Consider the following 1,055,429-nt stretch of genomic DNA (forward strand, 5'->3'; position numbering starts at 1 on the left):
TCTTTCCTTCCTCTTTCGCTTTCCTCTTTCCTCTTTCCTCTTTCCTTTCCTCTTTCCTTTCCTCTTTCCTTTCCTCCTTCCTCTTCCTTTCTCTTTCTTTCCTCTTTCCTTTCCTCTTTCCTTTCCTCTTTCCTTTCCTCTTTCCTTTCCTCTTTCCTTTCCTCTTTCCTTTCCTCTTTCCTTTCCTCTTTCCTTTCCTCTTTCCTTTCTCTTTCCTTTCCTCTTTCCTTTCCTCTTTCCTTTCCTCTTTCCTTCCTCTTTCCTTCCTCTTTCCTTTCCTCTTTCCTTTCCTCTTTCCTTTCCTCTTTCCTTTCCTCTTTCCTTCCTCTTTCCTCTTCCTTTCCTTTCTTTCCTTTCTCCTTTCCTTTCCTTTCCTTTCCTTTCCTTTCCTTTCCTTTCCTTTCCTTTCCTTCCTTCCTTTCCTTTCCTTTCCTTTCCTTTCCTTTCCTTTCCTTTCCTTTCCTTTCCTTCTTCCTTTCCGTTCCTTTCCGTTCCTTTCCGTTCCTTTCCTTTCCTTTCCGTTCCGTTCCTTTCCGTTCCTTTCCGTTCCTTTCCGTTCCTTCCGTTCCGTTCCTTTCCGTTCCTTTCCTTTCCTTTCCGTTCCTTTCCTCTTTCCTTCCTTTCCTCTTTCCTTTCCTCTTTCCTCCTTTCCTCTTTCCTTTCCTCTTTCCTTCCTCTTTCCTTTCCCTTTTCCTTTCCTCTTTCCTTTCCTCTTTCCTTTCCTCTTTCCTTTCCTCTTTCCTTTCCTCTTTCCTTTCCTCTTTCCTTTCCTCTTTCCTTTCCTCTTTCCTTTCCTCTTTCCTTTCCTCTTTCCTTTCCTCTTTCCTTTCCTCTTTCCTTTCCTCTTTCCTTCCTCTTTCCTTTCCTCTTTCCTTTCCTCTTTCCTTTCCTCTTTCCTTTCCTCTTTCCTTTCCTTTCCTTTCCTTTCCTTTCCTTTCCTTTCCTTTCCTTTCCTTTCCTTCTTTCCTTCCTTTCCTTTCCTTTCCTTTCCTTTCCTTTCCTTTCCTTTCCTTTCCTTTCCTTCTTTCCTTTCCTTTCCTTTCCTTTCCCTTTCCTTTTCCTTTCCTTTCCCTTTCCTTTTCCTTTCCTTTCCTTTCCTTTCCTTTCCTTTCCTTTCCGTTCCTTTCCTTTCCGTTCCTCTTTCCGTTCCTCTTTCCTTCCTCTTTCCTTTCCTCTTTCCTTTCCTCTTCCTTTCCTCTTTCCTTTCCTCTTTCCTTTCCTCTTTCCTTTCCTCTTTCCTTTCCTCTTTCCTTTCCTCTTTCCTTTCCTCTTTCCTTTCCTCTTTCCTTTCCTCTTTCCTTTCCTCTTTCCTTTCCTCTTCCTTCCTCTTTCCTTTCCTCTTTCCTTTCCTCTTTCCCTTTCCTCTTTCCTTTCCTCTTTCCTTTCCTCTTTCCTTTCCTCTTTCTTTCCTCTTTCCTTCCTCTTTCCTTTCCTCTTTCCTTTCCTCTTTCCTTGCCTTGCCTTGCCTTGCCTTGCCTTGCCTTGCCTTGCCTTGCCTTGCCTTGCCTTGCCTTGCCTTGCCTTGCCTTGCCTTGCCTTGCCTTGCCTTGCCTCTTGCCCTTGCCTCTTGCCTTGCCTCTTGCCTTGCCTTGCCTTGCCTTGCTTGCCTTGCTTGCCTTGCCCCTTTTGCCTTGCCCCTTTTGCCTTGCCCCTGCCCCTTTTGCCTTACCTTGCCTTGCCTTTCCCTTGCCTTTCCTTTTCCTTTTCCTTTCCTTTCCTTTCCCTTCCTTTCCCTTTCCCCTTCCCCTTCCCCTTCCCCTTCTCCTTCCCCTTCCCCTTCCCCTTCCCCTTCCCCTTCTTCCTTCCCCTTCCCCTTCCCCTTCCCCTTCCCCTTCCCCTTCCCCTTCTCCTTCCCCTTCCCCTTCCCCTTCCCCTTTCCTTCCCCTTTCCCTTCCCCTTTCCCTTTCCCTTTCCCTTCCATTTTCCCATCCCCTTTTCCCTTTCCCTTCCCTTTCTTCTTTCTTTCTTTCTTTCTTTCTTTTCTTTCTTTCTTTCTTTCTTCTTTCTTTCTTTCTTTCTTTCTTTCTTTCTTTCTTCCTTTCTTTCTTTCTTTCTTTCCTTTCTTTCTTTCTTTCTTTCTTCTTTCTTTCTTTCTTTCTTTCTTCTTCTTTCTTTCTCTCTTTCTCTCTCTTCTCTTCTCTCTTTCTCTCTCTCCTCTCTTTCTCTCTTTCTCTCTTTCTCTTCTTTCTCTCTTTCTCTCTTTCTTCTCTTCTCTTTCTCTCTTTCTCTCTTTCTTTCTCTCTTCTTCTCTCTTCCTCTTTCTTCTCTTCTTTCTCTCTTTCTCTCTTTCTTTCTCTTTCTCTCTTTCTCTCTCTTTCTTTCTTTCTCTTTCTCTCTTTCTCTCTCTTTCTTTCTTTCTCTTTCTCTCTTCTCTCTCTCTTTCTCTTTCTTTCTCTCTTTCTCTCTCTTTCTCTCTTTCTCTCTGTCTCTCTCTCTGTCTCTCTGTCTCTCTGTCTCTCTGTCTCTCTCTCTCTTCCTTCCTTCCTTCCGAATTCCTTCCTTCCTTCCTTTCTTTCTTTCATTCTCTTCTTTCTTCTTTCTCTCTCTCTTTCTCTCTTTCTTTCTTTTTCTTTCTCTTTCTCCCACCCTCCCGTCCTTCCTCCCTCCCTCCCTCCTTTCCTTTTTCCTCCCCTCTCCTCCCCTCTCCTGAGGGTTTCTTCATCCTTTTTGTTAGACTTGCTCAAGCAAACCCACCCAGACTGTATCTACCCGAGGGGACTGTTAGAATATCCCCTTACTGGTACAGCACAGAATGCAGTCCTTATGGTCACCACCCTTCTGCCATGCTGTTTTCTGCTGCTGTCCATCTGTGTGTAGGCAGAGCAAATTACTGAGTTTGGGATTCTGAACACCAAGGATTTTGTTTGTGGAACTGAATCTGAGAATTAAAGGGTGGAAAAATTTGAACAAATTATTTTGGTAACTAGGAAGAAAAGGAGAGCTTTCATTGTTCGTTTCTGCACTGCCCAGCTGGCCATGGGGATGAGAAGAGAGAATCTCTCTTCTTTAGAACTCTGCATGTGCTTTTACTGCTGTGAAAAGATGATGGTTACACATCAAGATGTCGTGCAGATTCATGAGTCATCCACAGAAGGACTTAAGGCAGCGTCTATGGAAAAAGGCCTTCAAGGAAGACCCCGTCACACAAGCTTACAGGTTGCTAATGAGAGAGGTGTGGGTCATACCGTCAAAATATTCATAGATTGCTTACTGCAACATTATTTTGGTAGAAGTAATAGATGTTTTGAGTTTAGATCCACTCTCTAAGAAATAGGCACTAGAATGGAGCTGTCAGTGAGAGCAACCTGCCAGCCGACCAGTTCAGTGTATTTTACACCTTCTGCCAGAGTGCTCAGTACCTGTTACTCTTGCAGTCAGAGTTCTGGGTTACGCAGGTCTGATCCACTGATGATTTACATCTAGGCTGAAGATTGGGATCTTCAGATTTGTGTCTGTGTGCTCAGCTTCCAGCACCAGCCTTCTGTAGCCACCTAATTTTTCCATTGTCAATTCATTTCATTATCTGAACCTTGCTAGCAATGTAGCTATAGTTAGAGAGGAAGGATATTATAATCTTGTGAAAGATTAAAATATTTTTACTGTAATCCAGCTGGAAGGGTAGCACTTTTCTCAGGGTAGGAGACAGCCAAGGCTTTTCCCATTCTGTCCTCCCCTTGTATACAGGAAGGAAGTGCTGGCAAGGGCCTCCCCAGCTTCCTGTCGACTTCAGAACACATTTCCAGACACAACCTTCTCCTCCATCCATCACCCAGCCCAGCCAAACAATCAGAGGAGTGCAGGGTGAAAAACACACGTCTCACATAAACACTTTGGAGGCAACCCGAGTGCAAACTGCTGGAATTCACACACAGCCCGATTGATCTATAAAGCTCTGTCTGATGGCAGGCGACTGAGGATTTTCTTCCCTTCCTTTCCTGGTCAAGTATCACAATAATCAAAAATCTCCTTTCGAATAAGATTAACAAAGGAAAAAAAATAAAAGAAGAAAAAAAAAGGAAGAAAAAAAAAGGCTGATGTTTGAATAAAGAAGCTGCAGGGTTGACAGACTATGGAGCCTTAAGCCGAGGAGGAGAGCAGGGATGCTCTCTGTTCCACAGCACCCCAGGGTGATGTGTCTGGCTGCAGGGGAAGGAAGTGAGTGCTGTCTGGCATTGTGGAGGCAGAGATTTCTGTGAGGTCTACAGGGTAGGCCAGTGATGAGTCTGTGATGCCTTGCAGGAGGAAATAAATAAGGCGGAAGCCTCACCTTTAATGAATCACCTCTGCTGACTACAGTTCCTCGCCTCTCTCCAGTAAAGGACTCTGAACTGAGTCTTCATCTTTTTCTCATATTACTGGTTTTGTTTAAAAGCAGTATTACAATATTTGAGTAACCTGTCTACTCTGTGACCTCTTTTAACCATTCCCTAAGCCAACTGTTGGTTTTTTAATTCAGTATGGATGCAGTATTCTCATCAAGTTTGAGCTGGGAATTTCATTTTGCTTCTGATAGCAGCGGTCGTGCCTGCAAAGATCAGCTGTTAGCAAGTGATGGGCACTCACAGGAGCATCTCTCAGTGCAGCTGTAGAGTTCTGCAGAAGATGTGACAGAATATTTGGAGTCTTAATTTGACTGGGAAGCAAAGTTTAATGTTTGAGGTTCAGTTTTCCCTGCACTTCTAGTCTGCATGATGTATATGTAAGGCTGAGCACCTGGGTTAGACTTTCTAAAGGTGGACAGGCACATGGTCAGAGCTCTGACTGTGTTATCACGATCCCACACTGCATCTTCCTGTAGCTGTTGTTGAAGCTCTCTGATTGCCCTTCGTTGTGAAGCGCTATGAAACTCCCTTCCAGAGTCAGTATCAACAGCAAAGGATCTGATTTGAGCTGGGGTAACATTCATCTCAGAGTTCAGCTTAGTGGCAGAGCTACAACTCACCCTGAGCTTTTCTCCCTGCGTACAGTGAATGTGACAGCTGTATGGTAACACCTTTCAGTGCGCTTTGTTCTGTTATGTAAAAAACTGTGTGTAATTCCTAACTGTCTTAAGAGTCTGCAACCAGCCCAGCCCTGTGCTGGCTACCTGCAGGAGCACCTTTCCATGCAGCCACGTGTTTGCTGGGGCTGTGCCATTCCCTTTCTTCTGACTCTTGCTTTTGTTGTCCTTTGTCTGGGCTTGTAGTGGGTGGGTGGGGAGTAAGCTCCTTACATGCCTTTAGATGCTCTGTGGGACAGGAATTATTTCTTGTGCAAGGTCTGTACAGACCACGGCACTGCGCAGTCCTTGTTTAAAATCTGAAGGCATCTCTGAAATGCTAACATTTATTTTTAAGTCTACTGAAAATGGACATGGATAATACCAACTGTAAAAGAAAAGGAGGTAAAATGGACCGGGCCTGGGGAGGATGGTAAGTAGCAGTAATAGCTGTGTGTTTGTAAAAACAAAAGCAGATGTAAGCAAACAAAACCCTTCCCCGTCAGGGCAAAGGGCTGGAACTAAGTTAAAGTCAGATTTTCCCCCCAGTTAAGGCCGAGAGAAGGTGCTGTCAGTTAGCAGCTGTACCATCATTTAAAGGCAAAAAGCAAAACTAGGCACCTGAGCTTCAGGTCCCACCTTAGACACGAAGTCCTTAGACAGGGAAATGAGTCTGTCGAATCCACAAACTGTTTAATGAAAGTATTAATCTTCCCCTTTAGGAAGCTGTTTGACTAGACATGGGAAAGAGTTCACATTGACAGCATGCAAAATTTCTTAATTTCCTTGTAGAAAACAATTTCTTGTGAGCCCGCTTCTGGCTGCCTGCTTTGGAGGAAGAGGACACTCCCTCACCCCTCATCAGGCAGTGGGTGCGTTCTGCTCAGTCCCTGGGCACACCACTCTGCCCTTACTCATCTAGTTGTGCCCTGTAACAGCAATGGGTTAAAAGAAAGTGAGACAGGGCTGACAGTGTCCCTCTTAAATACAAGAGAGCCAACTTGAAATCAATCCACCGCATGCTAGCTCAGCAATGCAAGGAACGTGGGGCGGCAGTAACACGATCGGGTTTGCTCAAACCACTGAGCAGAAGTGCTGCTGTGTTCGGAGGAGCTGTGAGGGATGGGGAGCTTGTTTCCAGAGACTGTGGCTGTGGAGGCTGGGACTTCTTGAAAGGGAGAGCAGGGAGAGGGTCCTAAGCCCATTTGGATGTGCTGGTGTGTAGAGTGGCTCAAGGGAAGGAAATCCTCGCTGCACAGTGACTCTGAGACATCAAAGAAATAGGCTTGTGGTGGCAAATGCTGTTTGCCCAGAAGTACCATTGTGACTGAGAGAATTATGTTTAGATTGGACACGGAGTCATGGGGTATGAAGTGATGGGTAACAAAGGTTTCCCTGGGTTGCCTGCTGGTGTCTGCATTGCCCTTTGCAGAAAGGGATGAGGGTAAGAGCCGTATCTTCTCACTCTGCCTCTTTGAGATACATTCAGGAAAGGCAGAGGATCCAGTTAAAGCCAGCAGCCCACACAGCCTACCCAAGCCACCAGGTGCGAATAACAAACATTGGCAGAAAAACGTGCTGTGAAATCAGAGGCACTTTTCAGTGCTGGTGAATCAGAGGTGGATTAGTTATATGGAGGTGAATTGCAGCATGTGCTAGATCCCTGCTCCTGCCACCTGCTGCCAGTGCAGCCCTGTGAGAGCTGCCAGGGCTTTCTACATCTGCTTTCTCCAGCTCCACACCCCTCAGACACTGGATGGAAGTCCTAAGGAGCCTGCAGGAGCAGAGGGGCCTGTGGCACTTAGCTGCACATCTTCACACCTAAGGTGTCTGCCCCTGAACAAAAGGGGTTGGGAGTAAAATGCAGCCTCCCTTCGTGTGGGGAGGGAGGGAGGGATGGGCCTGCCGCCGCGGGGGCTCATTTGTGTTTTAGTGGGAACCATGGTGCAATAGAAATGTTCTGCTCTGAGACTGCTCCGTGTTTGCTGTGTGTGTGATTGTGCATTCTTTTAAATTAAACTATTTTGCAAGCACTTCCTTCCTGCATTTCTCAGAAGGAGGGAGGGGGGTGTGCAAAGAATGTTCAACTGCCTTTGACGGAGGAGGAAAACTGAAGAAAACAAGCAATGCAATCCTAACTACTGACCTTTTACTTGAGCTTGGTGATGTTTTTCAGCAGCAGAGCCTCCAGGGAGTAACAGCATCCTCCTTGCTATTGTGCTGCCTGCCCAAAAAGGGGGCTAAAGTTCAGCTTTTATGATGTTCTCACTCTGGGCTTGTGGGAAAAAGGCCACATTCCCTTTCTTAGGTCATACGAGTGCAAGAGATGACAGAGTCCTCCAGTCTAACCCCAGGGCATTAGGCCAGAGCAGACTGAGACAGGGATAGACAGCTTAGTAAATATGCAGCCAGCTCTTTCTCCTTAGGAGATTCACAGCAGGTGGGAGGGTAATTTACATTGTTAAATTAAAAAGCACTGATTTATTTTGTGTTGGTGTGTTATTGTTTCATAAACGCACATGAGTTGCTGTTACTCATGATGGACTCTTGCACTTTATTGTTAAATACTCCTTTTCCACTTTGGTCATTAGTTACTGGAAATGAATGTTGCCTCTTATTTTTGCCTTAGCATTAAATAAAAACCCAACCTCATCCCTGACAAACTGCTTGTTTTTAGGAAACTCTCCCCAGTTCTGAGGATTGAGATGATTGCTTCTCAGACAGCCCATTGGACTGTGTGTTCCCCTTACCCTCTGCTAGAGGTTAGGGACCAGAGAGCTGTCAGTCCCTGGGCTCGTGGGTTCAGGTCAGGTTCCCTGCCTCCCTGTCTCTTGGCTAGCATCATGGTAGGATGAATGTTGCCCCATTCCCTTACAGCTTCCAGCACTTCTACCTGTGGAAGCTCCCTTCAGCCTCAGTGCTGAAATGTGGATATCAAGCTGGAGTTTCTGAAGGGCACGATCCTGGCTGTGCTTCCTGAGGAGAGGAGCAGAGCCTGGGGCTGGAGGTGCTTCTGCCTGGGAAGGCTGTCTACTTTAAGGATGCAGGTGCTATTCACAATTGTTTTAAAGTTGCTTAACACATACTATTTAGTAAATAAACCTGGATTATCCCGACCTCTGTCTGTGCATTTGCATCCCTTCAACAGCACTTGCAGCTGCTGCAGCAGATGACGGTGCTGCTGCGTGTCAGCCTGGCCATGTGCTGCTGTGCATTTAGAGGTTCTGGCTGTGACTGCCTCTGGGTTATCTCAACTTGGCACCACACCTCTTGCATGGCAGAGAACATACACCTCAGCATGATATCTACCTACCCTGCCATTCCTTAGGAAACGTGTACCGCCATCTGCTATGTCTCTGCCAGCAGCCTGGGTGGGAATGACTCATGCAAGATCTGGGTGAGGTACAGGCAGACACACACTCAGAATACTTGGGATATGTGCATATTCCAGAGCACACCTTTGTGTGGCTGACAGATGTTGCCCCAAGACACACTTTCACCTTTGAGGTGTCACACCAGTGAAGGGTGGAGTGATTGCGGGCCCAGCTTCACACGCCATGATTACCATTGGTCTTTTAACACTGAGCCTTGTTCTTTGCAGTGTCTTGCAATGACTTTCTTTTCCTGACCCTCAAATCTGATAAATGCAAGTGTCTTGTTGCCTGAGATGCAGATGTTTGTATTTTTGGATGCAGGCAGGTATTTGTATATTTGGAGGTGAAATAAGAGGTACTTGAGTCTGTCAATCCTCTGGTGTTCCTGTTTATCACAGTGAGTGGTAAAAGACAAATTACTGCTGGGAGAATGGGCTTGAAGGTGAGGAAGGTTTGCTGCAGAAGAGAGAGCTGGACCCGTGATGTGTGTGGGATTCAGGTAACCCAGAAGTGCCCCCGCCAGGACAGGATCGTGGTACTTCTAACAGACAGTGCTAGGATTAAGCTGACTTTTGGGCTTCCAGGTACTGCGTTCCGCAGTGAGGAGCGTGTGTCCCTGCTGCCTTCAGCGTGGTGCTGGTGGTCAGAACAGAGCCTTTGCCTCCATGGAGCATCCATTTAACCTTACTATGTAAACTTACTTAATTTTGCCTACTTTGGGGAATTCGTTTGCTTCATTTTGTTCCAGATGCTCTTTCTGCTTGGCTACCCTCACTCTGGCAGGGGGAAGAATTTTTAAAGGTTGTTTCTTCTCAGGAAAAAGATGAAGTTTTATTATCAGTTTTCATTCTCCAGGGTTCTACCTCAGAAAAATCTTCTGTAAAGCACATTTCAGCTTTTGCTGCAAAAAGTGTGTAGTGACTTCTCAGTATTCAGCATAACAAAAGTTCATGCAGTTCAGAGCTTTCATGATTGCAGTGGAGCTTTTCTTGGGTTTTTTTTAAATGTCCTAGACACAATTAAAAGAATTTCTCAGCAAGGAGAGTGCAAGCTGGGGACTCTCCGGCAGATGTAATCACTCAAGGAAAACGCTGTTTGGCTTGGCTGCGTCCTGCCTTGGTTCCAAGCTTTCATCCCACCGCCCGTCTTTGTCCCTCAGCCTTTTCCAGTGTCTCTGTATGTCTTTGTCCATCTTTCTGTCTGCCCCACATTCCCTTGCAGGCTGAATGGGGCAGCGTTAACCTGGCACTTCCAAGACAAACAGTACCTCAGATCGCAAGGGGGGGGGCCTTGGTTGTCAGCAGTCTTCGCGGTCACTCACTTCCTAGAATTAAAGGCTGGGAGCTGATCTGTAAGCCAGCCAAGCCAGAGACAATGATTGGGTTCCCATTCTGTTCCTTTGATACTGACTTGAATATGTGCACCAAATGGGCAAACAACATTTACATAAAAGTAAGCAGGAGTCTGCTTTCTCACACAGCCCTGCACTGCATCTTCTCACAGGTAGTAAAACTCATCTGTTTTTTCCTGAAGGACTTCCCCCTGCTCTCAGAGAACTGATTTGTCATGGAATTGAATTCCTGACTGCGGTGTGCTTTTCGGTTTTGTTTCTTTGGTACATGTGAGGAGATGGGGCTGCTGCAGCTGGAATCCCAGTGGGCAAGAGGAGACTCGAGGCATGCTGCTGCGGGACGTGGCCCCTGCCCCTGCCCTGAGCCTTCAGTAGGGGACTGAGAGCTGGGCAGCCAGGTGCGTGTGCAGAAAACACAGCATCTACCAGCCCAGTAAACAGTACTGCACAGCTCCAAGGGCAGCTTTTATGCAGGCTGACACCTGCTCAAGGTAGAAAAGGAAAAATGCAGTCATCAAGGGCTCCTGTCTCCCCAGCAGTACACATGAGTGGCCAGTCACTGTGATAGTGCTTCACTGAGCACTGCTGCTGTGTGGTGTGTCTGGGTAGCATCATAGAATTGCTTCAGTTGGAAAGGCTCTTGAAGAACATCTAGTCCCAGCCTGCTTGCTGTGGGCCTTGCAAGAGCGTGTTCAGGTGATCACAGTAAGCACTGTAAAGGATATTAGTAGGGACGTAGACTCTTGACTGCCTGCAAGTTCGATAGGGAGGTTTCAAACACCTTTATTTCAAACATCTTTAAAAAAAATAGTGGTGGAAGAGGGCAATCACCTGAAAAATATTTTAAGTGACTGCAGCTCATGCACAGTGTGCTTGAGTAGCTCTGTGTAGGGCTTGGTGTTGTTTCTGCATTGACAAGGAAGCCAGTACAGACAGCTGAATGCGTGGGCTTTGGTGCTCCCAGGGGCTCAGTGTCAATCCCCTCACTCGTGGACAAGCCATGAGCCATTGTGGCTCATAAATTCTGTTGCAACTCCTGGATGGAAGATGCTCTAAGAGTGCAAATAGCTGCTGTGGCTCAGCGTTACATGCAGTCACATCTCACACTGTGTGATCCCTTCTTGAGATGGAGCTGTGAGTATGTGCAGGTGCTTTGTTGTGTTAATCCCTAGCCAGCTGCATTGTGGTCGCCTTGGAGAGCTGTCCCAGTCTACCTCCTCCTCCTCACCGCTGCTCACTGTTACTGTCTATATATTTATCATCCTTCACTTCAGGATGTGATTGTACTCATTTGTACTTTACGATATTTTACACTCTATCACATCATAGCTTTTCTTACGTGCTCCAAAAGGTCTGTGGTGGCCGTTGTGGGGTAAGGCAAACTGCTGTTAAAAGCAGATCTTTAGTGTGAGTCTTTGTGCCCAACAGTGTATGATGACATGATTGTGCTTTTGAAGGACTGGAGAAGTGCAGACCATAATGAAGATTATATTTTACATTAAATGTGCATCTTAAATAGACAAAGCTATGCATAAATGAATGTGTGATTGTTGAACTTCCCCACTTCAGGATTAACAGCCAATTCTTGGACACCCTGAACCAAAGAATTTGGCAGTATAAATTTTGCTCTGAGGCTGAAGACTGAGAGGACTTGAACTCCAGTCCATAGTGGTTCCTTAAGAGGAATGAACCCTCAGGAAGTCAGGCTGCATCAAGTTATGCTTCTCTTTAAGTTTCTGTTTGACTCCATATAAACCATTCAGAGTGGTTTATGTGTGCCAAATATCTCCTAAAACACAGAGGAATTTCCCACTTCAGCCTCTCACATAACCCTTCCATCTTCCTTGTTGAACACCCCATTCTTCATGATACCACAGCAAGACAGCAGCTGACCAAGAACGTTCCGAGCTGTAACTCTTGTAGGTTTTTCTAACATACCTGTGTCTGTGTATACCTTATCCTCTCTCACTGCCCATTGGGTGTTCTCCTCTTTTCCCAACTGGAGAGTAATGGTGTGATAAACAAAATGTGGGCTGACACTTGGTAACCCAGCAGAACTGCTCAATCAGTTCCTGGTTTCGATGTTATTAATTTGCCCTGGAGCTGAAGGCTTCTAGCCAAGCATGCTGCCCATGCATGCAGATGAGCATGGATGTGATGACCAGTACAGTACCTGCCTCCTGCTCCAGAGCCTCCTGTGGGACAACACTGTGCTTTTAGGACATGAGCTTGTTTTATGCCATAGGCTGCAGCATGTTCCTTGGCTGTACCAGCTTGTCCTAATTAGTGTGTGGCAGTGCCTGCAGCGTTGTAACATATAATTTCACAAACTCTTGGAATTGTGATAAGGAATGCTAAGGCACTGATGGACTTCTAAAATGCTCTATGGTACCCGTGATGATTATGTAGGTGGACTGAAAGTCCAAGGGCCTGAGAAACTTTGCAAAACAGTGACCAGTGCCACAGACTGCTTTATAGTCCAGTCTGGCTTCCCTGGGTGGCAGCAGCACCCTTGCAGGACTCCAATTCACAGTGCCTCTGCCTTCAGCATCGCCTGCGATGAATGCAGACCTTTGGAAGCTGCAGCACGTTGCAGACTAAGCTGTTTTTCTCAGTTTTGATTCAGCACTGTAACTCAGTATCTCGCTCTAAAAAGACTTTCCATTGGTATGCAGGGCTCATATAACAGCTCCTTCACTGTTTCCTGCGGGTTAGGAGGGAAAGGATCTTTCCATGCATAATTTAATCACATTCAGCAGTTCAGCTTTTGAATTTTTTTTTCCCAAAGAAAATCTATAGCATCTTGATAGTTTAATCTTATACCTTTAGAAATGTCTGTGAGCGTGCTTATCTTGTTCATTCAGATAAACACCTCTCAGCATCCTGTTTTTCTTATGTCATACGAACAGGAAGAGAACGATTGTTTGAGATGTGCGTCAGTCATAATTGTAACCAGGCAGGCACGCTGCCCTCCCCATTTACCATGGAAACCAGCAAATCTCTTCAAACACGCTGGTGGGAGCTGTCAGGTATCCTTTCTTTTCTGCTTAACCTCCCAAGAGCTGCAGCTTTGCAAGCTGTATATATTGAGACCTCTCAGTGATTTTATTTTTATTGAAGAGGGAACACTTAGAAATTTTGCAGATGAATGCCCATCCCTACTTTTATCTTTAGTAGCTGTGGTGTCTTTTGTTCTGCCTCGTACCTATTATTAGAAACACTGCAAACTCAAGGCTAGCTCTGGTTACTGAAATGCATATGGCAGTCTCACCAAGGAGAGCTTGGTGCATGAAAGGAATGGATCCCACAGCAAGGGAACCTTCCAGAGGAATGGGAGAGTGCCTGGCACCTTGGGGCAACATTTCTGAAAGCAGCAGGGGAAACAAATATGCATTTGAAGAACACATTATCTGAAGTGTCTTTGCTTTTCTGGCAGCAGAGTTGGTGCTGGAGGTGTAGCTCTAACATAACACTCTGAGATCTAATTAGAAGAAGAGGAAGTACTTTTACCATTATTTTCTTCAAAATAAACAGAAGACAAACTGCATTCTGCATACAGAGCCCAATTCACCCTGGATAAATGCATCTTCTCCTCCAATCTAATTACATGATACGTAACATGAAGGAAAGCTAAAAAGCTACTTCAAATTGTTATCTGAAGCAACTCTCTTTGGCTCAGTGCTCTGTCCCACAGGAGCCTGGATCACAGACATCCACTTCTGCCCCGTGCAGCTGCTGCTCGCTGCCCACCCCCACAGCCAGGCAGGGCCGGAGGAGCACAGAGTTGTTGCCTGGGGTTTCACCTGGAGAAACCACAGCTGAGGCGAGGGCACAGCTGGGACCCACTGATCTGGAATCACAGAATGACAGAATCATAACTTGTCTTGAGTTGGGAGCCCCAGGGATCGCCTAGTCCAACCCCTGTCTCCACACAGCACCACACAAATCCAGACTCGAAACAGGCCAAGGGACCTCTGCTACTGCTCGTGCATCTTGCCCCATCTGTAGTTCTCCTTCAGAGCCCCTCTGATGGCTTCGTGTCCTTGTGATGCGGTGGCACCCAGAGCTGCGTGCAGTGCTTGAGGTGAGGCACCCCAAGGCACAGTTGGCCCTTTGGGCTGCAGGGCACACTGCTGCTCACACTCACCTCGCTGTCCCCAGCGTCCCCGGGTCCCTGTCCCTGTCCTGCTGCTTTCCAGCCTCTCGTCCCCCAGCACTGGCTCTGGAGCAGGGGCAGTTGTGAGGTCTGAGAGCAGCATGGAGCAAGGTGAAGCTCCCATTAGGTGCTGTTCAGCTTGCAGATGTGGAGGTTGGTGAAGGAAAAAGAACTGTATGTAATTCTCACGCATCTACTTTTGCAAAAACTGATTAAAGATAGAAGCTGGAGAGACATTTGTTTCACTTTTTTGTGTCTTTTCCTCTCAGCAGATTTGTTAAGGGTAGAAATAAACATGCACTTGTGGAGAAGACATTGGAGTCTGTTGCACATTTAAGCTTTTCTTCATTTTGTTGCATTTTTCAACTAATGGGGAAAGTCTGTGCAAGCTGTACTGTGTGTTAGATGGAGCAGAAAAGAGGAACCATTGTAATGATAATGGAAAACTGTGAGATTCAGAGTCAGCAGAAGCGATACCTGGCAAAATGTGATGTGTTCCTAAACTTCTAAGCCTAGAGATGTTCAGGTTTAAAGCTTTAGCTGAAATATGTCGATGCCACTTGGTTGGGATATATTAAAATACACTGACTTTCTCAGTTAAGAGCTGAGTCTTTGTGATGGGGCGCCAGAATTGGATGGGATGTTTCTCTCTATGCATTTTAACACAACCTTAACCTAAGTATTTTGCTAACATGGGCTCTCAAAGTGCCAAACTGTCTATTTCTATTTTTAAAAACAATGTACATCTCTTTGGTATGCTTTTAGAGCAAAGCTTCCTTGAAACCAATTATATTTCTTCAGTGATCTAAATGGTTTCAGCTAGTAATAAACATCAACAATGTGCATTCCTGTTTAAGTGCACATCTGGTGTAAAAGCTGATGTGCTCTTCAGGCTCAGGTTGGATCTCTCAGGATCACCTGTAGATTTCTTGGGGTAATCACATTGTCCAGCCAAAGATGGAAACAAATTTTGTGATGGATCTTAAATTCCCGCTATGGGTCATTGATTTTCACTTCAGACTGAACCAGCAGTTCATCAGCGAGTCACCGAGCTGTGCTGGCTTTCCCAGGAAAAGCCTCTGTACGAAGGACTGGGAACAGGCAGCCTGTGGGGTAGTGACTCATCATCCTGTGTCCATGGGAAGTGCCTCTTCCAGACTCATTTGCCTTTACCTAAACCTCCTGAAACCAAAGAATATCGTTATGGCAGCATCCTCTTGTTTAATCTCAGAGATGACCTGGTGTGTGTAGGTTGATGTTTTGGCTTGTTTTTGAAAGCATAGCTTGTTGGGTTGCTTGCTCATCTTGTGTGGCTGCACGAGTCATGGAATCATAGAAGCACAGAATGGTTTGGGTTGGAAAGGACCTCTGAGACCATCCAAGTCCACCCCCTGCTGTAGGGCAGGGACACCTCCCTCTAGACCAGGTTGGCCTTCTGGGCTGCCCGTGGACGTTGCCAGCTCCTGTTGGGTCTTTCATCAACCACGTCAGTGTGTAACTCACCAGTCCCTTTTCCAAGGGCAGGCCAAGCTAGGCAACAGACACAAGTGTTTCTTCGCTCTCCTGGACCAGAAGAAGAGTATCTGTCAGTAATTAAAACAATTAACAACTTCCTCATTAGTGTTAAGCTTCTCAACTGAAGCTGGTAGCTCTGCAGAAGAGTGGAGTTGTTTTAAAAAGAAAATGGCTTCAAAACCTGCAGTGGTGTTTCTTGGTATTAACAGTTGTTTTTTCGTGGATGTGAGAGAGATGGTGAAAGGCATTTGGGATGATCGGGTTTAGAACTTGGGGATTTCCAGATATGTCTGGAAGTGAAAAAATGTTATTTTTTTTAGCTTGATGATAGCACTCTGCCTCTGATCCTCCCTTCCTAAATTGTCATTCAGTCTGCTGCTGCTCCAGCAGACACTGACTAGCCAAAAAATGAGGAGATGGAAGAAGTCCCGCCCTGTTATTCTGGGTAGTGTTTGTTTTCTTCTTCCAATGAGACAGAAAAGAATCCAAGTGGGATGAAGGTGCCCGTGTTGTGCGTGTGCCCCAGCTCCCATCACTCAGCAGCTCCGCATCCTCCTGGGCCAGGGGCAGTTTTGCCATCTTTGTGCTTAATAACCCCTGATATTGAGGTTGTAGTCCTTATAAAAGATGAGGAAACCGTTAAAAGCGTTGCCAATTGTGAGAGATCTACACTTGGGATATTTTTAGGCTTTCATTGATTTGGATTTCATTACCTGCCTAGAAAGCATTCATGTTAGCATTGCCACTTAAATGAAAGAGGATGCACTCTCCTGTGCAAAATGAACGAGTGTGTAAAGCACCTGGAAGTGAGCACTGTGTGCTAGGAGCACTGAGCATGTCTGTGTGCAGGATGGAGGGCTGGTGATGTTCAGGAGGTGGTGATGTTCAGGAGGTGATGATGTTCAGGAGGTGGTGATGTTCAGGAGGTGGTGATGTTCAGGAGGCGGTGATGTTCAGGAGGTGGTGATGTTCTGGAGGTGGTGATGTTCTGGAGGCGGTGATGTTCAGGAGGTGGTGATGTTCAGGAGGTGGTGATGTTCAGGAGGTGATGATGTTCAGGAGGTGGTGATGTTCAGGAGGTGGTGATGTTCAGGAGGTGATGATGTTCAGGAGGTGGTGATGTTCAGGAGGTGGTGATGTTCAGGAGGCGGTGATGTTCAGGAGGTGGTGATGTTCTGGAGGCGGTGATGTTCAGGAGGTGGTGATGTTCAGGAGGCGGTGATGTTCAGGAGGCGGTGATGTTCAGGAGGTGGTGATGTTCTGGAGGTGGTGATGTTCAGGAGGCGGTGATGTTCAGGAGGTGGTGATGTTCGGGTGGTTGTGCAGCACATAGAGCAGGCTGCCCTGCTGTACTTGGGCTGCAGCCGTGTGTTTTGGGGCAGGGGTGACAGAAAGCAGGCTGCCCTTCTTCTCACTGACAAAAAGCACCAATGAAATAAGAGGTAAACAGCTGGCTGTTCTGCTTGGGCAAGCAAGCCTTTTATTTTAGTGAGAGTGCATTTTGTTTGATCTGCATTTTTTGAGGGGGTATGATGAATTTTAGCCATTGTGAAAACAAAAGCCATGGTTATTTGTAAGAATTGCTTTATAAGAAGCATATGTGTCCTTTATTATTCTTCTGCTTCAAGTGTGGGGATTGTTTTCAGTTGGGAGGTTGCATTAGAAGAATGTGAACTTCTGACTCACTGAGAAATAGAGCATGTATTAGCAAAATCGTGAGGTTTCCTATGATGTTTTCATAACTCACATTTCTCAGAATGGAAGCAATTTTTTTGCCTTTAGTGAAAGAATGACTTTTACTGCCATTGAGAAAGAACGGATTCTTCTTCTAGAAAAGACTTGTATTGCATTTAATAACTTTTACTCAACCCGCAATTCTTCATTTCCCTTTTTCTTCTCTCCAGCATGCAAGTTTCTCTCTCTGAGGGTGTTCTGCCTGTGCAACTCCTTCAGCGACCACATTTACGTTTCATCTCTAAATGTTCACTTTTTCACAAAGATACAGTCTGCTAAGATTGAGGTGGGGCTTATCCCAGTGACCACAAGAAGAAGGGGCTCACTGATGGCACCTGAGGAATGCCAGCTTTCGTCTGGGAGAATCAAATGGGAAACATGACATTGCTTTGAATGCTTAGCTGGTTTGTGATGAGCGTTCACAAAGATACTGTGGAGAGTAGAGCTAACCCTGTGGTGTGATGTAGTGTTACACACTAGTACAGGAGATCAACAGCAGAGTGATAACTTCAGCTGTAGGCCTTAAACCTTCCTATCCTACATGCAAGGAGCAGATTTTTATTCATTTGGGGCTGTCTGAAAGATGGAGAAGAGCCACCAGAGCATAAGCTCACAAATGCTGACGCTCACCTCGGAGCACAGCACAAACTGTCTCCTCTGAATTAGAATGAAACTTTCCCCTGCTCTTGTGGCATGAGGAGAAAACCTACTGGGGAATTGACCTGGCTTTTCAGTCTGGCCTATGCACCAAAGCGTAGACTGATTTTACAGTTGCAGGTGTTGCTCAGTGCACACAGGGATGCATTGGGTGGTGCCTGCAGTGCTGTGTCTGTGGAGCCGTGGCAGGGGCTGTGCCTGGGGACAGCAGGGCTGGAAGAAACACGGCAGCAGCAGTCCTGGCTGTCAGCTAACAGAGATGAAGAACCGTTCCTTTTCAATGACTGGCTACTGAAAATGAACCAGTGTTCATCATCAGGATGCTACCAGTGAGAAGTGTGCTCAATTTTGGTGGTTTTTTGTAGTGTTTTTTTTTTGTTTGTTTGTTTCTCCTTTCTTTTTTCCCCTCCTGTCTGATACAGGTACCTCAGGCTGCAGAAAGTGAATCCAAATGTGTGCATGAAGAACTGGAGGGTCGTGTAATGAATGCTTCTCCTTTGTTGAGCTAGGCCCGGAGATCTACCAAGGGGCTTAATCTTTAGTGCTAAAATTACAGGGGAGGTGTGTGGGTTGCACAGTTGTTAGGACTGCAGGAGCTGTGTGTGGTTGCTTCCCTTCTGAGGTCTGAAGCCTTCTGTGCGGTGCATTCAAAGCCCTGCTGGTTGGAAAGCTGGAGCTGGAGACTGAGCTTGAGACTGGAGTGAGCCAAGCGTACCTTGTTTGGAAAGACCCTCCTGTGTTGTTGCTTCATCGCCTCATTGTTTGAATTCAGCTAAACCAACACAGTCAGACATTTTAAAAGCATATTTGTCTTTTGCAGGAGAAGCATTTAAGGAATGGTGGCTGGGCGTGCTGAGTGAGTCTGGAAGCTCTGGAAATTGTGCTAAAGCGGAGCAATTTATTGCTTCTGAAATGAAATAGTTTTGTGACATCTGATCCTCTTGTAAATTTTGCACTGGAGAATTCAGCGGTGGGATATAATTAACATTTAAATTGATCAGGATTCTGGCAGTGCTGCTCTGCCCGTCTGCAGGCGCGGGTACAGTCGGCCTTTCCCTGTGAGTGAAGGGCTCTCAGGAGTTTTCACTCTGAGTGGGAGTTCAGAGATGGCAGCCAGTGGGATTCGGATGAATCACCGCGCGGTTATCCCTTAGTCACAGTGTTCTTGGAAGGGATCTGCTCTCGTTCCTGGAAATAGCTGTTTCTGCTAAGCTGCAGCCTCTGCCCCGAGACAGTCCTGCCGAGCCTTTGAACCCTTTGCTGCAGGTGCATCTGGAATAAGAGAGGGTGATCTTCTGCAAAGCTTCCCTGCCCCCAAGACAGTGCAAAGGTACATTACAAAGTAATGTGCAGAGGGGAGAAGGGCACGTGGGAAGCTCGCCCTGGTACCAGGCACTGTCAGCCCTCTGAACAAAGGGAGGCTTGCAGATCTGAGTGGGAGATGTGTGGACAGTGCTGCTGGGGCTTTCCATGCTTCCCTGGTGGTGGAGGCTCCTGGCCCAGGCAGGGCAGTACGGGGCAGCTTCAGCTGGGGGGTGGTCCCTGGCCTTGCTGCTGCTTCGGGACAGCAGGAAGAGGGCAAACACAGCCCCTGTGTGGTAAGCACTGCCCTGCTTTGGGACCAGCTGTGCTAGCTTGGCTTCAGAGCACTGCCAGTCTTGGTTGCTAGCTGGGTTGCTGGGTTTATCATTCTTTGTGAGAGTTCATACTGGGGATAACAACAGCTCTGTTTCCCTCTTCCCACCTGCACTTATAACTTCTTTCATACAGTATGGTGTCTATTGAGCAAAACCCTTTGTGACTTTTATATCCAAAAACTGAACTGAATGAGAACAGTAAAAAATCATAGAACCATGAAGGTTGGAAAAGACCTTTAAGATCATCAAGTCTAACCGTCATCCCATCACCACCATTCCCACTGAACCATGTCCCCAAACATTTAAGCCACCTGCAGCAGGCTCAGACACACAGCAAAGCACCTTACCCTGCATGTCTGCCACCACCATCCTGACACTATGCTACAGCCCTCCCACAAACATCATGGTGTCATCAAACCCCATATCCAGCTCCCAGGAACAAACACACTGCAACACATCAAGAAACACCCTACAACCTTCATTGCTCACTGTTTCAGAGCTCATACACTCCCTGGACCCTACCCTATTCCTCATCTCATGCTTGATCCCAACACATGGCTGTTTGCACATGGAATCAGAGAATCATTAAGGTTGGAAAGACAAATAAGATCATAGAATCATATTGGAAAAGTCCTCCAGGATCATCCAGTCCAACCATCCACCTATCACCAACAGGCCTTGCATTTGTAAGAAATGGAACTTGACTTGGCTGTGCTCTTATACCAGTGTGACTACAGTGGAAGCAGAGGTTTCCCTTAGTTGCAGATGATGCAGGAGATACAGTCCTTGGCACAACTTGGAAAAAATATAGGCAAATTACGTCTGTGCCATTAGAAGTCATTTAGAACACGTGTTCTCAATGAGAGATGGAAAATAAGTTGGTGCAAGGGGGATGGATCAGCAACGCTGGCAAACCCACTGCTTGGGATGGGGCACCTGCTGAGGTTGAGTCCATCTGCACAGGGCCAGGTGCTGCTGGTGGCAGAGCCGCTCACTGCCCGGTGCTCCGACGGCATGGAGCCAGGCTGCTTCCCCAGCACCAGGCTGTGCACGAGTTCCAGGGGCAGGAGTATGGTAATTCCCCTGAAAGGAGCAGTAAAAAGCAGGAAGCAGCCCAAAGTTTCCATCCCTGGGGAACATGCTTCCTTGGGGCTCTTTGGGCAGACAGGGCTCTTGCTGTGTGTATTTCTCACTGTTTTGGGGATATGTCTCCATTTCATTCCTAGGTGTGTTGGAGGCCTTATCTCTCTGTCACATTGCTGACAGAGGATGGAGCATCTCTTGAAGGCACAGCAGGGATGCTGTGCTCAGACCAGGCAGTGTTGCAGTAATATGATACTGTCTTTTTTCATTTCATATTTTTCTTTTTCCCTTCCCCTTCCCCATCTCTTTCTCCTTCCCTATCCTTTCCCCTTTCCTCTTCCCTTTTTCCCTTTCCCCTTTTCCTTTTCTTCATTCTCCTTTCTCCCTTTCCTTTTTTGCCTTTTTTCCCCTTTCCCCTTTCTCCCTTTCCTTCTTTCCTTTTCCCTTGTCCCTTGTCCCTTTTCCCCTTTCCCCTTTCCAATTTCACTTTGCCCTTTGCTCCTTTCCTCCTTTCCCTTTTCTCCTTTCTCCTTTTCTCTTTTCTGTAAGTGACCTTACCTGCTCTGACTGGTGGCCATGCATTCCAGCTGTATCCTGTCATTGCCCCTGCTGCTGGTTATGCAGCACGTTAAGTATCTCTCCCTGTCCAACATCCTGTGATAAATCCAGGTAAGAACAAATCATTGAAAAAGCCTCCTCCAAAGCAGAAAGAGAAGAGCACTCCCACACCCCATCAGCTACTATCCACCATTGTTGTGGTATATTCTAAAATAGTTTTGGTATATTTTAAATGCCATTTTGCAGTAGAATGATATCTGGAATCATTTCCTCAAGCTCAAAAATATGTAAACTGGATTGGAAGGTTTATGTTGTGTGCATTGATTAAAAGCAGGGATAAAAATGTAGGTGTGAAAATCTGTGATTTCCTACGGAAAACAATACTTTGATTTCTTATCGGCCACGTCAACTGGTTCTTACAGGTTGAACATTAGTCGTTGTGTGCTTCATTAAAGGAATATTCCCATTCCATGTCGGCCTTCTCTTCTACAGATGTTGTGTACACTCGATGTGAGCTCCAGGCACTTCTCAGGCACTGGCGTAGCTATGGTGCTGCTGGGATGAGGCTGCTGGCTGCAGACCTGGGCTGTTCCCCACCATCCCCGCTCACAGATCACCTGCAGATCTTGATGTTTAAGTTCTGCAGCACAAAACAATACTTCTGTTGACATGGAAGGGTTTGGAAGCTTTTTTGTTCCTTCCCAAAGGGTATCTTAAACGGTTGTTCAGGTTGAGGTTTTACTAAGGACAGATTTCAGGACTGTGTTGGAAGGACTCACAGCACATAGTAATAAAAATTCACCAACTCTTAGTGGGGGGGACTATGTATTTTGTATGTTTTGTTGTATATTCCATTAAATGTAGTAAAATCCTTGTGAGGCAGGGGTGTAAGCTGTATTTATAAGTTTTCTCATCATCTGACCCGTTCTGTCCAGGAATTCTGGCTGTAGTTGACTGTGATGCGATCTTGCGTTTCAGTCACATTATCCCCTTTTCTTTTTCTTTTCCTCTTCTTTTTTCTTCTTAGTGCATTCCTTCTCTTTTAATTAGTTGACTGTAATTCTTCCAGGTCTCAGGCTGCAGGGCATTCAATGGCTTTTGACACAAAAAGTGCTGAGAGATTTTTCATTGGTAAATTTGTCCTCTGGGGTTTGATGTCTCACTTTCCCTATTCGACACACACAAGCAGCCTCAGTCAGAAAGGGGGTTCTCTTGCCAGGGCGTATCAGCAGAATCAGTGAATAATGTGGCACAATTTTGCAAGGACGCAATAGCAAAACCACTGCTTTACCTCAGCAGCCTGCAGGCACTGCTTCTGCTGTGATCACAGCAGGTTTTGAGCCATCTGTGCAGAAAGGACAAAGAGAGAATGAACAGAAAGTAGTTTATGGCTTTCCTCAAAGACCTTTTCCTAACTCACAAATATAAGCCTTGTGGTTTATATGGTTTTGAAATGTAACCGCAGCTGTTGAGAGCTGGAAAAGATCAGATTTACCATCTTCTCCAGTTTTGGTACCAGCTTCATGGCACAGGAAATTTCTTTTTGTGAAAAATACTGAAAGGTAATACGTTCCTGTCGAAGCTTTATAATAAGGTCGTACTTGGAGAAACCATCCAATGAAGGAATTGGGGTCACCTGCATGTTGGTGGAGTGGGTGCAGATGTGTCCTCTGCTGCCTCCAGTGAGGTGCTGTAAGCTCGCTGTGGGGAAGCTTTGCTGGGCACGTGGTGGTCTACAGCTCAGTTTCTTGGAGCAGGAAAGATTGCTATCACACCGTGGGCTTTGGCTTCAAGCTTGATTTAGGAACTGAATGGGATCGGCTGTGTGGAGCACATCCCAGCGTCTCCAGCCCAGGAGTTGGGTGGGGCCTGGCCAGAGCTGGTGGCTCATGGCCAGGAGCAGAGAGCTCCCACTACTCTCCACTCTGAGGAGTTTTTAATGCAGTTTTCTTGTTCTGCTCATCAAGTGACCCCCCTGCTAATAGCTGGGGGTCTTTCCAGTATGTGAGAGTCTCTGCTTTTCTTTAAAAGGGAGGATTCTGGATGTTCTTGACACATACTGCGTAAAGGTGTTTTTCTGGCCTCCAGGATCTGCCTTTGTTTTTGCTGATACTGTTCTATAATTGTTTCAATATGTTTATCAAACTTTATCCTAGTAATTGCTGCTGCTTGCTCCTACTTGCTCCAGATTTTTCCTGTTGTGCTCTGAGTTGAGCCCAGATGTGCTGTGGTTCACTTATGGCCATGTGGTTCTCAGGCACTTCGCTTTGTTCTTTCTCCCCTTCTGTTTCTTCCTCTCTCCTTTTTGCATTGAGCAATCATTTCTCTCCAGATTTGCTCTGGAAGCCCTAAAAACCCCTTGCAAGGTCCTTGTCCTTTCTCCTCAGGTATCCTGGCTTTAGTTTCCTGCTGCTTTGCTGCTTCCTCCTCAGATGTGGGTGAGCAGGATCGTGCCTGGTATCCTTAGTGCTGTTCCTTCTCCATTGTTCCTGTCAAAACCTGAATGACATGGACTTTTCCATCTACATCTTCGTTCCTAGCTGCTATGTAGATATGGGCAGCAGCCCAAGGTCCAACATGAGCTGCTCTGCTTTTTTCCCAGTGGAACCAGGCAAAACAAGAGTGTTGCTCCGTAATCCCATTCATGATTGGCTCTGGAGGTGTCTGTCTGGTGGGTATTTTGTTGTGTTTATCTGGCTATGTTTTACCCCTGGGTACTCCCAAGGTTTTGCCTGGTAAGGTAAGATGCAGATGGTTTTCATGCATCCATGTATTGAAATAAGGGGGAGATCTGATTTCAGTGCCAGGGAGGTAAGGTAGGAAAAAATCACATAAGATCAGGGCATGTTTTGTTGATTGAGGCTTAGAAAGTTTTTTAACCAGTTGAATTATTGGCTGTACCTGAAGTGAAACTGCTTTCCTAAGTGCTCTCATTTCCTGTGCCATTCCAGCTTGTTCGCTGCATTCATTGGAGTTCAGCTTTACAGTGTATTTGGTTACGCACTGCACTGCAGTCTCATTTTTTTCCACGTGTGTGTACGTTTCTGTGGGAGCTGGGCTGGGAGGAGAGCACACACACGTGGGCTGAGCTTGACTGTTAGCTGCTAATCCTATGGGGAATGGGGATCCAGAACTTGCCCTGTTTGTTATAGAGACTTCTCTTTTTCCAGAGGAGAGGCAGTAGCTTAAAGCTGTTTGGAGAGCTCTAGATTTCAGAGTAGAGATGAGAGAAAATATTATCTTATGAATTGTAAATGTGGTGTTTTAAGCTGCTACAGCCCAGAGGTTGGCGGACAGTGGGAAAGCCATCGCACTCAGCACAAGCAGCAATCAGCTCACTGCTCCAGAGGCCTCGAAGCACAGTGCCTGGGAGCTGGGCTGGGTGAGGCCGAGCTTCTCACGGCTGGGCTGGCTCCTTGCAACCTGGAATACGAAGTGAGCTAGGACAGCAAGCTGAGCACCCGGAGACCACTTATATGGGGCCGTGGAAGGCAGAGGGTGATTGAAAAGGACATTTCCTTTTCGGCTGAACATTTTTCTTTCAGCTTTCTGGAAGCAGAAGAGGAGGTGCAGTGAATGGACGAGGAGCGTTTTGCGAGATCTCAGATTTTTAAATTCATTCTTTGTGTTTGAAAAGTTCCTCCCAGGAGATTTCAATTCAAAGTATTTTGAATCAAAGTTTTCTAAGTGAAGGTCTACAAATTAAATAGAACCAGACATTAAAAACGTTACTGCTTTAAAAACTAAATGCTCCTAAACATTTGATTGCGAAATGATGGCGTGATTAATGATTTCTGTGTGATTGGCAATAATAGGTACTGCATAACAGCTGGATGCAAGTTTGTGAATAGCTAAGGGAAAAGGAAGAGAATCATTCCAAATACCCTTCTTTGGAGGTTTTGGGTCACCCTTTTTCTGTAGGCTCGGCTGCAACCACGGGACCATAACAGCTCTCCCTCCTCCCACACCTCTCAGCCATATCCCAGAGCAGCCGGGCACCCTTTGGGTGGGTGAGATGAGCGCTTCAGAGCCATTTCCTTAAGGTCTGAGTGTGTCAATAACTTTTTTCCAGGCTGCCTAACTCTTCTCGAAGAATTAATATTAAAAACAGGGTGCCTGGGGGGCACTGCTGTGGTTGTGTTTAGTGCATAGCAGCATGATTTAGTTGTAAATGCACCGATACGGCCTTTCAGCCTGCGAGCCCGCGTGGGTGTTGAGTTAAAGCCATGCATGGATGATGCCTGTTATTTTGTTAGGGTCCCAGAGCAAGGGGTTTTAGCACTTTAATCCTGACTGGCAGTTGGAAGGTTGGTGGTTTCAAACACAGTGGCACAGAGTAGCTGATTTTGCTTCAGTGAAACAATGCACCAGTGTGTCCAGGCTGCCTGCACAGAGCCAATAAATCTGTTTTGTTTTGTTTTTCACCCCCTTCTCTCTCTCTCCCTCTCTCCCTTTCTTCCCCCCAATCCAGGCCAAGACCCGCTCCTACTGCTGAAAACCCTCCAGCTTCTGTGGGCAAAGAAAGAGATGAAGAAGGTAAGGCTGTGTAGTGGCCTCCCCTCCTTGATGCCGACGGTAGCTGCATGCAGAGCGTGTCCAGGCGCAGAACGCGTGGGTCAGCCCTGCAATTCTTCATGACTGCTTTCAGTCCCAGCACACAGGCAGTAAGCGTGCAGATTTGCAGCGAGAAGTGAAAAGAAAAGGTATCTCAGTGTGATGTGGAGCAGCAAAGGGGCTCCTGTGAAAGAGCTGAAGTTTACAGGGCTGAGTTACAAGCAGGAAAAAAAAAACCCTCAAAGTCGCTTTTATTTTCTTTTAAACACTTTTTTTTCCATTACATTGAGCATCTTGGGAGGAGTGTAAAGAATATTTCAAGAAGCTGAAAAAATGAGGGTTGAAGTCAGTAGAAAAGTGCTTTTTGCCAAGTGGAATGATATCAAATCCTTTGTGTTTGAGATATTTTTACCCTTTTGTTTTGTTTGATTTGGTTTTGCCTTTTAGAGTGGTGAATGCAATTTACACTGCTTCTCTAAAATTAGTGCTATATTTTTATACAGCACCCTATGGGCTCCATGTGGAGATTTCTCAGAGGGAATAAAATATAATTCATCTAAATTTGGGAGCTTAAAAGCTAACAAAAACAGTAGATTATGCCCTCATGATTAGTTTCCCATGTCTAACACTGTGCTGCTCAGACAGGTTCCTAGCTGAAATGTTCTTTCTGAAGGACCCCAAAACCAGCAGCTCACCACAGAGCTGTGGAATGTGCCCTTATGAAGTGGCGGCCGTGGCTCAGCACACTGGGGTACACTCTCCATCCCAGGAACAGGAGTGTCACTGTTCTTGTCTGGTCCCTTCCCGACATTCTGTGGTTTCCAACCTGAGTAATTGAACCACTGGAAACCCATAATGAGAGTTGCCTTTCCAAACAGCCCGTCACCACTGTAGCTCAGCAACTGTGAAGCTTTGAGCTTTCTATCAAGTTTTGTTGGAGTTGCAGGAAAAAAAAATATTGTTTATTAGGTTTTGAGGGCAGCTAATCCCACAGAACAACAGCGGGAAGGAATCATCATCAAAGTCTCTTGTACTGTGTACTCCGGGATATGTGTGGATTGTGGAGAAAAATACTCTGAAAAAGACAAATCATTTACATGTCCTTGAACAGAGAACACCTCAGCTTTTCTGCTGAGGATGGAAAAGCAGGATCCAGGAGGATCCCCATGAGCCATGCTGGCAGCTCTGCTTGCTTTCCTCTGGACCAGTCTCTCCAATAAGGTGCATGACTGTGCAGAGTGTTCACACTGCACTTCATGGCTGGGCAGGTCTGGCCTCCTAGTGCCCATCCTTCAGTGCACTGCTGGCTGCAGGTATGGGCACAACCACAGCTCCGAGCTTGGACACTGCAATAAGGGCGAGGTTGTTCTGGAAAGGTGAGGAGCAGGGTTGCTGGGGCCAGGCTCAGCAGCTGCCTCAAAAGTTTGCAGCACAGGATGATGTCCCCAGTGGTTTCTGGCACATGCCCATCACGCTGCCACTGCAGTGCCCCAGTAAGTTCTCATAACATGACCAGCCTCAACAAGGCACTTTTTTCAGGGGCACCTGCTGCCCTGCCCTCTGTGTTCAGCTCAGCACATGGTGCCACTGCTCATGGCCTAAGCACACCAGTGTCCAACATTCCAGTTAAAATAAATGAGGGAAGTTGGCTTAAGCAGAACACAGCTTGCTGCATTGACATTTAAATGGCAGGGAGCTACTTTGCCTTTTGCTCTGTGTGGGTGTAAGTCAATACTGTCTATTAACTGCTATGTTAGTCAGTTTTCTCTATTAGATGATGCCCATCAGTCTCAAATCAGTGAAGATCAACAGAAGGAGTGTACCTGTTCCTGTCATGACATCAGTTCTAGGACGTGGTTATAGAACATGATCATTTCCTGCATAAGAAAGACAGTTTTGCAGTAACAAAGATACATCAGCAAACTGCTCTGAGCTGAGAAATAAAGGACCAAAAATGAACGAAGGACTGTGCAGTTGGAGCACCAGCAAGGTTTTCCAATTCCCATGATCTGTCAGGCTGCAGAAATCCCCCAAGGAGCATTCCCTGCCATGGGAATCAATTGAAATGGAAATGGCAATTACATGTTTGAGAGGAATCCTTCTCTGGCAGAGAGAGGAGCCAGGCAGCACAGCACTCTTTTCCCTCTGATTTAGGTGTCTCATGCTTTTTTTTTTTTTTGGTCTTTTCACCTCAGACAACGCATACCATAGTTGAAGTCTTCACATTGCCTGGAGGTTTTGGGATAGGCTTTGCCCTTTTTTGAAAGTGGAGCCAATAGGAGTATAAGACAGCCTAGCCGTGTTGTTAGCACTCTTGCCAGTTGTGTAGGTGTTTGGAGATGCTCTGCGTGTGAAAGCAGGCTTGTGCTCTCACAGGACATGGTGTCTGCTGGCGACAGTCCTGCCAAAGGCCAGGCTCTGGTTCCAGCTGAAGGAGGAGCTGAGTGGTGTGGTGAAAGCTCCAGTTCGGTCTAAATGTGCTGAAGCGAGGCTTTGGGGAGAAAAGAAAAAGAGAGGCCATCTATAAACAGTACAATTTAGTTGGCCAGTCGCTTTGTTTTCCTTTGGCTGTTGTGTTGGATATTTGTGGTTGGATAAGAGTTTGCCTGCTCCTTCTGCTGAATCTTGCAGTGAAGTTGGAGCCCTATGTTTAACATTGCAAATTCTGACCACAGGGAAAAATACTTACAGGGAGAAAACGGTTATCTAAAGTCACATCTTTGTTAGTCATCGTCTTTTTCTTGCTGCATTTGATAATCTAGTGAGAAGGAAACAGTTTCTGTCGTAAATGAAAGGTTTTGTGGTTTTTCCCAACATGAAAGACACTATGGAAAATAACTGTCTTCCAGTAAATATTGTTGATGAATAGAAAAGAACAAATTCACTGGCAAATTTTCTGTAGATTTTCTTTGGTTTTTCATACCATTCTTCAAACTTTATGTTGTTTCCATTGGAAGCTATGACTGGGGCCATCATATACAGTAAATTACAATCGCTGACTGCAGGCAGGAATGAGCATCTTTTGGATATTGCTTTTTAGTCAGAGAAGAAAGAGAGCAGCTGCTGTTAGTGATTTCTTGTTTTCTGTCTCTGCTTTTGCGTTGCTCCACGCCAGTACGTGTACCATGCAGTGAAAGGTCCTGTGTGGGTACTGAAGGATGCCACTTCTTCACCCTGCCAACCCTCTGAGCTCCTTGGAAACTACTTCTAATGTAAACATTATAAAGAAATTGCTCAGTACTGCTAATTTATCACTTCTACCAGATGGGTAGTAAGTAGCCTATTAACATTCACAAAGTGAGTGTCCAATTCCTTCACATCTCTAAGCACATCACCCTGGGATCCCTAAGATTTATGGTGCAGCGTTTTCCCATGTTCCAGGCCCCTTCCTACAGCCTTTAGTTGTGCTGCAGTGTGAGTGCCAGCAGGCAGCCTGCAGCAGGTACCTTGCTCAGGTAGGCTTGGAGCACGGGAGGACAGATTTCAGTTTCTTGGATGGTGTAGTATGACAGGGTGTGAACTTGGATCTTTTTTTTCATTCCCGTATGTAAAATCCAAACCATTTCAGTGCTCCCACATATTGAGGAGCTGAGTTATGCCATTGTGACTCATGTCGGTATAAGGTCAAGTACAAAATTTGTGGTATTGGAGGAGGAGCTTATGTGCTTCATTGCTTGTCAGTTTATCAGAAGGTGAGTAGGTTTTTGAGCCCAATTATCTACCTTCCCTATCGCCATTTTCCTAAAAATGCCCCTTTCTCCTGCTCATTTCTTTTCTCCCCCTCCCCCAAATCCCAAGCCCCTTTGTCTTCCCTACAGAACAACTTCTCTGTCTTTACGGGATAATTAGTGTGGACAATTGCTGCTTTTCCCATTGGGTTTGAGGTGCAGTGAGCCATGAAGGAATCTGTAATGACATGAAAAGTCACTGGAGGCGAGGATGGTGGCTGAATAGCAACAGTTACCTCTCTGAATAGATTAAATAAAAAAAAAAAATAAAGCTTTGTGTTCAGCTGGGGGAAGGGAGGATTCACTAATCTTTTTGTACATGACAATGTGTTTTTGTATCTCAGCAGCTCAAGGAAGAAATCAGGCGGGGCTTTGCAGGACTGGAGGACCCATTGGCAGGACTCCTGGACATGCTGGAGAGCAGTGGTGATTGGAAGGGGAAGGGGCATTCCCTCGGGTATTACATCAGCAGTGAGCTGCAGCTTTGGATGAAAGAGCATCCTGCTGTTCAACAGGTTAGAAAAGGAGAGAGTAAGAGAGCTTGGGTAAAGGAGAGGGCAATTGATTTTAATGTCCCTCAGATGGCCCCAGTTTCACTTCGTTCCACAGTCTCATGTCTGTGTGGCCACATACAGACATGGTGTGACAAGGTGTAGAATTCCTTCTGAGATGTTGTGATCTGGTGATGCTGTGGTCTGCAAATGGTGTAACAGTAGAAGCTATGATGTGAGAGCTCTGTTTCCCCTTCCAAGTTGGGATTTCCATCTTTCCAGATCAAACCGTTCTGATCAAGCTTGGATCTTACAGCCTTTGCTGGCTGGAGGCATTCCCACTGGAACTCACATCACTGCTGTCAGGATAAACCCAATTGCAGTAATCTACTCTGCATATTCTTCCAGTTCTGCAAATAGAAGCCAGTTACTGTATGATTGCTTAACTCCTACCATCTGGTGGGGAGCTTTTATCATTGTCAGTGCAGAAAATGGTAACAGTATGGCTTTTCAGATGAATGATTAACTTTGTAATGTTGGGTCATCAGATTATATGCCCTAATGTTTACCATTCCTTATGCCATCATGTATTCTGACCTCCCAAGATTTTTCCCTGTTTTCTGTGCTTCTACCTTTGAACTGTAAAATTCTTTCGTATCTACACTGCTCCATTTTCCATTTTTCCAAATGTCTCTCTTTAGACTGTTAGCTCTACTGAGGTTCTCTATGAGTATTGCCATTTCAGTACTGCAGTATGCACAGAAGTGCTACTGGCATTGAAAATCCTGTTCATAAGAGAACAGTCCTATAAGACCACAAAGGTTAATACTTGTGTCTGTGCATCTTGCTGCAGTGCTTCTGCTTTTCCTGCCCTTCTTGCACCCAGGAGCAAGCCTGGGAATGAAGATCGAATTCTTATGCCTGATCGGTGAGATCTCCCTTGAGAGGCATTCAAAGATTTTCTGCTGGGAACTGGAGGGGAGAATTTCTGAATAGCTGTGTTAGTAAAAGAGAACATTTTTCCAGTTTCATGCTTTACTTTTGCTCAAGGCCGTATGCCTTTTCCAGAATTATCCTGCAAACATTTAATGTTTTTAAATTGGATGCTCTGAAAAAACTGTGTATCATATTGTTCTGATTTCTGTTTGCAGACTCCATGGGGAAATTGGAGAATCCCTTCCCAAAGAATTGGCTTCTTCCCCTGTTTAAACAAGCTGAATTTTCAAGTGCCATTGAACTGTAGCCATCTTTACTAAATCTGTATCTGATTTTTTTTTTTAACAGTCTGGCATGAAGCTGAAGAAGCTGCAGGCCCGTGTATTCAGAATACTAGACCAGTGCCCAGCTAATCTTCTTGACCCTCTGATTAGCATTTACCAGCTCCATACAGCAGACCGGAACTATTTGCTTGGACACGTCAGTCATCTTTATCACAGGGGCGATTACAAAGAGGTGGGTCATGTCTTTCAAATAAATTCACCTTCCCAGCTCTCTAGTTCTCTGTTAAGATGTGTGTCTTTTTTTGGATGCATTTCAATGTGAATTCCACTTCATTGCAGCAGCTGCACACTGTGAATGGTTCGGCTTAGCATGGTCTTCTCGTGTACATGAGTAGACTGTGTTCAACCTCTATTTTTGTAATAGCTGAGTACAGAATGACAGTGAATCTTTCTCCCAGAGCTTTTCTGACCTTTGAAAGCAATGGGTTAATAGGGTCTAATTTGGAGAATTTAAGAGAATTATTGTATTCAGGTTTTTTTGTTTTTTGTTTTTTTGGCCTTGGCAGGAGAAGAAGGGATTTTAGTAGTTGCTCATAGATCTGCTGTGCTATCTCCAGTCTGCCTGTAGCTACGAGGGGTTGGGCAGCCTCTGCTCCCAGACTACCCTAGCCAAAGGGTTCTCTGCTTGAGAAGGTTCTAAGTGTTGAATCATATCTTCTAAGTGTGTGCTATTACTCCTGTATTTGCATTTGAGTGACTGGCAGTAGTTCAGCAAAACCAGAATTTGATGTGTTTTACCCTGTAGGTTTGAGTTTTTGCGGCATGTCTGACATCACAATGACATCTTGATATCCTTGAGAGTGTTTTCAAGGGCAAGATACAGTACTGTTCATGCTTTCTTTATCTTTTTTGTTTGTTTGTTTGTTTTAAGTAAATAAACACAGGTTCGGTTTTTCTCGAAGGGAAGTTCATTACTTTGACTATGTAAAGCATCCTGATCTTGTATAGCAGTATAAAAAATTGAAAAAGCATTTTTATGCCCTGTTCTTCAGTAAAGTCTAATTCCCAACTGATCGTGGCATTCCATCCTTGCTGGTTTTGTGAATACAGAAAGGAGACTATTTCATATTTGATTACAGGTCCGCCAGTAGTTACTTGAAGCTGACTCTTTTGTTCAGTGAGTCTTTGAACATGAGTGTTTGAAAATCCCAACAAAAGCATATTATTTGAGTATATTTGAGTGCGATTCTTAAATTCGTGACTTCAAAGATAGTTACTGTTTTCTTTTAGAAACACAAATCTTTCTAGATCAGGTTTTTGGAAAGTTCTAATTATTTTTTTGGTAGAATTATTTTTTCAGTTCTTTCTTGCACAGAAAAGCTTACTTGCTAGTTATTCTGAGTGTGAAGAACAGGAAACCTCAACTGGTGATTATGCTCAGCCATAACTTTCTTCTAGTTCTGTTTTACTGCCAGAAGGATGAATAGAATTATCTTCAGGAATAACAGGAAATCTTTTATTCCCCTTGGAGACTGATCATACCTAATTTCACAGCAGCTATGCTGAAAAAAAACCTAGCTTTGAGCATCTATGGTGGGCTGTAGCATGTGTTTTCATCCTGTACTTTCCCATCTTTCAGATGGGACAGTAAAGCAGATTCAAATGCAAGTTTTCTGGCATTTGTATGTCTCAACTGAAGGACAAATGTCCTTAGAAGTCCTTGATTTCATTTATTTTGAGACCCCCTTGCTGTATTTACAATAAGGCATCAGACTTTTATTCTAGAATGCATAATTCCATTTACCTGTTGTGATGAATTTTGTTTTGTTGAGTGTGAATGCTTCGAGGTCCACGGCTTTGCTCTGCTGGCTGAGGTTCCTTTCCCTCACAAAGAGTTAGGTGAAGGATATCTTCAGAAAATGAGATCCCAGAGATTGCTGGGGATAACATGGCAGTTATTTGGTTCCGAAGCACATCAGGACCTTCCTGCACTGTTCCCTATTAGTAGCAGAGCGGGTCATCAGCGGAACGGGTTCGTTAAATACACCAGCCTGAAGTTTTGCAGTTGAGATAGGCAGCTCCTTGGAGCAGCCTGCTGTAGCAGTAGACCCTGCACCTTTCAGAGTGCAGCTATTGTGCAGGTGGCAGTTCATAATGGAAGAAAGATCAGCAACAGTGTGAAGACAGCGGTACATTTGTTGGAAGATAGGGCCGGTGTGGAAACATTAGTACCAGGGTAGCAGTACAAAACAGCAGCTGTAGTTAGGAGGCACCTGATAGATGCAGGATCAGGTTAGCTACCAGCGGATGGCACTATTGCTCCCATGACACAAAGAGCAAGCTGATAAAGTGATAGCTGAAGAAAAAAACAGGGACGTAAAAGCGTTTTTTGGAGTTGTCTGACATGTTCGAGGTTTTTATCCATTCTTTTGTGAATGAGGTTTGCAGCTGCTGGAGGAAGACGGCCTGGGGCCTTGCATGACTGCCTGCAGAGAAGAGCAGGGAAGAGGGCTTCCAGGCTCGCTCCTCATGGCCTGGTGAAGACAAAAACTCTTTCAGAGGAAGATCTAGATGGACAGGTTGTAACAACCCTCCCTGGTGGCTCCAGCCAAGATGTCCCCAGCTTCGTCCCCTCCTGGCCTGGCCCTGAGACGCCGTGTGCCCATGGGATCGTGGTGACCACGAGGCACCGTGTGCCCGTGGGACTGGGACGCCCATGAGGCACTGCACATCAGGCAGGACCAGGGTGGCTGGCGGCACCACGGCCTTTCATCGCCAGCTCCTCGGGCGCGTGGCCCCGGTGCCGGTGGATGGCTTTGTGGGAAGGCCGATGGCTGCTGGTGGGGCCAGGACAATGCGGGGATTCAGCAGACCGGGGGTAATGCAGTGCGAGTGAGTCTGTAAGAGGCCCTGAATAGGCCAGGCTGTGCTTGAGAAGAATGAGGGGTAGGCAGAAGGCAAGCTAGTGTTTCATGATCATCTTATGTTACACTTCAGCCTTTCAAAGAGTGTCTGGGGCTGGTTGAATGAACCTCTCTTGCACTGCGAATGCGGGAGGCTAAAGACAAAGGAGACTCTTGTCACTCGCAGGCCCCTTTCGGGAATAAAAGCCATTGTCACATGAACAGGGGCAGTCTGGCAGGCTGTGCATGCTTCAGTGCCCCATGATATCGCTAAGTCTCAGCAGAAATCACATTCAAGGCCCTGTCAGCTTTGATTAGCGGGGTCTCATGACTTAATGTGCTGCGATATTTCATGTCTAAGGGTGGCGGCTGTCTTTCTGTGGAATGAATGCCCTCTATTGTCCGCGCAGTTATTTTATTTACATTTTTTAAACAGCTTATAAAGGTAAAAAGATAGCTGTGCTTAAAAAAAAATCAAATTCCTTTGCTTCTGGATCAGTAGTAAGTGCTGCTCGGGTCAGATACAGTGAAACTTGTTTTCACAGTCAGCATCAAAGTTCTCATCTTGTTTAACAGCTTTATAGTAAATTCTGAACAGGTGGCAGTGGAGCTGGGTTTAGGAAGGAAACAATAAATAATCTTTTTAGCCTCTGACAAGCAGAAATATTCTTGGGCCTGAGAGCTCCCAGTCCTGACTCCCCTGTGCCATCCCGAGCTGTGCTTCTTTGCTCCTTCATCAGTTTGTTTCTTAAACAAGAACACAGGTCGAAGCTGTTACTGCATCAGGCACTATTTGCTTTTCAGCAAGTTGTTGTTGTCTGTTCGGATTTTTCTGTTTTCTAAAGCTGAGTGTATTTTTCTCCTGATGCTTTATCTGTTAGTTTATACAAACAGAGGAGGTTGATTCTATATATAAAGTTCCATTAATATTTGCTGTTTCTATTAGAACAGTGTGGGTTACCTTATTGAAATTCAGTTGTTAAAATTTGTTGGAATACCTGCTGAAAAGTCTTCAGAGACACAAAATACAAAGTTTCTGTCAACAACACATGGTAATGCACATCTATTTTGATAGTTCAGTAGGAAGAGAAGTTGACTGAAGTGCTAAACTTAAAGGAATACTAATATGTTAAATCTGGACAAGCGTAATTGAATCAGCATCGTGTCCTTAAATTCTTGACTGTAGTGACGTTGCCAACACTGATTCAGGGATGTTACTCTCTGTAGTCCTCCTTCATAGCGGTGCTGGAGTATATGTTGAGTATTGGTGCAAATCTGGTGGAACAGGTTAGTGTTAAAATTCATTGAACACCATAATGGATATTCAGATTTTGGATTTCTTCACTCTGAATTTTTTTAGCTATTTTCAGGTGTGTGAAAATGTCTCTGATATTGCTTCGTTCTCCAGTTCCCCACCTTCATTACAAAGCTTGTTCATTTCATATGGTATTTGCATGCACTTTAATATATAAAATGTACACACTTGATTTCCTTGTTTCTTTTAAATTAAACAGTTTTCGGTGAGGAAACCAAGGCAAATGTAACAGGAGGTGTTTCTCCTATGAAGATGATAGGAGTTGGGCTCAACCTTTTTTCCCGTCAACTTAAGCTACTGCTGTAGCACATTGCCTGTGAGATGCGTGCTGCTCCAGAGCAGCAGCAGCCTGCAGGCCATGGCCCGCTCCTGGCCTGTTCCCAAGCACTGTGTCACTGCAGCCACTGTCTGCTGCTGGTGTCTGTCTGCTGAGGTAGCTGGGAAGGAGCTTGCATGCTGTTGGAAGTAATAATTCAGATGGCAGTATGCTACTTTTGCTGTGTTAGTGGGATCTTGGCAAGCAAAGAGGGCTTCTGAGAAGAGATGCAAAAGCGCAGCAAACCTAAACACAGAGTCTGGACTGGGAGAGTCTGTTGAAGGTGAGTGGCCTATGTGCACAGGAAACTTGAGCAGTGGGAGAGGATCACTAAGCTGTGAGGGTGTGCTGACCAGTTAAACCAAGTTTAAAAATTCTTTGAGTGATCCAAGGAAGACAGATCACTTGTTTCAGTTCCCTCTTCTCTTCACCTTATGCACATGTATTCCAGCCTTGACTCTCTACCAAATCCTGCCTCTCTACCTTAAAGTCTTTGCGTATGACTAACCCATCACTACTTACTTTTGACTGTCTCACCCTTTATAAAATATGGCCAGGCTCTCTTGAAAGTGGACCTGGTAAATCTCATGTTTTTCTTGTTTCTGAAGATCTTGCCATAGACAGCTGTGTATATCGTATTCTCTTCTAGCAGGAAGTAATTAAACATATAACTCAATGTCATGCACTATGCAGCGATGCCTTCTGAGTTTGTGCAGAGCTGATTAGCCACAAGTTTGAAATGAGCGATTGTGAAAACACAGAACAGATGTTCCCAGTGATTAATAAGTGGTGGTGTGCCTTTTACTCAATTATTTCTACCATTGTTATGTATCTCCACTTTGATCACTGTGATTTTTTGTAGAGTTGACGCTGGGTCCTCCTCTGCAAATCTCAGTCTGTTGTTTGGTTTGTTCAATGGGTTTTCAGAAATTCCTTCACTATTTGTTCAGAAACACTACAGTGAAGCGAAGCACGGGCATATTTACCTTTGTGTTGTCTCAACTTGCTTACAACAGGACTAAGTAATGCAGGAGTCATCAGAAACTGTTTGTGTCTGTCCTTCATCATCACTCCAAGCAGTGTTACTAGCAAGAGGTTATTCCTCCGATGCTAACCCCACCGTGGGAAAATTGCCTAAATTGTCAGCATAGACACCACCCAAGTGCACATAGCCTTACAGATAAGATCTTGTGTGGCTTCCTGCGCTTCGTACTGTATGTGGAAAGAGTAGTCATTTTTAGATGAGACAGAGCCAAATGCATTCAAAACACACAGAGAGGATCAGGTATTGATGCGTGTGTGTTCACTGAGAAACTGTCATCGTTTTCTCATGTTCTTGTTTTTGCAGTCGTGTGACTAAAAGAGTGGTGGTTGTGCAGCAGCAGCACCTCGTGTCCATGACTTGGCCTGAATGCATCAAATCTGTGTCCCTTCCCTCCATGCTGTGGTCTATGTACCTCCACACTTCCTAGATGTAAATTCAAGTAGTATTCAAATCCTTCCAATTCTTCCCCGTCTTCATCCAGCCCCTTCTCCACTGTATCTTAAAGTGCTCATCCTCAGTAAGCAAAACTGCAACTTATTTTTACTTTCCCCATAATTATAATAAGGAATAATAAAAAAGAATGACATAAAGCTCCCTGAAAACTCTCAGAAGTCTCACAGAGTCTGATGAGATGTTAGTCCGGTGGTGGTTCATCGCCTTTTTGTCCTGTGCTAAGCAGTGGCTTCATCACGTTTGTGTTCCCTGCATGCTTGGGAATGAATGGCAAGAGTGGGATGCAGTGCTGAAGTTGGGCAGTCAGGGTTTTAGTGTTGGTCAAACCCTTGTATGTGTTATTCCTTTGCTGTTATTAGGTTGCATTCTAAGAACTCTCTCTGCGTGAAATATTTTTGTGAAGAGGCCATCGGGACTGCAACACATTCTCTTGCATAGTTTGAAGGAGGGTGGGTGGTAGATGGGCTGTCCGGGTAAGCTGTTGTGTATTACAGACCAGCTTTGCTTTCTGGTGTTCCAGTGCAGAAGTTGGCTTTTTGCTCCCGTTACTCAGCTGGTGAGGTGGGGAAGGCATCTGCTGTTTAGGACTTTCATTGCCTTGCAGATCCAGTCTGAGTCTGAGGCTCTGCAGCCAGACAAGCATGACTGCTAGCTTCCAGCCCCCCCGGCTCGTCCGCCCGCACAGCTTGCTGAGCACACGCCACATACGGGGGAACACTTTTTCTTGTGTGGGGAGGGGGATTCTCACCATTTCAGTTGCAGCATGCTATCTGCCTAATTAATGTGTTTGTTTTCTAACTACAGAATGAGTCTGCGAGTGAGGTGTTGCTTTTCTGGAGATCTTATCATCTATAAACAGACTGTTAAAAATAGGGTCGTTTTACACAAAACTTGTTTGTGGAGTGAAACGATTCAAACCATGATAACAACAAAACAAAATCTTAAAATAGCCCGATGTTGAGACCACAGGCACAGCTGCCAAGCACTTTCATCTTTATTACAGTTACTCATATCTCTTCTCTTATTATTCCCATTGTAAACACACTGATTTTATCTCGATTTTCCTCCCTGTTCAGCCAGCCAGCCCATGTAAGCGCACCCTGCAGCCCAGCTGCTTGTTCCTAAGGCCCAGGCTGCACGTCCCCATCCAGCAGAGCAGTGTTCAGGGCTGTGTCATGGGGCCTGCCCGAGGTGGGTGAGTGTTCATGGCAGCACTGTGTCCTCTGAGTGCCAGGAGCTGGCTCTGCTGAAGCAGCATTTGGAGGTCGGGGTACCCCACGCTGGCTGAACGTCATCTCTGTGCCCTGTGCAGGACACACATCCAGTGAAAGAGGTGAAGCTGGGCTAACACAGTGCGTGCTCGTCTCATTAAGTCAGCTGTACTCTTAGGTGGAGATAACACCATGCCATTTAGATAACGGTTCTGCAATTAGGTTAATCTGAACATGCATGTCAGCATTAAAAAGCTGTTACATAAACCACTGCATGCTTGCATGGTGAGGCTCACAGGTTACTTGTTTAATAAAAGGTACTAATGAGATCAAATGGTGAAACAAGATTTTTAGAAGTTTGTGTCTTTTTTTATTATTCAGTCAGTGGAGATAGCTGGGAGAGACAAAAGAAGAAATGAAACATGAAACAGCTGGCAAAGTTTTGGAGGCACAAAGCTCTTTGCATCCAAAGCAGAAGTAGCAACACTCAGCTTGTATACAGCCTCAGAAGGATCTCTCTGCTTGCACTTTGTGATGTCAGTGTGATAATTTCAAAGGAAAGAGACTTACACATGTGAAGCAGAGCAGTTCAGGCCCTAAACAGGTGGAATTAGTTATCAGGTCTGGAGTGAAAATTTAATGCAGTTATGTGGGCTGGGGCAGTGTAATGTGACTTTCTATTCGGTATCTGATTTGTAGCATACAGCCACTGTATTAATGGTAATTCCTGGTTTCACCACTTAAAGTTCTTCAGTCATTGTCCTTTTTGGATATCAGTCCTGGGCAGTCAGTGATGCAGTGTTTGTTTGATTAAAAACAATTAAAAAGAATGGAAAAATATTTTCCCACTGGTAACTGGTCATCTCTACACTTCTGGACAGTCAGATAGATGAGCTTAGATGCTGTGTGTTGTTTATTTGCTTTTGTACACAGTCCTCAGTGCAGGAGAATGTAGAACACATGGATTTCCCAAAGGGAATGCAGTCCACAACTTTGTTCTGAGCAGTGCTGGGGGAGCAACTCTGTGTTACTGGGCTGTCTGCAGGACTTGTGCTTCCAGTGGTGACTTGATGTGTCTCTTAAATGAGAGGAGAGGTCACAGAAAAGGTTTCAAGGTATGTTCCTACTCCACTCCAGTTATTTTTCTTGTCACATTTTTCTGATCATGTTTTGAGGTGAGTGAGGTGTAAAAGTGAGGTTTGCATTTGCATTTTTACTGTAATATCTTTGTTTACATATTCTAACAAGAAAACAATCCATGAAAAAAAGAATCCATCATATTCATTATATTTCTCTCAAAGCAAAATGAATAACAGTATCAGAAACCCACTGAAGATAACGGCTTTGTCTGTAAGTCCTAACTTATTGGTTTTGTTCTCATCTGAATAAAGAGGCATTTGTGACCTCTGTTGATAAAACACTGTTTCTATAGCTGCTGCTCAGAGGTGCAGCACTATCAAACACATACATTTACAATCGTCTTGGAAAACAAAGGGAAGTTCTTCACAGAGAGAAAGTGGTGAGGTGCTGGAGCAGGCTGCCCAGAAGGGCTGTGGAGGTGGAACATCCCCGGAGGTGTTCAAGACCAGGTTGGATGTGGCCCTGGGCAATCTGGTCTACAACCAGATCTGGAGGTTGGTGGCCCTACCTGTGGCAGGAGGTTGGAACCTGAGACCCGTGGGGTCCTTTCCAACCCAAGATGTTCTGCAATGATCTACTATAATTGTATTGTATCTGTCAATGATATCAATGATATTGTATGAACCAAGATGTATCTGTCAATGATATCAATGATATTGTATGAACCAAGATGTTCTACAATGATCCCTACTATGATGGGACTCAGGAAGGTATGGCAGGTCAGGTTTTTTGATATTGATATTGTTAGAAATATCCTCCTTGGCTAGGCTTGTCCAAGCATTTTGCTTTCTCTCTCTTTCTGCTAGATCTTTACTTTCACAGCAGGGCATGCTGCTGCTCACAACATGCAATGCCACTATGGGAACTCTTGTACATTTTGAAGTGGATTGTACATGGACGAATGTTTGTACTTGAAAACAGAACATAAATAATTATCACATTAAAACTTTGCATAGTAGCATACATACTTCATTGTGAAATGTCTCTTTACCCATGGTGCTGTTCTTTTCCTAAATACACTTTTATTTCTTATTTTCTAGGCAGCCATCCTGAGTATTAAGCTAAAACTACAGCCAGATCAAGATTTGGAGAAGGTGAGTCATTTCCTCTGCAGAGTTCTCTGTCTTCAGATCCATCTTCGTTAAGCACGATTTCCATCAAAGCCCTCTAAGTTGTGATGTGTTTCACTTGAGGCTTTATCCCATTTGCTAGAAGTCACTGCTGCACAGCTAAAGTACCTTTACCTCTAGAGGAGTGTCAAAGTGTATTTTGTTAAGAGACTATTTTCTTTTACTAGTCTGTTTTTCTAGTTAGAGTCACTACAATCAAACATTCTAGCTGTGTTCTTGACAAATGATCATTATGGTAAAGTTTATTGGTTTTACTGCTTTGCAGTTTTGCCACTTTGGCTAATAGTTAAGTTGGAAATGCAACATCTGTCTTTCAGACAGTAAGCAAGGGTTTGGTGACTTGGTCTTCTTCCATGCCTTCTGTTTGCTGCAGCACTGTCCATTCTGATCATTCTTAACATCTAGTGCAAATAACAAATTTCTTTTCCTAGATGTGTGCACCACTACTGTTTCAAGATAAAATTAACCTGGTTGAAGATTACGTGGGAGAACATCCTGAGCTCCAGTGCAGGCTCTTACAGATCCTGGACAGTTGGTGTGAACCTGATTTTAATATCAGAGACATGGCAAGGTAGAAATATTCATTGAACTTCTAAGCAGCTGACTGCCTGTCAGAGGACAGTATGTTCTGTGCTTGTCTACCTAAGATCATTTTCTCAGCAATATATCTACTTTTTGCAGAGTACAATATATCTACTTTTCAGCTGAGAATGGGGAAATTCTGGTATCTGTGCCAGAGTCTTTTCAAATCCCTTTGCTGCTAAGGCAGAGGTATCTTTCCTATTGAAAGATGCTTTGCTCCTGACAGGAGAAAGGAGTGCAGAATGAAAAGTGTGCAGTAGATCTTAGCAATATATATCAAAGCTCCCTCCAGGAGGTTGTGTTAGCACACTCTCATGCTTTGCTGGAGACAAGGCTGAGTTTCAGTATCGGTTGTACAGGTTTGGCAGGAAGATAGTACTGTGATGAAGGGGCAGAAAAACTAGAGATACAAGTGGTTAACCTTCATGTTGTTGTGAAATAGCTGTGTGTGTTTGAATTTATAAATTGCCTCTCACTAGAATAGCTCCTGTCAGTCACAAAGCCAACAATACAGTGAAAGTCACAGTGAAGATACAATGGTTGCAGTCACAGTTATGAGAGATGAGAGGGAATTGTTGTCTTTCTCTTTCCTGGTCATTGACTGGGAGATTTGTGTGACTGTATTTGGCTTTTTGCTATAACTCAGGAACAGTAGGGGTCTGTTCTGGCCAACACCTACCAAACCCTGATATCTCTACTGCTGACTGTCTACTATTTGCAAAACCGTAAGCAATTCCACAAATGTGGAATTTATTTTGTTCCTTTGCTTACAGACAATATCAAGGTCTGACCAGGTACAAGCCAGATAAATTGAACCGCAAAATGCTAAGCAAGCTGATCTTCAGGCTCCTAGACCGATTTAATGTAGATCCAGGTATGTGATATTGCAACATATTCTGGAGTTATCTCACTAATAAAGAACAGATGAAGTCAATTTGTCTTCTTCCATGTTCAGCAAGGAATCTCTGCTGTAATTTATCATGGGTAGTTTCAGAATTTAATTAATGATATTCCAAAACAAATCTGGTAAGTTATGGGAATTATCACTTTGTGCTGTCGGAGAATGAAGTGCTTGTGACTAATAGGCTGCTTCTTCCATGATAGGAAATAAATCTTGACCTCAGAATGGCTCTACGTAAACACGTGATGGTCAGCTTTGAGTTATGACTCCATTCCGCTCGCATAAGAAGCAAGTCATTACTCATCTAGGGATCTGTTTTCTTGAGTTATGAGTCCATCAGTTGTAAAGAGATAACCCTTCGGAAGCAGAAGCCTTGCAGTCTTGTAAAATAGGGTTGGCAGCAGGGAACTTTAGGACGGTTGCAGTCTGCTGAGAGAAGAAAAACATTTTTCATCATTCAATAGATCTGCTTTACAACCAGTTGTCTAGTAAAATCTGCTTTGTTTTGCTTTTTGTTGTTAGTGAGGACTGATTTTTTTCCTACTCTCTGGAACTTATGTTGGAAACCTTTAGGTGCACCATTAGGTTTCACCCCACAAAGCTTTCCATCATGTCCACAAGATACATAGTTCCCTTTTATTGGACTGAAAAGCGGTTTCTAACCACAAATTTTGGGCTTATTATGCCTGGCAGCAACACTATATTGCATATTAATCTTCACATCTACAACCTGCTGTTCAGAAGTTAATAAGATAATCCTTGCAGACCCTCACTGGGGGATAAGTATATATAATTAAGCTTAGCACACTGGTGTGGAATCTGAGGCACAAGGGGATGATTTGTTTAACATCTAAAACCTTCCCTGGAGTTTACTTCAGTAATTTTTCCTGGGTTGGGGTTCCTGGGTGAGGTTAATCATTCCTTAGGCTGTGTTTTCCTTCATGATCTGTAAAGAGCATGGAGTTTTTCTTTATGAAAGATGCATCACAGATATGCATATATGAACTATAAACATGAAATGCCATAATTGTTCACCTGCAAAGTCCTGAGACAGTAAATTGATTTCCTTGTACTCTTTTCTCACAGTTAGATTTACTTGCACTAAAGAAGGGAAAGAGGAGTCGAGAAGAGGAAAGCCCCATTACTCCAGTGCCACCACGTTCTAGTTCAGTTCAAGAAGGTTTAAGACAAAATTTCCCATGCATGAAAATTTTACTGTAGTGTGTGCAAGTTAGAATGGACAGGTTGTAAAATCCTTGTTCTGAGATCTCCTCTTGTCCTGAACAGCTCCACCAAAAGCTAGCACTGAGGTGAATCTCATGCTTCTTGTTACCTAACCTGATTGTGGGTTTGCTCGATGCCACAGTCTTCTGCTGCTTGCTGTCTCCTCTCATGCTCCCACTTGCTGAAAGAAGGTGAGCAGCAGAGGGAAGTGGCTTTTGGTGAGAAAGGCTGGAGGAGGACGGTGTTTCTTGGTACGAGAAGGCAAGCTTGTACGTGACTCAATTATTGTAGTTCCAAATCCACTTTCAATTGTTTCTCTACCCGAGAGCTCACTGCTGTCCACTCAGAAAATGGCAGTGAACTTAAGCAGAACTTTGGTGTGTTCAGCCTCTAAAATTTGAACACCTCCTGGAACTGCCAGTCTTACCTTTCAGAGCCTGCCAGGAGGTGGCCCAATAAAAATAATAGGCCTGCAACCCCAGAGCAAATAAACCATCAGCTTAGATGAGTCCATCTCATTGTTTTCTGAATTATATTGAGCATCCCTACTCACACACAAAGCAGGGCATGGGAAGTGGAAGATTTTCTGTTGAGTCCCAGAGGCATCCTCATAAATGGTGTGTGGATTCCATATAATTAGCTTTAGTGGGGAAGGAAGAAGTCAGGCAGAAATGGCATTGATTGAGGAAACAGCATTTTACAGTCTTTTCTCACACCTGGGTCAGTGTGCTCTGGTTTAACGAGCCCTGTAGCTATTGCTGCCTAATTGCTTAATGCTCTTTGAAGACTCTCTCAGGTTGACTTAGATTTACAAAGCAATTTTTAGTCCAAAACAGTTCTCTGAGATGGGCGAGCAGACCCTGAGTGTGAAACAGTTCCGCCTGTTCCTGTATTTTCACACAGCCCATACACGCTCCTGGCTTGGTCAGCGCGTCGTTCCCCGCAGCTCGGGGCGCTCCGAGCAGCGCTGCCCGCAGTGCCCGGCGCTGCTGCGCGGGGTGGAGGGGCAGCAGGGGGCGGGCGAGGGCCGGCAGCGGGCAGCGGCCGGAGGCGATGCGCTGGAGGGAAGGGCTGGTCCGGGTCCTGGCAGGGGGAGGTTTCAAACGTTTCCACCGTTTGCTTGTTAAGAGCAGAAGGGGATTCTTTTCCTTCGCAGTTGCTGTGCCCTCTGCGGCTGCAGCGGTATTCGTTCAGGTTTGTTAGCTCTCATGCTGCACACCAGCTATGTTGCATTCTGGGCTTACACACGGGAGGGTAGGAGCATCCTGCCCCTGGGCTGCAGTCGGGCTGCTGGAGGAGAAGGGGACGAGTCAGCTCCATCCTTGGATCTCACCTTCTCCAGTGCATTTTTCTGTGCTGAAACACAGGGGGTACATGACCTGCTGTAGGCTCAGTGCAGTCAGCAGCTCCACACTGTCCCTTGGAGACATCATACCAGCTGTGGTGTTCTGAGCTTGAACTCATCCTATCTAGATACATGTGTAGACATCACAGCAGAGCGCTTTCTTCTGTAGGCATAGATTGAAAGCCATGTGTGATGCTTTCCCTGCACAGGGTCAGCCTACGCTCCCAGCAGCAAAGCCAGCAGGGAGCCTGAGGGTTTGGGGCCGGGCTGGGGTTTCTGCCTCCCCTTTTCCTTCTGATGACAGCCTGCAGTGGCTCAGAGCACACTGTGAGAGACAATGCATCTTTGAGGCTACAACAAAAAGAGGTTTTCTTGAGTCCTGCCTTACCCTCCACTAATTCGCACTTAGGGAATACTCTCATCATAATATACTGCAGTTAATGCACGGCTTGCTCCTCATCAAGTTCCCCAGCAGTCCTTAGTGATACCGGGGTAAAAGCCTCTAAGATTTCAGGTATTCTGATTTTATTAAACCAGGGCTGCTTTACTTTGTCCCAAAACAAAGTGTTCTTTGTGTGGGACCTCCTGTTCTGCCAGGGCAAGGTAAAGGAGTCCCATTGTGAATGGAGTCAGGCACTCCATGTAACGAGAGGACCCCGTCCCCATCCCAGCTCAAGAGGAGTCAGTTGTGACCTGGAAGCAACAGCTATACACACAAAATACATTGCAGCATGTACCGATGTTACATGAATGAGATAGGTGTGTATTAGTGGTTTCACATCCGATGTGACAAACAGATTTCATTTTTACTTCCTCTCCATTGCTTATCATCATGAACTCTCTGCTAATGGCTGAGAGCAGAGTGGAATTTTTGTTTCTGAGTCAGTCTCAGATGTGTTACCTCTGTGCAGCACTGCTGTGGAGCCATCATGGAGGTGCTTCCCCACTATTACAGTTTGTGTTCCACTGGTGCTCCACAGCCCGGCCATTATCCCTAAGCTCCCCCGAGTACAGCTACAGAATTGGAAGTTGGTTCCAGTCCTGAAAAATATCAGTTATTATCTTTTGCTCCTGTAAACAAAACACTTCTTTTGATTCAGGAGACTTGAGTTCAGATTCATGCTCTGTCTTATCCAGGTGCGTGACCTTAGGAGAGTTGCTCCCCCCTGAAGTGAATTGGTTTCTGCAGTCATGAAGCTGCAGTGAAAGGGTTTGGCAAAGATTCTGCAGTGCTGCCCATGTCACTGCCCACAGCCTTAGGACTCTCCTGGTGCTTCTGTGGGAAGTGTGCAACCTATTCTTGCAGACCTCCAGGGCAGAAAGCTTGCAGCCTGCCGTGCAACCTATGGTGTTCTTCTTTAGCCTTTCCATTAGGTGTTTTTTTCCTCCAAAACACTAACTGGAGTTTCTCTTGCTGGAAATTAAGCCCATTACCACCAGCTTTACCCACTGGAAATCTGTAATGAAGATAAGCAATACTTTTCCCATACACAGCTTTCCTCTATCACGGACTGACAGGCACTTTCCCTGGTCTTCCTCTTTTTACTAATATATTTTTAGAATGATTTCTTTCTGACCTTTATGGTTTTTGGTAGATGCATCTCACGTTTAACTTTGAGCTTTCTGACTGTATGTGCTTGCATCTTCCTTTGCGTGCATCTGATCCAGTTCCACTTTCTGTGCACTTCCCTGTTGTACCTGAGGTCTTCCACTGAGTCTGAGCCCTTTTGTAGCTCTGCCTCAGTGTCATAAATCTTCTGATGCAGTGCTTCTTCTCTTCATGTCCAGTTTTCCACTGCCAGCTCTTAACTCCTGACAAACTGTTTCTACATGAAATCTTACCTGCCAGTTCTCTGAGTTTATTGACATCCATTTTGTCTTTATTTTGCTTTTCTTCCTTTGAACACATCACTGTTGTACCAGATTACTTTTCATGCTCATGTTTTCCATTAGTCCCTCTCTGTGTTTGTTATAGAATACTGGAAATGGATTCAAGATCAGTTCTCCATCAGAGCAGAAAACGTTGATAGTGTCTTTAAAACTGTTCAGAGTGTCTGTGTTCCTCTCTCCTGACATGTACGATGCCTCGGTTCAACCACGTCCCATCCTTTGGAAATTTCCTCTGGGATCTCTTGAAAAACAACCTTTAATGGGTTCTCTTTGGTGATCTAAAGCTGTCATACTATATTTCTCTCTGAAGTGCTTTGAAATCTTTAAGGAAGGTGGAGATAATATTCACTTTTCTGTAGATCATAACTTCCTTACAGAGAAGTTAATTTTCAGGAGCTGGTGATCTCTTCCTATTGCAGTAATATCCTGAGGGGTAACTGCTATACTTTCCTCGAGCCCTTTGAGGGCAAGGTTATATGCTCACACTGTGGAAGATGAACAGCTTTAAACACTGGTATTCAAGATGGCAGTGTCCAGGTGGTGCAGCAATGCTTTACCATGTTCTGAAAGCTGCAGTTTCCCACCTTTCTGCTTGCAGGGACTGGTGGCCAGAGATCTTCTTCACCCTGTTTCCCTCTGTGCACACCACATGGGAGGCGTGGAGCACCCTGTGTGTCATTAGCACCTGGTGTCTGCTCATCACAGGGAGGCTGCAGAGCTTTTCACTTCACTGTTGTCTGATACCATTTCCAATTGCTGATCCTTCTCCTTCCGGCGACCAACAGGATGGTTTTAGCCACTGAAACCCCAATGAAGGGTTTGGTTATGTCTTTCCATGCACACACATCCCAGCATCCTGCGTGAGCTGACAGATACATATGCTAATCCTATTTCATCTATTTTATCTTCTGCATTTATCTCTCATTGCACTGGGTTTCAAAACATTATGCTATGTGAAGATCTTCGTTTTTGCAGTTGTAATGAAGCATGTCTAATGAAGATGACAGTAATAAAAATAAACAATTGTTGCTTGCTAGCTCAGCAAAGTGATAGTCACTTCCCTCTTTTGTATGGATATGGAGTCTCTTTCCTGGTATATATTTTATTGGATGAACTTTAGTCATAAGTGTAAATCCTGAGCAATGTGTTCAAAACTGCTTCAATGAGCCAATAACACAACTTCCATTCAAATAAAAATTAATACAACCTTTAGACACTGGAGGTGGTACTTCTATGAGAATGTAATGTAATTAAAGGTGTGAAGTCATTGACTGTGAAGGATATTGAACCAGAAGTGATCTTATCAGTCAGGGGTGGTGCAACCAGAGATATCAGTAGTCAAGGATTAGCATTGGTAATCATGGTTGAAAGTGTAAATAACAGTTTATAATTTAGATAAGCTGACTGTGTGTGTCTGTCCCTCATTGTTCTAAGTTTGATAGCATCCTGCCTTCCTCTTAGTTTGCAACTGGGGAAGCAAAAATGTAATGTCTAGACAGTAAAGCGTAAAGGAAGTTCAGTTATTCTGTATACCCACAAGTCTTCTTTTTTTTTTTCTTTTAGCTCTCTGTCCTAATGTCATAAATCAACGTCACTTGAAAACTCTGAATTATCTCTTTTACAAGAGGTTTGTTGAGGTATGTTTCTGTATTGTGTGGCATGGCTATGAGTGAGCTTTTATTTGTTTTCACATTCTGAATAATTGACACCACAGAAATACATTGACTGTATGTGAACAAGCTCTGTGGAAGTCACTATGTAGGTATGCAGGGTGTGCTACTGGACCTGTATGTTCTGTTAGAGAAAAGTTGCTATGTCCATTCATATTCTAATGATCATGTGTTATAATTACTCAGAGCTGGGTCCTTGTTTACCTGTGTCCTCAGCAATGACCTGGGACACGTGTACATCAGTGCATAGGTGGTTAAGGGGAAAGTTCTCTCAACCATCACAATCAAACAGGAGAAATACTGGATAGAGAAGACTAATTTTTATTTTCTGAATGTAAGAGCACTGTTGTTTAAGCACTCTGCATTGCTGTGTCCTTTGTTACTGGTGGCCTGCCTGTGGTAGGTTTGGCCCCAAACCTGCCACAGACATTTTCTGTGCTAACAGCCCTGTTAGTGCTGAGCAACATGGAAGTGCTTTCAGCTCCTGAGCCACTCTCTGAACTAACTGTACTTTTGCCCAGCTTCCAAGTCCTTTCCAAATTCATTGATACTTGTCCTGGCACTGAGGGCGTCTAAAAACAGGAGCAATTTCCATGAGGCAGCTTGGAGTTTGACTTGCAATTAATTGCAGAATTGCTTGACAGTGTTTTCTCCTCCCCTCTCATGATTGTGCTGAGCCAAATCACTGCCCTTTGGATGCTCTTGAGTACACTGCAGTGGGAAGCTCATTTCTCTTCTTGTTAACAGAGCAGTTCTGGTGCTTTTCTTGGTGTTCTGGCATTCCCCATCACCCTGTACCTGGCAGATACTCTCAGCTGGGAATCAGTTTTTGGTCTGCTTTTTCTTCTAGAAAAAACAGCGAGTGTTGTGTCCAGGTTTATCAAGAGTGTCATGAAAGACAAGGGCCGCAGGGGACTGAACAGCACAGAGGAATATTTTCATTTCATGAATTTTCTATTATCAAGATGTATATGCCAAACATTTTCATGGAGTTTTATTTCACCTGCAGTTCATAGAAGACTTGTTCCCTGTGGTTGCAGGAACTCTTTTAACAGCAGTTTCAGTGGCCCCACATGTTGTTCCCAATTGATCTAGTCTTCAGTGGTCCACTTGTCAGGAAATGAGACACCTCCTCCAGAAGTACATTGTCTTTTGTTTGAAAGAGAATTTGTTTGATGTTTGCTTTGAATGTGAAGATGTGGTCAGGTGGTGGTTATCTGGTGACACTGCTCTGGCACAGGCAGCTCTGCTTCAGGACCTCCAGCTCCAGCAGTGACGGCTCTGATCTGTCATTCCTGCCTAGCAGCACTGACACAGACCTGAGGAGGCTCGGGCCGTAACGCATTCTTCATCATGAGGCTTTAGTGTTGGATGATGTCATTTCAGGGAGCATTCACAGTGAGAGAGACGAAAGCATTTGTCCAGGTGTATTTACTTAGCGGAGTGGATTGGATTCTTTATCTGCTGCTCTCCCTGGCCTTTGATTTCCTTTGTTTTGCAGTATATGCTTGATTTAAAGTATCCAAGCTGGCCAGTGACTTCAATTATGGTACATTTGGCAGCTGTTTCCGGACACCGTCCCTTCTTCTGAGAGCTCTTTGGTGTTCTGTGTTTACCATTCTCAACTGTGTATGAGGTCTGGTCAGATGGCTCCTTTATCTCAGTAGTATCTAGATTACGTGCTTGTATATCTCAAAGATGTTTTCTCTGAGGCTCTTTCTCTCTGTTTGCTCTTGTACTTTTCTGTAGGAGTGGCACTAGCAGTCACTGTTACTCTGTCTGGCATCCTTGGCAGATCAGTCTCTTGTAGCCCTCTTTCTTGGCAGAGTGGAGAACAGCTCCTGTCCCAAGGTTGGCTCTGAATTACATTTGAATGGGAATTTAGCTTATCGGTTTCCTTTCCCAGGCCACATGATTTCAGAGGATTTTTCACAACTTGGCTGTGGAGAAGAGTTTGTCATTTTGTATTCTGAAGTCTCAGCATTGCAGACAATCTCTGAGATCATTTCCGTACTGGAGCCCATGGGAACAGCTCTGTCGGCTGTACCGCTGAGAGGAACAGCCGATGGACGCATTTCAGATCTCCTGAGGTGAAGGCAACAGCAGTGATCCATGTGTTCCACCACAGCATGGCCCATTTCAGCTTTGCTCAGCAATGTGCTGCTCGTTGCAGGAGCAGCAGTCAAGCTTTGAGGCTCAGAAACACTGCTGCACTTTGCAGATTCTTGTTAAGGTGATTGTTTGCTATAAATGAGTCCCAGCTCTGGGTAATGAGGAGTGTTTGAGGCACTGCTGGGTGACGAACTCTACTTTGATCAGATAGGGATTTTTGTCTTATGTGCTGTAGTCTTAATAGTTGCCTGAATTACACGATCTAGGCTGTGTTTTTCCACCCTTCGCTGGCTGGTGACGTACGAGAAGCACAGGTTTCCCATGCATTCCTGTACGCATTCCTCAACTGATGCCAGTGTTTAAGATGGTGTGTTAAATTTCATCTTGTTGTATGTAACATTCTCCAGGAGTAATTTTGTCTTTTCAGAAAACCATGACTCAGGAGAATTGGACAGATCATGTTCAGGTGAGTATGGATTTCTCTCTCCCATTTTCTCAGACTTTATTTGCTTGGGGGTTATTTGAAGATGTTCAGAACAGACAACTGAATATTGGAGCCCAGCTGTTACAGTTTTGCACTTTCTCACACCTGGGTACTCAGATTGCAAAATAGAAGGTGCAGGGAGGAGCAAGGAAGAAAATAATGTATTTGAATTCTTGTTGTGCCTTTAAAAATCCTCTATTTTAACTTCAGGTTTTGGATGAGGTTATCAATGACATTCTTTCACTTCCTTGTGCTTATTTGTAAGAGAACTCTACAAATAATGAGGAAGAGAAGAAATTTTCTTCAGGCAGCTCACAAGTTGTGTGAATAAAACCGAACCAATGTCAGATTGCCCTCTGTATAGTTCACTCGTATAACTCTCAGCAGGTTCACTGTGTGGCTGTTAGGTACTGTGACTTCTGCATCTTGTTCTCCAGGACATGAGTAGTTTTAATAACACAGGAAGAAGTATTATTTTTTATTTTTCTTGATGTGTAACAGGAGAGTTCAGGCAACTGTGTTTTGGTTTGGTACTGCAATAAATACACACGTGACAATGAAATATTGAGAAATTCCATGGTGACAAACCATGAGTGACACTTCATACACCCACAGCATCCCTGCGGAATTGCAACTTGGTGCTGAGGGTTTGCTCCTTTCCTTAACTTGTCTCAGTTTGAAGTTGCTAAGGATTGCTGACTGTCAGCAAACTGCCTCTGAAAACCCATCTGAATGATCACTGTGGTCCTCGCAGGACCGTCCAACTGCAGTGACCTCAGGCATGTGAGATGTTGTGCACTGTCTGTACACACCAGGTTTGGTTGCGCTCTAAACATGAGACGTTTCTTCTCCCTTCCATGAGGTAGAAGGAAAAAGGACAGTGCAAATTTATGAGGATATGTTTCTTAAGACAGACGGTTGATAAGATGGTGAGCATCCCTTTATGGTAATTGTGAAACGTACTCTGTGTCTTTCTGAGTTGAATATTCAACTTTCAATGTAGCGTCATGTATCCCTGCAAGAGACCAGGCTTTGTGAGGGAAGAATTGGTCTTGTCTCTTGATCTCAGTGATCTTTTAAGCATATTTCTGGTTTTTCTTTGATTCCCACAGTCTTGAAGGCCAACACAAGTGCTGGCTGGATCAGGACCCGAAATGGGATTGACCACGAGGGTGTAGCAGGCATCGTTGTCACAGCATTGCTGCATGCAGTGAAAGGGTTTCTGCCAGCACCATGGTAGTGGATAGTGGGAAAAACCTCCAAAAACCTCCAAGAACACACACAATTACAGGTCATGTCAGCCATTTGTAGAGGTGAGACACTTGAGAATAGATGCTCAGGAAAGTTTGTTGCCTGGTAAGAGCTCATTTGGATGATGGACTGTGGCAGGAGGTTGTCTTTGCTTTCTCCAGCTAATGCAAACATTGTGTTTCCTGATTGCCACAGCTTACCCAGTTTTGATAGCTATGTAATTATCACATGGGTAGTGCTTAAACTTGCCTGTTATCAGTCCTAGCTCTCCGTGCTATCAGAGATTACTGTCTTTGGCATCACATGAAAGCAATCAGGACCTGTACCTGTGCATCTGGAGGAAACTGAAATAACTGCATGTGCAGCTAAGCTGCTGCTTTGCACTGCTAGCAGCAAGGCTGCTCCAAGCAAAAGAAAAGGAAGATCTCCAGGCACACTTTATTTATTGCTGCAAAACCCAAGCCTTACTGTAACTTTTTGTTCAATATCAGGCTTTACCTGAGGGAAAAAGTGTGCTTCTCACTCAATTTCACGTATGACTTGGCATGTTTTGAACAAAACCAACAACAAAAGTCTTATTAGGCAGTGCGTTATAGGGCTGGAATTAGCTGTGGTTTGCGTCGTGTGTTCCATTTGTGCATTCAGTTCAGGCTCACAGTGAGTTTTGGTGTCCAGAGCTCTGCCCAGCAGTGCAATGCTGAGTGAGAAACAGAGGGAGGAATGCGGGGTGACCTCTGAGTCCCCTCGTGCAATGGGAACCAAAACTCCCAAAAAACTCCACGACTGACAACAGCCAGAACTTTTGTATGTTTTCTTCTCTGCTTTAAGTCAAAAGATGCTGAAAATTTCCATGAGTTTAAAGTCCATTTTTGTTAAATTATGAGCTGCATCCATAACAAAAATCCTACAGATATCAAGAACCCCAGTCAAAGTGCAGCCCCCCCCTTATTCATCGGGGCTGGCAAATTTGGTATTTCTTTTTGTTCACTCAAAGCAGCAGAGTTTTCGTGTTCCTACCCTGTAGGATGAATGAACGTGCAATGCTGACTGCTCCTACAAAAGGCAGAAGCCCTATGGTTAACTGCTGGGCCAACAGAACCTGTTCTCAGCCCTCTAGCAAACTGGTTTTGCCCCTTCCTGCCTGCTGTGCTGGGCAGGCTGCGGCTGAGCAGGCAGGGATGGCAGTGTGGGCAGGCAGGGGCTGGAGGGAAAGCACAGGGATCAAAACATCTTCATCCCCCAGGGAAAGTACCCTCATCAACCGCCTGTTGGCAAGCCCTGCCAGCCCAGGAGCAGAGCTACACTTTGTGTGTCTTCTCCAAGCACAGATACCTCGGGGTACAGGGAGGGGAGAGCACTCTTCTTGCAAGGTGCCAGCTGTGCTGCTCTGCATTAGCTCGTCTAACTGATCCTGTGAGCTGCGTGGAAACACGCAGGGAGAGTGCCTGTCCTCACAAGCATAGGGGAAGGTGTGTAGGATATTGATGGTAGATATGCAGGGGAAAAACAGGCAGGGCATGAGCCAGCTGTCTGCTTTGCTGTGTGCCCTTCTACTTCCATTTTTGCATGTTTAATGGTTTTTATAGCCTTTATCAGCTGCGTAAGGTTAGTAGAATTGGGTACAGAAACTGCAGACCAGCTGGTGTGATGCTGATCACACATGTTCAGGAGTGGTCTTCCTGACAGGGAGCGTTTAGCCAACACCAAGAGGGGCTTTTGCAATGCTGATGCTTCCCTAGAAATTCTGCCAGAAAGAATCACTTTGAAACTAAAAGGCGTGGTAGGCATTTTTCATAGAAACAGAGAATCATCTGAGTTGGAAAGGACCTTTACAAGGCATCTGGTCTCACTCCCTGCAGTGCATAGGGGCACCCAGAGCCCCATCCCCTGTCCTTGGCAGTCTGCAGGGACAGAGCACCACCGCCTCTCTTGGCAATCTGTGCTGCTGCATCATTGCCCTTACTTATATCCAATCTAAATCACCCCTCCTTTAGTTTGAAACCATTTTCCATTGTCCTATCACAGCAGCCCCTGCTGAAGAGTCTGTCCCCTTCCTTCTTACACCCCACTAAATATTGACAGGCTCTCAGCTCTCCCTGCAGCCTTCCCTTCTCCGTGCTGCACAGCCCAGCTCTCAGCCTGTCCTCATAGGAGCTGTTCCATCCCTGGGATCATTTCTGTGCCATCCTCCAACAGCTCTGTTTCTCTCCTGCACTGAGCACTCCCCATCTGGACGCAGTGCTCCAGGTGAGGTCTCACAGCACTGAGCAGAGGAGCAGATCTCCTCCCTGCCCTGCTGGCACGCTGCTTTGGGTGCACCCAGGGTACGGTTGGCTCTCTGGGCTGCGAGGGCACAGTGCTGGCTCACGTCCAGCTTTCATCCACTAGTAACCCCAGGTCCTTTTTGGCAGGACTGTGCTTTGTCCTTACATCCTCCAGCTTGTACTGATAGCAGAGGTGCCAGACCTTGTACTTGGCTTTGGAGAACCCCATGAGATTCTCCTGGGCCCACTGCTCAGCCTGTCTGGGTCCCCCTGGATGGCATCCTGTCCCTCGGGTGTGCAGACCACACCCCACTGTTTGGTGTCTCTTCTGCAAACTGCTGAGGGTGCACTCGACCCCACTGATGAGGATATTAAGGAGCACCGGTCCCAGCACTGACCCCTGAGTGACACTACTTCTCGCTGGCCTCCATTGGGACACTGAGTCATGCTTTTTCAATCAGCTGCCAAAATTTTAAAAGAAGTGAGCACACATAGACCAGTAACTTGAGAGAGGGATGTAGAGAAGCAACTCAGCTTGCTAATGGCACATCTCGCTGGTTCAGCTGTCCGACAGCACCTGCAATACTCATGCAGTGCTGGTGACATGGCATGGGACCGACCGGGGAGCACTGCCTCCCTTCTGAGTGGCTGCTGGAGGCCGAGGACATGTCAAGCTGCACCCATCACCTGGCTTTGATTCCCTGAAGATCTTTGGTTTAAGCAGGAGTGGGAGGGCCAAGTACTTTGCTACACTTCTTAGTATGCAGAGTTCCTAGGAATGTTTCTGGGGTGGTCTTGCAATCGTGCCCATTTGGTCTCAGATTCTGTAGTGCCAAAGTGCTCCTTTCATGTGAAGTCACCCGCGACCCTTTGGATGCAGTCTGGTCCATGGAGCAGGAACTGAGAACTGTCAGGGAAGCTCTGAGGTCCTGACACATCCACAGGTGACAGTCTTATCTTGGCAAGTAAAGGCTGGGATATCTGAGGTGTATACAGGGGAATGCTGGAATATTACGGGTGTTTTCTGGATAGTTGGACCCCAGAAAGCACATGCGTGCTTCACAGTTCTAACATCTGGAGTCTTTTTTGCAGCAAATCTTTCAACTGCAGCAGAACTAACCAGTTAGAACAGTTTGAAATGTTATTTCAAGGTACTTTAGTCTGGGAAATATATATATGTTTGCATGGACTTCTGCTGTGAAATTTCTTTTCCCATGGAGCAGAGCAGGGTGAGAAAACAGCAAAACGATTCTTCATTTGGGGCAATAACTAGAGTATGGTGTTGAACAACGTTAAAACCAGTTTGTTTATTAGAACTGTCAGCATATAATTACTTATTTTCCAAGATGTCTGGGACAGTGAAGTGGTAGATATGGTGACGTTGAGCCAAAGGTCTTTTTGTGGCTAAATTGAAAAGCTTCTCATGCTCCTTTCTGTGCTACTGTTCGCAGAGGGGAAACAGTCCCTTGGTTTCTCGTATGCTAAATCCTAAACCATTCCAAAATGAGTGCGCAGAAAAAAATGCTGGTGTTTGAAACAACACTCCATGCTCTTTGGACATTCATTGTGATCTGTGGCTCACCACCCATCCATTCATCCATCTGCCCATCCATCCGTCTGTCCATTCCTTTTCCTAGCTAGTTGTTGGCATCAGTCTGACCTTCATGTGGCATGTGTGACTTGAGGGAAGGGCACCTGGAAAAGCAGCCCCTGTTGTGCAGCTCTCCAGTGTGCTCTGGTCTTGCATGAGAACGGAGCAGATGAGCTCTGCAGCCAGCTGTTCCCTGTGCTCGGCGCTGGGAGAGGCCGCAGCAAATCTCCTCTCCTTCTCCAGCTGTGACAATGAGATAACTTATTTATTTTCAAATTTCTGACCATGAAAATCAAACCCTGTGAGCTCATAAGTCTGTTCTCTGCGTGGCTGGGGGTGAGGTGCTAGTAATTCAGAGCAAATGTATAACCCAAGTTCCACAAAAATTCTAGGGATGTTATTCTACATTACAGAAAATGTTTAGAGATCTGCCAAACAGTGGATGTAAAAGTGAAGTGCCTTCCTTTCTGCATGATACATTTGAAAAACTTTTGCAATTTCTGGTCCTTAATGGGTGCAAATTATCTTACACTACAGCAAGGAGTTGATGGAATTTTATTTATGTAACAAGTTAAATAAATGAAAAAAATCTAAATGGCAGACATCCTCGATGACACTAAGATCTAATGCGTTGTCTCCCATTTTGACCCCAATTAAAATGTAACTGCCTATGGAATAAAATATTAGAACTATTATGCTCAAGAAAGTGATTTTGAGGGGTATTTAAAAGGCGGAATGCAATTAGTAGCGTTTTTTTAGCATTTTTGTGGCCAGAACACCTGGCCAATAATCCTGCTCCAGGGAATCTTTAATAAGAACAAGAGGTCAGAAAGGCCACTCTGCAAATAGCCGTATCTAGTGTCTTTCCCAAGGAGCCGTGAGCTGAGGCAAACTTTTAAATTGGCTCGAGATTGTTTTGAGTCCTGCAGTGTCCCTGTAGTGTAAGTAACTTAATATCTGCAGGGAATTAGGCAATCTCTGCAATGCAAATGGGAATTATATTCAGGAGGTGATTAATAAATGATGTGTTTTTCACTATAAGTCTGCCTGTCAAATTACCTTTCACTCTCTTTGAGTGGACTGTTTATTCAGGGATATAATGGTTTTCATCACTCAGATGTTTGATCTAGACTGGCTGTTTTCCTGGAACGTAGAAACCAGAAGGAGTTTAACCAGGCTCTGTGTGGTGTCCCTCAGTAGTATGGATGGCCTCTTTTCTTTCAGGAAAGCTGAGCTGGTGGGTGCTTGGTTTAGTTCCTTCTGGCCTTACGGTCTCAGGGAGGAATCACAGGCTGCACTGATTGCTCAGGGCTCTGCCACGTGCTGGGCACAGGAGCTGTCCACTGGGGCCCCTTGCAGGTTGAAACCCAGCCAGATTACTTCCCCCATGCTGCTCCCATTTCTCTTTCCATTCCTTTTCCTGTATTTTGTCCCCTGCTCAGAGACTGATCACTGTCTCAGTGGTGGGGGGACTGTTTCCATTCTTGGTCATGGCAACCAACACCTCTGCTTCTGCCCCAGTCCTTTTTCTTTAGTTTCACTGTTCTCATCAGAGTTCTCTGGAGAGACCATACAGCCACAACATGATGTAAGAATATACTGTACCTGAGGGGATAGCAGAGCATGGAGAAATCGGGCTATGCAAATAGCAGGCTATGTAAGGATTTCCTTCTATTTTTCAGTTCAATTTCTAAGTCCTGTTATGCACTTATTGATAATGAAACACCATCAGATCTGCAGAGCAAAAGGGCTGATGGAGAAAACAGGTACATCTGTGGATGTCCCTGGAAAAGCATACCGTGATCGTTCAGTTACATTCTGTTTTATGGATTAAAAGCAGTAAAACATGCATCTCTACTAATGAAGTTAGCACTGCCATTCCAAAAGAAATGGGAACTGCTCATTTAACAAACCACTGCTGTTATAGGAGAAATACATGGGAAAAGCTGAAGATGCTGTGCCTTTGATACCTTCCTATCCAGAGAAAAGTTAACAAAGGATATATACACTTAAAAATAAAGACCTCAATGTACCTCCTGCACACCCCAGAGAGGAATGTTATGTGTTGGACTGGGAGGGCAGGTGTGCCTAATAATAATTATCATAGTTTTATTTGCAATCTGGCTTTTCCTAGGTAAATGAATTGTGGTGAAGCACAAACATATACTAATGTATTTTAGTGGAATTTTAGGCTAGGTACAAACAAGCTGCGAAAAACCACCATTTTTTTCCATGCCATCCAACGAAGTGTCAAAAAGATAAGAAAAAGTCAGCTGCAAGTTTTTTCTGGAGAGATGGGAGGTGTGTTTGCTCAATAACCTTGGAAAATCAGCTCACATTTGCTTAAATAAGGGTCTTCAAGGGCCTCGCTCTGGAATTCAGCAAAAGCTTGTGGGAGCTGAGTGTCTATCCCCTGCTTCAGTGAGGTGTGGGCAAGTAACTGTTCTGAGAGCTCAGCACCTCTGTTTTAAATGTGATGTCCGAATAGCTTTATGTACATGCATAGTGAGTACCCGAGAGTGAAGAAAGGAAACTGCAGAGAACACTCTGGGAAAAAAAAAATCTTAAAATTGTTTCAGTATGTTAGAGATGCTTTCTGACCTTAAAACTCCTGCAGCCAGGCAGGACCAGCTTGCTGCTAAGCAGCACAGTAACATTGCTGTCACTGGCATGCATTCATTCAAAAACACAGCTTCATCAGAAAGAGATTTGGTATGGTATAAAAGAGAGGGTAATTGGCTTATGGCTGTAGGTTGAAAGGTCAGCATTAGATTAAAGAGTAAGACCTTCAGTAAGCTGTTAGACTCAACTGATATGCCCTGGTGGGATGTTTAATTCAACCAAATTGGAAAAACATTGCTTTTGTGGGTAATATAGGAAGTACTGTCATTCAAAATATTATGGAAGTATGTGGGACATCTGAGGTCCTTAAGAGCTCCATCAGGAGTCTGTAGTGGTACTTTCCAGGATGTAAATATACCTGATGCTGACTCCAAACTGCAGCAGCTACAGGGATCTGTGCCACAAAGAAAAAATAAGGACAGTCTAATTCCTCTAGAACTTAAAGAAACAAATATCCATGTTGTTTTTACTCTAATGCAAAGGGAATTTTAGGAGGAGTGCTAACATTGGCTCCTCCAGCAGAAACATGTGAAGAAGAGGACGGGACGCTGAGCTTTCTGCTTCCTGTGGTAGCACAGAAAGGATGCATTCAATGCCCATTTATGCTAAAGCTTTAAGCCTTGTACAGATTCACACACATGCACAGATTCACACTCGTGCTTATCCAGCCAGCAGGAAAACTATCCAGCCATTCAGTAATCATCCCAGCTCGTTTAAAAAACCCTGTAATCGATCGGTACCTGCCTGAGTGCTTCCACAGGTCGTAGCAGGTTCTGAAGGCCTGTGCGAATCGGCTGCCTCTCACAAAGATGGTTGGGCCATTTGCAACTGATAGCTTGGCTGTCTTACACTTCTAGGTGAGATTAGTTCATCAGTTCCCTGCCAAGAAGGGAACCACATAAACAGCGGATTGTTTGAGAAGAAAAAAGAGTTCCTGTCAATGGACAAGTCATGTAAATGGGAAGAAACAGGAAACTAATCTTCCCTTGTTCGCTCTGAAAGAATGCGTATCTCTGAGGAATGTTGTAATTATGGATTTAGGAAATCAGTCCAACTTGCCGGGGTGTGAATTTCAGAGTTCATTCAGTCAATCCTCTCAAGCATTACTCCTACAGAACAAAAAAATCATTGGGAGTTTAAATGTACTAAAAGAGATTAAAGGAGAGAAAAACCCTCTGCCAAGCTTTCCTTTTGGTAAAGATCCCGCAAAGATACTTCTGTTGCGTTGGCTGTGATCCAGATGGGGTTTGCAATTGGTACAATAAGTGGTAACCCACGTTTTTCTTGCGGGTGTCTATTTATCCTAGGCTAATGATGGGAGGAGCAAGGGCTCCCAGACAAGCTCCCAGACATCTTTGGGATTTTCACTTATTCACTTGGAAGGCTTTCCTAGATAGAAAGTGCCCCCTGTGAGGAAGGCCACGTGAGCATGTTCTTAGAAAAGGTCCCAGAAGCACATTCCTCACTATCCTGAAGCAAGCCTGGGCTGGAACAGGTCTATTAGCAGAGCAAAGCAAGGAAGAGGGGTAGGTGTGAACATGGGGTACAGCAAGGCTCACAAAACAATTACCACTGGAGGTCACAGCGTGGCCTGGAGGAGGGCTCTCTGAGCTTTCCTTAGCTCTCACAAAGCCACTGAGAAAGCACAGCAGCAGTGAGGAGACTGAGAAGTCTGCAGTAGGCAAAGCTCAGGGCTGGATTAAAAAGAGAGCAAAGTGGTTTCCGTTTACTGGAGATGAACATGGGAGATTTTAAGTTAATTCCGCTTCAGAGCTTATAGGCCTTTTAACTGAGGTAGTGATGCAGCTGAGAACCTGCAGCTCTTTGATGACCGATGGTTCATGGAGCTATTTCCACAAGAAAAGTGCAGCTCAGAGGGGAACTGGCAGCTATTAGGGCTGTGTTAGGCAGTGGAAGGATACCTCCTGGTACGGGAGGCTGAGGCAGGACAGAGTAATGCGGGATTTCTGTTTTGTTGCTTGCCTTCATAACAGCATTTGATGTAAGCAGAGAGAATGGAGTAGGAAGAGGAGAAAGAGGTTTCCGAGGATCTTCCCTTGACAACAGGTTCTGACCAGTCTGCATTGGCTGAATGGAGCTGACACAGGCCGGGCAGCAGTGGTCAATCCTCCTGCCCTGGTGGGGACCGACAGCGCTGGAATTCCACCTCTCCTTACAAAGGACTTTATGAATTCTCATTACGCATGTGGCTGGCTATGGGAACATTTAATTGAGCGATTGGTTAGGTTAATTGGTATACTGGTTTAGCTTGTTAGGGTTAATAGTATGGTTTTCCAAAACAAATGGGAAGGCGTCATGGTGGCTTCAGTTCCTGTGCATCCTGATAAACTGATTAAGTGTAATCCTGCTCGTTCATGTAGCAGCAGCAGCAGAGGACACACAGCGACAGTGGTTTTGCTCCTGCAGGCTCTTCCTCTTTGCACATCTGCAGCTCTGGCAGCCCTGGAGTGAAGCAGTGCTTCAGCTCTCTGTTCTCATCCCCACAACACTGTTGTTCTCTGGCAGCATGTGGCTGTCACTGCAGTCCCATGCTGTGCTTTTGTAGCTGGAGCGGAGTTCCTGCAGACAGATCCTGTAGTGCGAGTGGATGTCATACACTTCTGCTAAGTTGGGTTTTGAAATAATCACGTTCTGATAGCAATCCTTCAGGCGTCCTCAGACTTCTGCTAGGTCACAGTGTAACGGGAAGTGTCATGTTTTCCTCGTGCAGGATTTCATGCTTCAAGACACAAAATAAAATGGAGTTATGTTATGGTGGCGTTTGTAGAAAGTTTATGAAAGTGCTTGGCAAGTATATGAGCCTTCTTAGGCTTGAGGGAACAGGGGAATGTTGTTGGATTATAAGAAGATGAGCTTGGTGAACTTCAGCAGCAGCATGGGTCACCTGATGTGCAGTGTATGGTGGGAACCCTCGCTTTCTTAAAGTGTGGAGCAGTTGGCTGTTTGCCACTGTGACACTTTGTTCGTGTGTGTGTGACAGGGTGACAAAAGGCAGATAGATAAACGCTACTTCAGAATACACTGGGAAGATAAGGGATGCCAGTTTGTCTTCAATGCACTGTTACTGGTTTTAGACAAAGCATCTACTGTGATAAGTAACATATTACTTTGTGCTCTGAAAGAGCTTGGCCCATTTCCCCATCCTCATTCATCTTCAGTCTTGCCAAGTGCTGGAATCTTCCCAGAAAATATCTCCAGCCTGCCATCGTGGGACCAAGAGGTGTGAGAAATCTGGAAGCATATCAAAACTGTGCAGCTTATTTATTCAGAGCAAGTCCATGGTCCTTTGCTGATCCCTGTGATGAATAATATTCAGCAATTTGACAGCCAGGGTTAGGTTAGAATTCAGAAGGTGCCTCTGAAGCAATAGTGAAAGAGAACTTTTACTCTGCAAAGGAATTGTATTCATGTTGGGTTTTTATGGATGCCATGTGATTATTTCTTTCTCCAAACAATGAAACCTGTCTGAATAGGGTTAGTTTGGCTCTACAGCTCATGACAGCTGAGACATTCCCTGAGCAAGTAGTGGAGGGGAGGATAAATATTGCAGGTGAACGCACCCTGATTTTGTGCATCCGTATTCCTGGAGCTGTTCACAGAACAGAATCACAGAATTGTAGGGGTTGGAAAGGACCTCTAGAGATCATCAAGTGCAGCCCCCAACTGTTGTGTGATGTAGTTAAGGACCATGAGTTAATTATGGGTTAAAAAGACAGAAGTTCTCATATTCCCTCTGTGAAAGTCCCACATAGTGTCGGGCTGCACTACTGGGGAGAAGAGGACCATGAAGTGATCCCTGGCTCCAGCTCAGGAGTCACTGGCTGACACATCCACGTGGCTCGGGCTGCCTTCCCTGCTGCAAGGTCTGGCTGAAATAGATGGTGACATGCGTGGAGGGACAGAAGCATGAGCGTGGAGGGATGGATTATTTTGCTAATGCTGTTCTGCAGGCCCGGCAGTAGTGGCTGGTGAGACAGTGAGAGCAGATTCTTCAGGGCAGTGCTGAAGAGGCTGTGTCCACATGCTGGTAGGGTTCACTGCCATCAGTGAGGATGCAGCCTCAGTGCTGTGCATTAGTCTTACACGTGTATCGTGATGCTCTCTTTCCTAAATCTCCTGGTATCCTGAAGCAGCTGAAGGACTGTGGGGCAGACCATTTGCTTAGATATATTGGGAACACTTCATAGAATATTACCCTTCCGTTATTAAAGCTGGATTTCTGTCTGGGCTGGGGCTTTCTGCATCCAAGATCAGTAGCTGTGTTCTGGTTGGCTATTAAAGCTGCAGTGTTCGGGTTAGATTCACAGAAATAAAATTTTATATGGAGAACTTTTTCATCTCTGAAGTTGGAAGTTTCCTGTGCCCTATGAATGGAGCTGTGAGCAGCAGTCAGTTCATCTGTCACACAGCTCTGAGCTGGGGGAAGGTTGCTATAAAGGACTGCTCAGTTCTTCAGTGTTGTGTTATTTTTTTGAAAAGATCTCAACTTCTTGCTCAGTATTTGTTGAAAAATGTTCACTCTTCAGTTCCAACTTTGAAAGCAGTTAATTCTTTTACCTCTTTACCTTCTCTTGCCTGTGGCAGGATGAGCAGATTTTGGAGACATGATGATTTCATTTGTTGAGGATGGAGAATGTCCCTCAGGGGCTGCCTGCTACGAGTTTGGAAAGAATCCCAGTGCAGGAAATGTATTTTGGATCTCCATGTCATATTGTTGAATGTGATCAGGGCCATCCTGAACTCTGGTTAGACGAGACCTTGGGTGTTCTTAGCTTGGGAGGTGCTGGGGACTTGAAAGCAGCCGTCGCTGCAAGATGCTGCATGTCTTTGTGAAGAGACCTGCTGCAATGCAGGGCAGGGCAGCACTGATCACAGAACCAGAGGTATTTTCAGCTTGAAGGAACCTGTGGAGTCCCTGCCTGCCTCCACAGCCCCTCTGGACTCATTTCAGTGCTTTGGCACTCTCTCTGTCACTTTTCTTTTTCCTTTATAAAATCATAGAATGGCTTAAATTGGAAGTGCCCTTAGAGATCATCCAGTTCCAACTTCCCACCAGCTCAGCTGCCCGGGATCCAGCCCGGCCTGGAGTGCCCCCAGGAATGGGCACCCACAGCTCTGGGCAGCAGTGCCGGGGCCTCACTGCCCTCTGAGGAAAGGATTTCCTTCTCACAACTAATCTAAATTTCCCCTCTCTTAGCTTAAAGCCATTCCCGCTATCACTGTCAGACAGTGTAAAAAGTCTGTCCCCCTTCTGCTCGTAAGCTCCCTTCAAGTGCCTGCTTGCCATTTCTGAAAGGCTCTGCCTCCATTTTTCCCATGATAGCCCTTGGTACTGCAGGAAAGAACTGTCCTATTCCTGTATACACCCCAGCTCAGCTGACCAAGCCTCAGCTTCTCATACACCAGTGCTCCAGCCCAGCTCACAGGCTTCTTGCTGACCTCTCTCTCTGGAAGTTTATCCACTTCTCATTTGCACTGAGGTGCCAAAACCAAGCCCCAAGTCTCGAAGCCAAACCCCACATCCCGTAACCATGCCCTAAATCCCCAAACCAGGCCCTGAGTCCCAGAACGATGCTCAAAGCCCCAGCTCCCACGTGTGGAGCAGAGGGCAGGACCGCTTCCCTCAGCCCCTGGCTGTGCCATGGCCAGGCTTGCTGGTCTCGAGCAGACAAGCCAGACATTTATTTTTCTTCTGGCCACCGGTTGATGGGGGGGTGCGGACCTCTGAGCAATAAAATGCACTGGTGAGATTGTAAGAGCTGCCGAGGCAGAGCAGTCCAGGCGCAGTGCTGGCCGGGGCTCACAAGCCGACGCTCCTTCCAGGTGTCCCAGGAGCACGCAGCTCCCGAAGCAGCACGATGCCTTCCCGCGCCGGTCCGGGCGGTATCATGAGTTGGGCTCCTCTGAATGGCCTCTCAGAAGAGCCGTCTCCCTCGGCTGATGGCGGGGAGACCGGGAAGCCGAGTCTCCTGATTCACAAAGGTAGTGTGAACATGCCCCAGGGAGCCCATTGCCAAGGCCGTGTTGAAAGAGAGAAGAAAGACCACTTCCCCGCCATTGATGTGGTAATGGCCTCCAGAACACTGAAGTGTGGCTCTGTCAATGACGCACTGATTGCTATCTGAAAGTCAGTCTTCGCGGATATGAATGGAGGCTATTTTGTTCTTCTTCGGTTCCTAAATTAGTGCATGTGAGCAGCCAGTGCTGGGGGAGAGAGCACGGCTCAAGTGGTGAGAAAGTCCGTCGTTCTCATGCTGCTGCCTTTGTGCGCCCGCTTCCCGAGAAGCTCCGCTCCGCAGTGCGGGTGCGACTGGCATCCCATGCCCGGGAGCGCCGCTCGGGATGCCTGCGGCTCCGATCTCCTTTCTCCGGGGTTATGGGCTGTGGTGCTGCTCGGGGTCCCTGCTCCGCACCGACGCGTTAATCCTTTCCGGGGTGTAAATGAGTTACTAACGCAGCAGCTCTCCGCATTGCACGGACGGTGCCAACTGCAATCCAGAAACGTTCAAAACAAATAAAGCAGCAGTGAAAGCACGGTAGGAGGCACCAGGGAACCTGAGGCACCTGCGGCAGGAGTGCTCCTGCCCGTCGCTTACAGCACTTCTGTCCTTCCGAGCCCACGTTTCGTTTTCCCTCTTTGCAGTGTCTGGCTCTAAAATATCCTGCTTTGCATTCTCTCTGTGCTAGAGGGACGTTTTCCTTTTGCTTCTAGCAGCGCTGGAGAACAGGGGAAATTGGCCAACACATTCAAACCTTAAATCTGACCACAAATAGTTGGTGTCACTCGTGTGAATTACTTCACTGCCCGGTAAAAGATATGGGGGAAAGTGGAGAATCCTATCAGACAGAAATGCAGCTCAGCTGACACAGATAAAGGTAACCTAGGGCTGTTGAGGGTGACTTCCAGAAAAGATATTGTGTATTTGAATTCCACGTTATTGATAACAATGGAGGAATTGCTGTGCTGTGGGTTAAGATAAGGACACTGCTCGTGTTGCTCTGTGCTGATTGTTAGGAGCAGTGTGAAGCATTTGGCTGGGGAAGAACTGGATTTACTGGTAGGTAAACTGCAACAGTCATTTTGGAAAGCTTTAATCATGAGTTATTGTTGGTGTCAGGCTTTTTTGTGTGTGCCTATGGATAAAAGAATGTGTGATATGTCTAGGGCTCGGGAAGTAAACAGTCCTCCTGGTACATATCATCTTCCCTGGCTTGGATGTGTGGCCGATGCTCATCAAACCACCACACTGGTTTTCTCTTCAAGTGTGCATGTCCTAAGAACAAAAGGCATGAAATGTCACCCCGAGTGCAGAATTTGTCCCTGCTCTGGACCCATGTCTTGTGGGACCAGTTTCCACATTCTTGTTTCTTGCAGAGCCGTTGTGGTGGAAGCCTTTCCCCTTTATAGCAGTGTCATTTTTTTCACTCAAAGAAACAACAAACAAAGCTATTTTCCATTTCAGAATGCAAGATGTAATATCTCTGGAGAGATTAACCTACTTTCCAGAGTTGTTTTTGTGGTTGAAAGAATAAATCTGTTATCATTAAAAAAAGAAAAAGATCTGCACCTCATTATTTCCAGAAATAAAACTGACAGAGAGATTTATTAACAATTGACTCTGGGTGAACTGAAGAGAGATCCAACCCCAAAGACTTTGTGTTGAAGAAAAAAGGCAGAAAGACAATGGGATGGACACAGGGGAACCTAGAAGAGGGAATTGCTCTGTGATGTTAATAAGAAAATATGTTCTTTTGGGGAAGGACTTTGAGAAGCTTTGGCAAACATGGCAGGAGTTATTCCAGCTCCCTTCCTGTCCTAGGTGCTTGGCCGAGCTCAGCTGCACAGAGCAGAGATGTGAGATGCAGTGTCAGACTGGCATGGCCAGAGCGGTCTGGGGGGAGGAATTGTAGAGGACAAAAGCTGCAGTGTGGCAGCTGATCCTTTCCTGCACTGTCCCATTGCTGTGTGCCTCCCTTTCCCTCTTCCCTCCTGCAGCTGAGCTCTGTCCTGCTGGCAATGCTCCTGCTCTGCGGCCTCCGAGGGGCAGCAGTGAAAGTCCTCCTGGGTGTACCCATGGGAGGAGATGTGTTGTGGCAAAGTGACATGGGCACAGACACAGTGCTGTCAGGTGCGCACTACCTGGGATGCCAAATGCCTGTGGCTCTCCTCCCAGGCCTATGCCCCCTCCCACACCTCTCTGGGGTTTTTGGTTTGGGTGTTGTTGTTTTTTCTTTGTTTGTCTGTTTGTTTGTTTGTTTGTTTTCCTTCCCCTTTACCTCGAGGCCATCACCAGGTTTGTTTCCTGATCTCTGCTCAGCCATCTGCTTTGAAGAAAACTTCTCACCTTTTAGTTACTGAAAGAATGTGAGGAATGAGGCCCGTGGCCCCAGCATACCACCCAGCACTGCTGGCACGTGCAGGGGAGGAAAAGCAAGGTGCCCGCAGCCCTGGGGAGCAGCCTTTGACCCTGCAGGTGCCTGGTGGGGCCGTGAAGGAGGGATGGCAGGAGCATGCACACCTGGGTACTTCATTCCTGTGGCCTTTTGCTACCCTAAAAAATACTTGCTGGTAGTGCTGGCAGCAATATAACCACATATCTGCAGAACCTGATCCACCGTGTAGAGTTTCAACTTGTTATAGCAATTAAGTTTCCTCGACAATATTAACTTCTAAGGGAGATCGGCGAGTAAATCAGTCAGCAGGATCAGGCTGGAGGAATGAGGGTCTGTGCTGGCTCCGGGACGCGTGCAGTGCTGGCTGGGCAGGAGGGGCTGCTGCCACCCCCTGCAGCTCTCCTGACTGTCAGGGTCACCATACCCTTAATATCCTTTTACAGCTGCTGTGTTGCAGCACCCTGAAGAGCATCCTGCAGGGGGGTGAATTAGAGAAAAGAGCCTTTGTGGATCTTAGTGTTAAAGTGGAGACTATTATGAGCCGTATTCATCTGCCCATAGCTGCTCCTTGGTGCCAGCGTGAGCAGCGAGCTGTGCTTCCCCACTGGATTAAGTCACAGACAGCAGTGGGTTTGTACTTGTGCCCCTGGGCTCTGAAATGTGCTCAGGCACATGCACACTGTCCACTCCCACCAGAAAACATCTGGGAATGGGGAACTTCTCAAACTGCCTTCCCCATTTGCAGGTGTGCATAACTCAGGCTTCTGCAGTGACACTTGAGATTGTGTTTGTCTGTATAAGCAATAAGCCAGTTGTCACATCCATAAGGGCCTGGAATAGACACTGATGGAGGAATATCTGCTCTGGGTACCTCGTATAATCAGTGGGGATAAAGTCAGACTTCCAGAGCAACCAATTTCCAGTCCAGGATGGGACCACTCTAAGCCCGGACCCGCTGGCTGTGCTGCTGGCGCAGGATGTCTGCACAGTGCCTGCTGCATTGTGCTGCAGAAGGGATCTGGTGCTCCTGTTTCCACACAGTGAAAACTGAGGAAAGAGCATTATCCTCACGGTGAACATCAGAGTGTACTGCTCAGGAAAGCCTTGCTGTGTCCTGCCTTGAAACCCACATGTGACTGACAAATTGTGGAGTCCCGCAAGCAAGTAATCCCCAAAGCTGGGAGAGATGGCCTTTTCCAAGACATCAGCATCCCATCAGAGCCATGTGTACACACACAGCAAGTAAATCAACCCAAAAGCCAGCCTCTCCTATAGTTACCTGCCTGATGAGCCCAAAGACCTGTACTCTCTGGTCAGTCACTGGTTCTGACAGTGCTGAATGTAATTAATGTCTGAGGTCAAACAGTATGCTGGCCACTAGTCTGGCTAAATGGCCTTGCTTTGCCCTCACTTATCTCTGCTGTGCCTGTGAATTTCACACAGATATTCCCTGAACAAATACAGTTCAGATCTGCCTTGCTATTGAGGATCCAAAGATCCCAGTGAGCTCTTGGCAGCCAGATGTGCTCTGTCTCCTGGCAGCAAGAAGAGCAGCACTTGCTGTGCTTGAATGTGAGTCCTGCAGTGCAGGGATTCCTGCTCCTTTCTGCTCTGGTTCAGGATCGCTGGGAGGATGTTATCTCCTTAGAGGGGCAAGATATTTCCACGATGGATTGCGCTGACATATTTCTTCACCTCTAATTCCTTCCAGAGCACAGTTGGAGAGAATCGATGGCTTCAGAGGCACCTGGTACAGCTGCTGCTCAGACACTGTGATTTGAACACAGTAGCAAGATGGGCACAGCGCTGCAATTTGCCCGAGGAGATGCTGCCTTCTGAAGTGGCTGATGAGCTTCAAAAGCTTGAGATCCAAGAGAGGTAAATACCTCGTTTCATGCCTGTTCAATGTAGATTACTTATCAAACAAGACTGTATTTGCTTAAAATAATCTACGAGAATGCTTCCTTGGTGAGATTGTTTTGTGAAAACTTCCTCCATTTACTGAGATCACATCTTGGCGATGAACATGCCACATTTGCTTTTCATAAGCCTGGAAGTGTCTGGAAAGGTGCATTTAGAGCTCACTCGTGAGAATTTAGAAGCTGTATGAGGTTGTTTCCTGCTATGGAGGGGTCTTTAGACTCTCTGCCAGATCACCAGCACAAATGAAATGATGTGTGTAGGATCTGAACACACATTTGCTTTATTGAGTTGTTTACATGTCTGTCTATGTTTTCCATATACTCTACATCCCCCACTGCACTGTAATCTGGTTTAATGTATTTTGGGAGACTTGTGGACAACAAAATAGTTTTAGAGTTCCTCAGCATTTCTTATTCCTATTTGTTTCCTCATTTGTCAGTGTTAAGCCAGTCTGTAGTTTTTGCTTCATCCAAAGCTCTGAAAAGTAATTGGGATTTTTGATGTTCCTAGAGGGGCTGTGTTAATTGAATTTGGGATGAAACCAGACTCTAAGGCACTAATTTGCCAAGTGATGTTAAGCTGCCCTCAGCCCCCAGTTTGTTTCTGTCCCCTTTCCTTTCTCCTTCACGATTCCCGCAGTGCAGTGTCACAGTTCCCTTCCTGCTTTGGAGCCTCATGGTGAATGCAGCAGGTGTCTGATCTCCACAGTGAGCTCAATGTGAAGGTGTACCAAAGCTTTGTAGTCCTTGTTTGGGGTCCTCTGGGTATTCTGTGCTGTGTACCTTGGAGATAACAGCCCCACATCATCCTCTTCATGCAGCAGTGTCCTAGAGCATCGCTCAGCTATGCTGTATGGAGGAAGGAGGGCTGTGTTTGGATAAATAAAGCATTACAGATAATGTGCTGAGCTTCAGTTGCTCGCTTTTTACTCACATGAGTGATGGTGTTTCTGCCACACTTCAGTGACTGCCCACAGGCATTTTAAAGCAGATCTCTAAAGTAGTGTCATGTTTGGCACCGGTTTTTTTTCTTCAGAAGATCTGCACACTACTGCAGGCTCCTACAAGTCTTGAGGAACTGCAAAGACTGCAGGTGATGCTGCGTGAGACTTCTCAGGATCTCACCCAGGAAATCTGGAACCTCAGGCTGGGTGAGGCCTGATCCCATGAGCCCAGGCTGGCAGCCTCCATGCCCATGTGTGTTCACAAGCCAAACTCCTGCAAGGCTGCAGGCTACCACAGTCCTTGGGTTAGTACTTACTGTCACTTTGCTGGTCTGTTGCAAGCAAGCAGCATTTTCTGTACTCGTTCAAGGGCAGGAATTCATCTAATTGTATTCCATGCACAAAAGAGCACCAATTCCTGAATGCTCAGTGCAAATGCAGGAGAGCTGTGGGCTGTGTGGGTTTGGTGGAGCATAGCTCAGAGCCTTGATGACATTTGAGGAGCAATCACATGTTTCCAGGTAGAGTCAGGGCTTTTGTCATAAGCAAAAGAAAAAGCAGAACCACAGTGCATTGTGTCCCTTAGGACTCCATTGTTATAGGCTTCAGTCACCTTGCTGCAGGGTGCTGGGTCTTGGCACCTGTTACATGATATCTCTGTTTTACCCTTCTGCCCTCATCTGCAAAATGTGGTATTGGTTTTGAGATTGTTTGTTTTTGTTTTTTTTTAAATCATGGAGATTGCTGTTTCTAGTTCAAAAACCTGGTGAGATTGGAGGAGAGTTTGTAGGAAAATCTTAACCACTCCCGAGAGGTAACTATTTACAGCTATGTACAGGCTGATAGCTCCTATCTTTAGCATCCATCAAACTTGGAACCAGTAGTTTGAAGGAGTAAGCTCGTGTACGGGGCTGAACTTTTCAGTGCCTGTGATGGAAATCCAAATCTGGCTGGACATGGACTGTGGGCCCATTTGGAGGAGTTGGTGGTGGCATCACATATTGCCCGTTTCGAAATTATTAAAGCCAGATCAACCATCACTACTCCTTTGGTAGCCAGTTGGAAGCTTTCATCTGAGCCCTCTTGGTGCAACAAGCAGAGGCAGGGTCTGCATGCCCTTGCTCCTCTGCTACTCCGCGTGGTCTGAGCCTTCACGTGTTACACAACATGCAGTTCCATCCAGATGATTTGGGTTCTTCCTCTTTCCTTATGCTCTTAGTGTTGAACTTTCCTACTGATGTTGTACATCAGATTTATGAACTCTACCCAATGGTTAGGATCTGTCATGAGGTGCCAGGTTAGTGCTGACCCCTCACTAGGGAGACCATATTAAGCAGAGCAAGCATGAGACCGAGCAAGGTTACCTGCTTTAACACGTTCACTGTCAGGGTTCTTGTTTTCAGCACTAGAGCACCAGGGCAAATTTCCATTCCTGGAAGAGGTGATTCTGGAAAAAGAAGAAAAAAAACCAAAAACCAACCCTGGAGCTTTTCTTAACTAAAAGATCACAGTTCTGGAGTATGGGTTGGACTACACTGCGTTAATTAGAAGGTGAATGGGTACATAATGCACATAATGTATTACTGTTTTTAATGGTGATGAACTGCAGAGGGTATCACAGATGGTTTTTAACCATTCATGTGCTGAAGTTCATGGATCTGATCTTCCTCACAGTGCAGAACTGCACAGGTTCATGTTCAGGTCCCATGTACCCTCGAGAAACATGACCCAGAATGTACTCATCCTGAAAACACTGTCTACAAAGACCCACTTCTCCAGCCAGCACATGGATTTCTTGGAGCACAGGAAACTTGTCTGTCAAGGATGTCCTTCTGCTTACATCTGATGCATTGTGGAGCTGCTTTCTTCTCCTTCCTGAAGCTTCACCAGCTGCCTGTTGGGAGCAAGGAGGTTTTTGCATGAGGTGTAATCCCTCAAAACAAAGGGGTGGTTAAAAGGAGTATGACCTAGCCACAAACTGTGCACCTTGGGAGATAATAACCAAAGAAGTCAGGAATCTCAGTGCATGCCTCTGCTCCAGGAAGCCTCAGATTTGTGCAGGTGGAGTGAAGGCATGCTGACTAACATGTGGTCTGCCATCCATGAGAAGTTGTGGCTGACAAGCAGCATCCTTTGCTACCCCAGTTTTGCTCATCCAGTTGCAATACCTGCTGCAGTAGCTACTGTAAGATTAGTGGAGCCGTGGAACCTAATAAAACTGTCTGCCTCATTTCTTGAGCTAACAATGCAGCAGGTTGCCAGAGAGGGTGTTATGCTGTAGAGGACAAGGTGGTACCTGCACATAGATGACATCATCTCTCCACTGGTTGCAGCACATGTCCCTCCTGAACTATTCCTGGAGACCTGAGACTGCACACCTTCCTTAAATATTTTACACAAATATTGACTTCCCCGTGCACACAAATGCACGGAAAGGAGTGTTTGTACAGTGAAAGCTGCTCTGCTACAAAATTAGTCACACAGTCTCCTAAACATAAGGTTAGTAAATATTTTCTCAAATAATAAACCATTTCAAGTCTCTATGGGAAAGAGACTATCCAGAAATTTGTGATATGTCCAAAATAGCTGGATATTTTTATTAGCTTCTTTCGTCTGACTGCATCATCTGGCTGAGACACTGCAGCAATACGCTGACCTTCAGCTAAAAGGCCGTTCCTGGAGACTCTGCTGTGTTTTGTAAGGAAAATGAGCTGTGTAAGATCCTGTTGTCAGCAATCAACTAGCTCGTTTCTGCAGATATCTTCCTAGCAGTCCCACGGCGTTAATGCAGACATTGAATCTCTCTGTGTGGCACATCCGAATGCCAAGGGCACATGCTGTGTGGGGTCAGCTGGCAGTGTGTTCTTGTTCCACCCGTGTGGACATTTTACAGGGAAGGGGATGGAGAAGCTGGATAGCAACAGGCAATCCCTGAATCCTTTGCTACAAAAACAATGAGGCAGACTCACCCGTTCCCTCTGGGAGCGATCTTAGCATGGAGCAGCCTGAGGTTCTCATTCTGAGCCAGTTTATGTTGTGGGGAAGTGAGAAGCTCCTGTCTGGACATGGTGCTGGTCTGAGATGTCTTTGTTATGTATTACACCATGGGAGCTAAAGGACTTCTGTGTTAACCTCAGGGGCTAATAGCTATATCCCTAAAATGTGTTACCTCTGTTAACGTGGAACAACTGCTCAGTGTTGTCATCCAAACTTCATCGGTTCTGGGAAGGAGAGCAGGGCACTGAGGACTGTCACAGGTGTTTCGGTTTGATTGTTCTCTGCTGTGGATACAATATGTGAGCATGGGGAGACCTCAAAGCACCATTTCAGTGATGAATTACAGAAATAAAGAAAGAAGGTGAGCCAGGATGCAGGAGACTGAGATTATAGGGAAGGAGAGGAAAGAAAGAGTGGAGTGTCATGGGGAAATTTAGGGCCAGGCTGAAATAGGGGGCTTAAGGCTCTCCAGGGTTCCTCCAAACCAGCAGTTCCCCTAATTGCATAGTTTAAAGCTGTTGTGTCTGCTTCTGTGCAGGGTAGAAGAGGCAATAAAAGAAGAGAATTACAAAGAGGTTAAGAAGAAGGATTATTACCAGCTTCCTATTCCACGTGCAAAAATTCACTTATTGCAGAGTTGGGAAGAGATGGTGCCGTGCTGTGAAAAGGTGCTGCAGGTGAGTGTTACTATGGTATTTACCCTGGAAGATCAGGGAGCAGAAACTGCATGATGGGCTGGTACATGGGATTGCCTGTCGGTCACTGCCATCAAACGTCTCCCTCTTCAAGTCAAGGACTGCAGTGAGGCCTAAAGGCTTGCCTGCCTGGGGAGCATGCTGGGAATTGCTGTAACAGGGAAGCCCCACAGGCATTCTTTGAGTGCACTGTGAAAGTCACTTGAGGTTAGTGTTGTTTGCACACCAGCAGAAAGACGCAGTTGTTGAAAAAACAATACTTCTATCCTAGATATCAGCTGTTTCTCAAGCTGGTTTAGACGGTTTTTAAGTGTGGACAGCCTGCAAGTGCAAGAAAGCTTTTGTCTGTGTTGCAGCCTGGGCAGATTGTTGGCATTGACATGGAGTGGAGGCCTTCGTTTGGCATGGTTGGGAAGCCCCGCGTCTCCCTGCTCCAACTCGCTGTGAGGGATGAGGTATTCCTGCTTGATTTGCCACAGCTCCTTGAGCAAGCTGAAGTGCAGGGTGAGAAAGAGAAGCTTCCCCATTTCATCCAGATGCTCTACTCAGATGCAACCATCACTAAACTAGGTAATGTGCTTCTTCCCTGCCTCACGTCCTGAAGGCAGCTCAGCTCTGTGTGAAGTGCCTAGATCCTGCTGGGGTTGTCATTCTCTCAGTCCATTTAGCATGGGATGACTTTTGTACCCTGGGTATTCAAAGACTGCCTATATAAAGAAGCAGGGTGAACAGGATTGCTGGGAAAGGTAGATGTCTCCCTTTTTTGATCTAGATTTCCAAGTTAGCTTCCCCACTCAGGCTTGGGATTGTCTTAGTTCCATACCAAACCCTGACTTGCTTCTAGCCTTCAGTGGTGTAGGGAAGCCATCTGTGCAGAGCTTTATGGATTTGTTGTCTCTGTCCTAAACCAGTCCTGCTGGACACCAACATTCTACAGCTTACCATACCTGGTTTTAGGTTCTGTTTGGAGGCCCTTGCAAAGGAATTCAAGGGGTAATTCATTATCCCACTGAAGTTCTTAGAGGCTAAAGGCTTCTTGTGGAGTTTGCTCTGTTCACCTTTCCCTGATCTGGCAAATTTTAACAAAATAGAGCTTAAACTCAGCATTTTTCATCCACTTGTTCTATCTTAGGAACAGGAGAGATGGAAGTCTGCATTGTTCTGTATGTGAACAGACTTTCTACCGAAGTTTAGATGTACATCATCAATGTTTTGTCTTCAAACTAGAAAAAGCTGCAGTGTGTTACCCATAATTGGAGTTTTTCTAATAGTTTGATTTTTTTTTCTTCTCTCCAGGTTATGGGATGTCTGGAGACCTTAGCAGTCTTGCAGCCACATGCTCTACTTTGAAAGGCATGGATATGCAATCACAAAATGTAGTGGACCTACTCACAGTAGACAAACTAGTAAGGTTTAACACATGAAAATATGGTAAATTATGTCTTCTGCCTGTACTGGTAGATCACTGGCGTGATTTCACAGCTCTGTGCTTTTGTATCCTGTATTGGCAGGGAGATGGCTGAGTGAGTGAATAGACCTTTTCTCCTTCTGACCTTCAAGGGAAATCTGATTCTGTAGCAAAACACAGAAGCATTTAGTTTTCATCAACTGAAAAGTTAGTGCTTGATGTACTAATAACATTTCATAGACTTCATCTGAGCTATAAAAAATGTAACCAAATGGAGACATAGCTCCATTCAACCAGGGGAAGGTTTTTGAACACGGGGATGCAGGTGGGTTCAGCATGGGAATTTGTTCAGCTGAGATCCAGATGTCTGTGGGTTTACACACAACAGTTCTGAGCAGTCTGCAGAATTCTTAAGGACAACCATTGCAGTGGGTAAAATTTGCTGAATACATTTAATGCTTCAAATGGGGAGGACACAGATATTTGGGACAGATAGCTTAACCTGGGAAGTGCAGCAGTATCTGAAGTACCTGCAGAAATTATTGGCTCGTTTTTATCTGAGCAGTGGCAGCTTCAGAAGGGCTGTTGCCCACTGTGCTGCAGGAAGACCTTTTTTCTGGACCCAGGAGGAGAAAGGTGCTGAACTACTGCTGTGCTTTTATCAAGTTGGTGTTCAGCAGCCTTTACAGTGGCTGAGTACCCTGCAAACCTCTGAACAGCCTCAATCACAGCCCCACTGCTATGATGCAGTGTCATCAGACAATGCACATTATTTCCTTCCCAGGAAGGATTTATTTCCAGCAAATGCGTTTGTTAAGCAAATCACCAGACACTTCATATAGACAATGCCATCCCAGCCCTTGTCTGAGACAGCGGGATTCAGTGCAGAAGGCAAGATTTAAAATGATAGGGTTGCTGTGTGTCCCCACCCACTGAAACAGGAGGTGTAGTAGCATTTGTTTTATAACCATGTGTTCTCTATCCACTCTCCATCAGCTGCAGAAGGGCTCCGTTGACTGGAAGAAGGGCGGCCAGAAGGTCGATGTGCTGCCCCCAGAGCAGAGCTGTGAGGGTGGAGGGCTCAGGCAGCCAGAGAAAGGACTCAGCCTCTTGGTGCAACACGTACTGGGAAAACCGCTTGATAAAGCAGAGCAGATGTCTAACTGGGAGAAACGGCCGCTGCGGGAGGAACAGGTCCTCTATGCAGGTCTGCTCACTGACTGTCACAAGGTGCATTTGTCCCTTAGAGGCCGTGTTTGTCTGCTGTCTGTAACCAGTGAAACCATTAAGTGTCAAATGGAGAAAATGGCTTTGCAGATTCATTCCTGTATGGAGGAGCCGGCCCATGCTCTGCCTGTCCTTCTGCAGACGTGGTTTTAATGGTTGAAGTTTAAACTGCCCAGTGATTAATTATTTCCCTTATGAAAGAATTCCTGTGCTTTGCAGATTCCGTCTGATGAAACATCATCTCAGTGGAAACTCCTCTCAATAAATGAAAGGAAGAAAGTCCACTTCCTTCTGCCTCATTTCACAGCCTTTCTGGGAAACAAATGCTGTGTTCATTTGTCATAGTGAAGCGCTTGTTAGAGCAGGGTTAAAAGTGGGGAGACATGGTGTCAGAGACTGTAGCTTAGAATCAGTACTGTGGAGGCAATGGTGGCATTTAGTGCTGATTATCCCAGAGTCAGAAGTCTGAGTCTAAATCTTTTCCCGAGGCATCAAAGGACGGCCTACTGAAGCGAACCAGCCCTTTGTTCAGTTCAGCTATCCTTGAAGTTGACACAGTTCCCACAAAAGTTAATCACCAAGACTTGTAAAACTGGCTTGGAGACTTAGCTCCCATTGCAAGGAGCAGAGGCTGCGTGGCAGTGCGTGTGGGCAGGTGATTGCAAACAGCTCAGTTATTACTTCTTAAGATATTGCATCTAATGGGGAAGTTGCCTTCCCGTAGCTGAGATGCCGTAATGAACTGTGGGCAAGCCGCTGCTCAGGAACAATGGAGAGTAAAATGGTTTGGCTGTACCTGGTGGCTTAAACAGACACACTGCAATTTGCATTAGAGCAGAGATAACAGAGGGCCTGTCACTTTTTCAGTGCCTCTGCGTTTATTTTGCGACTGTGCACTAAAAGTGCAGGGTATAATATTAGGAAGCCGGAGCTTCACAGGATATGTGCAGTCAGTAGAATTTGCAAATATGAGGATTCTTCCTTACACTGGAAATCTTCCGTTTGACTTTTGAGTGAAGCTAGCTGATGCTCATATTCTGTTTTTTCCAGCTTCAGATGCATACTGCTTGCTGGAAGTCTATGAGAAACTGTGTAAAGATCCAGAAAGCTTCAGTCTGAGCTCAGACCTGACGGAGAGCCTGGTGGGAAAACCAAGCTTAAAAGCCAGGGCAAAGAAGCAGCTGAATAAACAAGAGGTACCGTCACCTTCTGGTCAGGTTTGTAAACAGCTTCAAAGAGCTGCATGTTGCTCAAGACCCCTGTAAATCATATGTTGCTTTGTCTCTCAGTCATCATATTAGCTATGCCTGGCATGCCTGTTTGTAGTCTGTTCTCAGGACTATTGCAGCAAATGTCTTCTTTGCTCCTCCCTTTCGCTGCTAAGATGTGTTTCCTCCTTTGCATGCCTCAGTTTGGCTTTCCCTGCAGTTTTAGCTTCATCTGTCTTTGCAAAACTTTGGTGCAGATGTGTGTGGCATAGTCCAGCTAACTTTGCCAGTAGAAATGCTTCTGTGTTTCCTCATTGGCATGGGTTTGAATTCTGTAGCCTAGGTGTTGCATTAATCAGGTTTCAAAACTTTGACTTCCTCACTTTTGCTTTTTACTGGACTTGTACACTTTGGCTTCATAATGGGAATGGCCCTTTTATTGCATCTGCAGTAAAAGTCTGCTAAATTAAAAACAGTTAATCAAAAAGTCTTTCTACTGATGGTTTGTGTCTGGCCCCCAGCCTGCCACTGCACAGTCTGTGACTGTCCTCCCTGCAATGTATGCTGTGTCAGAGCTTTGAAACTCAGCTGGCAACTTGTGGCTGTGTGAATGCTTACATATTTTGGAACATTACTTGTCCTTCTCTCTTACTATCAAAGTTTTGCATTCAAAATGCAGACATCTGATTGTTTATGCAGGAGCAGAAAACAAGATTTGTTCATTAACAGACAAGACTCACTGGTCTATGTCTTTTTCCAAGTAGTCTCAAATGTGAATTCAATATTACCTTCTGCAGAATCATAGTCATTGAATGGCTCAGTTTGGAAGGGACCTTAAAGCCCATTCAATTCCTACCCCCCTGCCATGGTCTGGTTGTCAACCACCAGATCAGGTTGCACAGGGTCAAGTCCAGCCTGGCATTGAATGCCTCCAGGGATGGGCATCCAGAGCTTCTCTGGGCAGCAGTGCCAAGGTCTCATTGCCCTCTGTGCAATGAATTTCTTCCTAACAGCTAATTTACATTTCCCCTCTTGGTTTAAAGCCATCTTCCCTTGTCCTGTCAGTATCAGACTGTGTAAAAAGTTGTTCTCTTTCCTGATTATAAGCCCCCTTCAAGTGCTGCAAGACCTCAGTGAGGTCTCTCCAGAACCTTCTCTTCTCCAGGATGAACACCGTGAACTTCCTCAACCTTTCTTCCCAGCAGAGGTGCTGCAGCTCTCTGATCATTTTTGTGTCCTCCTCTGGACCTGCTTCAACAGCCCCATGTCTTTCCTGTGGTGGAGTCCCCAGGCCTGGATGCAGTACTCCATATGGGGCCTCACGAGGGCAGAGCAGAGGGGGACAATCCACCCACTTCCAGCCCCCAGTTGGTGCAGCCCAGGGTGCTGGTGGCCTTCCAGGCTGTGAGTGCACACTGCTGCTTGTGTGCAGCTCTTTGCCCACCAGGACCCCCAAGTCCTTCTCCACAGGGCTGCTCTCAAGGAGTTCTTCTCTCAGTCTGTACTCATACCTGGGATTGCCCTGACTCAGGTGCAGCACCTTGTGCTTGGCCTTGTTGAACCTCATTAGGTTTACATGGGCCCACCTTTCATGCCTGTCCAGGTCTTTGGATGGCATCACTTCCTTCTGTCATGCCAGCTGTACCTCTCAGCTTGCTGTCATCTGCTCACTGCTGAGAGTACTCTTGATCCCAGTGTGTGTGTCATTGATCAAGTTGTTCCATAGCACCGGTCCCAGGATGGACCCCCAGGGGACCCCACTTGTCACTGGTCTCTTCCTGGACACGGAGCTGCTGACCACAACGCTCTGGCTGTGGCCATCCAACCAGTTCCTTTGTCCACCATTCAAGTCTATCTTTCTCTGTTATAGAGATAAGGATGTGGTGAGGGACCATAGCAAAGGCCTTGGAGATCCAGGTAAGTGATCAGTTGCCCTCCCTTTGTCCACCAATGCAGTCTCTCCATCATAGAAGTCCACCAGATGGGTCAGGCACAGTTTGCCTCTCCAGAAGCCATGCTGGCTGTCTCAGATCACCTCCTTATCTTGTGTGTCCCTTAATATCTCTTCCAGGAGGTTCTGTTCCATGATCTTCTCAGGCACAGAGGTGAAGCTCACCAGTCTGAAGTTCCCCAGGTCTTCCTTTCTCCCTTTCTTATAAATGGGAGTAATATTTCCCTTTTTACATTCTCTGGGTACTTCACCTGACAGTCATGACTTTTCAAATACAATGGAGTGTGGTTCAGCAACCACATCAGCCAGTTCCTCCAGGATCCTGGGGTACGTGTCATCTGGCCCCATAGACTTGTACATGTTCTGCGTCTTGAGGTGGTCTCAAACTTGCTCTTCTCTTACAGTGGAAGGGATTTTGCTCCCCTCACCCCTGCCTAGAGATTCAGGGACATGAGAGGGAAGCCTAGCTGCCAGTGAAGACTGAGGCAGAGAACTCAGTAAGTACCTCAGCCTTCTCCATGTCTGAAGAAGCTCTCCCAAAATCCTCTGGGACAAATCTGAGGTTTTCCCTTGCTGCTCCCTACAGTGACAGTATTCACTGGCTTTTCTCTGTCACTCAGCAGTTCATCCCTTTCCACTGTCAAATCTAGCTTAAAGCTCTGGTAATAAGCCCAGCCAGCTTACTGGCCAGTATATTCTTGCCCCTCCTGGTCAGTTGTGTCCCATCCAACATTCACAGTCATTTGCAGTTGGGTCCCAGGTCATGGAATCCAAAGCCCTGAGTATGACAGCATCCATACAGCCATTCATTCAGCTGATCTTTTCTCCTCCTTCTGCCCAGATCCCAGACTTCAACCAGGATGACTGTGGAGAACACTACCTGAGCTCCCAATCCCTTCAACTAAGGGACTTAAAGTCTTTTGTGATGTTTCTTTATTTCCTAGTCACAGCCTCATGTGACCCAGCTTGAAGGACCGGGAGTGGATAGTAGTCCTCCAGTTTTATCATACATGATATCACACGAGATATCACAAATATGGGCTCATGGCAGTCAGCAGACCTCTAGAGAGAAGTTTGCTGTCTGTGGTTGGACACATGGTTGTTCTTGATCACAACTACCTTGCCAGTATCCTCCTTATCAAATGTATAAATCTGCAATATCCCATTAGTCAGATAGTGAAGCGCAAAGCTGCTTAGTAATTTCCTAATTCCATGGGCCCTGTGTTCATGGGAATATTGTGCATTACAACAGACCTGACTGGCTGCTGCAGGGATGGGAAAAGTTAGTACTTCAGGCTTGAATTACCTTGTGAACTCCCGGGTCATCTTTGTATTCTGTACAGTCAGATGCATTAACCAAAAGGTAGTTGGTAAAACCTGGACTGGGACTCAGAAAAGCAGACTTCTCCTGAGGGCAGCCTGCCTGACTCCAAGCTGTCTTTCTCAGTGTTTCCTTATCCACTATCTGAAGTGGGGCTAATGACACTATTCTCCTTTAGAAGCCTTTTGCGTTCTGCTGGGATGAAACATGAGAAAAAAGCTACATATGGCATAGTTAGCCCTTGAATAAACACAACTAAGAGCCAGCTGCTGCTCCTCTACATCTGTTGGAAGAGAAGCAGTTAAGTATTTTCTGACTACCTCAGCACTGAAGGGTCAACTCAATCTGCTATCACAGCACCCTGATGCCTCAGGGCACATCTATGTTCATCAGGGTCCTTCCAGGAGCTGAGGGCATCCCAGCCTCTCCACCCAGTGCTGCAGAGCTTTCAGTGTGTGTAGCAACTTCTGAGAGTGCAGCATTACATAAATTGAGCTCTGGGATCTGCCAGTTCTCACAGTCATCCCAGGTGTGTCTGAATAGTGCTCCACTGCGTTTCCATGCCCGAGTCAGCTCCTGCAGAGCTAATATGAAACGCAAGAATAGCATCACAGAAGCATAGCCCTGAGTGGCTGTACCTTTCTGTCATCCCAGCAGATTCAAGTTCCTGGAGGCAATGCTGAAACCTGGCGGCTCCTTATTAACTTCCCTTCTCTGTGCATTTACCCATTGTACTTCTGGGAGCCTCCCAAATACAAAGTCTCCAGCTGCAGGAACTCCCCCAGCAGCAGCAATATGAAAAAATAAACAGAATTCAGGCACTGTCTATTTTTAAGCTTCCAAAGATAACAAGGCTGACATGACTGCTTTGTCTACCTGTTTCTCCCTCAGTCTGCAGGTCCCCTTCCCACAGGATAACATTGGCACACTTATACTGATTGCAGTCTAATTTGACAGGGGGATAGCAGTGTGGAAGCTGTTATTTGTCTGTGTAGAGCATAGAGGCCAAGAGAAAGGCTGCAGATCCTTGCTTTGGATGACCAGGCGGCCTGCAGGTAGAGGAGTAATTCTGAGATAGCCCCACCATGTGCTGCCTCCTGCCAGGCAGTAGGTGGCCTTTGAAGGAAGGATGTGAAGGGGGAACTGGGAGTGCTGCAGAGTCAGGGGCAGTTGTAACACGTGGTTGGGAACAGCTGGGTTTGTCATGGTGGGAGGATGCAGGGAGGCAAAACACAAACATGGTGGCAATCAGCCTTCTCTGCTGCTTACAAATCCCTTGCTTTTCTGCAGCAATGTAAAGGATCTGACAAAGAGACCTCATGTCCCCCTGCTCCCATCTCCCCAAAGGAGTTCAGCGTGGTGTGTGATAACATGCTGCAGGGCCTTGGACGCTATCTCCGCTGCCTTGGTGTGGATGTCCGGATGCTGGAGAATGAGGATGACCATAGAAAAGCTGCTGAGGTCAGTGGTGTGTGTGTTTATAGCTCCCATCTGCACTCTTTGGAGCTGCTTATTGAATTGCCAGTTAGTCACTCACAGGAGCTGCAAGCACATATGGCGAGTCCCAGCTCTCTGGTTCAGCCCAAGAAGCTGTGCCATGTGGCAGCTGGTATTTACTAGTCCCTGCAGGAGTGCGTGGGCTTAGTGCTCCATTTCCAGGAGGAAGAAAGTGAGTAGAGTGTGCTGTGAACTCAAATACTTTACAAGTCTATGTGTTTGATGGAATGGAACAGAATAGAACAGTTCAGTTGAAAGTTCAAAGATCATTAAACCCAACTATCCAACAACTGGCTGACCAAAAGTTAAAGCATATTAATGAGGACATTATCCAAATGCCTTTTGAACATGGACAGGCCTGGGGCACCTCTAGGAAGCCTGTTCCAGTGTTTGACCACCTTCACAGTAAAGAATTGTTTCTGATGTCCAATCTGAGCCTCCCTGGTGCAGCTTTGTGCTGTTCCTGTGCATTCTGTCAGTGGTTATCCAGGAAAGAGACCAGCACCTCCTTCTGCACTTCCTCTCCTTGGGACGTTGTAAAGAGCAGTGAGGTCATCTCTTGGCCTCTTTCTCCAGACCAGATTAGTGAAGTGTCCTCAGTCTCTCCTCACACACATGCCTCCCAGCTCTGTTACCAGCTTTGTTGCCATCCTCTGGGTGCATTCAAGTTGTTGACAGCTGGGATGCTTCAAGTCATTAGAGGAATATAAACAGTATAAAGGTGTGACCTCAGTCTCAAGTGACTTTGATAGGGCAGTGGTGGGGTGGTTCTTTTGCAACTGGTCAGTAATTGGAGAACAAAAGTCATAATTTACTTCGGTTTCTAATGGACTACAGATTGAACTTATAGGGAAGGTATTTCCCTGCCTCATGCCTGAGTCAATAGAGAAGAAACATAATCAAAAGATGAGTGTTCATTATGACTGGAAACATTTCCATAATAGAGTGCAATGCGACTCTGGCTGGCTACCAGTTGGTGAAACGTCTCAGAGGTGATCAGCCACAAACTGCAGTGATCTGTTTAGGTAAGGAAGAGTCTGTAACATGCATGGGGACAAGAAACATTGGTCTGGACTCCCATAACTACTTTGACCCTCCGCCTTTCAGAGGAGAGACACATACTTCTTCATTTCAGACATATTTCTACTGTGCCAGAAATGGAGATATCCAGCCCACACAGTGTGTTGCTATCAAATGTGCACTGATCACCCGGCCTGGTGCACAGGATGTTTCCTCTTCAGATGTCTTTTTGGCCTCAAGACTGGGCAAGCTCTAACTTCTGCAGAAATAATTAATATCTGGTCTCTGCCAAAATTGCACAAGTCATTTAAACAAACTGGTTCTCACTGCCTCCCCCCAGAGCCCCATCTCCACTTCTCATCCTGATACCTTATCGTGCTATGGACAGGATGTTTTACATTGCTCTCTCTATGGTGACCGCACAAACATCCTGTCACTATCAAAAGCCCTTGGAGTGTTACCGTATTGCAGAGCCTTTGATCTGTGCTTGGATCAGCAAAGATAAAAATAGGCTCCTCCCATCCTGCTTTATATCTAGCAGTCTTGGTTTAATAAATGGTGCGTGTTGACCACTGTACACTCAAAAAGCAGCAAATGTTTTTGCAAAGGCCAGGATAAAGGCTTGGATCCTGGTTGCCAAACACAAGACAGGCAGTTTGGGGTTTGTCCCATACAGTTTCTGATTAGTGCCACAGGGAACACAAGTGTGCATAGAGTTGGTCTTCTTTCTTCATTAAAGTCATTTAATGAAAACGATTTGTCAGCCATGTTACACTTCTCCTTGTACCAGTAGCCTGAGTAGCCTGGCATTTGCTCCATGCTGTTCTCACAACTGCCTTTTGTCAAAGTGACTTCCAGTACTGGTAGACAGACAGGTCTTGTCCTTCACCTTCTATTATCTGAGATCAAACTTAAAAGCCTGATAGTTTTGTAGATTGTGCTTAGGCAGCTATTGATTTTCATTTTTTTAGATTAGTGCATGTGATAGCAATAGGAGTAACATTCACATGTTGCTTTGAGAAGCCCCATTCCCAGACTAGAAGTGTATTGCTTCGTATTGTGCTGCTGTTGTTGGCTAAATGTCTCATCTTGGGCGACAGTTGTCATGGCAAGTTTGTCATGTCAGGTCTGCAATCTCATGACTGACAGCACCAGGAGCCAGTGCATCCCACTGTGTGCCCATTTTAAGATTCTGTGAGAAGACATCCATTTGCATTTGGTGTATTTCATGGTGCCATTTAATTAGGACTCATCCAGAGAAGTGATTGATTAGAGCTTACATCTCCAGTGTAGACACGTGAAGTCTTTAATGCAGGAGAAATGATATGAATTCTTACTGAAATGTAAGAATCTTACTGATTATCTTATCCTTAAATCTGCTCTCATGTTCAGGGTAAAACGTTTACACACAGCCCATCATTTCAGAAACACTTGAGCTTTCGATTCAGCGGTAACAGCCTCTCTGGGAGGAGTCACCAGGGCTGGGCACTAAGTCACCTCCAGGTCTGTAGTGTTTCTGACCAGGTTGACCAGCTTGTCTTCTGCAAATTTCAATTTGCAAGCCCATTTTTTGTGCCTTCTTTGTGGATAATTGGAAGGATATGGGAAAGTATCAGTTGGGTGTGCCTCTTCTCTTGGCAGTTTTGCAGAATTTGGTGGAGCAGTGGGACTCTCCTCATACCAGCCTTAAAGGATCACCCACCAGTGTGATAACCACAGTAGGTCTTAAAACATTGCACTTCAGGAGTGGGCAGGAGTTCATACAGAAACTGTGTTTGTTTCTTAGGTCACTCATTTCTAAGAAGACTTGATGGAACCTCAGGGCCCCCTGCAGCTGAATTGTGGGTTTGTTCAGTTTTTTTAACCGAGTGTCCTCTTGGTCTTCAAAACCATCCTCATCTCTAAGAGTAACCCATGCACTGAGGCAAACGTATCTTTTGAGGTGCAATAGTATGCCAAAGGCTGGTAGAACTGGCTTCCTGCTGCTCCCACGGGGCAGAAGGTTCCCTGGCAAAGTTATGTGTAGCCCCCAAAACTTGTGCTGAGCCAGTGAGTCTGAGAGGAGGCTCCTACACGGAGCCAGGGAGAGCCTGGTCTGATTTGGAGCCAGGGGACACAAAGAGACCACATATGATGATAGAATCTAATCTCCCATCTTGTCTCATTTTGAATGTCTTTCTCTGTAGTTTTGATGTGAACCATGTTGTTGGGGTTTGCTGGTCTTTCTGCCTCCCCACCAGCATGCAGAGTGAATTCTCAGAGGGCAGATGGGGAACCTACAAAGCTCTCAGACTTCTGGTCTGCTTCAGAGATTAAGACTTAGCTTTTGATGTTGAGTCAGCAGAAAGAGAATTTCTTTGGAGATCTAGATACAAATGTTGTGTGCTTTAAGAAACAAAACTAGCTTTAGGCCATGTTACAAAATCATGCTCTACTCTTCGCAATTGGTGACTTTCAGAAATGCTGGAGAGAAGTCTAGGCTTAAAGTACCAGCACTCCAGCAAGTGTCCTGCAGCACTGGACTGAACATTACTAACTGTCTGGGATGCTGTATTTTGAGAGCCTCACACTGCAGGTCAGGGATGTCAGTCAGGATTGGGTTGAGATTTGTGAGCCACTTTTCCAATAGATCCCTGGCACTGCTGGGCCTCTGCCAATGCAGAGGGTCACAGCTTTTCCTGCACTGCTACATTGCAGTGGGAGGACTGCAGTTCCCCTCTTCAAGGACATGTCATTTTGTCCAACACATGCCTTGCAAGGGCTTGGCAGTGATTCCAAGCAGTTTCTCTTACCTCTAAATTACAAATCTGTGGCCTTGCTCTGCTGGTTTTTGAAACCTTCTTTGTCCTTAGTTCAGGATCCTTTCGGTTGTCGCAAATCCTTCTGTTGCTATTGCTGTCTTTGAAATATAGGATCAGTTCCTCCCCTCTTCTGTCTGTTGTTGCCCTTCCAGATCTCTGGAATTCATTTTGTTCATTCACCTCTGCAAGATGAAAGTTAGCTGAACAGACAGGGCTAAGTCATAATTCCAAGTTATTAGGGAGTGCTTTTCATCCCGACAGTCTAAGACTCTTCCAGAGGAAGTTGATATTATCTTTCTTAATACAACAGCTGCTCTGAAAGTATTGCCTCCTCTTTTATTATCTTGGCCCATGACATCAGAGGCACATGCTGATGGGATGGCAGCAGAGGTTGAACCTTCCCACTGATGTTCCATGACATTCTGTTGCTGTGTGACAGCTGGTGGCAGAGAGATAGTCTGAAAAATTGGTGTGTCTGACATAGACATATGGAGCAAAGTTGAGCAACTGATGGACCCTGACACCAACCCCAACATGCTGCTCAGATCCTTCTTCTCTTTCTATTTGTGGCACTGAGCATGCATCTCCCAGACAGTCCCAGTGCTGCACTTGGTGATTTCTGTCAGGGGAAGAGAAGGGAGTTGTGCTCTTTCCTCCATCATGTATCTGCTTTGGGTTCCAGTCAGATGTGTGCTATCCCATGCATTTTCTGCCTCTGCCTGCTTCTCCCAGGGATTGTTCCAGAAGCGGAAAAACATGCTGGAAGAGTTACTGCTTTTCTCCTTTTTATTTGATGTTCTTTGCTTGTCCCTGCAGAGCAATTTAGATAAGTGGATTTATCAAGCTTGAACTAATTAACCCTGGATGCAGGAAGTCAGGATGGAGTGTTTGAGCTGTGAAATCCTCAGACTTATCCAGAAGCACACATGGGCCTGCAGGAATTTCATATCTCCCTTCCCGTGTCGGCGAATGGCTGTGGTGAAGTTCTGCTGTTGCCTTACTGGACTTCTCTTGCTGACATGCATTGAGGGTGATTTGTTGGCAGGGCCATTCTGTAAGCCAGGCTGCTTGCAGCAGCATCGTGTGCAGGAAGGGTTGTCCAGGGCTCCTATTTCTAGAGGCTCTTTTCCTTTACTTGTGAGAGAGGGTTGATTTTGAAAGAAATTCAGTAATTTTGCCTGTAGGAAGATGCTTTAGAAGCTTTGCCAGTTGCTTTCTCTGTGCAGAACTGGCAGAAAAAGCAGTGACTTCATATAAGAAAAGAGAAAAGAGGCTACCTGAAAGGTCAGGATAGGAACAAAATGGTTGCTCCTTTTGCTGCAAGGGGAGTTTGTGCCTTGGGAGCATTCTCACCCTCATTTCACATGGCCGTGGGTCAGGTGGGTCTTAAGAGAAGAGCTGTCCAAGAGCTGACTTTGTAAAATCTCAGTCTGTTATTCGTCGGCGATCCCTGGCTGCACTCAGTGCTGTCAGAATGCCTGGGAAGTGCATCAAGGCTCAGATCCCCAGTGTGTATCCCTCTGCCAGGGTTACACATTGGTCCAGAGAGAGCTTCTGAGGCGGATCCAGAAGAGAGACCTCCGTGACACACATCTGGAAGTAGTGAAAAACACAAGGGCTTCCAGCAGAATGGAAGCCAGAGAAGAGAAAACCTCGTGCCTACCTCCAAGTGCCAATGTCTTGTCAGCACCAGCAGAGCAGAAGTACTGGTTCACATGGGAACCCATCTATTCCTGTGGCCACAAAATGATTCCTCTGCTAGAGGAGAGGACAAAGAAGTGGGAGGGAGCGATGTCATTTAAGCACACAAAGATCAGCCAGACTTTCATCTCTGTGAAGAACTGCGGTTCCAGATTTAGTATCTTCTCTTGGCACCAAACCATCTGAATGTTTCTCTTACTCTATTGCAAAGGTTGTGAGCATGGATGAGACCCCTGCTCACTGAGAGCAGAGCTTTCCCCTGATAAAAGCACAGGATTGCAACCAGGAAGGGACAAGCTGTCATGGGGATGTTCTTCATAGCCTTGAAAGCATGCAGAATTGTGGGCTGCTGGGAGAATAGCACCATGAGATGAGAATATCATGGAGGGGTGGAGTGAACATAATTCTGTGAGTGTCCGTGAAGATCACAGATGCATACAATGGTTTTTTTTATTATTTTTTTCTCTGTTTTTTCTTTTTTTTTTTTCTTCTGGGATTACCTGTTCTTCCTTTCTCGCCTCTATATTTCGTTGAGAGCAGAAACACACTGGGGGAACAGAAGTGGTCTGGGTTAAGGCAGTAAAAAAAAAAAAAGAAAGAAAACTTTTTGATAGGATTATTTCAAGGTGGATCCAATCCCTGGGCCATCTGCAATGCAGATGCACAAGAAGCTGTTCCAGCACATGTGAGACAGGCGGGGGTTGGCAGGGAGGGGACGTGTACTGAGCAAGTGATACCTTAAGCTGCTGTTGCTGTCAAAAGCATCTTGCTGAACTGGGCCCAGATCCTCTTGGCCTAGTGCACGTCCAAATGCAGAGAAGGAGCCCATATCACCAGCTGATGCTCTCTCTGTTCTGACTGAATCCAGTGTTAGCTTCAGCCCACGTTCCTTACAATTTGTACTGTTTGGTTTTTTTTTTTCAGATTGCCAGACAAGAGGGAAGAGTCATTTTAACCTCTGGACTCCCATATCAGACTGTAAGTGTTCAGAGCTTCTGGCATTTCTGTGGTATTGTACTGTTGTGTGGTGTGGGATGAGCACAGTAAAGAAGAGGACCAGTCTGATGAGAAAGCAATTGCTGTTTTGGCTTTTGGATGTTTCCTGCACTAAGAACTACATACAGTGCCTTGTGAGGCTTGCTGTTGTCTCTGGGTAGCCAAAGGCTGGGCTGAGAAGTTTTCTACACACAACATGTCATCAGAGGGGAGTGCAATTGACCTCCCTTAAGGAAACTAAAAAAATAAAAAATCAAGCCTTGCCATCTCAGAATGAAGTGCTTCTGTTTGGCCTCACTGGCAGGTGAAGGCCAGCTCAGTTCACATGCCTTTTATCACAGAGATTCTTGTTTACTGCCTGGCTCCACACTGACAGTTTCAACACTTGGAGACTTCCTTCAGGCTTGGAAGGGAGAATGGAAGCCACCAAGCGTGGGGTCCTGGTGGACGCCGTGAAGGATTTTTCTTTCTATAGATACACAGGAGAAAAAAAAAAGCCAAACCCAACCTTGCCCTCAGATGTTCAGAGCCCTTCATGAGATACACTTTGAAACAGCATTGGCTGGAATGTATTGAACCCGTTAAGTCATTGGTTACAATGCTGCAGTCTTTTGCAGTTTATCACCCAAACATTCATTTGGAAACTGCTCTGGGTTACACCATGGGTCAGAGTGCAGGCCTTCTTTGATACAAACTACTGATACCATAGCTCCCAACTACTCAAATAGTTACTTAGAGCATTTGTAGAGCTTAGTTGGTTAATTTCCTAGATAGCAGCTGAGCACTGAGGAAAGTTCCCTTCAGGACATGATGCTGTGAGGTAATTGCAGCTATGCCCTGCTGCAGATTCCTGATCCACGTGGTGGTTCCCAGAGCCCACAGATGATGCCACAGGTAATTCAGAGTCCAGCATGATCTTACTTGGCCAAACTTCAGTTTCAAAGTACCATGTAGAAATTACAAAAGGAAAATAACTGTTTTGCAGTGTACAGTACTTCCCTGGGAAATATCCTGGGAAACGTCCCTTTGCTCCCTTGCCTTTGTGTGCCCTGCACTCAGGCAGAATGGCTCTGCTAGACCCCTTTACACAAGTACAAGCAGTGGCTGATCCCAGCTCACTGTCAGTGCTTCATAAAGATGTGTCTGAACACTTGCCAGTTCTTGTTCCCAGACTTTTCTGCCTAATGTGGACCAAACATCACTGGAGTGTCCACATCAACCTTGCCCAGCTCTTGGCCATCAGTGATCTCCTGGTAGAGGTGAAGGATGAAGTGACAGAACTTCCATCAGACACCAGCTCCTTGGCTGTGCCTTTATGTACAGTGTGTGATCCATCAGCATTCACATGTCCTCAAACTCAGCTTCCTCTTGCCGTCCCAGGCAGCACCGCACCGCCAGACAACACAATAAGACAGTTGTGTTTGATATATTGAATGCTGTGCTGCCTCACTCGTCTCAGGGTTATCTGCAGCAGTGGCTAAATGTTTGATTATGTATTGTGCTTATTAGATCAAAATTTAACCTGGAAACACATAAACTCCAAATGTTATTTGTAATTAAAACCAAACTAAGGGAATGAGGAAAAAAAAACAAAACAGATCAGGATGGGGATGCATGGAGTGCCTCATTTCTCGTGGTTTGTGCTTGTGTCCTCAAGCTGCAGTCCCAGGTAGGGGAAGGAAGGTGCTTCTCCGTGAACTGCTCGGAAAAGGCAAAGGAACAGGCACTGCAGGTCCTGAAGCACTTCAACGTTCACGTGACGCTGGCGGACATCTTCAGCCGCTGCCAGGTAGGACAGGGGCTGTCCTAGCAGGGCTGTGCTCGCTCCTGAACGCCCCAGTGGGCGCTGCCTCTGCTCTCGGGGTTCTGCGCTCGTGGGCTGTGCTTGGTTCCCAGGGTTAATGCTTGAACTGTGGCAATGTTGTGCAAAGCTGCGAGTTTTGAGCTTGCTGGCATCCACCAGAGGTGCTGATGGGGTCAGAAGAGCAGAGGCACTGCACCTGCAATTTGCTTGAAACTGCTGCTTTCTGATTTTTGGGCTTGTGTTTTGGCCTTGGCTGTCACAGTTACATTCTCTTTGTTCCTGTGTTCACTGTCTAGGACACATGCTGTTATAATAATAAACCATGTTTAATTATGGCTCTGTGATTCTGATAACACTTAATTACTTTAATAGAAGGAATTTTTTTAGGACCATTTTATTTCAGAAGCAATTAGGTTAATTCATGTCCATGCTGGTTGATGACTTCAGATTGTATTTGGCACCGAATATCTGCAGGTTCTTTTTAAGAAGAAGTGTTAATTGTTCACATCTCCATCCCTTCCAATTTCCCTCTTGTATTTGTTACAGTAACACGCCACAACCCATCCCTTTCAAACTTGTAATACAAACCAAATTGCAGCTTCACCATCTCTCACCTTATCAGCATTCAAAGAGAGAAAAAGAAGAAACTGCAAAAGCTGGCTGGAAAAGGAGCTCTCTCCTAAGAGTAAACAAGCCAACAAAGCCTGGCTCCGTGCCTTTCAGTCGAGCTAGCAGGGGCTCCTGGCCCCGTGCAGCTGCACACGTTCTGTAGGAGCAGCAGTGACTCCTGGGCAGAGAGCAATATCTGCAGGTACCCAGTGCTGGGTGTTGAAACCATATGTGTAACCTATAGCAAAAGTGAGAGTTGTCCATATGTGCAGGTTGTCTGTAAGATGAGAATGATGTAACAGCACACAGATGGGATCAGCACAGCGTGGGCCAATGGGCTGATCCTACTAAATGTGTGTGCTCAGATGTAAGATAGTGAGCGCATTCAGTCTTGTGGTTTTGTTGTTCTGAGAACAGATCTCAGTTGTTACGTAGTGACCTGCTGGCTTTTTTGCTATTTAGGAAAGACAACTTATGGATTCTCTGATTCCCTGAGATCCCAGACGTGTGAGTGTTCTTCCTGGTGGTTGCTGAAATGCCACATGAATAAACACACTAAAAAAAATGTGTGCTGTCTGTAATAAATGTGGCAGGCTTTGCAGAATCCAGTCTAAAACCGACCCCTCATGCATGATCTGGAGTCTGGAACTGCTTAACTGTGCGGCATTTTTAGTACGTGCTGTCTTAGTTTACAATATAAATAAGGGTAATCAATCTGGATAGGAATATATACGGACAGTTCTCTTACTTCCAGGAGAAATGCCTTCCTGTAAATTGTGGTGGTAGAACAGCTGCATGTTTTATACTGCTAGGCATGGGAAGATGCTATTATTTGTCAGACTGCTCTGTGTACTGAATCATGTATTTGCCTGCATTTTAGGATTTGGTGTTTCGGAGCTGATTTTGTTCAGCTGTCCTTTGCGGCCTGTGCACGTTTCATTGCCGTCATGCTGTTGCCCTGGGGGTGAATCCTGCATTCTGCAGCTGTCTCCCTGCAGACACCCACCCTGTGCAGTGTACGGGAAGAGCTGGAGTTGGAGGGCTAAGCAGGTCGGGGTGTTAATGCCTAATTGCTGCCTGAAAAAATAGGAAATTTCTGCTCTTTAAAGGGTCCTCAGGGCTCGCTGTGGACAACAGAGACCTCAGTGCTTCATCTTCAGGTTTTCTTAAAGGCATCCTAATTCTCTGCAAACTGAGCAAAGCTAATTGTACTTAATCAGGTTGGAGGCTCCCAAGCTCCCAGTTTCTGGTTTCTAACCAGGATACAGGCCTCAGGGCTTGAGTTCTGCCACCTCCTCACAGAAATGTGCATTGCTAATGGCTGGCTGAGACCTTGGGCTGTCCCTGGAGCAGGGGAGAGCAGCGAGCAGGTTTGCCTTGCAGGAACACCAAGAGCACAAGGTGCTCAGGCCACAGCGGTTCGTGGCCAAGAGATGGCACAGCTCCACTCACCAGCTCTGGAGGTTCATTATCAGCTTCAATCACCCCACGTAGATAAGGGTTTGCTGCGTGTCACAGGAAGCAGTGTGGCATCCTGCCTGCCTCTCTCTGTCTCATGGAGCAAGGGCTTACTTTGTCTCTTGAGCTTCTCCTGCAAATGATTGGAATGAATATGTCAGCAAATGTTGTTGCTGTAACAATTAATGCATGTAGTGTGGAGCAGAAGGTAAGACTAGCTCACAATTCAACACTGTACCCGGGATTGCTGTAAAATATATTTCCCATGCCTGATCCCTCAGTGAGGATGGACGGTGTCCATTTTGCAGATATAGAGAGAGGGCTGGCTTTGTAACCCTGCCAAAACACCATTTTCTGTCAGAGCAATGGCAAATCGCAGTTACCTCTGTCTGACTTCTCTCAGCAAGTACAAGGAGAATGTTATCCGTGTGCATCTCACCATCTCTGCCTTCTGCAGTACAGTTGCTCTGCTCAAAAGCCCCAGGAGCAGAGGTGCCATCAGCAGAGCTGGGTGCAGCCTTCCTGGTGTGCCCATCACACACATCCCTCGTGCGCTGTGTCTTGGAGCTCCATGGTGCTCGTGGAGAGCCACCTGTGCCCAGCAGCCTCAGCCATGGCTCCTGTTATCCTCAGTAAGGAAAATTTTAGGGGACTAGAGCAGAGATAAAGTGAAATATGTCCTTTTATAAGATGCCAAAAAGCCTCAAGATGTTATGTGCTTCATTAGCTTCAAAATCTTTGAAATAAACCTCTTCATCTATCAGAAATGCAGATATGCACATTCAGTTATCTCTTATACACCTTTTCTTCTTTTCCAGTAGCCAGAAGTCACCCTTTCAGGATGCAAACCGGAGTCCCGCAGGGCTGTGTGGAGCTGCTGGGGGCTGTAAGCAGCATTAGGGCATCTGCCAAATTGCCTCGAGTGGAGGGTCAGCCCTTGGCAGCACAGAGGTTTTCAGGCACCTTGCGTTTGAGGAAAGGTTGGTGTCTGCTAACGAAGGCATCCAAGAGGACGGCTGTGTTTCGGGGGCAGATGTGGGACAGCTGGGTTGTTTTACCTGGGGTTTGACATTTGGCACTTTAAGTGGTCTGTCCATGCACAGACTCTTGGAAACAAATGTGCTGTTGGCAGACATGGCCTGGATGACTGACTCGCCTTCTCCCATCTTGCTTTCTGTGCTGTCTCACTGAGTGGGGTCAGGCTGCCTCTGCTGACCCCAAGTGTGGGCAGTGCCTCTGTTGTGAGCTTCAGCCACGAACGGGCTGAGGGTTGGCACAGGGCTGGCTGCGGGTGCCAGTGAGACAGCACTTCTACAAGAACAGCACAGACGTGGAGGGACTGCAAGCGAGCAGCACTGCTCTGTGCAGACTGAAATCAGGTTGTTGGCTTTAAATCTTTTTATCGTTGATGGCTTTAAATCTTTTTATCGCCAGCGTTTGTCACAGTGGTTCAAGGGGAAAACAGTGTGTGCAGTGTTGGAGAGGCTGATAAATCCTTCCTGATACAGAAGATCCCATCGTTAAAGGTTTGTAACTGCTGCAGTTCTCGCAGGTTTGAAGCACCAAAAGGAGATTCTGAACCAGGAGGGCCTGTCTGTCATCCCCTGTGACCTGTGGGTGTAACAGGGTGTAGCTGAGCTCTGAGGTTTGGGGGATTCTTCTGAGCTCATCTCTCACAATGGGCACGGGAGGAGCAACAGCTGCCCCTCACCTTTGGGGTGACTCTGTGGCTGCTCCTGCTCCAGAGCGGGGACCCCCCGAGCAATGATACCCAATGCAATGGGATCTGCACCTACAATGCTATGAGGTCTGCATCTACGTGAAGTTTTGAGGCTTTCCTGCAAGCAAAAACAGTTATATCACCTGCAAAAAAAAGTGTGCAGGGAACAGAACACCTCATGCTCCAAGTGCAGTTTCTGCAGCCGGACAGCCCTGCATTTGTTGTAGGATTATCTACAAGTTCTAATAGGTTGTTTCTTTCACTTCGCTGGACACTCTGATCCTAAATAAGCAAATGACATCACCTATTCTGATGTCCTGTTTAACTTGTGACCTCAGCCCGAGCCCCACAGGATGTGAGAGATAACTGCTTTATTTCATTGTCTGTAGATCTGATACGTTTTTTCTCTCCCCCATTCCCTGCTCTTTCAGTTCCGCAGCCGCTCACCCCGGCCCTTCAGTGAGGTGTTCACATGGGATCAGGAGTAGGTGAGGGGAGGGGGGGAGGAGAGGAAACCACCTTCTTTTTTATTTTTTTTTCTTTTTAAATGAGGTGCAAAAGTGTTATAACAGTTACAGCAAAGGTTGCTGGTTTTTTGTGGTTAAGGTAACGAGTTTCAGTGCTGCAAAGCTCATCATGTGCAAACTGATTTACACAGTGAGCCTCGTTCGGAGCAATCCATTTAGCAGGGACAAAGAGAAAGTCCTTATGATTAGATGAAAAACTCGGTGCTTGGGGCACTTTGCAAGAACCTTTGAAGCTGGCCTGGGAACTCTGGCAATATTAGTTGATAATTAGTAATATAGATCCCTCAAGCTGTTGTTTAGGTTGAAAATGTGCACATCTCTCATGAGCCTCTGTCACACCAATCTGATCAGCAGGCTCTTTTGTTCCTTTTATGTGGGTTGCTCTGTCGGTCCAGATGATGATGAGAACTCCCAGACATCATCTTTCTCACTAACTTGTGAGCCAAGCAGCTCTCTCTCTGCTCTGTCATGTCATGGAAGTGGGACCGGGGCAATTTTGTTTTGTGGTCACCTTTCTTGGCCTGGACAACAGTCATTTCATTCTTTTCAGTGTAACAGTTGTGCTTCCCTGTACGCCAGGGAAACAGAATTTAAAGGCTACGTATTTCATAAACTATTACTGCCCTAAGAGACAGCAAGAGATTTGTCTCAGGAGTTGCTCAGGACAAAAAGCATCTGCAGCTGAAATGGGACTAAGAGATCATCAGAGAATTTTAAAGGTGCTGGTGGTTAGATCCCACCTTTCAGTTTGAGATGCCTTCTGCTGACAGAACACAGTGTCCTGTTGGCTTCCTGTCTGCCCTGACATCTCTCTGGGAAGGGACGTGTCGCCATTGAAGTGCCTGCCTCTAAAGGGCAGCACGCACAGGGTTCTGTAGACTTGGGAGCACTGAGAAAGAATATTGTTCCTAAGCCCTTTGTGGTTTAATAAAAGGTTCATCCCTACGATGCGATTTGTCAGCACCTACAGGTCAGGACAACCTGTGAATAACAGCACCTGTGGTTTCCCCAGATGTGCGAGCTGCTCGCTGATCACCAGCTCTTAACCTGAAATGAAAGCACAGCCCTGTGCTACCCACAACGTGGGCTGTGATTTCTTGGTTCAGTGTGTGATTGTTCAACACAAAGAGTAAGGCCCTCTTAATCTTTTTGTTTATCCTGGGCTTGGCAATTTAGATGTAATCTGCAACTTGCGCTGCTTAGATGCTGGTCAGGAAGCACAGCTGGTATTATTCTGCCTCTACAGACATTGTTGAAGGAGTGAATTGATCTCGAAAGGTGCTTGTCCCTGGGCCTGTCTGAATGTGAGCATTCAGTGCTGAATGCACCTAGCTGTGCAGCAGCAGTGCTCCATTCAGACGGATGTGGCTTTTTCTGTTTGGAGTGGCTCTATGCAACAGTTGTTCAATAGTTCTGGGGCTGGCGATAATTTATTGTAGCAAATTGTGCTCCTTCCGAGTCTCAAGATTTTTATTTGCTGATCTCTGAGGCTTTATAACTGACAGTGAGGGCTGCAGCAAGCAGTCAGCATTGCGGGCAGGAAGGGTGGGCTTGCCAGGGCTGGGTGCTGTGGGCAGATCCCCATGCGGGGCTCCAGCAGGAGCACGGCTGGCTGCCCACCCTGCATGCCCCGACCTGCAGGTGCCCAGCAGCCCTCCCAGCCTTCACTGCCAGGATTTATGTAGCTTTGGTGGGAAAATGATGGATTTAGCTGTGCTGTGCTGATGATAGAAGGGGGTCATGTGGAGCATACTGCAGGGGATGACCCCCATGTGCCAGCACCACCATGAGATAGCAAGGGGCACCAGCACAGCACGCAAGTGCACACAGCAGAGCCCTGCACAACTCCCAGCCTGTAGCTTGCCTAGCTCTGTGTTACCGTCTGTGTAAAGCTCAGAGCCCCCTGAAAGCAAGGCTCGGCTGGGCCTAATTCTCAGCAGTGAGCCTGGACAGTAGTGCCTGGTTCCCACAGACTGTACACTTCCCTGCCAAGATTTCAGTATCTTCAGAAATTCAGTGGAGCATGAAGGTCACAGCAAGGGAAGAATGACAGCCTGAGACTTTTTTCCCCCTTTCAGCAGCTAGGAGCAGACTGTTGTCTCTCTCACATGTTGACTGTTTTCATAGGGTTAGCGTGAAAGTTTATGTTTTACACAGACCAGTGGAAGTCAGATATGGGAATGCAGCAGATCAGCTGTGTTTCTTCAAGGAAGACGGTCTCATGTTGCAGACTTGCTTTCTCAGTGTCTGCAAAGGCTTGATTTCCAGTGAAATTTCCTTTACAGATTTTTGTCTGTAGGCTCTTTTTGTGGATATATGTGAGACTGCACCCAAGGTTTTGGTTTGTGTGTTTATTTCCTTTCTCTCTTTTTGCTTGCAAAGCTGCAGACGAATATTAAACTTCAGGGGGAAAAGAGTTGTCAATTTTTCATGGTGTTATGCATTACACTGCTCAGAATGATGATGCCAAACAAGCTATTAGAGGTCAAACCTCAGCTGACAGCAAATGTTTTCTTTTGAGGAAATCATCCTTATTCCTGGGAACCAGCTTTGTTCTCCTGTGCTAAATGCGAGAAAGGTATGAATGTGTGTTTTTTCCTGGAGGGCAACACTAGCAGGAAAAATGCTGGTTTTAGCCAGTAGAAACAGAACAAGCAAACAACGACTGGCAGTGAAAACAGCACTTGTATTTAGACTAGCACAGAAAAGAAGAAACAGTGTGGTACAGAGTAAACGTCCCTTTATGCAGCTCTGTGCAAGGCTCTTTCTTCCTCGCGTGGATTTGGACGGCTCGGGAAGTGCATTGGTCAGCAGTGATGATGGTGCACTGGGAGAAAGTAATGAAAGGTCAGCGGGTGACAGTGATGGAGTGACTGCAGGGAAAACATGGCACTCTCTGGAGAAGGCAGTGACACAGCTATAACTCCCAAGCGTCCCGAAGAAACCGTCCCCATGTTTTCTCTCAAATGTCATGAGAAAACAAGAGATTTGTAGCCAATTTAAGTTCTGTTGGTTTCCAGTCCCCTGTGCCTCCTGAGGTCAGAGTTCAGTGTATTGACTGTGTCAAGAAGTCAAAATTCCCATGTTTTATACACTGTAGTGTTTCTCCTCCTTTTTGACATTGGTGCCCTTATCATGCTTGTTGTTTGTGTGTCACAGTAAGCATCGGGTGTCCAGCTCTTGGTCTTTGAATGGCTGTATATTTATTCTGGTGGGTTCTCAGGATAATAATCCTACATGTAGGACAGCACTACAAGTAATAAGTCTCGTGATTTGAGATATCTCATACCTTGAAAGTAAGAGAATGTCCAAGTTCTTGTTTTCACATTGAAGTAACCAGCTGCAGTAGAGGATTGGGTGATGTGGATTGATTTGAACTCACTCAAAAGGCCTCCAGGGCTTTATTTTCACCTCGTGGATCAAGGTGATGGAATAGTAGTGGTCAGGAGCCCTTCTAAGTGGATGTGGACCATGGCACATGCAATATCATACTAATGGTTTCCCAGTTCCCACTGAGGATGCTGCACGAATTCTTGTCCCATCGTTTCAAATGGAATAGAAGATCTTCTGTGCCTTTCAGGAGGAATGAACAGCTTTGCAGTCATCCACGATTTTATTCTGCCTGGGCAGCTGCTAACACTGGCTGCAGACCTTTCTTTTCTCTGGAAGAACATGTAATCTCTAGGCATTTTTGAAGCTTTCATTTGAGTCAGCATTATACACTGAGGTACACATACTTGACCTCACTGTAGAATTTGCCAGATCTGTAATTACTTGACAGCGTTTATCTGAAGACCTTTAGGCGTTAAACTGTGTAACTTCCTATTGGCATCAATTAAAACATATCGCTTCTACGTGGTATTGGTTACATGAGAAGACACCACACAGCAAATGAAACCATACGTCTGTGGACCCCTGTGGGATATGGTTCGTGATTTCCTGTTTCGTCTGCTTCTGTGAAGGTATTTTCAGCCAGAAGCAGCTAATTATGAGGATGGGAAGCAATAACAGTGAGTTTGGGGCTTTCCAGGACCTTGTTCCCAAAGCTGCACACAGTCTAAATAACTTACGTGATGTAAGTAGAGGCCACTTTGTGCTTATATTAACTTCTTTGCCCAGGTTAATTCACTGTTTCAGAAACAGAAGCAGGTACAGCAGTATGCTGGTGAAATGTGAAAACAGAAACAGAAAGCTTTCAGATGATTTTTTAATTCTTACCTTACGTCAGTCTTGAAGAGGATGATATTTTGCACCCATACTGTGTGCCACGAGCCAACCCAGGATTTTGCTTTAGCTGGTATGGATGCTGTTTTTGATTTGGTTGTTTATAAGAGGCTTAGGATAAATTTATCTCATTCTTCCCCCAGGAAAGCAACAGAAGACATTTGGTATCACCAAGAGCTTTGTAGTGAGCTTACCTGAGAGGGTGCTGACCTGGAAAATGTCTCATGGCAGCACACATGGCACCCCTGAACCCTCTGACTTCCTGGCAGTGGGAATGGTAGCTCAGGGGGAGAATGACAGCATAGGAGTTTTGGCAAAGATAGAAAATAGAACAGTCAGGGAACGGTTCTTGTGAGTCATTATGCTTTCTCTGGAGAAGTGGATTTAGATGATTTACCTCTCTTAATTCGAGATATGCAGTCTGAGTTGGTCGTCCATTTGATCCAGGAAGGGCTGGGGCAAGATGCAAGTGAAAACCAGTTTTTCACTCATCCTCAACATCCTCTATGCTCCCAGCCCTCTCACCTGGCATTCCTCTTTGTGGGTCCCAGTGGACCTGTATCTTCAGTGATGCAGGAGAATGTCATATGTTTATGATGAGCACGGCCGGGTTTATTTCCCCTTACTGTAACTGTGATGACAGTCAGCTGAGTCCAGCCCAAGGCTGTCTTGCTGCCAGGAGAGTGGCCCAGCATCTCTTGGTTCCTGAGCACTTTTCTTTAATGTTTGCAGCTCCTGCTTGGGGAGGGAGCATGTGGGGAGCCAGGTGCTGAGAACAGTCCAGCTGAAGTGGGCCTGAGGCTCCATCTGAAGCTAGGTTAGGCACAAGGAGCAAATTCTGGCCCTGTTGTACCACCAGCATGGATCCCTCCAACTCTGGCAGCCAGTTCCTGATGCTGTCGCACTGCTATAGCCTGGGGCATGACATTGAAGTGGCATGGACAGACGACTAATCTCTGCAGCTATTAAGTTTTTAATTTAACTGTCTAAAATCATGGACTTTAAAGAAGGGGAGATCGTGGAGCTGGGTCACGCAGGAGGAAATGAGCTGGTGGTTGGAAAGAGGAAGCTGGTGACAGAGGAGTTAGATGAGGAACATGGTTCCCTACAAACAGGGTCATGTGAATGGCTGCTTGGTGACAGGATGGAGTGATCGATGCGCAAGGATAATAGGTCACTGAGGAGTCAGCGTGAAAGCTGAAGCCTCACAGAATGTGTAGGACACAGCAGAAAAGAAAGTTAAAAAGACATCAAGTAAAGCCAGAGCACTTCTTGCACACCAGCCAGGCTCACAGCTCTAGTTAGTGCGCATCGCTGGGCTTTGCGCACACCAACCTGTGAATGTGTGAGTCAGGCACTTGGTGGTGATTGTGCTTCTCTCTGAGCTGCCCCCGGGCTGAGCCCCTGCTCTCAGGAGTGAGCCCATCCCCGGGGTCTGCTCGCCTCGGCTGCCTTCCCCGGAGCGGGGCTGCCTGGGATCAGCAGCATTTCGTGGCATTTGCTGGAGGGCTCAGATTACCCCAGTGAAAATAATCAGTTATGCAAAGTTACGCTGTTTGGATTGGGTTTCTTCTGTGTGACCAGCGAGGTGTGAAAGTCAATCTACTCCGCAAACCCTGAGGGCACCTTCTGTGTGCTGCCTCGGTGTGATCTCTCCGGGGTTCGGCTGTTGGAAGAGAAAAGCTGCCCCTGAGTCCCGTTCAAAGGAGCGCAGGCGGCTGGGGCTGAGCTGTGGGTTTGGGATGAGGTGCAGGGCCGTGGTTCCTGCTGGCCATGGGCTGTATCCATGAGGGCTGGAGGTGTGCAGCCAGGGTGTCCGTGGTCCCCTGTGTGCATTTCTCTTCACAGACTCATCATTGCAGCCTGTGTGTTAAGTGACAGTGTGCTTAGGAAGCTCTCATCGCTAGGAGAAGGCCTTCCTACAGCAGGAATGTTTTGTGGCATCCACCTCTTTTCATCACCACGTTCCATGTCTGCCCGGTACTCCTCAGATTTGGGGTGTCGATGCAAGAGCAGTAGCAGGAAAGTGGACAGCCCCTCCCCGTGCGTCCCCACTGCGGTGCATCGCTGCCCAGAGGGACATGGGCTGTCCCCAGGTTCGGCTGGTGGGTGACAGTGGTGATGTCATGGAGCACTCAGGTAAGCACGAGGGACAGCCCCAGCGCTGCTGCCTTGGCCAGGTACTGCAGACACTATTCCGGACAGCAGCACATGCATATTTAAATCGGCCTCAATTTATGCTGCTGCTGATCTGTGACTTACCACAGTATCATTCATATTCAGCTTTAGTGCCAAAAGCAATACTCAGCTGCTTTCTTATTTCTTAAGGAAAAATACCTCTTTAGGGTTTCTTTGAAGTCCCCACCCCTGAAAATTCCCACTATATTGTCATCATTGTTACTGTTAACAGCCCCTGCCAGTACCAGGAGCCTTTCCTGACAGATATCTCCGCGGGGGCTTTGTCAAATGCTGCAATTCAGCCCTCCACTATAGACAGTTTTAAATGGCTAATGACGGGCCTCCCGGGGGATTTCTGCCAAACTCTGAAAGACCTCCCAGGTTTAGAAGTGGCAGGGTGTCCTTTCCCTGGGGCCAGCCGCAGGAGGAATGCACGCAGTCAGATTCTCCTACCGAAGCTGCATCAGCCTGCTTATTTTTGCAGTTGCAAAGACTCATCCATGCGTACACAGCCGGTTGCTTAGCAGAGGAGAGATAGCTGTGTCAGTAGAGGACATGGAATAAAAAAGGCCAAACCTCCAGAGGAAAAAGTTCCCGCTGGTAGAGGTGTTACTGCATTTTAACATTGAAAACATCTTTGTTTGAAAGGAGCAGAAAAATCTAGAATCATAGAATGAGTCGTTTGAGTTGGAAGGGACCTTAAAGGCCGTCCGGTCTGACTGCAGTGAGTGGGGACATCCTCGGCTCCATCGGGTGCTCAGAGCCTGGGCCGAAGGGCTCTGAAACGTTAGGCCAGGTTTCTGTCAGAGGCAGCACAAGGCCCGTTCCTCCCTGGTGTGTGCGAATGAGATAGTGATACTTAGGGGAGAAAAATAGGAATGCGAATGATGTCTAAATGAGCTGGACACCTGCATGCTATTTTCTGAAGAGACAGAACAACACTTGAGGAGCAGTGAGGACCTGATGGAAACAGATCCCAGACCCTTCTGCCCATGATTTCAGGAGTCTCAGGTTGGTGCAGGCTGGCACAGCAGCCAGCCAACGCCGAGCCTCTGCCCTGCTGCAGTCCTGCCCCTCTGACATCCTCATCCCGACACAAGTGCTGGCTGAGCAGCAGGGCCGAGCTGACCTCAGCCGGAGCGGAACTGTCGCAGCCAGGTGGGTGATTTTAACCCAGCTCCATTCCCAGCCCGGCTGGTGGCACAGCTGCCCAGATGTGCAGGTGTGAGGGCTCAGCCTCCACTGTGTCAGGGCAGCTCACACTGGACAAAGCCCTCGTGAGCCAGCATCTGGCAGAGCTCCGACTGGCGTTCTGACAGCCATGCTCTGTCCCGTCGCAGCTTGGACATGGCTGGAGCAGTGCAACAGGCAGGAGGCTCTCTGAAGGTGACTTACCCTGGCCCACTGGATGAAGTCCTCCGCTTCTCAGCCCTGCCCCTAGCTTAACAACCACTAATTTTGGACCATATTGGCAGTAGGAAATCCAGTTCGAATCAGATATGCAGTTGACCTTCAGATATATAAATGAAGAGCACAGTCAGGGGGCCCTTGTTCCCATGCAGACACAAGCTATACTGTTTTGATCAGTGTGTAGCTAATGTGCACCTCTCTGCGTTTTTGCGTCACGGCTGAGTATGGTTCGTGGTTTCTGAGTGTGCTTCTCAATTTACGCATAGCGAAAAAGGCTCTTCTCAGAGATTAGCAAATGAGTTCCCTGGAGAGTCTGCTAGAATTGGTTCATTCCTTGTCCTTGTGAAACCTTTTCTCTTTCTAAAGTAATCAAAATTAATACTTGCTGATTTTATCAAAATGATCTTAGGGTTTTCACCTGAGGGGTAGCTACCATCTCTCAGTGATTCTGTGCCTTTAACTGGGCTGCTGTTACACAGAGCAGTTGAAGCTTCATTTAGCCTGAATGAAAAACGTAATGTGTGTTGCTGGAGAGAGGAAACTGGTAGTGGATGATTTACTTGGCATGCCCTGCAGCAAGGAGGGTATAAATGAACACAGAGAGCACTGAGACCTGAACCAGAGGAAATGCACGAAGCCTTGGGGTGACCTTATGGAAATTCCTACTGATGAGACTTCACTGCGCTCATGTTGTCAGGAGGGGTAAAGATCAAAATAACGCCAGCCTTGAAATGCTCTACGTGATGCATATGAGTGCAATGTTAGGCAGAGCTGAAAGCCACCCCGGCTCCGTGTGATCAGCCCGGCATGCAGGGGCTGCTCCTGCTCGTGCTGTGGTGCCTGGGGCTGGTGCCTGCTCGTCCCGATGGCCTGTGCCAAAACTGCCTCTACTTCAATGCCTGTGAAAACCGATGTGTTTCCGCCCGAGGTGCCCTCAGATGCTCGCAGCCTGCAGACCCGCACACGGCTGCGTTGGTCCAGCTCCTTGATTTCTGCACGGAGACAGAAATCCCATGAGGAGAAGCAGAGCAGCAGGAGGGGTCGCCGAGCTGTGCCCTTCTCACTGAGGCTGGTTCCCGACGTGAGGCCGTGTGGGCATATGTTCAGTGTGACAGTGTCGGAAACTGACACAGAGACTGTCAAGACCAAATTCCTGTGCTGTTTTTAGAGCTTGAGATTTTGTCCTCTGTGCTTGTGTTCAGCTCTAGGATTTGTTCTCCTCGTTCGTACTAATAGATCTGTGATGGTGTGGTCATGTATGCATCGAGAGAAAGGAACAAGTGCTCATTTCTGTGACAGCTGCTCATCGCTGCTACTGATCCCTGAGCTCTTTGCTTCTCCGAGCTGGTATTTTCCAGCATTTGCGCAGTGAGGTACCCAGATGCACTGAACATCTGTGAAATGCTGGCTGCTGAAGTCTCCTGAGCTTCATTCAAAATACCAGATTAATTGATTTACTTAGATTCATAAACAGCAGTGGAGAGCGGGAGGCTCTGACCCAGTGAGAAACTGCGGATGTGGCTCTGAACAGCAGGCTAATGAAGATGAAAAACCTCCCCTGTCCAGAGTAATCCAAACACAGCCTTACATATTAGTCTGTTGGCCCAAGTGCAGCTGTTTGTCTTTTCATTAATCTGAAGCTGGAGCGGAACCCAGAGAAGCAGAGGGGACAGTGACAGCAGGGACAGCGAGGAGGTGCAGAGGTGGCTTGATGGCAGCAGTGCCACCACGGCCCAGGGGCCGTGCTCCCATGGCAGAGCCGTGCGGAGCAAGAAGCCCGGCATCTTCCCTTCAGAGGGAAGCTGGAAAATCATCCTTGTGTTTAAAGTTCCCATGGCTGCAGTTTGAATTTGGCACACAGTTGGCCACGGGGTTATCTGAGGTCATGTACTCAAATAGTTGTAGATAAAACAAGGGCCTGTTTGGATTGGAAATCTCCAGAGGGCTTTTCCTTTGCGCGAGGGTAAATGATATTGCAAGAGGACGTGAGCCAAAATAAAGATTCGGCTCCGTATGCAGTAGCTCAGTAAAATAAAATGAGCAATGGAAAAAAAAAAGAAAAGAAAAAGAAAAGAAGAAATTAAAAAAAAAAAGAGGGAGAGGGGGTGGAAAACGACTGTTTTCATTACGTTATTTTCTGGAGGTGCTGTGAGATGGAGAAATTACAGCCAAGAGGAGGTAGCCCTGCAGCGCAGCACAGCCAGCTCAGCACTGCAGCTCTGCGCGGCGGGTCAGCCCCGTTCCCACCTGCTGTGGGTCCAGCATGCAGCACCAGCCCCAACACCTCTGCTGCTGCTTCCAGAGACCCCTACCAGCCAGGGCAGAGGTACAGAGGGAGAAGTTAATGGGTTTTAAAAGTTAAAGAGAGAATCGGATTCTTTTTTACTCTTCCATGGGCCCTTGGGCTTTTATGGGAAACTATTTACTCACCACTTAATGGAAGACTGCAGAGCAGAGCACATTTGGACAAGAAATGTGATTCAGTACTTTTCCAAGTTGCCATTAGAGCAAAGCATGTGCTTGCAGCAACAGCTCTCTTCTTTGCTTGTTGCCTGCTACAACAATCTTTATGACTTCCCAGCCTTGTTTTTATACAAATTATTGAAATTCAAAAGCAAAATGACAAAGCTGGGGAGAAAATTAGGCCTTTGGGGGCTTTCTGTCTTCCTGCAGCGTGCTCAGATGCAGTGCTGACGGATGCTGCTGTAAAAGCATCTCTCAACAGGTATTGAAAAAATAAGATGAGATGGAGAGAGAAGGCTGGAGGAAAAGATGTTCTCTGTCCTTCATTATAGGCTGGGGCTCCAGGAACTGGGTAAACCAAATGGGGACTGGCTTTCCTCCTGGGGCCACAATGTCCTTCCCATTTGCAGGCTGCCGTGGGGCCACCTCAAGGAGCACAGACCTGCATGGCCCCAGGGGTTTGTCCCTGAGAGCTGGAAGCACTTGTTTGAATGCAGACTTCATTTCAGCCTAGCAGTTGTCTGAAGAAGGCTTGCAGCTTTCTTATGCTTGTGCATTATGTTGTTTTTAAGACTCCTTGCTGAGGAATTCCAGATGTGAATGCTTCATTGGTGGCTGTGGACCTGAGGAACCCATCTCCCACCACCTTTAATGGCATTGGTGGATCCTCCTCCTGTGGGCTGCTGACAAGAGCTCAGCTCTGCTGACAAATCTTTACGTGTCCATTAGGGTTTGCTCAAGATGTTCATAGGAGACTATGGGAGTTTGAATCCATCATTTGTTTAATTTCTGTCTTCTCGGATGGGAACAACAGACATATTTGGTTTTCTGGTGCAGATATCTTCACAATTCAGATTCTGCTAGAGTACGACTAAAATGTATATTTACATTCTCTCTGTTAGGCTGGCTTATTAGTAGGGAAGGAGTCATGAAAAGGTCATGTACTCACCAGGATTCATTTTTAGAAAGGGAACAAACCTCTATGCATATCTCTTTGGAGCACTGGCCCTGCTTTTCTCCTTATAGGGACTATTTAATAATGGCAACACTGTGGTTTTTCAGCTTTTGGAGACATACAGCATCATTCCCAAAATGTTGTAGTCAGTGCCACCAAGGGGGTTTCTCTTTGAGTATCCTGTGTTGCTGCAAGGTGCATAGACGACTTGAAAGGGCTCTAAACATGAAGAGAGTAGGTTTAGGTATTAGGAGGACATTCTTTACTGTGAGGGTGGTGAGAAACTGGAGCAGATTGCCTAGTGAGGCTGTGGATGACTCCTCCCTGGGAGCATTCGAGACCAGTCTGGGAGGGGCTGTGAGCAACCTGGTCTGGTGGGAGGTGTCCCTGCCTATAGCAGGGGGTTGGAATGAGATGCTCTTACACAGTTTGGTCGTTCCAACACAGTCCGTTCTATGGTTCTACGTTACTATGGCTTTCCATATCTCGTAGACATAGTGTTTCTTAATGTGCTTACAGCATGTTTTTTGTGCTTAACTCCCATGACAAGCTCCTATTCAAGTGCTTTAGGTCTATGGTATTCTAGCAGAAGCACTCCTGACCTGCTGGGTTTCTTTCCTGGGAAAAAAAACAGCAAGGCCTCACCGAGCAGAGATGGGAGGACCTGGTGCCTGTGTGGGTCCCTATGGGGGTACACAGACCAGTATAAAAATGGCATCTTCTTCACAGAAGGTCTGAGAGCAAACCCCATCTGAGTGGTTGTGAAAGAGGAGCAATGCATTACCCTGGGTTGTGCCCAGGGTGGCCTATCCCTGTGCCAACTCGGAGAGGACAGAGGGTGACTGCTGTGACAGCAGCAGTGCCCTTCCAGCAGGAAGCCAGCCAGGTTAGTGGTTAGTTTGGGATTTTGTTCTTCTTTTCTTAAGTTCTTTGTAGGAATATGAACTCGTTGTCTTGTTATTGCTGTGCCATGTGCCTTTGATCGCATACCAGAAGCATTGAGGCTGAATTTGCTGCATTGTCACACTGCAGCCCAACGCTCACTTATCTCCCGTGGGCAACAGTCCATTTGAAAAAAAAACACACCTGAGTTTAGCAGGATTATTCTTCTGGCTCAAAAGAAACTGAGGACTCAACAGAAGTAAATGCCAAGGTTTGAAATCCTGAGAGTACAGGGGAGAAATTTGTCACCCGAAGGTTCTGTGTGATTTACCATCTGGCAGTTTTATGATGGTGACATTTTGCATTTTTTCCTCCAGTGGTAGAGCAAAAATTAATCAGAAACGCTGTGGAAGGCCAACTGTGTTATGGTTATCATAGCAGGAGTGCAGGAGGAGGCTTGTCATCGTGGCAGCCTTGGAGCAAATTTGCTGAGGCATTCAACTGCCTCGAAATCTCCTCTAGAGAACTGCTGCGTTTTTGGTCGTGGGTCACTTGTGCTAATTTGGCATCTCTTTTAGAGCAATTTACATTTTTCTTTCAGCACAAACACTTACCCTCTCCAGTAATGAGAACACTCCTGTGCTTGGGTTTGGGGGTGGTGGTGAAAGTAGTTCAAATCTGAAGGGAGGCAGCTGTTCTCCTTGGCTCTCCAGCGCGTCTCAGGCATTTGTTGAGCCTACAGAGGAAACACATTCTTAAAGCCTGTGTCAGGAAACCAGCTCCTAAGGCAGAAAAGTCGTGTGAATTTTCAGTGTTCCTGTACGACCTATAATTTGTTACAGCACTGCGGGTGCTACAGTTCGTTTGCGGTGTGCGTTAGCGAGGCCCCAGTGGGATGTATGCTGCAGCACATCGAGCAGATTTTACTCTGATGTTACGGGGATGAATCAGAAGCTGCTGCACAAGAAGGCATGGTGGTGCCATGTGGTTGCTGGTGCGCAGCAGTGTCCTCCTGACCTGAGCACAGCCTGTGGCTCTGAGCATGCACTGCCTGGGAAACTGGGGCTTTTTCCAATGCCATACAAGTGAGATTGTTCCTAAAATTTTGGAGCATGAAATGTGTGAAGTAAAGCTCAGCTCCTGCTCTGTCTGGTGTGTCCCAGCGTTGTAAGAACTGCAACTGTTGTCACTGAGCTGCTTGATGCTGATGGGCTGGAGGGCTCTGGAAGGGCAGTTTGTTGGTGAGAAAAGGAGATGGTGGGACTGAACGTGGCCCAGCTTCTTGAATAACCATCACAGACCTCCTGTCTGTGCCAGCAAGCTTTGATTTTAGGTTTAAAGTAAAAGAACATGATTCAGATAGGTCCTTCAAGGCTAGGTAACATTTTTCCAATACATAAAAGTGCAAAACAGCCACTTCCCAGGAGGAGAAGACCTCTGGCAGGGGGATTATTTGTGTGTTGCTTGTCCAAGTGACAATGATGAAACGTTTCGCAGCAGGCCCACTCCCTCGTTAGAGATTTGAGCCTCCGCTTTGAAGTTCCATATCCAGCTGGAAACTTGCACAAACCTTTGGGCCAAGAGCTGTTTTTTTTCCCTGAAATAATTTGTATCAATGCTTTGGTGTAATCTATGATTCTTCCCCTTTCTTCTGTTTGAATACAGAAACTTTTAACTCTTCTTCATACCAAATATGGATCATTTGGAGACACATAACGTAGTAATGTGTCAGAAATCCTTTGTCCTTCTGCAACTATGGAATATTTTAAATAAAGCTTTGAACTGCAGCCCTCATGTTTAGCCGTGCACTGGCTTGGCAGCTCTGGATCTGGGTGCAGTTGCAGATCTGAAGGGAACGCTCTGCTTTGTGCACATGGTGAGCTCAGGGCATGCAGGACTGCTCTGCATGCACTCTCTGTGGTTGTCTTTTCTCTGCAGCAATGAGTGTGTAAGAAGAAAAGATGATGTGCTTGGAGCAGCCATGTGAGTACATCTGTTCCTTTTCTCGAAAACGCATTCCCAAGGCACCCAGGAGGAATGAGCAGCCTCGAGGTCAGCTCTGGGCTGTGCTGCAGGCAGACCTGCTGGTGGTGGCCATTGGCCCTGAGGTCCAGCGTGCACCTGGACTCTGGATTTCCCTCTCTGGTGCTGGAAGACGTTAACGCTGTTCATGTGTGGCCCATGGAGCACAGTGTGTGCTCAGTGCTACTGCTGTTGTGTTCCAGCAGGCCAGGGTGGGTGCTGGGTGGATGTGTCCTGCTTGGTGCTGGGTGGATGTGTCCTGCTTTCAGGGATGCTTGGTAAAGGTTTTTAGAAAGCATTTCCACGGAAGAAAGTCCTGTCTCATCATCTTTCCCCTCCACCCCCAGTCACAAGCATCTTTGTATAGCCCTTCCCTGTCGCTGTTTTCCCATGGCAAGAAGTGCCTAGTTCAGAAAGCATCAGCCCCGAGCCCTTTGATCTTTTCTTTCTCAAGAGAAAAAAGATTAAAAAGAGACAAGAAGTTAAGGATTTGTGAGGGGGAACGGAACATGAATAGCAAATTCTGCTGCAGAGGTCACCTCCCCCCGGCTTTCTTCCTGTGTGATCAGAGGACAGGCAGGGTGGAAGGGTGCTGAGTGGGTCTATTGGGGAATCCAGGGAGGAGGGGAGTAAATTGGGGGCAAAGAAGTGGGGGTGGAGTGGAAAGCCCTTCAAAAGGAACAATGCTTGCAGGCTTCTGCATTGTTAGGCGGCCTTTTACAGAGAGTGCCATGAATACAGGTTATAAATTCTTTGGCCATTGAGAGAGCTCTCCAAACCTGACTCCATCCTGCACTAAACCGGGCCTGAGCCCTATCAGTTGCATAGCAATGAATTCATTTACATCTGGATAGTTAATCTCCAATTCAGTTGACAGTTTATCTCACCCTTGGAAGAGCGAGCAATGCCTGTTCTATTGTGTGGAAGCAAGTCTATGATCATCAGCTAGGCTAGCACTTCTCCTTTGTGCGCAGCAAAGATAAGAAGGGTGGCTGTTGGTATCTCGCTTATGAAAGATGCAGTTATTACCCCAAGCTGTGTGATTCTGCTTGGCTTTCACTTGACATCCTTCCCATTTTCACCCTTTGCCTCTTCGATGTGGAAATGCCATTTAACCATATCAGTGACTGATGATACTCCAGCTGAAGTGCTGCTTTTCTAGCATGGGTGGTATGGATGGATTATTTGCCCAAGCCAGAACTATTTGGTTTGTTCACACTGTTTGGGTTGTTTTGCACTGTTCTTTATCACTGGGTATTTTGTACAGCTCTCGCAGGGAGGACGTGCTGCTGTTGCTGCAGCTTGGCTCAGCAGAGGCATGTTCAGGGGATTCCTGCAGCTACTGTGCAGGTGATGCCCATGGGGATGGAAGAGGCATCGTTACTAGTGAGCCAGACCCTGTGGAGTAGCACTGATGGGTCCGCTGTGACTGGGGAAGTAGCATGCACACATCCCAGCAGGCAGTGAGGCAGAAGACAGAGGCCATGCGGACATGCAGAGGTGAGAAGAGAGCCGGTCTTGGCAGATAAGACTGACTTTCAGTTCATGTTAGGAAAGTGGCAGAGGAAAGGAGACCTTGGGAGTCAGAGGACAAAGTTAAGCTTGAGAATTCCTTGATTTATTCGTATTTTTAACTCTCCAACTTTAATTTCCTGAACTCAGTATTTGTTCGTATTTGATGTGGTTTGGACATGATCTATAGAAAGGCCACTCCAATTAAAATATCCCTCTTTTATCTAGAGTGGCTGCAAATCTTTTACTGGCCGTTTTGTTTCCTCTCACACACGGTGCACTTAGTTCAGATCTGCTCATGAGAGTTATGACTGAAAAGCTATCCCACAAGTTTAGCACAGTTAACACTAAACAGTGAAAGACAGTGAGGAAAAGTGAAAATGTGGTGACCTAAAAAACAATATCATTGAGGAGGGAGGGTAGCTTTGGCTTTTTCTAAGTATAAGAAGCCTTTGGTTTGCCTGCAGGCTGGGAATGTTTTGTCTCAATGGCCGTTGCTGATCTTCCTTTAGGCCAATGGTGCTCGGGTGTGTGTGTGAGACCCATTTGTTTTCTTTCTGATATTGTCCTTAGAGAAGACATGAGAAACCAACAACTTAAACAGCTGTGTCTTCAGGTGTCCAATGTAATGGGTTGATGCCACTTTCTTGAGTAATGTTGTAATAGTGATGGGGTAAGTACAATACAAACATGGGTCAGGAAGAGAACCCCTCCTACCCCACAGAATTCGTTTTGTTAATGTAAATACACAAGCCTGGGCTGCTTGCCCCCAGCCTCCTGTGCACGGCTGTGCTGCAGATCACCAGGCTGAACGGCTCCTTTTCCTCTGCAGCATGTGGACATGCATTTTTAGTTATTAAATGCTAGCGTTTTCATTTGCCAACACAATTTTCCAGTTCCATTTACTTTGTGCTCTTTCTTTTCTTGGGATGGTGCTGTGGAACAAGCGTAACAATGTTTTAGAAGCATTTGTTAGTTAGCTTTGGTGACCTGGAGACTTTCTCCAGCATAGAAACCTAGAGAAGCTGTGGTGAAGCCATCACAGCAGCACTGTGCCCTGATGCTGCAGCTCAGTCCAGGCTGTGTGCTCCATCCCTTCCTGCCACACTTTGCTCTCCCTTGCATGGCTGGCACTGCTCAGTGTGAAGCTGCATCCCATGGCAGCTGGAGGCCAGGTGCTGGCTGCGGCAGCGAGGTGGTGGGAGCTTGGCATAAGAGGACACAAAATGCAGTTTGCCTTCTTATAGTGAGTTTACATTTGCTTTTGAAAAGGACCGCTCTACCCCACATTGGGCATTTCCCATTCTTTACTTCACCTGAGCTGTAAGAGCATTACCAGATAGTGTGCCATAGTTTCCTATGAGTCACAAGTGGGGATGACGGAGCCCTTGCAAGCTGTAAGCATGTGAGCCATTTTATTTCAAGGCAGGAATTTGTTTATGGTAGGAAATATAGCACTGAGGCACAGCACATGGAGCAGCTGTGTGGCTGAGCACAGATAGCACCTGAAAAGGACCACTCTACCCTACACTGGCCATTTCCCATTCTTTTTTGTGCTCCTGTCGAAGACTGATGAGGAATCATTCTTTCCTAATCCTGTGCTGCTGTCACCACTCCTCCTCTATGTGTTTAATTGCATTTTTTATTTCCTTGGTATAGGAGCAAATCGCTGTTTCTTGTGTTAGTGCCTACTGACTCACTGCCATCTCTCCACATGAAAGATGTTTTCTGTCCATCTTATCTGCTCTGTGGTTTCTGTTTTTAAAACAGCTTGATGCAACTTTATTTTTCTTGTGTGTGTGTTTAAGTGAAAATAAATTATAATAAACAGCATTAACACAAATATTATGGTTAAGAATTAAACTAAACAAAATTAGGGTCTTTAAGCTGCGTTTTCCATAGTAGCTACTGAAGCCCCTTCATCTGAGGGCATTCTGTGCAGTGGGCTTGTGGCAACTTGTGTGTGCAGGATGTGGATGGGACACTGCCTTGGCACATTGAAAGGTAGTCATAAAGTCTCACTGAATTGCGTGGGCTTGAGTTCCCTATTTTATTTTTGAATTAGAATAGGAGTAAAGTTTTCATTTCTTCTTTGTCTCAATAAGGGTTTGAGGATGAATGTGGGTAAGTGCAGGTGAGTGGGTGCCCCTGGCAGCTCTGGATGTGATGACAGAAAGAAGCTATGGTCATAGAACCTCAGCATGACTTGTTTGGAAGGGACCATAATGCCCAGCAGTGCAGGCCCTCACTGCCCTCTGAGTAAAGAGTGTCTTCCTCACATCTAACTTCAGTCTCCCCTCTTTGAGGTTAAAACCATTCCCCCTCGTCCCATCACTGTCTGCCTCTGGCCTTCAGATTGTATTTCCTTGTGCAGTCGCAGAGATCAGTGTCTCACTGAGGACTCTCAGTGTCAAAGCTGAAGCTTTAGGTCACACTGTTTTTATAAGCAGGTTTCAGACTTTACAGATGCACACAGGGCACATCTGGAAAATGTCTTAATTAAGCAGTGATAAACATCACGTTTTCATGCTCTGAAAACCAACCATATGGGACTGCATGAAATGCTTTTGCTTGGAGGGCTGTCTGTCAGTGTCTGTGTGCAGGAAATGTTGCCCAGTTCACTCCTGAAGAACTGAGTCTTCAGTTTTGAGTTTGGGTCGTGCTGGAGGATCCCCTGTGCTGCAGGGCAGGAGCCCTCTCCTTCACAGAGACTGCAGCATCGTGCAAACGTTTGTTATCTTCCACGATGAAAGCCACATGAATAATTGCTGCTCCTTATACTATTGAACTTTCCAGAAGAAATTCTCCACTGTGTTAAGAACAGGCATGACAAATCTCAACCCATAGGACTTGGGGAAGCCACAAAAAACAAGAGCTCTTCATGAAAAACGGGCTCACACCCTAAGCACTTGGCACTCAATGGCCAACGGTGCAGCTTGAGTGTTCAGTGCTGCCAGGAGAAAATGGGAAGCACAGCCGTGCCTGCAGCCATCACTGTCACTGTCTGCTGGGTGCTGGGTGCAGCCCCTTGTGCTGACAGCAGCTCCAGAGAGCAGGCAGGGGTCTGACAGCATCCTGCTCCAGGCAGAGCATCTCTGAGTGGTGTGCAGATGGGAATGGAGCTGGGTGTGCTGACGTGCCCCCGGTCATGGTGCTGCCTGCTAGTGCCCTGCCCCATGAATTAGGGGGGTGTGGGGACGGAGGCTGATCTGATGATGCCAGAGATCTGGGAGCACTACCTGTGAGCCTGCTCCCCACGTGCCTGATGTGGGGGCCACAGGCATTATCTAAACCTCTGAGGAATATTTGAGGGGAAAAAAAACGTGTTTTCTTCTTGAACTAATGCAAAAAACAAAGAGCTCATTTCAGTGCTTGCCTCCACTTTCAAACTGGACAGGATCCTGGATTTTTTTAAAGAAAACAAAGCATATTTCAAATACAGGCATTCTTTTCTTTTTTTCCCCCTTCCAGTTGCTTTCTGCTTGCTGACATTGCTTTTGGAGCCATGGGGAAGGTACATCTGCCAATGATAATCTCAGCACTTCGGGAAGCCAGGAGTGGCGGGGGGGCAGCACGGGGGGGCTCTGCCCTTGCTCACTCCTGCACCCAGCAGGAACTGGGGCTATGCAGTGGGTCTGCAGTGGCACCTGGATGGGAAAAAAGCAGCTTGGGCTGGATGCACGTCTGTCCTCACCTCCCCTTTGTCCAGCAGCTTCAGGTGCTCAGGGCACACCTGGTGCTACATTCTGTAAAGGCTCAGACAGTTCTCAGCACTTCTGCAGGCAACTGCCTTTCCATGCTTATGAGCAGTGGCTGACAGCTCCTGGAGGAACCGAGTCAGTGAGACGATGAAGTGGCCTGTGGGAGCATCATGGCAGAGCCCCTCTTCCCAGAGATAGCCCAGGATGCACCAGGGCCAGAGGGGATGCGTTAGAGCCGAGCTGGGGTGTTGGCTTGATGTTAACCACTAGACAAGAGGCCTGACAAGTGTCAGAAGCCAGAACCTTAGTGGTGCCCTCCTGTGCCTTATCAGAGGGCAATAAATCTTGACTGATTCATTTTTTTAAAAAATGAGAATTCTCAGCAAATAAACGAGCTGCTTGCACAGTGATAATAGCCTGCTTGGAAAGCAACTCAGTGTAGTGTGTAAGTTGCTGGAAGTCATCAAAACCATCTTATCCCGTGGAGTCTCCTGTGCTGAACTTGTGTTTACAATATCAGACAGAAAAAGGAATTTTTCAGTGGATATTGTCTGATAACTTTTTAGCCAAGCAGCAGTGTAATTGGGGCCTCTCTGCGTGAGGCCAGGCTGCCTTTACTGGCTGTGGATGCTTGGCGGTCTCCTCTCCATCCATTTCTTTCTATTTTGACACATCTTGCTCTGGTTTAAATTATTCCGCTGAGGTCTGAAGGACTCTGAAGGAATCCCATTCTTGGGTTGCCATTGGCCCAAAGGACATGCTGGTGCTCAGGTGATGAGCACACTGCTGCTGCTCTTCATCCTGTGACTACAGGGCTGTGCAGGAGGGAAACAGCTGGGAAGGATGCAGATTCTTATCTCGTAGAACCACCAAATCACAGCACATTTGGGTTGAAAGGACCTTATAGCCCCCAGCCCCACCCCTTCTCCTTATAGCCCCCAGCTTGGGATGCCCGGAGCCCCCCCATGGCCTTGGGCACCTCCAGGGATGGGCACACACAGCTCTGGGCAAGCAGTGCCAGTGCCTCTCTGCCCTCTGAAGAAAGAGTTTCTTCCTAACACCCAACCTGAATCTCCTCTCTTTTAGTATAAAGCCATTCCTTCTTGTCCTGTCACTATCAGACTGTATAAGAAGTCACTCTCTCTCCTGTTTACCACTTCCCTTTACGTACTGGCAGACTGCAATGAGGTGTCCCTGGAAGTTCTTCCCCTTAAGGAATCTTCTGGCAATATTGCTTGCTGTTGCATAGTATTGCTTTTTGTGCACCAGCTACTTTCTGCTAATTTTAACAAGCTTTTCTGAATAATTACTACTGGAATAATCACTAGTCCTAAGCTGGACTAGGAACAACATCTCCAGGAATGGCCATAAATATTCAATCACTCTTCACAGTGCCATTCGTTTCCCCCGATCTTTGCCTCTCTCCTTCCTTTCCAGCTATCTTCTCCCTCATAAAGATCCCATTGTACAGTTCCTGCTAAAAGTCAGGGCTGGATAATTGACCCATTTCCTGCATGCTGACTGAGATGGTCTCTACTGGGGAAGAGTGGTAGCTGGGCCTGACCATGCCCACAGGTCAGCTCTTGGAAGGAGCTGTGCAAAAGCCAGAGCTTCAAATGCAGTGTGCTGGCAGTGTGCAGTTGTAATTGCCTCCTTCAGCAGGAAAGGAAACGTGTGCTCTGCTGAGTGATGCTGAGACCACGCTTCGGGGAGAGCATTGGAGAAGCTAGAGGTGAATCGGATTAGATGGCCGCGTCCAGCATTAGGTAACCATGGAAAAAATGCAAACTGAACTCGAAGCCCAATCTCCCGATTGTTTACGCGTGTGTGAAATCTCTTGGCAGTCCACATCTCCTTTCTGAAAAGCTGGTATTTTTAGATTTACGGCTGGAGGCTGTAAAACTGTTCTGACATGAACCCAAGCTATGCTGCTACCTTAAAAAATGAAGTCTTAAATGAGAACTGAAACTTATTGAACTATATTTCAATGGCAGTATAGCAGAGCACTTTAACATGTGCATGGAAACATGCCTGGGAGGAAGGGGAAAAAAACTGAGAATGTCTCAGAAACTGGAGCTGCTCAGAGGCACTGCGTTGCTTACCCCTCTCTGGAGCAGTACCCTGGAGAAATCAGCTTTGCATGCGAGGCGATCACAGTGCAGCTGTGAAACCCAGCTGAAATGTAAACTTCTCTTAAGTGTTCACGGGAGGCTTGCATCTGTGTCTGTGCCTGATTAGCTGGAGTTGTGAAACTGCAAGCTTTGTCGTTGCCAGTTCTCTCCTCCTTACCTTGACCCATGGCTTTACTCACCCGTGTGCTTTGTCTTTGGCTGGAAACTGCTGTCCCCAGGTGTGCTCCGCAGCGGGGGACCCCACGCCCCAGCAGCAGCACGGTGCAGGGACTGAGGTCTGCTTCTGATGGCAGCAGGCATTTGTGTGTGGACAGCTCACCTGGGCTGGGAAGGACAGCCCGGGACTGGAGGTGCTTGTGAGCACTGCAGTAATAGGATTTTCACGATGATTTGCTTCCCCTGTCATGTTGTTTCAAATTCCTGACAAGCCATACTTTTCACAGTCTGGATTTTCTCTCATGAATTTCTCAAGGGGCTATCTGGAGGGGAAACTATTTCTCACCATAACAAACAACCAAAGCCTTCATCGTTAAAAATAAAGCACTAACATGGCCCTACAATGGCCCCCTTTGTCAAGTCACATCTGTTTAGATCACCAGAAATGATAAGCCTTTACTTTTGAAAGTAACTTTCTTTTATCAAAATAGGAAAAATGACTGCAAATCATTCAGAAAAAAATCAGCGTGCAGGCTAAGGCTTGTGACAGTAGTACTCTGTTTTACATAAAAAAGCAGATTGCATTGCCTGCACGTACAAATACTGGCCTTACGCTCTTGTAGCACAACTCAGGAATGGCTCCACAGCAGAGCTTGCTGCCGTGCTAATATAAAAATGGGGTGAAATAAATATCTGACATGCTGGACTGAAAAGCTCTGATTTCACTGCTAATCCAAATTACCTTGTTTTTTAGCTCCAGACTTTCAAAGCTGTTTCCCAGAAGTTGTCTGCTGGCGATTGCCAAATTGCAAAGCAAGAGGATTCACACAGGGAATGAAGGAAAATACTGTGCGAGGTGTATGTGATCACTGAAATTTGATATTTAAATAATCCCCAGACATTTGCCCCCCAAGTGATAACATTGCCTGCACACCCAGAGGAACTAGAAGTGAGACCCAGCTGCATTACATGGAGGTCTCAGACAGGGATGCTGCTGCCCAGAAACCTGCTGCCTATGGCTGTGCACCTTCCAGCAAAGCTGCTCGCACAACGCGCTGCCTTTGCACAGGTGAGGAGCTGGTAGCCACCACCACAGCAACAACAAACCTGAGCTCTGCACTTGCCCAGATCAGTCCACTCATATGGAAGAGATGTGGCAGGGCAATGAGCTGCAGAACAGTGGGTTTAGCTCAGCTCTCCCTGGATCATAAAGCTTTCCTGGGTGCTTCTGAAAATCCAATTCATATGGATGTTCACATTTAAAGAAGATGCTTGTGGTGAGTTCGTTGGTATTGAATTCTACTGGGTTTATCCTGACAATCCTACTGGCACTGAGGTTTGGAGGAACTGAGATGAATTCAGTGAGAGTGCTTAGGAAATGGGGTGACTGGGTCTGGGTTGGCAGAAATGCATTTTGGAGAGTCCTGCCCTCTCTGAGGGGCATCAGATTTGCCACTGGCTTTAGTGGGAAAACAACTAGCTCCCTGGTTTCCACTGAGCTGAAACACGGCCTGCACTCGTCCTTTTTCACCTGCAGCTCTTAAGCCACAGTTGCTGCATCACCACGGGGAGTTTCACCAGCAGTTAACTGAAATGTCACAAGTCTCCAATCTGATGTGAAGCTGGAAATAAACTCTAAATTCACCTACGCTCAGAACTGAAGGTCATGTGTTTATGACAGCATCTTCTCCAGACAAAAAGAAGGAGCAAAAGAGGTGAAGTTGTCTTTGATGAAACAATCTTCCCGTTAGAAAGTCCTTCAAAGCCTCTTCAGAAGCACCATCAGTAGAGATGAACTGCAGATCATTCCTCTGCATCCAACAAAGGGAATGGTTGTAGAAGTTCCTCTAATTATATATAATTGGTTTTGAAATTAAATGATTTGGAGTATCAGTGAGGACTCTGAGCAGCATTACTGGGTAAAGGAAAGTAGCAGCCTGTTGGAAGGAGGTAGATACATGGAAATAGTTATGGCAATGGTGGGTTTCAAGTCTCATGAAGGCAGTGTAATTTGGGCCAGTTCAGCTGTTGCATGCAGATGGTTTCCCAGTGTACTCCTGCATTGCAGCACTGTGCTCTGGCAGCTCCTGAGTGATGGGAGTACCTTTGGCTTCTCTAGGGGAAAAGGCTGAGCAGTGTGTGCTGAGGAGAGGTGGTCAGATGTCAGTCCTTCCTGTTCTCAATGTGAACTGATAGAAAGCAGAGCTGCTTCGTTGCTGTGCTCTCCCCAAGTATCTGATTCTGTCAGATGACTTTATTCATTCATAAATGCACTGTCTGGACTGCACTGTCGTGCCAAGAATGCAACTGTCTGGGTAAAAATGTGCAAACAAGGTGTGCCTGATTCCTTCATGTAGTTACCGTAACAAGTGCAAACATGCAGTAGGAATTTGAATACACGAATGAACAGACTTCTAGATGAGCAGAGACTTTCTGAATGCAGAGACCTGATTTGAGTAACAAGTCATGGCATCTGTTTGTATAAATTATGTGTGCCACTGCACATAGATTTTGAAACTGTTTCTGAGGAATATAGGTATTTCTATGTATTAGACCACAAAGCTTATCTGAGTTCCCCTTTTTAACCACAGTGATGAGATCACTGGAAAAAGAGTTACCCACTGCTCATCACCCTTCCTCATTTTGTATATGTTAAACATCATGCAGTGATTAGATCAGAGCTTTTCTGTCTAGGGAAAACAAGATCCAGAAGTGGAGAAGGAAGGATAAGGGGATCCCTAAACTGTAGAGCTGGAGTGGGAGCAGGAGGGTTCCTGCTCTGCAAACTGCAAAGAGATGGAAAACACAGAATCCAGCTCCTGAGCTCCAGGGACCCACAGCTTTGAGGGGTGGAGGTGGCCAGTCTGGAAGGACCTCTCTGCCCTCTCTGTGCCACCTGTCCCCTGTCACTGCCATGAGCAGCAGCAGGATGGGAGCCCAAAGCAGCACGACACTGCAGGGATCTCTGCTTGACGACCTCTGTCTGCTCCATCCCTGGGGATCTGTGCCAGAGATTCTTCATTTTGAGGTTGTTGCATTTTTGACTGTATTGTACACGCATCCTTCCTCGTGCACTTTCCCTAGACAGAGTGCAAGAAAGGACACTGACCCGTGGGGCTCCCCAACCTGGGCTGCAAACCATCCAGTCTGCAGCCAGCCTGGAGCTGCAAACCATTACAGTGCATATTGACGCTTACTGCTTTCAGCTCTGCCACTTCTGAATGCGATTTACAAATACCCAAGGTCTCACCGGACTCAGCCACAAGCATGTGCAGTCTGAGGCCAGACGAGAGCCTCCTGCTTGCTGAGCATTTCCAGCTCCTCTGTTGTTTGGGATCCTGGATAGCATCAGTGCTGCCTGTGCTCCTCAGCTCCGCTCTAGCAGCAGTCATTGTTTCTGTTATTACTGTGCTGTGCTGAAGAGGAAATGCTGTTGCCTTTTTTGGAGCTTTTAAAGACTCTTATTTTTCAAAGTCTCTTTTAGAAACCCAGCTTGGAAAATGGTGTTTAATTTGTGTATCCTTACTGCCACCAGACAGCCGAAGCAATGAAACACGAGCAAACTATGTTTAGCGACGTAAAACATGCAAAAAATTCTGTGAAAAAAATTTAAAAAAGAGGCATGGAGTGCAAATGATTTGTCTTTTTGGAGGGTTACAAGCAGCACAAATGAGTTCACAGGCTTGGTTTACCACATCAGCCAACAAACAGTTGTGTCAGCATATACTTGGGAGCAATGTGTGCAGTGCTGGGTGGAACACCCTGAGCTGACAAGAAAAGGGGACGAGGGCTAACGTGGACGTGTGCCTGCAGAGAGCAGAGTGCCCTTGGGGCACAGCTGCTAATTCTCCAGCATTCCCTTTTTCCTTGTCATTTTGCTGTTGTAGAAAAATGTTGGGGATACTGAGTGTGACCCTACCATAACACTGAGAAACTAGGCCGTGCTGCAGGTGCCTGGGCATGGTGAATGTGATGGTACAATTATGCGTTGTTCCTCACTACTATATTTTGTCTTGAATCTTTTCACATATTTATGGATGTTTTTGCTGTCTTTTAAGTCCCTGTCCACTTTCAGTTCCCTGTGAGCATATGTGTCATTGCCAAGTGGGGCACCCTGACAAAACAGAGGTGTTGAAGTCCCCCTGCACACTCCACCTCCAAGCTGCTCTCCATCCCCAGGGGTTTGGCTGGGCACAGGAAGGCACCCACATGGCCTTCAGGAGCCGAGCGGTCCTCCGCTGTCCAGCACAGCCTCTGCCAATGTCTGACAGCTGCTCCCAGGCAGCAGGACACAGCCCTCTCTGCCTCAGCCTTCTGCACAGCCAGCTTCCCCTGTGGTGGCAAAGGTGCTGCCTGCTGCTCCTTGCTCTCTCTGCTTTGGATTAGCTTGCAAGGGACAAGGAGAAGAGTGAGGAGCAGGAGCATGGGGCAAACAGGAGGGCTGGAGTGCAGGGCGAGCAGGGCTGTGCCCATGGCCTGGTGTGACCACACAAGCGTCTGATCAAAGCTGGCTGCAGGGCTGTGGGAGTGCAGAGTTCCAGGAGCTGGAGGCAGTTCAGGGTGTGCTGCTGGGGCTGGGCTCTCTAGGAAGGTGCACTCCGAACACCTTGCTGGGCACCTGGCTTTGCCAGAGCTCACACTGCCCTGCATCTGAGCATCTGTGCCACCAGCACTGCATGCCCCACACAGCTGCACCACCGAGCTCCCGAAAAACACATTTGTCAGCAGACCAAGGAGAGCAACAAGTCTTCTCCCTGCAGAGGCAGTTGAGAAGGGGCAGTTGAGAAGAGGCAGCCCCAGGTGCCTCAACCTGCAGCCTTTCGAGGCCCAGGATGCTTTGCACAAGCAAGAAATGTTGGACACAACAAAATAGCAGGAGGACATCCACCTATTAAAGAGATTCCAGAGTGCAAAAAAGATGGTGAAGACTCTGGAGGCAAGATGTCAGTATGGCAGAGAAGGGGAGGCTGAGGGGAGGCCACATCTCTACAAGGGCTGGGGAACAGCTGTGCCCCAGAGGCAGTGGGCATGGCCCCAAGCTGCTGCAGCTCAGGGAGCACTGGGACACCACTGTCAGCCGTAGGGTTGGAGTTTGTGTGGGGCTGTGTAGGGTCAGGTTGGGCTTTGTGATCCCTGCGGGCCGGTCTGTTCCAACTCCGGATGTTCTGTGATGTCCCCATCAGACAGCAGTGACCCTCAGCCTCAGGCTGCAGCCTGCCGGCAGCATCAGCTCCCCACACCAGGCCTTGCCACCTCTGAAAAACTCCTATTATTTTCATATGACCCCCATCAGAACTCATAAAAGACCTCATCCTCAGATCCAGTAACCAAATTTGTTGCCTGTTTACATCCTGTGTTAGGGACAGGGTAATCTGGAGAGATTAGGGCAGAAACAGAGCCGTAAACAGCGTGAACCTGGATAACATAGCAAAGGGCACCCCTCTGAAATGTGTTGGTGTAATTTGTGTGTGTTTTCATGTAGTTTATAAAGCCAGCACAGCGATTGGTTACACTGAATGAGGTAATTGGAAAATGCCTTACTCACCGGCACAGCTCAAAGCTTAACTGTACACTGAAATGCACTTAGGACTCCAGCCAGTGCCGAGGCCTGGCCTTCATGGCTGTGCGAGCCCAGGGTCGTTTCCCAGCAGAATTAACATTTTCCTGCCCTGCCCAGGTGCAGGGAGGACCAGTGCCTGCTTGGCGGGGCTGGGATGGGCAGCCGTGCTACGAGCTGCCGCAGCTGTGGTCATGGTGTGGTTCTCAGGTTATTTTTGAAGCTAAAAATGCAAACGTAACCAACTCTTCAGCATTTTCCCACACCTTTCATGTGACAGGACTGTACCCAGTCATAGGACTCTGTCTGTAGGACCTAATGAATTGTCACAGTTTCACTTCCCTGGTGTTCTTTTCCTTCCTTTTTGGAGGCAGCAGTGCTGTTGCCTCCCTCTGCTACCATGATAGCTGCCCAGGGAACTGCGTGGTTGGGCTCTTTTCTGTCACTGGAGGATCCTGTCCAGTTTGGGAGAGTTCCTGCAGGCACATTGTGCCCTTCTCGTTAACTCCAGAAGTGTTTCACATCAGCTGATTGGTGTCTTCAAATACAGAACCAAATGTTGGAGCAAAAAAAAAGAGCTTTGCAGGTCATTGTATGCACAACTCTCACCTTGTTTAGGCGCCCACCTTCGTCAGTTTAGATGATCATTTAAAAGCAGTGAACATACATCAATTTGTAACTTCACAATGAAATGGCTACAGAAGAACAAAGCCTAACTACTGCACTAACTCCTTACATGTCCACAGTTTTTAAATTTCTCTTAGAAATCCAATTTTTCCACTTCCTGTATGAAGGACACAGCGGGGGGAGCTGCACAGCAAACGTGCAGAGAAAATTACTGCTAGCAAATGCTTTGATTGTACATATAAATCTCAAACTATGTAGGGAGGAGCAAGCTCACTGCTTCAATTGCACTCATTCTAAGGATGGATGTGACACCAGTCATTAAAAGTGCTTAAACAGATATATGATTTTTGAGTTGCTGGTGTTCCTTTAATTCTAACATACTATTAGAGTGTTAATTAAAAAAGCATACCAAAATGAAATGCTCCTAAGAGAACCAAGAACCTGTCATTTGTGTGAAAACCATGGATTATAAACTGCTTCTTCTACTTTTGCTGCCAAATACGCAAAGTAAATTGCACAATCTCAGGGATGCAGTTGGGCCACTTCATGTTTTCCTTTCTCCAACTGAAGAGAAACATTTTCTTCAATCTGAGAGGGAGTCATTTGTTTTTCTTGCAGTTTAGCACATATTGGCCCTCATCAACAACAATACAATAACTTTTCCACCATTTCTTATCTCAGTTTATCACAAGGTTGTGATTTTTCTAAGACAAAGATTGTTTGCTTGCTTTGTTTGTTTGCTGGAATTTTTGAGTTATTTTTCTTAGTAAAATTTAGCAATAAAAGCAGCAATCACAGTTGTGTGTTGCACCGGATCTTTTTCCCATCCTTGTTTAGTCGTGAGAATTTTCTCAGCAATAGGACTGTTCTCATCCAGATTATTCTCTTCCGTAGCTGTCAAATACCCAAATCCTTGTACCCAACCTTTATCCATAGATTGCACAATCAGTTACTGCTATATGACAGATGCTGGGATGCTTTCTTATCAGTCAGTTAGCACTTTTTTTTTTAATTGCAAGATTATAAAATGTTGGATCATGTTTCACCAGTGTTGCAGTACATCCCATGAGAAAGGGATGGGGAATTTTTAAAAACCTACCACAATAAATTCTCAAAATCATGTGCCTACGACTCAGTCATTGAGAATGGGTTTATGAGTGCCATCTCCTCAGTGGGAAAGGGAACTTGACGTAGGACATGGGTGTTTCATGATGAATGTTTATTGCAGAAAGCTTCCAGAATGTCTTTAGAGCATTTTGAATCTGATGGGCTTCAAATCTGGTAGTTTATATTATATAAATGAGAACAGTTCTGGTGTTCAGTCACGTTTATGCAAGTTGTGCTGACAGCTCAATGGCCACCAAAAGTGCCCAAGTCTTGTTCCACAGATGGGACAGCCAGCTGCACATTTCCTCCACAGATTTTGTAGCCTGCCCGCCATCCCAGCATAGCATCCCACCCCAACAGCACTTCAGCTCCATCAAGGTGTAGAATTGTTTTGCTGCCACTGAATTTGTTGTTTTTGTCCCTAAGAACATACTACCAGAAAAAAAAAGAAATGCTGTAGATTCATACAGCTGAGATCAGAAGGGGCCTCAAGGAATCCCTGTGGTCCCTCTGGGACTGATAGGTAGTTTGAGTGCATAAAAGGATTGTGAACGCTGACATGAGATATTTCTTGGGACCTGCTCAGGTCCTTTTGAAGTCAACACAGAGATTGCTTTAGACACTGAGTGGCAGATCCGGGGTCCTAGTGGCAACATTCATGTTCCTAACCTTGAACACCTGACAACTGGGCAGCTGGTGTAAGCTCCTGCCAGGGACACGGCCCACTCCAAGGCTTCTTCCACCAGTCCTGAGGCACCTGGGGATGTAAGCGATCCGCTGCTGGACCTGTCTCAGTCCACCAGCCTTTGTGATTTCCTGTGACCTGCTTGGCACTGTGAAGGACCCTCAACTTGGCAAGGAGTTTGAGGTGCTTGATCTGAAATACAAACTGAAAGCAGTTCATATTTTCTTACTGTTTCAGAAAAAGTGTGTTTGTTGAGAGAGATTTGAGTCTGTGATAAAACAAACGACCTGTGAGTTCATCACAACCCTTCAGGATTTGCTACGTCTCAAAGCCCGAGTTTTGTTTCATGGAAGATTCTCTTGCTGTTAGGCTTTGGCTGCATGGCTCACGTGTGAGCAAAAGGAGGGCTTGGCCAGCAGGACTTATGCCCAGAGTCTGAAGGCATTAGTCTGTTACCGTTATGTGGTCTCACTTGCTCTCAAAATGTGTTAATAGACAAGAACTTGGGAGTTTCCAGGAAATCCACACAAAAAAAAGCCCACAACAGAGGGGCAGCATCTGTGACACCCCATGACATGAGACTGCAGCAGTGGAAAGCAGATGGACTTAACTTTTTAAGGCTCCTTCCTCCTTCAAAAAAAAATCAGCGGTTAAAAAAGCTGCAGTCATTTTGCAGGTGGTATTCAGCCCCCCACCACAAATGCTGCAAACTGAAAAGAAAATCTGGTGCAGAAAGGTACAAGCAATCCATGGCACTGATGTGCTGGTGAGATTTGTGACCAAACATGCAGCTTGAGCTGAGCCTGTCACCGCTGCCTCCTGCCACTCGTACAGCCTGCCTGTTCCCTGCAGGAGATATAGGAGTCCACGTGGTCACAGCACAGGGTATCTCATGGCACTGTTTCTGGATGTGAAAGTTACCTTCCTACAGCCCACTGCGTGTGCAAGGTGAAATCTGAGGGCTGAGCTACCCGTCTGTGCTTTATTCATAGCCTTTTCTAATCCAAAAATATTGAAACAGTAGAGGATATTAACATTTGCACATCTAGGCCACCCAGCTAGGGAGGTGTCAGAATCAGGTTTACTTCCTTTCAAATTGATGTCAAAACCTCTTTTTGACTAATGCAGGCCTGGAATTGCCCCACACTCCTCAAATGCCATGTGGGCAGAGTGGGATGTTGAATCCTGCTGCATACTGCCCTCAAAAACTTGCCCTTGCTAGCAGCTACATTTCTCAGCTCTGCATCTCAGCCAGATGTCAGTTTTTAGGGATGTTGAAAGAAGGGGGGGAGACAAAATAGTGTATTGCAAGAGAGCAGCTGCTCTGAGATGCTGTGGGGCTGCAGTGCTGTTAGTGGTGCTTCTGATGTCCAGAGCCCCTGCAGCCCTCTCTCACAGAATTGTCTTGTAAAGCTGATGTTGAGTTCCTGACAGGCTCCTAATCTGTCCTGACACGCACACAGATGCTCAGCTGAGTGTCATTTCCTGCTCTGAGGAGCCCAGATTGTTCCTGACTGGCCCTTGGGTTTGAGCAATCAGCTTTATTTTTCTCTCTCATTTATTTCTTTGCCTAAGGGAGCCGTGCCTCAACCCCCTCTTGTAAATCTCCTTATCATACAGCATGCCAAATGCACTCAGCAAGGGTAAGGGCTTTATTTACGAGCTGTATTGCTGCTAGGTTCCATGATGCTGCAGTGCAGGTTTGCTCTGGGTGCTTTGCAGCTCCAAGCTTTGGTTGCGTGCACCCACTTACTCTTCACAGTTACTCTGGGAGCCCACTGCTGTTGAACCAAAGCAAGGTTTAGGTTGAGTGAAGAGCAAAGTGCAACTGCTTTCAAGGTTGCTTGCTCCTGCTTTCACACCTAGGACAGCCAGGCTGCAGCAGGAACCCAGCTGGGGCCACACGGGGGGCTGCAGCAGCAGATGTTGTCTTGGGACCACTCTGCTCACCCTTTGGAAGGGAACACTCTACTCAGAGTCCTTTCCAAAGCAATTTGAGGTTAATTAGCAACTTCTGGCTTCGCTATCTAGCTCCTCTGTTTATCTTTGGTCTGAGCGAGTTCTCTTCTTGTTGTTGTTCCTTCTTCCTGAGAGATGCGGGGAGCCCTGCAGACACCCGACAGCTCTGTGTTGGGGGACTCTCCAGCCAGCACAGGCTCTGTACCCTCTCCCTGCTCCCAGATGTGTCAGTTAGTCCTTGCCTTGTCAGCTGTCTCTCCTTAATCTTTAATTTTGTTTTTGCATTAATGAGTGCCATTTGAATGCAAGGTGATGGAGGAGAGAAGCACAGTGCTAGGCTCTGTAGTTAGAAGAGTGTGCTTTGCCCTGCCATGGGCCGCCCCTACCAGCTTGGTCCTGGCTCCTATGGGAAGCACAGGCCTGATGGCCGTGCTGGCCAGATGCTGGGGTGCAGGGGCCCTTCGGCACACCGCCACAGCCCGTGGGTGGGTGTTGGAGCGGGGAGGTGACATCTGAGCTGCCCCCAGCCCCTCCTCAGAGCCCAGCTGCTAACTCTGGTGGAAGGGATCCAAATACCAGCACATGGGCTGGAGCTCAGATGTGTGGCAACCCCTGCTTTGCAGTGGACATGCAGCGGCCATAAATGTAGTCCCCTGTGTTACTAATGCCTCCACCATAAATGTTTTATGTAACCTCATAAACTCTACGTAGCAGTAATCTTGTAAAGCCTGTGGCCTTTGCTGGACTCGCATTTTAGGCAAGAAGCCTGGAAGAGCCAGGCCATCTGTGGTGGTAATGAGTTTCTCATCCTTTAAGAAAGGGAATAGTCCCTCAGTGGCCTTCCCTGTGCTCAGGACTGCATGGGATTTTGCTAACTTGCATGAAAGTGGAGGATCGAGCAGTGCAGCAGGGAGACCCCGCAGTGAAACTACTGGATATGACCCTTAAATCCATCTGTCAAACCTCTGCCATCGTGGGACAGGTGAAACAACAGACACCAAGCATGGAAAGATCATCTGCATGCAGAGCTATTGCGCAGTGTATGAATGATCCCCAGTTCCATGCATATCCAGAGGTGCTTCTGAACACAGCTGTTTGCTTTGGGTTGAATTAAGCTTGAACTACCCAAAGCTCCCTGCAGACTGGGCGGCAGAGGTTGTAACCACTTGGGAGCTGCTTTTCCAGGGAGCATTTATCTCCTAGCACTTCTACCTCCACTTCTCTGTCTTGATCCCCTCTGAGTTCCCATCACAGAGGACTAGCCCCTTCCTTCCCATCTCCCCATACTCTGTGGAGTGACCAGCCCTACAAAGTTCGTGCCAGGAAGGTCCTCATCCTACCCAGCTCTGTCTCATGGGAGTCCCTGGCTCCCCCCTTGCCCTTCTCATCCTGGAAATCCTTCCTGCTCTTCTCCTGCTGTCCAGTGCAGCACAGGCAGATGGTTCCTGTTGCAGCTGTTGGACCGCAGCTGCACTGCTGCACTCAGGACGGCCCAACAGTAGCTCCCTGCAGCCTGCTCACTCTGCTGCACCCAGCCCGCTCCTGCCCCCTCCCTAGTTTGCCAATGCACAGGTGATGGGCTCAGGCCAGCTCACAGCAGGCAGTGATAGTCTGGGTCACACTTCTCCCCTTTGCTGAGTGAGTGAAGTCTTCACTCCAGCCCTCAGGTTTAACTTCTGAGTGGTTCTGCTGTGTTTCAGGTTTCTTTCTTGCACGCCTCTTTGCAGTGACTGCTGCAGCACCTGTGCATGACCCCTGTGGTGAACTCTCCATTTCTGCTGGGTCTTGGAGCACATACATGCCCAGGGGGTGCTTTCCTCCGGGCCTAGAGTTTATCTGGGGTGGCAGCAGCATAATAAGAAGGGCATAAGAGAAGAGCGGTGCTGTGAAATGGACCGTCCCTTCATGCAGAGGCTGAGCAGAGAGCAGTCTGGGAAATACCCAGTGAGAGATGTGCGTGGCCATGCATCTCCCGGTATCAGATGGTTTGTTCCTGCAGCCAGTCATCAGATCACACAGAAGAGAAGGCGTTTGTCTGGAAATCTCATTTTCACACTCCCACTGTCTGTGTTTTCAATTCAAATGCTGCCCCAAACATGCATCTGCTTTCCCTTCCTTTTTTTTTTTTTTTTTTTGGCTTTTACTTCTTGCTTTTTTCCCCCTATTTGAAGTACTTTTGGAGCCTAAGGTGGACAGGAAGGAATAGTGGGGTTCCCATGGCTGCTGTGTGCATGCTGTGTTCTGCTGGACCCTACTCCCATGCCCATGGTTCCACAGTTGGCCCACAGTTCCCAAACCATATCTACCTCTCTGCCAGGATGAGCACAGAATTTTTGCTGCTTGCTCCTTACCACACTTTTCTCAGAAATTTAGGTCATGAGAAATGTTTGTGAATCCTTTCCAGTTTTCCTGGCTTTTATTTCCCCCGTTGACCTCAGGCTCTCAGCAGTGTCCATCTGCCTGCCCTGCTTGCCATGGGCTCTCTGGCAGTGGAATTTCTCATGGAAGAAACCCTCATGGCCTTCCCTCTTTTCTTGGTGAGTGAGTGGGAGACAGCAGTGCTTGTTCCCTGGCTGCCAGCTTGGTTCTGGGGGGGGTCCGTGCTCTTCACACTGTGTTGAATGTGCTCCAGGTTCAGTGGGATTTCATTTCTATCAGTAGTGGTTCACATGGAGCGGCTCAGCTTCTGGGTTCAGCCTCCTTCCCTGCCAGAGAGGTTGTGTCCTGGAGAAACCAGCCAACTGCGAACTGTGTGAGGGGCTGATATCATTGCAACCAATCTTGGCCCTGTGCATGGGAGAAATGAGGCTTGGCAGAACTCTGTGCTCTGCTCCACCATTCCACTCCTGCCTGCAATGTGCTCCTGCAGGGCTGTGCCAGGGACCCACTCCCACTCTGTGTTGATTCTGGAGCACCCCCACACCTGTCCCTGGTTCCCACAGTGGCCCATTAATTGATTAATGCATGCAGGCCTCCTGTGAGCCCTCAGAGCTCATCAACAATGTCCAATGCCCAGGAGAGTCCCCTCTGGGGAAGAGCTGGAAGCTAGTCTCCAACATTTGGGCTCTGCCTGGTCCTGCTGCCTAAGCTCCGGAGCAGTGCAGGAAGATTCTTCTGGGAGGTGTTGTGCAAACCTCCACCCATGGCCCAGAGAGGAGGAAGAGGTGACTGAGGAAGGCTGATCGCAGCTCAGAGGTGGCAGCTTCCTTCCTGTCTTCAGGAGCAGGCAGCTTGCACTGAGAGCTTCAGAGCAGTTCTGGGAAAGGAGCTGTCAGTCCTCTCCAGCTCAGTGCCATGGATCTGGCAGGCTGCTGGGTGGGTGAGGTAACACCCAGCACTTCAGGTAGCGGCTCATCAGAACTCTCCAATGCCAAGAGAGCAGAGATGCCTCCAGGTACAGGACATGGTGAGGGGAGCACACAGCTGGCCCTAGTCCTCCATAGAGATGGAGGTAGGGACACGGGATGAAGCCCAGCCAGTGGAATGGCTCCAGCCCAACTCTGCTTGCCTGTGCCCCTCCGTCTCTGCCATGATCTGCAACAATTGTGTTAATGAGAGAAAACCAAGAAAGGAGTCCACATGGTCTCTGGATGACCCTGTTTTAACCCTTAGATATGACTGAGTGTGGTCTGGGCACAGCCCAGCTCTGCTGCCTCTGGTCGCTCTTCTACTCCTCCAGGTCCTTAGTGGGAATCTGAGCCTTGCCATAGCCCCAGCCCATCTGCCAAACCAGGAAACTGCTCTAACAAACTCTCAGCTGCACCCGTAAGCCACCAACAGTAATAAAATGGTTGGTAGAAGACCAGGTTTGAGAACCACGATGCAGGGGACAGGCCAGAGCCCTGTGCTGCTTCCACTGAGCCTGCAGGAAGGAGGGTGGAATGCTCAGCAGCCAGATCAAGAGTGGAGGACATGCAGGGTCAGGGTCTGAGTTTGGATGTGACACATCTGCAGCTGCTCCTGATTGCGACAGTGTAACTCATGGCTGGGAAAATCCCTGTTAATTGGTGGAAATTTGGATCAAGAGGATTAAGAAGGGAAATGATAATGGGCCAAGGCATGTCATTCCTCTCCTGAACTTAAAGTATGCATTGGACTAATAAGCACACAGTATGAGAAGCAGTTGAAAGCAGTTGACAGGTGAGGAACCGTGAAGCCTTCCAACTTCACGTGTGAGACAGCATGCCTGTTTCCACCTCCTGCTAGCCGTGGTGCTCCCAGGATGGGCCTTGCCCTGGACCTGGGAGGGCAGAAGGCAGCAGTGGGCAGCAGCCAGAGCCTGGATACTAAGGGCTCACTGCAGGGCCCTTCCTCAGTGCACCGCTGCTTCTCCTCTGAAATGTCTGTGTGGGATCTCACGCATGTGTAAGCAGCTTGCTGCTATGAGACGCTGCCTCTGACCACAAATTGCAAGTATTTAGGCAGTCAAATTCGTTTCCGTTCCCATGCTGCTGTTGTAGATAGCTTGGTGCAGGTCAAAAGGCACGGTGCCGTGATATGCAGAGGGCCTGGTGACTTGACAGTCCGTTCTCACTGGGAGGGCTGATAGACCATGCAGAGGTGTGGGGAAAATAAACAGCAAATCTGAGAGCAGAAAATGCAGGCTGGCCTCTGACACACTGAGGCCTCACCCTGCAGCTTCATCTCACAACTGTTACCTATGATTAAGAGTCCGTATCAATCTCGATGTCATGAAAGTCACACAGACCATGAAATCCCCACATTCAATGCTGAAATACAGCATTTGATGCATTTTTGTTTGAAATGTGTTAAATCTGAGTTAGGGATGCCACAGGGAGTGCTCTGGCCTCTGTCAGCCAGGAGCAAGCCTGTCACTTCTCCTCCTATATTCACCACCATGTGCAGTGTTTTCTCCCAGCTCATCCATGACAAACTGTTAAAATTAGAGCGATGTTTGCCACGGCCAGCCTGTGAAATCAGCCTCTTCTCTAGGAATGAGAGGCCTCTGTAGATGTGAGCCAGGGCTGCTCTGCCTGCTGTGGGTTCCCTGCTGGAGAGCAGCACCCCACGGCTGGGGGATGGGGCAGTGCAGCAGAGGGGGATGGTGGGACAAAGATGATGGAGATGGGCTCTGGAAGAGAGTGATGAGACAAGGTAATGGAACAGAGTGATGAAGCTAGGCGATTGGACAGGGGAGCAGAGCAGTTGGTGAGGGCTGGGCTATGAAGCAGCGTGTCAGGGTTTGCCTGTCCACAGATTAACAGAACTGCAAGGGTTGGAAGGGTCCTCTGGAGATCATCTGTCATCCTGCTCTAAGCTCAGTCCAGATGGGTTCTGAGTATGTCCAGAGGAGACTCCACCAGCTCTCTGGACAGCTTGTTCCAGGGCTTTGCCACCACTAAAGTACAGAAGTTTTTCCTCACGTTCATATGGAACTTCCTGTGCTCCAGTTTGTGCTCATCACCCCTTGTCCTGTCTCTGTGCACCACTGTGCAGAGCCTGGCCCCATCCACTTGACTCCTGCCCATTAGATACTTATAAGCACGGATCAGATCCCCTCTCCCCTTCCCTCCTCCAGCTGAACAGCCCTGGGGCTCTCAGCCTTTCCCCATCAGGAGGTGCTCCAGGCCCCCACCATCTCTGCATCCTGCACTGGGCTCTCTGCAGCAGTTTTGTCTGCCTGGAGCTGGGGTGCCCCGCACTGAGCACAGTGCTGCAACTTCCACCATGCAGGAGAGATAGGAAAGCAGAGTAAAAATAAGAGGCTGCAACAGTCTGACCACTTCTCTGTTAACCTGGTACTTGCATGCATGGTGGGAAGGATTTTTAACAGTTCTTTCATGAGCTGTACTCAGCACAGGCTGTAAAGCCACTATCTGAGTGAGAGTCTCTGCTGGCAAGTATAAAGTAGTTTAGCAGCCAGACAGCCCCGGGGATGTCCTTGCTCATTCTAGCCATCCCATGGGATTCCTACTTGCACCTGCCAATAAGGGGGAAGCAGTGAAGTCGGCTCTGCAGTGCCAGAGGAGCTGCTTGTCCCTGCAGCAGGGCTCGGGGTCTGCCCTGTGCTCTGTACAGCTCCTCTCTGTGCAGTTAGTTTCACTAACTCACTGATTGATAACTCTTTAGAGTGTGTTTTCCCTTTCCTGTCCACATTTGTCCCAAGCTCAGTTCTCCCTTTGACATTTCCCTCTTGTGGAGAAAAGATTGGGGTTTGTCCGAAAGAAAGGGGCCCTCACTGAGCGCAGGGGCCTGGCAGCGTTTGTTTGTGCGAGGTAGAGTTCTCACGCTCTAAATATACAATCTGTGATAAGGGAAGGGAAAGAGCCCAGCATGGAAATATTCCTTCTGTAAGAGAAATAATTCGCTGCTGCTAAAAATATATGTTCATATTATTCCTGCCTTGGTCTCCGGCTTGATGGGAGAGAGTGCACGCAGGCCGCCCTCAGGGAACCCGGCTCCACTGCAAATACCCGGCGCTGAGCGGGGCCGAGCGTCCGCTGGGGCCGTAGGATCGCGGGAGGGACAAGGGCTCAGCATCTTCGCCCCTGTTTATCATACCCATCTCTTTCTCAGAGCAGTAAAACCATGGTACGGGGTTACCCCGGAGGTCATAGACAGTAACCTCTAAGCAGGTGCTGACAGTGGGAAAGGAAAGTGATCCGTGGTGTTCCCAGAGCCCATGTGCACAGAGGCAGGAATGGCTTTGTTGGAGGGGCCACATGCTCAGAGCGGTGGGATATGTGTAATCCCTTCCTGTCTCATCTGTGAGCGTCCCAGGCCTGCTGCTTCCTTCCCCGATTGCCACTCCTGGGACCCCCGTTCCCACCCACAGTGTTTCCGTGCCCCATGAGCGAGCACAGCGGATGCCCTGGGGGGCAGCACCGGATTTCCCAGGGACTGCCCCAGCTGGGACAAAGCCAGCCTGGCGGAGTCCTCCCCACTTGCTTTTCCACTGCTCTCCAATATGCAATGAGAAGCAAGTCATGTTTTCTACTCTTGGGGGGCCCACGTCCACAGCTGTCTGGGAAGGGCTGTGTCACTCTGACAGCTGTGCTCCCCACTCTGAGATCCTGGCCCTGTCCAGTCCCCTCTCTGCCCCGATTACCCCCTGCACACAGCCCCTGAGGTTCTTATTATCAGATGAAATCCTAAACCATGGCCTGGAGAATGAGCATCACAAGTTCCCAATAGCCCCTCACCCCATGCTGCAGGGACATGAGTTAAACTGGGAGCCCCAGAAGGTCAGGTCCTCCTGCATGTCTGTCCTTGAGCAGCACGGGGCCAGGAGAGCAGAAATCCCAGTAAAATCTTCGGCATTTTCTTGCAGGTCTGTATTCAGAGCATGGCAGTCAGGCACAGCCCCTGCCCCAGAGCAGCAGTGCAGGTGTTATCTTCCATCCTGGGTTCATGCTCAGGGGGCTGAGCTGTTGAGGAGCTGCCAGTAAAGGCTGATCATAAACCCAGCAGGCCTCTGCAAGGCACTTCATTCAGTGTCTTGGCATTGCCTTTTCATTTTCAGACAACTCCCTTGGAGCCAACTGTCTGCCCCCCCGAGCATCCCCTGGCCGTTGTTTGTGAAGTTGCACTTATTTCCAGCTAGGTGTTGAGAGATAACAGCTTAGGTTCAGTTCAGGATTCAGCAGCTGGGCCACTTGGAAGAGAAAGCATCACTGTGGGAGCTGAAAGACTACTTTTTTTGTGTACATTCTAGTTCAGACACCCTTATCATGCTTATATCAGTAAGGTAATGAGTAAGGTAAGGTCCCACATCCATCCTGGCACTGGGTGAGGAATGTTTGCACTGGGCAGCCCTGACAGGGTGGGGAGCTACTGCAGGAAGAAAGGGAAAAGCTGCCTCCTTGCTCTTCCTGCCTCAGCCCCTGCCCCGTTTCAATGGCTGGGAAAGGCAGGGCTCAGCTGGCCCAAGGTTGCGTCTTTCTGCCGCCTGGCCCCAGGCCAGCATGCGTGAGAGCCGCCGGACGCAGCCCAGCACCGTGTCGTGCAGCATCACGGCCCAGCACCGTGCCAACCCCTGTCCTTGTCATTCCAGGTGCAGGGTTCTGCCCTGCCAGGAGTCTGATTGCTGGTGGGGGGTGGGGAGTGTGGGGAGGCACCTTTTTGTCTCCTGGTTTAACCTAGGAGACAAAAAAGGGAGACCGGGCCCTCTGCTCAGCCCGTGGTATGGGCAGTCAAATGGTGAGGACCCATTCTGTTCATGTCCTCGAGCCCAGACAGTATTTGCCTGTTGGATGCTTTGTCTTGAAGCAATGTTTGGTCCTTGGTAGGAAGTTGGAACAAAATTACATCAGCTGCTGCACTGACAAGACAGGGTAGCAACAGTGCCATGTCTTATTTAGGGTCTGTTGTTAACTGCTTTAATGAAGCTTTGAACACAAGCAGATGGAGTAGATCTTAATGTGTGCAGAATTATTTATTGGTGGCTGCTTGTCAGGCTCACCGTACTCCATGGCCACACACTGTGCCATGAACATCACTGACAGGGGCTGAGGCACTGCAGGACTTCTCTCTTCTGTGATCATAAAAGGTGAGCATCTGTCCTTTGAATCGAGATGGATTTGGAATGGAGCTGGGAACAAGCATGCCAAGTGCTTGGATGGATTTTTGTTTTTCTTGTTGCTTGCTCTCCTGCCTCTCCTCCCCTGCCAAGAGCTGGGGACCTGCGGAGTGGCCATGCCCTGGGCACACAGTAGTGATGGGCCATGCCACAGCAAAACCTTGCAGTGCAGTGACTTTACAGCCTGGAAGTGGGGAGAAGAAGCACTGTGTGACACATCCAGGGTGACAGGAGAAGCTGGAGCAGCACTAGGCCTGTTCTCCTGAGCCCTGATGCAGCATGTGAGTCTCTCAGTTTGGCTGAGGGCTCTGCCTCTTGTCCTTGTCCTCATTTAGTGGGAAGCTGGGGCTGTGCTCAGTACAACTGGTGTGCAGCAGTGTGCTGCCGCTCCCTTCAGTGAATATGGGTTTGAACCTAGAGCTGTGTCTTGGATGCTGAGCATGTCCCTCCTCCTGCCAGCTCCATGGCATCACCTGGGTGTGACACTCCGTGGCATCGCAGAGCACCCATGGTGCAAAACTCAGGCTCTGGCAGCAGAAGCCAGTGGAGCAGGGCTCTGCAGGGCTGGGATGCTGGGGCTCACTTGCCCACCAGCAACCTTGCCCACTGTGCTGCAACCCAGGTAGAGCAGGGTTAACACAGGGAGCATCTCTCTGCTGTGGGCTTTTTGTCTGCTGCAGTCCTGCGCTTTTCCTGGTGGAGCACTTTGTGTCCGGTCGTTAGGGCTGCTTGGCAGCCGAGCAGAGAGGAAAGCTGGAAGTAAACACAGGCACTCTTGGATCGGTAGCTGGGAAAACCAGCGAGAAGCTGCTTGGGATTGCCGTCTCCAGAACCTCCTTGCTTCCTCGCCTTGCAGACAGGTGGCTTCCTGCCGGGCACAGAGCTCGGCTCCGCGGCCACCAGCCCATCCCCAGCTCTGCCTCTCATGGGGCTTCCAGCGAGGTGAATGCATCAGGGGCTGGAGGGGTCAGTGGGCTTTGTGTGCCAACTCCACACAACTCTATGGGAAATCTCAGGGTGTATTAGCTTGAAAATAATGCTGGGTCTGCCTTGGGTCTGTTGCTCTCACCATTCTGCCCTCAATGCAGAGCCTGGGCAGAGGGATCTGCTGTGTCAGTGTGTCCTCCTGGACTGTCCTCACATTTGGGCTGCTCACCCTGGGCATACAATCGCTCTGTGGGAGGATGACAGTGCCATTTGGAGTTACTAAATTCCTAATTTCTGAGCTTTCGCTTTTCTCCTTTGAACTAGGTCTGAGGTTTCCTAGAGTGAATGAAAGAAATATGTTTCTAGATCCCTGGGGTCAGATAGGAAGACATCATCTTTCTGAACAGCGTAAGGCTGAGTCATAATAGGACGTGACTCTCCCATGGCTATTTCAGCAGTGGGAGCAGGACTGCGTCCCTCGAGTGCTTGATTTGGGACAGCAGCAGCTCAGCTGCCCATACAGAGGTGTTCACATTTGACTTGGACAGATGGTGGTCAGTGCTCTGCACTTCCCTGCAGTAACCTCACCTCTTCCAGGTTTTCCTCTTCTGATTGCAGTTTTTCTCATGACTTCTCCCTGGTTTGGGGCATATGTAAAGCATACAAACTCAAGGGTTGACAGGAGGTCAAAGATTTTCTTCCATAAATGAGGCAGCTGCAGGAATGGCCAACATAGACAAAAGAATGAGAGGTTGTTTGAGTCCACTGTGCTGAGTATGTCTGCCAGAAGGATTTCCCAAATAATGAAAACATTCGCCTGTTTCTGCTGTTCTTTATCCTGTGAAAAAAAAAAAAAAAAGAAAAAAAAAAGAAAAAGAGGAAGATTTTAGGCTGTTCTTTATGGCTCTGTTTTGAATGATGTACCTAGTGTTTGGCTCCATCCCACAGAGCTGAAGCTGAGGTTCAGAGTCTCAACTCTGCTCTGATTTGTGCAGAGGAGTGCACCCATCTGGGCAGTCCAACAGAAATACCCTTTGTTTCTCATGGAGGCACAAAAGAAAAAGGCTCTTTCCTCAACCTTAACTTTCCACCACAAGGTCAGTAATCACAACCTGCACCAGGCCAGAGGGCACTGGGATCCCACTCACAGTATTTTCCGTGTCTCACATTTGTTCTGAAGCTGTTCTGTAGCTGTGAATGGGAATTGATCATGACTTCACTGGTCTGCAATGTGTCCGCTGGCGGCCCTGCAAATGGCAGCCTTCATCCTGGCGGTGAGTTTGCCTGAGATTCCCACTGGGGCCTCATTTGAATTTGATGTCTCAGTGCAGAAGGGCAGTTGGCTGATTGCACGTTCCCACTGTCTCAGCTCTTTTCTGCCTTTTTTATCTGTGGACTTTCCTGGATTTTCCCTGTAAGGAGAGTCCAACCTGCCATTTTCCCATTTCTTTCATGTCAGTGCTCTTTCAGCCATCTGCAAGGTGCAGGAATAACCAGGTCACATTCTTGTGAGAGCATCCTGGCAGCCTGGAAGTGAAGGGGTTGCCCTCACCTGAGCAGCTGCAGGACCATCCCAATAGCACTAATACTGGCTGTGGGTGTCACACAGGGCCCCTGGCTCTCAAGAACCCCATCCTACCAGTGATGTTGGGCCGTGCTGGGTGCTGGGTGTCCGCTGCCATTCAAGGCAGGGCTGGGCTTGGTCTGACTGTCCTGCAGGAGGCAGGCTGAGCTCTTTGCTCATCCTAACAGGACTAAAGATTTGGGCTTTGCTATTGGTGTGTGCTGTCAGCTACCCTATAAGTATCTCCTTTTCCTTCAGGAGTAACCATGTAGCTGAGAGTCCCACTCCAGATGTTCTGGAGAAAGCAGTGGTGTCCACCCAAACCCTAAGCCTACCCTAACCCTAACTGTTGCAGAACTCTAACCCTACCAGAACCACACGTTCAGGCAAAACCCTCTGTAGGGTATAGGCAGCACCAGAACCACTCCTGGGAAATGAAGCTCTCCCTGCTCTGAGCTGTGTGTATCTGTACAGGTTCTGTTGCTGATCTGAAGTTCTTGATTCAGCCCAGACAAATTGTCCGAGGACCCTTTGCTCACTCAGATAAACCAAGAGGCACTAACAGTAGAGCTTTGCTCCTTACACATCAAGGCTTCTTTGTTTGCATAGGAGGAGTCAAAGGTTCTTCTTCGTCAGCAGATGAGCAGCACCGTGTGATGTTTCCCTCACTTTAGCATCATGGCAAAAATGCTGGAAGGAACCAGCCCAGCCCCGCTGTGTCCCCTGGATAGAAGGCAGCATGGGGACAACGGGCTGAGCACAGTGTCCCCTTCCCATGCTCCAACACTCAGCATCCTCATTTCACAGTCACAGTCACAGTCACAGTCAGCCTTTTCTTCCTGATGTTTCTCCTTCCATTTGGGTACTGGGGATTATCTCTCAGTTGAGCTTTGCATGTTGGTGAGCGAATCTTCCCTTTGGGTTTCCCCCTGCATGGCACAGTCTTTGGGGAGCAGTCAACCTCTGGTTCCCCAGCTCTGCCCAAGCCCAAGTGTATCTGCTGCTGGAGCTGGGGAACCCACGACACATGGAAGTGGCTCCTGAGGTGCCAAGGATACAATCTGTGTCTCTTGGCCTCCCCTAACCATTAGAGCCAAGTTGTTTAGTCATCGGATGACCTTTCCTGCTTTGTATAAACATCACCACAATTATAATATATCACCAGGATCCCTTATTCCCTCAACACGTGTCTAATGTCTCCTCAGTGCTGTGGAGCAGCTGAGGAATCTGGTTCTGCTTTTATTCTCAGCTCCAGGATAGCCCAGAGACCACAGGACTTTCTGAACAGAGGAATTTAGCTGCTAAAGTGAGCTTCAGGTTAAGATGTGAGGTTGACCCAGGAGCAGATTCTGTCCAAATGACATGGGTCCCTCAGCTGCTTTGGGGGTTTTCTCCACCTGAGAGCCCTTACTGACATGCCTGTGTGTGTTGCAGAGGGCATTGCTCTGACTGCAGGCCAGCACAGATGGTGCAAGGCCACACACATCACCCTGGTGCTCAGCTCTTCTGTGTCTGGGTGAGGAGGTCTGTGTTGGACTGGCTCCGTATGCACTCCTGTTTGAACAGAGGTGAGCAGGGCGGTACTTGCTCATGTTATGAGGGCTGGCAGTGCCCCAGCACCTCGAGCCGCTGGGACTTGTGCCTGCCTCTGGGGACGAGCCCAAAAGAAGCACAGTCCCTCCAGCATTCATCTCGCTCCCTGCTCCTGGGGCTTGGTACACGTCCCACATCCCGACACCGGCTTCCCTGCGGGCGTTGATCACTGAGACTGCCAGGACCTTGTGGTCACCTGGCATGGAGGTGTCCCTGGTTCTGCTGTGAGCAGAGGTTGTTGTGTGTGGGGTGGGAGGTGGAGAATCAGCTTTCTGTCTTCGCTGACTTTGTAAATAGAAGGAAGTAGGAGAGACTTGAAATCTCTGATTATCTTCCAAGGGGACTCCCATCCCCTCCAAGGCATGTCTCAACTTCCCAGCCAAGACTGGAGCCCTTCCAAGAACTGCAGTGTTTCTCATTCTCTTTTGAAGCGCTTTGCTCCTCTGGGTAGAAACCCTGCAAGGTGGCAGTGCCCCGGGGCTGGTGCAGGAGCAGCCCACAGGGAGGGCATGCAGCTGACAAGCAGACTCCTACGTCTCCTGCTGCGACAGGGCAGACCTGGCTGGGGCAGAGCAGGCTGCATGCAGGGCTGCAGGGTAGGAGTCCTGCTCCTGGGGTTTGTGTATCTGTGAGCTGTGTGTGCAGCAGGACCCTCTGGCAGGACTGCAATGCGTGGTCCTCCTTTCTGCAGCAAGGTGTGCTCATACAGAGCTTCCCAAGGCAAGTTCCTGGTGTTTCCCTCCTCCCTCTTTCCTCCAATTTTGTGAATATTTGTGGGTTTGCATTAAAGGCACTCCGTGCTGCATTGCTCAGCAGAGCCTTTCATGGCTTTGGAGAGCTTCTGAAAGAAGAGGTCTAAAAATAAAAACTGTCATGAGCAAGTTCTGCATGATTCCAAGAATTTCTCCTGGCCCCTCGGGCTGCAGTGAGTGCCAGCACCTGTCTGCATCGCTCCTCTCTTTCCTGATTTGGCCTCTGCCAGGTAGCAGGGGGGTAAGCACTCTGATTCAAATGTTGCTTCTGAACATCCCCACGCAGCAGATCTGGCCCCATCCCTTGTCTGAATGCAAACAGGATGGCCCCTGGCCTTGCAGCCAGGAAGGCTGTGAGTCAACAGCAGCTCCCTCCTGCTGATAGAAAGCCCTGCCAGCTTCCCGCGGCACTGAGCAGGGCTGGGGACTGCAGGGCTGAAAGTAAGGCTGAGCACAACCTTGTCAAGGTTATTAAAGGAAATGGCAAATGGTGGGTTGTGCAACTCTTGGAAAGTGTCCAGCCATATAAATGGAAAGGGAAGCAGGAAAGAAGAAGCAGGGCTGGTATGCACCGAGGATGGGATGGAGATGAAAGGTAATCTAAGTATAGTCCTGAAACAAAATGAGCACTTTGCCCTGGTTTTTGGTAGTGATGGAGATGTTGGCTGGGAGGAGATGACTCATGTGCATGGATGTGGGAAACCTCAGAACCGAAGTGGAAGGAGCGGTCAAGGGTCCTCCATGCAGACAGGTAGGACCAGTCAGCTTCTCCAGAAATGATGAAGGAGCATCCCCAAGCTGGATCACAGAAGAAGGGTTTGCAATAAATCTGTCAAACCACAGGGGCTGGATGGTTTGTCTGGAGAACAGCAGGTAGAGGTATATTTACTGGGGCAGGGAGGATGTGCTCTCAGCACGTAGGAGTCTATTAGTCTGAATCTTTTAGTATGCAAAGCTTTAGAATGAGCATTAAAATAGAGAATAATTAAGAACATGAAAAATGGATAAGATGAGATACGTATTTTCTGAAAGTAAGTGATGCCAGGGCAGATAAAAAACCTGATCTTCTTGACAAAGCAGACTGGATCTATCCAGCTTGTCTGGGCTTCAGCAGAGGAGCAAGAATGTGCTGGGCTGCAACGTCTCTGCTGTGTGGGTTTCTCAAAAATCAGCTGTGGAAATGATGTTTCATATTTTTCTTAATGGCCTTGGCACAAGCCGAAGAAATTGCTAATGAAATTTGGTAATTGCCCATAATTGGGAATCATCATCAAAACAAAGGAGTTAGGGGAAATTGTGCATAAAGAGCTGGATGCCCTTCAGGATAAGTACTCCAGGTCTAAAATATCGCTCCTGGATTTTTGCTCTTCTCACCACTTCCATAGCCCTGTTGCTTTTTGTGCCTTTGGCCGTAGAGTCCCTTCCAGATATTGGTGCTGGTGGGGCGTGACAGGGAATGATTTGAGTGCGGCCCCCTCTTTTTTCTAATGACCCATGGAACAATCTTTTGCGTTGCTACACAAAAGGTGGTAGAATGGGAAGAAAAGAAGCCTGCTAAAACTTTCAGACTTGCTTAATACTCAGACTGCATCGAGGTATGACTGGTGAGTGTCTGACCAGGCCTGGAGTCACATGGTGGCACATTGCTGGGGTGCAGCACCTGAGATTAAAAGTAAACGACTGAGATGGGAACCGATTGGGAAACAGAGCTCATCTTGCTGGTGGTGCTCACGTCTGCATGAAGCTTTTAAAAAATTCGGTGATTATTTTGTGTAAACACAACGCAGTATCGGTGCTGCTTGGATCTTCTCCTATCTCAGGTGCTGGCAGGAAGCCTCTGGCCCTCCCCTGTGCGGCTCTGGGAACGCGGCCCATTCAGCACCAGCTCTGGCAAAGTGTTTTTTCAATCCATTCCTGTTTAAACAGCGTGGTATCAAGGGGATAATTGCTCTTTGGAATTGATCCCAGAAGAAAATCATTCCATTCTTTCTTATCAGGTCCTTTCTTGCAGGGAAAGATACCCACAAGACTTATCTCCCTCTTCAGGGCTGGCCTCTAATTACTATTTAAACAGTTCATTAGAAGGCTTTCAATTAAGTGCTGTCGTGGAAGCTGGAGATCAGTGCAGGATCATGCTGCGGTGCAGCATTGCCCTCAGGGTGCAGCCCATCACCTCTACCTGCCCACACACACCCAGAGCTGTGTGCTGAGCCCAGTGCTGTGCCCCACACCTTGGCAGTTGGTGAGAGTGAGAAATACGCCATACAAATGGACTCACTGGTGAAGGTCTGTGCTTGGGGTGAAGGTCAGGGTGAGGGTTAGAGTTGGTTGGGGTTGGGGTTTGGGTTAGGGCTGGGGTTAGGTTTAGGATTAGGGTTAGGGTTGAGGTTAGAGTTGGGGTTAGGATTGGGGTTAGGGTTAGGTTCTCCATCAATACCCGCCTTTGGGTTAGGGTTATGGTTAGGATTAGAGTTGGGGTTGGAGTTAAGGTTAGGGTTAGGATTAGGATTGGGGTTGGCATTATGGCTAGGATCTCCATCAGTACCCCTATTAGGGTTAGGGTTGGAATCTGCTCTGGCTGTGCAGGGCACAGAGAGCACTCAGCACTGCATGGATTCCCCCAGCAGCGCTCCCGTGCTGTGGACAGAGCAGCCGCTCTGTGTCCTGGCTCCCGGACAGCTCCGGCCCCAGAGGAGCCACTTTTGGCATTCGCCTCTTACTGGGTTTTTCAGCAGGAAAACCGCAAATGTTTAATAAATATCGCTGTGAAAAGCATGCCAGGCAGCACCCAGCAAAGTGTGCATGCATGCCCTTTGGGCTGGCGTGCACGCTTCGCAGAAGTGGGCCCTGTAAATATTTTCTTGACATTTAGGAAGTTTGGAGGAGTGCTTATTATATTGCTGCCAACTTGAGGATCATGGCATGGGGAGTACAGGAGGCATTGCAGGCGACCTCGGGACTGTGCAGCTCCAGGCTTGGGGCTTGCTGGTTTGCTTTAGAGAACTGTGGAGGTGGTGTCAGTCTGCTCCTCATTCCCTTTAGATATTGTTAAGCACTGATCAGATCCCCTCTCCCCTTCCCTCTTCCAGCTGAACAGCCTTTCCCCATCAGGAGGTGCTCCAGGCCCCCACCATCTCTGCATCCTGCACTGGGCTTTCTGCAGCAGTTCTGTCTGCCTGGAGCTGGGGTGCCCTGCACTGAGCACAGTGCTGCAGCTGTGCCCTCCTCAGGGCAGAGCAGAGGGAGAAGATCCTCTCCCTTTCCCTGCTGGCCATGCTCTTTGTAATGCATCTCAGGATCACACTTGCCTTATTGGCCACCTAGGCATGCTGCTGGCTCATGGCCAGCTATTTGTCAACCTCATGGTCAACCAGAGCCCCCCTAGACCCTTCTTCTGCAGGTCCTTCCCTTTCAGCATATTCCAGTGAGTGATGGAAATGCTTGTGGAACTGGCAGCTTTGTGAAACTCTCGTCTTAATCTTTTGCTTATTGCTATTAAGATTTTCTTTCTCTTTTAAGGACGAGGACAGCGGAGTCCTCCCTGTCACACAGGGCTGCAGGGCATTGTGTGAAGCCATGAGCTCTTTCTCTTTACCCACGTGCCTGCGTGTCCCTTGTGTTCATTCCTCATGGTTTCTTTGTCTCTCACTGTTACTCAGGCATCATCCCTGCTGCAGGTGTGGGGTGACAGCCCAGGGCAGGGGCAGTCCCTGGCAGCCCACAAGGAGGGCCAGGAGGTGCTTTGTTGTGTGGAAGAGGCTTCCAATGCAGCCACTGCTCCTTGCTCTGTGAAACATATTTTTTGTCCAAAATGGTATCCTCCTAAGAACAAACCAAGTGTCAAAATGCTTTCCAATGGTGCATTTGTTCAAGAAGTTGTTTGGGTTTTGTTTGTTTGTTTGTTTGTTTGTTTTTAATCAAAAATATTTTGAACAGAAAGAATAACTTCTTTTATAAAGAATCACAGTGTGATTTCCCCATCATCCGAGTACCGAGCAGCACAGTGCTGCAGGACCACGCTGCAGCTGCAGCAGCACCAGGAGTTCCTCAGCTCTCTTCAAAACCTCTTCCCCAGTGCAGCTCTTCCCATGTCTGTTCCCCAAGGTGTGTCAGTGTATGGATTCTGGTCTGCACACTGCCCTGCCCGCGTGCCCACAGTGGCAGTGGGAGCGCAGAGCTGCGGCTCCTTCTGTCCCATTGAACTTTTCTGTTATTCTTGGGGACGCTGCACAGGGGTCAGCCCGGCCGGGGAAATGAGGGCCGGGGCCGTGGAAAACTCGGACCCCAGCACCACCTCCTATTATATAGATATAAATGGAATGGAAAATTATTTCGGATAAAAGTGCACTGCCCTCTGAGAAATGTTCTCACAGAACCGCCTCCGAGAGCGCCTGAACTCTTTATCCCAGCGCGGGGCTGCGCTGGGGGGGCTCCCGTGGGCAGAGGGGTGTGCAGGGTGCATCCGGCTTTGCTCGAGTTCCTTCAGCACGTGGCAGCAAGACAGGGCAGAGGACAGGGGCAGGGATGAGTGCAGCCATTCCCTGCCTGTCCCCAGCTCATCACTTCTGGGCTGCACAAGGCTTGCTGCTGGAAGCAGAGGGAGATCGGTGCTGGGCTGTGCTCTGCTGCTGTCCCTTAGCACAGCCAGGTCTCCTCTATCCTGCTGCCTCCCAGCACCTCCTGAAGCCAGAGGGTGCTTCCTCCCTGTTCCCATTTAGGCATTGACATCCAGCTACATTGTTCTCCAGCCATAACCACACACCTGCACAGCCCTGTAATTGTGGGCTGGGCTGCAGGATGTGAGCAGGAACAGAAGTCAGCCAGCTCACGCAAGCACGTGCACAAGAAGGCAACTGGGCAAATATTTTATTTGCTTTTTAAGTAACCATTCTGAAACAGCCACTTAAGGACTTGATCAAGGGCAGAAGTCAGATCTCAGCAACCAGTTCATACAAAGCTTTGTGGCAAAACATTGAGTCTTAATTCGGTACCCAGAATGAAATTGGCTTGGTCATTAAAAAATCCATTTTTAAGTACCTGAAAGTCAACACTGATAGAAAGCAGGCAGAAGAGGCTGGCCAAGAGGAAGTGCCTGTTTCCCTGTGCCCTAAGAGCTTTGCTGGGTAAGGGATGGAAGGAAGGCAGAAGTGCCAGTGCTCTGGGCAGTGGGCAGTTTGTCTGTGTGTCTCATTTCAGTTCTGAAGAGGAGCTGATCACCAAGGTCAGGACTGCTCCTGAATTTGTAGAGAGGCTCCTGAGCTCCCTGCAGGGCAGAGGCAGAGAGTGTTGCATCCTGAAGCTGTTTGTCTTTGTGTTTACATTCATTGCTGTAATTGTTACTCAGTTTTCTGTTAATATTTAAGTTAAAAAATAAAACAAAATTGATCTGGGTACACGCAGCATGGCGGCAATGAGAGTGCCTGTGCAAGTCCCCTCCTGCCCCTGTCCACCCATCCAGCACAGTGCCCTGCGGGCGAGAGCACGCAGAGTTCCACATGGGTGGTTTAAGTCAAATGTGAATCTTCTGGAAATAGAGCTGCTGCCTTAGGAAAGCCAGTGGGAGATGCAGACAAATGGTGCAAGCAAAATGTAAGGTGAGGTTTTGGAAGGCAGGAGCTCACGATCAGAGTGCTGGTACCTGAGAAGAGAGCCTGAAAAACCAGCCCTCGTGGAGAGGAAGAATAGGGAGATACTGACATTGCTCAAAAACAAATGGGATCTGACCCCCCTCCTCCCCACCCCAACCCGTGGAGAACATGGGAAAAATACAGTTCATTCTGACAAGGAGACTTCATCCACACATGGTGGAGGCTGTGTGCCCCAGGATAGCAGTGGCTTTGCCCCCTGACCTTGTCGTGCTGTTGTCTTGTCTTCACTGTGGTAACCTCAGGGGCAGGTACGTGTGTTTTCCAGCAGGGTTTTGCTCTGTGCCTACAGGCTGCAGGTTTCTGTAGAGAACGCTCAGCAGCATTCAGCTGCTGCCTGCAGGCTTTGGGATCAGCATCAGGAGGTGGGAACCTCCACCCTACATGGGAATACCGGACATGGCCCTGCTTGGCATGCTTCCTGTGGGCTCATGGCCCACGTTGCTCAAGGAAAGTCATATTGCAGTGAGAATAAATGGTGTCACCAGCGCAGACGCTGGGGGTGCAGCTGCACGGGGCTGACTTCAGGCTGTGCAGGAGAGGTGTGAGGCACAGTGCTGGGGCAGGTGGCTGTCCCCACCTGCAGGCCGGGTGCCACCAGCAGCATGCAGCAGCAGTGCCTGCCCTCTTCCCATGCATCCCTGAGCAGCAGCGGGCTGGCAGCCGGGCTCACCAGCGATGCTGGGAGTGCTTTTTTTCCCAGGCAGATTACATCGCCGTTTTAGCTTCATTCCCCCCCAACACACCCCCCTTCCTCTGTTATTTCGGTGCCTTTCCCCAAGGGAAACTAAGTTAGCTCAAATGCTGTTCCCACCAGAAAGGCAAAAGCTCCCCCCTCCCCTTTTTCCTTCCTCTTTTGGGTTCATGGTAATGTGTCCCATGACAAAACAAGCACAAATTCATGCACAAAGTGCTTTGCCTTTCTCCTTAAAGGGAGAGTCCTCCTCCAGGGCTGGCGCCTGGGGACAAGCTGCCATCATTCAGAGGTACCCCCCTGATGGATGGAAGGAAGGAAGGGCAAAGCTGACTCTATTTGTGATGAAGCATCCCAGGCCAAGACATGATGTCCTGTGGGTGGAATAGGTCTTGTAGATGGCAGTGTCATAGAATCACAGCATGGTTGGGTTGGAAGGGACCTTATAGCTCCCAACCCCACTCCTGCCATGGACTGGCTGCACCCCCCCTAGCTCAGGATGCTCAGGGCCCCATCCAAGGTCTTGAGCAACTCCAGCGCTGGGGCACCCACAGCTCTGGGCAGCCTGGAGCTGGGTATGGATGTGAGTGTTGGTTATGAGTATGGAGATGGTTTTGAAGGGAAATCAATGTTGTGGACAAAAGAGCTGGGCTGGAGGTCTTCTGGCTTCACTTCAGCCATCCTTGGTGGAAAAGTCACCATGAGAATGGGATGCTTGTGCCCCTCTGTAACCTAAAGGGAGAAAGCAGCCAGAGCTCCTAGAGTCCAAGGTGGAGCCTGAATATCACCTGTACCCAAAGCCAAGATCCTAACCCATTGGGAGAGCTTCCAGTATGCTGCCAACACCCAGTGTACCATTTCCCTTATGACTCAGAACATTCCCTTCCAACTCAAGATATTCTGTGACCTGTTATGGTTTGGGTTGTGGGTGATCATGTGTGGAACCACGAGTTGGACTCCATGATCCTCATAGGTCCCTTCCATCTGGACGCATCCTATGATTCTGTGTCAGAGGACATTTAAGCAGCCTTTGGCATATGTGGCCACTATAACCACCGCTGCCACCACACATTTAATGCACAGCATTTCAGTACATCCTCCTAAATAGAGAGGCTGTACATGTTTGTGTTTCCTCACCGGTGGTGAATGAATGGTGGGAGCCTGAGGAAGGAGCGCCGTTTCCTATTTTTGCAACTCAGTGATTCTTCATAATGAAGCGTTGGCAGTTCACGCTTGGCGCCTGCTCCTGCAGTAAGGTGGCTGAGAAGGAAAAAATACAGAATAACAATTGAAATAAAACCCACATGCTAGTAGCTGCTCCTGATGGGAAAGGCAAAGTAAGTCCTTAGTTTAGATTTGAGGTTTAAAAAAAAAAAGCAAAAAAAAAAGGTCCAAAGGTTTTGAAAATCGAGGCTTTCATTTTGTTTCAGATGTTTACAAGAAATACAGAGCTTGGAAAATCAGGAAAGTTTGTTGAGAGCATTCCCGCATGGTGGCCAGGGGGCTTCGGCAGCCTGGGCACTGCCCCTGCCCGAGTGCTGCTGTCGGGGCAGGGTTGGCCTTCCCCTCCTGTATGCTTTGGGATTGGTGATGAAAGGTGATGTCCTGACCTCCAGGATGGTGTGCGATGCTGAGCGACCTCTGGGCCCCAAAGGTGGGGATGTGGGAGTGAGAACTGTGGAGCTACTGACAGGGAACCAGTGCAGCCCGGCTCATCCATCAGGAATGGAGGGGACGTTCTGCATGGAGTCAGCATGGGAAAATATTTTATCAAAGAAACTGGGAATCAAAAAATAAAAATAAATCTAAACATGAGCGTTTGACACAGTGCCACATGAGGGCTATTTTTAATTTCCTTCCTGATCGTCCCGCTTGTTTTCATCATCAGCAATGGTGGAATTAGTCACCATGCATGAGATGAAGTAAGCGGAGTGCACGTGGTTTCCCAGGGAGCATTGGCCAACAGAGATGGGAGATGGCTGGCACCAGGGACAGCACCCCTGGGGTCAGTGACACCCTGGCACTGGGGAGGGCTGATGGGATGGTGGGGCTCTCTTTGTGGTTGCTGGCATACAGGAACATCCAGTGGGGGTTGGAAAGAGGGAAGGCAGGCTGGTGCTCCGCACTCACTGCTCAGTTGTTCTGTTCTGCTTTGGTTTTAGTATGCACTTAGTGAGTCCTTGCTGAGGGCGTCACCCAGCACAGGTATGGGCTTGATGTGCTCCTGCAGGCGGGCGAGGGGAGGAAGAGGAGCTGAGCACCACGTCTCAGTGCCAGCAAATGCAAAACCGGATTTTCCCCAAGCACCAGGTCCTGGATCCATGGGCTGTTGTCTGCAGGGGCTGGGCTGTCACACACAGGTGGCAGCCTCTGTCTGTCCCTGCTGCACCACGTCTTCTTTCTGCCCGTTCAGTCTCCCACTACACTTAACAAAGGACAATACCAATTTCTTCAATTTTTACTCGCATGGTATGTTCCTGGAAAAAAAGAAGAGAAACCAATCTGGCTGATGTCACAGCTGGGAGGTGCTTGGCAGTACAAGTGGAGGATCCCTGCAGTCATCGTATAACAGCACAGAGCAGTTACAGAGCACTTTCCATTTTGCAGAACACAGCTCCGACATCAGCTAATCTATTTACTAATCCTCCAAGCTGATCTCCTGGAGTTAATGGGAGTTATTTGAAAGCTGAAGGAGGAGCGTGCACACTGATGGCTTTGGAGCTGGATTTTAATAACACCTGCTTGTCGGAGTGGCACTGTGATTCCTGGGAAATTCTTTTTAGGCAAATTCTGATGCATTTGAAATTTGTTTCTTAAACACTGTATCTGCTGCGTGTTTCTCTGATATGTTCATAACTGATAAGCTTTGATCTCATTTGACTGCAGCACTGTATCCAACAAATATCCACTCGGGTATTGATTCCAGCACTGGTCTCACCTCTGATTTCCATTTCACAATAAATCAGTGACCGAGAAGCTTTAAGATCTCCTGATAGAAGGGCTCAAGTCCCATCAAGTGGCTGCATTTTGGGTTTTGTTTTTTTTAGTAGGAGGTTTCTGATGTGGGTTTTTTGGGTTTTTTTTGCAGCCTCACTGGGCTACAGAGGACAGCTGAGGGCGATGGGAATTCCATTTGGGAGCATCCTCACGGACAGCAGTAGCTGGAAGTGTTCCTTGGTCAGATGTGAGGATAAGAGGAGGAAAAAGAGGGTCTATGAGGACACTGAGTGTCTGAGGTTTCCAGTGGACAGGAACCTAAATACACCCATTGGTGGTATCGATATCAAAACTCACACTGGTTGGCAGACCCATTGATCTCCCAAGTTTTCTCACTGAAGGCTCAGAGGGCTCTGGTTTTCTCACTGCCCCATGCTCCTGCCCTCACCATAGCACCACTGCCAGCCCCAGTGCAGAGCTGCAGTGACAGCACATCTCTCCAAGCATCTCCCTACCCTAGACCTGCTCTCTCCTTTGTGAGCACACAGGGTACCCTGGCAGACCCTGTTCCCATACTCATAATCTCTGGGTCAGTGGAGGCACAAAGAAACTGCTGGGAGCTGGGGTGGGAGGCAGAGCTGGCCTCACTGCCACTGCCTCCTTTCTTTCTCACTGCAGACGACCTTCAGTTTTCTCTGCTAACCCCTCCCTTTAATCCCTTTCACCTCTCCTCGCCAGGGTCATGGCATTTTCTCATGTTCCCTGGCAGCCGCACCCCAGTGCTGGTAGTGGATCCAAGAGGAGATGCCTCCAGCCCCGCACACCATGGCATCCCACTGCCTTCTGGCATCTTGGAGCCACTGCCTGGTGCTGCTGACCCCATGTTGAGCATCCCAAGGAGCCAGGAGGCAGTGGGAGGACAAGCTCACCCTTGGTCCCATGGTAAAGCTTTGTCCCAGGTGTACTGCTTGGGACACAGCCCTCAGTGCTGCTGCGTGCAGCCGTGAGCTGAGTAACGAATGCTATGGGTTAATTGCAGCTGGGGACCATGGGGAGCCTTGGAGCAGCGCTTCAGCCTCACTGACTTTTGCTCCTGCTTCAGGAGAATCTTTGGCTCCAACACCAATACACCCGAGTGTTCTTGATTAAGCTGTCCCATGCATTTGATTTCAGTCAGTGCTGCAGCTAGCAGACAATGCATGGCAGCAGAGGAACTAAACCTATTTACATTTACAGAGGAAGGCTCCCAGCCTCGTGTCCAGGGCTGTACCAGGGAGCTGAGGACTTGGTGATAAGTGACACTCCACACCGTGTCTGCACTTCGGGCTGTTGCTTTCCAGGGCAGGAGCTGTTCTAAGGACATCACCTACAGATCAGCCTTTCTCAGGGGTTCTGGTCCTGATACTTCTGCACATGGCACGGCCCTGACCCACCGATGTCCATGGGTTTGTCCTGGTGCTAAACTTCATCTGTGACCCAGGCTCAGGGCACACACACGGGGCAGGACACAAAGCCCACACTGCAGCCGCACATCACATAGGATCAGGGGAGCAGTGAGAAGAAAGCAAGGTTGCAGTGGGAGGAGCAGCTTGGGGTGGGAGATAAGCTCTTCCTGTTTCCCACAGCGTCCTGGGCCTCTTATCTGCAGCCCCGCACATAACCAGTGCAGAGCCAGCCAGGACGATTCCCACCATGAGGGGAGGACCCATCAGTGCTTTCCCAGCACCTCCTGGATCTGCAGGAGGATGCTGGGACACAGAGTGGGCTTCTTGTCCAGGTTGGCTGCCCTGGTCCTGCCAACAGCGGGCACAGCAGGCACTTCTCTGCAGGAGGAAACTGGGGCTGGCTTCTTCCAGCACCACTTGGTCAGGATTAGGCTCTTCCCATAGTTCTGTTCTTCCTCAATGCCTTTTTGGGGCTGGGAATTACCAGCACCATCCTCACCAACAGACATGTCTTCCTGTTGTCATGGGTCCTTGCAGGGCTGTGAATTGTGTGGTTGTGCCATTTGCCACCTGCTCTCCCTGGCTCGTTCCTCCTTTTCTGCTTCTTTTCTGAATGATCTGACCCTAAAACCCAGAGTAGCCCCAGCTGGATGACTGCATCTCCAAGACTCCACGTCCCTGCTCCTAAATGTACAAGAGTTGCAGGGAAGTTGGGCTTTTAGGGATCCCTTCCAACTTCAAGGATTCTGTGCTTCTATGACCTTGGTAACTTGGTTCCTGCAGCCCCTGGGTAGGGCCAGGGTTGGACCCACTGCCCCACTGCCGGGTGCTGGAGGCCAAAGACCCCACACTGCCTCCCGGCCCCACTGGTGGCTGCTGAAAAGTGGAATTTTTCACTTCAGAGGCCAGTAAGGCAGAATGCTACTTTATTGAAAATGCTGGAAAAGGGTTTCATGAAGGCTGTAAAACAGCAAGGAAGCTAAAAGCAGATAAATCTGCTAATTATTTGCTCATTATAAAAGCCTTCCAATAAATCCTTTTAAGGTGATCCCGTAAATCTCTCCAACATCATTTAAGACCAGTTGTCTTCAATTCTTATCTCCCCCTGGGGAAGCCTTTTATGGGTCTGCAAATACAGTGCTTTTAGGATTTCTATCACAAATGCAACCAAAGGCTGATGGGACTGTCCCAGCAGTGAGCTCTGTTCCCCAGCAGTAATCACAGAGCACTGCCCGCCCTGGGCAGGTAGTGCTCACCTCCAGGAGCTGGTGTGCACTGCAGGGTTGCAGAATACACCAGGTCTGTGCATTCTGGTTGTTTTTTCCCTTTCCTTGTTGAGATGGAGGTGGGTTTTGCATGTGCTTTTATTTTTATTTCAATCCCAGTGCCCTCCAGCAGCCACTGGCTGTATGTTATTCTTAGCTGTGTGGCACAGCATGGGCTGCACCCTGCTTCTGTTGGGGCTGAGGCTGCAAGCTGCATTCTATTCCTCAGTTTTACGTCTCTATAAAGATTACAGACAGTGCAGGGGGGGTGCTGGTAACCATCCTTCCCGTGCTGAGATGATGTGTCTCTTGATTTCATGCGTGCTTGCTCCATGTCCACCTCTTTCACAGAGTCAGGCCAGGCCAGCCAGTGCCACTGAAATCCTCTGTGGGCATGCAGGTTCTGTATCTCAGACACCCAAGAGTGCCATTACTCTTTCAAAAAAAAAAAGAAAAACTGAAGAACATGTTCACCTCAGCACACGTGGAGGCTGCTGTGGGTGTGTTAGCCCCGCTGTCCCGGGGCAGAGCGCACTGCTGCGGTGCAGTGTTGGACGGGTGCAGTGCAGAGCTGCGTTTGGGTGCAGCGGAGCAGCAAGCGTGGATCTGTGCTGGGTGCCAAAGTGGGGGGGGGTGCACCCATCCTGTGCCACTCACGGCCCCAACGCCTGCACTGCCAGCTCCTGAGCATCACCCGTGGCCGCATCCCTCATCTGTGGGTGCGGGAGGAGGTGACGATGGAGGTGTCCCTGCGGCGCTGCTTCCTGTTGGCACCGGGGCGCGTCCCGTCCCGCTCCCCGCGCCGCCGGCTCCGTTCGCAGTTATTTACTAGAACAACATGCACTGTGTGAACTCCCTCCAGGCCAAGAATAACTGCCGCCCCATTAACTCGAACTGTTTGTTTGTTTTCGGCTCTGCGGTGCCCTGATCCCAGCACGGGGCTGCCACCCCAACAGCTCAGCTGCGCCCGATGAAAGCGGCATAAGCGGAGCTCACGTGTTGCCTGGTTGGGGTTCTCGTTTTGGGTTGTTCTTTGGGTTGTTTTTTGCATTGGGTCTCCCCTGTGGAGGCTGAGCCCTACAGGGTTTGGGGACCTTTGCTGGCACTGAGGAGTATGGGGACTGTTGGCACCCAGTGCAGAGCACAGGAGCAGGGACCTTCCTCCTCCTCGGTGGGAAACTGTGCAATCCGGGGCTTTGTTTTGTGCAGACGGAGCAGATAGCACGGCTGTTCCATTTGTTAACCCAGCTGAGATGTTTGTGGTTGTCACCAGGAGTGATTTCTGGTTTCAGGAGGTTCTTGCCACTGTTTCCTCTTCTGACAGTGGAATGCTTTCCCACCCAGACAGCTTCCTCCTACCTGACAGCTGTGACTGAGGACTGATAGGTGTGTGTGGGGTCAGGATTTGGGCTCTCCTAAGGGGACTCTGAGCAGCCAGGAGTTGGGGGTCCTGGTGGGCAAAGAGCTGCACACGAGCAGCAGTGTGCACTCACAGCCTGGAAGGCCACCAGCACCCTGGGCTGCACCAACAGAGGGCTGGCAGCAGGCAGGGTGGGATTGTCCTTCTCTGTTCTGCCCGTGTGAGGCCCCATATGGAATACTGCATCCAGGCCTGGGGCTCCCAGCACAGGAAAGACATGGGGCTGTTGGAAGGGGTCCAGAGGAGGCCATGAGGATGCTCAGAGGGCTGCAGCACCTCTCCTGCAGACAGGCTGAGCAGTGCTGCTGCTAGTGTGGAGGCATGCTGTTTCCAGTGGTTCATGTGATGGCACTTTCCTCTCTGGTGTTGCAAAGGAGCAGGAGATGTTTATGGTGTGGGCTGGCATGGGATGTTCATCACTTCTGCTTTCTCCTCTGGGAAACTGTTCATAAAACAAAAACTAATAAATTTTAAAGGACACAGTATTTTTTTTTTTTTTGAGTCATGGAAGAAGGCAGTGCTCTGTTTGTTAAAGATAATGGATAGGATAGATGTTTAATGCATGGAAGCAGACACACCTGGTTTGCTCACTGGTTTGTCACCTGCACAGCCTCTGACAGCACACAGAGGGAGAGTTTGGACAAGCCCTGTGCCACGGTGCCTCTCAGTGTCTGCCTGATCCCAAAGCCTGGTTCCTCAGCTAAATGCAGGGAGCTTTGAAGGCTGCACTGCCTCTCACCAAGCAGAGCTCTCCCCTTTGCCATCTGAATGTGCATTCCAGCTTCAGAGTGGCTGCAGAGTGCCATGGATGGGAAAATATGCTCAGGAATAAAGACAGCAGAGTACAGGAAATGTGTGCACTGGGGTATGTGTAGGCATTAGGTAAGGGCATGGGTTGAGTATAGCTATGGATATGGGTACAGGTGTGGGTTAGGGTTGGGTATGGGTATGAGTTGCAAAGAACACCTGAGGCACAGGGTGGGAGAGCAGTGTGCAGTGACCCAGGCCCATCAACACCAGTGCCCTCATGCCTGTAGTTGCTCCTGCAACGCATGGTTGAACACCACGGGTGCCATCCTGCTCAGCAACACATCCTGCACAGCCCTGAGCCTGGCAGAACAGCCACAACCCCGCACGCTCTGGCTGCTGGTTATGCCTTGCTGCAGCCCCACAGGCCCCAGCTGAGCTCCTGGGCACCGCAGCCATGTGCTCTTTCATTTCCTTGTTCACACATTTTTCTGGATGCTGTGTTTTCACATCTCCTGTTTGTTTTGAATGCTGGGGCCAGGGGGAGGGAAGGAGTGATGATGGTGAATTCCCCGCCTGGAGCACGCTGTGCCGGCCGCATTCAGACATGGGGTGGGGGGGTGTGAAGGCACCCGCTGGGATCACTGCTGTGCAGTGACCACACATTTGCAGCCCTGAGCTCTTCGTGTAGCTGCAGTGGGAGGAGGAAAGGCAGCGGCTCCTGCGCTGGGCTGTGCCCTTTGGGAAGGATGTGTCTGCAGCCAGAAGGAGGAATCATGCACTCAGTTTGCTCTGCTCCATGGGGGATGAGAAAGAGGAGGAGGGTGGGAGCAGCCTGTGCTTACTGGGATGTCACAAACATCCACTCCTGGGGCCATTTGGGTTGGGCTCCAAGTTCCACCAGCCTCCTCTGGGTGAGGCTGAGGCCATGCTAACACTGTGCCATTGTGAACATCCCCACTGTTTCCTGGGATGTTGCTGTGCTGCTGGCAGAAGTTCCTGCAGACACAGATGTGTGGGGATGAGCAGCATGGCACATACAAAGGTGTGTGGGGCTGCTCTTCCGCTATTGAGGACATCCAGGAGCCTGGCTCATGCTGCAGCTCTGGAGGTCACCTATCCTCCTGCCTGCACAGCACCAGAGCTGCCCTGGGGAACCAAAGCCCCACTGGCCTGGGAGGTCTGCACCTGAATTAAGCAAAACCCTCAACGTTTAGCATTGGCATTTCATCATGGGCTTCAAATCCACCCTCGTTATTTAAGTCCATAAGTCACACTTCTCTCTAGGGTGTTTTTACTGAGAATTGATGGTTCCCAAGTACTGGAACTGGCACAGGACTGGGATTCCCACTGCTGCCCCATGGCTGCATGTCCACCTGCTGCATCCTGGTGTCCTCAGCTTGGCCCCACTGTCCCCCAGCCTGGGGAAGGGACCCTGGGAAAGGTTGTCTCTCCTGACTGAGTGGTGCAGCAGTGGCCCGGCAGCACATAGCCCTGCAGGATTAGCTCTGATTTTAGAGGACCAGGAGAGTGGAGGGGAAAGTTCTTCTTTGCTACAGAAAAATACAGTGCTGCAGTGGGAAGGGTCAGAAATTCCCAAAACAAGCAGAGCTGACGTGGCATTTTGTCTGGGGCTACCTATGACCTGGGGCATTTTCTGGCACACAGGGTGTTAGGAAGAGGTGGGGCCGCAGGTAGGGGACAGCAGCCTTGATAGTGGCTCCCTGGGGCTCTGCCAGCCCTTGCCTACAGCTGGGGGTGATGCCGATGCAGACACAGCTTGGGTTAATCCTAAACATGTCCCCTGAGCGCAGCAAGGCTCATGCAGCTCATTGCCATCCCCAGCCCCAGGCAGAAGTGCTGCTCCCCACTGCCGATCCTTCAGCCTGGGGGCCACCTGCCTGGTGCTGTGGGTCACATCTCTGGAGGGCATGAGGGCACTGCTCCACTTCACAGCTGCATGTGCAGAACCTCCTCGCAGGCTGTGACTGCGTGGTGCTTCATGAAGTGAGGCTTGGAGCAGCGCCCAATGGATGCTGCATGTGCTGCCTGGGGGCTGCATCCTCCCCAGATGAGATGAGTCCTAGCAGAGCCACAGGGCAGCTTTGGGAGTTCTTCCTTCGGGATGCAATAGGATGTGGTGGGGAGCAGCCTGCAGGTCCCTGCCCACTCCACATGCTGTGCTCTTATGCCAGCCCTCAGTGGCACCGGTGCCCAAAGCAAGGCTCTGCCTTGCCAGGGAAAGCCCCAGCTCCCTGCTCCCACCTCGGCCACTCAGCCCTGAGCATTTGTCACCACTTCACTTTCTGCTCACTCCTGGGACACAAAGGCTAAAGCTGCCAGTTTGCCCGGGGTGACCCCCGGTGCCCTACAAATCTAACCCCTTCCTTGAAAAGACAAAAATCCCATTGCCTTGCACCTCCATCTGTTTAGAGAACAGTTTAACCTAACAAGATTAGCATTGGAGGTCGTCTCTTCTTCTTTTACTTTTTTTCCCTGCCGTTCGTAAAGAAAACAGCATTGGATTTAGGACAAAAGCTTGAAAACCCTCATTTGTAAGTAGCACAGCCTTTGGAAACTGTTTTGTTCCTGAGTTATCTTGGGAAGGGACTCATGAATCCTCCACCAGAGCAAGCAGAGGCCAGCCCATGTGAGGCTGGAACCAGGACCTGACATGGAGCTTCTGCTGTGACCACGGTGGTACAGAGCTGTGTCACTTGCTGTCCTGAAAAGGTGTGCCCAGGAGGGCTGTCTGCCAGGGGGTGCTGCGATGGAAGGGATGGGATTCACGCTGCCCTCTCCCGTGCGTGCCCACCAGCAGCACTCCTGCATGCCTCCATCCCACTTCACAGCATCCCACATGGGAGCAGGGCAGAGAACCCTGGAGCCCAGCTTTCCAGGGGACAGCGATGCTCGCTGTGTGCGTGCTGCCAGCACTGCGGCAAGGGGCCGGGGAGTCCCCGGGGAACCGGCGGGGGAAAGGTAGAGAGTTTGATTTTCATTCTTTGGGACTGTTTCCCTTCCCTCTCTCCAGCTCTCCCACCCGCCCCATCCCCCCTCCCCCCTGCCTTTTTCGCCACATTGTGCTGAGCTTGAATCAGACCTTCACAAAGGGGATTAGAGGCTTGGTGCTGATAAATAGCAAAGCAGGTTGGAAGCGTGGGAACCAGCCATGGTGCAGCGCAGAGGGACATTCCTGCTCCGGAGGGCCGGGCAGGAGCAAAAGTCCGGGCTAACCCCGGGTCACCGGGGGGACCCAGCGCCTGAGAAGATTTGTTCGGACACTGGCTTTTGTTGTGCACAGTTCCGTGTCAGCCCAGCGTGCATCTCGCCGCTATTGATGGGGAAGGAAAGCGCTATTGTCAGGCGTGCGAGGCCCCGCTCACTGCTGCGCTCTCGGGGTTACATGGGAATCGCGGTGCCGCGGTGCCGGCCTGGTGCTCGGGGCACCCTGGGGTGCCCTGCTTTCATGGTCCTGGAGCTGGCGGTGTGCTTTTCCTCTCGCAGGGCTTCCTGGGTGTGGGGAGGGAGCTTGGAGGGTGTTTTATCTCAGCCTCGGCGTTAACAGTAAATTTCCCAGCTGGAGCAGGTGATTCAGCCCCGTACCAAAAGTTACACCAGGAAACTGCTGCTGGTGTTGAGCACACTCCCCACCACCAGCTCTGTCCCCCTCTAGATCCAGCAGTGTCCGCATGCTGCTCGCTGGGCATCTGTTTGAGCGTTTCCATTGATCTCCAGTTTGGGACACAGTTCCAGTCTCCATTCACACATCCCAGGAGACATGGGAGAAGGGCCTGGGACAGCACAGAGCTGGGCTCAGCCCACACCTCAGAGCCTTCTGCTCCAACTTCATTTTGGGAAAAGAACAGGCAGGGAATTTCCCTGATGAAACACTGTGTGGTGTACAGTAAAGCTGCCCTGAGAGGCTTAATGAAGCTCAGCTGCTTTGCATCTGGTGCCCAGGCTTGCTACAGCATCGCGGAGCATCTGGAGCCATGCAGCATGCAAGGGAGGGAGCCTGCTGGGAAAATCCCTCCATCCCTCCTCCAGCTTTCCCCTGTGACCTGGCAGTGAGGGCCTGCAGATGACCTCAAAACCTGCAAGCTGCCTTTTTCTGTCCAAGGCTTTGCACGTCTCTCATGTCCAAAAATAAGCTGAGCACCAACAGTCTCCCTGGGGCGCCTGGGACTCGTGCTGAGCCAACGTGGCCGGCTGTGGCTTATGTCTCCTCATCCTTCAGGGTCCCCATCAGGGACGTGTGTCTCCAAAGCCACCCCAAAGCTCCAGAATGCTGCAGCCAAACAGGCTGAATGGACACATCCCAGAGCAACCCCAAGGCCTTGTGCCAAGGCTTCCAGCAGGGAGGCAGAAAGGGGGAGCGACAACTGTGCTTGCTACTTGCCCATGCTCCAGCCGCACTCCGCCACTTTGGAGATCTCAGGAATGAGAAACAAAAGCCTGCTCTGTGAACTGGGATTACCCTGGAGAAATGAGGCAGTGCGAGTGGGACAGTGGAGAACGAGGCTCTTACTGAAAGCCCGAGCTGCTCGGCTGCAGCACGCCTCGCTGGGACTGCACGTTGCCCTCCCTGGGAAATCTGTGTGGGCAGCAGCATAAATAGTCCTGGCGGCCGCTTGGGAGTCTAGGAGCTGGAGGGGTAGCTTAGCTCAGTTAGGGCTGGGCTACGGCCAGTTTTTTTCAAAGAGACGTGAAAAAAAAATGGAAATAAGCTTCTGAGAAGCTGGATTGCAGTGCACGCTGCCTTGGTTCTCCTGGGGACGGGGAGGGGGGGGGAGAGGAGCGAGTCGCCACCTGTCTGCATCTGCATGCCCTTTCCCAAAATGCCACTGCAGCCCCATGTGTGCCCGAGGCCAAGTCCTAGGGCACCACGTGCCTCAGCACTGTTGGTTTGTGCCCAGGTGCTGAGTCAGCACTTGGCAAATGTTGCCAGTAAGCTGGGGAGCATGTGTGGCTGTGGGGTGAGGATGGGGATGGGATGGGGACAGTGGTACTTCCCTGCTGCTCGGGGCAGGTGGGATGCTGTCAGACACACCGTTCCCCGGGGTCAGCTTATCCTTTCCCTAAGCCAAAGCACCTGTGCTCCCTGGGCTGCTGCTGATGCTATAGTCCCCACCTCCTCATCTTCCCCTGCACACAGGGTCAGAGGGAACCGGGGTGGGGACAGCCCCCAGCCACTGCCTCTTGGGTTCCCCACCTGCTGCAAAGGCACCTTCTGCACACCCCACCCTGCCCAGCACCGCACACCCCCAGGCCAGCTGGTGCCTCTGAGGAGCTGGGATAAACCATCCACGTGTGTTATCGCTGGCTCTCCCACCCCTGCAGATCTGCTGAAAGGATCCTGCATGCCTCCTCCTGCTGTCTGATGGGCTGTTTATTTTCTGTTTGATTTTCCTATAGAAAATAAATAGTGCTGCAACAGGAGGGGATTTTTTTTTATTATTCCCAGGCTATCGGAGCCACCAAATTAGCCCTGCCTAATCAAATGCAGCTGTTTCCTGTGCACTCAACAACAGCCCCGTTGCTGCATCTCCTGGAGGGTTTATTTAAATAGGTGAGATCCGGATTTCCAGAGAGAAATAAACAGCACGGGGTGGCACAGCCCTGCAGCTCCCCCATACCCAGCACTGCCTCTGCTGCAGGGTTAGAACACAAATGCACCAAGGCAGTTGTCCCCATGTCCCAACAGACTGCATTTCTTTGAGCCTGGGGGCTGTTTTACAGGGTGAATTTAAATTTGCATGGACGTCAAACTTCTGGGTTCGGAGAAGCTATAAAACAATTCAGTTAGCAACTGGCACTAATTGCTTCCTTTTCGCTGCTGTTCAGCATTTGATCAGGCAGAAAACAGGCTTGAGGATGGGGTCTATACTGCCCCGTAAGGATTTGTGAAGACATGCAGTGCACACTTCCCCAGATCCTCCCACTGTGCCTGGGTGTGAGGGGTGTCGGATGGGAAGGGCAAGGTGGGTGCTTTCACCATCCCAGATGTGCTGGGCTTTCCCCAGCTGTCCCACCACTGCTTTTCTGTCCTTTGCCCATTGCTTTCTGTGGCCCAGGATGCAGCTGGGAGCTGTGGCTGCTCTGTAGACCCATCCTTGTGAAGCAACTTCTGCTTCAGAGCATCCCCCCTCCCACAAGCATCACTGTTCTCATGACTCATCGCTCTTGCTCTTAGAGAACAAACATTTGGTGGTGTGTGAACTCTTTGGTGTTAGTTATGGCCTTTTGGAGTGCAGTTATGTGACATGGCCAAGGTGCTGTGAGGCTTCCCAACATCAAGCACCCGTGCTGTGCTCATCCTGATATTGTGCAAACCCCACTGCATGCAGCACCACTGACCCCAGGCAGGAAGCTACACCAGCAGCAGTCTCTTCATTTGATTTTTTTGGGTTTGTTTTCTGCTCCTTTACCTCTGCAGGATGGGAGCCACCAGAGCCCACATGTCCTGGACCCTCCAGGGACAAGCAGGACTGAGCCAGGGCTGATTGACAATGCTCCACCACTCCTGCTTGCTTCCGCTCATGCAAGTGTGAAGCAAAATCATTTCCTGTGCTCGCTGACAGCACTGCCTCTGCACCTTGTCACTGCTGGTGCATGGTGCCCACAGGGCAGCTCCCAGCCCTGGGCTGCTGGGCGGAGCACATGCAGCTTGGAGGTACTGCTGATGTCACACAGGAGTTCTGGGTCTGGGTGCTTGGGATAAACATTTCCTTTTTTCCTTTCCCTTTTTTTTTTCCTTCTCCTTCTCTTCTCCTTTTCCTTCCCCTTCTCCTTCCCCCTCTTCTTTTTTTATTTTTATTTTTTTTCATTTTTTTTCCTCTTCTCTTCCTCTTTCTCGATCTCGCTCTGTTCCTGCTTCTCCCATTACCCAGCTGCACTCTCTTTGCAGCTGGTACCCATCAGCATGTCATTTAATGCTGCTTATGAGGATTCACAGTCATCCAGCCATGCTCCATCCCCAGACACCTTGATGGACACTGTGAAAGGGATTATAGGTTTAACAACCAGGCCAGACCTGTGCCTGCCATCACCATGCTGGCAGGCAGCAGTGGCAGGCAGGACACTGCCATTTGGGCACAGTGCTGGTGGGACCTCACGCTGTTCACACCTCCACGGGTCAGCCAAGATGAAAGAGCCACACTCCCGGAGATGAAAGAGCTGGCGGGGAGAGGCCGGGAGGGGAGGGCAGCCCAGCAGTCGGCTTCCCTCTCATCTCTGCTGCTGACCTTTCCCAAGCAGAGCTGCGTGGCCATGGGTGGGGGTTCAGTTGTGGTGAACCCCAAGCGGTGGGACAGGGTTCGGTGGATGGTCTGGGAGGAGCGGAGTGGCACCAGGGCACTGGTGATCCCAGTCCCTGTGGCTCCCACTGTTGTGCAGGAGAGGCCCTGCACTGCAGCATCACTGCACTGCTCCCATCCCCATTTCACCTGCGCCAGCGACTGCCCCAGTGATGTGATGGGGACAGCTCCATCCCCACAGCAGTGGCTGGAACGTGCTGCATGTGGGGAGTGCACACAGCAGCAGCCCTGCATTCTGCCTTAACAGAAAAAATGTGATTTTCTACTTAGTCCCTCTTGTTCCCTCCTCTTTACACCCAGCTCTTGCTGCTAACCCATCTGTGCTTAGAGCAGGAAGAGCTGCTGCTCTGCTGCATATGCCGGTGGGCAGCGAAGTGAAGGGAAGAGCAGCCCCAGGCAGCACTCAGAGCAGTGCTGTGCCATACCATGCCATGCAGTGCCATGCTGTGCTGTGCTGTGCTGTGCTGTGCTGTGCTCCCATCAGATCCACTCAGAGCTTTGGGATGCAGCTGTGTCTCCTGCAGCTCCAAGAGTGCAGCTGAAGTTGGCAGCTGCCAAGCAAAGGCTTTGAGACTCCTACCGGAGTTTTTTGGGTTTTTTTCTTAATTGTGATTGCCTTCACGGTGAAGCCCAGGAAATCGGGAAGGGCGGGGGGAGGGTGTGAATCCTGAATATCTACAGCATTTCCAGTGACTCTAGGAAGCCCCTTTCCAAACTGAAATTAGGCTGGAAGTGGGAGCACCAGCTTTATCTTGGGTCCTTTGATTCCTACCAACCCGTGGGAGAGCGTAACAGCCCCCAGGCTCTGTGCAGCGTGTGCTGCCCCACGTATCAAGCCAGCCTTGTGGGGGGGTGGAATTTTCTGGGCAATTTGTAGTGATTTATGGTTCTGTGCTGACAGTGAGAAAATCTTGCTACTTTTCCCAAAGAGCAGGCAACACTTGGCAGGGAGGCTGAGTGCTGCTTTGGATGGGATGCCAGCAGGAAACGTGGAATTTGAGCCACGGGGGGCCCAGCAGCCCTGACACTCCCTCATCCCCCCCGAGACTCCCCACAATTTCACACGTGCCTCTGCACCATTCAGAACTGACCGGAGATACGCAGCCAGGATTATGGAGTGAGACTGCCCATTTGCAGCAGTATGTGCTGAGTTTGGGAGCACCGGCGTCAAGCTCTGTGCTGAAGTCCTGGCAGCAGATTCCCAGGGGAGATCAGGAGAAGCCTGATCCTGCTGGGACAGCTTGGTGCTGCAGGGGACGGGACACTGTGACATCCCTGCCTGCACTGCCCAGGAGCCGCACAATCAAACCCCGTGTGCCATGTACATGTGCCTGTCCTGCTGTCCCCCGTTGTCCCCAGCCCAAAGCAGGAGTGGAGCAGCACTGTGGGGCACATTGAGTTGGGGCTCTGACTTCCCTGTGCTGGCCATAGGGGTGGCTTGCATCAGTCTGGCTTTTCAGGTTGATTTTTCAGGGCCTCCTCTACAATCTCTGACTCTGTTCTAACAGGGCACTCACAGCAGCCATGTGTGTCCCCTTTAACTTCGTGCAATTTTTTTTCCTCTTTCACTTTGTGCAGTCCTTGGCCTGGACAAAAGGCGTGGGAGCAGCAATCCTGAGGGGAAACAGGCTCTGCATGAACCAGGTGGGCATCTCCCAGGCTGCTAAGGATGCTCCACTTCAAAGGTCCTGGTAACCTTCTGCTTTTGTGAGGTTCTCTCCAGTGCCTCATACAGAGCACTGGGACCAGAGGCTGCCACGCTGGCAGGTGTGCACACAGTCCCGTAAGGACTGGGACCTTCAGGACTAGACTTTGACTTGCTTTGCACTTTGAGGTTTAGCCTTGAATACCAAACTGCAAATTACTTTCCCCTAAGGCTCTACCTAGATACCTGATTATGCCACGTTTTTCATTTCTGTGCATCATTTTTGTGCTAGTGTTTTTGGGCTGATGCTCTTGGGATGCCTGCCAGCATCCAAGAAAGTCATCTGAGCCCTCTGGCATTGCAGGTGGGGATCAGCAAGGTTTTGGGGACCAGCAGAGAGTGCTCAGTAGTGATGCTGATGGAACAAAAGAGGTCTCTGAATTGGGATTTGCAAGCCCAGGGCTGTAATGTGCTTGTTGTTGCATGGAGTGAGCTGGAAAAGCTGTGGGGAGCAGGGAGGAATTCACTTTTTTAAATGTAAAATGTTTCATATGGAGTTAATTTTCATTGCTTGGTCATTTCTTAGCCTATTTGAAACCACATTCAGGTAGACCTCAGGCAGAAGATCTGTGGCCAACCTCTAAAATGATTTCCCCGTTTGTGTCTCCTGGCTGGAGTCCAGGTCTCCCAGCAGGTTTGGGGCCACTGCGTTGCCCAGGAACAAGTGTTCTTTCTCAGATGCCACCATGCAATTTCCACGCCGGACCCGTGCAGGCCCCGAGCACAGTGCAGGGGGCGAGGAGCAGGGAGCCCAGCCAGGGCAAAGGCACTGCGTGAGCCCTCCTGGCCTGTCCTCACCCGTGGTAGCAGTGTGATCACCTCTGCTCTGCCTCCTTGGAGATCACCGGTGGTTTCAGGGCCTTTGCAGTTTGGTCAGCAGTGGGAAGCACAGGGACGATGGCTGGGAGGACAGGGGTCCTGGCCGTGCCCCAGGTTAAGCTCTGCACAACCTCTCTGTGCCAGTTCTTGCCACATCCATGCCAGCTGCTGGGTAAGGATTGCATCTCATCTCACACAAAGCTGCCCTCCCATGAACTGGCTTCGACTCGTAGCTCAAAGGTGCTTCTGAACTGCAAACCACAGGTGGTCGCTGGCCTCCATGCTGACCTCTGCTCCCTGGACACGATGCTGCCATGCTCTTGTACAAGGTGCCTGCCTGCTGCTGCAAACCACTGGGCACCTGTGTGAGCCAACATCCCACAGCATAGCTGTGCCTGCCCATAGCATGCACTTGGCACTTTCAGAGAACCGAGAGCTCCTTGAAACCAGCATGGAAGTGCACCAGGGCACAGCCTGCATTTATCACACTTTTGCTTCCTGCTGAATTCCAGTCCTTCAGACCAAACCTGGCGACCCAAGAATGACTGCAGCAACTGAAAAGAATGGAGACTTTCCTAAAGGCGCAGCTCCAGCAGTACAGGAGAGAACAGCTGCAGGTGCCTCAGTGCAGGGAGAGCAGCCAGGACACACGGAGACATCCCACTGGGCTTAGCTCAATTCCTGTGCCTAGCAGGATGCACCAGCAGCTCCTTCACAGCATCACGAGGCGGCAGTGAAGCTTCTGGAAGAGTTTTGCCCACAGCCTGTTAGAAATGATTTTGTGGTCTTGGCTGGGATCTAATAAATGTGTGATGCCAAACCCACCTGCATCTCTGCAGTAGAGCCGTGGTATACATCTGGGGGGGAGCTGCCTTCACAGCCAGCTACAGAGTGGGTGCCAGGGGAGGCAGGCAGGGAAGGAAGCAGTAAGTGTGGGGGGGAGGAAATATGGTGTAAAAATAGGCCTGCATCCCTCCTTCCTTCTGCTCTCCTCATCAGACACACTGAGCTGGATGAGGCTGCAGGGCTACAAATGAACCGGGAGCTCAGAGGGTTTCCCACTGATGCAGGAAAGCAGATGTGTGTTCAGGGGTGTGAAATCCTTGTGGGCTGTGCTGCTGAAGCCTGCTCAAGGATTCAGCACTTACCACAGGCACCTCCCTGGACCACTTCCTCTAGCTGACCAAGGTCTCCAGCCAAAAATGGACTGGTTGAGAAACCAGGGAAATTCCTTTCCATTTCAGATCTCTGCTCTACAGTCTCAGTTATCTCAGCATCAAGAAGCTGCAGTGGGCAGAAGCTCAGGTTTCTGCCCTCAGCAGGTCTTGTTTAACTGACAACCTGAGAAAGCAGGATGTTACCCCAACTGTTCATATTCGCAAGCAGTGCCTGCCAGCACCCAAGAAAGGCATAGGATCCATCCCCTGTGCTCATCCTGCTGGCCTGCAGCCTCACTCACTCTGCTGTTTTTCCCATGGGTCTCACAGGCTTGTGATGCTCTCCTAGCCCTGCTGACCAGCTGATGGGGGCAGGTGGGGTGGGCAGTGTGGCAGCTTCCAGGAGGGAACCTGAAAGGGAATGGGGGCCACGCAGATCACGTTGTACTTTGCTAAGCAGCACAGGACCCTACGGGGTGCTTGGGAGAAGCCTGGAGCAGCCATGGTAGCACCAGTGGTCAGAAGGACTCTGCTAGCCAGGCATCCCCTCCCTTGGAGACAGTGCAGGCAGCATGCCCAGACGGAGTAGGGCTCTCTGCAGTGCACCCATACCCACAGCCCCATCAGTCCCATGATGGGGGACAGGCAAGGGGACCCCAGAAGCATCAGCTGTCCCTGCTCGCAAAGCCCCATCCCCCTCATAGCACTGGTGGGGGCTCTCCATAGTCCTCACAGCACCAAGAGGATGGCTGGCCCCAAGCCCCTGCTTAGTGCTTGTTGGGTTGTTTTTTTTTCCACTCCTGGGAACGAACCGTCAGCTTTTGTTGGCGAACAGACTGTAGCTTTCATGTGAAAAGGTTAGTACAGTATGTTAGTTCCTAATGAGGGGATAATAGAGTCTGATTCTCACACCCTGGGGACTGCGAGGTGACAGCAGCACGGGAGAAGGGCATTTAACACCTTCACCCTGGGAACCTTTTCCCTCTGCAGCTGGCGTCCCCCTTCCTTGCCCAGAGAAGAGAGGAGGAGCACATTGCAGTGTCTTTATCCCCACATCATGCTCCATCCCAGCAACTCGCACATCCTTCCGGAGAGGACAGCCTGGGAAACAACTGGCCAACAGGTCGGGATCCAACCCACACCTCCAGCTGCTGGTGTCACAGTGCTCAGATCTCCCCAGTCATGAGCGCCCCGGGGAGTGCAGGAAGGCTGTGGGATGTGCCCCGTGTCACCGTGGTCCCTGTGGCCATCATCTCCTGCTGTGTCCTGGGACACGAGGCAGGGCTGGGGCTGTCAGAACACTTAGGGTGTCCTTGGTGGACCTGGAGTTGGGGCTGCTGGTGGACCTGGAGCTTGGTGGACCTGGAACTGGAGCTGCACCACAGTGTCCTGCACAGGACACAGCGGTGCAGCCCCAGGGCCTGGCTGAGAGCGTTTAAGATTGCTGCTACCTGGGCTGGGCTTGGTTAACCTTGAAAAATCACAGTTTCTGCCTAAAATCCAACTGTCCTGATTCAGCAGCGTGGTCAGGCAGGGGACAAGCCCTGTCAGTGTCCCCAGCCCGGGGATGGCTCCTGCTGTGGGGCTGAGAGCCCTGGGCACTCATGTGCCATCCCAACACTCTGTGGGTGCTGCTCTGCATTCTGCTGTCCCAGGATGACAGCTTCCTGCAGGGCAGGGAGCAGCACTGGTGCTTTCCAAGCAAAGGGGCTCAAGATGGATAACCCCCAACTGTTGTTAGTTTACTTCAGACTGCCCGCACAGGGTGTTGGAATGTCCTCGGAGCAGGAGAGACCAGTTCTGCCAAATTCCACCCCTCATGGGATGCCAAATTACAAGTGTCCTCACCTAGGCTGTCCCTGTGATCCTAGCCTTGCAGGGCACATCATTTTCTACTACCTAGCAATCTCAGAAATTGCAGATTTTCATGGTAACCCTTTCTTGGTAGTCAAGAACATCAGCGAGCAGCACACTTTGCAGTGGGGCTATCTGTGAGCAGTGGTGGACCTGCAGCTCATGCACAGCACTGTTCTCTGATGTTGACCTGACTGCAGGTCTGGTGAACAAAAGCCACCATGCTGCATCATGCAGCAGCTCATGAGGGTTCCCTTGCTTTGTCTGATTTCTCATGCTGAGGATGCACGTGGGAAACCACCAGCTCCTGAGGCTCCATCAGGACCAAGCATGGCTTGCAGCTCCAGCTTCATGTTGGATGGGATGAGTCCTTGTAGGTCCCAGCTCCCACTTTGCATGGGCTTCTTTCTGAAACAGTTTTTGGGACATCCTCTTGGAGAAGTGCCGCAAGAGTGCCCCTTTAGCTAAGATGCATGTGTTCATTCTTTGCAAGGGTGGTGCTCTCCCCGAGCTCCTCTGTGTGAAAGGGCCAGAATCTATCTGCAGCCGTTGCATCACATCACTCAAACCTTCTGAAGGTGTCTGGCACCAGCCTGCTTCTCTCCAGATCCCCTTCTTTTTCCACTCTCATTCCACTGAATACTTCTCTGTAGGTTTGCAGCCCCTGTGGCAGCACATCCCATGCACTTAATGTGGTCTGTGGATGCTGGAAACAAGGTGCTGAGGGATTTTTGCAGCTGATACTCAAAGTCTGTGTCTGATAAAGTGGAGTGGGGTGGTGGCTGCATGCTGCCAGAAGGGCCCCTGTGGTGCTTGCCTGGCATCAGGCATCGCAGTGTGGGGTATTGTGGGGACCTGCAGAGGGGCAGATCAAACCCCGTGCCCCTCAGCTCACTTGCTGTGGTTGAGGAGTCCTGGCACTCCCTGCAGTACTTGGCTTTTTTTCTCTGTTCTTTTGTGCTGTTTTGTTTGTTCTTCGCTCTTTGAAACAGCATGATGCCAGCTCTGGTCTTGCCTGGTTTTACAGTTGCACTGCTTGAAGGGTTCCCATGTCTCAGCTCAGTGGTGATGGCAGCGAGGCAGATTCACGGCCCTTCAGCAGTGGGCAATCTGAAGGTCTTAGAGGCTGTCCTTGGGGCAGCCCTGAGCCCGGCTCCACATTGCACCCAGGGCAGCTGCATGCTCAGAATATGATCTGTGCGGTTTGCACTGCCCCATGTCCTCAGGATGCAGCTCCGACCCACAGCTCCCAGCAGTGCAAGCAGGTCTCCCACCCTACCGTGTGTGCCCGCATCACTATGGGCTGAGGAGTGTCCTTCTGGGTCCCACTGTGTGAGCCTGTTCACACCGGAGATGTTTTCCAGCTGAGATCGCCTGGGCCTGAGAAACAGACATTCCCTTGCTTGAGTGTGCTGAAATGTTTAATTAGAGTTTAACAGCAGCCTGGGAAAAAGGTGTCTTGTCATATTTCTGGGCTGTGTTTTGTTTTTTAACTGCTCACCCTGTACACGCACAGCCGAGGGAGACCCGCAGCACAATGAGTCCTTTATGTGCCTCTCCCCACAGCTCGCCCCGACCCTGAACTTTCCCATCAGCTGCTGGCACTGTGCCCTCGCGCATGTGCCCTGGAGGGAACCGGCACGGGAGCACGGAGCGGCCGGAGCTCCTGCAGAATCACTCTGCGCCCAAACTTCCAGTCGGGTGTTTCAGTGCTACAGGAGAGAATATGCTTCCAGTTGTGCTTGGTTGGCCAGACGAGCCCGGGGTTTCCTGCTCTGAAGCATCCAGTGTGCATGTGGCAGGATGTGGGGCACTGCACGCAGAGTGATGGCACCTAGAGATGCAGTGCTTCTTGGTGAGAGACCTGCTGTGAGTGACACTGAGCAGTCCAAATCGATGCGAGGTTTCGTGTGTTAGCACAGTCCCCAGTGGGAACACAGCTCCATGGCAAGGAGCAAAGCCCCAGCCCTGCCTGGAGCCAGCAAGGTGTGCTCCCAACCCCCCCCCCCCGGAGCCCAGCCACTGTCCTGGCCACAGTGACCCTGCCACTGTCCTATAGGAGCAGGGAGGAATGCAAGGAATGGGTGCACACCTCCCTTCCCTAGCCTAACAGACCCAGCAGCACTTTCTATTCACAGGTTTGTTTTTTTTTTAAGAGATGAAATTCAGGTTTTGCACGTGCTGGCTGAAGCCATGCTGCTCTGTGACAGTGACAACAGGTGGGTGTAGTGGGGCTGCATCGCTCCTCTCTCCATCTGTCCCCCTCTCTGGGCTCTTTCTTCTCATTTGCTACTGAAACCACAGACAGCAAAACCCTTGTGACCAGAAAAAGCCTGAACAGTGCCACAAGTTGATCTGTCTGTTACTACCATTCTTTTATGCTTCTGTGCATGTGACACGAGTGTGTGGTGTGTGAGCTCCCTGTATGCCCATCTGTGTGCCGGGATGTGCTCACACACCACTGATGTGCATCCACACCACTGATGGGGTCACAGTATCACATCTGAAGGCATCAGGCTGGAGATGCTGGGAATCTGTGTGGCACCTGCTTGCAGAGACCTCCTGGGGCCTCCTGGCAGGGACTCAGCACTACAGCAGCTCACCTCCAAGAGGCTCCCATGCTCTTTCCCCTTGTAGGTCCCAGCTCCCACTTTGCATGGGCTTCTTTCTGAAACAGTTTTTGGGACATCCTCTTGGAGAAGTGCCGCAAGAGTGCCCCTTTAGCTAAGATGCATGTGTTCATTCTTTGCAAGGGTGGTGCTCTCCCCGAGCTCCTCTGTGTTGAAAGTGCCAGAGTCTATCTGCAGCCGTTGCATCACATCACTCAAACCTTCTGAAGGTGTCAGGCACCAGCCTACTTCTCTCCAGATCCCCTTCTTTTCCCACTCTTGTTCCACTGAAGGCTTCTCCTTGGGCAGCACATCCCATACAGGTTTACTCCTGTCCATTCAGCCGTGTTAATCCAGTTTTGGACCTGGAGGCCCATCAGCCCCCAGCCAATGGAAGATGTTTTACAAAGGCAGGAGGCCTGTCCCAATTAAAACCTCCCTGCCAAGGAATAAATTACCATCCTTGCAGATATTGTGGGTGTCCTGTCAGTAGTACCGCCTTTGGAGAACTGAAGCAAAATATCCTCACACGGCTTCTGACTTTCCTAAGTGGGTGCAGCTGCAGGAAACCAAAAGGACCGTGGGACCATGCCAGAGGCTTTGGTGTGGTGCTGGTGGCCTTTTCCCATCCCCTCAGAGTTGTCTAGATGGGTCAGGGACATTGGTCTAGGTGCTACAATTACTCCTCAGAGCCACTGTGTCTCAGAGTGCTGGCAGCTTCCCCTGGTCTGGCACAGCTTCTGGAACCCCCACCCCATCCCTGAACCCCTATTCCTCTGCAATCCCTCCCAGAACCACCAAACCAGTGAGAGGAGTCTGTACTGAGAATGACTTTCTTTCCTATAAGCATGGCTGATTTTGAGCTAAGAGAGCAAACAGTCCAAAGTGTGAGATTACTGTACCCCCCATGAGGATGGGGACAAGTCCTGATTCATAGTAGGGAAGATTCAAGTTAGTTCTTGAGCTGTAAGAAAAGCAAAGCCTGCAGAGACTGGGCATCTCCATCAAGAGATTGTTAGAAACAGTGGAGGCAGAGGGGTAGTTCTGGTCCTTACTGAGGGCCTCAGGTGACACGGTGGCCCTCCACATCTGGGACACCCAGACATGAGCTGCACTGCCATGCTGTGTCTGGGCTGGGACCGCAGAGAGCAGCATTGGTCAGTGAGCAGCCCTGACACCACGATGAGGGTCAGGCTGGGATGCTGAGGGGCAGGATGGGGCAGGCACTGCTGCATGCGTTCACTTGGCCAGGCTGGTGCTGCAGGGTCACTGGGGCTGCAACAGGGCATGCAGACACCAGAAAGAAGAGGGCAGCTAGCATAAAGTGGGATATAAAACCTGTCTTGGGAAATCCATTTCTTTGCCCAGAGCTCCTGACTGATGGAAGATCCTGACTCAGGAAGCAGAAAGTCACCAGGGGAGACCTAAGGACAACATGGTGACAAATGGTGACCTTGGAAAAAGTGAATCCACTTGGCCAGCCCATGTCCCTGCCCTGGACTCCAAAAGATTACGTGACAGATAGCATGCTCCTGCTTCACAATAACAGTAATGGCAACAATCTCACTTGCAGAGGCAAATATTTGCTCCTTCTTCCCACCTACTGACCCAGGAAAGCCACCCTTTGTGGCTGGCTCTGTACACGATGGAGTCACAGTTTAATTTTCCAGAGACGCTGAGCAGCTCCAGCTCCCCAGGCTGTCACCACCCTCACCCACTGGTGACAGCCAAGGGGACGTCAGGCTGTGTCAGCAGCTGCACACATCCTGCCAGCCCTCAGCACTGAGTGCCACCACATCCTCACGGAGCTGCACCGCTGTCATGGTGGGACCAGGGATGCATGACAGTGGCAAACACCCCCAGGCTGAGCTGTCAGATGTCTCGCAGAGCTGATAGTCGGAATAGAAACCTCCTCCTTCAGTGGGAGGCCTGCATTAGGTTATTTCCCCTCCATCCCCAGCATCGCTTCTTCCCCTTCTGTTCTGCAAAATGTCAAATCTGCTTTCATCTGTTTGCTTCTCCTCTAACCATTTTCCACCCACGTGTGGGTATGCTTTCCGCCACTCTGCTGGGACCTGCCGGGCTCTGCAGAGCTGGAGCTGGGTGTGGGGGCACCTCATGCAACCAAGCAGAGCCCTGGGCGTTAGGGACTGTGGTTCAAACTGGGCATTGTTAAAGATTTCTTTCATGCAATGGTGGCCAAATACTGGAGCAGGCTTCTGAGAGAGGTGGTTGGTGTCCCAGAAAGATACAAAAGGACTGGGTGGGCTTTGCTAAATCCAAGACAAGAAAGCTTCTGGGACTTCTAGCAGCAAGGCCCTGGTGTCAGCCCCATAGGGAGGCTCATAGCTAGGGCTGCCCTAGCTGCACACATGGGATGGGTGCAGGGTACCACGAGTGAGAGCAAGCATGTCAGCAAGACGTGGAAGAGCTGAAGTACATCTGGTTAGAAAGGCCCCAGAGATCATACAGAAGGGAAAAGAGAGCAGGGAAAAGCTTGGCATTAGATAAATGTGGTGGCACAGAGGGGAGTTGGCACAGAGGTGATTGGAGCGGGGGCAGCCAGCATGGAAGCACCGGAGTGAGGAGATGGAAGGTGAGCACTGTGGGGGTGTGGGGGGTGGAAGAATGGGGTGAGGAGCTCAGTTCTGGGGTGCTGGGACTGGGAGATGAAGGCTGCACTGAGGAAGTGCTGCTTCTTCCCACAGTGCCATCAGTGTGGCAGAGCTGTGCGTGGGATGAGGAGCCCCACTGTCACACTGTGGGCCGCACAGCCCCGCATGGCTCCAGGCAGTGAGCTCGGCAGGGTTTGTTCCTAGCCTGGACACTGTGAACGGGAACATGGCAAACAAGATGCAAAGTGTGTGCCTCCACCAGGCTGCTGGCGAGCTGCCCAAGGGGCCTCACAGTGTTGCAAATGCAGTATCTCTGCCTTAGGATCTTTATTTCGTTGCTGAACTGAAGGCTGGCTTTGCCTGTTGGGTGTCCGGGTCTTGTCTCAGCACAAGTCCTGAGCACTTGCAGCACAGCTGATCTGTACAGGTTCCTGACCCAGGGTCCTGAACCAGCTGTGGGCTCTGATTCAGCGCAGGGGTGAGAGCAGCTTTGGGCCATGCAGATAGTGCCCGGGGCCCGAACACAGAGCCCCTGCCTGCCCGCCCCAGTTGTCCTGTGCTGCTCCGTGCCAGATAGCTGGGGAATCCAGGGCCCCACACACTGCTCGCTGAGGGGAGCAGGCTGGGAAGGCCAGGCAGCGTGCTGGGAACCCAGCTGCAGCCTGAGCAGGCTGATGAGTGTGTCAAAGCAGAAAAATGTGCTGGGAACGGCTTTGCCCTTGCTCTCTTTGGCTCCTCCTGCACACACCGGGCGAGGCCAACTCTTGGGGCAGGAGGAGAGCACGCTGGCAGAGTGCAGCACAGCATGCCAGGATGCTGGGAACAGCTTGGCACATGGAGGTGCAAGGTGTGAGACTGCGTTCAGCAGCCCTACACCGTGCTGGGGCTGCTTTACTTGCCATGCAGCATGCACCAGGTTGGTAGCAAGGATGGGTGTCTGGGAGGGACAGGCGAACAGGCTGCCCTAGCAGTGATGCACCATCATCTGTGCCCCTGCAGTTTAAGCCACTCATCATGCCCACTCTGCACTGTGGGATGTGGGGAGGAGAGAAGGGAGCTGCACAATGCTCCTGCCCCACAGGGCCAGAGTGGTGCCCAGGCAGGTCTGTGCTGTCACTAGCAGCTTCCCTGCTCCTGGAGGAACACTGGGACCCATATTTGGAGCAAAACTTCCTCGAGGCTAATCCCATCCTCAAGGCTAATGTTGGATGGGGGGCTAATCTCAGCCAGGTTACACGTAGGAGCTGAGCTGAGCTTGAACCATAGCAACTGAGCTGCTCGTCGCCCTGAGGGACTGCTGCACTGCCCCAGCACTGCGGGAAGGGCATTGCGGGGCAGCCCAGCCCTGCGCAGGGTTGTTTTGCAGGCTGTGAGCACAAGGTTGGCCTTCCCGTCCCCTCCTTCAGCCGTTCCCAGCCTATTCTACCTTATGTGTAGGAACTGGTTTTTCTTCCTGGGCTATTGTTTCCGCTGGATTGGTTAGATCGCTCCAGGCCTTGCTCAGATTTCCTTTCTCACGCTTTTTTTTTTTTTTTTCTTTTTTTTTTTTAATTCCCGTTTTCTGCTGTAGCTTCTGGTCTCGCCCCAATTAAAGGAGCAGCCACTGCTGCCAGCCGGGGCACAGAGGGGGCTCAGCTATCTTGGTGTCCATAACAGAATCTCTGGGCTGTGCTCTGATGCTGCCCATGATGTAGCTGCTCCAAAAAGGTGTCCCAGGTCTGGGAGAGCATTGCGGGGTTGGGGTGGCCAGGTCCCAGCTTGGATCCCCACCCAGCACAGCCCACAAGCTAAGCAAGCACCTTGGGCTTTAGATGCTTTCATTTTACTGTAACCCTACCAACTAAATCTATTTTGTTGCTTTTTAAACAAAATCCCACAGATCCAACACAATGCTGCTGTCACAGGTCCTGGCTCTGCCCCAGCATCCCGAGCTGTGCAGCAGGATGGCAGGAGCCACCCTTGGGCGCTGAGCCAGTGAAAGCCGTGCTGCTCGGGGTGGCTGCTGTCACACCCCACCTGGCTCCTCGCCGCAGTGCTGCTGCTGGTCGCGTGCCCTCTTCCCTTTCCAGCCCAAACTCACCCTGCTGCCTTCCAACCACAGGGGCCAGAGGTGAATACTGGCCCTGCTGGGGTTGTACATGCCATGGGATTGGGGCCGGGCTTGAATGGGGACGTGTGGATGCCACTGCTGGCACTGGTGGTGGCATGCTGGGTGCTGGGCAGGTGGGTGTGATGAAGGTTAGGACATCTGTGCTCCTCAGCCCCTGCACACCACTGGCAGGGGCACCTGGGTGCCTCAGAGGATGCTGCCCTCTCGCAGGAGGTCTGGCACACTGACAAGGAAGGCAGGTAGAGAGCTGATGCTATCTGGCTCCAGCTGGGGAGGCAGTGCGTCCCCCCGGGGGCCTCTGGATTGCACCACAGGCAGGCTTTGGTTCCCAGATAAAAATAGAAGCTGAAACATGAGCCCGGCTTCCCTGGCCACAGCCACCCAACTCAGCCTCTGCTCACGTGCGCCTGCCCAGGGGTCTGCAGGAGGTGGCAGTGAGTGGGTTGGGGTGCCGGGGTCATGGGCTGCATGGAGGGTGTACAGAGCAGCTGGCCCAGCATGTCCTGGGCCCTTTGCACAAGGCTGCAAGCTGCTCTGGGCATGGATGGTAGCTGGGAAAACTCAGTTCAGGACAAGGGGAAAAACACTCTGGCATATGTTATACAGGTGGCCCTGTGACCCCAGCCGTCCAGAGGAAGCCAGGGCAAGCCGGAATAAGGGGAGCATTTGGCTTAGTACATAGTAGATGTAATTTCCTAATGCTTTCCTAGCACCTGGAGAAGAGAACAGAGCCTCAAGAGTAGTTTCATATACAATTGCATGTCCCCACCACAGGAGGAGGGTGCAGAGACAGAGGGCAGAGCAAGCAATGGGTGGCACCTGAATCAGGCAGAAAACAACTCCCATTAGGGCCAGTGCGCATTTCAGTGATGCCCAGCAGTGCTGTGTGGGACTGCTAGTGATATGAGGGGTGGATTTCCCTGTAGAAAGAAAAGATGGACAATTTATCCCTGCTCCTGCCATGGCGCAGATTCTTGCAGGATGGCTCAGGACCAGCCCCACAGGGGGTGTGTTCCTTGGAGCCAATGGCTGAGGGACACATGCACACTCAGGAGGTTTTTAACCATCACTCAGATGTGGATATAAAGAAGCAAAGTTGATTTATGCAGGCAGAAGGCAGTGTGTTGACACACTGGAGGAGCCGAGGCAGCGTCGGTGAGGCAGGGGGAGGGAAGGGACCAGCCCTGAAGCTCCTGGCATGGAGCTCACTCTGAAATAAAGGCATTGGGGATGCCGAGCAACCTCATTATAAGGCGGTTATTATTGTTTTGGCTTTGTTATTAAACTTGTTGTAACCCCTAGGATCCTGTCCCAGAGCAGCACCCTGTTGTGCTGGGTGCTGTACAAACACGGCTTGTGGCTGCAGTTAAGTTTAGGTCAAGGGTGCTGCTGCAGTTTGTGTCTTTCAGAGGGGCTCAGCCCCCACATCTGCAGCTCACAGCCCAGCTCTGATAGTCTGAAGGAGAAACCAAACAAGAGAGGTTTGAGATGGCTGAGATGTAGGAGATGGAGGGATGTGGGGGTGCATGTGAGCGGGGGGTTGATCATCTTACTTTTTTCCCCTGGGAAATTCAGCTTTGCATGTGGATTTAGGTGCAGTGTCGAGTGAGATTCTCATCACTGCAAAGGCCTTGAGGTACGGAAAAGGGCTTTTGGTGTCACCGACGATTAGTCGCCCGCAGTGCAGCCGAATACCCCAGGCAGCACAATGGCGAGGCGGCAGCAGGACGGGGTTTGTGGTTAGGAACTTGCTGCTGTGAGCACACGAGTGTGGAGAGTAGCGAGAGCATTCAGTAGTCAGCTGCTGCTGCTGGTATGGCACAGGATGTCATGGCACAGCACGGCATGGCACGGCATGGCATGGCACAGCTGCCACCACCAGGAGGTCAACCCCACAAGTGCTCCCACCTGCAGACACCCACCTGCTGGGGTCCCAAGAGGAGCACGTGCTTACATGGAGGAATGACTGAGTGTGCACAGGGAGATGTGAACAGGATGGCCTGGGTGCTCAGAGCAGAGCTGGAAGGCATACCCCAGCTCCAGCCCTGCTGGATGCTGAGTCCACTCTGGCAGCCATCTCAAGCTACCTGGGGACTTGTGTGCACTACTCTTCCCCTCTCCTTCCCCACAGCAGCTGCATGCCTGTATGTGGCAGCTGAGAGGGGGTTGCCCCAAAAAGGGAGGCTCAAGAGATACCTGGAGCCAGAGTGCTGCCTGCCGGGGCTGCACCAGCCATGGGCACTTTTCTGCTCCCCAGGGCTGACCTCCAGTGGCTCTATCTCCCCAATCTTGTCAGCTCCGCTAATCTGCCCGTTTCGGTGCCCGTGGTTCTTGTTCCGTGCTCCCAGACAAATGAGGCCCTTCTAGCTGTCAGGTGAGCCTTTCCCAGAGCTTATGCAAATGATACTAATTAAAGGCATTCTTATCTGTTCAATTTCCCACACCTTTTGCCTCCGAGGGGGATAGAAAACTTCATGTTTTAACTCTGTATTTCGTGGCAATCAGAAGGACTGCCTAGGGAAAGCGTTGGGAAATGCAGCAGGTCACTCCTGATGAGAAGAGGCGGCTTATGCGAATGTTGAAATACTTTATTATGCACGAGAAACCTTCCAGAAACAGATGACTAATAGCAAAACGGGAGCAGAGAAAGCAGTGGGAACGCCATACCGGGCTGGCATGGGATCCCATGTCATCTTACCAGCTTAGCAGGGTTGGGCTAGGTCAGCACTTGCCTAAGAGACCTCTCAGAGTACCTGGCTGGTGATGAGGGAAGTGGTGTTAATGAGTCAATAAACAGAGCCCTTCCCTCTCTGTGAACCAGAATGCCCCCGTGTGATCCCAGGAACCCACCGGCAGCACTGTGTTTCCACCAGCAGCACTTACATGCCTCTCACTGCCATTCACACACCAGTGCTCCTTGCACAGCCAGAGCCAGCACATGGTGCCCAGGTTACCATCCCATGTGGCCACTGCAACCTGTCTCCTGGCATGGCTTCTGCTGGCACTCAAGGCAAGGTTTTAGACCACGTGCAGCAGAGCAGGAGCAGCAGCAGGTACTGATGATAAGATGGTGAATGAGACAAGCTCTTGGCTTTCCAGGGAAGGGGAGCAGCCAGCCTGCTGCTTTCTGACCCCTCCTTGGCCATGTGGCCATCTCAGGGGCTGTGCCTGGAGGAGGCCTTTGTACCTGCAGGGTACAAAGTGCATTGGCTCAGAGATGCTGTAGGGCAGAGGGGAATTGAGTCTCGTGTTTGCTGGAGGAGGAGAAGAGCATCTGAAGGTCAAAGCAGTGACTGCAGCAAGAAGGAGATGGAGACTTGGAGAAAACATGAGAAAATATGCACATAGAGGCAGATGATCATGAATTGTGTTTGGAATTTGCCAGTGTGGTTGCCTGATTTTCTTGTCACTAGCCTTTCTACAGTCTCCCTCCCTCCTGGGCCCTCCCTGCTTTGGGGTCACACAGAGGCAAGCCTGTCTATGCAATGGGATGGCATTATGGGCAACCTGTGCTGGGCCTGAGCACTCTGCATACACAGTGTGGTAAGCATTCCGGTCTCAGTATGTCCCCAAAAGAAACTCTTGGATGCAAAAGGGCTGTGGTTTCATAACCAGGATGAGAGTTGCAACCTCTATCCGGAGGAGTGGCCCTTTCACCACATGATATCCATCTTGGAGAGAGGGAAAGAAAGGAAGGGTAGGCGGTGAGTAGGAAAAGAGATATCACTGCAGGTGGCAGTTGGATGGCCCTGTGATATGGCGAGCAGAAGACGCCCAACAAATTGTCCTGACATGAGCTGCCCTGAATTGCCCCAAAGAGTTCACTCCAGGCACTACTGGTGTTGTCCTTTACATCCAAAGTTGGCACACTGAGGATTTCCTAATCCAGAAGCTCTCCAGGTTGCATCTCACCAGTAAAACCAGTGCCAAGGAGAGCCTTCAACACTGGTGAGTGACACTGGCCTAGTGCTGTGTGTCAGCAGAGTGAATGGGAGAAGTCCATATTCCTGGACACCACTATGAGGCCAACTCTTCTACCACCAGAATGATTCCAGAGCACTTTGGTGGAGCAGCTTTCTGGGATATCAGAGGAAGGAGCAGGACTGGCCCCTCTCCAGCCAGCACCCCTGATCTTCCTGGTGCTGGGCACCAGCCTCTGGGCCTCTGCCTGGGCTCATGGCAGCTCCTAGGGCCCTCCTAAAGACCCAGAAAGTTTGTCTTCTGTCGTCCATTGAACCTGGGACAGGTTGGGGATGCAGTGATGGCTCTGGAGCTCTGGGCTGGTGCATCCAGTCCCTCAAGTCCTGGGGGATTTGTGCGTCACTGCCAGTGCAATTCGCCCTGGGGGGCTGGGAGAGGCATAGATCACTGTCCTAAACAAAAAAGCCACTGGACAGCCCAGCATTGCAAAAGGCATCTGGGGGCCTTGCACTCCTTGTGCCACACAGGCAGAGCTGGGACAACTTGAGCTGCTGGGGCTGGGGGTGTCCCAGCACAAGGAACCAGACTCACTGACTCGACATGATGTCATGGTCTGGGGCCGATGGTGTCACCCCTTCTAATCCCTCATCATAAGTCTCAGTGGTGGCATTGCAGAACACCTGGGAGTGGAGTTTCTGTGTGCAATGGATAATGGGTAGCGGGGAAGCAACTGAAGCTGCCAGTGCCTGCACTGAGGTGCAGAACTGGTGGGCAGAGAGGAGTGAGGAACAACAATAAGGGATCATAGCAGGGACAGCAGGTTGGGCTGGCACGGACCAGACTCACTCCTTGACACAGACACAGTGAGCAAAGACCCAGGGGACACACAGACCTCAGCCATCCCTGCCCACACAGAGATCCCGCGCTCAGCATGCCTGGCACAGTGATGGGAGCCAGGGTGCTCTTGCCTGGCTGTGCCTGGCTGGCAGCCAGGAGCACCAGTGCCCATGCACCTGCACGTGTGCCACACTGGGCACCCAGCACCGGCCCCACTCACACTGCCCACGACGGGGCTGATTCACACAGGGTGCTGGAAGCCAGGCTGCCGTGGGAAAGCGCACCCGCCATGGCTCCCGAGCACTGGGATTGCTTCAGCGGGGGTGCAGCCAAGATCCGTTTCACAGCGGGCAGAGCAGATCTCGGCTGGGATTTACCAGTGACTAAGCGTGTGCTGGCAAAGGGCTGCCCCAGCGTGAGAAAGCACGAGCTGCTGCTCCTCGGAGGTGTGCTCAGGGCTGCGCCGGGACATACGGCCCCAGGCACCTGTGGGGACACGCACCCTCTGTGCCACAGAGTGCGGGGCTGCTGGATCCCACAGGGAGCTGCCCAGCCCCTGCTCCCAGGATCCCCGACAATGAGACTCTCCCCTGCTCTCTCGTGCAACCAGCCAAACAAAAACTGCTCCCAGCCACCAGGATGCAGGAGCGGAGCATCAAGCCCAAGGCCACCACTGTCCCCTTTGCCTTACTGAAGTGGCAAGCTGCCCTGCTTGCCTCGTTTCTTCTGTTTCATTTTGGCAAGGCATTACAAGAAAAAATGAATTGCAATTTTTATTACAGCTGGTGGGCACTGCTGCTAAGTGGCTTATCTGGCTCCAGAGCATGCCCTGTGCTTGGGAGCTGGAGGATGGGGAAGGCCCAGAGGCTCTGGAGGTGGCGGGCATGCTGAACTTCCCAGCAGTGTTTGGGAGCCCCAGGCAATAGGAAACACATGGCCAAGGTGTATGTGGCCCCAGGGGCTGCATTGTCCCTAGGTCACAGCTACACTGGATTTCAGAAAAGCAGAGGAATTTTCCTGAGGTTACCCCGAGTGAGGCAGCACAGAGCAGAGCATGGAGCGAGTTGGAGCCATGGCCAGAACACCCCAAAGTGAGGGCTGCAGGACAGCTGTGGTGTCGGTGCAGCCGTGGCCCAGGGCTGTGCTGGCTGGGACATCCTTGAGCATCTGTCTCTGCTATGCAGCAGCTCCAGGGCTGTGAAGTCCCAGGACAGCAGGTGACACATGTTCTGTATACAGGACCAGGTCGGTCCATCTTCTCAGCACACCTCTGGATCCCTTCATGCTCTTTTTCTCTTCTCTGCCATCTGCCAGCATGGATCCGATCCCCTGCCTTGCCCAGCAGCTGCTCACAGGCACAGCCAAGCAGAGGCAGAGCTGGAGAAGGGCAAGGGGAGGTGAGAGGCTCCCTTGGAGAACATGGACTGTGAGATCTCCTGTGATGCCTTGTGCGGGCACTCAAAGCTTGAGATCAGATCAGACAGGACCAGGCGGCCTCTGCCAGTTGTCGTCAGTGAAATTAGAAAGTGACATCTCCATCATGATATGATGACTCAAAGCACTGATCTGGCCCCTCAGAAAATTGAGGTTTTCACAGGAGAGAGATCTTCCTTCTGCTGTCCTGGGGCTTTGCAGCTTCACCTCCTCTGCACACCTGGCCTAGTTTGAATGGGAGAGCCCAGGTGGCTGAGCCATGTGCTGCCCTCCATCCCACAGGGCAAGGAGGTGGAGCTGCCATGGAAGCACTGAGGATGTGGCCAGGACACATGGCTGTGGTGGCACAGCTCAGCCCGTCCCAGTCTCTTCCATTGGGGACTGGAGCCTGGCGTCTCCTAGGGATTGAGCAGTGCAAGGCTGCGGATGGAAATTGCTCCTTCTGCTGTGGGGCAGAGCTCATTTTTAAGCAAATGATCCTTGCTGAGGCAGCTATGTGGGAAGAAGGGGCATATTTGCACCTCGCTGTGACCCCAGTGCCATTCCAGCCAGCATGCCGCAAACACGCCGAGGGCCCACACTGGTGCCTGCTCAGGCGGTGGAAACCTTTCTGGTTTCAACAGGCTTTGGAGCAAACCCCCAGGCAGGAAACTTGTTCTGGTTGGTGAAGTTATGCACCTGTCTCACTGCTTTCCTTCAATGCAGCATGCCCAAAGTGCTCTGCAAGTGAAAAACAGCCCCTCAAAACAAATAGCAAACAAAAGGCATTGCGGCACATCTCGGCAATCGACCTGTTGCTTTCCAACACCTTTCAGCACTCTCAGGGAGGACAAGAGGAGGCTGAGCATGCCAGGCTGCTGGCAGCACCTTGAGCTCAGTGGGATATGCCTCAGTGTCCCCACGAGTGCAGTTGGGAAGCCCGGTGATGGGGCTGGTGCTCGAGGTTACAGACATCCCAGCCACCATCTCACCACTTCCCCTCACTCTTTTCCCAGGTGTGCAACTGTGACAAGTACCTGAAAGTCCCGAAGGAGAGGATGAGGCAGCTGGTGGAGGGCAGCAGGCGCCCGCTGAGGGACAGCAGTGCAGGTGAGAGGCTGAGCACTGGGGGGAGGTGTGCACCAGATCTTCCCCCGACGAGGAATGCAGACCCTCAGCTCCGGGCTGCAGCTAGGAGTGGACCTGCTGAGCCTTGCCAAGACCCCCACCCCATTACACTCATGCATGTCCCAGCACAGCCTCAGTTTGCCCATCTGCCCAGGCAGGGCAGTGCAAGGCACGGGCTGCTGTGTGCTCCTGGCCGGCGGTGGCTTTGCTGGGAGCCACACGTGTGGCTCAGGGGACAAGGAATATGGTGACTTTTCCCATGGTGCCAGCAGCCTGGGAGCGCTTCCGAAAGGCCAGGGCATCCTCCCCGCGATTTCTCTGGTGAGGGCACTCGCTGTTTGTGTGTACCCAGGGACCAGCCCGGCCTGTTCCGCCAGTTCTGGAGTATGGGAAATAGCAATGCTGTGGTTTGCATTCAGCCCTGTGAGCAGTTTCCCCTTCCCCCATCAGGAGGGGATAACAGAACTGGGGGGGCTCACGTGGCACTGCCACTTCTCTGCACTCCCACCCTGGGGACCCTCGGCTGCTGCAGCCTTTAGAAGACCCCCACACCCCGCACCCCCTTATGCAATAGGTAACACAACATCCCCACTTCCCCTTTTGCAGCGGGATGGGGTCAGCAGGGGCCATGGCCATGGTAGGGAGCATCCTTCACTGCAGGGCAGCCAGAAGCAGCAAACGCCTCAGCAGCCTCACAGGATTGGTGTTTTGCTGCCACAGAGACAAGAAATAAAAGGTGACTTGTGTCAGCTGGGCTCTGCCTGTGCTGCAGATCCCTGAGATCTGCCAGGCCATCCTCCATGACCCTGTGCTCAGCCACACTTGTATTTCTGACCCTATTTAGAGTTCGCTGGTTGTTGCTGGGATTGAGAGCTGAAGTAGGATGGGTGGAGGAGGAGTAGTTCTGCCCCACACACAGTATGGGGGTTTGGCACCCCACTGCTCACCCACACGGGCCCAGATTCATCACCTCAGATTTCTCTCTGGGACCATGGGCAGATGCTCATCCAGCACCCAGCCTTGGCAAGAAGACTCACACCTTGGTTGTAGGGAACATTTTCCCTGACACAGCTGCATTTTCCTTGCATGAGGTTTTGATGGAAGTGCTGAAAGTCACTTCAAGCCCAGACAGCTTTGCCTCATGATACCTTTCTCCCTCTGGGGTGCTCAGAGCAGCTTTCCTGGGGGGCTGTTTGCCTGGAGCAGGCTGGGGACAGAGGAGTGAGAGGTGATGCTGCTGTGCGTCCCCACACGGCACAGGCAAGGTGTGATGTGGCTGGAGGCCATTGGCAGTGTGAAGGCTCCTGAATGACCCAGGTGGATGGATTGTGTCACAGGCTTTTGTCTGGCCAAGGGAAGCTTCTTGCTTAGTCAGTGTGGTAAAACCAGCTGGCATGGTGCCCTGGTGCTTGGGGATGCTCTGCCAATTCAGGCAAGCAAAGAAAAAGCTGCAGAACTGCAGCAAGTGGGCAGGGAGGACAGCAGTTCCCAGGCAGGGCATTGGGGGCCAAAGCCCTTTCCTTAGACAGGGGCTCTGCTCCATAGCAGGAACCCTTGTGTACAAAACCTTGAGGATGAATGCATATTTTTCTGCCCTGCTTCCATGATCTGCAGCATGTGGCTTTGCTCTGAGCACCGGAGCAGTCTGACTGGCACATGGGGGACACATGTGACACAGTGCCATCTCACAATTGCATCCTGGGCCTCCTCCCTGCTTCAGCTGGAGCACAGCCCCAGCATGCAGGGGCAGCCAACAGCCCTGCACAAGTTGGGCTGCTCTGCAGGCAGGGAAGGGGACTGGTCCTGTATCAGTCCCCAGGAGTCTGCACCCACAGAGCTGGAATCTTCCCCACCACTTCAGCCCCAAACCCCGTGGTCTGCTATCTCACGGGGTTCAGCAGAGTGCTGGGGGCTTACAGATGGGGCAGGGATGGGACTGAGGAGCTACTTTGCAGGACTGGGGGCAGGCCCTGTAGCAGGAGCACACATGGGGGCCACACAAAGCTTTGCTCCTGGGTGCTGACTGCTGACTTTGGGTGCAGAACTGGTGAGCTTTGCCCCCACGGCGGCATGCCGATTGGAGCCACTGGAAGTGCCCCTTTGCCTTGAGCTTCTCCGCCCAACACCACCCTGGGAACATCTCAAGAACGTGGCCGGGCCGCTGCAGCCTAGGTTGCACAATCACGAGTCCTTTGTCCTTGGCTTATCTGACTTAGAGAGGAGGAAAAGATAACCAGGCATCTTCAGCGCCCTGCAATCCAGTGTGTTTCTCAGGCTCATAACTCCTCTTATCAAGTTCAATCTTTCACCACGGTGAGGTTTCCCATGCACCTTTGTACCCCAAGAATGCTCCCAGGTCTGCTTTCAGACTTGTGCAAAGTCTTTACGATGCGCGCTTTCTCCAAAACACCCAATCCTTAATTGCCTAATTACGGACGAGTCTCCCGTGTGTGCGCGATGACAGCTGGGTGCGGCTGCAGGGCTGTGGGAAGAGCTCAGCTTGCACAAGTGCTGCCAAAGCCCGGAGCCTCTGGGGCCAGGCAGCAGAGTGCAGCACGGGATCGACTTGGAGGGCACAGGGGCTGGAAGCGGGGCCTGGGGGCAGGATGTGCTGTGGGAACAAGGGGCAGTGCTGGAGGAGGTTGGGGTTACTCACCGGTGTCCTGGCACTGAATCTCCAGAGTGAGCAGAGTGGGGGAGGGGTTCTTTGATCTGAGAAAGGAGAATGGGAACAGGATCTGTCCTGGCTTCCCCAGTCCACCTTGAGTCCCCATCCCAGAGCGAGGGCTCCCAGAGCTGTTCTGCTGACCCAGGACTCTGAAGAATAAATAGGGTGTGGGGACCGCAGATCAGCAGTGTAGCTCACCTTCACAGTGTGCTTTGAGTGACCCTGCAGCACTGGGGGCCACTGCTCTGGGATGCACATAGCCTGCCCACTCCAGGCAGAAGCTTCTGGCCCACACTTCCCCTGGAGTCCCTGGGATAAGACTGCTGCAGCCCCACACTGTAGCACCTGAGCAGGATCCCTGCACGGTGTCCCCTCCTCAGAGCTGCTGGCTCTGTATCCTACATGGTGATGGTGCCATCAGAGTCATAGAATCAGAGAACCACAGAGTATCCCAAGCTGGAATGGACCGACCCTCAGGGATCACCGAGCCCAACCCGGCCCCACACAGCACCACCCAAACCCCAACCCTACAGCTGAGGGCAGTGTCCCAGCACTCCCTGAGCTCCAGCAGCTCGGGGCCATGCTTGCTGCCCTGGGAGCTGTGCCGTGCCCAGCCCTGGCCCCATTGCTCCATGAGCCCTGCACAGCCCTCCCAATTCCATCGTCCCTGGGCGACCCAGGCAAGAGGGGGAGAGGTGAGCGAGAGGCCAAAGGGCTTTTTATTTTCATGATGTTTTATAATGGGATTATTAGTTCCCAAGAGGTGTTTCAAATTGATTCGGTAAGGAATTGCTTTCATTTCTCCTCTGCAGAGCTGCAGTGGGAATCCAGCCTTTGGTGCGAAGCATCACAGACCTCTTGAAACTGTAGATCTCAAAATCCCAGCGTGCCAGAAAGCCTCACCCCCTCCCCCTCACTGTGTGCTGCATCCCGGTGTGCGCAGCAGCAGTGGGGGTGTCACAGGGTACCCCCACTGGAGCAAACTGACGAGGGAAGAAGAAATTCCCTCCTTCCCAAAGTTTTTCCCCCAGGAAAACCATTTTTGTTCCGGGGCTCTGACCTTTTCCCAGCGTGGCTTTCCTTGCAGATAGTGCCCGGCCGGCACCCTGCGCCCATCTTCAAAAGCCCCGCAAAGAATTTGGTGGGAGGGGGAGAGGGGGTTTTACAAGCTCCCATTCAAAAATGGTTACTTTGAAGTGATGTAGCATTTTCAAGCCTTTGAAGCGCCACAATTAGGGAGGGGGCTGGTGCAGGCCAAAGGCATAATACTGGGTGACTATCACTGCCTTTCTCTCCCCAGGCTTTTAAGGGATGAACTTTTCCTCCCTGCCTGCCTCTTTCTCACGAGATACCGACCAGGGGGATGGGGTCAGGGTGTTTGGGAATCGGAGGTGTGGCAGGGAAGGAGGGGGGCTCCTGTTTGGCAAGAGCCAGGTGGGCGCCGGGATGGATGGAATGTGCACAAAGGGAGAGAAAATTGATGGGGGTATGGGGCTGAGTGCCCTGCTGTGGGCCTGGGATGCTGCAGGACTGGGGCTGGGATGCTGCAGGGGCTTTTAGGGGGTTTCATGGTGTGAAACCTGTCTTTGCTGCCATTGTGGTGATGGTTGAGTCCATCACACTGGGGTCCTGAGAGCAGGAACTAAAAAAAAAAAAAGGGGGGTGGGAGGGTGGAGTGGGGAACAGCATATTTTTGTCTGTGTGTTATGAGTTCAGACTGAAGGAAAACAAGTGCCTGGCCTAGGGCGATGCAGGCAGCCCAGTCAGGGTGCTTGGGGCTGCAGTGCAGAGCCCACCCCTGCACACCAGGCTGAGGGCTGCCTGATGCCAGTTTAGGGTTGGGGTTAGTAGTCCTCTCACTGGTGGGCTCTGTTCTGGAGAAACCCCCAGAATCACAGCTTCCCCTCTGCTGCTCCCACTCCAGGCAGCTCAGGGATCTGAGAACTCCATTTCTTCACCAGATGCCAAAAACTGAAGAAAAAGAGAAACAGAGTTGTTGTTTTCTCTGAAGGAATGAATGTCGGTGTCCCGGCAGACGCAGAGCACAGAGCAGCCCTCAGCCTTGCTTTCCCTACTGAAATTCGCGGTGTGCGGATGCAGGGACGATCCAGCCAGGAGCGCTGGTGCCCCCTCCGGCACTGTTGGCTCCCAACAAAGCTCCCTCTGATCCTCTCAAGGGGCAGCTTAGAAGCTCCAGAGATGCTGCTGGAGAGCTGCAAGATACCTTTTGTCACCTTAATTGATGCTGGGCAGGATGAATCCCCCCCTGCCGAAATGAGTCATCCCGTAGCAGCGAGTGCAGCCCGCCCCGTGTCCCCGACTGCCAGGCATCCTGATGGATGAGCGTCGGCTCAGCCCTCGCTTCCGCTGCCCGGATCCAGCAACCCGCTGTGCCCCCACCGCGGGGACGCGAGCGGCGGGAGCCTGCACCGAGCTGCCAAAAATGCCGTGGGTTTTGCGGCACTTTGCTTGCGATGGCAGCAGTCTGCTGGCCCGGCGGGGACACAGCCGGGTCGTGCAGGGACAGCGCATGGGACACAGTGCCCCGCAGTGCTCCTGGCACTCACCTTCCAAACGCGTGGGGTGCTCCTCCCGAAGGTGCAGCCTGGCGAGGTGGGCAGTTCCCGTGGCTGAGCACAGACCTCGCTCATCACACGGATGGCTGACGGTTTCTCTGCTGTTTCCCTGCAGGCGGCCCAGCACCGTGTGAGGAGGAGCCCAGCCAGACCAGCAGTGCTGTCCAGCCCACCAGCACCGAACCGGGAGAGCGGCTGGAGGGCGCGGGGCCATGCGGAGCAGCTGCGGGGCTGCTGGGGGGCACGGCCCTGCAGGTTGCTGCCATCCCCCCCGGGGTGCTGGACAAAGCCGATCTCACCGACTTCTACTGCTGCGTCCGCTGCGGGAAGGTGTTCTGGGAAGGGTCTCATTTTGGACGCGTCGTCTCACAGTTTCAGGACATTCTCGTCGACACAGGGGACAAGCAGCACATCTATGAACTGAGCTGAGAGGAGCACGGGGTGTTGGTATGGCTCAGTTGCAGGATGGGGACTGCAGGGATGCAATCCCCTGTGAGCCTGGGCAGGTCTCTGGGGTGTGGGTTTGTGGTGAGAGGCTGGAAGTGGGCTCATGTTTTGGGGTCTGCAGGGCAGGGGGCTGTCACATTTACACCAGCGTGGTGATGGTTTGCAATGTGGCCTCCATGGGGGCATTAAATCAGAGGTATCTGGGGAATGGGTCTGTTGCTTTATTTCTGCCTCCCTCCAGGCTGTCCATGGCCAAGCTCTCCAAAACTTCACCAGGCACTGCTGACCCCGTGGCACCCATCAGTGCGCAGCACACTTACCCTGGAGAGGTGTGTCCCTGTCCAGCCGAGCCCCTCTGCTCTCCGTCGGAGGACGAGAGGGTCTCTGCTCTGTGCCCCCTTCCAGGTGCAGCCCCCAAGACCAAGAAAGCACCTCCAGTGCCCGGTGCGCTCTGTGGGTAGGGGACAGGTGTCTGTGTGATACCACCCTCTGTTCCACAGCTCTGGACACCACTGGCTGCTGCATCCCAGCCCGTGGATGGGCTGAAAGCACTCCGCCCCGTAACAGAGGAGCATTTGCAAAATTCCTTCCCTAATCCCGGTTAACTGCCACGCACTGATGTTATTGCTAACAGGGCCCGAGGGGCTCTTGGCTTAAGTGCGACGTTTACAGGCCAGCAAAGGCAGGCAGCTCACACCGCAATGCCGATGCGCACTCCATCGCTGTACGATGGTGGCAATGCGGTGCCGAGGGCTCTTTCCCCTCACGACCAGCTCCCACAGCCTCACAGGCTCCGTGCTCCCTTCCCTTCCTCTCCTCCGCGCTGTTTGCACAGGTGCCCATCAGCCCTCCCCAGCAGTCCCTGCTTTGTGTTGTTGTGGTTCAGAAGTTTCACTTCATCTTCAAACAGATGACAGCGGAGAACACTGAGACACCCCTGGCACAGTCTGTGCCACCCCTCTGTTCCTGTCACCAGCAGCACAGCACCTGTGGGACTGTGGGACCAGCCGGACCCCCAGGCTTGCTCACTGCTCACTGCCATGTGAGCTGGTGCAGTGGTCAGGGTTGGTGCTGTCTGTGTGCACATTGGTTCTAAGATCTAAGCTCACTTCTCCTCCCCTCCAAGTTGGTCTCTGGAGTTCATAAAGCAAAGCCCCACTACTGATGCATAGCCAGAGATGTCCATGCCTGGCTGCCATCATCACTTTGCTTCTTCTCCCATCCACGAAGGAGGGCAGGTGGATGCTGTGTTCCCCATGGGGTCACATCCTGGACAGTCACATTGGTTCCCTCTAAATCCCTGTCCCAGAGGTCCCCAGGGTCCCGCAGTCCAGCCATGCCCTGTGGCAGCTCAGGCACTGCAGGCTGCTCTCACCTGGGGCTCATCAACCAACAATGTGTGGTGGCTCTTCTGTGCTGTGCCAGGCAGGACAGGAGGATGCTGCCACAAGGGACTGTCCCCACATGAGCAGTGACACCTCAAGCCATGTGGTGCACCAGGGATTATCTCTCCTAATGGGATTAAAATGCCCTCTTCTGATCTTTCCCTCAGCCCTCATCATTTTTCTATTGATTCTTACAGCTTCCCACTCGTTGTCTGCATTTTTTATTTTATTATTCTTTTTGCATAACCTCAAGGAATTGTGTTTCATTTCCTGGTTTTCCAGACCTGCACTCTTTCTAGGTGCTAACACATTTTTCTTAATTCGCTCTTCAGCTGGAATCAGAATTTCCTCTTCTCTTTTACTCCAAGGTCACTCTTGCAGCAGTTGGGTCGGGCAGCTCTGCAGTGCTGTGTTTGTCCATGGGCAGCGTGTGGGCATGGCGCGATGCGACCCCCATGGGCAGAGCTCCACGGGTGTGGGGTGGTGGCCCTGTGCCCCGGGGCAGAGGTCGTGGAGGTGCGTTGAGGTCGTCCCCAGGCAGGGCCACGGGCAGCACCAAACCGCTGAGCCCGGCCAGCCTTGAGCAGCATCCAGGAAGCAATAAATCGTCCGGTTTTCAATGGTGGAGACGGATCAAAGAGAATTAAGCCGGCTTTTTAATCAGCCTGCAATATTGTTTCCCTATCTGTCTTCTTTTAGAAAATAAATAAATAAATAAACAAACCTACCCCACTGTCTGTGCCACAGTAGTGTGTAACGTTTATCAGGGCAGAAAGGGGCCTCCTGTGCTTTTATGGGACTGTTTGATCATGTGTTCTCAGGGCGCTGGGGGCAGCTCCCGCAGCGCTGCCCGGTCCCTGGGGTGCCACGTGCATGCCCTGATCCTGCCTCTGCCTGCCCCTGGGGGATGCTGCCAGAGGAGAAGGAAGGCAGCAGTCAGTGGGGGCTGCAGGGAGGGGAAGGGAATGGATCTAGTTCCTCCAGTCTCACAACTTTGCTTCAGCTTTGGACCCTGAGCTAAGAGCTTGGGAAGGGATGGGGGTAAGGTGGGGGAGAAGGGTCTGGGCTGAATGAGCATGCTGCAAAAGAAGTGGTTTCTTGGGTGACGTGTAGCAGTGCCCTGGGACATCCTGCTCACTCTGCACCTGCTGCAGTGGAAGCACAGCACCGGCGTGGCACCGTGCACTGTGTGCTTTGCTGCGTGGCTCTGGGGCAGCTCCGGTGTGCCCTGCAGAGCCCTGAGAACTCACACGCCGTGTCGGATATCGGGCAGTTCCTCTCCTCGCCTTGTGTATTTCTTGCATATCCTTTGCAGTTTGATGGGGACAAGGTGTTTGGCACTCAGGCCAGCTTTAGTTTACAAATGAATCTGTCAACATTGTTCCTCATCAGGCAGGAATGCACTTCCCTCCCTTCTCCCCCACCTTATCCCCATCCCCTTCCGAGCTAATTTCCTTCCTTGTGCAATCTGGATCGGAAGCTGTGCTGCATACTTGATCAGCTCAAGGAAGGCAGCTCTGCTCCCCGTGCCTTTGTGGCTCACACCAGGCCGGCAGCCACAGGAGCAAACCAAGGGCTGAGCCTCCCCACAAGCTGTGGATGCTCCACGTGAGCTCCGTGTTGCTCGGGTGCTGTTTCTAAACAGTCTGGCACATTTCCGGGCACGGGCCCAGCCCTGGAGAGCCCAAAGGTTGACTGTGAGCTGCAGGCCCCACACTGCCCTGCAGTGCTCCGTGGGCCAGGGGTGGCAGAGAGGTGTCAGTGCCACATGAGGGGACATTTGCACCCAGAGAATGTCTACTTGCTGGGAAATAGCACAGGACTGGTCCTTTCTCATCATCCTGACAACACCTAACTTCCAGGCCAACATGCTCCCATCCTCTCACATCACGCCTCGCTGCACATCCTGCAGAGAGTTGTAGCTGGGTCAGCCCCGAGCCCACCCCGACCCTCATGGCTCCAAACCCAGCTCAGGGACAGCACCCAGAGCCGTGCCGCGGGGCAGCAGGCAGAGAGCCCTGCAACGCAGCCAAGGGCAGAAGCAGCATGCAGCTCTCCATCTCCGAGTGAATCAAACCCGGCGGCTGTCCGCCCGGACAGCGTTTTCCCGTGTGACCGGGGGAGGACGGCAGCACTGCCGGCAGAACCGAGTTGGCACCGAGGGGGGCGAACGCGCGGGGCGGGGTGGGCTGCGGCGGTACGGCGGGACCCGCTCCACCCGCGGGACTGAGTCCTGCGGCGCGCCCCCTCCCCCCCGCGGCCCCTCCACCGTGACCGCCCCCCGCGCGGTCCCGCGGGTCGGGGACACATCCCGGTCCGCCTCGAGCCGCGGCCGTTCCCGACGAGAGCGCGCGTGCGCGCCCTCGGCCGGGTCCGTGCGCTGGGAAGAAAAGCCGCCGCCTTTCCCACGCTCTCCGACACATTTTAATGAATTAAGTGGGGGCACGCCCCTCGCCGCCCGCCCCGCTCCGTCCCCCGCCGCTCCCGCTCCCTGCGCGGAGCCCCCGCCGCTGCCGGCCCGGAGCGACCGCTGCCCGCTCTGCTGGCGGGGAGGGCTCCGGCCGAGTCCCGCTAACGCCGGGGACGGCCCGGCCCTGCCCGCCTGCGGTTCGCCCGGCTGCCCCGTCCCGTCCCCGGAGTGGCTCCGTTTGCAGAAGCGAAAGACGAATTGGAGCTGAAGTGCGCGCTTTCAAAACAGCTTTCTTTTTTTCTCTTTTATTTTTCCTGCCCTCCGCTCCCCTCCCCCCCGGCCCCGTTCCCGGCCCCAATCTGCCAGAGAAGGACATTTACAGGCTGGGTACCTGCTGCCCTGGCCCCAGCCGGTAGGTGCAAGCAGCTCCCCCTCTCACACTGGCTGCTGACACCCCACAGGGTCCGGCCCTCCTGCCCCAGAACGGTGCCCTGGGTGGTTCAGAGCAGAAAGTACGGGCCGAGTGGGGACCCACAGCAAGCTGCTCCTGCCCCTGGTGGGGGAGAACCCCGCGGGGTGAGGACGATCTGGAAGTGTGAGCAGAGTGCTGCGGGCTGTATCCCAGTGTTTAGGGGGCTTGTCCCGGGGAGCATAATGGGCACTCCAACCCAGCGCCCCGACAGGAGCCGCCGTGCTGCCTCAGCCCCATCGCTGTGATCACACCAAAACCTCCGTTAGAACAGTGCACTTCAGTTCACACGTGTTGGAAAGGGAGAGCCCCGCACTGATCCCCAACTGATCGGGGTGGGGATAAGAATGAGGGTGGGATGGAGATGGAGGTGAGACAGGACTGGGATGGGCATGGGGATGGGATGAGGATAGGAATGATGGGCGTGAGATAGGGACTGAGTTGGGGATGATGTGCGGACAGGGATTGGGAGGCAGATGGCATGGGAACAGGGATGGGATGAGACTGGGAATGAGGCTTTGGTTGAAATAGGAGTGTGATAGGGATACAAATGAGGTGCATGGGCATGTGGATGGAGATGGGAGACAGGGACAGGGACAGGGTGGGCAAGGAGTGGATGGGAACAGTGGTGGGGCTCAGCCTTCCCCCAGGCTATGGGGAAAAGCCATGGGAACACCCCGCAGAGCAGCTTGGGCCCCGAGCTCGCAGTGGTCCCACCCAAGGCCCGTTGCTCACTGTCAGAAGAGCTCAGGTCTTGGCTGATCGGTGCCCTTCCATCCCCAGACCGATTGGGCACATGACCAGGGGCGGCCGCCCGAGATGACAGTGGGGTCCCAGCAGCACCCCCTTTTTACGGCCTGTCCTTCCCCTCCCCACACTCCGCTCCACTCGGCTCGGGGGGGCTGCTTCCCACCGCCCTCTGCCATTTGCTCTGCCCGGAACCAAACGGGTACGGGGGGGCCGCAGCTCCTCGGCTTTCCCAGCACGTTCAGTCCCACGCCGTTACCCGCGCCCCTCCGCCCCGCAGTGCCCGCGCACCGCATCCATTCCTGAGCAGCGGCTCCCAGCGCTCGGTCACCGAACCCCGGGCCGGGCCGCCGTGCTGGGCTGCGCCGAATCGGGCCGAGCCGAGCCGAGCAGCTCGGTGGCGCCAGGCTACGGCGAGGCGAGCCGGGAGAAAACCCCGTGGCGCCGAGCCGAGCTACGCCGTAGCGAATCGAACCGAGCCGAGCTGCCGACGCCCGGTCGCCCCCGGCAGAGCCGACTCGGACCGTTCCGGGCCGGGCAGCCCCCGCCACCCCCCCGCAGCTGGGGGCGGAGGCAGAGCGCGCCCACGGGGCGGAGCTTTTCTTAATCCCCGCCCACCAGAGGGAGGGCGTTCCAATGGACGCGCGGCGTCGCGCCCCGCCCCTCGGCGTCCGTCACGCCGTGCTATTGTTATGCAAATAAAAGGGGGGTAAAAGGCGCGCCGCGGGGCCGGCTCCGCTCCAGAGAGGCCCGAGCGCGGTGCGGTACGGCGCGGCGCGGCGGCGGCGGCGGCGGGAGGCGGCGGCGGAGCGGCGGAGGGGGCGGCGCGGTGCCGCTGTGCTCCCGCAGCGCATGCCCGGCCGCGAGGGGTAGCGGCGGGCGGGAGCGCCGTCCATGAGGGGCGAGAGGCGCAGCGGGGCCGCGGCAGCATGAGCCAGAGCGACGTGTCGCCGTGCGCGGCGCCGCCCAGCCAGCGCGTCTTCCAGGAGGCCGTGCGGCGCGGCAACACCAAGGAGCTGCAGTCGCTGCTGCAGAACATGACGAACTGCGAGTTCAACGTGAACTCCTTCGGGCCCGAGGGGCAGACGGCGCTGCACCAGTCCGTCATCGACGGCAACCTGGAGCTCGTCAAGCTGCTCGTCAAGTTCGGCGCCGACATCCGCCTGGCCAACCGCGACGGCTGGAGCGCGCTGCACATCGCCGCCTTCGGGGGCCACCAGGACATCGTGCTCTACCTGATCACCAAGGCCAAATACTCCGCCGGCGCGCGGTGATGCGCGGGGCCGCCCCGACACGTCAAAGCTGCTGGGACTGCGCGCCCCGTGCTTCTGCCCCGCCGAGACGCACCGCCGCTCACCCGCTTCGAGTTCGTTGTTCGGTTCGGTCTGGTTTTCCTTCCAAGGGTTGTTTTCCTACTGTAATTTTTTTTTCCATCTACCTCGGCTGCACTCACAGTATTCACGGTTTCAGTTTGACATCTGCTCAGATGCTTTAAAGCTCTCCCACCTCCCGGTGATATTTAATCCTTCCCCCGACCCTTCACCGGTCCTTCGGTTTTAAAGCACTCTGCCGCAGAACGAGTTCATTTCAACACTCCCATCCCTTCCCCGTCCCGTCCCACCCCGCGGGGCTGTGCCCGGCGCTGGGGCTGCGCAGGTGCCCCGACCCGGCGGCTCCCGGGCCGTTCTTCTGCTCTTATCTTGGGTTTTTGTTATTTTTTTTCCTGAGACAACTCCATTGGAATATGACTGACGTGCCCTGCCTGGTTCCTTTTTTTTTTCTCCTTTTTACTTTGGGTTTTCTTCTGTTGTTTTTTTTTTTTTTCTTTGGGGGTGTCCGAAGATAGTCTGCATCCTCAGCAAGTCCTTGAATCCATTTAGCACACATGAGACCACAGGAAAAGACATTGAATCCTTCCTCCCGGCGTCGTGTGTGTGTGAGGGGAGGGGGGAGATCAGCAAATCCTGAACTTTTAATTATAAAAAAAAAAAGAAAAAAAAAGGTGAAATAAACTCTTAAGAGGCAGAGGATTTGCTTTTGCACAGAAGAGGGGCGCGAGCGCTCTCTGCTGCCTCGAGAGGTGCCTGAAAACTACTGAGAAATAGTTTGGGGACTTTTGTTGTTCTTTTGGTGAAACTTGGATAACACTTCTCAATGCAGAACGATCCCTTTGATGTGTAGAGCCCGCCTGCCTTTTGTATGATATATATACGCCCGGATTGAGATATATATTTATAAAAGAAAGGGAGGGGGAAGAGCGAGCTGCCCTGGGTTGCATTTTGAAGTGACTGCACGTATAATTGCAATGCTGCTTTTTATTGCTATGGCACAAGAGCATCCATTTGGAAAATGCAGAAAGTTTCAGAAATCCCATCCTCCTCCCCTCAACCCCCAAATCTCTCATCCCTCTTCTGTTTGTCTGCACTAAACAAACCACTGCCACCCCCGCTCTCACTCCCTTTACCCAAACCGTTATGATTTAAAAGGAAAAAGAAAGAAAGGAAAAAAAAAAGAATGAAAGAAAATAGTTACCTGCTGTTTTTTAGGGGCCATGTTTTATAACTATTTATCATGTCTGTATATATCTGTGGTGATGTTTGTGAGCCTGCTCTTGTTGGACGCTGGTGGTGAGTGTTTCAAATTTTGGGGAAATACTCTTTTATTCTTCCCCCCTCCCCATCTTATGTATAAAACTCGAGTCTGCTGTTCTCGTTTCCCGTTGCACTGAGTGTTGTGCTTTGTGTCATGGTTTCACCTGCAGTCCGTGTGCTTGGAGGTGCAGCACTGCAGATCCGACGGGAAGGAGAGGAGGAGCCATGCTCCCCGGGTTTGTGCAGCACCGGCCCCGCTCCCCCGGGGTGGGAACAATACCTTTCCCAGTGTGGTTTTATTGTTGTTACCAGATGGTTGCACATCTTTTTTGTTGTTGTTGTTGTTGTTTTTATTTTTTGGCTAAATGGATTTGCCACAATGGAAATGTCATAACATTTATGACATGATATTAAAAAAAAGAAAGTGTACTTTAAAGCCAAGTTCTAGATGGATTTTTAAAAAGAAATCTTGGTTATAAACCCGGTCTAAAGGGAGCTCTGTCCAGTGTTGTAAAGACAACATGATGTAACCCATATTTATATTTTTATAAAATACCTATTGAGACTGTGAATCTCCTGTGTGAATCGCTGAGTGAGGTGAAGAAAAGTATTGTTCCTTTCCAGCTTCCTGGAGCTTTAGATGCGCTGAGATTTTTGAAACTGTGCGCCGGGGAACGGGGGGAGGGGGGTTGCTCCGAAATTGTGAGTTGATGTATTTTTACATCCCTGTGTGTTTTACTGAAAAGCTGCTGCCCTCCCTTGTCCCTCGAGTTCCAATGTTCTATGCAACCCCCGCGCCCCCACCTCTCTTGATCCTGAGAAGTGAAAGGGATGCAGATTCAGATAGAAACGAGGGCCACCCTGCTCCCCCACCCCCCCGCGTTGGCTCATAGTGCTGCTGACCCTCGTGCTGAAACGGGGGGTACACGACAGGCAGGCGGGGGGGCCCTCCGTGCATGGCTGCTCACCTGATGGCAGTCATCTTCTTAATTATTATTATTATTTTTGTAAGAAGAATATATTGATAATGTCAGTGGAATAAGCAGACATTGAAGCTGATGCACAGATTGCTCCAGAAAGGAGTTTTTCTGTAGGTTTTTCTTTAGATGCGAATACTTTTTTTAATTATGTTAATTAATGTTAAGAATTTTTAGGCTTATATTGAAGCTGTATGTGGGTCACTATATGATCATTTCTAACTGGATAAAGTCTGTACAGTACAGCATATTCCTGAGTGTATGATATAGATGTGTAGCCCCAGAGTGCAAAATTTATAAATAAATTTTTCATTGATCTTTTTATAAAAAAAATAATAATAATAAATGGCTGCTGTGTTTTCTTTCCACTGTGTGGGGCCCACGGGTCTCCCCATCCCCATTTCAGTCACTGTGTTCTGCTGGAAGGTTTTGTGGGTTTGGGATGGCCCCCGTGTCCCTGTTACTCCGTGTGTGGCTGAGGATGCAGCCCCAGGGCATGTGTGGGGTTCAGCCCCCTGAAGGGCGGTGGGGGGGGGGTGGGAGAGCACTACCCCACCTCCCCTTATCCATATCCCAGTGCTGGGCTGCAGTGAGGTGGCTGCTGGCCTCCAGCTCCATACAAGGCACAGTGCTCATCATACTGCCCTCTCAGCAGCAGTCACCTCTGCTTGGAACAAAGCGCTGCATGCCCAGGTGCCCTTCTTACTGCTGCAGACAGAAACATGGTGCTGAGCTCAGCTCATCCTGTGGCTTTGTATCACACACCTTGTCCCGGTGGGACTGTGCAGGAAACGAGCTCAAGGACAGGCTTCCCAAGGAGAGGCAGGTTGGGTTGCCCAGGACCCTCTCTGCAGGCATTTTTGGCCAAGCACAGTGTGCCAGCCACACAACTCCAGCTGCCAGCCCAGCAGGGGGGCCAGGGGGTGCGCATGGGGATGGTGTGGGGCTGTTGGTGCTCAGCCCTGAGCTGCCCCATGGCCCCACTGCACCACCCACAGCCGCTCTGCATTGCAGCACTCGTCTCCAAAGAAACCCAGTCCAAGAAATCTAGGAACTCCAAAGTCTCACTCTTGTCTTTTTTTCCTTGTCTATTTCTGTTCCAATGAAACAAAAATATTGGAACGTTTCATGTCGTAAGCACATTCTTCTGGCATTTTTGTGTGTCCCTGGCTGCATGTTATTGTCTGCCGGCCACATTACGTAGGTTCTGTTGTTCCAAGAGAAACCAAAGAAAGAATCTGAACTTTCAAGTGCTTCCTGCCATTGTCTTTTGCTTTTGTTTGTGCTACTGACTCCAAAACAGATGGATTGGTCTCCTCTCCGTCCGCAGGGGTGATGGGAAGTCAACACAGCCCCGAGAAGTTTGACAGCTTTGTCTTCTCTTATATTCCCCTTCATTTGTCAAGTCCAGACATCAGAGCTGAATCAAACAACACATATGGGTGGGGGTGGGGGTGGGGGGGAGGAGGTGGGATTTTATTTGAATTTCAGGGAGCTTAACACAGTAAGTAATGAATGAGAAAGAAAGACAGCGAGCAAGCAGGCGAGAGAGGACAGGCTGTAATCAAAATTCAGTACATTTTAAATAGATGCTTTGTTGGGCATTTGTATGACTATGACAATGCCACAGCCTGGAGATCCGAATAGGAGTTACCTTTTTAAAAACCACAATTGCCCACTGTTCGGTGCTGGGGAGGAGGCAGCAGCTCAGTCTGCCTGGCCTGGCTCTCCTCCTTCCCAGCTTCAGCAGTGTGCCACCTCTCAGTCGCCAGTAGGGAAACCCCTAGACCCCAAGGGGCACTGGGGTGCTCATGGCACGCTGCTGGTAGCAGCATCACAGGTCCAGAGCACATTACATAAGGCCCTGCGGCCGCATCTCATGGGACACTCTAATCTCATCCCATTTTGCTGTGGCCCCAAGTCACTGCAGTGTTGGATGTGGGACTGAGCCAGGTTTGGCTCTGAAGGCTCAGATCCCTCCTCTACTGGGGCTGGAGGCTGCTGTCCCATTCCTGCAGAGTGCTTCCCATGAGTCTGACTGTCCCCCAGTGGAGTTCACAAAGAGTGGGAGGAAGAGATAGGGGTGTAAGGCACTTTTTGGCTGCTTCATGTTATCAGGTTGCTCTTGCTGACGCCACCACTGTGCTGGTTTGGCTTTCCCTGAAGAGGGCAGTGGATAGGGATCGGGTCTGGAGATATGGAAGGCTGCCTGGATGGAGAGATGGGGTTACAGAGGGTATCTGGGGACAGTGGGTGAGATGAAGGAAGGAGGGATGCCTGGGGAGGATCGATGGGATTTCATGCCTGAAAGCATTGATGGGAATGGAAGGAGAGATGGAGGATGGAGGAGGTGGAGGGAAGGGGAATGGAAGAGTGGCTAGGGAGGGAGAGAGGGATAGGTGGAGGAATGGGCAGAGGGGATGCTGGGCAGCTGAATGGGTGACAGGAAGGGGGTGCTGGGACAACTGCATGTGCTGGAAACTCTTTGCTCAGCCTGAATCCAAGACGTGCTTGATGCTGCTCTGGGGCTGCTGCTTTTAAGGAAGCAGCTTCCCAGGAAGGAACTCCCCCTTCTGCACCACACCTGACCTGGGCAGAAGCTCTGGCATAGCATAGACACCCAGGCACAAGCATTGGCTGTTTGCTGCAGATCCACTGAACCCATTCTTGCCTCTGCCCCCCCCCCCAAAACCAACCAGCCCCATGGTTGATGCACCCAGCTTAGCTGGATGAGCACCCTGCTTGGGGGGATGCTGGCAGCAGTTGACAGTTCTGCAGAGCATTGCTGGGGAGCTGGATGGTGAGCTGACCCTTTGCATAAGGCCTAAAAGAACTGTACAGTTATGGCTGAAAATGAGTGGTACAATGGAAGAAAAAGCCTGGAAAAAGCACCCTTCACTCCTGAGAGTGCACTGCAATCTCATTTCTTGTTTTGTCCAGCTAGCAAAACACTCTCACCTATCCCCAGATAAAAGTAATAATATTACAGATGATGTAATTGCAAAGATGGGCTCTAAACATTCCCAGACCTCTCCCAGGTTCTCTGCACAAGACCAGACCCTGGCAGTTCAGCCCTGTGTGTAGAGAAGCTCTTGCCAGGACTCTGCAGCATGCCTGGCTTTCCCACAGCAAAGCCTTGCACCACAGGAATGGTGTGGCAGCTCCCTGATTTCCTTTAATGACACCTCAAGCACTCAGGCAGGGAGCTGGTGGAGGAGCTGAGGCTGCAGGCATGCAGAGCACCCCACGGTGAGCAGTGGGATCTTGCAGCAGTCCCAGACTTTTAGGGCACACACTGGGAATCCCCCCAGGCCAGAGGACCCCACAGCACTGCCCTCTCAGTTCAGCAGCAGTAGGGTCAGGGCTTGGGGTTCCCCCCAGGAGGAGCAGTGGACAGCACCCATCACCCTGCATGTGGCATCAGGAGCATGTCCTCGTCCCCCAGCACAGCACCCGGCCATGCAGCCATCCCCAGCAGCTCTCTGCATTTCACCCTGCTCACATTTGCAGCGATGGTGACAACACTAAGCCTCCCCCCATCCACTCATGATTCCCCCCCATTCAAAGCTCCCGTCCTTTTGAGCTATTTTTTTTCCCTCCTATTCATTTCCCGGACGCCTCTATCCTTTTCTCTTGACTAGCCCCTCTCAGGGAGCAGCTGCTATGCTAATAAGCATGAGGCAGAAAAGGGAGAGAGCCTTTGCAGTGGCTGGGGAGGAGAGAAAGACCCCAAGCCCTCCAAATGCTAAATAAATCCCGGGCTGGAGCAGCATCCACAAACAAAGAGGCCTGGCCTCCCCCCCCTTTCCCTCTTCCCAATTCCACCACCTTTTCACATTCAAATCTATTAAACAGCAAGCAGAAAGACCCCAAGTATTCATAGCATTGCATTAAAGAGAAAGCCCCGTGGTCCCTCTCCACCCAGCCATGGAGGGAAGGACTCACGCCCGTTGTGCTGCCTGGGCACCAGGGAGGTGCTGTGGGACAAAAGGGCCCCAGTACCACACAAGGAGAGGGTGTCCTTCCACCTGTGCCACATCTTTTGTCCCCTCCTAGGTCTGCCGGGCTCCTCTGTCAGGGCCGTGCTCACCCTGGGTGGTGGAATTGGGAGGTTCGGGGTATAAGGAGGTGAGGTCCCCCAGCGTCTGTGGTGTGACATCAGGGATGGGGCTGTGTCTGATCCCAAAGGGCAGAGCATAGGGCCTTGAAGGATGGGTGACAAAGGGGAGGCCCCACAGCTCCCCATATGGCACAGCCTGTGCATAGCATCCAGAGAGATCAGATGGGGAAGACCCACACCACGCAGCACAGGTGTGGGACCCTACACTGGGGCTTGCCGGTCCCACCATGGCTGGGACACCTGTGGGGATGTGGCTGTTCTCTGGGGGAGGAGAATGGATGAGCACAGGCGTTTTCTTCCTGTGCCTTCCAGGATGGAAACAGAGATGCAGCTCTAGAAGAGTGTCATGTTCTTATATGGAAACAAGTTTCTGATGGAGTCCTAGGGCTCTAGCAGCTGGGGCTTTTAGTAATACTGAAACCTGTGTTTACAGGGTGGCAGCAATAACATGGCATAGCCTACACAGCTTGGTCAGTGGCAAGAGATTCAGCTCCAACCCTGGAAAGGCCATGTGAGGTGGTGCCTGGGCTTTCTCATGGCTGTGAGGACAAGGAGGGATGGAGATGCTCACACCTGAGCTCCTTCTGCTGCCATATCCCAGCTGGTCTCTGACTAGGGTGTGGAGGACATCCCATTTCCTTCCATGGATGTCATGTGCATGCTAAGACACACCTCAAGAAGAACAAGTTGTCCACAGTTTGGTGCCTGAATCACTACAGTCAAGAGCCTGGAGGGTGCCTGAGATCATGATGATGTGCCTTCTCCATGGGCTGGGCCGTGTCCCACCATGGATCCTGTTGGCTCTGGGATGCCCAGGGGGTCCAAGGTAGGGCTGCTGGATAGCATAGGCCAGCAAGAGATCTGGGGTAGGGGGTGGTCACAAGTGGGACAGCTCCCAGAAAACAGAACAAAGAATGGCACTAGCTTCTGTATGGGCCATGGGACATGGGAGCTCTGCCCTCAGAGTGAAAGACCATAAAGTCTGTGTGTGTATCACAGCAGACTGAGTCCTTGTATGGGAACCTGGGCTCCCAAGGTGCTCCTAACAGCATGGGATCCCTGCATGCCTTCAGAGCTGATGCTTTAGGGCTGCTGGGCTTTGATGACCCACCCCATCCCTGCCATGCACTGCAGACCTCCAGATTCTTGGCCTAGAAAACTCTTGCTGGGCTCCACCAGGGATGTGTTCCCTCAGAAAACAGAGCTCTCTGGGATGAACGCCAGCAGAGACCTCGAGAGGATTCCAAGAACAGCCTCCCCCATCCCATGAAGGAAACAGTTCCAAACAGAACGTGTCAGCCTCAAACTCACAATTAGCAGAGGAGGGGTGTTTCCATCTCTTCTGCTGGAAACCTTTGTGCAAGCAAGAAGCAGCAACCCACCCCAGCGGCAACCCAGAGCAGGATGTACTGCTGCAACTTTGCCATCATTGCATCAGCCTTGGGCAGAGGCAGCAGGCACCAGTCCTGCACTCTCCGATCAGGTGACTTACATGGAGCTGCTGCTCTCTGCTGCTTGCCCGACACAAGTCCTTCATCATGCATGCACAGGCAGTACAATGTAAGAGAATGACAGAATCAATCCACAGTTGGTTTGGAAGGGGCATGGAAGCCCCCTCAGCCCCACCCTCTGCCATGGGCTGGCTGCCCCCACCTCCTGCCCAGGGCCCCATCCAGCTTGGTCTAGGGCATCTTCACTTGAAAGTGGTCCAGTGGGATAGGGCCTAGTGGTTGGGTGGGACAGGGCCTACCTGTGGGGCAGGTAGGGCTGGGGCTGGTGGTCTCCTTGGGCTGGCTAGGGAGAAAGGACCTTGTTTAGTGATGCAGGAATGCAGCGGGCTGAATACGGCGGGGCGGGTCTGATCTGGTGCCCTACTAAGCCCCCATTCTTTCCCAACCGGTGCATCTCGTATTCAGGCTGCCTGCTCCTAAGCAGAGTGTCTTTAATCCTTCCCTTGTCTCCTCCATTCCTTTTCAGGCCCTTGGCCAATGGGAAGGGGATGAGCAGCTCTCTCCAGGAAGGAAATTAAAAGTGGAGAGGAGGTGGGGAGGAGGAGAGTGCGGGGAGGGGGACTTGGATGGGGCGACAATCCTGGAGTGGAGATGCCAGTCATCGGGGTCTCAATAGCCCCATTCACCCTGCCCAGCCACACAGAAAATCAGGGTCACCAGGATCCATGCCCTGCCTGGAGACAACTGTTGCTTTATTCTTTTTAATTGCTGGAAAACGCAGAAAAGTTCACTTGTGTGTGTGGCTGGCTCTGGTGGGGGCTGCGAGGGGGGTGCAGGCGGTGGCGGGGAGGGACGGGTGGGGTGAGGGCGGCACGCAGTGAGGGGGACACAAAAAGCACCGCACGTGAGGGTGGAGGCTGTGACCCAGCGTGGTGCAGGAGCCATCTGCATGGCTGTGGCCATGATGTGGTGGGGACAGTGATGGGGATAGAAATGCTTCACCCCCAGCTCATCTGTGGAAGATCCTCAGGGCTGAGGGTTAGAGGGGACAGCCCCAGGGGAATGATCTCTGCAGACAGATGCATGCAGGCAGATGGACAGATGTCCCCATATTGCTGGCCACGGAGATGTCTGGGTTGATGGTTCTGGCTGGAGCATGCAGGTAGGAGGACCCAGTGGTATGTTACCACCAAGGATGGTGAAAACATACCCAAGGATGCTGAAACACCTTCCAGCCTTGCCACCACCATCCTGAGACCTTGCTCCCATTAGCACCCCAGTCAGATGGGTCATTTCCCTCCCTGGTCCAGGCGCTTTCATAGTGGTGCTGGATGCAAAAGGGGAAATGGAGATCTTGGCATCACACAGCAGCACCATGCACTGGGACGGGACCCAGCAGAAAGAGGCTGAGGGATGAGTTAAACAGCAGAGAGTTGCTACCAGCTTCATAGGAGCAACAGAGGGGTACAGAAGGGAGGTGGGTTACGTAGAGTGAAACCATAAAATGTACCAGGGAAAAGTCCGTCAAGGAATCCTCACAGGTGAAAATCCCAGACTAATAATGAAAATGTAAAATTTAGATCATGCGTGATGAGAACAGAGAGTGATCTAGAAACACAAAGATCCGAGAACATGCAAAGTGGGATGGACATCACTCCCATCACAGACAGGCTTCATGAAGTGGTGTAGAGATACAATCTGTGGATGCATCAAATGAAATCTCTTGGATGTGTAATCCACAGGAAAAGATCTGATCTGGGCTAGACCTTGAGTGCTTGGGATCTGGCTGAAGAGGTACAGGGGGAACTGCACCATACTAAAAAACACAGCACTACTGGGTTTACAGTGTGGTGGGATAGGGAAGGCTTTATGTAAATTATTGTATGTAAAATTTACATAAATAAATTTATGTAAATATTCAGGCACCCCCATAATCCCACAAATCTCAAGGTTCTGGAGATAGCCTCGAGAGTGTTACACAGGGTGTGAGAGCTTGGGTAAAAACCACCACCATTCAAAAGGAAAAATGAACTGGTTCAACAAACATTTCCTGGAGAGTTAAATGGAGGTGCTACAGAAAACACCAATGTTTCAGAAAGAGAAATCTTGCCTAGGAGAGAACAGGGAAGTCCACAGGATGTGGCAGGTGAGCTGAAAACTGGAGACTAAAAAGCTAAAACTGAATATGCAGCAAAAGGTGGTTGAAGAATATCCCTAAAACCAACAAGCCAACAGGTGGTTAGGCTCAGGATGAAGCTGGAGCCATCACTGACCTGATTTCAGATGACTGTCTATGGGCAGAGCAGCAAAAAAAAAAAAAAAAAACATCAAAATGCAGTGTGATCAGCAAGGGAACAAGATGGAAAGTGCTTTGATGCTGTAGGAAACCATGCATGCTTGAGCTCCTGTTTCCACTGCTGAAGAAAGAGAAGAGACTAGGAAGGCTGAGACCATCCTGTTAGGAGAGGGGAACGCCAAGGGCAGATAAGACTGCAAAGTCATGGGAGTGGTAGACGAAGCAGAGTGTGAGACTGTAATACTCCAGTAGGTCTTGGAGTGAGGGGAGCTGGCAGGAGATGGGTTGAAAACAGAGAAAAGCTAAAACTTTTGCGTGGAGGGTTTTGAGCTTGCAGAGCTCAGTGATGCAGACAGTGGAGGAGCTAGACAGCACTGGTGGGAACAGAAAAGGACAGGGTGAGCTTAGGGACAACAGGTTTGCAAAAGGACACTGAAAAGATGAGTCAGGGATGCCTCCTCAGCACTGGGATTCACAGGTTCTGCTGGGGAGAGGGAGAGGAGGGCAGTCCAGTCAGTCCACAGCAGATACACAGTTGGATGCTGAATCCCAGCAGCCTTTACCCTGCAGGGTCCACCTGATGCCACGAACCCCTGGGGCACTGCGAGACCCGGCAAGGCCTGCAGGAGAGGGGCCAGTGCTGAGCGGGAGCAGAAGGAAGGCTGGAGGCAGAGCAGCGGGGTCTGGGGATTTGGTCTGTAGGAATTTCACGGCGGTTTCTCCCTGCGTTTGGTTTCTGTCCAAAGCAAGGCGCTGGCTGCCCTTCCTGCCAGCTGGCAGCCGTCCCGCAGGAGCTCCGTGGGCACGTCCTGTCCGACACCGAGCAGGGCCGCGGTGCGGAGCGGAGCGGTGCAGCCCCCGGCCTGCACACCTGTCGATCCTGGAGCACGCGGGCGCGTCCTCAGCAGCGCCCGTCGGGCTGCTAGGCCGCACCGCTCGCTTAACTCTCCCGGCACGGGGCGGGCATTGCGAAGGAGCGGAGCTCCGCAACCGCTTTCCGCCGGGGACGCTGCCCGCACGGGCCGGGCCTCGTCCGCGCTTCGCGGCGCCGCAGCGGGGCATTCCTGGCCGCCGACTGCCACCTAGCGTCGCGGGAGCCGGGCCGCGACCCGGACAGCGGCTCCGAGCGCCGCGGCCGCCCCGGGGGCCCGAGGCCGGATTGGTGCTTCGGAGGCCGGAGCCCGGCAACGCTGCGAGGTGAAAGTCCGGGCGGTTCCTGCGAGCGGTGCCCGCGGCCTGGGCCGGTTCTGCAAATATTGGGTTGCGGGCCGGCTGGAAGAGAGGCTCCTGCCCTTTGCTCTGTTTGCTGTTTCCTCCGGCTGTTTGGTTTCAGTTAATCATCTTGAGAAGGCAAACAGCGGTGGGTAGGGATGACGTGCCCACGCTACTCGCGTTTGCCACTCGGGGTGGGGCCTGGGACCTCCGTGAGGGTCTCATCCCACTGCCAAGAGGGGGCTGGCAGCTGGGATCTGCCCCCTTAAGCCCCCCTCCCCACACACACACACACATACACTGTACATGCTGGGGGCTTCTTGGTGCTCTGCTGCTTGTAGAGTAATGCTGTTCCAGCACTGCCCTTCTCTGTAGGAAGGGCAGGAGTGTGAATAACAGCATTGCATCACCAGCAGGTGCTGGCCCAAGTCTGGGACAAGTAAAGCAAGGAGCTCAGGAGGATGCTCGCCCCTGTGCTCCACAGGCCACGGTGAGCCCAGAGCACATGGATATGTGTGTGGGACCAGAAGCTGCCCCCACGCCTCCCTGCCTGGCCCTCCCCAGGTTGGCCACTCCACCAGCCCTGCTCTCCGTGGTCTGAAGGTCACGCTGCTGCGCAGTGGGGACAGTGCAGAGTCCCAGATCCTGCTCTGCAGCACTCTGAAGTTGCCAGGCATGATGTTTTGGGGTCTTCTTTCCCTCCTCCTCTTTGCTGTGGCCAGCGGGACACCCACTGGGGACCAGGATGAGGACATCCAAGTGCAGGAGAATTTTGAGCCTGAGCGGGTAATGTTGGCTTGGCAGTCCCTGGAATTTGGGGGCAGAAGGGATTTGGGGAAGTTTTATTTCACTTTCCTCCCAAAAGGAAGACGGAATTTCCCATAATGGGCTGTGTGGGGCAGGCCTCCCTTGGAGCCAGTCATGGGGAACCAGCCCTTGGGATGGCCTTACTCCAGCAAACACCCAGACAGGGCAAATGAATCCCAAGCTGTTCATCAGCCCAGCCTGAGCTGTGGGAGATGCAGAATGTGTGCAGGATGCATCCTGCCTGGGAGCAGGCCTGGGGGTCCCCCACAGACATCAGTCTCCTGCCTGGCTCTGCATAGCCAGCAACATGGGTCTGGGCTCCCCTGGGGAGTGCCAGGGGCAGAGGACACAGGGACACTGCTCTGAGCTTGGTGATCCCTCTCAGTTCCCAAGGGACCTGGCCGTCATGTAAGAAGCCACAGCAGAGAGCAGGAGAAAGAGCCAGTGTTCTGCCAGTGTGATCATCCATGGGAACAAGAGTCCAGCTTGCTCCTCAGACTGTTTGGATCCAAGCTCAGAAGCCTGGGAAGCCATGTGAGATGAGTGGCCATGAAGCTGGAAATCCTACTGAGTGCTCTCCTTCAGCAGCTCTGGCCCTGGCACCCTTCACCACAGCCCACCAACTGACTTCCTGGCCATGAGAATTTCAGCTCTGCAGAAAGCCATGGGATGCTCTACCTCAGTGGAGGGGTCTGTGGTGGAGACATACCTTTCTTTTCCCTACAGATATATGGGAAATGGTATGATGTAGCTGTTGGCACCACCTGCAAGTGGATGAAGAACTACAAGGAGAAGTTCAGCATGGGCACACTGGTGCTGGCCCCCAGCCCCAGCACTGACCAGATCACTACCATCAGCACCAGGCTGCGGTATGGGCATTGCTGTGGGTGCTCAGGGATTTCAGGGATCCTATGCCATGGCCAGTTTTGGTGCTCCAGGCATGATTTTCATGAGATAAACAGGAAAACAGATTATCCCAAGCAGATGATTGTTTCCCTCCTCCCTCCAGGCAAGGCGAATGCACACGTGTCTCAGGAGAGTACCAGAAAACTGACACCCCTGGGAAATACACCTACTATAGCCCCAGTAAGTTGGGCTTGCTGTTGTCCTACTGGGTCCTGAGAGCTACTGTGTGGTCAGGGGACATGAACCAGGACTGGACTTCAGAAGATGACATAGCTGGTGGCTGGGAGCAGGGGGAGCAGGGCTCAAGGTAGAGGAAGACTTAGGTCATTTCCAGCCAAGAAAGCAAGGAGCAAGGTCTGTGGGGGGCTGCATCAGAGCTGCCTGTGTAGGTACAGGACCATGGGGTATTCCAGCAGATCCCTTCAATCCCCAGGGTTCCAGGCTGGGACAGGCACCCCCCAGCCATGTATCAGGAGCATTGCTGGTATCTCATTATCTGCAATCCTAGGTTTCCAGTCTCTTTGACTAACAAGATGCTGGTGGGGTGAAAGAGGGTCAGGGTTGTGCTTGGGTCAGTAATCTTATAATTTCTTGAATTAGTTACCTAATTTCACTTCCCGTTCTGGGACTGCCTTCTACAACCCTGTTACTCCCTGAGGGTAGGAATGATGTCCCTTGTGTCTCTTTCTCACCTAGAGTGGGATGTGTCTATCAAGTCCTATGTGCTTCGCACCAACTATGAAGAATATGCAGTCATTCTGATGAAGAAGACAAGTAGTTTTGGCCCAACCACTACACTGAAGCTGTATGGTATGTATGCTGTGGCACTATGGGCAAGCAAGCTCTGAGGTGGGCTCAGTAACACTGCTCTTCAGCTTTGGAGGTGGTGCCTTCAGTCAACTCAAAGGAGTTTCAGTTTTATGGCTCAGCTTAGAGTCATAACAGACTAGACTGTTATTTGAGACAAACATGATCTGCGCGGGAGAAACTCAGAACCTGAAGCAGCAGACACCAGCTGATGGTCCTTTCCTTGCTGTCACCCAGGGAGAAGTCCAGAGCTGCGGGAAGAGCTCACCGAGGCTTTCCAGCAGCTGGCTCTGGAGATGGGCATCCCTGCAGATTCCATCTTCATCCTGGCCAACAGAGGTAACCTATGTGAGGCCTGCACTTCTCCAGTGTCCTCAGGGCTGGGGAGGAGGGACAGCCAGGACATACGAGGGCTTTGCTGGGATGAGGTGGGAAGGGGACAAGGCTAAGAATCAGCCAGGCTTCCTGGTTTTCTGCCACACTCAGGGCAGTTGTTGGGACCCTTGCTGGGCTGTCAGGTTGATGTACTCAATGTGGCTGTGCTGGAGTGAGGGTGCAGGACACCATAGGAACACCCACAGCTGCTCCCTGTGGGAGGGGCTCCCAGGATATGATGAATGCCTTGCTTAACAAGGAGTGACAGCAAATGCATGATGTCAATAGGCATGGGGATTTTAGGGCAGTACTTCTGAGAGCAGGAGGTAGAGAACAGCAAGAGAGGAAGAGTGTTAGGGTGAAGCCAGGAGGGAGCCCCTTCCTGAGGGACCTGTGAGAGAACTTTATTTAAAAACCACCACTCTCAAGCTTCTGACCTTCTCTCTTGTCATCTGGGCTAGGTGAATGTGTTCCAGAGGAGACTGCTGCTACCCCTGAGGTGAGTGATCCAGCTAGTATGTCCTGAGATGAGTCAAGGCTGGGGATGGGGTTTGCCAGCTAGAATGGATCACAGGCTGCAGGATGAGGGTCCTGGGTGCTTCAGGTGGCACCAAGGCTCACTTCTAAGTAGAAGGCAATGTCTCTTTCCTATTCTGATTCTTACACAGGTCAGATTCCTGCACAGTGAGCCTTATCTCTTGCCTGTCCATGAGTGCTCCAGCTGGGCTGAGGGTCCCCCTCCATGGTGGGGGAGACAGCTCACTACCGCAGTGATGCTCTGGCTGCTATTACTCAGCATGTCCCAGTCTCATTGTGTTGAGTTTAGAAGGATTTTCAAGAGGAGATGGGACTTCATAGGAGAAACAGCACAGATCAGGGCAGATATAGTATCTGGAGCATGCACCACCATGTGTCAGTGGGAGGAGAGGAGCATGCTAGTGCCCAGCACAGGGCAAGGCTGGTACACTTTGAGTTTCTTCATCCAAAATGTAGGATACTAGCCCCTGCCTGGGATGAATACAGGGCTGGGAAAGCCATGAGACATTGAGTGACCATGGCCTGCTGACCCCAGGCAGCTATCTGGAGACACGTGGGGGTACCAGGGAAGTGGGGTGGGCATGACTGATAGCAGCTCTGTGCTTCCTCCTGGAGCAGAGGACGCGGAGAGCAGTGCTGCCACCTGAGGAGGGCTCAGCTGCAGGCCCTCTGCTCACATACGCTGGCAACAAAGAAGGTGGGTCCTTGTGGAGAGGTTGCAATGGCGTCCCCATTCCATCACCCACCCCAACCTGCACTGCGCTCACCTGCAGATGCGTGCCGGCTGAACCGGGACCCAGGACCCTGCAGTGGGATGCTCTCCCGCTTCTTCTACAACACCTCCTCCATGGCCTGCGAGACTTTCCACTATGGCGGCTGCCTGGGCAATGGCAACAACTTTTACTCAGAGAAGGAATGCCTGCAGGCCTGCCGGACTGAGGGTAAGTGGGAATGTGGCCATACTGAGGCAAGGGGATGCAGAAATACAGAGGAGACTGAGGCTGGCCCCGAGCCCTGTATGTGCAGCACAGGATCCAGGTCCTGCCAGCCTTCCACAGTCTCTTCTTCCTCAGCTGCCTGCAGACTGCCCATTGCCCAGGGGCCCTGCCAGAAACCAGTGATGCTCTGGGCCTTTGATGCAGCGCAAGGCAAGTGCATCAGGTTCAGCTACGGAGGCTGCAAGGGCAACGGAAACAAGTTCTACTCAGAGAAGGAGTGCAAGGAGTACTGTGGGGCTCCTCCACGGGCAGGTATGGCTTATTGCTGCACTGGGGACCAGGCAGGCACAGCTGTGCATCCCATCCTGCTCAAGGCTGTGTCCCCTGTGCTAGGTCTTCTTGCAGCTGGGATGAGTCCGTCCTGGGCCAGGGACTCACTCTGATGGACTGAGAAAAAAAGATTGTTCATCTACAGACAGCATCATACGTGGGGACTATATAAGCTACAAATGCGTCAAGGCCAGGACTGTGTTTCAGAATGCTCATGATAACAGGGGCAAAGGCTGTAAGCAGGTCAGAGCACAGCAGGGAGCAGTGGAGGTGTCAGGGGTGTCAACAGGAGGAGCAGCTGAAGGATTAGGAGGCATTAAGGACCCTGACACTGGATAGGAACCAAACAGAGAAACCCACTTGGGGTGAACTTTCCATGATTGTATCACCGTGCAGCTCTAGTCAGCACAGGGGTTTTCATGCTGAACCTCTCTGGGAGGTTCAGCAGGCGCTGCTGTGCCCACAGGACGGATGGACAAGCAGTCCCATTTTCAGCAATGTAGCAGGGAAGATCTAACTGCAGAGAGCGATTAGCACAGCCCTGGGTGAACCTGGTCCTGATGTGGCAAGTGGAGCTGGTAGCCCAGCAGGTGGGAGACGGGGACAAAGTAAGGGGTCATAGGGCAGAATCTATCTTCTATTATCCTGCCACCAGTATGAAGTGCAATAATGCCGCTATAGTGGAACATGAAGTGACATCCCAGGACAGCAAGGGGGTGTGCAGAGGGTCTTGACCACTTTCTCTATCAATGCCAACCAGGACAAAGCAGGAAGCATCAGCCATCACCTGTTTGTGGGGTATGGTGGGGCATGAGGATGATGTCTGTGAGTCCGTCTATCACACTGCACATTGTTATGCTTGCAGAGGATGAGGAGTTTCTGCATCTATCAAACTGATGAGGGTGAAGGATGAACACAGAGTTCTGGAGCTGTGGCCTCACAGGAGCCAGTGCAGGATAAGTCTCCAACAATAAATTTCTCTGAAGTGACCAATGAGCCCAGTGTTCATCCCAGAGCTGGCAGGGAGCTGGGCAGGGGGGTTCTGGGAGAGGCAGGAGATGCTGTCAAGTCATTGCTGGTCTCTCCAGTAGGGTCTCTCTTGCCCTGAGCCCCTGCCCCTATCTCAGGCCTGTTGACATCCACTGGCACTTTGCCCCATTGGGGGCACTCTGGGGCACTGCCGTCCCACCAGGTGAGTGTCAGCTCCCACCTCCTGGGGCAACTGGGAAGGGGGCAGTGAGGATGGACAGGCACCCACTTCTTTTTGAGGGTGAATAATCCGTGCTGCACCACTGTTCCACCGGGAAAGGCACAGTGGGACCATGGGCTCAGTGGGGAGGCTGTGTGGCACAGGCCCTAGGCCCATCTCACAGGTGTGGGTGCCTCAGTCCCTTCCAGTCGTGCTCTCCCAGACAACGAGGGCCCTGGAGCTCTGATGGGGTACCCAGCAATGGGGGCTCAGAGCCTATGCCCCCCCAGCAGCCCGAGCCTCAGCCAAGAAACAGGTGGGGGGCACAGGGGGCTGTGGGGCCACGAGGGCGGGTAAGACAATGAGGGATGCAGAGGAGGACGTAGATGGGAGAGGATTTGGGGGTCAGAGCAGGCTGTGTGCTCGGGGTGAGGGGGCACGGAAGGGGACTGTGGGCTTGGGGGCCACAAGGTGCCGGGGAAGCGTCACGGGGCGGCCTTGCGAGTCAGAGAAGAGGGCTAAAGGGGCAGCTGTGGTGACGGGCGCTCCGAAAGCTGCGTGAGAAAAGCGCTGCGTGGCTGAAGGCCAACACTCCGCACCCCACCGCCTCTTGGCCCCTGGCGGCCTCCGTAGCGGCGCCGCGCGCTCTCCGTCCCTCGCGGCGAAGCGGAAGAGGCAAGATGGCGGCGGCGGCGGGAGCCCCGCGCCCGGCCCTGAGCGGCGGCGCCCGGCAGAGCTGAGCTGCGCCCCGACCCCCGCACCACCGCCACCCGCAGAAGCCGCCCGCCGCGGGCCATGCCCGGTTAGCGCCCCGTCCCGGCACGCGGCGGGGCCCGGCCGAACCCCTTCCCCGCCGCGCCGTCGCGCGCCCAGTTGGCCCCACATGGCCCTGCCCCGGCCCTGAGCCCCCCCCGAGCCGCGCCCGGCTCTATGCCCTCCCCGGGGCCGCGCTGTCCCTGAGCCCGCGGCGGCCCTTTTCCCGGAGGCGGCGGCGAAGGCGCGGGAGCGGAACGATGTTCTCGGCGCTGAAGAAGCTGGTGGGCTCGGACCAAGCGGCGGTCCGAGACAAGAACATCCCCGCGGGGCTGCAGTCCATGAACCAGGCTCTGCAGAGGAGGTTCGCCAAGGGAGTCCAGTACAACAGTGAGTTCCGGCCCGGGGCGCCGGGCGCAGCCTCGGCCTCCGTTCCCGTTTTCACCGTGCCGGGGTCCGCAGCAGCTCTGCGGTTCGGAGCTAGGGCGGGCCGGGGGCTGCAAGCGTCGGGTCGTGTGCGGGACGGGGAGCTGCGGCGCGGCCGCGTCTCTGTGGCAGCGGGCGCAGTTCTTTGCTAATGGATTGTTGTACTTAAAGCGAGGGGGAATACCTCCTTGGGGCGTGAGTGCCCTTCCCCGCAGCACGGCGTCCTTACTCAAGCCCCAGTGTTACGTGATAAGGTAATGCTGTGCCCTGCCACGGCTTAGCCGCAGGTGAACGGTGCATGCCTTTATGTGTCCTTGGTAGGTAATGCTATTCTGGCTATCTGTTTCTGCACCTGATATGGCGGTTCTTTTCTCGGGGAACACTTCTTTCCTTTATGCTATTGAAGCTCAAGGGTTTGTTTTCCTCTGGGGCTCAATAAGGGTTATTCCTAATATGTTTCAGGAAGGCACTGCAAATGCATGAATCCATCTCCAAAGTAACAACAGTGAGACAGAGTCAGTAGTTATATCATCCCAGCTGAAAATAGAGCTGCAAGCAGGAGTTCTGTGAGGAACTGCTTGCCTGCATGGGAACGGGCACTCAGCAGCAGCTGTAGGCGGCTGAGATTGGCAGCTTGGAGCACGGCCGCTCTATAAGCGCAGTGCTGAGCGTTTCTGTGCTCACACACACAGTGAGGGAACAGCATTTGTACTGTATCTTAATCTGAGACATGAAGGCAGAGGTTTGCAGGGAAGGGCTTGAGTTGGGTTGTTTGGGTTGTTTTTGTCTTTTTTTAGCATTATTACCCTTGAGTGTATTTTTGAACTGATAGATTTCAAGAGCTTGCAGCTTTACTGGGGAGAGCATTTGGCGTATCTAACTAGAGTATGTGTTAGATATACCAACAGTGTTTAATTCAGAAAATTAGCAATTTTTGAAGCAGTCATAAATATGAGAAGAAGCACATTTTTTCTAGTGACAGCTCTGCACCATCAGACACATACCTGGAGATCTCCTGCCTGAAGGCTGTCGATCTCTGCAGAGGCTTAGCAGTGCCCCAGAGCAGAGCACAGCCATGTGCTTCGGTGGTACATGGGTGAGCTCGGGTAGCTTCTGTCAGCTTGTGAATTATGTAAGAGGAGAGAGCTGGTGTTCCAGACAGTGAGTGTTCCTGCTGTACGGATCAGCTGCATCCTGCTGGCACAGCAGCAGCAGGGGACAGCCCTTCGTTGCGTGGTGACTAACTGCATTGTCACATTACCTATGTGCACGTGTACCTGCTTGTCATATACAGCAGGACCAAAACTGCAAACAGCTGAGCTTTGTTGTTTTTGTCTCATTAGCAAAATCCTTTGGAGAAGCTTTCTGTTTTAAGCACTGCCTTGTCAGGATCTGCGTTCTAACTATTGCTGTTTTATTGGTACTAAAGCTGCATCTTTCTGTCCTGTAAGGGAAGCTTTCCAATCTCCATAGTAACTCTTCCCAGTATCACTGTTATATAATGGTCGTAGGAGATACAGGCAGGGTTATGAAAGAGTTTTGAAGCACCTTCTTAGCCATGGCAGTGGGCAGATAGGGTGGGTTCTGAGCTGAGCATAGGCTGGCATAGGCATGACAAGCCATTGCCAAGGGAAGGGCAGAGCTGCATATCCCAGTGTTGTCGATGCTCCTTCATTAGGAAATACATGAAAATGAACAGAGGGATGCAGAATGCATTTTGTAGCCATCTTTAATGCAGATCTTTGCAACTCTCCTTTTTCCCCAGAACTCCATAACTCTGATCCAAAGGATTATGAATGTTTCTATAGAAATGTTTGTGTTCTTACAGTCCATTATAGTGAACTGAAGCCCATTTCCCTACAAGAAATGCATTTAACGTGCTGAGAATGCTTTGGGTTGCTTGCTCATAAAAGTGGCAGCATGTGGCAGGGACAGGGTCCTTATCACATTTATCACATGGCACTTGGTGCCTGGCTGGGGGCTTTGAGCAGGTCAGGCTGTGCCAGCTTTGTGGCTGTCAGGCGTGTTTCGTAACCAGACAGCCCCATCAACAGGTTTGTATGGCCGGTCTCCCTCCTACTTGGCTAAGTTTTCAGAAGGAAGGAAGGAAATTGCAGGATAAATGGTTTTAGATTTCTGATAAGAGCAAAGGCCACTAACACTAGCTGCTTCATGGATATCATGTTTTGAAACACAAATGTTTTCATTCAGCATTTGCAGCACACGCACTCTTTATTCACTCTCGTTATCATTTGGGTGGAGCTCTTCTGTTTCTTATATATCATGGCCCAAATAACACCTGAGTTTCCTAAGCACCGTAGAAGATATGGAGAAATTGTGAAAATTGTCTGGGTCTGAGCCAGGTTTTATAGCTCAGGTTCTTGTCTTTGTAAAAACTTGCTCTTTTTTTCCTGCTGGGATCAAAAAAGCTGCATCACTGTTCAGCAGGTGGGATTGGTGGGGAGAAGGAGAGGTGGTGGCTTAAGCAAATTATGAGACAAATTATAGATGGAATTACCAGTACCAGGTTACTCAGATATGGAAGTCTGTGTAAGGTAGTGATAGCCAAGGAAGGGTGAAATAAATGGCTCTGGCTGGGTGACATGTATAAGAGGGTTTCCTGGCAGTTACCATTGATAAGTGGCAGGGGCAAAAAATGTGGAAGTGCTGAATTTTCAGATCCGGTGGTCCTATTCCCAGTGTGCCTTCTGCGCTGAGCTTTCCACTGAAAGCTGTGTCCCATGTGCACACCAGGCAGCAGAACCGCTTCTGCATGTGCCTGGAGCTCAGATTGTTGTGCCTTACTGCACATCAGCCTGCTCCAGACACTCAGCATTGCTGAACTACCAAAGCTCCAGGAATTCCCCCCACATCCCTCCCTTACTGCTTTTCTTCCTAAAATGTGCTTTAAAATAAAAAAACTTCAGAAGTATTGCATATCTTTTTTGTGAGCATCACAGTCCTTCCTTTGTGTTGTTTCAAGTGTTACTTCCCAAGATTCTCATTTTAGCTTTGTGAAATATTTTCGTTCTGCACTGCTTCCAAAGGAAGGACCATCCCCTTCCTGCTGCATCCCACCTCCTCTTGTTTTCTCCTCCTGCTGTGTTACACACACCTGCTTTGCTGCTTGCTGGGCCTGTTCCCCCCTGGAATTGTACTGTGATATTAATGGATCTTAGAGATGTTCAGGGATCTTTGGTGTGGGGTCTGTGCTCCTCAGCATCCTTGGCAGTGCTGGGAATTCTGAGTATCTGGTTCTGAGTTGATCTAAGGCCTGTTCTCAGGGCTTTGCTTCCATTTCCCTGTCTCTAGTATGGAAATGCCTGCGTTTTTCCTTACACCGCGATGACATGAAAGAGAATGATGTGCATAGCTCTTTTCCTCAATGTTTTTATCTGTTCCTCATCCCTACCCTTTCTTCCAACAGGTATTTCTGCTGTCTTTGCTACCGACCTGTGGCTGTTGGCACTAAGTACTGATTTAACTGGGAATTGAAGTAGGGCAGCAGCAGTGTGTATCCCTCAGGTAGCAGCACTAGCCTCACCCCAACGGCTGCTCTCATTTTCACAGCCCAGCCACTGCTAAACCTGGCTGCCTGTGCACTGAGCTCACGGCTCTTCCTCTTGCAGATGTCTGTCATTGGGTAGACCTGCCCCATCCAAAGTCCCAGATGCTGATACTGGTTTGTTGGAAATTGTTTGTGATCTGCTGCCTTCCAGTTTGATTTGTAAAGGCTTTTCCTACCTGCAGGATTAAGAAGTCAGTGAAAATGGATGCATTACGTAGCATGGAAGAGATCCCGACACAGAGACTGCAGCAGCTGACAAGGGCTAGTGGACACATCCAGCAGGAGCACGTAGTGCTACTCGCATCCTTAGCTGATCTCAGCTTGAGCTGGTGGCAGAGGGGTGATCTCCTTGCCCCTCAGACCATGCCATGTTAACACCTCTATGTGCTACTCCTGCTTATGCAGCTGGGCACTTAAGCTAGAGGAGAAAAACTGAGCATGCAGTTTGCAACCATTCCAGCTGGTTCAGTTCCTTAGTGCAGCTCAGCAGCGGCTGCGTGAGTGATAGTGTTGGCAGCAGGAAAGCCAGGGGAGGTGAGGCTGCCACTTCTGGAGAAGAGCTCACAGCTGAGTCATCCTAGAGTGATCCTGAAGCTGCACTCAGAGCAGCTGACCCCTGCGGGGTCTGCTGGACCACTAGCACTCACTGCTTCAGTATCTCATGCGTCATTTTGTGAGGGAATCTAGATTTTAAAATGTCTCTCTAAGCTAGCTGGTGAGAGCATTTCAAAAGGGTCGAGTTCTAAAGGGGACAAACAGGATCTTGTTCTTCCTACATTGTGGACCTGCTGTATTCATTAAGAAAAATGAAGACAATCCAGCCTTATTGTTTCCCCATCTGTAAGTAGGAAACAATCTCATGCAGGGCAATAGGAAATGATTTGCTGTCTCTGCAGAGGTGCTCTGGTACCTGTAAATGAAGACAGCCTATAAATACTAAGTTAATTTGTGCCTTTATAACCCTTTTGCTGTTTTAATGAGGAACTTTGTGCAAGAGTAAACAGCAATACCTCTTAGTGGGCAAGAGCAGAACAGCCACAATGGTTACCCAGCAGAACTGCAGTACGGAGCCCTTTGCAGACATGTCTCTTGGCTGTTCCACCAGGCACTGCTACTCTTACACTCTTCCCTGAACTGAATGCAATAACTCCTACGTTACAACAGAAGGCAGCCTTCAGTCTGTGATTTCCCTGCCCAGCGGATGATACACAACTTTCTGCTAATCACCTGAATCTGCCATTAGGTGTCTCTGAGCAGCCCGTTTTCTAGTGCATTGTAACAGCTCTTGGGGATCAAATGCAGGCGTAAACATTCTGGTCCTGTGCAAGTCAGCTTATGGCTCCCAATAGCCTTGTGGTTACCACATAAAACAGAAATCCTGTAATACAACTAAAGATTTTGAAAACAGCACATACCGTATTTAGAAGAGCAAGGTAATGTTAAGGTGGGCTCTGGGAAGCTCATGTTATTAGTTGCTACAGACTGTGCCTTGCTGAGCTGTGTACGGTTAATGGCAGCAGTACAGCCAGTGCATTTTTTTCCCCTCACAAGGATGTTTTGGACACTTCTTTCTTTGGGGTGGGTTCAAATGTGCTTTTTCCTGCCTGCTGCTTGCTGTGTGCTGCAGAAGGCAGCAGGGTGAGAGGAGCAGAGGCACAGCTGGCTGCTCTTACACATGTTCTGAATTTCCAGTCTTCACACTGGTTCTTTTTGCTGAGCTGGTGTGAGTTGCTGAATGATCACTGATTGTAATGACTGAGGCTTGTGTTTTCTAACAACCTATCATGCCTGTATAATATGGGAGAACAAACTGCATCTGAATAAAGCTTGCAAAAAGTTAACATGCTTCTCACAGCATTCCTTCATTTGTTTTTAATGAGTTTTGTTATCTGCTTGTTCTTTTCTGCAGTGAAAATTGTTATCCGAGGGGACAGGAACACTGGGAAAACCACACTCTGGCACCGACTGCAGGGAAAGAAATTTATTGAGGAATACATTCCAACTCAGGAGATCCAAGTCACCAGCATCCATTGGAATTACAAAAGTAAGAGAGAAGAGGGTGGTGGGAGTGACATTTGTGGGGCAGTGCGTCTCTGTGCCTTGAGGTGTAAATTGCACTGCAGCCTTATTTGCTTCTTCTATGTCTGCTTGGGAGATAAAGTGGGCTATCATCACTCTTATTTTAATTTATTATTCACAGTTTCTCAGTCATGTTTTTAGTAACTTTATTCAGAAACTACAAGGGCTGCTCTGAAAGCACTGCCTCCTGTTTCATGATGTTGGTCCACAATGCCACAAATAGATGTTGGTGGGAGGCAGCAGAGGGAGAACCTTCGCACAGTATTCTGTTATGCGTTGTTGCCATGTGACAGAGGGCAGCAGAGGGACACTCTGGCAGAATGGCACCTGACATGGGAGTAAGGGATGTAATTGAATTCCTCCGTGTGGAAAAAAGGGCACCCACTGATATTCATTCACGCTTGTGAATGTTGATGGAGATGGAAGCGTGGGTGTGAGCAATGAGGGCTGGTTGCAGTAGTGGCCACAGTGGTCACCTCCACTGGTGCAGATTTTTACAAGAGTGGTGTGCAGGCTCTTACTCATTGCTGGTGAAAATGCAGGGTGGTGACTGAAAAATAGCATTTTGTAGCTGAGAATTTGCTTTATCAAACAGTGTTATTGTGTTCTTTGTATCTGTTGTAGTTTCCTTGGAAATAAATAGGAGGCATTACTTTCAGAGTGACCTACATATATGCTGTAAGAGCTTAAAAAATAAGCCTGTAGTGACTGCAATTCAAGGAAGGTTTTGAATTCATGATCTAAAAGATTTTGAAAAATGTGTGATGTGCTTGACTTGCTATTGACAGCAGGTTTGTGATTAAAATCTGCAGTGTGTATGGATGAGCACCCTGCTTGGTGCTGCATGCAGGTGAAAAGCTTGGTGCAAACTATTCTGTCACTGATTAAGATGTAAAGAGCATCCCCGAACTGGCGATGATGGTGCTTTAAAAATGGTTGTAGTACTGATAACTCCAGGCTGAGTTACTGAAGCACAGAAGTAGCTTTTTTTTAAGTGCTTGTTTGAGTTTGAGAGATGGGGTGTGATTTTTCCCATCTGCTCTGGCAGTGTAAAGTAAGTGGTTCTGAAAGCCTGGATGTATCCTGGAGAAGACACTGCAGGCACGGTAATTGCATAAGCAGTGCATTAAGTCCTGCTCTTAGGCTTCTGAACAAAAAATGCCACAGCCTTGTGTGTTGTACTACTGATTCAGCATGAGCTTGCTCTATAAATCTGATTTTGCTATTAAAAAAAGAAAAGATGGTCAGACCTTAATTTTCATCACCAAATATTGATGAAGCATGTGCTCTGCTTCCTTGTGCCTGAAACAAAAGCTTACAGCTAGGGTAAACATAGAATGGAGTGCTTTTTCTAATTTACCAATTGCAGTTGTGTTTGAATGATGCCATGATGCCTGAGTCTTGTGTTAAGACAGAGCCCCAGTCTTAGAGGCAGTGTGCTGCCTAGGGACAAGGCACCTATAGTTCCTTGGCTTTGTAGGTTTCATCACAAGAAGAGAGCAGCTACTGCTGTTGTGCGTTTGCAGTGTCGGGTGAGCACAGTTCTGGGGCTCTTGTGCCCTTGTGCAGGCAAGCTTTCTCTTGTCAAAGTTTGAAAAGATTGGTAAGGGTGGAGAGGTGTGAATTGCTGATTGGTTAGGGGAGAGGTACAGGTGATTCTTGCTTAGTCTAGCTAGAGGTTTTCTCTCACATTCAGATCTGATGTCAAGGTAAGCTTGATGTCATAAGTTTTTAGATTCTTTCTTGGGGAGTCCCTGTGTGACCATGGTGGAGAAGCGTGCTGGTTTACCTTCTGTACATCTTCACTAGATGCCTTCATGTTGGGCAGCATCTCATGGAAGTTCTGCCTCTCGGCTCTCACGAGGTGTTGACGTTTGCAGTGTTGACACAGTGGTGTTCTCCATCTGCAGCATGGCATGTGTTGGAGCTGAGGAGCCCTCCCTCAAGGCTCTTGTTCTTCTCTCTCAGGATGTTGTCACATTCTGGGGTGTGGATGTCATGCGTAGAAGGTGTTTGGATGATGGAAACTGTCTTTAAAATTCATGCCCAATTGTTGCTGTGTATGTGAACAGTTACATGTTACATTACATGTTACATACATTACATTATACATACATACATTACATGTTGCTGTGTATGTGAACAGTTACATGCGTTTGGAGGCTGTTCCTTCTTTAGACAGATCTGCTAATCTCGTGTTTCTGCACTAAGCCAAGGTGTAGCACTGGCTGTTTCAGCATGGATGTGACCACAGGGATGAAAACAGCTGCACGTGGGGACAGCTTTTACTGTCAGTTGGTAATTGCAGGTGTATTTGTCATTTCTAGTGCTTCGCTCTAATATTTATGTGATATATTTTTCTACAGCTTCCTGGTTACGTTAGCGAGCAGTGTGTACGGATAGCAGTGTGCTTCTCTCAAGGCCAAATGTTGCTAAACTAGGAGAAATGTTTTCATTTTTGTTTCTTTCACTTAATCAAACACTATGACTTCCTTACTAATGATCTCCAATAGGAAATTCCACACTGACCTTAAAACTTGCAAGGATAACTCCCTGCTTACAAATCTTGCAAGGTTTCCTGCCATGAAAACCTTCCATCTACCACAGGCAGTGTGAGAAATGGCCTCAGATCTGATGGCTGCCCTGTTCACTGAGTTAATCTGTAGAGGTAGAATGGAGTTTGTTTTTCCTGTGATTGTGCTCTTAAGCCACCTTGAATAAACATTGAGCTAGCTGGCAGCAAGTATTTACAGATGTTAATTATATTGCTGTCAAATATTCAAGGATTCTTACATTGCTTGGTATGAGATTCACCTTTTAGGTGGAGAACACATTACCTTGTCATCTCTTCACAAGTTTTACACTGAAGATGAATTAGTAAGAGTAGAACTGAAGGTATTTCTTCCTACTCAGAATGAACCAAATTGTTTTTCAGTGCCAGTTGTCTTTGTTATGGAAATTTTTGTACCCAAGTAAGGAATTACCATTTCTGACTTTAACGTACACTTTTTTAGTTTGTAGTTGTCACTGATTTTATTCTCTTTTTGGCAGTCTCAGAACAAAAAAAAAATAGCAAATGGTTTTGTTCCAGTGCTTTGAGTGCTTTGTAGATTGGTGTGTGGCATGCTCTTCTCTGTGATCCAAAGGGTAAGAAGTGAGTCATGTAATTGCGTGAGAGTAAATATGATCCCACCCATAAGGCAGTGATTCTTATTTTAAAATGAGGTTTCTTGAAGTTGGAGTCTTCTCAAAGTAATTGTAACCAGAGAGAGGAAGGAAAAGATTCTGTTAAAGTGCTTGCTAGAAACTGATAGTCTTTGAGAAAGAGGGGTGGATTTCAAAAGTGTTTCTGAACCAGTTACTGGTGATTGAAAGTACCTTTGCTGAAAAGAGCTGTCACTCAGTATAAGTCTCATCCCACAACATTTTAGTGTTCAGAGGGGAAATACTGGTGGTAGGTGAATGGTTGGGCTGGATGGTCTTGGAGGTCTTTTCCAACCTTGGTGATTCTACGATTCTCACCTCTTCATTTTCTGGGTGAACATTGTCATACCACTGGTTACAGATTACTGAGCCAAACAGCAACTGAGCAGAGCGGTTTGAGTGCTTGATATATGGCTTATGCTAAACCAAGTTATGGAATTAAAATGATGCTGTGCTGCTGTCTTTGCTGCATTATGCTTTCAGAGCCAGTGGGGTGAGATGCTGCCCATGCTGCTGTGATTACCTCTTGTGTGTTCAGGATAATCAGGAAAAAAGCTGGTGATGAAGAGGAGGAACTTACTGGCTACTGGCAAATGGGAGCACTGATGCTAAAAAGGGAAAAAAAAAAACCCAAAACAACACATGGGAAGTGATTTTCTAGGATCCCTTAGCAGAGTTCTGCACTGTCCCTTGGAGAAGAGGGCATAGAGACGTCTTTCCAGGGCAAGCAGATCATCTCCTCAGCAATGTAGGAGCACTGCTGCTCAGTGGGAAGTCAGTACTGGGGAAATTACTCACCAGGAGAGTGCATTTGAAGTTAGGATTAGAAGGTGGGCACTTCTGGAGCTTGGGAACAGCATCCTGGTACCAGCTGCAGTTGGATAGGTGGTGGGGAGCGTTGTGCTGGAGCCATACTGGCTGTGATGCTTTGTGGGTGTACATGGGACAGATATGGGGGTTGCACAGGCCTGAGCAAAGGCCATAGGAGTGCAGGTGCTGTGGTGCTGTCAGCCCTGGCAACTCCTCACCCCTGTACTGCTCCTGCCAAGTGGGGACATCAGTGGGAGCTGCTGCAAGGGAAAACGGGCTGATTTTGTTTTATGCATAAACATAAGAGGACATATTTCTCCAGAAGCAAAAGATCAAGCTTTTTCTTTATTCAAAGCCCATCTTTACAACATTTTGAAGCACTTGAGCCAGCAGTGAATTCTAGAGAGAAAATATTTCCTGGCTTGAGAATTACACTTAGCTAAATTCTCATGTCGTGCTAAGAGATTACTTTCTGCTTTCAGACATTGTCTTTCTGTTCCATTGCTCTATGTTCAGAGCTGCTCAATGTTCAAAGCAAAAGCTTTGTACCCTGTGGCATCTCCGAAAAGCAGCTGTGTCTCAGAACAGCTTTGTGAAGATCAGACTGCTCATTCCAGTGCAGTAAAAACAACCACGCAAAGCTTCCCATCCTTTATCCCCTCTGAAAGTTCACCTGCTAGCTGTCAGTACTAGCTGTAGCATTTTCCAGTGAGAGTTTTGTTTGTCTTGCTTCAGATTTTTAGCAGCTGAAATCTACCTTGCTGCCTGTTATTTACTGATTTTGTAGATAGTGAAGAGGCAGAATTGCTTGTTTTCTCATAGAATTTGACTTGAAATGTGTGGAGTGAATAATGGATTTCTGTGGCTGCAAGACTGCCATCAGCATTTGTTGTGTTTACATGAAAATGTCACCAGTGGAGTTAGTTTTCCTTAAATGTGTGTTCCCTTGTTTTCAGCTGTACACCTTGCTTTTCAACCAGACTTTATTCTCCGAAGTCAGATGTGTATCTTTTCTAAAAGAACACAAGAACCTCTGTATGTTACAAAAAGAATCTCTGAAGTATTTTGTCAAAGGTTTACAGGCTGGTTCAGCCCAGTTCCATGACGTTGGTATGGGGGACCTGCGGACCCACACTCGAGGGAAGGGGGGAAAGGGAAAAGGGAGATGGGCCTAAATACAAAACAACAGCAACGATCTGAGGAGGAAAGCTCATTTACTAAATAAGATATCAGAATGCAAAATAACACAATATGCTTCAATTACAATTATATTGTATTTAATAAATCAAATAAAATGAGCAAGAGAGAATGTCCGATAAACTGAAGGCCTTTATGTGTAGTTTTTCTTTCAACTCAAGCGTTACTGCTTTTCTTTCAGCTTTGACCTACTCCTGTGATGCTGTGGGTCTGGGCTGGGCTCTGTGGGGAGGGCCAGGGGTATTCATTTTGCTGAAACCCTTTGCTAACGCTGTCTTCTTTTTGTGCTTTTAGCCACTGACGATATTGTTAAAGTTGAAGTATGGGATGTAGTGGACAAAGGTAAGCTTTGTAAGTTCCCTTCTGTGGGAGATTCATTGTTTTCTTTTGTTTTTCTCACAGTTTTAATTAAGAACTTACCTGGAATTCAGTTGTACCCGTTTATTTTTAATTTCTTTTTAAAAGGTGTGTATTTATTTTATTTGGCTGTATGGATATTGCTTCCTGGGGAAATACAGTAGGGAGAGAGGAGTCTCCTGTTTTAGGGCCCACTGTTTGCAGTCTGAACTTGAGATCAAACCCAACATTCAGAAGCAGTTTCATGTCCTGTGTGACAGATGAGAGTCTGGTGCAGTGTTACTCAGCTTCTCTGAACTTTACTATAAACTTCATCTTCTTTATAATTTTAGAGAGCTGCTGAGTTCCAAATTCTGTTTATAAAATATTTGCCAAGCTTTTGCAAAGAAGTGATATTGGTAAATGATAAAACGCTTTCTGCTGTGAATAACGTATGCGGGAGGGAAGGATGAAAAATAAGCCAATTCCTTCCATCTTTCCTAAGTGTGAAAGTGTTAAGATGTATAAATACGTGTTTCAGTAGTTATGTTTTTGCCAGGATGTAAAGTTCTTAAACAAATAAATAATAGACACAGTTGAAGGCATGAGCTGAATACCATCCAGTCTGTTGCTAGAACAGGTGAAGGGCTTGGATGCAAATTGTAACAGCCCGTTCCTTAGCCCCTCACACTTGTTCTTTTGGCTTTTAAGAGGTGTTTTGTACCAGACGGACTTTTAGTTAAAGTGTGAGTATGATCAGGAAAGCAGCTTTGCAGGTGAGCTCTGCAGGTGTGTACGTTTCTCTCACTCCAATCTGTTGACCACAGTGAGTGAAACATAGCCTTTTATGGTTTGCTTTTGTAGAACTGCCTCTGAAGTACACTGCCTGCAGTGTACTGTGTGTGCAGCTTACACAAGCGTTAATGCCAAACAATAAGAAGATGGCAAAAATAGAGGGGGGGCAAAGGGAGGAGGTGAATTTTTCATGTTAACTATATCATGTAAAAGAATAAAAATGAAGCAGTAAGTGAAGGTAGCACCTCTGGTTCAGATAAAGTAGCCTCTAGGTTCAACTTGAGCCGGTAACTTCAGGTGAAAATCCTGAGTATTTAATATTTTAAATATTAAATACTTATGTAGTGTACAAAACCACACTTAGGTCAGAATTACTGCTGAAGTCATACTGGTTACACTTTGACTTTCAGACCCTGGGATAACATGCACAGGGATAGAATCCGAGCAAAACATCTATTTTCTCTCCGCCTTGCAACTTTGATATGAATAGATAGACGTTTAATGTGGGAATCGCGTGGTTCCAGCATTTATTTCTGTGAATAGCTGCTCTGAGCACAGTCATCTTCTAAACTAGAGACTTGTCATTTTCTTTTTTGCAAAATGGCAAAATTTTATATGAGCAGATGTTGTTAACAGCTCTTCTGATACTGCCTTCATTTCAGGCAGTGGAACATGTGTTAGAAATCTGAAGGGATGTTTTATCTCCGCTTTATATTCAAGGTGGAACTCATGCTGTTAAGATCTCTACTTATGGACCATGAATGTGTTTGGTTTTTTTTTTATTTAATAAAATGTATTCAGTCAGTGTAGTGTCAAAATTCACTTAACCATAATTTAACAAAATCTTTTCCCACTGCCTTAGCATTGCTGATTCTTGATAAGTGCAACATGCATGAAGTGTACAAATTAACATCTTTAAGGTTGACATTATTTCATGACATTTTTGTTCTTCCTTTTGTATGCTTAGGACAGAAATTCCTCCTGCGTGATGCTTTTGGTGAGAGTGGCACCAATCTAGGCAGTAGACTTCAAGTAGTGAAGTGTCCAGTGCTGCTGCAGCGGAGTGCTGATGAGGCCTGATCCTCCTTTTTTTTTCCTCTTACCTACAAGATCCTGGCTAATGTGCCAGTTTAGATTTGTGTGGAATGATGTTTTTATCAGGCTGGATTTGGACCTGCCAGAAATGCATGTTCCAAATGTGCATTTTGGTGTACATTGTTTTCCAGGCTGAATTTCTTCAGCAAGTGTTTCCCCATTTTGGAGCGATTGTTCCTTGTTTGAGAAAATTGAGACATCTGTTTAAATTTAGAAAATCTATATTGAAAATGAATCCACTGATGTGGGTGTGTTGCTGCTTTCCAAAGTATGTATCCATAAATTGCAGTGTTCAACTTTAGACTTTTAAAGCAGCTTCAGCCACTTCTGTCATGCAGCACTGCTGTTCTTTGTATCTCAGTGTGAAAATGCACAGGAGAGTATGGGGAGCCCCAGTAATTTGCACCCTGAAAAGCTTCATGTACATTTTTGCACTCAGTGAAATGTAGCTTGACTAAGTTGTGTTTCACCTAGCGCTTAGCTGCACTGTGCCTCTCTGCCCCTGTTGGCTCAGCAGTGTGCTTGGATTTTGCTCTCTAGACTGCTAGGAAGACAGAAAGCAGCATTGTTGGCCCTGCCTGACTGTGATGAGTGGTGAATCAGTGCCATTTGTTTAGCAGAAAGATGCTAATTTGGAAGTAATGGGGAAAGGGTTGTTGGGAAAGCTTGGAGCCTGTGAGGCAGGTTAGTGCCCGGGAGCAGGAGGGAATGGCAGTTGTTACGCTGTGCTGCTGCTCTTAGGTTTTTCTTGACTCGCTGGAATTTTTTTTTATGTGCAGATTCACTGGAGTAGGCTTATCTGTAGCCTGCTGGGTTCTCCTTGGACCTGCTCGGTGAGCTCCTTTGTGTAATGATGCTGTTTGTGAAACTCATAGCAAGTAAACCTTGCCCCCAGCTATGGATTGTATTGAATTTTATCTAATAGTGTATTAAGGACAGCCTCCTTTGCTACCCTTGAACTAAAAGAACATAGAAGAGATATCTATCAGCAGAAATCACAGTCCTGACTCATCTTTCTGGCTTCGCAGTGCGTTGTGTAACTGCTGCAGGTCGTGGAGCTGTAACAGATTCTGAATGCAAAGAAGCTGCTTGAAATTCAGGTGTTCTCCTATCCTGTGCAAGTTAGGTTCCTGCATCTTTTTCATATGCAAACTGAAGGGATCAAGTCATATATTGTTTTTCTATGGCCCCTGGAATAGCATAAGCCCTTTCTGCTGTATTAGAGATTGATTTCCCTTCCTGTTAACTCTTCTCCCTCCCAAAGATTTCTTGTAAGAATGGGGAAAGATGAAAATGAATATTTCTGTTATGTTCTAACATCACAAATCAGATGACACTGGGGAGACGAACATCTAGAAATATGTGGTTTGGTGCAATGTGCAAAAGCATCTCTCTCAGACTGTGGACAGCATTTGCTGGGAGGCTTTACTGAATCCTTGTTTTCCTACGACACATTTCTTGGTGTGCAGAGGGTGTCAGATGCTGGCCATGAATCTTGCCTTCTGATGTCCAGAGGAACTGTCCTGTAGTCCTTGGGGCACTGCTAGGAGGTATTTGGTTCCGTGTTTAACCTTTGTTTTCTAATCAAGGCTCCTAGATCACACATCACTGCAACCTTAAACACAGGACTTTGTCTGTGTAATCACACAGTTGTCTTTGCACACTTGCCTTTACGGCCTTAGGTGCATCTTTTCGCTACGTATGTTGTATCTTTATCTGTCTTATCTTGCACTTTTTGTTCTGGAAAAAGACATTGCTCATGATTATGTATGCACATGTGCTTTTAAACTGTTACTCCTCTGTAGATGACCTCCTTTGTAGCCATGGGGAGCATCACATTGGGGTGTTACTCGTTCCTCTTGGTACGCACATGAAGACATCAGTAGAGAGAGGTGTGCAAGTCCTATTCCATGTCACGTATCAGTTGTAAATATGTCCAGCTTAGAAAGACAACTTGGTTGTTCAAGACGAGATGTTTATGAACATCTTTATGAACTCTTCACATTGTGAAGTTTTGGATGAGTGCTTATAGCTAATTGGGTTTCTGTTTTACTATTAGAAATTCGGGCCAGCAAAATTTAGCAGTAATTAGATAAATAGTGTTGTTTTGACATTCAGAAAAGCCACGTTACTTCCATTGAATTAAAATTTAATTCAGGTGGGTAAAGGTATGCACATCCTGGACATCCCACAACTTCAGTTGCACTGGGTGAATTCAGAGCACATCAAAGGAGATGGATTGCAAGAGTGGAGAAAGATCAGGATTAATATTTATACTATTTTCAGATGACAAAGTAAATGACGCTGGGGCTGTGAGTATTTTAGAAATGTTTGTGTTTTGCAGTGATGTACAAAGGCATCTGCCAGATATGCTGTCAAGGTGTTGAGGCTGCTTCTGTATCCTGTAGCACTTTGCAGAGCTGATTTGCAAGGCCTGCTGAATGTTCCATTCAGAAGATGCCTCAAGTTCTTGTTTCCTTAGCTGACACTAATTACATGGCTGTCAACAGGTGGTACAGTGGACAGAAATTTGCCAAATGTAACCTGCAAAGTTGCACAGGAGGAATGTAGCAAACTTCTTAATTAGTGCTACCAGCCAACATTGCTTTCAGCAGCCTAAGGCTGAATCCACAGATATTTGATATCTGTGCACATTTCCTATAATAGTGAAAGTGTTAGGTGGGTGATTTCTCTAACACAGTTTTTTCTTCTTTGGAGTTGAAGTAGGAATCACTATAGAATTAAAACTTTCAGAAATAACTTTGTATTTCATAACTAGCCTTGACCTGCATGCCAGAAGAATGAAACACTTTGTTTTCCCCATTGTCATGTGCAGAACCATGAATTTCACGAGGTCACTTGATGTTCATCAGCTGGTTTTGTCCCATGTTGCAGACTTACAGAAGAGTCAATGGGGATGTTTTATAGGCATGTCTGAGCTGACAAACATATTGGCATTGTCAATGACAGGGTGAATTTCTAGAAATGATGAGAAGGAATTCCGAGTCTTGGTGATGCCATTATTATTTAGTTAACTCACCACTGTTCAGACTGGAACAAAGTTGATTCAGAAGTGCAGTTCTTAATTGCTCTCCATAACATCTGGAAGGTATTTGATATCAGTAATGTTACTCTAGACCTTGCAGGGTTGTTTATTGCACGGTGCTATTCATTTGATAAAGCTGTGGAAATTCCTGTACATAGCTAGAGTTGAAAAAATACCTGGGGGCAAGGACGGATTTGTTCACAGTATGTCCATGCTACATTTCTTCAGCACTGGGTAAAAGAACATGTGTTTGCTCTAGGGACCCTGGCAACAGGTGGTGATAGGTATCTACGTTGGAGAATGATGATAGCTGATAGCTGCTTTGCTGATGCTAGTTACTGGTGCGTGGTGTAACCTTCTCTGCCCGCAGCTGTACTGGGCTTTAGATTTGGGAATGTGATTACAGTGCAACTGATATTAATGCAAAATTATCAGGAAGCTTAAAGTTTTAAACCCTGACTTATTTTCTGGTGATGCTGAGTCAAAGTATACAGTCAGGATTGAAGAGGGTGCACAGTAGGTTCAGTACCTGATCTTAACAAGAGCAGCCTTTGGTCTGTTAAGGGATCTGCTTGATAGAGTACCGTGGGATAAAGTCCTGGAGGGAAGTGGGCCCCAAGGAAGTTGGTTAGTACTCAGGGGTCACCATCTGTATGCTTGGGATAGTGTATCATATCAAAGAGGAAGTTGGGCAGAAACTCCAGGAGGTCTACATGGAGCTCCTGGCCAAACCCACACACAAAATGAAGCTTCCAGAGAGTGGAAGCAAGGACTGTGAGGAATACAGAAAGATTGTCCAAGCAGTCAGGGATCAGATTTGGGAAGCTCTTATTTGTTAGTGATAAAGGAGGACCAGGGGAAATGTGGGCCCTCTGTGGAAGAAATGGGAGACCTGTTTATGCAGGGGTGGAGAAGACTGAGATGGAGAAAACTGAGACTTAACTTTTTTGTCAGTAGTGTTGTAGACATGCTGCCCGAGTCACAGAAGGCAAAGACAGGAGCTAGGAGAACAAAGAACTGCCTGCTGTAAGAAAAGATATGGTTCAAGGCCATTTAAAGGAACTGAATGTGCGCAAGTTGCTGAGGTGCATGGAAAGGTCCCAAGGGAACTGGTGGATAAAATGGCTAAGGCAATGTCCCTCATAGTTGAGAAGTTGTGGCAGTCAGATGAAGTTACCAAGAGTCTATACAATGGGAAACACAACCTCCATATTAAAGAAGAAAAAAAGGAAGACCTGGGTAACTACAGGCCAGTCAGTCTCACCACTGTGCTGGGCAAGATCATGGAGCAGGTCCTCCTGGAAACTATGCTAAGGCACGTGGAAAAGAGAGGGGTGGTTAGTGACATCAAGCTTGGCTTTGCTAAGAGCAGGTCATGGCTAACAAGTTTGGTGGCCTTGCACACTGGGATTACAGCACTGGTGGATAAGGGGAGAGCAGCTGACATCATCTGCCTTGACTTGAGCCAAGCATTTGGCACTGCCTTGCACAATGTCTTTGTCTCTAAAGAGACAGGCGTATGTAATGGATGGACAGACAGCTCAGTGGATAAGGGATTGGCTTGATGGTTGCACCCAAAGAGGTGTAATCAACAGCTTGATGTCCAGGTGGGGTCTAAGAATGAGTGATGTTCCTCAGATGTCTGTATTGGCAGCGAAGCCAGCAGAGTAAGGGAGGTGATTGTCACCCTGTAAGAAAATGGGAGAATTTGTAGAGGATCCCACCTTTAAGAATAGCAGCTGCATTTTAGCATGTACCTTAGCAGAAGCAGGTGAGTTGGAGAGAAATGTAAAGATTTGTCTAGATGGGGTTATGGCCATGAGTTAGCAGAAGTCTTAATACTAGTTTTCTAGTGTCTTCTCCAGTTCTGTAGTCTGTTGCCTTTTGCACTTTCCTATGAGGCTGATGGGAGCTTTGTCTGTCCTCTAGCTTATTCTTGTGTGCATGTCAAAAGACAGCCCCAGGCACCTAATGGGATCTGAGATCCCATTTATTTCCCAGACTGCCTCAGATCAGTTCGGCAGCATCAGAGTGTCTCTCGGAAGACTGTGTATGGTCATTGTGCTAATCATTCTTTGATCTTTAGCTTCTTCAGCATTAGTGCAAGAAGTGCTACACAGCAGCTCCCTTTGTGGGTGAAGGATACACCAAAACAGGTATTATTGAGTCACTGGGAATTTATGTTGCAAAGAGCATGGTTTAAGCCACTGCAGGCTTTCTTCATATTGAATAGGCTAGCTGGTAGTCTTAACCAGAGTGGTTGGTATTCTTTTGCAAGGCATGCCTGTCCCGCCCCCTCCTTTTCCCAAGGCTTATAGGAGAATTAGGATCTGCTTTAAGGCCATATTTCAAATGCTATAGTCCTGCACAAGGATTCACAGATTCATCTTGGAGTTCTCTGTAACACATTTGTTTTTTACAATTCTTTTTAAGGAAAATGCAAAAAACGAGGAGATGGTTTGAAACTGGAAAATGACCCTCAGGAGGTGAGTCACCTTGAATGTCAATATCTGCCTCTTAGCAGGAGGCTTTTTGTCTACCTTTGGTCTGTGGAGAATAAGTTCTGTATTTGTTTCTACTGTAAGGCTGACCCAGAGGGTGAATAAGGGACCCTGTGTGATCCCTGATGCTCTTCACTGTTTTGCCTGTGCTTTCTATCCCTATTTGTGCCCCTACCACAACTTTCCTGCTCTTTGTCTTTTGGGAATGACCCCACCCCAGCTGTTTACTCTGTAGCTTTGTACCTGTTTGCGCACAGCAAGTGTCAGGAACTCCATTTCTAATGATCTTCCTGAGAAAGATGAATAAATCACTGAATAGTACCTTGCTGCTCCTTAAAACTGGTATAGCAGTTACCTTTTAACACCCTTTGAAATGCAGAGGAGGTGGGGCACTAGGAGTGTCACTAGTGTGTAAATAGTGGCTTCCTTGAGGCTCCTGCAAAAGTGTGTGTCCTTTGGATCTACTGCTATAGAACAGAGTACCATATGGGAGAATGTAATCTCACATTCCCCAAACTGCATTTGGGCTGCCAGTGCATTTCTGTGGTAGTGCAGCTTTTGAAAGACATATCTTATCCTCAGGAGAAGTCAGTTTAAAGGCCCTTGATTGCACGATCTTTACTGCAGATCTCAAAGAGCTTTATTCCTCATGTTCATACATCACTGCATTTTGGGATGCAGTGCATGGGCATAGTTCTGGTACTTGCTCAGTAACCTCTTGAAAGCCACTGGAATTTGATGCAAAATCTGGTGTTACTAATACACAGATTGCTGAGCATTCACTTATGGGGATGAGTCACAGTGGTGAAGAGTTGGCACCGAGGGTGGCAGTCCTCCTCAATCCACGCAATCAGATGGGAAGGATTTTCTTTAAAAATGCTCTGCTTTTATGGGAAAAGGCCTCTATGAGAGCAGCTGTGGCAGCTGCTTCTTCCTTTGCAATTGTGTATACATTTTTCACTCTTGAAAAATGAGTAAGAGTTGTTCTGTTGGTACCAAATTGCAGCAGGAGCCTTGCAGGTTCAGTTGTGACCAGCACTGTGTTTTATGTGGAGTCCAAGCAGTGAAAGCTGAATTGACTACTAATACATACTTTGAACTCTGCATGGGAGAAAATCAGTAGAAACTACATCCTAGCTGTACATATTGGAAGCATTAGAAATATAGCCAACATTTGGGTTGGCAAAGAGATGGGATGTAAGAGGCAAATTCTCTGCACTCTGTCCTGTAGCTTATATGGACTTATCTTGCTAATGCAGGATTTGGGGGCACAGTAGAGAGAGGAAGGAGTGCATTTTAGAGCTTCCTGTCAGTCACAGTTTCTTTTTTTCAGAGACTGCCTGGTGATACGTGTCCTGGTCCTGTGGGCACTGCGAGCTGTGACCCATCAGGCACCTTTTCCAAATGATGATGATGTGAACTCCACAGATACTTCTTACAGTGACTGTCACTTTCAGCAGTTTGCCTATTCAGCACTGTGTCAGTTGTATTCTGCGTGAGCCTGAAGTTCAATTATTTACTGCTCTTTTTGCTTTTCTTTTTTTTTTTTTTTCCTCAGGCAGAGTCAGAAATGGCTCTGGATGCAGAGTTTCTGGATGTGTATAAAAATTGCAATGGTGTAGTGATGATGTTTGACATCACCAAACAGTGGTAAGATATCTTCAGCCGCATGTACCACATCATATGATTCTCACTTGTTTGGTGAAAGCAAGTGACTTCTGGACCTCTTGATTCCCATGTGGCCTCTGGTGCTGATAAACAGCCTAATGAGCCAAAGCTAGCTTCTATCCCTTGAAATAATAGTTGTATCTTCTGGCATGTCTTTTAATATACTCCTCTCCTGGTTGTTTTTTTTTTTTTTCCAAACAAGCAGTCTCCCTGTGGACTTAAGGACTACAGTTTCTGATATACTGTTGTCTGAGGCTTGATGATTAGCACTATCACAGATACAGAGTGTATGGTGTGCATGTTATGCCTTGCTGTACAGACCACAAGGGAAAAGGGAAAGCAAGAGAGAAATTCCCAGGAAGGCAGGTGTTGGTAAGGGTTATTTAAATGCCCTAGGCTTCGTTAACACATAGAAATAATGAGCTGTTCATTTTGCATATATGAGGAGGAGAGGAAGAGTCATGTGGGAGCAAGAATTAAGAGATGGTATGAGTTCCTGCTTTATACTTAAGCTTGTGCTTTGCAGGTTTGGTACGGTTCAGGAAGCCTGCGTAAGTGGGGGAACTCTTGCTTACCTCAAAGAATTTGGAGGACTGAAGGAAAGATTGCAGCAAGAGGTGCAAGGGCTCTGGTGGAAGTGCATTACTTAACTTGTCGTTTTTTTAAGAACTACACAAATGTATTTATGGTTAATGTATTAGTGGTGAGGGGGAAGGGGAAGCCCACAGCATTAAAAGGTATTGTCTGGCATTTGGATAAAATTCTCACTTTGTGGTTTTTTTCTGTGGTTTGTGCATGAAACTGCTTACAGAATGGCCCTCATTTGCCTGTGTCTGTCTCTCTTTTGGTGAAGGACGTTTAACTATATCCTGCGGGAGCTTCCTAAAGTGCCGACCCACGTTCCAGTGTGTGTTCTTGGGAATTACCGAGACATGGGGGAGCACCGGGTCATTCTGCCTGGCGATGTGCGGGACTTCATTGACAACCTGAACAGGTAACTGGGCGGCATGGTGCTGGCCAGGCAGGGGAGCAGACTGACACTGTTCTGTCATCCATAGAGAGCTGTTGCTGCTGTATTTAAAATCTATGTCGCATTTGTCCTCCAGCCCTCAGCATCTCCACAGATTGCTTTCTGGGTACGGCCAAATCATACTCCTTTGCCAGCCAGGCAAGATTTTTCATCTTAGAGGTCTCTGAGGCTCTCTGTTACATAAAACATTACTTATTGATCAGCATTCAGTAGATATTACCTTTCAGTGCAGGTTTATGTTTTTAAGGCAATTTTTCATTTTCTCAGGCTTTATGACTGTGTTATGCATACAGCAGTGGTATCAATATCTGTACAGTAATCATTTCTTTACAAATATATATCTCTATATGTGACTCAGCTGAGTTTAATGCATAGTGCTGGTGTTTGAGAAGGTGACTTAATGTAGGTCTGCTTCTTGTTTTCAAAATAGAACCTTAACTGAGAAATACCTAGCTTGTATTTCTATGAATCCCTTCCCAGTTCAGTGACCCAATGTCCTGACACAGTATCTCAGTCTGCCATGACACTGCAGCCCAACAACAGCTGTGTTCTGGCTTTTTCTGCTGCCCTTCAGGAGAGACAGAGACTAAGTAAAAGTGTGGAGTTGAATTCCTCTGTGCAGAAAAAAATGTACCTATGACATTCATTGGTACTCGCTGAATGTTTATGGAGACCAGACAGTGGTGTCAGCACAGTGAGGCTGTGGGGGTTGCATTTCAGCAGTGGTGATAGTGACATGAAAGACAAGCTGTGTTCCATTTGGCCATGCACAGCTGTTGCACCACAAAATGAAGAGCATCTCAATCAGCTCATGCATGTGAGTCAGCTAATGGTGGTGGCTTTTGAAAAATTTCATTTGGTAGAGCAAATGCTCAGCTACAAAATAATGTTACTGTGCTCTTTGTTATAGTTTCCATGGAAATAAATAGGAGATGTTACTTTTGGAGGATTGTTTATGGAATGTAATTTAGCAAGTGTCTCTGCTGTGTGTATGCATGTCCTTTGTATGTTTTTTTTTTTTTCCTCTTTGCTATTCTGGTTGAGACAGGCCTCCTGGCTCCTCATATTTTCGCTATGCTGAGTCTTCCATGAAGAACAGCTTTGGCCTCAAGTACCTGCATAAGTTCTTCAACATCCCCTTCTTGCAGCTGCAGGTAAGAGGCAGTACTTATATGATGTATGTGGAACAGAGTTCATGGGAATTTGACTTTAGGTGTGGGATTTTCTGTTATCAGGATCAAGGATCCCAAATAGATTTTTGTATTCATAAGAGTGTAGTTAACAGAATCATGTTAGTATATTGGTGCCTGTGACTTAAAACTGTCTCTGGAGAAGGACTTGGGGGTCCTGGTGGGCAAAGAGCTGGACACGAGCAGCAGTGTGCACTCACAGCCTGGAAGGCCACCAGCACCCTGGGCTGTACCAGCAGAGGCCTGGCAGTGGGCAGGGTGGGATTGTCCTTCTCTGTTCTGTCCTCATGAGGCCCCATCTGGAGTACTGTGTGCAGGCCTGGGACCCCCAGCACAGGAAAGACATGAGGCTGTCGAAGAAGGTCCAGAGGAGGGCCAGCATGAAGGCCGTGAAAGTGCTGCATCACCTTCCTTATAAAAGAAGGCTGAGGGAGCTGATGGCATTTAGCCTGGAGAAGAGAAAGCTCTGGGGAGACCTTCCAGAAGTTGAAGGGAGCTTATAAGCAGAAGGGGAACTAATTTTTAACATGTGCAGATGGTGATAGGACAAGGGGGTAATGGCTTCAAATGGAAAGAGGGGAAATTTAGGTTAGATGTTAGGAAGAGATCCTTTTCTGAGAGAGTGGTGAGGTACTGAAACAGGTTACCCAAAGAAACTGTGGGTGCCCCATGTCTGGAGGAATCCAAGGCTGTGGCTGCGTGGGGCTCTGGGCAGCCTGACCTGGTGTGGGGTGGCCAACCCACGGCAGGGAGTTGAAACTGGATGATCTTTGCAGCCCCTTCCAACCTAAGCCATTATATGATTCTCTGCTTGTGAAAGGATTCATCTTTGCCATGTTTGAAAATGCTTACCTGTGTAGAAAGGCTCCAAGGCAACAGGTATCACTGGCAAAAGAACAGCAGCTATTGTTGTAATAACAAAGTCAGAAATATTGCACATATGTTTTTAACTTTGTATTTAAATTGTTTTGTTAATCAGTTAAAACTCTGATGAGAAAATAGTAAGGACTGAATAGTTCAGAGACAACTGTTTACTGAAAGTTCTTGTCCTAATCTGAGTAATATCTGATCTGCTTGGACCTATACAAGCAGACCCAAGTCTCTGATTTGTCATAATTGAGCCCTCTTGGCTTGACTGAGAAAAAAGATAAGGGCTGAATGGGCATGGCAAGGTGAAGTTCTCAGCTATGATCCTTTGTAAGAGGACCTTAAGGTATCGTCATATGGGGATTCTTAATGTTTTCAGGGATGCAAATGATGTTGCATTGGTGCTTTTTTAGTTAGTGTTGGGTTTTTTTTTTTTTTTTTTTTGTTTTTTGAAAAAATTCAGACAGTTGGTCTTGATTTTTTTCTGCTGGTAAGTAAAATATCTGTGCATTTTTACACATATAATCCAAACTGAAATGCTTATTCAGAGTAAACTCAGATGTGTTAGTGAATGTTACTGCATCCCAAGTCAACAGAGCAGATGCATTAGAAAGAATCAGGATAAGAAAATGGAATGTACGAAAAGCTAGTAAATAAGTCGTGTTTTTGAGGAAGAAGTTATTTTTACAACTTGTAGCTCAGTCAAGAAGACTGAAGTCTTGCAGCATGGTGTTGGTGAGGTGTTCGCATCTGTAGCTGCGGTTCCTATGGTAAAATGATGTCTTTTGGAAATCAGGCAGAGTAATTTGTTCCCAGGTTACTTCTGTTGCTTTTGTAGATCTCCTCTCTTCTCAAATAGATGTTGAAGAGAAATTGAGACATCAGCGTGGGCTTCCAGCCAGATCTGTCTGAAAGCTGCTAATATGATGCTCTTAATGGTCACTACATGTAATGGTTTTCCTAAATATGGATATAAGCAGGAAACACAAATAGGTGTTTGTAGGGCTTGCATGAGAGGAGCTTTAGGATGAGAGTCTTAGGAGATGTTTCGTTAAAATGTACTGTGTATAAATAAGTGCCATCTGTTAGTCTGAGACTGAAAGCAATTAGGACACTTAAACAAGGTGGTTGGCCCCAAAGCCAGAGAACTTCTTGGGCAGATCTCAGTCTCCAGGGAAATAGAAGAAATAAACCTGGTGTGGCCTTTAGCGGTTTGGAATTGTCAGGGACAGCTGCCTAGGATAAGGTGAGGGGATGGAGTGACTGACCCTGGTTGTTCTCCTATGCAGTGGGCATGGGGTGGCACTGGGTGCAGGTGCTATGTGTGGGTTGTGCTCAGTTACTGGACTGTCAGATCCTGTAATTTAGTTTGGTTTTAGTTCAGAGAGACTTGGCAGTTAGAGGCATGGAAAGCAGTAATGTTCCTGGTACTTTGGTGTTAAGGGGGGGGGGGGGGGGGTAAAGAAAACGGGTTCTAAATACATACAGGATTTCATTGGCCTCAGTTGTCTTCTAAGGTTTGTGTCTTGCTCACCTGCACTCCTGCAGCTCCCTGTGGGCAGAGGAGCCTCTGGGCTGCATGTGTGGCTCCTCCTTGTCCTTCAGGGAGCTGGTGTTCAATGCTCTGCTTTCGGGTTGCACATTTCTGTGTTCAGCTTCCCCATGCATCTTTCATAAAGGAAGTGGCGGGTGAAATCCATACCCCTGGTATAGAGCAAGCTCTCCCTTGCAGCCTGGCCTCTTCAATTATTTATCGGTTCCTTTGCAGGGGAAGGAGCCTCAGATCCGGGGATGTGGTTTAGCCCTAGGTACTGCCACGTGTTGTGCTAATGGGATCGGGTCAGCCAGGCCTTCAGAGCACTGCAAGATTCAGGCAGCTGAAATTGCCTTCTCCCAGAGAGCACTTGAAAGTGGCGTTCAGGCAAAGCTCTGGTCTGCAGAACATGCTTTAGTCTCTTCTTTTGGGTCACTGCTGAAAATAAGCTGCTGCTTTAATATTTTAATGCCCACACAGTGAAATAGAAATTACTAATAACAGACTTCTAAATATATAATGACTTTATCTTGATTAAATTCAAGTTCTGAATGTACTGCAATCTGGGAAAATGTAACTTCAGGTGCATGCCTTATTCTCAAAGTAAAAGGAAAGGTAAACCCCTTGTTTAATAAAAGCCATTGTCAAAGTGCCTAAGGTAAACATCACAGAGCAGTGTCCCCTTTGTCTCTGTTTATTCAGCTAATTTGATCAGTATTTCCTTCACTCATTTAAGAAAAAAAAGAAAAAGAGGACAAAGAAGCAGGAATCTGCCCTTTGTGACATTTCTTTTTGTTACAGTCTAGGAATAATTAAAAAATGTTGAAATTGTTACTTCTGAAATGTTGGATACAGGCATCATTGAGCAAGCATTTGAAGTCCCTTAGTACAGATCAGTGCTTCTGTTTAGTGTAGCAAGTTTAAATGTGTAGCATGTTTTGCTGAAACTTCCTTGTATAACACAATGAAGGGAATTCAAGTTAACCAGTGGCTTCATAATTCTTCGTATACGTTTTGAGTTTGCATTTCCATATGCATGAAGCTTATGAATATGAAGAATAAAATGTACCTAGTGAAGTAAAAATGGATCATTCAACGTGTTTTAACACTGCAACAGAGATAAAATGTAAGGGTATCAATATCTACTAATGAAATGATCATCATAGAAATGTTGAGAAAGGCCATGTCTTTCAGCAGATTAACATATTTTGCAGTTATCAGTCCATATGAATCTCCTGGCCAGGAGATGCTGGAGCTGTTGCTGCTGGAGCTGTGCTGGCCCTGCAGCTGGAGGGCAGTCAGCTCCTTGGGGTGGTGCAGCTGCTGGTACTGCTGCCAAGCAGCTCTCTCTGGGCAGCTGCTTCAGGGGAGCCCTCGAGCTGGAAGTGCTAACTCAGCATAACTTCTGTGGTTACTGATCTGTTCACAGTGCCTATCAGTCTAACAGGAGGGTTGTGCCAGGGACTTTTGCAGTTTCTTTAGGGTCCTTGAAGATGTCACTTCCCCTCAGCTGAGGCTTCTGCTTGTGATCTTGGTAATGTGAAAAGGGAAGGACTCAATTAAAATAACCCACCCTGTTTTAAGTCAGTGAAGTGTACTTATTTCAGTTTTAACATGGACTGCAGTGGCAGCAACCGAAGGCAGAGAGGCAGTGACTTCTAAAATTCCGCTTTGCTGTCGGGCTGTGATCAATCATCTGCCCAAACAGTAAAAGAAAAATTGCTGAGGTTTTGCACCAATTGAGTCCTACTCACAGGAGGGCTTCTTTATTGCAAAGGAAGAAAATATCAGAATGAATGGGGGTTGCACAACTGTTTTCCACAGAAGTTGATACTGCTCTCCAAATGCAACCAGTGATCCTCTTTCTGGAAATCACACACTATTGATTGATGGTCTGATCCCATACGGTTCTCAGAACAGATTGCTTTCATTCAACCAGACTGTTTGGATTAATGTGCTTTTTTGCTACCACTTCTGCTTCCCATCGTGAAGAAGTATTTAAACTGAACACCATGAAATGGGCCAAAACTCCTGTTTAATTAATTGCTGTGGCTAGAGTGGTGACACCAGATCTTGGTGTGCCCTGAGAGTGCACAGAGATCTGTTACGATGACCCTTCCTGCTCAGACCCGGCTTGTTTTCCTTTCTTTAGAGGGAGACTTTACTACGGCAGCTGGAGACGAATCAACTGGATATTGATGCGACTTTGGAGGAACTGTCAGTGCAGCAAGAGACAGAAGATCAAAACTACGAACTGTATGTCATTGATCAATCTTTTCTGTTTTGTTGCAGTCTGGGTATCATATGAATGTTTGATAGCCCCAGCTATGGCTTGTGGCCAGGCTGAGGTGTCCAGTGAGTGACATTTAGTGTTTCTTTGGATGTTATAAAATGTCACTTTAAGTGATGTTTTCCAAAATAAAACATGCACTTTGGGATCCATGACAAAGGCTCTGGTACCTTCAAGCTATAAGCATGTGACCTCTGGGAGGGCAGTGGAGGTGGAGCTGAGCAGTACACCTGGAAGCATCACATGGTAATGGGGTTATAGATAAGTATGTTGCAGCCTCTGATACTGAGAAGGGATATTTTCCACCTCTGTAGTGTTCAACTTGCAAGTAGGTTCCTTCTCTTCTAGCTGTGGCATTCCTGCGTATGGTTTGTCTTGTGAAAGGCAGCAGCTTTGGTGGTTGTCTTTTGTTTCCTTTGAATGCTTCTAGTGTCCTCAGAGTATTTCTGGTTTGAAGCAGTGACCAGTTTCCTGATGCCTTATGTTTGTTCAGTGCCTCATCTGTTTGCTGCTTGAAATGAGCATTTGCCAGAGTTAACTCTGCAAAGCCAGTGCATCTGTAGCACAGTGAGCTGGAGCCTCTTCAGATTTGTATGTTGTTGGCAAATGGGTTTCATGAAATCCTACTGCAAAGTCTTTATTTCCGTAATGTGCAAGCCAAGTCAACCTCAGAATGGTTTGGAAGAAGATTCTTTACAGGCAGCTTTAGCTGGAAATTTGAATCAATGATTATGAAATATTCATGCACAGCCATTTGATAAGCACTTTTAGACCAAGTTTCAAGTTCAGTAACCTTGGATCAGTGTGTTTTTCTTTGTGAGAGCACTGAAATTGCTCATATAAATACAAAACATTACTGTTTCCAGTCACCTCGCTCCTTTCTTTAGGGAATAACTGGTCTCCTTATGCCTTCAGCCCTTCTATTGGCATCCCTGCTCAAGAGGCTGAGCTGCAGGTGCTCTATTGTCAGATTATTTTCCAGTCTTTTTTTATACTGTATCAGTAATAGGAAGCTTTTTAAAATAATCAAGACTTGGCAGAGCTGTTCCAAACTTACACCAGAGGATCTTGCTGCTTAGTCATTGTTACCCTTTCACCCTATGCTTTAGCATTTGCTGTACCCTCACGTAAACAAACTCAGTTCACAGATATTGCTGAAAACTATTATCTAACAATATCCACTTTGGGATTCTCTTTTTTTTTTTCTCCTCCATGGACTTAGTCTGAGAAGCATCTGCTCAAAACCAGAGCTTAAAGGAAGCAGTAGCAGGGAATGGGGCTGGTCAAGTAGGATGGCAGGACCTACTAATTCCAGCAGTGGATGTTATACTGGATTCTACATCCAGTGTAACTGCATCAGCATACAACATTTCATAATAATGAATGCTTCCACTGAAGGAGAGTGCTCTTCCTGTAGCATGTACTCTTGCAGAAATACTGCAGTGACTAAAGAACATAATTTACAGTGTGTCAGCATCCATAATTCTAAGGCCAAACTGGCTGCATTGGTCCAGGCAGTAAGTACAGCAAGTCAAGAGGTTTGTGCTTGTCTTTTGCAATTTCAAAGTACCTTTCATGCAGTGTGCAGTGGAAAATACCACTTCAGTAGAATCCCCAGGGTCATCTGCAGAAACTCCAAGGCCAGATAATCTTTTACCCCCGTCAGTTCTGCCTCTGTTGTTTCCCAAACCAGCCAGTGAGCACAGGAAGAATGAAAGGTGAGGTTTGTGCACCTGAAGTACTACCTTGACCCCCACAGCCTGGCTGGGCAGAGAACTGCCCTTCTGTGCTGCAGAGATCTGCTGTTGCAAGGGGCTGCAGCTAAGCTGCTGGGGACAGCTTGCACTGCAGGTGACTAGCTACCCAGTTAGGCTGCATAATTGGCTGAAGATGGCATAAGAAGTATCCTGGCAACAATAGCCTGTGGGGAGTTGCTAAAATATTAAAATGAAAAGATTTCCTAGGATTCTGGCTTAGCAGATGAATTGATCTTTTTACACAACTGGCCAAATTCTGCTTTTACTTCATTTACAGCAAGTTTGTCTGAATACTTGGACCAGTGTTCTTGGCTTTCAGAAAATAATGCACTTTTTGAGAAATGTCTTTAAAATATCAGTGGATGCTTCCTGTCTTGAGCTTCTGATCCCAGAAGAAAAGCACCACGCTCTGTCATTTCTGAGTACCTTGACCACAACTAACTAAAACAGAGCATTATTTTAGAATTTCTGAGATTTTGTCTGCACCCAAGTTAGAAATGAAGAGTCCTTCAGAGGCACCTCTGAAGCAATTAATCTGCAAGGGTGTTTCTTCTATCCCAGAGTTGAAAAAGATGCTCTCCATACAGTTAACTTTTACCATTGCAGGAGCTTTTCAGTTTCTCACTGAGCTGCTTTGGAGAGCAGAGTATCTAGGCACACCAGCAGTACAAGGGAGGAATCAGAGCTCGCAGTTGAGGTGGGATTTCATGCTCCCTAATAGGGCTTGGGAAGGTCCTCGCATCCTTACTTGACAGCTGCCCATCCTCTTGCCTTGAGAATATCATGTGTAACATGCCATGGTGGTACTTGTCAAAATGAACACCTTGCTGTGCTGTACTTGGATAGTCACCTTGTTTAAAAGCATGTGGGTTGATATAGTGTAAGTTGCTGTCCCTTGGCAGATGGGAAATCCTGGTGTTGGTTGCTTGTGTTTAGATGGTACTTGGAGCTTTGCTGTTGGTCACTGTGGTTTCTCAGCAAGGGGAGGCATCTGCAGGCCTGGGTGCTGCATCACCTGCTCTGAGGTGGTTCCTGCTGTCATTGTGTTCTCCAGCTCGCAGTGCCATCAGTCAGGCAGTGAAACAAGGCAGGATGGTAGTGCAGGGACAGCTCAGTTATTTCATTCACCCCTGCGCCTGTCTGCTCTGGCATAATGATTGATGCTAAATTTGGAATAGTGAGAACAGATGGAGCACAAGAACTCTTCATCCTGCTGTGGCTGGGTACCTGAGGACAAGATGACATTACTCTAAATTGTGCATCCCAAAGAAAACACAAGGTGGCACACAACTCTGCCTCATTTGGCTTATGTAAGCAGTCCCTTGGCAGCCACTAGCTGGGCTTTGCCTATGTAAGAGGCTTCCAGCTCTTTCCTTGTGCCTGGTCTCTGCCCTCTGATACTTTCCCTGTCCTGTTCAGGTTTTGCGTTTTCAGTGCTGCTAACTCACGTCTAAGCCCTTCTGCAGTTGCAGAATTCTTACTAAGCAATCACATTTTTGAATGTTCTGAATTTGTAATTTGCTCAATTGTTCAATTGTGTGCATCTTACCTCATGTCATAAGGAAAGCTTTTTATGTATTGTGTTTGTTGAGTTACAGCATGCCTTCTCTCTCACTGAGTGGTACTCATGTTGCAGCATTTTTAGGGAATTATGGAAGCACTTTCTGCGTCTCTTTCCCAGGAGCTAGGTGCTCCTCTGCAGATTTCATGAGAAGCAAATCTAATGTGTGTGGCTTTGATGCACTTTCATTGTTTTGGTGCTTTTTTCTGCCTTTTAATATCAAAAGGCAGAATTTAATTTCAGTGAGTCAATTCTCTTTAAGTTACCTCTCCCCCACCTTGATATTAATATAAATTGCTCAATACTTAAGTCACTTTTTATGAGAAATCTCATCTTCTTTGACAGTCATTTTTGAGGAAGTCATGAATTTGTCATCTGTAAACCGCTATGTGATTGCTTGATTTGTAAGCATGTGAAGTCCAACTTTTTCACATGTATTGTTCATTAGAAACAACTTGTCATATCATGAGCTCTGTGTGTTGAAGAGCTCTTAAGCAAAGCATTAGTTAGGCTTTGCAAAAATCAGTTGGTCTTCAGATTATGTGAGATACTATATGATCCTGGCTACAACTTAATTATAGAAGCATAGAATCACTAAGGTTGGAAAAGACCTGCAAGATCATCCAGTCCAGCCATCCACCTATCACCAACAGTTCTCTCATAACCACATTCCTCAACACAATGTATAAACGGTTCCTTGAACACCTCCAGGGTTGGTGACTCTACCAGCTCCCTGGGCAGCCCATTCCAGCACTCTTTTGGAAATGTGGTATTTCCTAACATCCAGCCTGAATCTCCCCTGAAGCAACTTGAGGCCATTCCCTCTGATCCTATCACTGGTTACATGAGAGAAGAGGCTGACCCCAGCTCACTACAACCTCCCTTCAGGTAGCTATGGAGAGCAATTATGTCTCCCCTGAGCTTCCACTTCTCCAGACTGAACAATCCTAGCTCCTTCAGCTGCTCCTCATAGACCTCACAGCTTTGTTGCCCTTCTCTGCACGCACTCCAGGGCCTTGATGTCCTATTTGCAGTATCGGGCCCAAAACTGAACATGATACTCAAGGTGTGGCTTCATCAGTGCTGAATACAGGGTGGACAGTTACATCCCTGCTCCTGCTGGCTGCACTATTTCTGATACAAGCCAGAATGGCATTCGGCCTTTTTGGCCATCTGGGCACACTGCTGGCTCATGTTCAGCCGAGCATCAAGCAATACCTGCAGGTCCATTTCCTCTACACAGTCTTCCAGTCACTCTTCCCCGAGCCTTTAGTGTTGCCTGGGGCTGTTGTGGCCATAGTGCAGGGACCCGGCAGTTGGTCTTGTTGACCCTCATCCCGTTGGCTGCAGCCCAGCTATCCAGCCTATCCAGATCCCTCTGAAGGGCCTCACTACCTCCAGGCACACTGACATTTCCAGCCAACTTGATGTCATGTGCAAACTTACTGAGGGTGCACTCAATGCCCTTATCCAGGTCATCAATAAAGATGCAGCAGCAGAGTCTGTCCCACGTTTGCTATGTATTGGAACTGCTAGATACTTTATCAGTGCTGCCATACAGCTAGCATCTGGATTACCAGGTAATCATGGGTTGCCAGGTGCTGCTGCCCAGGTAGGGAAGGTGATGAATCAGTGTCTGATTCTTTTGTTATTAATCTTGCTAGAGAATTGGAAGACATGGGGTATATACGGTGTGGTGTGAAGGGCCAGTGTCCTGCTGCATTGGTTTTGTGTCAGATGGAAAACCTGAGGAACAGTTGGGGAGAGGTAGTCCCTCTGAGGCCTGGCAGCCAGCTCCAGCCCAGCTTCTGCTGGTAGTGAATTGATTTCATGTTCAGGAGTGTGGGCTCAAGGGGGTATCAGGTTCAGGAGGCCAAAACAAATGTGGAAATGTAGCCCACTGTGCTATAACCTCAGTGAAAACAATGTCACAAGGTCTCTTAATCTTCTTTTCACAATTAATAAAGTAACCTGAAGTATTTCTTGCCACATTAAATATATTTGAAAAATTGATCACAATGTGTTAGAACCAGGAGCCAAAAAGCTTCAGGCTGCTGTCATCTTCGATAGCAAATGAACACGAGCACTGATAATTTTAGGGCTGTGAAGTTAATGAATCCTTTTATTCTTCTTAGGTTTGTTCTGTGCAGAGAGTGATAGCCACCTCAGGCCCTGATAAATTTTTATTCCCACAGAGCATGTTCATTTTTAAAATTGCATAAAAATCTCCTGTGAGCATGTCCAGCACACAGTGAATTATTCAGGAGTTTTGAGGATACCACCTTGTTATTCAGCTTGAAATTGAAGGATTGAAATGCAGACAAGTTGCCCACGTGGTTGTGGACAGAAACCCATCTGGGCTATATGTCGTGTTTGCTGTCTTTAAAACAAAAACAAATGTACCCAGATCACAACATGAATTCATTTTGTGCATCAGCTGTAAGCTAAGCCTAACATGGGTATGAAACTGCTTGTCTCGCAGTAAGATTTTGAGTGAGTCCTTTTACAAAGGCCTGCCAAAAAAAAACAGAAATTGAACTAGGAACACAGTGGCCAGATTGCATAGAAGATGAGAAAAAAGTGGCACGTGGCAGGTTTGGCCTGATGTGTTCCTAAAACAGCCACACTCGTGCTTCAGAAGTGTGTGTGTAAAGCCAGAGAAAGCATTCATGCATTATGTAGTATTTTTCAAGTGTGGGGGATGCTTAGACACCTCCACCCTGGAAATTACTGAGAGCTTGCTGGCAGCATTTTCCATGTGTGCTGTTTTTCCACCCACCTCTTCCAAGGAAGAAGATATGAATATGAAAGCTCAGTGTAGCCTATGCAGCCAACCCATGTTAAATCAGTATCAGAACATTCCTATTTCTCCAGCATCGTGGCACACAACACAGAGCTTGGTCCACGTGCCTAGTTCGAGATGGGGAAGGTCACACGAAGTGCGTGTGCCAGAGCTCTCCTTGGTGCAGTGCTGAAGTAAGAGCCTGTGTCATGCTGTCCCCAGATAACTGCTCGTACCTTTCTACTAAAAATAACTTGATGTGTCTAACTCTTATGCCCTTCATTTAATGTAGATGAACAAGGCATTAGGAGCAGGTGCCGAAGGGAGCCAGTGTGTGTGCTGATCTCCAGACTAGCTGAGCTGGTGGGAAGAATGACACTCTTTACACTTCAGTCATGTAGCATTTTTCCCCTTCGGCTCTTAAAATTTGTGTATTTCTTCAGGAGAAACAGGTGGTAGTTGCAGCCCTCCTTCCTTCTGGAGCTGGCTGCTTGCCCAGAACAAAGCAGGTTCTTTCCAAAGTGAGCAGTAAACCTTCAAATAGCCTAGTAGCATAAAGAGTCCTGTGCTTCACTGGAGCCAGCTTCAAGCACTCTTCAAGATTTAGTCTTTATCCTCAACTGATTCTGTATGTTCTTCATCTGTAATTCATATAGGATCTGGTCCCTTAGTCTTCAGAATACGGTAGTCTTTTCCTGCCTGGGCTAACCAGCTATCTCCTGATCACTGATTCAGGATTTGTTCAGTTCTCTGTTCAGGTAGCACTGGTAAGCTGGGTGCCCACAGAGCTGCTCCCAGCCAAAGCAAGCTGAGCTGCATTGGAATACTGAGTGAAGTGGTGATAGCTCGCAGGCCTTCTAGCCAGGAGCACTGTTGCTATAAACAGGAATAGGGATGCATGCAGATCAGCTGGGTTTATTTTTCCTTCACAGTTAGGAAGCAGGAGTCTTTAACCCTGAGCAAGATTCAGGAGGAGGAATCAGCCCTGTGAAGCATAGCCTCCCTACCTTCATCTTGCCAGTGCAAAGCTCAGAGGTGTGGGCTGGCAGAATTCAGCCCTGGGTGCTTTTGGTATAGACCTGCAGAGCTGCACGACCTGTGCAGAGATAAGTGTCTTGGATGGCTTTTCAGGCCATAGCTGTTGGATGGACTCAGAGCATTCACTTTGTTGAGCAGGGGCTGTGTTACAGGTACCTTTGTCTTATCTTTACTTCACCACGGATGCAGCACATAGCCTTCCCTGTGGGATGCTGAGTTACGTGTGTTGTGACCCCTTTGTCAGGAAAAGATTGATACACAATTGCTCAGTCCCACAGCACAGTGAAAGAGTTGCATTTCGAGCATGCTGGTAGAGCCTTGCAGTGTGGTAGTGCACATGGTGCATCACTCACCTTACCAACCTGATGCCCTCTTCACACAGCTCTGTACTTGTGTGTGCAAGAGTTAAGATCTTTCCTGTTTTCTCTTTGGTGCATAAGAAATCCATGCACTGTTTTCAGTAGAGCATGTTGTCACACAGCTCGGCTCAGCTGTGAGTCCCGTGGCAGGGTGGATGCTGGGATGGCTGCTTCATCCCATGCTGGGAATACAGCTCTGCTGGGAGCATGTATAGCTGTAGTTAGCCTGGGTGGAATAGTCATGCAAGCCTCTAGGTCCTGATGGAAGCATGAGTGAGGCTAGCAGAGCAGCTTCAGGGGACAGTAGTGTCAGCCTGGCTTCTTTCTGCTCCTTACAGGCAGCCCTTGAGCCTGGTCTTTTGTCATGAGCAAGGCAAGCTCAGATGTGGTGAATTTGGAGTAAAATTTTTCCCTAGCCCTCAAGCAGACTACTGTTTCCTTTGCACTGTTGAACGTCTTCGCATTTCTGCCGTTTTTAATCATCCCATTCTTTCTGTATCTTGTCCCTATCCTTTTGTTGCTGCTTCACAGTCCTTAAGACACCTAGTTAAAATACTCAAATATATCTGAATGCTTGTCTTTGAGTACCTCTACCGAGGACTTGCATCTAATATTGCTTTTTGTGCTGTAGTTTGTTTCCCTTTTAGCCCATTCTTCACTTAGGAAGGACTCCTGTTTTTCCAGGTTAACTAGCAGCTTCCCAGGGGTGTTGTTTGCCAGGGCTCCAGACATCTGTGCTCACCGAGCATATCAATTTGTTTTGTAAAAGTGTATTGGGTTGCTGCTAAGTAGGAAATGATATCTCAGGGAGGTTGTAGAGCTGTTTAGTCCCTGCTTTTTTGCTTTCTGCTTTGAAATCATTTTCGTTAAGGTGTTGTCTTAACTTTGTACAGATCGAGGTGGTGCTTGGTATTGAGGAGTGGTCTCCGTTGCAATAAATCCATTGCTTGGAGCACAGCAGCTGCAGTTGAACCCAGAGCTTCTGTGCACATGAGTTCACTGGGCTTAATGAAATGGAGCAAGAAGTGGAATTGCTAGACTTTATTCACAATCTACTTTGGCTATCCTTTTTGTATCTCTCGCATGCGCTACATGTAGCAGATCTTGTTTTGATTTTGCTTCATAGTAAAAGCCTTTTCATTTTAAAAAGTTTGTGAAATGACCTCTAAACAAATGGGCTGCAGCAGGATCGCGCTTGATTTCGATGTTCAGAAGTACAGAGCATTTCACCCTTACAAATGGTGCAGGCTTTAGTCAGGAAGCCGGCCAGCACTGCAGTATGTTTCTGAGTTTCTGCTGCTTGGCTCCCTTGGCTCCCACACACGGTGTGTATGTGCACAGGGAGACACTGCACTTACATCTGCTTGTTGTGAGGGTAATTGCAGTCAGCCCTCTGTGAGCCTGTGGATAGCTCTTTTCTTCTGACATTCAAGGATTCTCCTCACAAATCCATTCTTGGCTGAAATAAGAGGTTTTTATAGTGTTCAAATTTTCTTGAATGCTTTGATCTCTTCTGCAGAATATGGAAATGTGCCAGCCCTGAAGCACTTATTCCCTTAGAAACATACATCCAAGAACTGACATAAAGTTGAGTTTCAAGCCGTGGCGTGCTGTTACAATCAGTCTGTCCAAGGAATTCCCAGCAGTGCTGCAAATGCTGATTTCATCCTGCAGCACAAGGCAGGCTGGGGTTCTCCACACCTCAGTGTAGATGGTGTGAGTTTAGCTCACATGGGTGCACCGTACTGAGCACAGCCCAGGGCGTCACAGGTCCCTACCCTTCTGGCTCAGCAAGGCAGCACAGCACCCTACTCTGAGCATGTTTTCTCTACTGCTTATGTTTGTGTTTTCTCTTCTGTGCAGCTTCCTGGAAATGATGGAAGCCCGAAGTCGAGGGCACGCATCACCACTGACAGCTAATGGGCAAAGCCCTTCCTCTGGCTCCCAGTCACCCATAGTACCTCCGAGCTCCACATCAACGGGCAGCTCAAGCCCTGGCACCCCACAGCCTCCACAGCCACCTTCCACAAGCTCCACCATCTCTCCTGAAACCCCGTCATCTTTCTCACCAGTGCCTGCACCTGATGCCCAGCCACCAAATGCGCCTCCACCAGCTGCCACCTCCCCAGCCCCTCCAGCAGCGGCCCCACCGCCGAAGCGCAGCATCATTTCACGGCTCTTTGGGACATCTCCTGCACCAGACCCCTCTCCGCCCCAGGCAGGTGGGTCTAGGCACATGTTTCTCTGTTTTCCTTTCTTATTTTTTTTTTTTTAATCCTTGTGAGAGGCTAAGCAGACAGGTGGCCAACAAATGTTTGTCCTATGTGTGTGCAGGATTTGTCCAGGAAAACTGCGTGCTCACTCTCTTCTTTGGTCCCACTTGGCGTTTTGGTTTGTTTCTGTGCTGGACTTGGACAGGGATTGTGTCTGTCCAGCTGGCTGGGATCTGTAGTGTGCTTCGTGAGGGAGGCACACAGGGGACACTAAGAAAATAACTGTCATCTGCTTAGCTGGGGCACACATGCCTCTGGAAAAGCAAGAAAAATCATTAGTGAAGCTATTTGAAGTGCTGTCTTCACAAAAGTCTCACAGCTCAAAGAGGCTCGTGTTCGTTAGCAGAGAATAGTGGAGTGCTAGTTTTAAAGGTTATTCAACCATAAATGATCATGTAAGTCCAGGCTCTGCAGCAGATTTCCCTCTGGGGAAATACACTCCTTCAGAGATGTTTTGAGTAAGAGGGCAGCATGTCTTCACTTCTTCCATAACGCTAGTAAACAATGGAGCAGAGCAGCACAGCGTTCAGTCCAAACCTCAGCTGGATGAAGTTGCAGGGCAGAGGCATTGAGGGGTTTGTTACATTCGTTTTTACTGAACTGGTCCTTAATTTGCCTGTCGTATTCACTTTGTTTGTGAAGCCAGCTGGAGCTGCAGAACTGGCACTGCCTAAAAATCATAAGCATGACATGGTTTGAATCATCCTGTGGAAATACCTTCCCATTCAAACTGTCAGTCCTTTGAGCTCATGGTACTATTGAAACACCAACACAAAGAAAGGAGGGGTGCTGGGAAGAGGGTTTGCAGTTTCAGATGTTGAAATCTTTCAGTTTTAGGATTGTACACAATGTTCTACTTCCTGGATCTGTTACCAGGTGTGACGAAATACTCTCATTTTGTTTTATCTGTGATTCTTCCTACCCAGAAACAAACAGTAAAAGAGGAGAAAATATTAGAGGTCCTTCATAACAAAAAAAAAAACTTGATCATATTCATAAATATGAAAAAGATAAACAATTACCATGAGTGTTACAGCCTTGAGCTTTTCAGGTATTGGGTCTTTTTTGATATGTTGTTTAGCTCAAGAACTGTTTAGTTTTGTGGCCTGCAGCCTTGGGATCTCAAGAACACTTACTAGGAGGGCTGTAAAAGGCATCAAGGAAAAGCTAATCAGTCATTTAGGTTTATATAGTGTGCCAAGGGTTTGCATCTCTGCTGGAACTTGCCTTGGGACTAGCTAATTGGAAAGCAGCTGAAAATCACTATCACAAAATAATATTTGGCATTATCAGCTGTGGGAGCTGCTGCATTACATTTTTCTTGATGCCTTGCAGCAGTAATTTTTTTTAGCTGTGTTTCTTCTTACACTAAAGTTACACTGTTATGTTAGCAATAGTGCTGCTCTATGCAGAAGCAACTGAAAGCAGTGCTAGTAGGGCAAAATCTATATTCGTAGTGAAAGCTTGTTCACCCAAAAGAAAATAGCCTAGATGTGAAGTGAAGTCCAGGCAGAAGAAAAAGGCTTAACATCATAAATTCTGCAAAGGTTAATCTCTTCAGGCTTCCAGTACTCATCCTGATACCTTGATGGGCAAAAATGTCTCTACAAATGATCTATATTAAAGTGAGTCTTTACTTGAGCTTTTGGTTACACAAGACACCTGAAAGTACGGTGTGAATGATTCTGCCTTTTTCAGATACAGCTCAAACAGCAGGAGGAAGTGAATGAGTGAACTGAACAGTCTGGAAAAGGTGAAAGAATAATGAAGGGATATCACATTGGAGCGATGCTCACAGTATAACTATAAAAATCTGGTTGTGGTGTAATCAGATAGTGGCAATTTTGACTGCAGAGCAGAATGAGCCACCATGCTCGAGGCTTTTTCAAACTCGTTTAGGAGCCTGAATCCACCTTGATCTTTGTAAGCCACAGTGGCTGCATGTGCTCTTTGAGTGCCATCCCCTGAGGTTCTGGGCTGGCTTTGGTATCCTGTTATATAGCTTTCTTTTCCTTTGCTGTATAAACGAAGTGGCTATTATCTGTGTGCTGAAGATCCCCTGAGCAGAATAGATCTGTAAAAAGCAAATTTCTGTCTGGTTTGTGGTGAACTGTGTTTTACAACTGCTGTTGCTAATGCAGATGCTGCTGCTGCAGCTCCTCCTCACCCTGCAGCCCCTGCAAAGGTACAGAGTGTGGAGGACTTTGTTCCTGATGACAGCCTGGATCACAGCTTTTTAGAAGACTCAGCCCCACAGAAGGATAAGGGGAAACGGCAGACAAAGCACCGTGTCGATAGCGAAAGGTAAGGCAAGGAGGATGGAAGGAAGGTGAGACAGGGGCATACCAAGATGCACAGTCTGAAAAATTGCTTAGGCCTTGCCAACCTATTGCAACTGTTCAGAAAGTGACTGCAGAGCAATTAGTTGTACTGTACTTTTGTTTTCTGCTGACTCCTCTTTAATGATACACACTGCTATTGGGAATCCAAGGAATGGCAGTAGAAGCTCGTTACCGCCTTCTTGGTTTTGCTGTCTTCCTTTCATGCTCAGTGTTAAACATTTAGCACTGGTTTGCTTTGTGCCAGGAAGGCATTTCTCTTCTAATCAAGTAGTGAAACTTTTGAGGTACTTTCCCTCTAGGATGCAGTGCACTTTGCAGTGTTATTATGTTTTGCCTTACAAATACCATGCCACTGCCCTAAGAACAGGCACGTTCCTGCGTGGCCTCATACAGCCATGTAACGAAGGGGACTGCTGAGGGTCATCCATAGTTCAGTTGGAAGGAAGAATGGAGATAATTGTACTCTTTTTGAAATGTCTTTGCATGCTTGCCTGCAGATTCCTTAAAATCTTAGGGAGAGACTTCCTTTCTGCTATCTATTTATAATATCTGTTCCCATCATTCTCAGAATAATGGAGAGCTGAGCTTATATTCCTTTTTTTTTTCCTTCCTGACTTTGATGTTTTGTATCCAAAAAAAAAAAGAGATTATGGTATATCTTGCTGCTCAGACAAGAGGATGTGCAGCAAGGCTGCCTGAAAGCAGGCTATTATTTGAGAGGTGACTTAAGCATACTCACAAGCTCTGCATCCATCTGCTTGCAGTAGTCCACACCAATTGTCTCTTGTCATCACCACTGGATTAAATAGAAGACTAATTAGACATTGATATAGCTTGTCTGCTAACGTCATGTATTCTGCATCTTTTGACAGCTTTGTCATGATTCAATGTTCTTTAGTTCAACCACAACAACTTGAAATCAATGCTCTATGCAAGGCTCGATGCCTGTCTAATGCGGGTCAGCCTGAATCATCATCCCTTGTGGCAGCAGAGTATGTGGATGGTTTTTCTTTCAAAAAAAAAAGAGGAAGAGGGGAAGAAATGAAGAAAGAAGTAGTAGTTGCTAGAAGTGTGGTGGCCTACAAAGTATCTTGCTATGGCTGTGGCCAACCTGGGTTATTCTTCTGTGTGTTTAACAAAGAGATGTCAGGAGACCCAGCCTTCCTGGGGTTTGCTGGGACTTGGAGTGCCCTTAGTGCTGCTGTTCTTGCTGTGGGAAGGACACTGGATCTTCAGCACATGCTTCTCTTCTACCAGATGCTGTTAGAAGCAAATAGGTGTTAAACTGTGTAAAAAGCCAAACATTTCAAACCATGATGCCCTGCTTCTTGTCTGCAGAATTGCGACATTCTTGGCTGCTGTGATGCCCTTCTGTGCTCTGTCCCCAATTTTGGTGGCCTTCCAGTGTGCACAACTGATGGGGGGCAAAAAAAGGAACACCTTTGGGCTTTTCCAGGGTACAGAAAGGGCACTTGTTCACAGCTTTTTGTTCTGATGTCAGCGATAATCATGTACAGCTGGAACAACACTGTTTCACTGAGAGAAGACCTTGCAGCAGCACATCCTTGAGAACTCAGGTACTTGTTGCTTCTCTGCAGCTTGTCATTCATTGTCTTGTTCTGGTTTCTTGTGTAGTTCACACCATTTTCTCAGTTGTCTGGCCATTTTACCTTCCATTTCTTGACAAAAAGGGCCTGCTGCTATGAACCAGGTGTACTGAAATTTAGAGGTGTAGTGTGCTGTTCTGTCTGTCACCTGCAATAACATCCTTAAGAATACCAGCTACAATCCTGTGGTGCCCAGGAGCAACATTAAAGTTCTGTAAGCACCATCCCTACTAATCAGCCTCTACTCCAGCATATAGATTATTGTCATTGCAACAAAATCTATTGCTGCAGAAATTTATCTTTGACCTGAAGAATATGACTGTCCCACTCAAACATAATGGAGATTGTATTTATTTTAAAAAACATAAAAATGGGAATCTGCTTTCCCCTTGTATCAGTGCACAATGCGCTTCATATATAAAGAGGTATTTACTTCCTGGAAGCAGGATGCTATGTAACCAGACTGCATCTTGAGCTCAGTGCTGTGTGTTTGCTTCCATTTGTAAGAATGTCCATTTGTTTGTTTTTCTTTTCTAAACTTCAGAAAGAGGCTGTAGAGCCTGTTAGCATGCATTTTAGTAACACTGGAAATTCTTCTTGGCTCTCTCTTTTTCCTGTGATGTTGTGTGAACATATCCCTTTCAATTTTCTATAACATCTCTCTGAACAGCAGAGCAAGAGTTGACATGAGGAGTACTGTTAGAAAAAAAAAAGGGTTTGTTTCTGAATCATGCCAGGCACAAGGAAACAGCTCTGAGGTATGCCAACCACAAGGAAAGAGCTTGTGCCTGTGGGACAAGGCACTTCTTGCCCAAAGGTCAGACAGCTGCTGAGACTTTCAGCACTTACTGACACGTCTTGGTGTTCCTGCAGCTATATCCCAGCACAGATGTATAGAGATGAGTGAAGTTCTGCCCTTTGTTTCACGGTTTATTATAGTTCTCCAGCCTGCAGTAGAGAACTCCCAAAATCAGTTTCCTTACCAGCTGAATAGGAAGACAGTTCATATATTCCAGTTTGCTGTTTCAGACCTTACTGTGCTGCTCTTTAGCTTGCTGCCTGGCAGCAGTGTGCTTGTGTCTGTGCCAGACTCCCCTCATCCCTGCTGCCTGCCTCCATGGATGGGCTGCCAGTTTCTGTTTGGAAGTGGCTTATGCTGAAGTTAACAGGATTCCTGTTGAGTTTTCTCCATGTCACTAGATATCTATCATTGATGAGATTTCCACATCCTTCTATCTGAAGGGCTTCTAACTGGTTCTTTGTTTTATCACCTGTGTTAATTATATAGTGGTAGCAGCTATGCTAGGTGATGCAAAGGATCCTGAGGGCATTGTTTGGTGCACACTACAAGACTCCCATCTCCTAGAACGTAGTCATGCAGGCTGATTTTGTGGATGTGATTTCCTCAGCTTAGTTGCTTTGTTAGAGTTTGGGTTTTTCCTCTTTCCCTAGCCCCAAAAACTGATGTGGCAAGAGAATTCTGCTGGCTCCTGGTGGGGCTGGCTCCCCTTGCTGTTCATCAGGGCTGGTGGGATAATGTCAGGCCAGGTCTGAGAGTGTATGCTCAGACTGCAGCAAGATTTGTTCCATCATCAGAAGCTGTTCCTTGCACACGACGGAGGGCTTACTCTGAGGAAACCCTGATGTGCTCTTTGGTCAGTAACTCATGAGCACAGTCGTTTCTGGTGGGTACCTGTGCCTGCAGACATGTTGGCTCAACACTAACGCAGGCTTGGCAGCATGTCAAGTGTTGGCAGGAGTGTTGCAATGTGCTTGTTGTTGCATGCTCTGAATTCCTTCCATCTGGAATCTCAGGATCACAAGCTGATACTAATTTTGCATCGTCAGACCTTGTTTATACTGCAGCAGTGATTTTCCTGATGGATATTGACTGCTTTGCTTTGCTTTTAAACTGTCATTCAGCAATTTGAATGAAAGTTAGAGAGGGAAGCAGTGCATTCACTGCAAAGAGAGCTGACCCACTTTGTGTGCGTGTGTCTGTTACACACGTGGATGTTCTCTTCAGACTGGGAATGCCTTAGAGGCTGTAAGTCTAATGTGGTGTGTGATGGAAGGACAGTGGCAATAGCAGCACTCTGGAGAGTTCCCATGCTTAGCAGAGCAGTAAAATGGTGAAGAAATGCAACGTCAGGATAATGTGCTGCCATTTTTTTAGAATGCAACTCCATTTTCTTTTCAGCACAATTCAAGAGGAAACACTTCACATACCTCACTTGTAATTCCTCCAGCCAATGTGGCACTTGGAGGCTGCTTTGGGCCCCAGCTTTCTTCTTCTTTGTGTGGGTCTGGCACTTCTGGCTCAGTATGAGAGCAGCAGTGTTCATGATGAAGGGGCTCTTGAGCAGCCTGCCCCTGCTGAGCTGGGAGCTGAGCTCTGAGTCCTGAGAGCAGAGGAATCTTTTGGGGATTCCACATGAGAGGCATCAGGGAACAGATGTTCCTCCTGCTACAACCCAGACAAGCATTAATTGCAGTTGCTGTTAATGTGCTGGGCCAGACCTGATAAGCGTAGTGTCCCTTATGACACAAATGCTCCACTGTCTGTTGGCAAATATGTTTTATTTTGTGACTTGAATTTCTAAAACAGAAACTAGCCATAAGAAGAGACACAGTGAGTTGTACAGTCATCTGCACCAGGTTAGTGCCTCAGCATTTCCACTGCCTTGCCCTGTGCAGGCTGTCTGTTGGAGCACTACTTCCTTCCAGAATAAGGATTGTAGATTTTGGGGGTTCCTTTTGTGCCTCTCAGATCTAATCTGTTCCACACTGTTCTCCCTTTTTTTTTTTTTTTTGTCTCTGCATAAGAATGAGTGCTGTGTTTTACAGTCTGTATTAAGTCATTAAAGGATAAAGGGTGTTGTACATGGCAGGTTACCAGGAATCAACTGAGTGTCTGTTGCAGGGAAAGGAAATAGAATCAGGGAAGGTAACTCAAAGGTTCATGAAACCATGAAAAATATTTATATCCCTGACATGAGCAAATCCATCAGAAAGTATTAAAATGTTTGAGTCCTGCAGAAATGCAGACAAGAATCTTATAGCTGGTAATTTCAGCCATGAAGCTCTCTATCAAGACGACATTGAAGGTATAACTGTATTACATTCAAGGAGCCTGGCAGACTCTTAGCTCAAAAAGTATGTCCTTAGGTTAATTCAATTTGTGGAATGTTAAAGCATAGTTAAGGTGCCTGAGTAGCTGCCCGCTTCAGGGAGCACCAGAGAAATAGAAATAACTCTAAGAAGCTAATAGCTGCAAATGAATCCCCACAGAAGTGGGGAGCTTAATTAAAGGATGAGGAGATCAAGGCAGGCAGTTCCGACTCTGTAATTGTCTCATCCTTGCATGCTGGACCAGAGATGTTCTGGTAGAGGCCCTGCAACAGGCTGCTCTGCAGCAGGGAGACCAACTGTGTGGCTGCCCTGTGTAGAGGGAAGATGAGCCTGAAGTTGGCCCTAACTGCCTGGCAAGTGGCACTCTGCTTTCAAGGGGAGGCATGGCTGTCCTAGCGTGTCCTGAATGTGTTGACTAATTGTTGTTTACTTTGCAGTGATGGAGAGACACCTGGGGGGAACCCCATGGTGGCGAGTTTCCAAGATGACCTTGACCTGGATGACAAAATTCCCAGCAGAGCTGTGCTGGCAACAGAGCGGGTGCCCAGCAAGAACATTACTCTGTCCAGTGAGGAGGAGGAGGAAGAAGAGGCTAAGGACTCTAGGGTCACACTGGTACCTGATGAAAACATTGACACAGAACATGAAAAAAAAAGGTATGAGGCACAGCCTGGAGTTTGGGATTGTGCCAGGAAGCTGAGTCTCTTCTCAGTCCTCCACTTCTGTATGGCTCAGGGAAGTCCTGGTGTCTTTCTGAGCCCTTCAGATGTAAGTTGGAGCTGCATTTGCTTGAGCTGGAACAGCTTTATGCAGTGTATTCTGAGGGTGTAGTGGTACTACTAGCAGTCTTTATGATACAGCTGCACCACTCCTAAGTAGCGTACTTTTGAGTCCTGTGTTGTTGTGGTTACTGGTACATTTATGTTTGTACAAGAGACTCTTAACAGCTGCTGAACGTCTGTTCATAGCAGTGTGAGGAGGACAGAGGAGTCAGGTCTTGCAGTGGAAGTCATTCTCTACACCCTGTGCTGGAGAACAATGAATCGAATCACGATCTCTACATACCATATCCTGTGGGTAGTGTGGTTGGGTTTGGCCAGCTGTTGCAGGCACCTATATACCAGCATCACTGGGGATGCAAGAACTTACAGCCTTTGACTTACTGCTAGAAATACTTCCAGCATTTAAGTGGCTTCTGTTGGAACACATACATTCTTCCCCAGGATGAGCTATGTCTCTTACATTTCCTGTTGAGATGCACATTGAATACCTTGAGGCAAGTTCAGCTATTAATTGGTCACTGTGCTCTGTTTCACAGCATTGCAGAGGGATGTATACAGGCTCTGACAACCTTTTTTTTTTCCTTCTTTCCAGGTCTTCCAGAAATTCTGTGAAACCACAAAGTGAAGCAGTTCTGACCAAAGCAACTGGCCTGAAGCCTCCTGACAGTTTACCTGCGCATTCTGGGTCTGAAAGAAACAGCAGCAGCAAGTTCAGTGCTAGTCTGCCAGCTGCTGCTGCCACGACAGCAGTTCAGGCCCCAAAGACCACTTCCCAAAGCAAAGGACATGCTCTCAGACAGAAAGTGGTCAAAGATGAAAAGCCTGAGGAGTCTGACAGTGATCAAGAGGGACCAATAGCTACTCAAATGCTCTCATTTGTTATGGATGACCCAGACTTTGAAAGTGAGGAATCTGACAGCCAGAAGAAGAAAATGGTAAATAGCATGCATGAATCGCTGTGCACTGCTGCAGAGCTGAGCTTGAATTGTTGAGGCATCTCAGTGAGCAAGGCTTTCGTCTGCTCTCCTGGTGTCTCAGCAGCAATCACAGTAAGTCAGGTGCTAAGCAACCTGAAGAGGTTGATTTAAGCACAAGCCCACTAACGCTGTGATTGTTGAAGCCATGAGGCAGCAAGGTTTGTGCTTACAGACTTTAATGTGCTATTTATTCTTATTAAATTCAGAGTGTTCGATTCAGCAGTGTGGAAGGTATGAAATACACCTTGGATTGTTTCATCTGAAGTTTAATATGTGCATATGTCCACGTGCATATGAGAGAGAGAGCAAGTGAGCTCCTTGCAGTCAGTCCAGCAATCAAAAGACCATAACAAATTTGCATGGCAGTTTCTTACTGAAGCAGAAAAATCTACCTGAGAAGGACTCTCTTGCAGCCAGGTTAACTGTAATATATCTGTGATGTTCAGGATGTGGACAGCTGCCCTGTGCAGGCTGCAGGAGTTTACGCAAACACAGGATGCACCAGGAGTCCCTTCTGGACCTGTCATGTATTAAAGATGTAGAAAACACAAGCATCTTTTCTGGACTCATAGGAAGTTGCTGCTGTGCATCTAGGTATCCCTCATTTCAGTGATCTACACTCACAGCCAGCAGAATAATCTTGTAGAAACTGCAAATCATTATTTGTGATGAACAGTTGCTTTTCAGATGTACTCCTAGTGTCTAGGTCAGCTATTGTTCAAGAGTGTTTTATATGTTTGCCTCATCCCCAAAACCTGCAGGAAGACGGTTGTCCCAGTTTCTCTGACTTTGGCTGTGTCATGCTGTTGTTTATTAAGTAGTTTTCCATTCATTTAGCATTTCAGTACCTGCTTTTCCTGAATATAAACGCAGTGTTGTTTGGAGTGAGTTTACTTCTTGTAACTCTGATGGTAAATGATGATGAGAAATGGGATTTTTGAAGGAACCAGCTGATGCAACAGTGTCAGGGAAATGCCCCATCACTTATGAGTGCTTTTCAAATACGAGGTTTACTGGTCAGGTAAAGCAGTAAAACACCACTGTTTACATGGAGGAGAGGGACATGCCTAAATCAGCAGAGTGAGGTCTGTGTGGTCAGTGTGGAGGGTATAAAGTAAAAGAGGTTAACAAATTCTGAAGAGGATCAGTTGGCACATAGAGAAGATTATTAAACTTCATTTCCATTCCCATTGTGCAGAGAGACAGGGGATTTTTGGGTGATAGCCAGTCTCTGCAGCATCCTGTTTTTAGCCCACATTAAAGGGGAAAATTTGCACTGGGAACACATTCCCTTTTGAGTTGTTGAAGGGGATTTGTTCTGCAAATGCAGACGGCTTCCTTGTCCCTGCTGCATATGGCCTTTGCTGTGCTAGACCTCACAGAGCTGCGCAGGAGAGGTTTTGTCTGTCAGACCTGGAAGTGTTTTCAGCTTATTAGATTTGATTTTCCCCAAAACAGAGGTGCCTCTCCATGGCAATTAAAGGCTGTTGCTGTGAGATAGAACAGTTGAAAGTCTCATTTAATCGCTTTACATCAGGTATTTGATTTTGGTGCCATGGATGTTGAGTCATCTGAGTGCAATTTCCAGGGCCAGTGCTATTTAACTGTTTTACCACAGTAAGAAATACAGAGAGCTTATAGGATCATGGTCATTGATTTCCAGGTAACAGCAGCTCAGTTCAGCTACCATTTCCTTCCTTCTTCCCCACCTGCTGCCAGCTAACGTCTCCGTACATTGCTCGGTTATAGATTTTGGTTGGACACTGCCTTTCTTGTCTCTAGGATGAATTCCCTGTCCGGGAAGATCTCTCTGATATATCTGATGATGATACCTCGATGGCAAAGCCACCGCAGCCTGTGAAATCAACGGTCCACTCCTTTAAACTGAAAAATGACTCAGACCTCTTTGGTTTGGGTTTGGAAGAAACCGGTCCCAAGGAGAGCAGTGAAGAAGGTAAAGGTCACACTGCTTCCACTCTCGCTGATCTCGTTTGTCAGGCACCAGTTTTTTTCCCAGAATGGTTCCAGGGTGCAAGCAAACCAATTTGCACTAAATGAAACACCCTGTAATTTCACGCAGTGCCCTGTGTGAGTCTTTAATGTGCTTTAACACAGCATAAAGAACTTTCTTTAAGTTTTAACCCTTGGGGGTTGAGGGAACTTGTCTCATCTGTGGCATCAGACATATATTATTTCTGTTCCAGCTGGAAGCAGGCTCACACCCTCCACCAGCTGCTTCTGTCAGGCTTCCTGCTCAGGTTTGCATGCCTGGGAGCTCTGAGGCTCAGCATTGCAGTGTCCACTCCCTCAGCAGTTTAGCTCAGTGTGAGCAAAATGCTTGGACATACCCTGGCAGTTTGTTCTACTTTTGGGAAGCATGGGGGTGAGGTTCTTGTTCTAACCTGAGCATTCCTTTCCCCACCACCACCTCCCACTGAGGGAACAAATCTTAGTTGCACAAGTAATTTCTGCTGCCTTGGCATTTCTACAAAGCATTTCCTTATAGATCTGCCTCTGATGTCACCAGAAAGATGGAAAGTTAGAAGCTTTCTAAAGGGAGAAAAAGCTGTAAGCAGTACAAGTGAGATTTATGTTTGAATAGTTACTCCACCAGTGTAAGGAAGGTCGTGATGGCTTCTTTGCCTTGGCACGACTTGAAATACATACAAGTCTATCTGCAGAGGCCCAGGTCAGTAACTAAAATTTCATCTAGCACTCTTAATAGTCCAACATGTGTTCTTCTTGTCTCCTCTTTCTGGGATTAACATAAAAACATATCTCAGTAGTCAGTTGGTTGGGGTTTTTAAACAGCAGTTTGAGTGTGTGGGTATCAAATAGAGCAGTGTGAAATGCAGTGCAGTTACAAAGCATCCCATGGAACAGCCAGACAGATACTTTCCCAACCCAGGAGTCTTTGTGCAAGCTCAGGAGAAGTTCCGCATTCACAGCAGCAGCAGAGCTTTCATCCACAGTCATAGGGACAAATGCTTTGACAGCAGTGGTCTGTGGGGCTCATTCAGTGCTGTAGAGCAGGGCTGCAGCACTGGTGCTTTGGCTCATGGTGACAGCTTTCCATATGCAGCTTTAACAGCAGTGCTAGCTTGCCAGGGTGCTCCCATCTTCTGACACAGTGTCTTGAATGGTCCTTCCATTACTAGTTGGATCAAAAGAAACACAAACCATGCCTGGTGGGTTTCCATCTGCCTTCAAGTGTTGAGCAGTCAGAGGCAAATCGTTCCAGTAGTGCTTGTTTAGTTCTGGAATTAATAGCCTGGTGCCCTGTTCAGTCTTCGGACCAGTTTGTAGAGCTGATCTCTGTCTTTGTTTCTTTGATGGCTATTGTACAATGAACACCCAGGTCAGTTTTTCTAACAAATAACAGACAATGTAATACTTATAATTAAACTATATATATATAAGAACCTGTTGCTCAGGGGGCAGTGAGACCCCAGCACTGCTGCCCAGGGCTGTGGGTGTCCAGCCCTGGAGGTACCCAAGGCCTTGGATGGACCCTGGGCAGCCTGAGCTGGGGTGGGCAGCCAGCCCATAGTAGGGGTGGGGCTGGGGGCTGTGAGGTCCCTTCCAATCCAACCGTTCTGTGATTCTAAGGATGCCTTTGCATGTGGCTTCAGGACAGAGCGTTTTGTTCTGAGGAATAGAGGCAGGGCAGAATTGCATGGTTTGCTGTTTAAATTGTGTTTTTTCTGCTTGTTTGTTTGAACAGATAAACATGCTTCTAAGGAGAAAAAGAAGAAGAAAAAGAAAAGCAAAGAGGTACTATATAATTCGTCAGAGGTGATCTGTTGTATTATCCGGCAGCCAGGGAGTGGGGTGGCTGCCCACAGTGTGTTCTGTGCTCCTGGTGGACAGCCTTCCATTCTGACTTCCTGCAGCCAGAGCTGTGCTCCGCAGGGTCTGATGACCATTAACCACTTTTCAGCCTAAAAGCAAACTTTCAGAACAACCGAATTTTGAAAATGTCTGAGTTTGTGACATGCATTATTAAAAAGATCAGTGTATGTCTTCTGGGTGGGTTCTGATGATAGTAGTGTGGCTCTTTCCAGGCAGAGGGAGGTCCCAGCTAATCTCAGAGACAGCAAAGGAAGTCTGTAGGGAGGCATCATCTTTGACATTTCTTCTTGTTCCGGTACAGTGGTATTATTGAGCACAAACTGCCTGACAGATCACCACTACGTGGAAACCAGATGGTGTTTCCTCTCCTCTGTCCAAACTCACAGGAGGGTCTTCTGGTAGATGCCTCAGTGGTAGATGCCTGTCCCTCAGTAAGGTTCCCATCAGAGCCAGGTTTCAGAGCGATATATGCTGGGTTACTGGCATGCTCAAAGCATTTATTAATGAACATTTTCTCATTCTGCAGGAAGAGGAGAAGTCCGTGAAAAAGAAGAGCAAACACAAGAAGAGCAAAGAGAAAGAGGAGAGCAAAGAGGAGAAAGACAAAAAGAAGAAGAAGAAGAGGAGCAAGGAAAAAAACAATGAGATAGATGAACTGGAGGCTTTTCTTGGAGGAGGAGCCAGCACGAGCAAGCCACGAGGAGGTGGGGACTATGAGGAGCTGTAGGCTGCCCACATTTACACACAGCGGACTCTTCTATTGTGGCTGTCTTCATCTTTTCGTACAAGTCACACCAGGATGGGTGCAGATGTATAAAGCTTTTTGCCATACATTCACTCAAAACAGAGCTGGCAGAACAAAAGCTTTACATCTGCGTTGCTGTTCTGGTGGGTTCGTTACACAGAGAAAATCCAGCTGAGATATATGTGAGTAAGGGGGAGGTTCAGAGCATGGTTCTCAGGCCCATTTCCAGGCTGTGATTTCTCCTTCCACAGATGCCCCTTTGGGTTGCTGTCAGGGTGTAGGAGGTGAAGAGGACCTCTTCAAGCTCCACCCCCACTATATACCACTCCTGCACACCTGAAGCTCCTGTCTTATTAAGAGGAGTACAACAAACCATGCTGCATGAATGCATCGTGCTCGCCTGTCTCACGTCTTTAACTTTTTATCCTTCCTATTTTTTAATGAGAAAGGTCGTATTGGCCATTGCTCCAATCAGCAGTTGATGCTTTAAATCAAGCAGATCATGTTATGGTACAGCAGCTGCAGGATCAGAGTGAGAGAGAGCGTGTGTGATTTTGGAGTCCTTAGAAAGGGACCTTTCTGCACAGCAGCTTAATTAGCACTCACTGGTGCTGCTGTTGGAATTCATGAAACCCCATTGATTTCCGTGGCCCCAGTGTCTCAGACACTACATGTAAGCTGCTATGCAGTTTGGGAAAACAGTGCAAAGTGCAAAGCAAACCTGAATAAGAGAGAGGAAAAATCATTGCTTTTCTGCATTTCCCACCCTTGAATTTGCATACAGTAGAATCCCCTCCGTTCAGTACCTCTCAGGGACATGACTCTCATGGAAATGAAGACACCCAGAGCTTCAGAACTGTCTACAGAGCAGCATTAGCATGGCAAGGCATTTGCTTCTCAGACATTTTACAGTCACACTCTAAAGCTCCCGCTGCCTCTGCACGGAGGGACAGCGGCTGTAGCTCTGGCAGCCTTTCCTGACCCAACTGGTCAGTATTGCAGAGCCCCCGCTGTGCTGCCCTTCCTGCCCCAGGTGTGGAGCCAGTTCCTACCCCATGAGTTCAGGAAGCTGTTGGATTTTTTGCTTTGAACATAGACCCATGGATTGGTGCCTCCTCGGTAGCATCAGCTGCAGCAGGGCACTGCAGAGCAGCCCTTCAACTTGCCTGCATCTCAGCAAGCTGCCACTGCGTTTTGAAGGAGCTTGTCAGTTGTCCACGTCCCCTTCTCTTTTGGTTCTGGTGTCCCCTCTGCAGCTCCCTGTACCTCCTGTGTGTTACGTTACCCTGTTGCACCCAGGTTGATTTGAGGTTTGGTTTTGTTCGCCGTCTCCCATTTTTGTTGTAAACTGTCAACCATGGTATCCAAGTGGGGTTTCTTACTGCATCCCCGTAAGACAAGGCGTTCTTTTCATTCGTTGTCCACTTCAGAGCTGTTCAGAGCAGCAGGCAGTTAGCTGCTCTATTTTCCTTCCCCCCAGTCCCCAGAATGCACTTGTGACTGTTTCCTTACAAAAAGAACTGGGTATTGCTGCATGAGCAGTGTGTATTTAGGTCTGTTTTCCTTTAGCACTTGCTGATTCTCTGAGCATTACTGCATTTCTTGTGACACTGTAAGGAAATTGCGTGGGACAGCTCAAACTTTGCACGGGTGGGGAGGAATAAGCTGGTGGGAATGCAGTCACTCTGTGGCCTCACCTGGGAGAAGGAGGCAGGCGTCGGAGCTTCGGCGGCTGCGTTCCTCAGAGCGCTTCTGTTCTGTAAAGATTTCGGGTCATGTTCCATTTTGCATCAAAGAACCTGGTACAATCCATTCTGACTATAAAGCTCTGTTGTACGACTGCCTCTGTACCTCTTCTCCACTGCAGATGTGTGTGCCCGGGCTCGTGAGCTGTGTCCCTCTGGGACTGTTTCACGGGAGGACAGTTCTGATGCATGCTCACATTTGGAGGAAACGGCACTAAATTAAAAGTCACTGAGGAAAAGTTGAACTTAAAAACCATGAGCTTTTCCCCCAAAACAGAGGTCTGTCCTGAGGGAGCTGCTGTTTTGCACAGTGCTGGGGAGAAGGCAGCATTACTCAGCTCCACCTCCTTTGAGTGCAGCTCGTGGGTCAGCAGAAGGCTGTGCAGGCACTGCATCCCCTGGCAGCATCGTCTTGGCATGGGTTTCTCTTTCACCTGAGCCAGATTTGATGGCCAGCAGGAGCCTCTCTGCTCCCTGCAGTTCAGGCTCATCAGCACAGGGAGCAGAGACAACAGCAAGCAAAGGTGAGTCATGGTGTTCTAAAATTCTCTTTTAAAAGAGAAGCAGAGGTGGGAGCTCTCCTTACTTACACTAGAGCCCAAGGAAGGGGATGTGGCACTGGGCTTTGGGAGCAAGGCCAGAGATATCCCTCCCAGTGAAGTGGGAGAGTGAAAGGGAATAGGAGCAAAAAGGCAATCTTTAGGCTTCTCCCTTTTTCAGGGAATGTATGAGGTGTAATCCAGTGCTAGCAAGTGTGAGTGAAGAGAGAAAGAAATAGACCTTGTCTGAGTTGGTCTCACCCATACCCAGCCTTTCAAATAAGCTAAATATAAGAAGTGTGTGTACGTGCCTGTCACTGCAGGGAAGCTTCTGCCAGATCATGCAGATATATATAGTTCCTCTGAGCATCTCTAGAGGTACCAGTGTATTTGCTTTGGGGTTTATAAGAAAAAAAAAATCAAAACCTTGAGGCTGAGGAGCTGCACTTACAATTCAGTGCTGGCTGGAGCTGTATGTCATACAAGGTCTCAGTTGGTACAGAGCAGCAGGAGGGAGAAGTGCAAATCCATCACTGCATCTGTGGCCTGCTGCCATGGAGGGCCAGCTTCCTGAGCATGGGGGCAGCAGCTGGTGGAGTCACTGACCTGAGGTGTGGGTGGGAGCTGTGTGCCCCATATTTACTTTGGTGAATGTTCCTTGCCACCCTCCTCTCTGGTGTGGGAAGGCACAGCAGGATGGTTAGCAGCTCCTGTTGCTGCTGGGAGTCTTCAGCGCATGACTTGGTGTAGCTGTTGTGCTGAGACCCAAGAGGAGCTGTGTGCTGGGAGCAGGCAGCTGTGTGTCGGTCTCTGCGGGCTTTGCAGCCTGCCCTGTGTGCCGGCAGCACCGGAGCTTGGCTGGCTGCAGCCCACAGTCATCCTGCAGCCACGTGGCCTCGAGTGTGGCTGCTCCATGCTCATACACCGACCCCTGCGGTCGTTCTGGGCAAAGGCAGTGTGCCTGCGTCGTCCTGGTGGCCCAGGTCTTAGCACAGGTGGCCAGCCCTGCTTGCTAAAGCTGTCACTGGTGTTAATCTGTTGGTGGCTGTCACAGAACTCGTCCCCACAAGAGAGCTAAGCTGCTTTAGTTCTGCTGCTGAGCCCAAGGACAGGCTCTCGGTACCTGACCTGTGCTTTGCTCCATCTCCTTGCCAAAATGCCAGGTAGAAAAATAGCACAAGGACAGACGGACTGGCAGCGGCAGTTCACGTCACCTGCAGACCAGCCTGGTGTCCAGCATCCTTGCAGCAAGCTGTCCTTCTGCCTCCAGGCTGAGGAACCATCTGATAACTGCTGTCCACATTTATTCTTGGCCACTTTATGCTTATTTGTTCCTTCACCAGCGCTGCTGTTCTGGTGCTGCTGCCCCCACCCTGCACAGAGCCGTGCCGTGCTGCTGTCCTGGCACCGCTTCCCCCCTGCATTCATCTTCCTGAGGCTGTGCCACTCCAGATGAGGTCATGCTGGGGCTCATACTGAATGCTTCCCATGAAGGAATATGCCTCTGCAGCATCCTGGGATGGTGCTGGCCGTGTTCACAGCTGCAGCTTGCTGCAGGTTCGCAGTGCACAGTGGCTCTGTGTCATTGCCCAAGATTCATGAGAAGGGCCACGTGCACGGGGGGAACTCTCACCCTATTTCTCTTGCTCCTGAAAGGTCACAGGATTTTCCCTTGGCTTGCCAAAAGCTCGGGCTGGGAAGTTGCCTCCTTCCCCCAGCACGGAGTGTGAAATGGTTATTGAAGCTCAGGTGCTGCCCGCAGCCCCTCCTGCACAGCCCCCGCTGTACCCAACCTGCGCTGCCCCGGAGCCCACGGATGCGTGGTTGTGGGGAAATCCCTCTGGGAGGACGGGCTTAGGGACCAGTTGCTGTAACCTAGCAACAGCCTCCACCGTGGTACAAAGTAATGAATCCAGAGATGGCTCTGTCTGCTGCTTAAAGACACCGGGAAAACTGGCTGAGCCTTTTTAACTGTCGGTTTTGCCTCGAAGCCGTCCTCCGATGTGTGCCGGGCACCGTGAGGGCCCGGAGCTGCGCTCAGCGCTTCCCGGGGCGGCTGCCGAGCTGTGACCGCAGCACCGGGAGCTGCACCCGGAGCCGCACCTCGGCCCGGTGACGCTGCGGGGCGGCCGGGAGCTGTTCTCTGTGCGCGTGTGCTGTGCTCGGGGCTGTGTCGCGGCTCCGGGCAATGGGCGGCCCCGAGTCGTGGCTCCAGGGGTATCCTGGGCCCCGAGAGACGGGGGCGGCTCGGAGAGACCTCTGGAGAAACCCGAGCCCTGAAAGGTGCGGAAGAGCAGCAGAGCGGAACGCAGCCCCGGAGTGAAGGTTTTATCTTTGGCCCCACCCGCAAAGCGCCCGGCAGCGGTGCATCGGGGGACGGGTTTGCTGAAGTGAGGGCGGCGGTGTGGGGGTGGGCCCAGGGGGGCCCGGCTGCAGCGCAGACCCCCGCACACCGCCGGGCGCTCTGCACGAACCTGACCCCGCACGCAGTGGGCGGCCGAGCCCCCCCAGCCCCCGCCCTCCTCCGCTGCCGTCACCTCACGGCTCTGCCTCTTCCCACGGCCGCCGCCGCCCCGAGCGCTGCCCGCACCCATCCCGCAGCCGTGCGGTGCTCCCCATGGCCCCGGTGCGGCTCTCGCTGCCGGCGGTCAGACCCGAACCCGCGACGGCGGTTCTGCTGCCGTCGACGAGGACAGCCTGGGGGGGCGGCTCGGCCCCGACCCGCGTGACACCTTCCAGGTCCCGTCCCCCTGCGGCGTCCCCGGCGCCGGGACGGGTCCCGCATCGTTTGGGCGTCTTCCGTGAATTTCACTTCGCTCCCCCCGCCCGGCTCCCAGCCGCGCTCCCCGAAGCTCCGGCCCCGGCCCCGTGCCCGCGCTGAGCCCCACGGCGCGGGGAAAGCTCCCCCTTCCCCCCCCCACCCCGAGTGCGGCCGCTGAGCGCTGCGATGAGCGCGTCGGGACTCGGCGCTGGCGCGGGGCCGGCAGCAGACGGGGAGCAGATGGAGGGGGTCGGGGGCGGCCGAAATGAGCGCTGCGTCCCGCGGGGAGGAAAATGGAAACGCCGCGGTGGGGGCCGGACCCCAACACCCCGGGAGCTGTCAGGGGCGAGATCGGGCTGCGCGGAGCCCGCGGCCGTCCCCGCCCGCACATCCCTGCGCTGACCGCCGGGGCTCAACGCCAGCGCGTCCCTGCGGGCGGCGGCGTGGGGACATCGAGGCACTGCGACCGCGCGTCGTCACGGCGCGTCCCGGGGGGGCGGGGGAGAACCGGTGGGGGCCGGGCTGGGGCCTAGCGGAGCCGAACCGGGGCTGGGAGGAGTGCGGGAGGCGGTGCCTGGGGTGGTGGCCCGGTTCGGCCCGGCCCGGCCCCGGCTGATAACTCCGCCTGCTGTATTTATGAGAAAACAAGCGGCGGCAGTGCTGGGTGGCCGCTGCAGAGCGCCGTGCCGTGCCTTGCCGTATCGGGCGGAGCCGGGCCGGGCCACGGGCGCCGGGGCGGTAGTGGGCCGAGCTTAGCGCGGCGGCGGTGGCGGGGATGCTGAGGGGGGGCCGCCGGGGCGGCGGGCGAGAAGCAGGTAAGGGGGGAACGGGGCGGGTGGTCGAGGCCTTCTGCACCCCCGAGACCCCTGCAGGGCATCCCCCTGCGACCTCCCCGGGCCATTCCTTCCAATCCTATCGCATCTCTTCCCATCACATCCCCGCTATGCTTCCCCCACGCTCCACATCTCCATCCCTTCCCCCCCCCCCGCCTCCAGCCCTGCGCCCTTCCATCCTCATCCCACCGTATCTCTTGCGCCCTCCCAGGCCATCTCCAGCCCATCCCCATCTCATCCCCATCCCCATCCCATTCCACCCCTGTGCCTCCATCGCCGCGCCGCAGTGCCATCTGTTCCCGGCCCCGGCTCAGCGCAGTCCAACGGGCCCGGTGTCACCCGGTGCCGGTGCGCAGCGCGGGTCACCGCCTCGGGACCGGCAGCAGCTCCACTTTCCCCGGCCGCGTCCCCTCGCCCCGCCGGGCACTGCATTCCGGGCGGGTGATGGGGGCTGCGGCGGTGACACGGTTATCAGCACGACCGGGGGGGGTCCCTGCATGGAGCACCCAGGCCTGGGCTGCAAGTGCAGTGCACTGCCCGTGTATGTAGTGCGCCTTGCACAAGCATGGTGCTTGGGCCGTGTTGTGCACACACACACACAGTGTGCCCGAGGCTGCAGGGCCGTGCAGAGGCAGCCAGCTCGGTGCAGCGCAGTGTGCACTGGCAGCATGATTGTGCTGTGAGTGCAGTGCTGCGGCAGCAACGTGCTCGGTGCAGCGCGTGTAGGCAAAGTGCTGGCGGTGCAGGCGGGGGCTGTGCTGGCAGCGCACCCAGGCTGCCCATGCGTTCTGCGTGGTGGGCACAGGGGGTGCAGCAACGCCCATGGACTGGCAGCGTGCTTGGGGCGACGTGCAGCTGTGCCAGGTGGGCTGAAGGGCACTGCTCAGTGCTGAGCCCACCGTGGGCACGGGACGGGCTGGGGGCAGAGCAGGTTGGGGGCAGTGGCACTGCACAGCCCTCACACCGCCTGCCCGTGCCACGTGCAGGGAGTGACCCAATTCTCAGAGCCTCCCCAGGGCCCCTCCTGCAGCCTGGTGTCTCTGCTGCCCCAAACGCCCTCACACTGCTCCCTGCACGCTGCTCCGGAAGGCTGTGCTGGGCCCCTCGGTGCCATGTGGGGCCACGGCTGTGGGCAGCGTGCTGCTGGCACACAGCAGGCAGATGTGTCCCCTGGCAGCAGAGGTGTGGGGGGGCTGTGACAAGCCGCTGGGGAGGGGGTGAAGGGGGATGCAGGTGGTGGGTTTGCTGTGCCCCCAGGGGGTGCCATGGACCCCACACAGAGAGCTTAGAGAGCATCTGCAGCCCCAAAACGCTGCCAGCTGATGGTGGCATCCTTAGGGGGACACAAGAGGAACCCAGCAGGGGCAGGAGCAGGCCTAGGGGCAGAATGAGTCTGCTGGCACCTACCATGAGCAAGAGAGTGAGTGGGAGCAAAATCCTCTCCCTGCAGAGAGGACATGGTGCTGGGGACCCATGGGCAGTGGGAGTGTGTCTTTGTCCACCCTTGGGGACCCAGATACAGTCCTCACTGGCACCTTGCTGTCCCCAGGACTCAGCCCCACCCCAGGAGCCATGCTGAGTTCTGCCTGAGTGCCCAGATGGGGCTGCTGTGTCACAATGGTGTCTGTCCCACCATGAACAGCCACAGTGGGACTGTTCCTGCCTCTGATACACAGTGGATGCCCATGTGGGTTCTCCCCAGGCACTGCTGCACAGCCCTGTTGCTCCCCCTGGCCCCCTGCCGCGCAGCCTCCCCATGCACCCACGCCATCCTCGCAGAGGAGGAATAATTTGGGGAAACCATGGCAACGCTGGGGATGCCAGCACCACGATGTCCCCATGTTCCCCTGGCAGCACGACCTGTGCAGCTCAGTGGGTGGTGGGTATGTCTGTGTGACACAGTGTCCACATCCCTGGAGCTCACTGTGCCCCATGGCACCAGCAGCCACTTGCTCTCGCAGCCATGACCCTCACCCACCTCTTTTATTTTGCAGCGCTGGGATGGAGCCACCACGGGGCCCTTGGCCAGCTCAGCCCACCTGCCCCATCCCTGCTGCTGCTGGACCAGGTAGGACCCTGGCCCATGGGCCACGGTTCCCTGCCTGCAAGCAGCCCTGATGCCGTGGGGACAGATTGCCCAGTGCTGCTGCTGGTGTCATGCACTGGGCTTCTGCCCTGCTGTGCCCACAGGTGCTTCCAGAGGCACCTCCTGACCTTTCCACACCAGCACCAGGCACTCCCTGGCCACCGGGCTCCCTGTTTTCCCAGGCAGAGGCGCCTCCCCCTGCCCTACCACCTTCACCCCCTCCCCGACACCTATGTCCACCTCCCAGCCCCCAACTTCAGTACAAGGCAGGGCTTTACCCAGATGGTAAACGAGGGCTCCAAGGCACCCTGCCACGTCTCTGTAGCCTACACTACACCTTGCCAATAAAGTCTGTTCCTTTTCTCCCTGAAATGCATTCCCTGTGGTCCTCTGCTTCTGTTTAAAGCAAAACACATTCTGAATCCCTTTGCAATGCAGCTTTTTGCCTCCTGCAGCAGTCTGCACATCCCCGTGCCCCCAGCCCCCCCCAGCCAGGTGGTCCATGTACTTTGCCTTAGGACTGAGCAGCCATCCCCACAAGCAGACCGTGCTCATGTGAGCTTGGTGCTGACTGCAGGCTGCAGCCATTCCCCCCGTGGGCTTTCACTGAAGGTGACTGCAGAACCCACCAGGTGCCTGGCTGAGCCAGCCTACCTTCTGTCCTGCTCACCTTGGCATATCAGCAGCACACCGAGTGTCCCCTTGCCACACAGCTGTCCCATGGCTCTGCTCCCCATGCTGGGAGTGCCATCTGCAGCACTCTGTGCCTGTGCCCATCCCCTCACTGACACCCATCCCACTCCTCCAGAGAACGGCCCAGCCAGGGAGACCCGTGCTAGTGCAGGGCAGCACAGGATGTGGGAGAGGACAAAGCTGGAAGGTGCTGAGTGAGTGCAGCCCCTCTGCAGCTGGGTCACCTGAGCCATGAGTGGTGAGGAAGTGTCTGAGGAGCTGCTGCTGGCTTCTGGGCTGGGGGCACGGCCACAGCACCCTGGTGCCAGCCCTTGCTGTCAGCTGTGCCAGCCTGCATGAGCCCTGGGCTGCACTGTAGCTGCAAGCAGCCAGGACTGCTGTCACTCCAAGGTGTTCATGGGCTGTGGGTGTGTGGAGCTTTCCTGCACACTGTGGGGGGGTGCCCACAGCTCCCATTCTCAAGTGATGCTCCCAGTGGTGCACCACGTGCTGGCACAAGAGTTCACTTGTCCTGGGAGCCTTGGATGGCCACAGCGCGGTGCCAGAAACGTCCCCATCTGCTATAAACCTCCCCTGCCAAGCCCCCTGAGCCCTGCTCTGAGCTGCCATTTCCTACAGTACTGCAGGATGGTCTCCGTGTCCCAGACCTGACTCCAGCAGGTGGGCGCAGTGGTTGGTGGGCTCCTGCCCTTGGTCAGCTGGCACAGTAGTGCCACGCTGCCACGCTCCCAGCTGCACACACAGGTGCTGTGGCATTTATGTGCCCTCTGGACAGCAATCCTTTCTGAACAGCAATCCTTTCTGAACAGCATCTCAGTGCCTCTCCACAGTGGGAGCAATGCATTAGTGCAGCAGGGCTGGGACACCCCTGATCTCCCTGCGTGAGTTTGATCCACAGTGGCCTCAAGCTCCTCGCCAGGATTTAGGGACCTTTCTGTTCTCTTGCAGGGCCAGCCACCTTCCCCTGAGGCCATCTGAAAGAAGCTGGCGACAGAAGTGTCACTTTTAAGATGACACGAACGGACCCACCTGACATCCTGGTGTCTACGGTGTACCAAGACATAAAAGTGGCCTCCGCAGCCCCTGGGGATTCAATTGTCCGCCAGCCCCTGGCGCGATGTGACGCCTCCATGTCCTCCTCTCTGCCCCGCGACCCGCAGCCCTTCAACAAACGCCACTGCCGGAGCTTCGACTTCCTCGAGTCGCTGGACGAGCCTCTGGGTGCTCCCCCGGCCATGGAGCGGCTGTGCCTGCAGCCCGGCACCCCTGAGCCCACAGCGGGGCCACCAGGCCGATGCGTGCCCCCCAAGCCAGACCTGTATGGTGGCAGAGCCCCACCACCGGCCAGGGAGGCTCCACGGGGCGAGCCGAAGCGGCGGGCCCGCTCCAAGAGCGCGCCACGGGTGAAGCCCTCCTTCACCCCGGTGCCCATCGCCGTCTCAGCGTCACCACCCCCGGCGCGACGTGGGCGCGAGGCGCTGCGGGTGGAGCGGGGCCCGCAGCGTGCTGAGCCGTCACCGCGCCGCGACAGCCACGTGCCGCTGCGAGCATTGGCCAACGAGGTGCACCCCATCAAGCTGCAGCCACAGCGCAGCAGCGTCAGCCGCATCTCCCCGCTCTGCGTGGGCAGCAACTGCTTTGAGGAGGGGCCGGGAGCCAAGGTGGGCGCCAGCCCCCACGTCAAGTGCCGCGTGGACATCAAGCCAGACGAGGCGGTGCTGGTGCACACCGCGCGCAGCCTGCGGGCCGCACAGGGCCGGCTGGAGCCGCAGCACTGGCCCCGCGCCCCAGGGGCTGCCCGCAGCCTGGTGGTTCCGGGGAGCAGGCAGGTGTCTGTGTCCCGCACGCCCACTCCCAGCGACTCCTACAGCGGGGAGCCCTCACTCATGCCCTACCCCGGTGAGTACTTCGACACAGACCCACGGGTGCTGGCGTACCAGACGGTGCCAGTGCCGGCCTCGAGGGAATTCAGGGAGTACCCCGAGAGGGGCTGCATGACCTTCTCAGCAGCCAGTGTCCCCACCAAGTTCTTCTACGCGGAGGAGCCGGTGCGGTGCCCCAGCCCCGCTGTGCCACTGCGGAGTGCAGGCTATGCCAGCTACCCCTACCCTGTGCGCCACGGCCCCCCGCCACACTTCTACGTGGAAGACCCGGCCAAGGCGGGCGTGCACACAATGCCACCACGGACGTTGTACGTGGAGGAGGCACGGCCCTTCCCCGTGCAGGAGGCACCCACCCATGCCTTCTACGCAGAGGAGCCCCGCTTCTACACCCCACGCAGCACTCCTGTCAAGGCCCTGTATGCGGAGGACACCCGGACGTACCCAGCACTCGGCTCCTCAGCCAGGGTCCTCTATGCTGAGGACTACGGGAAGTACCGTGAGCGGGAAGTGCTCTCGCGAACATGCCCCCCTCCCCGCAGCACCCAGCCTTTGCACTTCAGCGACTGGTACTGCCCCGAGCGGAGCGCACTGCCCTACCAGAGCTTGCAGGTTTCACACTTTGCCCCACGGCCGGCTGGGCGTGAGGCCATGCTCTCCTCCTGGCACGCCAGCTACAGCACAAACCCACCACGGCTGGGCCGGGACAGCCAGCACTACTCCAAATCCTGGGATAACATCCTGGCGCCTGCAGCACACAGGGAGGAGGCCCTGCAGCGCGGGCGCAGCTACGAGAACCTGCTTGTCCAGGAGCAGCACCGTGCCTTATCCCCCGACGAGCGCCGGCAGCCAGTGGTGATCAACCTGTCGAGCTCACCCAAGCGCTATGCCGCCTTGTCCCTGTCAGAGAGCTCCATCCTCGAGCGGGTGCACAGCGACAGCGGCCGTGGCCCCCTGGGCCGCTCCTGGTACGTCACACCAGAGATCACCATCACTGACAACGATATCCGTGCCAACGGGCTGGGCCGCAGCGAGCGGCGCTCAGCCAGCTGGGATGTGCTGGATGGAGGGCGGGAGCAGGCACCCTACGCTGCGCCCTATGCCCCGCAGCCCATCCCCAAGGACAGTGGCTCGGCGCGCCAGCGCAGCCTGGAGCAGCTGGATGAGCTCATCACCGACCTTGTCATTGACTACAAGCCAGCACCGGGCCACCGTGCAGGGGACAGAGACAGCCTGGCCGAGCAGCTCAAGAAACTCCTGAGCAGCAGTACCCCAGGACCGCCACGGCGGGGCGAGGGGAGGAAGGCTCCCCCCAGCGTGCCCGAAAGTTTCCGTCCCACGAAGGAGCAGCCGGGCCCCAGCTCTTTTGGCAGCGCTCCGCGCCCCCAGCCCTCCCCACCAGCCAGCAGCACCTTCAAGAAACCGCTGGAGAACTGCTCACCCGACCTGAGCGCGGAGGAGGACGACATGATGATGTGCTCCAACGCCAAGTGCCGGCGGACAGAGACCATGTTCAACGCCTGCCTCTACTTCAAGTCGTGCCACAGCTGCTACACGTACTACTGCTCCCGCCACTGCCGCCGCGAGGACTGGGACACGCACAAGGAGAGCTGCGTCTACGGGCGCGTGGGCAGCATCTGCCGCCACGTGCTGCAGTTCTGCCGGGAGAATGCTGAAGTGCACAAGGCCTTCTCACGCATTGCAAAGGTGGGCTACCTGTCCCGCGGCCGCGGTGTACTCTTCCTGGGCTTCCCCAACTCAGGCTCGGCTGAGAACTTCCTGCAGTTCGGGCTGGAGAGCCTGCTCATGTCCCCTACCTACCTGTCCCTGCGGGAGCTGGAGAGCTACTCAGACAACCTGGGGGAGTACGCCCGGGAACTGCGGGAGACCGGCAACCAGTATGACCCTGATGAATGTTTCCTCTTGAATGTAACAGTGGCTGTGGCCCAAAAAGTGCCAGAGAGGCCATCTCCAAAGGTGCAGGTGCCGACGGTCAGGAAATACGCCAAGGTGGCCTTAGCCTCCTCCAGCCCTGAAAAGAAGATCCCAAAGAAGGAACGGGATATGGAGACACTGATCCTGACACCGCCACCCGGCACAGCAGACATCGACAAGGAGGGTGAGGAGGGCCGCAAGGCACGGGAGGTGTGCTTCATCAACATCCAGCGGGAGCTGCGCATCCGTGGTGTCTTCCTGCGGCACGAGTTCCCTGCCGTGTACGAGCAGCTCTGTGACTTCGTGGAGAGCAACAAGCGCTTCACCCCCACCACCATTTACCCCATCGACAAGAGGACAGGCAAACAGTTCATGTGCATGATCATGGCCGCCTCTGAGCCCCGCACGCTGGACTGGGTGGCCAGCCCCAACCTCCTGGATGACATCATGTGAACATAGCACAAGGACCCCAGCAGCCGTGCGGCCCCTCTGTAGATAGGCGTTATCCCGGCAGGGTGGTGGGATGGGGACCTTCTGTTCCCCGGGGGAAGGCTGAGGAGGGGGCACTGCGGCCGCACCTGGAGCCGCGGGGTGCTGGAGCGCGGTGCCTGCAAGATCCCGCGGGTCTCCACGTGCCGCACCGCAGCCCTCCGCACCCCGTCCACGCCCGGGACCCGGTGCAGAGCTCTGAGACGCATCCTCCGGCCAGCACCCATCCCCGGCCGTGACCCGCAGGGCGCTGCTGGGCTACACCAGGTGCCGCCCGCGGGGCTGCACAGCTCTGCGGGGCCGAGTGAGAGCGGGGCTGCATAAGGTCTGCGTGCTGCGGTGTCTGCGTCCCGAGCGCGGTACCGTGAAAGCCGCGGGGTTCCCGGAGCCGGGGCAGGGCGGGGTAAGGGGACAGAGCGGGGACAGAGCTCGGCGCCGAGCCGAGCCCTACCTGGAGCCGAGCCCCGGGCCCCGGGCCCCGGACCCCTTCCTCCGTCCGGCGCCGCAGCCGGCGGAAGCTCCGGGGCTCAGGGAACGGCCCGCGGCACCGGCGCTTCCCCCAGCCCAGCTGAGGCCACGCACCGGCACAGCCCCGCCTCGCTCCGCTCCCACCGCCCGTGGGCTGGGCGCGGCCGGAAGGGGCGGGCACATCCCCTCCCCCAGCCGCGGGGCGCGGCCTGGTGCTGATTGGTCGCGCTGCGCCGTACGCCCCGGAAGGGGCGGGGCCACCGTCGGGGCGGGAGTGATGGCGGCGGCGGCGCTGCAGCGCGTGGCGGACGTGGAGATCGACGATGGCGGTGTGTTCAAGTACGTGCTGCTGCGCGTGTGGCCGCGCGTCCACGGCGCCTCGGATCCCGGGAAAGAGGTGGTGCGCGGGCACGGCTGGGCCGAGTACCACGGTAAGGGCGGGGCGGGGCGGGGCGGGGCGATCCCATCCCTGCAGAGCGGCTGCGGGGTCCCCTTGGCGGCGCGCTCCCGGCTCGGCGCCCCTTCCCTTCCCGCATCGGCAGAGCCCCGGCGCGCTGCGAGATGGGGCTGCAGTGACTTCGGCCGCTCCCAGTGCCGTCCCGAGGCCGCTTGACCCCGCGGCGCGCTCTCTCGCAGCCGATATCTACGACAAAACGGCGGCCGAGCTGGAGCCGCAGGGCTTCGACTGCGAGTGCCTGGGCGGCGGCCGCATCTCCCACCAGAGCCGGGAGAAGAAGATCCACGTCTACGGGTACTCGGTGGTGAGTGGCCCCGCGCAGCCCCGCGGTGCGGAGGTGCCCGGCTGAGGAGGGCTGGGGTTGGGCTGCCCTGGGCGCCGTGTCGCGCTGGCTGTGTTGGCTGCAGCGTGGGATCGGAGAGCGGCTCCTCCTTCCTGGCGGCCGCGGCTGTGACGGTGCCCACGTGGGTGTTGCCGCACGGTGAGGATTGGCGGTGGGCGGCTGAGTGCAGACCGCAGCTCAATGTCTGCTGTGCTGGGAGTGCCTGCAGGAGTTGCAAGCCCGCTCTAGTCCTTTGCCTCTGTCCCCCCTCATCAATCATTGCTCACCCACCTCCCTTCGTCCATCGCTGCTCCTCTGCTGAAGCTGCCACCTGCTCCTAGGGAGCTCAGGGACACCAGCTCTGCTCCCAGTTCCTGTCTCCAGGGGTTACTCTCGCTGAGGGATGGCACTGCCCTGGGGTGGGGGCTGAGCTGCACAGAGCCTGAGCCAGTGCTGTGCTTCAAGTCACAGCCATTCTGCTTTCACAGACTTAGGGCCTGTCCTTTCTCTCAGGGCATCTGATTGCTTTCAGCTGACTCATTGGCTCATTAAGCTCTTCTGCAGTTGGTAACTGCATCTACTTCTGAATTCCCTTTCGTCTTGCAGGGCTTTGGGCGAGCAAATCACTCTGTGACTACAGAGAAGCTGAAAGCCAAGTATCCGGACTATGAGATCACCTGGGCAGATGAAGGCTACTGATATGACCTGGTGGGGCGGCAGCACCAGCCTGGAGCTGGTGGCGTTGTTTCCAGTGTTCACTAAATGGCATCAGGGTCCCCATGCTCAGCAATGCCCTGAGCTCTGCTGGGCTTCTCTCTCGAACTTGCTGCACTGATGAGCTTCCATCCTCTGGGAGAACTCGCCCATCTCTGCTGTCACCACGCTTTCCATGTGCCACAGACTCTTCCCATCTCCCTGCCACGGAGCCACAAAGCCCGTGGGCGAACTCCTTACCTGGGTGAAGCTGGTGGGTGCTCGGTTTCCCCTCTGGCAAGGGTTTGTCCCATGTATATGTGAGAATTAAACACGTTGGGGAGCGTTGCTGGCCCTGTTTGGTTGTGTTTTAATGGCTCAGCTTCTTCCTGCATGTCCGGTGGGTCTGGTGCTTCCTTACAGCAGGAGCAAGTCCTCAAGTTTCCAGCTCTGCAGACATCTGTTGGAGGCAGTGCTTTGTGACTGACAGTAGAGTGCGTGTCAGGATTAGCCTTGGGAGCCACTGCAGTGAATGGGATGGGCTGTGAAAATAGTACATGTCCTGCAGCCCTGAGAGCACCAAGCTGAGCTGGGAGACAACTGTGAGAAAGGGATGGGCCCCCATTGCCTGATAAAGAGGAGAGCAAAGCGTGCACTCAGTCATCTTGGGCAGAAGGAGGACAGCAGTGACAGTAGCTCACAAAATGTGTCCCTTCATCTTCTGCTCCCAGCTACTGGGAAACAGCACAGAGCTTCCAGGGTGTGTGGGCAGTGACTGATCACATCTCAGTCCTTGAATTTAACCATCCAGACAGCCAGCACTGGATTCTGTGCCTTAGTATTTCCTAGCTTGCTCTTCCAGGGGAGCTCTCTGTTTACACTTTGATAGTGAGGGAGATTGAGGGAATGAGGGGCTAGGTGAAGCAGCAGAGGAAGCTGCAGAAGGTTGGGTGGCAGAAGAGCTCAGAGCACTGCAGGTCAGGCTGGCTGTGTGGGTTGCTCCATGGCTGCCTCGTACAAGGCCAGGGCAGTTGTTCGATGCGGATAAGAATAAGAACCAATGAATGGTTTGGGCTGGAAAGGACCCTGAAGATCATTGTTCTGACTCCCTGCTGTGGGCTGGGTGCCCCCCACCAGCTCAGACTGCTCAAGATCTTAGGCACCTCCAGGGGTGGGACTGCCACAACTTCTCTGGGTGACGATGTCAGGGCCTCACCACTCTCAGAGTGAAGAATTCCTCACATCTAGCCTAAATCTCTCTTTCAATACTGAGCACTTAACCTTTGTCCTGTCACTACATGCCTTGATAAAGTGTCCCTTTAAGGCAGTGTCTTGTCACCTTCACTGGAGAAGATCTAAACCACCTCCAAGTAGAGACGAGGCACAGAGCTCATATCTGTGAGCAAGAAAGTCATCCATTATAGAAATCCTGCAGCATAGTGCTGTGGAAAAGCAGCTCTGGGGTTGACTCCATCCTGGTATCAGGGGTCCCATTCACTGAAACCAAACAGATGTTGGGCAATCAAACCCAGGGAGGAGAGAGAAGTGTCATGGATCAGTGGGATCAGCTGCACAGGGGCTGCTCTGCCCTGGGTCTCTGTGCCCCAGCCAGAGTGGCTGCTCTGGGGGAGGGCATTGAGTTCATCACTTCCACGTGTCCCCTCTCACACTCAGGAGTTGGGCCCCATCTTTTACTACACCTGTTGCAATCGTGCTGTGCAGCAGCACAGATAACGAAGGGGCTGAAGTCCAGAGTGGGGCAGCTCCTGGGGAGCAGATTCCAGCCTGAGGCTCATGGCATGGCCTCCCCCAGCTGCTGCCTCTCCTGACTCCCTTCTGCCCTCACATCCCTTCTGCCCACGATGCTGAGGCTCATACTCCTCCCTGCTCTTCTGCTACTGGGTGAGTTGTATTCCTGCACCAGGGCTGTGCATCGGGTTGTGCTGGGGGTGAGAGGGGTCATAGCACTGCTGAACCCACCCATGCCTGTTCTATGGGAGGTTCACTGCACCCCACTGCACTGTGGCAGCTTTCCCAGCTTGGCGGGCAGCAAACCCCCACCAGGTCTCTGCTTATGTAGACTCAATGGGGATTCTCTGGGGCGAGTGCATGCTGGAGCTGCCAGGAACAGTCGCTGTCAGGAGGGTTATTGCTGATGACGTTGCTCAGCATGGGGAGGAAATGCCCAAACCTTACTGGTTTTCCCCTAGATGGTGGCTGAGGTTTGTACCAGGGTGAGGGTGGCAGGGTTTGTGCCACGCCCCTGGTGGTCTCTGGTGCTGAATGCTGGTGGTGGGAGATCCCAATCCATGAGGGCAGGGAGGGGCAGGAGCCCAGGCCAGGGGGATTTGGTTTTTCTCTGGGCCCTGCTCTGGCTGGCAGCCCATCGTGCAGAGGTGGAGGTCCTGTCCAAGAGGTGGTGCTGCTGAATGCTCTGCACTTTCCATGCAGGGTCCCAGACAGGATTGTACAGATATCACCCGCAGGATGCGTGTACTCTCTGTCACCCATGGTGGCCCCTTGCCCAGCACCTCCAGGGAGTTTTCAGCCCCTTCCTCTCTCTGGCAGCTGGGACCATCCCCTCCAGCAGGGCTGCTGTTGTCAACAGCTGTGGCAGCACGGCTGAGCACCACTGTGACTTCATGTGCCACTGCAGTGACTGTTCCGATGAGAACCAGTGTGGTGGGTGCCTGCAAGCGGGTGATGGAGCGGGGACACCGTGGCTCCCTGTGCTGACCCAGCTGTGCCCTGACCCCTGCTCCCACATCCTCAGGGTACCTGGGGGTCTTGGCCACGCTTGGCTCCCCCTTCACCTGTGATTTCGAGGAAGGTGACTGTGGCTGGCAGGATGTGAGCACCTCCACCTACAGATGGGTGCGGAGCCGGGCCACCCTGGACTCATGGGGCACAGGGCCACACTCAGACCACACCGTGGGCACAGACCAGGGTAAGCAGGGACTGCAGCATGGGCTCCCACTCCTCTGTCCAGAGTGCTCTGAAAACACTGAATCTCCCATTCTGTTAGGGTGCCGGGGCAGAGCCTGCAGGAGTAGTGCTGGCCACGGTGCTGGTGCTGCTCCATGTGTGCAGCCCCTGCTCTTCTCTGCCCTCCCCAGGGTGGTTCATGGTGACAGTGTCCCCCCCGGGAAAGGCCACAGCCACCGCCTGGCTCCGCTCACCAGTCATGCAGGAGGCGATGGCCACGTGTGAGATCTGGGCTTCGTACTACCTCTCGGGAAGTGGTGAGTGCACCCAGGATCCTGCAATGGATACCAGGGCAAGGAGGTGACCATGAGGACAATGGGGAGGGACAGAACACCTCAAGATAGATCCCTGCCATCCTGCTCACCTCTTCCGTGCTCAATACATGGAGGTGGCAGGATCTAAGTGTCCCCACTCTGGTCCAAGTCACTCCACAGGCACAGGCCCGTGTCAATGGCCACCTGTGGGCTCTCTGCAGGGCTCAACCAGACGACGTGCCCGGTGCTGCACCTGGCCGTGGCATTTGGGGACACGGTGGTGGAGCTGTGGCGGAGCCCCGAGCAGAGGGCTGAGGGCTGGCGCCAGCTGGTGGCATACCCCGGCCGGATCAAGGAGCAGTTCCAGGTGAGATGGGGACACTGGGCTGCACCAGGATCAGAGGCTGTCAAGGTGGCTCACCCAGCCGTCACCTCTCACTGCAGCTCACCTTCGCCCTAACACAACCGCCCACATGCGGGGCAGTGCTGGCACTCGATGACATCATCTTCAGGAACTGTGGCTTGCCAGGTGAGTGTTGTGGCCCCCGGAGGAGTGATTGACCTTGATACTCTGTGCGAGCTATCCTGCTGCCTGTTGTGCCTTGGGGTCAACTGTCCTGGCCAGGGTGCATAGTGGGCATGGGGAGCCCATCTCTCAGGTGTGGGGAACAGCCTGGGAGATGGAGCGTGGAGCCCGACACAGAGCTGCGCTGACTCTGTGTCCCATGGCCCAGCGGCTGGGCAGCAGCACTGCGGGACAGAGGAGAGAAACTGCAGCAGAGGCTCCTGCCTGGCCCTGGGCCGCTTCTGTGATGGCACTGATGACTGCGGGGACGACTCTGATGAAGCTGCAGAGCAATGCCGTGAGCATCTCCAGCCCCGGGATCAGGGGATGTATATGGGCAGAGGGGTTTGAGCCCATGGGACCATGGGGTGGCAGATGGCTGGCATGAGTTATCCCTGCTCTGTCCCAGAGCTATGCAGCTGCAGGGACAAAGCCACCCAACTGGTTTCATACAGCCCATCGTGCAGTCCCTTGCCTGGGAAAGGTTGGCCTTCATCCCCGTGTCACTGCTCTCACTGCTCCACAGAGCTTTTCACTTCCTGCTCCTTTGAGGAAGATCTTTGCATCTGGGAAGTGGAGGCTGGGCAGCCAGCATGGGGGAGGAACACGAGCATGGACCTGGGGACTGCCTCTGGTATTCCCACCCGGGATCACAGCACCAACAGCGCTACAGGTGTGTGTGCTGGCACTGAGTCCCCCATGCTTCCCGCCATCCTTATTCTTTCTGCCTTTGTGCCCGTGTGCCTGGCCCTGCTCAGCTCCGTCATGGTGTCTCCTCAGGCTATTTCCTCCACACCATCTCTGGGGAGGGCAGCAGCATGGCCAGGTTGATCAGCCCCACTTTCCAGGCTACCAACTCCTGCTCCGTGAGTCGCTGTGGGCATTTGTATGCTGAGCAGGGGACAGCAGCCCCATGGACATGGTGGTGGTGAGGGACAGGGTCCTCATGTGCAGGGACCCTTGCATGGGGTCAAGGCTGCAGTGGCTCTTTGCCTGGGGAGGACAGTGATTCTAGGGGTGGTTGGTGGCACCTCCAGTACCTGGTGGGAGCGCTGAGCTTCTCCAGCCCTATGTTTGAGTGCCTCATGGGGTAAGGGGGGCTTTGTGCACCTGCCCAGCCCTCACTGCCACTGCCCACCCCCAGCTCGTTCTCTACTGCCATCTCCATGGCTTGGCCACCAGCAGCCTCAGCATCTCCTATGTGATCAACTCCACTGAGCACCTGGTGAGAGAGAGGACAGGGGATACAGGTGGCTGCTGGGTCCGTGAGAGAGTGGACTTCAACCTGACAGAGAGCTTCAAGGTGGGCTGGGGCAGTGTTGAGTGAGTGGGGTGACCACAACCCCTATCCTACGGGGACCTTGTGGTGCCACTGCCCCAGCCCCAAAGCCTGCCCCTGCGGTAGGCTCCACCAGCACTGCCCCAAAGCAAGGGGCTCTCCCATGCCATATCTCTGGTCTGTGGGCCCCCAGTATGCTCATGTAGGACCGGGGATAAGGGTGGGACTGGCAATCAGAGTCCTCCTGGTGTATGCCCACACTGCCCATTTACAAATCCGCCCAGAGCCCAGAAATCACCCTGCTGGAGTAGAGAGTGCTCACACACACCATGTCACCCCACAACTTCCCCCAGCCCACCTGCCCTTCCCTATGGCCACCCCCTCCCAGCTGTGAGGGCACCCATGACAGCACCCCAGCAGCACCCGGTGGCATGCTAGGCAGGACGCACAAGGAGACATGCACAAGAGCTGCACCAATGCCTCAAACGCACCACTTCCAGCTCCAGCATCGCCCTCGTCCCCACACAGCCCCTTCCCCAGGGGTGTGCTGACTGCCACCACGGCGCTTCCCTGCAGGTACTGATCACAGGCGAGGCAGGGAGCGGGGGCACTGTGGCTATCGATGACCTGATTCTGTCTCCAGACTGTGTGCCGCAGCAGGGTGAGCTGGGGCGGGGGGCACGCGATGGGGCCACAGCTGGAAGGGCGCTGCTGGGGCGATGCCTGGGGCCGGGCTCGTCCTCATGCTCTGCCAGTACCATGCTCCAGTCCAGGGCTTTTGCCATCAGAGCCAGCTCCCTTGGCGCTGCCAGACCCGGCCCGTGTCAGCCCCTGCGCGGCTGAGGAGTTCCTCTGCAGTGATGGGAGCTGTGTCAGCATCGAGCTGGCCTGTGACTTCGCCAAGGCGTGTGCTGATGGCTCTGATGAGAACCACTGTGGTGAGAGCCAGCAGAGGGTGGGGGGCACTCAGCTCACCCTGCCCACACCCCTGCAGTGCCTGGGGGTCCAGCAAGCATCACGGCATGGCCGTGCTGAGCAATCAGTGTTGCAGGAACCACCAACTTCGAGGAAGGGACTGGGGGCTGGCATGACACCAGCGTGGGCCAGCTGTGCTGGGCTGTTCAGAGTGCCACCGAGACTACAGCCACCACCCTGGTGGGAGCAGGTGAGGTGGTTCCCACCACCCCAGTGGTGCTCCTTGGTCCCCAGGTCTACAGGGGCCTGAGAGGCTCAGAGCCCACTCCCAGCTGGGCAGAGGGATGTCCCCATGGGAGGAGTAGGGGTGATGGGAGCAGGGTGCTTCTCATGGCTTCTCAGGGGGGTTGCTGTGCAGGGCCCCTGCATCTCAGGCTGTTTCCTTGCCCAGGGGCTTTCTTGGCTCTCCAGAAAGGAGAAGGACAAATGGTGGCTCCTGCCAATGCCCGCACACCTCTGCTAGGCCCCTCTGGTCCGGCCTGCGCCATGGAGATGAGCTATTATCTGCACAGTGGCCCCCAAGGTATCCCAAGCTGGCTGAGCCCTGTCAGTCCTGTGGCTGCAGGCTGGGTGGTGCTGGGAGGTGCAGTGCTGCCCGTGTCCCCAGCACCATCTTCTATGCTCAGGTTTCCTTGCTGTTGCTGTCACGGAGCACTCCACGGGCATGACGCACCTGGCCTGGCACACACGGGGACATGGCAGCACGGCCTGGGAGCACGTCCACATCCCGCTGGGGGAGAGGGCCCGGCCCTTTCAGGTATAGCCAAGGGATGGCCCAGCTGGGAGCAGGGCCATGGCCCCCAAGGATCACTACCACCATCCCCAGGTCGAGCTGCTGGGGCTGGCAGAGCTGCAGGACCCAGTGAACATCGCTATCAACAATGTGACGTTTGTGCAGTGCGACCCTGGTGTGGAGCCCCTGGGGGCTGCAGGTGCATGGGGGCACATGGGTGTCTTGAGCTGGGTGGAGAAGGCACTGCTGCAGTGTTCCCAGTCCTGCAGCTGGGATCTGAGCCGGGATGAGCACTTCTGTCCCCAGCACTCACTGCTGCCTGGAGGAGGTGGTGGAGAGATGTGCTCAGTCCCTTATCTGCACCACCCTCACCATGGCCGCCTCTCTCTGCACAGAGCTGTCCTGCAACTTTGAGCTGGACCTGTGTGGCTGGTACCAGGACCGGGGCAGCGATTTCCAGTGGATCCGCAGCACAGGGCAGGGGCAGGGCTCCGACCACACCACCGGATCAGGTAGGGGCCTGCCTCCTCATGTCATCCCAGGCAGCTGGAGGGGCCCGGAGTCCCAATCCCCAGGCTGGGATGTGTCCTGTGTGCTGTGAGCAGCCCTGGGAGTGAGGGGGAGAGCTCAGCTGAGCAGCACTCAACGAGAGAAGGATGGGTGAATGCAGCTCAGTTGTTCCTGATGCTCAGGATACTTCCTGGCCGTGGACCCTTCTGCACCGTGGAGCCGTGGGCAGCGTGCACAGCTCATCACCTACAGCCAGGAGCCTGCTGCTGCCCCGCGCTGCCTCGCCTTCTGGTACCGCCTGGCTGGCCCACAGATCGGTATGTGGCCCTCCATCCTCAGCAGCTCACCCCAAGCTCTGTGGTGCCATGTTAGAGCCAGATGTGACATCCGCTTCCACCTCTGCCCTCTGCCCAGGCACGCTGAGCCTCAAGCTGCAGCTTCAGGGAGCAGAGGAGACGGTGCTGTGGACACAGCGGGGCAGCCAGGGCAGTGTGTGGCACCGCGGGCTGGCAACGCTCCCTGCCACGGGGCAGCAGCACTACCGGGTGAGGGCGAGGGCTGCATGGTGGCATGGAGCTGTGCGGGGCTGGCTCTCTATGCCAGAGGGCACAGGCTGGGCTGCTCTGAAGCCGCTGTCTGGCCCGGTGGCAGCTGTCCTTTGAGGCACTGCGGGACGGCTTCGTGGGTGACATGGCACTGGATGATGTGGCTCTGATGGCGGGTGCGTGTGGGGCCGAGCTGTCCTGCTCCTTCGAGGCAGGCACGTGCGGGCTGGCGGGCAGCGGGCAGTGGTGGCGGCAGCACGGCGGCACCGGCACTACCACTGGCCCCATGGCCGACCACACCACTGGCACCACCACAGGTACTGATGTCAGGGCTCCATGGGGCTCTGGGCCATCCTGCTGCCTTCACTGCCCACATGGCTGCAGCCCTCAGCCCATGGCTGAGCCACATGGGGGCTGTCCATGCAGATCCGTGCCCCCCAGGAGAGCCAGGCATCAGGCAGTCACAGCATGGGGGCTTCTTTCTCCCCAGGACATTACATGGTGGTGAACACCAGCAAATACTCACTGCCTGTGGGGCATGTGGCCACACTCAGCTCTGCACTGTACCAGCGCTCCACACCTGCCCAGTGCCTGGCTTTCTGGTACCAGCTGAGTGCCGCAGCCCCAGGTGAGCCCTGTGTGCCCCATGCCATGTCCACCAACCAGCACAGGTTGAGTGCTGGGGGCTGAATATTGCCCTGTGCCATGGACGTGCAGCACAGTGCCATTCAGCATCACCATGCCCTGGGCAGGGATTCTCCACATCCTCATGGAGGAGAACGGTGAGCAGAGGAAGCTATTCAGCATCAGCACAATGGAGGGTGACACCTGGCATCGTGGGCATGTCACTGTCCAGGCAGACATGGATTGGAAGGTGAGGGAGGACCCCAGGTAACTCCTGGTGGGATGGAGGCTGCAGGAGGGACTGCGCTGACAATGGGTACTCCCCCTGCACCACGCTGCCACCAGCCTCAATGTGCCCTCCCCACAGGTGGTGTTCAAGGCAGAGGGAGCTGGAGGTGAGCACAGCTATGTGGCACTGGATGACCTGCACGTGTCGGATGGAGCCTGCTCTGAGCCAGGTGGGAACATGTGTGCCAGGCACCCCATGGGGACACATGGCCACAGGGATGGGGACAGCCCTTCCATCAACCAACGGCACCTGCCAGCACACGTGTCTAAACATGTGTTTCCACCTAGCATCATGTGACTTTGAGTGGGACATGTGTGGCTGGAGCAGCCCCGCGGATGAGCGCCTGCATGGCTTTGCCTGGGGCTGGAAGAGCGGGGTCCCCCTGGCCAAGTACCCTGGCCCCGAGCAGGACCACACCCTGGGCACAGGAGATGGTAGGAGCCCTCAGGGGGCTGGCATGGCTTGGGGGTGCAGCAGGAGCTGCGTCAGGTTGGGCTTTCTCATGAATGTCCCTTCCACTGTGTCCCAGGCCTAAAGGGGCTGGGACACAGTTCAGTGCCTTCATCAGCTCTGTCCCGGCCCCAGGTTTGGGCTGGTACACAGGGCAGACCCCCCAGGCAGCCCACAGCCTGCACACCCAAGGGCAGTGAGAGGCTGGGAGGGTTATGGGACAGGGCCCACCCCACATGCCACCCTGCCCCTCCAGGTCACTACGTGCACTTCGACACCCGTGTGCTGGGTGCAGGGGGCACCACAGCCCGGCTGGAGAGCCAGCACCTGCCCGCCACCACTGCCGGCTGCCTGCACTTCTGGTACCACATGGACATCCCAGAGCACCTCAGTAAGAGCTGTCCCAGGGTGTGGGCAAGGGTGGGTGCTGCCCCTGGGGAAGGGGCATCAGCCTACAGTGGGAGCCAGGGGATGGCTGCTGGGGAGCAGCCCAGCACCGCTTGAGCAGGGCAGTGGGGTTCTGCCGGGCACTGCGGTCCCACAGAGGACCTGGCTGCTCCTGTGGGTTCCGAGCTGCTGCTGATACAGAGGCAGCTGTCCCCCTGTGCTGCAGCGGGTGTGGAGCTGCAGGTGAAGCTGCAGAGCGCGGTGGGGCAGCGCACAGCATGGAGTGTGGCAGGGCAGTGGAGCCAAGGCTGGCAAGGCAGCACAGTGCCCTTGGAGAGTCCCAGCGAGTTCCAGGTGAGCGGATGACCTCCTGGGATGCTGGATGCCCTCCCTGCATGCCAAGCCCAGCACCCCACCTTCCCATGCAGATTGTCTTTGAGATTACCTCACGGATGTGGCCAATGGAGGGTACCGTGGCACTGGATGATATCAAGTACAATGCCACTGGAGGCTGTGACTCCAGCTCAGAGGCACCAGGGAAAGGTGTGGGTCATCCCCAATGACAGTATCACATCCTTTGTGACCGTGGTCCCTGTAAGGCTGGCAGAATCTTTCTTCTTCTGCAGTGAAGTCTTCCAGTGGCTTTGTGGCAGAAGTGGTGCTTGGCCTTCTGCTGGCTGTCATCATGCTGGCACTGGCAGCAGCCGGTGGATGGTACTGGCTGAAGAGGAGAGCGCAGGGGAGTGGAATGGCCATGGAGAGCAACACTCCCCAGGGCTTCGACAACATCACTTTTCAAGACGTAAGCAGCAGCTCTGGCACTGCAGGGTGTGCAGGACTCTCCTGTTGGCTCAGCTGCCCCCAGCAACACCAAAACAATGCTTTCTAAAAGCTCAGCAAATCCCAGAATGCACTCAGTGGGCCCATGGCCTGCCAACACGTCAGAGAGGGGCAAAGGGCTCTGCCCCTTATCTGAGTGCTGGCAGATGAGTGACCCCAGGGCTGTGGGACTGACCTGGATGCTTTGCTGCTGTGATCAGCATTTGCTTCAGAAACAGTTGAGGTTGTGCTCCTCCTCTCCAGAACCCCACTGGGGAACGGGTCATGCAAACATTGTTCTTTTTTCTTATGCCAGCGACTTCAAACCAGCAGAGGCAGCTGAAACTGCATTCAGTTTCCTTTGAGGAGATTGTGCCACGTAGCCCCCAGCAGAGCCACCAACTCTTGCAGCTGTGCCGGGGCTGATCCCAAAGGATGGAGCCCCCGTTGGCCTCACGGTGCAGCATGGCTGCTGGGGCCCCCACATGCTGGCATATGGGTCATCCACTCCAGAACCTTATGTTTCCTATCAAACTACACTTACTGCAACCAGTTCATGCTGACCCTTCTCCTTTACAGGACAAGGTCATTATTGCACAAGTGCCAAAAGAGAGGGAGGAAGACTGACCTCAGCGAGCACCACCCACCACCACTTTTGCACCCACGAGGCATGCTCAGGGCAGAGCACCCCTCCAGCACAACCTCGCACTCCGTCCAGCCCACAGCTGCCCACCCCACAGCACGCTCACTGCCCCACATTGCACTACAGAGCAGCAGCAGGCAGTGGCCCCAGGAGCACAGCTTGACTGCTTCCACCACTACCTCCACACATGCGGGAACAGCACTGCTGTTTTTTTGTAACAAGAACTTTCTGCACCACATGGAGACAGTGTGATGTGTCTGCATTGACACTCAGGGAGCAGGGGCGTCTTGCAGGAGAACTGCCAACTGAGTGAGCAGGGTCCTGCTGGCTGCCCACTGCTCAGGTGGAAGGGGCAAGGCATGCTGCCACGCACCCCTCCAAGGTTTCCCAGTCCCAGGATTATGCCCCAGGGAGCAGCCCTGGCACAGGAGAGCTGGGCAGCCAGCCAGGACTGCAGGGGGCTGGGGAAGGAGGAGGTGGTGGGGCAGGGAGCACTGTGCAGCACAGCTGCTGGCAGCCAACAGCCCCTGCCCAGCTGAGCAGGGCAGCCCACGCTTGTTTCAAGGACTCTTCAGACTTGACAGCATTTCAGCTTTACTGGGAAATGAAAAGCTCTCCCATGGCACAGGGCCACATTATCCACTGCTGCAGACAGGCCCTGGCAGACTCTGAGCCCAGGACCACTCATTTTTCCCCCCACAGCTTTCCAAACAATTTCATACCATGGCCCTTGGCAAGCCTGCCATGTAACCACAACAGCACACAAACCTGTTCACCCTCTGTGGAGGCAAATGGCTCACTAACAAGCCTGCTCTGATACTTGGCTGAAGAGAACACAGCATGCCACTGTTGTGGTTTGCAGCAGAAGCCTGCTTTTCCTCTTGTTTTGCTTCAGACAACTCTCCCTTCAGCTCTGTTCCACTTATGATATGCCACACAGTCACATCAAGCACAGGTATTAAAGCTCCACCACTGCTCCCCACCCTGGCAGTGGGCAACAGGAAGGTTAACGAGGACATAAGGAGGGCTCTGGCTCCACATAAACACCTAATTGTGTTTGCATCAGCCTTGATTTGTACAGTGACAGAGACTCTACTCACCTCCACAAAAGATAAAAACAGAATATTGATTTCATCTCTGGGCTGTAAGCCAAAGCTGCAGTCCTAATAGGCAGGGGAAGAAGCAAAGCAGCAAAGATGCTGTGACAACAGCAGCTGTTACCCTACATGCTTCAGGTAGACCCACAACACTCCCAGAGGAGTGAAGGTGCTAACAGCACCAGCAACATCCAACCACAGACATTTACAACCAGCTGTTAACATGAAGCAACCACCCTATGCAACTGAAGGGTATCAAACTTTATTATAGATCTCTTGTTTTAAAACACACTGGAAGGAACAAACAAAAATGTCCTTGCAATGCAGTGACTGAGTCATCACTTCAAATGCAGACGCAGATCAAACCCCAACTCTCCCAAATCATTTCTAATATATCCCACCCCAAAATTGCTCCAATCAAATTATAACATTTCAAACGACCCCAAGTGTCTTAACATTAGCTGTTTCTAAACACCAAGACACACATGTTTTCTGGCAAATTAGATGCAGTATTTTTTTTTTCCTGTGTGGGAGGTTTAGTTCATCAATCTCTGGAAAGGAGGAAGGAAAAAAATCAGGACAATTGCTTCTTTAAGGTTGCCTTTTTATAGCAGGTACAGATTCTGCAGATTTCCCCCCACAAAGCAAGTCTGAAACCCTCTTGTTCAGCTTGGCAATATCAAGAGAGATTCCGGTGGTTTAGGAGAACCAGCCAGACGACATCAGTCTGAACAAACTGATTTCGAGGCTTTGTTGTCATTTCCCTTTGGGGCCAGTCTCAAGTGGTTTTCCAATATCCTTCCCACGCAGTTTAAGGCCTGGAGTATGACAAAGGAGACAACCATAAGCTGTTGTGCACTCAATCATTCACAGCTTTAAAATTTTTGCTATAAATGAGTGTCCAGAAAAGAAGGCAGGGAAAACCAGATTTAGGAGTAATCACACTTCAGTTCATAGGAGCAGCACAAATTAGAAGAAAGGCTCCAATTTGCTTGTGCATTGACTGTGTTTCTAAAAAATGGTATCTGAACAGGAGCAGGAGAGCCACATCAACACTAGAGGATGCAAGTTACTTTTCTGAGTTCACATCAGACCTTCAGGCATCACAGCATATCATGATTTTAGAGGGGCCACATACAACATTTCCAGGGCACATACCCACACATAAAAATGGAGAGCAAAGAAGAACAAGAGCTCTGCATTCTTGTTTCAGTCAATAGATACAAGCTCTTCTTATCAGCACACAGCTTAATGACACCATGGCCTTAATAACCTATAGTCAGGGACAGGTGCTGACACGGAAGTATAAATCATTTAAAACCATTGCTTAGACACTGAAAACACTGTTTCTGAAGTCTACTTTCTTGACTTACCAATGGCTCTTTCAATCTTGCCCATAACTTGGTTATTGGGGATTGCTCTTCCTGATTCGTAATCAGCAATGACTTGTGGTTTTTCATTGATTTTCTATAAAGAGATGATACGCCTCAAACATTCACTCCATACAAAATAAACACAAAGAACCAAATTTCCAGTACTCACACAGATAAGTAACAATCTCTAATTATGCCACAGGATAATTCGATTAGGATCAGAGGACAAGGAGCCTACTTCTAGGCCTGTAGTGTGGTCAGTCTATCACCTCCCTCCACAATTCAGGTGTCACAGTGACACATCTTGGACAGATTTCTCTTAGCATCCCCAGAGGAAAACCACCAAGTAGTAAAGCTGGTTAATAAAGCAATGAGCTTCCAAACACAGTGTCAGGCACAGAGAGTACAAAAAAAATCCCCATCATCAAAGTTGAGCCAATGGGAAGAAGAGCAGGGGGAAGCCTCCAGCTCATCAGCAATGACACTGCCTGGGCTCTGAACAGATGTTCAAAGGTTGTAGGAATAATCCCCTAAGTCTACACAACTATTGTTTTGGAGATCAGGCATCAGAGATGTTACATTCACTAAACTTCTTGTTCAGAATAACCATATGTAAACAGGAGAAAAGTCTAACTTTAGTTGCCTCAAGGTGCCTGTATTCACCTCCAGTGAGAGCAGAGGCCAGAGGGCACTGGGCAATACTTACCGTGGCCAGGTCCTTCTGTGTCATGCCCTTGCTCTGCCGACCCTGTTGGATTACTTTGCCCACCTCCAGGGGAACTCTGTCATGGTGTAGCTCTTCTGTCTCTCGGTCGAGCTTGGCTGTGTTCTTTGTGATGAAGTGTTGTTTGTTTTGGCCTGCTGCCCCTGTCATTCAAAGCAAGAACAAAAAGATCACAAGAACAAACGGAACAAGGCTCAGAGCTGCACCAGTATCAAAGCAGTTCTTCTGAACACTCAGCTGCCTAGGATCCCCAGGAGCCTTCAAGAATTCATGCCAACATCAGCAATGACTTCAACCACATCCCGCCTGCTGAAGGTCAGGGAGCATGTTATCTCAATCCTGCTCATACATCAGCATTTAACACCGTCATTCGAGGCCCTCCCTTTTCCTTACTGCACATTCAAACATCACTCCATACACGCTTTTTTTTTTTTTTGCTATTACTTGTGGATTAACATGCCAATTTCATTCCATACATGCATGTTTTTGCTACAGCATAGAGGCATTTAATATTTGAATTTGGGCCTTGTTTGCTTAGTTACAAGGCTGCTTTCAGTTTCTGATGCTACTGAGAAGTAAGCTGCGACACTGCACAGCTTTGCTGAAAGTCAGAGGTTCAGAAATACACTATTTGCTCTGTTTCTTCTTAGCGAGAATCTTTCAGTCAGTTTGAACCCTTCTCTAACATTAATCTCTGGAACTCAGTGTCTTCATAGAGCTGCTGGGGCCGTCCTTGCCCAGGGCCCAGCTGTGCTTTACACCACCGCAGCCTCTCGCCCTGTGGGGAAGAGCTTCAGAATTCGCATCAGCCGAGAAATGGGAGGTTTTAAAAAGCTGCCCCACAGGGAGGCGGAGCAGCGACGGAACTTCTTAACCGCGTGTGATCAACCGAAGGGACAGCCCCGGGAGCTCCGGAGCCGCCGAGCGCCCATCTCCGGGATCCAGGACCCGCGGGCCGCTCCATACTCACACTTCTTGGAGGTCTCCACGTCCTCGCCCCGCCGCTGCGCTGCCAGCACCGCCTGCGGGAGCGAACGGCCGCGCTCATTCGGGGCCGGGCGGCAGCCACCCCGCGGGCAGCCGAGGCCTGGCCTGGCCCCGCCCCGGCCCTTGCATCAGCCGAGCCGCGGCAACCCCCCGCGCGTCAGCTGCCGTTCCTTCCGCGCCGCAGCCCCGGCCGAACCGCCCTCGCCGCCGCCCCGCTGACCTGCTTGGACTTGGCCTGGGCCGCGCTGGGGCCCTTCTTGCGCAGCACCGTCACCGTGTCCCAGTCGCTCTCCGCCATGACACCGCCACCACTCGCCCCACCCCCCGCTGCTGTGCCGCGCCCGCCGCCCTGGCAACGCCGCTCGCTGATTAGGCGCAGGACGGGTCCTGCCGCCCACCCCCCGGCCGCCTCGCTTGTCGATAGGTCCGCGCTCATGCCCGTCAAAGAGAAGACGACCTCTCCGGAGCGGGGGGCGGGACTTGGGGGGGCTCCTCGCTGGAGTTTGGCAGATCGAGGAAGTCCTTGGCAGATGTGACGCCCTTCCTCTTCATAGGTACAATGCACTGACAATCAACCTCCTGCCGGCTCTCATTGGCTAGTGTGCACGGCGGGCTGGAGGCGGGGGCGCACATGTCTTTGCGCTCTGATAGGCTGCTCTAAGTGCCAATAGCTCCTTGCCAAGAAGTGATTGGTCGAAGCCACGGGGGCTGTCAGGAACGCTGACCAATAACCGCGCCCAGTTGGACGGAACGCTGTTGTCAGTCGGGTCGCGCATGCGCAAAGGCACACCGCTGGCACGTTGAGGCGCTGCGGCGGGCGCCCACTAGCGGCGGCGTTGGGTTCCGCTCTATCCCGTCCGCTTCTGTGCTCTCCCGGGAGCCCGGCAGCCGTGGTACCGCCGAGCGCCGCGCCCCGGGCAGTGCTCTGGATGAGGGAAAGCTATAGCAGCGCTCTCGGTCCGTCAGCTGAGACGCAGAGAAATCCCTGAGCTCTGAGTCCGAACCACCCGAAGGGCTCCGGGCACGGCCGGGAAAACCCGGACCGCCGCTCCGTCACTTCTGAAGGAAAGGGCGTGGGTCGGGTTGGGGCTGTTACCGTCAGCGCGGGGTTCCCGGCGGGGCTCTGTCCGGAACTCGGACCTAACAGCCCGAGGGAGGGTGAGGTCCGAGAGCACGGCCGACCGTGGGGCAGCGAGCAGGAGCGGGCAGTGCTGGCAGCGCTCCCCGCCCCGGCTCAGCAGCGGCTCGGGTGGTGTCGCTGGACAGTGCTATCTGCGAGCGGCTCCTGCCCTCGGTGCTTCGTCCGTCACGTTTTGCTGAGGAAATGGAGAAGGGGTTTTCTTCACTGAATTACATAAACCCGTGAAGAACTGTAGCAACGTGGGGGTTTGCACCCTTGCTTTCCCAGAAATGTACAGCAGGAAAAGAAGCGTTGCAATAGGCGTGGAGGCGGTGGGGATGCGCGGCAGTGCCTATCCCGGAGCAGCTCTCCAAGTTTGTGCCAGGTGAGGCCCAGGGCCCGTCTCATTGGGGCGGGCTGAGCAGTGAGCTTTCTGCCTAATTCATGCTTCTCTGGGCTTTGCCCTCTCTATGGGGCACCCCCTGGTGCAGCCAACCCCGTCCCCACTCTCACTGAGAGCCGTACTGTGTCCCGATGGCTGCTGTCCCTCTCAGTCTGGTGGCTGCTTCTGTAGCCCTCCTTGCCTTTGTGTAATGTTGTGTCTTCCCACTGCTCAGCTGTGGGACACCCGTGGGTGCATTTGGGTGAAAGAGGTGGCCTTGGCCCTGCAAAGGGGCTCCTGCTCCCCTGGAAGCCTTTATCCTCAGTGCCTGGGTCTCCTCTTTCTTCCCATTATGACCAGCGCCCACCCACTGGTGTCTGTGGGCGGTAGTGGCACCAGCTGTGCATGGAGCCAGGCAGGCTGTGGTTTGGTGACTGGTACCCGGACATCTGTCAGATCCCCAGAACCATCCACATGGCCCTGCAGCTCCTGTCTCACCCAGCACACACCAGAACTGCACACAGGTGCTGGGGGCATGGGTTGGGCATCATCAAGCTGTCCTTCCTGGCTGCAGCCAAGCAGGATTTCCCCACCCTGAGCGAATTCCCCTCAGCATGAGAACTAGAGCTCATGTCCTGTGTGCACCTCGTGGCAGCAGAGCCCTGATGCTCCCAGCTCCTCAGATCGGCCTCAGCTGCCTGCAGGCTGCAGGATGGACACCTGCTGCTTGTGGTCAGTGCACTGTGGGGAGTGGGCTGCAGGGCTGTGCTCGGCTGTGGTGGCTGCTGCTGTGTGATCTTGAGCAGCACAGAGTTCCCCTGCAGAAAGTACCTCGGTGTGACCTCACCACCACGTGGTGGGTGCTTGTGTTTCCCCATCACCTCCTGTCACACGGAAACCCGCCCGGCCTCCGGCTGCCGCTGCGCTCTGTCGGTGAGCAGCAGCCATGGCACTGTGCATGCAGGTAGGGGCTGAGCCTTGCCTGGGGAGCCCAGAGCTGGGGTGAGGGGGCAGGTTGGGGCCGGGCAGTGGGGCGGGTGCAAGATGTCGGCTGACCCAGGAGGGTCCGGCGTGGGGGTTCTGGGGCGGTGCTGGCTGCCGCTGTCCTGGGTCCGGTGCCGCCCGGTCCCTGAGGACAGAGCCGAGGATCTGTGCCGTGGGGTGCAGGTGTGGATGGGGCCAGGGCAGGGTCACAGTGGGGAGGTGGCACTGTGGGGGGCGCATGACTGCACGGATGACCGTAGGGGGTTACGCGCAGCAGGGACGGCGCGTGGCGGTGACCGGGGAAGAGAGGGGAGGGGGTCGGCGTGGGAGGAGCGGCAGGTGTGGCCGTGGCAGGTGTGGCCGTGCCGTCCCGCCTCAGCCGCCACGGGCGGGGCCGTTGCCGGGCGGTGGCGCTGTGGTGGGCGGGGCGTCCTCCACGTGTCCGGCGGGCGGGGACTGCGCGCGCTTCCGGTGCGGGGTGCGGACGGACGGGGCCGGTGAGTGCGGCGCCGCTGCCGGGGCCGCCTGTGGGGGGAGCGGCGGGCAGTCGGGGCGGGCCGCGGGGCTCCGGCAGGGCGGGCCGCGACAGGCTCTGCCCCGTGGGACCGCCCTCCGCCCGGCCTGGCTATCTCCGAGATCGCTTCCGTCCTCGAGTGGCCGGGCCGCGGGGCCGGGCCGGCGCGTTCGGGTCGTGCCCTGGAGCTGCCGGGCGGCGCGGGGCTCCCGGCCCAGGCCGGGGCTGCGCGCGCTGAGCCGGGCTGGTCCGGTCCTGTGCCTCGAGTCGCGTTTGCCGGTGTTGTCCGGGCTCCGGTGTCCTGTGACAGTCAGAGAGGCGTTGCCGTCCTCCAGGTGTAACCAAACAGGGAACGTATTTTTATTTCCAGGCTCTGGGTGTACAGGCGGAATTTTTTGTTCCCATGGCAGCAGCAAATTCTACTCCGCCCGGTTCTCTGGACCTGAACCAGCCTGGCTTCGCAAAGGAGATCCTGGGAACTAAGCTGGAGGTGAAGTACCTCTGCTCGGACTGCAGGAACATCCTGAGGCGGCCGTTCCAGGCGCAATGTGGACATCGCTACTGCTCTTATTGCTTGAAGAAGATCATAAGGTAACTTTTATGTCTTCACCCTTAAAATAAAAGGCTTAGAAGTGAGCGGAAGAGAAGAAGGAGCTGGAGCACCGTGATAGTGCCTCCTCGTGGAAGGAGCGGTGTGTAACCTCTGAGGTTTGGTTTCAGGGATGTGTGATCTCTGACATGCCTTCACTCCTCTGCGCGTTCCCTCAGAGTTTGCTTTTCCAATATTTCCTGCATTACTTCTGCAAGCTCTGCTGGCAGTCCAGGTCGGTCACTGACCACCTTCAGTCTGCAGCATTGCTGCTGGAGGAGCTTGCTCCTGGAAGTGATGGTTTGTGTCTTGTGCCAGAGCACAAGGCACGTGGCTCAGGGAGCCTCACTTGTCTGCTCTCTCACCGTCACCTTTGAATGAAGCTGAGTAGAACAGTGAATCACGAGGTGAATAAAAAGCCCCTAGTGTTGGAAATGGGTATCCAAACTACACCTGAGCAAAGGCTTGTCATCTTGCTTAAAGGATAAGGAAATCCCTTCATTGTATTAAGTTGTTAGAAATCAATTATATCATAAATCGAACACTTTTCATAGTGTGTTTGATTATTGTTTTCCTGTTTGCTAGTTCTGGACCTCAAAAGTGTGCAAGCTGTATTCAGGAAGGAATATATGAAGAAGGAGTTTCTATTTTGGAAACCAGCTCTGTAAGTAAAAATTCATCAAAAAGAAAAAAAGTCCCCTTCCAAGTTAATACTACTTGTAGTTCTCCTTTAGAACACAGGTCTTTGGGGATCCACGTGTTCTTTAGGAATGATCTGGGCAGTGTGAATTACAGTTAACAAGGTGAACTCCCCAGCTTTTAAAATCCAGATCATGGGAATATAGCAGTGACCTACTTAAGTACTATAATAAAGATTTGTTTGTCATTAGCACGCCTCTGAGGATTTGGCAACTGGCTTGGGGAGGAGTCCTTTTTTAATTTGTTCTATGTTTTTGTTAAAGAGTGGTTAATGGCTGGGCCATGTTTGCACCCCCTCTGTGATTTCTGTGGTTCATTTACCTTTCCCATTGTAGGCTTTCCCAGACAATGCAGCTCGTCGGGAGGTGGAAAGTCTGCCCGCTGTCTGTATTAATGAGGGCTGCACATGGAAGGGGACTATTAAGGAATATGAGGTAAATCTCAAAGAAAGGCCTTTGATATCTGTGTGCTTTTTCTTTCCTCTGTGTGCTTGTAGGAGAGGTTTGAGGGGGGGTTGCTTTGTACTAAAGCTGGCAGTGATGGTGGGAGCTTTCACCTCTGCTTCGCTGTAAGCAAGGCCCTCCAGGAGCTACAGAGATGTCCAGGTTTGTGAATCCCACTGACAGCATGGGCTAAACTGGAAGTATTTCAGGTTTGCATATGATCCCAGGCACTGAACACTTCTATTTGGATAGGCTGAACAGCTGGGCTGAGCTCAATGGGATGAGGTTCAATGAGACCAAGTGCCGGGTCCTGCACTTTGGCCACAATAACCCCATGCAATGCTATAGGCTTGGGGCAGAATGGCTTGAAGAATGGAGAGAGGAAAAGGACCTGGGGGTGTTGGTTGATGCTCGGCTCAACATGAGCCGGCAGTGTGCCCAGGTGGCCAAGAAGGCCAACGGCATTCTGGCCTGTATTAGAAATAGTGTAGCCAGCAGGAGCAGGGAGGTGATCATCCCCCTGTACTCAGCTCTGGTACGGCCGCACCTCGAGTACTGTGTTCAGTTTTGGGCCCCTCACTACAAGAAGGACATTGAGGCCCTGGAGCGTGTTCAGAGAAGGGCAACAAAACTGGTGAGGGGCCTGGAGCACAAGTCTTATGAGGAGCGGCTGAGGGAGCTGGGATTGTTTAGTCTGGAGAAGAGGAGGCTCAGAGGAGACCTTATTGCACTCTACCACTTCCTGAAGGGGGGTTGTGGTGAGGAGGGGGTGGGCCTCTTCTCCCTGATAAATAACGACAGGACGAGAGGGAATGGCCACAAGTTGCGCCGGGGAAGATTTAGATTAGACCTGAGGAAGCATTTCTTTTCTGAAAGAGTGGTCAGGCACTGGAATGGCCTGCCTAGGGAGGTGGTTGAGGCACCATCCCTGGCGCTGTTCAAGAAGCGTTTAGATGAGGTGCTAAAGGATTTAATTTAGTAGTTGGGTAGAGATAGTGATAGGAGGATGGTTGGACTAGATGATCTTATAGGTCTTTTCCAACCTTATGAACTTATGAACTTCTGGTTGCTTTCTGCCCTAAGAGATGAGGGAACTGTCAAGGAGCTGTGCCTTACAGTGAGACTGTTGCTGAGTTTGCTATACTGTGTGAACTTGCAGTCTATTTCTGACCTGTGAGTTTGGAGCAAGTTGCCTGGCCATCCAGTCCTGTTTCCAGCCAGCTGCAGGGCCAAACAGCGTCTGCAGAAGGAGGGCAGGTGGCTTGGGTCGTTTGCTGGCTCAGCACACAGCACTGTGCCACCAGGATGTTTTCTGCTCGTCTTTGGAAAGGTTTTCATCTGCCCTTCCCACTCTTTAATCCAGGCCTTGGGACTTTAGCATGTGTACAGCTATTGTGCCTCACATTAGGTGTTCTGGAGACTGCAGTGAGCCTCTTACTTCACTGCGCCTTCCTGCAAGTCAGCTCGGCTGTGCAGAAAGCATTGATAAAATGTGTTGTCTGTTGGGAGCAACATTTACTCACCTGTGAAGTTCTGCTGCTCCTGAAGAATCTTTTGTCATCCCTAATGGAATGGCTGAACCATTACCCAAGGGGCCCAAAATAAGAGGAATAAACTTTCTTTTTTCCCCCAACACTAGCCCTAGATAAAGGCTGTTGCCCAGTTGTTCACTGGGCTGAGATGTGTATCAGGAAGAAGTTTCAGCTCAGTGTGGATTCTCTTGGCAATGCCACTGCAGGATGGTGGGAAGAAACAGTGCGACTGTGGGTCACTGCTGAGCTCCTGCCCACAGCTGTGCTGCTGCTGTGCTTCCCTGTCCTCCTGCCTGGAGCTTTCGGCTTCTTTGCACTGGCACAGTATGAAAGATAAGTGGGTATAGGATGCTAAATGCTCCTCCTGCTTTGAAACTCTTCTTAGATCTCTAGCATGTGGTGTGAATGCATGTGCCTGAATAAATCTGAAGTTAAAAGCTTAATGCTGACACAGCAGAGGCCACCAAGGAGCTGCATTACAGAGTGCAGTGTTCTCCTGAGATTCCCGATCCAAGCTGTTGTGCTGGTGTGTGGTGGCCTTGTCCTATGCTGTAATTACTGCCGGTGACCTGTTTCTTGTGGCACAGAGGTCTCGTGTCTGCTGCAGTGTTCTGAATGCCAGCTGTAGTGAGCAAGCTTATCTCTGTCAGACTAAAGCAAATGAGGTTTGTCAGCAGCTTACCGTGCCTGTGTCAGGATGCTGTGGCTGAGGCGCTCTTCTGAGCTCTTTCTCCTGGATTAAAGAAGTCCTGGAGGATAGCTCCTGCAGGGCTCAGCACAAATTGTCACATGCCAAAGGTCCTCTCAGTGTGGCTGGAAGCAGCTCGGTGTGCCTGAGAAGCCACTTGGGGCAGCAGGTCTCCCTTCCCTTGCATGCATGTTGTGGTGCTTTGGGTTCTTGTGCACAGCTTCCAGAGTGCCTGTAGTGATGAGGTGCTGGGAGGTGATGCGTGGAGCTGAGGGCCCACGTGGGGGAAGGAGAGGTGTGCTGAGTGTTAACCCGGTGCCCTGTGCATGTGTGTGGCTGTCCAGCTGTGCCCCATGGGCAGGCTCGTAGCTCGGTGGTGGTGGTGCAGCTTGGCTTTGCAGTTTGCCCTCTGCTGCAGGTCGTGATGCAGTGTGTGTAGTGTCCTGCAGCAGCGCAGTGCTCCCACGATGGAAAGTCCCTTGCTGTGCTATTTCCAACAGGACATGGAAAGTCCCTCCGAGCTAGTTCATTGTTTGCTCATTTAAGACTTGCGCAGTGTTGGTACTGTGAGTCTGATTTGGCTGCTCTCCACTTACAAATCAAGAGATACTGTCACTTTTGGTTTGCTAACATTATCAGGGTATGAGCAAGAAAAAAGATATTCTGCAGCTGAAAAGTCTTCAAAAAAAAAAAAAAAGGACAAAGTTAATCTCAGTTTTGCTTTCTGTTCAGGGCCCCAGAAATTCAGATCCCACAGGGACATACAGAACTGAAAGAGTGAAATCTGCTCAGACATGACTTGCAATTCTGCTTAAAGTTGTGCAAAGCATATGAAACATGTAAGCACTTAGAACATGTCTGGGTTTATAAATGTTTTTTTTCTGACTGTTGGATGCAGTTGTAAATATTTAGTGGCATTCAGATAGTGTTTCGTGGTGAGGCTGGTGGGGGTTTTCCTTTTAATCTGCACTCTTTTCAGATCTAGGTTTCCTGATAATCGGTCTGAATGTACATGCAGGAACGCAAGCTGTTGGCAGGAGCCTTTAGGTGCAGGCAGAAAATCTGAGCAGGTTCAGAGAAACTAAAACTGTCCCCTGAGAGCAAAATGAAAGATAGAAAGCATGTCCTGTGATGTCCAGGAGCATGGGGGAGCAATGCAGATATCTATGCTGGGTCAGCCCAAGAAGTTCTGTGCAAAGGGGAAGCTTAATTGTGATGGCAGTATTTAAACTGTTTTTTGTTTTTGGTTTTTTTTTTTGTATTATTGGTGAGGGAGTGCTAGCAAAACATGAGTTCAGCTAATGTGGATAAAGTGTGGCTGTCACGTGTGGTAATAACCTGTCCTAATCCAAGTCACAGAGGGCACTCTGGTTCTGTATGATCCTTCCTGCCCTGGGCTCTGCAGCAACTTTGGAAGTGGTGAAGGACCCCCACTGCCATTTGTGTAGGAAAAGCTGCTCCTTCCCAGAAATGTGGGGAGGAGCACTCTGAGTGGTGTTTCACAGCTGGATGGCCACAGCTGTGTCCCTGAGGGTGCACTGGTAGCTCTTGGTGGTAGCTTTCAGCCTCAGGCTGCGGTTTGGAGTAGAGCTGCTGGTCTTGGAAATATTCACCTGGTTCCTGTTGCCTCTGAAATGTGCTGTTAGATATTTTATAGTTGTATCACCAACATAGATGCAGCTGTTTAAGTGTTGTTGCAAGAGCACTTGATGACTATACTGCAACTAGAGTTCCTTACAGGATCAGGAATTTGAAGATTTTGGCTTCAGGTTGCAACATGGTGTTCAGTGCCATTCGCTGCTGGATGATGAGGACCAGATTGCTTCTTCCCAGGAGGACCCATGTGCTGCAGTACCCTGCATTAAATGCACACAGAGGTGACCAGAGGGTCTTCCTGTTGCAGCAGGAAGGAGCTCAGGGGGAGCTGAAGCCCATGACCAATGCCTGCCCATGGGGAGCAGTAGTAGCTGGCAGCTCTGTCTGGGCTGTGTGGTGGGAGGTGAGTGTGGGGAGCACTGAGCACTTGGGAGGGGACTGAAAAGCCCCACCAGCTGCTGTGTGCTCACAGTGCACTGCTGAGAGCTGCTCAGCCTCATTGTGGTGGCATACCTCCTTCCCAAACTTAGCTGGAGCCTTTGAAAATCAAGAGCTGCACCTGGCTGACTTTGAAGCTGGGAGGGAATCATATGTCCCATTAAAGCCTGTGTGAAAACCCTGGGAAGCCTCTGTTTGTACGCAGCTGTTGGCATTTTGGGGCAGCACTTCACTGCCAGCTAGGAATTCCTCAGATTCCAGAGATCAGGCGAGTGCCAGGGCCCCAGTCACACACACCCTTTTTTAAAAGATAAAGAGATGCTATCAGCTCTTTGGACAAAGTGAAGCAATTGGGCTTGCCTTTTCCATTTTGTGAAAGCTGCCCTTCTCATCTCTCCCTGTCCACAAGGTGCCCATGCAGTTCTTGGGCTCGTGCTGTAGCCACCCTTGTGCTGGGCATGGCCTCAGCTGAGGGCACGGCAGCCTGCCTTCCCTGCCAGTCCCCTGCCTCAGCACTGCCTTTGTTGTGTGCTTGGCTGGGGTTTTGGCCTGGGGCTGCTCGTGTTGGTGTGAGAGATCCACTTGTGTGTGCTGCTGGAGATGCTGCTCAGGGTTCTCCAGCAGGTTGGGTGTCCAACCTGTTGAAGTGCTTGGACTGTGCTGAGCAAAGAGAGGTTGTCTTGGGCAGCACATAAGAAAGTTGCTCTGAAAGTAATGCCTCCTTTGGGTTTTCATGGAAACTGCAACAAATACAATGAGCACAGTGATGCTGTTTGATGGAGCTAATTCTCAGCTACAAAATGCTATTTTTCAACATAGTCACTGCCCTTAGCTTTCTGCATTTTTATCAGCAATAAACAAACTTGCACCAGCCAAGAAGACCACTGTCACCACTGCTTCTGAAACGTACCACCCACCCCTTGCTGTTTTCACATCCTCTCATTGTTTTCCATCAGTATTTACAACCATCAGTGAATAGCATTCATTGGTGTTTTTCTGTGTGAGAGAATTAAATTCCACATATGTGCTCCATATACACTCCCATGTCATGCACTGTTCTGTCAGACTGCCCTTCTGCTGCCATCTGTCACACAGCAGCAACGCACCACAAGATATCGGTGTGAAGGTTCTGCCTCTGCTGCCATCCCACCAACATCTGTTTCTTGTGTTGTGGGCCAACATCATGAAACAGGAGGCAGTACTTTCAGAGCAGCCCTTGTAAAGTACATAATATAGGTAACGTGTATTAGTAACAAAACATCTTAATTTTTAATATATTTGTCATTAAAACTTAAAAAGGATAGCAACAAAGCTGGACTGTGGGCTGGATGTGCCTGCTCAGAGGATGGGAGAGCTCTGTGGAGCAGCGGAGTCCTGGAGGCTGCTTGGCAGGGTCGGTGGTGTTCGTATGTGTGAGCAGAGCAGGGTTTCCTGCTGTCGGTGCCTGGCAGTGTTTGGCTGTCAGGACTACACAGCAGTGGTGAGTTCAGATGTGCTGGAACCTGGATGGTGCCTGGCATTGCTAGCAGGACAGTGTGCCTGGTGGCAGCGTGTTCTGATGTCGTGACCTTGGTTGATGTGGGTGGCACCTCTCAGAGCTTTGCCCAGTGGCTGCCTGGTAACTGGGGGCTGAACCTGTGGCATTATCACTGTTCCCAGTTCCTCTGAACTTCCCTTCTTATGTTGAATTTCCTTGGCAAGCGGGTTTAGCTGTTTGTGAGGACAGAGCTGCTTGGCTGAGCTCCATCTAAGCAGGGAGCTCAGGCTGCTTCAGCTGAGACCTGAGTCTTCCTGGCAAAATCCATCCTCTGGGCTGGTGGGGATTGCAAGACAAGAATTTAGGGGAAGCATCCTTGGATGCCCCACAGCACTTGTGTTGCTCAAAGCAGTAGGAAAGGCAGAGTCTACCCCAGGAAGTGGTAGAAGCACTGCTGCTGCTTTCAGTGTTTCTCATGGCACTGTCCTTCCCCAGACCCCACTACCACCTTTATGAGCTGCTTCACTGCCAAAAACACTGCCTTGAATTCTTTCTATCTCTGGATACCAAATCAAACGTCCATCTCATCAATCCTAAAAGCTGATTAATAGAACCATAGAATGCTGAAAGCAAAAGTTCTTCAGCAGAGGTCTAGGGCATGCCTGACAGAGCTGTGTGTGGCAGCTGATCTGCACATCAGCTGTGGGTTCAGCACTTTTTGAGGCTGAATTAGCCATGCTGCATTGTCTGGGCTGGTAGTGCCACAGCTCTTGCCATGCTCTGTGTACTGGTGCCCTTCCAGCTGTTTCTCCTCTGCTTTTTCCTTCCTCTTATCTGCTCCCTCCCCACTGCCAAGCCCTTCAGCTCTGTGCATGCCTGTGCTTGTTGTTTCCATGCTCAAAGCACTTTCCCAGAGCAACCTGTGCCCATGGGATGCTCTGCAGAGCAGTGCAGGATGCAGCCCAGCCTGCGCTGTGTGCAGTAGCAGCCAGCCGGTGCAGATGACAGGAGCCTTGCAGAGAGCACTGCTTTGTTCCCAGCGTTGTGTCATGCTGATGGATTTCCCAGCGCAGTTGAGAAACCTCCATAGAACAGATGTGCATTTATCCCAGGTTCAGAGCAGGGCAGCTGGGGGCAAGCACACATCCTGTTCCACCACCACAGTGTGGGAATGGTGACTTTCAGCAACAGTTCAAGTCAACTTCAGAAGAGCTTTTGATACCTGGAGCAGCAGTCGGATTAAACTGCAGTGTTCCCTTTTGTCTCATTTTCAAAGGCCCAGCAGAGCAGCTCTTGCTGGCATTCCTTAGTAGACGATCATTCCAGCTCCAGAGATCAGCTGCTGTTGCTAAGCCCAGCTTCTCTGCCTGTGTGTGTCTGCTTTTCTGTCCAGCTGTACTGAACTGTGCTGCTCTCCCTGTCACAGAGCTGCCATGAGGGGAACTGCCCGTTCCTGCTGATTCAGTGCCAGGCATGTAGAGGTGTGATCCCTCTGAATGAGAAGGAGCGCCACTCTGAGCGGGAGTGCCCTGAGAGAACCCTCAGCTGCAAATACTGCAAATCACTTTTCTACTTCCCTGATATTAAGGTACGAGAGTTTCATCCTGCGCACTGCAGGCATGCTGCTACGGGACCTGGAGGTGAGGGGAGGAGTGCTGGGTGCCTCTGCTGCAGCCCGTCCTGCTGTGCCCATGAGCACGGGGCTGTTGTGGCCCACAGTGTCAGCTGGAGGCCCAGTTTCCCACCACTCAGTTCCTGCAGAATTGCCAGTCGTCGTGGGGTGCAGCCGATGTGCTGTGCAACAGTGCTGCTCAGAACACTTTGTTTTCAGGGAGGGCCATCAGCCTGTGAGATCAGCCAATGGCTTTGGTGTTGCTGAGTGGGAAGGAGGAGGTGTTGCTGTGGAAGCTGAGCTCTGCCCACATTTGTTTTTCTCCCGTGGCCGTGGGATGCTGAGGGCTGCAGCAGCTGAGCCACTGCTGGGCGAGCAGGCGGTTCAGAGGTAGCAGAGGAAGGTCTGACTTGGGCTGTTCTCTTCCAGCTCTGCTCTCATTCCTTCATTGCTGTCTCCTCTTTCCTACCCCCTCTAACTTGAAACAAATTCACAGCGGGAGAGCGACCTGCTCTTACCTGGCACAGCAGCAGTGATGGCTTTTCCCAAGCTGCTTGTAGCTGGTGCCAGGCAGTCAGAGCTGCCTATCTGTGCAGCTGTGGGTTTGGGAGAGCTGTGTCAGGAGGACAGTTGCCTCATTCCTGCGTGGTGGATTGCTGCAGATCAGGCTTGTGTGCCTGCCCCAGCTGCTGGGCAGGGTGGGTTTCAGCTGACAGCATTCCTGTGTGATGCAGCACCCACACAGAGTGGGCAGGGGGAGAAGTAGGGGTTCTGGAGGAGCCTCACACTGTTGATACAAAAAAATGTCCTGTAAACCAGGAGGTTTGGGTCTGTGCTGGTCAGAGCTCACGTTGCTGAGGGGCACTTGGAGCCATGCAGGACTGTTTTGTAGCACTCCTGCTATGAGCTCAGCACCCATCTCAGGGCTGTGTGTGTGGGGAGATGCCAGCACAGACAGGAGTGCTGAGAGGTGGGAGGCTGCTGCCGACGCGGTGGTGAATTCACACATGGCAGCTTGTGCAGGAAAAGTGCAAAATCCTCTTCTAAGTGACTGTATCTGCAGTGACTCCTGCTTCAGTTGGAGCTGAACAAAAGCTCTGTTGCTGTGCCAGTGCTCTGTGGGTCGTGGAGAAGGTGTTGTCTGGTGCTGTAGAACCAGAGAGCAGGAGCGGCTGGAGGAGAGGGGTCAGTGCCTCTGCAGGCCGCCTCCACCTTCCTCTGCCCACCCAGTGCGGCAGCTGTGCCACGGGGACCAGGAGACATCTGCTTAGGCCCTGCAGGCACTGTGAGCCTTTGGCTCTGCCTGCTCATCGTGAGTATGAAAAGGAGAGAGTTCCCAGCACGCCAAACCTGAGCCACTCGTGGGTTTTGCTTTCCATTTTCTGATGTGGTAAGAGAACAGCTTTGTGCATGTCCCCCCTCCCTGAGGTGGTGACTTGTTTTAATACAGAATGTGGGCATGTTTTCAAGGCATCTGGTTTCAGATAGCTGCTTTATAAATATTTCATTCTTCATTTTCTGTTACTGCCAGAAGGGTGCAGTTAAACATGCTTCTCTTCTAGTCTCAGTTTTGCTCTGCCTGTTAATGGAATTTGCAGTGGTGCATCAAAGCTCACGTAACCTCGGACATAAAAGCAAGAGGTGATTTCTGGATCCCTCATCACAAAAGCCAAATATCACTTGTTTCAGCAGGTTTGTGCATGAGGAGATGGGTTTGAGCTGTGTGGAAGCAGCACAGAGAACAGCAGTGCTGCAGCAGTCCCTTCTGAGCGGTGTGTGCCACAGGCAGAGTGCTGCAATCCTTGTCACAATGTGGGATACATGGGATGGTTTTAAATGGTTTCCCTTTCTGGCTGAAAAATGGTTTTCTGTTGAACTGATCCCAAAAAATTACACCTGTGACCTTGCTGAGATGCTGCCCAAACGTGCCTTTTCCTGGCAAAGCCATGCCTGGAGCTTCCTGTTGGTTACTCATCAAAGCAGTAATTTGATTATTAATTTTTTTCTTTCAAAATGTTATAGCAACTCTTCATATCGAGGCTGAGGCTGGGAAGGCTGCATATGCCCCCAAAGAGCTGGCAGCCTGGAGGTCACAGAAATGAGGCAGCACAAAGAGTTCTGAGCACACCAAAGTCTCCATTCTTTTACAGGCTCACGATGAAGTCTGCCCAAAATTTCCATTGACTTGTGATGGCTGTGGGAAGAAGAAGATCCCCAGAGAGAAGGTTCGTGGCTGCTGGGGGCAGCAGAGCTGGGGTGGAGCTGAGACCATCTGGGAGCAGAGTGGGGAAGCGATGAGGCAGCAGGCCAGTGTGCACATATGACTTCTCCATGAGGCTGAATGTAGTGGTAGGAAGCCAGAGACAAGGATGTTTCCTCGTCAAAAAGATGAGTAAAGAGCTCTTCAGAACAGAGTGTAAGAGAGCTTTGGGTATGGGCGTGCTGGAGCCCCGCAGGGAGTGGGCTCACACTGCTGGGCTTCCACTGCGTGCTGTGTCCGTTGAAGTGTTCACTCCCTCTTGGATCTCTCCCCAAATTTGTGAGCTGCAGGCACTGTTCCCAGCCCCACAGCGTGGGGCTGAGTAACGTGGGGCACAGTGCGCTGGCTGCACCTAGAAGCTTTTCAAAAGTGGTTTAAAAACCATTCTGACATCTGTTGCAGCAGATGTGGGTGTTAAATGTGCTGTTCACAATGGGCCACTGATACCTGACGGCAGGAGGAATGGCAAGCACAAGATGGCAGCGTGCCAGCACTTCTTAGCATTGATCATACACTTTGTGGGAATCCAAGCGAGTCACCTCGGAGGATGGTGGGCTGTTGGCACTTCTCTGCAGAGACTCAGCCTTGGCCTCCATGCTTCAGGGCAGCTGCCAGCTGTGAGGAGGCTGCCAGCAGTTACCAATGATATGAGGTTGTTCTTCAATTAGTCTTCAAGTTCCCAGACCCCAGTGAGCTGGAGAGGGAGTTACCTGGGTGACATAAGACCCATTTAACAGTATCTTCTTTTCTTTTCTAGTTCCAGGACCACGTGAAGAATTGTGGCAAATGTAAAGTGCCTTGCAGATTTGAGGTTGTTGGCTGTGCTGAGATGGTAAGGGTTATCTGCTCTTGTCCATCACAGGGGCTTGTTTTCAGTTCCAGTGTTAGCTATGCCCTGCAGATAGCTGTAGTCTGACCTGCTGCAGGAGCTCATGCTCAGCTATTTGAGCAGAGTTGTGTTTTAGACCCTTTGCAAATGACACTTGACATTATCTACTGTCCAGATTTTGGGTACCTGAGATTGAGCAATGCAGAAGGACATTTTGAGACGTGCACTGAGTGCTCTCAGGGTCTGGGTGATTACAGTGCTGACTTCTGTCAGCACAGACCTGGGCATCCCGTGGCTTGTTCCACTGCTAAAGCTTGGGCCAGGCAGTATTTCTCCCTGTGATGTGGTTTCTCAGCTCTTACTGATGATGTTAGTGTAAATGCCTTCTCGGGGGGATTATGTGAAGCTTTGTCCATCGGTGATGTCAAGTCAGTCTGACAGAGCCCTTCTGAAAAGGACTGGAGGAGGGCAGAGTACAACAGTGTGTGCAGCTGAGGGAACATTAAGCATCTGTCAATGTATATGATTGCAACTTTTCTGTAATGAAACAAAAACACCAACAAAATCCACGTTTTTTAAACTGTTTTTCTTCGATTTTTTCCTCCTTATAATTTGAAGCTAACATTGTGGCCTCAAGAGGAGGACGTTTTTCTGTGGATGGTGACAGCTTGAGCTTGCTGAATGGGATATATTTCTCTTCATGTAGGTGGAAAATGAAAAGCTACCAGAACACGAAAGCAAGTGTCTGGCAGAGCATCTATACATGCTGCTGAGTTTTGTGCTTAGCCTCAAGAGTGGATCCAGAGACCTGAAGCACCTTCCTGCCCTTCCCTCATCACAGAGCAGCTCCCCACTGCTGGCAGCAAACTCCCTGTGCCCAGAGTCAGAGCTCTTCAAGTCCCTGGAGCTCTTGGGAAGGTGTGATGCCTTGGAGAAAAAAACTGTGACCTTTGAGAACATTGTCTGCGTGCTCAACAGAGAGGTAGAAAGGGTGTCTCTGACAGCTGAAGCATACAGTCGGCAGCATCGACTAGACCAGGAACAAATCGAGACCCTCAGTAACAAGGTGTGTATTGCCTGGCGTGGGCTTCCCCACGCTCTGGGCAGAGCCTTTTGTCAGCTTCGTTTCCATATTGTTAGCAGGACTCCACCTGTATCCACTCCTGTATCTCCATAAATCCGAACGCTGCACTGGGATACCATATGTGACTGTGCCCAACCTTGAAAGCTTCCCTGGAAAAGACAAGAATTAAATTGATTTAAAGCATTTAATTAAGTGATGCACACAGTGAGGTGTTCTTAGGTGTAAAGTCCTGCAGATGGAGGGGGAGGAGCTGGCATTCCACTGAATCTCTTCGAGTTCCTGACCACGTTGTAGGATGTGTGATGGTGGGGGCACAGCCTGGAGGAAGGAGCTCTCCCAGCTCTGTATTCCAGCACGGAGCCCTCGCATCCTGGGGCCTGGAAATTCTGCAGTTTGTAGTTTCCATGCTTTATCAGCACGGGATCTGCCAATGCAGATATAACCCTGACACATCACAGAAGTGAACTTGGTTGGCTGTGTATGGGTCTCTGTTTCCCAGTCTACTTTTGTCACAAAGGTTACTTTCTTTTTCCCCCCACCCCAACCTCGCCCCTTGTTCTGCAACACAATGCAAGTGCTCATGAAGAGTTTTTCCATTCATGGCAGGGAAGTTTCCAGCTCAGATGCTATTGTATTAGTGTGTGTTCTGCAGAACAGTGGGGTTCCAAAGGAGGTTGCAGTGGATTACACTGCTGCGTTTCTGCCCCCAGCCCTTTGCAGCCTGTGAGGAATGCCTGTTGCTGCAGGGCAGACCCGTGGAGTGTTGTGGGGCTGCACTGCAGTGCATGTTTGACCAGGCTGCACTGTCTGCAGGTTCTGCAGCTGGAAAGGAGCATTGGGCTCAAAGACCTGGCCATGGCTGAGATGGAGGAGAAGATCCGCAACATGGAAGCTTCCACCTACGATGGTGTTTTCATCTGGAAGATAACAGAATTTGCCAGGAAGCGCCAGGAGGCAATCACGGGCCGCTCTCCTGCCATCTTCTCTCCAGGTTATAGCCCCAGAAGAGAAAAAGCCATTTTGTGCCTCATCTGGGTGTGGGGTTTGTAACCATGACCTTAGCAAGTAGAATGCATGGCTACTCTACTTTGCTTCTGGCTTTCCTTCTTTCTCAGGGGAATCTGAACCATCTTCTGGTTTGTTTTGTTTTCATATAAAGCTGAATGGAAGTGCTCTGCTGAAGGAGGTGCTTTCTGCTTTGTAGAAAACATTCTAATTTCTCACGGGGGCAAATGCAGCTCAGGAATAGCCATTTATGATACTTTCTGAAACTGGCCAGAGCTGTGTGTGAGCTGGGGGGCGTAGATTCTGCGCTGCTTCCTGGTGCAGTGACTAACCAGATCGTTGCTGGGCCAGGAGATAAAAGCAGTAGCACTTCTAAAACTATTTTTAACTGTTTCCTTGGTGAAGGCTGCCTGGAGTCCTTTTGCTTATGAAAACCTGAAGGCAAAAAGGATTCCCCCTTCTTGAGGGGAACTTAAACTGCTATTGAAACTGTGCATGCAATTAGCATTTCATTCTAAAAGTCAGTGACAGCTGTGGAAAACCCCTGGTCTCTGTCCTGTTGTAGAAAGGCAGCACTTCCTTCCTTCTCAGAGAAACTAAATCAGGTTCAGATCAGTTTTGACTCAGAGATAGGACTTTAAACCCCTGCACCCTATTTCCTGCCCAGTGCTCAGGAGCTTCTTGACCTCAGCACCTCCTGAGCCTGCAGTTTGGGGTTAGAGCCCTGAGTGAGGTGGCAGCTCCTGGCCCCAGCAGCTCCATGTGCCCTAAAGGCACACATACTGCAGTGCCCTCACTGGGGGCCCAGACTTCTGTCTGAGGTCGTGAGCAAGTCAGCTCCTGGAGGGGCATGAGCAGGCAGCTGGGGGGAAGGGAAGGTTGCATCTGCTTAGCACAGCAGGATGTCTACGGAAAGGTCAGGGCTGTTTTTTCCTTTCCGTCTTGCAAGAATAGGGCTGCACGCCTTTCCTCCCTCCCTGCAGTAGTTGACAGTGCTGCTTAGATGAGAAGGTACCATTCCCTGTGCTGCCTCAGCTGAGGAACTAGGCTGACAAGCAAATGTGTTCAGTTTAGAAAAAGCTCCTTATGGAGGTGGTTTTCCCTCTTACCAAGCAAAATGGGCAGATGGGTATCATTCAGATTGGGAAGGAGACAGCTGGGAGCAGAGAGGTGTGGGCTGTGAAGGGAAAACAGGTACAATTGTTGGGTTTGCATTAAAACATAGAAGCAAAGAAATAGCAGATAAAATCCATTGTAAAGCATGTAGAAGGGAGTGCAGTTACCGCTCAGTTGCTTTGCCAGGAGGCAGCTGCTAGGCTGCTGTGTGTTGGGCACAGCCCTGTGGGGCTGCACCCCTCCCTGCAGCTCTGGGGTGCTGTGAAACAAGGGGCGTTCTGTGTTGGTGTGCCCCTACCCCCCCACTGGGCCCTGTAAAACCCCAGTCTGGTTTCTTCTGGGGTCCCAACTGTAGAGTCTTCAGGGGAAGCTTGGTGCCAGGCTTCACAGTTGCTGTGAAGTTGCAAGGTGTGTAGTGCCCAACACTGTTTGTTAACAGCTTTCTACACAAGCAAGTATGGCTACAAGATGTGTCTGCGCGTTTACCTGAATGGGGATGGCTCCGGGCGCGGGACACACCTGTCCCTGTTCTTTGTGGTGATGAAAGGACCCAACGACGCACTCCTGCGCTGGCCCTTCAACCAGAAGGTGGGTTTGGGTTGGAGCCCTCAGCACAGCCTGCAGCTGGCAGCTGCTCCGGGGAATCTGTTGTGCTGCAAGCATCCCATCCTGTGGGCAGAGTGGGGAACAGCGTGGGCTGCAGGACAGCGTGCTGGAGGGTGAGCAGAGCCCTGCTGCTGACATGGGGCTGAGCTCTGTGTGCTGCGCTGCCTGCAGCTGGTGCTTGCACAGCATCACCCGCTCAGGTTTCGGCTTTTGGGCTTTGCCAAAACACCTGACACTGAGCCAGGGTGTGCCCATGTGGAGCGTGCCGCCTCTACCCTGGGATGGGAGCTCCGTGTGGGAGGCAGGAGCTCTGTGCCTGCTGCTGTAGGATTGCTCAGAATGGCCCTGCTCTGCCACTCGGGTTTCCAGCGACGAGGGCTGACATTCTGTGCTGCAGGTGCCTCTCTGACATGTAGACGTGCAGTGTTACGTTTGTATGAGTGTGTTTCACAGCCCTGGTGAGCAGATCACTGAGATGGGTTTCTCTGTCCTTTTCCTTTAGCTGCTCTTGTGTGTTCTCACGCTTCCCACAGGTAACCCTGATGCTCTTGGATCAGAACAACCGGGAGCACATCATCGATGCGTTCCGACCCGACGTGACCTCCTCCTCCTTCCAGCGCCCAGTCACGGAAATGAACATTGCCAGTGGCTGCCCACTGTTCTGCCCTGTCTCCATGATGGAAGCTAAGAACTCCTACGTCCGTGATGATGCCATCTTCATTAAAGCCATCGTTGACCTCTCGGGCCTCTAATCCTCACAGCACAGAGCAGGGAGCACGGAGACAGCCCCTGGAGCACTGCCCTGCAGGCAGGCCTCAGAGCAAGAAGGGGCAGAAGGGGGTGGGGAAGAAGCCTGGACCTGGCCCTTCCCAAAAAGGGACATTCTCTGTGCTGAATGGAAACAAGGTGTCTGATGGGACCCCTCTTCCCTGGTGTCAGAGAGACATTTCCAGAAGAGACGCTGGGGTGGATGTTGGCAGGCTGTGTGGTACAGGGACTTGAATGTCTGAACATCCATGCTCCCAGGAGCCGCAAGCACAGCTAGCCCAGCAGCTTCAGCACGAGGCCTGTAGGGAAGCAGGGCTTCAGCCCCAGCACTGCGGGCGGGTGTGTGCTCAGCCCTCTGCGTTCCCTGAGGAGGTGTTCCTGGGAGCAGGGCTGGCACAAGGAGCATCAAGGTGCCATGTGGTGCCCCAGAGCTGGGAGGCTGCGGTGCTTGGCTGTTGGCAGGGGCTGGGATGCTGCGGGACTTCTGCCACTGCTGGCTGCAGTGAGGTGGCAGGGGGAGTCCTGTGTCCCTGTGGCTGCGTTTTTGGTCAGGCGTGCTCAGGGCAGGTTGGGCTGGCAGTGCTGTCTGTCTGAGACATACAGGGCGGCAGCAGGGCTTCCTGTGGTGGAAGATAGAAATGCCTGTCTCCTGATGCCTGGGGTTGTGTGCGGTAGGGGGCTGTGTAGCTGGAGTCGCAGGCTCTGGCAGTGGTGGGAGGACTGTGGTAGTGCTGGCAGCAGGCCTGAGGCACGCATTCATGCTCCTGTGGTGTCATAGGTTGGCTGCAGCACTGGGCACCCCAGCATGCCCCAGCCCTACCGTGTCCTGCTCTCCAGCGTCACCTGGTAGGTCCCCCACTGTCCCAGAGCTCCCCAGGCCTAGCCCTCATCTTCCAGAAGAGCCTTCGGTGCTGGGGCTGGAGCAGTCCCTGAGGGAAGCTTGCTGTCGCCCTTTCTGTTTCTGGACTGCTTGCACTGCTCCCTTCTGGGCAGCGGGTGCCCTGCACCTGTACCCCAGAGAAGGTCTCTGTTTCGTGGAGAAGGGCCTGCTGTCACGTCCCTCCATCGGGGCCAGCGTGTCCCTCTGGAGTTGTTCTGTGGTGGCCACGTGTAACTCCGGACTGACTGCTGGCTGCGCTGGCTCCTTGCAGCTTGCTTCCTTTCCTCTTCGTGCTTTTCCTCTTCCTTCTTGCTGCCCCAGGAGCTGTGGGAGTAGTGAGCTGGGAGAGCTGAGCCTTCATCTCTGCCCGGATCTTCTCCAGCTGTGGCACTGCTCCTTTGCCCTGGAGGACAGGAGAGAGGCTGCTGCTGCTGGCTGGAGAGTGGTGACCCCCACACACTCCCTTGGTGCTCAGGGCTGCGATTGCTGACCTGTGAGGGAAGTGCATCTCCCAGTTCTGGGCAGCAGACACTGCTGTCAGCCCTGAGGTGCTGTGCACACTCCGTGGAGGAGGCCCTGGGCTCCACAGCCCCCTGCCTGGAACATAAGGGGAGCAGCTGGGATTTGGAAGTGAAAAATGACCCCAGGCTGCTCCACAGCTGTTGCAGGAATGTAAGAAATCCTGGTGAGGGGCCAGGGCTGTGCCCACAGCATCCCCTCTCCCTTGGAGCAGTGCTGAGTGCTGCGTGGGCCCTGTGACCCATCCCTTGCTGCAGTCCTGCTTTGTGCAAAGGCAAAAGCTGCAGCTCGGACTGGGGCTGTGCATTCTTTCCAGGCTGGGCAGTGCAGAGGATGGCTGCAGAGCGGGACTGGGATGCTCCTTGCTGCTTGCACCTTGCCTTGCTGCTCTGTGCACACCCTCTCTCCCAGCCTGTCCCCAGAGCTCTGTTGGGCACAGCGGTACCACTTCACCTCAGTCAGTGCCTTAGGAGGGCCCCTGTCCTGCATCTGCCCCAAGTTTGGGGTCAGCTCTGCTAGTTCAGAATTGGTAATGGTGTACTGCAGGGATGAGCGAGGATTACATGTATTATGGCAAAGCTATGTGTGTGTGCTGAGCACCCTCTGCCAGGAGGGCTGCAGGTCTGGCTCTGTACTGCTGCTGCTGCCTGAGCTTGGGCTCAGCTGGGTGGGTCAGGGCAGCTGTGGGTGGCACTGGGCCGATGGTGGGGATGCAGCACAGCAGCCCAGTGCTGCTCCTCGTGCTGCTGCTGCTGCTTCCCTGCACTCACACCATGCCTGAGGAGGCCTGGTGCTAACCAGCCTGGTCCTCTTTCTTCTCTGTTTCTTTTAGCATCTCCTGTGGTTGCAGGGTTAATGGCAATGTGTGTTCCTTGTGGCTGTGCACTGCAGAGTGAGGTGTGGTGCTCCCCTGGAAGATGGACATTTGGCACAAAGCACAGCTGGAGTGGGGGTTTGTTTGTTTGTTTGTTGTTTTCCCCCTATTTGACCACAGCTGTGAGGGAACACCAGCCTCAGCCTGTCACTGTGAAGTAGTTTTTCCTTTGAGGATGGTGTGTGATGAAGACCTCTAATAAAAGCACTGGGAGGAGCTGCTGTGTTGTGTAACTCCAGGGAGGCTGTATGGCTGCGTGGAGCAGGACAGCAGCAGGGCTGTGCCGTGGGCTCCTGCTGCTGTGCTACAGCCCTCGTGCTCTGCTCCACACCCAGACCCGTAGCCATGGTCCCCAGGAGTGAGCCAGCCACCCAGCTCAGCTGCTTTACTGCTAAGGAAAGCCTAGCAGCAGGCAGGGCAAGGAAGGATGCCAAGAAGGCAGCACTGCCCAGATCCTGTCCTGCAGCCACTCCTGCAGTGGCTGCAGCACACAGAGCAGTATTATACTTCTGGCTTCAGTTTTGCTTCAGTAGAAAAAATAGTAATAGGAAAAACAAGCTTACATTGCCGAGATGCTTCAGCAGAGTATTTATTCAGTGCCATGGTGAAGAGCAAAACTTGGTACAAACATAAACCCTCAGTGCTTTGCTCACTACTACACCATGCCAATGGAGGAAAACAGGACTTGTGATCTTGAGACAGGAGGGAAGGTGGAGACTGTTCCTTTGATGTGTAAAGGGATTGAGTGCTGGGTTTAGAGCTTGTGTGCACACTCATATACACACACACACACACACAAAGGACTCCCTTGTTTCTAGAAGTCCTGTGGTAACAGAAAACCTGAGTACAGGGGTTTTGGATAAAGCCATGGACATCTGCTGGGGCAGAGCAAAAGAAGGGTGCAAAGCCCTCTTGCTGAGGGCTGTAGGAGCTGTTAAAGCCATCAGTGCATATTTCAACAGCAGCTGCTGCTTCCATGAAGTCTTGTTTGCAGCCTAAGGCTGTGAGTGGCACAGACACCTGCCCTGGTGCTCCTGAGCTGGGGGCCCAGCACCCAGCAGCAGGTGCAGCTTCTGGGATTGCTGCTGACGTGGGAGCTTCAGCCCCTGCTGTCTGGGCCAAGTGAAGATTAGGAGCTTAATTTTAGACTTTTTAACAGTTGGCTAACAGCTGGAGAGAGAAAAGCTTCAGGGACAAATACAGAGTAAACACTGAGTTCAAAAAGTGAGCCAGCTTCCCCCTTCAGAGGAGCCCTCAGAAGTGAAAGGAGGCTTATTCACACATCCCTTCAGACAGGAGGGCTGCACCTCCCCCTGTTCACAGAGAACATACCAAGAGAACCTAAAGTGCCACAACTTGAGTAGAATAGGAGGGAGGTGACCATGAGATTCATCATCACAGCTGACCCGTTGGAAGGGACAGCAGATCCCCTGGAATAAATATGTTACCAATGCCATAGCTTATTTAGATGCTAAAGAACAGAGGAAGACCACGGCAAAGCCAGGTCTGTGTTACCGCCAGGTCTGTGTTACCACCAGCTCTCCCCACTCTCCCATTTGTGAACTGATGGTATTATGACTTAGTTGTAAGAGAAGGCAATGGCAGAGCAGTCCTCCCCCTCCAGCTCCATCCCAGCACTGCCTCCACCACTGTATTTCAGTCCTCTGATCCTTCCTGCCCTCCCCTCTGTAGCCCAAACACTGTGTGGGGAGGCACTCAGCCCACTCAGCATCCAGACAAGTTGCCCATGGAGGCTTGGGACAAACAAACAATAGTAAAACTACTATATTAAAAGAGGAGTCCCACAGTGAGGCAGCACAGCACTGTACCGCTGCTTTTGCAGGTGCTCTGCAGCCAGTAGCTCTCAATGAAGTCAGCCACATCCCAGGCACACACAGTACAAGCCATAGAAGACGTGCCTCAGTCTGTTCTTAGAGACCGAAGCTCAGACAGAGAGAGCTGTGACAAAGTAGCGGCGTTTGTGATAAGCTGTGTGGAGGCCGCCCTGCACTGACCAGCTCGGGCTGCTGCCCACCAGACCCAGGAACAGGTCCTCAGCTCTTACGTTGTCTTTGAAGCAGACACTCCAAGGAGGAAGCCATTACCACTGCTGGGGTCCCTCCTAACTCTGCTGACGGGATTGGTGTGCCCAGAGCTCGTCTCCGTTGTGCAGGGCTCAAAGCTCTGCAAGCTCCAGAGGTGGCTGCAGTGAGGAAGCTGCAGGAGCAGGTAGGTGTACCTGGGTTCAGCTTTTCTGGTTCATGAGCCAGGAAAAGAGCAGTTTCCTGGGCCTGGGCTTCTTGGCCTGCTGGATTCGCACGGTGCGAGGGGAGCGCCACACCTTGATGGTCGCGTCATCGCTGGCTGTCAGGAGCAGCTCCTGCTCCACCGGGCTGAAGGCCACCGAGTTGACCACGTTGTCGTGCTGAAGCTTGGCCAGGCAGATGTTGTAGTGCCGATCCCAGATGTAGCCATGGCGATCTTCTGCCCCACTGCAGCAGACAAGACAGCGGTGAGGACATCAGCCAGGCAGTCCCAGCCATGTGCTCTGAGTGCCCTGGCACAGGCAGAGGCCCCACCTCCAACTGCAGTGCTGTCACCCACGGGCACTCACCCCAGGTGGGCAAATCCCCTCTGTGGCCCAGGCCCTGCTGCAGACACAGGTGGTTTCCAGAAGTGGAGCCTGAAATGAGGCCTCACAGCAGTAGCAAGAAAAGACCCTCAGAGCAGCATGAGCACACAGGCTGTGTGCCTGGACCTGCAGCCAGACTCACACTGCAGCCAGCCTTGTTCTGGGCTGCAGTGAGGCTGTCTGAGCCATCCCCACAGCTTGCCCTGTAACACCTGCTGCCTGCAGCCCTCAGGAAAGGCAACTGCCACCCACTAACAAACGTGTCACAGCCCCATATCTCCTCTTTCCTCACTGATTTCACAACAGGACCAGAGTGGACAGCCTCCAACAACACCCTCTGACTCAGTCACTGCTCCTCTCAAACCTCCCACTTACTGCTCTGCTCAAAGCAGCCTCCAGCTCTCAAACCAACCCTGCCTGCAGCACACCAGCCCACACTGCAATGCCCAAAGCCATCCTGTACCTGGGGCAGCATCCTGCCCACCCCCAGTGCCCACACACCTTGCCACAAAGTCCCTGCTGACATCCAGGAAGATGAAGAAGCACTCCTCGTTGGGTGTGTAGGCCCGATGCGCACGGAGGGCTCGTTTCACTTCCTTCATTGTCTTCAAGTCAAACACATGCAAATCGATCTCCTCAGCAATGGGGGGTGGCTGCATGGGGTCGGAGATGACGCAGTCCTGAGGCCAGGCACGGCTGTTCACATACAGGTATCTTGGGGAGGGGAACAGAGCACCTCACTGTTCATGGAGCCCCAGTGTAAAACCCTCTTCCCATTGCAGAGACAGGCAGGGCAGGGACCACGCAGTTACCCTGGTCCTTAGCAAGCCTGCAGCTCTGAAACACAGGACAGTGCTGAACTGCTCCCTGCCTCCATTGGAAAGGAAGGGGTTAGGGTTGGAGGGCCCTAGAGACTAGGTTAAGCCTCTTCTGTATCATTAAAATCAACACCAAAGACAGCAGCCTATCCCACTGCTTCAGGAATGAAAAGCATTGCTGGGGACAGCTCCTTCACTCCTCCAGGACTCTGAGCCTGACCTCTACACTGAACTGGGCTCAGCAGCACAGAGAGAAGAAAGGCTTCCGGACAGGACTGGGGGAGATGCTCAGATGTTCACCTCTCATCAGCACAGGATGTAAGGGAGCAAAGGTGGCCAGGGCAGGCTCCCTCCTCCAGGCAAACACAGGGCCCTCCTTCTGCCAGCAGCACTCCAGAGACTTGCAGCAAAGGTCTGAAACTGCTCCCAGCTCCAGAGAAAGGCAGCAAGGCCATGGGCAGCTGTGTTCTCCAGAAGGTGAAGTTTACTGCTAGCACTAGAGGAAGGACAAGTAACCACTGTTGTAGCAGCCATGTGCAGGTATGCAAATGGTCCCTGTGGATAACTCCAGCTGAAAGTGACTCAACTGCTTCCAAACTTCTGTCTTCTACCACTTCATGCAGCCAGTAAGTGGCAGCCACATGCCCTAACGCAGTGCCCCACCTCAGCCTGATGCAGAGAGGTCTGCCTTGGGACAGAAAGTCACTTCCTTGGGGCAGAAAGTCACTTCTCCTCCCATTCACTCCAAAGCCCCTACACAGGCAAACCCCCTGGTGCCTGAGGCCAGCAGACAGCAACCACCTTCCTCCCCTCACCATATCATACTCACCGGTGGTCAGGGGAGAGACCCATGCCAATGATGTGCCCATGGATGTCAATGACGTGATCCAGCGAGTCAAAGAACTCATCCGAGCGCCTCTCCTCCCCAAGCACTGGCCCAGCAGTTGTCATCTGATGAGGCAGGATCCTTTTAATCCCTTGGGAACAGAAAGGAGAATCAGGCCATCCATGGGCTGCTGCCACAGACAGCAGGGCCAATGAAAGCCCATAGGCTTTGAGAAGGGATTTCTGTCAGCACTGCTAAAAAAGGAGGACTGGCTCATTTCCAGCCAGGGTCTGAGAAGAGGACTGGCACACAGCTCCTGTCCCTGCAAGCTGCTTCCAGGCTCTCACTAGCAGTGCTTTGGGCCAGAACAGTGCCTGTAAGTGACACACTGGCACACTCAGCCCCAGTGGCCAGAAGTACACTGCCCAGCTGCTAACCCACCTGCTGCAGCCTCACCTGGCTGCAAGCTTTGGCAGCACAAAGGGGCTGTGCTGGCCCCAGAAGCTCTCTGCTTGCAAAAAGGCTTTCCCTGTGCAGCCTCAGGGCTGGCCCACCTCCTGCAGCACTCAACCTTGGGTTGCCCAGTAGGCCCAGACCACTTGGTATTTCCTCCTGCTGCTGTGACACACAGCTGGGGCGTCACTCTGGAAAGCTCTAGGCACAAAGGCTGAAACCAGGACCAGATTTGGTGGTTTGCAGCTTCCAAACTGCAGGCTGCAGGTCAAGCCCTCTCCTTTGAAAGGTCCAGACATGGGATACAATTACAGTGCCCTGTGATGGCCTCCTGGAGGGCACCCAAAGGCCTCAGCAGCTCTTAGGCACATGTGTACTCAGCGCCCTCCATGTGTCCAAGTGGGAAGATCCTGTCCTCCCACCCAAGGAACTATTGCTGCCACCTTTGACTTATCTCCCAATCCACACAGGAACGAGGCCAGGACCACCCCACACTGCATCTGCAGCCTGAGACACTTCATGTTGCTGCAGCTGAACCGGGCAGCCCAGGCCCTTCACTTCCCGCCCAACTTGCTGCTACCCTGAAGCTCCTTCTTCCCTCAGGTAGCACCAAGCTCCACACTCCAAACTCAGCTATACAACCCTGGCACACACAAACAACAGATCAGGTAGATTGCTTTCCACCAGCACAAGGGAGAGAGGAGCTCCAAGGGAACTCCTGCAGAAGTGCTTGTGTGCAGCAGATTGGGCAACAAAGCCATGATGCTCATAAGCAGGCCCTGCTGCACCAGGAGCACAGCTCCTAGCAGCTGCCAACAGGCAGCCCAGCAGCACCAGTTCCCAGGGACAGACAGCAGTCACACAGAAACTGGCTCAGCATATGCACTTTGGGCCAATGAAGCATTTGACAACAGCTCAGGGCTGGGCAAGGAGCTGAGACACTGAGGCCACACTGCTCCTGCTGGCAGCCGGGGACAAAAGCACAGAGCACTGCAGCTCTGCACAGCCCAGGCTGCACTCGTATCTTAGGTGTGCAAAGACCAAGTGGCTCTTCTCCAGGCAGTCTGCATGTCTGGAAACAGCCCTTTCCTGCCTTAATGCAGTGGTGCATGCCAGGAAGGTCAGAAGAGCCTGCAGCAGGAAAGAGGATGTACCAAAAGGAACAGAATTTGCGTGGCTTTAGAGAAATCTTCTTGTCCAGAGGCAGCTCTCCTTTCCTCCTCACATTTTTACTGATGTCTGGTCCTTTCCAACTAATATGTAGGCTGCCTTCAGGGGCTTTTAGAGAAGCAGCCAGACTATCTTCCCCTGCTCATCACTGCACTGATTTTCTACACCTTCATTCTCTTCTAGCTCCAGTGCCTCACCAAGTATGCCCCGAATGAGCATGCGAAGTTCTAACCTAGACAAAGGTGCCCAGCAGTGCCCATGCTTGGCCTGTGCTGCAGTGACAACCTCTTCTACTCCACCAAGAGCCAGCAAGCTGCTTCCAGCAGCTCACCACTGAGGCTGCCAATCCCCTCCTGCACCAGGCCAGATGTTCAGCTCTAACCACCCACATGCTGCAGACCAACAGGCTGGCTGGCACGAGGGCTCCATCCCTTGGGGCTGGGGCACTGCACAAGCAACACAATCATGAACTCCAAGCAGCTCAGGCTTGCCTTGTCCTGACAGCCTCTCCACCTTTACATGAATTATACTCTCCCACAAGCCCCTGTCAGGCCAACCACTGCCCTTCATATACTCCCACTTGTGCATGGCTTGTGGCTGATGTTAAGTCAGGAGCTAACTCTAGATCTCCTGCTTAGCCCTTGCCATGACATTCTTGTGTTGCCAAGCATTAAGCCTGGTAGCAACATAACCATGTGGCAAATGGCTGTAGGCAATCCACCTCCAGTTAGTGAAGGAGTCTCAAAAGCCTCTGGTCCTGTATGGAGAACCCAGCTTGAGCAAAACTGCAACTCACCACAAACAAGCAGCAAATAACACAGATCTTTTCCAGATTAATATCCAGAGTATAGCTGCAGCCTGCACCCCTAAGAAGGCTGATGTGCCCTGGAGCTCAACCACAGCCTTACCTATCTGGTGCGGAGAGTAGGTGAGGCACCCTGTGGTGAAAATTAAGTATTTTGTCTTGCTGTTGCTGTCTGCAGAAAGCAGATTCACCTCAGGTGGTTTAGTTCTGTTGCGTATGAACAGCTCAGCCACCTTGTTCTCCAGCTCAGCCTCGGTCATGGCAGGCCTCACGCATCTCCCCATGATACCATCAAAGAACTGCTGCAGCTCATCCTCTGCTGGCACGCCTCCGTCATCTGGCAATTCCTGTACTGCTGGCTCTGGAGTCTGCTTGGGCTTGGACTCCTCTTCTTCACTGTCACTGCCGAGATCAAAGACTGGGCAGGTGGAGGCGGAAGAGGCAGCCAGCTGCTCCTCATAGTCCAGGAGCAGGTCTGGGGAATCGTACCGGCTGCAGTCCGCCACCATCACAGTCCGGATAGTGCTGGCATTCAGATTCTGGATTTTGAACAGTCTCTTCACTACATTCACATTCTCAGACTCTATGCCCTGGAAGCGGAAAAGAGAAGTAAGCAGGAATCACTTCATCACAGTGCTGCTCCTTAAGCCTCCACACAGCCACTGCCCACGGCCTAAGTCCACGCAGAAGACTCCGGTGGCACACTGACCTCCTAGCACTGGACTGGCCCAAGAGGCCGGCCAGCTTCGTTATGCTCCCTTGAGATGGGTGCAGTGAGACAGAAAGTCAGGGCCAGGCTTTTGCAGAAAAAAGCCCTGGCTGGGAACACAAAAGCCAAGCAGTCTTGCTCTCACCTCCCCACCTGAGGTCATGAGCTGGCACTGCTTGTGGCATTAGGAGAAGTTCAGGAACAGGCCCCCGTGATAAACAGGTACAGTGCAAAGCACCATCCCTCCAGCCTACATGACGCAAAGGGAAAGGATCTCAGTGCTCCCCGCGTTTGTGTGTGTCCCTCAGCAGAATCAGCCTGATTGTCAGCTCTCAGAGACAAGTTGCAAGTCTCTCCCCACCTAACTGTTTTGACTGACTGCAGCCACACTTCATCATTGCCAACAAACCATGCAAGGTCCTTCCATTCCTCCTGGAGATGCACGAGTTAATCCTGCAGTTTCAGCTGCAGCACAAAGATGTAGTTATTGGAAGGGTCCCTGCTACCACAGGGAATTTCAACTAGAGATAGCATCAAAGGTTTGAGTCAAAAAGACACAAAACACCAGAATGTGCAGCTGTGACAACAGGACAGTGGCAAGACATGGAAAAGCAATGTGCCTGAGCAACACAAGTAGCAGACAACAAACAAGCAGCACAGAGGCCAGCACTTCATCTGTAGGTCTCCTCACAACAGCACCTGACCCACACATCTCAGCAGTGGCAGGCAGGACAGAACACAACCTCCCAGCCACCTCCAGGAACAACACAATGAGCTGCCAAGGGGGAGAATAGTCACTGCTCGGACACATGCCAGGCTGCAGCCATCCCAGGCCCACACTGAGCCCTCAGTAACCCTGCCATGGTTCATCTGCTCTCCTGTTCAGTAACGCTTGCTCTAGGGCACTGCACCCAACTCCTCATCCCAATTAATAAGGCAGGAAATAACAGAAGCAGAGGGTAGAATAAGGATACAGCAGTGAGTACCATAACACCAAGCATGGAGAAACTTCATGCCAGGGTTGCCTCAAGCTCCATATCCAGAAGGTGAGTCAGAGGAGATAAACAGGGCAGACAAGGGTCTGAGCCACTGCTTCCCTCTCATATCTCCTCCACAGCTTTTCCTCCCACGAGAACCAGCAGGAAGCTACACTGCCTGCAGAGCTGCAACAGAGGCACCTCACCTGAAAAGCGTTGTTCAGCCACAGCACAGAACAGGAGGTTATGCGCCCGATCCGATGTAGATTGCCAGATATCAAGTTGGTTTCATTCAGCCAACAGCCAAACACATCATAGGGTTTATTCCTCACCCTGGAGAGCAGTGTGAAGTTCTCTGGAAGGGAGGGGAAACAGGAGCATGAGGTGATGGCTCCAGACAAGGGCTCTGGAGAAACCATTGCAGAAGGAATGGGAAATGGAGTCAAGTCTCAGCCCACAGCAGGAGAGGCACTGACACAGCACCTTCACTGCAAGCAAAGCAGACACTGCCCAATCACCGACCAGCCTCAAGGCATGGCTGCAGTCACAGATTATTTCTCTCTTCTACAGAGGAAGTACATGCACCAGGGAAAACAAAATATAAGTGCAGACAGACAGAAATAGACCAGACAGCAACCTAGCTACATGGCCATGCTCCGAGCATGGCCCAAAGCAGATGCCCCAAGGACAAGAACAAGTCGAACACATACAGATCTCCACACAATCCCAGCCTCCCACTCTATGGGAGACCTTCTGAACAGGAGAGCTGTGCATTTAGCAGCACTCCTTGATTGCGGCACAGGGAGCAGTAGCACAGAGATGGCAAGAGACAGTGCAGTGGGATTCAGTGGGTTTCACATAAGTGCAGCAGAAAAGGTTGAGCTGGGCAGGGTGACTGCATCTCAAAGCCACATGAAACCTCGGGGCAGGACCAGCTCTGCTCGAGGCAGAAATGGTGGCTTCAGGACAGCTGGGAACACAGCTACCCTGCCCAGACTCTCACTTAGAGCTGAAATTAAATGAGAACATATATGCCACACAGTCAGGTGATGACATGAGTCATCCCTAAGGCTATCCAGAAGGCCTACCCAAAGAAACTGCAATCAGGAGCCCTTTGTGCAGACAGTGAAAGGAAGGACAAGCAGAGATCAAAGCCACAGCATAAAAAAGGGCAAGGGGCAAAAGAGACCTGGCTCCCACCACTTCTCAGAAAGGCTCAAGGAAAGCAAAGGCATAATTTACCCATGCTGATTACAGCAATCTCTCCTGATGAGGAGTTGTGAGGTCCCACAAAGACACCTGATACCAGAAGGAGGGAGTCATCGGAGTTGAACTGGGAGAACTGTGTGTAGCTCCAGTTGTATGGCCTCATGTTGGAGCTGTGCTGCAGGGAGATGTCCAGCTCATTGCTCCAGATCTACAGGCAGATGGACAAACAGATAGGAAGCTGCAAGAAGCACAAAGGCCATCCCACTTCACCTGTCCTGTCAGCACTCACCAGGCAAAGGAAAAAAATGTTACTGAAAACCTTATTTAAATACCTTCAAGACCCAGTTTCCCTGTCAACTCCACTGAGAGGGAACAGCTGCAGGTCTGGAGAGCAGCTAAACACTGCACTTCTCCAAACTTCTCCATCAGTTAGCATCACAGATGGATTTTTAAGCATGTTGACAGAGATTTCTCCCAAGACAACTACCCTTGCAAGACATTTTCTGCAGCAGATAATTACCATTGTTAGTCATAAAAAGGGACTAGCTTACACCTGGAAAGCAGCCAGAGCCATGTAGTCACCCCTACCAGCTTCAGATGGGCTGAAGCTGGAATTTGCAGCTCTCAAGGTTACATTTACAAAAGTCATTAGTTTTCAGCAGCTACTGACCAAGAGCCCAGAGCAACCTGGTCAAGCCTCGCTTTCCATAGGTTGCCTGAATGCTGCTCTCCCTATAAAATCAAAGCTGAAAGTTTTGTGCAGGGAACACTACCACCTTACCTTAACAGTACAGTCTTTGGAGCACGATGCAAACAAACAGCCAGAGTGAGAGAAGCTGAGGTGCAAAACCTGGTCATTGTGCTCCTTCAGGGCCTGCACTTCAATGCAAGGGATGGTGTCGTAGAGCCTCTGGAACTCATCATACCAGGATACAGCAGCTAGAACACAAGCAGGGACGCATGACAGGAATGCACGTGGGAAGGAAGTGACAGACCTGAGGTGAACACTGCAGCCACAGAATCAGCCTCAGTGCTGCCAGGAGCTCTGTTGTGGCCACAGTTCCTTCAGCTTCAGCTGTGTAAGCAGGGCTTTACATTTTTTTCAGTAGTTTTTCCAGATAGACACACAAAAAAATCTTTTCTTCCAATGAACACGCAACTTCTCACCATATAGCTACTTTCTAAGCCATTGCAGCCACTATAAGAAACATGCAGAGCACAGCTATTAGCTACCTAACAAAAACTGCTCATGACAAAATAGAAGTCAGAACTGGAACTCATGCTCCAGCACAATGCAAGCACATCTGTCGTGTAGTGAAAGAGAAGCAGCTCCTCAGGGTACCAGGCTCCACTCCGATTGTCTTGCCTCATAAAGAATTAAGAAGGTTCCAGAAGGGGTATGAGATCAGGAATAAGCATCTCCAAAAAGCAGGGGGAAACAGAAAAGAACTGGAGCTGGATATAAGGTGTCAAGGCAAATGACCACAGTAGGAAAGCCTGGAGTATGCTGACAGAACTCACACTGACTGCCAGAAAGAGATAAATAAAGAGGATTTTTAACAAAGTGCCTATAGAGTTGTTGTGGCAGCAAATCCCAAGGAAGTAAAGAGGATTAGACATTTATAAGGATAACTGCCAACTTTCCTAGTTACACTGAACAGGACAGAAGGTTTTCTGGAACTCGCTGTAGCATGGGAGGCACCCACCTGGCTTGCTGCCAAGGCATCCCTGCACTGCTCAGTGGGCAGAGTGCTTCAGCATTCCCCCTCAAAGCCCTTGGTTTCAGCCCACCTACCAGGGGAAACAGTCGGGATGGATCCCATCTGGCCAAACACTCACAACATTTCCCCTTACAGGGCTCCCTGGATGCTCAGACAGTGCTGCTCAGAGCTGACAGGGCATTCCCCAGCTCCTGGGACTGCCCACCTCCCCTGCCATCACCCCCAAGGACGATCCCTGCAGCCTGGGAAGTGCCATATCTGCTACTGAGCTACCCTGATCATCCACATCAACTCTGAAGAACAGGGCTGCCAGCTTACATTCAGGAGATATTAAATGAGCCTTCCCAAAGCACCTCAGATAAAACCCAAATATAACATCTTTAATCCAAAGGAGTGCTAAAGACTATGCAAGTGAAACCAAGCAGCCTGCTCTGTCACATCCACATCACTTTTCTTACTGGAAGCTCTTTTGTGCAGGTGTTTCCTGTGCAAAGGGTTTCCCACTGCTTGATCCTCCTTGCTTCTTCTCACCCTCCTGCAGCCATCACAGATCACAGCTAGTGAGCAGAAACCCAGTTCTGTGCCACAGTGGATGCTGGGAGCACCATGCACATCCCAGGGGACAGAACTGAGCACAGCCCTCCTGGGCCACTGTGTTTCTGCCTCCCAGAGACCCCCACTAGTGACAAGGGGCCCTGTCCCCCAGAAAAGCTCAGGGGACAGCACTGGGTTACCACTCTAGACAGGGCTCCGCATGCCTGTTTATCAACAAGAGAGCAGCAGACCAGCACGGGCTGCCCTCACAGAGGCTGCTGACAGCTCTCCTCAGGGAGGGCCATACAGGGTGCCCAAACAATGCTATTAATGGGTCATTTTCCTAATTCAGAGGGTAAGATTAAGTCTGACATGCCCCAACAAAGTGGGTCAGGCGCCGTATTAGCATTTGCCCTCTGTACAATTACACTGTTTCGCGCTCACCCACTGCAGAGCTCTCCCCCGTCATGCAGGCTGCAGCTGCTTGCCTACATCTTATGGAAATAGAGGCAGCAGCTAACGCGCACCTCCAGCCCTTCCCAGCGCAGACGAGAAAGGGGCAGAGCCCGGAGCAGGGCTGTAAGGCCCCGATCAGGAAAAGCCAGCAGCGATTACCATGGAATCCAGCCGGGCTGCGGCACGCCGTGATACCGCAGGGCCGGCGGGCACCCACGGAACGCTCCGGGAGGGAACGGAGAGCCGAAGCGCTTCGGCCCTCTGAGGACGACGCGGAGCGGCTCCCGAGCCCCCTGTGGGCACACCACGACGCAGCCGCGCCCGCGGAGCCCCGAGCGGCGCACCTGGGTGGCGGGGCACGTCCCGGGAGACGCGGTAGTAGCGGTAGAAGAGCTCCTTCCATAGGAACTCGTCGCGGGCCACGGCGCGCCACTGCCGGCACACGAGGCCCACCGCAAGCACGTCGGCGTGGTCCAGGTACAGGAAGATCTCGAAGAGCACGCTGTCCGGGAGCAGGGGCCCGCCCGCGGCCATCGTGTCATCGTGCCGCCGCACCGGCAGCTCGGGCCCGGCCCGGGAACGGCGCGCTCCCTGCCGCCGCCCCGCCCCGCCCCGCCCCGCACTTCCGGCTTCCTCCCTCCCACTTCCGCCTCGGCTCCACGGGCCGCTCTAGCCGCCCTCTCGGTGGTGCCGTTCCTCCGGGCCGCCGCTCCAGGCGCAGCGAGCCGAACGCAGCGCGATCGCTGTTGGTCGCCCCGCCCCTGTGGAACAAACCCTGCCCCGCGCGGTCAGTGCCTGCCCGTGGCTCCGTGGGACCGGGTCTCTCGGGCCGTGGGCCGTGGGTGCGTGCTGTGAGGGCGCCCTGCTGCCCCGCGGGGCGCTGAGCCCCCGCCGCTCACAGTGGGGGAGTCCCGCGGAGCTCCGGCTCGGCCCCCGGCCTCGTGCCCCTGACCTCGCGTGCCGTGACCCCGTGGCCGCGCGGCCGCTCCGTTTCCCGGCACGGGGCTCCGCTGCGCCATGGCCGCCCCTCGCGTCCTCCTGCTCCTCGCCCTGCTCCTCGCCGCACCGCGGGGACGGGGGCAGCGGTCGCCCGCCCCCCACAGCCCTCTCGAGACAGTGCTGACCGAGGGGAACCTCAGCCTCAGCGAGGTGAGGCCGGGCCAGGCACCCCCTGGCAGGGGCACCGCGGGTGGCAGCGGGGCTGCAGTACGGCCCCAGCGCTCCCCTTTCCGGGCCGGCCCCGCGCGTTCTCACGTGGCGCTGCGGTGTCTCAGCCCCGGGATCGCTCAGCTCCCGCGGATCCCGCAGCTCCGCCGCAGGCGCTGCCGCCCGGACCTCGGGGTACCTGCAGAGCTGCTCCACGGGGCCGCCACCCCGGCAGGAGCCCTGCCCCGACCTTGGTTCCCACTCCAGTCAGCAGCTTTAGGGCCGGCACAACGTTCCTTGTTCTGGGGTTGCAACTTAAGGAGGGTCTTGGGGCTCATGGGGAGCACTGCGGGGTCCCAAATGGGGCTGTGGGGCGGGGGCGAGACCGCGGTGTGCTCACAGTCGGTGTGTGCTGCGGGGCAGTGCCCTGGGCACCGCATAGTGCTGCTGCTCCCGAATGAGGGCCCGCGGCGAGCAGCACCCCCAGCACGGGGCCAGGCTACAGGCAGCAGTTCTGAGCGGGGTGCTCAGCACAGCGGAGTGGCAGCAGCCCTGGGGAGGGGTACCACAGGGCCTGGATGACGGTGCCCACTATCGCTGTGCAGCTGGTGGGAAGGTGGTTCCTGGTTGGCACGGCGTCCCGCTGCAGCTACCTGGCAGAGAACAGCCATCGGCTGGAGGCCACAGCAATGACGGTGGCTGCCCCGGATGGGCGGAGCCTGGTCATCAGCACCTTCAGGAGGCTGTGAGTGATGCTGGCTGCTGATGGGATGGGATGCTGCAAACAGGCTGGAGCAGGGCCAGCACCTGGCTGTGGGCTCAGAGTGGGGAGAGTTGCCCTAGAGCAGCACAAGAGGATCTCTGGAATGTGTTGTACTAGTAGCCTTTATCGTGGTGAACCCGGCACACTGAAAGCCACAGAGCTGCCATCACAGAGTGGACTCGGTGCCCAGGTGGGATGCAGGGCACTAAGTAGGTGTGTGGCTGCTCCAAAGCCATCTGCTCAGAGATTGCTTCCTGAGGGCCCCTGCAGCAGCAGCACAGCTGATGTCTGGCTGTCCGTGGATGGCTGTGGGATGACGCAGGTGTGTGGGGTGTCAGGAATAGGAGCTGCAAGAAGGGGTAGAGGTGGCTGGCACATGTTGCTTGGCCGTTATTGGGCATCCCTTACATCGCTGCTCAGTGGAGAAAGCCTCCTGGGACAACACATCCCATGTAAAAGCGGGAAGAGCAGGACTCAGGGCCAGCTTCAGCTTGCCCTGCACTGTGCTTCTCTCTCTGCACAGGGATGGGCAGTGCTGGGAGATCAGGCAGCGCTACGTCCCTGCAGGGGTCCACGGGCACTTCTCCGTGAGAGGTGAGCACAGGGCTAGGTGGGCACCATGGAGTGGGCCCCTCCTGCTCCCTTGGGGCTTTGGCACCAGTGTCTTCCCCTGGTGCCTCCCACTGTGCCACCTCTGGGATCTGACTGTGCCCCTGCGCTGAGTGCTGCCATTGGCAATGCCATGGGGATGTGTGTGCCCTTGGCACCCTGTCACACCCCTTGTGCCCTCTGTTGGTGACATGAAGCCCCAGGACAGTGCCCAGCTTGTCTCCCCCAGGCCATGGCTACAAGAGCAAGATGGAGGTGGTGGTGGGAGAGACAGACCCACACAGCTATGCCATCATCTACTACCAGGACAGCCAAGGCCTCTCTGTCAAGCTCTATGGTGGGTTGGCATGGAGCAGTGCATCCCTGTGCCCCACACCGTGCCCTACACCATGCCCACTGTGGGGAGCGAGGCTGGTGGCAGGGCTGTGAGGCTGTGATGGTGGCCTTCCTCCGCAGGCCGCCGCAGCCAGCTCAGCGACGCCATAGTGGACAAGTTTGAGCAGCGTGCCAGGGCCATGGGCCTCAGCGAGGACATGACCTACTACTTCCCCACATACGGTGGGTGCCACGCGGCTGCTGGGAGCAGGGGCAGCAGGAGGAGCCCAGCACTGGGTTGGGGTCTGGTACCAGCAGCGCAGGGAGGGGGGGCACATCCACGTGGATGTGGGCAGCCTGTGGCCTCCTGCCACATGCAACCCTGCCCCCATGCAGTGGTCTCCTGAGAGAAAAGGGATGTGCGGATGGGGCCTGGGGCTGGCATAGGGCACATGACCTCCTTGGGCCCTTTCTCTCATCTCACAGGGTTCTGCGACTCTGCGGACCATTTCCACATCCTTGATGGTGAGCATGGCCCCACGCTGCCATGGTCCTGCCCAGCACATGGCGGGGATTGCTGTGTGTCATTATGGGGCTGGCAGGTGGCAGAGCATGATTCAGCACAGCTACCAGCCTCTCCTTGGTGAAAGCAAGCCCTGTTTGTTCCCTGTGTGGGTCTAGCTGGGCTTACTGGTGTCTGTATTGGGAGAGGGTCTGGGGTGGGGCATCCTGGGATGGAGGCAACATGAGTATTCACAGAGATGGCTCCACCATTTGTTGTTGGTGCCTGAGGAAGCAGAGGTGAGTTCCAGCCCTGGCACTGGGCTCTGCCTCTGCCCTATCCCTTCAGAACTTCTCCTTCCCTTCCAGAAACGGAGCTATAGATGGAGGCTGTGTTGCCAGGATGTGCCCAGCACTGATCTCTCAACTGATACAGCTGCCCATGGACACAACCACGCAGGGACAAGCTGGGGCTTGGCCAGACTCTGCTGCTGCTCTGCGGTGCTGGATCACACTGTGGACTCCCGTGTTGCTCCAGCCAAATTGTATCACCCCACAGCTTCGTGCCCTTTGCCCCATGCCCTGCAGCAGCCAACGACACCCCAATAAACACAAGGAGAAGCTCTATGTCTAGGCAAGGCAGACTGCGCAGCAGCTTGCAGCAGTGTGGCGTGAGGAGCTTGCAGCACTCGGTGCCCTAGGACTGGGGGACTTGGGGGGGCACTGAGGACCTACAGGTCAGCTCTTCCTGCCAGGGACCCCAGGGGAGGAAAATGCAGCCTTGCAGCTATCTTGCTTCCTGTCCCCAGGGCAGGTAAAACAGCTGTGTCCCTGCCAGGGCTGTGGGGACCATGGTCTCCAAGAGGCTGTTGCTACTCAGGCCAGGCCCCCAACAGTGCCCAGCTGACAGGTGGGGGACATGCCTGGAGTCCTGTGTGCAGTCTGAGGGTTGACTCTAGACGCTCAGGGCACCCAGCAGCCTGACACATGTCCAACCTGGCAGGGCTGTTTTGGTTCTAACCTCACAGTACAGGCTGGAGTTGGAGGGGGACACCCTGAGAGGAGCCCCCAGCCGTTTCTGCTGATGCAGCTTCAGGCTGGAAAGCCCCCTCCCTGCGGTGCCCCCCCAGCAGGCTGGTCTGCAGCCCCTGGGGTGGGAGCAGCCCTCTGCCCCCAGCACCGACGTTTTGCAATCTTAGCGGAAACTGCTAACACATGTTGTTTATCAGGGGCTTATGTAAGGACCATCACATGACCTGTCCAAAGCCAGCTGCTGTCCTGCCCATGTGTGGGGCCGCCATTCTGGCCACGCTCACAGAGCTGCCTGCCGAGCCTGCTGCCTTGGAGTCAGGGCACTAAAGGGCCCCGGGCCACCCAGTAAAGCTTGCTTCACCCAGCTTGGTGCTGCTCCCCAGAAGTGGCAACATCAAGGTGGAGACATGGCATGGTGATGGCAGCCCAGCCTGCAACCATCTGGCATCAATCCCTGTGCACCCCCTGTGCTCCTCAGTGTCTGTGCCGGGCATGCAAGGTGCTGCATGCCTCCATTTCCCAATGGAGAGAGCTCATCCCAGAATCCTGCACCCCGAGGGGCCCATGGTGTGCACCCACACAGACCAAGGGTGGGCTCAGCCCTGGGCTGAGAGTGGCACACAGGGGCCCAGGGTGCTCTCATGAAGCTCGGTCTTGCGCAGCTCAGCTTTTGTTTTGTTTTAATAAATCCGCAGCAGCAGGGCCAGCCCAGCCCCCAGCACATGTTGTGCAGCCCAGGCTTGGCTCGCAGCTGGATGTGGAGAAGGGAATGTACTCAGGCGGCCGGGCAGGGTGGGCTGCCGAGAGGAAAAAAACAGCTGCTATAAAAACATGCTCCTTATGTAAAGAACCTTGGCAGGGCTGTGCCACAGGGAGAGCTGCAGGCTGGCAGCAGGCACCTGCCAGAGCCATGGCTCTGGGGCAGCACGACCTGCCTGGTGCTCTGTTCCGTGCAGTCCTGCCCAGCCCCACAGAGTCACCACTGTCAGCAGTGATCACCCCCAACCCTCACCCTGCTGCAGCCCCAAGCCAACAGGGACAACTGCTCCTGGAGAAGGGTGCAGGGTAACACAGGGGGTCTGTCTGACTGCGTGCTGTTGGCTGGGAGCTGGCTGTCAAGGTTGCACACTACCCCCAGCTCTCCATCAGGGCGCTCTGGAGCTGCTTACCGTGGTAGGACACTGAGATGCTGCTTCAGGTGACACAGGGACTGCAGTCAGCTCAAGGCAGGGAGTTCCTATGGGTGTACCCAGAGGTGCCCATACGTCCCATGGATCAGATCAAGAGCTGGCAGGCACTTGGTGCTGTGCTTGGGCCCCTTTCTGGGTCTGAATGAGGTTTTTCTGCAAGGCAGGGGTAGGCAGAAAGATCTGACCCCTGTTTCTGTCCCCCTGGTGTCCCCAGGCTCTGCCCATGGCAGCCTCTCTTCCTCTAGTCCCTGTGCTGTGCAGTCCTGGGGCACAGATAGCCAGCAAACTGGCTTACAGCTGTGTTTGTGCTGCAGAGCATTTTGGCACCCCGAGGCAAACATGTAATATCAACAGGAAGGAAAAATTCGCAGGTTCCCAGCCTGCCCTTTGGATTCAGCTCTCTCCCCTGTTTCTGCTTGCATAATGGAACGGGGGGGGGGGGGGGGGGGGGGGGGAGGGGGAGACAGGGCTGGCCTGCCCGCCTCACCAGCCCCCTGGGGCCGCTGCGCTGCCTGTCCATAAATAGGGGCTCAGTGATGTGTCCAGCACTGCCTGCAGCTCCTGCTCAGCTCGGCTCAGCTCAGCTCATCTGGGAACATGCAAGCCACGCTGATCAGCATCCTGGGGCTGGCCCTGCTCAGGGCTCTGCACGCTCAGAACAGCATTCCTGTGCAAGCTGACTTCCAGCAGGACAAGGTGATCCAGCCTGGCCAGCTTTGCTGCATGGGGCTGGGGCATGTGGGGTGCTCATCTTCCCCAAAAATGTGCAAGGGGGGTACTGGTGGACTGAGGACCATACTGTCCTGGGCAGAGGGAGGAGGGGGCACCTGCTGCATCCTTAGCTCAGCACTGGAGTCTCACCAAGCTGGGTCTGCACTGCTGGGTCCTAAAAGGAGCCCCCTGAGGGGTCTGGGTGGCACAGCTGTCTCAAAAAAGTGACGGGAAAGGGGGCACGTCCATGCTAGCCCCAACCCAGGCTGGACCATAGTCTTGGCTGCTATCTGCTGCAGAGTCTTGGCCCCTTCCGTGTGCCGTGAATGGATACAAATGGCACTTCTGCTCTGGATAGCTGTCCTCTCAAGAGGGCTGGGGGCAGTGGCATGGGCAGCAAGGTGCTCGGTTAGCCAGGACTCTGCCAGCCCTAAGAGCTGCAGCACGGCACAGCCCTCCTGCCCAGTGGTGAGCAGAGGTTGTGTGCAGCTTGCAGGGAGATGGTACAGCATCGGCCTGGCCTCCAACTCCAACTGGTTCAAGGACAAGAAGCACCTAATGAAGATGTGTACTACAGACATCGCTGTCACTGCAGACGGCAACATGGAAGTCACCTCCACCTACCCCAAGTACGGGTGATGGGGGGCTGCAGGGGCATAACGCAGTACTGGGGGCTGCCAGGAGGGCACTGGGGGTGCTGAGCTCCACCTCCCTGCAGCCCTGCTGACAGCCCTGTGCTGCTCTGCAGGGGTGATCAGTGTGAGAAGAGGAACAGCCTGTATATCCGGACAGAGCAGCCTGGGCGGTTCAGCTACACCAGCCCACGTGAGCCTCTGGGCCCTGGTCCCAGCCCTGGTCCCCCTGTCCCAGCCTGCGACATGGCCCTTGGGGGTGGGGGGACAGGGCTCAGCACTGGGTTGAGCCGTGCTCCCTCCATCCCCACAGGCTGGGGCAGCAACCATGACATCCGTGTGGTGGAGACCAACTATGATGAGTATGCCCTGGTGGCCACCCAGATCTCCAAGAGCACCGGCTCCTCCAGCATGGTGCTGCTCTACAGTACGTCCCTGCACCGGACCCCTGATGCTGGGACCTCCAGGCTTTCCTCAGAGAGGATCTGTCCTGAAGGAGGGGGTGATGGGACAGCACCTCCACACTGGGTCCCCCTCCCCAAGCTCCACAGGGCTGCCCTCATCCTGCTCTCTCCACAGGCCGCACCAAGGAGCTTGCACCCCAGCGCCTGGAGAGGTTCATGCAGTTCTCACGGGAGCAGGGTCTGAAGGACGAGGAGATCCTCATCCTGCCCCAGACAGGTAAAGGTGGGCAGCCGACAGTGGCCCCTGGCTGGGGTCAGCCCATAGGGATGGAGGGAGGAGGTCGGGGCCCTTGGAGGGTTGCACCAGGTCCTGGGGCAGCAGTGCCCCTACTCATGATGAAGCTGATCTCTGCTTTTCTTTCTGCAGACAAGTGCATGGCAGATGCTGCCTAGGTGAGTCCTGCCCTCGCTGGGGTCTGTGGGGTGCCCAGCACTGCCCTCACCCTGCAGAGCCCTGGTACCGTAAGACCATGGGACTGCTCAGCTCTCAATGGGGCATCACCCATCTCCCTTTGGGGTACCCCCAACCCATCCCCATGAGGTGATCCCGCATGGGAGGTGTGGGGCTGGCAGAGATACTGTCACCCTCCCCCCCCATCTCAGCACTCATCTCCCCTCTCTCCCATGCAGGCTGCTACTGGATAGAGCCCCAAGAGCACCATGAGCCAACAGCCACCCCATCCCGACCCGTGCCACGTCTACCTTTGCTTCCTGGCTTTGCACCCTGCATCTCTGGGTCTTTATTAAGGGTCCTTATTAAAGCCCATATAAACCACTGTTTCCCTGCTCATGTCTGTTGGGTTGTTGTGGGGTGGGGGTCCAGTGGGCCTTCTTGGGGTCCTGCTTAGTTGAGGCTGGGAGGCACTGCGGTGCAGGGGATGTGATGGCTTTGTACCTTTGCTCACACAGTGCTGCTTGCCATGATACATGCTCCATCTGGGACAAAGGGGTCCCAGGGCTGAGAAGGGCTCAGGCCAGCAGTGGGGATCAGCTCCTATCTGCCACCTTGGTCACGCCAGCCTCCTTGCCTCAGTTTCCTCTCTGGAGAGTAAGCTGGCTGCATGGGCATGTGGCAGTGAGTGATCACAGAAAGGATCTCCAAAACCACAAACCAGAGCAATGGCGCTGAGCATCAGATGTCAGGCATCCCCAACCACTCCAGTGTTCCCTATGCCACGACCCTGAGTCTTGTCCTGGAGCAGGGTCTGCGACCAGGGACACCAAGCTGCAACTTAACCCCAGACTTAAGCCCCATCCCACTGCTCTCTCCATCCCAGCACAGCTGGATCCTGGAAGGGAAGCCAGGGGACACCTTTGCATCCATGGCACTTACCCTTGTCCCACTTTGGCACAGGCAGATCCAGTCCCCAACACACTCCACGCTGGGTCTCACACAATGCTGCATTCATTTGGGACAGAGCAATTAGACTGGGAAGGGGCCAAAACTGTCACCTAACACGGGGACAACTTATCGCTGCTCTTGTGTAACCTGTTGCATAAAGTGGGGTGGGCGGGGGGTGATGCCAGCAGTAGGGGCTATAAAGGTTGGTGCAGGAACAGGCAGCACCGCACAGCCTCTCCTGCAGCATCCAGAACCTGAAGCAAGGATGACAGCGGTGCTGCCGAGCCTGGTGCTGACCCTGCTCTGCCTACTGCGGGCAGGGGCTGAGGTCCCTGTGCAGCTGGACTTTGACACCAAGAAGGTAATGGCATAGGGTACCAGCCTGCCTGGGCTGGGGCAGGATGGCAATGCTGCATCCCCAGGCACCCGCTGGTCTCAGCTCCCAGTCTGCTCCAGAGCCTCTGCTGTGAGGCCATAGGTACCTGTGCACAACCAGACCAGTGCTGGGCTGCTGGGCTGGTCCTGCTGCAGGGATACAGTGCCCTGGGGTTATGGTGGCCCTGAGAATGCAGAGCTGCCTCAGGGAATATGGGCTGGATGCCATGCCCACCTCTGTGGCAAAGGACAGGAGTGCTCTGTGTGCTGGTCTCCAAGCTAGGTTTAGCTGGTCCCTCGAGCAGGAGGCAGGTTCTGCAGAGAATGGCAGGTCCCCCTGGCGGGTGGCAGGTTTCTGCAATGGGCTGGAAGGTCCCCCAGGGCAGGTGGCAGGTCACTAAGGTACATGATAGGTCCCTGTGATGGGATGGCAAGTCTTTAAGGCAGCTGATAGGTCCCTTACCAAAAACTGACAGGGCCCCACGGTGGGTATAGGCCCCCCTGGCAGGTGGTAGCTCCCCAGATTTTCCCCAAACCCTGGCAGTGATGGCTCGCTGCAGTTTGCAGGGATGTGGCACGTCATGGCTGCTGTTTCCAACTGCTCTGTGTTCCTGAGCATGAAGGACAAGATGACATCATCTGTCACCACCATCGGCTTCACACCAGAGGGACACATGTCCATGGAAGCTGTCTTACCGCTGTGAGTCCCGTTGAAGTGGTGCCCCCTGGGCAGGGCACTGCCCAAGCTGTGGGCTGCATGGCCCTGCATGTCTCGCTGCCCAGCGTGCTGCCCACTAGTCCCAACCTCATTTCCTGTTTCAATTTTCCCCTTCCAGACCAGAAGAATGCAAAAAGATTACAATGCTGTTCCGTCGTGGTGGGCAGGCAGGGCACTACATCGGCACAGGTACGCATGGGCAACAGGGCTCTGTAGTGCAGGGTGGGCAGTACCTGTCCCACTGCACCCGGGAGCAGCAGGAGGTGGGTGGGCTCTTCTGCCTCCACTGGTGATTGCACACAGCTGCTGGCTCTGCGGGGCACCGCCCTTCCCAGACCCTGATGGGCACATTTGCATCTGGAGCCTGACTGGGCACTCTCTGGGATTCTTTTAGAAAAGGGAGAGAAGAGGGATCTGCGTGTGATGGACACAGACTACAAGCACTACGCCATAATATACTCCCGGCAGGAAGGCAGCCAGGAGCCCAGCACCATGCTGCAGCTCTACAGTAGGTAGAGTGGCTCCCCCACTGCCACTCAGGGTCACTGTGTCAGTACCCAACGCACCAGTACCTACCCATGTCCAGGGAACAAAATGTGACATTGGCAATACCCCCAATTTACACCATTTTGAACTAAATACCCACCTGCAGCATGCCACACCAGAGCTGCTGGAGCTGCATGGGGTGTGCACAGCCCCCTCAGAGTGGGTCCCCATCCTCTGTTGCCCAGGGATGTCTGGTGGCCATCCTGTACCTTATCCCCTACTGTTCTGCCCATCCCTGGGGTTCCACTGTGGGACACCCCCCTGGTGCAGTGGTGGCTTTAGGGCCCAATGCTCACAGCCCCCACTTTGGTCTCCACCTGCAGCAAGGAATCAGGACATGAGCCCACATGTCCTACAGAAGTTCAAGAAGCTCTTCCACTCCATGGGCCTGACTGAAGACATGCTGGCTGTGCTGCCTCACTCAGGTAAGTGCCAGGAGGAAGGTGGCACTCATGTCCCCTCTGTGGGGGGGGTGCTCTGCAGGGACACAAGGCTCGTGGTGTGGGTCTATGCTCGTCCCTATCCTCTCACTGAACAGATTGGTGCACCAAGACTCACAGTTGAGCGCAGGCTGAGCAAGGATGCACAGCCCCCCTGAGTGCCTACTGATCCTTGTCCATCTGTCCATCAGTCTGTCCTGCCTTCCTGCAGCCGAGGGGCTGACACAGGGCTGTGTGTCCCCAGGACCTGGCTCCAAGCCCACTCTGTGCTGCCCCTTCCCACCCCTTCCAGTCCTGCTGCTCCATGCTGGGAGCACACCTCTCCCCTTGAAATAAACAGGTGCAGAAGCTGCCTCTGAGTTCAGTGCTTTTGTTGTCAGGGCTGGGGCTGCTGTTAGCAGCCATGCGTGGGACCCATCCCCCCAACACCACAGGGCAGCCAGGGACTTCCTTTGCTGAGAGGTTTGCAGAGCCCGTCCAGTATGTGGGGCCCAGATGGGCAGAGCAGGCAGCCAGCAGTTCCCAGGACACCTAGCTCCATGCTCTTGGGGACAGGACTGCCCCATGTCTACCCAGGCCCCCCACATCTACCTGCCACCCGTCACCACATCTTGCCAGCTGGCAAAGAGCTGTGGGGGCAGTAGGGCCGTGCCCCCATCCACTCTGCATGCCTTAGCAAGCGGTGGCTGAGGAAGGGGGGGTCCCTCAGTACACACCTGGCTGTGGGGTTTGTGAGGATGCAAAATGAGCTCTTTGGAACCTTGCAGCCCTCAGGAGCAAGGGCAGAGAGGCAGTTTGCCCCGGCCAGGAGGGCACATGTGGCAGCAGCACACTGGCACCCTGCATCAGCATCCAGGCATGGGGTGATGGCGGAGCAGCCTCGGGGCAGGTGCCAGTCACTGCTGTGCCGGGGCTGCCCCTGGACGCAGTGCTGGGAATGACCTCCCTGCTTCTTCAGTCAGTTCTCAGACGGGAAACAAGAAGTACCTTTGTTCTTTCACAAGAGACTTAAACAACAAGAAATTCTTCATTTTCAGCTGTGGTGCAATAGTGGTCCTTCAGCCCCACTACTCAGACCCTTCCTCAGGGCTTGCAACACTTTCCTCTTCCCGTAAGCCTGTTTACCCTGGGATGGTTTCAGCTCCCACAGCAGCACCTCGCCCCACGCCAACAATAGCAGTGCTCTCCGTGCGGCACAGCACGCAGCGTGGGGGCATGGCGGGGGGAGAGGGGGGGGGGCACAGCCCTATAAAGCCAACAGCACCGGGACTGCTTCCCATCCTGCGGTGACGCCGGAGGCTGCACGAGATGAGGACGCTGGCACTGAGCCTGGGGCTGGCCCTGCTCTGCTTGCTGCATGCAGAGGCTGCAGCCACAGGGCCGGACAGGAACGAGGTGACCTGCAGAACACTGGGGAAGGGATCATGGGCTCTGCTTACTGAGGTGGGGGTGGGAGGACCTTTTGGTGGCTGGGGATGCTACAGCCAACACTGCAAGCACTGCATATCCAGCCCCAGCACAGTGATGCAGCACGGGTTTAGGTGCCTGGATGGGATGCAGGTGCCCAGAAAGGGACATGTCGTGCCAGGTCCTCCGGGCTCACAGCCTGTCTCCACTGCCAGATTGCAGGGAAATGGTATGTTGTTGCTCTGGCCTCCAACACCGAGTTCTTCCTGCGTGAGAAGGGCAAGATGAAGATGGCAATGGCCAGAATCTCTTTCCTGGGTGAAGATGAGTTGAAGGTCTCCTATGCTGTCCCCAGGTAAGTGCTTTTCTCCCTGGGCTTCTGTCAGTGGCTGTCCACCCAGGTGCCCCTACCCAGTACACCCACAGACCTGGAGACAGACTGAGTCTGGGGACCAGCTGTCAGCAGCTGATGGTCTCCTCTGCTGCCCCCATATAAGTGCCAGGTGCTATTCTCCCTGTCCTGCTCTGGCACCCATTGCTGCATGAGTGGCAGCTCTCCCCAGGACATACCATCCTTTATCAGCACCTCATATGTTGGAGGTGTGACCCTAACTCCAGAGCTTGTGTCCTGGGGTGGGGAACATCACCCCAGCAGGGACAAAAACAGGTGGCTCTGAGCACACCTCAAGGATACGTGACAGAGATGCTTGCCTTGCAGACCAGGGGGGTGCAGGAAATGGGAGACAACCTTCAAGAAGACCAGTGATGATGGTGAAGTCTACTACTCAGGTGAGTGGGGACAAGTCATGGGCAGAGTCAGGGGCACACTGCTGGTTCCAACCACCACACCACTCCATGACAGGGCCATGCCCCACCAGCACTGACTCCTTCTGGGAAGCTGCTTACAGGAGGTCAGCCACACACCACATGAGTCTAAGTGTGAGCAAAGCAGAGTTGTTCTGCAACAGGGACGTAACAGCAGTGCTTTCCCCCATCCCCCACCCAAGTGCTGGTCCCCAAATTGTCCAGGCTGCTCTACTGCTTATGGTGGCCACCCCCAGACCCTCCTGCACTCAGGGTCCCGGTTGCTCTACTGTGGGTTCTTCCAGGCTTTTGGAGGACCTTTACCAAGAGGGAAAGCCAAGAAGGGGGATGCAGCAGAAATATGGGCTGGATGGATCAAGGAATGGGCATTCACACTCTTATAGTCCTCTTGCAACATGGGAACTCTCAGGGGCAAATTTTTCACTTTGCTCCATACCCTTTTTCAGAGGAAGCCAAGAAAAAGGTGGAGGTGCTGGACACTGACTACAAGAGCTATGCAGTAATCTTTGCAACTAGGATGAAGGACGGGAAGACCTTGCACATGATAAGGCTCTACAGTACGTGGCCAAGCACAGGCTGTGGGAATGAGGAGCAAAGGGAGGGGGGGGAATGTGGAGACACCTTGTGCTGCAACTGCCCATTTGCCAGTTCTGGTTTAGGAGGCATATTGTGCTGTTGCATGGTCCCCCAAGGCAGTGGGAGGTGGAAGGAGCAGCAGTTTGGGGATGGGTCTCAGGTTTCTGTACTGTGCCAGATATCCATGGCCTTGGTAAGTCATTTCGTGAAAAGGAGCTAAGAGCTAATGTTCCTGCTGCAAGGAGAGGTCAGAAAGGGTGGGAATGGGATCCAAGAGACACTGTGCTGCCCAGGGACACTGGTGCCAGGGCATCATCTGTCCCACCCAGACGGCAGCTAACTCCTTCCTTATCTTCAGGCAGAAGCCGTGAGGTGAGCCCTGAAGCTGTGGCGATCTTCAGGAAGCTTGCTAGGGAGCAGAACTACACTGATGAGATGATCACCATACTTCCCAGCCAGGGTGAGTGTGGCCAAGCACTATGTTCAGAGCCACCAGGCTGGCTCAGTCCTAAAGGGTAGCCTGAGCAGGCTGGCAGGGACTGGTTACTGGTGTGGGCAGCCAGGAGGTGATGAGGGGCTTGGCACACTGTGACTTCTGTCTTGCTCACGTTCCTGGGTTGTCTGCCTCCAGCTGTGGGTGCACAATGGGACTGACAGGACCACAGCCCTTCACTCAGCTTTTCTCTTTATTTTCACAGAGGAATGCAGCGTCGATGAAGTGTAGGTGAGTTGCTGCAGTGCAATGCAGTATTTGCAGTATATCCTCACCTGGAAATATCCCCCTTGGTACCCTAACATGAGGCCACTATGGGTTCTTCAAATTACTGTGGGGGCTGAGTTTTTTGAAGATGTGCTGGAGCATGCCTCCAGGTAGGATGGTTTCTTTTGGAGCTTCCCTGCAGTGGGGAGCACAGGGCTGCGATGGAGATGCAGCTGATGGTGGGCAGTAACACCTCAACCAAAACCTGCTCAGAGGAAAAATGGCTGATGAGTTCATCCAGTGGCAAGGGCCAGGTCATTGGCAGTAATCTTTGCAACTAGGGTCAAGAATGGGAAGACCTTGCACATGATGAGGCTCTACAGTGCATGGTCAAGCTCAGGATGTGGGCACAAGGGACAAGGGGAGGACTCTGGACGAAGGAACCTGCAAAAGGTTCAGAGCAAAAGGGCAGGACTGCACGGAACAGAGCACCAGCAATAAGGTGAACCAGCAAAACTGGCAAATCAGGATTGGTGTCTCATCATGCAAAACGAGGTGCCTGTCAGCCCACTGGGCAGCCCTCATATCGATTTCCCCTCACAGCAGTGCACATTTAGGTGTAGAGATAGCCTAGAAACTCTTCTCTGGAGACGGCTGAAGCTTACAGAGCAGAAGAGGGCCCTGTCCACTCTCTTGGCCTCCCACCTCAAATACTCAGATCACCTCTCCTGGCTGTTTTCCAGGAGGCACGTGATGGCTGATGGATGCTGCTTCCCAAACAAAGCAAGACTAAAGTGCCAAAGCTCCAGGCTGCTGCTCTGCCACCCCTATCATGGCTCTGAGGCATCTCCCGCTTCACCAGCACACTGTCCCTCTTTTTTGCCCAAATAAACAGAAACTTTCCCAAGAGCCTCGTGTAAATGTCTGGGGAGAATCTGGGGTGTGTGGCCAGGTGCTGCCGCCTGCTGCCCTCCTGAGGTTTGTGGATGGAAGGAAAATGACCAGGGCTGATATTGCTGTGAGCTCACTCCGGTGGATCCGCCTCCCTACTGCTCTCTGCTGGCACGTACATTGGCAGGGTCTGTCCCAGCACTGAGCTCATCGGGGTTTTCCCAGCTGCTCCTTCCCCATCACAAGGACGGGAAAATATGATTGAGAAATTTCCCCTTCCAATCCTGGCGCTGAGCAGAAGCGGGAGCTGGACACGTCCAGGCAGTGGCTGGACAGGGGAACCCGCTGGGACTTCCAAACCAGCACCGCCTCCTCCTTTTTGGAAAGGAGCCCAGTGCCTCCAGCAGGAATTTGCCCTCCTGCTCAATCTGAACAGGAGCAGCTCAGAACCTGCTGTGCTCTCGAGAATGCTGGGCCCATACGTGGCTTTGCCTCAAGGCTTGTTTTCAGTACACTTGTTGTGGATCACAACATCCTGCTGCTGGTAACACCCTTTTCCAAGAGCTCTCTGTGACAGGGAGTCCCAGTGTCTCCACACTGTGTTCCAGACAAACATTTCTTTCCTGAAGCGTGTGGGCATTGCCCAGGCAAGCAGCAGTGAAATCATTCCTCTGCCACTTGCATTTCCCACTCCTCCTTTCACCCATCTGCTTTCTCCCTGGACCTGATAGCTGCCCAGAGCAACTCTGCACACCACCTTCCTTTCTGACCTTTTTTCTGGGTGCAACACGCCTTCCTGCAGACTGGGAAGCTGTCCCTGCATGGTCTCATGATCCACACCAAGCCTGTCACTGTAGCCGGCATCCACCCAAAACCAAGGGAGGTTTCACCACACTCCAGCCCAGTGCTTCCCGGTAGCCAAGTGCCATCCTGAGAGCTCTGTGCATGGTGCTGTGGGTCTGGGTGCTGGGGTGCTGGATGCCAGGGCAGAGCTCCTGCTTTGCCTGGCCGTGACCCCCAGGGGCTGCTGTGCCATGTTGCACCACATACCCCCTTCCAGACTGTGCCGTCAGATACTGGTAGATACAGAGCAAAGAGGAGCAAACGGGACAGGAGGAAAGGAGGTGATATCTGCAACTCTCTAACTCCCAGCAAGCCTACCCAGATGTCATGGTATAGACAGTGATTTCCAAGGGACTTTCACCAATGAATTTGTATAGGCTTTCCCAGGGCCTTGGCAGCATCCTGCAGTGGGGAGTAGATGGGTGCAGCCCAGACCAGGCACCTAGCTGGTAGGGAAGGCTTGCACGGGGGAGAGCAGAGTGGTGATGGGGACACGGAGATCCTTAGCAGCTGGGAGGTGCTGAACCCTTTGTTTGTGAGAAGGTCTTTTGGAAACTTCACAGCTAAGGACTGCAGTGCTTGCTCTTGATGTGGGTCATCTTTATACCCTGGAAAACTGACTGCATTTTTTCTCTCTCAGCCAAGTGAGGATCTTCTTCCCTATCAGTGGCAGAGTGTCCTCTGCAAGCTGTAAGACCCTTCCAAGGTTATGAGATAAGGTCCAACATTCATATCTTGTTGACTCCACCAGAAAGTCTGTTACTGAAGCATGACTTTCTGTGCAGAAGTTGGATTGTGGCTGCCCTGTGACATAGTTTACCCATGCATCAACCAGTTCTGCCATTAGTTATGTCTTTCGCAAGCACTTGCCTGCTGTGCATAGCACATTGACCTGTATGTTGTCTCTTTACCTCTGACAAACTCTTCAAAAGCCAGCATAATATTTGCTTCCTCTATCTTTCTGATGAAAATTAGAGGTACCAAGGATGAGCCTAAGCAGCAGATGACATGGTACAGGGAGAAGTTTGAGTTTCATACCTTGTTGATTTTGACTGGCAATGCATTTCCTCTGTTTCACTACTGTATTGCACCTATGTTTTGGCAGGACAGAGCCTTTCAAGAGTTTGGAAAAGGAATTTTCTAGTCTGAGGATCCAACAAAGCTCCTCTCAGCTAAGGCAGTTGCAGTGTTTTTTTACTTTTCCATCAGATTCTTTTCCTTGAGTATTTAATCTAAATTTGACCAGCTCCTGGTCAAACACATTCTAATATTCAATTCCCGATCCTGGAACGTTTGAAGAAGAGGCTGTCTGTAAGTGTAGAAGTTATCCCTCAAAGCAAGAGGCCAAATTCTGGTGTCTTCATTGCTTGCCTTCTTTTACTGATAGTATATTTATCAGGACTCATTCTACTGCCTTCATACGGATGTAACTTCAAAAAATTTAAGAGCATCTACCTAATTTTTGATCATCTCTTTTGATTCTTTAAACTGATTCAGTCATTCCAGTTTCCTTTTATAACGTTGTTTATGGTTTATATTTTCTAATATCAACTTAAGCGCTCAGAGTAAAGCTCTAAGCTGGACTTTCTAAACAATCTCTTTGCAATATGTGGTATTTAATCCTCCTGACTCTTTTTTTTTTCATTTAAAAATAAAATACAACTGTACTGGAGCATCTCTGGCTGTAAGCACAGCACTGGCTGCAATGAACAGCCTTTTGATTCAGCCCCATGAACCAAGTCCTGCCAAAGACTCACAGCTTGGAGGCTCTCAGCCCTCCCACGGGTGAGCATCCTGAAACCTCTGCACCATGCCTCATGGCTGCATATCCAATCCACTCACAGCAAACACGTTAGAACCTCAAGGATGCCCCACTGTGTGTAGTGTGTGCTGGGCATCACTGTCCGCAACTGGAGGTACGGTCATTGCAGCAGAGGTCAGACCTCATCCATTCATCTTAAATCACATGGGGTGAGATCATGAGCTTCTCCAAGTGCCACTGAACATGGGACCTGGCCTGTGCCAGCCCACCTGAGCCCACAGAGGAATAAACACTGTTTTTTTCCCCAAGTTTGGGAAGGGGCAAATATAGCTCCTGTCTCCAGGCACTGCAGTAGCACAACAAGCACTATAGAGCCTTTTCAGAAGTTGAGATTACTGAAGTTCAGAAACTTTTAGTGACACTGAGACCTGACTGTCGCTGGAGCAGCAAGGTGCCCTTTGGGCCATAACTTCATGAGACACTGGCACTGGGGGCACAATAGGCTTTGGGCAGTCCTGCTTCCTCTGGAGAGGTTCTGTTGAAGGCATGTTCCTATTTTCAACTAGGATCACAACAGGATGTGATTTAATGCTTTGGCTCTGTGACTGGCTGACCCAGCACAACCAATGGGCTATATCTGATGGCCTGAAGGTTTGCAACAACACAGCTGAGGACTTCCCAAGCTGCCAGGGCCAGCATCTCCTAACATGCACGAAGATGTGTCAGTCCTACAGTGCCCAGTATCAGTGACAATGTGCCTCTTGGTGACAGCAAAGTTCTGGGTTGTGCTGGCAGACAGAGCTCCATTCAAAGGGCCTCAGTGTCCCACAGAAACAGTATAGAAAAACCCCTGTTCAGTCAGGGCTGTGCAAAATCTTGCCCCTGGGGAGGTTAACCCCATGCCACAGGGCTGTACAGGTGAGCAACAAGCTGCGCAGCGGGCAGCAGGTGACCACTGCAGCCTGGTCTGGGTTAATGAAGGGAAATAGACACAAGCTGTAGTGTGGAAAGTCTTTGTTAGACAAAAGGAAATTGTTCGTCATAATGAAGATGGAGTAGGTCTCCAGAGTGTGAAGAGGATCCCCATCCTTAAAGATTCACAGACTGAGTGGGCAACTGCAGAGCCTGGTCTGCAGCCTGGCCTGACAGCACCCAGATCAGAGGCCCTGAGGACCTTCCAGCAGACACTAATAACCAAGAATCCAGCCAGACACCACCAGCTGAGCACCTAGCACTTTGAGATTATTAATTAATTACATCCCATAATTAATTAGGCTTGCAGTCAACACCAGGGGGAAGGCCCACACCTCACATCTTGCTCCCTGCCCCTCAGCCTTCCCAGATCCCTGCAGGCAGCACAGGGAAGGGCTGAGGCTGTCATGAGGAGGCAGAGAGTTTTGGAGTTCTGGTTCCAAAATTCACTTGTGTGGGGGGAAATGGAGGGTGGGCTGACAGCAGGGAGAGGGGCTGAGTCCAAAGGCCATGGAGAAGCTTGGTCAGGGAGAGTCTCCTGTCTCTGTCCAGCTGCACTATTACTTCCCACCACAGAGATGGGAATGCTCTCAGGCCTCATTCTGGTCACTGCAGATTTGTGTGGGGGAAACCTTCCCAGATCCCCAAACTGCTCAGAGGTGAAAACTTTCTGAGTAGCTTCTGGAAGCAGAGAAGCAGTGCACTTTGCACTTGCAAAAGCCCTATAAATCACTCTTCAGTCCAGAGCAGTTACCTAGAAGAAGCCAAGGTTATCAAAGAAAGCTATTATTGGTCACAAAAATGAGGAAAATGAGCTGGGAAAGGACAGTGCAGGCAGAAGAGCCTAACTCTGACATATTCCAAGACTCAGGCTCTTTCTCATGGGTGCCTCTGAGACATTCAGGCTGCAGAGCCTGCAGCACTATCCCAATCTCACAGCAGGATTGGCACCGAGTGTCTGCAGCTGCCAAGATGCTCAGGAAGCTTCAGACCAACCCCAATCCCAATCTCTGGAGGGCTGAGGACCCTTCACAGCAGTGCTGACACCGCATCCTCAAGACCTTGTTGCCTTTACTCACTGTGTGCTCACATGGCATCCCAAACCACCCTGATTAAGTAGCTGTGCCTAAGCAATTACACACTCTGCTGCAACAGGGGATCTTTTCCCCTCATGCCTCCAAGGGATATATCAAATTCACCCTGCTGTCCCAAACTGCCAGTGCTGCCAGATACACCTGGTGTGAAGAGAGGAAGGAAACGTCTCCAGGTAAGCTGTGCAGGCACTTAGTCATCAGTCATCCCCAGCAGACAGCAGGGTCTGATTGAGGACAGGACAGCTGTAGGGTCAAGCAGGGAAGGAGTTCGCCTCATGCATGGTCCTGCAAGACCAGAACTGGCAGATATGTATCCTTGCAGTGCTACTTGGCAGCTAGTAGAGTATCCAGTGGCCTGGCACATGTCTCAAAGTTCACCCATCTGGAACTTCCTTGCTTGCAGCATCAGGGGAGCCCTGCCCCCTCTGCAAACATGGCTCTAGGAAGGAGTAGACATGTCACTTGCTTGTGTGTCACTACATTTGTTAACTGTTCCCAGCCTTGCCATGCTGTGGCTCTGCAAACCTGGTGAGACCATGGTGTTGGCATGTGCTTTGTGAAGAAGAGTGCTGATCTACTGCTCCCCACTCTCTTGAGCTTGCCTGTCTCATATTAGATTTTATAGCAAATCAAAAGCAATTTAATTAGCAGAAAAGTAAACAGACAATTTCAGTGACTGCAGCTTTAATTGTAAACCCTTATAGCTATTGGAAAATGAAATGAAGGTGCCACCTGTGTACCATTTCCTCAACACCTTTGACATTTCCTCCTTCCCTCGCTCAGGGCTGGCAGGGGGTACATGCAACATACTCTGGCTCAGCCCTCCTGCTGCAAGCACCCCCCCTTGAAGCAACTGGTGCCAGAGAAGGCAAGCTGCTTCACGGAGAGATTGCAGTCTAGGTATGTCCCCAGGCAGAGAATACAGGGAGGGACTGGAGTGAGTGCTAGGTTTGCCTGTATGCTATCTTCCAGGGGAGCCAGGCATATGGTTTTCCACCTCCACTTTATTAAGCTGACACAAAAAACTCTGTGGACACCTACTTATAGTTAGAGCAGGTTTATTTTAGGTAAAGGGAAAAGTTTTAAGTGGTCACAGATTTAGGAACCAAATCTCCTCCTGCCTTTACCCACGGTTACTTGTCCAGGCCTTGGTGCATTAGAACCGAGGTGATTCCTGGGTCCAAGCCATTTCTGAAATTGAGTTTAAGCTGCTAGCTGACACAGGCTTGTCTGTGCCAGGTACACCCACACCAGTGAGCTCTTGTGAAGGGCTCTGTACCCCATGCAGCAGCCTCCTCCCTTCTGGGCTTCTCCAGGCTATGTAATGCCATGTCCTCTCCAAAGGACTCTTCCTTCACCAGGCTCAGTGCCATGGCAAAGCAGTTCCCTCCTGCTCCAGAGAGCTTCTCACTCCCTGCGCACCACCCAGCAAAGTCTCACTGATATATTTTGGTACTCGTATTTCCCACACAGATCACAAACCATTCCTGTTGTTGCCAAGGCGTTTGGCTGCTCTCCCACCCTGACAACTTGTCATTATCCTAGGCTGGCTGTACTGCTGGGTATCCATCCGAGGTCCCTGTGGGCACACTTCTTGTCCCAGAGCTCCTGTGCAACAGCTAGTTCCCATCATCACCCCCAGTCACTGGTTTCCAATTTGCAGCACATCACGGCCCTTGGTGTTTCGCTCTGGAATGATGTTGCTGGGGCCAGCCTGTCTCCCAGGAGCTCCCTGCTGCTCCCTGCTCTTTCACCCCTGCTCCTTCCTGAGTTAACGGGGCTTGGGATGCTGTTTTCTGAGATCTAAGCAGCTGATAACTGTGTCATCCCCACTATTGAAAAAACAAAAAAGCAAGTGCCTTAGAAAGGCTGGACAGCTGGTTTGTCCAGCACAGTCTCACTTTGGAAGGCTGGGTTTATGTTTTACTGTAACTTCACCTTTTCTTTCCCCTAAAGCCTTTCAAACGCCCAGCGCTGAACTTCCATTCTCTCATCAGATGTAGATACTTTGCAAAGATACTTTCTAAGTGCGCAGCAGCATTGATTCCTCCTGAGCTCAGGTGCAGACACACTCCCCCCTGCAGCCCCCCGAGGTACAGCACACCTCTGAAGACTTTCTTTCCTTTGTGACACTGCTGTCCCTATGTCTTCGGGTTGTCCTGGCCGCCCACCTTTGCCATAAATTGTCACTGTTCTCTTGAAAAATGTACTATGTGACCTCTGACCTCATGGGCTCTGAGCTGAGAGGCCCCATGGGTGCCTGTACTGCAACTATGTGGCTAGAAGCATATATTAATCTCTTAATACTGCACACAGTTTTCATTATCTCCCTGCATTCCTTCATCTTTCAAAGAAAACCTTTCTTGCGGCTTTTCAAGATCTTCTCTTTCCTTTCAGGCTTTGCACTTGTTCCAAACGTTGTCCTCAGTGTTGCTTGCTTGCTTGGATCACAGAATGGTTGAAGCTGGAAGGAACCTCTAAAGGTCATCTCGCTCAACAGCTCTGCTCTTTCAGCTTCTCCCTCAAGCTCAGGAAGGAGTTTTGGACAGGTTACAGGTTTCACCTTTGGCTTCACAAAGCATCATCCATTTTCCGTGCCCGTGTGCTTGAATTCCCCAATCTGTCCAGCTGCAATAACTTGTTTTCCTGACTTATGCATGATCACAGCCACCATTCTGCTCTTATTGATCTTCCCATTTACACAAAATGACATTGACTCATGCCTACTCTAGTTGATGCTATTTTCTACAAGTAATTTTTCCATAAGCAGCCTGTTTTTCAGGAACAAGTACAAAAACACCATCAGCTCACTTCATGGTAAAATTTGTGAAATGACACATCCAAGGGTATTTGGAATGCCTATTATAGAGCAGGCAGTGATTTATAGCCTTCCCCCTCCAAAGAGTTACTCATTCTGGCAGAATCTCTCCTGGGGCTTTGTCCTTGTGCAGTGTGGCTGGGGATCTGTCGCTCCCAGCACTGTCTGGGCAGATCTTCCTTTCCCTCCTTTCTAAGATGACTTTGAACCCGGGAAGATCTTTTGATAGTATCTTTCAGTGTATTGTGCTGTGCTACCCTTCCCCATCTCCCTTTCTTGTACTCTCCTCCTAGAACTAGATGATTTTTGAGGTACCTACCAACTCCAACCATTCTACAATTCTGTGATCCTCCACTCTCTGCTCTGGTTACAGCACCTGTTTCCCTGACCTCCGGGAATATCTGCTGTTATGAGACACTCCATGTAGCAGTTTGAGTTCCCCCATGCTGACTTTGCCTGAAGCCACAACCACTTGTGTTATTTCCTATGGACTGTCTGCTGCTCCTGAGCCAGAGATGAGCCTTTAGTTTAGCTGTGCTGCTTTCCCAGCTGCCGTTATCCTTACAGGTGCTTCCTTTTCCTATGTCTCTCCCCTCTGTGGTCATGCCTTAGTTTACCAGCGTGTGCCATATTGAGCATGGGGTGTGTATGCCTCTCTTTCAGCCTCTGGTCCCTTCATGTTTCAAAGCCTGATGTGCCACTTCTCCCAGACTGGATCCCAGAAGGCTTCTCCTCTCTTGCCAGAATGCCTCCTTGCATTGGGAGTAGGGTGTTCTTCGAGATTCCTAGTTCCACAAGCACTGCAGACTTGCTCAGGAGACAGAACGAACCATGGGCTGCTAGCTCCTCCCTCCCTCCCCACTTTCACACCTACCCCATTTGCTGGGCACCAGGAAAAATGTACAGCCCATGCCTGAATTACCACATCTTTGATTACATCCTCATCATGTTGGATTCTTTTTGCCCCATGGAGGGAACTCACAGTGTTGTTTGAAGGTGTTAGGATTTTTCAGCCCGGGGTCCACCTCCTCTTCACTCCCTGCAGGTGCTCCCAGACTTCCCTCTGCTTGACCTGGTGACAGCTCTGTCTGTCCTAGCAGAAACTAACCGCTTCTTTCTGGCTTGGACATAAATCCCTGATCATCTCCATCCTACTCTTCCTGTGGATTCAAAAGGTTTAGATCCACACTCTGTATCTTCTCTATAGCATTTTTGTTTATGCTGAGTCCATTTCTCAGTAGATTCTGAGTCTTTCTCTTCTCCAGCAGGCTAGTGCCTCTGCTTTTCCTTGTCACCCTGCAACCTGCTAGAATGACACAGTCACCTGCAGGTGCCTTTCTGCTTCTCCTGTAACCTCTCGGTTCCCTCCCTGCACTGCCTTCTCAGCATGCTCATGAACAGTGAAGTATTTGCAAACAATTTCTTTGTCTGTAATGTTTAAATATGTATATATGTTTTGGTGGTTTTTTGTTGTTGTTTTTGTTTTTTTGTTTTAGAAGGATGAGATCTCCTCCCACAGTCTATGGTGGAGGGTGGAAGCAAGAGGACTTTCTGCATCTTCATTAACAATCTAAACACATGCTCTTGTGAAGGGTAGAACAGTTCAGCAAGCAGAGTCCAACCTTCTGTGTTAGGTAGGATATTGGGACCACACTCCAAGTACAGCTCAGAAAACCCAGAGACTAGAGAGGAACTGCTTCTGTTTGCCCTTGTTTAACAGTTTCTGGGATCCTTACTGACCACACTGTGAAATCTGTGGTGTTACTTGGGCAATAAGGAGTTTTTCCTCATTCAGCAAGTCCTGCCTCAGCTCAGATTGAGACACAGGGAGGTGGTTTTGCTGTGCTACGGGTTATTCAATCCATTGCTTGGAGGCATTTCGACCAGGTCTCTCTAGTTTCTACCTAAGCCTGCTGGCAACCTTTGTGGTCAGTGGCCAGAGAGCAGCACCTGTGCCAGCTGAAAAAGCTATGGGGCAGTGGGAATGTGCATGGGAATGAATGTATGTCCTTCTGTGGTGCTGACTTGAGGACTGAAACACCGTGGGCTGGGACTCACCGCTCACCCTCACAGACTTCTCTCATCTTGGAGCTCTTTGAACAAGTTGTGAGATATAAGGATTGTCAGAGACTGTGGCACAGCTTCAGCCCATGACACAGAAGATCAGAGGGCTGGAGATGTCCCATGGCAGGACTAAGCACTCACCTCCTTCTGCCTCTCCAGTATCTTTTCTTGCTCTCCTTGCAGATGAGTCCTGAGTCCCTGCAGAGGGGAAATCTTTCTCATTTCTTCTCTCGGAGAGAGACAGGCAGCCCTGTCTCATTTCTTCTCTCGGAGCTTTCTAGTGCCTACAGAACACAGGTATCCCTATTCATGGGCTTCTATCTCATTTACCTGGTGACTGCTGGGGAACCTGCTCATAATGACCCTGATCTGGCTGAACACTCACCTGCAGTCCCCCATGTACTACTTCCTGGGCCACTTCTCCTTGCTGGACATGTGCTACTCCTCCATCATGCTCCCTAAGATCCTTAGAGACTCTTTCTTGCCACAGAAGACCATTTCTTTGGTGGGCTGCATTACACAGATCTACTTCTTCCTTTGCTTTGGAGGCTCTGAGTGTGTGTTCCTGGCTGCCATGGCCTGTGATCAGTACCTGGCCATCTGCTGTCCCCTGCACTGCACAGCACTCATGGGCAAGAAGATTTGCCACTGCCTAGTGGCTGTCTCATGAATGAGTGACTCCTTCTCATCTCTAATCCAGACTCTCCTCACAGCCCACTTACACTTATGTGGGTCCAATATGATCAACCATTTGTTCTGTGAGATCCCCTTCTTGCTGCAAGTGTCTTGCTGGAAGCCCTAACACTCTTCTCAACAAGGCTGTCTCATATGCTTTGGCTGCAGCTTTTGCTGTGGGCTCTTTCCTCCTTATTCTCACATCACATGTTCACATCCTCCAGGCTGTGCTGCAGAAGGGAGCAGGGAGACAGAAGGCCTTTGCCTTCTGCACCTCCCATCTGACTGTGGTGTCCCTGTTCTCTGATGCTGGGGCTCTTATGTACCTGATGCCTCAATCCAGGAGCTCCAAGGAGACAGACAAGATCCTTGCCCTGCTGTATGCCATTGTAACTCCCATGCTGAACCCCATCAACTACAGCTTAAGAAACAGAGAGTTCCAGGGGGCCATCAGGAAAGCCCTGTGCAGGGGAGAGATTCCCCAAGGACAGGGCAACCTCTGCCTTCACCATGCAGCAGGAGACCCAGTGTGATGGGGAGCTGGGACCCTCAGACCAGTGACAGGCAGAAGGATGACCTCTGGAGATGTGAGCAGACCAGGAGCAGATCCATAAAACTGCTAAGCCTTGGCCATGGTTTTCCCAATAAACAATTCTGGGAGCTGTTTTCCTAATAAAGAGGTATTGTCCAGGTAAAGAAGTTGTACTGAATGTCCTCAAGGTGCCTTTGTTGTGACAGTGCCCTTGGAAAGACCTGTTTGGTGTTTTTTTTTTTATTAATCATTTATCTGAACTGAGGCTTTGTCAGGCTTTCTGGAAAGGGCTTTTATTCCTAAGCAAAGCTCTTTCTGAGGTGAAATAATGTGGAGTGCAGCAGTAATGCTGTGCTGTAAGCATCTCCTGCTAAGTGCTGGATAATCTTGTCTGGGCTGGACTTGCAGACACTGCAGAGCCGGATGTCTTTCTTTTAATATGGATAAGTAGGAAAAGCATTGTCATGAGGTTGATGGTTTTAGTTTCAGGAATCAAAGCCAACCCTGGGAACAGACATGTGCTTCTGCATGCAGAACGGTGGTGACAAGGCAGAAGTGTAGGTGGCACATGGGCATGCCTGGAGAAAGCAGATAATTCTAGTTCATGTCGTGCTGTCAGAAAGAGCACGCGAGGCTTTTGGCATCATACAGCGCTGGGAAGACATTGTCTGGTGGTCACAGATGAAGGGAAATAAAAAGACACTGCGACTGCATCTCAGTGTGTACAAGAAGATACTCCTACAGGTGCAGTGAAACACATCCTTCTTGGACCTCAGCCGAATGCTGAGCTGTGATGTCTTTGCAAGCAAGACTCTGAGAGTCTCCTATTCAGCAGAAATTATGGGAACTGGTTTCCTGTGATTGGAGACAACCCCTCCTCTGGTGGAATGAAGTGTTTCCCAGTAGGAACTCAGCATGATTTATCCAGCTCAGGTGAGGCTGCAGCACACACTCACAGCGCATCATAAAGACAGAGCCAATTTGGGAACCCAGTTTGCAGTGAGAGCTACAAAATTGGCTGCTCCTCTGGCAATATGACAGGAATGGATAAATTGAACTTAACATAAAGAACAGCAGAGTCACTACAGTTAAAAGAAATCTGCAGAAGCAAAAGGCAACCAGCTGGCTTTAGACACTGCTGAATGTGAAAAGTGATAGTGCTCTACACCGACTCATGGATGTTAGAAAATGCTCTGTGGGGAAGTTACAGCAATGGAAGCAGAACAGCTGGCAGCACAGAGGCAAACCCATCTGGGTTGCTCTTAACTGTTTTTCAACTGTTGAAAGATATTGCTGCTCAGGTAGAGAATGTGGTTGTAAAAGTACATTGTAGATGCTCATGTACGAAAGTCATTTCACTGAAGAACATCAAAACAACCAACAGGTGGATTGGTCCACTAGGATTGAAGTGGGTCAGGTAGATCTGGACTGGTAACATAAGGGTGAGCTATTTCTAGATCAATGGGCCCATGATGCTTCAGGCCATTGAAGAAGACTCAGGATCAAGGGGTGGACTTTACTATGGATGCTATTGTACAGGTTACTCACTAATGTGAAATATGCTGCAGTTAAAGAAGCAAAGGGGATAAAACCTCTTTTTTGTATGAAGAATGCAGGCTAAAATGTAAATATGAGGAGGCCTGACAGGTGGATTAAGTCACACTACCACAAACTTGACATGGCAAACACTGTGTGCTTACAATCATAGAAGAAACCACCAGATGGCTGGAAACATATCCCGTGCCCCATGCCACTGCCCAAAATACTGTCCTGGTCCTTCTTGTGGTGACATGGCACCCCAGACAGAACTGAGTCAGACAGTGGGACTTATTTCCAAAACAATCTCATAAGCACCTGGGCCAAACAGCATGGTATCAAGTGTGTGTATCACATCCCCTATCATGCACAGCCTCTGGAAAAATGGAATGATACAGTGGGTTTTCAAAGACTACCCTGAGATCAATGGGTGCTCAGACATTCAAACACTGGGAAACATTCAGCAAAAGCCACCTTGTTAGTCAATACTCAGAGATCTGCCAATCAAGCTGGTCCTGCCCAAGCAAACCTCCAGTATAATGTAGGAGATAAAGTCCTGGATGTGCACATAAAGAACATGCTGGGCAAGACAGTCTGGGTCATTCCTGCCTCAGCAAAGGCAAGCCTGCTCAGGGAATTGCTTGTGCTCAAGGACTTGAGTGCATGTGGTGGGTTATGAGGAATGATGGGGATGTCAGTTATGTACCTCAAGGTGATTTTGATGCTGAGTGAGAACAGCCTATAATAATTTAGATTGTATGATGTTACATTACTACATAATACTGCATGTCATTATTATTATGGTGGTTATATGTCTTGTTAACACGAAGTACAGTAAGAACTACCCAGGTTGACAAAGAATGGTCTCCAATGGAACCAGAACTAGCTTCTACATGCTGTAACCCAACACTGTGAATCATCCCTCCTGCACTCAATGACTCATGAAGATGAAGCCCAAAGTTAGGAACTAAATGAACACCATGGACAATTTACAAAAGGCTCATAGACTATGGGAATAATGTGTGTATTCATATCAAAAAAGCAAGATGGGTGATGGTAATTAGTTGGGATGTGTATAAATTGTGAGACCTGAGTGTGATGTAAATTGCATGAAATTAGGAGTGATATTGACTCAGTTTTAGCTGGGAAATAATTGTTTTCTTCAGAGTGTCTGGTCTAATGCTGTTTTGGTGCTAGGAGAAAAACCATTTTGATATCACTCCCATATTTATAGTTGCTGCTGAGCAGCGTTATACAGAGCCAAGGCCATTCACAGAAAAGGGACCAAGGAGCTGGGAGAGAGCAGAATTAGGACAGCTGACTGAAACTGGCCAAAGGGTCATTCTGCACCATATGGCATCAAGTGGAAGGAGTTTTGAAGGAGGGGGAGTTCATCTCGTTCTCTTCTGCTGCTTGGGGGCTAGCTGGGCATCATCTTGGGAGTGGTGAGCAATTGCTTGTGCATCACTTGTTATATACATTCATATACATATACATATATATATAATCATAACTATTTTCCTTTTCTCTATCTTAGTAGATGGTTTAATCTCAACAAACAAGTTCTACTTTGTGTTTTTTTATTGTCTCCCCCATCTCACTGGGGAGGGGGGGTAGTGAGTGAACAGCTGAGTGGTGCTGAGTCACCTGCCGGGTTAAACCACAACATTTGTAAATATAGACATGCACTGTAGGTGCTCAAGCCATTGGAGAACTCAAAAGTTTTTAACTGCAAGTTGTGCGATCAAAAAGTGCAGAGAGCACTGCTCTAGAACAACGTCTGAAAAAAATCATCTAGAGAATGGGGATTTATCCCCCAGCAAAGGAATATTTAGGGATGCAGTGCAGATGTCTTATGCAAACCAAACAAGCCCAAGCTGATGGGACAAGCCATGGGGCACCCAGGAGTGCCAAAGGCACTGGTTCGGGCTCTGCATGACTTTTCGGAGCCTTCTGTTTTGTTCCTGTGGGCACTGTGGGTGGCAGTGAGTTTTCCCCCTTCTCTCTGACCCTCAGTTAGGGCTGAGGGTATCACTCCATGCCAGACCCAGCAGGAACACACCATTTGTGTTCAGCTGCCAATATTACCTCTGCAATGGCTCCAATAATCACATGCATGACCAAGGGGTTAGGGCTGGGTTTGCTCAGTGCCTTTGAGGAGTGATAAAAGTTGTGGGATGCAACTTCACTGCAGGTGTGCTGCGGGGTTATGTCAGGCATGAGGCTGGCACTGAAGGTCATTTTCCTGTTCCTGGAGCTGATGCTTTTGTCAGTGCCTCAGGCCTGGCAAAAAAATAAAAATAAATCTCAGATGGAATATTTTGATGCAGAAAAGATAACATTGTTCAAGGAAATTTTCCCATAGTGGAGGACAGGTAAGCTGCCTTGCTTGGATGCACGCTCCACTGGGGTGGAAATGTCAGGGACAGCCCACCTGTGAGCTTCTGTGAGGACCCAGCTCCTGCTGGGAGTCAGACTCCCTCCAGCTTTCTGTCATTTGACAGCACATCTTGGTGCTCAAGCACCTTCATGGGACAGCCAGCAGGCTAGAGGCTACAGAGTACCTGGCTTGTTCAAGAGTACTCTCCATTTGGTTAGCTCTTCATAGCAGACCACTGAGATGCTTTTCTAAACCCATCAGTATGCAAAGAGGGTGTATGGGGTTCCTGCTTTATGCCTGAACCTCCCATTGTTTTCTGTATTAATCAGTGCAGAGTCGCTCTTTCTAGCTCACTGGGAAGTGGTACACCATTGCCATAGCTTCCCAATCTGGCTGGATTTAAGATCTCTAGAAAAATGAGAAGATGGCTTTGAGCACCATAAAACCAGAAAAGAATGGTGAAATATATCATCAAAACTTTGATTCCTGGTTAAGTGTCAGTGCAAATCTTTTTCACTGCAGTAGCTTCCCCCAAGGGCTCATCTCCTTTTTGCTCTCATCTCTGTTAGCCCTTCAGTTCTTTATAAAATGCAGGAAGAGCTACACAGGATCCCCGGGGGAAGCCATTGCTTCCTGATCTGGTAAAGTGTGTGCTGGTTGTGTGCACGGAACAGAGCAGCCAGGAACCTGTCTCTATACTCCAACCTGGAACAGAGATCAACCAGATGTAGGAAAATACAGTGGAGGTGAGAACAGCTGGAGACTTCAGGAGATGAGAGCAGGGGCTGCTGAGCTCTCCTCCCAGGCAGAAGTTGTCCAACAGCTGCTTCTGCTGATGGTTCTGCCTTGAAGCACAGCCTAGTCGGGAAACAACGCAGCAAGGAACTGCGCAAGGAAACCTCCTGGCACGGTGGGGATTTTCTCCTTCCAGCTGTAGGTGGAGCCAGAGATTTAACGCATCCATGGGTGTTTGTAAAGCACCTTTTGAGTGCACAAAGTGAGCAACGATTTGGGATTATTGTTTCTGCGCCAATACCAGGCTGTGTCAGGGGCTGCAGAAGTGTCAGTAAATGACAGAAATGAGACAGAAACACCTCAGGATTTTATCTATATCCGTGCAAGATTGCTATCAGCTGTCATTTTGGGACCACACCTGAGCAGAGAGGCCAAAACCAAACAAGCTTCTCAATGGAAAAGATTGGTTTCATATGCTTTATAGACATGAAGAGAAAATCATGTTGTTTAGCACTGGCTATAGTGAATCCTGCTGGACCCACTTCACCTCTGCGTTCAGTCCTATTAATCATGTTGATGAATGTCCAGTCTTGGTTAGAATGTGATGAGAGATGGAAATCAGAGCATTTTCTTCAAAGCTGTCATGCTGGGGGTCTCATCCTGTGACAGGGCACGTGCAAGGACCTTCCCTAGGGGCAGAGCACTGCAGCAGCTCAGCAAAGCCCATGGTGTCCCGGGCCACAGGAGCAGGAATGGCCTTGGGAACGGGGTATGGTGAGTGGTGTCCCAGGGTGCACAGGCAGTCAGAGTGCTGGAGCAGGGTGAAGGGTGTGCAAAGGGCACACTGGAGAATGGCAGATGTAGAGGAGGGGTGCATGTGTGTAGGGTGGATGGGCTCAGAATTGGGGATGGAGGATGGGGCTGAGGCAGGTAGGATGCTTGTGGGAAGATGCAGAGCACCCTGCATGGCATCCAGGTGGTGCCTGAGGCTCCAGGAGCTATGGGAGCCCAGGGAGGCACGGGGAATCTCAGCTTGTGCCTTGTGGGAGGCAATGCCATGAGCTCATGTCCTCTCCATCCCAATAGCTACCACATCCCTCTTTGTCTCCTGGACATGTTCCCTTGCCAGAAGCAATCCTCTCCATTTTCTCTTGCAGTGGAAGATAACCTTATCTGAGGGCAGCTCAGTACAGCCTATGGCAACTACACAACCTTTCTCAGCGACCACTTGTACTGGGGAGTGACCAGTGCTGCTTCTGTACAGTAACCATTGGAGAAAGCACAGGAAAACACAGCAAGAGCCAGGGAGGTGAGGGATGCACAGACCAGCAAGTGGGATGGAATTGCTGGACATCTCACCCAGTTGCTCTGCATCATCTGGGGCTCTGGCAGGAGCACTGCACTCAGGTGTGCCCCTGGTGTCTGCAAGGAGGAGGACTGGGGCAGTTTTGGTCAGCTATAGTCACAACACTATTTGCCCCCTTCAGGCAGGGATGCTGAAGTGAAAGCCCACCTGTTAGTGAAATTCAGACACTGTGAGCCAGAGGGGCCTTTCTGAGGAGCAGGTGATGGTGCTGCCTAAAGCCAGTAAGAACAAGTGGCAGTGCCTGGCCTTGGTCCTCCAGGCCCTGTGTTCATCTCCTGCACAGAGCACAGAAGTAGTGGCAGGGGTGGGGGTGGGGCAGGGGTGGAGGGGCTGGCACCTCCCTCGTGGCTGTTTCATTGCAGACTGCTGGCAACCATGGTGCAGAGCTGATCAGGGAGAGTGGCCGCTCAGAGCCCCATCCTGAGCCCAGCAGCTCCAGGTGAGCTGGTAACTTACTCTCCTGCTCTCCACCCCCAGCAGAGAAGCACTGCCTCCTGTGGTTTCCTGCTGTGCTGCCCTGAAGAGGTAGCCCAGGAAAGGGCAGCACTGGTTCCCCAGCCAGATCAGACCCAAAACTTAACTGTGGCTGAGCTTCTGTCCATCTGTGACAAGGACAATGCAGTGCAGAAGCAGGGCCTTAGCCCTTTCATAGCACATTGAAATTACTGGTCTTATCAGAGCAAACAGGAGCAGACTGCAGATGTAAGTTAGCACAGGACATCTGACTATGGGGCAGAGCTCTACCAAAGGCTCTGGAATGGAGAATAGAAACCTGTAGTCTGGGGCTGCTGCCACAAGCACTGTAACCTGTGGTCTGCTCGCATCCCCGGACACTCACTCTCAGCAAAGCCTGGAAAGCAATGGAACAGGGCCTGCCAGATCCTGTGGATGCTCTAACAGGGCTCCTGCAGCGAGCCCATCAGCTGGGGCTGAGCCCAGCCATGCAGCAGGCATGTGCATCCCTCCTCCAAGGGCAAGGGCTGAAAACACAGCAAATGGCAGCCAGCAGGATCACGGCAGTGTGGCTGTCAAGTGCTGCTCATCTTGCTGGTGCCAAGGTCTCAGGTCTGTGCCCAGCACCCGGGCTGGCAGACTGTGTGCCTGGGTTCTGCAAAGCTGTGTGCTTTGGCATCCTCTGCCAGCACAGGGAAACCCTTGTGTGGCAGGGACAAGGCATGGCCCCGAGGCCTTGGCACAAGCATGAGGGACCTCCCCCAGCCTTGCATGCAGCTGAAGCTGAAGACGGGCAAGCACAGAGCTTGCAGCCAGGTGCCACAGCTCCCAGCAGGCATAGATGTGTCCTCAGCCCAGGTGTTACTCTAGCAGCAACATGGGGCGAGGCTTGCATGTGACAATTTCACAGATAGTACAAACCTGGGAGGAGTGGTGGATACACCTTGGTCATGCTGCCTTCCAAATGGATCTTGACAGCTGTGAGAACTGAGTGACAGCAGCTTCATGGAGCTCAACAAGGAGCAGTACCACATCCTGTCCCAGGGGAGGAACAGCCCCAGCACCAGGACATACTGGGGGCACCCAGCTGGAAGAAACCTGGCAGGGAAGGCCCTGTGGGTACCGGTGGGCACCAGGCTGACCAAAAGCTAGACATGTGTCCTTGCCACAAAGAAAGCTAAGGGTGAGCTGGGCTGCACTGAGCAAAATAGTGCCAGCAGGGTTGGGGGAGGTGATCCTTTCCCTCTACTTAGTACTGGTGAGGCCAGGTCTGGTTCTGGGCTCCCCAGTACAAGAGACCTGCAGCTGCTGGAGACAGACAAGCAAAGAGGTGCGAAAACAAGGAAGAGACTGGAGCACTTGTACTACGAGGAAAGCTGAAAGAGCTGGGACTGCTCAGCCTGAAGAACAGGAGGCTCAGAAGGATCTCATCAATGTCCACAAATGCTCAAGGTGGGGGAAGGGATGGGGACACAAAGCCAGAACCGGGTTTTGTTCTGCAGTGCCCAGTGCTAGGACAAAAGGCAATGGGCACCAACTGGAGTACGAGAGGCTTCCCTCTGAAAGGAAGTGCTTGTGCTGTGCGGGTGGAAGAACACCGGCACGGGCTGCCCAGAGAGGCTATGGTCTCCTCCTGGGAAATCTTCAGAAGCTGCCTGGGCATGGTTCCAGGCACCCTGCTACGGGCGTCCTGCTGCAGCAGGGGTTGGACAGACGGACCCAGAGCCGCCTCTCCCGCGGCTCTTCTCTCAGCTCTGCTCCTGGGTTAGGCTACCGGAGCTCCTCAGCAGCATCTCTGCCCCACGCTCTCCGTCACGGGGTGAGGGCGGCGTATCTGGTTACGAGATATGACGTTATCCGTCCCGCCGGCGCACACCGCGGCGTCTCATCGCGCGCAAAGGAGCGGCGCCGCAAAGGCAAAGCGCGCTCAGGTGCGGCCCCGGCCCCGCGGCGAGCCCCGCCCCGCCAGGGGGCGGCCGCCTCCGCCCCGCCCCGCCCCGCCCCGCCGAGCCCGGCGCCGCCGCCCGCAGCCCCGCGGCCCCACGCCCGCCCGTGTCGCTGGAGGATGGTGGCGGCCGCCCGCCGCGGAGCGCTGCTGCTGCTGCTGCTCGCCGCGCTCGGGGCCTGCCGCCCGCGTGCCGCCCGCACCGGTGAGTGCGCGCCTCGGCCCCCGCCCCGCCCTAGGGACCCGCGGCTTCACCCCCGGGGCCCGGCAGCCGCGAGGCGGCAGCTCACCGCACCGCCGGGCCGCCCTGCGTGCACCGCGCTGGGCTCGGGGCCGGTCCGTACGTGGAGGGGCTGCCCCGGGCCGGGGGTGGGAGCGCCCGGGGGGTGGAGCCGAGGGAGCGGCTCCGCTTCGGTGAAGGGTTCTCTGGCTGGGGGTGATGGGCCGAGAGCGGGATGGGAGATGTCCGGCCGGGCGGTGCCCGCCCCCCCTCCACCCCACCCGTCCCCGTCGGGCGGTATATTAGCAGGAGCTGCTCCTGCTTTTCTTTTCCTTCTCTTCTGTTCCCAGCAGCTCTGTGCATGGCCTGCTTTCTCTTTTCTTCGGGGAATTTCGCTTTGTTTTGAAGGCCCGGTTGTCAGTGCGCAGCTCCGCAGGGCTCGGTGTGTGTGCAGGGCTGCGTGCAGGGCCGTGATCCCGTGCCCAGCTGCTGGGTGCAGCCTCAGAGGTGGTGTCCCTGCACGGCCCTTGGCAGTGCTTTCTGCCCACCGGCCGCTCACAGACAGGGCTCCCCCTGCTCCCAGCATTGTTTGAAGGTGGGCATTGTTTGCCTGGCCTGCGCGACGCTGGGCTGGCTGCCGACAGCTTTGGCCGTCTCCCCAGGGGGCTGCGTGCAGGTTCCTGTGTGGTCACCCACACTGAGGGCACAGCCCCACATCACCCTGTGGGGGTACACCAGGCAGCAGAGCCACCCAAGGACTGTGACGCACACTGCAGATGTGCTGGGCAGCCACCAGCCCTCCAGCATAGCCTCTGCTGGCTCTGAGTTTAAGGCTGCTGCAGAACTGGGTTGGTTCACCTGGAACCATGGGTTCAGGGCAGTGCTTCTCCACAAGGAACCCTTCCCACACCGGGCTGGGGGGTCCCTTCAGGGGTTGCTCTGGACTACAGGACCTGGATTTCTCCATGGCTGTACGGTGGCTTTACAGCACAGCTCAGGCTGAGGCTCTGTTGCCTTTGGCATTCCCCCAGGCAGAGGCTGGGGGTATGCTGCAGCCTGGAAGTGCAGATGGCAGCAGCATCCTGCAGCCAGGAGCTGGGCTTTGCAAGGCATGCAGAGACTTATGGGCTTTATCTCCCAGAGCCTTTTGGGGCTGCCCTGCCCTGCACCTCCATGCCTGGCTGCCGTCCAGTGGGGCACAGCCAGGAAGGGAAGCACAGGTTCTCCTTTCCAAGAGGCCCAGCTGTCCCCTAGGATACAGATGGCATGTGGCAGGGGGACATCTTCACCTTGTTCTGGGATGGAAGAGGGTGACAGCTGGTGCTGAAGGTGGTACAGCTGGTGCTGGAGCTTTGGCGTTCCTCACGTGTCTGCCCAGTGTGAATGGCTCCCAGCAGCACTCCTGCTGCCTCTCCTGCTTTCCTGGTTGGATTTCCCAGAGTATCAGTAAGAGACAAGACTTCTCACTTCTTCCTGAGAAATGTCATTGCTAAATTTAATCTGTTATTATAAACAGAAAGATTTCCCACTTGGGATGGCAGCATAGAGTGGTCTCGGAGCCCCACTGCACGCAGGTCGTGGCGTTGCTGTGTCAGTCTGTGGTGTGCGGAGGCTTCCAGGCTTCTCTGCTTTTTCTCGAGACGCAGAGCATCATCTGAGTCATCATGGTCACGATGGTCAATATCCAGCTCTGTGCCTGTGTGACAGACAGATGTCACCCTTTGGGCTGCAGAGGGGACTGCTGGCTGTCCCTGGTGCCCAGGGCTGCTGTGCTGGGTGGCACTTAGAGCTGCAGCTGCCCCTTCCCCAGAGGGTACCCCCACAGCTGCTGTGCCAGAGGAAGCTCTGGTGCTGCCGTGGCCCCTGCAGAGTTGACCCCCCTAACGCACCCAGATGAGTTTGAGACATTTGCCTGAAACAGCCCTTCTGGGCCATCGGAGTATTAAGGGATGTAAGCAGCTTAATGCCAGCTCTGTGCTTAGGGGGTGGCTGGGGATGGGGGTGTCACAGGGTGGGGGCTGATGGGGACAGAGGGGTCACAGGGTTGGGGCTGAAGGCGATGGGAGGGGTGGCTCTTCCTGTGGGCACAGGAATTGCTGTCACTCCTGTCCTGTGCGTTAATCCAAGCCTGGACCATGCACGTGGTGCTCTGGTGCTGCATTCCCCACTCTGGGCCCGAGCTCCGCTCCCTGTGGCACGGGGCCCACCCGGGCTCCTGCCCCACGGTGCCACCACCATTTCTGTTCCCCATCTGCCTAGCCCCAGGGCCGCGTTGCCTCTCCTAGCATGAGCCCTGCATGTTTTATCTACAGCAGCTGTTGCGAGGGTAATAAGAGCACCGAATGGAGGCAGCAGGCCTATAATTAGCCATTTCGTGACCTAAGGATAATTACAAGGGGAAGAAAGTGGCCGTTAAGTGCCTGGAGCTGCATGGCAGCCCCTGGGAGGGCAGGATGGCAGTGCCCGTTCTGCAGCAGGCCGGGGCCGTCCCCTCACTCTGGGCACTGTGCGTTTGCTGCTGGAGTGCTCTGCACCGAGTCCTGTTCCCATATGGGCATTTTCTGTTTCCTCCCATTGTGTGTTTTGAATTCAAGGAAGAAAACGCAGGCAGCCTTCAATCCATCCTCCCGCCAGCGCAGCACCGCAATCGCGGCTGCTCAGTTCTGTGTCCAGCACCGCACCGCCCCGAGCGGTGCCTTTCTGGGCTCTGCCCCTACAGACAGAGCCCAGCGTGGCTCCTGCCCTTGGTCTCCCTTCTGGGGGAAGGAGGCAGAGGTGGCACGGCATGAGAACAGTGTCCAGCTCCATGCATGGTGGCAGCTCTGCTGCTGTGGATGCTGCGGGGCAGCGCGGCAGGCTGCCGGGGATTATCTCGGAGCCGCCGCTGAGCTGGCAGAGAGGGACACCCCGATAATCTGCCGGTAATGTGACCCAGCGCTGGGCTGCGGCACGCTGCCGGCAGTGCTAATTCTTGGCTTCCTGGCTGGAAACGAGAAGCTGTGCTCAAGCCAGCTGCCTCTCGTGGGGATAAAAAAAAAAAAGAAAGAAAAAAATTTCTGGGCAGTTGCACGACTGTTCCGCCTGCAGCCCTTACCCGGGGGCCCTGAATACAGCCGTGCTTCAGGAAGGCACTGTGCACCCGGTGGAGGCTGCAGGGCCCCCCCATGAGAGGTACTCACCCTGCCTTGGGCTGGGGGCAGCGCTTGGTTTGGTGCGAGACAGGCAGAACCCCCCTGGAGCTCATGGTGCTGCTACTGCCGCCTCCGAGCTCCCAGAGGGCGTTTTGTCAGCAAAATTGTGCCTGATCTGTCTTCACTAAAGGCTTCCTGATGTCTCCTGGAGGTGTGGGCCGCCAGCGAGGTGTGGGAGGGCTGTGGCTGTGCGAGCATCTGGCCCCAGCGGGCAGAACGCTGCTGCTCTGGAGGTGTGGGTCTGCCGTGGGCTGTCCCTGCCTGCTGCAGCCAGCAGCTGTTGGGCTGGTGCACCAGAGGGAAGGTTGGTATGTTAGACTGCAAGGACAGCAAGGTGCTTTGTGGCACCACTGATGGCCTGGGGTCCCCATGGGGGCACTTCAGCTCCCCCCAGCTCCATCCATATCTCATTGTGCCCCATCAGCCTGCCCAGGGAGAGGTCTAAGTCTGCTTGATTTGCACCAAGGAAATTGCGTGCAGCATCCATTTCTCCTCCTCTTTCTTTCTTTTCTTTTTCTTTTTTTCTTTTTTTTTATTTCTTCCTGATTATGTGAAGCTAATGACTCGTGGCTGGAGGCTGCCCCCCCCTGCTGCAGAACTGACACCAAAACCTCCCCTGAAGCCAACCAAGAGCTGGTCCCAAGAGGAACACAGTGTGACCGTGGTGGCTACCAACCCACCTACAGGTCCCTGCTGTCTCCCTGGCTGTTTTGTGGCTCTGAGCATGCCAGCAGCTTTGCCTGCTCTTGCAGGACCCAGGATCTATTTCTGTCTGTCTCAGTGCCGTCTCCTGTTCCTGCAGCGCCCATTAATTCTGCTCCTGTTTCCTTAATGTGCCCGGCCAATTGCCAAGGCAGTGAATGGTAATTTTTCTGCCCAGTAAGGGGCTCTAGGAGCAATTAAATGAAATCCTGCTCCTGCAGCTTGCACAGGGCAGAGCCTTTCTTCTGGGTTTCTTCTGCTGTGAGATCCCTGTGCGTTCCTTCCAGCAGTGAGGTGGGCAGAGGTGGCCTCATCTCCTGTGCGTGTCCCTTGCCCTGTGCACCCTGGGAGGGCCAGGCCCACCTCTACCCCTTATCAGTGACCCTGGAGGGGGACACAGATCCGGAGTCTTCCTCAGCGGGTCTGGCACAGATCCTGCCCGTGGCTGTGGCACAGGGCACACTGGGGCAGCCAGTCCTGTGCTGGACTCCTGTGCCTGCCTGGCTGGCAAGCACAGCACCCAAACAAGGGCACAGGCTGGGGAAAGTGCTGGTGTTACTCAATCAAACCTGACAAACCACAAGGTGAAGCTGCAGGGTGATTTATTTGCAGCCTTCACCATGACATGGCGGGTCAGCAATGCTGATGCAGGCTGTGTGGGAGGCTGGTGGCAGGGGGGCAGTGGCATGGGGAGTGGACATGTGCTCAGCTCCCAGGAGCAGCAGTGCAGTGTGGCTGATGCAGGTTTTGCCACCTGCTTCCGAGTGTAAGAGCGAGGGGCAGAGCCCCCCATGTCAGCAATCAGTGCCTGCTCCAGAATCCAGTCTCTGGGGTTTGCACTTAGGGAAAGTGCTGTGGATTACCAGAGGTAGGAGAGGTCTTTGTGCTGCATTTCAGTGGCAGGAGCATGGCAGTGATGTGAGTGGCATGGTACTGCTAAGGGACCATGATCTGAGGTCAAGCTCATATGTCAGTGGCACACAGCTGTGCAAGAAAACAGAGCCACTGCTGCCCAGCACCTGGAGTGAGACTGGGAGGAAAGTCCCAGCTGCTTCCATCTCCTGGGGAATGCTGGGGAGAAGGCAGGCAGGCAGTGTGAGGCTCCCACGTCACCAGGCCAGAGGAGGAGCAACCTTGGAGCACTGCTGTGGGCTCTCCAGCAGCTGTACCAGTGCAACTGCACTCTGTCGTGCCCTCTGCTGCAGTTACCTGTGCTGCTGAGTGCTGTAGGGCTGTGCCTACAGTGATGCTGGAGGTTCTGCAGTGGCCTCTTGGGTGCACTGATGCATTGCTGGGTGCACTGCTGGGTACTCCTCTGGATGCACTGCTGCATTGCCGGGCGCTGTTGAACTCAGCAGTGCCCCACTGGGTGTGCTGTGTGCCTGTGCCACTGGCATTGGCAACATGGCTGGGGCCCTGTTAGCCTGGAGGTTGGGTATCACCTGTGTGCAGCGCTTATATCAGCCTCCTGCACTAATTAATTTCCTTCTTATGTTAACTTTTACCCTTTCACCTGCTGCGTTTATGCACCAGGGGAATTTTCTGTGTTCCATTACTACTCGGATGTCCTCCTGGAGTTGATTTCATGTTCACCTCTAAGTTTTGGCACATATGTAAAAAAAAAAACAAAAACTTTTTCCTTTTTATTTTCCCCAAACATTTTTTTGGCTGTGAATGCCAGCAGCTCTGCGTACTGTCAGAGTGCTCCAGCAGGTGTGCAGCTCTGGCACCAGCCATCCCCACGTGGATCTGTGGGGATGAGGAGTGCTGTGATGAGCTCTCTGACCTGAGTCACCTGTTTTGGGGTGTGTGTGTGTGTGTGTGTGTGTGTGTGCGCACCTTGCAGCTTGCTGAGCAGCTCCTGTGCTTGGGGCTGGTTCCACTCCCACATGCCCTTGGCTCAGGCTCACCCTGCTGTTTGTCTTTCCACGCTGGCTGCAAGGTGATGAGCTCTCTCAGCCCTCCTCCTGGGGACTGGCCTTGGGGCACTGAGCCTTCCCCCCCATGGGTCCCCACCAGAACCTGGTGCTGGGCTTCCTTGGCTTGCACTGCCACTCACTGCCCACCTGTGGGAGGTGTGGTGGAGTATCCTGCTCCTAGCTGGGTGCTAGGCCCCATGGCCTGAATGCTAGGGCACAGGGCAGGCCTTCTGAGGGCCCCAGAGCCAGCATGGCAAGACTGGGAGCCCCAGCAGCACACTCCGTGGCCATATCTGCTCGCTAAACACCGATTGATTAAACATCGGGAGTTTAATTAGATCAGTGCCCGTCTGTCTCGCTCCTAATCCCAACCCGTGACAGCTGCACAAGCACAGCTCGTTCCTCAAACAGAGATAACGACCTATTATATATTGCAGGCTGCTTTATTTAACTGGTTGCTGGGTGCTGGCTTAGCTCACTGGAGCTGTGTCCGTCACTGCCTCCTGGGGGGCCCATGGGTGCCCCTGGCTCTGTGGCTGCCATGGAACCTTCTCTGCCATTAAGCTAATGTTTGAGGTTTTGGTGTGGTTTTAAACAAAATCAGCATTGCCTTGAGTGAGAGACCAGGTGGGTGAGCAGCAAGCAGAGGAAGTCCAGCTCCTATATCTTAACCCAAAGATTATTTTCCCGTTGTGCATTAATTCACCTCTCAAGCGCTGTGCACAGCTGAGCTCTGCACTGGCTCTGAACAGATTGCCTTGGGTTGGGCTCTAACATCACAACACCCCAACACCCTCACACCTTGACTCTGTGACACCCCAACAACCTGACACCCTGACATGCCGATACCTTGACACCCCAACACCCTGATATCCCAACACCATGCCGACACCTTGACAACCTGACACCCCAACACCCTGATATCCCAACACCTTGACTCCTCAACACCCTGGCAACTCAGCACCCTGACCCTGAGTCTCAGTCCCACGTTTCCCTTTCCTGTTCTCAGAGGGACAAGAACTGAAGTTGCTGCTGATGGTGTCAACCTGCAGCAGCAGTGCTGAGGCTAAGGAGTGGGCTTTTGCTTTTACACTATTTTTGAGGACAGCTCTCAAAAGAGCATCGGCTGCATGTTAGTTTGATTCTGGCTGTGGCTGCCTGGTGCTGCATGGTTGCTGTGGGCAGGGGCTGAGCCCTCAGCACAGGATAGGGATGTGCAGGGAGCACCGAGGGGCAGTGGGGCCCTGGGGCTCAGTTTCCCAGGCAGTGCCCAGCCCCACTGCTCTGCCTGACACCTCTCCTCCTGACCGCAGCGGAGCTGTGTCCCCGGCGCCTGGACTGCGCCCTGCAGCGACGGGAGTTCTGCCCACTGGGGTCGAGCACCTGTGGCCCCTGCCTGCCCAACTTCCTGGAGGACAGCCATGGACACTGCCTGCAGGAGAAGCGCTCGCCCAGTGGTATGTGCACCACCCCTACTTCAGCCATGTGCCCCATGGGAGGGGGTCCCGCATCCCTGCCTGTGGCCCCAAGCTGGGAGCACACCTCTCTCCCTCATGCCCATCCCAGAGGACAAGGAGCCTGCGCTGGGTGTGCCTGGGGGGCCAGCCCTTACTTCGTGATGGTTGCCTCTAAATGGGATGGGAGAACCATGAGGCAAAATAGCCTGATGCTGTCAGTCAGAAGGGACAGGTGCTGGAAGGGAGGTGGCAGATGGGTGCTGGGACAGGGTCTGTGCATGGCATTCAGCAGCAAGCAGAGGCGGATGTCCTGCTTGTGGGATGTGCTGGGGGCAGTTGGGTTTATTCTGTGAAGTCTTGGGAGCAAATTTTCCTCTTGGAAGTAATGTGTGCCTGCATCTCCATAGCAACCCAGCTCCACGTTGGTGTGGCAGGGAGATGCAGGGCTGCAAGCAGCATCCTCTGTTGGGGATGTCCCCCTGGTGCCCCTCACAGCCTCTGTCATCCCAGCTGCAGCTTCAGGCAGTGTGCTGGCAGCTGGCTCCCCTTCAGCCCCTGTCTATGTAGGAGAAAACAGAGATTCTGCTCCTGAAATCTCTATTTTAGCATGCTGGAGTCCATCAACATCCTGAGGCTACTCAGCACCCTTTGCAGGGAGGCACTGACTCCACTCTGTGCTTTTGTATCCTAAGCACTGATCCTGTGTTCTGCTCAGGCAGTGCCTAGCTCCTGGCTGCATCACTGCAGCTGCAGGGTTCCGCAAGGGTGCAGAGGAGCTGTGATAGCTGCATCGTGGTGGGGGGTGGGGAAGATGCAGTGCCGACTTGGAAACCATGGTTGCCATGTCCTCAAGGATGCCTAACACTTTACAGGGGCAGCCCACGCAGCTGTTCTGCCCACGCAGCCCCTTTAAAGGGTCAGGCATCCTTGAGATGCTTCTGACTGCCAGTGACGCCAATCCTGGGATCCCAGCTGCTCACTGCGGTGCTGCTCCTGCGATTGGCTCCTGGTAGCAGTGTGGGCAGGAGCCGGGGCTCCTCTCCCTGGCATGGGCAGCAGAGCTGTGCACTGTCAGCTTGGCTCTGAGGAGTGAGAAGTGCCGCTTTGGGTCTGGAGCAGATGATGCACATGAGCCACATGTTCCTCCCATTGGTGATGGCATGCATGGGGGTCTCGGCGTACTTGGCACAGTACCACCACAAAGGTGAGCTGGGCTGTGTGGGACCCTCTGTGCAGCATCCTGCCCGCCTGCTGCAAGCTCACCTCGGGCTTGTGGAAGATTCTTATGAGCCCCCCGTGGTGTGGGAGGGGCAGGGCTGAAGTGACAGTGGGTTTGTGCTGAGCATTGCTGCTGCTGCTGCTGCTGCTGCTGCTCAGTCCCCACAGCACAGAGCCTGCAGTGTGGCTGGGGCTGGTGGAGATGGGGCTGGTCCTGCCAGGCGTGGGGGAAAAGGATGGGGATTCCAGGGCTGGCTCACTCTCCTTTGCTGCACTTCTCAGCACTCAGGAGGGATCTGCAGTCCCAAGGCATGACAGTGTGGTTAAGGGGATTTGTGGCAAGGCTGTGCCTGCCTGTGGCACTTGGGCATTCTCACTGTCAGTGGCCTGCATGCGTCCCTTCTCCTTCTGCTGTCCTCAGCCCCCTCCCCAGTGTTGTTTTGCGGGGTTGAGCCCAGGAGACAGTGGGAGGGAATGCTGAGGCTGGGAGCTGGCACTCTCCATCAGAGGGCACCCACATCCTACTGTCCTGCTGCCCATCAGCATGCCAGCCTCCCCTCGAGCCCCTGAACTCCCCTTACCCTCACGCATCCTGGTGCAGGGCTGTAGCTCTGTGCCCCAGTGCTTCACTGCTCCCTCCTCGGTGCCAGGCTGCCCCTGCCCATGCTGCAGGCAGACAGACCCAGCGGTCACTGGGGAAGTCAGTTCTCTGCTGCTGTTAAAATGCTTTTAAAAATATAGTGTCCGAGAACGAAAAGGTGCATGCTCCTTTCAAACCAAGTGAAATAGAGGTGTGGGGATTTTTAGCAGCTGAAAGGGAATGTGGAAATAAGAACTGGTTAATGCAGGTGAGTCACTTGCCTGGGTCCTGGTAGTATGGCTGAAAGTGAGCACGTGGCTGTAATGTTCTAACGCTGCTTTAAAGGCTGGGAGGGCTCTGAGCACTGTGTCCCAGAGCACCCTACATGTGGCCCTTTCTGTCTGCTCAGTGTTAGGGTTTGGGTTTTTTTGCTTTTAAAATTATATATTTTGGGCACATCACATTAATGCTTCTGAAACATCAGCAGCATCTGCCTAAGGCACAGCTGTGACATGGCCCTGCATCCCAGTACCAGAGGGACAGACACAGCCCAGTTCCCCCAGGGATTCAGGATAGAATTGGGTCTAGAATTAAGGTTAGAGTTGATTTTGGGGTTAGGTTTAGGGTTAGGGTTAAGGTTGGGGTTGGGGTTAGGGTTAAGAAGACAACAGTGTGGGAAGCACCTGGAGCAGCTCCTGGTACCGCGAGGGCTGTGCCTCCCTCAGCTGAGCTTAGGTGCAATGGGTCACACTGTAGCTGAGCTGTGACCTCACTCTCCTGCCGTGCACCAGCCCAGCCGTGGGTTCCTGGTCCAACCCACAGTGTCCCTGTTTCAGGCCGATTCTTGGCTTAGGCAGGCACAGCCGCTGTGAGTCACAAGGACAGGCGGGGGCGGCCGAGGGACTGTGTGCCCAGCTGGGAGGGAATCGGTGTTTTTTTCCAAACACTCCAAGTGATGACAAATTCCAGAGGAGCTGTAATTGTTATAACCTTGAATTTTCTGGGAACTGAGCTGCCTGCACCACCTTGCATGTCTTGATTTACCCTCCAGGGCTTCCCACTGGGGACAGCCTTAATGCAGCAATCGAGAGGGAGCACGGAGGTCTCCAGCTTTGAAGTTGAGTTTAATCCTGTTAAAAGCTGCATATGTGAGCAACGGACACGGAGCAAAGCTCAGTGCTTCCCTTCCAACTCAGTGCCACTCTGCACTGCCACCCCACAGGAGGGCACTCCTGGGCTGTGCCCGTGCCATGGGGCTGCTGGCTGTGCCCTACAGCGCTGCATGAGCCCCTTCCCAGGGGGATGCTTACACTGCTCCCTGGGCTGGCAGCTGGCCCATGTGCCCACCTCATGCCCGTGTCTCTCTTGGTGCAGGGAGGACATCTGTTCCCAGCTTAGAGGAAGAAATCGACTTTCTGGCAGATGTGCTGGCCAGGCATGATGCTACCCGCACCCACACCCTGCGAGACGGCAAGCCCAGGAGTAAGTGCTGCTTCCATTCAGTGAAGTCCTGCTCAGGCCTCTCAAGGGGAGCTAATGGGGCAGGGAACTGCACCAGGGTTTCTGTCAGCTCCTGAATGGGATGGGGCGGCAGTGGCAGCCTGGGGCTGCTCAGAGCCACAGCACCCTTCCCTAGTGCCAGTGACCCCTGCTTGCCCAGTTCTTGGCCCCAAGCGGTTTGAGCCAGGCCAGCCTCCACTGAATGGCTGTGCATCAGGCACACTGCTCTGCTCACACCTGGCTTTGTCCTGCAGCCACCCAGGCCCCCACTGGGAGACAGCGAGCGCCCGGCAGGCTGAGGCAGGAGCTTCTGCAGAGGGGCCCAGCTGGCAGCAAGGTGGCTGCCACCCTCCCCACCTCTACCACCACCACTGCACCAAAGTACCCCGTGGAAGCAGCCCCTGTCCCTTCGAATGATGATGTGGTGCTCGGTAAGGCCGATGACATGGATGGAATGCAGGCTGGTGGTGACTGGGCTGGCTCTGCAGCACTGGAGGTGCTGCTGTACTCCAGGGCTCAGCCCAGTACTCCTCTGCAGGGCTGATCGTGGTGTGCACGCTGGCTGGGATCTCCGCTCTGACTGTGGCTGCAGTCTGCTGGTGCAGGTGAGCTGGGGCCAGCTGGTGACAGTAAATCTCTTGGTGTCCCTGTGCCCGAAGAGCTTGTTCATGTTCTTGGGGAAGGCTTGGAGAAAAGGCAAGAGCTGTCCTTGATTGTCCCAGTATGAACTCAGCAGTGTCTATGTCCACTGAAGTTGGGGCTGGAGGACAGTGGTGGGACACCACAGTGCCATGCTCCTGAGAGAGCTGGGTGCCAACGCTACATGTTATTGGCTCATCTCCAGCCCCATGTGTGCCTGTGGCCTGAGGGATGGAGGTGGCTGTGACTTCTCCTGTGCTGTGGCACAGAAAAGGTATCGGGGTGGGAGGGCACTTGCTGCTTGCTGGAGCCACTCCTGCCAACGCTGTCCTTTCCTCCTGCAGGCTGCAGAAGGAGGTCAGGCTGGCACAGAAAGCAGACTACTCGGTACAGAGAGCAGCCAGCCCTCTGCCCTACGACAAGATCTCGGTAAGGAGCTGCAGTGGTGGGCGGCTGGGCGTGTGCTCCCCATGGAGCCCTGCTGGCTCGGCATTCTGCTCTCTGGACCTCTGCCCTCACGCTGCTGCTGCTCTCTCTGCAGCCTGGGGACAAGACGCTGGCTCAGAGTGCCCAGATGTACCACTACCAGCATCAAAAGCAGCAGATGCTCTCCATGGAAAAGTAAGCAGCCTTGCCTTTCCCAGAGCTGCCAGGGCTGTGCCCCAGTCTGAGTCTCCCAGAAGCCCACAAGGACAGCTCGCCATCCCTCTGGAACCCCCACCACCCGTCTCTGTCCTCAGTCACCCCCATCTGGGCGGCTGTCCCATGAACTGTGCTCCCTCTGACCTCCCCTCTTTCCAACCTCACCCCACAGGCATAAAGAGGAGCCCAAGGTGCCGGATTCCGCCTCATCCGATGAGGAGAATGAGGATGGGGACTTCACTGTGTATGAGTGCCCCGGGCTGGCTCCGGTAAGGCGGCTTGCAGGGTGAGCGGGTCCCTGTGCCCACAGCTGGTGAGGAGCCTTCACTAATACCCGAGGTGTCTGAGCCCCTCTGCCTTCCCCCTGTGCCCTCAGCCCCAACGGCTGCTGCGCTCTTGGTGTGTCCCGAGATGTGCCCCACGATGGGGCCAGGATATGGGCATGGGGCCGGTGCCTCGTCCCGTTCCCGTGGCCCCGAGCACGGTGAGCCGTGTTCCTCACCTCGGGGCCGGAGGGGCCACTTCTGGTCCTACAGCTCGAAGGCACCCCGGGGCAGCGCAGCTCGGCTCTGGGCACAAAGAGCACAAAGCGGTCTCGGAGGGGCCTTTCACATGGTAATGGTGCGGAGCCCGACCATCAGAGCTTAGATTAAGGGTCATCATTACGTCTTTACAGGCCCATTAAGGGGCACTTGGCGCAGCAGTCTGGGCGATGAACCCCACTGCTGCCAACGCGGCTGCGGTTCTCCAGGGCGAGCTGTGCCCCCCGAAGGCTCCGGGCCCGGCACTGTGCGCGGGGGGTAGGAGAGGTGGGGGGGGAGGGGCCTGCTCCGCCGCAGGCCCTGACCGAGCGCTTCTCCCCTCCATCCCACTGCAGACTGGAGAAATGGAAGTGAGGAACCCGCTGTTCGACGACTCCTCCCTGCACTCCCCGAACCCCAAGGTGCACCCGTAACACCCCGCACCCGAGCTCGCTACGGACGGCAACCCGGGCAGGGCACAGCCCCCGCCGCCAGACTGCTCGACGTCTGCCCAGTAAACACCCACTAACAGCCATGGGACCGGAGCTGCCCTGCTTCAAGCATCCTTGTCCTCTGCCGCTGTGATCGCATCCCTGCCACCTGCCCACTGCTCCGGGGCACCACGAGGGTTGAGGAGGCCGGGGATCCCCGCTGTGCTGTGCTTTGCAGAGGGGCAGGGGCAGTGTCCCGGTGCTGCATCCTCAGCACAGCAGGGACCTGCTGTTAGCTGCCCCGTCCCATCTGTGGGGCTGATGCTGAGAGCAGTCCTGGTGCAGCTGAGCCCACACGTGGGGGGACCCTGTGTCCCAGCTGTGCCCACTGGAGGCAGACGTCGTCCTCGAGGTCCTGGCAGCTCGCCAGGATCTCACTCCAGGCCTCGGTGCAATGAACTGTCAGAAGGGGTTAAGCATTTCAGCTTTAAACCTATGGGGGAGGAAGGAGTGAGGAGTGCAGGAGGTGGAGGCTCCAGAACTTGCTGTTCTGGCAGTGCTGTGCTGCTCCCTGAGCCCCATGGCACCTGTGGGGTGAACACTGAGCCCAGTGCTGAGCAGGGGCAGCCAGACTGCCCCCCTCACTCCGGCATCTCCCCCAACCCCTGCCCTTCTCTGTGCCCACTGCCCTGCCTGGCAGACCCATGCCTTTCGCAGCCTCCTTGTGGAGCTGGCCCAAGCATCTCTGTGGCAGGGGACAGTCTCCTTCCATCCATCCCAGACTCCCACCCCCCAGCTGTACCCTCTGCCCACGTCTGTGTCCAGGTGGAACATGCAGGAGCCGGGGGGTTGTGCCCTTACCAGCTGCTACCAACACATCTCTGATGCTCTGAGCCTGAAATCTCCACTGCATTGACCATGACTCCTCTGGCACAGGGCCCACAATGAGTTCAGGCTTGCCTTTCACAAATGTGGTTTCATGTCCAGAGCCTGGCCATGCAGCCACAGGTGTCCTGCCTCACGTAGGAGCCCCATTGCAGGCGCAGCAGGGACGGCAGCGTGGCTCTGTGTCAGTGTGGTGGTGGATTGGGGATGTCTCCCCACAGGGCTCCATAGCAGCGGTTGTCACTGCACAGATCCCTTCTCTTCACCGTGCTGTAACATGTGGGTCGCTGCCCCTTGCCCCGAGACCACTGTTATTGTTTGGATTGTAGTTATTTTAAAAGGAAATTTTATTAAACAACTATGTTTGAGACCCATGAGAGTGTGTGCTGTACCCCACCACAGGTTTGCTGTTGTGGTTTCTAGGTAGCAGACTCGAGCTGGGGGAGCTGCTGCCAGGAGCAGGGTGGGCAGGGTGGTGGGGTTGCGAGGGGTCAGGAGGACTGCTGCTGCTCCCTGATCCCGGAACCTTCTCCGAGAGAGAGAGAGGGTGACCTCCCGCCCCAGCACCAGTGCTCTCAGGGAGCACTTCCCCCACAGTGAGAGACAGTTTCATTTCTTGCTTCTCAGATTGGCGTGTTTGCCAAAACATCTCCTGGGTTGGGGCAGGTTTCCCTGCAGAGACGCTGGGTGGGAGCCTCCGGCTGCGCCTGCACCCACCCGGCCCTAAATCACCCTGGGCGGCCCCTCCCACCCTGATAATCTCTCACCCCCTGGGGCCGGGCCCTTCGCACCTCAGCAGGGCTGGCAGATAAGGGCTATCGGTGCCCCCTCCCGCCGGCCATTGTGTAGCCGCTGGAGCTCCTCTCCCGGCCCTTTGATCACGGCAGCCCCCTCGCACTGATACCATCTTGTCTCCTCCGGGGTTTCGGCGCTGCAGGGTCGGGTGCTATTGTGCAGCCTCGGAGGGTCTTTGGCTGACTCATCCTCAAAGCAGCCGGGTACCATCAGGAGGTGCTTGGCTCACTCCTGCTCCCAGCTGCCCCACAGCTGGGGCTTATCCGGCACTGCTCGCACCCCGACACTGTGCTGGACTCCCCGCGACCTGCCTCAGCCTGCTGTCTCTCTTTAAGGGGGGCCCTGCGGTCTCCAGCTGCAGCCCTGGGCAGGCAGCATCACACCTCATGTCACCGAGCCCTTGCTGTGCCCAGGGGAAATGCAGCTCTCACAAAACCACTCCCTGCAAAGCCCTCAGTTCTCTTTCCTTTGCTCCCAGGGCCCAGCGGCCTCTCAAAGCGCACCCAGGTCTTTGGCTTCAGTTTCCCCACCTGTAAGGCAGCACAGTAGGAAGAGCTGGCAGGCTTGGGTACAGCAGTGGTGTGGGTGATACCAAATCACACCCCGGGATCTGTACTGTGGAGACCCTCCGAGAAGAACAGTGCTCTGGGTGCAGCCACCCCCCAGGACCCGCAGCTCAGCCCCTGCCATTGTCCTTAGCACTGCACCAGCTCTTAGAGCACAGGGAACGGGGGCCCAGGCTGAGCAGAGGCTCATGGCACAGAGCTGCAGCTCAGGAAGGCCTGGGCACACCTGGCCTGGGCAGCTCTGCTGCTGGAGCCAAGCAAACCGTGCTGCCACAGCAGAGCAGAAGTTTTCCTCCTGGGGATGGGACTTTGGGGCTGAACCCAGTGCTCGTGCTCCTTGGATGAGTCTGAGATGCAGATGGGGACATGGGGTCCAGCCAGGCCCTGTCCCCATCACATGCAGGTCTGCAGCCCACCACACAGCTCTGCCAGGGCTGCACCAACTGAAACGGTGGCATCCAGCAGTGATGGCTGTGTCACTGACTGACAGCGAATAAAATATCACCTTTGAGGACACAATATCTTATACCTTCTTTCACAAAGGCAGCGCAAGCCAGAACACCTGGCAAAGGGAAAAGACAAACGTTTGCACGTCTGTTGTCCCAGCTTGCTGCCTTCCTGCCGAGCTGGGGAGCACACACGGTCCATTCCACTAAGCTTTTTCCAGCAGGATCCCCCTGATCTCTGGCGGGTTACAGGGCTTGGGCTGAAAGCAGGGACTGCAGCTGGAGACCAAGTACAGAGAGCCTAGGGCACCCTGCTCACAGCATTCATCCTGCCCCGGGCACGCAGCTCCAGGAATGTCTGCCCCAAAAGGAGGGGAGATGCAAGCCCCAACCACCGGTGCAGTGACCCCCAGAATAGCCGAGCACCTCGTACAGCCCCAGAGATCGCCCCATTGAAATGTACAGGGGACGTCGAGGAACCCCACTGACTCGCTCCTCATCCTCCAGCTAAAACCATCACCGCCACAATGGGCACTGCTCCTACAAAGGGACAGTTCAAAGTCAACGTCTCCCTTCCCCTCTGCCTGTATATGAAAGGGAGCAGGAATGCGTTTGAGGCCCTGGCGGGCGGCCGGCCCGTCCCGCTTCCTGGGGGGATGGAGAGAAAGAGCAGGTTGGCAGGAGGAGGGGGCCCGGCCCAAGAACAATAAATCAAAGGGGAAGGGGGTTACTGCCCAGCCGAGGCATCTTCTGAAACCCTGGAGCCTCAGCTGGAGCCTGGAGGAGCCGGGGTTGATGGCTGCGATTGGAGTCCCACGGCGACACTTCCGCCGCTGGGATGTGATAGCACAGAGCACAGAGCACAGAGTGCAGGGCACAGGGCACAGAGTGCAGGGCACATGGCACAGAGCACAGGGCACAGAGTGCAGGGCACAGAGCACAAAGCACAGAGTGCAGGGCACATGGCACAGAGCACAGGGCACAGAGTGCAGGGCACAGAGCACAGGGCACCAGAGCACAGAGCACAGGGCACAGAGCACAGGGCAGCCTGCGGGGTGCTGCTGCGGGTGCGGAGCTGCCCAATCTTCACTGCTTGCACCTCTCTGCCTGCTGCTGCCCCAGGTCTGGCTGTCACCTGTGTCCATACCAGGGGCCATGGAGGGAAGGACCCTCACCAACCAGTTCCCATCCCAGGCAGCTCGAAAAGATGTGGGGTTTCGCTGGGACTGCCCACATCCACACTGGCTTTCTCGCATCCTTCCCAGGCTGTCCTGCTGAGTCTGCCCTCCCTCCTCAGAGCCGTGGGGCTGGGGCAAAGGCCCACCGAGGGCAGCAGGATGGCGGATGAGCCCTCAACCCCTCTCACCCCACCACTTTTCCCCTGCGTGATGCCCAATACAAGGGGCAGTTCCACTCCCCCGCCAGCAGCGACAGCTGTAGGAGCAGCAGCAGTGCCGTCCTGCCGGGCCTATCGCTTTGGCATATCTCAGGCGTGAGACTGCTGAGGCCAAACAGTGGCTCCCGCCAATCTGGGCTAATAAACAGAAGGTGCGGTGGACACCCCGGCCTGCTGCTGGCCACGGATCAGAGGGTCAGCCCCGAGCAGAGCTGGGGAGAAGGGAATGACGGGGGAAACCCGGAGCCTGACAGCGGCACAGCGTCGGGGCAGCGCGAGAGCTCTTGAGACCAAATCTCAAGCGCGCATCCATCGCGGGGTCGATCGGGGCGGAGGGAGGTGAGCCCAGCGGCACAGTCCGCGCAGCACAGCCTTCCTCTGCGGGGCGAGGGAGAGGAGCGCAGCGCTGCGGGGCCGGGCCGGGCCCGGGGAGAGCCGTGTGGGACATCCTCCGACGTCCCGAGGCCGCGCACTAAGGCCACGCGGACAAACGACAGCATCGCCGTCCCCAGGCGTCGGGGCTGCTCCCATGCATGTCCCATTGCCGTCCCCGGCGGGAGATGCTGCACGTAGAGCTTTGCTGGTGGGTGGGATGGTCCCCCCCTCCCCTCCGCTGCTCAACGGCCCGGGGGCAGCGCGACACGAGCCCGGACCCCCACCCCCAGAGAAGGGGGATCAAGTTCACGCCCGACCCACCGGTGGGGCCGCGCCGCCGGGGCCAATGGGGCGGGGGCCCATTTCCATACGGTCCGACCCGGCCCGGCCCGGCGGCGCTCAGTGGCCCCGGCGGCGCGGCAGCATGGAGGCACCGCTCGGCGCCCCGCGCCCGGCCTGAGCGCGGTGGCCGGGCCAAACTGCAGCCCCGTCGGCGCCGCATGGAGCACTAGGCCACGGCCACCATGTTCAGCCCGGACGGGGGGCTGCCGGCCGCCCCCTTCGGCCTAATGCCCGACGGCGGCCCGCCCTTCCCGCGCGGAGGCTACGACGGCGCGGCCGCGCAGCAGCTCTTCTTCCCCTTCGCCTCTGAGCCCGACGGCGGCCGCGACGCCGCGACGGCCCGCGCCTGGCTGTCCCCTCCCGCGGGGCCGCCCGCCAAGGCGGAGGCGCGCCCGGCCCGGCCCTGCCGCCAGGGCTCCCCCGAGCCCCGCGCCGCGCCGCCCGCCACGCCCTGCTGCGGACCCGCGTGGGCCGCGCCGCCCTGGGCCGGACCCGCGCCCCCCGCCGCCACCGCCGTGCCCGGACCGCCCTTCCCCGGCCCCGCGGCCGCCGCCTTCCCCGCCGCGCCCGGGCACGCTCTGTGCCCCGCCGCCCTGCAGCCGGGCTCCGGCGGCCTCGCCAACCTGGGCAGCAGCGGCAGCTCCAGCGGCGCTGCCAGCGAGGGCGGCCACTCCAGCGACAGCGGCGACGAGGTGAGCCCCCACCCCCCCACACTCCCCGAGCCCCGCTCGGTCCGCCGCTACCCTCGACGGCTGACCCGGCCCCGCCGACGGTGCCCGAACCTGGGGACATCGCACGTCGGTCCCGCCGCAGCCGTCCAGCTCTGCGCAGGGCCCCGGTGTGAGCGCTGCCCGCGGGTGGGGTCGGGCTGCTCCGCGCTCTTGGCCGTCGGGTCCCCGCGGCTGCGGCTCGGGCAGCGCTTCCTCGCCCCAGCGGCGTTCCCTCGCGCGGCGCGGTTGCCTCCGACATCGAGGTGTGCACATGTGCACCTTCGCGGTTTGTACACTAATGTGTTTTTTAACAGAGGAAACGTTTAGAGGAAAATAGTACTGTAGAGGCTCCGGGTTGCCGTGCAGGGACATCCCCGACTACACCCATCGGGGTTGCAGTGGGAATCTTTAGCCTGGCCCCGTGTCCGTACGCTGGGAGCACCCCGAGGGGCCCTTCCTCTGCCGTGCCCGCGGCGTGGCGGGGCATTTCTCTGCCAGGGAGAGAAAGCTTCGAAGCGCTCAGCCCCTGAGGACAGTTGGTCTCGTCGAACCGCGCTCTGCCTCTGAGCATCGCGCTGAGGACGGTCACTGCGTGGTGTGCCCCCACGCGCGATATTCACGAGTGGCTGACCGGCAGCTGTGTTTTGGGGGGGGTGGGGAGAGTTGGTTTGAAGCCTTTTCTCGGCATCGCGTGGAAGCGCAGATGAGCCGGGATCAGCAGTGGCGGGGATAGCGGTCTTCTGCGTGAGCTGGCCGGTTTTGCGCAGGGCTGTGCTGTGTAAGTGGCCGTGGCACGGCGGGGCTCCCGAGCCCGGTGGAAGGAGTCAGAGATGCGCCGGGCTCCTCGGGGGCTGCGTACGCGAGCAGTTAAGGCTGACGCTTGCCGGCAGGAGGCATGTATGCAAAAGCCAAAAACCAGCTGCGAATGTCTAAATTGTAAAGGATTGCAAAATGCCCACTGCGGCATTCGGGACTGTAACGGTGGGAGGAAGCCGATGCGCTGGGGTAAGCAGACGTCCCGAAGTGCGGAGCCAGGCTGGGGCAGCCACCCGAGCCGTGTGTCCATCGTCACTCACGGTATCTTGAGCCATTCACCTCGTGTCTGCCTCTGTCCTTGCCAGGATGCGCCGACATCAGAGGAGCTGGAGCAGTTTGCCAAGGACCTCAAGCACAAGCGCATCATGCTGGGCTTCACGCAGGCTGACGTAGGGCTGGCTCTGGGCACACTCTATGGTAAGAGGGGAACCTGGAGACCCAGATGGGAGAGCACCACGCTGGAGCTGGGTCCCCGAGCATGGGGCTCCTGGGGGCTGTGGGTTTAGCAGTGCCCTTGGAGGGGCACAGCTCAGGGCCCACAGTTAAGGAGGAGGTGTGACATGCCACCTCCCTGTGCAGGGAAGATGTTCAGCCAGACCACCATCTGCCGCTTTGAAGCGCTCCAGCTCAGCTTCAAGAACATGTGCAAGCTGAAGCCGCTGCTGCAGCGCTGGCTCAACGAGGCAGAGAACACAGACAACATGCAGGAGGTACAGTGCAGAAAATGGGTCTGTCTCCCTTGCGTCTGTGGGTGGGCGTTCAGTGATGGGATGCTGGGAATGGGGCTGGCTGCAGGGGCTGAAGCTCAGTACTGAGCTTTTACTGCATCTCTGCACTGCTGGGTGGGGAGAGGCTGTGCTGTAATGGCCTCAAGGAGAAAGCCTGTCCCTTGCAGAGCCCTGTGACCAAGTGTGGTGCCTCTTACTTCCAGATGTGCAATGCAGAGCAAGTGCTGGCCCAAGCCCGGAAGAGAAAACGCAGGACCAGCATTGAGACCAACGTGAAAGGAACGCTGGAGAGCTTCTTCCGCAAATGTGTGAAGCCCAGTCCCCAAGAAATCTCCCAGATTGCTGAGGACCTCAACCTGGACAAAGATGTAGGTTTGGCAGGGTTGGGAAGGCAGGGTGGGTCCCAAATAGCTGCAGCTTCTGAGTACTCCGTGGGACTGGTTTGGTACTGGGAGGTGGGAGGACGGGTGTGCTAGGTGCTCCCTCCCAGGTTTCCACACTGCATGGTGCCACGGAGCTCCACTCATTCTTGCCCCCCCACGTCTCCCCTCCCTTGCAGGTTGTCCGGGTCTGGTTCTGCAACCGGCGTCAGAAAGGCAAGCGGCTGCTGCTGCCCTTTGGCAATGAGTCGGAGGGGGTGATGTACGACATGAACCAGACCCTGGTGCCCCCTGGTCTGCCCATCCCAGTGACATCCCAGGGCTACAGCCTGGCGCCGTCCCCCCCTGTCTACATGCCACCCTTCCACAAGGCCGAGATGTTCCCTCCTCCTCCTCTGCAGCCGGGGATCCCCATGAACAACAGCAGCCACTGAACAGCAGTGGGGGGCAGGCAGCGGTGCACCTGTCCAGAGGCAGTGTCATCCCCCCCCAGCCTTTCTGGGCTATGTGAGAGCTGTCACAGCAGCAGCCCTGTGTGGGGACAGCCCTTCCTGCCTCTCCTGGGCCCCCCTTCCTGTTATCTGCCCAGGGCCAGGGGGAGCTGCCTGTGCCAGGCCCCAGCAGAGCTGCTCTCCTGCAAGAACAAGAAAAAAAGCATTTTTTAAATTGTTTTAGGGGTTGTGGGGAGGGGGAATTTGTTTTTCATTTTCAATGGTTTTGATTGTATTTCTAGTTTTTAAAAAGCAAAAAATCTTTGTAGTGATCACTAGTTTCCCAGCTGCTTCCCTCCCTTCCATGTAGAGAAGGGCTAGGGTGCTGTGGGGTGGGGGTCTCCTGCAGGCTCTGCCCCTGTCCGGGCAGCTGGGGGGAGCTGAGGGCTGTAGTGGTGCTGGGGGAGCCCAGCAGCCCCCACCCCACCTGCTCACAGCACAGGAGAGGAGTTGTGCTTCACCCACTGTGGGCAGAGTAGGGGGCAGGAAGGGGCAGGGCGTGAGCCCACAGTGTTGCTATGGAGCCAGTGGGGCTGACACCATCCTGCCCATGCTGCTAGCACCCTGTGCCTTTCAACCTGCTGTAGTTGATGATTTATTTTTCTTTCCTTAATCATAATCCCTCTGGCGATTAAATAAATCTCAATTTTTGGGGGCACAAGAGCTAGTCAGCCCCTTCCTTTCTTTGCCTGCCTTGCGCCCCATGCCAGACTGGTCCAGCTGTGCAGGGTGTGAGTGAACTGATGCCTGTGTCCTGGAGGGAGCTCTGCTGAGCAGCATCATTCTGGATTGCAGCAGACCTGCTGCTACATGCTGCCCCAGCCTGTTCATGTCAGTGGGTGCTGGCCCTGGGGTTGCCCTGCTTGGGTCGAGTTTGTGCCAAGGGACCAGCATCTCATGCACAGCTCTGGGGCTGGTTTGCAGGTCAGTAGGAGCATACAGCCTAGTTCTTTTCCTCTGCAAAAGCAGGCATATTAAGGAATACCTGTGTGTATCGGTAGGGGGCTCACTTTCCATACTTACAGTTTGTGTTTTCCATAGCTGCTCTTAGGAAAGGTGGAAGCACAGCCTGGTAAGGGATGTTGGTGCTGGTGTACAAGTGGTGCCCAAACCTGGAGCAGGACACTGCCAGGGGCTTATACCTCAAGCAATGAAGTGAGCAGAGCTCTGGTGAAACCTACTCTCAAAAGACCCTTTTTAGTTCAGCTGGTGCCAGTAGATTATGCTCTTTTCCTTTTGGAGCTGGTCTATACCATTGCTCCTTTGTGCTCTGCAGCAGAGTTGGTGCAGGCTGCTGCGTGGGGCACTTGGGAATCCTGCAAAGGGGAGGGATAGAAGCCCAGGCTGCATGCCATCTGCACGAGGCAGTGCCCTGTTGGCTCATCCCTGTGTGTAGAGGACTGGGGGATGCACGGTGAGGGCCGGGGGATGCACAGGGCAAGGCAGGAACGGAACAGTGATGTCCCAGACCTGTCGTCACAGCCCCAACATCTGCTGGACCCAGATGTTTGCTTCCCCACGATGTGCCTGGGGGCTGCCCAGGATGCTGGGTGCCCATGGAGCAGGCTCAGGGTGCAGACACTGGGGCAGTGCCAAGTAGACTGTGTGGTCCAAAGCACAGGGTGCCCACAGTGCTGGGTGTGCACAGCAGATGGTGCAGTGCAGGTGAGGCAGGGTGCCTGTGGTGCAGGGTGTGTGTGATGCGGGGTGCATGGTGTGCAGGGGGCTGGTGGTGCCAAGGGTGCTGGGCACAGGGTATCAGTACCATGGGTGCCAGCAGGGCAGGATTTGCTCTCAGCTCGCTGTACAGCTCAGGACAGCACCATCTTAGTAGCTTCCTGTCACAGCAGTGTACAAAGTCTGCAGGGGAGTGATAAACCGCAGCACTGAGCAGACTGTGATTGCTCTTGAGAGCATTTTATGTCCTGATGGCATGGTAACACGGTACAGGGTGGGTAAATGGGTACTGCAGGGCTATGCTAGTGCAGAGGCTGGGGGACAGAAAGAAGGTCCCCTCCCTGGCTGCAGGGTGCTGAGCCCCCACCAAGCCACTGCTGGGCCTCTGCCACTGTGGACTCACTGTTCAGATAGTGGGGTGAGCACAGAGTAACTGCAGGGCATAGGAAGAAAGGGAGGCTGGAGAGCCCTGGCTCCTGGTGTCCCCACCCGCCTTCAGCCCTGCCCAGGCCCCTAGAGATGGGCAGAGCCTCAGGAAATATGTGGTGTTTATTTCCAAACCATCCTCTGGTTGCAGCAGCACGACCACGGTGAGGTAGGTTGGTATGGGGGTGGTCATGGTGCACAGGAAGTTCTGTCCCACGATGTTGCTCAAGGTCACAGTGTGGCAACAACAGGGCCAGGATGAGAGGTCCCACATCCTCCCTGCCTGGCATCCTGTTCTCTATGACCAAATACTCCCAAATACTCCTCTGATGTCTCCAGCAGTGCTGAGTGCTGCCAGCAGTGCCAGCCCTGCTCTAGGTATTGAACCAGCTCTGCAGGTCAGGATAAAGGCAGCCCTGGGGCAGGCGAGGGTACATGGCACAGATGGTGCAGATGCGCTCCTTCCAGTCTGCATAGAGCTTCACACTGTAACTCTTCTGCCACGTGAAGAACTGCCTGTAGCGGCTGGAGTTCATGGTCTTCAGGAAGGTGGCCAGCTCCTCCAGGGAACCAAAGTCATCAACGTGAATGAATGAGTCTGCGGGGATAAACTGCTCGTAGTTGGCCCGGGGGGGACCCAGCACCACCGGCACAGTGCTGGCCAGCAGAGAGTTCCTCCAGAGCTTCTCAGTGATGTAGTCCTGGTGAATGGAATTCTCAAAGGCCAGGTAGAACTTTGACTTGGATGTTGTGGGCAAAAGACAGTCCTTGCAAAGTGGCTTGTTGACTGCTTTACCATAGATGTTCACATGGAGGTACCTGGACAGGTTCTTATAGATTTCAGCTCTTTTCTGAGTCCTGTGGTAGTTGCTAATAACCCAGGACACCAAGTTGGTCTTTGTGGGGATGCTCACAGTGGCTGACTTGTTGGGCACCAGCTTGCCATAGGGCATGAAGATGTCCGAGTCCCGTCTATAGGTCATCACCCAGTTGAAGGTCTGGTTCCATTCTGATAACTCTCTTGTGTTGGTGGGGGACTCCAGGGACACCCAGACCCAGCCCTGCCCATGTGGCCTGTCCCGGGGCAGCTTGTCCCGGCCCTTCGGGAGCTTGGTGTGAAGGAACACCACCACGTCAGCCTGGCTCAGGAGCTGCCGCTTCGTGCTGAGCCGGCAGCCCGCAATGCCGTACTGTTCACGACAGATGTCCCCGCTGAAGTCTGGGACTTGCTTCGAGGGCCACTCCCACACCAGGACTGTCAGTGCCTTTGTGGGCTTGAGGGCTTCATCAGAGCTGCTGGATGAGTAGATGTAGCATTTCAGGCTCCAGAGTGCGGTGGCCAACAGCCCGGTGGTTACCACTGCCTTCACACTGGGCCGGCCCCACAACTGCCGCCACAGCAGCAGCAGCACCCAGGACATGTTGCCTGGGGTCGACTGGCAGCTCCCTAGGACCAGGACAGAAGAGAGGTCTGTGAAGGCCATCAGCTCAGCCACCTAGCTGGGTGCACAGGGCAGGGGGAGATGCTGGGTTGGTGGGATTGGAGGAGGACTTCACTGTGCTTCCTCCACCCAAGCTCTATGGGACTCAAACATAGCAGAGAGCATTGGGGACCTGGTGACCCTGACCCCTGTGCACCCGCAGCCCCTGGGCCAGGGAAACATTTCATATGCAAAAGATCAAAAAGCTTTGCCCAAGGCTTCCTGACAGAGCATGAAGAGGCAGGAGCCATCCTATCCCTGTCATCCCCAGAACTGTCACTTCTATCACCTCCATGTGCCTCCGAGTGCCCCCAACTCTGGAGCAAGCAGTGCTGCTGCCAAAGGGTGCACAGAGCAGCAGCTACCTGTCCTCTGCTCACAGCTGATGAGCATCACTCTCAATGACACTCACAAGGCATGCTTGCTTTGCCCCTGCCTCAGTGTCCCTATCTGATGAACAGACACAGTTCTGCTCCACACTTCTCACTTATGCCTGGATGGAGTTGAGCTTGGGATGTAGTCAGGTTTGCTGCAGCAGAGCCCGAGATGTGGTGGTCTTCCTGGAGGCTGCAGGATGGAGATATGCTCCAGGGGTGAGGGGGTGAGTCCTGCCTCACTGCTGGGGGCAGGGAGCTGCAGGAAATGGACATACCCTGTGGCATGGCCCCAGTTACGAGCACACAGGCAGGTTGGATCCACCCTCAAGAGCAACTGGCAAGTCCCAAACCTCAAGGCCAGAGAACAGTGTCCTGCTCAAAACTTGTCCCCCTCATCCAACGCCCTCGTGCAGCAGTGCTCTTGCTGGTCTCAGGGTGTCTCCCCAGTCCCCAAGCCATCCATGTTGAGAGCTTGCTGTGGGCATCACAACACCCATCATTTGTTTCCAGCATGTCCCAGATCCCCACCCAGCAGGGCAGCAGGGGCTGCAGGCAGAGGGCCCTTCATCTCTGTAGGGCTGCAGCAAGCAGGGCTCAGCCCACAGGCACAGAGCAAGGGTGACTGTGGAGCTGCGAGAGGAATGCTCAAAACCCCCACGAGTGTCAGCCCCACGGTAGGACTGCCTGTTTTTGCCATGTCGGGTGGCAGGGGCATGGGGCAGGCTGCACAGCACAGCTCCCCAGCTCTGCTCCCCTGCTGTGCAGCAGCCTGCACTTCTGCTTGTGCTGCAGCCACGTTTCTCGCAGGGCTCGGAACCTGCAGGCTGCCCACGGCGTTCAGCACAAAGACTGTTTCCTTTCTGGATAGCCCCAAAAAGCCCACTAGATGCCTCTGCCCTGCTGCTAGCCATGGGTGCCGGTCCCTCTGATTTTGGAGGGCTGTGGAAGGGGTTGCTCCACTTTCTCAGCTGAGCTGCAGCAGCTTTGCTTTTGAAAATCCCTTCCTTGCTTTGGCCTGCTCAGTCTGTCATGTTAAAATGCATGAGCTAAGTTTAGGCTTCAGGAAAAAAAAAACCCATCATCTTCAAAGGGGAAGGCTGGGAAAGCTCTGCCTGCTCCCTGCACCGCATGCGGTGCACGGCCCCCCACCTGCCTGTCCCTGCAAGAGGGACACTGCCCCACTTTGGAGGGGCACTGTGGGGGACTGGTGCCAGGCCAGCAATGCCAGGAGCCAACGCTCAGCCCTATCCCTGGTGCGCGGCAGTGCTGGTGCATGGGCTCAGCCTGCAGACTTACCGTGGAAGGGACCGTGACACAGTGTGGACCGACACATCCAGGGGGTTGACGGCCCGTGTGGGTGCCACAGGCAGCTGCTGCTGGCTCTGGACTGGAGTACTCAAGGGCTTTCTCTTTTCTGTGGTTTTGCTGTGGGACTGCCTCTCAGCATGTCCTTCCTGCTCTGAGAAATCTCCAAGCACTTCCCCTGTGCAGTGGGTGGTGATGTCAGTGTCACGGTTTTATGATTTTTGTTGTATTCTTGATATTCCATATCATAACATCATGTTGTGTATTGAGAGTTAAAGAGTTAATGCTCCAGCTCCGTGGATCATCAATAGTTCTGGGTATACCTGTCTCAGAAGAGAAGAAGAACTACATTCCCCAGAGGACTGTGCAATGCTTTGTATTTTTATGCATTTCAGCCCAGAGGGAAAGAAAAACTGTCTGCAGTCACGGGACCGTCCCTCTTCCCTTCAGGATGGAGCTCAGCAGTGGTGTTTGTTGCAGCCGTCCACCTTCAGCGTTAGTGTGAGGCCTTCGGTTTATCAGACACACTCTCTTGCTCATTTTATTTGATTTATTAGCTTCAATTCCAATTATATTGTATTATACTGTGTTATTTTGCTTTCTGATATCTTATTTATTAAATTAGCTTTCCTCCTCAGATCATTGCCGCTGTTTTGTTCCTAGGCCTATCCCCCTTATCCCTTTTTCCCTTTTTCCTTTTCCTCTTCCTCGTCCCTGGGGTGTGGGCCCGTGGGTCCCCTGCCTCAATCATCATGGTACCGTGTCAAACCGTCCTGCAAACTGATGCCAAACAGGGATTGGTGTATGCCTGTGATCAGGTATGTGCTTGTGCCAGGTGGGATTCTGCTGCCCCACGCTGCATGCTGGCAGCCTGGTGAACACTCACAGCTCCCTGTGCCTGTGTGTCCTGACTCATGAGCTCCTGCTTCCCCTTGGCTCCTTGGCATGGCTGTGGCTCCAGAGGCTCCTTGCAGAAGAGGCATTTGGCCCTTTGTAGGGTTTCCATTCCCCAAAGGGATTTCTGATGAGTCAGCTTTGAAACTAAGCACAAAGAATACCCACCTTCTGCTGAGCACCTTTCCCATCCCAGTCACTAACCAGGGCTCCAGTTAGCTGTGTCTTTCGCTGTTTTGGGGTTTGCACAGTGGACCCATGTCCCTTGCACCAGGGGAGCCCTCACAAGCAGACATGAGCTCCATGCCAACAGTCTGTGGTCTCCAGCTCTCACGTCCCTTGCATGCCTTCTACCATTGTCTCACAGCAGGGGGATACCAGGGAACAGGGAAAGGGCACAGGATGACCCTGAGAAGGTGGCAGCAGGGAGACACTCTCAGCCTGGTCTGAGAGAACAGCAAGATGCTCCTCTCAGCTTTGTCTGAAACCTGCTGCTGATTCTGTGTTTGCTTCAGCCCATTGCAGAGCTGAGAGGGACACAAAGGAGCTCAACATCTCAGCCTGGCACCACAAAGCAGGACCACCCAGGCCCTGGCTAGACTGAGGCCGATGCCCTCCTGGTGAACGCTGGGAAGAAGTCCAGGTGCACGTGCTGGGTCTCTGCTTGTGCTGAGATGGGTGCGGCTGTGTCCTCAGCCACTCCAGCACGCCACTCTGCAGTTGGGTTGAAAACAGGATGCCAGCCTGATTTTGGCTCACACTGACTCATCTTGAAACCGTTAGCTAAAGTGGCACCAGTGGTTCCTCTCTGCTGCCAGGCAGCCAAAAGGGGAAGCAGGCACGTGTATGCCTCCATGGCACCTGCACAGCTGCTCCTGTACCCAGGTCCATCCATGGCACAGTTCTCATGCATCTTCCCATCTGTTTGTATCTCTGCTGGCATTGCAGTCTGGGCATCATCTTCCCCCACAGCCTTGGCAGGGTGAAGAGAGGGAGAAATTGAGGGAGAGATGGGGAAGAGAGCTCCAGGGCATGCAGTGCTCTCCTGTGTGGGCTGACACATGTGTGGCCTGACACTTGTGTGGCCCAGTGTGCACAGAACAGGGGAGAGAGGTCCCACCGTGCTCTGTGTCACTAAACCACTCCATGGGGGTCCTTGTGGTTTTCAAGCTGTGCTGGGGGATGCCCCCATCATACTCTTGTTCCTTTCCAGCCCTGAGCTGCTGGCACTGACCTCTGGACCCACAGTGGTGGAGGAGCACCAGTGGGCATTGCAGGTAGCAGCTGCAGCTGGCACCAGGGTGGGCACAGTGCTGTGCCACCATGCCAGGGCGTAGCAGGGCTCTGTGGTTTCAGTGCTGCCCACAGAGACCTCTGATGCCAACTGCAGCCCTGGGGTTGGGTGTTTTTCTCTCTCAGACTTGATTCCAGTTTCCTGTTATCTTTTGTCAGCCCTCCTTTCTGTGTTTCTTCCCCTCCCTAATTGCCAGCCCAGATACAAGGCACTGCAAACCTGAGGCCGCACCAACCTGAGCACCACTGGTAGCACTCCATGCCCAGTGCTGTCCCTGTCCTCAGCACAGGCGGGCATGGGGTTTCCATTGCAGACTGCACAGAGCAGTGCTATGGCCCTGCTTTCCCCAGTGATGCTGAGAGCAAATACTGCCAGGGTTTCAGAGCAGGAGGAATGCTGTGTGGGCATCCCTTGTCCTCAGCCACTGTGCACTGGCCCTGGGAGGTGGCACTTGTCTGGCAGAGATGCAACACAAGGTTTCGACCAGAAGTTTTTTAAATAATGGCACTTTGTGGCAGGACAAGGGAAGCTTTTGTAACGCCCAGGCAGCTGTTCTGGAGCAGAGCCTGCAATGCTGTCACCCTTAGCAACACAACTCAGAGCCGGGCAGGCAAAGCACTCACTGTGCTCCCCTTGGCCCTGGCAGCAGCATGGGGCTTGGGATGGTAGGAGATACATCAGGACAGGAAGGGTATAAGGGGTACAGAGGGGGAGCAGTGCAGCTGAGGGTCACAAGCCTGACCCCTAGAGCTGCCTCTTGCTCTTCTGTGAACACAAGCAACCCCCAAAGGCTTGCCCCCAGAGTGGTCCCCCAGGTAAAGCTTGCCACAGGGGGTGGGCACCACAGGTCCATGGCACTACAGGCCACATCCAGGAGAGCAGAGGGTCAGTGCTGTGTGACAAAGCCAACCACCAAAAGGAAATGGGTCCAGGTGAATCGCCCAGTAATTGGTTCTCTGAGTTACACACCAAGGAACAGCATTGTCCTGGGCACTCCACAAGGTGAGGATGTGCACCATGACTGCCATGGGCTCAGCAGGGTCTGCAGTGCCACGGATCCACTGCCACTACTGCCCAGAGATGTGGGTGCCCATACTTGGATAGGCCCTGGGCAGCCCGAGCCTTGGGGCAGCCAGCCCACGGCGGGGGTGGGACAGGGGGCTGTAAGGTCCCTCCCAATCCAACCGTGCTGCGTTCATGTTCCCTGCTGGAGAGAGGAGCAGAGGCTGCTGGTGCCCTGCACGCCTCCGGGGCAGACGGGCGTGGCGGGGTGGGGTGGTACATCCCGTACCACGGCCGCGAGCGTCTCCGCACGGCTCCGCACCGCGCCTCGCGGCCGCCGCAGAGGAGTCCTGGCGGTGCCTTTAAGGGGCGGCAGCGGCAGCGGCAGCGGCAGCGGCAGGTCGGGGGCGGTGCTGCGCAGCGCAGGGCCGGGCTGGGGACGGGGAGGACGGCCGCCCGCCGCCAGCCCCGCCGAGCCGAGGCTGCTGCGGACAAAGGCGGCTGCGGCCTGCGCCGGGCATGGCGGTGGGAGGTGGCTGAGCCGCGGCGCCGAGCGGAGTGGGGCTGCCCCTGCCGCGGGGCCGGCGCGGCCATGGGGTTCCTGCACCAGCTTCATCTCCTGCTCTGGAAGAACGTGACGCTGAAGCGGCGCAGCCCGGTGAGCGCCGGCGGAGTGCCGGGGTCCGTGCGGCGCGGGGTGAGCCGTGTCCCCCGGCACGGAGGGGTCTCCCCGCGGACCCGCCCGTGCTCCCCCGGGTCGGCGCGGGGCTGCGGCGGCTGTGCGGGACGGAGCCGCGGGGTGAACGCGGCCCATCGCCGGCGGAGGATCTCGCAGAGCCGCGGGGCGCGCTCCGCATCGCCGGCGGCCGTACGCCAGGCAGGGCCGTCCCGGGCTCGCCGCTCCCTTTGACGCCTCAGGATGCCTTCTCTTTCCCTTCGCTGGGCTCAGGGGATGGATAATTCATGGAGCGCTGGATGCAGAGATCTAGCGACGTCTGCTCGCTTTAGGGGCCGGAGAGAAAGGAGCGCGGATGCCATCCGCGTAGGAACTGAGGCTCGCTTCTCGCACGCCCGCAGCCCGGGCACGCGGCGTAGCAGCAACAGTTGGTGCCTCGGCCGACCCCGGGAGCGCGGCGGCGGGGGGACCTCTCCCTGCCCGGGTCCCACCGTGCGCAGCCTCTGTCCCCCGCCCCGTGCCGGCTGCGCTGGGCGCCCGCGGGCTCCGCGTCCAGGCCGCGTCTCGGGGCTGAGAGCCTTCCCTAGCGCTCGCTATGTGAGCGCTGCAAATAGGATTCCGAACTGTACGTGGGTCAGGGCTGCGGCTAACCCACACGCCGGGCTCTTCGGGCAGCAGGCAGAGGGACGCGGGGCTCCTCAGGTCCCCTCGGGGCCCTCAGCTCCCCGGGGCGGTGACGGTTCCCCGTTACCTGCCCCCGTGGGGCACCGGCGCCGCGCTGCCGTCCTCCCGTTGCGGTGCACGCGTACAGACGGACGCGCTGGGGTCTGGGAACCGGACTGACTCTTCACTCGCCCCGTCTGCCTGCCGCATGCGGGAGAGGGTGTGATGGAGTAATGGATGGTGGGCTCCGTGTGTGCGGGACGCGCGATGCCCGCGGGTAGGCCCAGGCCCCCGCTCCCGCAGCCCTGCTCAGTCCCCACGGCGTGGAGGTCCCTGCGGCCTGCTGCGCATGCAGGGCCAGCCGGGGATGGGTGCGGGGAGATGGTTATTTTTAGAGGTTGGGGGAGGGTAGCGAACTGCTGCTCTCGAACTGGTAACGCTCGCTCCTTTTCCCTCCCTTTCCCTCCCAAACCGATCCTGCAGGCTCTCCACTACCCCGATACCCGTGGGGCTGTGCAGACGGGCAGGGCCAGGCGAGGCTGTGCTGCAGGCAGGTGTCTGCCTGGGCAGCCCTGTGTGTGGCTGAGGGCGATGTCCTTCGGCTGAGTCATCCCTTCTACTGCTCCACACAGCTGGGGGCTGCATGGTCCCCGTGTGTTACAGTTTGGCCCACAGGGCCGGTACACTGTGCTCGACACTCAGTGGCTTCCCTGGCCTGCTGCCACGTACCCAGGCACTGAGCCTTGTGGTTTTACAGTCTGAGGGTACACACACCCTTTGGGCATCCCTGTGCCTCTGCAGCCCCCCAGCTCATCTGGCAGTGCAAGAGTGCAGCACTGAGCAGAGCTGCCCTGGGCCAACTGGCCAGGGCAGCATTAGGCCCTGTGCCAAAACCCAGCCTCAGCAGCTCTGCAGGTGCCTGCCACCTGCACTCCAGCTGAGACACCCAGCCTGGCTCCAGGCCCCGTCCAGAAGTGGACATCATGCAGAGCACTGCCAGCCCTGAGTGCCCTGCTCTGACCCCGTGATGCCAGGCAGAGGTGAGTGGCCCCGGCAGGGTGTTGGAGCAGGATAAGGCTGAGAACAGGAGCTGGGCAAAGCAGGGAGTAGCTGGGCCCCCACCCCTCTCATGAAACCAGTGTGATGCCCCTTGGCTTTGCCCTGCCAGCAGTTGGCATGCGGCACTGCCCTGCTGCTAAGTGCAGGGTGTGCTCCTTCTTGGTAACATCTGGGCCACAGGCTCCAGGGCAGCAGGGGGGAGGAATTTGGTAGATGGGGGAGCATTTCTGCCTCAGGCACATCCCTCATCCTTGGCCAAGTTCAGGAGGTCTGGGGCCTGTTCCTTGCTCTGCCACTGAGCTGCTGGTGGCTGTGGGGAAGTCACCATTGTCTGTGTCACTCAGACATGCCAGCTGTGCTCAGGGTAGTGCTTTCAGGGCAGGTTTTTCCTCAGGCTCTGCCCTTGGCAAGGGCTTGGCTTGTCCACCTGTGGTGCAGCAGTGGCAGGTGCCAGCCTTGCACAGGGTGGCTTGGAGAAGCACCTGGCCTTCTGTGCCACATGTCAACTTCTGTGATGCTCCGTTTCACAGGCTTCTCGAGGGAGAGGTTGGCTTTGCACTTGAGGTCCAGTCTGTGGTGACTGTGGTTTTATTCTTTCTAGGACAGAATTCCAGGCAGGAGATATGCTGTGATGAGCACTCAGAACAGCATGGCCATGGGGCAGAGTGGAACATGGGCACCACTCTGGGTTGCAGGGGGTAGTTCAGCAGCCCCAAGCAGCATGGGCTGGAGAAGTTCCTCGACTCTGCTGGGATGAGGAACAGAGCTGCTTTTATCTTGTTGAGGGATGGGTTCTCAGATAGCTCTCAATAGTTAATTAAACCTATGTGGGGTGTAAAATGAACAGGTGAACTCAAGTTACCCTGGACACTGAGAGTAAAACTGAGGGTGCTTGGCAGCTTTTCCTGGCTGCTTTCTGTGCAAACTCAGTTGAGCCAGGAAGGCAGCTGCCACAAGAGGTACTGGCTTTGAAATGCCAGTGATAGATGGGCACTGTTGGATTTTATTTAACAACTTATTTGAAAGTGATAGCTGCACAAGACTTCTGGAGGAGTGGTGAACAGAGGGTGAGACTCTGGCACTGCAGCGTATGTTCAGTGTCAGCAGGATCCCCAAGGTGTAGGGCAGAACCAGCCTGGAGGGAGCAGGGGGGCAGTGTGGCTGCTCTATGCCGTGAAAGGCTTGTGTGCTTCCCCGTTCCTTGCTGAAGAGCTCGGAAGCCTCCCACTGCATAGGGGAATTGTCCTGAAAAGTCTTTCTGCAAGTGGGTGAGGACTGAGTAGGATGACCTCGATGCCCGTGGAATAAGGATGCAGTGCGCAGGCCTGGGACTATGGCACCCTGCTCCTGCCACAAGCTTCCAGAAATTGCCGTGGCACTGGGTGGGAGCTGACATCAGCCCTGGCTGGGGATCACTGCAGGGATGGGCCCTGCACTGACGCAGGGTGCTCTTTGCCCCCTCTTTGTTTGCAGTTGGTGCTGGGGAGGCGTGGCAGTGCCAGGCAGCATCCCTGTGGGTCACCACTCCTCTCAGGGGGTGTGGGTTTGCCCAGCTCTGAGTGCACTCCTGGGGTGCTGAGGGCTGAGATACCATTTTTGCAAGGACTACATCTTGACCTCAGCTGTAATACTGTGTTTGCATTAAGCAGGTGTTTGACTAATCACTGGCTGTGATTAAAGTTTGGTTCCATCGAAACAAAATGGTTTTTTTAGCCCTAAAAGTTGGGCAGCAGGGTGCTGCTGCCCCAGGGCAGAGGTCAGGCAAACCCTTCCTCTAGCACTTTGCCCTGGGCAGTCCTGATACCATACACTCTCCTTCTGCCTCCCAGTGTCCCATGTCTGTAGGCAGTGACCACCAGTGGCAGGTGGACCTGCCAGGGGCCTTCCCCCTCGCACAGGCTGAGACTGTGCTGGGGCCGTGCCCTTCCTGCGAGCAGGCTCCCACCTGCCTGTCCCTGGAGTGTCTAGCACTGGGACAGGGACAAGGGAGGGTTTTGCTGCCTAGCCTTGTTTCTGTTTTGATCCAAGAAGGAGCTGAGTAGGAGGTCAATGACCTGTTTTAAAACACAATAACAAACAGGCCCCTCCTTTTGCCAACAAGGACCAAACAGTCTCCAAAGGGGCCCTGCCTGGTACGGGCCCAGTGTAGGGTGCTGGGCGGGCAGTGCAGGGATGGACCCGCACCCATCTGCACATAGAGATACCATTGTGTGCCTGGTAAACAGGCAACAGGCAGGGAGGGGTGTGGGCAGCCCGTGACAGCTGAAGTGTGGGTAGGGAGGGTCAGGATGGCCCCCGCCAGCCCCCAACACAGGGAATGGTGCTTGTGACTAGGGGTGCTGCACAAACAGGGATCCCCATCCCTGGTGTCACTGCTGGGTGGCCTGGTCTCCTTCCTTGGGACATCTTTCATTCCCATCTGCTCCGGACCTTGTTCCTCCATTATCTTCTTTCTACCAGATCTGGTTCCCAGCATGGAGTGGGTGGTGGAGAGACTAGGAACAAGGGTGGGCTGGGAACGTGGTGGGGACTGGGGAGCTGCCACAGCCACGCACCAAGGTGAGGCCAGGATAGCAGGGGGACAGCCCAGCCCAGGTGCCCTGTGACCCAGGTGACACTGGAACTGAACATGGTGGGGTTTTGCCACTCTTCAGTTGTGGGGTAAATAACTCCCAAGGATGGTACTTCATGAAAGAAATAGTACAGCTGATGGTATATTTTGAGTAGTTCTATATAGACAGGATACAAATAATACAAAAGAGAAGATGGCTCACCTTTAGGATGACAAGGCTCACAGGGGACTCCACATGGGAGGGATCTCCGAGAAGAGATCCTTCCCTGGTGGTGGTCAGCCCTTAAATGGGGTTTGGGAGAGGTGGAGCCAGGCTCCACCCCTTCCACTCACACAGGTATATCACCTTCACCTGTGGCCCCATGGCTGACTCTGTGCTCTCCTCAGGTGACCAATCAGTGGTTCAGGTCGTGATTCAGCAGTTCCCATACACCAGTGCATCCAACTCCAGGCCTAAGTCACGATATGAGGTTGCCCTCTCCACATAGAGCACCTGGGGTCTGGTCCGGCCCTGGAGCAAGCAGAGGTTGTCTCACCTTATGCTGTGCCTCAGTTTCCCTGGATGCGGTATTTCCCACTGTGTTTACTCTCCAGGGCAGCAGTGGGGCTGTGATGTGGTCTTGGCTCTTCTGGTGCAAACTAGCAGTAGCTGTGCCTGCATCTGCAGACAGCTGAAGGTGTTGGTGCCCTTCCCCAGGGCCTCTGGGCACAGAGCCCAGCCTGGTCCGCTTGTGCTATTGGGGTCAGGGATTCCTGGGGATTTGCTGTGATTCACCATATGCTGCTGGTAGAAATCCTGTCTGGCTGTTGCCTTCTGGGAGGGCACAGAGAGACCCCCCGCATTGCCCCAGTTGCACCTGGAGATGCTTGCAGCTTCTGAACGAGTGACTCCTCACCCCAGCAGCGCTGAGGCCTGCTGCCTGCCTTGGCCATGCTGCTGGAGTGGGGTTGGGGGCTCTCTGGGACCCAGCTTACCATGGGTATTGCTGTCATATGGGGCAGGGGCACTTTGGACATACCAGGTCAGCCATGGAGACCCTGTAGGAACATGGGGATGCCATGCCATGCCAGCTGCTGGCTGGGAGGGTACTGCCAGGAGGGTGTCTATGGCTCTTCACAGGCACTGAGCTGTCTTCCTGGTTGTGGTGGCCCATCAGATGCTGGTGCTCTGGCACCCTTCTAACCAGGAGCCCACCAGACTGGTGTCCTGACCCACGATGCCCCTGGCAGGATGGGGTTGGCAGTTGGAGAAGTGTGCAGCCCTGTTGGTCTGTGGAGCTGTGATGTAGGGCGTGAGCATAGTGCTGTGCCGCACTGGGGCACAAGCAGGGGATGCCCCTGGGATCTCCATCTTGGTGATGCCCACGCACCTCCCTGGCAGTGGGGTCCTGGTCATGAGCATCACGGTCCATCTGCTTTGTGTTGTCTGCAGTGGGTTCTGGCCTTTGAGATCTTCATCCCGCTGGTGCTCTTCTTCATTCTCCTGGGGCTGAGGCAGAAGAAGCCAACCATCCCGGTGAAGGAAGGTGTGTGCGAGTGGGTAGTGCCCAGGGCACCTGCACCTAGGGGAAGGATGGGGCTACTGGGAAGCTGTTCCAGCCCCCCGGGACAGCCTGGGGCTGAGGAGGATGCTGAAGGCTGGCAGGGATCCCTTGGAGCCTTTGGGGGACAGTGTAGAGGAGGGGCTGCATACCAGATTTACAGGGTTAGAGAGCCAGAGGCATTTCCAACCAGGAAGGCTCCCCTGGCACCAGCCAGGCCCAAGCAGCCTCTGGATGCCATGAGCAGGAGATTTTGTCTCTGCCCAGAGGCACTTCTGCAGTCAGAGGGTGGTGGAGCTGGGTGGTGCCAGAACATCTGCAGTGCCCGGAGCTCCTAGGGAGCAGCTGGGGGTATTTGGGGGAGGGGCAGGACTATACTCTGCTTGTAGCCCTGCACACAGCTCCAGAGGCTTAGGGGCTTGCCAGGCTGGGACAGGGCCAGCAATGGATGGAGCAGGAAGCTGAAGGTGTCCTGGAGGTGCATAACTGCAGCTCATGGGGTGGTGCCACCAGGAGGAGGATTGGATGGCAGCAGGATGCCCTGAATTGGCTGCCTGGGGGGCACAGCAGGGAAGGCGGAGGTGCTAGGAGCTGCCAGAGGTGCTAGGAGCTGCCGTCATTCCTGCATGATGAAGCCTGAGCCTTTGTTTCAGCAGTGCCAGCAAGGGAATGCCCCATGGAGGGCAGTGATGGGTGCTGCCTTGGTTCCTGCCCTGGTGCTGATGTGCACTCTGTGTTGTGCTTTTTGGTTTGTTTTTTCTTTCTTTTCTCTCATGTTTTCTTTTTTCTTTCTCACCATCATCCCTGCCTGCCTGCCCTCCATGCCTCTACTGCATGCTCCAGTCTGTAAGTTGCTTGGATGGGTGGGTGCCTCTCCCCCTCCCCTGCTTTGTCAGCCAGGAGTTTTGGGGAGACAGAGCCCGACTGTGATCAGCTCATGCTAGTCTAATCAGCACCTCTGTAACCTGTTGCCTTTTTCCCTGTCTGGTGAAGATGAGCTTGGGCTGCTGTACCTAAGCCCACTCTGCTGCTGCCTGCAGTGGGTTTTTGTTACAGGCCCAGACTGGGGCTGGGTTCAGCAGGTGCTTGGGGCCACTGCTAGCTGTGACTCTGGCAGGCTAACCCAGAGGGTTTCTCAGGCCAGGCAGATTCTACCCCCCCATCTCTCCTGGGGCAAACCACAAGCTGCCTACAGACTCTGATGCAGCTTATGGTTGCCTAGCTGTGCCTGTGCTCACCACTGAAGCAGCCATCTGCTGCATGCAGCTGTGGTCCCCTGCCACCAGGTCCTTGTTCCATCCCCTTTCAGCTGGGATGGAGCTGGGACGTGGCACTGGTATAAGGAGCCAGGACAGTGGGATGCCACTCAAGTGATACTGTTGTCACCAGTCTGTGGCATAGCTGCCAGCATGAGGCCTATCCAGCCCGTGGCTCCATGCTCTGCCTGGTCCTGTCTGCCCTGAACTGGCTCTGTCTATGCACACAAGCCAATCTTCACCAGCCCTCCTGTCATGGCTGTGCTAACCGCACTGACCTACCTCTGCCTGGGGCAGTGGGGCTGGGGCTCACCCCTCTTGCAGGACCCCTGTCCCTGCCATGTGCTGTCCAGTTACTGGCTTGGGTCCTTCTCAGGAGGGGCTGCCTGGGAAGGACTGGGGAAGTCTGCGGCTGGTGAGGGCTCAGCCCTGGCTAGGGTGGGTGTTTGCTGTGTCCTTACTGCTCCTTGTTTTCTCCATCTCCCTCCCCCCTTACCGTGTCTCCATTTCTCACCTCCAGCGGCCGCACATCGGGGCAGCCAGGTGGGGAGGAGGATGGGTCTTGAGGGGCTGGGGGTCCTGGGAAGCTCTGGGGGGCAATTCTTTCCTGTTGTATTCTTCCTCCTCTTCCTCTGGAAATCCAGCAATGCCTCTGAGTTTACTAACAAGAGCAGCTGAGAGGCCAGGGGAGGTTGGCAGCAGCCCAGTGGGCAAACATCAGAAGTCAGTGTTGTCCTGGGGCCAGGTGGCCACTGCCTCGCAGAGGGGAGCAGGCATGGGCTGGGAGGTGGGAGCTGGGTGGCCGTGGTGGTGGGCAGGAGCTTCTCACAGCCCCTGGGAGCTGCTGGTGTGACAGCCTCAGTGGGCTACAGACTTCTGAGCTTGGCTGCCCAACCTTCCCCTGGGCCTCACCAAATGCAGTGTGTGCTTCTTTCTGAACTGAGTGTCTGTCTCCCTGGTGGCCCCTGCTTCTCCTTCCCTCCCCTGCTTTCCCTTGCCTCTTCTGCACTCTTACTGGCTCCAGCTTTCTACACGGCGGCCCCGCTCACCTCGGCTGGGATCCTGCCTGTCATGCAGTCCCTGTGTCCCGATGGCCAGCGTGATGAGTTTGGCTTCCTTCAGTACTCCAACTCCACGTGAGTCATGCCTTGCTATGCTCTTCTTGGTTCCATACATACACATGCACACACTCAAATGCACACATGTGCATGGCTTACCTGTTCTCACATTGGTGACATCCGACTGCATTCTGCACCAAAAGTTTTAGTAGTGCACATTCTCAGAAGCATTTGGATGAGAGTCCCTTGTCCCCAGGGGGTGGGGGACACCTTATCCCATTCATTTCCCTGAACTTGGAGTGGTACAGTCTGGGGAGGAGGAAGGAGGTGGCCCTAGGGGCACCTAGGATTACTGGTTCTGTCCCCTGCATCCCTGGCACATTCACAGGTTTGGCATGCAGCTGTATGGTGCAACTGAGGGGCTCATCCCCCTGGGCTGTGTGTGCCCCACACCTGATGCTGTAGTGGTACTCCGCTCCCTGCAGGGTGACGCAGCTCCTGGAGCATCTCAGCGAGGTGGTGGAGCAGAGCAGCTTGTTTGACCCGGAGCACCCAGGCCTGGAGGAGGAGCTGGAATCCCTGCGCCGGCGCCTGGAGGCCCTCAGCAGCAGTGAGCCCAGCTCCATAGAGACCCACTTCAGCAGCCAGGCAGGTTGGTGGGGGTGTCCCTGCAGTGGACACCCAGTGATGTGACAGGACAGGCTCTGAGGTGTCCCTGTGTGGGGCTTGGCCTTCTCCTGGCTGCTCGTGGGCTGCTCTCACCCCTCTGCTTTGCTCTTTGACAGGATCTGGTTTCACACTGGGTTGGGCAGTAAAGGACCAGGGGGAGCTGCACCGCTTCCTCACACAGAACTTGTCTCTCCCCAATGGCACAGCTGAGCTCCTCCTGCGCTCCAGCGTTGACCTGCGGGAGGTGGGTGACAGTGTGGGGTTTGCTGAGCTTGGCAGTGCAGCAACTGGTGGCTGTATCCTGGCCCAGACTGAGCCCTGGCTGCTGGACTCGTGGGACTCCTGCTGTCCTGCCCTGTGGTCCCATTCACCCCATGCCAGGGTACTACTGGCAGTGGGGTCCCTCTACTGTCAGCATGCTCAGCAGCTCTGTTCCTGTCCCTGGTGCAGGTGTATCACCTGCTGTTTGGGGCCTCTTCTTTGGCACCTGATGACACCCATAAACGAGACCTATGGGATCAGTTTGGACGCAGTGAGAAGGTGGCACAGCTGGAGGTGAGGAGTGTTCAGAGATGTGTCAGAGCTGAGCTCATCCTCCACATCCCCTTTGCTCTGTGTGCATGGTTGACTGAAGTTATCTGTCTGTGTAGGGATGCCATTGGGTGACTGATGTGGCAGTAGGGATGCCAGGGTTCCATCCTGGTGCTGCCACTGGTCCCTTAAGTTGGGCTGATGCCCATGCCTTGATTCCTCGTGGCAGAGGTTGATGGCACTGCCAGCAGAGGAGGAGGAAATCATTACCCCCAGTGGCCTCAGGTGCCCTTGGTGGCGGGGACAGAGCCCTGTGACATGCCAGGGATGGTGCTCCCCCAGGTCTATGAGTTCCTATTGTCCCAACTGTGGACATGGGTGCTGTGGGCATTCACGTGTGCTTGGAATGGAAGTAATGCTGGGGAGCCCCCATACCCCAAGTTAATCCCATTGGTCCTCTTGCAGAAGAGCCTCCCCAGTGGCTGGAAGAGCCTACAGGAAGGGCTGGTCAACAGGGCCCTGCGTGACCCCTCTGCAGCCCTGCAGCAGCCAGCACTGCTTCACCTCCTGTCCCAGGCCCTGGGCCTCGCCAGTGCCACCACAGGCCCTGCTGGCTCCTACAATCCCCAGGCCTTTGTTGCTGAAATGGAGGTGAGCAGCCTGCTGTGGCGAGCCATGCTCTGGGGGGTGGGCACAACTGTGGTGCTCCCATGGGGACAGCTCATGCAATGCTCCCCTCTCTACAGCGCATCCTCTTCACGGCACCAGTTCTGGAGCAGCTGACGTGCGAGCAGAGCTCAGGGACACTGCACCGCCTCCTGCGCGTGGCCCCCAGACAGCGGCCACTGCTGCAGGTGTACCGTGCGCTGGTGTGCAATGGCAGCCAGGCAGCCCGCGAGGAGCGCTTTGCCCAGCTGGCTGCTGAGCTGCGGGACCAACTGGACACCCCCAAGATTGTCAGCAGAGTGAGTGTGGGGCTGGGCACAGCTGCAGTTGGCCCCATGGCATGGGGTGGGCAGTGGGGCAGGGCTGTCCCAGACTGCTTTTCTCCAGCCACCAGGGGCTGTGCAGAGACCCTTGGCCAGACCAGGTTTCTGAGGTGTACTTCAGTGCATGCATTGGTCCCCCTTTAGCCTGCAGGGACAGTTCCCCCTGCCCAGCTCCATGACCTGCTGGGAACGGCCTCCTAGATCCAGGGGCGCCTCAGCTGATGTCCTCCTCCCAGCACCTATTCTGGCACTGTCTGTTGGACGTGGTGTCCCTAGCGTCTTCCCAGCTTGTCCCTACAGGGCCTACCCAGGGTTCCCTGGGAAGGGCAGTGCCATCAGTCAGCTGTGCACTCCTTAAGGCTGTCTTTGAGGTCCCCCTCCTTGTCCATCTTTGTCTGATGGATGTCTCACGTGTTCCCCAGCAAGACACTGCTAGGATTTGGTTGCATTCCTGCTGCCTGATTGCTGCAGATGTGCTGTGATGAGTCCTCTACACAGCTCCAGGCTTCTAATCAAGAAAGGAGATGCAGTATTACTTGGGGCCCCCTTGTCCCCCTCCTCCTGGCGGCAGGGGAGCAGGGCCATTTCAGTGCCCTGGCCACATGTAATCCCTTGTCTGCTTGTCCTCACAGCTGCAGCTGGATGAGGTGAACAGCACAGCAGCCCAGCACCGTCTCCGCACCCTCCTGGAGGACCTTGTGGAGATGGAGAAGGTTCTCCGTGACATGGACATTCTCTCAGCACTAGCCAGGCTTCTGCCCAGGGGGGCCTGTGCCACCAAGGCTCCACTGCCCACAGCCAACAGCACCGGTTGGGCCAGTGCCAATGCCACCACCAGCAACACCACGATGGAGGAGGAGGGTGCCGGGGCGGGCCCAGCAGGCAGTGACAACCCCCAGGGGCAGTTCTCGGCCTTTGTGCAGCTCTGGGCTGGGCTGCAGCCAATCCTCTGCGGCAACAACCGGTAGGAGGCCCGGGGGAAGAGTGGGGCCAGGGGATGGCCTGGGCCAGGTACTCCTGCCATGGGGCTGGGTATGGGGGAGCCTCCTCTGGCCCTGCCAAAAGAGAAGGGACCTCACAGGGTGCAGGACGTGGTGCTGTAGGGACCCTTGTGCCATGGCTGGGGGAAGTTCTGGGGAGCCCCAGGCAAGAAATGCCCACAGTGAGGAGCCTGGAGCTGGTGTGGAGTTTGCAGCCTGAGCTGTGTTCACAGGACCATTGAACCTGAGGCACTGAAGCAGGGCAACATGAGCTCTCTGGGTTTCACCAGCAAGGAGCAGCGAAACCTGGGCCTCCTTGTGCACCTTATGACCAGCAACCCCAAAATCCTGTATGCGCCTGTGGGTACTGAAGTGGATAAAGTCATCCTGAAGGTGAGGGTGCAGAGGCCGGGTGCCTGTCCATCTCCATGTGCCAGCCCTGCTGGACAGGCTCAGTAAGATGGCACTGTGTGATGGTAGGGGCTGAGCAGGAGGAGGCTGGCAGCTGCCAGGCAGTGCCTGCAGGGTGGGCAGGGACCTCATGGCTGCTGGGTGTACTGCAGCAGCAGCCTGGGCAGCGGGCAGCCCTGGCTCCTCCTGCTGTATCACCTCCCTCCCACAGGCCAATGAGACCTTTGCCTTTGTGGGCAATGTAACTCACTACGCCAAGGTGTGGCTGAACATCTCCCCTGAGATCCGGGCCTACCTGGAGGAGGGCAGGCTGCAGAGACGCATCCACTGGCTGCAACAGGTAGGGTGGTGCTCGATTTGCCCCAGAAACAGAAGGGGAATGTCATGCCCTTAGGTACCCTCTGCTTCAGTATATGAGGTGCTCCCAGGTGCCCAGCCTGCCTTGGCAAGGCGAGGATCAGGCTGGGTCTGTGCGGATTGGATGCTGTCCTGCCATCCCCAGGAAGAGCACTGAGAAGTGTTGGTTCTGTCTGTGTCCACAATGAGGACAGTGCTGAATGGCAGGGGGTACTCCAGTCTCTCTCTCCTATTTCTTCTGCCCTATTCCAGTTCACTGCTGACCTCCACAAGCACCCAGAGATCCTGAACATCTCTGACAATGATCTTCTGCACAGCTTTTTCAATGGCAACTTCTCCCTGCCCAACGCCAGCGTCCTGCTCCAGCAGCTGGATACCATTGATAACGCTGCCTGCGGCTGGGTCCACTTCATGGCCAAGGTGAGAGTGTACCCACCTGTGGGCACACAGGTGCTTGGAGCAGCAGCTGTCACCCCTGGCTATACACTTCAGAGCCCAAGGGGGCTCAGGTCTGCTCAGACCTCCTTCAGGCTACAGGCTGGGAGAACTGGAGACAATGGTGGCCAGGAGCTTGAGGTGGAGATTTCAATGTCAGGTGCCCGTCTTTTTGTGTTTAGGAGCCTGTGCAGGCACTGGTGATGGCACATACTATAGTGTGGGTGTTGGGTTCAAAACCAGACCTATGAGGGACAGTGCGATCTCACTGACCTTCCCCTCCCTCCAGGTCAGCGTGGACATCTTCAAGGGCTTCCCAGATGAGGAGAGCATCGTCAACTATACGCTGAACCAGGCCTACCAGGACAATGTCACAGTCTTTGCCAGTACGTCCCTGGGAATCAGCCCCTTTACAGGGGTGCCTGAAACCATGTCCAAACCCATGCCCCAGGCTTGGAACCACTGGCTCTGGGATGTAGGCTGCTTCCATATGTGTGTTGGGTGGATAAATGGCTCAAGCGTGACAGCTGTCTTCAATGATCTGTCCCTCTGTGCTGTGCTTTAATTCTGTCCACTGTCCTGGCTCACCATGGGGGTGCCTGCAGTCAGAGTGGACCTGCATCCTATGCCAGGGCCATCCTCAGCTGTCATAGCCCTTGCTCTGGGCAGAGACATGCTGAGCCCTGGATCTTGGCCCCCTCTTGTGTACCTGCCTGTCGCTGCAGGCTGGCTGGTGTCAGCAGGTTCTCTGCCTCTCTGCTGCCCACAGGTGTGATCTTCCAGACCAACAAGGACGGCTCGCTGCCCCCACATGTCATGTATAAGATCCGGCAGAACTCCAGCTTCACTGAGAAGACCAACGAGATCCGGCGGGCATACTGGCGGCCTGGTCCCAACACCGGTGGCCGCTTCTATTTCCTCTATGGCTTTGTCTGGATCCAGGGTGAGTGCCAGCTGTCTGACTGGCTGTCTGTGCTCCCCAGCCCCAGCCCCTGCCTGTGCTGCCCGCTCAGCCTGGCCTCCCCTCCTCCCCAGACATGATGGAGCGTGCCCTCATCAACACATTTGTTGGCCATGATGTGGTGGAGCCTGGCAACTACGTGCAGATGTTCCCATATCCATGTTACACACGAGATGAGTGAGTAAGATTTATTTGGGCATGGAAGGGTAGGGGTATGACCTTCCCTCTTCCCATCTGTCAATCTGAATCGGCCAAGACACATCAGCTGGGAAACAGAGACAAGAATGAGGGCCTGAGAAAGACTGGTGACAATGGGAGTGACGAGTGATGAGTTATGCTGTGTCTTGGACTCCCAAGATAAGCAAACGAGGAAAGATAGTAGGGTAGGCAGGGCACTGGGATGAGTCTGTGCAGCACTGCAGGTCTGGCTGCTGGAATCTGAGGACCAGTGCAGAAGGTGTTCTTCATTAGAGGAGCTCTGAGGAATGTTTTCCCATCCTGTGTCTCAGTTTCCTCAGGTGAGGAAGAGATGGAGATGGGAGCAATAACTCTTGCAGGTCACTGGGAAGCTGCTGAGGGCTGTAGTAGTCCCTGGGTGTCAGGAGAACCCCTTCACTGCCTGATCTTCCCAAGGTCTTCCCAGGCTCCAGTTCTCTCTTTTCTTCTTATGCTCCACCAGCTTTCTCTTTGTCATCGAGCATATGATGCCTCTATGCATGGTGATCTCCTGGGTTTACTCAGTGGCCATGATGATCCAGCATATTGTGACAGAGAAGGAACATCGTCTGAAAGAGGTGGGGATGGTGAGGGAGATCCTTGGGGATGAGCAGGTATCTCCCGTGCCTGTCTGCCCGAGGCAGCCCAGGCACGGGAACTTGTGCCAACTTGTGCCTTCCTGATGTCACCCCATAGCAATTCCTAGACAGCAGCAGACTAGAGCCCTGCCTGATAAGGGGAGAGCTCTACAGCCATCAAGAATGTGCTCCAGCTGCTAGGCACAGTGCCAGGCTGAGCTGGCCAGTGTCTCGGAACCACCCTCAGCAGCCAGGGCAGCCTGCAGGAGAGCACTGACTCCAGCTCAGCCCACAGCCCCATTGCAGCACATCCTGGTGTGTGCTGGGGTGCTCGGCCTGGTGCTGCTGGGATAGAGATACCCACTGCAGGACCCCTGGCTCCCTCTACATGCTGGTGTCCCAGGCACAGCTCTCACCTCCTAGGGCTGTGCTGAAGTTCATCACTGGGCAGAGCTGGTTCTCCTGAACCATGGCACAAGCCCTGGTCAGCACTACAGGGAATGGAGCCTATAGGCACCCAGACCCTGGCTCCTCAGTGCCGCAGCGAGTGAAGGGCTGGGGGATGTGTGGGATAGGGGACAGCCTTACTAAGCAGTGTTGGCCTTGCAGGTGATGAAGATGATGGGCTTGAACAATGCAGTGCACTGGGTGGCTTGGTTCATCACTGGCTTCGTCCAGCTCTCCATCTCAGTCACAGCTCTCACTGCCATCCTGAAGTATGGCAAGGTCCTGATGCACAGCGATGTCCTCATTATCTGGCTTTTTCTTGCTATCTATGCTGTGGCCACCATCATGTTCTGGTAAGCTACTAGGCCCCCTCAGTGGGGACAGGGGCCACCAGCAATGCCAGGTCCCTGGCAGAATCTCTTTGTGCCATGGGGTGAGGATGCTGGGAGCCCTGTGGTAAGGACTGGTGGAGGGATGCCCCAGCCAGGTGATTTGAGGGGTGCCTTTATCACCTCAACACCAGCAAAATCAGTGTGGGGAATTATGCTGGTGGGGCAGGATCCTGAGTTGGGTGCTGGAGGGTTCCTCTGTCCTTAGCAGGGGAAGTTCAGCCCTCTCATCTCCACTCAGAGGGTGGTGCTGGGACCAATCATCTGCTCTGGGTGGCAGGGTCACCTGTGCTTTGCAGTGGGGCTGGCAAGGTGACCCTGTCCTCTCTGCAGCTTCCTGGTGTCAGTGCTCTACTCCAAGGCCAAGCTGGCTTCTGCCTGCGGCGGCATCATCTATTTCCTCAGCTACGTGCCCTACATGTATGTGGCCATCCGGGAGGAGGTGGCTCATGACAAGATCACAGCATTTGAGAAGTGCATTGCGGTGAGTTGGCTGCGGCTGTTAGGAGGTGCCTGGCCCAGGGTTTGCCTCAGGTACCCTGTGTCCCCTGCATAGGTGACAGCTACCACCAAGTCTTGGGCACCCCACATCTCACAGACAGGCCACCAAGCCCTAGGCAAATCTGTGCCCATGAGAACATGGAGCTTTGGAGGAATCTCCAGAAGGTCTGGTGCCTCCCAGGGTGGGAAGCATCTCCATGGGCCTGGGGAGGGCAGAGGCTGGTGGGAATTTATCTCAGAATTGGCATATAGCTCCTGCTGATATACGCTTTCTTCCTCCTTGCAGTCTCTCATGTCCACCACAGCATTTGGGTTGGGTTCCAAGTACTTTGCACTGTATGAAGTGGCTGGTGTGGGCATCCAGTGGCACACCTTCAGCCAGTCACCTGTGGAAGGAGATGACTTCAACCTCCTGCTGTCCATGATGATGCTGATCATTGATGCCGTGGTATACGGGGTGCTCACATGGTACATTGAGGCTGTACACCCAGGTACGTTTGTGGGCAGGGATAGCATTGGAGCACCTCCTTGCTGTGGATGCTGTTGTTTCCTGTCTGTGCTCAGCCCTGATACAACCAGATTCAGCACACTGTGCCTCCATGGTCCCTTGCTTGTGTCCTCTTGGGGGCACCTGGACACGTGCCCTCACCCACTGGAGACTCCCCAGTCCCTGACAGTTTGCTAGGAGGACTTCAGTCATGCTTTGGGTAATTCTGAGTGCAACCAGGAGTTGGAATCGATGATCCTTGTGGGTTCCTTCCAACTCAGGATAGCCTGAGGTTCTGTGTGCCTCAATTTACTGTCCAACTGGAGTAAAATACGGCATACACAGTTGGAGCATTACTCCCTCTCATTGCCTGTTTGAGAAGTCCTAGCTCCTCTGGTTTTCCAGTAAAACTGAAACGTGACCCAGGCCCGGTTCTGCTTTGTTTCACTGCACAGCCCAGCAGCATTTCCCTGAGCACCTGCTCATCCCTGTGCCTATGCCCAGCTCTGCTCCATCCCTCAGCCAGCTTCTGCTAGGATGTGCTGCAGGGTGGCCCTGACTGCACAGGGTTGTTTTTGCAGGCATGTTCGGCCTGCCGCGGCCCTGGTACTTCCCCTTCCAGAAGTCCTACTGGTTGGGCAATGGACGAGTGGAGACCTGGGAGTGGACATGGCCCTGGTCCCGCACCACACGCCTCAGCATCATGGAGGAGGATCAGGCCTGCGCCATGGAGAGCAGAAGACTGGGTGAGCCAGCAGGGCTGGCATCTGGGCTCTGGGACTTGGCTTCTGCTGTGGGCATGCAGCCTTGCGTTCCATGTGCTGCCTTCCTGGGGATTGCTGCCCACAGCTTGGAGCAGGGAGGGGAAGGGCCAGGAGCTGGCCTAACTCCTGGGTGGAGCTGGGAAGATTCATCCCCAGGAACCCTGTGCACTATGTAGCCCTGACTCTTCACTGCCCTGCTTTTACAACAGAGGAGACACGGGGCATTGAGGAGGAGCCGACCCACCTCCCCTTAGTTGTCTGCATTGACAAGCTCACCAAGGTCTACAAAACCGACAGGAAGCTTGCACTGAACAAGCTGAGCCTCAACCTCTATGAGAACCAGGTGGTGTCCTTCCTGGGGCACAACGGTGCAGGCAAAACCACCACCATGTGAGTTCCAACCATAGGCCGTGTTCTTCTGGTCAGTGATGGGTTGGGAAGGTGCCTCATGGCCATCCTTGCTGGGCTCCGTGGCTGATGCTGTGTCCAGAGGGAGGTTGTGTTGGTGTGAGAATGGCACAGAAGGGGAACAGGTGGCCCAATGCAAAGCCCTGCACTGATACTGTTCTGCCAGGGCCCAGCAGATGACTCTGAGAAGTGGTGATTGGGATTGGAGACAGGAAGGCACATAAGGTCCTTCACCGTGTTCCTTTCTCCATCCGTTCAGGTCCATCCTGACTGGCTTATTCCCACCAACCTCGGGCTCTGCTACCATCTATGGTCATGATATCCGGACAGAGATGGATGAGATCCGGAAAAACTTGGGCATGTGTCCCCAGCACAATGTGCTCTTTGACAGACTGACAGTGGAAGAGCACCTGTGGTTCTACTCTCAGCTCAAGAGCATGGCAGAGGAGGAGATCCGCAAGGAGATGGACAAGTAGGCACCCCCAGCTCCTTTTGCACAAATCTGCACCTTTTGCAGAAGCAGGTCCTGCTTTGCTGGCTGTGCTGTGGGGGGTTGTCTGGAAGCAGGGATCACCCAAACTGCAGCTCCAACAAGTCTTTTTGGAAACTTGGGGTATTGGGCTGGCATAAGTTCCTTTCATAGCCTGGCTGTGGCTGGGCTGTCCTGACTGCCAAAAGCCACAGGTACCAGGAAGGAAAGAGGGGTGATGTGCTCCCTGCAGGTACAAGCCAGCCCCAGCAGCCTGCTGCTTCTGTCCCTGTCCCCAGGATGATTGAGGACCTGGAGCTCTCCAACAAACGCCATTCCTTAGTGCAGACCCTCTCAGGGGGCATGAAGAGAAAGCTGTCAGTGGCCATCGCCTTTGTGGGTGGGTCACGAGCTGTGATACTGGATGAGCCCACAGCTGGAGTTGACCCGTATGCACGCAGAGCTATTTGGGACCTCATCCTCAAGTACAAGCCAGGTGAGCAGTGAAGGGCAGACCATGCATGGGGCAGAAAACAGCCTAGGCTTAAGAGTGGAGGGAAAACCCCTCACTGTCTTCCTAAGAGGGACAAGGTGTGCCTCTCCTGGCTCCCCACCCAAGCTGTGGGGTGACCTCTCCCTGAATCTGTCTCTGTGAGGTGATCAGACTCTTCTGCACCTGATCCAGAGGTCCCTGTGAGACCCTTGGGGGAAGAGCCAGCTCCATGCCATTCTTCCTCACGCCTCCAGATAGCGTGCCGTGCCAAAGGGATACCGTGCCTGGTAGGGGAGGCAGAGGCTGTAGTAGCCCTGGCACAGCCCCACACCCTTTCTGTGCTCAATGCCACAGGGAGGACCATCCTGCTGTCCACCCATCACATGGATGAGGCTGACCTGCTGGGCGACCGCATTGCCATCATCTCCCATGGCAAGCTCAAGTGCTGTGGCTCCCCACTTTTCCTCAAGAGCACCTATGGCGATGGCTACAAGCTCACAGTGGTAAAGAGGCAGTCGGACACCAGGAACAGTACAGGTCTGTGGGCCCAATGGGACCTAGGATTTGGAGCATCAGTAGATGGGACCAGCCCTTTTTGTGCCCAGGAAAGGAGCAAGAGGTCAAAACCCAAATGCTTTCACCTCAAAGTCTCTGTAGGCCACATGGAGGGCACAATGGGACAGGGCAGTGATGCAGGAGGTGGCACTGCCCAGCCCTAGTTTCTTCCTTTGGGTCCCCACTTAGACCCTGCATGGAGATGTTGCCCCCAGTTGCTTTCCCAGGCCAGACTAGGGGCTGCGTACTGATGCTCAGGCATAGACAAGACAGCTGAAAGCCACCAGCACCCTGTGATCAGTGCAGAAGGATCCCACAAGGGGATAGTGTGGATAGTGTGGGTAGGAAAGGGTGGGTCTGGTAGAAGGACAGATGAGGAGTGACTGGTGCTGCCTCTCTGCCACAGAGCCAGGCCAGCCACACAGTCCCCCAGGCCACTCCTCCATCAGCCCCTGCTCCGAGCCCCGCGTCTCTCAGTTCATCAAGAAGTATGTGGCTTCCTGCCTCCTCATCTCGGATACCAACACTGAGCTTTCCTACATCCTGCCCAGTGAGGCTGTCAAGAAGGGCTGCTTCGAGAGGCTCTTCCAGGTACCTGAGCCACGCATGGCCTTGCCACTCACCTTGCAGGCAGCACAAGGATGGGGTCAGTGCTGAGGGGAAGGATGAGCCCAGTGGCCGCAGCACCCCATGTGACATGGGGAAAATGTGCACATGAGCACGTGTGTGTGGGCCCCTGAGTGTCAGAACACAGCCCATGGTCTGTTCCAGCTCTTTCAAAGAGCTGTACATGCCAACAGCAGCTGGTATGGGGCAGGAGTCCTGCCTGGCATGGGCACTCGTGAGGACAGAGACAGGGTTCGCCTTGTGTTGCAGTGGTGCTGGAGCCTCCTGCCCTTCTCAGGCAGCATTTTCCCTTCCATAGCACTTGGAGCAGAGCCTGGAGGAGCTGGACCTCACCAGTTTTGGGTTGATGGACACCACACTTGAGGAGGTCTTCCTGAAGGTATCTGAGGAGGATCAGTCCCTGGAGAACAGCGATGTGGGTATGGCCTGAGTGGAGCTTGTGGTACTTTGGCACAGGGATGTGGGTGAAGGCACCATGTGCCTTCATGTGGGCTGCCCCAGCTAAGGTCAGCCTGCCGTTTGTGAAGCAGATCTGGGTGAGGCACAGCAAAGGCAGCCACAGCCAGCAGCAACTCCTCTTCTTCCAGATATGAAGGAGTCTAAGAAGGATGCCCTGCAGCCACCTGTCCCTGAGCTGGACCCAAAGCCAGAGGCCAACAGGGAGCCTCTGGCTGAAGTAGATGTGCCTGAGAAGCCTGAGGTGGAGCTCAGCAACCTGGTGACCTGCTCCAAGCTAGCACAGTCGCAGGCGTCCCTGCACTCGACCTCCTCGGTGGGCTCTGTACGGGGTGATGAAGGTGGGGCTTATTCCGAGTTCTTTGGGGATTACTCTCCGTTGTTTGGCAATCGTCAGGACCCTGATAACATCAGTCTGCAAGGTGTGTAGTACGGCTGCTTGTGCACCATGATGAAGGTGTTCTGGGATGGGGAGGATGGCTGCTGTGAGGCAGGAGCAGAGCTGGCTCTCCAAGGAACTTGGTGCCAGGTGCACTGGTGATTGAGGCCATACTGGCTCAGCTGAGCCCCATAGGGCTCAGCCTGTGTTCCAACAGACGATGTGTCCAGGGAGCCTGTGCAGAGAAAGAGAAGGGGAGGTGGAGACCCTGCAGCCTGGGGACAGGGCTGGGGGGGATGGCTGAAGACTGATGTTTCCAGCCAGAGTTTGTACCCCTGAGCTGATGGGTCCAGTGCTGAGGCATGGAGCTGGCAGGCTCATGGGCAGGTGGAGGCATGCCGGTGTTAGCCCTTCCCTTTGTCTCTCTCGAATCCCGCGTGCTGACCTGCAGACTCACTCACTAACATGCTGCTTGCACTTGTAGCCGCTGGGGAAGCAGCACTGTCTGGCACAGGGCATGCTGACCCCATGGCTGAGCTGCTGAGTTTCTCCTCTTGGCCCTCAAGTGTGGAGTTGTCTTCCAGAGAGCGACTTTGCCCTCCAGCCCCTGGCACAGGTTCCCGGCTGTCCCTGCCTGTGCACAAGCACAGAGTGTGCAGACAGAAGCCCAAAGGCAACTGTTTTATTTACAAATCTTTTTCTGGGTTAACCCACCAGTTCTTGTCATGATTAATTTATTGCTGTGACACTCTCCCTCCCCTGCCAGGGCTGCAGATTGCTCTGAGCATTGCTGAATTTGGGCCAACAGGAGGCAGAAAAGCAGCAGTGTGCACTGCAGCTGGGCTCTTGGGTACCAGCTCCGTGCTGGCTGCCTCTCTGGGTGCTGTGACCTGTTTCCACTCTTCCTGATCAGTGCTAAACACTCTGCAGCCAATAGGAAGATGGAGGGGTTCTGCCAAGTACCAAGTTTTTTAAAAACTATAGTCACAGTTTCCCATTTTTGGCCAAGAGAAACCTGCCAGCCAGCCACCTTGCTTCATGCCATGGTCGTGCCATGGCTTAGTGGCCCATCAGGTTGGCTACACCCAGTTCAGTGCCAAGGCACCTGCCAGCCAGGGCAGGCACAAGACCCCTGAGCTCACACTCTTTGCTGTCCCCTCACTGCAGACCAAGAGGCAGATGTGGAGGCAGAGGACCATGACCTGGCTGGGCAGGGGAGCTTCAAGCTGGAGGGCTCGTGGCTGAAGCTGCGCCAGTTCCATGGACTGATTGTCAAACGCTTCCACTGTGCCAAGCGCAACACCAAGGCTCTCTTCTCTCAGATCCTCCTGCCTGCCTTCTTTGTCTGTGTGGCCATGACTGTGGCACTCTCTGTGCCTGAAATAGGTACCTGCAAACCCGTGGGTTTGGGAGGGTATGGGTGTGTTCGTCCCATTCCCTTTCCAGGGCCCAGACTTGTGCCCCAGCAACAGGATGGGTGTTCACCCTCCTCTACATTGGCAGCAGCTTGGAGGGAGAGAATGCTTCCCATCCTGCTGCCCCCAAACCAGCTGGGTCTCACTGACCTGCCCTCTCCTGGTTGCCCAGTTTGGCCAGCAGTGATACTGAAGGGGAGTAGAGGGGATGAGGCCAAGGCCTGAGGGTGCTTGGCCGGCAGGCCTGTGAATATGGGGCCACATGGCAGGGTGGTGAAACAACAGATTCCTGTTCTTATCTCCACAGGTGACCTGCCACCCCTCATCCTCTCCCCATCGCAGTACCACAACTATACCCAGCCCAAGGGCAATTTCATTCCTTATGCCAATGAGGAACGGCGTGAGTACCGGTGAGAGCAGCATCCTGCACCCTGACCCTGTCCCCACAACCTCCATGGGGTGTGGGGAGAGCAGCTAACAGTGGTTGTGCTGGAGCTGGCTTGAGCTTGGGACAGATCCTGACCTACACAGTGTCCTCCATCCTTCCCAGGGGAGAGGTGCCAATCCTAATGCTGATCATGAGCAGCAGCTTGGCTCTTGTCAGGCCTGTGCTGAGTGGGTACCTAGGGCTGTACAGTCACGGCGCCTGTGCCCCTTCAGTCGCTACACATACTGAGGCAGCAGAGGCTTGCCCAGAAAAAGATGGCCATAGTGGGAAGTCCCCCATCATTTTTTCTAACATGCTCCTTTCCCTGCAGCCTCAGGCTGTCTCCTGATGCTAGCCCACAACAGCTGGTGAACACTTTCCACCTGCCCTCTGGCGTGGGGGCCACCTGCGTGCTCAAGACAGCCTTCAACAACACACTGGACCAGCCCATGCAGACCCTGAACCTCAACAGCAATGAGTCCAAGATGCTAGCAGCCAAGTACTTTGATGCTATGTGCATTGACTCCTTCACCCAGGGCCTGCCACTCTCCAACTTTGTGCCACCACCACCATCCCCAGCACCTTCTGACTACCCTGTCTCAATGGACGAGGACCTGCTGCGTGCCTGGAACTCCACAACCTTCTCTGCCATCAAAGGTATCACCTGCACGTGGTTTGTGGGTCTGTTTGGGCTGGGAATTCATCTCCAGTTAAGGTAATGTGTCTTCATCACAGGAGGAGCTCCAAGTGCCAATCAGGTGCATTGCTTGGCTGCAGTCCTAGCTCAGGGCTGGTGCTGGACTCACAGCAGTGCTTCCTGTCAGCTCCTGCAGACTCTTATGGAGCTCACAGGGTTGGTGACACCATTGAGAGTCTTGTGGCTGGGATTGCTGGGCTGGGTGCTTGGTCCCCAGCCAGTGAAGTGGTTGCACTGCTTATTCCAGACACACTTCATGCTCTGTCTCTGAGCCATTTCTGTACTGTCTACTCCAAAGTTTTTTTCCATGTCCATCCCCTGTCCCCTCTAACACTGGGGAACAAGAGGCCACTCAAAGACTGGGCTCTGGCCAGTGGGAGCCAGTGTGAGGGGAGCAGAGGGACTGCGGTCTGGCTGGCTGGACCTCTTGGCTGAGCCTGCAGGGCATCACTCCATGTGCCTCTCTCATCCTGGCTGCCATGTGCCTATGGCTTGCTGCTGCCAGGAACCTGGCTGCAAACTGCCTCCTGTATCCCACAGAGACCGTCACCTCTGCCCCCTCCCTGCCCCACATCATCCATGAGCCCATCAGGTGCACATGCTCCATGCAGGGGACTGGCTTCTCCTGCCCCAGTGGCGTGGGGGGCCACCCCCCACAGATGAAGGTGGTGACGGGGGACATCCTGGCAGACATCACGGGGCGCAACGTCTCTGAGTACCTGCTCTACACTTCAGACCGCTTCCGGCTGCACAGGCAAGAGAGAGGCTGGGGGTCCTGCCCAGCACCGTGGCATGGGAGCGGAGGCCTCGGGCAGTGGCAGGTGCCAGGGTTGCTGTCGAGTGGCCTTGCTCCTGAGCTCAGGGGGTCAGCAGTCACACTTTGGACATGCTTTGTCTCACAGGTACGGAGCACTCACCTTTGGCAATGTCCAGAAATCCATCCCAGCTTCCTTTGGGGCCAGAGCACCTGCCATGGTGCGCAAGATTGCCGTCCGGAGGACAGCCCAGGTGGGAGCATGCTGAGCACCAAAGCATTCAGGAGGTGGGGGGGTGGCAGCAGCCTCAGTGTGATGGGGAGGAGGAAGACAGCACTGCCTGCACAGCAGGGCCTGCTCATCCACTGCTCTGCAACCATGCTTTCCACCAAGGGGGCTGTCTGGGCTCTCTCTCCACGGAGGCATTTTGCAGCGCTCCCAACACAGTGGGTCAGACCCACTGGGTCAGCAGTGGCCTGCTTTCCTCACAACCATGAACACAGGGGTACCCATCTCACCCCACCCCATCCCATCCTGCATATCTGGCCTTGCCCAGCTCCTGCTGCCCCCCACTACTCTTTCTTTTCTCCTTCAGGTCTTCTACAACAACAAGGGCTACCACAGCATGCCCACCTACCTCAACACTCTCAACAATGCCATCCTGCGAGCCAACTTGCCCAAGAGCAAAGGCAACCCTGCTGCCTATGGTGAGAGCCTGAAGGAGTTTTAAGGACAGAAACACATCAGGAACAGCTTGAGGGCATGGCCAAACAAAGCCCTGATCTAAAGTGCATTATTCCCCCTTGAACCAAGTGAGCTAATGCCCAGCTGGGGCAGGGGGCTCACACTCCTTGATTATATGTGGCTTGAGGTCTGGACTAGGCAGGATCTGGCTGGGGCAGTGCCTTCTGAGTTTGTGGACATGTCTGAAAGATCTGTGTGCCAGCTGGTGAGAGGGAGGGCTCAGCCCCAAAGTGCTGCATTGCAAGGAATAAAGATCATCATGCTGAGTTATGATCACGCAGGCTGGGGCTGTGGCAATATTTTATCTCCCATGCCAGCTTTCATGCTCAAGTGTTTCTTTTTCCTGCAGGCATCACAGTCACCAACCATCCCATGAACAAGACCAGCGCCAGCCTGTCCCTGGATTACCTGTATGTATGGGGAGCTGGTTCAAGGGAGGGTGGCCATCGTGTAGAATGGGAGGGAGCTCCCTGCTGTGGTTTGCAGGGGAAAGCTGAGGATTCTGCTGTGCATGGGCTGTGGGGTGGGACTGGGAGGCTGTGACATGGGAGTCCCTGTTCTTTGCACACTGGGCGGGCAGCTGAGGTTGATGGTCTCTGTTCTTGCTCCTGATGCAGCCTGCAAGGCACAGATGTAGTGATTGCCATCTTCATCATCGTGGCCATGTCCTTTGTGCCAGCCAGCTTTGTGGTGTTTCTGGTGGCTGAGAAAGCCACCAAGGCCAAACACCTGCAGTTTGTGAGTGGCTGTGACCCTGTCATCTACTGGCTAGCCAACTATGTGTGGGATATGGTGAGCGGAGCACATGGCCTCACTGTTAATCACTCTGGGAGGAGCAGGCAGGCATTCACTGAAGTTTCTGTCCTCTCCAGCTGAACTACCTGGTGCCAGCCACATGCTGTATCATTATCCTGTTTGTGTTTGACCTCCCAGCGTATACCTCTCCCACCAACTTCCCTGCTGTCCTCTCACTCTTCCTGCTGTACGGGTATGTTGCTGAGATGGGGTGAGCAATGCAGGGGGTGAGATGTGGTACATTGGTGTGTCCATCCACACTGTGGCTGCACCAGAATCTGGCTCTGGGGCTGCCTGTGTAGCTGTTCTGCAGTTTCTATAGCTCATGGGCTGTGAGCCCTGGGCTGGGAGACCCCAGGAAGGATGGGGCTGGGAGATGGGCTCTGGGAGATCCCAGAGCTCACTGGTTGTTGCTGTGGTCCCTTTCCTGCCCCACTCATGTGCAGTCCTGCTGCTTGCCTCCCCAGCTGGTCCATCACCCCCATCATGTATCCTGCCTCCTTCTGGTTTGAGGTGCCCAGCTCTGCCTATGTCTTCCTCATCGTCATCAACCTCTTCATTGGCATCACAGCCACCGTTGCCACGTTCCTGCTTCAACTCTTTGAGCATGACAAGGTATGAGCTTCACAGCTCTGTCTGGGGCCACCAGGAAGGGAGGAGATGCCTCTGTCAACTTGGTGAAAGGATAGATGCTCCTTGCATGGTGCAAGGAGTCAGAATGCTGTGACAAAGCCTGTGGCTCCTGCACAGCATGTGGTGGTGGTGCCTGCTTGCTGCCAGGGTGGTGCCAGGCAGGATGGGGCCTCAGGAGGTCTCTACTGCAAACTCCTGCTCATGGCAGGGTCAGCTGTGAGCCCAGACTGCATCTTGGTGACCATCCTGATACTAGCAGGTGCTACAGTCCCCAAAGATGTTTTTGATGGCTGTATTCTCTCTGTCCATCTCCACAGGATTTGAAGTTGGTTAACAGCTACCTGAAGAGCTGCTTCCTTGTATTCCCTAACTACAACCTGGGCCATGGCTTGATGGAGATGGCCTACAATGAGTACATCAATGAATACTATGCCAAGATCGGTATGGCCTCTTCCTCCCACCCTCCCTTGCTCCAGGGTGGGCCAGGGGAGACCACTGTACTGCACATCCTCTCCTACCACCCTGTGGGACTCTCCTGGGATCTAGAGCAACCTGCAGCAAAGAGCTGGGGGATGTGAATGAGGGCCTCAGGAGCAGACACAGTTGAGAGCCCGTTGAGAGGCATGTTGTGGTGCCAGCGATGCTGAGCATGGTTCCTTGGGCCATTCCACATATCAGGCCTGCAGAGAGCAAAGGTTGTGAGCCCTGGCAGAACTGCACATTGCTGTTGTCATCACACACTGCCCGTGGTGTGGGCACTGTGCAGTGATCTGAGATGGGAATGCAGGGTTTGCTTTGTTCCAGATGTAATCTCTTGTTTGCACAGCTGCATTGCCCTACCAAAACGACCGGTAAGCTAATTGCAGCTTTAAGTTGACATCAGAGAGTTCTGGTGCTGCTGGCATCACAGGAAGTATTTAGGAGCAGAATGTGACACATCCACTCAGTACCCATTCTTGGATTGATCCGCCCCACTGAGGTTGAAAAGTCGCAGGGTGATTTCAGCAACAAATGCGTTGTGAATGGAAAGCCTTGTAACTGTGGTGCCAGCAATGCCAGCTAGCCTGGGCAGCTGCAGGAATGTGTCAGGGGAGGGAATGCAGAAGCAGGGTAGTGTCGCATATCAGCTCAGCTTAAGACATAGAGAAAGTGGCACTGAGATAGCAGCTGCTGCTATCTGGTTTTGCTGCTGACCCTTTGGGCAGGGGCATCACCCACATCACCTCTGGTCTGTTCTGGTGGTGGTCCTGTCCTCTGGACAGGTGCTGTGGTTTTGGCTGTGCAGGAGGGCACATGGGCTGGATGTCTTCCTGGAAAGGTACCCCAGCTGCCCTGTGCTCTTCATCCCACTTAGGGCAGTTTGATAAAATGAAATCACCCTTCGAATGGGACATTGTGACACGAGGGCTCGTTGCCATGACTATCGAAGGCTTTGTCGGCTTCTTCATCACCATCATGTGCCAATACAACTTCTTCCGGAAGCCCCAGTGAGTGTGGCAGGGCTGTGCAGGGCCATGCTCTCACTGGCTGCAGCCTCCCCAGCCCTTTGCAATGAGGCAAAGCTTTGCTGTGGGACCCTCAGCTCAGTGCTGTCCCTGCCACCCGTCCCCAGCCTCTGCCCCTGGAGGGGTGGGGGAGGGGGGCTTGCACCTCACCCTGCCCCTTGCTCCCTTCTGCAGGCGGCTCCCAGTCTCCACCAAGCCCATCGAAGATGACATCGACGTGGCCAATGAGCGGCACCGCGTTCTGCGCGGCGATGCTGACAACGACATGCTGAAGATCGAGAACCTCACCAAGGTACGGCCGGGGGTATGGCACAGGGGTGCAGGGGGGCATTCAAGGGATGTGGGCTGGGCTGGGGATGCCACGCTGAGCACCCTGCCCTGCCAGGTGTACAAGTCCCGCAAGATAGGGCGCATCCTGGCTGTGGACCGGCTGTGCGTGGGTGTGCGGCCTGGGGAGTGCTTTGGGCTGCTGGGTGTCAACGGTGCAGGAAAGACCACCACCTTCAAGATGCTGACAGGGGATGAGAGCACAACAGGTGGAGAGGCCTTCGTTAACGGGCACAGGTATGGGGGCATGGGCTGGCTGGGGCCACCCTCTTGCTTGTGGATGGGATGAGGACTGCTTTGGAGCTTCCCATGAAAAAGCAGTACGAGCCTACCCCTGGGACTCAGTGCAGCCCTGCATCCTGATGAACCATCCTTGTCTGTGCACTGTCTTTGACCCTGGTGTTCCTTCTCCCTTTGGCCCCTCTGTCCTTCTCACAGCATCCTGAAGGAGCTCCTGCAGGTCCAGCAGAGCTTGGGCTACTGCCCCCAGTTTGACGCGCTCTTTGATGAGCTGACAGCCCAGGAGCACCTGGAACTTTACACGCGCCTGCGTGGCATCCCCTGGAAGGACGAGGAGCGGGTAGGGTTTTGGTCGGGTGTTTGTCAGTTCCTGAGGGCTGGTGCTCTGCTGCTCTGGGAACAGCATCTCAGCCATCACTGGGGGGCCCCGAAATGGGTGTAGCCCCCCTCACCACTCTGCTTGCTGCTGCCCCAGGGTAGTGCAGCACCAGCAGTGCTCCCTGTCCAGGGCTGAGCACAGGTGCTGGGAGGCCCCAGTGGTGCTCAGAGCTATGTGAGGGGCTACCACAGGATTATTTGCCCATTGCCCTCTGTCAGCTCTTCACATCCTTTGCCCAGGGGTGTTTGGGGCCCCAGGAGGATGACCACAGCCCTCTGCTTCTTGCAGGTGGTGAAGTGGGCACTGAAGAAGCTCGAACTGACCAAGTACGCTGACAAGCCTGCCAGCACCTACAGCGGAGGCAACAAGAGGAAGCTGTCCACTGCCATCGCTCTGATCGGATACCCAGCCTTCATCTTCCTGGTGCGCCCCAGGTCCCCTGGCTCCCTGTGACATGAGGTCTTCATTCCCCCCTCATAAGACCGACGTTCCCACTCAATTCCATACCACTGGGTGTGGACCCAGGCTAGCATGCAGCTGTCCTGGGTGAAACAGTGCCCTGGGGAGGGGCTGCCTACCCCATGGGCTTTGCCATGAGCATTCTAAGCTGGGGGGTAGAGAGGCAGAGCTGTGCCTATGCAATGGGAAAGCTATTGTGGGGTTCCCCCCAAGAGCTGGCTTGTCTGAGGGTGCCATGTGTCCCACAGGATGAGCCTACTACAGGGATGGACCCCAAGGCACGGCGCTTTCTCTGGAACCTCATCCTGGATGTCATTAAGACAGGCCGCTCCGTAGTGCTCACATCCCACAGGTCTGAGGGGCTTTAGGCAACACTTGCAGTGCCTCCAGGCACTGTGGGCAAATGGTGGGGGGGAGAGAGGCTCTTCAGCCTCTGGGGGACAGCATATGGCAAAGGGCACAAGAGTGGAGGGAGCCTGCTGCTGCCGCCTCCCATCACTGGTGGTGGTGGCCCCAGTGCATCAGTTGAAGGCCTGAGAAGCTCGGCTCCCTGTGTGCCACAGCCTGCAGCTCCTCTCTGGCTGCCCATGCTGCTTGTTTCCAGGCTCAGGCCTGCCCTCTTTTCCCAGCATGGAGGAATGTGAGGCGCTCTGTACCCGCCTGGCCATCATGGTGAACGGGCGGCTGAAATGTCTTGGCAGTATCCAGCACCTGAAGAACAGGTAAGAGCCTGGGGGGGTCCAGCAACCTTCCAGGAGGTGCCAGTTACCACATGGCAGGGTGACAGCATGGCATCCACCCCAAGCTTACAGCCCTTTGTGCAGGTGCTTTGGAGAGTGGGCAGCGGGACTGGGGCAGCCCCAGTGGGTGTAGTCACTGTATCCTTGGCAGGCAGGTGTCTGTGGGGTTGGTCTTTCCCCACAGAGATGCAGGTGGGGTAGTAGGGCCTCATGGGGACCACCCCGTCCCTCTGCAGGTTTGGTGATGGCTACATGATCACAGTGCGCACAAAGTCCAGCCTCAATGTCAAGGAGGTGGTGAGGTTCTTCAACCGCAACTTCCCTGAGGCCATCCTCAAGGTAAGGTCCCAGCAGTGACAGTGCCATCTCTCTTAGCCCGTGTAATGGTGGAAGCAGCCTTCATCCCCTAAGGGACTTCATCCTCCCTTCAACTAGGGGGATGTGGGTGATGTGATGCAGTGGGGGGAGTGTGTGCTCCAATGTGACCTCAATGACTTTGCAGGAGAGGCACCACACTAAGGCTCAGTACCAGCTCAAGTCGGACCAGATCTCACTTGCACAGGTCTTCAGCAAGATGGAGCAGGTGGTGGATGTGCTGGGCATTGAGGACTACTCCGTCAGCCAAACCACACTGGACAACGTGAGGCTGGGGATGGCATGAGTGGCTGGGTGCTCATGCTGAGGGAGGGTAGCAGTGCCCATTTGCCTGCCAGAGGCCTTCAGGACAGGAGCGAGTGCTGAGCTGGGAGCTTGGGGGCACACAGAGGCTGGGTCACAGCAGAAAAGATGCCAGGTGAGGGGCAGACTTGGTGTAGGGCTCTCACCCCTTTTTCCTGCCAGGTGTTTGTGAATTTTGCCAAGAAGCAAAGCGACAACCTGGAGCAGCAAGAGACAAGCCCCAGCTGTGCCCTGCAGTCCCCCTGGGAGCGTGTGCTGAGCCTGCTGCGCCCACGGGCTGCACCCACAGAGCTGCGGGCCCTGGTGGTGGAGGAGCAAGAGGACCTGGAAACAGATGATGAAGGCCTCATCAGCTTCGAGGAGGAGAGGGTGAGAGGCAGCCCTGGCATCTCAGTGTCCCCACTCTCATCTCTATCCTTGTCATGGGGCCCCAACATTGTGCCTGGGCTCTCATCCTGGGGAATTGAGGCCTGGGGGGAGGGAGGCAGACCCAAAGGTGATTATCAGGGGAGGAGGAATCTGGGGGCTCACCCCAGCTCCTGGGCAGAGCAGCCCCCCCTGAGCCCTGCCATCTGTGTGTCTCCAGGCTCAGCTCTCGTTTAACACAGACACGCTGTGCTGAGGAGCTGAGGGGGAGCCATATCCCCAGGCTGTGACACCATCGAACACTTTTCACCTTTCCCCTCCCTTCACCCCCATCGAGCGGACGCAGCTGGCGTTGGGGTGTAGATGGCCTCCTCCACCTGCCCTGCTGCTGAGGAAGATGCAGTGGGTACAGCACCAGCCCTGACGGACCCTGCAAGCTGCCAGCCCCAGCCAGCCTTGTCTCCTTCAGCTCCAGGGGTATGTCCCCATGCCACTCCTGGGGCTGCCGTCCTCACCAGCTTGCCAGGCTGCCACATGCCACGAACAGACTGTGAAGAGGACATGATGCCGTTGCCATCAGCCCCACACATCCCAGGATGGGGAGGATGCTGGTGAGCGCGGTGCCCTTGGACAGCTACACTGCACCCACCCCAGGGACTCCTGGCCATGAGAATGCCTGTGCTCCATCTCAGCCCAGGCCTGGCCCTTGTGTGGTCAGAGGAAGGACTGCAGCTTTCTCCTCATTTCCTGTGCTTGCTGGGCTTGGTGCTGGCCGTGGCATCACAGGGGGGTCATCACAGGGGGGTCAGTGGCCCAGCATGGCAGGGGCCAGAGCTCTGGTGCTTCGCCCTAGTTTGGTCACTGCTGCCGGTGCTGCTGCCAGGACCTTGCTGTGCCCTCACCCCCCTGGGCCCCCAACTCACTGCCTTGCCCCAGGCTGCTCCTGACTGGGGCATGATGCTGGGCCTGCTCTGCCCTGCGTTCCCCAGCTTGCTCTGGGCACTCAGAGCCATCCCTGGGGCAGGGCACTGGCACCCACACCAAGAGGCACGTGGTGGGGCAGAGGAGTATTTCACAGGGTATTGAATATGCTGGCACCAGCTATTTGTCCCCTCTGCCCCTAACCGTGTCCTCCAGCCTCCCACCCTGCCCTGTTAGCCATTGCTCCCTCCACTCCGGCATGCACAGGGCAGTGCTGCAGCTGTGCCACCCATCCTGTTCTCTGTGTTCCAGTGTGGGAGTGTTGGTTCACTGGGAGCACTGAGAGGGGGCTGCTGCACACAGGATGGCTTCTAGCCTGGAAACAACCTCGAAGGGTGAGGGCAGGGCAGCCCCCCTGGGAACTGGTCAGCCGGGCAGCAGTGTCTGAGCTGCTGGGCAGGGAAAGGCAGCAGCAGCAGTGCCCATCTGTGTGCAGCATCAGCCAGGGCTGGAGTGGGCACCATCAGGGTGGCAGCACCCCTCCTTTCTGCAGAGGGTCCTACCACCTTGTCATCCACAGGGGGCTGTGCCCAGCACCCCCAGACTGCAGCTTTTCTGCAGTCCACAGCCATGCCCAAAGCAGGGGTGACTGCTGAGCCTGTACTGCTAACCTGGCCACCTCTCTGCACCGCAGGGCTCCCACCCCCCTCCCCGAGGTGGCCATGCCTGGCTGCCCACACTGTTCTGCCCATGCCCACCTCCTGCCAGGTGTGCAGTGGGGCACTTTGAGCTCACTTTTGGGGGCAGTGCCATGGGGGTATGGGATGGAGCTCAAGGACAGGAGCACAGGGTGGGAGCAGGTGCCACCTTGCCCTCTGCTGTGCCCACAGCCCACTGGAGCTTGCCAGTCCCGTGTGCCACCTACTAGAGGTTGTGATACAATATACAGTATTTTCAATAGGGGAAAAACTGGGGGGGAGTGGGGGGAGAGATGAATTCTATTTTCAGATTTTTCAGACCATTTATTTTTTATGGCATACTGGAAACTGGCTGGTCCCTGGGTGGTGCAGGGGGTAAAGGAGCAGGTGCTGGGGGAGCAGCGAACTGTGCAGGCCTCCAGGTGTGACCTGGGAGGGGGTCACAGCTCAGGCACCACGGGTAGGCACAGGGCCGTGTCTTCATCCCACAGCTGCCCTGCTGCTGTGGCTGCTCGCAAGGAGAAACCCTCCCACCCCAGCACTCCCTGCCGGTGCCATCTCACTGTCCTTGGGTGCTCAGCAAAGCCGTCGTGCCCCTCAAAGAGTGCCCAGCAGAGCCTGGGGGCCGCGTGCCCTCCCTGCTCCAGGTGCGGGGGGGCCGTGCAGTCTGGTGCCCCACGGCAGTTGCGCTGGAACAGCGCGTTGCCCAAGGCGGGGTGCCCGCTGCCTTAACAGTGTTTGCTTTCTTGAATTTGGCCCCGCTTCCCAGCTCGCCCCGCCCCCCCGCAGGAGCGGCTCCTGTGCCACGCGCAGCCCCGAGCGTGGGGCACCTCGATGGGTGGGGGTGCTTCGGAGGAGCCTGTACATTGCTAGCAAACGAAAAACGAGAAGGATGAAATGTGAAAATAATGATTGTTTTAAATAAAAAATAACTGGAGCCGGCGAGGCTCACAGTGCCCCGGGCAGGGCGGGGGGGTGCAGGGGCACGGCGTGGGCACGGCGCTGCTGCATCGCCCGGAGCCGATGCGGGGATGGTGGGGGGTGGGCAGGAGGAGGGGGAAGGGAAAGCACTGCGCGCCGTGGGGCACAGTCTCCCCGAGCAGAGCCTCCCTTTGCCGCTCCGCTGCGGTCGCGGGGCCCCGCGACGGGGTGGCCCCTCTTACGTGGGGCCACGCGTACGTAGGAGCGGGAGCACCCCGGGCAGGAATGTGGGTTGGGAGGGGCGGCAGCTCTGGTACGGGCACTCGCGGCACAGTCACCGCTCAGCCGCCTCCCAGCATGGACGAGAAGCCCCAGATCCAGCTCTTCGTCAAGGTGAGGACTCGCCCGGGGCCAGGGAGCAGCTGCTGCTGCTGCTGCCTGGGAACGCCGGGGCAGCCAGAATTGCCATCGGCGTCCGACCGCTGCCCCGGGAGCTGCACCGGAGCGCGGCGGCTGAGCTCTGCCTTTGCCCGTAGGCGAGCGAGGACGGAGAGAGCGTGGGGCACTGCCCCTTCTGCCAGCGGCTCTTCATGGTGCTGCTGCTTAAAGGGGTGCCCTTCACCCTCACCACCGTGGACACGAAGAGGTGAGCGGTACCCGCCACGCGCTGCCGGCCAGAGGTTGGGGTTGGACAGTCCTGCCCCGTGCTCTGGCCGGGGAGCTGCGGGGAGGTACCACCACGCGGGTAAAGGGCTGAGGAGAGCTGCTGTTACGCCCTGGCTGCCCACCACTGCTCTAAGGGAGGGCGGCGGGCACTTCTTGGGCGGAGCTGACACAGGGCAGGAGCCCCCGAGAAACCGCCTCATCCTTTTGCCCAAGACACTGGGGGTCCCGGTGTGCTGCAGTTCCCTGGGCAGCACAGGTGTCAGCATCTACCTCTCTCCCGCAGGGCACTGGATGTGCTGAAGGACTTTGCGCCTGGTGCCCAGCTGCCGGTTCTGCTCTACAATGGAGACTCCAAAACTGACACAGTCACCATCGAGGACTTCCTGGAGGCCAGGCTGGCACCCCCCACGTCAGTGGCTAGCACTGCCCTGAGAGGGGCTAAGGAGGGGTGGAGAAGCTGAGGAAGGGGCAGGGGTGGCAGGTCCCAGCCCTGCTGCCTCTTTTCCCAGCTGTGCCCTTGTCACTGCAGGTTCCCCAGCCTGGTTCCACAGTACAAGGAGTCAAGGCTGGCTGGAAACGACATCTTCCACAAGTTTTCCTCCTTCATCAAGAACCCAGTGCCTGCTCAGGATGAGGGTGAGGAGCTGGGGGGCGGGCCGAGCTGTGCCATGCCACGTGGGGGCAGAGGCAGCACCAGCCTGAGCCAGGCAAGAACAGTTATTAATGTGGGGGTCTGCCTGCTGCCCTGTCTCTGCACACTGCTGTCACCCCACAGCACTGCAGCGAAACCTGCTGAAGGCCCTGCTGAAGCTGGATGAGTACCTGAGCACACCTCTGGAGCATGAGCTGGCCCGCGAGCCCCACCTCCGCACCTCCCAGCGCCGCTTCCTCGATGGTGACCAGCTCACATTAGCTGACTGCAACCTGCTGCCCAAGCTCAACATTGTGCAGGTGCCTGTCCCACCTATAATCCTTCTTTCTTCTCCTTGCCCTGTCTCCTTTGTGCCACCTGCCCCACATTCTCACCTCCTCTTCGGTACTCACTTTCCACCTGCCTGCAGCAACTTCCCTTTCCCCTGTGCAATGCCCCTGCTTGCTGTGCCCCCCCAGGCACCTATCTGGCACCCCACAGCTCTGGCCCTGCACAGCACCTTCCCAGATCTCACTCCCTCTGCATCTTGCACTGGGTACCCCTCCTCCATCCTATGCCATGCCAGTGATGTCCTCTTGCCCAATGCCACTCTCCTGACTCCCTCCAGTGAGCACCACCAGCTCCTGCCCCTCCCCCCGGGATTCCACAGGCACACAGTGATGGGCTGTTTCTGCCCACAGATTGTCTGCCAGCATTACCGCCGCTTTGGCATCCCCAAGGACCTGCAGGCGGTGTGGCGCTACCTTAACAACGCTGGTGAAACCAAGGAGTTCAGATACACCTGCCCCAGCAGTGAGGAGATTGTGCAGGCCTACCGCTCCGTCGTCCGGTCCCCGCAGTGAGCCGGGCAGACTCCCAGGTGGGCACAGGGCCAGGCAGCAGCAGCTTGGTGCCCACCTGGTCCTGCTGCTCCCACCGCCATCCTGCCCACACATGCTTGGGAGAGCAGAGCATCAGCACCCAAATTTCCCCAGCTGGCACCCGAGGTGTCTCATATTGAGCCTGCTAACATTTTCTTGCTTCTTATTTCACCCTCCCTGCCCGGCCGGGATACCCTCGGCCCACCCTTATGATCCCTCAAGCATTAAGGATGGGTACAGTCAAGGGCACTGCTTGTAACAGAACTGGGTAATGCTGAGGGAAACAGTGGGGGCTAGGGAGGAAAAGCTGCCTGGAGGGCAGACATTTGCAGTGGGCATCTCTGCAGCCTCCCACCACGCAAACAGCCTAAAACGGGGCTGTGGTCAGGACAGCAGGCACTGCAGTGTGCCTGTGAGCAGCAGCACAGGGTGAGGGGAATTGGCACAGCCTCCACAAAGCCCCGCGAATGGAGCTGGAGCAACACTGCAGTGGTGACACCCCACCCCATCATCAGTGCCCTGGCAAGGGGAGCAGAGGACAATGTCCCACAAGGACTTGCTGCTAGGAAGCTCTCTGGAGCACATTTGGGACAGGGATGGGGATGAAGTGGAGAAAGTCCAAGCCATGTATCAGAGCACCTGGAAATCAATAAAGGCTTTGCAAGCAAGACAGGAGCGTGTCTGGAGTGACCAGCCACTACACCACCAACCCATCCACCGGCAAAAAACTGGCCAAGTGCACTCCTTGGAGCCCTTGAGCCTCCAGATTCAGCTGAAATTGGCTGCTGAGCAATAGAAGCATAGAATGAAATGACACACCCACACTGTCATGCTGGCCGGGTACCCAGACCCACTGGCCAAAACCAGCTTTACTGGCAATAAGCTAAGCACAGACAACCTTTAAAAAAATCCTTCAATACTCTTTTAAAAACTGCACCAACTCATAGCAAGTGGGGCAGAGGGGTGGCAGCTGTCAGCAGGTAAAAGCTGCAAGGCAAAAAGCCACCACTTTGTCACTGCTGCCTCACCTGTCCCCAAGGCCATGTCCCAGCACAGCCAAGGAGACCCTGCGTCCACCTGGTGCTGCCTGCAGGTCCCACCTGCCCCTCAGGGTTCCTGGCCCTGCATGCATCACACCCACATTGAGGCAGGGTGCAGGGAGACCTCAGTGGCCACATGTGGCTGACAAAGCTGCTGTTGGGAGGACAGGACAGTGTAGATCATGAGTCTTCGAAGTCCACTCCAGATGGAACAGATTTGCTAGCAAAGGACACAGGGAGTCACATACCAGTCCAAGCTGTGCATCCTACAGAGCATGGCCCAGTGAATCTCAGGCCCAGCACTGGGCTGTGGAACAGTATACCTTTTGAAGCCAGGGTTAATGAGGGACTCTCCCGGGATCTTCCTCTTTGCTGGCAAAATGGAGCCAGCAGCCCTGTTCTTCCTGGGGCTGGGGTCTGCCTCAGCAAGGGGGGAGGGACAGGGAAAGCAAGAGGTCAGCAGGGAGCTCCGGCAGCACTGAGGGCACTTCTGAGCCTGGGGAGCACCTCTAGCAGTTACAGTGGGTGAGGAAGGCCTGGGAGAGCTGCAAAGGCCTCTAGTTTGGAAGAGCATCAGAGTTGGCCCTCCCCTGCAGGCAGGCACGCTAACCTATCCAGTGGTGCACCAGACACCTCAGGAGCACTGCCCTTCCTGCACCAGGGAGAGCACTGACAGCAGTGGGGGCAGCAGCCACGTGGAGGAGGCTCAGCACCCCGAGGGGCTCCCAGCCCCAGCAGCCTCCGGGGGAAGAGAAAGCAAAGAAGCGTGCAGCACAGCCCACAGAACCACTCACCTGGCAGGAGGGGCTGCTGGTTCTGGGTGGAGTTCTTCTCGGGGCTGTAGGAAGAGCCCAGCGCTGTGTGACAGGAACAGGAGTCGAAGCTCGTGCCAGCGTCTGCTCTGCAATTCCCTGCCCAACAGTTCCCCGCCCAGCATGGCCACAGGGAGCCCTCCTCCGGCCCACCTCCACCCGGGGGCCTCCCCCTCAGGTGGGGCACTCAGGAGGTGCCGGGGCGGTGCCGCGGGGACACGGCCGTGCTTCTGTATGCGACTTCCACGCGGGACATCTCCTGGCCGAAGTGCTCTACAACGGCGCACGTCAGCCCCCAACAGAAGAGGCCGGATGCTATAACCCCCCACCCTCCCCTTCCCCTTCCCCCCCGGCCCCCCACTCCCCCCCATTTCCATGGGGGCCTCTCCGACGACCACGAGCCGCTCGCCCCTTTCTCTCTGCCCCGTCCCGCAGCCGCACCTTCCAGGCGCTCCTCCAGGTCCCGGACGCGGGCGGCCATAGCGAAGAGCAGCGCCTGGAGCTGCGGCCGCGCCTCGGCAGCGGGCAGCCGGGAAAGCAGCAGAGCGTCGCGCCCCTCCCGCAGCTGCAGCGTGGCCGCCCCGTCCCGCAGCTCCAGCGAGACGGTCCCGCGGCCCAGCGCTGTCCTGCTGGACGGGAGCGCGGTGAGCCGGGACCCGCAGCCCGGCGGAGGACGGACGGACGGAGGTCCCGGGTCCCCTCCCCCGCCGGGAGCCCACCTGAGCTCCGCGACGCCGTTCTCCGGCGCGTCTCCGCCGAGCCGCCCGGCCCACACCTCCAGCGCGTCGGTCACACTGCGGAGCAGCGGTTCAGGCCGGGCCCCGTCACCCCGTTGCCCCGCACACCGCCCCGCAGGGCACTTACTACACGGTGGCGGCCGAGCCGGGGCCAGGCGCGGGGCGGCAGTAGCAGAAGTAGCGGCCCGGGCCGGCCCGCAGCACGCCCGACGGCTCCGCCATTGCAGTGCCGGAAGGGGCGGCCGCGGCACGGCGTACCTCGGGCCGAGGCGGGGGGAGGACGGCTTGTCCCCCCAACGCCGGAGGTGTGCGGAGCCGGGGGGGGTCGGGTGCTGCCCCCGGCCCTGACGGCACCGCGGCCGGGCCCGCCCTGGGTCGCCGTTCCCGCACGCAGCGGCGCTGCGTTTGCCGCGCAGAAGCTGGCGAAGCTGCAGGGGAACCTGCTGCTGTTTGTGGGTGAGTGCCCCGTGCCGCCTCCCCACCTATGACGGGTGCTATGAGAAAGGTACGCGCCAATCGATACCAATTCAGTTAGGAATTTATTAAGCAAGCAATGAACGAGCGAAACAGCGCCGGGCGGACGGGGGTCTCCGCTCCACCAGAGGCGCACAACGTGGACCCTCCCATCCCTTCCTTTTATTGTCTCTTATTTCCGCATTCATGTCTTTTTCTGCGGCTGCGCCGGCCGTTACCAGGGGGTCGTTCTCTGCCTCCTGGTGGTCGAGGTGATGAAGGCCGTGGTCTTCCTCAGCTCAGATCATGTGCACTCAAGAGGAGATTTCCACATATTTCTCACGGTTTCTCAGAAGGTCACTGTTATCTGCTGTCCACTGTACAGGATGTGAGAACTAAGTGCTGTGGCTCCAATTTGCACAAACTACATAGTTTCCAGACAAAATATTGATATATCTGTTTCAAGACTTTTACAAACTACACAGTTCCCAGAAAAACATTGACATATCTATTTTGAGTCAGTTTGATTAACAAGTACAAAATTAACTTTTACCACAGTTCCCCCTTTTTTTCATTTTGTTCATCAAACCGAGTCACCACTTCTCAATGAAGTGTACTTTTTATCTTGTTGTATTAATGAGGTAACTCCAGTCCCTGTTCCAATCACTCCGAGTCCCAATAAAGTTGCTATAGTTATTGCAATGATAGGCTCTCTCTTTTTTACATGCCTTTGAACATATCCATTTAGCTCCTGGCACTGGAATTACCCATTTCTTATCTGTTTCAACTATTGACATTTGAAAGTAACCACAAAGTGATTTCTTCCCTTTTGGTACTCGCCCTATACACGCCCCTGAGCCTGTGACATGTTTCATGGTTAGTCCCTCCCTCCTATCTCCCCGCTGGCATAGGGAAGCTGCTTCTTCTACACTCAGGCTGTAGGTGAAATTCACTCTGATAGCTTTGTAATAAGGGGGGTTTATATCATAACAAAGCCAACATGCCATAGTCACATTAAGACGGCTAGCATCCAAAATCTCATATGAAGCTGATACCATTTTCCATAGCAAGCTCTGAGTAGTTTTCTGTTCTAAGGGTGTTACAGAAGGATTTATTTTCTTTGAACTACTGCCAATATTCAAATTAGAATCCATTTGAGAACCCAATGGTCCTTTTATAACCCTATTTGGCCCTACAGTCTGAGGTGAAGATTGTACTACTTCTTTACAAATTTGTATTATACTTCCCCTATCATGTTCACGTTCCCATGCTCTTACTCCACAAATTTTTCCCGTTATCCATCCCTGAACTTGTGGTTTTTGTATTTCAATTGTTAGACTCACACAAGTCCCAGGTTTTACCACCATTCCCTCTGAAGAGTAAAACACAACATTCACACTTTGGTGCCCAATTCACAGTTAGAAATCTAATACTGGAAAATATCAATTCACAAACTAACATCGAATAATGGTGCCCCTACTGTAACATTTGTGGCAATAATTTGAGAATCATCAACCCTTATAAGTGTCCATTTAAACAGCTGGTGGGGGTTTTTGTCCGTCCTCACCATTGTAACTCATAACAATATTGTCACTATTGTTGGTGCACTCATTTTCCAGAATGAATACCCCTAGTTATTTCTTAGTTTCTTCCAATTTATACAGTGAGCACTTTCAGTATTGCTTTGTGAGGCCTTCCAGATTAGGAGACAAAGGTCAAGGCGATTTCACCCCAGAGGTCATTCTCATAGCCCCACCATTGTACGCCTCTGCCTTCCTCGCCTACTCTTTTGCTTAGAGCAGCGAGGTGTATGATCTTCTCGGCAGCAGTCATATTCTTCAGGGGAACCTCCATTTCCCTTGCCTTATGAGTCTTCCCAATCTCTATCTTTCAGCCCTTTTGGGTTTTAGCCTCTTAATTGCTCACAAAATTATCTCAAATTGTCGTTTTTACCAAATATCTTAAGGGGTATCCATAGGAAGAGTGAGTTCACCAGTGTTCAACATTGGATATACAATAAAATTACTAAGTTAGTCCATCTGTTATAAAAAAAAAACAGTTTTACTTTTTCCTTAGAGTGATTTTTAGATCGTCTGAAGTCTTGGACACCTCCCACTGGGGTCCTGTATCATGGATTGGTCCTTTCGCTCGGCTCACATGGGTCCATCTGCGCTCAGCTGCACAGATTGCTGTTCCTGTTGTTAGTAAAACAAGAAATGGCCCTTCCCAACGTGGAGTTAAAGATGACTCTTTCCACATTTTAATTAGCACCTTGCTTCCTGGACTGATTTGGTGGGGACTGTTTCCAGTCCTTTATTATTTCATTCCTTCTCTTATTAATTCCAATTAAGTATTCCTGTAGTAATTTTTCTTCTACCTTGGGGTGTCCCAATGGGAGTTCTAAATCATATGGCGTTCCATATAACATTTAAAAAGGGGATACTCCAGTATCTGTTCTTGGCTGTGTTCTTAAATTAAGTAGTGCCAGGGGCAAACACTTAACCCAGGGCATCTTGGTTTCAATCATTAATTTCATAAGCAGTTTTTTAATTTCCCTGTTCATCCTTTCTACTTTTCCAGAGCTCTGTGAGTTCCATGGGATGTGATAGTTCCATTTGGTCCCCATAGGAGCTAAGGCTTCTGTCACTGCTTTTGATACAAAGTGAGGGCCTCTATCTGAATCTATAGCTTCAGTGTTCCCATATCTGGGGATAATATGTTTGAACAGTGTCTTAACTACTCTCTGGGCTGTTGCCCTAGCAGGGGGGTAGGCTTCCACAAAACATGTTAAATGGTCCACTATTACCAATAAGTATTTATATCTTCCAACCTTTGGAAGATCTGTGAAGTCTATTTGTATTTTAGTGAATGGTCTAACAGCCAATTCCCTTCCTCCTTGTACTTTTTTCCCCTCAGTTGTTGTTTATTTACTTTCCTACAGATCGTACAGCTGTCTACACAATTCATTTGGCTATACTATAAATGCCTATACACATATATTTAGTTGTGGATTGGTCCATCAAGGCTTGAACTCCCCAGTGAGTCTGCTTATGAAATTCTCCTAATATTCTCCAAGCTAGCCCTTTAGGGATTACCTCTCTTCCATCAAGTAGTAACCATTTTCCCTCCTTTTCCTCAACCTCCATTTGTCGGAGCCTTTCTTTCTCTTGTATAGTAAAGCTTTTAGCCTCTCTTGTTTCTTTTCGGGGACTATCAGCCTGTATTTCCTTTAGGATCAATAAGGCCACTCTTCGCTTCTTCATCAGCGAAATTATTTCCCCTTATTTGAGCTGAATCCCACTCTGGTGGCCTTTTACGTGTACTACTGCGATTTTCTTCGGTTCCCTTATTGCGCTTAGAGTCTGTCTTACTCGTGGATCAACTCTTTCCCTTGTGAGTTTACCAGTCCTCTTTCCTCCTGTGTCTTTCCAAAGGTATGGACTACCCCATATGCATATTTTGAATCTGTATAGATGGTCCCAATTTTTCCTTTTAACATTCATAGGGCTCTAAGGACTGCATACAATTCACAGGCCTGAGCTGACCACGTTTTATTCAGTGGTCCCAATTCAATTACTGTAAATGTTTTCCCGTCTATTATAGCATACCCTGATCTTCGTTTTCCTTCTACCACCCGGAAGGAGCCATCTACGAATAATTTTTCCACCTCTAATAACTCCTCCTCTTCTAAGTCCTCCTGTATTTTAATCTGATACTCTATACACTGGATACAATCATGGGTTAAATTGTCATCCGGTTCCCCATATAAGAAAGGAGCAGGGTTCTATAAACTTGTAGTTTCTATTTCTAATAGAGGAGAATGTATTAGGATTCCTTCATATTTCAATAGTCTAGTGTCTGTAATCCACTTATCTGCTTTTTGTTGTAGCACTCCCCTTACATTATGTGGAGTATAAACTTTTAATTCATACCTGAAGGTAATCTTCCCTGCTTCTACTAACAGAGCTACAACAACTATTGCTTGTAGACAGGTGGGCCACCCATGGCTAATAGGATCTAAGAGCTTTGAAAAGTATCCCACTGGCTTCTTTTTCCCGGCCCTTTCCTGGGTCAGTACTCCAAAAGCAGTCCCTTTGTATTTATAAAAAAAAACATTTTATCTTTTTGTATCAGGTAAGCTTAACACTGGTGCATTAATAAGATCTACCTTTATATCTTCTAGTCTTTGCTCATTCTCCTGGCTCCACTTTATTAATCCATCTTGTACTAGTTTCTGGTATAAAAACTTTACCTTACTACTATAATTCTCAATCCATTATCGACAGTATCCTAGCAGCCCTAAAATCTGCCCCACCTGCCTCTTGCTTCTTGGGGTTTTTAAAGGTAAAATCCCATTTACTCGTTCTGGATCTAATTTCTTATTTCCCTTGCTTAACCAATGTTCCAAATACTTCACTTCCTCTTCTGTAAATTGTAATTTTGCCTTTGAAACTTTCAACCCCTTTAAACTCAAGAAATTTAATAGTTTACTGCTCTCCTGTCTAACCATCTCCTTGTCTGTTCCAGCTAATAGCAAGTATTGTACTAAGGTTACCTGTGGATTTGGTTCATAAGTTTTTAGTACTTGCTCAAGGTCCAAAAAGCATCCTTTAAATCAATTACACTATAACACTTAAATTCTGGGTTCAATTGACTGAGCAGGGTATATGGGTTTGCCACTACTGGGAAATGGGTAATTGTTCTCTTATTAATTTCCCTTAAGTTGTGGACCAATCTGTATGTGCCATCAGGTTTTTTTTTACAGGGAGTATAGGAGTATTATAGGAAGACATACAGGGTTCTAATAGCCCTTTAGATATTAATCACTCAGTTTCAGGTTGTAGCCCTAATTTACCTTCCTGTGAAATGGGGTATTGTTTTATCCTAACCGGGATCTCTGGGTCTTTTATAGTCACTTCAAAGGGTTTTCTATCTAACTTCCCTACTGATTCTGGAGTATACCAAACTTTTGGGTTAATTTTAGCCTCATCTTCTATCATTAGAGTACATAGTTTGACAGTTAATTCTCTGTCTTTTACTTCCAAATTTATTCCTAACTCCACAATCAAATCTCTTCCCAGCAAATTATATTCTGCTTCAGGTACCAATAAAAAGGACCGAAATCCATAGGTACTAGGTGATTCTATTTCTACCTGCTTTATGACATTTACCTTAAAGGTAAATAACTTACCTTTAACTTTTGCTCCAATTACTTGTAGCTTCTCCGAGGATAAAGAACATCCTCAAGGTGTTCATATATTGGACAGTTGATCTTTCCGCTCCAGAGTCTACCAAAAATTCTGTTTCCTGACACTGAGGACCCAATTTCAATTTTATCAAGGGCTCCCTTCCCTTCAGGGTCCCCAGCACATAGAGCCCCTGACCCCCTCAGTCCTCCTTAAACATTTTCTCGTCCTGGATTCTCCTCTTACAGTATTTCTTCATGTGTCCCTTTTTGTGACAGTAGAAGCATTCTAACCAGATGAGACCCAGAGATATGAAGACAGTAGAAGCACTCTATGTTTCTACTGTCTTCATATCTCTGGGTCTCATCTGGTTAGGTCGAGGCGCATCCCCTGCCCAAGGAATACTTCCTCTTCTCTTTGCCTGGAAGGCCCCCTTCTGTCCTTCCCTTACCGCGTCTGCCAGAAGTCTAGCTTGCCTCTTCTGTGTCTCCTCCCTCCTTATGTATACTTTCTGAGCTCCTCTTAATAATTCATCTAATCCTCTCTCCTGCCAGTCCTCCAACTTCTCTAGTTTCCTTCGAATATCTGTCCAGGACGTCGCCACAAACTGCGTTTTCAGGAGAGCTTGCCCCACAGGGGTAGCAAGGTCTAATCCTGAATATCACTGTAACTTTTTGCGTAGTCTCTCTAACCACTCGGTAGGAGTCTCGTCTTTCCGCTGTTGCTCGTTATGAGCCTTATTAATATTCTGTCCCCGAGGCACAGATTCTCTAATCCCTTGAATAATAATGGTTCGCAAATCTGCCATGTGAGTATGATGTTCCTGGTTCTGATTATTCCAATTGGGCTGCTGGAAGGGCCACTTTATATCTGCTCCTGGGCCAGCCTGGTGTTGCTGATCCCAAATCTGCATACCTGCCCTCCTAACCATATCCCTCTCTTCTGCTGCAAATAGTATGCCCAAAATTGCCTGTATTTCATCCCAGGTGTAGAGGCTGGGACCCAAAAATTGATTTAGCCTCTCGGAGACCCCTGAAGGATCCTCTAGCAAATTCCCCATCTCCTTTTTAAATTTTCTCACATCTCCTGAATTTAGAGGAACTGAAATATATCCAACTCCTGGGTTTGGTCCCCCAGTAGCTACTGGTATTTCACTTGAGGGGAAAAGTTTCCTTCCATGACTGCTCTCCTGCCTAGTTTGCCTTCAAGTGATTCTCCTTGTTTCTTCCCTAGGGAAGTCTAGGGGTTCAGATTCAGGTTCGTCTCCCAGCTCAGATTCAGCTTGCTCCGGGGGAGCCACTGGATTCTGTTTGGGGGGAACATAAGCTGGGGGACAGTATGTAATGTCCTCCTCTGTTTTATTCTTTTTTCTAACTACTTTTTTGGACAAACAAAAAGTTCTGAGTCTCGGACCCTACCCATAATTTAGCATACTTGCCCTCTTCCAGAATAAAAGGTTGTTTTTCATTCACATAAACATTTAGAGCCTGGCAGATACAATTCTCAAAGGACCTGAGTACTGGCCAGAACAACTGATCTGCCCTTATCTGCTTTCCTCCCCACACCTCCATACAACAATGCACCATTTTCACCTTACTCTTTCCTTGTCTAGAGGAAAAATCACCCCAATGTTTTAACATTAAACCTAGGGGGCTATCTGGAGGTATGTCTGGTAGCTTTACCTGCGAGCCACCCATGGGTTCAGAGAGCTTACTGTTCCTCTGTCCCATCTTCCCGAGCACTCTCTCTCACACACACACACACACACACACACTCACTCACTCTCCTCAGTCACGACCCACGCCCTCGCAGGTAATGGGCACTGCACTACTAGCGGGTCCGCACTCGCTTTGCCCAGACAGGACGTCGCAGTCAGGCGTGCTCCGGGATACCCACCCTGACCGAACGGCTTCACGCAAATACTTACTCAATCCTGAGTCTCCGTTTGGGTCTTCATGCACAGAAATTATGGGGTACTGCAGTTTCTTTCGCTCGCTTACCGAATTTAGAGGTCGGAGCTGCAGGTCTCTGCACAGGAATCACCCAGCCCAGGGGTCGTCCGAAGATGGGGCGTCCCCCCTGGAGTGGGAATTCCACAGCAGAGTCTCCTGGATCCGAGTCACGGCACCAAATTGTTACAGGTGTGAAGAGAACCGTACACACCAATCGCTGCCAGCAGCAAGGAATTTACTGAGCAGCAATGAACGAGCGAAACAGCGCCGGGCAGATGGGGGTCTCCACTCCACCAGGGGCGCACAACGTGGACCCTCCCATCCCTTCCTTTTATTGTCTCTTATTTCCGCATTCATGTATTATCTTCTCTTTCTTTCTGCGGCTGCGCCGGCCGTTACCAGGGGGTCGTTCTCTGCCTCCTGGTGGTCGAGGTGATGAAGGCCGTGGTCTTCCTCAGCTCAGATCATGTGCACTCAAGAGGATATTTCCACATATTTCTCGCGGTTTCTCAGAAGGTCACTGTTATCTGCTGTCCACTGTACAGGATGTGAGAACTAAGTGCCGTGGCTCCAATTTGCACAAACTACATAGTTTCCAGACAAAATATTGATATATCTGTTTCAAGACTTTTACAAACTACACAGTTCCCAGAAAAACATTGACATATCTATTTTGAGTCAGTTTGATTAACAAGTACAAAATCCAAATGTGCTGGGCTATGAAACGTCTCTAGGTGTGGACATATCTGGACAGAACTGTGAGGGGGCAAACACGTTCTCTGGTTCTTGAGCATAGCTGATCACAGCCTTCCTGTGCTTCTAACATCATGGTTTGTTATGCATACCCAAATGCTGCTGGCCTGAACCCTCTGTCTGGATGTCTGCCCCATGGAGGGAGCAGGGTATGCGTGCCCAGAGTCGGGCTGTGACACCCTGCTGGCCTTGGGCTCTGCCTCTGGATCTTGTACCCGTGGGGAAGGGAACACAGCTGGCTTGAATCCCAGATGTCCAGAGAGGCACCTGGGAATATCTAGAATGTTATGTCTTTTTATTCTCCCCTAATTGTAACCCCCAAATTAAGCCCCTAGGTTAAGCCATCAGCTCTGAGTGGATGTTCAGCTCTGATTCGGTGGCAGCTGAATTTCTCAGATTCATAGGTTCATAGGTTCATTAGGTTGGAAAGGACCTACAAGATCACCTAGTCCAACCATCCTCCTATCACTATCCCTACCCAACTACTACTAAATCAAATCCCTTAGCACCTCATCTAAACGCTTCTTGAACAGCGCTAGGGATGGTGCCTCAACCACCTCCCTAGGCAGGCCATCCCAGTGCCTGGCCACTCTTTCAGAGAAAAAATGTTTCCTCAAATCTAATCTCAATCTTCCCTGGTGCAACTTGTGGCCATTCCCTCTTGTCCTGTCATTATTTATCAGGGAGAAGAGGCCCAACCCCTCCTCACCACAACCCCCCTTCAGGAAGTGGTAGAGTGCAATAAGGTCTCCTCTGAGCCTCCTCTTCTCCAGACTAAACAATCCCAGCTCCCTCAGCCGCTCCTCATAAGACTTGTGCTCCAGACCCCTCCCCAGTTTTGTTGCCCTTCTCTGAACACGCTCCAGGGCCTCAATGTCCTTCTTGTAGTGAGGGGCCCAAAACTGAACACAGTATTCGAGGTGCAGCTGTACCAGAGCTGAGTACAGGGGGATGATCACCTCCCTGCTCCTGCTGGCTACACTATTTCTAATACAGGCCAGGATGCCGTTGGCCTTCTTGGCCACCTGGGCACACTGCCGGCTCATGTTGAGCTGAGCATCAACCAACACCCCCAGGTCCTTTTCCTCTCTCCATTCTTCAAGCCATTCTGCCCCAAGCCTATAGCATTGCATGGGGTTATTGTGGCCAAAGTGCAGGACCCGGCACTTGGTCTTATTGAACCTCATCCCATTGAGCTCAGCCCAGCTGTTCAGCCTATCCAGATCCCTCTGAAGGGCCTCCCTACCCTCAGGCAGTTTGACACATCCTCCCAGCTTGGTGTCATCTGCAAATTTACTGAGGGTACACTCAATCCCCTCGTCTAGGTCATCAATAAAGATATGGGAGATCATCAGTGGTCATCAGTGGTCATCAATAAAGATGTGAGAACCCAACCTGGGTGCTGAAGCAAGATGCTTTCTGACAGTGGGGCAGCAACTGACCAGCTTCAGGGAGGGAACAGAAACGCTTCCTTCTGCTTGAGACCTGACCACTGTCCCCGAGCAGAGCCACGGGAGGGAGCTCCTGCGCTGGGAAAAGGAGAGGCTAGAGGAACCGTTGGGAACATCATCTGTGCCAGAATCCTGTTTGTTCTTATATGGAGATGGGAAGCAGCTGTCAGAACAGCTGAAATGAAAATGGCTGTGAGAAAAGGCCTCATTAAGCAGAGCACAGTGTTACAGGAACGTGATGAGAGCAGGGCAGGATGTCAGTTGGTGAGAAAACCCGTGGAGTAGGAATTGTGAGTGTGAGAACAAGGAGAGCAGTGAGAAGCTGCTACTCTCCTGAGGAGTATGGCTGGGCAGCAGGCTGTCAGCGGGTGGGGTTGAGGAGCTAGGATGGACTCTGCAAAGTTGTCTGTGTGGTTCTGTGAGGCTGGCAGCTCAGAGCTGCCTGCTCTGACAAACCAAATAGCTGTGGGCTGCTGTTCTGCCCTGCGTGGTGCTAAGAGCCCTTCCTGTGTGCCCCAGAGTGCAGGGAGCACACAGAGCAGAGCTGCCTGCATGCGCCTTTGGAATGGCCATGTCTATGAAGCCTGAACTCAGCTAGGCTGACTGAAACTTCCATTTTCAAATGGGCCCAATCCTGGAGTGGGGTTTTAAGCCACGCCTGACCTGTCTTTGGGGATTCTGCAGTTTGGGAGAGCATACAAAGCCATGGCTGTGTCTGAGCACCAGGCAGGCTTGAAAGGAGTTAGTCCTTTGGGTAAAGCTGGGTGTGCAGCTGTGTCCCAATGGAGCCCACTGGTGACCCCCTGCCTGCAGCACAGCCAGGCTTTGTCAGACTGTAGCTATGATACCAACAAAGCCACAGGAGTGGTTACAAAGATTTATTTCTGATTATAAAAAAAAGAACCAACAAAACAAAAGAAAACAAAGCCCATTGGCCTTCCTGCACATTCCCATGTCCCTCTTTTTCTTTTTCTTCTTCTTTTTCTTCTTCTTTTTCTTTTTCTTTTTCTTTTTCTTTTTCTTTTTCTTTTTCTTTTTCTTTTTCTTTTTCTTTTTCTTTTTCTTTTTCTTTTTCTTTTTCTTTTTCTTTTTCTTTTTCTTTTCCCCACTCGTTCAGAAATTAAGACACATCCTCCCAGCTGCCTACCTTGGGGTGACATAGCACAAAGCTGTGCTCCTGCAGTAAGTCTGTGCCTCTGCTGTCACAGCTGCACACCCATGACCCTGAGGCAGCACTGGGTATGTCAGAGCTGAGAATGGTGTAGGGACCACAGGAATGAGGAAAGCACTGCATCTGAGTGCTGGGGGGGCATGGGAAGCTGCCTGCTCTGCTTGTTGCTAAGCCACTACCTGATGGCCCTGAGTTGTGACAGGTGGAAGTCCAGGCCAGGATTTGGCCCTCAGGAAGTTCAGTGGGGTTTGCACCTCCACCAGAAAGACAGCTAAGTTCTGGGTGATGCCCAGATCTCCCCTGGATGGCTGGGCTGCTTTTTGAGGGACAAGCTAGTGAGTCGGCCATAAGGAATAGAGTAATTTTCCCCATGCTCCTCATGTACATGATTATACAGTTGTCTGGGCTGACTGGCCCAGTGCAGCCCAGGTCAAGAGGCAGACAGATTCCCCAGATGTGAATGTCCAAACCTCAAGCCTGCTCCAACATCTGTCCCCCTGAGAATCCTTTAAGACATTCTCCTCCAGCAGTCCTCTTTTGTCCTCCTCTTTCTGCAGCTTGAAAGAGAGGGGAGGGCAAAAAGGAGCAGTTTTCCTTCTGGGGCAGACAGCATCAGGTGTCAGAGATGGTGTCTCCGAGGACTTGCTGCATCCCAAGTGCTCAGGACACAGAGACTCCAGCAGGAAGGATGGTGCTGGGTGCTGCAGAGAAGGCCTGTCATGTCCCACAGTTAGATAGTGTTGGATTTGCTGTGTCGGAGCAGATAGACAGCAGTCAGAAGAGCTGTCAGGGTGGTAATCACAAAGAGCAGGATGAGGATGACCCAGTAGTTGTAAAGCATGCTTCTGTGGGAGGCAGGCTCCTCTGCTGGGATCATGTTGGTGAGGTTCAGCATGTAGCCAAGGGCCCAGCCAATGGAGGTTTCTCCTGCCTGTGGGAACAGCACAGCATGGTCACTTCTCTGGTCAACGTAGCCCCATGGGCCTTAAGGGACCATAAGGGACCACGCCACTGTCAGCCCAATGGAGGAGAGCTCACAGCATCCTAAGTCCCCACCTGTGGGTTTGGCCAGCCCAGGCACAAAGCAGTGTCCTGGTGGGTCAGTGTCATATGCTTAACTGGACTCATCTGATGAGAGGAGGATCTTATCTGCCTGGGAAAGTCCTGACCTTGCTGCCCATCCCATGCCTCATGTATGTGATGGGACTTGGCAAAGCTGGGATCCCACCCTGACATCACTTCCCAACAAGCCTGGGTTGAAAGCTCCACTGTTTTGAGGGCCAAGGAGGAACTGGTGGACTCTGTGACCAACCTACAGTTAACTCAGTTCATTTGCTCCCAAAATATATACCCTAAAACTGGGAGTCCTGTCCTGCTCCTGTTCCCCAGGACCTTCTCTCGCACACTGCTTGGCTATTGGTGTGGGCTTATCTTTCTTACTTTTTGTCCTAGTGCTGAATGAAATCCTTGGGATGGCTATGTGCTGTAGTGTTACCTACCTTCTTTTGGAAGGTGATACTGGGGAAGGAGCGGTTGTTGAAGTTGTAGCCCTTGGTGGTGAGCAGATAAACAAACATGCTGGTAGCACAGTAATCGGGCAGCCTCTTCTCCAGCTTGGGAGCTTTCTGTAACAGCTGAATGGAATCATGGAGGAACAGAGAAAAGGGATCAAACCAGTAAAGTCCAGGCTATTTCTGTTGCCTGAAGCTCTGGGTGGTTGCATCTGGCTGGCCAAGGTGCTGCTCATACCCTCCCGAGCCTCTCCTGGTCCCATGTGGGAACCACATCATCCCTTTCCCTGCTGCATAGAACGGGAGGATGCCAGGACACCCAGACCCCTCTAAGGGCTGCTCTCAGAGCCTGGGGGATGCCCCAATGCAAAGCAGCCCTCTCCTGCCCCGTGTGCCTGAGGAGCCCACCTCATTCCAGCTGGTGGCACAGATGGTCTCAGCAGCATCCTTCAGGTCACTGGGCAAGTGCACGGGTCTCTCCATCACTGTCTGGATGAAGTCCACCGTGTAGTAGAAGGCAGAGAAGGCCTAATAGAGGAATGGAAGCAGCTGTAGGACAAGCTGGGAGCTCCGTAGAGAGCTGCTGTAACCAGTGCAGTGGGCACAAGCAACCACACCTGCAGAGCTGGGGTCTGGCTTTGCTGCCATGTGGCACTTGGGGGTGAGGAGGCTGCTGCCCACCACACAGCCAGCCCATCACCCTGCTCTGTTCAGGGACTTACGATGAAGTTTCCTGAAACCTCAGGCTGGAAAACGCCATCGAAGGAGCAGCGGGAGAAAGAGCAGTTGGTGAAGTCAAAGAGCTTGCTGACATGCAGAGCACAGAGGTTCCCATTGCCGGTGCCAGACACAACAACAGTGGTGTTGAGGGGAAGACTGGGCCTCTCCTTCTCTGTGCATGGGCTGTCATAGATGCTGCTCAGTGACAGGCTCTTGCGGTAGCCTGTGGGCCAGCAAGGATTGGCGATAGTTTCTTGGTAGTTCTCAGCCTGCCAGAGGAGCAACACATCATCCCAGCTCCCCTGTGCCACAGCCCCGGTTCCTGGCAGGGAGGTGCTGAAAAGCCTGGGCAGTGGGACGCAGAGGGGCACAGAAGCCAGCAGTTGCCACCCATGTCTCGAGATGATTTGGGCTGTTTGACACAGGCTTAGGGAGAGGGTGGGAGGAAGCCCTGGGACTGTGGGAGAGGCTTAAGGGTCAAAAGCCAGTGTTGTTGTGTTCAGTTGGCTGTGAAATGTGTGAAGCTGGCCTGGGAGGACTGTCCTAGTGAACAGGGATAAGAGATGCCTGCAGGGAAGCAGGAGGCCTGGCAATCCCTGGGTCTCTGCAAATCATCCCTCCCCAGCCCCCACTGCTGAACCCAGTGGCAGTCACAAGTCCAAAGCAGGGTGCCTGGAAGGAGCTGGGTACAGTATTTCCCGCTCTGTATGAACACTGGGGTGGTGACAGGTGAGCACGTGCCATTACCTGGAGGACCTTTGAAAGCAGCCTCTTGAGGACCTGGTCCCTTCCATAGCAGAGGAAGCTGTGGGTGTACACCTTGTATGGCTGGCCATACAGCTTCAGCATCACCTCATTTTTGGGATCTTCAATGACATCACTGGTTTCAAAGGTGATCTGCGTGGAAGCGCCTCCAAAGTCCATGGCCCCCAGGGTCCTCTTCTTGGATTGAATCCATTCCCCAAGCCAGCCACGCTAGGCAAGGAGACAGCAGTGGGTGTGGGACGTGGTGAGCTGCAGAGCAGCCTGGCTGCCCTGCTGGCCCCACTGCATGCCCCTGCTCACCTTGATGAAGTTCTCCAGGAGGTAGTTTGCCGTGACCCAGCCGAACACTCCCTCCTCTTCCCCTGATAGGATCTTTGCTCCCCGGAAATCAAAGGGGTATGACTTCAACATGCCCATCACTGTGCTGAGGACGGCGTCTGAGGACTCTGGGTCTGCAATTCTGCAGGAGAGACAGAGACAGGGTAGTGCTAGGGGCAGAACAAGAGCTGCAGGCAGGAGGGCAAGGGTTGCATCCTGCAAACCCCAGCAGTGCAGCAGGCACAGAAAGGCTAACACTCACCTGAGGAGGCGCATGCCAGCCGTGGCACCCAGGTAGAGTGGGGTGCCTGCGTGCTTCTCCTTGGGCACATCTCTCAGAGCCTGGCTCAGGCACCGCTCTAAGCTTTTTCCAGCAGCCAGAGGGTTGGAACTGTAGCTGGAGATGCCAGGACCTGCAGAGAGGGAAACTGCATCACCCTGCAGCTACAGGGGTGGGGGGAGGATGCTTGAGGAGGGCCTTTGCCCCCCAGGGTGCTCAGAAGGGCTGAGGGTTGCTGTAGCTGTTCCCACTGATACAGTGACAGCGGAATGGGCTCAGCTGCAGCTCCCTGCCCACAGCTCACACTCCCCGCTGGGCTGGGCAGTGAACCACACTGGGTTTGGAGAGCCAAACAGCTGGTGTGTTCTGAGCACATCTTTCTTGGGAATGGGGAAGGTTTAGGGAGCAGAGCAGGACCCCTCCTAGCACTTCTTCGCTCCTGCTGGGAGCACGGGGAGGTGGCAGGACCAGCAATGGATGTTCCAGAACAGCCCTTACCCTCCACATCGCACATGCTGTGCTCGCTGACCACCCCAGTGTCGTTCTCCTTGTCCGCGGGCCACTTGTAGATGAACACGGCCGTGTGGGAGGACCCGGCGTCCAGCACGATGCCGTACTGCAAGGCGGAGAAGTGGGGGTCAGCCGGGCCCCTCCCGCAAGCGAGCAGCCCTGCTCCCGGCACGGCCACGCCGCGCACACCGCTCTCTATCCCGGCCCGGGGCACCGCGGGCAGCGGAACACCACGCGCTGCTCTGCGCGGAGTGGGCGCACGGGGAAGCGCTCCCCTCGGCCAGTGCTGCCCCTCCGGGCGGGAGGACACCTGGGAGCTGCCCTGGGACCCGGCGCTCCAAAGATGGGCAGCCCGCCACCTCATCCCTGCCTATCCTTGTAAGGCTCGGCCATTCTCCGACTATAAATAACCCCTCTCCTCCTGCCAAGCACGGTTACTCGGCTCCAGGAGGAGCCGCCCCGCCCCACCCCACCCACAGCCCTCAGACCCCTCTCAGGGTGTGGGTCCGCCGGGGGTCCTTCACCAGCCGGGGCTGTGCTGCTGCTGGCAGGAGATAGAGAGTACACTGCCCCAGCTGAGCATCTCCCCGGGGTGAGACCACCTCCATCGGCCTGGAGAAGAGCTTTTCCTGCATGCAGTGAGGCCCTCCTGCACCTACTCCCGGCCCTGCCCCTGGGGTGCTGGTGGGGACAAAACCCCCTGCAGGCGGGGGTCCCCAGGAGACTCCCAGCACTGCCCAGCTGCTCAGTGCCATGTGCACGCCCACCAGCCCTGCAGCCAGCAGGAATGTGGCCCAGGGGCCCGATGTCCCTGCAAGGCATCACACCACCTCCACACCATCCCCAGTATTGCCCCAGGTGACTTGACTGGACCAGGCAGGCAGCATAAGCCTTGTGCACCTGTAGGAGGGGAAAAACGCCCAGTGACAAAGTGCAGTGCAGGGCTCAGCTGGCTGCCAGCTCCCAGGGGGGGCACACAAGCAGGGGCAGGTGTGCATAGGCATGTGTACATGTAGATGCATGCACAGACACGCTTGCTGTAGATGTAGATGTGGAGGTGAGAATGCAAGCGAGCATGGAGGCTTGTGTTTGTGCATGCGGGTGCCTGTATGGATGTGTGCACATGCATTTAGGTGTCTGTGAATGTGTGTTTGCCTGTTTGTGTGTGCCTAGGAATGTGCATGCATGCCATAGTGGGCATGTGAGTGCCTGGGACAGTTGTGCTGCCTGCTAGGGCCAGCAGAGAGCTGGGCACACTCTGCAGGATCCTGTGGCCCTGCTGCTCATGCAGGGTGACCTAGAGCCAGTAGCCTGACCCAAGGGCAAGCCCTGAGCTCTGCAGGGCCAAGGGAGACAGAGGCTGCATCCCACCCACATCCCCCTCTTAACCACATTTCATCTGCTGACTTCCTCTGTGCTTGCCCTGGGCAGAAACTGGGGAGTGGTGCTACCTCGGGACATGCACTGAACTCCCATTTCTGTGCAGCCCTGGCCCAACTGCAGCCTGGAGCTGCTGCATGGGAGATCCATCAGAGCTGGGTCACAGCACGGAGCAGTTTGCACAGGCCCTCTCCTCTTGGACAGGGACAAGATCCAACAGCTCCTGTGTGGCATGTGGGGACAAGTCCTACCATGGTGCCAGCCCCTGCTCTGGCCACAAGCACCCTGGATGGCACAGCTTTGCACACACGCCTGCAGCCCTGGCCACAGAACATGGGACAGTCCTGCTACACCAGCACCTGGCAGCATCACAACAGCAGAGCTGTGTACCAGCAGGACCTACTGATCCCAGAGAAGGAAAGAAATCAGCTTGGAGCTGTGATGCTGTAAATTCAACTGTGTACCCAGATGGGAAGGAAAAGAGCATGGTCCCAAGATCAGTCCCTCTGGCAGCAGAATAAATAAGCTGGGGTATTTTTAGGGCTATATTCCAAACAAAGGATCTGGAAGGAGAAGTGGAGCTGTGGGTTAACCTTAGTTTGCCAGTAAGCTGCTCTACCATCCAGCATTTGCTGCTAATGAGGAACCAAGCTGCCACGTACAGCCATGTGTAGTGAAGCAAGATGGGCCTGCACTTACAGCCACGACAAAGTGGGGCCATGGCACAACTTCTGTCACTGCCCAGAGCTGATCTTGAGGCCAGCAGAAGCTCATCCTCCGCTCCACCCTGAGGGAGGTGGGACTCCTCTCACACCCCTCCAACCTTCATCCCACAGCAGCATGGCACAGGCTGAAGTGCTGCTGGGTGGCTGTGGGACTGGCACCCCCTGCTTCACTGCCTCAGCCGTCTCCTGCCACAGGCAGGGCTGGGGACAATGTTGCTGGTTTTCTGTGTGGCTGTGGGTTGGTGTCGTGGTGACAACGGCCCTGCTGCAGTCACTGTGCCTATGCTTGCTCCATCCTGAGAGTGGGTAAAGCCTGAGTCCCTAGGCTCAGCCTCAGAAACCTGTGTGCAGCCCCATCCTTAAGGGATCCTCTGAGCACAGCTGGCTTTGAGCTTCCACTGCAGGAGAACAGTCTTTGCATGGCAGCCAAAGTGCTGCAAACACAGGTGGGATTCATCAGGAGTGGATCTGTTTCCCCTCTGTCCAAAGGGACGAAATCCATTTAGAGCCCAGCTATGAGCCCAGTCCTAAGTGCCACAGCACGTGGCAGAGAAATGTGTCAGAAGGAAAAAGTTAATTATTATTGTCTATTGACAACTGGGGAGTATCACCCCAACTAAGCCAGCTCATTCTCTCAGCCTAATCTTTATTGCATCGGTCAAACCCAGAGAGAAGACACACATCTGGCACCCAGGCTGGCTCAGAAAGCTTTGGGGCGAACCACTTTCCAGGGCAGGAGCTTGCTCCTGGGCTGGTCGTCTGTCCCTGGAGGACATGGAATTTTTTTTAAAACAAAAGATCTGGGCAGCAAGAGTGAATTGGAGCACTTCCCCAGCAAGGAGTTGGTTGGGAACTTCCTTCAGTGCCTGAATTTACAATGAAAAAAAAAAAAAAGAGCAGCTCGTTCTCACAGAAGAGCCCTCCTCGCCCCGCAGTGCAGTGCAGCGGGAAGCGCCCGGTGCGTCGTTCCCCATCGACGCCGCGGCAGTGGGAGCCGGGCAGAGCGGAACCCCCACCTCGCAGGGACTGCGCGGCTCTCAGGGCACTCCCGAGACCCCCACCCCACAACGCGGTCCCCCACCGCTCACCTTGAAGCTCGGCGCGCCGCGCGTGTCCCCGGAACCGAGGCAGAGCAGGAGGATGCCCAGGAGGCAGCCGAGGGCGAGCAGCAGCAGCACGGCGGCGGCCCGGCGGGCCATAGTGGGGCCGAGCGGGCGCTGCCGCTGCTCGGTGGGGGCAGGTGATCGGCTCTGCGGCGTCCGCTGCTCCTCCTCCTCCTCCTCCTCCTCGCCCGCCTCTCCCGGCTGAGTCACCGCCGCCCCGGCCCACCCGGGCGGGACACCGGGCTGTGCCGGGCTGCTCGGCCCCCACACTGACCCCCGCCCTGGGCTCTCAGCCCCCGCTGCCCTACACCCCCTAACGGGGCTCAGCTCCATCTCCCCCTGCCCCAGACATTGTCCCTACCCCAGTGCTTAGCCTCCGCCCGGGCCCTGAGCATCACCCGCCCGTGGGGCTCAGCCTCCGCCCCCCCACCACAGCCGGCTTCTGGGAAAAGGGGGGACTCTCTCGTCCCCATCACTCCGAGGGCTTCAGTGTGTGCTGAAGGGAACACAGTGGAAAGCTCTGAGGAGTCTTGCTTACCAAGGTTAAGTGTTACCAACACTTTACTGCTTTTAATCATTGCAAGTTTATGACAGTCCTGAGGAGCTCAGACACATATTGGGATTGTTTTTAATACGATCACAAGTGAATAATGTAATGCATTTCCAACGGAGCACCAAGCCAAGCAAGGCTGGGCCCCTGCCTGAGAAGGACATTTTGATCTTGCTTACACAATGGGATCTTGCTTACACATTTGCTCAAACAGTGAGCAAAATAATAAACAAGGAGATATCACCAAGGAACGGAGCCTGAAGGAGAGGGCAGCTTCCAGCCCAGCTGGGCCGCATGCGGGATCGCTCCTTCAGCTCCCTACAGGCTGCCTCACTTTGTTTCTTTCTGAAGCAAAACACTTCCTGCAGCTCTTTGCACATGGTGGCAGCTCTGCTACTGGAAGGGAACCTGCTGGGGGCAACCCCAATGATGTATCCCTGAGCTGCACTCCTTCTTGGGCTTCTCTTTGTAGGAGCACCAGTGGGGCTCCCAGCCCCTGCTCATGGGGCTCTGTGGGGCCCATGAGCCCCTGTGTGGTGGGGAAGGAGGAAGTGTTCCCACCATAGTGTGCCACTGCTGAGGGGGAAACCATCCCTGCACAGGAGAGGCAGTAGGAGGGAGGTTCACCAAACCCCCACAAGCTTTGTTTCAGTCTCCTGGCTGTGGAGCAGAAGCCCCAGCACCTCTCTGTTCTGCTTGCAGCAGTGGCAGTGCCCAGAGCAGGAGCTGGGGAAGGGACACAGCGAGGGCAGTGTGCCCAGCAGCACAGGGCTCCTCTGCCACCCTCACCCAGTCTGGCTGTGTGCAGTTACGGTTAACTCCTCGCTTTCAGCACTTAGCTGGAAAACCTGGGCCAGTGAGCTTCAAAATATTCATGTACAGATTTATGTAGGAAAAAAAAGTAAATACCCCCCTTTCCTTTAAGTCTACTGCTGCTAATACCAGAAGTACTGTGTGCAAGGATTAGCAGAGTACAGTTGCCTCCATCTTCCTGCTCCACTGATAGCTTTATAGGCTCTGCTCAGTTTTCCTTCTTGATTGTCCAGACTGCTCCTCCAGCTTCTCGCCTCATATCCCTCTGGAGGTGCACACCTGCAGCTCCCAAAGGTGCAGCAGCACTGGGGATGAACACAGAGACAGAAGGGTCTCCTCTGGATCACTTGTAATCCTTTCCCCAATGGCTGCCAAGCCTTACATTTCTCTTCCTGACTGAATCAGCAGTGAGGAAAAGTCTTCAAAGGCTGTTCGAAGAGGAACCAAGCTTTCTTCTGATCAGTGCTGAATGAGAATGAGTCTGGAATAGCTTAAGCTGAGCTGTGAGGGAGCCCATGGCCAGCCCTGGCCATTTGCTGCTGTGATTCCCAGTGTGCCTCACACTGGCACCACTTTCCAGGGATCTGCAGGGTGAGGAATCCCTGGAGCACTTCAACACAGCCACACACCAACCGCCCTTCCACCTCAGCACTGCTCACACCACAGCCCTCAGTGCCCCAGCACAGCCCCAGGCCAAAGCATGGGCTGACGTCCTGGGGGATCAATCTTCCAGCACAGACAGGGAAGCACCGAGCACTGGGACATTCCCGTGGGCTGGATGCACTCCCAGCCATGCAAGGGGAATTACAGACACACAAACTCACATGGAACCAGAGAAGTATTCCAGCAATGCTGCACAGCGGTGCACAGTGATGCTACTGCACCCAAGGCTGAACCTGCTGCCAGGTGAATAGCAACTCCCATCCTGCCTCTCTGCAGGGTTGTAGGGCTGGAGTAGGGCAGCTATGCCTGTACCCATGCCATGCAGGCAGCACCACAGGAACATCCCAGCCATGGCCCCGGGAAGGATGTGGTGCTTGCGCTGAACTGGTGGTACCAAATGGGCAATCTGTGTTGAGGGGTACATAATAAGTTCCAGACATGGATGAAATCAGTGAAAAAAAGGAAAGCAAGGGAGGAGGAGGATGGACCAGGGGATTTCCTTATGCCACAGGAAGAATGTTTGTCAGAGGAAACCAAGGACACATGGGTTCTGGACACTGAGTCACCTTGCCAACTTGTCACCGTGCCACCTTTTCACCTTCCCCTTTGTCACCCTGCCACCTTGTCGCTGTCATATTGTCACCCTGCCACCCCTTTGCCACTGTAGCCTTGAATGACTATCATCAGCCAAAGTCAGGGCCAGGGCTGTGCTGCCAGACAACAGTAAGATTGCCATGAGTAAATGCAAATCCTGCATGCTTATAGCCCACTTTCACCACATGTCCCAGGCAGAGAAGGAGCAGAATATGACACTAAGAGGTGCCTTTGCTTCCCATCAAGCCCTGAGGAATTGATGGATCCCAAAAGCACAGATGGGGCAGAGCCAGAACTCCAGCTGTGCCTTTACTCACCTCATGTCTGGTGAAACATGGGGTGGTGGTCCTACATAAATCTGAGTTAGGACTTGGCACCAGCATGCCCAGCGCATCCACGGGTTCTTGGGATGAGCACCAGCAGGTGACATGGTCACTGACTTGCTCTTTACTAAGAGCAGGGGAACCACAGGCAGCACAGCTCCTGCCTGGGTAGGGAGGGGGAGGCTGAGGCATCAGGAACAGCAGTTTGGGTGGGGCTCTGTCCTTGACTGTCTGTACCCACCTGGAGGGACTCACAGCCAAAACATTCACTGGGGACAAAACAACAGGTGAGGAACAAAAACAAGGAAAGGAAGGGTGCCTTACTCATCCCAACTATCAGAATAGCTCATTTCCCAGGCAAAGGAAAGAGCTTTATCTAATCTACTAGTCCCAACAAAAGCTGATGGCATGGGGCCACCTGGGCAGGAACTGCCTGGACCAAATGGGTGGCAAGTGGAGGAGCTGAAAGAATCAAAGTGGACTCACTGGAGGGGAGAATGGAATGTTTGGCGTGGGAGCTGCCAGCTGCCCAGGGCTGGGCTTCTCCACATCTTTACTGGATGGGAAAGAGAAGGCATCTGGGGGCTCGGTGGGCGGATCTGCAGCTCCACATGTTGTTTCTCCACTTGGGAAATAACAGGAAGGATGGGATGAGCTTGGAGTCACTGCAATGGGATGAGTTCCAAAGAGAGGGATTAGCAATGGGATTTTCTGCTCCCATCTGCAAGTGCAGGAAGATGCATCTGAGAGCACTTAATGGTCTTGAGGTAAGGGCAGGCTGGGATAAGAAGTGCCACCAGCACAGCTCAGTAAGTCCCATGACACATGTGGGCACTTTGAATTCTGCGTGAACCTAAGGACTTGGGCACCTGGGCTGCCCAAACTGCTGGTGCTGGACCTCTCCACAGTGCCTGCACTAGTCTCCAGAACTGAGCCACCAGCACACAGATGTGAGACTGCTTTTTATGGGGTTCCATCTGTGGGCAATGAGGCTGCAAATTCAGATTCCATTGGGATAGGAGAAAAATGAAGGGGTGCAACAAAAAACAAAAATGAAGACAGCTTCCACTGAGAAAGTGTCTCTGCAGCACCTGGTGGGTGGGAGTTCATCACGATGGCTCTGAGTCCTAGCACTAAGCCCAAGCCTTTTCCTCTCACCAGCAATATATCCAAGACTATAATCTGCTCCTGGCAAGGCTTACTTGCTTGTAAGCAAAGATCAAACCCAAGCTCAAATCTCTATTCTTGCCTTCTTTTCTAAACCCTTTTTCCTCTCCTTTCTTCCTTTTTCCATTTCTCAGGTGTGGGGTAAACAACTCCCAAAGATGGTACTCCACAAAGAAATAGTACAGATGATAGCATATTTTGAGTAGTTCTATAAAGACAGGATACAAATAATACAAAAGAGAAGATGGCTCAACTTCAGGATGTCAAGGCTCACAGGGGACTCCACATGGGAGGAACCTCTGAGAAGAGCTCCTTCCCTGGTGGTGGTCAGCCCTTAAATGGGGTTTGGGAGAGGTGGAGCCAGGCCCCACCCCTTCCACTCACACAGGTATATCACCTCCACCTGTGGGCCCATGGCTGACTCGGTGCTCACCTCAGGTGACCAATCAGTGGTTCAGGCCACGATTCAGCAGATCCCATACACCAGGGCAACAATGGCCCAGGGGTTCGCAGAAATGTCCCTGGCAGGGGTCTGCTCTCATTCCCAAGGAGCCAGGAAATAGGGCTGCCTCTCCAGGATGACACTGCCAGCTGCTTGTTAGCCAACAGGATGGGGCTGCCCTGCTGGGATACCACAGAATCACAGCACAGTTGGGTTCAAGGTCCCTTACAGACCCCTGGCCCACTCCTGCCATGGGCTGGCTGCCCCCTATCTCAGGCTGCCCAGGTCCCATCCATGGCCTTGAGCACCTCCAGGGATAGGCACCCACAGCCTCATGATTTGGGTGCTCTTTAGTTCTGCTTATTTGTTTGTAGGGTTTTAATTTTTTAAGTTCCAAATAGCCTTTCAGGAATTAAGGCTTATTAACGCATAAGCCCTTTGGAATAAGGATAAAGTGGAAGAAAATCATGCAAGGCAGAGTTATAACTGGAGCAAAATGAAATAGAGAACACCTTAGCTCTCCCAGAGCAGCCCCCCCACCCCGTGCCCTCTACTTGCCACATCCTGCCCATCCCACAGGGAAAGCACTGGCCTTGTGGCTGAGTGTAAGTGTGCTGGCACTGTTGTTTCTCACCCTAGCAACAGAGTTTCCTTTTGATAAGATGGTTTTTGTCCCTCTGTAGAGGTGCATGGCCGCAGAGGAGTGCCTTCAGCCAGCAGGCATGTTTCCAATCTTTCCCACAGCCTAGAACACAAGGAGAAAACTTCCCAAGAGCTGATTCCTTTGCTGGAGCTGTTGCCCTGGAGCCCATTCTGGTGACAAGGAAAGGAGTGCAAATGGCGTTTTCCCACCCTCTCCTCACAAAGCCAGTCCATGGCCATCCAGATTCCTGCATGCAGTTGTCCTGCCTTGAGGTGTCGTCACTTCTGGCACCAGAACCCAGATGCCCAGTGGAACAGTGCTGGTGCAATGGCACGGGCAAGGCAGATGGAGATACCCACAGGAGAGACTTCAGGGAGGGCACAGGAATGAGAGAGCGAAGCCCCTGGGCCAAGGATCAGCCGTGTGAGTCCCTTCCCCATCTCAGCTCCCAGAACTTGGCAGCCACCCTGGGCTATGTGACAGTCAGCTTTGTGCCTCCACACTTGCAGGCACCTGGGCACTGGATAGGAAATCTCTCCAGCTGCCGCTTTGGGCAAAGAATGCTGGAAATGTGCTCTCCTTAAGCTGCTGCCTTGATATCCATTTCCATGCAGCCTCTTGGGTAGCATCTGGGCTCAAGTCTTCCATCAAACCCAGGGATGTGTGGGGCAGCAAGCTCTGGGCAGCTGCTGTAAAAGCGCCTACCACTGAGGTCAGGTTATTGACCTGACCCATACCTAGGCCAGGGACAAATCAGCTCTAATCAGCTGATTGAAGCCATCTGTTTCCACACTGCCCCTCCTCGTTGCCCAAGCTAGGACCTTTGTAGGAGTCTTCCTACTGAGCTCCTGCCTCCCCGCTCTGCACTGCCACTCTTGGGCTTTGTTTCTCAAATGACTCAGAACTCAAAAATGAGAGTTGGATATTCCAAAATCATGAAAAAAAAAAAAAAAAGAGAGAGAGAGAGAGAGAACGCTAATGAGATGCAGAATATTGTTGCAGTTTTCAGTTTTTGAACACGACAGGAAAACTGGGTTGTTTGTTTTTTTTTTTTTTTTTGGCCTTTTGGTGGGAACTGGAACTTCTGAACTGACCACATGATGCCAGCAGCTGCATTTGGAGGAAATAATGGCAGTCTGTGATCCTACAGTTCTGTGCTGCAGAGCAGAGACCAACCTGGACCCAGGGTGGTACCCAGTAAAAGTTGGTTCCTTAGCCGGATCAGGGGGCAGAGGCCATGGGCAGCGGGGAGTAGCTGTGTCCTGGAATGCTTCCCCAGCTGTGCACCCACCCCAGCTCCCCAGGTGTGGTTGGGAGCTGCAGCACTCTGCCCCCCACCCTGTCCCAGCCAGAGCTGTGTGAGTGCCAGCTTCCCTTCCCAACATCCCATCGAGTTCCACCATTGGGAAGCAAACCCTATGATCCCCACTCTGTTTTGCTGCAGTTAGGAGTGTGGCCAATTGCAGAGGGTCTTCCACAGAGCCTGAATGCCATGGCTAAGTGGCTGCCAGGTGCTGATCTGGGCTACTACAGCCATGGGGGCTGAGGCCATGACTATGAGCCCAATCCAGGCTGCTGCATGCCAGCATTCCATCCTGCTGATCCATTGGACATGACAGCATGACACTAAAAGCTGCAGCTTTAAAAGCAGGGCAGAGAGCAGGTGGGCTCAGAGTCCTGCAGGGAGGAGAAGTGCCCATGACAAGCACCTGGCTGCAGCATCTAGGGAAATGTGTATGGCCCCAGTGGCCCACCAGCTTTGCCCACCTTCTTAACCAGATGAAGTTTTGCAGCATTCCATGTTTTCACAGCTCTCTTGGTTACATAGGTCTGGGCTCACACCAAAGCAGAGCAGAGCATTCCCAGCCCTACTGGCTGCAGGAGGAATCTTGAAGTCTGGAGTGATAAATATTGAACCCCCCCAGAGAGGAGCGTAGGGGGAAAATCCTCTCCTAATGTTGACAAAGGCTTGAGCGTAGGGGGAAAATCCTCTCCTAATGTTGACAAAGGCTTCTTCCTTCCCCCTCCTCCCCCCCCAAACCCTTGTTTTTCCTTTTTTGCTAATTTCATTCTTTCAGAAAGCTTGAGATTTATGGGTTTCTGAGAGTTGGCAATGGCACAACAGTTGACTCCGCTCAGCAGAGGCAAACGTGAAGCAGCGGAATGGGAAACAGCTCTCTAGGTTTGGGCAAAGTGGGGAAGAGGCACAGCTTCATGTGCTGCCTGGTGCAGAGCAGGGGAAGCTGCAAGGGCACAGCATCAAGACGTCTTATACAAGCCCAGTTTTCTTACCACGTCATCCATGTTAAATATTTAATGACAAAATCATTATTGGTTATTGCCCTTGTGGCTGAGCTATCTCCAGGCTGGCTGGGGCTCCCTGCTGAACCCCAGGCAGCTCCCAGCCCAGCATACCAAACCACCTGCAATGTGCCTCAGCCTGAGCATTGATGGGGGATTTGGAAGGTATTGAGATCTAATGATTTTGGAAGTATCCCAAAAGCAGTTGATGATGCTTTCTGTGCAGAGAGATCATGCCAGAAGTACCAAGATAGGATGATTTCTGCATGCGATGCTTAGAAATGACCTTTTCCCTAAATACTGAGAAGGAAAAAGAAAAACATAGTTCAAAAAATCCAAAGTGAACTCAAACCAATACAAAAGACTTTCATTTTGGGATTGAGAAAACTTGCATGTTCCTCTTCCAGTCTGCCCAGCACTGTGCAGAGCTCCTCCTTAGCAGCCCTGTGGGGTGTAACCACTCACAGCACACCACACCTCACCCTCCCACTAGCTGCAGCACTACCAGGGACATGTGGCACTGTCACTTAGCATCTCAGGGCCCCACCAGCGCTGCACTGCTCCCCCAGGGAGGAAGCAAGGCCGATATCTGCCACAGCAGCTGTGCTTGATGTAATGAGGAGAGTAGCATCACAATCCCCACAGCACACAGCTACGGAAGAAAGTAGGAATTTTAGGAGCCCCACCTCCATCCCATCCCCATCCTGTGAGGTCTCCCTGTGGATGAAGCATCTGTCTTCAATAATCTGTACCTTGGAAGAGGCTCAGATGCACAGACAGCAGTGAACACACATGCCAGGTCAGGCTTGTGCTGCAGGGAGACACCAGACTTTACCAGGACCGCTGCCCTGATGAACACCTCAGCAGGACTGCTATCCCCTGGGAACAAGCTGGGATGGGACAGCAGAGACTGCCACAGTCAGGGCAGAGCTGGTTCTTCACCATCCAGGAGGGTGCACTGTAACTGTGGGCTCAGCTGGGGTGGGGGGGAAATGGGAGCACTGAGCATAGGCATGTTGCTGAGGCTAACGCAGAGGGTAGAGAGGTAACTGGGGGCAGGAGAGCACTTTGCAAGGAGAGACCAGAGAGGTGAGCAAGAGGCACCAGGTATCAGGTCACAGGGCTGAGAAACACCAGGCATTGAGTGCAGCTGAGAGCAAATGCAGGCAGCAGCTGCCCACCCTACCTAGCCCCACTCCCACCCAGCAGGGGACCAACTGCCTTAGGACACAGCGGCTCCTCCAGGTCCTCAGCTCATGCCTGTGGTTTGCAATGGGAAGAGCAGGACAGAGCATGGTGTGGGCATTCTGATCACATACTGGGTATTGGAGCTGCTACAAACTGCCTAGGGCAGCAGGGAAGCTGGTCAGGCAGAACAGCTTCTGTATAGCAGGGGACAAAAGCAAAGGCACAAAATATACGAGCTGGGGTCTCAAAATGTGGCTGTTCCTGCTGGTATTTGGAATAATTGCTCTTCTGAGAGAGCAGTCCTGCTCTAAACAGGGTTGCTGGGCTCATAGCCCAGCCTCAGAGGGCATGAGAAGGGCATGGAACTGGGCAGAAACTTCAAATAGATCTGGGGGACTAGACTCCCTACAAACAGCATTGCTGGGGACACAGAGGATGAGATCTAATGAACTCTGGGGCAGGCTGGGGGCCAGATACCACCTAGTCAGCACTCCTTTCTGACCACTTCAGGTGTCAGGGGTGAGATTAGCCAAGACCTGCTGTATTGCAGCTGTACACAGCAGCCACCAGCTGTGAGCAGTACCCCTGGCTGTGCTTTCATAGATCTGTGCAAACCCAGTGAGACCAGAGCCCAGAGAGAAGATGCACACAGACACTGCTTGCAGCCCTGGGCACAACCCCAGCTCTTGTGACACCAGACCTCCACACTCACTGTAACAGGACAGCCAGGCAGAGATGAAGGTCAGGCACACACCAGCCCCACGAGGGAGACTGCAGCAGCACAGGCAGTCCAGTGCCCGTGGCTCCCAGCCCCAAGAGGGGCTTGTTCCTGACAGAGGCTTCCTACTTCCCAGGGCTTTCCTGCCACGAGTGGGCCAAGGGCCAGCGCTTTCAGGACAGTGGACAGGACGTTCCCCTGCAGCCAGGCAGGGCCCAGCACCAGGGCAGGGGTAGAGCTGCCATGGCTCCACACACACAGAGAAGCATTGAACAGCGACAATGATCCTCTCTTTGCTTTGAAAGACCTTTTGGACTTCACATCTTAGAGAAAACTGGGACATTTATGGTAATTATCACTCCCTCTTACCCAGTCTGGGACTTGTGGCTGCCCCACTCACCACTTGAAAGGAGCCACTGCAAAGATCCCTCTCCCAAGCACAGGGGTGCTTGGCTCAGGTCCTCCAGCAAGGCTCTGCTCCCACACCAGGGAGATTTGGGCAGCTCAACTGCAGAGCACAGAATTGCAGGTCAGCCCTGCAGGGTGCAGCAGCATCTCAGCTGTGCTGCAAGAGGTCACTGCTCAAAAAGAAATATCAGCATTAATGTTTGTCAGCTACACCAACACCGCCTGAGTAAGAGCCCCATAGAGCAGTTCCTGGAGGAGCAGCCACAAGCAGGAAAGGTGGGGAGGGGGGGTATGGGTGTTTCATAATCCCATTGCACAGCAGTAAGGAAAGATCAGGAGTGTCCCCAGCCCAAGAGCACAGGGATGCCCAGAGGAGAAGGGAAAGGACATGGGAACATGACCTGGAGTAGCAACCCAAAAAACCCTTTGGGCCCCTCATTACTGCACAACTTCTGCTCACCCACAGTCCCTATGGACAACACAGACCAGAACTCCAAGGCTAGCAACAATAGACTGATTCAGAGACAGAAGGATAAATTAAATAGTTCACCCCACTTTATTATCCCTAAAGACAGGTTATGAGGAGAGTCACTTTTCATTAAGACTCAGGTAAAACAGGCACAGGACACTAGAGGTGGCATCATAAAAGGGGCAGCAGGTGCTGATGTCCAGGGGATAACTAACACCCTACTCCTTGTGGTTTTGATGCCAGTATTCCACATCAGAACATCACGCAGGGAGTTATTCATGCTGTGTTGTGGAGCAGTAGAGAGTTGGAGCTCCGCACCAGACACCAGGCCCACTCTCTCTCGGCGCCCTCTTGGCTACCGCAGAGATTCAGCACATGTGCTTCCCCTGCAGTTCTTCTCTAATGTAAGCTCTCAGATTTGGTTTGGAAACTTTGTCTTGCTCTTCCTCCCTCACCCTAGTGCTCTGCGGATTCCCCACTCTAGCAGCAGGTGCAAGAAAAGCACAGGAAGTGAATGTCATGCAGTAAACTTCAGGCCAAGGCCAGCCTCAGAGTTGGGTAGGACAAAGGGGACTGGACAACTAAAAGGATCTTCTCAGGAGTGAGCGAGGAGTTGGTCTGCACAGTTCTCAGCCTAACAGAGCTGAAGTTGCACAGCACAGCAAACCCAGCACATTTGGCCCAGCTCAGTGTGTTGTGCCACAGCACTGTGCCAGGAGAGTCCAAACATAAAACAGTGCTGAAGAGAAAGGCCAGGGCTATGCAACGTGGGGATTCACACTGACCACCTACAAAAGTACCATCAATATCAAGTATCAAGCCACACTGGAAAATATTGCTCAGGTCAAGTGCCATCATGGAGCTGCACGGAAAGGAGGCATCCCGAGATACATCAGTCTGGCATCACCCATCTTTACACCACCACCCCAAAAGAGCTGGATAAGGGTGCAGCTCACACCCAGGATCCTACAATGGGTGGCTTGCACATACCACCAGGACAAGCAAAGCTGCCATTTCTCCACTTGGAGATGTGCAAAAGAAAGTAACCATCACCTTTCTTTCCATCAACCATATTCAGTTAAATAAGGAACCAAGTCCTAGAGCCCCACTGTGAAATCACTCTCATGCTGCAAGACATAATCTCTCCTTTTAAAGTCATCATGAAAATGTGTAAGTCTGGCAGACATAAGGAAATGTTTGCCAGGTCAGAAAAATAAAGGGAGGTAGAGGTATCTGCCTCAAGCTGCAAACAGCCTGAAAGAGCATCAGGTACATGTTACTTGATCCAGGTCTATGGCTCATCAACTACAGGAGCCCACAGATGTGTGAACAGCAACTATGGCATCACTACAGCAATCTGGAAAGGATTATCCCAGGAGGAGCACCAGCTCAGGCACTGCTGTAGCCCAGTCTGGTTCCACTGGCAGGCAGAACACAGGCAGCAGGGAGAAACAAGGCATGCCCCATTACAGATTTTCAGTCCTGCCCTGTGACAGAGGGACAAGCAGCAGACAGGATGGCCTTCAATGGCCGGGCTTGCCTGTGAATGCCAGATGGAATGTTAAAGATGCATTATCTTTTCCTAAGAGCAGACAGAATTCAGCCTAGATCAGGCCCAGGGTACAGCAGCTCTCCCCCACCCCACCCCTCCCCATTCTGACAGTAAAGACAGCAGCTATTTCCACCTCACACACTGAAGATCAGAGGGTAGGGGAGCAGTCAACTGCAGATCAGGAGCAGGTTGTGAGCAGCGTTGCTGGCCACGTGTACCAGCATGGCAGGGAGGGGACTCCCAAGGCCTGCCCAAGCAGGATCAGGGAAGCACTGCCCCCAGCTTCCTCCCACAGAGGCACCATGGGCAGTTCCAGGCCTCCATGGGCCTCAAGATGAGCACCTGGAACAACAGGCAGAATAGTTTCAGGGCAAGAGCCACAGCCACACCAACCCCCTAGAGAAGCTCAATATGGGGCCAGGAGGGCTGGGAGACAGGTGCTAGATGAAGGTGGAGTCCAGCTGACTCATTTCGTGATTGCTGCAGGCACGTGCCTCAAAGAGCTGCTTGATCAAAGCAGATTTCTCCTGCTCCAGCTGGGTGATGCGTTCACTCTTGTCAGTCACCTCCTGTATTGGAAAGAGAAGATAAACACTGCTCAGAGCTCTGCCGTGCCCAAGGCCCCTGTGACCTAGGCCAGGCCCAGCTGCTCCCAGCAACTTGAGACCACCATCTGAAGGCGTCAGAACATAAACCCCTGCAGCAAGCCTATCCACAAAGGGGCATCCTTAGCACCTGCATCCTCTCGTGGTCTTCATTTGTCATAGTTTTTTTCCCCACAGCAGGGTCAATGGTCCCCATACCCAGCAAACAGCCAAACATCAAACAGCAAACCCAGCCCATCACGTGAGGGGCACTGAGTTGTGAGAGGGGAGTGCTCTAAGCACAGCCTGTCTCCAGGATGACCAAAGCTGGCCAAGCTGAAGGATCACTTTCTGCAGCCACATATTCTTTGATGGTTCCCTCTCAGCACTCTCCTCCCCATCATCCCTGCTCACCTTGGTGAGAAGCCGGTTTTGCTCCTTCAGCATGTTGATAGCTTGCTGGGAGCCTGCTGAGGCTGGGGATCCCACAGGAGCAGTGGGGGCCAGCCTGTTCAGTGCTGAGGAGGAGTTCCCTGGCTGTGGAGAGGATGAAGGGAAAGGATGAGACAACAAGGCCACCTTCTTGTGGCCCTCCTCAACCTGCCTCTGAAGCCAGAAACCGTTTCTGTGGCAAATGGGGAACTAATGGGTTGGGAGTAGAGTGAAACCCAGCACAGGATTAAGACCCACCAGTACAGTCAGTACAGGATATTGCAGGATTTCTGGCAAGGCTATGCCAGACAGAAGTAGAACCACTCCTTGCAGTGCATGGAGCAAGGAGCCCATGCAGTGGTCGGCATCCAGGACAGTCAGCTCTGAGGTCTGACTCAACACCTCAGCAGGATGCTTTCCTAGTCCACATGACAATATCTACACCTCCAGGGGGATTTCCTTTAGGTCTCCAAATGCCATGAGCATTCCCCAGCCCAGACAAGCTGCACTTCCCTCTTGACCCATCTTGGCAACAGAGGCAAGTCAACTCTCCATAGCCCAGAGAAGTACTGGCAGTCCATATGCCAGCTTGGCTGTCAGCATGAGCGCAGACCCCTATCTCACACAAGTGACTGCAAGCTGCGAATGCATTGTTCTCACCTTGCCCACAGCTGACAGGAGGTTGCTCAGGCAGCGGTTCACCTCCTGCAGCTTTGGGATCAGACGTCCCAGGTGGCTCTGGCTGTCATCAGCGAGGAAGTCCTGGAAGATATCGTAAAAGAGCCCAGGTGTAACTTTGGTGCCAGCTTCCAGGAAACCATCCTGCCAGTTGGGAATGCTCTGTGGCTCACCAGCCTCCAGCCCTCTCCACACCTCCCAGCACTGGGCCACTCCCCCATTCCCACATCCCAGCCCAACAGCCTCACCAGCCCATACAAGCCATGAGATGCACACGCATTTAGATGCCATGGGATGCGTAATGCCTCACAGCACAGCCAGCACAAGGGTAAAGGCTGTGGCTGCTCTGTCAGGCTGGAATCCTGATCCTGCTTGCAGCCTGGCAGGATGTGAGCAGGGCTGGCCAGCTGTGCTTAGGGCACGTGCTGCACTGGATCCCTCTCAGCAGGCCCCATGGCTGGCACATGGGCAGCAGAATGTCCTAATCAGTGGGGAGGGGTCAGCCTTTCTGCATTGGTCAGTTTCACCTGGGAAAGTCACTACCAGAGCAGAGGGACCTACTTGCTGCCTCCCCCTCTCTTCTGCCAGGGGAGAGCTGCTTGCTCCCCCCACCCATCCCCAGGCAAACAATGCAGGCAAACACATACAGCATAGGCAGCATAGCCAGGCTGACAGCAGGTGCAACAAGATGTCCCAGACAAGTTATTCTAGGCTACATTCTCCCAAGCTGATGGACATCCCCAGAACAAGCCCCAGACTCACAGTGCTGGCTTTGTTTCTCCCCAAGAGCCTCTGGCGTTCTTGCATGAAGTGGATGTGTTGGTGGTACCACTCACGGGCACGCTCAACCATCTCCAGACCCTGAAGCAGAAAATCCTTCTCCTGTTCCAGCTCCTTCATATGCTTCAGCTGCAGGAAGGAGTGCAGACATGTTACTCCCTCCTTACTTAGGTTCAAGATGAATGCTCAGAGAAGCACTGCCTGGAGGGGATTGGCCTCTTCTCCCAGGCAACAAACAGGACCCGAGGAAATGGTCACAAGTTGTACCAGGGAAGGTTTAGACTGGACATAAGGAAAAACTTTTTCTCTCAGAGAGTAGTGAGGCACTGAAATGGCCTGCCCAGGGAGTTGGTGGAGTCACTGTCTCTAGCAGTGCTCAAGAGGCGTCTGAGATACAGTTTAGCAGCTTGTGGTAATAATGGTAATGGATGGACGGTTGGACAAGATGATCTAGGAGGTCCTTTCCAACCTTGTGATTCTATGATCAGCTCCCATCTGAAAGCCTCTAGGAGCAATGAAACCCAGGCCCCTTCCTGCAGACCAGCCCAAGGAGCTTCATGAGGCACAGAGGAATTTGTTTACTGGCAGCTGTGGTAGCCTCTTTTGCCACAAGATGCATAGGAGGTGATGGCCTTTGGCAGATCCCGGTTCAGGGTAGGTTCCCAATTTGGGAAAATCACAGCAGCAGTTGAACGGCCATCAGGTTATTTCTGTTCTCCCAGCCAGGGAAACCAGGCCTGCTCCCCATCAGCTCTTACTACAGAAGCAGGTTTCTCTGCTTTGTCATTTATCTGAGCACGTGCTAAGAACAGGGCCTGCAGCCACCCTTGAGGCTTCGAGCTCCTATAAGCAGCAGCAACTCACACTGCTATCAGGAAGCAGTTAAGTCACCCGCACAGACCAGAAGCCTGGGCAAACACCTATGGCCTGCTTACCCAGCCCTCTGCTTTCCTCTTTGCTTCAGTGCCCGAGGCATCTCTGATCTGAGCAAATACCTTCCTGCTGACTGGTTCTTCTTAGCCTTCAGGTTTGAGCTCCAGAGCTATCTGCAGAAAGACTAGGTATGCTCTGGGGGGAAGCTACAAGAGTACTTGAAGCTCTTGAACTCAGATCCAGCTCAGGTCCCCACCAGCAACCCTTCTTCAAAGGCTCCTTGGCATTGTGCTGCCACCAAGAAGCCACAGAGCTGGCAAGAGTAGGGCCTGCTCCCTGGGGAACAGAGCACCCTCAGCACAGCAAACCATCAGCCCTTGCCCAGCAAGCACGTGCAGCCCCACCTGCTCTTCCAGAGCTCATATTCTTGCAGCTGCTCTCATGCAGAGAGACCAGGAGCAGCCCCAGCACTCCCCACAGCAAACAGCCACCTGCGCTCTCTGCCACCTGAGCTCTACTGCCTGTGGCACAAACTGGGCACCAGGAGATGCCCCCATGGAGGAAGGGCCAAGTGGTGAGCTTGGAACATCTCCTGCTATCTGGAGAGCATCTGGAGGGAGACATCTCAGAAGTGACCACAGGCAGACCCCCCCTCCCCCTCCAGCAGACAGACAAGAATATACCAAGCACTCCTTGAGGCTGGCAGCACTTCCCTGTCCCCATCTCCGTACTGGGAGCCCCACAGCTATCACACACCAGACCCCCTTAACACCACAGCTGTTCTTGTTCCCTCTGCTCCTGGAAATGCTTTTTATAAAACAGTAGCAACACACACAGGCTCAGACAGACAGACAGAAACATACCCATAGGAAGAACTGCAGAGCCTTGGTACTGCACAGGCTGTTGCTGAGAGGAATGAAGAAGGTGCTGTACGTGGCAAGGACCCCCATCCAGCTCTGGCTGCAGCCTGCAACTGCCTGTCCCATCTGATCCCACTTGGTTTGTTAGTCAGCATGGAGATGGAAGGAAGTGGCAGCAACCCACTGAGCCAGGAAGCATCAGCAGTTCTGCCAATTTCAGGGAAAGAGGGCATGTCCCTAGGGGCAGTACAGCTTCTTGAGCAGGGTCAGGACTGGGAGGTGAAGTGGGCACAGCAGGTCTTGGTTGGTGCTGCCTGTGGTGGAAGGGGATAATACCATGCCCTGGGCTGCCCACAGATTAAAGAGCTCAGCCTCCTACAGGCCCCATCCCAGCTACCCTAAGGCCATAGGGAAATCGGGCCAATTGATGGACTCATTCATAGATTCATAGGTTCATAAGGTTGGAAAGGACCTACAAGATCATCTAGTCCAACCATCCTCCTATCACTATCCCTACCCAACTACTACTAAATCAAATCCCTTAGCACCTCATCTAAACGCTTCTTGAACAGCGCTAGGGACGGTGCCTCACCCACCTCCCTAGGCAGGCCATCCCAGTGCCTGACCACTCTTTCAGAAAAGAAATGCTTCCTCAGGTCTCATCTCAATCTTCCCCGGCGCAACTTGTGGCCATTCCCTCTCGTCCTGTCGTTATTTATCAGGGAGAAGAGGCCCACCCCCTCCTCACCACAACTCCCCTTCAGGAAGTGGTAGAGTGCAATAAGGAAACATTGAAACAAACAAACAAAACCATCTGAGCAGATACCTGCTGTTCACCATAAAGCATCTCTGGACTGCAGCATAGCCCCCAAACCTCTGCCTCTCATCAAGATTAACAGGTCCTAGTGTACTCATGGGCTGCTAAATAGACATTAGTCCCTTCCACCCCCACCCCTCTGGATCCGGGGCAAATTACCCTAACCACAGCTGTGTGCCTTGCCTCTGCAGGACCCAGCACCTTCCTAGCACCCAGGAGGATGGAAATGTAGTCATGCAAGAGCACTGTCCTACACACAGAGTCAGTCCTTCCTGGATTCAAACATGCTTCAACTGTCTCTGCAACTCAAAACATGGAACTGGCACCCAAATGTTTGTTCCCTGGTGCTGAGGAAGGCATCTCACCCCCACAGCATAGTGCCAGGCATCTCATCTCTGGAAGGAGGAACACAAAGGCAGTGCAGCAATAGAATATAATGGGGATGGAGAGAAGAAATGTGGGACACATGCCTCCCACATCCCCTATGACAACTAAGCAGTGTGGTGAAGCAACACTAGCCCAAAGCAATGGCACATGTGACAGTCCCAGGCACAAACACCAGCTTCCAGCAGGATACCCTGGCTGCCAAAGCCCTTCCTTACCAGCACCGGGAAGGACGTGGAGCTGATGAAGCAATGCCACCTCTGCTGCACAACAACTTGGAGCTCTGTGCACACACAAGACCCCTGTCAGAAGAGGGAGGCATCCCCTCCCCAAGCAGCCACCAAAACCGAAGGAGCAGAGGGAGCCCAACCAGTTACTGCTTCTCATCAGCACCTCTCACCTGAGACCCTCTCAGATTGAGAGGGAAAGAGAAACCAGCCCTTTGCACTGCTGTGAGCCCAGCACACCTCTTCCCACATGTGCATAAACCAACCCCTCCTAGGCAGGTCAGGCCAGGCAACAGAGCATGTTATGCATCCCAAAGCCAGTGCAATGCTGCACAAGAACAGTCCAGGCAGTGAGTGACACCAGGGTGCAAAAAAAAGGGGAAGTGCAGACATGAGAATTGCAGCCTTGGCAGCAATTCCCATGCCATGAGATGCAGCAAGGAAGGTTGGATGATCATTCATCCTACAGACAAGGTCCTGGCTCTCTCCCCAGTCAAATTTTGCTTGTGGGCAATATGCCCAGTCAGCTTCTGCATTCCACTTGGGAGCAGCACAGACTGGTTGGTCTGGGCAACCTGATCTAAGTCTCTCCACTTAATGACAGAGCGAGGAGCAGATCTATTGGTTCCAGGCTTCCCAGTCAAATTCAGTTCAGATTTCTTTACACTACTGGCAAAAAAAAAATAAAAAAAAAATCTCAGAAGCCACAAGGTTATGCTAGAGCCCTGACCTACATCATCTAGCAGATATCACAGCACAAGGCTTCTTCTCCATGTTCTGTCCATATTCTGGTGGAAGGGAAGCCTGCATAGCTTGCTGTGGCTCCTCAGAGTCCCCAGCTGCAGTGCAGCATGCCTCAGCACCACCAGTCATCAGCACAGCACACACATGACTTCTGCTGGAGCACTTGAAAGGCCCCAGAGACCAACATACCGACGCAACTGCAGCACTAGGGCCTCCTCCTAACACTGTAAGGTAAACTTTGGCCTTCCCTGGTCCAAGTTTTTGTCCACAGAGAAGCATATGTACCAACCCCATAGACCGATCCAGCTCTTGGAAATATGTACCTCCTCCTTCCCCTGCATATTTCAAGAAGCAAAATACCTTGGAAATAACTGCAAGGCCATCGCATACATTAACAAAGGCCTCTTAAACACCAGGATCTTCCTGACAGCCAAAGGCTCTACAGCTTCCATGTGCAAAGTGGGCAGGAGATAGCAATAGTCCACAGTGAGGAACCTCTACAATATCCACACTTAGAGCAGAAGCCCATAGCAGGGCTGTTCTCTTACCATGCCAAAGTCCACACCATTGGCAATAGTGTGTCTCCGGTGTTCTGCACGTCCCCTCTGATGTCTCCGAACATCCCCAGGGCCTGCATGGCCACCATCTCCCTGGGACTCCCCAGCAGACTTAACATCAATACCTGTAACAAAGGAAAGCATGAGGGCACCAGCTGCTTGCAACAGGAACCTCTCCACTACCCCTCCATAGGGCTATCTGCTATCCCCTCCAAGGCACTCCTGCAAGTCAGCCAGAGAACAGCTGAGCAAGCACCTGGCATCTGCTGAAAATCTTTGTACAGGCAAGACAGACAGACCTCAATAGTTCCTCACTTGGTTGTTCCAGGCATGACTACAGAGATCACTTGCATCTTCTGAATACAGCAGGCAGCCTCCAGGCAATGCTGCTTCAGTCTCAGCACAACCAAATAACTAGCAACTCCACCTGCCCTTGCTCTATCCTCACAGGACTCCTGGCTCCCACTCAGGCAGCATAGGCTCCTCCAGGCACTCATCTCCTCCTGACGGAGGGTCTGTCTTGTGATAGGCTAAGCCACACAGGTGGTTACATGACCCGTTTGCACCAGCAGCAGCCTGGCAGCACCAGAGTGCATCAAGTGTCGACTCTGTCTCCAGACACATGAGGAGCTTGCACTGGAGGTGGCCATGAAGAGCAAACCAGCTCATTTCAGGGCACTTTCCTTCCACACCCAGATATGTGTTTGCTGTCAAATGAGGTAATGCACACCAGAAACCTCATGCCTGTGGTCTTAACACATAATAAAGTTTTGGAAACCCTGTAGCCAGATTTTCTAAAATCCCAACATCCTATTTATTAAAAGGCTGACCTACTACAAACACATGATGCTGGTTCAAATCCACACACAACCTGGTTTTGCAGATTAAGTTCAGGCTGGCAGGTTGCGAACAGGATCAGATGCCTCCTGCTAGTGCTGGATGACTGTGTGCTGAAGCAGGTACGAGCTGAGCACCTGCAGCTGCTGAAGTCAGCACATCCCCTGTGCTGCACACCCTGCTAGAAAGGCAGCCCTGCAGCCACATCCATGCCAGCTCAGCTCTGTGTTTCTGGACATGCTGTCAAGAGCACTGCCGTGCTGCTGAGCACCACAGTGCCAAGGCATTCAGAGGTGCAGCCAGCACCCTCTGCTAACATGCCTGGGTAGTAGGCATGCTGCACTCCCTTCTTGCTCTAGGCCCCTGCCGAGTGTCCAGCAGAGCCTGCCTTGCATTTGTCCTCGCTTCTGCTGCTCCCTCTGCTCTCTGTTCATAGCTTTTTGCCTTCCTCAAGAGTTTCTTTCTTAGCCTGAATTCCAAAGAAGTACCAGAAAATAGTAACAGGGACGTAGACAAAGGAAAGCAGGCAGCAAGAGATGCATCTCCTTGGGACTGATTCCCACACACCTCCTAGGCACCCCCACCCATTGCAATTCTCACCCTCCAACCTGCCAGACATACACAGCATGCTCTCTAGCATGAGCAGGCAGGAGGGACAGAAGTGCTGAGCGGGATGTGTAGTCTGCCCAACCTGGCACACTGCCCTGCACTGCTACGCAGCTCTCAGCAGGGCACATAGATGCAAAGGGCGCAGGCTACAGGGCAGAAGAAGGGAGCTGAGGCCACAGGAGTCACCTTTCACCTTGAAGATGAGCCCAGCACACTGGAGGGAGCAGAGAGGCAGTGAGATGGTAGAACTGCACAACTGTGAGGATGCCTGTGCTGCTAGCATCTACCAGTTCAGCAACAGGAGTAGGAGTGAACTCACAGCAGCAGCCAGCAACACCTCAGGCAGCAGTGCTGCTGATTCACCTCACTCTGGCCATGACTATGCCACTTAGTAAAGGTACCAGGGTAACACATGAGAAGTCCCGCTGCTGGTTCATCACAGCATCCCACTTTTCTTGCCAGGAAGGGCTCGAGCACAGACAGGTCTCTGGCACCTCTCTAACACAAAGCCTGATATCACTCAGTCATCTGCTTTGCCAGACATCTTTGGTTTCAGACACCCATATCTACTGGGGAGGAACAGCTAAGCCAGTAAGACTGGCACAACTGAGCACACGTTCTCCTGAACCTGCAGCACATCCTGAATGGAAAGTAGTGGAAGGATAGTCCCCAGACCAAGTCACCTCAATAAGCAGAATGTCAAAGCAAAGTGAGGAAGAAGCCTGTGGGAAGAGCTGAAGGATGGAAAAAACATGTTAGGTTTTTTTTTTCCCCTCCTGAAGAGCCACTACTGAGTCTGTGTGGCATGATAAAAACACTGAGGCTGATCTGGCGTGAACCTCTGTTAAGAAGGTGTTCCCGGATCAAAGAGCAGAGCTCCACATACCTGTGTTATCAGTTCAATGGCTAAAACTGAGCCCTTGCTAGTGAGCTGGAATTGGCTCTTCTTGGGCACAGAAGAGATCCTTCCATGAGACATGGCCACCTCCAGTGGGGATCCCCCGCTGGGCACAAACCCAGCCCTCAGCAGACAGTGACTTCCCAGACATCTGGCAGCTGTTCTACACACTTGCAGTGGCCTGGGCAACAACAGCTACCTATGAAAGTATTCTGCTCCTTCCTGCTGGTGCAAGGCAGGTGGTAGAGTCAGGCCACCCTGGCTGTGGTGGAAGGAGGCAGCACCCAGGGGCATCACCCAGGGCAAGGCACCGACCACCCAGCACCTTGATTTCCCCCACTCCCAGAAGGGACAAAAGCTTTCCCATTTGGAACCAAGGGGGTAAAGACCCCACATGCTGAGACAGTTGGACTCCGCTGTGAGAGGCAAGCTAAAAAAACAGGCTGTCACGATGACTCCATTTTCAGCCTCACCATCCCTCCTTGTCCCAGCGGATGCTGGGAGCTCCTGGACACTGTGGCAGCAGCCAAGTGAATCTGACCTCAGTCTGGAAGCAGAGGTGGGCAGCACCCTGTGAGTAAACCCCTGTCCCAGAAGCACAGACAGGGAGAGCTCCCTCAAAGCATTTGATGACTATAAGTATTGATAGATACCTCCCCGCTCTCAGCCATGGCTCTCTCAAGAGCCACACCATGCAGCCAGAGCCTTGGAACAGTCTTGAGTCCAAATGCTGCAATCTAACTGAGCCAACTGGACCCCCAGCACCTTCCAATTAATGGCACCAGGCACATCCCTCCTTGAGTCAGCTGAGAGCCAGGTCTTGCTGCACTGAGGCCCAACTCCTTCTCAGCCAGGTGGATGGAGCAGCCATCAGCTCCACCTCACACTAAGAAAGCTCCCTGTGGCAGAAAGCATCACTGAGCATACTCACAAGACCGGGAGCAAAAAGAGTGGGGGTAACTCCAAGTTGTAATTGTCACTGAGCTGCTGAATCAAGCTGGAATTCATGTCTGTTGCCAGAACAGTCCTGCTTTTTAGGAAGCTGGCAGCAAGGGCTGAGGCATCAAACTCACCTGCAGCCTCAGGACATCAGTATAATACCAGCCCACAATGCAAAGATCCTTGGGAACCAGAAAGTTATACTCTGCACTACTCATCTGCTTGGTCTCAGATAGTGGAGAGCTCTCAATTTGATTATTATTTAGCAGGGAGGATTTTTCTCTTTCCCACAGGTTTTTCCAGATTTATACTTCTGATGCTAAAACAAACAGACCGCTTAATAACATCCCCCTGGGAAAAGCTCCTGTGATTAAACAGGAGACAAAACAGAAAGCAGGGAATTTCTGTGACATTTAATATTTCTCTTCTACCCTGCAGAAGGGATTGGGAAAGAAAGGGTGGGGAAGAGAAGGCAAACCATCTTTAGTACCTTTCTGGAGGTAAATGAATTCATCATGTGACTCAAGTGTTGAAACACCAAGTTCTCACACAGCCCTGTGTCAGGAGATCACAAAGCACTGCACAGTAGCGGCTAGGAGGTCTTATTATTCCTTATGATGTTTCCTTCAGACTAACAGGAAGTCAAAACATCAGTGAAGGAGGCTCCCCAGTGGAAGAGGGGAGGGATGTTGGGAGCACTGCCTTCCCTTTTTTGCCTCTGTCAGCCCCAAAATCCCACTGGTCTCTCAAACTGAGACACTGTCAAGCTATCAAAGAACACATACTATTTTTATACCTTTCTACTTCCCATCCGTTCAGCTGACTGAATCACTCACACCACGAGCCTCCCAGTCACTATGCTAAGACAGAGAAGGAGGCAGACGCCCCACGGCAGGTTCCATGCCGGGCTGCAGCCACGCCGGATGGACAGCACAACCTGTTGACAACTCGCTGACCCAGAGTGGGAGCAGATTGACACAAGGGTCCTAGATCCTGGGGAAGGGCCCAGAGGCAGTGCTGACATGCTGCTGCACTCTGCCACTGACCGCAGCGCTGGGCCAGCAGGAGCTCACTTCTCCACCACAGCACCCAGCAACTCCCAGAAAGGACCAGATCCACCCCACAGGGAGGTCACCCACAGACTCGGTGCCAGAGGACAACTACGGACATGTTACTGCCAAGCCCTTAATTCTTCTTGTCACCACTATAAACAGACAAGCACCCACATGAGGAGAAATGTAAAGGGAAGAACAAGTGTGGGAAAAGACCAGGATTTGCAAACAGCACGCTCTCCGTTCCGGTTTATCTAGAGCTGGAAACAAAGCTCACGGAAGCCAAAATAAAAAGCAGCGGCAACTCCTCAGAGTTCTGCACCAGGCCTGGGGGAAGAATTTGCCGTTGTTTTAAATGTCAAAGGAAAAACAGGTCGGTGCCGCCTAGAAACCGGCCCGGCCGTGGCGCGTCCCGCCCTCCCGGTCCAACTTGCCGCTCCGGGAGCACTCACCTCGGCCGCGGGGCTGCCCCGGGCCCGGCTCTGGCTCGCGGTGTCCGGCGCTCTGTCCGCGCCGCTCCTCGTTGCCGTGTGGGATCGGCAGCTTCTCCAGGCTCCGCGAGGCGCTGACGGCGGGGCCGCGCTCTCGTTCTTTGTCCCGCGGCTCCCCGCGCCCGCGCCCCGGGGCTCTGCCCTTGCCCGGCACCCCGTCGTCAGCGCCGGGCAGGGCGGAGCGCAGCCCCAGTACGAAGCGCTCGAAGGTGAGGTACCCGCTGGGCGGCGCCGCCCGCCGCAGCCCCTCCAACACGCCGGCGGGCAGCTCGCGGGCCTCCGTGCCCTGCCAGCGGGACTCGATCTCCCGGAGGTGCACGTACCCCCGCCGCCGGTCATCCAGGATGTCGAAGAGAGTGCGCAGGCTCTGCAGGAAAGCCCTGGGCAGCCCCTCGGTACCGGTGGAAGGCGGCCCGAGAAAGGACGAACGAGAGCTGCGCTCCGGAGCCATAGCAGCTGCCGCCGCAGCCCCGCGAGTTACCACCGCCTGGCAGCGCCGCGCCGCCCCGCCCCGCCCCGGCGGCGCGCTCCCATTGGCTGGCGACGGGCAGTGCCGAGGGCCCATTGGCTGCGGGGGCGGCCGCCGGTTTGAGTTTCCGCGCGGCACGAGGCGGCCCCGCGCTGGACCCGCCCCTCCCGCGCTGCCCGTGCCCTTGGAGTCGCAGCGCCATATGCTGTTCCGAGCTGGGAGGGATCACCGAACCCATCCCGGCCCCATAAACCCGAACCCTACGGCTGAGAGCGCTCCCTGAGCTGCGGCAGCTCGGGGCCGTGCCCGCTGCCCTGGGAGCTGTGCCGTGCTCACGGCCTCTGGGGCACAGTCGTTCCCGAGCCCCCACCTGACCCTCACCTGACTGCTCCGTGCCGTTCCTTCAGGCCCTGTCGTCGTCACCAGAGAGCAGAGATTGGCACTCCCTGTGAGGAGCTGCCACGAGGCCTACCCTCAGCCTCCTCTGGGCTGGACAAACCAAGGGACCTCAGCCGTTCCTCACACACCTCGCCCTCAGACCCACATCTTCATTGACTTCTTTTGGGTGTTCTGGAAGTCCTTCCCCACTTTTTTGTGCCCTGTGATCTTCCGCGGGTTGCAGAACAGCTCTAGGGGAAGCCTCCCGCTGTCAGGCAGCACAGAAGGGCACACCAGCCCCAAAGGGCTCACCCTGCCTGCTCGAATCCTGCAGGCTCTGGCCTGGGGCTGATGGGATGGCAAGGCACCTGTCGGCACTGTGCTGTGCCTGTGAAGGAATGGTTTGGTGACCTCTGCCTGTAGCCATTCCCAGCAGGAGGGAAGCCCATAAAAAGCAACACTGGCTTGAGCAGTGCTATTATTTTAACAGGCACAAATCCTCTTTTCTCACAGCACAGGCCCTCACCGTCCGCTTCTATTGCTGTAAATCTGCTTATTGCCCAGCAGAATTAGGACTCTGCTACCTGTGCTCAAACTCGATTGCTTTTTTTTCTGCTTCTTATGGTGACAGTCAGCTTCCAATAGCGGACAGGGCTGTGTGCGGGCTGGGTTTTGCAGGTTTCTGAAGCTGAGCTGTCCATGACTCTGAACAGCCTTAGGGATGCAACCTTAGCGAGGTTGGTGAGTGAACATTCTTTTCCTGAGGGGCTTTTGCAACTCTCTTCCCAGAATGTTTGCCTTTTCCACATCAAAGACACTGTAACCTTATGGAAAGTGAAATGTGTCTCTTTAGAAGCAGAGATCTGAAGACCTCACATTTCTAGCCACTACAGATCAAATTAGGTTAGTGAACAAGAATAAAATAACCAAAATGTGAGATGACTCTCACTGTCATCTTTGCAAGAGCAGGTGAGAAGTCATGTTTCAGCCCAGCTTTCTCAGTGTGGCAGCATCCCCACAGGAGTGAGAAGTACCACTTATTGCAGAAGGCAGAGAAGTGCCATGTGCTTGACTTCCTTTGTGCCACCAGGGACACGGTTCTTGCAGCAGGAACTGAGTCTACATGCTGCAGGGGCTGTGGCTGGTGCAGCAGCACCTTACTGAGAGGCAAGGAGCCCAAAGCTACCACTGCTATGGAGAAAGGAGGAGAAAGGTGCTGGCGTTGATAAATGTGGTAGAAACAGGACCTGCATCATCTCTTTGTGAACTTAGTATGAATCATTAGTGTTAAGAGAAAGAGCCTGACTCAGCCTGAAATTTGCTGTGTCAGTTACGTCTGTGTGCTAGCCCTAATAAAACCCATTGCTCTTATCTGCAAGATACCTCCATCAGACAATGAACTACAACAAAGCACTGCTGGAGCACTACAGTCCTTGTTCCCACTTCATAGGCACAGTGACTGGCTGGGGCACCCTGGCAGCATCGGGGAGGGGGGGACGATGACACCTGCAGGGACCCTGTCCTCATCCAATATTAATACTGTTGAGGGGAGAGTCAAAGAGTGAGTGTCCTGGAGCAGAGGGATGGCTCATGTAGGAACAGGAGCGTGTTTGGGTGCTGTTTTGTTGACAACACGGACAGCAGAGCACTGTCAGGAGTGAGTGGGACATCAGTACCTGGGAGAATCCAGACAGTGCTTATTCACTCTTCATCCAGAAAAAGCAAGGTACTGGTGAAGTTCTCTCTTTCCTCCATATGGAAATTTCTGCTCTGACAACTGGAGGCTGGGACCTGACTGACTGTTGCAGTGCCAGTCTTGCTATGATTTCTAGATCAAAGTGACCTCAGGAGACTCTCACAGAACAATCATGTTTTCCTCCTCAGGGTGGTAGGGTGAACAAGGGGAGGCAGATTTTGAAAGTTCTTGGAAAGGGCTTTATATGTTCTATGTCTATTTGGTTGGTTTAGTGGTTTTTTTTCCCCTTCTCTCAGCAAATATTTTATTTTAGGGACAGGCAAATTTCTTCACATCAATAGAGACATCTTTTTATTTTTATTTATTTTTAATTTTATTTTAATATGAACAACTTAGTTACTCAGTTCTCCTTCCTTCAAGGTACTGGAAAGCACCAGATGCCACTTACCCAGTCCCAGCACCATGGCTACACTCTAGGAAGGGCACAAGTGTCTGACGTCCCCTGTAAGGCTGGTGGCAGACTGCACGTCCTGCCCTGGAGCAGAGGTCACAGCATCTCATCATTTGTGGTCGTGGTTAGGACTGGAGCATGTTCTTGCATGACACTGACAACACATGTAGCGATGATGCTGCATGACTGCAGCAGTAGATGATGCCCTGTGCAGATTTCAGTGTTGCTGTCTCTGTTGAGGAGATGCGGTGTTGACACCAGGTTCCAGCACATGCAGTGCGCCCTGCTGATGCCTTCTTGGGGGAGGAACTGCCAGCCCCAGTGCTGTTACATCCAGAGCACATTTCAAAAAAATGCACTGGTATTTTGGTTGGTTAAAACCACACCGGGAACTGTGTTAACACAGTCTAGTTGTCAAGCTCTGGGTCTCTCTGTTGCTAATGTATTAAGCACAGTTTGTGGTAATGCCTTCTCCCAGCCCTGAAGCAGAGGGGCTGCCAGGAATAGCTCCCAGCATGTTCCAGGCTGTCAGTGCAGCATCCCAGGGGCTTAGAACAGCAGGAGCTGTGCAGCCTGGGGGAAGCAGCAGACCTTTTTTTGTGAGAAGGCTGCCTCATTTGCTCTCCTCATCTTTCAGATGCCATCCTTCTTTCACATTGCTACATGCTGGGCCTCTCAAGGATGTGGTCTGTTTGCTTAGGAGGGCAGGCACTTCCCATAAAGTTGCTTTTCTTTCCATCAGACTGTTTTTCCCTCTGAGCAGGAAATCTGGTGGCAGGCTGGTGCCTACTGGCTGTCACAAGGGCTGAGAGGAGCAGTGGGGTGAGGACTGGAGTGAGTGGCTGGGAGGCAGAGGGATTTGTCTCTTCATCTGCAGCATGCCTAGGTCAACAGAACAGGCTCCTTCAGTGGGGTAGGAATCGGGGCATGAGACAGGAGCATAAGGTTCCCAAGTGGTGTGTCATGTTTGAGTGTGGGCACCAAGAAAGGTACTAGGACAACCAGTCTGCTACCTGGTGCTGCTACACTTGCAACATACACTAGCAAATGGCAGTCATTCCATTTAGCAGACACAGAGGCAGATAAGGGCATTGGGTAGCAAAAGTCATACCACATATGTAAGCTATCTGTCCTCTTGTTTTGCTCAGGGGACAACGTAAAATTTCTGCTTTTCTCTGCAGTACATGTCAGTGGATGCTTATCTACTGAAGCAGAGTCCTAAAACTAAGGAGCTCTGTCATTTCTCAGGTAAGATATCCTGCTCTAGCCCACTGCTGGTACCACATGGAGCAGTGTTTGCTTTCTCTCTTCTTTAGGAGTTCTAGAGATTTTTGATGATTATTTTCCTATTTCACGTGCACAGTTGCATTTTGTTTGTCCCATCTTTATGTGCATCCTGCTTTCTCAGGTTGTCCTGTCTGGTATGCCTGTTTCAACCTGAAATTCTATTTTTAACAAGGGAAAATTTCTACCCACATGTATGCAATAGATTGTGGAGTCACCCAGGGGACAGCCTGCAGGAGGACAAACCTGCTCTGGGAGAGCCGAGATAGCAGAGAAGAATGCTGTGTTCCTTCACACCTGTGCAGCAAGATCCTCTCTGAGTTCTGCTGGAAAGAGGCAGGTTGAAATTTGTAAGCTGAATCTGAGAGCTTTCTCTGATGTGTTTATAAGGGTCAGTGTTTATGCAGGCACTGGATGTGTGGAAGGACCTATGGGCCAACAAGCTTTTCAGAAGAGATGGGCAGGGCAAGAGGGGCAGGGGAGTTTCCCTCTATGGGCAAGATAGGCAGATGGGGTATGAAGAGCTGCCTCTCAGAAACTGGCATGACCCAGGTTGAGAGCCTGTGAGTGAAAATCTGGGACTGGAGCAATACAGGCCAGCTGTCGGCCAGGTCTACCAAAGGCTGCCTGAGTAGGGCAGCCTGTGGCAGAGACCTTGCTTCAGCTGCAGGAAATGCAGTGTCTGCAGGCACTTGTCTTGATGGGGGATTTTAACCACCTGAATATCTGCTGGAAAGCAGCATGGCAAACTGAAAGACCCCTGGAGTGTGTTTGAGAGCTTCCTGGTGCAGGTACTAGACAAACCAAGCAGAAGGAAAGTGTCTGTGGAGATGGAGCTCATTAAAGAGGTCAGAGGTACTCTGGGCTGTAGTGAGTCGAGTTTGTGATTTTGAGGAGGATGGGCGTGACAAAAAGCAAAGTCAGGACCCTGAACCTGGGGAGAGGAAATTCCTGTTTAAGGAATTCCTCAGTGAGATCCCCTGGGAAGCTGTTGTTGGTGACAAAGGAGTGGAGCAAAGCTGGCTACTCTTTAGAGTTCTTAAACTCCTTTCTGAGAGCAAAAGAGCTTTTTGTCCCATAGTATAGGAAAACATGCAGAAGAGGCAGGAACTCAGCATGGTTTGGCAAGGACCTGCTGATCAGACTTGAGGAGTAAGAACAGGTACAGGCAGTGGAAGCAAGGGCAGGATACAGGGATGCTGTCCAGATGTGCAGAAATGGGATCAAGAATGCCAAGGTGCAGATGGAATTGCACTTGGTGAGGGACATTAAACGCAAGAAGGGATGCTACAGGTACACAGGTCAGAAGAGACAGACCAAAGAGAGCGTACATCTGCTAGATGGGAAAGGAGGACTGCCTACAACAGGCATGGAGAAGGCTGAGGTAGCCAATGAGTTCTTTGCCTCAGTGTTCTCTGGCAGCTAGGATTTTTGTATTTATCACATCCCTGAACCTCACATCCCAGAACTTTTAAGTGGAAATGGCAGAGGAAACTCCCCTGCACTGTAAGGGCAGTGCAAGGCTGAGACTGACTCATGAGACTGAATGTGTACAAGTCCGTGGGGCTGGATGACATGGATCCCAGGGTCTGAAGGAATGGGCTGATATGGTTGTTGAGCCACTCTCCATGATATTAGAATGGTCAGAGCTGTCAGGTGGAGTTCCTGGGGACTGGAAAAAGAAAAACATCACTCACATTTGTAAGAAAGGGAGGAAGGAGGACTTGAAGAACTACAGGATGGTGAGCTTCACCTCTGTGCCTGGGAAGATCATGGAGCAAGTCCTCCTGGAAGACACATTAAGGGATGTGAGGGATGAGATGATCTGAGACAGCCAGCATGGCTTCAGCAATGGCCCTGACTCATCTGGTGACCTTCTAGGATGGAATGATGGCATTGATAGACAAAGGGAGGGCAACTGATATAATTTACTTGGATCTGCAAGGCCTTTGCCATGGTCTCACATAACACCCTTAGCTCTAAATTGATGAGTAATTGGAATGGTAGATTATTTGGTGGATAAGGAATTGGTTGGACAGTCACTGCCAAGAGAGTTGTGGTCAGTGGCTCTATGTGCACGTGGAGGCCGGTGACAAGAGGTGTCCCCAGGGAGTCTATCTTGTGACCAGTGCTCTTTGACATGGACAGGGCAGGCAGGCAGGCAGACAGCTGGGTTTAGACTGCAGACAGGCTGATGGCTGGAGCAGGAAGGCAGTGCCCAGCAGCAGGAGCACTGGGGATTTTGGGTCTGTGCTGAATTTGTCAGGGGCTCAGGAACAGGAGTTCAGGATATGGAACTGCTCTCACCGTTGGCAGCATGCAGCCCCTCTGTGTGTACACGGGCGGCACCCCAGACCGGCCCTGCCTTTCTCGCGGTCCCCCGTCTTGCCGCTTTATCACTGTTGGCGGGAAACTGGATGAGAAGAGCGAACCCCAGCAAGCACCACAGCTGGGTAGGGCAGGGCCTGGCCGTGTGCTGTGCTGAAATAACGCCGAGGACTTGCTGATTCGCGTGCAATTGCAAGAAGGGGTGTCATCCTTGTCAGCTTCCCGAGTGCGAAGTTCCCAGCTCCTCTGGTATCCTCGGCGGACACTCGAGAACAGCCAATCGGCAGCAGCGTACCCTCCGGGGCCGGGCGTGAGGCCCGGGGACGGGAGGAACAGGCAGAAGAGGGACAGTGAGAGGTAGCCGAAGCACCGAGCAGGGGCGGGCAGCGGCCCGGCTCCGCCCCGCCGCCTCGCGGAGCCGCCGCGGCCGCTCTGCGAGGATGGAGCCGCTCGAAGAGGTGCGGGCGCGGCTGAAGCGGGCCGGGCAGGACCACCTCCTGCGCTTCTGGGCCGAGCTGGACCCGGCTCAGCGCGCAGAACTGCTGGCCGCGCTGCCGCCCGGGCTGGGCGAGCACTGCCGGCTGGCGGCGGACTGCGCCCGGCAGCGGGAGCACCTGGATCGCCTGGACGGCAGCGTGGAGCCGCTGCCCGCCGCGCTCCTGGGCAGCGCCCGGCACTGCGACCCCGCCACGCTGCAGCGCTGGGAGGACGAAGGTGAGCGAGCGGGAGATGGCCGCCCGGGGGAGGGGACGCAGGGCTCTGAGTGGCCGCAGGCGGTGTCCGCTCGGTGCCTTGCTGCTCGGCCCTGTGAAAAAGTGCAGACTCTAAAACCCCTTTTTTTTTTTGGTGAAGCCGCAGCTGCTGCTGAGGTTGGCAGGAAGGAAAGGTGTCGTCAGGGCTCCGCCGTTCGGGGCGTCAGCGGACTCACGAGCATAGCATAGCGGAGTGCCAAAAACAGAGAGCGTTGTCTGCCCCCCGTACTGCGCGGGGGGAGCCGTGCGCTGCCGCCCCCGACGCTGCTCGTGGCTTCGGGCTGCGGTGCCCCGGCGGCCCCGGCCGAGTCCCGGCTCAGCGCCGCTGCCAGCGGAAACCCCGGGACGAAAGGCGGCGTCGCGTCGGGGGAGCGGCCAGCAGCCGGTTTGACGACTCTGCCTTTGTACCGCGGGTATCGGTCGCAGCATTTGGTGTTGATGACCGCTGTGTTGTCGTGGGGACTTGCCAGGCCCAGCCCTGAAGACAGCCGGTCTGGTCCCCAGCTCAGGACAAGGGCTACTGAGGCACTTGGGGCTAACATATTTAACTTCTGCTTCAAACTATTAAATGTAGTGGTATGGACTGGAGAGGCACGAGGTTGGCAGAATGTGAATGTCTTGTAGGAAGTGCATGGAGGCAATCGGGAGCAGCGAGAGTTGCTGCTGGGCCAGGAGCTGCGGGAGAATGTGCAGTCCTGTGGTGCAGCCCAGCCGTCCTGGGCAGTGTGGTGTTATCATAGGGCCTCTGTCCCGGGAGGAAGGTGTGACTTGAGAGCAGAGTAGAGATCTGCTGACGTGGCAGGTAGTGTAAGGAGGCAGAGAAGGAGTGTTGAGATAAGGAGGGTAGATGTGCTCACACTGGAGGAGAGCTCTGCTCTCAGTGTCCTCTGACTTTGCACGTGTGGCCGTTCCTGCATTACTTCTGGTGGCTGCCAAGCCTGGAGCAGGCCTGGCCAGCAGATGGGTGGCTTCACCTTGAGCCACAAAGACTCCATGTGCCTGACCAGGCTGATCCTGCTGGCCTACTTGCATCCCTCTGGTCAGCTGTTGGGCACCGCATGGCCTGCCAAGCCACTGTTTTTGGAGCTGGCAGCTTTCCCTGGTCACCTCCTGGGACCACTAAAGGTTGGGCTGGTGGGAGAGGTGGTGCTCAGAGCTGGGCTGTGTGTGGTGGGGTGCTGTGCTTCCCCCTCCCCATCATATGTGTATTGCACATCTTGTGCTTTTTTTCTGAGTGTACACTCTGTTTCTTCTCAAAGCCATGTCCTCCTTTTCTTTGCAAAATACAGCAATACTGTTCAATAAGTAAATTGATGCAAAACTTAAAGAAAACAAGAGAAAAAACAGCTGTGGCCAAAGGAATATCCTGGTGTGGCAACCATCTGCACAGTCCCTACTGTATGGGAACTGCTGAATCACAGCCTGAACCACTGATTGGTCACCTGAGGTGAGCACCGAGTCAGCCATGGGGCCACAGGTGAAGGTGATATACCTGTGTGAGTGGAAGGGGTGGAGCCTGGTTCCACCTCTCCCAAACCCCATTTAAGGGCTGACCACCACCAGGGAAGGAGCTCTTCTTGGAGATCCCTCCCACGTGGAGTCCCCTGTGAGCCTTGTCATCCTAAAGGTGAGCCATCTTCTCTTTTGTATTATCTGTATACTGTTTATATAGAACTACTTAAAATATACCATCCCCTATACTATTTCTTTGTGAAGTACCATCCTAGGGAGTTATTTACCCCACACCCAACCCAGAGCTGCCAAGTGAAGATGTGGGGCTGTGTGAGCAGAGGAGTTAAAATTTACAAACGGAAACAAAAATGCAGAAATAGAAGTTACAAGGTTCCAGAGCAGAAGAGCTTTTTTGATGTGTCAGACTTTCCAGATAGAGCTGAACGATAATGAGGCAGCTGCCCTGCTGCTAGGGCAGGGTTCTTTGGAGTCTAGCATTAGTTCTCCCCAGTGTCTGAGGCTGACTCCTGGTTGGCTGCCACAAGCATTTGTGCCCAGCCAAGTTTTCCAGCAGTGGTGCTGACACATCCCACCGGGTCTTTCTACACAGAGCTTTCCTGATCTGAGCAGAATGGCAGCAGCTGTCTAGGCTCATAACAGCCATACAGGAGTGCCAGGGAGGGCTTGGGAGCAGACCTGTGAGGATCGTGCTTGTTGCATCAGGCTTGAGGATGTCAAATTGAAGAGCGTTGAATTTTAGGGGTGGATTGATCTAAGTCAGAGCTGCACGGTTAATTTAACTACTTTACTAAACTAGACAGCTAGGTCCTTTGTGTTCAGCTCCAGGCCAGAGAAGAGCTGGCCCAGCTAATTTTTGCCAGTGTCAGCAGTGAGCAAGGCCAAGTGTGGGGCTGGCCTTCCTGCTGCAAGCAGTTCTTGCTGTTATTAATTCAGAAGGTCCCATGTGACTGGTACTGACTGCCAGAACCCCACAGAAATCTCTGAAATCCAGATTACCCTGATCCTCATCTAGCCTGCAGGCCACTTCTGATTTCCACCAAGACAGGGGGATGCAGTTCTTAAATTTCACATTGCTTTGTTTTTTCAAGATCCAGTTTATTGTTGGAGCTGAGAACCAACCCTCATTTTAATCCCTGGGAATGAGACCTCATGGTGCTGACCCCCAGCAGTGTTGGTCTGAGAGCTGGTGTTTGAGCATTGCCTTTCTCCAGGAGAGGTGCAGAGTCCAGGCAGCGTTGCCTGCGGCAGCAAGTAGCGTTGGCACAGGCTTCCCTGCATCTGTGTGCCCCTGGGAGGATGCAGGTTCTCAAGGCCTTTCCTTTTGAGTGAACCACTGGTGACTCAGGTGCAACATCTTGCACTTGGCCTTGCTGAACCTAATGAGTTTACATGGGTCCACATTTCATGCCTGTCCAGGTCTTTGGATGGTATCACTTCCTTCTGTCATACCAGCTGTACCTCTTAGCTTGCTGTCATCTGCTCACTGCTGAGAGTACTCTTGATCCCAGTGTGTGTGTCATTGATCAAGTTGTTCCATAGCACTGGTCCCAGGATGGGCCCCCAGGGGACCCCACTTGTCACTGGTCTCTTCCTGGACATGGAGCTGCTGACCACAACGCTCTGGCTGCGACCATCCAACCAGTTCCTTATCCACTCAATAGTCCATCTCTCTCAAATTTAGAGATAAGGGGTACCTGCCCTCTGCAAGGACAAACACCAGTGTGTTCTCAGACTTGGAGTACGGAGAAGCCATGTGCCCCATGTGGGACAGAAGCTGTGAGTCTGCACTTCAGCTGCTCTGTGACTCAGTGTGTGTCCCGGTGAGGCAGCATTTAAGCACAGCTGCTGCAGCTGTGAATGAGCCAGGCACTTCTTGCATCAAGAGAAGCAAGTCTCTGTAGCTACCTGTGTGTTGTGGTAAGTATTTCCCCTTTCTCCGCTTGGTTTGGTAGTATGTGCTTGATGGGCTCACTGTTCAGTGTGAAGGTCTTATGCTGCAGTTCTGTGGCACTTGAGCAGGCATGGCCAGCTGTCCTGCTGCTGCTCTCAACGTTGCTTGGTCTCCAGGCCCCACAGCTGTCTGCTGCTGAGTTTTTAATATGGTTGGTTGTCACTGGAAAGTGATTCATTCAGAGGAGCCCTTGATCATGGGTGACAACAAACCTGCTCTTGCCATTGGTAATGGCTGAGGCCTGCTCTTTGCTTGGACCCCAGTATTTGTCTTGCTTTATGAGAAGCTTATCATTACTGTTGTGAAGCTGAATCAAGTTTGTCTGGGAATAAACTGACCACACATGAGGCTTTTGCTTGCAGAGTAGCAGGGCAACTAGCTGTGCTGGTTGAATTTGGCAGAACCATAACAGTTGTTTTCCCTGGGATACAGTGGGAGAAGACAACAGGCAGAATGTGTGCAGCTGCATCTTCACTCATGGTAACAGTCACTGCTTCAGTTACACAGAGGTGACTTTCCATTCTGTGCCACCACTCTGACCCATACTGAGCAGAGTTTAACTTCGGTTTCTAACCACAGTTGGTAACTTTGTCATCGCTGCTGACCCCTGGACTGGTGTTTTATTGCTTGCTCCTCCATTCTTGTGGATTGGTGAGCAGGTTTCCTAGTACAACAGGAGCTGTGTGAGGCACCTTGTCCAGTGGCCAGTGCAAACAGTGTGCCAAGCACTCAGCAGCAGCTGGTACTAACCACAGTGGCATAGTTAATACCTGAGAGCCCCTGCTCTGCACTTTGTTACGTCTTTTGCAGTAGGGAGTTTAGTAGAAGTGCAATGGAGCCATTGATTGTTTGGGCTTTGTTGCATAAATCTGTGCTCCTTTTGCTTTCATCACTGCTACATAACTCAGATCTTGGAGCTTTGCTGTAGTAGAGCTATGTGTCTCACTGTACATCTCTCACAATATTATCATCCATGCCTTCTTGATTTTAAGTTTAACCCATTCAGACTTTCCTGTCTAGCCAAGAGCTTCCTGAAACTTTGAAACCTCAAGGCCCAAGGTGTAGGTTTCCCCCTAGAAAGCTCTCCTAATCTCAGTTGAAGCTGAAGGTTGGGCTACATATCTAGAGCTCCCTTCCAGCCAACATAGTGTGAATTTCAAGTCCTCTTCTGCAGCAAAGTGATGGCAGTGCTGTTTAACCAGCTCCCTGCAGGCTGCCTGGCCTGCCACTGTGACCTGCGGAGTGACAGAATATGGGGGCAGAAATATGCTCCTACCACCGTGATGAGAGTCAGCAGGATGAGTACAGTGACAAGGGTGACATCTGTGTTTTTAGAGCTGGAAACTAGATTTTTAAACAAAATTAAAACCAAGACAGGTTTTTACAGCAGCAGTTGGTGTTTTTCCTTCTTAGTGTTCATTTAAACATGATTATTTAAAGGTGAGCTTAAAAATAACAATTCTGATTTCTTTCTATTTCAGTGTTATTGGTCTTTTAGACCAAGTGTTAAGAGATGCCCCTGTTTTAAACAGGACTGCCCCAGCCCTAGGGCAGCTCAGCAGGGCTTTATCTGAGTCTTGAAAACCGCAAGGATAATGGTTGCCCCCTGTTGGGAATACAAGAAAGTATATTTAGAGCAGAAGCTGTGGAACAGGATTAACAGCATGAGAAAGGAAGACTGATAACCAAGGACACTTCCAGATGAAAAGGAAAACAAGTTCAAGTAAGCTGTGGGATGGCAGACCCTAATTGGAGCAAGAGTGCATGGCTTGGAACGACTCGTGGAGTTGACGTTTAGCAGAGTCCACAGCACTACTGTGATATCACAATCAAAAGTTACCTCCTCCAGGATGTGTTTTGCAGAACTGTTAACTGCCAGGAGTGTTTTTAGAGTTGATATTCTCAAGGCTCTCTACCAATGGTTGTGCTATTTTCTATGCACCCCTGTCTTAAACACTTTAAGAATAAGGCTGTCTGGGTAATAAACGAAGCTTGATCACTCATATTGAGTCCTGTCGTGCTTCCCCGCCCAAGAGCGATTGATCTGGACCCAGGTTCCGTGGCAGCCCCCGCTTCTTTGCGTATCTTTTCCAGGGCTTTACCACTTTCCCAGTAAATTATTTCTGTTCTAAGGTCCGTTGTGAACATGCTAAGCTGCACTTCACAGCTGTTTCCTGTTGTTACACCATCTGCTGCTTCAGATGAGGAAACATGTATCAGTGAGGTGATTTGTTTTATTATGGCATACGGTGCCATTTTGGTCTCTGAACTACCAGCAGTTGACATGGAGCAACTTCTGGCTGTTGCCTGAGCTCTTTAAAAAGGCTCAGGAGAAGGGCATGGGATGTAGAGTCCCATCTTTATAATTCTTCTTATGTTCTCTTTGGCTTCTTTCTCCTGTTCAAGGTTTGCACCAGATCTCACAGAACAAAGTGGCAGTGCTGCTGCTGGCTGGAGGACAAGGAACCCGCCTGGGAGTGAGCTATCCCAAGGGCATGTACAATGTGGGATTGCCCAGTGGTAAAACCTTGTATCAAATCCAAGCAGAAAGAATCCTCAAAGTGGAGCAGCTCGCTGGCCAGAGACACCACTGCAAGTGTACCGTCCCCTGGTAGGTGAGGTGAAGCCATGGACCCACTGTATGGTGGTCTTTGCTTTGTGGTCTTGCCTGTCTTGTCTTCTAGAAGTGCTTTGACAGGTGCCATGCAGAGACATGCCAGGGGAGAGCTTTGGCAGCGTGTGTGATCCCAGCAACTGGAATGGAGGTGCACAGGGGTTGGGAGTGACACTTACAATGCATTAAACAGCACTTTTCAGATCCTTTGTGAGAGAACTTATATGTGCTGTACTTTCTCAGGTTCCTTTCTGTAGAGAGAAATGACACCATGCTGAGACACTGTGCATCTTTGAGCACAGCATAAAACTCTTCCCTTCCTCCATAGTAAATGCTTGCCACGCTCCATTTTTAGGCTGCCTCCTGCTGTTGTTGTTTGCAGCTGTCTGCCTTCTCTCCTGGCTGCCCATTGCTTTCAAAAGCCTATGGGTTCCCGCAGAGCCTAGATCTGTGCAAGGTGCAGAATGTCAGTTCCCTCCAGGATGGGGTGGGTAAGAGAGGGAAAGGCACTGCTGTGTGGCTCTGGGAATGTTTTCTGCTGGATGCTTATCCTTAGCCTATAAAGAAATACCATTATGAAAACCTGTCTGGTCTGAGGCAGGGTGTGGGAAGAATGAAGGAGGATGTATGTCTCAGGTCTTCAGGATGACACATTGTTTTAGCAGACTGAAGGTGATTCTTCTCCAGCTTTTATGTTTCTTTCTAAAGCTATGTATACAGTACCTGAATTTCGGATGTATGCATCCCTGGTGCTGCTGGAAGCCATCAGCAACATCTTCTGATAATGTTTACAGTTTATCTCTCTTGGGTTGAAGAGACAGCTGGCTCCTATAGTAACCTGGAGGCCAGTATCTCCTGTGCTGCAAATATGTGCAAATCAGTGTGTGTATGAGGTTTAGGGTCTCCTGGACAGACTGTGGATATTCTAGTGTGCTAGCAGAGGACCATATACACCTACACCAAATTGTTAATGTGTTTGACAGGTATGTGATGCTTTTATCTGTCTCTTAATTAGTCAATGGAACTGATTGTCCCTTTGCTCTGCACTGATGCAGCCTCACCTGGAGCACTGTGTGCAAGGTTGGGTGTCACAGCATAAAGATGTACAACTATTGGAACAGGGTCTAGAGGGGAATACATATGAGGAGCAGCTATAGTCCCTTGGTGTAAATTTGAAACTGAAGTAAATGAATCTTTTGTGCAATTCTTTGCACTATTTTGGAGCTGACTCGTATATGTAGATGTTATGCACATTTAGGGAAGCGCTTTTCTGTCCTGATTAGAACTAAGGCTGTGGGTAGGATTGCTATCGAGTCCTTGCAGAGCCTTCCTGCAGGATGGATTCTGGAGAAGCGGCATATAACTGTACAGCAGAGCTCAAGATATCCCATTGTTTCACATTTACCATCCTAAGATTTCTTCCTTTCCATGTTCCATCTGCAGTTTTTTCTTTTTCTTGTTCATTGCTCTGCACCTGTTTCTACCCAGGTACATCATGACAAGTGAGTTCACGCTGGGGCCAACAGAGGAGTTCTTTGTAAAACACAACTACTTCAACCTGGATAAATCCAATGTAATCATGTTTGAACAGAGGATGCTACCAGCTGTCACCTTTGATGGGAAGGCCATCTTGGAGGAGAAGGGGAAAATTGCTATGGCTCCAGGTACCTTGCTGTTTGCCCTTATTTGGTGCAGTAACCTGTATTAAAAATTACTGTTAGCCCGCCTTGGCACACAGGAGCAGCCTTGGGAGGTCAGTGTCAATGCCTCTAGTTATCATGGGAGAATTCTGTTAGATGTTTTGAGATGGTGATCAAGAATGTCGCAACCTCTGTTTAGTTCTTGGAGTTTTGTTCACACTGCATGTTTTTTTTTCTTTCCTTTTTTTTTGTTTTTGTTTTTCTTTTTCATCAAAGTTTGGGAATATTGGCAGGATTAGGAAAAGTGTGACTGCTGCAGTTTTGGCCCAGCCTGTGTGAGCAGGGCTGTGTGTGTGCATGCTTCATGAAAGAGGCCCCAGGATGGCAGTCCCTGGGGTGCTGCCTCCCAGGATGAAGCTGTCATCAGAGCAGCTCCTTTCCCCTCACTGCACCAGCTCAGAGCTGGTGCCTGCTCAGAAGTGATGCTGTCAGGCTGTGGAGAAAATCCACCTGGCTGAAGGCTCCCTTTCAAGGCTGATAGTGGGAAATGGGGAAAAAGACAGCACACAGCAAGAAGACAAAACTCTCCAAAATGAATGAAATGTTTCCTGCTGAGAAGATCTCCTCTTCTCTTGACCTGGACATAGCAAGAGACTTGGTGAAGGCAGTCCTTCTGGGGCTGTTTTGCAGTATTGTTACTTTTGTGGCTGCAGAATGATTCTTCAGAGAGGACAGCAGTGTTAAAGAGGTGACCATGAAAGGATGATCCATGATGAACAAATGTGCAAATGGAGTTCCAGCCTTTGAAATGGCATTGGGTAGTTGCAGTGGGGGAGAAATACACAGAGGATAATACTGACTTCAGTCTTTTTTTCTCCAGTCTGAGTTTTATGTGTGCTTTTGCACTGCACTGCAAGAGAAGAAATGTAATATCCTTTTCCCACCCATTACAGAGTGTTTTGCCCTTCAGTGTTTTTCCTCTGAAGGTCTTAACGACACTTTCAACTTTTGTAATGCTTTCCTGTAAGGCTGATACCAATAGCCCTTTGCAGATAAGGGAGTGGGGCTGTGAAGGGAGACAGCCTTGTCTGAACTGAGTCTGTGTCAGAGCTGGAAGTGAAATTCACTGGCACCAACTCTTGGCTGGAAAACATTTCCTGCTCTTCCATTCAGGAAAATTTGTTCAGTACTTCTAGCCTTTTAGCTCTGTTAGTCATAAAAAAAAGCCTTGCAAAGTCACTAATTAACCAGGGCTTCCTCTTTTTTTCTTGCATTATAGATGGCAATGGTGGCTTATATCGTGCTTTGGTGGATAATAAAATCTTGGATGATATGAAACAGCGTGGTATCCAGTATGTCCATGTGTACTGTGTAGACAACATTCTTGTTAAAATGGCAGATCCTGTCTTCATAGGCTTCTGTGTTTCCAGGAGAGCAGATTGCGGTGCCAAGGTGAGGTGGTGCTAATGCTGGGCTGTTTACCCACAGACTTTAGATCTGATTACACTGGAAGGTCCTAGTTAGGGTGAGCTTGGATGTACTGGCGTGTTCAGGTCTCTGCCCAATGACGGCTTGCTCAGAGCAGACTTTGCTGTGGCAGTCTGAAATGCCTTTTTAGAACTCACAGTACCCTTCCTGGGATTGTACTTGTAGGACTCCCCTCTCTCTTTCCAGAGTAGAATGGAAAACAGAAACATAAAATCATGGAACCGCTAAGGTTGGAAAAGATCTCCATGGTCATCCAGTCCAACCATCAACCTACCACCCCTACCTATTTCCCCACTAAACCATGTCCCTTAGTACAACATCTAAATGCTTCTTGAACACCTCCAGAACAGTTACTCCATTGCCATGGTGGGCAGCCTGTTCCAATACCTGACCACTCTTTCAGAGAATAAATGTTTCCTAATATTCAACCTGAACCTCCCCTGGTGCAACTTGAGACGATTCCCTCTTGTCCTATCATTGTTACCTGGGAGCAGAGGCTGACCCCCAACTCTCCATAACCTCATTTCAGGGAACTGTGAAGAAACATAAGGTCTCCCCTGAGCATCCCCTTCTCCACACTGACCCATCCCGGTTCCTTCAGCCATTCCCCATCACACTTGTGCTCCAGACCCTTCACAGCTCCATGCCCATCTCTGGACACCTCCAGGGCCTTTGTGTCTGTATTGCAGTGAGGGGCCCAGCACTGAGCACAGCACTGAGGTGCGGCCCCACCAGTGCTGTACAGAGGGACGATCCCCTCCTGCTGGCTGCACTGCTGCTTGCACAAACTGGGATGCTGTTGGCCTTCCTGGGCACTCTGCTGGCATGCACGTCCAGATCCATTTCTTCCACTCAGTCTTCAAGCCACTTCTACCCAAAGCCTGTAGTGCTGCATGGGGTTGCTGTGGCCAAATTGCAGGACCTGGTACTTGGTCTTGTTGAACTTTATCCCATTGGCCTCAGCCCAGCTATCCATCCTGTCCAGATCTCTCTGTAGGGCCTTTCTACCTTCAGGCAGATCAACTCTTCTTCCCATCATGATGTCATCTGCACATGAACTGAGGGTAGACTCAATCCCTTCATCCAGGTCATCAGTGAAGAAATTAAACTTCTATTAAAGCAGGGACTGTAATTGCACTGGAAACTACAAACTGAAATTGCTTCCCTTTTGTGTGTTCCTTTTCTAGGAAGGTGCCTGAGATATCTGGAAGCTTTATTGGTCTGGGTTGTGTTTTGTAAACACACCTCAAGGTGCTCCTTATATCCCACTGTGAAAGATGGCGAATGCCAGACAAACAGCAGGTTCCCTGATGTTTATGGTTTCTATTGCTTTAATCATCAACACTGTGTAAGCAGGGAGCTAAAGACTGATAGCTTAAAGCATTCTTCATTTAATGCCAAGTCCCAGTTAAAAGACTTCGATAGGAAAAGTGCCCTACAGTATGCTGACTGGAGGTGGCTTTCTTTTAACTGTGGACTGAGCTTCTGAGCTGTTGTGCAATTAACTGGTCATGTACTGCTTTTTATACCAGGTTGTTGGGAAGAGTAAGTCTCCAGGCTACTCTGTGTAGTCAGTATTGTCTTGTGTTTGTAAAGGCATTGGAGGATCAGTGTGTAGCAAGGTCTTCTAGGCCAATTTATGCATGGAAGTTGGAATATTGTTGGCATTTTCTTTTTCCTTGTGATAAGCCCTCTGTCCTGTGGCTGCAGGTGGTGGAGAAGGCCTACCCCACAGAGCCTATTGGGGTGGTGTGCTGTGTGGATGGGGTCTCTCAGGTGGTGGTGGAGTACAGCGAGATCAGCCCAGAGACTGCACAGCAGCGAAGACCTGATGGGGAGCTGATGTACAGCACTGGCAATATCTGCAACCATTTCTTCACTGTTGAGTTTCTGCAGACAGTGGCCCAGTAAGTTCCAGTAGAAATACCTGGCAGCTGTGCAGAGTGGACGTTCCCACTTCCCATGTTGTAGTTATGGTTCCTTCCTACTCTGCTCTTCTCCTACTCTGCTTTTCATCTCCTCTGTCCTCCAAAAAGTCCCTAACAGCTGTGACTCCTGTTGGCCACCCCAGCATGCTCTTTATGCCTTATTCAACTGAGAGTTTCCTTGCTTTGCTGTAGCTAAATGGACAGGGATAAACCAGTGCATTTACCTTCCTGAGCCCAGAGGGATGAGCAGCCATGTGGGCTGCATCACTGACCACACTGCATGCTGTCAGGATTTTCAGTAGGAATGTCAGCCATGCTGTATCCCTTTGGACAACTAGATGGGGTTGTGGGTGGCAGATGACTGCACCTTGGAGCTGGGAAACAGGAATGTGGTACTGGGCATTCAGGGAGCAGCGTTCTTCCCTTAGTTATGGTTCTGATCCTGGAATGGAGGTACAATTTTCTTGTGGGGTCTTTCTCTGTGGGAGGACATGAAACTGATGTAATCTAAAGGTGTGGGGGTAGTTAAAGGAGACCTAATTGTCATTTCTGTCTAGTCCTGAGGGAGACAATATTCCTTGTTGTAGTGGGCGAAGAGCAATATTCCAGAAGGGGTGCAGTTCCCTCTTTGTGTGAAGGATCTGCTTCTGCTCCATTTTCGTCCTGGTCAAATAACAATTTGGGTTCCTTTTTTTTCCTCTGCCCATGATTGAACTTGTGCACTCCTTCACCTTTTGCTTTACCCTATAATGTTACACTCATTAGGAGTGGAGTGCCCTTGCTGCCTGATACACAGGTGTCCAGGCTGCTTTGCTCAGTGAAGTGTTTCCTGGATGTGACTTCAGGTCAAGTCTACAACAGTGGAGATATGACCTGGAGTAGTGATCTGCTTCCTGGAAATGTACTTCTTTTTTCAGAGTGGGGATAAAGTAAATGAGCTTGTTTGTCCTTCTTTTTGCAGAAAATATGAGTCCCAGCTGAAGCACCATGTGGCCATAAAGAAAGTGCCTTACATCGATGAGGAGGGAAATCTGGTAAAACCGCTAAAACCGAATGGAATAAAGCTGGAGAAGTTTGTGTTTGATGTATTCCAGTTCTCTAAGTTAGTGGCAAAGTGATCTTTTTTCCCCTTTTCAGTGTTTATTTGACTGTAAGTTGTAGAAGACCTTGACAGAGATTGTGTAGTTTGTGTTAGAGAGACTGTTGGATCTACCAAGCTCCAGTGTGGCAGTAATTTTGCAGACACTGACAGTGTGTCACTGAGTCATTGTGTGCAGCAGCTGGCTTGCTCTGACCGTTGTTTGGGAGCCTTTCATTCTGCTAAGGATGGTTTGATTGGCCCTCCCTCTGCTGGCCCTATGAAAGAAAGAAGACAGGAGACATAAAGCAAGGCCAGCATTTAATACAAGAGCATATTGTAATGTTCAGAAATTGGGCCTTTCATAATTATAGCTTCTGTGACAACTGCAGCTTTTGTTGGATTTTAGGTGCATGAGAAGCTGGGACCAGTTCACACCCTTAGTGTGCAGAGAGGTTGCTGGAGCACCCTGGGGCTGCAGTTACTGTTGCTGTAGGAACTGCAAAAGTTGATTCGCCAAGCTCTAAGACAGCAAAGATAGCTGTGCTGCAGTGCTAACATAGTCAGGTGGTACTTCAGTGAATGTGGACTCTTAATAATTAAGGAATTTACCATAAGTTTATGAATCCTCTTTTCCAAGGCCTAGAATTCAGCAACAAATATTCTGTTCTAGGCTGAAATTAACAACAAAAAAGAGACCTTAGGCAAACTGAAATATCTTGTTTGGAGATAGTGTTTTTGTTTTAGGAGGATTCACTGTAGGTAAAAGGGATAAGGTTTGAACCCTGGTCTCCATTTCCTGACATGCAGTCTGTAAGGAAACGTACCTAAAAGGAAAGTCAGTGTGGTAGAAATAATGCAAAGCTATGGATTTTGAAACAACTGCAAGCAGTTACTTCATGTACCTTTTTGATAATATGGAAAAAATTGCTTGGCAGATGCTCTTCGTGTGTGAAGTACAGAAACATGAAAGTGCTGCTGTGGTTTTATTTGGATTCCCTCTTCTGGTAAACTTATGTACATACATTTGATTATATGTCCTGCTGTATTGCTTACTTGTACCTGGAAACTGCAATCCTGAGTCACTCTTTGCCCACAGGCTCTCTTGCTGAGTGACTGTTTCTTTGAGCCAGGGGTGCAGTGCTCTGATGTGAGCAGCACAGTGCTGCCTTGTATCTGAGCTTCAGGTGTTGCATCTCATTCCGTTTTTCTGTCATACAGCCCTGGTACTTCAGGTGGAAGGTGGACTTTCCTTAGCTTGACTCTGCTCCAGGCTGTGTACATCACTGCTACTTAAAATGTGTATGAGGCTTTCCCCATGATAGTTGGTTTTGCATTTTCTTGAGAACAAAGCTGATGGCTAGCTTTATTTTTCATTGTTCTTCTTTTCTCCCTTTTGCTGATAGAAATTTTGTGGCATTTGAAGTCTTGAGAGAAGAGGAGTTTTCACCATTAAAAAATGCAGACACAGCTGAGAAGGACAATCCTACCACTGCTCGACAGTCTCTCCTGGCCCAGCACTACCGCTGGGCTCTCAAAGCTGGGGCCAGATTTCTTGATGAAGATGGTTGCAGGATACCAGAGAAGCTCAGGTGTGAACCTCAGTGATGTTCTCTGCAGCTTCTTTGCCTTTTCCAAGCCTAATAGCTGCCTGATGGCATGCACACTGTGCTCTACAGATCAGAGCGTTTGTCTGATCATTTGGTGTGAGTTCTGTTCAGCTGTCCTTTTCCAAACATCCTCTTACAGCTCTGCTTCATTACTATTGTTGGTACTTTAGACACTAATGCACAGTACCCTTTGCTTTAGCTCTGGCAGAAATTCCTGCTGTGGGGGTCACAAGTCAACTCCTGTAGCAATTTGAACAAAGTGAGACAACTGCCTTAGATAGAAGCAGACTTTTCTATCACTCAAGATGTAACCAACCCAAGGAGCTTGTAGTCATCCCTGCCTTTTCTGAATGTGGTCCCAGTGCTTAAAGCCCAGCAGGAGTCTCAGATGGACATTATAGCAATTGCCAGTTCAGATACTTCCTGCAACATAATGAATGTAAAGCTGCTTTTACTACATGGGACAATTACTTCATCAACTGAAAGTTTAATAAACCCAGAAGCTGTTGGTTTTATTCAAAAAGCACCTTTTAAAAAGTCATGTAATTGTTTTGATGAGAACCTGCTAATTCTCTTTCACTTTCATAGTTTATATTCAAGTGGTACCTGATGCATGTGAATATAACAAATGTTGTATCCTTCTGGATGTCTTATTCTTGACAAACTTTCAAAGACAATGCACTTGTAAGCATAGCAAGAAGTTAACCCAGTGTTCTTTTATTCAGTCTTTCAGGAACTGAAGATCCTCCAGCCGTGTGTGAGATTTCTCCATTAGTATCTTACTTTGGAGAGGTGAGAATAATTATCTATGGAAGCAAAATTTTTAAGAATATGCAGGAATGCATCTGATTTCTTTACAGAAATGAGATTTCTTCAGCTCAGGAATGGTAAGATAAAGGGAGTACTTGTTCCACTGTGGCTTATTTTTGAGCAGTTTGTTCAGTCTTCACATATCTCAGTTTTAGCAATTTCTAAAATTAGATTTGTTCATTTCTTATGAATTTTTGTTAGGACTTATTAGTACTTTGAGATCCACTGAATGAAAATCTTTACATCTTCACTAAGTTCCAGTCTGCAGTTAGCTGGCTTACCACAATTGGTGCCTTATAAGAATAAAAAAAAGGTGAGACAATTTTACTTTCTTTGCTAGGATTGTTCTAGTATGAGTTAAGAACACATCTGCCCCATGCCTCACCCTGCCCAGCACAGCTTGTGTCTGAGGTCCACTGTTTTACAGTTCATCTATGCCTCTCCTTCATGAACTCTGCTCGTATGGAAGCACTTTCTACTCTGTCACTGGGGAACAGTTACTGTTGTCTGTCCTTCACATGGCCTTTTAACTCTGGGTAGTCAGTCATTCTTTGAAAATGTTGCAGAGACTTTAGAACAGTACACATGAGCAATCTGATGTGTTTACAACCTAACTTGACGATTTTCACACGTTCTTAGGGTCTGGAGGCGTACATGAAGAACAAAGACTTCTGTTCTCCCTTTATACTTGATGAAGACAAAGTGGAAATGCTAGGAAGTTCCTGAAGAAGAGGAAGGACTTCTTCCCCTCCAATCAGATGCATGTCTGTCAGAGCCATTGTAAGAACTGGCCCTACTGAAATGTCATATGAAGTGCCTTATGAAAACTTGCTTTGCAATATCAGGTTGATGCAAAATCCTTGTAGCAGTTGTGCATACTCACTAGATCTGTTTGGTAACTTCAAGTCTGTGCCCTTTGGTCTGTTTTGTAGACAGTGATATGAATGATCATTAGTACTTTCCACGTACCAGACAGATTTTATGTTTCCTTTCTCTTCTGCATATAGATATATAACAGAGCCAGCTGGAGTCTAATCAATAAGCTTTGCATTCATGAAGATGAAATCTCTGCAGTGCTTTCCTTTGTATCTTGTCTGTGCTGTTGTTGTCATTTTTATGTATGTTTACTTGTTTGTTTTAAACTGTGCAGAGCTGAAGAAGAATCATTGTGATGCCCCAATCTGAAAAGTATGGAATGGCTTTGTGTACTGGACCCCTTCTGTCCAAAGATCAATATTTCCTGTAATCCTCTGCTGGTCAGGAGATCCACTTTGGCAGTCACATCCTCTAATCAGTGGAGGAGTGTGCTGCAGCTGGGGTTCTTATTTGCATAAGTTTTGCTTGAGATGTGGACTCTGCAGCAGCCTAGACTAGGTTGCATACGTAAGCTCAGTGGTGGTGTTCCAAGAAAATGTAAGTAAATATGCAGCTCAGATCGATTGCTTTTTACAGCTGCTGTGACCTGTTTCATTTTTAATCTTTCTTACTTTTTTTTTTTTTAAATAAGGGGGGAGAAGAACAATGAAAAAAACTGAGAATGGTTTTCATAACAATCCTATTTCTCTCTTACAATACTCATTTATTTTGCTTTTTATTTTTTTTGTTTGATATGTATAACATCCCTCAGGGAGGTACTCCTGTGAAGTGCCTGAAGCTGATAGTGACAGGAGGAACAAGTTGTGATGGCAGAACTTGAAGCTTAATCCCAACATAAGCAAGGTACACAGTAAAACGCCTCAGCTTCCACAATTTTTTGCCAAGTGGTTATCCAGCACTTTTTCAGTTAAAGAAATAATTCTTTAGATGCCTTCCTTTTAACATAGATTAACCATGACCATAATATATCAACTAATTAAGGAAGGTAATTTGCAGAATCTCAGTAGCACAGCAACTCAGCCCTGGCTGAGGGGTTGCAGGGTGACCATGCCTCACAATCACCTGCTCCTGCTCTGCCCCAGCAGAGTCATGCTGCAGATCCTGCACACCAAAGTCATATCACTCCTCAGGAGGACTCTTCAGGTGCGTTGCTGACCCAGATTGGGTTGACAAGCACACTCTGCTTTCCCCCCAGACAGCTGTAAGGAAGGTGATGAGGAGAAGATGTTTCACATGAGGCATTTCATGTTTCTGCTTCAACTATAGAATTGCCAATGCCTGTATTAAGCATTAATTTTCTACATAATTGAATTTCTGAAATTCTTCCTGTGAAGCTGTATTCAGAATGTTGGAGAAAATAAAAATAGCTTTGAAAGTCATTACCATTTTAAAGTAGGTTCATATTTTATAGAGAAACCATCTAAATGTTGATGGCAGAATTTAAAGATACAAAGTGTATCCACATATATACATGAGTAATTAGCCTTTTTTATGTGCAGACGAGCTAATTGCAGTTCTGATTACCTTTCACTGCATACCCAACCAGTATTTTTGTAGACTTTTAACCAGTATTTTTTGTAGAATTTTTAGTACAAATTGAGCATTTGTCTTTGACACTCAATAATGTATTTTTTATTGTGCATTTCTGTATGGATCATTTCCATTCCTGTTGTCAAGTTTGGCATCCAAGAAGTAATTGCACTGTATCTTCATTATTATTGCTTGTCAATTCAGGCCCAGGTTGTTCTAAATGGCACTGTGCTATAAAGAAAGAATATTCTGTACTTTCTAAAATGCTTTTTGAAACTGAATTACAGTTCTTATTCTGTATGTTTTAATCGTATGAACCCTGAACTGCTGATATGTTTTTAGAGACTGTTTTTCAGAAGTGGAATTAGGATGCTGAATACCTTGTGTGTTAGGCTGCCCAGAAAGGTTATGGAATCTCCTTCTCTAGAGATGTTCAAGACCCGCCTGGATGCCTATCTCTGCAACCTGGGCTGGGGAGCTGCTTTGGCAGCTTAATTTCTTAAGCTTAATTTCTTATGCTGGGGGACAGAGTATAATAGAATAGCTTGGATTGGAAGGAACTTAAAAGATCATCTAGTTCCAATCCACCTGCCATGGGCAGGGTTGCCAACCACTAGATCAAGCACCGGCTCAGGCTGCCCAGAGCCCATCCATGATCACCAATCTAACCACTAATGACAACCAATCTTTATCCACCAAATAGCCCAAACTTCAAATCCATCTCTCTCCATTTAGAAATAATGATGTGGCATGGGACCATTGCAAAAAGCTTGCAGATCTAAGTAGATGGTATCAGTTGTCCTCCCTTTGTTCACCAATACCATCACTCCATTATATGAGGCTACCAGATGGGTAGCACACAGTCTGACCTTAGTGAAGCTGTGCTGGCTGTCTCAGATCACCTGCTCATTCCTCACATGCTCTAACACGTTTTCTAGGAAGATCTGTAGTTCCTCAAGTCCTTCTTCCTCCCTTTCTTATAAATGGGAGTGGTATTTCCCTTTTTCCAATCCCAAGGGACTTCTGACAGCCATGACTTTTCTAATATGATGGAGAGTGGCTCAGTAATCATAACAGCCAGCTTCCTTAAGATCCCTGTATGCATGTTAAACACATTCAGCCTCATGAGTCCATCTCGGACTTACAGAGCAGGGGAGTTGGCTTCCACCTAGAGGTTCAGGGATGTGAGGTCCATGGATGTGACAGACACAAGAAGCCTGGCAGCCACTGAATACCGAGCTACAAGAGCTTGATGAATACCTCAGCCTTCTCCATGTCTGTTCAGTATTGCTGTGCCCTTAGGCACCATTGAAGAGCTGACAGTTCTGTTCCTTTAACTGTAGACAGCTTCCCAACTAACTTAATTCAATAATGCCTTAAACAGCCTGAAGTCAGGACCCTGACTTCATTTTTTGCCAGGTCCATCCTCCTCAAAATCACAAAGTTGACCAGAGCATGTTCACTACAGCCCAGAGCACCTCCAACCTTAACTTCCTTAATGCGCTCCTCCATGTTGCTGAGCTCCATCTCCACAGACACTTTCCTTCTGCTTGGTTTGTCTAGTACCTGCACCAGGAAGCTCTCAAACACACTCCAGGGGTCTTTCAGTTTGCCATGCTGCTTTCCAGCAGATATCCGGGTGGTTAAAATCCCCCATCAAGACAAGTGCCTGCAGACACTGCATTTCCTGCAGCTGAAGCAAGGTCTCTGCCACAGGCTGCCCTACTCAGGCGGCCTTTGGTAGACCTGGCCGACAGCTGGCCTGTATTGCTCCAGTCCCTGATTTTCATTCAGAGGCTCTCAGCCCGGGTCGTGCCAGTTTCTGAGAGGTAGTTCTCCGCAATCTATCAGTTTCTTAACGTAAAGGCCTGCCGGCCCTGCCCAGCACTGCCTTCCTCCCGGACCCTACACCACCCCCCACCTTTCGCTCAGGCCCCGCCCGCCGTCGCTATGGCGCGTGCGACTGTTGCTGGGGGCGCCGTGTAGCACCGGAAGTGCTGCGGGTTTAGAGCGGCACCCGGAAGTGCTGCGGGTTTAGAGCGACACCCGGAAACGAGCGGTCAGTCGTCGCTCGGTGCGCGGAGGCTGCGGGGTAATGGCGGAGGGCGCGCGTGGCGGCGGGCGGTTGGGCAAGGGGTGGGCGGGCTGCGGCCTCTGAGGCTGCAGCCATGTATGCTGCTACCGCCGCCGCCGCCTCGCCGCCCAGGCGGGACTTCATCTCCGTCACCCTCAGCCCGGAGGAGGCGGTGTGCGCCGGCGGCTACAACAACAGCAAGGCCTGGAGGCGGCGCTCCTGCTGGCGGGTGAGGGCGGCCGGGCGCGGGGCGGGACTGCGCTGACGGGGTGAAGGGGCGCGTTCCGAGCGTCTTTTTGCAGTAGGGATGTGACGTTTTTGTGGAGCTGGAGGCGGCGGAGCGGGAGAGGCGTTCTGCGGGGTGCGTGCGGCAGGGCTGCGGTGCTGCCAGTGGGGGGGGTTGGCGACCTGCGTGGCGGCATAGTCCGCCTTGGCACGTTTGTGGCCTCTAGAACTTAATAACAGAGAACTGTAGAAAGAGCGGTGAGGTACAGAGAGGTTCGTAGGAAGCTGCGGGATGTTGCCAAGCCTGGCTTTAACGCTAAAGCTCCCTTTCTCTAATTACTCGGGAAGGTAGTAGCTGGAAGCAAATTCTTGCTTTGGTGCGTTTTGTTTCTATTATTAGAAAAGCAACAAAATGGTAACTTTGACCGCTTTCTCTGTGGATTGGAGTTCTTCAGTTTGACTTCTCTGTTAGATTGATGTGGCGTTTGGTTTATGACTTCTAGTGATTTGGTGCAAGTACTTCATTTTTCGTTCTCTTTTTGTCTTGTTTATTATACTGTTGGTCACTTTATTTTGTGTGGATCAGTGACTTTTTTTCTGTTGACAGACTGGTCTGTATGGCAGTTCTACAAATGTGTTCTTGAGATGCAGTGTACCATACTTTTCCTGGGCAGTAGCTGGTGTGAAGCTTACTTAAAACCTTTCTTCTTTGCTACAGTTATTTTTTTTAGTTTTCCTGCCACATTCTCCCTGTTTTGCATGTCAGTAGTAGCTCTCAGCCAGAAGGGAAGAGTCCTGTGGCATGTTTTCAAGTTGACTTCTGGGCAGATGCACAGGTCAGCCAGCCAGGGCTGTGCTGAAAGGCTGCATGCTGCAGGTGATGTTCTCTGACAGTCTCAGCGTATGGCATTCTCCAGGGCTCTTGTAGCATGTGGCTCTCATATTTCACCAAGCCTTCTGTGCCATAGGGCAACTTGTTATATTTCTGTCTTTGTTGTATCTCTGTCATCAGAGGAAATAAGCAACGGACTTCTTCTCAGTTGGAAACAGAGGGTAAAATTAAACTTAGTTTTGCATTTGTTGCTTTGAATGAACAGATAGGGATTTAGTTTTGGTGGAGTGGGCTCTTAATGTCCTGCTGAATCTTCCTCTTATTTTCTCTCTGGAAGAAATGGAAGCAGCTGTCTCGACTACAGAGGAGCATAATTCTCGTCCTGATTGCCTTCTTGACGGTCTGTGGAGTCATTTCATATACAACCGTGGGGGAGCCTTGGAAAAGTACGTGTTTCTGTGTGGTTCTGAAGTACTTGAATGTGGTGCTACACTTAAGAGATTTTGGTAGTGCTTCTAAATAGTTTTAATTATTTCTGTCAGTGTCTGATTATATTCATTTCAGTACACTTGTGATGTTTCAGTGGGTATGCTTAATCAGAAGTATTTTTCATACCTCTTTGTTGTCTTAACTGGGGAATATTTTGTTTGAGTTGATTAAGGGTTGAAGACCGTTAATGTTCTTTTCATTTTTATGTATTGGTATCAGTTACTTAAACCTTAAGCAGTAAGATACAATGTCTCTTTTGGTTTTGATTTTCTATAAGATTTGAAGTTCCGAGGTTTTCTACAGTATGAAGGCACATTTACCTTTGATTTAGTCCTCCTGCCTGTATTGAGAAGCAAGGATAACAGGAATTAGAAAGCACATGCCTATCACCAGCCTCGTTTGTCGCCAGGAGTTTGTTAATACTTAGTGATGCTTTGTATCTAAGCATTGTAAAGTTGGTGTTTGATAAACAGAAACGCTTTTTGGAGGTGTGTCTCTTGTGGGAATGCGGACTGTTAGAAATTTCTAGCTGGAGCTGAAGTTGTTGATTAGCTTTGCTGAGCAGTTTTGTGTGTCTAGGTTTAACAAACAAATCATCAGATGAGCTCAAAATAGAACCAGATACCCCTGGATTAAAGTTGGCAAATCCAGCTGTCCTACCAGCGCCGCAGAAGGCAGATGCCAATGCTGGAGACTACCCAGAGCTTTCACCTCAGGTATGAAGAGAAGAAATGGGATTTATAGACCTGCTGAAGTGTTTGTGGAAGACGCAGGTAGTTGTGGAAATAAGTGTTAAAACTTGCAATAAAGACCAGCTGTGGGCACAGTGTTGTCATCTTGGGAGTGGCTCTGGGCATAGTCTGTGTCCTGGCTTAAACTGTTTGATTTAAGTGTTCTGTTTACGTTTTCATAATCAGTGATATATGTCAGAGTGCTAGGACTTTGGGTCATGCTGACCTCTCACTTGAGGCTTCACCTACCTGCTTTAATAAATTTGTTTGCACCTAGAGTACTCTGGATGTCAGTCTCACAGTCGTGAGGTGCCTAAATGGTGTAGTGGCAGACTGACATGCAGGGTGCTGTCAGAATTGTGCTGAGTTAGCGCAACTCTTCCAGTAACTTGAAAAACAGCAGTGAACAGAGTGGGTGTTCAGTAGGTTTTGAAGGGCTGCATTTGTAGGCAGTGTGACAAGAAGGAAATAAGAATTGGCTGTCTGGATTAGCAAAGTAGAGGACTGCTGGTTGCTGCACATATGCTTGTGTTGCTCTTTGTGTATTTTCCTCATGTATTTTTAAATGAAGAAACAAACCAGAGCTAACACCACCACCAACACAAAGCTGTTGCAGTATATCTTCCATTCAAGGCAGATTTTGCATGCTAGAATTCTGCATATTCTGCATATCAGAATTAGTGCTTTTGACTTATGGTTTGAATTATACCATCGGTGTGAAGTGCTGAGCACGTGCTTTTTCTTTTTTTTTTTCTTTTTTTTTTTCTTTTTTCTCCTCAGAAGAAGCCAAAATGGCCACATGGTTGGCGTAATCCTTCCAATCTTCAGATCAAGCCCCCATGGAGGGATGTGAGGCTGCAAATCCAACATGATGTCAGCAGGGCTGTAGAAGAGCCAGTCCAGGCTAATAAACAAGAGAAAACAGAGAAATCTGTTATCAGGTAGAAGGGTTTCCAGCAAGTTACAGCTTTCTTTCTCAATTTTGTTTATCTATTTATTTATTAACTCCCCCACTCCATCAACTGTATTTCTTTCCTTCTGTATATTTGTTAAGTTTAGGGAACAACTTTTTATATTGATAGTTTCATTTATTTAATTTGGGTAAATATGAAGCTGTTCTGGTTCTACTTTTCAGACTGTAGAACTGCAGAAGATTGGAGTCCTTCTAGACCATCTGCATTTCTAATGCATTTAGACACTGTTAATGCGTGGGAGAATTTTCAGTGTGTGTACATTTCTTCTATTTGTTTTATGGTTGTTGTATTATTATATTTATACTGTTACATTCTATTTTTTTTTCCTGGGGTGGGCATGGAGTATTATACTAGTGTCACAGTGTTGGTTAGGGATATCATGCCAGTAAACAAAGCTGAGCGTAAGTGGACCTGGTGGAAGCTGTGGATGTATATGTAGCTGTTTATATGTAACTGTGTTGATATTGGTAAAAGGTTATTCCCTAAGATACTGCTGAAATCTTTTGGTTTGGGAATAATTGAAAAGAAATATTTAAGTTGGACATAGAAAAGGCTGCCAGTAGTTCAGCAGATGCTTTTAATTAAAATTTGGGAACAGTGGGCTAGGGTGGTACAACTCCTTTCTGTGCATGGCCCCGTCCATTGGGCCTTAGTATTCACCCCCTTAGTATTAAAAGTGATTACTGTGGGTGGATAGTCCCTTGTGTTTATTCATGAGTTTTACTTACGATTCTCATTTCTGTGGCACTAATTGTCAATGGCTGCTCTGATCATTTCAGAATTGGGTAGGTAACAAAATACTTGAATGCAGCAATTTCAAATATCTTAGTGCTTTTTAAAAGTTCTGTATTAAATTCTCTTGTTAAGATCTTCATGGAATTCCAGCAGCCTGTTGTAAGACACTTTTCTTAATCCAGTAAAAATTCTCTGGTGCAGGTGACTTTTTCTTTTAGTGGAACAGTTATCTAGTGACAGTGTGGTTGTTTTGACCCTTGACACAAAATCCAACTCCTGTTTTATTGTAGTGAAAAACGGGAAGTAAGTCTCATTCATTTGCATGACTTAGCGTGAGTGAATGAAATACTGATGTCAGTCTCTTGCATTTGCAGTTGGAGAGGAGCAGTGATTGAACCTGACCAAAGCAGTGAACCTCCATCTAGTAAATTAAAGGAATCAGAAAAACCTTCATCTGTGGAAGGTGAAAGCCAGAAGGATCCAGGTAAATAGAGCACCCTTGTTTCTGTTTAATTTTACTGTTGAAATCCAGTTCCTCCTCTTGCATTTTTGTAGTCTTTTTTGTTTGTTTTTGTTTTAAATAAAGTAAATAGAATTCTAGCAGGATATGTGCATAGGAATGAAAACTGTGGAAAAGGTGACGTTTACCAAACTTTTCAGTGACCTTATTTCGCCATGACACTGTTCATGCTAGTTAGTTTTCAGAATTTTGATTGAGTTGCAAGTCTTGGTTTTCAGTGTTGAATAAAAATTATTCTGATGCACATGTAAAACTTGTGTTTTGGCACCTGTTTGATGCCACAGCAGGAAACAGTTAGCTGTGCCTATAGTGAACAGATTGTGTGAGTAGGTTGCAGAGTTGTATATGTGCTATTCACTGCAGTTCACTGCTACCTCTGCCTTCTTGTAAACAGCCTATTTCTGGACACTTTGTCTTTTAGGTGCATAGCATGTTCTCCATACATTATTAGGACAATAACTACAAAGGGGCTTATTTAATTACGTGTGAACTTGCGTGCTTTTTTCCCCCCAAACTGTGCATTTTTGTTGCACAACTGTTTCCTCTGAAAGTCTGAAGCAAGGTTTTGGTAAGCAAGAGAGGCTTCTGATTCTGCACTTGTTTTTTTCCTTGCCATGAGATGATCTTATTGCATTGAGAGCACTGTGGGGGTGTCTCTGGTTTCATCCCTTATCTTCTGAATCTTGGGTGCTTCTCTCTTCCTCAATCTCAGTGCATACAACAGAAGAATGGACCGAAATATTTGAACTGCATGTTTTTCTGCTTTGGTTATGTAGAGTACACATTCTGATTTTCTTGCCTAGCTTTTTGCTTTCCTTAAACTGTTGCAATAGTATTGAAAACAAATTTTGGTGCCAAATCTTTGTAATTTTTCCTATGGGAAGAGCCAGGAAAGATGTTTGGAAGAAAGATGGCTTGAAAGGCACAATGTCTTTTTTTTCGTCAGTGTTTCCTTTTGTTCTGCAAATCCAGGGGAAGTGACTTCCTCCCTGAATGAAGTTCAACTATATTTTTAAGACTCACCAGGAAGCTGTAGAAGTTGTTTGTGTAGTTACTGTCCTTGTGAAGAAAAGAACCTGTTCTGCTTATTCAGTTTGTGTAAGGAAATTCCGATATGATAAATATAGTATAGCACAATGAGATGTATTTGGTGTGAGCTAACATGATACTAATGGAGTTAGTTACATTGCTTGAAGTTTACCACTCTAGAATTCTGTTCATAACTTTTTGAAGTTTCAGCTTATAAGTTTGAGAATTTAGTTGTTTAATATGTACCATAGGTTCAATTTTTGTGGTTAATTGCAAGCTAAGACTTAAGTTGGACTGTGGAAAAAGATGTGGATTTGCCAAAAATAGAAAATACCAATTTTCTTCCCCCCTTATTTTAAATGAAAAGCTCTAGGGAACTAGAGGAACTAGAACTTTTTTTTTAGAACTGACTTTAAAATTTACCAGATAGAAATGAGTTAGATAGGGAGAGTGAAAACAAAGTACGTATAGTAAATGACTTGAGGTGAGGACTTCACTGGTAGGCATACAATGCAGCAGCTGAATTACAGTTGAAGTCCTAATTTTGGCGTTTCCTTTTTTTTCACATTTTTGAGCTTTATCAATTCTCATCTCACATCTGTACATGTTATATTTTAACACTGCATTTGGAGAAATGATGTTGAGTGTGTGTTCTCTGTGCTTCCTTCACTTGCTGACTAGAGATAGTACTGAGTAGTTATCCCATATGTTGTGCTGAAAAGAATAATGAGTTTTTTTTTTTACTGTACAGTTCAGACTTTTAGGATAAAGTTTATTTGGGTATGATTAAGCAAAGTGGTGTTTGATATTGCTGTACCATTCCCCTGCAGAAGTCTTGAGCAAGATGCTGTTTTCCTTTTGCAGTGCCCATAAATGAACGTCAGATGACTGTGATAGAAGCATTCCGCCACGCATGGAAAGGGTACAAGGATTTTGCCTGGGGCCATGACGAACTGAAACCTTTGTCCAAGTCTTACAGTGAGTGGTTTGGACTTGGGCTTACCTTAATTGATGCCTTGGATACTATGTGGATTTTAGGCCTGAAAGAAGGTAATTTCTTTTTGCTTCTGTTCCTTAATTTCTTTATTCAAGGCAGTGTATAGTTAAGGTTCTGTGAGGGGAAGGTTTCTTACATGTGGCTGATAGGCTTAGTTTTCCTGTGAATTTTATATGTATAAAATTTTACACATAATGTATAATTTATACATGTTGTTTATACACACACACACACACACACACATATGAAAACGCCACAGCCCTGTATGAACAGACACTATTGCTCTTGGGTTAGTTTTTTAGGCCAGAAAGAGTTTTAAACTGTTACATATAATTGTGGATGTATGTGCTAGAAACTGAGGAATTGATGGATAGGCCACTTGGATTTATTTCTGTACTGAAATACTGGTGCTATCTTGGTGCTATCTTGGTGCTATTGTGCACCCATCAGCCTTAGATAGTCTGCCAGAGATCATCTAGCTGGTGTTAGATATGTAGTATCAGTATTTTGTGTCAGGATTGAAGGAGATTATGTAAGGTGTGAGTGGATTGAGGAGGAGGAATAATCAGTGCCCCTTTTCTGAATTGCATGTTCTTTCTTTATTCTGTAAGTGATGCTGCTTTTAGAAGTGTTTCAAACATTTTAAGCCAAAATGTTGCGGAAAACATGCTTACTCAACATTTAAGTCTTTTGTTTAGTTCTGTTTTTTTTTTTTTCTTTAAAATAATATTCGAAAATGTATGGAACTGTATCTATTTAATCTTGGTAGATAGCCCCCTTCATAAACTTAGGTAAATCACACCAATCTTACGTCAAGATGGGTAAAGCAGAGCTGCTAGTGAGGGCTTGACAGTGTAATTGTACATTGCTCTGTCCTTTCTCCCTTGGAAGTTTGTATAAAATACTGAATCAAACAGGAACTTGATCATATCTGCAGCTGTATATTGAGCAGATTGTCTTGAAGTTTCATCAGGTTGTCAGCATGCTGCTTTTTTCATTAAAAATTAATTGGGAATTATACCAAGCTTTTAAATAAGTAGCTACTTAAATGTGTTGAAAATGGGTTCTTGTTGAAGTTTACTCTGTTTTACAGCAGTTCTTTTGCTTAGGGGAAACCTCATTATTCTATACAGCTTTGGGAAGGAGGCTGTGGCAAGGTGGGGTCAGCCTCTGCTCCTGAGTAACAGTGATAAAATGGGAGGGAATGGCCTCAAGCAGTGCCAGGGGAGGTTCAGGTTGGGTATTTGGAAACATTTTTCCTGGGAAGGAATAGTCAGTTATTGGCACAGGCTGCCCAGGGTGGTATTGGAATCACCATCCCTGGAGGTGTTGAAGAACCATGGTGATGTGGTACTGAGGGACATGATTAATGAGCAGTATTGGTGGGGATGGTTTTACAGTTGGAGTAGATGATCTTAGTGTTTTGTTTTTTTTTTTTCCCAACCTTAACAGCTCTGTAATTCTGAGCTGATGGTAGTCAAACTTGACCCAGCATGTGCTCTTTGCTTTAGTTTTCCAACTAAATTGTGATCACTGTAGACAAATACCTTACTGCCTGTATGGGAACTGCTGAATCACGGCCTGAACCACTGATTGGCAACCTGAGGTGAGCACCGAGTCAGCCATGGGGGCACAGGTGAAGGTGATATACCTGTGTGAGTGGAAGGGGTGGAGCCTGGTTCCACCTCTCCCAAACCCCATTTAAGGGCTGACCACCACCAGGGAAGGATCTCTTCTTGGAGATCCCTCCCACGTGGAGTCCCCTGCGAGCCTTGTCATCATAAAGGTGAGCCATCTTCTCTTTGTATTATCTGTATACTGTTTATATAGAACTACTTAAAATATACCATCCTCTATACTATCCCCTTGTGGAGTACCATCATTGGGAGTTATTTACCTTACACTTGGCGAGCCAGGCAGCTCTAGCAATACTAAATCCATAATGTCCTTCATTTGGAATATGTTTAAATGGGCCAAGGGGGAGAACGTTACCCCCCTAGAACAGACAATCCCTGGTCTAATTCCAGGATTCATGGGGTCACCCTACTATGGGTTGGCGTCCATTATTGAGAAATAGGGACCCATGCGGGTTCCAGGGACTGCCTCTCCCTCCCCGTCTTATTTGACCGACTACTTTCTAGGATTAGATAAAGACATACTTGTTACCAAGGAGCAGCGGTTAGCCGCCTCCGCAGTAGCCTGGCCATTAGTAATGGCCATACTCAAGTTAGATACTGCAAATGTTAATATGGAGACTGAAAATCAGTTATTACGAGACCGTATTGAGAAACTGGAGCAACAGCTGGGTACATTAACAACCAAAAAGCCTGGCCTAAATGTCTCCACGAGACAAATATGGAATATATCGATAGAAGACACCCAAAAATCAGAGGAAGAAGACTCTGATATGACAGGGAAAGAGATCTCTAAGGCAGATCTCGAAACTCCATCTATGATGGACCCATTCGAGATTCGGCCTATCATAACTCAAAAAACAAAAAAGGTACAGGATAGACCAGCAGGGGTGCCTCCTGACCAATGGCCCCCTGCAGAAACCTGCCTCCATGTAACTGCTCGTCCGTATACAGCTAATGAGTTGATGGACCTAGTACAACGATTCCATCAGAAACCAAGGGAAAGCATACCATCATGGCTCCTAAGGTTATGGGATGCAGGAGCTGAAAGTGTTTTAGTAAATGGAACGGAAATGTCAAAATTAGCATCTATAACGATAAACCCAGCCTTAAGACAAAGATTATATGCAGCCATCCACTATAATGAGGAAAACCATTCTATTGTAGATTGGTTGATGGCTGCATGCCGCTTAACATGGCCCAACAAAACCGATATCCCTCTTAATACTGGTTTGTGGTCCTCTATGGAGGACCTCCAGACCTACATCAGAGAACTAGGTATGAGGGAGGCTCTGTATGCAGACACTTTTGAAAGCCCCGATACGGAAAAATTTACAGCGGGCATGAGAGATCTGATACTACAGCAGGCCCCCTCCCACCTATATGGGATGTTGGTTTCCATATTAAATCCGTTGGTGGCATCAGAAGCCATCGTACAGCAGGCAGCCCAGTTAGTGGCAGATTTAGGGGAGACGGAGCGCATAAGAACCAGGTGCAATGTTCGTATAGTGGAAGACGCTGAGGCCTTCCCTATTAGAACTAAAAAGCCTGCTCCACGGATGCCCCGATCAGGCCCCGTACGGGTATCCCGGAGGACTATGTTTAATGATCTCATACGGGCTGGGGTTGCATTTACCAAAATTGATGGGCAACCCAACCATGTTTTGTTGCAGCTGTGGAAACAGCTTAGAAATGATCAGAAATTTCAGAGTGCTCCCAGAAAATCGGGAGTACGAATTATAGAAAAAACACTGACAACAACCTGGAATTTGGCTGACTTTATAATACCGAACAGAAGAAAAAAACATCCGCAGGTGTCACGGGCTACAGTGCCTGAGCCACTTGTGGCAAAAGACTTAGATCTGGCAAAATTCATGGATTAATGGAAAACTCTGGTCCCCATAGGGCCTCCAGATGTGACCGGAGGCCCTATGTAGAACTAACAATATTCTGGTCCAGGACAAATGTGCAGAAGGTGATGGCTCTAGTGGATACTGGCGCAGAAACATCAATTATATATGGAGACCCAACAAAATTTAAGGGTAATAGAGTGATGATTGGTGGGTTTGGGGGACAGACTATTCCAGTCACCCAGACGTGGTTGAAATTGGGGGTTGGGCGTCTCCTGCCCCGGGAGTATAAGGTGTCGATTGCCCCAATTCCAGAATATATCTTGGGCATAGACATTCTATGGGGTCTGGCTCTCCAGACAACTGTGGGAGAGTTCAGACTACGGCAGAGGTACATTAGTATCCGGGCAATACGGACAATATTGAGGGGCCATGCGAAACATGAGCCCATTTGTCTGCCAGAACCACGCCGGATTACTAATGTAAGACAGTACAGACTCCCGGGTGGGCAAGAAGAAATATCAAAGACAGTGCAGGAATTAGAGAAAGTAGGTATTATAAGGCCTGCACACAGCCCATATAATTCCCCCATATGGCCAGTACGGAAGTCGGATGGAACATGGAGAATGACGGTGGATTATAGGGAACTAAATAAGGTCACGCCGCCCATCCATGCAGCCGTACCCAATATTGCCTCCTTAATGGACACTCTTAGTAGGGAAATCAAAATCTACCATTGTGTCCTGGATTTAGCGAATGCGTTTTTTAGCATACCTATTGCTAAAGAATCACAAGATCCATTTGCATTTACGTGGGGAGGCAGGCAGTGGACCTTTCAGGTCTTGCCACAGGGGTATGTGCACTCACCAACGTACTGTCATAATTTGGTGGCACGTGACCTGGCTGATTGGAGGAAACCAAACAATGTGAACCTATACCACTATATTGATGACCTCCTGTTAACATCCGACTCACTGGAAGCAGTAGGGGAGGCAGCAGATTCATTAACTGCCTACCTAAGTGAAAGAGGATGGGCTATCAATCCTCAAAAAGTGCAAGGTCCAGGACTGTCCGTAAAATTTCTAGGGGTAGTCTGGTCAGGAAAGACCAAAGTATTACCTGATGCCGTCATAGATAAGGTTCAGGCATTTCCAGTCCTTACAACACCAAAGCAGCTGCAGGAATTCCTGGGTATATTGGGATATTGGCGTTCCTTTATACCTCATTTGGCGCAGCTGCTGAGACCTTTATATAGACTTACCAAATAGACTTACCAAAAAGGGCCAATTATGGGATTGGGGGAGAACAGAACAGGATGCTTTCCAACAGGCGAAACAGGCGGTTAAACAAGCCCAGGCACTGGGTATATTTGATCCTACCCTCCCAGCTGAGCTAGATGTTCACGTAACTCAAGATGGCTTTGGCTGGGGCCTGTGGCAACGTCAGAGTTCTGTTCGGACCCCCATTGGATTTTGGTCTCAGGTGTGGCATGGAGCAGAGGAAAGATATAGTATGATTGAAAAACAGTTATTGGCTGCCTATTCCGCATTACAAGCGGTAGAGCCAATAACCCAAACGGCCGAAGTTATAGTCAAGACTACATTGCCAATCCAGGGGTGCGTAAGAGATCTGACCCACCTTCCTAAGACGGGGGTGGCCCAGGCGCAGACGGTGGCACGATGGGTCGCCTATCTCAGTCAGAGGAGTAGTCTGTCTTCCTCACCATTGAAAGAAGAGCTTCAGAAGATTCTTGGCCCAGTAACGTATCATAGTGATGCACCAAAACAAACTTCGGTTGCTCCACCACAGAAGAGTGCCGTCCAGGAAGGAAAATATCCTATTCCTGAAGATGCCTGGTACACGGATGGGTCCAGCAAGGGCAACCCAAGTAAGTGGTGAGCAGTAGCATACCATCCTGCCACAGACACAATCTGGTTCGAAGAGGGGGATGGTCAAAGCAGCCAGTGGGCAGAGCTGCGGGCGGTGTGGATGGTTATCACCAAAGAACCTGGTGATGGTATCCTGAATATTTGCACAGAGAGTTGGGCTGTGTATCGGGGGCTCACTCTTTGGATCACACAGTGGGCCACCCAGGATTGGACTATCCACTCCCGACCGATCTGGGGCAAAGATATGTGGTTAGACATATGGAATGCAGTCAAACACAGAACTGTGTGTGTCTACCATGTTTCTGGTCATCAACCCCTACAGCCACCCGGAAATGATGAAGCCGACACTCTGGCCCCAGTTAGATGGGTTGAGAACTCGCCATCTGAGAATATCGCTTACTGGCTACATCAAAAGCTGCGGCATGCTGGGCAGAAGACCATGTGGGCAGCCACTAAAGCGTGGGGACTGCCCGTACAACTATCGGACATCGCTCAAGCATGCCGAGACTGTGACGCCTGCTCTAAGATAAGACCGAGGTCGTTGCCTGAAACTACAGCCCATCTTGCTAGAGGACACAATCCTCTACAGAGGTGGCAGGTTGATTATATTGGGCCCCTCCCTCGGTCTGAGGGGGCGAGATATGCCCTAACCTGTGTCGACACCGCGAGTGGGCTAATGCAGGCCTATCCAGTACCAAAAGTCAACCAGGCATACACTATCAAGGCACTCACAAGGCTGATGGCTGCCTACGGGACACCGCAAGTCATCGAGAGCGACCAAGGAAGTCATTTCACGGGTGCAGTGATACAACGCTGGGCAGAAGAAAATAATATTGAGTGGCGATTCCACCTGCCATATAATCCAACGGGGGCAGGCCTTATCGAACGTTACAATGGTATTCTCAAGGCTGCCCTGAAGACAGACTCTCAGTCCCTGCAGGGGTGGACAAAGAGACTCCATGAGACCCTGCGGGACCTGAATGAAAGACCTAGAGATTGCAGACCCAGTGCTTTGAAAATGTTACAAACAACATGGGCCTCCCCACTTAGGATCCAAATTACAGGCACCGATAATGAAGTGAAACCTCAGATTGGCCGTGAGAACAATCTTCTGCTCCCTGCCCCTGAGGACCTAAAACCAGGTACCAATAAAATAAAATGGCCCTGGAAGGTGCAGGTATGACCACGATGGTGCGGCCTACTTGCACCTTGGGGGAGAATATTGGAGGTGGGGGGTTCGGTAGCCCCTCCGGTAATAGGTACATGGCCTATTGAAATAATGGTTAACACTCCAGTCTTCATTGCTAAGGGGACCCCTATCATGTCTCTGTGGCAGATCAGGACACCCCCTTTGGTGCCTGATATAATCGTACAGCCACAGACATCGGGTCAAAGGGTTTGGTACAGGCGGCCAGGGCGTGCCCCTGTACAAGCTGAAGTGTTAACCCAAGACAGGAATACGGTTTGTATCTTATCCTGGAGAGCGGATCTTCCCCTCTTGGTACCTCTAAAACACTTGTATTACTCCCCATAAGTCTATGAGTCGCCAGAAGGAACCAAAACAATACTGCAGTGTTCCAGAGTTGTTATAAGACCATGTGAAGCATCTGGTGATGGTCTAACAGGGACTGATGACATATAAGATGGACCTGCACTGTGTGATTACATGCTTCCAGTAGATACCACCGAGCACTGGCCCGAAGAAGAGTCCGACGGATGCGCCAATCATCACTCATCTCGGATTACATCAACATGCGTTGCGATGGGCAATTATGTAAGCGTCGCGATGTATTGGGTCTCTGTATCAAGGGGAACTCACTTTATGGTTGCTTGATCAGTGGTTCATGTCGTGAAAGGGTGGAGTGTATGGGAACTGCTGAATCACGGCCTGAACCACTGATTGGCAACCTGAGGTGAGCACCGAGTCAGCCATGGGGGCACAGGTGAAGGTGATATACCTGTGTGAGTGGAAGGGGTGGAGCCTGGTTCCATCTCTCCCAAACCCCATTTAAGGGCTGACCACCACCAGGGAAGGATCTCTTCTTGGAGATCCCTCCCACGTGGAGTCCCCTGCGAGCCTTGTCATCATAAAGGTGAGCCATCTTCTCTTTGTATTATCTGTATACTGTTTATATAGAACTACTTAAAATATACCATCCTCTATACTATCCCCTTGTGGCGTACCATCATTGGGAGTTATTTACCTTACACTGCCAAATGTATATATATATGCTAATGTCCCTAGCACTAGAGGTTCATAACTGTACTGTATTTTACACTTTACAGAGTTTGAAGAGGCAAGAAAATGGATAGCAAATGATTTAGCCTTTGATAAAAATGTGGATGTGAACCTGTTTGAGAGCACTATTCGTATCCTGGGTGGCTTGCTGAGCACCTACCATCTTTCTGGAGATAGCCTCTTCCTGGAAAAAGCTGTGAGTAATTAGTCCTGGAAGTTAAATTGGATCAGTTTATCATAGTGGAAAATGGCAGGGGATGGTTCACCAGGAAGTTAAGTGTTGCCTTTTTGCAACTGTTTCGTATTTAGAATGGTGGGAGGGGCATTTACCATTAATTTTTCAAGCCTGCACTTGTTTGCCTTCTGGATTAAGTTATAGCTCTGCTGTTTTTTACTAGATACTATTTCAGATGTTCCTTGTAGATTCTTCTGTTGATGAAGAGCTGACTGTTATAAGGAATTTTATGAAACAAAATGTTAAATAAATGGCTTGAAAAGAGTATTGGTTCATTTTTGTCACCTTTTCAGTGCATCTTAACGGCACCAGCCACCCCCTTAAATTAAACACGGTCAATGATTTCAGCATTAAGTCATGTTGTGTAGAGACTGCAGGCTTGGTTGAAACATATGATACTAGGAATAAGGTAGAAACTCTGGCTGTTCTTCCAAATTAATTCTTGTCTTTCTCTCGCAACTTAAAGCTAGGCTACTATTATCCTCATCTGGTTGTAGAAAGAAAACCTAAAAGTTTGTGTTTGTTTACTTTTCTTTTTTATCCTGTACTCTTGTGTTTTCTTCAGAAAGATATTGGGAACAGGCTTATGCCAGCATTCAAGACGCCTTCCAAAGTTCCATATTCTGATGTCAACATTGGCCGGGGCACTGCACATCCGCCTCGCTGGACATCTGACAGCACTGTGGCAGAGGTGACCAGTATTCAGCTGGAGTTCAGAGAACTCTCTCGTCTTACTGGGGATGACAAGTACCAGGTATGGAAGAACCAGTTGATTTTACTCCTTTTTCTTATTTTTTCTTTGTACTTACCACCACCAGCACTTGTAGTCACTCTGATGTTAAATGAATTGTTAAAACTGTAGGTGAAGAAAAGAAAATTTCAGTCATTCCAATTAATTTCTTAAATACCAAAAGGTAATGGTGGAGATAATTATTTTTCTTCTTCGGGAATAGCTTTTTATTTTTAAAAAAACAAGACAACCATCTCCTCCTGTGTGTCCTTTCACTCTTAGTATTGATATTTCTGTTTGACACTGTTATCAGATTTGAAAACAAATTATGCTAAATGTGGGCTGCGAAGCTGACCCTTGCTTAATATTTTTAGTATTCTGCGTGTGATTTCTTCATTGCATTATGTAAATTCTAAGAAAAAAATCTTGTTGTTGCCCTTTAAAGGATTAAAATAATTTTACATTAGATTCTGAGTTATGGTATAAGAAGAATTTATTTAAAAACAAAAATAATTCCATAGAAAAGAATAATTTCCACAGTTGTTTTTTGGTAATGTTATTCTGTTGTTTTTAAGTTGTATTCAGAGCTCGTGTTTTGAAGACTGCAGTTAATGAAATAAGCTTTAGGGATAATATGGGTCGTGCAATTATTTTTGCTGGACTTTGAAAATATGTATGAGTCAGATCATAGACTCACACTGAAGTACTGGTGTTTGAGTGGGCTTTCTGCACCCAAGGATACGTTTGAGCTTTGAATTTGGGAACGAAAGAGTTTTAATTACTTCAGAGTACTTACACATACCCAGAACATCAGGCTTTGATAATTAGAACGTTTGAAATACTCTGTTTATTACATCCCATGAGCTGAGCTTATTTGAAGATGAATAACTAAAGATTTGTTATTGTCTGGAAGCTACAATCCACAGTTTTTCATGTCATTTGTAGGCATGTAATTTATGTTTATACTGTTCTTTCTTTTAGAAAGCTGTTGATGAGGTGATGAAACATGTTCACAACCTTTCAGGGAAAAATGATGGACTGGTGCCTATGTTCATAAACACCAACAGTGGGCAGTTCACTCACTTAGGTGTCTACACTCTTGGAGCCAGAGCTGACAGCTACTATGAGTATTTGCTCAAGCAGTGGATTCAGGGTGGGAAAACAGAAAATGAGTAAGTTCTATCTACGTCTCCTACTGATATAAAAATTATACAGTCTGTACATGTTTCTGTTGTAGTTGAATAATGGAAGAAATATAACGTTTATGTAACAGTCAACTTGAAGTAGCTCACTTTTTAAAAAACAGGTGTGTGATGACCTGTAGTAAGTTGAGGTTAAAACAGTTGGAGAATTGGACTTGCTCTCAAAATGCCTCCTCCTTAGAAATCATCACATCAGATGTAATGAACATTATGGACAGGAGAAATGATTCAAGTCTTTGCGCTTAAATATGAAGCATAAACAAGCTGCCTTTCTAAATGGTACTGCCTTTCATCAGCTGTCCAACCATTCTCTGGGTTTGTTAGGGAAGTTTGGTCTGTTACATCTAACTTTTTAGGAAGTTTGACATTTGTTTAAGCATTACCTTAGATCTTTAAGTTCCTCTTACCTGCCCTGGCTAAGTGGAGAAGAATGTGTATTAGAAGTAGAGGAATTAGAGATGTTTGAAGGCTTCTTCCAAAACAAGGAGAGAAAAAAATCAAGCAGTTTTTTGTCCTTATAAGCTAATTGAGTTGGATGTGTTTCATGTCAGTGAGTTCACTGCATCCAGTGAGGCACTGGGAAGCAGATTTATCTATCTCTATGTAATTTGCATCATGGCATTTTACAGGCCATGCCTTCCTGTAAACTGAGAACCATTGTCTTTTAGGCCATGATGGTATTCTGTGAGCCACAAAATGGAATTAGTCAAAATGATTTTCTCATATAAAAATATTTAAAACAATGGAAAATACCATTAAATAATGTGAAAGAGTGATTCATAATTAGTAGTCAAACACTGGGTAAGATTGATTGAAGTCATTGCTTAGGAGATGTTCAGCAATTAACTGGATAACCTTCCAAGCAACCTGATTAAAATCCTGCCTGCTTCGGAGCAGGAGGTTGCACTGCAGGTATCCAAGGCATTGTTAACCAGATGGGATTTTCTGTGATTACAGTACTCCTAAGCATTTCTGAATTAAAATCTAGTTTTCCGTTTGGAAACAGAGTTGGAGTAATGCTTACTTTGTTACTTAGGAGTTACTTGAAAAAGAAGCCCAACATAGCTATGTGGTAGCTGTAGCTAATAAATCTACATCATCAGCTATGATTAAAAGTGTTCTGTATGTATGTGAACCAATTGGGAATGGTTTTAATTCACAGATTGTTGGAGGACTATGTGAGAGCCATAGAAGGTGTGAAAAAGCATCTTCTTCAGAGATCACAACCGAAGAAGCTTACCTTTGTAGGAGAGCTTGCTCATGGCCATTTCAGTGCCAAGATGGTAAGAGTAGATCTGCATGTAAAAACAAAAGCAAATGAGCAAAAATGCCACCACAGAAAGAAAATCAACCTACACAAGTGCAAAGCTGTGGTGCTCTCACATGCAGCTTTTCAGACAAAATGTGACCTGTAGCAATCGCTTTCTGAGCAAAGATGTTTCCTTTGGCTTTGTGAGCCATTACTGGAAGATGACTAGCAACAACTTTTACAGTTTACATGTTGCTGAGGTGTAAAGAACACTGCCATGACAGTGGGAGAATTGCTGCAGCTCCACCAGGCTCATGCTGGCTTGTTTTCAAAGGCTGCAGTCTGTATGGATGTATGTAGCAATGTATGAGGATAATGGTCACCTGGGGGCCTTCTCTTTGACTTATATTTACCTTTCTTAGTTACTCTAGTAACTGCGTTTACATTCATGTGAAAGTTAACATTTTGGTGTTGATTTGAATTCTACCCAACCCACCCTCCTTTGTCATAAAATCCCGGTGTCTGAAACAGCTGAGACAGTGTCTCAGTTTTGTACACTACTTGCTCTCCATAATTTAGAAATATAAAAATTTAAAAATATACCTGACTTTTCAGATTTACCTTGAAAACAAGCAGTTGACCTCTCTTGCTCTAAAAAATGAAAAAAATTAGAATTTTGGAGTGTTCTCTGTTCTCTCCGTTCATTATGCTTCTTTCTTTTTCTGCATGTGGGTTAGTAGTTGAAGCAGTATGCCATTTACTATTGGGAAAATTTATTCAGCTTATATCCTGCTCTTAATCTGTATAGTCATGCTCTTTAAAATGTGTTTTTTAAATCTTTCTGTTAAAGATCTTATGCAAGTACAAATAGTGTGTGTGTTTGGCTTTTTTGTTTTGTTTTATAAGATGAGGGGTGCATTATTGATGTATCTGTAGCCTTGTGTGCACTTCTTCAATCCCTTTAGGGAGCTTTGAGGAATTCTTTGTCTTGTTTTGTTTCTTGATACAGTGTTCAGCTCTGTTTTTGCAGCATGATGTCAGTCTCCCATGTTTATGCCTAACCTCAAGCAATTCCCATGGAATTGGACAAAGTGTTTGACAGTTCATACCTATGCTGCTTGAGCATCAGGGCATGTGTACTGTGTTTGAGTGGTAAACTGGAGCATTCATTCTGAAGGTTAAGAATCATTTGAAATTCTGTATGCGACAGTAACGTTTAATTCTTATATTTATAATATCAGTGGAGATAATACCTCTGGAGAGAGGACAGTCAGTCTTCTAGTGCAGATTGAAATCTGCTGGAGCACACTCCTGGGCATTTTACACGAAGCTGTTTTCCAACATGTTCAATTGACCTGGCCAGTTGGGAAGACTTCATTGCTTACAAATGTAAGCATCTCTTGTGGTGTTAGCATTTATTTTGTCCTTGGAAGACATTGTTTGCTGTACCTTGCAAAAGCTGAGAAATTAATGTCTCTGTGGTTCTTTCACTGCTCACATTTTGTGCTGGGGGAGTAACCAAGAGGACTCTGCACACTCACCCCCAGGTGCCTCTTGTCCGTGACACACCAGAGCCAGACGTGTATAGTTTGCAGTCTGGCACTCAGCTAGCAGTGCAGTGTGCAGAGGTAGGAGTGGGAGTGGGAGCTGGCTCCTTCCTGTGCTAGAAGCATGGTGCTCTTATGGCTGTGTTGCATCATAAATAGCAGAATTGCAAGAAAGGGACATGCCTTCAGGCAGAAATATGTTTAAAATCTTGACTGTGTTTTCCACTTGTATCAGTGCATGGAATGTAAATTGTTATGTCTCTGCAAGTGTTGTCTGTCTTGCAGTAATACTGTGGTGATTATGTCAGGCTCAGGTCTTGCTTCTGAGCTCTCCCCATTCCTCAAGGCTTTTTCTTGCGGCTGTCTCTTCTTGCTCTGTGGTCTCATCTCAGTTTTTGTTCAAAGGTGACTCACTGACACTCAAGGAGCTCATTTCTTAGGTTTATTTTAAATATTATTATTTTAAAAATACATTTTAAAACATTTAAATAATTGCTAAAATATTATTTAAATATTTCAAACAATGGTATTTTTAAGGAATATAATCTTCCTTATTGTGTTGTTGAACACTGGTTTATTAGCCATTATTTTTGTGAAGATACTCAGACTTTGAGATCCACTAGGATGTCTCCTAAGTGCTGCCTCAAGCGATTCTCTTTTTTTCTCATGCTGACTTTATAGCAATGTTTGTGTGCCATTTTAAGTTCGTATTTAAGTTCCCTTATTTAGTTCTTTATAGAGAACCCTTAAAGTGACCACTGCCTCTCCCTTCCCCCTACCTACCACCTTTCTTTCAGATAGCTGAGATAAAACATGTGGACTTGTACGTTTTTCAGATTTGAGATAGTACTGTAATAATGCTTTCTGTTCTGTGTTGCGTTACAGCAGATTGTTAACATTTACCCTCAAGATCTTGGTACCTGAAATGTCAGGGGGGAAAAGGTCATAATTCCAATAGTGTAATGTTAACCCTACTTCACTTGATTTATATGCCTTTTTTTCCTACTAAGAGTTGTCTTGTCTTACAGGATCACTTGGTTTGTTTTCTGCCTGGGACTTTGGCTCTAGGAGCACACAACGGGTTGACTGCAGATCATATGAAGCTGGCTGAAGCCCTGATAGAAACATGTTACCAGATGTATGCTCAAGTAGAGACAGGCCTGAGTCCAGAGATCGTGCATTTCAATCTCCATGCACAAAAGGGCCACAGAGATGTAGAAATCAAGGTGAACAGCCAAATGTCATCAGCTGTAGTTTGGTGACCCTTCTTATTTCTGTTCTGCTGCTGGATATCCTAGCAGACATTGGTTATGTACTTTGTAAAACAGCTTGTTCTGTTGCTGTACTGCTTTGCATTTGTACCCTAGTCCTTGTTTTTAATTACCTCAGCAGAGTATTTAGCTTCTAAATTATGTGTAGAAAACTCTTGGGGTGGATGGGGATGGGAGTTGCTATTTTTCTCTCTGTATGTGCTTTTGGAGGAACTACTGGTCTGAATTCTTGGCTTTCTGATTTTTCTCACACAGCCTGCAGATAGGCACAATTTACTGCGACCAGAAACTGTGGAAAGCCTTTTTTATATGTACAGATTCACTGGAAATAAGAAATACCAAGACTGGGGCTGGGAAATCTTGCAGAACTTCAATAAATACACACGGGTAAGGTCAGCTCATAATGCTGTCATTCTTACAGGACTGTATTCACTTGCTCTCTAACAAGAACTTCTGAAAGCTAGCTTCTCTAGCTTCTTCTCTGGAGATATTCAAGACCCGCCTGGACGCCTACCTGTGTGACCTGGTGTAGGGAACCTGCTTTGGCAGGGGGGTTGGACTTGATGATCTCTTGAGGTCCCTTTCAACCCCTATGATTCTAGGATTCTGTCTCCCAAAAGCCCTCAAATATCCATGGGAAGTCTTGTAAGAACAAAACAAAGTCAGTTCATGCAGTGTCTTACAGTCAGAGATGCACACAATGGTTACAAGTTATTTCAGTGATTGTACTATTACATTGATTAAAAAGTAAAAGCAAGAATCTCTGTGCAAACTACCAAAACATTTGTCTTCTTGGAAGCTGTTTGAATCTGTGCTATGATCCTTGCTTGCCAGATACAAACTGTCGTGGGAAGTGCATTAATGCCTTAATAGAGGTTTTTTGTGTATTTATTCTAATGAGAGTGCTGTGGAGAGTCCACTTTGATGTGCTGAGAAAGTGTAGTGCCAGTGGTGATAAAGTATCTTCTTAAGAGGCCACAGATAAGTATGGTGCTCTGACCAACTGTAATTGCACATTATTTCCTTTACCTTTGTCCTTCCACAAACTTCAGTGGTGTGGTTTTGCTGCATATCTTTAAATGGAGCATAATTTGACATTTTACCTTATTTTATTCTGGTGATATGTTCAGTGGTTTGATTTGAATTGCACAGAATTTTTCTAACTGATTTTTATGTGGAAATGAAAAACAAGAACTAATTCTGCTGACTAGCACTTGTTTTTCTCCAAGAGCATCTGCATGATAAAAGGTTAAAATAAATTATTTTTGATAATAGAAATATACAAAATGCTTTTTTTTTTTTTTTTTGCAGGTTCCTACAGGTGGTTATACTTCTATTAACAATGTTCAGAACCCCAGTAACCCAGAGCCACGAGATAAGATGGAGAGCTTCTTTCTTGGGGAAACGCTGAAATACATGTTTCTACTGTTTTCAGATGACATAGACTTAATTAATCTTGACAAATATGTCTTTAACACGGAAGCTCATCCACTCCCCATTTGGGTGCCAGCATAGGCTGGATCTTAGCAGTCCTTCCAGTGGTGGCATTTTAATCTTCAAGTCACTTTACTTTTCAGGGTGTGAGGAGAGATGCTGTATGACACCTTTTCTGGCTTAAACAAAACCTTTGAGAAAGCGTCTCTCATTTGGAGATGTCACGTCAGTCTTAAATCTAATCCCTGTGCTTTGGATCTGGGATGGAAAAACTGTGCAATACTGAGCTGTTTTTTCCTGGTATTGATGGTGTGGTTCAGAGAATAATCATAGTGTGACCATGATACTTACAGGGCTCTGGTGAACCAGGACTCCTTTTGTCAGTCTTACTAAACACTAATTAAATACCAGGAATGCAGAAAGTTGTCTTAAAGCACAGGAGTGTCTAGAGAGAAGGAATAAGCCAACAGGTTTCTGGTTTATTCACACTGTACTTGAAACATCTGGTTTTGGCACCACTTTTTCTTAAGAGCTTATGGTGTTTCAGATGGTAAGTGAAATAAACAGTGAATGCAGTGTTGTCCCAGGTAGAAGTAAAGCTGTCAGTGTTGTTACTGACAGTCGGATCTCATTCCAAACAGCCAAGCTATGCTGTGTCCTGTTAGAAGGAGGGAGTGGCAGCAAAGTGTCTGTTGTACGGTGTCTTAGTTTTTATTGAGCACTTTGAACAACCTGTTCAAGCGGTGGTTGAGATGAATGGTGGGAGAGAATTTGCTGCTGGTTTGGCTGAAAGTGATATATAATTTTGTAGACATATTGCAGTTTTGTAACTTATCTGCAGGAATGCAGGAGACTGTGAAAAAAGTGACTACACATGCATTTTATCTATTAATTGCATCAGTTAGACTCAGGTATTCTGACTGAAAGCTGCTTTGTGAGGTTGGGCACTGGGAACGCTTGTGAGCACATTAGATGTGATTTCATGTCAGCCTCCTCCCATCCCTTCCTGTTGATGTCTCATGTTGTGTTTGACTCAGCAGGCTTAGAACTGTATAGCAAAATTCATGTTGTTCATTGGTTTTTGGACTGTAGAGAAGTTGTCAAGTTTTTTTAGTAGGAATACTTTGAGTAGAAGTATTTCATGAGGATCATTAAAAGTAGACAGTCTACATGTGTTATGACAATTTCTGGTCCCAATAGAATTACTGAGATCTATTCAGTTTGAAAAGAAAGCAGAGCTAGGCTTGCTTTTTAAAGAATCGTATGGAAGCCTTCAGACCTTCCATTTCTACGTGTGCAGAGAGGTTTTAAACCATCAATTTGGAAATCAGCATTCTTCTGTTTCAGCTTTCTGTAGCTTTCTACCTTTCGATTTTGTAACTGTATGGATGGTCTTATATTCACAGATCTCAGAAATATGCTTTTTTTTTTTAAGAGGTTGTTCTTGCCAAAATGTCCTTTTTTTCCTCTCTAATTAATTAATGGGAGCAGTGGGAAGTATGCGGGTGTGTGGGGGTGGGATACAGCCCCCTCAATCTAGGGCTGCCAAACAGAACTAATCTAATCTGACTCTAGTGGTTAATTTCCAGCAGTTTGGGTATATGTATGTTTTACAGCCTTTGTAACCTTTGATTTGTAAAGTAAAATACTGCTTTGTTCTGTGCTGGCCAGTTCTGTGTACTGGATTCAGCACTTACCCATTGGACCACTCTTGAAGTCCTTTAAGGAACATTAATCATTCCATGTAGTGATGACGGCTTCTGGAAATGCAGAAATAGTACAAGTTACACAAATGCACATTTTTTTTCTGTCAGCAGATGGACACTGAGATTTCCTGGACAGGACAAGCCTGTGCAGAAGGTTCATGTTCCTCCTACTTTAAGGACAGTGAGGAGCTGTGGAAGTAGGTGTTGCTTGGCCTCATATTTTTTGATGGAGCTAGCAGCGATCCCTTAATTGTGGGTTTTGCAGTGAAAGATAAAAATTCCAGAACTGGTGTTTCACCTATGGGACAAACCCGTGGAGGGAATGAATATCATTCTCACAGTGTGGAATGAATCTAAGAACTTGCTCAATAAGTTGTTGGAGTCTTGTACTAATCTTAGTGTGTAGTTAATTCTACAAATAATTTTCTTTTGTCTCGTGTGAGGGTAATGCAGACTGAGCGCAAGGAAGAAGACTGAACGTGCGCTTTCCCAGATGCACTTCTTGTCTTGTAGCTGAGCTTGCTGATCTGGCTGATTTCAACTCTACTAATTCTTCCTGGGAAACAGTTGTCTTTGCTAAGCGTCTTTACCATGCACATCCCTTAAATACGAAGTTAAGATTGCTCAGCTCTGTGTAGTGTAGAAAGCAAATGTTTGTTTGACTTCTCTGTCACCTATGAAATTGCACAAACCTAAATAATCTGATTAGAGCTCATCTGCTTCTTCTGTTCTTTTGCAAAGGTCATTTAAATTCTTTATTTTTACTTCCTTATCATGATGTGTCAGATCAGAAAATGAACTTTGTCCATCTTACTTTTCCTATACACTTCTCCCTCCTGCTCTCCCCAAGGCCTAACAGAAACTTTGCATACTGTTACATTCTTATATTTTTTCCACACGGTGTGGGGGTTGTACTCTTGTGCTTCTTTGAACCAAAGCCTTTGGGGTCTGCAATCCATTTTGGTGTTTTGACATTGTGGTGTGCTTCTGGTGGTCAGATTGAATGTTGGGGAAAAGTTATTACTTCAAGACAGAATTGTCTCCTTTTGCACAAAGAGCTGCTTTGGTTTCTCTCCAAGAGCTTGAGTGCCTTGTCTAATTAAAATAAAGCAAAAAAAGCCCAGCCCTTCCCAGTTGTACTGTTCATTTATGCTGTCACTGAGAAATAGATAAGGTAAAAAGAGCCATAGAGATCCTCAGGTGTAGGGCTGGAAGCATCTTGCTTGGGATTTAACCTGTTTGCTCAAAGAAGATTCAGTACATGGATGTGGGCACATTTAGCATCTAATCTGTTCAACCTTCTTGAGAATGGAGCTTTCTATACCATGCATGGAAACTGGTAGTTCAGCAAAGGCCATGATGTCGGCTTACCGGGACCTTCCATGTTTCACGTGACTTTCTGATGGCAAGATTCTCAGTTTTATATGCCAAGATCATACACAGTGCTATTCGTACTTCCAAATACAAGCAGTCAGCTTTCTTTCCTATTCCTTAGCATGGTGTTGCAGAGATAAGGGATACATAAAGGGTTTCTAGCAGCTGCCTTGTTTGAACGATTTGTGGCAATTCTGCTCTTGAAGACTCTTAAAATTATTTATATAGCACTTGGGCTTTATCCCTCACACTGTGGATTCCTCTGGGGCAAGTACTGTCTGCAGAAAGAAACCGAGGGATTCGTGTAGTGTGTTGTAAGAATTAAAGAACTTTAATCCCTCTGGGAGGTCAGAAGACATCTTGGGAACTTGTTAATGGAAAGGCACAAAGCAAGCAACTGTCCAGAGGTACTAAATTGCAGATTCCTATACAAAAGACTGATACTGAACGTGGCTGCTTTAACGCATTGCTGGCTTGGCTTAGAGTGTTTGCTTGCTGGGAGCTGTGCTAAGGCAGGGACAAAGGCAGTATAAGCAAGATGCAATCCTCTCTGCAGACACCTGCTGCTATATTGCCTTTATGTGGTGCTCAATCCTGAACAATTGCTAGTGTACAGCAGATCTAACCGTTGAAGTCAGGGTCTGTGCACAAGTAGGGGGAACAGCAGACTCCAGCTCAGTGTGGCTGGAGGTGGCAGCACTATATGAGCCATAGTTTCAGCAAGACAACATGAAGCCTGACTTCAGTGCCAAAGGCATGCTGACAGATCTTAGCGGAGGTACAGCACATACGGGGGGAAAAAGTGTCTTACTGAAGATGTAGTACAGTCTTAAAGCTTCTCTCTTTGGGGCTGGAACTTGCCCAATCAGGTCTTCCATATGTTGTTCATAATTTGTAAATATCTGAATAATCTGATGAACAGACCACCTGTTCCTGTTCTCTGCACTCCTTGATGAGGAGCACTGGGCAGCAGCTTTGTCCTTTTGAGTTAGAACAGGGAAGAAATAAATTTGTCATATTCCAAAAACAAAACAACACAGCTAACCAACCTGAAACAACAGCAAGACAAAACATGGACCTTTTATCAGCACTTGAGTATTGTGAAATAACAGGAGTGACTGACAGTGTAACTCTGGGAACTGTGTACTGTGACAGCAAGGGGGGACCGGGAGTGCAAGCACTTGTGTTTGAACCATGTAATGTAAGTTGGAGCAGTGCTGTCACTTTGTGTAAGCAGTGCAAACCTGTGGTGACCGGTGAGGCTTCTCCACTAACTCATAGAAGCACTGTATACTGATGAAATGAGGCATCCATCTGATTACCCGAACATATAATTTTACAATTCTGCTGTTATTTATTGGTATGGAGTACATGAAGTCGGTGAGAATTTTACCTGTTAAAGTGCAGAGATAGTTTGCTCCACTTTGAAAAATTAAAACAATTATTTTTTGTCTTCTTTGGTTACACTTACAAAACCATGAAATTGTCACGCACTTAAATAAACTTGTTATTTATTTTAAAGAGTTGAAGCTGTCTCAAGTGTAGCTGTGCTTTCCTGGTCCTTAATATGCAGCTCTTGAAGGACAGCAGGACCAAATGGGATTACTTTCTGCAAATCAGTTGCTCAACAACCAGATCTTGTGTCTTATTATTTTAGTGTGTCTTAAGAAATAGGTTAATAGGTTCATTAGGTTGGAAAGGACCTACAAGATCACCTAGTCCAACCATCCTCCTATCACTATCCCTACCCAACTATTAAATCAAATCCCTTAGCACCTCATCTAAACGCTTCTTGAACAGCACTAGGGATGGTGCCTCAACCACCTCCCTAGGCAGGCCATCCCAGTGCCTGACCACTCTTTCAGAAAAAAAATGTTTCCTCAGGTCTAATCTAAATCTTCCCCGGTGCAACTTGTGGCCATTCCCTCTCGTCCTGTCGTTATTTATCAGGGAGAAGAGGCCCACCCCCTCCTCACCACAACCCCCCTTCAGGAAGTGGTAGAGTGCAATAAGGTCTCCTCTGAGCCTCCTCTTCTCCAGACTAAACAATCCCAGCTCCCTCAGCCGCTCCTCTTAAGACTTGTGCTCCAGACCCCTCCCCAGTTTTGTTGCCCTTCTCTGAACATGCTCCAGGGCCTCAATGTCCTTCTTGTAGTGAGGGGCCCAAAACTGAACACAGTACTTGAGGTACGGCCGCAAATAACAAAAATAACAAATAACAAAAAAAAAAAAAAGATACCACCAAAACCCACAGTACTAAATGGGGCTGAACATGTGAGGCTACAGCTGCAGCTCCAGGCAGACAGAACTGCTGCAGAGAGCCCATTGCAGGGTGCAGAGATGGTGAGGGGCTGGAGCACCTCCTGATGGGGAAAGGCTGAGAGCCCCAGGGCTGTTCAGCTGGAGGAGGGAAGGGGAGAGGGGATCTGATCCGTGCTTATAAGTATCTAATGGGCAGGAGTCAAGTGGATGGGGCCAGGCTCTGCACAGTGGTGCACAGAGACAGGACAAGGGGCGATGAGCACAAACAAACCTGCCTGGATGTCTTCCTGTGCAGCCTGCTCAAGGGAACCTGCTTTAGGATCAGACAGAGCTCTTCAGGGCTCTGTTACCCCTACAGTTTTGGAATTCTGCAATCTGTGGAGTTGGTCACCTGTGAACCCATGTGTATAATGACCATACCTCTGCTTCATCTCTAGACAGAAAATAAAAACAAGATGACTAATAATTTACCTTTATCCTCCCCAACACAGTGTTCAAGACAGCAATGACTCCTGGGCCTTCAGGAAAGATTTATTTTTTCCACCATTTCAAGTACATTTTCATTATGAGCAGGTGAGCATGAAACACACAGTTTTTATGTCAGTCAGTCATTTGGCTTTTTGGTTTTCTGCTGCTGCTTGACTTCCCATTACCACAGCAGAGGAGGCAATGCCTTCTCTAGAAGCACAGCTCTGCAGCCTCAGGCAGTCCAGCAGCACCTGACTGGCTAAGGTGCATTCACTGCCAGCTACCTGCCTGCACTCCAGAGTTCTTCTCCCATGCTCTTTTCACCCGTGCAGATTTCACCCAGCCACTGATGATACTTGCTTCTAACTTGCGTGCCTCTATGACAGAGAGGGGGTCAGCTGGGTTGTGTCCCCTAGAGACAGCAGGGAAGTGTCAGAGAAACTCTGAAAGCTTTTGTATTAGGTTTAAAAAAGGATTCTTCTACAATGATGCTGTAACATCCTGGTATCCAGTTCTGCTTAAATGATATCTCCTAGGTCCTTGGCCCAGGGCAGTAGGAGCTTGCCAAAGGAAACATCAGTGCCTGGAAACTGCCAGTGCACGCATACTCACCGCAGATCCAGGTGATGAGCACCTCCTTGAATGGTCACAGCAGTTAGCGAAGGACTCAGGCTACTATTGATCTGGAATGAGAGCAGCAGAGAGAAACTCTCACCAAGTAACCAGGCAAAACAAGACCTTAGTTCTGAAAACTCAACAAAGACCTGAGAAGGACTGGGAAGAAGTGTGCAAAGAGATCTGTGGTGCAGCCAGTACTACACGCGTGGCTCACAGGACATGTGGGGCAAGTCCTCTGTCTCAAAACTTCCTGTAAGATAGGAACTGCCAAGCACAGCACAGGCAGGCTGACACTGCAAGCTCCTTCCTCATGGCTGCCCACCCTAAGCAACCTGCTCCTTTTCCACCTGGCTGGTCTGAAAGAGGGCTGTGGGCAGCATATGCCCCAGAAGGCAGCAATCTGTGATTGGGGGGGTGGCAGTGCACATGCTTACCCCACCTCCAGCCCACGGGTCCAAGTCTCCATTTGAAAAGATGATATTGCTTGCACTTTTCAGGTCTGAAATTCAAAGATGACACATAAGCCTTCTCCCTGCCTGTCTGCCCATCAATTTCAGCAAACACAGAAGAGAACTTGTTTCCCTCTTCAGCTGTGACTTCAGCTGTGCGGAGCTCAGCTGGACAGAGGGAGTGCAGGGAGCAAACTGCACAGCAGCACAAAGGGCTGAGCAGCCAGCAGCACACACCTCCTCCCCAAAAGTTGATCTTCAGCCACTGTGCTCGTGGCCTCACTCGCCACCTGCTCCAACAGTACTGCTCTCTCATGGCCTCCGTGAAAGGCATCTCAGGAAACATGTCTGTCACATTGTTGCTGCTGAAAGTTAAGTTGATCTCAGTACACACCTGAAACAGGAACACAAGCTGACATGGAGGAGGGACTGGGCAGTGCAGCAGCTGCAGTCTGCTGCCATCCCCAGCACCTCACCTGGTAGTCCCAGGCCTCAGCATCCACACCAGTGCCACAGCCTGTGGGGTCAGCACAGGGCTGGTACAGCTGGTACACGTTGTAACAGTGCACTGAGCCAGTGGAGTTGTAGAACACCCCTGACAAGTGGGAAGAACACAAAATAGCCATCAGTATGGTACCCCTCTGCCAATCCATCCACAGGCTCTGTGCTGGCAAGAACTGGCAGGGGAGTGGCTGGGGCTGCAGTAGGCCAAGAGCAAGGCGCCAGCTGCGGGTTACAGTCTCAGCTTTACACCTCACTGCCATAAGCACAGTGAGGAGCAGCAGCTCCCAGTGGCTCTGCTCACCCCAGAAGCTGTGACCCACTTGTCAGCCCCTGCACCTTCAGCCCAACTCCCAGTACTGCACATGGGAATCAAGTCCTGAAATCAGCCCCAGCACTTCCAACTGAGCTGGGTGTAACTGCTGTGACTACACCCCCACCCCCCCAAAAAAAAAAAAAAAAAAAAAACCGAAAAAAACTGCTGTTGTGTGAGCACACCAAATTGAACTGGAGGACCAGTGTTTGGGGGGGGTGCATCCTAGACGGGATTATGTTTGACTGTTGTTCAAAAAGAGGATGCCAGCATGTGCTTGCCCTGATGGTAAGCAATGACAGAGTGCCTGTCCAGCAAAGCTTTGCTGGGGAGGGCTGGAGCAATAGGTTGCTTTTGTGCGGATGGACCATTACCAGATAGTAGGGCAGGAATATAGTACTGCTGCCAGTGGCACAGCCCACAAGCAAGAGCACATGAACTTGCAGACCTGCTGCATGTGCAGCACTGCATTCTGGGGCTGCTCCTGGCATATGTGCTTTTAAAGCAGTGCTGTCAGCTTGCAGAGTGGCATGGGGTGCCTCAGGTCTGACACCTGAAACTTCATGACCAGAAGGCACTGTGCGATGCCATGCTGGAGGCAGAAGGGGTTTGCTTTCCAGCACACAAGATCATTTTAGCATTAGCAAGTAATTACTGCAAGATTCTATTTGTGGGTAACACGACAAGGACAGGGAGCACAGATGAAAGCATCTGTCTGAACACAGGTAGGGCTAAGGAATGTCCTCAGCTTCATTTACTCCAACAAATTAGATCTCTCGTTACAGAGCACTGAGGAGACATACAAGGTTGCAGAGGCCCTGCTGGTTAGAGAGGTGATCAAGCTATGTTTCTGATTTCTGGAGGGCTGCTTGAGTGGTGAGAACTACATCAACAGTCTACATATTGCCAGAAAACTTGGCCCTGCATAGCTAAGTCAGAAGGCCATGTGCTGCATAAGGCAGTGTTGGAAACAGCTCCTGGCTGACCCTCAGAGCCTGAAGGCTCTGGACAGAGGAACCCTCTGTGAAATCTTAGACTGGACCACCTGTTCAGTGAGCTGGCTGCAGTATGACCACACACAGATGAAGTATATGGGAGATACTGTAAAGTACATCAGATTCCCTCTCATTCCTTCCCAGGATCTGCAGCACGATGTTCAGGAAATCCCTCCCACAAGGCTGGATTCATGCTACCACTGGCTCCTCCAGGATGCCATGAACCACCTGGCTGCCCCCACAGTCCCTCTGCTCCACTTCCACCATGCTGCTCATCACTGGCAGTAAGACCACCAACAACTGTGTCTGCAGAGAGATGTGGGCTGCAGAGCAGAGCTGTGGCACCTGGTGCAAAGTTGGGGATCTCCATGTGCCCCTATACAACCACTGCATAGTTGTCATTGATGACTTCTTTGTCTTGGGGGGGCAAAGCACATTTAATCCCACAGGAAAGCAGCCGTCAAACAAGGTAAGCCAAGAAACCTTTAGCCTTGGAAAGGGGCAGGGGAGGGAGGGAGTAATTCTGCTTCTCACTGTAGGTCTCCCACCTCTCCATGTTAGAATCCTACCACCACAGAACATCATGAACTGGAATAGACCACCCAAACCCCAACCCTATGGCTGAGAGTGGTGTCCCAGTTCTTCCTGAGCTGTGGCAGCTTGGGGCTGTGCCCACTGACTCCAGGGCACAGCCGTTCCCCAGCCCCCACCTAACCCTTCTCTGACAGATCTCTGGATGGTTGGACTAGATGATCTTGTAGGTCCTTTCCAACCTAATGAACCTATGAGCCTATGACAGCTCCATGCTTTTCCTTCGAGCCCTGTCAATGTCCCTGAAGAGCACAGCAGGACAACCCTTCCCTCACCAGATGTCAGTGCTTGACCTGTGTACCCCAGGGCATGGTAGGCCCTTTGGGCAGCAAGGCACACTGCTGCTCATGCTCTCCTTGCCTTCTAGAGCCCTGTGCAGTAGTAATAGCCCCTGGGAACACAGGTTCTAAACTCTAGGAAGCGGTCAATTCCTGCCCCATCTCATCCTCCTCCCACTGTAAGCTGTCCCAATTATCTGTACAGAGCTGTCACAGGCTCAGCCATCTCAGCAGTCCCATCAAGCAACCACACAAATATTACCTCTCAACTCATTGCTGCTGCCGAGGCATGAACTGAAGCCTCTTGCGCTTAGCTCAGCAGATACAAGCAGCATTCCCTTCCCTGCTGCGGAGGCAGAAGGTGGCTCAGCAGCAGTGGCACATGCACAGGGACACACAGCAGGGCCACAGCCCATGCCCAGGTCTGACAGCACCTGGTTCTGCTTCCTCTGTGTGCTGGGCTTGTGAATCAGGACAAAGAGAACAAGCTCAGGGAGGTGTTTAAGGTTGGGTAAGATGTAAAAGCTCAGCTGCCCATCACTGTACATTCAAATAGAAGCAGGGGTGTAAAAAACAGCTTTCAGTAGATTTGTGCTAGCTGGCGTTCATACCTTAAAGTTTTTAAACCACACCAACGTGTTCTAGCTGATGCTCACTGAAGGTAGGAAGTGCAGCCTGTTTCCAGCACCAGGGGCCACAAGTGAGCTCACTCAGGGCACACACAGGGCTGCAGGGTGCCAGCTCCAGCAAAGAGGCGCTGCTATTCCAGCTCTCTTCTAGCCCAAAGAAAACTTGCATCAGTTCCTGAAGCCACACGAGACACAAAGCCAGGCACCTGCCTTCTGCTCATCACCTCCCCTTCACTGTGATTCCAGGCGTTCCAATTCAACCCACATAACTCCTCCTGGCTCCAGGTGTCCAGCATGCTACTGCAGCAGAGATGCTTTCATACAGATGTGCTGTGTGACCACATCTTCACAGTGGGGGGTGGGATGCTGCTGGGAACCCTCACCCACACCATGGAGTCTTACCAGCCATCAGCCAACAAGTGGGAGTTCACAGCTCCCTTCCCCCTACCTACTGCTGACCATGCAGGCATGAAGCACACAAGGGAATCCTCTACATTGTGAGAAATCTAGCCAAAACGAGCTCGTTGCCAGTTACATGGATTTTTGCTTGATGAGCCCAAGCTTGCACCCACAGCATTAACACTCACAGCTCACATCCTTTTCCAGCTCCATTAAGCACAAACCCACTACTGACCTGAATAGCAGGAGCTGTTTTCTCCCCATGACATCAAATGCAACACCGCCTGCTTGTAATTCAGATTCCTGCTAAGCTTGGGACCTTGCAGTCCTGCCAAAATCCCAAAGCCCTGCTGCCAGAAAGGGAGACCAGGGGCAGGCAGCTGTAGTGCTGCAGATGGGATTAAACTCAGCTATTAATCCCAACAAGAGATGTGGCACTAACCCCACTGAGCTGCTGTTAGTCCACCCAGAAATAAGGAACCTGCCCTGTTCTATCTCCTTATCTGCAGGACCCAGGTCCTAGAAGAGTCCTATCCTAAAAACACCTAGTGGTTTCTTGTCCTAAAAGAGATCCTCAATCTTTACAAGGATCAGCGATAGATGGCAGTATGTATGCTTAACAAGGTATTTACCCTTCCAGCAGCATCACCTTTGATCTGCATGGAGCTTTTTGTAACATAGCCCCAAAATACAAAGGGAGAACCTAATAAAGACAGCAGTAGATTGGCTCTGACCTTCTGACAAAGGTTCAAAGCTCAGAGAATTTCAAATGGTTTCCTTATTAAAAAAAAAAAACAAAAACATATTGTAGCAGACGCTCTAAGGAGAGGAGTTCATGGTTCCCAGTTATGCCTGAAATATCCCAACAGGGAAGTCTTTTGGAAAACTGTCTTCAGACAGAACTGAAACAGGTTCCTTCCTTTATAACATCTATGCAGCTCAGGTTTTTTTTGTTTTGTTTTTTTTTAAGTTCACATGACATCAGCCTTGCAGAGGGTTTGCTGGATGTCTGAGACTGACAGGCCTTCCCAGCCCTGTGCTTTTCCCCCAGGGGGCTTCTGAGCAAGAAGAACTTTACCAGACACCTTCAGCTTCCTCCCTCTCCTGCTGGGCACACGACCGTGCCAAGACCTTCCCTAGCTGCGGTCATGGGATGGCTGCCACCGAAGACAGAATCTTTTGCATTAGATGAAGGATGCTGAAAGGAGCAAGCTCATTTCCTCTTGTAATACCAAACCTGATCCAAAATGGAGTTTCTGTACAGTTGGGCCCTGGTCCATTACATCAGAAGGACAGACAGTAACTACTGTCAGCTGGCACAGTGGCACATCAGGCCAACTCACTTCATTAAGAAAATGTGCCTACCATTACAGTTGTGCACATTACGAGCTGCCCTGCTGTCATACCCTACTTGTGACAGCACAAAACAAAACACAGGGTGCAGATGCAGCCTGCAAGAAAATGCCACAAAACTGACACAGTACCTGAATTCCCCTGTTTGTGCTGAGTTGGCAAACAGGAGAGGAATGGGCTGCCGTGAAGACACCAGTGTAGATTTTAGGAGAGACACATTTAAGTCCCAGGGTGTCAGTGAAACCTCTTCAGACTGATTTCCCATCCCTGAAAGCAGCGTGCAGCCTGCTGGGAGGGGCAGCCAGGAGGTGCCACCTGATGGGCTGAGACACTCCTTCCCTGCAGCCAGGATAACTGAATTCTGACAGGACATTCATCAGTTCCCATGGGAAAACGTGAAACTTAGTGGCTCGGCCCAACATTAATGCTGTTTCTTTCAAAGGAACAAAGGCATCTTAGAGCATTTCCTCACTGAGAATTGACAGAGATCTATAAAGTCAAACGGACCACTGCATCTGACATCGGATTCTTCCAATGACACAAGCTCAGCTGCTGCCTACAACTCAGTGCACCATAGCTCTCTTCAGATGAGGTTTTCAGTAATGCATTAAGTCTATAGAGTGCAGGCAAGATGTCAGTTAAACCACTCCTAGCAGGTCCCCACAGCCCATTCTTTTCATTCTCCATAAGAACAAAGTTCTGTTAGAGCATTCTTCAATGGAACTTCAGTATTTTATTCCATTTATTTTGATGACCTGATTGCAAAATTTGGATTGCAAAATGCAACACACCTTGAACTCCACTGCAGTCCATTCGTGTTGAGACACTGGCTTCCCTCACCACAAACCAAATAAGTTTGACATAGCACTGATACCCACTTGAAACACAGTAAGATGGATTACTGTTGGTCTGGTTCTTTGCAGGTGGAGCAAAGGATTCACATCAATGAGATTAGTATTACTATCCTGTAAGAGATCAGTGGACAATGCTAACACTGTCACCATTCAGCTGCTGCCAGTTCAGTGCCACAGCCCATGAGTGAGTGCTCTACCTCACAGGAGGTGGGGTGCTACAGCACACGTGAAAAGAAGATAGCGTTTTCCTGTATGATACCAAGAGGCAGGTATGGAAGAAAGCCAGCCCCCAGCCTAGAGCTCTGGTTGATCATGCCTCTTGCCTGATTAAGCTACACCAAGTGAATCCAGCTGGTGAGACAGGGAGAGGCACAAACTGCTGCCCCACCAGCACAAGGGAAAAACTGACTCTCAGCTTGTTCGCCACTAGGAAACAGAGGTCATGTTGCTTCTGAAGTAGGATGTGAAAAAGCCAAATAGATCTGACAGTGTTTGCCAACACCTTAGTATTTTAGCTACTTGTCAAACACTGCTGATTGACGAATTAAATACTCTCACAGATAAACATATACTATGTATTTAAGAGTGTCATGCCACTCAATTAAGACCACAGGGCCCTGTGATGACAGCCTTGTCCTCAAACAGGAGAGCAGAGAACCTCCTTCAGTGAACGTGCCTTGACCTGCAACCTCTTGAGCAGCCAGAGCATGGGTAAACCCATAATTAGTCATCTCATGGACAGTCAACAGTGTAAGGGGCTGCCACGGCTGAAGCCTCATACACTACAAAACATCCCAGGAGGAAATTGGAGCTGTACCAGCTCCCACAATACACAACTCACACAACAATGGGACAACTCCACATAGAGGTGCTACTAGAAAACAAGATTTTATATTAAAGACCAATCTGGTAAGATTAACTCACCAATAAGAGCTGCCAGGCCTTGAATTGGATCTCCATAGGCAAGGATTTGTTCACAGCCAACCTGCATGAGACATGTTAAAGGCAAATTGCAGACATGACAGGCAACAGCCTTCACTGCAGAGGGGCTAAGCTGGAAGTTAAAGGTACTGCTTGCACAGCTGATGGTTCAGCAGTTTTCCAATGGCCAAATGCAACACTTATTTTTTCCTTTTCTCTCTCTCCACTAAAAAAATGCACAGACACAGGGAGAAAGCAGCTGCAGCTACATGGGAGTGATAACCAACAGCTCCTTCCTCCTCCTCCTATCAGGATATTTTAAGGCCCTTCTCAAGCAAAGTTAGGGAAATCATTTCCATTTTACTGTTTGTTAAACAGACCCGAGAAAGGAACTGGCCAGGGACAGCACCCCTGCACAGCTTTTATTGCACAGCTTGCATCTTGCTCCAGGTAAGATTTGAACCATACATGCCAGCTGCTCTCTTAAGCACAAGGCCAGAGGCATGTCAAGCCCCATCACCAGCACCAGGTTGACAGCAAAGCAGAAGCCAAGAATTGTAACAGTGACTGGTGATCAGGGACCTTTTTCAAAAGAAACTGCTGTTTGTAACCCTCTGAGAACCAGACACCTTTCCCCACACTTGGCCTTCTCTTACTCTCCTGAAAGCCCACCAGTTTTGCAGACCTCAGATCAGCAAGCATTTCTCTACTCTGTACTCTGATGTATGCCATCATGCCAGGTGATTCTTGAAAAGGGAGCCTTATTTTCAGGCCTCCACCAAGAGAAACAGTGTGTCAAGGCAGGCTACAACAAAACAACATTTTTTGAAAAGCTGCAGGTTTACAGCATTCAAAACCTGAAGTTAGCAAGGCTGCACAGGCCTTTGTGTTCAAAGCAGACACAGAGGACAGGAGGTATGGCTCCAGCATGTCCACCCAACAAGACTAATAGCAATGCATAAGAAACAGCAGTTGCCATCTCAGAGGTTTAAAACATGCAGATTTACTGTCAGAGTGGAAGAGCTGTAACATTTACCACTGCTTTCTCATGTCACCACTGCCTAGTGGTGTCCCACAATGCACAGCCCCCGGCACTGGTCACTCAGGTGCATGACCCTCCCTTCACACATAGCAATTCACAACTGCATCCTGGTACTCACCTTCACTGGATTAGCAGGGAGGTGTCCCATAAAATCAGTTTTGTAAGGGTAGTCCATCATGGCAATAATGGTGAAGGCATTTCGAGCAAACCCAAAAAGCTGGTAAACATCCTCCTTGGTAGAAATCTTGTTGCATGTGGACATTTTGCTACTGATTTCATCATAAGCTGCAGAAAGAATGCAAATGAAAGGCACAAACTTCGGTGGAGTAAACTATGATTGGCCTTTGGCATCTTGTTTCCCTTTGGAGTAACATGATAACCTAACACAAAGGTGAGGTTTCCAGCAGGAAGGATACATTACACCTAAGGTTACAAACACAGATGTTCAGTCACAGTCTTCCCCTGTGCTGATCCACAACTCACATCTCGCCTAGCTGTGCCACAGAAACCTCCCTGGGGAACACCAGTGGCAGCAGCACCCTTCTAGGCAGGATACTCCAGTTGGATGCAGTCAAAGCAGCTCACTACAAGGCTTTTCTGCCTAGCACCCTGCTTGGCAAGATCCTCCTTGTTCCCTTGGGCTCTGCTGGCTCCCACCTACTGCTCGCTGCAGAACTGCCATACCTATGGCAGTTCATCAGCCAGGTTCAAGCAGCAGAACAGAATACAGCACAGATATCCCAGCAGAAAAAAAAAAAAAAAAAAAAAAAGAGAGAGCCCCTTGGGAGCAGGAAGAATTGCCAGGCAACAATAATCCTCACAATGTCACCAAGGACTCCTGAGATGTGCCTTTAAACCCTGATATTATACAGAAAGTTTAGCTTGAGTCAGGTAATTTATCTTTTAAGAAATTAATTCCAGATGTACTCAGACACTATCGCATTTCTGTTGGGAGAAGGTGCTCCTTTCACTTTCATCTTCCACATTCCACACTGTCAGCTCCTGTCTCTCCTCATTCTACTCAATAAGTTGTTCCACTGGTACCTGACTGTACTTACTTGGAAACTCAAGTCCTGGGACCTATGTCTGGATACTCACTTGAGTGACAAAACCTTCAATAAAACCACCATGCTACAGAAAGCATGGTGCCAAACAGATCTCAGTACCTCAATTACTGAAGAGTAATGTCCTTTCTGTCATGATAATCTTACAAGCAGTTTTGGACCAAGGGCAGCAGGCTGCCCAGCAAATGGACCATAAACCATAGGGGCTCCAAGTCCATGCAGGGCTCCCATGAAAAGATGCACTGAACCATGGTATCCAGCCCAGTCTGAATGAAGAGACCAGAGATTTCAATCTCTGCTCTTTCAGTGCTGCTACAAGGTCTGCATTGCCTTCCAAATATTTCCTAGATATGTCCAGTGATATGGACCATGCTGTTTTCATACCTATAAGAACAATTCACAACAGCATGGGTATTGAGGATAAGCACTGGGAGAAAGGTGAGGCTTTACCAGCATCAAAATGCAGATGTTTGTGGTTTTTTTGTTTTTTTTTTTAACTGCAGAAGAACTGGTTTTATGAAAGAGAGTCCATAGAAATGATTTCATTTTGGTGTTACTTACTAATCATAACACAAACCAAAACAGTAAATCAAATAAAAAAATCAGTTATGTGAGTAGAAAGGTCAGGTGGGCATCTGCACTGATTTAGCTGAACCAGTTTAAGACCTAATGAAAATAAAATGGAACCAACTTCACATTCCACCCTGAGCCTGCTTGCTATGGGGAGCAGCCTGTGCAGATGTTTGTCCTTACCTCCACTCAGGAACAGATCCTTGATCTGCTGGAAGGCTTTGCGGACAGCAGTGACACAGCCTGGGATGGACTTCTGAAAATCCTGAATGGACAGGAAAGATGTGGTGTTACAGATGCACAGAGGATATGCCAGAAGTACCAGGAGGTGACAGCTTACCAGCCCACAGAGGCCAGAGTCTCACCTGCACCTCCAGAAGCAGTGACACTGGTGCTCCTGCCTCCAGGCTCCAGGCAGTCAGCACATCCCAGCACAAGCTACGCCTGCACAGCAGGCTGAGCAGCAGCTGCTGCACCAGGTCTCTGCTGTCAGACAGAACCCCCTGTGCCCAGCAGAGCTGTTAGACTGAATGTGAAGAGATCAGATCACACATGCTGGGACACAGAACAGCTGCCAGGCTGCTCAGCCTCAGAGCTGCTGTTTTAAAACACAACCATCCTCACACTGCCCCATGTCTGCATGCAGGAGTCACGTGGGGCTGAGAATCAACATCTGCCTTTTTCCTTAAGCCAGGTGACCAAGAAAGCTATGTCATTATTTTTCTTGGGAAAACTATTACTAGCCCTCTTAACAAAGCACTTCAAGGTATATTTGAAGGGTTGTGGGTGTTATCACAAGGTTGTTCCTGTCACTGAAGGCTACAGCAGCCCAAACTGTTTCTCTTCTATCAGCTTGTAAGGCAGTTGTTGATCTGCTGGCTACGTGTGCTTTGTAGTAACAAGAACTAGCAGGGCTCCTTCACAGTGCTCTGACCCTCTAGAATAATGGCAAGTAACCCAGGCATTTTTCTCAAAATGACACCACCTCAAATGAAAATAGATGTGGGATCTCTTTTTGATTTCTCTCATCGTCTAAAAGTTAGTCTTGCAGAAATTACTTTGGAGTTCACATGGGCATTCCTTTGACAGCCCCTGCAGAAGTATTCTGCAACTCATGTCCCCTTCACATAGCAGCCTTTGCTCTGGCTGCTAAGAGGGCAGCAGACACAAAGAACTCATGCAAATGCCATAAAAAAATAAAAAGTATGCCCTTTTCTTACTCCCCACCCCCAAGCTGTAGGATCATGAAATGTGCTGGAGATGCTCAATAAAAGTCACAGAGAAAGCTGTTTTGAGAAAGGTGCTCTGACTCAGAAGCAAAGAGAAGAGAGCTCCTACAGTGATTCATGAAAGCTCTGTGCTTTGATTAGCATTAACATCCCTGGGACACTTGTTCACCAAGAAGAGCAGTAGAGTTCAGCCTTCAGATGCAGATTTAAACATGCAGAAGGTGGAAGGAACTAATTTGAAAACAACATGAAGAGCTCATTTAGGACCCCAGACCAGGGCTGACTTACCACTATAGAGAATATATTATAAAATGAATGAGAAGCTTCTTTCCCCTCACCCACACACAAAAAGGTCAAGGCCCTAATTTCAGCATGTAATAACTCACAGCACATTCACAGCTGAAGCAAGTTAGAGCTGTCAGCTGACCAGGGCTTCCAAGAAGTAATTACTTTCCTCGCAGTAAGCACTCGCACTGCTGAGCCTGTTACATAATAGAGCAGTACTGTATATTTAGTTTTAAAATGTACAATTTTAAAGCAAGGTTTATTTTATTCTCTAAATACTTAAAAGTTTCCAGTGCTACTGAGTTTGCCTATTTGAACAAAACTCTTCTTCACACTTACCAGTTATACTGCCTGTAATGTAAATATCTGCATTAAAATAAGGTTGCATATATGCAACAAGGTCGCAAGGACTATGCTTCATACCAGGTAGCTCACACAATGCTACACGTGCCACCCACATCTAGAAATTCATGTCAGGAGGAGGCAAAAGAGACACTCTCACAAGCTTTCAACCACACCAGCTAGTAAATTTCTACCCATATGAACTAAATGAAGGTTAGTTCTTGGCAATACCACCTTCCCAAGTATCCTGATGTTCTCAGAACATGAAAAAGACATTCATGTTCTGGCTTCAAGTGAACGCAAGACACTCGAGATTTTTTCCACTCCTGTTGCTGCAGGGTGGGGAACAAAATGAGTAACACTGAATGATATTGTCAGTCAAGATATATGATAGATGGTGTAATTTAGAAAGATTATCAAGATGGCAAAGAGACAATCAATAATAAGGGTCACACAGGTGAATTGCTGTGCTCGCCTCAGGTGATCCATCAGTGGTTCAGGCCCTGCGTCAACAGTTCCCATACAGCTGCTCATAAGAGCACTGTCTTTGGGCCCTGAGCTGTCACAAATACAGCAATAATCAGCCATCACAGCTGCAGCTCCTGCTCTTCCTTGTTCCTTCCCTGCTCAGCAGTCACACTGTGGAAAAAGATGTCTGGTTAAAGGCACTGAAAAGAAAGAATCCTGATTTCCTATAGGAAGAAGGATAACACTCCTGGAAAGAGATACGACTTACTGCTGTTACATCTCTGAAGAACTGAGTAGGATCTCCAAGCCCAGCCACAGACAGCACAGGAGCACTGGCAGCTAATGCCCCATCCACAACATTTGGGTATTTCATCCTCATGTAAGCACTCAGCATTCCTCCATAGCTGGCATAAGAGAGAGAAAAGAGTTATTTCCTTTAAAAGACAGCTGGATGTTCAGGCCAGTAGTCATAAGCTCACCTCACCCAAAGCAACAAGAAGGTTAGATAAACCCAGGTTCCATCCTCACATGGAGAACAAAAAAATCCAACCCAACCAGTTATGGCTGATGAGCAGCACAGTGTTCTTACCATCTGTCCCCTAGGCCCTCAAGTCAATTCTTGCAGGAATACACTGGCCCAATTTGCTTCTGCAGACAAAGGTAAATTCTGCCCCAGTATGCAACACCACAGCATTCCAAGACCTGACAGCTTGAGCATAGAGTGAACTGGCTCACGACAAGCTGTCACTGCTTAATTGGGGAAGGAGACACATTTTCCACACAGGATTATAAAGACTGTCTAAGCAAGGGCTAACAAGCAGAGGGAGTACCTGAACACTTCATAATATGCAACTCTCTACAGTTCTGAGAAGCAGGTGGTAGTCATTCTGTGCAGCCCACATAGCAGCAGCTTATCAATTGTTTGTTTTATCAGCACAAGCAGAGAATAAGAGACATTAACAAAGGTCACATGAAATCTCAAAGCCACCTTGAAAGCCTCAGTGAGAAGGCCACAGGTCTGCAGACATATCGAGGACTTCTTGATAAACCCAAGGGCACAAAAGTGATTCAGATGCAAACTGCTGAGGAGTTACTTTGAGGTTGCCCCTGGAGGTAACAAATTACAACCCTAACACCCAGGTAACAATGTCAGACTCCAAGCTCTTCACTTGCAGCTCAGAGGTATTCAAGTCCCACGTCATTCACGTGTAAAACAATAGATTTTTCTCTAACCCAAGCCATAGAAACAGGTTTTAGCTGAAATCTGACAAGAAATCTCAGTTCCACCTATTAAAGTTTAGCAAAGCTATAAGCAATTGAAAGGGGAATTTCTTCCCCATTGGAAATGTCCTGCTTCAACACTACTATATTTTTATATTCTTAAGATACATTTAGTGCTGTTCAGGGCTGCTGCATATTTAGCTCTGATTTACACAGCAAGAGCTGCAGTATAACAGCTCACTGAATGCTCCCCCTCCCTGCCCAGGACTGTTACTGACCCGTTTTACACCAGCTCTGTCCTGGTGGTCATGGTACAGATACCATGGGATCAACAGCCCAGTCACCACCAAGGTCTGCTGAAGCAAAATGGTGACTGAATGCTTTTTAACTCACTGAAACACTTTAGAAGCCCCTTGTATTCATTGATAACCTTTTAAAGGGAAGCATCTCTCTATATACACATGGGAAGAGACATGTGCATGACACCAATGCAGCTCTGACTTGAAATAGAGCAAGCGCACTGGGGAAGGATATCTGCAAGGAAGCCAGGAGTAACCAAGCAGCATGGTGCAGAGCAGGATTATAAAGGACCCTACAATGAAAACGACTGCATGCTGCTAAAGAGGCTGTTTAATAAATAGCTAGATGGTCTATCAAAAGAATATTTTACCAATTATTATTTTTCCTGCATTTTTCACATAGAATGTTCTGATCCTGCAGGTACAATTTCCCAACTTCTGGGGTTCTGGCTGACACTGAAGATGCCTAGAAACTTCTAGTATCCAAAGCAAACATTTTCAAAGGCAATTGCAAGTCAAGACTAATTATTTATGAGACGGCTGACTGGCCCCTGGAGATAAGCCCCCAGGAAGCTCAGCCACAAGCACATCTGTTCTCTATGGAACAGCTTAGAGCTCTGGCCCTCCAGCAAGCTTTAAATGCAAGTGGATCAAGGAGAATAACACAGCTGAGACTGGGAAAGGATGCAGAGAAGAGTACAACTACACAATCTTTACCTGCCTCCGAAAACAATGACAGGGCAGCCTGCAGCTCCATACTGCTGCTTGAGCTCAGTGATTAGCACTGCGTAGTCAGCAAGGGCTTGCTCCACAGTAAGCAGATGAGTATTCTTCAGCTGCACTGACTCAAGTCCAAATGGAAGAGATTTCCCATAGTATCTCTGAAAGGAAAGAGAAATTCTGCAGAAATGCTGGCGTCTTCCCCGTCCTCACGACAGGACTGGGATAAATGTGTGCAGACAGGAAGTAGAAACAGAGCACACAGTGTCCACTAACTCATTCTCAACTGAGAAAGTGCCTTGTTTCCTGAAGCTGCCTTATATGAGATAAACAGAGACCTCAAGAATATATTCTCTAGACTCTAGGGAGGACAGAAAAGGAAACAGAGCTGCTGCCCTGATGAGAAAGCCAATGGCAGGTATGCCCCAGCTTCACAGCAAGAGATGCTATTATTCTTCTGGACCTGGAGAAAGCTGAACTTGGTAACACTAACACAACTCTTCAGCATAAACAATGACTACCATACTTACATGCTCGGCAAAAATCACAAGAGCTTGCTGCTCCTCTGCCAATTCAAATATGAAGTCAGAGTTCTCAGCAAAAGTCCAGATGTTGCCTTCATTGCCAGTATAGAAAAAGATTGGTCCAAATCCTTTCTTCCAGAACTTTGCTGAATGAGACAATAGGCAGAAGACATGAGAAATGTGTCAGAACACAACAGGACTGATTTTGGTGTGTTTAGACAGATGTATAATAAGGAAACACTGTGAACAGGCTGATCCCCAAGAGCTGTGCTGGAAAAGCAGGTATCAGAGAGGTCATGCTCCAGAAACCTCTTCCTTGACCAAGGGTGAGAACTGCCATCAGATCACTATATGGCTTCGATTTTCCACTTTGCCTAAAAATCCTTAATTCAGTATCGCAAGACATTTCGAAACAGTTGCCTCTAAATGAGCCAAAATTTTGGCACCAGTTCCCACGTACATATCTTTTTCAGCCCAAGTAACTGCTTGCAGAGATCGCTTTTTTCCTGCAAAACAAATGTTGGAGAACTGCCTGCTGCTTTACATTGCTCTCACTGCGATGTGTAACACACAGTCAAGCTGTAAGTAATGTTTGCTTTACCTTCAGACCTGCCTATAACTGAATGCAAACTGAAACCAGCAGGATAAGCCAATGGCAATATTTGCTTGTGTAACACACCACTGTGTTAGTGCTTGCTGATTTCACCAAACATTTATAACTTAGCCTTTAACTGTATATGAACTAAGGAGATTAATAAATAGCTTTCTTCAACAACAGATCTCAGACTGTCAGTTAAACATGGATTTTATCACCCAAGGGGAACCTCCAACAGAGGTTATCCTATGAACATAACTGCAGCAAAGATATTCCTGACCTTAACTCTTGGCATTCTCAATGCAGATTTACCAGAGCAAGCATTGGCTTAGAAATGGGTTTGAAATGCTTTGCTGGTGAAATTGTTACTCTTTGTTAACAAAGAGGCAGATTATAGAAAGGCAGGAAATTAAAGTGCTACCTTTATTCTGGTATTTCTTGCAATAATGTCCGTGCCTCCTGTATCATAGAACAGAATCATGGAACTATTAAGGTTGGAAAAGTCCTCTAAGATGAGCTAGTTCAATGGTATACCTACCACCAGCGCTGCCCACTAACCATGCCTTTCAGGGTCAGTTCCACCTTTAACATCTACAGGGACAGCAACCCCACTGCTTCTCAGGCAGCCCATGCTAGAGCTCAACTGCTCTTCTGGAGAACAGATTCTTCCCACTATCCAACTGGCCTGCAGTAAGCAACAATGCATGGGAGTAAAAAATCCAAGCGAGACAGGCTGCCCAAAGATGTGATTGAAGACCTGCCTCTGCAGACTTTCAAAGCCAGGCTAGATCAGCCCTGGGCACTCTGATCTAGCTGCGCATGTGTATGGGAACTGCTGTGTGTATGGAATCAGGGCATGAACCACTGATTGATCACCTGAGGAGAGCATTGAGTCAGCTGCAGGAGGACAGGTGAAGGCAATGCACCTGTGTGACTAGAAGGGGTGGAGTCTGGCTCCACCTCTCCCAGACCCCATTTGAAAGGTAAGCACCACTGAGGAAGGATCTCATTAGAGACCTTTCTTATGTGGAGTTCTAGGCAAGTCTTGACCTTCAATGACAGGAGAGCCCTTCCTATATTATCAGGTGTCTTTATACCATCTGGATAATCTGTCCAAAAATATACTATCCATCTTGATTATATTGTTTGGGTACTATTCATTTTGGGTCATCATCCTACAGTGTTGATTTGGGTATTCACCCTACATCACCCTACAGCATGTCCCTGCTCATTGTGGGGGAGTTGGACTACGCAACCTTTAAAAGTCCCAACTGTAATGATTCTGTAATTCTATGACAGGTTGCTTAAAGAGATCCCTATTTTTAGGCTGAAATCTGGGGTAACTGCCAGCTAACCTCAAGCCAGTCAGATGCCTGGTTGTGAAATGCAAAAAGCTTTATGTTGCACAAGATGCAGAAGAGGGGGAAAGAAAATGCTCTGCGTGCTCTGTTTCTCACAGCTGCCATTCACCTCTGTCATTTACAGAACCTGCTCTGGCAGGATATGTAGGTAAAACTTTAAAAAAATAAATGCTCTGAATCAGATGATCCTGAAGTTCCATTGCAAAGAGGCCATTTGTGAAATTTCAGCCCCAAGGCTGCTATCAAAATCCCCCTAATGCTTTGGTATCTTTGTGCCAAACCAATCCTTCCAGGTGACAGTGAAGACTGCCGTGAGTAACACAGTGACAGTCAATGGGAAGCAGTGAGGCAAGGTGCAGCCACGGCGACAGGATGGGGTGGGGCGGGCAGCACTGCCTGAGTTCTGTGCCGGTGTCACTTGCAGCTCCACTCACCCACTGCATGCCTCTCTTAGAGCTCCCGACACGAGGGATCCAAGAACATCTGGCACTGGATAACGATGTTGTTACGACAGTGACAGCATTTTATTTGGAAAAGCCTCCTCTTTCTGTCTGGTCCTCAGAAGATCACGGGCTGCTCAGGCAGGAAGCCCGCCCGCCCCTCGGTCAGCCCCCACTGCTCGCCACGGCCGGCGGCGTTGAAGCTGTTAGGTTATCAGTGATGAGAAGCACGGGCCCGTGGGGCATCTCTCCAGGAGAAGGGAGCGAAAGGGAAGGGGGCCGGGGGCGACACGGGGAAACGCGCGGCCTCGCCCCACGCCGCTCGGCACCAATGGCTCCCGGCAGCCCACCCAGGCTCAGCACCCACCTGAGAGCAGGTACCGCTGCGGAAAGGTCTCGGCGCCGCTGGGCTCGAAGCGGAAGTGGTCCCGCACCTGCGGGAATAGCCGCTCCTCCAGGCCAGGTCCCGCCGGTAGGGCGGCTGTAGGAAGGAACCGTCAGCACCGGAAAACCCGCCGCCGCCGCTTCCCCACGGCCCGGCACGGCGCTGGGGAGTCCGGAGCGCCCGGTGCCGCCCACTCCGACTGAAGGCTCCCGCTTGGTAAGGGCCACTCGGGCCCGGGGTTGGGGGGAAACCAGGGGTCCCGGCTCGAGCACCCACCGGACATGCCGCGGACCGGCGGCAGAAGCGGGAGGAGGAAGAGAATCAGCAGCGGCGAGCGCGTTCCCATGGCAACGTCCCGCTCCGCACTTAGACCCGACCACCCGCGTGGGAACCACCGACAGCTCCGCGCGTGACTCCGGCGCCACCACATGACAACACCTTTACTCACGTGATCATGCGGACGCCATGCCTACCGAGGCGCCGCCGTGTTGTCTACCGGGGCATCTTCCGGGGTCGTTTCTCTTGCGCTCACCCGGGTATAGCTACGAGCCGGTGTGGGTAGTGCAGGATGAAGTCAGAGCTACCGGACCATGGAGCAGACCGCTGGGATACAGGGCTCTAGGGGAAGAGGAACGTAATTGGTTCTCCTCACTGAGCTTTATGAAGAGTGTGAGGACATCCAGTGATACTAAGGGACAAAGTCACCTGGGGTGAGTGGAGGGTCTGAGGCCTTTTGTGTATCTCAATCCTAGTAAAAAAAGCATCTTCAGAAATGAAAGTTCTCACTTGTAGATTAAACAAAAAGCCAAAGACTTTCTGATATATGACAAGAGAAAGAGAATCCAGTTTTGTCCCTCCCCTGTCAATAATACTGAGCTTTTTTTGCCCCCCAAAAACACAGACACAAGTACTGTGTTACTTTCATACTGCCCGTTTTGGGCAGCTCCAGCTGGCATCCCTTGGTTTGGCTGCTAGAAGGGAACTGTGGGGTAAGAGAGCAGGGGTGTGGGTGACCTCATGGCCTCAGCACTGCAGGCCTGTGTTTTAGAAGCCTGTATTTGTACTTCAGCCATTCACTTAAAATTTCTTCAATTCTTCCTCTATCTGTTCCTGGTCAATTATTCCAAAGTTCTTGCTATGTGGAAGATCAGACACTTGTTCTGTCTGAATGAAGCAGCATGTCTTCATCTGATGACTGATGGTTCCCCAGTAACCCACAGTACTACACTGTGGATCAGTTTCTGTTGTCAGCCAAAAGATTGCTGATGTGAGTGAAGGTCCTCCTTGCTGGCAGTATGGGAATGGGACTTGGAAGCCTGTTGAAAATATGAAGGGGGTGAAAATAGGAAGAGGGGTTGAGCATATAGTCAGATTAAGTAATTTAGTAATTACATAAATTTGGGTCCTCTATTTGGAGGAAGTCAGTTCAGCCTCCCTGAGTTGTCAGGCTGCAGTGTTTCCTGTTGGCTCTGCCTCACTTCCCTTCCCTGTGCTCCAGTAGCTGCTCATCCTGGGGAAGAGGTGGCTCAGGGGGATCTTATCCACAGGACTGATGGAAGTGGTGTGGTTTAACTCAGCAGGCAGCTCAGCACCACATGGCCACTCACTCCCCAGGTGTTGCAGGGTAGAGAGAATTAAATGTATGAGTGTGAGAAACCACGGTTTGAGATAAAGACAGTTTACTAAAGAACATATAAGCTAAAGCACATGCAAGCAAAGGCAAAACCATTTGCTTCTTCCCATCTGCCTGCAGATGTTCAACCACTTCCAGGAACGCAGGGCTTATCATACATAATGGTTTCTTGGGAAGACAAATGCCATCACTTCAAATGTCCTCCCCTTTCTCCTTCTTCCCCTCCACCTCCAGTTTTATTGCTGAGTATAATGTCAGGTGGTGTGGACTGTCCTTCAATCAGCCTGCATCTGCTGTGTCCACTCCCAGCTCCTTGCACACTCCCAGCTCCTCACAGGCAGGGCAGCACAAGATGCAGGGAAGTCCTTGGTTCTGGGTAAGCACTGCTCTGCAACACCTACAACATTGTGTTATCACCTCTGTTTTCATGAAAAATCCAAAACACAATGTCATGTGAACTTCTATGAAGGAAATTAACTCTATCCCAGCCCAAACCAGGGCAGTGGGGTGCACACAGGATGCAGCTGGGCTAATCACTGGTGCACAGTGGCAAGTCAAGAAGCAGCGGGCACAGACTGGAATGCAGGGGGTTCCATGTGAACATCAGAAAGCACTTCTGTGATGTTTGGGTGCCTGAGCACTGGCACAGGTTGCCAAGAGAGATTGTGGACCATCTTACATCCTTGAACATATTCAAAGCCTGTCTGGACAAAGTCCTGGGCAAGCTGCTAGGTTAAGCAGAGGGCTTGGACCAGGCTGACCTCATGTTGTCTGTGAGTTTGTGACTACTTACTGGTGGCAGCAGGGGAGAGCATCACAGCTATCTTGAAACAGTCTTGCTTGAAGTGAGGAGGTGGTGCATTTAGGCACTGTGTTTTTTCCCTTGCTGACATCCTGGAGCATCATATGGTGCAAAAAATGCAGTCCTAAAAGCCCCTATGCTTCAGCTTGTGGTGTAAGTAGAAAAAACGTTTGAGGAGGTCATGGATTCAGAAATTGAGATGTTAAACATTGTCCCATGTACTGCAGCTGGCGCTGTAGTTACAGCAAAGCCAGATGCAGGCAGTTGGTTCTAATGCTCTGGAAGAGAGCAAGGGCTTTGCTAATGCACCTTTCCTGATTCTGCAGGACCTTTTATGTCATTTTTCTTGCAACCAGTCTAATCGGTTCTTGGTCTGGTTAGTGGTCTTTTGTCTTTAAGCTCTGAGAAGACACGCTTGGGGCTGTGCTAGTTGCAGCTTTGAGCCAGATTTCAGCACTGCAATGCTGTAAGTACAGGGAAGTGGGTCCCCAAAAAGTGCAGCAAACTGGGAGCTGTGCGATGCTCAGGTGAGCCCAGGGTACAGAAGGAAGTGCACAGTTTGTGCCAGCTGGATACCAAAGTGCTAATGTTAATTCCTGTCCAGAGTGAAATGTATGGATTGTGCAAAGTGATGTTACAGCATTGACCTTCTGATAAAATGCTTTGGGAGGTCAGGCAGAAGAAGCAAATGAGCTGCAAAGTTGTCCATGGCAGTTCACTTGGGCAGAGGCAGTGTGACTGACTGCACGAGTTTAATTTCTAGAAGGTATCTCCCAAGGAACATAAAGGGAACAAATATCTTGCACAATATCAACCCATGGAGCAATGCAGGGCTGTGCTCTGGAGCGCATGGCCTTCCCTTGAGTTTGGGTTCAAAATTGCATGTGCTTAGACATCTCAAGTCAAACACCTGTTGCCCTGGTGTACAGGCCTGGCTGGGACTCTCAGGGGTCCCTTACCCTGGTCACAGAGGCTGTTCCATGCACTTGGGGCACACCTGGACCCCAGGGCTCTCATGTCTGTCCTCAGCAGGGGGATTTTTTGGACCTTTTCCATTAGGGCATTTTACTGGAGGCTCCTTTTAAGGCAACTGGGACCAAATCTTATCCCTGCTGTCACATGTGGTTCTGCCAAATGGTCTTTCAACATGACCTGCAGAGATCTTCAGTGCTGATGACAGGCAGCACTCACCTTGCAGTTTTCTGGGGGCTGTCAGCTGGTGTGAAAGTCCCCACAGCCACTTAGTGGCTGTCAGCTCAAGGACCAGCTGAGGCTTAACTGGCTTCTCAGCTCCTCCAGGGATACCCTTTGACCTCTGTTTAATCACATCAGTGGCAGTGTGCACACAGAATAGAGCAGCCTTGGAAACCTCTCAGGTTTCCTGGTAATCCTAAAGCGATTGACAGTGGGAGCTGGATTGAAGCAGAATTGCTGCCTGACTTCTGCTGAAAACATGCTGGAACCCCTGCTCCTGACAGCAGTGCCCAAGGGTGGTGGGCATGAGGAGCTGTGGGCATACCAAGGAGGCTCAGAGAGACCATACATTATTTAAGGCTGTGCTAGAAGAGGAAAGCACCTGGACAAGGGAAAGAGATTCTTGCTAGTGAAAAAACGTAAGTGGCACTTCATTTGGGTCTTATGGCTTTCTGCAGAGCAGGGCAGGTTGTTTTTGGCTGTCGGTGCTGTGAGGCTTGATGCTGGCACTTAGTACTCATGAAAGTGTCATTTCCAGTAGGTTTGCCTGTGCAGTGCTCATCTGCCCTAAAAAGGCAGACACAGGAGCCACAGAGCCATCTGGCTGGTTGTTCAGCTGTATTGGACATGAGCACATCCTCTCTGCTCTGAAACCTGCCAACAGTCACTGGATAATTCACAGCTTCCCTGCAAGCTGTATGAGTTGACAGCTGCTGTCATGGCTGCTCTCAGTGCTGCCTTTTGCACAGGGCAGGGAAAATGGTGCATGCTCATGGGTGAACCTGATGCAGGACAATGAAGCTGCTGGCCATGAGCTGCTGTATAAAAATAATATGCAGCTTGTGAAAGGATGTTTGTATGCTCAGGGAAGAAAAAGGGTTAGAAAAGAGGTGAAGTTTTCCTTTTGCCCCAGCACTGAGTAATTTGCTCTTGATGGATGGTCTGGAAGGAGCAAACGGGAGGTGGTATGGTGAGAGCATGGTGATGACTGGGCAGCAAGGCAGGCCACTGTACCTGGAGCCTGTACTGCAATGAGAGGGGATGTGCATGGGATGTACTACCAAAGATTATAGGATCACAGAATGGCTCAGGTTGGAAGAGACCTTACAGAATCAGCTCCCTCAGCCTTTCTTCGGAAGAAAGGTGCCACAGCTCTTTCATCATCTTCATGGTGGCCCTCCTCTGGACCCACTCCAACAGCCCCACATCTTTCCTATGCTGGTGGCCCAAGGCCTAGGTACAGTACTCCAGAGGGGGACAATCCACCCGCTGCCAGCCCCCAGTTGGTGCAGCCCAGGGTGCTGGTGGCCTTCCAGGCTGTCAGTGCACACTGCTGCTTGTGTGCAGCTCTTTGCCCACCAGGACCCCCAAGTCCTTCTCCACAGGGCTGCTCTCAAGGAGTTCTTCTCTCAGTCTGTACTCATAACTGGGATTGCCCTGACTCAGGTGCAGCACCTTGTACTTGGCCTTGTTGAACCTCATTAGGTTTACATGGACCCACCTTTCATGCCTGTCCAGGTCTTTGGATGGCATCACTTCCTTCTGTCATGCCAGCTGTACCTCTCAACTTGCTGTCATCTGCTCACTGCTGAGGGTGCACTTTATCCCAGTGTGTGTCATCGATCAAGATGTTCCATAGCACTGGTCCCAAGATGGACCCCCCAGGGTAACTGCTCATCACTAGCCTCCGCCTGAACCATTTCCCCTTTCTCCTTTATCAGAGGGGGTATGCTCTCTTATTTTTATTTTTTTATTTTTTTTACTTATTTTTTACATACATTTACTTTAATTTTTTACCTACAGAATCCCTTCTTGTTATTCTTTGCATCCCTTGCATTTCTGCTGCTGGCTGCAAGGAAGGTGTACCCCAAACAGTCCCCGGTTAGAAGGAGTAGTTTGTAGTCTGAAGCTGTAGCCTGGGTTGGCTGAGTGTGGTTGCACTGGGCAGGCCTGCTTTTGCTGCTGCCATGACTCTCTTCTGTGATGGCAGAGCCAGCTGCTGTGCACTTGGTGCTGCAGCAGACATGCTGCTGGAGATATTACTTACAGCTGTGTCTTAGCAACCGTACTTGTAAGTTAGTGGTAAATGGTCTATAAACCCTCTTCACGCCACATTTTCTGAAGCCTTCAAGGGTGTTAATTACTGATTACATCTAAATGCTGTTTTTCGCTCAGCAGCAGGTTTTGGTAGTGTGTTCTGCAGAATCACATGGCTGTGTGAACCCTGGATGGCTGCACAGCATCCTGCAGGGAGGGGACTTGTGTTGCTCCTTGTTAAGGATGCTGGGTGCTCTGGCCATGGGGTTTGTGGTGCCCATTAGATAAGGAGGAGGGCTGGAACGGGTCTGGGACAGGAGGCAGAGCCGGTGAGGGGACGTGAGCTGCTGCCAGACATGGGAAGAGAAAGTGGTCACCTCAGATTGGGGTTCCGTGGGTTCTGGCTTCGTGCAAGTGCTGGGACGTACCGGTGTGAGGGTCTGCCTCCCCGTTCCGGTGGGGTCCGACCGCGTCGCTCTCGTGAGACAGACGCGTTACGAGTGCAGCGTGTCAGGGTTTGGGCTGCCGTGGCGCGGAGCCCGCCGCGCGCTCCCGGTCCCGGGGTGACCCGCAGCCCAACCGTAGCGCGGGGGAAACTCCGTCACCGCCGGGGGGGCACGGAGGGAGGAGCCGCCGCCGGCTGCGGGCGGGGCGGGGCGGGGCGGGGCGGGGCGGGGCGGGGCAGTGCCGCGGGCTGCTCGGCCCGTGGAAGCGAGTGCGGAGGAGCTGCGGGGCGAGCGGGTAAGTGCTGGCCGTCCCCCGGCTGCAAGCGGCCGCTTATTAGTGAAGCCTTGTTGGCTGTTGGCCTCGGAAGAAGGCAGAGCTGATGCTCGAGCGCCTGCTTCGTGCGCGGCTCTGGCGGGGCAGGGCTGGGCTGGGCTGAGCGGAGTTGCGATTTCCCGGCTGCAGCCCCTCCGTGCAGAGCAACGTCTCTGATGCTGTACGGGGTTTTAATGTAAAGGCAGGCTGTGGGCAGTTTGTAAGGCCGTGGGGGAAAAAACTAGTACAGAGGAAGGCCGTGGGGTTTGGGTTTGGCAGCGCTTTTGGGGCAGTGGTTCTTTGGCTCCTGCCCTGACCGATGGTGGCTGAGGGGGCCACAAGTGACAGATGGAGGGAGACCTCTGGGCACCGAGTGAGAGGTGTCACTGCAGGTCTCAGTCTAGTGTGACAGGTGGGTGAGTTTAGAAAGAGCCTGCATGCTGTGAGTCTGCTTGGGACGATTTACCATCAGTTTTCCTCTCTTGCAATAGCAAGGTCTTTGCAGTCCTGGACTAGAAAGGGTGGAGCTCACATCTATGAGGAGCTGGGATTGCCTGAGGACCCAGCCTACTTCACTGCATTGTTTCAGAAATGGTCATCTCAGGTATAGGTCTGTTTCTCTCGCTGAGTTTCCATGGTCCGCTGCAATTGTTTGGTGTTCTGGCGTTTGCTGCCTCTGCTGTTGCATGCAGAGCCTGGGAAAGCAGCATGCTTGTCTTGAGAAATGTGTTGGTGCATTGTAGCACAAGTACTACTTGTTTATAAATGGAAGAATTGGTTCAGTTGGAGTCAAGAGTGATTGATTTCCCTACAAGGGGTACCTGCCTTCTTTAATGCCGCTGCTTGGAAAAGTAATGTTTTATCTTCTAGATTTTTACCGTGGTCTTACTTGGTCTGGAGAGTGGAAAATGTGCTCAGGGGAACAAGTTTGGGACATTTAAGGACCCTAATTAAAGGCAACCGAATGGCAAAGGCTGGGTATATATGCTTTTCGGCATGCCTCACCCCAGGGGGGGATTTGCCCTTCCTCTCACTGTGGATCAGGCTTATCTCTTCCTCTGGAGGCACCACTTCAGGGTAGCACATGCATCCTGTGCTGGAGGCAGGGTTAGGAAACGTGAGTCCAATTCCTTCAGCAGTGCAGAATTAGTTTTTAACATTCAGTCACTTGCTGTGCTGTGTGCCTGCTGCTGCTGGGCTCTGTGTAGGCAGAGGCAGCTTTTCTGCCTTCTCTATATAGACCTTTGGCCTTCCTTTCTCCTTAAACAGAGTAAATAATCTTAACAGAATGGGTAGTATGTTGTTTTTGCTTTAGGTTTTGCAGAGCTGAACAGGGAAGCGTGGGAAGGTGTGATGGTGGTGGCAGTGGGACATATGTGGGGTTCTTGTGGATCAAGTGGGGCTACTTGATTTCCTTTGATTTTGACCAGATCCAATGGTTTGCTCTTTGCTGTAGGCTCTTGAAATTAAAAGCATAGAATCATTAAGGTTGGAACAGATTTCTAAGATCACCCAGTTCAACCCACCCCTGCCAGTCTTGCCCACTGACTGTGTCTGCAAGAGCCATGTCTCCACAGTTCTGGAACACCTGCAGGGACAGTGACTGGCACCACTCTCTGGCAGCCTGTGACAGTGCCCGACCACTCTTTTGGAGAAGAAATGTTTCCTAATATCCACCCTGAACCCCCCTCAACACAACTTGAGGACATTTCTTCTCTTTCTATTGCTAGAGGATGTAGCGTGTTGCACTCTGTATTCCCAAAGATAATGGGAAGTCATAATTTCTAAGTTGATGTGGGCCTGAAAGGCCATTTGGAGTCAGAGACGAGGTCTTTCAGATGCTCTTGCCCTGGTGCAAACATTCCTGGGTTCAGAGTGGCCCTGCAGGCGCCAGCACCCTGTGCTGTGCCCATGGCCTTCCACATCTATCTCAGCTGCAGGGTGCTACTGTGTGGCTTTCTTATAGAAACAGGATAGTGACATGTCACACAAGGCTGTCCTTCCTTCCCATCTTGATGCAAATAGGGCTTTGAGTTAATGTCAGCAGAGAGCTCTTTGTCAGGCACTGGGGATGGTGCAGTGCTGTGAGGAACAAATGAGTAATGAGCAAATGACCTCCTGGAAGAGCACAGTGGTAAACAGTATCTGCCCACCTGCAGGTTTCGAAGACCTTGAAATCTTTAATGGTTTGTCGTGGTCAGCATTTTCCATAGTGTTCTGCTGTCCATTCCATCTGCTCCTGGGCCTGGTGCAGCCAGCACTGGCCCGGTGTTGTCCCTGTGTGGCCCTTCTGTCAACTGCTGGTAGAGGAGATCCAGCATTTGGTGGGAGGTGGGTCCCTTTTGGCTGCCTGCTTTGCTTGTCTTGTTGCCCCGTCTCTGAGGACAGATGTAGTTGGAGCACAGGGCTCAGGTTCTCTCTGAAGCAGTGTTTTGGGCACTTCTGTCACCAAGCTCTTTGCTGATGGCTTTCCACCTGTAAAACTAAGTCACGCCCCACTTGTCTCCTGGAGTGCAGAGCCCTGTTTGTACCCCCTAAACATCCTCCAGACGGAGAATTTTCAGGGAGTCTGGTGGTGGTCCTGTTCAGTGCTTTTAGTGGGAGTCATGTGGGATTGGGCTTGTGACTGCTGAACCACTACAGCTTTTTTCTTCCTTCTGTACCACTCTGTTTCAAAGGGATCTTTGCACCTCGTCAATCAAAGCCTTTGCTGCTATTTTGGGGAGTATTTTCCTTTGTTTTTTGTCATGTTTCTCTTCTTTCAAACCCCCCACAGGTTTCCCATTGGACAGGCAGCAATCTGGCACTTTGTGTGTGTGGAAAGTGCTGCTGGGAGGCATCCATGCAGGAACCTCTGCAGGTGGTTGTGTAAATCTCTGCCAAAATGTGGTGTGAAATAGCTGAATTCTCCATGAAATAACACTGAAATAGTGCCTGAATCCTTAACCTTGCTGGAAGCCAGACTGCATCTCAGCTGCCCCAAAATCTCTGTGTATTTGGACCTGTCTTTATTGGTTTTGTGGAAACCATTTAAAGTGGGACTTGGTTTAGTGTGTGTAGATGTGTCTCAGTTGTGGATTGGTGGTCCTTGGAGGTGCCCAAGGCCACAGATGTGGCTCTGAGCAGCCTGATGGTGGGGGACACACAGTCAATGGCAGGGAGTTGGATCTGGAGGGTCTTTAAGGTCCCTTCCAACCTGAGCTGTTCTGTGATTCCATGTGGAGGAGGGGAGCACCCTGTTGCCTCCTCTGCAGGCCATCTATGCATGGAGCTCCTCCCTAACCACATGCCTGAAATGGGATTTGCAGCCTGGGCTTTGCACCCTTACAGGACAGCCTGGATCTTTTGGAGATGCTTGGGTTTCCCAGCACCTGCAGATGGAGAAATCCCAGAGGAGGGCTGTGCCTCAGGTTTGCTTTTCGAAATATGAGCAGCTGTGCCCTTGTAGTGCCCACTCAGCCAAGTGCGCAGCTTTGGGTGCTCTAAACCCTGCAGGGAAGAGGCCAGCTCTGCTGCCTGTAGCCAGGAGGGTTCCCAAGAAAGACCTCAGTGTTCCATGCCTCCCTTTCCTCTGGCTCCAAAGAAGCCACGACATAAATCTTGGCATTTTGGAAGGCCGTTTTCTTCCACAGCCTACTACATGTCAGCCCTCATCTGGGGACAGACGTGTTTCTGGGAAGAAAAGAAAGGATTGGCTCCCACTTGCTGGCATAATGCTCGAGGCATCCCGGCGTGCTGAGGGCATTGTGGGGATTCTTCTGTGGACAAAGGGGCAATTGATGAACTGGGTCATGGCAGGAGGATATGGTATGTGGGAAAAGCAGTGAACAGAGGGGGTTATGAGAAGGAAGCTGTCCCTGTGGCTGGGGCAGCCTACTTGGCTGGAGGGGAGCTATGAGTGCCTGTGTGGGCACTCTGCAGGCAGGGAGGTTGAGTTCCTGCCCCTGTGCTCCCATGGCAGCTCTCTCCTTGCATCTCAGCTGCTTGGCTGCGGAGGGGTGGGGAGATAGGTGGAAGTGTTATGGTGTGAGACCTGGGACAGGAGCTTAGGGAGGGCAGAGCTTCCTTGGATTCAGCTGGAAGCTTTGGGGAGTCGCCCTTCTGCTGACTGTTGTCTTTTCTGGTTATGGTGCTGAAAGGGGAAAATGCCCAGACAGCACTCTCAAGTACCAATATATGTTGCGAGGTACCCAGAAGTGGCACTTGCTCAGACATCAGAACAAGGAAAGATTTGGGATACACAGAGAGGAAGGAAGTTGCTGGGACATTTCCCCCTTATTACAGAGCTTGTAATGGACAGAGGGCACCTGCTGAGCCAGGACCCTTTTATGATGGCACATTTTGCACTGGCACACTCAGGAGAAGGCCGGTATGGAAGTCTGGGGTAATGAATGTAGTGTTAGCCAATGCCTAGTGACCCATGTGGAGAGCCTAGTTCTGACGTGGTGGTTTGTAGCCCAGGGGTTGGGTCAGGCAGCGTTTTTTTTGGGATGCACTGTCAGGAAGTGAAGGCAATGCATCCTACCTGTCCTAGACCTGCAGAAGGTATAAGTGGATGTATGTTGATGCAACATCTTTAAATTCTTGTCTAAAGGTATCTGAATGCAACCTATATTAAGCAGACCTGAGCCCAGTGTCCTAACAGAGAGATAGTGCCCAGGGGGTAATGTGTGCTCAGGGATGTAGCATGGCACAGCATGTCTGCTCTCCCTCTGTGCTTGCGGCTTCTGTTTTCCAGTGCAGGAGTTGGGTTGGAGCACACGTGCTGCTGTCAGCTCCCTGCAGAATGCACTGTGTTTCAGCTGCTGCCCTGTGATGTGCGAGGCCAGGCTGCTGGCACCGGAGCCCTCTGAGGCCGTGCAGCAATGTGGCGAATCATCGGACACCTGCTACCACATGGACCGCTGGCAGAGGCTGCGCACGGCTGTCCGAAAGCTGGAGTTCTGGGAAAGCTTCAGTGCCGAGCTGGTCGGGAGCGGCTTCTTCTCTAAGGTGTACAAGGTGAGAGCGCTGTGGCTGACCTGAACAGTGAGGCACTTGATCTGGGAGAACTCAGAAATGGGGGAGAGTGACTGTACACGGTCTGAGGGTGATAGGACAAGGGGAATGGCTTTAAGCTGGAAGGGGGCAATTGAGGTGAGATGTGAGGTGGAAATCCTTTATTCAGATGGTGTTTTTAACCCTCTCTCAGGAGGAACAGAACCAGTGCACCACTCACTTCACTCTCCTCCCCCTCCAGTGCTGCTCTTCAGCCCAGGAGTGTTGTAGAATCACACCACTGCTCATTCTGGGGGAGGGGATGGGACCTGGAGCTCCTTCCCTGCAACTCTCAGTCACCACTGCTCTCTCTGTGAGCAGCAAAAGGAAGGGAAGACTTAGCAACTGAGGCAGCATCTCAGAGAGCAGATGTTGTGCTGCTGTGCAGTGCCACCAGGTCTGCCCACATCTTCCTCCTCTGAAATGTGGCTGCTGGCACTGTGGTTAATTGCTGGGCTCTGGTGCAGACCCAGAGGACACAAGCTGGGTCTGGCTGTACTGGTGCCTTTACCTTGGCCAGCTGCAGCTGGAGACGTGGGTTTTTGAGTGAAGATGCAATGACTTTCTGCAGTAGAAGATGAAAAGGAAATGTCAAAAAGTAAAGTTGGAATGGAATGTGGCTCACATAGAAGACAGTGGAGGAGTTGGAACAAGGCAAGGCCTTTGCTGGGACTTGACATTTGCCAGGGACTCGATTGTCACCACTGCTGGATGCTCTGGTTACTGGCATTCCTCTGGGGTTGTTTGGTCTCCACTCTGAGCAGCAGCATTCCTGTTGGGAAACACTGCTGGGACAGATGCCCCTTCTGCCCACAGCTGCTGTCTTCCAAAGCATTCCCCCAGCATAGACCCCAGCTCCTGGCCCTGTGGTGCTGGCACGGAGGGGCCGCCTGCTGCTTGTGTCATCCTTGTTCTCCAGTTCGGCCCATGCTCAGGGTCCCTGTGTTCAGGTTGGCTGTGCATGGACTCACTTGTGCAGTTTCACTCAGGCCCAGAGGTCTGGGGCAGCCTTCTGCTCGGGGAACGATGCACTGTCTGATGCAGAGCAGGCTGCCATTTGGGGCAGGCTGAGAGATGCTCTGGGTTGGCCAGAGGCAAATGCTGGGGCCATGCACTTGGAAGAGGCCTCTGCAGGAGGTGGGCATCACCTGAAGGGTGGGGTCTGGGCTGAGGCCTCCAGTTTGGAAAAAGGAAAAACAGCTTTGCACCCCACTGAAGGCACACATTGTGTGAGACCTCAAAGGCTGAACTTTGGCTGTGTTCCATAGGATCTTCTGTATTTACAACTGTGTGGTTACAGCTAATAATTGGTGATACCTGAGCAGCAACTTAGTGTGGTTACAGTGTCCTGTCAGGGGATGCTGTCAGAGCCCTGCTTTCTTTTCAGCCTGTGCAGACTGCTGCCAGGCTGTGTTCCATCAGGAAGGAAGCAGCAGCTCACATTACTTCCAAGATGATTTGTTTTGTGGTCCTGGTGGTAATGAACCTTTCTCTCCTTTCAGCTTAGCAAGGTCTTAACGTGCAGCTCTGTGTTCTCACCTCCGCTGGTAACCTTAGCCACAAAGCAGCTGTAAAAAGAGCAGTGGGTGATGATATGGGACTCAGACTGCTGCTCTGAAGCCATCTTAGGCTGTGTTTGAGCTATTTCACTGTCAAAACAAACAAAAAAACCTACCAGAACTCTAAATGAGAGAAAGTGAAATGTGGGCTCAGGCGGCAGTGAGGATTAATGGTGTGAGCAGCAGTGATGAGATCCAGGCAGGAGGGAGAGGGGGGAGATGGACAGATGGGGCATTGAAGTAAGGGGAGGGGAGAAGATCAGCTCTTCAGTAACTCAGCGTGTGCTGAGAAACTGCTCCAGCCAAAGTGGCTCAAATTTTGGCTGAGTGTCCTGGTATGCTGGGGCAGGAGGGAGCTGGCTGTCCCCAGTCACCATATCAGGCATTGCGAAGTGGAACTGGTGTGGGAAGGGTGGCACCTTGCCCTTGTGCTTGTGGCTGTCCAAAGCTCTGGTCGGTGGGGAAACATGAGCCAGGGCTTTGGCTGGGAAGGGGTGCTACTGTCTGGGGGGGGCTGTCAGACAGCTGGAGGCTGACACATGTCCTGCTCCACCCCTGGCTCCAGGTGACCCAAGCTGCTGCTTGTAAAGTGATGGTGGTGAAGATCTACAAGAACAATGTGGACCAGGAGGTGATAGTGCGTGAGATCAGCCTGCTGCAGAAGCTCTCCCACCCCAATATTGTCAGGTAGGCAAGGCCTCTGGTCATGGCTGTTTGCACAGGTAGGTGCTGGAGCTGCCTCAGTGTCTCTGTGGCAGTTCTGTGGGGAGGGATGGAATGGAACCTTGATGGCTTGTTTTCTTTGTTTTGGTGCATCCTTCTGCTTAGGTACCTTGGGATATGCGTAAAGGATGACAAGCTGTACCCCATTTTGGAGGTAAATTTTGTTGCCTGTAAGTGTGCTTTGGGCAGACAAGGAGGTGTGAGTGACTTTAGGTGAGCAGATTGCCTCGGGGAGACTTCTGGTTCACTCTACCTCACAGCCTTTCCTGGCTGGAGCCAGGCATGGGCTCTGCAGGGCTGTGAGGTTCAGACTGAGTGGCCATAAAGGGTTTCATAGTGGCCTAGTACTGCTGGAGGACCAGGACAGCATGCGGAAGGAGAGGAGCAGGGTTTGAGGAGCAGGTTTAGGACAGATGCAGCTTGACAGTGCCTTTGAGGTGGCTGACACAGTGGTGTGACTGAATGGGAAAGCCTGGGCTGGCACCAGGGAGGCCTTGTTTTGTCAGGGCTCCAGGAGACCCTGCTTCCAGCTGCACAGGTATGACCTTTCGTCTTTTCACAGTATGTGAATGGGGGTTGCCTGGAGGAGCTCCTGGCCAGCAAAGATGTCACTTTGTCATGGAAGGAGAAAGTGGACTTAGCTTCTGACATCACCAGGGGCATGATCTACCTGCACTCCAAGAACATCTACCACCGAGATCTCAACTCCAAGGTACAGAGCTGGAAGGGAGCTGTTAGGGGATCTTGCAGAGGCCATGTAGGGCAGTAACCCAGAGACCTCAGTTTGTGGGTCCTCTGCTCCATTCTAATCCCCTTGCAGGCAAGGAAGATTTCTTGGTAAAACCTGCCATGGTACTGTGCAATGAGATTGCCTGGCCACAGCCTGAATCAGTAAATGAGCACCTGAGGGAGTGGAGCGGAGGAGCCCAGGTCCACCCATCCTCTCACTCTCCTTCTCAGTGGTACTTCCAGCTGTGCTTCTGGGAGCACAGATATGCTCAGAGCATGTGCGCGCTGCCCCCAGTCCCCTCTTGCTCTCTTCATTCTGTCATGCCAGTGTTTGAATGAGAGGCAGCTGCTGGGAGGGGTGAGTTCATTCCCCTTTTTCTGGTGTCTAGTTCTATAGCGCCTGTATCTCAAATAAAGGCTCTGTCATCGCCTTTGTTTGCTTTACACACTGTATTCATTGCTTCCCAAGGAGGAGGCCCAGACAGAGAGAAAAATATGTTCCTCCCAATGTCATTGCTGTAAGAAAGGGCACTAAATGCAAATGCGTGCAATGCAAACTTGGTTTTCTCTGCCTACGTTTGCAAGAGAAGGCTCTGTCAGATGTACGTTTTCTTTCCCCCGCTTCTTTTTTCACTCCTTTGCTCTGATCTGCTGCTGCTTGATGGGGACAAGAACAGTACTGTGGCTTTGCTGCTGCCAGGTTTGTCTGTAGGCACAGGCTGTGGTGAGGCCTTTCCTCTGACACTGATGTTTCAGTGGGAATGTGGGCTGTGATTTTTTTATTTCCTTTCAGAAAAAGCTGCACAGGGAGCATGAGCCAAGGGGTTAACCATCAGTCTGGTGTCTCTGTCCTTGATGATGCACAGATGTGGAACCCTCAGATGCTCACAGTCATTGTTAGGCAGTCGGTGGTATATCTCTTACACACCAGTTTTGTTAGAGCTCTGTGAACTTGGTAAGGGAAACTTGAGTTATTGGTGGAGTTTGTCAGTGTGGAAGCCATTCAAGCAATACCGTTATGAAAGACATCAGTGCAAGAAGCAAACCTGCATTTAAGACCTCAGGCTGTTTGCTTAACTCTGTTCCTAGCCATGAAGACACAGTCTTCTGGAAAGACAAGGCAGGAACCCAGTTCACTCTGACCATGGCTGTCCTGGTGTGTGAGCTCTGAAGCCATCTGAGGTGTAGTTTCCCTTTTCATGATGACTGATGAGCTCAGAACCTGCTTGTGGAAAGTAGAGAGTGCTGCTGGGCTGTACTGTGACAGTCTCACTGTGAAGTTGCAGCCCTGGAAAAAGTTTGTGCTTCTCTGGGGAAACTTGGGAAAAATGCTGGGAGGGTGGCTGAAGAGATGTGAGCCATTACCTGGTGGCTGGTTGTTAGTGGGAATCAGAGCAGGACTTTTTACAGAGGCAGATAGTGATAGCACAAGGGGAAGTGGCTTTAACTTAAAAAGGCAAGATTTACGTTAGATGTGGGGGAAATCCTTTACCCAGAAGGCAGTGAGATCCTGGCGCTGCTGCCCAGAGCTGCGGGTGTCCATCACTGGAGGTGCCCAAGGCAGGATAGGATAGATTGTGGGCAGCCCAAGCTGGGGGCAGCCAGCCCACAACAGGCATGGGGCTGGGGCAGTAAGATCCCCTCCAATCAGAGTTGTTCTTTGTATTTTCTTCTGGCTCCCTGGTAGCAGGTGCCAAGGTGTAAGACCCAAGGATTTTAATGGGTTAAAGTCAGTGGGGTTTTTGAGAAATCTCAAGATAGTTTTGTAGAAATTCCTTCAGAAAGCATTAGTAGGGATGTACAGCTCTGGAGAGTGAGTAGGGCGGTGGCTAAGATTTGCCTGCCTTGGACTGACTGAACAAAGCTGATGTGCACATTTCTAGGTCTCCTTCGGATGAAAAGATGTGGATCACCATATCCGTATTGAGTGTCCATGGGAATCTCAGTGCAGATGTCAGGATGGTGCAATGCTGAGGGCACCTTGGTGCCTGGAAGGCTGCACTGTGAAGGTGCAGGGTGGGCAATGAACTGATGGAGGTGGGCTGAGAAAAAGCTCCTCACTACTTCTAGCTTTGGATGTGATCAGCCCAGCCTCAGAATGCACTGAATGCTCAAGTTTCAGCCTGTCAGGACAGCAAGGGCTCTGTTAGCAGCTGGCCCCTTCCTTGCTGCATCCCACACTGTGTCCCCATGATCATCTTTCAGAACTGTCTCATTCGAGTGACGTCACATGGCCGTGAGGCACTGGTGGCAGACTTTGGGCTGGCCAGAGAAGTGGTGGAGCTGCCTGTGAAGTATGCGGAGAGGAAGCTGTCCCTGGTGGGCTCTGCTTTCTGGATGGCTCCTGAGATGCTGCGGGGAGAGCCCTATGACCGGAAGGTATGGCATTGCTTTCAGCTCCTCATCATTAGAGCTCCTGCACAAGATGGCAGGCATCTCCTAATGGAGGAACCTACTTCTGTTGGTGCTCCTCTTTCCTGTAGTTAGCCTTCTATGTATGCCTAAGCCCATCTCTCCTACTTTTCTTGCAGGTGGATGTGTTTTCCTTTGGCATTGTACTCTGTGAAATCCTTGGCAGGATCCCTGCAGATCCTGAAGTACTTCCCAGAACTCAGGTAATAATTCCCGTGGCCAAATTTAGCAGTATTTTCTCCATGATTCTGAACTGCAGCTTTTCTCTGGGCCATGCAGACTTGTACACACATTTGTGTATGTGCTCAGGTATCCCTCCAGAGTTTTAATTGTGAGAATATCTGATGACAAAATGTTTGGTACGCAAATGGAATCACCTGTTTATCAAAATTTTGGTTCCACCAACAAAATGAGAAGCGACTCTTTTGTTTAGAATTCTTAATTCCAAATGCTCCATTTGGCATTGCATTTCAGCTGAATTGACAGATCAAACACAACACTCATCACAGAAGTATGTAGGTTGATCTGAAAGTAATGCCTCCTCTTTGTTTCCATGGAAATTTAAACAGATACAGTGAGCACAGTAGCACTGTTTGATAGAGCAAATTCTCAGCTATAAAATGCTATTTTTGAACATAGCCCCCATGATTAGCTCTGATTTTTTTTCCAGTGATGAACAAGAGGTGCATATTGTGCTGTACAAACCCACACCAGCTGAGGTGACCACTGTTGCTGTCACTACCACTGCTGAAATGTACCACCCACTCCTCGCTGTGCTTACATCCTCTCTTTTGTCTTCATCAGTGTTCACAAGTGTAAGTGAATGGTAATCATTGGCTACATGGAGGAATTCAGTTCCACATATTTGCTCCATACACACTCCCATGTCATGCACTGTTCTGTCAGACTGCCCCTCTGCTGCTATCTGTCACATGGCAACAACACACCACAAGATATTGGTGCGAAGGTTCTGCCTCTGCTGCCATACCACCAACATCTGTTTTTGTCATTGTGGGTCAGTATCATAAAACAAGAGGCATTACTTTCAGAGCAGCCCTTGTATATTTTCAGATTCATTGAGGCTAAATACACAGGTTATGTGGAAACTGTTGGCTTCTCTAGAAATGTGACATTTTTGTTTCAATATTTACAACATTTTCCTCCTGCAAAGTGAGAAAGGGAAGCGTTTTCCACAAGAGTGAAAAATCCAGTGAGAAAAGATCAGGTTGCTGCTTTCCATGCAGAGCAAAGGCCCCTTGGTGCTCAGAGATTCCTCCACGCTGCTGTGAGGCCGAAGAGGAAAAAACACTGCCTCTGCATTTGCAGGATGAGGAAGAATGACCTATCAGGGACTCCTTGAGGGACTGAGCTGTAGCTATGGGAACAGCTGGTGAATCCTGTGGTTCTCAGCAGCTGTTGGAAGCCTGGATGGTCTGCAGCCTGGTGCTGGGTCCTCCGTGTGCTGGTTCTGCTTTGTGCTGCTGGTTCCTGAGCTCTTCCAGGAGGGCATGTTGCTCTGCAGGAGAGCACAGAGCAAGCAGAAGGGTATTGCTGCATCTCACCATTCTATTAGTTACAACTTTTGCCTTCCTGGCAGAGCTTATGTTTCCCTGGTACATTTCCGAAGCCATCAGGAAGACAGCTATGAATGAGACCGTAAAAGCTTTAATCCATGAATGTAGAAACATAGAGTGGCTATGGGAGGGGGGACCTAAAAGATCATCTAGATACTTCCCCTCACCCTTTAATCCCAGTAGCTGGGAGGTGAGAGGATAGCATTCCAGCTAAGAGGAGTATAAAGCCCAGACAAGGCCCATCTCCATAAATGAAGGGTAGGTGGGACGCAAATTGAGCAGAAGTGGGGCCTGTCTTCCCCTTTTTCCTGGGGAGGCCCCATCCCTTCTGCCAGACCAGCTGCTGCCTTACTCTCTCCCCTTCCCTCAGGACTATGGCCTGGATGTCACTGCCTTCTGCAGAATGGTCAGTGGATGCCCCCAGCGGGTGCTGGACCTTGCTGCCTGTTGCTGTCGGGTGAGTCCTGCCTGTTCCTCACAAGTAACTCACCCTGAATCAGAGCATGAGTGATGCAGCAACTAGCTGTGATCTGTACCTCTGAAGATGTCCCCTAATGCCAAAGTATTGCTGGGGCTGCTCTGTGCCCAGGTTGGGGTGGGGTCTGGTCTGGCTCCGCCAGGGCTGGGCAGCCTCAGGGCAGTGCAGTAGGCTGGCCTGTGCTAAAGGGTGCTCATACCATGTTGCTGGGCAGCCCTTGCACTGGTGGAGAAATTGGTGTGACCTCCTGCAGTGGGAGGGGTGCTTTCTTTTGTAAGGAGTGCATGGAGATCTGAACCTCCCTGTCCTTCAAAAGGGAAATGAATGAACCCCAGCTTTGGGAATGCCCCAATGGCGCTGGGAAGACTGGTGGAGGAGAGACCTCTTCCTGTCCCCACTGCAGCCTTTCCCCTGCTCCCACCTTGCTCAAGCTGCCTTTGGGCAGTTCTCACATCCCATTGAAATTAGGAGTTGTCAGGCCGGCTTTCAATGTGTGTTGCTAGAAAGCTCTTCAGGCAAGTGCACAGGCTAGGCAGTTTTGGCAGTGGGTGAGTGCCATTGTCTGGTCACTGGGGACCTGGGAGAGCTGCTGCACTGCACCCACCTGTCTGGGATGTCCTCTTCAGTTCTCCCTTCTCATTCCAGGTGGAAGCGTTTAAGAGGCCATATTTCTCTGAAATCCTGGATGAGTTGGAAGACATTGCAGAGAGCCTGGAGCCCAGGAGGGACAATCCACTTTTGAGCTGAGCTGTAGGCCCTCTGTGAAGCCTGACAAAGTGTCATATAGACTGTAAAGGGAGGGTCAGAAGTGAAGAAAGAAGGTGGAGAAAGAAAGAACTAAGGGATATACTGGTATTTATTTAATCATAGTCTCAGTCTCTAAATTCTGAGATTGAAAAAGTGCTTAAAAATGGAGAGGAGACTTAACCCAAGTCTTATCTGAGATTTTTAACAGATCTAATTCAAACAGCAAACAGCGTTTGTTTGGTTGGTTGTTAAAAGTAAGCGATCCTGGAGGGCAGGTCAGGGACCTGGATTCTGTTTGAGAATGCTTTCCAAATCCCCTACCAAAATGCAGCCCTCTCTCACTTCCCTGTGCTCCCTGGGCTTGAGGCCTTCCCCTTCCATGTCTCCTCTGTCCTTGGGGAACCTCTGGAAGGGCCAGGGTCCCTTTGGAGCACAGCTGGGGGGCTTTGGGACACAGAGCCTTATTGTTGCCTTATGCTTCAAAGCCTTAAAACCCTCCTATGGGCACGTTGTATAGTGATGGTGGTGGGACCCCCTGATACATGCATAGAGAACACCAGCATCCAGCAAGGTTTTGGGGGGCAGTGGGGAAGGTGTGCCTCACTGAGATGTGAGCCAACCAGCCAATATCTCCTCTCAGGACTGGTGCTGTTCTCTGTTCGAGAACTACAGCTATCTGCATCTATAATTTCTCTCCATGGCTCTCCGTCAAGATTGGAGGTGGGAGAGGTGCACCTCTCATCCTCCCACAGATACATGTCTACAGTTCAGCTGGTTGCTGGGCATCACTGGGAAGGACATGTTCTACTTAGGACCAAAATGTCTGGTTTTCAGTAGGTGTGATGGCTGTGTGGCAGTCGAGCTGTGTCTCTGTTCTTTGTAAACTGTAAGCTCTTGGAGTAGGAATCCTTAGTGCACCAAAAAGACTGAGGTGAGGTGTGCAAATAGCATCGGAGACCTATATGTGAACCTTATCTTGAGCTCTTGGGCAGAATTTGCTGCTGAGACATGCTTCAAGCAGGCAAGGCTACACTGGACAAGGGATCTGGAGAGGAAAAAGCTGACAAAAAAGCTCTTTTAAGGCTATTTTTGAAGCTAGCAATGGCACAGAGCTTGTGCTGGGGAGCTGTCAGCTTGAGGGCGGGCTCCGAGCTGGCACATTAGCTGCGCAGTTTGAACACCCACCCTTAACGTTCACACCTGATAATAAGCAGTTTGTACCTGATAACAAGCTTTAAATAGTCTCAGGGAGTGGGGAAGCTAGCACACCTGTAGGGTAAAAAATCCCCAAGGGTGATACTCAAAAATAGTATGGAAGATGGTATATTTCAATAGGTCTATATAGATGGTACACAAATAGTAAGCCAAAGAAGGTGGCTCCCCTTTAGGATGATAAAGACTCGCTGTGGACTCCACTCGGGAGGGATCTCCAAGAAGAGATCCTTCCCTGGTGGTGGTCAGCCCTTAAATGGGGTTTGGGAGAGGTGGAGCCAGGCTCCACCCCTTTCACTCACACAGGTATATCACCTTCAGCTGTGCCCCCATGGCTGACTCTGTGCTCACCTCAGGTGACCAATCAGCGGTTCAGGCCGTGATTCAACAGTTCCCATACACTCTACTCCTTCACAACATGAACCACTGATCAAGTAACTATAGGGTGAGCCCCCCCTTGATACAGAGACCCAGTACATTACAATGCTTACGTAATTGCCTGTCGCAATGCATATCGGTGTAATATGAGATGAGTGATGATTGGCATATCAATTGAAAGCTTCTTTGGGCCAGTGCTCAGTGGTGTCTACTGGAAGAATGCGATCACACAGTGCAGGTCCATCTTATGCTCCATCAGTCCCAGTTAGACCATCACCAGATGCTGCATATGATCTTATAGCAACTCTGGAACGCTTCAGCATTATTTGGTTCCTTCTGGCCACTCATAGACTTACAGGAGTAATATAAGTGTTTTAAAGGTACCAAGAGGGGAAGATCCGCCCTCCAGGATAAGATACAAACCGTATTCCTGTCTTGGGTCAACACTTCAGCTTGTACAGGGAGCATGCCCTGGCCACCTGTACCAAACCCTTTGACCCGATGTCTGTAGCTGCACAACTATATCAGACACCAAAGGGGGTGTCCTGATCTGCCACAGAGACATGATAGGGGTCCCCTTAGCAATAAAGGCTGGAGTGTTGATCATGATTTCAGTAGGCCTTGTACCAATTACTGGAGGGGCTACCAAACCCCCCACCTCCAATAATCTCCCCCAGGGTGCAAGTAGGCCGCACCATCGTGGTCCTACCTGCACCTTCCAGGGCCATTTTATTTTATTGGTACCTGTTTTTAGGCCCTCAGGGACAGGGAGCAGAAGATTGTTCCCACGGCCAATCTGAGGTCTCACCTCATTTTCAGTGCCCATAATTTGGATCCTAAATGGGGAGGCCACTCCCCATTTAGGATCCAAAGTGGGGAGGCCAAGAAATGACTTCCTTGGTCGCTCTCAATAACTTGCGGTGTCCCATAGGCAGCCATCAGCCTTGTGAGTGCCTTGATAGTGTATGCCTGGTTGGCTTTTGGTACTGGATAGGCCTGCATTAGCCCACTCGCGGTGTCGACACAGGTTAGGGCATATCTCGCCCCCTCAGACCGAGGGAGGGGCCCAATATAATCAACCTGCCACCTCTGTAGAGGATTCTGTCCTCTAGCAAGATGGGCTGTAGTTTCAGGCAACGACCTCGGTCTTATCTTAGAGCAAGCGTCACAGTCTCGGCATGCTTGAGCGATGTCCAATAGTTGTACGGGCAGTCCCCACGCTTTAGTGGCTGCCCACATGGTCTCCTGCCCAGCATGCCGCAGCTTTTGATGTAGCCAGTAAGCGATATTCTCAGATGGCGAGTTCTCAACCCATCTAACTGGGGCCAGAGTGTCGGCTTCATCATTTCCTGGTGACTGTAGGGGTTGATGACCAGAAACACGGTAGACACACACAGTTCTGTGTTTGACTGCATTCCATATGTCTAACCACATATCTTTGCCCCACATCAGTTGGGAGTGGATAGTCCAATCCTGGGTGGCCCACTGTGCGATCCAAAGAGTGAGCCCCCGATACACAGCCCAACTATCTGTGCAAATATTCAGGATACCATCACCAGGTTCTTTGGTGATAACCATCCACACCGCCCGCAGCTCTGCCCACTGGCTGCTTTGACCATCCCCCTCTTTGAACCATATTGTGTCTGTGGCAGGATGGTATGCTACTGCTTTCCACTTACTTGGGTTGCCCTTGCTGGACCCATCTGTCTACCAGGCATCTTCAGGAATAGGATATTTTCCTTCCTGGACGGGACTCTTTCGTGGTGGAGCAACCAAAGTTTGTTTCGGTGCATCACTACAATACGTTACTGGGCCAAGAATCTTCTGGAGCTCTTCTTTCAATGGTGAGGAAGACAGACTACTCCTCTGACTGAGATAGGCGACCCATCGTGCCACTGTCTGCGCCTGGGCCACCCCTGTCTTAGGAAGGTGGGTCAGATCTCTTACGCACCCCTGAATTCGCAACTTAGTCTTAACTATAACTTCGTCCATTTGGGTTATTGGCTCTACCCAATATGTAATGCGGAATAGGCAGCCAATAACTGTTTTTCAATCATACTATATCTTTCCTCTGCTCCATGCCACACCTGAGACCAAAATCAAATGGGGGTCTGAACAGAACTCTGACATTGCCACAGGCTCCAGCCAAAGCCATCTTGAGTTACGTGAACATCTAGCTCAGCTGGGAGGGTAGGATCAAATATACCCAGTGCCTGGGCTTGTTTAACCGCCTGTTTCGCCTGTTGGAAAGCATCCTGATCCATTCTCCCCCAATCCCATAATTGGCCCTTTTTGGTAAGTCTATATAAAGGTCTCAGCAGCTGCGCCAAATGAGGTATAAAGGAACGCCAATATCCCAATATACCTAGGAATTTCTGCAGCTGCTTTGGTGTTGTAGGGACTGGAAATGCCTGAACCTTATCTACAATGGCATTAGGTAACACTTTAGCCTTTCCTGACCAGACTACCCCCAGAAATTTTACGGACAGACCTGGACCTGGCACTTTTTGAGGATTGATAGTCCATCCTCTTTCACTTAGGTAGGCAGGTAATGAATCTGCTGCCTCCCCTACTGCTTCCAGTGAGTCGGATGTTAACAGGAGGTCATCAATATAGTGGTATAGGTTCACATTGTTTGATTTTCTCCAATCAGCCAGGTCATGTGCCACCAAATTATGACAGTATGTTGGTGAGTGCACGTACCCCTTTGGCAGGACCTGAAAGGTCCACTGCCTGCCTCCCCACGTAAATGCAAATTGATCTTGTGATTCTTCAGCAATAGGTATACTAAAAAACGCATTCGCTAAATCCAGGACACAATGGTAGATTTTGATTTCCCTCTACTGAGCGTGTCCATTAAGGAAGCAATATTGGGTACGGCCGCATGGATGGGCAGCATGACCTTATTTAGTTCCCTATAATCCACTGTCATTCTCCAATTCTCCAGACTTCCGTACTGGCCATATGGGGGAATTATATGGGCTGTGTGCAGGTCTTATAATACCTACTTTCTCTAATTCCTGCACCATCTTTGATATTTCTTCTTGCCCCCCCCCAGAGTCTATATTGTCTTACATTAGTAATCTGACGTGGTTTCGGCAAACAAACGGGCTCATGTTTTGCATGGACCCTCAATATTGTCCACATAGCCCAGATGCTAATGTACCTCTGCCATAGTCTGAATGTTCCCACAGTCGTCTGGAGAGCCAGGCCCCATAGAATGTCTATACCCAGGATGTATTCTGGAATTGGGACAATTGATACTTCATACTCCAGGGGTGGGAGACGCCCAACCCCCAATTTCAACCATGTTTGGGTGACTGGAATAGTCTGTCCCCCAAACCTACCAATCATCACTTTATTACCCTTAATTTTTTGGGGTCTCCATATATAATTGATGTTTCTGCACCAGTATCTACTAGAGCCATCACTTTCAGTAGCTTTGTCTTGGACCAAAATATTGTTAGTTCTACATAGGGCCTCTGGTCACATCTGGAGGCCCTACAGAGACCAATGTCTCCCATTAATCCATGAAGTTGGTTAGATCCAGATCTTTTGCCACAGATGGCTCAGGCACTGTAGCCCACAACACCTGTGGATGTTTCTTTCTTCTGTTCGGCACTATGAAATTGGCCAAATTCCAGGTTGTCATTGGTGTTTCTTGTATTACTCGTACTCCTGATTTTCTGGGAGCATTCTGAAATTTTTGGTCATTCTTAAGCTGTTTCCAGAGCTGTAACAAGATATGGTTGGGTTGCCCATCGATCTTGGCAAATACAACTCCAGCCCATATGAGGTCATTAAACATGTTTTTTTGGGATACCCACACAGGGCCTGATCGGGTTATCCATGGGGTAGGCTTTTTAGTTTTAATAGGGAAGGCCTCAGCTTCTTCCACTATGCAGACATTGAGCTTGGTTCTTATGCACTCTGTTTCTCCTAAATCTGCCACCAACTGGGCTGCCTGCTGTACGATGGCTCCTGAGGCCACCAAGGGATTTAATATAGAAACTAATGTCCTGTATAGGTGGGAGAGGGCCTGCTGTAATATTAGATCTCACATGCCTGCTGTAAATTTATCTGTATCAGGGCTTTCAAATGTTTCTGAGTACATAGCCTCCCTCATACCTAACTCCCGGATGTATGTCTGGAGGTCCTCCACAGAGGACCACAAACCAATGTTGAGGGGAATATCAGTTTTGTTAGGCAGCATGCTGACATTAACCAATCTACAATAGAATGAGTTTCATCATTATGATGACAGCCGCGTGTAACCTTTGCCTCAAGGCTGGGTGTATGGTTATGGACACTAATTTTGACATCTCTGTCCCATTCACTAGAACACTTTTGGCTCCTACATCCCATAACCTTAGTAGCCATGATGGTATGCTTTCTCTCGGTTTTTGATGGAACCACTGTACTAGGTCCATCAACTCATTAGCCGTATATGGACGAGCTGTCACATGAAGGCAGGTTTTAGCAGGGGGCCATAGGTCAGGAGGCACCCCTGCTGGTCTCTCTTGTACCTTCTTTGTTTTTTGGGTTACAATAGCTCGGATCTCAAATGGATCCATCATAGATGGAGTTTCAAGATCTGCCTTAGAGATCTTATTTTCTGGGATATCTAAATCTGCTTTCTCTGATTTTTGGATGTCCTCTACTGATATGGTTCATATTTGTCTCATTGGGACATTTAGGCCTTGTTTTTTGGTTGTTAATGTTCCCAACTGTTGTTCAAGTTTTTCTATGTGGCCTCTTAATAATTGGTTTTCAGTTTCTAACTTATCATTTATTTAGAGTGTCTACTTTATGTATGGCCATTACTAGAGGCCAGGCTACTGCTGAGGCAGCTAGCCACCGCTCCTTTGTAGTGAGGATATCTTTGTCTAGTCCTAGAAAGTAATCTGTCAGATAAGCTGGGGAGGGAGGGGCAGTCCCTGGAACCTGCAGGGGTTTTCTCAATAATTTCTCAATAATTGCCGCTAACCCATAATAGAGTGACCCCATGAACCCTGGAATTTAACCAGGAACTTTTTGTTCTAGGGGGTAACATTCTCCCCCCGACCCATTTAAACATGTTCCAAATGAAGGACGTGTTTGGTATGTATAAATTATTATCACTAAACCTGCCTGGCTCGCCAAGTGCGGGGTGAATAACTCCCAAGGATGGTCAAAAGATATAGTATAGATGATGGTATATTTAAGTAGGTCTATATAGGTAGTACACAAATAATAAGCAAAAGAAGATAGCTCACCTTTAAGATGACAGAGTCTCACAGGGAACTCCACAAAGAAGGGATCTCCAAGGAGAGATCCTTCCCTGGTGGTGGTCAGCCCTTAAATGATGTTTGGTAGAGGTGAAGCCAGGCTCTACCCCTTCCAATCACACAGGTATATCACCTCCACCTGTGCCCCGTGGCTGACTCAGTGCTCACCTCAGGTGACCAATCAGTGGTTCAGGCTGTGATTCAGCAGTTCCCATACAATGGGTGTACACCTGTGTGACTGCTATGGTAATAAAGAGACAGGGTCTCTGGCTTGATGGAAGCGTGAAGCCAGAAAAAAACAATTATTGATACACACAGCTGAGTTTATATACCTCTTCAGCTTTAGCTAAAAATAGCACACCAATTGTATTACTGTAACTAGGCTATACTGTCTAATTGTAGCTAAGTAACATCACTTAATTAATGTCTGTTTGCAACAAACCAGATGTTTGGTAATTGCATTAACTCCCCATAAGTCCATACATTGTATCAGGCACTCTCATCTCTTACATTCCTTCTTCGAGGTCTCACTCCCCCTTGCAAGGGCTTGTAACCTACTATAGCTAACACATCTGTATCTGCTGTTACAAATTGAGCAGTATTTCCAGTCCCGCTCTCTAACTGTATCTCCACACCTATGTGTCTGTCACGGTGTTGTCCGTGACAGTGACCCAAGGGAAACCGAGAAGGGAGAGGGGAGAGAAAAAGAAACCGCATCAGTGGCCGCGTGGCCGCCCGAGCAGAGCCGCGCTCCGGGAGGGGGAGCGGGAAACAGCGGGAAGAGATGGGTCTACAAGAAGACAACGGCACGATCTGAGAAGGAACGGGAACTTTACTAAATCTAATAAAATTGAACAATTGAGAGAGAGAGATAAAAATTTCCAACCCAAAAGCTGTGAGCTTACGTGAAGGAGGACCTGCAGGGGAAGCACACGTGCTGAACCTCCACGGCAGCCCAGAGCAACGCGCCCAGACCGAGCGCCGCCTGCATCCGGTGCGGAGCTCCGCCCCTCCCCTCTGCTGCTCCCCCAGCATTAACTCCTTCACTGCTGCATGATGCTCTGATGTGGAATACCGGCATCAAAACCACAAAACCACAACATTCCACCCCTTATTCCACATCATCACATCATGCTTAACACACATCTATACATAACCAAACAGTAATAACATAAGTTACATAGAAACATATATATATATACATACATACACACGTAATTACAGACTGCATTCCCCCAGCATCAAATTCCCTTGTGGGACACACTGGACGTCCCCATTTTTATCCATTACCCACCAGGTGCACCCAGGTCCCTGCGCAAAAACGGTTCTACGGAGGGGTTTGCCCTTTCCAGAGGCTGGAAGGACCCACACCGCTTTTCCCAACATGCTCCTCACATGTACCACAGGGACCTTATCTCCCTCTATGGTCTGTAGGGAGCTGGACTGTGTAGGACCCTCTCGGTTGACTGATCCCTTAGTGTTGACCAGCCAGGTGGCTTCTGCCAGATGCTTCTCCCAGTGCTTGAACGTCCCATCACCCATTGCTCTCAACGTGGTTTTTAACAACCCGTTGTAGCGCTCGATCTTACCAGCAGCTGGTGCATGGTAGGGGATATGGTAGATCCATTCAATGCCGTGTTCTTTGGCCCAGATATCCACAAGAGAATTTTTGAAATGAGTCCCATTATCGGACTCAATTCTCTCTGGAGTGCCATGTCGCCATAGGACTTGTTTCTTGAGCCCTAAGATGGTGTTTCGGGCGGTAGCATGGGGTACTGCGTATGTCTCAAGCCACCCAGTGGTCACCTCCACCATGGTGAGCATGTAACGCTTACCATCACGAGTTCGTGGCAAGGTGATAGAATCAACCTGCCACGCCTCCCCATATTTATACTTTTCCCATCGCCCTTCCTGCCAGAGGGGTTTCATCCTCTTGGCCTGTTTAATTATGGCACATGTGTCACAGTCATGGATAACCTGTGCAACGGCATCCATAGTTAAGTCCACCCCTCGGTCTCTAGCCCACTTATAGGTCGCATCCCTTCCTTGATGGCCTGAGGTCTCATGGGCCCACCGAGCTAAAAATAGCTCTCCTTTGTTCTGCCAGTCCAAATCGATCTGAGACACCTCAATTCTGGCAGCTCGATCTACCTGATGGTTATTTCTCTGCTCTTCAGTAGCTCGATTCTTGGGCACATGAGCATCTACATGGCGCACCATTACACCCAACCTTTTTGTTCGGGCAGCAATGTCTTTCCACAGTTCAGCAGCCCAAATACGTTTACCCTTCCGTTGCCAGTTGTCCTGTTCCCACTGCTGCAACCACCCCCATAAAGCATTTGCCACCATCCAAGAGTCAGTATAAAGATATAGCATGGGCCACCTCTCCCGTTCAGCCACATCTAAGGCCAGCTGGACAGCCTTTACCTCCGCAAATTGGCTTGACTCTCCTTCTCCTTCGGTGGCCTCTGCAACTCGTCGTGTGGGGCTCCACACAGCAGCCTTCCATCTGCGATGCTTCCCAACAATACGACACGATCCATCAGTGAAGAGGGCATACGTCTTTTAATTCTCTAGTAGTTCGTTATATGGTGGGGCCTCTTTAGCACGTGGTATCTCCTCTGATGGGGATGTTCCAAATTTCTTGCCTTCAGGCCAGTCCACGATCACCTCCAGGATTCCTGGACGGTTGAGGTTCCCTATCTGAGCTCGCTGTGTAATCAGTGCAATCCACTTACTCCAGGTGGCATCGGTAGCATGATGGGTGGGGGAAACCTTTCCTTTGAACATCCAATTCAGCACTGGCAGTCGAGGTGCCAGGAGGAGCTGTGTCTCAGTACCAATTACTTCAGAGGCAGCCCGAACCCCCTCGTATGCTGCCAAAATCTCCTTCTCAGTTGGAGTGTAGCACTCCTCTGAACCCCTGTATGCTCTGCTCCAAAATCCAAGGGGTCGGCCTCGGGTCTCCCCAGAGGCTCTTTGCAACAAATTCCAAGTGGGACCTTTCTCTCCAGCAGCAGTGTAGAGGATGTTTTTCACATCCTGTCCCAACTGTACTGGCCCCAGGGCCACAGCACGGGCTATCTCCTGCTTAATTTGCTCAAAGGCCTGCTGCTGTTCAGGACCCCATGCAGAATTATTCTTTTTTCGAGTCACTTGATAGAGGGGGCTTACTATGAGGCGTTAGTTTGGGATGTGCATCCTCCAAAAACCTACTACACCCAGAAAAGACTGTGTCTCTTTCTTGCTAGTGGGTGGTGACATACTGGTGATTTTGTCAATCACATCTCCTGGAATGTGACGACGTCCATCTTGCCATTTTACTCCCAGGAACTGAATTTCTTGGGCAGGTCCCTTCACTTTGTTCCGTTTAATAGCAAAACCAGCACCCAGAAGAATTTGGATTATTCGCTCTCCTTTTTTAAAAACTTCCTCTGCTGTATCACCCCACACAACAATGTCATCGATGTACTGGAGGTGCTCAGGTGCCCCACCCTGTTCCAGTGTGGTTTGAATCAGCCCATGGCAGATGGTTGGGCTGTGTTTCCACCCCTGGGGCAAACGGTTCCAGGTGTACTGAACGCCCCTCCAGGTGAAAGCAAACTGTGGTCTGCACTCTGTGGCCAAAGGAATAGAAAAGAATACATTGGCAATGTCAATGGTGGCATACCACTTGGCTGCTTTTGACTCCAGTTCATACTGCAGCTCCAACATATCTGGCACAGCAGCACTCAGTGGGGGTGTGACTTCATTCAGGCCACGGTAATCTACCGTCAGCCTCCATTCTCCACTGGCTTTACGTACTGGCCATATGGGGCTGTTAAAAGGTGAGTGAGTCTTGCTGATCACTCCCTGGCTCTCTAGCTGACGGATCAAGTTATGAATGGGGAGCAAGGAATCCCTGTTGGTGCGGTACTGCCGTCTGTGCACTGTTTTTGTAGCGATAGGTACCTGCTGCTCTTTCACTTTCAGTACCCCCACAACAGACGGATTTTCTGACAGGCCAGGTAAAACAGACAGCTGCTGAATGTTGTCTGCATCTACAGCAGCTATTCCAAAAGCCCATCGGTATCCCTTGGGATCCTTGAAATGTCCCCTTCTGAGATAGTCAATACCGAGTATGCATGGAGCCCCCTGTCCAGTCACTATGGGATGCTTCTGCCAGGTTTTACCGGTGAGGCTTATTTCTGCCTCCAACACAGCCAGTTCCTGAGAACCCTCAGTCACTCCAGAAATATGAATCAATTCTGTCCCTTTATAACTCGAGGGCATCAGAGTGCACTGTGCACCAGTGCCTTATATCTTTGTGGCTCTAATGTGCCAGGCCATCTAATCCACACAGTCCAATACACTCTATTATCCCTTTCCCTCCCCTGGCTGAGGGCAGGGCCCCTCTATTGGTTACCTGCAGTGACGGGAGCAATTTCATTGGTGGCTGATCTCTGCTGTAGTTCTCTCACCCGTGCTCGCAGTGCAGGAGTGGTTTTTTTATGCCACTTCCTCATGTCCTCTCCGTTTTCTCGTAAGAAGCTCCACATGGCCACACGTGACATGGTGTTACTGCCGTCATTTGCTCGTGCAGAGGGGCAGTTGCCTTTGGTGGCCGAGACTTTCAACAGTTTGATCAATTGCTTCATCAGATTCTTTGGGTCATGCTCGTCTTCATCAGGTGTTTCCAATACTGACACAGGTTCATCCCTATTCATCAGTAATGACAGTTCGTCCAGTATAGTTTTCTTTATCTCACCTACTTCTTCTGCTACTATAGCTGCAATGGAAGCACGTAATGGTGGAAACTGTTGTTCAAAGTTTTGGAGTGTAATAGTCAATTCATAAACTGGGAGTCTTCTGTCTTGACCCTCGAATCTATGGAACATTGCTACTAGTGTACTTGCGTACCTCTCTGGTGCTGTTTTTGAGAGCTTGCGATATACATCAGGTGTGCACCTTACTCTATCAGGATCACGGTCCTGGTGTGGATTGTTAGGGACGAAATTGGGATCATACAGCATCTCTACTATGGCTGTTTCTCTCAAAAATTGGATGCCTTTCTCCACGGTGTTCCATCTTTCCACCTTAGGCTCCAGATCATCTTTGTAAGGGTATCTATCCTTTACAGCCACTAGTACTCGTTCCCAGAGAGTAGCGACTCCATTCAGACATCTGCCAATTCCTCTGTCGATAGCTGGGTCTCGGGCAATGCTTGCCAGTTGGCGGGCTTCGCTGCCATCTAGGGACACGCTGCTGGCACCGCTGTCCCAACACCGCAGCAACCAGGTGACAATAGATTCACCCGAGCGCCGTACAAACTCCTTTCTTGAACCTTGTATTTCAGTCATCTTTAGGGGCCGACGAGTAGTGGTAACAGTGACTCCATCATCATCGCTGTCTTCTCCACGTCTCTCACTTTTCTTAGTGGCCTTTTTAGGTGGTGGTGGTGGTGGTGGTGGTGGTGGTGGTGGTGGTGGTGCTGAGGAGGGCCCCTCTCCTGGATCTTCCTTTTTTTTCTCTGCTTCTTCTTCTTTCCGTTCTAGGCGCGAAGACGGCCGTGTCCATTTCTGGCCTTCCACAGGGGCAACCGACACTGATACCGGTGCTTCCTGTGATTGGTCAGGTCTAACTTTGAGGTTTTCATTTTTGCTTTGGACCTTGGTTTGGAAACCATTTCTCTCCAGAATATCAATTATAGCTCGATAAGCACAAGCCAGACTCCAAACAATACATTCCTTTTCAGATCGTCCTGAGTCACATGACTCCTTACCTAAACACTCACTGAATTTCTCAGGATCCCACAGGTGCTCAAGATCAAAATTGCATAACACTGGGGGTCCCCACGCTTCTAATTTCTTTCCTAATTTTTTCCACCTTCCCTGCCATTCAACACTCTCTGGTTTTGAGGAAAGCTTCCTCCACATGATATAAATTGCCAAGAGAGCATTCAGAAAAATAGATAACACAGTTGTCAGGTTGACATCTTGAATATAGGTAAAGACCTGAAAAGAGTAACTGGAAACCATTCCAAATGCCGCATAATCTGTCACGTTAGCCAGGGTGTCTAGGCAGGAGGCATGTAACCCCCTCAGCACACTAAAGTAGCTGTATATACACATTACTCCGGTGCTGAACACGAGGAGCTTAAAAAGACGCCAGCATGCTATAAGGTACATGAAAAACCTTAGTCCACTTAGCACCAGATTTACAATGGAGTGCCAATACTGCACTGCCCGCATCCTCCACCAATAATTGTCACGGTGTTGTCCGTGACAGTGACCCAAGAGAAACCGAGAAGGGAGAGGGGAGAGAAAAAGAAACTGCGTCAGTGGCCACGCGGCCGCCCGAGCAGAGCCGCGCTCCAGGAGGGGGAGGGGGAAACGGCGGGAAGAGATGGGTCTACAAGAAGACAACGGCACGATCTGAGAAGGAACGGGAACTTTACTAAATCTAATAAAATTGAACAATTGAGAGAGAGAGATAAAAATTTCCAACCCAAAAGCTGTGAGCTTACGTGAAGGAGGACCTGCAGGGGCAGCCCAGAGCAACGCGCCCAGACCGAGCGCCGCCTGCATCCGGTGCGGAGCTCCGCCCCTCCCCTCTGCTGCTCCCCCAGCATTAACTCCTTCACTGCTGCGTGATGCTCTGATGTGGAATACCGGCATCAAAACCACAAAACCACAACAGTGTCAACAAATCCTGCTGCTCCTTGAGCTGTTATGTCACAGGGTGATGGGCACTTTCTAAAAGATAGATGTGCTCAGGCCCCTCTCATCTTCAAGGAGTCTTTGAAGGGTCTCAGTGATGTAGGTATCTTTACCTACCCCAGCCTGCAGGGATTATACAAGGAGCCACACAGAAGCCACATGTGACTGTGAGAAGCAAGTAGGTTAACTGGTATTTCCTTCCTCTGCCCTTTGGCATCACTCTGAATTGGTAACTGCTGCCGCCTTGTCCTGATCCCGGTGTGGGGCTTCAGCTGTGGTCACTGCCCTATTTCACAATGCAGCTGATGGCACAGAAGGTGCAGGACAAAACTCACCCAAAGGTTCTGGAAGTCTTGGCTCTCCTTTTGTTTCTGTTGGGCAAACAACACCATGGATTTCTCTCTGCCTTCCACATCCAGTCCTTCCCTCTCCTGCAACAACGCTGTTTGCTTTTCAAGCCAAATCCTGCAATGCTGGGGAGGGCTATGATGAGCCTGCAGACCCCCAACCCCATGCCCAGCCATGACACTCAGCACTGCCAGCGCCAGCCGCAGCTTGCCCCATTGCACAGTGCACAGGATGGCTATACAGGGATGCAGCATGGTGTTGGATGCAGAGGAAGGGGATTTTGAGACTGAGCAGAACTTATAAGGGCATGTTCAGGGGAGGATCCAAAGGTGGGAAAAGGGAGGGATTTAGGTGATTTGGGAGGGAAGGAGAGGAGTAGGGGGATACAAATGACTAGCAGATAGTTAGCTGATGTATACTTGTCTGGCCATGCCCTGTCCTGATAAGCATTGTCTTGTCATCTTTCTAACGCTGTCCTGGGTGCCAGCAGCTGGTGGGAAAGACCCAGGACAGCTACTAGTAGTGTGAGTGTAGGTCAGTAAATGTGAATAGAAACGTTCTGTGGACATTGCTATGCAACTCCTACAACTGAAAGAGAGGGAGCTGAAAGAGGAACTCAGTCAACTCAAACTTCAGGCAATGTGAGATAACAACTCAACTGAGAGCCGGCCCCATGGCAGGTGCCTGTGGGGAACTTAAAAGACTTGCATTGCTGGGATGGAGTGCTCTGATCTTCAAGAGTAGTGTATCATCCAAAGCAGAAAGGGGAGATCTGGCTTTGGCTTGCCTGTCTGTGCTATTTACACCTCTTCACTATATGCCAGTAACAAAGTTTTCAGCTGTTTTTTGGTGAACGCTTACATTTCCAAGGGAAAGCTCACTACTGATCTTACCATCTGTGCTGGGGACACTTGCCCAAACTAAACAATTTTCCAAAGGATGTTACTTGGTTTTCCCTTTCTGATGAGTTTTGTGACTGCACTGTGTCTTCAAGTGCCTGAGTGCCTCACTGCTAAGGTCTGTGCTGTGCCTTTGGTTTGCACATGATGTGCATCATAGCTTCCAGGAGATCCTGAGGCTTCAAAAAAGCACAGGTAAGTAAGTGGCAGAGTTTCTCAAGACAGTTGTCCTTACAAGGCAGGGAAAATGTGGGGAAACAGAGAATTACCTCTTGCTCATACCTTTGGATTCACATGCTGTGCTGCTGAATATGGTGTCACTTTGTTTCCCAGGAAAGCTTCAATGGAAGTTCTGTGCTATCAGAAGAGTGGGCTGATGGTTTCACTGGTCTTGACTGATACCCACATAACCACCCTTAGCTGATGTCTGCTGTAGCATGTCTTTGCACCGGGTTGCCAGGCAGTGCAGTGATTTAAGAACTCACAGCATCCTCTTGAACCTGCATCTTCCTTTCCCCACATTTCCATAAACAGTTTATTCAGGACACATTGGATTCCTCATTTCAAGAGTCAGTTAGGACACATATTTATCAGTTATTGCATACCTGCTGTGTGCCCTTGCTAAGCATTTGCTTGGCCTTCTTTCCTCTGAGAGCTACTGTCATGGTGCCCTTTGCTTAATTTTTCCCATGGAGACAAATGGAGGTTGCCTACAAGAAAGGCCTTCATTCAAGTGGTTTCTTTCCTACCAGCATCTCTATTGAGACTCTGCTTCAACCAGGTATTTCCTGCTTGATTCCATTTTTAACACCTTATAGTCTCTGGTTAACTCCTCTCCTGACCTGTGAACACAGTTGTTCATCACTAAGAGCAGGGAAGATAGGCAAAGTTGTTATCTGTAGGGTAGGCAGAGGCAGCTCTCTACCCTCCCTGCTCTGATGAACCCTGATTGGTGGAAAGGTAACTCCCAAGCCTTTTTTCTTTGCTGATATTCTGTAAACTAAAACTGTAAAATTTTCATATTCCAATAAAGGAATTACAAAAGCTGATCAAGAGTTTAAGAGTTTTGTTTAAAATTTGTTCCACAGCTTTAGTGCTCGTTGGAAGTTAAGGAAAACCTCCCATATGTTTTACTGTAAATTCATTTCAGACTGTTTTCACAGAAAAAAAATGTATGAGCTGGCTTCTCAAAAAAGATAATCCATGGCAACCTAACAGTAGCATCACTTAAAACACAGATGACACATTCTGAGTCACTGTGACCTGTTCAGGCAAAAAGCCCTCAACCCAATGATTTGCTTGACTTCCCGTGCTGCTCGTTCAACAAAAGGGTCCCTTCAATTAAAGAGGGGACAGAGGATTTCCCTTTTCTGCTTGCTCTTCATCCAGAAGAAAATTTACTCCACTTCCCATTGTTCCCCCTCTTGCCCAAAAGTCTCTGCTTAAAATCACAATGCCTAAAATCACTAAAATTATCTAAAATGCCTCTTTGGAAGGAAGTATGTGAACAGCTCTCTGGTTTCTGAATGCAGTTAATAGATTACAAATTTTAAATGTGTCATATGAGTCATTATAATTCAGAATAACTCAAAAGAAGAAGATGAAATGTGAACAAAACAAGTCTAAGCTGCTCTGTGTTCAGACATGGGAAGGCCCTGGCCACCTTCTCCAGCAGCCCTGGCCTCAGACCCTCCTGCTCATCTGCTGGAGCCCAGCCTGCTGCATCAAGGTCTGCCCATGCCTGTGTGTTGCACTCATGCCACACTTGCGCATCCCCCCAAGGCACACCTGAAGGTCTCCTGACTATCTGATATCTTGGCCCAGACCTATGCCCCTCCTGCACACCAGCTGGTCCAGCCCCAATGGCTGCACACGCACACTACACACAGCAGGTTTGAGGAAGATAGACACCCCGCTCCCCACAGCGGCTGGCACTGGGCACACAGGCTGTGACAGGTGGTCCTTCTCCAGCTGTCTCTGTCCTTGGGCACCCTGCAGAATGCACGGTGCAGTGTGCAGGGCCACCCACAGCTCCATCAGTGCTCAGAGCCCCATCCCCTGACCTTGGCTGTCTGGAGAGATGGGGCACCACCGCCTCTCAGGGCAATCTATACCAGTGCCTCACCACCTGTAAAGGACTTTTTCCTTATATCTGATCTAAACTGCCCCTCCTTTAGTTTGAAACCATTTCCCCTTGTGCTAACACAGCAGCCCCTGCTGAAGAGCCTATCCCCTTCCTTCTCACAGCTGTGCAGACACTGACTGGCCGCTCTCAGCTCTCTCCAGAGCCTTCTCCAGGCTGCCCAGACTGCCCTCTCATCCTGCCCTAGCAGGGAGGTGTTCCATCGAGCACTCCACCTGCCAAATCCGTCTCTCTGTGAGGGGTCAGGTGTGGACTGGTGAGCAGCTGCTCCTCGGGCATGAATTGCACCAGTGCCTGTTACTGTCAGTGATGACGAATCCAACTTCTCTCTAAGGCAGTCATGAGCAGACTGATGGCTAGGATTTCCCCTGCTGAAGGAAGGGGAGTTATGGATAACCGTTCTAATTAGCATCTGCCACTTGGATGTCTGGTATTGTAGAATCATAGAACATCCTGTACTGGAATGGACCCATAGAAGTCACTGAGCCCAGTCCAGCCCCATGGAGCACCACATAAATCCCAACCCTACAGCTGAGAGCAGTGTCCCAGTGCTCCCTGAAGGCTGTCAGCTCAGGGCCATGCCCTCTGCCCTGGGAGCTGTGTCGTGCCCACTGCCTCTGGGGTTGTTTTGGCCTGGTTCTGTGACGACTGGGACGGGGAACCCACAGACCTATGCACCAGGAAAGGGGAAAAAGGAAAAGGGAGATGGGCCTATAAACAAAAAGTGGCAATGATCTGAGGAGAAAAGCTAATTTAATAGATGAGATATCAGAATGCAAAATAGCACAATATAATTGAAATTGAAGCTAATAAATCAAATAAAATGAGAGTGTCAGAAAAACTGAAGGCCTTACACCAACACTGAAGGTGAGACAGCTAGTGAGCACCTGCTGCTGGGTTGTTCTGAAAGGAAAGAGCCTGTGTCTCATGACACACAAAAAGTTTTTATCATGCCTGCTGAGCGGAAAATGGAAAAATGCAAATCAATGAACAATGCAAAGTCCTCGAGGGTATGTAGTTCTTTTTCTCTTCTGAGACAGATGTACCCAGAGCTATCGATGATTCATGGAGCTGGAGCATTAACTCTATTACTCCCAATGCACTCCATGATGTTATGATGTGGAATACCAATAACAAAATCATAAAACCATGACAATATTTCATGATAATTATACACTGCCTGCTTTTGTTTTATTTTTGTAACCTGCTTCTTTTTTCAATATTTAAGTGGAATAAACAGTCAGAATCTTCAGAAATGATCAATGCGGCTGAGAGCATAATCTCAGAGCAAGTCTCATGCACAATCACCGTGGGAGACAAATTCTTATAAACTGTTTTGTATAAAGTGAGTAATAGTATTTCACAGAAGGGTACCTCCATTGCAGGGAAAGTTATTTTTTGTATGTTTAAATGGATATTTAGACATTGGTAGAAGACACTCATTGTTTATACACTAATAGTTCAGGCTGGCAGTGGACAGAGACTGCAGTTGAAAAGTTGTTGCTGAAGCAAAACACATCATGCTTGAGCATGGCAAGGTTTCTTGTTTGCAAAATGTGTAAAGCTTCTAAGTATACAACACACATGTGCAGTGTAGTGCAGATGTGAGAAAGGAAATTAATTCACTTGAAATCTTGACTCCATATGAACTTAATGGTTGTTTTATGCAAGTGTCTGTTCATTTGTATTGACTGAAATGTAGTCGAACTACATTTGCTATGTGGATCCTTGAAGAGGCCACATTTTCCCTTCTGTTTAGCTGGCAGTCACCAAACATAATGACATTTTTGTGTTGCATTTTATGTCACTATAGATCATTCTGCTATCTTAAATCCCAAAATGAAACTTCCTGATTGACACTGACCTTGACTCCATACTTTTGTGGTACATCCTCCCATAGGTCTTGTTGACTGAAATGTAGTGTATATTGCCTGATGTTGATTGAAATATAAAGATATATTGAATTGAGCAAAGGTTATTTAATACAACGCCTGAAAAGACATCTTGGCTGAGAGTGCTTTGCAGCAGAGTTTCTGGGTGACTTCCAAGTGCTATTTGCCCTTTAAAAAAATGAAAAAGTTTTTGGTGGTATCAGGCTTTTTTGGAAGATGTGTAGATAGTTATAAGTCATGGAAATGCAGATTGTCCTAGTCTAGCCTAACTCCTGTTCCAATCTTTGTGTAATGGAAACACTGAAGCCCTGATTCCTTAGGGAAGATGAATGAGGTATGACTGAGGAAGCAGGTATGATTTCCAGGAATCAGGAATCTGTTTCTTTGATTAAACAAACAAACAAAAAAACAAAAAAAAAACTTCCAGTGTTTATAAGTCACAAGTGAGTACCTGGTGGAGGTACAGAGAACCTTGCCTTATTTTGCCTGTCTATTCCCAAGCAAGACTTTTCATGCTCACAAGGACCACTTTTGTATGCTGCTACTTTAGCTCAGAGAGCTGAGCTACAGCAACAAGTATTTTCCCTCTCCAGGTCATAATACTGGGTGTTGGTGTAGGGCAAATGAGATTAATGAGCATGGCCATGTCCTTCCTCTCCAGTGCATCAGTTTTCATTTCTATTACCTGTGATTCATCTTAGTGTAGTAGCTCTTAGAATTTTCTCGGGAGATGCTAATAAGTTATTCTGGTAATTTTTAATGTCAATTTTAGACAACAGAAGAGATGGGAAACAATCCAGCTGCTGCTTCAACAAGGTGCAGATCCCAGTGTAGCCTGGGTCTCATCACACCTTCTCTTCTTTGCTGTTAAAGCTGCAGATGCAAAGGCAGTGAAACTCCTCTTAGAAAAGGGAGTCAGGACTGATGTGTGGCTTCCATCCAAGGTTTTACAGGACTGTAATTCATAATATGTGTGATTGTCAGTGAGACACAGCATGTGTGAGGAGGGAGCTTGCATTGTTCTTCAAAAAAAAAAATAAATGTTTGGCAGTGTTTGAGTCCTGCTTGTGATAAACAGGAGAAGTAATGCTGTGTTTGTGTTTTAAGTTCTGGGGTTTATCTCCTCTCCACATAGCTGCCTCTGTTCCTGGGGAGGAAGGAGTCAATATAACAAAGTATTTCCTGAGTTCTGCCCTACATCTTGATGGAAGGGCAGAAGATGGGAATGAGGTATATGGTCCAGAAAAGGTAAGTTTCTCTCTCATCTTCTTTCACCTGTTAAAGTTCATGCTGCAGAGGATGTAAGCAGGGAGCTGAGCAGAGAAGTCTTAGGATTTCTAAAAGCTAGTTCAGTAAAAACAAGAAAATATCATGTGAAGTTGATAGCATTGGGTTGCATTTGTTACTTGAGATATTACTTTAAGTACTGAGATTATGTGATTTACATTGCTACAACACTTGAAAGATTGGAAGTCTGTGAAGACTGCTAGTACAATACCCCTGCTCAAAGCAGGATCAATTGTAGCAGGTTGCACAGTATCAAGTCCTATTGTTTTTTGAGTATCTACAAGGACAACTTCTGTAGGCAATCTGTTCAATGGCAACTTTCTAGTGCAGCCCAGGGTGCTGCAGGGGTGCACGTTGGTTCAAGTTTAACCAGGACTTCCAGGTCCAGTTCTAGAAGGTTTTTTTTCCATCTGTTCAGCCTCTGTGGTGTACTGGTTCCTGAGATTAGTCTTCCCCAGATGCGTTTGTTGAGTTTCTTATGTGTCCCTCTGCCCAGTTCTCCAGACTGTTCAGCTCCCTCAGAATAGCAGAAGCACTACCTGCTGCATTAGCCACTCTGAAGTTTTATATCATCTCATTGAGTATGCACTTTGTCCTGGCATCAAGGTCATTAAGGTGTTATTATAGTGTCTGCCCTAGTCTACCCTGAGGTACAGCACTGCTGGACTTGATGCTGCTGATCACAAACCAAGAATCACCTCACTGTCTATGAATGGTACTGAATGCCTTGCAAAGTAAAGAACGGTGACTGTTTTCTCATTTTGCACTGAGCTGCTCATCTGACTGTAGAAGCATGTTTATCAGGTATGGTTTCCCCATTGCAAACCCATTTTGACTGCTCCCAATTCTGAATATGTTTGGAGGTAGCCTCTCAGGTTTTTCCATCGGCTTCCATTATGCTGAGGTGAGGCTGTCCAGCCTGTAGTTCCCTTGAACATAAGGTGAGAATGATGTTAATTTTTTCTAAGTCCTTGGCAACCCCCCCCCCTCAGATGTAAGCAGGGTGGCCTTGTAATGATACTGTCCAGCTCCTTAGCAGACCATCAGGTTCCATTAACATAAAAAGGAGTCAGCTTCTGTAACTGGTATAATATTTATCTAGCCACGACAAGGACTAAGATGAATATCCGCAGCACAGGGAGATTTAGATGGCTTTTTCAGTTTGTATTTCAATATTTTGTAAGTAGAAATGTTATTCAATTGCAGAATGATCAGACATTGTGCAGGTAAGATTTACTTTCTCAAATACATATATTTTTATGTTGGTCTGGTGAGTCTACAGGCATAGACCTGAAGTGAATGAAATACGGATGAATTTGACTCAAGGAGGGCCTCTTATGCTTAAAATCTTGCTTCTTTTCCTGCATCCCACACAATATAATTTGACTCAGTAAGTTATTATCTTCTGTCTCTATAATTTTATTTTCTTAGACTCCTCTCCTCCAGTGGTTTCATTAAACTCTTTAGCGTGTGTTCCCATAGCAGTCTGTCAGATGAAACCTGAATGTCAAGAATAAAGCAGAAAAAGGGGAGGTGTTGATTTTGTAGGGCCAAATGGGTCTTATCTATGCTTAAGATCCAGACCAATGAGTAACCAGACAGGCTTATTTTTGTTACATTGTATTTACTCTCTGTTACAAACAGGCAGATAATTTCACTTTGATTTCTCAGTTTCAAGACAAAGAAGCCGACTTGTCAGATGATATTACTTTGTAACCAAAAAATGAAGCCACAAGAGTACTTTTCCTCCTATAACGGTCCTGTTCCAGAAGAAGGTGGAAGGAGTGCTCTGCATATTGCATACTAAAGAAAGGGTAAGAATGAGGTAAGAATATAGCATTTGAGGTTCTGCTGTCCCCATAACAAAATTTGGTAGTGAAGACATATAATCTCTGAAGTTGCTGATTGAATTCCAGGGGTAAATTCTTTTCCTGCTGAGCTGTTAGTGTTGTACAGATCAAAAATCAATTCACACTTAAGGTGAATTTTTTTTTTATCCTTGGAGTTCCATTTGAATAGGGAAACTCCTTTAGTAAAATTTCCATTTGTTATTTGGCCATAAACTTTGACATTTAATGACATTAGGAATCTGGTTGTTTGTTTGACACCACTGTGCTTGGACTCTTGATCATAAGGAAGTGGATATATAATTCTTCTATTACTTCACAATTTATGTGAAAGGTTTAAATGTTTGGGGTTTTTTGCTACTTAATTAATTACAGTATTATTATGATGCTGATTTGATATTAAAAAGTTGACTTTGTTATGTTCTATTTCTACTTTTCTGTGCCACCTACCAATAAAGCATGCCAGAGGTGTTATCTGCCTCCTAACGCATAAGGCAAATCCAAACACATTGTGGAGTGGCCATTCACCACTGTCCTTAGCAATTGCCAGTGGGAATGACTTGGTAAGCATTTCAAAGTATCTTCAGTCTTCAATGTCTTTCTTGTTTCCGTATGCCTTCTCTGATAGCCAAACTACAGAGTGCCTTGCCATAATACATTTCTAGCGTAAATAATGTTTTTACTTTTCTTTTAAACCCATTGGTGATATGTAAAATATGGTGATATGTGGAAGAAAAAAAGATGATAAAACTTCAAAAAGATTTTGGCTTTAATGAGACTAAGCACTCCACAAAGGAGGTTTGTAGTTCACACAGTAGAATTCAGTGTCTGAAGTTAGCAACCATCTTCCCAGAGCAAGGAATTGACTTTTCTCTGCCCACACTACGCTCTTATGAGCAAGTCCTCACCAGACACCATGGTGAAAGAAAAGTTACACAACCAAAATTGGTAATGAAGCAGATATGTCTGTTCTCATAACATCCACATCTCTAAGTTGGAATGAAATGGATTTGATAGGCTGACTATACAGTGGATCAGGAGTTGGCAGGATGGCCACAGTCAGACATGTGGTCAACATCTCTATATCCAGGTGTACATAGAATCACAGAATGGTTAAAGTTGGAAGTGACCTCTGGAGGACATCTGGTCCAACCTCCCCACTGAAGCAGGGACATGCAGAAGAGGTTTGATAAAATATATTGACATTATTGCCTTTAATGTCTATAGACATTATCTATTATTAGGTATGCCTTGAGCCTTCTCTAAGCTAAAGTGATCCAGCTCTCCCAGCTTTTCAGCGTGTATATTTGTATGAAGTGCTCCAAGCTCTTCCTCATTTTTGTGACCTCTTTGTTGGCCTCGCTACAGTGGCTTCATGTTTCTTGTAATGGGGAGCCCAGAAACAGGACTTAGTGCTTCATGTGTGACCTTACCAGTTCTGAATGTATGTCCTAAATCTGTGACAAATACTAGTAGATTTTCCAGGTGTACTGTAAAGCCTTAGGGCCTTAGCTGATGTGTTTAGGTTCTAACTTTACTGCTGTGGAACTGTCAAAAATGGTTACTTCAGCCAATGGTTTGTCACACTTCACGTTTGCAGGCAGTAGTTGAACTCTTCAGACAGGGCTGACCTGAACCTGCCACTAAGTGGTGCAGTAAAAAGTGCTCTCTGTGTAGCTGTCAATACTGCGTATGAACACCAGAGAACAGCACAGAGGATTGCTTTGATAATGGTTATTTTTTTGTTTGTTTTTTGTTTAACTTCAGAAAAAGCAGGTGCGTTGAATTCCCTTTCTCTTTCACTCTGGGTAGTGGTAGCAGTGGTTTTATTATTTTTATTTATTTATTTTTTTAAGAATAGTAAATATATATAAGTATTCCTAATGCTGTTTGTTTCTGTTTGAGGAACAATGTATTTGTGTGGCCATTTATGTTTGAGTAAAGTGGATGACAACGTCCTGGATTAGAAAAAAAACAATGTTAAAGGCAAATAGAGTTGCTGTAGAACCCACAGCTCCGTAAGATCTAACTTGTTTATAAACACACCAGGCATTCACACGAAGAGAGGTGCATTGTGTTACTATAGACAGTGGAATACCATTCAGGATGAATGCACTTTCTCATTTATTTTGAAGTCAATAGCAGTGTTTAGTTGAGTGAAAATGTTTGTTTTCTTCTCACCCCAGAAAGCACAGAGCTGATCTCATTCAGAATGCAGGTGACAAAGGCTGCATTTCAGAGATCTGGCAGGGAGGTGATTGCTTCATCTGTTGCTGCAAGATTTTGAGATATCCAGAAACAAATAGCAACTGCCTGCAAGAAGTTTTTATTTAGAAAACATGTTTAGATTGTCAGCAGCTTTAATGGAGCAGAAGAAATGTGTGGTTTGATGCACAAAGCAATCTCATAAATAGATGTTAAGCTCTGATACTCAGTCTTTATACACATAGCATGGAGATTTTTTTGGAATCTTTTGTTTTTTTCTGGGATGTACATTAGTTTCTTGTCTTCAGGTTGACAAGCTGGTTGAAGCTGGCACAGATGTCCTTGCACCAGTGACTCTTCATGAGGGAAAGAGAAAAGTTGTGGGAACAGCTGTTGACTTTGCCTATGATAAATATTATCAAGTATGACTTACTTTTCTGCCTTGGAAAATGCAGTGTTATTTGTATCTATTTAGATGTGAGGTCTGCTTCATCCTTACAATTTGTCTGGGGCACCCTTCAAAAATGCTCATTGGAAATTTGCTTTCTCTTTTTATTTTATCATTAATTATTAACCATTTCAAGTCTGAATAACTCCTAAGAATTTTGCCTGTGCTGTATATATAGCAACACTCTATTTGGAAGTGAATTTGAAAAAGCTAAATGTAATCATAAATTGAGACATATTTAATGTCACATCTATTTGGGTGAGGCTACAATGAAATCAGGAGAAGATGTTATGGTGTATTATATATTGTCATTGTAAATAATATATATATATATAGAAATATTAATGTATATATTTATGATAATAATTTGAATTGTTATAAGCTATGAAAATGCCTTATAAATCAAACTTTATAATAATGAATTTAAAGAATAAAAAAAATAAATAAAACATACATTAAAATATGTATGTACATATGTCACAAGTTAGCAACATGACACAGAGTTCCTGTGCAAGGAAGGTTTCTTTATTGATGTGTGTTTCTTGATTGCTGTGTGTGCGTATTATTCTAAGCAAGCCCTTTTATATTCTAACATGCATATTCAGTACATTTCCACTAACAATAAATTGGCTAGAAAGCAAGCAAGTTCCTTAACAAGTCTTCATAAACAGCAGAGAGCTTATCTTATGCCTAGCTACAAAACATCCCTGTTTATTCTATCCATTCCTCTTTCCCAGTGCCGTATTATCAGCAAGCCGGATTTCAACGAGGTCGAGACAACCTCTCCATCTCCCACATCTTTCCCCTTCTTTACTAATGAAAAAAAAACATGATTTAAAGCATCTTGTATCATTTTCTGAACACACTGCAATAAGCAAGGAATGCAAACTAAAACAAAGAGAAAAGCAATAAGACTAACCCTATTTTTAACACATTATGTATCCCCACTCCCAGGCTTCCAAAGAGGCTTCCAATATATCCAACCTGTCATCAACCTGTAATTTCTTAACTCAATTCTGCAAATTTTGAATGCTTTTATGTATTGATTTTGAATGATCTGACACATTCATACAACACATGACATCAAAATCCTGACACCCATGACTTGAGCTAACAGCAATAATTCTGTAGCAGCACAATTCTGTAGCATAGCGTGTTGTACTGAGTCTGTATCTAGTAGCAGCTCACTTAGAGCCAAAGGAGTGTAGCATTTGCTTGCTTGGCCAGCCAGCATCCAAGTTTATTAAGCATGTTCAGTGCTTTAGCTGTTACAACACCTGGGGCTAAAAACAATGCTGCCATTATTCCCCCAGGGTTTCAAAATTCTACATTTTCTTTGCATTCTGATTGAAAAGCATGTACAGTTTGCTTAAGGCACTTTCAGTGGTAAGTAATCATGGAGATATTAGGTGTTAGTAAAGTTAGTCTCCCCAAACTGCATAAGCCACCTTTGATGTGAGAGGAGATAGCAGGCCATGCCTGAGAAAAACTGCCTGCAAGCTAAGTGGATGGTTACTAGATCTTGAGAAGTTAGATGAAGTATAATTACACCAAGCAGAGTGATTTCTATAAGCAGCTAAACTAGAATTAACACACTGAACTAATGATTGATTATTTCCACTATAGTTAAAATACAAACAACAATCCATTTTAACTAAGCCCAACAGTTCCAGTTATTGTAGTTCAGGATTGCTCTGTTGCAGATGGGGTACCCATCCATCCAATCTGCTGACTACCACAGTTGTGTTAAATGCTGTCCCAAGAACATTTGTCCAAGGGTTGTCCCACCAAGCACATCGAGAACAGGTTTTCTGGTGAAGCAGTTAACAAACAAAGTGTGTCTTGTCCTGTCTTGTTGGTGAGGATCACCCATATATTTAGTTTTGGTTGAGCTGGAATCCAAAATGCTGATGAGAATGTGATGATCATGTTACAGCAGATGACGAAAGGGACAGCCATACCCTTTGTGTCAGTACCCATCTCAGACTTGTTCCTGTTGAAACACGAGCATAACTTAAACCCCAGGTTATCAATGAGTAGGGTCCTTCACATTGGTTAGAGTTCAGATTTTTTACCATAACCTGTGCTTTTACTTTGACAGGAGTTAAAGTATTACAGCCCAAATGCCTGTAAATTGGAGGGCCTTGTGTTGTCCAGCAATTTAGAAAATTGAAAACATAGCACGCATTAGCTACTCTTTCCTGAGGGTTCATACCCACACTTCCCCTTTTTTGTTTATGAAGCATGGCCTTTAAGGTATCATGGGTTTGTTTGGTGATAGCTTGACTCATGGGAGAGCGGGGTATGCCTGTCAGGTGCTGAATGTCCTACTGCTGAAAGAAAGAGTGGGTAACATGGGCTGCATATCCTGGTCCTTTGCCTGTTTTAATTGTTTTCAGGACCCCGAGGACTGCAAAGGCCAGTAAGAAAGTGTTTACAGACATCTTTTGCCTTTTCTCCTGTATACACACATGCAAAAAACACAGGTAGAGAATGTATGAATAGAAACATGAACATAATGGAGCTGCCCAAATTCTGATATGTGTGTAACATCTGTTGCCAAATTTCTAAGGAGCTCAATCCTCAAGGATTAACTCCTATAGAGGGTGCTGGTGCAACGGTGTGACAGTCTGGACAGGACTATATGATCCATGTAGCCTGATCCGTGGTCAGTTGGAAGGCACGTTGTAATGTCTTCACATTTTGATGGTAAAAATCATGAGATAACCATGCTTGGGCAAACTGACTGGGGACAATAACTGCTACTGCCAGTTTGTCTGCCTATGCATTACCCTCAGAAGTAGGGCTTGAGAAGGTTGTTCTCAGGAGTGAGAACATGCTGAATGAAGTAAGATTCTGAGAGATGACCTAGAAACCATTTTAAGTGCAAAAGAAGTGTGAACAACTGCGCGTTGTCTCCTTTAGATAAGAATGGTCCAGTTGCATCATGATGCTTGCAGCGTAAGAAGAATCTGTTACTATATTGATGGGTTCAGACCATCGCTCAAACACACAGACCACTGCTGTAAGTTTCACAATTTGTAGAGAGACAGTGGTTATGGACATCACTATCCCAAGTCCCAGCGGTACCTCTCCATACGATGACTGCACAGCTAGTCTTGACAGATCCATATATAAAAACACTGAGTGCCTACTAGAGAGGTTAATGATAATTTAAAAACTGGAAACAAATAAAGAGACTGAAGAGACTGTAAAAGCTTGCGTGCTGGCAGATGAATACTAATGTGACCTGAAAATCCTACCAGTGCACACTACAGCTGTTGAGACGTGCAGAACACAAACTCCCATTGCCTGAGATCAAATGGGACATAACTTGTCTCTGGATCCATGCCATCTAATGCTAATAAACACTCCCTTCTGCTGCAAATGACCATAGCTACCACATCAACTCTGGTGGTGACAGTCTTAGTAAATTTGTGTGGCATAAATACCCATTCCAAAATTCCCAAAAGGTCAGGGTCCTCCTTGATCCACTGCACTAACAATCGGTAGGGTTGAAAAGGAGAGTTAGTAACAAAAACTGATAGGATGATCAGGTTTTCTTTGATGTGCTGTTTGGTGGGTCATGTTCGAGATGGCAGTATTCAGCACTGTTGCTGGTGTGAAGATATTCATTAGAAATTCCTGCTAGGGGTCGCACCCAATTTATGGCACCTAATAATGTTTGCAGATTGTTTAAGGTGCTAACTTTGGTACCCAAAGTTAGAGTCTGAGGCTGGATTTGGGTCTGCGAAATCCTCCAGTCCAGATATAGCCAAGGTGGTGTCTTGTGGATTTTGTCCTGAGCAATCTGCAATCCTGCCTGGAAACAGTCTTTTAAATCTATTACTATAGGCGGCCACAACTGTGGGAGCATAGCGGAGGAAGGCAGCCCTGGTTGCAAAGGGCCCATCTATTCAGTAATGGCATTAATCTTTCTGAGATCATGTAACAGTCTCCATTTTTTTTATTGTTTTTTTATCATAAACGCAGGGGAATTCCATGGGCATTTAGTTGGCACTGTGCATCCAGCTGTGTGCTGTTCTCCAACAAGGATATTTAACTGCATCAATTTTTCTTGGGATAGGGGCCACTGGTCCCACATAGGTGCATTTGTTTTTCATACAAGGGGTTCCCATTCCATGGGATCTGCTGCGAGGAAGTGGCCTTTAGGAAAAATCCATAATGAGGGAAAGTCTCCACTTTCCCATACAATCCCTTCCCCACAGAGTGACAGGGCTATGTAAGAAATAAGGTTGAATGGAGGCAGCTCTGCCCTCTGGTACAATGATTGTAATAACTGTCATGCTTTGTTTCAGGATGGTGTGCCCCCCTATGCCTGTTAGTGCTGCATGGGGATTTGTAAGTGGACACTGTGGTGGACAGAGCCATAGGGGTCAGTGTCCAGAGCATTATATTAATTTCCCATGTCAATAACACCAGGCAAAACAAAAAGTCCCATCACAATTACAGGCAATGCTCTTAACATAGCCGTGTCTCCAGCTTTTTTTAGCCTCCCTCTGAATGAATGCCTACTGATTGTGTGGACTGGGGGGAGACAGATCCACCTCTTTGTCAGAGTCTATGGGCCCGGATCAAAGGGATCACTGGGGTCCTCAGGAGGGGAGGCAGCAAACCCCCCATATGGCAGTTGTAATGAGGGGATCGCTGGCACAGCGGGTGAATTTGAGGAGGAGCCTGCAGCTCCTTCATCCTCAGGTGGACTGGGGTGACTGATGCTGACTTCTTAAGGCTTCAAAATTTTTTTCTTCAGGTTTCATGCAACCCTGACACCATTTTATCACCTTTCTAGATATGTTCCACAATTTCACCCTAATCCCTTCCCAAGTCTCTGGGTCATAAACTGTCTGATTGGTAATGGAAGGATCCTTCCTGGTGGCCCTTGCAAGTATTAGCTGCAGATCAGGGGAGGGTACTGATGTCCCCTGTCGTTTAAAGGATAGTTTGAAAAGTGACTAGGACATTTTTTCTGTTCTGAGGTCATTTTGTTCCCCATAGCGTGCACACTTACCTTCATCCAGCAAGAGGCAATTGAAGAGGTTAGGGATGATGAATCCTCAGGCTGCCACGTTTATCTCAATGCTCCCCTGTACAGGTTCTCTGCATTTTTCTCAATGCCCATCATGTTTGTCTCAACACACTCAGTGCACTCCATGTTTATCTCAACACACCCAGCGTTTGTCTCAATGCGCTCTGGACTGGTCAGTCTTCAAGTCAGGCCAAGTTGCAGCTCAGATCTCTGTTCAGGTGCCAATTGTCACAAGTTAGCAACATCACACAGAGTTATCCTGCAAGGAAGATTTCTCTATTCCTTGTGTGCTTATTCTTCTAAGCAAGCCCTTTTATATATATATTATAACATGCATATTCAGAACATTTCCACTAACAATCCATTGGCTAGAAAGCAATCAAGTTCCATAACAAGTCTTCATAAACAGCAGAGAGCTTATCTTACGCCTAGCTACAAAACATCCCTGTTTATTCTATCCATTCCTCCTTCCCAGCGCTGTATTTATACATATGTGCATATGTATCTTATATATTATCTATAACATGTAGTAAGTATATTCACTAAACAAATTTATTTACTACATAAATGAAATAGAGTAATACTTAGTAATTTATTAGTCCTTTTCAAAAGCGATTTTACTGTAGTATAACTAGTACTAACTAATCTTGCTGTGAATACTCTGTCTGAATCTTCTTTTCCTGGACGTACTTGTTTCAAAAAACAAGCCTTGAAAAAGCCAAGGATTCTGTGATGGTTCCAATTAGAAGAAATTCTGTCTTTAGTCTTTTTATATATTATGTATATTTTTATAGCTTTCTTATGGAGAAACAACAGTGGGCAAGCAGTGCCCTCTAGATATCTTTGCATTTCCAGGGAACCTCTCAGTGCTTTCACAGGTGCTGGGAGAGGAGCTCTGCAAGATGAGGGCAGCTTCCACCTCAAGGAAACATTCAAAAACTTTTTCAGTTGACTTACTGAGCACTCACCAAACTTGTAAGCAGAACAACCACAGCTTCAAAACTGGATTTGTCTTGCGCCCCTTATCACAGGTGGAGCTCCAAGGCAGGATCCATCAGGGACAGTGCTGTGCTTTTGGAATGGGTTGGTTTAACTTGGAGAAAACTGCATTAGATTTAATGCTCCCATACTTAAGTAGATTAACTCATACTATGTTTCAGGATAGGAGAACTGCCAACACATCATACTACACTATCAGCATCTGAGCAGGAAGTTTTTCAAACACGCCAGTCTCTGCTAGAACACATTATGGCAAACCTCCACGAGTGTGTCATTCTAAAAGACTGGGATCAAGAAGAGCTGAGAAGATCCAAGAAATGTTAGTTCAAGCTTTAAGAGTATTTCAAGATTAAGGGTAGCATCAATTGGTGTGAAGAGGAATTTACTGTTATAATTCCAGTATTGCTGTCTGAAAAAGGAACTTAGTAAAAATTGTTCTTACATATTTGGTAAGGAGATGTAGGGGTTACTACTAACACTAATGGGATCAAAAAAGGCATGGAGGGAGAAATTTCAATATGAGCTTAGTGTCTGTCTTTTGCTACCTGGTAAATTCCTAAAGAAGATCTATTACAATTTATTAATGAGTGATTGAGGGAGTTTGCTTTCCTAGCGTCTCCTTTCTTCAAATGCTCTATTTATTTTATTAATTAGAGTAGTGACAATGAATATATAAATAAAGATGATCTGAGTGGTCTTCCTCCGTAATTCTGAAAAGTTTCCTGAGGCTTAGAATCTAGATCTCCTGATGCTAGTCTTTGTGGTAGAATCACAGAATTACCAAAGTTGGAAAAAACCTACAGGACTATCCAGTCCAATCATCCACCTATCACCTACAGTTCTCTCTTAACTATTTTCCTCAGCACAATGTCTAAACATTCCTTGAACACCTCCAGGGTTGGTGACTCTACCAGCTCCCTGGGCAGCCCATTCCAGCACCTGACCACTCTTTTGGAAATGTGGTATTTCCTAACATCCAGCCTGAATCTCCCCTGGAGCAACTTGAGGCCACTCCCTCTGATCCTATCACCGGTTACATGAGAGAAGAGGCTGACTCCCAGCTCACTAAACCTCCCTTCAGGTAGTTGTAGGGAGCAAAAATATCTCCCCTTAGGCTCCTCTTCTCCAGACTGAACAATCCCAGTTTCCTCAGTCGCTCCTCATAGCCCTGTGCTCCAGACCCCTCACAGCTTTGTTGCCCTTCTCTGCACACACTCCAGGGCCTTGATGTCCTTTTTGCAGTGAGAGGCCCAAAATTGAACATGGTACTCAAGGTGTGGCTTCACCAGTGCTGAGTACAGGGGGGACAGTTACATCCCTGCTCCTGCTGGCTGCACTATTTCTGACACAAACCAGGATGCCATTGGCCTTCTTGGCTGTCTGGGCACACTTGTGGCTCATGTTCAGCTGATAATCGACCAATACCCCCAGGTCTCCTTTCTCTATACAGTGTTCCAGCCACTGCCCCAAGCCTGTAGCGTTGCCTCAGGTTGTTGTGGGCAAAGTACAGGACCTGGCACTTGGTCTGGTTCAACTTCATCCCATTGGCCTCAGCCAAGCAATCAGACCATCCAGATTTCTCTGTAGGGCCTTCTCTGCAAAGTTTGTTATGGCAAAGGTAACAATCTGGTATTCAGATGTCACTTTCCAAGTGTGGTACATCTACATTTAATGGAATGAGGCACAACTAGACCAAGTGTTTTGTCCTGCATTTTGCTCACCAACAACCCCAGGCAACACCACAGGCTTGGAGAAGAGTGGCTGGAAGACTGTGTAGAAGAAAAGAATCTGGGCTGAACTTGAGCCAGTAGTGTGCCCAGGTGGCCAAAAAGGCCAGTGGCATCCTGGCTTGTATCAGCAATAGTGCAGCCACCAGGAACATGGAAGTGATCATCTCTCGGTACTCAGCACTGATGAGTCTGCACCACAAGTACTGTGTTCCATTTTGGGCCCCTCACTACAAGAAAGACACTGAGGCCCTGGACTGCATCCAGAGATGGGCAATGGAACTGTGAGGGGTCTGGAGCACGGTTCTATGGGGAGTGGCAGAGGGAACTGGAATGGGTCAGTCTGGAGAAGAGGAGGCTCAGGGGAGACATTATGGCTCTCTACAACTACATGAAAGGAGGTTGTGGCAAGATGGGAATTGATCTCTTTTTCCCACACAATAGGGAAATAAGCTCAAGCTATGCCAGGGTTTGTTTAGATTGGATATCAGGAAGAATTTCTTCACATAAGGGGTTATTAGGCAATAGAACAAGCTGCCTGGACAAGTGGTGGAATCACTGTGCCTGGAGGTGTTAAGAGATCTGCAGTGGTGATGTTTAGGACACAGGTGAGTGACGGACTTAGTAGTTTAAGTGAAGAGTTGGTTGGACTTGATTATCTTCAGGGTGTTTTACAACTTAAGTGATTCTATGATTCACTGATGGAAGATACAGAATACAACGCATCTTCAAAATTTATGCAGCAGACAGCTCATCTAGCAGTGTATAGTGAGCCAAATAAACTTTTAATGAAGGTTGATTTTTGAATAATATTCTTTCTCAAGTTGGAACACTGATTTTTGCTCTCTTCTCCCTTATGTTGTAGTGGATTCAGCCATTCATGCATGTGCTTCAAAGAAAAAAGAGAGGAGCCATCGGGTGGAGTAAGGGAGGTAGGACAGAGATATGCACACAAGTATTTACTGTTCTTAGTCAAAAATAACAAGGCCTGCTTGATATTTTCCACACACTGCCATTTTTGTCTTTTAGAATTTTCCTCTCATCTATCCAGTCTTATCAGCTACAATTACCTTCGTTCTCTGTCCTGATTGTATCACTCCACCTTCAGACTCCACCACAAGAGTCTGCATAATATTCACATTCATAATATTCTTCCAGTGTATCTGCATGTCTTAAACGGACTCATGACATCAGTACAATTGAGCACCATGCAAAAGTTAATATGCGGCTGTGCTTCCTGTTTTAACAGAGGAGTTTGAAAATAGATTTCAAGACTGCCAAGAAAAGACATCTTTTTTTTTTTTAATATTTGCAACTCCATTTTCAGTTGACATAAATACACGACCTGCAAATTTTCAAATGGAATGTATGGATGTGCAATCAGATATTTGTCTGAAAGAAAAATCTGGCCACATTTCTTTTCCAGAATTTTATGTCTTCTCTTACTGGAGAGAAATATCCCTCACTTTACAATTCGTGTCATTGCTTTTTGGCAGTATGCACTTTCGTGAACAACTGTTCTCAAGGGTGAAGCACAGGAAGAGTAAAATTAGATTTAGAATCTCTAACGAGCACCATGAAAGCTTACAGAGAACTGCAGCTTCACTGCCACTGAACCAGACTGATGTGTTAGTTTCAGCAAAACAAGATCACATAGCCCACTGGTTTTATGGCTTCATAGCTTTCTCTTTTTTACATTCTAATAAAAAAAAATGTTTATATACTTCAGATTATATATGAGGACTGCTCCAAAAGTACTGCCTCCTGTTTTATGATGCTTGCCCACAACATCAGGGACAGATGTTGGTGGGATGGCAGCAGAGGCAGAACTTTTGCACCAGTATCCCATAACATGTTATTGCCATGTGACAGATGGCAGCAGAAGTGTGGTCTGACAGAACGGTGTATGACATGGGAGTGCATATGGAGCAGAGGTGTGGAATTTAATTCTCCCATGTGGAAAAAATGCCATTGGTTGCCATTCATATACACTCGCAAACACTAATGGAGACCGAACAGAGAACAAGGGGTGAGTGGTGTGTTTCAGCAGTGGCAACAGTGCCAGCAGTCACCACTGCTGGCACAGGTTTATTCAAGCACAGCATGCAGGTTCTTGCTTATCACTGGTGAAAACGCAGAGCTTGTGGTGGTGACTATATTGAAAAATCTGTGCTTTGTAGCTGAGAACTTGCTGTATCAAACAGTGTTACAGTGCTCATTGTATCTATTATAGGCTCCAAAGAAATAAATAGGAGGCATTTGTCACGGTGTTATCCGTGACACAAGGGAAAACGAAGGGAAAGAGGGAGAAAAAAAAACAAAACAGCACTGTCAGTAGCCACGCGGCCACCCGAGCAGAGCCGTAAGCTCCGGGGGGGGAGGGGGGGGATGGAGATAACAGATGGGTCTACAAAAAAACAACGGCACGATTTGAGGAGGAACGGTAACTTTACTAAATCTAATAAAATCAAACAATTGAGAGACAAAGCTTCCTAACCAAATCTGAGAGCTTATGTTAGGGAAGAACTGCAGGGAAACACGTGCTGAACCTCCACGGCAGCCCAGCCGAGAATGGGGGAGAGAGAGAGACAGAGAGAGAGAGGGATCCGGTGCAGAGCTCCAACCCTCTGCTGCTCCCCAACAGCATTAACTCCTTAACTGCCTGCATGATGTTCTGATGTGGAATACCAGCATCAAAACCAGAAAACCACAACACCATTATTTTCCGAGCATTTTATATGTGGCCCAAAAAAAATCCTCTTTGCTCACTGTGGCCTAGGCAAGCCAAAGATTGGGTATCTGTAACAAAAAATGAACTAACAAAATCTGGAAGGTTAAAAGTTGCACACAAAGATTTTACAAACAGACCACATCAATGACCGAGGTGAAATCTTAGTGCAATCTTCTAGCTGTTGTAGGGTGGGGATAAAGCAATATATTTAATATAGACTGTATCACAGAGCTAGAAAGCTATAACAATTCAGTAGCATATAGAATGTATTCAGTATTGCCTGTGAAAGCTAAGAAGCATTCAGATGTATCTTAGCTTTCAAGAGAATAACAACTGTATCAGAGTAATAAAAGGTTTTCCATGAACAGCATTTGGCTTTATTTTACATCTAATCCTGTCAGATTTCACAAGCAGAACTATTTGGCTCAGACAGGCCACACTAAGGAGTTCTGTGTTGTAAAGACTTGCTGAATTTTTAAAACACCTGTAAGAGCACAGCCCAGCTTGCAACTAAATTTAACAGTCTGCTTCCCAGTCTCAGTAGGAGCCTTAGCACAAGTACTCTTTGTTTTACATTCCAACTTTTGAATAGTTGTCAGGAATAAGGCTAAAAAGAATAATGTACTTCTGTTTGACAACTACCTTTGTTCCACACTGCAAATCATTAAATATTGCTATCAGAGTGGATTTTCTGTTTGTGTCTAGCTATCACCCTGCAAACATTATGAGGTCTTCACCTGCTGTGAGGCTTGCAGAAGGAAATCCTGGAATGAATGACACAGTCGTGAGTGCCTGGAATTGCTGGGTACATTCAACTGCCTTTGCTGCATCAGCACAGCAGTTTGTGTATATGTTATGCCCTGGGCTTGCTTTCCCTTTAATGAACTATTCAAATATAATTTATGAAGAAATGTAAATAAAAAAGTTCAATTCATTCACTTCAATGTTTTGGAAAGCCACCAGCTTTAAGACTGGTACAAACCACAACAGAAGCAGAAGACTGGCACAGAATCACAGGGTTGTTGGGTTTGAGGGGACCTCATAGAACACCCAACTCCAACCCCTGTGCTCTGGTCAGACTGCCTCCCCAGCTCTGGCTGCCCAGGGCCCATCCATGACCTAAGGAGCCACCAGGGATGCTAGAGATGAGTTCATTATATGTATATGAGAAATTGTACTACTTTATCAGATGCTCACATTGAGTGAACGAGGAATCTGCCAAATACGAGGACAAACGCACAACTATTGTCAACCTGTGACTGATCTGTCTTTTAGTGGCTATCTGTGATGAGATTTTTAAGTAGTGTGGATACAGGTAAAACCTTTGAACTAGAGACAAATTACATCAAATGGATGCGTTTACCATGATGGGAAATACCCAAGTATCTTCAAGCAGCTTTTCTAAAATAGTGGCATAACTTGGCAAACAAAAAAATGAGATGGTCAAAGAGGGAAAACTGAGTGATAACCCAATCAGTGAAATTTTTTCTTCATCCTCAAAATAACAATGAAGAATAATGAAATGATAATGAAGAAAAGTGGTGCTCAAAGCAGAATGTGCTGGTTCAAAGCTGCTGCAGTGATAGCAAATAAAGCTCAAGAATGACAGGAAGACCTGATAAATTACAGCCAAGGCCACAAATAGCAGAGATTTTACCACTTAAATGGGAATATATTGCTTCTCTTTGAAGAGTCAGACTTGGAGAAAAAAAAATATTTTCCTACAATATGAAAACCTGAGGCTTGATAGAGCTTGATAAAGCTCCCACACTAACGAGGTGTTTGACCTTCCTTGATGAATGAAAACACTGCATCCATATCTTTCTGTGATAATGTGTCTGGCAAAGTGCTGCTAAGTCTAATTTGTTCAATGTTGCATTTATTGCTTAGACAGCATTTCTTACCCTCAGCAGCTGAAGACTGCATGAATGAAATGATGGGTCCTCACTACTGAGCTGTGGCTGTTGGCTTCCCTGTAACCCACTGACCTTCACATGACCCAGGTTCTCCTGGTTTTCTTCAGTCCTTCTTCTTTACCTTTGATAAAGTAAACAGAAAACAACATTGAAGAAAACTGGTTATCTAAGTTGATGGGGGTTTTATTCTTGTTATGTTGACTTACTTTTGTTATGTCAGTACATATAACAGACACTTTGGCATAAGGAAAACTACAGTGCAGTGTGTGATGTTTACAACCATGGGTGAGGGGTTTCATCTCATCTGAGATCAACATATTGTCAAAATACTGACTGAAGGAATTTTCATAGGAGATAAAACATCTGTCTAGGGAAAACAGTGTGTAATACTGCTGTACCTTGAAGGACTTAAATGGGAAAAAAAATGCATTACCTTAGAAAACAGTTTATTACTTTGTCTTTAAAAATGTAGTGTACCAGTACATGTGAAATAGTCATGATGAAAAGTACTTCTTTTCAATGAGCACCTGGTGCTAAATCATTCGTAGACGACCTGATTCTGGGTCGGGGTTTTGTACGTAGCAGAGCAGTTTTACTAGCGCAACAACACATCATCAGTAGGGTGAAACTAACCTGTCTCACGACGGTCTAAACCCAGCTCACATTCCCTATTAGTGGGTGAACAATCCAACGCTTGGTGAATTCTGCTTCACAATGATAGGAAGAGGTGACATTGAAGGATCAAAAATCGACATCACTATGAACACTTGGCTGCCACAAGCCAGTTATCCCTGTGGTAACTTTTCTGACACCTCCTGCTTAAAACCCAAAAAGTCAGAAGGATCGTGAGGCCCCACTTTCACGGTCTGTATTCGTACTGAAAATCAAGATCAAGCGAGCTTTTGCCCTTCTGCTCCACGGGAGCTTTCTGGCCTCCCTGAGCTCACCTTAGGACACCTGCGTTACGCTTTGACAGGTTTACCTCCCCAGTCAAACTCCCCACCTGACGCTGTCACCCTTTCCTGTATGGCAAATGACAAAGAGATAGTTCTGCTGGAAACAAGGGCATTCTGCAGAAAGGAAAAGTGGACAAGCATGAAATAAAAGAGAACCTAAGGAAAAAAACTCCAGGAAGAAACATCAGGGTACAGAAAATAATAAATATCATGAAGAAAGAAGGAGCAGAATATAGGCAGTGGTGATGGGAAATGGGCATAGAAAGAAGCAACGGAGGAAAGAATAACAGAAGTGACAGGGAATAGGAACGTCAGACATTAGATGGAGATAATAGGAAGTTACAGAATAACAGGAAATGACAAAGAATATATAGGAACAGAAAAGAATGACAGGGAGTGAAAGGAATAGCAAGGCATGATGGAGAATAGATGTGTTGCACAAAGAAATGCAAAGCTAAAGCACCTAGCAGCCTTTACTGGGCTTCGTGCCTGAGGTTCACTAACAGCAAAAGGGGTACAGTGGATGGAGTGGGACAGCCCACCCGATCAGAAGAGATGCAAGCCTCCACTGAAGGTGATCTGACACACCACAGATCAAGCCACATTTGCTGAACCACTCATTTCACTTGTTTATAGCTCTGTATGACCCCTAAGCTGGCTGGTGATTACCAGCTTTCCTTATCCATGTCATTGGGTAAGACTGCTAAACGACTTATGCAAATCAGGTACTTTGCTGTCTGCAAGGGATGCAACAAAATAACAGGGTTAAAACATCCACCTGGTATAATGGCACCTAGATTGGCCCAAGGTGAAAGCAGTGCAATATTTAGCCTGGAGAAAAGGAGGATCAGGGGACACCCTACTTCTTTCTACACCTACCTCCTACAAAGGGGTTCACGGTGACAGGGAGGCTGGTCTCCTCTCCCAGGCAGCAGGTGATAGAAGAAGAGGAAATGGCCTCCACCAGGAGAGGTACAGGTGGGATATTAGGAAATATTTCTTTACTGAATGGGCTGTGAAGTACTGGAACAGGCCCAGGGAAGCAGTTAAGACACCATCCCTGGTGGTATTTAAAAGACATGTAGATGCAATGTTTAAGGCACAGCTTAGTGGTAGATTTGGCAATGCTGTAGGTTGCACTTAATGATCTTTAGTTGTAATACAAATGGAAAGTGCAATAATAACAGCAAAGCAGCGAGATCCTAGGCTGCAGAAAGTGAGGATTTGCTCAAATGCAACAACTGTGGGTATAGAAATAAGGGAAATAAGCTATTTACCTTCACAAAGCTTCAGGTGATCTCCAGCAAGAACTCCTTGCCTCCACTGCCTTAAATGAGGTCTGGGAAGGGGTGGATCCTGGCTCCAGCCCTTCTGGTCACTCAAGTACTTTACATGCACCTGAGTTCCTCCATCCTGGCCTTGCCTTCCCACCAGGCTCTCCATCATTTCTTCAGGACATGACTGAGCATTTCCGCTACAGCAGTCATTTCCAAACTAAACCATTCCATGGTTCTGTATACGTGCATTCTTGCCGTAGATGGAAAAGTACATGCAAAGATGGAGACTATGTGTAAATAAAAGATTATGGGAAATAGGGAATGATAGGAAATAGATTGGGATTAGCCAAGAAAAAACAGGGAAATTAGGGAGCAGAAAGGTTGGGGAACAGAACAATACATGATGTTATGATGTGGAATACCAATAATAAAAATCATAAAACCATGACAGTCTTGCACCTAGGGAGGAATAACAGCGTGCGCTGGTACAGGTTGGGGGATGAGCTGCCGGAGAGGAGCTCTGAGGAGAGGAACCTGGGTGTCCTGGTGGATGACAGGTTAACCATGAGCCAACAGTGTGCCCTGGTGGCCAAGAAGGCCAATGGGATCCTGGGGTGCATTAAAAAGAATGTGGCCAGCAGGTCGAGGGAGGTGATCCTTTCCCTCTACTCTGCCTTGGTGAGGCCTCACCTGGAGTACTGTGTCCAGTTCTGGACTCCTTTGTACAAAAAAAACACAGGGATCTCCTGTACAGAGTCCAGTGGAGGGCTACAAAGATGATAAAGGGTGTGGAACACCTCTCCTATGAGGAAAGGTTGAGAGACCTGGGGCTGTTCAGCCTTGAAAAAAAGGAGACTCAGAGGGGATCTGATCCACATCTATAAATATCTAAGGAGCAGGAGACAAAGGGATGAGGCCAGACTCTTCTCAGCAGTGTGTGGTGATAGGACAAGCGTGATAGTTCCACAAAAATGTGTGTGGGAACTTCTTCACAGTGCAGTGATGAAGCACTGGCACAGACTGCCCAGAGAGGTTGTGGAGTCTCCTACTCTGGAGATGTTCAAGACCCACCTGGACTCCTACCTGTGCAACCTGGGCTGGGGAGCTGCTTTGGCAGGGGGTTGGACTCAGTGATCTTTAGAAGTCCTTTCCAAGCTCTACAATTCTGTGATTCTGTGAGAGGAGGCACTGCAGGAGCTGTGCAGAGAAGGGACCTGCATTGCAGTGGAAAGCTATGTCCACACATTGCCAGATGAAGCTCCATGAAGACTGTTATGTTACAGATTTAGAAGCCATCTCCAGAGTCAAAGCCTTTCCAAGTCTAGAGCATCTTTATGAAGCCTCCAGGTGTATCTGTGCAGGGGTGCCATGTGGCTTCCAGGAGAGCAGCCCACAGGAAGGCAAGCAGCGGCATCAATCTGTGCTCCTTTAGCTCCCCTGAGATGCAGATGTCCCTCCTAGCTCTCTTCCTAGGGCACAGATGTGCCCCTTCCATCAAGGCTGAGGATGAGCTTACATCAGGGTGACATTGCCCAACCCAGCAACCTAGTGACGGTCAGAAACTAGGTTTGAATCAAGCTCTAGGGGAAAGTGTGGGGAGAATCCTCCCCCAACAACTCACACCTCCCCGCGCAGTACTGCAGTGCCTTTGCATTGTCCTTTCTCCATTCCTCCAAAGGTTACACAGCACTCAGTGCAGATCTCTCATGGAGGAAGATGAATTGCAGTTTATATGCTCCTAACACCGTCAAGCATACAACACATAGAGCCAGGGAAGCACACAGCACGATCAGTTGATCAGTCAAGGAGGGATGGAACCTTACTCCAGGTGGAACTGCATTTTCCGAGTATATATTATTTTGGTTTTACACTGCAAACGCTGTGAGCAGCACAACCAGATCTGGATCTCCCGAAGTCATCCGAGGGCATTTTGCTGCAATCACAGCGGTCGGGATGGACTTCTGGCGGGGCAGGCTCCCCCCCCCCAAAGCAGCTCCCAACAATCCGCGCCCTGCGAACAGCGCCCGCCACCCCGGCGCGCTACAGGAAGCGCTACGGCGGACCGACGCAAGGCTGCCGCTAAGAAGTCACACTGTGACTGGCTAGAATCCCTGCCACCTCGGAAGGACAGCGATGAGGATTGGCTGACGTCATTTCTCCACCCCTTAGTGGGAGAGCGGCGAGGGCTTCTCTGATTGGCCATCGCTTTTCGCTTCCGCCTCCTCTGCCGCGGCGGAGCAGCAGCAGCCGCCATGGCGGTGGTGGGTGCTGCGCGGTGCGTGGGGCGGATCAGGGTGGCAGCGACCGTGCCACAGTCTGCGGTGCACAGCCAGCACCGCTCCCGCACTGCAGTACCTGCCCGGTGTTGAGTCACCGTGGCAGGCCGCCAGCGGTTTGGGACCTTCCCGTGCCCTCAGGGTCGGGGTCTGAGGCAGTTCTGCTGAGGCTGGAGAGGCGACACCACTGCCCCGATGCTGAGGACAGCTGTGGCCCAGTAGCTCGGAGCCTGGTAGCTCGGAGGCAACCTGCTCCTGTGCCCAAGCATGGGGAGAGTAGTAGCTCTGCTCCTCTGAGCAGAGGATTGGGGTTGGGGCTGCACCTTTCCCAGGGGGTGTGACAGCCTTTGGCCCTGCCGTTTGAACTGGAGACGTTGTATCCCCATCCCTAGTGCAAATGGTGCTGGCCGTGCAGGGGGTAGTGCTGGCACACCCTCATTCCTGGGCTTGGGCAGTGGCCTTGACAGCAGCTATGCTCACAGCCCTGCTCCTTTTGTCCCAGCTTGACAGCTGTGAAATCAGGATCCACACGTGGTGAGTATGACCCTCAGCATGTTCTGAAACATCCACTCTGGATCTGCTTTACCCTCCTCTTTCCAGCCATGCTCAGGTCTCCTCAGCTGTCCACAGTTGCCCCTGCCTCATTTCTGTCCCTTAGTCTTCCACTCAGGACTGTTCAGGTCAGTGGGTTCCCAACTGCATAGCTGGGTACCCACATCCCCAGCTGTCTCCCTTCTTCCTCAGATTCCACTACCTCTGTCTGTCCCTATGTCCCTTGTCCTCTCCTCCCTGCCATTCCCTAGTTCAGCTTTGTGTCTGCAGGGTAGACCTGGATGTGGTGGCCATGGAGCGATGTAAAGCAAGCAAAGGCGGTGACAGAGCCTTTATTTGAGGTAGAGGCGCTACGGAAAGAGATATTAGAGATAAGGGGGATGAACTCACCCCTCCCGGCGACCACATAGTTAAGGAACGCGGCCGCCTCTCGTTCGAACACTGGCGCGCCGGAAGGAAGGGAGCCGGGGGAGGGGGGGGGGGGCAACCCGCGCATGTTCTGAGCGTATCTGTGCTCCCGGAAGCACCGCCGAGAGGGAGAGGGGGGGAGGACTGGTGGACCTGGGCTCCTCCACTCAGGTCACTCAGGTCACTCAGATGCTCATTCACTGGTTCAGGCTGTGACCAGGCAATTCCACTACAAGCGACTTCAGACAGCCCCATCCCTGCAGGATTAATGCGCGTAAGTAAGGAGACAGGCTGTCTCTAGGAGCCTTGGACACCTAGAACACTCTAGAACAGCCTGGGCTGTGCTAGATCACTTGAGACACCCAGGAGAAACAGCACCTAGGGGCTCAACTATCAGAACAAGAACAGGGCACCCCAGAGACACTGTAGAAGCATTCTGGAGCACCTGGGACCCCTTAACATGTTGGAATCATACTGGGACATTGTGGGGATTCCAGATGCTTGTGGAACAACCCCAGAACATGCTCTAGGCATGTGTGGGACACCTGAAGAATTCATCTGGGAATCCCTAAAAAAACGCCATGCCTGAGGACACTGAGACAACCCCTGGTACCTTATCTCAGGATACTCAGGGATGTCCTGGGATACCACCATTCACCATCATATTCCTCTAGTCCCCCTCTCATCTGCATGGTATCCTGGTCAGTCCCAGTGTCCCACTCAAGGCACCTTAGAACCCATTCCTGGGTGCATACGTCTGCTCCCAAGATGCCCCCATATCTCTCATTGGTGTTGTTCCTCTGCTTCACAGCACTCTAGGTGTCTTGTTACCACTATATCCTACCTCTCAAAGTGTCCCAGTGTATCCCTGCTCCTCTCCCTGAAAGTGCCCACATTGCATCTCCAAAGGATGTTCTGGTCCCTTTTGGTTTCCCTGCTGTGTTGTCACAAGTTGTCCCTTTCATGTCTGTGTCCCCTCTGGTGTCCCTGTGGGCACTCTAATGGTATGCCTGTTTTTCCAATGTACTGGCAGAGGTCCTGCTGGCTCCCCCTGACATTCTGGATGCCTATGAGGTGGCAGTGGAACTGGGCCAGGAGTTAGACCTGTCCCCAGGGCCACTCTCAGCCCTGCTGGGCATTGTGCATTGTGCCATCTCCATGTACAGGGCCAGGAAAGGGTGTGTGGGTAGGGAAAGGGCACAGCACTGCAAAGGTCTTACTCAGCACTGACTCCCTCCACCCCAGAGACACCCCTGCCTGATGTGGAGGAGTGCTATGCCTACTTCAGTGAGCTGCTGCTGTGCCATGCTGTGTATGTGAGTCTTCACCCCTCACATGCTTATTGCACCGCAGGTGATCCTTGCTCAGTGGTACCAGTGTGCCCCCTGCACACTCCCCATGTTTCCTGGCATCCTCACAGCAACCTAGATATGTCTCATGAAGTTATTGGCATTGACACACTCCATCTGCACCTATTGAAGCCTGTGTGGTCCTCACATCTTCCCTGTGCACTTGTAGGGCCTCCTGTGCTCCTTGCATGCTTTCCATATGCTTACTTATGTCCTCAGCACTCCAGGTGTGCCTGTTGGTGCCTTGTACCTGATAGAGCCTGCGCACTCTTGCACATTTCCTTGCAGCCTTACCAGAACCTGCACATTTCTTGTGCTCAACACCATCAAATTCCTGACACTCCCACCCTCCCCCCCTCCTCTCCCACACCCTCTACATGCTTCCCATCCACTGACTTTCTCTTGCCTGCTGCTGCCATGGTGCCATCATTGTAGCATCCTCCAGTCAATGTGGCTGTATTTGGGCTGACCCAAGTGGCCTGCATTGCAGCACACTTCCTTGGAACTGTCCTTTGGCATGCCAAGCTCTATGCCTACATCCTTATGCCTCAGGTGAGCTCAGTACTGTTGAAAGTAAATGTGCAATGGAGGCAAGGTCTGCCATAATTTCACTGCCTGTCTTCTGTCCTGACCCCAGGCTTGCCTTGACCTGACCCTGCTATATGTGGGAAGCTCATGCCCACCACCCTCTCCCAGGAGCAAGGAGAGACCCCTGGGAATCCCAACACAGGTGGGATCCTCCTGGTTGAAGGGTAATGGGTTAAATGCTGAGATTTCAGGGGTCTTGGGTAATGAAAGGGATCATAAAGTAAGTGAAGGGGCACCCCTGTATCTGGGATATACCCTAGGGTCTCAGAGGGCTGGAGGGTCATGGGAAAGGTAATGGGATTCTGTAGGTACATGGGTTCCTGTATGTACTCAGTGGTCCCAGAGGTCTGGTGGGCTTAAAGGGGTACCTTGTGGTTATGATGAAGGCCTTTTGAAGCACCACAGCATGCAGAAGGAGCAAGGAGAGCCATTAGAGTTGTGAAGTTCTGGGAGAAGTCTGGAAGACAGCCCAAGACCATGGGTGGCCTTTGGAACTCCCAAGAGCAGCCTGTACATTGCTTCATTCCCATGGTTCTGCTGTGGCCTTTTTAATCCATCAGCAGCTTTGTCTTGAGCTCTGTCTTCTCTGTCTTGCTGTGTTCCTGGTGATACATATCCCTTGTGTTCCCAGTCCCTGCTGTGCCTCATGCCAGCTTCTTAACCTGTTCCTTCTGCCCTATGCTCTTAGGATCCCTCTTCCTTGCCTCTGGTGCCAAGCTGTAGCTTTTGTCACCCTCTGTGTCATGTTTGCATGTCTCCCCAGCTTTACTGTCTGACCTCAGCTCACTTATGTCCCTTCTTTGTTCCCAGGGCCTCTTGTATCTCCTGTTTCCCTAGCGTGAGGCCCTGGGCCCTGTCTTCTCATGCCCCCTGTACCAACATACTTAATGCCTGTGTGTGTCTGCTCCTAGAGTCTCTGTCATAGGAGGCAGCAGTAGATGTCTCTGGGTCTCCCTGGGCCTCTCCTAGGGGCAAGAAACACCTTAGAAGGCCTCAGGGATCCCACCAAGGAAATAAAGGCTTTAGACTGTGCCAGCATCTCTGTTCTCTTTGGAACCTGTTTCATGTCCTTTGGGATCCCCTTTGTCTCTGGGACATCTCTGGGGAAATCCTGTATCCACTGGGACCCTGACATTCTCTGGGACCTCACTCCATTTCACCAGATGCTTCTAGCTGCTCTTGGAGTTCCCCCTATACATCCCAAAGCATTAGAGCCCCATTATCCCACAAATGTTTATTTATTGCTTGTGGCCTCTGTGGATAGGGTTAATCTGCTGATGTTGGTCCAAAAGAACAAATACAGGCACACAGACAGGGCTCATCTACTCCTGGCTGGCAGGCAGGACGCACTGGGGACACTACCCTCCTGTACAAAAGCCATGTCCTTGCTTCTGCCCTGTTGCTTCCTCAGGCCAATGTGAGCTCAGAAGCATGAGCCACAATGCACTCTCAGGAAGATCAGGTTCAGCTCTCAAGGGCAGAGCTCTTCCACATGCAGGAGATAAAAAATTAGAAAGCCCACCTCACTCACTGAAGAGTCCTTTGTGCAAAGCTGAGTGGTGCTCACATAGAGCCAGGGATGTTTCAGCATATCACATGAAGGTTAGAAGTGCACGGCTGACCCTGGCTGGTCAAAGGGATATCTCGTATGCACAGCATTGTGCCAAGCAGTAAAAGGGGAGTGCTGGTCATGCAGTCTAGTTCTGCTCAGGGTCTGCTGCAGAGAGCCCAGTGCAGGGTGCGGAGATGGTGGGGGCCTGGAGCACCTCCTGATGGGGAAAGGCTGAGAGCCCGAGGGCTGTTCAGCTGGAGGAGGGAAGGGGAGAGGGGATCTGATCAGTGCTTGTAAGTGTCTAATGGGCAGGAGTCAAGTGGATGGGGCCAGGCTCTGCACAGTGGTACACAGAGACAGGACAAGGGGCGATGAGCACAAACTGGAGCACAGGAAGTTCCATATGAACGTGAGGAAAAACTGTAGTTTGAGGATGACAGAACAGGTTACCCAGAGAGCTGGTGGAGTCTCCTCTGGACATACTCAGAACCAACCTGGGTGCTTTCCTGGGCAACCTGCTGTACACAATTGCTTTAGTGGAATGGCCTTTGTGGTCTCCAGAGGTCTGTTTCAACCCCTACAGTCCTGTGATTATGTAATCAGACTCTCTGGATCCCTTAGGGACTCTGTGGGGCTTCATGGGACTCTGTGAGGCACCCTGTGCTCTATGGGGTTCTATGGGTCCCAATGTCCCACACCCTCTGTGTCCAGCCCCGCCCACCTGCCTCTAATTCCTGCCCCCTGTCATGGTAGCCCTCCCCCTTTGAGGGACAGCTTGTGGGGAAGGGGCAGCTGTGGGGGGAAGGGTGGCACTGCACCATGACTCCGCCCACACCTCACCATGGCACCTCTTCCCATGTCTCTTCATAGTGTTCCACACCTCCCCCAGCCTCATAGCGCACCCAGACTGCTTCCCCACAACACTTCATAGCAGCCCGATAGCATTCCTTGGTCCCATAGGAGCCCCATATCTCCCACAGTCCCATGGCCAAACCCTCTGCTCCGCAGACAGTAGGAGAAGGGGTGGTGCCACAGCCACGCCTCTGCATGTCCACCACCATAATGGGATGGGGAGGGGCATCAGGGTGTCCCATGGTGGGCAAGGCCACAGTAGAGGGACCTGTAGCCCACATAGCCCGATGAGTCCCATAGCACCATAGAGCCCTATAATGCCCCATAGGGACCCATAGAGCTGTATAGTGTACCCCAAGAAACTGGATCAAGTCAGAGGGGATGCAGCAAAAAGCATTTAATCCTGCCCATAGCTGAGGGGAGAGGGAAATGTATGGATCCCATCAAGTCACAATATACCAGAGGTGGTGGGACACTGGAACTTGGGGGGTGGGAGCTGGGCCTGGAGAACCAGAGGGTCCACCATCAAGATGAAGCGTGGAGGTTATGGGGCAGGAGAAGCTGCCCCATAGTGAGAAAATGAAATCTGTGGATCTGGATTCTTCTTGAGACCCACTTACTTTGAGGGTTGAATGATGGATTTTAGAGATCTGGTGATGGATTTTGGTGGTCCTCACCCTCAACCATTGTCCCATTGTCCTCAGAAGCCCCCAGTACCTCCCAGAAATTCTCCCACTCCTTTTCCTCCTCTTTCTCCATCTTCTCCACTCCCTCCTCATGCTGTGGCCATGCCACAGGGCTGCCACCTCCAGATTTTGGTGGCCATTGTGACAACCGATAGAGCCCTCCCTGACTTTTTGGGGGCTGTGGAATGTACTCTGAACACTGAGGACCCCCCAGACTTGGCCCACACATTGCACTGTAGCTAAACTTCAGGTGACCACCTCCTGGAAAACACACAATGTTGTGCTCTTGTCTGCCTGTGGCCTGCACCAGTAATTCACACACCCCTAAGCGGTCATCATTCCACCCATCATCCTGATCCCACACCTCCACCTTCATCTTTTGGTGCGGGTGTAGCGTCACCCACCCCAAATCAAACTGCGCACCCCACTTGGGCTGATTGCTGTTCCACACCGTTGCTGTCCGTACACGGTGACCACTGAAGTACAACTGCACATATGTATCAGTTGCGGTGAAAACGTCACCATGCCACCCTCTGCCCTCCAACACTGTCACTATTACCCGTGCCATCCCACGGTGTTTGGAACAACAGTCGGCATTGACCACACTGTTAGCTGCACACCCACACTGACACAACCCAACTGTACCGTGACTGGCACACTGATGGCTGCAGTTCACCCTCAATGCTCTCCATGCAATGTAGTGACTGATGGCTGCCTTCAGTGCTGCCCGGCGTGGCTCTTGGTGGGCCAGCAAGGTGTGCAAGGGCCTGACATCAGCGGCGACCAAACCAGGCAGGCGCTGCAGGGAGGCCAACCACTTAGTGTAGTCCTCTGGTGTACCATAGAGGAGGTCGCCGTGTTGCTCACCACCTTCCACCTCCACCAATCTCTCATTGAAGAGCTGATTGAATGCACTGTGGGCTTTGTTGTTTGACTGGGCTTTGTGGCATGCTCTGGACATGGCACTGAGCGTGACTGACTTCATGTTGGCGGTCATTTCTGCACGCAAACAATCAGCCACTTCTTGGGTGCCGGTGCCCATTACAGCGGCTTGGCACAAGCGGATGGCAGTGACAGAGCGGAGGAGCCCGCCCAGTTGGGCCGAGTTGATATAGTGGGTGCCGTATGCAGCCAAGAGGTTGGCATAATCCGGGGCGGTGGTGGGGGTGAAGTGGGGTGGGAGGGATCGAACAGCGTGGAGGAAGTGAGGGGATGGGCTGGGATTGTGTGAAGCCCAGATCCTGTAGAGGGGGAAAGAGGGAGAAAGTCACTGGGGCTCTATGGTGCCTTTGGGGTTAATAGAGATCTATGTGGAGGTTATGAGGTGATTGAAATGTCTATAGGGTGATTGGTGGGGTCTATGGGGTGTCTGTGGCCTCTATGATGTCTATGTGGTGATTGGAGGCTCCTATGGGGGATTCTGTGGGGTCTGTGTGGTGTCTATGGGGCGATTGAAAGGTATATGGGGGAGTCCTTGAAATCTATGGGGTACTGGAGTGGGGCTATAGACAGATTGGTGGGGTCTATGGCATGTCTGTGGGCTCTATGAGGGATCTGTAGGCTGTCTATGGGGTGCTGGAGGGGTGCCTATGAGGAGTCTATGAAGTAACTGAGCTTTGTGTGGGGTGATTGGGATCTATAGGTGTCTATGGAGGTCTAAGGGGTAATTGAAAGGGTCTGTGGGGGAGTTTTATGGGATTCTGTGGAATGTCCATGGGGTGGTTTGAGAGTCTATGGGGAGGCTACAGGGAGATCCGGGGGGGGGTCTGTGGGGTGATTGGAAGAGTCAGTGGAGGAAGGGTTCCTTGGTATGCTTGAGGGGGTCTATGAAGTGACTGTGTGGAATCGATGGGATTTTGGAGGGGACTTAGGGGGTTGTGGGGGGGTCTGTAGGGTTTTGGAGAAAACTGTGGAGTGATTTATGTGGTATATGGGGTGTCTATGGGTTGACTGGGAGGTCTGTGGGGTGCTGGAGTGTCTATGTAGTTCTTAGGAGGGGCTATGGGGTGCTCTGGGGGTATTTGAGGGGTGTGTATAGTGGAAGTGGAGGGATGAAAGAGATATAGGAGAGGAGAAGACAAGATGGAGAACATGGAGGAGAGGGAAGGGAGGGGGTGGGGATGGGGTATGGGGGAGATGGGAGAGAGGGAAGAATTGAGGAGATGAAGAACAAGGAAGATGTGGAGGATGAGGGGATAGGGGAGAGGAGAGAGAAGAGAAATGGGGACGGAGGACAAGAAGGGTAAGTGGGAAATGGAGGAGAGATGGAAGACAAAGAGCACAAGGAGGACATGGTGGAGAAGGAGGAGATGGAAGAGGACTAGAGGAGAAATGGAAGAGCTGGGGGAGATGGAGGAGAAGAGATGGAAAAGAACGGAGAAGGGATGAGGGAGCCAGAGCCCCACCTGTAGTGCACGCAGCGCAGCTCGGTGCTGGTGTATGAGTAGCGGTCTTCCTGCTCCTTCTGCATCCCAAACTCTGCCACTCGTGAGTGGGAGCCGGCCATAGCCAGGGTTGTCCCCACCCCAGGGCTGAGGGCTGCCTCCAGCCCCACTTTCCAATTCCGTGCTATCTCCTCTGTCTGGGCCACCAGCTTCTTCATGGATTGGCTGCCGGTGGCCACTGAGGACCTCCGCTGGCACTTACTCCCTGCACGCCACTTGCCAACACCAGTGTAGAGAAGGAGGGACTGTCCTCTGTGGAGGTGGTTCAAGCAGACAGTGCAGTGCCTGCTGGTGGGTTTGGTGATGGCCAACACTTGGCCCTCGGTGAGGGACATGGTGGTGACATCCAGACCTGAACCCAGAATGTCAGTGCCTGGGACAGGGGGGACGTGGCATGCTTTGCCGATGGCACGGTGGCACTGGGGGCAGATGGTGGGGAGATGATGGAGGAGAAGGAGGATGGAGAAGGCAGAACAGTGGGGGGTGGTCTTCATGATGATCAGCTGCAGGGGGGAAATGTGGTGAGGCCATGGGGGTGCAGTCTTGGAGGGGGTAGAGGAGAGAGTGGGGGTAGGGACATGGGAACAGGGTCATGGGGATATGGGGACACAGGAGTTTAGGGATATGGGGATATGGAGACGGGAAATAGAGACAGTGACGAGGAGGCGTGGACATAGGGATATGGGGATATAGGGACATAGCTACAAGTGGTAATGGGTATATGGGGGAATATGGGGACATGGGGACATCAGGATATAGGGCTGTGGGGACATGGGGATATGAGGACATATGGACATTAGGAAATAGGGGCACAGGAACATGGGTATATGGGGACAAGGGAACATGGGGACACTGGCACTCACCTGTCCTCTCTGCTGTGTCCCCGGCTGTGGTGTGTACTCCAACACCTCCTACCCCCACATCCCCACCCCCACCATCACCCTTCATGTGTCATTGCTCCACAAGTTGGGGGTGATACTTCCTGTCCCTTCTAAAAAAACGTATATGTAAGGTTCCTGGCAGCTATGAGTCACCCCGAGGGGGAGTGACATACACATCACCTCCTAGCCACGGTGATACAGGATGTGGGTCACAGCATGGGGGGTGACAGTGGGGCTGTTGCAAAGTGATTTATTGGAGAGACAGTGAGAACACTGCAATAGGGACACTGAGGGCACTGGGGACATGGAGATGGCATCGTAGTGACAAAGCTGGGGACAAAGTGGAGGCAGCTGGGGAAGGGCAAAGAATAAGGGTAAGGCTGAAGAGGAAGGGGAATGGAAAAGGAAGGAGAAAGTGGAAGGGGGAAGAGGAAGGGCAAAGAAACAGGGAAGAGTAAGGGGAATGAGAAGGGAAGGGGGAGGCAAAGGGGAAAGGAAAAGGAAGAGAAGGGGGAAGAGGAAGGGAAAAGAAGGAAAGGGGAGAGGAAGGGTGAAGGGGAAAGAGTCAGGGGAATGGAGATGGGGAAGGAGGATAAGGAAGGGGAAGAAAAAGGAGGAAGGAGAAGTGAAGGGGAAAGGGATAGAGAAGGGGAAGGTAAAGGGAAGAGGAGAAGAGAAAGGGAAGGGTGGAGGGGAAGAATGAAGAGGAAGGATTCATTGAAGGAAAAGGGGAAAGGAAGGGGACGGGGAAGGTGGAGAAGGAGGAAGGGGAAGGGGAGAGGGAAAGAGAAGGTGAAAGGGGGGTGGGAGAAGTGGAAAGAGAAAGGGAAATGAAGAAAGGAAAGGGAAGTGAAACAGGAGGGGAAATGAAAAGGAAGGGAAGGGAAAAGGGGGAGGAGGAAAAGGAGTAGAAAGGGAAAGGTAAGGGGGAAAAGAAGGTGGAAAGGAAGGGGGAAAGGAAGGAAAAAGGGTAAGGGGAAGACAAGAAGGGAAATGAAAGGGGAAATGGAAAGGGGAAGGTGAGAAGAGAACAGGTAGTGGAAGGGAAAAGAGGAAGGAGAAGGAAAGGGAAGGGAAAAAGTGGGAATGGACCAATAGAAGGGGAAGGGCAAAGAGAAAGAAGGGTAAGGTGGAAAGTAAGCAGGTAAGGGAAGGGATAATAGGAAAAGGAAAGGGGAAGGTTGAAGGGGAAGAAGAAAGGGAAGGGGAAAGGGAAGGGAGAAGAGGAAAGGGGAAGGGGAAAGGTGTGGGGGAGCAGGTAGGGGAGAGAGTTGTGGAAGGGGAAGGGGAGGGAAACAGAAAGCAGAACTGAAAGGCAAGAGAAGGAGCTGGGAAAGGGGAAGGATAATAGTAAAGCAGGAAGGAAAGGGGAATGGAAAGGAAGAGGAAGGGAGATGGGAAAGGAAGGGGAAAGTAGGAGCTGAATGGGAAGGGCAAGGGGAAATTGGAAGGGGAAAGGGAAAAGTAAAGGAAAAGGGAATGGGAAGGTGTTGTGATTTTGTGATGTTTGCTGTCGGTATTCCACATCAGAACATCATGTTGGGGGTTAAGAAGTTAATGCTCTGGTGGACAGAAGGAGAGCAGTGGAACTCCTGGTCTGAAGCCAGCAGCTTGCTCTGGGCTGTGGGGTCTCTCTCGGCTTTGCCTTGGAGAATAGTGGGTGTGCTTCCTCTGTAGTTTTACTAACGCAAGATCTTGTATCTTGGATACTATTGCCTCTCTCAGTTTGTTTGAATTTTTTTTTTATTTATTAAATTATTTTTCTTCCTCAGATCATTGCTGTTGGTTTTTTTTTCAGACCCCTCTGCTATCTCCGTACCCTTACCCCTTTCCCAGAACACACAGCATCACTTGGGGCTGCGCTGCAAAAGGCGGGGCAGTTTTTTTTTTTATTTTCCCTCTCTCTACTTTTTTTTTTTTTTTCCTGTGTGTGTGTCTCTGTCATGGGCTCAGATCTAGAAATAACTCTGTGACAGAGGGGAAGAGTAAGGGAATAGAGTAAGGAAAAGATGGAAGGGAAAGGTAAGGGAGTGGGAAGGGGAGTGATTAAGAGTAAAGGTAAGTTGGAAGTGGAAGGGCAAAGGGTAAGGGGGAAAAGTAAGAAGGAGGAGAAAGGGAGGGGGAAGGTGAAGCACAAGGGGAAGGTGAAAATGGAAGCTGAAGGGAACAGGGGAAGGAGAATGAATAAGGGGAAAGGCAAAGTGTAAGTAAGGGGAAGGGAAGGGGGAATGGGAAGGGCAAAGGGTAATGGAGAAGGATAAGAGGAAGGAGAAAGGGAAGAGGAAGGTGAAGGGGGAAGGAGACAGTAATGGGGAAGAATTAAGGTGAAGGTGGAAAGGGAATGGGAAGGAGAAGGAGAAAGAAAGCTAGGAGGGGAATGGTTAGGGGAAAGGGTAGTGGAAGGGGAAGCGGAAGTAAAGGGTTGAAACAACAGGAAGGATAATTGGAAGGTGATGGGGTACATGGAAGGGGAAAGGAAAGAAGAGGAGAGGAAAAGGGGAACAGAAAGGGAAGAGGAGGGGAAATGGTAAGTGTAAATGGAAGGTGGGAGTTGAACAGGAAGGGGAAGGAGGAAGTGGAAGAGGAAATGGAGGGGAAGGGAAAGGAAGAGGAGGAGAAGGGAAAGGAAGGAGGAAGGGTAAGGGAAGAGGAGGAAGAAAAGAGAAGGGATATGTAAGGGGAAATGGAGGGAGAAGGGGAAGGTGGAAGGGTTAATGGAAAAGTGGGAAAAGAATGGCAACTGAAAGGGGAAGGGGAAAGGTGAAGGTGGGAGGGGAGTGAGTAGCCGAAGGAGGCTGTGGAAGGGGAGTCAGAAGGGAAGGGGTGAAGGGACATGAGGAGGGAAAGGCATAGAGGAAGTTATAGGAATGAAATTATGTTTTGTTTTTTTTTCTGGCTCAAACAGTGAAAACACCATAAAGAACTGTAACATGGTGATTTCTCACTCTCCTAAGAGATGGACTTGCAGCTAACTGGTGACTAGAAACAGTACTGTAACAGTCTTGTGAAGGCCTCAAAACAAAACCTCAACTGTCACACTTTTGTGAAAGGTGCATAACAAACACATGCTGTACACAAGTGCAACAGAGAAGCCAGGAGTTAGCTGTTCTGCTGAAGGTGGTGTCGGGTCTCCCTCCCCCCAGACATGACCACCATGGAAGGAAGCAGTATGGTGGTACAGCATGTGCCCAGCATGTGATACTGGACACTCTCCACCTGACAGCAGTTCCTGACTCAATTGGAAGGAACCATCATACGGCATCAAAGGCACGGCCAACTACACAGCTGCCAGTACTCACCCTACCACATCCTGACCACCCTAGAAATAGGAGAATGGACTTTCAAGACATCATGTGATCTGCAGTGGTGACTTGCTTTTCTTTCCTTTTTCTTCCCTCCTTTTCTTTACTTTTCTTTTTCCACTTTCACTTGCCCATCTTTTAATAATAAAAACACACTTTCTGCTGCAGGATGTATATCCTCTATGATCTGATTAGCTGCTCTCAGATCCTAGAAACCTGTACCCTTTCCCATTTAGTTTCTTAACCAATAGTTTAGGTGTGTACTCAGATTCACATTCTGAAAGCCCTTGCCTGGCCTCTAGTTTTATTGGGTACTGCTTCTGCCTATCTGGTTTAACTTCTGATTTCAATAATATCTTTACTGGTGTAGCTTGCTTTGAGCATCCCAAGACCTCACTACACCGGTTCAGAGGCATTACTGCATCCTCCACTTCCTTTGGTACCTCCTCTGCCTGTGGTGGGACTTCATCAGCAACAAGGCTTTTCTCTCTTCTGCTTTGTATTTGGGGACCTGGATTTCTCTGTCCTTGAAGGTTATTTATGCCCCTAACTTACTCCACAAATCCTCCCTAACCAAGGGACAGGGTAGTCTGACATGTATAAGAATTGATACTTTAGCCATTGTTTCCCTAATCAGAATTTCAAAGGTTGTAAAAATGGGTGGTTCTCTTGCCTCACAGTGACAACAACAGCATTTACACTTTTACTACTAAAATTACCACTCTGTGTATTTAAAACTGAATATGTAGCTCTGATGTCCACCAAAAAGTCCACTTTTCAATTTCCCAGCTGTGAACAATGGAGGAGGACAGAGGAAATAATTCTCAGCAGACAGTTCAGCTGGGAATGATTTCCTCTGTCCTCCTCTATTGTTCACTATGGGCTGGAAGTGATGCTGGAGGGGCAGAAGCCCTGGCTAGTGGGTATTCTCTCTGCCCGTGCCCAGTGCCGTGGCACCTACAGCGCTGTTACTGCCCTATTCAAGGGCATTCCGGCTTTTGAGGGAGGTAGGCCAACCCAGCTCCTCTCTCTGCTTTTATCTCCTTTTCTCTGGATCTTCCCTGAGCCTGAATCAAGGCAGTGGTCAGGCTTCCTTCTTTGTGGGCTTGTCTGGTCTCTGCTCTCCCCCAGTTATTATACAATTTCCATGCTCCATTCATTAATACATTTAAACCCCTTGTTTCTACACCATCCAAATCCTCCAAAACATACAGTGATCAACAATGACTGCAGTATTCCCCCAGCTGTCTTTTGGTGTATGGATTCCCTCCTAATTCTTTCCAGTGCTTCAACATGCATTCCAGAAAGGATGTCCTTAGGAACCCCGATACCATCCTCATCTCTACAGTCCATAGGTCTTCCTTGAGAATCCTCTCTGTGCCTGCTGGGGTTCCTGCAATCCCTGGATCCTCTGAGGCTTGGAATCAGTGTCCAATCTGGGACACCAAAACTGTTGCCGGACAAACCCCAGCCCAAATAAAACTCCTTAGGACTAATGTGACATTAAGAAGCAGGCATTCTTTAATATGACATGGATGAATAGGGAATCCTTTTGCCTCATCATGCACATCAACAGAACTAAAGCATCCCTGATGTAATTTATGTACACTATGTGTTTGGAGAGAGATCTAAAGAGGTCATGAGATCTTGACTCTCCCTCTCCCATTAGATAGATAAGCTAATCTTCAAGATGTTCCTAACAGACAAGATTAGCCATACTGACAAGCTTACACTCTCATCCCATTCCTGTGCCCCGGGGTCTCCCCTGTTCATCCCAAATGCAGTCTGATGAGGAAACTGAGGCAGGAGAAGGGATGCCACTGGGAGGACATGAGGCATCCTGAGCTGGAGAGGGGCCAGGCACCCAGGAGGCTTTTGTGGCACATGGGTACAGCTCCAGCACTGGGATATTGCGAAGAGAAGTGGGGTGCAGCATATGAATCTGTGCCCTCGGGTGTCTCTGTTATCAGGAACTGCATCACTTCCATTGCTAGAAAGAGGATTGAGAAAGCCCTCCTGGAAGCTATTTCCACACCCAGGATGAAGAAGCACATCTGCACCTTCTGCTGGCTCCTCATTCTGGGATTGTCTTCATTGTATGTTAAACCCATTTGCCTGCTGGTGCTGACCATGGGGGTAAGTAAGATGGGGAATAATAAAGGGCAACACATCACATTGTGTATCAACAGCTGGACCTGTGACTATTACAGCTGTACTTACAGGTCAGTGCCTGCAGGACAGCTGTACCCTGGGACTGGGTGGTGCCATGGGAGACACACTGCAGTGCCCATAGCTGCGGCCCATTCTTGGGGGATAGCAGCACCTGCAGATTAAGGGTTAGGTTTAGAATTACATTGTGCTTTAATATAGTTATCTTTAGAGCTCCTATTAAGCTTAGATTTTGGGTCAGGGTTAAAATTAACCTTGCCTCCCAGCCCATCAGGCACCACCAATGATTTGAGATGCTATTCAGGCTTGGCGTAGAGAAACCTCGCCTTTGAGTGAATTAGTCTTGCAGAATAGAATGGCCTAAAATTTTCTTACAATAAAGGAAAGAAGGGTCTGTACAGTAATCAATCAGAGTTGCTGTGTTTATGGGGAACAGTATCAAAATCAACAGTAGAAACTGAACTTCAGGTGGAAGTACTAGATCAAGTCTTCTTCATTGTGATGAGTTGTAGTGTGCAACAAAAAAGACTAGTGGGTGAAGGGGCCTGGAAGGTGGTGGCTGGGGCTCCTCGCTGAAAGTGGAAGTGGAGTCCTGCAGGCTGGAAGTGGCTGATGCAGACCATTAGTGGGTGGCAGGGACTGCACGATGAAACCAGAAATGGAGCCCTGTGGGCCAAAATTGGAAGGCAGAGACTGTGAGTGGATGACTTCTGTTCATAGCTGTGAGAAGTAGATTGCGTTTTTGCAGTGGAAATTTCCAGTATTTCTACATGTAGCATGGGTAAGTTGTCGAACAGAGTAAAGTTGAGACTGGGGCATTCTGACCCTAGGTAAAACTGGCATGGGCACTAGGGAAAGGTAATTAGATAGGATAGGGGAAAACATGGTACAGGACAGGACTAGTGAATAATTATGGAAGTTACTGTCCTCCTACTGTTGTAAAGTACAGAACATACCTGAATATGGGGGGAATTAGTAACAGACATTGTATGGAAATATAATGTAGCAATCCCATTGGGAGATTGTGAGCCTGATGTGCTCAACCAATGAGTGCCAGGACAGGTTTACCTGCATCAAACCCAGGGCATATAATGGAATGGATTTCACTGATGAGTTGCACAATTTCCCCCTTGTCAGTAGGGGGTGTGCACCCCTTATTGCAAAAATGAATAAAATTGCTGTTGTCACTGAGATCTTTGCCTAACCCAAAATTCTTGATTTAGAGTGTTTCTAACATGGCAAAACTGGAAGTAGAGCCCTGTAAGCCAGAAGTGGCCCTGGAGGAATGTGAATGAGTGGCTGTGGCTTCACTGCAAAAGCAGTAGAAGAGCCTCCATGGGATGGAAGTGGCCAACGGGGACTGTGAGTGGACACCACGGATTCCACAGAGAAACCAGGTGAATGCTAACACACTATAACACATCAGAACATGCAATAACATGTGATGCCTGGCAGTCACACTGTATAACACATCAGAACATGTGATAACATGCAACACCACAGAATAAAGTGCTATAACACATCACAACACGTGCTAAGATGCAACACCATGGTATAACATGCAATAAATTGCAACACCACAGAATAACACACTATAACACATCAGAACATGCAGTAGCATAAAGTAACATGTGATAACATGCTACAACACATCAGAACACTCAATAACATGGTCCCTGGAAATCACACAGACTTTCCATTTCAAGGTATCTCACACAAAGATTGGCAAGCTTATCCAGGGTGATTTAATCTCTAATTAGCAGTACTCCTAATTTCAAAATGTACAGAGAAAAGAAAACTGGATACACGGAGAAACTTTTGAAAAAAGGAAGGGAAATATTTGAACACAGGATGTTGGAAGAACAAAATGCAAGGAGAAAGGAAAACTCAGAAAATGTAACTGGAAACAAATTACACAGCACAGAAATAATTTAAAGAGGGCAGGAATGGAGAAGAGAGAAGAAATGAATACCTCTCATAATATACCTTGGCTGCATACGGCAATACCTTGGCTGCATACAGCACCTCTCACTAACTTGGGGGATTACCAATTTCAACAGCATAAGGAAAGGTGCATTCTACAGGAACATGAAGTGATCTCCAAATCCCTCTTCTTCTGACTGTGGAGAGAAGCCAATCCATCTGCGAATGAAGCTGGCTTTTAAAGTCATGATTCTCTAGCTGCTGAAATGCCTGAAAAGTCTGTTCACAAAGAAAAGCACCATCAGAGGAGAACTGCGATTTAAATTTGTCGGTTGCAGACAATACCTCTCAGAGTCAGATGCGCAGTTATGCGAGCATCAGGGAGCAACAGACTGACAGAGAACGCTCCTGCTCAAGATGTCTGAAAGCTGCATTTGAGAGCTTAGCCCTGTTGCACGGGTAACTACATGCAATAGCACAACTCCTAACTGCGAAATGTACAAAGAATAGTTTAGATAACTGATTTGATACATGGAGAAAAAATTAGAAAAGGGGAAGAAATTATTTTGAAAAGAAGAAGGGGGAAGGAGAGAAAAGAGAAAAGAAAATGAAGAAAATGTAACAGGAAAGATATAGACAGAACAAAAATTGATTAAAGAAGGTAGCAATGGAAAAGAGAAAAGAATCCTCTCTGTAACGGGGGTAGGGACCCACTTTCAGCAGCAGGAGGAAAGGTGCATTCTATGGGAAAACAGTGTGATGCCAAAATTCTCTCTTCTCCCGGCTGTGGAGTGAAGTGTATCCATCTGGGAAAGCAGCTGGCAAAAGTCACAATTTCCCTAGCTGCTGAAATGACCAAAAAGTCTCTTCTTGAAGAAAAGCGGTATTTGCGGAGAATCAAGGTCAAAATTTGTCAGTCCAGGCAATAGCTTGTGGATTTGGATGTGCCACTCTGCAGTCCTCAGGGAGCAACAGACTGCCAGTGGGCTTTTCTGCTCTAGGTGCCTGAAATTCAGTTGAGAGCTTTTTCAGGTTGAGCCACTTAATTTCCTTTAATACCACCACTCTAAATTGCAAAGAGCAATGCAAAGGTACGTGGGGAAGAAATTGAATAGGGAAGAAATGATGTAGAAGAGTGGAAAGAGGAAGGAGAAAAGAAAGGGAGAAATGTAAAGGAAGAAAATCTAGCAGGATAGAAACATATAATACAGGAATATTTTCAAGAGGTTAGCAGTGTAGATGGGGAAAATAAATGAATCCTCTCAATAACATGGGTGGGGACCCACTTTCAACAGCACAATGAATGGTGTGTTCTTCCAGGGCACAATATGAAGTCAAAATCACTCTTTTCCTTGTTGAGGGGTGAAGTCTCCCTATAGTGGAGAGATGCCTGCTAAATCTTTGATGTTTTTGGCTGCTGAAATGCCCTGAAATGGCAGTTGTTTAATAAAAGCAGTTTCTGCTTTTTTTTAAGTACAGTCCATTTAATCCAGTCATTCTCTACACATACCCTTCAGCTTCAGACTGGACATCAGAGAGGAAGAGTATGCTGGAGAACTTCCCTACATATTGTGCCTTACACTATGAGTTGCGAGGTTTGCCAGGTTGTTCCACCTAACATCTCTTAATTGCTACAGTTTTAACCATGAAGAGGTCAAAGATCACAAGAAATAACTGGTGCAGGACCCACTTTCAACAGCTTGAGCAGCGGTGCATTCTCTGAGAACACAGTGTGATCTAGACATCACTCTTTTCTCAGCTTTGGGGAGATGCTGTTCCTTAGCATAAAACAGCTGGTTGAATTTCCCTTTCTCCAGCTGTGGAATTGTGCAAATCCACGCTTTTTGGAGAAAAGCAGCATTCCATGCATTTACCCTGGGAGATGAGTGTACCTCCAACTTCCTGGGCCTTCATCCGCTTCTCCTGTACCAGTTTAGGTCCCTGCCTCTATGATGGAGGATGCATCACTCTTTGGTACTTTATTTATCATCTCCTTGCAGCTTGCTGGGATTCTCAGCCTTCTGTGAAGCTGAGATCCACTGAGGACCGGGGCAAACTCCTCCTTTTTTCTCTAGCTCACCAAAATAAAATTCCACTTCCTGCTAAAAGTATTCTAAGCTTAGCAGCTTTAGCTGAGCCCAGGAAATTTGATGGCCCTGCTGCAGGAAGTCTCACAGATACCTTGCCAAGGTCAAAGCAAATACATTCAAGCTCAAATGGGATTACTTCCTAAACAATCATGTTCTGGAGAACACAGTGAAGTGGAGGTGAGCTGCTTGCTCACCCTGTGATTCTGCACTGCCTTCTGCTCTTGCCTCTTCCTCAAACATGGGATGTTGTATTTAGGAAGAATAAGCTAAGACTTCTGTGGTTATATTGGTGCCAGCCAAGGCTTGGTGTCTCACAGCTGCACTACGGTCCTGTTTAAACATTGTGGATGAGGAGCTGAACTATTGTGTTGCACGGTTAGGATAGATGATAGTGTAGTGAGATTGCCTGATCACAGCCTGAAGCAGTGAATGAGCATCCGAGTGACCCGAGCAGAGGAGCCCAGGCCCACCCATCCCCCCTCTCTCCCCCTCTCGGTGATGCTTCCGGTGGTGCTTCCGGGAGCACAGATACGCTCAGAGCCTGCGCTTAACCAAACGGTCGCTGGGAGGGGTGAGTTCATTCCCCTTATCTCTAGTATCTCTTTCTGTAGCGCCTCTACCTCAAATAAAGGCTCTGTCATCGCCTTTGCTTGCTTTACAGATAGGGTTGTGTGAAAAAAATGCCTTTGCCTCTGCCTTTCCCAGAAACAAGCAGGGGACTGGAGCGGGTACCAAAACCAAACTCTCCATGCACCTCTCCTCTTCCCATGTGTCTTCTGTTTTAAGAACAAAATCCAAGACTATAGTGAAGAAAGATCCAGAACAACTAAGCTTCTTTATTAAACACCACCTCTTCCCCCACTCTTTCATCTACAGGTGATTTCCATTATCACTCTTATAGCAACGTTGCTGCTCTCCTGACCCTTGTATTTCATTCATCAGTGCATCAGACATTACTGAGATGAACAGGGATATTTCCTATGAGAAGTGAGATGCCAGCCCTGGGGACAGACACTTGCAGGGCCTTCATGTATATTAGACAGCATTTAATGAGGATCAGAGGCCTCTACACTGAGTGTAACCTTTTGCACATGGTCAAGCTGGAGCTGTGCTTGAAGATCTTACCACGCTTGGGACATTTGTAGCACTTCTTCCATGAGTGCCATATCTTGTGAGTGAGAAGCTCTGTACTCTGCACAAAAACCTTCTCATGCTTGAAGCATTTGTAAGGCTTCCTGCCACATGAACTCACAGATGCAAGCGCATATTAGTCTCCACCCAAGAACAGACATGCTTTTGCATCAGCAGGTTTTATCTGTGGACAAAAGCTGTTGCTGACTGCACATTTGGAAGGTTCCTCACATGGATTCTCTGGTGTGTGATGAGCTCCTAGCTCTGCACGTACCTCTTCCTGCAGTCAAAGCACTCATAAGAGATTCTCTCCTGTGTTAGTTCACTGGGGTCTACTGTCTGTTGAGCTCCAGCTGAAGCTCTTCCCACACTAACTGCAATAGGTTTTCCATCTTGCCTGATGACCTGTAGGATCAGTTGAGGCTTCCTTTGTATCCTAAACTATGGAGAAGAGGTGACTTTCCAGGCATCACCCTGCATACAGCCCTGTGGAAACGTGCCGCCTGGCAGATAATTTCCAGAGGCTGTGCCACATCCCACTTTTGACTCTCCTTTGTATATCTACTCAACGCCCTGACTGTGGCTGAAAGAGATAAATAGAGGTAATTCCTGAGAAATTAAGAGGGAAGAGGATTTAGTTTAGCCCTGGAGCTCTTACGCTGTTCAAGGGATTTGTAATGATCATCACCACACAAAGCCACAGCTGGGGATTTTTGTGGTATTGCAGGCTCAGTGTGCTGTGTGGATGTTTTGGTTTTGTGGTTTTGATGCCGGTATTCCACATCAGACCATCATGCAGCAGTGGAGGAGTTAATGCTGTTGGGAGCAGCAGAGGGTTGGAGCTCCGCACCGGATGCCAGGCCGCTCTCTCGGCGCGCTCTCTCGGTTGCCGTGGAAATTCAGCTCATGTGCTTCCCCTGCAGTTCCTCCCTAGCGTAAGCTCCCAGCTTTTGGTTTGGAAACTGTCTCTCTCTCTCAATTGTTCAATTTTATTAGATTTAGTAAAGTTACCGTTCCTTCTCAGATCGTGCCGTTGTTTTTTTTTTTGGTTTTTTTTTTTTTTCTTTGTAGACCCATCTATTCCCTCTGTTCCCCCTCTCTCCCCCGGAGCGCACAACTCTGCTCGGGCGGCTGCGTGGCCACTGACGGTGCAGTTTTTTTCTCCCTTTCCCTTTCTCTCTCTCTTCTCGGTTTCCCTTGGGTCACTGTCACGGATACCACCATGACAGTGGATTTGCTGGTAGGTAATGAGGCTGGAACTTCTTTTGAAGGTTCTCACAATCTTCTACAGCCTGTCTGCATAGTGGATGTGCTTGTGGAATTTCAGTTTAGAACATCCTCTAAAGCTCTTCTCACACTCACAGGGTCTCTGTCCTGTGGATGTGCTGGTGCAGCTTCAGTTCAGAACACTTTTGAAGCCCTTCCCACACTCAGGACACTTAAAGTACTTTACTTATGTATGGAAGTGTTGGTGTTAGATGGGTTGGGAACTTCTTGTGAGTCTCTTCCCACACTTACATGGTCACTCTCCTGTGTGGACATGTTGATGTTTTGTAAGTTCAGAATCCATACACTTGTTCACCAGGTTAAGGAGTGAGTAGGTGGGGTTTACCATTCTGGATTTGAAGGATGCCTTTTCTGCCTGGTTTTGCCAAAGAAAGTGTGAAGCCTTAAATATCTGGACAAGTGCTAGCAAAGAGTGTGGTTATTATACATTGTAAAGGACGTCAGAAAGGTAAGAAATTGAAAATAAGATGATGCATCGGGAGACAAAACAGGCAGCTGGTGGGAAAGAAATTGGTGAACTGGCTTTAATTACAGTCTAGTAAACCTAAGTCAGAACCAGTAAAAATATCCTACAGAGGACAGGAATCTAATTAAAGAGTTATACGGGAAGAGAGCAAGATGATAGAAGATTGCATATCCAGAAGGACTCATTGTTGTGCCCTTTAGTATCTCTATAAGATACTAAAATTGGTTCTAAGAACACATACATTAGGGAACAGACACATTTCATACTTTTTACTTTGAGAAGGCAATTGTATAATCCTAGTGCCAGTTACAGAGTACAAGCAGGTCCTATCAGGAAAGGGCACCTTCCAGTGCAATAATGGCAAATTCATTATAATTAACTGGGGTATATTTGTGCAGGTCTTCTGAGTAGGCTCTATCAAGGCTACAGAGTAATCACTTCTGGAATCTTGGTTTTAAACATACTAAAGCAAATACGAACTTTGTAACTAAAAATGCGTTCACGTTGTTTTGGCTCTGAGATTTTAAACTGAAGACCTGTAAGCTTTATTAACTAAATAAAACCCTTTTTTATACTGTTACTTTAATTCTGAATCACTTGCAACAAATTTTTGTAGCCTAATGAAAGCTTATGTTGTGGCGTAAGTATTCTTGATTTGTGTGAGCATACAAAACAGAACCAGAATTTTGTCTGTAGCATCTCAGATTTGCTGATGTAGGGTGGTCCTACTTAATGAGATTTTCCTAACTTGAGTAATAATTATAGTTATGGATACCATTGCTCTCTCTTGATTATTACATTGTATTAAACTATATCATAAATTATTGGCCTTCTCCAGGAGAAAAAATTTTACACTAAATAGATAATTTTTCCAAGTATGTTTCTGTTTATAGTTGGAGTTCTCTGCCTTAACATTTAACAGAAGAATCAGAGTGACAGCCATGCAAAATCTGAAGGGCAGCTCACTTTTGTTGTGCAAGAAAGAACACACTTTAGCTACTAATGTTCTTGCTTATAAATCTGAATAAAATTACTGAAACTGAACCATTTTTTTCCCCACTTTAGTACTTCCTTGCCACCACTTGGTTTTTAAATAAATGAGTAAATGGATTGTGCACCTATGTGTGAAACTAGAAAATTGTACAGTTTATGCATAAATTTGTGATTTTTGTTTTTTAAATAACTCTTGTGTGAAATCCATTACCGGGGTAGTAGAATATGAACCATTTTTCTAGACAGCTGTTACATATTTTAATATTTACAAATCTGTGCTTTTGAAAGCTGCTGTCCTTTTCCTAGTAGGAGTGGAAGGTATCCCTAGGATGATGTCCCTTAGGGCAGAAATACAGATACTATGATCTTGGCTGTTTAAGAAAAAAGACAGGTAAAATTCCTTGTTTTGAGAAGTAAAGGGCATTTTGTGAAGGGGTAGCTGTAAAATTTTCTAATGGCATCTGATAAGTAACTTGTGCTGAAGAGGACAGAGTTAGCTGGCTTTGTTCAGTCCAAAAAAGGGTATTTTGTTTAGATGTTGCAAAGGACTGCTAATTTAGTACACATTTAGATCTGTGTGGATATATAGTTACTTTTTTTTTTAATCATTCTACTTTGCTTGTTTTGACATTGTTTTACTTGCAATAAAATAACTTCAGTTTGTTAATGTCTTTTCTCAGTGTTGCCCATCTTCTGCTTTCCAAAGCAAGTGTGATCACTTTCACCAGAAACATGGCATGTTGATTTGTACTGATGGCTAAGCTTTAACTTTGGAAGCTTTGGTAAATGTACTGTGAAAAGTAGTAGGAAACTGTATCACAAGGTACATATATACATTGAATCATTTTTCAATTACTAAAATGCTACATTTAATGTTTCAAACGTGATGCCATGGTTTTGTGTCTATGCAATCAAATTTTGTTGGTGTCATTTAATTAGTATAAGATTGTTATACTTATCTTATGGCATTAATATGTAACCAAGAAGATACAATATTTGTAGGCAGTTGTTTGTAGTAAAGTGTTATTGACAAGTTTTCATTTAGACCTGGACAACACTTTTGAATGTGCTTTAGATTTTTGTCTTCATTTTTCAGTTTTTCCATTATAATTATTGTACTTTGAGTGATAGTAAGAACTAGTATCACATGAAAAAGTAATATTAATTAACTCTTTAATTAAATTTTTCTTTAATTAGCTTCTCTTTTTCTCAGCTCATACGTTAACTAAGAGGACCTTACTCTTTAAAAACGTGTTCATAGTTGAGTGAATCTGGCAAAGTATACTGTTTTACTGTAGTCCTCTAGGGGTTTTGAACCTGTAGTATGGCTTATCTTGAAGATGATGGTGTTAATATGGTTTCAAAGCTCCAGGAAAAAACAAACAAACAAACACTCTTTAACACTCTTTTTGCCCTAAGTGTCCTTTCTGGTCTTCTATCTCTTTGCTGGGTGGTGGGTGGGGGAGGGAAATATTCAAAACTGTTATTTGTAACCAACAATTCGAGAAGCATTGCAAAAGCAAAATAGATTTTTGTTTATACTGTATTTAGAAGATAATTCAGTGGAACTAGAAGAAAGGGAATGATGATGGCTATATTAAGGTTTTCATGCAAAGATACAGGTATGTATGCAGTGGGCACAGGGTATGGATAGGGAGTAGTAAAGTTAACATCATATTGTACAAGGAGATACTGAATTAAGTTAGGAGGTAGGTATCCGGACTTTTTAACATGGGACATACTTATTGCCCTGAGATACTGCACAGGTCAACAGATTTCAGAGAGTTTAGGAAAGGGATTGAATAAATTAATGTCCAAAGTTGTAATACCTGGCTTAAATTATCCCCAGGTTACTGGAAGCAGTAGAAGAACACTGGAAGCCAAGGAGGGTTTAGCAGTGTGAAGATCAGAGGATCAGCCTTTGTTTGCCATAGTCTTTCCTTTCATATAAGAAACTTTCTGCCTGTGTACCTATGATAGGAGCAAATTAATCTCTCTGCAGCTCTTCTTAAAGCCTCTGTGTATCTGTTGTGCTCTGCAGGAATTGCTAAAACCTGGAACCTGGTTTTTGAACCCTGTCTCAGCATCAGAGTATGCATAGTTTTGTCGGTTTCCTCCAAAAGAGCATGATGTCCACTAGCAGTCTGTTTCTTCGCAGAGTGGCTGAACAGTGATGTACAAAGCTGAGTGGTATCAGCTATGACCAAGTGATTTAATACACGGTTCTTCACGGATGCCGCTTTTCTTTGCCAACAACCATCTGGGACATTTCAGCAGACAGGGAAATAATGACTTTGGCCAGATGCTTTCCCAGAAGGACCAGCTTCTCTCTGAAGCTGGGAGAAGAGTGATTCTGACATCGTGCTGTTTTCCTGCTGAATGCATAATTCCTTGAACTGATGAAAGTGAGATTCCCCCATTATAGTGAGAATATTCATTTCTTTTCTCCATTACTACCCACTTAAACTATTTCAGTGCTGAATGTTTCTTTCCTTTTACATTTTCTTTGATTTGCTTCCTCCTTTCTTTTCTCCTGACTGAGAGATGAACATAATCTCCAGTACATGACATTTAGCTGGGAGATTATCTGTTTCTTAGATCTCTTTTAGATTCACCCTTGGAGCCAAAGCAGGATGGACCATTTCAAGTACTTCTAACCAGCAACACAGCAATCAGAATCAAGGAGGTACCTTTGTGGATGCATCACTCCACAGCAAAGAAGGTCTCAAAACTTCAATTGACTGCAACCCCCAAGGGAACTCTGAAACAAACAGTAAGAAAACAGAATGCTATGCTGTATAATCTTATTTCTTGTTTTAGCTTGGCCAGAAAATACCTATACATAGCTCAGATTGTTGGGTATGTACAACCCTCCCCAGAAGTGAAGTTGCACTAAATTGGACAGTGCCAGGTAGGATATCAAATCTGATGGAAAAAGAAAAAGGAGGAAATTGTAAATCTGGGGAAGAAAATCAAAGTCAGCTTGTCCCCAAATTTGACTTAATGGTTATAAATAATATCTGGTCCATTTTTCATGCAGGAATAATGACAGGGCAAACCCTATAAATGTTGGGTGGATGAATCTGCCAGGTTTAGAATGTACGTGGGAATATGGCAGTTCTGGGATGGAAACTGGGGAAAAATTGAGAACATAACTTTAGATGCCATTCAAACTGCAAACAGAGATCTCACCTTTGAGTAAATTAGTCTTGCAGAGTAGAACAGCACTTGATTTACTTACAGCAAAGGAAGGAAGGCTTTGCACAATAATCCAACATAGTTGATATGCTCAAACACAAAATCAAAATCAGTGGTAGAAGTTACTCTGTAGGCAATTTAGAAACAGGTCAAGATATGTGAAAGAAAACATTTTTTTTCCCCACATGTTTCAAAATTTGCTTTCTGAGGCAATTTTTCTGATAAGACTGACTTATATTGGAGGCAAGCAGTGTGTGTCAGGCAGCCAACATCACACTGTAGGCAGTTTTACATTTGAAAGCATTTCTTTGTAGCCATCTGCCTTCAAAAGGGAGAGCTCAGGAATGCTTACTGGCTGAAGATACAGCCTGTGACCAAATAACTGGTATGGGAGATTGAGGGATTATACCATTCTATCCTGAAAAGGCAAGATACAATTTGGCGTCTGTCTGATCATTTTTGTCTGCTGAAAAGGCACTGGAGATGGGAACAAAGAAATTCCTGTCGAGATCCAGAAGCCAGGAGCTGTCATTCCAAAAAGAGCTGATATGACCACTTTGGACTTATTATAAGTTTGTACTGTCGTTAATGAAAAAGAAGATGTCACTGTCAAGCGAACACAACTTCCAAAGAAGAGACAACCCATTGCTACTGAAGGTCAGCATCTGTACTATGAGCTAAGTTGGAATCACAGTGGAGACTATTTCTCTGTAGCTTTCTAGACTTGTTGCTATAATTTTCTGTCTCTTCTCTATCACCCGTATTCCCTTGCCCATCTCCCTAAGCAACTAGAATTCGTGTAGGAATTACTTGGTTGCTGTTAGCACTAAGAAACGCGTTTTCTATCTTGGTCTCTGCTGCCATCTAGCGGCCTTTATTAGTACTAAGTCTTTTTTCAGAGGTCTTTCCTTCGGGGGACAGAAAGTGGGGGGGGGGGGTTGAGAAAGTCTCTGATAGTCTTCATCACTTGTCCTTTAGATGAACTTTCCACATAGATGCATGCTCAGTAGATAGTGAAATAATTATAGTCACAGAAATTAGGGAGATGGAGTAATTTATAGGTACAAAGAATGCAGAATTTTCTGTGCAGCCACCCAGAACAAGCTAGGTACCAACTCCCAAACAGTGATAACACTGTTACAAATCTAAAGTCCTTGACAAATCAAGTCCTTGACAAGGAAAACTGCTAAACTTTGACACTGGTCCAACAAGATCTGTATGAAGAAAATTTAAGAAGTAACTAAGTAGCAGTACACAAGTTTAGTTAGCAGTGATTTATGTTGGGTCAGCACCTGTATGTTTGATCGAGTGTAGGGAAGACTGTGAATTTGAAGTATGCAGAAAATGAAGAACCAGGGGAGAAAAGAATTGGGTATAAAAGATTTAACGTTGATTTTGTGTGTGCTTCTGTTTGCAGGTGCTCACCATTGCAATTGCATATTAAACATTTCTTTACCAGAGATCCTGTATCCTAAAAATATTTCAGAAATATTTCTGACATTTGTAATAAACTGGTTGGGGTAACATTTGACCCACTGTGTCTAAATCTTGTCGACAGGTACACATATATCCAAAGTATGTCCTTTCCATCCTATTCCTTGACTTGGAGCAAGTCAGATTATTAGACAAAATCTCCTTATTTGCAATGTGTGGAGATATACTTAGGGAGCAGGACTAGAAGCACTGTTCAGCTTGTAAAAACTGATGTAGATTTATTAGCCATTGTAGGCCACAAACCTTGGCAAGAGAAAGTGGGATCCTGAAGAGGGAATAGGAGAGATAATAGAGTGTTCAATACTGTAGTTACCTGGTTTGTGTGGAACAAGGCATTGATAAAATAATTTTGCTTAGTCACAATGTTACTTAGTTACAAGTAGGGCTGTGACTAGGGCTAGGGCTCGGGCTAGGGTTAGGGTGATATGGGTTAGGTCTAAGGGTTAGGGCTAGGGCCTGGTCTAGACATAGAGGGGCAAGGGCTAGGGCTAGGACTATGGCTTGGGCTAGGATTAGGGTTAGAGGGGCCAAAGCTAGGGCTAGGGTTGGAGGGACTAGGGCTAGGGTAAGTGCCAGGGCTAGGGTTACAGGGGCTAGGGCTAGGGATAGAGGGGCTATGGCTAAGGTTAGGGCTAGGGTTAGAAGGGCTAGGGCTAGAGTGGGGGGGCTAGGGCTAGGGCTAGGGCTAAAGCAAGGTCTAGGGTTAGAGGGGCTAGGGCTAGGGTTAGGGCTAAGGCTAGGGCTAGATTTAGAGGAGATTGGGCTAGGGATAGAGCTATGGTTAGAGGGGGTAGGGCTAGGGTAAGAGGGACTGGGGCTCGAGTTACAGGGGCCCAGGTTAGAGGGGCACAGCAGCCTTCCATCTGCGATGCTTCCCAACAATACAACATGATCCATCAGTGAACAGGGCATATGTCTTTTCATTTTCTGGTAGTTCATTATGTGGTGGGGCCTCTTTAGCACGTGGTACTTCCTCTGATGTTGATGTTCCAAATTTCTTGCCTTCAGGCCAGGCCATGATCACCTCTAAGATTCCTGGATGGCTGAGGTTTCCCATCTGATCTCATTGTGTAATCAGTGCAATCCACTTACTCCAGGTGGCATCAGTAGCATGATGAGTGGAGGGGACCTTTCCTTTGAACATCCAGTTCAGCGCTGGCAATCGAGGTGCCAGGAGGAGCTACATTTCAGGGCTGATTACTTCAAAAGCAGCATGAATCCCCTTGTATGCTGCCAAGATCTTCTGCTCGGTTGGAGTGTAGCACTCCTGTACACTCCTTGTGACCCCCTGTACACTCTGCTCCAAAATCCCAGGGGTCGGCCTCAGGTCTCCCCAGAGGCTCTTTGCAACAAATTCCAAGTGGGACCTTTCTCTCCAGCAGCAGTGTAGAGGATATTCTTTATGTTCTGTCACATCCGTACTGGCCCCAGGACCACAGCACGGGCTATCTCCTGCTTAATTTGCTCAATGGCCTGCTGCTACTCAGGGCCCCATGCAAAATTATTCTTTTTCTCGTCACCTGATAGAGGGGGCTTACTATGAAGCTGTAGTTTGGGATGTGCATTTTCCAAAAACCTACTACATCCAAAAAAGACTGTGTCTCTTTCTTGCTAGTGGGTGGTGACATACTGGTGATTTTGTCAACCACATCTCCTGAAATGTGACGATGTCCATCTTGCCATTTTGCTCCTAGGAGCTGAATTTCTTGGGCAGGTCCCTTCACATTGTTCCGTTTAATAGCAAAACCAGCACTCAGAAGAATTTGGATTATTTGCTCTCCTTTTTTAAAAAACTTCCTCTGCTGTATCACCCCACACAACAATGTCATCAATGTACTGGAGGTGCTCAGGTGCCCCACCTTGTTCCAGTGTGGTTTGAATCAGCCCATGCCAAATGGTTGGGCTGTGTTTCCACCCCTGGGGCAGACAGTTCCAGATGTACTGAACGCCTCTCCAGGTGAAAGCAAACTGTGGTCTTCACTCTGTGGCCAAAGGAATAGAGAAGAGTGCATTGGCAATGTCAATGGTGTCATACCATTCTCTTGCTCGAGCAAGTGACAGCAGTAAGACCACCCCACAGACCCACAGTGCTGGGATGGGAGCTTGGTGGTCCTAAGCTGCACGGATGCTACTCCGGACCAGAAGTCATGCAGCAGCTTATGGTACGCTGCTGGACAAATTGGGCCATGGGCTCTTTGTGAATCCATAACCTTGATTGTTTATTGATTGAGTGCAACCAAAAAAGACCAAGTTGGGTGGCTGTCATGCTCCAATATAAAGGAGGGCAACGAGGTTCTTAGATTATGTATATACCCAGCGTGAGATTAAGAAACAACAGTTCAAATGTTGGTCCAACCAGTTTATTACCAATATTAACCAGGGAGACGAGAAAGGCGGACAGTGTTAAGGGTGATGGGGAAGGGAAGGCGAGCAATAGGAAAGATAGGAAAGAAGCAAGGATTTGTGCAACGCAGGGAAAGTCACCAGCCAGGATCCTAGGGGCGGTCCAGTTGCAAGCGGCTCCAATGGTCCGAGGCAGAAGAGCAGGGGCGGCAGAAGCAGGGAGAACAGCAGCAGCGACAGGCAGCCTTAAGCAGCAAGCAGCTGTCCTGGAGAAGCGGCACCGGGTCAGCACAGGAGAAGCAACATGGGGAAAGTCCAGGAACAGCATCAGTCAGCACCAGAGAAGCAGTGAACAGTGATCAGCTCGTGAGGGTTCAGATGGTAGAACACCTCGAAGGAGCGGCGAGGTCCAGGAGAAAGCAGCATGTCTCAGACAGCAGGGCCAGGAGGGAGTTCAGCAGCAGGGGGTTTGCATCAGGTTCAACAGCTCATGAGGTTTCCTATGGAAGAACATCAACACAGCAACACCAACAAAACCACAACAATCTCATGGTGGTCAATCCCTCTTTTATTCTTCATTTCTCTTGCCTACGTGGCAAATCCCGTGCTAGCCTGCCAGGGAAGTATCTCCTAAGATGGCTATCTCCCCATGGAGATGAGTACCACACAAAAGAGTGTTCAGCGGCCATTGAGCTGCAGCGTATCTCTTTCGTTGCCCCAGGACATGCCCATCTGCTTGTCCCTTAGACAAAGGATTTCACAACCCTTGCTCAGGACTAGCTTGGACATGTTCGGACATGTTCATCAGCAAATTTTGAGGCAATGATACAAAATATTAGTCTCTTACAACACCCTGTGACTCAAAGATTGCTTAAAAATTGAACAGTGGTGATCCATGATGGTGAGAAAAAGATAGGAAGCAGAAGGGTAAAGGAGGGAGGGGGCAGGGAATAAAAAGTTTCATGTGTTACAAAAGATTCTTTATTCTTGGTTACAATTGTTGCCCTGATATGTTTCACTTCATCAGCAGAGGAGGTTGTAAAGTACATAGAAGATACCACATGTTGCCCAAGTTTACAACTGAATAAAACAGGGTATCATACAAGGAACAAACATAAGAGTTGCAATAACACATAATAAATAAAATAAGATACATTTAGCCATGGGCCACCTGGGAGCCAGGAAAAGAAGTCAAGGTCTGGGCTTTTCCAAGTTTGGACAGGAACATGTGCTATCTTTCATATACCTTGAGCAATGGGTGGAAACACAGCCCAACCATTTGCCATGGGCTGATTCAAACCACACTGGAACAGGGTGGGGCACCTGAGCACCTCCAGTACATTGATGACATTGTTGTGTGGGGTGATACAGCAGAGGAAGTTTTTAAAAAAGGAGAGCGAATAATCCAAATTCTTCTGAGTGCTGGTTTTGCTATTAAATGGAACAAAGTGAAAGGACCTGCCCAAGAAATTCAGTTCCTGGGAGTAAAATGGCAAGATGGACGTCGTCACATTCCAGGAGATGTGATTGACAAAATCACCAGTATGTCACCACCCACTAGCAAGAAAGAGACACAGTCTTTTCTAGGTGTAGTAGGTTTTTGGAAAATGCACATCCCCAACTACAGCCATGCTACCGCCCGAAACACCATCTTAGGGCTCAAGAAACAAGTCCTATGGCGACATGGCACTCAGAAAGAATTGAGTTCGATAATGGGACTCATTTCAAAAATTCTCTTGTGGATATCTGGGCCAAAGAACACGGCATTGAATGGATTTACCATATCCCCTACCATGCACCAGCTGCTGGTAAGATCGAGCGCTACAACAGGTTGTTAAAAACCACATTGAGAGCAATGGGTGGCGGGACATTTAAGCACTGGGAGAAGCATCTGGCAGAAGCCACCTGGCTGGTCAACACTAAGGGATCAGTCAACCGAGAGGGTCCTACACAGTCTGGCTCCCTACAGACCATAGAGGGAGATAAGGTCCCTGTGGTACATGTGAGGAGCATGTTGGGAAAAGCGGTGTGGGTCCTTCCAGCCTCTGGAAAGGGCAAACCCCTCCGTGGAACCGTTTTTGCGCAGGGACCTGGGTGCACCTGGTGGGTAATGGATAAAAATGGGGACGTCCAGTGTGTCCCACAAGGGAATTTGATATTGGGGGAATGCAGTCTGTAATTACATATATATGTATGTATATATATATGTTTCTATGTAACTTATGTTACTACTGTTTTGGTTATGTATAGATGTGTGTTAAGCATGATGTGATGATGTGGAATAAGGGGTGGAATGTTGTGGTTTTGTGGTTTTGATGCCAGTATTCCACATCTGAGCATCATGCAGCAGTGAAGGAGTTAATCCTGTTGGGAGCAGTAGAGGGGCGGAGCTCCGCACCGGATGCCAGGCGGGCTCCGCCTGGGCATGCTCCTCTCGGCTGCCCTGCAGGTTCAGCACGTGTGCTTCCCCTGCAGTTTCCTCCTTCACGTAAGCTCACAGCTTTTGGTTTGGAAAATTTATCTCTCTCTCTCAATTGTTCAATTTTATTAGATTTAGTAAAATTACCGTTCCTTCTCAGATCATGACGTTGTTTTTATAGACTCATCTCTTCCCGCTGTTTTCCCCCTTCCCCCCCGGAGTGTGGCTCTGCTCGGGTGGCTGCGTGGCCACTGACGCAGTTTCTTTTTTCTCTCCTCTCTCCCTTCTCGGTTTCCCTTCGGTCACTGTCACGGATAACACCGTGACAAACCCGAATCCTAAACCTAACCCTAACCCTAAAACTAAAGCCTAACCCTAAACCAAGCCATAACCCCAGCCCTGAACCTAACCCCAACCCCAGACCCAACCCAAATCCCAACCCCAACCCCAACCCTTATCCTAACCGCAAAACTAAACCTAACCCTAAGCCTAAGCCTAAACATAACCCAAGCCATAACCATAACCCTAACCTTATACTAACCCTAACTCTAACACTAACCCTATTCCGAACAACCCTAATCTCAAACCCAACCCGAAACCTAACTCCACACTTAACTCTAACCATAACCCGAACCCTATCCATAACCTTACCCTAACCCTAACATTAACTCTAACCCTAAAACTAACCTTACCCTAACATGAACACTAACCCTAAACCTAAATCTAACCCTACACCTAACCCTAACATTAAGCCTGAACCTAACACTAACCCTGAACCTAACACTAACCCAAACCCTAACCCTGACCCTAACCCAGACCCAAACACTAATGCTAAACCTAAACCAAACCCTAATCCAAACAACACTAACCCTAACCCTATACCTTAACGCTAACCCTAACGCTAACCCCGACCCCAATCTTTAGCCTAACCCTAACCCTAAGCCATAATCTTACCCCAACACAAATCCAAATTCTAAACATAAAAATATTACTAAAGCCAATCTTCACCGAAGCCGCTAAAACTACCTAAATCCTTCCCTAACACTTACTCTAAGACTAATTCTTTAACCCTAACACTTACCCTAACCCTAACACTAACACTTACCATGACCTTAACACTAAATCCAATTGTACACCCAACCCTATACGATAACATAAAACTTAATTTAAAACTAAATCTGTAAAACTAACACTAACCTTAACAAGAATCCTAACACTAATCCTAACCCCTAACCTAACCCTAACCCTACCCTAACCCAAAACATCTCTTCTCAGAGATCCCTCCCTGCGAGCCTTATCATCCTGATGGTGAGCCATCTTCTCTTTTGTATTATTTGTATACTATCTTTATAGAACAACTCAAAATATACCATCATCTATACTAGTTCTTTGTGAAGTACCATCCTTGGGAGTTATTTACCCCACACTAACCCTAACCATAACTCAATCCCTAACCTAAACCGAACAATTGCTATAAATCTTAATCTAGAAACCTAACACTAAACCTTACCCTAACTCTAAACCTAACCTTAACCCTAACCCTAACCCTAAACTAACCTGAACGCTAAAACTAACACTAACCCTAACCTTAACCCTGAACGTAACCCTAACCTTAACACTACCCTAACCCTATCAGCAAACCAAACCCTAAACCTAACCCTATCCCAAAACCAAACCGAACCCAAAACTTAATCTTCACCCTAATTCTAACCCTAACTCAAGCCCTAAGCCTAACTCAAGCTCTAAACCTAACATAAAACCCAACCCTAACCATGATTCTAAACCTAAACCTAATCCTAACACTACCCTTACCCTAAAATAAACCTTAACAATAACCGTAACCCTAATCCTAACCGCAACCCTAAACCAAACCTTAAACCTAAGCCAAAACCTTAACCTAAGACTATTCCAAAATCTAAACATAACCTTATTACTATAGCCAATCTTCACCTAACCCTATGAAATAACCTAAATCCTTCCCTAACACTTACTCTAAGACTAAAACTTAACCCTAACACTTACTCTAACCCTAACGCTAATCCTAAATCCAACACAAACCCTAAACCAAACCCTAAATACAATCATACACCTAACCCTATCCAATAACCTAAAGCATTCCCTAATACTTACTGTAAAACTAAATATGTATACTTATCCTTAAACCTAACCCTAAATCTTAGCCTAACCGTAACCCGATACCTTCATCCTAACCCTAACACTAACGCCAACCCTAATCTGTACCCAAACACTAACCCTAAGCCAAGAACTTACCCTAATACAAAATCTAAACATAACACTATTATCAAAGCCAGTCTTCACCAAACCCGCTGAAATTAACTAAATCCTTCCCTAACACTTACTGTAAGACTAAACCGTTAACCTGAACCCTTACTCAAGCCTAACACTAATTCTAAAGCTAACACAAACCCTAAACCAAACCCTAAATCCAATCATACACCTAACCCTATCCAATAACCTTAATTCATTCCCTAATACTTACTGTAAAACTAAATATTTATACTTAACATTAAACCTAACCCTAAATCTTAGCCTAACCCTAGACCTATACCTTAACCCTAACCCTAAACGCTAACCCCAACCTTTATTCTTTCCCAAACCCTAAGCCAAAATCTTACACCAACATTTATCCAAAATCTAAACATAACCCTATTACTAAACCAATCTTCACCTAACCCACTGAAATTACCTAAATCCTTCTTTAGCACTTACTGTGAGACTTAATCTTTAACCCTATTCCTTGCCCTAACCCTTGCCCTTACCATAACACTAACACTTACCCTAACCCTTACCCTAAATCCAATCATACACCTAACCCTATCCAATAACCAAAAATTACACTATATCTTACTGTAAAACTAAATCTTTAAACCTAACACTAATCCAAATACTAACCCTAACCACAAACCTAACCCTAACCCTAACCTTAACCCTAACATAACCCTAACAGTATCCCCAATCCAAACCCTAATCCCAAACCTAACCCTAACAGTAACCCCAACCCAAACCCTAACCCCAAACCTAACCCTAAACATAACCCTAAGCCTTACAATAACAATAACAATAACAATAACCCTTACCCTACCCTAACTGTATGCGAACTGCTCAATCACGGCCTGAAACACTGGTCACCTGAGATAAGCACTGAGTCAGCCATGGGGGCAAATGTGGAGGTGATATACCTGTGTGATTGGAAGGGGGGGAGCCTGGCTCCACCTCTCCCAAAGCCCATTTAAGGGCTGACCACCGCCAGGAAAGGATCTCTTCTTGGGGATCCCTCCCACGTGGAGTCTCCTGCGAGCCTTATCATCCTTGTGATAAAAATGAATGCTGTATTTGTTAATCAAACCGACTCGAGACAGATGTGTTTTTCAGTGTTCTGCTTTCTGAAAATTATGTAGTTTGTAGAAGTCTCAAAATAGATGTATAAATGTTTTGTCTAAGAACTTTGGAATTTGTGCAAATTGGAGCCACAGCGCTTAGTTCTAACAACTGGACAATGAACAACAGATAGCAGTGACCTTCTAAGAAACTGAAAAAAGAAAAATAAGTGAAAATCTCCTCTTAAGTGCGCATGATCGAAAGAGGTTGAAGAGGCCTATGGACCTTTACATCTCAATCACCAGGTGTCAGAGAACGACCCCCACATAACAGCCAGCACAGCCCAGGAAGGGAAAGATAAACACGAATGCAGAGATAAGAGACAATAAAAAGTGGGATCGGGAGGCCCCGGTTGCGCACCTCTGGTGGAGCAGAGACTCCCGGCTGCCCAGCGATGTTTCCCTCGTTTCTTGGTTGCTCAATAAATCTTTACCTGTTGGTAACGACTGGTGTGTTTTGTTCTTCACAACTATAACAATCCTGAAGGTGAGCCATCTTCTCTTTTGTATTATTTATATACTATCTATATAGAACAACTCAAAATAGACCATCCTCTATACTATTTCTTTGAGAAGAACTGTCCTTGGGAGTTATATACCCAACACTAACCCTAACCCTAACTCAAGCCCTAACCCTAACAACTACTGTAAATCTAAAACTATATACCTAACACTAACCCTAAACCTAACCTTAATGCTAACACAAACCCTAACCTTAAGCCTAAACCTAACCCTAACACTATCCCAAACCCAAACCGAACCCAAAACTTAACCCTCACCCTAACCCTAACCCTAACTTATACCATAAGCATACCCTTTATAAACAACTCCAACACCAACACCAACACCAACCCCAAACAACCGCCTAAACCTTATCCCTAACCTTAACACATAACCTTACCCTTATCCTAACTGAAACCCTAAACCTGACCAAAACCCCAACCTAACCCCTAACCTAAAACCAAACTCAAACCCTAACCCTAACCCTAAAACTAAACCTAACCCTAACCCTAACCCTAGTCCTATACCCTAAACATAACCCTAAAACTAAACCAAAAATTAACCCCAACCCTAACCCTAACCTTACCACTAACTAACCTGAACCCTAAACCTAACCCTAACCCTAATCCTAACACCAACTCCATTTCCAACGGTAACCCCAAAAGCCTAACCCAAACCCTAACCCTTACCCTAAACCTAAACCTAGCCCTAAGCCTAACCATAACCTTAAAACAAAACCTAACCCTAACCCTAACCCCAACCTCAACACTAACCCCAAAGCCCTAACCATAAGCCTAACCGTAACCTTACACTCTAACCCTAAATCTTACCCTAACCCTAACACTAACCCCAACACCAAATCCAAACCTAACCCTAACCCCAAACCTATACCCTAACCCCTACAACTAACCCTAACCCTAAATCTAACCCTAAAATGTTACGTTAACCTTAACTCGAATCCAATCCTAACCCTAAACCGAAACTAACCCTACTCCTACCACTACCCCTACTCACAACAAAACAGAACCACAAGCCCTAACCCTAACCCAAACTCCAACACCAACCCCAAACGCAACAACAAACACAACCCCAACCCTAAAACCTAACCCCAAACCTAACATTAACCCTAATACTAAACCTAACCTTAACCCTAATCTATGACCCTAAACCTGAAGCTTTACGCTAACCCTAAGCCTAACCCTAACCCTAATCCTGACCCAAAACCAAACTCTAACCCAAATCCTAACCCTAACCCTAACACTAAACCTAACCCTATCCTTAACACTAACACCAATCCCAACCGCAACCCCAACCCAAACTCATACCAGTAACCCCTAACCCTAACGCTAACCCTACCCCTACCCCAAAACCAACCACAAGGACTAACACATACCCGTAACCCCTAACCCTAACCTTAACCCTAACCCTTCCCCAAAAGCAACCACAAGCACAAACCCTAACCCTAACCCAAACCCAAACCCTAACCCCAACAATAACCCTAACCTTAATCACATACCCTATACCATAACCCTAATCCTAACACTGGCACTACGCCTACCCCAAACCCAACCACAAACCCTAACCATAATCCTATCCCTTAGGATACCTTAGCCTACCCCTACCCCAAAACCAGCAACAAGCGCTAACACTAATCCTATCCCTAAATATTGACCTACACCTAACCCTACCCCAAAAGCAACCACAAGCACTAACCCTAACCCTAAGCCTAATCCTAACCCTAACCATAACCCTAAACCCAACCCTAACCCTAAACCCTCAAGGTAACCCTAACCCTAACCCTAAACTTGATACTAACCCTAACACTAACCTTCACCCTAACCCTAATCTATAACCCTGAACTATAACCCTAACCATGACCCTAGAACTTTCTAGAAATTTTTATACTGGTTATAAAACCATTCAAAGCTTGAAATTTCAAATCTGGGGGAAAGATTCTGTTCCCTTTCTACTATGAAAGGTGTACTATGCCTGGGCGTATCTGTGCCACTGTGCAAACTGTTGCCATTCACAATAAGTCTCCCTCCAGCCCTGACGGAGTAGCTGTATTGAAGGTCAGTGTGCCGGGCTGGCAGCATAGTCTTGTGGCTTTTTATTTTTATTGATTTTTGGATTTTTTTATTTGGTTGGAAATAGAAATGCTGAGGGACTGACAAGCTGACACCTGTTCTTTCCCCTGCCATCAGAATGGTTCCAAAGAATGTTTATCAATCAGGTGATAGGCGCTTTATATATAAAAATACAAATATATATATTAAAAGAAATATTTTATTTTAAAATATATCCCACAGCTCCAGTTCTGCTTACCAAAAGTGGCCCACTGAGCGCTCGCATTCCACGGCCTGGCTCCACGCCAGCGAGACTGGCGTCTTACCCATTGAAAGCTGAGAATAGGTTGAGATCATTTCGGCCCCAAGACCTCTAATCATTCGCTTTACAGGGTAAAACTGCCACCACACCGAGAGAGCCAGCTATCCTGAGGGAAACTTCGGAGGAAACCAGCTACTAGATGGTACGATTAGACTTTTGCCCCAATAGTCGGGTCGGACGACTGATTTGCAGGAAAGGACCGTTATGGATCTCCACCAGAGTTTCCTCTGGCTTCGCCCTGCCCAGGCATAGTTCACCGCCTGCAAACTATGACTGCATCAGACATTCCTTTCCGTCTACTTTTTCATACTTTTTTTCTGAAACTTTTTGATGTCTTTTTCTTACCCCCTGATTGATCGTATGTCCCCGTTTATTTTTCAGTCACACGGACATTACTGATTCCTTCCCCAAAATAGTAATCTCTTCTCATCTTAGCAATGTAGATACGAAGTTTGAGTGAAGCTGGCTCCTCTCACAGATTCTGATGTCTGTCGAACCGGACTGAATATTTTCCAACAAACTTCATCACCGGAGCATCGCAGATGAGCGCATACGAAACTAAGCCGAGTCGGCAACGAACGTCAAACTCGAACCGCACTTAACCGTGGAATCTGCTTGAAACGCATCAACCGCGGTATCTGCTGCTGCTTGAGCCGCTGATGAAAGACGCGAATCAGCCTGCTGCCGTGCGCTGAAGAGCGGCTTTAAAAGGCAGCCTGCTGCGGTCTGACTCCAACATATCTTTGTTTAAGCGTATGACAGAATCCGTTCCTTCCGTTGTCGATAGAGATGGAGAGGACCCCGATGTTAGTGTGGGGGAAAGATTCTGTTCCCTTTCTGCTCTGCTACAGTCGGCAATGTAAATCTGCATCTGACGTTCATCTCCGTCCACGTTTTCATACTTTTTTTCAGAAAATTTTTGATGCATTTTACTTCGTGAAACTTCGTCAATCCCGTTTCCTTATCACAAAAAAGGTCCTTACTGATTCTTTCCCCAAAATTGTAATCTCTTCTCATCTTAGAAATGTACATGCGAAGTTTGAGTGAAGCTTGCTCCTCTCGCAGATTCTGATGTCTGTCGAACCGGATCGAATATTTTCCAACAAACTTCATCACCGGAGCATCGCAGATGAGCGCGTACGAAAGTGAGCCGAATCGGCAACGAACGTCAAACTCGAACCGCTCTTAACTGTGGAATCTGCTTGAAACGCTTCAATCGCGGTTTCTGCTGCTTGAGCCACTGATGAAAGACGCGAATCAACCTACTGCCGTGCGCAGAAGAGCGGCTTTAAAACGCTGCCTGCTGCGGTCTGGTTTGAACATATCAGTGATGAACCTTATGACAGAATCCGTCCCTGGTGCTGTCGATAGAGATGGGGAGGACCCCGATGTTAGAGTGGGGAAAAGATTCTGTTCCCTTTCTGCTCTGCTACCGTCGGCAACATATGTCTGCATCAGACGATCCTTTCCGTCCACGTATTCATACTTTTTCTCTGAAATTACTTGATATCTTTTTCATTCACCACTGAATCATCGTCTCTCCCCGTTTATTTTTCAATCACACGGACGTTACTGTTTCCTTCCCCAAAATTGTATGCTCTTCTGATCTTAGCAATGTAGATGTGAAATTTGAGTGAAGCTGGCTCTTATCGCAGATTCTGGTGTCTGTCGAACCGGAACGAATATTTTCCAACAAACTTCATCACCGGAGCATCGCAGATGAGCCCGTACGAAACTGAGCCAAATCGGCAACGAACGTCAAACTCGAATCGCTCTTAACAGCGGAATCCGCTTGAAACGCATGAACCGCGGTATCTGCTGCTGCTTGAGCCGCTGAAGAAAGACGCGAATCAGCCGGCTGCCGTGCGCTGAAGAGCGGCTTTAAAACGCTGCCTGCTGCGGTCTGGTTTGAACATATCAGTGATTACCCTTACGACAGAATCCGTCCCTGGCGCTGTCGATAGAGATGGGGAGGTCCCCGATGTTAGTGCGGGGAAAAGATTCTGTTCCCTTTCTGCTCTGCTACCGTCGGCAACATATGTCTGCATCAGACGTTCATGTTCGTCAACGGTTACATACATTATTTCAGAAACTTTTTGCTATCTTTTTCTTCGTGAAACTTCCTCAATCCCGTTTCGTTTTCGCACACAAGGACGTTACTGTTTCCTTCCCCAAAATTGTATGCTCTTCTGATCTTAGCAATGTAGATGTGAAATTTGAGTGAAGCTGGCTCTTATCGCAGATTCTGGTGTCTGTCGAACCGGAACGAATATTTTCCAACAAACTTCATCACCGGAGCATCGCAGATGAGCCCGTACGAAACTGAGCCAAATCGGCAACGAACGTCAAACTCGAATCGCTCTTAACAGCGGAATCCGCTTGAAACGCATGAACCGCGGTATCTGCTGCTGCTTGAGCCGCTGAAGAAAGACGCGAATCAGCCGGCTGCCGTGCGCTGAAGAGCGGCTTTAAAACGCTGCCTGCTGCGGTCTGGTTTGAACATATCAGTGATTACCCTTACGACAGAATCCGTCCCTGGCGCTGTCGATAGAGATGGGGAGGTCCCCGATGTTAGTGTGGGGAAAAGATTCTGTTCCCTTTCTGCTCTGCTACCGTCGGCAACATATGTCTGCATCAGACGTTCATGTTCGTCAACGGTTACATACATTATTTCAGAAACTTTTTGCTATCTTTTTCTTCGTGAAACTTCCTCAATCCCGTTTCGTTTTCGCACACAAGGACGTTACTGTTTCCTTCCCCAAAATTGTATGCTCTTCTGATCTTAGCAATGTAGATGTGAAATTTGAGTGAAGCTGGCTCTTATCGCAGATTCTGGTGTCTGTCGAACCGGAACGAATATTTTCCAACAAACTTCATCACCGGAGCATCGCAGATGAGCCCGTACGAAACTGAGCCAAATCGGCAACGAACGTCAAACTCGAATCGCTCTTAACAGCGGAATCCGCTTGAAACGCATGAACCGCGGTATCTGCTGCTGCTTGAGCCGCTGAAGAAAGACGCGAATCAGCCGGCTGCCGTGCGCTGAAGAGCGGCTTTAAAACGCTGCCTGCTGCGGTCTGGTTTGAACATATCAGTGATTACCCTTACGACAGAATCCGTCCCTGGCGCTGTCGATAGAGATGGGGAGGACCCCGATGTTAGTGTGGGGAAAAGATTCTGTTCCCTTTCTGCTCTGCTACCGTCGGCAACATATGTCTGCATCAGACGTTCATGTTCGTCAACGGTTACATACATTATTTCAGAAACTTTTTGCTATCTTTTTCTTCGTGAAACTTCGTCAATCCCGTTTCGTTTTCGCACACAAGGACGTTACTGTTTCCTTCCCCAAAATTGTATGCTCTTCTGATCTTAGCAATGTAGATGTGAAATTTGAGTGAAGCTGGCTCTTATCGCAGATTCTGGTGTCTGTCGAACCGGAACGAATATTTTCCAACAAACTTCATCACCGGAGCATCGCAGATGAGCCCGTACGAAACTGAGCCAAATCGGCAACGAACGTCAAACTCGAATCGCTCTTAACAGCGGAATCCGCTTGAAACGCATGAACCGCGGTATCTGCTGCTGCTTGAGCCGCTGAAGAAAGACGCGAATCAGCCGGCTGCCGTGCGCTGAAGAGCGGCTTTAAAACGCTGCCTGCTGCGGTCTGGTTTGAACATATCAGTGATTACCCTTACGACAGAATCCGTCCCTGGCGCTGTCGATAGAGATGGGGAGGTCCCCGATGTTAGTGCGGGGAAAAGATTCTGTTCCCTTTCTGCTCTGCTACCGTCGGCAACATATGTCTGCATCAGACGTTCATGTTCGTCAACGGTTACATACATTATTTCAGAAACTTTTTGCTATCTTTTTCTTCGTGAAACTTCCTCAATCCCGTTTCGTTTTCGCACACAAGGACGTTACTGTTTCCTTCCCCAAAATTGTATGCTCTTCTGATCTTAGCAATGTAGATGTGAAATTTGAGTGAAGCTGGCTCTTATCGCAGATTCTGGTGTCTGTCGAACCGGAACGAATATTTTCCAACAAACTTCATCACCGGAGCATCGCAGATGAGCCCGTACGAAACTGAGCCAAATCGGCAACGAACGTCAAACTCGAATCGCTCTTAACAGCGGAATCCGCTTGAAACGCATGAACCGCGGTATCTGCTGCTGCTTGAGCCGCTGAAGAAAGACGCGAATCAGCCGGCTGCCGTGCGCTGAAGAGCGGCTTTAAAACGCTGCCTGCTGCGGTCTGGTTTGAACATATCAGTGATTACCCTTACGACAGAATCCGTCCCTGGCGCTGTCGATAGAGATGGGGAGGACCCCGATGTTAGTGTGGGGAAAAGATTCTGTTCCCTTTCTGCTCTGCTACCGTCGGCAACATATGTCTGCATCAGACGTTCATGTTCGTCAACGGTTACATACATTATTTCAGAAACTTTTTGCTATCTTTTTCTTCGTGAAACTTCCTCAATCCCGTTTCGTTTTCGCACACAAGGACGTTACTGTTTCCTTCCCCAAAATTGTATGCTCTTCTGATCTTAGCAATGTAGATGTGAAATTTGAGTGAAGCTGGCTCTTATCGCAGATTCTGGTGTCTGTCGAACCGGAACGAATATTTTCCAACAAACTTCATCACCGGAGCATCGCAGATGAGCCCGTACGAAACTGAGCCAAATCGGCAACGAACGTCAAACTCGAATCGCTCTTAACAGCGGAATCCGCTTGAAACGCATGAACCGCGGTATCTGCTGCTGCTTGAGCCGCTGAAGAAAGACGCGAATCAGCCGGCTGCCGTGCGCTGAAGAGCGGCTTTAAAACGCTGCCTGCTGCGGTCTGGTTTGAACATATCAGTGATTACCCTTACGACAGAATCCGTCCCTGGCGCTGTCGATAGAGATGGGGAGGACCCCGATGTTAGTGTGGGGAAAAGATTCTGTTCCCTTTCTGCTCTGCTACCGTCGGCAACATATGTCTGCATCAGACGTTCATGTTCGTCAACGGTTACATACATTATTTCAGAAACTTTTTGCTATCTTTTTCTTCGTGAAACTTCCTCAATCCCGTTTCGTTTTCGCACACAAGGACGTTACTGTTTCCTTCCCCAAAATTGTATGCTCTTCTGATCTTAGCAATGTAGATGTGAAATTTGAGTGAAGCTGGCTCTTATCGCAGATTCTGGTGTCTGTCGAACCGGAACGAATATTTTCCAACAAACTTCATCACCGGAGCATCGCAGATGAGCCCGTACGAAACTGAGCCAAATCGGCAACGAACGTCAAACTCGAATCGCTCTTAACAGCGGAATCCGCTTGAAACGCATGAACCGCGGTATCTGCTGCTGCTTGAGCCGCTGAAGAAAGACGCGAATCAGCCGGCTGCCGTGCGCTGAAGAGCGGCTTTAAAACGCTGCCTGCTGCGGTCTGGTTTGAACATATCAGTGATTACCCTTACGACAGAATCCGTCCCTGGCGCTGTCGATAGAGATGGGGAGGACCCCGATGTTAGTGCGGGGAAAAGATTCTGTTCCCTTTCTGCTCTGCTACCGTCGGCAACATATGTCTGCATCAGACGTTCATGTTCGTCAACGGTTACATACATTATTTCAGAAACTTTTTGCTATCTTTTTCTTCGTGAAACTTCCTCAATCCCGTTTCGTTTTCGCACACAAGGACGTTACTGTTTCCTTCCCCAAAATTGTATGCTCTTCTGATCTTAGCAATGTAGATGTGAAATTTGAGTGAAGCTGGCTCTTATCGCAGATTCTGGTGTCTGTCGAACCGGAACGAATATTTTCCAACAAACTTCATCACCGGAGCATCGCAGATGAGCCCGTACGAAACTGAGCCAAATCGGCAACGAACGTCAAACTCGAATTGCTCTTAACAGCGGAATCCGCTTGAAACGCATGAACCGCGGTATCTGCTGCTGCTTGAGCCGCTGAAGAAAGACGCGAATCAGCCGGCTGCCGTGCGCTGAAGAGCGGCTTTAAAACGCTGCCTGCTGCGGTCTGGTTTGAACATATCAGTGATTACCCTTACGACAGAATCCGTCCCTGGCGCTGTCGATAGAGATGGGGAGGACCCCGATGTTAGTGTGGGGAAAAGATTCTGTTCCCTTTCTGCTCTGCTACCGTCGGCAACATATGTCTGCATCAGACGTTCATGTTCGTCAACGGTTACATACATTATTTCAGAAACTTTTTGCTATCTTTTTCTTCGTGAAACTTCCTCAATCCCGTTTCGTTTTCGCACACAAGGACGTTACTGTTTCCTTCCCCAAAATTGTATGCTCTTCTGATCTTAGCAATGTAGATGTGAAATTTGAGTGAAGCTGGCTCTTATCGCAGATTCTGGTGTCTGTCGAACCGGAACGAATATTTTCCAACAAACTTCATCACCGGAGCATCGCAGATGAGCCCGTACGAAACTGAGCCAAATCGGCAACGAACGTCAAACTCGAATCGCTCTTAACAGCGGAATCCGCTTGAAACGCATGAACCGCGGTATCTGCTGCTGCTTGAGCCGCTGAAGAAAGACGCGAATCAGCCGGCTGCCGTGCGCTGAAGAGCGGCTTTAAAACGCTGCCTGCTGCGGTCTGGTTTGAACATATCAGTGATTACCCTTACGACAGAATCCGTCCCTGGCGCTGTCGATAGAGATGGGGAGGACCCCGATGTTAGTGTGGGGAAAAGATTCTGTTCCCTTTCTGCTCTGCTACCGTCGGCAACATATGTCTGCATCAGACGTTCATGTTCGTCAACGGTTACATACATTATTTCAGAAACTTTTTGCTATCTTTTTCTTCGTGAAACTTCCTCAATCCCGTTTCGTTTTCGCACACAAGGACGTTACTGTTTCCTTCCCCAAAATTGTATGCTCTTCTGATCTTAGCAATGTAGATGTGAAATTTGAGTGAAGCTGGCTCTTATCGCAGATTCTGGTGTCTGTCGAACCGGAACGAATATTTTCCAACAAACTTCATCACCGGAGCATCGCAGATGAGCCCGTACGAAACTGAGCCAAATCGGCAACGAACGTCAAACTCGAATTGCTCTTAACAGCGGAATCCGCTTGAAACGCATGAACCGCGGTATCTGCTGCTGCTTGAGCCGCTGAAGAAAGACGCGAATCAGCCGGCTGCCGTGCGCTGAAGAGCGGCTTTAAAACGCTGCCTGCTGCGGTCTGGTTTGAACATATCAGTGATTACCCTTACGACAGAATCCGTCCCTGGCGCTGTCGATAGAGATGGGGAGGACCCCGATGTTAGTGTGGGGAAAAGATTCTGTTCCCTTTCTGCTCTGCTACCGTCGGCAACATATGTCTGCATCAGACGTTCATGTTCGTCAACGGTTACATACATTATTTCAGAAACTTTTTGCTATCTTTTTCTTCGTGAAACTTCCTCAATCCCGTTTCGTTTTCGCACACAAGGACGTTACTGTTTCCTTCCCCAAAATTGTATGCTCTTCTGATCTTAGCAATGTAGATGTGAAATTTGAGTGAAGCTGGCTCTTATCGCAGATTCTGGTGTCTGTCGAACCGGAACGAATATTTTCCAACAAACTTCATCACCGGAGCATCGCAGATGAGCCCGTACGAAACTGAGCCAAATCGGCAACGAACGTCAAACTCGAATCGCTCTTAACAGCGGAATCCGCTTGAAACGCATGAACCGCGGTATCTGCTGCTGCTTGAGCCGCTGAAGAAAGACGCGAATCAGCCGGCTGCCGTGCGCTGAAGAGCGGCTTTAAAACGCTGCCTGCTGCGGTCTGGTTTGAACATATCAGTGATTACCCTTACGACAGAATCCGTCCCTGGCGCTGTCGATAGAGATGGGGAGGACCCCGATGTTAGTGCGGGGAAAAGATTCTGTTCCCTTTCTGCTCTGCTACCGTCGGCAACATATGTCTGCATCAGACGTTCATGTTCGTCAACGGTTACATACATTATTTCAGAAACTTTTTGCTATCTTTTTCTTCGTGAAACTTCCTCAATCCCGTTTCGTTTTCGCACACAAGGACGTTACTGTTTCCTTCCCCAAAATTGTATGCTCTTCTGATCTTAGCAATGTAGATGTGAAATTTGAGTGAAGCTGGCTCTTATCGCAGATTCTGGTGTCTGTCGAACCGGAACGAATATTTTCCAACAAACTTCATCACCGGAGCATCGCAGATGAGCCCGTACGAAACTGAGCCAAATCGGCAACGAACGTCAAACTCGAATCGCTCTTAACAGCGGAATCCGCTTGAAACGCATGAACCGCGGTATCTGCTGCTGCTTGAGCCGCTGAAGAAAGACGCGAATCAGCCGGCTGCCGTGCGCTGAAGAGCGGCTTTAAAACGCTGCCTGCTGCGGTCTGGTTTGAACATATCAGTGATTACCCTTACGACAGAATCCGTCCCTGGCGCTGTCGATAGAGATGGGGAGGTCCCCGATGTTAGTGCGGGGAAAAGATTCTGTTCCCTTTCTGCTCTGCTACCGTCGGCAACATATGTCTGCATCAGACGTTCATGTTCGTCAACGGTTACATACATTATTTCAGAAACTTTTTGCTATCTTTTTCTTCGTGAAACTTCGTCAATCCCGTTTCGTTTTCGCACACAAGGACGTTACTGTTTCCTTCCCCAAAATTGTATGCTCTTCTGATCTTAGCAATGTAGATGTGAAATTTGAGTGAAGCTGGCTCTTATCGCAGATTCTGGTGTCTGTCGAACCGGAACGAATATTTTCCAACAAACTTCATCACCGGAGCATCGCAGATGAGCCCGTACGAAACTGAGCCAAATCGGCAACGAACGTCAAACTCGAATCGCTCTTAACAGCGGAATCCGCTTGAAACGCATGAACCGCGGTATCTGCTGCTGCTTGAGCCGCTGAAGAAAGACGCGAATCAGCCGGCTGCCGTGCGCTGAAGAGCGGCTTTAAAACGCTGCCTGCTGCGGTCTGGTTTGAACATATCAGTGATTACCCTTACGACAGAATCCGTCCCTGGCGCTGTCGATAGAGATGGGGAGGACCCCGATGTTAGTGTGGGGAAAAGATTCTGTTCCCTTTCTGCTCTGCTACCGTCGGCAACATATGTCTGCATCAGACGTTCATGTTCGTCAACGGTTACATACATTATTTCAGAAACTTTTTGCTATCTTTTTCTTCGTGAAACTTCCTCAATCCCGTTTCGTTTTCGCACACAAGGACGTTACTGTTTCCTTCCCCAAAATTGTATGCTCTTCTGATCTTAGCAATGTAGATGTGAAATTTGAGTGAAGCTGGCTCTTATCGCAGATTCTGGTGTCTGTCGAACCGGAACGAATATTTTCCAACAAACTTCATCACCGGAGCATCGCAGATGAGCCCGTACGAAACTGAGCCAAATCGGCAACGAACGTCAAACTCGAATCGCTCTTAACAGCGGAATCCGCTTGAAACGCATGAACCGCGGTATCTGCTGCTGCTTGAGCCACTGATGAAAGACGCGAATCAGCCGGCTGCCGTGCGCTGAAGAGCGGCTTTAAAACGCTGCCTGCTGCGGTCTGGTTTGAACATATCAGTGATTACCCTTACGACAGAATCCGTCCCTGGCGCTGTCGATAGAGATGGGGAGGTCCCCGATGTTAGTGCGGGGAAAAGATTCTGTTCCCTTTCTGCTCTGCTACCGTCGGCAACATATGTCTGCATCAGACGTTCATGTTCGTCAACGGTTACATACATTATTTCAGAAACTTTTTGCTATCTTTTTCTTCGTGAAACTTCCTCAATCCCGTTTCGTTTTCGCACACAAGGACGTTACTGTTTCCTTCCCCAAAATTGTATGCTCTTCTGATCTTAGCAATGTAGATGTGAAATTTGAGTGAAGCTGGCTCTTATCGCAGATTCTGGTGTCTGTCGAACCGGAACGAATATTTTCCAACAAACTTCATCACCGGAGCATCGCAGATGAGCCCGTACGAAACTGAGCCAAATCGGCAACGAACGTCAAACTCGAATCGCTCTTAACAGCGGAATCCGCTTGAAACGCATGAACCGCGGTATCTGCTGCTGCTTGAGCCGCTGAAGAAAGACGCGAATCAGCCGGCTGCCGTGCGCTGAAGAGCGGCTTTAAAACGCTGCCTGCTGCGGTCTGGTTTGAACATATCAGTGATTACCCTTACGACAGAATCCGTCCCTGGCGCTGTCGATAGAGATGGGGAGGTCCCCGATGTTAGTGTGGGGAAAAGATTCTGTTCCCTTTCTGCTCTGCTACCGTCGGCAACATATGTCTGCATCAGACGTTCATGTTCGTCAACGGTTACATACATTATTTCAGAAACTTTTTGCTATCTTTTTCTTCGTGAAACTTCCTCAATCCCGTTTCGTTTTCGCACACAAGGACGTTACTGTTTCCTTCCCCAAAATTGTATGCTCTTCTGATCTTAGCAATGTAGATGTGAAATTTGAGTGAAGCTGGCTCTTATCGCAGATTCTGGTGTCTGTCGAACCGGAACGAATATTTTCCAACAAACTTCATCACCGGAGCATCGCAGATGAGCCCGTACGAAACTGAGCCAAATCGGCAACGAACGTCAAACTCGAATCGCTCTTAACAGCGGAATCCGCTTGAAACGCATGAACCGCGGTATCTGCTGCTGCTTGAGCCGCTGAAGAAAGACGCGAATCAGCCGGCTGCCGTGCGCTGAAGAGCGGCTTTAAAACGCTGCCTGCTGCGGTCTGGTTTGAACATATCAGTGATTACCCTTACGACAGAATCCGTCCCTGGCGCTGTCGATAGAGATGGGGAGGTCCCCGATGTTAGTGTGGGGAAAAGATTCTGTTCCCTTTCTGCTCTGCTACCGTCGGCAACATATGTCTGCATCAGACGTTCATGTTCGTCAACGGTTACATACATTATTTCAGAAACTTTTTGCTATCTTTTTCTTCGTGAAACTTCCTCAATCCCGTTTCGTTTTCGCACACAAGGACGTTACTGTTTCCTTCCCCAAAATTGTATGCTCTTCTGATCTTAGCAATGTAGATGTGAAATTTGAGTGAAGCTGGCTCTTATCGCAGATTCTGGTGTCTGTCGAACCGGAACGAATATTTTCCAACAAACTTCATCACCGGAGCATCGCAGATGAGCCCGTACGAAACTGAGCCAAATCGGCAACGAACGTCAAACTCGAATCGCTCTTAACAGCGGAATCCGCTTGAAACGCATGAACCGCGGTATCTGCTGCTGCTTGAGCCGCTGAAGAAAGACGCGAATCAGCCGGCTGCCGTGCGCTGAAGAGCGGCTTTAAAACGCTGCCTGCTGCGGTCTGGTTTGAACATATCCGTGATTACCCTTACGACAGAATCCGTCCCTGGCGCTGTCGATAGAGATGGGGAGGACCCCGATGTTAGTGTGGGGAAAAGATTCTGTTCCCTTTCTGCTCTGCTACCGTCGGCAACATATGTCTGCATCAGACGTTCATGTTCGTCAACGGTTACATACATTATTTCAGAAACTTTTTGCTATCTTTTTCTTCGTGAAACTTCCTCAATCCCGTTTCGTTTTCGCACACAAGGACGTTACTGTTTCCTTCCCCAAAATTGTATGCTCTTCTGATCTTAGCAATGTAGATGTGAAATTTGAGTGAAGCTGGCTCTTATCGCAGATTCTGGTGTCTGTCGAACCGGAACGAATATTTTCCAACAAACTTCATCACCGGAGCATCGCAGATGAGCCCGTACGAAACTGAGCCAAATCGGCAACGAACGTCAAACTCGAATCGCTCTTAACAGCGGAATCCGCTTGAAACGCATGAACCGCGGTATCTGCTGCTGCTTGAGCCGCTGAAGAAAGACGCGAATCAGCCGGCTGCCGTGCGCTGAAGAGCGGCTTTAAAACGCTGCCTGCTGCGGTCTGGTTTGAACATATCAGTGATTACCCTTACGACAGAATCCGTCCCTGGCGCTGTCGATAGAGATGGGGAGGTCCCCGATGTTAGTGCGGGGAAAAGATTCTGTTCCCTTTCTGCTCTGCTACCGTCGGCAACATATGTCTGCATCAGACGTTCATGTTCGTCAACGGTTACATACATTATTTCAGAAACTTTTTGCTATCTTTTTCTTCGTGAAACTTCGTCAATCCCGTTTCGTTTTCGCACACAAGGACGTTACTGTTTCCTTCCCCAAAATTGTATGCTCTTCTGATCTTAGCAATGTAGATGTGAAATTTGAGTGAAGCTGGCTCTTATCGCAGATTCTGGTGTCTGTCGAACCGGAACGAATATTTTCCAACAAACTTCATCACCGGAGCATCGCAGATGAGCCCGTACGAAACTGAGCCAAATCGGCAACGAACGTCAAACTCGAATCGCTCTTAACAGCGGAATCCGCTTGAAACGCATGAACCGCGGTATCTGCTGCTGCTTGAGCCGCTGAAGAAAGACGCGAATCAGCCGGCTGCCGTGCGCTGAAGAGCGGCTTTAAAACGCTGCCTGCTGCGGTCTGGTTTGAACATATCAGTGATTACCCTTACGACAGAATCCGTCCCTGGCGCGGTCGATAGAGATGGGGAGGACCCCGATGTTAGTGTGGGGAAAAGATTCTGTTCCCTTTCTGCTCTGCTACCGTCGGCAACATATGTCTGCATCAGACGTTCATGTTCGTCAACGGTTACATACATTATTTCAGAAACTTTTTGCTATCTTTTTCTTCGTGAAACTTCCTCAATCCCGTTTCGTTTTCGCACACAAGGACGTTACTGTTTCCTTCCCCAAAATTGTATGCTCTTCTGATCTTAGCAATGTAGATGTGAAATTTGAGTGAAGCTGGCTCTTATCGCAGATTCTGGTGTCTGTCGAACCGGAACGAATATTTTCCAACAAACTTCATCACCGGAGCATCGCAGATGAGCCCGTACGAAACTGAGCCAAATCGGCAACGAACGTCAAACTCGAATCGCTCTTAACAGCGGAATCCGCTTGAAACGCATGAACCGCGGTATCTGCTGCTGCTTGAGCCGCTGAAGAAAGACGCGAATCAGCCGGCTGCCGTGCGCTGAAGAGCGGCTTTAAAACGCTGCCTGCTGCGGTCTGGTTTGAACATATCAGTGATTACCCTTACGACAGAATCCGTCCCTGGCGCTGTCGATAGAGATGGGGAGGACCCCGATGTTAGTGCGGGGAAAAGATTCTGTTCCCTTTCTGCTCTGCTACCGTCGGCAACATATGTCTGCATCAGACGTTCATGTTCGTCAACGGTTACATACATTATTTCAGAAACTTTTTGCTATCTTTTTCTTCGTGAAACTTCCTCAATCCCGTTTCGTTTTCGCACACAAGGACGTTACTGTTTCCTTCCCCAAAATTGTATGCTCTTCTGATCTTAGCAATGTAGATGTGAAATTTGAGTGAAGCTGGCTCTTATCGCAGATTCTGGTGTCTGTCGAACCGGAACGAATATTTTCCAACAAACTTCATCACCGGAGCATCGCAGATGAGCCCGTACGAAACTGAGCCAAATCGGCAACGAACGTCAAACTCGAATCGCTCTTAACAGCGGAATCCGCTTGAAACGCATGAACCGCGGTATCTGCTGCTGCTTGAGCCGCTGAAGAAAGACGCGAATCAGCCGGCTGCCGTGCGCTGAAGAGCGGCTTTAAAACGCTGCCTGCTGCGGTCTGGTTTGAACATATCAGTGATTACCCTTACGACAGAATCCGTCCCTGGCGTGGTCGATAGAGATGGGGAGGTCCCCGATGTTAGTGCGGGGAAAAGATTCTGTTCCCTTTCTGCTCTGCTACCGTCGGCAACATATGTCTGCATCAGACGTTCATGTTCGTCAACGGTTACATACATTATTTCAGAAACTTTTTGCTATCTTTTTCTTCGTGAAACTTCGTCAATCCCGTTTCGTTTTCGCACACAAGGACGTTACTGTTTCCTTCCCCAAAATTGTATGCTCTTCTGATCTTAGCAATGTAGATGTGAAATTTGAGTGAAGCTGGCTCTTATCGCAGATTCTGGTGTCTGTCGAACCGGAACGAATATTTTCCAACAAACTTCATCACCGGAGCATCGCAGATGAGCCCGTACGAAACTGAGCCAAATCGGCAACGAACGTCAAACTCGAATCGCTCTTAACAGCGGAATCCGCTTGAAACGCATGAACCGCGGTATCTGCTGCTGCTTGAGCCGCTGAAGAAAGACGCGAATCAGCCGGCTGCCGTGCGCTGAAGAGCGGCTTTAAAACGCTGCCTGCTGCGGTCTGGTTTGAACATATCAGTGATTACCCTTACGACAGAATCCGTCCCTGGCGCTGTCGATAGAGATGGGGAGGACCCCGATGTTAGTGCGGGGAAAAGATTCTGTTCCCTTTCTGCTCTGCTACCGTCGGCAACATATGTCTGCATCAGACGTTCATGTTCGTCAACGGTTATATACATTATTTCAGAAACTTTTTGCTATCTTTTTCTTCGTGAAACTTCCTCAATCCCGTTTCGTTTTCGCACACAAGGACGTTACTGTTTCCTTCCCCAAAATTGTATGCTCTTCTGATCTTAGCAATGTAGATGTGAAATTTGAGTGAAGCTGGCTCTTATCGCAGATTCTGGTGTCTGTCGAACCGGAACGAATATTTTCCAACAAACTTCATCACCGGAGCATCGCAGATGAGCCCGTACGAAACTGAGCCAAATCGGCAACGAACGTCAAACTCGAATCGCTCTTAACAGCGGAATCCGCTTGAAACGCATGAACCGCGGTATCTGCTGCTGCTTGAGCCGCTGAAGAAAGACGCGAATCAGCCGGCTGCCGTGCGCTGAAGAGCGGCTTTAAAACGCTGCCTGCTGCGGTCTGGTTTGAACATATCAGTGATTACCCTTACGACAGAATCCGTCCCTGGCGCTGTCGATAGAGATGGGGAGGTCCCCGATGTTAGTGCGGGGAAAAGATTCTGTTCCCTTTCTGCTCTGCTACCGTCGGCAACATATGTCTGCATCAGACGTTCATGTTCGTCAACGGTTACATACATTATTTCAGAAACTTTTTGCTATCTTTTTCTTCGTGAAACTTCCTCAATCCCGTTTCGTTTTCGCACACAAGGACGTTACTGTTTCCTTCCCCAAAATTGTATGCTCTTCTGATCTTAGCAATGTAGATGTGAAATTTGAGTGAAGCTGGCTCTTATCGCAGATTCTGGTGTCTGTCGAACCGGAACGAATATTTTCCAACAAACTTCATCACCGGAGCATCGCAGATGAGCCCGTACGAAACTGAGCCAAATCGGCAACGAACGTCAAACTCGAATCGCTCTTAACAGCGGAATCCGCTTGAAACGCATGAACCGCGGTATCTGCTGCTGCTTGAGCCACTGATGAAAGACGCGAATCAGCCGGCTGCCGTGCGCTGAAGAGCGGCTTTAAAACGCTGCCTGCTGCGGTCTGGTTTGAACATATCAGTGATTACCCTTACGACAGAATCCGTCCCTGGCGCTGTCGATAGAGATGGGGAGGTCCCCGATGTTAGTGCGGGGAAAAGATTCTGTTCCCTTTCTGCTCTGCTACCGTCGGCAACATATGTCTGCATCAGACGTTCATGTTCGTCAACGGTTACATACATTATTTCAGAAACTTTTTGCTATCTTTTTCTTCGTGAAACTTCCTCAATCCCGTTTCGTTTTCGCACACAAGGACGTTACTGTTTCCTTCCCCAAAATTGTATGCTCTTCTGATCTTAGCAATGTAGATGTGAAATTTGAGTGAAGCTGGCTCTTATCGCAGATTCTGGTGTCTGTCGAACCGGAACGAATATTTTCCAACAAACTTCATCACCGGAGCATCGCAGATGAGCCCGTACGAAACTGAGCCAAATCGGCAACGAACGTCAAACTCGAATCGCTCTTAACAGCGGAATCCGCTTGAAACGCATGAACCGCGGTATCTGCTGCTGCTTGAGCCGCTGAAGAAAGACGCGAATCAGCCGGCTGCCGTGCGCTGAAGAGCGGCTTTAAAACGCTGCCTGCTGCGGTCTGGTTTGAACATATCAGTGATTACCCTTACGACAGAATCCGTCCCTGGCGCTGTCGATAGAGATGGGGAGGTCCCCGATGTTAGTGTGGGGAAAAGATTCTGTTCCCTTTCTGCTCTGCTACCGTCGGCAACATATGTCTGCATCAGACGTTCATGTTCGTCAACGGTTACATACATTATTTCAGAAACTTTTTGCTATCTTTTTCTTCGTGAAACTTCCTCAATCCCGTTTCGTTTTCGCACACAAGGACGTTACTGTTTCCTTCCCCAAAATTGTATGCTCTTCTGATCTTAGCAATGTAGATGTGAAATTTGAGTGAAGCTGGCTCTTATCGCAGATTCTGGTGTCTGTCGAACCGGAACGAATATTTTCCAACAAACTTCATCACCGGAGCATCGCAGATGAGCCCGTACGAAACTGAGCCAAATCGGCAACGAACGTCAAACTCGAATCGCTCTTAACAGCGGAATCCGCTTGAAACGCATGAACCGCGGTATCTGCTGCTGCTTGAGCCGCTGAAGAAAGACGCGAATCAGCCGGCTGCCGTGCGCTGAAGAGCGGCTTTAAAACGCTGCCTGCTGCGGTCTGGTTTGAACATATCCGTGATTACCCTTACGACAGAATCCGTCCCTGGCGCTGTCGATAGAGATGGGGAGGACCCCGATGTTAGTGTGGGGAAAAGATTCTGTTCCCTTTCTGCTCTGCTACCGTCGGCAACATATGTCTGCATCAGACGTTCATGTTCGTCAACGGTTACATACATTATTTCAGAAACTTTTTGCTATCTTTTTCTTCGTGAAACTTCGTCAATCCCGTTTCGTTTTCGCACACAAGGACGTTACTGTTTCCTTCCCCAAAATTGTATGCTCTTCTGATCTTAGCAATGTAGATGTGAAATTTGAGTGAAGCTGGCTCTTATCGCAGATTCTGGTGTCTGTCGAACCGGAACGAATATTTTCCAACAAACTTCATCACCGGAGCATCGCAGATGAGCCCGTACGAAACTGAGCCAAATCGGCAACGAACGTCAAACTCGAATCGCTCTTAACAGCGGAATCCGCTTGAAACGCATGAACCGCGGTATCTGCTGCTGCTTGAGCCGCTGAAGAAAGACGCGAATCAGCCGGCTGCCGTGCGCTGAAGAGCGGCTTTAAAACGCTGCCTGCTGCGGTCTGGTTTGAACATATCAGTGATTACCCTTACGACAGAATCCGTCCCTGGCGCTGTCGATAGAGATGGGGAGGTCCCCGATGTTAGTGCGGGGAAAAGATTCTGTTCCCTTTCTGCTCTGCTACCGTCGGCAACATATGTCTGCATCAGACGTTCATGTTCGTCAACGGTTACATACATTATTTCAGAAACTTTTTGCTATCTTTTTCTTCGTGAAACTTCCTCAATCCCGTTTCGTTTTCGCACACAAGGACGTTACTGTTTCCTTCCCCAAAATTGTATGCTCTTCTGATCTTAGCAATGTAGATGTGAAATTTGAGTGAAGCTGGCTCTTATCGCAGATTCTGGTGTCTGTCGAACCGGAACGAATATTTTCCAACAAACTTCATCACCGGAGCATCGCAGATGAGCCCGTACGAAACTGAGCCAAATCGGCAACGAACGTCAAACTCGAATCGCTCTTAACAGCGGAATCCGCTTGAAACGCATGAACCGCGGTATCTGCTGCTGCTTGAGCCGCTGAAGAAAGACGCGAATCAGCCGGCTGCCGTGCGCTGAAGAGCGGCTTTAAAACGCTGCCTGCTGCGGTCTGGTTTGAACATATCCGTGATTACCCTTACGACAGAATCCGTCCCTGGCGCTGTCGATAGAGATGGGGAGGACCCCGATGTTAGTGTGGGGAAAAGATTCTGTTCCCTTTCTGCTCTGCTACCGTCGGCAACATATGTCTGCATCAGACGTTCATGTTCGTCAACGGTTACATACATTATTTCAGAAACTTTTTGCTATCTTTTTCTTCGTGAAACTTCCTCAATCCCGTTTCGTTTTCGCACACAAGGACGTTACTGTTTCCTTCCCCAAAATTGTATGCTCTTCTGATCTTAGCAATGTAGATGTGAAATTTGAGTGAAGCTGGCTCTTATCGCAGATTCTGGTGTCTGTCGAACCGGAACGAATATTTTCCAACAAACTTCATCACCGGAGCATCGCAGATGAGCCCGTACGAAACTGAGCCAAATCGGCAACGAACGTCAAACTCGAATCGCTCTTAACAGCGGAATCCGCTTGAAACGCATGAACCGCGGTATCTGCTGCTGCTTGAGCCGCTGAAGAAAGACGCGAATCAGCCGGCTGCCGTGCGCTGAAGAGCGGCTTTAAAACGCTGCCTGCTGCGGTCTGGTTTGAACATATCAGTGATTACCCTTACGACAGAATCCGTCCCTGGCGCTGTCGATAGAGATGGGGAGGTCCCCGATGTTAGTGCGGGGAAAAGATTCTGTTCCCTTTCTGCTCTGCTACCGTCGGCAACATATGTCTGCATCAGACGTTCATGTTCGTCAACGGTTACATACATTATTTCAGAAACTTTTTGCTATCTTTTTCTTCGTGAAACTTCGTCAATCCCGTTTCGTTTTCGCACACAAGGACGTTACTGTTTCCTTCCCCAAAATTGTATGCTCTTCTGATCTTAGCAATGTAGATGTGAAATTTGAGTGAAGCTGGCTCTTATCGCAGATTCTGGTGTCTGTCGAACCGGAACGAATATTTTCCAACAAACTTCATCACCGGAGCATCGCAGATGAGCCCGTACGAAACTGAGCCAAATCGGCAACGAACGTCAAACTCGAATCGCTCTTAACAGCGGAATCCGCTTGAAACGCATGAACCGCGGTATCTGCTGCTGCTTGAGCCGCTGAAGAAAGACGCGAATCAGCCGGCTGCCGTGCGCTGAAGAGCGGCTTTAAAACGCTGCCTGCTGCGGTCTGGTTTGAACATATCAGTGATTACCCTTACGACAGAATCCGTCCCTGGCGCGGTCGATAGAGATGGGGAGGACCCCGATGTTAGTGTGGGGAAAAGATTCTGTTCCCTTTCTGCTCTGCTACCGTCGGCAACATATGTCTGCATCAGACGTTCATGTTCGTCAACGGTTACATACATTATTTCAGAAACTTTTTGCTATCTTTTTCTTCGTGAAACTTCCTCAATCCCGTTTCGTTTTCGCACACAAGGACGTTACTGTTTCCTTCCCCAAAATTGTATGCTCTTCTGATCTTAGCAATGTAGATGTGAAATTTGAGTGAAGCTGGCTCTTATCGCAGATTCTGGTGTCTGTCGAACCGGAACGAATATTTTCCAACAAACTTCATCACCGGAGCATCGCAGATGAGCCCGTACGAAACTGAGCCAAATCGGCAACGAACGTCAAACTCGAATCGCTCTTAACAGCGGAATCCGCTTGAAACGCATGAACCGCGGTATCTGCTGCTGCTTGAGCCGCTGAAGAAAGACGCGAATCAGCCGGCTGCCGTGCGCTGAAGAGCGGCTTTAAAACGCTGCCTGCTGCGGTCTGGTTTGAACATATCAGTGATTACCCTTACGACAGAATCCGTCCCTGGCGCTGTCGATAGAGATGGGGAGGACCCCGATGTTAGTGCGGGGAAAAGATTCTGTTCCCTTTCTGCTCTGCTACCGTCGGCAACATATGTCTGCATCAGACGTTCATGTTCGTCAACGGTTACATACATTATTTCAGAAACTTTTTGCTATCTTTTTCTTCGTGAAACTTCCTCAATCCCGTTTCGTTTTCGCACACAAGGACGTTACTGTTTCCTTCCCCAAAATTGTATGCTCTTCTGATCTTAGCAATGTAGATGTGAAATTTGAGTGAAGCTGGCTCTTATCGCAGATTCTGGTGTCTGTCGAACCGGAACGAATATTTTCCAACAAACTTCATCACCGGAGCATCGCAGATGAGCCCGTACGAAACTGAGCCAAATCGGCAACGAACGTCAAACTCGAATCGCTCTTAACAGCGGAATCCGCTTGAAACGCATGAACCGCGGTATCTGCTGCTGCTTGAGCCGCTGAAGAAAGACGCGAATCAGCCGGCTGCCGTGCGCTGAAGAGCGGCTTTAAAACGCTGCCTGCTGCGGTCTGGTTTGAACATATCAGTGATTACCCTTACGACAGAATCCGTCCCTGGCGCGGTCGATAGAGATGGGGAGGTCCCCGATGTTAGTGCGGGGAAAAGATTCTGTTCCCTTTCTGCTCTGCTACCGTCGGCAACATATGTCTGCATCAGACGTTCATGTTCGTCAACGGTTACATACATTATTTCAGAAACTTTTTGCTATCTTTTTCTTCGTGAAACTTCGTCAATCCCGTTTCGTTTTCGCACACAAGGACGTTACTGTTTCCTTCCCCAAAATTGTATGCTCTTCTGATCTTAGCAATGTAGATGTGAAATTTGAGTGAAGCTGGCTCTTATCGCAGATTCTGGTGTCTGTCGAACCGGAACGAATATTTTCCAACAAACTTCATCACCGGAGCATCGCAGATGAGCCCGTACGAAACTGAGCCAAATCGGCAACGAACGTCAAACTCGAATCGCTCTTAACAGCGGAATCCGCTTGAAACGCATGAACCGCGGTATCTGCTGCTGCTTGAGCCGCTGAAGAAAGACGCGAATCAGCCGGCTGCCGTGCGCTGAAGAGCGGCTTTAAAACGCTGCCTGCTGCGGTCTGGTTTGAACATATCAGTGATTACCCTTACGACAGAATCCGTCCCTGGCGCTGTCGATAGAGATGGGGAGGACCCCGATGTTAGTGCGGGGAAAAGATTCTGTTCCCTTTCTGCTCTGCTACCGTCGGCAACATATGTCTGCATCAGACGTTCATGTTCGTCAACGGTTATATACATTATTTCAGAAACTTTTTGCTATCTTTTTCTTCGTGAAACTTCCTCAATCCCGTTTCGTTTTCGCACACAAGGACGTTACTGTTTCCTTCCCCAAAATTGTATGCTCTTCTGATCTTAGCAATGTAGATGTGAAATTTGAGTGAAGCTGGCTCTTATCGCAGATTCTGGTGTCTGTCGAACCGGAACGAATATTTTCCAACAAACTTCATCACCGGAGCATCGCAGATGAGCCCGTACGAAACTGAGCCAAATCGGCAACGAACGTCAAACTCGAATCGCTCTTAACAGCGGAATCCGCTTGAAACGCATGAACCGCGGTATCTGCTGCTGCTTGAGCCGCTGAAGAAAGACGCGAATCAGCCGGCTGCCGTGCGCTGAAGAGCGGCTTTAAAACGCTGCCTGCTGCGGTCTGGTTTGAACATATCAGTGATTACCCTTACGACAGAATCCGTCCCTGGCGCTGTCGATAGAGATGGGGAGGTCCCCGATGTTAGTGCGGGGAAAAGATTCTGTTCCCTTTCTGCTCTGCTACCGTCGGCAACATATGTCTGCATCAGACGTTCATGTTCGTCAACGGTTACATACATTATTTCAGAAACTTTTTGCTATCTTTTTCTTCGTGAAACTTCCTCAATCCCGTTTCGTTTTCGCACACAAGGACGTTACTGTTTCCTTCCCCAAAATTGTATGCTCTTCTGATCTTAGCAATGTAGATGTGAAATTTGAGTGAAGCTGGCTCTTATCGCAGATTCTGGTGTCTGTCGAACCGGAACGAATATTTTCCAACAAACTTCATCACCGGAGCATCGCAGATGAGCCCGTACGAAACTGAGCCAAATCGGCAACGAACGTCAAACTCGAATCGCTCTTAACAGCGGAATCCGCTTGAAACGCATGAACCGCGGTATCTGCTGCTGCTTGAGCCGCTGAAGAAAGACGCGAATCAGCCGGCTGCCGTGCGCTGAAGAGCGGCTTTAAAACGCTGCCTGCTGCGGTCTGGTTTGAACATATCAGTGATTACCCTTACGACAGAATCCGTCCCTGGCGCTGTCGATAGAGATGGGGAGGTCCCCGATGTTAGTGCGGGGAAAAGATTCTGTTCCCTTTCTGCTCTGCTACCGTCGGCAACATATGTCTGCATCAGACGTTCATGTTCGTCAACGGTTACATACATTATTTCAGAAACTTTTTGCTATCTTTTTCTTCGTGAAACTTCCTCAATCCCGTTTCGTTTTCGCACACAAGGACGTTACTGTTTCCTTCCCCAAAATTGTATGCTCTTCTGATCTTAGCAATGTAGATGTGAAATTTGAGTGAAGCTGGCTCTTATCGCAGATTCTGGTGTCTGTCGAACCGGAACGAATATTTTCCAACAAACTTCATCACCGGAGCATCGCAGATGAGCCCGTACGAAACTGAGCCAAATCGGCAACGAACGTCAAACTCGAATCGCTCTTAACAGCGGAATCCGCTTGAAACGCATGAACCGCGGTATCTGCTGCTGCTTGAGCCGCTGAAGAAAGACGCGAATCAGCCGGCTGCCGTGCGCTGAAGAGCGGCTTTAAAACGCTGCCTGCTGCGGTCTGGTTTGAACATATCAGTGATTACCCTTACGACAGAATCCGTCCCTGGCGCGGTCGATAGAGATGGGGAGGACCCCGATGTTAGTGTGGGGAAAAGATTCTGTTCCCTTTCTGCTCTGCTACCGTCGGCAACATATGTCTGCATCAGACGTTCATGTTCGTCAACGGTTACATACATTATTTCAGAAACTTTTTGCTATCTTTTTCTTCGTGAAACTTCCTCAATCCCGTTTCGTTTTCGCACACAAGGACGTTACTGTTTCCTTCCCCAAAATTGTATGCTCTTCTGATCTTAGCAATGTAGATGTGAAATTTGAGTGAAGCTGGCTCTTATCGCAGATTCTGGTGTCTGTCGAACCGGAACGAATATTTTCCAACAAACTTCATCACCGGAGCATCGCAGATGAGCCCGTACGAAACTGAGCCAAATCGGCAACGAACGTCAAACTCGAATCGCTCTTAACAGCGGAATCCGCTTGAAACGCATGAACCGCGGTATCTGCTGCTGCTTGAGCCGCTGAAGAAAGACGCGAATCAGCCGGCTGCCGTGCGCTGAAGAGCGGCTTTAAAACGCTGCCTGCTGCGGTCTGGTTTGAACATATCAGTGATTACCCTTACGACAGAATCCGTCCCTGGCGCTGTCGATAGAGATGGGGAGGACCCCGATGTTAGTGCGGGGAAAAGATTCTGTTCCCTTTCTGCTCTGCTACCGTCGGCAACATATGTCTGCATCAGACGTTCATGTTCGTCAACGGTTACATACATTATTTCAGAAACTTTTTGCTATCTTTTTCTTCGTGAAACTTCCTCAATCCCGTTTCGTTTTCGCACACAAGGACGTTACTGTTTCCTTCCCCAAAATTGTATGCTCTTCTGATCTTAGCAATGTAGATGTGAAATTTGAGTGAAGCTGGCTCTTATCGCAGATTCTGGTGTCTGTCGAACCGGAACGAATATTTTCCAACAAACTTCATCACCGGAGCATCGCAGATGAGCCCGTACGAAACTGAGCCAAATCGGCAACGAACGTCAAACTCGAATCGCTCTTAACAGCGGAATCCGCTTGAAACGCATGAACCGCGGTATCTGCTGCTGCTTGAGCCGCTGAAGAAAGACGCGAATCAGCCGGCTGCCGTGCGCTGAAGAGCGGCTTTAAAACGCTGCCTGCTGCGGTCTGGTTTGAACATATCAGTGATTACCCTTACGACAGAATCCGTCCCTGGCGCTGTCGATAGAGATGGGGAGGTCCCCGATGTTAGTGCGGGGAAAAGATTCTGTTCCCTTTCTGCTCTGCTACCGTCGGCAACATATGTCTGCATCAGACGTTCATGTTCGTCAACGGTTACATACATTATTTCAGAAACTTTTTGCTATCTTTTTCTTCGTGAAACTTCCTCAATCCCGTTTCGTTTTCGCACACAAGGACGTTACTGTTTCCTTCCCCAAAATTGTATGCTCTTCTGATCTTAGCAATGTAGATGTGAAATTTGAGTGAAGCTGGCTCTTATCGCAGATTCTGGTGTCTGTCGAACCGGAACGAATATTTTCCAACAAACTTCATCACCGGAGCATCGCAGATGAGCCCGTACGAAACTGAGCCAAATCGGCAACGAACGTCAAACTCGAATCGCTCTTAACAGCGGAATCCGCTTGAAACGCATGAACCGCGGTATCTGCTGCTGCTTGAGCCGCTGAAGAAAGACGCGAATCAGCCGGCTGCCGTGCGCTGAAGAGCGGCTTTAAAACGCTGCCTGCTGCGGTCTGGTTTGAACATATCCGTGATTACCCTTACGACAGAATCCGTCCCTGGCGCTGTCGATAGAGATGGGGAGGACCCCGATGTTAGTGTGGGGAAAAGATTCTGTTCCCTTTCTGCTCTGCTACCGTCGGCAACATATGTCTGCATCAGACGTTCATGTTCGTCAACGGTTACATACATTATTTCAGAAACTTTTTGCTATCTTTTTCTTCGTGAAACTTCCTCAATCCCGTTTCGTTTTCGCACACAAGGACGTTACTGTTTCCTTCCCCAAAATTGTATGCTCTTCTGATCTTAGCAATGTAGATGTGAAATTTGAGTGAAGCTGGCTCTTATCGCAGATTCTGGTGTCTGTCGAACCGGAACGAATATTTTCCAACAAACTTCATCACCGGAGCATCGCAGATGAGCCCGTACGAAACTGAGCCAAATCGGCAACGAACGTCAAACTCGAATCGCTCTTAACAGCGGAATCCGCTTGAAACGCATGAACCGCGGTATCTGCTGCTGCTTGAGCCGCTGAAGAAAGACGCGAATCAGCCGGCTGCCGTGCGCTGAAGAGCGGCTTTAAAACGCTGCCTGCTGCGGTCTGGTTTGAACATATCAGTGATTACCCTTACGACAGAATCCGTCCCTGGCGCTGTCGATAGAGATGGGGAGGTCCCCGATGTTAGTGCGGGGAAAAGATTCTGTTCCCTTTCTGCTCTGCTACCGTCGGCAACATATGTCTGCATCAGACGTTCATGTTCGTCAACGGTTACATACATTATTTCAGAAACTTTTTGCTATCTTTTTCTTCGTGAAACTTCGTCAATCCCGTTTCGTTTTCGCACACAAGGACGTTACTGTTTCCTTCCCCAAAATTGTATGCTCTTCTGATCTTAGCAATGTAGATGTGAAATTTGAGTGAAGCTGGCTCTTATCGCAGATTCTGGTGTCTGTCGAACCGGAACGAATATTTTCCAACAAACTTCATCACCGGAGCATCGCAGATGAGCCCGTACGAAACTGAGCCAAATCGGCAACGAACGTCAAACTCGAATCGCTCTTAACAGCGGAATCCGCTTGAAACGCATGAACCGCGGTATCTGCTGCTGCTTGAGCCGCTGAAGAAAGACGCGAATCAGCCGGCTGCCGTGCGCTGAAGAGCGGCTTTAAAACGCTGCCTGCTGCGGTCTGGTTTGAACATATCAGTGATTACCCTTACGACAGAATCCGTCCCTGGCGCGGTCGATAGAGATGGGGAGGACCCCGATGTTAGTGTGGGGAAAAGATTCTGTTCCCTTTCTGCTCTGCTACCGTCGGCAACATATGTCTGCATCAGACGTTCATGTTCGTCAACGGTTACATACATTATTTCAGAAACTTTTTGCTATCTTTTTCTTCGTGAAACTTCCTCAATCCCGTTTCGTTTTCGCACACAAGGACGTTACTGTTTCCTTCCCCAAAATTGTATGCTCTTCTGATCTTAGCAATGTAGATGTGAAATTTGAGTGAAGCTGGCTCTTATCGCAGATTCTGGTGTCTGTCGAACCGGAACGAATATTTTCCAACAAACTTCATCACCGGAGCATCGCAGATGAGCCCGTACGAAACTGAGCCAAATCGGCAACGAACGTCAAACTCGAATCGCTCTTAACAGCGGAATCCGCTTGAAACGCATGAACCGCGGTATCTGCTGCTGCTTGAGCCGCTGAAGAAAGACGCGAATCAGCCGGCTGCCGTGCGCTGAAGAGCGGCTTTAAAACGCTGCCTGCTGCGGTCTGGTTTGAACATATCAGTGATTACCCTTACGACAGAATCCGTCCCTGGCGCTGTCGATAGAGATGGGGAGGACCCCGATGTTAGTGCGGGGAAAAGATTCTGTTCCCTTTCTGCTCTGCTACCGTCGGCAACATATGTCTGCATCAGACGTTCATGTTCGTCAACGGTTACATACATTATTTCAGAAACTTTTTGCTATCTTTTTCTTCGTGAAACTTCCTCAATCCCGTTTCGTTTTCGCACACAAGGACGTTACTGTTTCCTTCCCCAAAATTGTATGCTCTTCTGATCTTAGCAATGTAGATGTGAAATTTGAGTGAAGCTGGCTCTTATCGCAGATTCTGGTGTCTGTCGAACCGGAACGAATATTTTCCAACAAACTTCATCACCGGAGCATCGCAGATGAGCCCGTACGAAACTGAGCCAAATCGGCAACGAACGTCAAACTCGAATCGCTCTTAACAGCGGAATCCGCTTGAAACGCATGAACCGCGGTATCTGCTGCTGCTTGAGCCGCTGAAGAAAGACGCGAATCAGCCGGCTGCCGTGCGCTGAAGAGCGGCTTTAAAACGCTGCCTGCTGCGGTCTGGTTTGAACATATCAGTGATTACCCTTACGACAGAATCCGTCCCTGGCGCGGTCGATAGAGATGGGGAGGTCCCCGATGTTAGTGCGGGGAAAAGATTCTGTTCCCTTTCTGCTCTGCTACCGTCGGCAACATATGTCTGCATCAGACGTTCATGTTCGTCAACGGTTACATACATTATTTCAGAAACTTTTTGCTATCTTTTTCTTCGTGAAACTTCGTCAATCCCGTTTCGTTTTCGCACACAAGGACGTTACTGTTTCCTTCCCCAAAATTGTATGCTCTTCTGATCTTAGCAATGTAGATGTGAAATTTGAGTGAAGCTGGCTCTTATCGCAGATTCTGGTGTCTGTCGAACCGGAACGAATATTTTCCAACAAACTTCATCACCGGAGCATCGCAGATGAGCCCGTACGAAACTGAGCCAAATCGGCAACGAACGTCAAACTCGAATCGCTCTTAACAGCGGAATCCGCTTGAAACGCATGAACCGCGGTATCTGCTGCTGCTTGAGCCGCTGAAGAAAGACGCGAATCAGCCGGCTGCCGTGCGCTGAAGAGCGGCTTTAAAACGCTGCCTGCTGCGGTCTGGTTTGAACATATCAGTGATTACCCTTACGACAGAATCCGTCCCTGGCGCTGTCGATAGAGATGGGGAGGACCCCGATGTTAGTGCGGGGAAAAGATTCTGTTCCCTTTCTGCTCTGCTACCGTCGGCAACATATGTCTGCATCAGACGTTCATGTTCGTCAACGGTTATATACATTATTTCAGAAACTTTTTGCTATCTTTTTCTTCGTGAAACTTCCTCAATCCCGTTTCGTTTTCGCACACAAGGACGTTACTGTTTCCTTCCCCAAAATTGTATGCTCTTCTGATCTTAGCAATGTAGATGTGAAATTTGAGTGAAGCTGGCTCTTATCGCAGATTCTGGTGTCTGTCGAACCGGAACGAATATTTTCCAACAAACTTCATCACCGGAGCATCGCAGATGAGCCCGTACGAAACTGAGCCAAATCGGCAACGAACGTCAAACTCGAATCGCTCTTAACAGCGGAATCCGCTTGAAACGCATGAACCGCGGTATCTGCTGCTGCTTGAGCCGCTGAAGAAAGACGCGAATCAGCCGGCTGCCGTGCGCTGAAGAGCGGCTTTAAAACGCTGCCTGCTGCGGTCTGGTTTGAACATATCAGTGATTACCCTTACGACAGAATCCGTCCCTGGCGCTGTCGATAGAGATGGGGAGGTCCCCGATGTTAGTGCGGGGAAAAGATTCTGTTCCCTTTCTGCTCTGCTACCGTCGGCAACATATGTCTGCATCAGACGTTCATGTTCGTCAACGGTTACATACATTATTTCAGAAACTTTTTGCTATCTTTTTCTTCGTGAAACTTCCTCAATCCCGTTTCGTTTTCGCACACAAGGACGTTACTGTTTCCTTCCCCAAAATTGTATGCTCTTCTGATCTTAGCAATGTAGATGTGAAATTTGAGTGAAGCTGGCTCTTATCGCAGATTCTGGTGTCTGTCGAACCGGAACGAATATTTTCCAACAAACTTCATCACCGGAGCATCGCAGATGAGCCCGTACGAAACTGAGCCAAATCGGCAACGAACGTCAAACTCGAATCGCTCTTAACAGCGGAATCCGCTTGAAACGCATGAACCGCGGTATCTGCTGCTGCTTGAGCCGCTGAAGAAAGACGCGAATCAGCCGGCTGCCGTGCGCTGAAGAGCGGCTTTAAAACGCTGCCTGCTGCGGTCTGGTTTGAACATATCAGTGATTACCCTTACGACAGAATCCGTCCCTGGCGCTGTCGATAGAGATGGGGAGGTCCCCGATGTTAGTGCGGGGAAAAGATTCTGTTCCCTTTCTGCTCTGCTACCGTCGGCAACATATGTCTGCATCAGACGTTCATGTTCGTCAACGGTTACATACATTATTTCAGAAACTTTTTGCTATCTTTTTCTTCGTGAAACTTCCTCAATCCCGTTTCGTTTTCGCACACAAGGACGTTACTGTTTCCTTCCCCAAAATTGTATGCTCTTCTGATCTTAGCAATGTAGATGTGAAATTTGAGTGAAGCTGGCTCTTATCGCAGATTCTGGTGTCTGTCGAACCGGAACGAATATTTTCCAACAAACTTCATCACCGGAGCATCGCAGATGAGCCCGTACGAAACTGAGCCAAATCGGCAACGAACGTCAAACTCGAATCGCTCTTAACAGCGGAATCCGCTTGAAACGCATGAACCGCGGTATCTGCTGCTGCTTGAGCCGCTGAAGAAAGACGCGAATCAGCCGGCTGCCGTGCGCTGAAGAGCGGCTTTAAAACGCTGCCTGCTGCGGTCTGGTTTGAACATATCAGTGATTACCCTTACGACAGAATCCGTCCCTGGCGCGGTCGATAGAGATGGGGAGGACCCCGATGTTAGTGTGGGGAAAAGATTCTGTTCCCTTTCTGCTCTGCTACCGTCGGCAACATATGTCTGCATCAGACGTTCATGTTCGTCAACGGTTACATACATTATTTCAGAAACTTTTTGCTATCTTTTTCTTCGTGAAACTTCCTCAATCCCGTTTCGTTTTCGCACACAAGGACGTTACTGTTTCCTTCCCCAAAATTGTATGCTCTTCTGATCTTAGCAATGTAGATGTGAAATTTGAGTGAAGCTGGCTCTTATCGCAGATTCTGGTGTCTGTCGAACCGGAACGAATATTTTCCAACAAACTTCATCACCGGAGCATCGCAGATGAGCCCGTACGAAACTGAGCCAAATCGGCAACGAACGTCAAACTCGAATCGCTCTTAACAGCGGAATCCGCTTGAAACGCATGAACCGCGGTATCTGCTGCTGCTTGAGCCGCTGAAGAAAGACGCGAATCAGCCGGCTGCCGTGCGCTGAAGAGCGGCTTTAAAACGCTGCCTGCTGCGGTCTGGTTTGAACATATCAGTGATTACCCTTACGACAGAATCCGTCCCTGGCGCTGTCGATAGAGATGGGGAGGACCCCGATGTTAGTGCGGGGAAAAGATTCTGTTCCCTTTCTGCTCTGCTACCGTCGGCAACATATGTCTGCATCAGACGTTCATGTTCGTCAACGGTTACATACATTATTTCAGAAACTTTTTGCTATCTTTTTCTTCGTGAAACTTCCTCAATCCCGTTTCGTTTTCGCACACAAGGACGTTACTGTTTCCTTCCCCAAAATTGTATGCTCTTCTGATCTTAGCAATGTAGATGTGAAATTTGAGTGAAGCTGGCTCTTATCGCAGATTCTGGTGTCTGTCGAACCGGAACGAATATTTTCCAACAAACTTCATCACCGGAGCATCGCAGATGAGCCCGTACGAAACTGAGCCAAATCGGCAACGAACGTCAAACTCGAATCGCTCTTAACAGCGGAATCCGCTTGAAACGCATGAACCGCGGTATCTGCTGCTGCTTGAGCCGCTGAAGAAAGACGCGAATCAGCCGGCTGCCGTGCGCTGAAGAGCGGCTTTAAAACGCTGCCTGCTGCGGTCTGGTTTGAACATATCAGTGATTACCCTTACGACAGAATCCGTCCCTGGCGCTGTCGATAGAGATGGGGAGGTCCCCGATGTTAGTGCGGGGAAAAGATTCTGTTCCCTTTCTGCTCTGCTACCGTCGGCAACATATGTCTGCATCAGACGTTCATGTTCGTCAACGGTTACATACATTATTTCAGAAACTTTTTGCTATCTTTTTCTTCGTGAAACTTCGTCAATCCCGTTTCGTTTTCGCACACAAGGACGTTACTGTTTCCTTCCCCAAAATTGTATGCTCTTCTGATCTTAGCAATGTAGATGTGAAATTTGAGTGAAGCTGGCTCTTATCGCAGATTCTGGTGTCTGTCGAACCGGAACGAATATTTTCCAACAAACTTCATCACCGGAGCATCGCAGATGAGCCCGTACGAAACTGAGCCAAATCGGCAACGAACGTCAAACTCGAATCGCTCTTAACAGCGGAATCCGCTTGAAACGCATGAACCGCGGTATCTGCTGCTGCTTGAGCCGCTGAAGAAAGACGCGAATCAGCCGGCTGCCGTGCGCTGAAGAGCGGCTTTAAAACGCTGCCTGCTGCGGTCTGGTTTGAACATATCAGTGATTACCCTTACGACAGAATCCGTCCCTGGCGCTGTCGATAGAGATGGGGAGGACCCCGATGTTAGTGCGGGGAAAAGATTCTGTTCCCTTTCTGCTCTGCTACCGTCGGCAACATATGTCTGCATCAGACGTTCATGTTCGTCAACGGTTACATACATTATTTCAGAAACTTTTTGCTATCTTTTTCTTCGTGAAACTTCCTCAATCCCGTTTCGTTTTCGCACACAAGGACGTTACTGTTTCCTTCCCCAAAATTGTATGCTCTTCTGATCTTAGCAATGTAGATGTGAAATTTGAGTGAAGCTGGCTCTTATCGCAGATTCTGGTGTCTGTCGAACCGGAACGAATATTTTCCAACAAACTTCATCACCGGAGCATCGCAGATGAGCCCGTACGAAACTGAGCCAAATCGGCAACGAACGTCAAACTCGAATCGCTCTTAACAGCGGAATCCGCTTGAAACGCATGAACCGCGGTATCTGCTGCTGCTTGAGCCGCTGAAGAAAGACGCGAATCAGCCGGCTGCCGTGCGCTGAAGAGCGGCTTTAAAACGCTGCCTGCTGCGGTCTGGTTTGAACATATCAGTGATTACCCTTACGACAGAATCCGTCCCTGGCGCTGTCGATAGAGATGGGGAGGTCCCCGATGTTAGTGCGGGGAAAAGATTCTGTTCCCTTTCTGCTCTGCTACCGTCGGCAACATATGTCTGCATCAGACGTTCATGTTCGTCAACGGTTACATACATTATTTCAGAAACTTTTTGCTATCTTTTTCTTCGTGAAACTTCCTCAATCCCGTTTCGTTTTCGCACACAAGGACGTTACTGTTTCCTTCCCCAAAATTGTATGCTCTTCTGATCTTAGCAATGTAGATGTGAAATTTGAGTGAAGCTGGCTCTTATCGCAGATTCTGGTGTCTGTCGAACCGGAACGAATATTTTCCAACAAACTTCATCACCGGAGCATCGCAGATGAGCCCGTACGAAACTGAGCCAAATCGGCAACGAACGTCAAACTCGAATCGCTCTTAACAGCGGAATCCGCTTGAAACGCATGAACCGCGGTATCTGCTGCTGCTTGAGCCGCTGAAGAAAGACGCGAATCAGCCGGCTGCCGTGCGCTGAAGAGCGGCTTTAAAACGCTGCCTGCTGCGGTCTGGTTTGAACATATCAGTGATTACCCTTACGACAGAATCCGTCCCTGGCGCTGTCGATAGAGATGGGGAGGTCCCCGATGTTAGTGTGGGGAAAAGATTCTGTTCCCTTTCTGCTCTGCTACCGTCGGCAACATATGTCTGCATCAGACGTTCATGTTCGTCAACGGTTACATACATTATTTCAGAAACTTTTTGCTATCTTTTTCTTCGTGAAACTTCCTCAATCCCGTTTCGTTTTCGCACACAAGGACGTTACTGTTTCCTTCCCCAAAATTGTATGCTCTTCTGATCTTAGCAATGTAGATGTGAAATTTGAGTGAAGCTGGCTCTTATCGCAGATTCTGGTGTCTGTCGAACCGGAACGAATATTTTCCAACAAACTTCATCACCGGAGCATCGCAGATGAGCCCGTACGAAACTGAGCCAAATCGGCAACGAACGTCAAACTCGAATCGCTCTTAACAGCGGAATCCGCTTGAAACGCATGAACCGCGGTATCTGCTGCTGCTTGAGCCGCTGAAGAAAGACGCGAATCAGCCGGCTGCCGTGCGCTGAAGAGCGGCTTTAAAACGCTGCCTGCTGCGGTCTGGTTTGAACATATCCGTGATTACCCTTACGACAGAATCCGTCCCTGGCGCTGTCGATAGAGATGGGGAGGACCCCGATGTTAGTGTGGGGAAAAGATTCTGTTCCCTTTCTGCTCTGCTACCGTCGGCAACATATGTCTGCATCAGACGTTCATGTTCGTCAACGGTTACATACATTATTTCAGAAACTTTTTGCTATCTTTTTCTTCGTGAAACTTCGTCAATCCCGTTTCGTTTTCGCACACAAGGACGTTACTGTTTCCTTCCCCAAAATTGTATGCTCTTCTGATCTTAGCAATGTAGATGTGAAATTTGAGTGAAGCTGGCTCTTATCGCAGATTCTGGTGTCTGTCGAACCGGAACGAATATTTTCCAACAAACTTCATCACCGGAGCATCGCAGATGAGCCCGTACGAAACTGAGCCAAATCGGCAACGAACGTCAAACTCGAATCGCTCTTAACAGCGGAATCCGCTTGAAACGCATGAACCGCGGTATCTGCTGCTGCTTGAGCCGCTGAAGAAAGACGCGAATCAGCCGGCTGCCGTGCGCTGAAGAGCGGCTTTAAAACGCTGCCTGCTGCGGTCTGGTTTGAACATATCAGTGATTACCCTTACGACAGAATCCGTCCCTGGCGCTGTCGATAGAGATGGGGAGGACCCCGATGTTAGTGCGGGGAAAAGATTCTGTTCCCTTTCTGCTCTGCTACCGTCGGCAACATATGTCTGCATCAGACGTTCATGTTCGTCAACGGTTACATACATTATTTCAGAAACTTTTTGCTATCTTTTTCTTCGTGAAACTTCCTCAATCCCGTTTCGTTTTCGCACACAAGGACGTTACTGTTTCCTTCCCCAAAATTGTATGCTCTTCTGATCTTAGCAATGTAGATGTGAAATTTGAGTGAAGCTGGCTCTTATCGCAGATTCTGGTGTCTGTCGAACCGGAACGAATATTTTCCAACAAACTTCATCACCGGAGCATCGCAGATGAGCCCGTACGAAACTGAGCCAAATCGGCAACGAACGTCAAACTCGAATCGCTCTTAACAGCGGAATCCGCTTGAAACGCATGAACCGCGGTATCTGCTGCTGCTTGAGCCGCTGAAGAAAGACGCGAATCAGCCGGCTGCCGTGCGCTGAAGAGCGGCTTTAAAACGCTGCCTGCTGCGGTCTGGTTTGAACATATCAGTGATTACCCTTACGACAGAATCCGTCCCTGGCGCTGTCGATAGAGATGGGGAGGTCCCCGATGTTAGTGCGGGGAAAAGATTCTGTTCCCTTTCTGCTCTGCTACCGTCGGCAACATATGTCTGCATCAGACGTTCATGTTCGTCAACGGTTACATACATTATTTCAGAAACTTTTTGCTATCTTTTTCTTCGTGAAACTTCCTCAATCCCGTTTCGTTTTCGCACACAAGGACGTTACTGTTTCCTTCCCCAAAATTGTATGCTCTTCTGATCTTAGCAATGTAGATGTGAAATTTGAGTGAAGCTGGCTCTTATCGCAGATTCTGGTGTCTGTCGAACCGGAACGAATATTTTCCAACAAACTTCATCACCGGAGCATCGCAGATGAGCCCGTACGAAACTGAGCCAAATCGGCAACGAACGTCAAACTCGAATCGCTCTTAACAGCGGAATCCGCTTGAAACGCATGAACCGCGGTATCTGCTGCTGCTTGAGCCGCTGAAGAAAGACGCGAATCAGCCGGCTGCCGTGCGCTGAAGAGCGGCTTTAAAACGCTGCCTGCTGCGGTCTGGTTTGAACATATCAGTGATTACCCTTACGACAGAATCCGTCCCTGGCGCTGTCGATAGAGATGGGGAGGTCCCCGATGTTAGTGCGGGGAAAAGATTCTGTTCCCTTTCTGCTCTGCTACCGTCGGCAACATATGTCTGCATCAGACGTTCATGTTCGTCAACGGTTACATACATTATTTCAGAAACTTTTTGCTATCTTTTTCTTCGTGAAACTTCCTCAATCCCGTTTCGTTTTCGCACACAAGGACGTTACTGTTTCCTTCCCCAAAATTGTATGCTCTTCTGATCTTAGCAATGTAGATGTGAAATTTGAGTGAAGCTGGCTCTTATCGCAGATTCTGGTGTCTGTCGAACCGGAACGAATATTTTCCAACAAACTTCATCACCGGAGCATCGCAGATGAGCCCGTACGAAACTGAGCCAAATCGGCAACGAACGTCAAACTCGAATCGCTCTTAACAGCGGAATCCGCTTGAAACGCATGAACCGCGGTATCTGCTGCTGCTTGAGCCGCTGAAGAAAGACGCGAATCAGCCGGCTGCCGTGCGCTGAAGAGCGGCTTTAAAACGCTGCCTGCTGCGGTCTGGTTTGAACATATCAGTGATTACCCTTACGACAGAATCCGTCCCTGGCGCTGTCGATAGAGATGGGGAGGTCCCCGATGTTAGTGCGGGGAAAAGATTCTGTTCCCTTTCTGCTCTGCTACCGTCGGCAACATATGTCTGCATCAGACGTTCATGTTCGTCAACGGTTACATACATTATTTCAGAAACTTTTTGCTATCTTTTTCTTCGTGAAACTTCCTCAATCCCGTTTCGTTTTCGCACACAAGGACGTTACTGTTTCCTTCCCCAAAATTGTATGCTCTTCTGATCTTAGCAATGTAGATGTGAAATTTGAGTGAAGCTGGCTCTTATCGCAGATTCTGGTGTCTGTCGAACCGGAACGAATATTTTCCAACAAACTTCATCACCGGAGCATCGCAGATGAGCCCGTACGAAACTGAGCCAAATCGGCAACGAACGTCAAACTCGAATCGCTCTTAACAGCGGAATCCGCTTGAAACGCATGAACCGCGGTATCTGCTGCTGCTTGAGCCGCTGAAGAAAGACGCGAATCAGCCGGCTGCCGTGCGCTGAAGAGCGGCTTTAAAACGCTGCCTGCTGCGGTCTGGTTTGAACATATCCGTGATTACCCTTACGACAGAATCCGTCCCTGGCGCTGTCGATAGAGATGGGGAGGTCCCCGATGTTAGTGTGGGGAAAAGATTCTGTTCCCTTTCTGCTCTGCTACCGTCGGCAACATATGTCTGCATCAGACGTTCATGTTCGTCAACGGTTACATACATTATTTCAGAAACTTTTTGCTATCTTTTTCTTCGTGAAACTTCCTCAATCCCGTTTCGTTTTCGCACACAAGGACGTTACTGTTTCCTTCCCCAAAATTGTATGCTCTTCTGATCTTAGCAATGTAGATGTGAAATTTGAGTGAAGCTGGCTCTTATCGCAGATTCTGGTGTCTGTCGAACCGGAACGAATATTTTCCAACAAACTTCATCACCGGAGCATCGCAGATGAGCCCGTACGAAACTGAGCCAAATCGGCAACGAACGTCAAACTCGAATCGCTCTTAACAGCGGAATCCGCTTGAAACGCATGAACCGCGGTATCTGCTGCTGCTTGAGCCGCTGAAGAAAGACGCGAATCAGCCGGCTGCCGTGCGCTGAAGAGCGGCTTTAAAACGCTGCCTGCTGCGGTCTGGTTTGAACATATCAGTGATTACCCTTACGACAGAATCCGTCCCTGGCGCTGTCGATAGAGATGGGGAGGTCCCCGATGTTAGTGTGGGGAAAAGATTCTGTTCCCTTTCTGCTCTGCTACCGTCGGCAACATATGTCTGCATCAGACGTTCATGTTCGTCAACGGTTACATACATTATTTCAGAAACTTTTTGCTATCTTTTTCTTCGTGAAACTTCCTCAATCCCGTTTCGTTTTCGCACACAAGGACGTTACTGTTTCCTTCCCCAAAATTGTATGCTCTTCTGATCTTAGCAATGTAGATGTGAAATTTGAGTGAAGCTGGCTCTTATCGCAGATTCTGGTGTCTGTCGAACCGGAACGAATATTTTCCAACAAACTTCATCACCGGAGCATCGCAGATGAGCCCGTACGAAACTGAGCCAAATCGGCAACGAACGTCAAACTCGAATCGCTCTTAACAGCGGAATCCGCTTGAAACGCATGAACCGCGGTATCTGCTGCTGCTTGAGCCGCTGAAGAAAGACGCGAATCAGCCGGCTGCCGTGCGCTGAAGAGCGGCTTTAAAACGCTGCCTGCTGCGGTCTGGTTTGAACATATCCGTGATTACCCTTACGACAGAATCCGTCCCTGGCGCTGTCGATAGAGATGGGGAGGACCCCGATGTTAGTGTGGGGAAAAGATTCTGTTCCCTTTCTGCTCTGCTACCGTCGGCAACATATGTCTGCATCAGACGTTCATGTTCGTCAACGGTTACATACATTATTTCAGAAACTTTTTGCTATCTTTTTCTTCGTGAAACTTCGTCAATCCCGTTTCGTTTTCGCACACAAGGACGTTACTGTTTCCTTCCCCAAAATTGTATGCTCTTCTGATCTTAGCAATGTAGATGTGAAATTTGAGTGAAGCTGGCTCTTATCGCAGATTCTGGTGTCTGTCGAACCGGAACGAATATTTTCCAACAAACTTCATCACCGGAGCATCGCAGATGAGCCCGTACGAAACTGAGCCAAATCGGCAACGAACGTCAAACTCGAATCGCTCTTAACAGCGGAATCCGCTTGAAACGCATGAACCGCGGTATCTGCTGCTGCTTGAGCCGCTGAAGAAAGACGCGAATCAGCCGGCTGCCGTGCGCTGAAGAGCGGCTTTAAAACGCTGCCTGCTGCGGTCTGGTTTGAACATATCAGTGATTACCCTTACGACAGAATCCGTCCCTGGCGCTGTCGATAGAGATGGGGAGGTCCCCGATGTTAGTGCGGGGAAAAGATTCTGTTCCCTTTCTGCTCTGCTACCGTCGGCAACATATGTCTGCATCAGACGTTCATGTTCGTCAACGGTTACATACATTATTTCAGAAACTTTTTGCTATCTTTTTCTTCGTGAAACTTCCTCAATCCCGTTTCGTTTTCGCACACAAGGACGTTACTGTTTCCTTCCCCAAAATTGTATGCTCTTCTGATCTTAGCAATGTAGATGTGAAATTTGAGTGAAGCTGGCTCTTATCGCAGATTCTGGTGTCTGTCGAACCGGAACGAATATTTTCCAACAAACTTCATCACCGGAGCATCGCAGATGAGCCCGTACGAAACTGAGCCAAATCGGCAACGAACGTCAAACTCGAATCGCTCTTAACAGCGGAATCCGCTTGAAACGCATGAACCGCGGTATCTGCTGCTGCTTGAGCCGCTGAAGAAAGACGCGAATCAGCCGGCTGCCGTGCGCTGAATTGCGGCTTTAAAACGCTGCCTGCTGCGGTCTGGTTTGAACATATCAGTGATTACCCTTACGACAGAATCCGTCCCTGGCGCTGTCGATAGAGATGGGGAGGTCCCCGATGTTAGTGTGGGGAAAAGATTCTGTTCCCTTTCTGCTCTGCTACCGTCGGCAACATATGTCTGCATCAGACGTTCATGTTCGTCAACGGTTACATACATTATTTCAGAAACTTTTTGCTATCTTTTTCTTCGTGAAACTTCCTCAATCCCGTTTCGTTTTCGCACACAAGGACGTTACTGTTTCCTTCCCCAAAATTGTATGCTCTTCTGATCTTAGCAATGTAGATGTGAAATTTGAGTGAAGCTGGCTCTTATCGCAGATTCTGGTGTCTGTCGAACCGGAACGAATATTTTCCAACAAACTTCATCACCGGAGCATCGCAGATGAGCCCGTACGAAACTGAGCCAAATCGGCAACGAACGTCAAACTCGAATCGCTCTTAACAGCGGAATCCGCTTGAAACGCATGAACCGCGGTATCTGCTGCTGCTTGAGCCGCTGAAGAAAGACGCGAATCAGCCGGCTGCCGTGCGCTGAAGAGCGGCTTTAAAACGCTGCCTGCTGCGGTCTGGTTTGAACATATCAGTGATTACCCTTACGACAGAATCCGTCCCTGGCGCTGTCGATAGAGATGGGGAGGTCCCCGATGTTAGTGCGGGGAAAAGATTCTGTTCCCTTTCTGCTCTGCTACCGTCGGCAACATATGTCTGCATCAGACGTTCATGTTCGTCAACGGTTACATACATTATTTCAGAAACTTTTTGCTATCTTTTTCTTCGTGAAACTTCGTCAATCCCGTTTCGTTTTCGCACACAAGGACGTTACTGTTTCCTTCCCCAAAATTGTATGCTCTTCTCATCTTAGCAATGTAGATGTGAAATTTGAGTGAAGCTGGCTCTTATCGCAGATTCTGGTGTCTGTCGAACCGGAACGAATATTTTCCAACAAACTTCATCACCGGAGCATCGCAGATGAGCCCGTACGAAACTGAGCCAAATCGGCAACGAACGTCAAACTCGAATCGCTCTTAACAGCGGAATCCGCTTGAAACGCATGAACCGCGGTATCTGCTGCTGCTTGAGCCGCTGAAGAAAGACGCGAATCAGCCGGCTGCCGTGCGCTGAATTGCGGCTTTAAAACGCTGCCTGCTGCGGTCTGGTTTGAACATATCAGTGATTACCCTTACGACAGAATCCGTCCCTGGCGCTGTCGATAGAGATGGGGAGGTCCCCGATGTTAGTGTGGGGAAAAGATTCTGTTCCCTTTCTGCTCTGCTACCGTCGGCAACATATGTCTGCATCAGACGTTCATGTTCGTCAACGGTTACATACATTATTTCAGAAACTTTTTGCTATCTTTTTCTTCGTGAAACTTCCTCAATCCCGTTTCGTTTTCGCACACAAGGACGTTACTGTTTCCTTCCCCAAAATTGTATGCTCTTCTGATCTTAGCAATGTAGATGTGAAATTTGAGTGAAGCTGGCTCTTATCGCAGATTCTGGTGTCTGTCGAACCGGAACGAATATTTTCCAACAAACTTCATCACCGGAGCATCGCAGATGAGCCCGTACGAAACTGAGCCAAATCGGCAACGAACGTCAAACTCGAATCGCTCTTAACAGCGGAATCCGCTTGAAACGCATGAACCGCGGTATCTGCTGCTGCTTGAGCCGCTGAAGAAAGACGCGAATCAGCCGGCTGCCGTGCGCTGAAGAGCGGCTTTAAAACGCTGCCTGCTGCGGTCTGGTTTGAACATATCAGTGATTACCCTTACGACAGAATCCGTCCCTGGCGCTGTCGATAGAGATGGGGAGGTCCCCGATGTTAGTGCGGGGAAAAGATTCTGTTCCCTTTCTGCTCTGCTACCGTCGGCAACATATGTCTGCATCAGACGTTCATGTTCGTCAACGGTTACATACATTATTTCAGAAACTTTTTGCTATCTTTTTCTTCGTGAAACTTCGTCAATCCCGTTTCGTTTTCGCACACAAGGACGTTACTGTTTCCTTCCCCAAAATTGTATGCTCTTCTGATCTTAGCAATGTAGATGTGAAATTTGAGTGAAGCTGGCTCTTATCGCAGATTCTGGTGTCTGTCGAACCGGAACGAATATTTTCCAACAAACTTCATCACCGGAGCATCGCAGATGAGCCCGTACGAAACTGAGCCAAATCGGCAACGAACGTCAAACTCGAATCGCTCTTAACAGCGGAATCCGCTTGAAACGCATGAACCGCGGTATCTGCTGCTGCTTGAGCCGCTGAAGAAAGACGCGAATCAGCCGGCTGCCGTGCGCTGAAGAGCGGCTTTAAAACGCTGCCTGCTGCGGTCTGGTTTGAACATATCCGTGATTACCCTTACGACAGAATCCGTCCCTGGCGCTGTCGATAGAGATGGGGAGGTCCCCGATGTTAGTGCGGGGAAAAGATTCTGTTCCCTTTCTGCTCTGCTACCGTCGGCAACATATGTCTGCATCAGACGTTCATGTTCGTCAACGGTTACATACATTATTTCAGAAACTTTTTGCTATCTTTTTCTTCGTGAAACTTCCTCAATCCCGTTTCGTTTTCGCACACAAGGACGTTACTGTTTCCTTCCCCAAAATTGTATGCTCTTCTGATCTTAGCAATGTAGATGTGAAATTTGAGTGAAGCTGGCTCTTATCGCAGATTCTGGTGTCTGTCGAACCGGAACGAATATTTTCCAACAAACTTCATCACCGGAGCATCGCAGATGAGCCCGTACGAAACTGAGCCAAATCGGCAACGAACGTCAAACTCGAATCGCTCTTAACAGCGGAATCCGCTTGAAACGCATGAACCGCGGTATCTGCTGCTGCTTGAGCCGCTGAAGAAAGACGCGAATCAGCCGGCTGCCGTGCGCTGAAGAGCGGCTTTAAAACGCTGCCTGCTGCGGTCTGGTTTGAACATATCAGTGATTACCCTTACGACAGAATCCGTCCCTGGCGCTGTCGATAGAGATGGGGAGGTCCCCGATGTTAGTGCGGGGAAAAGATTCTGTTCCCTTTCTGCTCTGCTACCGTCGGCAACATATGTCTGCATCAGACGTTCATGTTCGTCAACGGTTACATACATTATTTCAGAAACTTTTTGCTATCTTTTTCTTCGTGAAACTTCCTCAATCCCGTTTCGTTTTCGCACACAAGGACGTTACTGTTTCCTTCCCCAAAATTGTATGCTCTTCTGATCTTAGCAATGTAGATGTGAAATTTGAGTGAAGCTGGCTCTTATCGCAGATTCTGGTGTCTGTCGAACCGGAACGAATATTTTCCAACAAACTTCATCACCGGAGCATCGCAGATGAGCCCGTACGAAACTGAGCCAAATCGGCAACGAACGTCAAACTCGAATCGCTCTTAACAGCGGAATCCGCTTGAAACGCATGAACCGCGGTATCTGCTGCTGCTTGAGCCGCTGAAGAAAGACGCGAATCAGCCGGCTGCCGTGCGCTGAAGAGCGGCTTTAAAACGCTGCCTGCTGCGGTCTGGTTTGAACATATCAGTGATTACCCTTACGACAGAATCCGTCCCTGGCGCTGTCGATAGAGATGGGGAGGACCCCGATGTTAGTGCGGGGAAAAGATTCTGTTCCCTTTCTGCTCTGCTACCGTCGGCAACATATGTCTGCATCAGACGTTCATGTTCGTCAACGGTTACATACATTATTTCAGAAACTTTTTGCTATCTTTTTCTTCGTGAAACTTCCTCAATCCCGTTTCGTTTTCGCACACAAGGACGTTACTGTTTCCTTCCCCAAAATTGTATGCTCTTCTGATCTTAGCAATGTAGATGTGAAATTTGAGTGAAGCTGGCTCTTATCGCAGATTCTGGTGTCTGTCGAACCGGAACGAATATTTTCCAACAAACTTCATCACCGGAGCATCGCAGATGAGCCCGTACGAAACTGAGCCAAATCGGCAACGAACGTCAAACTCGAATCGCTCTTAACAGCGGAATCCGCTTGAAACGCATGAACCGCGGTATCTGCTGCTGCTTGAGCCGCTGAAGAAAGACGCGAATCAGCCGGCTGCCGTGCGCTGAAGAGCGGCTTTAAAACGCTGCCTGCTGCGGTCTGGTTTGAACATATCAGTGATTACCCTTACGACAGAATCCGTCCCTGGCGCTGTCGATAGAGATGGGGAGGTCCCCGATGTTAGTGCGGGGAAAAGATTCTGTTCCCTTTCTGCTCTGCTACCGTCGGCAACATATGTCTGCATCAGACGTTCATGTTCGTCAACGGTTACATACATTATTTCAGAAACTTTTTGCTATCTTTTTCTTCGTGAAACTTCCTCAATCCCGTTTCGTTTTCGCACACAAGGACGTTACTGTTTCCTTCCCCAAAATTGTATGCTCTTCTGATCTTAGCAATGTAGATGTGAAATTTGAGTGAAGCTGGCTCTTATCGCAGATTCTGGTGTCTGTCGAACCGGAACGAATATTTTCCAACAAACTTCATCACCGGAGCATCGCAGATGAGCCCGTACGAAACTGAGCCAAATCGGCAACGAACGTCAAACTCGAATCGCTCTTAACAGCGGAATCCGCTTGAAACGCATGAACCGCGGTATCTGCTGCTGCTTGAGCCGCTGAAGAAAGACGCGAATCAGCCGGCTGCCGTGCGCTGAAGAGCGGCTTTAAAACGCTGCCTGCTGCGGTCTGGTTTGAACATATCCGTGATTACCCTTACGACAGAATCCGTCCCTGGCGCTGTCGATAGAGATGGGGAGGTCCCCGATGTTAGTGCGGGGAAAAGATTCTGTTCCCTTTCTGCTCTGCTACCGTCGGCAACATATGTCTGCATCAGACGTTCATGTTCGTCAACGGTTACATACATTATTTCAGAAACTTTTTGCTATCTTTTTCTTCGTGAAACTTCGTCAATCCCGTTTCGTTTTCGCACACAAGGACGTTACTGTTTCCTTCCCCAAAATTGTATGCTCTTCTGATCTTAGCAATGTAGATGTGAAATTTGAGTGAAGCTGGCTCTTATCGCAGATTCTGGTGTCTGTCGAACCGGAACGAATATTTTCCAACAAACTTCATCACCGGAGCATCGCAGATGAGCCCGTACGAAACTGAGCCAAATCGGCAACGAACGTCAAACTCGAATCGCTCTTAACAGCGGAATCCGCTTGAAACGCATGAACCGCGGTATCTGCTGCTGCTTGAGCCGCTGAAGAAAGACGCGAATCAGCCGGCTGCCGTGCGCTGAAGAGCGGCTTTAAAACGCTGCCTGCTGCGGTCTGGTTTGAACATATCAGTGATTACCCTTACGACAGAATCCGTCCCTGGCGCTGTCGATAGAGATGGGGAGGTCCCCGATGTTAGTGCGGGGAAAAGATTCTGTTCCCTTTCTGCTCTGCTACCGTCGGCAACATATGTCTGCATCAGACGTTCATGTTCGTCAACGGTTACATACATTATTTCAGAAACTTTTTGCTATCTTTTTCTTCGTGAAACTTCCTCAATCCCGTTTCGTTTTCGCACACAAGGACGTTACTGTTTCCTTCCCCAAAATTGTATGCTCTTCTGATCTTAGCAATGTAGATGTGAAATTTGAGTGAAGCTGGCTCTTATCGCAGATTCTGGTGTCTGTCGAACCGGAACGAATATTTTCCAACAAACTTCATCACCGGAGCATCGCAGATGAGCCCGTACGAAACTGAGCCAAATCGGCAACGAACGTCAAACTCGAATCGCTCTTAACAGCGGAATCCGCTTGAAACGCATGAACCGCGGTATCTGCTGCTGCTTGAGCCGCTGAAGAAAGACGCGAATCAGCCGGCTGCCGTGCGCTGAAGAGCGGCTTTAAAACGCTGCCTGCTGCGGTCTGGTTTGAACATATCAGTGATTACCCTTACGACAGAATCCGTCCCTGGCGCGGTCGATAGAGATGGGGAGGACCCCGATGTTAGTGTGGGGAAAAGATTCTGTTCCCTTTCTGCTCTGCTACCGTCGGCAACATATGTCTGCATCAGACGTTCATGTTCGTCAACGGTTACATACATTATTTCAGAAACTTTTTGCTATCTTTTTCTTCGTGAAACTTCCTCAATCCCGTTTCGTTTTCGCACACAAGGACGTTACTGTTTCCTTCCCCAAAATTGTATGCTCTTCTGATCTTAGCAATGTAGATGTGAAATTTGAGTGAAGCTGGCTCTTATCGCAGATTCTAGTGTCTGTCGAACCGGAACGAATATTTTCCAACAAACTTCATCACCGGAGCATCGCAGATGAGCCCGTACGAAACTGAGCCAAATCGGCAACGAACGTCAAACTCGAATCGCTCTTAACAGCGGAATCCGCTTGAAACGCATGAACCGCGGTATCTGCTGCTGCTTGAGCCGCTGAAGAAAGACGCGAATCAGCCGGCTGCCGTGCGCTGAAGAGCGGCTTTAAAACGCTGCCTGCTGCGGTCTGGTTTGAACATATCAGTGATTACCCTTACGACAGAATCTGTCCCTGGCGCTGTCGATAGAGATGGGGAGGACCCCGATGTTAGTGTGGGGAAAAGATTCTGTTCCCTTTCTGCTCTGCTACCGTCGGCAACATATGTCTGCATCAGACGTTCATGTTCGTCAACGGTTACATACATTATTTCAGAAACTTTTTGCTATCTTTTTCTTCGTGAAACTTCCTCAATCCCGTTTCGTTTTCGCACACAAGGACGTTACTGTTTCCTTCCCCAAAATTGTATGCTCTTCTGATCTTAGCAATGTAGATGTGAAATTTGAGTGAAGCTGGCTCTTATCGCAGATTCTGGTGTCTGTCGAACCGGAACGAATATTTTCCAACAAACTTCATCACCAGAGCATCGCAGATGAGCCCGTACGAAACTGAGCCAAATCGGCAACGAACGTCAAACTCGAATCGCTCTTAACAGCGGAATCCGCTTGAAACGCATGAACCGCGGTATCTGCTGCTGCTTGAGCCGCTGAAGAAAGACGCGAATCAGCCGGCTGCCGTGCGCTGAAGAGCGGCTTTAAAACGCTGCCTGCTGCGGTCTGGTTTGAACATATCAGTGATTACCCTTACGACAGAATCCGTCCCTGGCGCGGTCGATAGAGATGGGGAGGTCCCCGATGTTAGTGTGGGGAAAAGATTCTGTTCCCTTTTTTCTCTGCTACCGTCGGCAACATATGTCTGCATCAGACGTTCATGTTCGTCAACGGTTACATACATTATTTCAGAAACTTTTTGCTATCTTTTTCTTCGTGAAACTTCCTCAATCCCGTTTCGTTTTCGCACACAAGGACGTTACTGTTTCCTTCCCCAAAATTGTATGCTCTTCTGATCTTAGCAATGTAGATGTGAAATTTGAGTGAAGCTGGCTCTTATCGCAGATTCTGGTGTCTGTCGAACCGGAACGAATATTTTCCAACAAACTTCATCACCGGAGCATCGCAGATGAGCCCGTACGAAACTGAGCCAAATCGGCAACGAACGTCAAACTCGAATCGCTCTTAACAGCGGAATCCGCTTGAAACGCATGAACCGCGGTATCTGCTGCTGCTTGAGCCGCTGAAGAAAGACGCGAATCAGCCGGCTGCCGTGCGCTGAATTGCGGCTTTAAAACGCTGCCTGCTGCGGTCTGGTTTGAACATATCAGTGATTACCCTTACGACAGAATCCGTCCCTGGCGCTGTCGATAGAGATGGGGAGGACCCCGATGTTAGTGCGGGGAAAAGATTCTGTTCCCTTTCTGCTCTGCTACCGTCGGCAACATATGTCTGCATCAGACGTTCATGTTCGTCAACGGTTACATACATTATTTCAGAAACTTTTTGCTATCTTTTTCTTCGTGAAACTTCCTCAATCCCGTTTCGTTTTCGCACACAAGGACGTTACTGTTTCCTTCCCCAAAATTGTATGCTCTTCTGATCTTAGCAATGTAGATGTGAAATTTGAGTGAAGCTGGCTCTTATCGCAGATTCTGGTGTCTGTCGAACCGGAACGAATATTTTCCAACAAACTTCATCACCGGAGCATCGCAGATGAGCCCGTACGAAACTGAGCCAAATCGGCAACGAACGTCAAACTCGAATCGCTCTTAACAGCGGAATCCGCTTGAAACGCATGAACCGCGGTATCTGCTGCTGCTTGAGCCGCTGAAGAAAGACGCGAATCAGCCGGCTGCCGTGCGCTGAAGAGCGGCTTTAAAACGCTGCCTGCTGCGGTCTGGTTTGAACATATCAGTGATTACCCTTACGACAGAATCCGTCCCTGGCGCGGTCGATAGAGATGGGGAGGTCCCCGATGTTAGTGTGGGGAAAAGATTCTGTTCCCTTTCTGCTCTGCTACCGTCGGCAACATATGTCTGCATCAGACGTTCATGTTCGTCAACGGTTACATACATTATTTCAGAAACTTTTTGCTATCTTTTTCTTCGTGAAACTTCCTCAATCCCGTTTCGTTTTCGCACACAAGGACGTTACTGTTTCCTTCCCCAAAATTGTATGCTCTTCTGATCTTAGCAATGTAGATGTGAAATTTGAGTGAAGCTGGCTCTTATCGCAGATTCTGGTGTCTGTCGAACCGGAACGAATATTTTCCAACAAACTTCATCACCGGAGCATCGCAGATGAGCCCGTACGAAACTGAGCCAAATCGGCAACGAACGTCAAACTCGAATCGCTCTTAACAGCGGAATCCGCTTGAAACGCATGAACCGCGGTATCTGCTGCTGCTTGAGCCGCTGAAGAAAGACGCGAATCAGCCGGCTGCCGTGCGCTGAATTGCGGCTTTAAAACGCTGCCTGCTGCGGTCTGGTTTGAACATATCAGTGATTACCCTTACGACAGAATCCGTCCCTGGCGCTGTCGATAGAGATGGGGAGGACCCCGATGTTAGTGCGGGGAAAAGATTCTGTTCCCTTTCTGCTCTGCTACCGTCGGCAACATATGTCTGCATCAGACGTTCATGTTCGTCAACGGTTACATACATTATTTCAGAAACTTTTTGCTATCTTTTTCTTCGTGAAACTTCCTCAATCCCGTTTCGTTTTCGCACACAAGGACGTTACTGTTTCCTTCCCCAAAATTGTATGCTCTTCTGATCTTAGCAATGTAGATGTGAAATTTGAGTGAAGCTGGCTCTTATCGCAGATTCTGGTGTCTGTCGAACCGGAACGAATATTTTCCAACAAACTTCATCACCGGAGCATCGCAGATGAGCCCGTACGAAACTGAGCCAAATCGGCAACGAACGTCAAACTCGAATCGCTCTTAACAGCGGAATCCGCTTGAAACGCATGAACCGCGGTATCTGCTGCTGCTTGAGCCGCTGAAGAAAGACGCGAATCAGCCGGCTGCCGTGCGCTGAAGAGCGGCTTTAAAACGCTGCCTGCTGCGGTCTGGTTTGAACATATCAGTGATTACCCTTACGACAGAATCCGTCCCTGGCGCTGTCGATAGAGATGGGGAGGTCCCCGATGTTAGTGCGGGGAAAAGATTCTGTTCCCTTTCTGCTCTGCTACCGTCGGCAACATATGTCTGCATCAGACGTTCATGTTCGTCAACGGTTACATACATTATTTCAGAAACTTTTTGCTATCTTTTTCTTCGTGAAACTTCCTCAATCCCGTTTCGTTTTCGCACACAAGGACGTTACTGTTTCCTTCCCCAAAATTGTATGCTCTTCTGATCTTAGCAATGTAGATGTGAAATTTGAGTGAAGCTGGCTCTTATCGCAGATTCTGGTGTCTGTCGAACCGGAACGAATATTTTCCAACAAACTTCATCACCGGAGCATCGCAGATGAGCCCGTACGAAACTGAGCCAAATCGGCAACGAACGTCAAACTCGAATCGCTCTTAACAGCGGAATCCGCTTGAAACGCATGAACCGCGGTATCTGCTGCTGCTTGAGCCGCTGAAGAAAGACGCGAATCAGCCGGCTGCCGTGCGCTGAATTGCGGCTTTAAAACGCTGCCTGCTGCGGTCTGGTTTGAACATATCAGTGATTACCCTTACGACAGAATCCGTCCCTGGCGCTGTCGATAGAGATGGGGAGGTCCCCGATGTTAGTGTGGGGAAAAGATTCTGTTCCCTTTCTGCTCTGCTACCGTCGGCAACATATGTCTGCATCAGACGTTCATGTTCGTCAACGGTTACATACATTATTTCAGAAACTTTTTGCTATCTTTTTCTTCGTGAAACTTCCTCAATCCCGTTTCGTTTTCGCACACAAGGACGTTACTGTTTCCTTCCCCAAAATTGTATGCTCTTCTGATCTTAGCAATGTAGATGTGAAATTTGAGTGAAGCTGGCTCTTATCGCAGATTCTGGTGTCTGTCGAACCGGAACGAATATTTTCCAACAAACTTCATCACCGGAGCATCGCAGATGAGCCCGTACGAAACTGAGCCAAATCGGCAACGAACGTCAAACTCGAATCGCTCTTAACAGCGGAATCCGCTTGAAACGCATGAACCGCGGTATCTGCTGCTGCTTGAGCCGCTGAAGAAAGACGCGAATCAGCCGGCTGCCGTGCGCTGAAGAGCGGCTTTAAAACGCTGCCTGCTGCGGTCTGGTTTGAACATATCAGTGATTACCCTTACGACAGAATCCGTCCCTGGCGCTGTCGATAGAGATGGGGAGGTCCCCGATGTTAGTGCGGGGAAAAGATTCTGTTCCCTTTCTGCTCTGCTACCGTCGGCAACATATGTCTGCATCAGACGTTCATGTTCGTCAACGGTTACATACATTATTTCAGAAACTTTTTGCTATCTTTTTCTTCGTGAAACTTCGTCAATCCCGTTTCGTTTTCGCACACAAGGACGTTACTGTTTCCTTCCCCAAAATTGTATGCTCTTCTCATCTTAGCAATGTAGATGTGAAATTTGAGTGAAGCTGGCTCTTATCGCAGATTCTGGTGTCTGTCGAACCGGAACGAATATTTTCCAACAAACTTCATCACCGGAGCATCGCAGATGAGCCCGTACGAAACTGAGCCAAATCGGCAACGAACGTCAAACTCGAATCGCTCTTAACAGCGGAATCCGCTTGAAACGCATGAACCGCGGTATCTGCTGCTGCTTGAGCCGCTGAAGAAAGACGCGAATCAGCCGGCTGCCGTGCGCTGAATTGCGGCTTTAAAACGCTGCCTGCTGCGGTCTGGTTTGAACATATCAGTGATTACCCTTACGACAGAATCCGTCCCTGGCGCTGTCGATAGAGATGGGGAGGTCCCCGATGTTAGTGTGGGGAAAAGATTCTGTTCCCTTTCTGCTCTGCTACCGTCGGCAACATATGTCTGCATCAGACGTTCATGTTCGTCAACGGTTACATACATTATTTCAGAAACTTTTTGCTATCTTTTTCTTCGTGAAACTTCCTCAATCCCGTTTCGTTTTCGCACACAAGGACGTTACTGTTTCCTTCCCCAAAATTGTATGCTCTTCTCATCTTAGCAATGTAGATGTGAAATTTGAGTGAAGCTGGCTCTTATCGCAGATTCTGGTGTCTGTCGAACCGGAACGAATATTTTCCAACAAACTTCATCACCGGAGCATCGCAGATGAGCCCGTACGAAACTGAGCCAAATCGGCAACGAACGTCAAACTCGAATCGCTCTTAACAGCGGAATCCGCTTGAAACGCATGAACCGCGGTATCTGCTGCTGCTTGAGCCGCTGAAGAAAGACGCGAATCAGCCGGCTGCCGTGCGCTGAAGAGCGGCTTTAAAACGCTGCCTGCTGCGGTCTGGTTTGAACATATCAGTGATTACCCTTACGACAGAATCCGTCCCTGGCGCTGTCGATAGAGATGGGGAGGTCCCCGATGTTAGTGCGGGGAAAAGATTCTGTTCCCTTTCTGCTCTGCTACCGTCGGCAACATATGTCTGCATCAGACGTTCATGTTCGTCAACGGTTACATACATTATTTCAGAAACTTTTTGCTATCTTTTTCTTCGTGAAACTTCGTCAATCCCGTTTCGTTTTCGCACACAAGGACGTTACTGTTTCCTTCCCCAAAATTGTATGCTCTTCTGATCTTAGCAATGTAGATGTGAAATTTGAGTGAAGCTGGCTCTTATCGCAGATTCTGGTGTCTGTCGAACCGGAACGAATATTTTCCAACAAACTTCATCACCGGAGCATCGCAGATGAGCCCGTACGAAACTGAGCCAAATCGGCAACGAACGTCAAACTCGAATCGCTCTTAACAGCGGAATCCGCTTGAAACGCATGAACCGCGGTATCTGCTGCTGCTTGAGCCGCTGAAGAAAGACGCGAATCAGCCGGCTGCCGTGCGCTGAAGAGCGGCTTTAAAACGCTGCCTGCTGCGGTCTGGTTTGAACATATCCGTGATTACCCTTACGACAGAATCCGTCCCTGGCGCTGTCGATAGAGATGGGGAGGTCCCCGATGTTAGTGCGGGGAAAAGATTCTGTTCCCTTTCTGCTCTGCTACCGTCGGCAACATATGTCTGCATCAGACGTTCATGTTCGTCAACGGTTACATACATTATTTCAGAAACTTTTTGCTATCTTTTTCTTCGTGAAACTTCCTCAATCCCGTTTCGTTTTCGCACACAAGGACGTTACTGTTTCCTTCCCCAAAATTGTATGCTCTTCTGATCTTAGCAATGTAGATGTGAAATTTGAGTGAAGCTAGCTCTTATCGCAGATTCTGGTGTCTGTCGAACCGGAACGAATATTTTCCAACAAACTTCATCACCGGAGCATCGCAGATGAGCCCGTACGAAACTGAGCCAAATCGGCAACGAACGTCAAACTCGAATCGCTCTTAACAGCGGAATCCGCTTGAAACGCATGAACCGCGGTATCTGCTGCTGCTTGAGCCGCTGAAGAAAGACGCGAATCAGCCGGCTGCCGTGCGCTGAAGAGCGGCTTTAAAACGCTGCCTGCTGCGGTCTGGTTTGAACATATCAGTGATTACCCTTACGACAGAATCCGTCCCTGGCGCTGTCGATAGAGATGGGGAGGACCCCGATGTTAGTGTGGGGAAAAGATTCTGTTCCCTTTCTGCTCTGCTACCGTCGGCAACATATGTCTGCATCAGACGTTCATGTTCGTCAACGGTTACATACATTATTTCAGAAACTTTTTGCTATCTTTTTCTTCGTGAAACTTCGTCAATCCCGTTTCGTTTTCGCACACAAGGACGTTACTGTTTCCTTCCCCAAAATTGTATGCTCTTCTCATCTTAGCAATGTAGATGTGAAATTTGAGTGAAGCTGGCTCTTATCGCAGATTCTGGTGTCTGTCGAACCGGAACGAATATTTTCCAACAAACTTCATCACCGGAGCATCGCAGATGAGCCCGTACGAAACTGAGCCAAATCGGCAACGAACGTCAAACTCGAATCGCTCTTAACAGCGGAATCCGCTTGAAACGCATGAACCGCGGTATCTGCTGCTGCTTGAGCCGCTGAAGAAAGACGCGAATCAGCCGGCTGCCGTGCGCTGAAGAGCGGCTTTAAAACGCTGCCTGCTGCGGTCTGGTTTGAACATATCAGTGATTACCCTTACGACAGAATCCGTCCCTGGCGCGGTCGATAGAGATGGGGAGGACCCCGATGTTAGTGTGGGGAAAAGATTCTGTTCCCTTTCTGCTCTGCTACCGTCGGCAACATATGTCTGCATCAGACGTTCATGTTCGTCAACGGTTACATACATTATTTCAGAAACTTTTTGCTATCTTTTTCTTCGTGAAACTTCCTCAATCCCGTTTCGTTTTCGCACACAAGGACGTTACTGTTTCCTTCCCCAAAATTGTATGCTCTTCTGATCTTAGCAATGTAGATGTGAAATTTGAGTGAAGCTGGCTCTTATCGCAGATTCTGGTGTCTGTCGAACCGGAACGAATATTTTCCAACAAACTTCATCACCGGAGCATCGCAGATGAGCCCGTACGAAACTGAGCCAAATCGGCAACGAACGTCAAACTCGAATCGCTCTTAACAGCGGAATCCGCTTGAAACGCATGAACCGCGGTATCTGCTGCTGCTTGAGCCGCTGAAGAAAGACGCGAATCAGCCGGCTGCCGTGCGCTGAAGAGCGGCTTTAAAACGCTGCCTGCTGCGGTCTGGTTTGAACATATCAGTGATTACCCTTACGACAGAATCCGTCCCTGGCGCGGTCGATAGAGATGGGGAGGACCCCGATGTTAGTGTGGGGAAAAGATTCTGTTCCCTTTCTGCTCTGCTACCGTCGGCAACATATGTCTGCATCAGACGTTCATGTTCGTCAACGGTTACATACATTATTTCAGAAACTTTTTGCTATCTTTTTCTTCGTGAAACTTCCTCAATCCCGTTTCGTTTTCGCACACAAGGACGTTACTGTTTCCTTCCCCAAAATTGTATGCTCTTCTGATCTTAGCAATGTAGATGTGAAATTTGAGTGAAGCTGGCTCTTATCGCAGATTCTGGTGTCTGTCGAACCGGAACGAATATTTTCCAACAAACTTCATCACCGGAGCATCGCAGATGAGCCCGTACGAAACTGAGCCAAATCGGCAACGAACGTCAAACTCGAATCGCTCTTAACAGCGGAATCCGCTTGAAACGCATGAACCGCGGTATCTGCTGCTGCTTGAGCCGCTGAAGAAAGACGCGAATCAGCCGGCTGCCGTGCGCTGAAGAGCGGCTTTAAAACGCTGCCTGCTGCGGTCTGGTTTGAACATATCCGTGATTACCCTTACGACAGAATCCGTCCCTGGCGCTGTCGATAGAGATGGGGAGGTCCCCGATGTTAGTGCGGGGAAAAGATTCTGTTCCCTTTCTGCTCTGCTACCGTCGGCAACATATGTCTGCATCAGACGTTCATGTTCGTCAACGGTTACATACATTATTTCAGAAACTTTTTGCTATCTTTTTCTTCGTGAAACTTCCTCAATCCCGTTTCGTTTTCGCACACAAGGACGTTACTGTTTCCTTCCCCAAAATTGTATGCTCTTCTGATCTTAGCAATGTAGATGTGAAATTTGAGTGAAGCTGGCTCTTATCGCAGATTCTGGTGTCTGTCGAACCGGAACGAATATTTTCCAACAAACTTCATCACCGGAGCATCGCAGATGAGCCCGTACGAAACTGAGCCAAATCGGCAACGAACGTCAAACTCGAATCGCTCTTAACAGCGGAATCCGCTTGAAACGCATGAACCGCGGTATCTGCTGCTGCTTGAGCCGCTGAAGAAAGACGCGAATCAGCCGGCTGCCGTGCGCTGAAGAGCGGCTTTAAAACGCTGCCTGCTGCGGTCTGGTTTGAACATATCAGTGATTACCCTTACGACAGAATCTGTCCCTGGCGCTTTCGATAGAGATGGGGAGGACCCCGATGTTAGTGTGGGGAAAAGATTCTGTTCCCTTTCTGCTCTGCTACCGTCGGCAACATATGTCTGCATCAGACGTTCATGTTCGTCAACGGTTACATACATTATTTCAGAAACTTTTTGCTATCTTTTTCTTCGTGAAACTTCCTCAATCCCGTTTCGTTTTCGCACACAAGGACGTTACTGTTTCCTTCCCCAAAATTGTATGCTCTTCTGATCTTAGCAATGTAGATGTGAAATTTGAGTGAAGCTGGCTCTTATCGCAGATTCTGGTGTCTGTCGAACCGGAACGAATATTTTCCAACAAACTTCATCACCGGAGCATCGCAGATGAGCCCGTACGAAACTGAGCCAAATCGGCAACGAACGTCAAACTCGAATCGCTCTTAACAGCGGAATCCGCTTGAAACGCATGAACCGCGGTATCTGCTGCTGCTTGAGCCGCTGAAGAAAGACGCGAATCAGCCGGCTGCCGTGCGCTGAAGAGCGGCTTTAAAACGCTGCCTGCTGCGGTCTGGTTTGAACATATCAGTGATTACCCTTACGACAGAATCCGTCCCTGGCGCTGTCGATAGAGATGGGGAGGTCCCCGATGTTAGTGCGGGGAAAAGATTCTGTTCCCTTTCTGCTCTGCTACCGTCGGCAACATATGTCTGCATCAGACGTTCATGTTCGTCAACGGTTACATACATTATTTCAGAAACTTTTTGCTATCTTTTTCTTCGTGAAACTTCGTCAATCCCGTTTCGTTTTCGCACACAAGGACGTTACTGTTTCCTTCCCCAAAATTGTATGCTCTTCTGATCTTAGCAATGTAGATGTGAAATTTGAGTGAAGCTGGCTCTTATCGCAGATTCTGGTGTCTGTCGAACCGGAACGAATATTTTCCAACAAACTTCATCACCGGAGCATCGCAGATGAGCCCGTACGAAACTGAGCCAAATCGGCAACGAACGTCAAACTCGAATCGCTCTTAACAGCGGAATCCGCTTGAAACGCATGAACCGCGGTATCTCCTGCTGCTTGAGCCGCTGAAGAAAGACGCGAATCAGCCGGCTGCCGTGCGCTGAAGAGCGGCTTTAAAACGCTGCCTGCTGCGGTCTGGTTTGAACATATCCGTGATTACCCTTACGACAGAATCCGTCCCTGGCGCTGTCGATAGAGATGGGGAGGTCCCCGATGTTAGTGCGGGGAAAAGATTCTGTTCCCTTTCTGCTCTGCTACCGTCGGCAACATATGTCTGCATCAGACGTTCATGTTCGTCAACGGTTACATACATTATTTCAGAAACTTTTTGCTATCTTTTTCTTCGTGAAACTTCCTCAATCCCGTTTCGTTTTCGCACACAAGGACGTTACTGTTTCCTTCCCCAAAATTGTATGCTCTTCTGATCTTAGCAATGTAGATGTGAAATTTGAGTGAAGCTAGCTCTTATCGCAGATTCTGGTGTCTGTCGAACCGGAACGAATATTTTCCAACAAACTTCATCACCGGAGCATCGCAGATGAGCCCGTACGAAACTGAGCCAAATCGGCAACGAACGTCAAACTCGAATCGCTCTTAACAGCGGAATCCGCTTGAAACGCATGAACCGCGGTATCTGCTGCTGCTTGAGCCGCTGAAGAAAGACGCGAATCAGCCGGCTGCCGTGCGCTGAAGAGCGGCTTTAAAACGCTGCCTGCTGCGGTCTGGTTTGAACATATCAGTGATTACCCTTACGACAGAATCCGTCCCTGGCGCTGTCGATAGAGATGGGGAGGACCCCGATGTTAGTGCGGGGAAAAGATTCTGTTCCCTTTCTGCTCTGCTACCGTCGGCAACATATGTCTGCATCAGACGTTCATGTTCGTCAACGGTTACATACATTATTTCAGAAACTTTTTGCTATCTTTTTCTTCGTGAAACTTCCTCAATCCCGTTTCGTTTTCGCACACAAGGACGTTACTGTTTCCTTCCCCAAAATTGTATGCTCTTCTGATCTTAGCAATGTAGATGTGAAATTTGAGTGAAGCTGGCTCTTATCGCAGATTCTGGTGTCTGTCGAACCGGAACGAATATTTTCCAACAAACTTCATCACCGGAGCATCGCAGATGAGCCCGTACGAAACTGAGCCAAATCGGCAACGAACGTCAAACTCGAATCGCTCTTAACAGCGGAATCCGCTTGAAACGCATGAACCGCGGTATCTGCTGCTGCTTGAGCCGCTGAAGAAAGACGCGAATCAGCCGGCTGCCGTGCGCTGAAGAGCGGCTTTAAAACGCTGCCTGCTGCGGTCTGGTTTGAACATATCAGTGATTACCCTTACGACAGAATCTGTCCCTGGCGCTTTCGATAGAGATGGGGAGGACCCCGATGTTAGTGTGGGGAAAAGATTCTGTTCCCTTTCTGCTCTGCTACCGTCGGCAACATATGTCTGCATCAGACGTTCATGTTCGTCAACGGTTACATACATTATTTCAGAAACTTTTTGCTATCTTTTTCTTCGTGAAACTTCCTCAATCCCGTTTCGTTTTCGCACACAAGGACGTTACTGTTTCCTTCCCCAAAATTGTATGCTCTTCTGATCTTAGCAATGTAGATGTGAAATTTGAGTGAAGCTGGCTCTTATCGCAGATTCTGGTGTCTGTCGAACCGGAACGAATATTTTCCAACAAACTTCATCACCGGAGCATCGCAGATGAGCCCGTACGAAACTGAGCCAAATCGGCAACGAACGTCAAACTCGAATCGCTCTTAACAGCGGAATCCGCTTGAAACGCATGAACCGCGGTATCTGCTGCTGCTTGAGCCGCTGAAGAAAGACGCGAATCAGCCGGCTGCCGTGCGCTGAAGAGCGGCTTTAAAACGCTGCCTGCTGCGGTCTGGTTTGAACATATCAGTGATTACCCTTACGACAGAATCCGTCCCTGGCGCTGTCGATAGAGATGGGGAGGTCCCCGATGTTAGTGCGGGGAAAAGATTCTGTTCCCTTTCTGCTCTGCTACCGTCGGCAACATATGTCTGCATCAGACGTTCATGTTCGTCAACGGTTACATACATTATTTCAGAAACTTTTTGCTATCTTTTTCTTCGTGAAACTTCGTCAATCCCGTTTCGTTTTCGCACACAAGGACGTTACTGTTTCCTTCCCCAAAATTGTATGCTCTTCTGATCTTAGCAATGTAGATGTGAAATTTGAGTGAAGCTGGCTCTTATCGCAGATTCTGGTGTCTGTCGAACCGGAACGAATATTTTCCAACAAACTTCATCACCGGAGCATCGCAGATGAGCCCGTACGAAACTGAGCCAAATCGGCAACGAACGTCAAACTCGAATCGCTCTTAACAGCGGAATCCGCTTGAAACGCATGAACCGCGGTATCTCCTGCTGCTTGAGCCGCTGAAGAAAGACGCGAATCAGCCGGCTGCCGTGCGCTGAAGAGCGGCTTTAAAACGCTGCCTGCTGCGGTCTGGTTTGAACATATCCGTGATTACCCTTACGACAGAATCCGTCCCTGGCGCTGTCGATAGAGATGGGGAGGTCCCCGATGTTAGTGCGGGGAAAAGATTCTGTTCCCTTTCTGCTCTGCTACCGTCGGCAACATATGTCTGCATCAGACGTTCATGTTCGTCAACGGTTACATACATTATTTCAGAAACTTTTTGCTATCTTTTTCTTCGTGAAACTTCCTCAATCCCGTTTCGTTTTCGCACACAAGGACGTTACTGTTTCCTTCCCCAAAATTGTATGCTCTTCTGATCTTAGCAATGTAGATGTGAAATTTGAGTGAAGCTAGCTCTTATCGCAGATTCTGGTGTCTGTCGAACCGGAACGAATATTTTCCAACAAACTTCATCACCGGAGCATCGCAGATGAGCCCGTACGAAACTGAGCCAAATCGGCAACGAACGTCAAACTCGAATCGCTCTTAACAGCGGAATCCGCTTGAAACGCATGAACCGCGGTATCTGCTGCTGCTTGAGCCGCTGAAGAAAGACGCGAATCAGCCGGCTGCCGTGCGCTGAAGAGCGGCTTTAAAACGCTGCCTGCTGCGGTCTGGTTTGAACATATCAGTGATTACCCTTACGACAGAATCCGTCCCTGGCGCTGTCGATAGAGATGGGGAGGACCCCGATGTTAGTGTGGGGAAAAGATTCTGTTCCCTTTCTGCTCTGCTACCGTCGGCAACATATGTCTGCATCAGACGTTCATGTTCGTCAACGGTTACATACATTATTTCAGAAACTTTTTGCTATCTTTTTCTTCGTGAAACTTCGTCAATCCCGTTTCGTTTTCGCACACAAGGACGTTACTGTTTCCTTCCCCAAAATTGTATGCTCTTCTGATCTTAGCAATGTAGATGTGAAATTTGAGTGAAGCTGGCTCTTATCGCAGATTCTGGTGTCTGTCGAACCGGAACGAATATTTTCCAACAAACTTCATCACCGGAGCATCGCAGATGAGCCCGTACGAAACTGAGCCAAATCGGCAACGAACGTCAAACTCGAATCGCTCTTAACAGCGGAATCCGCTTGAAACGCATGAACCGCGGTATCTGCTGCTGCTTGAGCCGCTGAAGAAAGACGCGAATCAGCCGGCTGCCGTGCGCTGAAGAGCGGCTTTAAAACGCTGCCTGCTGCGGTCTGGTTTGAACATATCAGTGATTACCCTTACGACAGAATCCGTCCCTGGCGCTGTCGATAGAGATGGGGAGGACCCCGATGTTAGTGTGGGGAAAAGATTCTGTTCCCTTTCTGCTCTGCTACCGTCGGCAACATATGTCTGCATCAGACGTTCATGTTCGTCAACGGTTACATACATTATTTCAGAAACTTTTTGCTATCTTTTTCTTCGTGAAACTTCGTCAATCCCGTTTCGTTTTCGCACACAAGGACGTTACTGTTTCCTTCCCCAAAATTGTATGCTCTTCTGATCTTAGCAATGTAGATGTGAAATTTGAGTGAAGCTGGCTCTTATCGCAGATTCTGGTGTCTGTCGAACCGGAACGAATATTTTCCAACAAACTTCATCACCGGAGCATCGCAGATGAGCCCGTACGAAACTGAGCCAAATCGGCAACGAACGTCAAACTCGAATCGCTCTTAACAGCGGAATCCGCTTGAAACGCATGAACCGCGGTATCTGCTGCTGCTTGAGCCGCTGAAGAAAGACGCGAATCAGCCGGCTGCCGTGCGCTGAAGAGCGGCTTTAAAACGCTGCCTGCTGCGGTCTGGTTTGAACATATCAGTGATTACCCTTACGACAGAATCCGTCCCTGGCGCGGTCGATAGAGATGGGGAGGACCCCGATGTTAGTGTGGGGAAAAGATTCTGTTCCCTTTCTGCTCTGCTACCGTCGGCAACATATGTCTGCATCAGACGTTCATGTTCGTCAACGGTTACATACATTATTTCAGAAACTTTTTGCTATCTTTTTCTTCGTGAAACTTCCTCAATCCCGTTTCGTTTTCGCACACAAGGACGTTACTGTTTCCTTCCCCAAAATTGTATGCTCTTCTGATCTTAGCAATGTAGATGTGAAATTTGAGTGAAGCTGGCTCTTATCGCAGATTCTGGTGTCTGTCGAACCGGAACGAATATTTTCCAACAAACTTCATCACCGGAGCATCGCAGATGAGCCCGTACGAAACTGAGCCAAATCGGCAACGAACGTCAAACTCGAATCGCTCTTAACAGCGGAATCCGCTTGAAACGCATGAACCGCGGTATCTGCTGCTGCTTGAGCCGCTGAAGAAAGACGCGAATCAGCCGGCTGCCGTGCGCTGAAGAGCGGCTTTAAAACGCTGCCTGCTGCGGTCTGGTTTGAACATATCAGTGATTACCCTTACGACAGAATCCGTCCCTGGCGCGGTCGATAGAGATGGGGAGGACCCCGATGTTAGTGTGGGGAAAAGATTCTGTTCCCTTTCTGCTCTGCTACCGTCGGCAACATATGTCTGCATCAGACGTTCATGTTCGTCAACGGTTACATACATTATTTCAGAAACTTTTTGCTATCTTTTTCTTCGTGAAACTTCCTCAATCCCGTTTCGTTTTCGCACACAAGGACGTTACTGTTTCCTTCCCCAAAATTGTATGCTCTTCTGATCTTAGCAATGTAGATGTGAAATTTGAGTGAAGCTGGCTCTTATCGCAGATTCTGGTGTCTGTCGAACCGGAACGAATATTTTCCAACAAACTTCATCACCGGAGCATCGCAGATGAGCCCGTACGAAACTGAGCCAAATCGGCAACGAACGTCAAACTCGAATCGCTCTTAACAGCGGAATCCGCTTGAAACGCATGAACCGCGGTATCTGCTGCTGCTTGAGCCGCTGAAGAAAGACGCGAATCAGCCGGCTGCCGTGCGCTGAAGAGCGGCTTTAAAACGCTGCCTGCTGCGGTCTGGTTTGAACATATCCGTGATTACCCTTACGACAGAATCCGTCCCTGGCGCTGTCGATAGAGATGGGGAGGTCCCCGATGTTAGTGCGGGGAAAAGATTCTGTTCCCTTTCTGCTCTGCTACCGTCGGCAACATATGTCTGCATCAGACGTTCATGTTCGTCAACGGTTACATACATTATTTCAGAAACTTTTTGCTATCTTTTTCTTCGTGAAACTTCCTCAATCCCGTTTCGTTTTCGCACACAAGGACGTTACTGTTTCCTTCCCCAAAATTGTATGCTCTTCTGATCTTAGCAATGTAGATGTGAAATTTGAGTGAAGCTGGCTCTTATCGCAGATTCTGGTGTCTGTCGAACCGGAACGAATATTTTCCAACAAACTTCATCACCGGAGCATCGCAGATGAGCCCGTACGAAACTGAGCCAAATCGGCAACGAACGTCAAACTCGAATCGCTCTTAACAGCGGAATCCGCTTGAAACGCATGAACCGCGGTATCTGCTGCTGCTTGAGCCGCTGAAGAAAGACGCGAATCAGCCGGCTGCCGTGCGCTGAAGAGCGGCTTTAAAACGCTGCCTGCTGCGGTCTGGTTTGAACATATCAGTGATTACCCTTACGACAGAATCCGTCCCTGGCGCGGTCGATAGAGATGGGGAGGACCCCGATGTTAGTGCGGGGAAAAGATTCTGTTCCCTTTCTGCTCTGCTACCGTCGGCAACATATGTCTGCATCAGACGTTCATGTTCGTCAACGGTTACATACATTATTTCAGAAACTTTTTGCTATCTTTTTCTTCGTGAAACTTCGTCAATCCCGTTTCGTTTTCGCACACAAGGACGTTACTGTTTCCTTCCCCAAAATTGTATGCTCTTCTGATCTTAGCAATGTAGATGTGAAATTTGAGTGAAGCTGGCTCTTATCGCAGATTCTGGTGTCTGTCGAACCGGAACGAATATTTTCCAACAAACTTCATCACCGGAGCATCGCAGATGAGCCCGTACGAAACTGAGCCAAATCGGCAACGAACGTCAAACTCGAATCGCTCTTAACAGCGGAATCCGCTTGAAACGCATGAACCGCGGTATCTGCTGCTGCTTGAGCCGCTGAAGAAAGACGCGAATCAGCCGGCTGCCGTGCGCTGAAGAGCGGCTTTAAAACGCTGCCTGCTGCGGTCTGGTTTGAACATATCAGTGATTACCCTTACGACAGAATCCGTCCCTGGCGCTGTCGATAGAGATGGGGAGGACCCCGATGTTAGTGTGGGGAAAAGATTCTGTTCCCTTTCTGCTCTGCTACCGTCGGCAACATATGTCTGCATCAGACGTTCATGTTCGTCAACGGTTACATACATTATTTCAGAAACTTTTTGCTATCTTTTTCTTCGTGAAACTTCCTCAATCCCGTTTCGTTTTCGCACACAAGGACGTTACTGTTTCCTTCCCCAAAATTGTATGCTCTTCTGATCTTAGCAATGTAGATGTGAAATTTGAGTGAAGCTGGCTCTTATCGCAGATTCTGGTGTCTGTCGAACCGGAACGAATATTTTCCAACAAACTTCATCACCGGAGCATCGCAGATGAGCCCGTACGAAACTGAGCCAAATCGGCAACGAACGTCAAACTCGAATCGCTCTTAACAGCGGAATCCGCTTGAAACGCATGAACCGCGGTATCTGCTGCTGCTTGAGCCGCTGAAGAAAGACGCGAATCAGCCGGCTGCCGTGCGCTGAAGAGCGGCTTTAAAACGCTGCCTGCTGCGGTCTGGTTTGAACATATCAGTGATTACCCTTACGACAGAATCTGTCCCTGGCGCTGTCGATAGAGATGGGGAGGACCCCGATGTTAGTGTGGGGAAAAGATTCTGTTCCCTTTCTGCTCTGCTACCGTCGGCAACATATGTCTGCATCAGACGTTCATGTTCGTCAACGGTTACATACATTATTTCAGAAACTTTTTGCTATCTTTTTCTTCGTGAAACTTCCTCAATCCCGTTTCGTTTTCGCACACAAGGACGTTACTGTTTCCTTCCCCAAAATTGTATGCTCTTCTGATCTTAGCAATGTAGATGTGAAATTTGAGTGAAGCTGGCTCTTATCGCAGATTCTGGTGTCTGTCGAACCGGAACGAATATTTTCCAACAAACTTCATCACCGGAGCATCGCAGATGAGCCCGTACGAAACTGAGCCAAATCGGCAACGAACGTCAAACTCGAATCGCTCTTAACAGCGGAATCCGCTTGAAACGCATGAACCGCGGTATCTGCTGCTGCTTGAGCCGCTGAAGAAAGACGCGAATCAGCCGGCTGCCGTGCGCTGAAGAGCGGCTTTAAAACGCTGCCTGCTGCGGTCTGGTTTGAACATATCAGTGATTACCCTTACGACAGAATCCGTCCCTGGCGCTGTCGATAGAGATGGGGAGGTCCCCGATGTTAGTGCGGGGAAAAGATTCTGTTCCCTTTCTGCTCTGCTACCGTCGGCAACATATGTCTGCATCAGACGTTCATGTTCGTCAACGGTTACATACATTATTTCAGAAACTTTTTGCTATCTTTTTCTTCGTGAAACTTCGTCAATCCCGTTTCGTTTTCGCACACAAGGACGTTACTGTTTCCTTCCCCAAAATTGTATGCTCTTCTGATCTTAGCAATGTAGATGTGAAATTTGAGTGAAGCTGGCTCTTATCGCAGATTCTGGTGTCTGTCGAACCGGAACGAATATTTTCCAACAAACTTCATCACCGGAGCATCGCAGATGAGCCCGTACGAAACTGAGCCAAATCGGCAACGAACGTCAAACTCGAATCGCTCTTAACAGCGGAATCCGCTTGAAACGCATGAACCGCGGTATCTCCTGCTGCTTGAGCCGCTGAAGAAAGACGCGAATCAGCCGGCTGCCGTGCGCTGAAGAGCGGCTTTAAAACGCTGCCTGCTGCGGTCTGGTTTGAACATATCCGTGATTACCCTTACGACAGAATCCGTCCCTGGCGCTGTCGATAGAGATGGGGAGGTCCCCGATGTTAGTGCGGGGAAAAGATTCTGTTCCCTTTCTGCTCTGCTACCGTCGGCAACATATGTCTGCATCAGACGTTCATGTTCGTCAACGGTTACATACATTATTTCAGAAACTTTTTGCTATCTTTTTCTTCGTGAAACTTCCTCAATCCCGTTTCGTTTTCGCACACAAGGACGTTACTGTTTCCTTCCCCAAAATTGTATGCTCTTCTGATCTTAGCAATGTAGATGTGAAATTTGAGTGAAGCTAGCTCTTATCGCAGATTCTGGTGTCTGTCGAACCGGAACGAATATTTTCCAACAAACTTCATCACCGGAGCATCGCAGATGAGCCCGTACGAAACTGAGCCAAATCGGCAACGAACGTCAAACTCGAATCGCTCTTAACAGCGGAATCCGCTTGAAACGCATGAACCGCGGTATCTGCTGCTGCTTGAGCCGCTGAAGAAAGACGCGAATCAGCCGGCTGCCGTGCGCTGAAGAGCGGCTTTAAAACGCTGCCTGCTGCGGTCTGGTTTGAACATATCAGTGATTACCCTTACGACAGAATCCGTCCCTGGCGCTGTCGATAGAGATGGGGAGGACCCCGATGTTAGTGTGGGGAAAAGATTCTGTTCCCTTTCTGCTCTGCTACCGTCGGCAACATATGTCTGCATCAGACGTTCATGTTCGTCAACGGTTACATACATTATTTCAGAAACTTTTTGCTATCTTTTTCTTCGTGAAACTTCGTCAATCCCGTTTCGTTTTCGCACACAAGGACGTTACTGTTTCCTTCCCCAAAATTGTATGCTCTTCTGATCTTAGCAATGTAGATGTGAAATTTGAGTGAAGCTGGCTCTTATCGCAGATTCTGGTGTCTGTCGAACCGGAACGAATATTTTCCAACAAACTTCATCACCGGAGCATCGCAGATGAGCCCGTACGAAACTGAGCCAAATCGGCAACGAACGTCAAACTCGAATCGCTCTTAACAGCGGAATCCGCTTGAAACGCATGAACCGCGGTATCTGCTGCTGCTTGAGCCGCTGAAGAAAGACGCGAATCAGCCGGCTGCCGTGCGCTGAAGAGCGGCTTTAAAACGCTGCCTGCTGCGGTCTGGTTTGAACATATCAGTGATTACCCTTACGACAGAATCCGTCCCTGGCGCTGTCGATAGAGATGGGGAGGTCCCCGATGTTAGTGCGGGGAAAAGATTCTGTTCCCTTTCTGCTCTGCTACCGTCGGCAACATATGTCTGCATCAGACGTTCATGTTCGTCAACGGTTACATACATTATTTCAGAAACTTTTTGCTATCTTTTTCTTCGTGAAACTTCCTCAATCCCGTTTCGTTTTCGCACACAAGGACGTTACTGTTTCCTTCCCCAAAATTGTATGCTCTTCTGATCTTAGCAATGTAGATGTGAAATTTGAGTGAAGCTGGCTCTTATCGCAGATTCTGGTGTCTGTCGAACCGGAACGAATATTTTCCAACAAACTTCATCACCGGAGCATCGCAGATGAGCCCGTACGAAACTGAGCCAAATCGGCAACGAACGTCAAACTCGAATCGCTCTTAACAGCGGAATCCGCTTGAAACGCATGAACCGCGGTATCTGCTGCTGCTTGAGCCGCTGAAGAAAGACGCGAATCAGCCGGCTGCCGTGCGCTGAAGAGCGGCTTTAAAACGCTGCCTGCTGCGGTCTGGTTTGAACATATCAGTGATTACCCTTACGACAGAATCCGTCCCTGGCGCGGTCGATAGAGATGGGGAGGACCCCGATGTTAGTGTGGGGAAAAGATTCTGTTCCCTTTCTGCTCTGCTACCGTCGGCAACATATGTCTGCATCAGACGTTCATGTTCGTCAACGGTTACATACATTATTTCAGAAACTTTTTGCTATCTTTTTCTTCGTGAAACTTCCTCAATCCCGTTTCGTTTTCGCACACAAGGACGTTACTGTTTCCTTCCCCAAAATTGTATGCTCTTCTGATCTTAGCAATGTAGATGTGAAATTTGAGTGAAGCTGGCTCTTATCGCAGATTCTGGTGTCTGTCGAACCGGAACGAATATTTTCCAACAAACTTCATCACCGGAGCATCGCAGATGAGCCCGTACGAAACTGAGCCAAATCGGCAACGAACGTCAAACTCGAATCGCTCTTAACAGCGGAATCCGCTTGAAACGCATGAACCGCGGTATCTGCTGCTGCTTGAGCCGCTGAAGAAAGACGCGAATCAGCCGGCTGCCGTGCGCTGAAGAGCGGCTTTAAAACGCTGCCTGCTGCGGTCTGGTTTGAACATATCCGTGATTACCCTTACGACAGAATCCGTCCCTGGCGCTGTCGATAGAGATGGGGAGGTCCCCGATGTTAGTGCGGGGAAAAGATTCTGTTCCCTTTCTGCTCTGCTACCGTCGGCAACATATGTCTGCATCAGACGTTCATGTTCGTCAACGGTTACATACATTATTTCAGAAACTTTTTGCTATCTTTTTCTTCGTGAAACTTCCTCAATCCCGTTTCGTTTTCGCACACAAGGACGTTACTGTTTCCTTCCCCAAAATTGTATGCTCTTCTGATCTTAGCAATGTAGATGTGAAATTTGAGTGAAGCTGGCTCTTATCGCAGATTCTGGTGTCTGTCGAACCGGAACGAATATTTTCCAACAAACTTCATCACCGGAGCATCGCAGATGAGCCCGTACGAAACTGAGCCAAATCGGCAACGAACGTCAAACTCGAATCGCTCTTAACAGCGGAATCCGCTTGAAACGCATGAACCGCGGTATCTGCTGCTGCTTGAGCCGCTGAAGAAAGACGCGAATCAGCCGGCTGCCGTGCGCTGAAGAGCGGCTTTAAAACGCTGCCTGCTGCGGTCTGGTTTGAACATATCAGTGATTACCCTTACGACAGAATCCGTCCCTGGCGCGGTCGATAGAGATGGGGAGGACCCCGATGTTAGTGCGGGGAAAAGATTCTGTTCCCTTTCTGCTCTGCTACCGTCGGCAACATATGTCTGCATCAGACGTTCATGTTCGTCAACGGTTACATACATTATTTCAGAAACTTTTTGCTATCTTTTTCTTCGTGAAACTTCCTCAATCCCGTTTCGTTTTCGCACACAAGGACGTTACTGTTTCCTTCCCCAAAATTGTATGCTCTTCTGATCTTAGCAATGTAGATGTGAAATTTGAGTGAAGCTGGCTCTTATCGCAGATTCTGGTGTCTGTCGAACCGGAACGAATATTTTCCAACAAACTTCATCACCGGAGCATCGCAGATGAGCCCGTACGAAACTGAGCCAAATCGGCAACGAACGTCAAACTCGAATCGCTCTTAACAGCGGAATCCGCTTGAAACGCATGAACCGCGGTATCTGCTGCTGCTTGAGCCGCTGAAGAAAGACGCGAATCAGCCGGCTGCCGTGCGCTGAAGAGCGGCTTTAAAACGCTGCCTGCTGCGGTCTGGTTTGAACATATCAGTGATTACCCTTACGACAGAATCCGTCCCTGGCGCTGTCGATAGAGATGGGGAGGACCCCGATGTTAGTGTGGGGAAAAGATTCTGTTCCCTTTCTGCTCTGCTACCGTCGGCAACATATGTCTGCATCAGACGTTCATGTTCGTCAACGGTTACATACATTATTTCAGAAACTTTTTGCTATCTTTTTCTTCGTGAAACTTCGTCAATCCCGTTTCGTTTTCGCACACAAGGACGTTACTGTTTCCTTCCCCAAAATTGTATGCTCTTCTGATCTTAGCAATGTAGATGTGAAATTTGAGTGAAGCTGGCTCTTATCGCAGATTCTGGTGTCTGTCGAACCGGAACGAATATTTTCCAACAAACTTCATCACCGGAGCATCGCAGATGAGCCCGTACGAAACTGAGCCAAATCGGCAACGAACGTCAAACTCGAATCGCTCTTAACAGCGGAATCCGCTTGAAACGCATGAACCGCGGTATCTGCTGCTGCTTGAGCCGCTGAAGAAAGACGCGAATCAGCCGGCTGCCGTGCGCTGAAGAGCGGCTTTAAAACGCTGCCTGCTGCGGTCTGGTTTGAACATATCAGTGATTACCCTTACGACAGAATCTGTCCCTGGCGCTGTCGATAGAGATGGGGAGGACCCCGATGTTAGTGCGGGGAAAAGATTCTGTTCCCTTTCTGCTCTGCTACCGTCGGCAACATATGTCTGCATCAGACGTTCATGTTCGTCAACGGTTACATACATTATTTCAGAAACTTTTTGCTATCTTTTTCTTCGTGAAACTTCCTCAATCCCGTTTCGTTTTCGCACACAAGGACGTTACTGTTTCCTTCCCCAAAATTGTATGCTCTTCTGATCTTAGCAATGTAGATGTGAAATTTGAGTGAAGCTGGCTCTTATCGCAGATTCTGGTGTCTGTCGAACCGGAACGAATATTTTCCAACAAACTTCATCACCGGAGCATCGCAGATGAGCCCGTACGAAACTGAGCCAAATCGGCAACGAACGTCAAACTCGAATCGCTCTTAACAGCGGAATCCGCTTGAAACGCATGAACCGCGGTATCTGCTGCTGCTTGAGCCGCTGAAGAAAGACGCGAATCAGCCGGCTGCCGTGCGCTGAAGAGCGGCTTTAAAACGCTGCCTGCTGCGGTCTGGTTTGAACATATCAGTGATTACCCTTACGACAGAATCCGTCCCTGGCGCTGTCGATAGAGATGGGGAGGACCCCGATGTTAGTGCGGGGAAAAGATTCTGTTCCCTTTCTGCTCTGCTACCGTCGGCAACATATGTCTGCATCAGACGTTCATGTTCGTCAACGGTTACATACATTATTTCAGAAACTTTTTGCTATCTTTTTCTTCGTGAAACTTCGTCAATCCCGTTTCGTTTTCGCACACAAGGACGTTACTGTTTCCTTCCCCAAAATTGTATGCTCTTCTGATCTTAGCAATGTAGATGTGAAATTTGAGTGAAGCTGGCTCTTATCGCAGATTCTGGTGTCTGTCGAACCGGAACGAATATTTTCCAACAAACTTCATCACCGGAGCATCGCAGATGAGCCCGTACGAAACTGAGCCAAATCGGCAACGAACGTCAAACTCGAATCGCTCTTAACAGCGGAATCCGCTTGAAACGCATGAACCGCGGTATCTGCTGCTGCTTGAGCCGCTGAAGAAAGACGCGAATCAGCCGGCTGCCGTGCGCTGAAGAGCGGCTTTAAAACGCTGCCTGCTGCGGTCTGGTTTGAACATATCCGTGATTACCCTTACGACAGAATCCGTCCCTGGCGCTGTCGATAGAGATGGGGAGGTCCCCGATGTTAGTGCGGGGAAAAGATTCTGTTCCCTTTCTGCTCTGCTACCGTCGGCAACATATGTCTGCATCAGACGTTCATGTTCGTCAACGGTTACATACATTATTTCAGAAACTTTTTGCTATCTTTTTCTTCGTGAAACTTCCTCAATCCCGTTTCGTTTTCGCACACAAGGACGTTACTGTTTCCTTCCCCAAAATTGTATGCTCTTCTGATCTTAGCAATGTAGATGTGAAATTTGAGTGAAGCTGGCTCTTATCGCAGATTCTGGTGTCTGTCGAACCGGAACGAATATTTTCCAACAAACTTCATCACCGGAGCATCGCAGATGAGCCCGTACGAAACTGAGCCAAATCGGCAACGAACGTCAAACTCGAATCGCTCTTAACAGCGGAATCCGCTTGAAACGCATGAACCGCGGTATCTGCTGCTGCTTGAGCCGCTGAAGAAAGACGCGAATCAGCCGGCTGCCGTGCGCTGAAGAGCGGCTTTAAAACGCTGCCTGCTGCGGTCTGGTTTGAACATATCAGTGATTACCCTTACGACAGAATCCGTCCCTGGCGCTGTCGATAGAGATGGGGAGGACCCCGATGTTAGTGTGGGGAAAAGATTCTGTTCCCTTTCTGCTCTGCTACCGTCGGCAACATATGTCTGCATCAGACGTTCATGTTCGTCAACGGTTACATACATTATTTCAGAAACTTTTTGCTATCTTTTTCTTCGTGAAACTTCGTCAATCCCGTTTCGTTTTCGCACACAAGGACGTTACTGTTTCCTTCCCCAAAATTGTATGCTCTTCTGATCTTAGCAATGTAGATGTGAAATTTGAGTGAAGCTGGCTCTTATCGCAGATTCTGGTGTCTGTCGAACCGGAACGAATATTTTCCAACAAACTTCATCACCGGAGCATCGCAGATGAGCCCGTACGAAACTGAGCCAAATCGGCAACGAACGTCAAACTCGAATCGCTCTTAACAGCGGAATCCGCTTGAAACGCATGAACCGCGGTATCTGCTGCTGCTTGAGCCGCTGAAGAAAGACGCGAATCAGCCGGCTGCCGTGCGCTGAAGAGCGGCTTTAAAACGCTGCCTGCTGCGGTCTGGTTTGAACATATCAGTGATTACCCTTACGACAGAATCCGTCCCTGGCGCTGTCGATAGAGATGGGGAGGTCCCCGATGTTAGTGCGGGGAAAAGATTCTGTTCCCTTTCTGCTCTGCTACCGTCGGCAACATATGTCTGCATCAGACGTTCATGTTCGTCAACGGTTACATACATTATTTCAGAAACTTTTTGCTATCTTTTTCTTCGTGAAACTTCGTCAATCCCGTTTCGTTTTCGCACACAAGGACGTTACTGTTTCCTTCCCCAAAATTGTATGCTCTTCTGATCTTAGCAATGTAGATGTGAAATTTGAGTGAAGCTGGCTCTTATCGCAGATTCTGGTGTCTGTCGAACCGGAACGAATATTTTCCAACAAACTTCATCACCGGAGCATCGCAGATGAGCCCGTACGAAACTGAGCCAAATCGGCAACGAACGTCAAACTCGAATCGCTCTTAACAGCGGAATCCGCTTGAAACGCATGAACCGCGGTATCTGCTGCTGCTTGAGCCGCTGAAGAAAGACGCGAATCAGCCGGCTGCCGTGCGCTGAAGAGCGGCTTTAAAACGCTGCCTGCTGCGGTCTGGTTTGAACATATCAGTGATTACCCTTACGACAGAATCCGTCCCTGGCGCGGTCGATAGAGATGGGGAGGACCCCGATGTTAGTGTGGGGAAAAGATTCTGTTCCCTTTCTGCTCTGCTACCGTCGGCAACATATGTCTGCATCAGACGTTCATGTTCGTCAACGGTTACATACATTATTTCAGAAACTTTTTGCTATCTTTTTCTTCGTGAAACTTCCTCAATCCCGTTTCGTTTTCGCACACAAGGACGTTACTGTTTCCTTCCCCAAAATTGTATGCTCTTCTGATCTTAGCAATGTAGATGTGAAATTTGAGTGAAGCTGGCTCTTATCGCAGATTCTGGTGTCTGTCGAACCGGAACGAATATTTTCCAACAAACTTCATCACCGGAGCATCGCAGATGAGCCCGTACGAAACTGAGCCAAATCGGCAACGAACGTCAAACTCGAATCGCTCTTAACAGCGGAATCCGCTTGAAACGCATGAACCGCGGTATCTGCTGCTGCTTGAGCCGCTGAAGAAAGACGCGAATCAGCCGGCTGCCGTGCGCTGAAGAGCGGCTTTAAAACGCTGCCTGCTGCGGTCTGGTTTGAACATATCCGTGATTACCCTTACGACAGAATCCGTCCCTGGCGCTGTCGATAGAGATGGGGAGGACCCCGATGTTAGTGCGGGGAAAAGATTCTGTTCCCTTTCTGCTCTGCTACCGTCGGCAACATATGTCTGCATCAGACGTTCATGTTCGTCAACGGTTACATACATTATTTCAGAAACTTTTTGCTATCTTTTTCTTCGTGAAACTTCCTCAATCCCGTTTCGTTTTCGCACACAAGGACGTTACTGTTTCCTTCCCCAAAATTGTATGCTCTTCTGATCTTAGCAATGTAGATGTGAAATTTGAGTGAAGCTGGCTCTTATCGCAGATTCTGGTGTCTGTCGAACCGGAACGAATATTTTCCAACAAACTTCATCACCGGAGCATCGCAGATGAGCCCGTACGAAACTGAGCCAAATCGGCAACGAACGTCAAACTCGAATCGCTCTTAACAGCGGAATCCGCTTGAAACGCATGAACCGCGGTATCTGCTGCTGCTTGAGCCGCTGAAGAAAGACGCGAATCAGCCGGCTGCCGTGCGCTGAAGAGCGGCTTTAAAACGCTGCCTGCTGCGGTCTGGTTTGAACATATCAGTGATTACCCTTACGACAGAATCCGTCCCTGGCGCGGTCGATAGAGATGGGGAGGACCCCGATGTTAGTGCGGGGAAAAGATTCTGTTCCCTTTCTGCTCTGCTACCGTCGGCAACATATGTCTGCATCAGACGTTCATGTTCGTCAACGGTTACATACATTATTTCAGAAACTTTTTGCTATCTTTTTCTTCGTGAAACTTCCTCAATCCCGTTTCGTTTTCGCACACAAGGACGTTACTGTTTCCTTCCCCAAAATTGTATGCTCTTCTGATCTTAGCAATGTAGATGTGAAATTTGAGTGAAGCTGGCTCTTATCGCAGATTCTGGTGTCTGTCGAACCGGAACGAATATTTTCCAACAAACTTCATCACCGGAGCATCGCAGATGAGCCCGTACGAAACTGAGCCAAATCGGCAACGAACGTCAAACTCGAATCGCTCTTAACAGCGGAATCCGCTTGAAACGCATGAACCGCGGTATCTGCTGCTGCTTGAGCCGCTGAAGAAAGACGCGAATCAGCCGGCTGCCGTGCGCTGAAGAGCGGCTTTAAAACGCTGCCTGCTGCGGTCTGGTTTGAACATATCAGTGATTACCCTTACGACAGAATCCGTCCCTGGCGCTGTCGATAGAGATGGGGAGGACCCCGATGTTAGTGTGGGGAAAAGATTCTGTTCCCTTTCTGCTCTGCTACCGTCGGCAACATATGTCTGCATCAGACGTTCATGTTCGTCAACGGTTACATACATTATTTCAGAAACTTTTTGCTATCTTTTTCTTCGTGAAACTTCGTCAATCCCGTTTCGTTTTCGCACACAAGGACGTTACTGTTTCCTTCCCCAAAATTGTATGCTCTTCTGATCTTAGCAATGTAGATGTGAAATTTGAGTGAAGCTGGCTCTTATCGCAGATTCTGGTGTCTGTCGAACCGGAACGAATATTTTCCAACAAACTTCATCACCGGAGCATCGCAGATGAGCCCGTACGAAACTGAGCCAAATCGGCAACGAACGTCAAACTCGAATCGCTCTTAACAGCGGAATCCGCTTGAAACGCATGAACCGCGGTATCTGCTGCTGCTTGAGCCGCTGAAGAAAGACGCGAATCAGCCGGCTGCCGTGCGCTGAAGAGCGGCTTTAAAACGCTGCCTGCTGCGGTCTGGTTTGAACATATCAGTGATTACCCTTACGACAGAATCCGTCCCTGGCGCGGTCGATAGAGATGGGGAGGACCCCGATGTTAGTGTGGGGAAAAGATTCTGTTCCCTTTCTGCTCTGCTACCGTCGGCAACATATGTCTGCATCAGACGTTCATGTTCGTCAACGGTTACATACATTATTTCAGAAACTTTTTGCTATCTTTTTCTTCGTGAAACTTCGTCAATCCCGTTTCGTTTTCGCACACAAGGACGTTACTGTTTCCTTCCCCAAAATTGTATGCTCTTCTGATCTTAGCAATGTAGATGTGAAATTTGAGTGAAGCTGGCTCTTATCGCAGATTCTGGTGTCTGTCGAACCGGAACGAATATTTTCCAACAAACTTCATCACCGGAGCATCGCAGATGAGCCCGTACGAAACTGAGCCAAATCGGCAACGAACGTCAAACTCGAATCGCTCTTAACAGCGGAATCCGCTTGAAACGCATGAACCGCGGTATCTGCTGCTGCTTGAGCCGCTGAAGAAAGACGCGAATCAGCCGGCTGCCGTGCGCTGAAGAGCGGCTTTAAAACGCTGCCTGCTGCGGTCTGGTTTGAACATATCCGTGATTACCCTTACGACAGAATCCGTCCCTGGCGCTGTCGATAGAGATGGGGAGGTCCCCGATGTTAGTGCGGGGAAAAGATTCTGTTCCCTTTCTGCTCTGCTACCGTCGGCAACATATGTCTGCATCAGACGTTCATGTTCGTCAACGGTTACATACATTATTTCAGAAACTTTTTGCTATCTTTTTCTTCGTGAAACTTCCTCAATCCCGTTTCGTTTTCGCACACAAGGACGTTACTGTTTCCTTCCCCAAAATTGTATGCTCTTCTGATCTTAGCAATGTAGATGTGAAATTTGAGTGAAGCTGGCTCTTATCGCAGATTCTGGTGTCTGTCGAACCGGAACGAATATTTTCCAACAAACTTCATCACCGGAGCATCGCAGATGAGCCCGTACGAAACTGAGCCAAATCGGCAACGAACGTCAAACTCGAATCGCTCTTAACAGCGGAATCCGCTTGAAACGCATGAACCGCGGTATCTGCTGCTGCTTGAGCCGCTGAAGAAAGACGCGAATCAGCCGGCTGCCGTGCGCTGAAGAGCGGCTTTAAAACGCTGCCTGCTGCGGTCTGGTTTGAACATATCAGTGATTACCCTTACGACAGAATCCGTCCCTGGCGCTGTCGATAGAGATGGGGAGGTCCCCGATGTTAGTGCGGGGAAAAGATTCTGTTCCCTTTCTGCTCTGCTACCGTCGGCAACATATGTCTGCATCAGACGTTCATGTTCGTCAACGGTTACATACATTATTTCAGAAACTTTTTGCTATCTTTTTCTTCGTGAAACTTCGTCAATCCCGTTTCGTTTTCGCACACAAGGACGTTACTGTTTCCTTCCCCAAAATTGTATGCTCTTCTGATCTTAGCAATGTAGATGTGAAATTTGAGTGAAGCTGGCTCTTATCGCAGATTCTGGTGTCTGTCGAACCGGAACGAATATTTTCCAACAAACTTCATCACCGGAGCATCGCAGATGAGCCCGTACGAAACTGAGCCAAATCGGCAACGAACGTCAAACTCGAATCGCTCTTAACAGCGGAATCCGCTTGAAACGCATGAACCGCGGTATCTGCTGCTGCTTGAGCCGCTGAAGAAAGACGCGAATCAGCCGGCTGCCGTGCGCTGAATTGCGGCTTTAAAACGCTGCCTGCTGCGGTCTGGTTTGAACATATCAGTGATTACCCTTACGACAGAATCCGTCCCTGGCGCTGTCGATAGAGATGGGGAGGTCCCCGATGTTAGTGTGGGGAAAAGATTCTGTTCCCTTTCTGCTCTGCTACCGTCGGCAACATATGTCTGCATCAGACGTTCATGTTCGTCAACGGTTACATACATTATTTCAGAAACTTTTTGCTATCTTTTTCTTCGTGAAACTTCCTCATTCCCGTTTCGTTTTCGCACACAAGGACGTTACTGTTTCCTTCCCCAAAATTGTATGCTCTTCTGATCTTAGCAATGTAGATGTGAAATTTGAGTGAAGCTGGCTCTTATCGCAGATTCTGGTGTCTGTCGAACCGGAACGAATATTTTCCAACAAACTTCATCACCGGAGCATCGCAGATGAGCCCGTACGAAACTGAGCCAAATCGGCAACGAACGTCAAACTCGAATCGCTCTTAACAGCGGAATCCGCTTGAAACGCATGAACCGCGGTATCTGCTGCTGCTTGAGCCGCTGAAGAAAGACGCGAATCAGCCGGCTGCCGTGCGCTGAAGAGCGGCTTTAAAACGCTGCCTGCTGCGGTCTGGTTTGAACATATCAGTGATTACCCTTACGACAGAATCCGTCCCTGGCGCTGTCGATAGAGATGGGGAGGTCCCCGATGTTAGTGCGGGGAAAAGATTCTGTTCCCTTTCTGCTCTGCTACCGTCGGCAACATATGTCTGCATCAGACGTTCATGTTCGTCAACGGTTACATACATTATTTCAGAAACTTTTTGCTATCTTTTTCTTCGTGAAACTTCGTCAATCCCGTTTCGTTTTCGCACACAAGGACGTTACTGTTTCCTTCCCCAAAATTGTATGCTCTTCTCATCTTAGCAATGTAGATGTGAAATTTGAGTGAAGCTGGCTCTTATCGCAGATTCTGGTGTCTGTCGAACCGGAACGAATATTTTCCAACAAACTTCATCACCGGAGCATCGCAGATGAGCCCGTACGAAACTGAGCCAAATCGGCAACGAACGTCAAACTCGAATCGCTCTTAACAGCGGAATCCGCTTGAAACGCATGAACCGCGGTATCTGCTGCTGCTTGAGCCGCTGAAGAAAGACGCGAATCAGCCGGCTGCCGTGCGCTGAATTGCGGCTTTAAAACGCTGCCTGCTGCGGTCTGGTTTGAACATATCAGTGATTACCCTTACGACAGAATCCGTCCCTGGCGCTGTCGATAGAGATGGGGAGGTCCCCGATGTTAGTGTGGGGAAAAGATTCTGTTCCCTTTCTGCTCTGCTACCGTCGGCAACATATGTCTGCATCAGACGTTCATGTTCGTCAACGGTTACATACATTATTTCAGAAACTTTTTGCTATCTTTTTCTTCGTGAAACTTCGTCAATCCCGTTTCGTTTTCGCACACAAGGACGTTACTGTTTCCTTCCCCAAAATTGTATGCTCTTCTGATCTTAGCAATGTAGATGTGAAATTTGAGTGAAGCTGGCTCTTATCGCAGATTCTGGTGTCTGTCGAACCGGAACGAATATTTTCCAACAAACTTCATCACCGGAGCATCGCAGATGAGCCCGTACGAAACTGAGCCAAATCGGCAACGAACGTCAAACTCGAATCGCTCTTAACAGCGGAATCCGCTTGAAACGCATGAACCGCGGTATCTGCTGCTGCTTGAGCCGCTGAAGAAAGACGCGAATCAGCCGGCTGCCGTGCGCTGAAGAGCGGCTTTAAAACGCTGCCTGCTGCGGTCTGGTTTGAACATATCAGTGATTACCCTTACGACAGAATCCGTCCCTGGCGCTGTCGATAGAGATGGGGAGGACCCCGATGTTAGTGTGGGGAAAAGATTCTGTTCCCTTTCTGCTCTGCTACCGTCGGCAACATATGTCTGCATCAGACGTTCATGTTCGTCAACGGTTACATACATTATTTCAGAAACTTTTTGCTATCTTTTTCTTCGTGAAACTTCCTCAATCCCGTTTCGTTTTCGCACACAAGGACGTTACTGTTTCCTTCCCCAAAATTGTATGCTCTTCTGATCTTAGCAATGTAGATGTGAAATTTGAGTGAAGCTGGCTCTTATCGCAGATTCTGGTGTCTGTCGAACCGGAACGAATATTTTCCAACAAACTTCATCACCGGAGCATCGCAGATGAGCCCGTACGAAACTGAGCCAAATCGGCAACGAACGTCAAACTCGAATCGCTCTTAACAGCGGAATCCGCTTGAAACGCATGAACCGCGGTATCTGCTGCTGCTTGAGCCGCTGAAGAAAGACGCGAATCAGCCGGCTGCCGTGCGCTGAAGAGCGGCTTTAAAACGCTGCCTGCTGCGGTCTGGTTTGAACATATCAGTGATTACCCTTACGACAGAATCCGTCCCTGGCGCTGTCGATAGAGATGGGGAGGTCCCCGATGTTAGTGTGGGGAAAAGATTCTGTTCCCTTTCTGCTCTGCTACCGTCGGCAACATATGTCTGCATCAGACGTTCATGTTCGTCAACGGTTACATACATTATTTCAGAAACTTTTTGCTATCTTTTTCTTCGTGAAACTTCCTCAATCCCGTTTCGTTTTCGCACACAAGGACGTTACTGTTTCCTTCCCCAAAATTGTATGCTCTTCTGATCTTAGCAATGTAGATGTGAAATTTGAGTGAAGCTGGCTCTTATCGCAGATTCTGGTGTCTGTCGAACCGGAACGAATATTTTCCAACAAACTTCATCACCGGAGCATCGCAGATGAGCCCGTACGAAACTGAGCCAAATCGGCAACGAACGTCAAACTCGAATCGCTCTTAACAGCGGAATCCGCTTGAAACGCATGAACCGCGGTATCTGCTGCTGCTTGAGCCGCTGAAGAAAGACGCGAATCAGCCGGCTGCCGTGCGCTGAAGAGCGGCTTTAAAACGCTGCCTGCTGCGGTCTGGTTTGAACATATCAGTGATTACCCTTACGACAGAATCCGTCCCTGGCGCTGTCGATAGAGATGGGGAGGTCCCCGATGTTAGTGCGGGGAAAAGATTCTGTTCCCTTTCTGCTCTGCTACCGTCGGCAACATATGTCTGCATCAGACGTTCATGTTCGTCAACGGTTACATACATTATTTCAGAAACTTTTTGCTATCTTTTTCTTCGTGAAACTTCGTCAATCCCGTTTCGTTTTCGCACACAAGGACGTTACTGTTTCCTTCCCCAAAATTGTATGCTCTTCTGATCTTAGCAATGTAGATGTGAAATTTGAGTGAAGCTGGCTCTTATCGCAGATTCTGGTGTCTGTCGAACCGGAACGAATATTTTCCAACAAACTTCATCACCGGAGCATCGCAGATGAGCCCGTACGAAACTGAGCCAAATCGGCAACGAACGTCAAACTCGAATCGCTCTTAACAGCGGAATCCGCTTGAAACGCATGAACCGCGGTATCTGCTGCTGCTTGAGCCGCTGAAGAAAGACGCGAATCAGCCGGCTGCCGTGCGCTGAAGAGCGGCTTTAAAACGCTGCCTGCTGCGGTCTGGTTTGAACATATCCGTGATTACCCTTACGACAGAATCCGTCCCTGGCGCTGTCGATAGAGATGGGGAGGTCCCCGATGTTAGTGCGGGGAAAAGATTCTGTTCCCTTTCTGCTCTGCTACCGTCGGCAACATATGTCTGCATCAGACGTTCATGTTCGTCAACGGTTACATACATTATTTCAGAAACTTTTTGCTATCTTTTTCTTCGTGAAACTTCCTCAATCCCGTTTCGTTTTCGCACACAAGGACGTTACTGTTTCCTTCCCCAAAATTGTATGCTCTTCTGATCTTAGCAATGTAGATGTGAAATTTGAGTGAAGCTAGCTCTTATCGCAGATTCTGGTGTCTGTCGAACCGGAACGAATATTTTCCAACAAACTTCATCACCGGAGCATCGCAGATGAGCCCGTACGAAACTGAGCCAAATCGGCAACGAACGTCAAACTCGAATCGCTCTTAACAGCGGAATCCGCTTGAAACGCATGAACCGCGGTATCTGCTGCTGCTTGAGCCGCTGAAGAAAGACGCGAATCAGCCGGCTGCCGTGCGCTGAAGAGCGGCTTTAAAACGCTGCCTGCTGCGGTCTGGTTTGAACATATCAGTGATTACCCTTACGACAGAATCCGTCCCTGGCGCTGTCGATAGAGATGGGGAGGACCCCGATGTTAGTGTGGGGAAAAGATTCTGTTCCCTTTCTGCTCTGCTACCGTTGGCAACATATGTCTGCATCAGACGTTCATGTTCGTCAACGGTTACATACATTATTTCAGAAACTTTTTGCTATCTTTTTCTTCGTGAAACTTCGTCAATCCCGTTTCGTTTTCGCACACAAGGACGTTACTGTTTCCTTCCCCAAAATTGTATGCTCTTCTGATCTTAGCAATGTAGATGTGAAATTTGAGTGAAGCTGGCTCTTATCGCAGATTCTGGTGTCTGTCGAACCGGAACGAATATTTTCCAACAAACTTCATCACCGGAGCATCGCAGATGAGCCCGTACGAAACTGAGCCAAATCGGCAACGAACGTCAAACTCGAATCGCTCTTAACAGCGGAATCCGCTTGAAACGCATGAACCGCGGTATCTGCTGCTGCTTGAGCCGCTGAAGAAAGACGCGAATCAGCCGGCTGCCGTGCGCTGAAGAGCGGCTTTAAAACGCTGCCTGCTGCGGTCTGGTTTGAACATATCAGTGATTACCCTTACGACAGAATCCGTCCCTGGCGCTGTCGATAGAGATGGGGAGGTCCCCGATGTTAGTGCGGGGAAAAGATTCTGTTCCCTTTCTGCTCTGCTACCGTCGGCAACATATGTCTGCATCAGACGTTCATGTTCGTCAACGGTTACATACATTATTTCAGAAACTTTTTGCTATCTTTTTCTTCGTGAAACTTCGTCAATCCCGTTTCGTTTTCGCACACAAGGACGTTACTGTTTCCTTCCCCAAAATTGTATGCTCTTCTGATCTTAGCAATGTAGATGTGAAATTTGAGTGAAGCTGGCTCTTATCGCAGATTCTGGTGTCTGTCGAACCGGAACGAATATTTTCCAACAAACTTCATCACCGGAGCATCGCAGATGAGCCCGTACGAAACTGAGCCAAATCGGCAACGAACGTCAAACTCGAATCGCTCTTAACAGCGGAATCCGCTTGAAACGCATGAACCGCGGTATCTGCTGCTGCTTGAGCCGCTGAAGAAAGACGCGAATCAGCCGGCTGCCGTGCGCTGAAGAGCGGCTTTAAAACGCTGCCTGCTGCGGTCTGGTTTGAACATATCAGTGATTACCCTTACGACAGAATCCGTCCCTGGCGCGGTCGATAGAGATGGGGAGGTCCCCGATGTTAGTGTGGGGAAAAGATTCTGTTCCCTTTCTGCTCTGCTACCGTCGGCAACATATGTCTGCATCAGACGTTCATGTTCGTCAACGGTTACATACATTATTTCAGAAACTTTTTGCTATCTTTTTCTTCGTGAAACTTCCTCAATCCCGTTTCGTTTTCGCACACAAGGACGTTACTGTTTCCTTCCCCAAAATTGTATGCTCTTCTGATCTTAGCAATGTAGATGTGAAATTTGAGTGAAGCTGGCTCTTATCGCAGATTCTGGTGTCTGTCGAACCGGAACGAATATTTTCCAACAAACTTCATCACCGGAGCATCGCAGATGAGCCCGTACGAAACTGAGCCAAATCGGCAACGAACGTCAAACTCGAATCGCTCTTAACAGCGGAATCCGCTTGAAACGCATGAACCGCGGTATCTGCTGCTGCTTGAGCCGCTGAAGAAAGACGCGAATCAGCCGGCTGCCGTGCGCTGAAGAGCGGCTTTAAAACGCTGCCTGCTGCGGTCTGGTTTGAACATATCCGTGATTACCCTTACGACAGAATCCGTCCCTGGCGCTGTCGATAGAGATGGGGAGGTCCCCGATGTTAGTGCGGGGAAAAGATTCTGTTCCCTTTCTGCTCTGCTACCGTCGGCAACATATGTCTGCATCAGACGTTCATGTTCGTCAACGGTTACATACATTATTTCAGAAACTTTTTGCTATCTTTTTCTTCGTGAAACTTCCTCAATCCCGTTTCGTTTTCGCACACAAGGACGTTACTGTTTCCTTCCCCAAAATTGTATGCTCTTCTGATCTTAGCAATGTAGATGTGAAATTTGAGTGAAGCTGGCTCTTATCGCAGATTCTGGTGTCTGTCGAACCGGAACGAATATTTTCCAACAAACTTCATCACCGGAGCATCGCAGATGAGCCCGTACGAAACTGAGCCAAATCGGCAACGAACGTCAAACTCGAATCGCTCTTAACAGCGGAATCCGCTTGAAACGCATGAACCGCGGTATCTGCTGCTGCTTGAGCCGCTGAAGAAAGACGCGAATCAGCCGGCTGCCGTGCGCTGAAGAGCGGCTTTAAAACGCTGCCTGCTGCGGTCTGGTTTGAACATATCAGTGATTACCCTTACGACAGAATCCGTCCCTGGCGCTGTCGATAGAGATGGGGAGGACCCCGATGTTAGTGCGGGGAAAAGATTCTGTTCCCTTTCTGCTCTGCTACCGTCGGCAACATATGTCTGCATCAGACGTTCATGTTCGTCAACGGTTACATACATTATTTCAGAAACATTTTGCTATCTTTTTCTTCGTGAAACTTCGTCAATCCCGTTTCGTTTTCGCACACAAGGACGTTACTGTTTCCTTCCCCAAAATTGTATGCTCTTCTGATCTTAGCAATGTAGATGTGAAATTTGAGTGAAGCTGGCTCTTATCGCAGATTCTGGTGTCTGTCGAACCGGAACGAATATTTTCCAACAAACTTCATCACCGGAGCATCGCAGATGAGCCCGTACGAAACTGAGCCAAATCGGCAACGAACGTCAAACTCGAATCGCTCTTAACAGCGGAATCCGCTTGAAACGCATGAACCGCGGTATCTGCTGCTGCTTGAGCCGCTGAAGAAAGACGCGAATCAGCCGGCTGCCGTGCGCTGAAGAGCGGCTTTAAAACGCTGCCTGCTGCGGTCTGGTTTGAACATATCAGTGATTACCCTTACGACAGAATCCGTCCCTGGCGCTGTCGATAGAGATGGGGAGGACCCCGATGTTAGTGTGGGGAAAAGATTCTGTTCCCTTTCTGCTCTGCTACCGTCGGCAACATATGTCTGCATCAGACGTTCATGTTCGTCAACGGTTACATACATTATTTCAGAAACTTTTTGCTATCTTTTTCTTCGTGAAACTTCCTCAATCCCGTTTCGTTTTCGCACACAAGGACGTTACTGTTTCCTTCCCCAAAATTGTATGCTCTTCTGATCTTAGCAATGTAGATGTGAAATTTGAGTGAAGCTGGCTCTTATCGCAGATTCTGGTGTCTGTCGAACCGGAACGAATATTTTCCAACAAACTTCATCACCGGAGCATCGCAGATGAGCCCGTACGAAACTGAGCCAAATCGGCAACGAACGTCAAACTCGAATCGCTCTTAACAGCGGAATCCGCTTGAAACGCATGAACCGCGGTATCTGCTGCTGCTTGAGCCGCTGAAGAAAGACGCGAATCAGCCGGCTGCCGTGCGCTGAAGAGCGGCTTTAAAACGCTGCCTGCTGCGGTCTGGTTTGAACCTATCAGTGATTACCCTTACGACAGAATCCGTCCCTGGCGCGGTCGATAGAGATGGGGAGGTCCCCGATGTTAGTGTGGGGAAAAGATTCTGTTCCCTTTCTGCTCTGCTACCGTCGGCAACATATGTCTGCATCAGACGTTCATGTTCGTCAACGGTTACATACATTATTTCAGAAACTTTTTGCTATCTTTTTCTTCGTGAAACTTCCTCAATCCCGTTTCGTTTTCGCACACAAGGACGTTACTGTTTCCTTCCCCAAAATTGTATGCTCTTCTGATCTTAGCAATGTAGATGTGAAATTTGAGTGAAGCTGGCTCTTATCGCAGATTCTGGTGTCTGTCGAACCGGAACGAATATTTTCCAACAAACTTCATCACCGGAGCATCGCAGATGAGCCCGTACGAAACTGAGCCAAATCGGCAACGAACGTCAAACTCGAATCGCTCTTAACAGCGGAATCCGCTTGAAACGCATGAACCGCGGTATCTGCTGCTGCTTGAGCCGCTGAAGAAAGACGCGAATCAGCCGGCTGCCGTGCGCTGAAGAGCGGCTTTAAAACGCTGCCTGCTGCGGTCTGGTTTGAACATATCAGTGATTACCCTTACGACAGAATCCGTCCCTGGCGCTGTCGATAGAGATGGGGAGGTCCCCGATGTTAGTGTGGGGAAAAGATTCTGTTCCCTTTCTGCTCTGCTACCGTCGGCAACATATGTCTGCATCAGACGTTCATGTTCGTCAACGGTTACATACATTATTTCAGAAACTTTTTGCTATCTTTTTCTTCGTGAAACTTCCTCAATCCCGTTTCGTTTTCGCACACAAGGACGTTACTGTTTCCTTCCCCAAAATTGTATGCTCTTCTGATCTTAGCAATGTAGATGTGAAATTTGAGTGAAGCTGGCTCTTATCGCAGATTCTGGTGTCTGTCGAACCGGAACGAATATTTTCCAACAAACTTCATCACCGGAGCATCGCAGATGAGCCCGTACGAAACTGAGCCAAATCGGCAACGAACGTCAAACTCGAATCGCTCTTAACAGCGGAATCCGCTTGAAACGCATGAACCGCGGTATCTGCTGCTGCTTGAGCCGCTGAAGAAAGACGCGAATCAGCCGGCTGCCGTGCGCTGAAGAGCGGCTTTAAAACGCTGCCTGCTGCGGTCTGGTTTGAACATATCAGTGATTACCCTTACGACAGAATCCGTCCCTGGCGCTGTCGATAGAGATGGGGAGGTCCCCGATGTTAGTGCGGGGAAAAGATTCTGTTCCCTTTCTGCTCTGCTACCGTCGGCAACATATGTCTGCATCAGACGTTCATGTTCGTCAACGGTTACATACATTATTTCAGAAACTTTTTGCTATCTTTTTCTTCGTGAAACTTCCTCAATCCCGTTTCGTTTTCGCACACAAGGACGTTACTGTTTCCTTCCCCAAAATTGTATGCTCTTCTGATCTTAGCAATGTAGATGTGAAATTTGAGTGAAGCTAGCTCTTATCGCAGATTCTGGTGTCTGTCGAACCGGAACGAATATTTTCCAACAAACTTCATCACCGGAGCATCGCAGATGAGCCCGTACGAAACTGAGCCAAATCGGCAACGAACGTCAAACTCGAATCGCTCTTAACAGCGGAATCCGCTTGAAACGCATGAACCGCGGTATCTGCTGCTGCTTGAGCCGCTGAAGAAAGACGCGAATCAGCCGGCTGCCGTGCGCTGAAGAGCGGCTTTAAAACGCTGCCTGCTGCGGTCTGGTTTGAACATATCAGTGATTACCCTTACGACAGAATCCGTCCCTGGCGCTGTCGATAGAGATGGGGAGGACCCCGATGTTAGTGTGGGGAAAAGATTCTGTTCCCTTTCTGCTCTGCTACCGTTGGCAACATATGTCTGCATCAGACGTTCATGTTCGTCAACGGTTACATACATTATTTCAGAAACTTTTTGCTATCTTTTTCTTCGTGAAACTTCGTCAATCCCGTTTCGTTTTCGCACACAAGGACGTTACTGTTTCCTTCCCCAAAATTGTATGCTCTTCTGATCTTAGCAATGTAGATGTGAAATTTGAGTGAAGCTGGCTCTTATCGCAGATTCTGGTGTCTGTCGAACCGGAACGAATATTTTCCAACAAACTTCATCACCGGAGCATCGCAGATGAGCCCGTACGAAACTGAGCCAAATCGGCAACGAACGTCAAACTCGAATCGCTCTTAACAGCGGAATCCGCTTGAAACGCATGAACCGCGGTATCTGCTGCTGCTTGAGCCGCTGAAGAAAGACGCGAATCAGCCGGCTGCCGTGCGCTGAAGAGCGGCTTTAAAACGCTGCCTGCTGCGGTCTGGTTTGAACATATCAGTGATTACCCTTACGACAGAATCCGTCCCTGGCGCTGTCGATAGAGATGGGGAGGTCCCCGATGTTAGTGCGGGGAAAAGATTCTGTTCCCTTTCTGCTCTGCTACCGTCGGCAACATATGTCTGCATCAGACGTTCATGTTCGTCAACGGTTACATACATTATTTCAGAAACTTTTTGCTATCTTTTTCTTCGTGAAACTTCGTCAATCCCGTTTCGTTTTCGCACACAAGGACGTTACTGTTTCCTTCCCCAAAATTGTATGCTCTTCTGATCTTAGCAATGTAGATGTGAAATTTGAGTGAAGCTGGCTCTTATCGCAGATTCTGGTGTCTGTCGAACCGGAACGAATATTTTCCAACAAACTTCATCACCGGAGCATCGCAGATGAGCCCGTACGAAACTGAGCCAAATCGGCAACGAACGTCAAACTCGAATCGCTCTTAACAGCGGAATCCGCTTGAAACGCATGAACCGCGGTATCTGCTGCTGCTTGAGCCGCTGAAGAAAGACGCGAATCAGCCGGCTGCCGTGCGCTGAAGAGCGGCTTTAAAACGCTGCCTGCTGCGGTCTGGTTTGAACATATCAGTGATTACCCTTACGACAGAATCCGTCCCTGGCGCGGTCGATAGAGATGGGGAGGTCCCCGATGTTAGTGTGGGGAAAAGATTCTGTTCCCTTTCTGCTCTGCTACCGTCGGCAACATATGTCTGCATCAGACGTTCATGTTCGTCAACGGTTACATACATTATTTCAGAAACTTTTTGCTATCTTTTTCTTCGTGAAACTTCCTCAATCCCGTTTCGTTTTCGCACACAAGGACGTTACTGTTTCCTTCCCCAAAATTGTATGCTCTTCTGATCTTAGCAATGTAGATGTGAAATTTGAGTGAAGCTGGCTCTTATCGCAGATTCTGGTGTCTGTCGAACCGGAACGAATATTTTCCAACAAACTTCATCACCGGAGCATCGCAGATGAGCCCGTACGAAACTGAGCCAAATCGGCAACGAACGTCAAACTCGAATCGCTCTTAACAGCGGAATCCGCTTGAAACGCATGAACCGCGGTATCTGCTGCTGCTTGAGCCGCTGAAGAAAGACGCGAATCAGCCGGCTGCCGTGCGCTGAAGAGCGGCTTTAAAACGCTGCCTGCTGCGGTCTGGTTTGAACATATCCGTGATTACCCTTACGACAGAATCCGTCCCTGGCGCTGTCGATAGAGATGGGGAGGTCCCCGATGTTAGTGCGGGGAAAAGATTCTGTTCCCTTTCTGCTCTGCTACCGTCGGCAACATATGTCTGCATCAGACGTTCATGTTCGTCAACGGTTACATACATTATTTCAGAAACTTTTTGCTATCTTTTTCTTCGTGAAACTTCCTCAATCCCGTTTCGTTTTCGCACACAAGGACGTTACTGTTTCCTTCCCCAAAATTGTATGCTCTTCTGATCTTAGCAATGTAGATGTGAAATTTGAGTGAAGCTGGCTCTTATCGCAGATTCTGGTGTCTGTCGAACCGGAACGAATATTTTCCAACAAACTTCATCACCGGAGCATCGCAGATGAGCCCGTACGAAACTGAGCCAAATCGGCAACGAACGTCAAACTCGAATCGCTCTTAACAGCGGAATCCGCTTGAAACGCATGAACCGCGGTATCTGCTGCTGCTTGAGCCGCTGAAGAAAGACGCGAATCAGCCGGCTGCCGTGCGCTGAAGAGCGGCTTTAAAACGCTGCCTGCTGCGGTCTGGTTTGAACATATCAGTGATTACCCTTACGACAGAATCCGTCCCTGGCGCTGTCGATAGAGATGGGGAGGACCCCGATGTTAGTGTGGGGAAAAGATTCTGTTCCCTTTCTGCTCTGCTACCGTCGGCAACATATGTCTGCATCAGACGTTCATGTTCGTCAACGGTTACATACATTATTTCAGAAACATTTTGCTATCTTTTTCTTCGTGAAACTTCGTCAATCCCGTTTCGTTTTCGCACACAAGGACGTTACTGTTTCCTTCCCCAAAATTGTATGCTCTTCTGATCTTAGCAATGTAGATGTGAAATTTGAGTGAAGCTGGCTCTTATCGCAGATTCTGGTGTCTGTCGAACCGGAACGAATATTTTCCAACAAACTTCATCACCGGAGCATCGCAGATGAGCCCGTACGAAACTGAGCCAAATCGGCAACGAACGTCAAACTCGAATCGCTCTTAACAGCGGAATCCGCTTGAAACGCATGAACCGCGGTATCTGCTGCTGCTTGAGCCGCTGAAGAAAGACGCGAATCAGCCGGCTGCCGTGCGCTGAAGAGCGGCTTTAAAACGCTGCCTGCTGCGGTCTGGTTTGAACATATCAGTGATTACCCTTACGACAGAATCTGTCCCTGGCGCTGTCGATAGAGATGGGGAGGACCCCGATGTTAGTGTGGGGAAAAGATTCTGTTCCCTTTCTGCTCTGCTACCGTCGGCAACATATGTCTGCATCAGACGTTCATGTTCGTCAACGGTTACATACATTATTTCAGAAACTTTTTGCTATCTTTTTCTTCGTGAAACTTCCTCAATCCCGTTTCGTTTTCGCACACAAGGACGTTACTGTTTCCTTCCCCAAAATTGTATGCTCTTCTGATCTTAGCAATGTAGATGTGAAATTTGAGTGAAGCTGGCTCTTATCGCAGATTCTGGTGTCTGTCGAACCGGAACGAATATTTTCCAACAAACTTCATCACCGGAGCATCGCAGATGAGCCCGTACGAAACTGAGCCAAATCGGCAACGAACGTCAAACTCGAATCGCTCTTAACAGCGGAATCCGCTTGAAACGCATGAACCGCGGTATCTGCTGCTGCTTGAGCCGCTGAAGAAAGACGCGAATCAGCCGGCTGCCGTGCGCTGAAGAGCGGCTTTAAAACGCTGCCTGCTGCGGTCTGGTTTGAACCTATCAGTGATTACCCTTACGACAGAATCCGTCCCTGGCGCGGTCGATAGAGATGGGGAGGTCCCCGATGTTAGTGTGGGGAAAAGATTCTGTTCCCTTTCTGCTCTGCTACCGTCGGCAACATATGTCTGCATCAGACGTTCATGTTCGTCAACGGTTACATACATTATTTCAGAAACTTTTTGCTATCTTTTTCTTCGTGAAACTTCCTCAATCCCGTTTCGTTTTCGCACACAAGGACGTTACTGTTTCCTTCCCCAAAATTGTATGCTCTTCTGATCTTAGCAATGTAGATGTGAAATTTGAGTGAAGCTGGCTCTTATCGCAGATTCTGGTGTCTGTCGAACCGGAACGAATATTTTCCAACAAACTTCATCACCGGAGCATCGCAGATGAGCCCGTACGAAACTGAGCCAAATCGGCAACGAACGTCAAACTCGAATCGCTCTTAACAGCGGAATCCGCTTGAAACGCATGAACCGCGGTATCTGCTGCTGCTTGAGCCGCTGAAGAAAGACGCGAATCAGCCGGCTGCCGTGCGCTGAATTGCGGCTTTAAAACGCTGCCTGCTGCGGTCTGGTTTGAACATATCAGTGATTACCCTTACGACAGAATCCGTCCCTGGCGCTGTCGATAGAGATGGGGAGGACCCCGATGTTAGTGCGGGGAAAAGATTCTGTTCCCTTTCTGCTCTGCTACCGTCGGCAACATATGTCTGCATCAGACGTTCATGTTCGTCAACGGTTACATACATTATTTCAGAAACTTTTTGCTATCTTTTTCTTCGTGAAACTTCCTCAATCCCGTTTCGTTTTCGCACACAAGGACGTTACTGTTTCCTTCCCCAAAATTGTATGCTCTTCTGATCTTAGCAATGTAGATGTGAAATTTGAGTGAAGCTGGCTCTTATCGCAGATTCTGGTGTCTGTCGAACCGGAACGAATATTTTCCAACAAACTTCATCACCGGAGCATCGCAGATGAGCCCGTACGAAACTGAGCCAAATCGGCAACGAACGTCAAACTCGAATCGCTCTTAACAGCGGAATCCGCTTGAAACGCATGAACCGCGGTATCTGCTGCTGCTTGAGCCGCTGAAGAAAGACGCGAATCAGCCGGCTGCCGTGCGCTGAAGAGCGGCTTTAAAACGCTGCCTGCTGCGGTCTGGTTTGAACATATCAGTGATTACCCTTACGACAGAATCCGTCCCTGGCGCTGTCGATAGAGATGGGGAGGTCCCCGATGTTAGTGTGGGGAAAAGATTCTGTTCCCTTTCTGCTCTGCTACCGTCGGCAACATATGTCTGCATCAGACGTTCATGTTCGTCAACGGTTACATACATTATTTCAGAAACTTTTTGCTATCTTTTTCTTCGTGAAACTTCCTCAATCCCGTTTCGTTTTCGCACACAAGGACGTTACTGTTTCCTTCCCCAAAATTGTATGCTCTTCTGATCTTAGCAATGTAGATGTGAAATTTGAGTGAAGCTGGCTCTTATCGCAGATTCTGGTGTCTGTCGAACCGGAACGAATATTTTCCAACAAACTTCATCACCGGAGCATCGCAGATGAGCCCGTACGAAACTGAGCCAAATCGGCAACGAACGTCAAACTCGAATCGCTCTTAACAGCGGAATCCGCTTGAAACGCATGAACCGCGGTATCTGCTGCTGCTTGAGCCGCTGAAGAAAGACGCGAATCAGCCGGCTGCCGTGCGCTGAAGAGCGGCTTTAAAACGCTGCCTGCTGCGGTCTGGTTTGAACATATCAGTGATTACCCTTACGACAGAATCCGTCCCTGGCGCTGTCGATAGAGATGGGGAGGACCCCGATGTTAGTGTGGGGAAAAGATTCTGTTCCCTTTCTGCTCTGCTACCGTCGGCAACATATGTCTGCATCAGACGTTCATGTTCGTCAACGGTTACATACATTATTTCAGAAACTTTTTGCTATCTTTTTCTTCGTGAAACTTCCTCAATCCCGTTTCGTTTTCGCACACAAGGACGTTACTGTTTCCTTCCCCAAAATTGTATGCTCTTCTGATCTTAGCAATGTAGATGTGAAATTTGAGTGAAGCTGGCTCTTATCGCAGATTCTGGTGTCTGTCGAACCGGAACGAATATTTTCCAACAAACTTCATCACCGGAGCATCGCAGATGAGCCCGTACGAAACTGAGCCAAATCGGCAACGAACGTCAAACTCGAATCGCTCTTAACAGCGGAATCCGCTTGAAACGCATGAACCGCGGTATCTGCTGCTGCTTGAGCCGCTGAAGAAAGACGCGAATCAGCCGGCTGCCGTGCGCTGAAGAGCGGCTTTAAAACGCTGCCTGCTGCGGTCTGGTTTGAACATATCAGTGATTACCCTTACGACAGAATCCGTCCCTGGCGCTGTCGATAGAGATGGGGAGGTCCCCGATGTTAGTGTGGGGAAAAGATTCTGTTCCCTTTCTGCTCTGCTACCGTCGGCAACATATGTCTGCATCAGACGTTCATGTTCGTCAACGGTTACATACATTATTTCAGAAACTTTTTGCTATCTTTTTCTTCGTGAAACTTCGTCAATCCCGTTTCGTTTTCGCACACAAGGACGTTACTGTTTCCTTCCCCAAAATTGTATGCTCTTCTGATCTTAGCAATGTAGATGTGAAATTTGAGTGAAGCTGGCTCTTATCGCAGATTCTGGTGTCTGTCGAACCGGAACGAATATTTTCCAACAAACTTCATCACCGGAGCATCGCAGATGAGCCCGTACGAAACTGAGCCAAATCGGCAACGAACGTCAAACTCGAATCGCTCTTAACAGCGGAATCCGCTTGAAACGCATGAACCGCGGTATCTGCTGCTGCTTGAGCCGCTGAAGAAAGACGCGAATCAGCCGGCTGCCGTGCGCTGAAGAGCGGCTTTAAAACGCTGCCTGCTGCGGTCTGGTTTGAACATATCAGTGATTACCCTTACGACAGAATCCGTCCCTGGCGCTGTCGATAGAGATGGGGAGGTCCCCGATGTTAGTGCGGGGAAAAGATTCTGTTCCCTTTCTGCTCTGCTACCGTCGGCAACATATGTCTGCATCAGACGTTCATGTTCGTCAACGGTTACATACATTATTTCAGAAACTTTTTGCTATCTTTTTCTTCGTGAAACTTCGTCAATCCCGTTTCGTTTTCGCACACAAGGACGTTACTGTTTCCTTCCCCAAAATTGTATGCTCTTCTGATCTTAGCAATGTAGATGTGAAATTTGAGTGAAGCTGGCTCTTATCGCAGATTCTGGTGTCTGTCGAACCGGAACGAATATTTTCCAACAAACTTCATCACCGGAGCATCGCAGATGAGCCCGTACGAAACTGAGCCAAATCGGCAACGAACGTCAAACTCGAATCGCTCTTAACAGCGGAATCCGCTTGAAACGCATGAACCGCGGTATCTGCTGCTGCTTGAGCCGCTGAAGAAAGACGCGAATCAGCCGGCTGCCGTGCGCTGAAGAGCGGCTTTAAAACGCTGCCTGCTGCGGTCTGGTTTGAACATATCAGTGATTACCCTTACGACAGAATCCGTCCCTGGCGCGGTCGATAGAGATGGGGAGGACCCCGATGTTAGTGTGGGGAAAAGATTCTGTTCCCTTTCTGCTCTGCTACCGTCGGCAACATATGTCTGCATCAGACGTTCATGTTCGTCAACGGTTACATACATTATTTCAGAAACTTTTTGCTATCTTTTTCTTCGTGAAACTTCCTCAATCCCGTTTCGTTTTCGCACACAAGGACGTTACTGTTTCCTTCCCCAAAATTGTATGCTCTTCTGATCTTAGCAATGTAGATGTGAAATTTGAGTGAAGCTGGCTCTTATCGCAGATTCTGGTGTCTGTCGAACCGGAACGAATATTTTCCAACAAACTTCATCACCGGAGCATCGCAGATGAGCCCGTACGAAACTGAGCCAAATCGGCAACGAACGTCAAACTCGAATCGCTCTTAACAGCGGAATCCGCTTGAAACGCATGAACCGCGGTATCTGCTGCTGCTTGAGCCGCTGAAGACGCGAATCAGCCGGCTGCCGTGCGCTGAAGAGCGGCTTTAAAACGCTGCCTGCTGCGGTCTGGTTTGAACATATCCGTGATTACCCTTACGACAGAATCCGTCCCTGGCGCTGTCGATAGAGATGGGGAGGTCCCCGATGTTAGTGCGGGGAAAAGATTCTGTTCCCTTTCTGCTCTGCTACCGTCGGCAACATATGTCTGCATCAGACGTTCATGTTCGTCAACGGTTACATACATTATTTCAGAAACTTTTTGCTATCTTTTTCTTCGTGAAACTTCCTCAATCCCGTTTCGTTTTCGCACACAAGGACGTTACTGTTTCCTTCCCCAAAATTGTATGCTCTTCTGATCTTAGCAATGTAGATGTGAAATTTGAGTGAAGCTGGCTCTTATCGCAGATTCTGGTGTCTGTCGAACCGGAACGAATATTTTCCAACAAACTTCATCACCGGAGCATCGCAGATGAGCCCGTACGAAACTGAGCCAAATCGGCAACGAACGTCAAACTCGAATCGCTCTTAACAGCGGAATCCGCTTGAAACGCATGAACCGCGGTATCTGCTGCTGCTTGAGCCGCTGAAGAAAGACGCGAATCAGCCGGCTGCCGTGCGCTGAAGAGCGGCTTTAAAACGCTGCCTGCTGCGGTCTGGTTTGAACATATCAGTGATTACCCTTACGACAGAATCCGTCCCTGGCGCGGTCGATAGAGATGGGGAGGACCCCGATGTTAGTGCGGGGAAAAGATTCTGTTCCCTTTCTGCTCTGCTACCGTCGGCAACATATGTCTGCATCAGACGTTCATGTTCGTCAACGGTTACATACATTATTTCAGAAACTTTTTGCTATCTTTTTCTTCGTGAAACTTCCTCAATCCCGTTTCGTTTTCGCACACAAGGACGTTACTGTTTCCTTCCCCAAAATTGTATGCTCTTCTGATCTTAGCAATGTAGATGTGAAATTTGAGTGAAGCTGGCTCTTATCGCAGATTCTGGTGTCTGTCGAACCGGAACGAATATTTTCCAACAAACTTCATCACCGGAGCATCGCAGATGAGCCCGTACGAAACTGAGCCAAATCGGCAACGAACGTCAAACTCGAATCGCTCTTAACAGCGGAATCCGCTTGAAACGCATGAACCGCGGTATCTGCTGCTGCTTGAGCCGCTGAAGAAAGACGCGAATCAGCCGGCTGCCGTGCGCTGAAGAGCGGCTTTAAAACGCTGCCTGCTGCGGTCTGGTTTGAACATATCAGTGATTACCCTTACGACAGAATCCGTCCCTGGCGCTGTCGATAGAGATGGGGAGGACCCCGATGTTAGTGTGGGGAAAAGATTCTGTTCCCTTTCTGCTCTGCTACCGTCGGCAACATATGTCTGCATCAGACGTTCATGTTCGTCAACGGTTACATACATTATTTCAGAAACTTTTTGCTATCTTTTTCTTCGTGAAACTTCGTCAATCCCGTTTCGTTTTCGCACACAGGGACGTTACTGTTTCCTTCCCCAAAATTGTATGCTCTTCTGATCTTAGCAATGTAGATGTGAAATTTGAGTGAAGCTGGCTCTTATCGCAGATTCTGGTGTCTGTCGAACCGGAACGAATATTTTCCAACAAACTTCATCACCGGAGCATCGCAGATGAGCCCGTACGAAACTGAGCCAAATCGGCAACGAACGTCAAACTCGAATCGCTCTTAACAGCGGAATCCGCTTGAAACGCATGAACCGCGGTATCTGCTGCTGCTTGAGCCGCTGAAGAAAGACGCGAATCAGCCGGCTGCCGTGCGCTGAAGAGCGGCTTTAAAACGCTGCCTGCTGCGGTCTGGTTTGAACATATCAGTGATTACCCTTACGACAGAATCTGTCCCTGGCGCTGTCGATAGAGATGGGGAGGTCCCCGATGTTAGTGTGGGGAAAAGATTCTGTTCCCTTTCTGCTCTGCTACCGTCGGCAACATATGTCTGCATCAGACGTTCATGTTCGTCAACGGTTACATACATTATTTCAGAAACTTTTTGCTATCTTTTTCTTCGTGAAACTTCCTCAATCCCGTTTCGTTTTCGCACACAAGGACGTTACTGTTTCCTTCCCCAAAATTGTATGCTCTTCTGATCTTAGCAATGTAGATGTGAAATTTGAGTGAAGCTGGCTCTTATCGCAGATTCTGGTGTCTGTCGAACCGGAACGAATATTTTCCAACAAACTTCATCACCGGAGCATCGCAGATGAGCCCGTACGAAACTGAGCCAAATCGGCAACGAACGTCAAACTCGAATCGCTCTTAACAGCGGAATCCGCTTGAAACGCATGAACCGCGGTATCTGCTGCTGCTTGAGCCGCTGAAGAAAGACGCGAATCAGCCGGCTGCCGTGCGCTGAAGAGCGGCTTTAAAACGCTGCCTGCTGCGGTCTGGTTTGAACATATCCGTGATTACCCTTACGACAGAATCCGTCCCTGGCGCTGTCGATAGAGATGGGGAGGTCCCCGATGTTAGTGCGGGGAAAAGATTCTGTTCCCTTTCTGCTCTGCTACCGTCGGCAACATATGTCTGCATCAGACGTTCATGTTCGTCAACGGTTACATACATTATTTCAGAAACTTTTTGCTATCTTTTTCTTCGTGAAACTTCCTCAATCCCGTTTCGTTTTCGCACACAAGGACGTTACTGTTTCCTTCCCCAAAATTGTATGCTCTTCTGATCTTAGCAATGTAGATGTGAAATTTGAGTGAAGCTGGCTCTTATCGCAGATTCTGGTGTCTGTCGAACCGGAACGAATATTTTCCAACAAACTTCATCACCGGAGCATCGCAGATGAGCCCGTACGAAACTGAGCCAAATCGGCAACGAACGTCAAACTCGAATCGCTCTTAACAGCGGAATCCGCTTGAAACGCATGAACCGCGGTATCTGCTGCTGCTTGAGCCGCTGAAGAAAGACGCGAATCAGCCGGCTGCCGTGCGCTGAAGAGCGGCTTTAAAACGCTGCCTGCTGCGGTCTGGTTTGAACATATCAGTGATTACCCTTACGACAGAATCCGTCCCTGGCGCGGTCGATAGAGATGGGGAGGACCCCGATGTTAGTGCGGGGAAAAGATTCTGTTCCCTTTCTGCTCTGCTACCGTCGGCAACATATGTCTGCATCAGACGTTCATGTTCGTCAACGGTTACATACATTATTTCAGAAACTTTTTGCTATCTTTTTCTTCGTGAAACTTCCTCAATCCCGTTTCGTTTTCGCACACAAGGACGTTACTGTTTCCTTCCCCAAAATTGTATGCTCTTCTGATCTTAGCAATGTAGATGTGAAATTTGAGTGAAGCTGGCTCTTATCGCAGATTCTGGTGTCTGTCGAACCGGAACGAATATTTTCCAACAAACTTCATCACCGGAGCATCGCAGATGAGCCCGTACGAAACTGAGCCAAATCGGCAACGAACGTCAAACTCGAATCGCTCTTAACAGCGGAATCCGCTTGAAACGCATGAACCGCGGTATCTGCTGCTGCTTGAGCCGCTGAAGAAAGACGCGAATCAGCCGGCTGCCGTGCGCTGAAGAGCGGCTTTAAAACGCTGCCTGCTGCGGTCTGGTTTGAACATATCAGTGATTACCCTTACGACAGAATCCGTCCCTGGCGCTGTCGATAGAGATGGGGAGGACCCCGATGTTAGTGCGGGGAAAAGATTCTGTTCCCTTTCTGCTCTGCTACCGTCGGCAACATATGTCTGCATCAGACGTTCATGTTCGTCAACGGTTACATACATTATTTCAGAAACTTTTTGCTATCTTTTTCTTCGTGAAACTTCGTCAATCCCGTTTCGTTTTCGCACACAGGGACGTTACTGTTTCCTTCCCCAAAATTGTATGCTCTTCTGATCTTAGCAATGTAGATGTGAAATTTGAGTGAAGCTGGCTCTTATCGCAGATTCTGGTGTCTGTCGAACCGGAACGAATATTTTCCAACAAACTTCATCACCGGAGCATCGCAGATGAGCCCGTACGAAACTGAGCCAAATCGGCAACGAACGTCAAACTCGAATCGCTCTTAACAGCGGAATCCGCTTGAAACGCATGAACCGCGGTATCTGCTGCTGCTTGAGCCGCTGAAGAAAGACGCGAATCAGCCGGCTGCCGTGCGCTGAAGAGCGGCTTTAAAACGCTGCCTGCTGCGGTCTGGTTTGAACATATCAGTGATTACCCTTACGACAGAATCTGTCCCTGGCGCTGTCGATAGAGATGGGGAGGTCCCCGATGTTAGTGTGGGGAAAAGATTCTGTTCCCTTTCTGCTCTGCTACCGTCGGCAACATATGTCTGCATCAGACGTTCATGTTCGTCAACGGTTACATACATTATTTCAGAAACTTTTTGCTATCTTTTTCTTCGTGAAACTTCCTCAATCCCGTTTCGTTTTCGCACACAAGGACGTTACTGTTTCCTTCCCCAAAATTGTATGCTCTTCTCATCTTAGCAATGTAGATGTGAAATTTGAGTGAAGCTGGCTCTTATCGCAGATTCTGGTGTCTGTCGAACCGGAACGAATATTTTCCAACAAACTTCATCACCGGAGCATCGCAGATGAGCCCGTACGAAACTGAGCCAAATCGGCAACGAACGTCAAACTCGAATCGCTCTTAACAGCGGAATCCGCTTGAAACGCATGAACCGCGGTATCTGCTGCTGCTTGAGCCGCTGAAGAAAGACGCGAATCAGCCGGCTGCCGTGCGCTGAAGAGCGGCTTTAAAACGCTGCCTGCTGCGGTCTGGTTTGAACATATCAGTGATTACCCTTACGACAGAATCCGTCCCTGGCGCGGTCGATAGAGATGGGGAGGTCCCCGATGTTAGTGTGGGGAAAAGATTCTGTTCCCTTTCTGCTCTGCTACCGTCGGCAACATATGTCTGCATCAGACGTTCATGTTCGTCAACGGTTACATACATTATTTCAGAAACTTTTTGCTATCTTTTTCTTCGTGAAACTTCCTCAATCCCGTTTCGTTTTCGCACACAAGGACGTTACTGTTTCCTTCCCCAAAATTGTATGCTCTTCTGATCTTAGCAATGTAGATGTGAAATTTGAGTGAAGCTGGCTCTTATCGCAGATTCTGGTGTCTGTCGAACCGGAACGAATATTTTCCAACAAACTTCATCACCGGAGCATCGCAGATGAGCCCGTACGAAACTGAGCCAAATCGGCAACGAACGTCAAACTCGAATCGCTCTTAACAGCGGAATCCGCTTGAAACGCATGAACCGCGGTATCTGCTGCTGCTTGAGCCGCTGAAGAAAGACGCGAATCAGCCGGCTGCCGTGCGCTGAATTGCGGCTTTAAAACGCTGCCTGCTGCGGTCTGGTTTGAACATATCAGTGATTACCCTTACGACAGAATCCGTCCCTGGCGCTGTCGATAGAGATGGGGAGGACCCCGATGTTAGTGCGGGGAAAAGATTCTGTTCCCTTTCTGCTCTGCTACCGTCGGCAACATATGTCTGCATCAGACGTTCATGTTCGTCAACGGTTACATACATTATTTCAGAAACTTTTTGCTATCTTTTTCTTCGTGAAACTTCCTCAATCCCGTTTCGTTTTCGCACACAAGGACGTTACTGTTTCCTTCCCCAAAATTGTATGCTCTTCTGATCTTAGCAATGTAGATGTGAAATTTGAGTGAAGCTGGCTCTTATCGCAGATTCTGGTGTCTGTCGAACCGGAACGAATATTTTCCAACAAACTTCATCACCGGAGCATCGCAGATGAGCCCGTACGAAACTGAGCCAAATCGGCAACGAACGTCAAACTCGAATCGCTCTTAACAGCGGAATCCGCTTGAAACGCATGAACCGCGGTATCTGCTGCTGCTTGAGCCGCTGAAGAAAGACGCGAATCAGCCGGCTGCCGTGCGCTGAAGAGCGGCTTTAAAACGCTGCCTGCTGCGGTCTGGTTTGAACATATCAGTGATTACCCTTACGACAGAATCCGTCCCTGGCGCTGTCGATAGAGATGGGGAGGTCCCCGATGTTAGTGCGGGGAAAAGATTCTGTTCCCTTTCTGCTCTGCTACCGTCGGCAACATATGTCTGCATCAGACGTTCATGTTCGTCAACGGTTACATACATTATTTCAGAAACTTTTTGCTATCTTTTTCTTCGTGAAACTTCGTCAATCCCGTTTCGTTTTCGCACACAAGGACGTTACTGTTTCCTTCCCCAAAATTGTATGCTCTTCTGATCTTAGCAATGTAGATGTGAAATTTGAGTGAAGCTGGCTCTTATCGCAGATTCTGGTGTCTGTCGAACCGGAACGAATATTTTCCAACAAACTTCATCACCGGAGCATCGCAGATGAGCCCGTACGAAACTGAGCCAAATCGGCAACGAACGTCAAACTCGAATCGCTCTTAACAGCGGAATCCGCTTGAAACGCATGAACCGCGGTATCTGCTGCTGCTTGAGCCGCTGAAGAAAGACGCGAATCAGCCGGCTGCCGTGCGCTGAATTGCGGCTTTAAAACGCTGCCTGCTGCGGTCTGGTTTGAACATATCAGTGATTACCCTTACGACAGAATCCGTCCCTGGCGCTGTCGATAGAGATGGGGAGGTCCCCGATGTTAGTGTGGGGAAAAGATTCTGTTCCCTTTCTGCTCTGCTACCGTCGGCAACATATGTCTGCATCAGACGTTCATGTTCGTCAACGGTTACATACATTATTTCAGAAACTTTTTGCTATCTTTTTCTTCGTGAAACTTCGTCAATCCCGTTTCGTTTTCGCACACAAGGACGTTACTGTTTCCTTCCCCAAAATTGTATGCTCTTCTGATCTTAGCAATGTAGATGTGAAATTTGAGTGAAGCTGGCTCTTATCGCAGATTCTGGTGTCTGTCGAACCGGAACGAATATTTTCCAACAAACTTCATCACCGGAGCATCGCAGATGAGCCCGTACGAAACTGAGCCAAATCGGCAACGAACGTCAAACTCGAATCGCTCTTAACAGCGGAATCCGCTTGAAACGCATGAACCGCGGTATCTGCTGCTGCTTGAGCCGCTGAAGAAAGACGCGAATCAGCCGGCTGCCGTGCGCTGAAGAGCGGCTTTAAAACGCTGCCTGCTGCGGTCTGGTTTGAACATATCAGTGATTACCCTTACGACAGAATCCGTCCCTGGCGCTGTCGATAGAGATGGGGAGGACCCCGATGTTAGTGTGGGGAAAAGATTCTGTTCCCTTTCTGCTCTGCTACCGTCGGCAACATATGTCTGCATCAGACGTTCATGTTCGTCAACGGTTACATACATTATTTCAGAAACTTTTTGCTATCTTTTTCTTCGTGAAACTTCCTCAATCCCGTTTCGTTTTCGCACACAAGGACGTTACTGTTTCCTTCCCCAAAATTGTATGCTCTTCTGATCTTAGCAATGTAGATGTGAAATTTGAGTGAAGCTGGCTCTTATCGCAGATTCTGGTGTCTGTCGAACCGGAACGAATATTTTCCAACAAACTTCATCACCGGAGCATCGCAGATGAGCCCGTACGAAACTGAGCCAAATCGGCAACGAACGTCAAACTCGAATCGCTCTTAACAGCGGAATCCGCTTGAAACGCATGAACCGCGGTATCTGCTGCTGCTTGAGCCGCTGAAGAAAGACGCGAATCAGCCGGCTGCCGTGCGCTGAAGAGCGGCTTTAAAACGCTGCCTGCTGCGGTCTGGTTTGAACATATCAGTGATTACCCTTACGACAGAATCCGTCCCTGGCGCTGTCGATAGAGATGGGGAGGTCCCCGATGTTAGTGTGGGGAAAAGATTCTGTTCCCTTTCTGCTCTGCTACCGTCGGCAACATATGTCTGCATCAGACGTTCATGTTCGTCAACGGTTACATACATTATTTCAGAAACTTTTTGCTATCTTTTACTTCGTGAAACTTCCTCAATCCCGTTTCGTTTTCGCACACAAGGACGTTACTGTTTCCTTCCCCAAAATTGTATGCTCTTCTGATCTTAGCAATGTAGATGTGAAATTTGAGTGAAGCTGGCTCTTATCGCAGATTCTGGTGTCTGTCGAACCGGAACGAATATTTTCCAACAAACTTCATCACCGGAGCATCGCAGATGAGCCCGTACGAAACTGAGCCAAATCGGCAACGAACGTCAAACTCGAATCGCTCTTAACAGCGGAATCCGCTTGAAACGCATGAACCGCGGTATCTGCTGCTGCTTGAGCCGCTGAAGAAAGACGCGAATCAGCCGGCTGCCGTGCGCTGAAGAGCGGCTTTAAAACGCTGCCTGCTGCGGTCTGGTTTGAACATATCCGTGATTACCCTTACGACAGAATCCGTCCCTGGCGCTGTCGATAGAGATGGGGAGGACCCCGATGTTAGTGTGGGGAAAAGATTCTGTTCCCTTTCTGCTCTGCTACCGTCGGCAACATATGTCTGCATCAGACGTTCATGTTCGTCAACGGTTACATACATTATTTCAGAAACTTTTTGCTATCTTTTTCTTCGTGAAACTTCGTCAATCCCGTTTCGTTTTCGCACACAAGGACGTTACTGTTTCCTTCCCCAAAATTGTATGCTCTTCTGATCTTAGCAATGTAGATGTGAAATTTGAGTGAAGCTGGCTCTTATCGCAGATTCTGGTGTCTGTCGAACCGGAACGAATATTTTCCAACAAACTTCATCACCGGAGCATCGCAGATGAGCCCGTACGAAACTGAGCCAAATCGGCAACGAACGTCAAACTCGAATCGCTCTTAACAGCGGAATCCGCTTGAAACGCATGAACCGCGGTATCTGCTGCTGCTTGAGCCGCTGAAGAAAGACGCGAATCAGCCGGCTGCCGTGCGCTGAAGAGCGGCTTTAAAACGCTGCCTGCTGCGGTCTGGTTTGAACATATCAGTGATTACCCTTACGACAGAATCCGTCCCTGGCGCTGTCGATAGAGATGGGGAGGTCCCCGATGTTAGTGCGGGGAAAAGATTCTGTTCCCTTTCTGCTCTGCTACCGTCGGCAACATATGTCTGCATCAGACGTTCATGTTCGTCAACGGTTACATACATTATTTCAGAAACTTTTTGCTATCTTTTTCTTCGTGAAACTTCGTCAATCCCGTTTCGTTTTCGCACACAAGGACGTTACTGTTTCCTTCCCCAAAATTGTATGCTCTTCTGATCTTAGCAATGTAGATGTGAAATTTGAGTGAAGCTGGCTCTTATCGCAGATTCTGGTGTCTGTCGAACCGGAACGAATATTTTCCAACAAACTTCATCACCGGAGCATCGCAGATGAGCCCGTACGAAACTGAGCCAAATCGGCAACGAACGTCAAACTCGAATCGCTCTTAACAGCGGAATCCGCTTGAAACGCATGAACCGCGGTATCTGCTGCTGCTTGAGCCGCTGAAGAAAGACGCGAATCAGCCGGCTGCCGTGCGCTGAAGAGCGGCTTTAAAACGCTGCCTGCTGCGGTCTGGTTTGAACATATCCGTGATTACCCTTACGACAGAATCCGTCCCTGGCGCTGTCGATAGAGATGGGGAGGTCCCCGATGTTAGTGCGGGGAAAAGATTCTGTTCCCTTTCTGCTCTGCTACCGTCGGCAACATATGTCTGCATCAGACGTTCATGTTCGTCAACGGTTACATACATTATTTCAGAAACTTTTTGCTATCTTTTTCTTCGTGAAACTTCCTCAATCCCGTTTCGTTTTCGCACACAAGGACGTTACTGTTTCCTTCCCCAAAATTGTATGCTCTTCTGATCTTAGCAATGTAGATGTGAAATTTGAGTGAAGCTGGCTCTTATCGCAGATTCTGGTGTCTGTCGAACCGGAACGAATATTTTCCAACAAACTTCATCACCGGAGCATCGCAGATGAGCCCGTACGAAACTGAGCCAAATCGGCAACGAACGTCAAACTCGAATCGCTCTTAACAGCGGAATCCGCTTGAAACGCATGAACCGCGGTATCTGCTGCTGCTTGAGCCGCTGAAGAAAGACGCGAATCAGCCGGCTGCCGTGCGCTGAAGAGCGGCTTTAAAACGCTGCCTGCTGCGGTCTGGTTTGAACATATCAGTGATTACCCTTACGACAGAATCCGTCCCTGGCGCGGTCGATAGAGATGGGGAGGACCCCGATGTTAGTGCGGGGAAAAGATTCTGTTCCCTTTCTGCTCTGCTACCGTCGGCAACATATGTCTGCATCAGACGTTCATGTTCGTCAACGGTTACATACATTATTTCAGAAACTTTTTGCTATCTTTTTCTTCGTGAAACTTCCTCAATCCCGTTTCGTTTTCGCACACAAGGACGTTACTGTTTCCTTCCCCAAAATTGTATGCTCTTCTGATCTTAGCAATGTAGATGTGAAATTTGAGTGAAGCTGGCTCTTATCGCAGATTCTGGTGTCTGTCGAACCGGAACGAATATTTTCCAACAAACTTCATCACCGGAGCATCGCAGATGAGCCCGTACGAAACTGAGCCAAATCGGCAACGAACGTCAAACTCGAATCGCTCTTAACAGCGGAATCCGCTTGAAACGCATGAACCGCGGTATCTGCTGCTGCTTGAGCCGCTGAAGAAAGACGCGAATCAGCCGGCTGCCGTGCGCTGAAGAGCGGCTTTAAAACGCTGCCTGCTGCGGTCTGGTTTGAACATATCAGTGATTACCCTTACGACAGAATCCGTCCCTGGCGCTGTCGATAGAGATGGGGAGGACCCCGATGTTAGTGTGGGGAAAAGATTCTGTTCCCTTTCTGCTCTGCTACCGTCGGCAACATATGTCTGCATCAGACGTTCATGTTCGTCAACGGTTACATACATTATTTCAGAAACTTTTTGCTATCTTTTTCTTCGTGAAACTTCGTCAATCCCGTTTCGTTTTCGCACACAAGGACGTTACTGTTTCCTTCCCCAAAATTGTATGCTCTTCTGATCTTAGCAATGTAGATGTGAAATTTGAGTGAAGCTGGCTCTTATCGCAGATTCTGGTGTCTGTCGAACCGGAACGAATATTTTCCAACAAACTTCATCACCGGAGCATCGCAGATGAGCCCGTACGAAACTGAGCCAAATCGGCAACGAACGTCAAACTCGAATCGCTCTTAACAGCGGAATCCGCTTGAAACGCATGAACCGCGGTATCTGCTGCTGCTTGAGCCGCTGAAGAAAGACGCGAATCAGCCGGCTGCCGTGCGCTGAAGAGCGGCTTTAAAACGCTGCCTGCTGCGGTCTGGTTTGAACATATCAGTGATTACCCTTACGACAGAATCCGTCCCTGGCGCTGTCGATAGAGATGGGGAGGTCCCCGATGTTAGTGCGGGGAAAAGATTCTGTTCCCTTTCTGCTCTGCTACCGTCGGCAACATATGTCTGCATCAGACGTTCATGTTCGTCAACGGTTACATACATTATTTCAGAAACTTTTTGCTATCTTTTTCTTCGTGAAACTTCCTCAATCCCGTTTCGTTTTCGCACACAAGGACGTTACTGTTTCCTTCCCCAAAATTGTATGCTCTTCTGATCTTAGCAATGTAGATGTGAAATTTGAGTGAAGCTGGCTCTTATCGCAGATTCTGGTGTCTGTCGAACCGGAACGAATATTTTCCAACAAACTTCATCACCGGAGCATCGCAGATGAGCCCGTACGAAACTGAGCCAAATCGGCAACGAACGTCAAACTCGAATCGCTCTTAACAGCGGAATCCGCTTGAAACGCATGAACCGCGGTATCTGCTGCTGCTTGAGCCGCTGAAGAAAGACGCGAATCAGCCGGCTGCCGTGCGCTGAAGAGCGGCTTTAAAACGCTGCCTGCTGCGGTCTGGTTTGAACATATCCGTGATTACCCTTACGACAGAATCCGTCCCTGGCGCTGTCGATAGAGATGGGGAGGTCCCCGATGTTAGTGCGGGGAAAAGATTCTGTTCCCTTTCTGCTCTGCTACCGTCGGCAACATATGTCTGCATCAGACGTTCATGTTCGTCAACGGTTACATACATTATTTCAGAAACTTTTTGCTATCTTTTTCTTCGTGAAACTTCCTCAATCCCGTTTCGTTTTCGCACACAAGGACGTTACTGTTTCCTTCCCCAAAATTGTATGCTCTTCTGATCTTAGCAATGTAGATGTGAAATTTGAGTGAAGCTGGCTCTTATCGCAGATTCTGGTGTCTGTCGAACCGGAACGAATATTTTCCAACAAACTTCATCACCGGAGCATCGCAGATGAGCCCGTACGAAACTGAGCCAAATCGGCAACGAACGTCAAACTCGAATCGCTCTTAACAGCGGAATCCGCTTGAAACGCATGAACCGCGGTATCTGCTGCTGCTTGAGCCGCTGAAGAAAGACGCGAATCAGCCGGCTGCCGTGCGCTGAAGAGCGGCTTTAAAACGCTGCCTGCTGCGGTCTGGTTTGAACATATCAGTGATTACCCTTACGACAGAATCCGTCCCTGGCGCGGTCGATAGAGATGGGGAGGACCCCGATGTTAGTGCGGGGAAAAGATTCTGTTCCCTTTCTGCTCTGCTACCGTCGGCAACATATGTCTGCATCAGACGTTCATGTTCGTCAACGGTTACATACATTATTTCAGAAACTTTTTGCTATCTTTTTCTTCGTGAAACTTCCTCAATCCCGTTTCGTTTTCGCACACAAGGACGTTACTGTTTCCTTCCCCAAAATTGTATGCTCTTCTGATCTTAGCAATGTAGATGTGAAATTTGAGTGAAGCTGGCTCTTATCGCAGATTCTGGTGTCTGTCGAACCGGAACGAATATTTTCCAACAAACTTCATCACCGGAGCATCGCAGATGAGCCCGTACGAAACTGAGCCAAATCGGCAACGAACGTCAAACTCGAATCGCTCTTAACAGCGGAATCCGCTTGAAACGCATGAACCGCGGTATCTGCTGCTGCTTGAGCCGCTGAAGAAAGACGCGAATCAGCCGGCTGCCGTGCGCTGAAGAGCGGCTTTAAAACGCTGCCTGCTGCGGTCTGGTTTGAACATATCAGTGATTACCCTTACGACAGAATCCGTCCCTGGCGCTGTCGATAGAGATGGGGAGGACCCCGATGTTAGTGTGGGGAAAAGATTCTGTTCCCTTTCTGCTCTGCTACCGTCGGCAACATATGTCTGCATCAGACGTTCATGTTCGTCAACGGTTACATACATTATTTCAGAAACTTTTTGCTATCTTTTTCTTCGTGAAACTTCGTCAATCCCGTTTCGTTTTCGCACACAAGGACGTTACTGTTTCCTTCCCCAAAATTGTATGCTCTTCTGATCTTAGCAATGTAGATGTGAAATTTGAGTGAAGCTGGCTCTTATCGCAGATTCTGGTGTCTGTCGAACCGGAACGAATATTTTCCAACAAACTTCATCACCGGAGCATCGCAGATGAGCCCGTACGAAACTGAGCCAAATCGGCAACGAACGTCAAACTCGAATCGCTCTTAACAGCGGAATCCGCTTGAAACGCATGAACCGCGGTATCTGCTGCTGCTTGAGCCGCTGAAGAAAGACGCGAATCAGCCGGCTGCCGTGCGCTGAAGAGCGGCTTTAAAACGCTGCCTGCTGCGGTCTGGTTTGAACATATCAGTGATTACCCTTACGACAGAATCCGTCCCTGGCGCTGTCGATAGAGATGGGGAGGTCCCCGATGTTAGTGTGGGGAAAAGATTCTGTTCCCTTTCTGCTCTGCTACCGTCGGCAACATATGTCTGCATCAGACGTTCATGTTCGTCAACGGTTACATACATTATTTCAGAAACTTTTTGCTATCTTTTTCTTCGTGAAACTTCCTCAATCCCGTTTCGTTTTCGCACACAAGGACGTTACTGTTTCCTTCCCCAAAATTGTATGCTCTTCTGATCTTAGCAATGTAGATGTGAAATTTGAGTGAAGCTGGCTCTTATCGCAGATTCTGGTGTCTGTCGAACCGGAACGAATATTTTCCAACAAACTTCATCACCGGAGCATCGCAGATGAGCCCGTACGAAACTGAGCCAAATCGGCAACGAACGTCAAACTCGAATCGCTCTTAACAGCGGAATCCGCTTGAAACGCATGAACCGCGGTATCTGCTGCTGCTTGAGCCGCTGAAGAAAGACGCGAATCAGCCGGCTGCCGTGCGCTGAAGAGCGGCTTTAAAACGCTGCCTGCTGCGGTCTGGTTTGAACATATCCGTGATTACCCTTACGACAGAATCCGTCCCTGGCGCTGTCGATAGAGATGGGGAGGACCCCGATGTTAGTGTGGGGAAAAGATTCTGTTCCCTTTCTGCTCTGCTACCGTCGGCAACATATGTCTGCATCAGACGTTCATGTTCGTCAACGGTTACATACATTATTTCAGAAACTTTTTGCTATCTTTTTCTTCGTGAAACTTCCTCAATCCCGTTTCGTTTTCGCACACAAGGACGTTACTGTTTCCTTCCCCAAAATTGTATGCTCTTCTGATCTTAGCAATGTAGATGTGAAATTTGAGTGAAGCTGGCTCTTATCGCAGATTCTGGTGTCTGTCGAACCGGAACGAATATTTTCCAACAAACTTCATCACCGGAGCATCGCAGATGAGCCCGTACGAAACTGAGCCAAATCGGCAACGAACGTCAAACTCGAATCGCTCTTAACAGCGGAATCCGCTTGAAACGCATGAACCGCGGTATCTGCTGCTGCTTGAGCCGCTGAAGAAAGACGCGAATCAGCCGGCTGCCGTGCGCTGAAGAGCGGCTTTAAAACGCTGCCTGCTGCGGTCTGGTTTGAACATATCAGTGATTACCCTTACGACAGAATCCGTCCCTGGCGCTGTCGATAGAGATGGGGAGGACCCCGATGTTAGTGTGGGGAAAAGATTCTGTTCCCTTTCTGCTCTGCTACCGTCGGCAACATATGTCTGCATCAGACGTTCATGTTCGTCAACGGTTACATACATTATTTCAGAAACTTTTTGCTATCTTTTTCTTCGTGAAACTTCCTCAATCCCGTTTCGTTTTCGCACACAAGGACGTTACTGTTTCCTTCCCCAAAATTGTATGCTCTTCTGATCTTAGCAATGTAGATGTGAAATTTGAGTGAAGCTGGCTCTTATCGCAGATTCTGGTGTCTGTCGAACCGGAACGAATATTTTCCAACAAACTTCATCACCGGAGCATCGCAGATGAGCCCGTACGAAACTGAGCCAAATCGGCAACGAACGTCAAACTCGAATCGCTCTTAACAGCGGAATCCGCTTGAAACGCATGAACCGCGGTATCTGCTGCTGCTTGAGCCGCTGAAGAAAGACGCGAATCAGCCGGCTGCCGTGCGCTGAAGAGCGGCTTTAAAACGCTGCCTGCTGCGGTCTGGTTTGAACATATCAGTGATTACCCTTACGACAGAATCCGTCCCTGGCGCTGTCGATAGAGATGGGGAGGTCCCCGATGTTAGTGCGGGGAAAAGATTCTGTTCCCTTTCTGCTCTGCTACCGTCGGCAACATATGTCTGCATCAGACGTTCATGTTCGTCAACGGTTACATACATTATTTCAGAAACTTTTTGCTATCTTTTTCTTCGTGAAACTTCCTCAATCCCGTTTCGTTTTCGCACACAAGGACGTTACTGTTTCCTTCCCCAAAATTGTATGCTCTTCTGATCTTAGCAATGTAGATGTGAAATTTGAGTGAAGCTGGCTCTTATCGCAGATTCTGGTGTCTGTCGAACCGGAACGAATATTTTCCAACAAACTTCATCACAGGAGCATCGCAGATGAGCCCGTACGAAACTGAGCCAAATCGGCAACGAACGTCAAACTCGAATCGCTCTTAACAGCGGAATCCGCTTGAAACGCATGAACCGCGGTATCTGCTGCTGCTTGAGCCGCTGAAGAAAGACGCGAATCAGCCGGCTGCCGTGCGCTGAAGAGCGGCTTTAAAACGCTGCCTGCTGCGGTCTGGTTTGAACATATCCGTGATTACCCTTACGACAGAATCCGTCCCTGGCGCTGTCGATAGAGATGGGGAGGTCCCCGATGTTAGTGCGGGGAAAAGATTCTGTTCCCTTTCTGCTCTGCTACCGTCGGCAACATATGTCTGCATCAGACGTTCATGTTCGTCAACGGTTACATACATTATTTCAGAAACTTTTTGCTATCTTTTTCTTCGTGAAACTTCCTCAATCCCGTTTCGTTTTCGCACACAAGGACGTTACTGTTTCCTTCCCCAAAATTGTATGCTCTTCTGATCTTAGCAATGTAGATGTGAAATTTGAGTGAAGCTGGCTCTTATCGCAGATTCTGGTGTCTGTCGAACCGGAACGAATATTTTCCAACAAACTTCATCACCGGAGCATCGCAGATGAGCCCGTACGAAACTGAGCCAAATCGGCAACGAACGTCAAACTCGAATCGCTCTTAACAGCGGAATCCGCTTGAAACGCATGAACCGCGGTATCTGCTGCTGCTTGAGCCGCTGAAGAAAGACGCGAATCAGCCGGCTGCCGTGCGCTGAAGAGCGGCTTTAAAACGCTGCCTGCTGCGGTCTGGTTTGAACATATCAGTGATTACCCTTACGACAGAATCCGTCCCTGGCGCGGTCGATAGAGATGGGGAGGACCCCGATGTTAGTGCGGGGAAAAGATTCTGTTCCCTTTCTGCTCTGCTACCGTCGGCAACATATGTCTGCATCAGACGTTCATGTTCGTCAACGGTTACATACATTATTTCAGAAACTTTTTGCTATCTTTTTCTTCGTGAAACTTCCTCAATCCCGTTTCGTTTTCGCACACAAGGACGTTACTGTTTCCTTCCCCAAAATTGTATGCTCTTCTGATCTTAGCAATGTAGATGTGAAATTTGAGTGAAGCTGGCTCTTATCGCAGATTCTGGTGTCTGTCGAACCGGAACGAATATTTTCCAACAAACTTCATCACCGGAGCATCGCAGATGAGCCCGTACGAAACTGAGCCAAATCGGCAACGAACGTCAAACTCGAATCGCTCTTAACAGCGGAATCCGCTTGAAACGCATGAACCGCGGTATCTGCTGCTGCTTGAGCCGCTGAAGAAAGACGCGAATCAGCCGGCTGCCGTGCGCTGAAGAGCGGCTTTAAAACGCTGCCTGCTGCGGTCTGGTTTGAACATATCAGTGATTACCCTTACGACAGAATCCGTCCCTGGCGCTGTCGATAGAGATGGGGAGGACCCCGATGTTAGTGTGGGGAAAAGATTCTGTTCCCTTTCTGCTCTGCTACCGTCGGCAACATATGTCTGCATCAGACGTTCATGTTCGTCAACGGTTACATACATTATTTCAGAAACTTTTTGCTATCTTTTTCTTCGTGAAACTTCGTCAATCCCGTTTCGTTTTCGCACACAAGGACGTTACTGTTTCCTTCCCCAAAATTGTATGCTCTTCTGATCTTAGCAATGTAGATGTGAAATTTGAGTGAAGCTGGCTCTTATCGCAGATTCTGGTGTCTGTCGAACCGGAACGAATATTTTCCAACAAACTTCATCACCGGAGCATCGCAGATGAGCCCGTACGAAACTGAGCCAAATCGGCAACGAACGTCAAACTCGAATCGCTCTTAACAGCGGAATCCGCTTGAAACGCATGAACCGCGGTATCTGCTGCTGCTTGAGCCGCTGAAGAAAGACGCGAATCAGCCGGCTGCCGTGCGCTGAAGAGCGGCTTTAAAACGCTGCCTGCTGCGGTCTGGTTTGAACATATCAGTGATTACCCTTACGACAGAATCCGTCCCTGGCGCTGTCGATAGAGATGGGGAGGTCCCCGATGTTAGTGTGGGGAAAAGATTCTGTTCCCTTTCTGCTCTGCTACCGTCGGCAACATATGTCTGCATCAGACGTTCATGTTCGTCAACGGTTACATACATTATTTCAGAAACTTTTTGCTATCTTTTTCTTCGTGAAACTTCGTCAATCCCGTTTCGTTTTCGCACACAAGGACGTTACTGTTTCCTTCCCCAAAATTGTATGCTCTTCTGATCTTAGCAATGTAGATGTGAAATTTGAGTGAAGCTGGCTCTTATCGCAGATTCTGGTGTCTGTCGAACCGGAACGAATATTTTCCAACAAACTTCATCACCGGAGCATCGCAGATGAGCCCGTACGAAACTGAGCCAAATCGGCAACGAACGTCAAACTCGAATCGCTCTTAACAGCGGAATCCGCTTGAAACGCATGAACCGCGGTATCTGCTGCTGCTTGAGCCGCTGAAGAAAGACGCGAATCAGCCGGCTGCCGTGCGCTGAAGAGCGGCTTTAAAACGCTGCCTGCTGCGGTCTGGTTTGAACATATCCGTGATTACCCTTACGACAGAATCCGTCCCTGGCGCTGTCGATAGAGATGGGGAGGACCCCGATGTTAGTGTGGGGAAAAGATTCTGTTCCCTTTCTGCTCTGCTACCGTCGGCAACATATGTCTGCATCAGACGTTCATGTTCGTCAACGGTTACATACATTATTTCAGAAACTTTTTGCTATCTTTTTCTTCGTGAAACTTCGTCAATCCCGTTTCGTTTTCGCACACAAGGACGTTACTGTTTCCTTCCCCAAAATTGTATGCTCTTCTGATCTTAGCAATGTAGATGTGAAATTTGAGTGAAGCTGGCTCTTATCGCAGATTCTGGTGTCTGTCGAACCGGAACGAATATTTTCCAACAAACTTCATCACCGGAGCATCGCAGATGAGCCCGTACGAAACTGAGCCAAATCGGCAACGAACGTCAAACTCGAATCGCTCTTAACAGCGGAATCCGCTTGAAACGCATGAACCGCGGTATCTGCTGCTGCTTGAGCCGCTGAAGAAAGACGCGAATCAGCCGGCTGCCGTGCGCTGAAGAGCGGCTTTAAAACGCTGCCTGCTGCGGTCTGGTTTGAACATATCAGTGATTACCCTTACGACAGAATCCGTCCCTGGCGCTGTCGATAGAGATGGGGAGGTCCCCGATGTTAGTGCGGGGAAAAGATTCTGTTCCCTTTCTGCTCTGCTACCGTCGGCAACATATGTCTGCATCAGACGTTCATGTTCGTCAACGGTTACATACATTATTTCAGAAACTTTTTGCTATCTTTTTCTTCGTGAAACTTCGTCAATCCCGTTTCGTTTTCGCACACAAGGACGTTACTGTTTCCTTCCCCAAAATTGTATGCTCTTCTGATCTTAGCAATGTAGATGTGAAATTTGAGTGAAGCTGGCTCTTATCGCAGATTCTGGTGTCTGTCGAACCGGAACGAATATTTTCCAACAAACTTCATCACCGGAGCATCGCAGATGAGCCCGTACGAAACTGAGCCAAATCGGCAACGAACGTCAAACTCGAATCGCTCTTAACAGCGGAATCCGCTTGAAACGCATGAACCGCGGTATCTGCTGCTGCTTGAGCCGCTGAAGAAAGACGCGAATCAGCCGGCTGCCGTGCGCTGAAGAGCGGCTTTAAAACGCTGCCTGCTGCGGTCTGGTTTGAACATATCAGTGATTACCCTTACGACAGAATCCGTCCCTGGCGCTGTCGATAGAGATGGGGAGGTCCCCGATGTTAGTGCGGGGAAAAGATTCTGTTCCCTTTCTGCTCTGCTACCGTCGGCAACATATGTCTGCATCAGACGTTCATGTTCGTCAACGGTTACATACATTATTTCAGAAACTTTTTGCTATCTTTTTCTTCGTGAAACTTCGTCAATCCCGTTTCGTTTTCGCACACAAGGACGTTACTGTTTCCTTCCCCAAAATTGTATGCTCTTCTGATCTTAGCAATGTAGATGTGAAATTTGAGTGAAGCTGGCTCTTATCGCAGATTCTGGTGTCTGTCGAACCGGAACGAATATTTTCCAACAAACTTCATCACCGGAGCATCGCAGATGAGCCCGTACGAAACTGAGCCAAATCGGCAACGAACGTCAAACTCGAATCGCTCTTAACAGCGGAATCCGCTTGAAACGCATGAACCGCGGTATCTGCTGCTGCTTGAGCCGCTGAAGAAAGACGCGAATCAGCCGGCTGCCGTGCGCTGAAGAGCGGCTTTAAAACGCTGCCTGCTGCGGTCTGGTTTGAACATATCAGTGATTACCCTTACGACAGAATCCGTCCCTGGCGCTGTCGATAGAGATGGGGAGGACCCCGATGTTAGTGCGGGGAAAAGATTCTGTTCCCTTTCTGCTCTGCTACCGTCGGCAACATATGTCTGCATCAGACGTTCATGTTCGTCAACGGTTACATACATTATTTCAGAAACTTTTTGCTATCTTTTTCTTCGTGAAACTTCCTCAATCCCGTTTCGTTTTCGCACACAAGGACGTTACTGTTTCCTTCCCCAAAATTGTATGCTCTTCTGATCTTAGCAATGTAGATGTGAAATTTGAGTGAAGCTGGCTCTTATCGCAGATTCTGGTGTCTGTCGAACCGGAACGAATATTTTCCAACAAACTTCATCACCGGAGCATCGCAGATGAGCCCGTACGAAACTGAGCCAAATCGGCAACGAACGTCAAACTCGAATCGCTCTTAACAGCGGAATCCGCTTGAAACGCATGAACCGCGGTATCTGCTGCTGCTTGAGCCGCTGAAGAAAGACGCGAATCAGCCGGCTGCCGTGCGCTGAAGAGCGGCTTTAAAACGCTGCCTGCTGCGGTCTGGTTTGAACATATCAGTGATTACCCTTACGACAGAATCCGTCCCTGGCGCTGTCGATAGAGATGGGGAGGTCCCCGATGTTAGTGCGGGGAAAAGATTCTGTTCCCTTTCTGCTCTGCTACCGTCGGCAACATATGTCTGCATCAGACGTTCATGTTCGTCAACGGTTACATACATTATTTCAGAAACTTTTTGCTATCTTTTTCTTCGTGAAACTTCCTCAATCCCGTTTCGTTTTCGCACACAAGGACGTTACTGTTTCCTTCCCCAAAATTGTATGCTCTTCTGATCTTAGCAATGTAGATGTGAAATTTGAGTGAAGCTGGCTCTTATCGCAGATTCTGGTGTCTGTCGAACCGGAACGAATATTTTCCAACAAACTTCATCACCGGAGCATCGCAGATGAGCCCGTACGAAACTGAGCCAAATCGGCAACGAACGTCAAACTCGAATCGCTCTTAACAGCGGAATCCGCTTGAAACGCATGAACCGCGGTATCTGCTGCTGCTTGAGCCGCTGAAGAAAGACGCGAATCAGCCGGCTGCCGTGCGCTGAAGAGCGGCTTTAAAACGCTGCCTGCTGCGGTCTGGTTTGAACATATCAGTGATTACCCTTACGACAGAATCCGTCCCTGGCGCTGTCGATAGAGATGGGGAGGTCCCCGATGTTAGTGTGGGGAAAAGATTCTGTTCCCTTTCTGCTCTGCTACCGTCGGCAACATATGTCTGCATCAGACGTTCATGTTCGTCAACGGTTACATACATTATTTCAGAAACTTTTTGCTATCTTTTTCTTCGTGAAACTTCCTCAATCCCGTTTCGTTTTCGCACACAAGGACGTTACTGTTTCCTTCCCCAAAATTGTATGCTCTTCTGATCTTAGCAATGTAGATGTGAAATTTGAGTGAAGCTGGCTCTTATCGCAGATTCTGGTGTCTGTCGAACCGGAACGAATATTTTCCAACAAACTTCATCACCGGAGCATCGCAGATGAGCCCGTACGAAACTGAGCCAAATCGGCAACGAACGTCAAACTCGAATCGCTCTTAACAGCGGAATCCGCTTGAAACGCATGAACCGCGGTATCTGCTGCTGCTTGAGCCGCTGAAGAAAGACGCGAATCAGCCGGCTGCCGTGCGCTGAAGAGCGGCTTTAAAACGCTGCCTGCTGCGGTCTGGTTTGAACATATCCGTGATTACCCTTACGACAGAATCCGTCCCTGGCGCTGTCGATAGAGATGGGGAGGACCCCGATGTTAGTGTGGGGAAAAGATTCTGTTCCCTTTCTGCTCTGCTACCGTCGGCAACATATGTCTGCATCAGACGTTCATGTTCGTCAACGGTTACATACATTATTTCAGAAACTTTTTGCTATCTTTTTCTTCGTGAAACTTCGTCAATCCCGTTTCGTTTTCGCACACAAGGACGTTACTGTTTCCTTCCCCAAAATTGTATGCTCTTCTGATCTTAGCAATGTAGATGTGAAATTTGAGTGAAGCTGGCTCTTATCGCAGATTCTGGTGTCTGTCGAACCGGAACGAATATTTTCCAACAAACTTCATCACCGGAGCATCGCAGATGAGCCCGTACGAAACTGAGCCAAATCGGCAACGAACGTCAAACTCGAATCGCTCTTAACAGCGGAATCCGCTTGAAACGCATGAACCGCGGTATCTGCTGCTGCTTGAGCCGCTGAAGAAAGACGCGAATCAGCCGGCTGCCGTGCGCTGAAGAGCGGCTTTAAAACGCTGCCTGCTGCGGTCTGGTTTGAACATATCAGTGATTACCCTTACGACAGAATCCGTCCCTGGCGCTGTCGATAGAGATGGGGAGGTCCCCGATGTTAGTGCGGGGAAAAGATTCTGTTCCCTTTCTGCTCTGCTACCGTCGGCAACATATGTCTGCATCAGACGTTCATGTTCGTCAACGGTTACATACATTATTTCAGAAACTTTTTGCTATCTTTTTCTTCGTGAAACTTCCTCAATCCCGTTTCGTTTTCGCACACAAGGACGTTACTGTTTCCTTCCCCAAAATTGTATGCTCTTCTGATCTTAGCAATGTAGATGTGAAATTTGAGTGAAGCTGGCTCTTATCGCAGATTCTGGTGTCTGTCGAACCGGAACGAATATTTTCCAACAAACTTCATCACCGGAGCATCGCAGATGAGCCCGTACGAAACTGAGCCAAATCGGCAACGAACGTCAAACTCGAATCGCTCTTAACAGCGGAATCCGCTTGAAACGCATGAACCGCGGTATCTGCTGCTGCTTGAGCCGCTGAAGAAAGACGCGAATCAGCCGGCTGCCGTGCGCTGAAGAGCGGCTTTAAAACGCTGCCTGCTGCGGTCTGGTTTGAACATATCAGTGATTACCCTTACGACAGAATCCGTCCCTGGCGCGGTCGATAGAGATGGGGAGGACCCCGATGTTAGTGTGGGGAAAAGATTCTGTTCCCTTTCTGCTCTGCTACCGTCGGCAACATATGTCTGCATCAGACGTTCATGTTCGTCAACGGTTACATACATTATTTCAGAAACTTTTTGCTATCTTTTTCTTCGTGAAACTTCCTCAATCCCGTTTCGTTTTCGCACACAAGGACGTTACTGTTTCCTTCCCCAAAATTGTATGCTCTTCTGATCTTAGCAATGTAGATGTGAAATTTGAGTGAAGCTGGCTCTTATCGCAGATTCTAGTGTCTGTCGAACCGGAACGAATATTTTCCAACAAACTTCATCACCGGAGCATCGCAGATGAGCCCGTACGAAACTGAGCCAAATCGGCAACGAACGTCAAACTCGAATCGCTCTTAACAGCGGAATCCGCTTGAAACGCATGAACCGCGGTATCTGCTGCTGCTTGAGCCGCTGAAGAAAGACGCGAATCAGCCGGCTGCCGTGCGCTGAAGAGCGGCTTTAAAACGCTGCCTGCTGCGGTCTGGTTTGAACATATCAGTGATTACCCTTACGACAGAATCCGTCCCTGGCGCTGTCGATAGAGATGGGGAGGACCCCGATGTTAGTGTGGGGAAAAGATTCTGTTCCCTTTCTGCTCTGCTACCGTCGGCAACATATGTCTGCATCAGACGTTCATGTTCGTCAACGGTTACATACATTATTTCAGAAACTTTTTGCTATCTTTTTCTTCGTGAAACTTCCTCAATCCCGTTTCGTTTTCGCACACAAGGACGTTACTGTTTCCTTCCCCAAAATTGTATGCTCTTCTGATCTTAGCAATGTAGATGTGAAATTTGAGTGAAGCTGGCTCTTATCGCAGATTCTGGTGTCTGTCGAACCGGAACGAATATTTTCCAACAAACTTCATCACCGGAGCATCGCAGATGAGCCCGTACGAAACTGAGCCAAATCGGCAACGAACGTCAAACTCGAATCGCTCTTAACAGCGGAATCCGCTTGAAACGCATGAACCGCGGTATCTGCTGCTGCTTGAGCCGCTGAAGAAAGACGCGAATCAGCCGGCTGCCGTGCGCTGAAGAGCGGCTTTAAAACGCTGCCTGCTGCGGTCTGGTTTGAACATATCCGTGATTACCCTTACGACAGAATCCGTCCCTGGCGCTGTCGATAGAGATGGGGAGGACCCCGATGTTAGTGTGGGGAAAAGATTCTGTTCCCTTTCTGCTCTGCTACCGTCGGCAACATATGTCTGCATCAGACGTTCATGTTCGTCAACGGTTACATACATTATTTCAGAAACTTTTTGCTATCTTTTTCTTCGTGAAACTTCGTCAATCCCGTTTCGTTTTCGCACACAAGGACGTTACTGTTTCCTTCCCCAAAATTGTATGCTCTTCTGATCTTAGCAATGTAGATGTGAAATTTGAGTGACGCTGGCTCTTATCGCAGATTCTGGTGTCTGTCGAACCGGAACGAATATTTTCCAACAAACTTCATCACCGGAGCATCGCAGATGAGCCCGTACGAAACTGAGCCAAATCGGCAACGAACGTCAAACTCGAATCGCTCTTAACAGCGGAATCCGCTTGAAACGCATGAACCGCGGTATCTGCTGCTGCTTGAGCCGCTGAAGAAAGACGCGAATCAGCCGGCTGCCGTGCGCTGAAGAGCGGCTTTAAAACGCTGCCTGCTGCGGTCTGGTTTGAACATATCAGTGATTACCCTTACGACAGAATCCGTCCCTGGCGCTGTCGATAGAGATGGGGAGGACCCCGATGTTAGTGTGGGGAAAAGATTCTGTTCCCTTTCTGCTCTGCTACCGTCGGCAACATATGTCTGCATCAGACGTTCATGTTCGTCAACGGTTACATACATTATTTCAGAAACTTTTTGCTATCTTTTTCTTCGTGAAACTTCCTCAATCCCGTTTCGTTTTCGCACACAAGGACGTTACTGTTTCCTTCCCCAAAATTGTATGCTCTTCTGATCTTAGCAATGTAGATGTGAAATTTGAGTGAAGCTGGCTCTTATCGCAGATTCTGGTGTCTGTCGAACCGGAACGAATATTTTCCAACAAACTTCATCACCGGAGCATCGCAGATGAGCCCGTACGAAACTGAGCCAAATCGGCAACGAACGTCAAACTCGAATCGCTCTTAACAGCGGAATCCGCTTGAAACGCATGAACCGCGGTATCTGCTGCTGCTTGAGCCGCTGAAGAAAGACGCGAATCAGCCGGCTGCCGTGCGCTGAAGAGCGGCTTTAAAACGCTGCCTGCTGCGGTCTGGTTTGAACATATCCGTGATTACCCTTACGACAGAATCCGTCCCTGGCGCTGTCGATAGAGATGGGGAGGACCCCGATGTTAGTGTGGGGAAAAGATTCTGTTCCCTTTCTGCTCTGCTACCGTCGGCAACATATGTCTGCATCAGACGTTCATGTTCGTCAACGGTTACATACATTATTTCAGAAACTTTTTGCTATCTTTTTCTTCGTGAAACTTCGTCAATCCCGTTTCGTTTTCGCACACAAGGACGTTACTGTTTCCTTCCCCAAAATTGTATGCTCTTCTGATCTTAGCAATGTAGATGTGAAATTTGAGTGAAGCTGGCTCTTATCGCAGATTCTGGTGTCTGTCGAACCGGAACGAATATTTTCCAACAAACTTCATCACTGGAGCATCGCAGATGAGCCCGTACGAAACTGAGCCAAATCGGCAACGAACGTCAAACTCGAATCGCTCTTAACAGCGGAATCCGCTTGAAACGCATGAACCGCGGTATCTGCTGCTGCTTGAGCCGCTGAAGAAAGACGCGAATCAGCCGGCTGCCGTGCGCTGAAGAGCGGCTTTAAAACGCTGCCTGCTGCGGTCTGGTTTGAACATATCAGTGATTACCCTTACGACAGAATCCGTCCCTGGCGCTGTCGATAGAGATGGGGAGGACCCCGATGTTTGTGTGGGGAAAAGATTCTGTTCCCTTTCTGCTCTGCTACCGTCGGCAACATATGTCTGCATCAGACGTTCATGTTCGTCAACGGTTACATACATTATTTCAGAAACTTTTTGCTATCTTTTTCTTCGTGAAACTTCCTCAATCCCGTTTCGTTTTCGCACACAAGGACGTTACTGTTTCCTTCCCCAAAATTGTATGCTCTTCTGATCTTAGCAATGTAGATGTGAAATTTGAGTGAAGCTGGCTCTTATCGCAGATTCTGGTGTCTGTCGAACCGGAACGAATATTTTCCAACAAACTTCATCACCGGAGCATCGCAGATGAGCCCGTACGAAACTGAGCCAAATCGGCAACGAACGTCAAACTCGAATCGCTCTTAACAGCGGAATCCGCTTGAAACGCATGAACCGCGGTATCTGCTGCTGCTTGAGCCGCTGAAGAAAGACGCGAATCAGCCGGCTGCCGTGCGCTGAAGAGCGGCTTTAAAACGCTGCCTGCTGCGGTCTGGTTTGAACATATCAGTGATTACCCTTACGACAGAATCCGTCCCTGGCGCTGTCGATAGAGATGGGGAGGACCCCGATGTTAGTGTGGGGAAAAGATTCTGTTCCCTTTCTGCTCTGCTACCGTCGGCAACATATGTCTGCATCAGACGTTCATGTTCGTCAACGGTTACATACATTATTTCAGAAACTTTTTGCTATCTTTTTCTTCGTGAAACTTCCTCAATCCCGTTTCGTTTTCGCACACAAGGACGTTACTGTTTCCTTCCCCAAAATTGTATGCTCTTCTGATCTTAGCAATGTAGATGTGAAATTTGAGTGAAGCTGGCTCTTATCGCAGATTCTGGTGTCTGTCGAACCGGAACGAATATTTTCCAACAAACTTCATCACCGGAGCATCGCAGATGAGCCCGTACGAAACTGAGCCAAATCGGCAACGAACGTCAAACTCGAATCGCTCTTAACAGCGGAATCCGCTTGAAACGCATGAACCGCGGTATCTGCTGCTGCTTGAGCCGCTGAAGAAAGACGCGAATCAGCCGGCTGCCGTGCGCTGAAGAGCGGCTTTAAAACGCTGCCTGCTGCGGTCTGGTTTGAACATATCCGTGATTACCCTTACGACAGAATCCGTCCCTGGCGCTGTCGATAGAGATGGGGAGGACCCCGATGTTAGTGTGGGGAAAAGATTCTGTTCCCTTTCTGCTCTGCTACCGTCGGCAACATATGTCTGCATCAGACGTTCATGTTCGTCAACGGTTACATACATTATTTCAGAAACTTTTTGCTATCTTTTTCTTCGTGAAACTTCCTCAATCCCGTTTCGTTTTCGCACACAAGGACGTTACTGTTTCCTTCCCCAAAATTGTATGCTCTTCTCATCTTAGCAATGTAGATGTGAAATTTGAGTGAAGCTGGCTCTTATCGCAGATTCTGGTGTCTGTCGAACCGGAACGAATATTTTCCAACAAACTTCATCACCGGAGCATCGCAGATGAGCCCGTACGAAACTGAGCCAAATCGGCAACGAACGTCAAACTCGAATCGCTCTTAACAGCGGAATCCGCTTGAAACGCATGAACCGCGGTATCTGCTGCTGCTTGAGCCGCTGAAGAAAGACGCGAATCAGCCGGCTGCCGTGCGCTGAAGAGCGGCTTTAAAACGCTGCCTGCTGCGGTCTGGTTTGAACATATCAGTGATTACCCTTACGACAGAATCCGTCCCTGGCGCTGTCGATAGAGATGGGGAGGACCCCGATGTTAGTGCGGGGAAAAGATTCTGTTCCCTTTCTGCTCTGCTACCGTCGGCAACATATGTCTGCATCAGACGTTCATGTTCGTCAACGGTTACATACATTATTTCAGAAACTTTTTGCTATCTTTTTCTTCGTGAAACTTCCTCAATCCCGTTTCGTTTTCGCACACAAGGACGTTACTGTTTCCTTCCCCAAAATTGTATGCTCTTCTGATCTTAGCAATGTAGATGTGAAATTTGAGTGAAGCTGGCTCTTATCGCAGATTCTGGTGTCTGTCGAACCGGAACGAATATTTTCCAACAAACTTCATCACCGGAGCATCGCAGATGAGCCCGTACGAAACTGAGCCAAATCGGCAACGAACGTCAAACTCGAATCGCTCTTAACAGCGGAATCCGCTTGAAACGCATGAACCGCGGTATCTGCTGCTGCTTGAGCCGCTGAAGAAAGACGCGAATCAGCCGGCTGCCGTGCGCTGAAGAGCGGCTTTAAAACGCTGCCTGCTGCGGTCTGGTTTGAACATATCAGTGATTACCCTTACGACAGAATCCGTCCCTGGCGCTGTCGATAGAGATGGGGAGGACCCCGATGTTAGTGCGGGGAAAAGATTCTGTTCCCTTTCTGCTCTGCTACCGTCGGCAACATATGTCTGCATCAGACGTTCATGTTCGTCAACGGTTACATACATTATTTCAGAAACTTTTTGCTATCTTTTTCTTCGTGAAACTTCCTCAATCCCGTTTCGTTTTCGCACACAAGGACGTTACTGTTTCCTTCCCCAAAATTGTATGCTCTTCTGATCTTAGCAATGTAGATGTGAAATTTGAGTGAAGCTGGCTCTTATCGCAGATTCTGGTGTCTGTCGAACCGGAACGAATATTTTCCAACAAACTTCATCACCGGAGCATCGCAGATGAGCCCGTACGAAACTGAGCCAAATCGGCAACGAACGTCAAACTCGAATCGCTCTTAACAGCGGAATCCGCTTGAAACGCATGAACCGCGGTATCTGCTGCTGCTTGAGCCGCTGAAGAAAGACGCGAATCAGCCGGCTGCCGTGCGCTGAAGAGCGGCTTTAAAACGCTGCCTGCTGCGGTCTGGTTTGAACATATCCGTGATTACCCTTACGACAGAATCCGTCCCTGGCGCTGTCGATAGAGATGGGGAGGACCCCGATGTTAGTGTGGGGAAAAGATTCTGTTCCCTTTCTGCTCTGCTACCGTCGGCAACATATGTCTGCATCAGACGTTCATGTTCGTCAACGGTTACATACATTATTTCAGAAACTTTTTGCTATCTTTTTCTTCGTGAAACTTCCTCAATCCCGTTTCGTTTTCGCACACAAGGACGTTACTGTTTCCTTCCCCAAAATTGTATGCTCTTCTGATCTTAGCAATGTAGATGTGAAATTTGAGTGAAGCTGGCTCTTATCGCAGATTCTGGTGTCTGTCGAACCGGAACGAATATTTTCCAACAAACTTCATCACCGGAGCATCGCAGATGAGCCCGTACGAAACTGAGCCAAATCGGCAACGAACGTCAAACTCGAATCGCTCTTAACAGCGGAATCCGCTTGAAACGCATGAACCGCGGTATCTGCTGCTGCTTGAGCCGCTGAAGAAAGACGCGAATCAGCCGGCTGCCGTGCGCTGAAGAGCGGCTTTAAAACGCTGCCTGCTGCGGTCTGGTTTGAACATATCAGTGATTACCCTTACGACAGAATCCGTCCCTGGCGCTGTCGATAGAGATGGGGAGGACCCCGATGTTAGTGTGGGGAAAAGATTCTGTTCCCTTTCTGCTCTGCTACCGTCGGCAACATATGTCTGCATCAGACGTTCATGTTCGTCAACGGTTACATACATTATTTCAGAAACTTTTTGCTATCTTTTTCTTCGTGAAACTTCCTCAATCCCGTTTCGTTTTCGCACACAAGGACGTTACTGTTTCCTTCCCCAAAATTGTATGCTCTTCTGATCTTAGCAATGTAGATGTGAAATTTGAGTGAAGCTGGCTCTTATCGCAGATTCTGGTGTCTGTCGAACCGGAACGAATATTTTCCAACAAACTTCATCACCGGAGCATCGCAGATGAGCCCGTACGAAACTGAGCCAAATCGGCAACGAACGTCAAACTCGAATCGCTCTTAACAGCGGAATCCGCTTGAAACGCATGAACCGCGGTATCTGCTGCTGCTTGAGCCGCTGAAGAAAGACGCGAATCAGCCGGCTGCCGTGCGCTGAAGAGCGGCTTTAAAACGCTGCCTGCTGCGGTCTGGTTTGAACATATCAGTGATTACCCTTACGACAGAATCCGTCCCTGGCGCTGTCGATAGAGATGGGGAGGACCCCGATGTTAGTGTGGGGAAAAGATTCTGTTCCCTTTCTGCTCTGCTACCGTCGGCAACATATGTCTGCATCAGACGTTCATGTTCATCAACGGTTACATACATTATTTCAGAAACTTTTTGCTATCTTTTTCTTCGTGAAACTTCGTCAATCCCGTTTCGTTTTCGCACACAAGGACGTTACTGTTTCCTTCCCCAAAATTGTATGCTCTTCTGATCTTAGCAATGTAGATGTGAAATTTGAGTGAAGCTGGCTCTTATCGCAGATTCTGGTGTCTGTCGAACCGGAACGAATATTTTCCAACAAACTTCATCACCGGAGCATCGCAGATGAGCCCGTACGAAACTGAGCCAAATCGGCAACGAACGTCAAACTCGAATCGCTCTTAACAGCGGAATCCGCTTGAAACGCATGAACCGCGGTATCTGCTGCTGCTTGAGCCGCTGAAGAAAGACGCGAATCAGCCGGCTGCTGTGCGCTGAAGAGCGGCTTTAAAACGCTGCCTGCTGCGGTCTGGTTTGAACATATCCGTGATTACCCTTACGACAGAATCCGTCCCTGGCGCTGTCGATAGAGATGGGGAGGACCCCGATGTTAGTGTGGGGAAAAGATTCTGTTCCCTTTCTGCTCTGCTACCGTCGGCAACATATGTCTGCATCAGACGTTCATGTTCGTCAACGGTTACATACATTATTTCAGAAACTTTTTGCTATCTTTTTCTTCGTGAAACTTCCTCAATCCCGTTTCGTTTTCGCACACAAGGACGTTACTGTTTCCTTCCCCAAAATTGTATGCTCTTCTCATCTTAGCAATGTAGATGTGAAATTTGAGTGAAGCTGGCTCTTATCGCAGATTCTGGTGTCTGTCGAACCGGAACGAATATTTTCCAACAAACTTCATCACCGGAGCATCGCAGATGAGCCCGTACGAAACTGAGCCAAATCGGCAACGAACGTCAAACTCGAATCGCTCTTAACAGCGGAATCCGCTTGAAACGCATGAACCGCGGTATCTGCTGCTGCTTGAGCCGCTGAAGAAAGACGCGAATCAGCCGGCTGCCGTGCGCTGAAGAGCGGCTTTAAAACGCTGCCTGCTGCGGTCTGGTTTGAACATATCCGTGATTACCCTTACGACAGAATCCGTCCCTGGCGCTGTCGATAGAGATGGGGAGGACCCCGATGTTAGTGCGGGGAAAAGATTCTGTTCCCTTTCTGCTCTGCTACCGTCGGCAACATATGTCTGCATCAGACGTTCATGTTCGTCAACGGTTACATACATTATTTCAGAAACTTTTTGCTATCTTTTTCTTCGTGAAACTTCCTCAATCCCGTTTCGTTTTCGCACACAAGGACGTTACTGTTTCCTTCCCCAAAATTGTATGCTCTTCTGATCTTAGCAATGTAGATGTGAAATTTGAGTGAAGCTGGCTCTTATCGCAGATTCTGGTGTCTGTCGAACCGGAACGAATATTTTCCAACAAACTTCATCACCGGAGCATCGCAGATGAGCCCGTACGAAACTGAGCCAAATCGGCAACGAACGTCAAACTCGAATCGCTCTTAACAGCGGAATCCGCTTGAAACGCATGAACCGCGGTATCTGCTGCTGCTTGAGCCGCTGAAGAAAGACGCGAATCAGCCGGCTGCCGTGCGCTGAAGAGCGGCTTTAAAACGCTGCCTGCTGCGGTCTGGTTTGAACATATCCGTGATTACCCTTACGACAGAATCCGTCCCTGGCGCTGTCGATAGAGATGGGGAGGACCCCGATGTTAGTGTGGGGAAAAGATTCTGTTCCCTTTCTGCTCTGCTACCGTCGGCAACATATGTCTGCATCAGACGTTCATGTTCGTCAACGGTTACATACATTATTTCAGAAACTTTTTGCTATCTTTTTCTTCGTGAAACTTCCTCAATCCCGTTTCGTTTTCGCACACAAGGACGTTACTGTTTCCTTCCCCAAAATTGTATGCTCTTCTGATCTTAGCAATGTAGATGTGAAATTTGAGTGAAGCTGGCTCTTATCGCAGATTCTGGTGTCTGTCGAACCGGAACGAATATTTTCCAACAAACTTCATCACCGGAGCATCGCAGATGAGCCCGTACGAAACTGAGCCAAATCGGCAACGAACGTCAAACTCGAATCGCTCTTAACAGCGGAATCCGCTTGAAACGCATGAACCGCGGTATCTGCTGCTGCTTGAGCCGCTGAAGAAAGACGCGAATCAGCCGGCTGCCGTGCGCTGAAGAGCGGCTTTAAAACGCTGCCTGCTGCGGTCTGGTTTGAACATATCAGTGATTACCCTTACGACAGAATCCGTCCCTGGCGCGGTCGATAGAGATGGGGAGGACCCCGATGTTAGTGTGGGGAAAAGATTCTGTTCCCTTTCTGCTCTGCTACCGTCGGCAACATATGTCTGCATCAGACGTTCATGTTCGTCAACGGTTACATACATTATTTCAGAAACTTTTTGCTATCTTTTTCTTCGTGAAACTTCCTCAATCCCGTTTCGTTTTCGCACACAAGGACGTTACTGTTTCCTTCCCCAAAATTGTATGCTCTTCTGATCTTAGCAATGTAGATGTGAAATTTGAGTGAAGCTGGCTCTTATCGCAGATTCTGGTGTCTGTCGAACCGGAACGAATATTTTCCAACAAACTTCATCACCGGAGCATCGCAGATGAGCCCGTACGAAACTGAGCCAAATCGGCAACGAACGTCAAACTCGAATCGCTCTTAACAGCGGAATCCGCTTGAAACGCATGAACCGCGGTATCTGCTGCTGCTTGAGCCGCTGAAGAAAGACGCGAATCAGCCGGCTGCCGTGCGCTGAAGAGCGGCTTTAAAACGCTGCCTGCTGCGGTCTGGTTTGAACCTATCAGTGATTACCCTTACGACAGAATCCGTCCCTGGCGCTGTCGATAGAGATGGGGAGGACCCCGATGTTAGTGTGGGGAAAAGATTCTGTTCCCTTTCTGCTCTGCTACCGTCGGCAACATATGTCTGCATCAGACGTTCATGTTCGTCAACGGTTACATACATTATTTCAGAAACTTTTTGCTATCTTTTTCTTCGTGAAACTTCCTCAATCCCGTTTCGTTTTCGCACACAAGGACGTTACTGTTTCCTTCCCCAAAATTGTATGCTCTTCTGATCTTAGCAATGTAGATGTGAAATTTGAGTGAAGCTGGCTCTTATCGCAGATTCTGGTGTCTGTCGAACCGGAACGAATATTTTCCAACAAACTTCATCACCGGAGCATCGCAGATGAGCCCGTACGAAACTGAGCCAAATCGGCAACGAACGTCAAACTCGAATCGCTCTTAACAGCGGAATCCGCTTGAAACGCATGAACCGCGGTATCTGCTGCTGCTTGAGCCGCTGAAGAAAGACGCGAATCAGCCGGCTGCCGTGCGCTGAAGAGCGGCTTTAAAACGCTGCCTGCTGCGGTCTGGTTTGAACCTATCAGTGATTACCCTTACGACAGAATCCGTCCCTGGCGCTGTCGATAGAGATGGGGAGGACCCCGATGTTAGTGTGGGGAAAAGATTCTGTTCCCTTTCTGCTCTGCTACCGTCGGCAACATATGTCTGCATCAGACGTTCATGTTCGTCAACGGTTACATACATTATTTCAGAAACTTTTTGCTATCTTTTTCTTCGTGAAACTTCCTCAATCCCGTTTCGTTTTCGCACACAAGGACGTTACTGTTTCCTTCCCCAAAATTGTATGCTCTTCTGATCTTAGCAATGTAGATGTGAAATTTGAGTGAAGCTGGCTCTTATCGCAGATTCTGGTGTCTGTCGAACCGGAACGAATATTTTCCAACAAACTTCATCACCGGAGCATCGCAGATGAGCCCGTACGAAACTGAGCCAAATCGGCAACGAACGTCAAACTCGAATCGCTCTTAACAGCGGAATCCGCTTGAAACGCATGAACCGCGGTATCTGCTGCTGCTTGAGCCGCTGAAGAAAGACGCGAATCAGCCGGCTGCCGTGCGCTGAATTGCGGCTTTAAAACGCTGCCTGCTGCGGTCTGGTTTGAACATATCAGTGATTACCCTTACGACAGAATCCGTCCCTGGCGCTGTCGATAGAGATGGGGAGGTCCCCGATGTTAGTGTGGGGAAAAGATTCTGTTCCCTTTCTGCTCTGCTACCGTCGGCAACATATGTCTGCATCAGACGTTCATGTTCGTCAACGGTTACATACATTATTTCAGAAACTTTTTGCTATCTTTTTCTTCGTGAAACTTCGTCAATCCCGTTTCGTTTTCGCACACAAGGACGTTACTGTTTCCTTCCCCAAAATTGTATGCTCTTCTGATCTTAGCAATGTAGATGTGAAATTTGAGTGAAGCTGGCTCTTATCGCAGATTCTGGTGTCTGTCGAACCGGAACGAATATTTTCCAACAAACTTCATCACCGGAGCATCGCAGATGAGCCCGTACGAAACTGAGCCAAATCGGCAACGAACGTCAAACTCGAATCGCTCTTAACAGCGGAATCCGCTTGAAACGCATGAACCGCGGTATCTGCTGCTGCTTGAGCCGCTGAAGAAAGACGCGAATCAGCCGGCTGCCGTGCGCTGAATTGCGGCTTTAAAACGCTGCCTGCTGCGGTCTGGTTTGAACATATCAGTGATTACCCTTACGACAGAATCCGTCCCTGGCGCTGTCGATAGAGATGGGGAGGACCCCGATGTTAGTGCGGGGAAAAGATTCTGTTCCCTTTCTGCTCTGCTACCGTCGGCAACATATGTCTGCATCAGACGTTCATGTTCGTCAACGGTTACATACATTATTTCAGAAACTTTTTGCTATCTTTTTCTTCGTGAAACTTCCTCAATCCCGTTTCGTTTTCGCACACAAGGACGTTACTGTTTCCTTCCCCAAAATTGTATGCTCTTCTGATCTTAGCAATGTAGATGTGAAATTTGAGTGAAGCTGGCTCTTATCGCAGATTCTGGTGTCTGTCGAACCGGAACGAATATTTTCCAACAAACTTCATCACCGGAGCATCGCAGATGAGCCCGTACGAAACTGAGCCAAATCGGCAACGAACGTCAAACTCGAATCGCTCTTAACAGCGGAATCCGCTTGAAACGCATGAACCGCGGTATCTGCTGCTGCTTGAGCCGCTGAAGAAAGACGCGAATCAGCCGGCTGCCGTGCGCTGAAGAGCGGCTTTAAAACGCTGCCTGCTGCGGTCTGGTTTGAACATATCAGTGATTACCCTTACGACAGAATCCGTCCCTGGCGCTGTCGATAGAGATGGGGAGGACCCCGATGTTAGTGTGGGGAAAAGATTCTGTTCCCTTTCTGCTCTGCTACCGTCGGCAACATATGTCTGCATCAGACGTTCATGTTCGTCAACGGTTACATACATTATTTCAGAAACTTTTTGCTATCTTTTTCTTCGTGAAACTTCCTCAATCCCGTTTCGTTTTCGCACACAAGGACGTTACTGTTTCCTTCCCCAAAATTGTATGCTCTTCTGATCTTAGCAATGTAGATGTGAAATTTGAGTGAAGCTGGCTCTTATCGCAGATTCTGGTGTCTGTCGAACCGGAACGAATATTTTCCAACAAACTTCATCACCGGAGCATCGCAGATGAGCCCGTACGAAACTGAGCCAAATCGGCAACGAACGTCAAACTCGAATCGCTCTTAACAGCGGAATCCGCTTGAAACGCATGAACCGCGGTATCTGCTGCTGCTTGAGCCGCTGAAGAAAGACGCGAATCAGCCGGCTGCCGTGCGCTGAAGAGCGGCTTTAAAACGCTGCCTGCTGCGGTCTGGTTTGAACATATCAGTGATTACCCTTACGACAGAATCCGTCCCTGGCGCTGTCGATAGAGATGGGGAGGACCCCGATGTTAGTGTGGGGAAAAGATTCTGTTCCCTTTCTGCTCTGCTACCGTCGGCAACATATGTCTGCATCAGACGTTCATGTTCGTCAACGGTTACATACATTATTTCAGAAAATTTTTGCTATCTTTTTCTTCGTGAAACTTCCTCAATCCCGTTTCGTTTTCGCACACAAGGACGTTACTGTTTCCTTCCCCAAAATTGTATGCTCTTCTGATCTTAGCAATGTAGATGTGAAATTTGAGTGAAGCTGGCTCTTATCGCAGATTCTGGTGTCTGTCGAACCGGAACGAATATTTTCCAACAAACTTCATCACCGGAGCATCGCAGATGAGCCCGTACGAAACTGAGCCAAATCGGCAACGAACGTCAAACTCGAATCGCTCTTAACAGCGGAATCCGCTTGAAACGCATGAACCGCGGTATCTGCTGCTGCTTGAGCCGCTGAAGAAAGACGCGAATCAGCCGGCTGCCGTGCGCTGAAGAGCGGCTTTAAAACGCTGCCTGCTGCGGTCTGGTTTGAACATATCCGTGATTACCCTTACGACAGAATCCGTCCCTGGCGCTGTCGATAGAGATGGGGAGGTCCCCGATGTTAGTGTGGGGAAAAGATTCTGTTCCCTTTCTGCTCTGCTACCGTCGGCAACATATGTCTGCATCAGACGTTCATGTTCGTCAACGGTTACATACATTATTTCAGAAACTTTTTGCTATCTTTTTCTTCGTGAAACTTCCTCAATCCCGTTTCGTTTTCGCACACAAGGACGTTACTGTTTCCTTCCCCAAAATTGTATGCTCTTCTGATCTTAGCAATGTAGATGTGAAATTTGAGTGAAGCTGGCTCTTATCGCAGATTCTGGTGTCTGTCGAACCGGAACGAATATTTTCCAACAAACTTCATCACCGGAGCATCGCAGATGAGCCCGTACGAAACTGAGCCAAATCGGCAACGAACGTCAAACTCGAATCGCTCTTAACAGCGGAATCCGCTTGAAACGCATGAACCGCGGTATCTGCTGCTGCTTGAGCCGCTGAAGAAAGACGCGAATCCGCCGGCTGCCGTGCGCTGAAGAGCGGCTTTAAAACGCTGCCTGCTGCGGTCTGGTTTGAACATATCAGTGATTACCCTTACGACAGAATCCGTCCCTGGCGCTGTCGATAGAGATGGGGAGGACCCCGATGTTAGTGTGGGGAAAAGATTCTGTTCCCTTTCTGCTCTGCTACCGTCGGCAACATATGTCTGCATCAGACGTTCATGTTCGTCAACGGTTACATACATTATTTCAGAAACTTTTTGCTATCTTTTTCTTCGTGAAACTTCCTCAATCCCGTTTCGTTTTCGCACACAAGGACGTTACTGTTTCCTTCCCCAAAATTGTATGCTCTTCTGATCTTAGCAATGTAGATGTGAAATTTGAGTGAAGCTGGCTCTTATCGCAGATTCTGGTGTCTGTCGAACCGGAACGAATATTTTCCAACAAACTTCATCACCGGAGCATCGCAGATGAGCCCGTACGAAACTGAGCCAAATCGGCAACGAACGTCAAACTCGAATCGCTCTTAACAGCGGAATCCGCTTGAAACGCATGAACCGCGGTATCTGCTGCTGCTTGAGCCGCTGAAGAAAGACGCGAATCAGCCGGCTGCCGTGCGCTGAATTGCGGCTTTAAAACGCTGCCTGCTGCGGTCTGGTTTGAACATATCAGTGATTACCCTTACGACAGAATCCGTCCCTGGCGCTGTCGATAGAGATGGGGAGGTCCCCGATGTTAGTGTGGGGAAAAGATTCTGTTCCCTTTCTGCTCTGCTACCGTCGGCAACATATGTCTGCATCAGACGTTCATGTTCGTCAACGGTTACATACATTATTTCAGAAACTTTTTGCTATCTTTTTCTTCGTGAAACTTCGTCAATCCCGTTTCGTTTTCGCACACAAGGACGTTACTGTTTCCTTCCCCAAAATTGTATGCTCTTCTGATCTTAGCAATGTAGATGTGAAATTTGAGTGAAGCTGGCTCTTATCGCAGATTCTGGTGTCTGTCGAACCGGAACGAATATTTTCCAACAAACTTCATCACCGGAGCATCGCAGATGAGCCCGTACGAAACTGAGCCAAATCGGCAACGAACGTCAAACTCGAATCGCTCTTAACAGCGGAATCCGCTTGAAACGCATGAACCGCGGTATCTGCTGCTGCTTGAGCCGCTGAAGAAAGACGCGAATCAGCCGGCTGCCGTGCGCTGAATTGCGGCTTTAAAACGCTGCCTGCTGCGGTCTGGTTTGAACATATCAGTGATTACCCTTACGACAGAATCCGTCCCTGGCGCTGTCGATAGAGATGGGGAGGACCCCGATGTTAGTGCGGGGAAAAGATTCTGTTCCCTTTCTGCTCTGCTACCGTCGGCAACATATGTCTGCATCAGACGTTCATGTTCGTCAACGGTTACATACATTATTTCAGAAACTTTTTGCTATCTTTTTCTTCGTGAAACTTCCTCAATCCCGTTTCGTTTTCGCACACAAGGACGTTACTGTTTCCTTCCCCAAAATTGTATGCTCTTCTGATCTTAGCAATGTAGATGTGAAATTTGAGTGAAGCTGGCTCTTATCGCAGATTCTGGTGTCTGTCGAACCGGAACGAATATTTTCCAACAAACTTAATCACCGGAGCATCGCAGATGAGCCCGTACGAAACTGAGCCAAATCGGCAACGAACGTCAAACTCGAATCGCTCTTAACAGCGGAATCCGCTTGAAACGCATGAACCGCGGTATCTGCTGCTGCTTGAGCCGCTGAAGAAAGACGCGAATCAGCCGGCTGCCGTGCGCTGAAGAGCGGCTTTAAAACGCTGCCTGCTGCGGTCTGGTTTGAACATATCAGTGATTACCCTTACGACAGAATCCGTCCCTGGCGCTGTCGATAGAGATGGGGAGGACCCCGATGTTAGTGTGGGGAAAAGATTCTGTTCCCTTTCTGCTCTGCTACCGTCGGCAACATATGTCTGCATCAGACGTTCATGTTCGTCAACGGTTACATACATTATTTCAGAAACTTTTTGCTATCTTTTTCTTCGTGAAACTTCCTCAATCCCGTTTCGTTTTCGCACACAAGGACGTTACTGTTTCCTTCCCCAAAATTGTATGCTCTTCTGATCTTAGCAATGTAGATGTGAAATTTGAGTGAAGCTGGCTCTTATCGCAGATTCTGGTGTCTGTCGAACCGGAACGAATATTTTCCAACAAACTTCATCACCGGAGCATCGCAGATGAGCCCGTACGAAACTGAGCCAAATCGGCAACGAACGTCAAACTCGAATCGCTCTTAACAGCGGAATCCGCTTGAAACGCATGAACCGCGGTATCTGCTGCTGCTTGAGCCGCTGAAGAAAGACGCGAATCAGCCGGCTGCCGTGCGCTGAAGAGCGGCTTTAAAACGCTGCCTGCTGCGGTCTGGTTTGAACATATCAGTGATTACCCTTACGACAGAATCCGTCCCTGGCGCTGTCGATAGAGATGGGGAGGACCCCGATGTTAGTGTGGGGAAAAGATTCTGTTCCCTTTCTGCTCTGCTACCGTCGGCAACATATGTCTGCATCAGACGTTCATGTTCGTCAACGGTTACATACATTATTTCAGAAACTTTTTGCTATCTTTTTCTTCGTGAAACTTCCTCAATCCCGTTTCGTTTTCGCACACAAGGACGTTACTGTTTCCTTCCCCAAAATTGTATGCTCTTCTGATCTTAGCAATGTAGATGTGAAATTTGAGTGAAGCTGGCTCTTATCGCAGATTCTGGTGTCTGTCGAACCGGAACGAATATTTTCCAACAAACTTCATCACCGGAGCATCGCAGATGAGCCCGTACGAAACTGAGCCAAATCGGCAACGAACGTCAAACTCGAATCGCTCTTAACAGCGGAATCCGCTTGAAACGCATGAACCGCGGTATCTGCTGCTGCTTGAGCCGCTGAAGAAAGACGCGAATCAGCCGGCTGCCGTGCGCTGAAGAGCGGCTTTAAAACGCTGCCTGCTGCGGTCTGGTTTGAACATATCCGTGATTACCCTTACGACAGAATCCGTCCCTGGCGCTGTCGATAGAGATGGGGAGGACCCCGATGTTAGTGTGGGGAAAAGATTCTGTTCCCTTTCTGCTCTGCTACCGTCGGCAACATATGTCTGCATCAGACGTTCATGTTCGTCAACGGTTACATACATTATTTCAGAAACTTTTTGCTATCTTTTTCTTCGTGAAACTTCCTCAATCCCGTTTCGTTTTCGCACACAAGGACGTTACTGTTTCCTTCCCCAAAATTGTATGCTCTTCTGATCTTAGCAATGTAGATGTGAAATTTGAGTGAAGCTGGCTCTTATCGCAGATTCTGGTGTCTGTCGAACCGGAACGAATATTTTCCAACAAACTTCATCACCGGAGCATCGCAGATGAGCCCGTACGAAACTGAGCCAAATCGGCAACGAACGTCAAACTCGAATCGCTCTTAACAGCGGAATCCGCTTGAAACGCATGAACCGCGGTATCTGCTGCTGCTTGAGCCGCTGAAGAAAGACGCGAATCAGCCGGCTGCCGTGCGCTGAAGAGCGGCTTTAAAACGCTGCCTGCTGCGGTCTGGTTTGAACATATCAGTGATTACCCTTACGACAGAATCCGTCCCTGGCGCTGTCGATAGAGATGGGGAGGACCCCGATGTTAGTGTGGGGAAAAGATTCTGTTCCCTTTCTGCTCTGCTACCGTCGGCAACATATGTCTGCATCAGACGTTCATGTTCGTCAACGGTTACATACATTATTTCAGAAACTTTTTGCTATCTTTTTCTTCGTGAAACTTCCTCAATCCCGTTTCGTTTTCGCACACAAGGACGTTACTGTTTCCTTCCCCAAAATTGTATGCTCTTCTGATCTTAGCAATGTAGATGTGAAATTTGAGTGAAGCTGGCTCTTATCGCAGATTCTGGTGTCTGTCGAACCGGAACGAATATTTTCCAACAAACTTCATCACCGGAGCATCGCAGATGAGCCCGTACGAAACTGAGCCAAATCGGCAACGAACGTCAAACTCGAATCGCTCTTAACAGCGGAATCCGCTTGAAACGCATGAACCGCGGTATCTGCTGCTGCTTGAGCCGCTGAAGAAAGACGCGAATCAGCCGGCTGCCGTGCGCTGAAGAGCGGCTTTAAAACGCTGCCTGCTGCGGTCTGGTTTGAACATATCAGTGATTACCCTTACGACAGAATCCGTCCCTGGCGCTGTCGATAGAGATGGGGAGGACCCCGATGTTAGTGTGGGGAAAAGATTCTGTTCCCTTTCTGCTCTGCTACCGTCGGCAACATATGTCTGCATCAGACGTTCATGTTCGTCAACGGTTACATACATTATTTCAGAAACTTTTTGCTATCTTTTTCTTCGTGAAACTTCCTCAATCCCGTTTCGTTTTCGCACACAAGGACGTTACTGTTTCCTTCCCCAAAATTGTATGCTCTTCTGATCTTAGCAATGTAGATGTGAAATTTGAGTGAAGCTGGCTCTTATCGCAGATTCTGGTGTCTGTCGAACCGGAACGAATATTTTCCAACAAACTTCATCACCGGAGCATCGCAGATGAGCCCGTACGAAACTGAGCCAAATCGGCAACGAACGTCAAACTCGAATCGCTCTTAACAGCGGAATCCGCTTGAAACGCATGAACCGCGGTATCTGCTGCTGCTTGAGCCGCTGAAGAAAGACGCGAATCAGCCGGCTGCCGTGCGCTGAAGAGCGGCTTTAAAACGCTGCCTGCTGCGGTCTGGTTTGAACATATCCGTGATTACCCTTACGACAGAATCCGTCCCTGGCGCTGTCGATAGAGATGGGGAGGACCCCGATGTTAGTGTGGGGAAAAGATTCTGTTCCCTTTCTGCTCTGCTACCGTCGGCAACATATGTCTGCATCAGACGTTCATGTTCGTCAACGGTTACATACATTATTTCAGAAACTTTTTGCTATCTTTTTCTTCGTGAAACTTCCTCAATCCCGTTTCGTTTTCGCACACAAGGACGTTACTGTTTCCTTCCCCAAAATTGTATGCTCTTCTCATCTTAGCAATGTAGATGTGAAATTTGAGTGAAGCTGGCTCTTATCGCAGATTCTGGTGTCTGTCGAACCGGAACGAATATTTTCCAACAAACTTCATCACCGGAGCATCGCAGATGAGCCCGTACGAAACTGAGCCAAATCGGCAACGAACGTCAAACTCGAATCGCTCTTAACAGCGGAATCCGCTTGAAACGCATGAACCGCGGTATCTGCTGCTGCTTGAGCCGCTGAAGAAAGACGCGAATCAGCCGGCTGCCGTGCGCTGAAGAGCGGCTTTAAAACGCTGCCTGCTGCGGTCTGGTTTGAACATATCAGTGATTACCCTTACGACAGAATCCGTCCCTGGCGCTGTCGATAGAGATGGGGAGGACCCCGATGTTAGTGCGGGGAAAAGATTCTGTTCCCTTTCTGCTCTGCTACCGTCGGCAACATATGTCTGCATCAGACGTTCATGTTCGTCAACGGTTACATACATTATTTCAGAAACTTTTTGCTATCTTTTTCTTCGTGAAACTTCCTCAATCCCGTTTCGTTTTCGCACACAAGGACGTTACTGTTTCCTTCCCCAAAATTGTATGCTCTTCTGATCTTAGCAATGTAGATGTGAAATTTGAGTGAAGCTGGCTCTTATCGCAGATTCTGGTGTCTGTCGAACCGGAACGAATATTTTCCAACAAACTTCATCACCGGAGCATCGCAGATGAGCCCGTACGAAACTGAGCCAAATCGGCAACGAACGTCAAACTCGAATCGCTCTTAACAGCGGAATCCGCTTGAAACGCATGAACCGCGGTATCTGCTGCTGCTTGAGCCGCTGAAGAAAGACGCGAATCAGCCGGCTGCAGTGCGCTGAAGAGCGGCTTTAAAACGCTGCCTGCTGCGGTCTGGTTTGAACATATCAGTGATTACCCTTACGACAGAATCCGTCCCTGGCGCTGTCGATAGAGATGGGGAGGACCCCGATGTTAGTGTGGGGAAAAGATTCTGTTCCCTTTCTGCTCTGCTACCGTCGGCAACATATGTCTGCATCAGACGTTCATGTTCGTCAACGGTTACATACATTATTTCAGAAACTTTTTGCTATCTTTTTCTTCGTGAAACTTCCTCAATCCCGTTTCGTTTTCGCACACAAGGACGTTACTGTTTCCTTCCCCAAAATTGTATGCTCTTCTGATCTTAGCAATGTAGATGTGAAATTTGAGTGAAGCTGGCTCTTATCGCAGATTCTGGTGTCTGTCGAACCGGAACGAATATTTTCCAACAAACTTCATCACCGGAGCATCGCAGATGAGCCCGTACGAAACTGAGCCAAATCGGCAACGAACGTCAAACTCGAATCGCTCTTAACAGCGGAATCCGCTTGAAACGCATGAACCGCGGTATCTGCTGCTGCTTGAGCCGCTGAAGAAAGACGCGAATCAGCCGGCTGCCGTGCGCTGAAGAGCGGCTTTAAAACGCTGCCTGCTGCGGTCTGGTTTGAACATATCAGTGATTACCCTTACGACAGAATCCGTCCCTGGCGCGGTCGATAGAGATGGGGAGGACCCCGATGTTAGTGTGGGGAAAAGATTCTGTTCCCTTTCTGCTCTGCTACCGTCGGCAACATATGTCTGCATCAGACGTTCATGTTCGTCAACGGTTACATACATTATTTCAGAAACTTTTTGCTATCTTTTTCTTCGTGAAACTTCCTCAATCCCGTTTCGTTTTCGCACACAAGGACGTTACTGTTTCCTTCCCCAAAATTGTATGCTCTTCTGATCTTAGCAATGTAGATGTGAAATTTGAGTGAAGCTGGCTCTTATCGCAGATTCTGGTGTCTGTCGAACCGGAACGAATATTTTCCAACAAACTTCATCACCGGAGCATCGCAGATGAGCCCGTACGAAACTGAGCCAAATCGGCAACGAACGTCAAACTCGAATCGCTCTTAACAGCGGAATCCGCTTGAAACGCATGAACCGCGGTATCTGCTGCTGCTTGAGCCGCTGAAGAAAGACGCGAATCAGCCGGCTGCCGTGCGCTGAAGAGCGGCTTTAAAACGCTGCCTGCTGCGGTCTGGTTTGAACCTATCAGTGATTACCCTTACGACAGAATCCGTCCCTGGCGCGGTCGATAGAGATGGGGAGGACCCCGATGTTAGTGTGGGGAAAAGATTCTGTTCCCTTTCTGCTCTGCTACCGTCGGCAACATATGTCTGCATCAGACGTTCATGTTCGTCAACGGTTACATACATTATTTCAGAAACTTTTTGCTATCTTTTTCTTCGTGAAACTTCCTCAATCCCGTTTCGTTTTCGCACACAAGGACGTTACTGTTTCCTTCCCCAAAATTGTATGCTCTTCTGATCTTAGCAATGTAGATGTGAAATTTGAGTGAAGCTGGCTCTTATCGCAGATTCTGGTGTCTGTCGAACCGGAACGAATATTTTCCAACAAACTTCATCACCGGAGCATCGCAGATGAGCCCGTACGAAACTGAGCCAAATCGGCAACGAACGTCAAACTCGAATCGCTCTTAACAGCGGAATCCGCTTGAAACGCATGAACCGCGGTATCTGCTGCTGCTTGAGCCGCTGAAGAAAGTGGCGAATCAGCCGGCTGCCGTGCGCTGAAGAGCGGCTTTAAAACGCTGCCTGCTGCGGTCTGGTTTGAACCTATCAGTGATTACCCTTACGACAGAATCCGTCCCTGGCGCTGTCGATAGAGATGGGGAGGACCCCGATGTTAGTGTGGGGAAAAGATTCTGTTCCCTTTCTGCTCTGCTACCGTCGGCAACATATGTCTGCATCAGACGTTCATGTTCGTCAACGGTTACATACATTATTTCAGAAACTTTTTGCTATCTTTTTCTTCGTGAAACTTCCTCAATCCCGTTTCGTTTTCGCACACAAGGACGTTACTGTTTCCTTCCCCAAAATTGTATGCTCTTCTGATCTTAGCAATGTAGATGTGAAATTTGAGTGAAGCTGGCTCTTATCGCAGATTCTGGTGTCTGTCGAACCGGAACGAATATTTTCCAACAAACTTCATCACCGGAGCATCGCAGATGAGCCCGTACGAAACTGAGCCAAATCGGCAACGAACGTCAAACTCGAATCGCTCTTAACAGCGGAATCCGCTTGAAACGCATGAACCGCGGTATCTGCTGCTGCTTGAGCCGCTGAAGAAAGACGCGAATCAGCCGGCTGCCGTGCGCTGAAGAGCGGCTTTAAAACGCTGCCTGCTGCGGTCTGGTTTGAACATATCCGTGATTACCCTTACGACAGAATCCGTCCCTGGCGCTGTCGATAGAGATGGGGAGGACCCCGATGTTAGTGTGGGGAAAAGATTCTGTTCCCTTTCTGCTCTGCTACCGTCGGCAACATATGTCTGCATCAGACGTTCATGTTCGTCAACGGTTACATACATTATTTCAGAAACTTTTTGCTATCTTTTTCTTCGTGAAACTTCGTCAATCCCGTTTCGTTTTCGCACACAAGGACGTTACTGTTTCCTTCCCCAAAATTGTATGCTCTTCTCATCTTAGCAATGTAGATGTGAAATTTGAGTGAAGCTGGCTCTTATCGCAGATTTTGGTGTCTGTCGAACCGGAACGAATATTTTCCAACAAACTTCATCACCGGAGCATCGCAGATGAGCCCGTACGAAACTGAGCCAAATCGGCAACGAACGTCAAACTCGAATCGCTCTTAACAGCGGAATCCGCTTGAAACGCATGAACCGCGGTATCTGCTGCTGCTTGAGCCGCTGAAGAAAGACGCGAATCAGCCGGCTGCCGTGCGCTGAAGAGCGGCTTTAAAACGCTGCCTGCTGCGGTCTGGTTTGAACATATCCGTGATTACCCTTACGACAGAATCCGTCCCTGGCGCTGTCGATAGAGATGGGGAGGACCCCGATGTTAGTGTGGGGAAAAGATTCTGTTCCCTTTCTGCTCTGCTACCGTCGGCAACATATGTCTGCATCAGACGTTCATGTTCGTCAACGGTTACATACATTATTTCAGAAACTTTTTGCTATCTTTTTCTTCGTGAAACTTCCTCAATCCCGTTTCGTTTTCGCACACAAGGACGTTACTGTTTCCTTCCCCAAAATTGTATGCTCTTCTGATCTTAGCAATGTAGATGTGAAATTTGAGTGAAGCTGGCTCTTATCGCAGATTCTGGTGTCTGTCGAACCGGAACGAATATTTTCCAACAAACTTCATCACCGGAGCATCGCAGATGAGCCCGTACGAAACTGAGCCAAATCGGCAACGAACGTCAAACTCGAATCGCTCTTAACAGCGGAATCCGCTTGAAACGCATGAACCGCGGTATCTGCTGCTGCTTGAGCCGCTGAAGAAAGACGCGAATCAGCCGGCTGCCGTGCGCTGAAGAGCGGCTTTAAAACGCTGCCTGCTGCGGTCTGGTTTGAACATATCCGTGATTACCCTTACGACAGAATCCGTCCCTGGCGCGGTCGATAGAGATGGGGAGGACCCCGATGTTAGTGTGGGGAAAAGATTCTGTTCCCTTTCTGCTCTGCTACCGTCGGCAACATATGTCTGCATCAGACGTTCATGTTCGTCAACGGTTACATACATTATTTCAGAAACTTTTTGCTATCTTTTTCTTCGTGAAACTTCCTCAATCCCGTTTCGTTTTCGCACACAAGGATGTTACTGTTTCCTTCCCCAAAATTGTATGCTCTTCTGATCTTAGCAATGTAGATGTGAAATTTGAGTGAAGCTGGCTCTTATCGCAGATTCTGGTGTCTGTCGAACCGGAACGAATATTTTCCAACAAACTTCATCACCGGAGCATCGCAGATGAGCCCGTACGAAACTGAGCCAAATCGGCAACGAACGTCAAACTCGAATCGCTCTTAACAGCGGAATCCGCTTGAAACGCATGAACCGCGGTATCTGCTGCTGCTTGAGCCGCTGAAGAAAGACGCGAATCAGCCGGCTGCCGTGCGCTGAAGAGCGGCTTTAAAACGCTGCCTGCTGCGGTCTGGTTTGAACATATCAGTTATTACCCTTACGACAGAATCCGTCCCTGGCGCTGTCGATAGAGATGGGGAGGACCCCGATGTTAGTGTGGGGAAAAGATTCTGTTCCCTTTCTGCTCTGCTACCGTCGGCAACATATGTCTGCATCAGACGTTCATGTTCGTCAACGGTTACATACATTATTTCAGAAACTTTTTGCTATCTTTTTCTTCGTGAAACTTCCTCAATCCCGTTTCGTTTTCGCACACAAGGACGTTACTGTTTCCTTCCCCAAAATTGTATGCTCTTCTGATCTTAGCAATGTAGATGTGAAATTTGAGTGAAGCTGGCTCTTATCGCAGATTCTGGTGTCTGTCGAACCGGAACGAATATTTTCCAACAAACTTCATCACCGGAGCATCGCAGATGAGCCCGTACGAAACTGAGCCAAATCGGCAACGAACGTCAAACTCGAATCGCTCTTAACAGCGGAATCCGCTTGAAACGCATGAACCGCGGTATCTGCTGCTGCTTGAGCCGCTGAAGAAAGACGCGAATCAGCCGGCTGCCGTGCGCTGAAGAGCGGCTTTAAAACGCTGCCTGCTGCGGTCTGGTTTGAACCTATCAGTGATTACCCTTACGACAGAATCCGTCCCTGGCGCTGTCGATAGAGATGGGGAGGACCCCGATGTTAGTGTGGGGAAAAGATTCTGTTCCCTTTCTGCTCTGCTACCGTCGGCAACATATGTCTGCATCAGACGTTCATGTTCGTCAACGGTTACATACATTATTTCAGAAACTTTTTGCTATCTTTTTCTTCGTGAAACTTCCTCAATCCCGTTTCGTTTTCGCACACAAGGACGTTACTGTTTCCTTCCCCAAAATTGTATGCTCTTCTGATCTTAGCAATGTAGATGTGAAATTTGAGTGAAGCTGGCTCTTATCGCAGATTCTGGTGTCTGTCGAACCGGAACGAATATTTTCCAACAAACTTCATCACCGGAGCATCGCAGATGAGCCCGTACGAAACTGAGCCAAATCGGCAACGAACGTCAAACTCGAATCGCTCTTAACAGCGGAATCCGCTTGAAACGCATGAACCGCGGTATCTGCTGCTGCTTGAGCCGCTGAAGAAAGTGGCGAATCAGCCGGCTGCCGTGCGCTGAAGAGCGGCTTTAAAACGCTGCCTGCTGCGGTCTGGTTTGAACCTATCAGTGATTACCCTTACGACAGAATCCGTCCCTGGCGCTGTCGATAGAGATGGGGAGGACCCCGATGTTAGTGTGGGGAAAAGATTCTGTTCCCTTTCTGCTCTGCTACCGTCGGCAACATATGTCTGCATCAGACGTTCATGTTCGTCAACGGTTACATACATTATTTCAGAAACTTTTTGCTATCTTTTTCTTCGTGAAACTTCGTCAATCCCGTTTCGTTTTCGCACACAAGGACGTTACTGTTTCCTTCCCCAAAATTGTATGCTCTTCTGATCTTAGCAATGTAGATGTGAAATTTGAGTGAAGCTGGCTCTTATCGCAGATTCTGGTGTCTGTCGAACCGGAACGAATATTTTCCAACAAACTTCATCACCGGAGCATCGCAGATGAGCCCGTACGAAACTGAGCCAAATCGGCAACGAACGTCAAACTCGAATCGCTCTTAACAGCGGAATCCGCTTGAAACGCATGAACCGCGGTATCTGCTGCTGCTTGAGCCGCTGAAGAAAGACGCGAATCAGCCGGCTGCCGTGCGCTGAAGAGCGGCTTTAAAACGCTGCCTGCTGCGGTCTGGTTTGAACATATCCGTGATTACCCTTACGACAGAATCCGTCCCTGGCGCTGTCGATAGAGATGGGGAGGACCCCGATGTTAGTGTGGGGAAAAGATTCTGTTCCCTTTCTGCTCTGCTACCGTCGGCAACATATGTCTGCATCAGACGTTCATGTTCGTCAACGGTTACATACATTATTTCAGAAACTTTTTGCTATCTTTTTCTTCGTGAAACTTCCTCAATCCCGTTTCGTTTTCGCACACAAGGACGTTACTGTTTCCTTCCCCAAAATTGTATGCTCTTCTGATCTTAGCAATGTAGATGTGAAATTTGAGTGAAGCTGGCTCTTATCGCAGATTTTGGTGTCTGTCGAACCGGAACGAATATTTTCCAACAAACTTCATCACCGGAGCATCGCAGATGAGCCCGTACGAAACTGAGCCAAATCGGCAACGAACGTCAAACTCGAATCGCTCTTAACAGCGGAATCCGCTTGAAACGCATGAACCGCGGTATCTGCTGCTGCTTGAGCCGCTGAAGAAAGACGCGAATCAGCCGGCTGCCGTGCGCTGAAGAGCGGCTTTAAAACGCTGCCTGCTGCGGTCTGGTTTGAACATATCCGTGATTACCCTTACGACAGAATCCGTCCCTGGCGCTGTCGATAGAGATGGGGAGGACCCCGATGTTAGTGTGGGGAAAAGATTCTGTTCCCTTTCTGCTCTGCTACCGTCGGCAACATATGTCTGCATCAGACGTTCATGTTCGTCAACGGTTACATACATTATTTCAGAAACTTTTTGCTATCTTTTTCTTCGTGAAACTTCCTCAATCCCGTTTCGTTTTCGCACACAAGGACGTTACTGTTTCCTTCCCCAAAATTGTATGCTCTTCTGATCTTAGCAATGTAGATGTGAAATTTGAGTGAAGCTGGCTCTTATCGCAGATTCTGGTGTCTGTCGAACCGGAACGAATATTTTCCAACAAACTTCATCACCGGAGCATCGCAGATGAGCCCGTACGAAACTGAGCCAAATCGGCAACGAACGTCAAACTCGAATCGCTCTTAACAGCGGAATCCGCTTGAAACGCATGAACCGCGGTATCTGCTGCTGCTTGAGCCGCTGAAGAAAGACGCGAATCAGCCGGCTGCCGTGCGCTGAAGAGCGGCTTTAAAACGCTGCCTGCTGCGGTCTGGTTTGAACATATCAGTGATTACCCTTACGACAGAATCCGTCCCTGGCGCTGTCGATAGAGATGGGGAGGTCCCCGATGTTAGTGCGGGGAAAAGATTCTGTTCCCTTTCTGCTCTGCTACCGTCGGCAACATATGTCTGCATCAGACGTTCATGTTCGTCAACGGTTACATACATTATTTCAGAAACTTTTTGCTATCTTTTTCTTCGTGAAACTTCGTCAATCCCGTTTCGTTTTCGCACACAAGGACGTTACTGTTTCCTTCCCCAAAATTGTATGCTCTTCTGATCTTAGCAATGTAGATGTGAAATTTGAGTGAAGCTGGCTCTTATCGCAGATTCTGGTGTCTGTCGAACCGGAACGAATATTTTCCAACAAACTTCATCACCGGAGCATCGCAGATGAGCCCGTACGAAACTGAGCCAAATCGGCAACGAACGTCAAACTCGAATCGCTCTTAACAGCGGAATCCGCTTGAAACGCATGAACCGCGGTATCTGCTGCTGCTTGAGCCGCTGAAGAAAGACGCGAATCAGCCGGCTGCCGTGCGCTGAAGAGCGGCTTTAAAACGCTGCCTGCTGCGGTCTGGTTTGAACATATCAGTGATTACCCTTACGACAGAATCCGTCCCTGGCGCTGTCGATAGAGATGGGGAGGACCCCGATGTTAGTGTGGGGAAAAGATTCTGTTCCCTTTCTGCTCTGCTACCGTCGGCAACATATGTCTGCATCAGACGTTCATGTTCGTCAACGGTTACATACATTATTTCAGAAACTTTTTGCTATCTTTTTCTTCGTGAAACTTCCTCAATCCCGTTTCGTTTTCGCACACAAGGACGTTACTGTTTCCTTCCCCAAAATTGTATGCTCTTCTGATCTTAGCAATGTAGATGTGAAATTTGAGTGAAGCTGGCTCTTATCGCAGATTCTGGTGTCTGTCGAACCGGAACGAATATTTTCCAACAAACTTCATCACCGGAGCATCGCAGATGAGCCCGTACGAAACTGAGCCAAATCGGCAACGAACGTCAAACTCGAATCGCTCTTAACAGCGGAATCCGCTTGAAACGCATGAACCGCGGTATCTGCTGCTGCTTGAGCCGCTGAAGAAAGACGCGAATCAGCCGGCTGCCGTGCGCTGAAGAGCGGCTTTAAAACGCTGCCTGCTGCGGTCTGGTTTGAACATATCCGTGATTACCCTTACGACAGAATCCGTCCCTGGCGCTGTCGATAGAGATGGGGAGGACCCCGATGTTAGTGCGGGGAAAAGATTCTGTTCCCTTTCTGCTCTGCTACCGTCGGCAACATATGTCTGCATCAGACGTTCATGTTCGTCAACGGTTACATACATTATTTCAGAAACTTTTTGCTATCTTTTTCTTCGTGAAACTTCCTCAATCCCGTTTCGTTTTCGCACACAAGGACGTTACTGTTTCCTTCCCCAAAATTGTATGCTCTTCTGATCTTAGCAATGTAGATGTGAAATTTGAGTGAAGCTGGCTCTTATCGCAGATTCTGGTGTCTGTCGAACCGGAACGAATATTTTCCAACAAACTTCATCACCGGAGCATCGCAGATGAGCCCGTACGAAACTGAGCCAAATCGGCAACGAACGTCAAACTCGAATCGCTCTTAACAGCGGAATCCGCTTGAAACGCATGAACCGCGGTATCTGCTGCTGCTTGAGCCGCTGAAGAAAGACGCGAATCAGCCGGCTGCCGTGCGCTGAAGAGCGGCTTTAAAACGCTGCCTGCTGCGGTCTGGTTTGAACATATCAGTGATTACCCTTACGACAGAATCCGTCCCTGGCGCTGTCGATAGAGATGGGGAGGACCCCGATGTTAGTGTGGGGAAAAGATTCTGTTCCCTTTCTGCTCTGCTACCGTCGGCAACATATGTCTGCATCAGACGTTCATGTTCGTCAACGGTTACATACATTATTTCAGAAACTTTTTGCTATCTTTTTCTTCGTGAAACTTCCTCAATCCCGTTTCGTTTTCGCACACAAGGACGTTACTGTTTCCTTCCCCAAAATTGTATGCTCTTCTGATCTTAGCAATGTAGATGTGAAATTTGAGTGAAGCTGGCTCTTATCGCAGATTCTGGTGTCTGTCGAACCGGAACGAATATTTTCCAACAAACTTCATCACCGGAGCATCGCAGATGAGCCCGTACGAAACTGAGCCAAATCGGCAACGAACGTCAAACTCGAATCGCTCTTAACAGCGGAATCCGCTTGAAACGCATGAACCGCGGTATCTGCTGCTGCTTGAGCCGCTGAAGAAAGACGCGAATCAGCCGGCTGCCGTGCGCTGAAGAGCGGCTTTAAAACGCTGCCTGCTGCGGTCTGGTTTGAACATATCAGTGATTACCCTTACGACAGAATCCGTCCCTGGCGCGGTCGATAGAGATGGGGAGGACCCCGATGTTAGTGTGGGGAAAAGATTCTGTTCCCTTTCTGCTCTGCTACCGTCGGCAACATATGTCTGCATCAGACGTTCATGTTCGTCAACGGTTACATACATTATTTCAGAAACTTTTTGCTATCTTTTTCTTCGTGAAACTTCCTCAATCCCGTTTCGTTTTCGCACACAAGGACGTTACTGTTTCCTTCCCCAAAATTGTATGCTCTTCTGATCTTAGCAATGTAGATGTGAAATTTGAGTGAAGCTGGCTCTTATCGCAGATTCTGGTGTCTGTCGAACCGGAACGAATATTTTCCAACAAACTTCATCACCGGAGCATCGCAGATGAGCCCGTACGAAACTGAGCCAAATCGGCAACGAACGTCAAACTCGAATCGCTCTTAACAGCGGAATCCGCTTGAAACGCATGAACCGCGGTATCTGCTGCTGCTTGAGCCGCTGAAGAAAGACGCGAATCAGCCGGCTGCCGTGCGCTGAAGAGCGGCTTTAAAACGCTGCCTGCTGCGGTCTGGTTTGAACATATCAGTGATTACCCTTACGACAGAATCCGTCCCTGGCGCTGTCGATAGAGATGGGGAGGACCCCGATGTTAGTGTGGGGAAAAGATTCTGTTCCCTTTCTGCTCTGCTACCGTCGGCAACATATGTCTGCATCAGACGTTCATGTTCGTCAACGGTTACATACATTATTTCAGAAACTTTTTGCTATCTTTTTCTTCGTGAAACTTCCTCAATCCCGTTTCGTTTTCGCACACAAGGACGTTACTGTTTCCTTCCCCAAAATTGTATGCTCTTCTGATCTTAGCAATGTAGATGTGAAATTTGAGTGAAGCTGGCTCTTATCGCAGATTCTGGTGTCTGTCGAACCGGAACGAATATTTTCCAACAAACTTCATCACCGGAGCATCGCAGATGAGCCCGTACGAAACTGAGCCAAATCGGCAACGAACGTCAAACTCGAATCGCTCTTAACAGCGGAATCCGCTTGAAACGCATGAACCGCGGTATCTGCTGCTGCTTGAGCCGCTGAAGAAAGACGCGAATCAGCCGGCTGCCGTGCGCTGAAGAGCGGCTTTAAAACGCTGCCTGCTGCGGTCTGGTTTGAACATATCAGTGATTACCCTTACGACAGAATCCGTCCCTGGCGCTGTCGATAGAGATGGGGAGGTCCCCGATGTTAGTGTGGGGAAAAGATTCTGTTCCCTTTCTGCTCTGCTACCGTCGGCAACATATGTCTGCATCAGACGTTCATGTTCGTCAACGGTTACATACATTATTTCAGAAACTTTTTGCTATCTTTTTCTTCGTGAAACTTCCTCAATCCCGTTTCGTTTTCGCACACAAGGACGTTACTGTTTCCTTCCCCAAAATTGTATGCTCTTCTGATCTTAGCAATGTAGATGTGAAATTTGAGTGAAGCTGGCTCTTATCGCAGATTCTGGTGTCTGTCGAACCGGAACGAATATTTTCCAACAAACTTCATCACCGGAGCATCGCAGATGAGCCCGTACGAAACTGAGCCAAATCGGCAACGAACGTCAAACTCGAATCGCTCTTAACAGCGGAATCCGCTTGAAACGCATGAACCGCGGTATCTGCTGCTGCTTGAGCCGCTGAAGAAAGACGCGAATCCGCCGGCTGCCGTGCGCTGAAGAGCGGCTTTAAAACGCTGCCTGCTGCGGTCTGGTTTGAACATATCAGTGATTACCCTTACGACAGAATCCGTCCCTGGCGCTGTCGATAGAGATGGGGAGGACCCCGATGTTAGTGTGGGGAAAAGATTCTGTTCCCTTTCTGCTCTGCTACCGTCGGCAACATATGTCTGCATCAGACGTTCATGTTCGTCAACGGTTACATACATTATTTCAGAAACTTTTTGCTATCTTTTTCTTCGTGAAACTTCCTCAATCCCGTTTCGTTTTCGCACACAAGGACGTTACTGTTTCCTTCCCCAAAATTGTATGCTCTTCTGATCTTAGCAATGTAGATGTGAAATTTGAGTGAAGCTGGCTCTTATCGCAGATTCTGGTGTCTGTCGAACCGGAACGAATATTTTCCAACAAACTTCATCACCGGAGCATCGCAGATGAGCCCGTACGAAACTGAGCCAAATCGGCAACGAACGTCAAACTCGAATCGCTCTTAACAGCGGAATCCGCTTGAAACGCATGAACCGCGGTATCTGCTGCTGCTTGAGCCGCTGAAGAAAGACGCGAATCAGCCGGCTGCCGTGCGCTGAAGAGCGGCTTTAAAACGCTGCCTGCTGCGGTCTGGTTTGAACATATCAGTGATTACCCTTACGACAGAATCCGTCCCTGGCGCTGTCGATAGAGATGGGGAGGACCCCGATGTTAGTGTGGGGAAAAGATTCTGTTCCCTTTCTGCTCTGCTACCGTCGGCAACATATGTCTGCATCAGACGTTCATGTTCGTCAACGGTTACATACATTATTTCAGAAACTTTTTGCTATCTTTTTCTTCGTGAAACTTCGTCAATCCCGTTTCGTTTTCGCACACAAGGACGTTACTGTTTCCTTCCCCAAAATTGTGTGCTCTTCTGATCTTAGCAATGTAGATGTGAAATTTGAGTGAAGCTGGCTCTTATCGCAGATTCTGGTGTCTGTCGAACCGGAACGAATATTTTCCAACAAACTTCATCACCGGAGCATCGCAGATGAGCCCGTACGAAACTGAGCCAAATCGGCAACGAACGTCAAACTCGAATCGCTCTTAACAGCGGAATCCGCTTGAAACGCATGAACCGCGGTATCTGCTGCTGCTTGAGCCGCTGAAGAAAGACGCGAATCAGCCGGCTGCCGTGCGCTGAAGAGCGGCTTTAAAACGCTGCCTGCTGCGGTCTGGTTTGAACATATCCGTGATTACCCTTACGACAGAATCCGTCCCTGGCGCTGTCGATAGAGATGGGGAGGTCCCCGATGTTAGTGTGGGGAAAAGATTCTGTTCCCTTTCTGCTCTGCTACCGTCGGCAACATATGTCTGCATCAGACGTTCATGTTCGTCAACGGTTACATACATTATTTCAGAAACTTTTTGCTATCTTTTTCTTCGTGAAACTTCGTCAATCCCGTTTCGTTTTCGCACACAAGGACGTTACTGTTTCCTTCCCCAAAATTGTATGCTCTTCTGATCTTAGCAATGTAGATGTGAAATTTGAGTGAAGCTGGCTCTTATCGCAGATTCTGGTGTCTGTCGAACCGGAACGAATATTTTCCAACAAACTTCATCACCGGAGCATCGCAGATGAGCCCGTACGAAACTGAGCCAAATCGGCAACGAACGTCAAACTCGAATCGCTCTTAACAGCGGAATCCGCTTGAAACGCATGAACCGCGGTATCTGCTGCTGCTTGAGCCGCTGAAGAAAGACGCGAATCAGCCGGCTGCCGTGCGCTGAAGAGCGGCTTTAAAACGCTGCCTGCTGCGGTCTGGTTTGAACATATCAGTGATTACCCTTACGACAGAATCCGTCCCTGGCGCTGTCGATAGAGATGGGGAGGACCCCGATGTTAGTGTGGGGAAAAGATTCTGTTCCCTTTCTGCTCTGCTACCGTCGGCAACATATGTCTGCATCAGACGTTCATGTTCGTCAACGGTTACATACATTATTTCAGAAACTTTTTGCTATCTTTTTCTTCGTGAAACTTCCTCAATCCCGTTTCGTTTTCGCACACAAGGACGTTACTGTTTCCTTCCCCAAAATTGTATGCTCTTCTGATCTTAGCAATGTAGATGTGAAATTTGAGTGAAGCTGGCTCTTATCGCAGATTCTGGTGTCTGTCGAACCGGAACGAATATTTTCCAACAAACTTCATCACCGGAGCATCGCAGATGAGCCCGTACGAAACTGAGCCAAATCGGCAACGAACGTCAAACTCGAATCGCTCTTAACAGCGGAATCCGCTTGAAACGCATGAACCGCGGTATCTGCTGCTGCTTGAGCCGCTGAAGAAAGACGCGAATCAGCCGGCTGCCGTGCGCTGAAGAGCGGCTTTAAAACGCTGCCTGCTGCGGTCTGGTTTGAACATATCAGTGATTACCCTTACGACAGAATCCGTCCCTGGCGCGGTCGATAGAGATGGGGAGGACCCCGATGTTAGTGTGGGGAAAAGATTCTGTTCCCTTTCTGCTCTGCTACCGTCGGCAACATATGTCTGCATCAGACGTTCATGTTCGTCAACGGTTACATACATTATTTCAGAAACTTTTTGCTATCTTTTTCTTCGTGAAACTTCGTCAATCCCGTTTCGTTTTCGCACACAAGGACGTTACTGTTTCCTTCCCCAAAATTGTATGCTCTTCTGATCTTAGCAATGTAGATGTGAAATTTGAGTGAAGCTGGCTCTTATCGCAGATTCTGGTGTCTGTCGAACCGGAACGAATATTTTCCAACAAACTTCATCACCGGAGCATCGCAGATGAGCCCGTACGAAACTGAGCCAAATCGGCAACGAACGTCAAACTCGAATCGCTCTTAACAGCGGAATCCGCTTGAAACGCATGAACCGCGGTATCTGCTGCTGCTTGAGCCGCTGAAGAAAGACGCGAATCAGCCGGCTGCCGTGCGCTGAAGAGCGGCTTTAAAACGCTGCCTGCTGCGGTCTGGTTTGAACATATCAGTGATTACCCTTACGACAGAATCCGTCCCTGGCGCTGTCGATAGAGATGGGGAGGACCCCGATGTTAGTGTGGGGAAAAGATTCTGTTCCCTTTCTGCTCTGCTACCGTCGGCAACATATGTCTGCATCAGACGTTCATGTTCGTCAACGGTTACATACATTATTTCAGAAACTTTTTGCTATCTTTTTCTTCGTGAAACTTCCTCAATCCCGTTTCGTTTTCGCACACAAGGACGTTACTGTTTCCTTCCCCAAAATTGTATGCTCTTCTGATCTTAGCAATGTAGATGTGAAATTTGAGTGAAGCTGGCTCTTATCGCAGATTCTGGTGTCTGTCGAACCGGAACGAATATTTTCCAACAAACTTCATCACCGGAGCATCGCAGATGAGCCCGTACGAAACTGAGCCAAATCGGCAACGAACGTCAAACTCGAATCGCTCTTAACAGCGGAATCCGCTTGAAACGCATGAACCGCGGTATCTGCTGCTGCTTGAGCCGCTGAAGAAAGACGCGAATCAGCCGGCTGCCGTGCGCTGAAGAGCGGCTTTAAAACGCTGCCTGCTGCGGTCTGGTTTGAACATATCAGTGATTACCCTTACGACAGAATCCGTCCCTGGCGCTGTCGATAGAGATGGGGAGGTCCCCGATGTTAGTGTGGGGAAAAGATTCTGTTCCCTTTCTGCTCTGCTACCGTCGGCAACATATGTCTGCATCAGACGTTCATGTTCGTCAACGGTTACATACATTATTTCAGAAACTTTTTGCTATCTTTTTCTTCGTGAAACTTCCTCAATCCCGTTTCGTTTTCGCACACAAGGACGTTACTGTTTCCTTCCCCAAAATTGTATGCTCTTCTGATCTTAGCAATGTAGATGTGAAATTTGAGTGAAGCTGGCTCTTATCGCAGATTCTGGTGTCTGTCGAACCGGAACGAATATTTTCCAACAAACTTCATCACCGGAGCATCGCAGATGAGCCCGTACGAAACTGAGCCAAATCGGCAACGAACGTCAAACTCGAATCGCTCTTAACAGCGGAATCCGCTTGAAACGCATGAACCGCGGTATCTGCTGCTGCTTGAGCCGCTGAAGAAAGACGCGAATCCGCCGGCTGCCGTGCGCTGAAGAGCGGCTTTAAAACGCTGCCTGCTGCGGTCTGGTTTGAACATATCAGTGATTACCCTTACGACAGAATCCGTCCCTGGCGCTGTCGATAGAGATGGGGAGGACCCCGATGTTAGTGTGGGGAAAAGATTCTGTTCCCTTTCTGCTCTGCTACCGTCGGCAACATATGTCTGCATCAGACGTTCATGTTCGTCAACGGTTACATACATTATTTCAGAAACTTTTTGCTATCTTTTTCTTCGTGAAACTTCCTCAATCCCGTTTCGTTTTCGCACACAAGGACGTTACTGTTTCCTTCCCCAAAATTGTATGCTCTTCTGATCTTAGCAATGTAGATGTGAAATTTGAGTGAAGCTGGCTCTTATCGCAGATTCTGGTGTCTGTCGAACCGGAACGAATATTTTCCAACAAACTTCATCACCGGAGCATCGCAGATGAGCCCGTACGAAACTGAGCCAAATCGGCAACGAACGTCAAACTCGAATCGCTCTTAACAGCGGAATCCGCTTGAAACGCATGAACCGCGGTATCTGCTGCTGCTTGAGCCGCTGAAGAAAGACGCGAATCAGCCGGCTGCCGTGCGCTGAAGAGCGGCTTTAAAACGCTGCCTGCTGCGGTCTGGTTTGAACATATCAGTGATTACCCTTACGACAGAATCCGTCCCTGGCGCTGTCGATAGAGATGGGGAGGACCCCGATGTTAGTGTGGGGAAAAGATTCTGTTCCCTTTCTGCTCTGCTACCGTCGGCAACATATGTCTGCATCAGACGTTCATGTTCGTCAACGGTTACATACATTATTTCAGAAACTTTTTGCTATCTTTTTCTTCGTGAAACTTCGTCAATCCCGTTTCGTTTTCGCACACAAGGACGTTACTGTTTCCTTCCCCAAAATTGTGTGCTCTTCTGATCTTAGCAATGTAGATGTGAAATTTGAGTGAAGCTGGCTCTTATCGCAGATTCTGGTGTCTGTCGAACCGGAACGAATATTTTCCAACAAACTTCATCACCGGAGCATCGCAGATGAGCCCGTACGAAACTGAGCCAAATCGGCAACGAACGTCAAACTCGAATCGCTCTTAACAGCGGAATCCGCTTGAAACGCATGAACCGCGGTATCTGCTGCTGCTTGAGCCGCTGAAGAAAGACGCGAATCAGCCGGCTGCCGTGCGCTGAAGAGCGGCTTTAAAACGCTGCCTGCTGCGGTCTGGTTTGAACATATCAGTGATTACCCTTACGACAGAATCCGTCCCTGGCGCTGTCGATAGAGATGGGGAGGTCCCCGATGTTAGTGTGGGGAAAAGATTCTGTTCCCTTTCTGCTCTGCTACCGTCGGCAACATATGTCTGCATCAGACGTTCATGTTCGTCAACGGTTACATACATTATTTCAGAAACTTTTTGCTATCTTTTTCTTCGTGAAACTTCGTCAATCCCGTTTCGTTTTCGCACACAAGGACGTTACTGTTTCCTTCCCCAAAATTGTATGCTCTTCTGATCTTAGCAATGTAGATGTGAAATTTGAGTGAAGCTGGCTCTTATCGCAGATTCTGGTGTCTGTCGAACCGGAACGAATATTTTCCAACAAACTTCATCACCGGAGCATCGCAGATGAGCCCGTACGAAACTGAGCCAAATCGGCAACGAACGTCAAACTCGAATCGCTCTTAACAGCGGAATCCGCTTGAAACGCATGAACCGCGGTATCTGCTGCTGCTTGAGCCGCTGAAGAAAGACGCGAATCAGCCGGCTGCCGTGCGCTGAAGAGCGGCTTTAAAACGCTGCCTGCTGCGGTCTGGTTTGAACATATCAGTGATTACCCTTACGACAGAATCCGTCCCTGGCGCTGTCGATAGAGATGGGGAGGTCCCCGATGTTAGTGCGGGGAAAAGATTCTGTTCCCTTTCTGCTCTGCTACCGTCGGCAACATATGTCTGCATCAGACGTTCATGTTCGTCAACGGTTACATACATTATTTCAGAAACTTTTTGCTATCTTTTTCTTCGTGAAACTTCGTCAATCCCGTTTCGTTTTCGCACACAAGGACGTTACTGTTTCCTTCCCCAAAATTGTATGCTCTTCTGATCTTAGCAATGTAGATGTGAAATTTGAGTGAAGCTGGCTCTTATCGCAGATTCTGGTGTCTGTCGAACCGGAACGAATATTTTCCAACAAACTTCATCACCGGAGCATCGCAGATGAGCCCGTACGAAACTGAGCCAAATCGGCAACGAACGTCAAACTCGAATCGCTCTTAACAGCGGAATCCGCTTGAAACGCATGAACCGCGGTATCTGCTGCTGCTTGAGCCGCTGAAGAAAGACGCGAATCAGCCGGCTGCCGTGCGCTGAAGAGCGGCTTTAAAACGCTGCCTGCTGCGGTCTGGTTTGAACATATCAGTGATTACCCTTACGACAGAATCCGTCCCTGGCGCTGTCGATAGAGATGGGGAGGACCCCGATGTTAGTGTGGGGAAAAGATTCTGTTCCCTTTCTGCTCTGCTACCGTCGGCAACATATGTCTGCATCAGACGTTCATGTTCGTCAACGATTACATACATTATTTCAGAAACTTTTTGCTATCTTTTTCTTCGTGAAACTTCGTCAATCCCGTTTCGTTTTCGCACACAAGGACGTTACTGTTTCCTTCCCCAAAATTGTATGCTCTTCTGATCTTAGCAATGTAGATGTGAAATTTGAGTGAAGCTGGCTCTTATCGCAGATTCTGGTGTCTGTCGAACCGGAACGAATATTTTCCAACAAACTTCATCACCGGAGCATCGCAGATGAGCCCGTACGAAACTGAGCCAAATCGGCAACGAACGTCAAACTCGAATCGCTCTTAACAGCGGAATCCGCTTGAAACGCATGAACCGCGGTATCTGCTGCTGCTTGAGCCGCTGAAGAAAGACGCGAATCAGCCGGCTGCCGTGCGCTGAAGAGCGGCTTTAAAACGCTGCCTGCTGCGGTCTGGTTTGAACATATCAGTGATTACCCTTACGACAGAATCCGTCCCTGGCGCTGTCGATAGAGATGGGGAGGACCCCGATGTTAGTGTGGGGAAAAGATTCTGTTCCCTTTCTGCTCTGCTACCGTCGGCAACATATGTCTGCATCAGACGTTCATGTTCGTCAACGGTTACATACATTATTTCAGAAACTTTTTGCTATCTTTTTCTTCGTGAAACTTCCTCAATCCCGTTTCGTTTTCGCACACAAGGACGTTACTGTTTCCTTCCCCAAAATTGTATGCTCTTCTGATCTTAGCAATGTAGATGTGAAATTTGAGTGAAGCTGGCTCTTATCGCAGATTCTGGTGTCTGTCGAACCGGAACGAATATTTTCCAACAAACTTCATCACCGGAGCATCGCAGATGAGCCCGTACGAAACTGAGCCAAATCGGCAACGAACGTCAAACTCGAATCGCTCTTAACAGCGGAATCCGCTTGAAACGCATGAACCGCGGTATCTGCTGCTGCTTGAGCCGCTGAAGAAAGACGCGAATCAGCCGGCTGCCGTGCGCTGAAGAGCGGCTTTAAAACGCTGCCTGCTGCGGTCTGGTTTGAACATATCAGTGATTACCCTTACGACAGAATCCGTCCCTGGCGCTGTCGATAGAGATGGGGAGGTCCCCGATGTTAGTGTGGGGAAAAGATTCTGTTCCCTTTCTGCTCTGCTACCGTCGGCAACATATGTCTGCATCAGACGTTCATGTTCGTCAACGGTTACATACATTATTTCAGAAACTTTTTGCTATCTTTTTCTTCGTGAAACTTCCTCAATCCCGTTTCGTTTTCGCACACAAGGACGTTACTGTTTCCTTCCCCAAAATTGTATGCTCTTCTGATCTTAGCAATGTAGATGTGAAATTTGAGTGAAGCTGGCTCTTATCGCAGATTCTGGTGTCTGTCGAACCGGAACGAATATTTTCCAACAAACTTCATCACCGGAGCATCGCAGATGAGCCCGTACGAAACTGAGCCAAATCGGCAACGAACGTCAAACTCGAATCGCTCTTAACAGCGGAATCCGCTTGAAACGCATGAACCGCGGTATCTGCTGCTGCTTGAGCCGCTGAAGAAAGACGCGAATCCGCCGGCTGCCGTGCGCTGAAGAGCGGCTTTAAAACGCTGCCTGCTGCGGTCTGGTTTGAACATATCAGTGATTACCCTTACGACAGAATCCGTCCCTGGCGCTGTCGATAGAGATGGGGAGGACCCCGATGTTAGTGTGGGGAAAAGATTCTGTTCCCTTTCTGCTCTGCTACCGTCGGCAACATATGTCTGCATCAGACGTTCATGTTCGTCAACGGTTACATACATTATTTCAGAAACTTTTTGCTATCTTTTTCTTCGTGAAACTTCCTCAATCCCGTTTCGTTTTCGCACACAAGGACGTTACTGTTTCCTTCCCCAAAATTGTATGCTCTTCTGATCTTAGCAATGTAGATGTGAAATTTGAGTGAAGCTGGCTCTTATCGCAGATTCTGGTGTCTGTCGAACCGGAACGAATATTTTCCAACAAACTTCATCACCGGAGCATCGCAGATGAGCCCGTACGAAACTGAGCCAAATCGGCAACGAACGTCAAACTCGAATCGCTCTTAACAGCGGAATCCGCTTGAAACGCATGAACCGCGGTATCTGCTGCTGCTTGAGCCGCTGAAGAAAGACGCGAATCAGCCGGCTGCCGTGCGCTGAAGAGCGGCTTTAAAACGCTGCCTGCTGCGGTCTGGTTTGAACATATCAGTGATTACCCTTACGACAGAATCCGTCCCTGGCGCTGTCGATAGAGATGGGGAGGACCCCGATGTTAGTGTGGGGAAAAGATTCTGTTCCCTTTCTGCTCTGCTACCGTCGGCAACATATGTCTGCATCAGACGTTCATGTTCGTCAACGGTTACATACATTATTTCAGAAACTTTTTGCTATCTTTTTCTTCGTGAAACTTCGTCAATCCCGTTTCGTTTTCGCACACAAGGACGTTACTGTTTCCTTCCCCAAAATTGTGTGCTCTTCTGATCTTAGCAATGTAGATGTGAAATTTGAGTGAAGCTGGCTCTTATCGCAGATTCTGGTGTCTGTCGAACCGGAACGAATATTTTCCAACAAACTTCATCACCGGAGCATCGCAGATGAGCCCGTACGAAACTGAGCCAAATCGGCAACGAACGTCAAACTCGAATCGCTCTTAACAGCGGAATCCGCTTGAAACGCATGAACCGCGGTATCTGCTGCTGCTTGAGCCGCTGAAGAAAGACGCGAATCAGCCGGCTGCCGTGCGCTGAAGAGCGGCTTTAAAACGCTGCCTGCTGCGGTCTGGTTTGAACATATCAGTGATTACCCTTACGACAGAATCCGTCCCTGGCGCTGTCGATAGAGATGGGGAGGTCCCCGATGTTAGTGTGGGGAAAAGATTCTGTTCCCTTTCTGCTCTGCTACCGTCGGCAACATATGTCTGCATCAGACGTTCATGTTCGTCAACGGTTACATACATTATTTCAGAAACTTTTTGCTATCTTTTTCTTCGTGAAACTTCGTCAATCCCGTTTCGTTTTCGCACACAAGGACGTTACTGTTTCCTTCCCCAAAATTGTATGCTCTTCTGATCTTAGCAATGTAGATGTGAAATTTGAGTGAAGCTGGCTCTTATCGCAGATTCTGGTGTCTGTCGAACCGGAACGAATATTTTCCAACAAACTTCATCACCGGAGCATCGCAGATGAGCCCGTACGAAACTGAGCCAAATCGGCAACGAACGTCAAACTCGAATCGCTCTTAACAGCGGAATCCGCTTGAAACACATGAACCGCGGTATCTGCTGCTGCTTGAGCCGCTGAAGAAAGACGCGAATCAGCCGGCTGCCGTGCGCTGAAGAGCGGCTTTAAAACGCTGCCTGCTGCGGTCTGGTTTGAACATATCAGTGATTACCCTTACGACAGAATCCGTCCCTGGCGCTGTCGATAGAGATGGGGAGGACCCCGATGTTAGTGTGGGGAAAAGATTCTGTTCCCTTTCTGCTCTGCTACCGTCGGCAACATATGTCTGCATCAGACGTTCATGTTCGTCAACGATTACATACATTATTTCAGAAACTTTTTGCTATCTTTTTCTTCGTGAAACTTCGTCAATCCCGTTTCGTTTTCGCACACAAGGACGTTACTGTTTCCTTCCCCAAAATTGTATGCTCTTCTGATCTTAGCAATGTAGATGTGAAATTTGAGTGAAGCTGGCTCTTATCGCAGATTCTGGTGTCTGTCGAACCGGAACGAATATTTTCCAACAAACTTCATCACCGGAGCATCGCAGATGAGCCCGTACGAAACTGAGCCAAATCGGCAACGAACGTCAAACTCGAATCGCTCTTAACAGCGGAATCCGCTTGAAACGCATGAACCGCGGTATCTGCTGCTGCTTGAGCCGCTGAAGAAAGACGCGAATCAGCCGGCTGCCGTGCGCTGAAGAGCGGCTTTAAAACGCTGCCTGCTGCGGTCTGGTTTGAACATATCAGTGATTACCCTTACGACAGAATCCGTCCCTGGCGCTGTCGATAGAGATGGGGAGGACCCCGATGTTAGTGTGGGGAAAAGATTCTGTTCCCTTTCTGCTCTGCTACCGTCGGCAACATATGTCTGCATCAGACGTTCATGTTCGTCAACGGTTACATACATTATTTCAGAAACTTTTTGCTATCTTTTTCTTCGTGAAACTTCCTCAATCCCGTTTCGTTTTCGCACACAAGGACGTTACTGTTTCCTTCCCCAAAATTGTATGCTCTTCTGATCTTAGCAATGTAGATGTGAAATTTGAGTGAAGCTGGCTCTTATCGCAGATTCTGGTGTCTGTCGAACCGGAACGAATATTTTCCAACAAACTTCATCACCGGAGCATCGCAGATGAGCCCGTACGAAACTGAGCCAAATCGGCAACGAACGTCAAACTCGAATCGCTCTTAACAGCGGAATCCGCTTGAAACGCATGAACCGCGGTATCTGCTGCTGCTTGAGCCGCTGAAGAAAGACGCGAATCAGCCGGCTGCCGTGCGCTGAAGAGCGGCTTTAAAACGCTGCCTGCTGCGGTCTGGTTTGAACATATCAGTGATTACCCTTACGACAGAATCCGTCCCTGGCGCTGTCGATAGAGATGGGGAGGACCCCGATGTTAGTGTGGGGAAAAGATTCTGTTCCCTTTCTGCTCTGCTACCGTCGGCAACATATGTCTGCATCAGACGTTCATGTTCGTCAACGGTTACATACATTATTTCAGAAACTTTTTGCTATCTTTTTCTTCGTGAAACTTCGTCAATCCCGTTTCGTTTTCGCACACAAGGACGTTACTGTTTCCTTCCCCAAAATTGTGTGCTCTTCTGATCTTAGCAATGTAGATGTGAAATTTGAGTGAAGCTGGCTCTTATCGCAGATTCTGGTGTCTGTCGAACCGGAACGAATATTTTCCAACAAACTTCATCACCGGAGCATCGCAGATGAGCCCGTACGAAACTGAGCCAAATCGGCAACGAACGTCAAACTCGAATCGCTCTTAACAGCGGAATCCGCTTGAAACGCATGAACCGCGGTATCTGCTGCTGCTTGAGCCGCTGAAGAAAGACGCGAATCAGCCGGCTGCCGTGCGCTGAAGAGCGGCTTTAAAACGCTGCCTGCTGCGGTCTGGTTTGAACATATCCGTGATTACCCTTACGACAGAATCCGTCCCTGGCGCTGTCGATAGAGATGGGGAGGACCCCGATGTTAGTGTGGGGAAAAGATTCTGTTCCCTTTCTGCTCTGCTACCGTCGGCAACATATGTCTGCATCAGACGTTCATGTTCGTCAACGGTTACATACATTATTTCAGAAACTTTTTGCTATCTTTTTCTTCGTGAAACTTCGTCAATCCCGTTTCGTTTTCGCACACAAGGACGTTACTGTTTCCTTCCCCAAAATTGTATGCTCTTCTGATCTTAGCAATGTAGATGTGAAATTTGAGTGAAGCTGGCTCTTATCGCAGATTCTGGTGTCTGTCGAACCGGAACGAATATTTTCCAACAAACTTCATCACCGGAGCATCGCAGATGAGCCCGTACGAAACTGAGCCAAATCGGCAACGAACGTCAAACTCGAATCGCTCTTAACAGCGGAATCCGCTTGAAACGCATGAACCGCGGTATCTGCTGCTGCTTGAGCCGCTGAAGAAAGACGCGAATCAGCCGGCTGCCGTGCGCTGAAGAGCGGCTTTAAAACGCTGCCTGCTGCGGTCTGGTTTGAACATATCAGTGATTACCCTTACGACAGAATCCGTCCCTGGCGCGGTCGATAGAGATGGGGAGGACCCCGATGTTAGTGTGGGGAAAAGATTCTGTTCCCTTTCTGCTCTGCTACCGTCGGCAACATATGTCTGCATCAGACGTTCATGTTCGTCAACGGTTACATACATTATTTCAGAAACTTTTTGCTATCTTTTTCTTCGTTAAACTTCCTCAATCCCGTTTCGTTTTCGCACACAAGGACGTTACTGTTTCCTTCCCCAAAATTGTATGCTCTTCTGATCTTAGCAATGTAGATGTGAAATTTGAGTGAAGCTGGCTCTTATCGCAGATTCTGGTGTCTGTCGAACCGGAACGAATATTTTCCAACAAACTTCATCACCGGAGCATCGCAGATGAGCCCGTACGAAACTGAGCCAAATCGGCAACGAACGTCAAACTCGAATCGCTCTTAACAGCGGAATCCGCTTGAAACGCATGAACCGCGGTATCTGCTGCTGCTTGAGCCGCTGAAGAAAGACGCGAATCAGCCGGCTGCCGTGCGCTGAAGAGCGGCTTTAAAACGCTGCCTGCTGCGGTCTGGTTTGAACATATCAGTGATTACCCTTACGACAGAATCCGTCCCTGGCGCTGTCGATAGAGATGGGGAGGACCCCGATGTTAGTGCGGGGAAAAGATTCTGTTCCCTTTCTGCTCTGCTACCGTCGGCAACATATGTCTGCATCAGACGTTCATGTTCGTCAACGGTTACATACATTATTTCAGAAACTTTTTGCTATCTTTTTCTTCGTGAAACTTCCTCAATCCCGTTTCGTTTTCGCACACAAGGACGTTACTGTTTCCTTCCCCAAAATTGTATGCTCTTCTGATCTTAGCAATGTAGATGTGAAATTTGAGTGAAGCTGGCTCTTATCGCAGATTCTGGTGTCTGTCGAACCGGAACGAATATTTTCCAACAAACTTCATCACCGGAGCATCGCAGATGAGCCCGTACGAAACTGAGCCAAATCGGCAACGAACGTCAAACTCGAATCGCTCTTAACAGCGGAATCTGCTTGAAACGCATGAACCGCGGTATCTGCTGCTGCTTGAGCCGCTGAAGAAAGACGCGAATCAGCCGGCTGCCGTGCGCTGAAGAGCGGCTTTAAAACGCTGCCTGCTGCGGTCTGGTTTGAACATATCAGTGATTACCCTTACGACAGAATCCGTCCCTGGCGCTGTCGATAGAGATGGGGAGGTCCCCGATGTTAGTGCGGGGAAAAGATTCTGTTCCCTTTCTGCTCTGCTACCGTCGGCAACATATGTCTGCATCAGACGTTCATGTTCGTCAACGGTTACATACATTATTTCAGAAACTTTTTGCTATCTTTTTCTTCGTGAAACTTCGTCAATCCCGTTTCGTTTTCGCACACAAGGACGTTACTGTTTCCTTCCCCAAAATTGTATGCTCTTCTGATCTTAGCAATGTAGATGTGAAATTTGAGTGAAGCTGGCTCTTATCGCAGATTCTGGTGTCTGTCGAACCGGAACGAATATTTTCCAACAAACTTCATCACCGGAGCATCGCAGATGAGCCCGTACGAAACTGAGCCAAATCGGCAACGAACGTCAAACTCGAATCGCTCTTAACAGCGGAATCCGCTTGAAACGCATGAACCGCGGTATCTGCTGCTGCTTGAGCCGCTGAAGAAAGACGCGAATCAGCCGGCTGCCGTGCGCTGAAGAGCGGCTTTAAAACGCTGCCTGCTGCGGTCTGGTTTGAACATATCAGTGATTACCCTTACGACAGAATCCGTCCCTGGCGTTGTCGATAGAGATGGGGAGGACCCCGATGTTAGTGCGGGGAAAAGATTCTGTTCCCTTTCTGCTCTGCTACCGTCGGCAACATATGTCTGCATCAGACGTTCATGTTCGTCAACGGTTACATACATTATTTCAGAAACTTTTTGCTATCTTTTTCTTCGTGAAACTTCCTCAATCCCGTTTCGTTTTCGCACACAAGGACGTTACTGTTTCCTTCCCCAAAATTGTATGCTCTTCTGATCTTAGCAATGTAGATGTGAAATTTGAGTGAAGCTGGCTCTTATCGCAGATTCTGGTGTCTGTCGAACCGGAACGAATATTTTCCAACAAACTTCATCACCGGAGCATCGCAGATGAGCCCGTACGAAACTGAGCCAAATCGGCAACGAACGTCAAACTCGAATCGCTCTTAACAGCGGAATCCGCTTGAAACGCATGAACCGCGGTATCTGCTGCTGCTTGAGCCGCTGAAGAAAGACGCGAATCAGCCGGCTGCCGTGCGCTGAAGAGCGGCTTTAAAACGCTGCCTGCTGCGGTCTGGTTTGAACATATCAGTGATTACCCTTACGACAGAATCCGTCCCTGGCGCTGTCGATAGAGATGGGGAGGTCCCCGATGTTAGTGCGGGGAAAAGATTCTGTTCCCTTTCTGCTCTGCTACCGTCGGCAACATATGTCTGCATCAGACGTTCATGTTCGTCAACGGTTACATACATTATTTCAGAAACTTTTTGCTATCTTTTTCTTCGTGAAACTTCGTCAATCCCGTTTCGTTTTCGCACACAAGGACGTTACTGTTTCCTTCCCCAAAATTGTATGCTCTTCTGATCTTAGCAATGTAGATGTGAAATTTGAGTGAAGCTGGCTCTTATCGCAGATTCTGGTGTCTGTCGAAACGGAACGAATATTTTCCAACAAACTTCATCACCGGAGCATCGCAGATGAGCCCGTACGAAACTGAGCCAAATCGGCAACGAACGTCAAACTCGAATCGCTCTTAACAGCGGAATCCGCTTGAAACGCATGAACCGCGGTATCTGCTGCTGCTTGAGCCGCTGAAGAAAGACGCGAATCAGCCGGCTGCCGTGCGCTGAAGAGCGGCTTTAAAACGCTGCCTGCTGCGGTCTGGTTTGAACATATCAGTGATTACCCTTACGACAGAATCCGTCCCTGGCGCTGTCGATAGAGATGGGGAGGTCCCCGATGTTAGTGCGGGGAAAAGATTCTGTTCCCTTTCTGCTCTGCTACCGTCGGCAACATATGTCTGCATCAGACGTTCATGTTCGTCAACGGTTACATACATTATTTCAGAAACTTTTTGCTATCTTTTTCTTCGTGAAACTTCGTCAATCCCGTTTCGTTTTCGCACACAAGGACGTTACTGTTTCCTTCCCCAAAATTGTATGCTCTTCTCATCTTAGCAATGTAGATGTGAAATTTGAGTGAAGCTGGCTCTTATCGCAGATTCTGGTGTCTGTCGAACCGGAACGAATATTTTCCAACAAACTTCATCACCGGAGCATCGCAGATGAGCCCGTACGAAACTGAGCCAAATCGGCAACGAACGTCAAACTCGAATCGCTCTTAACAGCGGAATCCGCTTGAAACGCATGAACCGCGGTATCTGCTGCTGCTTGAGCCGCTGAAGAAAGACGCGAATCAGCCGGCTGCCGTGCGCTGAAGAGCGGCTTTAAAACGCTGCCTGCTGCGGTCTGGTTTGAACATATCAGTGATTACCCTTACGACAGAATCCGTCCCTGGCGCTGTCGATAGAGATGGGGAGGACCCCGATGTTAGTGTGGGGAAAAGATTCTGTTCCCTTTCTGCTCTGCTACCGTCGGCAACATATGTCTGCATCAGACGTTCATGTTCGTCAACGGTTACATACATTATTTCAGAAACTTTTTGCTATCTTTTTCTTCGTGAAACTTCCTCAATCCCGTTTCGTTTTCGCACACAAGGACGTTACTGTTTCCTTCCCCAAAATTGTATGCTCTTCTGATCTTAGCAATGTAGATGTGAAATTTGAGTGAAGCTGGCTCTTATCGCAGATTCTGGTGTCTGTCGAACCGGAACGAATATTTTCCAACAAACTTCATCACCGGAGCATCGCAGATGAGCCCGTACGAAACTGAGCCAAATCGGCAACGAACGTCAAACTCGAATCGCTCTTAACAGCGGAATCCGCTTGAAACGCATGAACCGCGGTATCTGCTGCTGCTTGAGCCGCTGAAGAAAGACGCGAATCAGCCGGCTGCCGTGCGCTGAAGAGCGGCTTTAAAACGCTGCCTGCTGCGGTCTGGTTTGAACATATCAGTGATTACCCTTACGACAGAATCCGTCCCTGGCGCTGTCGATAGAGATGGGGAGGACCCCGATGTTAGTGCGGGGAAAAGATTCTGTTCCCTTTCTGCTCTGCTACCGTCGGCAACATATGTCTGCATCAGACGTTCATGTTCGTCAACGGTTACATACATTATTTCAGAAACTTTTTGCTATCTTTTTCTTCGTGAAACTTCCTCAATCCCGTTTCGTTTTCGCACACAAGGACGTTACTGTTTCCTTCCCCAAAATTGTATGCTCTTCTCATCTTAGCAATGTAGATGTGAAATTTGAGTGAAGCTGGCTCTTATCGCAGATTTTGGTGTCTGTCGAACCGGAACGAATATTTTCCAACAAACTTCATCACCGGAGCATCGCAGATGAGCCCGTACGAAACTGAGCCAAATCGGCAACGAACGTCAAACTCGAATCGCTCTTAACAGCGGAATCCGCTTGAAACGCATGAACCGCGGTATCTGCTGCTGCTTGAGCCGCTGAAGAAAGACGCGAATCAGCCGGCTGCCGTGCGCTGAAGAGCGGCTTTAAAACGCTGCCTGCTGCGGTCTGGTTTGAACATATCCGTGATTACCCTTACGACAGAATCCGTCCCTGGCGCTGTCGATAGAGATGGGGAGGACCCCGATGTTAGTGTGGGGAAAAGATTCTGTTCCCTTTCTGCTCTGCTACCGTCGGCAACATATGTCTGCATCAGACGTTCATGTTCGTCAACGGTTACATACATTATTTCAGAAACTTTTTGCTATCTTTTTCTTCGTGAAACTTCCTCAATCCCGTTTCGTTTTCGCACACAAGGACGTTACTGTTTCCTTCCCCAAAATTGTATGCTCTTCTGATCTTAGCAATGTAGATGTGAAATTTGAGTGAAGCTGGCTCTTATCGCAGATTCTGGTGTCTGTCGAACCGGAACGAATATTTTCCAACAAACTTCATCACCGGAGCATCGCAGATGAGCCCGTACGAAACTGAGCCAAATCGGCAACGAACGTCAAACTCGAATCGCTCTTAACAGCGGAATCCGCTTGAAACGCATGAACCGCGGTATCTGCTGCTGCTTGAGCCGCTGAAGAAAGACGCGAATCAGCCGGCTGCCGTGCGCTGAAGTGCGGCTTTAAAACGCTGCCTGCTGCGGTCTGGTTTGAACATATCAGTGATTACCCTTACGACAGAATCCGTCCCTGGCGCTGTCGATAGAGATGGGGAGGTCCTTGATGTTAGTGCGGGGAAAAGATTCTGTTCCCTTTCTGCTCTGCTACCGTCGGCAACATATGTCTGCATCAGACGTTCATGTTCGTCAACGGTTACATACATTATTTCAGAAACTTTTTGCTATCTTTTTCTTCGTGAAACTTCCTCAATCCCGTTTCGTTTTCGCACACAAGGACGTTACTGTTTCCTTCCCCAAAATTGTATGCTCTTCTGATCTTAGCAATGTAGATGTGAAATTTGAGTGAAGCTGGCTCTTATCGCAGATTCTGGTGTCTGTCGAACCGGAACGAATATTTTCCAACAAAATTCATCACCGGAGCATCGCAGATGAGCCCGTACGAAACTGAGCCAAATCGGCAACGAACGTCAAACTCGAATCGCTCTTAACAGCGGAATCCGCTTGAAACGCATGAACCGCGGTATCTGCTGCTGCTTGAGCCGCTGAAGAAAGACGCGAATCAGCCGGCTGCCGTGCGCTGAAGAGCGGCTTTAAAACGCTGCCTGCTGCGGTCTGGTTTGAACATATCCGTGATTACCCTTACGACAGAATCCGTCCCTGGCGCTGTCGATAGAGATGGGGAGGACCCCGATGTTAGTGTGGGGAAAAGATTCTGTTCCCTTTCTGCTCTGCTACCGTCGGCAACATATGTCTGCATCAGACGTTCATGTTCGTCAACGGTTACATACATTATTTCAGAAACTTTTTGCTATCTTTTTCTTCGTGAAACTTCCTCAATCCCGTTTCGTTTTCGCACACAAGGACGTTACTGTTTCCTTCCCCAAAATTGTATGCTCTTCTGATCTTAGCAATGTAGATGTGAAATTTGAGTGAAGCTGGCTCTTATCGCAGATTCTGGTGTCTGTCGAACCGGAACGAATATTTTCCAACAAACTTCATCACCGGAGCATCGCAGATGAGCCCGTACGAAACTGAGCCAAATTGGCAACGAACGTCAAACTCGAATCGCTCTTAACAGCGGAATCCGCTTGAAACGCATGAACCGCGGTATCTGCTGCTGCTTGAGCCGCTGAAGAAAGACGCGAATCAGCCGGCTGCCGTGCGCTGAAGAGCGGCTTTAAAACGCTGCCTGCTGCGGTCTGGTTTGAACATATCCGTGATTACCCTTACGACAGAATCCGTCCCTGGCGCTGTCGATAGAGATGGGGAGGACCCCGATGTTAGTGTGGGGAAAAGATTCTGTTCCCTTTCTGCTCTGCTACCGTCGGCAACATATGTCTGCATCAGACGTTCATGTTCGTCAACGGTTACATACATTATTTCAGAAACTTTTTGCTATCTTTTTCTTCGTGAAACTTCCTCAATCCCGTTTCGTTTTCGCACACAAGGACGTTACTGTTTCCTTCCCCAAAATTGTATGCTCTTCTCATCTTAGCAATGTAGATGTGAAATTTGAGTGAAGCTGGCTCTTATCGCAGATTTTGGTGTCTGTCGAACCGGAACGAATATTTTCCAACAAACTTCATCACCGGAGCATCGCAGATGAGCCCGTACGAAACTGAGCCAAATCGGCAACGAACGTCAAACTCGAATCGCTCTTAACAGCGGAATCCGCTTGAAACGCATGAACCGCGGTATCTGCTGCTGCTTGAGCCGCTGAAGAAAGACGCGAATCAGCCGGCTGCCGTGCGCTGAAGAGCGGCTTTAAAACGCTGCCTGCTGCGGTCTGGTTTGAACATATCAGTGATTACCCTTACGACAGAATCCGTCCCTGGCGCTGTCGATAGAGATGGGGAGGTCCCCGATGTTAGTGTGGGGAAAAGATTCTGTTCCCTTTCTGCTCTGCTACCGTCGGCAACATATGTCTGCATCAGACGTTCATGTTCGTCAACGGTTACATACATTATTTCAGAAACTTTTTGCTATCTTTTTCTTCGTGAAACTTCCTCAATCCCGTTTCGTTTTCGCACACAAGGACGTTACTGTTTCCTTCCCCAAAATTGTATGCTCTTCTGATCTTAGCAATGTAGATGTGAAATTTGAGTGAAGCTGGCTCTTATCGCAGATTCTGGTGTCTGTCGAACCGGAACGAATATTTTCCAACAAACTTCATCACCGGAGCATCGCAGATGAGCCCGTACGAAACTGAGCCAAATCGGCAACGAACGTCAAACTCGAATCGCTCTTAACAGCGGAATCCGCTTGAAACGCATGAACCGCGGTATCTGCTGCTGCTTGAGCCGCTGAAGAAAGACGCGAATCAGCCGGCTGCCGTGCGCTGAAGAGCGGCTTTAAAACGCTGCCTGCTGCGGTCTGGTTTGAACATATCAGTGATTACCCTTACGACAGAATCCGTCCCTGGCGCTGTCGATAGAGATGGGGAGGACCCCGATGTTAGTGTGGGGAAAAGATTCTGTTCCCTTTCTGCTCTGCTACCGTCGGCAACATATGTCTGCATCAGACGTTCATGTTCGTCAACGGTTACATACATTATTTCAGAAACTTTTTGCTATCTTTTTCTTCGTGAAACTTCCTCAATCCCGTTTCGTTTTCGCACACAAGGACGTTACTGTTTCCTTCCCCAAAATTGTATGCTCTTCTGATCTTAGCAATGTAGATGTGAAATTTGAGTGAAGCTGGCTCTTATCGCAGATTCTGGTGTCTGTCGAACCGGAACGAATATTTTCCAACAAACTTCATCACCGGAGCATCGCAGATGAGCCCGTACGAAACTGAGCCAAATCGGCAACGAACGTCAAACTCGAATCGCTCTTAACAGCGGAATCCGCTTGAAACGCATGAACCGCGGTATCTGCTGCTGCTTGAGCCGCTGAAGAAAGACGCGAATCAGCCGGCTGCCGTGCGCTGAAGAGCGGCTTTAAAACGCTGCCTGCTGCGGTCTGGTTTGAACATATCAGTGATTACCCTTACGACAGAATCCGTCCCTGGCGCTGTCGATAGAGATGGGGAGGACCCCGATGTTAGTGTGGGGAAAAGATTCTGTTCCCTTTCTGCTCTGCTACCGTCGGCAACATATGTCTGCATCAGACGTTCATGTTCGTCAACGGTTACATACATTATTTCAGAAACTTTTTGCTATCTTTTTCTTCGTGAAACTTCCTCAATCCCGTTTCGTTTTCGCACACAAGGACGTTACTGTTTCCTTCCCCAAAATTGTATGCTCTTCTGATCTTAGCAATGTAGATGTGAAATTTGAGTGAAGCTGGCTCTTATCGCAGATTCTGGTGTCTGTCGAACCGGAACGAATATTTTCCAACAAACTTCATCACCGGAGCATCGCAGATGAGCCCGTACGAAACTGAGCCAAATCGGCAACGAACGTCAAACTCGAATCGCTCTTAACAGCGGAATCCGCTTGAAACGCATGAACCGCGGTATCTGCTGCTGCTTGAGCCGCTGAAGAAAGACGCGAATCAGCCGGCTGCCGTGCGCTGAAGAGCGGCTTTAAAACGCTGCCTGCTGCGGTCTGGTTTGAACATATCCGTGATTACCCTTACGACAGAATCCGTCCCTGGCGCTGTCGATAGAGATGGGGAGGACCCCGATGTTAGTGTGGGGAAAAGATTCTGTTCCCTTTCTGCTCTGCTACCGTCGGCAACATATGTCTGCATCAGACGTTCATGTTCGTCAACGGTTACATACATTATTTCAGAAACTTTTTGCTATCTTTTTCTTCGTGAAACTTCCTCAATCCCGTTTCGTTTTCGCACACAAGGACGTTACTGTTTCCTTCCCCAAAATTGTATGCTCTTCTGATCTTAGCAATGTAGATGTGAAATTTGAGTGAAGCTGGCTCTTATCGCAGATTCTGGTGTCTGTCGAACCGGAACGAATATTTTCCAACAAACTTCATCACCGGAGCATCGCAGATGAGCCCGTACGAAACTGAGCCAAATCGGCAACGAACGTCAAACTCGAATCGCTCTTAACAGCGGAATCCGCTTGAAACGCATGAACCGCGGTATCTGCTGCTGCTTGAGCCGCTGAAGAAAGACGCGAATCAGCCGGCTGCCGTGCGCTGAAGAGCGGCTTTAAAACGCTGCCTGCTGCGGTCTGGTTTGAACATATCAGTGATTACCCTTACGACAGAATCCGTCCCTGGCGCTGTCGATAGAGATGGGGAGGACCCCGATGTTAGTGTGGGGAAAAGATTCTGTTCCCTTTCTGCTCTGCTACCGTCGGCAACATATGTCTGCATCAGACGTTCATGTTCGTCAACGGTTACATACATTATTTCAGAAACTTTTTGCTATCTTTTTCTTCGTGAAACTTCCTCAATCCCGTTTCGTTTTCGCACACAAGGACGTTACTGTTTCCTTCCCCAAAATTGTATGCTCTTCTGATCTTAGCAATGTAGATGTGAAATTTGAGTGAAGCTGGCTCTTATCGCAGATTCTGGTGTCTGTCGAACCGGAACGAATATTTTCCAACAAACTTCATCACCGGAGCATCGCAGATGAGCCCGTACGAAACTGAGCCAAATCGGCAACGAACGTCAAACTCGAATCGCTCTTAACAGCGGAATCCGCTTGAAACGCATGAACCGCGGTATCTGCTGCTGCTTGAGCCGCTGAAGAAAGACGCGAATCAGCCGGCTGCCGTGCGCTGAAGAGCGGCTTTAAAACGCTGCCTGCTGCGGTCTGGTTTGAACATATCAGTGATTACCCTTACGACAGAATCCGTCCCTGGCGCGGTCGATAGAGATGGGGAGGACCCCGATGTTAGTGTGGGGAAAAGATTCTGTTCCCTTTCTGCTCTGCTACCGTCGGCAACATATGTCTGCATCAGACGTTCATGTTCGTCAACGGTTACATACATTATTTCAGAAACTTTTTGCTATCTTTTTCTTCGTGAAACTTCCTCAATCCCGTTTCGTTTTCGCACACAAGGACGTTACTGTTTCCTTCCCCAAAATTGTATGCTCTTCTGATCATAGCAATGTAGATGTGAAATTTGAGTGAAGCTGGCTCTTATCGCAGATTCTGGTGTCTGTCGAACCGGAACGAATATTTTCCAACAAACTTCATCACCGGAGCATCGCAGATGAGCCCGTACGAAACTGAGCCAAATCGGCAACGAACGTCAAACTCGAATCGCTCTTAACAGCGGAATCCGCTTGAAACGCATGAACCGCGGTATCTGCTGCTGCTTGAGCCGCTGAAGAAAGACGCGAATCAGCCGGCTGCCGTGCGCTGAAGAGCGGCTTTAAAACGCTGCCTGCTGCGGTCTGGTTTGAACATATCAGTGATTACCCTTACGACAGAATCCGTCCCTGGCGCTGTCGATAGAGATGGGGAGGACCCCGATGTTAGTGTGGGGAAAAGATTCTGTTCCCTTTCTGCTCTGCTACCGTCGGCAACATATGTCTGCATCAGACGTTCATGTTCGTCAACGGTTACATACATTATTTCAGAAACTTTTTGCTATCTTTTTCTTCGTGAAACTTCGTCAATCCCGTTTCGTTTTCGCACACAAGGACGTTACTGTTTCCTTCCCCAAAATTGTATGCTCTTCTGATCTTAGCAATGTAGATGTGAAATTTGAGTGAAGCTGGCTCTTATCGCAGATTCTGGTGTCTGTCGAACCGGAACGAATATTTTCCAACAAACTTCATCACCGGAGCATCGCAGATGAGCCCGTACGAAACTGAGCCAAATCGGCAACGAACGTCAAACTCGAATCGCTCTTAACAGCGGAATCCGCTTGAAACGCATGAACCGCGGTATCTGCTGCTGCTTGAGCCGCTGAAGAAAGACGCGAATCAGCCGGCTGCCGTGCGCTGAAGAGCGGCTTTAAAACGCTGCCTGCTGCGGTCTGGTTTGAACATATCAGTGATTACCCTTACGACAGAATCCGTCCCTGGCGCTGTCGATAGAGATGGGGAGGTCCCCGATGTTAGTGTGGGGAAAAGATTCTGTTCCCTTTCTGCTCTGCTACCGTCGGCAACATATGTCTGCATCAGACGTTCATGTTCGTCAACGGTTACATACATTATTTCAGAAACTTTTTGCTATCTTTTTCTTCGTGAAACTTCCTCAATCCCGTTTCGTTTTCGCACACAAGGACGTTACTGTTTCCTTCCCCAAAATTGTATGCTCTTCTGATCTTAGCAATGTAGATGTGAAATTTGAGTGAAGCTGGCTCTTATCGCAGATTCTGGTGTCTGTCGAACCGGAACGAATATTTTCCAACAAACTTCATCACCGGAGCATCGCAGATGAGCCCGTACGAAACTGAGCCAAATCGGCAACGAACGTCAAACTCGAATCGCTCTTAACAGCGGAATCCGCTTGAAACGCATGAACCGCGGTATCTGCTGCTGCTTGAGCCGCTGAAGAAAGACGCGAATCAGCCGGCTGCCGTGCGCTGAAGAGCGGCTTTAAAACGCTGCCTGCTGCGGTCTGGTTTGAACATATCAGTGATTACCCTTACGACAGAATCCGTCCCTGGCGCTGTCGATAGAGATGGGGAGGACCCCGATGTTAGTGTGGGGAAAAGATTCTGTTCCCTTTCTGCTCTGCTACCGTCGGCAACATATGTCTGCATCAGACGTTCATGTTCGTCAACGGTTACATACATTATTTCAGAAACTTTTTGCTATCTTTTTCTTCGTGAAACTTCCTCAATCCCGTTTCGTTTTCGCACACAAGGACGTTACTGTTTCCTTCCCCAAAATTGTATGCTCTTCTGATCTTAGCAATGTAGATGTGAAATTTGAGTGAAGCTGGCTCTTATCGCAGATTCTGGTGTCTGTCGAACCGGAACGAATATTTTCCAACAAACTTCATCACCGGAGCATCGCAGATGAGCCCGTACGAAACTGAGCCAAATCGGCAACGAACGTCAAACTCGAATCGCTCTTAACAGCGGAATCCGCTTGAAACGCATGAACCGCGGTATCTGCTGCTGCTTGAGCCGCTGAAGAAAGACGCGAATCAGCCGGCTGCCGTGCGCTGAAGAGCGGCTTTAAAACGCTGCCTGCTGCGGTCTGGTTTGAACATATCAGTGATTACCCTTACGACAGAATCCGTCCCTGGCGCTGTCGATAGAGATGGGGAGGTCCCCGATGTTAGTGTGGGGAAAAGATTCTGTTCCCTTTCTGCTCTGCTACCGTCGGCAACATATGTCTGCATCAGACGTTCATGTTCGTCAACGGTTACATACATTATTTCAGAAACTTTTTGCTATCTTTTTCTTCGTGAAACTTCGTCAATCCCGTTTCGTTTTCGCACACAAGGACGTTACTGTTTCCTTCCCCAAAATTGTATGCTCTTCTGATCTTAGCAATGTAGATGTGAAATTTGAGTGAAGCTGGCTCTTATCGCAGATTCTGGTGTCTGTCGAACCGGAACGAATATTTTCCAACAAACTTCATCACCGGAGCATCGCAGATGAGCCCGTACGAAACTGAGCCAAATCGGCAACGAACGTCAAACTCGAATCGCTCTTAACAGCGGAATCCGCTTGAAACGCATGAACCGCGGTATCTGCTGCTGCTTGAGCCGCTGAAGAAAGACGCGAATCCGCCGGCTGCCGTGCGCTGAAGAGCGGCTTTAAAACGCTGCCTGCTGCGGTCTGGTTTGAACATATCAGTGATTACCCTTACGACAGAATCCGTCCCTGGCGCTGTCGATAGAGATGGGGAGGACCCCGATGTTAGTGTGGGGAAAAGATTCTGTTCCCTTTCTGCTCTGCTACCGTCGGCAACATATGTCTGCATCAGACGTTCATGTTCGTCAACGGTTACATACATTATTTCAGAAACTTTTTGCTATCTTTTTCTTCGTGAAACTTCCTCAATCCCGTTTCGTTTTCGCACACAAGGACGTTACTGTTTCCTTCCCCAAAATTGTATGCTCTTCTGATCTTAGCAATGTAGATGTGAAATTTGAGTGAAGCTGGCTCTTATCGCAGATTCTGGTGTCTGTCGAACCGGAACGAATATTTTCCAACAAACTTCATCACCGGAGCATCGCAGATGAGCCCGTACGAAACTGAGCCAAATCGGCAACGAACGTCAAACTCGAATCGCTCTTAACAGCGGAATCCGCTTGAAACGCATGAACCGCGGTATCTGCTGCTGCTTGAGCCGCTGAAGAAAGACGCGAATCAGCCGGCTGCCGTGCGCTGAAGAGCGGCTTTAAAACGCTGCCTGCTGCGGTCTGGTTTGAACATATCAGTGATTACCCTTACGACAGAATCCGTCCCTGGCGCTGTCGATAGAGATGGGGAGGACCCCGATGTTAGTGTGGGGAAAAGATTCTGTTCCCTTTCTGCTCTGCTACCGTCGGCAACATATGTCTGCATCAGACGTTCATGTTCGTCAACGGTTACATACATTATTTCAGAAACTTTTTGCTATCTTTTTCTTCGTGAAACTTCGTCAATCCCGTTTCGTTTTCGCACACAAGGACGTTACTGTTTCCTTCCCCAAAATTGTATGCTCTTCTGATCTTAGCAATGTAGATGTGAAATTTGAGTGAAGCTGGCTCTTATCGCAGATTCTGGTGTCTGTCGAACCGGAACGAATATTTTCCAACAAACTTCATCACCGGAGCATCGCAGATGAGCCCGTACGAAACTGAGCCAAATCGGCAACGAACGTCAAACTCGAATCGCTCTTAACAGCGGAATCCGCTTGAAACGCATGAACCGCGGTATCTGCTGCTGCTTGAGCCGCTGAAGAAAGACGCGAATCAGCCGGCTGCCGTGCGCTGAAGAGCGGCTTTAAAACGCTGCCTGCTGCGGTCTGGTTTGAACATATCAGTGATTACCCTTACGACAGAATCCGTCCCTGGCGCTGTCGATAGAGATGGGGAGGACCCCGATGTTAGTGTGGGGAAAAGATTCTGTTCCCTTTCTGCTCTGCTACCGTCGGCAACATATGTCTGCATCAGACGTTCATGTTCGTCAACGGTTACATACATTATTTCAGAAACTTTTTGCTATCTTTTTCTTCGTGAAACTTCGTCAATCCCGTTTCGTTTTCGCACACAAGGACGTTACTGTTTCCTTCCCCAAAATTGTATGCTCTTCTGATCTTAGCAATGTAGATGTGAAATTTGAGTGAAGCTGGCTCTTATCGCAGATTCTGGTGTCTGTCGAACCGGAACGAATATTTTCCAACAAACTTCATCACCGGAGCATCGCAGATGAGCCCGTACGAAACTGAGCCAAATCGGCAACGAACGTCAAACTCGAATCGCTCTTAACAGCGGAATCCGCTTGAAACGCATGAACCGCGGTATCTGCTGCTGCTTGAGCCGCTGAAGAAAGACGCGAATCAGCCGGCTGCCGTGCGCTGAAGAGCGGCTTTAAAACGCTGCCTGCTGCGGTCTGGTTTGAACATATCCGTGATTACCCTTACGACAGAATCCGTCCCTGGCGCTGTCGATAGAGATGGGGAGGACCCCGATGTTAGTGTGGGGAAAAGATTCTGTTCCCTTTCTGCTCTGCTACCGTCGGCAACATATGTCTGCATCAGACGTTCATGTTCGTCAACGGTTACATACATTATTTCAGAAACTTTTTGCTATCTTTTTCTTCGTGAAACTTCCTCAATCCCGTTTCGTTTTCGCACACAAGGACGTTACTGTTTCCTTCCCCAAAATTGTATGCTCTTCTCATCTTAGCAATGTAGATGTGAAATTTGAGTGAAGCTGGCTCTTATCGCAGATTCTGGTGTCTGTCGAACCGGAACGAATATTTTCCAACAAACTTCATCACCGGAGCATCGCAGATGAGCCCGTACGAAACTGAGCCAAATCGGCAACGAACGTCAAACTCGAATCGCTCTTAACAGCGGAATCCGCTTGAAACGCATGAACCGCGGTATCTGCTGCTGCTTGAGCCGCTGAAGAAAGACGCGAATCAGCCGGCTGCCGTGCGCTGAAGAGCGGCTTTAAAACGCTGCCTGCTGCGGTCTGGTTTGAACATATCAGTGATTACCCTTACGACAGAATCCGTCCCTGGCGCTGTCGATAGAGATGGGGAGGACCCCGATGTTAGTGTGGGGAAAAGATTCTGTTCCCTTTCTGCTCTGCTACCGTCGGCAACATATGTCTGCATCAGACGTTCATGTTCGTCAACGGTTACATACATTATTTCAGAAACTTTTTGCTATCTTTTTCTTCGTGAAACTTCGTCAATCCCGTTTCGTTTTCGCACACAAGGACGTTACTGTTTCCTTCCCCAAAATTGTATGCTCTTCTGATCTTAGCAATGTAGATGTGAAATTTGAGTGAAGCTGGCTCTTATCGCAGATTCTGGTGTCTGTCGAACCGGAACGAATATTTTCCAACAAACTTCATCACCGGAGCATCGCAGATGAGCCCGTACGAAACTGAGCCAAATCGGCAACGAACGTCAAACTCGAATCGCTCTTAACAGCGGAATCCGCTTGAAACGCATGAACCGCGGTATCTGCTGCTGCTTGAGCCGCTGAAGAAAGACGCGAATCAGCCGGCTGCCGTGCGCTGAAGAGCGGCTTTAAAACGCTGCCTGCTGCGGTCTGGTTTGAACATATCAGTGATTACCCTTACGACAGAATCCGTCCCTGGCGCTGTCGATAGAGATGGGGAGGACCCCGATGTTAGTGCGGGGAAAAGATTCTGTTCCCTTTCTGCTCTGCTACCGTCGGCAACATATGTCTGCATCAGACGTTCATGTTCGTCAACGGTTACATACATTATTTCAGAAACTTTTTGCTATCTTTTTCTTCGTGAAACTTCCTCAATCCCGTTTCGTTTTCGCACACAAGGACGTTACTGTTTCCTTCCCCAAAATTGTATGCTCTTCTGATCTTAGCAATGTAGATGTGAAATTTGAGTGAAGCTGGCTCTTATCGCAGATTCTGGTGTCTGTCGAACCGGAACGAATATTTTCCAACAAACTTCATCACCGGAGCATCGCAGATGAGCCCGTACGAAACTGAGCCAAATCGGCAACGAACGTCAAACTCGAATCGCTCTTAACAGCGGAATCCGCTTGAAACGCATGAACCGCGGTATCTGCTGCTGCTTGAGCCGCTGAAGAAAGACGCGAATCAGCCGGCTGCCGTGCGCTGAAGAGCGGCTTTAAAACGCTGCCTGCTGCGGTCTGGTTTGAACATATCAGTGATTACCCTTACGACAGAATCCGTCCCTGGCGCTGTCGATAGAGATGGGGAGGTCCCCGATGTTAGTGCGGGGAAAAGATTCTGTTCCCTTTCTGCTCTGCTACCGTCGGCAACATATGTCTGCATCAGACGTTCATGTTCGTCAACGGTTACATACATTATTTCAGAAACTTTTTGCTATCTTTTTCTTCGTGAAACTTCCTCAATCCCGTTTCGTTTTCGCACACAAGGACGTTACTGTTTCCTTCCCCAAAATTGTATGCTCTTCTGATCTTAGCAATGTAGATGTGAAATTTGAGTGAAGCTGGCTCTTATCGCAGATTCTGGTGTCTGTCGAACCGGAACGAATATTTTCCAACAAACTTCATCACCGGAGCATCGCAGATGAGCCCGTACGAAACTGAGCCAAATCGGCAACGAACGTCCAACTCGAATCGCTCTTAACAGCGGAATCCGCTTGAAACACATGAACCGCGGTATCTGCTGCTGCTTGAGCCGCTGAAGAAAGACGCGAATCAGCCGGCTGCCGTGCGCTGAAGAGCGGCTTTAAAACGCTGCCTGCTGCGGTCTGGTTTGAACATATCAGTGATTACCCTTACGACAGAATCCGTCCCTGGCGCTGTCGATAGAGATGGGGAGGACCCCGATGTTAGTGCGGGGAAAAGATTCTGTTCCCTTTCTGCTCTGCTACCGTCGGCAACATATGTCTGCATCAGACGTTCATGTTCGTCAACGGTTACATACATTATTTCAGAAACTTTTTGCTATCTTTTTCTTCGTGAAACTTCGTCAATCCCGTTTCGTTTTCGCACACAAGGACGTTACTGTTTCCTTCCCCAAAATTGTATGCTCTTCTGATCTTAGCAATGTAGATGTGAAATTTGAGTGAAGCTGGCTCTTATCGCAGATTCTGGTGTCTGTCGAAACGGAACGAATATTTTCCAACAAACTTCATCACCGGAGCATCGCAGATGAGCCCGTACGAAACTGAGCCAAATCGGCAACGAACGTCAAACTCGAATCGCTCTTAACAGCGGAATCCGCTTGAAACGCATGAACCGCGGTATCTGCTGCTGCTTGAGCCGCTGAAGAAAGACGTGAATCAGCCGGCTGCCGTGCGCTGAAGAGCGGCTTTAAAACGCTGCCTGCTGCGGTCTGGTTTGAACATATCAGTGATTACCCTTACGACAGAATCCGTCCCTGGCGCTGTCGATAGAGATGGGGAGGACCCCGATGTTAGTGCGGGGAAAAGATTCTGTTCCCTTTCTGCTCTGCTACCGTCGGCAACATATGTCTGCATCAGACGTTCATGTTCGTCAACGGTTACATACATTATTTCAGAAACTTTTTGCTATCTTTTTCTTCGTGAAACTTCGTCAATCCCGTTTCGTTTTCGCACACAAGGACGTTACTGTTTCCTTCCCCAAAATTGTATGCTCTTCTGATCTTAGCAATGTAGATGTGAAATTTGAGTGAAGCTGGCTCTTATCGCAGATTCTGGTGTCTGTCGAACCGGAACGAATATTTTCCAACAAACTTCATCACCGGAGCATCGCAGATGAGCCCGTACGAAACTGAGCCAAATCGGCAACGAACGTCCAACTCGAATCGCTCTTAACAGCGGAATCCGCTTGAAACACATGAACCGCGGTATCTGCTGCTGCTTGAGCCGCTGAAGAAAGACGCGAATCAGCCGGCTGCCGTGCGCTGAAGAGCGGCTTTAAAACGCTGCCTGCTGCGGTCTGGTTTGAACATATCAGTGATTACCCTTACGACAGAATCCGTCCCTGGCGCTGTCGATAGAGATGGGGAGGACCCCGATGTTAGTGCGGGGAAAAGATTCTGTTCCCTTTCTGCTCTGCTACCGTCGGCAACATATGTCTGCATCAGACGTTCATGTTCGTCAACGGTTACATACATTATTTCAGAAACTTTTTGCTATCTTTTTCTTCGTGAAACTTCGTCAATCCCGTTTCGTTTTCGCACACAAGGACGTTACTGTTTCCTTCCCCAAAATTGTATGCTCTTCTGATCTTAGCAATGTAGATGTGAAATTTGAGTGAAGCTGGCTCTTATCGCAGATTCTGGTGTCTGTCGAAACGGAACGAATATTTTCCAACAAACTTCATCACCGGAGCATCGCAGATGAGCCCGTACGAAACTGAGCCAAATCGGCAACGAACGTCAAACTCGAATCGCTCTTAACAGCGGAATCCGCTTGAAACGCATGAACCGCGGTATCTGCTGCTGCTTGAGCCGCTGAAGAAAGACGCGAATCAGCCGGCTGCCGTGCGCTGAAGAGCGGCTTTAAAACGCTGCCTGCTGCGGTCTGGTTTGAACCTATCAGTGATTACCCTTACGACAGAATCCGTCCCTGGCGCTGTCGATAGAGATGGGGAGGTCCCCGATGTTAGTGCGGGGAAAAGATTCTGTTCCCTTTCTGCTCTGCTACCGTCGGCAACATATGTCTGCATCAGACGTTCATGTTCGTCAACGGTTACATACATTATTTCAGAAACTTTTTGCTATCTTTTTCTTCGTGAAACTTCCTCAATCCCGTTTCGTTTTCGCACACAAGGACGTTACTGTTTCCTTCCCCAAAATTGTATGCTCTTCTGATCTTAGCAATGTAGATGTGAAATTTGAGTGAAGCTGGCTCTTATCGCAGATTCTGGTGTCTGTCGAACCGGAACGAATATTTTCCAACAAACTTCATCACCGGAGCATCGCAGATGAGCCCGTACGAAACTGAGCCAAATCGGCAACGAACGTCAAACTCGAATCGCTCTTAACAGCGGAATCCGCTTGAAACGCATGAACCGCGGTATCTGCTGCTGCTTGAGCCGCTGAAGAAAGACGCGAATCAGCCGGCTGCCGTGCGCTGAAGAGCGGCTTTAAAACGCTGCCTGCTGCGGTCTGGTTTGAACCTATCAGTGATTACCCTTACGACAGAATCCGTCCCTGGCGCTGTCGATAGAGATGGGGAGGTCCCCGATGTTAGTGCGGGGAAAAGATTCTGTTCCCTTTCTGCTCTGCTACCGTCGGCAACATATGTCTGCATCAGACGTTCATGTTCGTCAACGGTTACATACATTATTTCAGAAACTTTTTGCTATCTTTTTCTTCGTGAAACTTCCTCAATCCCGTTTCGTTTTCGCACACAAGGACGTTACTGTTTCCTTCCCCAAAATTGTATGCTCTTCTGATCTTAGCAATGTAGATGTGAAATTTGAGTGAAGCTGGCTCTTATCGCAGATTCTGGTGTCTGTCGAACCGGAACGAATATTTTCCAACAAACTTCATCACCGGAGCATCGCAGATGAGCCCGTACGAAACTGAGCCAAATCGGCAACGAACGTCAAACTCGAATCGCTCTTAACAGCGGAATCCGCTTGAAACGCATGAACCGCGGTATCTGCTGCTGCTTGAGCCGCTGAAGAAAGACGCGAATCAGCCGGCTGCCGTGCGCTGAAGAGCGGCTTTAAAACGCTGCCTGCTGCGGTCTGGTTTGAACATATCAGTGATTACCCTTACGACAGAATCCGTCCCTGGCGCTGTCGATAGAGATGGGGAGGACCCCGATGTTAGTGCGGGGAAAAGATTCTGTTCCCTTTCTGCTCTGCTACCGTCGGCAACATATGTCTGCATCAGACGTTCATGTTCGTCAACGGTTACATACATTATTTCAGAAACTTTTTGCTATCTTTTTCTTCGTGAAACTTCGTCAATCCCGTTTCGTTTTCGCACACAAGGACGTTACTGTTTCCTTCCCCAAAATTGTATGCTCTTCTGATCTTAGCAATGTAGATGTGAAATTTGAGTGAAGCTGGCTCTTATCGCAGATTCTGGTGTCTGTCGAACCGGAACGAATATTTTCCAACAAACTTCATCACCGGAGCATCGCAGATGAGCCCGTACGAAACTGAGCCAAATCGGCAACGAACGTCAAACTCGAATCGCTCTTAACAGCGGAATCCGCTTGAAACGCATGAACCGCGGTATCTGCTGCTGCTTGAGCCGCTGAAGAAAGACGCGAATCAGCCGGCTGCCGTGCGCTGAAGAGCGGCTTTAAAACGCTGCCTGCTGCGGTCTGGTTTGAACATATCAGTGATTACCCTTACGACAGAATCCGTCCCTGGCGCGGTCGATAGAGATGGGGAGGACCCCGATGTTAGTGCGGGGAAAAGATTCTGTTCCCTTTCTGCTCTGCTACCGTCGGCAACATATGTCTGCATCAGACGTTCATGTTCGTCAACGGTTACATACATTATTTCAGAAACTTTTTGCTATCTTTTTCTTCGTGAAACTTCCTCAATCCCGTTTCGTTTTCGCACACAAGGACGTTACTGTTTCCTTCCCCAAAATTGTATGCTCTTCTCATCTTAGCAATGTAGATGTGAAATTTGAGTGAAGCTGGCTCTTATCGCAGATTCTGGTGTCTGTCGAACCGGAACGAATATTTTCCAACAAACTTCATCACCGGAGCATCGCAGATGAGCCCGTACGAAACTGAGCCAAATCGGCAACGAACGTCAAACTCGAATCGCTCTTAACAGCGGAATCCGCTTGAAACGCATGAACCGCGGTATCTGCTGCTGCTTGAGCCGCTGAAGAAAGACGCGAATCAGCCGGCTGCCGTGCGCTGAAGAGCGGCTTTAAAACGCTGCCTGCTGCGGTCTGGTTTGAACATATCAGTGATTACCCTTACGACAGAATCCGTCCCTGGCGCTGTCGATAGAGATGGGGAGGACCCCGATGTTAGTGCGGGGAAAAGATTCTGTTCCCTTTCTGCTCTGCTACCGTCGGCAACATATGTCTGCATCAGACGTTCATGTTCGTCAACGGTTACATACATTATTTCAGAAACTTTTTGCTATCTTTTTCTTCGTGAAACTTCCTCAATCCCGTTTCGTTTTCGCACACAAGGACGTTACTGTTTCCTTCCCCAAAATTGTATGCTCTTCTGATCTTAGCAATGTAGATGTGAAATTTGAGTGAAGCTGGCTCTTATCGCAGATTCTGGTGTCTGTCGAAACGGAACGAATATTTTCCAACAAACTTCATCACCGGAGCATCGCAGATGAGCCCGTACGAAACTGAGCCAAATCGGCAACGAACGTCAAACTCGAATCGCTCTTAACAGCGGAATCCGCTTGAAACGCATGAACCGCGGTATCTGCTGCTGCTTGAGCCGCTGAAGAAAGACGCGAATCAGCCGGCTGCCGTGCGCTGAAGAGCGGCTTTAAAACGCTGCCTGCTGCGGTCTGGTTTGAACCTATCAGTGATTACCCTTACGACAGAATCCGTCCCTGGCGCTGTCGATAGAGATGGGGAGGTCCCCGATGTTAGTGCGGGGAAAAGATTCTGTTCCCTTTCTGCTCTGCTACCGTCGGCAACATATGTCTGCATCAGACGTTCATGTTCGTCAACGGTTACATACATTATTTCAGAAACTTTTTGCTATCTTTTTCTTCGTGAAACTTCCTCAATCCCGTTTCGTTTTCGCACACAAGGACGTTACTGTTTCCTTCCCCAAAATTGTATGCTCTTCTGATCTTAGCAATGTAGATGTGAAATTTGAGTGAAGCTGGCTCTTATCGCAGATTCTGGTGTCTGTCGAACCGGAACGAATATTTTCCAACAAACTTCATCACCGGAGCATCGCAGATGAGCCCGTACGAAACTGAGCCAAATCGGCAACGAACGTCAAACTCGAATCGCTCTTAACAGCGGAATCCGCTTGAAACGCATGAACCGCGGTATCTGCTGCTGCTTGAGCCGCTGAAGAAAGACGCGAATCAGCCGGCTGCCGTGCGCTGAAGAGCGGCTTTAAAACGCTGCCTGCTGCGGTCTGGTTTGAACCTATCAGTGATTACCCTTACGACAGAATCCGTCCCTGGCGCTGTCGATAGAGATGGGGAGGTCCCCGATGTTAGTGCGGGGAAAAGATTCTGTTCCCTTTCTGCTCTGCTACCGTCGGCAACATATGTCTGCATCAGACGTTCATGTTCGTCAACGGTTACATACATTATTTCAGAAACTTTTTGCTATCTTTTTCTTCGTGAAACTTCCTCAATCCCGTTTCGTTTTCGCACACAAGGACGTTACTGTTTCCTTCCCCAAAATTGTATGCTCTTCTGATCTTAGCAATGTAGATGTGAAATTTGAGTGAAGCTGGCTCTTATCGCAGATTCTGGTGTCTGTCGAACCGGAACGAATATTTTCCAACAAACTTCATCACCGGAGCATCGCAGATGAGCCCGTACGAAACTGAGCCAAATCGGCAACGAACGTCAAACTCGAATCGCTCTTAACAGCGGAATCCGCTTGAAACGCATGAACCGCGGTATCTGCTGCTGCTTGAGCCGCTGAAGAAAGACGCGAATCAGCCGGCTGCCGTGCGCTGAAGAGCGGCTTTAAAACGCTGCCTGCTGCGGTCTGGTTTGAACATATCAGTGATTACCCTTACGACAGAATCCGTCCCTGGCGCTGTCGATAGAGATGGGGAGGACCCCGATGTTAGTGTGGGGAAAAGATTCTGTTCCCTTTCTGCTCTGCTACCGTCGGCAACATATGTCTGCATCAGACGTTCATGTTCGTCAACGGTTACATACATTATTTCAGAAACTTTTTGCTATCTTTTTCTTCGTGAAACTTCGTCAATCCCGTTTCGTTTTCGCACACAAGGACGTTACTGTTTCCTTCCCCAAAATTGTATGCTCTTCTGATCTTAGCAATGTAGATGTGAAATTTGAGTGAAGCTGGCTCTTATCGCAGATTCTGGTGTCTGTCGAACCGGAACGAATATTTTCCAACAAACTTCATCACCGGAGCATCGCAGATGAGCCCGTACGAAACTGAGCCAAATCGGCAACGAACGTCAAACTCGAATCGCTCTTAACAGCGGAATCCGCTTGAAACGCATGAACCGCGGTATCTGCTGCTGCTTGAGCCGCTGAAGAAAGACGCGAATCAGCCGGCTGCCGTGCGCTGAAGAGCGGCTTTAAAACGCTGCCTGCTGCGGTCTGGTTTGAACATATCAGTGATTACCCTTACGACAGAATCCGTCCCTGGCGCGGTCGATAGAGATGGGGAGGACCCCGATGTTAGTGTGGGGAAAAGATTCTGTTCCCTTTCTGCTCTGCTACCGTCGGCAACATATGTCTGCATCAGACGTTCATGTTCGTCAACGGTTACATACATTATTTCAGAAACTTTTTGCTATCTTTTTCTTCGTGAAACTTCCTCAATCCCGTTTCGTTTTCGCACACAAGGACGTTACTGTTTCCTTCCCCAAAATTGTATGCTCTTCTCATCTTAGCAATGTAGATGTGAAATTTGAGTGAAGCTGGCTCTTATCGCAGATTCTGGTGTCTGTCGAACCGGAACGAATATTTTCCAACAAACTTCATCACCGGAGCATCGCAGATGAGCCCGTACGAAACTGAGCCAAATCGGCAACGAACGTCAAACTCGAATCGCTCTTAACAGCGGAATCCGCTTGAAACGCATGAACCGCGGTATCTGCTGCTGCTTGAGCCGCTGAAGAAAGACGCGAATCAGCCGGCTGCCGTGCGCTGAAGAGCGGCTTTAAAACGCTGCCTGCTGCGGTCTGGTTTGAACATATCAGTGATTACCCTTACGACAGAATCCGTCCCTGGCGCTGTCGATAGAGATGGGGAGGACCCCGATGTTAGTGTGGGGAAAAGATTCTGTTCCCTTTCTGCTCTGCTACCGTCGGCAACATATGTCTGCATCAGACGTTCATGTTCGTCAACGGTTACATACATTATTTCAGAAACTTTTTGCTATCTTTTTCTTCGTGAAACTTCCTCAATCCCGTTTCGTTTTCGCACACAAGGACGTTACTGTTTCCTTCCCCAAAATTGTATGCTCTTCTGATCTTAGCAATGTAGATGTGAAATTTGAGTGAAGCTGGCTCTTATCGCAGATTCTGGTGTCTGTCGAACCGGAACGAATATTTTCCAACAAACTTCATCACCGGAGCATCGCAGATGAGCCCGTACGAAACTGAGCCAAATCGGCAACGAACGTCAAACTCGAATCGCTCTTAACAGCGGAATCCGCTTGAAACGCATGAACCGCGGTATCTGCTGCTGCTTGAGCCGCTGAAGAAAGACGCGAATCAGCCGGCTGCCGTGCGCTGAAGAGCGGCTTTAAAACGCTGCCTGCTGCGGTCTGGTTTGAACATATCAGTGATTACCCTTACGACAGAATCCGTCCCTGGCGCGGTCGATAGAGATGGGGAGGACCCCGATGTTAGTGTGGGGAAAAGATTCTGTTCCCTTTCTGCTCTGCTACCGTCGGCAACATATGTCTGCATCAGACGTTCATGTTCGTCAACGGTTACATACATTATTTCAGAAACTTTTTGCTATCTTTTTCTTCGTGAAACTTCCTCAATCCCGTTTCGTTTTCGCACACAAGGACGTTACTGTTTCCTTCCCCAAAATTGTATGCTCTTCTGATCTTAGCAATGTAGATGTGAAATTTGAGTGAAGCTGGCTCTTATCGCAGATTCTGGTGTCTGTCGAACCGGAACGAATATTTTCCAACAAACTTCATCACCGGAGCATCGCAGATGAGCCCGTACGAAACTGAGCCAAATCGGCAACGAACGTCAAACTCGAATCGCTCTTAACAGCGGAATCCGCTTGAAACGCATGAACCGCGGTATCTGCTGCTGCTTGAGCCGCTGAAGAAAGACGCGAATCAGCCGGCTGCCGTGCGCTGAAGAGCGGCTTTAAAACGCTGCCTGCTGCGGTCTGGTTTGAACATATCAGTGATTACCCTTACGACAGAATCCGTCCCTGGCGCTGTCGATAGAGATGGGGAGGTCCCCGATGTTAGTGTGGGGAAAAGATTCTGTTCCCTTTCTGCTCTGCTACCGTCGGCAACATATGTCTGCATCAGACGTTCATGTTCGTCAACGGTTACATACATTATTTCAGAAACTTTTTGCTATCTTTTTCTTCGTGAAACTTCGTCAATCCCGTTTCGTTTTCGCACACAAGGACGTTACTGTTTCCTTCCCCAAAATTGTATGCTCTTCTGATCTTAGCAATGTAGATGTGAAATTTGAGTGAAGCTGGCTCTTATCGCAGATTCTGGTGTCTGTCGAACCGGAACGAATATTTTCCAACAAACTTCATCACCGGAGCATCGCAGATGAGCCCGTACGAAACTGAGCCAAATCGGCAACGAACGTCAAACTCGAATCGCTCTTAACAGCGGAATCCGCTTGAAACGCATGAACCGCGGTATCTGCTGCTGCTTGAGCCGCTGAAGAAAGACGCGAATCAGCCGGCTGCCGTGCGCTGAAGAGCGGCTTTAAAACGCTGCCTGCTGCGGTCTGGTTTGAACATATCAGTGATTACCCTTACGACAGAATCCGTCCCTGGCGCTGTCGATAGAGATGGGGAGGTCCCCGATGTTAGTGCGGGGAAAAGATTCTGTTCCCTTTCTGCTCTGCTACCGTCGGCAACATATGTCTGCATCAGACGTTCATGTTCGTCAACGGTTACATACATTATTTCAGAAACTTTTTGCTATCTTTTTCTTCGTGAAACTTCGTCAATCCCGTTTCGTTTTCGCACACAAGGACGTTACTGTTTCCTTCCCCAAAATTGTATGCTCTTCTGATCTTAGCAATGTAGATGTGAAATTTGAGTGAAGCTGGCTCTTATCGCAGATTCTGGTGTCTGTCGAACCGGAACGAATATTTTCCAACAAACTTCATCACCGGAGCATCGCAGATGAGCCCGTACGAAACTGAGCCAAATCGGCAACGAACGTCAAACTCGAATCGCTCTTAACAGCGGAATCCGCTTGAAACGCATGAACCGCGGTATCTGCTGCTGCTTGAGCCGCTGAAGAAAGACGCGAATCAGCCGGCTGCCGTGCGCTGAAGAGCGGCTTTAAAACGCTGCCTGCTGCAGTCTGGTTTGAACATATCAGTGATTACCCTTACGACAGAATCCGTCCCTGGCGCTGTCGATAGAGATGGGGAGGACCCCGATGTTAGTGCGGGGAAAAGATTCTGTTCCCTTTCTGCTCTGCTACCGTCGGCAACATATGTCTGCATCAGACGTTCATGTTCGTCAACGGTTACATACATTATTTCAGAAACTTTTTGCTATCTTTTTCTTCGTGAAACTTCGTCAATCCCGTTTCGTTTTCGCACACAAGGACGTTACTGTTTCCTTCCCCAAAATTGTATGCTCTTCTGATCTTAGCAATGTAGATGTGAAATTTGAGTGAAGCTGGCTCTTATCGCAGATTCTGGTGTCTGTCGAACCGGAACGAATATTTTCCAACAAACTTCATCACCGGAGCATCGCAGATGAGCCCGTACGAAACTGAGCCAAATCGGCAACGAACGTCAAACTCGAATCGCTCTTAACAGCGGAATCCGCTTGAAACGCATGAACCGCGGTATCTGCTGCTGCTTGAGCCGCTGAAGAAAGACGCGAATCAGCCGGCTGCCGTGCGCTGAAGAGCGGCTTTAAAACGCTGCCTGCTGCGGTCTGGTTTGAACATATCAGTGATTACCCTTACGACAGAATCCGTACCTGGCGCTGTCGATAGAGATGGGGAGGACCCCGATGTTAGTGTGGGGAAAAGATTCTGTTCCCTTTCTGCTCTGCTACCGTCGGCAACATATGTCTGCATCAGACGTTCATGTTCGTCAACGGTTACATACATTATTTCAGAAACTTTTTGCTATCTTTTTCTTCGTGAAACTTCCTCAATCCCGTTTCGTTTTCGCACACAAGGACGTTACTGTTTCCTTCCCCAAAATTGTATGCTCTTCTGATCTTAGCAATGTAGATGTGAAATTTGAGTGAAGCTGGCTCTTATCGCAGATTCTGGTGTCTGTCGAACCGGAACGAATATTTTCCAACAAACTTCATCACCGGAGCATCGCAGATGAGCCCGTACGAAACTGAGCCAAATCGGCAACGAACGTCAAACTCGAATCGCTCTTAACAGCGGAATCCGCTTGAAACGCATGAACCGCGGTATCTGCTGCTGCTTGAGCCGCTGAAGAAAGACGCGAATCAGCCGGCTGCCGTGCGCTGAAGAGCGGCTTTAAAACGCTGCCTGCTGCGGTCTGGTTTGAACATATCAGTGATTACCCTTACGACAGAATCTGTCCCTGGCGCTGTCGATAGAGATGGGGAGGACCCCGATGTTAGTGTGGGGAAAAGATTCTGTTCCCTTTCTGCTCTGCTACCGTCGGCAACATATGTCTGCATCAGACGTTCATGTTCGTCAACGGTTACATACATTATTTCAGAAACTTTTTGCTATCTTTTTCTTCGTGAAACTTCCTCAATCCCGTTTCGTTTTCGCACACAAGGACGTTACTGTTTCCTTCCCCAAAATTGTATGCTCTTCTGATCTTAGCAATGTAGATGTGAAATTTGAGTGAAGCTGGCTCTTATCGCAGATTCTGGTGTCTGTCGAACCGGAACGAATATTTTCCAACAAACTTCATCACCAGAGCATCGCAGATGAGCCCGTACGAAACTGAGCCAAATCGGCAACGAACGTCAAACTCGAATCGCTCTTAACAGCGGAATCCGCTTGAAACGCATGAACCGCGGTATCTGCTGCTGCTTGAGCCGCTGAAGAAAGACGCGAATCAGCCGGCTGCCGTGCGCTGAAGAGCGGCTTTAAAACGCTGCCTGCTGCGGTCTGGTTTGAACATATCAGTGATTACCCTTACGACAGAATCCGTCCCTGGCGCGGTCGATAGAGATGGGGAGGTCCCCGATGTTAGTGTGGGGAAAAGATTCTGTTCCCTTTTTTCTCTGCTACCGTCGGCAACATATGTCTGCATCAGACGTTCATGTTCGTCAACGGTTACATACATTATTTCAGAAACTTTTTGCTATCTTTTTCTTCGTGAAACTTCCTCAATCCCGTTTCGTTTTCGCACACAAGGACGTTACTGTTTCCTTCCCCAAAATTGTATGCTCTTCTGATCTTAGCAATGTAGATGTGAAATTTGAGTGAAGCTGGCTCTTATCGCAGATTCTGGTGTCTGTCGAACCGGAACGAATATTTTCCAACAAACTTCATCACCGGAGCATCGCAGATGAGCCCGTACGAAACTGAGCCAAATCGGCAACGAACGTCAAACTCGAATCGCTCTTAACAGCGGAATCCGCTTGAAACGCATGAACCGCGGTATCTGCTGCTGCTTGAGCCGCTGAAGAAAGACGCGAATCAGCCGGCTGCCGTGCGCTGAAGAGCGGCTTTAAAACGCTGCCTGCTGCGGTCTGGTTTGAACATATCCGTGATTACCCTTACGACAGAATCCGTCCCTGGCGCTGTCGATAGAGATGGGGAGGTCCCCGATGTTAGTGCGGGGAAAAGATTCTGTTCCCTTTCTGCTCTGCTACCGTCGGCAACATATGTCTGCATCAGACGTTCATGTTCGTCAACGGTTACATACATTATTTCAGAAACTTTTTGCTATCTTTTTCTTCGTGAAACTTCCTCAATCCCGTTTCGTTTTCGCACACAAGGACGTTACTGTTTCCTTCCCCAAAATTGTATGCTCTTCTGATCTTAGCAATGTAGATGTGAAATTTGAGTGAAGCTGGCTCTTATCGCAGATTCTGGTGTCTGTCGAACCGGAACGAATATTTTCCAACAAACTTCATCACCGGAGCATCGCAGATGAGCCCGTACGAAACTGAGCCAAATCGGCAACGAACGTCAAACTCGAATCGCTCTTAACAGCGGAATCCGCTTGAAACGCATGAACCGCGGTATCTGCTGCTGCTTGAGCCGCTGAAGAAAGACGCGAATCAGCCGGCTGCCGTGCGCTGAAGAGCGGCTTTAAAACGCTGCCTGCTGCGGTCTGGTTTGAACATATCAGTGATTACCCTTACGACAGAATCTGTCCCTGGCGCTTTCGATAGAGATGGGGAGGACCCCGATGTTAGTGTGGGGAAAAGATTCTGTTCCCTTTCTGCTCTGCTACCGTCGGCAACATATGTCTGCATCAGACGTTCATGTTCGTCAACGGTTACATACATTATTTCAGAAACTTTTTGCTATCTTTTTCTTCGTGAAACTTCCTCAATCCCGTTTCGTTTTCGCACACAAGGACGTTACTGTTTCCTTCCCCAAAATTGTATGCTCTTCTGATCTTAGCAATGTAGATGTGAAATTTGAGTGAAGCTGGCTCTTATCGCAGATTCTGGTGTCTGTCGAACCGGAACGAATATTTTCCAACAAACTTCATCACCGGAGCATCGCAGATGAGCCCGTACGAAACTGAGCCAAATCGGCAACGAACGTCAAACTCGAATCGCTCTTAACAGCGGAATCCGCTTGAAACGCATGAACCGCGGTATCTGCTGCTGCTTGAGCCGCTGAAGAAAGACGCGAATCAGCCGGCTGCCGTGCGCTGAAGAGCGGCTTTAAAACGCTGCCTGCTGCGGTCTGGTTTGAACATATCAGTGATTACCCTTACGACAGAATCCGTCCCTGGCGCTGTCGATAGAGATGGGGAGGTCCCCGATGTTAGTGCGGGGAAAAGATTCTGTTCCCTTTCTGCTCTGCTACCGTCGGCAACATATGTCTGCATCAGACGTTCATGTTCGTCAACGGTTACATACATTATTTCAGAAACTTTTTGCTATCTTTTTCTTCGTGAAACTTCGTCAATCCCGTTTCGTTTTCGCACACAAGGACGTTACTGTTTCCTTCCCCAAAATTGTATGCTCTTCTGATCTTAGCAATGTAGATGTGAAATTTGAGTGAAGCTGGCTCTTATCGCAGATTCTGGTGTCTGTCGAACCGGAACGAATATTTTCCAACAAACTTCATCACCGGAGCATCGCAGATGAGCCCGTACGAAACTGAGCCAAATCGGCAACGAACGTCAAACTCGAATCGCTCTTAACAGCGGAATCCGCTTGAAACGCATGAACCGCGGTATCTCCTGCTGCTTGAGCCGCTGAAGAAAGACGCGAATCAGCCGGCTGCCGTGCGCTGAAGAGCGGCTTTAAAACGCTGCCTGCTGCGGTCTGGTTTGAACATATCCGTGATTACCCTTACGACAGAATCCGTCCCTGGCGCTGTCGATAGAGATGGGGAGGTCCCCGATGTTAGTGCGGGGAAAAGATTCTGTTCCCTTTCTGCTCTGCTACCGTCGGCAACATATGTCTGCATCAGACGTTCATGTTCGTCAACGGTTACATACATTATTTCAGAAACTTTTTGCTATCTTTTTCTTCGTGAAACTTCCTCAATCCCGTTTCGTTTTCGCACACAAGGACGTTACTGTTTCCTTCCCCAAAATTGTATGCTCTTCTGATCTTAGCAATGTAGATGTGAAATTTGAGTGAAGCTAGCTCTTATCGCAGATTCTGGTGTCTGTCGAACCGGAACGAATATTTTCCAACAAACTTCATCACCGGAGCATCGCAGATGAGCCCGTACGAAACTGAGCCAAATCGGCAACGAACGTCAAACTCGAATCGCTCTTAACAGCGGAATCCGCTTGAAACGCATGAACCGCGGTATCTGCTGCTGCTTGAGCCGCTGAAGAAAGACGCGAATCAGCCGGCTGCCGTGCGCTGAAGAGCGGCTTTAAAACGCTGCCTGCTGCGGTCTGGTTTGAACATATCAGTGATTACCCTTACGACAGAATCCGTCCCTGGCGCTGTCGATAGAGATGGGGAGGACCCCGATGTTAGTGCGGGGAAAAGATTCTGTTCCCTTTCTGCTCTGCTACCGTCGGCAACATATGTCTGCATCAGACGTTCATGTTCGTCAACGGTTACATACATTATTTCAGAAACTTTTTGCTATCTTTTTCTTCGTGAAACTTCCTCAATCCCGTTTCGTTTTCGCACACAAGGACGTTACTGTTTCCTTCCCCAAAATTGTATGCTCTTCTGATCTTAGCAATGTAGATGTGAAATTTGAGTGAAGCTGGCTCTTATCGCAGATTCTGGTGTCTGTCGAACCGGAACGAATATTTTCCAACAAACTTCATCACCGGAGCATCGCAGATGAGCCCGTACGAAACTGAGCCAAATCGGCAACGAACGTCAAACTCGAATCGCTCTTAACAGCGGAATCCGCTTGAAACGCATGAACCGCGGTATCTGCTGCTGCTTGAGCCGCTGAAGAAAGACGCGAATCAGCCGGCTGCCGTGCGCTGAAGAGCGGCTTTAAAACGCTGCCTGCTGCGGTCTGGTTTGAACATATCAGTGATTACCCTTACGACAGAATCTGTCCCTGGCGCTTTCGATAGAGATGGGGAGGACCCCGATGTTAGTGTGGGGAAAAGATTCTGTTCCCTTTCTGCTCTGCTACCGTCGGCAACATATGTCTGCATCAGACGTTCATGTTCGTCAACGGTTACATACATTATTTCAGAAACTTTTTGCTATCTTTTTCTTCGTGAAACTTCCTCAATCCCGTTTCGTTTTCGCACACAAGGACGTTACTGTTTCCTTCCCCAAAATTGTATGCTCTTCTGATCTTAGCAATGTAGATGTGAAATTTGAGTGAAGCTGGCTCTTATCGCAGATTCTGGTGTCTGTCGAACCGGAACGAATATTTTCCAACAAACTTCATCACCGGAGCATCGCAGATGAGCCCGTACGAAACTGAGCCAAATCGGCAACGAACGTCAAACTCGAATCGCTCTTAACAGCGGAATCCGCTTGAAACGCATGAACCGCGGTATCTGCTGCTGCTTGAGCCGCTGAAGAAAGACGCGAATCAGCCGGCTGCCGTGCGCTGAAGAGCGGCTTTAAAACGCTGCCTGCTGCGGTCTGGTTTGAACATATCAGTGATTACCCTTACGACAGAATCCGTCCCTGGCGCTGTCGATAGAGATGGGGAGGTCCCCGATGTTAGTGCGGGGAAAAGATTCTGTTCCCTTTCTGCTCTGCTACCGTCGGCAACATATGTCTGCATCAGACGTTCATGTTCGTCAACGGTTACATACATTATTTCAGAAACTTTTTGCTATCTTTTTCTTCGTGAAACTTCGTCAATCCCGTTTCGTTTTCGCACACAAGGACGTTACTGTTTCCTTCCCCAAAATTGTATGCTCTTCTGATCTTAGCAATGTAGATGTGAAATTTGAGTGAAGCTGGCTCTTATCGCAGATTCTGGTGTCTGTCGAACCGGAACGAATATTTTCCAACAAACTTCATCACCGGAGCATCGCAGATGAGCCCGTACGAAACTGAGCCAAATCGGCAACGAACGTCAAACTCGAATCGCTCTTAACAGCGGAATCCGCTTGAAACGCATGAACCGCGGTATCTCCTGCTGCTTGAGCCGCTGAAGAAAGACGCGAATCAGCCGGCTGCCGTGCGCTGAAGAGCGGCTTTAAAACGCTGCCTGCTGCGGTCTGGTTTGAACATATCCGTGATTACCCTTACGACAGAATCCGTCCCTGGCGCTGTCGATAGAGATGGGGAGGTCCCCGATGTTAGTGCGGGGAAAAGATTCTGTTCCCTTTCTGCTCTGCTACCGTCGGCAACATATGTCTGCATCAGACGTTCATGTTCGTCAACGGTTACATACATTATTTCAGAAACTTTTTGCTATCTTTTTCTTCGTGAAACTTCCTCAATCCCGTTTCGTTTTCGCACACAAGGACGTTACTGTTTCCTTCCCCAAAATTGTATGCTCTTCTGATCTTAGCAATGTAGATGTGAAATTTGAGTGAAGCTAGCTCTTATCGCAGATTCTGGTGTCTGTCGAACCGGAACGAATATTTTCCAACAAACTTCATCACCGGAGCATCGCAGATGAGCCCGTACGAAACTGAGCCAAATCGGCAACGAACGTCAAACTCGAATCGCTCTTAACAGCGGAATCCGCTTGAAACGCATGAACCGCGGTATCTGCTGCTGCTTGAGCCGCTGAAGAAAGACGCGAATCAGCCGGCTGCCGTGCGCTGAAGAGCGGCTTTAAAACGCTGCCTGCTGCGGTCTGGTTTGAACATATCAGTGATTACCCTTACGACAGAATCCGTCCCTGGCGCTGTCGATAGAGATGGGGAGGACCCCGATGTTAGTGTGGGGAAAAGATTCTGTTCCCTTTCTGCTCTGCTACCGTCGGCAACATATGTCTGCATCAGACGTTCATGTTCGTCAACGGTTACATACATTATTTCAGAAACTTTTTGCTATCTTTTTCTTCGTGAAACTTCGTCAATCCCGTTTCGTTTTCGCACACAAGGACGTTACTGTTTCCTTCCCCAAAATTGTATGCTCTTCTGATCTTAGCAATGTAGATGTGAAATTTGAGTGAAGCTGGCTCTTATCGCAGATTCTGGTGTCTGTCGAACCGGAACGAATATTTTCCAACAAACTTCATCACCGGAGCATCGCAGATGAGCCCGTACGAAACTGAGCCAAATCGGCAACGAACGTCAAACTCGAATCGCTCTTAACAGCGGAATCCGCTTGAAACGCATGAACCGCGGTATCTGCTGCTGCTTGAGCCGCTGAAGAAAGACGCGAATCAGCCGGCTGCCGTGCGCTGAAGAGCGGCTTTAAAACGCTGCCTGCTGCGGTCTGGTTTGAACATATCAGTGATTACCCTTACGACAGAATCCGTCCCTGGCGCTGTCGATAGAGATGGGGAGGACCCCGATGTTAGTGTGGGGAAAAGATTCTGTTCCCTTTCTGCTCTGCTACCGTCGGCAACATATGTCTGCATCAGACGTTCATGTTCGTCAACGGTTACATACATTATTTCAGAAACTTTTTGCTATCTTTTTCTTCGTGAAACTTCGTCAATCCCGTTTCGTTTTCGCACACAAGGACGTTACTGTTTCCTTCCCCAAAATTGTATGCTCTTCTGATCTTAGCAATGTAGATGTGAAATTTGAGTGAAGCTGGCTCTTATCGCAGATTCTGGTGTCTGTCGAACCGGAACGAATATTTTCCAACAAACTTCATCACCGGAGCATCGCAGATGAGCCCGTACGAAACTGAGCCAAATCGGCAACGAACGTCAAACTCGAATCGCTCTTAACAGCGGAATCCGCTTGAAACGCATGAACCGCGGTATCTGCTGCTGCTTGAGCCGCTGAAGAAAGACGCGAATCAGCCGGCTGCCGTGCGCTGAAGAGCGGCTTTAAAACGCTGCCTGCTGCGGTCTGGTTTGAACATATCAGTGATTACCCTTACGACAGAATCCGTCCCTGGCGCGGTCGATAGAGATGGGGAGGACCCCGATGTTAGTGTGGGGAAAAGATTCTGTTCCCTTTCTGCTCTGCTACCGTCGGCAACATATGTCTGCATCAGACGTTCATGTTCGTCAACGGTTACATACATTATTTCAGAAACTTTTTGCTATCTTTTTCTTCGTGAAACTTCCTCAATCCCGTTTCGTTTTCGCACACAAGGACGTTACTGTTTCCTTCCCCAAAATTGTATGCTCTTCTGATCTTAGCAATGTAGATGTGAAATTTGAGTGAAGCTGGCTCTTATCGCAGATTCTGGTGTCTGTCGAACCGGAACGAATATTTTCCAACAAACTTCATCACCGGAGCATCGCAGATGAGCCCGTACGAAACTGAGCCAAATCGGCAACGAACGTCAAACTCGAATCGCTCTTAACAGCGGAATCCGCTTGAAACGCATGAACCGCGGTATCTGCTGCTGCTTGAGCCGCTGAAGAAAGACGCGAATCAGCCGGCTGCCGTGCGCTGAAGAGCGGCTTTAAAACGCTGCCTGCTGCGGTCTGGTTTGAACATATCAGTGATTACCCTTACGACAGAATCCGTCCCTGGCGCGGTCGATAGAGATGGGGAGGACCCCGATGTTAGTGTGGGGAAAAGATTCTGTTCCCTTTCTGCTCTGCTACCGTCGGCAACATATGTCTGCATCAGACGTTCATGTTCGTCAACGGTTACATACATTATTTCAGAAACTTTTTGCTATCTTTTTCTTCGTGAAACTTCCTCAATCCCGTTTCGTTTTCGCACACAAGGACGTTACTGTTTCCTTCCCCAAAATTGTATGCTCTTCTGATCTTAGCAATGTAGATGTGAAATTTGAGTGAAGCTGGCTCTTATCGCAGATTCTGGTGTCTGTCGAACCGGAACGAATATTTTCCAACAAACTTCATCACCGGAGCATCGCAGATGAGCCCGTACGAAACTGAGCCAAATCGGCAACGAACGTCAAACTCGAATCGCTCTTAACAGCGGAATCCGCTTGAAACGCATGAACCGCGGTATCTGCTGCTGCTTGAGCCGCTGAAGAAAGACGCGAATCAGCCGGCTGCCGTGCGCTGAAGAGCGGCTTTAAAACGCTGCCTGCTGCGGTCTGGTTTGAACATATCCGTGATTACCCTTACGACAGAATCCGTCCCTGGCGCTGTCGATAGAGATGGGGAGGTCCCCGATGTTAGTGCGGGGAAAAGATTCTGTTCCCTTTCTGCTCTGCTACCGTCGGCAACATATGTCTGCATCAGACGTTCATGTTCGTCAACGGTTACATACATTATTTCAGAAACTTTTTGCTATCTTTTTCTTCGTGAAACTTCCTCAATCCCGTTTCGTTTTCGCACACAAGGACGTTACTGTTTCCTTCCCCAAAATTGTATGCTCTTCTGATCTTAGCAATGTAGATGTGAAATTTGAGTGAAGCTGGCTCTTATCGCAGATTCTGGTGTCTGTCGAACCGGAACGAATATTTTCCAACAAACTTCATCACCGGAGCATCGCAGATGAGCCCGTACGAAACTGAGCCAAATCGGCAACGAACGTCAAACTCGAATCGCTCTTAACAGCGGAATCCGCTTGAAACGCATGAACCGCGGTATCTGCTGCTGCTTGAGCCGCTGAAGAAAGACGCGAATCAGCCGGCTGCCGTGCGCTGAAGAGCGGCTTTAAAACGCTGCCTGCTGCGGTCTGGTTTGAACATATCAGTGATTACCCTTACGACAGAATCCGTCCCTGGCGCGGTCGATAGAGATGGGGAGGACCCCGATGTTAGTGTGGGGAAAAGATTCTGTTCCCTTTCTGCTCTGCTACCGTCGGCAACATATGTCTGCATCAGACGTTCATGTTCGTCAACGGTTACATACATTATTTCAGAAACTTTTTGCTATCTTTTTCTTCGTGAAACTTCCTCAATCCCGTTTCGTTTTCGCACACAAGGACGTTACTGTTTCCTTCCCCAAAATTGTATGCTCTTCTGATCTTAGCAATGTAGATGTGAAATTTGAGTGAAGCTGGCTCTTATCGCAGATTCTAGTGTCTGTCGAACCGGAACGAATATTTTCCAACAAACTTCATCACCGGAGCATCGCAGATGAGCCCGTACGAAACTGAGCCAAATCGGCAACGAACGTCAAACTCGAATCGCTCTTAACAGCGGAATCCGCTTGAAACGCATGAACCGCGGTATCTGCTGCTGCTTGAGCCGCTGAAGAAAGACGCGAATCAGCCGGCTGCCGTGCGCTGAAGAGCGGCTTTAAAACGCTGCCTGCTGCGGTCTGGTTTGAACATATCAGTGATTACCCTTACGACAGAATCTGTCCCTGGCGCTGTCGATAGAGATGGGGAGGACCCCGATGTTAGTGTGGGGAAAAGATTCTGTTCCCTTTCTGCTCTGCTACCGTCGGCAACATATGTCTGCATCAGACGTTCATGTTCGTCAACGGTTACATACATTATTTCAGAAACTTTTTGCTATCTTTTTCTTCGTGAAACTTCCTCAATCCCGTTTCGTTTTCGCACACAAGGACGTTACTGTTTCCTTCCCCAAAATTGTATGCTCTTCTGATCTTAGCAATGTAGATGTGAAATTTGAGTGAAGCTGGCTCTTATCGCAGATTCTGGTGTCTGTCGAACCGGAACGAATATTTTCCAACAAACTTCATCACCAGAGCATCGCAGATGAGCCCGTACGAAACTGAGCCAAATCGGCAACGAACGTCAAACTCGAATCGCTCTTAACAGCGGAATCCGCTTGAAACGCATGAACCGCGGTATCTGCTGCTGCTTGAGCCGCTGAAGAAAGACGCGAATCAGCCGGCTGCCGTGCGCTGAAGAGCGGCTTTAAAACGCTGCCTGCTGCGGTCTGGTTTGAACATATCAGTGATTACCCTTACGACAGAATCCGTCCCTGGCGCGGTCGATAGAGATGGGGAGGTCCCCGATGTTAGTGTGGGGAAAAGATTCTGTTCCCTTTTTTCTCTGCTACCGTCGGCAACATATGTCTGCATCAGACGTTCATGTTCGTCAACGGTTACATACATTATTTCAGAAACTTTTTGCTATCTTTTTCTTCGTGAAACTTCCTCAATCCCGTTTCGTTTTCGCACACAAGGACGTTACTGTTTCCTTCCCCAAAATTGTATGCTCTTCTGATCTTAGCAATGTAGATGTGAAATTTGAGTGAAGCTGGCTCTTATCGCAGATTCTGGTGTCTGTCGAACCGGAACGAATATTTTCCAACAAACTTCATCACCGGAGCATCGCAGATGAGCCCGTACGAAACTGAGCCAAATCGGCAACGAACGTCAAACTCGAATCGCTCTTAACAGCGGAATCCGCTTGAAACGCATGAACCGCGGTATCTGCTGCTGCTTGAGCCGCTGAAGAAAGACGCGAATCAGCCGGCTGCCGTGCGCTGAATTGCGGCTTTAAAACGCTGCCTGCTGCGGTCTGGTTTGAACATATCAGTGATTACCCTTACGACAGAATCCGTCCCTGGCGCTGTCGATAGAGATGGGGAGGACCCCGATGTTAGTGCGGGGAAAAGATTCTGTTCCCTTTCTGCTCTGCTACCGTCGGCAACATATGTCTGCATCAGACGTTCATGTTCGTCAACGGTTACATACATTATTTCAGAAACTTTTTGCTATCTTTTTCTTCGTGAAACTTCCTCAATCCCGTTTCGTTTTCGCACACAAGGACGTTACTGTTTCCTTCCCCAAAATTGTATGCTCTTCTGATCTTAGCAATGTAGATGTGAAATTTGAGTGAAGCTGGCTCTTATCGCAGATTCTGGTGTCTGTCGAACCGGAACGAATATTTTCCAACAAACTTCATCACCGGAGCATCGCAGATGAGCCCGTACGAAACTGAGCCAAATCGGCAACGAACGTCAAACTCGAATCGCTCTTAACAGCGGAATCCGCTTGAAACGCATGAACCGCGGTATCTGCTGCTGCTTGAGCCGCTGAAGAAAGACGCGAATCAGCCGGCTGCCGTGCGCTGAAGAGCGGCTTTAAAACGCTGCCTGCTGCGGTCTGGTTTGAACATATCAGTGATTACCCTTACGACAGAATCCGTCCCTGGCGCGGTCGATAGAGATGGGGAGGTCCCCGATGTTAGTGTGGGGAAAAGATTCTGTTCCCTTTCTGCTCTGCTACCGTCGGCAACATATGTCTGCATCAGACGTTCATGTTCGTCAACGGTTACATACATTATTTCAGAAACTTTTTGCTATCTTTTTCTTCGTGAAACTTCCTCAATCCCGTTTCGTTTTCGCACACAAGGACGTTACTGTTTCCTTCCCCAAAATTGTATGCTCTTCTGATCTTAGCAATGTAGATGTGAAATTTGAGTGAAGCTGGCTCTTATCGCAGATTCTGGTGTCTGTCGAACCGGAACGAATATTTTCCAACAAACTTCATCACCGGAGCATCGCAGATGAGCCCGTACGAAACTGAGCCAAATCGGCAACGAACGTCAAACTCGAATCGCTCTTAACAGCGGAATCCGCTTGAAACGCATGAACCGCGGTATCTGCTGCTGCTTGAGCCGCTGAAGAAAGACGCGAATCAGCCGGCTGCCGTGCGCTGAATTGCGGCTTTAAAACGCTGCCTGCTGCGGTCTGGTTTGAACATATCAGTGATTACCCTTACGACAGAATCCGTCCCTGGCGCTGTCGATAGAGATGGGGAGGACCCCGATGTTAGTGCGGGGAAAAGATTCTGTTCCCTTTCTGCTCTGCTACCGTCGGCAACATATGTCTGCATCAGACGTTCATGTTCGTCAACGGTTACATACATTATTTCAGAAACTTTTTGCTATCTTTTTCTTCGTGAAACTTCCTCAATCCCGTTTCGTTTTCGCACACAAGGACGTTACTGTTTCCTTCCCCAAAATTGTATGCTCTTCTGATCTTAGCAATGTAGATGTGAAATTTGAGTGAAGCTGGCTCTTATCGCAGATTCTGGTGTCTGTCGAACCGGAACGAATATTTTCCAACAAACTTCATCACCGGAGCATCGCAGATGAGCCCGTACGAAACTGAGCCAAATCGGCAACGAACGTCAAACTCGAATCGCTCTTAACAGCGGAATCCGCTTGAAACGCATGAACCGCGGTATCTGCTGCTGCTTGAGCCGCTGAAGAAAGACGCGAATCAGCCGGCTGCCGTGCGCTGAAGAGCGGCTTTAAAACGCTGCCTGCTGCGGTCTGGTTTGAACATATCAGTGATTACCCTTACGACAGAATCCGTCCCTGGCGCTGTCGATAGAGATGGGGAGGTCCCCGATGTTAGTGCGGGGAAAAGATTCTGTTCCCTTTCTGCTCTGCTACCGTCGGCAACATATGTCTGCATCAGACGTTCATGTTCGTCAACGGTTACATACATTATTTCAGAAACTTTTTGCTATCTTTTTCTTCGTGAAACTTCCTCAATCCCGTTTCGTTTTCGCACACAAGGACGTTACTGTTTCCTTCCCCAAAATTGTATGCTCTTCTGATCTTAGCAATGTAGATGTGAAATTTGAGTGAAGCTGGCTCTTATCGCAGATTCTGGTGTCTGTCGAACCGGAACGAATATTTTCCAACAAACTTCATCACCGGAGCATCGCAGATGAGCCCGTACGAAACTGAGCCAAATCGGCAACGAACGTCAAACTCGAATCGCTCTTAACAGCGGAATCCGCTTGAAACGCATGAACCGCGGTATCTGCTGCTGCTTGAGCCGCTGAAGAAAGACGCGAATCAGCCGGCTGCCGTGCGCTGAATTGCGGCTTTAAAACGCTGCCTGCTGCGGTCTGGTTTGAACATATCAGTGATTACCCTTACGACAGAATCCGTCCCTGGCGCTGTCGATAGAGATGGGGAGGTCCCCGATGTTAGTGTGGGGAAAAGATTCTGTTCCCTTTCTGCTCTGCTACCGTCGGCAACATATGTCTGCATCAGACGTTCATGTTCGTCAACGGTTACATACATTATTTCAGAAACTTTTTGCTATCTTTTTCTTCGTGAAACTTCCTCAATCCCGTTTCGTTTTCGCACACAAGGACGTTACTGTTTCCTTCCCCAAAATTGTATGCTCTTCTGATCTTAGCAATGTAGATGTGAAATTTGAGTGAAGCTGGCTCTTATCGCAGATTCTGGTGTCTGTCGAACCGGAACGAATATTTTCCAACAAACTTCATCACCGGAGCATCGCAGATGAGCCCGTACGAAACTGAGCCAAATCGGCAACGAACGTCAAACTCGAATCGCTCTTAACAGCGGAATCCGCTTGAAACGCATGAACCGCGGTATCTGCTGCTGCTTGAGCCGCTGAAGAAAGACGCGAATCAGCCGGCTGCCGTGCGCTGAAGAGCGGCTTTAAAACGCTGCCTGCTGCGGTCTGGTTTGAACATATCAGTGATTACCCTTACGACAGAATCCGTCCCTGGCGCTGTCGATAGAGATGGGGAGGTCCCCGATGTTAGTGCGGGGAAAAGATTCTGTTCCCTTTCTGCTCTGCTACCGTCGGCAACATATGTCTGCATCAGACGTTCATGTTCGTCAACGGTTACATACATTATTTCAGAAACTTTTTGCTATCTTTTTCTTCGTGAAACTTCGTCAATCCCGTTTCGTTTTCGCACACAAGGACGTTACTGTTTCCTTCCCCAAAATTGTATGCTCTTCTCATCTTAGCAATGTAGATGTGAAATTTGAGTGAAGCTGGCTCTTATCGCAGATTCTGGTGTCTGTCGAACCGGAACGAATATTTTCCAACAAACTTCATCACCGGAGCATCGCAGATGAGCCCGTACGAAACTGAGCCAAATCGGCAACGAACGTCAAACTCGAATCGCTCTTAACAGCGGAATCCGCTTGAAACGCATGAACCGCGGTATCTGCTGCTGCTTGAGCCGCTGAAGAAAGACGCGAATCAGCCGGCTGCCGTGCGCTGAATTGCGGCTTTAAAACGCTGCCTGCTGCGGTCTGGTTTGAACATATCAGTGATTACCCTTACGACAGAATCCGTCCCTGGCGCTGTCGATAGAGATGGGGAGGTCCCCGATGTTAGTGTGGGGAAAAGATTCTGTTCCCTTTCTGCTCTGCTACCGTCGGCAACATATGTCTGCATCAGACGTTCATGTTCGTCAACGGTTACATACATTATTTCAGAAACTTTTTGCTATCTTTTTCTTCGTGAAACTTCCTCAATCCCGTTTCGTTTTCGCACACAAGGACGTTACTGTTTCCTTCCCCAAAATTGTATGCTCTTCTCATCTTAGCAATGTAGATGTGAAATTTGAGTGAAGCTGGCTCTTATCGCAGATTCTGGTGTCTGTCGAACCGGAACGAATATTTTCCAACAAACTTCATCACCGGAGCATCGCAGATGAGCCCGTACGAAACTGAGCCAAATCGGCAACGAACGTCAAACTCGAATCGCTCTTAACAGCGGAATCCGCTTGAAACGCATGAACCGCGGTATCTGCTGCTGCTTGAGCCGCTGAAGAAAGACGCGAATCAGCCGGCTGCCGTGCGCTGAAGAGCGGCTTTAAAACGCTGCCTGCTGCGGTCTGGTTTGAACATATCAGTGATTACCCTTACGACAGAATCCGTCCCTGGCGCTGTCGATAGAGATGGGGAGGTCCCCGATGTTAGTGCGGGGAAAAGATTCTGTTCCCTTTCTGCTCTGCTACCGTCGGCAACATATGTCTGCATCAGACGTTCATGTTCGTCAACGGTTACATACATTATTTCAGAAACTTTTTGCTATCTTTTTCTTCGTGAAACTTCGTCAATCCCGTTTCGTTTTCGCACACAAGGACGTTACTGTTTCCTTCCCCAAAATTGTATGCTCTTCTGATCTTAGCAATGTAGATGTGAAATTTGAGTGAAGCTGGCTCTTATCGCAGATTCTGGTGTCTGTCGAACCGGAACGAATATTTTCCAACAAACTTCATCACCGGAGCATCGCAGATGAGCCCGTACGAAACTGAGCCAAATCGGCAACGAACGTCAAACTCGAATCGCTCTTAACAGCGGAATCCGCTTGAAACGCATGAACCGCGGTATCTGCTGCTGCTTGAGCCGCTGAAGAAAGACGCGAATCAGCCGGCTGCCGTGCGCTGAAGAGCGGCTTTAAAACGCTGCCTGCTGCGGTCTGGTTTGAACATATCCGTGATTACCCTTACGACAGAATCCGTCCCTGGCGCTGTCGATAGAGATGGGGAGGTCCCCGATGTTAGTGCGGGGAAAAGATTCTGTTCCCTTTCTGCTCTGCTACCGTCGGCAACATATGTCTGCATCAGACGTTCATGTTCGTCAACGGTTACATACATTATTTCAGAAACTTTTTGCTATCTTTTTCTTCGTGAAACTTCCTCAATCCCGTTTCGTTTTCGCACACAAGGACGTTACTGTTTCCTTCCCCAAAATTGTATGCTCTTCTGATCTTAGCAATGTAGATGTGAAATTTGAGTGAAGCTAGCTCTTATCGCAGATTCTGGTGTCTGTCGAACCGGAACGAATATTTTCCAACAAACTTCATCACCGGAGCATCGCAGATGAGCCCGTACGAAACTGAGCCAAATCGGCAACGAACGTCAAACTCGAATCGCTCTTAACAGCGGAATCCGCTTGAAACGCATGAACCGCGGTATCTGCTGCTGCTTGAGCCGCTGAAGAAAGACGCGAATCAGCCGGCTGCCGTGCGCTGAAGAGCGGCTTTAAAACGCTGCCTGCTGCGGTCTGGTTTGAACATATCAGTGATTACCCTTACGACAGAATCCGTCCCTGGCGCTGTCGATAGAGATGGGGAGGACCCCGATGTTAGTGTGGGGAAAAGATTCTGTTCCCTTTCTGCTCTGCTACCGTCGGCAACATATGTCTGCATCAGACGTTCATGTTCGTCAACGGTTACATACATTATTTCAGAAACTTTTTGCTATCTTTTTCTTCGTGAAACTTCGTCAATCCCGTTTCGTTTTCGCACACAAGGACGTTACTGTTTCCTTCCCCAAAATTGTATGCTCTTCTCATCTTAGCAATGTAGATGTGAAATTTGAGTGAAGCTGGCTCTTATCGCAGATTCTGGTGTCTGTCGAACCGGAACGAATATTTTCCAACAAACTTCATCACCGGAGCATCGCAGATGAGCCCGTACGAAACTGAGCCAAATCGGCAACGAACGTCAAACTCGAATCGCTCTTAACAGCGGAATCCGCTTGAAACGCATGAACCGCGGTATCTGCTGCTGCTTGAGCCGCTGAAGAAAGACGCGAATCAGCCGGCTGCCGTGCGCTGAAGAGCGGCTTTAAAACGCTGCCTGCTGCGGTCTGGTTTGAACATATCAGTGATTACCCTTACGACAGAATCCGTCCCTGGCGCGGTCGATAGAGATGGGGAGGACCCCGATGTTAGTGTGGGGAAAAGATTCTGTTCCCTTTCTGCTCTGCTACCGTCGGCAACATATGTCTGCATCAGACGTTCATGTTCGTCAACGGTTACATACATTATTTCAGAAACTTTTTGCTATCTTTTTCTTCGTGAAACTTCCTCAATCCCGTTTCGTTTTCGCACACAAGGACGTTACTGTTTCCTTCCCCAAAATTGTATGCTCTTCTGATCTTAGCAATGTAGATGTGAAATTTGAGTGAAGCTGGCTCTTATCGCAGATTCTGGTGTCTGTCGAACCGGAACGAATATTTTCCAACAAACTTCATCACCGGAGCATCGCAGATGAGCCCGTACGAAACTGAGCCAAATCGGCAACGAACGTCAAACTCGAATCGCTCTTAACAGCGGAATCCGCTTGAAACGCATGAACCGCGGTATCTGCTGCTGCTTGAGCCGCTGAAGAAAGACGCGAATCAGCCGGCTGCCGTGCGCTGAAGAGCGGCTTTAAAACGCTGCCTGCTGCGGTCTGGTTTGAACATATCAGTGATTACCCTTACGACAGAATCCGTCCCTGGCGCGGTCGATAGAGATGGGGAGGACCCCGATGTTAGTGTGGGGAAAAGATTCTGTTCCCTTTCTGCTCTGCTACCGTCGGCAACATATGTCTGCATCAGACGTTCATGTTCGTCAACGGTTACATACATTATTTCAGAAACTTTTTGCTATCTTTTTCTTCGTGAAACTTCCTCAATCCCGTTTCGTTTTCGCACACAAGGACGTTACTGTTTCCTTCCCCAAAATTGTATGCTCTTCTGATCTTAGCAATGTAGATGTGAAATTTGAGTGAAGCTGGCTCTTATCGCAGATTCTGGTGTCTGTCGAACCGGAACGAATATTTTCCAACAAACTTCATCACCGGAGCATCGCAGATGAGCCCGTACGAAACTGAGCCAAATCGGCAACGAACGTCAAACTCGAATCGCTCTTAACAGCGGAATCCGCTTGAAACGCATGAACCGCGGTATCTGCTGCTGCTTGAGCCGCTGAAGAAAGACGCGAATCAGCCGGCTGCCGTGCGCTGAAGAGCGGCTTTAAAACGCTGCCTGCTGCGGTCTGGTTTGAACATATCCGTGATTACCCTTACGACAGAATCCGTCCCTGGCGCTGTCGATAGAGATGGGGAGGTCCCCGATGTTAGTGCGGGGAAAAGATTCTGTTCCCTTTCTGCTCTGCTACCGTCGGCAACATATGTCTGCATCAGACGTTCATGTTCGTCAACGGTTACATACATTATTTCAGAAACTTTTTGCTATCTTTTTCTTCGTGAAACTTCCTCAATCCCGTTTCGTTTTCGCACACAAGGACGTTACTGTTTCCTTCCCCAAAATTGTATGCTCTTCTGATCTTAGCAATGTAGATGTGAAATTTGAGTGAAGCTGGCTCTTATCGCAGATTCTGGTGTCTGTCGAACCGGAACGAATATTTTCCAACAAACTTCATCACCGGAGCATCGCAGATGAGCCCGTACGAAACTGAGCCAAATCGGCAACGAACGTCAAACTCGAATCGCTCTTAACAGCGGAATCCGCTTGAAACGCATGAACCGCGGTATCTGCTGCTGCTTGAGCCGCTGAAGAAAGACGCGAATCAGCCGGCTGCCGTGCGCTGAAGAGCGGCTTTAAAACGCTGCCTGCTGCGGTCTGGTTTGAACATATCAGTGATTACCCTTACGACAGAATCTGTCCCTGGCGCTTTCGATAGAGATGGGGAGGACCCCGATGTTAGTGTGGGGAAAAGATTCTGTTCCCTTTCTGCTCTGCTACCGTCGGCAACATATGTCTGCATCAGACGTTCATGTTCGTCAACGGTTACATACATTATTTCAGAAACTTTTTGCTATCTTTTTCTTCGTGAAACTTCCTCAATCCCGTTTCGTTTTCGCACACAAGGACGTTACTGTTTCCTTCCCCAAAATTGTATGCTCTTCTGATCTTAGCAATGTAGATGTGAAATTTGAGTGAAGCTGGCTCTTATCGCAGATTCTGGTGTCTGTCGAACCGGAACGAATATTTTCCAACAAACTTCATCACCGGAGCATCGCAGATGAGCCCGTACGAAACTGAGCCAAATCGGCAACGAACGTCAAACTCGAATCGCTCTTAACAGCGGAATCCGCTTGAAACGCATGAACCGCGGTATCTGCTGCTGCTTGAGCCGCTGAAGAAAGACGCGAATCAGCCGGCTGCCGTGCGCTGAAGAGCGGCTTTAAAACGCTGCCTGCTGCGGTCTGGTTTGAACATATCAGTGATTACCCTTACGACAGAATCCGTCCCTGGCGCTGTCGATAGAGATGGGGAGGTCCCCGATGTTAGTGCGGGGAAAAGATTCTGTTCCCTTTCTGCTCTGCTACCGTCGGCAACATATGTCTGCATCAGACGTTCATGTTCGTCAACGGTTACATACATTATTTCAGAAACTTTTTGCTATCTTTTTCTTCGTGAAACTTCGTCAATCCCGTTTCGTTTTCGCACACAAGGACGTTACTGTTTCCTTCCCCAAAATTGTATGCTCTTCTGATCTTAGCAATGTAGATGTGAAATTTGAGTGAAGCTGGCTCTTATCGCAGATTCTGGTGTCTGTCGAACCGGAACGAATATTTTCCAACAAACTTCATCACCGGAGCATCGCAGATGAGCCCGTACGAAACTGAGCCAAATCGGCAACGAACGTCAAACTCGAATCGCTCTTAACAGCGGAATCCGCTTGAAACGCATGAACCGCGGTATCTCCTGCTGCTTGAGCCGCTGAAGAAAGACGCGAATCAGCCGGCTGCCGTGCGCTGAAGAGCGGCTTTAAAACGCTGCCTGCTGCGGTCTGGTTTGAACATATCCGTGATTACCCTTACGACAGAATCCGTCCCTGGCGCTGTCGATAGAGATGGGGAGGTCCCCGATGTTAGTGCGGGGAAAAGATTCTGTTCCCTTTCTGCTCTGCTACCGTCGGCAACATATGTCTGCATCAGACGTTCATGTTCGTCAACGGTTACATACATTATTTCAGAAACTTTTTGCTATCTTTTTCTTCGTGAAACTTCCTCAATCCCGTTTCGTTTTCGCACACAAGGACGTTACTGTTTCCTTCCCCAAAATTGTATGCTCTTCTGATCTTAGCAATGTAGATGTGAAATTTGAGTGAAGCTAGCTCTTATCGCAGATTCTGGTGTCTGTCGAACCGGAACGAATATTTTCCAACAAACTTCATCACCGGAGCATCGCAGATGAGCCCGTACGAAACTGAGCCAAATCGGCAACGAACGTCAAACTCGAATCGCTCTTAACAGCGGAATCCGCTTGAAACGCATGAACCGCGGTATCTGCTGCTGCTTGAGCCGCTGAAGAAAGACGCGAATCAGCCGGCTGCCGTGCGCTGAAGAGCGGCTTTAAAACGCTGCCTGCTGCGGTCTGGTTTGAACATATCAGTGATTACCCTTACGACAGAATCCGTCCCTGGCGCTGTCGATAGAGATGGGGAGGACCCCGATGTTAGTGCGGGGAAAAGATTCTGTTCCCTTTCTGCTCTGCTACCGTCGGCAACATATGTCTGCATCAGACGTTCATGTTCGTCAACGGTTACATACATTATTTCAGAAACTTTTTGCTATCTTTTTCTTCGTGAAACTTCCTCAATCCCGTTTCGTTTTCGCACACAAGGACGTTACTGTTTCCTTCCCCAAAATTGTATGCTCTTCTGATCTTAGCAATGTAGATGTGAAATTTGAGTGAAGCTGGCTCTTATCGCAGATTCTGGTGTCTGTCGAACCGGAACGAATATTTTCCAACAAACTTCATCACCGGAGCATCGCAGATGAGCCCGTACGAAACTGAGCCAAATCGGCAACGAACGTCAAACTCGAATCGCTCTTAACAGCGGAATCCGCTTGAAACGCATGAACCGCGGTATCTGCTGCTGCTTGAGCCGCTGAAGAAAGACGCGAATCAGCCGGCTGCCGTGCGCTGAAGAGCGGCTTTAAAACGCTGCCTGCTGCGGTCTGGTTTGAACATATCAGTGATTACCCTTACGACAGAATCTGTCCCTGGCGCTTTCGATAGAGATGGGGAGGACCCCGATGTTAGTGTGGGGAAAAGATTCTGTTCCCTTTCTGCTCTGCTACCGTCGGCAACATATGTCTGCATCAGACGTTCATGTTCGTCAACGGTTACATACATTATTTCAGAAACTTTTTGCTATCTTTTTCTTCGTGAAACTTCCTCAATCCCGTTTCGTTTTCGCACACAAGGACGTTACTGTTTCCTTCCCCAAAATTGTATGCTCTTCTGATCTTAGCAATGTAGATGTGAAATTTGAGTGAAGCTGGCTCTTATCGCAGATTCTGGTGTCTGTCGAACCGGAACGAATATTTTCCAACAAACTTCATCACCGGAGCATCGCAGATGAGCCCGTACGAAACTGAGCCAAATCGGCAACGAACGTCAAACTCGAATCGCTCTTAACAGCGGAATCCGCTTGAAACGCATGAACCGCGGTATCTGCTGCTGCTTGAGCCGCTGAAGAAAGACGCGAATCAGCCGGCTGCCGTGCGCTGAAGAGCGGCTTTAAAACGCTGCCTGCTGCGGTCTGGTTTGAACATATCAGTGATTACCCTTACGACAGAATCCGTCCCTGGCGCTGTCGATAGAGATGGGGAGGTCCCCGATGTTAGTGCGGGGAAAAGATTCTGTTCCCTTTCTGCTCTGCTACCGTCGGCAACATATGTCTGCATCAGACGTTCATGTTCGTCAACGGTTACATACATTATTTCAGAAACTTTTTGCTATCTTTTTCTTCGTGAAACTTCGTCAATCCCGTTTCGTTTTCGCACACAAGGACGTTACTGTTTCCTTCCCCAAAATTGTATGCTCTTCTGATCTTAGCAATGTAGATGTGAAATTTGAGTGAAGCTGGCTCTTATCGCAGATTCTGGTGTCTGTCGAACCGGAACGAATATTTTCCAACAAACTTCATCACCGGAGCATCGCAGATGAGCCCGTACGAAACTGAGCCAAATCGGCAACGAACGTCAAACTCGAATCGCTCTTAACAGCGGAATCCGCTTGAAACGCATGAACCGCGGTATCTCCTGCTGCTTGAGCCGCTGAAGAAAGACGCGAATCAGCCGGCTGCCGTGCGCTGAAGAGCGGCTTTAAAACGCTGCCTGCTGCGGTCTGGTTTGAACATATCCGTGATTACCCTTACGACAGAATCCGTCCCTGGCGCTGTCGATAGAGATGGGGAGGTCCCCGATGTTAGTGCGGGGAAAAGATTCTGTTCCCTTTCTGCTCTGCTACCGTCGGCAACATATGTCTGCATCAGACGTTCATGTTCGTCAACGGTTACATACATTATTTCAGAAACTTTTTGCTATCTTTTTCTTCGTGAAACTTCCTCAATCCCGTTTCGTTTTCGCACACAAGGACGTTACTGTTTCCTTCCCCAAAATTGTATGCTCTTCTGATCTTAGCAATGTAGATGTGAAATTTGAGTGAAGCTAGCTCTTATCGCAGATTCTGGTGTCTGTCGAACCGGAACGAATATTTTCCAACAAACTTCATCACCGGAGCATCGCAGATGAGCCCGTACGAAACTGAGCCAAATCGGCAACGAACGTCAAACTCGAATCGCTCTTAACAGCGGAATCCGCTTGAAACGCATGAACCGCGGTATCTGCTGCTGCTTGAGCCGCTGAAGAAAGACGCGAATCAGCCGGCTGCCGTGCGCTGAAGAGCGGCTTTAAAACGCTGCCTGCTGCGGTCTGGTTTGAACATATCAGTGATTACCCTTACGACAGAATCCGTCCCTGGCGCTGTCGATAGAGATGGGGAGGACCCCGATGTTAGTGTGGGGAAAAGATTCTGTTCCCTTTCTGCTCTGCTACCGTCGGCAACATATGTCTGCATCAGACGTTCATGTTCGTCAACGGTTACATACATTATTTCAGAAACTTTTTGCTATCTTTTTCTTCGTGAAACTTCGTCAATCCCGTTTCGTTTTCGCACACAAGGACGTTACTGTTTCCTTCCCCAAAATTGTATGCTCTTCTGATCTTAGCAATGTAGATGTGAAATTTGAGTGAAGCTGGCTCTTATCGCAGATTCTGGTGTCTGTCGAACCGGAACGAATATTTTCCAACAAACTTCATCACCGGAGCATCGCAGATGAGCCCGTACGAAACTGAGCCAAATCGGCAACGAACGTCAAACTCGAATCGCTCTTAACAGCGGAATCCGCTTGAAACGCATGAACCGCGGTATCTGCTGCTGCTTGAGCCGCTGAAGAAAGACGCGAATCAGCCGGCTGCCGTGCGCTGAAGAGCGGCTTTAAAACGCTGCCTGCTGCGGTCTGGTTTGAACATATCAGTGATTACCCTTACGACAGAATCCGTCCCTGGCGCTGTCGATAGAGATGGGGAGGACCCCGATGTTAGTGTGGGGAAAAGATTCTGTTCCCTTTCTGCTCTGCTACCGTCGGCAACATATGTCTGCATCAGACGTTCATGTTCGTCAACGGTTACATACATTATTTCAGAAACTTTTTGCTATCTTTTTCTTCGTGAAACTTCGTCAATCCCGTTTCGTTTTCGCACACAAGGACGTTACTGTTTCCTTCCCCAAAATTGTATGCTCTTCTGATCTTAGCAATGTAGATGTGAAATTTGAGTGAAGCTGGCTCTTATCGCAGATTCTGGTGTCTGTCGAACCGGAACGAATATTTTCCAACAAACTTCATCACCGGAGCATCGCAGATGAGCCCGTACGAAACTGAGCCAAATCGGCAACGAACGTCAAACTCGAATCGCTCTTAACAGCGGAATCCGCTTGAAACGCATGAACCGCGGTATCTGCTGCTGCTTGAGCCGCTGAAGAAAGACGCGAATCAGCCGGCTGCCGTGCGCTGAAGAGCGGCTTTAAAACGCTGCCTGCTGCGGTCTGGTTTGAACATATCAGTGATTACCCTTACGACAGAATCCGTCCCTGGCGCGGTCGATAGAGATGGGGAGGACCCCGATGTTAGTGTGGGGAAAAGATTCTGTTCCCTTTCTGCTCTGCTACCGTCGGCAACATATGTCTGCATCAGACGTTCATGTTCGTCAACGGTTACATACATTATTTCAGAAACTTTTTGCTATCTTTTTCTTCGTGAAACTTCCTCAATCCCGTTTCGTTTTCGCACACAAGGACGTTACTGTTTCCTTCCCCAAAATTGTATGCTCTTCTGATCTTAGCAATGTAGATGTGAAATTTGAGTGAAGCTGGCTCTTATCGCAGATTCTGGTGTCTGTCGAACCGGAACGAATATTTTCCAACAAACTTCATCACCGGAGCATCGCAGATGAGCCCGTACGAAACTGAGCCAAATCGGCAACGAACGTCAAACTCGAATCGCTCTTAACAGCGGAATCCGCTTGAAACGCATGAACCGCGGTATCTGCTGCTGCTTGAGCCGCTGAAGAAAGACGCGAATCAGCCGGCTGCCGTGCGCTGAAGAGCGGCTTTAAAACGCTGCCTGCTGCGGTCTGGTTTGAACATATCAGTGATTACCCTTACGACAGAATCCGTCCCTGGCGCGGTCGATAGAGATGGGGAGGACCCCGATGTTAGTGTGGGGAAAAGATTCTGTTCCCTTTCTGCTCTGCTACCGTCGGCAACATATGTCTGCATCAGACGTTCATGTTCGTCAACGGTTACATACATTATTTCAGAAACTTTTTGCTATCTTTTTCTTCGTGAAACTTCCTCAATCCCGTTTCGTTTTCGCACACAAGGACGTTACTGTTTCCTTCCCCAAAATTGTATGCTCTTCTGATCTTAGCAATGTAGATGTGAAATTTGAGTGAAGCTGGCTCTTATCGCAGATTCTGGTGTCTGTCGAACCGGAACGAATATTTTCCAACAAACTTCATCACCGGAGCATCGCAGATGAGCCCGTACGAAACTGAGCCAAATCGGCAACGAACGTCAAACTCGAATCGCTCTTAACAGCGGAATCCGCTTGAAACGCATGAACCGCGGTATCTGCTGCTGCTTGAGCCGCTGAAGAAAGACGCGAATCAGCCGGCTGCCGTGCGCTGAAGAGCGGCTTTAAAACGCTGCCTGCTGCGGTCTGGTTTGAACATATCCGTGATTACCCTTACGACAGAATCCGTCCCTGGCGCTGTCGATAGAGATGGGGAGGTCCCCGATGTTAGTGCGGGGAAAAGATTCTGTTCCCTTTCTGCTCTGCTACCGTCGGCAACATATGTCTGCATCAGACGTTCATGTTCGTCAACGGTTACATACATTATTTCAGAAACTTTTTGCTATCTTTTTCTTCGTGAAACTTCCTCAATCCCGTTTCGTTTTCGCACACAAGGACGTTACTGTTTCCTTCCCCAAAATTGTATGCTCTTCTGATCTTAGCAATGTAGATGTGAAATTTGAGTGAAGCTGGCTCTTATCGCAGATTCTGGTGTCTGTCGAACCGGAACGAATATTTTCCAACAAACTTCATCACCGGAGCATCGCAGATGAGCCCGTACGAAACTGAGCCAAATCGGCAACGAACGTCAAACTCGAATCGCTCTTAACAGCGGAATCCGCTTGAAACGCATGAACCGCGGTATCTGCTGCTGCTTGAGCCGCTGAAGAAAGACGCGAATCAGCCGGCTGCCGTGCGCTGAAGAGCGGCTTTAAAACGCTGCCTGCTGCGGTCTGGTTTGAACATATCAGTGATTACCCTTACGACAGAATCCGTCCCTGGCGCGGTCGATAGAGATGGGGAGGACCCCGATGTTAGTGCGGGGAAAAGATTCTGTTCCCTTTCTGCTCTGCTACCGTCGGCAACATATGTCTGCATCAGACGTTCATGTTCGTCAACGGTTACATACATTATTTCAGAAACTTTTTGCTATCTTTTTCTTCGTGAAACTTCGTCAATCCCGTTTCGTTTTCGCACACAAGGACGTTACTGTTTCCTTCCCCAAAATTGTATGCTCTTCTGATCTTAGCAATGTAGATGTGAAATTTGAGTGAAGCTGGCTCTTATCGCAGATTCTGGTGTCTGTCGAACCGGAACGAATATTTTCCAACAAACTTCATCACCGGAGCATCGCAGATGAGCCCGTACGAAACTGAGCCAAATCGGCAACGAACGTCAAACTCGAATCGCTCTTAACAGCGGAATCCGCTTGAAACGCATGAACCGCGGTATCTGCTGCTGCTTGAGCCGCTGAAGAAAGACGCGAATCAGCCGGCTGCCGTGCGCTGAAGAGCGGCTTTAAAACGCTGCCTGCTGCGGTCTGGTTTGAACATATCAGTGATTACCCTTACGACAGAATCCGTCCCTGGCGCTGTCGATAGAGATGGGGAGGACCCCGATGTTAGTGTGGGGAAAAGATTCTGTTCCCTTTCTGCTCTGCTACCGTCGGCAACATATGTCTGCATCAGACGTTCATGTTCGTCAACGGTTACATACATTATTTCAGAAACTTTTTGCTATCTTTTTCTTCGTGAAACTTCCTCAATCCCGTTTCGTTTTCGCACACAAGGACGTTACTGTTTCCTTCCCCAAAATTGTATGCTCTTCTGATCTTAGCAATGTAGATGTGAAATTTGAGTGAAGCTGGCTCTTATCGCAGATTCTGGTGTCTGTCGAACCGGAACGAATATTTTCCAACAAACTTCATCACCGGAGCATCGCAGATGAGCCCGTACGAAACTGAGCCAAATCGGCAACGAACGTCAAACTCGAATCGCTCTTAACAGCGGAATCCGCTTGAAACGCATGAACCGCGGTATCTGCTGCTGCTTGAGCCGCTGAAGAAAGACGCGAATCAGCCGGCTGCCGTGCGCTGAAGAGCGGCTTTAAAACGCTGCCTGCTGCGGTCTGGTTTGAACATATCAGTGATTACCCTTACGACAGAATCTGTCCCTGGCGCTGTCGATAGAGATGGGGAGGACCCCGATGTTAGTGTGGGGAAAAGATTCTGTTCCCTTTCTGCTCTGCTACCGTCGGCAACATATGTCTGCATCAGACGTTCATGTTCGTCAACGGTTACATACATTATTTCAGAAACTTTTTGCTATCTTTTTCTTCGTGAAACTTCCTCAATCCCGTTTCGTTTTCGCACACAAGGACGTTACTGTTTCCTTCCCCAAAATTGTATGCTCTTCTGATCTTAGCAATGTAGATGTGAAATTTGAGTGAAGCTGGCTCTTATCGCAGATTCTGGTGTCTGTCGAACCGGAACGAATATTTTCCAACAAACTTCATCACCGGAGCATCGCAGATGAGCCCGTACGAAACTGAGCCAAATCGGCAACGAACGTCAAACTCGAATCGCTCTTAACAGCGGAATCCGCTTGAAACGCATGAACCGCGGTATCTGCTGCTGCTTGAGCCGCTGAAGAAAGACGCGAATCAGCCGGCTGCCGTGCGCTGAAGAGCGGCTTTAAAACGCTGCCTGCTGCGGTCTGGTTTGAACATATCAGTGATTACCCTTACGACAGAATCCGTCCCTGGCGCTGTCGATAGAGATGGGGAGGTCCCCGATGTTAGTGCGGGGAAAAGATTCTGTTCCCTTTCTGCTCTGCTACCGTCGGCAACATATGTCTGCATCAGACGTTCATGTTCGTCAACGGTTACATACATTATTTCAGAAACTTTTTGCTATCTTTTTCTTCGTGAAACTTCGTCAATCCCGTTTCGTTTTCGCACACAAGGACGTTACTGTTTCCTTCCCCAAAATTGTATGCTCTTCTGATCTTAGCAATGTAGATGTGAAATTTGAGTGAAGCTGGCTCTTATCGCAGATTCTGGTGTCTGTCGAACCGGAACGAATATTTTCCAACAAACTTCATCACCGGAGCATCGCAGATGAGCCCGTACGAAACTGAGCCAAATCGGCAACGAACGTCAAACTCGAATCGCTCTTAACAGCGGAATCCGCTTGAAACGCATGAACCGCGGTATCTCCTGCTGCTTGAGCCGCTGAAGAAAGACGCGAATCAGCCGGCTGCCGTGCGCTGAAGAGCGGCTTTAAAACGCTGCCTGCTGCGGTCTGGTTTGAACATATCCGTGATTACCCTTACGACAGAATCCGTCCCTGGCGCTGTCGATAGAGATGGGGAGGTCCCCGATGTTAGTGCGGGGAAAAGATTCTGTTCCCTTTCTGCTCTGCTACCGTCGGCAACATATGTCTGCATCAGACGTTCATGTTCGTCAACGGTTACATACATTATTTCAGAAACTTTTTGCTATCTTTTTCTTCGTGAAACTTCCTCAATCCCGTTTCGTTTTCGCACACAAGGACGTTACTGTTTCCTTCCCCAAAATTGTATGCTCTTCTGATCTTAGCAATGTAGATGTGAAATTTGAGTGAAGCTAGCTCTTATCGCAGATTCTGGTGTCTGTCGAACCGGAACGAATATTTTCCAACAAACTTCATCACCGGAGCATCGCAGATGAGCCCGTACGAAACTGAGCCAAATCGGCAACGAACGTCAAACTCGAATCGCTCTTAACAGCGGAATCCGCTTGAAACGCATGAACCGCGGTATCTGCTGCTGCTTGAGCCGCTGAAGAAAGACGCGAATCAGCCGGCTGCCGTGCGCTGAAGAGCGGCTTTAAAACGCTGCCTGCTGCGGTCTGGTTTGAACATATCAGTGATTACCCTTACGACAGAATCCGTCCCTGGCGCTGTCGATAGAGATGGGGAGGACCCCGATGTTAGTGTGGGGAAAAGATTCTGTTCCCTTTCTGCTCTGCTACCGTCGGCAACATATGTCTGCATCAGACGTTCATGTTCGTCAACGGTTACATACATTATTTCAGAAACTTTTTGCTATCTTTTTCTTCGTGAAACTTCGTCAATCCCGTTTCGTTTTCGCACACAAGGACGTTACTGTTTCCTTCCCCAAAATTGTATGCTCTTCTGATCTTAGCAATGTAGATGTGAAATTTGAGTGAAGCTGGCTCTTATCGCAGATTCTGGTGTCTGTCGAACCGGAACGAATATTTTCCAACAAACTTCATCACCGGAGCATCGCAGATGAGCCCGTACGAAACTGAGCCAAATCGGCAACGAACGTCAAACTCGAATCGCTCTTAACAGCGGAATCCGCTTGAAACGCATGAACCGCGGTATCTGCTGCTGCTTGAGCCGCTGAAGAAAGACGCGAATCAGCCGGCTGCCGTGCGCTGAAGAGCGGCTTTAAAACGCTGCCTGCTGCGGTCTGGTTTGAACATATCAGTGATTACCCTTACGACAGAATCCGTCCCTGGCGCTGTCGATAGAGATGGGGAGGTCCCCGATGTTAGTGCGGGGAAAAGATTCTGTTCCCTTTCTGCTCTGCTACCGTCGGCAACATATGTCTGCATCAGACGTTCATGTTCGTCAACGGTTACATACATTATTTCAGAAACTTTTTGCTATCTTTTTCTTCGTGAAACTTCCTCAATCCCGTTTCGTTTTCGCACACAAGGACGTTACTGTTTCCTTCCCCAAAATTGTATGCTCTTCTGATCTTAGCAATGTAGATGTGAAATTTGAGTGAAGCTGGCTCTTATCGCAGATTCTGGTGTCTGTCGAACCGGAACGAATATTTTCCAACAAACTTCATCACCGGAGCATCGCAGATGAGCCCGTACGAAACTGAGCCAAATCGGCAACGAACGTCAAACTCGAATCGCTCTTAACAGCGGAATCCGCTTGAAACGCATGAACCGCGGTATCTGCTGCTGCTTGAGCCGCTGAAGAAAGACGCGAATCAGCCGGCTGCCGTGCGCTGAAGAGCGGCTTTAAAACGCTGCCTGCTGCGGTCTGGTTTGAACATATCAGTGATTACCCTTACGACAGAATCCGTCCCTGGCGCGGTCGATAGAGATGGGGAGGACCCCGATGTTAGTGTGGGGAAAAGATTCTGTTCCCTTTCTGCTCTGCTACCGTCGGCAACATATGTCTGCATCAGACGTTCATGTTCGTCAACGGTTACATACATTATTTCAGAAACTTTTTGCTATCTTTTTCTTCGTGAAACTTCCTCAATCCCGTTTCGTTTTCGCACACAAGGACGTTACTGTTTCCTTCCCCAAAATTGTATGCTCTTCTGATCTTAGCAATGTAGATGTGAAATTTGAGTGAAGCTGGCTCTTATCGCAGATTCTGGTGTCTGTCGAACCGGAACGAATATTTTCCAACAAACTTCATCACCGGAGCATCGCAGATGAGCCCGTACGAAACTGAGCCAAATCGGCAACGAACGTCAAACTCGAATCGCTCTTAACAGCGGAATCCGCTTGAAACGCATGAACCGCGGTATCTGCTGCTGCTTGAGCCGCTGAAGAAAGACGCGAATCAGCCGGCTGCCGTGCGCTGAAGAGCGGCTTTAAAACGCTGCCTGCTGCGGTCTGGTTTGAACATATCCGTGATTACCCTTACGACAGAATCCGTCCCTGGCGCTGTCGATAGAGATGGGGAGGTCCCCGATGTTAGTGCGGGGAAAAGATTCTGTTCCCTTTCTGCTCTGCTACCGTCGGCAACATATGTCTGCATCAGACGTTCATGTTCGTCAACGGTTACATACATTATTTCAGAAACTTTTTGCTATCTTTTTCTTCGTGAAACTTCCTCAATCCCGTTTCGTTTTCGCACACAAGGACGTTACTGTTTCCTTCCCCAAAATTGTATGCTCTTCTGATCTTAGCAATGTAGATGTGAAATTTGAGTGAAGCTGGCTCTTATCGCAGATTCTGGTGTCTGTCGAACCGGAACGAATATTTTCCAACAAACTTCATCACCGGAGCATCGCAGATGAGCCCGTACGAAACTGAGCCAAATCGGCAACGAACGTCAAACTCGAATCGCTCTTAACAGCGGAATCCGCTTGAAACGCATGAACCGCGGTATCTGCTGCTGCTTGAGCCGCTGAAGAAAGACGCGAATCAGCCGGCTGCCGTGCGCTGAAGAGCGGCTTTAAAACGCTGCCTGCTGCGGTCTGGTTTGAACATATCAGTGATTACCCTTACGACAGAATCCGTCCCTGGCGCGGTCGATAGAGATGGGGAGGACCCCGATGTTAGTGCGGGGAAAAGATTCTGTTCCCTTTCTGCTCTGCTACCGTCGGCAACATATGTCTGCATCAGACGTTCATGTTCGTCAACGGTTACATACATTATTTCAGAAACTTTTTGCTATCTTTTTCTTCGTGAAACTTCCTCAATCCCGTTTCGTTTTCGCACACAAGGACGTTACTGTTTCCTTCCCCAAAATTGTATGCTCTTCTGATCTTAGCAATGTAGATGTGAAATTTGAGTGAAGCTGGCTCTTATCGCAGATTCTGGTGTCTGTCGAACCGGAACGAATATTTTCCAACAAACTTCATCACCGGAGCATCGCAGATGAGCCCGTACGAAACTGAGCCAAATCGGCAACGAACGTCAAACTCGAATCGCTCTTAACAGCGGAATCCGCTTGAAACGCATGAACCGCGGTATCTGCTGCTGCTTGAGCCGCTGAAGAAAGACGCGAATCAGCCGGCTGCCGTGCGCTGAAGAGCGGCTTTAAAACGCTGCCTGCTGCGGTCTGGTTTGAACATATCAGTGATTACCCTTACGACAGAATCCGTCCCTGGCGCTGTCGATAGAGATGGGGAGGACCCCGATGTTAGTGTGGGGAAAAGATTCTGTTCCCTTTCTGCTCTGCTACCGTCGGCAACATATGTCTGCATCAGACGTTCATGTTCGTCAACGGTTACATACATTATTTCAGAAACTTTTTGCTATCTTTTTCTTCGTGAAACTTCGTCAATCCCGTTTCGTTTTCGCACACAAGGACGTTACTGTTTCCTTCCCCAAAATTGTATGCTCTTCTGATCTTAGCAATGTAGATGTGAAATTTGAGTGAAGCTGGCTCTTATCGCAGATTCTGGTGTCTGTCGAACCGGAACGAATATTTTCCAACAAACTTCATCACCGGAGCATCGCAGATGAGCCCGTACGAAACTGAGCCAAATCGGCAACGAACGTCAAACTCGAATCGCTCTTAACAGCGGAATCCGCTTGAAACGCATGAACCGCGGTATCTGCTGCTGCTTGAGCCGCTGAAGAAAGACGCGAATCAGCCGGCTGCCGTGCGCTGAAGAGCGGCTTTAAAACGCTGCCTGCTGCGGTCTGGTTTGAACATATCAGTGATTACCCTTACGACAGAATCTGTCCCTGGCGCTGTCGATAGAGATGGGGAGGACCCCGATGTTAGTGCGGGGAAAAGATTCTGTTCCCTTTCTGCTCTGCTACCGTCGGCAACATATGTCTGCATCAGACGTTCATGTTCGTCAACGGTTACATACATTATTTCAGAAACTTTTTGCTATCTTTTTCTTCGTGAAACTTCCTCAATCCCGTTTCGTTTTCGCACACAAGGACGTTACTGTTTCCTTCCCCAAAATTGTATGCTCTTCTGATCTTAGCAATGTAGATGTGAAATTTGAGTGAAGCTGGCTCTTATCGCAGATTCTGGTGTCTGTCGAACCGGAACGAATATTTTCCAACAAACTTCATCACCGGAGCATCGCAGATGAGCCCGTACGAAACTGAGCCAAATCGGCAACGAACGTCAAACTCGAATCGCTCTTAACAGCGGAATCCGCTTGAAACGCATGAACCGCGGTATCTGCTGCTGCTTGAGCCGCTGAAGAAAGACGCGAATCAGCCGGCTGCCGTGCGCTGAAGAGCGGCTTTAAAACGCTGCCTGCTGCGGTCTGGTTTGAACATATCAGTGATTACCCTTACGACAGAATCCGTCCCTGGCGCTGTCGATAGAGATGGGGAGGACCCCGATGTTAGTGCGGGGAAAAGATTCTGTTCCCTTTCTGCTCTGCTACCGTCGGCAACATATGTCTGCATCAGACGTTCATGTTCGTCAACGGTTACATACATTATTTCAGAAACTTTTTGCTATCTTTTTCTTCGTGAAACTTCGTCAATCCCGTTTCGTTTTCGCACACAAGGACGTTACTGTTTCCTTCCCCAAAATTGTATGCTCTTCTGATCTTAGCAATGTAGATGTGAAATTTGAGTGAAGCTGGCTCTTATCGCAGATTCTGGTGTCTGTCGAACCGGAACGAATATTTTCCAACAAACTTCATCACCGGAGCATCGCAGATGAGCCCGTACGAAACTGAGCCAAATCGGCAACGAACGTCAAACTCGAATCGCTCTTAACAGCGGAATCCGCTTGAAACGCATGAACCGCGGTATCTGCTGCTGCTTGAGCCGCTGAAGAAAGACGCGAATCAGCCGGCTGCCGTGCGCTGAAGAGCGGCTTTAAAACGCTGCCTGCTGCGGTCTGGTTTGAACATATCCGTGATTACCCTTACGACAGAATCCGTCCCTGGCGCTGTCGATAGAGATGGGGAGGTCCCCGATGTTAGTGCGGGGAAAAGATTCTGTTCCCTTTCTGCTCTGCTACCGTCGGCAACATATGTCTGCATCAGACGTTCATGTTCGTCAACGGTTACATACATTATTTCAGAAACTTTTTGCTATCTTTTTCTTCGTGAAACTTCCTCAATCCCGTTTCGTTTTCGCACACAAGGACGTTACTGTTTCCTTCCCCAAAATTGTATGCTCTTCTGATCTTAGCAATGTAGATGTGAAATTTGAGTGAAGCTGGCTCTTATCGCAGATTCTGGTGTCTGTCGAACCGGAACGAATATTTTCCAACAAACTTCATCACCGGAGCATCGCAGATGAGCCCGTACGAAACTGAGCCAAATCGGCAACGAACGTCAAACTCGAATCGCTCTTAACAGCGGAATCCGCTTGAAACGCATGAACCGCGGTATCTGCTGCTGCTTGAGCCGCTGAAGAAAGACGCGAATCAGCCGGCTGCCGTGCGCTGAAGAGCGGCTTTAAAACGCTGCCTGCTGCGGTCTGGTTTGAACATATCAGTGATTACCCTTACGACAGAATCCGTCCCTGGCGCTGTCGATAGAGATGGGGAGGACCCCGATGTTAGTGTGGGGAAAAGATTCTGTTCCCTTTCTGCTCTGCTACCGTCGGCAACATATGTCTGCATCAGACGTTCATGTTCGTCAACGGTTACATACATTATTTCAGAAACTTTTTGCTATCTTTTTCTTCGTGAAACTTCGTCAATCCCGTTTCGTTTTCGCACACAAGGACGTTACTGTTTCCTTCCCCAAAATTGTATGCTCTTCTGATCTTAGCAATGTAGATGTGAAATTTGAGTGAAGCTGGCTCTTATCGCAGATTCTGGTGTCTGTCGAACCGGAACGAATATTTTCCAACAAACTTCATCACCGGAGCATCGCAGATGAGCCCGTACGAAACTGAGCCAAATCGGCAACGAACGTCAAACTCGAATCGCTCTTAACAGCGGAATCCGCTTGAAACGCATGAACCGCGGTATCTGCTGCTGCTTGAGCCGCTGAAGAAAGACGCGAATCAGCCGGCTGCCGTGCGCTGAAGAGCGGCTTTAAAACGCTGCCTGCTGCGGTCTGGTTTGAACATATCAGTGATTACCCTTACGACAGAATCCGTCCCTGGCGCTGTCGATAGAGATGGGGAGGTCCCCGATGTTAGTGCGGGGAAAAGATTCTGTTCCCTTTCTGCTCTGCTACCGTCGGCAACATATGTCTGCATCAGACGTTCATGTTCGTCAACGGTTACATACATTATTTCAGAAACTTTTTGCTATCTTTTTCTTCGTGAAACTTCGTCAATCCCGTTTCGTTTTCGCACACAAGGACGTTACTGTTTCCTTCCCCAAAATTGTATGCTCTTCTGATCTTAGCAATGTAGATGTGAAATTTGAGTGAAGCTGGCTCTTATCGCAGATTCTGGTGTCTGTCGAACCGGAACGAATATTTTCCAACAAACTTCATCACCGGAGCATCGCAGATGAGCCCGTACGAAACTGAGCCAAATCGGCAACGAACGTCAAACTCGAATCGCTCTTAACAGCGGAATCCGCTTGAAACGCATGAACCGCGGTATCTGCTGCTGCTTGAGCCGCTGAAGAAAGACGCGAATCAGCCGGCTGCCGTGCGCTGAAGAGCGGCTTTAAAACGCTGCCTGCTGCGGTCTGGTTTGAACATATCAGTGATTACCCTTACGACAGAATCCGTCCCTGGCGCGGTCGATAGAGATGGGGAGGACCCCGATGTTAGTGTGGGGAAAAGATTCTGTTCCCTTTCTGCTCTGCTACCGTCGGCAACATATGTCTGCATCAGACGTTCATGTTCGTCAACGGTTACATACATTATTTCAGAAACTTTTTGCTATCTTTTTCTTCGTGAAACTTCCTCAATCCCGTTTCGTTTTCGCACACAAGGACGTTACTGTTTCCTTCCCCAAAATTGTATGCTCTTCTGATCTTAGCAATGTAGATGTGAAATTTGAGTGAAGCTGGCTCTTATCGCAGATTCTGGTGTCTGTCGAACCGGAACGAATATTTTCCAACAAACTTCATCACCGGAGCATCGCAGATGAGCCCGTACGAAACTGAGCCAAATCGGCAACGAACGTCAAACTCGAATCGCTCTTAACAGCGGAATCCGCTTGAAACGCATGAACCGCGGTATCTGCTGCTGCTTGAGCCGCTGAAGAAAGACGCGAATCAGCCGGCTGCCGTGCGCTGAAGAGCGGCTTTAAAACGCTGCCTGCTGCGGTCTGGTTTGAACATATCCGTGATTACCCTTACGACAGAATCCGTCCCTGGCGCTGTCGATAGAGATGGGGAGGACCCCGATGTTAGTGCGGGGAAAAGATTCTGTTCCCTTTCTGCTCTGCTACCGTCGGCAACATATGTCTGCATCAGACGTTCATGTTCGTCAACGGTTACATACATTATTTCAGAAACTTTTTGCTATCTTTTTCTTCGTGAAACTTCCTCAATCCCGTTTCGTTTTCGCACACAAGGACGTTACTGTTTCCTTCCCCAAAATTGTATGCTCTTCTGATCTTAGCAATGTAGATGTGAAATTTGAGTGAAGCTGGCTCTTATCGCAGATTCTGGTGTCTGTCGAACCGGAACGAATATTTTCCAACAAACTTCATCACCGGAGCATCGCAGATGAGCCCGTACGAAACTGAGCCAAATCGGCAACGAACGTCAAACTCGAATCGCTCTTAACAGCGGAATCCGCTTGAAACGCATGAACCGCGGTATCTGCTGCTGCTTGAGCCGCTGAAGAAAGACGCGAATCAGCCGGCTGCCGTGCGCTGAAGAGCGGCTTTAAAACGCTGCCTGCTGCGGTCTGGTTTGAACATATCAGTGATTACCCTTACGACAGAATCCGTCCCTGGCGCGGTCGATAGAGATGGGGAGGACCCCGATGTTAGTGCGGGGAAAAGATTCTGTTCCCTTTCTGCTCTGCTACCGTCGGCAACATATGTCTGCATCAGACGTTCATGTTCGTCAACGGTTACATACATTATTTCAGAAACTTTTTGCTATCTTTTTCTTCGTGAAACTTCCTCAATCCCGTTTCGTTTTCGCACACAAGGACGTTACTGTTTCCTTCCCCAAAATTGTATGCTCTTCTGATCTTAGCAATGTAGATGTGAAATTTGAGTGAAGCTGGCTCTTATCGCAGATTCTGGTGTCTGTCGAACCGGAACGAATATTTTCCAACAAACTTCATCACCGGAGCATCGCAGATGAGCCCGTACGAAACTGAGCCAAATCGGCAACGAACGTCAAACTCGAATCGCTCTTAACAGCGGAATCCGCTTGAAACGCATGAACCGCGGTATCTGCTGCTGCTTGAGCCGCTGAAGAAAGACGCGAATCAGCCGGCTGCCGTGCGCTGAAGAGCGGCTTTAAAACGCTGCCTGCTGCGGTCTGGTTTGAACATATCAGTGATTACCCTTACGACAGAATCCGTCCCTGGCGCTGTCGATAGAGATGGGGAGGACCCCGATGTTAGTGTGGGGAAAAGATTCTGTTCCCTTTCTGCTCTGCTACCGTCGGCAACATATGTCTGCATCAGACGTTCATGTTCGTCAACGGTTACATACATTATTTCAGAAACTTTTTGCTATCTTTTTCTTCGTGAAACTTCGTCAATCCCGTTTCGTTTTCGCACACAAGGACGTTACTGTTTCCTTCCCCAAAATTGTATGCTCTTCTGATCTTAGCAATGTAGATGTGAAATTTGAGTGAAGCTGGCTCTTATCGCAGATTCTGGTGTCTGTCGAACCGGAACGAATATTTTCCAACAAACTTCATCACCGGAGCATCGCAGATGAGCCCGTACGAAACTGAGCCAAATCGGCAACGAACGTCAAACTCGAATCGCTCTTAACAGCGGAATCCGCTTGAAACGCATGAACCGCGGTATCTGCTGCTGCTTGAGCCGCTGAAGAAAGACGCGAATCAGCCGGCTGCCGTGCGCTGAAGAGCGGCTTTAAAACGCTGCCTGCTGCGGTCTGGTTTGAACATATCAGTGATTACCCTTACGACAGAATCCGTCCCTGGCGCGGTCGATAGAGATGGGGAGGACCCCGATGTTAGTGTGGGGAAAAGATTCTGTTCCCTTTCTGCTCTGCTACCGTCGGCAACATATGTCTGCATCAGACGTTCATGTTCGTCAACGGTTACATACATTATTTCAGAAACTTTTTGCTATCTTTTTCTTCGTGAAACTTCGTCAATCCCGTTTCGTTTTCGCACACAAGGACGTTACTGTTTCCTTCCCCAAAATTGTATGCTCTTCTGATCTTAGCAATGTAGATGTGAAATTTGAGTGAAGCTGGCTCTTATCGCAGATTCTGGTGTCTGTCGAACCGGAACGAATATTTTCCAACAAACTTCATCACCGGAGCATCGCAGATGAGCCCGTACGAAACTGAGCCAAATCGGCAACGAACGTCAAACTCGAATCGCTCTTAACAGCGGAATCCGCTTGAAACGCATGAACCGCGGTATCTGCTGCTGCTTGAGCCGCTGAAGAAAGACGCGAATCAGCCGGCTGCCGTGCGCTGAAGAGCGGCTTTAAAACGCTGCCTGCTGCGGTCTGGTTTGAACATATCCGTGATTACCCTTACGACAGAATCCGTCCCTGGCGCTGTCGATAGAGATGGGGAGGTCCCCGATGTTAGTGCGGGGAAAAGATTCTGTTCCCTTTCTGCTCTGCTACCGTCGGCAACATATGTCTGCATCAGACGTTCATGTTCGTCAACGGTTACATACATTATTTCAGAAACTTTTTGCTATCTTTTTCTTCGTGAAACTTCCTCAATCCCGTTTCGTTTTCGCACACAAGGACGTTACTGTTTCCTTCCCCAAAATTGTATGCTCTTCTGATCTTAGCAATGTAGATGTGAAATTTGAGTGAAGCTGGCTCTTATCGCAGATTCTGGTGTCTGTCGAACCGGAACGAATATTTTCCAACAAACTTCATCACCGGAGCATCGCAGATGAGCCCGTACGAAACTGAGCCAAATCGGCAACGAACGTCAAACTCGAATCGCTCTTAACAGCGGAATCCGCTTGAAACGCATGAACCGCGGTATCTGCTGCTGCTTGAGCCGCTGAAGAAAGACGCGAATCAGCCGGCTGCCGTGCGCTGAAGAGCGGCTTTAAAACGCTGCCTGCTGCGGTCTGGTTTGAACATATCAGTGATTACCCTTACGACAGAATCCGTCCCTGGCGCTGTCGATAGAGATGGGGAGGTCCCCGATGTTAGTGCGGGGAAAAGATTCTGTTCCCTTTCTGCTCTGCTACCGTCGGCAACATATGTCTGCATCAGACGTTCATGTTCGTCAACGGTTACATACATTATTTCAGAAACTTTTTGCTATCTTTTTCTTCGTGAAACTTCGTCAATCCCGTTTCGTTTTCGCACACAAGGACGTTACTGTTTCCTTCCCCAAAATTGTATGCTCTTCTGATCTTAGCAATGTAGATGTGAAATTTGAGTGAAGCTGGCTCTTATCGCAGATTCTGGTGTCTGTCGAACCGGAACGAATATTTTCCAACAAACTTCATCACCGGAGCATCGCAGATGAGCCCGTACGAAACTGAGCCAAATCGGCAACGAACGTCAAACTCGAATCGCTCTTAACAGCGGAATCCGCTTGAAACGCATGAACCGCGGTATCTGCTGCTGCTTGAGCCGCTGAAGAAAGACGCGAATCAGCCGGCTGCCGTGCGCTGAATTGCGGCTTTAAAACGCTGCCTGCTGCGGTCTGGTTTGAACATATCAGTGATTACCCTTACGACAGAATCCGTCCCTGGCGCTGTCGATAGAGATGGGGAGGTCCCCGATGTTAGTGTGGGGAAAAGATTCTGTTCCCTTTCTGCTCTGCTACCGTCGGCAACATATGTCTGCATCAGACGTTCATGTTCGTCAACGGTTACATACATTATTTCAGAAACTTTTTGCTATCTTTTTCTTCGTGAAACTTCCTCATTCCCGTTTCGTTTTCGCACACAAGGACGTTACTGTTTCCTTCCCCAAAATTGTATGCTCTTCTGATCTTAGCAATGTAGATGTGAAATTTGAGTGAAGCTGGCTCTTATCGCAGATTCTGGTGTCTGTCGAACCGGAACGAATATTTTCCAACAAACTTCATCACCGGAGCATCGCAGATGAGCCCGTACGAAACTGAGCCAAATCGGCAACGAACGTCAAACTCGAATCGCTCTTAACAGCGGAATCCGCTTGAAACGCATGAACCGCGGTATCTGCTGCTGCTTGAGCCGCTGAAGAAAGACGCGAATCAGCCGGCTGCCGTGCGCTGAAGAGCGGCTTTAAAACGCTGCCTGCTGCGGTCTGGTTTGAACATATCAGTGATTACCCTTACGACAGAATCCGTCCCTGGCGCTGTCGATAGAGATGGGGAGGTCCCCGATGTTAGTGCGGGGAAAAGATTCTGTTCCCTTTCTGCTCTGCTACCGTCGGCAACATATGTCTGCATCAGACGTTCATGTTCGTCAACGGTTACATACATTATTTCAGAAACTTTTTGCTATCTTTTTCTTCGTGAAACTTCGTCAATCCCGTTTCGTTTTCGCACACAAGGACGTTACTGTTTCCTTCCCCAAAATTGTATGCTCTTCTCATCTTAGCAATGTAGATGTGAAATTTGAGTGAAGCTGGCTCTTATCGCAGATTCTGGTGTCTGTCGAACCGGAACGAATATTTTCCAACAAACTTCATCACCGGAGCATCGCAGATGAGCCCGTACGAAACTGAGCCAAATCGGCAACGAACGTCAAACTCGAATCGCTCTTAACAGCGGAATCCGCTTGAAACGCATGAACCGCGGTATCTGCTGCTGCTTGAGCCGCTGAAGAAAGACGCGAATCAGCCGGCTGCCGTGCGCTGAATTGCGGCTTTAAAACGCTGCCTGCTGCGGTCTGGTTTGAACATATCAGTGATTACCCTTACGACAGAATCCGTCCCTGGCGCTGTCGATAGAGATGGGGAGGTCCCCGATGTTAGTGTGGGGAAAAGATTCTGTTCCCTTTCTGCTCTGCTACCGTCGGCAACATATGTCTGCATCAGACGTTCATGTTCGTCAACGGTTACATACATTATTTCAGAAACTTTTTGCTATCTTTTTCTTCGTGAAACTTCGTCAATCCCGTTTCGTTTTCGCACACAAGGACGTTACTGTTTCCTTCCCCAAAATTGTATGCTCTTCTGATCTTAGCAATGTAGATGTGAAATTTGAGTGAAGCTGGCTCTTATCGCAGATTCTGGTGTCTGTCGAACCGGAACGAATATTTTCCAACAAACTTCATCACCGGAGCATCGCAGATGAGCCCGTACGAAACTGAGCCAAATCGGCAACGAACGTCAAACTCGAATCGCTCTTAACAGCGGAATCCGCTTGAAACGCATGAACCGCGGTATCTGCTGCTGCTTGAGCCGCTGAAGAAAGACGCGAATCAGCCGGCTGCCGTGCGCTGAAGAGCGGCTTTAAAACGCTGCCTGCTGCGGTCTGGTTTGAACATATCAGTGATTACCCTTACGACAGAATCCGTCCCTGGCGCTGTCGATAGAGATGGGGAGGACCCCGATGTTAGTGTGGGGAAAAGATTCTGTTCCCTTTCTGCTCTGCTACCGTCGGCAACATATGTCTGCATCAGACGTTCATGTTCGTCAACGGTTACATACATTATTTCAGAAACTTTTTGCTATCTTTTTCTTCGTGAAACTTCCTCAATCCCGTTTCGTTTTCGCACACAAGGACGTTACTGTTTCCTTCCCCAAAATTGTATGCTCTTCTGATCTTAGCAATGTAGATGTGAAATTTGAGTGAAGCTGGCTCTTATCGCAGATTCTGGTGTCTGTCGAACCGGAACGAATATTTTCCAACAAACTTCATCACCGGAGCATCGCAGATGAGCCCGTACGAAACTGAGCCAAATCGGCAACGAACGTCAAACTCGAATCGCTCTTAACAGCGGAATCCGCTTGAAACGCATGAACCGCGGTATCTGCTGCTGCTTGAGCCGCTGAAGAAAGACGCGAATCAGCCGGCTGCCGTGCGCTGAAGAGCGGCTTTAAAACGCTGCCTGCTGCGGTCTGGTTTGAACATATCAGTGATTACCCTTACGACAGAATCCGTCCCTGGCGCTGTCGATAGAGATGGGGAGGTCCCCGATGTTAGTGTGGGGAAAAGATTCTGTTCCCTTTCTGCTCTGCTACCGTCGGCAACATATGTCTGCATCAGACGTTCATGTTCGTCAACGGTTACATACATTATTTCAGAAACTTTTTGCTATCTTTTTCTTCGTGAAACTTCCTCAATCCCGTTTCGTTTTCGCACACAAGGACGTTACTGTTTCCTTCCCCAAAATTGTATGCTCTTCTGATCTTAGCAATGTAGATGTGAAATTTGAGTGAAGCTGGCTCTTATCGCAGATTCTGGTGTCTGTCGAACCGGAACGAATATTTTCCAACAAACTTCATCACCGGAGCATCGCAGATGAGCCCGTACGAAACTGAGCCAAATCGGCAACGAACGTCAAACTCGAATCGCTCTTAACAGCGGAATCCGCTTGAAACGCATGAACCGCGGTATCTGCTGCTGCTTGAGCCGCTGAAGAAAGACGCGAATCAGCCGGCTGCCGTGCGCTGAAGAGCGGCTTTAAAACGCTGCCTGCTGCGGTCTGGTTTGAACATATCAGTGATTACCCTTACGACAGAATCCGTCCCTGGCGCTGTCGATAGAGATGGGGAGGTCCCCGATGTTAGTGCGGGGAAAAGATTCTGTTCCCTTTCTGCTCTGCTACCGTCGGCAACATATGTCTGCATCAGACGTTCATGTTCGTCAACGGTTACATACATTATTTCAGAAACTTTTTGCTATCTTTTTCTTCGTGAAACTTCGTCAATCCCGTTTCGTTTTCGCACACAAGGACGTTACTGTTTCCTTCCCCAAAATTGTATGCTCTTCTGATCTTAGCAATGTAGATGTGAAATTTGAGTGAAGCTGGCTCTTATCGCAGATTCTGGTGTCTGTCGAACCGGAACGAATATTTTCCAACAAACTTCATCACCGGAGCATCGCAGATGAGCCCGTACGAAACTGAGCCAAATCGGCAACGAACGTCAAACTCGAATCGCTCTTAACAGCGGAATCCGCTTGAAACGCATGAACCGCGGTATCTGCTGCTGCTTGAGCCGCTGAAGAAAGACGCGAATCAGCCGGCTGCCGTGCGCTGAAGAGCGGCTTTAAAACGCTGCCTGCTGCGGTCTGGTTTGAACATATCCGTGATTACCCTTACGACAGAATCCGTCCCTGGCGCTGTCGATAGAGATGGGGAGGTCCCCGATGTTAGTGCGGGGAAAAGATTCTGTTCCCTTTCTGCTCTGCTACCGTCGGCAACATATGTCTGCATCAGACGTTCATGTTCGTCAACGGTTACATACATTATTTCAGAAACTTTTTGCTATCTTTTTCTTCGTGAAACTTCCTCAATCCCGTTTCGTTTTCGCACACAAGGACGTTACTGTTTCCTTCCCCAAAATTGTATGCTCTTCTGATCTTAGCAATGTAGATGTGAAATTTGAGTGAAGCTAGCTCTTATCGCAGATTCTGGTGTCTGTCGAACCGGAACGAATATTTTCCAACAAACTTCATCACCGGAGCATCGCAGATGAGCCCGTACGAAACTGAGCCAAATCGGCAACGAACGTCAAACTCGAATCGCTCTTAACAGCGGAATCCGCTTGAAACGCATGAACCGCGGTATCTGCTGCTGCTTGAGCCGCTGAAGAAAGACGCGAATCAGCCGGCTGCCGTGCGCTGAAGAGCGGCTTTAAAACGCTGCCTGCTGCGGTCTGGTTTGAACATATCAGTGATTACCCTTACGACAGAATCCGTCCCTGGCGCTGTCGATAGAGATGGGGAGGACCCCGATGTTAGTGTGGGGAAAAGATTCTGTTCCCTTTCTGCTCTGCTACCGTTGGCAACATATGTCTGCATCAGACGTTCATGTTCGTCAACGGTTACATACATTATTTCAGAAACTTTTTGCTATCTTTTTCTTCGTGAAACTTCGTCAATCCCGTTTCGTTTTCGCACACAAGGACGTTACTGTTTCCTTCCCCAAAATTGTATGCTCTTCTGATCTTAGCAATGTAGATGTGAAATTTGAGTGAAGCTGGCTCTTATCGCAGATTCTGGTGTCTGTCGAACCGGAACGAATATTTTCCAACAAACTTCATCACCGGAGCATCGCAGATGAGCCCGTACGAAACTGAGCCAAATCGGCAACGAACGTCAAACTCGAATCGCTCTTAACAGCGGAATCCGCTTGAAACGCATGAACCGCGGTATCTGCTGCTGCTTGAGCCGCTGAAGAAAGACGCGAATCAGCCGGCTGCCGTGCGCTGAAGAGCGGCTTTAAAACGCTGCCTGCTGCGGTCTGGTTTGAACATATCAGTGATTACCCTTACGACAGAATCCGTCCCTGGCGCTGTCGATAGAGATGGGGAGGTCCCCGATGTTAGTGCGGGGAAAAGATTCTGTTCCCTTTCTGCTCTGCTACCGTCGGCAACATATGTCTGCATCAGACGTTCATGTTCGTCAACGGTTACATACATTATTTCAGAAACTTTTTGCTATCTTTTTCTTCGTGAAACTTCGTCAATCCCGTTTCGTTTTCGCACACAAGGACGTTACTGTTTCCTTCCCCAAAATTGTATGCTCTTCTGATCTTAGCAATGTAGATGTGAAATTTGAGTGAAGCTGGCTCTTATCGCAGATTCTGGTGTCTGTCGAACCGGAACGAATATTTTCCAACAAACTTCATCACCGGAGCATCGCAGATGAGCCCGTACGAAACTGAGCCAAATCGGCAACGAACGTCAAACTCGAATCGCTCTTAACAGCGGAATCCGCTTGAAACGCATGAACCGCGGTATCTGCTGCTGCTTGAGCCGCTGAAGAAAGACGCGAATCAGCCGGCTGCCGTGCGCTGAAGAGCGGCTTTAAAACGCTGCCTGCTGCGGTCTGGTTTGAACATATCAGTGATTACCCTTACGACAGAATCCGTCCCTGGCGCGGTCGATAGAGATGGGGAGGTCCCCGATGTTAGTGTGGGGAAAAGATTCTGTTCCCTTTCTGCTCTGCTACCGTCGGCAACATATGTCTGCATCAGACGTTCATGTTCGTCAACGGTTACATACATTATTTCAGAAACTTTTTGCTATCTTTTTCTTCGTGAAACTTCCTCAATCCCGTTTCGTTTTCGCACACAAGGACGTTACTGTTTCCTTCCCCAAAATTGTATGCTCTTCTGATCTTAGCAATGTAGATGTGAAATTTGAGTGAAGCTGGCTCTTATCGCAGATTCTGGTGTCTGTCGAACCGGAACGAATATTTTCCAACAAACTTCATCACCGGAGCATCGCAGATGAGCCCGTACGAAACTGAGCCAAATCGGCAACGAACGTCAAACTCGAATCGCTCTTAACAGCGGAATCCGCTTGAAACGCATGAACCGCGGTATCTGCTGCTGCTTGAGCCGCTGAAGAAAGACGCGAATCAGCCGGCTGCCGTGCGCTGAAGAGCGGCTTTAAAACGCTGCCTGCTGCGGTCTGGTTTGAACATATCCGTGATTACCCTTACGACAGAATCCGTCCCTGGCGCTGTCGATAGAGATGGGGAGGTCCCCGATGTTAGTGCGGGGAAAAGATTCTGTTCCCTTTCTGCTCTGCTACCGTCGGCAACATATGTCTGCATCAGACGTTCATGTTCGTCAACGGTTACATACATTATTTCAGAAACTTTTTGCTATCTTTTTCTTCGTGAAACTTCCTCAATCCCGTTTCGTTTTCGCACACAAGGACGTTACTGTTTCCTTCCCCAAAATTGTATGCTCTTCTGATCTTAGCAATGTAGATGTGAAATTTGAGTGAAGCTGGCTCTTATCGCAGATTCTGGTGTCTGTCGAACCGGAACGAATATTTTCCAACAAACTTCATCACCGGAGCATCGCAGATGAGCCCGTACGAAACTGAGCCAAATCGGCAACGAACGTCAAACTCGAATCGCTCTTAACAGCGGAATCCGCTTGAAACGCATGAACCGCGGTATCTGCTGCTGCTTGAGCCGCTGAAGAAAGACGCGAATCAGCCGGCTGCCGTGCGCTGAAGAGCGGCTTTAAAACGCTGCCTGCTGCGGTCTGGTTTGAACATATCAGTGATTACCCTTACGACAGAATCCGTCCCTGGCGCTGTCGATAGAGATGGGGAGGACCCCGATGTTAGTGCGGGGAAAAGATTCTGTTCCCTTTCTGCTCTGCTACCGTCGGCAACATATGTCTGCATCAGACGTTCATGTTCGTCAACGGTTACATACATTATTTCAGAAACATTTTGCTATCTTTTTCTTCGTGAAACTTCGTCAATCCCGTTTCGTTTTCGCACACAAGGACGTTACTGTTTCCTTCCCCAAAATTGTATGCTCTTCTGATCTTAGCAATGTAGATGTGAAATTTGAGTGAAGCTGGCTCTTATCGCAGATTCTGGTGTCTGTCGAACCGGAACGAATATTTTCCAACAAACTTCATCACCGGAGCATCGCAGATGAGCCCGTACGAAACTGAGCCAAATCGGCAACGAACGTCAAACTCGAATCGCTCTTAACAGCGGAATCCGCTTGAAACGCATGAACCGCGGTATCTGCTGCTGCTTGAGCCGCTGAAGAAAGACGCGAATCAGCCGGCTGCCGTGCGCTGAAGAGCGGCTTTAAAACGCTGCCTGCTGCGGTCTGGTTTGAACATATCAGTGATTACCCTTACGACAGAATCCGTCCCTGGCGCTGTCGATAGAGATGGGGAGGACCCCGATGTTAGTGTGGGGAAAAGATTCTGTTCCCTTTCTGCTCTGCTACCGTCGGCAACATATGTCTGCATCAGACGTTCATGTTCGTCAACGGTTACATACATTATTTCAGAAACTTTTTGCTATCTTTTTCTTCGTGAAACTTCCTCAATCCCGTTTCGTTTTCGCACACAAGGACGTTACTGTTTCCTTCCCCAAAATTGTATGCTCTTCTGATCTTAGCAATGTAGATGTGAAATTTGAGTGAAGCTGGCTCTTATCGCAGATTCTGGTGTCTGTCGAACCGGAACGAATATTTTCCAACAAACTTCATCACCGGAGCATCGCAGATGAGCCCGTACGAAACTGAGCCAAATCGGCAACGAACGTCAAACTCGAATCGCTCTTAACAGCGGAATCCGCTTGAAACGCATGAACCGCGGTATCTGCTGCTGCTTGAGCCGCTGAAGAAAGACGCGAATCAGCCGGCTGCCGTGCGCTGAAGAGCGGCTTTAAAACGCTGCCTGCTGCGGTCTGGTTTGAACCTATCAGTGATTACCCTTACGACAGAATCCGTCCCTGGCGCGGTCGATAGAGATGGGGAGGTCCCCGATGTTAGTGTGGGGAAAAGATTCTGTTCCCTTTCTGCTCTGCTACCGTCGGCAACATATGTCTGCATCAGACGTTCATGTTCGTCAACGGTTACATACATTATTTCAGAAACTTTTTGCTATCTTTTTCTTCGTGAAACTTCCTCAATCCCGTTTCGTTTTCGCACACAAGGACGTTACTGTTTCCTTCCCCAAAATTGTATGCTCTTCTGATCTTAGCAATGTAGATGTGAAATTTGAGTGAAGCTGGCTCTTATCGCAGATTCTGGTGTCTGTCGAACCGGAACGAATATTTTCCAACAAACTTCATCACCGGAGCATCGCAGATGAGCCCGTACGAAACTGAGCCAAATCGGCAACGAACGTCAAACTCGAATCGCTCTTAACAGCGGAATCCGCTTGAAACGCATGAACCGCGGTATCTGCTGCTGCTTGAGCCGCTGAAGAAAGACGCGAATCAGCCGGCTGCCGTGCGCTGAAGAGCGGCTTTAAAACGCTGCCTGCTGCGGTCTGGTTTGAACATATCAGTGATTACCCTTACGACAGAATCCGTCCCTGGCGCTGTCGATAGAGATGGGGAGGTCCCCGATGTTAGTGTGGGGAAAAGATTCTGTTCCCTTTCTGCTCTGCTACCGTCGGCAACATATGTCTGCATCAGACGTTCATGTTCGTCAACGGTTACATACATTATTTCAGAAACTTTTTGCTATCTTTTTCTTCGTGAAACTTCCTCAATCCCGTTTCGTTTTCGCACACAAGGACGTTACTGTTTCCTTCCCCAAAATTGTATGCTCTTCTGATCTTAGCAATGTAGATGTGAAATTTGAGTGAAGCTGGCTCTTATCGCAGATTCTGGTGTCTGTCGAACCGGAACGAATATTTTCCAACAAACTTCATCACCGGAGCATCGCAGATGAGCCCGTACGAAACTGAGCCAAATCGGCAACGAACGTCAAACTCGAATCGCTCTTAACAGCGGAATCCGCTTGAAACGCATGAACCGCGGTATCTGCTGCTGCTTGAGCCGCTGAAGAAAGACGCGAATCAGCCGGCTGCCGTGCGCTGAAGAGCGGCTTTAAAACGCTGCCTGCTGCGGTCTGGTTTGAACATATCAGTGATTACCCTTACGACAGAATCCGTCCCTGGCGCTGTCGATAGAGATGGGGAGGTCCCCGATGTTAGTGCGGGGAAAAGATTCTGTTCCCTTTCTGCTCTGCTACCGTCGGCAACATATGTCTGCATCAGACGTTCATGTTCGTCAACGGTTACATACATTATTTCAGAAACTTTTTGCTATCTTTTTCTTCGTGAAACTTCCTCAATCCCGTTTCGTTTTCGCACACAAGGACGTTACTGTTTCCTTCCCCAAAATTGTATGCTCTTCTGATCTTAGCAATGTAGATGTGAAATTTGAGTGAAGCTAGCTCTTATCGCAGATTCTGGTGTCTGTCGAACCGGAACGAATATTTTCCAACAAACTTCATCACCGGAGCATCGCAGATGAGCCCGTACGAAACTGAGCCAAATCGGCAACGAACGTCAAACTCGAATCGCTCTTAACAGCGGAATCCGCTTGAAACGCATGAACCGCGGTATCTGCTGCTGCTTGAGCCGCTGAAGAAAGACGCGAATCAGCCGGCTGCCGTGCGCTGAAGAGCGGCTTTAAAACGCTGCCTGCTGCGGTCTGGTTTGAACATATCAGTGATTACCCTTACGACAGAATCCGTCCCTGGCGCTGTCGATAGAGATGGGGAGGACCCCGATGTTAGTGTGGGGAAAAGATTCTGTTCCCTTTCTGCTCTGCTACCGTTGGCAACATATGTCTGCATCAGACGTTCATGTTCGTCAACGGTTACATACATTATTTCAGAAACTTTTTGCTATCTTTTTCTTCGTGAAACTTCGTCAATCCCGTTTCGTTTTCGCACACAAGGACGTTACTGTTTCCTTCCCCAAAATTGTATGCTCTTCTGATCTTAGCAATGTAGATGTGAAATTTGAGTGAAGCTGGCTCTTATCGCAGATTCTGGTGTCTGTCGAACCGGAACGAATATTTTCCAACAAACTTCATCACCGGAGCATCGCAGATGAGCCCGTACGAAACTGAGCCAAATCGGCAACGAACGTCAAACTCGAATCGCTCTTAACAGCGGAATCCGCTTGAAACGCATGAACCGCGGTATCTGCTGCTGCTTGAGCCGCTGAAGAAAGACGCGAATCAGCCGGCTGCCGTGCGCTGAAGAGCGGCTTTAAAACGCTGCCTGCTGCGGTCTGGTTTGAACATATCAGTGATTACCCTTACGACAGAATCCGTCCCTGGCGCTGTCGATAGAGATGGGGAGGTCCCCGATGTTAGTGCGGGGAAAAGATTCTGTTCCCTTTCTGCTCTGCTACCGTCGGCAACATATGTCTGCATCAGACGTTCATGTTCGTCAACGGTTACATACATTATTTCAGAAACTTTTTGCTATCTTTTTCTTCGTGAAACTTCGTCAATCCCGTTTCGTTTTCGCACACAAGGACGTTACTGTTTCCTTCCCCAAAATTGTATGCTCTTCTGATCTTAGCAATGTAGATGTGAAATTTGAGTGAAGCTGGCTCTTATCGCAGATTCTGGTGTCTGTCGAACCGGAACGAATATTTTCCAACAAACTTCATCACCGGAGCATCGCAGATGAGCCCGTACGAAACTGAGCCAAATCGGCAACGAACGTCAAACTCGAATCGCTCTTAACAGCGGAATCCGCTTGAAACGCATGAACCGCGGTATCTGCTGCTGCTTGAGCCGCTGAAGAAAGACGCGAATCAGCCGGCTGCCGTGCGCTGAAGAGCGGCTTTAAAACGCTGCCTGCTGCGGTCTGGTTTGAACATATCAGTGATTACCCTTACGACAGAATCCGTCCCTGGCGCGGTCGATAGAGATGGGGAGGTCCCCGATGTTAGTGTGGGGAAAAGATTCTGTTCCCTTTCTGCTCTGCTACCGTCGGCAACATATGTCTGCATCAGACGTTCATGTTCGTCAACGGTTACATACATTATTTCAGAAACTTTTTGCTATCTTTTTCTTCGTGAAACTTCCTCAATCCCGTTTCGTTTTCGCACACAAGGACGTTACTGTTTCCTTCCCCAAAATTGTATGCTCTTCTGATCTTAGCAATGTAGATGTGAAATTTGAGTGAAGCTGGCTCTTATCGCAGATTCTGGTGTCTGTCGAACCGGAACGAATATTTTCCAACAAACTTCATCACCGGAGCATCGCAGATGAGCCCGTACGAAACTGAGCCAAATCGGCAACGAACGTCAAACTCGAATCGCTCTTAACAGCGGAATCCGCTTGAAACGCATGAACCGCGGTATCTGCTGCTGCTTGAGCCGCTGAAGAAAGACGCGAATCAGCCGGCTGCCGTGCGCTGAAGAGCGGCTTTAAAACGCTGCCTGCTGCGGTCTGGTTTGAACATATCCGTGATTACCCTTACGACAGAATCCGTCCCTGGCGCTGTCGATAGAGATGGGGAGGTCCCCGATGTTAGTGCGGGGAAAAGATTCTGTTCCCTTTCTGCTCTGCTACCGTCGGCAACATATGTCTGCATCAGACGTTCATGTTCGTCAACGGTTACATACATTATTTCAGAAACTTTTTGCTATCTTTTTCTTCGTGAAACTTCCTCAATCCCGTTTCGTTTTCGCACACAAGGACGTTACTGTTTCCTTCCCCAAAATTGTATGCTCTTCTGATCTTAGCAATGTAGATGTGAAATTTGAGTGAAGCTGGCTCTTATCGCAGATTCTGGTGTCTGTCGAACCGGAACGAATATTTTCCAACAAACTTCATCACCGGAGCATCGCAGATGAGCCCGTACGAAACTGAGCCAAATCGGCAACGAACGTCAAACTCGAATCGCTCTTAACAGCGGAATCCGCTTGAAACGCATGAACCGCGGTATCTGCTGCTGCTTGAGCCGCTGAAGAAAGACGCGAATCAGCCGGCTGCCGTGCGCTGAAGAGCGGCTTTAAAACGCTGCCTGCTGCGGTCTGGTTTGAACATATCAGTGATTACCCTTACGACAGAATCCGTCCCTGGCGCTGTCGATAGAGATGGGGAGGACCCCGATGTTAGTGTGGGGAAAAGATTCTGTTCCCTTTCTGCTCTGCTACCGTCGGCAACATATGTCTGCATCAGACGTTCATGTTCGTCAACGGTTACATACATTATTTCAGAAACATTTTGCTATCTTTTTCTTCGTGAAACTTCGTCAATCCCGTTTCGTTTTCGCACACAAGGACGTTACTGTTTCCTTCCCCAAAATTGTATGCTCTTCTGATCTTAGCAATGTAGATGTGAAATTTGAGTGAAGCTGGCTCTTATCGCAGATTCTGGTGTCTGTCGAACCGGAACGAATATTTTCCAACAAACTTCATCACCGGAGCATCGCAGATGAGCCCGTACGAAACTGAGCCAAATCGGCAACGAACGTCAAACTCGAATCGCTCTTAACAGCGGAATCCGCTTGAAACGCATGAACCGCGGTATCTGCTGCTGCTTGAGCCGCTGAAGAAAGACGCGAATCAGCCGGCTGCCGTGCGCTGAAGAGCGGCTTTAAAACGCTGCCTGCTGCGGTCTGGTTTGAACATATCAGTGATTACCCTTACGACAGAATCTGTCCCTGGCGCTGTCGATAGAGATGGGGAGGACCCCGATGTTAGTGTGGGGAAAAGATTCTGTTCCCTTTCTGCTCTGCTACCGTCGGCAACATATGTCTGCATCAGACGTTCATGTTCGTCAACGGTTACATACATTATTTCAGAAACTTTTTGCTATCTTTTTCTTCGTGAAACTTCCTCAATCCCGTTTCGTTTTCGCACACAAGGACGTTACTGTTTCCTTCCCCAAAATTGTATGCTCTTCTGATCTTAGCAATGTAGATGTGAAATTTGAGTGAAGCTGGCTCTTATCGCAGATTCTGGTGTCTGTCGAACCGGAACGAATATTTTCCAACAAACTTCATCACCGGAGCATCGCAGATGAGCCCGTACGAAACTGAGCCAAATCGGCAACGAACGTCAAACTCGAATCGCTCTTAACAGCGGAATCCGCTTGAAACGCATGAACCGCGGTATCTGCTGCTGCTTGAGCCGCTGAAGAAAGACGCGAATCAGCCGGCTGCCGTGCGCTGAAGAGCGGCTTTAAAACGCTGCCTGCTGCGGTCTGGTTTGAACCTATCAGTGATTACCCTTACGACAGAATCCGTCCCTGGCGCGGTCGATAGAGATGGGGAGGTCCCCGATGTTAGTGTGGGGAAAAGATTCTGTTCCCTTTCTGCTCTGCTACCGTCGGCAACATATGTCTGCATCAGACGTTCATGTTCGTCAACGGTTACATACATTATTTCAGAAACTTTTTGCTATCTTTTTCTTCGTGAAACTTCCTCAATCCCGTTTCGTTTTCGCACACAAGGACGTTACTGTTTCCTTCCCCAAAATTGTATGCTCTTCTGATCTTAGCAATGTAGATGTGAAATTTGAGTGAAGCTGGCTCTTATCGCAGATTCTGGTGTCTGTCGAACCGGAACGAATATTTTCCAACAAACTTCATCACCGGAGCATCGCAGATGAGCCCGTACGAAACTGAGCCAAATCGGCAACGAACGTCAAACTCGAATCGCTCTTAACAGCGGAATCCGCTTGAAACGCATGAACCGCGGTATCTGCTGCTGCTTGAGCCGCTGAAGAAAGACGCGAATCAGCCGGCTGCCGTGCGCTGAATTGCGGCTTTAAAACGCTGCCTGCTGCGGTCTGGTTTGAACATATCAGTGATTACCCTTACGACAGAATCCGTCCCTGGCGCTGTCGATAGAGATGGGGAGGACCCCGATGTTAGTGCGGGGAAAAGATTCTGTTCCCTTTCTGCTCTGCTACCGTCGGCAACATATGTCTGCATCAGACGTTCATGTTCGTCAACGGTTACATACATTATTTCAGAAACTTTTTGCTATCTTTTTCTTCGTGAAACTTCCTCAATCCCGTTTCGTTTTCGCACACAAGGACGTTACTGTTTCCTTCCCCAAAATTGTATGCTCTTCTGATCTTAGCAATGTAGATGTGAAATTTGAGTGAAGCTGGCTCTTATCGCAGATTCTGGTGTCTGTCGAACCGGAACGAATATTTTCCAACAAACTTCATCACCGGAGCATCGCAGATGAGCCCGTACGAAACTGAGCCAAATCGGCAACGAACGTCAAACTCGAATCGCTCTTAACAGCGGAATCCGCTTGAAACGCATGAACCGCGGTATCTGCTGCTGCTTGAGCCGCTGAAGAAAGACGCGAATCAGCCGGCTGCCGTGCGCTGAAGAGCGGCTTTAAAACGCTGCCTGCTGCGGTCTGGTTTGAACATATCAGTGATTACCCTTACGACAGAATCCGTCCCTGGCGCTGTCGATAGAGATGGGGAGGTCCCCGATGTTAGTGTGGGGAAAAGATTCTGTTCCCTTTCTGCTCTGCTACCGTCGGCAACATATGTCTGCATCAGACGTTCATGTTCGTCAACGGTTACATACATTATTTCAGAAACTTTTTGCTATCTTTTTCTTCGTGAAACTTCCTCAATCCCGTTTCGTTTTCGCACACAAGGACGTTACTGTTTCCTTCCCCAAAATTGTATGCTCTTCTGATCTTAGCAATGTAGATGTGAAATTTGAGTGAAGCTGGCTCTTATCGCAGATTCTGGTGTCTGTCGAACCGGAACGAATATTTTCCAACAAACTTCATCACCGGAGCATCGCAGATGAGCCCGTACGAAACTGAGCCAAATCGGCAACGAACGTCAAACTCGAATCGCTCTTAACAGCGGAATCCGCTTGAAACGCATGAACCGCGGTATCTGCTGCTGCTTGAGCCGCTGAAGAAAGACGCGAATCAGCCGGCTGCCGTGCGCTGAAGAGCGGCTTTAAAACGCTGCCTGCTGCGGTCTGGTTTGAACATATCAGTGATTACCCTTACGACAGAATCCGTCCCTGGCGCTGTCGATAGAGATGGGGAGGACCCCGATGTTAGTGTGGGGAAAAGATTCTGTTCCCTTTCTGCTCTGCTACCGTCGGCAACATATGTCTGCATCAGACGTTCATGTTCGTCAACGGTTACATACATTATTTCAGAAACTTTTTGCTATCTTTTTCTTCGTGAAACTTCCTCAATCCCGTTTCGTTTTCGCACACAAGGACGTTACTGTTTCCTTCCCCAAAATTGTATGCTCTTCTGATCTTAGCAATGTAGATGTGAAATTTGAGTGAAGCTGGCTCTTATCGCAGATTCTGGTGTCTGTCGAACCGGAACGAATATTTTCCAACAAACTTCATCACCGGAGCATCGCAGATGAGCCCGTACGAAACTGAGCCAAATCGGCAACGAACGTCAAACTCGAATCGCTCTTAACAGCGGAATCCGCTTGAAACGCATGAACCGCGGTATCTGCTGCTGCTTGAGCCGCTGAAGAAAGACGCGAATCAGCCGGCTGCCGTGCGCTGAAGAGCGGCTTTAAAACGCTGCCTGCTGCGGTCTGGTTTGAACATATCAGTGATTACCCTTACGACAGAATCCGTCCCTGGCGCTGTCGATAGAGATGGGGAGGTCCCCGATGTTAGTGTGGGGAAAAGATTCTGTTCCCTTTCTGCTCTGCTACCGTCGGCAACATATGTCTGCATCAGACGTTCATGTTCGTCAACGGTTACATACATTATTTCAGAAACTTTTTGCTATCTTTTTCTTCGTGAAACTTCGTCAATCCCGTTTCGTTTTCGCACACAAGGACGTTACTGTTTCCTTCCCCAAAATTGTATGCTCTTCTGATCTTAGCAATGTAGATGTGAAATTTGAGTGAAGCTGGCTCTTATCGCAGATTCTGGTGTCTGTCGAACCGGAACGAATATTTTCCAACAAACTTCATCACCGGAGCATCGCAGATGAGCCCGTACGAAACTGAGCCAAATCGGCAACGAACGTCAAACTCGAATCGCTCTTAACAGCGGAATCCGCTTGAAACGCATGAACCGCGGTATCTGCTGCTGCTTGAGCCGCTGAAGAAAGACGCGAATCAGCCGGCTGCCGTGCGCTGAAGAGCGGCTTTAAAACGCTGCCTGCTGCGGTCTGGTTTGAACATATCAGTGATTACCCTTACGACAGAATCCGTCCCTGGCGCTGTCGATAGAGATGGGGAGGTCCCCGATGTTAGTGCGGGGAAAAGATTCTGTTCCCTTTCTGCTCTGCTACCGTCGGCAACATATGTCTGCATCAGACGTTCATGTTCGTCAACGGTTACATACATTATTTCAGAAACTTTTTGCTATCTTTTTCTTCGTGAAACTTCGTCAATCCCGTTTCGTTTTCGCACACAAGGACGTTACTGTTTCCTTCCCCAAAATTGTATGCTCTTCTGATCTTAGCAATGTAGATGTGAAATTTGAGTGAAGCTGGCTCTTATCGCAGATTCTGGTGTCTGTCGAACCGGAACGAATATTTTCCAACAAACTTCATCACCGGAGCATCGCAGATGAGCCCGTACGAAACTGAGCCAAATCGGCAACGAACGTCAAACTCGAATCGCTCTTAACAGCGGAATCCGCTTGAAACGCATGAACCGCGGTATCTGCTGCTGCTTGAGCCGCTGAAGAAAGACGCGAATCAGCCGGCTGCCGTGCGCTGAAGAGCGGCTTTAAAACGCTGCCTGCTGCGGTCTGGTTTGAACATATCAGTGATTACCCTTACGACAGAATCCGTCCCTGGCGCGGTCGATAGAGATGGGGAGGACCCCGATGTTAGTGTGGGGAAAAGATTCTGTTCCCTTTCTGCTCTGCTACCGTCGGCAACATATGTCTGCATCAGACGTTCATGTTCGTCAACGGTTACATACATTATTTCAGAAACTTTTTGCTATCTTTTTCTTCGTGAAACTTCCTCAATCCCGTTTCGTTTTCGCACACAAGGACGTTACTGTTTCCTTCCCCAAAATTGTATGCTCTTCTGATCTTAGCAATGTAGATGTGAAATTTGAGTGAAGCTGGCTCTTATCGCAGATTCTGGTGTCTGTCGAACCGGAACGAATATTTTCCAACAAACTTCATCACCGGAGCATCGCAGATGAGCCCGTACGAAACTGAGCCAAATCGGCAACGAACGTCAAACTCGAATCGCTCTTAACAGCGGAATCCGCTTGAAACGCATGAACCGCGGTATCTGCTGCTGCTTGAGCCGCTGAAGACGCGAATCAGCCGGCTGCCGTGCGCTGAAGAGCGGCTTTAAAACGCTGCCTGCTGCGGTCTGGTTTGAACATATCCGTGATTACCCTTACGACAGAATCCGTCCCTGGCGCTGTCGATAGAGATGGGGAGGTCCCCGATGTTAGTGCGGGGAAAAGATTCTGTTCCCTTTCTGCTCTGCTACCGTCGGCAACATATGTCTGCATCAGACGTTCATGTTCGTCAACGGTTACATACATTATTTCAGAAACTTTTTGCTATCTTTTTCTTCGTGAAACTTCCTCAATCCCGTTTCGTTTTCGCACACAAGGACGTTACTGTTTCCTTCCCCAAAATTGTATGCTCTTCTGATCTTAGCAATGTAGATGTGAAATTTGAGTGAAGCTGGCTCTTATCGCAGATTCTGGTGTCTGTCGAACCGGAACGAATATTTTCCAACAAACTTCATCACCGGAGCATCGCAGATGAGCCCGTACGAAACTGAGCCAAATCGGCAACGAACGTCAAACTCGAATCGCTCTTAACAGCGGAATCCGCTTGAAACGCATGAACCGCGGTATCTGCTGCTGCTTGAGCCGCTGAAGAAAGACGCGAATCAGCCGGCTGCCGTGCGCTGAAGAGCGGCTTTAAAACGCTGCCTGCTGCGGTCTGGTTTGAACATATCAGTGATTACCCTTACGACAGAATCCGTCCCTGGCGCGGTCGATAGAGATGGGGAGGACCCCGATGTTAGTGCGGGGAAAAGATTCTGTTCCCTTTCTGCTCTGCTACCGTCGGCAACATATGTCTGCATCAGACGTTCATGTTCGTCAACGGTTACATACATTATTTCAGAAACTTTTTGCTATCTTTTTCTTCGTGAAACTTCCTCAATCCCGTTTCGTTTTCGCACACAAGGACGTTACTGTTTCCTTCCCCAAAATTGTATGCTCTTCTGATCTTAGCAATGTAGATGTGAAATTTGAGTGAAGCTGGCTCTTATCGCAGATTCTGGTGTCTGTCGAACCGGAACGAATATTTTCCAACAAACTTCATCACCGGAGCATCGCAGATGAGCCCGTACGAAACTGAGCCAAATCGGCAACGAACGTCAAACTCGAATCGCTCTTAACAGCGGAATCCGCTTGAAACGCATGAACCGCGGTATCTGCTGCTGCTTGAGCCGCTGAAGAAAGACGCGAATCAGCCGGCTGCCGTGCGCTGAAGAGCGGCTTTAAAACGCTGCCTGCTGCGGTCTGGTTTGAACATATCAGTGATTACCCTTACGACAGAATCCGTCCCTGGCGCTGTCGATAGAGATGGGGAGGACCCCGATGTTAGTGTGGGGAAAAGATTCTGTTCCCTTTCTGCTCTGCTACCGTCGGCAACATATGTCTGCATCAGACGTTCATGTTCGTCAACGGTTACATACATTATTTCAGAAACTTTTTGCTATCTTTTTCTTCGTGAAACTTCGTCAATCCCGTTTCGTTTTCGCACACAGGGACGTTACTGTTTCCTTCCCCAAAATTGTATGCTCTTCTGATCTTAGCAATGTAGATGTGAAATTTGAGTGAAGCTGGCTCTTATCGCAGATTCTGGTGTCTGTCGAACCGGAACGAATATTTTCCAACAAACTTCATCACCGGAGCATCGCAGATGAGCCCGTACGAAACTGAGCCAAATCGGCAACGAACGTCAAACTCGAATCGCTCTTAACAGCGGAATCCGCTTGAAACGCATGAACCGCGGTATCTGCTGCTGCTTGAGCCGCTGAAGAAAGACGCGAATCAGCCGGCTGCCGTGCGCTGAAGAGCGGCTTTAAAACGCTGCCTGCTGCGGTCTGGTTTGAACATATCAGTGATTACCCTTACGACAGAATCTGTCCCTGGCGCTGTCGATAGAGATGGGGAGGTCCCCGATGTTAGTGTGGGGAAAAGATTCTGTTCCCTTTCTGCTCTGCTACCGTCGGCAACATATGTCTGCATCAGACGTTCATGTTCGTCAACGGTTACATACATTATTTCAGAAACTTTTTGCTATCTTTTTCTTCGTGAAACTTCCTCAATCCCGTTTCGTTTTCGCACACAAGGACGTTACTGTTTCCTTCCCCAAAATTGTATGCTCTTCTGATCTTAGCAATGTAGATGTGAAATTTGAGTGAAGCTGGCTCTTATCGCAGATTCTGGTGTCTGTCGAACCGGAACGAATATTTTCCAACAAACTTCATCACCGGAGCATCGCAGATGAGCCCGTACGAAACTGAGCCAAATCGGCAACGAACGTCAAACTCGAATCGCTCTTAACAGCGGAATCCGCTTGAAACGCATGAACCGCGGTATCTGCTGCTGCTTGAGCCGCTGAAGAAAGACGCGAATCAGCCGGCTGCCGTGCGCTGAAGAGCGGCTTTAAAACGCTGCCTGCTGCGGTCTGGTTTGAACATATCCGTGATTACCCTTACGACAGAATCCGTCCCTGGCGCTGTCGATAGAGATGGGGAGGTCCCCGATGTTAGTGCGGGGAAAAGATTCTGTTCCCTTTCTGCTCTGCTACCGTCGGCAACATATGTCTGCATCAGACGTTCATGTTCGTCAACGGTTACATACATTATTTCAGAAACTTTTTGCTATCTTTTTCTTCGTGAAACTTCCTCAATCCCGTTTCGTTTTCGCACACAAGGACGTTACTGTTTCCTTCCCCAAAATTGTATGCTCTTCTGATCTTAGCAATGTAGATGTGAAATTTGAGTGAAGCTGGCTCTTATCGCAGATTCTGGTGTCTGTCGAACCGGAACGAATATTTTCCAACAAACTTCATCACCGGAGCATCGCAGATGAGCCCGTACGAAACTGAGCCAAATCGGCAACGAACGTCAAACTCGAATCGCTCTTAACAGCGGAATCCGCTTGAAACGCATGAACCGCGGTATCTGCTGCTGCTTGAGCCGCTGAAGAAAGACGCGAATCAGCCGGCTGCCGTGCGCTGAAGAGCGGCTTTAAAACGCTGCCTGCTGCGGTCTGGTTTGAACATATCAGTGATTACCCTTACGACAGAATCCGTCCCTGGCGCGGTCGATAGAGATGGGGAGGACCCCGATGTTAGTGCGGGGAAAAGATTCTGTTCCCTTTCTGCTCTGCTACCGTCGGCAACATATGTCTGCATCAGACGTTCATGTTCGTCAACGGTTACATACATTATTTCAGAAACTTTTTGCTATCTTTTTCTTCGTGAAACTTCCTCAATCCCGTTTCGTTTTCGCACACAAGGACGTTACTGTTTCCTTCCCCAAAATTGTATGCTCTTCTGATCTTAGCAATGTAGATGTGAAATTTGAGTGAAGCTGGCTCTTATCGCAGATTCTGGTGTCTGTCGAACCGGAACGAATATTTTCCAACAAACTTCATCACCGGAGCATCGCAGATGAGCCCGTACGAAACTGAGCCAAATCGGCAACGAACGTCAAACTCGAATCGCTCTTAACAGCGGAATCCGCTTGAAACGCATGAACCGCGGTATCTGCTGCTGCTTGAGCCGCTGAAGAAAGACGCGAATCAGCCGGCTGCCGTGCGCTGAAGAGCGGCTTTAAAACGCTGCCTGCTGCGGTCTGGTTTGAACATATCAGTGATTACCCTTACGACAGAATCCGTCCCTGGCGCTGTCGATAGAGATGGGGAGGACCCCGATGTTAGTGCGGGGAAAAGATTCTGTTCCCTTTCTGCTCTGCTACCGTCGGCAACATATGTCTGCATCAGACGTTCATGTTCGTCAACGGTTACATACATTATTTCAGAAACTTTTTGCTATCTTTTTCTTCGTGAAACTTCGTCAATCCCGTTTCGTTTTCGCACACAGGGACGTTACTGTTTCCTTCCCCAAAATTGTATGCTCTTCTGATCTTAGCAATGTAGATGTGAAATTTGAGTGAAGCTGGCTCTTATCGCAGATTCTGGTGTCTGTCGAACCGGAACGAATATTTTCCAACAAACTTCATCACCGGAGCATCGCAGATGAGCCCGTACGAAACTGAGCCAAATCGGCAACGAACGTCAAACTCGAATCGCTCTTAACAGCGGAATCCGCTTGAAACGCATGAACCGCGGTATCTGCTGCTGCTTGAGCCGCTGAAGAAAGACGCGAATCAGCCGGCTGCCGTGCGCTGAAGAGCGGCTTTAAAACGCTGCCTGCTGCGGTCTGGTTTGAACATATCAGTGATTACCCTTACGACAGAATCTGTCCCTGGCGCTGTCGATAGAGATGGGGAGGTCCCCGATGTTAGTGTGGGGAAAAGATTCTGTTCCCTTTCTGCTCTGCTACCGTCGGCAACATATGTCTGCATCAGACGTTCATGTTCGTCAACGGTTACATACATTATTTCAGAAACTTTTTGCTATCTTTTTCTTCGTGAAACTTCCTCAATCCCGTTTCGTTTTCGCACACAAGGACGTTACTGTTTCCTTCCCCAAAATTGTATGCTCTTCTCATCTTAGCAATGTAGATGTGAAATTTGAGTGAAGCTGGCTCTTATCGCAGATTCTGGTGTCTGTCGAACCGGAACGAATATTTTCCAACAAACTTCATCACCGGAGCATCGCAGATGAGCCCGTACGAAACTGAGCCAAATCGGCAACGAACGTCAAACTCGAATCGCTCTTAACAGCGGAATCCGCTTGAAACGCATGAACCGCGGTATCTGCTGCTGCTTGAGCCGCTGAAGAAAGACGCGAATCAGCCGGCTGCCGTGCGCTGAAGAGCGGCTTTAAAACGCTGCCTGCTGCGGTCTGGTTTGAACATATCAGTGATTACCCTTACGACAGAATCCGTCCCTGGCGCGGTCGATAGAGATGGGGAGGTCCCCGATGTTAGTGTGGGGAAAAGATTCTGTTCCCTTTCTGCTCTGCTACCGTCGGCAACATATGTCTGCATCAGACGTTCATGTTCGTCAACGGTTACATACATTATTTCAGAAACTTTTTGCTATCTTTTTCTTCGTGAAACTTCCTCAATCCCGTTTCGTTTTCGCACACAAGGACGTTACTGTTTCCTTCCCCAAAATTGTATGCTCTTCTGATCTTAGCAATGTAGATGTGAAATTTGAGTGAAGCTGGCTCTTATCGCAGATTCTGGTGTCTGTCGAACCGGAACGAATATTTTCCAACAAACTTCATCACCGGAGCATCGCAGATGAGCCCGTACGAAACTGAGCCAAATCGGCAACGAACGTCAAACTCGAATCGCTCTTAACAGCGGAATCCGCTTGAAACGCATGAACCGCGGTATCTGCTGCTGCTTGAGCCGCTGAAGAAAGACGCGAATCAGCCGGCTGCCGTGCGCTGAATTGCGGCTTTAAAACGCTGCCTGCTGCGGTCTGGTTTGAACATATCAGTGATTACCCTTACGACAGAATCCGTCCCTGGCGCTGTCGATAGAGATGGGGAGGACCCCGATGTTAGTGCGGGGAAAAGATTCTGTTCCCTTTCTGCTCTGCTACCGTCGGCAACATATGTCTGCATCAGACGTTCATGTTCGTCAACGGTTACATACATTATTTCAGAAACTTTTTGCTATCTTTTTCTTCGTGAAACTTCCTCAATCCCGTTTCGTTTTCGCACACAAGGACGTTACTGTTTCCTTCCCCAAAATTGTATGCTCTTCTGATCTTAGCAATGTAGATGTGAAATTTGAGTGAAGCTGGCTCTTATCGCAGATTCTGGTGTCTGTCGAACCGGAACGAATATTTTCCAACAAACTTCATCACCGGAGCATCGCAGATGAGCCCGTACGAAACTGAGCCAAATCGGCAACGAACGTCAAACTCGAATCGCTCTTAACAGCGGAATCCGCTTGAAACGCATGAACCGCGGTATCTGCTGCTGCTTGAGCCGCTGAAGAAAGACGCGAATCAGCCGGCTGCCGTGCGCTGAAGAGCGGCTTTAAAACGCTGCCTGCTGCGGTCTGGTTTGAACATATCAGTGATTACCCTTACGACAGAATCCGTCCCTGGCGCTGTCGATAGAGATGGGGAGGTCCCCGATGTTAGTGCGGGGAAAAGATTCTGTTCCCTTTCTGCTCTGCTACCGTCGGCAACATATGTCTGCATCAGACGTTCATGTTCGTCAACGGTTACATACATTATTTCAGAAACTTTTTGCTATCTTTTTCTTCGTGAAACTTCGTCAATCCCGTTTCGTTTTCGCACACAAGGACGTTACTGTTTCCTTCCCCAAAATTGTATGCTCTTCTGATCTTAGCAATGTAGATGTGAAATTTGAGTGAAGCTGGCTCTTATCGCAGATTCTGGTGTCTGTCGAACCGGAACGAATATTTTCCAACAAACTTCATCACCGGAGCATCGCAGATGAGCCCGTACGAAACTGAGCCAAATCGGCAACGAACGTCAAACTCGAATCGCTCTTAACAGCGGAATCCGCTTGAAACGCATGAACCGCGGTATCTGCTGCTGCTTGAGCCGCTGAAGAAAGACGCGAATCAGCCGGCTGCCGTGCGCTGAATTGCGGCTTTAAAACGCTGCCTGCTGCGGTCTGGTTTGAACATATCAGTGATTACCCTTACGACAGAATCCGTCCCTGGCGCTGTCGATAGAGATGGGGAGGTCCCCGATGTTAGTGTGGGGAAAAGATTCTGTTCCCTTTCTGCTCTGCTACCGTCGGCAACATATGTCTGCATCAGACGTTCATGTTCGTCAACGGTTACATACATTATTTCAGAAACTTTTTGCTATCTTTTTCTTCGTGAAACTTCGTCAATCCCGTTTCGTTTTCGCACACAAGGACGTTACTGTTTCCTTCCCCAAAATTGTATGCTCTTCTGATCTTAGCAATGTAGATGTGAAATTTGAGTGAAGCTGGCTCTTATCGCAGATTCTGGTGTCTGTCGAACCGGAACGAATATTTTCCAACAAACTTCATCACCGGAGCATCGCAGATGAGCCCGTACGAAACTGAGCCAAATCGGCAACGAACGTCAAACTCGAATCGCTCTTAACAGCGGAATCCGCTTGAAACGCATGAACCGCGGTATCTGCTGCTGCTTGAGCCGCTGAAGAAAGACGCGAATCAGCCGGCTGCCGTGCGCTGAAGAGCGGCTTTAAAACGCTGCCTGCTGCGGTCTGGTTTGAACATATCAGTGATTACCCTTACGACAGAATCCGTCCCTGGCGCTGTCGATAGAGATGGGGAGGACCCCGATGTTAGTGTGGGGAAAAGATTCTGTTCCCTTTCTGCTCTGCTACCGTCGGCAACATATGTCTGCATCAGACGTTCATGTTCGTCAACGGTTACATACATTATTTCAGAAACTTTTTGCTATCTTTTTCTTCGTGAAACTTCCTCAATCCCGTTTCGTTTTCGCACACAAGGACGTTACTGTTTCCTTCCCCAAAATTGTATGCTCTTCTGATCTTAGCAATGTAGATGTGAAATTTGAGTGAAGCTGGCTCTTATCGCAGATTCTGGTGTCTGTCGAACCGGAACGAATATTTTCCAACAAACTTCATCACCGGAGCATCGCAGATGAGCCCGTACGAAACTGAGCCAAATCGGCAACGAACGTCAAACTCGAATCGCTCTTAACAGCGGAATCCGCTTGAAACGCATGAACCGCGGTATCTGCTGCTGCTTGAGCCGCTGAAGAAAGACGCGAATCAGCCGGCTGCCGTGCGCTGAAGAGCGGCTTTAAAACGCTGCCTGCTGCGGTCTGGTTTGAACATATCAGTGATTACCCTTACGACAGAATCCGTCCCTGGCGCTGTCGATAGAGATGGGGAGGTCCCCGATGTTAGTGTGGGGAAAAGATTCTGTTCCCTTTCTGCTCTGCTACCGTCGGCAACATATGTCTGCATCAGACGTTCATGTTCGTCAACGGTTACATACATTATTTCAGAAACTTTTTGCTATCTTTTACTTCGTGAAACTTCCTCAATCCCGTTTCGTTTTCGCACACAAGGACGTTACTGTTTCCTTCCCCAAAATTGTATGCTCTTCTGATCTTAGCAATGTAGATGTGAAATTTGAGTGAAGCTGGCTCTTATCGCAGATTCTGGTGTCTGTCGAACCGGAACGAATATTTTCCAACAAACTTCATCACCGGAGCATCGCAGATGAGCCCGTACGAAACTGAGCCAAATCGGCAACGAACGTCAAACTCGAATCGCTCTTAACAGCGGAATCCGCTTGAAACGCATGAACCGCGGTATCTGCTGCTGCTTGAGCCGCTGAAGAAAGACGCGAATCAGCCGGCTGCCGTGCGCTGAAGAGCGGCTTTAAAACGCTGCCTGCTGCGGTCTGGTTTGAACATATCCGTGATTACCCTTACGACAGAATCCGTCCCTGGCGCTGTCGATAGAGATGGGGAGGACCCCGATGTTAGTGTGGGGAAAAGATTCTGTTCCCTTTCTGCTCTGCTACCGTCGGCAACATATGTCTGCATCAGACGTTCATGTTCGTCAACGGTTACATACATTATTTCAGAAACTTTTTGCTATCTTTTTCTTCGTGAAACTTCGTCAATCCCGTTTCGTTTTCGCACACAAGGACGTTACTGTTTCCTTCCCCAAAATTGTATGCTCTTCTGATCTTAGCAATGTAGATGTGAAATTTGAGTGAAGCTGGCTCTTATCGCAGATTCTGGTGTCTGTCGAACCGGAACGAATATTTTCCAACAAACTTCATCACCGGAGCATCGCAGATGAGCCCGTACGAAACTGAGCCAAATCGGCAACGAACGTCAAACTCGAATCGCTCTTAACAGCGGAATCCGCTTGAAACGCATGAACCGCGGTATCTGCTGCTGCTTGAGCCGCTGAAGAAAGACGCGAATCAGCCGGCTGCCGTGCGCTGAAGAGCGGCTTTAAAACGCTGCCTGCTGCGGTCTGGTTTGAACATATCAGTGATTACCCTTACGACAGAATCCGTCCCTGGCGCTGTCGATAGAGATGGGGAGGTCCCCGATGTTAGTGCGGGGAAAAGATTCTGTTCCCTTTCTGCTCTGCTACCGTCGGCAACATATGTCTGCATCAGACGTTCATGTTCGTCAACGGTTACATACATTATTTCAGAAACTTTTTGCTATCTTTTTCTTCGTGAAACTTCGTCAATCCCGTTTCGTTTTCGCACACAAGGACGTTACTGTTTCCTTCCCCAAAATTGTATGCTCTTCTGATCTTAGCAATGTAGATGTGAAATTTGAGTGAAGCTGGCTCTTATCGCAGATTCTGGTGTCTGTCGAACCGGAACGAATATTTTCCAACAAACTTCATCACCGGAGCATCGCAGATGAGCCCGTACGAAACTGAGCCAAATCGGCAACGAACGTCAAACTCGAATCGCTCTTAACAGCGGAATCCGCTTGAAACGCATGAACCGCGGTATCTGCTGCTGCTTGAGCCGCTGAAGAAAGACGCGAATCAGCCGGCTGCCGTGCGCTGAAGAGCGGCTTTAAAACGCTGCCTGCTGCGGTCTGGTTTGAACATATCCGTGATTACCCTTACGACAGAATCCGTCCCTGGCGCTGTCGATAGAGATGGGGAGGTCCCCGATGTTAGTGCGGGGAAAAGATTCTGTTCCCTTTCTGCTCTGCTACCGTCGGCAACATATGTCTGCATCAGACGTTCATGTTCGTCAACGGTTACATACATTATTTCAGAAACTTTTTGCTATCTTTTTCTTCGTGAAACTTCCTCAATCCCGTTTCGTTTTCGCACACAAGGACGTTACTGTTTCCTTCCCCAAAATTGTATGCTCTTCTGATCTTAGCAATGTAGATGTGAAATTTGAGTGAAGCTGGCTCTTATCGCAGATTCTGGTGTCTGTCGAACCGGAACGAATATTTTCCAACAAACTTCATCACCGGAGCATCGCAGATGAGCCCGTACGAAACTGAGCCAAATCGGCAACGAACGTCAAACTCGAATCGCTCTTAACAGCGGAATCCGCTTGAAACGCATGAACCGCGGTATCTGCTGCTGCTTGAGCCGCTGAAGAAAGACGCGAATCAGCCGGCTGCCGTGCGCTGAAGAGCGGCTTTAAAACGCTGCCTGCTGCGGTCTGGTTTGAACATATCAGTGATTACCCTTACGACAGAATCCGTCCCTGGCGCGGTCGATAGAGATGGGGAGGACCCCGATGTTAGTGCGGGGAAAAGATTCTGTTCCCTTTCTGCTCTGCTACCGTCGGCAACATATGTCTGCATCAGACGTTCATGTTCGTCAACGGTTACATACATTATTTCAGAAACTTTTTGCTATCTTTTTCTTCGTGAAACTTCCTCAATCCCGTTTCGTTTTCGCACACAAGGACGTTACTGTTTCCTTCCCCAAAATTGTATGCTCTTCTGATCTTAGCAATGTAGATGTGAAATTTGAGTGAAGCTGGCTCTTATCGCAGATTCTGGTGTCTGTCGAACCGGAACGAATATTTTCCAACAAACTTCATCACCGGAGCATCGCAGATGAGCCCGTACGAAACTGAGCCAAATCGGCAACGAACGTCAAACTCGAATCGCTCTTAACAGCGGAATCCGCTTGAAACGCATGAACCGCGGTATCTGCTGCTGCTTGAGCCGCTGAAGAAAGACGCGAATCAGCCGGCTGCCGTGCGCTGAAGAGCGGCTTTAAAACGCTGCCTGCTGCGGTCTGGTTTGAACATATCAGTGATTACCCTTACGACAGAATCCGTCCCTGGCGCTGTCGATAGAGATGGGGAGGACCCCGATGTTAGTGTGGGGAAAAGATTCTGTTCCCTTTCTGCTCTGCTACCGTCGGCAACATATGTCTGCATCAGACGTTCATGTTCGTCAACGGTTACATACATTATTTCAGAAACTTTTTGCTATCTTTTTCTTCGTGAAACTTCGTCAATCCCGTTTCGTTTTCGCACACAAGGACGTTACTGTTTCCTTCCCCAAAATTGTATGCTCTTCTGATCTTAGCAATGTAGATGTGAAATTTGAGTGAAGCTGGCTCTTATCGCAGATTCTGGTGTCTGTCGAACCGGAACGAATATTTTCCAACAAACTTCATCACCGGAGCATCGCAGATGAGCCCGTACGAAACTGAGCCAAATCGGCAACGAACGTCAAACTCGAATCGCTCTTAACAGCGGAATCCGCTTGAAACGCATGAACCGCGGTATCTGCTGCTGCTTGAGCCGCTGAAGAAAGACGCGAATCAGCCGGCTGCCGTGCGCTGAAGAGCGGCTTTAAAACGCTGCCTGCTGCGGTCTGGTTTGAACATATCAGTGATTACCCTTACGACAGAATCCGTCCCTGGCGCTGTCGATAGAGATGGGGAGGTCCCCGATGTTAGTGCGGGGAAAAGATTCTGTTCCCTTTCTGCTCTGCTACCGTCGGCAACATATGTCTGCATCAGACGTTCATGTTCGTCAACGGTTACATACATTATTTCAGAAACTTTTTGCTATCTTTTTCTTCGTGAAACTTCCTCAATCCCGTTTCGTTTTCGCACACAAGGACGTTACTGTTTCCTTCCCCAAAATTGTATGCTCTTCTGATCTTAGCAATGTAGATGTGAAATTTGAGTGAAGCTGGCTCTTATCGCAGATTCTGGTGTCTGTCGAACCGGAACGAATATTTTCCAACAAACTTCATCACCGGAGCATCGCAGATGAGCCCGTACGAAACTGAGCCAAATCGGCAACGAACGTCAAACTCGAATCGCTCTTAACAGCGGAATCCGCTTGAAACGCATGAACCGCGGTATCTGCTGCTGCTTGAGCCGCTGAAGAAAGACGCGAATCAGCCGGCTGCCGTGCGCTGAAGAGCGGCTTTAAAACGCTGCCTGCTGCGGTCTGGTTTGAACATATCCGTGATTACCCTTACGACAGAATCCGTCCCTGGCGCTGTCGATAGAGATGGGGAGGTCCCCGATGTTAGTGCGGGGAAAAGATTCTGTTCCCTTTCTGCTCTGCTACCGTCGGCAACATATGTCTGCATCAGACGTTCATGTTCGTCAACGGTTACATACATTATTTCAGAAACTTTTTGCTATCTTTTTCTTCGTGAAACTTCCTCAATCCCGTTTCGTTTTCGCACACAAGGACGTTACTGTTTCCTTCCCCAAAATTGTATGCTCTTCTGATCTTAGCAATGTAGATGTGAAATTTGAGTGAAGCTGGCTCTTATCGCAGATTCTGGTGTCTGTCGAACCGGAACGAATATTTTCCAACAAACTTCATCACCGGAGCATCGCAGATGAGCCCGTACGAAACTGAGCCAAATCGGCAACGAACGTCAAACTCGAATCGCTCTTAACAGCGGAATCCGCTTGAAACGCATGAACCGCGGTATCTGCTGCTGCTTGAGCCGCTGAAGAAAGACGCGAATCAGCCGGCTGCCGTGCGCTGAAGAGCGGCTTTAAAACGCTGCCTGCTGCGGTCTGGTTTGAACATATCAGTGATTACCCTTACGACAGAATCCGTCCCTGGCGCGGTCGATAGAGATGGGGAGGACCCCGATGTTAGTGCGGGGAAAAGATTCTGTTCCCTTTCTGCTCTGCTACCGTCGGCAACATATGTCTGCATCAGACGTTCATGTTCGTCAACGGTTACATACATTATTTCAGAAACTTTTTGCTATCTTTTTCTTCGTGAAACTTCCTCAATCCCGTTTCGTTTTCGCACACAAGGACGTTACTGTTTCCTTCCCCAAAATTGTATGCTCTTCTGATCTTAGCAATGTAGATGTGAAATTTGAGTGAAGCTGGCTCTTATCGCAGATTCTGGTGTCTGTCGAACCGGAACGAATATTTTCCAACAAACTTCATCACCGGAGCATCGCAGATGAGCCCGTACGAAACTGAGCCAAATCGGCAACGAACGTCAAACTCGAATCGCTCTTAACAGCGGAATCCGCTTGAAACGCATGAACCGCGGTATCTGCTGCTGCTTGAGCCGCTGAAGAAAGACGCGAATCAGCCGGCTGCCGTGCGCTGAAGAGCGGCTTTAAAACGCTGCCTGCTGCGGTCTGGTTTGAACATATCAGTGATTACCCTTACGACAGAATCCGTCCCTGGCGCTGTCGATAGAGATGGGGAGGACCCCGATGTTAGTGTGGGGAAAAGATTCTGTTCCCTTTCTGCTCTGCTACCGTCGGCAACATATGTCTGCATCAGACGTTCATGTTCGTCAACGGTTACATACATTATTTCAGAAACTTTTTGCTATCTTTTTCTTCGTGAAACTTCGTCAATCCCGTTTCGTTTTCGCACACAAGGACGTTACTGTTTCCTTCCCCAAAATTGTATGCTCTTCTGATCTTAGCAATGTAGATGTGAAATTTGAGTGAAGCTGGCTCTTATCGCAGATTCTGGTGTCTGTCGAACCGGAACGAATATTTTCCAACAAACTTCATCACCGGAGCATCGCAGATGAGCCCGTACGAAACTGAGCCAAATCGGCAACGAACGTCAAACTCGAATCGCTCTTAACAGCGGAATCCGCTTGAAACGCATGAACCGCGGTATCTGCTGCTGCTTGAGCCGCTGAAGAAAGACGCGAATCAGCCGGCTGCCGTGCGCTGAAGAGCGGCTTTAAAACGCTGCCTGCTGCGGTCTGGTTTGAACATATCAGTGATTACCCTTACGACAGAATCCGTCCCTGGCGCTGTCGATAGAGATGGGGAGGTCCCCGATGTTAGTGTGGGGAAAAGATTCTGTTCCCTTTCTGCTCTGCTACCGTCGGCAACATATGTCTGCATCAGACGTTCATGTTCGTCAACGGTTACATACATTATTTCAGAAACTTTTTGCTATCTTTTTCTTCGTGAAACTTCCTCAATCCCGTTTCGTTTTCGCACACAAGGACGTTACTGTTTCCTTCCCCAAAATTGTATGCTCTTCTGATCTTAGCAATGTAGATGTGAAATTTGAGTGAAGCTGGCTCTTATCGCAGATTCTGGTGTCTGTCGAACCGGAACGAATATTTTCCAACAAACTTCATCACCGGAGCATCGCAGATGAGCCCGTACGAAACTGAGCCAAATCGGCAACGAACGTCAAACTCGAATCGCTCTTAACAGCGGAATCCGCTTGAAACGCATGAACCGCGGTATCTGCTGCTGCTTGAGCCGCTGAAGAAAGACGCGAATCAGCCGGCTGCCGTGCGCTGAAGAGCGGCTTTAAAACGCTGCCTGCTGCGGTCTGGTTTGAACATATCCGTGATTACCCTTACGACAGAATCCGTCCCTGGCGCTGTCGATAGAGATGGGGAGGACCCCGATGTTAGTGTGGGGAAAAGATTCTGTTCCCTTTCTGCTCTGCTACCGTCGGCAACATATGTCTGCATCAGACGTTCATGTTCGTCAACGGTTACATACATTATTTCAGAAACTTTTTGCTATCTTTTTCTTCGTGAAACTTCCTCAATCCCGTTTCGTTTTCGCACACAAGGACGTTACTGTTTCCTTCCCCAAAATTGTATGCTCTTCTGATCTTAGCAATGTAGATGTGAAATTTGAGTGAAGCTGGCTCTTATCGCAGATTCTGGTGTCTGTCGAACCGGAACGAATATTTTCCAACAAACTTCATCACCGGAGCATCGCAGATGAGCCCGTACGAAACTGAGCCAAATCGGCAACGAACGTCAAACTCGAATCGCTCTTAACAGCGGAATCCGCTTGAAACGCATGAACCGCGGTATCTGCTGCTGCTTGAGCCGCTGAAGAAAGACGCGAATCAGCCGGCTGCCGTGCGCTGAAGAGCGGCTTTAAAACGCTGCCTGCTGCGGTCTGGTTTGAACATATCAGTGATTACCCTTACGACAGAATCCGTCCCTGGCGCTGTCGATAGAGATGGGGAGGACCCCGATGTTAGTGTGGGGAAAAGATTCTGTTCCCTTTCTGCTCTGCTACCGTCGGCAACATATGTCTGCATCAGACGTTCATGTTCGTCAACGGTTACATACATTATTTCAGAAACTTTTTGCTATCTTTTTCTTCGTGAAACTTCCTCAATCCCGTTTCGTTTTCGCACACAAGGACGTTACTGTTTCCTTCCCCAAAATTGTATGCTCTTCTGATCTTAGCAATGTAGATGTGAAATTTGAGTGAAGCTGGCTCTTATCGCAGATTCTGGTGTCTGTCGAACCGGAACGAATATTTTCCAACAAACTTCATCACCGGAGCATCGCAGATGAGCCCGTACGAAACTGAGCCAAATCGGCAACGAACGTCAAACTCGAATCGCTCTTAACAGCGGAATCCGCTTGAAACGCATGAACCGCGGTATCTGCTGCTGCTTGAGCCGCTGAAGAAAGACGCGAATCAGCCGGCTGCCGTGCGCTGAAGAGCGGCTTTAAAACGCTGCCTGCTGCGGTCTGGTTTGAACATATCAGTGATTACCCTTACGACAGAATCCGTCCCTGGCGCTGTCGATAGAGATGGGGAGGTCCCCGATGTTAGTGCGGGGAAAAGATTCTGTTCCCTTTCTGCTCTGCTACCGTCGGCAACATATGTCTGCATCAGACGTTCATGTTCGTCAACGGTTACATACATTATTTCAGAAACTTTTTGCTATCTTTTTCTTCGTGAAACTTCCTCAATCCCGTTTCGTTTTCGCACACAAGGACGTTACTGTTTCCTTCCCCAAAATTGTATGCTCTTCTGATCTTAGCAATGTAGATGTGAAATTTGAGTGAAGCTGGCTCTTATCGCAGATTCTGGTGTCTGTCGAACCGGAACGAATATTTTCCAACAAACTTCATCACAGGAGCATCGCAGATGAGCCCGTACGAAACTGAGCCAAATCGGCAACGAACGTCAAACTCGAATCGCTCTTAACAGCGGAATCCGCTTGAAACGCATGAACCGCGGTATCTGCTGCTGCTTGAGCCGCTGAAGAAAGACGCGAATCAGCCGGCTGCCGTGCGCTGAAGAGCGGCTTTAAAACGCTGCCTGCTGCGGTCTGGTTTGAACATATCCGTGATTACCCTTACGACAGAATCCGTCCCTGGCGCTGTCGATAGAGATGGGGAGGTCCCCGATGTTAGTGCGGGGAAAAGATTCTGTTCCCTTTCTGCTCTGCTACCGTCGGCAACATATGTCTGCATCAGACGTTCATGTTCGTCAACGGTTACATACATTATTTCAGAAACTTTTTGCTATCTTTTTCTTCGTGAAACTTCCTCAATCCCGTTTCGTTTTCGCACACAAGGACGTTACTGTTTCCTTCCCCAAAATTGTATGCTCTTCTGATCTTAGCAATGTAGATGTGAAATTTGAGTGAAGCTGGCTCTTATCGCAGATTCTGGTGTCTGTCGAACCGGAACGAATATTTTCCAACAAACTTCATCACCGGAGCATCGCAGATGAGCCCGTACGAAACTGAGCCAAATCGGCAACGAACGTCAAACTCGAATCGCTCTTAACAGCGGAATCCGCTTGAAACGCATGAACCGCGGTATCTGCTGCTGCTTGAGCCGCTGAAGAAAGACGCGAATCAGCCGGCTGCCGTGCGCTGAAGAGCGGCTTTAAAACGCTGCCTGCTGCGGTCTGGTTTGAACATATCAGTGATTACCCTTACGACAGAATCCGTCCCTGGCGCGGTCGATAGAGATGGGGAGGACCCCGATGTTAGTGCGGGGAAAAGATTCTGTTCCCTTTCTGCTCTGCTACCGTCGGCAACATATGTCTGCATCAGACGTTCATGTTCGTCAACGGTTACATACATTATTTCAGAAACTTTTTGCTATCTTTTTCTTCGTGAAACTTCCTCAATCCCGTTTCGTTTTCGCACACAAGGACGTTACTGTTTCCTTCCCCAAAATTGTATGCTCTTCTGATCTTAGCAATGTAGATGTGAAATTTGAGTGAAGCTGGCTCTTATCGCAGATTCTGGTGTCTGTCGAACCGGAACGAATATTTTCCAACAAACTTCATCACCGGAGCATCGCAGATGAGCCCGTACGAAACTGAGCCAAATCGGCAACGAACGTCAAACTCGAATCGCTCTTAACAGCGGAATCCGCTTGAAACGCATGAACCGCGGTATCTGCTGCTGCTTGAGCCGCTGAAGAAAGACGCGAATCAGCCGGCTGCCGTGCGCTGAAGAGCGGCTTTAAAACGCTGCCTGCTGCGGTCTGGTTTGAACATATCAGTGATTACCCTTACGACAGAATCCGTCCCTGGCGCTGTCGATAGAGATGGGGAGGACCCCGATGTTAGTGTGGGGAAAAGATTCTGTTCCCTTTCTGCTCTGCTACCGTCGGCAACATATGTCTGCATCAGACGTTCATGTTCGTCAACGGTTACATACATTATTTCAGAAACTTTTTGCTATCTTTTTCTTCGTGAAACTTCGTCAATCCCGTTTCGTTTTCGCACACAAGGACGTTACTGTTTCCTTCCCCAAAATTGTATGCTCTTCTGATCTTAGCAATGTAGATGTGAAATTTGAGTGAAGCTGGCTCTTATCGCAGATTCTGGTGTCTGTCGAACCGGAACGAATATTTTCCAACAAACTTCATCACCGGAGCATCGCAGATGAGCCCGTACGAAACTGAGCCAAATCGGCAACGAACGTCAAACTCGAATCGCTCTTAACAGCGGAATCCGCTTGAAACGCATGAACCGCGGTATCTGCTGCTGCTTGAGCCGCTGAAGAAAGACGCGAATCAGCCGGCTGCCGTGCGCTGAAGAGCGGCTTTAAAACGCTGCCTGCTGCGGTCTGGTTTGAACATATCAGTGATTACCCTTACGACAGAATCCGTCCCTGGCGCTGTCGATAGAGATGGGGAGGTCCCCGATGTTAGTGTGGGGAAAAGATTCTGTTCCCTTTCTGCTCTGCTACCGTCGGCAACATATGTCTGCATCAGACGTTCATGTTCGTCAACGGTTACATACATTATTTCAGAAACTTTTTGCTATCTTTTTCTTCGTGAAACTTCGTCAATCCCGTTTCGTTTTCGCACACAAGGACGTTACTGTTTCCTTCCCCAAAATTGTATGCTCTTCTGATCTTAGCAATGTAGATGTGAAATTTGAGTGAAGCTGGCTCTTATCGCAGATTCTGGTGTCTGTCGAACCGGAACGAATATTTTCCAACAAACTTCATCACCGGAGCATCGCAGATGAGCCCGTACGAAACTGAGCCAAATCGGCAACGAACGTCAAACTCGAATCGCTCTTAACAGCGGAATCCGCTTGAAACGCATGAACCGCGGTATCTGCTGCTGCTTGAGCCGCTGAAGAAAGACGCGAATCAGCCGGCTGCCGTGCGCTGAAGAGCGGCTTTAAAACGCTGCCTGCTGCGGTCTGGTTTGAACATATCCGTGATTACCCTTACGACAGAATCCGTCCCTGGCGCTGTCGATAGAGATGGGGAGGACCCCGATGTTAGTGTGGGGAAAAGATTCTGTTCCCTTTCTGCTCTGCTACCGTCGGCAACATATGTCTGCATCAGACGTTCATGTTCGTCAACGGTTACATACATTATTTCAGAAACTTTTTGCTATCTTTTTCTTCGTGAAACTTCGTCAATCCCGTTTCGTTTTCGCACACAAGGACGTTACTGTTTCCTTCCCCAAAATTGTATGCTCTTCTGATCTTAGCAATGTAGATGTGAAATTTGAGTGAAGCTGGCTCTTATCGCAGATTCTGGTGTCTGTCGAACCGGAACGAATATTTTCCAACAAACTTCATCACCGGAGCATCGCAGATGAGCCCGTACGAAACTGAGCCAAATCGGCAACGAACGTCAAACTCGAATCGCTCTTAACAGCGGAATCCGCTTGAAACGCATGAACCGCGGTATCTGCTGCTGCTTGAGCCGCTGAAGAAAGACGCGAATCAGCCGGCTGCCGTGCGCTGAAGAGCGGCTTTAAAACGCTGCCTGCTGCGGTCTGGTTTGAACATATCAGTGATTACCCTTACGACAGAATCCGTCCCTGGCGCTGTCGATAGAGATGGGGAGGTCCCCGATGTTAGTGCGGGGAAAAGATTCTGTTCCCTTTCTGCTCTGCTACCGTCGGCAACATATGTCTGCATCAGACGTTCATGTTCGTCAACGGTTACATACATTATTTCAGAAACTTTTTGCTATCTTTTTCTTCGTGAAACTTCGTCAATCCCGTTTCGTTTTCGCACACAAGGACGTTACTGTTTCCTTCCCCAAAATTGTATGCTCTTCTGATCTTAGCAATGTAGATGTGAAATTTGAGTGAAGCTGGCTCTTATCGCAGATTCTGGTGTCTGTCGAACCGGAACGAATATTTTCCAACAAACTTCATCACCGGAGCATCGCAGATGAGCCCGTACGAAACTGAGCCAAATCGGCAACGAACGTCAAACTCGAATCGCTCTTAACAGCGGAATCCGCTTGAAACGCATGAACCGCGGTATCTGCTGCTGCTTGAGCCGCTGAAGAAAGACGCGAATCAGCCGGCTGCCGTGCGCTGAAGAGCGGCTTTAAAACGCTGCCTGCTGCGGTCTGGTTTGAACATATCAGTGATTACCCTTACGACAGAATCCGTCCCTGGCGCTGTCGATAGAGATGGGGAGGTCCCCGATGTTAGTGCGGGGAAAAGATTCTGTTCCCTTTCTGCTCTGCTACCGTCGGCAACATATGTCTGCATCAGACGTTCATGTTCGTCAACGGTTACATACATTATTTCAGAAACTTTTTGCTATCTTTTTCTTCGTGAAACTTCGTCAATCCCGTTTCGTTTTCGCACACAAGGACGTTACTGTTTCCTTCCCCAAAATTGTATGCTCTTCTGATCTTAGCAATGTAGATGTGAAATTTGAGTGAAGCTGGCTCTTATCGCAGATTCTGGTGTCTGTCGAACCGGAACGAATATTTTCCAACAAACTTCATCACCGGAGCATCGCAGATGAGCCCGTACGAAACTGAGCCAAATCGGCAACGAACGTCAAACTCGAATCGCTCTTAACAGCGGAATCCGCTTGAAACGCATGAACCGCGGTATCTGCTGCTGCTTGAGCCGCTGAAGAAAGACGCGAATCAGCCGGCTGCCGTGCGCTGAAGAGCGGCTTTAAAACGCTGCCTGCTGCGGTCTGGTTTGAACATATCAGTGATTACCCTTACGACAGAATCCGTCCCTGGCGCTGTCGATAGAGATGGGGAGGACCCCGATGTTAGTGCGGGGAAAAGATTCTGTTCCCTTTCTGCTCTGCTACCGTCGGCAACATATGTCTGCATCAGACGTTCATGTTCGTCAACGGTTACATACATTATTTCAGAAACTTTTTGCTATCTTTTTCTTCGTGAAACTTCCTCAATCCCGTTTCGTTTTCGCACACAAGGACGTTACTGTTTCCTTCCCCAAAATTGTATGCTCTTCTGATCTTAGCAATGTAGATGTGAAATTTGAGTGAAGCTGGCTCTTATCGCAGATTCTGGTGTCTGTCGAACCGGAACGAATATTTTCCAACAAACTTCATCACCGGAGCATCGCAGATGAGCCCGTACGAAACTGAGCCAAATCGGCAACGAACGTCAAACTCGAATCGCTCTTAACAGCGGAATCCGCTTGAAACGCATGAACCGCGGTATCTGCTGCTGCTTGAGCCGCTGAAGAAAGACGCGAATCAGCCGGCTGCCGTGCGCTGAAGAGCGGCTTTAAAACGCTGCCTGCTGCGGTCTGGTTTGAACATATCAGTGATTACCCTTACGACAGAATCCGTCCCTGGCGCTGTCGATAGAGATGGGGAGGTCCCCGATGTTAGTGCGGGGAAAAGATTCTGTTCCCTTTCTGCTCTGCTACCGTCGGCAACATATGTCTGCATCAGACGTTCATGTTCGTCAACGGTTACATACATTATTTCAGAAACTTTTTGCTATCTTTTTCTTCGTGAAACTTCCTCAATCCCGTTTCGTTTTCGCACACAAGGACGTTACTGTTTCCTTCCCCAAAATTGTATGCTCTTCTGATCTTAGCAATGTAGATGTGAAATTTGAGTGAAGCTGGCTCTTATCGCAGATTCTGGTGTCTGTCGAACCGGAACGAATATTTTCCAACAAACTTCATCACCGGAGCATCGCAGATGAGCCCGTACGAAACTGAGCCAAATCGGCAACGAACGTCAAACTCGAATCGCTCTTAACAGCGGAATCCGCTTGAAACGCATGAACCGCGGTATCTGCTGCTGCTTGAGCCGCTGAAGAAAGACGCGAATCAGCCGGCTGCCGTGCGCTGAAGAGCGGCTTTAAAACGCTGCCTGCTGCGGTCTGGTTTGAACATATCAGTGATTACCCTTACGACAGAATCCGTCCCTGGCGCTGTCGATAGAGATGGGGAGGTCCCCGATGTTAGTGTGGGGAAAAGATTCTGTTCCCTTTCTGCTCTGCTACCGTCGGCAACATATGTCTGCATCAGACGTTCATGTTCGTCAACGGTTACATACATTATTTCAGAAACTTTTTGCTATCTTTTTCTTCGTGAAACTTCCTCAATCCCGTTTCGTTTTCGCACACAAGGACGTTACTGTTTCCTTCCCCAAAATTGTATGCTCTTCTGATCTTAGCAATGTAGATGTGAAATTTGAGTGAAGCTGGCTCTTATCGCAGATTCTGGTGTCTGTCGAACCGGAACGAATATTTTCCAACAAACTTCATCACCGGAGCATCGCAGATGAGCCCGTACGAAACTGAGCCAAATCGGCAACGAACGTCAAACTCGAATCGCTCTTAACAGCGGAATCCGCTTGAAACGCATGAACCGCGGTATCTGCTGCTGCTTGAGCCGCTGAAGAAAGACGCGAATCAGCCGGCTGCCGTGCGCTGAAGAGCGGCTTTAAAACGCTGCCTGCTGCGGTCTGGTTTGAACATATCCGTGATTACCCTTACGACAGAATCCGTCCCTGGCGCTGTCGATAGAGATGGGGAGGACCCCGATGTTAGTGTGGGGAAAAGATTCTGTTCCCTTTCTGCTCTGCTACCGTCGGCAACATATGTCTGCATCAGACGTTCATGTTCGTCAACGGTTACATACATTATTTCAGAAACTTTTTGCTATCTTTTTCTTCGTGAAACTTCGTCAATCCCGTTTCGTTTTCGCACACAAGGACGTTACTGTTTCCTTCCCCAAAATTGTATGCTCTTCTGATCTTAGCAATGTAGATGTGAAATTTGAGTGAAGCTGGCTCTTATCGCAGATTCTGGTGTCTGTCGAACCGGAACGAATATTTTCCAACAAACTTCATCACCGGAGCATCGCAGATGAGCCCGTACGAAACTGAGCCAAATCGGCAACGAACGTCAAACTCGAATCGCTCTTAACAGCGGAATCCGCTTGAAACGCATGAACCGCGGTATCTGCTGCTGCTTGAGCCGCTGAAGAAAGACGCGAATCAGCCGGCTGCCGTGCGCTGAAGAGCGGCTTTAAAACGCTGCCTGCTGCGGTCTGGTTTGAACATATCAGTGATTACCCTTACGACAGAATCCGTCCCTGGCGCTGTCGATAGAGATGGGGAGGTCCCCGATGTTAGTGCGGGGAAAAGATTCTGTTCCCTTTCTGCTCTGCTACCGTCGGCAACATATGTCTGCATCAGACGTTCATGTTCGTCAACGGTTACATACATTATTTCAGAAACTTTTTGCTATCTTTTTCTTCGTGAAACTTCCTCAATCCCGTTTCGTTTTCGCACACAAGGACGTTACTGTTTCCTTCCCCAAAATTGTATGCTCTTCTGATCTTAGCAATGTAGATGTGAAATTTGAGTGAAGCTGGCTCTTATCGCAGATTCTGGTGTCTGTCGAACCGGAACGAATATTTTCCAACAAACTTCATCACCGGAGCATCGCAGATGAGCCCGTACGAAACTGAGCCAAATCGGCAACGAACGTCAAACTCGAATCGCTCTTAACAGCGGAATCCGCTTGAAACGCATGAACCGCGGTATCTGCTGCTGCTTGAGCCGCTGAAGAAAGACGCGAATCAGCCGGCTGCCGTGCGCTGAAGAGCGGCTTTAAAACGCTGCCTGCTGCGGTCTGGTTTGAACATATCAGTGATTACCCTTACGACAGAATCCGTCCCTGGCGCGGTCGATAGAGATGGGGAGGACCCCGATGTTAGTGTGGGGAAAAGATTCTGTTCCCTTTCTGCTCTGCTACCGTCGGCAACATATGTCTGCATCAGACGTTCATGTTCGTCAACGGTTACATACATTATTTCAGAAACTTTTTGCTATCTTTTTCTTCGTGAAACTTCCTCAATCCCGTTTCGTTTTCGCACACAAGGACGTTACTGTTTCCTTCCCCAAAATTGTATGCTCTTCTGATCTTAGCAATGTAGATGTGAAATTTGAGTGAAGCTGGCTCTTATCGCAGATTCTAGTGTCTGTCGAACCGGAACGAATATTTTCCAACAAACTTCATCACCGGAGCATCGCAGATGAGCCCGTACGAAACTGAGCCAAATCGGCAACGAACGTCAAACTCGAATCGCTCTTAACAGCGGAATCCGCTTGAAACGCATGAACCGCGGTATCTGCTGCTGCTTGAGCCGCTGAAGAAAGACGCGAATCAGCCGGCTGCCGTGCGCTGAAGAGCGGCTTTAAAACGCTGCCTGCTGCGGTCTGGTTTGAACATATCAGTGATTACCCTTACGACAGAATCCGTCCCTGGCGCTGTCGATAGAGATGGGGAGGACCCCGATGTTAGTGTGGGGAAAAGATTCTGTTCCCTTTCTGCTCTGCTACCGTCGGCAACATATGTCTGCATCAGACGTTCATGTTCGTCAACGGTTACATACATTATTTCAGAAACTTTTTGCTATCTTTTTCTTCGTGAAACTTCCTCAATCCCGTTTCGTTTTCGCACACAAGGACGTTACTGTTTCCTTCCCCAAAATTGTATGCTCTTCTGATCTTAGCAATGTAGATGTGAAATTTGAGTGAAGCTGGCTCTTATCGCAGATTCTGGTGTCTGTCGAACCGGAACGAATATTTTCCAACAAACTTCATCACCGGAGCATCGCAGATGAGCCCGTACGAAACTGAGCCAAATCGGCAACGAACGTCAAACTCGAATCGCTCTTAACAGCGGAATCCGCTTGAAACGCATGAACCGCGGTATCTGCTGCTGCTTGAGCCGCTGAAGAAAGACGCGAATCAGCCGGCTGCCGTGCGCTGAAGAGCGGCTTTAAAACGCTGCCTGCTGCGGTCTGGTTTGAACATATCCGTGATTACCCTTACGACAGAATCCGTCCCTGGCGCTGTCGATAGAGATGGGGAGGACCCCGATGTTAGTGTGGGGAAAAGATTCTGTTCCCTTTCTGCTCTGCTACCGTCGGCAACATATGTCTGCATCAGACGTTCATGTTCGTCAACGGTTACATACATTATTTCAGAAACTTTTTGCTATCTTTTTCTTCGTGAAACTTCGTCAATCCCGTTTCGTTTTCGCACACAAGGACGTTACTGTTTCCTTCCCCAAAATTGTATGCTCTTCTGATCTTAGCAATGTAGATGTGAAATTTGAGTGACGCTGGCTCTTATCGCAGATTCTGGTGTCTGTCGAACCGGAACGAATATTTTCCAACAAACTTCATCACCGGAGCATCGCAGATGAGCCCGTACGAAACTGAGCCAAATCGGCAACGAACGTCAAACTCGAATCGCTCTTAACAGCGGAATCCGCTTGAAACGCATGAACCGCGGTATCTGCTGCTGCTTGAGCCGCTGAAGAAAGACGCGAATCAGCCGGCTGCCGTGCGCTGAAGAGCGGCTTTAAAACGCTGCCTGCTGCGGTCTGGTTTGAACATATCAGTGATTACCCTTACGACAGAATCCGTCCCTGGCGCTGTCGATAGAGATGGGGAGGACCCCGATGTTAGTGTGGGGAAAAGATTCTGTTCCCTTTCTGCTCTGCTACCGTCGGCAACATATGTCTGCATCAGACGTTCATGTTCGTCAACGGTTACATACATTATTTCAGAAACTTTTTGCTATCTTTTTCTTCGTGAAACTTCCTCAATCCCGTTTCGTTTTCGCACACAAGGACGTTACTGTTTCCTTCCCCAAAATTGTATGCTCTTCTGATCTTAGCAATGTAGATGTGAAATTTGAGTGAAGCTGGCTCTTATCGCAGATTCTGGTGTCTGTCGAACCGGAACGAATATTTTCCAACAAACTTCATCACCGGAGCATCGCAGATGAGCCCGTACGAAACTGAGCCAAATCGGCAACGAACGTCAAACTCGAATCGCTCTTAACAGCGGAATCCGCTTGAAACGCATGAACCGCGGTATCTGCTGCTGCTTGAGCCGCTGAAGAAAGACGCGAATCAGCCGGCTGCCGTGCGCTGAAGAGCGGCTTTAAAACGCTGCCTGCTGCGGTCTGGTTTGAACATATCCGTGATTACCCTTACGACAGAATCCGTCCCTGGCGCTGTCGATAGAGATGGGGAGGACCCCGATGTTAGTGTGGGGAAAAGATTCTGTTCCCTTTCTGCTCTGCTACCGTCGGCAACATATGTCTGCATCAGACGTTCATGTTCGTCAACGGTTACATACATTATTTCAGAAACTTTTTGCTATCTTTTTCTTCGTGAAACTTCGTCAATCCCGTTTCGTTTTCGCACACAAGGACGTTACTGTTTCCTTCCCCAAAATTGTATGCTCTTCTGATCTTAGCAATGTAGATGTGAAATTTGAGTGAAGCTGGCTCTTATCGCAGATTCTGGTGTCTGTCGAACCGGAACGAATATTTTCCAACAAACTTCATCACTGGAGCATCGCAGATGAGCCCGTACGAAACTGAGCCAAATCGGCAACGAACGTCAAACTCGAATCGCTCTTAACAGCGGAATCCGCTTGAAACGCATGAACCGCGGTATCTGCTGCTGCTTGAGCCGCTGAAGAAAGACGCGAATCAGCCGGCTGCCGTGCGCTGAAGAGCGGCTTTAAAACGCTGCCTGCTGCGGTCTGGTTTGAACATATCAGTGATTACCCTTACGACAGAATCCGTCCCTGGCGCTGTCGATAGAGATGGGGAGGACCCCGATGTTTGTGTGGGGAAAAGATTCTGTTCCCTTTCTGCTCTGCTACCGTCGGCAACATATGTCTGCATCAGACGTTCATGTTCGTCAACGGTTACATACATTATTTCAGAAACTTTTTGCTATCTTTTTCTTCGTGAAACTTCCTCAATCCCGTTTCGTTTTCGCACACAAGGACGTTACTGTTTCCTTCCCCAAAATTGTATGCTCTTCTGATCTTAGCAATGTAGATGTGAAATTTGAGTGAAGCTGGCTCTTATCGCAGATTCTGGTGTCTGTCGAACCGGAACGAATATTTTCCAACAAACTTCATCACCGGAGCATCGCAGATGAGCCCGTACGAAACTGAGCCAAATCGGCAACGAACGTCAAACTCGAATCGCTCTTAACAGCGGAATCCGCTTGAAACGCATGAACCGCGGTATCTGCTGCTGCTTGAGCCGCTGAAGAAAGACGCGAATCAGCCGGCTGCCGTGCGCTGAAGAGCGGCTTTAAAACGCTGCCTGCTGCGGTCTGGTTTGAACATATCAGTGATTACCCTTACGACAGAATCCGTCCCTGGCGCTGTCGATAGAGATGGGGAGGACCCCGATGTTAGTGTGGGGAAAAGATTCTGTTCCCTTTCTGCTCTGCTACCGTCGGCAACATATGTCTGCATCAGACGTTCATGTTCGTCAACGGTTACATACATTATTTCAGAAACTTTTTGCTATCTTTTTCTTCGTGAAACTTCCTCAATCCCGTTTCGTTTTCGCACACAAGGACGTTACTGTTTCCTTCCCCAAAATTGTATGCTCTTCTGATCTTAGCAATGTAGATGTGAAATTTGAGTGAAGCTGGCTCTTATCGCAGATTCTGGTGTCTGTCGAACCGGAACGAATATTTTCCAACAAACTTCATCACCGGAGCATCGCAGATGAGCCCGTACGAAACTGAGCCAAATCGGCAACGAACGTCAAACTCGAATCGCTCTTAACAGCGGAATCCGCTTGAAACGCATGAACCGCGGTATCTGCTGCTGCTTGAGCCGCTGAAGAAAGACGCGAATCAGCCGGCTGCCGTGCGCTGAAGAGCGGCTTTAAAACGCTGCCTGCTGCGGTCTGGTTTGAACATATCCGTGATTACCCTTACGACAGAATCCGTCCCTGGCGCTGTCGATAGAGATGGGGAGGACCCCGATGTTAGTGTGGGGAAAAGATTCTGTTCCCTTTCTGCTCTGCTACCGTCGGCAACATATGTCTGCATCAGACGTTCATGTTCGTCAACGGTTACATACATTATTTCAGAAACTTTTTGCTATCTTTTTCTTCGTGAAACTTCCTCAATCCCGTTTCGTTTTCGCACACAAGGACGTTACTGTTTCCTTCCCCAAAATTGTATGCTCTTCTCATCTTAGCAATGTAGATGTGAAATTTGAGTGAAGCTGGCTCTTATCGCAGATTCTGGTGTCTGTCGAACCGGAACGAATATTTTCCAACAAACTTCATCACCGGAGCATCGCAGATGAGCCCGTACGAAACTGAGCCAAATCGGCAACGAACGTCAAACTCGAATCGCTCTTAACAGCGGAATCCGCTTGAAACGCATGAACCGCGGTATCTGCTGCTGCTTGAGCCGCTGAAGAAAGACGCGAATCAGCCGGCTGCCGTGCGCTGAAGAGCGGCTTTAAAACGCTGCCTGCTGCGGTCTGGTTTGAACATATCAGTGATTACCCTTACGACAGAATCCGTCCCTGGCGCTGTCGATAGAGATGGGGAGGACCCCGATGTTAGTGCGGGGAAAAGATTCTGTTCCCTTTCTGCTCTGCTACCGTCGGCAACATATGTCTGCATCAGACGTTCATGTTCGTCAACGGTTACATACATTATTTCAGAAACTTTTTGCTATCTTTTTCTTCGTGAAACTTCCTCAATCCCGTTTCGTTTTCGCACACAAGGACGTTACTGTTTCCTTCCCCAAAATTGTATGCTCTTCTGATCTTAGCAATGTAGATGTGAAATTTGAGTGAAGCTGGCTCTTATCGCAGATTCTGGTGTCTGTCGAACCGGAACGAATATTTTCCAACAAACTTCATCACCGGAGCATCGCAGATGAGCCCGTACGAAACTGAGCCAAATCGGCAACGAACGTCAAACTCGAATCGCTCTTAACAGCGGAATCCGCTTGAAACGCATGAACCGCGGTATCTGCTGCTGCTTGAGCCGCTGAAGAAAGACGCGAATCAGCCGGCTGCCGTGCGCTGAAGAGCGGCTTTAAAACGCTGCCTGCTGCGGTCTGGTTTGAACATATCAGTGATTACCCTTACGACAGAATCCGTCCCTGGCGCTGTCGATAGAGATGGGGAGGACCCCGATGTTAGTGCGGGGAAAAGATTCTGTTCCCTTTCTGCTCTGCTACCGTCGGCAACATATGTCTGCATCAGACGTTCATGTTCGTCAACGGTTACATACATTATTTCAGAAACTTTTTGCTATCTTTTTCTTCGTGAAACTTCCTCAATCCCGTTTCGTTTTCGCACACAAGGACGTTACTGTTTCCTTCCCCAAAATTGTATGCTCTTCTGATCTTAGCAATGTAGATGTGAAATTTGAGTGAAGCTGGCTCTTATCGCAGATTCTGGTGTCTGTCGAACCGGAACGAATATTTTCCAACAAACTTCATCACCGGAGCATCGCAGATGAGCCCGTACGAAACTGAGCCAAATCGGCAACGAACGTCAAACTCGAATCGCTCTTAACAGCGGAATCCGCTTGAAACGCATGAACCGCGGTATCTGCTGCTGCTTGAGCCGCTGAAGAAAGACGCGAATCAGCCGGCTGCCGTGCGCTGAAGAGCGGCTTTAAAACGCTGCCTGCTGCGGTCTGGTTTGAACATATCCGTGATTACCCTTACGACAGAATCCGTCCCTGGCGCTGTCGATAGAGATGGGGAGGACCCCGATGTTAGTGTGGGGAAAAGATTCTGTTCCCTTTCTGCTCTGCTACCGTCGGCAACATATGTCTGCATCAGACGTTCATGTTCGTCAACGGTTACATACATTATTTCAGAAACTTTTTGCTATCTTTTTCTTCGTGAAACTTCCTCAATCCCGTTTCGTTTTCGCACACAAGGACGTTACTGTTTCCTTCCCCAAAATTGTATGCTCTTCTGATCTTAGCAATGTAGATGTGAAATTTGAGTGAAGCTGGCTCTTATCGCAGATTCTGGTGTCTGTCGAACCGGAACGAATATTTTCCAACAAACTTCATCACCGGAGCATCGCAGATGAGCCCGTACGAAACTGAGCCAAATCGGCAACGAACGTCAAACTCGAATCGCTCTTAACAGCGGAATCCGCTTGAAACGCATGAACCGCGGTATCTGCTGCTGCTTGAGCCGCTGAAGAAAGACGCGAATCAGCCGGCTGCCGTGCGCTGAAGAGCGGCTTTAAAACGCTGCCTGCTGCGGTCTGGTTTGAACATATCAGTGATTACCCTTACGACAGAATCCGTCCCTGGCGCTGTCGATAGAGATGGGGAGGACCCCGATGTTAGTGTGGGGAAAAGATTCTGTTCCCTTTCTGCTCTGCTACCGTCGGCAACATATGTCTGCATCAGACGTTCATGTTCGTCAACGGTTACATACATTATTTCAGAAACTTTTTGCTATCTTTTTCTTCGTGAAACTTCCTCAATCCCGTTTCGTTTTCGCACACAAGGACGTTACTGTTTCCTTCCCCAAAATTGTATGCTCTTCTGATCTTAGCAATGTAGATGTGAAATTTGAGTGAAGCTGGCTCTTATCGCAGATTCTGGTGTCTGTCGAACCGGAACGAATATTTTCCAACAAACTTCATCACCGGAGCATCGCAGATGAGCCCGTACGAAACTGAGCCAAATCGGCAACGAACGTCAAACTCGAATCGCTCTTAACAGCGGAATCCGCTTGAAACGCATGAACCGCGGTATCTGCTGCTGCTTGAGCCGCTGAAGAAAGACGCGAATCAGCCGGCTGCCGTGCGCTGAAGAGCGGCTTTAAAACGCTGCCTGCTGCGGTCTGGTTTGAACATATCAGTGATTACCCTTACGACAGAATCCGTCCCTGGCGCTGTCGATAGAGATGGGGAGGACCCCGATGTTAGTGTGGGGAAAAGATTCTGTTCCCTTTCTGCTCTGCTACCGTCGGCAACATATGTCTGCATCAGACGTTCATGTTCATCAACGGTTACATACATTATTTCAGAAACTTTTTGCTATCTTTTTCTTCGTGAAACTTCGTCAATCCCGTTTCGTTTTCGCACACAAGGACGTTACTGTTTCCTTCCCCAAAATTGTATGCTCTTCTGATCTTAGCAATGTAGATGTGAAATTTGAGTGAAGCTGGCTCTTATCGCAGATTCTGGTGTCTGTCGAACCGGAACGAATATTTTCCAACAAACTTCATCACCGGAGCATCGCAGATGAGCCCGTACGAAACTGAGCCAAATCGGCAACGAACGTCAAACTCGAATCGCTCTTAACAGCGGAATCCGCTTGAAACGCATGAACCGCGGTATCTGCTGCTGCTTGAGCCGCTGAAGAAAGACGCGAATCAGCCGGCTGCTGTGCGCTGAAGAGCGGCTTTAAAACGCTGCCTGCTGCGGTCTGGTTTGAACATATCCGTGATTACCCTTACGACAGAATCCGTCCCTGGCGCTGTCGATAGAGATGGGGAGGACCCCGATGTTAGTGTGGGGAAAAGATTCTGTTCCCTTTCTGCTCTGCTACCGTCGGCAACATATGTCTGCATCAGACGTTCATGTTCGTCAACGGTTACATACATTATTTCAGAAACTTTTTGCTATCTTTTTCTTCGTGAAACTTCCTCAATCCCGTTTCGTTTTCGCACACAAGGACGTTACTGTTTCCTTCCCCAAAATTGTATGCTCTTCTCATCTTAGCAATGTAGATGTGAAATTTGAGTGAAGCTGGCTCTTATCGCAGATTCTGGTGTCTGTCGAACCGGAACGAATATTTTCCAACAAACTTCATCACCGGAGCATCGCAGATGAGCCCGTACGAAACTGAGCCAAATCGGCAACGAACGTCAAACTCGAATCGCTCTTAACAGCGGAATCCGCTTGAAACGCATGAACCGCGGTATCTGCTGCTGCTTGAGCCGCTGAAGAAAGACGCGAATCAGCCGGCTGCCGTGCGCTGAAGAGCGGCTTTAAAACGCTGCCTGCTGCGGTCTGGTTTGAACATATCCGTGATTACCCTTACGACAGAATCCGTCCCTGGCGCTGTCGATAGAGATGGGGAGGACCCCGATGTTAGTGCGGGGAAAAGATTCTGTTCCCTTTCTGCTCTGCTACCGTCGGCAACATATGTCTGCATCAGACGTTCATGTTCGTCAACGGTTACATACATTATTTCAGAAACTTTTTGCTATCTTTTTCTTCGTGAAACTTCCTCAATCCCGTTTCGTTTTCGCACACAAGGACGTTACTGTTTCCTTCCCCAAAATTGTATGCTCTTCTGATCTTAGCAATGTAGATGTGAAATTTGAGTGAAGCTGGCTCTTATCGCAGATTCTGGTGTCTGTCGAACCGGAACGAATATTTTCCAACAAACTTCATCACCGGAGCATCGCAGATGAGCCCGTACGAAACTGAGCCAAATCGGCAACGAACGTCAAACTCGAATCGCTCTTAACAGCGGAATCCGCTTGAAACGCATGAACCGCGGTATCTGCTGCTGCTTGAGCCGCTGAAGAAAGACGCGAATCAGCCGGCTGCCGTGCGCTGAAGAGCGGCTTTAAAACGCTGCCTGCTGCGGTCTGGTTTGAACATATCCGTGATTACCCTTACGACAGAATCCGTCCCTGGCGCTGTCGATAGAGATGGGGAGGACCCCGATGTTAGTGTGGGGAAAAGATTCTGTTCCCTTTCTGCTCTGCTACCGTCGGCAACATATGTCTGCATCAGACGTTCATGTTCGTCAACGGTTACATACATTATTTCAGAAACTTTTTGCTATCTTTTTCTTCGTGAAACTTCCTCAATCCCGTTTCGTTTTCGCACACAAGGACGTTACTGTTTCCTTCCCCAAAATTGTATGCTCTTCTGATCTTAGCAATGTAGATGTGAAATTTGAGTGAAGCTGGCTCTTATCGCAGATTCTGGTGTCTGTCGAACCGGAACGAATATTTTCCAACAAACTTCATCACCGGAGCATCGCAGATGAGCCCGTACGAAACTGAGCCAAATCGGCAACGAACGTCAAACTCGAATCGCTCTTAACAGCGGAATCCGCTTGAAACGCATGAACCGCGGTATCTGCTGCTGCTTGAGCCGCTGAAGAAAGACGCGAATCAGCCGGCTGCCGTGCGCTGAAGAGCGGCTTTAAAACGCTGCCTGCTGCGGTCTGGTTTGAACATATCAGTGATTACCCTTACGACAGAATCCGTCCCTGGCGCGGTCGATAGAGATGGGGAGGACCCCGATGTTAGTGTGGGGAAAAGATTCTGTTCCCTTTCTGCTCTGCTACCGTCGGCAACATATGTCTGCATCAGACGTTCATGTTCGTCAACGGTTACATACATTATTTCAGAAACTTTTTGCTATCTTTTTCTTCGTGAAACTTCCTCAATCCCGTTTCGTTTTCGCACACAAGGACGTTACTGTTTCCTTCCCCAAAATTGTATGCTCTTCTGATCTTAGCAATGTAGATGTGAAATTTGAGTGAAGCTGGCTCTTATCGCAGATTCTGGTGTCTGTCGAACCGGAACGAATATTTTCCAACAAACTTCATCACCGGAGCATCGCAGATGAGCCCGTACGAAACTGAGCCAAATCGGCAACGAACGTCAAACTCGAATCGCTCTTAACAGCGGAATCCGCTTGAAACGCATGAACCGCGGTATCTGCTGCTGCTTGAGCCGCTGAAGAAAGACGCGAATCAGCCGGCTGCCGTGCGCTGAAGAGCGGCTTTAAAACGCTGCCTGCTGCGGTCTGGTTTGAACCTATCAGTGATTACCCTTACGACAGAATCCGTCCCTGGCGCTGTCGATAGAGATGGGGAGGACCCCGATGTTAGTGTGGGGAAAAGATTCTGTTCCCTTTCTGCTCTGCTACCGTCGGCAACATATGTCTGCATCAGACGTTCATGTTCGTCAACGGTTACATACATTATTTCAGAAACTTTTTGCTATCTTTTTCTTCGTGAAACTTCCTCAATCCCGTTTCGTTTTCGCACACAAGGACGTTACTGTTTCCTTCCCCAAAATTGTATGCTCTTCTGATCTTAGCAATGTAGATGTGAAATTTGAGTGAAGCTGGCTCTTATCGCAGATTCTGGTGTCTGTCGAACCGGAACGAATATTTTCCAACAAACTTCATCACCGGAGCATCGCAGATGAGCCCGTACGAAACTGAGCCAAATCGGCAACGAACGTCAAACTCGAATCGCTCTTAACAGCGGAATCCGCTTGAAACGCATGAACCGCGGTATCTGCTGCTGCTTGAGCCGCTGAAGAAAGACGCGAATCAGCCGGCTGCCGTGCGCTGAAGAGCGGCTTTAAAACGCTGCCTGCTGCGGTCTGGTTTGAACCTATCAGTGATTACCCTTACGACAGAATCCGTCCCTGGCGCTGTCGATAGAGATGGGGAGGACCCCGATGTTAGTGTGGGGAAAAGATTCTGTTCCCTTTCTGCTCTGCTACCGTCGGCAACATATGTCTGCATCAGACGTTCATGTTCGTCAACGGTTACATACATTATTTCAGAAACTTTTTGCTATCTTTTTCTTCGTGAAACTTCCTCAATCCCGTTTCGTTTTCGCACACAAGGACGTTACTGTTTCCTTCCCCAAAATTGTATGCTCTTCTGATCTTAGCAATGTAGATGTGAAATTTGAGTGAAGCTGGCTCTTATCGCAGATTCTGGTGTCTGTCGAACCGGAACGAATATTTTCCAACAAACTTCATCACCGGAGCATCGCAGATGAGCCCGTACGAAACTGAGCCAAATCGGCAACGAACGTCAAACTCGAATCGCTCTTAACAGCGGAATCCGCTTGAAACGCATGAACCGCGGTATCTGCTGCTGCTTGAGCCGCTGAAGAAAGACGCGAATCAGCCGGCTGCCGTGCGCTGAATTGCGGCTTTAAAACGCTGCCTGCTGCGGTCTGGTTTGAACATATCAGTGATTACCCTTACGACAGAATCCGTCCCTGGCGCTGTCGATAGAGATGGGGAGGTCCCCGATGTTAGTGTGGGGAAAAGATTCTGTTCCCTTTCTGCTCTGCTACCGTCGGCAACATATGTCTGCATCAGACGTTCATGTTCGTCAACGGTTACATACATTATTTCAGAAACTTTTTGCTATCTTTTTCTTCGTGAAACTTCGTCAATCCCGTTTCGTTTTCGCACACAAGGACGTTACTGTTTCCTTCCCCAAAATTGTATGCTCTTCTGATCTTAGCAATGTAGATGTGAAATTTGAGTGAAGCTGGCTCTTATCGCAGATTCTGGTGTCTGTCGAACCGGAACGAATATTTTCCAACAAACTTCATCACCGGAGCATCGCAGATGAGCCCGTACGAAACTGAGCCAAATCGGCAACGAACGTCAAACTCGAATCGCTCTTAACAGCGGAATCCGCTTGAAACGCATGAACCGCGGTATCTGCTGCTGCTTGAGCCGCTGAAGAAAGACGCGAATCAGCCGGCTGCCGTGCGCTGAATTGCGGCTTTAAAACGCTGCCTGCTGCGGTCTGGTTTGAACATATCAGTGATTACCCTTACGACAGAATCCGTCCCTGGCGCTGTCGATAGAGATGGGGAGGACCCCGATGTTAGTGCGGGGAAAAGATTCTGTTCCCTTTCTGCTCTGCTACCGTCGGCAACATATGTCTGCATCAGACGTTCATGTTCGTCAACGGTTACATACATTATTTCAGAAACTTTTTGCTATCTTTTTCTTCGTGAAACTTCCTCAATCCCGTTTCGTTTTCGCACACAAGGACGTTACTGTTTCCTTCCCCAAAATTGTATGCTCTTCTGATCTTAGCAATGTAGATGTGAAATTTGAGTGAAGCTGGCTCTTATCGCAGATTCTGGTGTCTGTCGAACCGGAACGAATATTTTCCAACAAACTTCATCACCGGAGCATCGCAGATGAGCCCGTACGAAACTGAGCCAAATCGGCAACGAACGTCAAACTCGAATCGCTCTTAACAGCGGAATCCGCTTGAAACGCATGAACCGCGGTATCTGCTGCTGCTTGAGCCGCTGAAGAAAGACGCGAATCAGCCGGCTGCCGTGCGCTGAAGAGCGGCTTTAAAACGCTGCCTGCTGCGGTCTGGTTTGAACATATCAGTGATTACCCTTACGACAGAATCCGTCCCTGGCGCTGTCGATAGAGATGGGGAGGACCCCGATGTTAGTGTGGGGAAAAGATTCTGTTCCCTTTCTGCTCTGCTACCGTCGGCAACATATGTCTGCATCAGACGTTCATGTTCGTCAACGGTTACATACATTATTTCAGAAACTTTTTGCTATCTTTTTCTTCGTGAAACTTCCTCAATCCCGTTTCGTTTTCGCACACAAGGACGTTACTGTTTCCTTCCCCAAAATTGTATGCTCTTCTGATCTTAGCAATGTAGATGTGAAATTTGAGTGAAGCTGGCTCTTATCGCAGATTCTGGTGTCTGTCGAACCGGAACGAATATTTTCCAACAAACTTCATCACCGGAGCATCGCAGATGAGCCCGTACGAAACTGAGCCAAATCGGCAACGAACGTCAAACTCGAATCGCTCTTAACAGCGGAATCCGCTTGAAACGCATGAACCGCGGTATCTGCTGCTGCTTGAGCCGCTGAAGAAAGACGCGAATCAGCCGGCTGCCGTGCGCTGAAGAGCGGCTTTAAAACGCTGCCTGCTGCGGTCTGGTTTGAACATATCAGTGATTACCCTTACGACAGAATCCGTCCCTGGCGCTGTCGATAGAGATGGGGAGGACCCCGATGTTAGTGTGGGGAAAAGATTCTGTTCCCTTTCTGCTCTGCTACCGTCGGCAACATATGTCTGCATCAGACGTTCATGTTCGTCAACGGTTACATACATTATTTCAGAAAATTTTTGCTATCTTTTTCTTCGTGAAACTTCCTCAATCCCGTTTCGTTTTCGCACACAAGGACGTTACTGTTTCCTTCCCCAAAATTGTATGCTCTTCTGATCTTAGCAATGTAGATGTGAAATTTGAGTGAAGCTGGCTCTTATCGCAGATTCTGGTGTCTGTCGAACCGGAACGAATATTTTCCAACAAACTTCATCACCGGAGCATCGCAGATGAGCCCGTACGAAACTGAGCCAAATCGGCAACGAACGTCAAACTCGAATCGCTCTTAACAGCGGAATCCGCTTGAAACGCATGAACCGCGGTATCTGCTGCTGCTTGAGCCGCTGAAGAAAGACGCGAATCAGCCGGCTGCCGTGCGCTGAAGAGCGGCTTTAAAACGCTGCCTGCTGCGGTCTGGTTTGAACATATCCGTGATTACCCTTACGACAGAATCCGTCCCTGGCGCTGTCGATAGAGATGGGGAGGTCCCCGATGTTAGTGTGGGGAAAAGATTCTGTTCCCTTTCTGCTCTGCTACCGTCGGCAACATATGTCTGCATCAGACGTTCATGTTCGTCAACGGTTACATACATTATTTCAGAAACTTTTTGCTATCTTTTTCTTCGTGAAACTTCCTCAATCCCGTTTCGTTTTCGCACACAAGGACGTTACTGTTTCCTTCCCCAAAATTGTATGCTCTTCTGATCTTAGCAATGTAGATGTGAAATTTGAGTGAAGCTGGCTCTTATCGCAGATTCTGGTGTCTGTCGAACCGGAACGAATATTTTCCAACAAACTTCATCACCGGAGCATCGCAGATGAGCCCGTACGAAACTGAGCCAAATCGGCAACGAACGTCAAACTCGAATCGCTCTTAACAGCGGAATCCGCTTGAAACGCATGAACCGCGGTATCTGCTGCTGCTTGAGCCGCTGAAGAAAGACGCGAATCCGCCGGCTGCCGTGCGCTGAAGAGCGGCTTTAAAACGCTGCCTGCTGCGGTCTGGTTTGAACATATCAGTGATTACCCTTACGACAGAATCCGTCCCTGGCGCTGTCGATAGAGATGGGGAGGACCCCGATGTTAGTGTGGGGAAAAGATTCTGTTCCCTTTCTGCTCTGCTACCGTCGGCAACATATGTCTGCATCAGACGTTCATGTTCGTCAACGGTTACATACATTATTTCAGAAACTTTTTGCTATCTTTTTCTTCGTGAAACTTCCTCAATCCCGTTTCGTTTTCGCACACAAGGACGTTACTGTTTCCTTCCCCAAAATTGTATGCTCTTCTGATCTTAGCAATGTAGATGTGAAATTTGAGTGAAGCTGGCTCTTATCGCAGATTCTGGTGTCTGTCGAACCGGAACGAATATTTTCCAACAAACTTCATCACCGGAGCATCGCAGATGAGCCCGTACGAAACTGAGCCAAATCGGCAACGAACGTCAAACTCGAATCGCTCTTAACAGCGGAATCCGCTTGAAACGCATGAACCGCGGTATCTGCTGCTGCTTGAGCCGCTGAAGAAAGACGCGAATCAGCCGGCTGCCGTGCGCTGAATTGCGGCTTTAAAACGCTGCCTGCTGCGGTCTGGTTTGAACATATCAGTGATTACCCTTACGACAGAATCCGTCCCTGGCGCTGTCGATAGAGATGGGGAGGTCCCCGATGTTAGTGTGGGGAAAAGATTCTGTTCCCTTTCTGCTCTGCTACCGTCGGCAACATATGTCTGCATCAGACGTTCATGTTCGTCAACGGTTACATACATTATTTCAGAAACTTTTTGCTATCTTTTTCTTCGTGAAACTTCGTCAATCCCGTTTCGTTTTCGCACACAAGGACGTTACTGTTTCCTTCCCCAAAATTGTATGCTCTTCTGATCTTAGCAATGTAGATGTGAAATTTGAGTGAAGCTGGCTCTTATCGCAGATTCTGGTGTCTGTCGAACCGGAACGAATATTTTCCAACAAACTTCATCACCGGAGCATCGCAGATGAGCCCGTACGAAACTGAGCCAAATCGGCAACGAACGTCAAACTCGAATCGCTCTTAACAGCGGAATCCGCTTGAAACGCATGAACCGCGGTATCTGCTGCTGCTTGAGCCGCTGAAGAAAGACGCGAATCAGCCGGCTGCCGTGCGCTGAATTGCGGCTTTAAAACGCTGCCTGCTGCGGTCTGGTTTGAACATATCAGTGATTACCCTTACGACAGAATCCGTCCCTGGCGCTGTCGATAGAGATGGGGAGGACCCCGATGTTAGTGCGGGGAAAAGATTCTGTTCCCTTTCTGCTCTGCTACCGTCGGCAACATATGTCTGCATCAGACGTTCATGTTCGTCAACGGTTACATACATTATTTCAGAAACTTTTTGCTATCTTTTTCTTCGTGAAACTTCCTCAATCCCGTTTCGTTTTCGCACACAAGGACGTTACTGTTTCCTTCCCCAAAATTGTATGCTCTTCTGATCTTAGCAATGTAGATGTGAAATTTGAGTGAAGCTGGCTCTTATCGCAGATTCTGGTGTCTGTCGAACCGGAACGAATATTTTCCAACAAACTTAATCACCGGAGCATCGCAGATGAGCCCGTACGAAACTGAGCCAAATCGGCAACGAACGTCAAACTCGAATCGCTCTTAACAGCGGAATCCGCTTGAAACGCATGAACCGCGGTATCTGCTGCTGCTTGAGCCGCTGAAGAAAGACGCGAATCAGCCGGCTGCCGTGCGCTGAAGAGCGGCTTTAAAACGCTGCCTGCTGCGGTCTGGTTTGAACATATCAGTGATTACCCTTACGACAGAATCCGTCCCTGGCGCTGTCGATAGAGATGGGGAGGACCCCGATGTTAGTGTGGGGAAAAGATTCTGTTCCCTTTCTGCTCTGCTACCGTCGGCAACATATGTCTGCATCAGACGTTCATGTTCGTCAACGGTTACATACATTATTTCAGAAACTTTTTGCTATCTTTTTCTTCGTGAAACTTCCTCAATCCCGTTTCGTTTTCGCACACAAGGACGTTACTGTTTCCTTCCCCAAAATTGTATGCTCTTCTGATCTTAGCAATGTAGATGTGAAATTTGAGTGAAGCTGGCTCTTATCGCAGATTCTGGTGTCTGTCGAACCGGAACGAATATTTTCCAACAAACTTCATCACCGGAGCATCGCAGATGAGCCCGTACGAAACTGAGCCAAATCGGCAACGAACGTCAAACTCGAATCGCTCTTAACAGCGGAATCCGCTTGAAACGCATGAACCGCGGTATCTGCTGCTGCTTGAGCCGCTGAAGAAAGACGCGAATCAGCCGGCTGCCGTGCGCTGAAGAGCGGCTTTAAAACGCTGCCTGCTGCGGTCTGGTTTGAACATATCAGTGATTACCCTTACGACAGAATCCGTCCCTGGCGCTGTCGATAGAGATGGGGAGGACCCCGATGTTAGTGTGGGGAAAAGATTCTGTTCCCTTTCTGCTCTGCTACCGTCGGCAACATATGTCTGCATCAGACGTTCATGTTCGTCAACGGTTACATACATTATTTCAGAAACTTTTTGCTATCTTTTTCTTCGTGAAACTTCCTCAATCCCGTTTCGTTTTCGCACACAAGGACGTTACTGTTTCCTTCCCCAAAATTGTATGCTCTTCTGATCTTAGCAATGTAGATGTGAAATTTGAGTGAAGCTGGCTCTTATCGCAGATTCTGGTGTCTGTCGAACCGGAACGAATATTTTCCAACAAACTTCATCACCGGAGCATCGCAGATGAGCCCGTACGAAACTGAGCCAAATCGGCAACGAACGTCAAACTCGAATCGCTCTTAACAGCGGAATCCGCTTGAAACGCATGAACCGCGGTATCTGCTGCTGCTTGAGCCGCTGAAGAAAGACGCGAATCAGCCGGCTGCCGTGCGCTGAAGAGCGGCTTTAAAACGCTGCCTGCTGCGGTCTGGTTTGAACATATCCGTGATTACCCTTACGACAGAATCCGTCCCTGGCGCTGTCGATAGAGATGGGGAGGACCCCGATGTTAGTGTGGGGAAAAGATTCTGTTCCCTTTCTGCTCTGCTACCGTCGGCAACATATGTCTGCATCAGACGTTCATGTTCGTCAACGGTTACATACATTATTTCAGAAACTTTTTGCTATCTTTTTCTTCGTGAAACTTCCTCAATCCCGTTTCGTTTTCGCACACAAGGACGTTACTGTTTCCTTCCCCAAAATTGTATGCTCTTCTGATCTTAGCAATGTAGATGTGAAATTTGAGTGAAGCTGGCTCTTATCGCAGATTCTGGTGTCTGTCGAACCGGAACGAATATTTTCCAACAAACTTCATCACCGGAGCATCGCAGATGAGCCCGTACGAAACTGAGCCAAATCGGCAACGAACGTCAAACTCGAATCGCTCTTAACAGCGGAATCCGCTTGAAACGCATGAACCGCGGTATCTGCTGCTGCTTGAGCCGCTGAAGAAAGACGCGAATCAGCCGGCTGCCGTGCGCTGAAGAGCGGCTTTAAAACGCTGCCTGCTGCGGTCTGGTTTGAACATATCAGTGATTACCCTTACGACAGAATCCGTCCCTGGCGCTGTCGATAGAGATGGGGAGGACCCCGATGTTAGTGTGGGGAAAAGATTCTGTTCCCTTTCTGCTCTGCTACCGTCGGCAACATATGTCTGCATCAGACGTTCATGTTCGTCAACGGTTACATACATTATTTCAGAAACTTTTTGCTATCTTTTTCTTCGTGAAACTTCCTCAATCCCGTTTCGTTTTCGCACACAAGGACGTTACTGTTTCCTTCCCCAAAATTGTATGCTCTTCTGATCTTAGCAATGTAGATGTGAAATTTGAGTGAAGCTGGCTCTTATCGCAGATTCTGGTGTCTGTCGAACCGGAACGAATATTTTCCAACAAACTTCATCACCGGAGCATCGCAGATGAGCCCGTACGAAACTGAGCCAAATCGGCAACGAACGTCAAACTCGAATCGCTCTTAACAGCGGAATCCGCTTGAAACGCATGAACCGCGGTATCTGCTGCTGCTTGAGCCGCTGAAGAAAGACGCGAATCAGCCGGCTGCCGTGCGCTGAAGAGCGGCTTTAAAACGCTGCCTGCTGCGGTCTGGTTTGAACATATCAGTGATTACCCTTACGACAGAATCCGTCCCTGGCGCTGTCGATAGAGATGGGGAGGACCCCGATGTTAGTGTGGGGAAAAGATTCTGTTCCCTTTCTGCTCTGCTACCGTCGGCAACATATGTCTGCATCAGACGTTCATGTTCGTCAACGGTTACATACATTATTTCAGAAACTTTTTGCTATCTTTTTCTTCGTGAAACTTCCTCAATCCCGTTTCGTTTTCGCACACAAGGACGTTACTGTTTCCTTCCCCAAAATTGTATGCTCTTCTGATCTTAGCAATGTAGATGTGAAATTTGAGTGAAGCTGGCTCTTATCGCAGATTCTGGTGTCTGTCGAACCGGAACGAATATTTTCCAACAAACTTCATCACCGGAGCATCGCAGATGAGCCCGTACGAAACTGAGCCAAATCGGCAACGAACGTCAAACTCGAATCGCTCTTAACAGCGGAATCCGCTTGAAACGCATGAACCGCGGTATCTGCTGCTGCTTGAGCCGCTGAAGAAAGACGCGAATCAGCCGGCTGCCGTGCGCTGAAGAGCGGCTTTAAAACGCTGCCTGCTGCGGTCTGGTTTGAACATATCCGTGATTACCCTTACGACAGAATCCGTCCCTGGCGCTGTCGATAGAGATGGGGAGGACCCCGATGTTAGTGTGGGGAAAAGATTCTGTTCCCTTTCTGCTCTGCTACCGTCGGCAACATATGTCTGCATCAGACGTTCATGTTCGTCAACGGTTACATACATTATTTCAGAAACTTTTTGCTATCTTTTTCTTCGTGAAACTTCCTCAATCCCGTTTCGTTTTCGCACACAAGGACGTTACTGTTTCCTTCCCCAAAATTGTATGCTCTTCTCATCTTAGCAATGTAGATGTGAAATTTGAGTGAAGCTGGCTCTTATCGCAGATTCTGGTGTCTGTCGAACCGGAACGAATATTTTCCAACAAACTTCATCACCGGAGCATCGCAGATGAGCCCGTACGAAACTGAGCCAAATCGGCAACGAACGTCAAACTCGAATCGCTCTTAACAGCGGAATCCGCTTGAAACGCATGAACCGCGGTATCTGCTGCTGCTTGAGCCGCTGAAGAAAGACGCGAATCAGCCGGCTGCCGTGCGCTGAAGAGCGGCTTTAAAACGCTGCCTGCTGCGGTCTGGTTTGAACATATCAGTGATTACCCTTACGACAGAATCCGTCCCTGGCGCTGTCGATAGAGATGGGGAGGACCCCGATGTTAGTGCGGGGAAAAGATTCTGTTCCCTTTCTGCTCTGCTACCGTCGGCAACATATGTCTGCATCAGACGTTCATGTTCGTCAACGGTTACATACATTATTTCAGAAACTTTTTGCTATCTTTTTCTTCGTGAAACTTCCTCAATCCCGTTTCGTTTTCGCACACAAGGACGTTACTGTTTCCTTCCCCAAAATTGTATGCTCTTCTGATCTTAGCAATGTAGATGTGAAATTTGAGTGAAGCTGGCTCTTATCGCAGATTCTGGTGTCTGTCGAACCGGAACGAATATTTTCCAACAAACTTCATCACCGGAGCATCGCAGATGAGCCCGTACGAAACTGAGCCAAATCGGCAACGAACGTCAAACTCGAATCGCTCTTAACAGCGGAATCCGCTTGAAACGCATGAACCGCGGTATCTGCTGCTGCTTGAGCCGCTGAAGAAAGACGCGAATCAGCCGGCTGCAGTGCGCTGAAGAGCGGCTTTAAAACGCTGCCTGCTGCGGTCTGGTTTGAACATATCAGTGATTACCCTTACGACAGAATCCGTCCCTGGCGCTGTCGATAGAGATGGGGAGGACCCCGATGTTAGTGTGGGGAAAAGATTCTGTTCCCTTTCTGCTCTGCTACCGTCGGCAACATATGTCTGCATCAGACGTTCATGTTCGTCAACGGTTACATACATTATTTCAGAAACTTTTTGCTATCTTTTTCTTCGTGAAACTTCCTCAATCCCGTTTCGTTTTCGCACACAAGGACGTTACTGTTTCCTTCCCCAAAATTGTATGCTCTTCTGATCTTAGCAATGTAGATGTGAAATTTGAGTGAAGCTGGCTCTTATCGCAGATTCTGGTGTCTGTCGAACCGGAACGAATATTTTCCAACAAACTTCATCACCGGAGCATCGCAGATGAGCCCGTACGAAACTGAGCCAAATCGGCAACGAACGTCAAACTCGAATCGCTCTTAACAGCGGAATCCGCTTGAAACGCATGAACCGCGGTATCTGCTGCTGCTTGAGCCGCTGAAGAAAGACGCGAATCAGCCGGCTGCCGTGCGCTGAAGAGCGGCTTTAAAACGCTGCCTGCTGCGGTCTGGTTTGAACATATCAGTGATTACCCTTACGACAGAATCCGTCCCTGGCGCGGTCGATAGAGATGGGGAGGACCCCGATGTTAGTGTGGGGAAAAGATTCTGTTCCCTTTCTGCTCTGCTACCGTCGGCAACATATGTCTGCATCAGACGTTCATGTTCGTCAACGGTTACATACATTATTTCAGAAACTTTTTGCTATCTTTTTCTTCGTGAAACTTCCTCAATCCCGTTTCGTTTTCGCACACAAGGACGTTACTGTTTCCTTCCCCAAAATTGTATGCTCTTCTGATCTTAGCAATGTAGATGTGAAATTTGAGTGAAGCTGGCTCTTATCGCAGATTCTGGTGTCTGTCGAACCGGAACGAATATTTTCCAACAAACTTCATCACCGGAGCATCGCAGATGAGCCCGTACGAAACTGAGCCAAATCGGCAACGAACGTCAAACTCGAATCGCTCTTAACAGCGGAATCCGCTTGAAACGCATGAACCGCGGTATCTGCTGCTGCTTGAGCCGCTGAAGAAAGACGCGAATCAGCCGGCTGCCGTGCGCTGAAGAGCGGCTTTAAAACGCTGCCTGCTGCGGTCTGGTTTGAACCTATCAGTGATTACCCTTACGACAGAATCCGTCCCTGGCGCGGTCGATAGAGATGGGGAGGACCCCGATGTTAGTGTGGGGAAAAGATTCTGTTCCCTTTCTGCTCTGCTACCGTCGGCAACATATGTCTGCATCAGACGTTCATGTTCGTCAACGGTTACATACATTATTTCAGAAACTTTTTGCTATCTTTTTCTTCGTGAAACTTCCTCAATCCCGTTTCGTTTTCGCACACAAGGACGTTACTGTTTCCTTCCCCAAAATTGTATGCTCTTCTGATCTTAGCAATGTAGATGTGAAATTTGAGTGAAGCTGGCTCTTATCGCAGATTCTGGTGTCTGTCGAACCGGAACGAATATTTTCCAACAAACTTCATCACCGGAGCATCGCAGATGAGCCCGTACGAAACTGAGCCAAATCGGCAACGAACGTCAAACTCGAATCGCTCTTAACAGCGGAATCCGCTTGAAACGCATGAACCGCGGTATCTGCTGCTGCTTGAGCCGCTGAAGAAAGTGGCGAATCAGCCGGCTGCCGTGCGCTGAAGAGCGGCTTTAAAACGCTGCCTGCTGCGGTCTGGTTTGAACCTATCAGTGATTACCCTTACGACAGAATCCGTCCCTGGCGCTGTCGATAGAGATGGGGAGGACCCCGATGTTAGTGTGGGGAAAAGATTCTGTTCCCTTTCTGCTCTGCTACCGTCGGCAACATATGTCTGCATCAGACGTTCATGTTCGTCAACGGTTACATACATTATTTCAGAAACTTTTTGCTATCTTTTTCTTCGTGAAACTTCCTCAATCCCGTTTCGTTTTCGCACACAAGGACGTTACTGTTTCCTTCCCCAAAATTGTATGCTCTTCTGATCTTAGCAATGTAGATGTGAAATTTGAGTGAAGCTGGCTCTTATCGCAGATTCTGGTGTCTGTCGAACCGGAACGAATATTTTCCAACAAACTTCATCACCGGAGCATCGCAGATGAGCCCGTACGAAACTGAGCCAAATCGGCAACGAACGTCAAACTCGAATCGCTCTTAACAGCGGAATCCGCTTGAAACGCATGAACCGCGGTATCTGCTGCTGCTTGAGCCGCTGAAGAAAGACGCGAATCAGCCGGCTGCCGTGCGCTGAAGAGCGGCTTTAAAACGCTGCCTGCTGCGGTCTGGTTTGAACATATCCGTGATTACCCTTACGACAGAATCCGTCCCTGGCGCTGTCGATAGAGATGGGGAGGACCCCGATGTTAGTGTGGGGAAAAGATTCTGTTCCCTTTCTGCTCTGCTACCGTCGGCAACATATGTCTGCATCAGACGTTCATGTTCGTCAACGGTTACATACATTATTTCAGAAACTTTTTGCTATCTTTTTCTTCGTGAAACTTCGTCAATCCCGTTTCGTTTTCGCACACAAGGACGTTACTGTTTCCTTCCCCAAAATTGTATGCTCTTCTCATCTTAGCAATGTAGATGTGAAATTTGAGTGAAGCTGGCTCTTATCGCAGATTTTGGTGTCTGTCGAACCGGAACGAATATTTTCCAACAAACTTCATCACCGGAGCATCGCAGATGAGCCCGTACGAAACTGAGCCAAATCGGCAACGAACGTCAAACTCGAATCGCTCTTAACAGCGGAATCCGCTTGAAACGCATGAACCGCGGTATCTGCTGCTGCTTGAGCCGCTGAAGAAAGACGCGAATCAGCCGGCTGCCGTGCGCTGAAGAGCGGCTTTAAAACGCTGCCTGCTGCGGTCTGGTTTGAACATATCCGTGATTACCCTTACGACAGAATCCGTCCCTGGCGCTGTCGATAGAGATGGGGAGGACCCCGATGTTAGTGTGGGGAAAAGATTCTGTTCCCTTTCTGCTCTGCTACCGTCGGCAACATATGTCTGCATCAGACGTTCATGTTCGTCAACGGTTACATACATTATTTCAGAAACTTTTTGCTATCTTTTTCTTCGTGAAACTTCCTCAATCCCGTTTCGTTTTCGCACACAAGGACGTTACTGTTTCCTTCCCCAAAATTGTATGCTCTTCTGATCTTAGCAATGTAGATGTGAAATTTGAGTGAAGCTGGCTCTTATCGCAGATTCTGGTGTCTGTCGAACCGGAACGAATATTTTCCAACAAACTTCATCACCGGAGCATCGCAGATGAGCCCGTACGAAACTGAGCCAAATCGGCAACGAACGTCAAACTCGAATCGCTCTTAACAGCGGAATCCGCTTGAAACGCATGAACCGCGGTATCTGCTGCTGCTTGAGCCGCTGAAGAAAGACGCGAATCAGCCGGCTGCCGTGCGCTGAAGAGCGGCTTTAAAACGCTGCCTGCTGCGGTCTGGTTTGAACATATCCGTGATTACCCTTACGACAGAATCCGTCCCTGGCGCGGTCGATAGAGATGGGGAGGACCCCGATGTTAGTGTGGGGAAAAGATTCTGTTCCCTTTCTGCTCTGCTACCGTCGGCAACATATGTCTGCATCAGACGTTCATGTTCGTCAACGGTTACATACATTATTTCAGAAACTTTTTGCTATCTTTTTCTTCGTGAAACTTCCTCAATCCCGTTTCGTTTTCGCACACAAGGATGTTACTGTTTCCTTCCCCAAAATTGTATGCTCTTCTGATCTTAGCAATGTAGATGTGAAATTTGAGTGAAGCTGGCTCTTATCGCAGATTCTGGTGTCTGTCGAACCGGAACGAATATTTTCCAACAAACTTCATCACCGGAGCATCGCAGATGAGCCCGTACGAAACTGAGCCAAATCGGCAACGAACGTCAAACTCGAATCGCTCTTAACAGCGGAATCCGCTTGAAACGCATGAACCGCGGTATCTGCTGCTGCTTGAGCCGCTGAAGAAAGACGCGAATCAGCCGGCTGCCGTGCGCTGAAGAGCGGCTTTAAAACGCTGCCTGCTGCGGTCTGGTTTGAACATATCAGTTATTACCCTTACGACAGAATCCGTCCCTGGCGCTGTCGATAGAGATGGGGAGGACCCCGATGTTAGTGTGGGGAAAAGATTCTGTTCCCTTTCTGCTCTGCTACCGTCGGCAACATATGTCTGCATCAGACGTTCATGTTCGTCAACGGTTACATACATTATTTCAGAAACTTTTTGCTATCTTTTTCTTCGTGAAACTTCCTCAATCCCGTTTCGTTTTCGCACACAAGGACGTTACTGTTTCCTTCCCCAAAATTGTATGCTCTTCTGATCTTAGCAATGTAGATGTGAAATTTGAGTGAAGCTGGCTCTTATCGCAGATTCTGGTGTCTGTCGAACCGGAACGAATATTTTCCAACAAACTTCATCACCGGAGCATCGCAGATGAGCCCGTACGAAACTGAGCCAAATCGGCAACGAACGTCAAACTCGAATCGCTCTTAACAGCGGAATCCGCTTGAAACGCATGAACCGCGGTATCTGCTGCTGCTTGAGCCGCTGAAGAAAGACGCGAATCAGCCGGCTGCCGTGCGCTGAAGAGCGGCTTTAAAACGCTGCCTGCTGCGGTCTGGTTTGAACCTATCAGTGATTACCCTTACGACAGAATCCGTCCCTGGCGCTGTCGATAGAGATGGGGAGGACCCCGATGTTAGTGTGGGGAAAAGATTCTGTTCCCTTTCTGCTCTGCTACCGTCGGCAACATATGTCTGCATCAGACGTTCATGTTCGTCAACGGTTACATACATTATTTCAGAAACTTTTTGCTATCTTTTTCTTCGTGAAACTTCCTCAATCCCGTTTCGTTTTCGCACACAAGGACGTTACTGTTTCCTTCCCCAAAATTGTATGCTCTTCTGATCTTAGCAATGTAGATGTGAAATTTGAGTGAAGCTGGCTCTTATCGCAGATTCTGGTGTCTGTCGAACCGGAACGAATATTTTCCAACAAACTTCATCACCGGAGCATCGCAGATGAGCCCGTACGAAACTGAGCCAAATCGGCAACGAACGTCAAACTCGAATCGCTCTTAACAGCGGAATCCGCTTGAAACGCATGAACCGCGGTATCTGCTGCTGCTTGAGCCGCTGAAGAAAGTGGCGAATCAGCCGGCTGCCGTGCGCTGAAGAGCGGCTTTAAAACGCTGCCTGCTGCGGTCTGGTTTGAACCTATCAGTGATTACCCTTACGACAGAATCCGTCCCTGGCGCTGTCGATAGAGATGGGGAGGACCCCGATGTTAGTGTGGGGAAAAGATTCTGTTCCCTTTCTGCTCTGCTACCGTCGGCAACATATGTCTGCATCAGACGTTCATGTTCGTCAACGGTTACATACATTATTTCAGAAACTTTTTGCTATCTTTTTCTTCGTGAAACTTCGTCAATCCCGTTTCGTTTTCGCACACAAGGACGTTACTGTTTCCTTCCCCAAAATTGTATGCTCTTCTGATCTTAGCAATGTAGATGTGAAATTTGAGTGAAGCTGGCTCTTATCGCAGATTCTGGTGTCTGTCGAACCGGAACGAATATTTTCCAACAAACTTCATCACCGGAGCATCGCAGATGAGCCCGTACGAAACTGAGCCAAATCGGCAACGAACGTCAAACTCGAATCGCTCTTAACAGCGGAATCCGCTTGAAACGCATGAACCGCGGTATCTGCTGCTGCTTGAGCCGCTGAAGAAAGACGCGAATCAGCCGGCTGCCGTGCGCTGAAGAGCGGCTTTAAAACGCTGCCTGCTGCGGTCTGGTTTGAACATATCCGTGATTACCCTTACGACAGAATCCGTCCCTGGCGCTGTCGATAGAGATGGGGAGGACCCCGATGTTAGTGTGGGGAAAAGATTCTGTTCCCTTTCTGCTCTGCTACCGTCGGCAACATATGTCTGCATCAGACGTTCATGTTCGTCAACGGTTACATACATTATTTCAGAAACTTTTTGCTATCTTTTTCTTCGTGAAACTTCCTCAATCCCGTTTCGTTTTCGCACACAAGGACGTTACTGTTTCCTTCCCCAAAATTGTATGCTCTTCTGATCTTAGCAATGTAGATGTGAAATTTGAGTGAAGCTGGCTCTTATCGCAGATTTTGGTGTCTGTCGAACCGGAACGAATATTTTCCAACAAACTTCATCACCGGAGCATCGCAGATGAGCCCGTACGAAACTGAGCCAAATCGGCAACGAACGTCAAACTCGAATCGCTCTTAACAGCGGAATCCGCTTGAAACGCATGAACCGCGGTATCTGCTGCTGCTTGAGCCGCTGAAGAAAGACGCGAATCAGCCGGCTGCCGTGCGCTGAAGAGCGGCTTTAAAACGCTGCCTGCTGCGGTCTGGTTTGAACATATCCGTGATTACCCTTACGACAGAATCCGTCCCTGGCGCTGTCGATAGAGATGGGGAGGACCCCGATGTTAGTGTGGGGAAAAGATTCTGTTCCCTTTCTGCTCTGCTACCGTCGGCAACATATGTCTGCATCAGACGTTCATGTTCGTCAACGGTTACATACATTATTTCAGAAACTTTTTGCTATCTTTTTCTTCGTGAAACTTCCTCAATCCCGTTTCGTTTTCGCACACAAGGACGTTACTGTTTCCTTCCCCAAAATTGTATGCTCTTCTGATCTTAGCAATGTAGATGTGAAATTTGAGTGAAGCTGGCTCTTATCGCAGATTCTGGTGTCTGTCGAACCGGAACGAATATTTTCCAACAAACTTCATCACCGGAGCATCGCAGATGAGCCCGTACGAAACTGAGCCAAATCGGCAACGAACGTCAAACTCGAATCGCTCTTAACAGCGGAATCCGCTTGAAACGCATGAACCGCGGTATCTGCTGCTGCTTGAGCCGCTGAAGAAAGACGCGAATCAGCCGGCTGCCGTGCGCTGAAGAGCGGCTTTAAAACGCTGCCTGCTGCGGTCTGGTTTGAACATATCAGTGATTACCCTTACGACAGAATCCGTCCCTGGCGCTGTCGATAGAGATGGGGAGGTCCCCGATGTTAGTGCGGGGAAAAGATTCTGTTCCCTTTCTGCTCTGCTACCGTCGGCAACATATGTCTGCATCAGACGTTCATGTTCGTCAACGGTTACATACATTATTTCAGAAACTTTTTGCTATCTTTTTCTTCGTGAAACTTCGTCAATCCCGTTTCGTTTTCGCACACAAGGACGTTACTGTTTCCTTCCCCAAAATTGTATGCTCTTCTGATCTTAGCAATGTAGATGTGAAATTTGAGTGAAGCTGGCTCTTATCGCAGATTCTGGTGTCTGTCGAACCGGAACGAATATTTTCCAACAAACTTCATCACCGGAGCATCGCAGATGAGCCCGTACGAAACTGAGCCAAATCGGCAACGAACGTCAAACTCGAATCGCTCTTAACAGCGGAATCCGCTTGAAACGCATGAACCGCGGTATCTGCTGCTGCTTGAGCCGCTGAAGAAAGACGCGAATCAGCCGGCTGCCGTGCGCTGAAGAGCGGCTTTAAAACGCTGCCTGCTGCGGTCTGGTTTGAACATATCAGTGATTACCCTTACGACAGAATCCGTCCCTGGCGCTGTCGATAGAGATGGGGAGGACCCCGATGTTAGTGTGGGGAAAAGATTCTGTTCCCTTTCTGCTCTGCTACCGTCGGCAACATATGTCTGCATCAGACGTTCATGTTCGTCAACGGTTACATACATTATTTCAGAAACTTTTTGCTATCTTTTTCTTCGTGAAACTTCCTCAATCCCGTTTCGTTTTCGCACACAAGGACGTTACTGTTTCCTTCCCCAAAATTGTATGCTCTTCTGATCTTAGCAATGTAGATGTGAAATTTGAGTGAAGCTGGCTCTTATCGCAGATTCTGGTGTCTGTCGAACCGGAACGAATATTTTCCAACAAACTTCATCACCGGAGCATCGCAGATGAGCCCGTACGAAACTGAGCCAAATCGGCAACGAACGTCAAACTCGAATCGCTCTTAACAGCGGAATCCGCTTGAAACGCATGAACCGCGGTATCTGCTGCTGCTTGAGCCGCTGAAGAAAGACGCGAATCAGCCGGCTGCCGTGCGCTGAAGAGCGGCTTTAAAACGCTGCCTGCTGCGGTCTGGTTTGAACATATCCGTGATTACCCTTACGACAGAATCCGTCCCTGGCGCTGTCGATAGAGATGGGGAGGACCCCGATGTTAGTGCGGGGAAAAGATTCTGTTCCCTTTCTGCTCTGCTACCGTCGGCAACATATGTCTGCATCAGACGTTCATGTTCGTCAACGGTTACATACATTATTTCAGAAACTTTTTGCTATCTTTTTCTTCGTGAAACTTCCTCAATCCCGTTTCGTTTTCGCACACAAGGACGTTACTGTTTCCTTCCCCAAAATTGTATGCTCTTCTGATCTTAGCAATGTAGATGTGAAATTTGAGTGAAGCTGGCTCTTATCGCAGATTCTGGTGTCTGTCGAACCGGAACGAATATTTTCCAACAAACTTCATCACCGGAGCATCGCAGATGAGCCCGTACGAAACTGAGCCAAATCGGCAACGAACGTCAAACTCGAATCGCTCTTAACAGCGGAATCCGCTTGAAACGCATGAACCGCGGTATCTGCTGCTGCTTGAGCCGCTGAAGAAAGACGCGAATCAGCCGGCTGCCGTGCGCTGAAGAGCGGCTTTAAAACGCTGCCTGCTGCGGTCTGGTTTGAACATATCAGTGATTACCCTTACGACAGAATCCGTCCCTGGCGCTGTCGATAGAGATGGGGAGGACCCCGATGTTAGTGTGGGGAAAAGATTCTGTTCCCTTTCTGCTCTGCTACCGTCGGCAACATATGTCTGCATCAGACGTTCATGTTCGTCAACGGTTACATACATTATTTCAGAAACTTTTTGCTATCTTTTTCTTCGTGAAACTTCCTCAATCCCGTTTCGTTTTCGCACACAAGGACGTTACTGTTTCCTTCCCCAAAATTGTATGCTCTTCTGATCTTAGCAATGTAGATGTGAAATTTGAGTGAAGCTGGCTCTTATCGCAGATTCTGGTGTCTGTCGAACCGGAACGAATATTTTCCAACAAACTTCATCACCGGAGCATCGCAGATGAGCCCGTACGAAACTGAGCCAAATCGGCAACGAACGTCAAACTCGAATCGCTCTTAACAGCGGAATCCGCTTGAAACGCATGAACCGCGGTATCTGCTGCTGCTTGAGCCGCTGAAGAAAGACGCGAATCAGCCGGCTGCCGTGCGCTGAAGAGCGGCTTTAAAACGCTGCCTGCTGCGGTCTGGTTTGAACATATCAGTGATTACCCTTACGACAGAATCCGTCCCTGGCGCGGTCGATAGAGATGGGGAGGACCCCGATGTTAGTGTGGGGAAAAGATTCTGTTCCCTTTCTGCTCTGCTACCGTCGGCAACATATGTCTGCATCAGACGTTCATGTTCGTCAACGGTTACATACATTATTTCAGAAACTTTTTGCTATCTTTTTCTTCGTGAAACTTCCTCAATCCCGTTTCGTTTTCGCACACAAGGACGTTACTGTTTCCTTCCCCAAAATTGTATGCTCTTCTGATCTTAGCAATGTAGATGTGAAATTTGAGTGAAGCTGGCTCTTATCGCAGATTCTGGTGTCTGTCGAACCGGAACGAATATTTTCCAACAAACTTCATCACCGGAGCATCGCAGATGAGCCCGTACGAAACTGAGCCAAATCGGCAACGAACGTCAAACTCGAATCGCTCTTAACAGCGGAATCCGCTTGAAACGCATGAACCGCGGTATCTGCTGCTGCTTGAGCCGCTGAAGAAAGACGCGAATCAGCCGGCTGCCGTGCGCTGAAGAGCGGCTTTAAAACGCTGCCTGCTGCGGTCTGGTTTGAACATATCAGTGATTACCCTTACGACAGAATCCGTCCCTGGCGCTGTCGATAGAGATGGGGAGGACCCCGATGTTAGTGTGGGGAAAAGATTCTGTTCCCTTTCTGCTCTGCTACCGTCGGCAACATATGTCTGCATCAGACGTTCATGTTCGTCAACGGTTACATACATTATTTCAGAAACTTTTTGCTATCTTTTTCTTCGTGAAACTTCCTCAATCCCGTTTCGTTTTCGCACACAAGGACGTTACTGTTTCCTTCCCCAAAATTGTATGCTCTTCTGATCTTAGCAATGTAGATGTGAAATTTGAGTGAAGCTGGCTCTTATCGCAGATTCTGGTGTCTGTCGAACCGGAACGAATATTTTCCAACAAACTTCATCACCGGAGCATCGCAGATGAGCCCGTACGAAACTGAGCCAAATCGGCAACGAACGTCAAACTCGAATCGCTCTTAACAGCGGAATCCGCTTGAAACGCATGAACCGCGGTATCTGCTGCTGCTTGAGCCGCTGAAGAAAGACGCGAATCAGCCGGCTGCCGTGCGCTGAAGAGCGGCTTTAAAACGCTGCCTGCTGCGGTCTGGTTTGAACATATCAGTGATTACCCTTACGACAGAATCCGTCCCTGGCGCTGTCGATAGAGATGGGGAGGTCCCCGATGTTAGTGTGGGGAAAAGATTCTGTTCCCTTTCTGCTCTGCTACCGTCGGCAACATATGTCTGCATCAGACGTTCATGTTCGTCAACGGTTACATACATTATTTCAGAAACTTTTTGCTATCTTTTTCTTCGTGAAACTTCCTCAATCCCGTTTCGTTTTCGCACACAAGGACGTTACTGTTTCCTTCCCCAAAATTGTATGCTCTTCTGATCTTAGCAATGTAGATGTGAAATTTGAGTGAAGCTGGCTCTTATCGCAGATTCTGGTGTCTGTCGAACCGGAACGAATATTTTCCAACAAACTTCATCACCGGAGCATCGCAGATGAGCCCGTACGAAACTGAGCCAAATCGGCAACGAACGTCAAACTCGAATCGCTCTTAACAGCGGAATCCGCTTGAAACGCATGAACCGCGGTATCTGCTGCTGCTTGAGCCGCTGAAGAAAGACGCGAATCCGCCGGCTGCCGTGCGCTGAAGAGCGGCTTTAAAACGCTGCCTGCTGCGGTCTGGTTTGAACATATCAGTGATTACCCTTACGACAGAATCCGTCCCTGGCGCTGTCGATAGAGATGGGGAGGACCCCGATGTTAGTGTGGGGAAAAGATTCTGTTCCCTTTCTGCTCTGCTACCGTCGGCAACATATGTCTGCATCAGACGTTCATGTTCGTCAACGGTTACATACATTATTTCAGAAACTTTTTGCTATCTTTTTCTTCGTGAAACTTCCTCAATCCCGTTTCGTTTTCGCACACAAGGACGTTACTGTTTCCTTCCCCAAAATTGTATGCTCTTCTGATCTTAGCAATGTAGATGTGAAATTTGAGTGAAGCTGGCTCTTATCGCAGATTCTGGTGTCTGTCGAACCGGAACGAATATTTTCCAACAAACTTCATCACCGGAGCATCGCAGATGAGCCCGTACGAAACTGAGCCAAATCGGCAACGAACGTCAAACTCGAATCGCTCTTAACAGCGGAATCCGCTTGAAACGCATGAACCGCGGTATCTGCTGCTGCTTGAGCCGCTGAAGAAAGACGCGAATCAGCCGGCTGCCGTGCGCTGAAGAGCGGCTTTAAAACGCTGCCTGCTGCGGTCTGGTTTGAACATATCAGTGATTACCCTTACGACAGAATCCGTCCCTGGCGCTGTCGATAGAGATGGGGAGGACCCCGATGTTAGTGTGGGGAAAAGATTCTGTTCCCTTTCTGCTCTGCTACCGTCGGCAACATATGTCTGCATCAGACGTTCATGTTCGTCAACGGTTACATACATTATTTCAGAAACTTTTTGCTATCTTTTTCTTCGTGAAACTTCGTCAATCCCGTTTCGTTTTCGCACACAAGGACGTTACTGTTTCCTTCCCCAAAATTGTGTGCTCTTCTGATCTTAGCAATGTAGATGTGAAATTTGAGTGAAGCTGGCTCTTATCGCAGATTCTGGTGTCTGTCGAACCGGAACGAATATTTTCCAACAAACTTCATCACCGGAGCATCGCAGATGAGCCCGTACGAAACTGAGCCAAATCGGCAACGAACGTCAAACTCGAATCGCTCTTAACAGCGGAATCCGCTTGAAACGCATGAACCGCGGTATCTGCTGCTGCTTGAGCCGCTGAAGAAAGACGCGAATCAGCCGGCTGCCGTGCGCTGAAGAGCGGCTTTAAAACGCTGCCTGCTGCGGTCTGGTTTGAACATATCCGTGATTACCCTTACGACAGAATCCGTCCCTGGCGCTGTCGATAGAGATGGGGAGGTCCCCGATGTTAGTGTGGGGAAAAGATTCTGTTCCCTTTCTGCTCTGCTACCGTCGGCAACATATGTCTGCATCAGACGTTCATGTTCGTCAACGGTTACATACATTATTTCAGAAACTTTTTGCTATCTTTTTCTTCGTGAAACTTCGTCAATCCCGTTTCGTTTTCGCACACAAGGACGTTACTGTTTCCTTCCCCAAAATTGTATGCTCTTCTGATCTTAGCAATGTAGATGTGAAATTTGAGTGAAGCTGGCTCTTATCGCAGATTCTGGTGTCTGTCGAACCGGAACGAATATTTTCCAACAAACTTCATCACCGGAGCATCGCAGATGAGCCCGTACGAAACTGAGCCAAATCGGCAACGAACGTCAAACTCGAATCGCTCTTAACAGCGGAATCCGCTTGAAACGCATGAACCGCGGTATCTGCTGCTGCTTGAGCCGCTGAAGAAAGACGCGAATCAGCCGGCTGCCGTGCGCTGAAGAGCGGCTTTAAAACGCTGCCTGCTGCGGTCTGGTTTGAACATATCAGTGATTACCCTTACGACAGAATCCGTCCCTGGCGCTGTCGATAGAGATGGGGAGGACCCCGATGTTAGTGTGGGGAAAAGATTCTGTTCCCTTTCTGCTCTGCTACCGTCGGCAACATATGTCTGCATCAGACGTTCATGTTCGTCAACGGTTACATACATTATTTCAGAAACTTTTTGCTATCTTTTTCTTCGTGAAACTTCCTCAATCCCGTTTCGTTTTCGCACACAAGGACGTTACTGTTTCCTTCCCCAAAATTGTATGCTCTTCTGATCTTAGCAATGTAGATGTGAAATTTGAGTGAAGCTGGCTCTTATCGCAGATTCTGGTGTCTGTCGAACCGGAACGAATATTTTCCAACAAACTTCATCACCGGAGCATCGCAGATGAGCCCGTACGAAACTGAGCCAAATCGGCAACGAACGTCAAACTCGAATCGCTCTTAACAGCGGAATCCGCTTGAAACGCATGAACCGCGGTATCTGCTGCTGCTTGAGCCGCTGAAGAAAGACGCGAATCAGCCGGCTGCCGTGCGCTGAAGAGCGGCTTTAAAACGCTGCCTGCTGCGGTCTGGTTTGAACATATCAGTGATTACCCTTACGACAGAATCCGTCCCTGGCGCGGTCGATAGAGATGGGGAGGACCCCGATGTTAGTGTGGGGAAAAGATTCTGTTCCCTTTCTGCTCTGCTACCGTCGGCAACATATGTCTGCATCAGACGTTCATGTTCGTCAACGGTTACATACATTATTTCAGAAACTTTTTGCTATCTTTTTCTTCGTGAAACTTCGTCAATCCCGTTTCGTTTTCGCACACAAGGACGTTACTGTTTCCTTCCCCAAAATTGTATGCTCTTCTGATCTTAGCAATGTAGATGTGAAATTTGAGTGAAGCTGGCTCTTATCGCAGATTCTGGTGTCTGTCGAACCGGAACGAATATTTTCCAACAAACTTCATCACCGGAGCATCGCAGATGAGCCCGTACGAAACTGAGCCAAATCGGCAACGAACGTCAAACTCGAATCGCTCTTAACAGCGGAATCCGCTTGAAACGCATGAACCGCGGTATCTGCTGCTGCTTGAGCCGCTGAAGAAAGACGCGAATCAGCCGGCTGCCGTGCGCTGAAGAGCGGCTTTAAAACGCTGCCTGCTGCGGTCTGGTTTGAACATATCAGTGATTACCCTTACGACAGAATCCGTCCCTGGCGCTGTCGATAGAGATGGGGAGGACCCCGATGTTAGTGTGGGGAAAAGATTCTGTTCCCTTTCTGCTCTGCTACCGTCGGCAACATATGTCTGCATCAGACGTTCATGTTCGTCAACGGTTACATACATTATTTCAGAAACTTTTTGCTATCTTTTTCTTCGTGAAACTTCCTCAATCCCGTTTCGTTTTCGCACACAAGGACGTTACTGTTTCCTTCCCCAAAATTGTATGCTCTTCTGATCTTAGCAATGTAGATGTGAAATTTGAGTGAAGCTGGCTCTTATCGCAGATTCTGGTGTCTGTCGAACCGGAACGAATATTTTCCAACAAACTTCATCACCGGAGCATCGCAGATGAGCCCGTACGAAACTGAGCCAAATCGGCAACGAACGTCAAACTCGAATCGCTCTTAACAGCGGAATCCGCTTGAAACGCATGAACCGCGGTATCTGCTGCTGCTTGAGCCGCTGAAGAAAGACGCGAATCAGCCGGCTGCCGTGCGCTGAAGAGCGGCTTTAAAACGCTGCCTGCTGCGGTCTGGTTTGAACATATCAGTGATTACCCTTACGACAGAATCCGTCCCTGGCGCTGTCGATAGAGATGGGGAGGTCCCCGATGTTAGTGTGGGGAAAAGATTCTGTTCCCTTTCTGCTCTGCTACCGTCGGCAACATATGTCTGCATCAGACGTTCATGTTCGTCAACGGTTACATACATTATTTCAGAAACTTTTTGCTATCTTTTTCTTCGTGAAACTTCCTCAATCCCGTTTCGTTTTCGCACACAAGGACGTTACTGTTTCCTTCCCCAAAATTGTATGCTCTTCTGATCTTAGCAATGTAGATGTGAAATTTGAGTGAAGCTGGCTCTTATCGCAGATTCTGGTGTCTGTCGAACCGGAACGAATATTTTCCAACAAACTTCATCACCGGAGCATCGCAGATGAGCCCGTACGAAACTGAGCCAAATCGGCAACGAACGTCAAACTCGAATCGCTCTTAACAGCGGAATCCGCTTGAAACGCATGAACCGCGGTATCTGCTGCTGCTTGAGCCGCTGAAGAAAGACGCGAATCCGCCGGCTGCCGTGCGCTGAAGAGCGGCTTTAAAACGCTGCCTGCTGCGGTCTGGTTTGAACATATCAGTGATTACCCTTACGACAGAATCCGTCCCTGGCGCTGTCGATAGAGATGGGGAGGACCCCGATGTTAGTGTGGGGAAAAGATTCTGTTCCCTTTCTGCTCTGCTACCGTCGGCAACATATGTCTGCATCAGACGTTCATGTTCGTCAACGGTTACATACATTATTTCAGAAACTTTTTGCTATCTTTTTCTTCGTGAAACTTCCTCAATCCCGTTTCGTTTTCGCACACAAGGACGTTACTGTTTCCTTCCCCAAAATTGTATGCTCTTCTGATCTTAGCAATGTAGATGTGAAATTTGAGTGAAGCTGGCTCTTATCGCAGATTCTGGTGTCTGTCGAACCGGAACGAATATTTTCCAACAAACTTCATCACCGGAGCATCGCAGATGAGCCCGTACGAAACTGAGCCAAATCGGCAACGAACGTCAAACTCGAATCGCTCTTAACAGCGGAATCCGCTTGAAACGCATGAACCGCGGTATCTGCTGCTGCTTGAGCCGCTGAAGAAAGACGCGAATCAGCCGGCTGCCGTGCGCTGAAGAGCGGCTTTAAAACGCTGCCTGCTGCGGTCTGGTTTGAACATATCAGTGATTACCCTTACGACAGAATCCGTCCCTGGCGCTGTCGATAGAGATGGGGAGGACCCCGATGTTAGTGTGGGGAAAAGATTCTGTTCCCTTTCTGCTCTGCTACCGTCGGCAACATATGTCTGCATCAGACGTTCATGTTCGTCAACGGTTACATACATTATTTCAGAAACTTTTTGCTATCTTTTTCTTCGTGAAACTTCGTCAATCCCGTTTCGTTTTCGCACACAAGGACGTTACTGTTTCCTTCCCCAAAATTGTGTGCTCTTCTGATCTTAGCAATGTAGATGTGAAATTTGAGTGAAGCTGGCTCTTATCGCAGATTCTGGTGTCTGTCGAACCGGAACGAATATTTTCCAACAAACTTCATCACCGGAGCATCGCAGATGAGCCCGTACGAAACTGAGCCAAATCGGCAACGAACGTCAAACTCGAATCGCTCTTAACAGCGGAATCCGCTTGAAACGCATGAACCGCGGTATCTGCTGCTGCTTGAGCCGCTGAAGAAAGACGCGAATCAGCCGGCTGCCGTGCGCTGAAGAGCGGCTTTAAAACGCTGCCTGCTGCGGTCTGGTTTGAACATATCAGTGATTACCCTTACGACAGAATCCGTCCCTGGCGCTGTCGATAGAGATGGGGAGGTCCCCGATGTTAGTGTGGGGAAAAGATTCTGTTCCCTTTCTGCTCTGCTACCGTCGGCAACATATGTCTGCATCAGACGTTCATGTTCGTCAACGGTTACATACATTATTTCAGAAACTTTTTGCTATCTTTTTCTTCGTGAAACTTCGTCAATCCCGTTTCGTTTTCGCACACAAGGACGTTACTGTTTCCTTCCCCAAAATTGTATGCTCTTCTGATCTTAGCAATGTAGATGTGAAATTTGAGTGAAGCTGGCTCTTATCGCAGATTCTGGTGTCTGTCGAACCGGAACGAATATTTTCCAACAAACTTCATCACCGGAGCATCGCAGATGAGCCCGTACGAAACTGAGCCAAATCGGCAACGAACGTCAAACTCGAATCGCTCTTAACAGCGGAATCCGCTTGAAACGCATGAACCGCGGTATCTGCTGCTGCTTGAGCCGCTGAAGAAAGACGCGAATCAGCCGGCTGCCGTGCGCTGAAGAGCGGCTTTAAAACGCTGCCTGCTGCGGTCTGGTTTGAACATATCAGTGATTACCCTTACGACAGAATCCGTCCCTGGCGCTGTCGATAGAGATGGGGAGGTCCCCGATGTTAGTGCGGGGAAAAGATTCTGTTCCCTTTCTGCTCTGCTACCGTCGGCAACATATGTCTGCATCAGACGTTCATGTTCGTCAACGGTTACATACATTATTTCAGAAACTTTTTGCTATCTTTTTCTTCGTGAAACTTCGTCAATCCCGTTTCGTTTTCGCACACAAGGACGTTACTGTTTCCTTCCCCAAAATTGTATGCTCTTCTGATCTTAGCAATGTAGATGTGAAATTTGAGTGAAGCTGGCTCTTATCGCAGATTCTGGTGTCTGTCGAACCGGAACGAATATTTTCCAACAAACTTCATCACCGGAGCATCGCAGATGAGCCCGTACGAAACTGAGCCAAATCGGCAACGAACGTCAAACTCGAATCGCTCTTAACAGCGGAATCCGCTTGAAACGCATGAACCGCGGTATCTGCTGCTGCTTGAGCCGCTGAAGAAAGACGCGAATCAGCCGGCTGCCGTGCGCTGAAGAGCGGCTTTAAAACGCTGCCTGCTGCGGTCTGGTTTGAACATATCAGTGATTACCCTTACGACAGAATCCGTCCCTGGCGCTGTCGATAGAGATGGGGAGGACCCCGATGTTAGTGTGGGGAAAAGATTCTGTTCCCTTTCTGCTCTGCTACCGTCGGCAACATATGTCTGCATCAGACGTTCATGTTCGTCAACGATTACATACATTATTTCAGAAACTTTTTGCTATCTTTTTCTTCGTGAAACTTCGTCAATCCCGTTTCGTTTTCGCACACAAGGACGTTACTGTTTCCTTCCCCAAAATTGTATGCTCTTCTGATCTTAGCAATGTAGATGTGAAATTTGAGTGAAGCTGGCTCTTATCGCAGATTCTGGTGTCTGTCGAACCGGAACGAATATTTTCCAACAAACTTCATCACCGGAGCATCGCAGATGAGCCCGTACGAAACTGAGCCAAATCGGCAACGAACGTCAAACTCGAATCGCTCTTAACAGCGGAATCCGCTTGAAACGCATGAACCGCGGTATCTGCTGCTGCTTGAGCCGCTGAAGAAAGACGCGAATCAGCCGGCTGCCGTGCGCTGAAGAGCGGCTTTAAAACGCTGCCTGCTGCGGTCTGGTTTGAACATATCAGTGATTACCCTTACGACAGAATCCGTCCCTGGCGCTGTCGATAGAGATGGGGAGGACCCCGATGTTAGTGTGGGGAAAAGATTCTGTTCCCTTTCTGCTCTGCTACCGTCGGCAACATATGTCTGCATCAGACGTTCATGTTCGTCAACGGTTACATACATTATTTCAGAAACTTTTTGCTATCTTTTTCTTCGTGAAACTTCCTCAATCCCGTTTCGTTTTCGCACACAAGGACGTTACTGTTTCCTTCCCCAAAATTGTATGCTCTTCTGATCTTAGCAATGTAGATGTGAAATTTGAGTGAAGCTGGCTCTTATCGCAGATTCTGGTGTCTGTCGAACCGGAACGAATATTTTCCAACAAACTTCATCACCGGAGCATCGCAGATGAGCCCGTACGAAACTGAGCCAAATCGGCAACGAACGTCAAACTCGAATCGCTCTTAACAGCGGAATCCGCTTGAAACGCATGAACCGCGGTATCTGCTGCTGCTTGAGCCGCTGAAGAAAGACGCGAATCAGCCGGCTGCCGTGCGCTGAAGAGCGGCTTTAAAACGCTGCCTGCTGCGGTCTGGTTTGAACATATCAGTGATTACCCTTACGACAGAATCCGTCCCTGGCGCTGTCGATAGAGATGGGGAGGTCCCCGATGTTAGTGTGGGGAAAAGATTCTGTTCCCTTTCTGCTCTGCTACCGTCGGCAACATATGTCTGCATCAGACGTTCATGTTCGTCAACGGTTACATACATTATTTCAGAAACTTTTTGCTATCTTTTTCTTCGTGAAACTTCCTCAATCCCGTTTCGTTTTCGCACACAAGGACGTTACTGTTTCCTTCCCCAAAATTGTATGCTCTTCTGATCTTAGCAATGTAGATGTGAAATTTGAGTGAAGCTGGCTCTTATCGCAGATTCTGGTGTCTGTCGAACCGGAACGAATATTTTCCAACAAACTTCATCACCGGAGCATCGCAGATGAGCCCGTACGAAACTGAGCCAAATCGGCAACGAACGTCAAACTCGAATCGCTCTTAACAGCGGAATCCGCTTGAAACGCATGAACCGCGGTATCTGCTGCTGCTTGAGCCGCTGAAGAAAGACGCGAATCCGCCGGCTGCCGTGCGCTGAAGAGCGGCTTTAAAACGCTGCCTGCTGCGGTCTGGTTTGAACATATCAGTGATTACCCTTACGACAGAATCCGTCCCTGGCGCTGTCGATAGAGATGGGGAGGACCCCGATGTTAGTGTGGGGAAAAGATTCTGTTCCCTTTCTGCTCTGCTACCGTCGGCAACATATGTCTGCATCAGACGTTCATGTTCGTCAACGGTTACATACATTATTTCAGAAACTTTTTGCTATCTTTTTCTTCGTGAAACTTCCTCAATCCCGTTTCGTTTTCGCACACAAGGACGTTACTGTTTCCTTCCCCAAAATTGTATGCTCTTCTGATCTTAGCAATGTAGATGTGAAATTTGAGTGAAGCTGGCTCTTATCGCAGATTCTGGTGTCTGTCGAACCGGAACGAATATTTTCCAACAAACTTCATCACCGGAGCATCGCAGATGAGCCCGTACGAAACTGAGCCAAATCGGCAACGAACGTCAAACTCGAATCGCTCTTAACAGCGGAATCCGCTTGAAACGCATGAACCGCGGTATCTGCTGCTGCTTGAGCCGCTGAAGAAAGACGCGAATCAGCCGGCTGCCGTGCGCTGAAGAGCGGCTTTAAAACGCTGCCTGCTGCGGTCTGGTTTGAACATATCAGTGATTACCCTTACGACAGAATCCGTCCCTGGCGCTGTCGATAGAGATGGGGAGGACCCCGATGTTAGTGTGGGGAAAAGATTCTGTTCCCTTTCTGCTCTGCTACCGTCGGCAACATATGTCTGCATCAGACGTTCATGTTCGTCAACGGTTACATACATTATTTCAGAAACTTTTTGCTATCTTTTTCTTCGTGAAACTTCGTCAATCCCGTTTCGTTTTCGCACACAAGGACGTTACTGTTTCCTTCCCCAAAATTGTGTGCTCTTCTGATCTTAGCAATGTAGATGTGAAATTTGAGTGAAGCTGGCTCTTATCGCAGATTCTGGTGTCTGTCGAACCGGAACGAATATTTTCCAACAAACTTCATCACCGGAGCATCGCAGATGAGCCCGTACGAAACTGAGCCAAATCGGCAACGAACGTCAAACTCGAATCGCTCTTAACAGCGGAATCCGCTTGAAACGCATGAACCGCGGTATCTGCTGCTGCTTGAGCCGCTGAAGAAAGACGCGAATCAGCCGGCTGCCGTGCGCTGAAGAGCGGCTTTAAAACGCTGCCTGCTGCGGTCTGGTTTGAACATATCAGTGATTACCCTTACGACAGAATCCGTCCCTGGCGCTGTCGATAGAGATGGGGAGGTCCCCGATGTTAGTGTGGGGAAAAGATTCTGTTCCCTTTCTGCTCTGCTACCGTCGGCAACATATGTCTGCATCAGACGTTCATGTTCGTCAACGGTTACATACATTATTTCAGAAACTTTTTGCTATCTTTTTCTTCGTGAAACTTCGTCAATCCCGTTTCGTTTTCGCACACAAGGACGTTACTGTTTCCTTCCCCAAAATTGTATGCTCTTCTGATCTTAGCAATGTAGATGTGAAATTTGAGTGAAGCTGGCTCTTATCGCAGATTCTGGTGTCTGTCGAACCGGAACGAATATTTTCCAACAAACTTCATCACCGGAGCATCGCAGATGAGCCCGTACGAAACTGAGCCAAATCGGCAACGAACGTCAAACTCGAATCGCTCTTAACAGCGGAATCCGCTTGAAACACATGAACCGCGGTATCTGCTGCTGCTTGAGCCGCTGAAGAAAGACGCGAATCAGCCGGCTGCCGTGCGCTGAAGAGCGGCTTTAAAACGCTGCCTGCTGCGGTCTGGTTTGAACATATCAGTGATTACCCTTACGACAGAATCCGTCCCTGGCGCTGTCGATAGAGATGGGGAGGACCCCGATGTTAGTGTGGGGAAAAGATTCTGTTCCCTTTCTGCTCTGCTACCGTCGGCAACATATGTCTGCATCAGACGTTCATGTTCGTCAACGATTACATACATTATTTCAGAAACTTTTTGCTATCTTTTTCTTCGTGAAACTTCGTCAATCCCGTTTCGTTTTCGCACACAAGGACGTTACTGTTTCCTTCCCCAAAATTGTATGCTCTTCTGATCTTAGCAATGTAGATGTGAAATTTGAGTGAAGCTGGCTCTTATCGCAGATTCTGGTGTCTGTCGAACCGGAACGAATATTTTCCAACAAACTTCATCACCGGAGCATCGCAGATGAGCCCGTACGAAACTGAGCCAAATCGGCAACGAACGTCAAACTCGAATCGCTCTTAACAGCGGAATCCGCTTGAAACGCATGAACCGCGGTATCTGCTGCTGCTTGAGCCGCTGAAGAAAGACGCGAATCAGCCGGCTGCCGTGCGCTGAAGAGCGGCTTTAAAACGCTGCCTGCTGCGGTCTGGTTTGAACATATCAGTGATTACCCTTACGACAGAATCCGTCCCTGGCGCTGTCGATAGAGATGGGGAGGACCCCGATGTTAGTGTGGGGAAAAGATTCTGTTCCCTTTCTGCTCTGCTACCGTCGGCAACATATGTCTGCATCAGACGTTCATGTTCGTCAACGGTTACATACATTATTTCAGAAACTTTTTGCTATCTTTTTCTTCGTGAAACTTCCTCAATCCCGTTTCGTTTTCGCACACAAGGACGTTACTGTTTCCTTCCCCAAAATTGTATGCTCTTCTGATCTTAGCAATGTAGATGTGAAATTTGAGTGAAGCTGGCTCTTATCGCAGATTCTGGTGTCTGTCGAACCGGAACGAATATTTTCCAACAAACTTCATCACCGGAGCATCGCAGATGAGCCCGTACGAAACTGAGCCAAATCGGCAACGAACGTCAAACTCGAATCGCTCTTAACAGCGGAATCCGCTTGAAACGCATGAACCGCGGTATCTGCTGCTGCTTGAGCCGCTGAAGAAAGACGCGAATCAGCCGGCTGCCGTGCGCTGAAGAGCGGCTTTAAAACGCTGCCTGCTGCGGTCTGGTTTGAACATATCAGTGATTACCCTTACGACAGAATCCGTCCCTGGCGCTGTCGATAGAGATGGGGAGGACCCCGATGTTAGTGTGGGGAAAAGATTCTGTTCCCTTTCTGCTCTGCTACCGTCGGCAACATATGTCTGCATCAGACGTTCATGTTCGTCAACGGTTACATACATTATTTCAGAAACTTTTTGCTATCTTTTTCTTCGTGAAACTTCGTCAATCCCGTTTCGTTTTCGCACACAAGGACGTTACTGTTTCCTTCCCCAAAATTGTGTGCTCTTCTGATCTTAGCAATGTAGATGTGAAATTTGAGTGAAGCTGGCTCTTATCGCAGATTCTGGTGTCTGTCGAACCGGAACGAATATTTTCCAACAAACTTCATCACCGGAGCATCGCAGATGAGCCCGTACGAAACTGAGCCAAATCGGCAACGAACGTCAAACTCGAATCGCTCTTAACAGCGGAATCCGCTTGAAACGCATGAACCGCGGTATCTGCTGCTGCTTGAGCCGCTGAAGAAAGACGCGAATCAGCCGGCTGCCGTGCGCTGAAGAGCGGCTTTAAAACGCTGCCTGCTGCGGTCTGGTTTGAACATATCCGTGATTACCCTTACGACAGAATCCGTCCCTGGCGCTGTCGATAGAGATGGGGAGGACCCCGATGTTAGTGTGGGGAAAAGATTCTGTTCCCTTTCTGCTCTGCTACCGTCGGCAACATATGTCTGCATCAGACGTTCATGTTCGTCAACGGTTACATACATTATTTCAGAAACTTTTTGCTATCTTTTTCTTCGTGAAACTTCGTCAATCCCGTTTCGTTTTCGCACACAAGGACGTTACTGTTTCCTTCCCCAAAATTGTATGCTCTTCTGATCTTAGCAATGTAGATGTGAAATTTGAGTGAAGCTGGCTCTTATCGCAGATTCTGGTGTCTGTCGAACCGGAACGAATATTTTCCAACAAACTTCATCACCGGAGCATCGCAGATGAGCCCGTACGAAACTGAGCCAAATCGGCAACGAACGTCAAACTCGAATCGCTCTTAACAGCGGAATCCGCTTGAAACGCATGAACCGCGGTATCTGCTGCTGCTTGAGCCGCTGAAGAAAGACGCGAATCAGCCGGCTGCCGTGCGCTGAAGAGCGGCTTTAAAACGCTGCCTGCTGCGGTCTGGTTTGAACATATCAGTGATTACCCTTACGACAGAATCCGTCCCTGGCGCGGTCGATAGAGATGGGGAGGACCCCGATGTTAGTGTGGGGAAAAGATTCTGTTCCCTTTCTGCTCTGCTACCGTCGGCAACATATGTCTGCATCAGACGTTCATGTTCGTCAACGGTTACATACATTATTTCAGAAACTTTTTGCTATCTTTTTCTTCGTTAAACTTCCTCAATCCCGTTTCGTTTTCGCACACAAGGACGTTACTGTTTCCTTCCCCAAAATTGTATGCTCTTCTGATCTTAGCAATGTAGATGTGAAATTTGAGTGAAGCTGGCTCTTATCGCAGATTCTGGTGTCTGTCGAACCGGAACGAATATTTTCCAACAAACTTCATCACCGGAGCATCGCAGATGAGCCCGTACGAAACTGAGCCAAATCGGCAACGAACGTCAAACTCGAATCGCTCTTAACAGCGGAATCCGCTTGAAACGCATGAACCGCGGTATCTGCTGCTGCTTGAGCCGCTGAAGAAAGACGCGAATCAGCCGGCTGCCGTGCGCTGAAGAGCGGCTTTAAAACGCTGCCTGCTGCGGTCTGGTTTGAACATATCAGTGATTACCCTTACGACAGAATCCGTCCCTGGCGCTGTCGATAGAGATGGGGAGGACCCCGATGTTAGTGCGGGGAAAAGATTCTGTTCCCTTTCTGCTCTGCTACCGTCGGCAACATATGTCTGCATCAGACGTTCATGTTCGTCAACGGTTACATACATTATTTCAGAAACTTTTTGCTATCTTTTTCTTCGTGAAACTTCCTCAATCCCGTTTCGTTTTCGCACACAAGGACGTTACTGTTTCCTTCCCCAAAATTGTATGCTCTTCTGATCTTAGCAATGTAGATGTGAAATTTGAGTGAAGCTGGCTCTTATCGCAGATTCTGGTGTCTGTCGAACCGGAACGAATATTTTCCAACAAACTTCATCACCGGAGCATCGCAGATGAGCCCGTACGAAACTGAGCCAAATCGGCAACGAACGTCAAACTCGAATCGCTCTTAACAGCGGAATCTGCTTGAAACGCATGAACCGCGGTATCTGCTGCTGCTTGAGCCGCTGAAGAAAGACGCGAATCAGCCGGCTGCCGTGCGCTGAAGAGCGGCTTTAAAACGCTGCCTGCTGCGGTCTGGTTTGAACATATCAGTGATTACCCTTACGACAGAATCCGTCCCTGGCGCTGTCGATAGAGATGGGGAGGTCCCCGATGTTAGTGCGGGGAAAAGATTCTGTTCCCTTTCTGCTCTGCTACCGTCGGCAACATATGTCTGCATCAGACGTTCATGTTCGTCAACGGTTACATACATTATTTCAGAAACTTTTTGCTATCTTTTTCTTCGTGAAACTTCGTCAATCCCGTTTCGTTTTCGCACACAAGGACGTTACTGTTTCCTTCCCCAAAATTGTATGCTCTTCTGATCTTAGCAATGTAGATGTGAAATTTGAGTGAAGCTGGCTCTTATCGCAGATTCTGGTGTCTGTCGAACCGGAACGAATATTTTCCAACAAACTTCATCACCGGAGCATCGCAGATGAGCCCGTACGAAACTGAGCCAAATCGGCAACGAACGTCAAACTCGAATCGCTCTTAACAGCGGAATCCGCTTGAAACGCATGAACCGCGGTATCTGCTGCTGCTTGAGCCGCTGAAGAAAGACGCGAATCAGCCGGCTGCCGTGCGCTGAAGAGCGGCTTTAAAACGCTGCCTGCTGCGGTCTGGTTTGAACATATCAGTGATTACCCTTACGACAGAATCCGTCCCTGGCGTTGTCGATAGAGATGGGGAGGACCCCGATGTTAGTGCGGGGAAAAGATTCTGTTCCCTTTCTGCTCTGCTACCGTCGGCAACATATGTCTGCATCAGACGTTCATGTTCGTCAACGGTTACATACATTATTTCAGAAACTTTTTGCTATCTTTTTCTTCGTGAAACTTCCTCAATCCCGTTTCGTTTTCGCACACAAGGACGTTACTGTTTCCTTCCCCAAAATTGTATGCTCTTCTGATCTTAGCAATGTAGATGTGAAATTTGAGTGAAGCTGGCTCTTATCGCAGATTCTGGTGTCTGTCGAACCGGAACGAATATTTTCCAACAAACTTCATCACCGGAGCATCGCAGATGAGCCCGTACGAAACTGAGCCAAATCGGCAACGAACGTCAAACTCGAATCGCTCTTAACAGCGGAATCCGCTTGAAACGCATGAACCGCGGTATCTGCTGCTGCTTGAGCCGCTGAAGAAAGACGCGAATCAGCCGGCTGCCGTGCGCTGAAGAGCGGCTTTAAAACGCTGCCTGCTGCGGTCTGGTTTGAACATATCAGTGATTACCCTTACGACAGAATCCGTCCCTGGCGCTGTCGATAGAGATGGGGAGGTCCCCGATGTTAGTGCGGGGAAAAGATTCTGTTCCCTTTCTGCTCTGCTACCGTCGGCAACATATGTCTGCATCAGACGTTCATGTTCGTCAACGGTTACATACATTATTTCAGAAACTTTTTGCTATCTTTTTCTTCGTGAAACTTCGTCAATCCCGTTTCGTTTTCGCACACAAGGACGTTACTGTTTCCTTCCCCAAAATTGTATGCTCTTCTGATCTTAGCAATGTAGATGTGAAATTTGAGTGAAGCTGGCTCTTATCGCAGATTCTGGTGTCTGTCGAAACGGAACGAATATTTTCCAACAAACTTCATCACCGGAGCATCGCAGATGAGCCCGTACGAAACTGAGCCAAATCGGCAACGAACGTCAAACTCGAATCGCTCTTAACAGCGGAATCCGCTTGAAACGCATGAACCGCGGTATCTGCTGCTGCTTGAGCCGCTGAAGAAAGACGCGAATCAGCCGGCTGCCGTGCGCTGAAGAGCGGCTTTAAAACGCTGCCTGCTGCGGTCTGGTTTGAACATATCAGTGATTACCCTTACGACAGAATCCGTCCCTGGCGCTGTCGATAGAGATGGGGAGGTCCCCGATGTTAGTGCGGGGAAAAGATTCTGTTCCCTTTCTGCTCTGCTACCGTCGGCAACATATGTCTGCATCAGACGTTCATGTTCGTCAACGGTTACATACATTATTTCAGAAACTTTTTGCTATCTTTTTCTTCGTGAAACTTCGTCAATCCCGTTTCGTTTTCGCACACAAGGACGTTACTGTTTCCTTCCCCAAAATTGTATGCTCTTCTCATCTTAGCAATGTAGATGTGAAATTTGAGTGAAGCTGGCTCTTATCGCAGATTCTGGTGTCTGTCGAACCGGAACGAATATTTTCCAACAAACTTCATCACCGGAGCATCGCAGATGAGCCCGTACGAAACTGAGCCAAATCGGCAACGAACGTCAAACTCGAATCGCTCTTAACAGCGGAATCCGCTTGAAACGCATGAACCGCGGTATCTGCTGCTGCTTGAGCCGCTGAAGAAAGACGCGAATCAGCCGGCTGCCGTGCGCTGAAGAGCGGCTTTAAAACGCTGCCTGCTGCGGTCTGGTTTGAACATATCAGTGATTACCCTTACGACAGAATCCGTCCCTGGCGCTGTCGATAGAGATGGGGAGGACCCCGATGTTAGTGTGGGGAAAAGATTCTGTTCCCTTTCTGCTCTGCTACCGTCGGCAACATATGTCTGCATCAGACGTTCATGTTCGTCAACGGTTACATACATTATTTCAGAAACTTTTTGCTATCTTTTTCTTCGTGAAACTTCCTCAATCCCGTTTCGTTTTCGCACACAAGGACGTTACTGTTTCCTTCCCCAAAATTGTATGCTCTTCTGATCTTAGCAATGTAGATGTGAAATTTGAGTGAAGCTGGCTCTTATCGCAGATTCTGGTGTCTGTCGAACCGGAACGAATATTTTCCAACAAACTTCATCACCGGAGCATCGCAGATGAGCCCGTACGAAACTGAGCCAAATCGGCAACGAACGTCAAACTCGAATCGCTCTTAACAGCGGAATCCGCTTGAAACGCATGAACCGCGGTATCTGCTGCTGCTTGAGCCGCTGAAGAAAGACGCGAATCAGCCGGCTGCCGTGCGCTGAAGAGCGGCTTTAAAACGCTGCCTGCTGCGGTCTGGTTTGAACATATCAGTGATTACCCTTACGACAGAATCCGTCCCTGGCGCTGTCGATAGAGATGGGGAGGACCCCGATGTTAGTGCGGGGAAAAGATTCTGTTCCCTTTCTGCTCTGCTACCGTCGGCAACATATGTCTGCATCAGACGTTCATGTTCGTCAACGGTTACATACATTATTTCAGAAACTTTTTGCTATCTTTTTCTTCGTGAAACTTCCTCAATCCCGTTTCGTTTTCGCACACAAGGACGTTACTGTTTCCTTCCCCAAAATTGTATGCTCTTCTCATCTTAGCAATGTAGATGTGAAATTTGAGTGAAGCTGGCTCTTATCGCAGATTTTGGTGTCTGTCGAACCGGAACGAATATTTTCCAACAAACTTCATCACCGGAGCATCGCAGATGAGCCCGTACGAAACTGAGCCAAATCGGCAACGAACGTCAAACTCGAATCGCTCTTAACAGCGGAATCCGCTTGAAACGCATGAACCGCGGTATCTGCTGCTGCTTGAGCCGCTGAAGAAAGACGCGAATCAGCCGGCTGCCGTGCGCTGAAGAGCGGCTTTAAAACGCTGCCTGCTGCGGTCTGGTTTGAACATATCCGTGATTACCCTTACGACAGAATCCGTCCCTGGCGCTGTCGATAGAGATGGGGAGGACCCCGATGTTAGTGTGGGGAAAAGATTCTGTTCCCTTTCTGCTCTGCTACCGTCGGCAACATATGTCTGCATCAGACGTTCATGTTCGTCAACGGTTACATACATTATTTCAGAAACTTTTTGCTATCTTTTTCTTCGTGAAACTTCCTCAATCCCGTTTCGTTTTCGCACACAAGGACGTTACTGTTTCCTTCCCCAAAATTGTATGCTCTTCTGATCTTAGCAATGTAGATGTGAAATTTGAGTGAAGCTGGCTCTTATCGCAGATTCTGGTGTCTGTCGAACCGGAACGAATATTTTCCAACAAACTTCATCACCGGAGCATCGCAGATGAGCCCGTACGAAACTGAGCCAAATCGGCAACGAACGTCAAACTCGAATCGCTCTTAACAGCGGAATCCGCTTGAAACGCATGAACCGCGGTATCTGCTGCTGCTTGAGCCGCTGAAGAAAGACGCGAATCAGCCGGCTGCCGTGCGCTGAAGTGCGGCTTTAAAACGCTGCCTGCTGCGGTCTGGTTTGAACATATCAGTGATTACCCTTACGACAGAATCCGTCCCTGGCGCTGTCGATAGAGATGGGGAGGTCCTTGATGTTAGTGCGGGGAAAAGATTCTGTTCCCTTTCTGCTCTGCTACCGTCGGCAACATATGTCTGCATCAGACGTTCATGTTCGTCAACGGTTACATACATTATTTCAGAAACTTTTTGCTATCTTTTTCTTCGTGAAACTTCCTCAATCCCGTTTCGTTTTCGCACACAAGGACGTTACTGTTTCCTTCCCCAAAATTGTATGCTCTTCTGATCTTAGCAATGTAGATGTGAAATTTGAGTGAAGCTGGCTCTTATCGCAGATTCTGGTGTCTGTCGAACCGGAACGAATATTTTCCAACAAAATTCATCACCGGAGCATCGCAGATGAGCCCGTACGAAACTGAGCCAAATCGGCAACGAACGTCAAACTCGAATCGCTCTTAACAGCGGAATCCGCTTGAAACGCATGAACCGCGGTATCTGCTGCTGCTTGAGCCGCTGAAGAAAGACGCGAATCAGCCGGCTGCCGTGCGCTGAAGAGCGGCTTTAAAACGCTGCCTGCTGCGGTCTGGTTTGAACATATCCGTGATTACCCTTACGACAGAATCCGTCCCTGGCGCTGTCGATAGAGATGGGGAGGACCCCGATGTTAGTGTGGGGAAAAGATTCTGTTCCCTTTCTGCTCTGCTACCGTCGGCAACATATGTCTGCATCAGACGTTCATGTTCGTCAACGGTTACATACATTATTTCAGAAACTTTTTGCTATCTTTTTCTTCGTGAAACTTCCTCAATCCCGTTTCGTTTTCGCACACAAGGACGTTACTGTTTCCTTCCCCAAAATTGTATGCTCTTCTGATCTTAGCAATGTAGATGTGAAATTTGAGTGAAGCTGGCTCTTATCGCAGATTCTGGTGTCTGTCGAACCGGAACGAATATTTTCCAACAAACTTCATCACCGGAGCATCGCAGATGAGCCCGTACGAAACTGAGCCAAATTGGCAACGAACGTCAAACTCGAATCGCTCTTAACAGCGGAATCCGCTTGAAACGCATGAACCGCGGTATCTGCTGCTGCTTGAGCCGCTGAAGAAAGACGCGAATCAGCCGGCTGCCGTGCGCTGAAGAGCGGCTTTAAAACGCTGCCTGCTGCGGTCTGGTTTGAACATATCCGTGATTACCCTTACGACAGAATCCGTCCCTGGCGCTGTCGATAGAGATGGGGAGGACCCCGATGTTAGTGTGGGGAAAAGATTCTGTTCCCTTTCTGCTCTGCTACCGTCGGCAACATATGTCTGCATCAGACGTTCATGTTCGTCAACGGTTACATACATTATTTCAGAAACTTTTTGCTATCTTTTTCTTCGTGAAACTTCCTCAATCCCGTTTCGTTTTCGCACACAAGGACGTTACTGTTTCCTTCCCCAAAATTGTATGCTCTTCTCATCTTAGCAATGTAGATGTGAAATTTGAGTGAAGCTGGCTCTTATCGCAGATTTTGGTGTCTGTCGAACCGGAACGAATATTTTCCAACAAACTTCATCACCGGAGCATCGCAGATGAGCCCGTACGAAACTGAGCCAAATCGGCAACGAACGTCAAACTCGAATCGCTCTTAACAGCGGAATCCGCTTGAAACGCATGAACCGCGGTATCTGCTGCTGCTTGAGCCGCTGAAGAAAGACGCGAATCAGCCGGCTGCCGTGCGCTGAAGAGCGGCTTTAAAACGCTGCCTGCTGCGGTCTGGTTTGAACATATCAGTGATTACCCTTACGACAGAATCCGTCCCTGGCGCTGTCGATAGAGATGGGGAGGTCCCCGATGTTAGTGTGGGGAAAAGATTCTGTTCCCTTTCTGCTCTGCTACCGTCGGCAACATATGTCTGCATCAGACGTTCATGTTCGTCAACGGTTACATACATTATTTCAGAAACTTTTTGCTATCTTTTTCTTCGTGAAACTTCCTCAATCCCGTTTCGTTTTCGCACACAAGGACGTTACTGTTTCCTTCCCCAAAATTGTATGCTCTTCTGATCTTAGCAATGTAGATGTGAAATTTGAGTGAAGCTGGCTCTTATCGCAGATTCTGGTGTCTGTCGAACCGGAACGAATATTTTCCAACAAACTTCATCACCGGAGCATCGCAGATGAGCCCGTACGAAACTGAGCCAAATCGGCAACGAACGTCAAACTCGAATCGCTCTTAACAGCGGAATCCGCTTGAAACGCATGAACCGCGGTATCTGCTGCTGCTTGAGCCGCTGAAGAAAGACGCGAATCAGCCGGCTGCCGTGCGCTGAAGAGCGGCTTTAAAACGCTGCCTGCTGCGGTCTGGTTTGAACATATCAGTGATTACCCTTACGACAGAATCCGTCCCTGGCGCTGTCGATAGAGATGGGGAGGACCCCGATGTTAGTGTGGGGAAAAGATTCTGTTCCCTTTCTGCTCTGCTACCGTCGGCAACATATGTCTGCATCAGACGTTCATGTTCGTCAACGGTTACATACATTATTTCAGAAACTTTTTGCTATCTTTTTCTTCGTGAAACTTCCTCAATCCCGTTTCGTTTTCGCACACAAGGACGTTACTGTTTCCTTCCCCAAAATTGTATGCTCTTCTGATCTTAGCAATGTAGATGTGAAATTTGAGTGAAGCTGGCTCTTATCGCAGATTCTGGTGTCTGTCGAACCGGAACGAATATTTTCCAACAAACTTCATCACCGGAGCATCGCAGATGAGCCCGTACGAAACTGAGCCAAATCGGCAACGAACGTCAAACTCGAATCGCTCTTAACAGCGGAATCCGCTTGAAACGCATGAACCGCGGTATCTGCTGCTGCTTGAGCCGCTGAAGAAAGACGCGAATCAGCCGGCTGCCGTGCGCTGAAGAGCGGCTTTAAAACGCTGCCTGCTGCGGTCTGGTTTGAACATATCAGTGATTACCCTTACGACAGAATCCGTCCCTGGCGCTGTCGATAGAGATGGGGAGGACCCCGATGTTAGTGTGGGGAAAAGATTCTGTTCCCTTTCTGCTCTGCTACCGTCGGCAACATATGTCTGCATCAGACGTTCATGTTCGTCAACGGTTACATACATTATTTCAGAAACTTTTTGCTATCTTTTTCTTCGTGAAACTTCCTCAATCCCGTTTCGTTTTCGCACACAAGGACGTTACTGTTTCCTTCCCCAAAATTGTATGCTCTTCTGATCTTAGCAATGTAGATGTGAAATTTGAGTGAAGCTGGCTCTTATCGCAGATTCTGGTGTCTGTCGAACCGGAACGAATATTTTCCAACAAACTTCATCACCGGAGCATCGCAGATGAGCCCGTACGAAACTGAGCCAAATCGGCAACGAACGTCAAACTCGAATCGCTCTTAACAGCGGAATCCGCTTGAAACGCATGAACCGCGGTATCTGCTGCTGCTTGAGCCGCTGAAGAAAGACGCGAATCAGCCGGCTGCCGTGCGCTGAAGAGCGGCTTTAAAACGCTGCCTGCTGCGGTCTGGTTTGAACATATCCGTGATTACCCTTACGACAGAATCCGTCCCTGGCGCTGTCGATAGAGATGGGGAGGACCCCGATGTTAGTGTGGGGAAAAGATTCTGTTCCCTTTCTGCTCTGCTACCGTCGGCAACATATGTCTGCATCAGACGTTCATGTTCGTCAACGGTTACATACATTATTTCAGAAACTTTTTGCTATCTTTTTCTTCGTGAAACTTCCTCAATCCCGTTTCGTTTTCGCACACAAGGACGTTACTGTTTCCTTCCCCAAAATTGTATGCTCTTCTGATCTTAGCAATGTAGATGTGAAATTTGAGTGAAGCTGGCTCTTATCGCAGATTCTGGTGTCTGTCGAACCGGAACGAATATTTTCCAACAAACTTCATCACCGGAGCATCGCAGATGAGCCCGTACGAAACTGAGCCAAATCGGCAACGAACGTCAAACTCGAATCGCTCTTAACAGCGGAATCCGCTTGAAACGCATGAACCGCGGTATCTGCTGCTGCTTGAGCCGCTGAAGAAAGACGCGAATCAGCCGGCTGCCGTGCGCTGAAGAGCGGCTTTAAAACGCTGCCTGCTGCGGTCTGGTTTGAACATATCAGTGATTACCCTTACGACAGAATCCGTCCCTGGCGCTGTCGATAGAGATGGGGAGGACCCCGATGTTAGTGTGGGGAAAAGATTCTGTTCCCTTTCTGCTCTGCTACCGTCGGCAACATATGTCTGCATCAGACGTTCATGTTCGTCAACGGTTACATACATTATTTCAGAAACTTTTTGCTATCTTTTTCTTCGTGAAACTTCCTCAATCCCGTTTCGTTTTCGCACACAAGGACGTTACTGTTTCCTTCCCCAAAATTGTATGCTCTTCTGATCTTAGCAATGTAGATGTGAAATTTGAGTGAAGCTGGCTCTTATCGCAGATTCTGGTGTCTGTCGAACCGGAACGAATATTTTCCAACAAACTTCATCACCGGAGCATCGCAGATGAGCCCGTACGAAACTGAGCCAAATCGGCAACGAACGTCAAACTCGAATCGCTCTTAACAGCGGAATCCGCTTGAAACGCATGAACCGCGGTATCTGCTGCTGCTTGAGCCGCTGAAGAAAGACGCGAATCAGCCGGCTGCCGTGCGCTGAAGAGCGGCTTTAAAACGCTGCCTGCTGCGGTCTGGTTTGAACATATCAGTGATTACCCTTACGACAGAATCCGTCCCTGGCGCGGTCGATAGAGATGGGGAGGACCCCGATGTTAGTGTGGGGAAAAGATTCTGTTCCCTTTCTGCTCTGCTACCGTCGGCAACATATGTCTGCATCAGACGTTCATGTTCGTCAACGGTTACATACATTATTTCAGAAACTTTTTGCTATCTTTTTCTTCGTGAAACTTCCTCAATCCCGTTTCGTTTTCGCACACAAGGACGTTACTGTTTCCTTCCCCAAAATTGTATGCTCTTCTGATCATAGCAATGTAGATGTGAAATTTGAGTGAAGCTGGCTCTTATCGCAGATTCTGGTGTCTGTCGAACCGGAACGAATATTTTCCAACAAACTTCATCACCGGAGCATCGCAGATGAGCCCGTACGAAACTGAGCCAAATCGGCAACGAACGTCAAACTCGAATCGCTCTTAACAGCGGAATCCGCTTGAAACGCATGAACCGCGGTATCTGCTGCTGCTTGAGCCGCTGAAGAAAGACGCGAATCAGCCGGCTGCCGTGCGCTGAAGAGCGGCTTTAAAACGCTGCCTGCTGCGGTCTGGTTTGAACATATCAGTGATTACCCTTACGACAGAATCCGTCCCTGGCGCTGTCGATAGAGATGGGGAGGACCCCGATGTTAGTGTGGGGAAAAGATTCTGTTCCCTTTCTGCTCTGCTACCGTCGGCAACATATGTCTGCATCAGACGTTCATGTTCGTCAACGGTTACATACATTATTTCAGAAACTTTTTGCTATCTTTTTCTTCGTGAAACTTCGTCAATCCCGTTTCGTTTTCGCACACAAGGACGTTACTGTTTCCTTCCCCAAAATTGTATGCTCTTCTGATCTTAGCAATGTAGATGTGAAATTTGAGTGAAGCTGGCTCTTATCGCAGATTCTGGTGTCTGTCGAACCGGAACGAATATTTTCCAACAAACTTCATCACCGGAGCATCGCAGATGAGCCCGTACGAAACTGAGCCAAATCGGCAACGAACGTCAAACTCGAATCGCTCTTAACAGCGGAATCCGCTTGAAACGCATGAACCGCGGTATCTGCTGCTGCTTGAGCCGCTGAAGAAAGACGCGAATCAGCCGGCTGCCGTGCGCTGAAGAGCGGCTTTAAAACGCTGCCTGCTGCGGTCTGGTTTGAACATATCAGTGATTACCCTTACGACAGAATCCGTCCCTGGCGCTGTCGATAGAGATGGGGAGGTCCCCGATGTTAGTGTGGGGAAAAGATTCTGTTCCCTTTCTGCTCTGCTACCGTCGGCAACATATGTCTGCATCAGACGTTCATGTTCGTCAACGGTTACATACATTATTTCAGAAACTTTTTGCTATCTTTTTCTTCGTGAAACTTCCTCAATCCCGTTTCGTTTTCGCACACAAGGACGTTACTGTTTCCTTCCCCAAAATTGTATGCTCTTCTGATCTTAGCAATGTAGATGTGAAATTTGAGTGAAGCTGGCTCTTATCGCAGATTCTGGTGTCTGTCGAACCGGAACGAATATTTTCCAACAAACTTCATCACCGGAGCATCGCAGATGAGCCCGTACGAAACTGAGCCAAATCGGCAACGAACGTCAAACTCGAATCGCTCTTAACAGCGGAATCCGCTTGAAACGCATGAACCGCGGTATCTGCTGCTGCTTGAGCCGCTGAAGAAAGACGCGAATCAGCCGGCTGCCGTGCGCTGAAGAGCGGCTTTAAAACGCTGCCTGCTGCGGTCTGGTTTGAACATATCAGTGATTACCCTTACGACAGAATCCGTCCCTGGCGCTGTCGATAGAGATGGGGAGGACCCCGATGTTAGTGTGGGGAAAAGATTCTGTTCCCTTTCTGCTCTGCTACCGTCGGCAACATATGTCTGCATCAGACGTTCATGTTCGTCAACGGTTACATACATTATTTCAGAAACTTTTTGCTATCTTTTTCTTCGTGAAACTTCCTCAATCCCGTTTCGTTTTCGCACACAAGGACGTTACTGTTTCCTTCCCCAAAATTGTATGCTCTTCTGATCTTAGCAATGTAGATGTGAAATTTGAGTGAAGCTGGCTCTTATCGCAGATTCTGGTGTCTGTCGAACCGGAACGAATATTTTCCAACAAACTTCATCACCGGAGCATCGCAGATGAGCCCGTACGAAACTGAGCCAAATCGGCAACGAACGTCAAACTCGAATCGCTCTTAACAGCGGAATCCGCTTGAAACGCATGAACCGCGGTATCTGCTGCTGCTTGAGCCGCTGAAGAAAGACGCGAATCAGCCGGCTGCCGTGCGCTGAAGAGCGGCTTTAAAACGCTGCCTGCTGCGGTCTGGTTTGAACATATCAGTGATTACCCTTACGACAGAATCCGTCCCTGGCGCTGTCGATAGAGATGGGGAGGTCCCCGATGTTAGTGTGGGGAAAAGATTCTGTTCCCTTTCTGCTCTGCTACCGTCGGCAACATATGTCTGCATCAGACGTTCATGTTCGTCAACGGTTACATACATTATTTCAGAAACTTTTTGCTATCTTTTTCTTCGTGAAACTTCGTCAATCCCGTTTCGTTTTCGCACACAAGGACGTTACTGTTTCCTTCCCCAAAATTGTATGCTCTTCTGATCTTAGCAATGTAGATGTGAAATTTGAGTGAAGCTGGCTCTTATCGCAGATTCTGGTGTCTGTCGAACCGGAACGAATATTTTCCAACAAACTTCATCACCGGAGCATCGCAGATGAGCCCGTACGAAACTGAGCCAAATCGGCAACGAACGTCAAACTCGAATCGCTCTTAACAGCGGAATCCGCTTGAAACGCATGAACCGCGGTATCTGCTGCTGCTTGAGCCGCTGAAGAAAGACGCGAATCCGCCGGCTGCCGTGCGCTGAAGAGCGGCTTTAAAACGCTGCCTGCTGCGGTCTGGTTTGAACATATCAGTGATTACCCTTACGACAGAATCCGTCCCTGGCGCTGTCGATAGAGATGGGGAGGACCCCGATGTTAGTGTGGGGAAAAGATTCTGTTCCCTTTCTGCTCTGCTACCGTCGGCAACATATGTCTGCATCAGACGTTCATGTTCGTCAACGGTTACATACATTATTTCAGAAACTTTTTGCTATCTTTTTCTTCGTGAAACTTCCTCAATCCCGTTTCGTTTTCGCACACAAGGACGTTACTGTTTCCTTCCCCAAAATTGTATGCTCTTCTGATCTTAGCAATGTAGATGTGAAATTTGAGTGAAGCTGGCTCTTATCGCAGATTCTGGTGTCTGTCGAACCGGAACGAATATTTTCCAACAAACTTCATCACCGGAGCATCGCAGATGAGCCCGTACGAAACTGAGCCAAATCGGCAACGAACGTCAAACTCGAATCGCTCTTAACAGCGGAATCCGCTTGAAACGCATGAACCGCGGTATCTGCTGCTGCTTGAGCCGCTGAAGAAAGACGCGAATCAGCCGGCTGCCGTGCGCTGAAGAGCGGCTTTAAAACGCTGCCTGCTGCGGTCTGGTTTGAACATATCAGTGATTACCCTTACGACAGAATCCGTCCCTGGCGCTGTCGATAGAGATGGGGAGGACCCCGATGTTAGTGTGGGGAAAAGATTCTGTTCCCTTTCTGCTCTGCTACCGTCGGCAACATATGTCTGCATCAGACGTTCATGTTCGTCAACGGTTACATACATTATTTCAGAAACTTTTTGCTATCTTTTTCTTCGTGAAACTTCGTCAATCCCGTTTCGTTTTCGCACACAAGGACGTTACTGTTTCCTTCCCCAAAATTGTATGCTCTTCTGATCTTAGCAATGTAGATGTGAAATTTGAGTGAAGCTGGCTCTTATCGCAGATTCTGGTGTCTGTCGAACCGGAACGAATATTTTCCAACAAACTTCATCACCGGAGCATCGCAGATGAGCCCGTACGAAACTGAGCCAAATCGGCAACGAACGTCAAACTCGAATCGCTCTTAACAGCGGAATCCGCTTGAAACGCATGAACCGCGGTATCTGCTGCTGCTTGAGCCGCTGAAGAAAGACGCGAATCAGCCGGCTGCCGTGCGCTGAAGAGCGGCTTTAAAACGCTGCCTGCTGCGGTCTGGTTTGAACATATCAGTGATTACCCTTACGACAGAATCCGTCCCTGGCGCTGTCGATAGAGATGGGGAGGACCCCGATGTTAGTGTGGGGAAAAGATTCTGTTCCCTTTCTGCTCTGCTACCGTCGGCAACATATGTCTGCATCAGACGTTCATGTTCGTCAACGGTTACATACATTATTTCAGAAACTTTTTGCTATCTTTTTCTTCGTGAAACTTCGTCAATCCCGTTTCGTTTTCGCACACAAGGACGTTACTGTTTCCTTCCCCAAAATTGTATGCTCTTCTGATCTTAGCAATGTAGATGTGAAATTTGAGTGAAGCTGGCTCTTATCGCAGATTCTGGTGTCTGTCGAACCGGAACGAATATTTTCCAACAAACTTCATCACCGGAGCATCGCAGATGAGCCCGTACGAAACTGAGCCAAATCGGCAACGAACGTCAAACTCGAATCGCTCTTAACAGCGGAATCCGCTTGAAACGCATGAACCGCGGTATCTGCTGCTGCTTGAGCCGCTGAAGAAAGACGCGAATCAGCCGGCTGCCGTGCGCTGAAGAGCGGCTTTAAAACGCTGCCTGCTGCGGTCTGGTTTGAACATATCCGTGATTACCCTTACGACAGAATCCGTCCCTGGCGCTGTCGATAGAGATGGGGAGGACCCCGATGTTAGTGTGGGGAAAAGATTCTGTTCCCTTTCTGCTCTGCTACCGTCGGCAACATATGTCTGCATCAGACGTTCATGTTCGTCAACGGTTACATACATTATTTCAGAAACTTTTTGCTATCTTTTTCTTCGTGAAACTTCCTCAATCCCGTTTCGTTTTCGCACACAAGGACGTTACTGTTTCCTTCCCCAAAATTGTATGCTCTTCTCATCTTAGCAATGTAGATGTGAAATTTGAGTGAAGCTGGCTCTTATCGCAGATTCTGGTGTCTGTCGAACCGGAACGAATATTTTCCAACAAACTTCATCACCGGAGCATCGCAGATGAGCCCGTACGAAACTGAGCCAAATCGGCAACGAACGTCAAACTCGAATCGCTCTTAACAGCGGAATCCGCTTGAAACGCATGAACCGCGGTATCTGCTGCTGCTTGAGCCGCTGAAGAAAGACGCGAATCAGCCGGCTGCCGTGCGCTGAAGAGCGGCTTTAAAACGCTGCCTGCTGCGGTCTGGTTTGAACATATCAGTGATTACCCTTACGACAGAATCCGTCCCTGGCGCTGTCGATAGAGATGGGGAGGACCCCGATGTTAGTGTGGGGAAAAGATTCTGTTCCCTTTCTGCTCTGCTACCGTCGGCAACATATGTCTGCATCAGACGTTCATGTTCGTCAACGGTTACATACATTATTTCAGAAACTTTTTGCTATCTTTTTCTTCGTGAAACTTCGTCAATCCCGTTTCGTTTTCGCACACAAGGACGTTACTGTTTCCTTCCCCAAAATTGTATGCTCTTCTGATCTTAGCAATGTAGATGTGAAATTTGAGTGAAGCTGGCTCTTATCGCAGATTCTGGTGTCTGTCGAACCGGAACGAATATTTTCCAACAAACTTCATCACCGGAGCATCGCAGATGAGCCCGTACGAAACTGAGCCAAATCGGCAACGAACGTCAAACTCGAATCGCTCTTAACAGCGGAATCCGCTTGAAACGCATGAACCGCGGTATCTGCTGCTGCTTGAGCCGCTGAAGAAAGACGCGAATCAGCCGGCTGCCGTGCGCTGAAGAGCGGCTTTAAAACGCTGCCTGCTGCGGTCTGGTTTGAACATATCAGTGATTACCCTTACGACAGAATCCGTCCCTGGCGCTGTCGATAGAGATGGGGAGGACCCCGATGTTAGTGCGGGGAAAAGATTCTGTTCCCTTTCTGCTCTGCTACCGTCGGCAACATATGTCTGCATCAGACGTTCATGTTCGTCAACGGTTACATACATTATTTCAGAAACTTTTTGCTATCTTTTTCTTCGTGAAACTTCCTCAATCCCGTTTCGTTTTCGCACACAAGGACGTTACTGTTTCCTTCCCCAAAATTGTATGCTCTTCTGATCTTAGCAATGTAGATGTGAAATTTGAGTGAAGCTGGCTCTTATCGCAGATTCTGGTGTCTGTCGAACCGGAACGAATATTTTCCAACAAACTTCATCACCGGAGCATCGCAGATGAGCCCGTACGAAACTGAGCCAAATCGGCAACGAACGTCAAACTCGAATCGCTCTTAACAGCGGAATCCGCTTGAAACGCATGAACCGCGGTATCTGCTGCTGCTTGAGCCGCTGAAGAAAGACGCGAATCAGCCGGCTGCCGTGCGCTGAAGAGCGGCTTTAAAACGCTGCCTGCTGCGGTCTGGTTTGAACATATCAGTGATTACCCTTACGACAGAATCCGTCCCTGGCGCTGTCGATAGAGATGGGGAGGTCCCCGATGTTAGTGCGGGGAAAAGATTCTGTTCCCTTTCTGCTCTGCTACCGTCGGCAACATATGTCTGCATCAGACGTTCATGTTCGTCAACGGTTACATACATTATTTCAGAAACTTTTTGCTATCTTTTTCTTCGTGAAACTTCCTCAATCCCGTTTCGTTTTCGCACACAAGGACGTTACTGTTTCCTTCCCCAAAATTGTATGCTCTTCTGATCTTAGCAATGTAGATGTGAAATTTGAGTGAAGCTGGCTCTTATCGCAGATTCTGGTGTCTGTCGAACCGGAACGAATATTTTCCAACAAACTTCATCACCGGAGCATCGCAGATGAGCCCGTACGAAACTGAGCCAAATCGGCAACGAACGTCCAACTCGAATCGCTCTTAACAGCGGAATCCGCTTGAAACACATGAACCGCGGTATCTGCTGCTGCTTGAGCCGCTGAAGAAAGACGCGAATCAGCCGGCTGCCGTGCGCTGAAGAGCGGCTTTAAAACGCTGCCTGCTGCGGTCTGGTTTGAACATATCAGTGATTACCCTTACGACAGAATCCGTCCCTGGCGCTGTCGATAGAGATGGGGAGGACCCCGATGTTAGTGCGGGGAAAAGATTCTGTTCCCTTTCTGCTCTGCTACCGTCGGCAACATATGTCTGCATCAGACGTTCATGTTCGTCAACGGTTACATACATTATTTCAGAAACTTTTTGCTATCTTTTTCTTCGTGAAACTTCGTCAATCCCGTTTCGTTTTCGCACACAAGGACGTTACTGTTTCCTTCCCCAAAATTGTATGCTCTTCTGATCTTAGCAATGTAGATGTGAAATTTGAGTGAAGCTGGCTCTTATCGCAGATTCTGGTGTCTGTCGAAACGGAACGAATATTTTCCAACAAACTTCATCACCGGAGCATCGCAGATGAGCCCGTACGAAACTGAGCCAAATCGGCAACGAACGTCAAACTCGAATCGCTCTTAACAGCGGAATCCGCTTGAAACGCATGAACCGCGGTATCTGCTGCTGCTTGAGCCGCTGAAGAAAGACGTGAATCAGCCGGCTGCCGTGCGCTGAAGAGCGGCTTTAAAACGCTGCCTGCTGCGGTCTGGTTTGAACATATCAGTGATTACCCTTACGACAGAATCCGTCCCTGGCGCTGTCGATAGAGATGGGGAGGACCCCGATGTTAGTGCGGGGAAAAGATTCTGTTCCCTTTCTGCTCTGCTACCGTCGGCAACATATGTCTGCATCAGACGTTCATGTTCGTCAACGGTTACATACATTATTTCAGAAACTTTTTGCTATCTTTTTCTTCGTGAAACTTCGTCAATCCCGTTTCGTTTTCGCACACAAGGACGTTACTGTTTCCTTCCCCAAAATTGTATGCTCTTCTGATCTTAGCAATGTAGATGTGAAATTTGAGTGAAGCTGGCTCTTATCGCAGATTCTGGTGTCTGTCGAACCGGAACGAATATTTTCCAACAAACTTCATCACCGGAGCATCGCAGATGAGCCCGTACGAAACTGAGCCAAATCGGCAACGAACGTCCAACTCGAATCGCTCTTAACAGCGGAATCCGCTTGAAACACATGAACCGCGGTATCTGCTGCTGCTTGAGCCGCTGAAGAAAGACGCGAATCAGCCGGCTGCCGTGCGCTGAAGAGCGGCTTTAAAACGCTGCCTGCTGCGGTCTGGTTTGAACATATCAGTGATTACCCTTACGACAGAATCCGTCCCTGGCGCTGTCGATAGAGATGGGGAGGACCCCGATGTTAGTGCGGGGAAAAGATTCTGTTCCCTTTCTGCTCTGCTACCGTCGGCAACATATGTCTGCATCAGACGTTCATGTTCGTCAACGGTTACATACATTATTTCAGAAACTTTTTGCTATCTTTTTCTTCGTGAAACTTCGTCAATCCCGTTTCGTTTTCGCACACAAGGACGTTACTGTTTCCTTCCCCAAAATTGTATGCTCTTCTGATCTTAGCAATGTAGATGTGAAATTTGAGTGAAGCTGGCTCTTATCGCAGATTCTGGTGTCTGTCGAAACGGAACGAATATTTTCCAACAAACTTCATCACCGGAGCATCGCAGATGAGCCCGTACGAAACTGAGCCAAATCGGCAACGAACGTCAAACTCGAATCGCTCTTAACAGCGGAATCCGCTTGAAACGCATGAACCGCGGTATCTGCTGCTGCTTGAGCCGCTGAAGAAAGACGCGAATCAGCCGGCTGCCGTGCGCTGAAGAGCGGCTTTAAAACGCTGCCTGCTGCGGTCTGGTTTGAACCTATCAGTGATTACCCTTACGACAGAATCCGTCCCTGGCGCTGTCGATAGAGATGGGGAGGTCCCCGATGTTAGTGCGGGGAAAAGATTCTGTTCCCTTTCTGCTCTGCTACCGTCGGCAACATATGTCTGCATCAGACGTTCATGTTCGTCAACGGTTACATACATTATTTCAGAAACTTTTTGCTATCTTTTTCTTCGTGAAACTTCCTCAATCCCGTTTCGTTTTCGCACACAAGGACGTTACTGTTTCCTTCCCCAAAATTGTATGCTCTTCTGATCTTAGCAATGTAGATGTGAAATTTGAGTGAAGCTGGCTCTTATCGCAGATTCTGGTGTCTGTCGAACCGGAACGAATATTTTCCAACAAACTTCATCACCGGAGCATCGCAGATGAGCCCGTACGAAACTGAGCCAAATCGGCAACGAACGTCAAACTCGAATCGCTCTTAACAGCGGAATCCGCTTGAAACGCATGAACCGCGGTATCTGCTGCTGCTTGAGCCGCTGAAGAAAGACGCGAATCAGCCGGCTGCCGTGCGCTGAAGAGCGGCTTTAAAACGCTGCCTGCTGCGGTCTGGTTTGAACCTATCAGTGATTACCCTTACGACAGAATCCGTCCCTGGCGCTGTCGATAGAGATGGGGAGGTCCCCGATGTTAGTGCGGGGAAAAGATTCTGTTCCCTTTCTGCTCTGCTACCGTCGGCAACATATGTCTGCATCAGACGTTCATGTTCGTCAACGGTTACATACATTATTTCAGAAACTTTTTGCTATCTTTTTCTTCGTGAAACTTCCTCAATCCCGTTTCGTTTTCGCACACAAGGACGTTACTGTTTCCTTCCCCAAAATTGTATGCTCTTCTGATCTTAGCAATGTAGATGTGAAATTTGAGTGAAGCTGGCTCTTATCGCAGATTCTGGTGTCTGTCGAACCGGAACGAATATTTTCCAACAAACTTCATCACCGGAGCATCGCAGATGAGCCCGTACGAAACTGAGCCAAATCGGCAACGAACGTCAAACTCGAATCGCTCTTAACAGCGGAATCCGCTTGAAACGCATGAACCGCGGTATCTGCTGCTGCTTGAGCCGCTGAAGAAAGACGCGAATCAGCCGGCTGCCGTGCGCTGAAGAGCGGCTTTAAAACGCTGCCTGCTGCGGTCTGGTTTGAACATATCAGTGATTACCCTTACGACAGAATCCGTCCCTGGCGCTGTCGATAGAGATGGGGAGGACCCCGATGTTAGTGCGGGGAAAAGATTCTGTTCCCTTTCTGCTCTGCTACCGTCGGCAACATATGTCTGCATCAGACGTTCATGTTCGTCAACGGTTACATACATTATTTCAGAAACTTTTTGCTATCTTTTTCTTCGTGAAACTTCGTCAATCCCGTTTCGTTTTCGCACACAAGGACGTTACTGTTTCCTTCCCCAAAATTGTATGCTCTTCTGATCTTAGCAATGTAGATGTGAAATTTGAGTGAAGCTGGCTCTTATCGCAGATTCTGGTGTCTGTCGAACCGGAACGAATATTTTCCAACAAACTTCATCACCGGAGCATCGCAGATGAGCCCGTACGAAACTGAGCCAAATCGGCAACGAACGTCAAACTCGAATCGCTCTTAACAGCGGAATCCGCTTGAAACGCATGAACCGCGGTATCTGCTGCTGCTTGAGCCGCTGAAGAAAGACGCGAATCAGCCGGCTGCCGTGCGCTGAAGAGCGGCTTTAAAACGCTGCCTGCTGCGGTCTGGTTTGAACATATCAGTGATTACCCTTACGACAGAATCCGTCCCTGGCGCGGTCGATAGAGATGGGGAGGACCCCGATGTTAGTGCGGGGAAAAGATTCTGTTCCCTTTCTGCTCTGCTACCGTCGGCAACATATGTCTGCATCAGACGTTCATGTTCGTCAACGGTTACATACATTATTTCAGAAACTTTTTGCTATCTTTTTCTTCGTGAAACTTCCTCAATCCCGTTTCGTTTTCGCACACAAGGACGTTACTGTTTCCTTCCCCAAAATTGTATGCTCTTCTCATCTTAGCAATGTAGATGTGAAATTTGAGTGAAGCTGGCTCTTATCGCAGATTCTGGTGTCTGTCGAACCGGAACGAATATTTTCCAACAAACTTCATCACCGGAGCATCGCAGATGAGCCCGTACGAAACTGAGCCAAATCGGCAACGAACGTCAAACTCGAATCGCTCTTAACAGCGGAATCCGCTTGAAACGCATGAACCGCGGTATCTGCTGCTGCTTGAGCCGCTGAAGAAAGACGCGAATCAGCCGGCTGCCGTGCGCTGAAGAGCGGCTTTAAAACGCTGCCTGCTGCGGTCTGGTTTGAACATATCAGTGATTACCCTTACGACAGAATCCGTCCCTGGCGCTGTCGATAGAGATGGGGAGGACCCCGATGTTAGTGCGGGGAAAAGATTCTGTTCCCTTTCTGCTCTGCTACCGTCGGCAACATATGTCTGCATCAGACGTTCATGTTCGTCAACGGTTACATACATTATTTCAGAAACTTTTTGCTATCTTTTTCTTCGTGAAACTTCCTCAATCCCGTTTCGTTTTCGCACACAAGGACGTTACTGTTTCCTTCCCCAAAATTGTATGCTCTTCTGATCTTAGCAATGTAGATGTGAAATTTGAGTGAAGCTGGCTCTTATCGCAGATTCTGGTGTCTGTCGAAACGGAACGAATATTTTCCAACAAACTTCATCACCGGAGCATCGCAGATGAGCCCGTACGAAACTGAGCCAAATCGGCAACGAACGTCAAACTCGAATCGCTCTTAACAGCGGAATCCGCTTGAAACGCATGAACCGCGGTATCTGCTGCTGCTTGAGCCGCTGAAGAAAGACGCGAATCAGCCGGCTGCCGTGCGCTGAAGAGCGGCTTTAAAACGCTGCCTGCTGCGGTCTGGTTTGAACCTATCAGTGATTACCCTTACGACAGAATCCGTCCCTGGCGCTGTCGATAGAGATGGGGAGGTCCCCGATGTTAGTGCGGGGAAAAGATTCTGTTCCCTTTCTGCTCTGCTACCGTCGGCAACATATGTCTGCATCAGACGTTCATGTTCGTCAACGGTTACATACATTATTTCAGAAACTTTTTGCTATCTTTTTCTTCGTGAAACTTCCTCAATCCCGTTTCGTTTTCGCACACAAGGACGTTACTGTTTCCTTCCCCAAAATTGTATGCTCTTCTGATCTTAGCAATGTAGATGTGAAATTTGAGTGAAGCTGGCTCTTATCGCAGATTCTGGTGTCTGTCGAACCGGAACGAATATTTTCCAACAAACTTCATCACCGGAGCATCGCAGATGAGCCCGTACGAAACTGAGCCAAATCGGCAACGAACGTCAAACTCGAATCGCTCTTAACAGCGGAATCCGCTTGAAACGCATGAACCGCGGTATCTGCTGCTGCTTGAGCCGCTGAAGAAAGACGCGAATCAGCCGGCTGCCGTGCGCTGAAGAGCGGCTTTAAAACGCTGCCTGCTGCGGTCTGGTTTGAACCTATCAGTGATTACCCTTACGACAGAATCCGTCCCTGGCGCTGTCGATAGAGATGGGGAGGTCCCCGATGTTAGTGCGGGGAAAAGATTCTGTTCCCTTTCTGCTCTGCTACCGTCGGCAACATATGTCTGCATCAGACGTTCATGTTCGTCAACGGTTACATACATTATTTCAGAAACTTTTTGCTATCTTTTTCTTCGTGAAACTTCCTCAATCCCGTTTCGTTTTCGCACACAAGGACGTTACTGTTTCCTTCCCCAAAATTGTATGCTCTTCTGATCTTAGCAATGTAGATGTGAAATTTGAGTGAAGCTGGCTCTTATCGCAGATTCTGGTGTCTGTCGAACCGGAACGAATATTTTCCAACAAACTTCATCACCGGAGCATCGCAGATGAGCCCGTACGAAACTGAGCCAAATCGGCAACGAACGTCAAACTCGAATCGCTCTTAACAGCGGAATCCGCTTGAAACGCATGAACCGCGGTATCTGCTGCTGCTTGAGCCGCTGAAGAAAGACGCGAATCAGCCGGCTGCCGTGCGCTGAAGAGCGGCTTTAAAACGCTGCCTGCTGCGGTCTGGTTTGAACATATCAGTGATTACCCTTACGACAGAATCCGTCCCTGGCGCTGTCGATAGAGATGGGGAGGACCCCGATGTTAGTGTGGGGAAAAGATTCTGTTCCCTTTCTGCTCTGCTACCGTCGGCAACATATGTCTGCATCAGACGTTCATGTTCGTCAACGGTTACATACATTATTTCAGAAACTTTTTGCTATCTTTTTCTTCGTGAAACTTCGTCAATCCCGTTTCGTTTTCGCACACAAGGACGTTACTGTTTCCTTCCCCAAAATTGTATGCTCTTCTGATCTTAGCAATGTAGATGTGAAATTTGAGTGAAGCTGGCTCTTATCGCAGATTCTGGTGTCTGTCGAACCGGAACGAATATTTTCCAACAAACTTCATCACCGGAGCATCGCAGATGAGCCCGTACGAAACTGAGCCAAATCGGCAACGAACGTCAAACTCGAATCGCTCTTAACAGCGGAATCCGCTTGAAACGCATGAACCGCGGTATCTGCTGCTGCTTGAGCCGCTGAAGAAAGACGCGAATCAGCCGGCTGCCGTGCGCTGAAGAGCGGCTTTAAAACGCTGCCTGCTGCGGTCTGGTTTGAACATATCAGTGATTACCCTTACGACAGAATCCGTCCCTGGCGCGGTCGATAGAGATGGGGAGGACCCCGATGTTAGTGTGGGGAAAAGATTCTGTTCCCTTTCTGCTCTGCTACCGTCGGCAACATATGTCTGCATCAGACGTTCATGTTCGTCAACGGTTACATACATTATTTCAGAAACTTTTTGCTATCTTTTTCTTCGTGAAACTTCCTCAATCCCGTTTCGTTTTCGCACACAAGGACGTTACTGTTTCCTTCCCCAAAATTGTATGCTCTTCTCATCTTAGCAATGTAGATGTGAAATTTGAGTGAAGCTGGCTCTTATCGCAGATTCTGGTGTCTGTCGAACCGGAACGAATATTTTCCAACAAACTTCATCACCGGAGCATCGCAGATGAGCCCGTACGAAACTGAGCCAAATCGGCAACGAACGTCAAACTCGAATCGCTCTTAACAGCGGAATCCGCTTGAAACGCATGAACCGCGGTATCTGCTGCTGCTTGAGCCGCTGAAGAAAGACGCGAATCAGCCGGCTGCCGTGCGCTGAAGAGCGGCTTTAAAACGCTGCCTGCTGCGGTCTGGTTTGAACATATCAGTGATTACCCTTACGACAGAATCCGTCCCTGGCGCTGTCGATAGAGATGGGGAGGACCCCGATGTTAGTGTGGGGAAAAGATTCTGTTCCCTTTCTGCTCTGCTACCGTCGGCAACATATGTCTGCATCAGACGTTCATGTTCGTCAACGGTTACATACATTATTTCAGAAACTTTTTGCTATCTTTTTCTTCGTGAAACTTCCTCAATCCCGTTTCGTTTTCGCACACAAGGACGTTACTGTTTCCTTCCCCAAAATTGTATGCTCTTCTGATCTTAGCAATGTAGATGTGAAATTTGAGTGAAGCTGGCTCTTATCGCAGATTCTGGTGTCTGTCGAACCGGAACGAATATTTTCCAACAAACTTCATCACCGGAGCATCGCAGATGAGCCCGTACGAAACTGAGCCAAATCGGCAACGAACGTCAAACTCGAATCGCTCTTAACAGCGGAATCCGCTTGAAACGCATGAACCGCGGTATCTGCTGCTGCTTGAGCCGCTGAAGAAAGACGCGAATCAGCCGGCTGCCGTGCGCTGAAGAGCGGCTTTAAAACGCTGCCTGCTGCGGTCTGGTTTGAACATATCAGTGATTACCCTTACGACAGAATCCGTCCCTGGCGCGGTCGATAGAGATGGGGAGGACCCCGATGTTAGTGTGGGGAAAAGATTCTGTTCCCTTTCTGCTCTGCTACCGTCGGCAACATATGTCTGCATCAGACGTTCATGTTCGTCAACGGTTACATACATTATTTCAGAAACTTTTTGCTATCTTTTTCTTCGTGAAACTTCCTCAATCCCGTTTCGTTTTCGCACACAAGGACGTTACTGTTTCCTTCCCCAAAATTGTATGCTCTTCTGATCTTAGCAATGTAGATGTGAAATTTGAGTGAAGCTGGCTCTTATCGCAGATTCTGGTGTCTGTCGAACCGGAACGAATATTTTCCAACAAACTTCATCACCGGAGCATCGCAGATGAGCCCGTACGAAACTGAGCCAAATCGGCAACGAACGTCAAACTCGAATCGCTCTTAACAGCGGAATCCGCTTGAAACGCATGAACCGCGGTATCTGCTGCTGCTTGAGCCGCTGAAGAAAGACGCGAATCAGCCGGCTGCCGTGCGCTGAAGAGCGGCTTTAAAACGCTGCCTGCTGCGGTCTGGTTTGAACATATCAGTGATTACCCTTACGACAGAATCCGTCCCTGGCGCTGTCGATAGAGATGGGGAGGTCCCCGATGTTAGTGTGGGGAAAAGATTCTGTTCCCTTTCTGCTCTGCTACCGTCGGCAACATATGTCTGCATCAGACGTTCATGTTCGTCAACGGTTACATACATTATTTCAGAAACTTTTTGCTATCTTTTTCTTCGTGAAACTTCGTCAATCCCGTTTCGTTTTCGCACACAAGGACGTTACTGTTTCCTTCCCCAAAATTGTATGCTCTTCTGATCTTAGCAATGTAGATGTGAAATTTGAGTGAAGCTGGCTCTTATCGCAGATTCTGGTGTCTGTCGAACCGGAACGAATATTTTCCAACAAACTTCATCACCGGAGCATCGCAGATGAGCCCGTACGAAACTGAGCCAAATCGGCAACGAACGTCAAACTCGAATCGCTCTTAACAGCGGAATCCGCTTGAAACGCATGAACCGCGGTATCTGCTGCTGCTTGAGCCGCTGAAGAAAGACGCGAATCAGCCGGCTGCCGTGCGCTGAAGAGCGGCTTTAAAACGCTGCCTGCTGCGGTCTGGTTTGAACATATCAGTGATTACCCTTACGACAGAATCCGTCCCTGGCGCTGTCGATAGAGATGGGGAGGTCCCCGATGTTAGTGCGGGGAAAAGATTCTGTTCCCTTTCTGCTCTGCTACCGTCGGCAACATATGTCTGCATCAGACGTTCATGTTCGTCAACGGTTACATACATTATTTCAGAAACTTTTTGCTATCTTTTTCTTCGTGAAACTTCGTCAATCCCGTTTCGTTTTCGCACACAAGGACGTTACTGTTTCCTTCCCCAAAATTGTATGCTCTTCTGATCTTAGCAATGTAGATGTGAAATTTGAGTGAAGCTGGCTCTTATCGCAGATTCTGGTGTCTGTCGAACCGGAACGAATATTTTCCAACAAACTTCATCACCGGAGCATCGCAGATGAGCCCGTACGAAACTGAGCCAAATCGGCAACGAACGTCAAACTCGAATCGCTCTTAACAGCGGAATCCGCTTGAAACGCATGAACCGCGGTATCTGCTGCTGCTTGAGCCGCTGAAGAAAGACGCGAATCAGCCGGCTGCCGTGCGCTGAAGAGCGGCTTTAAAACGCTGCCTGCTGCAGTCTGGTTTGAACATATCAGTGATTACCCTTACGACAGAATCCGTCCCTGGCGCTGTCGATAGAGATGGGGAGGACCCCGATGTTAGTGCGGGGAAAAGATTCTGTTCCCTTTCTGCTCTGCTACCGTCGGCAACATATGTCTGCATCAGACGTTCATGTTCGTCAACGGTTACATACATTATTTCAGAAACTTTTTGCTATCTTTTTCTTCGTGAAACTTCGTCAATCCCGTTTCGTTTTCGCACACAAGGACGTTACTGTTTCCTTCCCCAAAATTGTATGCTCTTCTGATCTTAGCAATGTAGATGTGAAATTTGAGTGAAGCTGGCTCTTATCGCAGATTCTGGTGTCTGTCGAACCGGAACGAATATTTTCCAACAAACTTCATCACCGGAGCATCGCAGATGAGCCCGTACGAAACTGAGCCAAATCGGCAACGAACGTCAAACTCGAATCGCTCTTAACAGCGGAATCCGCTTGAAACGCATGAACCGCGGTATCTGCTGCTGCTTGAGCCGCTGAAGAAAGACGCGAATCAGCCGGCTGCCGTGCGCTGAAGAGCGGCTTTAAAACGCTGCCTGCTGCGGTCTGGTTTGAACATATCAGTGATTACCCTTACGACAGAATCCGTACCTGGCGCTGTCGATAGAGATGGGGAGGACCCCGATGTTAGTGTGGGGAAAAGATTCTGTTCCCTTTCTGCTCTGCTACCGTCGGCAACATATGTCTGCATCAGACGTTCATGTTCGTCAACGGTTACATACATTATTTCAGAAACTTTTTGCTATCTTTTTCTTCGTGAAACTTCCTCAATCCCGTTTCGTTTTCGCACACAAGGACGTTACTGTTTCCTTCCCCAAAATTGTATGCTCTTCTGATCTTAGCAATGTAGATGTGAAATTTGAGTGAAGCTGGCTCTTATCGCAGATTCTGGTGTCTGTCGAACCGGAACGAATATTTTCCAACAAACTTCATCACCGGAGCATCGCAGATGAGCCCGTACGAAACTGAGCCAAATCGGCAACGAACGTCAAACTCGAATCGCTCTTAACAGCGGAATCCGCTTGAAACGCATGAACCGCGGTATCTGCTGCTGCTTGAGCCGCTGAAGAAAGACGCGAATCAGCCGGCTGCCGTGCGCTGAAGAGCGGCTTTAAAACGCTGCCTGCTGCGGTCTGGTTTGAACATATCAGTGATTACCCTTACGACAGAATCTGTCCCTGGCGCTGTCGATAGAGATGGGGAGGACCCCGATGTTAGTGTGGGGAAAAGATTCTGTTCCCTTTCTGCTCTGCTACCGTCGGCAACATATGTCTGCATCAGACGTTCATGTTCGTCAACGGTTACATACATTATTTCAGAAACTTTTTGCTATCTTTTTCTTCGTGAAACTTCGTCAATCCCGTTTCGTTTTCGCACACAAGGACGTTACTGTTTCCTTCCCCAAAATTGTATGCTCTTCTGATCTTAGCAATGTAGATGTGAAATTTGAGTGAAGCTGGCTCTTATCGCAGATTCTGGTGTCTGTCGAACCGGAACGAATATTTTCCAACAAACTTCATCACCGGAGCATCGCAGATGAGCCCGTACGAAACTGAGCCAAATCGGCAACGAACGTCAAACTCGAATCGCTCTTAACAGCGGAATCCGCTTGAAACGCATGAACCGCGGTATCTGCTGCTGCTTGAGCCGCTGAAGAAAGACGCGAATCAGCCGGCTGCCGTGCGCTGAAGAGCGGCTTTAAAACGCTGCCTGCTGCGGTCTGGTTTGAACATATCAGTGATTACCCTTACGACAGAATCCGTCCCTGGCGCTGTCGATAGAGATGGGGAGGACCCCGATGTTAGTGTGGGGAAAAGATTCTGTTCCCTTTCTGCTCTGCTACCGTCGGCAACATATGTCTGCATCAGACGTTCATGTTCGTCAACGGTTACATACATTATTTCAGAAACTTTTTGCTATCTTTTTCTTCGTGAAACTTCCTCAATCCCGTTTCGTTTTCGCACACAAGGACGTTACTGTTTCCTTCCCCAAAATTGTATGCTCTTCTGATCTTAGCAATGTAGATGTGAAATTTGAGTGAAGCTGGCTCTTATCGCAGATTCTGGTGTCTGTCGAACCGGAACGAATATTTTCCAACAAACTTCATCACCGGAGCATCGCAGATGAGCCCGTACGAAACTGAGCCAAATCGGCAACGAACGTCAAACTCGAATCGCTCTTAACAGCGGAATCCGCTTGAAACGCATGAACCGCGGTATCTGCTGCTGCTTGAGCCGCTGAAGAAAGACGCGAATCAGCCAGCTGCCGTGCGCTGAAGAGCGGCTTTAAAACGCTGCCTGCTGCGGTCTGGTTTGAACATATCAGTGATTACCCTTACGACAGAATCCGTCCCTGGCGCTGTCGATAGAGATGGGGAGGACCCCGATGTTAGTGTGGGGAAAAGATTCTGTTCCCTTTCTGCTCTGCTACCGTCGGCAACATATGTCTGCATCAGACGTTCATGTTCGTCAACGGTTACATACATTATTTCAGAAACTTTTTGCTATCTTTTTCTTCGTGAAACTTCCTCAATCCCGTTTCGTTTTCGCACACAAGGACGTTACTGTTTCCTTCCCCAAAATTGTATGCTCTTCTGATCTTAGCAATGTAGATGTGAAATTTGAGTGAAGCTGGCTCTTATCGCAGATTCTGGTGTCTGTCGAACCGGAACGAATATTTTCCAACAAACTTCATCACCGGAGCATCGCAGATGAGCCCGTACGAAACTGAGCCAAATCGGCAACGAACGTCAAACTCGAATCGCTCTTAACAGCGGAATCCGCTTGAAACGCATGAACCGCGGTATCTGCTGCTGCTTGAGCCGCTGAAGAAAGACGCGAATCAGCCGGCTGCCGTGCGCTGAAGAGCGGCTTTAAAACGCTGCCTGCTGCGGTCTGGTTTGAACATATCAGTGATTACCCTTACGACAGAATCCGTCCCTGGCGCGGTCGATAGAGATGGGGAGGACCCCGATGTTAGTGTGGGGAAAAGATTCTGTTCCCTTTCTGCTCTGCTACCGTCGGCAACATATGTCTGCATCAGACGTTCATGTTCGTCAACGGTTACATACATTATTTCAGAAACTTTTTGCTATCTTTTTCTTCGTGAAACTTCCTCAATCCCGTTTCGTTTTCGCACACAAGGACGTTACTGTTTCCTTCCCCAAAATTGTATGCTCTTCTGATCTTAGCAATGTAGATGTGAAATTTGAGTGAAGCTGGCTCTTATCGCAGATTCTGGTGTCTGTCGAACCGGAACGAATATTTTCCAACAAACTTCATCACCGGAGCATCGCAGATGAGCCCGTACGAAACTGAGCCAAATCGGCAACGAACGTCAAACTCGAATCGCTCTTAACAGCGGAATCCGCTTGAAACGCATGAACCGCGGTATCTGCTGCTGCTTGAGCCGCTGAAGAAAGACGCGAATCAGCCGGCTGCCGTGCGCTGAAGAGCGGCTTTAAAACGCTGCCTGCTGCGGTCTGGTTTGAACATATCAGTGATTACCCTTACGACAGAATCCGTCCCTGGCGCGGTCGATAGAGATGGGGAGGACCCCGATGTTAGTGTGGGGAAAAGATTCTGTTCCCTTTCTGCTCTGCTACCGTCGGCAACATATGTCTGCATCAGACGTTCATGTTCGTCAACGGTTACATACATTATTTCAGAAACTTTTTGCTATCTTTTTCTTCGTGAAACTTCCTCAATCCCGTTTCGTTTTCGCACACAAGGACGTTACTGTTTCCTTCCCCAAAATTGTATGCTCTTCTGATCTTAGCAATGTAGATGTGAAATTTGAGTGAAGCTGGCTCTTATCGCAGATTCTGGTGTCTGTCGAACCGGAACGAATATTTTCCAACAAACTTCATCACCGGAGCATCGCAGATGAGCCCGTACGAAACTGAGCCAAATCGGCAACGAACGTCAAACTCGAATCGCTCTTAACAGCGGAATCCGCTTGAAACGCATGAACCGCGGTATCTGCTGCTGCTTGAGCCGCTGAAGAAAGACGCGAATCAGCCGGCTGCCGTGCGCTGAAGAGCGGCTTTAAAACGCTGCCTGCTGCGGTCTGGTTTGAACATATCAGTGATTACCCTTACGACAGAATCCGTCCCTGGCGCTGTCGATAGAGATGGGGAGGACCCCGATGTTAGTGTGGGGAAAAGATTCTGTTCCCTTTCTGCTCTGCTACCGTCGGCAACATATGTCTGCATCAGACGTTCATGTTCGTCAACGGTTACATACATTATTTCAGAAACTTTTTGCTATCTTTTTCTTCGTGAAACTTCCTCAATCCCGTTTCGTTTTCGCACACAAGGACGTTACTGTTTCCTTCCCCAAAATTGTATGCTCTTCTGATCTTAGCAATGTAGATGTGAAATTTGAGTGAAGCTGGCTCTTATCGCAGATTCTGGTGTCTGTCGAACCGGAACGAATATTTTCCAACAAACTTCATCACCGGAGCATCGCAGATGAGCCCGTACGAAACTGAGCCAAATCGGCAACGAACGTCAAACTCGAATCGCTCTTAACAGCGGAATCCGCTTGAAACGCATGAACCGCGGTATCTGCTGCTGCTTGAGCCGCTGAAGAAAGACGCGAATCAGCCGGCTGCCGTGCGCTGAAGAGCGGCTTTAAAACGCTGCCTGCTGCGGTCTGGTTTGAACATATCAGTGATTACCCTTACGACAGAATCCGTCCCTGGCGCTGTCGATAGAGATGGGGAGGACCCCGATGTTAGTGTGGGGAAAAGATTCTGTTCCCTTTCTGCTCTGCTACCGTCGGCAACATATGTCTGCATCAGACGTTCATGTTCGTCAACGGTTACATACATTATTTCAGAAACTTTTTGCTATCTTTTTCTTCGTGAAACTTCCTCAATCCCGTTTCGTTTTCGCACACAAGGACGTTACTGTTTCCTTCCCCAAAATTGTATGCTCTTCTGATCTTAGCAATGTAGATGTGAAATTTGAGTGAAGCTGGCTCTTATCGCAGATTCTGGTGTCTGTCGAACCGGAACGAATATTTTCCAACAAACTTCATCACCGGAGCATCGCAGATGAGCCCGTACGAAACTGAGCCAAATCGGCAACGAACGTCAAACTCGAATCGCTCTTAACAGCGGAATCCGCTTGAAACGCATGAACCGCGGTATCTGCTGCTGCTTGAGCCGCTGAAGAAAGACGCGAATCAGCCGGCTGCCGTGCGCTGAAGAGCGGCTTTAAAACGCTGCCTGCTGCGGTCTGGTTTGAACATATCCGTGATTACCCTTACGACAGAATCCGTCCCTGGCGCTGTCGATAGAGATGGGGAGGACCCCGATGTTAGTGTGGGGAAAAGATTCTGTTCCCTTTCTGCTCTGCTACCGTCGGCAACATATGTCTGCATCAGACGTTCATGTTCGTCAACGGTTACATACATTATTTCAGAAACTTTTTGCTATCTTTTTCTTCGTGAAACTTCCTCAATCCCGTTTCGTTTTCGCACACAAGGACGTTACTGTTTCCTTCCCCAAAATTGTATGCTCTTCTGATCTTAGCAATGTAGATGTGAAATTTGAGTGAAGCTGGCTCTTATCGCAGATTCTGGTGTCTGTCGAACCGGAACGAATATTTTCCAACAAACTTCATCACCGGAGCATCGCAGATGAGCCCGTACGAAACTGAGCCAAATCGGCAACGAACGTCAAACTCGAATCGCTCTTAACAGCGGAATCCGCTTGAAACGCATGAACCGCGGTATCTGCTGCTGCTTGAGCCGCTGAAGAAAGACGCGAATCAGCCGGCTGCCGTGCGCTGAAGAGCGGCTTTAAAACGCTGCCTGCTGCGGTCTGGTTTGAACATATCAGTGATTACCCTTACGACAGAATCCGTCCCTGGCGCTGTCGATAGAGATGGGGAGGTCCCCGATGTTAGTGTGGGGAAAAGATTCTGTTCCCTTTCTGCTCTGCTACCGTCGGCAACATATGTCTGCATCAGACGTTCATGTTCGTCAACGGTTACATACATTATTTCAGAAACTTTTTGCTATCTTTTTCTTCGTGAAACTTCCTCAATCCCGTTTCGTTTTCGCACACAAGGACGTTACTGTTTCCTTCCCCAAAATTGTATGCTCTTCTGATCTTAGCAATGTAGATGTGAAATTTGAGTGAAGCTGGCTCTTATCGCAGATTCTGGTGTCTGTCGAACCGGAACGAATATTTTCCAACAAACTTCATCACCGGAGCATCGCAGATGAGCCCGTACGAAACTGAGCCAAATCGGCAACGAACGTCAAACTCGAATCGCTCTTAACAGCGGAATCCGCTTGAAACGCATGAACCGCGGTATCTGCTGCTGCTTGAGCCGCTGAAGAAAGACGCGAATCAGCCGGCTGCCGTGCGCTGAAGAGCGGCTTTAAAACGCTGCCTGCTGCGGTCTGGTTTGAACATATCAGTGATTACCCTTACGACAGAATCCGTCCCTGGCGCGGTCGATAGAGATGGGGAGGACCCCGATGTTAGTGTGGGGAAAAGATTCTGTTCCCTTTCTGCTCTGCTACCGTCGGCAACATATGTCTGCATCAGACGTTCATGTTCGTCAACGGTTACATACATTATTTCAGAAACTTTTTGCTATCTTTTTCTTCGTGAAACTTCCTCAATCCCGTTTCGTTTTCGCACACAAGGACGTTACTGTTTCCTTCCCCAAAATTGTATGCTCTTCTGATCTTAGCAATGTAGATGTGAAATTTGAGTGAAGCTGGCTCTTATCGCAGATTCTGGTGTCTGTCGAACCGGAACGAATATTTTCCAACAAACTTCATCACCGGAGCATCGCAGATGAGCCCGTACGAAACTGAGCCAAATCGGCAACGAACGTCAAACTCGAATCGCTCTTAACAGCGGAATCCGCTTGAAACGCATGAACCGCGGTATCTGCTGCTGCTTGAGCCGCTGAAGAAAGACGCGAATCAGCCGGCTGCCGTGCGCTGAAGAGCGGCTTTAAAACGCTGCCTGCTGCGGTCTGGTTTGAACATATCAGTGATTACCCTTACGACAGAATCCGTCCCTGGCGCTGTCGATAGAGATGGGGAGGTCCCCGATGTTAGTGTGGGGAAAAGATTCTGTTCCCTTTCTGCTCTGCTACCGTCGGCAACATATGTCTGCATCAGACGTTCATGTTCGTCAACGGTTACATACATTATTTCAGAAACTTTTTGCTATCTTTTTCTTCGTGAAACTTCCTCAATCCCGTTTCGTTTTCGCACACAAGGACGTTACTGTTTCCTTCCCCAAAATTGTATGCTCTTCTGATCTTAGCAATGTAGATGTGAAATTTGAGTGAAGCTGGCTCTTATCGCAGATTCTGGTGTCTGTCGAACCGGAACGAATATTTTCCAACAAACTTCATCACCGGAGCATCGCAGATGAGCCCGTACGAAACTGAGCCAAATCGGCAACGAACGTCAAACTCGAATCGCTCTTAACAGCGGAATCCGCTTGAAACGCATGAACCGCGGTATCTGCTGCTGCTTGAGCCGCTGAAGAAAGACGCGAATCAGCCGGCTGCCGTGCGCTGAAGAGCGGCTTTAAAACGCTGCCTGCTGCGGTCTGGTTTGAACATATCCGTGATTACCCTTACGACAGAATCCGTCCCTGGCGCTGTCGATAGAGATGGGGAGGACCCCGATGTTAGTGTGGGGAAAAGATTCTGTTCCCTTTCTGCTCTGCTACCGTCGGCAACATATGTCTGCATCAGACGTTCATGTTCGTCAACGGTTACATACATTATTTCAGAAACTTTTTGCTATCTTTTTCTTCGTGAAACTTCGTCAATCCCGTTTCGTTTTCGCACACAAGGACGTTACTGTTTCCTTCCCCAAAATTGTATGCTCTTCTGATCTTAGCAATGTAGATGTGAAATTTGAGTGAAGCTGGCTCTTATCGCAGATTCTGGTGTCTGTCGAACCGGAACGAATATTTTCCAACAAACTTCATCACCGGAGCATCGCAGATGAGCCCGTACGAAACTGAGCCAAATCGGCAACGAACGTCAAACTCGAATCGCTCTTAACAGCGGAATCCGCTTGAAACGCATGAACCGCGGTATCTGCTGCTGCTTGAGCCGCTGAAGAAAGACGCGAATCAGCCGGCTGCCGTGCGCTGAAGAGCGGCTTTAAAACGCTGCCTGCTGCGGTCTGGTTTGAACCTATCAGTGATTACCCTTACGACAGAATCCGTCCCTGGCGCTGTCGATAGAGATGGGGAGGACCCCGATGTTAGTGCGGGGAAAAGATTCTGTTCCCTTTCTGCTCTGCTACCGTCGGCAACATATGTCTGCATCAGACGTTCATGTTCGTCAACGGTTACATACATTATTTCAGAAACTTTTTGCTATCTTTTTCTTCGTGAAACTTCCTCAATCCCGTTTCGTTTTCGCACACAAGGACGTTACTGTTTCCTTCCCCAAAATTGTATGCTCTTCTGATCTTAGCAATGTAGATGTGAAATTTGAGTGAAGCTGGCTCTTATCGCAGATTCTGGTGTCTGTCGAACCGGAACGAATATTTTCCAACAAACTTCATCACCGGAGCATCGCAGATGAGCCCGTACGAAACTGAGCCAAATCGGCAACGAACGTCAAACTCGAATCGCTCTTAACAGCGGAATCCGCTTGAAACGCATGAACCGCGGTATCTGCTGCTGCTTGAGCCGCTGAAGAAAGACGCGAATCAGCCGGCTGCCGTGCGCTGAAGAGCGGCTTTAAAACGCTGCCTGCTGCGGTCTGGTTTGAACATATCAGTGATTACCCTTACGACAGAATCCGTCCCTGGCGCTGTCGATAGAGATGGGGAGGTCCCCGATGTTAGTGTGGGGAAAAGATTCTGTTCCCTTTCTGCTCTGCTACCGTCGGCAACATATGTCTGCATCAGACGTTCATGTTCGTCAACGGTTACATACATTATTTCAGAAACTTTTTGCTATCTTTTTCTTCGTGAAACTTCCTCAATCCCGTTTCGTTTTCGCACACAAGGACGTTACTGTTTCCTTCCCCAAAATTGTATGCTCTTCTGATCTTAGCAATGTAGTTTTGAAATTTGAGTGAAGCTGGCTCTTATCGCAGATTCTGGTGTCTGTCGAACCGGAACGAATATTTTCCAACAAACTTCATCACCGGAGCATCGCAGATGAGCCCGTACGAAACTGAGCCAAATCGGCAACGAACGTCAAACTCGAATCGCTCTTAACAGCGGAATCCGCTTGAAACGCATGAACCGCGGTATCTGCTGCTGCTTGAGCCGCTGAAGAAAGACGCGAATCAGCCGGCTGCCGTGCGCTGAAGAGCGGCTTTAAAACGCTGCCTGCTGCGGTCTGGTTTGAACATATCAGTGATTACCCTTACGACAGAATCCGTCCCTGGCGCTGTCGATAGAGATGGGGAGGACCCCGATGTTAGTGTGGGGAAAAGATTCTGTTCCCTTTCTGCTCTGCTACCGTCGGCAACATATGTCTGCATCAGACGTTCATGTTCGTCAACGGTTACATACATTATTTCAGAAACTTTTTGCTATCTTTTTCTTCGTGAAACTTCCTCAATCCCGTTTCGTTTTCGCACACAAGGACGTTACTGTTTCCTTCCCCAAAATTGTATGCTCTTCTGATCTTAGCAATGTAGATGTGAAATTTGAGTGAAGCTGGCTCTTATCGCAGATTCTGGTGTCTGTCGAACCGGAACGAATATTTTCCAACAAACTTCATCACCGGAGCATCGCAGATGAGCCCGTACGAAACTGAGCCAAATCGGCAACGAACGTCAAACTCGAATCGCTCTTAACAGCGGAATCCGCTTGAAACGCATGAACCGCGGTATCTGCTGCTGCTTGTGCCGCTGAAGAAAGACGCGAATCAGCCGGCTGCCGTGCGCTGAAGAGCGGCTTTAAAACGCTGCCTGCTGCGGTCTGGTTTGAACATATCCGTGATTACCCTTACGACAGAATCCGTCCCTGGCGCTGTCGATAGAGATGGGGAGGACCCCGATGTTAGTGTGGGGAAAAGATTCTGTTCCCTTTCTGCTCTGCTACCGTCGGCAACATATGTCTGCATCAGACGTTCATGTTCGTCAACGGTTACATACATTATTTCAGAAACTTTTTGCTATCTTTTTCTTCGTGAAACTTCCTCAATCCCGTTTCGTTTTCGCACACAAGGACGTTACTGTTTCCTTCCCCAAAATTGTATGCTCTTCTCATCTTAGCAATGTAGATGTGAAATTTGAGTGAAGCTGGCTCTTATCGCAGATTCTGGTGTCTGTCGAACCGGAACGAATATTTTCCAACAAACTTCATCACCGGAGCATCGCAGATGAGCCCGTACGAAACTGAGCCAAATCGGCAACGAACGTCAAACTCGAATCGCTCTTAACAGCGGAATCCGCTTGAAACGCATGAACCGCGGTATCTGCTGCTGCTTGAGCCGCTGAAGAAAGACGCGAATCAGCCGGCTGCCGTGCGCTGAAGAGCGGCTTTAAAACGCTGCCTGCTGCGGTCTGGTTTGAACATATCAGTGATTACCCTTACGACAGAATCCGTCCCTGGCGCTGTCGATAGAGATGGGGAGGTCCCCGATGTTAGTGTGGGGAAAAGATTCTGTTCCCTTTCTGCTCTGCTACCGTCGGCAACATATGTCTGCATCAGACGTTCATGTTCGTCAACGGTTACATACATTATTTCAGAAACTTTTTGCTATCTTTTTCTTCGTGAAACTTCGTCAATCCCGTTTCGTTTTCGCACACAAGGACGTTACTGTTTCCTTCCCCAAAATTGTATGCTCTTCTCATCTTAGCAATGTAGATGTGAAATTTGAGTGAAGCTGGCTCTTATCGCAGATTCTGGTGTCTGTCGAACCGGAACGAATATTTTCCAACAAACTTCATCACCGGAGCATCGCAGATGAGCCCGTACGAAACTGAGCCAAATCGGCAACGAACGTCAAACTCGAATCGCTCTTAACAGCGGAATCCGCTTGAAACGCATGAACCGCGGTATCTGCTGCTGCTTGAGCCGCTGAAGAAAGACGCGAATCAGCCGGCTGCCGTGCGCTGAAGAGCGGCTTTAAAACGCTGCCTGCTGCGGTCTGGTTTGAACATATCAGTGATTACCCTTACGACAGAATCCGTCCCTGGCGCTGTCGATAGAGATGGGGAGGACCCCGATGTTAGTGTGGGGAAAAGATTCTGTTCCCTTTCTGCTCTGCTACCGTCGGCAACATATGTCTGCATCAGACGTTCATGTTCGTCAACGGTTACATACATTATTTCAGAAACTTTTTGCTATCTTTTTCTTCGTGAAACTTCCTCAATCCCGTTTCGTTTTCGCACACAAGGACGTTACTGTTTCCTTCCCCAAAATTGTATGCTCTTCTGATCTTAGCAATGTAGATGTGAAATTTGAGTGAAGCTGGCTCTTATCGCAGATTCTGGTGTCTGTCGAACCGGAACGAATATTTTCCAACAAACTTCATCACCGGAGCATCGCAGATGAGCCCGTACGAAACTGAGCCAAATCGGCAACGAACGTCAAACTCGAATCGCTCTTAACAGCGGAATCCGCTTGAAACGCATGAACCGCGGTATCTGCTGCTGCTTGAGCCGCTGAAGAAAGACGCGAATCAGCCGGCTGCCGTGCGCTGAAGAGCGGCTTTAAAACGCTGCCTGCTGCGGTCTGGTTTGAACATATCAGTGATTACCCTTACGACAGAATCCGTCCCTGGCGCTGTCGATAGAGATGGGGAGGACCCCGATGTTAGTGTGGGGAAAAGATTCTGTTCCCTTTCTGCTCTGCTACCGTCGGCAACATATGTCTGCATCAGACGTTCATGTTCGTCAACGGTTACATACATTATTTCAGAAACTTTTTGCTATCTTTTTCTTCGTGAAACTTCCTCAATCCCGTTTCGTTTTCGCACACAAGGACGTTACTGTTTCCTTCCCCAAAATTGTATGCTCTTCTGATCTTAGCAATGTAGATGTGAAATTTGAGTGAAGCTGGCTCTTATCGCAGATTCTGGTGTCTGTCGAACCGGAACGAATATTTTCCAACAAACTTCATCACCGGAGCATCGCAGATGAGCCCGTACGAAACTGAGCCAAATCGGCAACGAACGTCAAACTCGAATCGCTCTTAACAGCGGAATCCGCTTGAAACGCATGAACCGCGGTATCTGCTGCTGCTTGAGCCGCTGAAGAAAGACGCGAATCAGCCGGCTGCCGTGCGCTGAAGAGCGGCTTTAAAACGCTGCCTGCTGCGGTCTGGTTTGAACATATCAGTGATTACCCTTACGACAGAATCCGTCCCTGGCGCTGTCGATAGAGATGGGGAGGACCCCGATGTTAGTGTGGGGAAAAGATTCTGTTCCCTTTCTGCTCTGCTACCGTCGGCAACATATGTCTGCATCAGACGTTCATGTTCGTCAACGGTTACATACATTATTTCAGAAACTTTTTGCTATCTTTTTCTTCGTGAAACTTCCTCAATCCCGTTTCGTTTTCGCACACAAGGACGTTACTGTTTCCTTCCCCAAAATTGTATGCTCTTCTGATCTTAGCAATGTAGATGTGAAATTTGAGTGAAGCTGGCTCTTATCGCAGATTCTGGTGTCTGTCGAACCGGAACGAATATTTTCCAACAAACTTCATCACCGGAGCATCGCAGATGAGCCCGTACGAAACTGAGCCAAATCGGCAACGAACGTCAAACTCGAATCGCTCTTAACAGCGGAATCCGCTTGAAACGCATGAACCGCGGTATCTGCTGCTGCTTGAGCCGCTGAAGAAAGACGCGAATCAGCCGGCTGCCGTGCGCTGAAGAGCGGCTTTAAAACGCTGCCTGCTGCGGTCTGGTTTGAACATATCAGTGATTACCCTTACGACAGAATCCGTCCCTGGCGCGGTCGATAGAGATGGGGAGGACCCCGATGTTAGTGTGGGGAAAAGATTCTGTTCCCTTTCTGCTCTGCTACCGTCGGCAACATATGTCTGCATCAGACGTTCATGTTCGTCAACGGTTACATACATTATTTCAGAAACTTTTTGCTATCTTTTTCTTCGTGAAACTTCCTCAATCCCGTTTCGTTTTCGCACACAAGGACGTTACTGTTTCCTTCCCCAAAATTGTATGCTCTTCTGATCTTAGCAATGTAGATGTGAAATTTGAGTGAAGCTGGCTCTTATCGCAGATTCTGGTGTCTGTCGAACCGGAACGAATATTTTCCAACAAACTTCATCACCGGAGCATCGCAGATGAGCCCGTACGAAACTGAGCCAAATCGGCAACGAACGTCAAACTCGAATCGCTCTTAACAGCGGAATCCGCTTGAAACGCATGAACCGCGGTATCTGCTGCTGCTTGAGCCGCTGAAGAAAGACGCGAATCAGCCGGCTGCCGTGCGCTGAAGAGCGGCTTTAAAACGCTGCCTGCTGCGGTCTGGTTTGAACATATCAGTGATTACCCTTACGACAGAATCCGTCCCTGGCGCTGTCGATAGAGATGGGGAGGTCCCCGATGTTAGTGTGGGGAAAAGATTCTGTTCCCTTTCTGCTCTGCTACCGTCGGCAACATATGTCTGCATCAGACGTTCATGTTCGTCAACGGTTACATACATTATTTCAGAAACTTTTTGCTATCTTTTTCTTCGTGAAACTTCCTCAATCCCGTTTCGTTTTCGCACACAAGGACGTTACTGTTTCCTTCCCCAAAATTGTATGCTCTTCTGATCTTAGCAATGTAGATGTGAAATTTGAGTGAAGCTGGCTCTTATCGCAGATTCTGGTGTCTGTCGAACCGGAACGAATATTTTCCAACAAACTTCATCACCGGAGCATCGCAGATGAGCCCGTACGAAACTGAGCCAAATCGGCAACGAACGTCAAACTCGAATCGCTCTTAACAGCGGAATCCGCTTGAAACGCATGAACCGCGGTATCTGCTGCTGCTTGAGCCGCTGAAGAAAGACGCGAATCAGCCGGCTGCCGTGCGCTGAAGAGCGGCTTTAAAACGCTGCCTGCTGCGGTCTGGTTTGAACATATCCGTGATTACCCTTACGACAGAATCCGTCCCTGGCGCTGTCGATAGAGATGGGGAGGTCCCCGATGTTAGTGTGGGGAAAAGATTCTGTTCCCTTTCTGCTCTGCTACCGTCGGCAACATATGTCTGCATCAGACGTTCATGTTCGTCAACGGTTACATACATTATTTCAGAAACTTTTTGCTATCTTTTTCTTCGTGAAACTTCCTCAATCCCGTTTCGTTTTCGCACACAAGGACGTTACTGTTTCCTTCCCCAAAATTGTATGCTCTTCTGATCTTAGCAATGTAGATGTGAAATTTGAGTGAAGCTGGCTCTTATCGCAGATTCTGGTGTCTGTCGAACCGGAACGAATATTTTCCAACAAACTTCATCACCGGAGCATCGCAGATGAGCCCGTACGAAACTGAGCCAAATCGGCAACGAACGTCAAACTCGAATCGCTCTTAACAGCGGAATCCGCTTGAAACGCATGAACCGCGGTATCTGCTGCTGCTTGAGCCGCTGAAGAAAGACGCGAATCAGCCGGCTGCCGTGCGCTGAAGAGCGGCTTTAAAACGCTGCCTGCTGCGGTCTGGTTTGAACATATCAGTGATTACCCTTACGACAGAATCCGTCCCTGGCGCTGTCGATAGAGATGGGGAGGACCCCGATGTTAGTGTGGGGAAAAGATTCTGTTCCCTTTCTGCTCTGCTACCGTCGGCAACATATGTCTGCATCAGACGTTCATGTTCGTCAACGGTTACATACATTATTTCAGAAACTTTTTGCTATCTTTTTCTTCGTGAAACTTCCTCAATCCCGTTTCGTTTTCGCACACAAGGACGTTACTGTTTCCTTCCCCAAAATTGTATGCTCTTCTGATCTTAGCAATGTAGATGTGAAATTTGAGTGAAGCTGGCTCTTATCGCAGATTCTGGTGTCTGTCGAACCGGAACGAATATTTTCCAACAAACTTCATCACCGGAGCATCGCAGATGAGCCCGTACGAAACTGAGCCAAATCGGCAACGAACGTCAAACTCGAATCGCTCTTAACAGCGGAATCCGCTTGAAACGCATGAACCGCGGTATCTGCTGCTGCTTGAGCCGCTGAAGAAAGACGCGAATCAGCCGGCTGCCGTGCGCTGAAGAGCGGCTTTAAAACGCTGCCTGCTGCGGTCTGGTTTGAACATATCAGTGATTACCCTTACGACAGAATCCGTCCCTGGCGCTGTCGATAGAGATGGGGAGGACCCCGATGTTAGTGTGGGGAAAAGATTCTGTTCCCTTTCTGCTCTGCTACCGTCGGCAACATATGTCTGCATCAGACGTTCATGTTCGTCAACGGTTACATACATTATTTCAGAAACTTTTTGCTATCTTTTTCTTCGTGAAACTTCCTCAATCCCGTTTCGTTTTCGCACACAAGGACGTTACTGTTTCCTTCCCCAAAATTGTATGCTCTTCTGATCTTAGCAATGTAGATGTGAAATTTGAGTGAAGCTGGCTCTTATCGCAGATTCTGGTGTCTGTCGAACCGGAACGAATATTTTCCAACAAACTTCATCACCGGAGCATCGCAGATGAGCCCGTACGAAACTGAGCCAAATCGGCAACGAACGTCAAACTCGAATCGCTCTTAACAGCGGAATCCGCTTGAAACGCATGAACCGCGGTATCTGCTGCTGCTTGAGCCGCTGAAGAAAGACGCGAATCAGCCGGCTGCCGTGCGCTGAAGAGCGGCTTTAAAACGCTGCCTGCTGCGGTCTGGTTTGAACATATCAGTGATTACCCTTACGACAGAATCCGTCCCTGGCGCTGTCGATAGAGATGGGGAGGTCCCCGATGTTAGTGTGGGGAAAAGATTCTGTTCCCTTTCTGCTCTGCTACCGTCGGCAACATATGTCTGCATCAGACGTTCATGTTCGTCAACGGTTACATACATTATTTCAGAAACTTTTTGCTATCTTTTTCTTCGTGAAACTTCCTCAATCCCGTTTCGTTTTCGCACACAAGGACGTTACTGTTTCCTTCCCCAAAATTGTATGCTCTTCTGATCTTAGCAATGTAGATGTGAAATTTGAGTGAAGCTGGCTCTTATCGCAGATTCTGGTGTCTGTCGAACCGGAACGAATATTTTCCAACAAACTTCATCACCGGAGCATCGCAGATGAGCCCGTACGAAACTGAGCCAAATCGGCAACGAACGTCAAACTCGAATCGCTCTTAACAGCGGAATCCGCTTGAAACGCATGAACCGCGGTATCTGCTGCTGCTTGAGCCGCTGAAGAAAGACGCGAATCAGCCGGCTGCCGTGCGCTGAAGAGCGGCTTTAAAACGCTGCCTGCTGCGGTCTGGTTTGAACATATCAGTGATTACCCTTACGACAGAATCCGTCCCTGGCGCTGTCGATAGAGATGGGGAGGACCCCGATGTTAGTGTGGGGAAAAGATTCTGTTCCCTTTCTGCTCTGCTACCGTCGGCAACATATGTCTGCATCAGACGTTCATGTTCGTCAACGGTTACATACATTATTTCAGAAACTTTTTGCTATCTTTTTCTTCGTGAAACTTCCTCAATCCCGTTTCGTTTTCGCACACAAGGACGTTACTGTTTCCTTCCCCAAAATTGTATGCTCTTCTGATCTTAGCAATGTAGATGTGAAATTTGAGTGAAGCTGGCTCTTATCGCAGATTCTGGTGTCTGTCGAACCGGAACGAATATTTTCCAACAAACTTCATCACCGGAGCATCGCAGATGAGCCCGTACGAAACTGAGCCAAATCGGCAACGAACGTCAAACTCGAATCGCTCTTAACAGCGGAATCCGCTTGAAACGCATGAACCGCGGTATCTGCTGCTGCTTGAGCCGCTGAAGAAAGACGCGAATCAGCCGGCTGCCGTGCGCTGAAGAGCGGCTTTAAAACGCTGCCTGCTGCGGTCTGGTTTGAACATATCAGTGATTACCCTTACGACAGAATCCGTCCCTGGCGCTGTCGATAGAGATGGGGAGGTCCCCGATGTTAGTGTGGGGAAAAGATTCTGTTCCCTTTCTGCTCTGCTACCGTCGGCAACATATGTCTGCATCAGACGTTCATGTTCGTCAACGGTTACATACATTATTTCAGAAACTTTTTGCTATCTTTTTCTTCGTGAAACTTCCTCAATCCCGTTTCGTTTTCGCACACAAGGACGTTACTGTTTCCTTCCCCAAAATTGTATGCTCTTCTGATCTTAGCAATGTAGATGTGAAATTTGAGTGAAGCTGGCTCTTATCGCAGATTCTGGTGTCTGTCGAACCGGAACGAATATTTTCCAACAAACTTCATCACCGGAGCATCGCAGATGAGCCCGTACGAAACTGAGCCAAATCGGCAACGAACGTCAAACTCGAATCGCTCTTAACAGCGGAATCCGCTTGAAACGCATGAACCGCGGTATCTGCTGCTGCTTGAGCCGCTGAAGAAAGACGCGAATCAGCCGGCTGCCGTGCGCTGAAGAGCGGCTTTAAAACGCTGCCTGCTGCGGTCTGGTTTGAACATATCAGTGATTACCCTTACGACAGAATCCGTCCCTGGCGCTGTCGATAGAGATGGGGAGGTCCCCGATGTTAGTGTGGGGAAAAGATTCTGTTCCCTTTCTGCTCTGCTACCGTCGGCAACATATGTCTGCATCAGACGTTCATGTTCGTCAACGGTTACATACATTATTTCAGAAACTTTTTGCTATCTTTTTCTTCGTGAAACTTCGTCAATCCCGTTTCGTTTTCGCACACAAGGACGTTACTGTTTCCTTCCCCAAAATTGTATGCTCTTCTGATCTTAGCAATGTAGATGTGAAATTTGAGTGAAGCTGGCTCTTATCGCAGATTCTGGTGTCTGTCGAACCGGAACGAATATTTTCCAACAAACTTCATCACCGGAGCATCGCAGATGAGCCCGTACGAAACTGAGCCAAATCGGCAACGAACGTCAAACTCGAATCGCTCTTAACAGCGGAATCCGCTTGAAACGCATGAACCGCGGTATCTGCTGCTGCTTGAGCCGCTGAAGAAAGACGCGAATCAGCCGGCTGCCGTGCGCTGAAGAGCGGCTTTAAAACGCTGCCTGCTGCGGTCTGGTTTGAACATATCAGTGATTACCCTTACGACAGAATCCGTCCCTGGCGCTGTCGATAGAGATGGGGAGGACCCCGATGTTAGTGTGGGGAAAAGATTCTGTTCCCTTTCTGCTCTGCTACCGTCGGCAACATATGTCTGCATCAGACGTTCATGTTCGTCAACGGTTACATACATTATTTCAGAAACTTTTTGCTATCTTTTTCTTCGTGAAACTTCCTCAATCCCGTTTCGTTTTCGCACACAAGGACGTTACTGTTTCCTTCCCCAAAATTGTATGCTCTTCTGATCTTAGCAATGTAGATGTGAAATTTGAGTGAAGCTGGCTCTTATCGCAGATTCTGGTGTCTGTCGAACCGGAACGAATATTTTCCAACAAACTTCATCACCGGAGCATCGCAGATGAGCCCGTACGAAACTGAGCCAAATCGGCAACGAACGTCAAACTCGAATCGCTCTTAACAGCGGAATCCGCTTGAAACGCATGAACCGCGGTATCTGCTGCTGCTTGAGCCGCTGAAGAAAGACGCGAATCAGCCGGCTGCCGTGCGCTGAAGAGCGGCTTTAAAACGCTGCCTGCTGCGGTCTGGTTTGAACATATCAGTGATTACCCTTACGACAGAATCCGTCCCTGGCGCTGTCGATAGAGATGGGGAGGTCCCCGATGTTAGTGTGGGGAAAAGATTCTGTTCCCTTTCTGCTCTGCTACCGTCGGCAACATATGTCTGCATCAGACGTTCATGTTCGTCAACGGTTACATACATTATTTCAGAAACTTTTTGCTATCTTTTTCTTCGTGAAACTTCCTCAATCCCGTTTCGTTTTCGCACACAAGGACGTTACTGTTTCCTTCCCCAAAATTGTATGCTCTTCTGATCTTAGCAATGTAGATGTGAAATTTGAGTGAAGCTGGCTCTTATCGCAGATTCTGGTGTCTGTCGAACCGGAACGAATATTTTCCAACAAACTTCATCACCGGAGCATCGCAGATGAGCCCGTACGAAACTGAGCCAAATCGGCAACGAACGTCAAACTCGAATCGCTCTTAACAGCGGAATCCGCTTGAAACGCATGAACCGCGGTATCTGCTGCTGCTTGAGCCGCTGAAGAAAGACGCGAATCAGCCGGCTGCCGTGCGCTGAAGAGCGGCTTTAAAACGCTGCCTGCTGCGGTCTGGTTTGAACATATCAGTGATTACCCTTACGACAGAATCCGTCCCTGGCGCTGTCGATAGAGATGGGGAGGTCCCCGATGTTAGTGTGGGGAAAAGATTCTGTTCCCTTTCTGCTCTGCTACCGTCGGCAACATATGTCTGCATCAGACGTTCATGTTCGTCAACGGTTACATACATTATTTCAGAAACTTTTTGCTATCTTTTTCTTCGTGAAACTTCGTCAATCCCGTTTCGTTTTCGCACACAAGGACGTTACTGTTTCCTTCCCCAAAATTGTATGCTCTTCTGATCTTAGCAATGTAGATGTGAAATTTGAGTGAAGCTGGCTCTTATCGCAGATTCTGGTGTCTGTCGAACCGGAACGAATATTTTCCAACAAACTTCATCACCGGAGCATCGCAGATGAGCCCGTACGAAACTGAGCCAAATCGGCAACGAACGTCAAACTCGAATCGCTCTTAACAGCGGAATCCGCTTGAAACGCATGAACCGCGGTATCTGCTGCTGCTTGAGCCGCTGAAGAAAGACGCGAATCAGCCGGCTGCCGTGCGCTGAAGAGCGGCTTTAAAACGCTGCCTGCTGCGGTCTGGTTTGAACATATCAGTGATTACCCTTACGACAGAATCCGTCCCTGGCGCTGTCGATAGAGATGGGGAGGACCCCGATGTTAGTGTGGGGAAAAGATTCTGTTCCCTTTCTGCTCTGCTACCGTCGGCAACATATGTCTGCATCAGACGTTCATGTTCGTCAACGGTTACATACATTATTTCAGAAACTTTTTGCTATCTTTTTCTTCGTGAAACTTCCTCAATCCCGTTTCGTTTTCGCACACAAGGACGTTACTGTTTCCTTCCCCAAAATTGTATGCTCTTCTGATCTTAGCAATGTAGATGTGAAATTTGAGTGAAGCTGGCTCTTATCGCAGATTCTGGTGTCTGTCGAACCGGAACGAATATTTTCCAACAAACTTCATCACCGGAGCATCGCAGATGAGCCCGTACGAAACTGAGCCAAATCGGCAACGAACGTCAAACTCGAATCGCTCTTAACAGCGGAATCCGCTTGAAACGCATGAACCGCGGTATCTGCTGCTGCTTGAGCCGCTGAAGAAAGACGCGAATCAGCCGGCTGCCGTGCGCTGAAGAGCGGCTTTAAAACGCTGCCTGCTGCGGTCTGGTTTGAACATATCAGTGATTACCCTTACGACAGAATCCGTCCCTGGCGCTGTCGATAGAGATGGGGAGGACCCCGATGTTAGTGTGGGGAAAAGATTCTGTTCCCTTTCTGCTCTGCTACCGTCGGCAACATATGTCTGCATCAGACGTTCATGTTCGTCAACGGTTACATACATTATTTCAGAAACTTTTTGCTATCTTTTTCTTCGTGAAACTTCCTCAATCCCGTTTCGTTTTCGCACACAAGGACGTTACTGTTTCCTTCCCCAAAATTGTATGCTCTTCTGATCTTAGCAATGTAGATGTGAAATTTGAGTGAAGCTGGCTCTTATCGCAGATTCTGGTGTCTGTCGAACCGGAACGAATATTTTCCAACAAACTTCATCACCGGAGCATCGCAGATGAGCCCGTACGAAACTGAGCCAAATCGGCAACGAACGTCAAACTCGAATCGCTCTTAACAGCGGAATCCGCTTGAAACGCATGAACCGCGGTATCTGCTGCTGCTTGAGCCGCTGAAGAAAGACGCGAATCAGCCGGCTGCCGTGCGCTGAAGAGCGGCTTTAAAACGCTGCCTGCTGCGGTCTGGTTTGAACATATCAGTGATTACCCTTACGACAGAATCCGTCCCTGGCGCTGTCGATAGAGATGGGGAGGACCCCGATGTTAGTGTGGGGAAAAGATTCTGTTCCCTTTCTGCTCTGCTACCGTCGGCAACATATGTCTGCATCAGACGTTCATGTTCGTCAACGGTTACATACATTATTTCAGAAACTTTTTGCTATCTTTTTCTTCGTGAAACTTCCTCAATCCCGTTTCGTTTTCGCACACAAGGACGTTACTGTTTCCTTCCCCAAAATTGTATGCTCTTCTGATCTTAGCAATGTAGATGTGAAATTTGAGTGAAGCTGGCTCTTATCGCAGATTCTGGTGTCTGTCGAACCGGAACGAATATTTTCCAACAAACTTCATCACCGGAGCATCGCAGATGAGCCCGTACGAAACTGAGCCAAATCGGCAACGAACGTCAAACTCGAATCGCTCTTAACAGCGGAATCCGCTTGAAACGCATGAACCGCGGTATCTGCTGCTGCTTGAGCCGCTGAAGAAAGACGCGAATCAGCCGGCTGCCGTGCGCTGAAGAGCGGCTTTAAAACGCTGCCTGCTGCGGTCTGGTTTGAACATATCCGTGATTACCCTTACGACAGAATCCGTCCCTGGCGCTGTCGATAGAGATGGGGAGGACCCCGATGTTAGTGTGGGGAAAAGATTCTGTTCCCTTTCTGCTCTGCTACCGTCGGCAACATATGTCTGCATCAGACGTTCATGTTCGTCAACGGTTACATACATTATTTCAGAAACTTTTTGCTATCTTTTTCTTCGTGAAACTTCCTCAATCCCGTTTCGTTTTCGCACACAAGGACGTTACTGTTTCCTTCCCCAAAATTGTATGCTCTTCTGATCTTAGCAATGTAGATGTGAAATTTGAGTGAAGCTGGCTCTTATCGCAGATTCTGGTGTCTGTCGAACCGGAACGAATATTTTCCAACAAACTTCATCACCGGAGCATCGCAGATGAGCCCGTACGAAACTGAGCCAAATCGGCAACGAACGTCAAACTCGAATCGCTCTTAACAGCGGAATCCGCTTGAAACGCATGAACCGCGGTATCTGCTGCTGCTTGAGCCGCTGAAGAAAGACGCGAATCAGCCGGCTGCCGTGCGCTGAAGAGCGGCTTTAAAACGCTGCCTGCTGCGGTCTGGTTTGAACATATCAGTGATTACCCTTACGACAGAATCCGTCCCTGGCGCTGTCGATAGAGATGGGGAGGACCCCGATGTTAGTGTGGGGAAAAGATTCTGTTCCCTTTCTGCTCTGCTACCGTCGGCAACATATGTCTGCATCAGACGTTCATGTTCGTCAACGGTTACATACATTATTTCAGAAACTTTTTGCTATCTTTTTCTTCGTGAAACTTCCTCAATCCCGTTTCGTTTTCGCACACAAGGACGTTACTGTTTCCTTCCCCAAAATTGTATGCTCTTCTGATCTTAGCAATGTAGATGTGAAATTTGAGTGAAGCTGGCTCTTATCGCAGATTCTGGTGTCTGTCGAACCGGAACGAATATTTTCCAACAAACTTCATCACCGGAGCATCGCAGATGAGCCCGTACGAAACTGAGCCAAATCGGCAACGAACGTCAAACTCGAATCGCTCTTAACAGCGGAATCCGCTTGAAACGCATGAACCGCGGTATCTGCTGCTGCTTGAGCCGCTGAAGAAAGACGCGAATCAGCCGGCTGCCGTGCGCTGAAGAGCGGCTTTAAAACGCTGCCTGCTGCGGTCTGGTTTGAACATATCAGTGATTACCCTTACGACAGAATCCGTCCCTGGCGCTGTCGATAGAGATGGGGAGGACCCCGATGTTAGTGTGGGGAAAAGATTCTGTTCCCTTTCTGCTCTGCTACCGTCGGCAACATATGTCTGCATCAGACGTTCATGTTCGTCAACGGTTACATACATTATTTCAGAAACTTTTTGCTATCTTTTTCTTCGTGAAACTTCCTCAATCCCGTTTCGTTTTCGCACACAAGGACGTTACTGTTTCCTTCCCCAAAATTGTATGCTCTTCTGATCTTAGCAATGTAGATGTGAAATTTGAGTGAAGCTGGCTCTTATCGCAGATTCTGGTGTCTGTCGAACCGGAACGAATATTTTCCAACAAACTTCATCACCGGAGCATCGCAGATGAGCCCGTACGAAACTGAGCCAAATCGGCAACGAACGTCAAACTCGAATCGCTCTTAACAGCGGAATCCGCTTGAAACGCATGAACCGCGGTATCTGCTGCTGCTTGAGCCGCTGAAGAAAGACGCGAATCAGCCGGCTGCCGTGCGCTGAAGAGCGGCTTTAAAACGCTGCCTGCTGCGGTCTGGTTTGAACATATCAGTGATTACCCTTACGACAGAATCCGTCCCTGGCGCTGTCGATAGAGATGGGGAGGACCCCGATGTTAGTGTGGGGAAAAGATTCTGTTCCCTTTCTGCTCTGCTACCGTCGGCAACATATGTCTGCATCAGACGTTCATGTTCGTCAACGGTTACATACATTATTTCAGAAACTTTTTGCTATCTTTTTCTTCGTGAAACTTCCTCAATCCCGTTTCGTTTTCGCACACAAGGACGTTACTGTTTCCTTCCCCAAAATTGTATGCTCTTCTGATCTTAGCAATGTAGATGTGAAATTTGAGTGAAGCTGGCTCTTATCGCAGATTCTGGTGTCTGTCGAACCGGAACGAATATTTTCCAACAAACTTCATCACCGGAGCATCGCAGATGAGCCCGTACGAAACTGAGCCAAATCGGCAACGAACGTCAAACTCGAATCGCTCTTAACAGCGGAATCCGCTTGAAACGCATGAACCGCGGTATCTGCTGCTGCTTGAGCCGCTGAAGAAAGACGCGAATCAGCCGGCTGCCGTGCGCTGAAGAGCGGCTTTAAAACGCTGCCTGCTGCGGTCTGGTTTGAACATATCAGTGATTACCCTTACGACAGAATCCGTCCCTGGCGCTGTCGATAGAGATGGGGAGGACCCCGATGTTAGTGTGGGGAAAAGATTCTGTTCCCTTTCTGCTCTGCTACCGTCGGCAACATATGTCTGCATCAGACGTTCATGTTCGTCAACGGTTACATACATTATTTCAGAAACTTTTTGCTATCTTTTTCTTCGTGAAACTTCCTCAATCCCGTTTCGTTTTCGCACACAAGGACGTTACTGTTTCCTTCCCCAAAATTGTATGCTCTTCTGATCTTAGCAATGTAGATGTGAAATTTGAGTGAAGCTGGCTCTTATCGCAGATTCTGGTGTCTGTCGAACCGGAACGAATATTTTCCAACAAACTTCATCACCGGAGCATCGCAGATGAGCCCGTACGAAACTGAGCCAAATCGGCAACGAACGTCAAACTCGAATCGCTCTTAACAGCGGAATCCGCTTGAAACGCATGAACCGCGGTATCTGCTGCTGCTTGAGCCGCTGAAGAAAGACGCGAATCAGCCGGCTGCCGTGCGCTGAAGAGCGGCTTTAAAACGCTGCCTGCTGCGGTCTGGTTTGAACATATCAGTGATTACCCTTACGACAGAATCCGTCCCTGGCGCTGTCGATAGAGATGGGGAGGACCCCGATGTTAGTGTGGGGAAAAGATTCTGTTCCCTTTCTGCTCTGCTACCGTCGGCAACATATGTCTGCATCAGACGTTCATGTTCGTCAACGGTTACATACATTATTTCAGAAACTTTTTGCTATCTTTTTCTTCGTGAAACTTCCTCAATCCCGTTTCGTTTTCGCACACAAGGACGTTACTGTTTCCTTCCCCAAAATTGTATGCTCTTCTGATCTTAGCAATGTAGATGTGAAATTTGAGTGAAGCTGGCTCTTATCGCAGATTCTGGTGTCTGTCGAACCGGAACGAATATTTTCCAACAAACTTCATCACCGGAGCATCGCAGATGAGCCCGTACGAAACTGAGCCAAATCGGCAACGAATGTCAAACTCGAATCGCTCTTAACAGCGGAATCCGCTTGAAACGCATGAACCGCGGTATCTGCTGCTGCTTGAGCCGCTGAAGAAAGACGCGAATCAGCCGGCTGCCGTGCGCTGAAGAGCGGCTTTAAAACGCTGCCTGCTGCGGTCTGGTTTGAACATATCAGTGATTACCCTTACGACAGAATCCGTCCCTGGCGCTGTCGATAGAGATGGGGAGGACCCCGATGTTAGTGTGGGGAAAAGATTCTGTTCCCTTTCTGCTCTGCTACCGTCGGCAACATATGTCTGCATCAGACGTTCATGTTCGTCAACGGTTACATACATTATTTCAGAAACTTTTTGCTATCTTTTTCTTCGTGAAACTTCGTCAATCCCGTTTCGTTTTCGCACACAAGGACGTTACTGTTTCCTTCCCCAAAATTGTATGCTCTTCTGATCTTAGCAATGTAGATGTGAAATTTGAGTGAAGCTGGCTCTTATCGCAGATTCTGGTGTCTGTCGAACCGGAACGAATATTTTCCAACAAACTTCATCACCGGAGCATCGCAGATGAGCCCGTACAAAACTGAGCCAAATCGGCAACGAACGTCAAACTCGAATCGCTCTTAACAGCGGAATCCGCTTGAAACGCATGAACCGCGGTATCTGCTGCTGCTTGAGCCGCTGAAGAAAGACGCGAATCAGCCGGCTGCCGTGCGCTGAAGAGCGGCTTTAAAACGCTGCCTGCTGCGGTCTGGTTTGAACATATCAGTGATTACCCTTACGACAGAATCCGTCCCTGGCGCGGTCGATAGAGATGGGGAGGACCCCGATGTTAGTGTGGGGAAAAGATTCTGTTCCCTTTCTGCTCTGCTACCGTCGGCAACATATGTCTGCATCAGACGTTCATGTTCGTCAACGGTTACATACATTATTTCAGAAACTTTTTGCTATCTTTTTCTTCGTGAAACTTCCTCAATCCCGTTTCGTTTTCGCACACAAGGACGTTACTGTTTCCTTCCCCAAAATTGTATGCTCTTCTGATCTTAGCAATGTAGATGTGAAATTTGAGTGAAGCTGGCTCTTATCGCAGATTCTGGTGTCTGTCGAACCGGAACGAATATTTTCCAACAAACTTCATCACCGGAGCATCGCAGATGAGCCCGTACGAAACTGAGCCAAATCGGCAACGAACGTCAAACTCGAATCGCTCTTAACAGCGGAATCCGCTTGAAACGCATGAACCGCGGTATCTGCTGCTGCTTGAGCCGCTGAAGAAAGACGCGAATCAGCCGGCTGCCGTGCGCTGAAGAGCGGCTTTAAAACGCTGCCTGCTGCGGTCTGGTTTGAACATATCAGTGATTACCCTTACGACAGAATCCGTCCCTGGCGCTGTCGATAGAGATGGGGAGGACCCCGATGTTAGTGTGGGGAAAAGATTCTGTTCCCTTTCTGCTCTGCTACCGTCGGCAACATATGTCTGCATCAGACGTTCATGTTCGTCAACGGTTACATACATTATTTCAGAAACTTTTTGCTATCTTTTTCTTCGTGAAACTTCCTCAATCCCGTTTCGTTTTCGCACACAAGGACGTTACTGTTTCCTTCCCCAAAATTGTATGCTCTTCTGATCTTAGCAATGTAGATGTGAAATTTGAGTGAAGCTGGCTCTTATCGCAGATTCTGGTGTCTGTCGAACCGGAACGAATATTTTCCAACAAACTTCATCACCGGAGCATCGCAGATGAGCCCGTACGAAACTGAGCCAAATCGGCAACGAACGTCAAACTCGAATCGCTCTTAACAGCGGAATCCGCTTGAAACGCATGAACCGCGGTATCTGCTGCTGCTTGAGCCGCTGAAGAAAGACGCGAATCAGCCGGCTGCCGTGCGCTGAAGAGCGGCTTTAAAACGCTGCCTGCTGCGGTCTGGTTTGAACATATCAGTGATTACCCTTACGACAGAATCCGTCCCTGGCGCTGTCGATAGAGATGGGGAGGACCCCGATGTTAGTGTGGGGAAAAGATTCTGTTCCCTTTCTGCTCTGCTACCGTCGGCAACATATGTCTGCATCAGACGTTCATGTTCGTCAACGGTTACATACATTATTTCAGAAACTTTTTGCTATCTTTTTCTTCGTGAAACTTCCTCAATCCCGTTTCGTTTTCGCACACAAGGACGTTACTGTTTCCTTCCCCAAAATTGTATGCTCTTCTGATCTTAGCAATGTAGATGTGAAATTTGAGTGAAGCTGGCTCTTATCGCAGATTCTGGTGTCTGTCGAACCGGAACGAATATTTTCCAACAAACTTCATCACCGGAGCATCGCAGATGAGCCCGTACGAAACTGAGCCAAATCGGCAACGAACGTCAAACTCGAATCGCTCTTAACAGCGGAATCCGCTTGAAACGCATGAACCGCGGTATCTGCTGCTGCTTGAGCCGCTGAAGAAAGACGCGAATCAGCCGGCTGCCGTGCGCTGAAGAGCGGCTTTAAAACGCTGCCTGCTGCGGTCTGGTTTGAACATATCAGTGATTACCCTTACGACAGAATCCGTCCCTGGCGCTGTCGATAGAGATGGGGAGGACCCCGATGTTAGTGTGGGGAAAAGATTCTGTTCCCTTTCTGCTCTGCTACCGTCGGCAACATATGTCTGCATCAGACGTTCATGTTCGTCAACGGTTACATACATTATTTCAGAAACTTTTTGCTATCTTTTTCTTCGTGAAACTTCCTCAATCCCGTTTCGTTTTCGCACACAAGGACGTTACTGTTTCCTTCCCCAAAATTGTATGCTCTTCTGATCTTAGCAATGTAGATGTGAAATTTGAGTGAAGCTGGCTCTTATCGCAGATTCTGGTGTCTGTCGAACCGGAACGAATATTTTCCAACAAACTTCATCACCGGAGCATCGCAGATGAGCCCGTACGAAACTGAGCCAAATCGGCAACGAACGTCAAACTCGAATCGCTCTTAACAGCGGAATCCGCTTGAAACGCATGAACCGCGGTATCTGCTGCTGCTTGAGCCGCTGAAGAAAGACGCGAATCAGCCGGCTGCCGTGCGCTGAAGAGCGGCTTTAAAACGCTGCCTGCTGCGGTCTGGTTTGAACATATCAGTGATTACCCTTACGACAGAATCCGTCCCTGGCGCTGTCGATAGAGATGGGGAGGTCCCCGATGTTAGTGTGGGGAAAAGATTCTGTTCCCTTTCTGCTCTGCTACCGTCGGCAACATATGTCTGCATCAGACGTTCATGTTCGTCAACGGTTACATACATTATTTCAGAAACTTTTTGCTATCTTTTTCTTCGTGAAACTTCGTCAATCCCGTTTCGTTTTCGCACACAAGGACGTTACTGTTTCCTTCCCCAAAATTGTATGCTCTTCTGATCTTAGCAATGTAGATGTGAAATTTGAGTGAAGCTGGCTCTTATCGCAGATTCTGGTGTCTGTCGAACCGGAACGAATATTTTCCAACAAACTTCATCACCGGAGCATCGCAGATGAGCCCGTACGAAACTGAGCCAAATCGGCAACGAACGTCAAACTCGAATCGCTCTTAACAGCGGAATCCGCTTGAAACGCATGAACCGCGGTATCTGCTGCTGCTTGAGCCGCTGAAGAAAGACGCGAATCAGCCGGCTGCCGTGCGCTGAAGAGCGGCTTTAAAACGCTGCCTGCTGCGGTCTGGTTTGAACATATCAGTGATTACCCTTACGACAGAATCCGTCCCTGGCGCTGTCGATAGAGATGGGGAGGACCCCGATGTTAGTGTGGGGAAAAGATTCTGTTCCCTTTCTGCTCTGCTACCGTCGGCAACATATGTCTGCATCAGACGTTCATGTTCGTCAACGGTTACATACATTATTTCAGAAACTTTTTGCTATCTTTTTCTTCGTGAAACTTCCTCAATCCCGTTTCGTTTTCGCACACAAGGACGTTACTGTTTCCTTCCCCAAAATTGTATGCTCTTCTGATCTTAGCAATGTAGATGTGAAATTTGAGTGAAGCTGGCTCTTATCGCAGATTCTGGTGTCTGTCGAACCGGAACGAATATTTTCCAACAAACTTCATCACCGGAGCATCGCAGATGAGCCCGTACGAAACTGAGCCAAATCGGCAACGAACGTCAAACTCGAATCGCTCTTAACAGCGGAATCCGCTTGAAACGCATGAACCGCGGTATCTGCTGCTGCTTGAGCCGCTGAAGAAAGACGCGAATCAGCCGGCTGCCGTGCGCTGAAGAGCGGCTTTAAAACGCTGCCTGCTGCGGTCTGGTTTGAACATATCAGTGATTACCCTTACGACAGAATCCGTCCCTGGCGCTGTCGATAGAGATGGGGAGGACCCCGATGTTAGTGTGGGGAAAAGATTCTGTTCCCTTTCTGCTCTGCTACCGTCGGCAACATATGTCTGCATCAGACGTTCATGTTCGTCAACGGTTACATACATTATTTCAGAAACTTTTTGCTATCTTTTTCTTCGTGAAACTTCCTCAATCCCGTTTCGTTTTCGCACACAAGGACGTTACTGTTTCCTTCCCCAAAATTGTATGCTCTTCTGATCTTAGCAATGTAGATGTGAAATTTGAGTGAAGCTGGCTCTTATCGCAGATTCTGGTGTCTGTCGAACCGGAACGAATATTTTCCAACAAACTTCATCACCGGAGCATCGCAGATGAGCCCGTACGAAACTGAGCCAAATCGGCAACGAACGTCAAACTCGAATCGCTCTTAACAGCGGAATCCGCTTGAAACGCATGAACCGCGGTATCTGCTGCTGCTTGAGCCGCTGAAGAAAGACGCGAATCAGCCGGCTGCCGTGCGCTGAAGAGCGGCTTTAAAACGCTGCCTGCTGCGGTCTGGTTTGAACATATCAGTGATTACCCTTACGACAGAATCCGTCCCTGGCGCTGTCGATAGAGATGGGGAGGACCCCGATGTTAGTGTGGGGAAAAGATTCTGTTCCCTTTCTGCTCTGCTACCGTCGGCAACATATGTCTGCATCAGACGTTCATGTTCGTCAACGGTTACATACATTATTTCAGAAACTTTTTGCTATCTTTTTCTTCGTGAAACTTCCTCAATCCCGTTTCGTTTTCGCACACAAGGACGTTACTGTTTCCTTCCCCAAAATTGTATGCTCTTCTGATCTTAGCAATGTAGATGTGAAATTTGAGTGAAGCTGGCTCTTATCGCAGATTCTGGTGTCTGTCGAACCGGAACGAATATTTTCCAACAAACTTCATCACCGGAGCATCGCAGATGAGCCCGTACGAAACTGAGCCAAATCGGCAACGAACGTCAAACTCGAATCGCTCTTAACAGCGGAATCCGCTTGAAACGCATGAACCGCGGTATCTGCTGCTGCTTGAGCCGCTGAAGAAAGACGCGAATCAGCCGGCTGCCGTGCGCTGAAGAGCGGCTTTAAAACGCTGCCTGCTGCGGTCTGGTTTGAACATATCCGTGATTACCCTTACGACAGAATCTGTCCCTGGCGCTGTCGATAGAGATGGGGAGGACCCCGATGTTAGTGCGGGGAAAAGATTCTGTTCCCTTTCTGCTCTGCTACCGTCGGCAACATATGTCTGCATCAGACGTTCATGTTCGTCAACGGTTACATACATTATTTCAGAAACTTTTTGCTATCTTTTTCTTCGTGAAACTTCCTCAATCCCGTTTCGTTTTCGCACACAAGGACGTTACTGTTTCCTTCCCCAAAATTGTATGCTCTTCTGATCTTAGCAATGTAGATGTGAAATTTGAGTGAAGCTGGCTCTTATCGCAGATTCTGGTGTCTGTCGAACCGGAACGAATATTTTCCAACAAACTTCATCACCGGAGCATCGCAGATGAGCCCGTACGAAACTGAGCCAAATCGGCAACGAACGTCAAACTCGAATCGCTCTTAACAGCGGAATCCGCTTGAAACGCATGAACCGCGGTATCTGCTGCTGCTTGAGCCGCTGAAGAAAGACGCGAATCAGCCGGCTGCCGTGCGCTGAAGAGCGGCTTTAAAACGCTGCCTGCTGCGGTCTGGTTTGAACATATCAGTGATTACCCTTACGACAGAATCCGTCCCTGGCGCTGTCGATAGAGATGGGGAGGACCCCGATGTTAGTGCGGGGAAAAGATTCTGTTCCCTTTCTGCTCTGCTACCGTCGGCAACATATGTCTGCATCAGACGTTCATGTTCGTCAACGGTTACATACATTATTTCAGAAACTTTTTGCTATCTTTTTCTTCGTGAAACTTCCTCAATCCCGTTTCGTTTTCGCACACAAGGACGTTACTGTTTCCTTCCCCAAAATTGTATGCTCTTCTGATCTTAGCAATGTAGATGTGAAATTTGAGTGAAGCTGGCTCTTATCGCAGATTCTGGTGTCTGTCGAACCGGAACGAATATTTTCCAACAAACTTCATCACCGGAGCATCGCAGATGAGCCCGTACGAAACTGAGCCAAATCGGCAACGAACGTCAAACTCGAATCGCTCTTAACAGCGGAATCCGCTTGAAACGCATGAACCGCGGTATCTGCTGCTGCTTGAGCCGCTGAAGAAAGACGCGAATCAGCCGGCTGCCGTGCGCTGAAGAGCGGCTTTAAAACGCTGCCTGCTGCGGTCTGGTTTGAACATATCAGTGATTACCCTTACGACAGAATCCGTCCCTGGCGCTGTCGATAGAGATGGGGAGGACCCCGATGTTAGTGTGGGGAAAAGATTCTGTTCCCTTTCTGCTCTGCTACCGTCGGCAACATATGTCTGCATCAGACGTTCATGTTCGTCAACGGTTACATACATTATTTCAGAAACATTTTGCTATCTTTTTCTTCGTGAAACTTCGTCAATCCCGTTTCGTTTTCGCACACAAGGACGTTACTGTTTCCTTCCCCAAAATTGTATGCTCTTCTGATCTTAGCAATGTAGATGTGAAATTTGAGTGAAGCTGGCTCTTATCGCAGATTCTGGTGTCTGTCGAACCGGAACGAATATTTTCCAACAAACTTCATCACCGGAGCATCGCAGATGAGCCCGTACGAAACTGAGCCAAATCGGCAACGAACGTCAAACTCGAATCGCTCTTAACAGCGGAATCCGCTTGAAACGCATGAACCGCGGTATCTGCTGCTGCTTGAGCCGCTGAAGAAAGACGCGAATCAGCCGGCTGCCGTGCGCTGAAGAGCGGCTTTAAAACGCTGCCTGCTGCGGTCTGGTTTGAACATATCAGTGATTACCCTTACGACAGAATCCGTCCCTGGCGCGGTCGATAGAGATGGGGAGGACCCCGATGTTAGTGCGGGGAAAAGATTCTGTTCCCTTTCTGCTCTGCTACCGTCGGCAACATATGTCTGCATCAGACGTTCATGTTCGTCAACGGTTACATACATTATTTCAGAAACTTTTTGCTATCTTTTTCTTCGTGAAACTTCGTCAATCCCGTTTCGTTTTCGCACACAAGGACGTTACTGTTTCCTTCCCCAAAATTGTATGCTCTTCTGATCTTAGCAATGTAGATGTGAAATTTGAGTGAAGCTGGCTCTTATCGCAGATTCTGGTGTCTGTCGAACCGGAACGAATATTTTCCAACAAACTTCATCACCGGAGCATCGCAGATGAGCCCGTACGAAACTGAGCCAAATCGGCAACGAACGTCAAACTCGAATCGCTCTTAACAGCGGAATCCGCTTGAAACGCATGAACCGCGGTATCTGCTGCTGCTTGAGCCGCTGAAGAAAGACGCGAATCAGCCGGCTGCCGTGCGCTGAAGAGCAGCTTTAAAACGCTGCCTGCTGCGGTCTGGTTTGAACATATCAGTGATTACCCTTACGACAGAATCCGTCCCTGGCGCGGTCGATAGAGATGGGGAGGACCCCGATGTTAGTGCGGGGAAAAGATTCTGTTCCCTTTCTGCTCTGCTACCGTCGGCAACATATGTCTGCATCAGACGTTCATGTTCGTCAACGGTTACATACATTATTTCAGAAACTTTTTGCTATCTTTTTCTTCGTGAAACTTCCTCAATCCCGTTTCGTTTTCGCACACAAGGACGTTACTGTTTCCTTCCCCAAAATTGTATGCTCTTCTGATCTTAGCAATGTAGATGTGAAATTTGAGTGAAGCTGGCTCTTATCGCAGATTCTGGTGTCTGTCGAACCGGAACGAATATTTTCCAACAAACTTCATCACCGGAGCATCGCAGATGAGCCCGTACGAAACTGAGCCAAATCGGCAACGAACGTCAAACTCGAATCGCTCTTAACAGCGGAATCCGCTTGAAACGCATGAACCGCGGTATCTGCTGCTGCTTGAGCCGCTGAAGAAAGACGCGAATCAGCCGGCTGCCGTGCGCTGAAGAGCGGCTTTAAAACGCTGCCTGCTGCGGTCTGGTTTGAACATATCAGTGATTACCCTTACGACAGAATCCGTCCCTGGCGCTGTCGATAGAGATGGGGAGGTCCCCGATGTTAGTGCGGGGAAAAGATTCTGTTCCCTTTCTGCTCTGCTACCGTCGGCAACATATGTCTGCATCAGACGTTCATGTTCGTCAACGGTTACATACATTATTTCAGAAACTTTTTGCTATCTTTTTCTTCGTGAAACTTCCTCAATCCCGTTTCGTTTTCGCACACAAGGACGTTACTGTTTCCTTCCCCAAAATTGTATGCTCTTCTGATCTTAGCAATGTAGATGTGAAATTTGAGTGAAGCTGGCTCTTATCGCAGATTCTGGTGTCTGTCGAACCGGAACGAATATTTTCCAACAAACTTCATCACCGGAGCATCGCAGATGAGCCCGTACGAAACTGAGCCAAATCGGCAACGAACGTCAAACTCGAATCGCTCTTAACAGCGGAATCCGCTTGAAACGCATGAACCGCGGTATCTGCTGCTGCTTGAGCCGCTGAAGAAAGACGCGAATCAGCCGGCTGCCGTGCGCTGAAGAGCGGCTTTAAAACGCTGCCTGCTGCGGTCTGGTTTGAACATATCAGTGATTACCCTTACGACAGAATCCGTCCCTGGCGCTGTCGATAGAGATGGGGAGGACCCCGATGTTAGTGCGGGGAAAAGATTCTGTTCCCTTTCTGCTCTGCTACCGTCGGCAACATATGTCTGCATCAGACGTTCATGTTCGTCAACGGTTACATACATTATTTCAGAAACTTTTTGCTATCTTTTTCTTCGTGAAACTTCCTCAATCCCGTTTCGTTTTCGCACACAAGGACGTTACTGTTTCCTTCCCCAAAATTGTATGCTCTTCTGATCTTAGCAATGTAGATGTGAAATTTGAGTGAAGCTGGCTCTTATCGCAGATTCTGGTGTCTGTCGAACCGGAACGAATATTTTCCAACAAACTTCATCACCGGAGCATCGCAGATGAGCCCGTACGAAACTGAGCCAAATCGGCAACGAACGTCAAACTCGAATCGCTCTTAACAGCGGAATCCGCTTGAAACGCATGAACCGCGGTATCTGCTGCTGCTTGAGCCGCTGAAGAAAGACGCGAATCAGCCGGCTGCCGTGCGCTGAAGAGCGGCTTTAAAACGCTGCCTGCTGCGGTCTGGTTTGAACATATCAGTGATTACCCTTACGACAGAATCCGTCCCTGGCGCTGTCGATAGAGATGGGGAGGACCCCGATGTTAGTGCGGGGAAAAGATTCTGTTCCCTTTCTGCTCTGCTACCGTCGGCAACATATGTCTGCATCAGACGTTCATGTTCGTCAACGGTTACATACATTATTTCAGAAACTTTTTGCTATCTTTTTCTTCGTGAAACTTCCTCAATCCCGTTTCGTTTTCGCACACAAGGACGTTACTGTTTCCTTCCCCAAAATTGTATGCTCTTCTGATCTTAGCAATGTAGATGTGAAATTTGAGTGAAGCTGGCTCTTATCGCAGATTCTGGTGTCTGTCGAACCGGAACGAATATTTTCCAACAAACTTCATCACCGGAGCATCGCAGATGAGCCCGTACGAAACTGAGCCAAATCGGCAACGAACGTCAAACTCGAATCGCTCTTAACAGCGGAATCCGCTTGAAACGCATGAACCGCGGTATCTGCTGCTGCTTGAGCCGCTGAAGAAAGACGCGAATCAGCCGGCTGCCGTGCGCTGAAGAGCGGCTTTAAAACGCTGCCTGCTGCGGTCTGGTTTGAACATATCAGTGATTACCCTTACGACAGAATCCGTCCCTGGCGCTGTCGATAGAGATGGGGAGGTCCCCGATGTTAGTGTGGGGAAAAGATTCTGTTCCCTTTCTGCTCTGCTACCGTCGGCAACATATGTCTGCATCAGACGTTCATGTTCGTCAACGGTTACATACATTATTTCAGAAACTTTTTGCTATCTTTTTCTTCGTGAAACTTCCTCAATCCCGTTTCGTTTTCGCACACAAGGACGTTACTGTTTCCTTCCCCAAAATTGTATGCTCTTCTCATCTTAGCAATGTAGATGTGAAATTTGAGTGAAGCTGGCTCTTATCGCAGATTCTGGTGTCTGTCGAACCGGAACGAATATTTTCCAACAAACTTCATCACCGGAGCATCGCAGATGAGCCCGTACGAAACTGAGCCAAATCGGCAACGAACGTCAAACTCGAATCGCTCTTAACAGCGGAATCCGCTTGAAACGCATGAACCGCGGTATCTGCTGCTGCTTGAGCCGCTGAAGAAAGACGCGAATCAGCCGGCTGCCGTGCGCTGAAGAGCGGCTTTAAAACGCTGCCTGCTGCGGTCTGGTTTGAACATATCAGTGATTACCCTTACGACAGAATCCGTCCCTGGCGCGGTCGATAGAGATGGGGAGGACCCCGATGTTAGTGTGGGGAAAAGATTCTGTTCCCTTTCTGCTCTGCTACCGTCGGCAACATATGTCTGCATCAGACGTTCATGTTCGTCAACGGTTACATACATTATTTCAGAAACTTTTTGCTATCTTTTTCTTCGTGAAACTTCCTCAATCCCGTTTCGTTTTCGCACACAAGGACGTTACTGTTTCCTTCCCCAAAATTGTATGCTCTTCTCATCTTAGCAATGTAGATGTGAAATTTGAGTGAAGCTGGCTCTTATCGCAGATTCTGGTGTCTGTCGAACCGGAACGAATATTTTCCAACAAACTTCATCACCGGAGCATCGCAGATGAGCCCGTACGAAACTGAGCCAAATCGGCAACGAACGTCAAACTCGAATCGCTCTTAACAGCGGAATCCGCTTGAAACGCATGAACCGCGGTATCTGCTGCTGCTTGAGCCGCTGAAGAAAGACGCGAATCAGCCGGCTGCCGTGCGCTGAAGAGCGGCTTTAAAACGCTGCCTGCTGCGGTCTGGTTTGAACATATCAGTGATTACCCTTACGACAGAATCCGTCCCTGGCGCGGTCGATAGAGATGGGGAGGACCCCGATGTTAGTGTGGGGAAAAGATTCTGTTCCCTTTCTGCTCTGCTACCGTCGGCAACATATGTCTGCATCAGACGTTCATGTTCGTCAACGGTTACATACATTATTTCAGAAACTTTTTGCTATCTTTTTCTTCGTGAAACTTCCTCAATCCCGTTTCGTTTTCGCACACAAGGACGTTACTGTTTCCTTCCCCAAAATTGTATGCTCTTCTCATCTTAGCAATGTAGATGTGAAATTTGAGTGAAGCTGGCTCTTATCGCAGATTCTGGTGTCTGTCGAACCGGAACGAATATTTTCCAACAAACTTCATCACCGGAGCATCGCAGATGAGCCCGTACGAAACTGAGCCAAATCGGCAACGAACGTCAAACTCGAATCGCTCTTAACAGCGGAATCCGCTTGAAACGCATGAACCGCGGTATCTGCTGCTGCTTGAGCCGCTGAAGAAAGACGCGAATCAGCCGGCTGCCGTGCGCTGAAGAGCGGCTTTAAAACGCTGCCTGCTGCGGTCTGGTTTGAACATATCAGTGATTACCCTTACGACAGAATCCGTCCCTGGCGCTGTCGATAGAGATGGGGAGGACCCCGATGTTAGTGTGGGGAAAAGATTCTGTTCCCTTTCTGCTCTGCTACCGTCGGCAACATATGTCTGCATCAGACGTTCATGTTCGTCAACGGTTACATACATTATTTCAGAAACTTTTTGCTATCTTTTTCTTCGTGAAACTTCCTCAATCCCGTTTCGTTTTCGCACACAAGGACGTTACTGTTTCCTTCCCCAAAATTGTATGCTCTTCTGATCTTAGCAATGTAGATGTGAAATTTGAGTGAAGCTGGCTCTTATCGCAGATTCTGGTGTCTGTCGAACCGGAACGAATATTTTCCAACAAACTTCATCACCGGAGCATCGCAGATGAGCCCGTACGAAACTGAGCCAAATCGGCAACGAACGTCAAACTCGAATCGCTCTTAACAGCGGAATCCGCTTGAAACGCATGAACCGCGGTATCTGCTGCTGCTTGAGCCGCTGAAGAAAGACGCGAATCAGCCGGCTGCCGTGCGCTGAAGAGCGGCTTTAAAACGCTGCCTGCTGCGGTCTGGTTTGAACATATCCGTGATTACCCTTACGAGAGAATCCGTCCCTGGCGCTGTCGATAGAGATGGGGAGGACCCCGATGTTAGTGCGGGGAAAAGATTCTGTTCCCTTTCTGCTCTGCTACCGTCGGCAACATATGTCTGCATCAGACGTTCATGTTCGTCAACGGTTACATACATTATTTCAGAAACTTTTTGCTATCTTTTTCTTCGTGAAACTTCCTCAATCCCGTTTCGTTTTCGCACACAAGGACGTTACTGTTTCCTTCCCCAAAATTGTATGCTCTTCTGATCTTAGCAATGTAGATGTGAAATTTGAGTGAAGCTGGCTCTTATCGCAGATTCTGGTGTCTGTCGAACCGGAACGAATACTTTCCAACAAACTTCATCACCGGAGCATCGCAGATGAGCCCGTACGAAACTGAGCCAAATCGGCAACGAACGTCAAACTCGAATCGCTCTTAACAGCGGAATCCGCTTGAAACGCATGAACCGCGGTATCTGCTGCTGCTTGAGCCGCTGAAGAAAGACGCGAATCAGCCGGCTGCCGTGCGCTGAAGAGCGGCTTTAAAACGCTGCCTGCTGCGGTCTGGTTTGAACATATCAGTGATTACCCTTACGACAGAATCCGTCCCTGGCGCTGTCGATAGAGATGGGGAGGACCCCGATGTTAGTGTGGGGAAAAGATTCTGTTCCCTTTCTGCTCTGCTACCGTCGGCAACATATGTCTGCATCAGACGTTCATGTTCGTCAACGGTTACATACATTATTTCAGAAACTTTTTGCTATCTTTTTCTTCGTGAAACTTCCTCAATCCCGTTTCGTTTTCGCACACAAGGACGTTACTGTTTCCTTCCCCAAAATTGTATGCTCTTCTGATCTTAGCAATGTAGATGTGAAATTTGAGTGAAGCTGGCTCTTATCGCAGATTCTGGTGTCTGTCGAACCGGAACGAATATTTTCCAACAAACTTCATCACCGGAGCATCGCAGATGAGCCCGTACGAAACTGAGCCAAATCGGCAACGAACGTCAAACTCGAATCGCTCTTAACAGCGGAATCCGCTTGAAACGCATGAACCGCGGTATCTGCTGCTGCTTGAGCCGCTGAAGAAAGACGCGAATCAGCCGGCTGCCGTGCGCTGAAGAGCGGCTTTAAAACGCTGCCTGCTGCGGTCTGGTTTGAACATATCAGTGATTACCCTTACGACAGAATCCGTCCCTGGCGCGGTCGATAGAGATGGGGAGGACCCCGATGTTAGTGTGGGGAAAAGATTCTGTTCCCTTTCTGCTCTGCTACCGTCGGCAACATATGTCTGCATCAGACGTTCATGTTCGTCAACGGTTACATACATTATTTCAGAAACTTTTTGCTATCTTTTTCTTCGTGAAACTTCCTCAATCCCGTTTCGTTTTCGCACACAAGGACGTTACTGTTTCCTTCCCCAAAATTGTATGCTCTTCTGATCTTAGCAATGTAGATGTGAAATTTGAGTGAAGCTGGCTCTTATCGCAGATTCTGGTGTCTGTCGAACCGGAACGAATATTTTCCAACAAACTTCATCACCGGAGCATCGCAGATGAGCCCGTACGAAACTGAGCCAAATCGGCAACGAACGTCAAACTCGAATCGCTCTTAACAGCGGAATCCGCTTGAAACGCATGAACCGCGGTATCTGCTGCTGCTTGAGCCGCTGAAGAAAGACGCGAATCAGCCGGCTGCCGTGCGCTGAAGAGCGGCTTTAAAACGCTGCCTGCTGCGGTCTGGTTTGAACATATCAGTGATTACCCTTACGACAGAATCCGTCCCTGGCGCTGTCGATAGAGATGGGGAGGACCCCGATGTTAGTGTGGGGAAAAGATTCTGTTCCCTTTCTGCTCTGCTACCGTCGGCAACATATGTCTGCATCAGACGTTCATGTTCGTCAACGGTTACATACATTATTTCAGAAACTTTTTGCTATCTTTTTCTTCGTGAAACTTCCTCAATCCCGTTTCGTTTTCGCACACAAGGACGTTACTGTTTCCTTCCCCAAAATTGTATGCTCTTCTGATCTTAGCAATGTAGATGTGAAATTTGAGTGAAGCTGGCTCTTATCGCAGATTCTGGTGTCTGTCGAACCGGAACGAATATTTTCCAACAAACTTCATCACCGGAGCATCGCAGATGAGCCCGTACGAAACTGAGCCAAATCGGCAACGAACGTCAAACTCGAATCGCTCTTAACAGCGGAATCCGCTTGAAACGCATGAACCGCGGTATCTGCTGCTGCTTGAGCCGCTGAAGAAAGACGCGAATCAGCCGGCTGCCGTGCGCTGAAGAGCGGCTTTAAAACGCTGCCTGCTGCGGTCTGGTTTGAACATATCAGTGATTACCCTTACGACAGAATCCGTCCCTGGCGCTGTCGATAGAGATGGGGAGGACCCCGATGTTAGTGTGGGGAAAAGATTCTGTTCCCTTTCTGCTCTGCTACCGTCGGCAACATATGTCTGCATCAGACGTTCATGTTCGTCAACGGTTACATACATTATTTCAGAAACTTTTTGCTATCTTTTTCTTCGTGAAACTTCCTCAATCCCGTTTCGTTTTCGCACACAAGGACGTTACTGTTTCCTTCCCCAAAATTGTATGCTCTTCTGATCTTAGCAATGTAGATGTGAAATTTGAGTGAAGCTGGCTCTTATCGCAGATTCTGGTGTCTGTCGAACCGGAACGAATATTTTCCAACAAACTTCATCACCGGAGCATCGCAGATGAGCCCGTACGAAACTGAGCCAAATCGGCAACGAACGTCAAACTCGAATCGCTCTTAACAGCGGAATCCGCTTGAAACGCATGAACCGCGGTATCTGCTGCTGCTTGAGCCGCTGAAGAAAGACGCGAATCAGCCGGCTGCCGTGCGCTGAAGAGCGGCTTTAAAACGCTGCCTGCTGCGGTCTGGTTTGAACATATCAGTGATTACCCTTACGACAGAATCCGTCCCTGGCGCTGTCGATAGAGATGGGGAGGACCCCGATGTTAGTGTGGGGAAAAGATTCTGTTCCCTTTCTGCTCTGCTACCGTCGGCAACATATGTCTGCATCAGACGTTCATGTTCGTCAACGGTTACATACATTATTTCAGAAACTTTTTGCTATCTTTTTCTTCGTGAAACTTCCTCAATCCCGTTTCGTTTTCGCACACAAGGACGTTACTGTTTCCTTCCCCAAAATTGTATGCTCTTCTGATCTTAGCAATGTAGATGTGAAATTTGAGTGAAGCTGGCTCTTATCGCAGATTCTGGTGTCTGTCGAACCGGAACGAATATTTTCCAACAAACTTCATCACCGGAGCATCGCAGATGAGCCCGTACGAAACTGAGCCAAATCGGCAACGAACGTCAAACTCGAATCGCTCTTAACAGCGGAATCCGCTTGAAACGCATGAACCGCGGTATCTGCTGCTGCTTGAGCCGCTGAAGAAAGACGCGAATCAGCCGGCTGCCGTGCGCTGAAGAGCGGCTTTAAAACGCTGCCTGCTGCGGTCTGGTTTGAACATATCCGTGATTACCCTTACGACAGAATCCGTCCCTGGCGCTGTCGATAGAGATGGGGAGGACCCCGATGTTAGTGCGGGGAAAAGATTCTGTTCCCTTTCTGCTCTGCTACCGTCGGCAACATATGTCTGCATCAGACGTTCATGTTCGTCAACGGTTACATACATTATTTCAGAAACTTTTTGCTATCTTTTTCTTCGTGAAACTTCCTCAATCCCGTTTCGTTTTCGCACACAAGGACGTTACTGTTTCCTTCCCCAAAATTGTATGCTCTTCTGATCTTAGCAATGTAGATGTGAAATTTGAGTGAAGCTGGCTCTTATCGCAGATTCTGGTGTCTGTCGAACCGGAACGAATATTTTCCAACAAACTTCATCACCGGAGCATCGCAGATGAGCCCGTACGAAACTGAGCCAAATCGGCAACGAACGTCAAACTCGAATCGCTCTTAACAGCGGAATCCGCTTGAAACGCATGAACCGCGGTATCTGCTGCTGCTTGAGCCGCTGAAGAAAGACGCGAATCAGCCGGCTGCCGTGCGCTGAAGAGCGGCTTTAAAACGCTGCCTGCTGCGGTCTGGTTTGAACATATCCGTGATTACCCTTACGACAGAATCCGTCCCTGGCGCTGTCGATAGAGATGGGGAGGACCCCGATGTTAGTGCGGGGAAAAGATTCTGTTCCCTTTCTGCTCTGCTACCGTCGGCAACATATGTCTGCATCAGACGTTCATGTTCGTCAACGGTTACATACATTATTTCAGAAACTTTTTGCTATCTTTTTCTTCGTGAAACTTCCTCAATCCCGTTTCGTTTTCGCACACAAGGACGTTACTGTTTCCTTCCCCAAAATTGTATGCTCTTCTGATCTTAGCAATGTAGATGTGAAATTTGAGTGAAGCTGGCTCTTATCGCAGATTCTGGTGTCTGTCGAACCGGAACGAATATTTTCCAACAAACTTCATCACCGGAGCATCGCAGATGAGCCCGTACGAAACTGAGCCAAATCGGCAACGAACGTCAAACTCGAATCGCTCTTAACAGCGGAATCCGCTTGAAACGCATGAACCGCGGTATCTGCTGCTGCTTGAGCCGCTGAAGAAAGACGCGAATCAGCCGGCTGCCGTGCGCTGAAGAGCGGCTTTAAAACGCTGCCTGCTGCGGTCTGGTTTGAACATATCAGTGATTACCCTTACGACAGAATCCGTCCCTGGCGCTGTCGATAGAGATGGGGAGGACCCCGATGTTAGTGTGGGGAAAAGATTCTGTTCCCTTTCTGCTCTGCTACCGTCGGCAACATATGTCTGCATCAGACGTTCATGTTCGTCAACGGTTACATACATTATTTCAGAAACTTTTTGCTATCTTTTTCTTCGTGAAACTTCCTCAATCCCGTTTCGTTTTCGCACACAAGGACGTTACTGTTTCCTTCCCCAAAATTGTATGCTCTTCTGATCTTAGCAATGTAGATGTGAAATTTGAGTGAAGCTGGCTCTTATCGCAGATTCTGGTGTCTGTCGAACCGGAACGAATATTTTCCAACAAACTTCATCACCGGAGCATCGCAGATGAGCCCGTACGAAACTGAGCCAAATCGGCAACGAACGTCAAACTCGAATCGCTCTTAACAGCGGAATCCGCTTGAAACGCATGAACCGCGGTATCTGCTGCTGCTTGAGCCGCTGAAGAAAGACGCGAATCAGCCGGCTGCCGTGCGCTGAAGAGCGGCTTTAAAACGCTGCCTGCTGCGGTCTGGTTTGAACATATCCGTGATTACCCTTACGACAGAATCCGTCCCTGGCGCTGTCGATAGAGATGGGGAGGACCCCGATGTTAGTGTGGGGAAAAGATTCTGTTCCCTTTCTGCTCTGCTACCGTCGGCAACATATGTCTGCATCAGACGTTCATGTTCGTCAACGGTTACATACATTATTTCAGAAACTTTTTGCTATCTTTTTCTTCGTGAAACTTCCTCAATCCCGTTTCGTTTTCGCACACAAGGACGTTACTGTTTCCTTCCCCAAAATTGTATGCTCTTCTGATCTTAGCAATGTAGATGTGAAATTTGAGTGAAGCTGGCTCTTATCGCAGATTCTGGTGTCTGTCGAACCGGAACGAATATTTTCCAACAAACTTCATCACCGGAGCATCGCAGATGAGCCCGTACGAAACTGAGCCAAATCGGCAACGAACGTCAAACTCGAATCGCTCTTAACAGCGGAATCCGCTTGAAACGCATGAACCGCGGTATCTGCTGCTGCTTGAGCCGCTGAAGAAAGACGCGAATCAGCCGGCTGCCGTGCGCTGAAGAGCTGCTTTAAAACGCTGCCTGCTGCGGTCTGGTTTGAACATATCAGTGATTACCCTTACGACAGAATCCGTCCCTGGCGCTGTCGATAGAGATGGGGAGGACCCCGATGTTAGTGCGGGGAAAAGATTCTGTTCCCTTTCTGCTCTGCTACCGTCGGCAACATATGTCTGCATCAGACGTTCATGTTCGTCAACGGTTACATACATTATTTCAGAAACTTTTTGCTATCTTTTTCTTCGTGAAACTTCCTCAATCCCGTTTCGTTTTCGCACACAAGGACGTTACTGTTTCCTTCCCCAAAATTGTATGCTCTTCTCATCTTAGCAATGTAGATGTGAAATTTGAGTGAAGCTGGCTCTTATCGCAGATTCTGGTGTCTGTCGAACCGGAACGAATATTTTCCAACAAACTTCATCACCGGAGCATCGCAGATGAGCCCGTACGAAACTGAGCCAAATCGGCAACGAACGTCAAACTCGAATCGCTCTTAACAGCGGAATCCGCTTGAAACGCATGAACCGCGGTATCTGCTGCTGCTTGAGCCGCTGAAGAAAGACGCGAATCAGCCGGCTGCCGTGCGCTGAAGAGCGGCTTTAAAACGCTGCCTGCTGCGGTCTGGTTTGAACATATCCGTGATTACCCTTACGACAGAATCCGTCCCTGGCGCTGTCGATAGAGATGGGGAGGACCCCGATGTTAGTGTGGGGAAAAGATTCTGTTCCCTTTCTGCTCTGCTACCGTCGGCAACATATGTCTGCATCAGACGTTCATGTTCGTCAACGGTTACATACATTATTTCAGAAACTTTTTGCTATCTTTTTCTTCGTGAAACTTCCTCAATCCCGTTTCGTTTTCGCACACAAGGACGTTACTGTTTCCTTCCCCAAAATTGTATGCTCTTCTGATCTTAGCAATGTAGATGTGAAATTTGAGTGAAGCTGGCTCTTATCGCAGATTCTGGTGTCTGTCGAACCGGAACGAATATTTTCCAACAAACTTCATCACCGGAGCATCGCAGATGAGCCCGTACGAAACTGAGCCAAATCGGCAACGAACGTCAAACTCGAATCGCTCTTAACAGCGGAATCCGCTTGAAACGCATGAACCGCGGTATCTGCTGCTGCTTGAGCCGCTGAAGAAAGACGCGAATCAGCCGGCTGCCGTGCGCTGAAGAGCGGCTTTAAAACGCTGCCTGCTGCGGTCTGGTTTGAACATATCAGTGATTACCCTTACGACAGAATCCGTCCCTGGCGCTGTCGATAGAGATGGGGAGGTCCCCGATGTTAGTGCGGGGAAAAGATTCTGTTCCCTTTCTGCTCTGCTACCGTCGGCAACATATGTCTGCATCAGACGTTCATGTTCGTCAACGGTTACATACATTATTTCAGAAACTTTTTGCTATCTTTTTCTTCGTGAAACTTCCTCAATCCCGTTTCGTTTTCGCACACAAGGACGTTACTGTTTCCTTCCCCAAAATTGTATGCTCTTCTGATCTTAGCAATGTAGATGTGAAATTTGAGTGAAGCTGGCTCTTATCGCAGATTCTGGTGTCTGTCGAACCGGAACGAATATTTTCCAACAAACTTCATCACCGGAGCATCGCAGATGAGCCCGTACGAAACTGAGCCAAATCGGCAACGAACGTCAAACTCGAATCGCTCTTAACAGCGGAATCCGCTTGAAACGCATGAACCGCGGTATCTGCTGCTGCTTGAGCCGCTGAAGAAAGACGCGAATCAGCCGGCTGCCGTGCGCTGAAGAGCGGCTTTAAAACGCTGCCTGCTGCGGTCTGGTTTGAACATATCAGTGATTACCCTTACGACAGAATCCGTCCCTGGCGCTGTCGATAGAGATGGGGAGGTCCCCGATGTTAGTGCGGGGAAAAGATTCTGTTCCCTTTCTGCTCTGCTACCGTCGGCAACATATGTCTGCATCAGACGTTCATGTTCGTCAACGGTTACATACATTATTTCAGAAACTTTTTGCTATCTTTTTCTTCGTGAAACTTCGTCAATCCCGTTTCGTTTTCGCACACAAGGACGTTACTGTTTCCTTCCCCAAAATTGTATGCTCTTCTGATCTTAGCAATGTAGATGTGAAATTTGAGTGAAGCTGGCTCTTATCGCAGATTCTGGTGTCTGTCGAACCGGAACGAATATTTTCCAACAAACTTCATCACCGGAGCATCGCAGATGAGCCCGTACGAAACTGAGCCAAATCGGCAACGAACGTCAAACTCGAATCGCTCTTAACAGCGGAATCCGCTTGAAACGCATGAACCGCGGTATCTGCTGCTGCTTGAGCCGCTGAAGAAAGACGCGAATCAGCCGGCTGCCGTGCGCTGAAGAGCGGCTTTAAAACGCTGCCTGCTGCGGTCTGGTTTGAACATATCAGTGATTACCCTTACGACAGAATCCGTCCCTGGCGCTGTCGATAGAGATGGGGTGGACCCCGATGTTAGTGCGGGGAAAAGATTCTGTTCCCTTTCTGCTCTGCTACCGTCGGCAACATATGTCTGCATCAGACGTTCATGTTCGTCAACGGTTACATACATTATTTCAGAAACTTTTTGCTATCTTTTTCTTCGTGAAACTTCCTCAATCCCGTTTCGTTTTCGCACACAAGGACGTTACTGTTTCCTTCCCCAAAATTGTATGCTCTTCTGATCTTAGCAATGTAGATGTGAAATTTGAGTGAAGCTGGCTCTTATCGCAGATTCTGGTGTCTGTCGAACCGGAACGAATATTTTCCAACAAACTTCATCACCGGAGCATCGCAGATGAGCCCGTACGAAACTGAGCCAAATCGGCAACGAACGTCAAACTCGAATCGCTCTTAACAGCGGAATCCGCTTGAAACGCATGAACCGCGGTATCTGCTGCTGCTTGAGCCGCTGAAGAAAGACGCGAATCAGCCGGCTGCCGTGCGCTGAAGAGCGGCTTTAAAACGCTGCCTGCTGCGGTCTGGTTTGAACATATCCGTGATTACCCTTACGACAGAATCCGTCCCTGGCGCTGTCGATAGAGATGGGGAGGACCCCGATGTTAGTGCGGGGAAAAGATTCTGTTCCCTTTCTGCTCTGCTACCGTCGGCAACATATGTCTGCATCAGACGTTCATGTTCGTCAACGGTTACATACATTATTTCAGAAACTTTTTGCTATCTTTTTCTTCGTGAAACTTCCTCAATCCCGTTTCGTTTTCGCACACAAGGACGTTACTGTTTCCTTCCCCAAAATTGTATGCTCTTCTGATCTTAGCAATGTAGATGTGAAATTTGAGTGAAGCTGGCTCTTATCGCAGATTCTGGTGTCTGTCGAACCGGAACGAATACTTTCCAACAAACTTCATCACCGGAGCATCGCAGATGAGCCCGTACGAAACTGAGCCAAATCGGCAACGAACGTCAAACTCGAATCGCTCTTAACAGCGGAATCCGCTTGAAACGCATGAACCGCGGTATCTGCTGCTGCTTGAGCCGCTGAAGAAAGACGCGAATCAGCCGGCTGCCGTGCGCTGAAGAGCGGCTTTAAAACGCTGCCTGCTGCGGTCTGGTTTGAACATATCAGTGATTACCCTTACGACAGAATCCGTCCCTGGCGCTGTCGATAGAGATGGGGAGGACCCCGATGTTAGTGCGGGGAAAAGATTCTGTTCCCTTTCTGCTCTGCTACCGTCGGCAACATATGTCTGCATCAGACGTTCATGTTCGTCAACGGTTACATACATTATTTCAGAAACTTTTTGCTATCTTTTTCTTCGTGAAACTTCCTCAATCCCGTTTCGTTTTCGCACACAAGGACGTTACTGTTTCCTTCCCCAAAATTGTATGCTCTTCTGATCTTAGCAATGTAGATGTGAAATTTGAGTGAAGCTGGCTCTTATCGCAGATTCTGGTGTCTGTCGAACCGGAACGAATATTTTCCAACAAACTTCATCACCGGAGCATCGCAGATGAGCCCGTACGAAACTGAGCCAAATCGGCAACGAACGTCAAACTCGAATCGCTCTTAACAGCGGAATCCGCTTGAAACGCATGAACCGCGGTATCTGCTGCTGCTTGAGCCGCTGAAGAAAGACGCGAATCAGCCGGCTGCCGTGCGCTGAAGAGCGGCTTTAAAACGCTGCCTGCTGCGGTCTGGTTTGAACATATCAGTGATTACCCTTACGACAGAATCCGTCCCTGGCGCGGTCGATAGAGATGGGGAGGACCCCGATGTTAGTGTGGGGAAAAGATTCTGTTCCCTTTCTGCTCTGCTACCGTCGGCAACATATGTCTGCATCAGACGTTCATGTTCGTCAACGGTTACATACATTATTTCAGAAACTTTTTGCTATCTTTTTCTTCGTGAAACTTCCTCAATCCCGTTTCGTTTTCGCACACAAGGACGTTACTGTTTCCTTCCCCAAAATTGTATGCTCTTCTGATCTTAGCAATGTAGATGTGAAATTTGAGTGAAGCTGGCTCTTATCGCAGATTCTGGTGTCTGTCGAACCGGAACGAATATTTTCCAACAAACTTCATCACCGGAGCATCGCAGATGAGCCCGTACGAAACTGAGCCAAATCGGCAACGAACGTCAAACTCGAATCGCTCTTAACAGCGGAATCCGCTTGAAACGCATGAACCGCGGTATCTGCTGCTGCTTGAGCCGCTGAAGAAAGACGCGAATCAGCCGGCTGCCGTGCGCTGAAGAGCGGCTTTAAAACGCTGCCTGCTGCGGTCTGGTTTGAACATATCAGTGATTACCCTTACGACAGAATCCGTCCCTGGCGCTGTCGATAGAGATGGGGAGGACCCCGATGTTAGTGTGGGGAAAAGATTCTGTTCCCTTTCTGCTCTGCTACCGTCGGCAACATATGTCTGCATCAGACGTTCATGTTCGTCAACGGTTACATACATTATTTCAGAAACTTTTTGCTATCTTTTTCTTCGTGAAACTTCCTCAATCCCGTTTCGTTTTCGCACACAAGGACGTTACTGTTTCCTTCCCCAAAATTGTATGCTCTTCTGATCTTAGCAATGTAGATGTGAAATTTGAGTGAAGCTGGCTCTTATCGCAGATTCTGGTGTCTGTCGAACCGGAACGAATATTTTCCAACAAACTTCATCACCGGAGCATCGCAGATGAGCCCGTACGAAACTGAGCCAAATCGGCAACGAACGTCAAACTCGAATCGCTCTTAACAGCGGAATCCGCTTGAAACGCATGAACCGCGGTATCTGCTGCTGCTTGAGCCGCTGAAGAAAGACGCGAATCAGCCGGCTGCCGTGCGCTGAAGAGCGGCTTTAAAACGCTGCCTGCTGCGGTCTGGTTTGAACATATCAGTGATTACCCTTACGACAGAATCCGTCCCTGGCGCTGTCGATAGAGATGGGGAGGTCCCCGATGTTAGTGTGGGGAAAAGATTCTGTTCCCTTTCTGCTCTGCTACCGTCGGCAACATATGTCTGCATCAGACGTTCATGTTCGTCAACGGTTACATACATTATTTCAGAAACTTTTTGCTATCTTTTTCTTCGTGAAACTTCCTCAATCCCGTTTCGTTTTCGCACACAAGGACGTTACTGTTTCCTTCCCCAAAATTGTATGCTCTTCTGATCTTAGCAATGTAGATGTGAAATTTGAGTGAAGCTGGCTCTTATCGCAGATTCTGGTGTCTGTCGAACCGGAACGAATATTTTCCAACAAACTTCATCACCGGAGCATCGCAGATGAGCCCGTACGAAACTGAGCCAAATCGGCAACGAACGTCAAACTCGAATCGCTCTTAACAGCGGAATCCGCTTGAAACGCATGAACCGCGGTATCTGCTGCTGCTTGAGCCGCTGAAGAAAGACGCGAATCAGCCGGCTGCCGTGCGCTGAAGAGCGGCTTTAAAACGCTGCCTGCTGCGGTCTGGTTTGAACATATCAGTGATTACCCTTACGACAGAATCCGTCCCTGGCGCTGTCGATAGAGATGGGGAGGACCCCGATGTTAGTGTGGGGAAAAGATTCTGTTCCCTTTCTGCTCTGCTACCGTCGGCAACATATGTCTGCATCAGACGTTCATGTTCGTCAACGGTTACATACATTATTTCAGAAACTTTTTGCTATCTTTTTCTTCGTGAAACTTCCTCAATCCCGTTTCGTTTTCGCACACAAGGACGTTACTGTTTCCTTCCCCAAAATTGTATGCTCTTCTGATCTTAGCAATGTAGATGTGAAATTTGAGTGAAGCTGGCTCTTATCGCAGATTCTGGTGTCTGTCGAACCGGAACGAATATTTTCCAACAAACTTCATCACCGGAGCATCGCAGATGAGCCCGTACGAAACTGAGCCAAATCGGCAACGAACGTCAAACTCGAATCGCTCTTAACAGCGGAATCCGCTTGAAACGCATGAACCGCGGTATCTGCTGCTGCTTGAGCCGCTGAAGAAAGACGCGAATCAGCCGGCTGCCGTGCGCTGAAGAGCGGCTTTAAAACGCTGCCTGCTGCGGTCTGGTTTGAACATATCCGTGATTACCCTTACGACAGAATCCGTCCCTGGCGCTGTCGATAGAGATGGGGAGGACCCCGATGTTAGTGCGGGGAAAAGATTCTGTTCCCTTTCTGCTCTGCTACCGTCGGCAACATATGTCTGCATCAGACGTTCATGTTCGTCAACGGTTACATACATTATTTCAGAAACTTTTTGCTATCTTTTTCTTCGTGAAACTTCCTCAATCCCGTTTCGTTTTCGCACACAAGGACGTTACTGTTTCCTTCCCCAAAATTGTATGCTCTTCTCATCTTAGCAATGTAGATGTGAAATTTGAGTGAAGCTGGCTCTTATCGCAGATTCTGGTGTCTGTCGAACCGGAACGAATATTTTCCAACAAACTTCATCACCGGAGCATCGCAGATGAGCCCGTACGAAACTGAGCCAAATCGGCAACGAACGTCAAACTCGAATCGCTCTTAACAGCGGAATCCGCTTGAAACGCATGAACCGCGGTATCTGCTGCTGCTTGAGCCGCTGAAGAAAGACGCGAATCAGCCGGCTGCCGTGCGCTGAAGAGCGGCTTTAAAACGCTGCCTGCTGCGGTCTGGTTTGAACATATCAGTGATTACCCTTACGACAGAATCCGTCCCTGGCGCTGTCGATAGAGATGGGGAGGACCCCGATGTTAGTGTGGGGAAAAGATTCTGTTCCCTTTCTGCTCTGCTACCGTCGGCAACATATGTCTGCATCAGACGTTCATGTTCGTCAACGGTTACATACATTATTTCAGAAACTTTTTGCTATCTTTTTCTTCGTGAAACTTCCTCAATCCCGTTTCGTTTTCGCACACAAGGACGTTACTGTTTCCTTCCCCAAAATTGTATGCTCTTCTGATCTTAGCAATGTAGATGTGAAATTTGAGTGAAGCTGGCTCTTATCGCAGATTCTGGTGTCTGTCGAACCGGAACGAATATTTTCCAACAAACTTCATCACCGGAGCATCGCAGATGAGCCCGTACGAAACTGAGCCAAATCGGCAACGAACGTCAAACTCGAATCGCTCTTAACAGCGGAATCCGCTTGAAACGCATGAACCGCGGTATCTGCTGCTGCTTGAGCCGCTGAAGAAAGACGCGAATCAGCCGGCTGCCGTGCGCTGAAGAGCGGCTTTAAAACGCTGCCTGCTGCGGTCTGGTTTGAACATATCCGTGATTACCCTTACGACAGAATCCGTCCCTGGCGCTGTCGATAGAGATGGGGAGGACCCCGATGTTAGTGTGGGGAAAAGATTCTGTTCCCTTTCTGCTCTGCTACCGTCGGCAACATATGTCTGCATCAGACGTTCATGTTCGTCAACGGTTACATACATTATTTCAGAAACTTTTTGCTATCTTTTTCTTCGTGAAACTTCCTCAATCCCGTTTCGTTTTCGCACACAAGGACGTTACTGTTTCCTTCCCCAAAATTGTATGCTCTTCTGATCTTAGCAATGTAGATGTGAAATTTGAGTGAAGCTGGCTCTTATCGCAGATTCTGGTGTCTGTCGAACCGGAACGAATATTTTCCAACAAACTTCATCACCGCAGCATCGCAGATGAGCCCGTACGAAACTGAGCCAAATCGGCAACGAACGTCAAACTCGAATCGCTCTTAACAGCGGAATCCGCTTGAAACGCATGAACCGCGGTATCTGCTGCTGCTTGAGCCGCTGAAGAAAGACGCGAATCAGCCGGCTGCCGTGCGCTGAAGAGCGGCTTTAAAACGCTGCCTGCTGCGGTCTGGTTTGAACATATCCGTGATTACCCTTACGACAGAATCCGTCCCTGGCGCTGTCGATAGAGATGGGGAGGACCCCGATGTTAGTGCGGGGAAAAGATTCTGTTCCCTTTCTGCTCTGCTACCGTCGGCAACATATGTCTGCATCAGACGTTCATGTTCGTCAACGGTTACATACATTATTTCAGAAACTTTTTGCTATCTTTTTCTTCGTGAAACTTCCTCAATCCCGTTTCGTTTTCGCACACAAGGACGTTACTGTTTCCTTCCCCAAAATTGTATGCTCTTCTGATCTTAGCAATGTAGATGTGAAATTTGAGTGAAGCTGGCTCTTATCGCAGATTCTGGTGTCTGTCGAACCGGAACGAATATTTTCCAACAAACTTCATCACCGGAGCATCGCAGATGAGCCCGTACGAAACTGAGCCAAATCGGCAACGAACGTCAAACTCGAATCGCTCTTAACAGCGGAATCCGCTTGAAACGCATGAACCGCGGTATCTGCTGCTGCTTGAGCCGCTGAAGAAAGACGCGAATCAGCCGGCTGCCGTGCGCTGAAGAGCTGCTTTAAAACGCTGCCTGCTGCGGTCTGGTTTGAACATATCAGTGATTACCCTTACGACAGAATCCGTCCCTGGCGCTGTCGATAGAGATGGGGAGGACCCCGATGTTAGTGTGGGGAAAAGATTCTGTTCCCTTTCTGCTCTGCTACCGTCGGCAACATATGTCTGCATCAGACGTTCATGTTCGTCAACGGTTACATACATTATTTCAGAAACTTTTTGCTATCTTTTTCTTCGTGAAACTTCCTCAATCCCGTTTCGTTTTCGCACACAAGGACGTTACTGTTTCCTTCCCCAAAATTGTATGCTCTTCTGATCTTAGCAATGTAGATGTGAAATTTGAGTGAAGCTGGCTCTTATCGCAGATTCTGGTGTCTGTCGAACCGGAACGAATATTTTCCAACAAACTTCATCACCGGAGCATCGCAGATGAGCCCGTACGAAACTGAGCCAAATCGGCAACGAACGTCAAACTCGAATCGCTCTTAACAGCGGAATCCGCTTGAAACGCATGAACCGCGGTATCTGCTGCTGCTTGAGCCGCTGAAGAAAGACGCGAATCAGCCGGCTGCCGTGCGCTGAAGAGCGGCTTTAAAACGCTGCCTGCTGCGGTCTGGTTTGAACATATCCGTGATTACCCTTACGACAGAATCCGTCCCTGGCGCTGTCGATAGAGATGGGGAGGACCCCGATGTTAGTGTGGGGAAAAGATTCTGTTCCCTTTCTGCTCTGCTACCGTCGGCAACATATGTCTGCATCAGACGTTCATGTTCGTCAACGGTTACATACATTATTTCAGAAACTTTTTGCTATCTTTTTCTTCGTGAAACTTCCTCAATCCCGTTTCGTTTTCGCACACAAGGACGTTACTGTTTCCTTCCCCAAAATTGTATGCTCTTCTGATCTTAGCAATGTAGATGTGAAATTTGAGTGAAGCTGGCTCTTATCGCAGATTCTGGTGTCTGTCGAACCGGAACGAATATTTTCCAACAAACTTCATCACCGGAGCATCGCAGATGAGCCCGTACGAAACTGAGCCAAATCGGCAACGAACGTCAAACTCGAATCGCTCTTAACAGCGGAATCCGCTTGAAACGCATGAACCGCGGTATCTGCTGCTGCTTGAGCCGCTGAAGAAAGACGCGAATCAGCCGGCTGCCGTGCGCTGAAGAGCGGCTTTAAAACGCTGCCTGCTGCGGTCTGGTTTGAACATATCAGTGATTACCCTTACGACAGAATCCGTCCCTGGCGCGGTCGATAGAGATGGGGAGGACCCCGATGTTAGTGTGGGGAAAAGATTCTGTTCCCTTTCTGCTCTGCTACCGTCGGCAACATATGTCTGCATCAGACGTTCATGTTCGTCAACGGTTACATACATTATTTCAGAAACTTTTTGCTATCTTTTTCTTCGTGAAACTTCCTCAATCCCGTTTCGTTTTCGCACACAAGGACGTTACTGTTTCCTTCCCCAAAATTGTATGCTCTTCTGATCTTAGCAATGTAGATGTGAAATTTGAGTGAAGCTGGCTCTTATCGCAGATTCTGGTGTCTGTCGAACCGGAACGAATATTTTCCAACAAACTTCATCACCGGAGCATCGCAGATGAGCCCGTACGAAACTGAGCCAAATCGGCAACGAACGTCAAACTCGAATCGCTCTTAACAGCGGAATCCGCTTGAAACGCATGAACCGCGGTATCTGCTGCTGCTTGAGCCGCTGAAGAAAGACGCGAATCAGCCGGCTGCCGTGCGCTGAAGAGCGGCTTTAAAACGCTGCCTGCTGCGGTCTGGTTTGAACATATCCGTGATTACCCTTACGACAGAATCCGTCCCTGGCGCTGTCGATAGAGATGGGGAGGACCCCGATGTTAGTGTGGGGAAAAGATTCTGTTCCCTTTCTGCTCTGCTACCGTCGGCAACATATGTCTGCATCAGACGTTCATGTTCGTCAACGGTTACATACATTATTTCAGAAAATTTTTGCTATCTTTTTCTTCGTGAAACTTCCTCAATCCCGTTTCGTTTTCGCACACAAGGACGTTACTGTTTCCTTCCCCAAAATTGTATGCTCTTCTGATCTTAGCAATGTAGATGTGAAATTTGAGTGAAGCTGGCTCTTATCGCAGATTCTGGTGTCTGTCGAACCGGAACGAATATTTTCCAACAAACTTCATCACCGGAGCATCGCAGATGAGCCCGTACGAAACTGAGCCAAATCGGCAACGAACGTCAAACTCGAATCGCTCTTAACAGCGGAATCCGCTTGAAACGCATGAACCGCGGTATCTGCTGCTGCTTGAGCCGCTGAAGAAAGACGCGAATCAGCCGGCTGCCGTGCGCTGAAGAGCGGCTTTAAAACGCTGCCTGCTGCGGTCTGGTTTGAACATATCAGTGATTACCCTTACGACAGAATCCGTCCCTGGCGCTGTCGATAGAGATGGGGAGGTCCCCGATGTTAGTGCGGGGAAAAGATTCTGTTCCCTTTCTGCTCTGCTACCGTCGGCAACATATGTCTGCATCAGACGTTCATGTTCGTCAACGGTTACATACATTATTTCAGAAACTTTTTGCTATCTTTTTCTTCGTGAAACTTCGTCAATCCCGTTTCGTTTTCGCACACAAGGACGTTACTGTTTCCTTCCCCAAAATTGTATGCTCTTCTGATCTTAGCAATGTAGATGTGAAATTTGAGTGAAGCTGGCTCTTATCGCAGATTCTGGTGTCTGTCGAACCGGAACGAATATTTTCCAACAAACTTCATCACCGGAGCATCGCAGATGAGCCCGTACGAAACTGAGCCAAATCGGCAACGAACGTCAAACTCGAATCGCTCTTAACAGCGGAATCCGCTTGAAACGCATGAACCGCGGTATCTGCTGCTGCTTGAGCCGCTGAAGAAAGACGCGAATCAGCCGGCTGCCGTGCGCTGAAGAGCGGCTTTAAAACGCTGCCTGCTGCGGTCTGGTTTGAACATATCAGTGATTACCCTTACGACAGAATCCGTCCCTGGCGCTGTCGATAGAGATGGGGTGGACCCCGATGTTAGTGCGGGGAAAAGATTCTGTTCCCTTTCTGCTCTGCTACCGTCGGCAACATATGTCTGCATCAGACGTTCATGTTCGTCAACGGTTACATACATTATTTCAGAAACTTTTTGCTATCTTTTTCTTCGTGAAACTTCCTCAATCCCGTTTCGTTTTCGCACACAAGGACGTTACTGTTTCCTTCCCCAAAATTGTATGCTCTTCTGATCTTAGCAATGTAGATGTGAAATTTGAGTGAAGCTGGCTCTTATCGCAGATTCTGGTGTCTGTCGAACCGGAACGAATATTTTCCAACAAACTTCATCACCGGAGCATCGCAGATGAGCCCGTACGAAACTGAGCCAAATCGGCAACGAACGTCAAACTCGAATCGCTCTTAACAGCGGAATCCGCTTGAAACGCATGAACCGCGGTATCTGCTGCTGCTTGAGCCGCTGAAGAAAGACGCGAATCAGCCGGCTGCCGTGCGCTGAAGAGCGGCTTTAAAACGCTGCCTGCTGCGGTCTGGTTTGAACATATCAGTGATTACCCTTACGACAGAATCCGTCCCTGGCGCTGTCGATAGAGATGGGGAGGACCCCGATGTTAGTGTGGGGAAAAGATTCTGTTCCCTTTCTGCTCTGCTACTGTCGGCAACATATGTCTGCATCAGACGTTCATGTTCGTCAACGGTTACATACATTATTTCAGAAACTTTTTGCTATCTTTTTCTTCGTGAAACTTCCTCAATCCCGTTTCGTTTTCGCACACAAGGACGTTACTGTTTCCTTCCCCAAAATTGTATGCTCTTCTGATCTTAGCAATGTAGATGTGAAATTTGAGTGAAGCTGGCTCTTATCGCAGATTCTGGTGTCTGTCGAACCGGAACGAATATTTTCCAACAAACTTCATCACCGGAGCATCGCAGATGAGCCCGTACGAAACTGAGCCAAATCGGCAACGAACGTCAAACTCGAATCGCTCTTAACAGCGGAATCCGCTTGAAACGCATGAACCGCGGTATCTGCTGCTGCTTGAGCCGCTGAAGAAAGACGCGAATCAGCCGGCTGCCGTGCGCTGAAGAGCGGCTTTAAAACGCTGCCTGCTGCGGTCTGGTTTGAACATATCAGTGATTACCCTTACGACAGAATCCGTCCCTGGCGCGGTCGATAGAGATGGGGAGGTCCCCGATGTTAGTGTGGGGAAAAGATTCTGTTCCCTTTCTGCTCTGCTACCGTCGGCAACATATGTCTGCATCAGACGTTCATGTTCGTCAACGGTTACATACATTATTTCAGAAACTTTTTGCTATCTTTTTTTTCGTGAAACTTCCTCAATCCCGTTTCGTTTTCGCACACAAGGACGTTACTGTTTCCTTCCCCAAAATTGTATGCTCTTCTGATCTTAGCAATGTAGATTTGAAATTTGAGTGAAGCTGGCTCTTATCGCAGATTCTGGTGTCTGTCGAACCGGAACGAATATTTTCCAACAAACTTCATCACCGGAGCATCGCAGATGAGCCCGTACGAAACTGAGCCAAATCGGCAACGAACGTCAAACTCGAATCGCTCTTAACAGCGGAATCCGCTTGAAACGCATGAACCGCGGTATCTGCTGCTGCTTGAGCCGCTGAAGAAAGACGCGAATCAGCCGGCTGCCGTGCGCTGAAGAGCGGCTTTCAAACGCTGCCTGCTGCGGTCTGGTTTGAACATATCAGTGATTACCCTTACGACAGAATCCGTCCCTGGCGCTGTCGATAGAGATGGGGAGGACCCCGATGTTAGTGTGGGGAAAAGATTCTGTTCCCTTTCTGCTCTGCTACCGTCGGCAACATATGTCTGCATCAGACGTTCATGTTCGTCAACGGTTACATACATTATTTCAGAAACTTTTTGCTATCTTTTTCTTCGTGAAACTTCCTCAATCCCGTTTCGTTTTCGCACACAAGGACGTTACTGTTTCCTTCCCCAAAATTGTATGCTCTTCTCATCTTAGCAATGTAGATGTGAAATTTGAGTGAAGCTGGCTCTTATCGCAGATTCTGGTGTCTGTCGAACCGGAACGAATATTTTCCAACAAACTTCATCACCGGAGCATCGCAGATGAGCCCGTACGAAACTGAGCCAAATCGGCAACGAACGTCAAACTCGAATCGCTCTTAACAGCGGAATCCGCTTGAAACGCATGAACCGCGGTATCTGCTGCTGCTTGAGCCGCTGAAGAAAGACGCGAATCAGCCGGCTGCCGTGCGCTGAAGAGCGGCTTTAAAACGCTGCCTGCTGCGGTCTGGTTTGAACATATCAGTGATTACCCTTACGACAGAATCCGTCCCTGGCGCTGTCGATAGAGATGGGGAGGACCCCGATGTTAGTGTGGGGAAAAGATTCTGTTCCCTTTCTGCTCTGCTACCGTCGGCAACATATGTCTGCATCAGACGTTCATGTTCGTCAACGGTTACATACATTATTTCAGAAACTTTTTGCTATCTTTTTCTTCGTGAAACTTCCTCAATCCCGTTTCGTTTTCGCACACAAGGACGTTACTGTTTCCTTCCCCAAAATTGTATGCTCTTCTGATCTTAGCAATGTAGATGTGAAATTTGAGTGAAGCTGGCTCTTATCGCAGATTCTGGTGTCTGTCGAACCGGAACGAATATTTTCCAACAAACTTCATCACCGGAGCATCGCAGATGAGCCCGTACGAAACTGAGCCAAATCGGCAACGAACGTCAAACTCGAATCGCTCTTAACAGCGGAATCCGCTTGAAACGCATGAACCGCGGTATCTGCTGCTGCTTGAGCCGCTGAAGAAAGACGCGAATCAGCCGGCTGCCGTGCGCTGAAGAGCGGCTTTAAAACGCTGCCTGCTGCGGTCTGGTTTGAACATATCAGTGATTACCCTTACGACAGAATCCGTCCCTGGCGCTGTCGATAGAGATGGGGAGGACCCCGATGTTAGTGTGGGGAAAAGATTCTGTTCCCTTTCTGCTCTGCTACCGTCGGCAACATATGTCTGCATCAGACGTTCATGTTCGTCAACGGTTACATACATTATTTCAGAAAATTTTTGCTATCTTTTTCTTCGTGAAACTTCCTCAATCCCGTTTCGTTTTCGCACACAAGGACGTTACTGTTTCCTTCCCCAAAATTGTATGCTCTTCTGATCTTAGCAATGTAGATGTGAAATTTGAGTGAAGCTGGCTCTTATCGCAGATTCTGGTGTCTGTCGAACCGGAACGAATATTTTCCAACAAACTTCATCACCGGAGCATCGCAGATGAGCCCGTACGAAACTGAGCCAAATCGGCAACGAACGTCAAACTCGAATCGCTCTTAACAGCGGAATCCGCTTGAAACGCATGAACCGCGGTATCTGCTGCTGCTTGAGCCGCTGAAGAAAGACGCGAATCAGCCGGCTGCCGTGCGCTGAAGAGCGGCTTTAAAACGCTGCCTGCTGCGGTCTGGTTTGAACATATCAGTGATTACCCTTACGACAGAATCCGTCCCTGGCGCTGTCGATAGAGATGGGGAGGTCCCCGATGTTAGTGTGGGGAAAAGATTCTGTTCCCTTTCTGCTCTGCTACCGTCGGCAACATATGTCTGCATCAGACGTTCATGTTCGTCAACGGTTACATACATTATTTCAGAAACTTTTTGCTATCTTTTTCTTCGTGAAACTTCCTCAATCCCGTTTCATTTTCGCACACAAGGACGTTACTGTTTCCTTCCCCAAAATTGTATGCTCTTCTGATCTTAGCAATGTAGATGTGAAATTTGAGTGAAGCTGGCTCTTATCGCAGATTCTGGTGTCTGTCGAACCGGAACGAATATTTTCCAACAAACTTCATCACCGGAGCATCGCAGATGAGCCCGTACGAAACTGAGCCAAATCGGCAACGAACGTCAAACTCGAATCGCTCTTAACAGCGGAATCCGCTTGAAACGCATGAACCGCGGTATCTGCTGCTGCTTGAGCCGCTGAAGAAAGACGCGAATCAGCCGGCTGCCGTGCGCTGAAGAGCGGCTTTAAAACGCTGCCTGCTGCGGTCTGGTTTGAACATATCAGTGATTACCCTTACGACAGAATCCGTCCCTGGCGCTGTCGATAGAGATGGGGAGGACCCCGATGTTAGTGTGGGGAAAAGATTCTGTTCCCTTTCTGCTCTGCTACCGTCGGCAACATATGTCTGCATCAGACGTTCATGTTCGTCAACGGTTACATACATTATTTCAGAAACTTTTTGCTATCTTTTTCTTCGTGAAACTTCCTCAATCCCGTTTCGTTTTCGCACACAAAGACGTTACTGTTTCCTTCCCCAAAATTGTATGCTCTTCTGATCTTAGCAATGTAGATGTGAAATTTGAGTGAAGCTGGCTCTTATCGCAGATTCTGGTGTCTGTCGAACCGGAACGAATATTTTCCAACAAACTTCATCACCGGAGCATCGCAGATGAGCCCGTACGAAACTGAGCCAAATCGGCAACGAACGTCAAACTCGAATCGCTCTTAACAGCGGAATCCGCTTGAAACGCATGAACCGCGGTATCTGCTGCTGCTTGAGCCGCTGAAGAAAGACGCGAATCAGCCGGCTGCCGTGCGCTGAAGAGCGGCTTTAAAACGCTGCCTGCTGCGATCTGGTTTGAACATATCAGTGATTACCCTTACGACAGAATCCGTCCCTGGCGCTGTCGATAGAGATGGGGAGGTCCCCGATGTTAGTGTGGGGAAAAGATTCTGTTCCCTTTCTGCTCTGCTACCGTCGGCAACATATGTCTGCATCAGACGTTCATGTTCGTCAATGGTTACATACATTATTTCAGAAACTTTTTGCTATCTTTTTCTTCGTGAAACTTCCTCAATCCCGTTTCGTTTTCGCACACAAGGACGTTACTGTTTCCTTCCCCAAAATTGTATGCTCTTCTGATCTTAGCAATGTAGATGTGAAATTTGAGTGAAGCTGGCTCTTATCGCAGATTCTGGTGTCTGTCGAACCGGAACGAATATTTTCCAACAAACTTCATCACCGGAGCATCGCAGATGAGCCCGTACGAAACTGAGCCAAATCGGCAACGAACGTCAAACTCGAATCGCTCTTAACAGCGGAATCCGCTTGAAACGCATGAACCGCGGTATCTGCTGCTGCTTGAGCCGCTGAAGAAAGACGCGAATCAGCCGGCTGCCGTGCGCTGAAGAGCGGCTTTAAAACGCTGCCTGCTGCGGTCTGGTTTGAACATATCAGTGATTACCCTTACGACAGAATCCGTCCCTGGCGCTGTCGATAGAGATGGGGAGGACCCCGATGTTAGTGCGGGGAAAAGATTCTGTTCCCTTTCTGCTCTGCTACCGTCGGCAACATATGTCTGCATCAGACGTTCATGTTCGTCAACGGTTACATACATTATTTCAGAAACTTTTTGCTATCTTTTTCTTCGTGAAACTTCCTCAATCCCGTTTCGTTTTCGCACACAAGGACGTTACTGTTTCCTTCCCCAAAATTGTATGCTCTTCTGATCTTAGCAATGTAGATTTGAAATTTGAGTGAAGCTGGCTCTTATCGCAGATTCTGGTGTCTGTCGAACCGGAACGAATATTTTCCAACAAACTTCATCACCGGAGCATCGCAGATGAGCCCGTACGAAACTGAGCCAAATCGGCAACGAACGTCAAACTCGAATCGCTCTTAACAGCGGAATCCGCTTGAAACGCATGAACCGCGGTATCTGCTGCTGCTTGAGCCGCTGAAGAAAGACGCGAATCAGCCGGCTGCCGTGCGCTGAAGAGCGGCTTTAAAACGCTGCCTGCTGCGGTCTGGTTTGAACATATCAGTGATTACCCTTACGACAGAATCCGTCCCTGGCGCTGTCGATAGAGATGGGGAGGACCCCGATGTTAGTGTGGGGAAAAGATTCTGTTCCCTTTCTGCTCTGCTACCGTCGGCAACATATGTCTGCATCAGACGTTCATGTTCGTCAACGGTTACATACATTATTTCAGAAACTTTTTGCTATCTTTTTCTTCGTGAAACTTCCTCAATCCCGTTTCGTTTTCGCACACAAGGACGTTACTGTTTCCTTCCCCAAAATTGTATGCTCTTCTGATCTTAGCAATGTAGATGTGAAATTTGAGTGAAGCTGGCTCTTATCGCAGATTCTGGTGTCTGTCGAACCGGAACGAATATTTTCCAACAAACTTCATCACCGGAGCATCGCAGATGAGCCCGTACGAAACTGAGCCAAATCGGCAACGAACGTCAAACTCGAATCGCTCTTAACAGCGGAATCCGCTTGAAACGCATGAACCGCGGTATCTGCTGCTGCTTGAGCCGCTGAAGAAAGACGCGAATCAGCCGGCTGCCGTGCGCTGAAGAGCGGCTTTAAAACGCTGCCTGCTGCGGTCTGGTTTGAACATATCAGTGATTACCCTTACGACAGAATCCGTCCCTGGCGCTGTCGATAGAGATGGGGAGGTCCCCGATGTTAGTGCAGGGAAAAGATTCTGTTCCCTTTCTGCTCTGCTACCGTCGGCAACATATGTCTGCATCAGACGTTCATGTTCGTCAACGGTTACATACATTATTTCAGAAACTTTTTGCTATCTTTTTCTTCGTGAAACTTCCTCAATCCCGTTTCGTTTTCGCACACAAGGACGTTACTGTTTCCTTCCCCAAAATTGTATGCTCTTCTGATCTTAGCAATGTAGATGTGAAATTTGAGTGAAGCTGGCTCTTATCGCAGATTCTGGTGTCTGTCGAACCGGAACGAATATTTTCCAACAAACTTCATCACCGGAGCATCGCAGATGAGCCCGTACGAAACTGAGCCAAATCGGCAACGAACGTCAAACTCGAATCGCTCTTAACAGCGGAATCCGCTTGAAACGCATGAACCGCGGTATCTGCTGCTGCTTGAGCCGCTGAAGAAAGACGCGAATCAGCCGGCTGCCGTGCGCTGAAGAGCGGCTTTAAAACGCTGCCTGCTGCGGTCTGGTTTGAACATATCAGTGATTACCCTTACGACAGAATCCGTCCCTGGCGCTGTCGATAGAGATGGGGAGGTCCCCGATGTTAGTGCGGGGAAAAGATTCTGTTCCCTTTCTGCTCTGCTACCGTCGGCAACATATGTCTGCATCAGACGTTCATGTTCGTCAACGGTTACATACATTATTTCAGAAACTTTTTGCTATCTTTTTCTTCGTGAAACTTCCTCAATCCCGTTTCGTTTTCGCACACAAGGACGTTACTGTTTCCTTCCCCAAAATTGTATGCTCTTCTGATCTTAGCAATGTAGATTTGAAATTTGAGTGAAGCTGGCTCTTATCGCAGATTCTGGTGTCTGTCGAACCGGAACGAATATTTTCCAACAAACTTCATCACCGGAGCATCGCAGATGAGCCCGTACGAAACTGAGCCAAATCGGCAACGAACGTCAAACTCGAATCGCTCTTAACAGCGGAATCCGCTTGAAACGCATGAACCGCGGTATCTGCTGCTGCTTGAGCCGCTGAAGAAAGACGCGAATCAGCCGGCTGCCGTGCGCTGAAGAGCGGCTTTCAAACGCTGCCTGCTGCGGTCTGGTTTGAACATATCAGTGATTACCCTTACGACAGAATCCGTCCCTGGCGCTGTCGATAGAGATGGGGAGGACCCCGATGTTAGTGTGGGGAAAAGATTCTGTTCCCTTTCTGCTCTGCTACCGTCGGCAACATATGTCTGCATCAGACGTTCATGTTCGTCAACGGTTACATACATTATTTCAGAAACTTTTTGCTATCTTTTTCTTCGTGAAACTTCCTCAATCCCGTTTCGTTTTCGCACACAAGGACGTTACTGTTTCCTTCCCCAAAATTGTATGCTCTTCTGATCTTAGCAATGTAGATGTGAAATTTGAGTGAAGCTGGCTCTTATCGCAGATTCTGGTGTCTGTCGAAACGGAACGAATATTTTCCAACAAACTTCATCACCGGAGCATCGCAGATGAGCCCGTACGAAACTGAGCCAAATCGGCAACGAACGTCAAACTCGAATCGCTCTTAACAGCGGAATCCGCTTGAAACGCATGAACCGCGGTATCTGCTGCTGCTTGAGCCGCTGAAGAAAGACGCGAATCAGCCGGCTGCCGTGCGCTGAAGAGCGGCTTTAAAACGCTGCCTGCTGCGGTCTGGTTTGAACATATCCGTGATTACCCTTACGACAGAATCCGTCCCTGGCGCTGTCGATAGAGATGGGGAGGACCCCGATGTTAGTGTGGGGAAAAGATTCTGTTCCCTTTCTGCTCTGCTACCGTCGGCAACATATGTCTGCATCAGACGTTCATGTTCGTCAACGGTTACATACATTATTTCAGAAACTTTTTGCTATCTTTTTCTTCGTGAAACTTCCTCAATCCCGTTTCGTTTTCGCACACAAGGACGTTACTGTTTCCTTCCCCAAAATTGTATGCTCTTCTGATCTTAGCAATGTAGATGTGAAATTTGAGTGAAGCTGGCTCTTATCGCAGATTCTGGTGTCTGTCGAACCGGAACGAATATTTTCCAACAAACTTCATCACCGGAGCATCGCAGATGAGCCCGTACGAAACTGAGCCAAATCGGCAACGAACGTCAAACTCGAATCGCTCTTAACAGCGGAATCCGCTTGAAACGCATGAACCGCGGTATCTGCTGCTGCTTGAGCCGCTGAAGAAAGACGCGAATCAGCCGGCTGCCGTGCGCTGAAGAGCGGCTTTAAAACGCTGCCTGCTGCGGTCTGGTTTGAACATATCAGTGATTACCCTTACGACAGAATCCGTCCCTGGCGCTGTCGATAGAGATGGGGAGGACCCCGATGTTAGTGTGGGGAAAAGATTCTGTTCCCTTTCTGCTCTGCTACCGTCGGCAACATATGTCTGCATCAGACGTTCATGTTCGTCAACGGTTACATACATTATTTCAGAAACTTTTTGCTATCTTTTTCTTCGTGAAACTTCCTCAATCCCGTTTCGTTTTCGCACACAAAGACGTTACTGTTTCCTTCCCCAAAATTGTATGCTCTTCTGATCTTAGCAATGTAGATGTGAAATTTGAGTGAAGCTGGCTCTTATCGCAGATTCTGGTGTCTGTCGAACCGGAACGAATATTTTCCAACAAACTTCATCACCGGAGCATCGCAGATGAGCCCGTACGAAACTGAGCCAAATCGGCAACGAACGTCAAACTCGAATCGCTCTTAACAGCGGAATCCGCTTGAAACGCATGAACCGCGGTATCTGCTGCTGCTTGAGCCGCTGAAGAAAGACGCGAATCAGCCGGCTGCCGTGCGCTGAAGAGCGGCTTTAAAACGCTGCCTGCTGCGATCTGGTTTGAACATATCAGTGATTACCCTTACGACAGAATCCGTCCCTGGCGCTGTCGATAGAGATGGGGAGGTCCCCGATGTTAGTGTGGGGAAAAGATTCTGTTCCCTTTCTGCTCTGCTACCGTCGGCAACATATGTCTGCATCAGACGTTCATGTTCGTCAACGGTTACATACATTATTTCAGAAACTTTTTGCTATCTTTTTCTTCGTGAAACTTCCTCAATCCCGTTTCGTTTTCGCACACAAGGACGTTACTGTTTCCTTCCCCAAAATTGTATGCTCTTCTGATCTTAGCAATGTAGATGTGAAATTTGAGTGAAGCTGGCTCTTATCGCAGATTCTGGTGTCTGTCGAACCGGAACGAATATTTTCCAACAAACTTCATCACCGGAGCATCGCAGATGAGCCCGTACGAAACTGAGCCAAATCGGCAACGAACGTCAAACTCGAATCGCTCTTAACAGCGGAATCCGCTTGAAACGCATGAACCGCGGTATCTGCTGCTGCTTGAGCCGCTGAAGAAAGACGCGAATCAGCCGGCTGCCGTGCGCTGAAGAGCGGCTTTAAAACGCTGCCTGCTGCGGTCTGGTTTGAACATATCAGTGATTACCCTTACGACAGAATCCGTCCCTGGCGCTGTCGATAGAGATGGGGAGGACCCCGATGTTAGTGCGGGGAAAAGATTCTGTTCCCTTTCTGCTCTGCTACCGTCGGCAACATATGTCTGCATCAGACGTTCATGTTCGTCAACGGTTACATACATTATTTCAGAAACTTTTTGCTATCTTTTTCTTCGTGAAACTTCCTCAATCCCGTTTCGTTTTCGCACACAAGGACGTTACTGTTTCCTTCCCCAAAATTGTATGCTCTTCTGATCTTAGCAATGTAGATTTGAAATTTGAGTGAAGCTGGCTCTTATCGCAGATTCTGGTGTCTGTCGAACCGGAACGAATATTTTCCAACAAACTTCATCACCGGAGCATCGCAGATGAGCCCGTACGAAACTGAGCCAAATCGGCAACGAACGTCAAACTCGAATCGCTCTTAACAGCGGAATCCGCTTGAAACGCATGAACCGCGGTATCTGCTGCTGCTTGAGCCGCTGAAGAAAGACGCGAATCAGCCGGCTGCCGTGCGCTGAAGAGCGGCTTTAAAACGCTGCCTGCTGCGGTCTGGTTTGAACATATCAGTGATTACCCTTACGACAGAATCCGTCCCTGGCGCTGTCGATAGAGATGGGGAGGACCCCGATGTTAGTGTGGGGAAAAGATTCTGTTCCCTTTCTGCTCTGCTACCGTCGGCAACATATGTCTGCATCAGACGTTCATGTTCGTCAACGGTTACATACATTATTTCAGAAACTTTTTGCTATCTTTTTCTTCGTGAAACTTCCTCAATCCCGTTTCGTTTTCGCACACAAGGACGTTACTGTTTCCTTCCCCAAAATTGTATGCTCTTCTGATCTTAGCAATGTAGATGTGAAATTTGAGTGAAGCTGGCTCTTATCGCAGATTCTGGTGTCTGTCGAACCGGAACGAATATTTTCCAACAAACTTCATCACCGGAGCATCGCAGATGAGCCCGTACGAAACTGAGCCAAATCGGCAACGAACGTCAAACTCGAATCGCTCTTAACAGCGGAATCCGCTTGAAACGCATGAACCGCGGTATCTGCTGCTGCTTGAGCCGCTGAAGAAAGACGCGAATCAGCCGGCTGCCGTGCGCTGAAGAGCGGCTTTAAAACGCTGCCTGCTGCGGTCTGGTTTGAACATATCAGTGATTACCCTTACGACAGAATCCGTCCCTGGCGCTGTCGATAGAGATGGGGAGGTCCCCGATGTTAGTGCGGGGAAAAGATTCTGTTCCCTTTCTGCTCTGCTACCGTCGGCAACATATGTCTGCATCAGACGTTCATGTTCGTCAACGGTTACATACATTATTTCAGAAACTTTTTGCTATCTTTTTCTTCGTGAAACTTCCTCAATCCCGTTTCGTTTTCGCACACAAGGACGTTACTGTTTCCTTCCCCAAAATTGTATGCTCTTCTGATCTTAGCAATGTAGATGTGAAATTTGAGTGAAGCTGGCTCTTATCGCAGATTCTGGTGTCTGTCGAACCGGAACGAATATTTTCCAACAAACTTCATCACCGGAGCATCGCAGATGAGCCCGTACGAAACTGAGCCAAATCGGCAACGAACGTCAAACTCGAATCGCTCTTAACAGCGGAATCCGCTTGAAACGCATGAACCGCGGTATCTGCTGCTGCTTGAGCCGCTGAAGAAAGACGCGAATCAGCCGGCTGCCGTGCGCTGAAGAGCGGCTTTAAAACGCTGCCTGCTGCGGTCTGGTTTGAACATATCAGTGATTACCCTTACGACAGAATCCGTCCCTGGCGCTGTCGATAGAGATGGGGAGGTCCCCGATGTTAGTGCGGGGAAAAGATTCTGTTCCCTTTCTGCTCTGCTACCGTCGGCAACATATGTCTGCATCAGACGTTCATGTTCGTCAACGGTTACATACATTATTTCAGAAACTTTTTGCTATCTTTTTCTTCGTGAAACTTCCTCAATCCCGTTTCGTTTTCGCACACAAGGACGTTACTGTTTCCTTCCCCAAAATTGTATGCTCTTCTGATCTTAGCAATGTAGATTTGAAATTTGAGTGAAGCTGGCTCTTATCGCAGATTCTGGTGTCTGTCGAACCGGAACGAATATTTTCCAACAAACTTCATCACCGGAGCATCGCAGATGAGCCCGTACGAAACTGAGCCAAATCGGCAACGAACGTCAAACTCGAATCGCTCTTAACAGCGGAATCCGCTTGAAACGCATGAACCGCGGTATCTGCTGCTGCTTGAGCCGCTGAAGAAAGACGCGAATCAGCCGGCTGCCGTGCGCTGAAGAGCGGCTTTAAAACGCTGCCTGCTGCGGTCTGGTTTGAACATATCAGTGATTACCCTTACGACAGAATCCGTCCCTGGCGCTGTCGATAGAGATGGGGAGGACCCCGATGTTAGTGTGGGGAAAAGATTCTGTTCCCTTTCTGCTCTGCTACCGTCGGCAACATATGTCTGCATCAGACGTTCATGTTCGTCAACGGTTACATACATTATTTCAGAAACTTTTTGCTATCTTTTTCTTCGTGAAACTTCCTCAATCCCGTTTCGTTTTCGCACACAAGGACGTTACTGTTTCCTTCCCCAAAATTGTATGCTCTTCTGATCTTAGCAATGTAGATGTGAAATTTGAGTGAAGCTGGCTCTTATCGCAGATTCTGGTGTCTGTCGAACCGGAACGAATATTTTCCAACAAACTTCATCACCGGAGCATCGCAGATGAGCCCGTACGAAACTGAGCCAAATCGGCAACGAACGTCAAACTCGAATCGCTCTTAACAGCGGAATCCGCTTGAAACGCATGAACCGCGGTATCTGCTGCTGCTTGAGCCGCTGAAGAAAGACGCGAATCAGCCGGCTGCCGTGCGCTGAAGAGCGGCTTTAAAACGCTGCCTGCTGCGGTCTGGTTTGAACATATCAGTGATTACCCTTACGACAGAATCCGTCCCTGGCGCTGTCGATAGAGATGGGGAGGACCCCGATGTTAGTGCGGGGAAAAGATTCTGTTCCCTTTCTGCTCTGCTACCGTCGGCAACATATGTCTGCATCAGACGTTCATGTTCGTCAACGGTTACATACATTATTTCAGAAACTTTTTGCTATCTTTTTCTTCGTGAAACTTCCTCAATCCCGTTTCGTTTTCGCACACAAGGACGTTACTGTTTCCTTCCCCAAAATTGTATGCTCTTCTGATCTTAGCAATGTAGATGTGAAATTTGAGTGAAGCTGGCTCTTATCGCAGATTCTGGTGTCTGTCGAACCGGAACGAATATTTTCCAACAAACTTCATCACCGGAGCATCGCAGATGAGCCCGTACGAAACTGAGCCAAATCGGCAACGAACGTCAAACTCGAATCGCTCTTAACAGCGGAATCCGCTTGAAACGCATGAACCGCGGTATCTGCTGCTGCTTGAGCCGCTGAAGAAAGACGCGAATCAGCCGGCTGCCGTGCGCTGAAGAGCGGCTTTAAAACGCTGCCTGCTGCGGTCTGGTTTGAACATATCAGTGATTACCCTTACGACAGAATCCGTCCCTGGCGCTGTCGATAGAGATGGGGAGGTCCCCGATGTTAGTGCGGGGAAAAGATTCTGTTCCCTTTCTGCTCTGCTACCGTCGGCAACATATGTCTGCATCAGACGTTCATGTTCGTCAACGGTTACATACATTATTTCAGAAACTTTTTGCTATCTTTTTCTTCGTGAAACTTCCTCAATCCCGTTTCGTTTTCGCACACAAGGACGTTACTGTTTCCTTCCCCAAAATTGTATGCTCTTCTGATCTTAGCAATGTAGATGTGAAATTTGAGTGAAGCTGGCTCTTATCGCAGATTCTGGTGTCTGTCGAACCGGAACGAATATTTTCCAACAAACTTCATCACCGGAGCATCGCAGATGAGCCCGTACGAAACTGAGCCAAATCGGCAACGAACGTCAAACTCGAATCGCTCTTAACAGCGGAATCCGCTTGAAACGCATGAACCGCGGTATCTGCTGCTGCTTGAGCCGCTGAAGAAAGACGCGAATCAGCCGGCTGCCGTGCGCTGAAGAGCGGCTTTAAAACGCTGCCTGCTGCGGTCTGGTTTGAACATATCAGTGATTACCCTTACGACAGAATCCGTCCCTGGCGCTGTCGATAGAGATGGGGAGGACCCCGATGTTAGTGCGGGGAAAAGATTCTGTTCCCTTTCTGCTCTGCTACCGTCGGCAACATATGTCTGCATCAGACGTTCATGTTCGTCAACGGTTACATACATTATTTCAGAAACTTTTTGCTATCTTTTTCTTCGTGAAACTTCCTCAATCCCGTTTCGTTTTCGCACACAAGGACGTTACTGTTTCCTTCCCCAAAATTGTATGCTCTTCTGATCTTAGCAATGTAGATTTGAAATTTGAGTGAAGCTGGCTCTTATCGCAGATTCTGGTGTCTGTCGAACCGGAACGAATATTTTCCAACAAACTTCATCACCGGAGCATCGCAGATGAGCCCGTACGAAACTGAGCCAAATCGGCAACGAACGTCAAACTCGAATCGCTCTTAACAGCGGAATCCGCTTGAAACGCATGAACCGCGGTATCTGCTGCTGCTTGAGCCGCTGAAGAAAGACGCGAATCAGCCGGCTGCCGTGCGCTGAAGAGCGGCTTTAAAACGCTGCCTGCTGCGGTCTGGTTTGAACATATCAGTGATTACCCTTACGACAGAATCCGTCCCTGGCGCTGTCGATAGAGATGGGGAGGACCCCGATGTTAGTGTGGGGAAAAGATTCTGTTCCCTTTCTGCTCTGCTACCGTCGGCAACATATGTCTGCATCAGACGTTCATGTTCGTCAACGGTTACATACATTATTTCAGAAACTTTTTGCTATCTTTTTCTTCGTGAAACTTCCTCAATCCCGTTTCGTTTTCGCACACAAGGACGTTACTGTTTCCTTCCCCAAAATTGTATGCTCTTCTGATCTTAGCAATGTAGATGTGAAATTTGAGTGAAGCTGGCTCTTATCGCAGATTCTGGTGTCTGTCGAACCGGAACGAATATTTTCCAACAAACTTCATCACCGGAGCATCGCAGATGAGCCCGTACGAAACTGAGCCAAATCGGCAACGAACGTCAAACTCGAATCGCTCTTAACAGCGGAATCCGCTTGAAACGCATGAACCGCGGTATCTGCTGCTGCTTGAGCCGCTGAAGAAAGACGCGAATCAGCCGGCTGCCGTGCGCTGAAGAGCGGCTTTAAAACGCTGCCTGCTGCGGTCTGGTTTGAACATATCAGTGATTACCCTTACGACAGAATCCGTCCCTGGCGCTGTCGATAGAGATGGGAGGTCCCCGATGTTAGTGCGGGGAAAAGATTCTGTTCCCTTTCTGCTCTGCTACCGTCGGCAACATATGTCTGCATCAGACGTTCATGTTCGTCAACGGTTACATACATTATTTCAGAAACTTTTTGCTATCTTTTTCTTCGTGAAACTTCCTCAATCCCGTTTCGTTTTCGCACACAAGGACGTTACTGTTTCCTTCCCCAAAATTGTATGCTCTTCTGATCTTAGCAATGTAGATTTGAAATTTGAGTGAAGCTGGCTCTTATCGCAGATTCTGGTGTCTGTCGAACCGGAACGAATATTTTCCAACAAACTTCATCACCGGAGCATCGCAGATGAGCCCGTACGAAACTGAGCCAAATCGGCAACGAACGTCAAACTCGAATCGCTCTTAACAGCGGAATCCGCTTGAAACGCATGAACCGCGGTATCTGCTGCTGCTTGAGCCGCTGAAGAAAGACGCGAATCAGCCGGCTGCCGTGCGCTGAAGAGCGGCTTTAAAACGCTGCCTGCTGCGGTCTGGTTTGAACATATCAGTGATTACCCTTACGACAGAATCCGTCCCTGCGCTGTCGATAGAGATGGGGAGGACCCCGATGTTAGTGTGGGGAAAAGATTCTGTTCCCTTTCTGCTCTGCTACCGTCGGCAACATATGTCTGCATCAGACGTTCATGTTCGTCAACGGTTACATACATTATTTCAGAAACTTTTTGCTATCTTTTTCTTCGTGAAACTTCCTCAATCCCGTTTCGTTTTCGCACACAAGGACGTTACTGTTTCCTTCCCCAAAATTGTATGCTCTTCTGATCTTAGCAATGTAGATGTGAAATTTGAGTGAAGCTGGCTCTTATCGCAGATTCTGGTGTCTGTCGAACCGGAACGAATATTTTCCAACAAACTTCATCACCGGAGCATCGCAGATGAGCCCGTACGAAACTGAGCCAAATCGGCAACGAACGTCAAACTCGAATCGCTCTTAACAGCGGAATCCGCTTGAAACGCATGAACCGCGTATCTGCTGCTGCTTGAGCCGCTGAAGAAAGACGCGAATCAGCCGGCTGCCGTGCGCTGAAGAGCGGCTTTAAAACGCTGCCTGCTGCGGTCTGGTTTGAACATATCAGTGATTACCCTTACGACAGAATCCGTCCCTGGCGCTGTCGATAGAGATGGGGAGGACCCCGATGTTAGTGCGGGGAAAAGATTCTGTTCCCTTTCTGCTCTGCTACCGTCGGCAACATATGTCTGCATCAGACGTTCATGTTCGTCAACGGTTACATACATTATTTCAGAAACTTTTTGCTATCTTTTTCTTCGTGAAACTTCCTCAATCCCGTTTCGTTTTCGCACACAAGGACGTTACTGTTTCCTTCCCCAAAATTGTATGCTCTTCTGATCTTAGCAATGTAGATGTGAAATTTGAGTGAAGCTGGCTCTTATCGCAGATTCTGGTGTCTGTCGAACCGGAACGAATATTTTCCAACAAACTTCATCACCGGAGCATCGCAGATGAGCCCGTACGAAACTGAGCCAAATCGGCAACGAACGTCAAACTCGAATCGCTCTTAACAGCGGAATCCGCTTGAAACGCATGAACCGCGGTATCTGCTGCTGCTTGAGCCGCTGAAGAAAGACGCGAATCAGCCGGCTGCCGTGCGCTGAAGAGCGGCTTTAAAAACGCTGCCTGCTGCGGTCTGGTTTGAACATATCAGTGATTACCCTTACGACAGAATCCGTCCCTGGCGCTGTCGATAGAGATGGGGAGGACCCCGATGTTAGTGCGGGGAAAAGATTCTGTTCCCTTTCTGCTCTGCTACCGTCGGCAACATATGTCTGCATCAGACGTTCATGTTCGTCAACGGTTACATACATTATTTCAGAAACTTTTTGCTATCTTTTTCTTCGTGAAACTTCCTCAATCCCGTTTCGTTTTCGCACACAAGGACGTTACTGTTTCCTTCCCCAAAATTGTATGCTCTTCTGATCTTAGCAATGTAGATTTGAAATTTGAGTGAAGCTGGCTCTTATCGCAGATTCTGGTGTCTGTCGAACCGGAACGAATATTTTCCAACAAACTTCATCACCGGAGCATCGCAGATGAGCCCGTACGAAACTGAGCCAAATCGGCAACGAACGTCAAACTCGAATCGCTCTTAACAGCGGAATCCGCTTGAAACGCATGAACCGCGGTATCTGCTGCTGCTTGAGCCGCTGAAGAAAGACGCGAATCAGCCGGCTGCCGTGCGCTGAAGAGCGGCTTTAAAACGCTGCCTGCTGCGGTCTGGTTTGAACATATCAGTGATTACCCTTACGACAGAATCCGTCCCTGGCGCTGTCGATAGAGATGGGGAGGACCCCGATGTTAGTGCTGGGGAAAAGATTCTGTTCCCTTTCTGCTCTGCTACCGTCGGCAACATATGTCTGCATCAGACGTTCATGTTCGTCAACGGTTACATACATTATTTCAGAAACTTTTTGCTATCTTTTTCTTCGTGAAACTTCCTCAATCCCGTTTCGTTTTCGCACACAAGGACGTTACTGTTCCTTCCCCAAATTGTATGCTCTTCTGATCTTAGCAATGTAGATGTGAAATTTGAGTGAAGCTGGCTCTTATCGCAGATTCTGGTGTCTGTCGAACCGGAACGAATATTTTCCAACAAACTTCATCACCGGAGCATCGCAGATGAGCCCGTACGAAACTGAGCCAAATCGGCAACGAACGTCAAACTCGAATCGCTCTTAACAGCGGAATCCGCTTGAAACGCATGAACCGCGGTATCTGCTGCTGCTTGAGCCGCTGAAGAAAGACGCGAATCAGCCGGCTGCCGTGCGCTGAAGAGCGCTTTAAAACGCTGCCTGCTGCGGTCTGGTTTGAACATATCAGTGATTACCCTTACGACAGAATCCGTCCCTGGCGCTGTCGATAGAGATGGGGAGGACCCCGATGTTAGTGCTGGGGAAAAGATTCTGTTCCCTTTCTGCTCTGCTACCGTCGGCAACATATGTCTGCATCAGACGTTCATGTTCGTCAACGGTTACATACATTATTTCAGAAACTTTTTGCTATCTTTTTCTTCGTGAAACTTCCTCAATCCCGTTTCGTTTTCGCACACAAGGACGTTACTGTTTCCTTCCCCAAAATTGTATGCTCTTCTGATCTTAGCAATGTAGATGTGAAATTTGAGTGAAGCTGGCTCTTATCGCAGATTCTGGTGTCTGTCGAACCGGAACGAATATTTTCCAACAAACTTCATCACCGGAGCATCGCAGATGAGCCCGTACGAAACTGAGCCAAATCGGCAACGAACGTCAAACTCGAATCGCTCTTAACAGCGGAATCCGCTTGAAACGCATGAACCGCGGTATCTGCTGCTGCTTGAGCCGCTGAAGAAAGACGCGAATCAGCCGGCTGCCGTGCGCTGAAGAGCGGCTTTAAAACGCTGCCTGCTGCGGTCTGGTTTGAACATATCAGTGATTACCCTTACGACAGAATCCGTCCCTGGCGCTGTCGATAGAGATGGGGAGGACCCCGATGTTAGTGCGGGGAAAAGATTCTGTTCCCTTTCTGCTCTGCTACCGTCGGCAACATATGTCTGCATCAGACGTTCATGTTCGTCAACGGTTACATACATTATTTCAGAAACTTTTTGCTATCTTTTTCTTCGTGAAACTTCCTCAATCCCGTTTCGTTTTCGCACACAAGGACGTTACTGTTTCCTTCCCCAAAATTGTATGCTCTTCTGATCTTAGCAATGTAGATGTGAAATTTGAGTGAAGCTGGCTCTTATCGCAGATTCTGGTGTCTGTCGAACCGGAACGAATATTTTCCAACAAACTTCATCACCGGAGCATCGCAGATGAGCCCGTACGAAACTGAGCCAAATCGGCAACGAACGTCAAACTCGAATCGCTCTTAACAGCGGAATCCGCTTGAAACGCATGAACCGCGGTATCTGCTGCTGCTTGAGCCGCTGAAGAAAGACGCGAATCAGCCGGCTGCCGTGCGCTGAAGAGCGGCTTTAAAACGCTGCCTGCTGCGGTCTGGTTTGAACATATCAGTGATTACCCTTACGACAGAATCCGTCCCTGGCGCTGTCGATAGAGATGGGGAGGACCCCGATGTTAGTGCGGGGAAAAGATTCTGTTCCCTTTCTGCTCTGCTACCGTCGGCAACATATGTCTGCATCAGACGTTCATGTTCGTCAACGGTTACATACATTATTTCAGAAACTTTTTGCTATCTTTTTCTTCGTGAAACTTCCTCAATCCCGTTTCGTTTTCGCACACAAGGACGTTACTGTTTCCTTCCCCAAAATTGTATGCTCTTCTGATCTTAGCAATGTAGATGTGAAATTTGAGTGAAGCTGGCTCTTATCGCAGATTCTGGTGTCTGTCGAACCGGAACGAATATTTTCCAACAAACTTCATCACCGGAGCATCGCAGATGAGCCCGTACGAAACTGAGCCAAATCGGCAACGAACGTCAAACTCGAATCGCTCTTAACAGCGGAATCCGCTTGAAACGCATGAACCGCGGTATCTGCTGCTGCTTGAGCCGCTGAAGAAAGACGCGAATCAGCCGGCTGCCGTGCGCTGAAGAGCGGCTTTAAAACGCTGCCTGCTGCGGTCTGGTTTGAACATATCAGTGATTACCCTTACGACAGAATCCGTCCCTGGCGCTGTCGATAGAGATGGGGAGGACCCCGATGTTAGTGCGGGGAAAAGATTCTGTTCCCTTTCTGCTCTGCTACCGTCGGCAACATATGTCTGCATCAGACGTTCATGTTCGTCAACGGTTACATACATTATTTCAGAAACTTTTTGCTATCTTTTTCTTCGTGAAACTTCCTCAATCCCGTTTCGTTTTCGCACACAAGGACGTTACTGTTTCCTTCCCCAAAATTGTATGCTCTTCTGATCTTAGCAATGTAGATGTGAAATTTGAGTGAAGCTGGCTCTTATCGCAGATTCTGGTGTCTGTCGAACCGGAACGAATATTTTCCAACAAACTTCATCACCGGAGCATCGCAGATGAGCCCGTACGAAACTGAGCCAAATCGGCAACGAACGTCAAACTCGAATCGCTCTTAACAGCGGAATCCGCTTGAAACGCATGAACCGCGGTATCTGCTGCTGCTTGAGCCGCTGAAGAAAGACGCGAATCAGCCGGCTGCCGTGCGCTGAAGAGCGGCTTTAAAACGCTGCCTGCTGCGGTCTGGTTTGAACATATCAGTGATTACCCTTACGACAGAATCCGTCCCTGGCGCTGTCGATAGAGATGGGGAGGTCCCCGATGTTAGTGCGGGGAAAAGATTCTGTTCCCTTTCTGCTCTGCTACCGTCGGCAACATATGTCTGCATCAGACGTTCATGTTCGTCAACGGTTACATACATTATTTCAGAAACTTTTTGCTATCTTTTTCTTCGTGAAACTTCCTCAATCCCGTTTCGTTTTCGCACACAAGGACGTTACTGTTTCCTTCCCCAAAATTGTATGCTCTTCTGATCTTAGCAATGTAGATGTGAAATTTGAGTGAAGCTGGCTCTTATCGCAGATTCTGGTGTCTGTCGAACCGGAACGAATATTTTCCAACAAACTTCATCACCGGAGCATCGCAGATGAGCCCGTACGAAACTGAGCCAAATCGGCAACGAACGTCAAACTCGAATCGCTCTTAACAGCGGAATCCGCTTGAAACGCATGAACCGCGGTATCTGCTGCTGCTTGAGCCGCTGAAGAAAGACGCGAATCAGCCGGCTGCCGTGCGCTGAAGAGCGGCTTTAAAACGCTGCCTGCTGCGGTCTGGTTTGAACATATCAGTGATTACCCTTACGACAGAATCCGTCCCTGGCGCTGTCGATAGAGATGGGGAGGACCCCGATGTTAGTGCGGGGAAAAGATTCTGTTCCCTTTCTGCTCTGCTACCGTCGGCAACATATGTCTGCATCAGACGTTCATGTTCGTCAACGGTTACATACATTATTTCAGAAACTTTTTGCTATCTTTTTCTTCGTGAAACTTCCTCAATCCCGTTTCGTTTTCGCACACAAGGACGTTACTGTTTCCTTCCCCAAAATTGTATGCTCTTCTGATCTTAGCAATGTAGATGTGAAATTTGAGTGAAGCTGGCTCTTATCGCAGATTCTGGTGTCTGTCGAACCGGAACGAATATTTTCCAACAAACTTCATCACCGGAGCATCGCAGATGAGCCCGTACGAAACTGAGCCAAATCGGCAACGAACGTCAAACTCGAATCGCTCTTAACAGCGGAATCCGCTTGAAACGCATGAACCGCGGTATCTGCTGCTGCTTGAGCCGCTGAAGAAAGACGCGAATCAGCCGGCTGCCGTGCGCTGAAGAGCGGCTTTAAAACGCTGCCTGCTGCGGTCTGGTTTGAACATATCAGTGATTACCCTTACGACAGAATCCGTCCCTGGCGCTGTCGATAGAGATGGGGAGGACCCCGATGTTAGTGCGGGGAAAAGATTCTGTTCCCTTTCTGCTCTGCTACCGTCGGCAACATATGTCTGCATCAGACGTTCATGTTCGTCAACGGTTACATACATTATTTCAGAAACTTTTTGCTATCTTTTTCTTCGTGAAACTTCCTCAATCCCGTTTCGTTTTCGCACACAAGGACGTTACTGTTTCCTTCCCAAAATTGTATGCTCTTCTGATCTTAGCAATGTAGATGTGAAATTGAGTGAAGCTGGCTCTTATCGCAGATTCTGGTGTCTGTCGAACCGGAACGAATATTTTCCAACAAACTTCATCACCGGAGCATCGCAGATGAGCCCGTACGAAACTGAGCCAAATCGCAACGAACGTCAAACTCGAATCGCTCTTAACAGCGGAATCCGCTTGAAACGCATGAACCGCGGTATCTGCTGCTGCTTGAGCCGCTGAAGAAAGACGCGAATCAGCCGGCTGCCGTGCGCTGAAGAGCGGCTTTAAAACGCTGCCTGCTGCGGTCTGGTTTGAACATATCAGTGATTACCCTTACGACAGAATCCGTCCCTGGCGCTGTCGATAGAGATGGGGAGGTCCCCGATGTTAGTGCGGGGAAAAGATTCTGTTCCCTTTCTGCTCTGCTACCGTCGGCAACATATGTCTGCATCAGACGTTCATGTTCGTCAACGGTTACATACATTATTTCAGAAACTTTTTGCTATCTTTTTCTTCGTGAAACTTCCTCAATCCCGTTTCGTTTTCGCACACAAGGACGTTACTGTTTCCTTCCCCAAAATTGTATGCTCTTCTGATCTTAGCAATGTAGATGTGAAATTTGAGTGAAGCTGGCTCTTATCGCAGATTCTGGTGTCTGTCGAACCGGAACGAATATTTTCCAACAAACTTCATCACCGGAGCATCGCAGATGAGCCCGTACGAAACTGAGCCAAATCGGCAACGAACGTCAAACTCGAATCGCTCTTAACAGCGGAATCCGCTTGAAACGCATGAACCGCGGTATCTGCTGCTGCTTGAGCCGCTGAAGAAAGACGCGAATCAGCCGGCTGCCGTGCGCTGAAGAGCGGCTTTAAAACGCTGCCTGCTGCGGTCTGGTTTGAACATATCAGTGATTACCCTTACGACAGAATCCGTCCCTGGCGCTGTCGATAGAGATGGGGAGGTCCCCGATGTTAGTGCGGGGAAAAGATTCTGTTCCCTTTCTGCTCTGCTACCGTCGGCAACATATGTCTGCATCAGACGTTCATGTTCGTCAACGGTTACATACATTATTTCAGAAACTTTTTGCTATCTTTTTCTTCGTGAAACTTCCTCAATCCCGTTTCGTTTTCGCACACAAGGACGTTACTGTTTCCTTCCCCCAAAATTGTATGCTCTTCTGATCTTAGCAATGTAGATGTGAAATTTGAGTGAAGCTGGCTCTTATCGCAGATTCTGGTGTCTGTCGAACCGGAACGAATATTTTCCAACAAACTTCATCACCGGAGCATCGCAGATGAGCCCGTACGAAACTGAGCCAAATCGGCAACGAACGTCAAACTCGAATCGCTCTTAACAGCGGAATCCGCTTGAAACGCATGAACCGCGGTATCTGCTGCTGCTTGAGCCGCTGAAGAAAGACGCGAATCAGCCGGCTGCCGTGCGCTGAAGAGCGGCTTTAAAACGCTGCCTGCTGCGGTCTGGTTTGAACATATCAGTGATTACCCTTACGACAGAATCCGTCCCTGGCGCTGTCGATAGAGATGGGGAGGACCCCGATGTTAGTGCGGGGAAAAGATTCTGTTCCCTTTCTGCTCTGCTACCGTCGGCAACATATGTCTGCATCAGACGTTCATGTTCGTCAACGGTTACATACATTATTTCAGAAACTTTTTGCTATCTTTTTCTTCGTGAAAACTTCCTCAATCCCGTTTCGTTTTCGCACACAAGGACGTTACTGTTTCCTTCCCCAAAATTGTATGCTCTTCTGATCTTAGCAATGTAGATGTGAAATTTGAGTGAAGCTGGCTCTTATCGCAGATTCTGGTGTCTGTCGAACCGGAACGAATATTTTCCAACAAACTTCATCACCGGAGCATCGCAGATGAGCCCGTACGAAACTGAGCCAAATCGGCAACGAACGTCAAACTCGAATCGCTCTTAACAGCGGAATCCGCTTGAAACGCATGAACCGCGGTATCTGCTGCTGCTTGAGCCGCTGAAGAAAGACGCGAATCAGCGGCTGCCGTGCGCTGAAGAGCGGCTTTAAAACGCTGCCTGCTGCGGTCTGGTTTGAACATATCAGTGATTACCCTTACGACAGAATCCGTCCCTGGCGCTGTCGATAGAGATGGGGAGGACCCCGATGTTAGTGTGGGGAAAAGATTCTGTTCCCTTTCTGCTCTGCTACCGTCGGCAACATATGTCTGCATCAGACGTTCATGTTCGTCAACGGTTACATACATTATTTCAGAAACTTTTTGCTATCTTTTTCTTCGTGAAACTTCCTCAATCCCGTTTCGTTTTCGCACACAAGGACGTTACTGTTTCCTTCCCCAAAATTGTATGCTCTTCTGATCTTAGCAATGTAGATGTGAAATTTGAGTGAAGCTGGCTCTTATCGCAGATTCTGGTGTCTGTCGAACCGGAACGAATATTTTCCAACAAACTTCATCACCGGAGCATCGCAGATGAGCCCGTACGAAACTGAGCCAAATCGGCAACGAACGTCAAACTCGAATC

General features: G+C 49.6%; 28 protein-coding genes and 2 pseudogenes across 48 annotated transcripts; 22 read left to right on the forward strand and 8 right to left on the reverse strand.

The window, feature by feature from the left end:
* Window positions 1–25,519: 25,519 nt before the first annotated feature.
* EXD3 (exonuclease 3'-5' domain containing 3) lies at window positions 25,520–187,190 on the forward strand. 6 transcript variants are annotated; one of them, XM_065737731.1, is made up of 19 exons: window positions 25,520–25,579; window positions 29,670–29,840; window positions 31,101–31,268; window positions 40,460–40,513; window positions 40,981–41,120; window positions 41,905–42,005; window positions 48,055–48,128; window positions 50,701–50,739; window positions 68,612–68,778; window positions 73,302–73,440; window positions 73,815–74,028; window positions 74,755–74,864; window positions 75,863–76,073; window positions 77,144–77,310; window positions 81,864–82,034; window positions 88,517–88,570; window positions 90,246–90,377; window positions 181,180–181,273; window positions 186,651–187,190. In XM_065737731.1, exons 1-19 carry the CDS (start codon window positions 25,571–25,573, stop codon window positions 186,962–186,964), a joined length of 2,529 nt encoding a protein of 842 aa, XP_065593803.1. In that variant the 5' UTR covers window positions 25,520–25,570; the 3' UTR covers window positions 186,965–187,190. The 6 variants fall into 6 exon arrangements, with proteins under 6 accessions (XP_065593803.1, XP_065593804.1, XP_065593800.1 ...); XM_065737732.1 differs by lacking the exon at window positions 181,180–181,273; XM_065737728.1 differs by lacking the exons at window positions 181,180–181,273; window positions 186,651–187,190 and adding an exon at window positions 163,451–164,060.
* PAXX (PAXX non-homologous end joining factor) lies at window positions 137,351–428,980 on the reverse strand. Of its 2 annotated transcripts, none has more exons than XM_065737754.1 (7): window positions 428,876–428,980; window positions 428,731–428,805; window positions 428,453–428,637; window positions 427,994–428,056; window positions 427,523–427,616; window positions 427,226–427,419; window positions 137,351–137,362 (listed from the first exon to the last, which is right to left on the reverse strand). In XM_065737754.1, the coding sequence occupies exons 1-6, from the start codon at window positions 428,968–428,970 to the stop codon at window positions 427,380–427,382; spliced, it is 552 nt and encodes a 183-aa protein (XP_065593826.1). In that variant the 5' UTR covers window positions 428,971–428,980; the 3' UTR covers window positions 137,351–137,362; window positions 427,226–427,379. The 2 variants fall into 2 exon arrangements, with proteins under 2 accessions (XP_065593826.1, XP_065593827.1); XM_065737755.1 differs by lacking the exon at window positions 137,351–137,362 and adding an exon at window positions 334,012–334,023 and having other exon boundaries at window positions 427,237–427,419.
* On the forward strand, window positions 192,805–195,907 carry NRARP (NOTCH regulated ankyrin repeat protein). Its single transcript, XM_065737714.1, has one exon. The coding sequence runs from the start codon at window positions 192,923–192,925 to the stop codon at window positions 193,265–193,267; it is 345 nt and encodes a 114-aa protein (XP_065593786.1). The 5' UTR covers window positions 192,805–192,922; the 3' UTR covers window positions 193,268–195,907.
* Window positions 205,269–210,333, forward strand: AMBP (alpha-1-microglobulin/bikunin precursor). Its single transcript, XM_065737715.1, has 10 exons — window positions 205,269–205,426; window positions 206,174–206,316; window positions 206,457–206,533; window positions 207,050–207,163; window positions 207,398–207,499; window positions 207,997–208,034; window positions 208,691–208,769; window positions 208,846–209,013; window positions 209,146–209,322; window positions 210,206–210,333. Exons 1-10 carry the CDS (start codon window positions 205,316–205,318, stop codon window positions 210,235–210,237), a joined length of 1,041 nt encoding a protein of 346 aa, XP_065593787.1. The 5' UTR covers window positions 205,269–205,315; the 3' UTR covers window positions 210,238–210,333.
* On the forward strand, window positions 211,300–263,965 carry RABL6 (RAB, member RAS oncogene family like 6). 3 transcript variants are annotated; one of them, XM_065737735.1, is made up of 15 exons: window positions 211,300–211,672; window positions 217,186–217,320; window positions 222,861–222,908; window positions 230,272–230,324; window positions 231,898–231,989; window positions 232,861–233,001; window positions 234,086–234,191; window positions 238,781–238,884; window positions 248,279–248,637; window positions 250,830–250,992; window positions 256,207–256,425; window positions 257,144–257,486; window positions 259,311–259,482; window positions 261,253–261,302; window positions 261,907–263,965. In XM_065737735.1, the coding sequence occupies exons 1-15, from the start codon at window positions 211,543–211,545 to the stop codon at window positions 262,105–262,107; spliced, it is 2,316 nt and encodes a 771-aa protein (XP_065593807.1). In that variant the 5' UTR covers window positions 211,300–211,542; the 3' UTR covers window positions 262,108–263,965. The 3 variants fall into 3 exon arrangements, with proteins under 3 accessions (XP_065593807.1, XP_065593808.1, XP_065593809.1); XM_065737736.1 differs by having other exon boundaries at window positions 250,845–250,992; XM_065737737.1 differs by lacking the exons at window positions 211,300–211,672; window positions 217,186–217,320; window positions 222,861–222,908 and having other exon boundaries at window positions 231,902–231,989.
* Window positions 267,881–275,138, forward strand: AJM1 (apical junction component 1 homolog). 2 transcript variants are annotated; one of them, XM_065737716.1, is made up of 2 exons: window positions 267,881–267,985; window positions 271,731–275,138. In XM_065737716.1, the coding sequence occupies exon 2, from the start codon at window positions 271,793–271,795 to the stop codon at window positions 275,048–275,050; it is 3,258 nt and encodes a 1,085-aa protein (XP_065593788.1). In that variant the 5' UTR covers window positions 267,881–267,985; window positions 271,731–271,792; the 3' UTR covers window positions 275,051–275,138. The 2 variants fall into 2 exon arrangements, with proteins under 2 accessions (XP_065593788.1, XP_065593789.1); XM_065737717.1 differs by lacking the exon at window positions 267,881–267,985 and adding an exon at window positions 269,670–270,071.
* Window positions 275,805–277,374, forward strand: PHPT1 (phosphohistidine phosphatase 1). The gene is made up of 3 exons (XM_065737175.1): window positions 275,805–275,985; window positions 276,191–276,315; window positions 276,940–277,374. The coding sequence occupies exons 1-3, from the start codon at window positions 275,832–275,834 to the stop codon at window positions 277,030–277,032; spliced, it is 372 nt and encodes a 123-aa protein (XP_065593247.1). The 5' UTR covers window positions 275,805–275,831; the 3' UTR covers window positions 277,033–277,374.
* MAMDC4 (MAM domain containing 4) lies at window positions 279,237–288,291 on the forward strand. Its single transcript, XM_065737202.1, has 29 exons — window positions 279,237–279,260; window positions 279,555–279,708; window positions 279,800–279,973; window positions 280,143–280,268; window positions 280,487–280,632; window positions 280,710–280,794; window positions 281,000–281,128; window positions 281,357–281,503; window positions 281,611–281,696; window positions 281,975–282,133; window positions 282,686–282,770; window positions 282,898–283,047; window positions 283,161–283,274; window positions 283,476–283,607; window positions 283,711–283,841; window positions 283,911–284,016; window positions 284,213–284,329; window positions 284,510–284,644; window positions 284,742–284,872; window positions 284,979–285,189; window positions 285,363–285,500; window positions 285,625–285,746; window positions 285,864–285,954; window positions 286,073–286,219; window positions 286,492–286,626; window positions 286,849–286,976; window positions 287,051–287,165; window positions 287,249–287,424; window positions 288,021–288,291. Exons 1-29 carry the CDS (start codon window positions 279,237–279,239, stop codon window positions 288,066–288,068), a joined length of 3,642 nt encoding a protein of 1,213 aa, XP_065593274.1. The 3' UTR covers window positions 288,069–288,291.
* On the reverse strand, window positions 289,422–292,594 carry EDF1 (endothelial differentiation related factor 1). The gene is made up of 5 exons (XM_065737752.1): window positions 292,486–292,594; window positions 292,249–292,300; window positions 291,261–291,421; window positions 290,555–290,648; window positions 289,422–289,999 (listed from the first exon to the last, which is right to left on the reverse strand). Exons 1-5 carry the CDS (start codon window positions 292,561–292,563, stop codon window positions 289,938–289,940), a joined length of 447 nt encoding a protein of 148 aa, XP_065593824.1. The 5' UTR covers window positions 292,564–292,594; the 3' UTR covers window positions 289,422–289,937.
* On the forward strand, window positions 293,576–312,230 carry TRAF2 (TNF receptor associated factor 2). 3 transcript variants are annotated; one of them, XM_065737740.1, is made up of 11 exons: window positions 293,576–293,770; window positions 295,636–295,856; window positions 296,440–296,518; window positions 296,889–296,987; window positions 304,154–304,315; window positions 306,490–306,564; window positions 307,357–307,431; window positions 308,135–308,494; window positions 309,326–309,503; window positions 311,073–311,221; window positions 311,773–312,230. In XM_065737740.1, the coding sequence occupies exons 2-11, from the start codon at window positions 295,669–295,671 to the stop codon at window positions 311,989–311,991; spliced, it is 1,584 nt and encodes a 527-aa protein (XP_065593812.1). In that variant the 5' UTR covers window positions 293,576–293,770; window positions 295,636–295,668; the 3' UTR covers window positions 311,992–312,230. The 3 variants fall into 3 exon arrangements, with proteins under 3 accessions (XP_065593812.1, XP_065593813.1, XP_065593811.1); XM_065737739.1 differs by lacking the exon at window positions 293,576–293,770 and adding an exon at window positions 295,193–295,248; XM_065737741.1 differs by lacking the exon at window positions 304,154–304,315 and having other exon boundaries at window positions 293,662–293,770.
* On the reverse strand, window positions 316,198–327,142 carry FBXW5 (F-box and WD repeat domain containing 5). The gene is made up of 8 exons (XM_065737718.1): window positions 326,935–327,142; window positions 324,661–324,818; window positions 323,913–324,087; window positions 322,877–323,025; window positions 321,088–321,574; window positions 318,560–318,707; window positions 317,414–317,626; window positions 316,198–316,772 (listed from the first exon to the last, which is right to left on the reverse strand). Exons 1-8 carry the CDS (start codon window positions 327,122–327,124, stop codon window positions 316,526–316,528), a joined length of 1,767 nt encoding a protein of 588 aa, XP_065593790.1. The 5' UTR covers window positions 327,125–327,142; the 3' UTR covers window positions 316,198–316,525.
* On the forward strand, window positions 327,522–330,644 carry C8G (complement C8 gamma chain). Of its 5 annotated transcripts, XM_065737749.1 has the most exons (7): window positions 327,527–327,739; window positions 328,342–328,481; window positions 329,023–329,093; window positions 329,338–329,445; window positions 329,565–329,666; window positions 329,910–329,948; window positions 330,294–330,644. In XM_065737749.1, exons 1-7 carry the CDS (start codon window positions 327,608–327,610, stop codon window positions 330,305–330,307), a joined length of 606 nt encoding a protein of 201 aa, XP_065593821.1. In that variant the 5' UTR covers window positions 327,527–327,607; the 3' UTR covers window positions 330,308–330,644. The 5 variants fall into 5 exon arrangements, 4 of the variants coding, with proteins under 4 accessions (XP_065593822.1, XP_065593821.1, XP_065593819.1 ...); XR_010622296.1 differs by lacking the exon at window positions 330,294–330,644 and having other exon boundaries at window positions 327,522–327,739; window positions 329,306–329,445; XM_065737750.1 differs by lacking the exon at window positions 329,023–329,093 and having other exon boundaries at window positions 327,525–327,739; window positions 329,306–329,445.
* Window positions 332,632–334,705, forward strand: LOC136049444 (lipocalin-like). Its single transcript, XM_065737753.1, has 7 exons — window positions 332,632–332,842; window positions 333,347–333,486; window positions 333,606–333,682; window positions 333,803–333,916; window positions 334,069–334,170; window positions 334,321–334,346; window positions 334,584–334,705. The coding sequence occupies exons 1-6, from the start codon at window positions 332,744–332,746 to the stop codon at window positions 334,344–334,346; spliced, it is 558 nt and encodes a 185-aa protein (XP_065593825.1). The 5' UTR covers window positions 332,632–332,743; the 3' UTR covers window positions 334,584–334,705.
* On the forward strand, window positions 334,908–338,434 carry LOC136049441 (lipocalin-15-like). Its single transcript, XM_065737751.1, has 7 exons — window positions 334,908–335,656; window positions 336,231–336,370; window positions 336,507–336,577; window positions 336,783–336,896; window positions 337,258–337,359; window positions 337,473–337,714; window positions 338,412–338,434. Exons 1-6 carry the CDS (start codon window positions 335,474–335,476, stop codon window positions 337,496–337,498), a joined length of 636 nt encoding a protein of 211 aa, XP_065593823.1. The 5' UTR covers window positions 334,908–335,473; the 3' UTR covers window positions 337,499–337,714; window positions 338,412–338,434.
* Window positions 338,633–340,716, forward strand: LCNL1 (lipocalin like 1). Its single transcript, XM_065737720.1, has 5 exons — window positions 338,633–338,769; window positions 338,997–339,136; window positions 339,500–339,570; window positions 340,053–340,163; window positions 340,541–340,716. Exons 1-5 carry the CDS (start codon window positions 338,683–338,685, stop codon window positions 340,699–340,701), a joined length of 570 nt encoding a protein of 189 aa, XP_065593792.1. The 5' UTR covers window positions 338,633–338,682; the 3' UTR covers window positions 340,702–340,716.
* Window positions 351,447–352,534, forward strand: LOC136049162 (olfactory receptor 1E16-like). The gene is given in 3 exon segments (XM_065737203.1): window positions 351,447–351,664; window positions 351,666–352,116; window positions 352,118–352,534. Coding segments are annotated over 3 exon segments (1,086 nt in total).
* On the forward strand, window positions 361,027–374,006 carry NPDC1 (neural proliferation, differentiation and control 1). Its single transcript, XM_065737177.1, is given in 9 exon segments — window positions 361,027–361,153; window positions 368,294–368,437; window positions 371,610–371,717; window positions 371,990–372,166; window positions 372,274–372,340; window positions 372,719–372,808; window positions 372,810–372,995; window positions 373,189–373,285; window positions 373,894–374,006. Coding segments are annotated over 9 exon segments (1,032 nt in total). The 5' UTR covers window positions 361,027–361,068; the 3' UTR covers window positions 373,972–374,006.
* LOC136049134 (POU domain, class 5, transcription factor 3) lies at window positions 378,956–382,182 on the forward strand. Its single transcript, XM_065737178.1, has 5 exons — window positions 378,956–379,465; window positions 380,605–380,716; window positions 380,879–381,009; window positions 381,231–381,395; window positions 381,587–382,182. The coding sequence occupies exons 1-5, from the start codon at window positions 378,956–378,958 to the stop codon at window positions 381,839–381,841; spliced, it is 1,173 nt and encodes a 390-aa protein (XP_065593250.1). The 3' UTR covers window positions 381,842–382,182.
* On the reverse strand, window positions 383,913–387,179 carry FUT7 (fucosyltransferase 7). The gene is made up of 2 exons (XM_065737179.1): window positions 387,152–387,179; window positions 383,913–385,437 (listed from the first exon to the last, which is right to left on the reverse strand). Exon 2 carries the CDS (start codon window positions 385,420–385,422, stop codon window positions 384,376–384,378), a length of 1,047 nt encoding a protein of 348 aa, XP_065593251.1. The 5' UTR covers window positions 385,423–385,437; window positions 387,152–387,179; the 3' UTR covers window positions 383,913–384,375.
* ABCA2 (ATP binding cassette subfamily A member 2) lies at window positions 390,859–422,225 on the forward strand. 2 transcript variants are annotated; one of them, XM_065737727.1, is made up of 49 exons: window positions 390,859–391,012; window positions 396,757–396,850; window positions 399,146–399,257; window positions 399,665–399,831; window positions 399,965–400,092; window positions 400,299–400,403; window positions 400,845–401,030; window positions 401,126–401,344; window positions 402,001–402,332; window positions 402,582–402,741; window positions 402,971–403,099; window positions 403,369–403,536; window positions 403,841–403,937; window positions 404,321–404,494; window positions 404,587–404,689; window positions 405,192–405,306; window positions 405,916–406,106; window positions 406,476–406,626; window positions 406,930–407,134; window positions 407,712–407,876; window positions 408,104–408,284; window positions 408,562–408,774; window positions 409,071–409,267; window positions 409,619–409,801; window positions 410,226–410,410; window positions 410,745–410,865; window positions 411,034–411,324; window positions 412,449–412,667; window positions 413,004–413,106; window positions 413,455–413,780; window positions 414,361–414,574; window positions 414,723–414,828; window positions 415,171–415,282; window positions 415,669–415,729; window positions 415,937–416,111; window positions 416,192–416,307; window positions 416,582–416,729; window positions 417,065–417,188; window positions 418,102–418,234; window positions 418,427–418,544; window positions 418,638–418,816; window positions 419,018–419,159; window positions 419,487–419,621; window positions 419,906–420,009; window positions 420,287–420,379; window positions 420,634–420,736; window positions 420,900–421,037; window positions 421,238–421,444; window positions 421,662–422,225. In XM_065737727.1, exons 1-49 carry the CDS (start codon window positions 390,947–390,949, stop codon window positions 421,695–421,697), a joined length of 7,530 nt encoding a protein of 2,509 aa, XP_065593799.1. In that variant the 5' UTR covers window positions 390,859–390,946; the 3' UTR covers window positions 421,698–422,225. The 2 variants fall into 2 exon arrangements, with proteins under 2 accessions (XP_065593799.1, XP_065593798.1); XM_065737726.1 differs by lacking the exons at window positions 390,859–391,012; window positions 396,757–396,850; window positions 420,634–420,736; ... (1 more) ...; window positions 421,238–421,444; window positions 421,662–422,225 and having other exon boundaries at window positions 398,948–399,257; window positions 420,262–420,375.
* Window positions 424,266–426,828, forward strand: CLIC3 (chloride intracellular channel 3). The gene is made up of 6 exons (XM_065737746.1): window positions 424,266–424,374; window positions 424,518–424,627; window positions 424,931–425,056; window positions 425,177–425,283; window positions 425,423–425,598; window positions 425,980–426,828. Exons 1-6 carry the CDS (start codon window positions 424,267–424,269, stop codon window positions 426,139–426,141), a joined length of 789 nt encoding a protein of 262 aa, XP_065593818.1. The 5' UTR covers window position 424,266; the 3' UTR covers window positions 426,142–426,828.
* A 10,465-nt stretch (window positions 428,981–439,445) lies between the features above and the next one.
* ENTPD2 (ectonucleoside triphosphate diphosphohydrolase 2) lies at window positions 439,446–447,206 on the reverse strand. 2 transcript variants are annotated; one of them, XR_010622295.1, is made up of 10 exons: window positions 447,012–447,206; window positions 443,807–443,924; window positions 443,291–443,441; window positions 443,011–443,170; window positions 442,693–442,920; window positions 441,948–442,214; window positions 441,634–441,753; window positions 441,214–441,348; window positions 439,653–440,645; window positions 439,446–439,527 (listed from the first exon to the last, which is right to left on the reverse strand). XR_010622295.1 is itself a non-coding variant. In XM_065737743.1 (9 exons), the coding sequence occupies exons 1-9, from the start codon at window positions 447,120–447,122 to the stop codon at window positions 440,445–440,447; spliced, it is 1,491 nt and encodes a 496-aa protein (XP_065593815.1). In that variant the 5' UTR covers window positions 447,123–447,206; the 3' UTR covers window positions 439,650–440,444. The 2 variants fall into 2 exon arrangements, 1 of the variants encoding a protein (XP_065593815.1); XM_065737743.1 differs by lacking the exon at window positions 439,446–439,527 and having other exon boundaries at window positions 439,650–440,645.
* A 10,560-nt stretch (window positions 447,207–457,766) lies between these two features.
* On the reverse strand, window positions 457,767–473,626 carry SAPCD2 (suppressor APC domain containing 2). The gene is made up of 7 exons (XM_065737184.1): window positions 473,611–473,626; window positions 470,581–471,303; window positions 465,785–465,918; window positions 461,314–461,460; window positions 460,534–460,635; window positions 459,856–459,978; window positions 457,767–459,426 (listed from the first exon to the last, which is right to left on the reverse strand). Exons 1-7 carry the CDS (start codon window positions 473,624–473,626, stop codon window positions 459,298–459,300), a joined length of 1,374 nt encoding a protein of 457 aa, XP_065593256.1. The 3' UTR covers window positions 457,767–459,297.
* Window positions 473,627–477,414: 3,788 nt separating this feature from the next.
* On the forward strand, window positions 477,415–493,860 carry UAP1L1 (UDP-N-acetylglucosamine pyrophosphorylase 1 like 1). 2 transcript variants are annotated; one of them, XR_010622294.1, is made up of 10 exons: window positions 477,415–477,939; window positions 483,808–484,012; window positions 485,504–485,679; window positions 486,935–487,107; window positions 488,854–489,050; window positions 490,033–490,173; window positions 491,556–491,741; window positions 492,485–492,551; window positions 493,209–493,349; window positions 493,577–493,860. XR_010622294.1 is itself a non-coding variant. In XM_065737742.1 (9 exons), exons 1-9 carry the CDS (start codon window positions 477,666–477,668, stop codon window positions 493,293–493,295), a joined length of 1,506 nt encoding a protein of 501 aa, XP_065593814.1. In that variant the 5' UTR covers window positions 477,416–477,665; the 3' UTR covers window positions 493,296–493,465. The 2 variants fall into 2 exon arrangements, 1 of the variants encoding a protein (XP_065593814.1); XM_065737742.1 differs by lacking the exon at window positions 493,577–493,860 and having other exon boundaries at window positions 477,416–477,939; window positions 493,209–493,465.
* Window positions 493,861–497,036: 3,176 nt separating this feature from the next.
* MAN1B1 (mannosidase alpha class 1B member 1) lies at window positions 497,037–521,012 on the forward strand. 3 transcript variants are annotated; one of them, XM_065737721.1, is made up of 13 exons: window positions 497,037–497,278; window positions 498,444–498,552; window positions 499,175–499,311; window positions 500,107–500,267; window positions 501,410–501,519; window positions 503,449–503,634; window positions 511,241–511,389; window positions 511,994–512,182; window positions 513,140–513,330; window positions 514,523–514,643; window positions 517,185–517,382; window positions 517,683–517,814; window positions 518,739–521,012. In XM_065737721.1, exons 1-13 carry the CDS (start codon window positions 497,144–497,146, stop codon window positions 518,940–518,942), a joined length of 2,022 nt encoding a protein of 673 aa, XP_065593793.1. In that variant the 5' UTR covers window positions 497,037–497,143; the 3' UTR covers window positions 518,943–521,012. The 3 variants fall into 3 exon arrangements, with proteins under 3 accessions (XP_065593793.1, XP_065593794.1, XP_065593795.1); XM_065737722.1 differs by having other exon boundaries at window positions 500,110–500,267; XM_065737723.1 differs by lacking the exon at window positions 517,185–517,382.
* Window positions 521,013–524,939: 3,927 nt separating this feature from the next.
* On the reverse strand, window positions 524,940–543,507 carry DPP7 (dipeptidyl peptidase 7). The gene is made up of 13 exons (XM_065737724.1): window positions 543,394–543,507; window positions 543,100–543,213; window positions 540,343–540,482; window positions 539,810–539,973; window positions 537,841–537,976; window positions 535,432–535,513; window positions 533,733–533,899; window positions 532,576–532,636; window positions 526,215–526,333; window positions 525,976–526,132; window positions 525,724–525,788; window positions 525,284–525,354; window positions 524,940–525,083 (listed from the first exon to the last, which is right to left on the reverse strand). The coding sequence occupies exons 1-13, from the start codon at window positions 543,461–543,463 to the stop codon at window positions 524,942–524,944; spliced, it is 1,488 nt and encodes a 495-aa protein (XP_065593796.1). The 5' UTR covers window positions 543,464–543,507; the 3' UTR covers window positions 524,940–524,941.
* LOC136049141 (kelch-like protein 13) lies at window positions 526,915–529,596 on the forward strand (annotated as a pseudogene).
* Window positions 543,508–553,310: 9,803 nt separating the features above from the next.
* On the forward strand, window positions 553,311–563,063 carry LOC136049136 (dual specificity testis-specific protein kinase 2-like). Its single transcript, XM_065737180.1, has 9 exons — window positions 553,311–553,349; window positions 554,345–554,543; window positions 556,704–556,825; window positions 556,967–557,015; window positions 557,424–557,573; window positions 559,796–559,969; window positions 560,122–560,205; window positions 561,947–562,033; window positions 562,700–563,063. Exons 2-9 carry the CDS (start codon window positions 554,358–554,360, stop codon window positions 562,799–562,801), a joined length of 954 nt encoding a protein of 317 aa, XP_065593252.1. The 5' UTR covers window positions 553,311–553,349; window positions 554,345–554,357; the 3' UTR covers window positions 562,802–563,063.
* Window positions 563,064–580,714: 17,651 nt separating this feature from the next.
* On the forward strand, window positions 580,715–607,422 carry LOC136049142 (ankyrin repeat and MYND domain-containing protein 1-like; annotated as a pseudogene).
* Window positions 607,423–610,179: 2,757 nt separating this feature from the next.
* PRF1 (perforin 1) lies at window positions 610,180–614,414 on the reverse strand. The gene is made up of 3 exons (XM_065737725.1): window positions 613,652–614,414; window positions 612,750–613,291; window positions 610,180–611,585 (listed from the first exon to the last, which is right to left on the reverse strand). The coding sequence occupies exons 2-3, from the start codon at window positions 613,280–613,282 to the stop codon at window positions 610,301–610,303; spliced, it is 1,818 nt and encodes a 605-aa protein (XP_065593797.1). The 5' UTR covers window positions 613,283–613,291; window positions 613,652–614,414; the 3' UTR covers window positions 610,180–610,300.
* Window positions 614,415–1,055,429: the final 441,015 nt, after the last annotated feature.

This window comes from Cyrtonyx montezumae, unplaced genomic scaffold (genome assembly GCF_038088225.1).
Source record: "Cyrtonyx montezumae isolate F1298 unplaced genomic scaffold, pur_monq_1.0 scaffold_20, whole genome shotgun sequence".
NCBI lineage: Eukaryota > Metazoa > Chordata > Aves > Galliformes > Odontophoridae > Cyrtonyx > Cyrtonyx montezumae.

What these genes read in the sequence shown, in the direction of transcription:
- EXD3 (XM_065737728.1), top strand. An exon ending in TACCGTCACCTTCTGGTCAG is followed by an intron (nt 77,311 to 81,863) that starts GTTTGTAAACAG and finishes GCTTTTCTGCAG; the next exon opens with CAATGTAAAGGATCTGACAA. An exon ending in ACCATAGAAAAGCTGCTGAG is followed by an intron (nt 82,035 to 88,516) that starts GTCAGTGGTGTG and finishes TTTTTTTTTCAG; the next exon opens with ATTGCCAGACAAGAGGGAAG.
- NRARP (XM_065737714.1), top strand. Translation starts at nt 192,923, where the DNA reads ATGAGCCAGAGCGACGTGTCGCCGTGCGCGGCGCCGCCCAGCCAGCGC.
- AMBP (XM_065737715.1), top strand. Translation starts at nt 205,316, where the DNA reads ATGATGTTTTGGGGTCTTCTTTCCCTCCTCCTCTTTGCTGTGGCCAGC. An exon ending in ATACGCTGGCAACAAAGAAG is followed by an intron (nt 208,770 to 208,845) that starts GTGGGTCCTTGT and finishes GCTCACCTGCAG; the next exon opens with ATGCGTGCCGGCTGAACCGG. An exon ending in GCAGGCCTGCCGGACTGAGG is followed by an intron (nt 209,014 to 209,145) that starts GTAAGTGGGAAT and finishes CTTCTTCCTCAG; the next exon opens with CTGCCTGCAGACTGCCCATT.
- RABL6 (XM_065737735.1), top strand. Translation starts at nt 211,543, where the DNA reads ATGTTCTCGGCGCTGAAGAAGCTGGTGGGCTCGGACCAAGCGGCGGTC. An exon ending in ACAGAACATGAAAAAAAAAG is followed by an intron (nt 256,426 to 257,143) that starts GTATGAGGCACA and finishes CCTTCTTTCCAG; the next exon opens with GTCTTCCAGAAATTCTGTGA. An exon ending in ACAGCCAGAAGAAGAAAATG is followed by an intron (nt 257,487 to 259,310) that starts GTAAATAGCATG and finishes TCTTGTCTCTAG; the next exon opens with GATGAATTCCCTGTCCGGGA.
- AJM1 (XM_065737716.1), top strand. Translation starts at nt 271,793, where the DNA reads ATGACACGAACGGACCCACCTGACATCCTGGTGTCTACGGTGTACCAA.
- PHPT1 (XM_065737175.1), top strand. Translation starts at nt 275,832, where the DNA reads ATGGCGGCGGCGGCGCTGCAGCGCGTGGCGGACGTGGAGATCGACGAT. An exon ending in CGGCTGGGCCGAGTACCACG is followed by an intron (nt 275,986 to 276,190) that starts GTAAGGGCGGGG and finishes GCTCTCTCGCAG; the next exon opens with CCGATATCTACGACAAAACG. An exon ending in ACGTCTACGGGTACTCGGTG is followed by an intron (nt 276,316 to 276,939) that starts GTGAGTGGCCCC and finishes TTCGTCTTGCAG; the next exon opens with GGCTTTGGGCGAGCAAATCA.
- MAMDC4 (XM_065737202.1), top strand. Translation starts at nt 279,237, where the DNA reads ATGGTGGCTGAGGTTTGTACCAGG. An exon ending in ACCTGACAGAGAGCTTCAAG is followed by an intron (nt 282,134 to 282,685) that starts GTGGGCTGGGGC and finishes GCTTCCCTGCAG; the next exon opens with GTACTGATCACAGGCGAGGC. An exon ending in CCTGGCTGGCCCACAGATCG is followed by an intron (nt 284,645 to 284,741) that starts GTATGTGGCCCT and finishes CCCTCTGCCCAG; the next exon opens with GCACGCTGAGCCTCAAGCTG.
- EDF1 (XM_065737752.1), bottom strand. Translation starts at nt 292,563, where the DNA reads ATGGCGGAGAGCGACTGGGACACGGTGACGGTGCTGCGCAAGAAGGGC. An exon ending in CCCAGGCCAAGTCCAAGCAG is followed by an intron (nt 292,301 to 292,485) that starts GTCAGCGGGGCG and finishes TCGCTCCCGCAG; the next exon opens with GCGGTGCTGGCAGCGCAGCG. An exon ending in CAAGATTGAAAGAGCCATTG is followed by an intron (nt 290,000 to 290,554) that starts GTAAGTCAAGAA and finishes GTCATACTCCAG; the next exon opens with GCCTTAAACTGCGTGGGAAG.
- TRAF2 (XM_065737740.1), top strand. Translation starts at nt 295,669, where the DNA reads ATGGCAGCAGCAAATTCTACTCCGCCCGGTTCTCTGGACCTGAACCAG. An exon ending in TGCTTGAAGAAGATCATAAG is followed by an intron (nt 295,857 to 296,439) that starts GTAACTTTTATG and finishes CCTGTTTGCTAG; the next exon opens with TTCTGGACCTCAAAAGTGTG. An exon ending in GCTGGCCCTTCAACCAGAAG is followed by an intron (nt 311,222 to 311,772) that starts GTGGGTTTGGGT and finishes CGCTTCCCACAG; the next exon opens with GTAACCCTGATGCTCTTGGA.
- FBXW5 (XM_065737718.1), bottom strand. Translation starts at nt 327,124, where the DNA reads ATGGCCGCGGGCGGGCCCCTGCTCCCGGACAGCGTGCTCTTCGAGATC. An exon ending in CCAAAGACTGTACTGTTAAG is followed by an intron (nt 324,088 to 324,660) that starts GTAAGGTGGTAG and finishes ATCTGCCTGTAG; the next exon opens with ATCTGGAGCAATGAGCTGGA. An exon ending in GATTGCTGTAATCAGCATGG is followed by an intron (nt 323,026 to 323,912) that starts GTAAATTATGCC and finishes CCTCCCTTCCAG; the next exon opens with AGAACTTCACACTGCTCTCC.
- C8G (XM_065737747.1), top strand. Translation starts at nt 328,507, where the DNA reads ATGGGATGCTGCAAACAGGCTGGAGCAGGGCCAGCACCTGGCTGTGGG. An exon ending in ATGGCTGTGGGATGACGCAG is followed by an intron (nt 328,822 to 329,022) that starts GTGTGTGGGGTG and finishes CTCTCTGCACAG; the next exon opens with GGATGGGCAGTGCTGGGAGA. An exon ending in CTACTACTTCCCCACATACG is followed by an intron (nt 329,667 to 329,909) that starts GTGGGTGCCACG and finishes CTCATCTCACAG; the next exon opens with GGTTCTGCGACTCTGCGGAC.
- LOC136049444 (XM_065737753.1), top strand. Translation starts at nt 332,744, where the DNA reads ATGCAAGCCACGCTGATCAGCATCCTGGGGCTGGCCCTGCTCAGGGCT. An exon ending in CTGACTTCCAGCAGGACAAG is followed by an intron (nt 332,843 to 333,346) that starts GTGATCCAGCCT and finishes GGTTGTGTGCAG; the next exon opens with CTTGCAGGGAGATGGTACAG. An exon ending in GTCACCTCCACCTACCCCAA is followed by an intron (nt 333,487 to 333,605) that starts GTACGGGTGATG and finishes GCTGCTCTGCAG; the next exon opens with GGGTGATCAGTGTGAGAAGA.
- LOC136049441 (XM_065737751.1), top strand. Translation starts at nt 335,474, where the DNA reads ATGCCAGCAGTAGGGGCTATAAAGGTTGGTGCAGGAACAGGCAGCACC. An exon ending in ATGGAAGCTGTCTTACCGCT is followed by an intron (nt 336,371 to 336,506) that starts GTGAGTCCCGTT and finishes TTCCCCTTCCAG; the next exon opens with ACCAGAAGAATGCAAAAAGA. An exon ending in AGGGCACTACATCGGCACAG is followed by an intron (nt 336,578 to 336,782) that starts GTACGCATGGGC and finishes GGATTCTTTTAG; the next exon opens with AAAAGGGAGAGAAGAGGGAT.
- LCNL1 (XM_065737720.1), top strand. Translation starts at nt 338,683, where the DNA reads ATGAGGACGCTGGCACTGAGCCTGGGGCTGGCCCTGCTCTGCTTGCTG. An exon ending in CAGGGCCGGACAGGAACGAG is followed by an intron (nt 338,770 to 338,996) that starts GTGACCTGCAGA and finishes CTCCACTGCCAG; the next exon opens with ATTGCAGGGAAATGGTATGT. An exon ending in GTCTCCTATGCTGTCCCCAG is followed by an intron (nt 339,137 to 339,499) that starts GTAAGTGCTTTT and finishes CTTGCCTTGCAG; the next exon opens with ACCAGGGGGGTGCAGGAAAT.
- LOC136049134 (XM_065737178.1), top strand. Translation starts at nt 378,956, where the DNA reads ATGTTCAGCCCGGACGGGGGGCTGCCGGCCGCCCCCTTCGGCCTAATG. An exon ending in GGCTCTGGGCACACTCTATG is followed by an intron (nt 380,717 to 380,878) that starts GTAAGAGGGGAA and finishes CTCCCTGTGCAG; the next exon opens with GGAAGATGTTCAGCCAGACC. An exon ending in ACACAGACAACATGCAGGAG is followed by an intron (nt 381,010 to 381,230) that starts GTACAGTGCAGA and finishes TCTTACTTCCAG; the next exon opens with ATGTGCAATGCAGAGCAAGT.
- FUT7 (XM_065737179.1), bottom strand. Translation starts at nt 385,422, where the DNA reads ATGTCCTGGGTGCTGCTGCTGCTGTGGCGGCAGTTGTGGGGCCGGCCC.
- ABCA2 (XM_065737727.1), top strand. Translation starts at nt 390,947, where the DNA reads ATGGGGTTCCTGCACCAGCTTCATCTCCTGCTCTGGAAGAACGTGACG. An exon ending in CCATGTTACACACGAGATGA is followed by an intron (nt 404,690 to 405,191) that starts GTGAGTAAGATT and finishes ATGCTCCACCAG; the next exon opens with CTTTCTCTTTGTCATCGAGC. An exon ending in TGATAACATCAGTCTGCAAG is followed by an intron (nt 411,325 to 412,448) that starts GTGTGTAGTACG and finishes CCCTCACTGCAG; the next exon opens with ACCAAGAGGCAGATGTGGAG.
- CLIC3 (XM_065737746.1), top strand. Translation starts at nt 424,267, where the DNA reads ATGTGGGTTGGGAGGGGCGGCAGCTCTGGTACGGGCACTCGCGGCACA. An exon ending in GCCAGGCTGGCACCCCCCAC is followed by an intron (nt 425,057 to 425,176) that starts GTCAGTGGCTAG and finishes TTGTCACTGCAG; the next exon opens with GTTCCCCAGCCTGGTTCCAC. An exon ending in AGTGCCTGCTCAGGATGAGG is followed by an intron (nt 425,284 to 425,422) that starts GTGAGGAGCTGG and finishes GTCACCCCACAG; the next exon opens with CACTGCAGCGAAACCTGCTG.
- PAXX (XM_065737754.1), bottom strand. Translation starts at nt 428,970, where the DNA reads ATGGCGGAGCCGTCGGGCGTGCTGCGGGCCGGCCCGGGCCGCTACTTC. An exon ending in GGCTCGGCCGCCACCGTGTA is followed by an intron (nt 428,806 to 428,875) that starts GTAAGTGCCCTG and finishes GCTGCTCCGCAG; the next exon opens with TGTGACCGACGCGCTGGAGG. An exon ending in AACGGCGTCGCGGAGCTCAG is followed by an intron (nt 428,638 to 428,730) that starts GTGGGCTCCCGG and finishes CCCGTCCAGCAG; the next exon opens with GACAGCGCTGGGCCGCGGGA.
- ENTPD2 (XM_065737743.1), bottom strand. Translation starts at nt 447,122, where the DNA reads ATGGCCCGCCGGGCCGCCGCCGTGCTGCTGCTGCTCGCCCTCGGCTGC. An exon ending in AGGTTTCAGGAAACTTCATC is followed by an intron (nt 441,754 to 441,947) that starts GTAAGTCCCTGA and finishes TTCCTCTATTAG; the next exon opens with GCCTTCTCTGCCTTCTACTA. An exon ending in GTGCCACCAGCTGGAATGAG is followed by an intron (nt 441,349 to 441,633) that starts GTGGGCTCCTCA and finishes GATTCCATTCAG; the next exon opens with CTGTTACAGAAAGCTCCCAA.
- SAPCD2 (XM_065737184.1), bottom strand. An exon ending in TCCTGTCAGCTGTGGGCAAG is followed by an intron (nt 459,979 to 460,533) that starts GTGAGAACAATG and finishes TCCTCTCCACAG; the next exon opens with CCAGGGAACTCCTCCTCAGC. An exon ending in AAAACCGGCTTCTCACCAAG is followed by an intron (nt 459,427 to 459,855) that starts GTGAGCAGGGAT and finishes TTTCCAATACAG; the next exon opens with GAGGTGACTGACAAGAGTGA.
- UAP1L1 (XM_065737742.1), top strand. Translation starts at nt 477,666, where the DNA reads ATGGAGCCGCTCGAAGAGGTGCGGGCGCGGCTGAAGCGGGCCGGGCAG. An exon ending in GCAGCGCTGGGAGGACGAAG is followed by an intron (nt 477,940 to 483,807) that starts GTGAGCGAGCGG and finishes CTCCTGTTCAAG; the next exon opens with GTTTGCACCAGATCTCACAG. An exon ending in TGCAAGTGTACCGTCCCCTG is followed by an intron (nt 484,013 to 485,503) that starts GTAGGTGAGGTG and finishes GTTTCTACCCAG; the next exon opens with GTACATCATGACAAGTGAGT.
- MAN1B1 (XM_065737721.1), top strand. Translation starts at nt 497,144, where the DNA reads ATGTATGCTGCTACCGCCGCCGCCGCCTCGCCGCCCAGGCGGGACTTC. An exon ending in ACAGAGAAATCTGTTATCAG is followed by an intron (nt 500,268 to 501,409) that starts GTAGAAGGGTTT and finishes TTGCATTTGCAG; the next exon opens with TTGGAGAGGAGCAGTGATTG. An exon ending in TGAAAGCCAGAAGGATCCAG is followed by an intron (nt 501,520 to 503,448) that starts GTAAATAGAGCA and finishes TTCCTTTTGCAG; the next exon opens with TGCCCATAAATGAACGTCAG.
- DPP7 (XM_065737724.1), bottom strand. Translation starts at nt 543,463, where the DNA reads ATGGGAACGCGCTCGCCGCTGCTGATTCTCTTCCTCCTCCCGCTTCTG. An exon ending in GCAGCGGTACCTGCTCTCAG is followed by an intron (nt 540,483 to 543,099) that starts GTGGGTGCTGAG and finishes TGTCTCATTCAG; the next exon opens with CAAAGTTCTGGAAGAAAGGA. An exon ending in TCCCTGCTAATCCAGTGAAG is followed by an intron (nt 532,637 to 533,732) that starts GTGAGTACCAGG and finishes TGTCTCATGCAG; the next exon opens with GTTGGCTGTGAACAAATCCT.
- LOC136049136 (XM_065737180.1), top strand. Translation starts at nt 554,358, where the DNA reads ATGTGCGAGGCCAGGCTGCTGGCACCGGAGCCCTCTGAGGCCGTGCAG. An exon ending in TCTTCTCTAAGGTGTACAAG is followed by an intron (nt 554,544 to 556,703) that starts GTGAGAGCGCTG and finishes CCCTGGCTCCAG; the next exon opens with GTGACCCAAGCTGCTGCTTG. An exon ending in ACCGAGATCTCAACTCCAAG is followed by an intron (nt 557,574 to 559,795) that starts GTACAGAGCTGG and finishes ATCATCTTTCAG; the next exon opens with AACTGTCTCATTCGAGTGAC.
- PRF1 (XM_065737725.1), bottom strand. Translation starts at nt 613,282, where the DNA reads ATGAAGACCACCCCCCACTGTTCTGCCTTCTCCATCCTCCTTCTCCTC. An exon ending in CTGCGCTGCGTGCACTACAG is followed by an intron (nt 611,586 to 612,749) that starts GTGGGGCTCTGG and finishes CCCCCTCTACAG; the next exon opens with GATCTGGGCTTCACACAATC.